The sequence below is a fragment of the Schistocerca piceifrons genome, chromosome 6 (genome assembly GCF_021461385.2).
Source record: "Schistocerca piceifrons isolate TAMUIC-IGC-003096 chromosome 6, iqSchPice1.1, whole genome shotgun sequence".
In the NCBI taxonomy this organism is placed as follows: Eukaryota; Metazoa; Arthropoda; class Insecta; order Orthoptera; family Acrididae; genus Schistocerca; species Schistocerca piceifrons.
In genome coordinates this window covers 61,026,579-62,125,776 of record NC_060143.1, presented here as the reverse complement: position 1 = coordinate 62,125,776, position 1,099,198 = coordinate 61,026,579, and the positions used below count along the sequence as shown (strand labels likewise).

General features: G+C 42.5%; 1 protein-coding gene and 1 pseudogene across 1 annotated transcript; one reads left to right on the top strand and one right to left on the bottom strand.

Annotated features, from left to right (window-relative positions):
• Positions 1-155,784: 155,784 nt before the first annotated feature.
• Positions 155,785-921,010, bottom strand: LOC124802953 (dipeptidyl aminopeptidase-like protein 6). The gene is made up of 17 exons (XM_047264042.1): positions 920,944-921,010; positions 593,263-593,473; positions 421,414-421,508; positions 338,297-338,371; positions 304,894-304,946; positions 297,948-298,168; positions 270,647-270,813; positions 269,500-269,606; positions 263,187-263,310; positions 249,400-249,629; positions 234,704-234,993; positions 211,538-211,556; positions 191,412-191,741; positions 181,878-182,072; positions 175,695-175,858; positions 167,899-168,110; positions 155,785-156,362 (listed from the first exon to the last, which is right to left on the bottom strand). Exons 1-17 carry the CDS (start codon positions 920,974-920,976, stop codon positions 156,216-156,218), a joined length of 2,673 nt encoding a protein of 890 aa, XP_047119998.1. The 5' UTR covers positions 920,977-921,010; the 3' UTR covers positions 155,785-156,215.
• LOC124803905 lies at positions 823,529-823,646 on the top strand (annotated as a pseudogene).
• Positions 921,011-1,099,198: the final 178,188 nt, after the last annotated feature.

Below are 1,099,198 nucleotides of genomic sequence, written 5' to 3'. Positions count from 1 at the left end.
CTTAGCACCATTTTAGATATTTTGTTTTATATATTTTTTATGTTTCTTATATTTTTTTAGATTTTTGTTGGTCTAATAGAATTTTCTGCCTTTTCATCCAAGTTTTTACCAAGGAGTGACATGTCTTTATGTACACTTGTACCTTGGATTTTGTGTCCCATGAAGTAGTAGTTTTGTATGATGTGAAGAAGTACTTCCAGGGTATGAAACTGGATGTCATACTGTGAAAACATGATAAACAGCTATTGCAGATTTGGACTTTCACTCAGTTTTAATATAGACTATTTTACCATTTCCAATTTTAAATTGTTTGATTGTCCTTCACATTATGTATGACTTTAATAGGATTCATATCGAACTAAAATGTTATTACTGAAAACCTTCCTATTGCACTATAAAATATTCACATTAATCATTTTCATACACAATTCACAATGTCTTTCTGCTCTAAATCTTTGTGATATACCATATTATTTAAATGCTTGCTTGTGTTGTTGTTGAACAAAACTGTTAATCCAAAATCTAAATCTTCTGGGTAAATATTTTGATTTAGAAAATGTTCAGAATGGCCATTCTATTGGTTTCTCTTAGTACTTAGTTCAGCTGAACTTCTTCTTACAAGCAATCACAAGTTGACATATGGTCCTAACATCTCCCTCATTGTCAGTTAGCATAGGAATTGAATCAATTATATCAGCACAGAAATCTAAATCTACAAAGCTCCTTCAATCATTCCTAAAATGTTTCTGTAGCAATTAGTCACAACAGTTTTCTTTGTTTCACTGTATGGTGATTTATGTTGATGGACATGTTTAGCTTTCTTTCCCTCTTTTCTCTCCCTCTTGAATTATCTTCTACAGCAATTTCTTTCTCCGCAAATGAAAAAAGCTGTTCCCTAACACAAATTCACAAGTAGAAGGCTACTGTCATTATTGAATGCATGACGTTGTCAGGAAATGCGCACTCATTGTCAGTATAACCAACTGAGCAAAGTAACTAAACAGCTTCATATAGTGTTAATGTTGGACACAAAACAATTTGAAACACACACTATAGAAGACTAAATACAATTTGAACCGACCACTGGTATTCAGCAGGTATTTACCCTGTTAGTGAAAATTGTATTTAAACTGACTTATGATTACAAAAAAAGTGGCACAATCTCACAAAGGCATGACTATGTGACACTAATCACAGAATGGTCCACATGTGAATGTTGGTAGTAAATGTAACTTGCACAGCCAATTTACAGAAGAATTCACTTTAACTGGAACATGGTTAGCGTACTCCTTGTGACTTCCAGTATTTTTACTAGACCTTCTATTAGAGCTGATAAATAACTGTGGACACAGTCACAACCATTAGTGGAGAAGCAAGAAGTGGGGAATTAGTCCAGAAAGGGTAATTAAATTAATTTGTACTTTTCCACCAAACCATATGGAGCCTGTTAAAATAGATCTCACACTGCTGCAGAAACTGTAAAATCTAATCCTATTTCTGCAGACGCACTATGCATATACATACAAGACCATTGCTCAGAAGTATCATAAATTTATTTATTTTATTTATTTATTTATTTATTTATTTCTTACACCATGGATCCAACTGTGACAATTTCACATGGATGTAGTGTGTGTCAATTTTTACATTGTCAATGACAAGTACTAGTACACTATGTTTACAGGTAAAGAATATAAAGTTACTTAACCACTACAATGATCCATAACACAATATAATGGAATGAGAATCCTTAGACCTACAGATTACAGGTATAAAACAAAGTAAATTAAACCTGAAAGGTCATATAACCTAGACTGTTAAATATAAGCAGTTAACACTAAAAGAGTTACATATGTGACAAGAATGTTCAGCTTAATGTTCAATTTATATGATAATACATCTTATTTTAAGGCCGTTTCTCACTGTGTTTCATAAACTCTTCCAAACTGTAAAATGACATGGCTAAAAGAAATTGCCTCAGAAGCTCTTTAAATGTAGATTTGTTGGCAATTTCACATTTGATTTCTGGAGGAAGAGCATTAAATATCATTATACCAGAGGACTGTACACCCTTCTGCACAATCTTCAAATTTTTACCTTCAGTGTGGAAATCATGTTTCCTCCTTGTGTTATACTGATGGTATTCACTGTTACATTTGTATAAATCAGTGTTTTTACTTATGAAACACATAAGTGAGTATATATATTGAGAAGTAGTTGTAAGAATTCCCAGATTCCGGAATAGGCTTCTGCAGCTGCATCTAGGATCTACACCAGACATCACTCTTACAACACGCTTCTGAGCAATGAATATTTTCTTTGCAAGAGGTTGATTTCCCCAGAAAATTATTCCATATGCCATCAAAGAATGGAAGTAACCATAGTATGCAGCTTTTTTAATGCTTAAGTTTGCACTGACAGAGATGATTCGCATTGCAAAAACTGAAGAGCTGAGTCTCTTGTAAAGATCTAAAATGTGATGGGACCAGTTTACTCTAGAGTCAATCTTCACGCCTAGAAACTTTGTTACTTCCACTCTTTCTATGACCTGTGTGGCATATTTAACAGTCATTTCTTCCTCAGTTTTGGCAGTTGGGGTGAACTGAATATAATTAGTCTTACTCAGGTTAAGTGAAAGACCATTTGCAGTAAACCATTTCATTAAATCTATAAGAATAGTATTAACAGACTCTTGAACATTTTCACATTTAAGACCATTAACCATTATGTTAGTATCATCTACAAAGATGGTAAAATTGCACTGAATCATTGAAGAATAAGGTAAATCATTTATAAATAACAGGAACAGTAAAGGACCAAGAATAGAGCCCTGTGGAACTCCACAATTTATGTCTCTCCATTCTGATGAAATCATTCCACCACACAAATTGTCTGACTTATCTAAGACTACTTTCTGTTTCCTCTCTCTCAGGTATGACTGAAGCCAGTTATTTGCTACACCACTTATTCCTAGATGGTCTGCCTTCAGTAACAGTATTTGGTGGTTCACAGTGTCAAAGGCTTTACATAAATCACAAAATAACCCTGTTGTCACCATTTTCTCATTTAGAGATTCCAAAACCTTATCTATAAAAGCATATATTGCTTGTTCAGTTGACAGACCTTTCCGGAAACCAAACTGATGTTTGCTGAGAATATTGAATTTATGTAGGTGTTCTAAAATTCTAGAATACATGAGCTTTTCTAGTACCTTTGAAAACACAGTCAGGAGAGATATTGGTCTGAAATTTTTAACATCAGTTTTCTCCCCTTTCTTAAAGAGAGGCTTCACGATAGCATACTTTAGTCTATCAGGAACAATTCCTTGCTGCAAAGAGGCATTGAAAATATGACACAGTATATTGCTTACAGAAGTACAACACTGCTTTAACAATTTGCTAGAAATATTGTCTACTCCACAGGAGTTCTTGGTTTTCATGGAGGCAATTGTTCTTTCAATTTCTGATACTGTAACAGGTCTAATATGCATTTGGATGATTTTGTTAGGGAAAGCATTTCGCAAAAAGGTCAGGGCATCATTCACAGAACCCTTGCAGCCTATTTGCTCAGACACTGACAGGAAGTGTTTATTAAAGATTTCAGCTATGATCTCAGGATTTTGCACAAGATTCCCTTCATGTTTGATTATGAAGTTTTCTACAGCTCTTTTTTTATTGTTCCCTGTCTCCTTGTTAACTATTTGCCAGACAGTCTTCATTTTATTATTGGAGTTATCAATTTCTTTTACATAATACAGTGCTTTTGATGTCTGAATAACTTTCTGTAGGATTTTACAATACATGTTATAATGGCTGATTAATTCTCTGTCCCTTGACCCTCTGATTGCAACATAAAGTTCTCTCTTATATTTACATGACACTCGAATACCCTTTGTGATCCATGGCTTCTTTAAGGACGAGGAAATATTGTTCCTAACAAACTTTTTAGGAAAAGCTTCTTCAAAGTGGGATAGGAATTCATTTATGAATATGTTGAACTTTGTATCAACATCATCTACTCTGCGAACTGAATTCCAATCTTCATGCTGCAGCTTATGGTTAAAAAATTCCAGGGTCTCTTTGTTCATAAGTCTGATTGCCTTCCAGGATGGGACTGCTTTCTTGACAGGTCTGTAGTCATGTAGAGTGAGGAGCTGTCCATCATGGTCTGATATGCCATTTACTATTGCAGTGACAGTGAAGTTCTGGTATAAATTTACATCTAAAAATATATTGTCTATCAGAGATTGACAGTCAGGTGTGATCCTAGTAGGAAAGTCAACCACTGATGTAAGATTGTAGGAACTCAGCAAATTCTGGAGCTCTACTTTGTTGTTGCATTCCATTGCGAAGTTGACATTAAAGTCCCCAAGTAGGATAATGTCATTATTTTTAGAAAATAAGGTTGATAGTAACAATTCTAACTGAACCATAAAGACTGTGAAATTGGTTCCTGGTGCCCTGTACACTGTAACTACTATTAATTTGGAACTGTTTAATGTCACTTCTATTGCACACACTTCAAACTGTTGGTCACTGCAATATTTCCTTACATCTACAGATCTAAAAGTTAAATTATTCTTAATGAAAATTACTACTCCACCTTTTCTCATGCTATCTCTACAGTAGTAGGTGGCAAGGCTATAACTGTCTATATGTAACATTTCAATTCCTTCTGTAATATGGTGTTCTGAGAAACATAAGATCTGAGCATTGTTCATAAAGTTTTTGTTATTTATGTTAACTTCTAATTGATCTAGTTTGCTTCTTATTCCCCTTATGTTTTGATGAAAAATGGAGAAGTTGTTTGGATTATTACCTATTTTGGTGGTTTCTTCTTTCTTATGCCTGTGGTTAAAAAATCCTTCAGATGAGGAGGACACACAACTTTACGTTTACCTCCTGTTCTCTGTGATGATGTCGATTTTTCTTCAGTAGATGCTTCCTTCTTTACTGAAGATGATGCAACTGATGACTTGCTTGTTGATTTACCTTGAGCTGATGCTGTCAATTCCCTTGGAGATGATGAAGCTATTGACTTGCTTGCAGGAGGGGATAAGATTGCTGTTGCTGTAGGCTCCAAGGGTTGTACTGCTGTTGCAGCTGGTGTTTCTGCTGGCAGTGATATTTCTGACGAACTGCATGTAGGCAGGTGCACAAGTGGTGTTGCTGTAGGTTCACAGAGTGGAAATGCTGCCTTTTCTTCTTCTGCAGTACATGTAACCATTGAGTTATCTCTGTTTGGTGAAGAAACAGAATCATCTGAGCATCTAGGTACTGAAACTTCTGATCCATTCATTTTCTTCGTTTTTGTTATTAAGCATACTGGCAGAGGGATTACAGCACGACCTTCCACTGTGTTGCAGTTAATAGAATTTAACAATTGTTTGCACATAGCTTCCTTTCCCTGTGTGTTCCTGTGCATACCATGCTTTGTAAAGTGAGCTCTCTCCATGCTGTTTGCGTCAATAAAGGTAGCCTGTGGGAAACTGCAGCAGAGTTTTCTTATTTTCCTGTTGACTTTGTTAATTTCTAGGTTAACACACGAGCTACTTATTAAGTCATGCCTATGTGGAACACTAAGCACGAAAACTTTTAAAATTGAACAGTTGTACCTAACCTGATAAAAGGTGAACGAAACAACTGTGGACTATGTACACAAAAAGTGGAATGGAGCCAAAAAAGTTAAGTAAATACTCCATGGAATGTTCTTCTATGGAATAGAAGGATATGTCAAGGAAAAATTTTTTCCACTTATTTTCACATTTTACTTTGCTGTCTGTCAGACATTTTGCATCACTGGGTACGTGATAAAAAATTTTTGTTGGTGCATTGTGCACAAAAGCTAGAGACAACCTTAATGTGGAGTAATAAATGTAATTTTATCTTCTGGTATTTTAAGTATGTACATCATTATTCCTTTTGAACTGTAGTGAATTATTTACAACAAACTTAATAAGGGAATAAAAATACTATGAAGCAATAGTCAGAATACCCATCTCCTTAAACAGATGTCCATGAGAAGATCATGGGTGAGCACACATATTATTCTTACAGCACATTTTTTAATAATGAAGACTTTCTTTGTTAAAGGTGATGGCTGAATTGATTACACTATGACATTATCAAATGTAGATAGGCAAAATATGTCAACTTACTGATTTTTCTCTCTTCAAGATTCGCAATGATTCTGAGTGCAAACAGTGGTAAATACAGAAAAATCTCAAGAAGCAGGCACTAAAGATATCTTGAGCTTCCTTTACATTTACTGCAATAATAAAAAAAAAAAAAAAAATCAAATCACATGCAAAATTTAAGAAAGTTTTATTTGAAATGATTATACAAATGTACAACACAGTGCAATCTTATGATTAAAAAAGTTACAGTCATGGTACTCTTCCTGAAATGATGAATTCTATGCACCTACTCTTCCTGGCAATAGGTCAATCAATGTCAGGGTCAATGTTCCACAGAGCTAAGCGATTTACTCGATCCTCCTCCATTGTTGACCTAAGCCATGTCTTTGTATACTACACTATTGAAACACTTCTTTCTACCATAGCAATAGATGCAGGAGGGAAGCAAATATTTTGTACAGCATGTGCAAAGGGGGATAGTCAGATCGAGGACAAAGAGAGAACGCTTGTATAACAGAATCATGATCATTAAGGGTGTTTATGTTCATTTGCTTGTGTTGAAGAATCTCTCCCATTAGTCTCTTTTTAATCACAAAGTGTGATTCTTCTTTAAGAATGGTAGTTCAGTTAAACACTTATTCAATTTATGTGCCAGATAATTACCGTCATATTTCAGTAGTTGTGAGGGCAAAAGTATGTTGAATTATAAATTATAAATATTGTCTTCAGCAAAAACGTTCTCTCATGTCAGTCCTCACATGGTCCAGTGTTTGAATAAAAACAATTCTTTTCCGATATGTCATAGCATCATTATTGTGATTGCAGTTTTCTCTGTATCCTTGTCTGCCTGTAGGGTGAGGAACATTCATCTCCACGCCTAACTCTTCCATCACTGTGTTCACTTTTTCAACAATACGAGCAAACTGACTATCAGCATTAGCTCTCATGCTGTTGTACACCTTTTGGGTTGAATCTAATTTTGCTTTTGCCATCACTACATCCAAGTTAGCGTCTTGTACGATTTTGCTAACTGGATATGTTATACTCATAGCGTCACTCGGTGTAAATGGAGTGATTATAAACTTGTAGTCAGAGACAGCTTGAAGAAGAATATTGGCTTTGGCAGCCATTGTTCTATCTGTCCAACACTGTACTTTTTTAAGAAATTTGCAGACTGTTCCAAGATCAGCTACAAATTGAATCATATCACTCAATCCATCTCATATGACAATATGACTGCAGTGAGTGTTTTAAGTGACTCTTCAATGTTGTGAATAGCTTGCTAGATGCTGTGAAGAACAATACTATTTCTTCAACGTACCAAGTGAGTTTCTCACACTTGTAACGTAGCAACTGCGACAGACAGAGAGGTTGAGCTGATGACTTCGACACGGTGCTACTTGCGCATTGATAGCTTTCTTTTTATTGTAGCCACAGGTCCTTTCAATTCCAAAATATTAACTGAGCAACCATGACAGCCTATACCCACACAGTTCTCCAGTGACAAAGAAAGGCTTTCCATTCTCCTTAGAATTGTAGTACCTAATACCTCACCAGTAATGCTATGCTCTTCATCCTAACTCTCTTGAGATTCATTGTCAATGTTTCCACTACAATCATTGACTTTATGAATGTCAACAAAACCCAAAGATCTTTAGTGTAATTTTCCATCACCATCAACATATCTATGTCTGTAGTCTCATCGAATATTATGCTGTAATAACGAGAATCTTTGATTTCCTACAGTATTCTCGATAACATCACTGTTTCACAGCATGAAATAAGTTTGTTCCATGTTGTTTTACTTATGTAAGTGGCGTTCTCACTTTAGTGGTCACAAGGTGATGTTTTAGTTGCAAGTCTCCAACATCAGTTGTAAATCTTAGAAGAGCTCTACAGTTTCCCTCATTAATCAGTATACTTTCAACTTTCACAATCATTTTCGTTTTCTAATAGACTCCTATCATCTCTATGCCCCTGCAGAGGAATAATTTGCTTTCCATGAAATATGATTGTATATATTATAGGTGCAAGACGGTCTCTGTTTTCCTGAATGCTTTCCATTCTCTGTCTTAACAGTTGATTTATGCTCTCTAAATTTGTGGTTGTCTCATGTCACTAAAAATAATTTAGCATCTCTTGATGCTTCATTGTGGTACTTGAAAGCTGACAGTGAGTCTCAAGGTCACCATCTTTAAAAGTAAGTTTGGCAAACTTGATTAGTGGTTCAGTCACAAGTTTCTTGGTGATAATGGACTTCTTTCCTCCAACCATTTTATTCTTCACAATAATTGGACAGTTAATGCAAAGAAGTCCCTTTTTAACTTGTGAGAACACCAGCCATGGATACTGTTCAAAGTGATTATTGTGTTTAACCAGTACCCTCTTGTTGTGCTCGGAAGTAGGAAAGATATAAACTTTTTCAGGTTTCCTTGGAGCTGTGAGAAGCTTGTGTTTCATATCATCACTAATATTTCTTGATGCTAATATATCCAAATAACTGCCAATATCTGTGGGATTAGAGGAATCCGTCGATGAACTTCATTGTGTAAGTTTTGACGAAGTGTTGGGCTCTAGTTGTACATCTGATGGCGTTTTTGTGATTGAATGGTGACCAGAGTCTTCAGATGTTTCTGCTTCTCTTTTTCTTATTACATAATGATCCATTTTATTACATTGTTATGATGTAGATAAATTAGATGCCAATTATTCTTGAATAAACACTTTATTCGCACTGAAAAAGCAAACACTAGCACACTCAGCACTAAAAAACACACAGTCACACTCTGCGTATTTCTAATATCAATAAGCACAAGACTGATTTAAGTCTGTGGTAATAGCCAATAATTGCAGTTGTTCACTTTTTATCAGTTACAAGTTATTGCAAGGATATCCCTTCTCCCTCATTTGATTTTAAGCCTTCCTAAGCTCATCTGAATTCTGATTCTAATATTGGATCCCCCTATCTTTTCCCTATTAACCTGGCAGCGATTCTGCTTCCTTATATATGTGGCTTGGTTGTTTCAAGAACATTCACTGCCAGAATGTTCGCTTCCAGACTTTTATGGACTGTGAACAAGTACCTACTGTGAAAACGACAAGCCAATACGTACCTTATGATGTGTAATACAGGGGTGAGTTTCCAATGATGATGTCAGCAGGCAATTTATGTGTGTGAAACTTTTATTCCATTCCTTTCTAGTGTGTTCAATAGAGGGCCTATATAGTAACGATGTGTTTTTAGGAATCTTCTCGAAAGTCAATATTACCGGAGATATACGTGTCAATAGTTTCCAGTAGCTAGCTCATATTATGAGTTAGGTATGGGAAACTGTTGTTGGTTATTTGTAAAAATATTGTTACAAGCCTCATAACAATATTTTTACTGAGAAATTACTATGAATTCATTCATTCATTCATTTCGTATAGGCCATCTTTGGACCACGTTATTACAACTGTCACGCTTTACTTGTTCAGATGTTTGCCCAGTGCTCCCACATTCATTCTTGGTGTTGATCCTTCCTCTCCCGGGTCCAAGCCTTTCCTGTTTCTAGTTTTGGCTTTTCTTGGAAGCACTGTCATGCCATAAGTTTCTCCTTGGGTGGGGCACGCTCCAAGATGTCATCATGGGTGAACCCCACTTCTTTAAGATCTTTCTCCACCTCAGTGAACTAGACCCATTTTGTTTTCTTCTCCTGAAAGTAGGTGATCATGTGATTGGTGAGTCTTCCAGGGATCATTTGGTCATATATCCATAAAACATAATTCTTCTTTACCGAATGGTATCGGTTATCTTCGCTATGTGGTAATGCAGTTCTTTATTATGACGACTTCTATATTCCCGATTCTCTTTGATGGGACCTAAGATCTTCCTCAAAATCTTCCTTTCCTTGGCCTCCAGTTTTTTGATTAGACTTTTTTTTTCATTACTAGGCATGATCAGAAGAGTATAAGATCTCAGGATGGATAAAACTGCAGTGATACCTTAACTTTGCATTAAACAATACTGACCTTTAGTTGTAGATCTTTTTGGTTAAATGGAATGCCATTTCTATTTTGTTCATGTGAGATACAAAGGCTTCTTTCTCTAATAAGGTGGCTGTTACTCATTCTCCAAAATATTTAAACTTTTCAACTTGCTTAATTTTGCCTTGACTTACTACAAGCTCCCTTAGTAGCGAATTTATGTTCGTTAGGTATACTCACTTCTCTCGCATGAAATTTGGATGCCAGCCTTCTGTGCTTGTACTTTAAGCTCATTAATCTCTCAGCTGTTACCTGGAACCAGAAAAAATTCCAATATCATCTGCAAAAGTGAGACAACTGATTTCAAGATTTTGTTTCTTGTAACGCAGCCTGACAACATTTTAAATTCCTTGGTTTTCCAGTTCTTTGCACCACTTACAAATCACCTTCTCAAGTGCACAGTTGAAGAACAGAGGTGTGAGCCCACCTCTTTGCCTCACTCCAGTCTTCATTTCAAAAGCATCTGATGATTCTCCTCTAAATTTCGCTTTTGAGGTTGAGTTGGTTAGTGTTTGCTGGATTATCGCTTTGGTCTTCTTGTCTAGGCCAAGTTCTTCTAGAATTCTGATCAGGGTTTTATGATCAATTGAGTCATATGCTTTTTTGAAATCCACAGAGGTCACAACAAAATTTTTATTGCTATGCTTCAGGTATGAAAGGATGGATCTGAGGTTCATTATCTGTTCGATGCATGATTGCCTTTCCTGAAACTTCCTTGATACTCTGCCAGCTGTGGGTCTAGCTGTTCTTCTGTCCTATTTTGCAGAGCTTTTGACAGAATCTTATAGGTTGTTGGTATGAGAGAGATACCATGATAGTTATTTATATCTGTTATAATGCTATGTATCGATGGTTCTCTGTACAAGAAAAAAGTAGAATATTCGTGACTTTTCTCAAATCAATTCCAGACAGAATAACATATTGAGGTCACTAGAATGGCCATGATTTTTCTCATAGGTATGTGTTAGCTATCTATGTGCCAGACAGAAACATATAAAATATGATGAAGTGGACGCACATGCTACATAGGAAAGTAAGCGTACTTAATAACTCAATTCGTTTGAGCTGAGTGATGAAAGAATTAATGAAAAGCATGTGGGCTGACTGGATGGGGTGGTGTGGGTGCATGGGTGGCAACGGGGGCAGCCCCAAAAGCAAGGGGGGAAAGGGGGGGGGGAGGAAGGTGGGTGCATGATGAATCTGCCCTTAAGTCATTAAGTGTAAATGTGGCTGAACTAAGCTGTCTTAGGAGTTCCAAAATGTATAGACATCTTAGAATTTTGAAGTTTCCACCCTGATTATTATTTCCTCACCACATATAGCACTTATCATTAGTGTAGTACCCTGGATATGTGGAACTGAATATGTTATGTCCTGGTTGAAAAAGCAGTCAATGATACTTTTAAGAACATTGTAAGCCATTTCTTCTGTTTCTGCATGTATGCTTGGACTGATTATAATACTAATGTCATCTGCAAAAGAAACTAACTCTTGTTGTGTATATAACAGGTAAGATCATTTACATATATGAGGAACATTGTTGGGCCTAAGTTTGAACATTGGAAAACCCCACATGTGATTTCTCTCCAGTGAGAATGACATCCCCAGGCTATATTGGTTGAATTCCTAAATGCAGTTTTCTGTATTCTTTTGGTTAGATGTGACATTACTCATTAGTTGGCTAAAGCATCAGTCCCATAAAACTTCAATTTATCTAGGACAATACTGATTCACACAGTCAAATGCCTTTGATGGGTTGCAGAAAATACCAAGAAGAGCCATTTTATTATATAATGCTTGTAAAATTTGCTGAGTGAACATGTAAATGGCATTCTCAATAGAGCAATTGTTCTGGATCTTAAAACTGTAATCTTCTGAGGATATTTTTGATGCTAAGGTGAGAAGAAATGAAAACCTCTACATTAAAGGCACTTACAGTAATGTATATGCACATGACATGTGGCCTGTAAATGATAAAAATGTCATGATGATCTCTCCATTGGCAAAATATTTCAAACTGGTCCCCCTATTCAGATCTCTGGGATGGGACTGCCAAGAGGGAGATGACCATGAGGAGAAGATTTAGACAGGGCTAGTAATGTCAGAAGTTTGTGTGTGGCAGGGAAGCTATAAAATCTGAAAATAGAAGTGCTAAAGCTTGATATAGATGCAGTGGGTGTCACTGAAGTGAAATGGAAAGAAGAAAAAGATTTCTGGTTGGACAACTTGTGATGCCATGGCTAATAATGAGATATAATTTTTTTCCCTTCCTTTACTACTTTGTACTCCATTGATATATTTCTGATGATGTAGAATATTTTTCATTTGGTTATATAGTGTAGAACATGAAGAGCGTGACTATGTGTGCTGTGCTAATTTCTGTACAAGTTCCATATATAAAGACTTGATTTTCTTTCTGGTGATCTTTTGAATAGTTTTATTAAATGTATTGTGTGAAACAGAATGCATTAGACAGAAGTGTTGTAAGAACTGTGGAGCAAGAGAGGTATCAATTGTCGCTATGTTGAACAGTGTGGAGCAGACTGTAGGATTTGGTGGGAAAGCATGGTGGTATGGAAGCAAGTACTGACTACTGTGTGTAGCAATGGTGTGCATTTTAACGCAATATTAATACTGGATATTTTTTTGTTTGAGTGGTTTGGAATTTGACTTTATGATGGATATTCTAAAAAGATGCTCTATTATGCAAACACCATTGGTTTTTGCAGAATGATGCCTGTGGCAGTGACAAGGCACACTTGAACAGACAGTATTGTTGTCAGTTTAGAATTGAACTGCATTACATAAACTGTGAATTTAATAACGCTCATTTTCATGACTATGAAATACAACATGTGCTGAAACAATAATTGCCAATGTGGAAACTGTGAACTGTGTTGCTACGTAAGTGACTGATTTTGCAGGAACAGCATTATTATGAACCATGAATATTAACAGTAGATGGACTGTCTAGCCTCGCAATTGGTGAAGTACAGCAAGTGGAATGTTAATTTAAACACATCATGTGGACTGTGCCAAACTGTCATGTGTTGAAATTTACACTTGCACTAATATGACCTTCAGGTGCTGCATTAGCAGTTACTTTGTTCTGTCCTACAACAAATGGATGCTGTTGTTGTTGTGGTCTTCAGTCCGGAGACTGGTTTGATGCAGCTCTCCATGCTACTCTATCCTGTGCAAGCTTCTTCATATCCCAGTACCTACTGCAGCCTACATCCTTCTGAATCTGTTTAGTGTATTCATCTCTTGGTCTCCCTCTACGATTTTTACCCTCCATGCTGCCCTCCAATACTACATTGGTGATTCCTTGATGTCTCAGAATATGCTCTACCAACCGATCCCTTCTTCCAGTCAAGTTGTGCCACAAATTTCTCTTCTCTCCAATTCTATTCAATACCTCCTCATTAGTTATGTGATCTACCCATCTAATCTTCAGCACTCTTCTGTAGCACCACATTTCCAAAGCTTCTATTCTCTTCTTGTCCAAACTATTTATTGTCCATGTTTCACTTCCATACATGGCTACACTCCATACAAATACTTTCAGAAATGACTTCTTGACACTTAAATCTGTACTCGATGTTAACAAATTTCTCTCCTTCAGAAACAATTTCATTGCCATTGCCAGTCTACATTTTATATCCTCTCTACTTTCACCATCATCAGTTATTTTGCTCCGCAAATAGCAAAACTGATTCACTACTTTAAGCATCTCATTTCCTAATCTAATTCCCGCAGTATCACCCGATTTAATTAGACTACATTCCATTATTCTCGTTTTACTTTTGTTGATGTTCATCTTATATCTTCTTTTCAAGACACGGTCCATTCCGTTCAGCTGCTCTTCCAGGTCCTTTGCTGTCTCTGACAGAATTACAATTTCATTGGTGAACCTCAAAGTTTTTATTTCTTCTCCATGGATTTTAATTCCAACAGCAAATTTTTCTTTTGTTTCCTTTACTGCTTGCTCAATACACAGATTGAATAACATCAGGGATAGGCTACAACCCCGTCTTCCTCCCTTCCCAACCACTGCTTCCCTTTTGTGCCCCTCGACTCTTATAACTGCTATCGGGTTTCTGTACAAATTGTAAATAGTCTTTTACTCCCCGTATTTTACCCCTGCCACCTTCAGAATTTGAAAGAGAGTATTTCAGTCAACATTGTCAAATGCTTTCTCTAAGTCTACAAATGCTAGAAACATAGGTTTACCTTTCCTTAATCTATTTTCCAAGATAAGTTGTAGTGTCAATATTGCCTCACGTGTTCCAACATTTCTATGGAACCCAAACTGATCTTTCCCAATGATGAAGAGATTGTTGAAATGTGTGATGAGATAAAAGAAATTATTCAGATAGTGAAGGGAGACGAAAATTTAATAGGTGATAGGGGTTGTGAAAGTCAGAGCTTTGTGATTGAAGAGATAGGGCTCAAAGTTATGTGTAGGAATAATACAGAATCAGAAGGTTCAAATACGGAGGTGTTTTTCCATATGTATGAACGTGTTAAAGAATATGAAAGAGAACAAGTAGACAAGGAGGAAGAGAATAAAGTGATAGAATCGGAAAGTAGTGGAAGTAAGGAGGAAGAAACAAGCAGTGAAAGTGGTGATAGTGAGGAGGGAGAAGATGAGTTACTGGAGAATATTTTTCTTTTCAAAATAATTTGCATAAGAATCACGAGAGAGAGAAAGGGCAAATTTCCGAGTTTACTGAGGGAGACACTTCTACCAATTTATTGAACCATGGTATAGATACTAATGTGGAGGAGGAAGTTAATGTGTTTATTATTGGCAAGGGTAAGGGTGTGGCAAATTGTAGCAAGGAGGAAGAGAGTTTATGTGCAATCAGAAGGGGGTAAAAGAAGAAGGAAACCAAGAAATAGGTTGTAGGAAGTGGAGATATGACAATATTGAAAGAGATTTGTTACATGAGGATGAAGATGTGGGGGATATTAAAGCAGGACAACTAGTTGTGAAAATAAGAGCCTATAGTAGGGAGAAAAAGGCTCTTTTGGTCACAGGGAGTGAAATAAGTGCTGTAGCTGAGGAATTCTATAATGCTATAAAATAGGGTAATGAGATAATGGACATACCTGTGTTGGGGTCAAAAATAGTGGGTGCTACAGGCAAATTGAGCAAAGCTGTCAAATGACAGATCACTTTAGGATTTGAACTTGGGGGCATAAGCTTAGTATATAATTTTTTTGTGGTTCCTGGACTCAATGTGGAAATTATGCAGGGTATGGACTAGTTAATAGAGTGTAAAGCAGAAGTACATTGTGGGGACAGTTTTATCACTTCTCATAGTGAAGGATCAGAAACAAGTGTGAATTTTGAAGGAATGATAGTGGATAGTAATGATTTAATTGGTCAGTTAAAATGAGGGTGATGACAGTTGGAGTTGATATGGGAGATTTAGGATTGAACTTGGATTATGGGGGTAGCAGAGAGGAAAGAGAGATACTAAAAGAATTTGAAAACCAGATGGACAAGGTAGAAAGGTTAAGTAAGCAACAGAAAGAAGAGTTAAGGGAAGTCTTGTGGGTAAATAGAGAGGTACTTTCAGACCGGGTAAAGTTAAGAACTTTGAAGGTGAAGTAGATGTGAAACCACATGAACCTTTTACAAGAAAATCATTTTCTACACAGTTTGCTTTGAGGGAAGTGGTATATAAAGAAATTGAGAGGATGGTAGACTGTGGGCTTATAGAAAGGACTAAGGGTGAATACGATAGTCCATTTATAGTTGTGTGTAAGAAAGATGGTAGTGTGAGGGTGGTCATTGATGCTAGGGCTTTGAACAACATAGTAAAGAGACTGATTGCCCAGAGAATAATGATTTGATGTTGCAAAAATATTATAAAATGCACTACATGACTGGCCTTGATCTGACAGTCGGGTACAGGCAAGTCCCTCTTGCGGAGGAGTATAGGAAGTATACAGCATTTCTAGTAAATGGGAAATGTTGCCAATATACTGTTGTACCATTTGCTTTGAATATTAGTGTGTCACTGTTCATTTGGGCAGTGGAACAGGTCTTAGGACCAAAATTGAGTTCTAAAATAACTGTATATGTAGGCAACTTGTTAATTGTTACTGTATTGTGGGAGGAACACTGTAGTTTATTGAATGATGTATTTCAAGCTTTGAGAAAAGGGGGCATGACCCTTAAACTTAAGAAATGTGAGTTTGTGGAAAAGGAAATAAAGTTCTTAGGTATAATCTTGCCACTACAGGTGTCAGAGTTGACCCAGAGAAGATCAAAGAAATGAAAAAAATTGAAATCATTTCTCAGTTTTTGTAACTTGTATGGAAATTCTGCATCAGGACAAGTATTTAACAATCCATGTTTAAATATGTTATTAAGTCCTAAAGTGCCATTTACTTGGACCAGTGAGTGTCAGGAATCTGTTAACCAGCTTAAGGAGCTTTGAAAGAGGATAGGGGTTTGCATCATCCTGACCTTAATAGACCTTTTTTTGGTGGCTGATTCTAGTGGATATGGTATTGGAGTAGAACTGTTTCAGGATTTTGGAGAAAGTGGGAAGGAAGATCATAGAACTATTGCATTTGTGAGCCGGTCATTAACTAAGTATGCAAAAAATTATAGTTTGACAGATAAAGAGGCTTTGGCAGTAATTTGGGGGTTTGAAAAGTTCAGGGATTATCTGTGGGGAAATATATATACTGGTCATAGGGGTTTGATATTTTTCAAGAAGTTTAGGTTGATGCATACTAGGTTGACAAGGTAGGTAGTGAAACGTCCTGGCAGATTAAAACTGTGTGCCGGACCGAGACTCGAACTCGGGATCTTTGCCTTTTGTGGGCAAGTGCTCTAGGTAGGAGACGAGGTACTGGCTGAATTAACGCTGTGAGGATGGGGCGTGAGTCGTGCTTGTGTAGCTCAGATGGTAGAGTTTCATATCAGCGCACACTCCACTGTAGAATAAAAATTTCATTCAAGGTGGGTAGTGTTTATGCAACAGTTTGAGTTTGAAATCAAGTATGTTAAGGGTACTCAAAATAAAGTTTCAGATGTTTTGTTCAGATTGCCTTTAGGGGAAAGTGGGGAAATAAGACAAGAGATAGATGAATAACATGAGAAATTATTTTATATTAAAGGGGTTCAAGGGGGAAAGAAAATAGAGAGTATATGTAAGTATATGAGGAGGTATCAAAACCATGATGAGATCTGGAAAATGATCAAGAGATATGCCAAATTGTAATGATAAATTGCCAAAATACTATATGGTGCATAGTGTGATCTTATTTAGGCAAACTAATGAAAATTCAGAGGATTGGAAGGTGTGCTGGCCTAGTGACTGCATTGATGAAATAATTGACTATATTCATCTGAGTTTTGGACATATAGGTGCAAAGAAGTGTATACAGAAAATAAGGGAGCATTTAGCTATTGACAATATGCTAAAGAGAGTAAATAACTGGATTAAGACATGTGATAGGTGTCAGAGAGCCGAGGTTACAAATCAGATGTGCCAGCTTTCTATGCAAAGTGTAAAACCTAATGATTTGACGGAGCTATTAGCTGTGGATCTCTACAGACCCTGGCTAAAGATGAGAGGAGTTTTTGCCTTATTTTTGAAGTATTGGAAGTATTTTCTAAATTCATAAGGTTGTACCCTCTGTTTAAAGCATCTGGCTAAACTTGAAAAGGAATATTTTAAAATATATGGTAAACCGAAGGCAATACTTTCTGACAACAGATCCCAGTTCACTGACCAGGGAATAGCAGTGATAATATGGGTCAGCTTACCACCTGGCACGGAATCTGGCAGAGCATTACATGAGGGAAATTGGAAGGTTATACAACATGTATTGTAACAGTAATCATAGTTCATTGGGAGATATTGTGAAAATCTGTACTGGAGGGTACTCACTACAGTTTGTGAAGAAACTGAGTCTGACACTTGTTAAAGTACACAATCTTTGTTTACATGCCACTTAATGTCATATTCCCATTCATTCATGTTTAGGTGCAAATTTATCTGGGTTTAACTGTTGCTGGTAAGCAAAATTACAGTACACAGTGTCATTATTTATCAAATTAGCTTCAGATTGTTTTACTATTTTCCACTATCAAAGGATTTTATTACCAGGAGTTTAAAAGGGTTTGGAAACTCCTCATATAGATGTGTGCTTTTGAAGTTTCTGGAAGTAAAAGAGGTTCATGGGGTTTACAGAATATTAATTTTCTTTATGCAGTTTTTCTTTAAACATTGTCTGATTACAAATTCACAGTCACAATAAATCTCCAGGAACAATTTTCTTGAAAAACTGTAGTGCAATGCCAACAGTAGTAGAAAATGGAACACTATAGTTCAAACAATTGAAACTCTAGGAATATCAACAATGTGGAAAGAAATCAGTTGCTACTTATGGTAAAGATTACACATTAATTTGCAGACAGGCACAATTAAAAGACTCTTACACATAAGGCTTTTGGCAGCAGCCTTCATCAGAGAAAGATAAACACACATCATTAATTTGTGCAAGCAAGCACACCTCATGCTCACATGACCACTAACTCCGGCAGCTTGGGCCTGTCTGCAACTTAATGTGTAATCTTTATGGTAATAGTCAATTTACCTTTTCCTGTATTGTTAATACATAGTTCAGGTATCTAAGCCAACATCACAAGCAGAAGATGAAGTTACAGTGAACGGATATTGAATGAGTAATTCAGTGCATAAAGGGATGAAAATCTAATAGCTGTGGGGAACTGGAATTTAAGGTGTAGGGAAAGAAGTAGAAGAAAGGATTATGCGAGAATATGGGGATGGTAATAGGAATGAGAGAGGAGGAAGACTAATTGAGTTCTGCAATAAATTTCAGTTGGTAATAGTGAATACTCTGTTCAAGAATCACAAGAGGAGGAAGTATACTTGGAAAAGGCTGGGAAATATAGGAAGATTTCAGTTAGATTACATCATTTGATTCCAAAATTAGATATTTGATTGTAACGCATACCCTGGGGCATATATAGACTCAGATCAGAATTTAGTAATGGTAAAGAGTAGGTTGAAGTTTAAGAGACTAGTCTGGAAGAATCAGTGCACAAAGAAGAGGAGTACAGAATTACCAGGGAATGAAGAGATATGCTTGGAGTTATCTGAGGATATAGATACAACGGCAATGAATATCTCAGTAGGTAGTTCAGTTGAAGAGGAATGGACATCTCTAAAAAGTGCAGTTACAGAAGTTGGAGAGGAAAACATAAACACAAGGAAGATAACTGTGATGAAACCATGGGTAATAGAAGAAATACTTCAGTTGATGAATAAAAGAAGAAAGTACAAAACTGTTCAGTGAAGTTCAGGAACACAGAAATCCCGTAACTTAGGAATGAAATAAATAAGAATTGCAGGGAAGCTATGGTGAAACAGTTACGAGAAAACAAAAATTGCCACGAGGATGGATTCAGGATATCTAATATTTAAGAGAAAGTGGATTATTGAAATGAGTACACTGAGGGCCTCTATGAGGGGGATGACCTACCTGATGACATGACAAAAGAAGAAATAGATTCAATAGGGAAAAGATAGGGGGATCCAGTATTAGAATCAGATTTCAGAAGAGCTTTTAAAGGCTTAAATTCAAATAAGGGAGAAGTGATGGATAACATTCCATCAGAATTTCTAAAATCATTGTTGGAAATGGCAAAAAAATGACTGTTCATGCTTATGTGTAGAATGTATGAGAGTGACAACACACCATCAGACTTTAGGAAAAACACCATCCTCATAATTCTGAAGAGAGAAAGAACCAACAAGTGTGAGAATTATTGCACAATCAGCCTAACAAATCATGCATTGAAGTTGCTAACAAGAAAGATATACAGTAGAATGGAAGAGAAAATTGAAGATGTGTCACATGAGGTAAGTTTGGTCTTAGGAAAAGTAAAGGCTTAGAGAGGTAATGCTGATATTGCAGTTGATTGAAAGTAAGACTGAACAAAAAAATCAAGGATTTATTGACCTGGTTGAAGCATTTGACAATGTAAAATGGCGTAAGATTTTCGAAATCCTGAGAAAAGTAGGGGTAAGCTACAAGGAGAGATGGGTAATATACAATATGTGTAAGAACCAAGAGGAAACAACGAAGGAAGACCTAGAACAAAGTGCACAGATACAAAATGGCATAAAGGAGAGATGTAGCTTTTTGCCCATGCTGTGCAGCCTATAGCTTAAGAAGTACTGACATAAACAAAAGAAAGGTTTAAGAGTGAGATTAAAATTCAAAGTGGAAGGGTATTGCTATCCTCATGAAAGTTAAGAAAACTTGCAGGATCTGTTGAATTGAATGAACAGTCAAATGGATTGAGAGTAGCTCAAAGAAAGAGGTAAGTAAAGAGAAGTAACAGAAGTGATAACAGTAAGAAACTTAACATCATAACTGGTATCACAAAGTAGATGAAATTAAGGAATACTGCTACGTAGACGGCAAAATAACCCTTATTGGATGAAGACAGCAGGATATAAAAAGCACTCTAACACTAACAAAAATGGCGTACCTGGCCAAAAGAAGTCTACTAGTATCAAACATAGGTCTTAATTTGAGGAAGAAATTTCTGAGAATCTATGTCTGAAGCACAGCACTGTATGGCAGTGAGACATGGGCTGTAGTAAAACTGGAAAATAAGAGAATAAAAGCACTTGGCATGGGGTGTTAGACAAAGAAAGTTCAAAATTAGGTGGCCTGATACTTTAAGGATTGAGGAGATTCACTACAGAATTGGCAAGTAAAGGAATATATGAAAAGAAGAAGGGAAAGGATGGTATGATATCTGTTAACACAGCAGGGAATACTTTCCATGGTACTAGAGGGAGGTGTAGAGAGTAAAAACTATAGAAGAAGACAGAGATTGGGATACATCCAGAAAATAATTGAGTACTTAGGCTTAGTTGCTGCTCAGAGATAATTCTTTGTGGATCACATTGAACAACTCACAGAAGACTGATGACTCGAAAAAAAAAAAGAAAAGACAGTACATCACCTTCCAAAAAACAGGTTGAAAATGATGTTAGCTGTGAAACAGATTGGTAGAATTGACATTGTTCTTATCACCTTTCACAAAAACAACACTATGGCTAGTTGTAAGTCAATAGTCAGCAGCACTGCCTTCCCCCCCCCCCCCCCCCCTTTCCCAGTCCCTCCTCCCCCATCTGCCCACAGCAATTTGTCAGTCGCAAAGTTTTCTTATCAAAGCTATTACATCTACTTCTACATCTACATCTATACTCTGCAAACCACCATGATGTGCCTGGCAGAGGATACATCCCATTGCACTAGTTACTAGGGTTTCTTCCTGTTCCATTCATGTATGAAGCACAGAAAGAATGATTGTTTGAATCTCTCCATGCATATTGTAATTATTCTAATCTTATTCTCACAATCTCCATGTGAGTGACATGTAGGGGGTTGTAGTACATTCCTGGAGTCACTATTTATGCTGGGTCTTGATACTTTGTTACTAGACTTTCTCAGGATAGTTTAAATCTACCTTCAAGAGTCTGTCAGTCCACTTCTTTCAACATCTCAGTGACACTCTCCAATGGGTCTCACAAACCTGTTACCATTCATGCTGTCCTTTTCTGTATACGTCCAGTATCCCCTGTCAATCCTAATTGATATGAATCCCATACACTAGAGCAATATTCTAGAACTGGTCACCAGAGTGATTTGTAAGCAATCTCCTTTGTAGACTGATTACATTTTCCCAGTAATTTCTTATCAAAGCTATTACATCTACTTCTACATCTACATCTATACTCTGCAAACCACCATGATGTGCCTGGCAGAGGATACATCCCATTGCACTAGTTACTAGGGTTTCTTCCTGTTCCATTCATGTATGAAGCACAGAAAGAATGGTTGTTTGAATCTCTCCATGCATATTGTAATTATTCTAATCTTATTCTCACAATCTCCATGTGAGTGACATGTAGGGGGTTGTAGTACATTCCTGGAGTCACTATTTATGCTGGGTCTTGATACTTTGTTACTAGACTTTCTCAGGATAGTTTAAATCTACCTTCAAGAGTCTGTCAGTCCACTTCTTTCAACATCTCAGTGACACTCTCCAATGGGTCTCACAAACCTGTTACCATTCATGCTGTCCTTTTCTGTATACGTCCAGTATCCCCTGTCAATCCTAATTGATATGAATCCCATACACTAGAGCAATATTCTAGAACTGGTCACCAGAGTGATTTGTAAGCAATCTCCTTTGTAGACTGATTACATTTTCCCAGTAATGCACCAATAATCCAAAGTGTACCTTTAACTCTGTCCACAACTGTGCCTATGTGATCATTCCATATTATACACTACAAAGTGTTACACCGAGTTATTTGTATGAGACGGCTGATCCAGCAGTGATTCATTGATATTATAGGCATACAATGCTATGTTACTTTTCATTTTGTGAAGGGTACAGTTTTATAGTTTTGAACATTTAAAGCAAGTTGCCAATCTCTGCATCACTTTCAAATCTTAACAAGATCTGACAATGTTTATACAGCTTCCTTCAGACAGTACCTCATTATACATAAGTTGGAACTTAAATAGTGGCAACACTGCTGTGGAGACACTATGCAATGGAATCTACTATTGTCACTGATAGTACACATTGTTGACATACCTACCTTACCTCTGAGCAAATGGACTCACCCATCCCATGTCACCAGCATGTGCACAATCGAGGGCAACACAGTTACTTGTGTGCGAGCGGACTGACGTAATTGTGTCACTATGTTTTCTAAACAGGAACAACAGAGTTGGATCAGGATTGAATGTGCCAGAGGTCATACAGCATGACAGTGTCATCAGGGTCTTCAGGAGGCATGCAGGAAATCAGCAATGCCTTACATAACTGCGGCATGTTTGGTAAAAGCCTTCAAAGAAGGTCGGCAAACTGTGCAGATATGCAGGTCGTTCTAGCATCTCTGATGAAGAAGTGCATGCTATTGCCACATTAGTAGACAGTGATTGACACCATATGATTTGTGAGCTCACCCATGAAACCATCCTTCACTTCCTGAAGGAACACCTGGGCATGCGGAAATGGATGCATTACAATGCTGCTCAGATGCAATTGGAGCGCTATGAGTGCAAAGGAGAGGCTTTCTTATACCATTTCATAACACTGGATGAGACATGGACCACATCGTATGAGCCGAATCTGAAACGCCAATCCAACAAATGGTGTCATTATGGGCCACCCCGAAAATCGAAAGTGTGTCAGAGTCCTGGTATGGTGAAAGTTATGATGATTCTCATATACGACTGTGATCGTGTTATCCTAATGCATTATGTTCCTCCATGACAGACCATCAATGCACAGTATTACTGTTCATTTTTGGAGCATCACCTGCAACCAGCTTTGCAAAAGAAGCGGTGACACTTTCTGTGCCACCCACACATCATTTTGCATGACAATGCACGGGCACACACAGCATGAACTATGGCTGCTCTGTTTGGTCAATGGAACTGGGAAGTACTGTGCCATTCACCATACTCCCCAGACTTAAGTCCTTGTAAGCTGATGAAGGAACCACTTCGTGGCATTCGCTTCAGAACTGCTCCAGAGATTCGACAGGCAGTAGACCACTCCACTAGCACCATCAACAGAATAGGCTCTGCTAACGGTATACTACACCTTCCACATCACTGGCTACAAGTTCTACACAATGCTGGTAACTAGTTTGAAGGACAGTAACAGGTGCAAACATGTAGCTCTTTTGTATTGGTTGTGAATAAATAGTTGCCACTATATAAGTCCCAACCCTCTTAGATAACGGCATCAAACACAAAAAGTTTGAGGTTACTGTAGATATTGTCTGTGAGGTCATTAAAATACAACATGAACAGCAAGGGTTGCAACACACTTCCCTGGGGCACACCTGGAGTCACTTCTATATCTGATGACAATTCTCCATCCAAAATAACATGCTGCATCCTCCCTACCAAAAAGTCCTCAATCCAGTCACAAATTTCGCTTGATACCCCATATAATCACACTTTTGACAATAAGCATCAGCATGGTACTGAGTCAAATGCTTTTTGGGAATCAAGAAATACTTGCAAGTATCTGCTTGCCTTGATACAAGGCTTTCAGTATTTTGTGTGAGAAAACTGCAAGTTGGATTTCACAAGAACAATGTTTTCAGAATCCAATGTGGTTGGCATGGAGGAGGTCATTTGGTTTGAGATACCTCATTGTGTTTGAACTCAGAATATGTTCTAAGATTCTACATTAAATTGATGTCAAAGATATTGGATGGTAATTTTGTAGATCACTTCTACTACCCTTCTTGTAAACAGGTGAGACATGAGGATTTTTCCAAAAATCGGGCACGGTTTTTTGTTCAACATATCTGTGACAGGTTATAGTTAGAAGAGGGGGTAACGTACCTGAAAATACAATATAGAATCTGATACGGATTCATCAGGCCATAAAGATTTGTTCAGTTTTGACAATTTTAGCTGTTTCTCAACACCACTTATTTCACTGAGCTTTTAGTGATTCAGGAATTAAATTGGGGCAACACTCCTGGGTTTGTACAGGAACATTTGAAAATAGCATTTCAGCTTTTGCTTTTTTGCCCTTAATTTCAGTTCCTGTCTCATTCGCTATGGACTGACCAAAATTTCTTTGGGTTTTGTGGAAGATCATTTGACAATATTCTGCTGCGGTAGTCACTGAAGGCTTCACACATTGTTCTCTTGACAACCAAATGTGTTTCATTCAGAAATTCTCTATGTATAGCCCTATACTTTCTTTTATGCCTATTATGCAGTAATCTATGTTTCCTCAGTAGTTTCTTTACAGTGACTGTATACCATGGGGCAGTGGGGTCTCTCCCATTATGAACAGTTCTACTGGGTACACAGCTATCCAGTGCATGGTCAATTATTCTTTTAAACTTGAGCCATAGCCCTTAGTCCCTCTACAAGTTCCTCCCCTGTTCTGAAAGTTTCACATCACTCACTGAGATATGATATTACCAATTTTTGTCTAATTTACTGAACATATATATCTTTCTGCTTGTTTTAATTGGGTTTTATATTTTGGTAATCAATGTTGCTACAACTGCATCATGGTCAATGTATACCATTTTGAATATGTACATCCTTAAAGAGACCAGGTTGATTTGTTGCCATTATATTCAGTGTATTTCCATCACGAGTGGTATTCTGAAGTATTTGTTCCATGTAGTTTCCAAATAAGGTATTCAATAGTGTTTGACGTGATATCTTATCATGTCCACAACTAATAATGCTTTAATTTTTTCAACTGATTGTTGGATGATTAAAGTCTCTGCTGATGGTCACAGTACATTTGGGAAATTTCCATACATGTGAAATGAAGTTTTCACTAAAGTCTTCAGTTACATCACGAGATGAGTCTGATGGATGATAGAAGCATCCAGTTATCATTTTATGCCCACACTCCATACTGAGTCTTGTCCAAACAGTCTTCCATGCAGCTCCAATTTTTATATCAGTGGATTTGAGTTTCTTGTCTACTATGACAATTATACCACCTCCATTTCCCATTTGCCTATCATTTTGATACAACCTTAAATTATCCCCACAAATCTCACTGCTATCAATTTTAGGTTTCTACCAGTTTTCTGTATCTAGTATTATGTAAGCTTTACTGTTTTTCAGGAGTGCCTATAACTTCAACACTTTGTTGTGAATGTTTCAGCAGTCTACCATTAGGTTTTTAACACTCTCACCTGTGGGAGACATTTCTTTCAGTGGTACTTCTGAGTTTCCTACAGCTATTGTTATTTTGATTGGATGGAGTTGTCTAATCTAAAAAACTCTTGTGTACACCCTTCACAAAATCAGCTACCTGAATATCAGCCTCTTATGTGTAGTGCATACCTGACCTGTTTAGGGGAACCCTACATTTCTGAACCTTATGGTGCAAGTTCGGAAGTCTCAGCCTAGCTTGTCACTCAGCCTTCAAAATCTCTGGACCAGTCCTTCCACTTGACTCAGAACCAAATGGCCACAATCAATTCTGGAGGCAATTCTGCAAATTGTGAGCTTCATTGGAACTCTATGTGCAAGGCGGGTCTTCTCAACCTTCTCTGCCAGTTACTGGAATGACTCAAGTATGACCTTGGATCTCAAATGATAGGCATCATTTATTCCAACATGTGTCACAATCTGCAGCTGTGTACACATTTTTCCTTCAATGGCTGCCAGAACAGCCTCTTCAATATGTTGAATGAGGCCTCCAGGCACACACACTGAGTGCACCTGGTGTCTTTTCCTGTCCCTTGCTGCCATTTCCCTAACAGGTACCATTATTTGACATACATTTTTACTGACTATGATTAATTAACCCCTGCCCATTTGACAGATGACAACATGGGGTTTCCCAAAACAGGTGCAGTGAGTTCTACTAACTCAGTTTCAGTGGAAGAGAGCACTTCAAACTTGTTGTAAGGGGGATCGGTAAAACACCCTGAGTCCTCCCCGGTCACTTTCTACCCTCTGCAGGACACCTAGCTCTACCACTGAAATGCCATTCACAGTCAGGTGGATAAGTGATGACAGATACCAGACTTTCTGCAGAGGAGACAGGATCAACAGGAGCAGGTGTGTTTGATACCTGTACCATAGGTATGTGATTCTTGGGAGCTCTTCCAGCACAATGACTCACAGCACCTGCCCATCATTTAACAGTAGTCAAGAAGATTTCCAGCTCCTTGTGAATGTAAACCAACTCAGTCTGTGTTTGTGAACAGCATTCAGAGTGCAGCTGCATTGTAGCTGGTGTGACGTAATACAGGACAATGAACAAATAACTTTAAATTAAGCCAGCTGATTATTTTTTAATCTCTTGAAGTAAGAGGCTGCTAATTCCCTATAAGAATTGAAGTAATTTCACAAAATGAGATTAAGGCTCAGAAAAACCTATGGAAAAAATGATGTTTCCAAATCCTTTTTGACATTAACTGTAGTTGTTAGCAAGCTTGAAAACGGAGTTAGTTTATGATGAATGTAGATAATGTGTAGGGCTATTCCCTTTAGGAGAAAACCAGATGTAACTCAATATGTTAGAATATCTGCTACAGTATCTAAATCATAAACATCGATTTACTACAAAGTAGATTATGGACAGGACAATGGTAATTTCTGAAAAGTATCAAAAATGTCCATCTATTTGCATCAATACACAATGAAATTCAGAGGTAATCTATTCTTAGGCACCAACTGTGAACCATAACTGTGATTTGCTATGAAATAAGATACACATACAAAACACTTGTACTGGCAGATTACTAAAATATAGTTTTGAAAATGTATAAAAGTTATCAAAAACAACCTATTTTTTACATAATTATGAAATGAACTTGGTTAATGATTGTTTTGAATGGGGATAGGCCTACTGTTCTCAAAAAATTTAAAAGAACATAAATAAGTTTAAGCCTATGAGCTTATTGTGGCACTACAGAATGTTCAAAATTTCACAGTGTATCACAATACAAATGGTAGTGATATTAACAGTAAAATATGTGAAACTAGCCTGTCAAATGGCACACAAATGTTGTACACATGATCTCACACAAGGAAAAATTCTGAAATTGGCTTTTATAGATAAATAAATGTGTGAATTGCACAGATTTTTCACTTAGCTGTTTTTGTCCCAACTCCTACATTGATGTGGCAAAGAAGAACAGTGCAGCATGAGTCAACCCCAGTCAACATTGCTGAAATCTGCATCAACAACGAAGGACATGTTCTGCTTGTTGCAGCTAACAATAAGTTAGCCCTGATCATGGGTGCCCAGTGTCATTGATGTCCAGCTGTGGTTTGTTTCTCACAGAAAAATTGTTAACAGAAGTATAAGGGAGTAGTATTACAGTGACTCATAATGTGCTCCCATATTCAACTGCCTACATATAAATGATTCTTTGCAATTCACACTAAAATGTTTAGTAGAGGGTGTTTGGTGTATCCATGGGTCTAGGGCCTGGCCGTGAAGTGATCCCAGGTATCTATCCTTTGAATATTCTTTTACCAAATGAATTTTAGAAGATTCTACAGCTAGTTGTTGTTGTTGTTGTTGTTGTTGTTGTGGTCTTCAGTCCTGAGACTGGTTTGATGCAGCTCTCCATGCTACTCTATCCTGTGCAAGCTTCTTCATCCCCCAGTACTTACTGCAACCTACATCCTTCTGAATCTGCTTCGTGTACTTATATCTCTTGGTCTCCCTCTACAATTTTTACCCTCCACGCTGCCCTACAATGCTAAATTTGTGATCACTTGATGCCTCAAAACATGTCCTACCAAACATCTAATCTTTAGCATTCTTCTGTAACCCCACATTTCAAAATCTTCTATTCTCTTCTTGTCCAAACTATTTGTCATCCACGTTCCACATCCATACATGGCTACACTCCATACAAATACTTTCAGAAAAAACTTCCTAACATTTAAATCTATACTCAATGTTAACAAATTTCTCTTCTTCAGAAACGCTTTCCTTGCCATTGCCAGCCTACATTTTATATCCTCTCTACTTCGACCATCATCAGTTATTTTACTCCCCAAATAACAAAACTCCTTTACTACTTTAAGTGTCTCACTTCCTAATCTAATTCCCTCAGCATCACCTGACTGAATTTGACTAGATTCCATTATCCTCATTTTGCTTTTGTTGATGTTCATCTTATATCCTCGTTTCAAGACACTGTCCATTCCGTTCAACTGCTCTTCCAAGTCCTTTGCTGTCTCTGACAGAATTACAATGTCATCGGCGAACCTTAAAGTTTTTATTTCTTCTCCATGGATTTTAATACCTACCCCGAATTTTTCTTTTGTTTCCTTAACTGCTTGCTCAATATACAGATTGAATAACATTGGGGATAGGGTAAAATCCTGTCTCACTCCCTTCCCAACCACTGCTTCCCTTTCATGCCCCTCGACTCTTATAACTGCCACGTGGTTTCTGTACAAATTGTAAACAGCCTTTCGCTCCCTGTATTTTACCCCTGCCACGTTTAGAATTTGAAAGAGAGTATTCCTGTCAACATTGTTAAAAGCTTTCTCTAGGTCTACAAATGCTAGAAACATAGGTTTTCCTTTCCTTAATCTGTCTTCTAAGGTAAGTCGTAGGGTCAGTATTGCCTCATGTGTTCCAATATTTCTATGAAATCACACTGATCTTCCCCGAGGTCAGCTTCTACCAGTTTTTCCATTCGTCTGTAAAGAATTCGCATTAGTATTTTGCAACAATAACTTATTAAACTGATAGTTCGGTAATTTTCACATCTGTCAAAACCTGATTTCTTTGGGATTGGAATTATTATATTCTTCTTGAAGTCTGAGGGTATTTTGCCTGTCTCATACATCCTGCCCACCAGATGGTAGAGATTTGTCAGGACTGGTTCTCCCAAGGCTGTCAGTAGTTCTAATGGAATGTTGTCTACTCTCGGGGCCTTGTTTCGACTCAGGTCTTTCAGTGCTCTGTCAAATTCTTCACGCAGTATCATATCTCCCATTTCATCTTCATCTACATCCTGTTCCATTTCCATAATATTGTCCTCAAGTGCATTGCCCTTGTATAGACCCTCTATATACTACTTCCACCTTTCTGCTTTCCCTTCTTTGCTTAGAACTGGGTTTCCATCTGAGCTCTTGATATTCATGCAAGTGGTTCTCTTTTCCTCCAAAGGTCTCTTTAATATTCCTGTAGGCAGCATCTACCTTACCCCTAGTGAGATAAGCCTCTACATTTGTACATTTGTCCTCTAGTATCCCTGCTTAGCTATTTTGCACTTCCTGTCGAACTCATTTTTGAGACGTTTATATTCCTTTTTGCCTACTTCATTTACTGCATTTTTATATTTTTTCCTTTCATCAATTTAATTCCATATTTCTTCTGTTACCTTAGGATTTCTACTAGTCCTTGGCTTTTTACCTACTTGATTCTCTGCTGCCTTCACCACTTCATCCCTCAAAGCTACCCGTTCTTCTTCTACTGTATTTCTTTCCCACATTCCTGTCAATTGTTTTCCTATGCTCTCCCTGAAACTTTGTACAACCTCTGGTTCTTTCAGTTTATTCAGGTCCCACCTCCTTAAATTCCCACCTTTTTGCAGTTTCTTCAGTTTTAATCTACAGTTCATAACCAATAGATTGTGGTCAGAGTCCACATCTGCCCATGGAAATGTCTTACAATTTAAAACCTGGTTCCTAAATCTCTGTCTTACCATTATATAATCTGTCTGATACCGTCTAGTATCTCCAGGATTCTTCCATGTATACAACATTCTTTCTTGATTCTTCATCCAAGTGTTAGCTATGATTAACTTATGCTCTGTGCAAAATTCTACCTGATGGCTTCCTCTTTCATTTCTTACCCCCAATCCATATTCACCTACTATGTTTCCATCTCTCTCTTTTCCTACTTTCGAATTCCAGTCACCCATGACTATTAAATTTTCGTCTCCCTTCACTACCTGAATAATTTCTTTTATTTCATCATACATTTCATCAATTTCTTCATCATCTGCAGAGCTAGTTGGCATATAAACTTGTACTACTGTAGTAGGCATGGACTTTGTATCTATCTTGGCCACAATAATGCATTCATTATGCTGCTTGTAGTAGTGTACCTGCATTCCTATTTTCCTATTCATTATTAAACCTACTCCTGCATTACCCCTATTTGATTTTGTATTTATAACCCTGTATTCACCTGACCAAAAGTCTTGTTCCTCCTGCCACTGAACTTCACTAATTCCCACTACATCTAACTTTAACCTATCCATTTCCCTTTTTAAATTTTCTAACCTACCTGCCCGATTAAGGGTTCTGACATTCCACACTCCGATCCATAGAACGCCAGTTTTCTTTCTCCTGATAACGACATCCTCTTGAGTAGTCCCCACCCGGAAATCCAAATGGGGGACTATTTTACCTCTGAAATATTTTACCCAAGAGGATGCCATCATCATTTAACCATACAGTAAAGCTGCATGCCCTCAGAAAAAATGACGACTGTAGTTCCTCTTGCTTTCAGCTAGCTAGTTATAGTCTCAAATTTAAAATAGTTAGTTAGTTTAGTTATGATAAACAATTTACCCCACCCCCAACCCTAGTTTCCCAAGCACCCTTCTTGCCTTGGCTACTTTTTATCAAGCTGTTCCCTCTTCCTCTTTAGTCTAAAAACAGACACACCCTATTACTCATCAGTCACAGTCCATCTGTCCATGTGACATGGGTTGAATTCTGTCATTTTTGTCTCCTGCTACTGAAAGGGATGACATATATCTGCTTAAGTTTCACGTTAAAGTATTTTGTATAAAAGAGCTTCATTTTGCTATGATTTTGTTTATGCAAAAATATTATTGAGATAAGAGTATCCTACACTAATAATCTAATTTGATAAAAATAGGTTTTTATCATGCAGAAATGTATATTAGATCAACTATATTGTTTCATAACAGGTTACGTTACAACACAAATTGAGATATTGAGCTACTAACATAAATCTGGAGCTTTAAGAAGAAAGTTGCAGAAAGATAAATTAGAAAAACTAACTAAAATTTGCAAGACTATTACAATACTTTTGAAGTGTCATGAAAATAGAGAGTTACAAGAAATTCAGTTTGCAAGATGCTTTGGCTTCTGAACAGGTAGGTGAAGCAGAGGATGCAAAACGTGACAGAAATTATCTTCCCATATTGCAAGAAAGTAAGGATGAATGTTCTTATCGAGAACATAATATGAGTACTGATGTCAGCAGCAGTTATATTTTGGATGATCCTGGTACTGGGCCTCAAATGATGGGTGATCAACTCTGGCAGGAAATAGCATTGTTTTACTATGGTTTCTCAACTTTTCAGACCACATGAAAGTCTTTTACAAATGAACTTCCAGGGGAAGTTCCCATGAGACATTGCTGTACATGAAAACAACCAGTTACAGAAAATGCAAAAAATTCCCTGCAAATGGTTAACATGGAGCGAGTGAAAAAACAATATATACAGCTTACTTTGAAGCATTTTTAAATGAAGTCAGAGCAAATTTTGAAAAGAAGGGTTTAATCCACAAAAAAGACACCTTACAAAAGGTTTTACAAGTTGTTACAGATACATGAAAAAATCTCTGGTAATTGTGAACACTGCCATAACTAGAATGGAAAAGTCTTCAAACAACATTCAAAGGATATGGTGTCAACAGTAACCTGCACAGGTGTTTAACTGTGAAGCAACAAGATGGAAAGCAATATTACAAAGAATTCTAGATACAGCTTTTTTCTTAAGTAGAAGAGGTTTAGCTTTCCAAAGGACAAATATACAAATTGGTGACATTCACAGAGGACTTTTTTTTTGTGAACATTAGAATTGATTGGAAAATATGATGAAGTAGCTTCTGAACATCAAGCCAAAGTAAAAGAAAACTAACCAATTATCAAAAGTATGATAGGTGAAGCTCACTATCTGTTATGATACTCACAGAATAGATTCATTTCTCTAAATGGCAAAAAAATTGGATACTATTTTGCATCAGAATTATTCTTGATGCAGCTCCTAACATTTCCAAACATGAGCAGAATATACCTGTTCTGCACAACAGATTTCATAATATAGAAAAGAAAGTGATTCAAAGTTTGTGAAATATGAATGGAATCTATGAATGTTAATGGGAAAATAGGTGAAGCCATAAGTGATGAAATACTGTCCACATTAGCCACTTATTGAATGTGTTGTAAAATCATTCTTTTGCTAGAAGCTGGTGTCACTTGAAATTTCTCCCAAGAATTTTTGTAATTACATGGATAGACACCTTTTCTATTAGTGAATTTAAGAAATTTTCTGGAAAAAATCTTCTAATATTTTTCATTTCCCCCCTTCTTAAGTTGGATGAAAGATTGTCAAGATCTGAAGCCATAATCTAGATGTGTCAATAAACCTCATTTTTTAATTTTCTGTATTCTTACAAAAACTAATATACCGGTATCAATATTCATTGATGAGTACAAAACCTGTTGCTTTTTTTATTACAACTTTGCTCCTTTATGAACAAATGAGAACCATATCCTGAGAGATTATGCAAATAAATTGGTACACAACTTGGATAACTAGTTTCAGATTACAATTATTACAGCTACATCTACATACATACTCCACAATCCACCATACGGGTTCCTCATACCACAACCAGCATCTTCTCTCCCTGTTCCACTTCCAAACAGAATGAGGGAAAAATGACTGCCAATATGCCTCTGTACGAGCCCTAAACTCTCTTATCTTATCTTTGTGGTCTTTCCGCAAAATGTAAGCAGGCGGCAGTAAAATGGTACTGCAGTCAGCCTCAAAAGCTGGTTCTCTAAATCTCCTCAGTAGCGATTCACAAAAAGAACAACTTCTTTCCTCCAGAGACTTCAGTAACAAATCTAGCAGCCCGCCTCTGAATTGCTTCTATGTCCTCCCTCAATCCAACCTGATAGGGATCCCAAATGCTTGAGCAGTACTCAAGAATTGATTGTATTAGTGTTTTATAAGTGGTCTCCTTTACAGGTGAACCACATCTTCCCAAAATTCTACCAATGAACTGAAGACGACTATCCGCCTTCCCCACAATTGCCATTACATGCTTGTCCCACTTCATATTGCACTGCAGTGTTACGCCCAAATATTTAATTGATGTGACTGTGTCAAGTGCTACACTACTAATGGAGTATTCAAACATTATGGGATTCTTCTTCCTATTCATCTGCATTAATTCACATTTATCTGTATTTAGAGTTAGCTGCCATTCTTTACACCAATCACAAATCCTGTCCAAGTCATCTTGTATCCTCCTACAGTCACTCAATGATGACACCTTCCCATACACCACAGAATCATCAGCAAACAACCGCACATTGCTATCCACCCTATCCAAAAGATCATTTATGTAGATAGAAAACAACAGCAGACCTACCACACTTCCCTGGGACACTCCAGATGATACCCTCACCCCCAATGAACACTCACCATTGACGACAATGTACTGGGTTCTATTACTTAAGAAGTCTTCGAGCCACTCACATATTTGGGAACCAATCCCATATGCTCGTACCTTAGGAGTCTGCAGTGGGGCACCGAGTCAAATGCTTTCCGGAAGTCATGGAATATGGCATCCATCTGATACCCTTTATCCATTGTTTGAAAGATATCATGCGAAAAAAGGGCGAGTTGCATTTCACAGGAGCGATGTTTTCTAAAGCTGTGCTGATGCATGGACAGCAACTTCTCTGTTTCAAGGAAATTCATTATATTCGAACTGAGAATATGTTCGAGAATCCAGCAACAAATCGATGTTAAGGATATTGGTCTGTAATTTTGAGGATCTGTCCTTCTGCCCTTCTTATATACATGCATCACCTGCGATTTTTCCAGTCACTTGGGACTTTACGTTGGGCAAGAGATTCACGATAAATGCAAGCTAAGTAAGGAGCCAATGCAGTAGAGTACTCTCCGTAAAACCGAATTGTAATCCCATCAGGACCTGGTGATTTACTTATTTTCAACCCATTCAGCTGCTTCACAACCCCAGGGGTGTTTATCGCTATGTCCTCCATACGGTAATCTGTATGAGACTCAAACGGTGGTATGTTTATATGATCCTCCTGTGTAAAAGATTTCTCAAATGCTAAATTTAAAATTTCAGCTTTCGTTTTGCTGTCTTCCGTTGCCAGGCCAGACTGATCTGTGACTGACTGGATGGAAGCCATCAACACGCTTACCGATTTTACGTAAGACCAGAATTTCCTTGGGTTTTCAGCAAGATCTTTTGCTAAGGTATGATGGTGGTAGTCATTGAATGCTTCGTGTATCACTCATTTTTACAGGAGCACGAATCTCTACTGACTTTTGCCTAACCTCATTCCCCTGATCTTTCTTGTACCGTGAGTGCAACTGTCTTTGCTTCCTGAGCATTCTCTGAACTGCGCTGTTAAACCACGGTGGGTCTTTTGCATCTGTGACCCACTTTTTTGACACATACTTGTCCAATGCATGAATTAAAATGTATTGAAAATTTGCCAATAATTCTTCCACGTCCATCGTACCGGAAGTAAATGAAGTCGATTCATTTACTAAGTGGGATGCTAACAACTCCTTATCTGCACTTTCTAGTAGGAATACTCTTCTAGCCTTCTTGACTGACTTTTTAACTTTTGTAACCATAGTGGTAATGACAATATCATGATCACTAATCCCTGTCTCAACACTGACACCGTCGATGAGTTCTCGTCTGTTCGTGGTTACCAGATCTAAAATATTTCCGATACATGTTGGTTGTCGATTTAGCTGCTCAAGACAGTTTTCGAATAATGTATTCAAAAGTAATTCATATGACGGCTTGTCTGTACCACCTGTACTGAATCCATAAACATCCCAGTCTATACTAAGTAGGTTGAAGTCGCCTCTGACTAATAAAGCATGATCCGGGTACTTCTGCGATACAGAGTGTAGACTCCCTTTGAATGATTCTAGAACTGTCATGGTGGAACCTGGTGGCCGGTAACACCCAACAGTTAACTTTATTTCTCCTAGCCCTGTTAAACGTGTCCAGATAACTTCACAATCACACTCTGCTTTGACCTCAGCAGGCACAATATTTTTGTCAACTGCAATGAAGACACCACCTCCTAAGGTGTCTAATCTGCCTTTCTGATACACATTCCAACCCTCACTAAATATTTCAGAAATTCCTATCTCAGGGTTCAGCCAGGTCTCAGTCCCGAGAATAATTTGCGCGCCATACGCTTCCTGGAGGGCAGTAAATTCAGGAACTTTATTCCAAACACTCTGAAAATTTACTGCTAATATCTTGATAGCTGAAGAGTCTTTACACGGAGGGTGTCCTGATTTCCCTGCCTGCACATCGACAGGTGAGTGTTCATCAGGACACCTCGCACTACTGCCTAGCCTAAAAAAAAACCATGTGCATGCCACACGTACTCTGCTACCCGAGTAGCCGCTTCCTTTGTGTAGTGCACCCCTGACCTATCTATCGGAATCCTACAATTCCCCACCCAATAGTGCAAGTCTAGAAATCTGCAGCCAAGACCATCACAGAGTCGACAAAGCCTCTGGTTGAGACCCTCCACTTGGCTCCAAACCAAAGGACCCCGATCCACTCAGGGAACGATGCTGCAAATAGAGAACTGTGATAGCACCCCGTGTGCAAGGGATAGCACCCCGTGTGCAAGGCCAGCAGTCATCACCAAATCCGCCAGTTGCCTGTACGAACTGAGGATCACCTCAGAACCCAAGTGACAGGCATCATTGGTGCTGACGTGAACAACTATTCGCAGACGACTGCACACCGTATGTTTGATATCCGCAGGCAAGGCCACCTCCACATCTTGGATGAGGTCCCCCGGCAGACAAACCGAGTGCACATTGGAATTCTTTCCAGCCCTGTACACTATTTCCCTAAGGGGCTCCATCACCCAACTAAAATTGGAGCTCCCAATAACCAGCAAGCCTTTGCCCCTGTGTGCCTGCTTGGGCCCTGCTGAAGGAGCGGCCACCTGCCCACTAACAGGATGAACGTGCAAGGCCAACTGGACAGCCTCCACATTGACCCTCAGCCTCGAGCAACGCGAATGCGTTGCAGTCCGTCACTCACCCTGAGGTGAGGGCGGCCCCAACACGCCGGGTACACTAGAAGGTGCCTCGGCAGATGAGTCAGCAGACGCAGCAAGCAACGCCTGGGGTGTCTCAAGTGATGCACCAGACCCTCCGCCATCGCTGCACCTCAAGGCAGCAGCCTGAAGGCGGCTGACCGTGGCCAACAGCATGCTCAGCTGCTCGCGAACTGTGGCCAGTACCTGCTGCGCCCACACACAGCACGCACACACCCTAGCCATCCTACTGCTAATATATAATGACTCCACGAATTTATACTCTACGGCTATCAATAAGCAATATTAATCCTCTCAAATTCCACATTATTTCCACTTACCTGCATTCTGTACTCACAAAAAAAGTTTAGAATTTACTTTCAGTCCATGATCAAATTTTAGATAATATTTCACTATTTTCATGATGTTTGGTTGCAATGCATTCAAGAAAAAATTTGGTTCAATTAATATTAAATTATTTTCTTAATTTATAGTCAGTAGTCTGTCAGCAAATGCTTTATCAACTAGATAATCGCTAACTGTTCTTCTGTCTCTTGGTTTCTCATGTACATTAGTAGAAAAAGGAAATTTTTGTGACTCTTCAGGCTTCTCCTTTGGATGTGTTGCAAATAGTCTTCACAGGTTTGCCACTGGATCACATTCTGCAATTTCCACAATATTTCCTTAGAGCAACTGTCTGACATCTTCAGGTGGTTCAACCTTGCTGGTGGCTAGGTATGACTGACAGTATTCACACATCGACACTCCATTTCTCGAACAGATGGGCAAAGAATGCTTAGGCACAGAAATTGCTCATGCACAATGATTTGCAGATAGATGGTGCCATATTCATCCTCCCTCTGCTAAAAATCACAGAGCAGTTCTCCTGCGTGTGTGTTGTATGCTGTGTTTGCCAACAGTGCAGCGAGACATTTCTCGCCAATGGCCATAGTAGACCAATGTTATGACAGGCCTGTTATTGAAGAATCTTGATTTTTGTGTCATGATTTAATAGCAGCCAATGCAAGGTTCCAGGCTGTGCTCAGGTGAAATCCTGCATCCTCGTTGATGAGATTATTGGCTATATGGATAAGTATTGTTTCCTTAATGATACAATTCCTGAAAGATGATGCTGGGGATTATTCTGAGAGACAGATACATAATACATTCAGGCCCAGGTGAGTTAAATTTATGGAGCAGAATGAAAATATGAGCCGGCCGGTGTGGCCATGCGGTCTAGGCACTTCAGTCTGGAACCGGGTGACCGCTCCGGTCACAGGTTCGAATCCTGCCTCGGGCATGGATGTGTGTGATGGCCTTAGTTTAGTTAGATTTAAGTAGCTCTAAGTTCTAGGGAACTGATGACCACAGCAGTTAAGTCCCATAGTGCTCAGAGCCATTTGAACCATTTTTTGAAAATATGAAGACACCCCACACTTTGGCCTTTTTTCTGTATTTTGGTGCCACGTCATCAAGAAGCAGAAGAGTCCTTAGAAGATAAGGAATTAAGTGTGTTTTTAAGCCATCTGCAAAACTGAGAAACCTGTTGGGTTTAGTTAAGGAATACCTCAGCCTGAGGAAACGTGGTGTGTACAAGATTCCTTGTCAATGTGGGGCAGCGTATAAAGGCCAGAAATGCTACACAGTGCAAGAATGCTGTGATGAACATCAGCTTCATACAAGCCTTCATCAACTGGAAAAGTCAGCAATTGTGGAACACTGTCTGAATACAGGACATTGGATGTTTTATGAAAAGACAGAAGTTCATTCCCTGGCATCATCTTTCTGGGACTGCGTCATTAAGGAAGCAATACATATCCGTACAACCAATACTCTCGGATGTGGGATTTCAACTGAGCACGGCCTGGAACCCTGCATTGGCTGCTATTAAATCACAACATGAAAATCAAGATTTTTCGATAACAGGCCTTTCATAACATTGGTCTAGTACAGCCTTTGGTGACTAACATTTGGCTGCACTGTTGGCAAATGTACACACATGCAGGACAGCCCCTCTGCAATTTTCGCCAGAGGGATTTTGAATATGGCACCATCTATCTGCAAATCACTGCACATGTGTGATTTCTGCGCGTTCTTCACATGCCTGTTTGAGAAACGGGGCATCGACATGTAGATACCGTTAGTCATACCTAGTCACCAGCAAGGTTGAACCACCTGAAGATGTTGGACAGTTGCTCCGAGGAAATATTGTAGAATTTGCACAATGTGATCTGGCAAAAAACCCGTCAAGACTATTTACAACACATCCACCATAAAAGCTTGAAGAGTCACATAGGATACCTTTATGGGGAGGAGATGGTGAAGAACGTATGTGGGTTCGACAAGTTACATTGCAAGAGAGGTAGACTGTTAAGCAGCCTTGCATTTTTACTGAGATGCCATGACAAGCAAACCATCCCTACATTTGTTAAATTTAAACACTGTATAAATTCTGTTGCTGCCATTAGAATTAAATGACGGGCGAGCACGGCACTTGTGAGAAAAAGGGTGCGGTATACGCGTCAGGAAATGTGCTTGATGTCCAGACAATTACCATCACTCCATCTGAAGATTTCAAAGAACTTTCAGTGGTATCCTGGAACTGGGTAGACAGCACCTCTTGGGCACTGGCTGACTGGACTGAACGACAAGCTAGGGTTCATCAAATGACTAAATACGATCATCTCGAAGCCCGAATGCAAGAATACTTGCCAAAAAGATGTACGATGTTTAATCTCACAGAGAAGATTTTGGGTGATGCTACAATTTCAGTGCTAGAGAAGGGTCTGAATTTTGCACCTATACCAGGGAACATTCCCATCCAAGATGTGATTAGTGGTATTTAGCAGGCTGTTTTGACACTTCCTAAGGATGCTGCTGAAGAGAATAGGTGTGACCAATGCCGCATCTTGACTCAAGCTTCACCTAAGAGGTCTAACTTTAACATCACCTCAGCTGAAAGAAATGCCATATAAGAATTGAGAGAAGACCAAGACATCGTCATCTTAACTGCTGACAAAGGAAATGTTACTGTGCTTCTCTCATACACACAATATAACATCAAGATATAAAAATTTTTCAATGATCCTGCATATAGTAAATTAAAATGTGATCTGACACGTAGGATCCAGAGAAAGACTGTGGGACTCATCAGGGAGAGTTCGATTCCAGCAAAAGTCACTAAGGGTTTGCGTCTACAGGCTGCAGTTCCTCCTAGATGCTATGGCCTACCCTAGATCAATAAGAATGGGGTGCCTCTCCATCCCATTGTAAGTAACATGGTGGCACCTACTTATTTTGTTGCCAAATACCTGACATCACTATTGGGACCTCTCGTAGGCAAGTGCAACCATCACATTCGAAACTCTGAAGATTTCTTAGGTTGCCTGAAAACTCTTAGATTGCAAGCATTGGATATGTTCATAAACTTCAATGTTGCCTCTTTCTTTACAAAGGTGCCCTTGCAGGATTCTTTGGATCTCATTAGCAACAAGTTGAAGGAGGACATATTAGCATTATTTAAACACGTGCTTACTTCAACATACTTCTTATTTCATGATCAATATTTTGAACAAGTGGATGGTGTTGCCATGGGAAGCCATTGGTCTCCTGTGGTGGCCATTTATTTTATGGAAGGCTTTGAAGAAAAAGCACTACAGTCAGCCACTCTCAAACCCTCTTGTTTTCTGTGGTATGCAGAAGTTACATTTGCGGTATGGCCACATGGACTTGATACTCTACCTACGTTTCTTCATCATCTGAATTTGCTCCATCTGAATATAAACTTCACAATGGAAAAAGATGGTACTTTACTTTTTCTTGATGTTTTGGTATGATGGAAATAAGATGGAACTTTGGGGCACAGTGTTTACCACAAGCCAATGCATACAGATCTATATCTGCAGGCCACAAGCTGCCATCATCCTGCACAATGTGGTAGTTCATTACATATGTTAGTTCATAGAGCACATGTGGTGTCTGATCCTGAAAGCCTGTCGAGTGAAATACAACATTTGAAGACAGTGATCCGACAAAACGGTTTTTCTGAGAGACAGATATGTAATGCATTCAGGCCCAGGTGAGTTCAATCTATGGAGGAGAATGAAGATACGAAGACACTCACCACTTTGGCCTCTTTGCCATATTTTGGTGCCATGTCATCAAGAATCAAAAGAGTCCTCGGAAGATATGAAATTAAGAGTGTTTTTCAACCATCTGCAAAACTGAGAAACCTGTTGCTTTCCGCGAAGGATGACCTTGGCCTGAGGAAATGTGGTGTGTATAAGATTCCTTGTGAATGTGGGGTAACGTATATAGATCAGAAATGCTGCACAGTACAAGAACGCTGTGATGACCATCAGCATCATACATGCCTTAGTCAACTGGAAAAGTTGGCAATTGTGGATCACTTTCTGAATACAGGATATCAGATGATTTATGAAAAGATGGAAGTTTTATCTCTGGCATCTTTCTGGGAATGCGTCATTAAGGAAGCAATGCATATCTGTACAGCCAATAATCTCATTAACAAGGATGCGGGATTTCAACTGAGCACAGCCTAGAACCCTGTATTGGCTGCTATTAAAGCAAGATTCTTTGATAACAGGCCTGTCATAACATTGGACTAGTTCGGCCATTGGTGAGTAACGTCTGGCCACACTGTTGGCAAACTCAGTGTACAGCGCACATGCAGGAGAGCTGCTCTGCGATTTTCGGCAGAGGGAGTTTTAATATGGCACCATCTATCTGCAAATCACTGTGCATGCACATGGGTGAACTGAAAGTCTTGCTAAGTGACAGTTTTAAGCAAGTTCTGTTGTATGTGTCAGTGAACACTGCTTACAAAACTTTCAAATGTGTACAGCAGCCCTTCCCAAATTTAAAATCATAAACAGTTTTAGCAGAGGATAGTACAGATGTGGAGGTGTATGTATTTATGTTAGAGAAAATCTTAATTCTAAAGAAGTAAAGTTAAGCAATGTAAAGTGTATAGAAAAAGAATTTAAATACTTTGTCTGTGAACTGACTGACTGTGGTTTGGAAATTGTCTGTATATATAGGTCATCTTCTGGTGAGGATCTAATAACAAATGAATTGACCTTTAGAATGAACTGAACTTTAGAATGAATTGAATTTTAGAAGTAATAATAATGCACACAAGGATGAATTGGTAAGTCTCTTCGCTTCATATAATTTAAAAGCTTCAGACAACAATTGATCAGGTGTTTATTAACACAGAGACCTGTAGTTATGAGGCTGAAGTAACAGATACTGGTTTCTCTTATCACATGGCAATCAAATTCTTACCAAAAATATGGTTAGGAAAAAACATAGCAGTGGAAACTATGTAGAAACAAGATGCATTAATGAAAGTAGTCTTAGGAATTTTCATAGCATATTGCATAGTGCTGAATGGGACAGGGACCCAAACAAAGGTGTATATTCTAAATATGAGGCATTTTTCTCTGATTAAAAATACTGATTTGATGTTGCTTTTACCCTTAGAAAACTAAAGATTTCTCTGAAATCTAAGTCATGGTTAACTGTGGGAATTAACATCTGCAAGTACTCATAGAAATCTGGGCTAGCATTCAAAGCGAAATGCAGCATTAAAGCCATATCTCAGATGGTACAGAAAAGTCTACAGAAAAGTTGTTCATGCAGCAAAAACACTGAACAATGATTTAATTATCAGTAAAGGCAGGAATAAAGCCAAATCAGTTTGGAAACCATAACATAGGTGAATTCAAAGTGACAAACAGTAATATTATCATAAAAAAAGGAAAAGTTGTTGAAGACGCCCATATGTTGTCAATATGTTCAATGACTGCTACATTAACACTGATCAAAATCTTATTAAGAACCTGGGGAACTCAAACATTGGTAAGTCAAAATTTCTCACAAATTAAAAGACAATGTTTTTGTACCCAGTTATGCATTCAGAAGTAAGAAATGCAATTAATAAGCTGAAAAATAAAATGTCCTGTGGATGTGATGGTATTCCTGATAAGGTCATAAAACATAGTGCAAACAAAATAATAACTGAATTAGTTGGTATTATTAATATATCATTTAAAACTTGTGAATTCCCTTCTGCACTTAAAAAAACAGTAATAAAGCCGCTTTAAAGAAAATACTTTCTATATACCATACAAAATTGTAGACCATTGCCACAGTTAACAGGTTTTTCTAAAGTTATTGAGAGGATTTTGTATGAAAGACTGTTGAGTTTCCAAAACAAATGCATAATTCTAACCAACGCACAGAATGGGTTCAGAAAAAAACTGGTCTAAAGAAACAGCTGTATATCACTTCTTGGAACAGATTTTAACTGCAGTGGATAATCTGGAGTTAAACTGTGGAATATTTTGAGACCTATCCAAGGCATTTGACCTCATCAACCATGATATTTTGCTAGAGAAACTGAACTGCTAAGGAGTCTGTGGAAAAGCTTACAACTGGTTTCAATTGTATCTGTGCAACAGATATCAAAGGGTTGAAATAACACATAATGGCACAAATTTGTTGTAAGTTGTTGTAGTTGTGCTGGGAAAGCCCCTGAGCTTCAAGCGCTAATAGAAAGCACAGAAGCTGAAATCGTTATAGGTACAGAAAGCTGACTGAAGCCTGAAATAAGTTCTGCAGAAATTTTTACGAAGTCTCAGACGGTGTTCAGGAAAGATAGATTAGGCAGAATTGGTGGTGGAGTGTTTGTGTCTGTCAGTAGTGGTTTATCTTGTAGTGAAGTCGAAGTAGATACTCCGTGCGAATTGGTATGGGTGGAGGTTATACTTAACAGCCGAACTAAGTTAATAATTGGCTCCTTCTACCGACCCCCAGACTCCGATGATACAGTTGCGGAACAGTTCAGAGAGAATTTGAGTCTTGTAACAAATAAATACCCCACTCATACGGTTATAGTTGGTGGGGACTGCAACCTTCCCTTGATATGTTGGCAAAAATACTTGTTCAAAACCGGTGGTGGGCAGAAAACATCTTCCGAGGTTATCCTAAATGCTTTCTCCAAAAATTATTTCAAGCAGTTAGTCCACAAACCCACGCGAATTGTAAATGGTTGCGAAAACACACTTGACCTCTTAGCTACAAACAATCCAGAGCTGATAGAGAGCATCATGACTGACACAGGGATTAGTGATCACAAGGTCATTGTAGCTAGGCTCAATACCGTTTCTTCCAAATCCATCAGAAACAAACGCAAAATAATTTTATTTAAAAAAGCGGATAAAGTGTCACTAGAAGCCTTCCTAAGAGACAATCTCCATTCCTTCCGAACTGACTACGCAAATGTAGACGAGATGTGGCTCAAATTCAAAGATATAGTAGCAACAGCAATTGAGAGATTCATACCTCATAAATTGGTAAGAGATGGAACTGATCCCCCATGGTACACAAAACAGGTCCGAACTCTGTTGCAGAGGCAACGGAAAAATCATGCGAAGTTCAGAAGAACGTGAAATCCCGAAGATTGGCTAAAATTTACTGACGCGTGAAATTTGGCACGGACTTCAATGCGAGATGCCTTTAATAGGTTCCACAACGAAACATTGTCTCGAAATTTGGTAGAAAACCCAAAAAAATTCTGGTCGTATGTAAAGTACACAAGCGGCAAGACACAGTCAATACCTTTGCTGTGCAGTGCAAATGGTACTGTTACCGACGACTGTGCCACTAAAGCGGAGTTATTGAACGCAGTTTTCCGAAATTCCTTCACCAGGGAAGATGAATGGAATATTCCAGAATTTGAAACACGAACAGCTGCTAGTATGAGTTTCTTAGAAGAAGATACTTTAGGTGTTGCGAAGCAACTCAAATCGCTTGATACGGGCAAGTCTTCATGTCCAGATTGTATACCGATTAGGTTCCTTTCAGATTACACTGATACAATAGCTCCCTACTTAGCACTCATATACAACCACTCGCTCACCGATAGATCTGTACCTAGAGATTGGAAAATTGTGCAGGTCGCACCAGTGTTTAAGAAGGGTAGTAGGAGTAATCCATCTAACTACAGACCTATATCATTGACGTCGGTTTGCAGTAGGGTTTTGGAGCATATACTGTATACAAACATTATGAATCACCTCGAAGGGAACGATCTATTGATACATAATCAGCAAGGTTTCAGAAAACATTGTTCTTGTGCAACGCAGCTAGCTCTTTATTCGCATGAAGTAATGGCCACTATCGACAGGGGATCTCAAGTTGATTCCGTATTTCTAGATTTCCGGAAAGCTTTTGACACCATTCCTCACAAGCGACTTCTAATCAAGCTGCAGGCCTATGGGGTAGCGTCTCAGTTGTGCGACTGGATTCATGATTTCCTGTCAGGAAGGTCGCAGTTCATAGTAATAGACGGCAAATCATCAAGTAAAACTGAAGTGATATCAGGTGTTCCCCAGGGAAGCGTCCTGGGACCCCTGGTGTTCCTGATCTATATAAATGACCTGAGTGACAATCTGAGCAGTTCTCTTAGGTTGTTCGTAGATGATGCTGTAATTTACCATCTAGTAAGGTCATCCGAAGACCAGTATCAGTTGCAAAGCGATTTAGAAAAGATTGCTGTATGGTGTGGCAGGTGGCAGATGACGCTAAATAATGAAATGTGTGAGGTGATCCACATGAGTTCCAAAAGAAGTCCATTGGAATTCGATTACTCGATAAATAGTACAATTCTCAAGGCTGTCAATTCAACTAAGTACCTTGGTGTTAAAATTATAAACAACTTCAGTTGGAAAGACCACATAGATAATATTGTGGGGAAGGCAAGCCAAAGGTTGCGTTTCATTGGCAGGACACTTAGAAGATGCAACAAGTCCACTAAAGAGTCAGCTTACACTACACTCGTTCGTCCTCTATTAGAATATTGCTGCGAGGTGTGGGATCCTTACCAGGTGGGATTGACGGAGGACATTGAAAGGGTGCAAAAAAGGGCAGCTCGTTTTGTATTACCACGTAGTAGGGGAGAGAGTGTGGCAGATATGATATGCGAATTACGATGGAAGTCATTACAGCAAAGACGTTTTTCGTCATGGCGAGATCTATTTACAAAATTTCAGTCACCAACTTTCTCTTCCGAATGCGAAAATATTCTGTTGAGCCCAACCTACATAGGTAGGAATGATCATCAAAATAAAATAAGAGAAATCAGAGCTCGAACAGAAAGGCTTAGGTGTTCGTTTTTCCCGCGCGCTGTTCGGGAGTGGAATGGTAGAGAGATAGTATGATTGTGGTTCGACGAACCTTCTGCCAAGCACTTAAATGTGAATTGCAGAGTAGTCATGTAGATGTAGATGAAAATATTACTCAATATATCAGAAAGTCATCTGGGGTACCATAGGACACTGTTCTAGGCCCTCTGCTCTTCTTAATTTTTATTAATGATTTTCCTGGCTGTCTAACAAGAACAGAATAAGTACTTTTTGCAGATGATATGAGCCTTTTTATCAAGGATTTATCAAAGCTGACCTACAAGAAAAAAATAATCTGCAACAATGGATGAGGCAGCTGAATGGTTCAAGGACAAGTTCTTAATTATAAATGACAAAAAAAACCTTGGATGAATTGTAGGTGCATAAGGAACAGAGTAGAAAATAACATAAGAGTAGAGATTGGGAAATGTATAACAGAACAAACTTCTTTTACAAAATTCTTAGGTGTGTGGCTGGACAGTAAATAAAGATGGGAAAAACATGTTGAAATATTGAATAAAAAAACTTAGTAAATACTGTTCTATAAAAAGAAACTTAAAGAAAACTGCAATTTTGAATCATTATTATGTCCCTATTACTCTCTCATGCATAGTAATCTAATGTATGGTATTATATTTTGAAGGAATACAGGGATCACAAAAATTTGTTTTAGGCTCCAAGAGAGAGCTATTCATATTATGGAGGGCGTTTCCTGCAGAGATTCTTTAAGGAGTTGAAAAGTTTGACCCTCCCTAGTTTATTCATTGATGAATCAGTATGTTTTCTCAAGTCAAATGAAGAATTCTCTTCTTTAAACAGTGAAGCACACAAGTATCAAACCAGAAACAGCCACGATTTCCATATAAACATAAGCTATATTCAAAAGCCCTGTACCAAAATAGTGTTTTGTATCTACCCAAAATAATGTTCAATGCCTTACCAAAAGAAATAATAAACATACAAAACCTACATATATTTAAAAAAAGAATTAAAGAGGCTACTACTAGGTCAAAGTTTCTATAATATTCATGAATTTCTTTGCTGTCTCAACAGATAGTTCTCATCTTTAGATTTTTTGTATAAAGCATTATTTTTTTCAACTTGCATGTAGGAAGAAGACAAAATATGTAAAGTGTAATTAAGAAAATGATAAAGTGTAATTAAGAAAATGTTATTTCCCTTGATTGTTAAAAACATAAATCATGCTCTCTCTCTCATTCCCTTCCTCTTTCCATATAGCAATTTCTATATCATGTATGTGATAAAATGTGTGACAATAAATTTAATTGCATTGAATTCCCGTAAGAAATCCAGAAAATGGTCTGTTTTATTTTTTAAAATACTTTATCCATCTCTCCATGGAAAAAAATATTAAAAGAATAAATATGTTTTAACAGATTACGGGTTGACTGCACCATTTATTTGATAATCTTGGTTTAATTCTGTTCTAGATTGATGCTTGGGATATCCTTGGATTAATAGTAAAGGTTACAAATTTGTTATATGTGTTATATTATCAACAAACAAAACGACCTCATCTCTGGTTATTTTATATTCTCCATCTATTTTTTGTAAATCTTGTGGGAAAATTGCTAACCAGAAAGTTTTGAGACTGCATCCTGATTACATCATCTTATTGACACACTATTTGGGCTGACAAGCATTCAGCCATCATCAGGTGGATGCTTTGCATTGAAGGATGAAAGTTCATATCACTACCTTTATATCAAAAATAGGTATGAAGACGAATGCACAGAGTGACCTTTGTCTAGTTGCACACTCTCTTCGAATACCACTCCATCTATGGAGTGCAGGACCATGCATATTGTGATACTACATGTGCACTGTTTGTCAGAATGTATTTCCACCGATTCCTTAATAACTGAATTCCTGACGGATCTCATCGAAATGAAGATTTTTGTTGCAGAGTAATCCATGGAACATCCTGTGGAGATACAGCTAATTTACTGGGCTGCAAATGGCGAGTGTGGCTATCACGTTCAATGCATCTTTCATGAACTGTGTGTGTCATCTGACAAATGTAGGCTTTGCCGCACTGGCAAGGTATTCTGTAGATTTGAGCTTCCACAATTGAAGATCATCTTTTCCCAAACCAAGAAGAGCACTAGCCTTTGTAGGTGGCCAAAGGATTATTTTAACAGGATGTTTCCTTACAATTTTGCCTAAATTCAACAAAATATTCCTGATGTATAGCAGGAATGCCCTAGACTTAAACCACTCCTTCTCCTCTTGCAGTTGTAAGTGGTCACATTTCTTCTTCCTCAAAGCTATGCTGATATGATGTGGAGAATATCCATTATCTTGGAACACTGGTTGTAGGTGAGTCAGTTCCTTTGCAAGGCTGTCTGCACAACATGTGCCCAGTGTATCAACATTCGAAGGACACCCATAGTTTGTAATGGATTGATGCAGCTAGATGCCAGCAAACACAGGTCTGTATATGTGAGCTTATGGTAGACAGAATGCCCCAATGATGCACCCACTTTCTATGTGATCAAGATGTACACAAATGGCAGCCAGCTGTCCTTTTCCTCTTCCATCATAAATTTGATGTTCTCATGGATAGCATTCAAATGATACAAAAAGTGTGGCAGTTCACTGTGGTGTCTCATTACGAAAGTATCATCCACATATCACCAGAAGACGTTTGCCCTATGTTCTGCTGAATCAGGTACCTTCTCCTCAAAGTTTTTCATAAAAAGTTTGCTACCTGAGGGGAGGGAGGACTACCCATGGCAATGCCGGAAATTTGCTCGAAACATTCACTGTTGAAAATAAAATACGTTAAGGAAAGGGTATGATGAAACAACACTTTTATGTGAGCTTTTTGATGAAACAACACTTTTATGTGAGCTTTGGACTTACTGCTGATGAATAACAATGAATCCTTAAGAGGTACTGTAGTGAAGAGTGAGACAACATTGAAGATTACTACGAGGATTCGTTGAGTTGCAGTGCCTTCAGTCTGTTAATAAAATCACTGAAGTTATGAATATGATGTGAACACTTCCTCGCAAAAGGTTGCAGTAAAGATGCAAGATGTTTGAGCGCCTATATTGCTCACAATAGGATGTAATGGAAGAGATTCTGTGTATTTTGGAAGACCACATGAACCTGGTGTAACTGAGCTGTGAGGTCTTAATCATTCCACAATTTCTTGCAGAAGGAATGAATCATTTATGTTCCTGCTCTTTCTGTGGAGTCTTTCTCAATCTGCCGGTATGTTTGTTCAGTCAACAAGCCATAAGTCTTCTGGTCATAAATCTCACATGGTAAAGGCACAGTGACATTTTCCACATCAGCTGGAAGGAATCTTCTCACAGTTTGTGCTGGGAAAATTTCAAGTATCACATCAGGTACCTCTTTCAGGAGGAGATGGAATCACACATCCAGAGGTTTGATAAGTTACTGAATATGGGAGTGAGGTTAAGTTCTTCGTGTTTTTTTTCTGAAATGCCAGGAGAATGACGTCATTCCGAAATTTGTCTGAGTGATACACTTTATCAAGACTGCTACTGTGAAGTTTATCACATGTAAGGCACACCTAGTACTAGTGAAGGAGAGGATTTGTTTTACTCATCATGAACTAGACACCATTTCAAAACAGCTGTTTTATCTGCACCAAGAGTTTGCTTCCAGGCTCCCATCTCTCTCCAGAGAATGGGTTGATGATGTGACCTGGGCCAAGCTGGACTGGTCAACAAGGAGTCTGCTTTGAGGCAAGCTTCAAAGTTTGCCTGCCTGTCACCCGTGTTACTACAAGCATATGTTTTTGACACTTTGTGGTCAATTTCACACACAAGGTTTTAGACAATGTAATGTTGTCAGTGCTTGAGAAAGACTTGAACTTCACCTACACCTAGAGCCTTGAATTAACTGATGTTATTAGTGCTGTTGAAGAGGCTATTAGACCTCTTCCCAGTTACACTGCAGAAGAACTCAGATGTGAAACATGTCTTGTACTTACTATCTCAGAAGAGTAACATTCCCTTGATGGAAAGGACCACACTACACGAGCTTTTAGAAGGTCCCCACACAATGATCCTTCCAGAGGATAATGGAAACGCCACTGTGCTGTTACCACATGAGATCTATGACCAGAAGATCTGTTGGTTGTTGAGTGAACCAATGTACCAGAAGAAATAATACAAGATAAAAGCAAAGAAACAGATAGCCTGTAGCCTCATTTTCACCTAAACAATCTATCAGAATCTAAGAGCAACTTTTCTTTTTCTAAAGTTATTTACTTATGAATATAGTTACTATGTCATTAGATCAAAATGAAGAAGCCTGCAAAAACAAGTGAGTAATATCGAAAGTATACACTAAAATTATGAAGAATTGTTAAGACTTAAATATGATTCTACTTCAATGAATTTATACCAAAGAATGAGATATAATTTATGAACTATATGCTGCTGTAATTATTTTAATATTTTGGATAACTCCAAATAAGAACACCTATTTAATAATATAATTAATCTTTATTTTGTACAAGTGGGAAATATTTCCCCACCAATAATTGTTAATTATATCCTTTAATGAAACATCTCCACAGTGAGCAAGAAGAATGACGTGCCAACCACTTATCAACACTTTTGTTGTTATTCTTTGTTTGAAAGATTCAGATAAATTTTGACAATTCCAGATGATATCCCAGTCAACTTTATCTTCACATTCTATTATGTAATTTTCAGACAATGCTTGTTCACTTGATATATCCTCCCAATTTAATTTTCTTGGAACAGTTTCACAAAATCTTGAGATAAATTTTGTATTATTGATATATTATGCCAATTTATTCTGTCTGATAATTGTTGTTCACTTGAAATATCAGCCCAATCTACTTTCTCTTGAAATACTCTAATAAATGCTTGAAATAATTTTTCATTAAATGATGTATTTTTTCCAATCTGCATTATCCTGGAACTTTCTGATAAAATTTTCAGATAATTTTCAATTCTATGATATAATACCCAACCTAATTTATTCTGAATTTTTCTTATGTAATTTTTAGTTTAGATATGATATTGCATTTCAGTTTAATTTGTCTTTAAATTCTCTCATAAAATCTTGAGTTGAATTTCGTGTAATTGATAATGTTTCCCAATCAATTCTGTGTTGAAATTCTCTAATAAAATCTGCGGACAGTTCATAACATTCTGGTATAATATTCCAATCAACTTTACTATATAGATTATTATTTTTTATGTATTCAGTAACTTTATTTTTGTACAGTTCGATTGTTGAAACAATTTATGTAATTCTTCAAAATGTATTACTGAAAAATCATATTTCATCAACATGATAAGTTGGTCTTCCTTTAGTCTAGATTATCCTGTAATTTGTTGTCCGTCCAAAAAATTCAAAAATATTCCTCAAACTGCAAATGACATTATATGTACTTCAGTTAGCTCATTTATAAAGAAGTAAAATTTATTAGGAAAAAATATTTTGAATATACTCATATTCTAAATCAAGAGGATCATTATATCTAATTCTAATATTTAATCAAAATTACAATTTTTTAAAGACTGAACTAAATTTCTTTTAAATTGTTGAATGATTTTTAGGTTGTATGCTCATAATGGCTGAAATACCACAGTGAGTTAATTTTATTTTGTTTAAAATTTTCAGGGGTAAAATTATGGATGTGTAAAATATAGTATAAAAAACTATAACTTATGTAGATGCAGAGGGGAAATGTTTCCCTTTGGAAATGGACAGTTTTTATTTTCTCAATAAAAAATAAATTGTATTAATGGAGAACTTACAAGATTTAAAAGTTAGCTAGAGCAAAAGAATTATGATACAGAGGATATTCTCTATGAGAAAACAGCAACTTCTTGAACGTATGAAGAACAAAATCAACCACAACATCAATAAAGGGCAAAATTGTACTACAAAAGATCTAAAAACTACAACATAAGAACAAGGAATTACAGGATATTCTAGACTAAAACAAACTGAATTATTGCATGGATCAGGTATGATTTTGCTATATATGTTTTGAGGAATTATATGAATTGTATTCAATAACTGAATTATTGAATAACATTGAATAACTGAATGGAAGTGAAACATGGACAATAAATAGTTTGCACAAGAAGAGAATAGAGGCTTTTGAAATGTGGTGCTACAGAAGAATGCTGAAGATTAGATGGGTAGATCACATAACTAATGAGGAGGTATTGAATAGGATTGGGGAGAAGAGAAATTTGTGGCACAACTTGACTAGAAGAAGGGATCGGTTGGTAGGACATGTTCTGAGGCATCAAGGGATCACCAATTTAGTATTGGAGGGCAGTGTGGAGGGTAAAAATCGTGGAGGGAGACCGAGAGATGTGTACACTAAGCAGATTCAGAAGGATGTAGGTTGCAGTTGTTACTGGGAGATGAAGCAGCTTGCACAGGATAGAGTAGCATGGAGAGCTGCATCAAACCAGTCTCAGGACTGAAGACCACAACAACAACAAACTGAATTATGTAAAAACAAAGTTACTGAATATATTAAAGATATTCAATATAGTAAAGGTGACTGGAAGATTATATCAGGATATTATTAATTGTAAGAAGATTTTATGAGAGAATTTCAAGATAAATTATGTAGGGATGTTTTATTAACAATATGATGGAATTTATCTGAAGATTTTATTAGAGACGTTCAAGACTCAGTTAACTGGGTACATGACCAACTATACGAAATTTATCTGAAGATCTTAGGAGAGAATTTCAATACAAATTAAATGGGAAGCTATATGATATTGAAACTTATCTAAAAATTACATAAGAGATATGATATTGAGACTTATCTAAAAATTACATAAGAGATTTTCAAGATAAATTACTTGGGGCATTTCAAATGAACAACAATTATCAGAAGGTTTTCAGAGGGAAATCAAGATAGAATTAACTGGAATACTATACAGGTAATGCAAGATTTATCTGAAGATTTTCTGAAACAATTTCAAGAAAAATTAAATTGGGAGGGTATATCTAGTTAACAAGCATTGTCTGCAGGATTCAGTAATAGAATGTGAAGTTGATTGGGATATCATTTGGAACTGTCAAAATTTATCTGAATCTTTAAAAAAATAATAACAACTTATGACATAATGGAACAGGACGATGGCAGTGACTGGCACAGCCTAGAGGTTGGTTCAGCAAACACTTGTGCTATATGCTTAATCAATCAAAATCATCAATTTGTGAAAACAAACTGTAATCGTATTTTCCATAGAGAATGTGTTGATAACTGGTTGGCTGATCATTCTTCTTGCCCTGTGTGGAGATATTGCATTAAAAGATATAATTAAAATTTGTGGGTGGGGAAATATTCCCCAGCCTACAATCTAATAAAGATTATTTATATCATTAGTCAGTTGTTCTTGTGTGTAGTCATTCAAAATATTAAAATAATTACAACAACAAATTATTCATAAATTTTCTCTTGTTCTTTTGCATAAATTTATTAAAGTAAAATTATAATTAAGTCTTAACAATTCTTCACAATTTTTGCATATACCTCTAACATTACTCAGTTCTTTGTATTTTTCTTCTTCATGATACAATTGCATAGTAATTATTTTCTTAGTCAAATAACAATCAGAAAAGTTGCTTTTAAATTCTGATCGATTGTTTCAGGCACAAATGAGACAACAATCTATCTATTTCTCTGCTTCTATCTTGTATTATTCTTTTGTATCTTGAATTACAACACTGAAGTTTTGTATACTTTCCTGTTTAATTTTGTTAAAATTTTCCATGTGAATTATTTTCTCTTTATTTTATGTTCTCCAGATTTATAAATTGATGGTGAAACTTCATGTATAACATATTATCTGAAATGTCTGGCTTCTTCTTTTTGTGATTTTAAAATTAAAGAATGTAGGCCTCCTTTGTTGGTAAATATTGTGTGACGTTGTGAATTTCAAAGGGTCCCCAAATCAGGGACCCCTTCAAGATCAGCGAAATATATTTTGTCTTCATCACCTACATGTTTTTGTATAGCATTTAGAGGTTTCTTATATTCTAAAATTTCTTTGACATCCTTAGCGTTAAATCCAGGATTATTCTTTTTATTGCTTATAAAAAATGCTTGCTTCCCATTGTTTGTACACTTATTGTCGATGAGGTCTATGACTGACTCCATTTAATAGAAAGCTTTTTTATTAGAAATATATATTTTTTGTACCTTTAAAGCAACTCTCTCCATGAGATCCTCTTGATTTTGAGCTATCATCTTTATCAACTACTTTAATAACATCTTATAAAATTTTAAGTGTACATAAATGAAGGTACTTCTACTACTGTTGTTTTAGAAAACAGTAGTTGCAGATGACAGGAGTAAAGCAATAGAGTATTTGAATGACCTTGGTTGTTTAAACACCTTCAACAGCTTAGACGGCGGGAGCTGAAGCAGGTTTAGGGGTGCGTGCAAGTCAAGTGATTGATAATGTATTCATAGAAAAATTAATGTTATTTCCATTAATATATAATCTTGAGATAAATGGTGAGTTAAGTGAAGAGGCTTTAAATTTTATGAATAGGCCAAGATGTGGTCAAAAAGATACATATGGCAGCTATAGAATCACTAAATATAAGTGGAAGAAGAAAAATATTAAGTAAATTTATAAAGGAGCAAATAATAGAGCACTAGAAATAATATAAAACAATAATTTAAAGCAAACATATATTGATATTCAGTTTGTCTATCATATAAATAATCTTTATATTTTAATTACAAGTAAAAGATGAATACATGTATATGAAACCACTGGTCACCAATGTTTGAAGGAGCTAGAGAGAAAAGGTAAAGCCTTAGGTCATGCTTTTCATACAAACATAAATAATGATCCAGCAAAAATACATATAGATAAAGATGAGATCTGGTACTGAGATATTGGTGGCGATATGCCAAAATACCAAACAGCTCTATTTGAAGTTTTAGTTCATGAAATCCGTCATACATTAGGGTATAATGATAATTTTTACTTATCGACCGCCTGAAAGCAACTGAATAAAACACAGTTTTAGTGCCATACAAGTTTCGCCTTTATTTTCTGCAAGGCATCATCAGTGGCCTGGAATATGTACATATGTTAGCTACTTAATTTACATTTTTGTCACTGTTGCTATAGGTTATAAACAGTTCTGATGGTTGGTATTTGCTATTAAGTAGTACAGATTGCATGAGCAATTTCTTACATATTACGCTCCTGTTGCATTTTTGGTGTTGCTCTTCTTTTTATGAATGCCAATTTGCGGTTTTTTCCCACATTCCACAGCGCTATGAACTGAACACTTGTTTCAGTGTAATGTTTTTGTTTCTGTTGCCGACTGTCAAATGTTTTTGCCAAAGATCGAACGATATTGCTAAACTTTCGTGTGTAATTATGTAATTATCGAAGTATCTGTGATCTGTTCGTGTCTGCATTTGTGTGTGTGTGTGTGTGTGTGTGTGTGTGTGTGTGTGTGTGTGTTTAGGTGTGTGATAATTCTGTGCTGTGTGTGTGTGTTTTTAGGTGCGGTATTTTTTTTTTTTTTGGCTCTGCTTGTGTGTGTGTGTTTGTATTTTGGTGTGAGACAACTTTTTTTGTGAGCTCTTTGTGTGTGTGTGTGTGTGTGTGTGTGTGTGTGTGTGTGTGTGTGTCCAGAAGGTGAAGGGGGAAGAGTTTTTTTGTTTTATCTTATCATTTCCTTTATTAAGTGTACTAGGGAGCCTGTGCTGATGTGTGTTTGTTCATTTATCACATGTTTGTTTTTTACTATGGTTTTCTGGATGTGGAAGTTTCCTCACGTTTGTATAAGATGTTTGTCATGGTTGCTTATTGTCATTATCTTCATTTCTTGTTCCATGTTTGTAGGATGATGGTTATGGTATTTTAAATGTTCTGAATGTTCTGCAAATGTGGACTGGTTTGTTTCATACTTCCAACATCTGATATGTTCTTTGTATAGTGTTTCAAAATTCCTGCATGTCATGCCTATGTATACTGCATCACAGCTTTGACATTGAAGTTTATATATTCCTGATTGTTTGAATTTGTCCCTCTTGGTAACTGGTTGGCTTAGGTGTGATTGGAGGGTTTGCCCAGGCTTATATACTATTTTGAAGCCCTGTCTCTTCAGGATGTTTGAAATTCTGTGTGGTAGTTTATGTGTATAGGTCATGGTGTAAAATCTGGTTCTTTTCTGTGTGGTGTTGTCATTGTGTGTGTTTGTCGAGTGTTTCTGTAAGTTTTCAGCTAGTGAGTTCTTTTGTATTCAGGAAATGTTGTGTTTGTTTTGTATTTGTGTTTTTATTTTTTGATTGAGCCTGTGTACCACATGTGTGTAATACCCGTTGTTCCCAGCTATTTGTGTGATTGTACTCATTTCTTGTTCATAGTTTCTCTTGTTGAGTGGGATTCTGTTTAATCTATGTAACATGTGTCTTGGTGCTGCAAGTTTCTGACTGTGGGAGTGGTTGCAGGTGGAATGTATTATTGTCTCTGTGGCTGTTGGTTTTCTAAAGATCAGAGATACTTAGATAATTACCCTCGAAAGTTTGGCAATAAAATTCGACTTTGGCAAAAACGTTTGACAGTCAGCAACAGAGACAAAACATTGCATTGAAACAAGCATTCAGTTCATAGTGCTGTGGAATGTGGGGAAAAAACCACAAATTGGCATTCATAAGATGAAGAACAACACCAAAAATGCAACAGAAGCGTAATATGTAAGAAATTGTTCACGCAGTCTGTAAGTACAGTTCAAAACATTACTACTTAATAGGAAATACCAACCACCAGAACTGTCTGTAACTTACAAGTACAGTGACAAAAATGTAAATTAAATAGCAAACGTATGTACATATTCCAGGCCACTGATGATGCCTTGCAGAAAATAAAGTCAAAACGTATATGGCACTAAAATTGTATTTTATTCAGTTGCTTTCAGATGGCCCATAAGTAAAAATTATCAATATACCGCAATATCACATGCAGCTGAGGAAGGCAGGACTACCACAGTTGAAGGTTTCATACATTAGGTTTGCTACATTCAGATATTGATGCAGCAATGAGGTATACATACTACAGTGGCTGAAAATTAGAATTATTTGAAGATGATATTGATGCTATTCAAAGCTTCTATGGTAATAAATATATTGATACTAACAACACAACCATCTATACCAAAAAGGATACCAATTACACCACCAGAACCAGGTATATCAGTGTGTCAAATTAAGATGTTTGGTCACACGTTATTTTTCAATGGAATTTTATATATTTTTAATAACGATTGGGTGTGGATAGGTAATTATATGAAATTGCAGTTAATAGGTAATCATTAATACTTTTACAAAAATCGATAGAGCATTTCAAAGAGCAAGTGGTGAAGTTATTAAATTTCTTGATAATCAAAATACTGTATGTGCATGTGACTAAAACACAGAAATGACTTCCGGTATGATGAAGGGAGTTACATGGTGTGGTAGCCCTCCATCTTCCATCCAAGAAGAAGGTTCCTGTTTTTACCTGAAGGGTATGCTCTTGGAGATATAAGGGCTGGGAAGCTTCACCTTCTAGAGATTTCTAGTATATCCAAAACATACAAGAGTATTTGAGAGCATTCCAAAACATTCCAGAATGTCCCACAATGATCTGGGATGTTCTGTAATTTTTGGGAATAGTTTGGAACATTTAGGAAGAATGTTGGAGAAGATACCAGATCATTGTGGAACATTCCATAACATTCTCAAATTCTCTGAAAAATTGTAGACCATTCAAACGTCAGTTTCTTATCATTGATGAGGGTAGGAACTGAAAAAGAATTGCAATGAGTGAATAAAAACAAACAGCTAAGTGCGAGCAGCGAAAGTGATACATCGACTGAGTATAAATCGAAAATAAAAAGTGAAAAGTTTTTAAAGCGTATTTAGTGTGTTTGCTAGTAAAAAGTTGATTTGATATATATTTTAGACAATGCCCAAATGTAAAAGATGAGGAGTTATTATCCATACATATTACTTGTGTTTTTGTGTGTGTTTTCCATATCTCCTTCCAAACCACTTGAATGAATTCAACCAACCTTGGTACACATATAACTTAATGGACAGTGACAATTGCTGTGTGGGTAAAAACCACCCAACTGTGAAAGGGTAAGGAAGATGGGGTGGGATGAAAAATAAGCATAGCCCATGGCTTGTGATATTCATCCAATATTTGAGAATGAGAGCACTTACTGACCTGCATAATTTCAAACCTTTACACATTTTTGCTCGCTGACAACAACTATAAAATAATGAAAGGAAAAAAGTTCATCATTTACTACTTCACTGTTCATGCAGTGAAAGTGGGCCATGATGATATAATTTGCTAATTCCTTAATATTAACTGTGCGCATGATACATTTTGGAGACAGTTTGCACATGTACCACTGCTTGTAAGTGGAAAGTTATATCATTGTAATACAGGTAGCTCAGGACATAAGATCTTCTGAACTATGAGATCCGTGAAAAAATGCCACATCATGCATTAGATTTAAATTTATTACTTCTTTGTTACTGACTGTTTCAATAAATTGTGCAGACAGTGTATGTACTAAAATATTATGTCCTTGTATGATACATAGTTCAGGAGATATAATATCATAAAGAGCAAGATGTGTGAAAAACTGCCACATTATACCCGATGTTTAAATTTATTATCTTGTTACTACTATCGCCATTCACAGCATATTTTGAAGACAATATCCACATATGTCACAGAGTGTTCCTGTGAAACTGTATCATTGTGTAATCCATAGTTCATGAGGTACGGCAACATAAACAGTAAGGACAAGGCCACACATTGCATGGTTAAGGGCAAAGATGCACAACTGTAAATAAATACCTGGGCAACACCAGGTTTCTCTGCCAGTTTCAACAAAATGTAACCCATCATATCCAAAACAGCTATGGGACTCACTCAAACAGAATATGGGTGTGACATGCTACACTATATCCAACAAGCTCATCCTGAACTGACCATCAAATTCAACGACAACATCTTCAAATAAACACTCTTTCACCTAGATGATAAATGTTCAGCAATAAACAATCAGACCTCAGTACAATTTGGGATGCAAGCACCACGAAAATGCTATCAGTACACTAAACTTCGAAACTACAATGGAAGAACGACACAACGTTGACGAACTACTTCCAAACATTTCTCAAAGGAAACCACTACTCAGTGACTATCAAAAGAAAATTTACAGCGTTATAATGGACTGGAACGAAACAACACTGAGGGAATTATTTAATTGGATGCACGAAGTGGCACTGAGGAAACGTTATAATAAATCTATTGTCAGTGTAAATACATGCTAAACAACACGTCCACTTGTGTCCAGCATTGCCGGCCACGGTGGCCGTGCGGTTCTGGCGCTGCAGTCCGGAACCGCGAGGCTGCTACGGTCACAGGTTCGAATCCTGCCTCGGGCGTGGGTGTGTGTGATGTCCTTAGGTTAGTTAGGTTTAAGTAGTTCTAAGTTCTAGGGGACTTATGACCTAAGATGTTGAGTTCCATAGTGCTCAGAGCCATTTTGTGTCCAGCATTGCAGACATACTTATGGAAAAAGGATGAACCGTTCATTCCCCCCCTACAACTACTACTGAATAAAGCTGAAGGACGATTCCTGGTATGTAAAGTCTCAAGAGCATCTGGACAGGGTGAACTTCTAAGGCAAGCTAAAATTATCTTCTGGGATGTATGCACATAAAAAAATCACTGGAAGCCATCGACAGAACGTTACAAGACTTGTGAGTAAACTCTGAAATGATCGGAGGAGCTCTACTCATACTCAAAGAGATTTTCCATAAACACTTCCAGTTATCCCCAAGTCAACATCAGCAGACGAGACCAATGCATGCTTAAAAATAATCACATCTCTGCCCACACATACAAATACTGTGACTAACAGAATATATGTATGAGAGGTAAAATTTTGAAGGACAAGACAACAGCACATTTTGCTCAGCATCTTTTACAAATAGGTGGAGGCACATTTCTATTCACCAGACGAATGGGGTCGCTAAACTCAACATTTATTTCTGCAACATTGCCACTGCTTAAAATGAACTCATCGACTAAATTTATCCAAACACTGTTCACAACTGTACCAGTCTGGACTGGCTATCTGAAAGGCTAATTTTGCAACTAAAAATAATATTATCAACGATATCAGTTTTAATACTCAAAAGAAAATTCCCAGTGAAGAGAGAATATACATATCGATCAACAGGATGGTAAATGTTGATGAAAGTGTGAACTTACCTACAGAATTTCTAAACTATTAGCAAGTACCAGGAGTGCTTTAACTCTGCCTTTGATTTAAAACTGGATATTTGATCATACTATTCAGAAATCTCACCTCATCAAAACTATGTAATGGAACAAGGATGATCGTCAAACAGCTTTCAAATAACATCATAAAAGCGAAACTTATGAGTGGAAAGTACAAAGGGCACATGCTATTTATCTCCAGAATGCCATTGATCTCTACTGAAGTGGCATCCCAATTAAAAGACTGCAATTTTCAATCGCATTAGCCTGCGGTTTACGATAAACAAAGTGCAAAGACAAACTTTGAAAGATTGCTGCATCAACCTCAAAGACTCCTGCTTCTCTCACAGTTAACTATAATAGCTTGTTCTTGAGTAGGAAGTTCAAAAAATTTGTATGAAAAAATTTGTATGTATGTAGTATGTCATGGCTATCAAAATGAAAATTTTGTTCATAAACAAGTATTGTAAATAGTTAGAATATGTTTTAATAAAATTTATATACCTCCTATACTTTAACAAGTATTGTAAATGACCTGAAATCTACTCTCTGAGTCAAGCCAAGTACCCCAACTAATATAATATATATGAAAAATTTGCAAACAGTACATTTAACATTAGGATGTCGTAAGGCGCTATCAAGTACACACTTATGTCAAGATCTTCAAATAAATGGTGTAGTCAACATACATTCAGGTAAAGCATAAATATTCCTTAATGAGTGTATGTATATTGACAGAAGTGACAAGTGAAAATTCGTACCAAGGCCAGGAACCAAAACCAGGTCTCCTGCTTATTGGGCTGGTACATTATCCATCAAAGCATCTTGTCACTGTGGTTCACATAATGGTATGGATTATCCTTGTGGCGTCCCTAGTGCAGAGTGTCCTATCTTTGGCCCCTTCCTTCTTTTGACTATTATGTTCTTGTGTGAACTTTCAGCATGTAGATGTGTAACTGCCATTCTTTGGTATATGTACGAGTGACCAATATATGGTATTCGATATTAAGTGTGTTATCTCTCAACTAATCTTCCATGATAACCACTGTGGTGACCCCGACACCTTCAATGTCTCATCCTTCTGACTCAGCCAACCTGCCTTCAGCTGATTTGTCTCTGCCTCCTGTCACATCTCACGTGCAGCTATTGGAACTACTGGTCTACAGCACCAACGACACTGCCACACCCATTTCCTGCGCTGGCCGCCATCTACAACAGCCGTGTTGGCACCAAGATTACGACTTCATCTCATAAGCCTTCTCTCCGCTGTACTCCACACTACCAGGTAACGGGGGGGGGGGGGGGGGGGGGGGCTCTGGGCGTCTCTGGTGCAGAGAGCCCTATCTTCAGCACCTTCCATCTTGTGTGAACTTTCAGAACGTAGATGTGGAACAGCCATTCTTTGTTATATGTATGAGTGACTAATAAATATGTATTCAGTATTGTGTTATCTCTCAACTATTCTTCAATGATAACCACATCCTGCTTAGTGGCTAATGGCTAATCATATCTGTATGAGACCAGTACACTTTCTGAAATTCTGTTATTTCATTTCTTTAATGATTTTTTTCTATGTACAGATGGATGAATATATGTTTAAAAAATGCTTGGCACTATAAACAGACGATTTTCTGTCTTCCCTGCAGGTATAAATTCTGCATTCAGATAATTAATGGGCTGTTGTATTTTTTCAAGTGCAATAATTTATATGAATATAATTAATTTACGATCTAGGTAGTTAGAGATGCGGCAACTGATTTACCTTTGGTTGGTATTTAGTGCAATAAATCATCAGTGTTAATTCCTGATTTAACAAATATAGTAAAAGAAACATACAACAACTATGAAATATAAATTTCTTACTTTCCTATCAATTTTTTTTTCTAAATCAATGGAATTTATTCAATCCAAAATGTGGAAATATTGCAGAATTGAGAACTCAATTGATAATTTTACTTCACATTAATTCACAAAATATGGTTTCGGGTCAATGTGTAGACAATGTACAAATGAATATCAAACATAAATACACATGAGTAAATGAATACCTTATGTGTGTGTGGAAACAGTGCTTCTGTGCATTATTTTATTAATCATTTGGTATGAATTCCAAGTGAAGAACATTCAACAACAATGTTGGTGAATAAACATGAATAAGAACAAACTGAAGGTGCAAAAATGTCTAACAGTTGTCAAGAAATCAACTTTTCAGATAGGTTTTTTTAAGATTTATCATGTAAAAGCAAACATTCATCTACATGTAGGAAATGCATCCTGAAAAATATGAAAAACAAGAAATTCCATGCTTCAAAATAGTTTTATTTTAGCTTGTCAAATTATATTGTTATTAAAGAAGATACTAAAATGGAACTATTCAGAGTGTCTTTAATTCTAGTTGAAAATCCTTGGAAGCAATTACCTTATTCTAAAACTGAAAATGAATTTTTGAAAGAAATATTTCTATTTTTCTACTAATGTTTTTAGGAAATTATGAAAATAATCTAAACTTAATTGAGCCTGATTTCTTCTTGAAAGCATCAAAGTCAAAAATTAAGAAAACATTGAAATATTATCTAAAATTGCATTGTGGGCTTGAAGTAAATTTCAAACCTTTATTGTGACTGCAGAATGCAGGAAAGAGGAAATGTAGTGGAATTTACATTTCAAACACAAACTTGTAAAATCAGTAGAGATAATTAAAAAAATTGGACAGAACTAAACAAAATAAATTATCTAAAACATCAACTTCTTAAGCTCATAGATTTGGTTGAACATTAATAGAGTTGTTCAACTGGAGTTAGAAATTAAGAGAAATACTCCATCAAGAGGATTGTACCTACATCGAATTACAATAAAAACAAGCACATATTAATGTAAAAAATAATGATGAAAGGTATTTTCTGTGCACTATAAAATCTGCTTTATTTCCTGTAGGTAAAAATAAAATATTAGTCTTGATACAGATCATAAACTTAAAAATTATTAATTCCCTGTAATGGTTGACAATATTCCAAATAAATAATGTTTTTATGAACATTTGTTAATTTGATGAGAAGTATAAAATCTAACCATTAAAAATTACGAAATATAAGAAAGAAAATCATGCAACTTTCTTTATATTAAGAATGGGAGTAATTCCACACTAGTCTTCTATAAAAAATTATCTACGAATGTTTTGAGTCAAATTAAAAGTTATTTGTGATATGTGTTTACCCCACTTCAACACTAAGTAGAAATTAGATAGTCACACCTACCATAAAAGGGCTCTTACATAAAATCTAAAAATTATCATCATACTCAAAAAGTTCAATTGATTATTTATGCTGATTTAGAACGATTGTTATTAGTGGTAAATAATTGTCAAACAAATACAAAAATAATAAACGTAATTAAATTAATTAAAAATATCCATTATTAACAGAGACTGAATTTCATTGTGGTTTACACAATGAAATATCAAAAGATATCTATCTTTTGAAATTTCCTTCTATAAACCACAATGAAACATAACATTGAAAAGATAAATATAGCAGAATTAATATTAAATGATGAATCTTATACTGTGAAATATCAAAAACATGAAAAACTGGTTTCTGTTGTTGTATCAACATATCAACAGACAGTACCCAGACAGAGTGATATGTCAAGGACTGAACAGTCACAAGCAATTCATTGAATATAGGAAAAAAAAGGTGGAAGTAATTGGAAGAATTAGTGCTTAAACTGAATAAAAGGTATCATTAAAATCTGAAGAAGAGTCAACACATGTGAGATCTAATATTTGCTCATTACATAAAAATCATGATAGAAACAATAATAATAAGTTTGTCATCATGATTATTTAACTGGAAAATATAATATTTCTTTATGTAAAAATTGCAATCCAATATTAAAAGTCTGAGTGTAGTGTCTGTTTCTTTACATACTCTGTATGGATATGATTCTCATTTGTTCATAAGAGAACTCATTTATGATAAAAGAACAATAGATAGTATACCCAGCAATGAAGTTATATATTAGTTTTGTTAAGGAGATTTATTGACACATTTAGATTTGTGGCTTCACAGCTTGACTAACTTTCATCAGATTTAAGAAAGGACCAAATAAAAAATACTAAAAAAAAATTCCAGAAAGTTTATTAAATTTAGCAATTAAAAATGTGTAAGTGCATGTGATTACATAAATCCTTGGAAGAAATTTGAAGAGAAACCAGCTTATACCAGAAGTAGAATTTTACTACAAATTCAATGAGTGTGACATAAGAGGTGAAGATTAAAATATGCAAAATTAGTTTGGAAAAATCTTAATATCAAAAAGGTTGGTGAATATCACAATCTGTATCTTAAAACTGATGTTTTGTTGTTGGCTGATGTGTTTGAAAACTTTAGAAAAACTTTGTATAAAAGCATAAGAATTGGGTTCATCTTCGTATTTTACTGCACCTGCTTTATATTGGGATGAAGTGATAAAAATGAGTGGACAATCACTACAATTGTTAAATGATCACAATACGCTTCTGAAGGTCAGGAAAGGAATAAGAGGATGTATAGCTTAATATTGCAAAAAGATACGTGAAAGCAAATAATAAATATATGAAAAAATATAATGTAAAAAAGATACCGAATTATTTAGTACATTTAGATGCAAACAACCTGTGTGGTTATGCTATACATCGATGTTTATCACATAGCAAATTTTAATGGAAAGATGCAGATTCATTTGATTCTATAAAAATAAGGCAGACGTCAGACACTTCTCCAATAGGATACGTATTTGTAGTATATCGAGAATATATTAGAGAACTGCATGATGTACACAAAGATATACCATTAGCTCCTGAAAATGAAATTGTACCAGGGTCTAAAGGGGGCAAGTGCTGAATACTCCGGATGATAAACAAAAATATGTAGCTCATTATAGAAATGTTTAATAGTACAGACAACAAAAATACATAGAGTTTTAAAATTTAAACAATTTGATTCATTAAATAAATATTTATACATCAACTCTGGAATGAGGATGAAAGTGAGGAATGATTTTGAGAAGGATTTCTGCAATTAATGAATAATTCTTTGTTTCACAAGATGATGGAGAACATATGAAATAGAGTGGATATAAAATTAATATCAGAGTGTTACTAACGTGTGGCAAAGCCAAACTTTAAAGGAAGAATAATATTTATAGAAAATCTCATTGCCATACACATGAACAAGCCAAAAAAACATTCAGTAAACCAATTTATCATGGCATGAGTATATTTGATTTATCTAAATAACTGATGTGAGATTTCACTATAGAATTATGAATCCAGAGTGATGGACATAATGAGTTGTGTTATCAAGAAAAAGATAGCAATATATAAATGACACTCATACTGAAGATATTTAATGAACACATGGGATTAATGACAAATTTGATGATAGTGACTATCCAATTAATAAAGTAATACAATATTCCACAAATACACAACAAAGTCTTAGGTAAAATAAAAATGAATGCAATGTAAGAATAATGGAAGAATTTTGTAGTTTGATAGCAAAAATGTATGCTTATGAATTTTGCAACAGAAAAGAAATACTCTAAAGGACTCAAGAGATGTCTCATGAAAAATAAAATAAGCTTAGAAGACGATAATTATTGTTTGTTCAACAATACATGACAATATAAAACTACAAATTTGATGCAAAACATTAAACATGAAATTTATTCAACTGGGGTAAATAAAAAAGCACAGAGACCACATGATGGCAAGAGATATGTTTTGGAAAATAAAGTAGGTCATTACCATATTGACATTATTCATTATTATTATCTTCAGTATATTCTTCATAATCAATATATTCTCCATCACTACATCTTTCACCACGATATTCTTCATCACTATATCCTTCATCACAATTCCCTTCATCACTATCATCTTCATCATTACTGTATCCTTCATCATCACTATATCCTTCATAATGGAAACTCTGTTTTTTTAAATATGGTGATAATATAATTGCAGATGTTCACATATCTTTTGTATTAGCTCTTCAACAGAAAAAAAACGTTTTTGTTATTCTTTCCTGAGTTGTCCATTCATAAAGAAAAATTTAATAATAAAAACAAAAAAAAATATCAATAAAAATTTCTGTATAAACAGAGTCTCTATTCAAGGAGTTCAACAACACTAAGAATTCTAATTTATGTAAAGAAATTTTTGAGCTAGAGGGAAGTTTTTGAATTACTTTAATGACTGTGAATATGTAAGTGCTACATACGGTGAAAAAATTTCTGTTGAGCTCAACACGTTTAGATTATTTTGCCATATAAATATTTGAAATTAATAACAGGATTGTATTTTTTGAAAAATGACAGATCAAACTGAGATACAAAGGAATGTAGGAATTTAAAAATAATAATAATAATGAACTTCATGAAGTAGAATTTCTAGTTTGTAAATTTTAGAGGAGTCTGTACTACAAAGCCTTCATTATATACATCCTTCATCTATTATTCCAGAGGAGATAAGTATCCCCTATGAAAATCTTCTAATAGGTTATCACTTCACTTCACTACTCAGTTTCAGCTACTTTTTTCTGATATAAAAATTTTATTTTCTGTTATATTTATAACTCAGTAATGAAAATAAAAATATTAATGAATTTTATAAGAATAAACATTAAAAGCAGATGTCATAATGTATGTAAAGAATGTGATAAGATATATCAACAACATAAAGTTGTATGTGATTGTGGAATAAGTGTAGACAAGTCCAAACAAACAAGAAAAAACATTAGTTTATAGCAATCTTATGTCTGCTATAAAACAAAACATTAAGGAAATTTGAGGTAAATGTTAAGTAAAATGTGTCATATATATTACTATAACATATTTTTTTAATAATAAAATAAGTGACCCAGAATTGGATTATTGGGGTAATAAATACATTTGGTAGATTTTGACTAGTTCTTTTATAAAAAGAATAAGAAATCGTAATTTTTCTCTTTTCTAAAAAAAAAAAGCTTCACAAAGCCTACCAAATGTACCTACTAGTGTGGAAATCTTACAAGTTTTGATTAATAACAGAAGTAGAAAAAAATCAACGAATATCAGCACCTTGTGGCAAACGATGGTGTAGAAAGTTACTGAGATGGTCAGTAAATTTTAGAGGCAGATGCTTCAAAAAGCACTTTCTTCATCACAAAGACATTCTCTATTAAGATTCTGATACCATTTATTCGAAGAAGAGTTGGGCAACAAATTGCATGATCTCACATTCGTCTTGCAAAACAATCATGACTAGAAAATCAGAAATTTGTACACTTTTATGTTTTTTCTCTTCTCCTCCTAGCAACAATTGGAAGTTGTATTTTTAATGATATAACATTAGCTGGCTTGGACAATACAATGCAAAGAGTTCCTCCCTATGGTTAATTGTACCGGTGTGTTGCTATTTTGGGGGAAGTTATATAAGAACACGTAGTCTCTACTTCTGCTAATACATAGAAAATTAAACTGGTGACAAATCTCTCAATCGAGTAGTACACATATATAAATAATGAAAGAAGAGTTCTAATTAGGAGAGCTGCATATATTTTAATAACTTATATAGACAAATTAGCTGTGGAAATATTTAATTAGAAGGTCCTTTGTGCTTGCAAAGGGTGTGGTACGATTATTGAACTTTCAGTGAGTTTTAGACACGTGAGTAAAATTAATGCATTATAAGTCATATGTAAGTTGTGCAATAAGACTGATGTGTGACGAATTTATAAATATTTAGGTGAATGTAATGCTTGGTACTCATATCGAATAACTGTCGTTTGCTAACCTATAATTTATTTAAGTAGTGTCATTAAGCGATCTGTGTTCATTTTAATAAGTTCTACAGATAATTTGCATGCATGACTATTTAATTTGAATGCCTCTACACTTACAAAGTACACAAAATTTTACATATAACACCAATTTTAATTGCTCGAATTTTCGTAGAAATCTTGTATATTGCAATAAGGAAGCAAACTGCCTGTATTTTATAAGTGACACAATGGTATGTAGTTTCAAGATCCATAGAGCTTGTATGTGTGATACACATATCGATCTTTCATTGTAAATGAGTGCTGCTTAACCTGCAGTGTTTTGATCAGTAGTGCCAATATGTAAGCTATCTGAGTTTTAGTAAGTAATACAGACAATTTAGGTTCTGGAATATTTAATTGGAGCTTCTCTGTGCTTGCAAGGTATGTGAACTCTTTCGTTTAGTACAATTATTGCTAAATAATTGTACCAAAGGTTTCATTTTCAACATACTGACTCTGTCATTGTCTTTGGAAAATGTCGTTCTACAGTTAAGTGATATATGATAATAGAGCACCTTATCCTTAATTAAATCGACATAATAAAAAGACCTTCTATCTTCCTAAAACCATATTAAGCATGTTAGTGTGTGTGTGGTGACATTTTTATTAGATGTTGATGTAGTTTTTTAGAGAGCTATATTTCCTACTTCTGCAGTTCAAATAGTACTTATTATTGATTGTATTTTTGTAATTGAGGCATTATTTTCACTCCCATCCAAAATTGATGATGAAAAAGTTAAGTGATGGCAGTACACATCATGAGATTGAATAGACTCTGTAACCTTCCCACTACATTTGCTTCTGTCTGTAAGTTGGCTTAACTCTAAAAAAAGGCTACATATTACCAAAACTATGAATTCACAAACCGTTATTTGACTTAAACTCATACGCCAACCTTTGACTAAACAGAACATAATTTGAACTGAACTGTAACTGATCTGAATGCAGCTTGTCCTTTTGTTAAATGCGCAACTGAAGAAAACGATTATCTGGCCCTAACCAAAATTTCCACTTACCTCACATCTTGACAACACTGTTGCAGATTTCTCGAAAGCACAATAGCAAACAGCAAGCAGGCAGTGGCTAAGATAGATTTCTGTTTCTAAATTTGTATTCAAACTGTTGCATGTGGTAATGCATAACGATAAACAGTCTGGTGGGGACAGTAACTATTCCTATGAAATGATATTCCATGACAAAGAGTTTAGAGTGAAATATATATTAAAGACAGGGTAAAGCTTTGTGTGATCTTCACACATAATACTGGTCTGAACAAAACTATGCTTAACAAAGCGAACACTGATTGTGAAAGTCTTACCTCAAATTCTTCTCTTCAAAAGTAATAAAATTCTTCAAAATTTGTATTCCTTTCGCCTTTCATTGTCTACATCATATTCATCCTTGCTGTCCTTTCTTCATATAGCAGATACCATTACAAGTCGACACAGCACTACTAAATAGTCCATCAACTATCACATTTCAACTAAGGAGGTATTAGACTATACAGAGGCAAATACTGTGTGATGAGAAGACTGAAGTTTGTTCAACAGTAACGTAACTTGTTCTCTTTCTGACATGCACATTGATGACATACAAAAATCAAAATAATATGACCACATTGCAACAGTTCATGTCTGCCCCGATAGCTGATTGGTCAGCATGACGGATTGCCATCCTACGAGCCTGGGTTCAATTCCCGGCTGGGTCAGGGATTTGCTCCGCTCAGGGACTGCGTGTTGTGCTCTCTTCATAATCATTTCATCCCCATCCCGCGTGCAGGTCGCCAAATGTGGCGTTGAATGTAAGAAGACCTGCAACAAGGCGGCCAGACCAGCCCTGCAAGGGGCCGTCCGGCCAATGACGCCAAACGCTCATTTCCGTTTTTCCACAACCTTCCATATTTAGATGCTGTTGTAACTTAAACAATACTATTTTTTGAGTCACTGTCTCAATTTTGTGGACATTTTAGAGCATTGTGACATTTGGGAATCATCATAGACGTGGAATGTAATGAATCTGAGGTTCTATTGTGTCTTAAAGCAAGTGTGGTATTCAGATGGATTTTCAGATACTGCCGTGTACTGGTGAACACAGGCTACTGGAGCTTAAAAGAGTAGTCGATTTGTATTTCACTTTTTTGAAGCATTGTGGAATAGAATATTTAATTAAAATTCGTCTTTGACAACAAAATTTTGCTAATTTGTTAAATATATTACATAAGTTAGTGTTGGTTTTTAACTTTTTCTGGAGTGTATATTTTATAATGATTCTCATATTACACTGCATAAGCAAATGTTAGTTTTATCTCTGGCATTTATGGAGAACATGTTTCATATTTGTTTTTGTATTCCATAAATAAGTTTACCTACCTGACCTGTAGCCCACATGTGTTTAGGCACTTTGGAGTCCAGAATAATGTTTCTCAATAAATTTGACATAAGCATTGCACTCTATTGTGTTGTTGATGCATTTTTCAGACTTGGAAATAATATTGGGACATTTGACAAGCATCAAAAATGAGAAAAATAATTAACTCGTGGCTGTGTTGTGTTGTACATTAAGTGTGGTGAATAGACACAACTCAGAATGCTTTTACCAATACTGACATTTTGGTAACAGTAAGCAACTGGTGCATAGATCAGCAGATGATTTTATTTTACATTTTTATGGGTTTGTGAAATAGTATTTGAAGTTAGACTCACGTTGAGCAAATATACAATGTATGTTACTAATTCGTTAGTTACATTTTAGAAGCAAATGTTGGTATTTAATTTTTTATACTGATTATGTTATATTTCAATATGACGTAGCAAATGGTGTATAACTTACAAAGGAATTTACTAATGTGGGTTGTTAGCCGGTGCATAAACGAAGTCTTGAAGTCAGTAAGGAGGGGGTATATCATTATTGGCCCCTTCATATTAATGGCAGCTAAAATAATAGATTTTCATTGGAGGAGAGAAGAGGTTGGTGGTACATTATATAGTCAATCTTCACACGGTTGTACATACATATAGTAGATATAATACGATTTTTTGCATTTGTATGCATCATTTTAATATTACATTCTGACTGGTTGGAAAGATGAGAGGATGTTCATTTTAATACATTTCCTTTTTTGGCAGTGAAGGGGAGTGGTAGAAGGGCCTTTATGCTATACACTATTAGCTCTTTTATTTTCAATACATTGCTGTGATTGGTTGGTGATAGGGGGAGAGATGGGTAATGGGAGTTATAATTTCCCAGTAAAAGAATTGCATTAGAAGAGGAGATAAGGTTCTGGTAGAAGTAAAGCTGTGAGGGAAGGTCATGTGTTGCATTTAGGTAGGTCAGTTGGCACAGCCCTTCCTTAAAAAGGCAAAGGTCTTGGGTTCCAGTTTCAGTCTGGCACGCTGTTTTAATACGAGAGGAAGTTTCACAACTGAGCTGATTGCACCATCTCGGATTACTTGATTGTCTCTTTCATTTTTAATACTTTACTGTGATTGGTTGGTGATCGCAGGGGAGGGGGGGAGGGAGGAGGAGGAAGTGAGGGGCATAAACCACAACTGTACTAGTTAGATTCTTTGAAATGTATTTTATTTTGTTTGAATGCCTCTTTTACACTTCGCTGTGATTGGTTTGGAAGAGGAGGGGTTGGCGCAGAAAGCATAATAGTGATACTTGAGCCACCTTAATTTTTAGATTTCCTGCCACCCTCCATCTATGATTCTTAAATTTGCATATAATTTCTGAATTTACTGCCATCTGCCATCGCAGATTTTTACATTCCTGCCAAAAGTGACTGATGCTTCACAATTGTGGAGGCAAGTAGTGGCAGAAACTAGAACTATGTGCTGTAGTCGGTATAGGTATGCTACCAATGCATTTTGTGACAAAGCAATAATCAGTCAACAAGCTGCATTTCCTGATATAAAAATGTTCAGAGCATGACAGTGATCTGAGAATTCCTTGTACAACAAAGTGTATTGCTGAAGAGTTTTCAAAAGCTGATGTGAGTAAAAATATTTGTAATTTAAATCATGTCAAGACCCAATCTGTCTTTACGAGTTACAGAGGCATATAGCTGGTTGTAGAGTCATAGCCTATGGCTGCTGGGTCCTCTTGGTGATTGTCTGCTTCTGCATCTACAGTACATTATTACGAAACAACAAAAACGATCACTAGCCATTTTCGGAATGCCTACAAAAGGCTTCCAAGGGCAACAAAAATGTGTTTTTCCGTATTTCATGTAAGTTATCAACCGAATTTAAAAATTCAAAATGCTCTCATAGTGCACTTGTTAAAAGGTATAATCATGCATTGAAGTTTTAACGCAATAAGTCCAAGAATTAAAGTTAGAAATTGTGTATACACGGAGAAGCGAAATTCGCGCACTCGGGCTTCGCAATAGACTCCGCACATCTCAGCGATAAAAAAATGCCTGTCGCAAAATTTCGTCCAGCGAGTACATCTGGCAGAAAAAGGGCGTTAAAGAGTGGCACTCTGGCAACACTGTAACCACATGTACGGTAACTGTCTCTGTCAGCACAAACTAATCGTGCAGCACAGTTGTTGCAGTGGACAGTGATTTGGGTTAGCATGCAGGAGGTCGATGCTTCGATCCTGGATTGAGGCGCATTTTTTTTTATTCGCTAATTTCATTCTGACATTTCATACTGTAATATACACCGTTTCTTAGGTCACATGTATCCTAAAGTTACAACATTTTGTAATGCTGAACATAACTAATACGTGGTTAGACAATTAAGAAACAGACCGTTGAAACAAATGGCCTGTCATAGGACAGAAAGCTACAAAATCAGTATCAATTTCGAGGTACTACAGATGATAGCACAGTACAATAACACAACAACTACTTGTCATTTATACTACATGTGATATGAGCTCACAGATACCGCACATTAACAACCAGTGACGATAATAATGTGCATATTAGATCAGAGTAGATTAGATTAGTTTTTCGTTCCATAGATCCGTGCTGAGGAGATCCTCGTGGATGTGTAACATGTCGATTTTTTTTAAGCTGAAATAACAATACTAATAGTATGAGTATATACAATACATCATTTTTTTATTTTTTTAAGCTGAAATAACAATACTAATAGTATGAGTATATACAGTACATCATTTTGTTTAAGCTGAAATAACAATACTAATAGTATGAGTCTATACATCATTTGTTTCTATTAAAAAATTCGTCAATGGAGTAGAAGGAGTTGGCCACTAGTAAGTCTTTCAGCCTCCTTTTAAAATGATCTTTATTTGTAACTAAATTTTTTATGTTTGCTGGCAAATTATTGAAGATGAGTGTTCCTGAGTAGTGGACCCCTTTTTGAACTAAAGTAAGTGATTTTAAGTCCTTGTGCATATCACTTTTGTTCCAGGTATTGTCTGTATGAACTGAGCTGTTTGTTGGAAAAAGAGATATATTATTTAGGACAAATTTCATTAAGGAGCAAATATACTGAGAGGCAGTAGTTAGTATACCCAGTTCTTTGAAGAGCTTTCTACAGGACGTCCATGAATTTACTACACAAATAATATGTATTACACGCTTTTGGACTCTGAAAACTTTTGTTTGGCTTGAAGAGTTACCCCAAAATATTATACCATATGACATTATGGAATGAAAGTAAGCAAAGTATGCAAGCTTTTTCATTTTTATGTCGCCTATGTCTGCTAACACTCGAATTGCAAATACAGATTTGTTAAGGCGTTTCTGCAGTTCTGTAGTGTGCTCCTCCCAACTGAATTTATTATCAAGTTGTAATCCCAGGAATTTAAGACTGTCAGTCTCTTCTATCTGCTCTTCTTCATACTTTATGCATATGCTGGGTGGAAACCTCTTACGGGGTCTGAACTGCATATAGTGAGTCTTTTCGAAGTTTAATGTCAGTGAGTTGGCTTTAAACTATTTGTTAATATTCATGAAAATATCATTAGCAGATCTCTCTAGAACTACACTCGACACACTATTTATTGCAATACTTGTGTCATCTGCAAACAAAACGAACTCTGCTTCTGGTAGTGTAACTGATGAGAGTTCATTAATGTACACAAGAAAATGCAATGGCCCTAAGATGGATCCTTGCGGGACACCACATGTAATTTCTTCCCATTCTGATGATGACTGATGACTTAATTCACCAGTCCCTTGCACTGACACCCTTTGTTTCCTGTTAGCGAGGTATGACTTGAACCATTTTGCAGCACTGCCCGTGACACCATAGAATTCTAATTTATTGAAAAGGATGTTGTGGTTCACACAATCATTTGATTGACAAATCACAGAAAACACCTGCTGCTTGTAATATGTTATTTAATGAATTAAGTACATTTTCACTGTAGGTGTAAATAGCCTTCTCGACATCACAACCCTTCAGAAATCCAAACTGTGTTCTCGATTATATTTTATTTATGGTCAGATAGTTGAGAAGCTGCCTGTACATTACTTTTTATAAAATTTTTGAGAATTCTGGCAAAAGTTAAATCGGTCTGTAGTTTGATGGTATCTCTGTATCCTCTTTCTTGAATAGAGGCTTAACATCTACATATTTTAGCCAGTCAGAAAATGTCCCAGTTATAATTGACTGGTTACACAAGTAACTTAGAATTGTACTAAACTCACAAGAACATGCCTTAATTAACTTTGTTGATATTTCATCGTAAGCACTAGAATGCTTTGTTTTTAAAGATTTTATTATGGAAGTTATTTCTTTTGGTGAAGTGAGTGACATATTCATGTACCTGAAGCTATTTGTAAAGGCTAGTTTCAGATATTCAAGGGCATTATTTACTGATCCTGACAATCCCATTCTATCAGTAACGGATATAAAGTACTTGTTAAATAGATTTGCCACACTATGCCCATCGGTTACTAATATGTCATCTACCCTTAATGCTATTTGCCCCTGTTTCTTTCTTATTCTACCAGTCTCGTCTTTCACTATATTCCATATTCTTTTTATTTTGTTTCCTGACATTGCTATCTTCTTCTCATAATGCATTTGCTTAGATGTCTGAATTACTTTTTTTAATATTTTACAGTATTCCTTGTATTTAGCTAAATCATCAGCATTGGTCGCATGACCTTCACAACAGAATACCTTATCCTCAGAACAACAGGTTCTCAAAGCGACCTCCCTGCACGTCCAAACATTGCGCAACCCGCCGGATCATACAGCTCTCGACCCTTCGCAGCAAAGCTGTGTCCACAGTAACAAGAGCAGCATGAACACGCGCCATCAATTCTTCCACATTCGTCGGTGGAGTAGAGTACATGTGTTCCTACAGGGGTCCCCACAGGAAGAAATACAAGGAATTTAGGTCAGGTGAACGCGGTGGCCATACAACTGGACCTCCACGTCAGGGCCATTTTGCTGGAAATGTTCTGTCCAAATACTGTCACACTTTAATGCGAGAGTGTGTAGTGCACAATCATGTTGGAACCATATTCTCTGCCGAACATGTAGTTGAACATCGTCCAGCGCATCAGGCAGATAGTTTGAGAGGAGTGCGTGATACCTTCGTGCAGACAACCGGACAGGCAACATGTAGGGGCCCAAAAACCTGCCGCGCAATATTCCGTCCCAGACGTTGATACCAAAATCAACCTGATATCTATGGTCGCGGGTGACGTGCTTGTTAACCTCATGCCAATGGTGGGCATTGTGCAAATTGAAGACACTCTCACGAGTGAATGCTGCTTCATCCGACCATATTATCGTGTTCATGAGGTCTTCGTTGGCTTCCTCTTGTTGTTGGAACCATTGACAGGATTGCAGGATGAAGGTGTTGCGTGAAAACGTAATGATAGGGATGCAGCCCATGCTCAAGCAGCACGTTTACGACCGTGCGTTGCAAGACACACAGCTAGCTGCCTTGACTGCCTTGCTATGCTACGTGTACTTCGCTGAGGTTCTTGATGTATGACTTCGAGAATAGCTTCCTCAGTAGCTGGAGTTCTGCGAGTCCGTGGACGATCTCTGTCACGCAATGGTGGAGGGAGAGAATGTTACTCCCGAAGGCGCAGCTCCAGACGACGAAACACATTTTTATCTGGATGGCGTCGACGAGGATATCTAGCAGCATATTCACGAGCAGCAACACCAGCCCGGTTATCAGATGCACCAAGAACCAGAAGAGTATCCACATATTCATCGTTCAGGTATGCCATACGTCTGCCACGCTGGTTGAGAGGTTTACAATCAGAAAATTCGATCGTGTACTCGTGTACATTGTGGCCTGTCACGGGCACGCTACTCCCCTCGCAACTAGTCCCTGTCTGGTGGACAGCGCATACTCTGTAAATACACTGTCAGTTTTGTGCGCTGTTCCACCTAACGCGCATTACCCCTATGACAGATATTGTTCTGCATGATTCATCCCTACACTGCTAATTGTGAAATGTTCGGTTTCGAATTACTCAGTTTCCCTAAGGTAATAGAAGGGATGTTTGGTAACGTAAGGCTCTAACGAAATGAAATGTGACGGACCTGCACGAGGCAAGAATAATAGTTGGCACTTATCTGTGGAACCATTGGAGGAGGGTACAAAGAAAACAGGTATCGCGTCTAGTAGATGAAGTGGTGCGAATAATGTCACGCCCACGACTTTGGAAAGGGCTTCTTTCAAAGCTGACCAATCTTCCATTTCTACAATTGTAGTACGTAAGTGCAAATGTTTTTTAGAGGACCCGCTGCAATCGCTGATGACGATTAAGATGCCAGACACCGTACCACCTGGACTACATTTACCAAATAAAAAACCTGTGCTTCAACCCAGGATCGAACCATCGACCTCATACATGTTAACTCAAAACTATCCACTGCACCAACTGTGCTCCACGACTGATTTGTGCTGACAGAGGTAGTTGCCGTACATGTGGTTACAGTGTGTCCTTTTTCTGCTGGATCTACTCACCGGACGAAATTTTGCGAGAGACATTTTTTTATCGCTGGCATGTGAGGAGTCGCGATACGAAGCAAGAGTGCGCGAGTACTCAAACTATACTCATTCAGTAATTGAAAATGAGAGCACTTAGTAATCTCCATCAAACTGGACAGATATTTTTAAACCTTTTTGTAACCTATTCTCGCTGAAACTCTCGACAAAATAATGAGGGAAAGATATTTCTCGCTTACTATATTTTCGATGTTAATGCAGTAAAACTTCAGTGTCATGCATGAAGTTTTATTTTGTTTCCTCTTTACTGCCAACTGTATTCGCAACACACGTTGTAGACAGTATCCACATGTACAACTGATAGTACGTAAAAAGAAAAGTATGATTGCACGACACATAGTTCAGGAGATATGAGTTTGTAAAGATTGAGATGTACGAAAAACTAGTATTTCTTAAAACGGAGCGCAAATTCCCTGGCCTGCTCTCATCCAGTGTTCGATAATTAGGGTATTGTGTCGTCACCCAAAACGGTTCTACATGTTTGTCGTCAAATGCTAAACATATTAACTCATTTGTAAATTAATCAGACATTTGACGCTGTGTTAAACATGAAAGTTCGAGTCTTTAAATGATGGTTGTAGGAAGGAGGGTTGCTGGTGGTTTATTTTACATTACTTTTTATCACGACTTTTGCTACATATTACCCTCATCACTCCATTGCCCTATCGAGCATTGCCTTGTTGCCTGTTATTTCACATATTTTTAGAAATCTGTGAGATTCAGGCTTGTGTTTCTACCATTCGTTTAGTTGCTTTCACTCTTAGCTATCTTTCCGATTCATTGCTGCATTGTATGAAATATGACGCCTAGGCTGAGCATTTTTGTTTGTTATTTCGGTGCTTACATTACTACACCCAAATTTTAGATTTGTAATGGTGGTTATATATTTTATATTTCGCCACTCCAGCTCATAATGTATCATACATGTGACGATTTATCCCTTGCTCATTCATTTGACCTTAGTACCATTGTGTTACTGCCTTGAAACGTCACTTTTTGTCGCGTGTTTGAGGGTTATTTAGCCTAACTATATACCACAGCTCGTTCATATTCTATTATGTTCTTCAGTAAGTATTTAAGTACTTGGACCAGTCAGTCCAGATTTTCCATATCTTCGCTGATAACGTCAGTTTACATGCTTGTACACCGTTGGCGCCTGCGCTACACTACGCCTCCAGACCTTTGGTGTGGCCCTCCAAACGGTAGTGATTGGCATTCGTACCGTGCTGCTGTCCGGCGGCGGACAGTGTGAGTACAGGGTTTGTTTTGGGTTTTTCTAGCCGCAGCGATGCCGGAGATTTGATGTTTCACAGGATTCCTGATATTCACGGTACACTTTTGAAATGGTCATACGGGAAAATCCACTCTTCATCGCTACCTCGGAAATGCTTTGTCCGATCGCTCGTGCACCAACTATAACACCACGTTCAAACTCACTTAAATCTTGATAACCTGCCATTGTAGCAGCAGTAACCGATCTAACAACTGAGCTATATACTTTTTGTCTATATAGCGTTGCCGACTGCACCGCCGATTCTGCCCGTTTACATATCTCTGTATTTGAGTACGCATGCCTATACCAGTTTCTTTAGCGCTTCTTGTAGATGTGGATAAATGTACAGGGCTATTACAAATGATTGAAGCGATTTCATAAATTCACTGTAGCTCCATTCATTGACATATGGTCACGACACACTACAGATACGTAGAAAAACTCATAAAGTTTTGTTTGGCTGAAGCCGCACTTCAGGTTTCTGCCGCCAGAGCGCTCGAGAGCACAGTGAGACAAAATGGCGACAGGAGCCGAGAAAGCGTATGTCGTGCTTGAAATGCACTCACATCAATCAGTCATAACAGTGGAACGACACTTCAGGACGAAGTTCAACAAAGATCCACCAACTGCTAACTCCATTCGGTGATGGTATGCGCAGTTTAAAGCTTCTGGATGCCTCTGTAAGGAGAAATCAACGGGTCGGCCTGCAGTGAGCGAATAAACGGTTGAACACGTGTGGGCAAGTTTCACGCGTAGCCAGCGGAAGTCGACGAATAAAGCAAGCAGGGAGCTAAACGTACCACAGCCGACGGTTTGGAAAATCTTACAGAAAAGGCTAAAGCAGAAGCCTTACCGTTTAAAATTGCTACAAGCCCTGACACCCGATGACAAAGTCAAACGCTTTGAATTTTCAGCACGGTTGCAACAGCTTATGGAAGAGGATGTGTTCAGTGCGAAACTTGTTTTCAGTGATGAAGCAACATTTTTTCTTAATGGTGAAGTGAACAGACACAATGTGCGAATCTAGGCGGTAGAGAATCCTCATGCATTCGTGCAGCAAATTCGCAATTCACCAAAAGTTAACGTGTTTTTTGCAATCTCACGGTTTAAAGTTTACGGCCCCTTTTTCTTCTGCGAAAAAAACGTTACAGGACATGTGTATCTGGACGTGCTGGAAAATTGGCTCATGCCACAACTGGAGACCGACAGCGCCGACTTCATCTTTCAACAGGATGGTGCTCCATTACACTTCCATCATGATGTTCGGCATTTGTTAAACAGGAGATTGGAAAACCGATGGATCGGTCGTGGTGGAGATCATGATCAGTAATTCATGTCATGGCCTCCACGCTCTCCCGACTTAACCCTATGCGATTTCTTTCTGTGGGGTTATGTGAAAGATTCAGTGTTTAAACCTCCTCTACCAAGAAACGTGCCAGAACTGCGAGCTCGCATCAACGGTGCTTTCGAACTCATTGATGGGGACATGCTGCGCCGAGTGTGGGAGGAACTTGATTATCGGCTTGATGTCTCCCGAATCACTAAAGGGCCACATATCGAACATTTGTGAGTGCCTAAAAAAACTTTTTGAGTTTTTGTATGTGTGTGCAAATCGTTGTGAAAATATCTCAAATAATAAAGTTATTGTAGAGCTGCGAAATCGCTTCAATCATTTGTAATAACCCTGTAGAATGCCCTCTACTGCAAACGGTGCTATTCAGTTGCCCCGTAGACAGCTCGCCACGTCGCTACGAAAAACAATGACGGAAAAAAATCGCAATACCAACAAGGAGTTATGCAACATACGTGTCCAAGTTGGTAGACCTGTTTCTTTATCTGCGAGATGATGTCTATTCAAATTTCGCGCCTGTCGCATAAGAGTGGCGCTAGTGGTGCCACTATAAGGATACAAAGCACGTTTGCTTTAACTCTGTAACGATCGTGAGCGTTAGTTACCTTCGAGATAGGACGTTCTGTGTTTGTGTTAGTCAAGAATGCCTTAAAGGCAACAAAGACGCCATTGTTGACAGCCCACTGAATCTGAACGAGGTCGTGTAATGGGGCTACGAGAAGCTGGATGCTCCTGCGATATTACAGAAGGACTTGACAGGAATGTAACCACTGTGCATGACTGCTGGCAACGGTTGTGGTCGCAGTATGACGAGGATCCAGCCAGTCACGTGGCACTGGCGAGAGTGAAGACCATCGTCTTTGGCCTATGTTCTCTGTCGCATCGTAATGCCTCTTCAGCAGCAACTTGTTCTCGCTGTATTATAGTTGTTCTTCATTAATTTCTTATCTTTAAATTAAATTATTTATCTTTAAAGTTTGATTGTGGTGGTTATTGGTCACGCCAGACCGCTCGTGAATTTTTTTTTAATGAATTAATTGAAGTTAACATCTTGTTGACTTTTAGGTTAAGATCTTATGGCCTCAATAGAATGAAAACCTCAAAGTCCTGCTCAGACACACAGCCGTAGGTCATCCTATGAAATGGCCTCACGGTAAGTGAGGTCTCCTTGTCAGGGTGATTTAAGTAGGCAAATGAAGAAGTTCTTAAAATACTGTATCGCTGATTGGTTGGTGTATCGACTTTAGGTGCGGGGATGGTGGGTGGGTTTTTCGTGTTATGACGCTACTGCATTTGTAGAATACGTTGTTGTTTGACGCTACTGCATTTGTAGAATATGTTGTTGGTTGGTGTACGCGTGTTAAAGCGCGTGACCTTGATTCGGACTTAGTCTCTGGTGCTGTACGCGTCTCACCGCGCGTGACCTTCATTCGGACTTAGAAATTTTCAGCGTGCCGTATATTTACTTAACCCGTGTTGCAAAAAAACTCACTTCCGCTCTGTGTTATTCTTATGGAGAATTTGAGCAGGAGTTGACACCACAGTGACACAGCGAACTGTTAGAAATTGGTTATGTCAAGAACAGTTTCGAGCCAGACGTCCTGTACCGTGTATTTCAGTGACTCCGAAACCTCCACCATTAGCAACTTCATTGGTGTCAAGCGAGAGCTCGTTAGAGGATAGGGTGGAGGTCTGTTGTGTTTTGCGAATGGAATATCGTTCTGGCTCGACGCCAAACTTTGTTGGTTGGGAGGCCAGTTGAGGGCCTGAACCCAAAATCACACTGGACCTACACCTGGAGTTATGGTATAGAGTGCGAATTCGTATGACAGCAGGAGCACTCTCGTGGTTATCCCACGCACCCTCACTGCGGAAATGGACGTCAGTCTGATGGTTCGTCCTGTTGTGCTGCCATTTATGAACAGCATTCCAGGGGGTGTTTTTCAGCAGGACAATGCTCACCTTCATGCCGCGGTTGTAACCCATCATGCGCTACAGAGTGTCGACTTGTATCCTTAACCTTCTCGATCACCCGATCTGTCTCCAGTCGAACACATATGGGACATTATCGAACGGCACCTCCATCTTAATCAGCAAACAGCATCAACAGTCCTTGTATTGACCGATGAAGTACAACAGGGATGGAACTCCATCCCAAAAACTGACATCCGATACCTGTACAACACAATGCATACATGTCTGCATGGTTGCATTGAACATTCCGCAGGTACATCGGTTATTAATGTACCAGCACTTCACTTTTGCCATGGCTCATCTCGCTCTCACATTAACCTGTGATCCTGAAATATGAATCACTTAAATATGTTACTTAGAAAAATGTATCCTCGAATTTTCATTACTGCACATAAATTATTTTTGGGTATTACATTTAATCTGACAGTGTAGATGTCTGAGATGGAAGTAACCAGAGGGGCTGCCCTTATTTTTTTATGTTCTAAAACTGAAATTCCTACATCCTTTATTTTGTTCCAAAAACAAAGAACTATCTGCGCAAATCTTAGCTCAGTCTCAAAAGTGTAAACGCCCTCCAGGATCCAAAAACTTTATTTCCTGATAATATTTTTAGTTATTTAATTTGAAATCATTCATTGACATTAGTTGTGGATGTAAATGTTAGTTTTCATTGACTTAATTAGCTTATGAACTTCATTTCCAGTAGCATGAGATTTCCTGTTGCCTGAGAACACATTAGTTTTTTCAGTACTAACTATGCTTTGCTAACAAGTTTGTTTGCGTGGCCATCTTTCGCAGCAAGCACAGAAATATTTTTTGCTGCACTGTAATTTACTTCTATTTATTATCTAAAAATAGCATGTATCAATGCAAAATTGTATCCCTCTAGATACCACTGAAGCGACATAGAGTAAGAAATGGAGAAACGTGCGTGGGAGAAACAAATTACAGTGCAGGAAGAAAAGGCGGTTTTTATTTACAAAACAAATAAGCTCTGCGATTTTACATAAATGTTGTTGGATGAATTGACACTGTTATTATTAAACCTATAATGTTAATATTTGTTTTATCTAAGAACGTCTGTATGTTTGTAACGTTAAAGATTGGAGCACTTATTTTGTATCCAACGATGAAAGTGTCTTTCATGCTTAATTTATCAATAAATGTTTAAATGTTGTCTTACAGGTGCGACGTGACTTCTGTGACCTCGTCTTACTAACCTGATAAAATGGCATAAGCTTATTTCGGTTACATCTCTCTTGTTGGGTGCGTTTCCAGACAAATCATTCGAGTAAAATTGGACACGCAGCTGCTAGCTGGAAGCTTTTACTAACACCTAACACTCATTATACACACAGCAAGGGAAAATGGAGCATTAGTAATTCAATAGGTTACCGATATTCGGCAAAAAGCAACACTATCTTCCAGAAAACATGACCGAGACGTGACGTCTACAAATCATTCAAAGGGAAGTTTGACAGTAATATTTAGCTACAACTACAGACAAGGAGCCTTTGTGCGGAGGCCGGTGAAGCACCGCTTCACATCAGGTGGCGGCTGCTTGTGGTGCGCCAGGCATATAAAACACTGTCCACACCATACGCACCTGCTTGCCATACCGTTGCTCGTCCTCCAATAGAAAGAGTTTTTCGTAACCGGCAACGAACAACGAGGCCCTTTGGTGTTTGCGAGAATAACTGCCTTTTAGAGATGGATTTGGCCGGTCTTAACGTCCTACATAGAGGCTGGAGAAGACTTCCATCTTGGCTCCTCGAGAGACCCAGCCTTCTGTATTCTTGACTCAGACCTATTTTAAACTTGACCAATTTTAAGAAAGATAGTGCACCAGAGCTTACTTTTCAATCTGTTTTTTTTATCATCTTAGGTATGCATCACTGTTTCACAGTAGTTTACACTGATGACTCGAAACAAGGGAATTTCCTCGGCTTCTCTGAAGTGCTCCCCGACAATGTCAGCAGGATTCGCCTTCGTGATTAGTGTACCATTTTCTCAGTGGAGCTCCATGCGCCACTGAAGGCACTGGAGCAGATGCATCGTATTCAGGACAAACGGTTTCTCATCTACTGCGATTCCCTTCAAGCTTTGCAATCTCTGCAGAAACTACAGCCGGCCAGTGTGGCCGTGCGGTTCCAGGCGCTTCAGTCTGGAACCGCTACGGTCGCAGGTACGAATCTTGCCTCGGGCATGAATGTGTGTGACGTCCTTAGGTTAGATAGGTTTAAGAGTTCTAGGGGACTGATGACCTCAGAAATTAAGTCCCATAGTGCTCAGAGCCATTTGAACCAGAACCAGCACCCAGATAAGAAGTTGGCCCCAGTGATATATGACCTACCATACTTGCTCCAACGGTAGGGAAAGCAGGTGTCATTCTACTGGGGGCCAGGGAATGTGGGGATGTGGGGAATGAACAGGCCGATCGGGCTACCAAGGAGGCCGGTAGAGGACTGGATGTGGCCCAGCGTCCTATTACCGTGTAGGCTGTCGTTCCTGCACTACACAGGAAGTTCATGTAGTTGTTTGATGAGGAATAGCTGGCAGTAACGGATAGTAAGCTGCTACTGATGAAGTCAACTAACCGGCTGTGGTATTCCTCCTGCTGGTTGCTCAGGCGGGATGAAGTGACCGCCACACGTCTACATGTTGGGCACTGTGCAGTAAGGTTTTGAGACAGAGCAACTACTGTGTATGCTATAAATATTTTTGGTATAATGTTGCAATCTTATCACAGAAATACACGCATTTACACAGTTTGCAATGTGACAGTGATAAGACAGGTGTCAAACGAACGTATCTCGTCCCCATAAAGTGAAATAATCCTAAACATAACAATGGTAAATTTTAACTACACTCCTGGAAATTGAAATAAGAACACCGTGAATTCATTGTCCCAGGAAGGGGAAACTTTATTGACACATTCCTGGGGTCAGATACATCACATGATCACACTGACAGAACCACAGGCACATAGACACAGGCAACAGAGCATGCACAATGTCGGCACTAGTACAGTGTATATCCACCTTTCGCAGCAATGCAGGCTGCTATTCTCCCATGGAGACGATCGTAGAGATGCTGGATGTAGTCCTGTGGAACGGCTTGCCATGCCATTTCCACCTGGCGCCTCAGTTGGACCAGCGTTCGTGCTGGACGTGCAGACCGCGTGAGACGACGCTTCATCCAGTCCCAAACATGCTCAATGGGGGACAGATCCGGAGATCTTGCTGGCCAGGTTAGTTGACTTACACCTTCTAGAGCACGTTGGGTGGCACGGGATACATGCGGACGTGCATTGTCCTGTTGGAACAGCAAGTTCCCTTGCCGGTCTAGGAATGGTAGAACGATGGGTTCGATGACGGTTTGGATGTACCGTGCACTATTCAGTGTCCCCTCGACGATCACCAGTGGTGTACGGCCAGTGTAGGAGATCGCTCCCCACACCATGATGCCGGGTGTTGGCCCTGTGTGCCTCGGTCGTATGCAGTCCTGATTGTGGCGCTCACCTGCACGGCGCCAAACACGCATACGACCATCATTGGCACCAAGGCAGAAGCGACTCTCATCGCTGAAGACGACACGTCTCCATTCGTCCCTCCATTCACGCCTGTCGCGACACCACTGGAGGCGGGCTGCACGATGTTGGGGCGTGAGCGGAAGACGGCCTAACGGTGTGCGGGACCGTAGCCCAGCTTCATGGAGACGGTTGCAAATGGTCCTCGCCGATACCCCAGGAGCAACAGTGTCCCTAATTTGCTGGGAAGTGGCGGTGCGGTCCCCTACGGCACTGCGTAGGATCCTACGGTCTTGGCGTGCATCCGTGCGTCGCTGCGGTCCGGTCCCAGGTCGACGGGCACGTGCACCTTCCGCCGACCACTGGCGACAACATCGATGTACTATGGAGACCTCACGCCCCACGTGTTGAGCAATTCGGCGGTACGTCCACCCGGCCTCCCGCATGCCCACTATACGCCCTCGCTCAAAGTCCGTCAACTGCACATACGGTTCACGTCCACGCTGTCGCGGCATGCTACCAGTGTTAAAGACTGCGATGGAGCTCCGTATGCCACGGCAAACTGGCTGACACTGACGGCGGCGGTGCATAAATGCTGCGCAGCTAGCGCCATTCGACGGCCAACACCGCGGTTCCTGGTGTGTCCGCTGTGCCGTGCGTATGATCATTGCTTGTACAGCCCTCTCGCAGTGTCCGGAGCAAGTATGGTGGGTCTGACACACCGGTGTCAATGTGTTCTTTTTTCCATTTCCAGGAGTGTAGAAGTTACATGCTTACATCACATGTGTACACTCGCTGTTCATGTGACCAACTGCATCACTGGTTTTGTTCATATCCGATTGGAATTCCGAAACTGAGTTTTCTAAAGCTTCTTCCTGTCCTCGTACTGGTAGCCCGTTACTTGCTCTCCAGTATGCATCACCTGTCCAGCCACTGACTCCCTCTGCGGGTCGCCCCCTAAGAAGTTTTTGTCGTGCCTCCCATGGTGCAGCCTCTACTTCTGCCCGCGCCTGCTTCCACAAAAAATGTTTCCTCTCGCTGCTTGTTTCACCTTCTGCTCATTGACATGCATTATAAAGGAGCGGTGTGTTGATACTGTTGATCGAGTGTCATCCCTTTTGCATTACATACTTATAGGCAAATCTGCTCATTACCGTCGAAGTACGTTAGGTGTCATATTCACCTTCTTGTTACGAAGTATGAAACTCTTATGTAAGGTGAGAAATTGAACTTCATTCATTCTGCCACCCTACAGTGCTCTTACACATGGCTTTTTATGACGATGCGAGGACCCTGTTTTGTGATGCCTGTGGCCTGCAAATCTATGTACTTCATATTTTAATAGAGTGCATTTTATACTGTGATGCAAGGACAAACGCAAATATCGGTGGGGATTCACACTCTGCTTTAGCTGATGGTGAGACGAGTGTGAATAATGTTTTAAAGTTTTGTGATGTGTCTAAACTCTAGCCTCAGCTTTTAGGCTGGAGGTTTTAGTGTGTTGCAGAGCGGCTGGCTCCTCCCTTTTTATTCTTGCTGTCAGCCAGCCACATCCATCTGCTATATGATTTTAACTCAGTCTATCACTTTCTTCGTGTTTAGTTGATATTTTAATATTGGCATGATACTTTGTATCGTGATTCCATATGGTACACCCATAGTTTTCCACGTTTTATTACTTTTCCTTTCTGTGCTGTTTTATACTCCTGTTTCATGTATTTTCCCGACGCTCGTTGCAAACTGTTTTCACGCGGGCGCTGAAGACTTTGCTGTCGTGCACTCATACCAACATATCCATCCATCCACCCAACATCAAGGGCAAAGGAAGATAGATATCTTTTTGCGAGTGTGCTGCATCATCTCTTCGACATTCTAATGCCTTTGAACATATGAAACAGAGAAGAGGATAAGATTTCTCTAACATATTCTCATCAAAACGAACGACCTTCTTCTGTAGTTAATGGTGACGAAAAACTAAAATGCAAGGAAGTAAGAACATTGAAGGAGGCTTGAATGAAAACGTCCGCTATAAAAAGGTCTTACGAATAGATAGAATTATGCATTATCATTCATCAATTTTGTTAGCTGCACTGTGATGAAAAGCTGCTCCCACTGTGCGCAGGTTATGGAACAGTTGAAAGTCACAATAATATAAAGTTTTCGATGCATCTAGTTATTGCTGAGAGTCCCCGAAACCAGAATATCTCCTGGAGAAGAGCAAGTCTTGAATATTTACAAAACAGTGGAGAAGCTGGATGTAAAATGCAACGTTCACGCAGTATGGTCTGATACAACGGTAAACTACACAGATCGACCACACGAGGGTAATAAAATATATGTCCTACCTCCCTTCTCATCATCTTATTTTGGAGCTAGATCCAGTCATAATGATTTTCGAAAGGTTTAGAGTATCTTGTGCGAAATTTGCTGGTAATACACTCCTGGAAATGGAAAAAAGAACACATTGACACCGGTGTGTCAGACCCACCATACTTGCTCCGGACACTGCGAGAGGGCTGTACAAGCAATGATCACACGCACGGCACAGCGGACACACCAGGAACCGCGGTGTTGGCCGTCGAATGGCGCTAGCTGCGCAGCATTTGTGCACCGCCGCCGTCAGTGTCAGCCAGTTTGCCGTGGCATACGGAGCTCCATCGCAGTCTTTAACACTGGTAGCATGCCGCGACAGCGTGGACGTGAACCGTATGTGCAGTTGACGGACTTTGAGCGAGGGCGTATAGTGGGCATGCGGGAGGCCGGGTGGACGTACCGCCGAATTGCTCAACACGTGGGGCGTGAGGTCTCCACAATACATCGATGTTGTCGCCAGTGGTCGGCGGAAGGTGCACGTGCCCGTCGACCTGGGACCGGACCGCAGCGACACACGGATGCACGCCAAGACCGTAGGGTCCTACGCAGTGCCGTAGGGGACCGCACCGCCACTTCCCAGCAAATTAGGGACACTGTTGCTCCTGGGGTATCGGCGAGGACCATTCGCAACCGTCTCCATGAAGCTGGGCTACGGTCCCGCACACCGTTAGGCCGTCTTCCGCTCACGCCCCAACATCGTGCAGCCCGCCTCCAGTGGTGTCGCGACAGACGTGAATGGAGGGACGAATGGAGACGTGTCGTCTTCAGCGATGAGAGTCGCTTCTGCCTTGGTGCCAATAATGGTCGTATGCGTGTTTGGCGCCATGCAGGTGAGCGCCACAATCAGGACTGCATACGACCGAGGCACACAGGGCCAACACCCGGCATCGTGGTGTGGGGAGCGATCTCCTACACTGGCCGTACACCACTGGTGATCGTCGAGGGGACACTGAATAGTGCACGGTACATCCAAACCGTCATCGAACCCATCGTTCTACCATTCCTAGACCGGCAAGGGAACTTGCTGTTCCAACAGGACAGTGCACGTCCGCATGTATCCCGTGCCACCCAACGTGCTCTAGAAGGTGTAAGTCAACTACCCTGGCCAGCAGGATCACCGGATCTGTCCCCAATTGAGCATGTTTGGGACTGGATGAAGCGTCGTCTCACGCGGTCTGCACGTCCAGCACGAACGCTGGTCCAACTGAGGCGCCAGGTGGAAATGGCATGGCAAGCCGTTCCACAGGACTACATCCAGCATCTCTACGATCGTCTCCATGGGAGAATAGCAGCCTGCATTGCTGCGAAAGGTGGATATACACTGTACTAGTGCCGACATTGTGCATGCTCTGTTGCCTGTGTCTATGTGCCTGTGGTTCTGTCAGTGTGATCATGTGATGTATCTGACCCCAGGAATGTGTCAATAAAGTTTCCCCTTCCTGGGACAATGAATTCACGGTGTTCTTATTTCAATTTCCAGGAGTGTATATGACAGGTAGCCATAAAGTGCTTGATGATCTCCGTTTTACTATTCTTAGGTTTATTGAATACAACTCATCCACCCAGAAACAACATTGAGATGATTAGCAAGAACTTCACGAGTTATTCGCGGTATTCCGAAGAACAGGATATCTTTTCATATCCTACGAGCTGTAAGCCACGCCAGATAGTTGTCAAAAGCATATTTCATTTCCAAGATATACCTCTTTCAAGATAAGTTGCAGCTATTTCACTGTGAGAATAACTCTTTACGTGGATCTTGTACTTTTCTTTTGTCATCAGAAGCAATCACAAACCTTTTTATTTACTATCACAATAATTATCTGGAAATCCGTACGGTTATTACAACAGACTTTTCAGCTATCTCGCAAGGAACCTCCAGAGCGCAAATGAAAGTGTTGTGCTAACAATTATGACAGGAAAAATGTAGGCTGCTAACGACTCACCATGTGCGTCAGGAGGGCGACAGAAAAGGAGTGTGTGGAGTGCAGAGTTGAACCTTCTATGGGATGTTTGTATTATACTTCAAAAAGTGGACATCGTCGACATTCAAGAAAAACCGTTATAAACATCGAATGAAATATGGCGCGCTACAGGTATCATGAAGTATCGCAACATCAAGATCTAAGGTAACTCATTGGGCGTTAGAAACCGTGCAGGACGTTCAGAATGGTATCCACTCTTACAGAAAGCATATACAATCATGTTGGTGTAATGGGGTGATGAGAAGTGATGGAAAGTGACAGCATGCAAGCTAATGCGGAACAGTCTGCCGTGGAGCTTATTGCGAAATTGACTTACTTTAAGGCGTAGCTGCAGATAGTGCGATAGTATGTTTTACAGGCACGGAGAAAACAAACAACGAAACGCTGAAATTGTGCAGTGATTTCAGGTGGTATGAATTGCAGTGTAACACACTTTTCAGGAGGGATAGTTTGGAATAAAGGAGCATGATTATAATACGCAGATCAGAAATCAAGCAAAAGCAAGTTATTTTGACCAGCTACTGGCCAAAAGCAGTGTTCGTACCATACTTGTAGTTCTTTTACGCCCATTTTCCCATTCTTGCTTGCTGTGACGTAAATATTTCCTACTGTCATTGTAAGGTGACGCACACGAAAAAGAATCGTAAGGGGCAGAACATTTGCAGCTAATGGCAGCGCAATAAATAGTTTTTCAACCAATTTAACTATCCAGATTTACAGCTGGCATAATTGTACACGAATGCGTTAATGCATTGATGTCAGTTGATCTTGATACAACTCTCTTGATACCTCTAATATCCAATATTCCTTTCATATGCATTTCCTCTTCTGATCCTGACTGGTTAGAGTTGAAAAAAAAAAAAAGCCTTACTGAACAATTGGGTAAGTTTGTTTATCTCATCTATAAATTTTCGGCAGTTTCTGCAATTTGCTCTGAATCGTGAAGTTGACGCTTTGTTTGAAGTTTCGTTATCTTACGTCTTCCAGATCTGTAGCTCTGTTTGAAGTTATGCAACCATCCACTGCTTCTCTTGAAATCTCTGTAATCTAGATCGCGTGCAGTTTGATGTGTGTAATGTAGTAGATCACTATCACGAACTTCCTGTAAAATAGTAGCGAGCATTCTTGAAACTCGTAAACACTAGTTTCTGTAACAAGTGCGCCTTGTCCATAGTTACACGGTCTTATTGCTGCAGACTTATCCGAAATCTGTTCTTTTTTTTTAATATGCTACGGTTGACCTTCCATGTAAGTAATTACGTTTAGTACCCGCTCCTTGGAAAACGATTGTCCTTTACTACTTTTCACTGGAGACGGGACTTACGGATCCCTGTACGACAAGGATAACGAACTACATGGCTCGACTCCTGTTTGAATATCACTTGCACTTGTTAAGCACGTATCGTAATCATTGTACGCTTCACGTAAATCGTCCGCACAATCGAGCGCAACTGTTCCTGTCAACATAATGCAATGTTCACTTTAATTATCATTGCCATTGCACTGCTTTGTATCAACACCGCTAGCACTGTTGTGAGTTACTCGTCGACTAAGCAGTTCAACTACGCTCAGTAGCCTCATGCTGGACTCATTACTGGGTACCTCCAGGCCCGCCCCCTGTTTGTATTAGCAGCCAATATTTTGGTTGTATGGTAGACAATACGCAGGGCGTCGAATGCCGTAAACATCATTGGCCTTATGCGGCCTCGCACCCTTGTCAGCTACGTAGTTACTGAATCTATGGCTCTGAGCACTATGGAACTGAACTGCTGAGGTCATCAGTCCCCTAGAACTTTGTTTCTCAAACAACTTCTACGAAATCCTTTCTCAGGAATAAATAATGTTCATTATATGTTCGTTCACAGCATGTTTTGAGGAGCTGTACATAGAATAGTGTTTTTGTTACAGACTTTTGTTCACGAATAAATAAAACACAGTTTACCTTAAATGTTTCAAGTTTTCAGGAAACTGCGGAAATCTTTAATCGGAAAGGTAGGTTCAGAATTAGTTAAAACGTGCTGTGATGACCTTCTCGCGTCATTCTTAAATTTTTCTGGCAGTAAAATGGAGATATGGTGGTGATGAGAAGTATACCACTTTTAAACGGAATTAATCAATGTCCAGAAGTGCACCACTGAACGAAAATTTTGCACATACTGGTCCTTTCTTGACCGGAACTAAAGAATGGGGTGGGAAGAGAAAAGCTTCACCTTTCACCAAATTACCTTTAGAAGAGAGCCACTCTGATGACTATACAACGTAATATCTGTTGTTACTCAGTGGGAGGAATTTAGATTTCGTTGTTTTTCCTCTACATGCATATTTTTGGATTCTGAATATTGGTAATTAAATGTTTTGCACACTATTGTATGGTCAAGGTCCTTTTACGTAGCTCCAACAAATTCTGTAGTTCTTCTGTCGTTAATTTCAAAAGTATGCTTTGGTTCAAATGGTTCAAATGGCTCTGAGCACCATGGGACTTAACTTCTAAGGTCATCATTCCCCTAGAACTTAGAACTACTTAAACCTAACTAACCTAAGGACATCACACACATCCATGCCCGAGGCACGATTCGAACCTGCGACCGTAGCGGTCCCGCGGTTCCAGACTGTAGCGCCTAGAACCGCACGGCCACCACGGCCGGCAAAGTATGCTTTCATTTACTCATTATGTATCATTTTTTGCTGCTGGTGCAGCATCCGAAATGTAAACGTACTTTTCCTCTAATTCACATCAAATATACGTAACCTTCCCATCATTATTAATAAAAATATCCCATTTTCTCCCTGTTTTCCGCATATTTCACATGCGTCACTGACATATGAATTGTGCGCAAACTCTCATGTCTGTAACTCGTTCTTACCACCATGTAATATTTCTCATTCTTCTGAGCGATCAAACCTGTCTGCACATGGTCTTTAATAAGGGGGTTAATTCGCTTTGGGGGCCTAGTATTTATTATCGCTTACTCATTTTGAACATGATTTGAACTGGAGCTTCACCTGCTGCACGAATTCGTACTTAGTTAATTCACAACGGTTTAGAAAGTGTAGTCACTGGGAACTACATTGGCTCCTTGACACTATCGCACCTATTTCTTAGTCCGTTTTGACGCAAGAACGATTCAGGCTTCATCCATCTGAACACCAAATCGAACCACAAATTCACTCAGTGCGTCGGCTCTTAAACATAAAAAGTTGTCTGATACAAACATGTTTCGTCTAACTAAAAGTTCAGTGTTCTTCAAATTTCAGAAAATGTGGGTATTTAGAATCCGTTCATATTCACATGTAGTCCTTACCATCACTTCACAGCTTATTACAGAGTGATCTAAGACACCATTCTATCCAAAGTGAAGTCCGCCCCGGTAGCTGAGTGGTCAACGCGACAGACTGTCAATCCAAATGGCCCGGATTCGATTCCCGGCTGGGTCGGAGATTTTCTCCGCTCAGGGACTGGGTGTTGTGTTGTCCTGATCATCATCATTTCATCCCCATCGACGCGCAAGTCGCCGAAGTGGCGTCAAATTGAAAGACTTGCACCAGGCGAAGGGTCTACCCAACGGGAGGCTCTCGTCACACGACATTTCATACCCAAAGTGAAGTGTTGTTGTCGTCAAAAAATATAAGTAAGGCAGTAGGTCGATAGTTTGCGTTTAAAACAAATTTACTGCACAAATTCTTCAGGTGTAGCTGCTCTCATATGTAAAAACTTTCATCAGAACGCCAGCTTCATTTAAAAACGTTTTCAAAGACACGTAATTCCTTTTCCTTGCTGTATAAGTAAATGATAAATCTAGTGGTGAAATTTTAAATTGTATTCTAACGTGTTCAGCGCTGAAAGTCACAAATTCCTTTGTTGAACGTACTTGTACTATTACATTGAAATTCTTCTGGACAACGGCGGTCGTAAGAGACTAGTAACGTATTACGTGTGGTTGATAAAGAGCTCTGGCGTGGGAAGAATCGATCGTCGCTCGTTAGCTTAGGTTCCAGGCGAATTTATTAACAATGAAGCATCGCACGACGTGATGCGAGTTGTTGCCCAGCAACATTGCGATCGTGAATGGCGTTGTTTTCTGCGCATCAGTGATTCCTCTTGAGCGATTTTCTGTGCTAAAGTGCTTATTCTTGTACTAGACAAGCTTATTAACTGAATAACTGAACTGCTTGTCGTGAGCCTTCTTCAGATAGAAGAAGAACATACAAAGACAGCGTTGGCTGGGTAGCTGTACGGAACCGTAAGTGACCAGTCAACATCTTTTCTCAGCGATCATTTACCCTGACTAAAAGCCTTTGCTCTTGATGTTCACTGCTGAATGCTGTGAACTCGCTTGCCAAGTTAGACATATCTAGCTTTATTTAGATGCTCAGGCTTAGAAATCGATCCCTTCCAGTGATCCGAGTTGGCGTTGGAGCTACGAGAGTAGTGTTGTAAAATCGTGGTGCATAGTTTCACATTTTGATGCTCCCGACTGTGACAATTCCATTTTGTCTGATGTGTGGCTGAGAGCACTTGTTTACCAGTGCCATTACTCGACTAGCTAGAGATTTGAAACTTTCAACGTAACTGCAAAAATGGGTGATAATGCAGTATTAACCTGTTTGTTTGCTTGATTGTAGTGGAGGGTACTTTTTGTACCACAGCCATCTCCTCGTTTTCCTGTTCCTATCTTGAATGTGTGGCGTGAAGAACGATTGGTAATTTCCAAAAATGATTGCCTATCGAAGTCGCGGTGTCCAAACGATACATATCGAACGTGCGATCGTAAATCGATCATGTGACTCTGGTGGCAGGCGTTGCTATTAATTATTTGTGATCGTCATTTTTATCTGTTTTCCGTCGTCCCCTTAGTTGCTCTAAATTACATACCCCTGCGAATTATTTGTGAGTTTCAAGGGACTCCCAGACGATTTATGTTGTTAATGAGTGGGGATGTCTGGTGTTCCTGACGTTTCATCGGCGGATTCTCTCACATGGAAAAATCTATTATCATAATGAGATTTTCACTCTGCAGCGGAGTGTGCGCTGATATGAAACTTCCTGGCAGATTAAAACTGTGTGCCGGACCGAGACTCGAACTCGGGACCTTTGCCTTTCGCGGGCAAGTGCTCTACCATCTGAGCTACCGAAGCACGACTCACGGCCGGTACTCACAGCTTTACTTCTGCCAGTATCTCGTCTCCTACCTTCCAAACTTTACAGAAGCTCTCCTGCGAACCATGCAGAACTGCACACAGTTTTAATCTGTCAGGAAGTTTCAATCTAATACCATGTTTATCCAGTGTAGAAAATTATTCGACTTTTTGCCTCAAATATCGAGTACCACCGGGCGAGGAAAGAAGGGACTGTGTAGATTGTGGTGGTGCGAAGTGTGTAAAGCTTCGTAAGAACAGTTTCGATGCTGAAATACCGTTACAATTTCATTGCGGACAGTGCAGAAAACGAACGAGTATCAGGAAGGCTACATGGTTAGACTCTTCCAAATTATGCATTCACACCGCCGTAATGGACGTTTGCTTGATGACAAAATCGATGACGAGTAAAGTAAGTCGCCTCCTTTGCAATTACAAGTAATTTTGTAACACTCCTCTGTCGTCGTTGCTGTAGCGACCACCATAAACATGCTCACAACGCCCGCCACCAGAGTCGCACGATCGATTTACGATCGCACGTTCAATGTGTATCGTTTGGACATCGCGACTTCGATAGGCAATCATTCTTGAAAATTACCGAACGATTGCTGGTTAAGCCTCCACGTGAGCTCCAGTCTCACAAATTTTTCCCATCACGGACTTAAGGACACTTGAGAAAGCAATAAATTGTTCAAATGGTTCAAATGGCTCTGAGCACTATGGGACTCAACTGCTGAGGTCATTAGTCCCCTAGAACTTAGAACTAGTTAAACCTAACTAACCTAAGGACATCACAAACATCCATGCCCGAGGCAGGATTCGAACCTGCGACCGTAGTGGTCTTGCGGTTCCAGACTGCAGCGCCTTTAACCGCACGGCCACTTCGGCCGGCAATAAATTGTTTGACTCATATGAAGAGAGATTGGAATAAACTTGAAAAATGCTACATGTCTCTGCTTTAATCTCATCAAAATGTATTAAGTCCATTGAAAAATTTCACACACACAAGACAACGAAGCAGCAAATAATTATTTAAATAAAAACTTGTTTTCCACAAACCATGTTTTTAAATCGATCTAAAAAGTATAAAATGATTCTGCTCGTCCCATACAGAATCCTAATCCCATACAGATAGTCTTGAAAATTTGTGGTGGCTAACTTCTAATAGCTATGAAAATAATTTTAATACTTAAAATTAAAACGTGGGATACGTGCAATACATAGCTTATACATGAATATTAGATGTTGTTTGCAGTCCACATTTTTCGTTTTAAAGCTTACCAATTTTTTCATAGATATGAAAAATTCACATTCACAAATTTTCAGGACTATACCATGGGGTTAGGACTCACCAAGGGTTAGGAACAATTATTTCACACTTTTTAGTCTGATCTGAAAAACGTGATACCGTATATCGAAAACTGCTGTTTATTTAAGTAATTATTCTCCCTTCACGATTCCTAGCAACAGGGACTGCCGTTGTCGCAGAGATTTAAGCGCAGAGCCCTCCTCATCTACATGTGCAGCTAGTTCCGCACTCGCTGAGCCTCGGTCAGGTGGCTTGTGTTTGGATACTTCTTTTCCGAAGCTAAACCTGAGCTTGGAGTTTGAGAGTACTTCCTGAAATGAAAGTCGGATGCGCGACAGATAGAAGGAAAAGCTTAATCACGGGGCATGTGCCATATTGCATTGTACGAAACACTTAACGAGAAAAAAGCTCTGTAAACAGAAGAAGCAAATTCTACAAGTACTACCGTAATGAGAAACTGGCGTCCTCAAACAAGAACCGTTATTACAAGCAGTGGATATGGTGACATGTTTCCGAGGCATGTGGCTGGACAAGAGACAGCATGGAGGTTTGGGAGAGCCGTAGCAGCCGGTTGACGAGCTGGAGGCGTTGTAGCCGCTGGCTCCTCAGCAACACAGGTAGCAGCGGAGTCAGATGTCGGTTCTGGAAGGAGAGACACGGTCACCGTGTGTCACTAACTCCACCCCCTCCCTGCTCCCATACTCCCCCTCACCACCAAACACAAATATCTAACCGCCACGCTCGCAATGGTGTACAGCAAATATATGTCTAATAATAATAATAATAAGAAGAAGAAGAAAACATTAGTCAATGTTTAATGATAATGATAGTAATAATAATAATAATAATAATAAGATTAATAGAGACAACATCCAAAGTGGAGTTAAGTAGAGAGATCTGTGAATCATTCGAAACCTAGACAGGAGTGAGACAGGGAGATGGCTCCTCTCATTCCATTTGTCTCGGTTTTGGAGAAAATAAGGAGGAAATGGGATAAAGGAGTCAGCGGGGTAAAGATGGATACACACGAGGATGAAATCGTCAACATAATCTGCCTGCCGTTTGCTGGTGATATAGCCACTTTAAGAAATAATAGAAAAGAAGCCAAAGAAGCTCTAGAGATATTACACGAAATCTCATGCAAAAATGTGAAGAAGCACGGTACATGGAAAGATGATCCACAGACAGACACCCATTGGTAACGAAGTATAGAAAGTTAACACAAATAGAAAGTTTTTAATACTTGGTTGAAATTATACAAGAAACAGAACTGAACTCAACATCCAATGAAGAAAGGATCACGAAACTACAAGCAGCAGACAGACTTACATGGAACCATTGCAACAGAAGAAGTATTTCATTAATTGCCAAATTAAGTCACTATAGTACACTAGTCTTATCAGAGGCCTTGTATACCTCACAAACGACAGTAATAAAGAGAAGAACGAAAATCAAGTAGATGGAAAAACAAAAGAGGAAAATATTGAAACAAATCTACAATTCGGTTCAGGAGGAGGAGATCTGGATAAACAGACCGACAAAAGAACCGTATGAACAGACAGAGACGATTACAAAAAAACATCAGTAAAAGAAGGGAAAAGTTCTTCAGACGCAAATATATGATGAACAAAAACAGACTGATCAAGAAGATTTTCAACATAGTGACAATTAATACAGTGGAAACCAAATGGGTAAAGGAAATCATGGAAGATTTCGTTTTCTTGGTAGGGGATGAGGGGGGGGGGGGCGGGGGGGGGGGGGGAGGGGCGGAGATAGGACGTCTTTCCTCTCTGTCTCCCTTTACTGTATCGGTTGTACCTGTGGACTCAATAATCTGATTTGTTGCTGGCAATAGTTACGATCATGCAGTGGGTGCGCTCCTTTATCTGGCTGCAGCGTTGCTGTCATGCCGAAAACCCATCCACACGGCAGTCCCTCCGTCAACCACCTGGAAAGTATACTGTGTTACATGTAGGATGTAATTTCTAAAATTTCCTTCCCAGCTTTGATACACATTTGTGTTCATGCTGCCTTATACTCCGGAAATTAGCTGTGAAATTTCGAAACTGACTTATGTATAAATATAAACGCTTCCTTTTTAAATATTCTTTGGTAGAAGAGCGGGGAACTCACGACCACGATGAACAGCCCCCGAACCTTGAATATGTGCTTCATCTTTGGCCATTCTATGTGGTGGTTACCACAGTCTAACATAACAGTCGCGACACTTCGCCTCTATTTTGTTGCTACAGCGCCAGCAGTGCCCCAAGCGGCCGGTAGGTTGAACTGTGAGTTCGGCGCGATCGTGAAAGCGAATAGTGATTGTTTGTTTCGATTTATACAATGGTTTTTACCATCGGGAGCGTTTGTAGCGCAATAAATTACAGCAACAACAGGAAGAAGACACCACAGCTGTCTTTTTTTAGGTTTCCTAAGGATCCTGGGAGGTATATACCATCATGTTACTAAACTGTATCGTCAGGATTCACTTGCAAACTATATGTGTATAAATGATGAATGTTTCGTTAATAGCAGACGAGAAGACCTTATGAAGAAAGACCCAGTTTACCTGTATAATAATATTAGCTTTTGTTCGCTACATTTCGAACAAAACCGGTTCATGAACGCAGACAATAACAAACTCGTTTGGAATGCAGTACCCACACTGTTTGACATTCCAAATAAACCCCCTCAACTGACGATGAAGAAGAAACTGCCACAAAGATTCGACAGTCAATCTAAAGCTGTAAAACAGTCCTATGACACAGAAGCAGCCAGTTCGACTCTCCATGTATCAGTGCCATATTCGTGTGAATCACCAACACAGACCTGCTTTGACGATGAAGTGGTTAAATTAAGTGCAGCTGTTCGTGTCTTACAAAAGCGTGTGAAGTGTCAGAATGTGCAGAAGCGAAACTATTACGGGACAAGGAAAGTGCCTACAGACAGATTGTTTGAAAATTTTTTCGTGAAAAGTAATGTAATCAGCTCATTACAGTGTTTTCAGCATATGTCTCCCACTATTTGGCAGTTGCTTGTGCCACTTAGAATAATATAAAGATGAAGGTCGTACTTGTGGCAACAGGCGACAATGACAAACACAGTAAGCTTACAGAACGATAAACGAGCTGTCGATCGCTTTTGCATGTAGAGGTACGTGTCTGTGCTTCCTACATGTGAATCTGTGTGTTTATATTCTTTTGATATCAACGTGGTAAGCTGCAATTCTGTCCAATGTCACAAGTATTTCTTCACGAATGTGTTGTAGCTTTCCACTCTATTCATGGTTTTTGTCCATACTTGCGCATATTTTAGAATCATTTTTAGAAACGTATATGCCTTCTGACACTACACAAACTCTTGGAGGCAAGAAAATAACTCGAATAAATCGGAAATTACGTAGGAAATGGATGCAAACAAACATTATGCTTACGACGCGTCTGACGTTCACCTTACCCGCCGCTTGGAGCGCTAGTGTCGCTCCATCTGTCAAACGGCAACAACTTTTACGGCAGAGAGTGTCGCGACTGTTATGTTAGACTGTGGTGGTTACCTTCACCCGTTAGAGATTATATCGAATGTGAGGGGCAAGTCTTACCAATCCACAGGAAAGTGCTGCGAGAATATTTCTGAGAACCAATGGAGGATTATTCTGAGGGACGACTATCGCTCCGTTTATTCCACACTTAGTCTCAAAATAACTAACACCATAGCATACTGTCCGACAACTTCCTACACGCACACACCATCGGTGGCTATGTAAATGATTGGATCTGCAATTCCTTGTGTCACGTCGCACGGTCGCCAGAGTGTAGTAGTGTTTTTCGTGTTTAGTGTTGTTATTAGGCCTGGCGGTGTATCTAAGGAGCGTGAACATCGTCAGACGTGGAGTGATCACTGTGAAGGACACGGAGGTTCAGCGTGCTGATGTGATACAGCGTTATCAGGACGTGACAGGTACGACAACGACACCCTGCGTCCTCATGTGTGTGAAATTTTTCAACATTACGTCACTCGTCCACACGGCATGTGTCTATTTGAACTGTCTGCGTGATGTCTTCGACAGACCATGTGTGGGACCAGGTCGAACGTCAACTCTATCCCAGTGTTAACATATAGGATACCAAGGACCAGTTACAATAGTTGTGGCAAGCTTGAATCAAGAGAAGATACAATTGCCTTACGTCACCTTTCCCAACTGAATAAGTGCGTGTATCCAAACCAAAAATGGGCCGAGTTAATAGTGATCACTGGGTCTACACTATTAAGTTCTTCGCTAATTTGACTCGACGCTGTAATCACTCCAATAACATCACATATCCTCTCAACTGGCGAAGTTTCATATCGTTTCTTCGTTCCTTCCTGCGTTCTTCGCTTTTTGGGTCAGGTAGCGTACGTGGGATCTACCCTGCATTGCCGCGAGTGGGACACAAACTGCAAGATGGATGGCATAGACTGCTACATTCTAGACAGAGAGATTATTCCGTAATCTGCAACTCATGTACCTGTGCCAAACGGTGCAGGCAGCTGTCGTTAGGACGATGTTGAAATTAATCGCGGAGCTAAGCCCAGACCTACAAAGTTTTGTGGAGCTAACCTTAGAGAGATTATTTGTTGTATCTGTAAATTGTCGCCAATGCTTGATAATCCACATTTTATAACGCGAGGATCTGTATATGACTGCTCCAACTTGTCCGAGGACTACTCACCGCAACAATGGATCCATGTACTGTGTATGCGCCCTTTCGTTGTTAACTCAACTGATAGGCTACTTCTACTCACAAAGAAAATATCTGTAACTACGTTTACATGCAAATTCCGCACATCCGTACACAGTACATAAAGGACTGTTTATCGTATAAGTATTATCGAATCGACGTCCTATTTCACTTACATGCTGAGGGAGCGAAAAAAGCTGCATATGTATTCTTCTGCGCATGCGCTACTCTCGTATCTTATTTCCATGATCGCTACCCGTGATATAAGCTGGCGATAGCATAAACTCTCATGAATTATCTAAACTTACGTAACAAGTTTTCGTGAGAATTGTATTGTTCTTTTACCAAGGATGCCCATTTACGTTGATCGCACACTTCTGTCACGCTTTTGTATGGGCTATGGCGTAGTGTTAAGATCCTAGCAGAGCGTCTCTGAATTCATTTAATCTCAGGTGCTTTTCTGGAATAGACTTAACAACAAACACGGGAATAAGATTGCTACTCGTATCATAAACCATAAATCATAAGCGTCCTGTAGGTGATTAGTATTATAGATGCATCACATTTTTCCGAAACGCTTCTAACAAATGAAAGTCCTCCATTCGCTTCCTCTAACACACGTCTTAAGTGATGGTTCAATTTCATATTGCTTCGTACTGTTACGCCTAAATATTTATATGATGTGATGTGAAGGGATCAAGATATCCGCAACTAATCTTATATTCAGATGCTGTACGATTATTTCTCTTTATTGTATGCATTGCCTTACATTTATCCACATTTAAAGGGAGCTACCATTCAATTTCTCGAAGTTTCCTGTAACTCTTTAAGATCGTCGAACGACAGTAGTCTCCCGTACACAACAGCGTCGTCTGCTTGAGTTCCTGTTTGATAAATCGTTCGTGTATACTGAGAACAACTCCAACTACGCTTTCTTGCCCTCGATGTTACTTTCGATTCTGCGGAACATTCGGCACTGCGTACTATTAATTAATACAAACGCAAGGTATGGCTGTAGTGAAAGAATTTCCGTGATGTTTCACACACTTTACAAGGTGACCTGCGAGTGAGGTAACCGAATACCGATCCCTACGTCCTTGTTTGCATATTTGGTTGCGGCTGTACGTTTACTCTTACGAGCGCTAGAGCTGCTGCCGTCTGAAATCTTTTTTATGGCCTTAATCGTAAATGAAGAATCATTCAGTGGACGCTGCGACAAAGATACAGAGTTATAAACGCAGCAAAACTGGAGGCAGTTTCAAGAAGACCATGTTGAGATCCACCTCACTGCCTATGTCAGTAACGCACGCTATCTGTGTCACTTAAAGTCAAACTAGTTTTACTGATCCACGTTCTAGATGCAGCAATCGAAAGAAACGCGTTACCAATCTTTATTTCTTCTCATTCCGTCACAAATGGTGCAACTACTCTATGAGACATTAATATCATTCCATTATCTCCGACGTCTTCAAATAAAATAATCATTGGTTTTTGCAAGCTTCAAGTTAAGAATTAAATTTAAGAATCCTCAGTTACTAGTGCGCATACAATTGTTGCGACTTAAGTATACTACTCAAAGCACCAAACAGCAGAGAGGGAAACTGTGAACACCCTCTCGTCGGCGGTCGAATTGGCTATGATGTGTCACTAAACCACCATTTCCTTTTCCGATGAATTCTCCACCGTATAAAGTACAAGTGGCTTATACTCATTCTACCTCGCTTAGCTATTCCTCATCGTTCATAATACAAGATACTCGCCCCGGTGTGTAGTAATTCATTAAGAAAAGCGGCCGGGTTATTCGAGATTCGATACGTTTAGCAGAGGCAGCTTCCTTTCTTTGCGTGCCGTTTACAGGCAAATTGCTGTTAGCCAACTTCCATGTGGAATGGCTTTAAAGTGGTAAGGCGAAGAATGTGTGGAAATCTGTATAGAGGTTACAAATAGGCCGAATAACGCTCAGTGGTGTGAAGCGTAGGTTGTACCTGTATCAGTCGACGTCAAGAACAGTGAAAGAAAAAGAGAAACGTCCCACCTGGGTTACCTATAACACTGCCTTCTGTTCCGTGATATCACGTGTATTGTTCGTACAACGTTTCGAAACGCACAGTGAAGCCCCTCACTCCTCACATGATGTTTCCAACACAACTCTAATGCGAAAACTGTTTGTGTATCTCTTCTAAAACATGGTTCTAATGGCTCTGAGCACTATGCGACTTAACTGCTGAGGTCATCAGTCGCCTAGAACTTAGAACTAATTAAACCTAACTAACCGAAGGACATCACACACATCCATGCTCGAGGCAGGATTCGAACCTGCGACCGTAGTATCTCTTCTACTCGCCATTATAAGTTCCCATAATCCCACTTGGCCTGAATCATTGACTTCCTTCTCAAAATAAGTTGAGTGTAATTTATCATTTTGCTGCCTAAAACTGTTACTTTGGTCAGAATTAATAAATTATTTCTGAACTAGTATTTTTCATTTCACAAAAATCCTACATTATCAGAAATTTGGACGTTTCTAGGGCTTCATCTCCATATTTGCATATTGATTAGAGGAGGAAGTCGTCGTAGAACCCTCGTCCTAATCTCATTCCATATTTTCTGATTGTTCAGCAATCCACAATGGATTCGCTGCCGTTCTATTAGAGTAATGTGCAAGATCAGGTCAACACTTAACGTGATGTTTTATTTTACCTTTGCAGATGTTCCGAGAGATTCCGTGTGTTCTGCCTCAGGGTTCGGAGCGAGGCAGATGATGGCCTGGTAGACACCAATTTATTTGGAAAACCGGAGGTGAGGAACGCTGAGATGTATTATAAAAAAAAGAAAAAAAATCAGGGTTAGGAGCAGCCATTTTCTACTAAGACGGCTAATCATACGTCACATCACAGATTTCTGTAAGGACTTCTGTATTTGAAAAAATTTAATTAATCGTGGTTATAAACCTATCACAGAATGACAATGTTTTGTACCTTGGTGTAAACGTGTTTGTAGTGCCAATCAAGGGAAATGTCGATTGACTGTCTACACACACCTTTACTATGAACCTGTAGCTACCGGTTCGATCAAAATTGCTCTTGACGTGAGAAGAAATTAGTATTAATAGAAGGAGTTACGTAGAACATTGACAGTCAGAAATAACTAGATTGTTTCTGAATTTTACTGTTTTGTGCAACTTTTGGAACTCACGACAAAAACTCCACAAGAATTTACAGTGCAGTATGTGGAGAAATATCGCCATAGACAGGCCAGTCTTGGTTCCAGAGCCTGTAAACGTATAGTGTCCAGCATGTAAAACGCCTGCTAATACAGCGTTTAGTCACTAAATTATGACAAAATCAATGAAGAAATTAGATCCAATCTTACAGAGGCATGATGAGGATTTGTTGGCGAATTATTGGGCTGTTTTACTAGGCAAATATCTTACGGTCTCGTTCATTACACAGATGTTCTGGTTAGGTAGCAGCTTTGAACACACGCTTTAGTGTATCGGACTGCTTTGTTTCTAGTGACTTTGCTATATCGACAGGCTCCATCTAGCCTACTTAGAAAACACATAAAGAGCTGGCGCGTTTATGGAGACAATGGAATCGCTTGAGGTTCAAAACCCCGTCCGGTTATCCAGATTTAGTATTTCCGAGATTTCCTCCACACAGTTCCGTGGAAGAGGATGCGGCTGATGTCACTGCTCATCTTTCCCCAATCGGAGTATCTGCAATGGCCGAGTAATCAACAGAACGATTGAGCCTAATCTTGCGTCTTATTATACAGAATATGTCCGATTCCAGTCTTTCGCCGCAATGTGGAAATGCTATTGTTTGTAATGTTTTGACAAAGGCAAGAATTTCTTGTACATTAAGTAAACCCAAACCAGCAAAACAGCTGTAGAGCACCTTACGACCTTGACCGAATGTCACGTCGCTCTCACGGAATTTCCGTTTGTAGGGTAACCACCACGGCTGCACAGCCCTATCTCAGTGTCTCGTGGAGAACCTAGACCTTCAAGCCACAGGACCTAGTTTCAGGGCTCCACAGTCAAATGACGGTGTTGTGTATACAACACGAAGCGAGGTCGCCTAGTTGTCTTGAAACTTCCCCTTTGAATGAAAATAATGACAGTGCTGGTAAAACTTCTACGTTACTTGATATAGAAGAAGCTGAGTAAAACTGAATTTACTGAGACCGTTTTCTCTTTACTTATTCTGATCATTTCTAAAGTGACACACAATATTTTAGCGCAACTCAGTCTGACTTTTAATAATCGCTACAAAAGAATAGCCCTGGCTAGCAATAACCTATACCCTTCATGAATCACTTACCTCACAAAAATCTTCGTTACTCGAACTACTACAATACAACGAGCGCCAATACTGCCAGCTAAATGAAAGATTCTAACTACTGAAGGCACTAACTACTGATAGGGATAGTTAGCAAATGAAAGATTTTGATATGGAACAAACAATGTATTTACCTTAATAATGACATCCAGTCTTACAAATTTCCTTTTTCTGACGGACACACGTCCAGATCGTCGGCTCTCAAAACTCTGCCATCTCTCTCCCCACATCCACCACTGCTGGCGACTCACCTCCAACTGCGCAAAATGGCTCTGAGCACTATGCGACTCAACTGCTAAGGTCATCAGTCGCCTAGAACTTAGAACTAATTAAACCTAACTAACCTAAGGACAGCACACAACACCCAGCCATCACGAGGCAGAGAAAATCCCTGACCCCGCCGGGAATCGAACCCGGGAACCCGGGCGTGGGAAGCGAGAACGCTACCGCACGACCACGAGATGCGGGCCAACTGCGCAACGCTACGCGCTGTTCACATCCAACTGCCCAACACTACACAAGCGAATATTCCAACAATGAGTCCAAACAGCCACAGACTGCACACAGCACAGACAGTGATTTTCATACAGAGCGCTTTGTGGCGTTCCCAACATCAAAACCTTAACAGCCTACTTACAGTCTGTGTGATTAGTCTGCACCACTCAAATCGTCATGTCACCAAACTCTGTACCTGACCTGTACAGAAACAAGCGATAAAATTTCGTAGGTTCTTCACGGATATTTTCTGAGAATTTATTCTGTTTGTTACACCATTTACATCGTTTCTTTGAAAAATTCCTTCACAACTATGATAAAGCATGTAAAATGCAATCACCAAGACGTACAACACAAAGCAGAAAGTACTGTAACAACCCTCACATAAAAAAGTACTATGCCATGGTTGCTGTCGCTGTGGAAATACAATATTGGCCATTAAAATTGCTACACCAAGAAGAAATGCAGATGATAAACGGGTATTCATTGGACAAATATACTAGAACAGACATGTGAGTAAATTTTCACGCAATTTGGGTGCATAGATCCTGAGAAATCAGTACCCAGAACAACCACCTCTGGCCGTAATAACGGTCTTGATACGCCTGGGCATTGAGTCAAACAGAGCTTGGATGGCGTGTTCTGGTTCAGCTGCCCATGCAGCTTCAACACGATACCACAGTTCATCAGGTGTAGTGACTGGCGTATTGTGACGAGCTAGTTGCTCGGCCACCATTGACCATACGTTTTCGATTCGTCAGAGATCTGGAGAATGTGCTGGCCAGGACAGCAGTCGAACATTTTCCGTATCCAGAAAGGCCCATACAGGACCTGCAACATGCGGTCGCGCATTATCCAGCTGAAATGTAGGGTTTCGCAGGGATCGAATGAAGGGTAGAGCCACGGGTCGTAACACATCTGAAATGTAACGTCCACTGTTCAAAGTGCCGTCAATGCGAACAAGAGGTGACCGAGACGTGTAACCAATGGCACACCATACCATCACGCCGGGTGATACGCCAGTATGGCGATGACGAATACACGCTTCCAATGTGCGTTCACCGCGATGTCTCCAAACACGGATGCGACCATCATGATGCTGTAAACAGAACTTGGATTCATCCGAAAAAATGACGTTTTGCCATTCGTGCACCCAGGTTCGTCGTTGAGTACACCATCGCAGGCGCTCCTGTCTATGATGCAGAGTCAAGAGTAACCGCAGCCATGGTCTCCGAGCTGATAGTCCATGCTGCTGCAAATGTCGTCGAACTGTTCCTGCAGATGGTTGTTGTCTTGCAAACGTCCCCCATCTGTTGACTCAGGGATCGAGACGTGGCTGCACGATTCGTTACAGCTATGCGGATAAGATACCTGTCATCTCGACTGCTAGCCATATGAGGCCGTTGGGATCCTGCACGGCGTTTCGTATTACCCTCCTAAATCGACCGATTCCATATTCTGCTAGCAGTCATTGGATCTCGACTAACGCGAGCAGCAATGTCGCGATACAATTAGCCGCAATCGCGATAGGCTACAATCCGACCTTTATCAAAGTCGGAAACGTGATGGTACGCATTTCTCCTCCTTACACGAGGCACCACAAAACGTTTCACCAGGCAACACCGGTCAACTGCAGTTTGTGTATGAAAAATCGGTTGCAAACATCCCTATGCCAGCACGTTGTGGGTGTCGTCACCGGCGCCAACCTTGTGTGAATGCTCTAAAAAGCTAATCATTTGCATATCACAGCATCTTCTTCCTGTCGGTTAAATTTCGCGTCTGTAGCACGTCATCTTCGTGGTGTAGCAATTTTAATGGCCAGTAGTGTAGCACAGCGATGCTTCGTTGTACCGCTGTCTCACTGCATTCGGAGAACTCATATACGAAGTGCATATCTGCCAATTTTCCATTAGTAAGCCTATCCTTAATACTATGTACGCTGCTAAAAAGCAAACTATCACTTCCGCGGAAACAAATCTGAAACGGAACAGCGCAGTACTGAATGTAAGGCGGGAAATATCGTTGTCAGCAGCAAATACAACGAGCGAATGGAACAAGATCGTTTCCAAACAAGACACACACAGCTGATCCCGCAAGTATTTGCGCTGCTGACCACATTTATTCAGCGCAATAAAGGTTCAGCGGTAAATGGCGTTAAAAAATAAATCTAAATGTAATTTCTCTGCTACAATCCACCGACAACGACGGGATCCTTACACCAAAATACTCAGTAAATACTGTGGGACAATCTTAAAAATTTTGTCACTGGTTTTCGTCTCCACTCAGTATATCTAGCCTACCGACGATACAGAAGGAGACGTCTGAATCTCAGAGAGACAGCGACGTGAATATGGAATCAACAGATTACTCTAGCCGCTCAACTCGAACAATCGTTGCGCACTTCGTAGAAAGGGCAACAAAATTCTCCTGGTCGCGTCTGTGTCTTTATTGTGGACGCCAGAGCAGATTTCCGGTATCTGCGGAAAGGAGGGTTTCGCGAGCCTGAAGACGATGGGTCGGTCTTTCCCTAGTCCTCTTAAATGGACAGTGTTGGGACCTACGAGACTGGCTGAACGCTGAATTGTTTTCCCAGTGTGGTGGATGTTTCCCAGCACCTGTTAAGAAGTAAATTTTTGCAAGTTCTTACAGCAAGTACGAGTACAGTCAGCGTCAGTAGGAAACGGTAAATAGTGAAGCCTGAATTCTTTTGCTGAGGCTGATTGCCTGAATGAGCTAAACGTTAAATAATTTCGAGGAGCTGCTTGGAACTCAAATCGGGAAGGTCGGCAGATTTAGTAGTGTCTGTGACGGAGGTTGCGTTGTGAAGCGTATTTTGTAAGTAGACAGTCGTCCTCAGGCATTGTAAAATTGTTCTGTCCTTGCTTAAAGTTCTGAAAGAGTTCTCAATTGCGCCTCCTGTGCGAAGGGGTGACACTCGGCTGTCACTTGCTGTTAAGAAGTCAACCTCTGCAGGTTAATGAGTGTACATGCGCTGCGCGGAACCATTAACTGACTGCGGGTGGTCTGTACTGAATCAGGTAGACTTGTCGACATCTAATGGAGGAGAATAAATTCCTTTTGTTCCATGTGGAAATTAAAAGTGTTATTGGTGTTTGCTCTTCTGTTTTGTTTACAGAGCAAATTGTCGGTAGTAATTGTTAGATACCACCTGGAGGAAGTTTGTAGCTGTTTTCGCTGGTAGTTCTCGAACCTTGTAGTCAGATGTGAGAGTCTTCTGGAAATAGTTGGATTTGCTACAGGGCATTTGTGAGTGATGTAGGAGTAGTGACATTTTAGCCGTGTCTCGCCGGGCAAAGCGGTGCTTGTGATTCTTCATTACGCTGGTAGTACTTTTCTTCGAGTGCAGTCAGTTAATCTTTGTCTCCCAACAAACGTTTCTGAGTGAGTTTTCGCAGCAATACGTAGCGTAATTCGTGTAGTACGCCGAACAGCGCTCAAGAATGCGTGGACTCTGGCCACGCCACGGGAGCCCCAATGGGGTCTGGGAGGAAAATCTTACAAGGGCCGCCTTCAGCGACTTAAGCGTGTTGACACGCATTCTCGTTAAACCGTAGAGAGCTGCCACCAACTGCTTTTAACTCGATAAGCTAATTAATGCAGTAGTTCGTTTTATCGCAGTACTAATTACAACATGCTTTCCGTACAAACAAGAGGTAAAATACTGTCAATATCGCCCGCTCGCCCAGCCGCGCGCTCTAACGTGCTCCTTCCCGAACGGGAAGGTGTGCCAGTCCCCGGCACGAATCCTCCCGGCGGGTAAGTTAGAGGTCCGGTGTGCCGGCCAGCCTGTGGATGGTTTTTAACGCGGTTTTCCGTCTGCCTCGGCGAATGAGGGCTGGTTCCCCTTATTCTGCCTCAGTTACACTATGTCGTCAATTGCTGCGTTAACAGTTTCCACCATAATTGCCGGCCGGAGTGGCCGAGCGGTTCTAGGCGCTACAGTCTGGAACCGCGCGACCGCTACGGTCGCAGGTTCGAATCCTGCCTCGGGCATGGATGTGCGTGATGTACTTAGGTTAGTTAGGTTTAAGTGGTTCTAAGTTCTAGGGGACTGATGACCTCCGAAGTTAAGTCCCATAGTGCTCAGAGCCATTTGAACCATTTTTTTTACACCATAATTACTCTACCATGCTAACATTTGGGTCTACACTCGTCTGGTATGAGACGTTCCCGGATGGGAGGGGGCGTTCCACTGGGGGCCGAACTGTACGATAACCCTGGGTTCGGTGTGGGGCGGCGGTGGGGTGAGTGGACTGCTGTAGCCTGTTTTGGGGTTGTGAACCACTGAGGGCTACGGCGGAGACGTTTCTAGGTCCCCTGTTCAATACACAATACACAACACACGCAGTCAGTATTGTTATCTCTTGACTGTCTGAAGAACAATCCAACGATTTGCTGTCAAAATTCAGGCCTGTTTGGAAAATTTAACAAAATTTACAAGGCTGCCGAATTCGACACTACTACTACCATTAGAATAATTTTTATGTTTTGACGTGAATAAACGCCACGCATGTATTAGAGTTTAGATAAACGGTAGAAAAAAAGCGAAAACTAGCAAATGAATGAATTTTGACGCTGGAAACAAATCTCCCACAGAGGATGAGAGCCACGCGGTGGTGGCTGCGCTCAGTTGTGGACTAGTTGGTGCTGTTGGCAGCGCAAGTAGAGAAGGCCCAGCCGCCAGCAGCTGTTGATGAAGTCTGCAGCAAAGACATCGGCAAGGTAAGGGTGCGCTGCGTCTGTCACGAAGATGGGGCAGCTGAAAAATACATCTATCTCTCTGAGGTCCATGAAATGAGACGTGATTTTCTTACGTTACTTTATGCTGAGACTATTTACTCTTGTCTCACGAATCAGTGCATGTTTCCAGTAGATATCCTAAGGTAGCAATAAGTACAGTTAGATAACATCCAATGAACTCTTCTTCTGGTCACAACGAAGTTGCACAAGTTTAATTATTGCTACGTTAATGAATGTGACCGAGGCCTCTTCCCTTTTTTTCTATTACACACGATACATAGGATAATTTGTTCTCTGCTTATGTACACTTTGCCCATTACGATCATTCTGCAGAATCTTTTTTGCTGTCGATATTTGGTCTAAGTTCTAAGAATTTTAGTACGGGTTATTGCTTGTTTGTGCTCGTCAGTGATGCCTGTATAATTCTGACTACCGCCGAGTTCCATGAGTCACTGGTGACGGTGAGTCATGAGGACATCCCGCCGATACCTAACAGCCAGAGAGGGTATCGGACGTTCTGGATTGAGAAAGTTGGGCTCGAAGGCCGCTGTGCGCCCACAGCTTGGGCGGAGACATCTGCTGACTAGCCAATAAAGATATTCATGGGGTACCATGTGCAATGGATGAAGATGACATACCGCCAATGCCACGTGACTAGAGAGGCAGATGGAGGTGCTAAGTGGAGTAAGTCAGAGCTAAGACTGTTGTGTGTCTCCATGATGGGTAGGGACACCAACTGACTATCCAATAAATATATTCACAAGGCACCAAGAACAGTGGATGAAGAGGACATACCACCGATGCCATGTCGCTGGAGTGTGTGTTGCAGCTGCTCCTAGAAGGCAATCGAGGCTGAGACTCTTGTGTGTCTGCATGGTAGGCGGATGACACTGACTCACTACCTACTAAATACATTCGTGAGGCACCAAGAACAATGGATGAAGAGAACATACACCGTACAGGAGATGCCATGTCACTGGAGAGGGTGTCCAGGTGCAAAGCGGGGGAAGTCAGGGCTAAGACTGTTGTGTGCCTGCACAATGGGCGGGGACAGCGATCATCAACGATTTCTTTGAAGTGTGAGGAATAAATTTATTGTATTTCAGGCTGTATATCCTGACAGTAGCGTCCCCGTGCGTTAAATTTGCATATACATATTATGTTAATATTTGAACTGGACGAATTATTAAATGGATGAATGAAATACCTTTGAACTTTTGACTTTATGTGTTTCCACCTAAAATAATATTCCTTAGGGTATAATCTCATTCAAAGCCGTTTAAACAGCGACTGAAATACCAATTACTACTTTCACCAAAGTCGCTTGATTCTCCCTCTTTCTCTTTATATATCTGATTTCAGAGAGACAAATATTTGACAATATGACACGCTCAGATGTCTGTCTCTCACAACAGGATTATAAACGGACTGCCAAAAATATCAGTATGCAGGACATCCTACTGCAACAGAGAAAATCAAAAATAATATTGTTCATTTGATTTACAACTTACTGCCAAGTTAATTACACGGACAGTCTATTCTACCTTCGTCTTTTAACGACTTCTTTCCATTGCTGCTCGATGCGGCAAGTTGTTTACATGAAGGGATATGGTCCTGACCTCAGCAAAAAATCAAGTAGGTTTATAATATTCAGACAGAGCAATGGCCAAAAACCTCTAGTTTGCACAGATGGATGCACCAGAAGAGAAGTAAAGATGGAGAAACAACAATCTGAACATCGAGTAGAAGACTTGAAGAACGAAATACTACCAATGATAAGATAAAAACTCTCTTTCTCCCCTTCGAACTCCAACGACAGTCCTTCAGGCGAAATGAAGGCACTACACTTAGGTAACAGCACTGTAATAAGAGGGAAAATTTGCTTGGTGTATCTAATAGTACATACGCAGACCGGGTAAGCAAAGTACGTACAGACAAAAATATTTACATCATATGACAGGAAGTTTTAAATAGTGTATAACAATCATAAACATTAATGTACACTTGTAAGTAGGCTGTTTAGGTTTTAATGTTGGTAACGCCATGTAGCGCTCTATACGAAAATCACTGACTGTGCTGTATGCAGTCTGAGGCTGGTTGGCATTGTTGCAATATTTGTTATTGTAGTGTTGGGCTGCTAACAGCGCGTAGCGTTGCGCAGTTGGAGGTGAGCCGCCAGCAGTGGTGGATGTGGGGAGAGAGATGGCGGAGTGTTGAGAGCGGATGATCTGGACGTGTGTCCATCAGAGACAGTAAATTTGTAAGACTGGATGTCATGAACTGGGATATATATATTCAAAATCTTTCATTTGCTAACTATGCCTATCAGTAGTTAGTGCCTTCAGTAGTTAGAATCTTTTATTTAGCTGGTAGTAGTGGCGCTCGCTGTATTGCAGTAGTTCGACTAACGAAGATTTTTGTGAGGTAAGTGATTCATGAAAGGTATAGGTTATTTTTAGTCAGTGCCATTCTTTTCTAGGGATTTTTCGAAGTCAGATTTCGTTGCGCTAAAAATATTGTGTGTCAGTTTAGTGTTGATCAGAATAGGTAAAGAGCGAAGTGTCTGAGTATGTACAGTTCTGCTCAGCTGTTTGAAAATCAAATAATGTAAGAGGTTTATCAGCACAGTAATTCATTAATTTTTCTGAGGGGACGTTTCACACTACGTGATGGAAAGTATTCGGACACCCTCAAAAACAAACGTTTTTCATATTAGGTGCATTGTGCTGCCACCTACTGCCAGATACGACATGTCGGCGACCTCAGTAGTCATTAAAAATCGTGAGAGCTCAGAATGGAGCGCTTCGCGGATCTCCCTGACTTCGAACGTGGTCAGTTGATTGGGTGTTACTTGTTTTATTCGTCTGTAGGCGGGATTTCCACACTCCTAAACATCCCTAGATCCACTGCTTCCGATGTGATAGTGAAGAGGAAACGTGAAGGGACACGTACATCACAAAAGCCTACAGGCCGACCTCATCTGTTGACTGACAGAGACCACCGACAGTTGAAGAGGGTCGTAATGCGTAATAGGCAGACATCTATCCAGGCCAACACACAGGAATTCCAAAACTGCACCAGGATCCACTGCAACTACTATGACAGTTATGCGGGAGGTGAGAAAACTTGGATTTCATGGTTCAAATGGCTGTGAGCACTATGGGACTTAACTTCTGAGGTCATCAGTCCCCTAGAACTTAGAACTATGTAAACCTAACTAACCTAGCCGGCCGCTGGTGGCCGAGCGGTTCTGGCGCTACAGTCTGGAACCGCACGATCGCTACGGTCGCAGGTTCGAATCCTGCCTCGGGCATGGATGTGTGTGTTGTCCTTAGGTTAGTTAGGTTTAAGTAGTTCTAAGTTCTAGGGGACTTATGACCTCAGCAGTAGAGTCCCATCGTGCTCAGAGCCATTTTGAACCTAACTAACCTAAAGACATCACACACATCCATGCCCGAGGCAGGATTCGAACCTGCGACCGTAGCGGTCACACGGCGCCAGACTGTAGCGCCTAGAACCGCTCGGCCACTCCAGCCGGCGATTTCATGGTCAAGCGGCTGCTCATAATTCAAACGTCACGCCGGGAAATGCCAAAGGACGCCTCGCTTGATGTAAGGAGCGTAAACACTGGGCGATTTAATAGTGGAAAAACGTTGTGTGGAGTGACGAATCACGGTACACAATGTGGCGATCCGATGGCTGGGTATGGGTATGGCGAATACTCGGTGAACGTCATCTGCCAGCGTGTGTAGCGCCAACAGGAAAATTCGGAGGCAGTGGTGTTTTGGTGTGGTGGTGTTTTTCATGGAGGGGGCTTGCACCGCTTGTTGTTTTGCGTGCCACTATCACGTCATAGGCCTACAATGATGTTTTAAGCACCTTCTTGCTTCCCACTGTTGAAGAGAAATTCGGGGATGACGGTTGCATTTTTCAATACGATCGAGCACCTCTTCATAATGCACGGCTTGTGGCGGAGTGGTTACACGACAATAACATCCCTGTAATGCGCTGTCCTGCACAGAGTCGTGACTTGAATCTTATAGATAACCGTTGGGATGTTTTGGAACGTCGACTTCGAGCTAGGCCACACCGACAGACATCCATACCTCTCCTCAGTGCAGCACTCCGTGAAGAATGGGCTGCTATTCCCCAAGATACTTTCCAGCACCTGATTGAACGTATGCTTGCGAGAGTGGAAGCTGCCATCAAGGCTAAGGGTGGGCCAACACCATATTGAATTCCAACATTACCGATGGAGGGCGCCACGAACTTGTAAGTCATTTTCAGCCAGGTGTCCGGATACTTTTGATCACATAGTGTACATCTAAAATTGGCACTGCCATTTCTATTAAAAATGAGTTTGTTTTGTAGTAGCATGTAATATATCAGGAACGCACGTAAATAATTGAAACAACGTTTTTCGTGCGTGACTTGGGGGTAATGTTTTTATTTCTCTCGCTGGCTAACGACGATGATGCCTTGTGGCTGCATCCCATCATTGCCCATGTCACATATAAAATCACCCAGACTGTGAGAAGAACGTCCGAGTTCCATATCTAACATATTACACAGTGTTTAGACAGTGTTCCCGGTCAGGGGATATACCAAGCTGCTGCCAAAAGAACAGATGTCAATGTAGGTTGATTCTTACAAAGAAGAAGAGAACAACCGGCCACTATTAATACTGCTATTTATTTCAGCAAATAGCAGTATTAATAGTGGATGGTTGCTGTTTTCTTCTTTGTAAGAATCAACCTACATTAACAGCAACGGTCTCACCATGTCAGTTTTAGACTAAATAACGGATGTTAGTTAAGTTGAGGCAGCAGTGTGGTCCACTTGCACGTAAAAGTTGAGGCGTACAGCAGACACGATACATAGAAACAGTCGTACAACAAAGATCACGAGTGTTAAAATAGTATGATTTCTGGACAGAGGGTTCGTAAGGACGAACACAGTGTCTTCTAATCAGAAGTTCATAAAGAAAACAGAGTGAAATACTGAACACATACGGCCAGCCGCGGTGGCGGAGTGGTTCTAGGCGCTGCAGTCCGGAACCACTTGGCTGCTACGGTCGCAGGATCGAATCCTGCCTCGAGCATAGATGTGTGTGATGTCCTTGTGTTAGTTAGGTTTATGTAGTTCTAAGTCTAGGGGTCTGATGACCTCAGATGTTGAGTCCCATAGTCCTTAGAGCCACTGTAGATATACGCAAGATCATCTGTGCTAAAAGGTGAAACGTTAACCACACTATACTTAATAAAAAAAATAGCATTTTACGCTGTTAATGCTTGCGTTTAGCGTAGTTCGTATGTGATGACACTCTGGATGTTCTAACAGTACAAGAAAGAACATTAGACGTTGTCAGAGGAATGTAGCTTGTCACACATCAGCGCATTTGCATTCTACCCACATGGCACTGATGATATATTTGCAGGCGAGATAATAGTTAACTGTTCATGGCCCATCACTTTAATTAGTGCTCAATTTCCCACCAAGCCGCGCAGAGCTGGCATTGCGGTCGCGCCGGAGTTCGAATTTCGTAACAATGAATAAGCTGTGAATCTTAGTTTAGATCGTTTTTTATATAGCGCTTGGCACCTAGTGCGTGTTCGAATGAAGCTATCACACTTCATTTTGAATAGTGTTTGTAGCGAAACAAGCGCTGTATCGTTTGTGAGATACGGAGGCGAGCGACTGTGCCGGGACTTGCCCCGGTTCACTGCTAGTAGCGCCACGTCGCCATAGCGCGTCTGCGCGTAGCACACAAGTATTGCACCATAATTAAGAATAAAATTAAAAGTTAAAATTGCTTTTTCAAACTTTGTCAACATATACTTTAATTTAATAATGTTTTAAATGTCAAGTGTTAGATTGATTAGATCAACAGTTTTCCTATATACATCGTTTTAAGAAAAAAAAGTGGCGCTAAATAATAAAGTTAGAAAGCCAGAAATTGGTCATAATGTTTAAATGTATCACAAAATTAACTGGTGCAAGCCTCAACACGATAAAATAAAAATTGTAATCAGAATCCATGTTTTTAAGAAAAATTGAAGGCGCTAAATATTAGACTTAGGAATGTGAAAATTTGTAGGATGCTTCAATTGAACCTAAAAATGATAGCTACGTGGCCACATTAAGCTACTTCTAATAGTTTTCGAGTAATTTAATGAAAACTAAATTTGGAACTAAAACGTCCTTATTTGTAGTAGATTAAGTATCAGTAAGTGTAATGCTAGAAAATTTTGGTTACAGCACGTGATAAAACTTATTAAATAATACAGCTATAAAAAGTTTTAGGACCGTATTGTTAATAACAACCAATACAAGGTCTCTTAAAGTTATAGTTTATCTACTGTCAGTTCCGTTCTAAAAATTCTAGAAGGCAAAGTTTTTATGCAAGAGAGCTGAAACTTTTTCTGTGATTTCAACCAACTTACCTACATCCATGCAAAAATTAAGAAGTTTCTAAATTAATTCATAACTTTGTTATTAAGTATTGTGTGTACGAGAAACCGGCCGTTTAGAGACTGCTGCCGTGTGTATAAGGCGAATGACAGCAGGTGTTCCCTCGGCCGTCCTCTACGCCACATATATAAATACAGCCCGAGTGGCAACACTAGGTTTCATTTTGCACCCAGCCACTGGAAGATCCGCGTATGTCAAACGCCGGAGTGGGTGCTGCCTCGCATGACGTCAGACACAGACTGTGACAAAACGCGTATTTTCAGTAATAATAAATAGCGAACTCGCGAGGAGTGTACACCGTCCTGGATCTCTTAGATTTAGCAAAAATAAGTGTTAGTGTGCGGTCCGTGATATTTGCATATCCGCTTGGCAAATGGTGACAATTATTTTCCACTTTTGTGGCGAGCATTAAATTTGATTAGTCAGTTTGGTAGGAACTTACCGTAGACGCCGCCTCTGAACTACTTATTGTGCTGTTTAGGATAGAGAGAGATTTACTGTCAGTATGAACATAGTGAGTACTTCATATTGTGCGTGAGAAACTTTACTGAATATATGTATGAATTAGAAGTCTAAATCTTCATTTATAATCATAGTCAGGATCCCGCTAAGTAAACAGAGAATAGGAACATTTCTTTCAGTAGGCTGGACAAGAATGCGGACTTGCAGAATGGAAACTGTGGTCAGTGTGTTCTCCATCGCTTTCTGGATGACCTTAAATATAATCGTCAGGCTCTCAAAAAAGACGGCGAACCACTTATTTTAACCCGCTTCCCCACATGTTCCAAACGAAATCACTAGTTCAACCCTGGATGACACATCTCATACATCTGGCGAAGAGTTCTCGGGCTTCCAGCCGGGTGGCGGTGTCTTCAAACTGCGACGTTTCGACGAGTGACGTACTCATCATCTTCGCCAGAAGATGATGAGTATGTCATTCGTCGAAACGTCGCAGTTTGAAGACACCGCCACCCGGCTGGAAGCCCGAGAACTCTTCGCCAGCTGTATACGCCAGGAAAGCATACATTCACCTTTACATCTCATACATGCTTCTGATCGCCTATAGCAGAGTCTGGTGGTAAGCATTTTCAAATCTTTTGACTTGCAGCAAGACGATGCTCTCACACGTCGTTAAAGCAGCGTCTACACTCTCTTGCTAGCACTGTTCATAGTTTACTCAGCAAACGAGTTACAACACACCCTACCCTCTAACTTAGAAAGCTCATCAGGTCTATTAAAGAGACTGCTTACACCACGCTTCTCCGCTCTCTTCTAGAGTATTGTTGTGCGGTGTGGGATCGACATAAATGGAAATCAGAAAGGACATCGAAAAAGTTCAAAGAGGGGCAGCTCGTTTCGTATCATCGCGAAATAGAGGAGAGAGTGTCACGGACATAATACGTGAAATGGGGTAGCAAACATTAAAACAAAGGCGTATTTTGGTGCGGCGGAATATTATCCTGAAATTTCAATCACCAAATTTCTCATCCGACTGCGAAAATATTCTTTTGGCGCCCACCTGCACAGAGAGAAATGATCATAATGATAGAATAAGAGGAACAGAGCTCGCATGACAGATTTAATGCTTGTTTTTCCCACGTGCCGTTCGACATTGGGATGTATATGTACATTCTCTGCAGTCTCTGTAGAAATGTAGCCATACTGAACCGTCAGTAACAAGTGTTTTCGTTAGTCAGATGCCAGGACGTGATAAATTGTGTAGTTGGTCGAAACTGAGTTTCCAAAATTTTCGTGATACTAAGGGATGAGCTCAATTTTGAAAGACGTCGCACGAATTCTGTCTTGTTGTACCTGGTAGTAGATGATTTTCAATCTTGAGGTTCGTGAATGTGCCGCTGAGTGGGTCACGAATTTGTTTATTATGCTGCTGTGCTTCAACAGATTCATCATAATCGACTTGAACGGAGATAGCACTAATGCATGATAAGTAATCAGCGACAAACACGTTATTCTCTCCCTTTAGGTGACGTATGTACATCGAGGTGTCGGAAACGCCTTGGGCGTAAGGCTTTTGGTGGGTTACGGATTCTGTGCGCTAGTAGCCGGTGGTCAGTGTAGATAATTAATGGTCTACCTTCTACACCTTCCTTAGACTGGCGATTTGCCTTGTAGACCGTAAAGAGTTCACGGTCATAAGCTGACCTCTTGCTTTGTGCGGCTGTGGGTTTCCGGAAAAAGAATCTGGGTGATTGCTGGTTGTCTGCGATCTCTTGCTGGAGGAATCTACCGACTGCAAAGTCGTTTACATCTGATGTTACTGATAACTGTGCAAGAGGTAGCGGATGGACAAGGTTATCATGTGCGTGAGGCAATCTTTCAGTTGTTCAACGGCTGTTTGCAATCTTTTAGTTGTTCAAAGCTATTTGCATATCACCAGTACACTGCAGTTTCCGTTTGCTGTTGGTGTTTTGGCTTTTAGTGCCTCTGTTAGGGAAACCTGTATGGTAGCTGCATGTGGTATATGGCGCCGGTAGGAATTTATCATTCCCAAGAAACGGCGTAATACTTGATAGTCTTGCGGAGAGGTTAGCTGGCGGATGAGTTCCGTTCCTTGTGATGTTGGATGGAAACCTGCGGCATTACTACATGATCCAGGAAGATAACGTCATCTACATCTACATGTACGTGATTAATATGTAATTCACAGTTAGGTGCCTGACAGACGCTTCTTCGAACCACCTCCAAGCTATTTCTCTGACATTCCAGTTTCTAACAGAGCGCGAAGACTTAAATCTTTCCGTGCGAGCTCCGATTTCTCTTATTTTCTTATGATGATAATCTCTTCCCATTTTTCACACTCTGAAAAGAAAGTTTCTGATCGAAATTTCATGAGCAGAACCTTACAGCCTTTAGATCTGCGTGCTTTGCTGTGTAGCCGAAATTTAATGGATTGCTTTTAGTACTCATGAGGATTACTTCACACTTTTCATTATTTTGAGTCAATTTACACTTATCTTGTCTAAATCATTTTTCAATTGATTCTGTGATGACTTCGCAAGACGGTATATGACAGAATCATCTGCAAACAAGCTAACAGGTTTACTGAGATTATCTCCTTAATCATTTAAGTAGAAATGGAACACCAGGAGGCCTGTAACACTTACTGTGAGAACGCCAGATATTAATTCTGTTTACTTGATGACTTTCCGTCAGTTACTACGAACTGTGGCCTTTCTGACAGGATACAGAAGCCAGTCACACAACTCAGGAGATGCTCCACAGGTACACAATTTGATTAGAGGTCGCCTTTGAGGATGAATGTCAAAAGTCTTCTCGGAATCTACAAATGGAATCAATTTGACATCACTTGTCGATTGCACTAATTACTTATTTAGAACAAAGAGAGAGTTGTGTTTCTCAGGAACGTTATTTTGACATTTTCTGAATTCGTACTGACTATTTGTCAATAAATCGTTTTCTTCGAAATAATTCGTTATGTTCGAACACGATACATGTTGCTAAATCCTAGTGAAAATAGACGTTGCTTATATGTATCTGTAACTCAACGAATGTGACTTGTGCACCTTTCCAGTATTTAGGTGAAGGAGCTTCGAGAAACGGTGCTTAGTATCTCTGCTTTAGTGACACTGCCATCAGTAACATAACCATTGTTGTCGGGCCTTGAAGATATTGATTGTATCTTGACAATGGAGTACTTTACATGCGACCCAAATCTCTTTAGGTTTTCTGTCAGATTCAGAGACAAGAGTTTCGTTGAACCTGTTAAAAGCACCTACCACTGAAGCTCGAGCTGAATTTAGATCTTCTGTAAAACTTCGCCAATCTTCGGGTTTTGTGTTATTTTAAAGTTGCAATCCTTTTTTTGCTTCAGCAACAATGTTTTGAGTACTATGGGGGATCAGTACCCCATCATATTAATTTATTGGGTATACATCTCTTAATTCCCGTCTATATCATTTCCTTGAATTCATACCACGTCTGGTCTGCCCTTACATATTCAGATTGGACGGAGTGGATACTGTCTCTTAGGAAAGCGAATTCTTATCTCCTTCTTCAAATAAACGTATTATGCGTATATTTTGGGTGGGTTTGGATGTCACGATACTCCGTCTCGCTGCAACAAACGTCTGGTCACTAACCCCTGTATCCGTCATGATACTCCCTATTTGCTCAGGATTATTTGTTGCTAAGAGGTCAGGTTTATTTTGCAACCATTTACACTTAGGGTGGGCTTCTGAATTAATTGTTGAAGGTCATTTTCTGGGAATGCGTTCTGTACGATTTCGGGTCATGTTTTATGCTTACCTCCGATTTCAAACATATATTTTTACCAACATATCGAGAGTAATTTGAGGTCACCACGAACTATAATAGTACGAGCGATGTACTGGTTTGAAATGAGACTCAAATTTTCTTTGAACTGTTCAGAAACTGTATCATCTGAGTCGGAGGGGCCGTTGAAAGGAACCAATTATTAATTTATTCTGGTTGGCAAGCATAAACTCTACCAGTACTAACTCACAGGAACTATGTACTTCAAATTCACTATGAGGGAAACTACTTCTAACAGCAATAAACACTATATCACTAACTGTTTCTAATTAATCCTTTCTGAACATGGTTAGATCTTTTGTAAAACTTTCGGTTTTACTTATTTCCAGTTTTAGCCAGCTTTTCATATCCGTAACGATTTGAGCTTCAGTGATTTCTATTAGTGCTTGGAACTCTACTTCTTTTCAGCACAGCTACTAGGATTTACAACTGCAATACCGATTGTTGCTAGGTCTACCTTCCTGTTTTCGTCCTGCGCCCTTTTAGATTTTCGCCATCTAAGCTAAGAAACCGTCAAGCCCCTCCACCCCCCCCCCCCCTTCCCCGTACAGCTGCTGCCTACGTGTAGGGAACCTCTGACCTGTTAAGCAGAACCTGGAAAGCCAAAAGCCTATGGCGCAATTAAAGGAATCTGCACCCTACTTGGTCACAGACCCGTCTGAGACTCTGATCCGGACCATGCACTCAGCTCTGTACCAGAGAATCTCTGTCAGTTCTGTCAACGATGCTACAGAGTGTGAGCTGTGTCTTCATCTTGCGAAAAAGACTGTTAGTCGGTACCACTTCAGCTAGCTACCCGAAACCAAAGAGAATCTCTTCTGAACCAAAGTGGGACACATTGTTAGTACCGACATGCGCCACCCCCTGCAGCTGGCTGCACCCTGTGCTCTTTATGGCATCCGAAGTAGCCGATTCACAGCTGAAATGACTCCTCCCAGTACGCACAAAGAGTGAACGCTGGATTCCTTCCCTTCCTTGGCAGCCATATTCCTTTGAATTGCCATAGCTCTCTTTTCTCGTCCTTAATAATGACACCGTTTTTGGTAAGAACATCGAAAACTTTTTTGAGATGCGCCTCATGAGCGTCATTATCTTGCGAGAAGCTGAGGATGTCATCCAGGTAAGTACAGCAGTAGGGCAGTTGAATAGAATACCGTCTGGAAAACGTTGCCAAGTGTGGGCTGTATTTTTGAGGCCGTGCTGCATAACAAGATATTAAAATAAGCCAAACAGCGCAACGTTCCTGTCTTCCGAACATTTTCTGGTTGCATCGCTATTTGATAATAAGCTTGTTACTGTCCATAACAGAAATACAAAAGCACCCGCAAGATAGTGAGTAAAGTCTTGTATATTGCGAGTCGGGTAACTATCAATGATAGTGCGTGCGTTAGGGATTCTGTAGTGATCACATAAGCAGAAAGTAATCTCTTTCTTCATAGTGAGTTTGAAAAGTGAGGCCCGTAGACCGTCTGAGGGTCTAACTATTCCCGCTATTCGTAGTTCATCGTCCGTTGCTTTCGCTGTGCGGAGTTTAACGGGTGGAAGCTGGCGTGGTCTGCGTCGAACTGGGAGCTCCAGCGTGATAAGGGTGTGGTGTACAGTATCGTTTGTGATGGCAGACTGAGTGAAAGAAAGATTCGAAAAATTCATGGGTGACTGCAGATGTGGATTGGATGTGGTGGGGTGGCATGCACTTGTGCGAAGAGTGCATTATTGACCTTGTTGGTATATGAAGGTTGCATAGGTGGTGGTACTTCCTAAGAGGTAGGTGGAGGCAGCCGTGACTGTGTTGTGTCTGTGTGGTGAGTCATCGTCGATAGCTGGAGTTGGTTGCAGGTTTTGGGGATGATGTTGTGCTATGGCGAGTACATCGGACGGCTTTTGAATCGCCAATCATAGTGTTTTATTATCCTCTTGAAGGTGTAGAGAATCTAATCGGGTTTCGGCGTAACGAAACTCATTTTGTTGGATTTGTTCGAACGTGGTAAGACTGTAATTTTGATCCGTTTTAGTACTTGTCGTTGGTCTTTTGAAGGAGGTGCAGTGATGTTATGTTGATTCTGAGGACAGATGTGGTTGATGATGCTACAGACTACACGACCAGTGTCGCATTGGATTAGTGTACAAATGGATAAATCCAGTAGCACCCCGTAATAGCGGAGGAAATCGGCTCTGAGGACAGATTCGCCAACTTCTGAATTGCAAATTCCATGTAGAAGTCGTTCCGAATGCCAGATCTAATATGCATGTTTCGCAGCCATAAACCATGGTTGTAGAAATTTTCACTGTGTGAAGCTGCATGGCTGTTTCATTGTCGGATGTGGTGGTTGAGGTCGTGGGTGTCGCACAAATGTCTCGGCATGAATCGATTTAGTAGTAGTGCTGTCTGAGGTGATCCAGGATACAGAGCCTGCCATTATTCCAAGTTGATCAAGTGCGTGGTGAACTGTCGATACTGGGCGTATCTTTCTGGATGGTTGCAGGCCGAATGCCAGTTATGCACGGTGTCGCCGAACTGTGCGTTGTTACATCCTAGCACAGGTTCCCTACATCTACGTGGCGCAGTGAGGACATTCACGACGTTGCGGGTTTAGAGTGATTTGTTATCAGTCTTTACAATGAAGATGAGAGGGGGAAAATCCTCTTGGTTTGGGGGGGGGGGTTAGTTTGGAGAAGGTTGGTAACTCTAGTGGAGTTGGCAGGAATTGTTTGCTGAAGTAACATGTTATTACTCTTTCTTTAATCAATTTATTGTACTAACAAACACATTTTCTTAGTGAGGTGTCAGACCAAAACCCCTTATCATTATGTCTAATGCTTTTGATAATTACTAGATGGGATCTCTATCAGAGAAAAGTGGATGACTATCACTAACTACCAGCCAGTTGGTCTAGCTAATCAGTCGTCAACACTATTAACTAAGTCCCTAGCACTTTTTCAGGCCACTTAACCTAATGCACAAGAGACAAGTATTACGCAGCAACTGGTTCCTGCTGTTCACTGCAATTCTACTATTGTAACTCTTTGAGACAGAGACAGATAATCTCTGCTCAGCACTATTCCAATAAATACTGTAAAAAGCTACTTAGCTTGCAGTTACTGTGTGTCCACCACAGTCTATCGCCGTCTTCTAGTAGGTGAGGTGTTTACTGCTCCGTCAGATGCTGCTACAGTGTGTCACTGATCTCTGGATGCTCGGTACTGAAACAGAATACTGACCCTAATCTCTGCTGTATGACTGTTTTATATTGCTCTTCAGACTCTTTCTGGAACAAAAAATGTGTGTGAATTCCTAAGGGACCAAACTGCTCAGGTCATCGGTCCCTAGACATACACACCACTTAAAATAACTTACGCTATGAACAACACACACACCCATGCCCGAGGGAGGACTCGAACCCCCGGCGGGAGGGCCGCATGATCCGTACATGGCGCCTCAAACCGCGCGGACACTCCGCACGGCTTTCTGGAACAGTCCCTTGGACGTTCCTCCAGCATGTGGTTGCCCTTATGTTTCGTTACTTCTCTAAATCATATTCGGGGATCTTCCATTACGTGTGTTGGAAAGTTTTCTACTATTCCATTGATCTTGACATCGGCACCGTTGGCGAGGTGTCAAGTGTACTACTCGCTGTCGTGTTTGAACAACCAGTAAAAAGCAGACAGTATCCACCTGCTTTGGAAAGTATTATCTGACCACCACATCCTGTTTGGCTTCCCTCTTCCATGCACGTGGGTCATCTCGCATACGAAACTCAATTCGCTTCTCTCGTTATTAACCAAGATGTAATAAAATTTATTTAACTTTTCTAAAGTCATGAAACCTCCCCCTGAAAGTACGTCAATGTACACTATTCAGAGTGCCGTTAATAAATTTAAAATATAGTTAGAAGTATTTACATAAATTTTCTCTTATACTGCACCTGAAAGAAAACATTTTAACATCTGTTGGGTATTACCACTTTCTCATTTGCGTTTCTCGGATGTCTTTAATATATGACCATTTCCTCGTCTCTGATACAGATCGTATGGATCTTCTGTTTGTTTCGGATGTTGCACTACGGTCGTCTTTACACAAATAGACCGACAACAGTTTCCACCTCCAGACTCATCAAATAATTGTCTGTACAAATACTTACAACAATTACATTTTGCACAGCATAGAAATATAACAGAAATAATTAAAATTATATTCACGTAAGTAACAATAGAATAAGTATGGACCTTCTTTTCAAAATCTAATTCAAGTTGTTCTTTATCTATGAACTTATCAATGTCTTCTACTCTTAAGTCATATAAGTTGGAAGTGATTTGCTTCGGAATTAATTTAAATTGTATTTCTGAGGTACTGATTTTTGTCTGCATTTCGTCATAGCGATTTCATTTCGTATCTACATCTGGTGTTACTTCTCTCATGGTAGAGTTCGTCTGGATTACTTGGTTCGATGTAATACAAATATCTAATACATGTCCTTTACAGTTTCTCTGAAATTTAATTTTTTCTGTTCTATTCCATTTAATATCCTTAGACGGATACATGCTACACAAAATGATCGTGTCTTCCTCCTCAAGTGTTACATATAGCCACTCACTATTACTTAAACTAATGCATAAGCTTCCTTCTAATGAAATCATTTTCTAGACACAGTTATTGAGTATGTGATAGTCTTGCAACAATTTCAGTTCATAATCTTCACTGGTTGCACATTGAAACTAACCTAAAAGTTTCTCTAAGTACATTTCCTTGTTTGTCCATTTCTTTATAAGCTAATTGATCTGATGATACCTTAGTGTAGAGTTCCTTGGAGCTGTGTGTTATCAACTATTCTTTTCTCGTTATATATAAGCATAATGGTCTACATCAGAAGCCAATTTAATTGGTAATGATAACCTTTTACACAAGCAAAAATCCTTATTTTCAGTTAGTGGAATACTAATTACATAATTCATTTTGAATTAGTCTTACGACTATTACTATTTCAACTCGGTTTACCATGTGAAGGCAAGAATGCCCTTCTAAGCGTGAATAATCGCGCTTGATACTTGTTCATACTCCATACTTAATTCATTAAATAGGATCTGTAATTGCAAGAGTTGTTCATCGATTGTCTTGAATCGGGCAATCCTCTTTAGACCTTGATCTACTGTCCTAAGGGCGTAGGTAATGAATTGTTCCACTTTAGCCATTCCGTTTTAGAGCAACTGCTCATTTGTGGCAATCGAAGCTTCTGTTATATGCAAGTCTGACACCATGACTTTGACTACAGTCACTTGTTCTTTGGATAATTCAGTCAAATGAATTGATCTAGACGCCATATTATCTATGTGGATTTTATGATAAGCAGCATCTGCCTCGTGCATCTGCCTCGTCCGAAGTTCCAAATAAAACTTTACTGATTTCTACGACTAAGTTGAGAGTTCCTATTTTCTCTCCACTAACTGATCTTTTTATCTGATGTATTAATGGCTTGGTTTCTTGCAATCGTTCTACATTGTGCATAATCCCATTACACAGCATATTACATAGCAGATCAGGATATTCTCCTTTTGAATTAATGTTTGGGAGAGCAGTAAACTTAACAGGAGTCTTAGAAAAAGAAGCTGGCAGAGTAGGATATAATTATGATGATTATGTATATCATTTCAAAGCTAGCATGCTAATGTTAAATTGTTATAGTCTAGATTTACACTGTTATGTCCCATTTAGTCCTGATCTTCTCACGAAGTGAAGTTTTTCGTTTAGTGTCTTCAGATTCACATGGGTTACCAATTTCCACGTCGTAATCGTTATCTCAACGTTGTCATTGGGTGGTAATACATTCCTGGGGATGTTTTTATCGTGTGAATCTCCTGATCCTATCCATCTCTCGGCATACTTGACAGCTGTAGCTCTACCATCCGCCGGTCATAATAAGAATCCACATCAATGCGGTTCATGGCCCCATGATGCGTCTGTAAGCGAAATCCTGATCTTTTTCTCCTACATTTCTAACTTCATCTTACAAACAATGCTTCAATCTATTGTCATGCTCTTGCAATTCCTGTCTCCGATTAGTTTTTATTATAACATTAGGCAATAAAATTTTTATTGCTTCGTGTGATTTGATCTCCCACGTGATTCTGTCTCATCATGCGGCAACATTATATTCTGTACCTCAGATGTGTCTGTAATACTCAGTTGTGTCACTTCTTTGACCCCTTTTATTTTATCCCTCGCTGCTCGATGCGCTTTTATTTTATCCCTCGTTACTCGATGCGGTTCTTGCATGGTAGCTTTGAACTGATATACACAATCATCTTGAGTACATCATATTCTGCCTGCCTCTTTTTGTAACACTCATGTGGTGTCTTATTGAAAACAAAAGTACTATAGAAAACCCACGTATCCCAGTTGCTACGGTCTTCATTTATGAAATGCGTCAAATACTTCACTAACATTCAAAATGGTTCAAATGGGTCTAAGCACTATGGGACTTAGCATCTGCCGGCCGTTGTGGTCGAGCGGTTCTAGGCGCTTCAGTCTGGAAATGCGCGACCGCTACGGTCGCAGGTTCGAATCATGCCTCGGGCATGGATGTGTGTAATGTCCTTAGGTTAGTTAGGTTTAAGTAGTTCTAAGTTCTAGGGGACTGATGACCTCAGATGTTAAGTCCCATAGTGCTCAGAGCCATTTGAACCATTTGAACTTAACATCTGAGGTCATCAGTCCCCTAGACTTAGAACTACTTAAACCTAACTAACCCAACAACATCACACACATCCATGCCCGAGGCAGGATTCCAACCTGCGACCGCAGCAGCCGCGTAGTTCCAGACTGATGCGCCTAGAACCGCTTTGTCACAGCGGCCGACCACTATCATTCAATGTGTCCTTTGTAATGTTCCATTCGTTTGAAAGTGTCTGTATCTTTTTTATTTTAATAATGTACATTCTCTCTTAAACAATTGATTTTAAAAATAAAATTTTGGTCTGTCAACATATCGGAGGAATACCGTATCTTAATATAACTTCTTCTTTGAAATTCTCTACTACTGTGTCCATATCTTGTCTCTGTAACGGGACTGCCACAATAAACTTGCGCAAATGGTCCTGCAAAGTTCAAATATATATGTTATCTTTTGCAGTTACACGTAATTAACCGACTATGTCCATATCACATTTATCAATAACGGTTTGTGCTTTCTCCATAATAACTAATGGCATTTTAGTTTGACTCTACGTAAATTTATTTCGTTGACATTTATCACATGCTCTCATGCAGTCCTCGACATCTTTTTTCATTCCTTTCTACGAGCTGATCCTGCATTCGGTGAATTTCTTGATGTCCATCCAGTTGATTGTCATGTACATTTTTTATAATTTCGGCTTCTGTTTCTCTCTTAGCTCCGTCTGGTCTTCACTTAATTTATTAGCCTCTATTATCTATCTTCTGGGCTCTTGGTTTTTCCTTACCTGTGCCTCTCCATGGCTTTGTTGCGTTCTACTAAATGCATCTGCATTGGCATTGAGTCTCTCAGACTTACAGATAATTTCTTATGAATATTCTTCTAGTTTCAGTATCCATTTGAATAAACTTGCAGGGGAGAGGGGGGCGGGGGCGAGCTTTTACACTAAATCCCTACGTTAACGGCTTGTGACCTGTTACTGTTGTGAACACATATTGTTCGTTGCCTACACTAATGCTAAACAGCTCAGCTCGGTGACTGAATAGTTTCTCTCTGCTTTATTCAGTGACCTAGATGAGTGCGCTGTTAATAAGTCGCTTGTGACCTTGCCTCATGATAACATCAAACCAAATACAATTCCACGCGCGTCCAACTTAGTAATGCAATGCTTCTCAAAGTCAGTGTACTGTAGTATGGGAGGACTTTTTAGTTTATCTTTCAGTTCTTCGAACTCCTCTTGCTGTTAGCTTTCCCACTCATAATTTTCGGTGGCCTTTAGTAACTTATGCAAAGGTGTTACAATTTTACTGAAATCTTTTAGGAACTTTCTGTAGTATCCTACTATACCTCCGCCTCCTGTTAATTCTATCTTTGCCTCTGGCACTGGTAATCTATTTACCTTCTCTACGTTCCACTCGCTTGGGTCTACTCCTGTACAGTTAATCTGTGTTCCAAAAATATTACTTCCTTCCGTAAAAATTCACACTTGTATCACTGTATTCCCCGAGTCAGTCAAAAATCTCTCATAATTTATCATTATGCTCTCGTAAAGACATCTGTGGTTCAAATGGTTCAAATTGCTGTAAGTACTATGGGACTTAACATCTGAGGTTATCAGTCCCCTAGACTTACAACTACTAAAACCTAACTAACCTAAGGACATCACACACATCCATGCCCGAGGCGGGATTCAAACCTACGACCGTAGCAGCAGCACGATTCTGGACTGAAGCGCCAAGAACCGCCCGGCCACAGGGCCGACAAGAACACCTATAACAGATAAAGTTGTCCAAGTATACTGAGCACTTTGTTCCCTGTAAACCTGGCAGTGCAACGTTCATTAGTCTCTGAAATGTACCGGGTGCCCCTTTTAATCGCATCGACACCCTCTTGTACTCATAGTGCTGTTAATTAGTACTAAATGCAGATTTCCTCCTGTCCTGGGCGTTCATTAATGCCTGGTGGTATCTACCGGCCAAATCCAATGTGGAAAAATACCTAGCTTTTCCAAACTGCTCCAGAATTTCCGACGACATATTCAGGATTGGGAAGCCAGCCCCCCCCCTCCCCCGTCCCCCCTCCGTACAAAAACTCGTTTACTTCACGGTAATCATTCACCAATCTATGTTTTAATTTCCTACTGGCATCTATTTTCTTCAGGGTTAGCAATACTGGCGCATTCACAGACTACAGAACTCTACAATAATACCTTCAATGAACATTTTTTGTGTATGTTTGCGTAATATTTCCTCCTGGAATTCCGCTATCCAATATGGTATGACATTTATAACCTTGCCTGTGTACAAGGTCAGTATCGGAAGCCAGTGTTTTACTGTCTCTCCAAAAAACAATGACTTTTAAATGAAACACATGACATTATTCACTACACAGTTCTTCTACCACAAATTTCTCTTCCTCATTTCAGTGTTCCATTCATAAAACGTCTGCGAACAGTGGTACACAATGCTTGTACTCTCGTGCCTGCTTCGGCGTTTCTATTACTTTCCTTACTGTGGCTTCATGGCGTAAGGATTCAATAATTAATCACGCTGCACTAACATCACAATCTGAATGAAATTTTCACTCTGCAGTGGAGTGTGTGCTGATATAAAACTTCCTGGAAGATTAAAACTGTGTGCCGGACCGAGACTCGAACTCGTGACCTTCGCCTTTCGTGGGCAAGTGCTCTACCGTCTGAGCTCCCCGTGTATGACTCCCGACCTGTCCTCACAGCTTTAATTCTGGCAGTACCTCGTCTTCTACCTTCCAAACTTTACAGAAGCAGCTGCCAGCAGCAAGTCGTACATTCTTATCACATTTATTTGTTACGTAGTTCAATTCTTAATTTCTTTGCTTGTTTTTGGGTACTTGCATTGTTTGATTCACAAATTTCCGGCGTATTATAGTATTTGAGAGTTATAACATCGTGTTTTTGTACCTGGATAGTGTAAAATCGCGTAGTCTCCTCCTGCCGCCGAGCAATGTGTCAGCAGTGCGCAAGTAGCAGCATTACTGCATTTACTAGGCAATCTTGTATTTTAATAACCGTTTAAATTTTGTATCGAATTGTTTGTGCTCTCTGTAGATTAGTTCAGACGTTCTTTGCACAACAGTTTTTAGCATGGATAGGGACTACAACTGCTGTGTTCAGGTGTGGGCTGAGATGGCATCCCTTCGCTCCCAGCTTCAGGCAGTGTTGGCTTCGGTAACACAGCTTGAGGCTGTTGCCAATGGGCATCACTGTGGGGGTCCAGACGGGGTTTGTCAGGGACGACCAGCTCGTCCCATGCATCCTCCGATCGGACTACGGTTGTGGCTGCCCGGGATACTGCCAACATTGAGGCTGACCCCTCACCTGTGGTAGAGTGGGAGGTCGTTTCGAGGTGTGGCAGGGGGTGAGAGACATTCCGAAGGGCTGAACGGAACGCCTCTCCAGTTTGTCTGACGAACCGGTTTCAGGCTCTGTCTCAGGCTGATACTGATCTTCGGCCGGACATGGCTGCTTGTCCTGTTCCAGAGGTTGCCCCTCAGTCTGCAAGATCCGGGTGGTCGCAGAGGGTGGGCTTACTGGTAGTTGGGAGCTCCAACGTCAGTCGCGTAATGGGGCCCCTTAGGGATATGGCTGCAAGGGAGGGGAAGAAAACCAATGTCCACTCTGTGTACATACCGGGGGGAGTCATTCCAGATGTGGAAAGGGTCCTTCCGGATGCCATGAAGGGTACAGGGTGCACCCATTTGCAGGTGGTCGCTCATGTTGGCACCAATGATGTGTGTCGCTATGGATCGGAGGAAATCATTTCTGGCTTCTGGCGGCTATCTGATTTGGTGAAGACTGCCAGTCTCGCTAGCGGGATGAAAGCAGAGCTCACCATCTGCAGCATCGTCGACAGGACTGACTGCGGACCTTCGGTACAGAGCCGAGTGGAGGGTCTGAATCAGAGGCTGAGACAGTTCTGCGACCGTGTGGGCTGCAGATTCCTCGACTTGCGCCATAGGGTGCTGGGGTTTCGGGTTCCACTGGATAGGTCAGGAGTCCACTACACACAGCAGGTGGCTACATGGGTAGCAGGGGTTGTGTGGCGTGGACGGGGCGGTTTTTTAGGTTAGATGGCCTCAGGCAAGTACAGAAAAGGCAACAGCCTCAAAGAGTGTGGGACAAAGTCAGGACATGCGGGGACCAAGCACCAATCGGTATTGTAATTGTAAACTGTCAAAGCTGCGCTGGTAAAGTACCGGAACTTCAAGCGCTGATAGAAAGCACCGAAGCTGAAATCGTTATAGGTACGGAAAGCTGGCAGAAACCAGAGATAAATTCTGGCGAAATTTTTACAAATACACAGACGGTGTTTAGAAAGGACAGTTTGCATGCAACCGGTGGTGGCGTGTTTGTCGTTGTTAGCAGTAGTTTATCCTGTAGTGAAATAGAAGTGGATAGTTCCTGTGAATTATTATAGGTGGAGGTTACGCTCAACAACCGCGCTAGGTTAATAATTGGCTCCTTTTGTCAACCTACCGACTCAGCAGCATTAGTGGCAGAACAACTGAGAGAAAATTTGGAATACATTTCACATAATTTCTTCAGCATGTTATAGTCTTAGGTGGAGATTTCAATTTACCAGATATAGACTGGGACACTCAGATGTTTAGGACGAGTGGTAGGGACAGAGCATCGAATGACATTATACTGGGTGCACTATCCGAAAATTACCTCGAGCAATTAAACAGAAAACCGACTCGTGGAGATAACATCTTGGACCTACTGATAACAAACAGACCCGAACTTTTCGACTCTGTAAGCGCAGAACAGGGAATCAGTGATCATAAGGCCGTTGCAGCATCCTTGAATGTGGAAGTAAATAGGAATATGAAAAAAAGGGAGGAAGGTTTATCTGTTTAACAAGAGTAATAGGAGGCAGATTTCAGACTACCTAACAGATCAAAACGAAAATTTCTGTTCCGACACTGACAATGTTGAGTGTTTATGGAAAAAGTTCAAGGCAATCGTAAAATGCGTTTCAGACAGGTACGTGCCGAGTAAAACTGTGGGGGACGGGAAAACCCACCTTGGTAAAACAACGGAGTTAGGAAACTACTGCGAAAGCAAAGAGAGCTTCCCTGCAAGTTTAAACGCAGCCAAAAGCTCTGAGACAAACAGAAGCTAAACGATGTCAAAGTTAGAGTAAGGAGGGCTACGCGTGAAGCGTTAAGTGAATTCGAAAGTAAAATTCTATGCATCGACTTGATAGAAAATCCTAGGAAGTTCTGGTCTTACGTTAAATCAGTAAGTAGATCGAAACAGCATATCCAGACACTCTGCGATGATGAAGGCGATGACACGCGTAAAGCTGAAATACTAAACACCTTTTTCCAAAGCTGTTTCACAGAGGAAGACCGCACTGCAGTTCCTTCTTTAAATCCTCGCACGAACAAAAAAATGGCTGACATCGAAATAAGTGTCCAAGGAATAGAAAAGCAACTGGAATCACTCAACAGAGGAAAGGCCACGGGACCTGGCAGGATACCAATTTGATTCTACACAGTGTACGCGAAAGAACTTGCCCCCCTTCTAGCAGTCGTGTACCGCAAGTCTCTAGATGAACGGAAGGTTCCCAATGATTGGAAAAGAGCACAGGTAGTCCCAGTCTTCAAGAAGGATCGTCGAGCAGAGGCGCAAAACTACAGGCCTATATCTCTGACATCGATCTGTTATAGAATTTTAGAACATGTTTTTTGCTCGCTGTCATGTCATTTCTGGAAACCCAGAATCTACTCTGTACGAATCAACAAGGATTCCGGAAACAGCGGTCGTGTGACACCCAACTCGCTTTATTTGTTCATGAGACCCAGAAAATATTAAATACAGGCTCCCAGGTAGAAGCCATTTTCCATGACTTGGGGTAGGCGTTCGATACAGTTCCGCACTGTCGCCTGATAAACAAAGTAAGTGCCTACGGAATATCAGATCAGCTGCGTGGCTGGACTGAAGAGTTTTTAGCAAACAGAGCACAGCATGTTGTTCTCAATGGAGAGACGTCTACAGACGGTAAACTAACCTCTGGCGTGCCACAGGGGAGTGTTATGGGACCACTACTTTTCACAATATATATATAAATAACCTAGTAGATAGTGTCGGAAGTTCCATGAGGCTTTTCATGGATGATGCTGTAGTATACAGAGAAATTGCAGCATTAGAAAATTGCAGCGAAATGCAGGAAGATCTGCAGCGGATAGGCATTTAGTGCAGGGAGTGGCAACTGACCCTTAACATAGACAAATGTAATGTATTGCGAATACATAGAAAGAAGGATCCTTTATTGTATGATTATATGATAGCGGAACAAACACTGGTAGCAGTTACTTCTGTAAAATATCTGGGAGTATGCGTACAGAACGATTTGAAGTGGAATGACCATATAAAATTAATTGTTGGTAAGGCGGGTGCCGGGTTGAGATTCATTGGGAGAGTCCTTAGAAAATGTAGTCCATCAACAAAGGAGGTGGCTTACAAAACACTCGTACGACCCATACTTGAGTATTGCTCATCTGTGTGGGATCCGTACCAAGTCGAGTTGACAGAGGAGATAGAGAAGATCCAAAGAAGAGCGGCGCGTTTCCTCACAGGGCTATTTGGTAAACGTGATAGCGTTAAGGAGATGTTTAGCAAACTCAAGTGGCAGACTCTGCAAGAGAGGCGCTTTGCATCGCGGTGTAGCTTTCTGTCCAGGTTTCGAGAGGGTGCGTTTCTGGATGAGGTATCGAATATATTGCTTCCCCATACTTATACCTCCCGAGGAGATCACGAATGCAAAATTAGAGAGATTCGAGCGCACGGAGGCTTTCCGGCAGTCGTTAGTCCCGCGAACCATACGCGACTGGAACAGGAAAGGTAGGTAATGACAGTGGCATGTAAAGTACCCTCCGCCACCCACCGTTGGGTGGATTGCGGAGTATAAATGTAGATGTAGATGAAGCTCTCCTGCGAAACTTGCAGGACTAGCTCTTCTGAAAGAAAGGATGTTGCGGAGACGTGGCTTAGCGTCAGCCTGGGGAATGTTTCCAGAATGAGATTTTCACTCCACAGCGGAGTGTGCGCTGATATGAAACTTCCTGGCAGATTAAAACTGTGTGCCGGACGGAGACTCGAACTCGGGACCTTTGCCTTTCGCGGGCAAGTGCTCTACCATCTGAGGTACCCAAGCACGACTCACGACCCGTCCTCACAGCTTTAATTCCGCCAGTACCTTGTCTCCTGTCTTCCAAAGTTCGCAGAAGCTCTCCTGCGAAACTTGCAGAACTAGCACTGCTGGAAGAAAGGATATTGCGGAGACTTGCATGAACTTAGCGAGCGATGGGTCTAATACCGATAAAACGTGAGTAAAGTTGAAAAACTCTTTGCATTCCTCTGAGGCCAAAATTTACCTCAACAGAACGGCAAGTTTCCCTTTACATTATTGCCGTATTACACCCCATGTCACGTCACACCACTTCCTCTTTTATCCCCCCCTCTTTCCTTACCTTTCACATTAATGCGTAAGGTTCCCCGTACATCCAAACTCCCTCCTTTTCCCTCGCCTTCCCACCCTTCGTTCCCATTCCCTAACACGTCATTCACATTCTCGGTGCTCTAGCGCCGCCATCTGGCTGTCCCTCAACGCAAGCAATTTCCTATCCGTAACCTCGGTGCACTACTATTATGGTTACGGTTGACGAGGACACTGCAATTCCTCCTCATTCAGCTTGATGGTTGTAAACATGTGCCTGCCGCTGCACCGGCTCTTGTTTGCTATAGTCAGTTTAAATTACCTGAACAATCCATTCTTATTTATTTGCCCCTTCTTCCCCCCCTCCCCTCCCACTCCACCAATTCAGCTAAATATATTTTGCTGTCTATCTCTTTACGCTTCATTAAGGTTTCCCTACGTTACTTAGTAGTTTATGACAAGAGTGTTTTTCACCATGATTTTACATGAGAACCGGACCTCCTACTTAGCGCTTTCTGTGTTTAAACGTGTAAGTATTAAAGCTGTTCAAATGTACTCACCTTTCAACCGTATTAGACCAGCTCCTCGGTAGTTTCACGTGTCTGGTCTGTAATTATTTCGCTGCTGCTCCAATCCGATGATGAGCTAACCGCGTGAAACTCGTGATTGGAATTAATAAAATAATTGCATTATTGCGACACAGAGTGTTCATTCTTTTGAATCTGAATACTAAAACGTTATCTGAGTTCATACTTAATGACCTACCTGGATCAAAATAACCTCTTACATGGAATTGAACGTGAGGAGCTCAAGATGATTCGATGTTTCTAGACTTTCGAAACGCGTCTAACTCAGTACCACAATGAGGGCATATAAGGCATACCCCTATGGGATATTAAAGCAGATTTGCGATAAGATACACAGTGTACTGACAGATACATTATCCTGGATGGAAAGTCAATTACAGACAGTGAATTAACGTCTGGTGTATCCCAGGTTCGTTGTTCATCATGTGTAACACAAATCGTAGTAACTTATTAGATGCAATCTCACTCTGTTTGCAGAGCATACAGAATGTAGCGCAGTTGTCATTCATTTGTTTATTCTGTTTTTTTTTCCCAACTTAATCAGTCAGTCAGGTTCCATCTGTCGCCTGCTACGCACCAGCAAAGCAGCAAGTTACTTATTTAGCTTTTTCTGTGTTTTCTTTCGCAGTATATTTCATAAATTTAGTGCGTGGCTTTGGCTTTGGAGTTTTAATATCGCGTTTTTGTAACTGTAAAGAGTAAATTCTGGCCGACTGACGCGTAGCTGTCATTTTCTTTGAAGTTAGTTGTGCTGATATGGATAGGATGTATGCATGTTGTGTGCGGATGCAGGAAGATCTGGCGGCTCTTCGGTAACAGCTGAAGGTGCTTTTGGATATAGTCAGCTGTCTTCAGGTTGCTGTCTCATGGTGCAGCAGTGGCGGAGAATCCGACACTTCGCATGGTGTAACGCCGGAAATGCATATCCTCCTATTTCCATCTATTGTACTATTATTTTTTTCCTTGTTTTGTTACCTCAAGATATGACACTTCTGTCTCCTTATAAATTGTAATTGTTTTACTGTTTGTATATATATATATATTTATGCACTCATGTCGATGTATAATTGGTTTGTTTCGTAAATATTATTTGTATTTTTACGCTGGGTCTTGCCTAGGGAAAACTGCTATCGAACGATTACATCGATGGGTCGAGTGAAGAATCAAAGTGTGTAGGATCTTTGGTAGTGTTAACTCTGCCGCGTGGAGCGCGGGCAGTGAGAGTCTGGCGGGAGTAGCGAGTGGAGCAAGTGTTGTGTGACGCTCCCGCGAGTTGCCGCGCTTTCGGGGTTTGGCAGCATGTAATTGCGCTCGACTCGCGATGATAGTTTCTGACATGGTGTCGCGGACGGGAAGCATTAGCTGGCGCACATCAAGAGCCCGTTTCGCCTGGTGACCGTGTCGAGAAGAAGGCGCGCCAACATCCAGCTTCTGCAACAGCGACGGCCGACAATGAGTGACTGTCGCCACCTCCTCGATCGACGGCTTCAAACCTTCAATCAACCAACAAGGAAGACAAAAAGCACGTAAAGTTTCAGAACTGTATGGCAGACCTCAGCTTTTCAAATTGTTCCATTTGCCTCGCAAAATTACAGCAACTTAGCATGAACCTTTGTTGCTCATTGTCCCAATTTCATTGCCAAGCAGGGTCCCTTCTTTTTCCGAAATGAACCCGAGTGTCGTTGAAATTCAAACGCCAGCATTAAAATAATATAATTAGATTTCACTGCTTTGATTTCAAAGTTCAGTAGCTGGCTACAATATTTAGGTTACACGAGCACAAATTTAGAGTGCGAGTTTTGTTAGCATATTTTAGCTTACCTGTGACTGCAGCTCAGCTTGGTACGTACTAAATTTTACTATTGTTAATAGTTCAGAATCATTTAATTCAAGTTCAAAGTTAAATCTCTTGTTTCTAAATTGCGTAGAGTCAAGTTGCTTTTGAAATGATTGTTGAGGTAGTCCAAGACTAACCGTATTTTTCTGGATTTCGATGTGCTTCAGAAAGAAAGCTCACTATTAACTTCAGTCACTAAATTAACTTTCGATTTTCCGGTTTTATTAATTCTTTTGCTAAATTAAGTCAGAGTGTAGCGAAATTTATTACTTCTGACAAACTTTCAGTTTTCACACTACATGTGTCAACCTTCAGTTGCCACGCTTCTAGTGTTAATTATATGTGTAATAACCTTTCTTTTTCAGTTACTATAGTAATTGTCCTTAGGACTGGCGACCGTGATTTCCCCCAAATCTCAAATATCTAATTACCGCTAGTTAATTGTTAACGTAACGGGCGCACATTTACTTTCTTTATTAACTTTACCCCTTTCCAAAATTAATTTCCACCAGTTTCATTTGCATTTTTCCTTTCATTTAGATGTAACCCTTTCCTCCCTCTTTACCGACAGATTAACTTCGGTGACGATTGCTTTTCCCAAATTTCCATTAGGTACACGCGGTTTAATTTTTCACTGTCATTAAGGTCGATAAGTGAGGGGGGAGGTTACAATGGGACACTGCGTGTGTCGCTTGTTTCATCCAAGGCTCTGCTGTTGACGCATCTTCTCGTGTACCAAACGCGGTGGATGCGTCGTCGCCAAAGGTTGAGTGACAGGTGATAACGCGTTCTCTTCGATCGAGTCGGAGGGTCATTGTGAAGGCTGGTCGTCTGGCCTCGCACGTCCACCCTGTGTGTGGACAGGTAGTTGGAAGGTGGACAGTTGGAATTTACGCCTTCAGTAGGGTAGGAGCAGACACATGGGGGGAGAGATTTACTACTTACTGTGATCTCCTGTCTTCGGCGCTTTATGGAGCTCCTAAGGGAAATAGCAACTTGGGCTGAAAGAAATCCAGTATGCACTGCTGAAAGAGAGTGTGGGGGGTGGGGGCTATCCAAGATGTGGATAGGGCCTCACCTGTGGCTATCGTGCGTGCAGGATGCAGTCGTTTGGAAGATGCGGCTCACGTCGCCACCAGTGACGTCTGCCACTTGGGTCGTGAGAACATCTTCAGCTCATACGTTCAGGTGGCACAAGTGGTGAAGACTGCCTCACGCGCGGGGTGAAAGCAGAGCTCGCAGTTTGCAGCATTGTTCCCAGAGTGTATCAGGGTCTTTTGGTTCAAAGCCGGATGGAGGATCTCAGCTAGAAGCTTCAACGACTGTGTGACGTCTTGGCGGCAGATATCTCGACCTTGCTTATCAGGTGGAGAATGTCAGGACTCCCTTTGACAGTTCTGGGCTGCTCCACACAAGGAACTAGCAACTCTGGTAGAAGAGTACTTGTGGACTGCACACGTATTTTTCAGGCTAGGATGTAGTTCCATCTATTGTGATACATAACAAAGTTCCCTAATTTACTGCCCTACAGGGAAACTGACGTGTTGAAATTACTATTTGGACCGAGATATGGATGAAACACAAAGTGGATAGCTCGGAAATATTGGACGAGTCATCGAACGTATAACCGAAACATAGACTTAACGTCATAGGAGAGGGACTGTTCATTGCACCCACAAAATATCTCTATTGACGTCGAATTTGAGTGTGACTGTGATGTTATATGGACGCATATAACAGGTCTGGGTGAAATCAAATTAATTGTTGGATCTTTTTACCGGTCACCCGATTCCGCTGTAATTCAAAGAGAGCGTACTCTCAGCTGCGCGAAAATATGCAGATCGTGCAGTATTAGTAGGAAACGATTTTTAACTCACCAAGTACAGATCGGGAAGGCTATAGATTTACTGACGGGTACGAACAGGCAGTCCTGTGAAGTACTTGTGAACACGTTTTTCTTAAACTGGCTTGAGTATCTACTTCGAGAGCCAACACGTAATGGGTATATTTTAGCCCTTTTAGCTTCAAACTGGCCTAACGTAATAGACGGTGTCATTATAGAGAAACGAATTAGTAGTCATGATGTCATCATAGCGACTATGGTTACTAAATTTAATAAATGAATCAAGAAATCTCCAGATGAATATTTTTGTTGGAAAGAGCAGATAAGCAGTTGTTGGCATCCCACTTAGACAATGGTCATGATTTAGTTCCAGTATGACTGACGTAGCGCAATCATGAGCATAGTTTAAACGGATTGTAGGCAGAATTCTGGAGAAATATGTAACGAGCAAGTCGATTAAGGACGGAAAATAGCCTCTTTCGTTTAACGAAAAAATTAGGTAAATGCTGACGAAGCAAATATTGTTCCACTCTCAGTTCGAAAGAGAATTTTCTAATGACGACAGGCAAAAGTTAGCAGATACTTGAGTTTGTAACTAATTGGCATCTCTAGCATGCAGAAGCAGCTGAAAGAGCTGAAAACAAATAAGTAGCCGAGGAATTCCATCTGAGTTTTAGAAAGAGCACTCTACAGCATTGTCCTCTAACTCAGGTTTTATTTATCGCGAATCTCTCAACCAAGCGACTACGAAAAAGTACAGGTGACTCCTGGATAAGAGAACTGACCCGCAAATTACAGAGAAATATTCTTAACACAGTTTTCTGCAGAGTTCTTGAACATATTCTCAGTTCGAATGCAGTAAGTTTCTCCGAGACAGAAAAGCTCCTGTCCACAAATAAACATGGCTTTAGAAGGCATCGCTCATGTGAAACTCAGTTTGCGCTTTTCTCGTACGACATTCTGCGAACCATGGGCGAAGCACAAGAAGAAATTTCAATATTCCTAGATTTCCAGAAAGTGTTTGACGCGGTGCCCCACTGCATACTATTAACGAAGGTACAAGCTTACGTAATGGTCCAGATAGGCGAATGAGTGAAAGACTTCTTTATTAATAGAAACTAATACCTTGTCCTCGACGACGACTGTTCATGTATGACAAGGGTATTGTCAGGGGTGCCCTAAGGAAATGTGATAGGACCGGTATTATTCTCTGTATACGTAGGTGATCTGATGGACAGGATGATGCTGTGGTGTTCCATAACAGGCCGTCACTGAGTGGCAGTAGGAGGCTGCGAGATGACTTAGACATAATCTGTGGTCGCTGTGATGAATAACAGCTATCTCCAAATGTAGGAAAATGTAAATTAATGCACACGGGTGGGAATAACTATCCCGTAATGTTCGGACACAGCATTACTAGTACATTGCTTGACACGGTCTACTCGATTAAATACCGATGCATAACGTTGCAAAGGGATATGAAATGGAACGACCATGTTACGATTGTCATAGGGAAGGTGAATGGTCGACTTTGGTTTATTGAGAGAATTTTGTTAAACTGTGGTTCATCTGTAAAGGAGACTGCATATAGAATACTAGTACGACCCATTGTCGAGTACTACTTGAGTGTTTGGGATTCTCATCATGTCGGATTAGAAGAATACATCGAAGCAATTCAGAGATGAGCGGCTAGATTCGATCAACATGCAAGTGTTACGGAGATGCCTGAGGAATTCGTATGGGAATTCTTTGAGGAAAGGTGACTTTCTTTTCAAGGAACTACGCTGAGAAAATTTGGAGGACCAGCATTTGATTGCAGAGCAGTGCCACTGCCACCAACGTGCATTTTATGTAAGACACACCAAGATAACATAAGAGAAATTAGGGTTTGTATGGAAGCATGTAGATGGTCCGAGCGGAATAGGAAAGGAGATGACTAGTAGTGGTATTGGTATCTTCCGTCACACCCCATACAGTGGCGCGTGAAATGCTTATGTAGATGTACATGTACCTCCGAAGCAATATCCAGTTAGATCGCAAAATGGTACGAACCTGCTCCAAGAGCTGGGAACTAGCTACTAATGAAGAGATTTAGAAAGTTTGCCCTTCATGAAACCGAAAAGTGCAGTATGATTTGTGGGGAAATCAAGCTGGCGCTAGTGAAGCAAGTAAATTATTGATTTCCCCCAGCTGCTCAGCCAAGGTCAGTCCAACAGAGCACCTGAGGTATGTGGTGAGCAGCTAACAAAGAGACTACCATATACTTACATAAAAATAAATATGCAAATATTGTTTCGAAACTAGGTCGGATTTTGTAAGAGTATGAGAATGTTAAATATTGGGAATCTAAACATGGTTCATTAACTAGGTACTTCAAAAATTCATTTTTTGTAAAACTCTAAGAGGTGTGTAGTATTTATGCTACAAAGTTCTACTTCTGAAATTTGATGCAGTTTATCATAAAAGTGCATAGTCCTCGCAGATGTTTCAGGAAGCTACCTATTTTACTTTTTGAATTGGCTGATTTCTTTTGAAATATTAGAAGCACGTATTATTGAAGTTATGGAGTTAGGTTTAGTTCATCATTAAAAAAAGATATAATAGAAGTTTCCATGAAAATATCTACTTTATGAATTGTTAAAGGAAAACCAATTTTGTAGTATCTAAATGTTGTAAAATGAGCTATACTGACTAATTTTTGCTGTTAAACTACAAAGGCAAGATGACAGCACTATATTCATTACATGTTATACCATAGCTGTACCAGATTTCAATATAATATCGTAAATTTTAAAATGTACAGTTTAGAGGCCACCATCTATCACAGGTTTCGCCTGGAAAATTCTGGATCAAAATTTAAGAGTTATCGGACCAAGGATTTTATTAGAACATAAACAAAAGTGCACTGATATTTACAGAAAATTGTTAATGTTGTCAGTCTTCAATTAACAACGATGCAAATAATTTTGCAACCATAAAGGGAGCTGGCTGAGCGCTGTTACCCAAGCTGGAAGCAGTTTTAGAGCAAGTGTTCCCTTCGTCGTCCACACTGAACATATATAAATAGCGAGCTGTTTGCACTTTGTGGTTGTTCGATCACTGTCAACCATATTGGAATGTGACCCAGTCCTCTGTGAATCTGTTCGGATCCGCTTACGCCTTGGATGGCGTTAATAACGGCGAGCCGGCCGCGGTGGTCTAGCGGTTCTAGGCGCGCAGTCCGGAACCGCGCGGCTGCTACGGTCGCAGGTTCGAATCCTGCCTCGGGCATGGATGTGTGTGATGTCCTTAGGTTAGTTAGGTTTAAGTAGTTCTAAGTTCTAGGGGACTGATGACCACAGTAGTTAAGTCCCATAGTGCTCAGAGCCATTTGAACCATTTGAACCAATAACGGCGAAATCATCGTGTTTCAGTCGAATCATATATCGCTCATAACTGGCGAAACTATGTAAAAATGAACTTTGTTGGATTGTGAATTTATGTAGAAAACCTGTGATTCGCTCTCTATGTTCTGTTTCGTGTGCAGCAAGCTACATAATACAAACCGCATGGCAAGTGTTCGAGATTATTTCCCATTTGTAAGGAGAGCAATTAACTTTCGTAAATGGGAATAAAAAGTAGAATTCTTCTCTGAACTGTTTAGACTGCTGAGTACGATAGGAACCATAAATTATTTTAAGATCCAATACCCTGTGCGTGTGAACACTGATCATAATATACTGTCTGTGGTATCTAAAAATATCAAAAGACTACAAAACATTTCAACTTACAAAATAAGAGAATAAATACCGTATTGTTGTTACCTGCTGTCCCACACAATATTAGGAAACCAATGAGCTCGAATTAGAATCAGTCATGTTATACAAATATTTGGTGGCGACATTGTATAGCTATAAGATACGGAATGAAAACATATTTTCAGTTGTAAGTATAGAAAATGGGAGACTACGATTCAGCAGTAAGACACTGTGAATGTGGAATTCGCCTACAAAAGAGATAACATACAAAACACTTTTAAATCCCATACCTGAATACTGCTCAAGACTATGGTGCCCATACCAAGTCAAGAAAAAGAGAACGAGAATGATAGACAAAGGACAGTCAGAATACACACAGGCTTGTCTGAACAGCAAAATGAAATATTGGAAAGTTTTAACTGGCAACAAAGACACTGACATATCATCCAAAACTACATAGAAAACATCAAGAAATGTTTGAATATTTTTGATTATTGATTGTATTTATCCCACAGATATCGTGCATATAAAATTCATCAAATAGAAGCTGGAACAATGTTCTTCCGTGATTTAAAGGGAAGAAATCTTCATACATGGTACAATAAAAGGTCTGTCACGCAGTTGTAGGTAAGTTATAGACAACAGCCAAGAGAATGTTCTCAGAATATTATTCCCTCAGAGCCCTGTCACTTGTCAGTAACAGGTAGTATCTTACAGTGGCATGCTATTTGTATCCCTTATCCCTGAAATCCTTTATAGAGAACAAAACGCGCTAAATAAAGATAGAACTTTCAAACTACTGGAAAATGGTTATAGAAGAGGGTACTGGAAAAAGTAGTAAGTCTTATTGTAGAGTTATACTGAAAACTGTTAGGAACTAACTGTTTAGTGTGAGTACTTATTTAGTTGTGTGAAAAGTTTAAACATTATACTAAGAGATCTAATTACCATCATGTAACATGAATCAGATTTTACTTACATTTATGAAGAAAAAATAAGCATGAAACTCACAGATGTATGAAGTATAAGGACATAAAATTATACAAGGAACTGTTTGCAGAGATATGAGAGGTAACTGTAATCGCCATTTTTAAGAAGACAGTAAAAATGGTTTTGAATTATAATATTATATAATCATATATTATTTAGATACCACAACTAGAGGTTGGTAAAGTGGTACATAAATTAATAATTAATAATTCTGCAAATGGAAATATATTGCGTTGCACATCTTTGATGGATAATATTGAGACCCTTTCGTCTTCTTGAGGTGTGTGTCTCATTTGATACGGAGAAAGTATATGAGGGAGGGTATGTACATTGTGTATGTAGTGACTGATGATGAGATGAGATTGAAAACCATAAATTACTTTTGATGATGGCTGGTAATATGTTTTTTGTAAGAATGCTTACACAAAAATACTTTGTACGCACATAAACACATGTCAAACCAGTCATGTGTGGAATTATTTTTACATTAATATGTTTTACTTTATTAAACCCTGTGCTGATTTAATTGCTCTTCTACTAAAACATACCTTTAGGTACACAATTATTACTACTACTAAAACTACTACTACTACCAGTACTGCTGCTATTACAACTAACATCCATACAAAACTGCTAAGCCTTGCAAAGGTTGTTTGAAATGTATGAACACTGGGCACTGAAGTTTGCTGTGGGAAAATTCTTCCATAATTCATTGACATGCATGGCGATGGCAAATTTTCTCTTTATACATTTCTGCTTTGAGTGTAGGCTTCTTTTATTTGTTCGTTTGTATTCACTATGCATAATCGTTGCTGAATCGTCAGGTCCAATGGAGCAGCCTTTAGATGTGCATACAGTGTTTTGATATTTCAGTTTCCATTTTAATGGTAGTATTGTAACACAGTATATTGTTGTTACTTAGCATTTGTCAAGCAGTGGTTGGCTGGACATATCCAATGAGGACTGTCAGGAAACATTACACATATGTTTTATGTTTATTTTGTAAGACAAAAAGGAGAAATGTTGAAATTACAAACTAAAACCCAGAATGTTCGAGAAATTGCAAGATATTCTTGTAGGTTAACAAAGAATGATAACAACATGCTGCATCTGCACGATGACATCAAACATTGTAGGACTTTAGCCAAATAACATCGAAGTAATATCAACAAAGAAACGATGGTATATCTCTTGTCCATGAAAACGTAAGACATTAGTTTGGATCATAACTACAGTGTGCAAAAGTAGAGGAAAAGAAAGCAAATGTTTGAGGGGATGAATACAGTTAAGAGTTATGAACTAGAATGCCACATTTGTGTTTTAATCTTAAGTTCAGAATGCTTTTTCATCATCAATGTTAGGAGAAAATAGTAGGCTAAGTACTATACCATAATGACTAATACTGACTGAAGACTGGTATGTAAGACTCTTTTTACAAAGTCATATGTGTTGAAGAAAAATAGCAAGCTTGGGAGACTCATTCTGCAAGCAAAAGCTGAGTGCCCACACACTGTTTCATCCTGTCATTTGTCTCCTTCTCAATATTACCCAGAGCATAAACCTATTGACCTTTATATTTTGAATGTACACATCTCAATCATGCCAAAGAAGCAGGTATAGATCAGTAACATCATTATTCATAATGCTCACGTAAAGGAACATTTGGGTATTTAATAAAATTATTACAGTATAATAGCTGAAAACTTCTCTGCTAGCACTAAACCTTGTAAAAAAATTCTAAAAATTATTTATGAAGTAAATGAATGTAATACATTTGCTATGAAGATGTATGTTCAGCTATTTGTTTCAAAAGATGTTATTATTACTATGTAAAAGATAGAATAACATAGGATAGAAAAATACAAGAAAGCCAAGTTCATCTACGAAATTTAATCAGACTCTGTATCTAGATAAAAAATCCTGAAGTACTTTCTATCAGTTCGAGTTGTGTGAATTACAGCAACAGTTGCAAGAATAAAAGTGACAGGAAAGGTACAACAAATAGTTATAACAAGATGAGATAACAATTTCATATGAAGGGTGATGTCTAGAATACTGTACAGGTAAGCTATTATTCTTCAGTACTTACAGTAAAGAAATAAGTCATTATCTCTTGTAACAACTTGTCACGTCTATACACTTTAGTAATATTTGTTTCCTATATGCACTTCAAAATCCAGTTTTTATATATAGCAGTCTCTCAGTTAATCGTATTTATATGTGAAGTATTGCAAAATTTATGGAAACAAAATTATTCACAGAAATACCAGATGCTAAAATCAACATAATAATATATGCAGCTAACCTAATTTCAATAAAAACACAATGTTTTGTACCTTGCTACCAACAGAAAATCTACCTCCTAGACAAAAATTTTGGGAAAATGTGAAACTACATATGAAAGACAGTTCACAATCCAACAGGCAAGCAAGTCAGTAACTTACAAACAAATGCTTATGGTACTTATTTATTAAAAATATGGAAGGGAATGTTAAGAAATATCAAGTGCTGAGCACAAGTTACTCTCATTTTTGTTGAACATTAGTGTCAACTATTAAACTACATAACAGTTTAAAATTCTGAAAGACATGAGTACCTTTACAATCTTTAAAATGTTATGGACTAATTCTATAACTATGTGTCACTTGCAGACACTATTTAAAACCTCTGCCTACAATTATAAAAATGAACAGCATATTGTTCATCTATGGAAGTTCTGATATGCAGACGCTTGTGATTTTGAACTAATAAGAGGAAATAATGATTTGTACACCTGAATACTGCAAAATACTGAAAGAGTCACCATGATGTACCGTTCTTTCGACTTTCAGTGGACTTTTATCAGCCATACTTTAATTGTTACAGTAAATATGCTTATAGTTAATCCACAATTTGCACTACCATTCGGTTCAAGTCATGAAAATCAAGATTAAACTAACTGTTTATTAGGCAAGCATTGATATTTGATTTTAGCAGCAGTGTTAAAATAGAAAAGGAAACCGAAATATTTGTCTAATCAACAAGCAGATTTAATATAATTCTCAGTTCGTTGATATGATCATTCAAAAATTGTAATGATAAAGCGAATTCTTATTATATCACAGACTAACAGAATAACAAGTCGGCGTGATGTATGTAGCATATATTGTCTAATCAAGAACTGCTTTCATTACCTTTAATGTTAGATTTTGATATATTGCTATTAAAATTTAACCTACCTGTCAAAGTCTCCCTCTTCCATAGGACATGTTATTTGAGCTAGCAAACAGTTTATGAACACAGTCATCAAAAATGAATTTTCTTAATGGTCTCCCTAAAAGGCTATTTATATTCCTGTCCTAAACTGGACTCACAGGTCCTTACTAATGTATTTATTAAACAAAAAGTAGGAATTACGTTTCCATGTGCCAAGGGTCTGACAATAATCCACACCATCCATAAATGTCACCCTGTATTAACTTCACACAACACATATTTCTATTCGTATTCATGTTTAAAGTGAATATTTAACATACAGTACTACATGATTTCTCGAAATCGTTAGTTCATTACTAGTTACAAAAACGTCACGTTTTTGCTGACTATTGAGATTTAATTATGAAATAAATATGAAAAAATATATATCTCACATCCCTTGATACAAAGATAAACGGTATGATTGATAGACCTTATCAAAGATTAGCTTGAAGCTGGAGTGAATTACAGAAATTTCTGGTTTTGGACTGAAAAAATCATTTCATTATGCATACTCCTCAGGTACAGTACACTAATATGGCGGTGTGCATTGGGACAGTACTTTGATTATGATCCATGAAATAAATGTAATTTATTTCATGTTGTAAAAAATTATATGAAATGAGATCATACTGGAAAAGACCAGTGACCTTGATATCTAAATAAATCTAAAATTCACAGTTTTGGTCACATTTTATTTTATTTGAACAGATAACTGGTTTCGAGTTTAGAGTCATCAAAGATCTTGTAAGGCAGCAACACAGAGGAAGTGGAATCATGAATGATGATTGCTGTGAAGTCAAAAGCTGTTATCTGTTCCAATGAAATAATATTTGACAAAACTGTGAATTTCAGGATTTATGTCATAAACTCATAGTTTCAAATGTTTTTGAGTGTAGCTTGGCTAAATACAACACTAATGCTGTGTAAACAGTCTGATGTGTTGTGGCGTACATGGAAAATGGTACTGAACACTAGAGTATTCACAGGAGGAATACGCTAATTATTTTATAAATAGCTTATTTCTTTTGCGATGCAGCAAATTTTTACATTTTTTCTAATACAGAGTTGAGGTTAGTGTCTGATATTAGCTTTACATTTTTGAGAGGAAATAAAAGTGATTCATAAAATTCAAGCAAATATACTTATGTCAAGAAGCCACTTCTGGAATAGTATTGATGAAAAATCTATTGTCACTATCTGTAGTAGAACAGTCAAGGAATGGGAGTGTAGAAATGATTTCTTGGCTCTACAATTTAAATCTTTTGTCATCTAAAAGGCTAAAAATGGCTTAGGATGCTTACTGGATACAAATCTCATTCAAAATCTTCCATCTGAGCGATCTAAATATCTAAAAGCGTTCAAACCACAATTGATTCTTGTAGCACAGTTCATTTATATCGTAAAACAGTTTACTGCAAAAGATTTAATCAGTTTTGTTTTACTATCTCCACATATTTAATTCAAATGTCACAAATACTTAGAGCAAGTTATAGATAATTATTAATTGATGTATTATTCCAATAAAATTAATTTTCTTTAAAATGTGATACTTATTGTGCAACCATGTACCACATCTTTCAGTTTATAGGTTTACTTAAACTGACATTTTAATGGTTTAACTTACATTTTTACAGAAATTGGACCCTTTAGTTTCAGAACCATTTAATTTTCTCAGTGACAAATATCCAGTTCTATCTTATTTTCAGTGACTTTCTGAGATTGACTTTACTTCTCTTTGGAGAGCAGGATATTATACATATGAATAACTAAAATTTTGAGGGTTTTTTTCCATCATGAAATCAACAGCTGATGCAGTATTCTGAAAACTTCTTTTCATAATACTGCCACAATCTGACGAAACTGAGAGATGTTATGCAATAAAAATGTAGTTTATGGCATAACAGTCAAGTACTTACTCTGATTTTCACATTAACATACAAATCTTGGAACTTCTCATGAGCTGGCACTTTGGCACATTCTATTATGTAACTACAAATTAATAAAGAAGGATGTGAATCAAAATGTATTCTAGTATTTGTAAAAATGAAAGCTATTTTCCAAGAAAATAAATGGAAAACATTAAATTTCTAACAAAAGGTTGAAATTCACTTTTGTTCCTCAGATGGACTAACATTTCTCCTTCTAAAATATTTTCAACAAACATTTTAAATCTGCACATGTCTTCTACATTTCCTTTCCTATCATCTCATTAACAAGTAAAACATACTCCTTAGGTACAAAAACAATGTATTCAGAACCAGTATAAGAGCAACAGAATTAACACTCATATTTTGATAATGAGAAAGTAACACAGTTTCCGTTAATATCTCTTTTCAACTCTGAACACTTTTATGTAAATTCAAATGAAACGGATTAATTGCATATTTTTTTGATAGTGCTGAACGCTAACACAAAGGACAGAAAAACGCTGTAGGGATCATGAACAATTGTACATCGGATGTGTGCAAGGTAACTGGCTCAGGGTTGCGTGAAAACAACCATGACCAAAACGTCGTATGGTTTAAGGTAAGAAGGGGAAAAAAAAGACCCTAACATAATTTCCTCTGTCTTAAATAATGTTTGTTGAAGGTCTGAAACAGTGCAATAATGACGTAAACAAGAAAGTATTGCGTCAGATCCTGATTTATACAAGTACAGCACAATGCATTTTAGGAGTCCCTGTTAAGTTCTGAAGCCCATGGCTTGACTCTAAATCCCACGTCTTGCAACAGTTTTAACTTGTCAGGAGGTGAATGAAAGATGTCGCGAAATTAATGTAGTGTTGCTGTAAATGAAAAAAAATTGTTAACAATGGAAAATAAAGTTCAAAATGTGTACCTATGTACATTGACAGCACATGTTTGATCCACAGTGCTGGCTGAGTTTTCTCTTTACGAAATTAAAGATGATCTTTTCCGCCACCATCTCTATCTCTCTTTCTGTCTCTCTCTCTCTTTATTAAACGAAGACTCATTTCTCCCTATTGTGGTATGCCTTCACAATGCTTTGAATGGAATTAATCATGGAGACTGGAAAAATGGGAAAACCTTTTCATCAAGCACAACAGATGAAAGTATTTTTCAACATGCACATACAATGGTTGGAACTTTTATACTGGCAACTATTTATTTACAGTTCGTACAAAACAGATACAGGTTTCAAAGTTTTACTGACCTTCAAGGTAGTCTCTAGCATTGTGTATAACCCGTTGCCAGCGTTGTGAAAGTCGTAGGATAATCTTAGCAGTGCCAGTTGTGTTGACAGTTCGAGTGGCGCGGTCAATTGCCCGACGAATTTGTAACAGTTCTGAAGCGAATTGCTGTGAAGTGTCTCCTTCAGTTTAGAAATCGAGATCAACTCACGAGGGCTTAAGTCAGGGGAGTCCAGTAGGTGGTATAGCCCTTAGCAGCCCCATCAGTCAAACAAATCAGGAACAGATTGCACTGTACATCCTTGAGCATTGTCCTGCAAATTATGGCCAGGTCCTGCAGAAAATGTCATCACCTTTGTCTCTAAGATGGTCATAGGTTGTGTCTAAAAAATGAACAACATAGAGACAGAAGTGATGACACTTTGTGCAGGACCTGACCATCACTTTGCAGGACAATGCTCAAGCACACACAGTGCAAGCTGCTACTGATTGGTTTGACTCATGGGGCTGCTAACTGCTATACCAGCTACTGCACTCCCCTGACTTAAGTCCTTTGTAAGTTCAACTCGATTTCTAAACTGAAGGAAACACTTCACAGCATTTGCTTCAGAACTGCTACAAATTCGTTGGGCAATAGATGGCGCTGCTCAAACTGTCAACACAACTGGCACTACTGAGAGTATCCTACTACTTCCACAACGCTGGCAGCAGGTTATATACTTTGAAAGTTACTAAAACTTTGAAACATGAATCTATTTTGTACGAACTGTAAATAAATAGTTGCCACTGTTAGGGTTCCAACCCTCATATTTCTCAGTATTTCCCATTGGGCAATGCAAAACAAATTTATTCTATGTTTATTAAAAAAAATTTCTTAGAATTTAAATTAGGTATATACCATCCATACGATTTTTAAAATTTATTTATTTACATATTTGTTTATTGGATATTGGGACTGATTATGTAAAATGATATGAGTCTTTATATAATAAGCTCAGTGGTGCAGACTTCGACGGTTTTCGACAAAGATGTGGCACTTTTACAGTTATGTAATGAAGATATTAACGTACTTGACAGAAATAAACATCACATACCTTGTACAGAGATGTACAGTTAGGCGGAATGATTCTCACCGTAAAAAATCACTAGCTGTGTTCACACACTTATATCGCATTCTCCATTCGACGAATCAACTCATAATAAAAATATTTTTGTAACAAAAGGTTTCAAAACTTGTTGGAGGTGCAATTTGAAAACATCAGTTTTCAATTTAGTGGATGCTTCTTTATAAAGAGTGAGAAAGATATTGTACACAGTGTATTTTCGACACAAAAGTCGACTGGATCTGTTCATCCATAATTATGACGATTTCCCCAGCCTCCACCCACGAGCAAAATATTTTTGCCATGAAGAACTTCAAACCTCGTTAGAGGTTGCAAGTAGTGTTTCTATGGTTGGCGATTCCAGTAGACAAAGAGTAAAGACTGTTGTACAAGGGTGGCGAGTGTGATCTGAACCCTAGCCTTGTAGCACTCGGGCATCACTCAGTAAGCAAAAGGTGTCCTCCTTGATTATATCTAAAAAGGATTCAAATTACGAATTCTTTGATTTCTCGGAAACTCAAAAGAGGTATGTACAAGTATAATTTCCTTATTTTAGATAGTGCTAATGATTTCAAGTAGTATGCACCAGTTCTTGCATCACAAGTGCTGTGCTAAATCTTTTTGGAACAGAATCGTAATTCCCCAAAACATTCCATAAGAGTAACTATAGAGTAATAGCACCCTAGTGTATATTATCTCACTGAAATCAGAGGATCGCAGGGTCTAACGTCTCCCTGTTTGTATTCTAAGAATATAACTGATACACACACAAAAATGATAAATTATAATGTGTTATAAAAAATATGACGGAATAATCTCTAATATAGGTCAAGGAGAAACTGCCCATGAAGAAATATTACAAAAACCTACAAACTATTAGAACAAAACTGATATTAGCAAGTTGATGTCCTGGATCCCGGCTTGGACGACAAACGGTAATTCTTGAGCAAGTTAATGGCATCTAAAGTAAGCTGTTAAAAATCACAAATGAAAATACTTTTTAGCAATTAAACAAACACACCTCTGCTACTTGAATCATGTGTCAATAGTGACAAAAAGTGGAATACTGATGTATACGTTTTTTAGGATATGAGTTAGGAAAAACAATAACACACTACATATTAAAAGAAAGGTGGTGTCAAATTCTTGTAAGTAAAATGTGAGTTTGATTATTCACAATGCTTAGGGTGTAAGCACAATGTAAATATATGTAAATCTATTATATGTGTTAATTGTTGTAATAGTCATGGAAAAATGCCTGTAGTTAATGACTGGTATATAAGCTCTAACATGGACAATAGTCAAGGAATGGTTTGTGTCGCTTTTAGTCTCTATGAGCTGCTTTGAAGGAAAGGAAAACTTCAACAGTTGTAGAAAAGTGGGATTGTGAAGAACTGTGATCATAAACCTAGATGCAGTGCAGTGCAGAATAAAGAAATGTGTCGATAGTATTCTGACATGAAAAGAATGGTTTCATATGAAAGCTGCTACAGTTCACATTCAGCTAAGAACCAGAGATGAGGAAAAATATTTTGCTTCATTTCACTTATATGCTGTTTCAAACCCACTCTTAAAAACAAGATCATATTTTTCATTTATAACTTAACGCTGTTATATGGTATCTGCTAGCAGAACGCTGCTCATGTTGCTAAAAATTATTAAAATTTGCGTTTTTGTTGACACATTATGATTCTAGAAATTTTCTTTTTTGTACATACTCATGCATCTTTAAATTCTCTTTGTTAAACTATCTGTATTTCTCCTCATCTTTCCCTGTGAAAATTCATAGGTCGTTGAGTTAATTTAACATGCTGCTGCATTATGAATTACATGCATCCCAGTGAGTTACAGCCTGTGGGTTTAATCCTTATTGTATCCTCTCCTCTCTTTTATTGTGGCTCCTGAGCAGTATCCTGATTTCCCCTTCCACATCCCACCCTGTTTATTTTACTCTCTACTGCTGCAACTGAATAAATCCACAATTCTAAAATCTTGAAGTTACATTGAGTTTTTTTTGGACTGATATTACTTTCTAATTACCCAGTATGTAAATATTCTAATCTTAGGTCTCCATCAACAATCCTTAATTTTAGTTCAGTCAGGGTTATATTTTATGGTTGTTTGATTTTACAAGATGTGTGAGGGTTTTTGTTCTTACTTGGACAGTAAGTCTCACAGCAATGTAGAGATGTTCATGACAAGAAGTTTCCCTCATCTACTGCATATGACCATTTGAATAAAGTACACAGCTGTACTATATGCAATGTGTATCCATTCTATAGCTATAGTGTATTATAAATGGATGAACGAAGTACCTGCTTAAAGAGGAGTTTATATCAGGACGAATAGCCCACACAAATATTTACTAATATGACTAGCTGAAATATCAGAAAATCATCTCTTATTCTGATAAATGTTAACATAGTTTTTGGTTCATATCAGAACAGAAGGTGCATGTAGAGAAATAGCTGTATAACTATACCGAATAGGAGTACAGATTAATAAAATAATGATCAACATTTTGTTTCTGAACCTGGGTCCGATTGTTACAGTGTTGAATCATATTGTTACATGCTCTTTCCAAATTACACAGTAAATTGTTTATTCTTTACATCCAGTTTTAATGTGTGTCATACAATATGCATTTGGAGTAAGAGAAAAGTTTTGAAAGTCAAATTGACAGAAATATGTTGGTGGATTATAAAGACACTATTCAATAAAGATTTGTAATACATTTTAAAAAAGTTTGAGAAGTTATTACACGAAAGTGAAAAGGTCAGTGTGCACTATTGGACCATTCATTATACCTTTGATATCATAACATCTCTTACAACGGGTAGTATGTAAGGTTTTTAAAAAGTGTCATTTTAAGAATGTACTTAAATGAAAATATACATCATCTAACGTAATTGGCGGTATCTCATGGTTAAATTTTGTAATGATGAAGGTCACAATTAACAAAACAAACAAAAAATTGATGATTGTGTTGCTCCTTACTGACACAACTAGCTCTAGTACTTATAGATGACTGAAAGTCTCTATGTCTGACACACTCATTCACTCACTCAATAAAGAAAAATTCATACGAAGGCATCAAAGAAATTAGACCTGAATGGACAATAATATTAGTCGACACAGGATGACACTTCTGTGAAGTAATTTTTTAATGAATATGGATATTATCCTTGAATCAATAAAAAAGTGATTTCTGATGAGAAACATGAAAGCTACTATAGGCCAAGGAACATTTTAAAATGAATTATTTATCGTTTATTTATTGACTTTTGCTACCATCTGATTTAAATATTGGTAAGAAAAGAATCTTAAATACATTATTTTGCATAAGAGTGATATCACTCTGCCTTCTTTAGATAACCAAATCAAGGAATATGAAATCACTGCACGATCTTTCGCATATTCTCAAGAACAATAACGCAGAAAATCTGTGTTCTGATCCCTCATTTTCTGCAGATTGGGTGTCAAAGTAGTCTTATTATTTCTTACCAATTCTTTCCATTACAAAGAAGGGAAAGAGATGGATGAGGCCTTAAATATTGCTCTACATCTTCCTGAAATTTTGTTCCATGGGAAGAACTCTAACACAGACGTTCGACTGTGATCTAATTAATGGAAAAATCCTCGTATTACCTGCACAAAGTATCCATATATTTTGTTTACTAACAATGGTGAACGCTATTCCATCTGAGAGTTAACTATTTTATTATTATTGACTCTAAAGGATACCCGAGTGAAGGCTAGTAAAAATAATCTCTTATAAAAACATTGATTCCGGTGGAATTACCTTAAAATGTTTGCCACTTACGGTTTTCTCGTTTATTTCGGAAAATAGCTTTCATTTTTATCAAATTTTGTTTCTACAGTGCTGTAATTATTAATAATTATTAAGAGTACATTAGTTTGCCTAATTTCTCATTACAGATCAAGTGAAATAAGTCTCATGCTTATTCCAGTGCACCGGGTATTACAAAAAACAGTTGCATATCAAATGAAAGTTCGAGATTATTTGGATGTCGCTATCACATGGTGACAGTTCACCTACAACACTATGACTACACTGTCTCGTCATATTACTGGTAACATGAATACTGAACCAACAGATAGGCTTATCAGTGAAGTAACAAGTAAAACGGCCGTTCTGTGTCCTTCTGTTACCGCAAAAATACGAAACGACTCTAAGGAGCAAGGCAGAATAATGGCACATAGTACCGGAAGAAAAAGAACTACTTTGCGATCGGTGGACTTCGCCTCTTCAGTGGACGCCATCCAGCGACTGCTGTTCCAGGGGGTTGTGCGTCTGAACATGTTGCGTGGTGCTGTGGCTGAACGCTCAGTCGCCAGAGGTGCCTCCATTCCTCAGACCAGCCTTCAGGTCTGGTGGGACTTGCTTCCGGAAGCAGTCGTCCAGGAAGTTAGCCATCGAGCGGTACAAATGGCGTTTAACGCCACCGAGGGTGTGGCTCTCGTCAGGGTACACCTGGGAAGAAATCGACAATGAATTAAACTCTTGTCACATTGAAATAAAGCGATTAATAAATAAACGGAAGATAAGAAAAACTACAATGCACCAAAAACAATCACACTGACTATAGATGTAAAATTAGCGAAATCTCCCAATAAATGGAACACGTTAAGCATGTAACTCAATCAACTTTTCTTTGGATTCTTCTTTTTATTCCAATAGGCTTTCACTCTTTCCGAGAATGCTTGTTTACATATTTCCGACCACTTTGGTCTGTACTTTTTTTTCCGAAGTGTTGAGTTCTCAAGTGATGTAACTTTCGTCGATCGCTTTTCTGGTAGTCTGTTGAAGTGACTAAAGAATTTCGTTCATCTGCTCATCTTTTCTCTTCTGTTGTTTTCGCTGACTGTTGTCTGTAATCGCCTTCGGCATGTCCTGCTCCTAAAATTTTCCTATGGTTTTTCTCTCTTCTTTTATGATTTTTCAAGGAAGTGTTTTCTGTTGAACGTCAGTGTTCCCATGTGTAGAGAACTGTTGGTTTTATGACTGTGTTGTAGTGCCGAATTTTTGTCTGTCTTGACATGGATTTTTTGTTGTAGAGATTTTGTACTAACACTAATGATTTTTTGACTTTTGGAGACAATTTTTCTGTGAGATTTTTTCAACGCCTGTCGGTTCGGTGAGTTCTCCGAGGTATCTGAAGTAGGTGGCCCCGCTGATTTTACCATATTCTCTTTTCAGGCTCGTGATTTCTGTGTTTGAACATAGGAATTCAGTTTTATGAAATGAGATTTGTAACCTGCTTTTTCTGCACATTCATTGTCTCCAGTTGTTTGACGACAGTCTCTTCGACCTCAGCAAGTATCGCCATGTCGTCGGCAAATACGAGGTATGGTATGTGGAAGTTGTTCTTGGGAAAGCCCATTAGGACTGTCTTCCAAAGTACACTTCCACTCTTCCACAACCTTGTTCAGGGCAACGTTGAACAGAATAGGAAGGGGCTCAACTCCTTGTCTCACTCCTGTTTGAATGTCAAAGGGTTCAGATATTTACCCCATAAATTTTACTTTAGATTTCGTGCCAGTTAATGTTTGTTTTATTAATTCTCGTGTTTTGGGATCTAGTCCCCTGTCTTCTAAAATTTAGAATAATAAATGTCCGTTTACTGAGTTGTACACCTTTTAGAAATCTACAAATGTGCATACCAAGGGTTTTTGTCTGAGGTCTCGCATTTTGAGTATGGTTTTGAGATTGAAAATTTTTTCTGGGCATGACCTGTTCGGTCGGAAGTCTGCTTGATATCCTGCTAATTTGGGTTCTAATTGTTTCTGTGCTCTATTCAAGAGACTAGCACATGAGTTTTTGTAGATGACCAGTAAGAAGTAGAGCACCCTATAGTTGTTCACATCTGTTTCGCTACCCTTCTTCTGTAGTGGATGGATTAGAGCAATCTTCCAGTCATTCGGGATCTTTTCGGTTTGCCAGATGTTTCGAACTATTCGTGTAATTTCTTTGAGTAAGCGTGGGTTTAAATGTTTCAAGAGATCGGCTACTGTTCCGACTTTTCCTGATGTTTTGTTGTTCTTAAGTTTCTTCATATGTGAATGAACATTCCCTTGTATTGGTGATGACGAACTTTCTGTTGTGATTTCTGCATCTATTTTCGGAAATCTCTCTTTTAGATTGAGTCAAATTTAAAAGCTTTGAAAATATGTAGCTATTTCTTGGCAGTGTTCTTTATTCGTCTAGGCTAATTTACCATCTTACTTTCGAAAGCAGAGATTCTGTGGTGAGTATCCTTTGATTTGGTTCGTAAAGATATTGTAGAAATTATTTGTGTTGTAATTTTTGAAGTTTCCTGCAACTCTTTTACTTTGTCTTAAAGTCTTGTATGTTTGCGAACTTCGAGGAATTTCTTGTGTTTCTTTTTATTTGTTATAATTGGAATTTTGAAGTGCTTTCTTCTTTCTTTTACTGCACTGTCACATTCTTGACGCACCAAGGTTTTTCTTGTAGAAAGGGATGAGGTCTTCCACTGTTTTGATAATTTTCATTTGAAATTTCTCTCAGTCTCCTGCAAGTTATTCTTCCCACTTTTCTGTTATTTTAGATGCTTTCATTTTGTGTAGATCAAATTTTGGGATCACCGGTGTTTTCCTGTTGAACTTCCTTTTGGGTGTGAATTTAATTTTAATTATTGTTAAATAATGATATGAATCAATGGGTGAACCTCTGCATACTTGCACATCGTGAATTTATTTTTGGTAGTCGTACGATATTGCCACATGATCAGTCTGAAATTCTCCTAAATGATAGATGGGTCATTGCCACGTTTTTTGTTTGTTTTTTGGGCCTTTTCCGAAGTGAAGTTAATATAACATTAGACTGTTTTGTTAGCATAACTCAACGAGCTGTGTGCCACTCTTAATGGTGAACTTGTGAGCAGGATGGTCTCCCACAGTCTCCTTGTACTTACGTTCCCTGCCAATCTAGGCGTCAAAATCATTGAGTAGAATTTTCACATCATCTTTTGGAATTTTGACCATCTGTGTTACAAGTTCTACCCAGAACCTTTCTTGGGATATTTTTTATTGAGACCGTTTGTTGTTTCATGTACATTAATACAGACGTAGTTATTGTTTGTGTGTTCGATTCTTAAGGAAACAAGTCGGTTGTTTATGAGTTTCACATGCTTCACCGAGTTCAAAAACTTCTGCCTAAAACAAAGGTCATACCAAATGTTGCTACCCCTTTACCAATTTCCTGTTTGTTCCACTTTTGAATATTCTGTAATTATTACAGTCTATTGTAACTGAATCTATGAATCGCGTTTCTTGTTGGGAGGGAATTTGAATATTGTGCTTCATGATTCTGTTGTGAGATTGTGTAATTTTTCTTCTCGAATGAGTCGTTCCAATGGTTCAAATCGCTCTGAGCACTATGGGACTTAACTTCTGAGGTAATCAGTCCCCTAGAACTTAGAACTACTTAAACCTAACTAACCTAAGGACAGCACACACATCCATGACCGAGGCAGGATTCGAACCTGCGACCGTAGCGGTCACGCGGTTCCAGACTGCAGCGCCTATAACTGCACGGCCACCCCTGCCGGCTCGAATGAGTGGTTGAATGTTGAAAGTGCCAATGCGGTGTGTGCTTTTCCTGGAAGTTTGGAAGGTTACCAGAGCACTTAGACTTGCTCTCCCGTGTAAATCCAAGCTTCTCAGAATCCGAATGCTTGGTTGACACTTTTGGGTGGGTGGAAGGTCCACCTAGGGTAATCCTGTTTATAACATATTTGTACGTACGTAGAATGAATTACGTGAAATTTGCACCGCAAATATTGCGGAAATGGAAAGTGCTATTGATGCGCGGTATTCATAGAGTGGATTGGTACTCAGGCTCTCGTGTTGTTATTCTATACAAAAACAGTAATAAAACCTAAAAGGGAAATTTTCAGTGGAAACATAGACTATACAAAAACAGTAATGAAACTTAAAAGGGAAATTTTCAGTGGAAACATATACTTTTTTAATTCGAACAATGACTATTAACATTAACAAACTAAGATCAGGGTAAATGAGCATGCCAGTGGTCTTTGGTGCAGGATTCTAATGCAAGTCCTTTAAGAGATATCGTATTTTGTAAAGTTCCCACTCCTACACTTGTACAATACCTGTGGTGGCACACACCATAAAATGCTGCGTTCAAAATGACCATCAGCAACGGAAATACACGCTTCCAGTCCGGTATGGAACACCTGCTGCACACTTGCTAGCCTTACAGCGGGGATGTCCGAGCAGGCTGCAGTAATATAGATCGTTGCATATCATCGGGTGTAGGTGGGATGCTCTTGTACACAGCGTCTGTCAGCTTTGCCTACAGAAAAAAATCTACGGGCGACGAATGTGGGGAACGGGCCGGCTAAAGTAAAAGTCCTTGTGTCCAATCCAACAGTTTTGAAATGGCATATAACGACATGCTGCAGTACTTCGTGCACAATGGGCTGGACAGACGTCATTGGAACCACAGGTACCTCCTAGACTGCAGAGGGTAGGGTAGGGTAGTTTGAGGAAGGAGACCAAACAGTGAGGTCATCGGTCTCATCGGAATAGGAAGGACTGGGAACGAAGTTGGCCGTCCCCCTTCAAAGGAACCATCCCGGCATTTGCCTGCACCGATTTAGGGAAATCACGGAAAACCTAAATCAGGATGGCCGGACGCGGGATTGAACCGTCGTCCTCCCGAATGCGAGTCCAGTGTGCTAGCCACTGCGCCACCTCGCTCGGTAGCCTGTAGAGGAACGTCATCTAGCAACCTTGGCAGACAATCTGTTAGGAGACTGCGATACATGTGTGCGTTGCGTGTTCCGTCTATGAAAAACGGGCATGTGATCTAACGATTCTCTATCCCCACACCTCATGTTTACACTCCATGGATGCGGACATTCCACCTGACGAAGCCGACGTGGATTGTCAACAGACCAGTAGTGCATGTTTCGGCGGTTTGCCTGGCCATGATAGATAAATGTGGCTTCATCACTAAACAAAATACATGATAGGTAAATGTGGCTTCATCACTAAACAAAATACATGATACACCTGGAATATTTTATCTTAATACCCATGTACAGAAGTTAACACGATTCTCATAATCATTTCCGTGCAGCTCTTGATGGAGAGAGATGTGATAGGGATGGAAATTGTGTCGATGAATAATGCGTTGGTCACTTGCCTGACTGTGCCGCTTCCTCTTGCGATTTCGCGGGAGCTAACGTACGGATCAACTGCAACAGCAGCAAGAACATTAATTTCCCCTTCTGCCGTCACTTGTGTCCTTCTGTTACGTTACCTAGTTGTTACACTACCACTTTCACGAAAATGGTTGAAGAGGTTGATAAACAGCTGCCGAGATGGTTGATGATTACTGGCATATCTTGCCGCATACGCCGTACAAGAAGAACTGCATTCTTCCAATACTCTCCATATACAAATGAGCATGTTGGTTTTTTCAGCATAGGTAAATCCAGTCGTCCACCCACGACCTACTGCATGGATTGTCAAACACTAACTGAGTAGCAAGTTGCAATGCACTCAAGAAACTCACAAACATAATATAAACAAACATAACTACATCGTACCTAGCAACTTCACAGGCTGAATGGCGCAAACAAGTGTCGGTGTGCAAACTTCTAAGAATATGGTAACAGGTAAACGGCTCGCACTAGATCCTACTTTTAAAATGACGAGCCAAAGAAACTGGCACAGCTGTCTAATATTTTGTAGCCCCCCCCCCCCCCCCCCACCCCGCGAGTACGCAGAAGTGTCGCAACACGACGTGGCATGCTCTCGCCTTACGTCTGAAGCAGTGCTGGAGGGAATTGAAAAAACAAATTCTGCAGGGCTGTCCATAAATTCGTAAGAGTAACGAGGGGGTGGAGATCTCTTCTGAACAGCACGTTGCAAGGCATCCCAGATATGCTCAATAATGCTCATATCTGGGGAGTTTTATGGCCATCGAAAGCGTTTAAACTCAGAAGAGTGTTCCTGGAGCTATTCTGCAGCAAATTCGGGACATGTTGACTGTCACACTGTCCTGCTGGAATTGGCCAAGTCCGTCGGAATGCTCAATCGATATGAATTTATGCAGGTGATCAGACAGGATGCTTATGTACGTGTCACCTGTCAGAGTCGTATCTAGACATATCAGGGGTTCCATATCACTCTAACTGCACGCGCCCCACATCATTACAGAGCCTCCAACAGCTTGAACTTTCCCTTGCTGACATGCATGGTCCATGGATTCATGAGGTTGTCTCCATACCCATACACGTCCAACCGCTCGATAAAATTTGAAACGAGACTCGCCCGACCAGGCAACATGTATCCAGTCATCAACAGTCCAATGTCGGTGTTGACGGGCCCAGGCGAGCTGTAAAGCTTTGTGTCGTGCAGTCATCAAGAGTACACGAGTCGGCCTTCGGCTCCGAAAGCCCATATTGCCGATGTTTCATTAAACGGTTCGCACGGTGACACCTCTTGATGGCCCAGCATTGAAATCTGCAGCAATCTGCGGAAGAGTTGCACCTGAAAGAACAGACACGATATCCCTATAAGTATATAGTTGTGGAAATACCAGCCATAACCTTCTTGTTCCGTGCGGATGCACACATATTCCCCGAACTCTTACGGGACTTCGTAAAAATGCCTTCCACGAGTAATGAGTGTGTTGGGGTGGGACACGACGAATGCAGTGTGTGGATATACAAGGTGAGAATCTGGATCCCGCGGGAGGTGTGCGTGAGATAGTCCCTGCAGTCGCACAATCCTCTATGTCCTCGGTGGCTCAGATGGATAGAGCGTCTGCCATATAAGCAGGAGATCCTGGGTTCGAGTCCCCGTCGAGGCACACATTTTCACCTGTCCCCGTTGATATATATCAACTCCCGTTAGCAGCTGAGGGTATTAATATAATTCCTATTTCATGAAATTTGAACGCCTTCTCGTTTAACCATGATTCTCTGTAAATCCACCATTGAAAGAAAAAAAAATTGTGACTCTAGCCTTAGTTGGATGTTCCCTGAAAATTGCAGACAAAATAAAATACAGTTAATTTTCTTACTCTATTCCAGAGAGTTGCATTACCAGGTAGTCTGATAATAATCTGACAGAACTGTTCAAATTTGATCTTTCAACCTTTCCACTGCGCCTCTTCGCTGACGATGGTATCCACAAGGATACACAGTCAGCGTTGTATACAGTGTTCACTCGATAAAGGAGGAAGTGGACCTTGTGATGCACAAATGTGTAGTAATTAACGATGTGTGCTTTCTACATAAAGTTGTATGGTGGCAGATTGCAACGCAGTTCCTTTGAAAGACTACATTTAGATATGTGGTGTAAAGATACATTTGATACGTACTAAATGTAGAAAATTATACATTTTTGCCAAGTAAGAGATGTCTGCTCTTGATCGACAGGTAGATCTTCGTTGGTTGTCACCATGGGACAAGCTGTACGTTGAGATTTGGAGGCGCGCATGCGCAGGTAGTGTACTCTGGCGACAGTGCTCTCAGGGTGGTAACTGGCAGCAATACATTGGTCTGGAAGCGGTGTGAGCGCTGTGGTCTCGGCAAGAACGCTCAGCTGTGTTTCTGGCCTAGGACTAGGTAGAGGAGAGGCCAGTGCAGCGTGGAAAGCACTTGGTACCAGTAAGCAGTAGGACTCAGTGTCCTGTCATGAGGCGTGATTCTTCCAGAGGGTTCGCTTGCAAGAGGCAGAGCGGACAGATTTACCTTTGCGGTGGTGTGACTTCAGAGGCGCAGTTGCGAGGCCAGCACGGAGGGTTCATCGCGTATTCAAGGATGTGCTCGGTCTCGCTGTGCTTCATATTACAGTTTTGACCAACTTACTTGGAGCGAAATGCGTTGGTGTTAGAAGGGTGAGTATCTATCTTACTACGTAATTTCAAGAAGTTATTCGGTTTATTCTAGGCAGTCTATCAGTCTGGATATTCTGGTTTCCCGTCTGTTGTATTGTGATTTACTTAGCGCTCACTGAGAGTGCAGCGCTATTCACTGAAGCGCCAAAGAAACTGGTATAGGCATGCGTATTCAAATACAGAAGTATGTAAACAGGCAGAATACGGCGATTCGGTCGGCAACGACTGTATAAGACAACGCGTGTCTGACGCAGTTGTTAGATCAGTTACTGCTGCTACAATGGCAGGTTATCAAAATTTGAGTGAGTTTGAACGTGGTGTTATAGTCGGCGCACGAGCGATGGGACACAGTATCTCAGAGACAGCGATGAAGTGGGGATTTTCCCATACCACCAGGAATCCGGTAAAACATCAAATCTCTGACATCGCTGTGGCCGGAGAAAGATCCTGCAAGAACGGGACCAACGACGACTGAAGAGAATTGTTCAATGTGAAAGAGTTGCAACCCCTCCGCAACATGTTGTGTGGTCGGACACGTCTCGTTTCAAATTGTATCGAGCTGATGGACCTCATGAATCCTTGGACCCTGCATGTCAGCAGGGTTATGTTAAAGCTGGTGGAGGACCTGTAATGGTATGGGACGTGTGCAGCTGTAACGATATGGGACCTCTGATACGTCTAGATACGACTCTGACAGATAACACGTACGTAAGCATCCTGTATGGTTATCTGCATCCGTTCCTGTCCATTGTGCACTCCGACGTACTTGGACAATTTTAGCAGTACAATGTGACAACCCATACGTCCAGAATTGCTACAAAGTGGCTCTACGAACACTCTTCTGAGTTTAAACACTTCCGCTGCCCACCAAACTCCCCAGACGTGGACATTATTGAGCATATCTGGGATGCCCTGCAACATGCTGTTCAGAAGAGATCTCCACCCCCTTTAACTCTTACGGATTTATGGACAGCCCTGCAGGATTCATGGTGTCAATTCCCTCCAGCACTACTTCAGACATCAGTCGAGTCGATGCTACGTCGTTTTGTGGCACTTCTGCTTGCTAGCGGGGGCCCTGCACCTGTAGTCTTCTGCTTTTCAGTGTATAGGGCGTAGTTAGAACAAGTTTAATATCAAATAATATGTGTTCTACTGCCGTACACCTAAAAAAGCATTTTCATTCCTAACTGTTGCTGTGTAATTCTGACCCGAGTCACGGACTAGTGTTGATGCTATTAAGTTACAGTAAATGTTAGTCAGTAGTTCTTGATTCTGGTGTGTAAAATATTCTGAGCTATTTGAAAACTATTTCAAGCAAAGTGCATTGAAGTAGGTGGCTCATTCAGCTATTGTAGTTGTGTAGTAATTCAAAGATTTTCTTCAAGTTTTAAGTATTTCCGGCTGTTGAAGTAAGGCAGTGTTATTTATTTGTGAATGTGTGTTACCTTTAATTGTACCTATATATATTTGGTGTGTTACAGGTCGCTTATTTATTGTACTGAAAAAGACTAGAAACTGTAAGCGCTTACATGGATGCCGTGGTGTGCGCCATAGCAAACCAAAGCTGGTTTTCTGTGAACGGACTGTTACTGGGTCTTACCATTGTACATGAGAGCTTGCAGGTCTGTTCTGTAAATTACAATTATAAACCTGAATATATCTTTTTTTTTATTTTTTTTTTCAAGAAAATCTTTTAAATCGTGATGATTAATGCTTTTAAAATTCATGCGCTATCATTATTGTAGAATTTATTTAAATAGCTTAAAGTTTTTAATAATCAGTTTAATAACTGCTTTTGGTTGGAGTTGTTGTTAATTGAATTCGTTCTGGTCAAGATTACTGAATCTTATTGTCCATAGCGGATATGTTTTATTTCCTCACTCAGGGTTTTTATATCTTTTAAATAAATTTGTTTGAATTATTATGGTTTTTATTAAGGCCTAGCGTCTTACCACTCCTGAGGCTAGCTCCCTACCATTTCTAAATGGAAAAAAATTATAGGGAGAAATCTGACAAAACTTGTAAAATTGTGAATTTTTTCTGGGGCCCTTATGTTAGTATTGGATTCTCGAGGTCTAAAACTTGGCTTATTCCCTACTCACCATCTAAACACAACATAACTAAAAGTTCACAAAATTCGAACCTTTTGTAGGACCCAATATACCTACACCACATTTTCCAATTGCTAGTGTATCTGAAGGGTTTCGGAAAACTATTTCAAATGTCTGAACGTAATCATGTTCAACTGACAGCTTTTAGGGAGACGAGAGAACAGTTGAAAGGCTTGTTAGAAGCAGAGTAGCACGAGAGTCCTACTTTACGGTGTTTACACCGCAGTAATTGTTTTGTCACCATGCCTTTCAATTTTAGCACATTTCTCAGATACTTTTGCCTAACATTTCAATGCTACTATCAGCTACCGTTTATTTATCATTTTACTCGTCTTTTTAAGACTTATGGCTACCGTTAAAATCCTGTATCTCCATTTTGAAAAGAGAGAAATAAAACTATTCTTCTTTCAATATCTCCATTGATACGAGATTTAAGAGGTTTAAATATACAACATAATGTGCAATCGTTCGCCGAAAACTTCGTTTCAGGACTGTATTCTGCACAGTTCCTTCCTTTTTATCTTCAGATTTAACTTGAATCTACTGCTTCCTGATAAGCTTGACGTGACTTGTAGGACAGTATACGAAAACATTATCTGATAAAAGTGTCCGGGCCCCCGTATGCACTCCTGTGTTCACAACTCAGGAGAGACGGTCCATCCAGTATAAGAGGAGGCAAAGAGTTTTATGATGTCAGAGGACAGGCTGCAACAACAGCTTCACTTTGCATAAGGAGTAGTCGTTGGACTTCATCTCAGTAACAGATCCATCAGCGGTATTTTCACCCATCTACAGCCACCCAGCTCATTGGTTGGTTACGTGATAGTGAAGTGGAAAGTGAAGGAACAACCATTTCTAAACCAAGACCAGGCTGACCTCGTGATGGATGAGGGTCGTCGAGCATTGCTGAGTATCCTTACAAAAAATCACATGAAAGCAGCGGAAAGAAGAACTCGTGAGATCCAAAGTAGTACCAGCAGTCGAACTAGTACAATGCTGTGCACAGAGAGTTAAAAATGAAAGCGTGCAATGCTCATAAGCCATACACCTCTACCGTCAATGCTAAGCAACACTTCATCTGGTGTAAGGAGCGACGCTATTGGACAGTGGATGATTGCAAACGTGATCTCAAGTGATGAACCACGCTATATACTGTGGTAATCCGATGGAAGGGCTTAGGTTAGGCGCATGCCTGGAGAACATTATCTGCCATCATGTGTCGTGCCAGTAGTGAAGTAGGAAGAGATGGTACTATGGTATGGAGGTAGTTTCGTGACTAGAGTGCGGTTCTGTAATTGTGCTTAAGTTAACGCTAAATGCGAAAGTATTTGAGAACTTTTTACAGCATTGTGTACTCTGTACAGTAGAGGAAGGGTTCGGAGATGATGCTTGTGTGTATCAGCATGATAAGGTATCCTGTCATAAAGCAGCATCTATGAAGCAACGGTTTGTGGACAATAACATTCCTGAAGTGGCCTGGTCTGCCAAGAGTTTCAATTTTAATGCCCTGAAACATATTTGGGATAAGTCAGAAGGTCTACTTGGCTCCAGACCCCAGCGTCGTATATCAGTACAATTACTGCTTTCGGCTCTAGATGGTTGATTGGTTGGTTTGGGGCAGGGGTCCAAACAGCGAAGTAATCGGTCCCGTCGGGTTAGGGAAGGTTTGGGAAGGAAGCCGGTCATGCCCTTTCAAAGGAACCATCCCGGCATTTGCCTGAAGCGATTTAGGGAAATCACGGAAAACCAAAATCAGGATGGGCGGAGGCCAGTGTGAACCGTCACCCTCCCGTATGCGAGTCTCTCGGTAGCTCTAGATGAATAATGGGCTACGATTCCTCTACAGAAATTCAGAAAACTAACTGAAACTGTCCTCCTCACAGTTGAAGCCGACATATTTGATGGGTGGACTCAGTCTGTATGAATTTCCACTAGTAGGTGTCCAGATACTCTCGATCAAGCAGTGTTCTTGGGCGAGCGGCAAGTGCGACTGGACCCACCTGCTGCCGGAAGAGGACGCCCTTGTTGGCGAGCGCCTTGGCCAGCGCCATGCTCTGCTGGAAGTGGACGTTGTCGTCGGCGGTGCCGTGCACCAGGTAGAACATCTTGTCGCGCAGCAGCTCGGCGCGCCGGCTCACGTCCGCCTCCTCGTAGCCCTTGTAGTTGCCCGTCTCGTTGGGCAGGCCCATGTAGCGCTCCGTGTACGCAGAGTCTGCAAACCGACAACAACAACAACATGTGACGTATGGCGAACGTGGCAGCTGGCGCAAGTGCGTTCTCAGGCCCGCAACAGCGAAACCAGACAGTACCATTAGCAGCAACCGAAAATGACGTGCAGGGTATTCAGGTACCCCTACCGGTGTGGTTATACGTAACCCGCAACGTTATATCTGGTCTTCAAAACCCACGTGCAAGATTTTTATATTCTCTTGCTCGCTCTGTCCTACGGAAAAAATGAACAAGACCTTTTTTATAGGAAATTTAATGTAGTTAAATTTTGTACTGCGGTTCGTTTTCGAGTTATTCAAGAAAAACGTACGAACATGACTTTCAAATGCACCTACACCCAAACAGCCTTCCTTCACTGGTCAGGATTTCAAACATGTTGTTTAAGGCACTCCCTCCTACCACAGCACAAAAATTTCCGACTACACGAACGGTTTCCGATATTCGTCAATTTTCGGTATTTGCTGATTGAACTGTTATGGTATCAGCAGAGCAGGCTATAGCAACGTTAAGGGCGCCAAACAGAGTTTCTGGCACAGGACATGTACCCAGTTGCTTTAGCTGAAACGTATGGTGCAAAAGGGTCTTTATGAATGGCTAAGCTCGTACAGTTCCAATGTGCTTCTTTCAGTATTCGAGATGCTTAAACGATGTTGGTGTAAAAAACAGTTTCTGGCGTCTTGGTACAGGGCAGAAATAGAATTCATTGGACAGACATGGCTTTTTTTATATAAATATGTCCACCAATTATCGAAGTCAAGGATTTCATCTTCTTGTACTATAAATAACTCCTGATAGTTATTTATAGTACAAGAAGATGAAATCCGATATATATATATATATATATATATATATATATATATATATATATATATATATATATATATATATAGCATGGAGAGCTGCATCAGACCACAACAACAACAACATGCTATAAATACTGCCTTGACTATTTGTTCATATTAACTATTTTGTATATATAGTTCTTAGGGATATAAACTCCGTCATGTTTCTGCATAGCACGTTTTATTGGTTCAAATGGCTCTGAGCACTATGGGACTTAACAGCTGTGGTCATCAGTCCCCTAGAACTTAGAACTACTTAAACCTAACTAACCTAAGGACAGCACACACATCCATGCCCGAGGCAGGATTCGAACCTGCGACCGTAGCAGTCGCGCGGTTCCGGACTGCGCGCCTAGAACCGCGAGACCACCGCGGCCGGCGCACGTTTTATTATGCTGAATGTTCTATAACATCAAGGATCTATGCCCTCTGACAGGAAAATAATGAAGAGTATCTTGAAACTTTTCTGATTTAGTCAGACCTAAACAGAAACGTATGACAGCATAATTCCTGTTTTTTCCATGGCAGAATCAGAAAACACATACAAAGTTTTGAAATTTGCAGAAAAATAATTTTCCATTTAATGGTACAGAAATGTACACACTTCATTAGCATCTTTCTTTGCATCTCTTTTGGTGTAGAAGTAAATAACAGAACTGTTATCTTTCAGATTTCAAAATGTTCAGATGTGTTTGAATTCCTAAGGGGCCAAACTGCTAAGGTCATTGGTCCCTAGACTTATACACTACTTAAACTAACTTACGCTAAAGACAACACAAACACCCATGCCCGAGGGAGAACTTGAACCTCCGGCGGGAGGGGCCACGCAATTCGTGACCTGGGGCCTCTAACCGCGCGAGCACTGCACGCGGCCCTTCAGATTTCTTACACATAAAATGATCTCAGATAACTGACTCAAGTGAAACATTTCTTGCACTGGGTTGAATGGCATAGGCACGTTCTGCATGAAGTCGAACGCCAACTTCCAGTTAAAATCATTATTTAAGTGTGATAGATGGAGAAATATTTAACTGTTGTTCCGGAATGAGAGATTTTAAAGAGTATGTACATCATCTTCACATTTAATTCTGAGTGCAGAAATTTTATTTCTTTTCCTCTACAGTGTGAATGAACTGATGTGATCATAAATGTCTTTGCAGGTATCTCCAGGAACAGCATGTGACTTTTTATTGAAATCCGTGTCGTTTTGTGGTTTGGAGCTCGAGATTAAGAGTGAACCTAATCTGAAGACTGTTTTCTGTGATATACAGTGAAGGTTTGTGAAAGCTTTTTTACAAATTCCTATGCCGTTTGAGTAATGCAGTGCATAGAACTTAAAGCTTGCTCCTCTTTGTTTCGAATGTTAAGTATGATCAGAACGACACTTTATGTCAAAAGCTTCCAAGAGCCGCTGTAGGTGAAGTTCTTGTTCACTTTTGATGTTAAACTCAGAAATTTTGATGGAATACGCAGTTGATCATTTTTCGTGAACTTCAGTTAACATTTGCGGAGCTTGCATTCTCATACTGGAACAACGATTTTTGTCTCATCAGTTACGTTACGTGAACAACTAAAGTACGTCTATACTTTCCATATGTTTTCTTTCCTAATATTACACTTCCACTTTTCAAGTCTTGACTTTCAATTCTTACTATCTTCTAGAAAATTTAGCTCCTTGTTTGCGTCTTCAGACTCCGTAGTTTTGCTAAATAACTCCAGCAAACCCTGCACAATATTACAATGAGGTGACAAAAATCATGAGAGAGTGATATGACAAATGAAGATGTCGGTAGTACCGCGTGCACAAAGTATAAAAAAGCGGTGTAAAGCCCAAGCTGTCCATTGCACTCAGATGATTCCTGTGAAAAGGCTTCCGACCTGATTCTGGCCGCACGACAGGAGTTAACAGACTTAGAACGCAAAATAGTGGTTGGAGCTAGACGCATGGGACACTCCATTTAGAAAATCGTTAGGGAATTAAATATTCCGAGATCCACAGTGTCAAGAGTGTGCTGACGAAATAAAATTCAATTTTTTTTAATCACGGACAACGAAGAGCCTGTCGGCCTTCGCCTAACGACCGTGAACAGCGGCGTTTGAGCAGCGTTGTCAGTGCTAACACACAAGCAACACTGCGTGCAATAACTGCAGATACACAATGCGATCAAAAGTATCCTGAAACCCCCAAAAACATACGTTTTTCATATTAGGTGCCTTGTGCTGCCACCTCCATATCAACGACCCTAGTAGTCATTAGACATCGTGAGTGAGCAGAATGTGGGGTTCCGCGGAACTCACACACTTCGAACGTGGTCAGGTGATTATGTGTCACTTTTGTCATACGTCTGTACGTGACATTTCCACACACCTAAACATCCCTAGGTCTACTGTTTCCAATGTGATAATGAAGTGGAAACGTGAAAGGATACCTACAGCTAAAAAGCGTACAGGCCGACCTCGTCTGTTGACCGACAGAGACCGCCGAAAGTTGAAGAGGGTCGTAATGTGTAATAGGCAGACATCTATCCCGACAATCACACAGGAATTCCAAAACTGCACCAGGATCCACTGTAACTACTATGACTGCTAGGCGGGAGGTGAGAAAACTTGGATTTACTGGTCGAGCGGCTGCTCATACGCCACACATCACGCCGGTAAATGCCAAACGAAGCCTCGCTTGGTGTAAGGAGCGTAAACATCGGACGATTGAACAGTGGGAAAACGTTGTGTGGAGTGACGAAGCACGGTACACAATGTGGCTATCCGATGGCAGGATGTGGGTATGGCGAATGCCCGGTGAACGTCATCTGCCACCGTGTGTAGTGCCAACAGCAAAATTCGGAGGCGGTGGTGTTATGGTGTGGTCGTGTTTTACATGAAGCAGGCTTGTAGCCCTTGTTTGTTTGCGTGGCAATATCACAGCACACGCCTACACTCATGTTTTAAGCACCTTCCTGCTTCCCACTGTTGAAGAGCAAGTCGGGAATGGCGTTTGTATTTTTCAGCACGATCGCACGCCTGTTGATAAAGCATGGCCTGTAGCAGAGTGTTTCCACGACAACAACATCCCTGTAATGGACTGGCCTGCACAGTGTCATGATCTGAACCCTATAGAACACATTTGGGATGTTTTGGAACGCCGACTTCGTGCCAGGCCTCACCGATCGACTTCGATACTTCTCAGTGCACCACTCAATGAAGGACAGGCTGCCATCCCTCAAGAAACCTTCCAGCACCTGATTGAACGTATGCCTGCTAGAGTGGAAGCTGCCATCAAGGCTAGGTGTGGGACAACACGATATTGAATTCCAGCATTACCGATGGAGGGTGCCACAAACTTGTAAGTCATTTTCTGCCAGGTGTCCGGATGGTTTTGATAACATAGTGTATCAATGTGGAACACACGAGTAACTTGTCCGTTAGGACAGGGTGGCGAAATTTTTCGTTACTGGGTTACGGCAACAGACGAGGCGAACGTCTTTGCTAATAGCGCAACATCATCTGCAGCGTCTCTATTGGGCTTATGACCTTAACGGCTGCATCCTAGACGACTGTAAAACTGTGACCTGATGGTAGGGTTCGAGTGTGGCGCAGATCCCACGAAGCCATTGACGGAAGTTGTTACAAAGTTCTGTGCAAACTGGTGGTGGGGGGTTGGGTTATTTGGGGAAGAAGACCAGACATCGAGGTCATCGATCTCATCGGATTAGGGAAGGACGGGAAAGGAAGTCGGCCGTGCCCTTTCAAAGGAACCATCCCGGCATTTGCCTGGAGCGATTTAGGGAAATCACGGAAAACCTAAATCAGGATGGCCGGACGCGGGATTGAACCGTCGTCCTCCCGAATGCGAGTCTAGTGTGCTAACCACTGCGCCACCTCGCTCGGTAAACTGGTGGTGGCTCCATAATGGTGTGGGCTGTATTTATTTACAACGCATTGTGTCCTCTGCTCCAACTGAACTGCTTGTTAATGGAAACGGTTATGTGGATATCCATTTTAAGCCATTCACGGGCTACATGTTACCAACCAACGATGGAATTTTTATCGACGACAGTGCGCCATGTCACCAGGTCACATTGGTTCGCATTTGGTTTGAAGAACATATTGGACAGTTAGAGCGATTGATTTGGGCACCCAGATGTTCCGACAAGAGTCCCATCGAACATTTATCGGACGTAATCGAGAGGTCAGTCCGTGCACAAAATCCTGCACCGGCAACACTTCCACAATTATGGAGGCTATAGCGGCAGTGAACTTCCAACGGCTTGTTGACTCCATGGTACATCGGGATACTGCACTACACTTGGCAAAAGGAGGTCCGATACTATATTTGGAGTACCCCATGACTTTTGTCACGTTAGTGTACAAATCTGCGAAATGGAAAATGTGCATATCGATATTTGTATTCCGTAGTCAAGATACTTGCCGCTGCCCTCTATCCTAAATAGCCCAGATTCTAATCTTTTCTGGTTTTCCGAGAGCCAGTGTTTTGCTTTAAACGTACGCTGTCAATGCTTGCTTTAAACGTACACTGTCATAAATCCCTTCCTTAAAATAGTAATGACACTAGTAAATGTTCATGGCCAGGAACGTCCTTTTTCTTTGTTTTTGCCTGCCTTTTATGTCATACTTGTTTCGTCTGTCACTTGTCATTTTGCTCCTATTGTAGCAGAATTTCTTTATTTCGCGGTTGTCAATTGTAATGTAGCATATATCACTGATCTCATTTTTTCTACTGCTCATTAAGCTCATTAAAGCACAGCTGCAGGCAAGAAACTAGTGTTTACTTCTGCCAAAAGAATTAAATTAATACAATGAGCGATGACATACCCCCAGTTGACTGTGGAGGACAACAAACGTGTTTTACGGTCAAATGATTGACATTCGACTTACGCGAATAATACGCTACGTTGTGTTTATCGTAGATCTCAGGAAAACTACGTATTAGAGGAAGTGAAAGCTGGTGGAAGTCTCGTCTTAGCTTTTTCCTTACATGAAAACTGTTACGTCTTGGTGCCACACAGCGGAGTTTTATAGTTTATCTAGCAAAGACTGTTATATTATGAACTTATTGTCTTCTAAAATACTGGGGAAAATTGGGACTTCGTTGCAGAAATAGTTATATCTCAAAAGACTCGCAAAGTCCGAGGCTATAAGTTTCACTGACGATCTGTGAGTCCATCTAAAGCAGCACACCGCCCACACAGTCTGTCCGACGTGGATCTGTTGATGTGGAAGTACTGACAAGTAACGAGAGTTTCACAACGAAACCCTTGCCAGTTCCTTCCATAAAGACGTCACAGCCTTTTACATCTACATCTACATAAATATTCCGCAAGTCACTGTACAGTACGTGGTGGAGGGTACCCCGTACGACTACTAGTGATTTCCTTTCCTGCTCAACTCGCAAGCAGAGCGAAGGAAAAACTACTGTTTATATGCCTCCGTATGAGCCCTAGTTCTTGTATCTTAACTTCATGGCCCTTACGAACAATGTATGTTGGAGGCAACAGAATCGTTTGACAGCTTCAAATTTCGGTTCTCTAAACTTTCTCAATAGTGTTTCTCGAAAAGAACTTTGCCTTCCCTCCAAGGATTCCCATTTGAGTTCCGGAAGCAGCTCCGTAACAGTTACGTGTAGTTCGAACCTACCGGTAACAAATCTAGCAGCCCACATCTGAATTGCTTCGATGTCTTCATTCAATCCGACTTGATACGGATCCGAAACACTCTAGCAGTGCTCAACAATAGGTCGCACACAGCGTCCTAATGCGGTCTCCTTTAGAGGTGAACTGCTCTCTCCTAAAATTCTCCCAATAAACGGCAGTCGACCATTCACCATCCCTACCACAATTCTCACATGCTCGCTCCATCTTGTATCGGTTTGCAGCGTTACGCCCAGTTATTTGAACGACTTGACTGTGTCAAGCAGGACACTAGTAATACTGTAACAGAATATTACAGGTTTGTTCTTCCTACTCATCTGCATTAACTTACATTTTTTCTACTTTTAGAACTAGCTGCCATTGATCACACCAACTAGAAATTTTGTCTAAGTCATCTTCTTTCCTTCTACAGTCACACAGCTTCAACACTTACCGTACACTAGTGCATCATCAGCAAACAACTGCAGATTGCTCTCACCCTGTCCACCAGATCATTTATGTGTATAGAAAATAACAGCGGTCCCATCACACTTCCCTGCAGCAGTGCTGACAATACCCCTGTCTCTGATGAAGGCTCGCTGTACTGGGTTCTATTACTTACGAAGTCATAAAGCCACTCACATAATGGGAAGCTTTTCTCTATGCTCGTAACTTCGTTAATAGCCTGCACTGGGGCATCGTGTCAGATGATTTCCGAGAACCTAGACACACGGATTTGCCTGTTACGTTTCACATAACACCATTGGTGCTGTTCAACAGTTGTCGCAATGTTAGTTAGGTAAGCCCATCCACCACAGGGAGGTCGTACCACATCGGATCCGAAAAATGGGTTTTTAATTGTTTGGGCCCAAAAAGTGTTTGGAACTTCGTAAGCGGTTGTTCACTGTTAAGTCGAAGATGACGACGTTTTCTTCTTTGGGAGGGTCCACTGGAATAGCGTTTTGTTCGTTCAGTTTACGTGACAGAAGAAGAAAAGGAAGTTGTGTATTAACGCAAATGATAGCGAGGCAGAGAGAGACGCAGTGGTGTCGAGACGTGGCTTGCGATGCGCAGACTCACCGTAGAGCTTCCACGTGGTGACGGGCGCCACGGAGATGCCGCAGTGGAAGACGTCCCGCTCGCGGTCCCTGGCGAGCGCCATGGCCGCCACGAAGCCGCCGTAGCTCCAGCCCCACACGGCCACGCGCCGCTTGTCCACGAAGTGCAGCGAGTCGCGCAGGTACCTGCCGGCACACACTCACGATCACATCGCTACGCCCAAAACCGCTTTCCAGCATGGAGACATTTTCTTTTGGCTGGTTGGCTGATTTTGGGGAAGGGACCAACCAGCGAGCCGGCCGGTGTGGACGAGCGATTCTAGGCGCTTCAGTCTGGAACCGCGTGACCGCTACGGTCGCAGGCTCGAATCTTGCCTGGGGCATGGATGTGGGTGCTGTCCTTAGGTTAGTTAGGTTTAAGTAGTTCTAAGTTCTAGGGGACTGATGACCTCCGATGTTAAGTCCCATAGTGCTAAGAGCCACCAACCACCGAGCTCATCGGCCCCATCGGATGAGCGACGGATGGGGAAAGAAATCGGCCGTGCTCTTTCAAAGGACCCATCGCGGCATTTGCCTGAAGCGATTTAGGAAAATACGGAAAATCCAAATCAGGATGGCCGGATGCGAATTTGAACCGTCGTCCTCCAGAATGCCAGTCCAGTATGCTAACCACTTAACCACTGTGCCACCTCGCTCTTTAGAGATTTTCGTCTGAAACGATTAAATAGAAGAAAGGTGCCATAATATTTCAGATTATAACACAGACGATGTATTAATACACTGCTTGACAAATGAATGAAGCACCCACAAGTGGTGGAGGAAACGAAACAAAATTTCACTGGTTGAGAGTGTAAATTGTGTCCACTTTTCTAGTCCCACTTTCAAAACGCTGTAGAGAGAGGACCTCAGCTCAGAATGGACGTCAAACTGAGGCAGGGACAAATGTCATGGAACAAAAAAAGTACGAACATTAACCAACAGATGGTGCTGTAAGCGTCTTAACGTAAATGGGGTCAGCTACAAATGACAGGTAAATCGCAATTCGACAGCTATGGTTTACCTTGCACATGACACCATCCATACCGTTCAGTGTGCATGAGCCGGCCGTTGCGGCCGAGCGGTTCTAGGCGCTTCACTCTTGAACCGCGCGACCGCTACGGTCGAAGGTTCGAATCATGCCTCGGGCATGGATGTGTATGCCGTCATTAGGTTAGTTAGGTTTAAGTAGTTCTAAGTTCTAGGGAACTGATGACCTCAGATGTTAAGTCCCTTAGTGCTCAGAGCCATTTCAACCATTTTTCAGTGTGCATGACTGCACAAGTTTGGCAGTCAACACTTGTGGTAATGTTATTTAGGTAACCACATCCACTACGGCAAGGTAGTACCACATCGAATGCGAAAAATCAGTTTTTAAATGTCCTGGGGCCAAAAACCGCATAAAAAGTAAAATGTCGGCTTTTAATTGTCTTAAGGTCTAAAACTGCATAACAAGCAAAATGGCACCGCTTTTCAGTAGTTGTAAGACCTCCACTAGATATGTTCAATATGTTGTCCACCATTTTCGGCCACAAGTTGAAATCGAGAAACAGCATGTTCGTCAACGGATGGGATTGTCTCACGGACCACGTTAAGAATGTATTGCGCAGTGCATGCTCCAGTTCAGCTACGTTCGTAATTGTAGCACTGAACACGACAACTTTCAGATAACCCCACAGCGAGAAGTCACACAGATGAAGATCAGGTGACCTGGAAGGCCAGGCTGTAGGGAAAAAGCGGCTGATAGTTCCAACATTTACGAAATGCCTCGGCATGAGCCGTTTCACTGTCTGTGCGGAGGAGCGCCATCTTGCATAAATACACTCCTGGAAATGGAAAAAAGAACACATTGACACCGGTGTGTCAGACCCACCATACTTGCTCCGGACACTGCGAGAGGGCTGTACAAGCAATGATCACACGCACGGCACAGCGGACACACCAGGAACCGCGGTGTTGGCCGTCGAATGGCGCTAGCTGCGCAGCATTTGTGCACCGCCGCCGTCAGTGTCAGCCAGTTTGCCGTGGCATACGGAGCTCCATCGCAGTCTTTAACACTGGTAGCATGCCGCGACAGCGTGGACGTGAACCGTATGTGCAGTTGACGGACTTTGAGCGAGGGCGTATAGTGGGCATGCGGGAGGCCGGGTGGACGTACCGCCGAATTGCTCAACACGTGAGGCGTGAGGTCTCCACAGTACATCGATGTTGTCGCCAGTGGTCGGCGGAAGGTGCACGTGCCCGTCGACCTGGGACCGGACCGCAGCGGCGCACGGATGCACGCCAAGACCGTAGGATCCTACGCAGTGCCGTAGGGGACCGCACCGCCACTTCCCAGCAAATTAGGAACACTGTTGCTCCTGGGGTATCGGCGAGGACCATTCGCAACCGTCTCCATGAAGCTGGGCTACGGTCCCGCACACCGTTAGGCCGTCTTCCGCTCACGCCCCAACATCGTGCAGCCCGCCTCCAGTGGTGTCGCGACAGGCGTGAATGGTGGGACGAATGGAGACGTGTCGTCTTCAGCGATGAGAGTCGCTTCTGCCTTGGTGCCAATGATGGTCGTATGCGTGTTTGGCGCCGTGCAGGTGAGCGCCACAATCAGGACTGCATACGACCGAGGCACACAGGGCCAACACCCGGCATCATGGTGTGGGGAGCGATCTCCTACACTGGCCGTACACCACTGGTGATCGTCGAGGGGACACTGAATAGTGCACGGTACATCCAAACCGTCATCGAACCCATCGTTCTACCATTCCTAGACCGTCAAGGGAACTTGCTGTTCCAACAGGACAATGCACATCCGCATGTATCCCGTGCCACCCATCGTGCTCTAGAAGGTGTAAGTCAACTACCCTGGCCAGCAAGATCTCCGGATCTGTCCCCCATTGGGCATGTTTGGGACTGGATGAAGCGTCGTCTCACGCGGTCTGCACGTCCAGCACGAACGCTGGTCCAACTGAGGCGCCAGGTGGAAATGGCATGGCAAGCCGTTCCACAGGACTACATCCAGCATGTCTACGATCGTCTCCATGGGAGAATAGCAGCCTGCATTGCTGCGAAAGGTGGATATACACTGTACTAGTGCCGACATTGTGCATGCTCTGTTGCCCGTGTCTATGTGCCTGTGGTTCTGTCAGTGTGATCATGTGATGTATCTGACCCCAGGAATGTGTCAATAAAGTTTCCCCTTCCTGGGACAATGAATTCACGGTGTTCTTATTTCAATTTCCAGGAGTGTATGATCTTATCCACGTATCCACGGTATTAACGGGTTGGAATGCCGTTGGCGCGCAAAAGACTCTCATAGCTTGTACTAATGGCATTTCAGGTAAACAGGACCAGCAGGACTCGTCTCCTCGTTAAAATACGTCCCTACGATAAACGATGCCTTCAGCACGCACAACCTTTGTAGAATTTAGTGGTAACGATTTATGTATGTGCAGATTTTCCGTTGCCCATATTCCCGCAATTCTGGGTATTGTCATGTTCTTGGGAATGGAAATGTATTTGGTCTGTCCACAGAACGTTCCATGGCTTTTCATTGTCCACTTCCATGTGAGCAAGAAATTCAGAGCGAACGCTTGTCTCGCTGGCAGGTCAGCAGGAAACAACTCCGTGACATGCGTGACTTCATACGGGCAGCAGTGCAGGATGTTTCGCGGGATTTTATGCACTGTGCTCGCAGGCATTTCCAATGTTCGGGCGATTCCCCGTGGACTGCGCAACACCGCTCGACCCATCCTGCAACGTTGTTGCCACATGTTCGATAGATTTTGGATCAACCGCTTTCCTACATCTGCCACACTGGACTTCGAAAGTACCTGTCTTTTCGGATTTTGTAATTATTTTCTCCAGACCAATAGCAGACATAGAACTTATGACTTTTTTCATAACCTTCATTGTATGGAACTTCTGCAGGGCTACTCGCGCACAGTCACTCTTCTTGTAAAAGAGCCTTACCAGCATAGTGCGATCCTTCATGGAAACAGTCACGTTGTGCTTCTTGGACGCAAAGTGAGGAACGAATGTGCGCCACGCACCTGTTGGTGTGCGTATTCTGACGTTTACAGCGCCATCTATTGGTTAAATATTCGTTAGCTAATTGACTTCTGGATTCAAGAATGCTTCCTTGTATATTTTTTCTTCTGTTGGTGTCACACCTCCTCTCTCATCCTTTGATTCCATGATGTATGTGGATGGATAAACGTAATTATGCATGGAATATATAATAATCTGGGTTAGTCAAAGAGGGTAGCAGTAGGGTAGTTTAGCATCCAAAATAACAACGTGAGCAGATTCGGCAGAGAGTTCGTGATTCCAAAGAGAGTGGGGATGAGCAGGGCAGAGTTTGTGAGGTTGGTTCTCACTGAGGTCCTACACCCACCACCAGTTGTTTTGAACGGTTCGCGGCTGGTCCTGGAACGCGGCATGTTAAGAAACTCTGGGGCCGCCGATTGAACGAGACGGACGCAGGGGTGCGGCACTTGTCATTGATGGTGAGAAAAGTTATTCACAATGTAGGTTTTTTGGGGTAACATTGATTATGAAGCATGTTCGGATGTGAATTAATACCGGGAAACGTTCAGCGATATTTTATTTATAGAAATTTTTCAGATTAATGTGTTTCAACTAGCGGACTTAGGTGCGAGGTGATTGAGGGCATGAACCAACGGTTCTTGTTTCTTAGGTCAATAGCGGATGGGTTCATTAATGTTTCATTTGTTGCATAGTTTCGTTCTGGATATAACCAATATAAATTTTTCATGATTCAACGGTTTATTTTACTCGTTTCTTTGTTGTCGAATTTGATCACGTGTTGCCAGCATTCATAACGGTAGTCACTGGATTTGCCATTCGTTAATCATAGTATGAATAATGTGGAGTCATGAAGCCTGGGCTGGTTTGCTCACGTTGCATTGCGGTTGCATAATACGCGGTTTCAACATGAACTTATCCGCATGGCACTGTATGTGTAGTAACACAAGTAATGTTTGAGAGAGACAAAAGGTAATATCCTTCCCTACTCCGCGCGTTAAATAGGTGTGACAATAACTAAATGGTGTTCAGAGCCCACCATTCAGTAACATTCATTTTTACCCATTTTAATCATTAGTAGATGTTGGTTGGTTGGTTCGTTGGTGTGAGGAAGGAGACCAGACAGCGAGGTCATCGGTCTCATCGGATTAGGCAAGGACCCGGAAGGAAGTCGGCCGTGCCCTTTGAAAGGAACCATCCCGGCATTTGCCTGGAGCGATTTAGGGAAATCACGGAAAACCTAAATCAAGATGGCCGGACGCGGGATTGAACCGTCGTCCTCCCGAATGCGAGTCCAGTGTCTAACCACTGCGCCACCTCGCTCGGTTAGTAGATGTAACTGGCGACGAAGTGTTGTCTATGTTTCCAGCATGACGAAATGCAAGAGATAGTGAGTGCTTCATGTACGTTCTGTCACTGAGAGTGATAGTTTTTTAAATATAATAGATTTCACGTATGTTTTATCACAAGGAGTAATAGTTTCCTTAAATGTTTTGTCACAGAGAGTAATAGTTTTCTTAAATGGTTTGTCACAGAGAGCAATAGTTTTCTTAAATATTATCGAAATAAATCAGAATGATAATTGAAGTTCTCTCTTAGCGTTATTTAGTATCCTTCATCCATACCACTACGACAATGGCTATATTCTATGAATTTTCAATCCAGGCATATCAGTGTATGCGTTATGCACTTCATGCGACTAACTGAATTCATAGTATCGAAAAAAGAAAGTCTTATCGACCCTAGTGTGCACGTATTGTTCCGTGGCCATTCACCGATGTTGCGTTATCCGTTGCTTCATTTTTAAATTAGAATACTAAATTTTCTAGCGGGTTTGATTACTCATATCTCAATTTATCGGGCCTAATTGAAAGAATTAGACACACAGCGGTAGAAATGGGAACCATGGAGCACTGCGTCCGCTTATATCAAAGGGAGATACTTCTTACATGAAAATTAATCAGCTTAACAAACAAGGGGTAGACTTTCAAGGTGTCATTAAGCTGCTGTATTCTATCCTGAGACAAGTTGGCCACAACTGTTGCATGTGGCCCTAGATATCCTGGATACTGGTGCTGGAACGGAGTTAATAAGTTTGTGTGTCACCGGTAAAGGTGTGCGGACTCACTCAGTGACTTCAATCTGGTCGTCGACCTCGACGGAACCGAGCCTCAGGTAGACCTCGTGCAGCAGTTGGTAGCCCTGCCCGCCTGAGCCGCGGCCGTCGATCTGCGCCACGATGAAGTCGCGGTTGCTGGCCAGGAACGTGCTCCAGTCCAGCTTCCAGCGCTCCGTCACCAGCTGCGTGCCCGGGCCGCCGTACCTGCAATGCGACGCGCCGTTTCTGTATTTACACATGTTCAGTCAGCAGTAGCCTGTCTGATTGAAGTACTTTCAAGAGTAAGGTAATTAATACAAAACAGTGAAGATCACTGTACTACGCTTGTAGAAGTTAGTGAGTACAAGGATGGCGTCGGGACTGCAACTGGAAAGTGTGGCAGCTCCATTAACGTTCTCTGCGTTGTTGTTGTTGTTGTTGTTGTGATCTTGTCACAAGACTCCATGATACTCTGTCACGATCTCCGAATAGCTACCGGGATCCCGGGTTCGATTCCAGGCGGGGTCAGGGATTTTCTATGCCTCGTGATGACTGGGTGTTGTGTGATGTCCTTAGGTTAGTTAGGTTTAAGTAGTTCTGAGTTCTAGGGGACTGATGACCATAGCTGTTAAGTCCCATAGTGCTCGGAGCCATTTTTGAATACGGTGAGCCCTTGACGTCTCAGAATGTATCCTATCAACCGATCCCTTCTTCTAGTCAGGTAGTTCTACAAATTCTATTCAATACGTTAGTTACATGCCCTACGCACCTAATCTTCAACATTCTTCCGTGGCACCACTTTCTAAATCCCCTATTCTCTTCTTGTCTAAACTGTTTATCGTCCATGTTTCACTTTCATACATGGCTACTCTTGATAGAAATACCTCCAGAAAACAATTGGTAACAATTAATTTACATTCTATGTTAACAAATTCCTCTTCTTCGGAATGCTTTTCTTACCATTGCCAGGCTACATTTTATATCTTCTCTCGTGTTCCTCCATTTCTCCAGAACCCATCATCATTTACTTTGCTGCCCAAATAGCAAAAATTATCTACTGCTTTAAGTCTCTAGTTTCCTAATCTAATTTCCTCAGCACCACTTGTTTTTATTCGACTACTTTCCATTATTCTTGTTTTGCTTTTGTTGTTCATTTTATACCCTCTATTCAAGACGTGTCCATTCTGTTCAACTGCTCTTCCAAGTCCTGACAGAATTACAATGTCATTTGAAACTCAAATTTTTACTTCTTCTTCCTGAATTTTAATTCCTACCCCAAATTTTTCTTTGGTTTCCCTTACTGCTTGTTCAAGGTACAGATTGAATAACATCGGGGATAGGAAAATAGCGGAACAGGAAGGGATGATTAGAGCCCATTAGGATAGTGCTAGGGTCCGCAGCTCGTGGTCGTGCGGTAGCGTTCTCGCTTCCCGTGCCCGGGTTCCCGGGTTCGATTCCCGGCGGGGTCAGGGATTTTCTCTGCCTCGTGATGACTGGGTGTTGTGTGATGTCCTTAGGTTAGTTAGGTTTAAGTAGTTCTAAGTTCTAGGGGATTGATGGCCGTAGATGTTAAGTCCCATAGTGCTCAGAGCCATTTGAACCATTTGATAGTGCTAGGAAGGAACAGATGAAGTTAAGGGGGGAGGAGGGTGAAGACAGGTGGGAAGTGATAGCAAGGAACAAGGGCCACAGAAAGAGAACAGTATCAGACACTTTCATAATTGGCACAAACAGTAGATTTGCCTTGCTACCTCAGTCAGCTAAGGAAGAGGCTCAAGTAGATGTAAATGTAGTCAGCACACAACAGACTTTCACTAGGAAACCAACTGTCGCAAAAAAAGTAGAAAGTAGGAGGAAAGTTCTGTTGTTAGGTAGTAGTCATGAAAGAGGCGTGGGCCACATCCTGCAGGAAGAATGAGGTGACAAGTACCAAGTCACAAGTATTTTCAAGCCCAGTGCATGTCTTAGCTAAGTGATAGAGGATGTGGGATCGTTGTGGAAGGGTTATACAAAGCAGGATCATGTTGTGGTAGTGAGTGGAACGGGAAACAGTATTGATAGGGATCAGAGCTACAATATTGAGTGTGACCTGGTAATAATAGCATCTGCAACGAGCCATACAAATGTTGGCTTGGTTTATGCACACATGCAGTATGATCTAAGTGATAGAGGATGTAGGATCGTTGTGCAAGGGTTATACAAAGCAGGATCATGTTGTGGTAGTGAGTGGAACGCGAAACAGTATTGATAGGGATCAGGGCTACAATATTGAGTGTGACCTGGTAAAAATAGCATCTGCAACGAGCCATACAAATGTTGGCTTGGTTTATGCACACATGCAGTATGACCGGCCCCAATTGAACAGCTCTCTCAGGAGGGTCAACATGGAGCTAGATCAGCTGCTTCAAGTGGCACAGGTTTGGTTCCTGTTGATGGTATTGGTAGGTGGAACTTCACAGGACATGGCCTGCATCTCAGTAGGAAAGGGAAGGGTAAACTGGCTGGGATGATAGCAAAATCTTTAATGGGGGACACTGAAACTCATGGCAGTCCTTTTTTAGGCTAAGACCAGTGTCCAATCATCCTACATTGATTGAAATGAATCTTAATGAGAAATTCAGACAGACAGGTACTAGAAATGTGAAAATATCACAAGATTCCCATAACAGTACAGTGGAAAATAATGTTAGTATGTCACAAGATTCACATAAAAGCACAGCCAAAAATAATGTTAATATATTGTATCAGAATATCAGGGGATTAAAAAACAAAATAGAAGAGTTTCTTGCTTGTTTAGATGATTTACAAACTGAGGGTGGAATAGATGTACCACGCCTGCCTGAACATCATATAGCCACAGGTATGGAATTGGCAAATGTAGGTGGACATAAGCTTTCAGCACACGTAAGCAGAGACACTATGGAGAGAGGACGAGTTGCCATATATGTTAACATCAGTCACAGTGTGAAAAATTTTTAAACTAAAATATTTAGCGTAGAGCAACACATAGAAGCATGTGCATGTGAGCTTAAACAAAATAATGGTACTTTTATAGTTGTAGCCATTTGTAGGTCCCCATTGGCAAATTTTCAAATATTTTTGAAAACCTTGGATTCTTTGTTGTGCTTCCTGTCGGACAAAGGAAAGAAAATTATTGTTTTGGGGATTTCAAAGTAGATTTTTTGAAAGAGTCCGATAGAAAGCTTGACCTCGAAGTATTACCTGATTCTTTCAATTTGACATCAGTTATTGATTTTCCTGCTTGGGTGGTAGAGGAAAGCAGCATACTGATAGATAACGGTTCAATCAATACACGAGCGTTAGGTAAATTGTCGGTGAAATCAAATGAGAATCTCTGAAGGGAAGCAGATTTTCTTTTAGAGAAAAACTATTGGGAAAGATTAGAGAACCGACATTTTCGACAGAATGCAGACGTTATACTGTAAATGTCATGTACAAGGGAAGCAGATTTTCTTTTCGAGAAATACTATTGGGAAAGATTAGAGAACCGATATTTTCGAAAGAATGCATACGTTATACTGTACATATCACGTACGGACCTCGAAGACAAAGTAACCTGCCTCCCACTTCCCCCCCGCCCACCTCCCGGCTATTCATCGTATAATGGTTTCTGGAGTATATATATAGATACAGATATAACGCTTTTCATTGTGCTTGACTTCAAATTGTGTCGTGTATTTAGTGCTTGTCACACTTTCACGTGCTCCAGGGTGACATTGTATGATCTAAGACACTAACCTAGGTGGAAAGCAGTCTTGACTGATATGTTTTCGAATCCAACCCTAGAATGGAAGTTCATTGGGCCTAACCTCAAAAATTCGCGGATGTAAAACTAACGGAACATCTGTAGGAAAAGGGGGAAAACCTTGGGGGTATCGTGTTCAAATGGTTCAAATGGCTCTGAGCACTATGGGACTCAACTGCTGTGGTCATAAGTCCCCTAGAACTTAGAACTACTTAAACCTAACTAACCTAAGGACATCACACACATCCATGCCCGAGGCAGGATTCGAACCTGCGACCGTAGCGGTCGTGCGGTTCCAGACTGTAGCGCCTTTAACCGCTCGGCCACTCCGGCCGGCTGTATCGTGTTCAGAGGGTGCATTCTTCGCCACAAACTCCTCACCAGGTGCTGTAAACAGCGTACCTTCAGTTACTGTTCAGCAGCACGAGATGGAATTATAGCCGGCCGGAGTGGCCGTGCGGTTCTAGGCTCTACAGTCTGGAACCGAGCGACCGCTACGGTCGCAGGTTCGAATTCTGCCTCAGGCATGGATGTGTGTGATGTCCTTAGGTTAGTTAGGTTTAATTAGTTCTAAGTTCTAAGCGACTGATGACCTCAGAAGTTAAGTCGCATAGTGCTCAGAGCCATTTGAGCCATTTTTTGCTCAGAGCCATGTGAACCATTTGGAATTATATCCACGGAGAGTAGCAGCACTGTGTGCTGTAATTGGCGATCGTTATGGTTAATTACTGGTGGTAATAGGAATGTGAGTGAACAATGTAAATATCACAACGAGAAGTAATATAAAACATCTATACTCTCCCATGTATTGTCCGTCGCTACCACATAAAAATTTGTATGTTCTAGAGAGTAAACAATAAGGTGGCAAATCGGATATATGAGAACGCCTGAAGGCCCTAATCTGGCACGGCTAAAGAAGCGAATGATCTAACGAACATTATAAGCGTGGCAGGTATTATGACCGTTGTTCTATCACAAACCTTAAAGGCTTAAACAGTGTACAAACTCTTAATTCTTTGTGTTATTCTTGTATTATTTTTGCTAATACACAGTTGACCAAGACTAGCGAAATTTCGTTTTGATTTCAAAGGCGTTAGACAAATATATGATAAAGATAATAATAATAACAGTAATGACAATGATAATAATATCAGTGTATTAGCGGAGTATTAGTGTGATATATCTGTGATGTGAGTATAATGTTGAGCTCTAATACTTTCAACGAATTCCCAGTTATCTGAATTGGGATTGAAGAGGATGAGGCAGGGGGGGCGGGGGTGAGGGTTTCCAAATGGGACATAAGTGGTAGTATGTGTTGTCTACACTTGGTCAGTGTTTAACACGTACAGCACGGTGCCCGTACGCCATACGGGCGCGGCCGCCCTGACGGTGGCGACGGCGCCCGTATACCGTACGGGCGAGCCTTTATTTGGCTCCGTAAGCGCGTTTAGCGGGTCTCCGAAGCAGTTTCGTCAACTAATGTGGAGGTAGTTCATTCTTCTTCCGAAAGAGCCAAGCACTTATCGGCTATCTGATCCTGGGAGCGGCTGTGAGCACTGCAAAGACGAAGTTACCTGCAGTTCATTCACAGGTGTTTATGATCGTGAAAATATCGCGCAGCGAGTTAACGGAGGCAGAGATCTTAGATATTCTTTATGGAGATGAAGGATCTGAAGTTGATGATTCTGACAAAGAGGATTCGTACTGTCTAGACGAAAGTACAAGTGAAGATTCAGGTATGTATGTGTCTCAATTGTTTATAAAGTGAAGAGTTCATTACCGCATTCTGTATTGTGTGTAGTGTTCATTACTTCACTTGAATTTAGTACCTCTTAGTACCAACCTTAGCATTATTTTGTTTTCTATTCACAGTCTGGTACAGACCATCAGTCACCATCTGTGGTACCTGGTCGTGTGTGGCTCACTGAGCACAAAGAGCAAGATTGGTCAGAACTAGACGATCAGCCAGCACTGCCGGATTTCCAGGAAGAAGTCGCCGTAGCATCGCATTTTTCAGGTGCCACTGAGGAGCTTCAATATTTTAGTTATTTCTTTGATGACGACCTTATTCGGCTCATCAAAAGTGAAACGAATCGGTACGCTGGTAACGTTATTACGGCAATGAAACGCAACGGTAGCCTGAAAATAAACTCTAGTTGGCATAAGTGGTCTGCAGTAAAACTGCAAGAGATTTACTGGTTTTTCAGTATTATTTTGCATATGTGCGTCGTCAAATTGCCGAAAATCAGTGATTATTGGTCAACAGACCCGTTTTTGCAGACAGGATTTGCGAGTAAATTGTGGAGTCGCCATCGATTTTGCGCTATATTGTCGACGTTACACTTGAATGACAATGCTACGTTGATTAGCAGAGGCGGAGAAAAGCATGACCCACTTCACAAAGTGAGGCCTTTTTTCGATTTCTTTGTGAATAAAAGCAAAAGTAGTTTTCATCCAGGCATGAATTTGACATTAGATGAGGCAATGTGTCCCTTTCGTGGTAGAATAGGCTTCAGAGTATACATGAAAAACAAACCCAATAAATATGGGATAAAACTGTATGCTCTCTGCGATTCATCAACTGGTTATATGCTAAACTGTGATGTATATACAGGTTCTGCAGGGAATGTTGACAATAGTATCCAGGGCCATGTAAAACGGTTGTGTTCACAGTACTTTGGCGAAGGTCATTGCATTTATATGGATAGGTACTACACCAGTCCATCTCTTTCGGACATATTGTGGGAAAATAAAACTCTTGGACTGGGAACTGTAATAAAAAACAGGAAAGGTTTGCCATGAATATTCAAAACACTAAAACTAAAAAAAGGTCAGATAGTATTTCAAAGAAAACGCCACCTCTTGGCAGTGAAGTGGAAGTCAAAACGAGATGTTTTTTGTCTTTCCACAAAGCATAAGTCTACTAGCACTAGTATTCAAGTGAGGGCCAAAGGTGGAATAGCAGAAATTGTAAAGCCAGACGTTATTATTGATTACAATAAGAATGAAGCTGGGGTTGACAGAGCACATCTGTTCTCCAGCTATTATCCGTTTGCCCGAAAAACTTTAAAGTGGTGGAAACAGCTGTTTTTCCATTTGTTTATCGTGTCAAATGTCAACAGTTTTATTTTATACAAAGAGAAGACTAGGAAGAATGTATCCCTAGTAGACTTTATTCACAAAGTGGGGAAGAAATTGGCTCAGAATGGCGGAAATATTTTTCAGCAACAAGCCGCTTCATCCTCACAAATTGAGAGGACATTTGCAAGGCACTTTCCAGAGAAGGTGCCACCCACTGCAAACAAGGTGAATACTACTAGGTATTGCAAAGTACGTTCAGACAGGGGGAAGAAATATACGGGTAAGCGCATCAGTAAGGAAAGTAGATGGTGGTGCAAGGACTGTGGCGCTTGGCCTTTACGTCCCACAGTGTTTCTAGGATTTTCATACAAAGGCTAACTACATCCGAACTATTAAAATACTCTAGTTTACAGGTACCTGCAGTTAGACATTCCAGCGATATTTTTTTTAAAATTTAGATACAGTATAATGGCATTACTCAAGAGAGAGATCATGTAAAACTTTTTTGTCCACGACATTTCTGTGTTTTCTTTTTTAAATTATAACACCCATTTGTATTTTATATTGTAAAATAAACTCACATTCATGTAAAGCTCTTACGTTTTACTTTTAAATAGTGCAAGAACCATATTCCTATCATTTTTCTGTTCCTTGCAATCTAATTCCAAACATCCATTAAATATGCCAGTTCACAGCCAAGTGCCGGGTGTAAAGAGGGCAGTGTTGAAAGTGTTAAAACAGTGCTCACAGACCACCACAAATTTAAAAAAAGAAATGGTAAGATCAGAACCGCATCTCATCTCCTGTCTTATGACAAGTGGTTATAAGCAGAGTCTGCAAAGCTGCCGATCTGACCACTGAACAAACTGAACGGGTATCATCCGACGTCCGCCCTGAAGAGATTCAATGAATAATATAGAACAATTTTCGCCGGCACGGTAGCTCAGCGTGTTCGGTCAGAGGATTAGCAGCCCTCTGTAATAAAAAAAAAACTGAGTTAATCGATCAACAACGAACTTAAAAACGGATGTCTTACGACGTCCGCCCCGAGCAGATGCAACGAACAATAGCGAACAAAGTGAGATTTAAAAAAGAGAGTCAATCCTAAGGGCCCGGGTTCGATTTTAGTCTTGGTCGGAGATTTTATCCTCTCAGGGACTGGATGTTGTGTTATACTAATCATCATCATTTCATCTCCATCGACGCACAAGTCGCCGAATTGGCGTCAAATCGAAAGACTTGCACCCGTCGAATGGTCTACCCGACGGGAGGCTCTAGTTACACGACATTTACATAATTAAAGTGCAGCTACTCACAGAGGTCCAGTGTAGGTTGTAATTCCTTATGGCAGCGGAATTTGGTGCATGTACTAATGCGTTAATGTGGGACCGATTTAAGCTAGAAAAAATGAGAGTACCAATTTTGTCCACCAGATGGACATCTGCTACTGTGAATGAAAGAAAGACGTGTAGAAATGTTTCTATATTTAATGGATTAGGAACAGGACGTGGGCAGAAAAGGTCAAATAAGTGAAAATCGCATAATGTCGATTTCATTATTAACCTTTATTGCTTGTAGAATGACAGCATGGGCTTCACACCGTCATACGAACAGTGTATAGAGCCATATTTGCACATGGTAGCCAAAATTAGTATAAATTTTTGTCAGCGTAAATCCGTTCCACCCTCACCCATTTCCATATATACTAAGTTTCGCTGTCATAGGATAATTGCAACCCGCACTGTACCTCCGTGAGGACCTCAAGTTAAATTTTAGCCATCCATCATGAGGCACTAATGACATGCGTTCGCATTCAAGGCCATGATATTTCTGTCCTACACATCTCCACGAAAGACTACCCAGGAGAGTTAAAGCTGTCATAAAGTCGAAGTGTGGACACATACCGTATTGAAGTCCACTAATAGGTGTATGGATACTTTTGATCACGTAGTGCATTTGTCTGTCGGGAACTAACAGCAGCTTACGATCACTTTCTTGCTCAAGTGGATAACCCGCGTGAAACCTCCCTGGCAGATTGTGTGTGGTAGACCAGCTATGCATTCTTACGAAAGAATAATTCTTGGGTGCACTCCATATACTTGTGACTCACAATTCGCAATTTTTCACAAACACAACTTTTATTTATGTAAGTTTACAAGGTCGATGACTGAACAACAAAAGAAAGGTATCAATAACGATGCCAGTAAAAGTCTCCTAATTGAGGCAAACAAAAGTTCACTTCTAATTTTCCACAAAGGTTCGTGGTAACACACACCCACTAGTAAAAGTCCAATTCAGAGACGGAAATGTAATCTTCAGCGGTCGAAGCCCTCGAGGTCGACATCTGGAGTGAATTGAACTTCAGGCCTGGATCTACCCCTAAATAGCTGTCTCCAGCCAATCAAGTTTTGGCTTAGTGATACTTCCTGCAAGCCGTGGCTCGAGCTTCCCCTGCAGGAAGTAGTGCTCGCAATGTCTGTTTCCATTATCTTGTATGTAAATAGCCGGTGTTTACCATGGTGCTTTTGGTACGCCTTGGACATAGGCAACCCCGTCCTCTGCGGTGTAATGTGGGTCGCCGGCCCTCAGGGGCTACGTTGGCTCCGGCATAACACATATCTCTGTGCCTGACGTGTTGGACATAAGGAACTGACCACACGCGCGAGAACTATTCTCCGGTAAGTGGCGAGCGAAATTGAAGTCTCTGGGATACTCACACTTGGACGACGAGCGGGTAGCTGGTGATCTCCTCCTCGCGCAGGCCGGGCGGCAGGTGGAGGCGCACCTGGGCGAAGTAGCCGCCCGAGATCTGCACGGCGAAGGTCTTGACCTGCGGCAGCGCCATCTTGGCGGCGCGCTCGAGCAGCCGCGTGTTGTTCTGCATGTGCAGCAGCAGGCGCGGGCCGCGGGTGGCGTACAGCCGCACCGTGGGCACGCCGGGGCCCAGGCACTCGAGCGCGAAGAAGGCCACGCTCGGGCTGAAGGCGGCGTTGTGGAACAGGCACGGCCGCGACAGCAGCTCCATCACGTCCGGACGCCCGGCTGTCCTGCGCACACCGCTGTCTTAGCGCTCCCGCCCGCTGCAGCGCGCTTCGTAAACGCACCCGGCTACAGCCAACATGCGCAGAGTTTTCAAAAACACAGACGCAATCAAATTAATTTCTACACTGCTGGCCACCGTAAATGCAACACCAAGAAAGACAAGAGGTAGCACAACAAAATTTATTTTGTAGATAACATGTTGACCAAGTATCAAATGATTACGTTTACAGACGTCTGTGACATGTGGTTCCTGCCAGAGTCAGTAGCCAGAGTAGCCGCCATTGTTGGAGATCACCGCTGCCACACGTCTCGACATTGAGTCAAAGAGACGTTGGATGTGTTCCTGGGGTACAGCAGCCCAAGCAGCTTCCACACGTTGCCAAAGATCATCTGGTGTGGCAGCTGGGGATGTAATCTGGGTCACTCGTTGAGCAACCATGGACCACATGTTTTCTATCGGCGAAAGATCCGGAGAGCGAGCCGGCCAGGGAAGCAATTCAATCTGGTTATTGACGAAGAGCCCTTGGACAATGCGTGCCACGTGTGGTCGCGGATTATCCTGTTGAAATATGGCTGTGGCCAAGCCCTGAAGGTAAGGAAGGACAACTGGCTCCAGCACCTCGGATATGTAGCGCCGGCTATTTAAAGTACCGGCAGTGTGTACTAGAGGCGTGCGAGAGTAATATCCAATACCGCCCCATACCATAATACCCGGTGCAAGACCAGTGTGGCGGTGCATAATGCAGCTGTCCAGCGTCCTCTCTCCACGGTGTCTCCACACTCGAATCCGACCATCGTGGTGCTGCAGACAGAAGCGTGCCTCGTCAGTAAAGACAACATCATTCCATTCTGCGGTCCACATCCGTCTGTCATCACAGCATTGGCGACGGAGACGTCTGTGGTTCTGCGTCAATGGTAGACCAAGCAATGGACGTCTTGCGGATAGACCACTCTGCTGTAAACGGCGTCTAATGGTACGCACAGACACTGGATGATGCGTTACAGACGCAATGTGCTGTGCTATGGTTCGGGATGCACTGAGCGATCCGTCACTGCCATGCGCACAATTTGCCTATCAGCACGTGCAGTGGTGGAATGCGATCGACCACGTCGGTCCGTCGTACCCTCCTGCATCCAACGGTCACATGTCCGCATTACAGTTGTTTGGTTTCGTCCAACACGACTAGCGATTTCTCTGTATCATAATCCACAATCTCGGTAAGCCACTATCCTTCCTCTGGCGAACTCGGATACTTGATCAAAAGATGTTCACTGTTCTCTACGAGGCATAACTGATCGTCTTGTGAAACAACCACAAGGTAAACACACGTGCCGAACGTACACTCGTCGAAATCGCCAAGCCTTAAATGGCGCTATGAGGTGGCGCCACAGGCGCGCGTGACGTGCGTCTGCGCTGAAATTCTAATCAGTTGCATATCCCATCGCTGCAAACTCATGGTGTAAATTTCAATTGATTCGGATGCTTCCTTCAGGGTGTTGCATTTACGGTGGCCAGCAGTGTATTAATTTCTGAGGGAATTACATTTTGCTGGAGACGTATGAGTTTCAACTTTACCTCTGATAAAGCCAGAAGCCGAAACAATGAATTAATATTTGTGCCACAGCCAGGACTTCAACATTGGTCTTCTGCTTACTCAGCTGATGTGCTAACCACTACACCACCGTGGTATTGTGGCTGCCCCAACTACAAGGACTACCCTACTCCAACGCCTTCCTTAACACAAACTTCAGTTCACATCTTCAGACCATTTTATCTTCTTAATACGTCATGTTCTCGTTCCTCGAAAACACTGACGATTTAAGAAGGGGAAAATGGGCTGAAGGTGTGAAATGGAATTCGTTATTGCTTCTGCATCCACATCTACATGCTTACTCTGCAATTCACACTTAAGTGCCTGGCACAGGGCTCATCGAACAATTTTCATACTACTTCTCTACCATTCCAGTTTCGAATGGCACGTGGGGAAAAAGGAACACCTAAATCTTTCTACATCTACATCCATACTCCGCAAGCAACCTGACGGTGTGTGGCGGAGGGTACTTTCAGTACCTCTATCGGTTCTCCCTTCTATTCCAGTCTCGTATTGTTCGTGGAAAGAAAGATTGTCGGTATGCCTCTGTGTGGGATCTAATCTCTCTGATTTTATCCTTATGGTCTCTTCGCGAGATAAACGTAGGGGGGAGCAATATTCTGCTTGACTCCTCGGTGAAGGTATGTTCTCGAAACTTCAACAAAAGCCCGTACCGTGCTACTGAGCGTCTCTCCTGCAGAGTCTTCCACTGGAGTTTATCTATAATCTCCGTAACGTTTTCGCAATTACTAAATGATCCTGTAACGATGTGCGCTGCTCTCCGTTGGATTTTCTCTATATCTTCTATCAACCCTATCTGGTACGGATCCCACACTGCTGAGCAGTATTCAAACAGTGGGCGAACAAGCGTACTGTAACCTACTTCCTTTGTTTTCGGATTGCATTTCCTTAGGATTCTTCCAATGAATCTCAGTCTGGCATCTGCTTTACCGACGATCATCTTTAAATGATCATTCTATTTTAAATCACTCCTAATGCCTACTCCCAGATAATTTATAGAATTAACTGCTTTCCGTTCGAGCTCTCATTTATTTTATTACGATGATCATTTCTTCCTACGTAAGTGGGTGTCTACAAAATATTTTCGCATTCGGAAGAGAAAGTTGGTGATTGGAATTTCCTAAGTAGATCTCGCCGCAAAGAACACCACCTTTGCTTCAGTGACTGCCACCCCGACTCGCATATCATATCAGTGACACTCTCACCCCTATTGCGCGATAACACGAAACGAGCTGCCCGTCTTTGCACTTTTTCGATGTCCTCCGTAAATCCTATCTGGCAAGGACCCCACACTGCGCAGCAGTATTCCAGCAGAGGACATACAAGCGTAATGTAGGCTCTCTCTTTGGTGGGTTTGTCGCATCTTCTAAGTGTTGTGCCAACAAAGCGCAGTCTTTGTTTCGCCTTCCCGACAATATTATCTATGTGGTCTTTCCAATTTAAGTGCGAATCTTATCGTTGATGTCCTTTCTCCTAGAATTTTTATTCCGCTTTTGAACCTTCCTTTTATTGCTTTTTCGATGTATAGATTGAACAGTAGAGGCGAAAGATTACATCCATTTATTATACCCATTTTAACCCGAGCACTTCGTTCTAGAGGGACTCTTCCATTTCCCCCTTGGTTCTTGTACATGTTGAATATTATCCTTCTGTCCCTGTTGCATACCCCTGTTTCCCTCAGAATTTCGAACATCTGTGGTGCCTTTATCTTTACTATAGCGAAAACTATCGTCCTTTAACAGACTCTCAATTTTCTTTTCTATTCTTCTGTGTACTATTCTTGTCAGCAAGTTGGATGCACGAGCTGTTAGGCTGAATGTGCGATAATTCTCGCACTTGGTTCTTGCAATCTTGGGAATGGTGTGGTCGAGATTTTCACGGAAGTCAGATGATACTTCGTAGACTAATACATTCTACACACCATCGTGAATAGTCTTTTTCTTGCTACTTCCGATAATGATTTTGGAAATTCTGATGGAATGTTATCTATCCCTTCTGCCTTATTTCTTACTATATAATATTACTCTTGCATTGTGTTTACTCAGTATCAGGAATTCTCAGTAAGGTGATATGATAAGAATGTTTGTGTTCTCTTAAGTTACTTGGATAGCTGCGATTCGCAGAGACAATTTTCGAACTAGAGCAAATTATTTTCTCTGCAACACTCATCCTGAAGAGTTGCGAAAAGATCTCAATTAAAAGACAGTACTATATTGAAAATAACTGAACTGTCACCTCATATGAACTGGGTGCAATATTGTGGGAATCACTTAGTGTATGTGGAAATAATCTCGTTAGTGCGTATAATGGCATATTTATATGTATTCCATCCTATTGTTGTTGTTGTTGTGGTCTTCAGTCCTGAGACTGGTTTGATGGAGCTCTCCATGCTACTCTATCCTGTGCAAGCTTCTTCATCTCCCAATACGTACTGCAGCCTACATCCTTCTGAATCTGTTTTGTGTATTCATCTCTTGGTCTCCCTCTACGATTTTTACCCTCCACGCTGCCCTACAATACTAAATTGGTGATCCCTTGATGCCTCAGAACATGTCCTACCAACCGATCCCTTCTTCTAGTCACGTTGTGCCACAAACTCCTCTTCTCCCCAATCCTATTCAATACTTCCTCATTAGTTATGTGATCTACCCATCTAATCTTCAGCATTCTTCTGTAGCACCACATTTCAAAGGTTTCTATTCTCTTCTTGTCCAAACTATTTATCGTCCATGTTTCACTTCCATACTTGGCTACACTCCATACAATTACTTTAAGAAACAACTTCCTGACATTTAAATCTATACTCGATGTTAACAAATTTCTCTTCTTCAGAAACGCTTTCCTTGCTGTTGCCAGTCTACATTTTATATCCTCTCTATTTCGACCATCATCAGTTACTTTGCTCCCCAAATAGCAAAACTCCATTACTACTTTAAGTGTCTCATTTCCTAATCTAATTCCCTCAGCATCACCCGACTTCATTTGACTACATTCCATTATCCTCGTTTTGCTTTTGTTGATGTTCATCTTATATCCTCCTTTCAAGACACTGTCCATTACGTTCAAGTGCTCTTCCAAGTCCTTTGCTGTCTCTGATAGAATCACAATGTCATCGGCGAACCTCAAAGTTTTTATTTCTTCTCCGTGGATTTTAATACCTACTGCAAACTTTTCTTTTGTTTCCCTCACCGCCTGCTCAATATACAGATTGAATAACATCGGGGAGAGGCTACAACCCTGTCTCACTCCCTTCCCAACCACTGCTTCCCTTTCATATCTCTCGACTCTTATCACTGCCATCTGGTTTCTGTACAAATTGTAAATAGCCTTTCGCTCCCTGTATTTTACCCCTGCCACCTTCAGAATTTGAAAGAGAGTATTCCAGTCAACATTGTCAAAAGCTTTCTCCAAGTCTACAAATGCTAGAAACGTAGGTTTTCCTTTCCTTAATCTACCTTCTAAGATATGTCGTAGGGTCAGTATTGCCTCACGTGTTTTCATATTTCTACGTAATCCAAACTGATCTTCCCCGAGGTCGGCTTCTACCAATTTTTTCTATTCGTCTATAAAAGGAAACCACGGAAGCCCAGAAATGAAGTTGAGGCTGTTCAAAACGCGTGTGAGAATGTAATGCCCGGTTCAAGTTATATTAGGGATCACAACTATTCACTTCCATCCACTCCAACCAAGTTGAAGGAGGAGAACCGTAAAACTGTGGAAAGGAAGGCGGTAGACAAATGTGTGTAATACGAGTATAAGAAGAGGTTTAAGATTATGAAAAATAAGTGCACGATACAGACGCAAAAGGTGTGTCAGAAAATATTAAACTGGAATTGAAAGTGAAAAACTTGGTGAATGGTGAAATAATCTCTCCCTACACTAATTCGTAAAAGTAGAGACACGAACAAGCCTTCATTTTGTACTAAAGTTTGATTTTGTTCTCTGTATGACCCTTCAAGTCACTAGGCCAGCATTTATATTAGTCCACGCAAATAGCGGCTAGGTGTTTCAGTAAGGGAAGGAAGGCTGGGCTGACAGCGTGTGTCAAACGAGATGTGAGATGAATTGAAGAAAGTTTTGTGTGTAGTCTACGAAAGAGAGCCAGTAGATAAGTAGAAACTTTGTCTGATCTACGGAACGTTACAACAGCTGCTGTGAACTTACTAACACAAGAGATTCTTTGCATGTAATATGAGCTCACCTACCGTTCAGATGTTTGTCATGCTGCAAGAAGGGAGCTTACTGAACATTTATATCTATTTTAGTAAACATTAAAAGGTCACGATTCCTTCTGCATGTATGTCAGTGATAGTACTATGTATATTCCCTGGAACAAAAATAAAATAAACGTAGTGAATCTTTTTGTATAACCCTGTATTTTACTTGAATCTAACCACACAACGATGCTGATCACGTTGCCTTGATAAAGCGAGGAGTGGGAGAAGTGATCAGCTAACGCTAAAGGATTTAATCTGAAGATCCTTTAGTTGCTCTCGAAATTTTGCACAATGGTAAACAGCATGACCAAGTCCTCTCTTTCTCCTGAAAATTTTCTGATAGTAATTTTTTTACTTGTTAATAACTTTTAGCGTGGGCTCAAAACAGCAAAGCTAGGGGGACAGCAGTGCGTCATTTGCAATATACGAATACCCTCGCTGTATTTGTTAGATGTGCAGTTAAAGGCAAAACTCAACTATCTGGGAAGAGTGCTTCAGGTGAGATTAAATTGTGTGCAAAAAATACAGACCGCCGTACTGTTCAATTCATTTCACATCTGTATAAATTCTACTCAGAGATTTACTGTTTTGTGGGCCATTAACTCTGGGATTACAACTCCGATCAGTGACATAAATGACTGGAACCCACAAGCTGTGCTTTAATTACCATACCAGAGACAATTATAAGTGTCATTTTTCTTATAATTGTCGCATACCTCGTGCCTGTGGCTTTTGGTCCTGACTGAGCCATAAAAGACAATGAACGAGATTTTCTGTTTCCGCCCTCTACAGAGAGGCATCAAGTCGCATTCTTTCCCATGACAACTCAAGTAACACACAGAATGTCAAACTTGGAAATGTTAGCCTTACCTTCCCATGCAATCGATTCTAAAAATGTCTCATGGAGTCTACACTGAGATGACAACGGTGTCATGGGATAACGGTAAGCACATTCACACATGGTGCTAGTATCGCATACACAAAATATGAAAGGGCAATGCAGTGGCGGAGCTGTCACTTTTAGTGAGGTAAAAATGGAAATGTCGTGTGGCTAGGGCCTCCCGGCGGGTAGACCGCTCGCCTGGCGCAGGTCTTTCGATTTGACGCCACTTCGGCGACCTGCACGTCGATGGGGATGAAACGATGATGATTAGGACAGCACAACACCCAGTGCCACAGCGGAGAAAATCTCCGACCCAGCCGGGAATCGAACCCGGGCCCTTAGGATTGACAGTCTGTCACGCTGACCACTCAGCTACCGGGGGCGGACTTCACGCAGGCGATTCACGTGAAAAGGTTTCCGACGCCATTATGGCAACATGACGGCAATTAACAGACTCTGAACGCGGAATCGTAGTCGAAGTAAGACTCAGGGGACATTCTATTTCGGAAATCGTTATGGAATTCAATATTACGAGATCCACAGTGTCAAGAAAGTGCCGAGAATAATAAATTTCAAGCATTACCTCTCATCACAGACAACGCAGTTACCGAGTGCAGCTGAGTTTGCATACAGTTGTCAGCGCTAACTGACACGCTGAAAGTTTACCGTCTTACCTCCTTGCCTAGGGACGCCAGACGAAAGTTGATGTCAAGCCCTGAATCAAAATTGCGCAACGGATAACTGGGGAGGGGAGCTTGAGAGCGCTACCTAGAGAGCGTGCCCTTTCTGTACGATACTAGGCAAGGGGCTGGAGGGCTCACACGCTGATGTGTGGGTCCCTGCATTCTATAGCTTTTATTTTAAATAAATTCCTTTAACTTGACTTCTTTGTTATTTTTAAGGTATGTTAAAGATTGAAGACAGTTGATTTTCTATTTATTTTAAGCATTATCACGCGACTTTACACCGATAGCAGAAATTGTTTCAGTATACAGATATTACAAATTTTCAACTAATAGCTCGGGTATATTATATACTAATCTGCACGCACATTTCTACAGGTAAGATGGAATTGCGTTGGCCAAATGTATATCAGCAAAGTCTCCCAACATTTTACATAGGACATCCACTATGTGAGGAGGATAACGGGCAAACTGGGAACTAGATACATTAACACAGGGGGTCAAACTTCCTAAATTAACGAGATCATTCATTTCCTTACACAATCCGAAGCTGGAAATAAAAGAATTAGTACAAATATTCAAATGCCTGTCTTCCATGCGTGAACATTGAGACAGACGCACTGAGGGCACGTCTGCTCACTTACCCGTCTTCTGTAACACTCCTAAGAATATGGCGGGCACCCGGAGGTCTTCCTGGGCCCCGGTGGAGGGGGTGGTCGAAACACTTGGCCGTGACCAACCTCTCCACCCAAAATCTTGTGACACTGGAAAGTCTTTGACTTTTACCTGCCTGTGCTGTCTCTCTGATCCCCTAGCCATGAGTAAGGTTGGCACTGCTATACTACAGAACTACTTCCCAACAAATATTCGGCCACGCTTTACGGAAAGGTGTGAGGAGGATTAGAAAAGTTCATGTGCAGATTCACATACACGTACAAGAAATGCATAATACACGACACATATAAGTACGTATTATGAAGCCTGACATTTCTTTCCACCCGTCCTCATGGGTTCTGTAGCACCCGCGGCCGGCCGCGTCGTGTAATAAAATTGGCTGCGGAGCCGCCTCTGTTTCTATTTCCCGGTGCGAGCGAGCAGCGAACCGTGCTGCTTATAGAGCGGAAACTACTGTTCCGTTTCAACTCAACACTGCTTGAAACAACCGCAGAAATCAGTGTGGAATGTACGATGAACGTGTCTGCTGGGACAATGCGACGAAATGTGCCGCTAAGGGACTCTGACTGCAGGCGACCGACGCGAGTGCCTTCGCTTACAGAACATCGCTTGCAGCGCCTCTCCTGTGTTCGTGGCAATATCGGCTGGACCTCAGACGACTGGAAAACCGTGGTCTGGTCAGGTGAACCCCAATTTCAGTTGGTAAGAGCTGACGGTAGGGTTCGAGTGTGGCGCAGACGAGACGAAGCCATCCACCCAAGTTGTCGCAAGGCACTGTGCAAGCTGGTGGTGGTTCCAAGACGAGGTGGGCTGTGTCTTCATGGAATGGACTGTCTCATATGGTACAACTGAACCGATCATTGATAGGAGGTGGTTATGTTCGACTACTTGCAGAGCATTTCAAATGGTTCAAATGGCTCTAAGCACCATGGGACTTAACATCTGAGGTCATCAGTCCCCTAGACTTAGAACTACTTAAACCTAACAAACCTAAGAACATCATACACATCCATGCCAGAGGCAGGATTCGAACCTGCGACCGTAGCAGCAGCACGGTTTCGAACTGAAGCGCCTAGAACCGCTCGGCCACAGCGGCTGGCGCAGAGCATTTGCAGCCGTTCATGGACTTCGTATTCCCATGACAATGCTCCATGTCACCTGTCCACAACTGATCGCTGTTGGTTGAATATACTGGACAATGCGGCCGTGTGATTTGGCCACCCAGACCGCCCGACATGAATTTCGTCGAACATTTACGAGACGTTATCGAGAGGTCAGTTAGTGCAATAGATCCTGCACCGGCAACACTTTTGCAATTATGGACGGCTATAGACACAGCACAGCTTAGTATTTCTGTAGGCGGTTTCCAAAGACTTCAATCCATGCCTCGTTGAGCTGCTACAGTACGCCGGGCAAAAAGAGGTCCGACACGATGTGAGGAGGTACCCCATGACGTCATCTTAGTGCATATGTCAGAGAAGCCAAAATCAAGTAGAAAATGGTTCAAATGGCTCTGAGCACGATGGGACTCAACTGCTGTGGTCATAAGTCCCCTAGAACTTAGAACTACTTAAACCTAACTAACCTAAGGACGGCACACAACACCCAGCCATCACGAGGCAGAGAAAATCCCTGACCCCGCCGGGAATCGAACCCGGGAACCCGGGCGTGGGAAGCGAGAACGCTACCGCACGACCACGAGATGCGGGCAATCAAGTAGCGAATGTTTTGTGGTGAACAAAGAATAAGCTTCTTAATACTATTTTATGTAATGTAACTTACAAATTCCTTCGAAGTGCAAGTCCTTTACGAAACATTAACCTCTTTCTTAATCTGTCTGTAATTACTAAAGAAAACCCCTACATTTCACACAGTCAGTTGATTTGGACGTCTAATGCTAGTTTCAAGCAATCAGTAACTACAGATAATTTAGAGAAATCCGCAAGAAGTCCAAATTACATCTACATTTGTAGACTAATTGGCGAGCTAAAACATGAATACCACCCAAGTAACAGAGTGTTTCCCCACCTTTGAAACCCACTACAGCAGCGATTCTGCGTGCCATGGAATCTACAAGTGCACGCTAGGTTTCCAGAGGTATGCATTAGCAGACGTCTACGCACAGGCCACACAATTACGGAAAAGAGCAGGTGGTTTGCAAGCACGTAACTGGAGCCCGACGGAGTCTCAGATGTGTTCCATCGGGTTCAGATCTGGTGAATTTGGTGACATATACCGGTACATCAATGCTATTTCACTAGGATGCTCCTGAAACCATTGTAACATAATTCTGTCCTTGAGACACGAATAATCATGTTGCTGAAAGATGCCACTGCAGTCGGGGAAGACGTCGAGATAAAGGGATGCCGACAGTCCGCAATAGTTTTCACCTAGTCTACAGCTGGCATGGTGCATTCGATTACTGCGACCCAAGCGAATGTCACCCATTGCATAATATTGCCCCATCAATCCGTCTTTGTGTCGCGGTGCATGTTTCGTGTAGATCAGCCGTTCGCCTGGATGATGACGTATCTGTACCCGACCACACACGACCACCGACCTGGTGATCCATCCAACGCGTTTCAATTGATCCACAACCCAATCTTCACTATCCTGCGCTCACTGCTGTTGTGATTGACGATGCCACTGGGTTAATAAGGGAACTCGAAACAGTCTTCAGCTCTTGGGACCCATATTCAACAATCTGCTCTAATTGTTGTGCTCCAAAACAGTTGAACCTGCACCAGCGTTGTACTCTGTCTTCAGATCTGCCACAGATCGCCGCCTACCCTGACTCAAGAGCTGGCCTCCGACCTCCACGTACTGGTGCTGAAGCGTGGGCGTCCAACACACTCTGTCGCCTGCTTGTGTTTTCACCGTCCTTCAATCATTTTCCGTAGATGTTCACACAGCCGACCGAGATATTCGTTCCCAGGCGTAGGGCCATAACCATCCTTGTTTTGATGAAGTCGCTTATATCAGTGCATTTGACAGCTGCGACGCATATCGTCGCTAGATTACTTCTCTATTCCCTTCTACTTCGTTTATATACTTATCTTGCCGCATTACGTGCCCGCTACGAAACTGAGGCCGCATTTAATTTAGTCGGGACAGTGGACATAGTGTTTTGGCCATCAGTGTAAACGTATCAGCTGCTAGCAAAAATTATGAAGTTTAGTTGTTCATTTCCGTACACTGTCACTTAGGCACGACGTTGACGATACTACGTTCAAGTAACGACTCATTCACTTGTGTGCAGGTATAAATGTAACCAGGGCTTTATGCGTATATTTCTGACTTACCTACGCATATTCATCACTTGAAAACAACCATTGCGGTTGAAATCAAGTGATTGAGCAATATGTTTAGACTTTTGTCTGACACAACTACATGAAGAAAGATGACCCTATTGTTAATCATAGAACTTGATTTACAATTTTTTTCCTCGAATTTCAGCCAGATTCCATCACAATATGAAGGCAGAAAAACGAAAAGAGTTTAGGAGAAAATCTTTTGCACTGTTTTGCCTTTTAATTTACACTACTTACATTGTGACTTGACTTTCTTTTTCGATAATTGTGGCTGTGACCGAAGGAGCCTGAAAAGCCTTCACCGAGAAATTTCAGGGACGGAAGAAAGGTTACAAGCACAGTGGAGTGTATTGATGATAGTCGATTACTGCTGTAGGTTTTTCAGGGAATCGCCAACAATAGTATTCTAATGGCGGGCAAACAGATTGTGCCTTTATGACTTTTGTGTGAGCGAGAATTGTGAAGTAAAATCATGCATAGTATCACAAGGAAATTACAAAAAAGTAGGTTAAAAGCTAAAGCTAAATTAAATCCCATTAAATTTCATGACAGTATCGCACATTAGGACACTGAATTAGCGACTAGCCACTGGTTCGTCCTCTGGCTGAAGTGTTACTGAATGGCCAAATTGCCCAGAAGTCAATAACCTATTTTCTCATTAGAATGCCAAAACAGTTTGCTGCTTCCTACCTGCTTAGAGAGAAATGGCCATCAGGATAAAATAAGAGCTATCAAAGCTCTCACGGAAAGATTTCAGCGTTGATTTTCCCGCGTGCTACTCGAGAGTGGAACGATAGAGAGAGAGACTGAACGCAGTTCTGGGTACGGTGTAGTAATTAAAGCAAGGACAGAGAAGAGACGGCTATGGAAACGTATGAGATACTGGAGCTTATGAACAACGATGAAAATCTGAAAATGTTGGAGCTGTATGTATCTTTTCTGACGGGCATGTCCGACAGAACAGATACAACTTATACATCAGAGACTCAAACGAAGAAAGAAAAACTATACCAGACAGGGCATACAAAGTAGTGTGGAATCATTACAACAAGAAGTCTATCTCACAAAAAGCCAAATTACGCTACTACGACACGGTGGTGCTCCCTGAGGCACTGTATGCAGCAGAGACCACACTAATCCTAGGGCATACACGTATCAGACAACTAGAAAAAGTTAAACGGAAAATACTTAGGAAAATATTTGGCGCAACTAACAACAATGGAATATGGATCAAGAACCCTACGGAGGAACTATGCAAACATACGGAGTCAATCACAGAAAAGATTATACAACGCAGACTACAATTCTATCGACACGTATACAGAATGCCATCACACAGACTGACCAAACAGATCTTTCACTGGGTAACCACTAGAAACAACACATGATTGGCAGAGGTAAAAAACGATCTGAACCAACTCAATATTACACCAGACACAATAAACGACAGAATAAAATTCAGAAAAGTCATTAAGAAAAGTAAACTACATCAGATACACTGTGACAAACGAACAGGCGTAAAATGGACCGAAGAACGCAAAAAAGATCACAGCCGGAAGATGAAAGAAATATGGGCAACCAAAAAGGCAACCAAGATGAAGCCGAAGACACGAAGCCGACAAGAAGCATGGACAGAAGACCGGAAACAGAAACACAGTGAGCGAATGAGGGAAGTTTGATCAGCAAGGTAGGCAGCAAAAGGAATTGGCCATGTAGTTTAGTCTAACTGTGCTATTTAAAGCAAAACACGAATAATAATAATAACAATAACAATAATAATAATATATACATTTATATATGTCTAGACGTTTGTTTCAATGCAGAACCAATAATTTTCGAGTAGAGAGTTAATGAATGAGGGACGCTGCACTGCAGGTTGCGATAAGTAGGAAATTTGAGTGAGTGAGGGACCTTATCAGGATGGTCGAAGCGGTTAGGGAAACCGCTAATGAGAAGCAGTAAATCCAGATTCGATTGTCCAGTAGAAACGTGCAACTATCTCCACTGCATTACCGCAATGTCCCGTACGGCTGAAAGCCACGAGTTCGCGCCCACCCTTTCTCTTTTCTTCCTCATCCTCCACTTCGTATACAAATGATGGTAGTGAACTGCTACGCTACAGGTATACCAGTAGTGAAACAGTATAGAGATCAAGAAAAGCTAAAGAAGAATAGATAGAGGTAAGGTGTCATAAGATTCAAGTTTGCAACAAGGTAATGCACGTAGTCCTAGTCACGTGCTCTAGGGAATCAGTTCCGCCTTACTCGTCGAGCGAGCAGGTTGTTCCTACTTTCGCGTGTCTAGGAGCGCCAAGTGCGTCGAACTTTTGTGTACTCGGTCTTATGTGTGTGTCGGCCTGTGTCACATCGCGCTCGCCTAGCGGAGTTCGTCGTCGGTTTGTTCTCTGACGGCGGGGCACTCTGCTCGCGCCATGTCTGTCGAGTCTCATTCCTGGTAGGGCTACCGTTCGTTACAGTTTTAACAAGAGAACGGCTCATGTGCAACCGGGCTTTCTAGACATTCGCGATTGGGTGGTTGATACGACTCAAGCTACATCTGATCAGGTAGATACTACTTATTCTGATTTGTATGCACTTTTTGTGAAGTTTCCAGATCCCTTGCAAGTAGACCGACTTCTCACTCGTGTTGGTTCTCAGTGATTTTTAAACATCGTGATGTTTCCGTTAATCCAGCCCGTCTTGCAAATGTGGCGATCGAACATATTCCAGTTTGAGTTTACAATCTTGCGCCCGAAGTAGCAGGTTCATTTTTTAAGGCGGCGTTGCTTCCTTATTGAGTCGCTCGGCATATTTGGCGGGAACGCTGGTCTGCTCAACATCGCTTTCAGTGTTACAATGGTACCCGAACAGTAGGAATGTGCCTTCAAAAGAATATTCCTTCGCACCTGAATGTTTGTGGTTACCAGATTCGTGATACGTTTGCAGGGTAAGAAAGAAGCTGCTTTCTTTGTAATGAAAGTGGCCAACTCAAATCCAACTGTCCGCGCTATGTTACTGTTTTAAAGTTGCTCTATGAAAAACATTGTCCGTTGACATCAGCTGAATTACTGTCTTCCCAGCCGGCTGTCAGTATCTCTCCAGCTTTAGTGGACGTTAGGGAGACATTATCCCAACTCCTCGCGACTTTCCGTCGTTATCGGCACTTTCAGATGCGCCCCCTGTTGACATTAAGGCGCCGGCGGACTCAGGATGGTGAAGACTTTGAAGTCATCTCTCCCCATTCTCGCCTCTCCGAGGTGATGGTAGAGGGTGCTTCTTCCATTGGGGATGCTTTGAATACTGACGATAGTTAAGTTCCTGTTTCGGCAGGGATGACCAGGCTGATTCCGTTGATATTAAAATGAATGTTGCTTCTGTGTCTTCTCCTCCATCCGTAGGAACGTCTGTTTTGGTGGGTTCCGATGATTTAACGGAGACATCGTCCGCTGCTCTGTCTTTCCTGTGGTCTAGTGAAACGCCATCCCTTCCTTAGTGTGATACGATGGAGCAACAGATTATTGCGGATTCTATTTCGAGTAGTCAGGTGACGCAGTCAGCTTCAGACGCTGCGTTACCTGTCAGTCCTTTACCTGATGATGATGTTCATCGCACCCGGTTGTGTTTCTCGTATTCATTTGAGTGGAGCGGGGACGCCTCCCTCGCGCAGCGGGCCTTGATGTGCCACCTACATTTCGACATCAAGAAGTTATGTTGTCATGGAGTGGCGTGAATCAACATTTCCAACCTGAGCGTGCAGCTACTCGACGAAGAAAAAGCATAGCATGGAACCTTCACCTTCCAGTGGAGAGGATTCAAACCCGGGACCTTCGTCTCCGCCGTATGGCGGTGCTGTGGAGAGCGTGACGTGATGCATACATTTTTTTCTAGTTCTTTTTTCATGCCTTACACTTGTTAGGTAATGAAGACGTATACATTTCTCACCCTAAATGTTAATAGGATAAGCTCTCCGTTATGGGTTGCTGCGTTGCAATTTATTTATGATTCCCAAGCTAATGAAATGTGTTTGCAACACGCGTTATTTCATGTGTTTTGTCTGTACTGAGAGTGATAGGGGAGAGGTACATGGAGAAGAAAAGGAAGGTGTATGTTGTGTTCATTGATATTGAAAAGGCTTTTGACTGTGCCAGAGGCGACAAACTGATGGAAATCCTAAGGAAACATGGAGTTGACTGTAGGGATAGACGGCTAATCAGAAATTTATGTTTGAACCAGAGAGCAAGAGTAAGAATGGGAGGTGTGATGAGTGAAGAAACAGAACTGGGAAGAGGTGTAAGACACGGTTGTTGTTTATCACCAAGACTGTTCAATATACACTCCTGGAAATGGAAAAAAGAACACATTGACACCGGTGTGTCAGACCCACCATACTTGCTCCGGACACTGCGAGAGAGCTGTACAAGCAATGATCACACGCACGGCACAGCGGACACACCAGGAACCGCGGTGTTGGCCGTCGAATGGCGCTAGCTGCGCAGCATTTGTGCACCGCCGCCGTCAGTGTCAGCCAGTTTGCCGTGGCATACGGAGCTCCATCGCAGTCTTTAACACTGGTAGCATGCCGCGACAGCGTGGACGTGAACCGTATGTGCAGTTAACGGACTTTGAGCGAGGGCGTATAGTGGGCATGCGGGAGACCGGGTGGACGTACCGCCGAATTGCTCAACACGTGGGGCGTGAGGTCTCCACAGTACATCGATGTTGTCGCCAGTGGTCGGCGGAAGGTGCACGTGCCCGTCGACCTGGGACCGGACCGCAGCGACGCACGGATGCACGCCAAGACCGTAGGATCCTACGCAGTGCCGCAGGGGACCGCACCGTCACTTCCCAGCTAATTAGGGATACTGTTGCTCCTGGGGTATCGGCGAGGACCATTCGCAACCGTCTCCATGAAGCTGAGCTACGGTCCCGCACACCGTTAGGCCGTCTTCCGCTCACGCCCCAACATCGTGCAGCCCGCCTCCAGTGGTGTCGCGATAGGCGTGAATGGAGGGACGAATGGAGACGTGTCGTCTTCAGCGATGAGAGTCGCTTCTGCCTTGGGGCCAATGATGGTCGTATGCGTGTTTGGCGCCGTGCAGGTGAGCGCCACAATCAGGACTGCATACGACCGAGGCATACAGGGCCAACACCCGGCATCATGGTGTGGGGAGCGATCTCCTACACTGGCCGTACACCACTGGTGATCGTCGAGGGGACACTGAATAGTGCACGGTACATCCAAACCGTCATCGAACCCATCGTTCTACCATTCCTAGACCGGCAAGGGAACTTGCTGTTCCAACAGGACAATGCACGTCCGCATGTATCCCGTGCCACCCAACGTGCTCTAGAAGGTGTAAGGCAACTACCCTGGCCAGCAAGATCTCCGGATCTGTCCCCCATTGAGCATGTTTGGGACTGGATGAAGCGTCGTCTCACGCGGTCTGCACGTCCAGCACGAACGCTGGTCCAACTGAGGCGCCAGGTGGAAATGGCATGGCAAGCCGTTCCACAGGACTACATCCAGCATCTCTACGATCGTCTCCATGGGAGAATAGCAGCCTGCATTGCTGCGAAAGGTGGATATACACTGTACTAGTGCCGACATTGTGCATGCTCTGTTGCCTGTGTCTATGTGCCTGTGGTTCTGTCAGTGTGATCATGTGTTGTATCTGACCCCAGGAATGTGTCAATAAAGTTTCCCCTTCCTGGGACAATGAATTCACGGTGTTCTTATTTCAATTTCCAGTAGTGTATATCTGGAGGAAATTATTAGTGAAAGTTCTGGTGGAAGGAGAGGAGCTTGTATAATAGGTCGGAGAGTGGGGTGCATAAGATTTTCAGACGAAACGGTTGTGATGGAAGGGAGTGCAAGAGACATGGGACAAATGTTAAATGATCTAAACACAAAATTAGAAGAATATGGAATGAAGATTAACAAGAAGAAAATGAAAAGCGTGGTAACTGGAGGAAAGGGGAGAAAATGCCGTATGAAAATAGGGGGAGAGGAAATAGAGCAAGTGAATAATTTCAGTAACTTGTGAAGTGTAATAATGGATGATATGTATTGCTCAACAGAAATTAGGAAAAGAATTGCAATGGCAAAAGAAGGATTCAAGAGGAAAGAGAAAATACTTTGTGGACCACTAAACAAATATCTGAGGAAAAGACTTGCCGAATGTTAATTGAGGAAGGAAGATGAAAGGGACTGGAGGCACTAGAGATCTGGATATGGAGAAGAATGGGAAAACTGAAATGCGAAGACCGAGTAAGGAATGAAGAAGTATTAAGAAGAGTTGGAGAAGAAAGAAACATGCTGAAAGCTATCAGAAAGAGAAAACGGAACTGGATTGGGCATTGCTTGAGGTGGGACTGTTTGTTGAAGGAAGGAATAAAAGGAATGGTGAAGGAAAAGGGGGAAAAGGAAAAAGAAGATATCAAATGCTGGACAATATACAGGGTGTTTCAAAAATGACCGGTATATTTGAAACGGCAATAAAAACTAAACGAACAGCGATAGAAATACACCGTTTGTTGCAAAATGCTTGGGACAACAGTACATTTTCAGGCAGACAAACTTTCGAAATTACAGTAGTTACAATTTTCAACAACAGATGGCGCTGTGGTCTGGGAAACTCTATAGTACGATATTTTCCACATATCCACCATGCGTAGCAATAATATGGCGTAGTCTCTGAATGAAATTACCCGAAACCTTTGACAACGTGTCTGGCGGAATGGCTTCACATGCAGATGAGATGTACTGCTTCAGCTGTTCAATTGTTTCTGGATTCTGGCGGTACACCTGGTCTTTCGAGTGTCCCCACAGAAAGAAGTCACAGGGGTTCATGTCTGGCGAATAGGGAGGCCAATCCACGCCGCCTCCTGTATGTTTCGGATAGCCCAAAGCAATCACACGATCATCGAAATATTCATTCAGGAAATTAAAGACGTCGGCCGTGCGATGTGGCCGGGCACCATCTTGCATATACCACGAGGTGTTCGCAGTGTCGTCTAAGGCAGTTTGTACCGCCACAAATTCACGAAGAATGTCCAGATAGCGTGATGCAGTAATCGTTTCGGATCTGAAAAATGGGCCAATGATTCCTTTGGAAGAAATGGCGGCCCAGACCAGTACTTTTTGAGGATGCAGGGACGATGGGACTGCAACATGGGGCTTTTCGGTTCCCCATATGCGCCAGTTCTGTTTATTGACGAAGCCGTCCAGGTAAAAATAAGCTTCGTCAGTAACCAAATGCTGCCCACATGCATATCGCCGTCATCAATCCTGTGCACTATATCGTTAGCTAATGTCTCTCGTGCAGCAATGGTAGCGGCGCTGAGGGGTTGCCGCGTTTGAATTTTGTATGGATAGAGGTGTAAACTCTGGCGCATGAGACGATATGTGGACGTTGGCGTCATTTGGACTGCAGCTGCAACACGGCGAACGGAAACCCGAGGCCGCTGTTGGATCACCTGCTGCACTAGCTGCGCGTTGCCCTCTGTGGTTGCCGTACGCGGCCGCCCTACCTTTCCAGCACGTTCATCCGTCACGTTCCCAGTCCGTTGAAATTTTTCAAACAGATCCTTTATTGTATCGCTTTTCGGTCCTTTGGTTACATTAAACCTCCGTTGAAAACTTCGTCTTGTTGCAACAACACTGTGTTCTAGGCGGTGGAATTCCAACATCAGACAAATCCTCTGTTCTAAGGAATAAACCATGTTGTCTACAGCACACTTGCACGTTGTGAACAGCACACGCTTACAGCAGAAAGACGACGTACAGAATGGCGCACCCACAGACTGCGTTGTCTTCTATATCTTTCACATCACTTGCAGCGCCATCTGTTGTTGAAAATTGTAACTACTGTAATTTCGAAAGTTTGTCCGCCTGAAAATGTACTGTTGTCCCAAGCATATTGCAACAAACGGTGTATTTCTATCGCTGCTCGTTAAGTTTTTATTGCCGTTTCAAATATACCGGTCATTTTTGAAACACCCTGTAAAAGGAGACAAATATACAGAAATGAAAAGACTGGCTATGGACAGACAAAAGTGGAAGAGGCTTAAACCATGACAAGACCTGCTGTAAGGCAGAATACCATACTACTACTGCCTCCCTGGGGGTGTGTTTTATTGATCTCGCTCTAATTTTCTTTTTGCTTTATCGGATCTGATCTTAAATACGACCGCTCACGCTTTTATAAGGAAGATGTCATTTGTTTACTTTGTCAAAATCCACGAAACATTTAGATGGGAGAAGATTTCAGCTGCGTCTGACGTCCTGTGGATAACTATAACTACTGGCACGAGCTTAATGATATGGTAGCTTCGTTGAGACTACAGGATGCTTGGATCTGAGCTATGCCACATTAGTATGTTTTACGTATTTTACAGCTTGTTCTAGTAATCGAATGGACCATTTATTTTTCTGCTTCCCTGTGCAGCCAGTGATTTTCAGTTGATGTAATCCCTGCCAACTTCAGTGACCACTGTGCTTTCCAATTACATTTAATCACGTCCCGCAGGAGGTACATTTTTCTCGCCGTACTTGGAAGCGAAATATTTTCCACCTCGCGGATCCCTCTCTGGATGATATCATTGCTGCCGTTGGAGGCGGGAAATTTGTTCCCAAGTCCATTAGATGGTTCAGATGGCTCTGAGCACTATGGGACTCAACTGCTGAGGTCATTAGTCCCCTAGAACTTAGAACTAGTTAAACCTAACTAACCTAAGGACATCACAAACATCCATGCCCGAGGCAGGATTCGAACCTGCGACCGCAGCGGTCTTGCGGTTCCAGACTGCAGCGCCTTTAACCGCACGGCCACTTCGGCCGGCCCCCAAGTCCATTATCCCTCAATTATAGAACGGTGGGCTACCATGACCGTATCTCGACTTCGCGCTGCATTCATACAGCTGCAATGAGGAGGACTCGGGAATTTTATTATTTGTCGTTAGCGATCTTTGTGGTAGTGCTCGAGGCGTCCCATTAACAATAATAGGAGTTCACCACGCGAAGGCGAAACCCCTGCAACTCAAAATACTGCAATTATATGGTCTTAGTTTGCTCTCCAACCACGTTCGATTCTCCAGGATGTCGTCGGGCCAGCCGCTGTGGCTGAGCTGTCCTAGGCGCTTCAGTCCGGAACCGCGCGACTGCTACGGTCGCAGGTTCGAATCCTGACTCGGGCATGGATGTGTGTGATGTTCTTAGGTTAGTTAGGTTTAAGTAGTTCTAAGTTCTAGGGGACTGATGACCTCAGATGTTAAGTTCCATAGTGCTCAGAACCACTTGAACCATTTGTATCGTCTAATTAGGCTTCTAATCCGATCTCAAAGGACGTGTCTCACTATCCTTTCTTCTATAAATGATCGTGAGCGGCCATCTCAACCTGATATAATGAATGCACGTTCCCGGTATTTTTTTTCGATCTTTACACTGGAGTGCCACAGACGGTATACAGTCTGATGATTTTATTTTCCTCCTTGATAATGTTGTTACACCAGCTCTCTATGAGGAGTTTTTGGCAGCTTTTCACCCTCATGAGGTATTTGACATTGTAGTTCACTCTCTTTATCGAAAATCGCCGGGTTTGGGTTGGCTCGCCAAAGAGTTTTATGTTCGATTTTGGCCTCTGACAGGAAATACGATAACATCCGTCGTGGATGAAGTGCTGCAAGGGATACACATCCCGCCCTCTTTCAAGGTTGGAAAAATTGTTTTAACTCCCGAAAAGACAGAATGTCTGTCTGTGGATCAGGTCCGACCAAAAACTCTACTCAATTTTGATTATAAAATCGTAGCGCGGGTGATCAATAGCCGCTCGTCGTTTTGCTTGTTAACATTTCGGGGCGTTATCAAAGTTGTCTCCTGGATCCTACTTTCCGGAGTCCTGTTGCTGAATGTCCTGATCTGATCTCGATTGCTTCCAATTTTCCTGTGTCGGGAGCTTTACTTTATGTTGATTTCGATCACACGTTTGACCAGTTAGTCATGATTTTCAGGTACCTGTGTTGAAGGCTATTGGTTTTAACGATGCCGCACGATGGACCTACACTTCATTCATTGCTGGTACTCCAGTGTCTATTGAGATGAACGGTCACCTTACTCATCCCATAACAATGTGTCGCTGTGCCCCATGTATATGCTGTTATTAGTGTTATTTCTGGAACATTTACTGCGGTCCATAGCTGCTAGATTCGGTGGCTGGTCGTTATTGGGAGACAGGTTCAGCGTTCGCGCATATGCCGTTGACGTTATGGTACTTCTTCGTACTCATGACGATGGCATTGAAACAGAGGATGATACGCGTAAAGCTGAAATACTAAACACCTTTTTCCAAAGCTGTTTCACAGAGGAAGACCGCACTGCAGTTCCTTCTCTAAATCCTCGCACAAACGAGAAAATGGCTGACATCGAAATAAGTGTCCAAGGAATAGAAAAGCAACTGGAATCACTCAATAGAGGAAAGTCCACTGGACCTGACGGGATACCAATTCGATTCTACACAGAGTACGCGAAAGAACTTGCCCCCCTTCTAACAGCCGTGTACCGCAAGTCTCTAGAGGGACTGAAGGTTCCAAATGATTGGAAAAGAGCACAGGTAGTCCCAGTCTTCAAGAAGGGTCGTCGAGCAGATGCGCAAAACTATAGACCTATATCTCTGACGTCGATCTATTGTAGAATTTTAGAACATGTTTTTTGCTCGAGTATCATGTCGTTTTTGGAAACCCAGAATCTACTATGTACGAATCAACATGGATTCCGGAAACAGCGATCGTGTGAGACCCAACTCGCTTTATTTGTTCATGAGACCCAGAAAATATTAGATACCGGCTCCCAGGTAGATGCTATTTTTCTTGACTTCCGGAAGGCGTTCGATACAGTTCCGCACTGTCGCCTGATAAACAAAGTAAGAGCCTACGGAATATCAGACCAGCTGTGTGGCTGGATTGAAGAGTTTTTGGCAAACAGAGCACAGCATGTTGTTATCAATGGAGAGACGTCTACAGACGTTAAAGTAACCTCTGGCGTGCCACAGGGGAGTGTTATGGGACCATTGCTTTTCACAATATATATAAATGACCTAGTAGATAGTGTCGGAAGTTCCATGTGGCTTTTCGCGGATGATGCTGTAGTATACAGAGAAGTTGCAGCATTAGAAAATTGTAGCGAAATGCAGGAAGATCTGCAGCGGATAGGCACTTGGTGCAGGGAGTGGCAACTGTCCCTTAACATAGACAAATGTAATGTATTGCGAATACATAGAAAGAAGGATCCTTTATTGTATGATTATATGATAGCGGAACAAACACTGGTAGCAGGGTACCAGGTTGAGATTCATTGGGAGAGTGCTTAAAAAATGTAGTCCATCAACAATGGAGGTGGCTTACAAAACACTCGTTCGACCTATACTTGAGTATTGCTCATCAGTGTGGGATCCGTACTAGATCGGTTTGACGGAGGAGATAGAGAAGATCCAAAGAAGAGCGGCGCCTTTCGTCACAGGGTTATTTGGTAACCGTGATAGCGTTACGGAGATGTTTAATGAACTCAAGTGGCAGACTCTGCAAGAGAGGCGCTCTGTATCGCGGTGTAGCTTGCTGTCCAGGTTTCGAGAGGGTGCGTTTCTGGATGAGGTATCGAATATATTGCTTCCCCCTACTTATACCTCCCTAGGAGATCACGATTGTAAAATTAGAGAGATTAGAGCACGCACGGTGGCTTTCAGACAGTCGTTCTTCCCGCGAACCATACGCGACTGGAACAGGAAAGGGAGGTAATGACAGTGGCACGTAAAGTGCCCTCCGTCACACACCGTTGGGTGGCTTGCGGAGTATAGATGTAGATGTGGATGTAGACATACCGGTGCTCAAGAGCGTTATGGATGCATTTTGTCGTTTTACGTGAGCACGGATTAACGACCGGAAGCGTCGGTTTCTTGGTTTGTGGGGATTTGGCGAGGTAGAGATTCCGTGGGCTGTGGCAGTCTCACGCCGTCGATCGTAGGGCGCTACTATTGATCGTTGTCCGATGGCGGTGGCTGTGTTGAACTGAAAGTGCATCACTGACAGGCTTCACGGGACGATCTTTGAACACGAGCGTCGCTCCCTTTCGTTGCTTTGTAAGGTTAGGAACTTGGAAACTTTTGTGTTGGGCAAAGCCTATTTTGTTGCCCAAATTTTTTCTCTTGCTTCGACGATGTCCCGAAAGCTACAACGATTATAGGGCACGTTTATCCGGCGAAACACTATTTTTCGGGTGCGCTAAGAGGATGTGGTGAGACTGGGAGGTTTCGGCCTCCCTGATGTTCGGGCCAAGGGTTCTGTCTGATTTCTTCGACGCACTGTTTTAAACGTGTGTTCACGTCCCTCAGTCACTTACAGCTCACCTTTTTGCCCATCTGCGACCTGTGAGCTTAATCCCTCCGATATAAACGTTGGTAGGATAAATCACAAATTAAGGCATATTCGTGAATTTTTTTCTTGATGTCAGTCATTTGAGGGTTGACATTCTTTCCCAGTCGCATCTCTCTGTTTAAATGCTGTTATGTCGATGGTTGCTTCCAAATCGCGATTCCTCTAAGGAGCCTCTATCTCCTGAGCCAGATTTGAAGGTTGTTTGGTCCAGTGTTAGCCTACCTATTTTTCCGATGGAAGTGGCGTCCTCGTCGTGCAAGTCGTCCATAACCTTATCCCCACCAACTTTCGAATTTTTCGCATTGGCCTTAGTAAGACACACCGAGGCCATCGTTGCCACGAAACGGGTACATTAAGTCATCGGTTGGTCGCCTGCGGATGCAGATACTGGAGTTGACCCCGCCGACAACTGGCCTTTCTTGCCAAGACGACGCAAGCGGCAATCTCCAGTGAGATTCCCCTGTGTCCCGATTCAACTTCATTCCCCGAAAGAAGAAAAATACGGTTATGTGACTTGTCGGACATTATTTTCATTATGTGGTAGGTAGCGTATGTGACCCGGACCCTGCTGCCTTTTCATCACTATGTGGTTACGGCCCGCTGGATATGGCAAAAGATGTCACACTATCGTGAACTTTTTGCGAATATAGTCTACCTGGTATTTAATCGTCAAGGAGTGGGATGACACGTGGAGTCCCTTTTCTGTTAGTGTGTTTTATTCTTGTTACCTCGATTTTCGTAAACTTGAGAAAAACAAAAGGGGGTAGCGTCTTTGATTACTAATCAGAACGTCCTCGTTCCCAGGTTCGAACTCTGCCACCACGTAAATCTTGAATAAAAATCATCAAAATTGGTAGCCGAAGGTTTCCTGCATAACAAGTCACCCTAATAATGCCAACGGCCTTTTCAAAAAGGGTTTGGGGTTTGAAACCGCCCCTGAAGGAGGAAGAATAAGCAATGATCAGCGGCATTAGGATGCAGAGGACAACGGTAACCACTGTATTAGAAACGTATAATGTGCTTCACAGGACACATGTCCTGTAATTGGAAAAAGTGTAGAGCCAGCCGTGGTGGCCGAGCGGTTCTAGGCGCTTCAGTCCGGAACCGCGTGACTGCTACGGTCGCAGGTTCGAATCCTGCCTCGGGCATGGATGTGTGTAATGTCCTTAGGTTAGTTAGGTTTAAGTAGTTCTAAGTTCTAGCGGACTGATGGCCTCAGATGTTAAGTACCATAGTGCTCACAGCCATTTGAACCATTTCTACATGGAAAAAAGCGTTTAACAATATCAGATGGTGCAAGATGTTAGAAATTCTGAGGAAAATAGGAGCTAGCTATAGGAAGAGGCGGGTAATATACAACATGTACAAGAGCCAACAGGGGACAATAACACTGGAAGACCAAGAACGAAGTTCTCAGATTAAAAATGTGTAAGACATGGAAGTAGTTCCAATGACAATGAGCACTATGGGACTTAGCATCTGAGGTCATCAGTCCCCTAGAACTTAGAACTACTTAAACCTAACTAACCTAAGGACATCACACACATCCATGCCCACCGGAGCGGTCGCGCGCTTCCAGAATGAAGCGCTTAGAACCGCTCGGCCTCACCAGACGGCATGTAAGTAGTCTTTCGCCCCTTCTGTTCAATCTATAAATCGAAGAAGCAGTGATGGAATCAAAAGAACGGTTCAAGAGTGGAATTAAAATTCAGGGTGAAATGCTATCAATGATGAGTCGCTGATCACGTTATTAGCTCCACTGAAAATGGAGAAGAATTACGTGATCTGCTCAGTGGAATGAAGAGTCTAATGAGTGCAGAATAATGAAGAAAGACGAACGTAATGAGAAGTAGTAGAAATGACAACAGTGAGAAACTTAACATCGGGATTGATGGTCATGAAGTAGATGAGGTTAAGGAATTCTTCTACATAGGCAGCAAAAAACCCATGACGGACGGAGCAAGAAGGACATAAAAAGCTGACTAGCACTGGCAAAAAGAATATTCCTGGCCAAGAGAAGTCTATTAGTATCAAACATAGTCCTTAATTTTCGGAAGAAATGTTCGAGAATGTATGTTTCGAGTATAGCATTGTACGATAGTGAGACATGGATTGTGGGAAAACCGGAACAGAAGAGAATTGAAGCATTTGAGATGTGGTGCTACAGACGACTGTTGAAAATTAGGTGGCCTGATAAGGAATGAGGAAGTCCTGCCCAGAATCGGAAAGGAAAGCAATACATCGTAAACACTGACAGGAAGAAGAGACATGAATATAGGACATGTGTTAAGACATCACGGAATAACTTCCATGGCGCTAGAGAATAAAAACTGTAGAAGAAGACAGAGTTTGAAATACATCCAGCAAATAACTGAGGACGTAGGCTGCAAATGCTACTCTTACATGGAGAGAAGAGGGTTTCGTGGCGGGCTACATCAAACTAGTCAGAAAATTGATGAATTATTAAAAGGGAGATACTGCATACAGTCTAATAAGCAGTAGCTGTAGGAAAAAACACCGGAAAGTTGGAAACAATACTTGTATGAACTCTATAGTTGGCCATGCAAAATTAAGTAAAATGTAAGTGAGGACATGATGCAAGGATATGATGCGCTGGATGCAGTATTTATTTCTGAATTTAAAAAAGCTACGCACGAAACTGATACGCACAAATGCTCAGAGGATCTATTACTGGGGTTAAGCGGAAGTGCAACAAGTATGTAAACCGGAAAATGAAATTGATAAATCGGGGAAAGTTACATCATATTTGGAAAAATAATGTAATTATTACGCTCCCAAAGAAACAGAGGACAGAGGGAGGTGGAAATTATTTAATAATTAGTCCAGAATCACATGCATCATAAATACCAACAAAAGTCTTTATTGAAGTATGATAAAAAAAAGCCAGAAAGTATATCATAAGAGGACCAATTTGATATCAGGGAAACAAAATGCAGTTGGGAAGCAATTTTAGAACTATGATTAATAGTAGGGTGCAGATTCAAGAAAAATAAGTAAACGTGCATTGAATCCGTAGATTTGGTAGAGGCTTTTGATAATGTAGGCTGAATAAAAATAATTTCCTTTCCTAGGGAGGTCTGAATCAGCTGTAAGTCTCTTTGCCCGAAGGTGCCTGACGGAAAGATACGGGAGTGTAAACTCACTAATAGTGTAATGTAGAGTTGTGTATTGTGACCATTAATAATTTGTACACTGAAGAGGCATTGAAGATATGAAGGACTATTTTGATGGTGAAAGTTGTTTTCCACGGACAGGAAATCGGCATTCTGTGGTTCGCTGGTGACATGGGAGTAGTCATCGAAGGTAATTGGAGTTTTGTCAGGTGCTTAGTGAAATTAAAAGTATGTTCGATGGCAGCTGTAATACGCATTTTAAAAAAAAAGAAAGATAAAGTTATAATGGACACTTCAGTTGACAAGCTGGAATAAATATAGACAAGGGAATCTTGAAGCTATGATCAAATTCTGCAGTCTTGGAAGTAGAGGAGATGAAGATGCAAGAAAGACGTAGTAGCAAGTATTGCACAAGTTAAATGGGTTATCTGTTTAAAAAAAATTAAAAAGAAAACTATAGAACAGAAGGATAAACGAAAACTAAGTTTGGAGCACATCTTCGTATTGGCGAGCAATGTGGACAATGGGGAAGACGAAAATCAAATGAATGAAAATGTTGATGTGTGGAATTAGGAGAATCTGTTGAAGATCAGACGGGGTGACAGAGTCTGGAAAGAAGTGCTGCAACGGGTGAAGGAGAAGAAGTGGCTAATAAAGAATACTTGGTTGGGTACGTATTACAACGTGAGTAGTTGCTGAAAACTGTCTGAATGTCGGTGATCTGCGATGCAGCAGCTATGCTGAAATGAGGAGCATAACCAGCAAACTGCCGAAATCGAGAACTGTATCCAATCAACTTTAGGGCTGATGACCAGAACAACAACAATTATATTACTGGGTTAACGTAATACTTCTTCCACACCATGTTATAAATTAATGTCCCTGCCACATTTAGCTGGCTATATGACATGGCTTATCTCAGGAACTAGAGATTTTAATACTGTTTTCACTAATAGATAAATTGATTAGTAACGAAGGTTTGTGTTTATAATTTATTGTTTATAGTAATGATGAATGTGTTAAGTAATGTATTCTTGTCTGCTCCACAGTTAATTGGCGTTTAGAATGACATCTGTCTGTGTGAAGGGAGCTACTAACTGGTCAGCTACGAAGGAGCCAGTATCTGGCGGGAAAAGCAGTTAAAGGCCGCCGCAACTCCAGTGACCATTGTACCTTGATTAGAATCTATATATATTAAAAAATATGTTTTTTAGTTTGTATGTAAAGACTAACCTCAGGGATCCCCCCGTAGGGATTTTGATACCTTTTTCACTAATCGAATGGACTGATTTACGAAGAAGGTTTCTGCATTTCTAAAAATATTATAAATTAAAGTCCCTCGTCACGTTTTTCTTCCTGTATGTGATTTCTAATCCGAGGAACTAGAAGTACAATAGGAATTTTGACACAGTTTTTACTAGTAGACAGACTGTTTCACAAGGAAAGCTTCTGTGTATCACTGAATGTTATAAACAAATCGTCCTGTCCTTTTATACCCAGCGCTGCACTCGTGAAGCAAGGGCATGTTGCTAGTGGTAGCGAGAATGAAAACATTAGTGTTTACAACGTTAGACAAATGTTGCAATGATTGCCCGTTGTAACGTTGAAAACATAGTTTCATTGATAGCAGTGAACTAGAGTAAAGAGCATTAGGTGATATCCGTTGTGAGCTGGTCTGAAGTCGAAAATAAATTCGTATAAAGGGCTGTACTATGACTGCTAACTGATCTCATGTACATGCTGGATTGGGCAATGCACTGTTTGAGTGACGCTCACTGAATGTGATACATAAGCGAAGTGGGGGTTGCCGAAAAGCAGAGGCAGAACTTTTGTGGGTGGCACTCTCGCCGGAGACGAGGCGCCTGTCGAAAGCGGGCTTGAGCGAGCACACGGTCTAACGGGCTCTGTTGCTGTACTGACGTTGCGGTTATTGGGTCCACGAAGTTCTGAGAGTGCCATACACGTGTGTCCAGAGCTTGCGACGTTGTTACAGCGGCATCGAGGATTCCTGCGGTAATGTCTCGAGGTGTGACCTACACGACGTCGCCCGGAAGGCAGGAGTGGAAGGAAAATAGGAAGAGCAAGATCTCGTTTCTCAAACGGGAGAGTAAGAGCATTACGTAACGCAGGTAATAAGTGCAACTGTGACGGAGGTCTGTCGAAGCATGTGACTCTCTTAATATCTTCCACATAAGGAGAATATAAAATAGGTACAGTCTGCTTTTATATTACGTACACTTCGACAAGTGACTGTGCTCCGCACAGCAGGGAGAATTTCTTACCACTGTTAGCTGCATCCTTATTGTTTCACTCGAAAATGGAACGAACGTTAAGGTACAGCGTATTACTTCAATACTCCTCCTTCATCTTATGACAAACTTTCCATTACAATTAAAAATAAACACCAAAATGAAGAGTACATAATGCTAAGAAGAAAATATATTTACCAATATACAGATTAAAAGTTTCCATATTCATGATTTACAACTAAAGCTAATATATTACATCGGTCTGTTAGACGACGAGAACTCATATCAGTTTCATGCCCGGGCGCCGAGGGTGCAACATAATTACCGTCGTTCAAACGCAAGAAGCGCCACGTGTACATTTAATTTTTTGTGCTACTGTCCAACAGTAATATTTTCGGTTCTATACCAATGTCACCAGTATCTACAGAGGTACTCTGAAAGCAGTATTCAGTGCATGGCGGAGGGTACTTTTCCGTGTTTTAAGTTTCCCTGTGGTGCTACTGAATTTCTGACTTCTCACAGTCCATAAACTCAGTACACGGTACAGTGTTACGGAGGTGAAATGGGACGAAAAGACTCGTCGGTAACAACATCTGCTAATTTGTTGTCATGAAAAAGATGGTTTGCGACCAGAAATTATGTGTTTATCCAATGAACACAGCTTGATTGTAAATATAGAATAATAAATAATAATACAATGAAGTTAGCCTCAAGGAAAATGGCCAGTCATGGAGGTATAGTGATACTGAAAAAGCCTGCTCGTATGTAAACTATAATTCTTGTCTTGCTGCGTCTAAACTTTTTGAGGAGTGTGTGAAGTACTCCAACACAGAAAAAGTTGGAAGGACTTTGCACGTACAAGGCTACCATATGAGAAAGAACCTCATTGTTAATGAGGGCAACCCGAGGAAGAGGTTATTTTTATTGTAACAGAAACACAGATACTTAAGACTAGAGTTGTAAAACCGCAGTGGGCTACCTACCATACATAAGCGTAGACTACGGCGATAGTTTTCTAGTAGCCTTGGTCGGTTAAGATCGTAGCCGTCTTACCTGTACGTTAAATGCGTCGCATACGTGTCGGGCGTTACCCCATCTATACCACTTTGTTTGCGTAGGCGATAAATGTCTTACTAGATTCCTCGAGAAACTAGAAGCGGCGAACCCTCTACAAAGTGAGTGAGGATGTGTAAAGGGCCGCACAACCTACGGAACGCTTTTGTTCTACATAGTTATCCTCGTGCCGGTTACTTAAAAATATACAGTATTTAGAGCAAAATTGAAATTTTCAGGGCTTAATTCAGGTTTTATTCGAAATTCGTTGATTTTTAGGGCGAAACAAAGGGATGTTGTAGTAAAAATAAAAACGAGATTCAGTTTTATTATTCAGCGCTAGAAAATACAATTTCCTCAAAAAAAGGGAAAATAAAGAAAAAACAGAAACTTCGTCGACTTATATAAAACATGTATCTGTTGTTCATAAACAACTTCCCCATTTGTCAATAATAACACGAAACTCTTGCGTTTCATCAAGATGAAGAACGTTCTACTGAGTACAAAATAACAACTATTAATGCACAGATTCTTTATGTTTGTGTAAACTGTACTTGTTATCAAAAGTAATTACTTTGGTTACACAAAAGCACAGAAAGTACATGATCAACTGATTTTTATTACTTATAAAATGCTAACTATTTTTTTTAATGATATGAAATACGCAAAGGACTGACGCTGATCGATTTGCTGCTCTAACTAGGTGTAAACAAGTAAACACACAAACAATCATAAAGAAAAACAGAGAGAATTCAGCTCCCAGTTTCACTATCACACTTTCATTTGTGTTTCTTTCCCTACCAATGCTACCAAAGCTAGCGGTAGTCCTACCATTCACGACGTCGTTTACGTACTATACCAACTATCGAACCGTAATTTTTGTAGAGCGCAGCTCTACTTAAGACTCACTCTGAATATATCTGGCTATCCTGTAATTGCCTTTTAGATACCACAACACATCCACAAACCGTAGATGTAAGCTATATGCCTGACGGAATGGTGCAACACAGTAAGTAATACTCGTGGCCACGAAGCCATGTTTCCGCATCCAGATGAGTGTATCGCTGGTGGAGAAAGGGAGTGGCGATGTCAAATCACTCTTCACGCGACATAATCAATGAGATAGTGAGAGGAACGTTAGTGGTAAGCTTATGGGATGGGGGGCAGGGAGAGATACACACTGGATATGTGTAGAGGAACGGAAACAAAGAGAAGGACGAGGTGACTGGCAGTTCTGGTGATGTCTGGAAGGGAAGTAGAAAACAAAGGAGAGGAAAGGAGACAAATAGTGAGCGTGAAGCCTGTTTTATATGAGCGTTTGTAAGGTAGTCATGTCATTTTGATTTTTGTAACTTATCGATGTGCGCTTCAGAGACAGAGAGAACAAGTTATGTCACTGTTAAACAATCTTTGGTATTGTTTTGGCACAGTCCTTGCTTTTGCGCAGCCTGACCCATTCTTAGTTGAAATATGGCAGGTGACGGACGTATTCAGTAGTGCTATGTTGACTTGTATCTGTTAGATGGAAAATGATTTATTGTAAAGGACAGCAAGGACGAATATGATTATATATTGGTAGGCGAAGAGCATATAATTTTGAATAATGTTATTATTTCTGAAGAGAAGAAGTTGGAGGTAAGACTGCAGCACTGCACAGGCAATTTGTTAGAATAATTTTCAGCTGCTTAACTTGACTAGAACTGAGACAAAGACCAACCCTCTGCCCTGAGTCATGCATTAAGATATCAACTGATTAACCTGTTTGGTTTTTTATAGAAATTCTCTGTTAACATTGTACCCTTTCCAAATAATTGTTCACTTTATTAAACACAGTCTTGTTCTCAGATCAAACTTATGCATGAATATCACGCCAAAACTTACTCTGTCGTTTTGAATACATACTTCATTTTAAAATCGTTGTATTGGATATACGAGTAATTCCATAGAAACAGTTGCTGTCCTCACCCCACTGTTTAAAGAAGGTTTGTCATTACGCATTTTCACTTTACACCATGTGGTCTGCAACAGTTTGAATATTTATTTATAAATACACTGAAGAAGTAACGAAACTGGTACACCTGCCACACCACGTGGCATGGACTTGGATAATGTCTGAAGTAGTGCTGGAGGGAAGTGACACCATGAACTCTGCAGAGCTGTCCATAAATAGGTAAGAGTGCGAGGGGGTGGAGATCTATTCTCAACAGCACATTGCAAGGAATCCCAGATATGCACAATAATCTTCATTTCTGGGGAGTTCGGTGGGCAGCGGAAGTGTTTAAACTCAGGAGAGCCACTTGTAGCGATTCTGGACGTGTGGGGTGTCCCATTGCCCTGCTCGAATTGCGCAAGTCCGTCGGAATGCACAATGGACATGCACGGATCCAGGTGATCAGACAGGCTGCTTATGTACGCGTCACTTGTCAGAGTCGTATCTAGGCGTATCAGGGATCCCCTATGACTCCAACGACCAGCGCCACACCATTACAGATCCTCCACCAGCTTGAAAGTCCTCTGCTGACACGCAGTGTCCATGGATTCATGAGGTTGTCTTCACACCAGTACACGTCCATGCGCTCGATAAAATTTGAAACGAGACTCGTCCGACCAGGCAACATATTTCCACTCATCAACAGTCCTGTTGCGGTGATGACGGGCCCAGGCGAGGCGTAAAGCTTTGTGTAGTGCAGTCATCAAGGGCACACAACTGGGCCTTCGGCTCCGAAAGCCCATTTCGATTATATTTCGTTGAATGCTTCTCACGCTGACACTTGTTGATGGCTGAGCAATGATATGTGCAGCAATGTGCGGAAGGGTTGCACTTCTGTCACGTTGAGCGATTCTCTTCAGTCGTCGTTGGTCCCGTTCTTGCAGAGTCTTTTTCCAGCAGCAGTGATATCGGAGATTTGATGTTTTACCGGATTCCTGATAGTCAAGATACACTCGTGAAATGATCGTAAGGGAAAATCCGCACTTCATTGCTACCTAGAAGATGTTGTATCCCATCGCTCGTGCATCGACTGTAGCACCAAGTTCAATCTCAATTAAATCTTGATAACCTCCCATTGTAGCAGCAGTAGCCGCTCTAACAACTGCGCCAGACACGTTGTCTTCAATTGGCGTTGCCGACTGCAGTGCCGTATTCTGCCTGTTTACATATCTCTATACTTGAATATGCATGCCTATACCAGTTTCTTTGGCGCACCAGTGTAGAAATGTAGCTCAGCCTCTGCCTGCTTGGTGTCTGCTGTTGTGCTTTCGAAAAATTTGCAACAATGTTGTCAAGATGAGAGGTAAATGGAAATTTCGATTAGGGCCAGATAGTTGTTTTTCTTCAGTTGGCCATTTACTATAAAGACAAGTCGTATTCTGGATACTTACAGCTCAATTCAAATTCGGTTCTCGTTAGTCAAAGGTTAGCATCGAGTTTAAGTTGGATAACAGTTTGAGGGGGGGGGGGGGGGGGCATAGTTTTGGTAGTACGTACATTTTTTATAGTGTGGGAGGTGAATTTGGGCTAAATGTCCTACAGAAATAAGTTGTCTGGTCAAAATTGACTCTCTGTCGCTGGTGTGCTCCATGTGCCTCCGTATAAGTCAGGCGTCAGTCACGTCGCGAGTGGGTGAGTGTCTCAGTGACATCAGCGGTCAGTTGGGCGTATCGAATGCGGATATTTTAAATCCTGAACGTGCTGCAGAATGCACATGTGTGGAGGAAGAGGGATTTAGCGTCGTCTTTCGGCATCGGAAGCTAACCTGTTCTCGCCGCGTTATCTCCCATTATAGTGCTGAATTTTCTGAGTTTATGTCTCTTTAATCTCTATTTTTTTGTCTGCTGTGTTTTCGTGAAACATCGCAAGAATTGCATGACAACCTGTTACTCTTCCGCAATAGAGACCGAATATTTAAGAGCCAAAATTCACTTAGGCTGCACAAAAAAGAAAAAAAAAAAAGCCCGCAATGCGCATAAATTGCAACATAAATAACTAAATTTTTTAAATCAAAATTGTTTAAACCGTCAGAAAATCAGATATAGTGGATCCGAATAATAAAATGACTGGCAGCTATCCGTTTACACAAGAACTGGGACAGCAACAACCGACCAGTGCCGGTATTTGTTCGCACTTTGTGTCGTTTGCACAGTTGTCGTACTGCTCTGCTACCTGAGTTATCGTTTACCACTCAGTTGTGGACGACAACAGATGTTTGCAACGGAACCGTTGTGATTTTTTCTTATATTCACTGCATCTCAGCGCTCTCTTACGGAATGAGTGAATTTGCTTAGAAAAGTTAGAAGATTACTAGGATCCTGCAAGGGCATCTCTAGGTTGCACTTTAACGATGAACGTACGAATGTACTGAATACACACCTGTCGCTACCGGAGACGTACGACATACTGTGCTTACGTGTGCAGGCGACCTGACAACATATCTCCCTCTCCTTTCTATGCAATAATGTCAGTCACTTCTCTGTTTTCATCGCAATGTGGATAAAAGATAGAAAGGATAAATTAAAAAGGCGCTATTTACGGATTCCTAAATATTTTATATTTATCCATCATATGGTTTTTGAAGCTCTAGCAGTAGTTGTGATTGGAGGCAAACAATACTGGATTTCAAGTCCACCTATTATGCGGAATACTATTGTTTATACTTTCACAAACATGTTTCAGCACCTTCTGTCACCATCAGTGGGTACTTTTACGCAATACCGTAAAACGCAAATTCGTTTTAAATATTAATTCCCCCAACAAAATTAGACTTAGTAACAGTTTATGTATGTCGTTGTTATTATCTTCCTTTTCTACATCGTTGTGTTCTAGAGGACAGTATTTCCATTATTGTCTACTGGAACCGTTATTTCAATGAAATAATCTGTCCAACTGATGAACCTCCCGACCCCTTTCCCCCTCCCCCCCCTCCCACACACAAAACAGATACACCAGGAAATAAATAATTTACGTCTAAAAATTCACCTCATATTAGAAACAGAAAACATACTAAATTTACTTGTTCTCATCATATAGAGAATATACAAAACACATGATCTCATACTGTACAGGAAACCTACATCCATAACCAGATGCACCACCATTCACAGTCAGTCAAAACCCACTGACACTCTGAGAAGCAAGCTCCAGATTCATGCTACAAAGAAATAAACAGAACATCCATAAATAAAGAGGACTACACGCAGGAATGAACACAATAAAGCAAATAGCAGTGGAGAATGGTCATGATACCCATGTTGAAGTTAAACCACAAAATATGTAAACGGGCAGGGAGTGCAAGTCACATGCGCAAAAGAACGTGCAAAACAACATAGATTTCAACACACAGACAATGACCACGCACAGGACACAAAACAGCAAGAGTCTTCACACAAAAGAAAATGGCACCTACTCACCTACAAGAGTAAAGAAGTTCACAGAATTGACTACTTTTTAAAGAAACCAGAAGTTCAAACAGGACACAAAAAAGTCAGCACATCACAGAAAATATTCAGAACACAAGAAAGATTCACCAATTAAATTCAACAAAAGAGGCACATACAAACTTGCATGCAACTTTTGTCAGTAAGTATATAAAAGACAGACATGCAAGAACTTTAAAAACAAGTTATTCAGAACACATCAGATATCTAAAAATTAACAGCTCCCACAGGACAGTTGCTGACTAGTTAATAGCCCACAGCCATTGCCCAGATAAAATAGAAACAGATTTAAAAATTCTAAAAGCCAGCCGCATCGTATCCTACAAGTATACAATGGGAGAAAACTAAAACATATTGACGGCATTTCCAGAAGAAAAACAGACTGTAAACGACTACACTACCCAACGGCACAGTATTTAACACATTAAGATGTGAAGCAAAAAAGACGACATAAACCAACAAAAAGTAAAACACACACACACACACACACACACACACGCACACACACACACACACACACACACACAAACACACACACACACACACACACAGAGAGAGAGAGAGAGAGAGAGAGAGAGAGAGAGAGAGAGAGTATAGGCTTGGCGTCAAATTGATATGAAAACAACTGAACATCAACAGGGACCAGAAAAACTACCATAAAAACTGTGATTAGCGAATTGTAAAATGTAACGTGCGATTGAAGTTCCGCAATTAATGTATCGTCTTTGTGTGGGTATTTCCACAAAAGGTGAGAACGGATATTCCAAAACTAACTGCAAGTAATTGATAAATACGGTGACGAAATATTTTCTTACAACAAATTTACGTTCATAGCTAAAGCGATTTGCTTACTCGCTGACCAAACTCACACTAACATAGGTTAGTTGCAGCTGACAAGCTACCAGTAACAGTCCTATAGAGAGGGGTCTACAGAACCTAACAATTAGAAAAATGGGGTAACAACCGCAAAGAACATAATGTAGTTTTGGCCCTAAATTCGTGAGAATAATTATCACTTAAAAGATGTTTAAATTTTCAGAACTGAATAATGCCTTTTTTTTTAATGGCCAAGTGTGAGCAGGACTCATGCTCTGAGGGCTCCTTATAATCATAATTATGTGTACAGATAGTCCAGCGATTCCGATAATCGAGAATCTTGACGATTGTTACCTGTTATCGATATCGATATTGGTACCGGCAGTTGCAAGACTCTCGAGATTGTTTTAATTTTAAGTTTAAATTTTTTGTGTACTTTTTCATTATCTATTTTAATTTAATGAGATTGCAAGTACCAAAATATGTGGCATAAATGTCCATATCCTTTGATTGCACTGACTTGGAGGCTTAAATTTCTTATACCGCCAAGGTACCAAAAGCCTCAGTAGATGACATACATTTCAACTTCATAAGTCTACCCGTTCCTGAGAAAAAACGGTTCTTGACTGTTGTGCAGAAAGACAGACAGACAGACAGACAATGAGACAGACGGGCAATAAAGTGATCCCATTAGGGTTCCGATTTTACTGGCTGAGTCAAGGAACACTAAACAGGAAGAAAGATCAGTGTTTAACTCCCGTCGACAACGAGATCACTAGAAGCGGAGCAGGAGTTCAGATTCGAGAAAGATGGGATAGGTAATTGGTCGTGTCCTTCCAAAGAAATCTTCGCGCCACTGGCCTGGAGCGATTTTAGGGAAATCAATACATTTTTCAATTTCTAGTGCAGTGTCCACCCCCGTCCGCCTGCGACTTCGGCACCCCGCGTGACAGAACAGAGATGCGGGACGCCTTCATTACGGCTCGTGAAACAAAAGGAGACGCAGATGTCTACTGTACGACCGAGGGCGCTGGAGGAGACGAAAACACAGCCTCGTGTCTCAGCCAACGGCCTCCAAGGCCCGCTACCTGAGCACCGCGGATCGACAGCAGCGCCATAAGTCGCGATCAACAAGAGGACTATTTTCCTACGATACTCAGGTGGTCGAAAATAGTCCCAGAAGATCCATCCGTCAAATTGCCTTATAAATCGGCTCCCCGCCGGCTAGAAGGCCACGGCGCTTTATACGACTGGCCGCAATCCTGATCAACTCATTGCTCGCCCCTAAAGGCAATTGGACGCGATGGTCACCTGGTGTCGCTCCAATAAGATGGTCCTCAATGCCGCCAAAACTACGGCAGCGTATTTCACTAAACGGCGCCCTATACTCCGCCACAACATCTCACTCGGGGGCGTCCGGGTCCCGTGGACCCAAGCTGCCAATTATCTCGGGGCCTGGTTGTATAAGAAACTTTTCTTCCACCGCCACTCAGATTACATCCCCCATAAAGAGTCAAAGTTGACAAAGGCCTTGTACCCACTATTCTGCAGCCGAGAACTGACTTTAGATATCAAGCTCCGGCTGTATCACTCCGTTGTCTTACCCGCACTAACATATGGTTCCTCTGCGTGGGCCATGATTAGTAAGTCCCGGATGCTGACTTTCCAGCACCTACAGAATAAAGTTCTCAGGTGGAGTCTTCATGCCCCTCCGCTCACCAGGATTGTCACTCTGCCCTTCTCAAGGCAACCACTCTCTGTAAGGTTCGCCAACTATACAGTAAGGTGGACGCCCTCCGTGAGACGGTCGCTGGACTACAAACCATCGGCACCACAGTTCCACGGCGCTGGCACCGACACCCCGTTCCGCTCACCGTCCTGGAGGATTCGGATTCAGGCTATGGCTGACGATAGTCCCAATACGACAGCGTTTTTCTGTCCGTTTCGTACAGTCTCTAGCAGTGGGCTGTTCTCGTCCAGCCACATTTTTCTTTTTGACCATAGAGTTGGCGCTCTACTGCATCCCTCCTCTGTACTTCCACCGTCGGAGGGTGGCACGGAACTTAAAGTTCCACCGCCACAGCTTCAAAGTGCTATGCTCGGCTGTTCTTCAGCCGTTGCTTTGAGTCTCCTCTCACTTGCCCACCAAGACACTTGGATCGGATCTGAACCGGTAACGGTGTGTAATAGTACACAGCCACGACCAGAAGGCAGTATGACACGCCGCCCAGACAATTAGGGATCTGCTATCCTAGTCGCAACATCCAGGTGCCTCGTCTGCAGGTAGTTCCGGATCGTCAGGAGTAGTAGCTCAGGGCTGTGACACAAGAGTGTGGTGTAACGGTGGTCTGGCTTTCCTGGGCTGCTTTGTGGTAATACTGTTCTGACCGCTATCTAGTAGTTTTGTTTCCGGTTTTTTTTTGGTGAACTTTCTCGAGCGAGAGATCTGTGAAGAAAACGTGTTATTTTGTTATTCTTCTGTCAGAAAATCCGAACTGGGATTCGTGCTTTGTTTCTAGCTGAAATTTTGTTTTCTTTCGATTACTTTGTCGACATCAGCAATGTCTTGTTTATTGTCTTTTCCCAACAAAAACAGATTGAGGAACATGGTTCGCGTTTTGTCTCTGCTAGCACAGATTCAGAAGCTAGCATCTTAATTTTGTTACTATATTTCTGTTTAATCCTTTAGCCGTATATCGATTTTTTATTTACTTATTTTATTTTATTTATTTATTTATTTTTACTTGTAAGAATGATGGTCCTTATGGCCTGTAACGCCCCAAGGGCAGAAAACCCCAATTGACAAACTTTGTGGAAAGTTAAAGTAGGGAAGTGAGTCATGTTGACAGTGACGGCAACTATTGACGATAAAATCTACACTGGTAATATTTTGATTAACACCTATATCATTCAGATACTGAGAATAGCATACAAAAAGGGGAGATAAAAGGAAAGGATTATCGTAGATTCTTTATCAAACATCTGTAGAATAATCATAACATGTAAGATTTCACGACCAGCGTCTTCATTAATAAAACTTCCGGGCTGAATTGCCTTGGTCCATATATAAAACTTCTTCTCCTTCCTGATGTTTCGTTGCCTACTGCGGGCAACATCTTCCGAGGTGAGTCGGCGACTGACTGCTAGGCGCTGGAGATCCCGCTTAATAGAGCGCCCAACGGAATTCAAAAGGAACTGTAGATTGGGACAAATTGACAAATCAGCTGTAGCGGAACACGTTTTCAAAGACGGTGATAACGAAATAAAATTTAGTGAGACAAACGTGATAGCTAGGACCTCACATTATTATACCAGCATGTATAGAGAAGCTATAGAGATCTACAAGCACGAAAACAATTTTAATAAAAAAGAAGAAGGAGTAAAGCTAGACAAGATATGGTGGTCGACTTTGCACCAACGAAGTGACAATCGATTACCTATAATCGAGAAAGATGGCACTAGCCAGAGATAGTTTTAAAGTCGAAAGCACGTGATGAGTGGTGGCTCCATCTATGCGCTCTATGTAAGCGGGACCTCCAGCGCCTAGCAGCCAGTCGCCGACTCACCTCGGATCATGTCCGCAGTAGGCAACGAAACGTCAGGAAGGAGAAGAAGTTTTATATATGGACCACAGCAATTCAGCCAGGAAGTTTTAATTAATGAATCTATAGAATAAATTCAAAGTCGTATGAACGAAGGTTAAATCCAAGAAAGTTATTCAGTAAAAAGCATTTACCATGGAAGAGAGTTGTAGCCGCATCGAAAAGGAAATTCAATGCGACTACAATGCAACTCGCATATGGAAGTGTTCAGTTAATTAGTTGCTCTTAAGTCGCTCTAGAGTACTTTTGCGATAGTTGTCTGGACGCAAACGCTATTAGATAGTTTCAGGTTTGGAAGTTTGATAATTCGTGAGGTAGAGACTGAAGTACTGCTCAGTCATTCGACTGATGGAAGTTAATCTTTACCGTTCTCAACGCGACGGTATAGTAAGACGAGTGTTAGACTTCGATTGAGTGATATTGGTTTACCGGACTTAGCCTTAGTACTAATGAACAGTTATAAACCTTGAGATCAATGGATCAACGACAGAAAAACAATTCGTAGTCTTGAGTAGGACACAATAAAACGAAGACACGAAAAAAGATAAGTGCGCCGCTTAGTCAAAAGTTGTCGTCAGCGTCGCGATTACTGAACTGAACAGAATTTAATCTTGAATGAAATATCGGTGTGCGTGTGTTGTAGGGACAAACAGTTAATTACAGAAAGAACAATAAAATCTGAGTCCAAAGGGAAATCTTAAGTGTCGCCTAACTCTTTAAATATTTTAAGTGACTAAGCGAGTAGATGAATAATGGACAGTGAAGAGTGATCAGTTTAAACCATTACTACGGCGTATTAAAAAAAGGGGAAAAAATTTACTCCAACACAAGTTATCTCTGGAGTTACGTCGGACCGTTGTTAATAACTGGACGTAGCAACGGCATAGCAACGGAATAGCGGACAGCAAATTCCATCCTCGCTATGTATGATGTGAAAAACGACCGTAATGATGAAATCAAGAATCAAGATTTTATTTCATCACGCAACTAACTGGGCATAGAAATAAAATTAAACGTTTGCGGTTTACCAGTTCGTACAAACTGAGAAGACTGTTCTACATCTACATCTACATCCGTACTCCGCAAGCCACCTGACGGTGTGTGGAGGAGGGTACCCTGAGTACCTCTATCGGTTCTCCCTTCTATTCCAGTCTCGTATCGTTCGTGGGAAGGATTGTCGGTATGCTTCTGTGTGGGCTCTAATCTCTCTGATTTTATCCTCATATTCTCTTCGCGAGATATACGTAGGAGGGAGCAATATACTGCTTGACTCTTCGGTGAAGGTATGTTCTCGAAACTTTAACAAAAGCCCGTACCGAGCGACTGAGCGTCTCTCCTGCAGTCTTCGACTGGAGTTTATCTATCATCTCCGTAACGCTTTCGCGATTACTAAATGATCCTGTAACGAAGCGCGCTGCTCTCCGTTGGATCTTCTCTATCTCTTCTATCAACCCTGTCTGGTACGGATCCCACACTACTGAGCAGTATTCAAGCAGTGGGCGAACAAGCGTACTGTAACCTACTTCCTTTGTTTTCGGATTGCATTTCCTTAGGATTCTTCCAATGAATCGCAGTCTGGCATGTGCTTTACCGACGATCAATTTTATATGATAATTCCACTCCTAATGCGTACTCCCAGATAATTTATGGAATTAGCTGCTTCCAGTTTCTGACCTGCTATTTTGTAGCTAAATGATAAGGGATCTATCTTTCTATGTATTCGCAGCACATTACACTTGTCTAAATTGAGATTCAATTGCCATTCCCTGCACCATGCGTCAATTCGCTGCAGATTCTCCTGCATTTCAGTACAATTTTCCATTGTTACAACCTGTCGATACACCACAGCATGATCTAAAAAAAGCCTCAGTGAACTTCCGATGTCATCCACCAGGTCATTTATGTATATTGTAAATAGCAACGGTCCTATGACACTGTTGCGGACAGATAACAGAATATTTCTAAACCACGGGAGGAGTTGTGTTCTTACGAGAGTTACAGGTGCTGTTCCACGTCACCCGACGGGGACGAACATCGTTACGAGTCGCGTCTCCTCCCGGCAAGTGAAGATGGAGGGAAGGGACCTCACTTTTGAAACTTCCTGGCAGATTAAAACTGTGTGCCGGACCGAGACTCGAACTCGGGACCCTTGCCATTCGCGGGCAAGTGCTCTACCAACTGAGCTACCCAAGCACGACTGACGCCCCGTCCTCACAGCTTTACTTCTGCCAGTACCTCGTCTCCTACCTTCAAAACTGTACAGAAGCTCTCCTGCAAACCTTGCAGGAATAGCACTCGTGAAAGAGAGGATATTGCGGAGACATGGCTTATCCACAGCCTGGGGGATGTTTCCAGAATGAGATTTTTACTCTGCAGCGAAGTGTGCGCTGACATGAAACTTCCTGGCAGATTAAAACTGTGTGCTGGACCGAGACTCGAACTCGCAGGTTCGCAGGAGAGCTTCTGCGAAGTTTGGAAGGTAGGAGTCGAGGTACTGGCAGAAGTAAGGCAGTGATTACGGGGCGTGAGTCGTAGCTCAGTTTTTAGAGCACTTGCCCGCGAAAGGCAAAGGTCCCGAGTTCGAGTCTCGGTCCGGCACACAGTTTTAATCTGCCAGGAAGTTTGATACCAGCGCACACTCCGCTGCAGAGTGAAAATCTCATTCTGGAAATGTCACTTCTGTGACTCACGTTCAAACTGCACAGCAGATAGCACTCACGAGATACACAATTTCGGCGCTGACAGGTAAACAAAAATGACAATCGTAACAGGTTATACCCAATACAGAATCAAAACGTCAGGGGCGTGGCAGTACATTTGCCACGAGTGAATCGAAACAAGAAAGTCACTGGCGTCAGAGAGCAGAGCGTGCGTACCCGACTTCTTCTTCTTCTTGACGGGCGTCGGCGTCTGCGTGGTGCTCTCGGCGTCGTCGTCGTCCCAGGCGTCGGCGCCGTCGTCGTCCTGCTCGGGCGGCACGTCGTGCACCTGGCGGCCGCTCGCCATGGACGCGTAGAAGGCGGCGAACGGGTGCTCGGACGGCGTCTCCGGCTGGCACGTGAGGCACGTCGGAAGCCCCATGGGCTCGCCCACCGACGGCACCTCCGACGTGATGCGGTACAGGTGCAGCTGGCCCGGTCGGCCCTCGGGCACGCCCAGGTAGTACCTGCCGGCAGGCGCGTATCCGACGAATTGGTTGGTCGGTTCATTTGCGGGAGGGGACCGAACAGCGAGGTCATCGGCCCCACTGGATTTGAAAAGGACGGGGAAGGAAGTCGGCCGTGTCCTTTCAAAGGGAACACCCCGGCATTTGCCTGAAGCGATTTAGGGAAATCACGGGAGACGTGGATTTGAACCGTCGTCCTCCCGAACGCGAGTCCAGTGTGGTAACCACTGCTTTACCTCGCTCGCTGGGTACCCGTGCCGACGGAACACCTCATCCGGAATCGCTTGCACCCATAGCTCAAACTGTCAACCCCCGGCAGCTGAGTGATCAGCGTGACAGAATGTCAATGCTAAGGGCCCGGGTTTGATTCCCGGCTGACAAAAATGGCTTTGAGCACTATTGTACTTAACATCTGAGGTCATCAGTCCCCTAGAACTTGGAACTACTTAAACCTAACTAACCTAAGGGCATCACACACATCAATGCCCTGAGGCAGGATTCGAACCTGCGACCGTAGCGGTCTCGCGGTTCCAGACTGAAGCGCCTAGAACCGCTCGGCCACACCGGCCGGCTTCCCAGCTGTGTCAGAGGTTTTCTCTGCTCACGGACTTGGTGCTGTATTGTCCTAATCATCATCATTTCATCTCTATCGCCGCGCAAGTCGCTGAAGTGGCGTCAAATCGAAAGACTTGCACTCGGCGAAGGTCTACCAGACGGGAGGCCCCAGTCACACGACATTTACATGTACATAGCTCAAACTTCAGACTGTGTATCGATTATTAACACAAGAGAGTACGTTCTTATTTGTCAAAAGGGATAAAAAATGAATTAATTTCTTTTTTTAGGCGAACATGTTAAGAAAAAGTTATTATCGATATAAAAAGGGCTTAATACGAGTATTACTAAATAATTTTTGACAGCACTCCCGATGAAAACAGATCTGACCAAACGAGTCACATAATTAGATATGTCCATGTACAAGACAACATTGTAGGGGTCCGGAGAGACTACAGAGTACAAGGAGAAGATATTCAACAGAAGATGGGAAAAGAGGGCATTGCGCAGGGCTCAAGGTTACGACAATGCCGCATCAGTGCCAGGTGTACATGAGGCCGTACAACGGAAAACCCGAGAATTCAACCCAAAAGCTCTATTCGGGCACTTACAACGACTGTCTGATACCTACTGGAGTGCCAGTTACAATTCAGTTGACGCCATAAGAGAAAACATGGAAACAATTGTGAACATTCTGGATGATATACAAGATCCATCCAAGGCAAAGCTTTGTACTAGATCTGTAACAAGCTCGCTCCTTCCAAATATTGACTTTACCTTTTTGACCCACATAAATTTTGGCACTCGATACTAGAGGAAGTAAATTTAGCCCAATAATATCTACGGTCTCCAAAAATGATTTTGAATGAAGAACTCCCCAATAAAGAAACCCTAACCAGTTTTTAGTGACGGAAAAAAACTATAATAGTCAGAGCTGTTACTTTATGCACTAAAACTGGAGTGTTACGGACATTATGGAACGACAGTGACGTGAGACCTAGTTCGTAACTGGACTATCAGTGCAAGAAGAAATTCATCGATTAATGTTTCAGTGTATAAACCAGTTAATACAAGGACTGTCACAATGATACACGGCCATGAAGGAAATCACCGAAATTTTCCAAATTGTTGAAACAAAATTTATGTTTGAAGCTTCCAACACTCTCTGGCTGTAGCACTGGAGAGTTTGATAGAAATTTTCGACCAGTTTGATAAGGAGCAGGTGCTGCAAGAAATAAAAACGCGTCATAGGCATCTACGTGCAATCGATACAAGTGTGAACGTTGCTGCTAGATGGACAGACCAATAAATCCTCCAATTTACTATTAAATGGGACTTCATCGAATCAATACCCTATACATCACTTATAATGCAATACGTCGTGACCATTTGTGTTTAGGTCCAACCTTGCGATGGAAGTTTTTCTAAATGGAACGTAATGAAAAATTACCTTCGCTCTGCAGTGAATCAAGCAATGGACAGTTTGGCTAAACTGTCCATTTTGTCACTTGAAAGAAAAGTTTCAAATGAAACAGGTTTCAACAACGGTACTGAGAATTTTAGTAAACTGACGCATAATAACATATGCTATAATAATGTCATTAAAGCTACTACCTCGTAATGAGGTTACTAAATTAATTTATATAATAATAGTACAAACTTTCTTTCAAAAAATCAAAGGTAATTTTCTGATTATTTCTTTATTATTTGTTTGCATTCCACTGGGCGACTGCAGTACTGATGACTTATTCGTATTCCAAGTTTCTCATCTACGTCAGTAAGTATGTATTTTATAGCTATGACAGCACCGAGTACACACATTATAAGTATTTGATATGTTTGACTGCCATTACATGTATATTATTCATTTCTTACAAGAAATACACTACAAATACAACAGGCTGCGGACCTCATTTAGCCTCGCCGTCCAAGGCCTTCGACGGTTTAGTCTGTCACAGTCAGCTTGTGAAACATATCTTTGACTGGCATTAAATGAATAACTTTTTGTACAGTGGTACATATTTAAAAGCAAAGGGCTATTAACAACGACAACCATCTCAGATTTCCTTACCGCTGTTTTAGCAGTGAAAGCGTAGAAAGTAGGCGTTTATTGTAGTACCATGTTTCAGGAACCGTCTTTGAAGATTGGGGGACCAGACTTTGACATTAGGCTTTGCCGACTCTCAATGAAACCTGTCTTTCCTGCTACTGCAAACCACTGTGTATCTGGCTCCTGATAGCCTCTTTGCTGTCACGACGACAGTCAGTGCTATTAAACCCCACTAAAATTCCACCCGCGCTCGTTCCACGGAAAGGTCAGATAGCGGCTGACGCATATGGATCTGCGCTCTGCTGAGAGACTTTGATATTTCTATAGCCAGCCACTAAGCGAGCTTCCCTTAGCTTAGCACTGACTGCATCATTGTGAAAGGACAGGAAACTAGAACCTTGCGATGTGTCACTGCATCTTTTGACGGGTGCTCTCGTTTGCGCAGGGGAACAACAGACTGCGGCCATAGTTTAACTTGATGCTGCACATTTTGATAGCATTTAGTGTAGAACTATCCTCAATATGAAGAGATTTGCCAAATTACTAAACGGCGTTCAGTTGTTCCTTTGGTTGTGATGACTGGCCGATTCAATGAAGTTCACCCATAATGGAAGGAAAGGGATTCAAATTCCATCCGCCGATCTTGTTGTGATTTGTGCTGTTTTCCCCTAAATCATTTGAAATGAATGCCGAAATCCAGAGTGAATCTTGCGCTCTGCAGCGGAGTGTGTGCTGATATGAAACCTCCCCGCAGATTAAAACTGTGAGTCGGATTGGGACTCGAACCTGGGACATTTACCTTTCGCGAGCAAGTGCTCTACCAACTGAACTACCAGACCACGTCTCACAACTGCTTTACTGCCGCCAGTGTTTTCCCTCCTACCTTCCAAACGTACTTCCCTCAAGGCATGCAGGAGAACTTCCGTGACATTTGGAAGGTAGGAGATGACGTATTGCCGGAAGTAAAGCTCTGAGTCGTGAGTCGCGTATGGATAGCTCAGTTGGCAGAGCACTTACCGACAAAAGACTAAGTTACCGGTTTCGAGTCCCGGTCTGGTAGATACTTTTAATCTGCCAGGAGAGTTCTAATGCTGGAATGTTTCCTTAGGAAAGGTAACAGCCGATCTGCATCCCCATGTACTCCAAGCTTGTTTGACTCTCCTAATGTCCTCGATGTCGAGAGGGTTCGAACCCTACACTCATCCATATTTTAAGTCTGTTATGGGTCGTAAGTTAAGTTGACCCGCCAGGGTAGCCGAGCGCGCTAACACGCTGCTTCCTGGACTCAGGTAGGCGCGCTGGCCCCGGATCGAATCCGCCCGGCGGATTAACGACGAGGGCCGGTGTGCCGGCCAGCCCGCATGTGGTTTCTAGGAGGTTTTCCACATCCCGCTAAGTGAATACTGGGCTGATCCCCCCGTTCCGCCTCAGTTACACACGTCGCAGACATTTGAAACACGTCCCCACTATTTCACGATTTGCGCTAGACGCAGACAGTTCCGTCCTGGGGGTGTATGGGGTGACGGCAGGAAGGGCATCCGGCCATCCCTAACACTAACATTGCCAAATCCGTTGTAACCACGCCCACGCTGCGATCGCTGCGGGACTTTGGCGTAAGCGAAAAAAAAGAAAGCAAGAAAGAATGGGTCGTAAGTTATGTTAGGCAGTCGGATTTCATTTATCTGTGGTGTGCATAGTTGGATTGGAGGTGCGGAATGGTTTGTGTGTGTTTGTGTATGTGTGGGTGCGGGGTGGGGGGCATGATCTACTTAAAGATCAATGCTGGAAGGTTTTAGGTTTCAAAAGATGCGACCATATGCCTATACCCATCCCATTCAACTGTTTTGAATTATGATCAGTTCAGTGTGAATCTTGCAATTTTACAGGTGCACTGAACACAAGATATTTCGGGAGTGTACCCAGTCGTCGTTGTCTTCCAGGTTCGATATTTCATCTGCATACCGGTCGCACATCTACAAGTGAGCCAACGAAGACGGCTATTTCATTATTATTGCTCCAATTCCCAATGGGATGGGGGGGGGGGGGGAGTAGGAGGATTCGCAGTGGATTGAACAGTGAGTGGATGGAACAGGGAGATAAAGGAAGGATGGGTCGAAGTGTAGCGTGGCATACTAGGGTTGGAAGGAAGGGTATATCTCGCGACGAATATAATTGTTGGGTGGTTGGAATTGGTTGAAGTTCCGGCTTGAGAGGATGGATAAGACATGGATGTGCGTTAAAGGCGGGATATGGATGCAATGGCGTAGCAGGATGCCTGGATTGGCGATTTGTGGGTAAGATACTCAGTTTTTAGGTCAATGTGTTGAGTTTGATGGAACTTCAAGAAGACAATAAGTGTGAGAAATGGATGAGCTGGTAAAGGGTGCGATTTGAAGGTAGGTGGATGCCATGCGGTAAATGAATTGCATTTATTTCTAGAATTTCAGAGGACTATTAGAATTTAGGACGCAGATTAGGACAGGGTGGAAAATGGATTTATAGATGAGAACTTTAGATGGAAGTAGACCACAAATTCGGCCTTTTAGCAGTTTTAGTAGTATAATTTTCTTTCACCCCCCATGAACCATGGACCTTGCCGTTAGTGGGGAGGCTTGCGTGCCTCAGCGATACAGATAGCCGTACCGTAGGTGCAACCACAACGGAGGGGTATCTGTCGAGAGGCCAGACAGACGTGTGGTTCCTGAAGAGGGGCCTTTTCAGTAGTTGCAAGGGCAACAGTCTGGATGATTGACTGATCTGGCCTTGTAACAATAACCAAAACGGCCTTGCTGTGCTGGTACTGTGAACGGTTGAAAGCAAGGGGAAACTACAGCCGTAATTTTTCCCGAGGGCATGCAGCTTTACTGTATGATTAAATGATGATGGCGTCCTCTTGGGTAAAATATTCCGGAGGTAAAATAGTCCCCCATTCGGATCTCAGGGCGGGGACTACTCAAGAGGATGTCGTTATCAGGAGAAAGAAAACTGGCGTTCTACGGATCGGAGCGTGGAATGTCAGATCCCTTAATCAGCCAGGTAGGTTAGAAAATTTAAAAAGGGAAATGGAGAGGTTAAAGTTAGATAAAGTGGGAATTAGTGAAGTTGGGTGGCAGGAGGAACAAGACTCCTGGTCAGGTGACTACAGGGTTATAAACACCAAATCAAATAGGGGTAATGCAGGAGTAGGTTTAATAATGAATAGGAAAATAGGAATGCTGGTAAGCTACTACAAACAGCATAGTGAACGCATTATTGTGGCCAAGATACATACGAAGCCCACACCTACTACAGTAGTACAAGTTTATATGCCAACTACACTCCTGGAAATTGAAATAAGAACACCGTGAATTCATTGTCCCAAGAAGGGGAAACTTTATTGACACATTCCTGGGGTCAGATACATCACATGATCACACTGACAGAACCACAGGCACATAGACACAGGCAACAGAGCATGCACAATGTCGGCACTAGTACAGTGTATATCCACCTTTCGCAGCAATGCATGCTGCTATTCTCCCATGGAGACGATCGTAGAGATGCTGGATGTAGTCCTGTGGAACGGCTTGCCATGCCATTTCCACCTGGCGTCTCAGTTGGACCAGCGTTCGTGCTGGACGTGCAGACCGCGTGAGACGACGCTTCATCCAGTCCCAAACATGCTCAATGGGGGACAGATCCGGAGATCTTGCTGGCCAGGGTAGTTGACTTACACCTTCTAGAGCACGTTGGGTGGCACGGGATACATGCGGACGCGCATTGTCCTGTTGGAACAGCAAGTTCCCTTGCCGGTCTAGGAATGGTAGAACGATGGGTTCGATGACGGTTTGGATGTACCGTGCACTATTCAGTGTTCCCTCGACGATCACCAGTGGTGTACGGCCAGTGTAGGATATCGCTCCCCACACCATGATGCTGGGTGTTGGCCCTGTGTGCCTCGGTCGTATGCAGTCCTGATTGTGGCGCTCACCTGCACGGCGCCAAACACGCATACGACCATCATTGGCACCAAGGCAGAAGCGACTCTCATCGCTGAAGACGACACGTCTCCATTCGTCCCTCCATTCACGCCTGTCGCGACACCACTGGAGGCGGGCTGCACGATGTTGGGGCGTGAGCGGAAGACGGCCTAACAGTGTGCGGGACCGTAGCCCAGCTTCATGGAGACGGTTGCGAATGGTCCTCGCCGATACCCCAGGAGCAACAGTGTCCCTAATTTGCTGGGAAGTGGCGGTGCGGTCCCCTACGGAACTGCGTAGGATCCTACGGTCTTGGCGTGCATCCGTGCGTCGCTGCGGTCCGGTCCCAGGTCGACGGGCACGTGCACCTTCCGCCGACCACTGGCGACAACATCGATGTACTGTGGAGACCTCACGCCACACGTGTTGAGCAATTCGGCGGTACGTCCACCCGGCCTCCCGCATGCCCACTGTACGCCCTCGCTCAAAGTCCGTCAACTGCACATACGGTTCACGTCCACGCTGTCGCGGCATGCTACCAGTGTTAAAGACTGCGATGGAGCTCCGTATGCCACGGCAAACTGGCTGACACTGACGGCGGCGGTGCACAAATGCTGCGCAGCTAGCGCCATTCGACGGCCAACACCGCGGTTCCTGGTGTGTCCGCTGTGCCGTGCGTGTGATCATTGCTTGTACAGCCCTCTCGCAGTGTCCGGAGCAAGTATGGTGGGTCTGACACACCGGTGTCAATGTGTTCTTTTTTCCATTTCCAGGAGTGTAGCTCTGCAGATGATGAAGAAATTGAAGAAATGTATGATGAAATAAAAGAAATTATTCAGATAGTGAAGGGAGACGAAAATTTAATAGTCATCTGGTAGAATTTTGCACAGAGCACAACATAATCATTGCTAACACTTGGTTTAAGAATCATGAAAGAAGGTTGTATACATGGAAGAACCCTGGAGATACTAAAAGGTATCAGATAGATTATATAATGGTAAGACAGAGATTTAGGAACCAGATTTTAAATTGTAAGACATTTCCAGGGGCAGATGTGGACTCTGACCACAATCTATTGGTTATGACCTGTAGATTAAAACTGAAGAAACTGCAAAAAGGTGGGAATTTAAGGAGATGGGACCTGGATAAACTGAAAGAACCAGAGGTTGTACAAAGTTTCAGGGAGAGCATAAGGGAACAATTGACAGGAATGGGGGAAAGAAATACAGTAGAAGAAGAATGGGTAGCTTTGAGGGATGAAGTAGTGAAGGCAGCAGAGGATCAAGTAGGTAAAAGGACGAGGGCTAGTAGAAATCCTTGGGTAACAGAAGAAATATTGAATTTAATTGATGAAAGGAGAAAATATAAAAATGTAGTAAATGAAGCAGGCAAAAAGGAATACAAACGTCTTAAAAATTATATCGACAGGAAGTGCAAAATGGCTAAGCAGGGATGGCTAGAGGACAAATGTAAAGATGTAGAGGCTTATCTCACTAGGGGTAAGATAGATACTGCCTACAGGAAAATTAAAGAGACCTTTGGAGATAAGAGAACCACTTGTATGAATATCAAGAGCTCAGATGGAAACCCAGTTCTAAGCAAAGAAGGGAAAGCAGAAAGGTGGAAGGAGTATATAGAGAGTCTACACAAGGGCGATGTACTTGAGGACAACATTATGGAAATGGAAGAGGATGTAGATGAAGATGAAATGGGTAATACGATACTGCGTGAAGAGTTTGACATAGCACTGAAAGACCTGAGTCGAAACAAGGCCCCGGGAGTAGACAACATTCCATTGGAACTACTGACGGCCTTGGGAGAACCAGTCCTGACAAAACTCTACCATCTGGTGAGCAAGATGTATGAAACAGCCGAAATACCCTCAGACTTCAAGAAGAGTATAATAATTCCAATCCCAAAGAAAGCAGGTGTTGACAGATGTGAAAATTACCGAACAATCAGTTTAATAAGCCACAGCTGCAAAATACTAACACGAATTCTTTACAGACGAATGGAAATATTAGTAGAAGCCGACCTCGGGGAAGATCAGTTTGGATTCCGTAGAGACACTGGAACACGTGACGCAATACTGACCTTACGACTTATCCTAGAAGAAAGATTAAGGAAAGGCAAACCTACGTTTCTAGCATTTGTAGACTTAGAGAAAGCGTTTGACAATGTTGACTGGAATACTCTCTTTCAAATTCTAAAGGTGGCAGGGGTAAAATATAGGGAGCGAAAGGCTATTGACAATTTGTGCAGAAACCAGATGGCAGTTATAATAGTCGAGGGACATGAAAGTGTAGCAGTGGTTGGGAAGGGAGTAAGACAGGGTTGTAGCCTGTCCCCGATGTTATTCAATCTGTATATTGAGCAAGCAGTAAAGGAAACAAAAGAAAAATTCGGAGTAGGTATTAAAATCCATGGAGAAGAAATAAAAACTTTGAGGTTCGCCGATGACATTGTAATTCTGTCAGAGACAGCAAAGGACTTGGAAGAGCAGTTGAATGGAATGGGCAGTGTCTTGAAAGGAGGATATAAGATGAACATCAACAAAAGCAAAATGAGGATAATGGAACACAGTCGAATTAAGTCGGGTGATGCTGAGGGAATTAGATTAGGAAATGAGACATTTAAAGTAGTAAAGGAGTTTTGCTATTTGGGGAGCAAAATAACTGATGATGGTCGAAGTAGAGAGGATATAAAATGTAGACTGGCAATGGCAAGGAAAGCGTTTCTGAAGAAGAGAAATTTGTTAACATTGAGTATAGATTTAAGTGTCAGGAAGTCATTTCTGAAAGTATTTGTATGGAGTGTAGCCATGTATGGAAGTGAAACATGGACGATAACTAGTTTGGACAAGAAGAGAATAGAAGCTTTCGAAATGTGGTGCTACAGAAGAATGCTGAAGATTAGATGGGTAGATCACATAACTAATGAGGAAGTATTGAATAGGATTGGGGAGAAGAGAAGTTTGTGGCACAACTTGACCAGAAGAAGGGATCGGTTGGTAGGACACGTTCTGAGGCATCAAGGGATCACCAATTTAGTATTGGAGGGCAGCGTGGAGGGTAAAAATCGTAGAGGGAGACCAAGAGATGAATACACTAAGCAGATTCAGAAGGATGTAGGTTGCAGTAGGTACTGGGAGATGAAGAGGCTTGCATAGGATAGAGTAGCATGGAGAGCTGCATCAAACCAGTCTCAGGCCTGAAGACCACAACAACAACATTTTCTTTCAGGTTATTTGATGTGTAGCAAATAAGTCTGTATTTCATTTGGTTTTCCTTAACGATCAGTAACGAATACTTTGCTGTATTAATGAGTGGAGTGGATTGGTCGTAGATGAGGATGTGGAAATCTGGATGACGGAAACGCCGAGTGATGCGGGTAAAGATAATGGGTTGCCTTATCTGTGGATTTAGTTGAAGTTTGTACGAATTATGCCACTCGGCCTGGAGAGATTCGTCGACGAGTTGGAGGATGTTGTGAGAAGATAGGTAGGCAGAGTCGTTTGCATATTGCTGTAGGTAAGGAGGGAGGGGGAATGGGGTGGTGCGAAAGTTTAGGCATGCCTGAGTGCACAGGTTGTAAAGGACGAGGGGCAGAACGGAGGCTTAAGGCCCACCAGTAGTACAATGATAGATTCAGGAGCAAATGCGGCTGATTGTGAACTATGCGTGATCCTGTTGGAGAAAAGACGCAATAAGGAGGACATAGTTTATTGGTTGTGCATAGGTTTGTCGTTTGAAGAGCGTTACAGAACGTCTCTTTTAGAAAAAAGATTTTCGGAAATCAAGGGAGACAACCATGCTAGATTTTCCTTTATGTCGTTGATGGGCGATAAGATGGGTAAGGTGAAGAAGTTGTTCATGATGGAGTAGTTGGAACCAGTTGTCTTCACATCTGAATAGCTTACTGTATTGAAGCCCTAATCTCCGTCTATAGTTCTTACTCCCCTCATTTCCGTCAGTTACCGAACAACCTGTTCCTCGACGTCTCAAATTGTTCTGTCAAACTACTCCTTTTTGTCAAGTTATGCCACCAAGATTTTTTATCCTCGGTTCGATAAGTACCTTTTGTTCATTAGCATTGTATTTCATGCGCTTCAATTCACTTCAGCTCTGTGCTATATATCATCCACGTTTGACATCCATGTTAAGCTGTACATCTGACAAATGCCAACAGAAAACATTTCTTGGCTTAACTTTATTTTCAATGTTAACATATTTATCCACTTAAAAAAGTTCTTTTGTTATAGCCAATCTACATTTTTAATCATCTTTACTTCTACATCGTCAATTATATTGCTGCGCAAGTAGCAATAGTTTCTACAACAATTCTCATCTCATTTCCTAATCTAATTGCCACAGTATTGATAATTCTTGACTACCTTCCTTTTATTATTATTGAGTTTTGTCTTACTGGCTCTTTTCAAGATGCTGACCTTTCCCAAGTATTTTGCCCTCTCTGCCAAAATAGCAATGTCACTGGAAATCTAAACGTTTTCACACGTTTGTAGATGTAGCCATTGTCTACTGCAAGTACAGTTTAACCAAAATCCGTTCGTCTGAACACCCAGAATACCTATCCCATACCTCTTACACACTGCCTGAATCGATATTCATCATTCGCAACAATGCCATCTCCCCCCGCCCCTCCTTTCCCTCTCGTCTCCCACAGTACACAAAACTCCATCCTCCCAAAGCCTTAATATCCCTATGGCACAGCTGCCACACAACACTTTATTGCTTAAAAAATAGACACACCAAGTAAATGAAGAAATGAAGAAGAGAAAGCAGCGGAAAGTAGGTTGGTGAAACTTACACACACAAACACGACAAGAAACACTAAATGGACCGACAGTGTTAATATTCAATCCTGAGTTTTCGTGTGGTAAATCTAAAGCACTTGCCGAACAGCAGTGAAATGTCACTTGTAATGTGGACAACTAAAGACAAGTGCGAAAACCAGGAAACCAAAAGATCTCGAAACGAATGTGTGACGATTGAGTGCCTAATATATGAAGAGGACGCGCGTGGTCTGATATATGACGAGTTAAGTGGAAATTCAGATCTTGGCAGGGGAAACAAGTAACTACAAGTAACATTTTATTACTGTAACAATTATGGTGTGGATTGTTTTCAACCACAGAAAAAATCCAGTGAATATGCTTTAATATAAAAGGCGAAACGCGTATGGAAAGTAAATAAATATTACAGTGCAGCAAGGAAAAGGCGTTTTAATTTACAAAACAAAAACTTAACATTTTTGTTTTTGCGTTGCGCGAAAAGACATGATACGACCAATTTCCACATGCTCGGTATGGCTGTTGACCAGTTTTGGATCAAAATGGAGCCCAAACTGTTAAGCCGTTCTCAGAGGGTTGGTAAATTCGAACGTGAACATGTTACGATACGGGTCTCTGGCGTAAGTGTATGGAAAACGCACATTGTGAAGTCTTTCCAAATGTATAGAGCAATATGTAGCATGTTAGAAATTATGGAGGCGACCTCCAGTGCAACAATATGCAACAATATGTAAGAACGCCACTACGTCACATGTAGGTTATTTTTCATTTCAATAAAGCAATCACCAAGGTTGCTTGGACACTTCAGTATCCCCAACTACAGTGGGTATCGAAAGTGGTTGCAATCAGAGACCCTGCAAGGTTCTAGCAGGAAAATCACTGTGACCGGACACAAAAGGCATAAGCGGTGAGTCACGTGGGCAACGCCGCTAATCCTGAAAGAAAGCGGCAGGTGAACAGCCACAACTTCCCTGTCTTTGGACTGTGTGTTTTCCGCTGTTCGTACACATTCAGTACGCAGCTGAACGACGACTCTTGCTGCCTTTATCGTTTAGTATTTCATATCGCTAATAGACAGAAAAGATGCAGGAAGAAGGAAGGAAACGAAATTGGGTTTAACGTCGCGTCGACATCGAGTTTATTAGAGACAGAGCACAAGCTCGGACTGTTTCAAGGATGGGGAAGAAAATCGGCCGCATCGTTTCGAAGGAATCATCCCGGAATTTGCCTGCAGCGGTTTAGGGAAATCACAAAGAAACCTAAATATGGATGGCCAGACGCGGTTTCCAACCGTCGTCCTCGCGAATGCGAGTCCGGTGTCAAAACCACTGCATCACCTCACTCGGTAATATACGGGAATAATTAGGTGTATTTATGGATGCACTACCATTTCAGACAACAATTATACCAGTGGAAGTGTTAAAGAACAGTGCATGCAAAATGCCGAAAGAATAAATGAAATAAATATTGTGACGTGGAGGCTCTACTCGTGTGTTGACAAAGTGAACATTTAGTTTACATCCGTCAAATGTCGAGAACTCTTGTGTGATCGAGCATGTCATATGTTTCCATCAGTTGCCAATGGTGGGCACCGAAGTAGTATTTGAGCATGTCACTATACACGTACCATACGAATGGATCATTTCTGAGCAACAAGCAGCATGTTGAAGAATACACGAGCGTGTTGTTCGATAAATGCCAAATTCCGTTTTGAGGTTGCTTTACAGTGTCCGTGCTACGGCTGGTTGGCGACATGTGATAGAAAAGGTTTCTAGATGCAGCTAGGACTATACCTGTAATGAAACTGCCATTGGACAGATGGAAAATGAGAGAAGTGTATCGGCTAGTGAGTGGTAGTGTCAGACAGAAAGGTACAGTGCGCGCATAATGCCATGGGCACTAGATGCGCAGTCACCTGGGGAAGTGAGGGGAGAGTGGCAGTGGTGGGGGGTCGCTCAGAGCACTGTAGGGGAAATGCCGAGTGCCGGAGGGGAAAGTGCCATTCTACACTAAAGCAGACACTCGCATGTTTGGTAAATATTAAGTGAGACTCCTCGACACCCACACTTGCTAGGTGACCATTCAAAAAGATCTGTTAACTCTTCTTTGGTTAGTGTCTCAAAGAATTCCACCGAAAATGCAGCAGTTTATTTCCGCGTGGTTTGTTAACCATTTGTAACTTCCAGAGAAGAGTCACAAGTGGTGAATTTTGAGTAAAACCTACACATTTCTCTTGTTGCCATGGTAAAATTTGCTTATGTTACCAAAACTCGCCGGTCTTTGTGGCCGTGCGGTTCTAGGCGTTTTAGTCTGGAACCGCTCGACCGAGACGGTGGCAGGTTCGAATCCTGCCTCGGGCATGGATGTGTGGGATGTCCTTAGGTTGGTTACGTTTAAGTAGTTCTGAGTTCTAGGGGACTGACGACCTCAGATGTTAAGTCTCAAAGTGCTCCGAGTCATTTGAACCATTTTACCGCCGCGCGGCATTAGCCGAGCGGTCTAGGGCGCTGCAGACATGGACTGTGCGGCTGATCCCGGCAGAGGTTCGAGTCCTCCCTTGGACATGGGTGTGTGTGTGTTTGTCCTTAGGATAATTTAGGTTAAGTAGTGTGTAAGCTTAGGGACTGATGAGCTTAGCAGTTAAATCTCATAAGATTTCACATTTGAACATTTTGAACGATTTTACCAAAACTCAGCGGAGTTTACACAGCCTCACCTCACTAACATGTTGTGCCGATGCAATTGCGAGAAAATTCTGAAACAGTGGTTTATTGGGTTTACGAAGCGAGAAACTCAGGAAATGTAAGATCAACTATTTGTGAAAAAGCACATCCCCAGTACAAAATAAACTTGTAAAGACTTCAGTTACGTTGTTCCAAAACCAAAGGCATTTCTCGTTCCACCATCCCTTAAAAATTACTTTCTTTGACAGGAAAACTCTGTAGTTAAGACATATATAGTTTATATGTAGGATGTTCTCACACAAGCTTCCAGGCGTGGCCGCGGGCCGCTGTCAGCCGTGGCTTACTCACACGAGCTTCTGGGCGTGGTCCCAAGCGAGCAGCCTGGAGACGTCGAAGCGGCCGTGCGTGAGCGGCAGGAGCCTCTTGCGCGGGATGTTGACGAGCACGACGTGCCGGTAGTGGCCCGCCGGGCCGTCCATGACGGGAGCCACCGCCACGTAGCTGAGGCCGTCCGGCGCGAACAGCGGCGCGTCCTGCGTGTCCACCCAGCCGCGGCCCTCGCCGCTCACTCGGTGCGTCTGTGCCGCAAACCAACAGATCCGTCACCTCCCCTAAACGAAGGCCACTTGAACAAGCACAAATATCCTGAACCACAGATCATATCCAAAGAATCACCTGTCAACTATGTTAAAAAAAATCTAACATCGAAACATGGTTTCTCTGTTCCCATCCTCAATCAAACGCGACGATGATTGACTTAGCTCAGACAGTGGTCAAATGAGCTATCCTCAGATTCTAACAGTGGATTCCAGATTCGAATTCCACTCTGCAGCGAATTGTGCACTCTTTTAAAATCTGCTTTCAGATTAAAATCCCGGCACAATTTCTTTCATGGGCAATACCCTTACCGACTTAGCTGTCTAGGCACGAAGAGAGAGCTATTTAGAAAGTTGTTGTTGTTGTGTTCTTCATCTACATCTACATCTACATTTATACTCAGCAAGCTACCAACGGTGTGTGGCGGAGGGCACTTTACGTGCCACTGTCATTACTTCCCTTTCCTGTTCCAGTCGCGTATGGTTCGCGGGAAGAACGACTGCCGGAAAGCCTCCGTGCGCGCTCGAATCTCTCTAATTTTACATTCGTGATCTCCTCGGGAGGTATAATTAGGGGGAAGCAATATATTCGATACCTCATCCAGAAACGCACCTTCTCGAAACCTGAAAAGCAAGCTACACCGCGATGCAGAGTCTGCCACTTGAGTTTGCTAAACATCTCCGTAACGCTATCACGCTTACCAAATAACCCTGTGACGAAACGCGCCGCTCTTCTTTGGATCTTCTCTATCTCCTCCGTCAACCCGATCTGGTACGGATCCCACACTGATGAGCAATACTCAAGTATAGGTCGAAAGAGTGTTTTGTAAGCCACCTCCTTTGTTGATGGACTACATTTTCTAAGGACTCTCCCAATGAATCCCAACCTGGCACCCGACTTACCAACAATGAATTTTATATGATCATTCCACTTCAAGTCGTTCCGCACGCATACTCCCAGATATTTTACAGAAGTAACTGCTACCAGTGTTTGTTCCGCTATCATATAATCATACAATAAAGGATCCTTCTTTATATGTATTCGCAATACATTACATTTGTCTATGTTAAGGGACAGTTGCCACTCCCTGCACCAAGTGCCTATCCGCTGCAGATATTCCTGCATTTCGCTGCAATTTTCTAATGCTGCAACGTCTCTGTATACTACAGCATCATCCGCAAAAAGCCGCAAGGAACTTCCGACACTATCTACTAGGTCATTTATATATATATTGTAAAAAGCAATGTTCCCATATCACTCCCCTTTGACACGCCAGAGGTTACTTTAACGTCTGTAGACATGTCTCCATTGAGAATAACATGCTCTGTTCTGTTGCTAAAAACTTTTCGCCGGCCGGAGTGGCCGAGCGGTTCTAGACGCTACAGTCTGGAGCCGCGCGACCGCTACGGTCACAGGTTTGAATCCTGCCTCGGGCATGGATGTGTGTGATGTCCTTAGGTTAGTTAGGTTTAAGTAGTTCTAAGTTCTAGGGGATTGATGACCTTAGAAGTTGAGTACCATAGTGCTCAGAGCCATTTCTTTAAAAACTCTTCAATCCAGCCACACAGCTGGTCTGATATTCCGTAGGCTCTTACTTTGTTTATCAGGCGACAGTGCGGAACTGTATTGAACGCCATCCGGAAGTCAAGGAAAATGGCATCTACCTGGGAGCCTGTATCAAATATTTTCTCGGTCTCATGAACAAATAAAGCGAGTTGGGTCTCACACGATCACTGTTTCCGAAATCTATGTTCCAGAAATGACATGATACGCGAGCAAAAAACATGTTTCAAAATTCTACAACAGATCGATGTCAGAGATATAGGCCTATAGTTTTGCACATCTGCTCGACGACCTTTCTTGAAGACTGGGGAAACCTGTGCTCTTTTCCAATCATTTGGAACCTTCTGTTGCTCTAGAGACTTGCGGTACACGGCTGTTAGTAGGGGGACAAGTTCTTTCGCGTACTCTGTGTAGAATCGAATTGGTATCCCGTCAGGTCCAGGAAGGAAATCACCTGTGTCCTTTTATAAGGAATCATCCTCTGTCGAATTTAAACGGTTGAGGGAAATAGCGAGACTGGTTTGATGCAGCTCTCCATGCTACTCTATCCTGTGCAAGCCTCATCATCTCCCAGTACCTACTGCAACCTACATCCCTCTGAATCTGTTTAGTGTATTCATATCTTGGTCTCCCTCTACGATTTTTACCCTCCTCGCTGCCCTCCAATACTAAACTGTGATCCCTTGATGCCTCAGAACATGTCCTGCCAACCGATCCCTTCTCCTAGTCAAGTTGTGCTACAAACTCCTCTTCTCCCCAATTCTATTCAATACCTCCTCATTAGTTACGTGATCTACCCATCTAATCTTCAACATTCTTCTGTAGCACCACATTTCGAAAGCTTCTATTCTCTTACTGTCCAAACTATTTATCGTCCATATTTCACTTCCATACATGGCTATACTCCATACAAATACTTTCAGAAACGACTACCTGACACTTAAATCTATTCTCGATGTTAATAAATTTCTCTTCTTCAGAAACGCTTTCCTTGCCATTGTCAGTCTACATTTTATATCCTGCCTACTTCGACCATCATCAATTATTTTGCTCCCCAAATAGCAAAACTCATTTAATAATTTAAGCGTCTCATTTCCTAATCTACTTCCCTCAGCATCACCCGACTTAATTCGACTACATTCCATTATCCTGGTTTTGCTTTCGTTGATGTTCATCTTAAATCCTCCTCTCAAGACACTGTCCATTCCTTTCCATTCAGCCGCTCTTCCAGGTCCTTTGCTGTCTCTGACAGAATTACAGTGTCATCGGCGAAGGTTGGACAGGGGTTCTGGAGGGAGTGAAACTACGAGGACAAGTCGTGAGTCCTGCGTGCATACCTCAGTCACTATGGAAGTTACCCACGAATGGTTCCAGATTCGAGTTCCGGCTTACCGGAAAGTTTTAAGCTGCCAAAAGAAAAGAACTATTAGCACCTGGCTTAAGGAACAATAGTACAATTGTCGTCTGGGGAACGCGCATTAATCGGCAGTAGCAGATCAAGCAGTGGGACCAGGTAACCAACAAATTAGTTCTTACAATACTACGGTTTTGTACCGATCCAACCATTACTGCGCTGAGATATGCGTAGAGGCGATAGAAATTCAAAATTAAAAAATTTAAGACAATATTTTATCCATCCTCAGCCACTATAATCGTATAAGAGGATCGTTCAATAATTAGTGCCCCACGTTTTTTTCTCGCAACATATTTATTGTTAAGAGTCAGAATTTGGTGACGATATACATCAGCCTGTCTCGTCCATATCCTCTTTTTCTACATAGTCCCCATCACGTTCTATGGCCGTACGCCATCGTTGGGGAAGAGCATGTATTTCCTGCTTGTAAATGTTCTAGTCCTGTAGGCGCAGCCATGTTTTCACATCATGACTTTGTCACTCTCGTCATCTTCAAACTGTAGAGCCAGTTGTCGAAGGGTAATGCACCGGTCGGCACGAATAATGGTATCCGCACGATTCAGCATGTCTGGAGCAGTGGCTGTGACAGGACGTCCCGAGCGTGGCTGATCACCCATCTCTGATTCAGCTTTTCCTGAGGCTCTAACTTTCTTTATCCATCGCCCAAATGTACTTCTATCAACTGCAGCATCGCTGTACATTGCACAAAACTGTTTATGGATGTTCATCGCAGTTTTCTTCTGCACAAAAGAATCCAAAAACAGCACACTGCTTATAACGTGAGTCGTATGTTCACACTACTTCGACACTGTACTACGGCTCGGCCATCTGCCGGAACCGTTCGAAACTTCACCGGTACGCAGAACAAACATCAAGTGTGAAGCACCAACAAGGACATTTGTCTGTCTTTTAGTGGCTTTTTAAAAAATAATTAGGGGAATTACTTATTGAATGACGCTCGTAGAACGAAACAATAAGCAACCATCTACATCAAAGATATTTAATTTCATTAGCGGTTTTGGGCACTTAGTGCCCTTCTTCAGAAGCATACCTATCGCATTATTTGCGGGTGTCAACAATAAGATGCATACAACAAAATTCCATGGTCATGTGGTTCATGAATGGCATTTTGCTGTATGCATCTTATTTTCACACTGGCAAATAATGCGATAGGTTCAACCTCCCGAAGGAGGGCGCTAAGTGCCCGAAACTTGTAAAGAAACTAAATATCTTTTGTGCAACTGGTTGCTTATTGTTTCGTTATAACTTTAACAGCAAAGAGATAGAACTGAAATTAACCATTTGAAGTCTTGTTGTTGTTGTTGTTGTCTTCAGCCCTGAGACTGGTTTGATGCAGCTCTCCATGCTACTCTATCCTGTGCAAGCTTCTTCATCTCCCAGAACCTACTGCAACCTACATCCTTCTGAATCTGCTTGGTGTATTCATCTCTTGGTCTCCCTCTACGATTTTTACCTTCCACGCTACCCTCAAATACTAAATTGGTGATCCCTTGATGCCTCAGAACATGTCCTACCAACCGATCCCTTCTTGTAGTGAAGTTGTGCCACAAACTTCTCTTCTCGCCAATCCTATTCAACACCATCTCATTAGTTATGTGATCTACTCATCTAATCTTCAGCATTCTTCTGTAGCACCACATTTCGAAAGCTTCTATTCTCTTCTTGTCCAAACTATTTATCATCCATGTTTCACTTCCATACATGGCTATACTCCATACAAATACTTTCAGAAACGACTTCCTGACACTTAAATCTATACTCGATGTTAACAAATTTCTCTTCTTCAGAAACGCTTTCCTTGCCATTGCCAGTCTACATTTTATATCCTCTCTATTTCGACCATCATCAGTTACTTTGCTCCCCAAACAGCAAAACTCCTTTACTACTTTAAGTGTCTCATTTCCTAATCTAATTCCCTCAGCATCACCCGCCTTCATTTAACTGCATTCCATTATCCTCGCTTTGCTTTTGTTGTTCATCTTATATCCTCCTTTCAAGACACTGTCCATTCCGTTCAAGTGCTCTTCCAAGTCCTTTGCTGTCTCTGATAGAATCACAATGTCATCGGCGAACCTCAAAGTTTTTATTTCTTCTCCATGGATTTTAATACCTACTCCAAACTTTTCTTTTGTTTCCCTCACCGCCTGCTCAATATACAGATTGAATAACATCGGAGGGAGGCTACAACCCTGTCTCACTCCCTTCCCAACCACTGCTTCCCTTTCATATCTCTCGACTCTTATTACTGCCATCTGGTTTCTGTACAAATTGTAAATAGCCTTTCGCTCCCTGTATTTTACCCCTGCCACCTTCAGAATTTGAAAGAGAATATTCCAGCCAACATTGTCAAAAGCTTTCTATAAGTCTACAAATGCTATAAACGTAGGTTTGCCTTTCCTTAATGAAGCTTCTAAGATAAGCCGTAGGGTCAGTATTGCCTCACGTGTTCCAATATTTCTACGGAATCCAAACTGATCTTCCCCAAGGTCGGCTTCTACTAGTTTTTCAATTCGTCTGTAAAGAATTCGCGTTAGTATTTTGCAGCCGTGACTTATTAAACCGATAATTCGGTAATTTTCACATCTGTCAACACCCGCTTTCTTTGAGATCGGAATTATTGGTTCAAATGGCTCTGAGAACTATGGGACTTAACTGCTGTGGTTATCAGTCCCCTAGAACTTAGAACTACTTTAACCTAACTAACCAAAGGACAGCACACACATCCATGCCCGAAGCAGAATTCGAACCTGCGACCGTAGCGGTCTCGCGGTTCCAGACTGTAGCGCCTAGAACCCCTCGGCCACTCAGGCCGCTGATTGGAATTATTATATTCTTCCTGAAGTCTGAGGGTATTTCTCCTGTCTCATACATCTTGCTCACCAGATGGTAGAGTTTTGTCATGACTGGCTCTCCCAACGCCGTCAGCAGTTCTAATGGAAAGTTGTCTACTCCCAGGGCCTTGTTTCGACTCAGGTCTTTCAGTGCTCTGTCAAACTCTTCACGCAGTATCATATCTCCCACTTCATCTTCGTCTACATCCTCTTCCATTTCCATAATATTGTCCTCAAGTACATCGCCCTTGTATAGACCCTATATACACTCCTTCCACCTTTCTGCTTTCCCCTCTTTGCCTTCAACTGGGTTTCCATCTGAGCTCTTGATATTCATACAAGTGGTTCCCTTTTCTCCAAAGGGCTCTTTAATTTTCCTGTAGGCAGTATCTAACTTACCCCTAGTGAGATAAGCCTCTACATCCTTACATTTATCCTCTATCCATCCCTGCTTAGCCATTTTGCACTTCTGTCGATCTCATTTTTGAGACGTTTGTATTCCTTATATTTCCTCCTTTCATCAATTAAATTCAATATTTCTTCTGTTACCCAAGGGTTTCTACTAGCCCTCGTCTTTTTACCTATTTGATCCTCTGCTGCCTTCACTACTTCATCCCTCTAAGCTACCCATTCTTCTTCTACTGTATTTCTTTCCCCCATTCCTGCCATTTCTTGCCTTATGCTCTCCCTGAAACTCTTTACAACCTCTTGTTAGTCAGTTTATCCAGGTCCCATCTCCTTAAATTCCCACCTTTTAGCAATTTCTTCAGTTTTTATCTACAGTTCATAACCAATAGATTGTGGTCAGAGTCCACATCTGCCCCTGGAAATGTCTTACAATTTAAAACCTGGTTCCTAAATCTCTGTCTTACCATTATATAATCTATCTGAAATCTGTCAGTATCTCCAGGCTTCTTCCATGTATAAAGCCTTCTTTTATGATTCTTGAACCAAGTGTTAGCTATGATTAAGTTGTGCAGTGTGCAAAATTCTACCAGGCGGCTTTCTCTTTCATTTCTTAGCCCCAATCCATATTCACCTACTACGTTTCCTTCTCTCCCTTTTCCTACTACTGAATTCCAGTCACCCATGACTATTAAATTTTCGTCTCCCTTCACTATCTGAAAAATTTCTTTTATTTTATCGTACATTTCTTCAATTTGTTCGTCATCTGCAGAGCTAGTCGGCATATAAACTTGCACTGCTGTAGTAGGTGTGGGCTTCGTGCCTATCCTGGCCACAATAATGCGTTCACTATGCTGTTTGTAGTAGCTTACCCCCATTCCTATTTTTTTATTCATTATTAAACCTACTCCTGCATTACCCCTATTTGGCTTTGTATTTATAACCCTGTATTCGCCTGACCAAAAGTCTTGTTCCTCCTGCCAGCGAATTTTACTAATTCCCACTATATCTAACTTTAACCTATCCATTTCCCTTTTTAAATTTTCTAACCTACCTACCCGATTAAGGGATCTGACATTCCACGCTCCGATCCGTAGAACGCCAGTTTTCTTTCTCCTGATAACGACGTCCTCTTGAGTAGTCCCCGCCCGTAGATCCGAATGGGGGACTATTTTACCTCCGGAATATTTTACCCAAGAGGACGCCATCATCATTTAACCATACAGTAAAGCTGCATGCCCTCGGGAAAAATTACGGCTGAAGTTTCCCCTTGCTTTCAACCGTTCGAAGTACCAGCACAGCAAGGCCGTTTTGGTTAGTGTTACAAGGCCAGATCAGTCAATCATCCAGACTGTTGCCCCTGCAACTACTGAAAAGGCTGCTGCCCCTCTTCAGGAACCACACGTTTGTCTGGGCTCTCAACAGATACACCTCCGTTGTGGTTGCACCTACGGTACGGCTATCTGTATCGTTGAGGCACGCAAGCCTCCCCACCAGCAACAAGGTCCATGGTTCATGGGGGGTCTTAGCGGGAGTCTTAGCGGAAGTCTTAGCGGTAAATAAAGCAAATAGCGCAAATTCTGCACCAGTGCAAGCTCCGGAATACACGTTGGCGCGACTCCGCTACTTATGTAATAGTCTGATGACGTCACGAAACGACAATTTTGTGAGAACGTTTCAGCAGATCGGCTTACTAAGATTTTTTAAAGTCTGAAACTGCATTTTGAGTATACCTAGCTTCCGATTATGTCTCCAGCAACAGCAGACGGAACTAAAGGCAGAGAAGTATGCCTTGGACAACGTTCTACATCTACATCTACATGGTTACTCCGCAGTTCACACTTAAGTGCCTGGCAGAGGGTTCATAGAACCATTTTCACACCACTTCTCTTCCATTCCACTCTCGAATGGCTCGTGGGAAAAAGTAACACCTAAATCTTTCCGTTCGAGCTCTGATTTCTCTTATTTTATTATGATGATCATTTCTCCCTACGTAGGTGGGGGTCAACAAAATATTTCCGCATTCGGAAGAGAAAGTTGGTGATTGAAATTTCGTAAATAGATCTCGCCGCAAAGAAAACCGCCTTTGTTTCAGGGACTGCCACCCCAACTCACGTATCATATCAGTGACACTCACCCCTATTGCGCGATAACACGAAACGAGCTGCCCTTCTTTGCACTTTTTCGATGTCCTCCGTCAGTCCTACCTGGTAAGGATCCCATAACACGCAGCAGTATTCCAGCAGAGGAGGGACAAGTGTAATGTAGGGTGTCTCTTTAGTGGGTTTGTCGCATCTTCTAAGTGTTGTGCCAACAAAGCGCAGTCTTTGTTTCGCCTTCCCCACAATATTATCTATGTGGTCTTTCCAATTTAAGTTGCTCGTAATTGTAATTCCTACGTATGTAGTCGAATTGACAGCCCCTAGATTTGTGCGATTTATCGTATACCCAAAATTTATCGGATTCCTTTTAGTACCCTTGTGGATGACCTCGCACTTTTCTTTGTTTATTGCCAATTGCCGCTTTTCGCACCGAACAGAACTTCTCTCTAGATTATTTTGTAATTGTAATTGGTCGTCTGATGATTTTACTAGACGGTAAATTACAGTGTCATCTGCAAACAATCTAAGGGGGATGCTCAGATTATCACCTAGATCATTTATATAAATTAGGAACAGCAGAGGGCCTATGACACTACCTTGCGGAACGCCAGATGTCGCTTCTGTTCTACTCGATGATTTACCATCTGTCACTACGAACTGTGACCACACTGAGAGGAAATCACGAATCCAGTCACACAACTGAGACGATTCTCCATATGCAAGCAATTTGATTAATAGTCGCTTGTGTGGAACGGTATCAAAAGCCTTCTGGAAATCTAGGAATATGTAATCGATCTGGGATCCCTTGTCGACGGCACTCATTACTTCATGGGAATAAAGAGCTAGATGTGTTGCATAAGAACGATATTTTCTAAATCCGTGTTGGTTATGTATCAATATGTCATTTTCTTTAAGGTGATTCATAATGTTCGAGTACAGTACATGCTCCAAAATCCTACAGCAAATTGAAGTCAGTGACATGGGTCTGTAATTCAGTGGGTTACGCCTATTTCCCTCCTTGAATATTGGCTGTACTACTTTCCAGTCTTTAGAAACAGACCTTTCGTCAAGTGAGCGGTTGTATATGATTGCTTAGAAAGGCGCTATTGTGTATGCATACTCTGAAAGGAACCTAATTGGTATACCATCTGGGTCAGAAGACTTGCCTTTATTAAGCGATTTGAGTTGCTTCGAAACACCTAAGATATCTACTTTTATGTCACTCATGCTAACAGCTGCTATGGTGTAGAATTCTGAATATTTACTTCGTCTTCTTTCGTGAAGGAATTACGGAATACTGTATTTAGTAACTCCGCTTTATTGGCACCATCATCGGTAACATTTCCATCGCTATCGTGCAGTGACGGTATTGACTGTTTTTTGCCACTGGTGTACTTTACATATGACCAGAATCTCTTTGGGTGTTCTACCGTATGTTGAAACAATATTTCATTGTGGAAACGATTAAAAGTATTTCGCATTGAGGTCCGCACAAAATTTCGAGCTTCCGTGAAACTTAGCCAGTCTTGGGGATTTTCCGTTCTTCTGAATTTCTTCGCAACCATTTACAATTCGTGTGGTCTCATGAACTAATTGTTCAAAGTAATTCTCAGAGAAAGCATTTATTACAATTTCGGAAGATGTCTACCACCGGCTTTGAACATGTGTTTTTGCCAACAGATCGAGGGTAGATTGAAACCACCAATTATAACTGTATGAGTTGGCTAATTATTTGTAATGAGATTCAAGTTTTCTTTGAGCCGTTCAGCTATTATATCATCTGAGTCGGGGGGGGGGGGGGGGGGAGGGGGGGGGCGGTAGAACGAGACAATTTTTATTTTAGTGCGGCTGTTGAGTATAACGTATACCCATAGTAATTCGCAGGAACCATCTACACTACTGGCCATTAAAATTGCTACACCAAGAAGATGACGTGCTACAGATGCGAAATTTAACCGACAGGAAGAAGATGCTGTGATATGCAAATGATTAGATTTTCAGAGCATTCACACAAGGTTGGCCCCGATGGCGACACCTACAACGTACTGCCATGAGGAAAGTTTCCAACCGATTTCTCATACACAAACAACAGTTGACAGGCGTGGCCTGGTGAAACGTTGTTGTGATGCCTCGTGTAAGGAGAATAAATGCGTTCCGTCACGTTTCCGACTTTGATAAAGGTCGGAGAGTAGCCTATCGCGATTGCGGTTTATCGTATCGCGACATTGCTGATCGCTTTGGTCGAGATCGAATGACTGTTAGCAGTATATGGAATCGGTGGGTTCAGAAGGGTATTACGGAACGCCGTGCTGGATCCCAACGGCCTCGTATCACTAGCAGTCGAGATGACAGCCATCTTATCAGCATGGCTGTAACGGATCGTGCAGCCACGTCTCGATCCCTGAGTCAACAGATGGGGACGTTTGCAAGACAACAACCATCTGCACGAACAGTTCGACAACGTTTGCAGCAGCATGGACTACCAGCTCGGTGACCGTGGCTGGGGTTGCACTTGACGCTGCATTACAGGCAGGAGCGCCAGCGATGGTGTACTCAATGACGAACCTGGGTGCACGAATGGCAAAATGTCATTTTTTCGGATGAATCCAGGTTCAGTTTACAGAATCATGATGGTCGCATTCGTGTTTGGCGACATCGCGGTGAACGCACATTGGAAGCGTATATTCGTCATCGCCATACTGGCCTATCACCTGGCGTGCTAGTATGGGGTGCCACTGCTTACACGTCTCGGTCACCTCTTGTTCGCATTCACGGCACTTTGAACAGTGGACGTTACATTTCAGAAGTGTGATGACCCGTGGCTCTACCCTTCATTCGATCCCTGCGAAACCCTACATTTCAGTAGGATAATGCGCGACCGCATGTTGCAGGTCCTGTACGGGCCTTTCTGGATACAGAAAATGTTCGACTGCTGCCCTGGTCAGCACATTCTCCAGATCTCTCACAAATTGAAAACGTCTGGTCAATGGTCGCCGAGCATCTGGCTCGTCACAATGCGCCAGTCACTACTCTTGATGAACTCTGGTATCGTGTTGAAGCTGCATGGGCAGCTGTACCTGTACGCGCCATCCAAGCTCCGTTTGACTCAATGCCCAGGCGTATCAAGGCCGTTATTACGGTCAGAGGTGGTTGTTCTGGGTACTGTTTTCTCAGGATCTATGAACCCAAATTGCGTGAAAATGTAATGACATGCCAGTTCTAGTATAATATATTTGTCCAATGAATACCCGTTTATCATCTGCATTTCTTCTTAGTGTAGCAATTTTAGTGGCCAGTAGTTTATTTCAACTTAACTACAAGATAAACTAGTACCAACAGGCACAGACACACCACCATCTATTTTATTTAATCTATCCTTTCTGAACACGGTTTGCACCTCTGTAAATATTTAGGCAGAATTTATCTCCGGCTTAAGCCAGCTTTCTGTTCCTATAACGATTTCAGCTACCGTGCTTTCTATCAGCGCTTGAAGCTCTGGTACTTTTCCAACACAGCTACGACAATTTACGACTACAATACCGACTGTTGCTTGGTTGATTCTCGTCGTTTCTTTGCCCTGTACCCTTCGAGACTGGAGCCCTTTTTGATATTTCGCGAGACTGTCTAATCTAAAAAACCGCTCAGTCCAAGCTACACAGCCCCTGCTACCCGTGTAGACGCCTTCTGTGTGTAGTGAACACCTGACCTATTTAGCGGAACCTGAAACCCCACCACCGTATGCAAATAAAACAAATATCATGAAAGACGCAAGTACTGGCGGTGGAAGCCTGCGTTATGTAACAGGATTTTGTTTCTCTGTTCTTACCGTGTGTCAGATTGCCTGATGGTTGGTTAAGCTTGGTCAACGGTCAGATGGCCTATCATGTTATTAGAAGTTCATTGATCGTATCCTCTGCTGATGCGCCAATCCACGACAACGGTCGCCTTGGTTATCAGGAGGGAGTCTAGTGAAATATCGGTTTCTGTCGTTATTCTCTATCAGATTCCCCGACGATGATGCAAGCCCGGGCAATTGTCATGCACTATTAGCAGGGATTCTAACGGTGTACTCTTTCTCTGTTGTTATCCTCTCTCTGATTACCTGATGATGGGCTAAGACCAAGCAACAATTGAATTTGAAATTGTGTAAAGACAGCTGACTGGTGCTTGTTTAGAAATAATATGTTATTTGGGTAGACCATTTAGTTTAGTCAACTGACACGTTTCTTGTGCAAAAATCACTAAACCATGGTAATTTCGGAATCGAGAAGGACAGTAACAACCACTCGTCTACGCAAAACCGTTAGCTATTGATAAGAGATTGTGCATCCAGCCTATGTTTGAACTAGTGGATATAGTCTCCACTTTTTATGTACATCTTCTTCTTACCAGGCGGTTGAGACAGATTGTTTGAGATCTCGGTGATTGTAGACCTCTAATTTTTATTCAGTCAAATCCGAACGAGCTTAAATTGGGTCACGTAGGTGAAAAAATCAGTTCGGAATATATGGGAGGGATTTCCAGTTTTAGTCTTTGCCTTACAACAAACGCAAACTTCGTGAGAACCGTAGTCGGAAACAATCGATTGAAAGTACTTTGAAATGATTTCCGAGCAAATTTTTGGGATGCTCTTAGTCTGTGTCAGGGTCTTAAGACCACGACTTGCTCGTTATTTACTGAAGTTCCTACTGTGAAAATGTCTCATGTCTCATGTTACCATTTCTTACGCAGCGTCATCATTATTCGAAACGCAAGAATGATGTTGACATCATCGGAACAGCGGTCTTTATCACGAGAGTCCCACAAGGACACAAGAACATAAGGACACAGCTCGGTATGTATGTGTAGGTAGCTAATTTTACGTGTTGTTGGCTGTAAACAATTAGTGATGTTTCTCCTATCCACTTCCTTTTTTGTACAGTTTTTATTGTGAGTAGTATCGTTATGTATACATACGACGCTCTTAAAAATTTGATATGGCATAATATGGAAATGTCATGTTAATGAAAGAAAGGGGTAATATCAGCTGAAGCAGTAAAAACGGGAATATAGTGACTACGTGTACTGTTCCAGCTCATCACGCTGCTCGGACTGAAGTATCCTTTGAAGAACCTCAAAAAAAAAAAAAAAAACGTTATTTGTTGTCAGAATATGTAGATGCGAGGCACTAAAACTACTCGCTATTTCTAGGCAGCTGCTGACCTCTTGGCAAATCCAGAGCGGATTCTTGCAGACGGTGACGATGGAGAGGTTCTGCGGCCGATTCATCCACACGACGGACACCTCGGTGACACTCACCCACGTCACAGCCGTGAAGTACAGCTCCCTGCAAGAGAAAATCCAACAAGTGTGTATGCGGTACCCTTCAGTAGCACTGAAATGGATACATGCAGAATCTCTGCAAAACACCTAAAGCTTTTCAAATCAAAGGTTAACTCTTTCGATTCCATTTGAGTTCGCACATCGAGAAGGGGTGAAGATGAGAACTTTGTATTACTTTAACTAGTCAAGAAATACAATGAGATCACGATTACTTCAATTTTAGGAATAGTGATGATTCAAGAATTCTAGTGGGAAAATACGGCTGCTTTTTGCTGTAAAGGATTTTCTACTTTAGTAACTGACTATCTTCTTTCATTGAAGATCATGTACTCACAGAATTTCTTCTGAAAGTGAAGTGTAATACGACTGTGCATGATCTTAGATTATTCTGCTAATTTTCTACATATGGAAGTACACTCCTGGAAATTGAAATAAGAACACCGTGATTTCATTGTCCCAGAAAGGGGAAACTTTATTGACACATTCCTGGGGTCATATACATCACATGATCACACTGACAGAACCACAGGCACATAGACACAGGCAACAGAGCATGCACAATGTCGGCACTAGTACAGTGTATATCCACCTTTCGCAGCAATGCAGGCTGCTATTCTCCCATGGAGACGATCGTAGAGATTCTGGATGTAGTCCTGTGGAACGGCTTGCCATGCCATTTTCACCTGGCGCCTCAGTTGGACCAGCGTTCGTGCTGGACGTGCAGACCGCGTGAGACGACGCTTCATCCAGTCCCAAACATGCTCAATGGAGGACAGATCCGGAGATCTTGCTGGCCAGGGTAGTTGACTTACACCTTCTAGAGCACGTTGGGTGGCACGGGATACATGCGGACGTGCATTGTCCTGTTGGAACAGCAAGTTCCCTTGCCGGTCTACGAATAGTAGAACGATGGGTTCGATGACGGTTTGGATGTACCGTGCACTATTCAGTGTCCCCTCGACGATCACCAGTGGTGTACGGCCAGTGTAGGAGATCGCTCCCCACACCATGATGCCGGGTGTTGGCCTTGTGTGCCTCGGTCGTATGCAGTCCTGATTGTGGCGCTCACCTGCACGTCGCCAAACACGCATACGACCATCATTGGCACCAAGGCAGAAGCGACTCTCATCGCTGAAGACGACACGTCTCCATTCGTCCCTCCATTCACGCCTGTCGCGACACCACTGGAGGCGGGCTGCACGATGTTGGGGCGTGAGCGGAAGACGGCCTAACGGTGTGCGGGACCGTAGCCCAGCTTCATGTAGACGGTTGCGAATGGTCCTCGCCGATACCCCAGGAGCAACAGTGTCCCTAATTTGCTGGGAAGTGGCGGTGCGGTCCCCTACGGCACTGCGTAGGATCCTACGGTCTTGGCGTGCATCCGTGCGTCGCTGCGGTCCGGTCCCAGGTCGACGGGCACGTGCACCTTCCGCCGACCACTGGCGACAACATCGATGTACTGTGGAGACCTCACGCCCCACGTGTTGAGCAATTCGGCGGTACGTCCACCCGGCCTCCCGCATGCCCACTATACGCCCTCGCTCAAAGTCCGTGAACTACACATACGGTTCACGTCCACGCTGTCGCGGCATGCTACCAGTGTTAAAGACTGCGATGGAGCTCCGTATGCCACGGCAAACTGGCTGACACTGACGGCGGCGGTGCACAAATGCTGCGCAGCTAGCGCCATTCGACGGCCAACACCGCGGTTCCTGGTGTGTCCGCTGTGCCGTGCGTGTGATCATTGCTTGTACAGCCCTCTCGCAGTGTCCAGAGCAAGTATGGTGGGTCTGACACACCGGTGTCAATGTGTTCTTTTTTCCATTTCCAGGAGTGTAATTTATATCGCTGCTCTTCAGCCGTCAACACGGAAGAAGAAGGAAGGAAGATCGAAGTTTAGTATCTGGTCGGCGAAGAGGTATTAGAGACCGAGCATGAGCTCGGATTAGGTAAGCGTACTGAAGGAAATCACCTGTGTCCTTTTATGAGGAATCATCCTCCATCAAATTTGAGCGGTTGAGGGAAGCAGCGAGACACGTAAATGAGAAAGGCTGTACACCTTCTTACCGCTGTTCCACTTCGCTTAGTAATCATCAGTAATGGCGACGCTACCGAGTTCAGTACCTCACCACGGGTTAGGTGATTACAAAGTGCTATACAGGAGCGAGCGGAGACACGTCTGCTTGAAGGCAGGATAGCTTTTGGGAACCTGTGAAGCGTCAACGACGTTAGTAAAATATTTTTAAAGTTCCATCATTTGTGTTCGATTCTAGCTAAAGTCTGTCCACTCAGCTCAGCATCTGCACGTTCAGGCGAGTTTAGCGACCACGGGCTGAAGCAGGTTGCCGGCGAGCAGGCGCGGCCAGTGGCCAGTGTAGCACAAAGGAGTCTCTGGCTGGCTGATGGAGTGTTCTCGGTCCCACTCCGAATTCTACGATGACCCTAGATGACCAGTCCGCGAAGTACCTGGTGTCGTTAGTCGTGTGGTCAGTCTATATCATCTCTAACACTAGTAGGCGTCAGCTTCCGGAGGCGCCTGAGTGTTGAACAGACGAAGATGATGGACACAGAATGCATTGTAACGTTGCGTCACAACGACGACGCCACTCAGTTGATAACCTGAGAAGATTTCGTAGCAGAATTTCTTCTGATCTCTGTACCTTACTTCTGTGCGCTATAAGAGTGCATGATATTAAAAATACAGATGCATATTTTCTTTTATATGGCGTCATCTAATCAGTGCAACGAAATATTTTGCCAAAGTGGTAGACGTAAAAGTCACTTGAATTTCTCTATTAGTGGTCTAAAAGATAACTCTGACATTTTTGCACGTGCTCAGTTGGAATCGGCCCACAGCTAAAACTATGAGTTTATGCCATGCACATTTTTGAGATGGAGTGTGACTGCACAGACACTGATGACAACCATTTTGGAATTTTACGACAGGTAATATGTTGTTACTTAGAAATTATGGCGATGTATCGATTGTGGATTGTATTTCATGAATGAAAACGCATATGTCATCTGATAGACTGAGCGTTTTCTCGTCGCACTCACACAGAGCTGCCAGGATATGATGTGTTAACACATACCCACGTAAATCACCGAGAGGGGCGGCATAGAAATGAAGGTTCCTAACGCTTTTTCTGGAGCAGCGAGTTTCAAATTCTGTCCGAACAGCTTGATTTAGGTAGGATTTTCTGTAGTTATTTTACATGTCTGGGGTACCTGTGCCTCTCTTCGTCCTTTTGCAAACACGTAAGTGTTGCGTCTGCGTTGACAACATTACAGACTCGAGGCTAAACTCTAAATTGAGAGGAAATCTATTAACTCGCTCCACATGTTTCCTTTCCTTCCACGTAAATTTTGAACTTCAACTACGGAAATATATTTAAGGATGAGAAAGTACGTGGAATATTCTCAGCAACTTTATTTGTCTGTAATCTTCTCTGTCATGAAACGGCGTCAGCGTTATGGACATAAGCACTTTCTGATTGTTTTTATGTAACTGGGCTCCCACAACGATGGTTTTGTCAGCCAAAAATACACTGACTGAAATAATTCACTAAAATGTTTTAATTTATGATGCGCATACAGAATCAGTGATAAGACAGTAGACGCGTTTTCGATAAGGTAGTGGTTCAAATTCTCGTCCAAAGATCTATATTTAGGTTATCTGTTATTATTTCCGTAAATCACTTAAGGCAAATACTAGAATGGTTCCTTGGAAACTACACGGTAGATTTCCTTCCTCAGTGGAACGTCTGCTCAGTCTCTAGTGACTTCGCCGCCGAAGGATCGTCAGGCAGTACACTTCTTTTCTTCCTTGGTGTTCGCATTATGTTATCATTGTAAGAGATATTATTATTATATTCTCAGGAGGCTTACAAGAAGAAAATATAACAAAGGAGGCTATAAACTAATTTTACTCTACAAATATGCATAGCAAGACTGCACAGAAAGTTATACGTATTCAACGAACTAAAATAATTACTAATTAAAAGTAAAACAACAATTTCGTCAGGGCGAACATGATACGTAACACAGAAGAAGTGTGTTTCATGTACTAGATCAATCCGCAAAGGAAAGCACTAGTTTGATACACTCCTGACAATATGAACTACGAATAAGTCTAATTACACTGATACATTTCGCAGATGAAGCTGTTTGTGAATTCGAAGAATAAATATAATGAAGAGGATAGTGAGACACAGGTACTAGAGTAAAACATTTAGAGACTGAAGTTAATCATCATCTGACAAGTGTTGTTATAGCGACGATCGTGTGCATCATCTTCACGATGATGAAAAGAATACCTAAAAATGTTGCCTCCAACCTAGAAATATTGCGACCACAAAGCAATACTGTTGACGTCTTTCTCGTTGTATGTCCAACTTGTTGTAGCATTGGCCTCAGACGAAACGTCGCAACCAGCAAAGGGATGTGCAGGCCAGTACCCTACTTTATTCTGCAGGCGCATCACCCTGAACCATGGCGTTCTACCATCAGTGCTGGACTGGAATGCTACATGCTGTAGCGCAATTCTGTGTTTTGTCAGCCAGCTTTTGTGACGGAAGTCATCTTACAGCCACAACACACACGGCTAATGACAGTATAAATGCTCCCCGATTAGCCGTTAACAGCATTACATTGGCGCCGTGCATTCAACCATCGTAGACTGCTCGTCAGTCGTCGGTTGAATGTATGACGTAGCAACATCGAGCATCAGCACCTAGGCGAAACTGTTGGTCTACAAGCTGCCACCTAGCCTTGATATGGTGCTACGCGGGGTAGCCGCGCAGTCAGGGGCGCCTTACCACGGTTAGCGTGGCTCCACCCGTCGGAGGTTCCAGTCTCTCCCTAGGGCATGGGTGTGTGTGTTGTCCTTAACGTAAGTCAGTTTAAGTTAGATTAGGTAGTGTGTAAGCCTAGGATCGTATGACCTCAGCAGTTCGGTCCCACAGGAACTTAACACCACCTAGACTTGATGGTTCTGGGATTCGAACTGGATCTGTAGAGGCAAACCCATCATTACCCTACACCCCAAACAGTCTCCCAGAGCTCTGAGTTCGACCAGAGTTGTCTTGAGGTACCAGCCAGCTGCCATGAGCTGCGTGCAGAGTACGCCAGTCCATCTGCAAGTACCCTGTATCTCGGAACTCGTGTCAGCAAGTCCTCCAACGCTGCCAGCGACTGTTATGCTACCACACCCTCCTGCTGCCGCAGTACATTCAATCGCTGCCCACTAGCCACAGCTAGCCTGTTCCTAGACCGCAGTCGTCGACCTCCTATTTGGAAGCTTCGTTTGCTAAAGAATTTTTGTGAGTAAGCGTTCCTGATTATGGAGACTCAACGGTACTGGAGAGCCCATCCCAAACTCTTTGCACAAACCAATTTTGGGGCTGCAGTGGCGTCCTGCAACACAGGTGCTAGTGTAGTAATCACAGCATAACACGATCGCTACAAACTGTACTGCGTGCTGCCTGGTCATGTAGGAAGTGGAAATACCAAGTAATATGACCCTCCAGCCCATTAAATCTCACCAAAGCTTAATAGGAATGAGGTCTGATAGGTATATCAGGCACCGAAATAGCGAAAAGTATTCTCCTAACCACTGCTGTACATAAGTCGTAAGCCACTGGGAGTTTGTATTTCCCCATGTGGGTACTACGATACAGAATCGAGGCCTGACATTACACAGAAATGTGTTTCACGAATTAAATCAATCCGAAAAGGAATGCACAAGTTTGATACGGTTCCCAGTCCTGACAGTATGAACTATGAACAAGTCTAATTATACTGATACATCTCACAGATCAATCGATTGGTAAATTCGAAGAACGAATGTAATGAACTAGAAAGTCAAATCCTGGAATTATAGCAGAAAATATAGAGACTACCTGCAGTTATCTCTATATGCACAGTTTCTCGTTTGATAGAGGTAAATAATTATTTGTCCAGTGAGCTCATATCTAAAATGGGTAAATAACATCAAGATGCAGGCGTGACATACTTTAATGCATAAAACGTCAATTCATACTTCGCAGAGAACTGTGAAAGATGCCTTTATGAATTAGCAGATGAGAAACGGCTGATGATGATTTAGTATTTCCACTGAACCAGAATGCACTGTAAATCAACCTGACTTCAGAGCCTACCGAGAGTGTGGCGGCGAACACGCAGGGTGGCTTACTTTGTGTGGTTGAGCGCACTCGGTGGCTTCAGGTCCCTGGTGCGGATGTTCTTCGGGTCCGCCAAGTCAGCCACTGACAGCGTCACCACAGGATTAGGCGTTCCGGGCTGTGGACACAGACCACTCCTGTAGCTAGTGCTTGATATTAAACACGGTACATACAATTAACCTTCCACTCTTTTTGAAGGATAAGAATAATGACACAGTACTGTGTAACTAGTGAAGATGCAGGACATTCGCAACTCACATGCATGATTAATTAATTTAAAGAGATCCGCTTCATTTGAATTAATGGTTTAGCCAAACCACGACCGGTTTCGGGATGTTAAAATCCCATCTTGAGGTGCTTAAAATTGTTGTGTTTGGTAATGCACAACGTGCTATCGGGCCAGTCAGTGGAAGGGCTCTAAATCACTATCTCTCAGGCGGAAACTCTCTGCTGTAGGCAGCTGCACGGTATCAAGTCCCGAAATCGGTCATGGCTTCCATAAATCATTTTTTCAACTGAAGATATCTTTAAATTAATTAAATAGTCAAGAAGTAATAAAGTCACCGGAAAGTATACTAGTAACCCTTCCAAAGAGAGCACAGGCGTCTTTGGAGAGCTGTACACCTGCTGTACGATATGTGCTGTTATTACTGTATAATGGTTAAGAAGTGAAATACCTTATCATTCAGACTAAAATTAGAAAAAATAAGAAATAAACTTATAACTGAAGCCGAATCCTCCACTTTAAGTATCTTTACCTACTCATTAGCCATGCCATTAGCTGTTTAGTGCTGTTTAAGATGTCTTGAATGCAGATACTTATAGTAAATGACATTTCTGGGTTCCCAAGTTGCCACTCTTTGGCATTCGCTTTCTGCTAAAAATATTTGCATAACGAAATGTTGATACAGAAATTTTTGTATGTTTATTTGCTACTATGGACGGACTAACGCTGTGAAGTCGGAGTGTATGATTTTTTCTTCACGCTGTACATTATGCATATTTGTTTCAGAAGCAGTTCGTAAACTTGAGGATATACTTACTGTGGGCCTACAGGATGAACAGCGTGTGTGTGTGTGTGTGTGTGTGTGTGTGTGTGTGTGTGTGTGTGTGTGTGTGTGATTGAGTGATCTAATGCGACGTGGGTCGAGAGGTTACCTTGGGGTAGCGCAGGCTACGGATCTCGGGGTACAGCTTTCCGTCGTCCTGCGTGCCGAACCAGGGGAAGCGCTGTTCCTCCACGAGCGTGTCGTTGAACGTGGCGAAGAGCAGCAGGTGGCCGTCGTTGGACATCCACAGCGCTTCGTTGCTGCCCAGCACCTCCTCTGTACAAACACAAACGCACTACTCAGACCCAGGCCGTAGCCGCAGGCGGTGGAGACACGTAGTCCACCACATTTTAAACCAGAATACATTCACTAGCACTGAAGATAGTGCATCAAGAGGCGAGCATCGGATTGAAATGAATTTTTTTTTGGACGTAGTGATACAGATGAGAGATTCACTTCATCCCCAAATGAAAGCAAGTAACAAATACAGCGAGAACAAGAGGACAAATACAGTGCTACATCAATAACGCATTGGTCCACCTTTTGCTGAAATGCATGCTGCAACACGGTCCGGCATCGAGTTGACGTCTAACGATTTTCTGAGGTAGACTGGTCCACGAACCTCGAACAGCGACACGGTGACACGGTGGCGTCTGGCGTTTCACCTGGTCCCATACGTAGGGGAGCAGGTCGGCTGTGAGAGACAGAACGTGGCATAGGAAGTCTGCAGCAACCCGAGCTGTATGCGGACAAGCATTATCTTCCTGGAAAAGTGCCCGTGGTGCACCATGTAGGAAAAGTTCCACATGGTGTCGGAGAATGTCATCAACAATACGCCGGCCCGTAATTAGAGGGCTATGCCTCTACCTCTACCCCCCCCCCCCCCCCCTCATAGAAATTAATAGTAACCAGATGAATCATGATGCCTCAAAAAGAAACATACACATCGTTATTATTTGCACGACGATTCTGATTGTGTAATCAGATGTTCAATATCTTTATCTGTTTAAAGTTTAGTATTTGACGTTAAATTATACAAGTAAAATCCAGGAACGAATTTCCAAAATAGAAACTCTTCATCCGATTTGTGGATCACCGTGTCTCTAGAAAGCTGTTAGTGTAAACCTAAATTGGTATGAATTACAGGCATGTAACTTGAATAGTAAATGCGTTATTGGAGGTCAAAGTGACGGATTACTATCGATAGTGTCAGACCATAAGTACTCCACAGTTACACGCAAAAACGGTAGCAGCATGCTTATAAATATATTTATTCATCTATGTTTTTGTTTATATCCGATATGTACTATTCATGGAGAAATTGGTTAAATATTTACTGTGTTGTAGAGAGCATATACACATTAGGCTACTGGCCTACCTTTTGCTTCTTTTCTTTTGATATATGATTATTTAATTCTACGGTATATTGATAATTTTCACTTATGGACCGTCTGACAGCAACTGAATAAAACACAATTTTAGTGCCATACGCGTTTCGCCTTTATTTTCTGCAAGGCATCATCAGTGGCCTGAAATATGTACATATGTTAGCTATTTTATTTACATTTTTGTCACTGTGCCTATAGGTTATAAACAGTTCTGGTGGTTGGTATTTCCTATTAAGTAGTAATGTTTTGAACTGTACTTACAGGTTGCGTAGGCAGTTTCTTACATATTACGCTCCTGTTGCATTTTTGGTGTTGTTCTTCTTTCTATGAGCGCTAATTTGCTGTTTTTTCCACATTCCACAGCACTATGCACTGAACGCTTGTTTTAATGCAATGTTTTGTTTTCTGTTGCCGACTGTCAAATGTTTTTGCCAAAGATCGAATATTACTGCCAAACTTATGAGTGTAACTATTGAAGTATCTGTGGTCTGTTCGTGTATGCATTTGTGTGTGCGTTTGTGTATGTGTGTGTGTGTGTGTGTGTGTGTGTGTTTTTTTGGTGTGGTATTAATTTAATTTAATTTTATTTTATTGTATTTATTTATTTTTGTTTTTGTCCTGTGTATGTGTGTGTGTGTGTGTGTGTGTGTGTGTGTTGTGGTGTGATATGTATTTTTTTATGCTGTGTGTGTGTGTCTGTCTGTATTTTGGTGTTACGTAATTTTTTTTTTGGGGGGGGGGGGGCGTGTATGTGTGTGTGTGTGTGTGTGTGTGTGTGTGTGTGTGTGTGTGTGTGTGTGTGTGTGTGGGTGCTGAAAATAAAGGCGAAACGCGTATGGCACTAAAATTGTGTTTTATTCAGTTGCTGTCAGACGGTCCATAAGTGAAAATTATCAATATACCGTAGTATTACGCGCAACTGAGGAGGACAGGACCACAAAAGTTGATTATTTAATTGTTTATGTATTTAATAATGTGTGTTAGAGCGTCTTTATGGTCCAGCCGTGGGAATATATATTTAATTTCAAGTATTTAAATATAGATCCAGTATTTCGGATATGTTTCATTACGTTTGTGAGTGTGCGTTGGTTTGAACACAGGGTGGTACCGCTCTAACCAATCACAGCGATCATTGCAAAAAAGACACGTGGAGAGACTGTATGGAAGTGGGGAGGAGTCCTGAGCAGGGCGGCAGTTCTGGACGGTGCGGCACAGGACACGGGAGTGAGTGCTGGACGCGCACAGTATAGCGCAACGGACGCACAATCGGAGGACAGTGGAGCAGTTTGCGCGTGGTCACGGAGGACACAAATATTTCGGAGTGCCGACCTATGCTCTTGTGTGATTTCCGTGGCTTCTGCAGTGAAGACGTAGTGTGCGTTAAGAAGTGAATATCTCGCGAGTTATGTTGTTGTTCATAACTACTTACGTGCCGGCCGGGGTGGCCGACCGGTTCTAGGCGCTACAGTCTGGAACTGCGCGACCGCTACGGTCGCAGGTTCGAATCCTGCCGCGGGCATGAGTGTGTGTGACGTCCTTAGGTTAGCTAGGTTTAACTAGTTCTAAGTTCTAGGGGACTGATGACGTCAGAAGTTACGTCCCATAGTGCTCAGAGCCATTTTTGAACTAATTACGTGCAGTGGGAATCTATTGTTTCCCTGTTATTCAACTTATATTTTATTTAATTTCTGGACCATCGCCACCAATAAGTGCATCGCAGAAATATACCGCATTCTCAAAAGTACTTCTACTATCGTATTCATTATTTAAAGTCATTGAGATAGTACCTGCAGATTTTATTTAATTGTAATTTTTTCATTTATAAATTTACATGTTACTTTCATAATTCGCAATTGCCGAGTGATAGAAGCCTTCGACCATTAGATTCATGTGTGCATTCTTATACTGTAGACTCAGCAGTATTTGGCCAGTAATGCAGCAAGTATGTATCCCGGCCCCTAGACAACGAAACCAGCCAATACTTTTACTATTTCAACTCTGAGTCGGAGGGTGCGTAGTAATTTGAAAGCCTGCAAGTTTAAGTAAAAATTTTATCAGGAAGTTTCAACAATAGTGTTGCAGTCACAGAGAAGAGACGAGCATGAAGTCAGTTATTCGGCCTCAGGATTTCCGTTTTCAGATCTAATTTTCGCAGCCACGTAGTTGCACCCACCATACGTTAGGTGACTGAATTGGTGTTCATGCTTTTTCAGGACTTTTCTTTAAATCATTAACATTTTTTGCAATCGTAGGCCATATTGCAATTGCATATCGTTCACTTATGTATCCCCCAAATTTTCACAAATATTATAGTTCGTATTTCCAATCCCATGTCCGTATGTAAAATGTTTGTATTCTTGACTCAGTGCATAAGTCATTTTGACGTCTCTTTGCAATAAACTAGAATCTTTTGTTGAGCGTTATTTTCCTTTTGTATTGTGATGGATTCCTTCATAAATATATCCTTGTCAGGTGTGGTAGCCACAATTCCGTGTTTCATTGGGCTATCTCTAGCAATTTTCACTTAATAAGACGTTATCCATTGTGCGACCTTGTTTCTTTTAAATTTGGATGATATTTTGGGGCGCTTTCCATCCCTGAAAGTCACTGGGGATATGATCTGTAGCATCTTAGGGCTATGCTAAAAAGGTAAACTGTACCTCCCAGCTAGCACTTTATTCAGGTCTCACCCACTATAAACATATGTCAACAGTTTACCAGCTACAACAATTAACGCGCTATGGAATAGATTTGAAGCAGCATGGAATGACGTTCCCGTATTTGTATAACAAGGGAATGGTCCACTCCGACATGTAGAAATCTGCCCTGAAGTTTTTATACACGAAGGAGACACTGAAAGAAATAAAATGACAAAATTTTGAATGCCAAGCACACTGCAAGGGTTTAAAAAAATGCTGAAAATTGGCAAATTCTTAGCCGGTCACGCGGCTCGAGAACTGTACACTCCTACTGTAGTTATAACAGATAGTGCATGAAAAACATGGCAAGCGGATATCCCTGATTCTCAGCTCATTGATAAACAGATAACACTGGGCAACGTGATCGTTATTTGCGTAGTGGATTTCATTTTTCGTTGATAGTTTGTCTGTAACAATTGTTCAGTCACTATTATCTAGAACCCACAACTCATTTAATATCCATAATAATTAGCAGTTCCCTTTGCGCTATTACTAACAAGGGAACCTCCCCATCGCACCCCCCTCAGATTTAGTTATAAATTGACACAGTGGATAGGCCTTGAAAAACTGAACACAGATCAATCGAGAAAACAGGAAGAAGTTGTGTGGAACTACGAAAAAATAAGCAAAATATACAAACTGAGTAGTCCATGTGCAAGATAAGCAACATAAAGGACACTGTTAGTTGATTAGCGCCGTGGTCTCGTGGTTAGAGTAAGCGACTGCAGAACGCAAGGTCCTTGGTTCGAATCCTGCCTCGAGTGAAAATTTTACTTTCTTTATTTTCACGAAGTTGCGATCTGGCCGTTCATTCATTGACGTCTCTGTTCACTGTAATAAATTTAGTGTCTGTGTTTTGCGACCGCACCGCAAAACCGTGCGATTAGTAGACGAAAGGACGTGCCTCTCCAATAGGAACCGAAAACATTTGATCGCAAGGTCATAGGTCAACCGATTCCTCCACAGGAAAACACGTCTGATATATTCTTTACGACACTGGTGACGGCATGTGCGTCACATGACAGGAATATGTTGTCGACCCACCTAACTTGCACACTTGGCGAATGGGTAAAAAGATTATTCTACCTTGACCGATTTAGGTTTTCTTGCGGATGTGATAATCACTCCAAAAAAAGTGATGAAAACATAAGAGTTTGTCACATAAACTGCATCAAATGAATGCAACAGTTTCAGAGTCGCACAGTTTTTCCTGTGCTCTGTCAAAACATATGTTTTTTACGTTTTCAAATGTTTCCGTGCGTAGACCGTCAAATTCTGTATATGGCCAAGCAAATCTGAAAATGTCCTGGAATTTTGGGAGCGAAGTTGGTTATGTGTGAGTGCCTGAACTTTGATAATTATCTGAAAATAAAAAATTAAAATTTTCACCCGAGAGAAGATTTGAACCAAGGACTTGTCACTCCACAGCTGCTCACGCTACCCACAGGACCACTGCGCTCGTAACCTAACACGCTCATTGATGTTGCTTACGTTGCGCATGGACTACTCAGTTTGTATATTTTGCTTATTTTTTTCATAGTTCCACACAACTTCTTCCTGTTTTCTCGATTGATCTGTGTTCAGTTTTTCAAGGCCTATCCCTGTGCCAACTTATAACTAAATCTGAGGGGGGTGCGATGGGGAGGTTCCCTTGTAAGTGTTGACAGTAGAGATGAAGCTGAATTACTTTTATTTGTATTTTCTCCAGAGCCGGCTGTTGTGGCCGACCTGTTGTAGGCGCTGCAGTCCGGAACCGCGCTCCTGCTACGGTTGCGGGTTCGAATCCTGCCTCTGGCATGGATATGTGTGATGTCTTTACGTTAGTTAGGTTTAAGTAGTTCTGAGTCTAGGGGACTGATGACCTCAGATGTTAAGTCCCATAGTGTTCAGAGCCATATGAACCATTTTGTATTTTCTTCATACATTCTTGCTAAAAGCAGCTTTCCTTGTGCAGGTTCCAGAGTTTCATAGTAATGTGGGACCCAATCAATGTTTTCAACCTTGCAAAGACAAATATGAACAACTTGTTATGGCATCGAACTCCCCTACTTTTCCCGAAGACTTACATATGTCTTAGTAAATTTCTTGGAAATTCATTTGAATGATGTCGACATTTCACTAGAAATTGTGTAAAGATGAGAAGAAACAGGGAATAACACTGACAATTCCGTGAATTGTGGTTCGTACGATGATTGTTGTGTGAACCGGATCAAAAATGCAATACTTTCAAAGTCCAAAGAAAACATGGACACTAATATCTTTCACTGACAAGAAATGTTTGCAATTTTTTTCGTTAAACTAGGGAGAGGGAAAGCGTAAAGAATGTTAAACAATGTACAAAGTCAGTTTCATTTCGCAAAATCTAAATGTAAATTGCATAAATGGAAGAAAGATTTACATGGTGCGAAATGCGTCAAAATGAAACTCAGTGAAGTAGGAAAGAATAGCTATCCGTGAGATTTAGAGCTGCTCGTGGTAGCCAATGCACCGTTACTGAGGGATACCTATGAGACTGTCCTATCGTTACACGGTTTGTGAAATTTTACTTTAAGTAAACTTCACAATTTTGCAACTTCCATTATCGTATACGTGTAAAGAAGTCATTAATAGCTAATACTATAAATAAATTCGTAGTTGACGTAAAGATGAAGATTCTTGTCATTACTTAAAATGTTGTGAACAAACAGAGTCAGGTTTGATGCAGGATCTATGTACAAACAACAATTTATCATTTCGAGCGACCGAGTTGCTTGTGCAGTCAGTGGGTTAGAGCTTCCACAGCTTCATATCTGCCTTCATGAACTTCGATGCATATTAGGACCAAATAATAAAAAAAGGGTTATTTAGTTGCAAAAATCTAGTAACTGATACAGGAAAATCTGAAAAAAATGGGAGACAATAACATTGAGATTATGCTCCAAACCTGTTCCTAGCAGCTGCAGAATTTAATTAACTGCTTTTGTTGGAATTTTGGTCTGGATATAACTCCCCTGTCATTAGGTGGACGACGAGAAGACTTAATGCGAGGGTTATTCGGAAAGTAAGGAACTATAGGTCGCGAAATGGAAACCACAGAGAAAATCAAAATTGTTTTCTTTGTACATTTAGCTACACCTTCCAGGCACTGTCTCTATGCTGTTCATTTTTGAAACATAACCTACGACCAGCTTAGAGACAAAAGTGATGACACATTCTGCAGGACCTGACCATCATTTTGCAGGACAATGCTCATGCACGTACATTGCAAGCTGTTACCGACTTGTTTGACTGATGGGGCTGCTAAGTGCTATACCACCTACTGCACTCCCCTGACTTCTGCCCTCGTGAGTTCAGCTCGATTTCTAAACTGAAGGAAACACTTCACAGCATTCCCTTCAGAGCTGCTACAATTTCATCGGGCAATAAACCGCGCCGCCTGAACTGTCAACACGACTGGCACTGCTAAGAGTATCCTACGACTTCCACATCGCTGGAAACGAGTTATACACAATGCTGGTGACTGCTTTGAAGGTCAGTAAAACTTTTAAACGCGTATCTATATTGTACGAGTTGTAAATAAATAGTTGCCACTATTAAAGTTCCAACCCTTGTATATTCCTTGAATTTCATTGCTCTAAGTATGGTGAAATCATGTACACCTTAATATTTTAAAGCAAACATACATAATTCGAAGCTTTCCTTGAATGTAGATGTTGGCAGTGTCTCTTAAATTGTTGTTCTTCTTAAATGATTAATACCTTTTTTTAAAGAAGTTCCTGTTGCTTTTAACTGAGAGAAAAGTGTAAAATCTGATGGTTAACATTTCCATTAAGAATTAGCTAATTCTGAACCTTTCTCAAGCGCTTGAGTTGGAGTGTGGGTTATACTACGTGTCTTTTATTTAAATTATATTTCTTAAAACACTGGGAATGTTTTCTTAATTGAAAAATTTTGGGTCTTGTTTAAATACAATGTGTAAACTAAAGGGCGAAAGATGTTTTCTTTAAACCTTGTGTAGCTGTTCCTCGTTCCCTTAGCCTTTTTTGTAAAAATGTAATTGCGTTTTACTTGGCCATGTCAATAAGCAGATGTTTAATCTTGTGCCACAGTATCTTTCTCAAACTTTCTGCTGGTAAGTTCTCACAAGTTCTGTCGGGGTAAGTAAAGATACAACGCAAAAGCTAACCAAAAGATCCGACGGTCGTAGCATAAGTGTCTTCAGGCGTCCTATAAATTCCTCTGAATTCTGCGTCTAATAGTTACATTTGCCAACGGTGGGTCCCAACAGTGAAGTAAGATATTTAGCCACGAAATATGTTTTGGGCTGCACTGTTGCTCACTATTAGGCGAACCGGAGACCTATCCTTACGGATCTTCACTAGGCCATAAAGTCTTGGGTTAACTGCAGCCTGTTAGCGCAGGCCCTTAATGAGTAAATTCGGAAGAGAACTCTTCTTCAGAAGATCTGTTTTTTCCCGGAATCTTGCCAGTCGAACCCTCTCTTAGCTTGCCATAAACAGGATCGTCGAGCAGTGCCTCTATCTTACTGTTGCATTCAGCACGTGAGAGAGTACTGTGATGTACCCCTCGTTGGCAGGTAAAATGACGAGATTTTTGTCCGTCCTAAAGTTTCGCAGAACCTGCCTTTATGCCGAATTGATATTAAACGGTTTCGGTAGGGCTCGGGTCACAATTTGGCAGCTACCCGTCCTAATTTTTTCATCAACGTCACTGGGAAGCTTCAAAATGGCCTGTTCTACCTTAGCTATCATATTTATAAATGGAGCTGTCCCGGGTGTTGATACACAGTTCAGACCTTTCTCGATCACCGAAACCGCTGAGTCTTCCAGGATAATATCCGTGAAATTAATCACCGTGCGTCGACCTGGTGTATTCCCTTCTTGCGATTGGGCCTCGAGAGGAGTATACTTGTTATTCGGTGAAGCTTACCTTGTTGCTTATACTAATCAACCAGCATTCAGGTGACACTATCTACCCAATCCCAGGATACTGTTGAGAGTTTGAAATAGATCTTTTTGATGCAGTGACTGAACAATTTGCTTGTTACGACGTCTTATTAAAGAGGCCATAATGCATAGAAATCTGTCTCTCTTATTACGTAACTTGTTAAACTCGTTTATGTCGTTTGCCATCTCCTCCCCGTAAAGTTACCAGATGTGATTTTCCAGGCTTTCCCGAAGGATCGGTTGCAAATACACTTCTCGGGTTTGCCGCTGGATCATGTTGCGCGAAATCCAGAATGTTTCGTCGATACACATTCTCATCTTCAGGTGATGGTAACTGTTGTTGTCACTGCTACAAGGCGCGACTGATGATAATCGCACGGCGGTGTCGAAATTTATCAGGGTGGGAGCAGGCAATACACTTGTACGGGAAGACGCTCGTGGTGGGAGGAGAGTTGTGCACATAGCGCCCCTATCCTGGACTATGCTCTCAAGAAGGCAATACATATCCGTACGGGGGGCAGTCTTATCATCTTGGATGCAGGTTTTCAATTAAGCGCCTCTTGGAATACAGAAATGGCTTACATTGAATTAAAACAGGAGAAATAACAACTTCAGACTCGATGCAGCTCATTCCGGAGATTTGGTTCAGCTTTTAACCACAAGAGCGCACAATTGCACAGTCATTGCCCACAACGTACGCGAGGAAGGTCTTCAGTGACTCCACGCAGAGGGCACACACTGAGCGCCGCTTTCCTCCAACTGCGAGAGTCTTCTCGCACACGCATGTTGGTTCTCCTTACCTGATAAATTTCTACGTCGCTGGGCGATTATGTATATCGACGAAATATTGTGCCATTTACATAATATGATCCGGCCGCAAATCCGAGAATAGTACTTTCATCAGCCAGATTGCTCAGATGTGCGACTCATGCTGAACCTGGTATGTAATACAGAGCCTGACTAGCATACTTCAAAACCTTAAGCAGCAAAACTACGTTAAAAACTCTGGTCAATGCATAGCATCGACATAAACTATGTAAAAACAACAACTGTACCAAAAGAGTAGAACCATAAAGAGACGTCTAGGACGACAGAGAGATCCGAACTTGCACTTTCTTTTTTTTTTTTATTCATTAATGTTTCAGATTCAAGCCAGAGGGATGAAACGTACCTAAGAACGTCGGTAAACTAGCAAAACAATTTGTTCCTAATTCTTTTTTATACAAAAAGCAAAATTAGCGCAGTGAGAATTCGCCAGTACTTTGCAAGCTTCATTTGCCTGTACAGAAATTTGCGTTCCATAAAATGCAATCAGAGGATAATTTTTTCTTTTTTCTTTCTTTGGTTGTCTCTGTTGGAACTGAATGAACGTAGCCTGCCAACGATACGCTCTGTACTGAAGAAACTGTGTTATTTTTGCTGTCAGTAACTCGAAAGTTCCTACGAAGTATCCCAACAATTGTCTTTTTGCGTGTACGTGTCAAGAAATATAACCCACTGGATGATATTATTTCGTTTTGGGTACATGTGAAACGCCAGCCATAATATGCGTCCAGGAATGAAATTCGGTTATTGACAGATCTGTCGGTTCCCTTGTCAGTAGCAGTTACTGCACATTGATGTCAACTTGAAGTGTGCGAATCCGCTCCTGAAGACATTGTATTCTAGAAAATTTTGAAAAGGGAAATTAAGTGTCAGACCACTTTTAATAAAATCTAAAATAATAATAATTATATCTCGTTTCTACTACATTTGTAACAAATCTAGGTTTTCTGAGACATAAATTTACTGTTGCTCTACGATATATGTTGTACTTACATGTAGAACAACACGATATATATAGTTTTGTTTTGTGTTTTCCGCGGGTTATTCGATTCGTATGGGTAATCTGAAAACTTTCTAAATACCGATGTAAATTAATATACTATAAATGTTGAACGCCATTTCGCATTTACACGTTTTTGTTCTCACAACTGACATCAGGTTGATTGCGGTTTCGCACCGAATTTTCTTCGTAGCTTCATTTGTTGTCGCTTTTAATAGCCTGAATACGGAGTTGTGGATGGGGAGTTGGCAAAAATCACAGTTTCGATGATTGTCACAATGTTTATCTTAAGCCTAGAGTATTGTTTAACTTCATGGCATATTTAGTTTTACATTAAATCGACTGACTGTAGCTTTGAGTTATGGTCGTATCAACGAGTAGATTTTGAGCGTACCGATCTTAATTATTATGTAAGAAGAAATTGAACACCGAGTAGATTTTGTTTCTGTAAGTCTATCCTTTTGATTGATGGTTTGAGGGACTTCGGCCGTCCACTTACGTAATAAAATGGAATTCCTGAAGCCGTTCTTTCGATGTTATTTTTATATAGCTATCAGTTTCTGTGACTAATGCATCATTTTAAGCCTTAACTGACGCTGAGGGGGTTAACTCCAATCTTACACACGATCACATGTGTGGCCAAGATCTACGCATGGTTTCCGTAGACTGTAACAACGATGTTGTGTCTCCAACCATCAAGAACGTTGATACAGTCTACGGAATCCAGTGCATAAATGTTGCCCACTTATGGGATCGTGTATATGATTCGAAATAACCCACTCAGTGTCAGTCAAGGCCTGAAGGTGATGTATTGAATCAGCGAATCTGGTAGCGGTATAATAAATAACATCGAAAGAACGGCTGCAGGTGTTCCGTTTTATTACATGAGCAGATTTTGAACTTACTGTTCTTAACTGTGTTATAAGAGGAAATTGTACAGATAATTACGTGTGTACTTTGGAAAAATTCTCTTGTCCGTCTTAGCTTGTACTTGTTATCCATTTTTCTACTGAATTTAAATTTCTTGTGTCCTTAATGAAAAATTGCCTCCTGTCGCAGAGTGCAACTATTGCGGTTTGTAGTAACAGTTTAAGTCTATATTACGCGTCGCTGTGACTCGTGCTTTGCTCATTCTATAAATCTGAAAATTGTTTTCTCCCTTTACAATAGGTTTAACACCATTACACAGTCGCAAAATGCCTACCACAATTATTTATTTCGCATAGCGACGTTCCATGGTTGTTCGTCAGTGCCACTGAACGATATGCAGCCAGAGCATTGCGCTTCCCCTGAGTAGATCAGAAGCACGTTCTGTGCAGCGACGAAAGGTTTAAGGAACACTACAGTACCGAAGCAATGTTGGACCTTGCAATATTAACAGGAGAATACCTGTTCAAACATCCTGCAGCCGAGGTACATTCACCGCACGAACTTCAATTTTTGCTCCACGGGGTAGGTAGTGAAGAGTCTGTAGAGTGTTTGGTTTGTAAAGCCTTTCCTACGAAGGAAAAAGTTGGGCGTCCGCTTCACCAAGAGGAACACATTCGTTGCCGCCCCGCAAGGTGAATTTCGGTGAACACTCAATTACAGCGTAGGTCACTCACTTTTTCAAGAGGGGTCAGAGGACAGATGTACGTACACATAGGTCTTACATCGATGACGTCAATCTGCTGTGGAATTATGAAGCACCTTCTGTGCCCACGTATTATGGCGATTTTGATTAACGGAAACCTCCTCTGCAAAAACCAACACGTAATCACAAACAGGGATCTTCCGACACTTAGCTCGCTCTGTTTGTCCATGAGATTCACAGCGCCATAGAGATCAGAAATCATCAGGTTGATACCGTGTTCCTCGACATTGGCAACTGCCCCGCACTGCCGTTTAGTGGCAAAAATAATGAAAAATAAAAAAGAGCTTACCGAGTATCGGACCGGATTAGTGTCTAGACCGAGGACTTCCTCACAGACAGAACTCAACACGTAGCTCTTAAAAGAAAAAAAAAAAAATCGACTGATGTAAAGAAAATACCACGAGTACCCCAAGGAAGTGTGACAGGACCTTTACTGTTTTCAACATACAGGATAATTTCTTCCACTGTGTACAGAATCTAGAGACTGATCGGTGAGAGGATACGGAACAAGAAAGGCCTAATGAACTTACTTTGTTACAGAGACTGCTGGCTAATAGACGTTGTACTATGCATGCACAGTTACAATATGCATAGTTTCCTCCTAGAGGGTGGTACTTTTCCTCACGTCACATACATTACGTTTTTTATTCCAGTCTTTGATCAAAATATCAATTCTTTTGACGATCACCGGTTTCAGTCCGTAATGACCATCGTCAGATCTACAACACAAAAATATATAGACTTAGTGGGCAGTGTGTCTTTCAGCACAATACAGCATAACGTATCGCAATGTACTATCATACAACCAGGGAAATGTACAGATAAAATACGGTAAAACGTACCTGCTCTACACCATGTCCTAATGTGGTAAGACCATAATGGCATCGTCAAAACATATAAATATACTCAGCACAGCATCGTCGTATAGATCTAAAATATGGTGTAGAATAGGTCACATCGTCCACACAGTCATTTTTGCAACTGGCTACTGAAGTACAGTAGTTACCAGAAATCTGTTTGCCTATATACTACATACTTGTCGCTACTGTGGGCTCAGATGTAGTCATAATTTACGTAAGAAACATAATCTGATAAAAACACATTAGGTAAAGTGCATGTAGCAGACTTTTAAATATTGATAACTATTATAGAACCAATTGTGACACAGTAAAAAGACGAATACAGTTACCCATATAAAATTATTAAAAGGAAATGTGTAAAGATAATAGGTCTGACACTTTTATGGTGAACTTACGGTCAAAAATAATGTATTTCCTTTTAATAATTTTATATGGGTAACAGTATTCGTCTGAGGATGGTCATTAAGGACTGAAGCAGTCATTGTCAAAAGAATTGATATTGTGATTAAAGACTGGAATAAAAAACATTTGACAGTATTGGATCACTGTTCATATTCATGACTATGTCGCATCTGGTGGAACATACATTATGCCCTAGCACCTTGTCCTGCCATAGTAATTGGCATCGCTGTGTCCGATCCAGTTCTCTTGCTGACTTAGCTTATGGTGGATGTGATGCAGCGTTGTACGCAAAGGTTCCGTATTGGAATAGAGAGCTTGCCGACATGGTATATACTTACGGGAAGGCAAATGGGATCGGGCGGCGGGCAGCAAGATTGTATCAGCAGACCTACCCCTCCGACAACCACCACAGCATTCAATGTTTGAAACAGCGTTTCTGGGACAGGGTCGTTTCAGGAAGCATGAAATCATGAAGGACGTACCCAAAACGTTTGGACACCAGACTTGGAGGAAAATGTGATTAACGCTGGGCAGGGCAACCGCCGTGTCAGTACCAGGCGGTTGACACGGCAGTACAGTGTATGCCAGACGACCGTGTGAAACATTCTCCATGACAACTGTTACTACCCTTATCACTCACAGCGTGTGTAGGGCTTACTGGCGATAGTCTCTCCACATCGGGAGCAGTTTTGTCACTTGTTCCTTCACCAGGCAACCATATTTCCGGGATTTGTATCATCTATCATATTCACAGATGAGGCCACCTTTACCCAGAGTGGTATCTTCAACTTCCGTAACAGTCATCTGTGGGATAGGATGCAGAACCCCCATGGTATGATGACAGCGAAGCATCAGCATCGATGCAGCTTGAATGTGTGGGCCGAGATAACTGGTGACCCTATTTTGGGACCAGTCTTCCTTCCACGTCGCCTAACAGGCCGAAAGTATTGACGTTTCTTGCGGGTGCGATTGAGATTTGAGGGGTTACAGGGTTATGTGGCTGTTACATGACGGTGCAGCTTGAGTGTGTGGGCCCAGATAACTGGCGACCCTATTTTGGGACCAGTCTTCCTTCCACGTCACCTAACAGGCCGAAAGTATCGACGTTTCTTGCGGGTGCGATTGAGATTTGAGGGGTTACAGGGTTATGTGGCTGTTACATGACGGTGCAGCTTGAATGTCTGGGCCGAGATAACTGGCGACCCTATTTTGGGACCAGTCTTCCTTCCACGTCACCTAACAGGCCGAAAGTATCGACGTTTCTTGCGGGTGCGATTGAGATTTGAGGGGTTACAGGGTTATGTGGCTGTTACATGACGGTGCAGCTTGAATGTGTGGGCCGAGATAACTGGCGACCCTATTTTGGGACCAGTCTTCCATCCACGTCACCTAACAGGCCTAAAGTATCGACGTTTCTTGCGGGTGCGATTGAGATTTGAGGGGTTACAGGGTTATGTGGCTGTTACATGACGGTGCAGCTTGAATGTGTGGGCCGAGATAACTGGCGACCCTATTTTGGGACCAGTCTTCCATCCACGTCGCCTAACAGGCCGAAAGTATCGACGTTTCTTGCGGGTGCGATTGAGATTTGAGGAGTTACAGGGTTATGTGGCTGCGACATGACGGTGCTCCAGCCCACTTCGCCGTTAACGTCCAGACGCATCTCAATCGTGTCTTCCTTGGTCGTTGGAGCGGAAGAGGGGGTCCAGTTGCATGGCCTGCTCGTTCACCGGATCTCAAGCTGTGCGACTTCTGGTTATGGGGCCATCTCAAAAGTATAGTTTATTTAGAGCCCATTCCAGACGTGGAGACACTGGAGTAGCGCATTCATGCTGACTTTCACACTGTTCGGATGCCGCCTGGACGATGTGAACGTGTGAGACAGAACATGCTGCGGCGCGTACACGCATGCGTTAAGGCACATGGAAACCAGTTTCAACAGATACTGTACATGTGGCTGCATGGTACGGTGCGTGTTAGACCGTAGTCTCTGTAACAATGTGTGATTGAATAAATAGTCTCTAGCATGGAAACTATGAATTTGCGGACGTAAGTCCAGTAGACCATTTTTCCGTATCGTCTCATAGATCAATCTCTGAGTTTGTACAAGTTGGAAAAAAATCACCCTGTATATATACGGTTCTCAAAAATTCAGTCACAAACTAACAGGTATAACGACTGAAGTATTCCTCACTTGGAACACTTCCACAAGAATTTATTTGAATAAGTAAACTTCGAACACAAACAGTCTTCTGTTTCCGATACAGTACACCAAATGAAAATAAACGTTTGCCAGAAATTCTTCGTACTAATGTGAACGAAAAGTTCGTCACAAACGAAAACAGATTATTGAGAGCACAGATTACTATCTTTTGGCCACTGAAAAGTCTCTCTTCAAAACAAAGTACGTATTCAAGTTTCCGTCTCACAAACAGCACGACTTGTCCACCGCGCAGAACAGCAAGGCTCGGAGCACATATCGCGGGAACGCAGCCGTTCGGGTGGCGAAGGCGACGTCCGATCCGAGGCGGTGTCCAAACGGTGATGACACATCAGTCGCTGGCTGACAAAGGCGGAACAGGCTCTAGCTGGCTACGAACGGGCTGAAATACGCGCCCGAGGGAATGTTACAATTTTGCTATTGGCTATCGAAGTTACGGCAGATGCAGTGAGAGGTGCTTATCTGGAGCGACCCCTGTTGCTCTCTTCTGCTCACTCTGTCTGGTTACTAGGGGGCCCTGTGGGGGCTGAGCCGGATACCGCGGAAACCAGCCTGATCGCAGGGGTCGAGCTGAAGGTAATCCGCTGAGAGTAGATGCGTTACGGGTTGGCGGCATCGTAGGCGATGCCGAGAGACACGCCAACGACGGAGACAATAACAAATATACACTCCTGGAAATTGAAATAAGAACACCTTGAATTCATTGTCCCAGGAAGGGGAAACTTTATTGACACATTCCTGGGGTCAGATACATCACATGATCACACTGACAGAACCACAGGCACATAGACACAGGCAACAGAGCATGCACAATGTCGGCACAAGTACAGTGTATATCCACCTTTCGCAGCAATGCAGGCTGCTATTCTCCCATGGAGACGATCGTAGAGATACTGGATGTAGTCCTGTGGAACGGCTTGCCATGCCATTTCCACCTGACGCCTCAGTTGGACCAGCGTTCGTGCTGGACGTGCAGACCGCGTGAGACGACGCTTCATCCAGTCCCAAACATGCTCAATTGGGGACAGATCCGGAGATCTTGCTGGCCAGGGTAGTTGACTTACACCTTCTAGAGCACGTTGGGTGGCACGGGATACATGCGGACGTGCATTGTCCTGTTGGAACAGCACGTTCCCTTGCCGGTCTAGGAATGGTAGAACGATGGGTTCGATGACGGTTTGGATGTACCGTGCACTATTCAGTGTCCCCTCGACGATCACCAGTGGTGTACGGCCAGTGTAGGAGATCGCTCCCCACACCATGATGCCAGGTGTTGGCCCTGTGTGCCTCGGTCGTATGCAGTCCTGATTGTGGCGCTCACCTGCACGGCGCCAAACACGCATACGACCATCATTGGCACCAAGGCAGAAGCGACTCTCATCGCTGAAGACGACACGTCTCCATTCGTCCCTCCATTCACGCCTGTCGCGACACCACTGGAGGCGGGCTGCACGATGTTGGGGCGTGAGCGGAAGACGGCCTAACGGTGTGCGGGACCGTAGCCCAGCTTCATGGAGACGGTTGCGAATGGTCCTCGCCGATACCCCAGGAGAAACAGTGTCCCTAATTTGCTGGGAAGTGGCGGTGCGGTCCCCTACGGCACTGCGTAGGATCCTACGGTCTTGGCGTGCATCCGTGCGTCGCTGCGGTCCGGTCCCAGGTCGACGGGCACGTGCACCTTCCGCCGACCACTGGCGACAACATCGATGTACTGTGGAGACCTCACGCCCCACGTGTTGAGCAATTCGGCGGTACGTCCACCCGGCCTCCCGCATGCCCACTATACGCCCTCGCTCAAAATCCGTCAACTGCACATACGGTTCACGTCCACGCTGTCGCGGCATGCTACTAGTGTTAAAGACTGCGATGGAGCTCCGTATGCCACGGCAAACTGGCTGACACTGACGGCGGCGGTGCACAAATGCCGCGCAGCTAGCGCCATTCGACGGCCAACACCGCGGTTCCTGGTGTGTCCGCTGTGCCGTGCGTGTGATCATTGCTTGTACTGCCCTCTCGCAGTGTCCGGAGCAAGTATGGTGGGTCTGACACACCGGTGTCAATGTGTTCTTTTTTCCATTTCCAGCAGTGTATTTTGTGAAGGTACGCTGGAGGTTATTGTGTGTGATTGAGAAAAAACGATTCTAAACGTTCTTCATTGCTTTATTGTCCTGGTCACTATTACATTACAACAAATGTTGAAAATGAGCATATTATGCTTAGCACAGAGCCGGTGTCGACGTATCACGGAGTTACGTGCTCGCTGGAAAATTCATGGTGTGTTCTGCATTTGCGTTGTAGCTGCAAGAATTCTTGCAAATAATTCCGCCTTCGAGTGAGCAAGGGATGAATACATCTCGGCTTTCATACAGCCCTAGAGAAAGAAGTCTACTGGGGAGAGGTCCGATGATCTTGCAGGCCAGTGTACAGGTACTGCCCGTCGATCAACTGATTGCCGAAAGTACTGGTTGTTACTTCTAGGGCTAGTTCTACAGGGTGCGCTGGAGCTCCATATTGACACTGCAACTGTCAAGCAGATACTAGTGCTACCCGCTGTTTATTGACTCAGTGTCGAAGAGTATTACATCACAACATACCACGAATCTCACTCTAACATTTAGTGTAACAGCGACGGATAGAATTTCTTATCTGTTCCACTCGCACGTTACCTACACATACTCAATGCTCACGCAATACAGGTTTCCGGCACATGGTTGTTTTACGAAACATATTTGCTTTTGTCTCCTGTACCATACCTATTAGTTTGGGCACAGAATGTTTGAACACGCTGTATAAATGATCTAGTGGACAATACCTGAAACTTTAATGGGGCAGTTTGTAGGTGAGAAGGTTGTGTATAGGAAGGTAGCAACACCAAAAGACTTAAGCAAATTGCAGGAAGACCTGCGGAGGACTGATCAATTGTGCTGAGGCTAGCAGCTGAGCATGAAGGAATGAATGAATTTTTTGATAAACTTTCCGCGTTTGCTGTACTCTTCTACACGATCTGGTCGCCTGGCGGTGAATTATAGCAAACTGCTACGCCGTAACACGTACTATCATTTCAAAATTTAATATCTTTTATTCTTTTTTATCTCTATTTTAGTGGACTACGTCACTGGTTAAATTACGTGGAATGTGGTCATATGGCGGCAGAATAGAGTATCATGAGTTTAACTTGAAAGTGCTTTGTTATTTTGATGACGCAGCTCATCCTGGTTTACGACACAGCTCCTGTTACATGTCCTACTCACCCACGCAATAGGATCTGAATATGTTTCTTGTTAACTGAACGTCCAGGACTTGGAAGTAGGTAGTCTTATGAACAGGATCCTGTGACCTGCTAATCAGCCGGCGTTCATATGCAGAAGACAATTATTGCATTAGACCGGTGATACTTTTTCGTGAATGACAAGAGTGTCAAATTTGTTTCATTTGCATTATTTCCATGTAAAGATGTAAACACTAAACTCCACATTTGTCAATAAAGTTTCGTCATTTTAACCAATTAACGGTTAGTGATAAGTAAATGTCACTGTAAACTATGTCAAGTGGTTTATATTGCTTGTTTAATACGAGTGTCACATAACTGTTTTTTTATGTGTACAGACTAGTGTAGGTTTTGATAACTGAGCAAACACTGTCATTTGTTATTGTCATCGATGATTATATTGCGGTGTATAAAGACGATCATTAACAGTATGGATTGTGAGATGTGACGCGCCGTTGACTGTAGGCGCGCGTACGGATACAAAACAAAACACTACCATAATCAGAGCTATTCCTTACGAGGAGAAAAAGGCGAGTGCTATAACCACATTTCCCAGAAACTTCGATCAGCGGAAGAGGACTAAAACTAAGCGAACACTTGTCTCCGGTTTTCCGTAGATACCGGAACGTCCATGATAAATGGATGGTCAAAATTTTCAAGGCACTCTATGTGCATTTTAGCCAAAAAATAGTTCAACTGAAGCGGTTGCGCAGTGAGTAGCGTCGCGGCTTCACACTTCTGCAACTCGTGGTCGAAACATGGTTATTATTTTTAATTTAGTTTTCCATTTATCTGCCGATGTTCATAGAAGATTACTACAGGAATGTTTCCAGTGCATATTAAAACAACGTTCTCTTTATTCGTCTACTAATTGTATTCGAAGTGAATGAAGAAAAAAAGTAAATAAATGTAAAAATAATTTAAAATCATTTTCGGTGCAATTCCTCTAGTGTATCATAATGAACTGCAAGTGCTAGTTTTCGGAACAGTGATCCGTTATACGTGTTTTGCCGCGGAATTATTGTCAACGAGTGAGATCTTCAGCATTGTTTCTTCCCATAGTGAGGTTCATAAGGAGAAATATCACTGTGCCTTTGCGCAGTTTCTCGTGGTGTTCGGAATTTCTGTGTTTCGAATGTTTCTGCGATCGGTATCACCAAAGGGAAAGCACCAAATTTCTCTGAAGAATAAACATAAGAATAAAATATAAGAATCAATACAAGAATCGACATAAGAATGAAATGTAAGAATCTGAGAATTTAAAAAGGTTGTAACCTATGAAAAAAACCATGTGCACATATATTATATTATTAATGCATGAGATTTATTGTAAAACACAATTAATATAACACCCTTGTGTCCCTTAACTTGGCAAGAGATATTCGTGTAGTAACCTACGGTCACGGGTAGACAGATGGCAAATATACAATAAAATAAACAATAATCGGATTCCGATTACAGGACACGAATGTGAGAGGCTGCGACGCTGGCCACTATGACACCAATTGGGCTCAGCTTATTATGCGCTCAAAGCCGTCTACATTAAGTTTTTTTTCAGAAACGGTCGAGTATCTACAGATAAGCTGAGACACATGTTCGCTTATACTTCAACTGAGCGAAGTTTGTGGGAAATCGGCTTATGACACTACTTGTTAGCCTAGTTCAGCTGTACTTCACGACTAGAACTACATTGCAAAAATGGTCTGACATTCCATGTGACTATGCACCACGGCATATTACTTACGTGCGGATGGACTATTGCCTAACCAAGCACTATTACCGTAGGCATGTAACAGTTCAGTGAACAACCACTGATGTTTCAAGGCTGTATCGGCTGTTTTTTTATTTTTTCTATTTTTTTTGTGTGTTCTTATAAAAGCTTTGTAATTTAGTTTCAGTAGGTCTGGCTCGCCAGTTCGAAACAAATGGCCAGCATAATAAAAGCAGCTGTGACGGAATTACAGTAAAGAATTTGTGTCATCCAAGTTGCTGGTTCTGTTCTCATTTCATGTCGGGAATACATAAACATGTGACAATTTGTGCTGTCCTTCACTTTATGCGTTCAATATCCCCTGTTAGTCGTACATGGTATGGGTTCCATACCCCATATTCTGGGGTGCATCGCACGAATGAATAGTAGGCAATCTTCTTTGTAGACCGATTGCGTTTCCCTAGTATTCTTCCAATAAACCGAAGTCTCTATCTGCTTTACCTACGATTGAGGCTACTAGTTCGTTCTATTTCATAGCCCAACAAGGTGTGACAGTGTTGGACAAAATAAATGTGCCTAACGTAATGTAGGAAACATGTTGGCAATCAAAACACATGCCAGTCGTCTCAGAATGGATAAATACACATCCTACGTGTATCTTATACCATTCTTCCTGAAATATTTGGCACGTTAAGCTTATGGAAATGGAAGAGGATGTAGATGAAGATGAAATGGGAGATAAGATACTGCGTGACGAGTTTGACAGAGCACTGAAAGACCTGAGTCGAAACAAGGCCCCGGGAGTAGACAACATTCCATTAGAACTACTGACAGCCTTAGGAGAGCCAGTCCTGACAAAACTCTACCATCTGGTGAGCAAGATGTATGAGACAGGCGAAATACCCACAGACTTCAAGAAGAATATAATAATTCCAATCCCAAAGGAAGCAAGTGTTGACAGATGTGAAAATTACCGAACTATCAGTTTAATAAGTCACAGCTGCAAAATACTAAGGCGAATTCTTTGCAGACGAATGGAAAAACTGGTAGAATGGGACCTCGGGGAAGATCAGTTAGGATTCCGTAGAAATGTTGGAACACGTGAGGCAATACTAACCTTACGACGTATCTTAGAAGAAAGATTAAGAAAAGGCAAACCTACGTTTCTAGCATTTGTAGGTTTAGAGAAAGCTTTTGACAACGTTAACTGGAATACTCTCTTTCATATTCTGAAGGTGGCAGGGGTAAAATACAAGGAGCGAAAGGCTATTTACAATTTGTACAGAAACCAGATGGCAGTTATAAGAGTCGATTGGCATGAAAGGGAAGCAGTGGTTGGGAAGGGAGTGAGACAGGGTAGTAGCCTCTCCCCGATGTTATTCAATCTGTATATTGAGCAAGCAGCAAAGGAAACAAAAGAAAAATTCGGAGTAGGTATTAAAATTCATGGAGAAGAAGTAAAAACTTTGAGGTTCGCCGATGACATTGTAATTCTGTCAGAGACAGCAAAGGACTTGGAAGAGCAGTTGAACGGAATGGACAGTGTCTTGAAAGGAGGATATAAGATGACCATCAACAAAAGCAAAACGAGGATAATGGAATGTAGTCAAATTAAATCGGGTGATGCTGAGGGGATTAGATTAGGAAATGAGACACTTAAAGTAGCAAAGGAGTTTTGCTGTTTAGGGAGTAAAATAACTGATGATGGTCGAAGTAGAGAGGATATAAAATGTAGACTGGCAATGACAAGGAAATCGTTTCTGGAGAAGAGAAATTTGTTAACATCGAGTATAGATTTAAGTGTCAGGAAGTCGTTTCTGAAAGTATTTGTATGGAGTGTAGCCATGTATGGAAGTGAAACATGGACGATAACCAGTTTGGACAAGAAGAGAGTAGAAGCTTTCGAAATGTGGTGCTACAGAAGAATGCTGAAGATAAGTTGGGTAGATCACGTAACTAATGAGGAGGTATTGAATAGGATCGGGGAGAAGAGAAGTTTGTGGCACAACTTGACTAGAAGAAGGGATCGGTTGGTAGGACATGTTTTGAGGCATCAAGGGATCACAAATTTAGCATTGGAGGGCAGCGTGGAGGGTAAAAACCGTAGAGGGAGACCAAGAGATCAATACACTAAGCAGATTCAGAAGGATGTAGGTTTCAGTAGGTACTGGGAGATGAAGAAGCTCGCACAGGACAGAGTAGCATGCTGCATCAAACCTTTCTCAGGACTGAAGACCACAACAACAACAACAACAACAAGCTTACGATGATGGAGATGGATAGCGACAAAGCACCTTCCTTTCCAAAGTACTGGTAGGCCACAAAGGCCCAATAATACTGCGCTCTAGTGACTGTGGTGACCAAGAGGAATGCGAAAATTTATCGCCATGCTTGCGAAAATATTCCTGGATTATTAAATTCGTTTGAACGGGTCTCTGTCGTCTTGAAACACAGCATCAGCATTAGGGAACAAATATTGCAGCACGAGATGGACCTAATCAGCTAAAATGGTCACATAATCCTCGGCAGTAATGCGATCTTGCAGTGTAATCATGAGACCCATGGAATACCATGATATGACAGCCAAATCATCACCAGAACCCCCACCATATTTCACACTAGGGACGTAAACTCGAGCAGAAGCTAGAAACCGCGTGAAGCAAGACCCCTCCGACCAAATGACTTTCTTCTATTGCTCCATAATCCACATTTTATAGTTTCGAGACCAGGTTTTCCTATTCTGTTTACTTAAATCAGTGATGAGTGGTTTTGGTTCCATTCGTGTTGTTTATGTGCTGATAGGGCTCGCAAGTGTGTCATTCTGTTCTACAGTGACTTTTGCAACTGTTGTTATCTTATATTTTATCGCAGTCCTTTTCAATGAACGTCTGCAACGATCCCTCAACACACACTTTCGTGGGTTAGTGGATGATGTATTCCTGCTTTCCCTGTATGCGGTATGAACCTTTGATACAGTGCCTCTTCAAACACCAAACACTTCGTGAGTACCCACTGTACGGGCACCAGCTATCTGCCCACATTAGAATCCTCTTAGCTTCGACATAATGCACTCACAACTAACCGGAACAATGACTGACACTTGCAACGTATTGAGAACATTGTATAGGTGCCGCTCATGGCCAAATACAACTGCAATCTTTGGTACTATCGTCATAAATTACTAAGGTTTTTCGTTTTGTGAAGCGCATAGTTTTAAATTTTTTAACATTTAAGGCAAGTTGGCAATCTTAGCGTCACTCTGAGATCCTATCAACATCTCAGTGAACGTTTGTGCAGTTTTTGTCAGAGAGTACTTCAATGCAGAGAAGTATTCATCTGCGAAAAATCGAAAGTTACTATTAATTTTGTCTCTTTGGTAATCAACACAGTACACGAAGAGCAAGGGTCCCAATGCTGTTTCCCGTGACACAGCGGAAGTTTCGACGACTCTCCATGCAAGATAACATTGCATCCACTCCGTCCTTTTCAGTATCGTCTCAGACCGCATCTGAACACCAGGTTGTTTCGTCTTCCCAACTGTGGGAACCACAAATGGCTACTCGACGCACTGTACAGTTATAAGCCACTATCGCGAGGTATTACTGTGTATGCGCAGTAGCCGGCTACAGTGCATTGACTCTTAGTTAGTGTGGTGTTCTTTCAAACAACGCAGTTGACATATTTCTCAAAGTTGTCATGAAATGACGCATTATTTGAGACTCCGGTAGCTTAGTTTTGCAAGTTGTAGATGGAGTTATTGTAGCTGACATCAGTTTATTTTCATTTCTGGAGGAACACAGGCGCGACTATCGTCGCTGCGGTTTATCAAACCCCACCATGGTAGTGAAATCTTTCTCTTTTCTCAAAAATGATAAACTGAAATTGTTATACAAATTGTGTTGTATGTACTGTATGAGTCGATGAGTGATAACTAAGTTGTTCATTAAGTAGTTTTTAACTGTTAACAGAAAAGTTAGGAAATATCGCTGGTGTAAGAAATTTTCGTCTGAAGCTTCAGTTGAGGGTGGGAAGAAGATATAACGCAAATGCCAAGGAAACTTCCCCTAAAAAATTTCATCACAAAGTAGGTGCTTATTATTCCGTAGAACTAGATGGAAAGAAAGGAAAATTAAACATCGATGCCTTATGAGCAGTAAATTTTTGCCCTTAGAGCACAGTGTTCCAACGCGTGACAAGTGTTTCAATCATGAAGAAGACAATAGAGGAGTATTGTTTGTTGTTAAAGTTACGTGTAAGCAAATTATATATCACAACTAAAATGAGGACAATATACACTACTGGCCATTAAAATTGCTACACCACGAAAACGACGCGCTACAGACGCGAAATTTAACCGACAGGAAGAAGATGCTGTGATATGCAAATGATTAGCTTTTCAGAGCATTCACACAAGGTTGGCACCGGTGGCGACACCTACAACGTGCTGACATGAGGAAAGTTTCCAACCGATTTCTCATACACAAACAGCAGTTGACCGGCGTTGCCTGGTGAAACGTTGTTGTTATGCCTCGTGTAAGGAGGAGAAATGCGTACCATCACGTTTCCGACTTTGATAAAGGTCGGATTGTAGCCTATCGCGGTTGCGGTTTATCGTATCACGACATTGCTGCTCGCGTTTGTCGAGATCCAATGACTGTTAGCAGAATATGGAATCGGTGGGTTCAGGAGGGTAATACGGAACGCCGTGCTGGATCCCAACGGCCTCGTATCACTAGCAGTCGAGATGACAGGCATCTTATCCGCATGGCTGTAACGGATCGTGCAGCCACGTATCGATCCCTGAGTCAACAGATGGGGACGTTTGCAAGACAACAACCATCTGCACGAACAGTTCGACGACGTTTGCAGCAGCATGGACTATCGGCTCGGAGACCATGGCTGCGGTTACCCTTGACGCTGGATCATAGACAGGAACGCCTGCGATGGTGTGCTCAACGACGAATCTGCGTGCACGAATGGCAAAACGTCATTTCTTTCGGATGACTCCAGGTTCTGTTTACAGCATCACGATGGTCGCATCCGTGTTTGGCGACATCGCGGTGAACGCACACTGAAAGCGTATATTCGTCATCGCCATACTGGCGTATCACCCGGCGTGATGGTATGGGGTGCTATTGGTTACATGTCTCGGTCACCTCTTGTTCGCATTGACGGCACTTTGAACAGTGGACGTTACATTTCAGATGTGTTACGACCCGTGGTTCTACCCTTCATTCGATCCCTGCGAAACTCTACATTTCAGCAGGATAATGCACGAACGCATATTGCAGGTCCTGTACGGGCCTCTCTGCATGCAGAAAATGTTCGACTGCTGCCCTGGCCAGCACATTCTCCAGATCTCTCACCAACTGAAAACGTCTGGTCAATGGTGGCCGAACAACTGTCTCGTCACAATACGCCAGTCACTACTCTTCATGAACTGTGGTATCGTGTTGAAGCTGCATGGGCAGCTGTACCTGTGCACGCCATCCAAGCTCTGTTTGACTCAATGCCCAGGCGTATCAAGGCCGTTATTACGGTCAGAGGTGGTTGTTCTGGGTACTGATTTCTCAGGACCTATGCACCCAAACTGCGTGAAAATGTAATCACATGTCAGTTCTAGTATAATACCTTTGTCCTATAAATACCCGTTTATCATCTGCATTTCTTCTTGTTGTAGCAATTTTAATGGCTAGTAGTGTAAGTGTTCTTGTTATTTGTCTTAATTTATTACCAAACTTTTCAGAATCTTAAGGAAATAATATTGTCACGGAAAAATAAAACTTTTTGTATTTGATACATGTTGTCAAAATTCATTAATTGTTTGACCACCAATATTTCTAGCGAAACATTTTTTTCTGTTTCCGAATAAAAAGAATGACATGGGGTTACACAAATACCACCATGCTAATAATATTAATTTAGTTGACTACAGTAACGAAGAGTTAACATTAATTTGGCCAATTGTCAAAGGAGCTTGTGGGGAGCGGGGGAAGCAAGCCCTTGCCTCCGTTGCAGGTTGAGGAGCCGTGCGGGAGAAAGACGCTCCGCCCTCCTCCCGCAGTGTGAGCTCATTAACCGGTGTTTCTTCACGAAAGGTGGAGTCATTTAGAGAGGGTAAAATTTTTTAAATGCTTTTTGTGATCTCAAAGAAATTGTTTCACATTTTGACACGTGTAATAAAGATCGTAACGTCAATGGTTGCGCACACATATGACAAGCATAGGGAACAAAACAGTAACATCGCAGACAACAATGACCTCCTTAGACTGTACTGTCAGCAAGGTAACATTGGCTGGAACGAGAAACAAATAACCACCAGCAGAAGCCTGAAGACACGTGTCGATCCAGATCTGCGGTGTTGATTGGCCAACTTACAGTTAGCGCACTGTAGTTCCTGCGGAACTGATCGGCCAGCTTACAGTTGGCGCACTGTAGTTGCAAAGTGGCGACTCACCCTCGTAGAGCCAGTCGGGCACGCCGTTGCTGAGGACGCCGGGCACGGCGGTGTTGGTGACGCGGTAGGACTGGCCGGAGCGCGGGTGGGGCCGGTAGTAGACGTCGTAGTCGTAGACGATGACGAGGGCGTGACCGCGCGGCGCCCACGCAGCGTGCAGCAGGAAGCGCTGCTGCTGCGAGTCCTCGGAGGGCGACGTCGGTGACAGCGGGAACACGTCCCTGCGGCAAGCGGCAGGGCTTGTAGTCACATACTCGATGATCTCTAGACAAATGTTGATGTGATTTAAAAATTATGCAGAAACGACAAGTCACTTTAAATGTAGAGACGTGCACTTTACAAAACGCCCAAATGTAGTATGCTATGACTAACATCAGTGAGTTACTATTGGAATCAGTCAATCTAGTGTGGGAAAATTAAATATAATTTTCTCATAGGTTCAGCTTTAGATAGAACAGGTGGCTGTCTTCAGATCATTGGAAAAATGGGAGGAAAATGCCGTCTGTCTACGAAGGAATCTGATTGCAAAGTGCTTGTACTGCGAAATCGAGAACAGTCTAGAATATAGTAGACGTGTAGTGCTCATATCAAATAGGCCTGAGAGTGGATGTTGACCGTATAAAAGATGGCCATCATGAATGGTTACGCTTTTGTCCCAAAAGACAGCGTTACTGAGATAGTGAAGACCTGAACTGCTAGACGTAGAAAGCTAGATGACAATTGCAGGGTTCCACGCCGAACTTAAATGGTAGCCCTCGTCCCTGTTGACGAGATTGTCATGTAATCTTATTTCGACTGATTCCCTGATGACGCTCTCCCTGAAGCCACTAGCTTGTCAAAGCATTTTCGTTTCATCAAATTGGAAGGCGTGTCCCTCATCTAGGCCTGCCTCGGCCGATTTGTCCTTGTAGCCCAGCCGTAAGCATCTAATGTGTTCCTGGTAGCGTTGTGAGATGCAGAGTTGTGTTTGACCAAAGAACTGGAGCCCACATTCGCACGGTATAGTGTCTAAGCTAACGCGGCAGACAGCCGGTGTCGCCCGGTCCCGCGTGGTCCCTCCCTCCCCCCTACCCCACCACCCACCCAGCGCCGGCAGGGGGGGTGGGGGAGGGATGGCCGCCGCGCGCCGCTGACCAGCTGTATATAGATGACGGCCGCAGTCCATCGACACTTGTCGAGAAGATGATGAGAATGACACTCATCGAAACGTCGCGGATTTTTAACGCAGCCGGCCGCTGTGGCCGAGCCGTTCTAGGCGCTTCAGTCTGGAACCGCGCGACCGCTGCCTCGGGCATGGATGTGTGTGATGTCCTTAGGTTAGTTAGGTTTAAGTAGTTCTAAGTTCCAGGGGACTGATGACCTCAGATGTTAAGTCCCATAGTGCTCAGAGCCCCTTTTTCGATGCAGCTACCCGGATGGAAGCCCGAGAAGGTTTCATTAGTAAATTCAGGGTGTTCGAAAATTCTCTTTACTAGTTTCTAGGACCTGTAGAGGGGGGCGTGTACGTAATATTTGAATAGGAAACCAGGTCGGGAAACCTACTGTTTCGTTTTACGATGGTTTTAATTCAGATGTGTAATGCGCCCATGTATGCTGAGGTAAAGTTAAATTTACGAGACTTCTGCAGACACAGAGGAAGATGTACTGGCCCAAGTTCTGGCCGAAGCACTAGAAACTGAAGAGACCCAAGGTGGGATGGAGTGTGTGTGCCAGAACATGTCTGTACCAACTTTGGTGGTCGACATATCGAGCCGATGTTGTAGTGCATCTGTACTGTTCTCTATGTACACTATGCTGGGTTCTTTTTTGTTCTGGAGCAGTGTAAACACGCAATGCTTAAGTGGTGATACAAAACATGTGCTTATGTCGTAAATGGATGTTTCGTTATGTTTCCTTTCGAATTGTTATCTAATAATTGCACAGTGTCACGCCTAATTCAATTTCTCAAGCTGAAGTGGGTGAGTTAATGATCTGAACCGAAATCATCGTAGAAGGGAAACTGTACGTTTCCAGACGTGGATTCCTATTCAAAATATTATGTACTCATTCCCCTCTACAAGTCCTAGACGTTTGCAACAGGAATTTTCGAACACCCTGTATACGGCAAACCTTTACGTAATGCTCTCGTATGGACGCTGAAGACAAAATTGGGTCAAATAGTTCAAATGGCTCTGACAACTATGGGAGTTAACATCTGAGGTCATCAGTCCCCTAAAACTGAGAACTACTTAAACCTAACTAACCTAAGGACATCACACACAACCATGCCCGAGGCAGGATTCGAACCTGCGACCGTAGCGGTCGCGCTGTTTCAGACTGAAGCGCCTAGAACCGCTCGGCCAATTCGGGTGGCGACAGAATTGGACAACATGCACTACGCACAGAGGCGTTTAAGAACTCATTCTTCCTGTGCTCCATATCCCACTGGGATAGGAAGAAACCCTAATAAATAGTGCAACGGGAACTAATCTGTGTCACCTACTTCACAGCGATCATAACTGCAAATGTATGAAAGGAAGAAGGAAAAAAGTAATTCAACTGTTCATTATTTAAAAAAAATCACCATAACTGTTAATAAATATGCCCCACTGTGAGACAAAACAGTCATTACGTTCATGGAAAAATGCTTGCGGTTGTCTACGGAACAACAACACGCGCAAATCAGTCACGAATGTCTTTTTTCAGGTCTCCAAAAGCGTGGAAAGAGCATGGGGAGAGATCGCCAAAATTAACGCACAGCATTACTTGACCATTCGCAAGAACTGAAGCGCACCATCAAGTTCGAATGCCAGGTAATGTTAACGTACGGCATTATTCTGTTACAGGATAATGCCCCGCAACATGTTGCCATGGTTGTTTCGACTATGCTGCAGAAATTTCGCTGGGAATCCCTCACACATTACCTATACAATCACGATCTCTCCCGACGCGATTCCCATGTTTTTGGAACGCGGAGGAAAGACATTCGTCGCTGTCGATTTGCACGTCTGGGTACAATCGTGATTCCGTAGGCAAGCGCAAACATTTTTCTATGAGGGAACTGACGGCCGTGTTTCACAGTGGGATAAATGAGTTAATAGATTTGGCGCTTATGTTTGAAGTAATAAACAATCTACTTATTTTTCTCCCATTTGTATCATTTTCAGTAGGCTGCACCTTATTGTTGGTACACAAACACCGACAAGGATAGACAGAGAAAGAAGGGGAGAGTGAAAGTGAGTGTGTGTGTGTGTGTGTGTGTGTGTGTGTGTGTGATGGAGAGAGGGAGAGAGAGAGAGAGAGAGAGAGAGAGAGAGTAGCATTGGTTAAACTGAGAGATGCAGAGACAGGCAAAGAGTGGAAGGTGGCTGTCAAAACCGACTTTCAATTTTTTTTTTTTGTAGAGGTTTGTCTTGCAGTCTCGTGTAAGTGCTGCAGAGATGGTTTTCCGTGCAGTACATTTGGAAGATAATGCGTGTGGTAGGACAATATTTATTTTATGTAATCACCAGCACCCTTTTCTTATCCACTACACATCACAGAGTAATCTCTCCAAGTATGAATATGTGGCCGCATGTTTTTCAACCTATCGGTGAGAGAAAAACGGGTTCTGTCATGTTGTCTGGTAGTGTAGCGTCAATCTTGCTAACCTTCTCCAGAAAGATCTGGCGAAGTACATATTTTCGTGTCATAGCGTTCCCGGTAATTTCTCTTCGAAATATTATCATGGAGTACCGCCCCTTCTCCAGTTAGTAAGAAGATTGATCTTCGCGCCAACCGTCATTCGCCTCACGTTTAGGACATTTGACAAAGTTTCATTCTCTGCAAACGAGAACGTTTCCGCTCTTTCGTCTCCAGGAGCCGTTGGATACTTCCTCTTTCTTCTTCTTCTTCCTATGTTTTCTCCAAGCAGCTGGTCCCCAGGGCATGCATCGGCCACTGGTCGACACCTCAGGATCCTCACTCTTCAGCCGGACGCTGATGCAGAAAGCATGATGTTTTTCTCTTCAGTATTTCTTCCTGTCCTGGGTAGTGAGAAGAGATACTCGTTTTGGTTAGGAAACTGCTTCATTTATTTCATTAAGCATTAGGGAGTGTTTTCCTATTCGAATCGGGAAGTTCTTTTCTATCAGTTTTCGTGGATGATGTTTGAATCAGATTTCTGCTTTGTTCATGCGAAAATGGACCACCTGCTATGAGCACTAGCTTTCTACACTTGACAAACAATTGTAATCTGCTTAAGTACGCGTGAGGAAGGCTGATATGTATTTCATTCCTTGGTATAAGCAGGCTGATGATTTCGAGTAATGATCATCATGCAAAACAAGAAGTTTGTATCTGTTCGGTCTGAGTTACAGCCTTCAGCGATTAGCTCGTAATCTAGGAATTTCGTGTTTTATCGCCATATTTCGTTTTGTTCCTTCATTACTGCAGCAGAGAGTTTTGCACTGCTCGACTGCCACGCATGCACAGAATGAAGATAATACGTGTGTAAGGCCTGTTAATCAGCTGGATAAATAATTCCATGCAGAATGAATAATAATTTATGTAGCGATTTTCAGATATTACGGAAATTGCGAAATTTATTAAATTTAGTGTTAAAGCTTTGACTTCGAATTAAGTTCCTCGGCAGCACGGCCTCATGCTCTGGTGTGATTCGGTAGTGGTTAGTTTTCTTACTTTCTGTTGCTATTTTGTGTGTGTCTGTTTTAATATTAACGCAAGGTTATTCTCCACTTGTGCACGGATTCCCGGCTTTCGTGTCATTACCTTCGAGGTCATGCGCACTGGTGTTGCCTTGTAATTTCATTTAAGACTGACTTCTACAAATGGGGGATTATATAAATTATATTGTTAGTCTGATTTTAGGATATCTATCGTATGTGGGTTATCCATCACTGTAACAAATTCAAAGTCTTAATCGAAGTTGTCTTTCAAATGTTTTCTTTCGTCATGAACTCCTACGTCCTCTAAATGCTCTCTCGAAACCTGTGTATTTCAAGTCAATTCCTAATAAGATTTTATGCATAATGAGTGTCTATGGAAAGTGTATTTCGTTACCGTGCAGTCGGACCGTATTTGTTGGATCTAACTATTACGAAATTTAATATTAGGGCCTTGATAAAGGTTGGAAAACATCCTTGACGGTGGACCCTGCATGCATAATGGCTAAGCCTGAGACGAATGTTACATTAATTTACTTTCTTCCTCATTTCGACACCCCTAGGAAAGCATCAAAGTCCATGATAAATGTCAGTGTACGTCACTACTTTTTACAGTCGTAGGTACTCCTCCGGGATTATGTGTCTCTTACAAAACAAGGCCAGATGTTGCTAAACGTTTTGCTAAGAGGAGTAGTAGCTTAGTGCTTGCCGATGCAAGAGTGACAAAGCAAAAGAAAGAGAGAGACAGAGAGAGAGAGAGAGAGAGACAGACAGACAGACAGAATGCTACGCTAGCGTGCACGGAACGTACTCGGCTAATCGGTTACATGGGAGTGGGACGCAAGTTGGGATGGTTGTGGGAAAGTGCGATACATCCAAGTAGGAAAACCTATTCAAGCCACTAGTGCGACCTTATGTAAAGTACTCTAGGCTTTAGTGTCGTCAGTGAGTGAGCATGATGCAGACTTTGAACAACATAAAAAAAAGGTAATAGAACAGGTAAGATTATTACGAAAGTGCAGCTGAGATAATCAGGGACCTTAAATGGGAATTTCTGGGAGGAAGACGACGTTGAGCTATTGGCTATTGGAGCTCGCCCCGGTATTTTCGGGTGGCGATGATTTGGTGGATTTTTATGATGAATAACTGGCCGGCATTGCAACGATCACGGTCTAGTGCTGGAGGCGAACTTCGGAGGGCGAGTCTTCGTTGATGCTAGCCACCCGTGCTCGTAAGAAAAACCACTAAATGATAGTCCGACAAAGATCCTGAGACGAGCATCAACAGCAATAAGTCTCCACGAGAGACCAATAATTTTATAAACGCGACGTTGGTCACGCAGCACGTTGTTCGGCAAATTTAGCAAACCGAGGTTTAAGGCAGTTGTGTAACTATTTCACAGTTCTCGCGTAGGACCCTGAGAAGTAGAAGAAAGATATTATAGCGTGTACCGAGGAGGTAAGACAAATACACAGTTATTATCCGATCCTCGAAGGGGTAGCCTCTTCGTGCCATGGGAGCGGGCGTGTTAGTGCTCTCGGCTATCCGGGCTGGTCGATTAGTGAATGGTATACAAGAGAAGGTCGTTAATATTGGTATGACGTACCTTCCACTGTTCTCTGCACAGCGCCTTATGTGAATATAAACTGGCCCAAAAACGTCTGACACCACTCAAATGACTTGAAACTTTTTTCTGTTCCTGAACTTCTTTCTCAGTTCTCCTTTGACCAGAGTAAATCACTGTGTAATGGAGGTGAAAATGAATCTGCTTCGCCAGTGCAGTTCAGCAGGGTGCCCTGTGTCTTCAGTTGTGGACATGATAGAAAAACAGCGAGTGACCCATCATATCTTGAGTTGGAAGTTATAGTCTAACTTCACTTTGAACCTCAGTTGTGGAAATCTACCATTGTGTGGTGGAGAGAAGAAGCGGTTGAATGCTGTGGGAAAGATTGTTTGAGAAATGAAAGATGAAATTTGTTCGAAATGGAGTGTTCCAGGCTGTGTGGAGTGAGTGGTAATTCGGGAAAAGCCTCGGGGTATTTAAGTTAAATCCACAAAATGTCACATCTGGTTAGTTACGACATAACCAAGTAATGACACTGGTATTCTCAAAACTGCAATCACAGTAGTGGCAGTATACCGCTTATGAACACACGTGCTCTTTGATGAATCAAATTTGCCTAGTGGTGATGGTAGTCTCTAGACGAAGCATGCGCAAATAAATAAATAAAGAATTTGAGGAGCATATAAAATTAAACAACGTAATAGAAGCTAATGCAGTAATTGTTGTGAAGTATACTTACATGGTGGCGACGTCATAGATCGTATACTGCGCAAGGTAGGAGTAGCGGAAGAGCTGCGAAAAGAAAAAAATGTCTGTTTTAATTTATAAAATAAGTGCTGAGGATGAGTCCAAGAGTTATACCAACTAGAATCTGTTTCTACCTGGCCACTGAGCACTCATGTAGGACAACTAGTCATTGAGTGCTCGTTCGTCGTGATAGAGGGTATTTTTCTCAGAAATCGGTAATTTATTGTGAAGAGGGACAACTGTAACAACACGAAAAACTATGTAAAATAAGTAATTAAAATCATTCTTCCAGTCCACCAAGAATCATCTTACCCCTAGACGGAAAATTATAATGTGAAAGTGAAAATCACACTAAAATTCTTCCTTTCGATCATCACATTGACTCAAAAACTGCGAGTAAATTATAAGTGAATTTGGTATCACCTAACACTAACAACGTATGACAGAAGGAACGGCACCAACTACGAACTGTAACTATTACACATAGGATGTGATCTTTTTTATACCAGCAACATATATATATATATATATATATATATATATATATATATATATATATATATATATTTTTATGCATTTATTCCACTTGGCAAGATTGGGGCCATCAGGACGTCAATTAGGCATCCTCAATAACTAAACATTACAATCAGAATGGTGCGTGAACGACATTAAATAGTAATAGTAATAGTAGTAAAGACAATATGTATAGTAGACTAATGAAAATTTAACATGTGTCAGTCGATGATAGATTTATGGTGCATTGGATCCAAAAAAAGGCCCAGATAATCTTAGTTTCTAAAATGGGAGACCTTACCTCCCGATGGAAAAGTGTTGGACGATAGATCTATATAAGTACATAATAGCATCATATATAGCCATTTGTAGTAAGGGGAATTGTGATACGCTCGTTTACGACGTCTTGATTGAGGACTGAACAGTCTATAAGGATCATTGCGACGCAAGTCTAGGTCGTGTAGAACCCTATCTGTTCTTTCCGTTCGAGGACTGTCCATAAAGAGACCCAAGCTCTTGCTGTGTTTCTTGACTTCTGGAAAACAGTCACTGCAGTTCTGCATTGCCAACAAATTAGCAGTTTAGTTGCTTACTAACTATCTTACTAGAAAGCTAACTGAAAGACTTGTTAGCAAACAGAATGCAGTATGGTAGTAAACGAATACCAAATGCAGCAACGTATACAGGTTATCAGCGTGTAACGGTACATTTCGATTTATTTTTTAAAGGACATAGGCGATTATTCAAAAAGACGGAACAGGATATCAAAAATTGATTTCTTACGAACTACATTGGCTAGGAGCATAATTATAACTTTCCTGGACAGGTAAGTGATTTCAAGGTTCAGACGGTTATGCGTTCAGTGTGGGCACTATGCGTTAACACGAAAAACATGATGTTATCCAGTTAACTTCGGATTTCGTCCTGGAACTTCGGATTTAGTTGGATAAATGAGGCTATGCGACAACTTGAGTGAAGATGAAGTTACGTGACTCAGTTTGATATTGAGAAGAGAGCCAGTTTTCTAGGAGGTCTAGATCGAGAATCCTGTGACAGTGTTCTCAATGAAAAAGAATGGTTCGTAAAGTTTGTTTACAGAAACGACACAGAAGATATTAACTGTCTGCGAGTCTATTTCATATTGAATCACTGCCACAGAACTTTTACCCCGCCAAAGTCTAACATTATGCCGACTTCATGCACCAAGAAAATTAAATTGGAATCATCCGAAAAAATTAATCGTTTGGAAAAATTGTCCTGTATAATGTCCTCTAGAATTTTAGTACAAAATTCGTAGTGCTTGGTGCGCTCATCAAGATGCAACATTTGCAATACCTGCGGTTTGTACGTCTTTTGATGCAAACGGTGCTCCAGAACTCGCCGCACCGGAAGTTGAGGGATTCGAAGTCCATTGCATTCTCGTTATGTGGATATTATAGGGCAAGTTTCGTAAGTTGCACCGATACGCTTGACATTTTCATCCGATGTGCATAGACGACCTGTGTTTTTCAGTTTACAGATACATCTTCTACGAATTTTCGATTCCACTCAGAAATCTGCTTAAGACGATGCAACTTTTAATCGTCGAAATTCACGCTGCTCATGAAGAAGGGACTAATTCTGCTAACTGCAACACAATAAACAATAGTTTCTGTTCCTGCCGTCTGACTGTACAAATGGGTTTATTTCACTATCAAGATTTGGGCCTTAGACCATTTTTAAGTGTTGGATGTTTAGACACAGTGAAATGCATTTTGCATCTGTGTTCCGGACACCCAATAATTACATCTCAGCTTCACTACATTTGCCAGACATGCAAGTTTCCAAGCTTTTTATGTTTTTATGCAACCTGATAAGAATTTTTCGGCGACGACTTGTGTTTCACACTAGTCGGAGGATTGCTGGCATTATAACACCTGGAAATGGCCTAAGATTGAAGTTTCGATAGTAAAATGGACCTATCCAAACATGGAAGTATCTTTCTGAAAATTTTGATGACTGTGACTCCAGGAAAAGAGTAAACCATGAGCCATCCGTGTTGTGTAGCCATTTTCTACAAACATGCGCCCCTGCCTCTTTGAATTAACTGCTCATAACTTTTAAACTTTCTCTGTGTAGAGGCATAGGAGATATATTTATATCTTTTGTGGTTTGAAAGACGTAAATTCTCGTAACCTGTTCCTTTTTAATAACCTTATATTTCAGATCTATGGAATTGTTTCACCTATACGTAGGGACTTCAGAAAGTAATATAGATATCATGTCCCACACTATTATGACAACCGAACCAGACATGCCACAAAAAATCCCAGCCGAAGGTGAAGGCGAAGCAATAGGCTAATACTTGGATTCTAGCAGGAAACCAAGAATTTCCAGCCAACAGACTGCCGAGCGCTAGGACCATCGTGCAAGGAAGCGGGAACATGTTCCGAGCTTCCCGGAGACATTGTTCTGTTGCGGTAGGTCACAGTATGGGATTGACAAGGCGCAGCAGCTGGAAAGGTACTCCAGGGTGAAGTATACGAGACAGTACAGTTATTGCGGGCAGTACGTTTAAATTTCACTCAGATTCACAGTGAAATTCTGGAGGTATGTGGACCAAATGCAATGCCACGTACAGCCGTGAAATGGTACCAACAATTTGACCAAGGTCTTACAGACGTGGACGGTTGGCGATGCTGATCGGCAAGTTAAAATCCAGCACAATGCGAGTTCATTGTTTACGGCAAGCTGAAAGAGCATCTGGGAGGGGGAGCTTGGGAAGGGGGAAAGACGTTTCCCAACGATGAGGACGTTCACACGACGACTGTTGATATTTTTAAAAATATAGTGAATCCGATACATCGATATTTAAACGAATGACGCTTTCGACCGCTGATAATATCGTAAAAAGTATCGATATATACAATACATCGACAGAAAAAATATCGACGTCCCTCACAATAAAAGTATAGGCTGCACATTGTAAATATTCTGCCAGTTTCAGAGCTGTATATTTAAGTATTAGATACTCTGCACATCAACAAGCTAGCAGCCTGCTTATCCACCTTTGAGCAACAACAGAAAGGGAAACGATGCACGTTCACTCTTGGCGATAAGCACTTTGGTAACAATGATAACTGCATGTAACTGGTACAATAAATGGTGTCCGATGGGTCCGTCGTTCGGTTCGTCACGTATTCAATTTGTCCGGAGCACTTCATGTGGACTTCCCTGTTTTTTTTCATTTCTGCAAACGCGAGCGATATAGCATTTGTAGTGTCAAAATAGCTTGGTGAAGTTAAACGGTACAGTCTCGCCGATTACTTCTGCGTTTCCCCTCACACGTCTCCGCCCACTGCAAAGACCGTTCTTGTCATTTAGATTTTTGTTCATCATTTTCAGCAACTTTTATTGAAAAACGTTGATGCGAAATAATAGATCATTAGTTGCGTTAAAAATTGCTTTTTGACGCAACTGGTGTGCCGTTTCTTCGCAACCGAAATCTTGTTATTCCATCCCCCTCTCCCAGTGTACGGCTGGGCGGCTCCTCTCGTCCGCTACCTGCACCTACCTGTGAACTCGCTGCACAGATCGCCGGTAGGAAGACCGAGCAGAACCTACCGTACTGCGACTCGCACTAGGCTCCCTACAACGTAACTATTCCAAGAGTCGGGAGAAGGTCTTAATTTTGAATGCAGGTGTAAATACTGGCAAAACTTCGGTATACTGTGAACCTTGATAATGTACACGTCCAGCGCGAAGCCCGTGCTAATCTTAGCACAGTAATGCACAAACCCTTTCATTCACGTTAGCAAGTTTATGGTAACGTATTTTCCGGAATCTGAACAGGTGCTAAGCACGGATTGTTCTTGAATGAAAATGTTCTCCATACTAGTAATTTTACCGGCGTCTAATGCACTCAAGTTTTTATTCACCGATCTGCTCAATATGCCACGGAGAATTACTGTGTATTCTTATACACAAAATTACTTAAAAAATCCGTACTTTCTAAAAAACACACCGGAATAAATAAGCCTTCACTTTAAAACATTTTTGAAGCATGTAGCAAAACTAAAACAGGCAAATTATAATTTCCTTCGGAGCTCATCGTACACACGACCGTACCATTGAAAGGCTAGGCTCCGACTTATTTTATACTGCTGTAAGCATTTTCTATCCCCAAGAGAAAAGACGCACGAAGAGTACTCCGTTCTGATTGGTCAGTTTTCTATAAGGCCAATAGAAAAACACTATTCTCCCGCGTTAGTCCGCGCTTTTCATGACTAACCAATCAACAAATGATACACTTTCGAACTGTACTTTTTCCCGAAATAAGTATTTAACATTCTAATACTTGGTTTATACTTTGCGTTATTAACTATTTTCATTTGCACTCGAATTAGCTTACCTTTTATCATAAACTTATTTAACATATTATGATACAAAATTCTCCGCCGTCTCCATTTACACTCTCTAAAAACTTTCTCACACTAGTTCGTACAGCGTTCATCTGTAGAACAATGATCTACATATTTACTTTAGACCACATCCAAGCATAATTCACTATACTAAAAGCATATACAAAACTGTATAAAAATAAATAAACAAAAAATCCTTCAAGAAATAAACAGAACAATTCTCAAAAACCTTCTCTTGATCTGTTCCTTGGATGTTTCTGTGCACCACTGTCCTCTAGCAGATGAAAATTAGAGCTACGTACTCGACTGAACCCGCATCAGACAATTTGTCACTGGGCACGCATGAGTCATTCTCCCTATACACTGGCTCTAGACAGGAGTGACATACGGCGCAACGCCTCAAGTGCAGTCGGGCTTCTTCTTTGTCCCACCTATACTTAAAACTGAAGAAACTGCAAAAAGGTGGGAATTTAAGGACATGGGACCTGGATAAACTGAAAGAACCAGTGGTTGTACAGAGTTTCAGGGAGAGCATAATGGAACAATTGACGCTAATGGGGGAAATAAATACAGTAGAAGAAGAATGGGTAGCTCTGAGGGATCAAATAGTGAAGGCAGCAGAGGATCAATAGGTAAAAAGACGAGAGCTAGTAGAAACCCTTGGGTAACAGAAGAAATATTGAATTTAATTGATGAAAGGAGAAAAATAAAAATGCAGTAAATGAAGCAGGCAAAAAGGAATAAAACCGTCTCAAAAATAATATCGACAGGAAGTGCAAAATTGCTAAGCAGGGATGGCTAGAGGACAAATGTAAGGATGTAGAGGCTTATCTCACTAGGGTTAACATAGATACTGCCTACAGGAAAATTAAAGAGACCTTTGGAAAAAGGAAAATAACTTACATGAATATTAAGAGCTTTGATCGAAACCCAGTTGTAAGCAAAGAAGGGAAAGCAGAAAGGTGGAAGGAGTATATAGAGGGTCTATACAAGGGCGATGTACTTGAGGGCAATATTATGGAAATGGAAGAGGATGTAGATGAAGATGAAATAAGAGATATGATACTGCGTGAAGAGTTTGACAGAGCACTGAAAGACCTGAGTCGAAACAAGGCCCCGGAGTAGACAACATCCCATTAGAACTACTGACAGCCTTGGGAGAGCCAGTCCCGACAAAACTCTACCATCTGGTGAGCAAGACGTATGAAACAGGTGAAATACCCTCAGACTTCAAGAAGAATATAACTATTCCAATCCCAAAGAAAGCAGGTGTTGATAGTTGTGAAAATACCGAACTATCAGTTTAATAAGTCACAGCTGCAAAATACTAATGCGAATTCTTTACAGACGAATGGAAAAACTGATAGAAGCCGACCTCGGGGAAGATCAGTTTGGATTCCGTAGAAATGTTGGAACACGTGAGGCAATACTGACCCTACGACTTCTCTCAGAAGAAGGATTAAGGAAAGGCAAACCTACGTTTCTAGCATTTGTAAACTTAGAGAAAGCTTTTGACAATGTTGATTGGAGTACTCCCTTTGAAATTGTGAAGGTGGCAGCGATAAAATACAGGGAGCGAAGGGCTATTTACAATTTGTACAGAAACCAGATGGCAGTGATAAGAGTCGAGGGGTATGAAAGGGAAGCAGTGGTTGGGAAGGGAGTAAGACAGGGTTGTAGCTTATCACCGATGTTATTCAATCTGTAATTGAGCAAGCAGTGAAGGAAACAAAAAGAAAAATTCGGAGTAGGTATTAAAATCCATGGAGAGGAAATAAAATCTTTGAGGTTCGCCGATGACATTGTAATTCTGTTAGAGGCAGCAAAGGACTTGGAAGAGCAGTTGAACGGAATGGACAGTGTCTTCAAGGGAGGATATGAGATGAACATCAACAAAAGCAAAACGAGGATAATGGATCACAGTCGAATTAAGTCGGGTGATGCTGAGGGAATTAGATTAGGAAATGAGACACTTAAAGTAGTAAAGGAGTTTTGCTATTTGGGGAGCAAAATAACTGATGATGGTCGAAGTAGAGAGGATATAAAATGCAGAATAGCAATGGCAAGGAAAGCGTTTCTGAAGAAGAAAAATTTGTTAAAAAAAATGGTTCAAATGGCTCTGAGCACTATGGGACTCAACTGCTGAGGTCATTAGTCCCCTAGAACTTAGAACTAGTAAAACCTAACTAACCTAAGGACATCACAAACATCCATGCCCGAGGCAGGATTCGAACCTGCGACCGTAGCGGTCTTGCGGTTCCAGACTGCAGCGCCTTTAACCGCACGGCCACTTCGGCCGGGAAATATTTGTTAAGTTCAGTATAGATTTAAATTTCAGGAAGTCGTTTCTGGAAGTACTTGTATGGCGTGTAGCCATGTATGGAAGTGAAACGTGGACGATAAATAGTTTAGACAAGAAGAGAATAGAAGCTTTCCAAATGTTGTGCTTCAGAAGAATGCTGAAGATTAGATGGGTAGATCACATAATTAATGAGGAGGTATTGAATAGAATTGGAGAGAAGAGGAGCTTGTGGCACAACTTGACTAGAAGAAGGGATCGGTTGGTAGGACATATTCTGAGACATTGAGGGATCACCAATTTAGTATTGGAGGGCAGCGTGGAGGGTAAAAATTGTAGAGGGAGACCAAGAGATGAACACACTAAGCAGATTGAGAAGGATGTAGGCTGCAGTAGGAGATGAAGAAGCTTGCACGGGATAGAGTAGCATGGAGAGCTGCATCAAACCAGTCTCAGGACTGAAGACCACACCAACAACATACTTGCTTCACACAGTCAAAGAGTAAGACTGGACGTGATGCAAGCTCAAAAAGTAGTAAGACTAATTCACACAGTGAAATTAAAATTATGCTCTACAACAATTTCAAAAGATCAGTTTCAAGTATTTACCGAAAATTGTTAAAAAGATATAACATAGAATAAAAATGTTGGAACTCGACGTTGGTATATCGATATCGATATATCGATAAATGGGAACGTAAGATATAGTATCGATAAATTTCGGGACGTTCACTCACATGTTCTGGAATGGCTCCGTGACTAACGAACACATAAACGTATATCGTCGAGAAATTTACCAGTTGGTGGAACGTTCCGACTACTGTTTTGCCGGCCGAAGTGGCGAAGCGGTTCTAGGCGATAAAGTCTGGAACCACGCGACCGCTACGGTCGCAGGTTCGAATCCTACCTCGGGCTTGGATGCGTGTGATGTCCTTAGGTTAGTTAGGTTTAACTAGTTCTAAGTTCTAGGGGACTAATGACCTCAGAAGTTGAGTCCCATAGTGCTCAGAGCCATTTTTTGAACTGATTTTGTAACTGAGCTGTTTGTTGGATAAAAGGATATATTACTTACAGGAAGTTTCATTAAGGAATATGTAATTGACAAGCAGTACTTAAGTATAAACAGTTCCTTTAACAGCTTCTCTATAGCATGTTCATCAACTTCACACCACAAAGAAACACTTTTTTTTTACTTGAAGACTCACCGCAAAATTAGTGTCATTATGACGTTAAGGAATAGAAGTAATGAAAGTAAGCGAAGTATGTCAGATATTTTATTTTTCTGTAATCTATATGTAATAAAATTCGCATTACAAATAGAGTTCATTAGGCTTGTCAATAGTTCTGAGGTATGCTCCTCCCTACTGAATTTATTATCAAGTTCTAATGCCACGAATTTAACGCTGTCAGTCTCTTCAATCTGTGTTTCTTCGTACTTTACGCATATGCTGGGTGGAAACGTATTCTGAATGTACTAAACTTTCATTAATTTCTGTTTTCTTTGAGTCATTTATCTAGATACAAGAGCAAACGAAGTGTTGCACACGAATTGGCATGAATGTAGCACATAATATTTTAACGTCATTTTGAATGTGTTAATATAACTAAGTTCTGAACTCCAGGTAGTGAGTTTCTGACAGCGAGTTAGTTACAAATCATTTATTATTCCCATGGAAATGTTGTTAACGAACTACCAGCATGCTGGACTGGTTTTTTGTTCTACTAAAAATGTTATTAGCAGCCCTTTTTACAACTATACTTGACTTGCTGTTTACTGCAATAGTGGTTTCATCTATAGACAAAAGAAGCTCTGCGTCTGGCAATGTAAGTGATGAGCGGCACTAAGCTGGACTGTTGTGCGACACCATGCGCAATTACTTCCCCATCAGACGTCGACCAAGCCTGATTCACTGGTCTCTGTTTGCGAGGTATGGCTTGAACCATTTTCCAGCATTGCCAGTGACACCACGGTATTCAGATTTACTTAAAACGCTGTTGTTGTTCACGTAGCCAAATGCCTTTGACAAATCACAGAAAATAACTGTGTGGAGTTGATGCCACATCCCTGCTCCACGTTTATAACGTTTTTGTTGCTGTGTACCAAAGCACAGACAGGAAGATTTTATTACGGTAGGCTAGCAGACTAGCAAGCAGGTAGGATCAACAGGTAGACTCATTGAACGACCCGCCAGATGGCCACATGGCAAGATAACTACCGGGCGAGAAAAATCCGTAGCTTACTGGGGCGGAGAGAGACAGTGGAGGTTCGCCTACCACGCCGGGCACCAAGAAGTGAACCTTTCATTGTTTATATTGTTTATATTTCACCACAGCCGAGGTGATGGCGTTACTTGCACTGAAAACTTGTTAATAATAATTTCAGTGTCACTCAAATTCTTCAGAAAATGATAATTAAAAATTGTAGTTACTGTCAGAGCTTATTGATTGAAATGATGGAGCAAACACAAGTGTTCCTGAGAGGTCAGGCGCCAAACTGCTATGATAGCTCACTACTAGCCTACCATCGGTTTCCGAGGGGGTAGTACATGAATCTGTGTATAGTCTTATCTCATGAAGAGACGGAACAGTATGGTAAAAAGTTGCTTCGGATGACGTACTTGTGTGATGTGTTAATCCAAGGCAGTCTAAGATCGGTTTTCGATGTGGCTAGACGCGAACTTGTGTGTGAAGTGCAACTCGGCATAAATAAGGAATAATTGTTATAGTTGACTCGGAAATCATATTCTTGAATTCTAAGATCGAGTGAAGCATTTTGTGACTTTTGCGGTGCTAGGGAACTAATGATTAATGACCGGGAATCTTGTTATGAATATTAACGACAGGCTGACTCCAGAAATCGTTTTACTAATTTCGCCGTTCGACAAATAAAATAAAATTAGTAGGTATCCTAACATTTTACGATTCTCATTATACTTAGCATTAAACCCAGCCACTTACCACATTATCATGCACTATCTATTGCACAAATGTTAGAGATCGCGACCGACGGAGAAGAAATCAACTGGAGCAAAGTCTACGAGACGCGGGGTAAGAAATTTAACTGCAGTGACAGTGATACACCAGCAGCTTGAATTATATTACCCCATGAATTAAGCATTTTCTCTGTATATGTATAAATGCCCTTTTATCAACATCGGACCCCTTCAGAAATCTAAACTATGTCTTGAACAGTATGTTACTCGTGGGCAGATAGTTAAGTAGCCCCCTAGTCATTCCTCCTCTAAAATTTGCGAGTATGTCAAGTGGAGAGCTGTGCATTGCTGCAAAGAATAATTAAGAGTGCCTAGAATACTCCGACAGGAGTCGAGGTGAAAATTTCCGCGGACGTAGACTTCATATTGTAACAGAAGCGGAAAGGGCATCTACTTTGTCCAATTTCCATTTCTAATAGCTGAGAAGCGGATGTGTTCCCATTGCAGTTGTGCCCAGGATGTATGTGCGTCATTTCCTGGAAACAGTTTATAGTTTATTAACGTTTGTATGTTAGTGAAAATGTTAGTTAGATAGTTAATTAGTTAGTTAGTTATTTAGTACCATTAGCAGAAGTGGGACACATTTTCTTTTTTCGTAATAAGTGTTGTTATTTGATAGCGATAGCAAAGTAGACAACAGACGTTTGTTTTGTTTTTGTTTTGGAATTACTACGCAGCTGGCAGTAGGGTGCGGATGTTCAGTAAATTACAGTGAGTAAAACAAATAGTGGGTAGAAAATCTTAGAATATCATGTACTCATATTTACATGTTAGAAAAAAAACTGCTGTTTGATTTCCGAATTTAAGAATATCAATATAGCAATTGTTGTAATGCGTTAGTTTCTCGCATTCTCGCAGTCATTACACATGAAGCCAGAATATTATAGTCACTCATAAAGTATCTGTTGCGGATTCGTTTAGAAATCTTATTGCCAAGCAGTCTGTGTCGAGAATTTTAAACGTCATAGCTGTATTTGAATGGACAGCAAGTACCGGTGAAGTAGTAATTCTCTAACCATATCATCCTCATTGAGATAAGAAAAGATATATTACTAAAATTATTGGCGTATCAGATGATAACCGGAAAAGCTACTCTTTTGACTACAATTAATTCCAACATATAATTACGCCAACAGGACCAATAACGTTAATAATAACTAGCAGTTTGTAGTGCCCCCAAAATTTTACGAAAGTCTGGAGAGACTTGTGTTCCAACCGTTTCGAACACGCTTTATTTTAAAGCAGGGCGTAAGGATGAGTATGGGATACTGCACCCGTTTATTGTTTGCGCAGGCGAAACTGGAAGGGAGATAATTCGTCGGCGCTGGCAAGTGTTCAGCGCGAGCTGCCAAGAATAAGCAAATACGGCCCGGAAGCTCCGTGGCCGGCTGCAAAGAGTAATGTATCATTGTATTGTTAAAAAACAAGTGGAGAGACTCGAAATAGTGACTGTTTATTAGACGTTGAACTGCTGTTGAGAGTACGTGGACTGAACGTGGATAGTCAGCCACGATAAAAACTTATGTATTAATTGTGTTCAAAAACGTGTAATTAACTGATTCTGGGTGCCCGGTAATGTGTGGGCTTACGTCATAAAGTTTAGTTGTTTTTTTGTACAAAGTGGAAATAAATATGTTCTGGTGCATTGAATGATATTCCAAGAGTAGTGTATTTTTTAAATAAGAAGAGAGAGAACGAGAGAGTGAAAATTTCCCCATCCTAGCATTGAAATCTTCGGAGAAGCGTCCGGTGCTAGCAGAAGATATCGGGGCTGCAAGAAAGCAGAACCAGCATTCTCCAACAAGTAAGTCCACGAAAACGCTTAAGCTGTATAGAGAGAGCTTAACATTACACCGGGCCACCGCAAGTTTACGGCATCCTGAGCACTGTACGAGCTTAGAAAGCAGAACAATTGAAAATACATTTTGAAAAGCTAAGATCCATGACAAGACCTTTCAGTTTCATCAATACAGCTATGAAAAAGTGAACTGAATTACGTTAGTGAGGCTTGCATCTACCGTACACAAAGAGATAATGTACGTCAAGTCTTCGCCAAACCATCAAAAAATATTTGAGTTTCCCGTGCTTCCAAAGCATAACCATATTATCTATGGATTGGTGTTTTATTCCGCTCGGTCTCGCACCAGATTGGAGCTCTAAACAGAAATGTTCTGTCATGTTAAGTTCTTTCAAAATAATGCGTTTTCTGTCAACTTATGCTCGGAGCAGACCAATTTTATCGAAACAATGGTGTTTCATTCTGTTCGGTCCCGGACAGGGTTAGGACTCGGCATAGATACTGAAACATTTAGCATCCCACTGTATGAAACAGTTTCAAGGGTGTCCAAATCTTATTGACAAGCGTGGGCAAGTAGCACCAAAAATAGAACTTCGTTTCTAAGTGAGTGTCATTCTAAATGGTTCAAATGGCTCTGAGCACAATGGGACTTAACATCTTAGGTCATCAGTCCCCTAGAACTTAGAACTACTTAAACCTAATTAACCTGAGGACATCACACACAACCATGCCCGAGGCAGGATTCGAACCTGCGACCGTAGCGGTCGTGCGGTTCCAGATTGAAGCGCCTAGAACGGTTCGGCCACACCGGCCGGCCGACTGTCATACTCCGGAATGACATATCTGCTTCATACACACTGACAAACAGTAAAATAGCGCACACTATTTGCATTGAAACATAATAAAAGAGTGAAAAATATTGAATGAAATTACCGATACCTCTTATAACATAGGCTCATGTGTTTATGAACAGTAATCATGTTAAAAAAAACGCAAGTAAAACTATACCTTTTTAATAAACGACATTAGACTTAGAGTGGCAATTTTCATACTAAGAAAGTGAGTCAATAAACGAAATCTCGATTTCGGTGTCAGGATTTTTTTCCATAATTTCTTGAGAGCAATAATGAAACAACCATATCATCGACACATTTTTGCCAGTTGCTCATTTAGCAGATGAAGATTCCTTAAGATTGAAGTACATGCAAGCCTTAAATATGTACAGTAGTGGGAACCAGGTATCCAAGTGTGTTAATTGTGTAGCCTATTACACGATGACTTGCTTAGTATCTGTAGAAATTAGCTTGTATGATACCTCTTTGCAGGATGGATATTAACAATTGTGTATTTATAATGGGACATAGGAATTACTTTATCTCCGTTATTTCTGCAGTTTGCTCCCATTCAGCTCGTGTCGTTGGCTTCTTGAGCCACGGTGTTACGAAAATCCGTGCAGGATTGTTTTATGAAGCGTAAGTTTTGCTAGGCAGTGTTGTCGTTCAAAAGTAATTCCACTTTTTCCTTAACTAAACATTTGCGGCGTAAATATCCTAATGTTAATTAAATTGAAACTCGGTCGATATCAATTTTTATATATGCATACTGTGACAAATCCAGCTCAACTTGAACAGCAGCTATTCAAGTGTACGCTGTATCACTGCCTGTTTGTCAAGACGAACAACGTGTGCAAGAAATTCCCAGCACTTCTATCGGTTCAGTTATGGATGGATGTGGCAGACAAACAAAAATTACAGGATTTACGTCAAGACCAGTGCTTCATCCAAAGGAGCCAAGATGGATGAACAGATTTCAAGACTTTCTCCTAAAGAAGGTATTTGGTGTAGGAAATACGAATCTGCCAAGGCACCTTGCTAAAAACTTCGTACTTTCTGCAATATAGGTGCTACTCTCGCGACTCTTCAGATTTATGTGACAACTGAAGATGATAAAATATATACGCCTATGCCATCAAAAAACACATACTGTTTCACTGTTCCAAACAGTGCTTCGAAATATTGACTTTTAGTGTTTCATTTGTTTCGAAAGAGTCAGATGTTTAAGTTTTCCCTCCTTTGATTTACACTAACTGGATTGTTCGCCTGTCAGCGAAGCTCCTCCATCAATCGCGCATTGCAAAAACAAAAAGGAGCCTCGCATACGACTGGTGCAAGGACCGCGAGCGTAACCTCAGCACAAATATAAGGCAATGCGTATAAATAAACAAAAAGACACAAACTATATTTTTAGTATACCTTGTCTACATGATAATCAGGCAGAGCTTTAGTAGCAACGTCTCGGGTTTTGAAATCGAAAGTTATTTCCATTGCGAAACTCCATTACGACTTTAGTGCATTCAGAATCTAGTTTCGATAGCATTATCGTCATCTGGTTGTAGTGTTACCTTTTATTATCTTCTCCTCATTAGCTATTGAAACAACATCGCTTTGTTATGTAATTTTAATTTTCACCAAAAGCACATTCAACACATCACGGAAAAATACACGTCTTTCGTATCAAGACAAGAGAGAGAGAGACCTCCATTAGTTCTTAAAAACAAAAAAACTACGCAAAAGTAAAAAAAAGAACAAAATTATTTATAAAATCGGTCGCTGGCGCAGCGCTCTTCTGCGTGCGCGATCGTAAATTATAACTTTGCGGAAGTCAAAGTACCATTACAATGCCTCCTCTACTGACACGCTCCGCAAGCGAGCGTGGCAGTATAGAAAATTTGCATAGATACATACATATATGAGAAAATAAGAAATTTACATATTACAAAAAATATTTCTGAGCATAATGCTCTTTGCATATCAGTCTTTGTATACAATCTTTTTGGTGTGTATCTTCTTTAGGAGTCGTAACATTAATGTCTTTGAATTGCAGCGTATTATCGTTGCTTAGCACAGCGTTTGAATTCAGTTCACATGATTCGTGTTTACAATGGAATTAATTCGAACAATAAATGTTTCTATTATATTGCTCCAATGTCTTTAAACGTAGTATCGGATTCCGAGTGTGTGTGTACTGCCTGGATCTCTTGCGTGTGACTGTCGTAATTCGTCAACTTGGGTACTGGTTTTCTGTTGTTCAAAAACTACTGTTAACAATTTCTCATTACATCGTTGTAAGTCAGTTTTTGTCTCGGCACTGAATTCCACAAATACCTTTTCTTGTCTCGTAACCTTGTCTGATAAGTCAGTAAATTTCCTTCCAAGACTACTGGTGGTTTCTGTCAAGTCGGCAATTTGTCTCGATCGTTTTTCAAAATTTTGTTTTATGTCCCGTGTCAGTTCATCGAATTTAGTGTCAAATTTCCCAATGTCACGTTTTAAATTTTCATTTTTCTCGTCTAAAGCGTCAAATCTTTTGTCAAATTTTCTGTTTTGGTCACCAAGTAACTTCAGAATCTGGTTGAGCATGTCAGAGTCCTGTGTCTTAGTTTCGTCATTTTTTCGTGTCTGATTGATGTCTGGTTCTGAAGCTGACGTTGTCAATGTCACGTTTTGTCGCGTAGTACTCACTCTCCATTCGCCCGTATATCTGTTTAAATATAGGGGTTGTTGTCTTAATCGATCCGGTAAAATTATGTCTTGAACATCCTCCCTATTAAGTTCAATGTTCATTTGACTGTCGGACATGTTTTGCAATGTGTCACTTTCACTAAGCTCGTCCGCGGAAACAATCTCTACGCGTCTAGCGTCCATCTTGCGATTTTCATAATTAATTGCAAATAAAATTTTCCAATGGTAAAAAAAAATTTTTTAAAAAAATATGATATGTTGAAATCTGAAATTTCTCTTATGGAAATGGATATTTCTATATGATTTCTAATTAGAAATTGAATTATTAAACTGGTACTGAAATTTCCCTCTCACATATAAATGACTGTGAATATGCTCTTCACTTACCATTTCCAATAATAGTAGTAAATCAATTTTAACTACAATTTGAAAAAATAATTTCGAAACAAATGGATCGGAATAAAGGAAGTACAGATGGCTGTTTGAAACTGGAAAAAAATGTAAATTTCTGTACTCACCAATTTTTTTTAGTCTTATGTTGCAAATGTAGCGTCAGATATACAGTTTTCAATCCAAAATTTTTCTTTCGCGTCAGTGCAAATTATTTTATGGAACGTTATCCTTTTCCCTTTTTTTTACCAAATTAATTTCCTCAGCATGAAAATGAAAATTAACACAAATTAATAACAGGGAAAACAATATTGTTGTAAATTTCATGCACGTAACATTACAATTGAAATGAATGAGACTTAGTCCAAATTCATTTTCTGATGCTATTAAGTGGTTAAAATTAGATAAAGTGTCCAAAATTTATAATAACTGCACTTGTATCAATCCAAACTGCACTTGAATCAAATCCAAACTGCACTTGTATCAAATCCGAACTGCACTTGTATCAAATCCGAAGATTGCAAGTCCTGTCACCAGGACGCCAATTGTAGTGTTACCTTTTATTATCTTCTCCTCATTAGCTATTGAAACAACATCGCTTTGTTATGTAATTTTAATTTTCACCAAAAGCACATTCAACACATCACGGAAAAATACACGTCTTTCGTATCAAGACAAGAGAGAGAGACCTCCATTAGTTCTTAAAAACAAAAAAACTACGCAAAAGTAAAAAAAAAGAACAAAATTATGTATAAAATCGGTCGCTGGCGCAGCGCTCTTCTGCGTGCGCGATCGTAAATTATAACTTTGTGGAAGTCAAAGTACCATTAATTACATGGTCGAATATGCGTCGCTGTCTACCTAAGACGAGCTTGAGTCATGTGCCACGAATCTTTAAGTGTTATAATCAATAACGAATCATGGCACATAATGACGATGGCTCACCATAGCAAGTATGACTCAATTACTTTCAATCAGATGACGATAATGGTGCTGAGAATAGTCGCTGAGTAAAATCATACTGCGATGTAACTTGATTAAGAGAAGGGATCAGTTGATCTGACATATCCATAGGCACAGTAAACATGTTCAAATGGTTGTCGGCTGGAGAAGCTATCCAGAGATGAAAGAATTCGAATAGAGTATTTTAATACGCAGAGTGTGTGAACTGAAGACCACGACAGTTCACATTTTCAATAAGAATGCTTCCATTTTCATGTGTTAGTACATGGCTCTGGTGTTCCAAGACACACGTTTTGAATTTATTTCATTTGTATCGTAATCTCTTTAATTTGCAAGGATCAATGTGCTTTACTAGTTTTTTGAGGTGGTTTTTGAGATCAGCATTAACTTCGTTACATTTGTGAGAAGAAAGATGTGGTTACTGACTGCTAATAGTGACTCGTTATTCCCAATTTTTTTTTGTACACGCCTGTGTGTCACATCAATAAGTCTCTGTGAAGACAAGTTTCACTAGCCTTAAGCCGTCGCAACTCACTCCCAAAGTCAGCACTGACTCTAAAAGGAACGTTCATTTGTAAGCGCTTCGTTTCTTTTTATTTATTAAGCTTACCATTGGGTGTTATCTTAGATTTTTCACGGTTATCCCCCCTGTCGAGGCAATATGGTTCTGTAAATTTCAAGTTACGTTAGAGCGGCAATGTTACTCGTATCCAAAGACGCACACAGTTTGAATCCAACACAGATGCCGTGTCAATCTGTTTGGCTTGGCGTCGTTGACTGTCAGCCATCACTGCTTGATTGTTCAATATGTAACGTGCTGTTAACAAACATCACTTCGATAGCTATTTAAATATAATTGTTTGCTAAAATTAATATTTCCCAAAAATAGTCAAAAATATGTTTCCTGATAACCAGATTCGACCGATTCAACCGGTTGTACTCAGATCCATGTGTTCGCAGGAGGACCATACGTCGTTCTTCTGCACAGCACATGAACATGGAGAAGGTCGTTTGAGAGGGTGGGAACCGTTTATTTGAAAATATAATTGTGACTGCACCGGAAAATAAAAACAGTATGAACAATAAATGTACTCACGGTCGTCTTAAGACGATTAAAAGTAACGTTTTATACATACATCAAAAAAAGTTTGGGAACCTGTACAGAAAATTGAAATAGAGATCAACATAAACATCATTTCCACCCTTTTAATTGCTCATGAAAACCACACACTGCATGTTGTACAACCATACAGCCAGACCTTCTCAGGTGGTGGTCCAGATTGCTGTACACACCGGTACCTCTAATACCTAGTAGTACGTCTTCTTGCATTGATGGATGCCTGTTTAGTCGTGGCATACTATCCACAAATTCATCAAGGCACTGTTGGTCCAATTGTTCCCATTCCTCAACGGAGATTCGGTGTAGAACCCTCAGAGTGGTTAGTGGGTCACGTCGTTCATAAACAGCCCTTTTCAGTTTATCCCAGGCATGTTCGTTATGGTTCATGTCTGGAGAACATGCTGACCGCTCTAGTCGAGGGAGGTCGTTATCCTGAAGGAAGTAATTCACAAGATGTGCACGTTAGGTTTCGAATCTTCGTCCATGAAGACGAATGCCGCGCCAAGATGCAGTCGATATGGTTGCACTATCGGTCGGAGGATGGCATTCACGTATCCTACAGCCATTACGGCGCCGTCCATGACCACTGTACTTCGGCCTCATATAATGCCGCCCCAAAACATGAGGGAAGCTGCACTTTGCTGCACTCGCTGGACAGTGTGTCTAAGGCGTTCTGCCTGACCGGGTTGCCTCCAAACACGTCTCCGACGATTGTCTGGTTGAAGGCATAAACAACACTCATCGGTGAAGAGAACGTGATGCCAATCCTGAGCGGTCCATTCGGCATGTTGTTGAGCCCATCTGAACCGCGCTGCATGGTGTCGTGGTTGCACAGATGGACCTCGCCATGGGCGTCGGGAGTGAAGTTGCTCTCATGCAGCTTATTGCGCACAGTTTCAGTCGTAACACGTCCTGTGGCTGCATGAAAAGCATAATTTAACATGGTAGCGTTGCTGTCAGGGTTCCTCCGAGCCATAATACGTAGGTAGCGGTGATCCACTGCAGTAGTAGCCCTTGGGAGGCCTGAGCGAGGCATATCATCGACAGTTCCTGTCTCTTTGTATCTCCTCCATGTCCGAACAACATCGTCTTGGTTCACTCAGACACCTGGACACTTCCCTCGTTGAGAGCCCATCATGGCTCAAAGTAACAATGCGGACGCGACCGAACGGATGGTTGAACTATAGGCAACACTATATGTGTACCTCCTTCCTGGTGGAATGACTGGGACTGACCGGCTGTCGGACCCGCTCCCTCCAATACGCGTTTCTCACGTGTGGTTGTTTACATCTTTGAGCGGGTTTAGTGATATCTCTGAACAGTCAAAGAGACTGTGTTTGTGATACAATATCCACAGTCAACATATGTCTTCAGCAGTTCTGAGAACCGGGGTGAAGCAAAACTTTTTTGATGTGAGTGTAATTCTGTACGACAAATACGAGGGCAGTTCAATAAGTAATGCAACACATTTTTTTCTGAAACAGGGGCTGTTTTATTCAGCATTGAAATACACCAGGTTATTCCCCAATCTTTTAGCTACACAACACTATTTTTCAACGTAATCTCCATTCAATGCTACGGCCTTACGCCACCTTGAAATGAGGGCCTGTATGCCTGCACGGTACCATTCCACTGGTCGATATCGGAGCCAACGTCGTACTACATCAATAACTTCTTCATCATCCGTGTAGTGCCTCCCACGGATTGCGTCCTTCATTGGACCAAACATATGCAAATCCGACGGTGCGAGATCGGGGCTGTAGGGTGCATGAGGAAGAACAGTCCACTGAAGTTTTGTGAGCTCCTCTCGGGTGCGAAGACTTGTGTGAGGTCTTGCGTTGTCATGAAGAAGGAGAAGTTCGTTCAGATTTTTGTGCCTACGAACACGCTGAAGTCGTTTCTTCAATTTCTGAAGAGTAGCACAATACACTTCAGAGTTGATCGTTTGACCATGGGGAAGGACATCGAACAGAATAACCCCTTCAGCGTCCCAGAAGACTGTAACCATGACTTTACCGGCCGAGGGTATGGCTTTAAACTTTTTCTTGGTAGGGGTGTGGTTGTGGCGCCACTCCATTGATTGCCGTTTTGTTTCAGGTTCGAAGTGATGAACCCATGTTTCATCGCCTGTAACAATCTTTGACAAGAAATTGTCACCCTCAGCCACATGACGAGCAAGCAATTCCGCACAGATGGTTCTCCTTTGCTCTTTATGGTGTTCGGTTAGACAACGAGGGACCCAGCGGGAACAAACCTTTGAATATCCCAACTGGTGAACAATTGTGACAGCACTACCAACAGAGATGTCAAGTTGAGCACTGAGTTGTTTGATGGTGATCCGTCGATCATCTCGAACGAGTGTGTTTGCACGCTCCGCCATTGCAGGAGTCACAGCTGTGCACGGCCGGCCCGCACGCGGGAGACCAGACAGTCTTGCTTGACCTTGCGGCGATGATGACACACGCTTTGCGCAACGACTCACCGTGCTTTTGTCCACTGCCAGATCACCGTAGACATTCTGCAAGCGCCTATGAATATCTGAGATGCCCTGGTTTTCCGCCAAAAGAAACTCGATCACTGCCCATTGTTTGCAACGCACATCCGTTACAGACGCCATTTTAACAGCACCGTACAGCGCTGCCACCTGTCGGAAGTCAATGAAACTATACGAGACGAAGCGGGAATGTTTGAAAATATTCCACAAGAAATTTCCGGTTTTTTCAACCAAAATTGGCCGAGAAAAAAAATGTGTTGCATTACTTATTGAACTGCCCTCGTAGAAGAAAGAAGGGCTACTGGTCTTCGATGTGCCTTCAACAACAGTATCCTTAGAGACGGAACACCGCTCTGATTGGTGAAGGATGGGAAAAAAAATCGGCGGTGTCATTTTCAAGGCAACCAATTCGATGATTACCTTAAGCGATTTAAGGAAATCATGACAAACTTACATGTGGATGACGCGACGCTTTTCTGCCGATGTTAGTCCAGAAGAGTCTTATCACTGCACCACCTCACACTAACAACTGTAGAAATGGGTGAAACGGTTGTTTCAGGATTGCTGTCGTCTCAGTTAAAATTATTCGTCTGTATCAGTTATGTTTGGCAATTATTACTAATCGCTAGTTTTCCTTAATACTGAGTTTCCTTCGAGTGATTTTGCTACATAGCATTCTTAAGAGTCTTATTCGTGGATGAAGTTAGTTGTGTGGTTATTAATAAGTGGTAAGAACGTCTGCAGCATCATGCAAAGCTTAGCAGACTGTCTTTGTAATATTTTCATTTACTGATGTTTCAATGGTTATTTTCTTTTTGCATGAGATGTATTACGCAAGTTAACCTGATATTCAGTTACACAGTTGTGACAGAGAAACAAATCGAGGTGGTACATTGGTAAAACGCTGAACTTGAATTAGCAGGTCAGCTGTTCAAAACTCTGTCCAGCAGCGAAGAGTTAGGGCTTCCGTGATTTCCCTAAATCGCTGAAGGTGAATGGGGGGATGGTTACTTATCTTCCTGTCTTCCTTAGTTACACAGAATTATATTAAAAAATATACAAAAAGTGGCTACTTCTTCACTTGCATTAAGATTTAAGGAAGTGTTTTAGGCACTCTAATTAATATATAGTCTGACGAGCCAAAACAAACTGACCGTGCCCACCGCGACGCCGCGAGATTGAATACCGCCTGGTGGCTTTGCGGCGAACTGACGTGGTAAGCAAATTACGAGTGTACACTGAAGTGACAAACGTCATGGCGTAACGATAGACACTTATACAAAAGGCGGTAGTATAGCGTACACAATGTGTAAAAGAGTAGTGCTATAGTGGAGTGTCATTTGTACTCGGGTGATTCACCTGAAAAGGTTTCCTACGTTATTGTGGCCACACGACGGGCTTTCACAAACTCGGAACGCGGTGTGGTAGTTGGAGCTAGAGGCATGGGATATCTCATTTCGGAAAAGGTTAGGGAATTCAGTATTCCGAGATCCACAGAGTCAAGAATGTGCCGAGAATACCAGTTTCCAGGCACTACCTCCAACCACGGCCGGCACAGCGGCCGACTGACTTTTCTTAACGACCGAGTGCAGCATAGAGCAAACAGACAAGCAACACTGTTTATTTCAAACACTGAAATCAATGTGGAACGAACGTACCTGTGGTGTCACCGCAAGGCACCACACTTGCTAGGTTTTAGGCTTCAAATCGGCCGCGGTCCGTCTGTATACATCGGATCCGCGAGTCGCCACTGTCGACGCTAGCAGACCGAGCACCGCCACTGGGCTGGTCTCACGAGACAACCTAGCGCACTGGCCAGTTCTACCGTCGACTTTAATAGGAATGGTTCACTTGTTATAGCTTCAGAGATCTCATTTGCAGAGACGCTAGTTAGCATAGCCGTCAGCCAAGTCAGTAGCTACGACCTAGCCAGGCGCCACATACAGTTCAGACATTGACAATTGATCCATATGTGTCAAGCAATCAAATGGCTCAAATGCCCGCATCTCGTGGTCGTGCGGTAGCGTTCTCGCTTCCCACGCCCGGGTTCCCGGGTTCGATTCCCGGCGGGGTCAGCGATTTTCTCTGCCTCGTGATGGCTGGGTGTTGTGTGATGTCCTTAGGTTAGTTAGGTTTAAGTGGTTCTAAGTTCTAGGGGACTGATGACCATAGATGTTAAGTCCCATGGTGCTCAGACCCGTTTGAACCAATGGCTCAAATGGCTCTGAGCACTATGGGACTTAACATCTATGGTCATCAGTCCCATAGAACTTAGAACTACTTAAACCTAACTAAGGTAAGGACATCACAAGACACCCAGTCATCACGAGGCAGAGAGAAACCCTGAGCCCGCCGGGAATCGAACCCGGGAACCCGGGTGCGGGAAGCGAGAACGCTACCGCACGACCACGAGCTGCGGACGTCACAGTTGTTCACCACAGTTTATTCATTCTGGAGAGTTCCAGCCAATCATTCGGCGACCCAGATCGCCGGACATGAATCACATCGAAAATTTATAGGATGTAGATCGTGCGCAACATCCTACACCGGCAACACTGCCACAATAATGGGGGATACAGTGGTTACTACTCCGCCCGAACAGGCCATGAAGGCCCAACGGTACCGACCGACCGCCGTGTCATCCTTAGTCCACAGGCGTCATCGGATACGGATATGGAGAGGCATGTGCTCAGCACACCGCTCTCCTGGCAGTATGTCAGTTTACGAGACCGGAGCCGCTACTTCTCAGTTAAGTAGCTCCTCACAGGGGCTGAGTGCACCCCGCTTGCCAACAGCTTTGTATTTTATACTATTCGTTACCACACTGCGTAATCTGAGCATACTTTTCTAAGTTTCGTATGTTGCGGAAACAGCTAGCCAGTATGCTTTAAACGCATACTAATAAGTTACTCATATAGTTAGCGGTGTTTAGAGGACACCATGGTTACCATTTTTGTGCGTGAAAGGCAACCATGAAGTGCTTTAAAACTTTTACCTGGCCAGGAATCCCAGTCACTATCCTCCACGGTGTGGGTTCGCAGTTTTTGTCAGTACGTCTTGGATGGTGTGGTGGTCTTGTTCCTTGCTCTGAGTCAGAATTATGCAGGCCTTCACGTTGTAAACAGATTTTGTATTTCAGTAAATTACATTTATTCGAAACTTCTTGTACTGGGAAAATGGAAGGAACGATTTATATTTAACTTGAAAAAAACTTTTTGTAGCCAAGATCGCATTTATTAACATTTCTTATATAGGACTTTCTTCGACAGTTGAGATTTGTATGAAAAATTTTGTTAGATATTACAAATAAGGAGATGTAGATTGTACATTTTAATACCTCCAAAAATAATTGATATAAATCGTGTTTCATTAGGAGTTTATCACCCATGCCATGAGGTCATTATGGTGGAGAACATATAGCGCATTATAGATAGGTTTGTCAAAACTAAAATCATATACAGATAAGAATCACCTTGTGCTAATTGTCATATTCACACATGTAGCACTCCGCTGAGGGTTGTCAGTTCTCAAAATGCACTATCTGTATTAAAAGCTCACATTTGTACAAATGTTTACGTGTACATGACACGTTGTATGCTTCATGAACACATCTCAGTCTAAGTAAACCCTGCAGCTGGATAACAGAGAGGCAAAGACAAGGCGTGAATATAATTGCAGTCACTAGATGACTGTTACATAGGTATCTTGTAACCAGACTGTAAAATTACTAGTGTTTGTGAATAATCCTTTAATACCATTACATTCGAGAAACTGTAGTGCTATTTATATAATAAATATTTTTATATTTTTAAAATGTACTCTAAAAGTTCTTGTTTGGACATTCTTGTAAGATGCTTGATGTGTTGTAAAGATATATCGTAAATGACATGAGTTCTGAAACAAGGCAGGAGGAGGGGGATGGCTGTGGGGATAGAGATGCATATACACTAAAAACTGGAAATTGTACTGGTGGGGGGAGGTTTATATATATATAGGGTGGTCCATTGATAGTGACCGGGCGAAATATCTCACGAAATAAGCATCAAACGAAAAAAAAACTAGAAAGAACGAAACTTGTCTAGCTTGAAGGGGGAAACCAGATGGCGCTATGGTTGGCCGGCTAGATGGCGCTGCCGTAGGTCAAACGGATATCAACTGCGTTTTTCTAAATAGGAACCCCCTTTTTTTTTATTACATGTTCGTGTAGTACGTAAAGAAATATGAATGTTTTAGTTTGACCATTTTTTTCACTTTGTGAAAGATGGCGCTGTAATAGTCAGAAATGTAAGTACGTGGTATCACGTAACATTCCGCCAGTGCGGACGGTATTTGCAAGTAGATGTTTTAGCTGCTGTCGCGGCTAATTCGCACCTCAGTAGCAGACAAACTGCGCGAGAATCGGGAATCTCAAAAACGTCGGTGTTGGGAATGCTACATCAACATCGATTGCCCCCGTACCATGTTTCTATGCACCAGGAATTGCATGCCGACGACTTTGAACGTCGTGTACAGTTCTGCCATTCGGCATAAGAGAAATTACGGGACGATGACAGTTTTTTTTGCACGCGTTCTATTTAGCGACGAAGCGTCATTCACCAACAGCAGTAACGTAAACCGGCATAATATGCACTATTGGCCAACGGAAAATCCACGATGGCTGCGACAAGTGGAACATCAGCGACCTTGGCGGGTTAATGTATGGTGCGGCATTATGGGAGGAAGGATAATTGGCCCCCATTTTATCGATGGCAATCTAAGTAGTGCAATGTATGTTGATTTCCTACGTAATGTTCTACCGATGTTACTACAAGATGTTTCACTGCATGACAGAATGGCGATGAACTCCCAACATAATGGATGTCCGGCACATATCTCGCGTGCGATTGAAGCGTTATTGAATAGCATATTTCATGAGAGGTGGATTGGTCGTCGAAGCACCATATCACGGCCCGCACGTTCACCGGATCTGACGTTGGGGAAGTTGAAGGATATTTGCTATCGAGATTCAACGACAACGCCTGACAACATGCGTCAACGCATTGTCAATGCATCTGTGAACATCACGGAAGGCGAACTACTCGCTGTTGAGAGGAATGTCGTTGCACGTATTGCCAAATTCATAGATGTTGACGGACATCATTTTGAGCATTTATTGCATTAATGTGGTATTTACAAGTAATCACGCTGTAACAGAATGCGTTCTAAGAAATGATAAGTTCACAAAGGTACATATATCACTTTGGAACAACCGAAATAAAATGTTAAAATGTACCTATGTTCTGTATTTTAATTTAAAAGCCCTACGTGTTATCAACTATTCGTCTAAAATTGTGAGCCATATGTTTGCGACTATTACAGCGCCATCTATCACAAAGCGAAAAAAGTGGTCAAACTAAAACATTCATATTTCTTTACGTACTACACGAATATTTAATAAAAATTGGGGTTCCTATTTAAAAAAAACGCAGTTGATATTCGTTTGACCTATGGCAGCGTCATCTAGCGGGCCATCCATAGCGCCATCTGGTTTCCCCCTTCAAGCTAGATAAGTTTCGTTCTTTTAGTTTTTTCGTTTGACGCTTATTTCGTGAGACATTTGGCCTGGTCACGATCAATGGACCACCGTGTATAAAACATGGACACTGAAAATTGGTTGTTGCAGTATGTAGAATCGGCAGATAACATTAATGTACAGTATCTACAGTGTATATATAAACAATACGTTTTACAACTAGTAATACATTGAAGAATATCTGTTTAAGAAAGCAATGTACAGCTGCACGGAAAGAATATGCTATTTATTGAAACTATTGAGAAAACGAGAAGTTTAGCTGAAATTGAGAATCATGAATATATATATTTTCACTAGAAAGACAATGAGAAGTATGAATAAATCTTTTTAGGGGAAAGACATTGACTCACAAGTGTTACTGCAGATAGGCAGATGTAATACTCTGCTTTAGAGAACTCTGGGACGCAGATGCGACTATGTTACACTACATCATAGATGAATATGTAGATTTATGTATATATCCAAGTATGTGCCAAATAAGTAAGAGTATGTGTCATACAACATATAAACATGAAGTGTATACTACTTTGTAATGAAGATTACAATAGCAGTGTATTTTAAAGTAAAACTTACAAATGCCATCATCAGAGACAAAAAATGAGAGTTGCAAAATATGTTAGGTAATTTTTATACAGTAAACACTGCAATATGAATACATAGAAAAGGGATACATAACTGTAACACAATGACACCACTCTACTGTGTACATGAGAACAATAATTTGCAGAATGGCAAAGTAATGATAAATAGCTGTTCAAGATGGCAATGTGCGCTTTCAATGAGGAAATATGCCAGATTGTGACACAAATAACATTCACTCTCAATTAAGAACCACATGAGTTGTTTCACATGAAATACACTATAAAAACCACAAGGATAAGCTGTGCAGTAACATAGAAGGAAAGGAATTTTCATGCAGCATGGAATGCATGCTTTACAGTGTGTTAGAAGAACATCAGCAATGCACTTAAAGAGTCTCATATGTAGGTACTAGTTACATAATGTATGTGAACGAAAGGTATGTGTTATACAGCACAAATAAGAAAAATACACATGTATATTTCAAAATGTTGATCATATTGTATAGACTTTATATAATATTTAAGGATGAACTACTTAAAATACGTGTATATCATATTCTGATTCAAAGGATTGTTTAATGTAAACACAAACTGGACTGTGATGACCTAAATGAAGTATATGCATTGATATACTCTATTCTATTTGAGATGCATTGTGACATAAAGTCTTACAGGACTGAAGACATCACTGCAGCTAAGTAAATGTACAATATCTGTAGAAATGAGTGGTACAGATGTAACAAACAGACAAATAAGTGATAAATACTGAGATAAATCATTACATGGGTTGAAATCTTATTCAAAGAATTGCAAGGTTATAGGGCAATTGTTACTCAATAACAAAGATGAATAAAAAAGAATGAATTTTAGGGAAAGGGGAATTATATAGGAAGCCTATTTGATATAATCACTGAACCATGAAAATATATGATTTGTTAGAATGTGGACAAAATATTGAATTACAGTCCAAGGTAAAAATCAAATAACTGAGATAATGCACTACACGTCGTACAAGCACAAGAAATATTATTCGGGATGTAGATCTACTATATATTGCCTTAGTGAATCTTGCAACATACACAGAAATATGGATGCCTTTTAGTAAAAATTATATAAGCATTTATCTATGTCATACACTGCTTCAGTATATATTGTTATACAACATTGATGTTGTTATTGATGTTATTGATGTCGTGTTACTTACACTTTTTGCTCATTTAGGTTATGACAGTAGCACCTTTGTTTTGAAGTGCACTGCTGATATTCCTTTTTCATATCGTATAGCATGCACTTCGTGTTGTCAGCAGTTTCCTTTGTCTTCTATGTTACTGCAGAGCTTGTAAGTTTTTTTAAATAGTTTATTTTATGTGAACCAACCTAAATGATTTTCAACCTTCCTGCCACAAGACTCAATACCAGGACATACGTCACAAGGCCAGGCCGGATCATACACGATAGTTAGCTAAAAAACTGTTTTTCCCTTATAAATCATATTAATTAGGTTCACATACGTAACAAATACTAGCACAGATTAGTGCTGTTTCCTGTGCAAACGACAGCAAACAAGACGTGTCGAATCCAACACTTCCTTGTTGCAGGAAAGTTAATATTGAGAATGTATTTCAAATGTATTACTGTTTAATCTATTTCCTTGCTGAAATTGTACATTGCCATCTCGAACGTCTACAAATAAGTGCTTTGCCAATCTATAAATTATTGTTCACATGCAAAACAATAGAACATTGCCATCATGTTACGGTTGTGCAATTTTTTTATGCAGTCATGTCATTGTTATTACTGTATAAGAGTTACCCAACATATTTTTTAGTGAAAATGTTTGCTTGTATTTTTTGTCTTACATGATCGTACTGGTATGTTTTTGTTGCAAAATGAGCTCCTATTCTTATCTGCATTAAAAAATAATATGCTCTTTATGCTTGTGTATTGTGTGTCACATACTTTAAGTTATTTGGCGTATACTTTGATGTGTCTATGTATATACCGTATTCATCTATGATTGTTTGCAACATATTCACTCTTACGTCTCATATTCCTCTAAATCAGAATATTGCGTTTGACTGTTTGGAGTAACTTTTGTGAGTTCATGTCTTTCCAGTCAAAAGGTATGTTCATACTCCGCATTTTGAACTGCACTTCTTACTTTTTCATCAGTGTTACTATATAGCATGTTCTATCCAAGCAGTTATTCATTGCCTTCTCGAATAGCTATACTTCAATGCTTTAATGTTTCTAAAATGTATTTTATTCATACACTGTACATTAATGTTATCTGCTGTAACTACATACTTCAATAATCAGTTTTCAGAAAAAAAGAAAATTCCAGCATCAAGAAAGAGTTGTGCGATTTAACAGAAAGTTGATAGACGTGTTCCTATATCTGAAAGATGATGTCTGCTCAAATTTAACACTATTCGCCTCAGAGTGGCAATAGCAGCGCCACTATATGAAAATCAGGTTTGTTTTAATTACACATTATAACGGTTGTGAGGCTTAGTTACCTTTGAGATTGGATGTGGTGAGATAATGGTAGCCAAGAATGCCTTTAGGTGACAAAGACGCCATTATCAACACTTCACTGAGTTTCACTGAGGTAGTGTAAAAAGGAAACGAGAAGCTGGATGTTCCTTCCGCGATACTGCATAGCGACTTGGCAGGAATGTAGTCATGATAGCCTACGATGACTACTGGCAGCAGTGCTCGCGAAAATGTACATTCACTAGCAGACCGGGCTCTGGACGGCCACGTGGCCCTATCGAGGGGGAAGACCATTGTGTTCGCACACGATTCTGGCTCATTGCACTGCATCTGCAGCAGCAATCTGAGGAGCAATTGGCACTGTAGTGACATAAGCAACTACACTACTGACCATTAAAATTGCTACACCACGAAGATAACATGCTACAGACGTGAAATTTAACCGACAGGAAGAAGATGCTGTGATATGCAAATGATTAGCTTTTCAGAGCATTCACACAAGGTTGGCGCCGGTGGCGACATCTACAACGTGCTGACATGAGGAAAGTTTCCAACCGATTTCTCATACACAAACAGTAGTTGACCGGCGTTGCCTGGTGAAACGTTGTTGTGATGCCTCGTGTAAAGAGGAGAAATGCGTACCATCAAGTTTCCGACTTTGATAAAGGTCGGATTGTAGCCTATCGCGATTGCGGTTTATCGTATCACGACATTGCTGCTCGCGTTTGTCGAGATCCAATGACCGTTAGCAGAATGTGGAATCGGTGGGTTCAGGAGGGTAATACGGAACGCCGTGCTGGATCCCAACGGCCTCGTATCACTATCAGTCGAGATGACAGGCATCTTATCCGCATGGCTGTAACGGATTGTGCAGCCACTTCTCGATCCCTGAGTCAAGAGATGGGGACGTTTGCAAGACAACAACCATCTGCACGAACAGTTCGACGATGTTTGCAGTATCATGGACTATCAGCTCGAGGACCATGGTTCCGGTTACCCTTGACGCTGCATCACAGACAGGAGCCCCTGCGATGGTGTACTCAACGACGAACCTGGGTGCACGAATGGCAAAACGTCATTTTTTCGGATGAATAAATGTTCTGTTTAGAGCATCATGATGGCCGCATGCGTGTTTGGCGACATCACGGTGAACGCACGTTGGAAGCGTGTATTTGTCATCGCCATACTGACGTATCACCCGGCGTGATGGTATTGGGTGCCACTGGTTACAATTCTCGGTCACCTCTTGTTCGCATTGACGGCACTTTGAACAGTGGACGTTACATTTCAGATGTGTTACGACCCGTGGCTCTACCCTTCATTCGATTCCTGCGAAACCCTACATTTCAACAGGATAATGCACATGTTGCAGGTCCTGTACGGGACTTCCTGGATACAGAAAACGTTCGACTGCTGCCCTGGCCATCACATTCTCCAGGTCTCTCAAAATTGAACACGTCTGGTCAATGGTGGCCTAGCAACTGGCTGGTCACAATCCTCCAGTCACACTCTTGATGAATTGTGGTATCGTGTTGAAGCTGCATGGGCAGCTGTACCTGTACACGCCATCCAAGCTCTGTTTGACTCAATGCCTAGGCGTATCAAGGCCGTTATTACGGCCAGAGGTGGTTGTTCTGGGTACCGATTTCTCAGGATCTATGTACCAAAATTGCATGAAAATGTAATCACATGTCAGTTCTAGTATAATATATTTGTCCAATGAATAACCTTTTATCATCTGCATTTCTTCTTGGTGTAGCAATTTTAATGGCCAGTAGTGTATTACAAATCGTTTACTAAAAGGGCAGCTCCGAATCAGACGCCTTGTAACGTGCATTCTACTGATCCCAAACCACTAACATTTGCGACTTCAGTGGTGTCAAGCGAGAGCTCATTGGAAGTCAGGGTGGAAGCTTGTTGTATTTTCTGATGAAATCTGATTCTGCATCGGTGCCATTGACTGCCGTATGTTGTTTTGACGGAGGCCAGTTGAAGGCTTCAAACCAACCTGTCTGCGTGCTAGACACACTGAACTTGCATCTGTAGTTGTGGTCTGGCGTGCGATTTTCTCTGACAGAAGGTGCATTCTCTTGGTTATCCCAAGCACCCTGACTACAAATTTGCACTTCAGTCTGGTGACTCGACTGGCTGTGCTGCCTTTCATGACGAGCACAACAGGTGGTGTTTCCCCACGGGATAACGCTCGCCCACATACCGCTGTTGTGACCCAACATGCTCTACAGAGTGTCGGCAGGTTGCCTTGGTCTGCTCGAGCACCAGATCTGCCTCCAGTCGAGCACATGTGGGACACCATCGGACGTCAACTCCGGCGTCATTCACAACCAGCAGTAACCAGCCGTTCCTGTATTGTGAGACCAAGTGCAACAGGCATGGCACTCCAGCCCATTAACTGATATCCGACACCTGTACAACACAATGCAAGCATGTACGTTGGCATTCTATCATTCAACATTGTGGTGGTTACACTGCTAACTAATGTAGCAGCATTTCAAATTTGCAGTGGTTTATCTCGAGCTTACATTAACCTGTGATATTGCAATGTTAATCATTTCAATATGTTATCCAAACAAATATGTTCCCGAAATTTAATTACTCTATGTTAATTATTTTTTGACGCTGCCATTTTTTCCAATGTATATGCACATCCCTCCCCGTAACCGCTCTCCCTCCTCCCACCTTCTTTCTGGACTCATTTTATATGTTATACAACTTACAGATATATGAAACTTGTTACAGAAGAAACTGCTTGTTGTGACGGAATAAATAAAAAACCCACCTGCAAAGAATTCCCTAACAAGAAGTTTCGGGGTGTATTGTAAAAATATAAAAATATATTACAGTTTTTCGAATGGTGTAGTATTAAATGACTATTTACAAAATATTGTAATTTTAAATGTAAAAATACAATTATTTACAGTCTGGCTATAAGATACCTCCGTAAAGACCATATAGTGACTGCAACTATGTGCAAGCGTTGTCTGTGCCTCACTGTTACCCAGCTGCAGAGTTTACTTGGACTGAGATTTATTCATGAGGTACACAACATGTCACGTAAAAGTAAACATTTATTCAAATGTGCGTTTTTACCATAGATCGCGCATTTTAAGAACTGACAAGTCTTAGTCATGTGTGAACATACCCATTTGTACAGCGTACTTTTTGTCTGCGTATGGTTTTATTTTTGACAGACCTATGTATAATGAGTTGTATTGCATATTCTCTACCATAATGACCACATGGAATGAGTGATAAACTCATAAAGGAACACAATTTATTATTAAAAAAATTTTCAATGTATGAAAACATATTTTTCTTTCGTTATTTGTAATATGTAACAAAAAATTTTCTTACAAATCATGATGGTACTTTTATTCTGTGTACATGCATCGTGTTACAGATAAGAGGATGACAAGCTGAACAGTGGAAACCGGTTTTCGGTAATAAATGTTAATTAATGTGATATTGGTTACGAAAACCTTTTTTTTCATTTTACTTTTATTTAATATCATTGAGCCACAACGGAATGAAGCAGTACGATATCCTCACAGGGCACTTTTTTCACCTTCTTTCACAGCGCACACAAGCTCAGTATGGCAACTTTTGACATTGGCAGCGGATACAAACACATATAGCAACATAAAACGTGAGTGTACTGAGAGACCGTAGAAAAATGAATGAGTTCGTTGTCCGGAGTAAAACAGCGTAAGGCTGCTACGTTCTTGTTCCCGGTCACTTCTTTTTGTTATCTGCCATATTATACACTGAAAACTAATTGAAAAGCGATATAAACGTGTCGGACGGAGTAAGCAATGCATGTGTAGGACTTCCAAATACTTGTTTCAGCCCGTTTCCTTATTGAAGTTTAAGATTTACGACTCTCCTAAGATTTTTATTTAAACCGAAATACCTAACGTTTTAAGTCTTGTGCATTCTTTCCCTTTCAGTAAATGGTAAATCATTTACTTTCTAATTTTTCAGATCAAGAGCCGTAGGATACGTAGATGTAAAATATGTGCTAGTAACAAAATACTGTGATTTTTAGATAAGAATTGTAATAAGAAATAGTTCTTCGAAAAGGAGTTTCTATGTCAGTTGTAAGTAGTTGTAGAGGTGCATTGGAGATTATGAAATGGTAAAACATAGGTAAAGAAACACATTTGGTGGTAATTCATAGCAACAAGAGCAAATACTGGTTGCTTGAAAACGCTCGATAGGCCGTCATCGTGGACCATACCTTTTGTACATTGTGGGCCAGCAGGATGTAGCGATGGTCTGGAGACATGGAAAACCGCACTGGATTGAGCCGCTTCTGTAACAAGATAACCGATGCCGTGTATTAGCATTATAAAAAACCGTCACATGTTGTTATCTCCTATGCCATACTTGACAGTTCATTTTTTTAATTTTTGTTTTCTGTAACTTTGACTGCAAGTAAGACTAATTTTAATAATTATGTGGCAGTGTGAGGTAGACGGGCAGTGTCACTACCGCAGACCAAATCCAAGCACAAGGCGATTTAGTCGCTAAGATTACAGCTCCATCGCATCTCTTGATATACAGGGCGTTAAAAATGGTACGGCCAAACTTTCAGGAAACATTCCTCACACACAAAAAAAGAAAATATGTTATGTGCACATGTGTCCGGAAACGCTTACTTTCCATGTTAGAGCTCATTTTATTACTTCTCTTCAAATCACATTAATCATGGAATGGAAACACACAGCAACAGAACGTACCAGCGTGACTTCAAACACTTTATTACAGGAAATGTTCAAAATGTCCTCCGTTAGCGAGGATACATGCATCCACCCTCCGTCGCATGGAATCCATGATGCGCTGATGGAGCCCTGGAGAATGGCGTATTGTATCAGAGCCGTCCACAATACGAGCACGAAGAGTCTCTACATTTGGTACCGGGGTTGCGTAGACAAGATCTTCCAAATGCCCCCATAAATGAAAGTCAAGAGGGTTGAGGTCAGGAGAGCGTGGAGGCCATGGAATTGGTCCACCTCTACCAATCCATCGGTCACCGAATCTGTTGTTGAGAAGCGTACGAACACTTCGACTGAAATGTGCAGGAGCTCCATCGTGCATGAACCACATGTTGTGTCGTACTTGTAAAGGCACATGTTCTAGCAGCACAGGTAGAGTATCCCGTATGAAATTATGATAACGTGCTCCATTGAGCGTAGGTGGAAGAACATGGGGCCCAATCAAGACATCACCAACAATGCCTGCCCAAACGGTCACAGAAAATCATTGTTGATGACGTGATTGCACAATTGCGTGCGGATTCTCGTCAGTCCACACATGTTGATTGTGAAAATTTACAATTTGATCGCGTTGGAATGAAGCCTCATCCGTAAAGAGAACATTTGCACTGAAATGAGGATTGACACATTGTTGGATGAACCATTCGCAGAAGTGTACCCGTGGAGGCCAGTTAGCTGCTGATAGTGCCTGCACACACTGTACATGGTACGGAAACAACTGGTTCTCCCGTAGCACTCTCCATACAGTGACGTGGTCTACGTTACCTAGTACAGCAGCAACTTCTCTGACGCTGACATTAGGGTTATCGTCAACTGCACGAAGAATTGCCTGGTCCATTGCAGGTGTTTTGTCGTTCTAGGTCTTCCCCAGTCACGAGTCATAGGCTGGAATGTTCCGTGCTCCCTAAGACGCCGATCAATTGTTTCGAACGTCTTCCTGTCGGGATACCTTCGTTCTGGAAATCTGTCTCGATACAAACGTACCGCGCCACGGCTATTGCCCCGTGCTAATCCATACATCAAATGGGCATCTGCCAACTCCGCATTTGTAAACATTGCACTGCCTGCTAAACCACGTTCGTGATGAACACTAACCTGTTGATGCTACGTACTGATGTGCTTGATGCTAGTGCTGTAGAGCAATGAGTCGCATGTCAACACAAGCACCGAAGTCAACATTACCTTCCTCCAATTGGGCCAACTGGCGGTGAATCGAAGAAGTACAGTACATACTGACGAAACTAAAATGAGCTCTAACATGGAAATTAAGCGTTTCCGGACACATAACATCTTTTCTTTATTTGTGTGTGAGGAATGTTTCCTGAAAGTTTGGCCGTACCGTTTTGCAGCACGCTGTATAGAGTGTATCAGTGGAAATGGTAAGCATTCATGGAGATGACAGGAACGATCATTTTAAGCAAAAAAATTTGATATGGACATATGCCCTGCAAGATACAACACATTTAATGCGCATTGTTATTTATTTTCTATTATGTGCAATACATTGTCAGGTTTACGTAACTAACATGTACAACAGTTAGTAAAAATTCCAACATGGGTTTTATAAAGTATCGGTTTAAAAATACGTGTTCTAAACACATTGACTTCAACGCCTTATCGCACATGTCTCATTGCAACTGTTGTTCGCAAAAGAGGTTCGAATTTCCCACCGTCCACTGCAATGCCCTTGCCAGAACACTTTGTGTCGCTTGTCTGAGTGCTTCTGCACGTTCCCTAATGAGGGTAGCAGCGTTCACGATGCCACCAAGGGCCGGCCGAAGTGGCCGTGCGGTTAAAGGCGCTGCAGTCTGGAACTGCAAGACCGCTACGGTCGCAGGTTCGAATCCTGCCTCGGGCATAGATGTTTGTGATGTCCTTAGGTTAGTTAGGTTTAACTAGATCTAAGTTCTAGGGGACTAATGACATCAGCAGTTGAGTCCCATAGTGCTCAGAGCCATTTTTGCTGCCACCAAGGAGTTCATCTCGCGTATGCGCCATTCGTCTGTAGACCTCAGATTTCATCCACCTTCATAGACAAAAGTAGAATAGCGTAAGATGTATAGATCTTTGCGTCGAATTAAGTTTACTACCTCTTACAATTCAGCGACTGGGGTGTGGGTAGACATGTTCCCCAACACTTCTGATAAAATGTTGAGGGTCTCCTTCATGCTGCAAGTACACTGCAGTCTGTGTGCCTGTAGGGACGTCCTCTTCATCTTCAACAAACGAATTTTCCAAGAAATGCAAGTAATTCTCTCCCGTCATTCGATCTTATAAAACGACCATTCAGTAAATTGCAGATTACGCCGCACCAAACGTTGATCAGGAAACGAACTTGGAAATTAGTTTTTAGTGTAGCATGTGGATTTTACTGTGACCATCGTTGATTATTACATGTGCTGTTGATTCAATGCCGTGTATAGGTGGCTTCATCAGTAAATAGTATTAATGGAAGCTAATGACCTCCATTCAACCAGTGACAAAATTCAAGTCGTGTGGCATCGTCGCCAGTGTGAAGGTTGTGGACACGCTATATGTGCTTTTGGTACAAGCTTTCCGCATGTAAAGTTCGTGTAAATGTATTCTTGAGATATTGATGAAAGTTGTATGCTGGTGGAACGACTACGCCCCACCATTTAAACAAAGTGTAAAGATGGTTTCTGTTTTTGCGGACATGTCCCAAAGAACAGATACCATATTCATATAGATTAGGCTTACCGGCCAATGATCTTCTTCAGTGCGGATGCAGTCACGTTGCTGAAACTCTTGCGGGAATCGGTAGACTGACTGCAGCGAGTAATGACTATAGTGGACAGGGACACTACAAATGTAGTGTGTGGACAGTAAGTTGGAATTGTGAGTCCCACGGAGATTGTGCCAGAGATAAATCCCTGCAGTCGCACTGTCCTCCGTGTCCCCAATGGCTCAGTCGCATAGAGCGTCTGACATGTAAGCAGCCAATTCTGGGTTCGAGTCGCCGTTGATATTTATCAACGCCTGTAAGCAGCTAATGGTCGCGATTTCATTGTAATTTCATTTAAACAACGTGTTGCTGTTCCTGCACAGGTTGTAGGATTACACGTTCAAAAGAAAAAATGGAAGTTTTAAGAATACCTGTTGTACACAATGTGCTTGAAAATCTCGACGATCAGGATGTCGACGTGTCAGCAAGAGCCGACCGAATTCTTCAGCAGCTGGACCACTAGCATCGCAGAAACCATAAACGTACACCATATCTGCATATTCTTCATAAGTGTAGATGTGTGGTATTTTAGTCAGTGAGTGTAGAAACACAGTCAACCGACGTTTCTCTCTGATGCACTCTCAGTCCCACGCACTACTTCACTGCAACGCACCACGAACAAACGCGCGTTCGTCGGGCTAGTTTAGTGGCAGAAACACATTCAGAGCAAAGAGGTGAAAGCAGCGACGTAGGCTGGGCTACAATAAAACATCAAAGAGATTTCGTGTGTAAGACACGTACTTGCGCGCAACTACATTCATGCTCATAATTAAGGATAATGGTGATACATGGTGAAACAACGCTCTGGTTCGCGGTTTGCGGGTTTAAATCACCTCGGGGTATGACCATATGGTGCATTTGACCTGCGGTCTCGCACGATGGCGCTGGCAGCAGTCCACATACGCAGAGGTGTGTTGATGCATGTCAGAGTAGGGTGCAGCGAGTAAGGTCGCAAACGTTTTCAGGCGTGCTAATGGTGTCTGTGTGTTGAAAATGGCTCAGAGAACACGTATTGATGACGTTATGAGGGTTAGAATAGTAGGGCGAGACCGGCCAGGGAGGCCGAGCGGTTCGAGGCGCTACAGTCTGGAACCGCGCGACCGCTACGCTCGCAGGTTCGAATCCTGCCTCGGGCATGGATATGTGTGATGTCCTTAGGTTAGTTAGGTTTAAGTAGTTCTAAGTTCTAGGAGACTGATGACCTCAGAAGTTAAGTCCCATAGTGCTCAAAGCCATTTACTATGGCGACCGGAGGCTGGTCAGGCACAGCAGATCGTGGCACGGGCCCTCCGTCTGCAACAAAGTGTGATCTCAAGTGTGATATGGCAACGATTCCAGCAGACAGGAAACTCGTCCAGGCGCTACAGTACGGGACGTCCACAGTGTACAACACCACAAGAAGACCGATATCTCACCATCAGTGACCGCAGACGGCCACGGAGCACTGCAGTTAGCCTTCCTCGGGACCTTACTGCAGCTTCTGGCACAGTTGCCTCCAGACACACAGTCTATTGACGACTGAACAGACATGGTTTATTCGCCTGGAGACCTGCAAGGTGCATTCCACTGACCGCTGGTCACAGGAGAGCCCGTAAAGCCTGGTGTCAAGAACACAGTACATGGTCACTGGAACAGTGGTCCCAGGTTATGTACACGGATGAGTCCAGATATAGTCTGAACAGTGATTCTCGCCGGGTTTTCATCTGGCGTGAACCAGGAACCAGACACCAACCAATTAATGCCCTTGAAAGGGATCTGAATGGAGGTCGTGGTTTGATGGTGTGGAGTGGAATTATGATTGGTGCACGTACGCCCCTACATGCCTTTGACAGGGGAACTGTAACAGGTCAGGAGTATCGGGACGTCATTTTACACCAGTATGTCCCTCTTTTCAGGGGTTCAGTGGGTCCCACCTTCCTCCTGATTGATGATAATGCTTGGCCCCACCGAACTACCGTCGTGGAGGAGTACCTTGAAACAGAAGATATCAGGCAAATGGAGTGGCCTGCCTGTTATCCAGACCTAAACCCCATCGAGCACTTCTGGGATGCTCTTGATTGACATATCGCTCCACGTCTTCAAACTCCTACGACACTTCAGTAGCTCCGACGGGCACTGGTGAAAGAATGGAAGGCTATACCTCAGCAGGTGCTCGACCACCTGATCCAGAGTTTGCCAACCCGTTGTGCGGCCTGTGTATGTGGGCGTGGTAATCATATCCCATATTGATATCGGGGTACATGCACAGGAAACAGTGGCGTTTTGTAGTACATGCGTTTCGGGCCGGTTTTCTCAACTCATCACCAATAGCGTGGACTTACAGATCTGTGTCGTGTGTGTTCCCTATGCGCCTATGCTATTAGCGGTAGTTTTATGTAGTGCCGCGTTGTGTGGCACCACATACTGCAATTATCCTTAATTTATGAGCATGAGTGTAGTCCACAAACAATTGTAAATTAAATATGTTCTATCGCGGAAACCAATCCGAGTAGGGCATATTTCCATATGAAGATTTTTGCTTCAAATGAGCTATCCTATCATATTCATTAGTATTGACCATCCCTCCTGGGACACCCTGTATCTTTCATTAAAAATAACAGATGATTAAAAATATATGAATGACCGTTCAGTCAGCATAAGAGATCATGAAAACGTACCCTAACTTCAAATGGCCCAAGTCTCAATGAGAAATATGTGGAATCTCTATTGACACATTTTGGAAAACAGGTAGTCACGTAGCAGCTGTTAAAAATTCCTCAGAGATCCTGAAATAGGACTGTCGTGACTCTGCTATATCATTATCAGAAATGGATCAAATATGCAATAAACGGATTTAAATTCCTCCCATTGAACTTGTGGAACTTCTTAAACTGATTTTGGGATCTTTTGCGGAAACTGAATGCTCCTGTCTTCATCTACACTGCACCTAACAAAGCGAATTAATGTGGCTCTTTCACTCTGCCATATGGTATCATATTTGATAAAATTCTGCATGTTGGTTGTCACGTTTTAAGATATTCTCCATTCTGAAAGTTTCATTTTTCAGCAGATTACCAGTGGATATGAAAGTTATGAGAGTTGTGCTTCAGACTTTTCAATCAAAGCTTGAATGTTGTCTGTGTCGCTTATAAGTATGGCAGTAACCATCCACCACATTATCTTTCATAATGCTTTAGAACTTAGCGCTTCTTATGCCTTCAACAGATGAACTACCGGCTGCAGGAAAGATACCGTGATACTATCGATATTACTGAAGAAAGAAAGTCCTTGGACACCAGAAAAATGCGCGTATTTGTTAGGTCGGTCGAAGTGGGTAGATCCCTTTCAGAGAGACTGCGCCACAGCAAAGAGTCCCCATGACGAGCTATACTGCAAATTATGTGTAACGAATTTACATGTTTGTTATATGTGTTTCGCTAAAGGCTTTTGGTTGTTCCTATTACTTGATTTATCAGTAACAGCTGAAGCCACATTCTGGACGTATTACAGTCGTAGAATTTAGATTCGTGGGTTTTCGTAGATCATAATGGCCTTAACGCACAAATGGTGTAACGGTACGTGTTCTAGCCCTCATCTACGTTCTTGTTTGCGCTGTTCCTTCTTTATATTCTCTCATACTCATTCTCGATGTGTTTTTAATGTATTTTTATAATTATAATTGTTATAAGCGTTCGCGATATTAGCATTCTTTGTAACAAGTGGTCACACGTTGTGTGCCTTTAGTTTTCTGCATGCGTATGTTTACACTGAGATTGGAACCCTCACTGTATTTGCAGTTTAATTCTCATGTAAGTTTATTCCAAATGTTGTACTGTTTTCACATACACTCCACGTATTCTTCCGCAATCCACTGGTTACCTTTTCCATAGCCATAACTTTTCCCTTTCTCTCAGGGTATGAGGTAAGTTTGTCACGGCATGAGTCTACGATATGCGGGACTGTTGCACAGTGAGCCAATTGTTCCTGAACGTTGATCCATTTCAGAGCTATAAAAGGGCCTGTTAATGCTCATAAGTTATTGTCTTCGTCCTGTAATACTCACTCTAAGGACCTCGTTGTCGACGGGACTTTAAACCCTAATCTTTTTTCTTCCAATAGTAGAGTATTGCTGGTCCTCCGTAAAAAACTAAAAGCAATGAAGCTTCGTTCAACTACCAGTAAGAAATGAAGTAAAAGAGTAAAAACAAAAACGTTTCAAAGTGAAACACGCCTGTAGCAGAGTCCCTTTATCTTTTCACTATTTACTGGCAGTACCGTACTTTAAACTAACGTGAATTGTAACAGTTGTGTCTCAGACTTTCGAATATGGTTAGAAGGACTTTCTTGTAGCACCGTATTTTTAACTCACCAATTTTTTTACAGTACTATACAGGGTTGTCCATTGATCGTGACCGGGCCAAGTATCTCACGAAAAAAGCGTCAAACGAAAAAACTACAAAGAACGAAACTTGTCTAGATTGAAGGGGAAAACCAGATGGCGCTATGGTTGGCCCGCTAGATGGCGCTGCCGTAGTTCAAACGGATATCAACAGCGTTTTTCTAAATGGGAACCCCCATTTTTTATTACATATTCGTGTAGTACGTAAAGAAATATGAATGTTTTAGTTGGACAACTTTTTTCGCTTTGTGATCAATGGCGCTGTAATAATCATAAACATATGGCTCGCAATTTTAGACGAACACTTGGTAACAGGTAGGTTTCGATCTTTGTACTTTTTTCGTTTGATGTTTATTTCGTGAGGTATTTGGCCCGGTCACGATCAATGAACCACCCTGTATTATAGAGCAACGTAAAAGTAATAGGAGCAGATTCCCAGCTGTTAATCATCGTGTACTATTCTACATCTACACCTACAGCTATACTCTGCAAGTCACATTGTGGTGCAGAGGTGTGTGGCGGAGGGTACTTTCTGTACGACCGTCACTTCTCCTCTTCCCTGTTGCAGTTGCGTATGGTTCGCGGGAAGGACGAGTGCCGCTAATCCTCCGTGTGGGCTCGAGTCTCTCTAATATTATCTTCCTGTTCGTTTTGCGAGATACATGTAGAAGGGAACATTACAATTGTTAATTCTTCGAGGAACACACCTTCGGAGCTTTAACAGTAAACCACACCGTTATGCAGGACGCTTCTCTTGCAGCGTCTGTCGTAAGAGTTTGTTGACGTTCTCTGTGATACTTTCATGCTTACTAACTGAATCTGTAACGAAACGCGCTGCTCTTGTTTGGATCTTCTCTATTTTCTCCATCGATCGAACCTGCTACGGATGCCACACAGATGAATAATTAAATTGAATGATTTGCTTTGATGATTTGGGTGGCAGGTTTGTAAAATCTAATGAAAATATTAAAATGAGTGACAAAATAATTTTATTACATCACAACTGAAATTACAAACATTAGAAATTGTGTATTTGTAAGTATAAATTTAACCAAAATTTTCTATACCTATCAGCTATGCACAAGGGAAATTAAAAATTAATTTGGGAATGAGAAATATAAAATTTTGAAATATAGGTTTTCTGAGGTAGTAATAGGAATATGATATATGAACACCTCTATTTATCTTCGGTAGAGAATAAATAAGAAGTAAATGTAAAAATATGGCCGTGTACAAATTGTATTACGACCATCTCCCTGGAAGTTAAGCCAATATTAAGTACATACTAATATACTCAGTTAAACTGAAGTAAGTTTTCAAGTTTGTTTGACAGAAAAAGCACATATGATTACAGTGTCGTAAATAGGATCATAAAATATTGCGCACATTTTATAAGTTCTGTAAATTAAAAAAGTAACGAAACCGTGAAGTAGCGGGAAGGATAGGTGAAGAAAAGAGTCAGTCGAGAAATACTCTACACGGTACTGGACGGAACAATAGAGGAGGGAACATGTAGGGAAGACAAACCTTAGAACAGATCACTGAGGTTGTTGGGAGTAGAGGATATACAGAATTGCAAGGTCAGGCCAAGGTGGGAACAAACGGACAGCACCAAATCCGTTGGAAGATGACTTTAAAAAAATTAAGAAAGGAAAAGGTAGGTAGCTGCCTAGAAATTTGGGTTCTTAGTGCTTTTCTCACGTAAGTCAAACGTGCAATCGTGAATCTGCTACGGATGACTGCAGAATGTTAGAACACATAGATAACTGCAAATTAACATTAGAGAAAAGCTTACTTTGTTGTTAAAAGTTCTATCTCATAACAATTGTAAGTATTCGGTAGTAACTATGGAAAACATAGCCGCGCGTGGTAGCTCAGCGGTCTTAGGCGTCTGGTCACGGTTCGCGAGGCTACCCCCGTCGGAGGTTCGAGTCCTCCCTCGGGCATGGGTGGGTGTGGGTGTTGCCCTTAGCGTAAGTTAGTTTAATTTAGATTAAGTAGTTCGTAAGTCTAGGGGCCGATGATCTGAGCAGTTTGGTCCCATAGTCCTTACCACAAATTTCCAAAAATAGAAAACATATTGTACAGAAAATCTTTAGATATCAAAATCCTCCATCGTACCATAACATCAACGACAGGGAGATTTTATTTTCAAAGTTTTTCAGCCTGTAATGACTGCCTGTAATGGCTTAACCTAGGAGTGCCACAACTGAGCTACATTAGTGCCCACAACTCAAGGACGGAAGCAACTTTCTCATGGTGTGGCACTGCCAAGTAAAACAGTTCGATGAAACTTACACCGTTCTCAGGAAGAGCTGCTGCCGTATAGTACAAAGAGTAACTGAAATAAATACGCAATGAGACGAACAGAAATGGTTTAATTCAAAGACAGCAATCACACACGAGGCACAGCGATTCATGATTGTCACCCGGACATTACAAAAAGCAGGTCTCGGTTCTTAATAGGTCGCGTGATGACCAGGGACGGCAATTCATGCTTTTCAACGTTATCCTCTGATGGGCACAAGGTTGGTAAGTAGTTCTTGTCCTAGGGCATGCCGTTCCTCTACCAGGGCGGTTGACAATTGCTGGATGATCGTTGGTGCATACGGACGTAGGTATCGACCCCTCCCCTCCTCCCTCCCACCCACCCCCCGCACCCACCCACACACACACATTCGTGCTAGATGGGATCTAAGTCGGGAGAAAGGGGAGGACAGTCCATTGATCGAATAGCCCCTCGATCCAAGAGTTCCCCTACATGCGCCATTCGATGCGATCGCGTCCTGTTGTCCATAGAAAGGAGGTCTGTTCGTCTCATTGCGTATTTATTTCAGTTACTCTTTGTACTATACGGCAGCAGCTCTTCCTGAGAACGGTGTAAGTTTCATCGAACTGTTTTACTTGGCAGTGCCACACCATGAGAAAGTTGCTTCCGTCCTTGAGTTGTGGGCACTAATGTAGCTCAGTTGTGGCACTCCTAGGTTAAGCCATTACAGGCAGTCATTACAGGCTGAAAAACTTTGAAAACAAAATCTCCCTGTCGTTGATGTTATGGTACGACGGAGGATTTTGATATCTAAAGATTTTCTGTACGATATGTTTTCTATTTTTGGAAATTTGTGGTAAGGAGTATGGGACCAAACTGCTAATATCATCGGACCCTAGACTTACGAACTACTTAATCTAAATTAAACTAACTTACGCTAAGGGCAACACCCACACCCACCCATGCCGATGCACCACTTGGGCAGGAAAACAGTGTCACACTAACGTTGACCAGTGAGTGCATTATGATCAATGACTTGGAGGTCTCCCGACATCATAACATCTGAACCATCAAACGATCGTGTCTCACAGTGCTGGAAATAACCTCATATGGCGAAACTAAGTAACACGTTATGCACCCAGAAATATCGGAAATGATCGTTTTGGTAGTGCAGATGTTACGGTGCGGGAGACGTAATGTTGTGCAGGCGTGCTGATCATGAAGTCTTTGAACATGGTACACTCACAGGTCAACGATATTGTGACGCTGTACTCCTTCCCCATGTGAATGTTTTCAGGGGTGAGCGCGGCCCTGACTTCTTTTTTATGGATGACAGTGCCCGACTGCATTCCCCCGACTTCAATTCGACAGAGCACGTGTGGAATGCACCAAGGACCGTCTAGCAGCTGTCATCGGCGCTGGAACAGAAATTGAGTGCTCTGTCTCAAGAACTCGTTACCAGTCCTGCGGCCAGCATGGGAGAGTGCTGCAGAGCATGAACTCCCGTTCGTGTTTATCACACACCATATTAATAACTCTGTCTCGCCTTTCTTAAGGTCGAGCGGACCATCATAAATCGCGGTGATTTCTGTGAAATTACTGTCCTTGAATAAAATTGTTACTTCTCTTCGTATTACTCCGTGATTCATTTAGTTATCTTTTAATATAGCAGTTCCTTCTACATCTACATCTACATCCATACTCCGCAAGCCACCTGACGGTGTGTGGAGGACGGTACCTTGAGTACCTCTATCGGTTCTCCCTTCTATTCCAGATTCGTATTGATCGTGGAAAGAAAAATTGTCGGTATGCTTCTGTGTGGGCTGTAATCTCTCTGATTTTATCCTCATGGTTTCTTCGCGAGATATACGTTGGAGGGAGCAATATACTGCTTGACTCCTCGGTGAAGGTATGTTCTCGAAACTTCAACAAAAGCCCGTACCGAGCTACTGAGCGTCTCTCCTGCAGAGTCTTCCACTGGAGTTTATCTATCATCTCCGTAACGCTTTCGCGATTACTAAATGATCCTGTAAGGAAGCGCGCTGCTCTGCGTTGGATCTCCTCTATCTCTTGTGTCAACCCTATCTGCTACGGATCCCACACCGGTGAGCACTATTCAAGCAGTGGGCGACCAAGTGTACTGTAACCTACTTCCTTTGTTTTCGGACTGCATTTCCTTACGATTCTTCCAATGAATCTCATTCTGGCACCTGCTTTACCGACGATTAATTTCATATGGTCATTCCATTTTAAATCACTCGTAATGCCTACTCCCAGATAATTTATGGAATTAACTGCTTCCAGTTGCTGATCTGCTACATTGAAGCTAAGTGATAAAGGATCTTTGTTTCTGGGTATTCGCAGCACATTACACTTGTCTACATTGAGATTCATTTGCCATTCCCTGCATCATGCGTCAATTCGTTGCAGATTCTCCTGCATTTCAGTATAATTTTCCATTGTTACAACCTCTCGTTATACTACAGCATCATCCGCAAAAAGCCTCAGTGAACTTCCGACGTTATCCACAAGGTCATTTATGTATATTGTGAATACCAACGGTCCTACGACACTCCCCTACGGCACACCTGAAATCATTCTTACTCCGGAAGACTTCTCTCCATTCAGAATGACATGCTGCGTTCTGTTATCTAGGAACTCTTCATTCCAATCACACAATTGGTCTGACAGTCCATATGCTCTTACTTTGTTCATTAAACGACTGTGGGGAACTGTATCAAATGCCTTGCGGAAGTCAGGAAACACGGCATCTACATGGGAACCGTGTCTATGGCCCTCTGAGTCTCGTGGACGAATAACGCTAGCTGAGTTTCACACGATCGTCTTTTTCGAAACCGATGCTGAAGATTTCTAGTCTCCAGAAAATTCATACGTGTTCCAAAATTCTAAAACTGATCGTCGTTAGAGATATAGGTCTATTGTTCTGCACGTCTGTTCGACGCCCCTTCTTGAAAATGGGGATGACCTGTACCCTTTTCCAATCTTTTGGAATGCTACGATCTTCTAGAGACCTACGGTACACCGCTGGAAGAAGAGGGGCAAGTTCCTTCGCGTACTTTGTGTAAAATCGAACTGGCATCCTATCAGGTCCAGCAGTCTTTTGCTCTTTTGAGCGATTTTCATTTTATTTCTTTCCCTCTGTCATCTGTTTAGATAGCTACCTTTTGTCATCCGTGTGAGAATCTAGAGAAAGAACTACAGTGTAGTCTTCCTCTGTGAAACAGCTTTGGAAAAAGCTTCTATGTATGGACCAACTTTCATCGAGCTACGTTACTTAGCACTGGGCATTGCCAAGTAACATATCATGCGCAAGTTAATTTCGTCTTTAACTTTCGCACACCAGTGTATTTTTCAGCAATAAATACTCTGATGCCGTATAGAATTACGTAAGTTCACATTTTTTTCGAATTGTAGATACATGCTCTATTAACGTATCATTACATAATAGCTCAGGAACGTTTCTCTCGTGTCAGTAGCAACTTTTCTGTTTGCTTTTGTTCGGATTTAGAAGTGCCAAACGCTTACACACACGCAAATACACAAAGCAATTAATCACCTAACCAGTGCCTCTCGGCATGGTATTCATATATGTATGCGTCAATCCACATCTAGAAATTAATAAGCTCGTGATTTGAGTTACACTGTTACAGGAAAACGCCTCGTGGGAAAACAGTTTCCTGTAGTGCTATATCATACTAATTTTTAGTCAGGATGACATCATTAAATAACTTTCGTAACCCTTGTTTACACCTAGAAAAGTCTTACTCGTAACTGATCCTTTCTTCTTTCTGTCTCTACTGATTTCTAAGCATCAGGCTTAAGATACTTTGCTTTTTATATTTCCTTCAGTTTGTTCAGTATCTATTGCAATTCCTTAGTTTGTTATTATTGTAACAATATTCAGTCACGTGTATCGTGTATCTCAAACCACTGCCGCGGTGTCGAAGACGCCGCGCCGCGTTCGCACAGCTCCCCCCGGATGTGGATGTGTGTGTTGTCCTTAGCGTAAGTTCGTTTAAGTTAGATTAAGTAGCGTGTAAGCCTAGGGACCACTGATCTCAGCAGTTTGGTCCCATAGGAACTTACCAGAAATTTCCAATTTCCAGAAAACCATTAACATTTATGTGACAAGTAATTATTTCGTAAAATAACCTGTGTAACCAGTAATAAAGCCACTCCTACATTTAAATTTATAGATGGCTTCGATGATATATAAATGCTCATAGTTACAATGATTCTGTTGAAACGAAAGGTTCCGATGAAGAGCTGTGCTAATTTCATTTATCGCCCATCAATGCAATATGCCTCTTTCGCTGGTCTTGCCGCACCCGAGACACTGATTTTTCTATCTGCTTCAAGTTTAGAATTTTAGTAATTTGTAAATTGGTAATCGAAAAATTGGCAACATTTTCTGCTAATATATTTGTCCTTCATTCGTGCGTATCTGCTTCGTGCTGTTATAGTTTGTTCATACCTCCGGAGAAAAATCATAGTGCTTATCAATGGAGTTTAAGGTCAATTCAGGACTCAATCCATGAACTACAAAGCGTAAAAAGATATTTAACTGATTCAGGCTACTTTTAATGCGTTTCACTGTCAGAGGCGAATTTCTGGGTGGATTAAAGTTACATACAATAGCAGATAAACCTGTAGTTCTTCTGCAACAGTAATTTACGGAGGTGATACGATAAAACACATTACAATAAAGTTTACAGTGACATGACCCTTATCTGCGCGACACTTGTGTACACACAGCAGCAATACGATAAGCTACAAGACAAAGCAGGAAGCGGGTTGCAATAGTCTCGCATGCGGCGGTCCACTACTAATCTTCTCATGGACAACGTCCAGAAATATCACGTATTAACTCGAGGGTAGAAAGAGTTACAGTGTTAAGACAATTTTGATATTTTAGTTACATTTGGTATACAGTAATGTATGAACTAAAATGCATCAAACGTAACCTAGACAATGACTATATTTTTATGGCAAATTTTTCAAAGCATACATTGTGTTCTACTTAATTTCAGAGTATGGGCAATAACGAAAAAGAAACTAATTCATTATTAAGCTGTCAGACTATAACATCCAAAAATTCGTTTCTTACCGAATAATTTCCTCAAACCGAACGGAGAACACACACAAATCCCAAAACAATGGTTTTTAATTTTTCTTGCGGAAAGGAGGAGTTTTACTGGGAAACTAACCACAGAAACGAAAACAGCTTTGCTTCATTGACATGAAGCAATGTTTCTTGAAACACATCAGATGCTTTGAAATTTCCTTTCCCGTGTATTGTATGATACTGTACATTTTCACTTCACGTTGCACCGAGTGATACGACAATGAATTGTATCGCTATTATGTTGCTGTAGACCCAGGTGAACCAATTAAGTCGCTTCGACTACGTTTCTACCCAATCGAGCAATGAGGGTTGCTTCTGTGCCGTATCGTAATTTTCATCACGTATCGTGTCACATCTCGTACTGGCTCAGGAGAACCGCACGTAAAAATGAAGTTTAAATGTGCAGTGGTCACACTGGGTACGAGTGTAGCTTTAGTGACATCTTGTCGATTACTCTACTGTGCATCTACAAACTTTTACATAAAGTGTATTGATCGTTTGACAGCAGAAGACTCCTTCTTTTCGTGTTTTGAGGAGGATTTCCCAAATCTAACATCTTAGTGCATATGTATATGTAAACTGACAAGGGACAAGATTCTGAATTTGTGAAGCATTATGTTTCATTGCACTTGGAAATTTTTCTTGAATTTTCGATCAAGTTTTCCGTTTCCTTAAATGTGATTTCTTCTGTAACATAGAGAGATTTTTAATAGCGGAGAGTGTTGTACCATGAAGACAGTGTGCCTAGGCACAAGTGATTTTTTGTCACGAATACCTGAATCCAGTGGTCAATTTTATAATCACACGAATTAATGCTCGCTAGACACCACCACGAGCAGATTCCGGCATTTTCCATTATTTATGTCGTAGTGACACACGCGGTTTTGTTTTTTACAGCGTATGTAGATATTTTTAAATCAATAGATTTAAGTGCTTATAATAGATAACTCTATTTGGAAGATAATTCTGCAGTTACTGCCTTCAGTGAGCTGAATTCTATATACTTTTAAAACTAGTTATATAAAATGTGGGCTGTTAAGCCATACCTCCTTTGTGGACGACCATCTTGTATCTTGAAATGGAAAAATGTCTTTTAACTTGGAATGTGCGACATTTGAAAATTAACCGACTTTCTTTAAAGTCAACAGTCTTACCCGTGTTGAAAATGGAATCTTGTGTTTGTCGTAAATAAACTCCTGGAAATTGAAATAAGAACACCGTGAATTCATTGTCCCAGGAAGGGGAAACTTTATTGACACATTCCTGGGGTCAGATACATCACATGATCACACTGACAGAACCACAGGCATATAGACACAGGCAACAGAGCATGCACAATGTCGGCACTAGTACAGTGTATATCCACCTCTCGCAGCAATGCAGGCTGCTATTCTCCCATGGAGACGATCGTAGAGATGCTGGATGTAGTCCTGTGGAACGGCTTGCCATGCCATTTCCACCTGGCGCCTCAGTTGGACCAGCGTTCGTGCTGGACGTGCAGACCGCGTGAGACGACGCTTCATCCAGTCCCAAACATGCTCAATGGGGGACAGATCCGGAGATCTTGGTGGCCAGGGTAGTTGAGTTACACCTTCTAGAGCACGTTGGGTGGCACGGGATACATGCGGACGTGCATTGTCCTGTTGGAACAGCAAGTTCCCTTGCCGGTCTAGGAATGGCAGTACGATGGGTTCGATGACGGTTTGGATGTACCGTGCACCATTCAGTGTCCCCTCGACGATCACCAGTGGTGTACGGCCAGTGTAGGAGATCGCTCCCCACACCATGATGCCGGGTGTTGGCCCTGTGTGAGCGGAAGACGGCCTAACGGTGTGCGGGACCGTAGCCCAGCTTCATGGAGACGGTTGCGAATGGTCCTCGCCGATACCCCAGGAGCAACAGTGTCCCTAATTTGCTGGGAAGTGGCGGTGCGGTCCCCTACGGCACTGCGTAGGATCCTACGGTCTTGGCGTGCATCCGTGCGTCGCTGCGGTCCGGTCCCAGGTCGACGGGCACGTGCACCTTCCGCCGACCACTGGCGACTACATCGATGTACTGTGGAGACCTCACGCCCCACGTGTTGAGCAATTCGGCGGTACGTCCACCCGGCCTCCCGCATGCCCACTATACGCCCTCGCTCAAAGTCCGTCAACTGCACATACGGTTCACGTCCACGCTGTCACGGCATGCTACCAGTGTTAAAGACTGCGATGGAGCTCCGTATGCCACGGCAAACTGGCTGACACTGACGGCGGCGCCATTCGACGGCCAACACCGCGGTTCCTGGTGTGTCCGCTGTGCCGTGCGTGTGATCATTGCTTGTACAGCCCTCTCGCAGTGTCCGGAGCAAGTATGGTGGGTCTGACACACCGGTGTCAATGTGTTCTTTTTTCCATTTCCAGGAGTGTAGCTTCTGTTTCAAAAAACATTTCAGTTGTACTTTGTGTTTTTGCAATACTTGTATTTCATTTGATTTCACTTGCTGATTATTTGTGTGTAGTAGAGTAATAACGTAACAGATAGACCATTAATAACAGTACTGATAAGATTTTATCGATTGCACTACTTTTAAACAGAAATTTGTTCCTAGGTACATGACTATTTTGTGCTTTGGAACATATTTTTCACATTTGGAATAAAAACCATGCTTCTCCGGAGCAATTTTCGTAATTTCAGCAAAAGACTGCAACACACAAGTGAATGTCGTCATTTGAATATGGAGTAACAAAGTACATTGTACTTCTATTGCATGGGTGACTGGAGGAGAAAAGTGTTTCAGGGTACTAGACTCCCCTTTATGGCTCCTAAAGTTTCAGGCTTAAACTTTCTATCCCCCAAAGAACATACTAGGCTTAGGTGACACTAAAATCAAATTCTATGTCGTGGGAGACGAGAGTAAGGAGGAATTTTACAGAACCTTTCTAGGATCTCCGATATTGGTGGTTGGTTCGGCGTCGATTCTGCTGCAGATACAGCATCCAGCTAAGCTACTGTGGAGAGATTGTTCTTGTGGGAACGCATATCTTGGGTGATGACATGTGTATCTTCAAATTTCATGGACGCAGGTTGAAGGACCGTCAAACAACCTGTGATCCACCTCCACTGGTTGACAAACTGTCGTGGTGACTGCACGTGATGTGGGACTTTTCATTAAAATGCTTCTCAAGTTGCTCGTCGAAAAAAAAGTGTTTTTTCACGGAAGGCGACCGACCACTGGTTTGAAGCCTGCAGTACTTGAAGGCACTGCAGCTTGTGCTGTCATCACACTGTGGTGCTGAAGACAACTGTCCGGGTACCCGTGCAGTGAGTCTTCTTGTCTTGTTCAGCCGTCAGTCAACGATACTGGAAATGAACAAGCATTGGATTCCCTATTGAATACCCACCACGATATTAGTTAGTAGCTGCTGTAACTATCGGGTATTCCGTCAGTGAGATCTTGCATGTCCAAGGAATGTATTGTGATGTTATCAGCACGATTCATTTGCTGGACTTTGCGGCAGAATGATGATCAACATTTCTGCAACGACGCAAATATGTCCAGTTTTGAATGTGAGCTTCTGCAGCCATTTTAATTTAGAGTAAAAGCCTTCTGAATTTATTATATAATCCTTGGCTAAGTCAGTGGTCCGTATTATAACATGACGAGGTCACATTACACATGAATTTTAATGAAACGCATCTAATTTTCAAAATGGTCGAGAACTCTTATTCTATGAAAAATGGGGTTCTATCAGAAATGCTTTACATACATATGGGGCAGATTTCTCACATAATAGGTAAGTAGGTCGTTGTCTGCTAAAATTCGAAACTCCCCTTTTGTATTTATTGACGAAGTGGTACACTTATAATACAAAATATACGAGGGTGAGTCAAATGAAAACCTTAAATTTGTAATAAAAAATCGAAATTTCGCGCTGTTATCCTGTAAGTTGGTAATCGTGCTACAAACAGCGTGCAGAACGGCCTGTAGGTGGCAGCATAGTGCAGATGCACACATACCGTCACAGTATCAGTATAAAGATGGCCGATCCACTTGCGACTTGCACCAGGGAAGAACAGCGTTCTGTTATTCGGTTTTTGCGTAGTGTAGGTGTGAAACCTATTAAAATTCATCGACGAATGAATGTTCAGTACGGTGGTGCATGCTTGTCACAGCAGCAAGTCTACGAATGGAGTAGGAAGTTCACAAATGGTGTGACTTCACTGGAAGATGCTCCTCGTCCAGGTCAGGCACGAGTTGTGACTCCACAGAATATTGCAGCAGTTGAAGCCATAGTGAAGGAAAACCGAGCATGTTTACATAATAGTCATGGGTCAGCACACCATATTTTGCATGATGTGCTCCAGTTTCACAAAGCGTCTGCAAGATGGGTGCCACGGCAGCTGACTCCTGAAATGAGAGAACGACGTGTTGATGCTTGTGAAGAACTTCTTCGGCGCTTTGAATGAGAAGGTGATGGCTTCCTTGCAAGAATCGTTACTGGGGACGAAACCTGGGTGTACTTCCACCAACCGGAAACGAAGAGAGCGAGCAAGAAATGGCGCCATTTCTCATCAACAAGTGATTTCCATATGTTTGGACCACTCAAAGACGCAATGGGAAGAAAGAAGTTCCATTCTAATGAAGAGGTACGCCACGCGGTGCATGTGTAGTTGCGAGGACTACCAAAGGAATTTTTTTCTAAAGGAATTTATGCACTTTGTAAGCGCTGGAGGACTTTCATTGAGCGTTGGGGAGATTATGCTCAAAAGTGATACAGCTTTTTACCACTTCTGCACAATAAATAATATTTAAAAAAATTTAAGGTTTTCATTTGACTCACCCTCGTACAACGTTACCTTCTCGTATTCTACTCATCTAGGATATATGAAAACTGCAACCAGCGAGATTTGCACGCAACCAGAAAACTGAAATTTGCACCCAGTATTCCTGGAAACTGCCAGTCCATTGTGTTACAGCATACCTGCTCCTCCTAATGCCAGAGCGAGGCATTGTGACGCCATGCCCGAACCGCGTCGGTGCTGCCATGCAAATGACCACCATTGTAAACAATAGATCCTGCTACCGGAATAAGAGCTAGAGCGGCACCAATTGTCAACATAGAGTTCTACGAAGTGCCTTCTTACATATTATTTGTTTTAGCCTTTAAATCTTCATTTCGCTTTTTTTATGATTCGTACTCTGTTGTTCTCATATGAAAAACCCTTATGCATCGCCATCTTAATATTTTTTGTTTCTTTTTTTATGTACGTTAGTTCGTGATGAATATCCTGTTCTATTGAAGAACATTTTGTACAGCTCATGTTTTCCACAGGACAATAACCACAATATTATGCCGAATTATCCAGGAGCATTGCTGCTATTTAATGATTTCACCGCCGGGTTGCATTGTACATATTAGTGTCAGTGATCTATATAAATAGCTGAATCGTTAAAAGTGAACAGAGCTTCAAGACCCAATGGAATTCCTAACAGATTCTGTACCAAACTTGTGACTGAGTCAGCCTCCCATTTTATCATGTTCTACCTTAGATCCCTAGAGCAAAAGTCGATGCCCAGTCGTTGGAAGAAAGCACATGTCACACTCATCTTCATCTACAAGAAGGTTATTAGAAGTGCACCACAAAACTAATGCCTAATATCTTTGAGATACATTTGTTGTAGAATCTTAGAACATATTCTTAGCTCCAGTGAAGTCACACCATTTGTGAACTGGAACAGAATGACGTCCTCCTTGCCAAAATGTATGAATTACGAAAATGTCGACCTTGAGAAACTCAGGTCACAGTTTTCTCGCATGTCATACTGAAAGTCATGAATCAAAGGAGTCAGGCAGATGCAATATTGAAACCTCCTAGCAGATTAAAACTCGAACTTGGGGCCTTTTACTTATGTGGGCAAGTAGTCTAATAACTGAGCTACTCAAGTGTGAATCACAACACGTTCTCACAGCTTCACTTCCGCCAACGCCTCGTCTCCTTCCTTCCCAACTTTACAGAAGTTCTCCTGCGAAACTTGCAACACTAGTGTTCAAGGAAGGAAGGATACTGCAGAGAGATGGCTTAACCACAGACTGGGGCATGTTTACAGAATGGCAGGGATCTGATCAGCCAAAAAAGTCACATAATCCTTGCCAGTAATGCGACCTTGAAGAGCATCCATGGGGCCCATGGAACACCTCACATTTAATTAGCAAAGATTTGGTAAGAACAGATCCAAGATTAGCGAACGTTATACAGAGTTTACCAACACCTCAGACAAGCAAAAACCTGCAGTCGCTCTTGGGGTCAACAGATTACTTCAAGAAATTTGTGTTGGGGTGTCCAGAAATATCAAAATCTCTTATGCATTTGTTAAGTGAACCGTGATGTTCCATTGGACAATGAAGTGCAATCGCACATTTGAAAAGGTAAAATAATTTTTAAGTAAGTCTTATACTGGCTTCTCAAAACTTAAATTTTCCTTGGAGGCTTCCATGTTGCTGTGAGGAATGTACAGAGATGGCTCACTTCTTTAGTAAAAAGGTGTGACACCTTTATTTACAACTAAAGCAGTAAATAGAAATTGAGCTCTCCAACAGTTACTAAAAGAATATGTTGCTTCGGAAGTGATGCATTCAAGAAGTCCAGACTGATGAAGTAAAAGTTACTACGAGAGTAATTTATACTAGTTTAGTGCTCGCTACCCTTAGTGCATTCATTATCACCTAATGTACTAACAGAACTGAACTCTGCATATGTGCTTGATAAAGTTGTTTGTGGAAAGGAACCTATCCTAACTAGGCACGGGGAGAACAAAAATATGGAAACACTATGTAGGCAAAACATTACCGTGCCTAATGGGGCGTGGGAAAACCGTTATGGATAAATACAGGTCCTGTATGGCTTTCAAGGGACTCTTATACTATTCTTCAAAACGGTGGCAAGCTCATGTAATGATGACAGAGGTGGATGGCTATAGCTCACCCTTCTCTCGAAAGCAGACCACAAAAGCTCAGTATTACTGTGATCTGTTGACTGTGATGGCCAGGGTATATGTGGTACTACATTCTCGTGTTCACAGAAGCAGTCCTGGACGATGCGAGCTGTGTGTACGGGGTCTCTTTTGTCTTCGAACACAGTATAACCACTGGGGAGCAAACATTGTACTTTGGAATGGACCTGACCAGCCAAAATGATCACATAAGCCTTGGCAGTAATGCGAACTTGCATAGAAACCACGGGGTCCTCGGAATACCACAGTGTTGGTGGACACATTATTACCGAACCACTGTCATGTTTTACTCTTGGATGTAAACTCGGGTCGTAAGTGAAAAACCGTGTGAAACCAAACTCGTGCGACCAAATGACTTTCTTCCATTGCTCCTCAGGCCAGGTATTATAGCTTCGGCACCGCTCATTCCCTTTACTGGGATTTGAATCACTGATGACTGGTTTTGAAATTCCAGTTCGTCCTCCAGTTCCCTTGTTATTTTTGATGGTGCCGTGTTTCATTAGTGCAACAATCAGCTCTGCAGTGACTTTTACAGCTGCCAGCCCCTTAGTTTCCGTCTGGGAGATCGTCTCGAGGTGTGGCAGGGGGCGAAAGACAAGGGCTGAACGGAAGGCCTCTCCAGTTTGTCTGACGAACTGCTTTCAGGCCCTGTCTCAGGCTGATACTGATCTTCGGCCAGACATGGCTGCTTGTCCTGTTCCAGAGGTTGCCCCTCAGTCTGCAAGATCCGGTCGGTCGCAGAGGGTGGGCTTACTGGTGGTTGGGAGCTCCAACGTCAGGCGCGTAATGGGGCCCCTTAGGGATATGGCAGCAAGAGAGGCGAGGAAAACCAATGTGCACTCCGTGTGCATACCGGGGGGAGTCATTCCAGATGTGGAAAGGATCCTTCCGGATGCCATGAAGGGTACAGGGTGCACGCATCTGCAGGTGGTCGCTCATGTCGGCACCAATGATGTGTGTCGCTATGGATCGGAGGAAATCCTCTCTGGCTTCCGGCGGCTATCTGATTTGGTGAAGACTGCCAGTCTCACTAGCGGGATGAGAGCAGAGCTCGACATCTGCAGCATCGTCGACAGGACTGACTGCGGACCTTTGGTACAGAGCCGAGTGGAGGGTCTGAATCAGAGGCTGAGACGGTTCTGCGACCGTGTGGGCTGCAGATTCCTCGACTTGCGCCATAGGGTGGTGGGGTTTCGGGTTCCGCTGGATAGGCCAGGAGTCCACTACACGCAGCAAGCGGCTACATGGGTAGCAGGGTTTGTGTGGCGTGGACTGGGCGGTTTTTTAGGTTAGATGCCCTCGGGCAAGTACAGAAAGGGCAACAGCCTCAAAGGGTGCGGGGCAAAGTCAGGACATGCGGGGACCAAGCAGCAATCGGCATTGTAATCGTAAACTGCCGAAGCTGCATTGGTAAAGTACCAGAACTTCAAGCGCTGATAGAAAGCATCGAAGCTGAAATCGTTATAGGTACAGAAATCTGGCTGAAGCCAGAGATAAATTCTGCCGAAATTTTTACAAAGGCACAGACGGTGTTTAGAAAGGATAGATTGCATGCACCCGGTGGTGGCGTGTTTGTCGCTGTTAGTAGTAGTTTATCCTGTACTGAAGTAGAAGTGGATAGTTCCTGTGAATTATTATGGGTGGAGGTTACACTCAACAACCGAGCTAGGTTAATAAATGGCTCCTTTTACCGACCTCCCGACTCAGCAGAATTAGTGGCAGAACAACTGAGAGAAAATCTGGAATACATTTCACATAAATTTTCTCAGCATGTTATAGTCTTAGGTGGAGATTTCAATTTACCAGATATGGACTGGGACACTCAGATGTTTAGGACGGGTGGTAGGGACAGAGCATCGAGTGACATTATACTGAGTGCACTCTCCGAAAATTACCTTGAGCAATTAAACAGAGAACCGACTCGTGGAGATAACATCTTAGACCTACTGATAACAAACAGACCAGAACTTGTCGACTCTATAAGTGCAGAACAGGGAATCAGTGATCATAAGGCCGTTGCAGCATCCCTGAATATGGAAGTAAATAGGAATATAAAAAAAGGGAGGAAGGTGTATCTGTTTAGCAAGAGTAATAGAAGGCAGATTTCAGACCACCTAACAGATCAAACCGAAAATTTCTGTTCCGACACTGACAATGTTGAGTGTTTATGGAAAAAGTTCAAGACAATCGTAAAATGCGTTTCAGACAGGTACGTGCCGAGTAAAACTGTGAGGGACGGGAAAAACCCACCGTGGTTCAACAAGAAAGTTAGGAAACTACTGCGAAAGCAAAGAGAGCTTCACTCCAAGTTAAAACGCAGCCAAAACCTCTGAGACAAACAGAAGCTAAACGATGTCAAAGTTAGCGTAAGGAGGACTATGCGTGAAGCGTTCAGTGAATTCGAAAGTAAAATTCTATGTAACGACTTGACAGAAAATCCTGGTCTTACGTTAAATCAGTAAGTGGCTCGAAACAGCATATCCAGACACTCCGGGATGATGATGGCATTGAAACAGAGAATGACACGCGTAAAGCTGAAATACTAAACACTTTTTTCCAAAGCTGTTTCACAGAGGAAGACCGCACTGCAGTTCCTTCTCTAAATCCTCGCACAAACGAAAAAATGGCTGACATCGAAATAAGTGTCCAAGGAATAGAAAAGCAACTGGAATCACTCAACAGAGGAAAGTCCACTGGACCTGATGGGATACCAATTCGATTCTACACAGAGTACGCGAAAGAACTTGCCTCCCTTCTAACAGCCGTGTACCGCAAGTCTCTAGGGGAACGGAAGGTTCCAAATGATTGGAAAAGAGCACAGGTAGTCCTAGTCTTCAAGAAGGGTCGTCGAGCAGATGCGCTGAACTATAGACCTATATCTCTGACGTCGATCTGTTGTAGAATTTTAGAACATGTTTTTTGCTCGCGTATCATGTCGATTTTGGAAACCCAGAATCTACTCTGTAGGAGTCAACATGGATTCCGGAAACAGCGATCGTGTGAGCCCCAACTCGCTTTATTTGTTCACGAGACCCAGAAATATTAGATACAGGCTCCCAGGTAGATGCTATTTTTCTTGGCTTCCGGAAGGCGTTCGATACAGTTCCACACTGTCGCCTGATAAACAAAGTAAGAGCCTACGGAATATCAGACCAGCTGTGTGGCTGGATTGAAGAGTTTTTAGCAAACAGAACACAGCATGTTGTTATCAATGGAGAGACGTCTACAGAGGTTAAAGTAACTTCACGCGTGCCACAGGGGAGAGTTATAGGACCATTGCTTTTCACAATATATATAAATGACCTAGTAGATAGTGTCGGAAGATCCATGCGGCTTTTCGCGGATGATGCTGTAGTATACACAGAAGTTGCAGCATTAGAAAATTGTAGCGAAATGCAGGAAGATCTGCAGCAGATAGGCACTTGGTGCAGGGAGTGGCAACTGACCCTTAACATAGACAAATGTAATGTATTGCGAATACATAGATAGAAGGAGCCTTTATTGTATGATTATATGATAGCGGAACAAACACTGGTAGCAGTTACTTCTATAAAATATCTGACAGTATGCGTACGGAACGATTTGAAGTGGAATGATCATATAAAATTAATTGTTGGTAAGGCGGGTACCAGGTTGAGATTCATTGGGAGAGTCCTTAGAAAATGTAGTCCATCAACAAAGGAGGTGGCTTACAAAACATTCGTTCGACCGGTACTTGAGTATTGCTCATCAGTGTGGGATCCGTACCAGCTAGGCTTGACGGAGGTGATAGAGGAGATCCAAAGAAGTGCGGCGCGTTTCGTCACAGCGTTATTTGGTAACCGTGATAGCGTTACGGAGATGTTTAGCAAACTCAAGTGGCAGACTCTGCAAGAGAGGCGCTCTGCATCACGGTGTAGCTTGCTGTCCAGGTTTCGAGAGGGTGCGTTTCTGGATGAGGTATCGAATATTTTGCTTCCCCCTACTTATACCTCCCGAGGAGATAACGAATGTAAAATTAGAGAGATTCGAGCGCGCACGGAGGCTATCCGACACTCGTTCTTCCCGCGAACCATACGCGACTGGAACAGGAAAGGGAGGTAATGACAGTGGCACGTAAAGTGCCCTCCGCCACACACCGTTGGGTGGGTTGCGGAGTATAAATGGAGATGTAGAATGCAGATGTAGAACCCTTTTCAATTATCGTCTGTCACGATCACTCAACGTATATTTTCGTCTGCGTTGTGACTTATCGGATGATGTTTCTCGGTTTTCCATATACGCGGTGTAAATATTCGATACGGCGCTTCTTGGGACACCAGACAGTTCGGATCCCTTAGTTGCGAAAGAACCCGCTATACGATCACGAACGATATGCCACGTTCGAGGTCACTTAACTCAGACATAGAGCACTCACAGCTAAACAGAACACTGTTCTGACCACCTGCAATACGTTGTGGACATTGATCAGGTGTCGTTCGTGGCGGCAAAATACCAAAGCGCTACCTGCAAGCTTAGCTAGCATCTGCAAATACACTGATAGCCAGAACATTAATACCACGTACACAATAGCCGGTACGTCCACATTTGGGAATGACAATATCGGTGACTCGCCGTGACGCGGAAGCAATGAAGCATTAGTAGGTCGCTGGAGGGAGCTGGCACGACATCTGCACACAAAAGTCACCTAATTCCCATTTCCATAACTTTCGGGCTGTGCAAGGGGGGGGGGGGGGGGGCGGGGCGGAATGGGCGGGCGATGAGCTCTCACATCACTTTCATTCAAATCCGAGATGTGTTCAATCGGGTTCAGATGTGGCGAGTTGGGGTCGGCATATCAACTGGAAGTTGCCTGAAACCACTCCATTACACTCCTGTCCTTGTACTTGGCGTATTATCTTGCTGAAAAATGCCACTGGCATTGGGAAACATGATCGTCATGAAGCGGCATTTGGTCTGCAACCAGAGTACGATACTCCTTGGCCGTCATGGTGCCTTGCACGCACTCTGCTGTACCCATGGACGCCCGCGTGAATGTTCCCCAGAGCATAGCGGAGCAGTCGCCAGATTTTCTCCGTCCCTCACTACAGGCGTCAAGGAGCTGTACCCTTGGAAGACGGAGGATTCGCGCCCTCCCATCGGCATGATGAAGACGGTACTTGGATTCATCTGACAACGCAGCGCTCTGCCACTGCGCCAGCGTCCAGTGGCGATGGCGAATTGCCCATTACAGTCGTAGTTGCCGATGTCGTGGTGTTAACATTGGCTCATGCATGGGTCGTCGGCTGTGGAGGCCCCTCGTTAGTAGTGTTTGGTGCACTGTTTGTTGAGACACACTTGCAGCCTCCCCAGCATTGAAGTCTGTTATTAGTTCCGCCACAGTTATCCACCCGTTCTGTGTTGGCAATCTCCCCAGCCTACGACGTCCGACGTCCGAAATGATGGGTGGCTGCCCAACCCCACGACGACTGGACGTGGTTCCACCACGTTTTGAAGACTCTCACCAGAGCACTCCTCGAACAAGTCGTACAGCTTGCGAAATGCTCGTGCGCAGCCTCTGGGCCACCGCAATCTACCTCGGTCAAACTCAGATGGACAACTCGTCTTCCCCATCTACACACGGACAGTACGCTCACTCATACCACATGATCATGCGTGTGTCTGACTATCGGGCATTGCTCGCTAGGTGTCACTGCTATCGCCTGGGTGGCTTTATGTCAGTATTAGGTCAGTGGCCTTAATGTTCTGTCTGATCAGGGTATGCTCAAGCATGCATTTCTCACGGCGTTACCGAATTTTTGTCCAACACCTGTACCTGTACATCTGCATATACACTACATCTCCACTCTGCAAGCCACATGACGGTGTGTGGCACAGGAGTTTTTCTGTCACTTCCCGATTTTCCCTGTTTCCGTCGTGAATGGTTTGCGGGATGTTGGATGCTGGTACGTCTCCGTGTGAACCCGAATCTCTCTGATTTTACCTTCATTGTCTTTTTGCGAGATATACGTAGGAGGAAGTAATATATGGTGGACCCTTCTACGAACGTACGTCCTTCGAACTTTAATAGCGAACCATACGGCGCTACAGCACGCGTCTGTTACAACGTTGCCACTGGTGTTGGCAGGGCCTCTCCGTGCCGCTTTCGTGCTCACTAAATGAAACTGTAACGAAACGCTCAGATATTCTTTGGATGTTTTCCGTTTCCTGTATCAGTCCGATCTGGTACACATCCCAGACGAATGAGCAATATTTATGTTTAGTTCGAACGAAGATTTTGTACGTTATCCACTTTGTTGGTGGGCTACATTTCCTGACGATTCCTCCAAATAACCTCAGTCTGACATGTGCCTACATACGATTAGCTTTATGTGGTCGTTCCACTGTAAATTGCTCCGTACACATAGTTGTGAATATTTGATGGACCTGACTGCTTCCAGTGACCGTTTTGAAATCGTATAACGTGTTTATATAATCATACAGTAATGGTTCTTTCTGCCTATTAATGCACAATGTGTTACATTTGTTTGTGTTGAGGGTAAATTCCCAGTCCCTTCATCGAGCGTCGGTTCTCTGCAGGTTATCCTCCATTTCGGTAGAATTTTCTAGCGTTGCAACTTCTTTCTATACAACAGTACCAACGGCGTAAAGCTCATGGAATTTGAGGCGTTATCCACTATGTCATTTGTATATTATGAGAAAAGGAGTCGTCGAAAAACGCTTCCTTGGGTTAGTTCCCACATTGTGTTTATGCCTGAAAGTTTCTCTCCGGTTGAGAATGACATGCTGTGTTCCGTTTGCTACAAATATTTCAGTCCAGTAACACCGCTGGTCTGGAATTCCGTACACTAGTATTTTTTCCATCAGGCGGCAGGGCAAAACTGTATCGAACGCCTTCCAGAACTCAAGGAATACGGCATCAGCCTGGCCATCGGTATCCACAACTGTCCGTGTCTCTTGGAGAAATACAGCGAGGTATGTTTCACATGATAGTTGTTTTGGGAATCCTTGTTGAATCCTATAGATTGATTCTCCAGAAATGTTACAATACGTGAGCATAAAGTATGTTCCAAAACTTTACAACAGTATGACGTCAGAGATATATGCTTATAGTTTACATATTTTGTATGGTTGTTCAACGAATCATCTTCAAAATGGAGATAACCTGCTCTGTTTTTCAGTCACGAGATGGATCGTTGCTGGACCAGTATTGTCCACACACTATTTTGCGAAGTGAGCATTTCACTGGCAAGTTGAAAGACGCTTATTGGTAAAAGTTCTCCCTCACGATGCAACACCATATACCCAAAACTTACCATCAGGTTTGTTGATAAAACAGGCCGAATCTCAAGCGCTGAAACTCTCAGAGCAACCCAGTTTGTCACAAATTTGTATCCGTATCGTTTGATTTTATTCATTTAGAGTGTAGTCTCTTCCAATTACTTCTCCCCGTACATTCGATCGGCTCTCCTGGCACTACATCTTTCTGCACAATACTTTACTATCACGTCTTCCAGTTCATGTAACAAGCAGCTGTAGGTTTTCGACAAACATTGATGATTCTAAACAATGGTAAACTCTATGGTTGAACATCGCAGATGGTTGTGTATGGTTTCTCAAGATAGTGCCATCAACGTCGAGGCGGCAGGCAGTTATTTACAAACTAAAATTCACACGTGGAAATTTCACAGCAGATTAATATTGTGAGCACGACCGAATCTCGAACTCGAAACCTTTGCCTTTCACTCGTAAATGCTCTGGGTAATGTGTTATCTGGCCGCGATCTTTGACCTGCTCTCACAGGTATGCTTCCAGAAATATCTCTCGCATACATTCGAAACTCAGAGAACGAAGTTGTTCTGCATACTTTGTCGAAACAGCTCTCCACTGGCCGAAGTAGAGCTGTGAGGACAGGTTGCAAGTTGTGCCGGTGTAGCATATTTGTACAGTATATGCCCGAGAAAGACGGTTCCGAGCCCGTGACTCAGTCCAGCACACAGTTTTAACCTGTAACAAACTACGTAATCAACCCACACTCTGCTGCAGCGTGAAATACTCATTCTCTCACACATTGCTCACTGAAGACCTTGTGTGGCTTGAAGTATTTGTTTGTGTCCACTGATATCTGCTTTCAAAAATGGCCTGTCTGAATTTGGTCTTGTGACACAAACAGGCTACATTCTCTAGACGCATATGGTGGATTCACCATTCAACATCCTAAATCTGTGCGTTATGAAAGTGGTTAGTTACGCCGGCAACAATGGAACTTTTGATTCAGTAACAACGTAAAGAAGACAAAGTTCATGCTGCAGCATCACATACAGCGCTGATGATGCCGGCCGTTGTGGCCGAGCGCTTCTAGGCACTTCAGCCTGGAACTGCGCTGCTGCTACGGTCGCAGGTTAGAATCCTGCCTCGGGAATGGATGTGTGTGATGTCCTTAGGTTACATAGGTTTAAGTAGTTTTAAGTCTAGGGGAATGATGACCTCAGATGTTAAGTCCCATAGTGCTTAGAGCCATTTGAACCATTTTGAGCTCCTATGATCGCGATCGCTGCTCGTAGATCTCTACTTCTGTACTCCTGAAGCTACCTTACGGCATACAGCGGAAGATACGGCATTTCCGTTCCTTTCTAAAATAGTGCGTCGGCTAAACGACTGTCTGAACACTTTGTATGAGCTCCCACGTCTCTGATTGTTCCTTCATGGTCGTTTTGCGAGGTGTATGTAAGAGAAAGCAATGTTTAGACCGACTTTTCCTGGAAGGTCTTGTAAGGGGTCCGTAGGCCCTTACTATAAGTTTGCACTCGGCACAGGTCGACAGGCAAACAATCGATAATGTCGGGTTGCGAGAGCGAGTGTGAGTTGAGTCAGTTCCGGGTTGCGGGCCGAGCCGTGCGGAGGCCGGTTGCTGTGATACAAGGCTGACCGACAAAGGGAGTGGCCATCGCCGCGGTTTAACCCCTTTGTGTTAGAATAATACGGGAAAGTGAAGAAGTATAATTACTAGAGTGATCATTGATATTTCTGTGCCGATATTTTTGGTTTCGCGTCTACCACGCCGGCATCATTTGGATTGCAGTGTTGGACTGCAGTGATTGAATTTGCGTGTGACAATAATGAATAACGAAGAGGCCTGTGCTAAGATTAGCCGTAATTAATTATGTATGACGAAGGCAGTGGGTGTCTCCTTTTTCTTGTGTTTTTGAGACGAATATAGGTCTTGATTAGTGAAGCTGTGTTGGCGTTCTTCTTGTCACCAGACATTTCATTATTACAGCATTAGAGAAGGGCAAAATTGAATGTAACAACTCCGCAGCAGTCCATTCCGATTACCAGCCCCATTAGGTACACGGTCACATTAATTAATTATTATTTTGGCTGCTATCAGATCCCGATCGAGCGGGATACGTAAATCGGAGGTGTTACAGTCTTCTCTAGAATTTTTAACTATCAGTCATCCCGTGAAGTACATCGTCTTTCTTGTAGTGTCTGCCATTGCAGTTGGATGGCCGTCCGGGGTGGCCAGCGGTTCTAGGCGCTACAGTCAGGAACCGCGCGACCGCCACGGTCACAGGTTTGAATCCTGCCTCGGGAATGGATGTGTGTGATGTCCTTAGGTTAGTTAGGTTTAAGCAGTTCTAAGTCCCATAGTGCTCAGAGCCATTTTTTGAACCATTGCAGTTGGATGACCGTATCCGTCACGTTTTTGTAGTTACTAAACGAATCCGGAATGAAACGCACCGCAGTTTGTTGGTTCTTGACGAAGTCCTCTATTGATCGTGCCTGTTAGTGGTCTAAGACTCACACGCTTTATTTAAGATGATGTCGAGTGAGTGTTTTGATAGCCATTGCTCTCGGCTACAAATTACACGTTGTCAGTAAATAACATAAAAACATTATACGAGGACACGTTGTTACATCACTGCTAAAATAATGCTCCACCTTTTTATTTTACAAATTACACTCCGTAACACATTTCGCCAGAATCTGACAGGTAAGAAAGAAGAGGAGTTATTCTATACAGAGACATGATACGTGTAACATAGCAGAATGATTAAAAGGACAGCGACACGTAAAGGACAACCGTGTCTTGGTCTCGAGATAACTGTTTTCTGAGGCAGCCCGCCATTAATACAGCAATCAGTGGTCGTTACGTGACGTCAGCTTTTGATGTTGATGTTTGAACATAAGAACTACAATATTTGTATTAGACACGCAGTTATTTCATTTAAATAAAATCTACAAATATTTTAAAGACGTTTTGGCTGTGCGCTTAGAAACAATGTTGCAGATATATACAATGTAACAGTCAGCCAACTGGTTGCACACAACTTTTACGAAAAACACATTCACTAGGTTTCGATACCTCTAAGACTATCTTCATCAAAATGGTAAATATTACCTAGAGAAATATATAAGATACATTTAGTATTCATTAAGTATTAACATTTGTGAACATTCTCAAATAAAAACCATAAAACTGAAATACACTCCTGGAAATGGAAAAAAGAACACATTGACACCGGTGTGTCGGACCCACCATACTTGCTCCGGACACTGCGAGAGGGCTGTACAAGCAATTATCACAAGCACGGCACAGCGGACACACCAGGAACCGCGGTGTTGGCCGTCGAATGGCGCTAGCTGTGCAGCATTTGTGCACCGCCGCCGTCAGTGTCAGCCAGTTTGCCGTGGCATACGGAGCTCCATCGCAGTCTTTAACACTGGTAGCATGCCGCGACAGCGTGGACGTGAACCGTATGTGCAGTTGACGGACTTTGAGCGAAGGCGTATAGTGGGCATGCGGGAGGCCGGGTGGACGTACCGCCGAATTGCTCAACACGTGGGGCGTGAGGTCTCCACAGTACATCGATGTTGTCGCCAGTGGTCGGCGGAAGGTGCACGTGCCCGTCGACCTGGGACCGGACCGCAGCGACGCACGGATGCACGCCAAGACCGTAGGATCCTACGCAGTGCCGTAGGGGACCGCACCGCCACTTCCCAGCAAATTAGGGACACTGTTGCTCCTGGGGTATCGGCGAGGACCATTCGCAACCGTCTCCATGAAGCTGGGCTACGGTCCCGCACACCGTTAGGCCGTCTTCCGCTCACGCCCCAACATCTTGCAGCCCGCCTCCAGTGGTGTCGCGACAGGCGTGAATGGAGGGACGAATGGAGACGTGTCGTCTTCAGCGATGAGAGTCGCTTCTGCCTTGGTGCCAATGATGGTCGTATGCGTGTTTGGCGCCGTGCAGGTGAGCGCCACAATCAGGACTGCATACGACCGAGGCACACAGGGCCAACACCCGGCATCATGGTGTGGGGAGCGATCTCCTACACTGGCCGTACTCCACTGGTGATCGTCGAGGGGACGCTGAATAGTGCACGGTACATCCAAACCGTCATCGAACCCATCGTTCTACCATTCCTAGACCGGCAAGGGAACTTGCTGTTCCAACAGGACAATGCACGTCCGCATGTATCCCGTGCCACCCAACGTGCTCTAGAAGGTGTAAGTTAACTACCCTGGCCAGCAAGATCTCCGGATCTGTCCCCCATTGAGCATGTTTGGGACTGGATGAAGCGTCGTCTCACGCGGTCTGCACGTCCAGCACGAACGCTGGTCCAACTGAGGCGCCAGGTGGAAATGGCATGGCAAGCCGTTCCACAGGACTACATCCAGCATCTCTACGATCGTCTCCATGGGAGAATAGCAGCCTGCATTGCTGCGAAAGGTGGATATACACTGTACTAGTGCCGACATTGTGCATGCTCTGTTGCCTGTGTCTATGTGCCTGTGGTTCTGTCAGTGTGATCATGTGATGTATCTGACCCCAGGAATGTGTCAATAAAGTTTCCCCTTCCTGGGACAATGAATTCACGGTGTTCTTATTTCAATTTCCAGGAGTGTAGTTCATATGGCTCTGAGCACTATGGGACTTAACTGCAGTGGTCATCAGTCCCCTAGAACTTAGAGCTACTTAAACCTACCTAACCTAAGGACATCACACACATCCATGCCCGAGGCAGGATTCGAACCTGCGACCGTAGCGGTCGCACGGCTCCAGACTGTAGCGCCTAGAACCGCTCGGCCACTCCGGCTGGCCATAAAACTGAACTCACATGAACTCAGCAACAGTGCTATCGTCAAATGACATGATTTTGTTCCATGAGTCAAGAATATATGTCATAATAAAACAAACAGACAGTTATCATAAAGCAATACAATCATAGTTGCACGCGGCGGCACGAAAGAGAGGCGTCAGACTAAACAGCATGTAAGCCAAAACTGCCGTTAGATGGACACGAGGATTAGTAATCCCACCGACAATCACGCTCATAAATTAAGAATAATTGCAGAATGTGGTGCCACACAACGTGGCACTACACAAAACTGGCTCTAATAGCATAGGCACATGGAGAGCACACACGTCACAGACCTGCAAGTCCACGGTATTGGTGATATGTTGAGAAATCCGTCCAGAAACATATGTGCTACAAAACGCCACTGTTTCCTGCGCATGTACCCCGACATCAATATGGGATATGATCACCATGCTCACGTACTCAGGCCGCACAACGGGTTGACATACTCTGGATCAGGTGGTCGAGCAGCTGCTGGGGTATAGTCTCCCATTCTTGCACCAGTGCCTGTCGGAGCTCCTGAAGTGTCGTAGGGGTTTGAAGGCGTGCAGCGATACGTCGACCGTGAGCATCCCAGACGTGTTCGATTGGGTTTAAGCCTGGAGAACAGACAGGCCACTCTTTTCGCCTGATATCGTCTGTTTCAAGGTACTCCTCCACGGTGGCAACTCGATGGGGCCGTGCGTTATCATCCATCAGGAGGAAGGTGGGACCCACGGCACCCCTGAGAAGGCGGACATACTGGTGCAAAACGACGTCCCGATACACCTGACCTGTTACAATTCCTCTGTCAAAGACATGCAGGGGTTTACGTGCACTAATCATAATTCCACTCCACACCATCAAACCACGACCTCCATACAGGTCCCTTTCAAGGACTTTAAGGGGTTCGTATCTGGTTCCTGGTACACACCAGATGAAAACCCGGCTAGAATCACTGTTCAGACTATACCCGGACTCGTCCGTGAACATAAGCCGGGACCACTGTTCAAACGATTCAAATGGCTCTGAGCACTATGGGACTTAACAGCTGAGGTCATCAGTCCCCTAGAACTTAGAACTACTTAAGCCTAACTAACCTAAGGACATTACACACATCCATGCCCGAGGCAGGATTCGAAGCTGCGACCGTAGCAGTCGCGCGGGTCCATACTGAAGCGCCTAGAACTGCTCGGCCACTCCGGCAGGCAATATGAAAGTCCAAAACTAGTAAATCAGCCTTTTGCAGAAGTCTGACAACGACAGTTGAATAAGGGAAACCGACATTCTCGACACTACTGTGAAGAAAATTCCAAAACCCAGCCAGTTCTAAATAATGGGTCTAAAACTTGAAAGAGGTTTTTATTACGCAACTGGAATTGTTCGTTAAGAATAAAACCGTCTTTAAGTGACAAGTGTTTGAAAATCTCCAGCTCTTCAGGATATTGAGTCAGAGACCTTTTTTCTCTGAGTGTAGGGTACTGACATCTTGCATTTCCTTGCGTTTATGGCCTGTGATTAACAGTGGTCGGTAAAGGATGAATTATGAATATTAGCACCCTTTCTTTCCAGAATATGTTCTCTAAATCTTACAGATACAGCTCGCCCTGTTTGTACTATATAATAGGCCGGATAAGAGTCACAGACGATTTTATAAACGCCTGACTTCTGCAAATAAGACCACGTTGAATCCAAATTGTGAATAAGATTACATTTTCAGAGAATTATTGGTGGAAAAAGCTACTTTGCAGTCATATTTGGTTTGCAGAAGACGCAGTATTCTGTAAGAGAGAGGTCCTGAAAATGGTACAGAAATAAAACTTTTCCTTTTCATTTCGGTCATTAATGAAAACGCCCAGAGTGGTGATTCAGTTCTTCGTTTTATTATTAAAAACGTTAATATGTTTGGTTAATAGCCATTATTAACTGCAATAGTTTTGATAAAATTTATTTCTGCTTCAAGATTTTCATTGGAAAACGGAACAGAAATATCTCTATGGACAGCTGAATGAAAAAAGGCTTTTTTATGAGACTGGAGGTGTGTTGAAGTAAAAGGTATTATCTGATCACTGCAACCTCGCTCTGGTATCTGCTTTCCCTGCAAGTAATTTTACATACTGTCGCATTTTACTTTTCTACGGTTGGTTGGTTGGTTGGTTTGGGGAAGGAGACCAGACAGCGTGGACATCGGTCTCATCGGATTAGGGAAGGATGGGGAAGGAAGTCGGCCGTGCCCTTTTAGAGGAACCATCCCGGCATTTGCCTGGAGTGATTTAGGGAAATCACGGAAAACCTAAATCAGGATGGCCGGACGCCTGATTGAACCGTCGTCCTCCCGAATGCGACTTTTCTCCGGAATGTTACTCCTAGACAGTCTGCGGCCGTTAGTGATTCCAGTGGTTTATTAAAAATATAGTGACCAAAAAATAATAAATATAGAGTAATGAAATTTGGGAAATACATTTGTCTAGGTAATATAGTTAAGAGATTAACATTGCAAAATCACAGGTTGATGTAAGCGCGAAATACAAGTCACTGCAAACTCGAAATGCCATTACATTGATAACCAGTGTAACCGCTAGAAGACTGATTGCAAGCACGTCGTGCCGGATGTCAGTTTGTGGGATGACGTTCCATGCCTGTGGCAAATGGTGAGTCAACACAAGAAGATTTAATGTAGGTTGTCGTCCGGTGATGTGCCTTATATGCTCAGTTGGAGACAGATTTTGTGATGGAGCAGGCCAAGGCAACATGTTGACACTCTGTAGAGCACGTTGGCTTATAAAAATGGTCTGTTGGCGAGCGTTATCCTGCTGGAAAACACTTCCTGGAAACCTGTTTATGAATGACAGCGCAACAGGTCGAATCACCAGATGGCATACAGCTTTGCAGTCAGGGTGATAACCACGACAGTGGTCCTGGCGTCTTACTGAATCGCAGCTCTGACCATGACTCCGGTGAACGTCCAATGCTGACAGGTTCGTTGCAAGCTCTCAACTGGCCTCCTCCTAACCAACGCACGGCCATCACTGGCAAAGAGGCAAAACCCTGCCTTCTGATGAGCTCTCGCTTGACACCGTTGAAGTTGGAAATGGCGGGCGTGTGGTCAGTGGACTGCACCCACCAAGGCATCTGGCTCGGAGCGATCCTTGAATTAACAGGTTTGTAACAGTTCCTTGTGGCACTGTTGTGCCAACTGCTGCTCAAATTGCTGCTGCAGATGCAGTACGATGCCCTAGTGTCATACGCCGAACACCATGGCCTTCACTCTCGGAAGTGTCACGTGACCGTCCGGAGCCCTATCTTCTTGCGATCGTATATCCTCGTGACCACAATTGCTATAAATATGTACAGTGGCTACATTCCTGCCAGATCTTTCTGCATTATACACTACTGGCCATTAAAATTGCTACACCAAGAACAAATGCAGATGATAAACGGGTATTCATTGGACAAATATATTATACTAGAACTGACATTTAATTACACTTTCACGCAATTTGGGGGCATAGATCATGAGAAATCAGTACCCAGAACAACCACCTCTGGCCATAATAACGGCCCTGATACGCCTGGGCATTGAGTCAAACAGAGCTTGGATGGCGTGAAGAGGTACAGCTGCCCGTGCAGCTTCAACACGATACCACAGTTCATCAAGAGTAGTGACTGGCGTATTGTGACGAGCCAGTTTCTCGGCCACCATTGACCAGACGTTTTCAGTTGGTGAGAGATTTGGACAATGTGCTCGCCAGGGCAGCAGTCGAACATTTTCTGTATCCAGAAAGGCCCGTACAGGACCTGCAGCATGCGGTCGTGCATTATCCTGTTGAATTATAGGATTTTGCAGGGATCGAATAGAAGGTAGAGCCACGGGTCGTAACACATCTGAAATGTAACGTCCGCGGTTCAAAGTGCCGTCAATGCGAACGAGAGGTGACCGAGACGTGTAACCCATGGCACCGCATACCAACACGGCGGGTGATACGCCAGTATGACGATGACGAATACATGCTTCCAATGTGCGTTCACGGCGATGTCGCCAAACACGGATGCGACCATCATGATGCTGTAAACAGAACCTGGATTCATCCGAAAAAATGACGTTTGACATTCGTGCACCCAGGTTCGTCGTCGGGTACACAATCACAGGCATTCCTGCCTGTGATGCAGCGTCAAGGGTAACCGCAGCCACGGTCTGCGGGCTGTTAGTCCATGCTGCTGCAAACGTCGTCGAACTGTTCGTGCAGATGGTTGTTGTCTTGCAGACGTCCCCATCTGTTGAGACGTGGCTGCACGATCCGTTACAGCCATGCGGATAAGATGCCTGTCATCTCGACTGATAGTGATACGAGGCCGTTGGGATCCAGCACGGCGTTTCGTATTACCCTCCTGAACCCACCGATTCCATATTCTGCTAACAGTTCAAATGGTTCAAATGGCTCTGAACACTATGGGACTTAACTGCTGTGGTCATCAGTCCCCTAGAACTTAGAACTACTTAAACCTAACTAACCTAAGGACATCACACACATCCATGCCCGAGGCAGGATGCGAACCTGCGACCGTAGCGGTCGCGCGGTTCCAGACTGTAGCGCCTAGAACTGCTCGGCCACTCCAGCTGGCTCTGCTAACAGTCATCGGATCTCGACCAACGCGAGCAGCAATGTCGCGATTCGATAAACCGCAATCGCGATAGGCTACAATCCGACCTTTATCAAAGTCGGAAACGTGATGGTACGCATTTCTCCTGCTTACACGAGGCATCACAACAACGTTTCACCAGGTAACGCTTCCGCAGCTCGTGGTCGTGCGGTAGCGTTCTCGCTTCCCGCGCCCGGGTTCCCGGGTTCGATTCCCGGCGGGGTCGGGTATTTTCCCTGCCTCGTGATGACTGGGTGTTTTGTGACGTCCATCGGTTAGTTAGCTTTAAGTAGTTCTAAGTTCTAGGGGACTGATGACCATAGATGTTAAGTCCCATAGTGCTCAGAGCCATTTGAACCAGGCAACGCCGGTCAACTGCTGTTTGTGTATGAGAAATCGTTTGGGAACTTTTCTTATGTCAGCACGTTGTAGATGTCGCCACCGGTGCCAACCTTGTGTGAATGATCTGAGAAGGTATTCATTTGCATATCACATCATCGTCTTTCTGTCGGTTAAATTTCGCGTCTGTAGCACGTCATCTTTGTGGTGTAGCAATTTTAATGGCCAGTAAAGTAGCACGCAGAAGGAACATCCAGCTTCTTGTAGTACTGTTACACGGCCTCGTTCGAACTCAGTAAGGTGTTGATAATGGCGTCTTTATCGCCTTAAAGTCGTTCTTGACTGATATCAACTCACCACGTCCAGTGTCAAACGTTAGTATCGCTCACGATCGTTACAGCTTTTACTGAGAGTACACATGATTTGCATCCTCATGGTGCTACTTGTATGCGACTGTCACGAAATTTGAACAGGCATCGTCTTTCAGATGTACAAACACGTCTACCAAGTTTCTTTTATGTTGAAATGTTTTCCGTCGGTGTAATGTAACTGAATAGTTATTAATCCATCCATCTATTAACGTGAAATGCGTAACACTTGCTAACAATGAATTCAAGTACTGCTAGGAAGTCTTTCTTGAAGATAGTGGTCTTGAGAGCAGCCTTGAACGAAGTGAAACATGAACGATGAACAAGACAGACAAGAAGTAAATAGAACGCTTTGAAATGTGGTACTACAGAATAATGCTGTAGGTTTGATGAGCAGAGAGGTGAAATAATCAAGAGATACTGAAACGAACTGGAGAGAAAGGAAATTTATATTATTATAAATGTAGCCAAGGATCACAAAAAGTTTCTTAATTATGTTAATAAACTTGTGCACTCCATGGCTGGATTTATAATAAAATAATTGTTTTCAGAATCAAAATGGAATCTTATTACGAATATGTCGCAATTCATGGAGGAAATTTGATTAAATGAAAGATTCGGTTCATAGAAAACGTCATGAGGCATCAAGAAATCTTCATTTTACTAATGGATGAAAGTACGCGGGCAAAAATGGTAGAGGGAGACCAAGGCTTGAATGTAGTAAGCAGTTTGAAAAGGAAGGAAAAAAAAACTCCACGGTTGTTAACTTTAAAATTTCTGCTGGCGAACTGGATGTTAAAACAAATTTCGAGTCTGCAGCCGGTCGCCGTTTAATTAATTCCACGGTATTTCTATTGGGCACCTGCTAGCCTTCTCCTTCTTCTGTTTTATTTTATTTTATTTCATGGAATGAAAAAAAAAAGTGGAAGTACCAGGAGTGATATGCGATCTAGGAACGTCACTGTTACGAGACCAAGCCCTTTCTTGCCTCTTTTTTTTATCCCAGGAAAGGGAAACTAAAAAAAAGAAAGTGAAAAAAAAGGATGTACTAGCCACTGCCACTTGTGTCCTAAGAAAGAAAAGCACTGTAATTCTCCAGGCGTATCCCAAGACAACTAATGTTACACTTAAGGGGGATAGGAAAAGAAGAAAGTAGGGGCAGAGGACACAAAGAGAAGTATTTGCATAGAGACTTCTTTTATTATTTTTATTTATTTTTTAATATATGTGGGATTATTATAATTAAAGTTAAACTTTCAAACCGCTGAACTAATGTAACACTGAAGGGGGATAGGAAAAGAAGAGAGTAGGGGGAGAGGACACAAAGAGAAGTATTTGCGTGGAGACTTCTTTTATTATTTTTTATTTATTTTTTAATATATGTGGGATTATTATAATTAAAGTTAAACTTTCAAAACGCTGTAGAAATAACACCACTGGTCAAATTGCAGAGGAATATTATCGGAGACGGGAGAAAACGTATGGCAGAAGAAAAATAAATAGTTACAAAATGTAGCATTAGATGGAAATGTAAGCATCAAAATTTAATAACTGTCGACTACAAATGACAAATGAATCAACAATGATGCCTAAAGTGTATGTCTGGCTAAACAAACTGTACTACTCAGTGTGTATGGGTGTACAGATGTGATACTGTTAGTTAGGTAAGCCCATCCACCGCAGCAAGGCCATATCACATTGGATGTGAAAACTCCTGAGGCCAAAATCAGCAAAAAAAGCATCAATCACATCGGTTTTTAATTGTCCTGAGGGCAAAACTCGCATAAAAAGCATCAGTCACATCGGTTATTAATTGTCGTGAGGCCAAAAACAGCATAAAAAGCCGCAATCAAAATCAAATCGGAGTGTTAATTTCCGCGTGATTGGCGCAATATGCTATCCACGATTTTTTGCAACAGGTTGAAATCGACAAACAGCTTGTTCCACAACTGATCGAAGCGTTTCTGGGGTCACGTTCAGAATGTGTGCCTTCAACGCAGCTAAATTTGCAATCGGAACACTGAACGCAACATCTTTCAGATAGCCCTACAGCCAGATCTAACACTGATTAACATCAGGTGTTCGAGACGGCCAGGCTGTAGGGACATGGCGGCTGATAATTCTATCATTTCCGAAATGGCGCTTCAGCAGTTGCTTAACTGGATGTTCAGTATGCGGAGGGGCGCCATCTTGCACAAAAATGACCCCATTCACACGTCCATGCTGTTGGAGAGCTGGAACGACGTGGTTACGCAAAAGACACTCATCACGCTTACCGGTGACGGTACAGGTAAAAGGACTTGAAGCACCTGTCTCTTCGAAAAAATATGGCACTGTGATAATTGATGCCGTAAACCCACACCTTACAGAGACCTTTTCAGGATGAAGTGGTATTAGCTGATGTGCGTGTGGATTTTCCGTTGATCATATTCGACAATCCTATTTATTGACTTATCCTGTCACGGATATGTCCAATGTTCGGGCAATTCTCCGTGCACTACACGTTTGCACACCACCACTCGTCTGCTCCTGCATTGCTGTCGCCACTGCTTCCACTGACAGTTGAAACAGTTCGTTTCCTCCCTCTACCAGGTTGCACACCAAAAGAACCCGTCTTTTCGAGTTTCTCCAGACCCACGCAGTCATCGGACCAAAGCCTTTTTTTCAAACCCTTCAGTGCCCGGAACTTCTGCAAAGCCATGTGTCCACAGTCATCATTCTTGTAATACAGCTTTACAAGCAGAGCGCGATCCTGCGTTGAGATAGTCGTGGCGAACGTCACAGACGCGAAAGGAGGGAAAGCCGTTTTTTTTTTTTTTTAATTTATTGTAATTTTGATACCTGAACAACCAGGTAGGCTGGCAGCAGCACAATACGCCGCTCTTCAGCCGAAGAGAGTACATGGAGATAAACAAAGAAGAGACATTACATAGAAAAACGGCGGGAAAAAATAGGAGACACAAGAATATAAAAGCACAAGAAGCCGTTCACACTTGATAACAATCCACACTATGAACTGGAGACCCGACGCACAAACACTGAAGAAGACGATGTCACTGGTGAACAATGGAGCGTGACGGCGAAACTGAACACTAAACATGACGGCACACACGATACACTGATGGCGGTGATCTCCGGCGCGCGAATGTCCACTGAGCGTGTGCGAGTCCGGGGACCTGCCAAGAGGGCAACAGGGATGAGGAGGGGGAGAGGGGAGGAAAAGAGGATGCCACGGCTTAGGAGACGGGGACAGGAGGATAGGGACAGGGGAGGGGAGGCCCGGGGGACGAGGGACGAGAAAAGGAGGAGGGAGGGAAAAGGGAGAGAAGGGAGGGAGGGTGCCCAGAGGAGTAAGTACAGGAGGAGGTTGGGAGGATCAAAGTTGGTAGGAGGGGTAGATGGAGGGGAGGAGGGCATCATCAGGGAGAGGGAGCTGGCGGAAGCCACCTTGGGAGAGGGTAAGGAGGGTGGAGAGATGGAGACTGGGTGGGACGTGGGAATACAGGCGCGGCAGCGGGCGGGGGTGGGAGAGGAGCGGGGAGACGAGTGGGTGAGGAGGATCAAGTTTACGGGAGGTGTACAGGATCCGTATCCTTTCAAGGAAAAGCAGGAGGTGGGGGAAGGGGATGAGATCATACAGGTTCCGTGTGGGGGAGGGGAGACGGATGCGGTAGGCGAGGCGGAGAGCATGGCGTTCCAGGATTTAGAGGGATTTATAAAAGGTAGGGGGAGCGGAGATCCATGCTGGATGGGCATAACAAAGGATAGGGCGGATGAGGGATTTATAGGTATGGAGGATGGTGGAGGGGTCCAGACCCCATGTGCGGCCGGAAAGGAGCTTGAGGAGACGGAGGCGGGAACGTGCCTTGGCTTGGATTGTCTGGAGATGGGGAGTCCAGGAGAGGCGACGGTCGAGGGTGACGCCAAGGTACTTAAGGGTGGGAGTGAGGGCGATGGGACAGCCATAGACGGTGAGATAGAAATCAAGGAGGCGGAAGGAAGGGGTGGTTTTGCCTACAATGATCGCCTGGGTTTTGGAAGGATTGACCTTGAGCAACCACTGGTTGCACCAAGCGGTGAACCGGTCAAGATGGGATTGGAGAAGGCGTTGAGAGCGTTGCAGGGTGGGGGCAAGGGCAAGGAAGGCGGTGTCATCGGCACACTGGAGAAGGTGGATGGGGGGTGACGGCGGTGGCATGTCCGCCGTGAGGGAAAGCCGTGTACCTGGCGTGTTTATACCAACTTCGATGGGTCGGGCACGTGACAGGAGTTTTCATTTACGTATTCTAACACATACAGCGCCATCTATTGATCAATTTTCACACTATTTTTTTCTTCTGCCTTAAGTATTCCCCCTTCTCCGATAATATTCCGTTGCAATTTGACGTCATTCTGACCAGTGGTGTTATTTCACCAGCGTTTTGAAAGTTTAACTTTAATTATGGAAATGGAAATGAGCGTTTGGCGTCATTGACCGGGAGGCCCCTTGCGGGGCAGGTACGGCCGCCTCGGTGCAGGTCTTATTACATTCGACGCAACATTGGGCGACCTGCGCGCCGGGTGTGGATGAAATAATGATGAAGACTACACATCACCCAGTCCCTGAGCGGAGAAAATCCCCGACCCAGCCGGGAATCGAACTGGGGCCCGTAGGACGGCAATCCGTCACGCTGACTACTCAGCTTTTTTGGTATCTGTATTCCAGGTATCTCTTGTACCTTCGACTGGTGGAATATCAAAGCGTGTCTTTACGGAATTTTTATGGAGATTCCGTTTGTATTTCGTTCAGAGCATCATGTCGACAAAATAAGATTGGGTTGGGTTGTTTTGGGAAAGGAGACCAGACAGCGAGGTCATCGGTCTCATCGGATTAGGGAAGGACGGGGAAGGAAATCGGCCATGCCCTTTGAAAGGAACCATCCCGGCATTTGCCTGGAGCGATTTAGGGAAATCACGGAAAACCTAAATCAGGACGGCCGGACGCGGGATTGAACGGTCGTCCTCCCGAATGCGAGTCCAGTGTTTAACCACTGCGCCACCTCGCTCGGTACAAAATAAGCATCAGCATTTCATTGAATGGACGTTCCAGTTGGAAAGAGGATCATGCAAGGCGCTCCATAGAAAATATGAAAAGAACTGCTTGTACTTAGGGTTGCGAACAATTGTACAATATCGATCTTTAAGATACGTCCAATATCGCAGTTCCAATTATTCGTTGCGGCCAAAAGGTATCACTCAGTACGGCCACATGTTCAATTCACAGCGATAGTTTTCGTTGCAAGGTAATCAAGGTAACGAGTCACGTCCGGGAATGAAAGCGTATAGAGAGCAATCTGAGCAGATGTCTCTCGGGTAAGGAAAGCCAAGATACGCTGCGCGAGCCTCCAGACATCAGATGACAAACCACATGTGAATCGGTGGACGTCTGTGTCGTTCACGCAATAGTGAACACATAGGGGTTTGTCAGCGAGATGGAAGCGGTGCAAGCGTGGCTTGTTGTCTTGTCTTCCACCGATTGTGATATCCCAGGCGGATTGGATGCTGATGTCGAGGAAGCCTGCATGCACCGCTTTCCATACAGGACGCCATATGATCTGAGGAAACATCAGTGGGATTGGGAGGCCGACGCATTGGTGTTGCATTGTATACAGTCTTGGTGTGGAGTATTTGTGGGAGTGGTATGGAGTGAAGGATATAAACTAATTTGAGAAATAAATCCCGAAAGGGGTTAAAGAAGGTGGAATGTCTGCTAATATAATTGGGGCTGGCATGGAGGCCGGCGTACACTCATGTAAAAGCAATCCGATGAGGCTTGTCGGGGAACAGTGCTGGACCTTCAGTCGGGAACTATCAAAAAGCGCTGTAACTCTGTCCAGCACATGGAATAAGCTGACCCCACAACGTCTCTTTATGTCCATCTTTTCAGATATGGTTGGGGGACTCTACTGTTCGCTCAGGATTTCAAATCAAACACGTTTCAGCCGTCTAATTTCCATACCGAAATCAACCAAATAAAATAACAGTTTGGAAATTAGACGGCTGAAATGTTTTTGATTTTACATCCAACCTCACCACATCCCATGGGAGGGAAAGGGAGATACGCTGAACTTTGAATAACATCCCAGTACAGACCAAGGATCCCATCGCCATCAATATACTATAGGCAAGTGTCGTAGGGACTGGGAACTTATGTGTCATGTGAGGGATGCGAGAGGCTTGGTAGATATTCACTTATCGTGAATGCTGTAGAACGTCGAGGGATCGAAGCAGATGATCGGTGAGGCCAGCCCTGATCGTTTGAAGGAGAAGTCTGCTGTTTGTTGCCACCGAATGACGAAGATCATTCATAATATCGATGCCCAGGCAGCGGACGGTGGTGGCCACAGAGGAGCAACACACCTCGCAGGTAGGCCCTCACCAGTGATTTCTACATTGTGTAACTAGAGGATGAGATCGTCAGCATAGGCTGTATAACAGACGTGGTATTCGTGGAATGACAGGCCCACCAAGCGTTGACGAAGTCCCTGGAGTAGGGATTCTAACGCCAAAGCAAACATCATCATGGAAAGTGGGCGAACCTGTCAGATGGAGCGCTCGATCGCTAGAGACGTAGTCAAGCGTCCATTATGGAGTATTCTTGAAGTCGCGCCGCTGAAGAGGCGCATTACCACTGTTAATGTAATAGCCAGAAAACCCATGTGGTGGAGGACCATTTTCAAAAAGATGCAATCGACATGGTGAAGTGTCAACGCACGAGGCAGATGTCGCGAGCTGGCGCCTACAGTCATGTCCCTGTGATGGTAAAGGGGCATATGAATATTGTTGTCATACAGGGAAGTCTGACCGAGGCATGTAATGTATTGTGCTGCCTTCTTCAGTCATGGTGCCAACACCTTTCTAAAAAAATGGCTCTGAGCACTATGGGACTTAACTTCTGAGGTCATCAGTCCCCTAGAACTTAAAACTACTTAAACCTAACTAACCTAAGGACATCACACACATCTATGCCCGAGGCATGATTCGAACCTGCGACCATAGCAGTTGCCATGTTCCAGAATGTAGCGCCTAGAACCGCTCGGCCACCCCTGATGGCCAACACCTTTCTAGTGAAGTAGCTAGGATCATCACTGTTGGGAACATCAGTTCATAACAGACAGATGTCCAAGTAGGTACCAACAGATAACTGAAACACTTGTAACACTCTAGAGGAATGCCTTAGGTCCAGAGGACTTATTAGTGGCTCCTGCCTTAACAGTGTCTAGGACTTTATCTGTGGTTATGTTGTCCTGAAGTTTTTGCGCCATGTCATCCAGTATGGTGTCTATGGTGAGTGCCACCATCTCCTCAATCAATGTTGGATGGTGTGGGATGGTAGCATACAGCTGGGTGAAATGGGAATGGAAAGTGTGACCAATGGTGCTATGCATAGTATATATTCACCTTTCCTCATCGGTGAGGTTGTATATGAGAGCTCATCGACGACGTCAGCATTCTGTGGGGAGATGGTGCATCGATGGCATGTTATGAGGCATCTGGTCATGGGTATGGGGCCCGAAAACAGTCTTTTCCAATTGTCGTCATATGAGTGAAGTCGCCTGAACTTTAGCATGATGCACTAACACCTGAGAGGTGGGAGAAAATGCCAACGAAGAACACTCAAGTAGGAATGCGTTTGCTCACTTACCAAGCCTTGACAACTCTGCCTTAACCCATTCGTGCTCTACCAGAGCTGGTTTCATGCAGGGTAGCCACCTGAACACAATGGATGTGTAGGCAGGGTGACATCAACAGCAGAGGGCCCATGCATCCTCAATGATGCGTCGGCAATCAGGTGCAGACAGTTGAGCAATGTTTAATTTCTACAGGCCAAGACAGTGTCACCCAGTTGGTGGGCGAGGGAGACACAGATGTAAGCCTTGTAATCAGAAAGATCCAGAGACCAAACTTCAGCATATCGATAGTCGCCAGCTAGGGAGTGTATGAGGTAGATATGTTCGAGGTGACTGGACGAATATGACGTATAACATGAAAAACCAATATGGGTGCCATGAACCTTCATCCATGTGTTGATGAGCTGAAGTCAGTCGATGATGACAGATAATGCTGCACACAGAAAATGTCATGGGAGTTGATCATTAGGTCCTCCTGTGGAGTTGAAGTACCCACTGAGAACCTGATCATACAGGGGACCCTGAAAAACCAGCTTTATCTGGTCAGCAAGGAAGGTAAGTCGTTCTTGATGTCAGCTGGAGCCAGACTGTACATACGCATTTAGGATGTGGACGCCAAGTAGCGTGAGGTTCACACCCCTATCATTGAGAAGGAATGCTAAATCTTCAGTGCAGAGTGCTGTTCAGAGTAGGATGGCCACTCTGCTACCATTGTCAGAGGCATTGGGAGATGTAGGCTGTGAAGCTGATGGGAATGTAGAAATCAGCGACAATCACTTCTTGGGAGAGGGCAATGTCAACATCAGCAATGTAAATAGTGTTTCTAAACACTGAGAGATTATTCGGAGCCCAAATAGTGGCCAGATTCATCAACGTGATGTAGTGTTGTGGATGTGCTCCCCCTATCATCATGGAGGATCCTGTGGAGATGTCCAGCTGGCGTGAAACATCCGATGCAGCCCCACTATGGCCAATATCACTGGGTGGAAGCTGGATAGGGTACCACTATGGGGCACTCCCCAATGGGTGAGCCAGCATCACGATCTGCTCCATCACCGACATTGTCATCCCAGACTATCGAAACTGTGGTGGTTGTTGAATGTCGTGGCCATTGAGGGCTATGGGTGGCGACGCTGCTATGGTGGGATATGGGGAACCTCTCCTATGGGCTAATTGGGCAGGAACGCAGGCGATGTTAAGGATTCACCACAAGTATGCATATGGAGATCACTAATTGGTATCTGGTCCACTACCCATGCCGCTGTATGGAGGAGTGTGGCGTTGGAGGGCTTTCGACTTAACTTCTTGCATTTTTGGAGGTACTGTTCTGTGGTGAAATGTGGTTCTTCGTCGTCTGACGTCATGCCCGTTCGAAGGAGAGCAAAAGTAATTACCATACTCAGTTGAAATCCATTGAGGTGGTCGAACAGTTCGAGCTCTGGCGAGTTGTTGGTCTTTTCACCGTCAGAGGACATAGTGCAGGTGAGGTGTTGTCCACATCATCGTCCCTGAGGGGGGAGTGCCAGCAGGAGAACAGGTGCATCCTGAAGTGTCGTGCCTGGGCTGCACACAGCCTAGGCGTAGGTGTCTGGTAAGGAAGTGATTGTCGCTTTGGGAGGTGCATCACTGATTATGATGTGGAAGAAATGGTGACTGATACAATCGGACCTAACATAGAACTCCTATCCAAATCTTGCACATGTCCACAGTTGGCCATCATACACAACGATGGCTCACACACCACCCCTATCAACAGACAGGATAATACGGGTTTGGACAGTCCAGTCTTGATCTGTCAGACACCATTAAACATGTCACATGCCGTGAACGTCTGCCATTATTCCGTGATATGGATCACAACATTGCCGTAGGGTCGGAAGGCTTCAAATCGTTCAAATGGCCCTGAGTGCTATGGGACTTAACATCTGAGGTCATCAGCCATAACTAACCTAAGGACATCACACACATCCATGCCCGACGCAGGATTCGAACCTGCGACTGTAGCAGTCACGCGGTTCCAGCCTAAAGAGCCTAGAACCGCTCGGCCACACCGGCAGGCGGAAGGCTACAACTACCAACTTTTGGAACATCTCGAAAGGGAGCTCGAACACCTGACCAAAACCAGCGTGGTTTACCGTCACTTCCACAATACGCCCATCAGAGAACTCGAATTTTAGTCCGTGTGCGTGCTGTCGAACTACGTTTGTGGTTGCTTCTTACGTTGTCATTTTAATGTAGATGAAGCTGCTGGTGATAGAAAAGTGAACACCTATCCCTTCTTGTGGGTCCAGGCGTAGCTCTTCGCAAGTGAATTGTTGAATTTCGTAAGTGTGTGGTCGTGCATGTTCAGTTTGGAATATAGCTTTAAGTGTCGCTAGGCGGTAAGAGTGCTCCGTGGGGTAGTATATTTATGGACGCTGTACAACACAAGTACCGCAAAGAGTGAGGTGGAGCAGTGGTTAGCTCACTGGACTCGCATTCGGTAGCACGACGGTTCAAACCCGCGTCTGGCCATTGTGATTTATCTGTTTCATGATTTCTCTATATCGCTTCAGACAAATGAGGGGATGGTACCTTTGAAAAGACACGGCCTATTTCCTTCCCCACCCTTCCCTAATTCGATGGGACCGATGACCTCACTGTTTGGTCTCTCCCCCAAATCAAACACTCAACCAAATACCGCGACGCGGAAGTAAACAGCTCCGTTGGCAGAGAGTTTCCCGGCGGGTGAAACAGGTACACACGCGACCACGGCCGAAAGTCGACTGTTTTTAGATGAGACATCAAAGACGGACGAGGACTTTTTTTTCTTTATTGAATTTTGATTTCCCTCACCCCCGTCCCCCCCCCCCTCCCCCAGAAGGGGTGAGGGTGTGGGCTGGCAGCAGCTTAATATGCTGCTCTGCAGCGTACAGAATAGTTTAACAACATAATGAGTAGAGAAACAAACGACAAAAACAGATGATCAAACGGTGACTGGTTAAATCTCAATGCGAGATGCCTGTAATAGTTTCCATAACGAAACTTTGTCTCGAAACCTGGCAGAAATTCCAAAGAGATTCTGGTCGTATGTGAAGTATGTTAGCGGCAGGAAACAATCAGTACCTTTTCTGCGCGATAGCAATGGAGATACTATCGAAGACAGTGCTGCCAAAGCAGAGTTACCAAACAAAGCCTTCCGAAATGCCTTAACAAAAGAATACGAAGTAAATATTCCAGAATTCGAATCGAGAACAGCTGCCAAACTGAGTAACGTAGAAGTAAATATCCTCAGAGTAGTGAAGCAACTTAAATCATCTAAAGAAAGCAAGTCTTCTGGTCCAGACTGTATACCAATTAGGTTCCTTTCGAAGTATGCTGATGCATTAGCTCGACGAAAGATCCGTACCCAGAGACTGGAAAGCTGCACAGGTCACACCACTGTTGAAGAAAGGTAGTAACAGTAATCCATTAAATTACAGGCCCATATCGTTAACGTCGATATGCAGCAGGATTTTACAACATATAATGTGTTCGAACATTATGAATTACCTCGAAGAAAACGGTCTATTGACACACGGTCTACATGGGTTTAGAAAACATCGTTCCTGTGAAACACAACTAGCTCTTTATTCACATGAAGTGTTGAGTGATGCTGACAAGAGATTTCTGATCGATTCCATATTTCTGGATTTCCGGAAGGCTTTTGACACTGCACCAAGCGGCTCGTAGTGAAATTGCGTGCTTATGGAGTATCGTCTCAGTTATGTGACTGGATTTGTGATTTCCTGTCAGAGCGGTCACAGTTCATAGTAATTGACGGAAAGTCATCGAGTAAAACAGAAGTGATTTCTGGCGTTCCCCAAGGTAGTGTTATAGGCCCTTTGCTGTTCCTTATCTATATAAACGATTTGGGTGACAATCTGAGCAGCCGTCTTCGGTTGTTTGCAGATGACGCTGTCGTTTATCGACTAATAAAGTCATCAGAAGATCAAAACAAACTGCAAAACGATTTAGAAAAAATATCTGAATGGTGCGAAAAGTGGCAGTTGACCCTAAATAACGAAAGGTGTGAGGTCATCCACATGAGTGCTAAAAGGAACTCGTTAAACTTCGGTTACACGATAAATCAGTCTAATCTAAAAGCCGGAAATTCAACTACGTAACTAAGTATTACAATTACGAACAACTTAAATTGGAAGGAGCACATAAAAAAATGTTATGGGAGAAGGCTAACCAAAGACTGCATTTTATTGGCAGGACACTTAGAAAATGTAACAGACCTACTAAGGACACTGTCTACACTACGCTTGTCCGTCCCCTTTTAGAATACTGCTGCGCGGTGTGGGATCAGATAGGACTAACGGAGTACATCGAAAAAGGTCAAAGAAAGGCAGCACGTTTCGTATTATCGCAACATATGGGAGAGAGTGTCACAAAAATGATACAGGATTTGGGCTAGAAATGATTAAAGGAAAGGCGTATTTCATTGCGACGGAATCTTCTCACGAAATTCCAAACACCAACTTTCTCCTCCGAATACGAAAATACACTCCTGGAAATTGAAATAAGAACACCGTGAATTCATTGTCCCAGGAAGGGGAAACTTTATTGACACATTCCTGGGGTCAGATACATCACATGATCACACTGACAGAACCACAGGCACATAGACACAGGCAACAGAGCATGCACAATGTCGGCAATAGTACAGTGTATATCCACCTTTCGCAGCAATGCAGGCTGCTATTCTCCCATGGAGACGATCGTAGAGATGCTGGATGTAGTCCTGTGGAACGGCTTGCCATGCCATTTCCACCTGGCGCCTCAGTTGGACCAGCGTTCGTGCTGGACGTGCAGACCGCGTGAGACGACGCTTCATCCAGTCCCAAACATGTTCAATGGGGGACAGATCCGGAGATCTTGCTGGCCAGGGTAGTTGACTTACACCTTCTAGAGCACGTTGGGTGGCACGGGATACATGCGGACGTGCATTGTCCTGTTGGAACAGCAAGTTCCCTTGCCGGTCTAGGAATGGTAGAACGATGGGTTCGATGACGGTTTGGATGTACCGTGCACTATTCAGTGTCCCCTCGACGATCACCAGTGGTGTACGGCCAGTGTAGGAGATCGCTCCCCACACCATGATGCCGGGTGTTGGCCCTGTGTGCCTCGGTCGTATGCAGTCCTGATAGTGGTGCTCACCTGCACGGCGCCAAACACGCATACGACCATCATTGGCACCAAGGCAGAAGCGACTCTCATCGCTGAAGACGACACGTCTCCATTCGTCCCTCCATTCACGCCTGTCGCGACACCACTGGAGGCGGGCTGCACGATGTTGGGGCGTGAGGGAAGACGGCCTAACGGTGTGTGGGACCGTAGCCCAGCTTCATGGAGACGGTTGCGAATGGTCCTCGCCGATACCCCAGGAGCAACAGTGTCCCAAATTTGCTGGGAAGTGGCGGTGCGGTCCCCTACGGCACTGCGTAGGATCCTACGGTCTTGGCGTGCATCCGTGCGTCGCTGCGGTCCGGTCCCAGGTCGACGGGCACGTGCACCTTCCGCCGACCACTGGCGACAACATCGATGTACTGTGGAGACCTCACGCCCACGTGTTGAGCAATTCGGCGGTACGTCCACCCGGCCTCCCGCATGCCCACTATACGCCCTCGCTCAAAGTCCGTCAACTGCACATACGGTTCACGTCCACGCTGTCGCGGCATGCTACCAGTGTTAAAGACTGCGATGGAGCTCCGTATGCCACGGCAAACTGGCTGACACTGACGGCGGCGGTGCACAAATGCTGCGCAGCTAGCGCCATTCGACGGCCAACACCGCGGTTCCTGGTGTGTCCGCTGTGCCGTGCGTGTGATCATTGCTTGTACAGGCCTCTCGTAGTGTCCGGAGCAAGTATGGTGGGTCTGACACACCGGTGTCAATGTGTTCTTTTTTCCATTTCCAGGAGTGTATTTTGTTGACGCCGACCTACATAGGGAGGAACGATCATCACGATAAAATAAGGGAAATCAGAGCTCGTACGGAAAGGTAGAGGTGTTCATTCTCTCCGCACGCTGTACGAGATTGGAATCATAGAGAATTGCGAAGGCGGTTCGATGAACCTTCTGCCAAGCACTTAAATGTGATTTGCACAGAATCCATGTCGATGTAGATGTAAAACAGCAACAGGGCAAAAATTTGCGGAAGTTAAAAGATAAAAACAAAGGGTTGGTGATGCTGATTAATACACATAGTAACTAGACAGGCACGATTAAAATAACATGGCGACATCGTGGTTTCTGTTCGCAAGAGTTAAAATACACACCTAATGACAGGATAGTGTCTGTTTACAACACGTAAGACAGAAAAAAAGCAAGACACACAACTTTGACACATCACTTAAACACTGCACTATAAAGTAGACACCAAGGCTGTTCCGGGGGGGGGGGGAGGGGGGAAGAGGACCCAGACAGAAGAGAGAGGGGGAGAAATGGATGAGGAGAAGAAAAGGTAACAGGAGGGGGGAACCGATGGAGCGGGAGGACATAGAAAAAAGGGACGACGACTTGCTCCGTTCCGCAATATATAGCGTTCTGCGAGTGTTCCGCTCCATGCGTAGATATCAAGTTGACAGACGGACCACACTTCCTGGTGAAAGGGCCCTCGCTGGTGGAACCTCGGAACTCAGCTGTCCCCAGCATTACCGCTCGTCGCCGCTGTTGGCGCATTCTATAGTCTTCGATTAGAACCAACCGCGGACATGACGGAGTTCCATGCACTGTCCAGCTGAAATGAACACCCTTAGCTGCTTACAGGCATTGACATACGTTAACGGGGACAGAGGAAAATGTGTGCCCCTACCGGGACTCGAACCCGGGATCTCCTGCTTACGTGGCAGACGCTCTACCCATCTTTTTTGTTTTTTTTATTTTTTTCTTTTTTTATTTTATTTTATTATTTTTAGTATTATTATTTTTTTACCAGGAACAGCGTAAATGAACAAAAGATCTTTATTGGTACAAACTTAAATACAACAGAAATGCCATCCTTCCGGCGAAAATAGCACAAGACATTGTACTCGTACAAGGTGAGCAATTTTTTTTTTATGAACAAGGTGTAGCAAAAAGAAAGAAAGAATAATAATAATAAAGATGTAAGCTAAGAGGTGTGAAGCAATATACAGTGGAGTGAGGGAAAAACAGTGTTTTCTGGTATAGTGCATAAAAGAAAGGAGGCGCGTGTCCATGCGTCTACTCCACTGTAGGTTACAATGTAAAGAGTAGCGCGTGGGGTCTCAGATGTCAGCAGGGGGGGCGGGAGTGCTGTCGGCGTGTGGCACCATCCAACTGAGCGGGGGTGACGTAAAGATCGCATGTAGGTAATTGGCGAAGAAGGCGCGGCAGCGCGGTCGGTGTTCGACTTCACTGTGGGCGGTTTGTAAGTACTGCCAGAAATCGAGGCGTGATTTGTCGCCATCATTATACATGTAGGTGATCGTCCATCCCTTGACCCATACAATCGCATGATTTTTGGTGGCGGGGAAACAAGTGTTCTCAGGATGGATAAAAGTCCATGGGTCAATCGAGTCCGGCGGAACGCGGAGGTAACAGGCAACGAACTGTCGGGACAGTTTCCAGAAGTCACTGGTGGCAGCACAAGTCAGTTGATGGACATCGTCATCCACGAGGTGGCAAATGGAACAAAGTGGAGAGTCCTGTAGTCCGATGGCGTGAAGACGATGATTTGGGGCGAGTTTTTCATTTGCGACTTGGTACCATGTTGCCCGGACGTTGGAGGGAAGAAAAGGCTGGTGGATGTGACGCCAAACCGTGGGCCACCGCGTGGATGGATGTCTCAGTTCGATATTGTTGTTAGATATGGAACGAAGGAGTGGGGTGCAAAAATCTTTAGGTCGAGGTGAACGCGTGGTCGGTAAGTGTGTGTGAGCATAACTGAAGTCGACGATGAAATCAGAAATGTGCGTCAGATGGTTCTTGATGTGTCCGACTGGTACTGGTGGTGTTGTGGTCGCGGGCACAAGAATTTCCAGCAAGCTGCGCGTAAGGGAGGTGCCCCCGTGCCACAGCTTGTGCATGGTGGACATGTACAAGGACGCCGCGCGGAGTCGCACATTGACAAGGCCGAGGGCCACCGCTCGCGGGGGAAGGGTGAGCGTGTCGTAGCGGACCTTAAAGAGCTCACCGGCCGTAAGGAAGTATCCGAAGGCAGCCTGGAGTCTGCGTCCAATAGTTGATGGCAGCGGGAGGACCTGTGCAATGTGGACCATTCTGGACGCCACATGTTGATTAAGGTATTGCACACGTTGTAAAGAATCGAGTCGTCGGAGAAGATTTTGTCGCACCGTCGTGCGGATAGTTTGGAGTGCACGCCGAAAATTGATGGCAGCGGAGCGGCGCACGGTGGAGGTGAAAATGATACCAAGGTATCGCAGTTTTTGTACACACGGGAGAGGTGCTAAGTCGTCGTGTGAGAGGCCGCGTCCAATGGGCATCGCCGCGGATTTAGCTACATTCATGTTACTGCCCGCTGCAGTGCCGTTCGTTGATGTCAAATCAAGTACCGTGTGTGTTTCACTCCGTGAGCGGATCAAGAGGAGGAGGTCGTCCGCATACGCACGACATCGAAAACTGTGCTGTCGCAGAGTGAGACCAGAAAGGTGGCTCGTCAGACTCCCGATGAGTGGCTCCAGGCTTATGGCATAGAGTAGGGTCGAAAGTGGGCAGCCTTGCCGTACGGAACTCCGGATCGCCACTGGTCCCGCCACACGGCCATTAACCTGAATCAGCGATTCGGCGGTGCCGTACAGGCGCCGGATCACGTCGATAAAGGCTGGTGGAAAACCCATGCGGTTCATCACTGAGAACAGAAAAAGATGCCGCACTTTGTCGAATGCGCTGTCAAAATCAATGGCAACCACTGCGGCGCGGGGTTTGCACGCCGCTGCCAGCGCAATTAAATCGCAACATTCTCCTGTGGCCGTTTGTATATTAACTGAGCCGCCCGGAGTTGTCTGTTCCAGGGATAGAATGCTGGGCAGGACCTTGCGGCATCGCGTTGCTAGTAGGCGTGTAAAAATTTTACAGTCTGCGTTAAGCAGAGTCAGGGGACGGTAATGTGCAGTCGTCACACCTGGTGTCGGTTTGTGGATGGGTATAATAATTCCCATGACGAAGGACGGCGGCACGGTGTTCCCCATCGTCAGCAGTTCATGAAACATCGTTGTCCACCGTGACGCCATCAGTGTGAAGAAAGCGCGATAACATTCTATCGGCAATCCGTCGACACCAGGTGACTTATTCAGAGCACCTTTTTTGATTGCATCGTGGATTTCGTCACGCGTAATGGGCTCCATCAGCTCGTCCGCTTCGTCGCTCGTGAGGGTGCGAGTTACGTGTGGTAACACAGACTCCTCAGCGTGGTTGTTGGTAGTCTCCTCCTGGTACATTGTGCGGTAGTGGTCGACAAAGGCACTGACGATTTCGGCCTGGCAAGTGACGTGCTGGCCGCGACAGGTGGTGATCTCGGTGATGAGTTGTTGTCGTCGATGTTTCCTATCGGAGGCGATATGATGCATGGTCGGATGTTCTTGTTCCGCCGAATCTTGACATCGAGTTCGCACCATAGCCCCCTGCAGTCTACCGCGTGTCAAAGTTACAATTTGCGCCTTAATCCTGCTGCATTCCCTCTGGGTGTCAGGGGTGGGTGGTTGGGCGTCCAGGTCGCGGAGAACGGCGTAGAAATAGTCGGTAGTGTGCCGGCGCCACGTAGCAACTTCCTTTCCATACTGAATCAAAGTACGTCGAATGGCAGGTTTGGCACATTCCAGCCACCAGATCAAGGTCGTGCAGTATTTAGGTAAGCGACGTTCACAGGTGGCCCATGTCTCTGTAACACGTTGAAGACATTCGGGATCATGAAGATGGGAGGTGTTCAGCTTCCACGGTGCACAACTACGCCAGACCACTTGCTTGGGGAAGAGAATGTTGCAGATGTAGGCACAGTGGTCCGAAAAGGCCAGGGGCCAAAGTTCTGCACCTTGGACTGCAGGTGTGAGTTCCCGAGAGACGTAAAGTCTATCAAGGCGGCTCGCGGAGTGACTCGTCTGGTAAGTATGTCCAGGCACGTCGCCCTCTGAACTTCCCAAGTGTCGCGGAGCAACAGATGTCGGACGACAAGACGCAGTTCTTGACAGGTGTTGTAGTGGGGCACTTGATCTTTAGGGTGCAATACACAATTAAAATCACCCCCCAAGCAAGTAATGGTCGCAGTGTCCAAGAAACAAAGGAGCGATTTCTTCTGAATAGAAGAGTGCCCTGTCGCGTCTGCGGGTGGAGCCTGACGGAGAGTAAATGTTGACGTTACGCGTCCCCATGACGATGACGGCCATGCCTCTGGCAGATGGATGGCATATGATATCGGCCACTGGAATGCCTTCTCTGGCGTAGATGGCTACGCCGCGTCCCAGGTGGTCACCAGGAGAAGGATAAGTGTTATATCCCGCGACGTCTGGAAGTGTGGCCAAGTGTACTTCCTGTAGTAGTGCGATATCGACGTCCGACGCCCATATCACCTCTCGCAGCAGTTGAAGTTTCACTGGTGAGCTAATGGTGTTAGTGTTGATCGTCGCTATTCAGTAGGTTTGGAACCGTACCCCGCCGTGGAGGGGAACTCCACCGGCGGAGGATGAAGAGGGGCGAGGCAACGGCGAGCCGTGCCGTACGCCACCTGACGGCGTTATCAGCGGCGTAACGATGCTTCCGTCTGGGGTAACTCTGTCCCCAGCGTGTGGTCCGGATCCTCATCGACGTCCTCACTCCACACCATTGAAAGCGCTGTCGTTGTGATGGTCGTACGTTCCACTTCGGTCGTAGGGGCGGTGGACGTCTCGGCGGCAGTCGCAGCGGTGGAGTCCATTGGTTCAGGAGCACCTGAGCGAGCCAGTAGAGTAGGCATCGACACAGCCACAGTCGGCGTCATGTTGTCGTCATTCCTGTCGTCGTGCAGGTTCTCCGAGGCCTCGTCGGATCGGACGACCTCTGGAGCACCAGGGGGAGGTGATCCGTCTCGTTCCGAGACCGTACGGCGCCTCCTCTTGCGCCTCTTAGGTGAACGTTGTTTGCGGGTTCGTCCCTTCGTGTCGGAAGACGGAAGGGAGTCGCGTCGCTCTGAGAGGAAGGCCGTCCCGGGAACGTCAAATGAAGGGGCGTCCATATGTTCAGGCGGGTGGGTGTCCGAAGTCGTCGCTGTTGGTAGTGGCGCCGGAGTAGCGTCAGGCTTTGAGCGCGACGTGTCGGCCCCGGCGGCATCCGTAGCAGCTGGAAGGGTCACCGGTATGTGGTCCGATGGGCGGCGGCCGGTGGGAGGAGAAGAGAGCGCCGATGCGTAGGTGATCGGTAAAACCGTCGTCGGAGCCGGAGGTGCCACGGTAGCGGCTGGCAATTGGGTGATTCGTCGCTGAAGACACTCAGATCTGAGGTGGCCTTCTTTGCCGCACCCGGAACAGCTCTTGGGTTGGCCGTCGTATATGACAACCGCGCGGCACCCGCTAATTTGCAGGTAAGATGGCACGTGGCGATGGAGGTCGATGGTGATCTGCCGTACACCGTTAAGAACAGGGTACGTTTGGAATTGCGCCCAGCATTCGGCAGTGTGGCCATGTACAGTGCCATAGGGGCGGAAAGCCGCGATAACGTCGTCCGCCGGAAGCTCGAACGGGAGTTCGAAAACTCGTATGGTGCGCATTCCTAAGCCGGCATGGTCGACAGTGCCCGCTCCGACATTGCCGTCGGCGTGGCAAAAGCGTAATCCATGGTTGGTGTCACGAAGTATTCTTTCACATACCGCGTCATTGACGACTTTGACGTACACAGTACTGCTTAATATGGACAAATGGATGCCCAAGATGTCGGAAGCTGGGATCTTAGCAACGTCGCGTAGGAAGCATTCCACTTCCAAGGCCTTTGGTCGTGCGTATTCGTTGCAGAAGTTGAATCGTAATGTTGATTTTCGAAAACGGTTGGCCGTGGTTCTAGTGCACGTAAGCGACACGTAAGTGACAGCCGCTGAAATGTAAACAACAGCGAGCGCGCACGCTCCGCAGGCGGAAACAACAACACGTCCGCACTGCATGGCGGCGAAAGGCGGACTGGTCCATCTGAGCCACCGATGACACAGAGGATAGCGCGACTGCAGGGATTTATCTCTGGCACGCCTCCCGCGAAACCCACATTCTCAACGTATTGTCCCGCACTACATTCGTAGTGCCGCCGCCCATTATACCCATTACTCGCGGTGCGTTGCCGATTCCCGTAAGAGTTCGGTGACTGTTTGTGCATTGGCACAGAAGAAGAAGAAGATGGTCAAGTGACCGGTGAGCCTTAAGTCCGAAAGAACAGATACCATCTTAGTATATACACTGTCCAGCTGTTAGCCACTATCATCATTCATCAGTTTTACTGCCAGGTGTATTTCCAAGAATTCCTTAGTAATGGAGTCCCAAAAAGATGTTACTGCGGTCAAAGTCATAGTTGTGTCATGCTCCATTGCACGTCCAGTGGAGATAGAGTGTTAAGCAATAGCAGACTTGCTTGGTTGTAGAAGGTGTGTGCAACGTTGACGTTCAGGGCAGCGTTTTTTCAAAGTGCATGTAAGCCATACCATACTGACAAGGTATTTTGTAATTTCCGGTCTTCTGCAATAGCAAATCGTCTTTCATTGATCCCAAAAGATCTGCAATCTTAGACCGTGGATGGAACATAACTTTCACCTGAAATCTATATAGAATTGTTGTTACTTTTAACGAAATGTTGCACGCAAGAGAAAGAAAAGATTTGGATTTTGCCAGCTTGTTCTCTTCTTTATTCACTTCTTGATTCTTGGTTTTAAATGACAGTGTCCTGTAAATCTGCTAAGTGGAATATCCATTTTTCGGAATATTGTCTTTATGTGGGCCAGCTCTTCAGGCTAAACACCTTGATCTGAGATAATGCGAGCTCGAGTGTTTTATGCACACTCACAGTTTGCGACGGGTGATGATGACTTGACACTTGCATATACAATTCAGTATGAGGGGGCATACAGCACCCTGAACGCCCCAGAGAGCCATCATTCTTTCGTTTAATCAAGACATGCAAGAAAGGTAGTAACCATCTTTCTCTATTTCCAAAGTGAACCAAATGTTGTCATGAGTGGAGCCTAGGTGATGAAGAATCTCCATCTACCTTCTCCATGAGGCTAAACTATGGAAGTATTTGTCTCTACACCTCCCCAAGATATTTCGTTTAATGACAGCTGAATCAGGCTCCACGCCCGAAATTTGTTTGAACGGTAGAGCTATTTAGGTTGGGTACCAGCTGCCAGTCTCTTCAACGTACGTCGATCATCTGGGGGTCTTCCTTCATTTCGCTGCTGTTTTATGACATTGCGTCTTTCCGATAGACAGCAGTGTCGCCCGCGAGCAGTCTCCAAGCGTAGCTACTCGGTTCTCGGTCTGTTATTAACAATAGCTGCCATTGTGTAGTAGGCAGCAGCAAGTGTAAATTACTCCTCGGCATCCCGCGCGCGGGCGGACGCTCGGCTGCTCAGCGAGGCATCCTCGCCGCATTGCCCCGGCCATGGCTGCCACAGCAGCAGCGGCAGCAGCTGCATTCGCGGCGGGCTCTCCAGCCGACACTGCACAAAAGCCTGCCGAGGCCGGCGCGGCGCGCGCCTCTCGACTAGGAAATGAAAGCGGCCGCTTTTAATATCGGCAGCCGGGCCACAGCACCGCCCCAGCCCGGGGAAAGTCCCCGCCCAGCTCTCTCCTTGTATCGCTCTACGCTGGAAATGAATTCCTCCTGCCGAATCCATCGCCGCCGCCACAGAATAGGCGAAAACTTTCGCTCTAGATCTTTTCCGCCCGCGTCGGAAATGAAACTATCGTCGCTGGGGAGGGAGGGAGATAGAAGATGTTTCTGCCTTTGTTTGCCGAATAAAGTATGGAAATTATTCCCGAGAACGATACCAGGCAAACAGGAGTATATTATGTGACAGCCAAAAGAAGAAAGTGAAAACTACTACAGACTGAGCGGAAAAAGTCTCAACTCGCAGTGAAATATTTGTGCAAGTCGCAAAAGAACATCCTGTATTCTGTTACCAGCGGAAAAATGCTCCTATCGCAGCACAAAAAGGCGAACACGCTCCTGTTCAAAGCACTATGAATGAAAAGTGGGCTACCAGTCCCTCATTCTACCTTCCTCAGCACTTTTAAAACTTTCCCAATACTTTCAGCATGCGAACATATTCGCGCTCATTTTAGCACGCAGCTGACTTCGCACTACCACAAATTCTCCTAACTTTAACTCCCTTGCACCTACTAGTTCATCGCCGCTGTTAAGTCGCTCACACCCGCTGTATTCACTCATTCAGCTCACCTCACAGCCATTATCTCTTCCTGTGTCACTGTCTGTCAGAGTCCCCTGTGTCACAGTCACAGTTCAGTCCTACGACAACTGTCTCCTCCCATTGTCACGTCTCCCTCTTGCTCTCTCTAACCGCTAACACTGTGTCTCATTCATTCCTTTGCACTTCTACCGTCTCCTCTCGCTCTCACTATCTTTCTCTTTCTTGTTGTCATTTTCGTAGTCTCTCATCATTACTGCCTCTCACCCACTTTCACATTCTCCCTCTCTTCATTCCTCTCCCACTGGCAATGTCTCCTTCAGTCTTTTACTAGCACTGTTCTGCCACTGTCAGCTATGCTCCACTGCACCTGTGTCCCTTTCTTTCTCTCACACTGCCAGTGTCTCCTTCGCTCTTTCTTTACCACAGCTACTGTCTACTAACTTCCAGTATTTATTACTTTTTCGTCTCTTTCACGCTGCCGCTGCCTCCTTTCATCTCAGAATAAAATAAATAAACGTGAATATGTTCGCATGACAAAATTTTTGGAATATTTTTTAAAGATTATGGGGTAGGTAGAATAAGGTAGCTGATACCCCAGTTTTCAGTCAGGTCTTTTATATAGGACCATATTCATCTTTTTAATACTCCATTAGGAACATTTTTTCCATGGTTTCCTTCTTCTCCGTCCTGCTCTAGGGCATATCACTCGTATGAAAAGAAATTTACAGATCAATACAGTTTTGATAGTTTAGTTATGTGAAATTGAAATAATGCAAAATTAATTTTACACCTGAGACCCGATTTCTCATGTACAAAACTTTTGCATGTCCTTCAGTACTACAATATCGGTTTCCCAGAAACCTTCTAATTATAACAGAAACACTTCACTGAATATTCCTCCGTCTTAGGTCGCATTAAATCTACGCAACACCTAATTTTACGTCTTTCTTTTATGTGTACATGTAGAGCAACTTAGAACCTCTGTATCTCGGAAAAGGCTAGAGGTATCAAGATACTCTTAAAGGTAGTTCAAGATCGGGATCTGAGGAATATATCGTAAAAATTTTCTGTACTGAACCGTCTTGAAATCCTTGGCTCAGCTTTGGTAATCAAACACCATGTTTTGGGAAGTTTATCCATAACGTATAAATATTTTAGAAAACGGAAAGACGACACTTCTTAGTAAATCCCTAGAGAATATGCCTTTAAAACTTGAGCAATTTGCTGCGGTTAGTTATTTAGATATCCGCTACTGACGCCGAAGAAAAGAGTGAAAAACACTTGTTTCGGGTGTTCCCAGGAACCGTCCATGTACTAAATGCTGCCTCTGAGTCGTGCGAGGCTCATGTTCGTGCCATATATTATGTAACATCTTGTTTTACCGTACGGCCGCCTCGTCATTTGAAATTTCAATTACTGGTGTCATTGAATTACTGCCTAGCCTGCCCGTGAGTGGCAGCAGCAGCGCGTATCGATATTTGCCCTGCGGTATTATCTTTACTGGACGGATGTTACTTCCCGGTCGTGGTGTGTCGTGGGGAGAGATCGGACCTGGAGCGGTTGGATTTGGAGCGCGGCAGAGTTGCAGTCGGGACGTAGCAGCAGTCGGGGATGGAGCGCCAGGGAGGCGCGGACAGCCAGTACTTGCTGAAGGCCCGCGACACAGGATGAACTGTCCAACGGACGGAGATGGCAGCGGCATCGACCGATCGTCGGTCGTTCAGTTGGTTGCCTCTTTGGGTGACGTGTGTTCGGTCTTTTGACCGTTCCGGGGTTCGTCACTGGGTCATCTTGGTGAACGTGGCTCGGTTCCTTCTTGTGCGGAGACGTCGAGGCCAATGGGCAAGAGTTACCTCTGCATGATTGGGTCCGAGCCAGTGTGCCCAGATCGCCGTGTCTCCAGTTCCCGACGGACATTGGGTTGAGTCGGGTTGGAGCTGCATTGAGCTCCGGATAGTAAAGGCTCGCCCTACCGTTGCTGGCACACTTGGTTTCAGTGGCAACGAACTTGGTTGGTTGTTGGTCGGTCGTCTGGTCAGGCGACGTGTGTTTTGTCAACGACCGTCTTTCGGTTTTGTGTGTGTGTCCGCCTGTGATTTGTTCTAGTTGTTCATCAGTGATTCGATTTATGAGTGTTAGAGTTTCTTGTGGCAGTGTTTCGTGCAACACTGTGTACCCTGTGACAGTTCGACTGAGCAATGCTTTAATGCTGTCTGCGTACTGCAGTAGCCGGTTGGTCGGCTGCGACAGAGCAGTGAGTGAGTGTTTTCTTGCCTTGTTGATGCTGTCCGCCACGCCGTGTAGTTCCACAGTCTTTGTAATGTTCATGTATGTCAGTAGTTATTGTGCCTTAGCTTATTAACAAACCAATATTTCAAGACGAATGTTACTGGTTTCTTCTCCTCGCTGGCATTTTGGTTGTAGTGACCGAAATCAGGTAGTTGGTTGACTCGTTGGATGTCTGTCGGTTGGGTTGCCTTCCGATTTAGAGATTGTTGGTCAGGCTGCCTGTCTCGCCTAAACGGGCGTTAGTGTTACAATTCCAGGCCAACCCTTGGAAACTTCTGAGCGCCGTTCCGTGTCGGTTACTTAGTAACTTCACTGTTGAGTTTTAGTTATTTGACTGATGTGTGGCCTTCAGCCGAGTTTTTATATATCCTGAATTAATGTTCCTGTCTTGCCCTTTAGACATAAGATTGTTATTCCTTATATGGGGCTTTCAGCAGAATTTTAAATCAAATCTTTTAAGGCCTTAAGCAGTTAAAATATAGTGTTGATGAGTGGTCTTAAGCTGAGTATTAATATATCTTAAATTAATGTCCTTGTCTTGCCCTTAAGGCATGAGAGTGTTATTTTTTATTTTATATGAAATGTTTTAAGATAAGGCCTTCTGCCTTTTGATTGAAACTCCTGTTACTTCTTAATATGCGACCTCCAGCCTATCATCATCATCATCATTTAAGACTGATTATGCCTTTCATCGTTCAGTCTGGAGCATAGTCCCCCTTATAAAATCCCTCCATGATTCCCTATTGCCGGCCGAAGTGGCCGTGCGGTTCTAGGGGCTGCAGTCTGGAACCGCGACACCGCTACGGTCGCTGGTTCGAATCCTGACTCGGGCATGGATGTGTGTGATGTCCTTAGGTTAGTTAGGTTTAAATAGTTCTGAGTTCTAGGGGACTAATGACCTCAGACGTTGAGTCCCATAGTGCTCAGAGCCACTTGAACCATCCCCTATTCAGTGCTAACATTGGTGCCTCTTCTGATGTTAAGCCTATTACTTCAAAATCATTCTTAACCGAATCCAGGTACCTTCTCCTTGGTCTACGTCGACTCCTCTTACTCTCTGCTGCAGAACCTATGAGTCTCTTGGGTATCCTTGCTTCTCCCATGCGTGTAACATGACCCCACCATCTAAACCTGTTCGCCCTGACTGCTTCATCTATAGAGTTCATTCCCAGTTTTTCTTTGATTTCCTCATTGTGGACACCCTCCTGCCACTGTTCCCATCTAATAATACCTGCAATCATCCTAGCTACTTTCATATCCCTAACCTCAACCTTGTTGATAAGGTAACCTGAATCCACCCAGCTTTCGCTCCCACACAACAAAGTTGGTCGAAAGATTGAACGGTGCACAGATAACTTAGTCTTGGTACTGACTTCCTTCTTGCAGAAGAGAGTAGATCGTAGCTGAGCCCTCACTGCATTAGCTTTGCTACATCTCGCTTCCATTTCTTTCATACGTTACCATCCTATGAGAATATGCATCCTAAGTACTTGAAACCGTCCACCTGTTCTAACTTTCTTCCTCCTATTTGGCACTCACTCCGTTTATATCTCTTTCCCACTGATATTATTTTCGTTTTGGAGATGCTCATCTTCATACCATAGTCCTTACATTTCTGATCTAGCTCTGAAATATTACTTTGCAAACTTTAAATCGAATCTGCCATCACATTGAAGTCATCCGCATATGCGAGACTGCTTATTTTGTGTTCACATATCTTAATCTCACCAAGCCACTCTATTGTTTTCAACATTTGATCCATAAATAATATGAACAACAGTGGAGACAGGTTGCAGCCTTGTCCAACCCCTGAAACTACTCTGAACCATGAACTCAATTTACCGTCAACTCTAACTGCTGCCTGACTATCTATGTAAAGACCTTTAATTGCTAGCAAAAGTTTGCCTCCTATTCTATAATCTCGTAGAACAGACAATAACTCCCTCCTAGAAACCCGGTCATATGCCTTTTCTAGATCTATAAAGCATAGATAAAATTCCCTGTTCCACTCGTAACACTTCTCCATTATTTGCCGTAAGCTAAAGATCTGGTCCTGACAACCTCTAAGACACCTAAACCCAAACTGATTTTCATCCAATTTGTCCTCAACTAACACTCGCACTTTCCTTTCAACAATACCTGAGAAGATTTTACCCACAACGCTGATTAAAGAGATACCTCTGTAGCTGTTACAACCTTTTCTGTTTCCATGTTTAAAGACTGGTGTGATTATTGCTTTCGTCCAGTCTGATGGAACCTGTCCCGACTCCCACGCCATTTCAATTATCCTGTGTAGCCATTTAAAACCCGACATTCCAATGTATTTGATGAGTTCCGACTTAATTTCATCAACCCCAGCCGCTTTATTGCACTGCAATCTATTGACCATTTTCTCCACTTCCTCATATGTGATCGTATTTCCATCATCATTCCTATCCCATTGTACATCGAAATATGAAACATTACTGATCGCATTTTCACCTACATTGAGCAACTCTTCAAAATATTCCTTCCACCTGCCCAAGGCATCAACAGGATTCACCAGCAGTTTTCCTGACCTGTTCAAAATACTTGTCATTTCCTTCTTACCTCCCTTTAGAAGACTGCTAATTACACTCCAGAATGGTTTTCCAGCAGCTTGACCCAAAGTCTCCATCCTGTTTCCAAAATCTTCCCAAGATTTCTTCTTGGATGCTGCAATTATCTGTTTGGCTTTGTTTCTTTTTTCAACATAACTTTCTCTGTCTACCTGCGTTCTAGTATGTACCCATTTTTGATACACCTTCTTTTTCCTTTTACAGGCTGCCTTGACTGTGCCATTCAACCAAGCTGTTTGCTTCATCCTACCTTTACACAATACTGTTCCAAGACATTCCTTAGCCACTTCTAGTACTGTATCCCTGTACCTTGTCCATTCCTTTTCCAATGACTGTAATTGATTACATTCAACTAACTGGTACTTTTCTGAGATCACTGTTATGTACTTGTGCCTAATTTCCTCATCCTGAAGTTTCTCCACTCTTATCCTCCTACATATGGACCTGACCTCCCGCACTTTCGGCCTCACAATACCAATTTCACTACAGATTAAATTGTGATCAACGTAATCAAAGAATCCCCTGAATACACGTGCGTCCCTCACAGCCTTCCTGAATTCTCGATCTGTTATTATATAGTCAATGACAGATCTGGTTCCCCTGCCTTCCCATGTATACCGGTGAATGTTGTTATGTTTAAAAAAGGAGTTTGTGGTTACTAAGCCGATACTTGCACAGAAGTCAAAGAATTGTTTCCCATTCCCGTTGGGCTCCATATCCTCTCCAAATTTACCACCGGCCGAGGTGGCCGAGAGGTTCGAGGCGCTACAGTCTGGAACTGCGTGACCGCTACGGTCGCAGGTTCGAATCCTGCCTCGGGCATTGGTGTGTGTGATGTCCTTAGGTTAGTTAGGTTTAAGTAGTTCTAAGTTCTACGGGACTGATGACCTCAGAAGTTAAGTCCCAAAGAGCTCAGAGACATTTGAAACAAATTTACCCATAACCTTTTCATACCCTTCTGTTCGATTTCCAATCCTGGCATTAAAATCACCCATGATGTCCTTGTCCTTCACTCTAACAACTAAATCACTGAGTGCGTCATAAAAACTATCCATCTTACCTTGATCTGTCCCTTTCAATGCCAATATACTGACCCAATCCTAATTTTCTTGCTAGACACTGTCAAATCTATCCACATCAGTCGTTAGTTTACATACCTTATTGCAACTATGCTGGGTTCCATTTCTTTCCTGATGTAGAGCCCTACACCTCGTTGTGCTATTCCTGCGTTGACTCCTGACATGTAGACCTTGTATTCTCCCACTTCCTCTTCTTTCTCACCCCTTACCCGAATGTCACTAACAGCTAAAACGTCCAACCTCATCTTACTTGCAGCCTCTGCCAGCTCTACCTTCTTCCCAGAGTAGCCCCCATTGATATTAATAGCTCCCCGTCTCGTTACCATTCGTTTGCCGAGTTGTATCTTAGGAGTCCCTGGTTTGTCAGTTAGAGGTGGGACTCCGTCACCTCCAAAGATCCGAGGCATTTTGCCCTGATTGTTGCCAGCATCATATTTAAAGTACCAGGGAAGCAGGTTGCTAGCCTTACTTGCCCCGGGTGCCATTGATTTTTACCCCTAACGGTTGAGGGACTAACCGGTGGGTATGGTAGTCTTTGCTGTCTGAGCACAAAGATGACCACCACTCAGAATATGTCCGAGATGCCCAGCCTTATTCCAGAGTAACTGGTATCCCGACTGTCAGGACCACTTACTTGGCCACTAATACGTTGCCCGTGGTTCATGAACTAGGACATGACTACAGGAACCAACACCATGAACCTCCAGCCTAGTTCCATTAAAATTAAACTGCTAAGGCCTTCAGCCGATTAGATTGAAGATTTAGAAAATATTCGTGGATGAAACCTCCAGAAGAATCTTATATGTAGTTTTTGTGATATTGTGTGTTGATAAATAAAGTTTGCATGTTGAGTGCAACTGACAGGAATTCATTTTGGCCCCTTTCCACAACCTAATTCCGCTCTGTCCTGCTAGCGCAGGCATTTCAGCCTCCGTAATTCGCTTAAGGCGCACCGTGGACCACATCTAATATAGAAAGAACCAACGATTTTGCTCCATTTGCCTAAGTTGAAGGAAGTGTGTAATATTCAAACTCTCAATCTGTATTGTGGGATAATAGCAGTAAGACGATTCTTCTGTTGGATATACAAATGGTCCCTAGCCCCAGAGCCATCATAAACACTTTATTCTACCCTCCTATTATCACCAATGGAAGCTGAGGTATGAACCCAGAAAGAATCATATTTGCATGCGCTGACCCCATGCATTCAGATATTGGAACTGTGTACTGCTTCAACAAGATGGAAAAAAGAACACAACTAAAAAACGTGCTATATAACTTTTAAGATTTCTCCATTTATTCCTTGTTCTTTCTCCGGTAAGGATTCAATGCCCCATGATTAGCGATGCACTTAATGAAGATATATACCAGTCGTTTCATCCACAACCACAATAATTGGACGAATTAAATTAAAAAGTACAATGAGGTCGTTTGGTAACTGATGATAGAGCGTTCAGACCACTGTCCTTACAGAGACACTTTCAGGAATGACTTTCGTGTAAGTGTGACATTTTTCGTGTGGGTTGTAACCCCATATTGGGAATTGTCGATTTGCCTGTCACCTTGACGTGTTCCCTCTACGAATGATGTAGTGAAACAGAGCGAAATAAAGAATCATATAAAGCAATTCTGATGAAGAAAATGTTTGACTAATGCCACAGATAACACCAATATCAATCACATAAGGTACAACGTCGAAATCCGCCTCCACGACATTCATATATCAGCATTGCTACTAATGTCGATACCAGGCCTGCTAATGTTTACAAAGGACGTCAAAAGCAAAAGCATCAGATATTGAGTGATCACCGTGAAGGACACGGAGATACCATTTACTTATGTGGGAAAGCGTTTTCAGCATCTGACATAGTTTAAAAGGGCTTAATCGTGGATCTTCAAAAGGTCGGCTCGTTGAATCGTGCAATATCAAGATTTGTGTGGCATTTGGATGTGAGAGACGTTGGAGTACGTGGGAAGGTGAGAGCACGCGTACTCATCGTCACGGTACCCATTGTCCACAACTCACCAAACAAAGGAAGATCGCCCTTTTGTGCAACAAGTACATCGTAACCATATGTACGCCAGCCATTCCACAAGTACTGAATTTCTTGCAACATTCTGTGTCATTCCACACGATCGTAAGACTAGCAGCAGGAATAGGACATTATGATCCCATGTATAGACTGCCGCTAAGACCACAACACGAACGGCTGTGTTTCGATTGGTGGTGTGACCGAGAACCATGGACTGCTGACGGCTTTGTATTGTGTTCAGCGAAATCCCGCGGTTCTGCAGTACAGTGAATGAGAATCGCCGGCGAGTATGGTGACGCCCTGTGGAGAGTTCCAATTCTTGCAGTGTTTCGAAGAGGCACAGTGGTGTTACCCCTAGTGTTATGATGTGGTGGGCCATCGGATATGACGTCAGATCACGGCTGATAGTCACGGGGGACGCTCTGTTGGCGCAACGGTACGCCACAGACATCCTGTGTCCTCACGTGTTACTTCTGATACAACACTGTTGTCGCGCCGTTTTTCAATAGGACAATGCTCGTCCGCGTATGCACATATCTCTATGAATCGTGATCGTGATAATGAAGTACTACCGTGGCCAGAAAGATCGTCAGAATTGTCCACTTTAGAATATTTTGCAGTAGGGTGTAGTTGGGTGGAGGAAGGAATCGATTCCATTTGGTAGCTGGTAAGTGGAAAAGTGCTCTACATTTGAAGGCAGTCCACAGGCAACTGATATGATTAAATGTTTGCTTCTTTGGTCTGACAGTGCAGACTTACTAGCCTACTTGCACGAGGGATCCGTGTCTTCTAATTATTTAACTGCTGGTGAACATGTGCAGATATCAGGTACATCCTCCTTACCAACGTTACTGAACACGATAGTGAGGTAAAATTTTCATTGAGAAACAGTTGCCTGAAGTTTATTACAGACTTTTCACAAAAGTGCAGCTTTGGATTACCATCAACATGATCACAATCTTCATCTTATCTTATAAATGTTGACCAAAAGTGTTCTGAAAAAAAAAAAGCATTAGAGGGAAATCTCTCTCTCTCTCTCTCTCTCTCTCTCTCTCTCTCTCTCTCTCTTTCTCTCTCTCTCACACACACACACACACACACACACACACACACACACACACACTCAGACACTCACAGGCTCAGATACTCACACACACACACACACACACACACACACACACATACACACATACATACATACACGTCGCAAAATAGGAAATATTAGAGGCAGAACATATCACGACTGTAACTAATCACCCTGTTGATTCTTGTATGAAGGGCCTAAACCGAGGAAAACGACTGGGAGTGCCACAGTGAGAGTTGTGACGGGAAGGTTCAACTCCTGGAAGCAGCTTACATGTCGACGCACCTGCGGCGGAGACGAACCGCAGACTTTCACGTAACTCGACTAATGTCCACGAAAAGCTGAGACAAAGAAAAAGAGAGAACAACAGGATGTTGGTGATTTTAGACAATCGTGCTTCGAATATTTTAGCCAGGTCCGCACGACCTGGCTGCTGTGCCAAGACAAGAGGGGCGACCTCAGAGAAACGTCCCTGATGCTTCCCTAGATGATGCCAATGTGCGGTGTCCTCTGCAGTTGGCAAAATGTAGCTAAGTAGTGCCGAAGGAAGGGGAGCTGTATAGTGCTAGGGGCCTCTGGGACTAGGCTGTCGAAACTGTAGAGCATCCCTCTGGTTAATGGCCAAAATTGGCACTTTTTTTTTTTTTTACTGGTCTGGGGCTTCCGAAGCAGCTTTCCCACCCTTATTCACAATATTACTGTTTACTCAAATGAACGTGTTATTAAGGTCGCGCTACATGCAGTGGCTGTATAAATGGGAAAGAGTTCACAGTGGGCTGACTATGTCCTCCAGCGATTCACAATTGAAACGCTGATTACTAAAATGGGGTATCTCGTCAAAGACTGGGACATAGATGTATCGACTGAGACTAAAAGGAGAGTCCATCGTCTCATTGCTACTTGTAGAGAGTGGGTTCAACTCTGCAGTTGTTTGTAATGAGGGAGAACTCCAGGAGTTGTGACATTTTAGAAATAAGCTTGTATCAGATCTGGAATCATGCGGAACCATGTGGTAATTTTTGTTGAAAACTTTGATTAACTCTTGCACTTATATGATGAGGTGAATAACTAAGAGTCTGAAGCTTCAAATAATGAAGAAAAACCAAGGAATCTGAAAAAAGGTAAGCTTGATTATTTTTTTAGTATGCTATGGACATTTAATTTTGGGAAACACAATATGAAAACAGATGAATGTATGTTTCATTGTTATCTTGAAGGTCATGTAAGAAAGATGCTAATGAGGAACACCTCTCTGTTCCATTGAACTGAGTACTTTGTCCGCAAAACCATAAGAGAACTGCAGTTGTTCACTGATGCGTGCAGAGGCCAAAATCGTAATCTTAGTGTTTTTGCTTTTAACAAACAATGACACATTTGACAAAATCGACTATTATTTGCCCTTTAGAAGGCGCTCTTGTCTAGCATGTGACCGTGACTTCGATGTCTCAGAAAGAAAGTTACGAATAAACCACCAAATTGTTTTTGTAGATCAGTATATGTTACTTACCACCGAATCTATCTGCCTTGGACGCTTTAAAGTTTGTGCAACAAAATGAATAGAAATAATGGATTTTAAAACATGGTGGAAGCTTTATACAAACATGCCACCATCCCAGCTGAAACACTGAGAAGAGGGCCTGGAAAGAAGGACACAGTATCATTTGCTTCACAGCCGTTTATCTACTAGGAGTACAGCTCAGAAAAGAAAGGGTAAGCATTTTCTAAGCCCTACATCAGAACTCGAAAAGAAAGGGTAAACATTTTCTAAGCCCTACATCAGAACTCGATGTCCATACCTTTACACTGGTGAAAGCTAGAACATTTGTTCCCACCAAAAACATTTAGGCTTCCTCCAACAGAAGGACGTGGTGGGAAAGATTTCATAAACAACAAGAAGAAATATGATATTGAGAAACTACTTACGTATATTACAGATTCACAGTATCAAGTCTTTTGTAAACAGTTGAATTGGTGATCTACAACAGAAGTAGATGAAGATGGCTGATAAGTGACTAGACCAACTATCTTTTGTAATATACTTTGTATTCATTTTTGTATAAACAAAAGACTCTTTTGTGAATGAGTGGTCAAGCATCTTTCGTAACATTTTTATTATTCATTTTCTTATACATTTAGGGCAGCTTTATGAACACCCCCGGAGCTAAAACGGATGGATTAAAGATGTTCAGTGGTTAAAGATCAAAAGGAAGAACAAGTTTCTTACTTAAAATTTAAATGTACTTCACAATATGATAGTGTACCGTAATAATGGATTTTTCTGTGTAATAACACGCCCAAGATAAACAAATTTATTTCATATTACATTTATTGCTCTTGAAACACTGTCGTTAATTAATTGTAAGTTCATCCTTAATGTAATCTAAATAAGTGTCTTAAGATATATTTGATTCCTCATTTATTGCTCTAAGAGAATAACTCCCAGTGCTAAAAATCACTGAAGGAGCTTCAGATGTTTTGCAAAGTAGGTAATACTAGCTTTAGATGTTCCAGAAAATGAGTAGTTCCACATAGTGGAAACAAATTCGCCATGAAGCCGTTAAAAACGTTGTAGAATGTTTCTACTCCCTCCTGAATAATTTATCAATTGTGAGTTGTCTCCTTTCACAAACAAGCGATTCAACGAATATCTTTAATTTTTATTAAAAATAAAACTCCTACAGCTGTACTTAATATTTCATATTTATTTTGCAACTAGTTTCGAAGTTGCGTCAACGCCATCTTCAGGCCCGTACACTCTGATGATATCAGTTGTGTGGCTGAGTACTAGAAGTCCGCGGTGGGGCCAATACGTGCTCCACATGGAAGGTGGGCAGTTATTACTGTCAAACTACTGGTCTCTAGTGACCACTAGTTTGACACTAGTTACTGCCTGCCTTCCATGTGGAGCGCGTATTGGTCTCACCGCGGACTTATAGTGCTCAGCCACACACAACTGATATCATCTAACTGTACAGGCCTGAAGATGGCGTTGACGCAACGTCGAAACTAGTTGCCAAATAAATATGAAATCTTAAGTACAGGTGTAGGAGTTTCATTTTTAATAAAAATTATACCAGCAGATGTCCCACCATCGTCCAATTTAAATACGGATGTACGAAGAATATCTTTAATGGACCGATTAATTGCGATATTTGAGCAACAACTATTGTTGCGAGAGTTCGGCAGCTGCTCCTTCACATACGTTTCAGAAACAGATAGTTACAATGTGTGGGAGAAGTTAGGGCGTCAACTCCGTCTCAGTGACTGTATCTAGGATATCAAGGAAAAGTTACAGTTGTGCAACAGCTTGCTTTAGAAGAAGCTACAACTGCTTTATGATATCCTTACCAACAGAATCGGTGCATGCATCCAGACCAGACAGGGTACAACATTATAATGATAGGTGCGCTCATACAGCCAAGTTCTTTGAATATCTGACTCAAATTTTCTCATTGAAATAATATTACATAACGTTTCAACCAGTAAAGTTTCATTTTGTTTACTACTCCGCTCCTGTGTGGTTAACTTCTTTTGTAAGACAATATATAATGTTCGTCCCGGTAGAACGTTTCCGAACAGACCAAATACCATTCTCAAAGGAGGACCTACGTACTGCTGGAAGTGCATTGTAATGCTGGAACTAAGTTAAGGATGATGAGGTAAAATTGGATTCTGCTCAATAAATATTGTCACTGGCATTGCCATGTTTTCTGAAAACTACTCATCTCTTTTCAATTACTTCTTAATTTTCATAAGGTAGAGGAAGCAGGACTAATGAAAAATCAACACCTTTTCCTAGGATTTGTCGACTGAGGAAAAGCGTTCGACAATGTGAAATGGTGCACGATGTACGAGATTCTGAGGAAAATAGGGGTAAGATACAGGGGGAGACAGGTAACATACAACATGTAGAAGAGCCAAGAGAGAATAATATGATTGGAAGACCAAGTGCGAAGTGCTCCGACTAAAAAAATGGGTAAGACAGGGATGCAGCCTTTCGCCCATACTGTCGATCTATACATCGATGAGGCAATGACAAAAATAAAATAAGAGTTCAGGAGTGGACTTAAAATTGAAGGCGAAAGGATATCAATGATAAGATTCGCTGATGATATTGCTGTCCTCAGTGAAAGTAAGGAAGAATTACAGGAGTTGTTGAATGAGATGAACAGTCTAATGACTATAGAATATGGGCTGAGAGAAAATCGAAGAAAGACGAAAGTAATGAGAAGTACCAGAATGAGAACAGAGAGAAATTTAACATCAGAACTGACGGTTAAGAAGCAGATAAAGTTAAACAATTCTGTTACTTAGCCAGCAAAATAACACATGGCGGACGGAGCAAGGAGGACATAAAAGCAGACTAGCACCGTCAAAAACGGCATTCCTGGCGAAGAGAAGTGTACTTGCATCAAACATAGGTCTTAACTGATGAAAGAAATATCTGAGAATGTACATTTGGAGCACAGGATTGTATGGTAGTGAAACATGGACAGCGGAAAAGCCGCAACAGAGGAGACTCGAAGCAGTTGAGATGTGATGTTACAGACGAATGTTGAAAATTAGGTGGACTTATAAGGTAAGGAATGATGCAGTTCTGCTCAGAATCCGAGAGGAGAGGAATATATGGAAAACACTAGAACGGGTAGAATCATAGGACACCTCTTAAGACATCACAGAATAACTTCCATAGTATTGTAGAGGTTAAAAACTGATGAGGAAGACAGAGATTGGAATACATCGAGCAGACAGCTGAGGACGTAGGTTGACACAGGAGAAAAATTCGTGGCGGGCCTCATGAAACCAGTCAGAAGACAGCTGACTGAAAAAAAAAAATCGTAATCCCATTACGCAAAATACCGCGTGATCAAAAAGTCAGCATAAATTTGAAAACTGAATAAATCACGTAATAATGTAGATAGAGAGGTACAAATTGACACATATGCTTAAAATGACAGGGGTTGTTGTTAGAACCAAAAAAATACAAAAGTTCAATAAAATGTCCGACAGATGGCGCTTCATCTGATCAGAATAGCAATAATTAGCATATCAAAGTAAGACAAAGCAAAGATGACGTTCTTACAGGAAATGCTCAATATGTCCACCATCACTCCTCAACAATAGCTGCAGTCGACGAATAATGTTGTGTACAGCAGTGTAAAACATGCCAGGAGTTATGGTGAGGCATTGGCGTCGGATGTTGTCTTTCAGCATCCCTAGAGATGTCGATCGATCACGATACACTTGCGACGTTAGGTAACCCCAAAGCCAATAATCGCACGGACTGGGGTCTGGGGACCTGGGAGGCCAAGCGTGACGAAAGTGGCAGCTGAGCACACGATCATCACCAAACGACGCGCGCAAGAGATCTTTCATGCGTCTAGCAATATGGGGTGGAGCGCCATCCTGCATAAACATCGTACGTTCCAGCAGGCGTTTATCAGCCAAGCTGGGGATGATGCGATTCTGTAACATATCGGCGTATCTCTCACCCGTCACGGTAGCAGTTACAAAACCAGAATCACGCATTTCCTCGAAGAAAAAAGGCCCGATAACGGTAGATGTGGTAAATCCAACCCATACCGTGACTTTCTCGTCGTGCAATGGAGTTTCCAACACAGTTCTAGGATTTTCTGTAGCCCAAATTCCGCAGTTGTGGGCGTTGACAGACCCTCGGAGTGTGAAATGAGCTTCGTCGGTCCACAACACGTTACTCAACCAATCGTCATCTTTCGCAATCTTTTGGAACGCCCACGCCGCAAATGCCCTCCGCTTCACTAAATCGCCAGGTCACAGTTCATGATGCCGATGGATTTGTGCGGATAGCATCGGAGGTTACGCCTAAGTGCCAACCAAACAGTAGTGTATGGAATGCCGGTGCGACGTGCGACTGCACGAGTGCTGACTTCCTCGTGCATAGACGAACCCGCTACAGTCTCCTTTTCTTCCTGAACTGTCTCAGCAGCATTACGCCTTGTGCTCGGTCGGCCACTACGGGGTCTATCGTCTAATCAACCCGTGACTTCGAACTTCGAAATCATTATCGCCAGAGCTGCATTCGTCAACGGACCTTTACCCGTTCGAATCCCCTTCGTATGGCGATAGGATCGTAGCGCTGGACTAGCACATTCCCCATTCTGATAATACAGCTTCAGGTAACGTTAACATGCTGCGATTGCTGGCGCATCTGATTCTCTCTCTCATTACAGCTCCTTTCATACACGATTGTCATGCGCAGTCACTGACGTTTTGTGTCCAGCGCCATCTGTTCGACATTTTGTGAACTTAGTTTTTTTAGGTTCTAATAAAATCCCATGTCATTCCAAGCATGTGTATCAATTTTTACCTCTCTATCTACATTATTCCGTGGTTTATTACGTTTTCAAATTTATACTGACTTTTTGATCACCCAGTATTAGTCAGCCCCTTAAAAAAGCACGCTTGTCTCCTGCCAGCGATGTTTGTAGTGTAGAACTGGTAACAGCTGCTCATGTGGTCCATCACCACCAACATTAGTCATGTTAGTTAAGTGGTCCATAAGAGGCATTCGGTTGTACGGTAACAGTACAGTAAGATGGATTGATGTGGAGACGTGGCAGAAAGGAATTACCCTCTTCCGGCGTTCCCATGATCATAGCCATAGGCGTCCCCAAGCAAGGGCAAGAGGGAACACTTTCCCCCTCATGGAGTTTGAGGTAGAGTTTTATTAATTCCAAAATTATCATGTATTTCTAGAAATAATTATCTCTTGTACTCACTAGCTGTATGCAAGTGTAACACGATGCATTTGGTGAATACTACATCGTTTTATTGTCAGGTTGTTTTCTTGTTGTGACGGCGGTTTCGGCGTTGTTTTGTGGTGTTGTGAGATGTGAGTCTCTACAGAACTTTGTCAAAATACAGTACCCGATCTTTGTCTGTCACTTCTTTCTACAGCAGTTAATGAGCTACAGAAAGGGACAGCTTGAGCACTTAGCACAAAATAAGCTTGGATGCGTTATACCTGACCGAAGCCCCGTCATAAATTCCCACGAAACCAGCCCATTCACTTTGGCACATCTTAATCTCAACAGTGAATTTGCATTTGAGCTGTCAAGGCAAGCTGCTTCAGTTTTACGGGAAAGAGCAATAGTAGCATACTGGAATAGCTTAGGGAATGCAGCCGGGTGCGGTCGCCGACAACCACCGATATTTCGAAAGGAGCATATCCTGCCAATTTAGAGGCAAAACGGCAGCAAGTATGTGCTATGCAAGCAATTTTAAAGCCTCGATTTTCAGAGAAACTCAGTGAAGATAACACACACACACGCACAGGACTGTGCAGGGCCAGCGTACGGAGCAGAAACAGTACACACTCTTATAATAGGCTAGCAAATCCGCCGTTGCAGAACATTGTCTTGATACCGGTCATCCTATGGAATATAACAACCCGGAAATTCAGGCATGCATTTTCAGCTGTTGGGGTAGTGTTATTAAGGAAGCTGTTGAAATTAAATTAGCATTCCCATAAGTTATTTGAAGATAAGCGCTGAGATAAACTAGGGTCTCAACTTGTAGTATAATATGAAGAACTCGATTGTGCTAGTCTGCAGGTGTGTTCAACTAGACTTCATCAGCAGGTCCAAATACAGAAAAAAAATTGCGCTCGATGACAGGGATGTTTCAGAATCTACAACTGTTTGGACGTTCTTAAACTATATCTTTCTTAAAGTATACGGTGTATAACACTGCGTTATGAGTTCTTTAATCCAGTTGCCACAATAACGTGCGAAGGGAGGGAGATGAACATTTTGCTTGACTCCTAAACTATTGAGAGTTGTTCTACCGACCAATCTGATGGCTGTTTTCGAATGTTTCCTACACCCATATTGATATTAATAACACAAAAAAATGTACTTTGTATACACTTACAAAATATGTTTACCTTTAAGGTACATTCGTAATCTACCTTCAAAAAATATTGACTGAACAACTATCAAACATTTAAGATACAATAATCTTTGTGTAATTCTGTAAAATTTGTTTCTTGGTGCACCACACTTTCCTGCAGTCAACTAAGAAGTTGTATAAAAATGTTGCTATTGGAACCTTGTCCCCCCTTAGTTAACTTTATGCTGTTCGATTTATTAGTCTATAAACGTGGACTGTCCAAGGTGTCTAAAAGAAACATGTGCCGCTCGTAGGCATACTATCGTCGAAAGGTACTGGAAACGTGTATCACGCCGTACCAGTGACAACTGATTTTCGAACCTGGCACGAGCTGTCTCTGTCAGTGATTGCAGTTTCCTAACGAACATGTAATGGACATTACGCGTAAGGTAAGAGGGGAGCACTTTGGCCCTAGGGTCACGATAGCCAGCTGATATTATTTCGTTAAATTGCCGTCAGATTACGCCACCGACCAGGTCAGGTTCGTAGCAACAATACTGTCGTCTTTCCACAAAAAAGTAAGTGCAGCTGACGTATCGAGCTTTCATGTTTTCTTGTTATTGAAACTAAATTTTGCTTACTCAATATATTTTTGTGCATTTGAAGACAATGCTTTCACTAAACAAGAAAATACAACGATAAAAGTCCATAGTTTCGGGATTGTTTTGGTACTGTTTACAGCGATAAATGTTTTAAAAAATGGTTCAAATGGCTCTGAGCACCAAGGTTCAAATGGCTCTGAGCACTATGGGACTCAACTGCTGTGGTCATAAGTCCCGTAGAACTTAAAACTACTTAAACCTAACTAACCTAAGGACAGCACACAACACCCAGCCATCACGAGGCAGAGAAAATCCCTGACCCCGCCGGGAATCGAACCCGGGAACCCGGGCGTGGGAAGCGAGAACGCTACCGCACGACCACGAGATGCGGGCAAGGAACTTAACAGCTGAGGTCATCAGTGCCTTAGAACTTAGAACTACTTAAACCTAACTAAGCTAAGTACATCACACACGTCCATTCCCGAGGCAGGATTCGAACCTGCGACCGTAGCAACAGCGCGGTTCCGGACTGAAGCTCCTAGAACCGCTCGGCCACACCGGCCAGCCGATAAATGTTTAAAACTTTTTCGTAAACGAACTATTAAAAATTCAATTAGGCGGTGGGGCACAATGGACAGTGATTTTGGTTTTTGTTTTTGATTATTTTCTTGATTTTCACCGATGTCTTCGTACATAACAGATAGACCTGATCGTAATGCTGCGGTGTGTGGTTTCATTGCTGGAGCTGGCCTTCAATTACTCAAGAACACAGTGGTACTCGTATGCTGTCAAAACAACTCCTACTGAGCTGAACATCATTTCAGATGACCAACCATACCACCAAAGTCAGAAGTCCGGCCATTTGTCAAACGGCAACTAAGAAAAAAGACAGAAAACTAAGATAAAGTACTTCAGCAATTGTGACAGACACTGCAGTGAAAGATGCGTTACAATGCGAACAACAACCCCCCACAAACAGAAAAGGAAACTCTTTTAATGGAAATATGAATGTTCTATGGAGAATCTATTTTCTAAAATTTTGCACATGGTCAAGTTAAATCACACGATAGAACTTCTCATATAAAACGCATTAAGGAAGTAAGTATTTCTAAGAAGGTTCATCAAGATGAAGAAGATGAGGGCGTCCTATGTCTTAGGCGCCTTAAACTATTTTCTCACAGCACTCCATGTGATGAAAGGATACAATGGACAAGTTGTAAGCGGGGAGCACATCCGTCATGTGCTACGAATGAAATGAAAGAACTCTTTTTAAAATGTTTGAACTGTGAAGATCCTATAGAGCATTCGGAAGTCTGATAAAAGTTATGGACATTCTTTTCCATGAAACTGTTATAACAATGATAACACAATGCATGATTGTTGTTTTCGCCACAATTTATATTTATGCCTAAATAATCTTTTTGTATTGAAGCGATATATTTTCAGTTGAATAACCGTTGTCGTAACCAATTCAGCGATAAAATCGTATGGGCTAACTTGCACAACTGCTGGGCGCACGTACTCCGTTGTTGGAGTGGGTGGTATTATTGCACTGAGTGTTGTTTTTATGAATAGACAATCAGTGAGACGTCATAATTACTTAATTTTCAAGGTGGTGAAACAATGTACCAATGTCTCCAAATGAAGAGTTCAATGCAAACATTTAAAATACAAGCAGGGAAAACTGAAGAAATAAAAGTGGGCCAACCTGCCCCGGTCTCCACTACCCTGCAGAAGGCTATCGCTCCCAGTGGCATGTAATGCTGCACGTCTTCAGTGAACCAGAGCTCACGGAAACTGGTCAGTAGCTGACATGAAGCGTATAGTGTGCTCCAACAGTTCGCGATTACGCTAGATCAGGGCGGAAGTGGTTCTGTGATGCTTTGGTGGTGGTGTTTGTACAATGACTTAGGCCCAGTGATTCAAGTTACCATAATAGTGAACATCGGTTTTCATTTCAACATACTTGATGACGAAGTATCGCTCTTTCTTCTACACCTCAGGGTGAGTTTGCTGTGGACATTCCTGTCTTCGAAGCTGACAGTTGTGTTTAAAAGATTGTGCGCATACGCTCCTGGTTTGAAAACACTAAGGCACCGGATCGCACCTCGACTGGCCGGTAAATTACCCTATCTAAACGGTTTAGATTAGAATTTCTTTTTGGAGGAAGGAAAATTTTTCTTTTCGTGGTAATGCTCTTAGGCCAATGTTTAATGATTTTAGATGCAAGATTTAAAAAAAAAATATGTACCTTTTTCTAAATATACTTTGTATACTTGGCTTCATTTTATGGAGCGAAATAACTAACTTTAATAAGTCGTGTATTGTGGCAAATAAAACTGATCATTCAATAATTAACATGCAAAATAACAATAACAATACTCAATTATGCAGTGGAATATAGCGAACCAACCACAACCGTGTATTCAGGTGGTCACGACGTGCTGCGTAGTGCTACATTGACGTGTTGATATTTTCATAGTGGTGCCAAACATTTGGCAGCACTTGCACGTAATTAAAAGGTTAAACATTCACATATGTGTACCTCAGGTTTCCATTGGGGAAAAGTACCTCTGTTGCAGCTAAGATACAGTAAAAGTTAATTTACACAATTGTAGCCAGTGGGTCTGAAACGGTTAATCTCATAGAAAATGTCTGATACTGTTTGGAATAGCGCGTCAAACGTAGCAGTTAACATTTCTGTAATTGGTAGTGGTATGGGATCTCATCATCAATTACTGGCAACAGCTAGACAAGGCACACACAGCGTGTCAGCTGTACAAGTGCAGATATTTTTAATTGGTTACTGAGGACAGCTTGCTGGACAACATTACACCAATATTTTCTTCATTTGCAGACTAATAAATTTAGGTATTAGGAGCAGTATGGTTTTAGGTTGGTTAGTACCTTCAAACATATGTGGCAAGAGCAAGCCATAAGGCTTATTTTTCCCCGGGGAGCGGGTCAAATGTTGAAATATGGACACGTGGAAACAAAACATTAAGTCTATACGGAAAGTCCACTTAGTTGTGCAGTTGTGACTGTGTATACAACAGTAGGCAGTAAATTATGTTACGTATTTGCGGGAATACAGTTATATGCAGAGAAAAACGACTAACACACTGAAGTGGATACACATTAAGGTACGAATGATCGGAGTATGTGCACCAGTTTGGATGAGATGTTTATCCAACAAGTGACACAAAAGTGAAACTAAACTCAAAGTTGTGTGTGAAACTCTATGTCCTTGCATAAAAAAATTATTTCACATGCTCAAAATGACATACCGTATGTATCTGGCTTGCAAAAGTGATTTTCTTATTGGGTACCCAAGAAATGCCAAAGCCGACAGCTGTTGGGTACTTTGAACTCATGGACTCACGGAACTAGAAATTCAAGAGAACTGCCTAGAATGGAAGTAAAAACAAATAATCTCAATTTTCATAGATTCAAAACAGGCTGGTATCGACGAACTGTAGCCATAGCTGCTGCAGCACGATGCTTCCCGAATCTAGAATCAGCAACGATGGTTAAAACCAGTCAACGATGAACAAAGTGACTATTTGGCAGTAACACCATTAATTAACTGAATCACTCATGGACTTACTCTGTAACAATATGTCAGTTTCTCCAGCATACACTTACCTCAGGACAGTGTATCTTCTTGTAAAGGTACCAAAACAATGGTGAAATTGACTGATTCGAAATACGAATTGTTGGCAGGCGTATTCGAGTCACTCCATTTGGCACTTTTCGACTTCGTCCTGTTGTCACATCTAAAGAACTTCTTGTCTGGGTAACGTTTGAAGTCCAGTGGAGAGGTTATGGTCGCCTTAGACTTTTTTGCTAGTCTTCTTCATTTTCGTAAAAGATTTTAACTAAATATTATTTTCGTACAATGCAGGTACCAAATAAATGAAAATGTCGCTGGATATATAAATTTATTCAATTATTTCTCGACAAAGATTATCAAAACTACCGGGGTACTTACGAAGGTTTGGTTGGACATAATGCTTCGGCTGGTAAGGTTGGCAGCGTTGAACAGGCTGATGCCTCCCCATTGGTCCCGGAACACAAGTTCGTCCCCTGTAACAAAATGTAAACTAAGTCTTTTCGAAACACTGCACTTGAGATCGAGTTCAAAATTATAAGACGTGTAAACTATAACCACAGCATTTTTGGACTTAAAGCCGTCGAAATTGTGAGGTGGTATAAACAGTTGACAGTCCTTAGAAAATTGACGAAGAAAATGTGACTTATCATCGCTTTTGGCTATGTGTACACAAAGATTGAAAGACATGTTAATAGGAATGAACAGAATACTTAATACACTGAGGTGACAAAAAGTAATGGGATAGCGATATGCACATATACAGATAGCGGCAGTATGGAGCTGTTATTTTTACTCAGGTGATCCATGCGAGAAGGTTTCCGAGGGGATTATGGCCGTACGACGGAAATTAAAAGACTTTGAACGCGGAATGGTAGGTGGAGCTAGACGCATAGGACATTCCATTCCGGAAACCGTTAGGGAATTCCGTATTGCGAGATCCACAGTCTCAAGGGTGTGTCGAGAATACAAAATTCCAGGCGTTACCTCTCTCCACGGACAACGCAGTGGACGACGACCTTCACTTAACTATCGAAAACAGCAGCGTTTGCGTAGAATTGTCAGTGCTAACAGACAAGCAACATTGCGTGAAATAACCGAAGGAATAAATGGCGAATTTACGATGGATGTATCCGTTAGGACAGTGTGGTGAAATTTGGCGTTAATGAGCTAAGGCAGCAGACCACCGACACGAGTGACTTTGTTAACAGCACGGCATTGCCTGCGTCGCCTCTACTGGATTCGTGACCGTTTCGGTTGATCCCAGGCCATTGGAAAACCGTTCCCTGGTCAGATAAGTCCCGACTGAGTTGCTAAGAGCTGATAGTAGCGTTCGAATATGGCGCAGACACCACTGAGTCATGGACCCAACAAAGAACTGTGCTACCTGGTGGTGGCTCCATAATGGTGTGGGCTGTGTTTACATGGAATGGACAAGGTCCTCTGGTCCGAGTAAACCGATTATTGAGTGGAAATGACTATGTTCGGTAATTTTGAGACGTTTGCACCCCAACAACGATGAATTTTTATGGATGCCGATGCGCCATGGCACAAGGACCACAATTGTTCGCGACTGATTTGGAGAACATTCTGGACAGTTCGAGCGAATAATTTGGCCATCAAGATCGCAGGACATGAATCCCATTGAACATTTATGGGACATAATCGAGAGGGCCGTTCGTGAACAAAATCCTGAAGTTCCAAGTATTTCACAATTGTGGACGACTATAGGGCAGCATGGGTCAGTATTTCTGCAGGGGACTTCCAACGACTTGTTGACTACATGTAATTCAAGGGTTGTTGCACTACTCCAGTCAAAAAGAGGTCCAACACGACATTAGGAGGTATTCCATAACTTTTGTCACCTCAGTGTATATGGTTTTGTTTATGGATTAAGGATAAACAGAGAGAATACGATGAAGAGTAGTAGGAAAGAGATGAAGACTAGCGTAATGTTTGAACTGGGAACGACACGATAGTACAAGATGTGAAATGTTCCCCGAATAGCCACCCGGATGACCGAAGTAAGGATGTAATCTTGGGCCCATCCTCGTCACTTCTGAGCATTTTATACAGGGTCTTCCGCTTATCTTGGATACTCCAGATAACTTTTGTCCAGAAGAAAAATGAAAATGTATTAATTAAATTTTGTTTAGATACCAGGGGGAATATAATCCAGCATGAATTCCTTCCGTGCAAATTTACTTTTTAAGGAAAACGAACAGCACCACGTCTTTTTCAATGGCAGCCGGTATTTTTTATTTGGTTATCTACTGCCTCTCTTCAGAACCAGTTCAAAAACTTATCACAGTGTTACATTTACATAATCATGTCGTTATATAAAACCTAACACAAATATGACTTTGACTCTCGTTTATAACTATTCATAGCAGGTACTTCATTTTGCTGGAGTTAACAATAAACAAATGCAAATAAATGCACTCTGGTCCTTTAGAGAACCTTCTTCAGTTGAAGGTTTTTGCGAGTGCAATGTATACTAAGGAAGAGATGGTAGAAGTGATAACTGTGGAGGATGTAAGATATACAGTATGTGTACATGTAGTACACTGCTCTAGTTCTTCTAAACGATATATCTTCCACAGTAAAGGCAGTCCCTGATTAAAAAATCCAGCATAGTTATTTTGCGTTTATTGTGCTTGAAAGTAGGCGAAATGCCACTCAGGCAGAGGATCTCTTCAGGCATGACAAGAACCGCCTTTCCGACGTATGTTTTGTTGTCTTGTTGTGACAGAAAACGGAAAGTTTCAACCAATAGCAACGTAATAGTCGTAGAACTTGCTCAGATGGAGATGTCTAAGTTATTGTTCTCGTTCTGTTGCGATAAATTCACACTTGAGCACGTGACTGTTTGAGCAGGTGACTGACATTCCTAAACCCAGCCGACATCAATCGTTCTATTTTTTTAGCTTTTTCCACATATGAACAGTATTTCTAACTTATTCCGCTAGAAATGTATACAATTAACAGTTGTTCGTTAAAAGTTGTCTCACACCGTCCTACCGCGGGTTGCGGCTCAACTATTTATGTTTAGCTTGGTGGTTTTAGATATCGTTGTCGTTGCATTTTTTCACGTAACGTATTCCTTACTATGAATTAGGCACTCACTTCAACCAATTCATCTCTGCCGGCGTCTCATTTTAACCTGTCTGAAAAAAATGAAGGAAGCCAGACCTGTCCTCCTGGTAGTCGTGAAATTCAGCCGGAGGTAGGAGAGGCGCTCACGTGAACTATGTTTGTGAAATAAATTGCCGAGTTTTAAATATGTTGACGTGGACTATATTATTTGATTAAATCATTTAATAATTTTATCTTTTATTAGGAAGAGAGAGAGAATATTGACGAAACGGAGTCACAAGATATCTTTCTCCAGTTTTAGCAGCTGTAGTAGAAAAAATTTATATGTAAGCAAGACAATAAAAAGGTTGAATGTATGTACTGTCAGTGCTAACGCTGTGCTCTTTGACTTCTGGAATGCATGTAGCAAAGTTATGCACTGTCGTTTAGTCAACTGTATACGAGCTTAGCGAGTATCGGACCAGAATTGTGATTGTATACAATACTTCCGTAGAAATACTGGAACACGTGAGGCAATACTGACCTTACGACTTAGCTTAGAAGAAAGATTAAGGAAAGGCAAACCTACGTTTCTAGCATTTGTAGACTTAGAGAAAGCTTTTGACAATGTTGACTGGAATACTCTCTTTCAAATTCTAAAGGTGGCAGGGGTAAAATACAGGGAGCGAAAGGCTATTTACAACTTGTACGGAAACCAGATGGCAGTTATAAGAGTTGAGGGACATGAAAGGGAAGCAGTGGTTGGGAAGGGAGTAAGACAGGGTTGTAGCCTCTCCCCGATGTTATTCAATCTCTATATTGAGCAAGCAGTAAAGGAAACAAAAGAAAAATTTGGAGTAGGTATTAAAATCCATGGAGAAGAAATAAAAGCTTTGGGGTTCGCCAATGACATTGTAATTCTGTCAGAGACAGCAAAGGACTTGGAAGAGCAGTTGAACGGAATGGATGGTGTCTTGAAGGGAGGATATAAGACGAACATCAACAAAAGCAAAACGAGGATAATGGAATGTAGTCGAGTTAAGTCGGGTGATGCTGAGGGTATTAGATTAGGAAATGAGACACTTAAAGTAGTAAAGGAGTTTTGCTATTTGGGGAGCAAAATAACTGATGATGGACGAAGTAGAGAGGATATAAAATGCAGACTGGCTATGGCAAGGAAAGCGTTTCTGAAGAAGAGAAATTTGTTAACATCGAGTATAGATTTAAGTGTCAGGAAGTTATTTCTGAAAGTATTTGTATGGAGTGTAGCCATGTATGGAAGTGAAACATGGACGATAAATAGTTTGGACAAGAAGAGAATAGAAGCTTTTGAAATGTGGTGCTACAGAAGAGTGCTGAAGATTAGATGGGTAGATCACATAACTAATGATGAAGTATTGAATAGGATTGGGGAGAAGAGAAGTTTGTGGCACAACTTGACCAGAAGAAGGGATCGGTTGGTAGGAAATGTTCTGAGGCATCAAGGGATCACCAATTTAGTATTGGAGGGCAGCGTGGAGGGTAAAAATCATAGAGGGAGACCAAGAGATGAATACACTAAGCAGATTCAGAAGGATGTAGGTTGCAGTAGGTACTGGGAGATGAAGAAGCTTGCACAGGATAGAGTAGCATGGAGAGCTCAGGACTGAAGACCACAACAACAACATAATACTTCCTGGAAAACAGAATTCAACACGCTGTTATTAACGGAACAAACTTTCGGGAAAGCCCGAGGGATGTGTTGCAAGGCCACTGCCTTGCAGTTTACATTATAGATATCCGTACTTATTGCAAAAATATATGTATCTGTGATCCACATCTCCTTCAGAACCACTTGACCGATATCCACCAAATTTGGTACACACATCCCTTACTGCCTCAATCTCTATCGGGGTAAGAACCATCTACCTACCATAGTTCGTCAGAAACACTGAGATACGTAAAAATCTGCCGCATTGTGGATGACGTTTAAATTTATCACTTCTTATATGCTACCTCTATTCGCAACACGTTCACAGACAACATCCAGATACGCTGCTAAATGTACCTACAATATTATATTATTGTAGGACGCATAGATGAGGAGATATGGTGTCTTAAAGACTGAGATGCGTGAAAAATCTGCCGCTACATGCATGACTTTTAATTTTTTTAATTTATTGGCCTTGAGGATATGCCTATATATCGATCTCAATATCGGAATGCCACTTGCGACGAGACGAAAGTGAGAATAACACAACACACAGAGGAGAAAAATCTTCAACTCGGTCGGATATCGAACTCGGGTACACTCGGTCAACAATCCGCCACGCTGACCGCGGAGCTACCGAGGCGGACGTATAAATTCATTTGCAACTAACTTACTCTCGACATATTTCGCTGATAGTATTCACATATGCCGCTGAACGTACCTACCCAAAAAATGGTTCAAATGGATCTAAGTACTATGGGACTTATCAGCTGTGGTCATCAGTCCCCTAGAACTTAGAACTACTTAAACCTAACAGACCTAAGGACATCATACACATCCATGCCCGAAGCAGGATTCGAACCTGGGACCGTAGCAACAGCGGGGTTCCGGACTGAACGTACCTACCCAATTACGTATTTGTACGACAAATAGTTCAATAGATGTGACTTCATATACACACAGATACGTGAAAAAATGTCACATCACGAATGAAGTTTTAATAAATCTACTCTGTACTAGTAAGACACTCCTACATTCGAGTCAGATTAGGGAAATCGCTGGTAACTGGCAACGGGTTCAACTGCGCAGCGCGAACGCCTCAGTGTGAATACGATAGCTGTCTGTAGAGCTATAAATCGCTTTGTATACATGCGAACCAACTGCGCCCAGCCTACAGAAACTGTACGGGATCATATTTCTTATTTTGGATATATTAACACGTTTCTTTGTACAACTGTTTCATAATTTCAAATGAGTTTTCGTGAGTAAATTGAAGTAATATTTTTTCGATACGATCACTTCACTACAAATACAGTTTATTTTTTTCGTTTCTCATAGAAAATTGACAAAATTAATATCCGGGTAATGCCAGGTTTGTCAGCTAGTAGTGGATAAGTTGAAGGCTATTCGCGGACGTTGGTGTGTGTGTATAGGAGGTTTAGAACGCCAAGAAGGCTGTAGCGAACTGCAGGATGCCCCTGAAAAGAACCTACAATTGACGCAAGGATTGGCAGTTGCCCCTCAACGTCTTAAAAGAAGACCTGAACTTAAATAAATGTAACGTGCTGTGCGCAAACAGGCGAAGAGATCCACTGCTGTTCGAATACACTATTGGCAAAATAATCGCAGGAAACATTAAATAGAGTAAAGTACCTAAATGTAGATGTCTAAATTGTTATTTGAATAACTTCTCCGGGAATCTTAACTAGACAGGAGTCTATAAGCAACTATGATGACATCAGGCGGTAGTGCAGCTAGTATTTGATAAAGAGCTATTTCGTGTCCAATTGTGAGTTCTCTTACAACAGTACAAGGGATGTCTTGAGAGTCATAAGATTTGGTAATCTTCTATGAATCGGTAAGGACAGTGGATCTTATATTCTATGCTAGTAAATGGTATGCGAGAGTACAATAAGTTCAAAATAAGTCTTACGCTGAAGAACTATTTCTGGGGTGAAATGTCTTGGCCTAAAGAGATGTGTGTCGAACCAGTACTCAAAAGTGGACGTGGAACCGTGCCATTTCCTGGAAAATACGACTGCCCACTGAGCTATCCAAATACGACTGATGCCTTGCTTTAAAGGCAAGTTTTGAAGGTTGGAACATAGGCACTCTACTGGAGACACGGATGAAATTGCGAAAATACGTCTATAGTAGCGTTTTGACGACATAAAGACACTGCCCTTATCCTTAAGGTAGTTTTAGGAGAGAGCTCACGCTACTGTAGGATTTAGGCCTATAAATATTTCTAGTACGTCTGTGTAATTACGGTTGGGTTGGGTTGTTTGAGGGAAGAGACCAAACAGCGAGGTGATCCATCTCATCGGATTAGGGAAGGAGGGAAAGCAAGTCGGCCGTGCCCTTTCGAGGGAACCATCCGGCGTTTGCCTGGAGCGATTTAGGGAAATCACGGAAAACATAAATGAGGATGGCCGGACGCGGGATTAAACCATCGTCCTCCTGAATGCGAGTCCAGTGTGCTAACCACTGCGCCAGGGCAGGGAGAGGAGCAAAGGTAGGTACAAGTTCAGATGTCTCTAACATCGATGTTAAGTCATGAATGTACAGACTGATATAAAAAGCAGTAAACAAAGATATCTAATGTCACTTTTACTTATCATAGATTGCTGCAATAATGAACATTAAAAAATCAAACACCGTCCGGACAGGCCTTCAAGGCCCAACTGTACCGACCGGCCGCCGCCTCATCCTCAGTCCACAGGCGTCACCAGATGTAGAAGCGGAGGGGCATGTGATCAGCACACCACTCTCCTGCCCGTTGTCAGCTTTCGCGACCGGAGCCGCTACTTCTGACTCAAGTAGATCCTCAATTGGCCTCACAAGGACTGAGTGCAACTCACTTGCCAATAATACTCAGCAGACCCAGACATGACACATCCAAGTGCTAGCCCAGCCCGACAGCGCCTAACTTCGGTGATCTGAAGGGAACCGGTGTTACCACTGTGGCAAGGCCGTTGGCAGTAATTAACATTACGAATTCCCAAAACTTTTTTTTTGTTCCGAACAAACAATGTTTTCGAGAGACGTTTTCCCTACAGTCTCTTGCACTGTTCCTTTTGAGGACAGTCGTTCAGAAACTAATGATGCACCTATATAGTTTAAATACTTGAGTACAATTTTTGTAATTCCATGTCATGGGCTAGAGGTTGCGTCTTTGATTAGCAATCAAAACGTCCTCAGTCCCCAGTTCCAACTCCATCACGGGTTAAATTGGGAACAAAAATCATCAGTAGTGCCGGCCGAAGGCTTCCGACACAAAAGTTATAGCTCCTTCAGCCAATGGCGTTGTCAATGAGCGCGGAGGAGCGAACATAGGTTCAGGATACTCTCTTGCCCTTGGTTTGGGAAAGCGCCCCTAAAGGCGGAGGAACCAGAAATGATCAACGGCATGAGGACCAGATGGCAATGGAAATCATTGCATTAAAGACACATAATGTATATCGCAAGGCACACGGATATATAAGAGGGGACTGCCGGCCTTTGTGGCCGAGCGGTTCTAGGGGCTTCAGTCCGAAACCGCGCTGCTGCTACGGTCGCTGGTTCGAATCATGTTTCGGGCATGGATGTGTGTGCTGTCCTTAGGTGAATTAGGTTTAAGTAGTTCTAAGTCTAGGGGACTGATGACCTCAGATGTTAAGTCCCATAGTGCTCAGAGCCATTTGAACCAGTTTTTCTAAGAGGCGACTGTCAAAGGGGAGGTGAACATGAGAGAAACACTGAATAACCAATGACAGGATAACGTTCTATAAATCGGGGCGTAAAAATGTCGGAAGTTTGAACGTGGTAGGTAAGCTAGAAAATGTGAAAAGGAAATTCTATAGCTTAATCTAGACATGGTGATGCTCAGCGAAGTGAAATTTTAAAGGAGATAAGGATTTCTGATCAGATTAGTATAGGCTAATATCAACAGCTTCAGAAAATGGTATTACGGGAGTAGGATTCGTTATGAACAGGAAGGTACGGCACAGGGAGAATTGTTGTGAACAGTTCAGTAACAGCATAATTCCCATCGGAATCAATAGAAAACCATGGCCGACGATGATAGTTCAGGTGTACATGCCGACGTTGCAACCTGAAGATGAAGAGATGGAGAGATTGTATGAGGATTTTGAATGGATAAATCAGCACGTACATGGAGATGAAAATGTAATAGTCATAGGGGGTTGGAAAGCGGTTGTAGGGTAAGAGTAGAAGGAAGGGACAATTTGGACTTGGTTCAAGAAATGAGAGAGTAGAAAGATTAATTAAGCTCTGCAATAAAGTTCAGCTAGTAATCGCGAATACTCCATTCAGGAATCACAAGAGTAGGAGGTATGTTTGGAAAGGCGGGAGATACGGCGGATCTCATTTAGATTACCTAATGGCAGGGCGAGATTCCGAAATCAGATACTGGATTTTAAGGCCTACCCAGGAGCAGATAGTGGCTCAGATCACAATTCCACAGTAATGAAGAATAGGATGATGTTTAAGAGGCTACTCAGGAAGAATCTATGTGCAAAGAAGTTGGATAAAGAAGTGCTAAGGAATGAAGAGGTACGCTTGAAATTCACTAAGGCTATAGATACTGCAATAAGGAACAGCTCAGTAGACAGTACAGTTGAAGAGGAGTGGACATCTCCAAACAGGGCAATCACATAAGTTGGAAGTAAAAATACAGGAGCAAAGAAGGTAACTGGTAAGAAACCATGAGTGACAGAAGATATACCTCGGCTGGTAGATAAAAGAAGGAAGTATAAAAATTGTTCAGGGAAATTCGAGAATACATAAATAGAAATCATTGAGGAATCAAATAAATAGAAAGTGCAGGAGAGCAAAGGCTACATGAAAAATCTGGAGAAACCGAAAACGAAATGATTGCTGAAACTAAAAGCAAAAGAGTTAATATCAGGAGCGCAATGGGAATACCACTGCCAAATGCAGAGGAGCGAGCGGATAGGTGAAAAGAATGCACTGAAGACCTTTATGATGGGGAGGACTCGTCTGATGACGTGATAGAACAATAAACAGTGGCCGATATAGAAGAAATAGACGATCCAGTATTAGAATTTTAATTTCAAGAGCTCTGGAAGACTTAAAATCAAATAAGGCTCAAGGAACAGGTAACATTCCATTAGAATTTCTAAAACCGTTGGAGAAAATGGCAACAAAATGACTATTCACGTCGGTGTGTAGAATGTATGAGTTTAGCTGTATACAATCGGAATTTCGGAAAAATATCTTCCACACAATTCCGAAGACTGCAAGGGCCGATAGGTGCGAAAATTATCGCACAGTCAGCCTTACAGCTCATGAATCCAAGTTGCTGAGGAGAATAATAATCAGAATAATGAAAAAGAGAATTGAGGATGTGCTAGGTGACGATCAGTTTACCTTTAAGAAAGGTAAAGACACCATAGACGCAATTCTGACGTTGCGCTTGACAACAGAAGCAAAAAATAAAATCAAGACACCTTCATAGGATTTGTCGAACTGGAAAAACGTTCAACACTGTACAATGGTGGAAACTGAAGGTAATCTACTGTGAGAGACGGGTAATATGCTACATGTACAAGAGCAAAGAGGGAAGAATAAGAGTGGAGGAACACCAATCAAGTGCACGGATTAAAAGAGATGTAAGACAGGGACGTAGTCTTTCGCCTCTACTATTCAATCTGAGGATCGAAGACGCAATGATGAAAATAAAAGAAAGTTTCAACAGTGAGATTAAAATTCATGGTGAGTAGATATCAGCGATAAGATTTCCAGATGGCATTGCTATCCTTCGTGAAAGTGAAGAAGAATTACCGGTTTTGCTGAATGAGACGAACAGTCTAATGAATACAAAATATAGATTCAGAGTAAATCTTAGAAAGACGAAAATAGTGAGAAGTAGCAGAAATGAGAACAACGAAAAACTAAATATCACGATTGATGGTCACAAAGTAGGTGAAGTTAAAGAAACCTGCTACCTGGGTAGCAAAATAACCCCATGACGGACGGAGAAGGAGGACATCAAAAGCAGACTAGCTCCGGCACAGAGGGCATTCCTGGCCAAGAGAAATCTACCAGTATGAAACATGGACCTTAATTTGAGGAGGAAATTTCTGATAATGTACGTTTGGAGCACAGCGTTGAATGGACTGTGGGAAAACCGGATAAAAAGAGACTCGAAGAATTTGAGATGTGATGCTACCGAAACACGTTGATAAATAGGTGGACTGACAAGGTGAGGAATGCAGGGGCTCCCCTCAGAATCGGTGATAAAATAAACATATGGAGAACACTGGCAAGAAGGAACAGGGTGGCGGGACATCAGTTAAGACATCCTAACTTTCATGGTACTAGAGGCAGCTGTAGAGGGTAAAAACTGTAGAGGAAGAGTGAGATTTGAATACAACCAGCAAATAATTGAGGATGTAGGCTGCAAGTGGTACTACATAATACAGAGTTTATCACAGGTTAGGAATAGGTAGCGGGCCGCATCAACCCAGTCAGAGGACCCGGTTAAGGTACAGAAGGCAATCTTTCAGAAAACAACTCAATTGTGATGGTAGGTGTGTTTCTGTTCCTGTCTGAAGATTGTACTTTGCTTGTGCTGATTTATAATGTACGCTCTGTAAAACTAGTTTAATTACTCCGTTTTGTTGTATCAACGTACTGTTCAACCCCATTGAGACATTGAACAGCTTCAAGGAACTCCTCGATGCTTTTCGTTGTCTCCTAACACGCTAATGCTTCTTGATAGTGTATGTTCTTTAAGCTAGGTTCTAGCAACATTGATATGGCTAATGTGTTAACAACGCTCTGTTGTGATACTAGTTGAGCCGTGCTCTCTCCCAACTATGCGTTTTTGGGAACTTCGCTGTCTATCTGTGTTTGGTTTCCCGCCCTTGTCGCGGTTACGTTGTGGTTCTTCTTCCTTCTACGTGTGGCAGCAGTGACGTGTATCGATATTTGCGCCGTGTACCATCTTTGATTTGGTGCATATAGTTTGCAGCAAGGGGGTCTGGAGTGAGTCGGTCGGTTTTTTCGGAAGAGGGCAGTTATCTCCGCGCGGTGCAGTCGGCTGGGTCCGCTGGCAGCCCCTGCGCAGTGTCGGAGCGTGTGTGGAGCTGTCCGATCGCTACGAGCTTCGTGGTTCGCCGACTCAAGACGTCAAAGTTGAGTAGTGGTTTCAACTACCCAAGCCACGTCTATTCATGTTGTGGTGGTTCGCTTCGGTGGTTTGCTGTTGGGGATGTTTTCCGGTGAGCAACACCGAGTGGTTCTACTGCTGAGATTTAGCCGTCATGCAGTGTAATTAACTATTTTAGTCGACTACGATTTGAGTGCACCAGTGGAATTTTCTGTCTTGTGGCCGTTAGTGTTCTGGTTACCTGCCCTGGTCACTGACGTAAAGTCAGGCAGTGTTCTTTTGAGAGAAGTTAACTATTACCGTGTTTCAAATTCAAGTGTACCAGCGGAATTTTCTGCCTAGTGGCCGTTAGTGTTCCAGTTACCTTGCCCTGGCCGCTAACGTAATTTCGGGTAGCGTCCTTTCCTCACCTGTTGTCGCCTTCCAACATGATGTGTAATTCTGACAGCTAATACATACTCCATTGTGGATTTTCACACATGTAACATTGCAGGTTTGAGTTCTCATGCAGTGATTGACGGGAAGCAAGTCGTTGTGTCGGTCGGTCCGAGGCTGTCCCCTGTTTGGGTTCCGACGGATCAAGTATAGTTGGCCTCACCACCTGTCTCACCTAAGTGAACGACGGCAGACCGACCTGCCTGGAGGCCTTCTGAGTGTGACCGGTGTTTAATTATCTGTTGTCAGCTATTTTAAATTTTAGGCTTATGGTTATTTGTTTTGTTTTCTTAAAATTTTGCAAAATTAATTTTCAAATTTATCTTTCAAGTTTAAACATTGTGACCTTCTGTCTTTAAAGGTTGTGGTAATATATTTAAAAAATTTTGAAGTTTAACTGTGGCCCTCACCCATTGGTATTGCATATGTTGCTTCTTTAAATTATTTTATTCCTATCTTAATTGGATTTTAAGCTTTCTTGTTGTTAAACATGCTGGCCTTCTGCCTTTAAGGGTCTATGGTAATATATTCTACGATTTTTTGATTTAATTGTGGCCCTCAACCATTTGTATTGCACCTTGCATATATTGTTTTTTGAATTATTTTATTGCTATCTTAATTGGATTTTTTTATCTTGTTAAGATTTCTTGTAGGAGGCCTTCAGTCGTGAAAGAGTTGGATTCGGTAAAGTTTCGGCTGTGTGCAGCTTTGATTGTAAAGGTTATTAAATTACAATATATGACAATTAGAAGTAGAAACTGACCTCAACCCTTGGCTCTTAACACAATTCTGTTACCTGTTCCGCCCAGCGGGTTTAGCGGGCATCTCACCACTCTTTAGACTCTTTCCAATATCCTGTATTTGTTGCATGTCAAACAGTTTGACATTCAACATGCTAGTTACTGGGTATACTTTACTGCTTGCAACTTACTTTTCTACGAAAATTTTACCAATAATTATCGTTATGTGCTTCTTACGTGTGATGTAACTGTCAGTAACTGTAATACGCACTTTACAATAATAACTGAAATTTCAGTTCTGGACGATGGGTAACAGATGCCTACTATGACGAAGTCCAAGAACTTTGAAGCGGTAAGGAGCAGCAAGGTGCTGTAGATGAGTAACGACGCAGTCCCACCAGGCTTAGAGATCGTGGGCACTCAACCGATTAGCAGCAACCTGCCATAACGACACGGTCCCAAGGAATACCGAGCTCACGTGCAGTCCACATGTAGATCCTGCAAGACAGGCTTCACCTCCGAGATGATGCAGGGGCTGTTCATGACCCGCGAAGTTGATCCGTGAGTCTGGTGGCCGAATATGCAGGGGCGCGTCCCTGCATACACAACAGCCATTTCTACGCCGCCGGAAAAAAATTGCAAAACACTCAGGAACTATGTTCACTGGACCAGGATATAATTTAAGTATTCTGTGGGTGGCGCTTCGGAGGCCTGTCTGTAAACACTGTGTTTTGATTCTATAGACAGTAACGGTGCCGTGATCAGAAGTGGACAGTGTTGGCAACATTCATTCTAGGGTACAACCATGCCCCATCAACAAGTGTTAAATAATTTTAACCAATTGTACTGAGTCCAATCATAGGCGCGTCTGAAGCTAGATGGACATATCGACAGATTGGTGCATATGTTGGGCACAATATGTCGATGGTGTGTTGCTGCTTTCAGCAGTGATCTGTGTAACATATACACATTTGTAGACTATGTTCCGGATGTCTGTGTGCAGAAGTATGTCGAGATCGATGCGATGGCCGATCAACACAAAAGAAACCCAGGTGAAAGCTGCACCTGATATATTACCAAGAGTCATTAGGAACCGTCTGCTTGGAGCTAGACTAAGATCACACGTATCTCTGTCCACGCAACTACTGAGATCATGGCACTGCCAAGCACATCTACTCTGGTTATGGTGAAAGAGGCGACTCAAGAATGGATTGCTGCTCTGCTGTCTTCAGTGATGAGGTTCTGTCTGGAAGCGATTCATCGACGAAACGAGTACAGCGTGGACCTGGTGAGCGGCCTATTCCGCCCACTGCACACAGATCCCACCTCAGGCTTCATGGTGTGTAGGGCCATCAGTTACAAACCCCGGTCAGAATTGGTGTTTCTCCTGGGTAGAGTAACCAGTGCCTACTACAATGGACAGGCTGTTATTCTGGTGCTACTGCCCTTCCTTCGGCAGGAAGGTGACGTGCTTTTGAAGCAAAACAGTGCACGTCGACGTACGGCTGCTGCGTCGCAATCTGCACTTCGTGGTGAATAGTAATTGCTTTGGTCAGCGAGGTCACAAGTTCTTTCGCCACTTCAACGCGTATGGGACGTGATGAAGGCGGAACTTACTCGGTCTGCAGACTCTGCGAGAACAATTACCGAATTGTAGCAAAAGGTGCATGATGCTTGGGACAATCTGTCACAGGAGAATGCAGGCCTGCGTTGCCAGCAGAGGGGGTAAGCTGTGTACTGATAGAACTGTTTGAGCGCACTTTACGTGACATTTATATTTCATTTAGTCTCAGTTCGTTACCATACACTCCTACAACGATTACCTTCCTCTCAGAACACTTCTCAATAAAATAACACTATCGTTGAGGCTGTTGCATTTTTATCTGGCAGTGTGTAAGCCTCAGATTGTCAGAATTATCTGTCAGATGTACAAAATTTGTACTGCTACTGTAGAGGGCCCACGAACAAACTACTTAATAATTCCATTAATCACTTCATGCTGCCGAAAAATCTTTCAGTCCTGTGAAACGTTGAATTCCATCTAGTTAATACTTCTTAATTAATTTGGGGTCTGATTCTTTTCGTAGCTGATTACTAGCTACTATACTTTCATTATATTAAATGACAGTCGTCAGGAAGATTGCAATCCTTCTAACAGATGTTTTTAATAATAAATCGAACATACGGGCAAAACGCGATCCGTTTTCTTCCATATGCTGTTTATGCTCCGTTAACTACTGTACTGACGTTGTGAGACATGTTCACAAAAAGTTTCCGTTAAATGACGAAAACATTATTGACAGTGGTTAATCAAGCATTGATTCGGATTCTAAGCATGGGCTTTCGTGTTGGGAGGTGGTGACATCAAGAAGATCAACTATAGCACCCACCACAGCGAAATTAACGATCAATTAGAGTATGTCAGACTAGCTACCTACCCTGGTTTTTCACGGGTCAGACAAACTGTTTGTGTGGTATCACGTATCGAAGTCACCCCTTCCTAGCAGGAAGTTGCATGTAGGGATGGTTGCAAATCCAATGAACAACAGGACATTGAAGCACAAAAAACAGTCCTACTTGGACACACAAAATATTCTGCAGTATAGAAACATGCACAGCTGAGGGCTAAAGTGCAATCATTGCTCTCTGTGTCTTAAACTCCGTAAACACGTAAATGAGAAGGAGGGAAGTCTAGTCGTTGGTGGCGATGATCGCCAGCTACGAAGATCGTTACGGACGAAAAATATCCACATCGAGCTAAAAGTACACAAGCGGGGCTAAAACGTGGAAAATGTGTGCTGTTGGTAAGTGTTATTTGTGAGTTTACAATTGCATTAGAGGTATAACGGCATGAATTTTCAGTCAATTAGCCTCATTTATGAATGCGTTATAATCCGTAAAGCCATCATTTAACTTTTCATTTGTCAGTTTTGTTAACTGTTTAAACTCATTTATTTCCTGTAATTTATAATCAAAATGTTATCCGGAAAAATTAGGTCAGTTTCGTTCCACGCAGGGGCGGTCGCTTGAAGAATTGCACTTTCATAATACTGAATGTCTTCATTGTGCCACATTGTGGACATGATAATGAATTTTTCCCTAAATTCTTACAAGAATGGGTAAAAGTAATGAAGATGAACGAATAACTATTCATGTATAAGCGCGTGAAAACCCTTAAAACTTTTTAAATAAAACAAATATTATCACTCTACCTCTTTATTCTTCATGGCTACATATTTATTTCTAAACATAGTCAGCTTTACGACGAACACGTTTATCTGGACGAGAGACCGTTTTATTGGTAATGTCACTGTAGGATGTCTGAATTAGTTGCAGAGCTGCAACTTAACCTCTGCTTGAAGTGAAGCCCTCGAAGGTATTCTTTAAGTTTTGCAAAGAGATGAAAATGGGATGGTGTCTAGTCGGAACTGTATGGAGGATGATTAATGACAGTGGATGCAAGGCATCGGAATGTTGCAGATGTCGCAGCGGTCAAATGTAGGTGGATATGGTGATGCTGAAGGAGAGCGTGCTCCATGTGTGGACAAACTCTAGAATTCGATAGTTGATCACAGAACGCTGTTTCTCACACAGCGACATAGTTATGTTACACACCGCCGTCTTACATGGTCGTTGGCGCATTGGCAGAGCGTTGCATGGTCTGATGAATCCCGATACCTTCTTCATCATACCTATGGGAGTGCACGAATCCGCCGTCTTCCAGGGGAATAGTTCCTTCACACCTGTACTGCGGTACAGAGACAAGCTGGCAGAGGCTCCATTATGCTATGGGGAACGTTCACCTAGGCATCCATGGGTCCAAAGGAGCTCGTGCAAGGCACATGATGCCAAGCAGTATCGTACACAAGTTACAGACCACTTACACCCCTTCATTACGATCACGTTTCTCGACGTCAGCGGCATTTTTCAACAAGATAATGCGCCATGTCACAAGACCAGATGTATGATGGAGTACTTCCAGGTACACAGTAGCGAGTTCCAATTGATGCGCAGGCCCTCAACTCGCCAGATCAGAAGTCTATCGAATACATCTTGGATGTGATTAAACTTGACGTCAGAGCTCATCCGCTCCTCCCCTGAATCTATGAGAATTAGGTGACTTTAGTGTGCAGATGTGGCGCCAACTCCCTCCAACTAGCTACCAAGGCCTCATTACTTCCATGCCACGACGCGTCGCCCCTGTCATCTGTACCAAAGGTGGAAATACTGGTTATTAGGTAGGTGCTCATAATGTTCTGCCTGATCAATGTACGTTGCTAGCCATTGGAATTGCAACACCATGAAGGCTTCAGGCGACAAACGGAAAATTGTTATGAAGTGTTCACCAAGCTTGAATATCAACTGAATAACACAGCCGCACAAAGGAGGCAGTAATAACGCAGTCTGCATTAAATGTACAAAGCGAGATTAAACAATCAATTTGTTATTCATAAAGGTTTTTGAATGTTGCTTGTTTATGAGAATATCGTGTTATCGATACTGAAAAGAAGAAAAGTACCTATCAGACAGTGTCTGAATTTGACATTATCAGAACGCGGCCGGTCAAGTCTTGTTTATCGTTCCATAACATTGATCCTTGCGTTGGTAGGGGTCTCACAACTGATAGCTGAATGTGAAACCGATGGGTTCAGGGCGGCCACAGTATACTCCATGTTTGATCGCAATGACCTACTCGACTAGCGGCAGAGAAGATATATAATCGTCGCTGGGCAGTGCAGTACTCTAAAGCTTCGACAAGTACCATAAGTAAGGACGATGAGTACTATTCGACCACGATGTTATTCCACTTGGCCTCCGGTGGCCGTTATGGGAAACTTGTGATGATGTTACCGTAAATAAGTACAGTGGTGATTAAGGAAAACGCATCGTATTGGGAATGCTTTCAGGACACTTGTGCATATAATTGAGCGTGTCCTCGTGAAATATCATGTTAAAAATCACAATAAGCTGACCGAAGCGCCCTCACTCTCAGGAGCAATAACATTGTCTTGGATTTATATCTATGCGGACAGTGTCATAATAATAACTCCTTGTGGCTCAATAGCCTAGTGCAAGGTTTTTGGTTGGATTAACTCCTTGTGGCTCATTAGCCTAGTGCAAGGTTTTTGATTGGATTCTACCTGGGCGATATGCGTCCATAAACTACCTCACACATCCTACTGGAGAAAGAGGACCTAGCGCTTAACGTGGAAGCAGAAACATTTGTCGTTCCTGGACCATCTTCGCGTTATTGAGAAGTGAAGGTTAAGTTAAAAGCGGACTGAAAATTTAAGTCGTCCCACCGGGATTCGATGGCACTGCCATTCGGTTTCCAAGCACACACTTTACCACTAAACCACCAAACCCGATTCTCCTTTGCTTTAGGTGGTAGCGTTCTCCTCTTCAAAATTACGAACATTTTACTTAACACACTGCGTTCCCTTTAACTAATTTGCATCTTTTATTTTCCTAAATCTTCTTTTGAACATATCATTAGTGCTTCGTTTTTCCATTGCTGAAAACGATGTGCCGGCCGAAGTGGCCGTGCGGTTAAAGGCGCTGCAGTCTGGAACCGCAAGACCGCTATGGTCGCAGGTTCGAATCCTGCCTCGGGCATGGATGTTTGTGATGTCCTTAGGTTAGTTAGGTTTAACTAGTTCTAAGTTCTAGGGGACTAATGACCTCAGCAGTTGAGTCCCATAGTGCTCAGAGCCATTTGAACCATTTGAAAACGATGTTTGCTAGCAATATGGAATATTTTATCTTATCTTGTGATGAAAATCGTAACATGTACATCTTGTTTTAAAATATGAGAACTATTTTTCTTCTCAACTGATAGTCGGAAGCGAAATGCAAACCACAGTGAAAATAAGAAAATGTTTTATTTGCAACATTTAGGTATAGCTTCCTGCTACTTCTGTACATAGTAGCCGTTCTGACTTAGGCATTTGTTGCAACGTTGTAACAAATTTTCTGCACCTTAGTCATAAATGGCAGCCACCTGTTAGTTCCGCCCATTCCGTACGCTGCTCTGCAACTGGTTGTCTGTGCCAAAATGCTGTCCTCATAGCCAGCGGTTCATGTGAATGAAGAAATGAAGAATGGAGCCAAGTTCGGGCTGTATGGTGGGTAATTAAGCATTTCCCATCGAAAACGCTGCGAGGGTATCTTCGTTGCACCTTCAGCATGTGGCTGTGTATTGTCACCAAGAAGGAAACATATGACAATTACGTTATGTTGGCTACATGAAATCAGGGGAATCCTCTCAGCAAGACTTCATACTATCCATGTTATGGCGCTCACTGTGCATGTAAAACTGGAAAGATGGACGTGACGTGATAGACGGGAATACCAGAGACGCTGAGCAATACATCTGTGCCAAACTTAATCAGATTTTTGCTGTGGTTTTAATTTCGCGAGTGACGGGAGGTTGAAAAGAAAAATATCCCTCGTACCAACCAACAAGTCTTTACATACACTGTAAGATACAGAAAACGATTCACCACGAAGGAATTATGCAGTTTGGTGAAACACTGATATTTGTACAGTTATCAAAAGGAAATTCAAAACTGTAAACTTTGGCGGCCGATAGATGAATGCGTGATGCTGCAGCACAATTTCAAAAATGGTTCAAATGGCTCTAAGCACTATGGGACATAACATCTGAGGTTAAGTCTCTTAGAACTTAGAACTACTTAAACCTGACTAACCTAAAGACATCACTCACATTCATGCACGAGGCAGGATTCGAACCTGCGACCGTGGCAGTCGGTCGCGCGGTTCCAGACTGAAGCGCCTAGAACAGCTCGGCCACAAGAGCCGGCAGCACAATTTCATCGCGCACTTTGCAGGGATAGTAAAAATCTGACATCCCAACACCGGAGCGTAAAGCATTGTGAATTTCATTCCGCGCACTCAGATTGACAGTAACTGTGCCTTGCAGAAAGATGCTTGAGCTATATACGCAGATGTCAGTATTTGAAAGAGGAAGTGTAGTTGGGCTCAAGAATCCGGTTAGAGTAATCGGCTAATCGCACGAGATTTGAACAGGAGCGATGCCACTATTCGAGTGGCAGGAATTGTTGAACCACGGCCAAACGCAGCGACAGGAAGGAAGCGGTCGACCTAAAGAGACGATACAACGAGAGGACGGAGCGGTCGTCGGAGAGGGACTCAGAGCTCCGGATTCATCATTATAATCGCTCCAACATGCAACTGATGCCTCAGTGACCACAAGGCGAGTCACAGAAAGGGGTCTGCGTACAAGACTTCCCTTGCGCAGACTACCATTGACCTCTGTACACCAGGAAGCTCATTTGCAGTGGTGTCGGGAGTATTCGAATTGGAATCTCGTTGGCTGGAGTAGAACTGTCTTCGCTGATGAGTCCCGCATGGAACTGAACCCCGATGACCAGCGAAGACGTGTCTGGAGACGCATTGGGCAGCGATGGGACACCACCCTGGCTGACGTCCGCCATACAGCCCAACAACGAGGAGTGATGGTCTGGGGTGCCGTTTCATCTCATAGCAGGACCAATTTGGTTGACATTCGCTGCAACCTTACAGCACAGCGGTTGGTCGACGTTGTTCTACGCCTCGGTTTGTTTCCCTTCATAGAAAGCCATGCTCGACTTCCATTTCAGCAAGATAATTCCCGTCTGCGCATAACAAGAGTTTACACTGCTTGTCTTCGTACTTCCCAATCCCTAGCTTGGACAACAAGGTCTCAGGATCTCTCCTTAATTGAGACTGTTTGGAGCATTATGGGTAGAGCCCTCCAACCAGCTCGGAATTTCCACTATCTAGCGGGCCAGTTGGACAGAATTTGACCCAATATCCATCAGGAGCACATGCATCAATTCCACCAATCTACGCGAATTCGATTAACTCTTGCGTAAGGGTCAGAGCTGGACCATCGTGCTATTGACTTGCTCAATTTGTGAAGCTATTTCTCTTGAATAAATCATCAGATTTCGCTGAAACTGTAATCATTTATTTGTCTCCGCACATCTACTGATGTCCGTCCTAAAGGCCTAAGCCCTTCGTGGTGCGTCGTCTTTTGGTTATAACGGTATGCGGTAAACGAAACCAGAGGAGTAATGAAACCCTGAGAGGTTCACTATTTTGCACACAATGACAACACCGGACAAACAATGCGACCACGTCGACTCTTTCGACGAACCCTCCGCATTCTAATGCATGTATCCGTGTATTGACGCTCCGACGAGGGTGAACGTTGCCAGATTGCATTCGTCATCGTCATACGGGCCCAACAATTGGCATTATGCCAATTGTTGGGCCCGTATGACGATGACGAATGCAATCTGGGCATGGGATTCCAGTGGGTAAACAACAAGTTTATCACTGATTTCCATACGCAGGGGCATGTATAATTAGAGTTACGTATGTGACGTGTTAAGGCTACGGGCTGTGCCATATCGTAGGCAACGTTTGGCGAATATACACTACTGGACATTAAAATTGCCACACCAAGAAGAAATGCAGATGATAAACGGGTATTCATTGGACAAATGTATTATACTAGAACTGACATCTGATTACATTTTCACGCAATTTGGGTGCATAGATCCTAAGAAATCAGTACCCAGAACAACCACCTCTGGCCGTAATAACGGCCATGATACGCCTGGGCATTGAGTCAAACAGAGCTTGGATGGCGTGTACAGGTAAAGCTGCCCATGCAACTTCAACACGATACCACAGTCCATCAAGAGTAGTGACTGACGTACTGTGACGAGACAGTTGCTCGGCCACCATTGCCCAGACGTCTACAATTGGTGAGAGATCTGGAGAATGTGCTGGCCAGGGCAGCAGTCGAACATTTTCTGTATCCATAAAGGCCCGCACAGGACCTGCAACACGCGGTCGTGCATTATCCTCCCGAAATGTAGGGTTTCGCAGGGATCGAATGAAAGGTAGAGCCACGGGTCGTAACACATCTGAAATGTAACGTCCACTGTTCAAATTGCCGTCAATGCGAACAAGAGGTGACGGAGACGTGTATCCAATGGCACCCCATACCATCACGCCGGGTGATACGCCAGTATGGCGATGACGAATACGCGCTTCCAATGTGCGTTCACCGCGATGTCGCCAAACACGGATGCGACCATCATGTTGCTGTAAACAGAACCTGGATTCATCCGAAAAAAATGACGTTTTGCCATTCGTGCTCCCAGGTTCGTCGTTGAGTACACTATCGCAGGCGCTCCTGTCTGTGATGCAGCGTCAAGGGTAACCGTAGCCATGGTCTCCGAGCTGATAGTCCATGCTGCTGCAAACGTCGTCGAACTGTTCGTGCAGATGGTTATCTTGCAAATGTCCCCATCTGTTGACTCAGGGATCGATACGTGGCTGCGCGATACGTTACAGCCATGCGGGTAAGATGCCTGTCATCACGACTGCTAGTGATACGAGGCCGTTGGGACCCAGCGTGGCGTTCCGTATTACCCTCCTGAACCCACCGATTCCATATTCTGCTAACAATCATCGGATCTCGACCAACGCGAGCAGCAATGTTGCGATACGATAAACCGCAATCGCGATAGGCTACAACCTGACCTTTATCAAAGTCGGAAACGTGATGGTACGCATTTCTCCTCCTTACACGAGGCATCACAACAACGTTTCACCAGGCAACGCCGGTCAACTGCTGTTTGTGTATGAGAAATCGGTTGGAAACTTTCCTCATTTCAGCAGGTTGTAGGTGTCGCCACCGGCGCCAGCCTTGTGTGAATGCTTTGAAAAGCTAATCATTTACTTACCACAGCATCTTCGTCCTGTCGGCTAAATTTCGCGTCTGCAGCACGTCATCTTCATGGTGTAGCAATTTTAATGGCCAGTAGTGTATAATGTGCTGTTGTCGGATGCTTGTCGTTGCTATCGAGAATAACTTGGTCTGTGGGATATTGGTAAAGAATCCTTCATCCTATTGCCCAGCACTACCGTCAACAATCTGTTATTGGTTCGGGCTTCAAGATAATAAATCTTGAGCACACCACTCTCACAGTGTGGACACCTTCCTCCAGAAGACAGGAGTCCACTATACGAAATGATTTACTATACCTGCTGAGGTGGCGGCGACTGAGTTCGCTTGAGGCCTGTCCGAAAATTGCAGTGTGTCGTCACACAAACCCTCCTCGTACAACAGAAGACCTCATGACTGTCACTGTCGAAGATCAGGAGAGGCCTTAGAGGCAACGTCTCTACTACCTTGTGTACAACGTGCCAAGGAGGCTGCAGGCACGTTACAAAGCATTCGTTCGGGCAACACGTTGCTGCATGTTACTCAGCAGCAGATTTTGATTTCACAGGCAAGAATGATGAACACTTCCAAACAGACTGTATTTATTTTGACTCTTGTTTACTTTTACTTAAAAGGAAAATTCTATTTATTGTCAAGTTAGATTAGGCCTGTTCTTTCTTCGCTGTTACCCTTAAATCCAAGCTGACAGGCGTTCGCAGGTAAGCATTTGGAGCAAAATCTTTTTATCAAGTGTTTCAGAGGAGTGAAAAACAGACACTTTAGAAACTACACAATAGATTTTTGCGCGACTTTTCATAACCAAACAAAGAGTGGGAAACGAACAAATGTCGTGTCAAACCGGCAAGAGTGAGATCTAGAGCTGCCAAAACATTTGGAAAAACTAAAAAACAGGAAATGGTTAAATGCTTTGTGAAATGATTTCTCTGGAAATAAGCGCTGCATGCTTTCACTTTCCTGATATTTGAAGAATCCTCTATTGAACAACTCTTGAGACCGAAAAATTATTCAAACTTTAAGACCACATGTCAGTTGACTACGCGGCCTACTAGGGCTGTCACTAAAGTACTCGTCCTGCCGCACTGACAATTGTTGGTAAAAAATGAGTACGTCAGACGGTACCAACGTTATAAAACTTAACTTTCAAGTTCGACAATGCTACATCATTTAATATTTATGCAGCAACCATCAACAGTGAACCCTCTCAGCGAATTTGTGAACGTGCATAAAACTGTATCTTTATGCGATACAGTAATTTCATTTGAAAGGTCTTAGTCCAACTAAGCTGGAGCTCGATTCCGCTATGGAGGTGTCAGTTCCTTAGTTTACAAAATTAAAATATTTGGTGATACAGTTTAAGCAGTGCTGTACTGGCGGCCAAGAAAAATATCGTAATGGACGACCACATGAGGTGACCACACCCCAAACTGCAAAGAAAATCCACAAAATGGTACTGGTTGGTCATCGGCTGGAAGTGTGCGATTTAGCAGATATCATAGGTGTTTTATAAACAGCTGTAAATCACATACTGACTGAAAATGTGGACATAAGAAAGATGTGAGCAAGAAAGGTGTGAGGATGTTTCAGGCGAGTGTCTGGCGATATTTCGCTGCAAAAAAAGTTAAGATTTTGCGTCGAATCGTATCCACGGATGAAACACTGATCAATCACGTGACACCTGAGACGAAGGAACAACCACAAAAGTGAAGTGAAAGGAGAGAATCGGTTCCGAAGAAGGCGAAGACAGTTCCATCTGCAACAAGGTCATGACGTAAGTTTTTTGGGGTACGTGTGGGCTAATTTTCATTGATTATCTCCAAAACGGAAGTGTTATGAACAATTATTGCAGCGTTTGGGCGATGAAATCAAACAAAAACAGCCATATTTAGCGAAAACTAAAGTTTTGTTACATCCCGATATTCATACATCCATTATATTAATGGTTAAAATCAATGAATTAAATTGGAATTGCTTTCTCATGCATCCTTTTCGCAATATTTAATCACCTACCATTATTTCCTGTTTCCAAAAGTGAAGAAATGACTTAGTGGTAAAACATTTGTCAAAAACTAAAAAGGTGGAGTCCGCGGTTGATGGTTATTTTGCCTGGCTCGGCTATGCTCACTATACACGGGTATCGAAGCTATGGAACATCTCTGGGATAAGTTTATCGAGGTGGAAGGTGACTAAAAAGAGAAATAAGAATTTTTTCCCAAAATTTTTGTGTTTTCTTTAATAGGTTGGTTACTTCTGGGACAGACCTTGTCCATAGTAAACCACACAAATATCCTCAAGTACTCTTTAAAATGCTAAGATTGTAACTTAAACATTGAACTGTAAACTCTCAGTCAGCACATCATTTGTTGAAAGTGATGTCGAGCTTGATTCAAAGATACATCAAATGTTTTACCTATTTTATTCCTTAATTTAGACAAATAATTTCACTAAACATTTGAGCACCTTCAGTCATAATCGTGATTGTATTTCAATGTACGACGCATTACGGCCCCTGGGGGCTCATCTTCTGGTGCTCTCATAGTCTACACAGATTTTTTTTCAGATTTAGGTCAATTCTTGTCTTGGTAAGATTACAATGTTATTTTACAAAGTGTATTCTGGTCCTGGTAAGATCACAGTGGTATATTTGCCTTGTATCATTGTAATCTTACTAGGACCAGAATTAGCTTAAATCTGAAAAAAATCGATGTAGGCTATTAAAGCTCTTGAAGATGAACTCCGAAGGCCCGATATGCATCGTACACTGAAATAAAATCACGGTTGTGACTAAATGCAGTTAATCTTTTCTCTACGGAAGTAGGTCTAATGCTGGCATGGAAGGAACACTGACAGCAATGGATAAATTAAGAACATTTGATGGTTTCAGTTCTTTTTATTGGCACAATTTATAACATTGTCATTAATATAATTTGAGCATAATACGCAGCTACCAACACGAAAACTAGCTGTGAAGGAATTAATAACGTTTATGCTATAAATTTTCCTCTTTTCCTCCGCTTCCCATTATCTAAGACACTTGTGAGTGATTACACTGCGCTGCAATGCGCGCTTGTGCCCTTTGCAGTTCGTAAGTGCCGCTTTTATAGCCCGAGATAATTAGGAAGAGCTTTATCTGAGGTCGCCAGGCGGGGTCGTGCCACGTGAAGGAAGGGCAACCATAATTTTATGCCCCCAGTGCGGCGGTCTCAGTTAACGCAACGGTCGCGTGCAAGCAAGCAAGATCTGATAGCTGACCCTAAGAGGTCAATAGACCTAGTCTGTGCTCTCTGCTTGTTTTCAAGCTCGCATTTACGCTACTATCAGCAACGGCTATCTCACTGTAACGAGACTGCCAAGGCATTTTCATTTGGCGGTGTGTAGTTTGCGTTTAGCTGGGTATGTACAGACCACGTCCTGGCCATAATCACAGACAAATAAGAACAAACAGACTGCAAGAAAGCAGACAACCAACGTTTCCTTGGTACGTACGAACGGAATTAAAAAACAGTTACACGCAAATAATCTTCATATTGTCGTTTATGTAGAAGAAGTTATTTTCAAACTGCTTGCTGTGATGAGTTTCAGGCATTGACTTAAAAGTTTTAATATTTTACACCACCAAGTGTGTGTAGGCCTTAGTGTTTGAAATAATATCCAACTTGATACCTCTAACCTATCTAGAAAAAAGGGGCCTTAACAGACGTACAAACAGATGGACAACAAATCCCCAAAAAAACATGTTGATACTATGTGATATAATTCCAAATTAACGGTACCCCGATTTCCTCCTTTCTCGTACTGTGGAGCCTTCCTTCTTGCCAAATTTCATTCTTAGAGTTCAAAGGGAAGTACTCTTACAGGTTTTGAGGACAGAGCTTGCGAGTATCAAATATGTGACATAATAGGCTGTATCTTTTAACTGATTTGATTTAAATGCTTAAATATTTTGCCGCACAAAGGTACGGTAGATCTTAGTATTTGACACAAATAACAGGTTGGTACAGTTAGGCATTCCTGAGAAAAGGTTGTCTTAAGGGGAGACGGAAGGAAAGTGGGCTTCAAAAATTGGTTTTTTTAGATTTTAGCATATTCGAAATGCCTGGTCTTTCCTATGTGAAACAGTTTTTGTTTTACATAAATATGACAATTTTTTCTTGAGATATGGTTGTTTTCCCGACGCTCTGTGCAATCTGGTATTTAAATGCCACGCCTTCCTTTTTGCGCGATGCAGATATAATGCACAGCATTCTTTTACTCCTTGCATATTACTTCATATTTTCATCAGTAATGAATGAAATTAAACCCACATTTAGAGACCTTTGTAAAGATACTTTGTTGAAAAAATGTCTTCATGGGAAAACCCAAAATTTAAATGAATATGTGAATTCTGTCATTTGGAACCGGTTACCGAAAACTGTATTTTTTCAGCTTACAACCCTCAAATTTCTTGTTTATGATTCTACCTTATGATTCAGTGATGGTGTAATTAGAAAAAGATCAGTATGATTCAGATGATGCTGAGTATGGTGCAGGAAAATATTAGTGGTAAGTAATTCTCATCAATAACCATACTATGAATGAAATATAAAACTTTAAATGGATTGTTCTCAAAACGACATTTTTTACTTTCAGGTACCATTATTTGATAAACTAATGGGTTTAGAAACATGAAATTTCGTCAATTTGTACTGCTGGTGGTAATAAGTTATTACAAGCAAATTGAGAACCACCAAGCAATCAGAAACTGTTTTATAATAATTAATGTACAAAAAAATTAATTTTACTTGTGAAAGAATAAATTTTTTTTCCTTCAAAACCATAAGAGGTATTATGTTCATTTTACTTGTAAATTGAGGCATATATGTTATATATATGCAGTAAAAATTTCATTCTTTTATCACTTATAGTGTTTTTGAAAAGTGTACCTATTAAAAGGGTAAAATACCATTGGCAGAATATGGATAAAAATTGCCTTCCGCTCCCCTTAACAGACAGACAGACGGACGGATAACAAAGTGATCCTGTGAGGGTACCGCTTTTACCGATTCAGGTACGGAAACTTAAAAATGGAACGACACTACGAAGGGCAAGGAGAAAATTCATGGGAGGTTAGAGTTTAACGTTCCGTCGACAATGCGGTTTTCTACAGACGCAGCATAAGTTACGGTCAAGAAGAAATGGGGAAGAAACTCGGTCGTGTCTTTATCGAAGGAACTATTCTGGTATTTGCTTTAAGCGATGCATCGAAACCATGGAATACCTAAACGTGGATGGCTTGAGGGAGTTCAGAACCGGCGTCGAATACAGATGCACTGTCACACCACTGCGGCACCTTGCTCGACAACCCATAAATAGATGCGTGTCGTGTAAACAGGCCTGTCAGTGTTTGGTATACAGTTTACCTCATAAATACTTGTGTGATGCTTTAGAAGTACGGCAAGGGCTGAAATGATATGAATTTGGTAATTAACTTCGTCCTGTCAGCATGCCTCGGCCAGTCGCTCAGCACATATTCCAAGTCGATTTTTGGGCTGTTGACCTTCAAATACAGGCAAATGCTATTTCTCTGTACGCTTATCGAAGGCCGCTGAAAGGATTAATCTTCACGTGAAAAGATTCTTTTGAACATAAACATACCCTGATGATCCAAAACATTATGACCAGTGCCTACCATGGGTTTGAATACCGTCTGATGGCGTTATGGGCACGTGATGCGCTAAGGAAAATACACAAGTGGAGTAGAGATAATTGTATACTCATTCTAGCTACGGTATGGGCTGCAAAGGGGAAATACGAGCCGTGTTTTTAAGCAAGGTCCATTTTAACATAAGTACACAACGAAAGGTTATTTCGAGAAAGTCAATTTATATTCAGAAAGTACATACTTCACTCTATTTTTCGACATAGTTGCCAAGTTTGTTGAGACACCTATCATACCTCTTAACCAATTTTAAAATAGCCTCTTCATAAAAAGTTGCCGCCTACTCTGATAACCAAGAGTTCACTGCCTCTTCACGTCGTCGTCATCATTGTAACGGTCGCCACTGAGGTGTTGTTTGAGGTGGAGGAACAGATGGTAATCGCTCGGCGCAAGATCAGGACTGTAGGGTGGGTAGTCCAAACTTCCCAGACAAAACTGTCCAATAAATCGCGAGTCTGACCTGCAGTGTGAGGTCTTGCATTGTCATGGAGAAGGACAGTTCCCTTTGTGAGCATGCCACATCTTTTGTTTTGAATCGCTCTGCGTAGCTTTCTCAGGGAGTGGCAGTATGCTTCTGCATTGGTAGTGGTTTCTCGTTGCATGAAGTCGACCAACAAGACACCGCGCCCGTCCCAAAACACTGACGCCATGATTTTGCGCTGGGACAAAGTCTGTTGGGCCTTCACCTTTAGAGGCGAAGTGTGTGTGTCTCCATTCCATGATCCGTTGCTTAGATTCAGGCGTGATATGCGAAACCCATGTTTCGTCTCTAGTTACGATCTGACTCAAAAAGCCGTCACCTTCTGCGTGATAACGAGTCAAAAACTTCATCGCCCACTCAAATCTTTGGTTTTTGTGGTCCTCTGTTAGGAGTTTCAGGACCCAACTGGAGCATCAGTTTCCTACACTTAAAGTGTTCAGAAACAATGTTGTAAAGCACTGATCTCGACAGGTAAGGAAATTCGTTTGAGAGACTTTTTATTGTGAAGCGCCTGTTCTCACGAATCCTCGCTACGACTGAAGCCGCCAAATCGTCTGTAACCAAAGAAGAGCGAACGGAGTGGTCCTCATCATGGACGTTGTCGCGGCCATCTTTGAATTCTCGCACCCACTTACGCACTTTGCTTTCACTTACAACAGTATCACCGTACACTTCGCAAATCTGTCTATGAATTTCTGCAGCAGACAGGTTCCCTGTTGACAAAAACCGTGTCATGAGTGAACCTCACACGCCGCGGGCGAGTTGATAGTCTTAAACATTTTGAAAGCACAGAACAGAACCGTACAGGTTAGCTACACAGCTGAAACTGAGCACAGTTGTTCCAGAGGTATGCCGGTACACGATCGCATTCGCTCGTTGCGGTATACGTGGGAACTACTAGTGTCTACAGCAAAACGGACCTTAGTTGAAAACAGGCCTCATACAAAGATACAATCGACTTTGGCAAAGGACAGTTTCGTATGGCGAGTCCCTGGGGAATGAGAATCTCGAAATGCTGCAACAAATGTTGTGCTGCTCACTATTCAACGCCCGTTGTTGTACTCGTATATGAGTTTATCAGCAGACGACCACTACCTGTCAGCAAGATGAACCAAGGACTTTATCAGCCACGATTGCATTGCGCAATGGATCATTGAGAATGAGCCCTTGATCCACGGAAACATGTTAAATAGAAGTCTGAATCACGTATCTTGTTAAAATAAAATGTCGTGTGACTAGGGCCTCCCGTCGGGTAAACCGTTCGCTGGGTGCAAGTCTTTCGATTTAACGACACTTCGGCGACTTGCGCGTCGATGGGGATGAAAGGATGATGATTAGGACAACACAACACCCAGTCCCTGAGCGTAGAAAATCTCCGACCCAGCCGAGAATCGTACCCGGGCCCTTAGGATTGACAGTCTGTCACGCTGACCACTTTTTTTTTTTTTAATCTCATTTTGTTCGCTTTTGTTCGTTGTGTCTGCTCGGGGCGGGCGTTGTAAGAGATCTGTTTAAGTTCGTTGATGATCGATTAACTCAGTTTTTTTGTTACAGAGGGCACGTATCCCTCTGACCGAACACGCTGAGCTACCGTACCGGCTGGTCATGTCTGCATATTACGTCGTCCAGGCGAACGTCTGTTCGAAAATATACACCACACCACTAAAAGATGCGGGTGAGGGCAGTACTATGTTACAGAGGACATTCATCTGTGCTTCAATGTGACCTCTGGCAGTAACTGAAAACACATTGGTATCTGTGGACTACGTGAACTGACAGTGATACCTTGCTCATCAAATTCACCTGATCTGAAACCAACGGAACACATCTGCAACCCTATGAGGCGTCAGCTCCGCCCCCTCGAGTTTACGAGAGTTACGTGACCCGTGAGCAGATATCTGAAGTCGCGTAACCCCGCAAACCTAAGAAAGACTTTTCGAAACCACGTCATGCAGATCGCTCCTGTATTGCATTCCAACGGCAGATAAACACGCTGTTAAACAGGTGATGATCACGTCTTGGGTCATCAGTGTATTTGACATGGACCGAGTCATATGAACATCTTGAAATAAAACGATGTTACCACAAGTCTGGTGTGTAAATGGGTTTTAATGCTCGGTTCTCATTTTGGTATAGAAATACGTAGTCGGGTAGCACTTCAGAACAAAGACCAAAGGTCAGTTAACAATCCTTGTGACCATCTACCGGTCTGTTCGACAAAGCTGTAGTCTGTGACCATACATAGCACTGCTGTGGAACCACTACTGTTAAATCTGCTCCTAAATTTAAAATTATTAGAAGTTTTCAACATCAAAAGCGTATGCAAATGACAGCGTTTTTAAAAACACTAGCCAAAAGACTGTAACAGTTAGAGAATAATTATGGACGACACCAACGCCTGCGGTGCGAAGTTAATGGGATGTTGAACAAGCATAAATACGAGATTATGTCCATGGCATCCAACGGCTGCGATATGGAAACATCTTTGTTACAGAGGACCCATAAGATAAACAGGCTAGGAATCACCTTAACACTGAATCCGCAGAACATGAATTAGTTAAACTGGGAGTATAAGCTAAATACTTTAAGAGCTACGCTGAAATAGCATACGAACTGTCACTAGGCGGTCTGCGAAGAGTTCTATTTACTAATGCCTATATCTTCAAGAGAAGAGAATAGAAGCTTTCGAAATTTGCTGCTACAGAAGAATGCTGTAGATTAGATGGGTAGCTCACATAACTGATGAGGAAGTATTGAATAGAATTGGGGAGAAGATAAATTTGTGACGCAACTTGACTAGAAGAAGGGATAAGTTAGTAGGACATGTTCTGAGGCATCAAGGGATCACCAATTTAGTACTGGAGGGCAGCGTGGAGGGTAAAAATCGTAGAGGGAGACAAAGAGATGAATAAACTAAGCAGATTCAGAAGGATGTAGGTTGCAGTAGGTACTGGGAGATGAAGAAGCTTGCACAGACTAAAGTAGCACGGAGAGCTGCATCAAACCAGTCTATCGACTGAACACCGCAACAACAACAACATATCCTCAGAAAAACGTACCACATGGCAACGGTGCCATCTATTCCATTTGACATCACAGATAAAATTATGACTGTCATTTACTGGTATATATACATGGTGAGTCACCTAACATTACCGCTGGATATATTTCGTAAACCACATCAAATACTGACGAATCGATTCCCAGACCGAACGTGAGGAGAGGGCCTATTGTAATTGGTTAATACAAACCATAAAAAAATGCACGGAAGTATGTTTTTAACACAAACCCACGTTTTTTTTAAATGGAAACCCGTTAGTTTTGTTAGCACATCTGAACATGTAAACAAATACGTAATCAGTGACGTTTGTTGCATTGTAAAATGTTAATTACATCCGGAGACATTGTAACCTAAAGTTGACGCTTGAGTACCACTCCTCCGCTGTTCGATCGTGTGTATTGGAGAGCACCGAATTACGTAGGGATCCAAAGGGAACGGTGATGGACCTTAGGTACAGAAGAGACTGGAACAGCACATTACGTCCACATGCTAACACCTTTTTATTGGTCTCGCAGGGCGAGACACTTTTGCAGGACGTGAGACGCGGTCATTGATTATGGACGACTGATCTGTAATTTCTACTTCACACTGGTGTTAAATTTCAGCCTAAAGTGGTTAGGATGTAGTTCTAACCAAAAAACGACTGATATTAGGGGCCTGGTGGTGATACTAGACTTATTCATTACCGCGTTAGTTTTTCTCCCCTCTGTTTGGCGTTTTGCGAGTGGAGTTCATCACAGCGAATCTTGGAGCTAGGCTTCCACATTGCTCATTATGGTCAGCTGCTAGCTCCTTAGTATGTCAGCCTAGCACCCCCACTCACAGCATGATGAAGGAAGTTAAACATAACGTAAACACTATTCACAGACTAAGCCATACGCCTGTTCTGACTGGCCGACTGCTGCCAACGAAACAATACGAAGTTTGAGGCATCAGGTCAGCATGTCACCAGCCCCTCCAGCCGTTATTGTCGGTAGATAGATTTTAATTATGCCGCTACTTCTTTATTAAAGCAGTTCCTCATTTGGCCTTACAAGGGCTGACTGGACTCCGTACCAAACCTCTCTATCAGCGCGGTCTTAGGCGTCTTGTAACGGTTCGCGCGGCTCCCCCGTCGGAGTACGATTCCTCCCTTGGATATGAGTGTGTGTGTGTGTTGTCCTTAGCGTAAGTTAGGTTAAGTTAGATCAATTAGTGTGTAAGCTTAGGGACCGATGACCTCAGTAGTTTGGTCCCATAGTCCTTACCACAGATTTCCAACAAAACCTCCTTACAACATAAAAAATCGGAGTAGGTAACAGGAACAGTACTCGGATCGTCCGCGCCGAAGACAGCATTGCTAACTATTTAGCTTCATAGGTGACCACGAAGACAATCGTTTCTCTTAATGTTTGTTGATGCAAGTTCGCGAAGGATCCCAGGATGCAATATTTCCTATTTCGTTCCCCGAGTACCTTGTGACCCACTTACAGGAGTCTAACGCGTAGTTCATGGTATTTAATAGACCCCCAGAATGTCACCCAACACACACATTGCCAGCTTTCGAACGTAAGTTTTGTATAGGTACGGTTTTATTGATATGTTCTTATTTGACTCTCTAAAACAAATACATGCAGTGGATGGACTTTATAATTCATTCTATTACTAGTGAGTCCCTGCCACTATTATTGTTAGCAACCAGTGAGTTTGTAAGTGAAACACCCGTTGTTCATTTACAAGGGCCCCTTTTCTTGTTACACTAAATCTTCATTTAAGTATGTGAACAAATGGGGAGCGGTATGACTGCAGGATGGTGCAGCTGGTACAGGACCCTGAATCGTCAAGCATGTCGAAGCTCACATCTGGCAGCCTGGAAGAAATTCAAATGATTCAGATGGCTCTGAGCACTCTGGGACTTAACATCTGAGATCAGCAGCCCCGTAGAACTTAGAACTACTTAAACCTAACTAACCTAAGGACATCACACACATCGATGCCCGAGGCAGGATTCGAACCTGAGACACTAGCTGTCGCGCAGCTTGGAAGAGAAATGCCATCTACATTCTGCATACAAGGAAATATTAGACAACAGGCTTCTCATTCAAAAACTGCATTTGAATGTGTTCGTCTGTGAGAAAATTGTATTATTCTTATTGTCAGAAAGAGAAAAGAATACCACCACATGTCGGAATCTGACAGGTACTGCAGCTTCCATTGGTGCAGAGCAAGAAGATAAGCAGTCTTGGTGCTAGGGAGGGCCATGCTCCATGTCGGATCACAAAGGCCCCCCGTGTCTAGCGTCCGAAGTGAGACACATATTGGACACTCTGCCGCACATTGGCATGCAGCCACGTCATGTATCTAGTGTCAGGAAGTATGTTTATCTGTAGCAGTATCCAAGTGACAGAGCGATTAAGTCTGGACCACACTAACTGCCGGCATAGCGACCACAGTTGCGGCCTCCTTTACGCGGCGGCAAGGGAGGTGTGCCCAGCAAGAGGAGTGGCCACAGGAATAGCACAACGACATCTCTTCATTTGACGTCCCAGTTGTGTGTGTTGCTTTGTGATGGGCGCATCAGTGTGTGGAAGCTCTGAAGAGAATGAGCGTTGCCAGAGTGCATTCGTCGTGGTCATATGGTCCCTGCAACTCAAATATCATGACGGTGTGCGCTGCCATTGCGTACACAACACGATCACCTCAGGTTCGTACATACGGTAATTTTGACAGGAACCGTTAGATTTCTTAAGTGTTAAGGACATTGGCTGTAGCCTATATTTGATATCCCTGTGGCGTTATCTTTCAACAGGATGAAGCAAGACCCTATGTAGCCCGTGATGTCTCGCGATACCTCGATAACGAGTTTGTTCAACTGTTTGCCTCCTCACCAGGACGTCCTCCCGAACTCTAACCCCCTCCCCCTCCCCCCCTCCCAAAGTAAACAACTGGTAATACGATCCCGAGACACAGGCAAACCACCTTTCAACATCTACGATTGATGCAGTCTGGCAAGAAACAGGGGTTCAACAGAAATACGGAAACACCAAAAACACATCACATTACCGTGCCTAATACGGAATGGACAAATGAAAGTCCTGTAAAGGGAATCTTCTACCATTCTCCACTGCAAATTATTGGCAAGTTCAGATAATGATAATGGAGGTGAAGGGCGATCACACACCCTTGTATCCTAAGTAGATCACTTGGGCTCAATAAAATTACATCTGGTGACTGTGGCCCGTCCTGGACGATGCGAACTACGTGAACAGGGGTCCCGTAGTCTCCGAACACAGCATCACCACTTGGGAACAAACATCGTACGATATTATCATTGGAATTACTGTAACATTGCAGAGTAACGGTGTGTTCCATGGAATACCACGATATGGCTGCTTAAATCGTCACCGAATCCCCGCAATGTTTCACTCTTGGGATGGGAACTATGTGAAACAAGACTCATCCGATCAAACGACTTTCTTCCACTGCTCGACAGTCCCTGTTTTATGGCTTCGACATCACATTTTCCTGTTACGAGCATTTGTATCACCGATGAGCAGTTTTGGAATTTAGCTCGACCTGAGAAATTCACTGCCTATGGAGTTCGCTTCGCGACACTGAAGAAAACAATTCTTCACCAATGTAAAATGAAGCGACATAACTCATTGGATAATGGCATGCACATATACAGATGGAGGTAGTATCGCATACACAAGGTATAAAAAAGCTTTATGTTGTCGGATCTGTCATTTGTACCTATGTGTTTCATACTAAAAGTTTTTCGACGTGATTACGGCAGCACGAAGGGTGTTAACAGACTTTGATCTCTTATTGGTAGTTGGAGCTAGACGCATGGGACATTCCTTCTTGGAAATCGTTAGGGAATTCAATATTCCGAGATCAAAAGTGTCAAAAGTATGCCGATAATACCCTATTTCATTACCTCTCAGCACGGAAAACGCAGTGACCGACGGCCTTCACTTAATGACCGAGGACAGCGGCGTTTGCGTAGAGACAAACAACGCCAGAAACCAATGTAGGGCGTACGACGAACACATCCGTTAGGACAGTGCGGCGAGAGGTGGCGTTGATGGGCTATGATAGATTAATACTGATCATCTGTATGTAACATGGACTGTCCCTACCCTCTCTGGCAATTGAAAAATGAAGCTCCTGCATAGACATACAATTTGAAACCATCCCTGTATAATTTTGACCAGTCACCCAAATTAAGAGCCAGTTTTGACAATGTAGAGACTCTCAGCTCACTCCAGACTAAGGATAGTTATGTGACCATCATATACAGCACAGTGATTTTCTGAACAGATATCATTTGATAGGCATCAATGGTCTTCTGCGATGCTAACGTTAACTTGTGCTGCAAGAACTTGCCGGCCGGTGTGGCCGTGCGTTTCTAGGCGCTTCAGTCTGGAACCGCGTGATCGCTACGGTCGCAGGTTCGAATCCTGCCTCGGGCATGGATGTTTGTGGTGTCCTTAGGTTAGTTAGGTTTAAGTAGTTCTAAGTTCTAGGGGACTGATGACCATATATGTTAAGTCTCATAGTGCTCAGAGCCATTTTTGCAAGGACTTGGTCTGCACCGGCCGCTGTGACCGAGTGGTTCTAGTAGCTTCAGTCCGGAACCGCTCTGCTGCTACGGTCGCAGGTTCGACTCCTAAGTCAAGGGGACTGATGACCTCAGATGTTAAGTCCCATAGTGCTTAGAGCCATTTGAACCATTTGAACTTGGTCTGCATCAGATTTATTAATCGAGGTAATTTCTATTGCACTGCGTGGCTGATGGACATTATGACGATCAGCAAGTATCGGCCTCATAAAGTCTTTTGTCTCGGAACACGAGATAGGGAACTGCTAGTACCACTTATAGGCTTGGGTATCGCTTTAATGCAATCTCCACAAATATGCAGACCTGCTGATTATACAGGATCTAGTACATTCGGTCCTGAGGAAGGAACGGAGTCATAAAACATGCAACCATATTCCGTCTGGATCCTAATTAACAGTTTGGGCGGATGTAAGTATATTCTAGGGATGGCTTCCCAGTCTGTGCAATACAGAGCTTACAGATCGCTATTTCTCTTATGCTCTCTGGAGTTCGTTGATAGGTCTTTGCGATGTCAGTTAATGTATAGCTACGAACACAAAAATATTAGTTGCTAATATAGTACGGTTATTAATTAGGACGTAAATTGCTTCTGTGTCTACCCTGTGTCTAGTAAAGAATACTAGGTGGCACTTGTCAGACACTACATCCTTTTCAGTCTCAATTAACCCAGTTGCTACAATTTAGTTCAAGGCAGGGTTCTGATTTGCCACAACGTTAACACCTCGTTACAAGTGGTTCAAGACAGGTCTCTGATCCTTGTATTTGTCATATACAGGGGTTGGATAAAACTATGAAAACACCACACTAAATTCGTGGTTCAACATAAGCGCCGATGCTAACACAAGCGGCACCGGTGCAATGTTCTCCAAAATTGCAAGTGTCAGGACGGTGTTCTGGGCAGTGGTGAGTGCGTTATGTCGGAGCGCAATGAATTCGAACTTGGCAAATTGTTTGTGGCCGCACAGTGGGTGCGAACAGAGTGCCATGCGCGCTCGACAAGTCTAGATAGTATCTACGCTAGCTGTACCTCTGGCACGTTGCTAGGACATCAGAGGACGCTTCGCCGCGAGCGCTCGTAAACTGCGCCGGATGGGATATGAGCCCTTCCTCGGCTGCCTATTGGAATGACTAGCCCGCGGCAGTGGCAGTTGTACTTTCGCGCTAATTCAGGGCGTTTGAGCGACCCGCGTTATCCGAACGCTGCTGAACGGCGGCCGCCTCGCCTTTTTAGTGTTATCGATGCCACCATGCTGGTTGGGAACGTGACTGTCTTCAATCCGTCCGTAGAAGAAAGGAAGCTTGCTTAGGAAACATTTTGTCTGCCCAAATTGTGGAGCATACTGAGATCTTTCAGCAAAAGCCATAATTTAGGTTCTGCTGTGACATCCTGGTTCACTCCGAGCCTACTTCATACACTCCTGGAAATGGAAAAAAGAACACATTGACACCGGTGTGTCAGACCCACCATACTTGCTTCGGACACTGCGAGAGGGCTGTACAAGCAATGATCACACGCACGGCACAGCGGACACACCAGGAACCGCGGTGTTGGCCGTCGAATGGCGCTAGCTGCGCAGCATTTGTGCACCGCCGCCGTCAGTGTCAGCCAGTTTGCCGTGGCATACGGAGCTCCATCGCAGTCTTTAACACTGGTAGCATGCCGCGACAGCGTGGACGTGAACCGTATGTGCAGTTGACGGACTTTGAGCGAGGGCGTATAGTGGGCATGCGGGAGGCCGGGTGGACGTACCGCCGAATTGCTCAACACGAGGGGCGTGAGGTCTCCACAGTACATCGATGTTGTCGCCAGTGGTCGGCGGAAGGTGCACGTGCCCGTCGACCTGGGACCGGACCGCAGCGACGCACGGATGCACGCCAAGACCGTAGGATCCTACGCAATGCCGTAGGGGACCGCACCGCCACTTCCCAGCAAATTAGGAACACTGTTGCTCCTGGTGTATCGGCGAGGACCATTCGCAACCGTCTCCATGAAGCTGGGCTACGGTCCCGCACACCGTTAGGCCGTCTTCCGCTCACGCCCCAATATCGTGCAGCCCGCCTCCAGTGGTGTCGCGACAGGCGTGAATGGAGAGACGAATGGAGACGTGTCGTCTTCAGCGATGAGAGTCGCTTCTGCCTTGGTGCCAATGATGGTCGTATGCGTGTTTGGCGCCGTGCAGGTGAGCACCACAATCAAGACTGCATACGACCGAGGCACACAGGGCCAACACCCGGCATCATGGTGTGGGGAGCGATCTCCCACACTGGCCGTACACCACTGGTGATCGTCGAGGGGACACTGAATAGTGCACGGTACATCCAAACCGTCATCGAACCCATCGTTCTACCATTCCTAGACCGGCAAGGGAACTTGCTGTTCCAACAGGACAATGCACGTCCGCATGTATCCCGTGCCACCCAACGTGCTCTAGAAGGTGTACGTCAACTACCCTGGCCAGCAAGATCTCCGGATCTGTCCCCCATTGAGCATGTTTGGGACTGGATGAAGTGTCGTCTCACGCGGTCTGCACGTCCAGCACGAACGCTGGTCCAACTGAGGCGCCAGGTGGAAATGGCATGGCAAGCCGTTCCACAGGACTACATCCAGCATCTCTACGATCGTCTCCATGGGAGAATAGCAGCCTGCATTGCTGCGAAAGGCGCACATACACTGTACTAGTGCCGACATTGTGCATGCTCTGTTGCCTGTGTCTATGTGCCTGTGGTTCTGTCAGTGTGATCATGTGATGTATCTGACCCCAGGAATGTTTCAATAAAGTTTCCTCTTCCTGGGACAATGAATTCACGGTGTTCTTATTTCAATTTCCAGGAGTGTATTTGTGACACTACTCCGGTCGGGTGCTGTGAGCGAAAGTCGCTCTTCGTTGTTCCGCTACTGACTGTGACGAACCTGCATTAAGTTAGAGATTTGCAGTCCATTCGCGGCGTTACTGAATCGTGTGGCTGTTTTGAGTGTGGTTATTTTGAAATGTACGTAAGACGCGCTTCCTGTTATATTATTTTATATATTACCTACCCTGTTCTTTTGTCTCACGTTTGATAGAATTTTAAGGCATTTCGTATTTTGATAGGCTTCTACTGTTTAGATTGCCTATAATTTTATTTACTCACATACTATCTAGTGTGTTGTATTTTATGAGAACAGTGTTTTTTCAATTTATTTTGAAAGTGATTTCGATAATTGTTAAAATTGTTTTACTCCTTGATTTCAAAACTGAATAATGTTTAATTCTTAAGCTTATTATGTTTATTCTTAATGCTTTATTATCAAGAACCTCACTGTACAGTCTCCAAACAAATTTTGTAATGCGTCTGTCAAGAGAGACCTGGTTTGATAAGACGGCTGGCCATCTGAGAATATTAAATCCATGTTACTTCCCTTTTGAGGTTTTGTGAACTAGTCCTTTGTCTGCTGATTTTTGTCAATTTATTTTGACGTGCTGTCCGGCGGGCCTCGCCCACCCTGAGTATGTAATTGAGTGATGTGAGTGACTACTGCCGTCGTCTGCAGCCTTTGAGATACAGTGTTGGCCCCGCTAAAAACTTTTCTGTTTTTCAGTATGTATGTGGTTTGTTTTAAAAATTATTGCTAAATCGTAAATCTAAGAAACTCCGCCTAAAGCCTTCTTTTAGTGTAAGTCCAAGCTACTGTTTTGATTGGCCACTGTGTCGCAGCATCCTTTCATATAGTTACTTATGATCTTCTCGAATTTCCACCAACTTTCAGGCAAAATTCTAAGGCATCTTCACCAACTGCAAACTTGCTTACGTGACCGCCAGCCGTTAATTCCGCACACGTCTTTCTTTTGAGATACTGTTACACTATCTGATCAAAAGTATCCGGATACCCCTAAAAATGTATTAGGTTCATTGTACTGCTACCTACTGCCAGGTACTCCACATCAGCGACCTCTGTAGTCATTAGACATCGTGAGAGAGCAGAACGGCGCTCCGCGGAACTCACGGACTTCGAACGTCGTCAAGTGATTGGGTGTCACTTGTGTCATACGTCTGAACGAGCGATTTCCACACTCCTAAACATCCCTAGGTCCACTGCTTCCGATGTGATAGTGAAGTGGAAACGTGGAGGGACACGTCAGCACAAAAGCGTACAGGCCGACCTCGTCTGTTCACTGACAGAGACCGCCAACAGTTGAAGACGGTCGTAATGTGTAATAGCCAGACAATTATCCAGACCTTCGTACAGGAATTCCTAACTGCATCAGGATCCACTGCAAGTACCATGACAGTTAGGCGAGAGGTGAGAAAACTTGGGTTTCATGGTCTAGCGGCTGTTCGTAAACCACACATCAGACCAGTAAATTACAAACGATGCCTCGCTTGGTGTAAGGAGCATAAACATTGGAACATTGAACAGTGGAAAAATGTTGTGTGCAGTGACGAATCACAGTACACAATGTGGTGATCCGTTGGAAGGGTGTGGGTATGGCGAATGCCCTGTGAACGCCATCTGCCAGCGTGTGTAGTGCGAACAGTAAAATTCTGAGGCGGTGGTGTTACGGTGTGGTCTTGTTTTTCATGGAGAGGACTTGCATCCCTTGTTGGTTTGCGTGTCACTATCGCAGCAAAGATCTACGTTGATGTTTTAAGCTCTTTCTTGCTTCCCATTGTTGAAGAGTAATTCGGGAATGGCGGTAGCATCTTTCAACACGATCGAGCAATTGTTCATAATGCACGGCATGTGGTGAAGTGGTTACACGACAATAACATCCGTGTAATGGACTGGCCTGCACAGAGTCCTAAACTGAATCCAATAGGACACCTTCGGGATGTTTTTGAACGCCGACTTCGTGCCAGGCCGCACCGACCGACATCGATACCTTTCCTCAGTGCAGTACTCCGTGAAGGATAGGCTGCCATTCCCCAAGAAACCTTCAATCAGCTGACATGCCCGCGAGAGAGGAAGCTGTCAGCTGTCATCGAGGCTAAGGTTGGGCCAACACAATCTTGAATTCCAGCATTACCGATGGAGGGCACCGCGAATCCAGGTGTCTGGATACTTTTGATCACCTAGTGTATGTTTGTAAGAGAAATTTTAAGATTTTGTTGTAGCTATGATTTTAGTTTTAATATTTACGTTCTTAATACGTAACTGTTCTCGGTTTCTCAATACTAATGCGTGCTTCACTATGATAAACCGTAGGTGAGGTTACTAAGAACAATTCTGGATTTGCCTTACATGGTTACCTTGTTAAATGTACTGTACTGTACTCCACCTACTTGTAACATAAAGTCTTTTGGTTGAGCAATGAAACAGACCTTTAACTGGGCCTAAAGTCAGTTTAGCCGCTGCTAAGTTTCTCAAATTATTTATCAGTCACTGTTGAGTGACTGTGGTTTAATGGGAACTGATTTATAACTCATTTGTGTTGCAACTATGGAAGACACTTTTCATTTTTCATTAAGCCTTTTTTTATTTTACTTGACTTGTTACTGTTTCATTACTACTTGTACAGCAAGTTTTTTTTGAACCACTCAGTTTTTCGTTTCTTGTCTTTCCATTGGTGTTTTTTCTTATTTCTGGACTGGAAAACTGGGGAGTATCTTCCGGGTGAAGAGTTGAAGCAGTACAGTACCCCACATCTGTCATCCAAGGCCAGTAGCGGAGAATTCCCAGCCAGGTTGGAGCCATTGTCGTTGCTGGAGGGGTAACACTGTGTACTAAATTTCGTGCGTTGCGTTCCTCCAAATCATCTACAAACTTAAACGCATTGTTTGCACTATACTATATACGCCTTATGTAAATTACATAAAAAGCAGTGCCAGTGGTTGTATATGGCTTACAAACCTGGAGCACCTGAAAAGAAAACCTTAACCGACTGCTTACATTTGAGATAAAGATCTTCAGGAACGTACGTAGTGCATCAAAATTAATAGCATAAATGTATACTGTTGAAAGTACACGATATAAGAAGCACCAATACTCGGTAAACATAGGTTAGCAAACGAACCGTTTGTGAGATAATTGTGACTTTTTTGGTAACCAGCCACCACCTACATCCCTATCAGGAAAAAGTAACAGTACCGCTCAACATTGCTATTACATTATTATAGATACATTGCAGAATGCAGGTGTTATGAGTGAACACGACTAAAGTTGCGTGACTGTACCGTAGTTAAAGTGGATGTTCAAAGTGATGTCCTTGTACCGGAATTCAGACCTCTGTACCCGTCGCCGCAAGGAGCTTAGAACCCTTTCGAATACGCCTGGATCATTTAGAGTTTCTTGGTAAGCACTGACAACCCTTTGTTCCAATCCTTCAACGGTGGTAACCGGAGTGTGGTAACTATGCCTTTAAGATGGCTCCAAGCACTCAAATACCTGGGGTTCAGATCATAAAATCTGGGAAGCACGATACAACATCGTCCTATCCATTTTTGGCGATATCGGTGCGTTAGGAGTCGTTCCACCATGCAAAAAAATATTGCCAGTGCTTTAGCATGTGTGCACCACATTCTCTGGCGTTGCTCGCAGGAAACAGACTCAAGCAATAATGCATACAATGCCGCAGAAACAGAAGATAATTCCGCCTATTGAGTTTGTTCTGTAACATGAGCGGTCCAATGAAACTTTGACCAAGTGCAGCTAACCACACATTCAACGAGAAATGTCACTGATGTGGAGGCTGATGCACAGCATGTGGATTGGAGCTGAAATGATTCCAAACGTGAGAACTGCGGTAAACACACCATCACGAATGAACCTCATCTGTAAATAAAATTTTACTGTAAAAAGTAGGTTTGTCTACAGCTTGTTGATACATCCACTGACAGACCTTTAGTCAACGCCCAAAATCCGCATCTCCAAGACAATGAAGTCGTTGGAAGTGATAAGGGTGCATTGTATTGCGATGCATTACTCTCCAAACATTACTGTGTCTCATTTCAGGAAGTTGTGTGGCAGTAGAGTGGTCGACTATTTCTACCACCATCTTGAAGCACACGTGTAGTTCTTTCAGACCTACCCGCTCCCGCAGTGAGTGCGTTGATACTTTTTTTGTTAACATTCGTCCGTCTGGATGCCTTCGGGCAGGGTATGCTACTTCGAACAAGGGTGAAACATCCAGTGCACTACCGTTAGCCCCTCTATACATGAAGTGCATATCCTCATACTCGTCATTACTGTAGTGTTGGGCCGGCAGCGGTGGCCGAGCGGTTCTAGGAGCTTCAGTCGGGAACCGCGCGACTGCTATGGTCGCCTCGCGGATAGATGTGTGTGATGTCCATAGGTTAGTGAGATTTAAGTAGATCTAAGTTCTAGGGGACTGATGACCTCAGATGTTAAGTCTCATAGTTCTCAGAACCATTTGAACCATTTTGTAGTGTTGCATGTCAGTGCCAACATTCGTACAACACGACGGTCACTCTGTAAACAACTGGACGAGTGGCACTTTGACTGTGCACTGAACTGTTGTATCCATTCTGTTTACAATTTTACGTCTCGTAAATGTAAAGAAAGAGTACGCCACTGACCAGAATATGGACATTACACTGAACGACGCTACTAGTGTTGGGTAATGACGTAACAGCAAGTTCTTCATTCGGATGTCACGTTTACTCAGACGTTTTGCTTCCATTATTATGTCCTATACGCCGTTAATAATGACATAACCTACACATGGACCCGTCTGAGATCCTGTTACAAGAGAGTGGGGAAGGCGCCACAGTACAGAGCTAGAACAACTATACAAGGAGCCTAACGTTGATCCCAGCCGCAGTGGCCGAGCGTTTCTAGGCGCTTCAGTCTGGAACCGCGCGACCGCTACGGTCGCAGGTTCGAATCCTGCCTCGGGCATGTTAGGTTTAAGTAGCTCCAAGTTTCTAGGGTACTGATGACCTCAGATGTTAAGTCCCATAGTGCTCAGAGCCAACTTTGTTGGAGTGATGAAAAGTAAAGGACTATAATGTACCGATACAGATGGCGGTAGTATCTCAAGCACAAGGTATAAAAGGACAGTGAATTTGCGTAGCTGTCATTTGTATTCAGTTGATTGATGTCAGTAGGTTTCCGATGTATTTATAGTAGCACAAACGGAATTAAGAGACTTTGAAGGAGGAATGGTACTTGGAGGTAGAGGCATGCCACATGCCATTTCGGAAATCGCTAGAGGATTTAATATTTCGAGATTTACAGAGTCAAGAGTGTGACGAGAATACCGAATTTCAAACACTACATCTCACCAGCGACAGTTCAGTCGCCTACGGCTTTCACTTAACGAGCGAGAGCAGTGGCGTTTGCGTACAGACAAGCAATACTACGTGAAGGACTCCAGAAATCAATGAGAGACGTACGACGAACGTATCCGTTAGGAGAGTGAGGCAAAATTTTGGCGTTAAAGTGCTATGGCAGCAGCTGACTGATGCGAGTGCCCCTGCTAACAGAACATCGCCTGCAACGCCTCTCCTGGGTTCGTGACCACATCGGTTAGAACCTAGGCAACTGCAAAACAGTGTCATGGTCAGAGGGGTCATAATTTCAGTCGGTAAAAACTGATGGTAATTTTAGAGTGTGGCACAGACCCCACGAAGCCACAGACCCAAGCTGTGAACAAGGCGTTTTGCATCCTGGTGGTGTATTCGTTGTGGCGTCGGATGTGTTCACATGGAGTGGAGTGGGTCCTGGTTGTATTGAGTTACATGGAGATCATTTTCTGCCATTATTGGACTTCATGTTCCCAAAAAACGATGGAATTTTTGTGGATGACACTGCACCGTAACATCAGGCCACTTCGACTGATTTGAAGAACATTTTGGACAACTGGAGCCAATGATGTGGTCACCCAAGTCGTCCATCGTGAATCTCACCGAAAGTTTATTGAACGTAATGGAGAGGTCATTTCGTGCACAAAATCCTGCACTAGCAACATTCTCGCAGTTATGGACGGCTGTAGAGGCAGCTTCGCTCGGTATTACTGGAGTCGACTTCCAACGACTTGTTGAGTCTATGCCACATCAAGCCGCTGCACTACGCCAGGCAAAAGAAGGTCCGACACGACAGTAGGAGATAGCCCATGATTTTTGTCAGCTCAGTGTAGTGAGAATGGAGTAACACTGCAATGGATTCTGTCTCATCAGGTAGGAGGCCAGTGGGAAGACCTAGGAAGCGATAGGTGGACAGAGTAAGAGAGGCTCACTGCAGCTGGAAGTTTTGATGAACAGGAGCCAGATAGCAGGAAACAGAAGCAATTGTAGAGCTGTAACTGTGAGGTCACCCACTCCTCTGTATTTGACGCGTAAAGTAAAGAAAGGTAAGTAATGTTGTTGACAGCAATTAATATTGGTACTGGATAGTCTTCCGGGCGTTATAGCGTTGGTGACCAGTAATGTGCGAAGAAAGTAAACTGCCAGTGTTTACACCAAACACTTGTAATCTTGAAGTACTGCCACATTTCAGACAAATTTCTAATGACGGGAGCTGCCATTTCTGCGAACAGCCTCAAAGAGCTGACAACGTTGTGTTGTCGAATACTTCGTGAACAGCAACGCTCCAGTCCTGCTTAGTTAGGGCATTCCGGAGCGGCAGAAAAAATCTCGTAAAATGTCATACGGGCAGGACGTTACGTTAGAGGCGGAAATGAGACATTACGGCTTTATGAGGGTTGCCACACACGTGGGAGTCGGAGGCCGAAATGAGGGGGCCGCAGGCCGGCCTCGGTAGAGCGGGTCCAGCTGCGACCAAGGGCTGCTAGGGCTGGAAGGGGCCGAAGCGGCCACTTCGAGGGCAGCAGTAGGCTCGTGCCGTTAACGGCAGGGCGCGCTGTCGTGGCGGTAAACCCACTGGAGGCACCCATCACCCACGCGGAATTGTTATTGCCGCCCTCGAGAGAACGCAGGCCGTTTACGGTCGTTACAAGCACTCCAGCTGTGCTCCAGGGAATGGTACCTTCTTGCTCCAGGTGCTGTTGATCTGCATCGACAGCGTTCCTAACACGCCACTAGGCCGTGTTATGCAAAACTTAAGGACCAAAGTAATTTTCGCATGATGTGGCGCAGCCAAATACCATAGCTCGATGCAACTTGGCTACGCAAAGGAAAAACTTCTACGCTATGAAACAGAAAATAATTAAAAGAAATACCGAATGAGACGAACTGAAATGATAATTTTTGCTGTGGTCGCACATTTCGGACGTCGTTGCGCCTACTGCTTCGGCATCCCACTTTACATAGAACCATCACGGGATGCCCGCATTACAGTTAGTATATTCATCAGGAAAACCTACGTCGTCTGTGTTGTCAAAACAAAGACTTACTGGCGGCCACAACACAACACACCACCAGGTCTCCACCAACGGCCGCCAGGGACCGCTACCCGTTTGCGGAGCCTGCAGAACAGCTTCACCAGAGGTCGCAGCTAGCCTAGGAACTACTTTGCTACACCGAGCACGTGTTCGCAAATAGTTCCCAAAGGTACATCCGTCAACGGGCTTTCTAAGGCGGCGCACTGCCGGCAAAAGGCAGTTCGACACAGCACTCGGAAGGATACAGAGCTGTCTCTTCCAGTTGGCCGATCTCTTGGTGTAGTCGTCGAACCTCTGGACGTTGTAGAACTGTTTGTGTTCGCTCCCCGTGAAGAGTCGGGTCTTTATTATTATTATTATTATTATTATTTGTTATTTTGTAATTGTGTCAATCCACAGTTGGGATCGAGTCGGTTGTTCTTTCGGATATTGTATTATTTTTTCATTTTGGTGAGTCCAATAAATTGCTTTCAGACGTGTGTTTTCCGCATTTCTAGTCTGCTAGCAGAGATACTTCACTTTTATTCAAAGATAGTGATTACACTGAAGCCACTGTAATTATTGATAATCCCCTAGACATTACAAAAGACGGGACATGATCCTTAATAGGGTATGTCATTACCATGGAAGGCAATGTATGCTAAAGAAAGTGCGACACAATGCTTAATAGGGCTGCTACGTGCTGCTATGCTGACCACAAGGTCAGAAAGAAGTTAGTATGTTTGTCAACTCCTCGAAGGTTGTTTGTGCATGTGGACGTGCTGCAGAGCCTCTCCCCAACGCATTCCACACCCACTCGGTGGGTTTACCGAACATCCACTACTTCCGAGAGCTCCTCCATCAGCACTGTTCGATGCAAACTGGCATTGTCATCCATAAACACGTAGTTAGGGCCGAATACAAGCCTGAAATGAGGCACATGGTGAATAAGTACAGTATCACAATCACGTTTACCTCTGAGATTTGGTGGTCACTACGTCCACGCTTCCTAAGCAGCAAAATAACGCAAGATGGACGGAGTAAGAATGGCATAAAAGTGAACTAGCACTGGCAAAGAGGGCATTCCTGGCCCGGAAGAGTCAGCTAGTATCAAACATACATGGTAATTCGAGGAAGAAATTTCTGAGAATGTACGTTTGAAGCACAGCGTTGTATGGTGGTGAAATATTATCTGTCCGAAAATCGGAGTAGAACAGAATCGCAGCATTTGAGATGTGGTACTGCAGAAGGATGCTGAAAATCAGCTGGACTGGTAATATAAGGAATGAGGAGGTTCTCCGCAGAATCGGTGATGAAAGTAATGTATAAAGGACACTGACAATGAGAATGGACAGGATGAGAAGATATCTGTGTAAGACATCACAGAATAACAGAGAGTAAAAACTGTAGAGGAAGACAGAGACTGGAATACATCCAGCAAATAATTGAGGTCGTAGGTTGCAAGTGCTATTCTGCTACTCTGTGATGAAAAGAGATGAAAAGGTTGGTAAAGGGGACGATGAACTTTTGGCGGAAAGAGAGAGAGAGAGAGAGAGAAAGAGAGAGAGAGCTCACGCTATGTTGCGCATCCCAACACCGTAACACCTGCGCCATGACTGTTCATCTTTTCAGTGGTTAATTCGGTATTGCGGATTCCGGTTTGCACACCGGGAGACGTATTTGAACACTTGCACATGGCACCAACAATCATCCAGCATTTGTCAATCACACTGGTGGAAGAATGGAACGCCGTGTGACAAGAACCTCATACCAACCTTGTCACCAGCATATGAGCACGTTGCAGAGCTGACATTGCCATTCGTGTTGATCACACACCCTGTTAAGAACCATGTTTCACCCTTTTTAATGTCCAGGGGATCGCGTTGCTACAGTACAGTTATTGTCTTTGAATAGACGTATCATGTCTGCTCGTCTCATAGCGAATTTCTTTCAGTTACTTCCTTTACTGCACTGTACTGTAACAGATGTTTTTTTTTATGGCCAGCTGCGGTGGCCGAGCGGTTCTAGGCGCTTCAGTCCGGAACCGCGCGACTGCTAAGGTCGCAGGTTCGAATCCTGCCTCGGGCATGGATGTGTGTGATGTCCTTAGGTTAGTTAGGTTTAAGTAGTTCTAAGTTCTAGGGGACTGATGACCTCTGATGTTATGTCCCATAGCGCTCAGAGCCATTTTTATTTATGACCCTGTTTTAATCGAGCTATGTTATTTAGCAGTGAACATCATACGGAAGTTACTTTCGTCCTTAAGTTTTGCGCACCGGTATACTTTAGCAGTTGGAACACTTACGAAAAGTATCTTAGTATTGTTCCACTTTATATACTTTTATATATCTAAATAAGTATTCTGCAAGCCTATGTACGGTGCGTGGTGGTGGATTGACTGTGTACCAGATTCCACTCCCCAGCTTCTTGTTTCATTCGTGGTTTGTGCGAATGGAGGTAACTGAAGTAGAACGTATCTTAAGTATTTTGCGTATGTTTGATAGTTGAAATTCGTACATGAGAACTCGAATCCGGATTCCCTGCTTTTCGCGAGCAGTTGACTTAACCATTAGGCTACCTGAGCACATCTCCAAGCCTGACTCAATCCTTCGTCTATATTACTAAACGGCTGACCTATGTCGCAGTCCCAGTCGCTGGTTGCCTATCTAACAGGTTCCAGGGTGCAACAAAAATTTGATTTTCAATATTTCACATAGTTACTGACCGATTTTAAAAATTTAACATGCTATCAAAATTTATTCATTAACAACTATAATCTTATGTTAAGGATTTAACACAATAAGGTAAGAATTACAGTTGCAGACCTTGTATATATCCTGAGGCAACTTCACTCACGACGCGCAAATTACCCAGAATATATTCATACAGCATTGGAGAATGAGAGCACTTAGACTTCTAACAAACTTTAAATATAATTACAAACATTTACAAAGCTTTTTCTCGCTTACTCTCCCCGCAGAATCATGAAAGGGGAAAAAGTTTATCCATTACTGTATTGTCGCTGTTAATGCAGTAAACTTCAGCATCACACACAATATTTTGATTTATTACTTCTTTGCTCCCACCTTTATTTGCAGCTAGTTTTACAGACAGTATCCACGTGCACCACTGAATGACGCTGCAAAATTAGATCATCGTAATACACATAGTTCTGGAGATATGGCGTTTTGTTCATGGGGGCTCGATTCTTCAAAGAATCAGTGGTTGTGGGAGTATTGGTTGCCGCTAACGGCTCATGAACAACAGATTTTGGGGCTTGTCATTCAAGAACATCACACAGGTTCTTTTTCAGGCATCACTAATCGTAATAATATTTGCGAGAAACCGTATTGTATGGAGGGATGGGAGAGCAATGAGGAGCGGAAGCCAGACGGCATTGAGCCGTGCTGACTCTGGCTTGCTTTAAAACTTTCCGTTTGGTTTCCCACGGTTATTGCAGTTATACCGTGGTTCTTCCTCTTTCGACATTTGGCAACAGCGGTGTGTATCGATATTTGCACCGTATACCATCTTTGGTCTCGTGTTTACAGTGCCGGCTTGGCGGTGTGCAGCCAGTCGGTTGGTTGGAGCGGATCAGCTAGCAGGTCTCCACGCAGCGCCCGCTTGTGGTCTCTATGCAGTGTTTGAGCGTGTGGGCGCTGTTCCAAGTGCTGCAAGGTTCGTGACTCACCGACCCAGGACATAAAAGTTGAGTGGCGATTTAATTACCAAAGCCACGTCGATTCACGTTGTCCTCTTGGTTGGTGGTTCGTTGTTGCGGTATTCCTGGGATCAACAGCGAGTGTTCCAGTTGGTGAAGACTTAGCCGCCGTGTGGTGGAATTAACTATATTTGTGAGTTTGAAATTCAAGCGCCTCAGCGGAATTTTCTGCCTTGTGGCCGTTAGTGTTCCGGTTACGTGCCCTGGTCGCTAACATAAAATCGGGCACTGTCCTTTTCTCACCTGTTGTTGCTGTCCAACATGGTGTGTAGTTTTTGACAGCTTAATGTATTTTTGGTTGTGGGTGGCTATGTCTGTAGCGTTTTGGCTTTGGAATTCTCGTATAGTGGTCGGTGGTTACCCAAGTTGTCTTGTCGGTGGGTTGCTGACTGTCTCTTGGTTATGTTGCCGGCGGATCGAGTATAGTTGGGACGACTTCTTGTCTCACCTAAGCGAACGTTAAGATTTCAAGGGCAGACCGAGCCCCCTGGAAACCACTGACCACTGAGCGCCGTTGCCTATACTGCCTTTCTTGTTGGCGTTTAATTGTGTATTTTTAATGGCTCACAGCCGATGGTTGGAATCCATATACTTGTAACTGTGCTTCTAAAATCAAAGTCCTTCAGCCGTTTTAAATGTAAGTTTTTCTAAATTGGGCAAGTCGTACATTGTCTGAAGATAATGCTTGGGCCTTTTACCTGTTGAAAATTTATTGTATTGTTTTAAAGCATCGGCCTTCAGCCGCTTTAAGTTTTAAGGATCCTATTTATCAAGTATTACCTTTATTGTAGTGGTATTGGTTTTTTAGCGTGGGCCCTAAGCCACCTTAAGTTTTAAGGTTCTTACTCATCAAGTATTACGTTCATTCAAGATAAAGCTGTGGGCCTTCTGCCTGTTGAAAATTTATCATAGTTGTACTGTTCTTGGGGCTTGAGCCGCTTTAAAATTCTGGATTCTTACTTATCAAGTCTTACATCATTTGAGCTTATATAGTATTAAGGTTAAAAGCTTTGGGCCTTCTGCTTTGGAAAATTGGTTGCAGTTTTTTTTAAACAAAGGCCTTCAGCTGTTTTGGAGTAAGGTTTCTTATTGGTCATAAAGTCTGGGCCTTCTGCCTATTGAAAGGTTATTGTAGTTATGTTGTTTTAAATTTATTGGCCTTCAGCCTCTTTTAAAAAACTTAATCTATCTGACTAGTCAAGTCTTACATCGCTTGGCCTTAGATACTATTTAAGGTTAAAGCCTAGAGCCTTCTATCTCAAATAAATAAATAAATAATAAAAAATTATAGCAGTTGTATTTAATTCATGGGCCTTCAGCCGTTTTGGAATTAAAGGCGTTTTCTGTCGATAGTCCAGCTTAAAGTAGCGCTGGACAACTAAATAAAGTATTATGTTTGGAGTGTAACTGACAGCCGCTCATTTTGGCCCCCTTTGACAATTCCTACTACCTGCCCTGCGGTTTTTCTCGAAAAATCTGCTATATGTAATTTAATATACTTCCACCTGCTGTCTATCAAAGGCGCTTCTCGACTTGAAGCGGGTGAGTCCAGTCAGGTTGGAGCTCTGGCAGCGTTTATTTGCGAGTTGATGCGCGTCGTTCGTATTGGTCGCGAATTCCGCTCAGCTTTGCTAGTCCTAGTGTCTGAGTCATCTGCCTTTTAGGTATCTGTTGTTTCTCGTAAGAGTACCGGACTACATGGGATATATAAGCGACATGAGCTCAGGAATTTGTCAGCCAGGCTCTGGTTGGGACAGTCTGGCCGAGACTCATCATGGATAGGGCGTAGGACAGGACTCTGCAGCTAGGTGAATCTTCTGCCCCCCCCCCCCCCCCCTCCAGCTCCATAATGTGATGCCTGAATACAGACGACGCATGCGGCTTGATGCCGGAGCCGCCGATACCGACACCAGCCAACAGACTAAGGACCAAGTGCACTGTGCCTCCCACCACAAGCCACCAGTAACTTCTGACAGAAACCTCGTCCACAATCGGATGTAAGGGACCGTTCTTTCACCTCATCGTCCAACTATTCCCATGGCCGCCTTGTGGTCGACCTTACCAACAATTATCATGCCATGTCGACAGCAGACACTGATGCAACCAACCACCTCGTGGACACACCATCGAGTGTGTTTGGTCTGCACTATCTTAGTCCTCCCCTCCTGTTCCCCCCCCCCCCCCCCCCCCCCCCGTACCGTGGCTGATCATCCAAATGGCCATTTGCTTCTGCCCATCACATTGGCTGTAGTTCTGATTTGGATGCCTCCCAATACGGACCTGTTGATGCCATGGGCCAGGAAATGCATTCGCCAAAGAAGAAGAAGATACCTCCTATCGAAGTTTGCAATCCGACGAATTACACTAAACTGATACTGAACTGTAACGCAGTATTGTAGGCGAATTGTGTGCAGTTTACCAGAAAGACCATCTCAAGTGCCTGTTTGATTTGAAGGACGATTACGTCGTCATCATAAACTTTGTTAAGTCAAGAGCCATGAATTGCTACACACATCAAGCTTCTGACGATAGAGACCGTAAATTGTAATCGAAGATATATCCTTGAAATTATGGAAATGGACATCAGGGATGAACTGCTCTGTCTCAAGTTTCTGGGGTCTTTGGTCCACGAACGCAACAAGAAGGACGCTGAAACCTGGTACTTAATCCCTTTACCTTCCCACATGGCGTCCCTTATTGGGAGAGGAGGTGGCTAACATATCCACCATATCAGATATGTCCTGTGCATCAAGATGCATATTGAATCATACGAATTCTGCAAGGGTCCATCCATCTGCTGTAAGTTTCAACGATTGCATCAGACCAGTATGTACTGCTTACTGCTCTTGCATTGTGCTGGACAGCATGCATTGGAGGTTTGCAAAATCCCAGCCTCAGAAAAACGCATGTGCGCCAGATACTTATGCTTCTCTCATGACTTCCCTGTCTGGCCTCTTGGAAGAATTGTCCTAATTATCACATGGTCATAAAGTCTTCTGCTCTCCAAAAAGGAAATAGAGGTCGATCCACCCACCCCCGCCACTGCAGGACTGCACCCATTTCTCCATATTACAGGGCCAATCCAACGATCATCAATCTGTGGGAGCTTTATCCAACACTTCTGCGACACAGTGACTCCATCGACTCAGTCCCCTGTGACCACCTTTGGCACTGCAGCTCAGCTTCCTCCTGCTCATCCATTTCCTGTGATGAATGCCAATCCCCACTAAACAGAAACGCCATGTGTGCTGTCATCATGCCCACCTGCTGAAGTTTCCCAATCCTCCATTGCTCCACCTTCTCCATCTGTCACAACAACCACCACCACTACCCACTGAAGAGGTAAGCAACCCACCTGGGATATCCCATGAGCGGTGGATATAGATGCTTCGATTTGGGATGACATGCAAGAGATCCTAAAGGGCTTCCCTCAGTTTGTGCAGCCCCACATCAAGGCATTCATCCTTGAAACAGCACAGAAAATCCATCAGCCACAGAACAGGCTCACAAAGGTCATTAGCCTGCTCGAAGAGCTCAGTCAGATTTAGTTGTAATGGTGATATGCCTCATATACAACCAACAATTCCTTTGGTATCTAGTTGTCTGTGTTTTTTATACAAATTGAATTAAACAGTTTAAGACTGAACTGGACACCTTCCTCTACGACCACCCTGTAAACTTTTTACTTGCTACAAAACCCACCTTGAACCGGTGGATGATTTTCATCTATGCAACATGATTTGCTATTGCACAGTCCAGCTCCATCACCAAAGTGGGGGCACAGCAGTGTTCCTACTTAAGACGTTCATTCACAGTCATGAAGCTATCCAACTGCTGGATCATGTAGAGGCAATGGCAGTAACTGCCTCTACCCACTTTGGAGCCATGGAGTCATCATATTGCTGTAAAGTGTTTGAACCCTAACCAGTTACTTCTTGAAGCACATCTCTGCAAGCTGCCGTTGTTTGTCAGACTTATCTTTGGGGCTGATCTCAAAGCCAGCCATCCAGCCTGGCGTTCTCTATCCCGAGGGTAGACTCCTCCTCGAACTGGAAGATACTCTGCCGCTGCTCTTGCACCTTACCAATGTAGCACTGCCCTTGACGTTCATTCTACTGTGACCATCAGGAACTGGGACAAATTTGTCAGGGTTCTCTGCACCACAACCTGGCACAATCTCGACTTGCCATTGCCTGCCAATCTTGTTAGCACTGTCGATTACCTAACCAAAAAAAAAAAAAAAACTAGATGGCAATGAAGGCCTCTACTTCCACTGTACTTAGGGATTTAACCCCCTGGATGACATGCCTTCCCTACTGCATGAACTAAAAATCCAGATCTGCCATCTTCAGGAGTGGAAGCTGTTTCATGATCCTTGGGACAAGCATCACAGAAGGTGTCTCGAGCGTGAATTCTGCCACCACCTCACCATCGCCAGTTGGGAAATGGACCAATGGGTGAACAGAATGTCCATCTTTCTCCTCCACCGTAAGTCAGAATGAGCAGTTGTCTGAGACCTTACGTGCTCCAGAGTGAGAACTAACCACCCCATCTATGTGGCAGACGGATTGACTTACAGTCTCCTCCATGAGTTTGAAACTGTGGCCGATGCTTTTGGAACCCAAAATTAACTGCTCATCCAGGACCTCACTCCAGGATGAACACAACATTATGAAGGCTGTTGCTGCTTTCAGATATAGACCTCGTCTTCCTGTCCTCACTTTACGTCTGTTGTGGAAATCCAATTGATCCTCGGGTGGAAATGTGGGCAGTTGACTAACGGATTAGACAGAATCTTAAGTGACTACCTCTGTAAGCTCCTGCACAAGCAGTTGGTCTTATTCTCCACATTATAAATCGCTATCTCACTACTGGCCATTCCCCTCCACAGTGGAAGCAGACGAAACTGATTTCAACTCTGAAGCCTTCAAAGGACCCTACAGTCCCTACCAGCAAAAGGCCCATTAGCCTTTTGAATACCATACCAAAGGTCCTGGAATATTCTGATACTCAATCGCATTTCCCAGCCTCTGGCGGCAGCTGGGACCACCTATCTAGAACAGTTCGGTTTCACTTCCCAACTGTCAGCCGAGCTGCAAGTTCTTAAGGCCACAGAACACGTTAGCAAGTACTTTGACGGCAGCTGTTTTCCTGGACCTGCAAAACGCTTACAATAGGATTTGACAGGACAATCTCGTGTACAAAATGCTGACGCAGACGACCATTCCGGATATCTATATTAAGATGACGGATAATTTCTTCCATGACGAGACCTTCCCGGTTATATACATTTTTTTGCGAAAACCAAGGTCACTTGATTTTGAGAGCTTTATTCCAACTTCTAGTTTCGACAGAAACGCGCTGTCATCTTCATATGTCAGATTAGTATGTCGATTGTTCATCAGTGACAGTATCTTCTGGTAAGAAAAGTTGAACTTCATAGCCGCGTTTTCACTGTTGCAATAATCACAGTGGTAAGCCGAGAACAGATTGTTATGCTCGATGCCACTGCCATGAAACAACCAGCCGGAACACGACGAGATTACACCAGCAAACAGAGAGGAGTAGTAACTACAAAATGCACTCAAGAAGTTTTTCGTGAAAGTAAGATGTGGGTACAGTGACCCTTGAAAACTGACATTTCCCAAAAAAGAAGTAGATAAGGTATGTCTTCTCTCGAAAATATTCACGCGTTTTTTCGCCCTCACAATACAACATTAACTTAGGGTACGTGAGAATAGGCGCGGCACACCAATGTTCACTTCGTTATAGAACACAAAGAGGAATCCTAATTTCGGTGTTAATCGTCGTGAACCGCACAAACGGAAAGGGGAAAAAAATGAAAAAAAAATCGGTCTCTGTAGTTCCAGTGTTAGTCGACGCGAAAGATAGCTTCAGATCACTACTTCGTGTTTACAGTATTCTTAGTGAAATCTACGTGCATTTTGTTTACTGTTTGGTATCTTTTCTGACTTACTTTCAACAGGCAGCTACCATTATTCTAGATAAGTGTAAAAAGTTAATCTTTATTGAAATCAATAGCTCTAGTTCACAAATGAGATACAGCGGTAGCTGTACTTTTAGTTTATAATCAGTTACGTAATTTTAAGTGTATTAATTGTTTATACTGAAGGCAAGACGGTCACATAATAAAATGTTTAAGCTTGGACGACAAGCGTCATTGTCAAGTGGGGAAATTCTGGACCATCCGTTTACATGAGCTTTGATGTTCAAATTCACCGTGATCTACATCTATATCTACGTATGATCACCCGCAAGCCTCCTTATGGGCGTGGCTGAGAGTACCCTGTACCAATATTAGTCATATCTTCTCCCGTTCCACTCGCAAATAGAGAGAGGGAAAAACGAATATCTACATGACTCCGTAAGAGCCCTAATTTCTCTTCTTTTATCTTCGTGGTCCGTGCGCGAAACGTACGTTGGTGGCAATAGAATCGTTTTGCAGTCAGCTTCAGACGCCTGTTTTCTAAATTTTCTCTAAAAGAACGTTCACTTCTCCCCACCCCCTCCCCTCCCAAACATTCGCATTTTAGTTCCCGAAGTATCTCCGTAATACATGCCTGTTGTTCGAATCTACTGGTAAGAAATGTAGCCACCCATCCCTGAACTGCTTCGATGTCTTCCTTCAACCCGATCTGGCCCGGACATCAAACGCTCTAGTAGAATGGTTCAAATGGCTCTGAGCACTATGGGACTTAACATATGTGGTCATCAGTTCCCTAGAACTTAGAACTACTTAAACCTAACTAACCTAAGGACATCACACACTTCCATGCCGGAGGCAGGATTCGAACCTGTGACCGTAGCAGTCGCGCGGTTCCGGACTGAGCGCCTAGAACCGCTAGACCACCGCGGCCGGCGCTCTAGTAGAACTCAAGAAGGGTCGCACTAGTGTTGTAGATGTGGTCTTCTTTATAAATTAACCATACTTACCTAAAATTCTCCCAATAAACGAAGTCGACCATCACCTTCTTCCGTTTCATTTCCTATCGCCCTGTAACGTCACGCCTGGATATTCAAACGATGTCATTGTGTACTAATGCTGTATTCGAACATTACGGGTTTGTTTTCCGTACTCACCCGCTTTTACATTTTTCTACCTTTGGAGCTAGCTACCTTTCATCACACCAACTACAAATATTGTCTGGGTGATCTTGTATCCACCTACAGTCACTCAACGGCGACACCTTCCCGCACTCCACCACATCATCACGTCCGCAGCCCGTGGTCTATCGGCTAGTGTTGCAGCCTCTGGATCACGGGCTCCCGAGTTCGAATCCCGGTCGGGCTGGGGATTTTCTCTGCCCAGAGACTGGGTGTCTGTGTTGTCCTCATCATTTCATCGTCATCATCATCATAATTCGTGACAGTGGCTAAATTGGATTGTGTAAAAATTGAGACTTTGTACGAGCGCTGATGACCGCGCAGTTCAGCGCCCCACAAACCAAACATCATTCACCATAGCAAATAGCTGCAGATTACAGCTCACCCCGTCCGCAAGAAGATTTATGTATATATGGATTAAAAACGGTCCTGTTACACTTCCCTGGGGCACTCCTGACGGTAGCCTTGTCCTTGGCGAACACTCACTGTCGAGGAGAACGTCCTGGGTCTGTTACTTAAGAAATCATCGGGACACTCGCATGTCTTGGAACCTATGCTGGTACCTTCCTTAAAAGCCTGCACTGGGGCACTGTGTCAGATACTTTTCAGAACTCTGGTTCGCAGGATATCATGTGAGAAAAGGGCAAGGTGGCTATGCTTTCTAAAACCGTGCTGATCCTTCGACAGCTTAATAGCTTGAGTTGCTAGGATAAATTAGTGCCATGCTTTAGTATTTTAAGAATACAAATAAATCTGAAAACTGGTCGAAATTCAGTAAATTAGTTGAAAGAGGCGTGTAATGGTGTTGGATTCCTCTGTTTTACGAATAAACGTAGCCCAGTGTAGGGAAGCATGTCCAACTGAATTATGACTTCTCGCGGATGACCCTACATCCATGTGTCATACTGATCGTGGCTCTGCACAAGGTGCTGATTTTTTGTGCTGTTTTATGCTAAAAAAGTTACATGTTCTGCACGCACTGTGATAAATGAGTGTGAAATACGAAGTGAGTCAGAAAGGATCTGTTATACGAACTGGCATGTAAGGTATTGACGGCGCTGAAACACATAAAATAGGTACACATGTCTGGCACGTTGAAAATGTCCTCTTCAGAATAATGAATAAGCATTGACGCACTTTACAGTGACCTGAAACTTGAAACGAGTACAGTAGCCAAAATGGGGATCGTAAATAAATCAATACATTTAATTACAGTTTATAAGCAATATGTTGTCATATCTAAACTACTGCAGAACTGTTGACTCAAGTAAATAAACAATAATTGACACTAGATTTTTTGACTGTTGACTAATATCATTATTGGATGACAGAGCTGTGTTACGGCTCTCACGGTGATGCGCGTGAGAGCCAGAAGTAAGACATTCTATTGAAGTATCAGTTACGCACTGTGATTTGGAACCTTCATTCAATTATAACAGGTGTCTAAACTTTGCCACATTCTCATTCGTCCTATGGAAGGAACTTTTACGACATCTGCAGATGTCAGTCGGGCCATGCGATGAAGCTCCCATGAGTGGACCCTTATCTTAAATGAAGTAACCAATATTCGTACCGGATCAAAATTCGGATCCTGGTTTCTTCTTCTTCACAAGCAGACGCGTTAACGATTGGACATTTCTGAGCCCACCTTTAAGCCCCATCCCGTCTTTTACAGCCACTGATATTCCACCTATGATTTCCGAACACAACTACCAGAGTTCCTCCCTTTGGGTATGTGGGAACAGCACCAGCTTACCCTGCCACGCGGGGTGCACGCGGTGTAATTAATAGCGGAAAATGAGTCCATTGAATGTATACCGTAACAGAACCAGAAACCAGTAAACATGGTTTCTACTCAGTACACATGTAAATGTAAAATTTTCTGTTAAGACCGGTCAAAAGGCCCAGTGGTTAGCTCACCCGACTCACGTTCAGGAGAACGACGGTTCAAATCCCCCTCCAAACATCCTGAGCTAGGTTTTCCGTGACTGTTCCAGGTAAATTCTAGAACAGTTCCTCTGAAACGGGCGCAGACTATTTCTCTCCCCGTCCTTTAGTAGTCTGAGTATGTGTTTCATCTCAAATCACCGTACTGTCGACGGGACTTTAATCTTCCTTCCTTTCCTTGAAGCCCCATTTAATAGGCCTCAATGTTCCCCGTAGTCTGCGTTAGCAAGAATTAACAAAGTTCCTTCAACTCGTCACATGCTACAATTTAGCGTTGCGAATTTTCCTAAACATACTGCGATCATCTGGTAAATTTTGTCAAGACTGACAGTTCGCTGCTCCAGATATTCAACCGTATCAACGAAAGTGCTGTTCACTTCAGGTATGGGATGACCTCATAAAAAACAAATAAATAAGTAAGTAAATAGAAAAGAGAACTGCTTTCTGGTTGTATTGGAGGCTAAGATAAAGGTCCTGCTCGACCCATTCATTTGGATAATACTAGGTACTGGAGCAATACGTTTCCCCTAATATCAACTGCAAAATGTCCTGAAGTTCCATGGTGCATCTATATTATTCCCCAAATATGGCCTGTGTGTGAAATTTGAACCTAGTTAAATATAGACTTAATCCAAAAGGCTACATTTCAAATAAATTTGTTCTAGGTGGGTCAGTGTTTCATACTACTAACATTCTGCGTGGTGTCTGTTTGTTCTATTACGTGTCTCCCCACCACTTTCGCGCAACGACGCTCTGAGCGTGTTTTTTAGGGAATTGACTAGTTTGAACCTGGGACCTGCTGCTGGTAAGGAGACGCCAGACCACACATGATATGTAGAGTTCAGTGAGACTAGCGATGATATAACCAAATACTTAATGATTTCAGCGTCAGCTCCACTGCACTCCCTGTAAAAGAATCATAATACTAACTAAATTTAGTGGAAGGGGTTCAAGGCTTTCCTATTTTTAGTTAGCTGGTAAAATAACGTCTAAAAAGCAGTTAAGTTTACCATTGAAAATTTTATTCTACTCACAAAACATCGTTTATAAATTGCACTATTGATAAAAGGAAATGTTTTAATACAGGATGGTAAAAACCAACTGCGTTCAATAAAAATGTGAACGAATATTCCCTGAATGGGTTTCCAAGTTCTGCAATGGATCGAAGGATGACCTATGCCATATCACATCTATAATCTAGGTTTAAATTAAGTTTAACAAAAGAGAAAACTATCAAAATGGTCTACAGTGACCCTCAAGTATCTTTAATTACTTATCTAACTTGTCGTAAATTACAGTGGCTGATGTGGCTTCTCAATAACTATATAACATAAAAATCATCGCGTTTCAGATTTTTACTTAAAGTGGCAAATGTGAACACCATGAGCTTTAATTGACGATCGACACTAGTATTACGTAAAAGGGGGGTGTAACAGATGAGACTTCTGTAGTTCTGAGTGAAGCTTTATGCGCTGTTATGCGGCAACGCCTGTGTTCATTACCTTGTCGGTGTTCGTCGGGGGGGCGGCGGACAGCACAGCTTCGCTCACCTTGCCGTCTCGGAAGCAACTCTTTCCTAACTTCTCCTTACTACAATTTACCGAAGTTGGTTTAAAGAAACTATTTGGCTGTGTTATTCATCTGACCAATCAGGGTCTCAATGTTAACCTTAAGCTCCGCATACAAAAATTCTGTCTATCCAATGAGAAACTTATACTTTTCGTGGTGGGGAAATGATTTTAAAGTTTGCAACGTAACAGAGACGCGAAAAAGTCTCACGCTAAAACTTGCCGCTGGTGTGGTCCTTTTAGTATTATCGTAAGATCTATACTTTTCTTCTGGAGGGCTCTATCTTTTAACATGGGCTGGGGGGTGGTCCTGAGATAACAGAGACGCGCGCAAGTCTCACGCTAAAACTTGCGACTGGGGTGGCCCTTTTTGTGTTATCGTAAGATCTATACTATTCTTCTGGAGAGCTCTAGCTTTTAACATGGGCTGGGGATGGTGGTCCTGACGTAACAGAGATGCGAAAAAGTCTCACGCTAAAACTTGCGGCTGGGGTGGTCCTAGCGGTTAGCTGGCGACGTGGGTGTCCGTCCGTTATCGTAGGGCCTTCTAGTTTAACACGGTTCTGCTCTCGGCTTCTGTTCTCGTTTCTCTCCTCGGAACTGCGTCTGTCTCACGGTGGGAAGGTATGACATGCATTTAGGCATTCTTGTGTTATTCTGTGGTATTCCATTTGCTCACTCGTATTACTTTGGTTAATTTAATGTCACGATTTATTCGGAGCTATGTGACTACTGGATTTGCTTATCATGTCAGGGTTTTCGTGGAAGGTGTTGGATTTGCCTGACACCTTACATACTGAGGTCAGGGGTGACCCGTATCCACACATTTTCAGTTATCTATTAAACGGCTCGTTAGTGGACCCATGTTTACTTGAAAATGTTTTGTGCAACTTCTTACACAATGCTAAAGAGAGGTGAGCTACAGACTGTCGTAGGAAAGCTGGACAGGAGCACAAATGATTAGCGCAAAGTAAACAGAAAATTTACTTTCGTTGTATCTCTTGAAGCATATGAAGACTCATTGGAAATAATGCAGGAAGAAATAAGTCTAGCTATTACAATAGCGAAGATGATGAGTTTCTTTGCACTAAAGTACGAACAATGGTGTCGTACCGAATAGGCTCCAAGTGCAAGTGGGCTGTGTGTGTGTGTGTGTGTTGCCGGCCGTTCTGTATTGCGGCGGCAGAGGGCGCTTGTGGTACGGAGCTCCAGGAAGCGTGTCTCAGCAGGTTCACGCCAATGGGCCCGCCAGATCCCGAGTGACAACTATTGTCTTCGTACGGAAACTTGCAATTCCGTCACCAACAGCATGACGCCCGTGGGGTGGTATCGGTATGAAATACCACGGTACGTGTTATGTTTTCTACTTTTTAATCAAAAGAAAAATGTTATTTAAACGTTATCGAGGACAACATGAATTAAACATGCAAATATTCTGATTCTGTTGATGACAAAAATTCTCGAGATACCTATATTCAGACTTTCGTTGAGATTACTGAAGTTACGCGCATGTGGGGAGAAAAAGATCAATCTAAGAGTTAAAAAAAGAAAGTGGTGGACCTATTGAAGGGAGTTTTGAAAGAAATCATTCTTACAATTGTAGCTTAAAGATTGGCGGTGTATTAAGGATGTTTGCAAAAATGTGTGTATGGAAGTCCATGGTATTTCACATAAAGCATAAGGTGAATATGCATTATTAATTCAAAATGCTATCCCTAAATATACGAGAGTCAGAACAGGAGTTGTGTATGTTATTCTTCCCAACATTTGTGAGCGTCTCCATTATCTTGTTGTAAAATTTGAAGTCAGAGTTGCCTATTATGGTGGAAAACCAAAAAGCATTTTGGTGCTAGTTTAAATATCATAAAACTTCATGACACATTGATTAATAGCAACCCTGTATTGGAAGATATAATCAAGTATCATTATTGCTATTCTCGTTTTCATGAAACCTTCGGGTACTTGTTCGGCGTATGACGGGTTGAGATACGTAGTCAATGTACATAGGATCAAAATTTATGGTTGAGCCATTGAATGACAGTGATAAACGCACTGCATATTGACACAAGAAGGCCGGCCGCTGTGGCCGAGAGGTTTTAGGCGTTTCAGTCCGTGACCACACTGCTGCTACGGTCGCAGGTTCGAATCCTGCTTCGGGTGTGGATGTGTGTGATGTCCTTAGGTTAGTTAGGTCTAAGTAGTTCTAAGTCTAGGGGACTGATGACCTCAGATGTTAGGTCCCATAGTGCTTAGAGCCATTTGAACCATTTGACACAAGAGGAAAGCCAAAATATTTAATAGTAGCGGGCAACAAGCTTCTAAAAACCACAACGAAGAAATTACTGCTTCATGTTTTGATCACATCCATAAATTACTCTCCCCAATGTTCTAGTAGAGAAATTTTTTTACATGCGGCAGTTATAGGTTAACGTAATTAATAGCCATGGAAGTAGTAATTCCCCAGACGAAGCGTGCTGTTTTTTATTGAATGACATAGAGACTGAGGTACCCAATACAGTACAGAAAGTGATCCTTTGTAGTGATGGTCCATCAGGCCAAAACAAAAACCACGCAGTTGATAGAATTTAATGAACACTTGTGACAAACGGCTGTTTGGCAACATCAGCTGCAACTTCTTTACGTGTGGTAACACGTATTCACCGTGTGGCAGACTTTGCGGCTATATAGTGTCTGCAGAAAATCTGAATCGACTTTATACACCAGAAAAATAAATTCAGCTTAAATTTGAAGCCAGTAAAGAAATTTGCTTCGTAATAAGATTTCAAAAGTCTTAGAATGTGGTGGTGTCAATTACACAGAAATCTTGCAAACTCTGGGGTATCCTCTGGTAGAGGAGAGAGTCAAGCCATCCACATACAATGAATCTTGTTACAGGAACACACTGTGATAGTGATAGTGAAGCCACATATCGATGAAATCATGTAGTCAGCTTTCAGTCAGCTGAAAACAGATGCTACTTCTCACTTATGCACCAACTGGGCCCAATCTTCACAAAAAGTAAGTTTATAAATATAATATACTGCTTCGCAAAAAGTTAGGCCGAGTAAGATAAAGAAACATAACATACAAGTATTAACTACGCGTTGGAAATGAACGAAAATGCCGAAGAATTTTGCCAGAGGTCTCTTAGTTGTGCACAGAAAGTAGTACATCACTTGGTGTGAGGTCAGCGCGATTGTGGCGCCAAATCGAGCCAGCCCCGCAACATGAGGCAGTTGAAGGAACGGCAGAAGATGGTATGTGTCAACCAGTCAGCAGTTACTGTGCACTGTGGTAATGTTTTTTATTACAGTGCGGCCCGGAGGCATCAATTGGACGACTTCACAGGGAGAAGTATGATAGGGAAACTGGGAGAAGGACGAATTGTGACGAGTGTAGGAGAGGAATCAAGCATTGATTCAGAGTTGTGAGGAACGTTCCGAAGCACAAACAATGCTGCCCGAAGAAGTGGAGGTGGTCGACCATGGTCATCTATTACAGCAGGTAGTCGCTACGTTGTGAAACAGGCCAGAAGGCCCTACGTCACAGAGTAGGTGCAACTGTAGACACATTCAACAGAACTCCAAGGCATGCAATCTCTCGCTCCACAGTGGCTCAGAGACTGAGTGGTAGTGAGCTCTTTGCTCGATGACCAGTACATTGTGCCCTGCTGACGCCCGCACATCGGCGAGGCCGTTTGCGATGGTGCCTAGAGCTTATTTATTTATTTAGCGTATGGCTATACATGCAACATTAATACATCAAGTGTTAGACATTAAAATCTTACAACAATCATAAATATAATTTATGTTTATATTGGTCCGTTAAAAGGTTATATTGAGGTTTGAGATCCATTCTAGAGCCGATGGGGATGCCTCCAGGAAGTCGGACCAGTTCCCTGCATATGCTCGCAAGGAGCATTCACCATGGATGTGTTGGATCGTCTGTCTAGGGGCACCGCAGTCGCATTCTGGTGACATCGCTCTTCCCCATTTGTGTAGTGAATCCGCACACCTGCCATGTCCAGTACGTATTCGATTTAATGCGGACCATGTTTTCCGTGTTAGTTCCATTCCAGAGATGTTGCAGTTATAGCTCTCAAACCAGGTCCGTAGTTGGTCATTTGTCTTTTGGTTCCAATCTAGTCTCCATTGTTTCATGTGGTCATAGTTATTATTTTGAAGCTGCTCAGCTGTGCGTATGGGTGGCTTTCTTGATTTCAATCGAGTGTGTCGCAGTTGTGAGAATTCTTCTTTAATTGGTAGTTCTGGTTTTGTCTCAATCTTTCTGAATTCGTGCAGTAGGGCCGCTTTTCTACTCAGGTCCGGGGGCTGGATATTACATAGCACCGGTAACCAGTACGTGGGCGTTGATTTAACAGTTCCAGAAATCAACCTCATTGCTTAGGGACTGGGCTAACGCGGAGTGAGTTCGTGTGCTCTTCTCAGACGACAGGACATTCATTAACATTAGTGAACATGAACGTACCATGATATGACGAGCGGTGGGGACACGTACTGCACTCAGGAACATTGTCCAACGTGACGGTTTTGGTGATCCAGGTATTATCGTGTGGGGAGCAAATATTACATTTACGTACTGACCTCCAAATTTTTTTAACACGGTAAATTCACCTGCCGACGTTATTGTGACATTCTTTTCTTCCTCTTGTACGTCTTTTCAGGGGAACATTCGGTCATAATTTAATTTTTATGCGTGAGAATGCGTGACTGTATAGAGCGCGGCAGGCGGAGGAGCTCCTGGAACGAGAGGATATCCGTAGAATGGACTGCCCTGGCAGTTTCCCGGACTTGACTCCCATCGAGCTAGCGTGGGATGCATTGAGAAGATACACTGCAGCGTGTCCACATGCACCAACGACCATCCAACAACTACAATCATGCTCATAAATTAAGGATAATGCTGATACATGGTGAAACAACGCTATGGTGGGCTGTTTGCGGGTTTAAATCGCCTCGGGGTACGACCATGCGGTGCATTTGACCTGCGGTCGTCGCCCGGTGGCGCTGGCAGCAGTCCACATACGCAGACGTGTGTTGTGGCATGTCAGAGTAAGGTGCAGCGAGTAAGTGTGCAGATGTTTTCAGACGTGCTAATGTTGACTGTGTGTTGAAAATGGCTGAAGGAACACATATTGATGACGTTATGACGGGTAGAATACCAGAGCTACTGGAGGCTGATTTTGGTTTCCCGTGATTTCCCTAAATCACTCCAGGCAAATGCCGGGATGGTTCCTTTGAAAGGGCGCGGCCGAGGTCCATCCCCGTCCTTCCCTAATCCAATGAGACCGATGACCTCGCTGTCTGGTCTCCTTCCCCAAAAAAACAAACAACGAACACAGCAGGCAGTAGCACGGGCCCTCCGTGTGCCACAAACTGTGATCTCAAGATTATGGCAACGATTCCAGCAGACAGGAAACGTGTCCAGGCGCTACAGTACGGGACGTCCACAGTGTACAACCCCACAAGAAGACCGATATCTCACCATCAGTGCCCGCAGACAGTCACGGAGCACTGCAGGTAGCCTTGTTCAGGACCTTACCGCCGCCACTGGAACAGTTGTCTCCAGACTCACAGTCTACAGACGACTGAACAGACATGGTTTATTCGCCCAGAGACCTGAAAGGTGCATTCCACTGACCCCTGGTACAGGAGAGCCCGTAAAGTCTGGTGTCAAGAAAACAGTACATGGTCATTGGAACAGTGGTCCCAGGTTATGTTCACGGACGAGTCCAGGTATAGTTTGAACAGTGATTCTCGCCGGGTTATTATCTGGCGTGAACAAGGAACCAGATACGAACCCCTTAATGTACTTGAAAGGGACCTGTGTGGAGGTGGGGTGGGGTGGGATTATGAATGGTGCACGTGCACCCCGTGTATCGGGACGTCATTTTACACCAGTATGTCCGCGTTTTCAGGGGTTCAATGGGTCCCACCTTCCTCTTGATGTTTGATAACGCACGGCCCCACCGAGCTGCCATCGTGCAGAAGTACCTTGAAACAGAAGATATCAGGCGAAGGGAGTGGCCTGCCTGTTCTCCCGACGTAAACCACATTGAGCTCGTATGGGATACTCTCGGTCGACGTATCGCTGCACGTCTTCCAACCCCTACGACACTTGAGGAGTTCCGCTAGGCACTGGTGCAAGAATGGGAGGCTATACCTCAGCAGCTGCTCGACCACCTGATCCAGAGTATGCCAACCCGTTGTGCGGTCTGTGTACGTGTGCATGGTGATCATATCTCATATTGATGTCGGGTTACATGAGCAGGAAACAGTGGCGTTTTGTAGCACATGCGTTTCGGGACGACCTGATCCAGAGTATGCCAACGCGTTGTGCGGTCTGTGTACGTGTGCATGGTGATCATATCCCATATTGATGTCGGGGTACATGAGCAGGAAACAGTGGCGTTTTGTAGCACATGTGTTTCGGGACCGTTTCATTAACTTACCTCCAACGTCGTGTACTTACAGATGTGTGTCGTGTGTGTTCCTTATGTGCCTATGCTATTAGAACCAGCTTTGTGTAGTGTCAAGTTGTGTGGTACCACATTCTGCAATTATCCTTAATTTATGAGCCTGAGTGTAGCTATCAAACGCACTAGTGGCGAATGAAAGACCCTACCACAAGAACTCCTTAAGAATCATGTGGCCAGCATGGGAGCGCAATGCAGAGCATGCATGTACTACGGTCTGTTGAGCTATTCAGCGACGTCTCCGCCGTCTGTACCAGAGGAGCTTGTCACGATTGCTATGTGGTGAGCGTTATCTGTGGGCGAGGCGGAAGTGGAGCAGCGTCGGCCAGTGCAAGGCCTCACCAACAGTCAGCGTGCGGACAGGGAAGTCAACACGGCCCTGGATGAAGTGTATTTGGGAACAGGCAGCTTGTGTAGGGAGTCTCCCAGGTGCGCGTATGCTGAGAGACATGGGCAGGCCGCCTGTTTGTCATTTACGTGGTGCCTTATGTAGTGTACGGCGTCCAGATGGATGGCGCACAGATATCGCCAACAAATGCAGACTGTGTGCCTGTATTTTTTCTCCGTCAAGCGTGGAGTACAATTTCAGTATGCTGGCCGGGATGGCCGAGCGGTTCTAGGCGCTACAGTCTGGAACAGCGCGACCGCTACGGTCACAGGTTCGAATCCTGCCTCGGGCATTGATGTGTCTGATGTCCTTAGGTTTGTTAGGTTTAAATAGTTCTAAGTTCTAGGAGACTGATGACCTCAGAAGTTAAGTCCCATAGTGCTCAGAGTCATTAGAACCATTTTTTAAACAATGCCAGTATGGATGGCGCGGAATCACAGGCAGTGACAGCAGGGTCTCTGCCTACTATCTTCTCACTGCCGTGTACGAACTACAGTGCACCGGTCCATGCTAAAGTTGACATTTTGGATGGATGCGGAAGAGACGGGAACATTCTATCACGGTTTTGCTGCTGTTGTTGTAAGGAGACAAATAACCGTCTCATCTGCGATCGCCAGAGAGAAACTACGGTCTGTTGTTATGGTTCACAGACCATCTCTTCTGGGAGAGACTATTTGTTTGTTGTCCTCTTTACTGCAGCGTGATGGTACAGCAGTGTGACGTGTACTGACAGTGTTTAAGCGGCGTTCTGTGATAGCTATTGTGTCATTGCTAAGGAGGCAGTCTGGTTCATCAATGTATGGGTGACATTGTTTTGTCACTGTCTTTTTCGACATTTGTGCTAAGTATCGCAACCCTTTAGTGTCTTCTCATACCGCTAATTCATTAGTGTATTTGCTTCTAGTAAAAGTGAGGGGTTTGTTTAAAATGTCAAGATTTCCCTTGTCCATTTCCTTATTTAATTTGATTTTCCGTTGTTTATTACGTATGTTTTTAAGTGATATAAAAAGAGTTTGGTGTTTCTTGAGTTACGGAAAGGGTCACCTTTTGTTTCTTCAAATTTTTTGTTTGTGCTGATAGTGCTGAAAATGTTTTCAGATGGTGCCATGCATACAGAGTATTCGGGAAGTCTCGTTATAAACGTCTTGGCCTTGTATAAGGGAAGTGAGAATATAATAGTTTGAATAGGAACCCATGTCCGAAAACGTACCGTTTCCGTTCTACGACGGTTTCAGTGCGGATGTCTAATTCCTCCACTTCTGCTTTGGTGTTGAATTAGGCTCGACGCAGTATAATTGTTAGGTAAAGATTCTAAAGGAACCATAACGAAACATAGGTTTTTTACCTAAGCACCTTTTTTTGTATTAACATAAACTCTTAGTGTTTCCATTATTACAAAACAAAAACAGAACCCAGCATTCTGTACTTACATAACGTAACGTTTACGTGTTAATTCAGACAAATGTGCTTAAGTGATAAGTGATTGTTTCGATATGTTTCCGTCCGAATGGTTAAATAATAACTGTGCTGCGACACGCGTAATTCAATTCCTCAAGCGGAAGTTCTTGAGTTAAACATCTGAACTGACACCGTCTGTTCAAAATGTTATGTACTCACACCTCCCTGCAAGTCCTAGGCGTTCTTAACGGTAATTCCCGAGTACCCTATATAAGAGACCTATCATGATTCGAAGTTTATTTTGATGGCCACCAGGTAACTGTTTTGGTTACCTTTCGGCTGTATTAAGATGTAGAGCACTTCTTGCATTATGGCTATTTGAAACGGTAAGAGCTGGGACATAATTTGACATGTTTTTATGGATGTTTTTGTATGTATCGAAGAGTTTTTTAAAGGCATGAAGATATAAAATATGGTTTTTTGTTGTTGACAAGACAAAACATTTGTTAAACTTTTTGGCCATTGTGACCAAATGTAAATGCTTATTAAATTGTGTCGTGACGTAAAATCGCTCTACATCCAGCTGCTTTACTTGGCAGTAACACATCATGCGAAAGTTACTCAATTCCTTAAATTTTGCACTACACTGCATAATTGATATACTGGAAAACTATAATTCACGGTTATGTGAATCTGTATTCTTTCGTTCACAAGCTTAAATAGAGTGTTATACTGCAGCCGGATTTAATTATTTTCTGACGACTCTCCATTCAAGCTTAGGTTTGAGTTCTAGTTCCTTCGTTATTAAGGTTCCCATTAATACCAAGAAGCCGCAGTATGAATTCCCTAAATCCTTGTTTGATGGGCTATGAACACTTTTATGACATTTTACAATGGCCTGCTAAATAGGAATAACGTGAACTGAGGTTTGTTTAAGACCATTGATTAGCAACTACCTTGGTGAGTCTGCATAGACAAGTATTCTATCTATTTAATTACGTTGTATTAGCAATGTAGTATAAAGCTACCTAAAAATACTGTCCGTTTCCTGGTATATACACATTTCATTATAAAATCCTAAAAACTCGATAAGTATACCATTAAAGTAGGTTTACTCCGCTCGTTTACTGCACAGACCAGTTTAGTGAAACAACGTTTCGTGCTGTTTACTTGAATGATAGAATTCTCAAAATAATTTTTCTTTGGTAAAGCCGTGAGGAATATAAACAGTTTTCAGCAAAAAATGCGAAATGCAGTTCCAAAATATCAGCTCTTATGTTGCACAGGTTTTTGTTTTCCCTAAATTGTCCAATTTGGTGCTTCACTTGTTTCTGGAATAAACGATTCAATAGTGGTACAGCCTGCATATCATGTGTATTAGCGCCGCGCAGGATTAGCCGAGCGGTCCAAGGCGCTGCAGTCATGGACTGTGCGGCTGGTCCCGGCGGAGGTTCGACTCTTCCTTCGGGCATGGGTGTGTGTGTTTGTCCTTAGGATAATTTAGGTTAAGTGGTGTGTAAGCTTAGGGACTGATGACCTTAGCATTTAGGACCCATAAGATTAAAAAAAACTGTATTAGTTTCACACAAATGAGATAAATGTACGATGGGAATCAAATTAAAGTTTTAATCTGTTACATCTACTCAGCAAAGTATTCTTCAGATGGGTCTAGCTAGGCACACATTTTTAACTCGTGACAAGGGATCGTTTCTGCGCCAAGTACTCAACATGTTTACGAGACGTTCCTCTGTGTTGGCAGAACGCAGAAACCGGATAAGTTATTTTACGATCGACTATTCACCGTTACAGATCCTCTTTCGATGTAGAGTAGTAGCAAAAAAAGGGACTGGCTGGACATATACAGGGTCGAAGGTGGAGCGCAGCATCGTCCGCGTAATAATTTATCTACTATACCTTCAACTTAAGCTGACGTTAGAGGCAGGGCCAGCGTCGTAATGTGTCTCAAAGTAAACAGCCGTCTAATTTATGATCTGGGTGACGGCCAGAAACTGTGCAGGTCCCAGGGGCTAAATCGGATGGGGAGGGTGAAGAGCGGTGGGCGTGGACGGGGTTGTGGCACCAGGGCCAGCGTGGGTGGGTGGTACGATATTAAAGGCTGTCGGGTCGGGAAGTGGTGATTTCCGTGCCTTGGACGGTGGCCAACGGTTCCGTGCGCTTCGGCGCCATCGCGCGGGGAAATATCGTCAACGGTAAATTCAACGCTGTGGACGGTCCTTACCGTTACTGACCGAGAAGTGGCTGCTCAGCAAATTTACGAATAATTTTGATACGACTTTAGGGGCTTCTATTAACAAGATATAGTTATGCTGCCGTTCCGGCTTCTAGTGTAATTGGATTACAAGTTTTGCTCTTGATTAAAGATACATTCTCTATCATCTATGAAGGGTTGGAAGAGTACCCAACAAGGGTAGAAGACTAATTTTGTTATTCGTAAACTGAATTTTCACAAGAAAAATCCCCTGAATGGTAAGATCACTGAAACAAATTTCTTGTTGCTTGCTCATTGCTGGAAATTTGGGACAGAAGTCGTTAATTTTTTTCTGTGGTGGAGAATAAAGGCTGTACTCATTTTTTCTCCACTCAGATGTGTTTGGTTTTTGTTTATTTGCTATCGACTCCGTTTTAACGACGGCCTCATCGATGTGGTATACCACCACAAGTGTCTCCTGTCACTATACTCCAGCATTAGCTGATATGTAACCGCCGATGAACTAGCCGGTTTTATAAGCTACTGTACCACAAGATGTTGGAGTGCGTTAACAGTTTATACTTGCGGTGGTATGTCAGGTCAGTAAGAGACGATTTGAAAAGCGGAAAATGGGCTGAAGGCTTGAACTGGAATTTGTGTTTATAGATGGCGTTGCACTAGGGTAGACCGTGGAGCTGTGGAAGCCACAATGCCTCGATGCCTAGTAAGACGGAGACCTGGGTTCAATTCTTAGCCTTAGCACAAGTTTTTAATTCACTAATTCAGCATCTACTCTTGTCGAAGATAACGTTGACACTCTTATGTCTCCAGGAAAATGTAATTCCATCACATTAACTGATCTTATATGTTGTTAAAAACCACGAAAATCAAACAGACAATGAAGAACTCTGTTGGAGTTTCTTCGTACTGAGTTCGATTATGGCTGCAACATCTCTTTTTACATTTACATATATTGCTCTGCTCGTATACGTTTCATAAATTTGCAGTGAAAGTTATCTAGTAAAAAATAAAGAAGTTTCCAGCTGCTGTGTTAACTACTTTATCAAAGCGTTTTGGGTATCATAATTGTCTACAAAGTTCTTTTCCCTAATTAAGGTAACAAATGAGAACTGCGTTGTCCCTTGCATGCGTGAAAACATTTCATCTGAAAACATTCCAGCAGCTCTTGCGTGCAACACGCAATGTGGCATCAGACTTCTTGAGCAGTAAACTTCCACTTTCATTACTTTACATGCTGAGACCAACTTTTTGCAACGTCCCACAGGAAACAACAACGCCGGCACTATGTATTTAACGTGAAGTTGAAGAGAGATTACGATTCTTTCTATAAATGTAGTATGGTGATAGTCTAGCTGCAATCCGGGCAGCGAGCACATCATAGCACTATGCAAACAGCACTAAATAATCGCCATTATATCTTCTATGTAACTATAGCTTCTGGGATTTCGACGGATTCGATCGGGCACCATCAGCGTTTTAGGCCCTGGGGAATCATTCATTCATAGCAGGAAAACGTAACTGTGCTGGTTATCCGATACCCGTAACTGTCGATGACAGTTATTTGTGGTTGCTGCTGTCTTTTTACAAAACTCTGCAGTTGTAAATCTTTCGTAAACGTCATTTTACCGTTATAGAGAAACTAGTTTTTCTTGCTTGTGACTATATGTCTTAAATTTCTAGCAACATCTGGTAGCTTGTTCTCAGGTCGTACCCTTCCTACTGTTGTGGAATTCCATTACTATGAACGAAGTTCGAGAAAGACAATTCATTTTAATACCGTATTTCCTTCTAAGGGAAAACGCCATTGAAAATTTATATTTTGATCTCTATGAAAGCTCGAGCAGCAAAATCAAGTTCAAAACGGTTTGAGAAAACATGTAATTTGTAGACTTTTTTCAATTAATCGACACTAATGAAATCCTTATGTAGGTTCTTAATTACTAATGTTGCTATTTACTGACGACTCACAAGTAATGCAGGAACAAAATCAGTCAAGTTCTGAAAGGTACCATGTAATCTTCGATGAATACAGAGAACATCGTGCAACAAGGAAAAATATGAATAATGAATGTCTTACGAACAAATTCAACGAACGTGTTACCCTCTGTATAAAGGAAAAAGAAATAGTCATCAGTGTCAAAAGAAGTAAACGTTTATTGTTAGTAAATTGTTTTTCTTTCAACACAATTCCCAGTTTTCCCATAGAGCGTGAAGGTCGTTTGTTAGAATCGTCTTTCATAACATATCTCGATATTCAAGTTGTTAGTCTCTTGCAAGGCTATTTCATTCTCTTATCAGCCAGGGCAACTTTATCTTTCGTTGTATAGTGCACCACATGGGTGTATGTGCAACCAATACTTTGCACGCAGAGCCTTATCAACAAATAAGGTGGCTTGCCTCCGAGTTTCTGTAGGAAAGCAATGTAGACACATACTACCAAGCCCGGAGCCCGCAAGGTACTGTTTTACAACGCGCTGCATGCTGATGACTAAGGAAAAGCTCAGATAAAAGTAAGGTTTTTTGACATAGGCATTTCTAAACTGCAGCTTCCAAGAGTTCTGGTGTGAGCGTTACTTCCTTACTCTGTACTGGCGTAATTATATTTGTGAGTTACACAGTAATAATTGGAAGCTTTCAAACATAATTTTTTCTTTTTATAACTTTACTATGAGAACATTGTCTCTCGAAACGCGTTGTTTAGTTGTGTGTGGGACAAATATAACGGATGAATGCTACGAGGATAATCTCAAACGTAAAGTCTCCTATTTTTTTACAAGTACATAGACCATGAAGTTCAGAAAGTTATGAACCTCTTTTTTCACCACGTCGTCGGAGCTGAATTCCTTTCCTGGCAAATGTTCTTTTAGCCTAGGGAACAGGTGATAGTCACTGGGCCTCAAGTCAGAACTATAGGGTGGGTGATTATGTTCCACTGAAACTGTTGCAGGAGGGCAACGGTTTGCCGAGCGATGTGTGGGCGAGCGTTGTCATGGAGAATGTGTATGCCCTTGCTCAACATTCCTCTTCCCCGGTTCTGAATTGCCCGTATGAGTTTTTTTCAGGGTCTCACAGTACCTGTCAGAGTTAATTGTGACGTGTACTGGCTAAGTTTCCTTAGCCAGTACAATTCACTTGATAGACGCCTGCATTTCCGACTGAAAACGGATGCACCTGATTGCCTCCACAATGTAGGCGTCTATCAAGTGACATGTGGCTGCGAAAAATGCATATAGGCTAAACGGGAAGAGCTGTTAAGGTACGCAGTAAGGAACACGAACGGCTAAAACAAAGTGCAAAATCGGCAGTAGCGGAACATCGTGAGAAGTGTGGCTCTAACATCGATTTTAACAACGTACTTGTACTGGCTAAGGAAACAAACATCGAAAGAAGGAAGGTCCGAGAAGCGGTTGAAATTTCCAAGAATGCATATAATTCAATAGAGGACGGATATAGGCTTCCGGTATCGTTGCTCCCCTCCATCAAGGAAGTGAATACATGGCCACGGTGTGCGAGCGACATAAACAACGCGCTGCAAGTCAACTCGGCGGACAATATTATTTCGGGGAAACATTCCCCCTCTCTTGCTCTGTCCGTTTCGAATCTAGCCAATGATGACGACCAACCAACAGAAGTAGCAGAAATTTCAAAAAAATGGTTCAAATGGCTCTGAGCACTATGGGACTCAACTGCTGTGGTCATAAGTCCCCTAGAATTTAGAACTACTTAAACCTAACTAACCTAAGGACATCACACACATCCATACCCGAGGAAGGATTCGAACCTGCGACCGTAGCGGTCGTGCGGTTCCAGACTGTAGCGCCTTTAACCGCTCGGCCACTCCGGCCGGCGCAGAAATTTCAACCAATAACGCTTCTCCAGTCTAAGTGTCAAATAGTGTCTCTCTATACAATGACGATGGGCCGCCAATGGTATTCAATGGTATTCAACAACGCCCCTTCTTCTGCATCAGAGCGGGTATATTTTCCTATGACTATGGCTCACCAACGGTAGCCATATGAATTTTAGCGAATGCTATCACTTCTCCAGCACGAACGCGAGAAATCTCCCCTTTATAAGAGGACGCGACACTCGTCTCTGACAGTGTTCTATCAATAGTGGACACCAGAAGATCCAGAGGGGTCGAAACGTCGATTCTTTTAAGTAAAATATGATGTGGCCTAATAACCCAGAAGATTTTTACTTCGATGTAATAATTGCTGGTAAACCTTTCGGCATGTAGCGTCGTGCTCCAAGAAACTCTTCTGTTCCTGACGTTTCGTCCAGGACTGCGCTGGACATCCTCAGAGGCGCTCCTCCGCTGAGCCTTGCCGACTGACCGGTCGGTCTTCCGAAAGCGACGTAAATACTGGAGGAAAGGGGTCAAAGTAACCCGTGATGAGGTTTACCAGAAGCTATGTCGTCCCGTCGTGAAAGCCTTCAGTCTATGAATGTAATAATTCGAATTCCAAATAAAGCAAATGCTGATAGGTTTGAATTCTACAGAACTATTAGTTTAATAATTCATGTGCAAAATAATAACAGAAATTCTCTACAGAAGAGTGGAAAAACCGGTAGAAGCTGACCTTGGGGAAAATCTGTTTGGATTCCAGAGAAATGTAGGAGCACGTGAGGCAATACTTAACCTACGACTTCTCTTAGAAGGTAAGACAGACCTAAATTTATAGCATTTGTGGACATAGTGAAAGTTTTTGATAATGTTGAGTGGATCACTCTCTTTGAAATTCTGGAGGTAGTAGAGGTAAAATATAGAGAGCGGAACACTATTCTAACTTCTACAGAAACCAGACGGTAGTTATAAGAGTCGTGGGGTATGAAAGGGAAGCAGTGATTGAGGATAGGCTATAATCCCCTCTTACTTCCTTCTCAATGTTCTTCAATCTGTACTCTGAGCGAACAGTATAGGAAACCAAAGAAAAATCTATTGTAGGAATTAAAATTCATGAAGAAGAAATGAAAACTTTGGGGTAATTCTGTTAGTCAGCAAAGGACTTGAAGGAGAAGCTAAACGGAATGGACAGTGTCTTGAAAGGAAAACATGAAATGCACATCAACAAAAGCAAAACAAGGGTAATGGAATGCAGTCCTATAAAATCAGGTGATGCTGAAGGAATTAGATTAGGAAACAAGACTCTGAAAGTAATAGATGAGTTTTGCTATTTGAGCAGCAAAATAACTGATTATGGCCGAAGTAGAGAGAATATGGAGGTAGTCTGTCAATGGCAAGGAAAGCATTTCTGAAGAACAGAAATTTGTTAACATCGAATATTGATGTAAGCCTTAAGAAGGCCTTTCTGAAAGTATTTGTGTGGAGTGTAGATGTTTATGGAAGTAAAACATGGACGATAAACTTTTTAGACTAAAAGAGAATAGAAGCTTTTGAAAGAATACTTACAAAACATTGCTGGAGATGAGATGGGTAGATCACGAAACTAATGAGGAGGTTCCGAATTGGGAAGAATACGAGCATGTGCCACAACCTGAGACATCAAGGAATCACCAGTTAAGCACTGGAGGAAAGTGTGGGGGGGTGCAAATTGTAGAAATTGAGAAAGAACTATATACAGGAAGCATATTCAGAAGGATGTAAGTTGCAGTAGTTATCCGGAGATGAAGAGGCTTGCACAGGACAGAGTAGCATGGAGAGTGGCATCAAACCAGTCTTCGGACTGAGGACAACAACAACAACGACAACATGTTGATTATTGTCAAGTTGCAGTATGGCAACAGACTTACACATTATTCATCAAGGGGATCCTACTCTGATGTTTGGCCTTCAGCATGGCTATCTCTCCAATGAGAACTGTTTTTAATGTGGTACAGACGTTTAGAGAGCATGAGTTTGCTTTCAGCATTTTCAGTAGATTTCTTCCAGGTTCCAGAACGTAAGTTTCTGTCGAAATCTTCGAACCAATAGTTAATATGCCAGGTTCCTTGCAAATTCTACGAAAATTCTGCATAGCTAAGATCTTGATCTTGCTCAAAGCAGAAGTTTTGTCTTTTATATGATAATGTGATAGTTTTTATGATAGGAAGCGCACTCTTGTTTTTGAGTCACGAATTATCTCCTGTGGAAACCTGTTCGTCTCAGAATAGCACTGGAAACCTACATACTCAATTATTTGTTGGATACATTCCAACCTGTACAGTTTTTACATTCTGCAGCTTTCCCTAGTACCGTGGAAGTTATTCCCTGACGTCTTAACTCATGTCCTATCATCTTGTTCCTTCTTCTTGTCAGTGTTCTCAATACATTTCCTGCCTCTCCGATTCTGCGGCCTACCTCCTCATTCCTTACCTTATCAGCCCACCTAATTTTCAACATTCGTCTGTAGTACCCCGTCCGAAATGCTTCGTCTCTCTTTAGTTCAGGTTTTTCGACACTCCATGCTTCACTACTATAAAATCCTGTGCTTCAGACGTACGTTCTCAGAAATTTCTTCCTCCTGTTAAGGCCTGTGTTTGATACTAGCAGACTTACCTTGGCAGGGAATGCCCCTTTTGTCCGCGGTAGTCTGCTTTTTATATCCTCCTTGCTCCCTCCATTATGGGATATTTTGCTACGTAAGTAGTAGAATTCCGTAACTTCATCTTCTTCATAATCATCAAATTGATGTTAAGTTGTCCGCCCCCGGTAGCTGAATGGTCAGCGTAAGGATTGTCAATCCTCTGGGCCCGGGTTCGATTCTCGGCTGGGTCGGGGAATTTTCTCTGCCCACGGACTGGTTGTTGTGTTGTCCTCATCGTCCTCCTATTATCCTCATCAACTGCAGGTCGCCGAAGTGGCGTCAAATTGAACGACCGGCACCCGGCGAACGGTCTGCCCGACGGGGGGCGCTAGCCACACAATTATATAAATAAATAAATGTTAAGTTTCCCGCTGTTCTCATTTCTGCTATTTGCCGTTACTTTCGTCTTTTTTCAATTAACTCTCAAATCCATATTCTGTACTCATTAGACTGTTCATTCCGTATCTTTTATTTTCCGCATTGCTTCTTCGATATATACAGATAACAGTACTGCCGAAAGGCTACATCACGTTTTACACCCTTTTTAATCCTATCCCTTCGTGCTTGGTCTTCCACTCTTATTGTTCCCTCTTGATTCTTATACGTATTATATTTCACGCGTCCTTCCCTATAGCTTACCCATATTTTTCTCAAAATTTCGGACGTCTTGCACCGTTTTACACTTTCGAAAGCTTTTTCATGGTCGACAAAGCCTATGAACGTGTCCTGATTTTTATTAGGTCTTGTTTCCATTATCAAATGCCGTGTCAGAATTAGCTCTCTGGTGCTTTAGCTTCCTTGAAGCGAAACTGAACATCTCTCTAACCCTATGTTTTCTTTCCCTTTGTTTTGTATATAATTGTCAGCTGATAAGCTGATTGTACGATAATTCTCACAATTTTCGGCTCCTGCAATCCTTGGAACTATGTGGACGATGATCTTCCGAAAATCTGATGGTACATCGCCAGCCTCTTACATTCTGGCACACCACCCTGTGTGTGTTTATTGTGCGTGTATTGAACCGGGGACCAAGAAACGACGGAGAGGCTTCGTCCCGTCATAGCCCTCTGTGGTTCACAAGCCCGCAACAGGCTACAGCAGTCCACTTCACCCCACCCCCGCCCCACACCGAACCCAGGGTTATTGTGCGGTTCGGCCCCCAGTGGACCGCCCCCTCGGGCGGGTTTGTGCCGGGGAACGGCGCGCCTTCGCGCTCGGGAAGCAGCAGCACACCACACTGGATAGTCGTTATGTGCCATTTCCTCCGATGGCTGTACAAATTACGTTGGAATGTTATCCATCCCTCCTGCATTATTTGAACTTAGCTCTTCCAAAGTCTTTTTAAATTCTCATTCTAATATTGGATCCCCTCTCTCTTCCCTGTCGAGCTCTCTTTCTTCTGCTCTTATGTCATCAGACAAGTTCATCTCATCTTAGAGGCCTTCAGTGTACTCCTTCCACTAATTCGTTCTCTTCTCTGCATTTAACAGTGGAATTACAGTTGCACTCTTAATGTTACCACACTAGCTGTTAGTTTCGTTTCGACTTTTCTGTACGCAGAATCAGTGCTTCCGACAATCGTTCCCTTTTCTATTCCTTCACATTTTTCGTATAGCCTTTTCGTCTTAGCTTCCCTGCAGTTCCTATTTATTTCATTCCATAATGACTTTATTATCGTATTACTGAATTTCCCTAAAAATTCTTCTACTTCCTTCTTTCGGCTATCATCTGATGTATTGCTTCCGTTATTCTCCTAAACATTCTTGTACTTCTTCTTTTGGCTATTATCTGATGTATTGCTTCTGTCATCCACGGTTTCTTCGCTGTTACTTCCCCAGTACTTATGTTTCCCTTTCCAACTTCTGTGATGGCAGTTTTTAGAGATATCTACTCCTCTTCAAATTAATTGTCTACTAAGCTATTCCTTATCACAGTATCTATAGCTTTGGAGAACTTCAAGAGTATCTCATCATTCTTTAATGCTTCCGTATCCCATTTCTTTGCGCAGTGATTCTTCACGACTAGTGTTTTAAACTTCATCCTACTCTAAATTGTGATCTAAGTTTATATCTGCTCTCGCGTACGCTTTACAATCTAAAATCCGATTTCAGAATCTCTGCCTGACCTTAATGTAATCCAACTGACATGATGTAATCTATCTGATAGCTTCCCTATTCTCATCTGACCAGAAAACCGCGTCCTCTTTCAGTTTCACTTCGCTGATCTCACTATATCTGCATTTGTTTACATTTCTCTTTTCAGATTTTCTAGTTTCCCTACCGCGTTCAAACTCATTATATTCCACACTCTAACTTGCTCAACGTTGGTTATTCAGTCTTCTTCTCATGGTCACCTCCGCCTTGGCAGTCAACTCTTGGAGATCCGAAAGGGATTCGCAATCTTTGCCAATGGAGAGATCATCAGGACACTTATTTCAATTAGACGAAACATGTGCCTTTAATGCAGTGGTTTCGATTGCCTTCTGCAGCCTCATGCAGTTGATAATTGCTGATTCTTCCGCCTTGAGGGGAAGTTTTACAACCCAAGGGAAAGAGAGTGCCTGAACCTACGAGCGCTCTTCTGCTCCCTTTGACAAGGTCGTTTCTTGTTCATTACACAGATTTAGGTAATCTAGATGTCCGATTTCACTTATGTGCTAAGTATGTTTCTATTTGTTAAATTATTCATGAAGTAAAGGCAGATAGTGTTGTAATAGTATTTGTATGGGTCAAAATTCAGAGAGAAAAGAGGGCATTTACATCACCGCAACATTCTGTGGGATTGCAGCATCCACTAGATTCAATTTTATCATATAGAAAGCTTACAAGATCGACTAATTCGTTAAGGAAGATGATCACAATATGAAATACGTGATCCACATTTGCTTGGTTCATAAAACTATAAAAGAAAATGGCTGTTATTTCTAGACAACGTACAGCCAGTTTTCTCATTCAGTGTTCTGGAAACTCAGGATGGTTATTAGCTGAATAGTGTTCGATGTACGGAGCTTCTGGTCATCACCCTGGGAAGTGTGCATTAACAATACACTTACTCTTATAAAGTCATCACAAGATCCAAACAAATAGCAAAACCATTTAGACAAGATATCTGCCTGGCGCGAAATATAGCAATTAACTCTAAATAATGAAAAGTGTGGAGTCTTGAGAACTAAAAGAAATTCGCTAAATTTCTGTTATGGTATAAAGAAAAATAATATAAAGGCTGTAAATAGAATTAAATGCTTAGGTATCAGAATTACGAATAACAGATCAAAACGATCACATAGATAATGTTGTGGGGAAAGCAAACAAAAGACTTCGATTGATCGGCAGAACTCATAGAAAATGCAACAGATTTACTAACGAGCCTGCTTACACCACGCTTGTCCGCCCTCTTCTGGAGTATTGCTGAGCGGTGTGGGATCCACACAGTTAGGGTTGACGGAGGACGTCGAAAAAAATCAAAGAAATGAAGCCCGCTTTGTATTATCGCGAAACAGGGGAGAGACTAACATGAATATGATTCGCGAATTGGGGGTAGCAATCATTAAAGCAAAGGCGATTAACGTTGCGGCAGGATCTTTTCGTGAAATTTGGACCACCAGCTTTGTCCTCAGAGTGTGAAAATATCTTTTTGACGCCCATCGACATGGGAAGGAATGATCATCATAATAAAATAAGAGGAATCAAAGCTCACACGAAAAGATTTAAATTAGAATTATATTAATACCTCCAGCTGCTGACGGGCGTTGATATATATCAACGGGGACAGGTGAAAATGTGTGCCCCGACCAAAAATCGAACCTGGGATCTCCTGCTTGCATGGCAAACGCTCTATCCACTTTTTTTTAAATTCATTTTGTTCGATATTGTTCGTTGCGTTGCGTTTGGTCTGGGCGGACGTCGCAAGACATCCGTTCAAGTTGATCGTGGATTCTTTGATTCAATTTTTTTTTTATTACTGAGAGCACGCAGCCCTCTGACCGAACACGCTGAGCTACCGTGCCGGCGTCCATCTGAGCGACCGAGGACACAGAGGATAGGGCGACTGCAGGGGCTATCTCGCGCACGCCTCCCGCGAGACCCACATTCTCACCTTGTATGTCCACACACTACATTCGTAGTGTCCCACCCCAACACACTCATTACTCGAGGAAGATATTCTTACCAAGTCCCGTAAGAGTTCGGGGAATATGTGTGCATCCGCACAGAAGGAGAAGGTCATGGCCGGTGTTGCCAGAACTATATACTTATATGGATATGGTGTCTGCTCTTTCGGACATGTTGCGGCAGGATCTTTTCGTGAAATTTGGACCGCCAGCTTTGTCCTCAGAGTGTGAAAATGTCTTTTTGACGCCCATCGACATGGGAAGGAATGATTATCATAATAAAATAAGAGGAATCAAAGCTCACACGTCCGAAAGAACAGACACCATATACACTCCTGGAAATGGAAAAAAGAACGCATTGACACCGGTGTGTCAGACCCACCATACTTGCTCCGGACACTGCGAGAGGGCTGTACAAGCAATGATCACACGCACGGCACAGCGGACACACCAGGAACCGCGGTGTTGGCCGTCGAATGGCGCTAGCTGCGCAGCATTTGTGCACCGCCGCCGTCAGTGTCAGCCAGTTTGCCGAGGCATACGGAGCTCCATCGCAGTCTTTAACACTGGTAGCATGCCGCGACAGCGTGGACGTGAACCGTATGTGCAGTTGACGGACTTTGAGCGAGGGCGTATAGTGGGCATGCGGGAGGCCGGGTGGACGTACCGCCGAATTGCTCAACACGTGGGGCGTGAGGTCTCCACAGTACATCGATGTTGTCGCCAGTGGTCGGCGGAAGGTGCACGTGCCCGTCGACCTGGGACCGGACCGCAGCGACGCACGGATGCACGCCAAGACCGTAGGATCCTACGCAGTGCCGTAGGGGACCGCACCGCCACTTCCCAGCAAATTAGGGACACTGTTGCTCCTGGGGTATCGGCGAGGACCATTCGCAACCGTCTCCATGAAGCTGGGCTACGGTCCCGCACACCGTTAGGCTGTCTTCCGCTCACGCCCCAACATCGTGCAGCCCGCCTCCAGTGGTGTCGCGACAGGCGTGAATGGAGGGACGAATGGAGACGTGTCGTCTTCAGCGATGAGAGTCGCTTCTGCCTTGGTGCCAATGATGGTCGTATGCGTGTTTGGCGCCGTGCAGGTGAGCGCCACAATCAGGACTGCATACGACCCAGGCACACAGGGCCAACACCCGGCATCATGGTGTGGGGAGCGATCTCCTACACTGGCCGTACACCACTGTTGATCGTCGAGGGGACACTGAATAGTGCACGGTACATCCAAACCGTCATCGAACCAATCGTTCTACCATTCCTAGACCGGCAAGGGAACTTGCTGTTCCAACAGGACAATGCACGTCCGCATGTATCCCGTGCCACCCAACGTGCTCTAGAAGGTGTAAGTCAACTACCCTGGCCAGCAAGATCTCCGAATCTGTCCCCCATTGAGAATGTTTGGGACTGGATGAAGCGTCGTCTCACGCGGTCTGCACGTCCAGCACGAACGCTGGTCCAACTGAGGCGTCAGGTGGAAATGGCATGGCAAGCCGTTCCACAGGACTACATCCAGCATCTCTACGATCGTCTCCATGGGAGAATAGCAGCCTGCATTGCTGCGAAAGGTGGATATACACTGTACTAGTGCCGACATTGTGCATGCTCTGTTGCCTGTGTCTATGTGCCTGTGGGTCTGTCAGTGCGATCATGTGATGTATCTGACCCCAGGAATGTGTCAATAAAGTTTCCCCTTCCTGGGACAATGAATTCACGGTGTTCTTATTTCAATTTCCAGGAGTGTACATATAAGCGTAAGAAAAGGTTTACGTGTTCGTTTTTCCCCCACGCTGTTTGAGAGTGGTACGGTAGAGAAATAGTTCAAAGGTCGTCCGATGAACCCTGTCGAGCACTTAACTGTAAACTGCAGAGTAATCATGTAGATGCAGATGCAGATGTAGATGTACTTTAATGAGTCAACGCAACGCCGCGAGGTGGAGTGGGACAAGCGATAAATTAAGCAATGTAAAGAGACAAGGGTGAGGGTTACGCACTGGAATCGACAATCTGATACAATGCGTGCCAAACCTTAGCCAGTGAGAGGAATCCCTTCTCAGATTTGTTACGTGACTCACTGATTTTGAACCAAGTTCCCCGCAATCGGAAGAGCCTGAAGTGCTCGCGTATAGCTCGTTGCCTAGTGCGTCCTTTCCGATACGGCCTGTACGGGCGGCGTTCGCCAATTTCCGGCGCAATTGTTAGCGGTAGGAGCGCGTCCGGCGCGCGCGCCATGAATAATTCAAGAAGCCGGCCGATCCGGGGCGCGGTGTTTGGCAGCGCCGCATTTGCATGAACAAGTGTTGCGCTGCACGCCCCTCTCCACTCGGGCCGCCCCATCGCGGCTGGGCTACAGCACTGCGGCAGTCGATGCGCATGCGCCGGCTCGCTTGTCAGAGTCTAACAGGTGTTTTACTGTGCACGTTGTCACACGTTGTCGACATCGCCAGCGAGTTCTTTCTGTAGTGAAGCCAGCAATTGTCAACTGTCCTTCATTCACTCATTTAAATCCGTCACTGGTGATCAGATATATAGGAGGAACATTAGCAAAAGCGATAAACTGCAGGAACGGATTCCTGACTGCAAATGGTGGGAAAAAGATTCTTTGAATACGTGTTCGGAAACTGACGGTGTGCTTGCAACGAGAACAAATCTTCCTGGAACACAGTACAGAGCTACCACATCCAGGTCATGTTCAAAGCGGCCTTCATGGGATGCGTCCACACGCCGCATAATGGACTGCCGCACTCTTTCGCAAGTTTCCACCCCTCTCCAAACAGGGTCACAGGCGTTGTGAACACACTGCTGAAGAGTCTGTTCATCTGTACATCAGGAACTGGTTCAGCATCAACAACGCTTTTCAAATGCCCACAGAGGCAAAAATCCAAAGAGTTTAAGTCCAGTGATTTAGCATGCCATGTTACATGGCCTGCGCGTCCTATCCAACGCCCGGGAAGATATTCCTGAGGTGTCGGCAAACTGTTATGCGGAAGTGGGGTGGTGCTCCGTCATGCAGAAACCACATGATATGTCGTATTGCGAAAAGCGCATTCTCAAGCAGCCCAGGCAGAGTATTTAGTAGAGACACCGTCCCTCATCGCCGCTTAATGGAAAAGGATACGATCTCAGGGAGTATCGGAGCAGACTTGCGATTGGATTAAAGACTTTCTTGCAGATAGAACTCAGCACGTCGCTCTTAACGGAACAAAATCGACATATGTAAAGGAAATATCCGAAATATCTCAGGGAAGTGTGATAGGACCGTTGCTGTTTACAATGTATATAAACGATTTAGTAGAAAGTGTCGGATGCTCTTTAAGGCTATTCGCAGATGATGCAGCTGTCTGAACCAAAGTAGCAACGCCAGAAGATAGTAAGAATTTGCAGAACGACCTGCAGAGAATTGATGAATGGCGCATACTCTGGCAGTTGACCCTGAACGTAAATAAATGTAACATATTGTACATACGTAGGAAAGGAAATCAACTACTGTGCAGCTCCACTTTTGATGGCAAACAGCTGGAGACAGACGTCTACCGTAAAATATCTAGGCGTAACTATCCACGGAAGAAGAGGCTTATAGGGCGCTTGTAGGGTCGATTCTTCAGTATTGTTCACCTGTCTGGGAGCTCTATCAGGTATTACTGATAGAGGAGATTTAACGAAGAGCGGCGCATTTCGTCACGGGATAGTTTAGCCGGGAAGAGAGCGTTACGGAAATTCTAACAAACTCCACTGGCAGAAGTTACAAGAGAGGCGTTGTGCAACACGGAGAGACTTACTATTGAAATTTTGGGGTAGCACGTTTCAGGAGGAGTCCGAACAACATATTACTCCCACCCACATACATCTCGTGTATTGACCACGAGGAGAAAATTCGAAAAAATTAGAGCCAATATAGAGGTTTACCGACAATCGTTCTTCCCATGCACTGTTCACGAGTGGAACAGGTTCGGAGAGATCAGATAGTGGTACCGAAAATACCCTCCGCCACACACCATTAGGTAGCTGGCGGAGTATGATGTAGATGTAGATCACCAACTTTGTCAACACCTTTCTCCCATCCTGGAACCAGTTTCAAAATGCTCTTATTATTAGTAGCGGTCTGCAGACTGCCGATTTCACTTTCGCATCTGTTGCAAAGCATTGGCCAACCAGCAATTTCTTCATGGGACCAAACAAATGAACGTCTGACGGTGCAAGGTCCTGACTTTATGGCGGATGCTGGCGTACATCCCTCCCAAGTTTGGCGATTTTCTCACGAACAGGAGCAGCAGCATGGGAGCGAGTTCTGTCTTGAAGAAGATTGTCACCGTCTGCATTAATGTTGAGAGGTTTATCTTGAAGGTCACTACGCAACTTAAGCAAAAGTTGAACGTAGACAGCAGCATTCACAATGGTCCCGGGTAAATGAAGTCAGATACTTTCCTCCGTTTAGGCGTTTTGGAAAAATAACCGGTCCAAGCATGTGGTCGCCAATGATCCCTGCCCACATATTGATGCTGAACCCATGCTAATGAGACGCCTCAACCTTTTCCCGAGGATTTTCTGTATCCCACAAATAACGATTATGCAGATTGATGATGCCAGTTACGGTATATGTCCATTCGTCGATAAAGAGGACTGATGACAGAAATCCCATAATTCTGTTGGTCTGGTGCAAAAAAATGGCTCTGAGCACTATGGGACTTAAAATCTGAGGTCATCAGTCCCCTAGAACTTAGAACTACTTAAACCTAACTAACCTAAGGACATCACACACATCCATGCCCGAGGCAGGATTCGAACCTGCGACCGTAGCGTTCGCGCGGTTCCAGACTGTAGCGCCTAGAACCGCTCTCTGGTGCAAAAACTATCGATGAAATCCTGATTTCGACATGAGGCCAGCGCCTTTGCCACCAGCGCAACAGAATGCCGGCGGTACTGCGCAGCCTGGTTTGGGCTCATGGCACCAAAATGACAAGACGATCTACGTCAGCAACATCGCTGCAGCCGCCGCTGTCTCAGCAAACAGCCAGGGATGTCACGGTCTGCCTGTGGGCAACGAACGCCTCCTGGGTTGCTGACAATGAAGTGGTGTACGGAAGGCATTAGCTTGTTTGCTGATGACGCTGTGGTGTGCGTTAAGGTGTCGAAGCAGAGTGACTGGAGGAGATACAAGACGTCTTAGACAAAACTTCCGGTTGGTGTAATGAATCGCAGCTAGATTTACCTTCTTGACAACTTGGGGCACAGCACCGCCTTGGCTCCGTCCCCGGATCTGCCTGCTCCGTGACCTTTGTCGATTTCCCAATGATGGTACCCCTTCACTTGTTTATCGTCGGGAATTTGCTGCTCTTTGAGTACAAATGACGGAAGCCACATTTATTTACACCGACGGCTCGAAAACATCGTTAGGTGTAGGGAGTGCCTATATTGTTGGCGACACCCCAAATCAATTTCGGCTTCCCGACCAGTGTTCGGTTTATACTGCGGAGCTTTACGCTGTTCTCCATGCTGTCCACTACATCCGCCGCCATCAGCGGATACAGTACGTTATCTGCTCAGATTCTCTCAGCTCTCTCCTCAGTCTCCAAGCTCTTTACCCTGTGCAGCCTCTGGTCCACCGGATTCAGGACTGTCTGCGCTTGCTCCACCTGGGGGGCGTCTCGGTGGCGTTCCTCTGGCTCCCGGGACACGTTGGTATCTGTGGAAATGAGGCGGCCGATATTGCAGCAAAGGCTGCAGTCTCTCTTCTTCGGCCAGCTATTCAATCGATTCCCTTCGCCGATCTACGGAGCGTTTTATGTCGTCGTGTTGTTCATTTATGGCACGCACATTGGTCGACACTTCCCCATAATAAATTGCGGGACGTGAAAGCTCTTCCTTGTGCTTGGACCTCTTCCTCCCGAACGCGTCGTCGGGAGGAGGTAATTTTAACTAGACTCCGGATAGGGCACTGTCTTTTTAGCCATCGACATCTTTTAAGCGGCGATCCTCCCCCACTCTGTCCCCACTACTCTCAGCTGTGGGCGGTAAGACACCTTTTAATTGAGTGCCCCTATTTTAATCCGTTACGCTCCCGTCTACAACTATCGCCTGATATATCGTCGATTTTAGTAGATGACACGCGCTCAGCCGATCGCGTTCTCGAGTTTATTAGTGCCAGTGAAATGACGTCAGTCATTTGAAGCTTTTTTTTGGGGACAACCAACCCCTTTCTGTAGTGGATTTTTAAGCCTTCCTTCTGCTTTTAGTTTCTCCAATTTTATGGCTTTCGTTCCCATTGCTGCTGGTTCACATTATCGATTTTTTACTGTTTCCTAAGTCACGGACCGGGCGCTAATGACCATAGAAGTTTTGCGCCCTAAACCCAAAAACAAAAAAAGAAAACAAAAAAGCAGCTAGATTTGAATGTGGCAAGATGTATGCTAACGCGGATGAGTAGGAAGAACACTCCTGTGATGTCGGATACAGTGTTATTAGTGTCCTGTTCGACAGTTGAGCCGTGCGTGGCTGATGTTCCCTCCGTCATGTATTTTACAACCTGTTTTTAACGTACTTCCACCTCACTACTTTAATTTAAGTTACTACTATCCCTAAGTTGCTGCTTTGCCTGACAGTTACCGGCGCTTGCAGCGCGTATCGATACATCCCCTCTCGTAGTATCTTTGCTGTAACTGCTACCACTTCCCCGTCTTTGTCTGTCGTAAGCAGGTGCTGATGGCGGGTTCGCGTCCCCCAGTCCGTTACAACGTGTCTGGAGTGCAGTCCGGACCTGCAAAGTGGGAGATTTTGGAGTGTCTTACATATTTAATGTTTGTATATCTGGGATTTTCGATGGTTGTAAAACTACTAGAATTCTGTAATATTTGATGTTGGTATAAATAACTGCACACTCTACCCAGCGCCGAAGTACTTTTCTGGCTGTATGTCAGTATATGATACCTTTGTTACTACTGAAAGCCCGTTATGCGAACACTGACGTACAGCCAGAAAAATATTGCCGCACTAGGTAGAATGTGCGTGCAGTTCAGAACGCAAAATATCAATCTGGAAAATGAGTTCCGTGGAAAAATTGTCAAGTAAATTGACTTTGAATTTTTCCAATCGTCTTTAATACGCTAAAGCGAAGCCAGCTTTTCTGGACGGGTCGTTTGCTTCTGTAATAGAATGTATTCCTACTGCGTCAAAATTTGACTGAAAGGTGAATGTTCTATGAAGAAAAAAGGGTTCACAAGAATGGAAAAGAACTTATTTTGTAATTCTTTAAAATTTAAACTTTGTTTTACCAAAGATCAGTTACTAACAGTATATATTCTTAATGAAAACTTGATTTTTGTATGTTATATGTTATTAGAAATAAAAAGACTTGCATTATTCATAAAAATAGCAAGCGGATATCTGTTAGTTAGAATATTTTTCATGAATCTTATATTCATATGACCTAGGCGTTCGAACTGAATGGGAAAAAGAAAGAGAAAAATAATGACCGAAACGAGACTCAAACCAGCGATTACCAGCCTCGACGGCTACTGACTTTTTCCATCTTTATGTATTTTAAACTTCACGGAATTGATAGTATTGCAGGCACCTCTGTTAAAAAATTTGCATCAGACGGCAGTCGAACCCAAAAGCCCTACACGTTATCCGAGCATTATACCACACAGCAGCCTGTCGAGAAAGTTCGAACTAGCGTTTTAATGCCGATTAGAAAACTTCAAACTCGACTTTTCCGATTATTTTTGTGATTTCCGTCGAAATATTTCGGAGGATTCATATTTGAGTAGTGAACTTCACGCAGCATAAATACAAGAAGTTACAAAAATTCCATAGCCATGTGATGCCCTTGTAAGTTTTGTATTTCATTGACAGCCCTCCTTTCGCATTTAGATTGGATTCTGATTACGACGTGACAATATTAAAAGTAGTTTCTGTCTCCCATTCCAGACCGAGGTTTTATGGAAGTTTTCGTTGGTTAACAGGTGAAGGCTGGAGATGGAAATCTCAAATACTCTCAAATACGATTCCCGTCTCAAGATGCTTGCAAGATTTAACTACTGCAACAACTCACCACACACTTACGGGTAGGAGTCAAAGGTAAAAATAAATAACTAAACATGAAATTACAATGTGGGTAAATTGGAAACATTTGACAGCAGAATTATAAGGAAAATACTGGCTCAACTGAAAGTGGCAATCTTTTGGAAATTAAAAATTAATTCTCAACGATATCGGAATGTAGAAAATGTAGCAGGAAACATAAGAAACAGGAGACTGTTATTCCTTGGTCCTTTATACAGAGATAATGACATGAAATTAACTAAACAGATCCTGAAATACCTCTTGTGCAATAAGTCAGCTACAAGCTGAATTCAAGAGGGAATCTGTGTGCTAGGCGGTTTATTTCCTCCGCTCTTGGTTCTATTAGCGATCAACAAAATATTTAATCACAGCGTTTACGAATTCGAATCCATTTCCTTAAATTCTCTCCCATTTCACTGCTACACTGTTTGTCCTCCACAATTAATTACAGCTAAAAATCGAATAAGACCAGAAGCTTTCACGTGCAGAGCAGTACATAGACCCTTGGTTTATGAGAGACGAAGGGGAGAAACTCCAGCACTAAACCCAGGCATTGGATAAGCAGCCGTTGGCGTGATACATAGACCAGTCTAAATGCTTTACGCGTAGTTCGTTGCTTTAGTTTATAGAAATGCTGCTTTCAATTCATTTTCTTAAAAATCGGAGTCTTCGAAGACATTAAGCCATAGCCTTTGGTGACGTTTTCCGTCACAAGAGACGAAACATTATCCAGAAAATTATGCCTAAAACTACAGCCTACAGTCTAAGTGCTGTAGCTGAGTTAGTTGCCAACCACTGTGAAAGATTCTGTATTTTGTCGCTTTTCGTATCAGCCGGTTTACTGCAGCCGGCCGGTATGGCCGAGCGGTTCTACGCCCTTCAGTCTACGGTCGCAGGTTCGAATCCTGCCTTGGGCATGTATGTGTGTGATGTCCTTAGGTTAGTTAGGTTTAAGTAGTTCTAAGTTCTAGGGGACTGATGACCTCAGATGTTAAGTCCAATAGTGCTCAGAGCAATTTGAACCATTTGGTTTACTGCCTGTTGCGGTTCGCATTTTTTCTGTGCTCTCTTAAAGTCTTGTTTTTATTTACATATTTTTTTTGCTGTAACATATCAAGACGTAATATTTGTAGATGTTCAGTTCTTTTCGCTTAATTTTTTCTAACTCGTCTTTTACGCTGTGTATGTTTTAATTCATTTGTGTTTCTATTTGTTCTTGTACATCAGTTGGAACTTCATGTTCTGGATATGCAGTTCATCCTTCTCATTTACCACCCATGATTCTCTTCCATGTAACAGTAACGGAACAGCAACAGCCTTAAAAAGCTTTAATCGCTTATATTTGAGAGTTTTATTTACCATATATCTGCTGTTTGTTCCCCAGATATTACTGAAACAATTCATTTTATTTTCTGTGTACGTTATATTACAGCCAAGGTAAGTAAAAATAACAGAAGAAATCAAATACTTGAAATGGCTTGGCTTGTATCCTGTGATTAAGATTGCACCGATTTGCTTAAACTACATCTGAATGACGAATCCAGTAGCCAGTACGATTACAGTATTACATAAAAAGTTTATAGTGCAGAAGTTTAAACGTACATAGACCAACGATTTGAACTAAGTCCGACGTCGTCCCACTTACGGCATTCTCCTCTCTGCGAGTCGCCGTTCGTGATCACTGTCTGCGGTAAGCTGCCTTAACGTTTCGAGTGTAACTGCATTCCGTACTTCTGTTCCGACTTCGTATCCCCTGTGATTGCCTTGAATAGATTAACTTGAATGTTAGAACGGTTCGTTATGTGATCACGGAATATTCCCTTGCGAAATTTCAACGGAATCCTCTGCCGCACAACCGCCCGCTGGATATATCGTGAAGGGAACCATTTTACTGGGGACGGAGTTCCGATGCAATTTACTGCAGCTGCTCTGCGAGATTTGCGGCGAACTGCGTCAGCTCAAGTAAGTTCTTGTAATGTTACCGTTATAGTTACTTCAATCAGAAATGAAAGATGAAATTATATTACCAGATAAAGGTGATATACGCTAAAATACTGGAAAAGTGTTAAAATGCAAGAAGGAAAGTTCATAAGTAGAACGATCGTCGGTTTTCTCAAAACCATTTTAAACGATTCGAAAATCCAAAGAGCGGAATGTAAAACAAACTCTTAGAACAATCATCTGAAAATTCCACAGTTATGTGCTATTACGGGAATAAGTGAAACACTGTATAATTTATTGTTTTCAGGCTTAACTTGGGCTGCAAGCGGTTCATAGATTTCGAGCATCAGCACCACCGAAGTGTAGCTTAAAATTACTGTAAATCACAGTGACGTCAAATCCGCGAAAAGTGTTAGTGATAGTCTTACTACGTATCTAGAGAAAATTATATAGCTGAAAAATGTATAACGAATGCTTACGAACAACTTTTGAGGAATTTTTTTCTGTAGTTCAAGAAAACAAAAGTGCTGTCATCTCGTTTTCATGAAATGTACCTCTTAATTATGACACTGAAATGGCAGATTATAAAAACTGTGTAAACGTTTCCAGTTATCTATGATCTGTATGACTGTTCGGGACTTTGATCTCAGTGCAGTTAACGTATGAATAGACGTTGTGCCGTTGTGCTCTAGCATTCCATAGAGTGAGGAATGCCGCCGTGGTTGTTGTCTATTCCTCGTCCTATAGTCCAACAGCGCGAGAAGTGAAGATGGAAATGGAATGATTCCCTGCAAGATAGAGCCACATAGTGTCTGACGAAGGCGCTTTATACCTATATTTGCGATTTTTGTCGTATTGTACCAGCGTATTGAGTGATAGAGACATATTTTTTTTGCCTTTGTACGTGCAATAACTTTTCTTAACTTATTCTCGCAATCATTACGCAAGGTGTACGGTGGTCGCTGCAGGACTGTCGTAAGATCGTACTGTAATATCGGTTCCCTGAACGTAGCTAACGGCGAGAAGAACGTCGCGATTGTTTCAAACGTACGCTTTTAAGTTCTCTGAACATTTTCACTTTTCGTATTAACTCCAGTACTCTCATACTGTCTCTGGATTCCTTAGGATGTATCTAGTCATGTCCACGTGAGGATTCCAACAGCTGGAGCTCTTGTCCAGAACTGGTCAGCCGAGTTCTGTTGTGATTTCCATCTGGATGCACTGCACTTTTCCGGAAACCTTTCCGTAAATCTAAGTCTTCCATTCATCTTCCCTGATACTGACTTGACATTTAAACGAGTCTAGACGATGTTCAGTGAACTTCTGATCAGATATTATCGGGTTCTCTCTTCTTATTGTAAGCACTGTCTGTTTTCAACGATACCGTCGTAAAATCATGTCCTTGTGTCTTTGCATTCCCTTTTGATTGTCCAAAGAGGATACTTTACTGAGAACAACGGTATCGTCAGCGAAGTGTCTAAGTGCGTTGTTAATTCTTTGAGTATTTTGAGTACCAGAGAGGTCCTGTTACGCTTCCTTGGAAATCATCCGAAGTTACTTTCGTTTCTTTTGAAAATTCATCGACGTTATTATGTTTCGGTTTCTATAAGTAAAAAATTGTGATCTCTAAGGTAACTTCAGTATGAATAATCAATGGTGTGCCTTCAGATCTTCAGCCGAGGATGTTGACCCAATTTTATTCACAAAATTTCGACTACCAATCTAACCGTCTCTTCAGATACTGCGAGCCGACTTGTTTAGTCGCTGCCTGGACTCCAACTATACTGTGAACTGCTGTTGGTTTCGCGCCTCTATTGGTTTCACGACGACCACTCCGCCCATTCATGTGCTTTTTGTCAAACGGAGCGGTCGTTGCAGTTAAAAATCGAGAATCCTTGAGACAGAGGTTGAGACTGATACGGAGAAACAAAAGCAAAGAATCGCTTATCTGCCTACTGATTTTTCAACATCCGGAAAGATTGGTAGACGCCGACGGAAAAAATAAACGGGAGTCGAGCATTCGCCTTCGCTGCTGCAGTCCATAATGTGCTTTGCAGCGTTACACTCATCTATTTAACCGACGTGACCGTGTCGAGCAGCACACTATTAATACACTGTATGAACATCACATGATTGCTTCTTCCTGCTCATCTGCATTAACTTACGTTTTTCTATATTTAGTGCAAACTGCCATTATGACACCAAAATTAGTTTGTCAGCTTATATCCTCCTACAGTCAGTCAACAACGACACCTTCCTATACACCACAGCATCACTAACAAACAACCGCAGACTTCTGCTTACCCTATCCTCCAAATCATTTATGTATATAGAAAATAACAGCGCTCCTGTGACATTTCCCTGACGATGCCATTGTCTCTGATGAAGACTCCCCGTCGAGGACAACAAACAAGAAGTCTCTGAGCCACTCACATACATGGGATCCTATTGCATATACTAGTACTTTCGTTAACAGTGAGCACTATGGTATCGTGTCAATTGCTTTACGGGAATCTAAGAATATGGAATCCACCTGTTGCTCTTCATCCATGATCTCATGTGAGAATAGGGCAAGCTGAGTTTCGGACGAGCGCTACTTTCTAAAACCGTACTGATTCGTGGACATACGCTTTTCGGTCTTTAGGAAATTTATTGTATTTGAACTCAAGATATGTTCTAGAATTCTGCAGCAAACCAGTGTTAAGGATGCTGATCTGTAATTTTGCGCGCCGGCCGCTGTGGCCGAGTGGTTCTAGGCGCTTCAGTCTGGCACCGCGCTGCTGCTACGGTGACAGGTTCGAATCCTGCCTCAGGCATGGATGTGTGTGATGTTCTTAGGTTAGTTAGGTTTCAGTAGTTCTAAGTCTAGGGGACTGATGACCTCGGATGTTAAGTCCCATAGTGCTGAGAGATATTTGAACCATTTTTTTTGTAATTTTGCGAGTCCGTTCTTTTACCCTTCTTATACACTTCCAGTCGCTTGGGACTTCGCGCTGGACGAGAGATTCGCGATAAACGCAAGCTGTGTGAGGGGCCGTGCTGTAGAGTACTCTTTGTAAAACCGATCTGTGATTCCACCACGACGTGGCGACTTACCTGCTTTCAACTCTTTCAGTTGAAACTTCCTCGAACTCGGTACCTTTGCCTTCCACGGGCAAGTGCTCTACCATCTGAGCTACCGAAGCACGACTCACGCCCGGTACTCACAGCTTTGCTTCTGCCAGTACCTCGTCTCCTACCTTCCAAACTTTCGAATCTCGGTCGGGCACACAGTTTTAATCTGCCAGGAAGTTTCATATCAGCGCACACTCCGCTGCAGAGTGAAAATCTCATTCTGGAAATTCTTTCAGTTGTTCACTACACTTGTTCAAATGGTTCAAATGGCTCTGAGCACTATGGGACTTAACATCTTAGGGAGTCTTCATCAGACTCAAAGGTATAGTCAGGAGTGAATCAGGGAAATGTGAAACGACCGCTGTTATTTTCTGTATACGTAAATGATCTGGAGGATAGGGTCCCCTAGAACTTAGAACTACTTAAACCTAACTAACCTAAGGACATCACACACATCCATGCCCGAGGCAGGATTCGAACCTGCGACCGTACCAGTCCCGCGGTTCCGGACTGAAGCGCCTAGAACCGCACGGCCACCGCGGCCGGCACACTTGATCTCTACACCAGCCATGTTTATTACTACGTCCTCCATACGAGAGTCTATGCGATGGCCAAACGACGGTATGCTTGTAGGATTCTGCTGTGTGAACGATTTCGTAAATGCGAAATTTAAAAGTTCGCCTTTATTTCGGTTATCTTCTTCTGTCACACCTGACAGGACGGCGCTGTACTCGCAGAGTAAATTCGTTCGCGACCTGTGTACGCTGTACACGAAGTTTGTTAACCGGTTTGTCGACTGGTGGTGCGAATGTAGGGCCCTTAAACAGAGGCGCGAGACCAACAGTAGTTCGCCGGCCGAAGTGGCCGTGCGGTTAAAGGCGCTGCAGTCTGGAACCGCAAGACCGCTACGGTCGCAGGTTCGAATCCTGCCTCGGGCATGGATGTTTGTGATGTCCATAGGTTAGTTAGGTTTAACTAGTTCTAAGTTCTAGGGGACTAATGACCTCAGCAGTTGAGTCCCATAGTGCTCAGAGCCAACAGTAGTTCACACGCTGGTTGGTGTCCGTGAGAGCGAGGAGGAGGTGGGGGGAGGTAACAATTTGATTTCAACACCCGGAAGCACTTCATTAATCATAAATTCACGAAATCAAACGGATACTTCCACATAATCGAAGCTGGCTATTATTCGAGGACGAGAGGTAAATTGTTGAAAGTCTCTAGGGAACCTAGGCAAATAGAATCTACTTTTGGCAATTATGATTTATGGACCAAGAGCCGCAAGGCGGGAAATGGAAAAGGGAAATTGTCTATAACAGCGGTGGAAGCACCGGTAGCAGACTGAGAGCGGGAAGGGCCGGGTCCCTGGAGGAATCGATATTCCGGATGTCGATAAATCCCGGTCCGCGAAGAGGCGGCAGGAGACGCCGGGCGGCAGGTGTGCGCGAGACGAAGCGCCCGGCGTCGGGCCGTGATTTATTCGTTTACTCTGGGAGCGCGCCGTGCTTAATAACGCGCTATTTAATCCTTCATGTGGAGCGCCAGCCATCGTCACAAGAGCACTCAGCGAAATGCGGTATCGATATCCGATAGCCGGGCATCACCGTCGCCGTCACCCAGCAGGGAGTTAGGAGGGGGCTCCGCGACACTGCACGGTCGCCACCTGTCTGCAACAGGCCGCGACGTTTCGCTGCTTCGTGTCTTCTCCTGAGGCATCTCGTAATCAACAGTCTCGTTTTTGGAGCTGAAAGTATTTGTAGTGCAATTCTCCATGGTTTTCGTACAAGTTAGTCTGAAAACCTTAAAATTGGTGTAGTGGGCACAGTGCAACAGTACCATAAAAGATAAGAAGAGATTTTAGTGGTGGCGCCGATAGTGGCTAAGGCTGGTGTTTTTTGCCTGTTGTTGATCCAGGCCGGCCGGTGTGGCCGAGCGGTTCTAGGCGCGTCAGTCTGGAACCGCGCGGCCGCTACGGTCGCATGTTCGAATCCTGCCTCGGTCATGGATGTGTGTGATGTTCTTAGGTTAGTTAGGTTTAAGTAGTTTATGTTCTAGGGGACTGATGACCTCAGATGTTAAGACCCATAGCGCCCAGAGCCATATGAACCTTTTTGTTTTCAGTCTGGAACCGCGAGACCGCTACGGTCGCAGGTTCGAATCCTGCCTCGGGCATGGATGTGTGTGATGTTCTTAGGTTAGTTAGGTTTAAGTAGTTTATGTTCTAGGGGACTGATGACCTCAGATGTTAAGACCCATAGCGCCCAGAGCCATATGAACCTTTTTGTTTTCAGTCTGGAACCGCGAGACCGCTACGGTCGCAGGTTCGAATCCTGCCTCGGGCATGGATGTGTGTGATGTCCTTAGGTTAGTTAGGTTTAACTAGTTCTAAGTTCTAGGGGACTAATGACCTCAGCAGTTGAGTCCCATAGTGCTCAGAGCCATTTGAACCAACCTTTTCGTTTTTTTTCGTTGATCCAATCTGCCATAGCACGGGGTTCGATTAATTCTGACTCTTTGTTTTAGCAGTGGAAACTAAATTTTTGCCGCATCCTTATGTTTGTCTGTTGCTTACTAGCAGGTTTAGAAAATTGTGTTATTTATTTTAAAGCAAAATTAACGTAAAAGACAACAAAGCTCAGTGGAATTAGCCCTCCTCTCTTTGTTATTGAGTTAAAACATAATTTTGATTTACTAAGCACCTGGGGCACTGTGAAATTTGAGTGAATGAGGCAGTCAAACGTTACCTCACAAAACTGAAACAAGTCTAGGTACGTACGTTCTATAATTGAGGACGATAACTGACATGTTCTTTTTTGTGGTGAATGGATAGTAGTCGTGAAAAGACAATTAGTTCCTGAAGATTCATAAAAACAGGCCGCCAAACTTGTTCAGAATGAAGTGAGTATTTATAGAGCAGTTAAAATGCAAGGAGATAATTATCTAGCAGGCATCACATATATGCATAAGGATAAAATGCATACTGATGAACATAGGGAACTTACGTTGAGGCCCAACTAAGAGTGCATTACATTTCATAGAATTCAGAAACATCTTTTAGGATTTCAGTTGAACAATGTAGGAAATTAGCAAATGAAACGGTGAGCAAAACTACTCTACCCTTCAAATCGAAATGAGCAGAAAATTGCGAGGATTAAATGGGCTATGGGATTTATGGAAAGGAATTCGAGACTAAACATATTAACAACTAAGAATGTATTTTTTTATTTATAATAACCTATAACATCGCCAATTCGTTCTTAATCACATATCGGAAAGTTATAAGGAAAAACCTTATTTCACTGGGGCGCGGTGAAATGAATGCACAGTTATCCTAAAATCAAAAGATCACGGTATCGGGAATCGTTTCCGGTAACGGAAGCTCCCTACCGCACCCTTCTCAGATTTAGTCGTGAAGCGGCCCAGTGGATAGCCCGTAAAAAGCTGAACACAAATCGAGCATAAAAAGAGGAAGAAGGTGTATTGAACGGTCAAAAAAGAAGCAAAATAGAAATAGGGAACAGTCCAAGCTCAAGATACACAACACCGACAGAACTGCAAGAACGACGGCGTCGTGGTCGTAAGGTCGCGGAGTTCGACCGTAGAGTGCGAGATCCCTGTTCAGATCTCCTTCGTTTTTTTTTTTTTTCCACAAAATTATGAACTTTCTGTCCTGTCTGTTCTTCTTCTATAGTCTTGGGAATTGTCATGCTACGCTTTGGTTACAGAATACGAATCATGTGGTAAGAATATATTACCGTTGCAAGTGAAAGGGATGAGTACTGAGAACAGGTGAGATGCCACATTGACCTTACATAGAAATGAAAACAAACAACAAAGAAACGGGTGTGAACTATGTTACAACAAAGGAATGCAAGAGTCAAAACTTCCAAAACGCAACACAAGACTCATAATATGTGGAACTCGTGTAGAACAAAAAGGAGGTACGTACGAAAAATGGTTCAAATGGGTCTGAGCACTATGGGACTCAACTGCTGAGGTCATTAGTCCCCTAGAACTTAGAACTAGTTAAACCTAACTAACCTAAGGACATCACACACATCCATGCCCGAGGCAGGATTCGAACCTGCGACCGTAGCGGTCTCGTGGTTCCAGGAGGTACGTACGTCTCGAAGTCTCTTCCTTACAGCTCGCTGTTGCAAACAGACGTTACACCTCGGCACAGATGAAGATCTGAATGCAGCGAACAGGCACATCAGTGGCAGGACGCACCTTTCGTAATTTAGTGAAAAAGAAGAATGAAAAATGGTGGCACGAGGGAGCTCTGAATACGGAGCTTTCGCAAACACACACCTTGACCACAGAACCAGAGCGCCACTGCTACTCCCAATCTCTCGACGTTGCACATGGATCTTTCACTGTTTCTATTTTGCATTTTTTCGCAGTTCAGTACACATTCTTCCTGTTTTCATGCTTGATCTGTGTTCAGTTTTTGAAGGACGGTCCACTGGGCCATTTTGCCACAATATCTGAGGGATGTGCGATGGGGAGTTTCCTTTGTAATCCCTGAAAACGGCGTCCTGTGAAATGCTACTATGTAAATTGTTACGTGCTGACATAATATTGTAATAAATAAAATATTGGTTGTGAGTTAACGAGCATTTCGCTCTCATTTAAGTACATGGCCGGAAGAGTCAGCCTTTAGGAATTGTGAAAGGAGCGCTATCGTCCAGGACTGGGTGCCACAAAGGGTGCAGATTCGCCACGACACGGGGAAACGCAGACGTCTATTGTCTATTGAGGTCTAAGCACTGTGCGAGTGAGACAGACGAGAATCTACGTCGTAGAGAAACAGAGTAGAAGCCGTGGAGCCAAGGAGACGTAGCAGTGGTAAATATGGCGGACCTAAAGTCGGAATACTATTTAATACTGTAGTATTGCAGGGAATCAAGCCACAGTAACTTTAATATGCCATCCTCCATAAATTTTCATGGTGATCCCAATAAAACTTTAATATTGATCATATCTATAATAGTTTAGGATTTACTGTTAAAGTGAAATTAACAAGTTTTGTAACAAAGACCTGAATGCTAAAATCTGAACGCTTTGGTCGATCTTAACGATCGACATTCCATATAGAAGCGCATCATTAACATGACAAACGTTGTAAATATCAACCCTGTAACTTTATTTATTTAAAAGATACAGTAAATTCAAATTATCAGTATTTTCAGTTAAGCATCAGATCATCATTTGCTCCACACAAAACACATTGACCGATGACAGCATGACACTTTATTGAATCATTAGGTAATAGAATATTTGTTTTAAATTTTAGTGCATAATAGTTACTTTTGTTCTTTACTTATTCATCAGAGCACATTGGTTCAAGGCTACTGTCCGTGACATTCAAAGTTGATAAGGAAATTGTATTGGTTTTACGAAAAAGAATTTAACGTTTATTATGTAATTGATATTGTTCCTACTTTATTTACAACGTGAAAGTGGTCAAGCTTTGATTAAAATGCACAGTAATGTAGAATAAGCTGTAGCCAATCAGATGGACGGCTTCAGGAAAGGGAACTACGCTAGTCAGTTGAGCGAAAATGGTCGGCGCGCGGGAAACACGGGCGGAGACTGGCAGAGGGTAGTTCTGGTCGAGACACCAAAGGTGCAGTGCTGGTACAGACGTGAAAGCGGCCAGTTAAGCTGCAGACACCAAAGGGCACAGATCGGCTGCAGACGCGAAAGCGGACTTTCGGTCGTTAGGCAGCTATGAAGTGAAACGAAATTTCGCGTTGTATGGTATCGCGGGACTTAATCCCTGAGCGGTGAGCAGCCGCGCGCCTGGTGTGAACTCTTAACTTTTCGTGTAAATAACGAGGTGGAGTATTGTGTTTCACGATGAGATTGTGAATGAAGTGTGTCAAATGGATATGCGCTCGAGTGTGGCAGTAACTCTAAACACGACCACTTTCGCTATTAGTTTGCTTTCTGAATAAACATTATAGTAACCAAATCGCAACTGTGTGGCCTGCATCATTTATGGGTCGTTAATTTAGTTCCCGATATTATTATCACTGTTGTTATATGTTATGTTAACTTTGTATTTGCCAAACTTGCCATCAGCCAGAGATTTTAACCAAAGGGTCAAAAGCATCTAATTTAGGTCGTGTAGTGAGGCACGTGATCTTCAACCCCTAGACGATTTTGAGCCAAGACATTTCGACCAAGAGGAACTGCATGTGAGCCCGAACATCTTGGGGATGTCAGCTCGCATTATTTACAAATATACTTATACTTTTCGTTTCAATTTGTATCAGTCTCCTTTATTTGTAGCGTCCTGTCTCCGTATCGTCGCGTTCCCATGATGTATTTCTTGGTCCTTTTCGTTCTGGGACAGAAAACTTAAGAAACTGTTTTGCTCGTCTGATATTTTAGCTGCAAAATCTTCTTCCATCTATGATGATCGTATACCCTTGCATGTCACAAATTTTTTTTTCTTAATATTTTGACAATTTTAAGTTTATTCTTTCGTGCAGTTGCTTGACAAGTGCGATCGATCGATAGTCGAACAGAAACATCTGATTATCTGTGCCCGGAGATGAAAAGTAATTTTAGCTTGCAGACGTGATTTGGGGATTATCTTTGTTGTTTCAAATTAAGCCGTTATGTCGGTTGGAATTGCAGAAGAGGAGTAACGTAAGAGTACAATTTCGGTGGGAGTATTGCACCTCCGCTGAGTGACGTGTAAGATCAATGGTACAGCCCTCCTGCATGCCTATTGTGGTGTCATGTATCGATACCACCATAACGGCGTAACACAGTTGGCAATGGAATTCCAAGTTCCCACCCAACGGCGGTAGTGGTCGTGCGGGATCCGGCGGACCCAATGGAGCATGCGCAGTAAGCCATGTAGCCAGCAGCTCTGTACAACGAGAGCTCTCTGCCGCTACGATATACGTTGGCCTGCGGCAGCCACACAGTCCACTCGTGCTTGGAGCCTCATCACACCGACGTCATGGTTCATGCCTAGTACAGTGGGCTTCAACCTTGTTGATATTGAGAGCGCTGGACTGCAGTTCTTGTTGTGTCATTGGTAAAGACTCTTCGAACACTGAGAGAAATCTTCTGTTTGCTATATTGTTTGTTCACTAATCACTCCTGTTCCTGTCTGTAACCCACCTCTACTTACCGCTATGTACGAAGTCGTACACAACACCCATCTTTCGAAATCGGCCGGGACATAACCAAACCATACAACATGCCTGCTCAGCACAGTTCTGTGGAAATAATCTAGTGTGTTTCGATCCAGAGTGAATCTGGACAAACGACACGAGCCTCCTGGAAACGACGTGAGGAAAAACGACAACGACAAGAACGACACGGAACACCTCGAAGTTTCGTAGCGTCGGGCGAAGTCCTATTCACGACCACGGCCAGACTCTACACACTCTTCACGCTGTGCGGTGCTCGAGACAAACCACGTAACGCATTGTCCCCTAGACTTCATCCGAAACTATTGTTGGGGGCTCGGATTACTTCTATGCATTGCTACACATTTATTTTCATACTAAATAAGGGTCATCGGGTTCGCTTTGATCCGTGAGACTGGTTTAAAATAGTCACTTCCTCTTCATCACAAAACAGTGTCTTGTAGCAGTCCAATTACTTTCAAACGATACTCAGATCAGACAACTATATTTTAGAACGAGCCTCGAAAAGAGTCACTGCACCGTCTCCAATCTCTGTACATCATCTTCTCCATAAATAAATTGGAATATACTCTAAAGTTAAAAGGGAGAATGACACACACAAATCACTGCCAGGCTTCACTGGAAAAAATGGAATCCATTGTCTTCTATAAAACCTCGTCAGTTCTCCTCGTTGTTATCAAGCAACTATCTCCAGCTAGGTGAGGTCGCCATGTTATGAGACCTCAGTACATATAGCACGACCTGGTTAAAATAAGACATTCCATTCCCGACAAAAACGGAAAACAGCTGCACCGATTCCTAAGGATCATTCACTCCTGATTTCATTTACTAAACAGTTTCAAACTTCAGCCCTGCATAGCTTATGACTCGCATACTACACCCACGAGAGCTGCTGTCTTATTTCCGACATCGCGAGCTACCAAACCACTCCATGAAATTACTCTCTCCTGTCCGCTCACAGCAATGTTAGCACCCGCCAAAAGCGCGAGTAATCACATTTTGCCGTTCACATAGTTGCGAGGCGTGCAGAAAGAGAGCCAACGAGGTTGTGGAAGGCACCGACTGAGATGTGGAGCTGACTCCAGTGCTGTGGCCAGCTGCGCTACGTTTCTCGGTTTGTAGGATCCGTGTCGCAAACAGCCCGCTCCAGGTGGTCTCTCACATTGTCGATTGGGTTTAAATCCTGGGAGATGGGTTGCCGGAGGAGTACGATAAACTCTTCATTGTGCTCTTCGAACCCCACGGTTCCACTGCGAGCTGTGTGTCGCTTTGCAAAGAAAAACAAACTGCATGCTGTGGTAGACATGCTCCCCAAGTGTAGATGCATATTTGTGTTGATCCACTGTGCCTGCCATAAATCACCAATGAAATGCCCTCTACCCTGGATCCTTCCGACGATTTTTTCAGGGTGTTTACGTTAGACGTTCCACATCGCACACACCAATATCCATCTGTCTCATTTGTCTGAAGGAGCATAAAAAGCGATTCATCTGAAAAGGCCAGCCGTAGCCGCTCGGTAGACGTCCATTTGCCGTATGAAGAGCAGTCAGCATGGGTACATGACCCGAGCACCTGCTGCACAAGCCCAAATGCAGAAACGTTCGCTGAACGGTCTTTGAGAAGACACTGTTGGTAGCCTCTTGTTTCATCTGGTCGCTCAGTTACTCAACAGCTGTACGGCTATTTGCCCGTACACATCCCCACAACCGTTGTTCGCCCCTGTCATCTATGGACTCTGGTGCATCACAGTCGCCCTGGCGCCGCTTTTGGATAGCGCCAGTTTGCGACGCACGGTATACTTTATCCACGTCGGCACGCGAACCGTTTTGGAAATGCTTACACCCTTGCCCGAACGCCAATGATCATGCTCTTTTTTGCAGCAGATAAATTGATCCGTATCCGCATTATGCAACGACTGAATTATTTCCCATGTATCCCCGACGCGCTTTATATACCCTTCACTAAGAGTGCTCTCACCTGCCGTCTGTGAGTCGAACATAAGCGGTGATCACATCGGTGTGAGTCGACTGCGTATTTTAACATGCCTCCAGGATAGAATTTTGGCATTTCCTTTGGCTATTTCCTGTTAACGTTCGTAGTTCTTGCTGTGTGGTGCCACATCCTGCTAAGAGTCTCGGAAGCTTATTTTCAAACAGGTGTTAGAAAATATAGTCCATGCTCTGAACATCATCCGCATTTGAAAACAGTGTGGTGGTTCAGACCGCCGCCCATTTAGCCGGATTATGAGAAGACAGGCCCATTATCTCCAGGCCGGAGAGTCGCTCCAGTCACCGGAAACTGGATAACCGGTGCTGCCATTCACAATAGTGACCAGCGCTAGCCGCTTGTTGCTGTCTGTAAATCTTACAAATACACCCGTCTCGTACTGCACGACAAAACATCTCTATCCGAACACTGCACTAAGGTAGACCACTGTATGGAATACGACAACGTCCAGATTCTTATAACAGCGTCATCCTCATACGACTCGGTCTTCAATAAGGTTGCTAAAAAGAGATACGCAACGGCGACGGCGTCTTCAATTTAGTGTTTTTATGATCTTTGTTGTTTCCTACCCACTCGTCAAATATCGGGTGCCTAGGGAACGTGCTTTCTCGGATCGCTAGATAACAATTCAAGCAAATCGTATCAATGCGTCTTTATTACAATAAGGTAAATAAAAATTCTTAACTCTGAGAATTTACAGATGTGATATTCAATACAATCAATGACTTTCAGTACAACAATTCCTAATAAAAGTGAAGTAAGACAGTTGATGTTTCTCCCAAAGTTGCTGGTTTTGACGCTTCTGTAGTACTCGTGGAACTCGGGACGCTGCCAGGCGGCGCCGCTGCACTTAAGTCCTCTGCGTGTAGAGGGCGCTGCCGTAGCGTTGTCGTCCTGAAGAGGGGTCGGTCACCGTGCAGTTGTCTGACGTCGTCTCACAGCCCTCTCTGCTCTAACATTCCCAACCAGTGTGCCGCCGCTTGACTTTACGCCGGAACAATCTTCACGTTGTTTCAATGCAGCTCTCCATGCATCAAGTGGAATGCTCTGTATATCCGAATAACTACTGAAACCTACATCAATCTGACCCTACGTGCTATATTCATTGCTTGATCTCCCTCCACACTCATACACACACACACACACACACACACACACACACACACACACACACACACACCCATATGCCCCACGGAGGACTCGAACCTCCAGCGGGAGGGGCCGCGCAGTCCGTGATATGGCGCCTCAAAGCGGGCAGACGGCGACTGAAAGTTGTCCGGTTAGCAGGGATAAATGAGGCCCAGAGAAAGAGAGAAATGGAAGACAAGGAGAATTGGGAGATAGAAACCGATGACGACTGATATGTGCGATGCGACGACAACTATAGAAACCCGACAGGATAGAAACATCCGAACACCATAAAGTTGAAAGATAGCCAGAGGAAAAGCGAAAATAAAAGAAGAAGCCAATCAACGGCAGTTAGATGTGTAAGACGCATTCGTTGTGTCAGGAAGAAACATATTTGAGAGTTATAAAAGCTAAATCAAAACGACAATCTGTGTCAGGTACTTCATTATTCTTCCATGACGCTTTTCGAGGGCTTACACCCTCATTCATCTTCAGGTGGATCACTGGGTTACATTACATTTTTGTTTCTGGATGTAATCTATTGTCTATTTTGAGTTTAATTTCCTTGTCAATAAAGCGTAATCAGCACTTAATGCCATAGTGTGAAACTAGGATCACAAATTTCAAACAATAATAAAGCTACTTACATTATCTTAAAGCAGAAAGAACTCGGAGACTCGTCATAAATATACATTTTCATCTTTAGATGTCACAAAAACACCGACTAACAACGTAAACAGTCCACAGATTTTACACAAGTGGAATCACAATGCCTTTCAAGCCAAAGAACATTTATTACCAGCTCACACTGCGAATCAAAGCCATAGATAATAAATATAAAAGTTTTTAACTCTTCCTTTTCATTTAAGAAAAATTTACTACAAAAATTAACAACAAGAAAAATAAAAAAGCTATAAACATATTTCAGCTTTTTATTTGTTAATGTTTCTATTTGGAAGTGTCTTTAAGATTTAGTTCAGTGAAAAGTAGACAGTAGCAAAAGGTCGCTGTCATGGTTAGAATTTTTCTTGTGCTCCACTTAAGACTCCCAGACTAGACCGCACGTGTTAAATTCTACTACTGGTTTCTGAATGAAATGGAATCGGGAAATTTGGATTTTTTTCTTCGTATCAGTTCAACATGCTTGGTTGAGACTTATAGCGCATATAAACTAACAGAAAACATTATGCATCGAAAAAGCTCAATCAGCACATGGAAGAGTTCTTACTTAACGTCAAAAGTGCGCAATTTTCGGGCCAATTTTAATTTGGCCACCCTGCATAACAGTTCCTGCTCTGATGTAAGGGATGGGCTACAAGAACTAATCGTCTGAGTAAATAAATAAGAGGGCACAATCTGGCACCGAGTGAGAATGAGGGGTACGTCAAGTTGAATATACGAGGCAATCAGCGGTAATTTGCCTTCATTATATTCTTTCGAAGAGCCCGAGATTGACATTTTCACAACGCGTCCAAATAAATGATTATCTTAATGTGCAGATGCGAGGAGAAAGAGAAGCTGTGGAAGAAATCGTGCTGACTATGTCAGTAAACCCCTTGAAAGGTGCTGAATTATGTGAGCAGATGAGGTGTGGGGACTGGGAAAGCGAAGGCTGAAAGTCGCTGGCGGTTATCGTGAAGAGAGTGTCGCGGTGTATGGATAAAGGCTGATCCGCTTTTAAGCGTAGGCGACACGCTAAAAGGGCGCTGCGGCAGAATGGCATCCGAGTGGGGGAATGAGGGGGTTGTGGGAAGACTTTGATACCGCCTGAATGACTGTGCTCTGCGCTGCCTATACAAGCTCGGCGCTGGAACTTTGAGAGCCTGCATAATTTCAGTAAATTTTGGGGCCGCCTGTTTATGCCTCCCCAAGAAATATTAAATCAACTTTACAAGTTTTAATTAACGTCCTCTTTGTGAAGCAGCGCGCCGCGCTTCGCAGGGGATCTGCAGCGTGTTGTGCTACGGCGCATGCGCACACCGCCGTTATCTCGTGCTCCATGTAATGTGATGTAATAATGCCCAATTACAAGGGAATACCGCGGATGACTCAACGGAGTGAGCTAAGGTGCTGTCAGTGCCGAGGCGCGGTTTGTGTGAAACAGTTATGTAATAGGTTGCTGAAAAACAGCAAAATAATAAACAAAAAGCGGCTATAGTAATTGCTACGTTGATCATTAAGTTTTAATTCTCATCTGAAAAAAATAAAGTTATGTAATTGTTTGTTTGTTTTCAGGTACATGTCTGCAGTCCTGGTACACATTGTTATCTCCGAGTAGTAGTACAGTAGCACCCCGCTAAAGTAGCTAAGAAATGAGTTGAGGAAAATAGATAGCAACAGGAGTAATTTTATTTAATAATTTTATTTAGTTACCAGAATAGGTGCCTCATTTTCTTCTAGTCTTCAATCAGCCGCAGTCTCATTTCATTTAGTCAAGATGGAATTACAGGATCTACCAGTCTGCATCTACATCTACATATAAACTCCACAAGCCACCATACGGTGCTTGGTGGAGAGTACTCCGTACCACTACTAGTTATTTCCTTTCCTATTCGACTCAGAAGGAGAGCGAGGGGAAAACGATTGTTTGTATGCCTCGCAGGAGCCCTAATTTCGCTTCTCTTATCTTTGTGGTTCTTAAGCAGTATTTATGTTAGCGACAATAGAATCGTTCTACAGTCAACTTTAAATGCCGATTCTCTGAATTTTCTCTATAGTGTTCCTCGAAAAGGGCGACGCTTTCCCTCTAGGGATTCCCATTTGAGTTCCCAAAGCATTTTCGTAATGCTGGCGTATTATTCGAACCTATTTGTTTGTTGTGACACTTTCAGAAGCCTGCTGCTAGCAGATAAACAAGGAATTTACTATGTATGTGTCCTAATTTTTTTCGGAATGACAATAAAAAATTTCTGGCGAACCTCGCGAGTGATTTTTTCCTTCAAAAAAATGAATGAAGCAGTAAACACGCCGCTTTCGTTTTTTGACGCCATAAACGCCTCCTACTACCATACAGCTTTTTATATCGGCTCCTATTTTGGATTTACTGGATTAAAAAAGTGTGCTAATTTGCAGTGACAGCTTCACTGTAATCGAAACACGCAGAAAAATGATCTCCCATAACAGGAAATTTAAAATTGAACAATTATAACATATATTAGCCGCTTAGGATGCGTAAAACGGAACAAAAATTTATAGCAAGCAATTTGCTACGGCCACTCACTGTCTTACATAATTCATAGCAAACACTCGTAGTCGAGTAGGTTTGTCTTCCAATCGTCTGTGAGCCCGGAGGTGACTGCATAATCCAATGCGAGACGTACACAGTTTGCCACAGAGATGACGGCGCGTCCCAGGTGGAGTACCTTCCGTCCTTCGCCTCAGCATTTCATTTAATTTTCTACGCTACTTTCCATCAGTCATTTTTGCTACACAAAGAAGTGCTCGGCGGTGAACTAATGATTTCAAAGATGAACGGTCGAGGACTGAGATCTATCAGTTGTTAACCTAAATGTGACACATGTTCATGTTAGCCTTAGTGACAACTTTAAATCCTGGCCTCTGACCTTCCACACATTATCAGCCCACCGTTAACTCAGAGCAAAACACTTGTTTAGGAATGCGATTATTGGGAATGCGGGCTACGTGGACTGCTCATCCCTCCTATACTGGCTGTATGTTTCTCTTCAAGGATTTATGCGTCTATCTTGCCATTTTATATTCTGGATCCTCCCCAGGCATGGGTGAAGATGTTATTCTAGTTTTTTATAGTGCCGTTTGTGACACCTCTAGGATTCAAATACAGGAGGGTGGAAATTACAGCTGAATAGTATACTAAGATTTTTGTTGCAGCATTGAAATCGTATTTGTCAAGTATTCGAGATCTAAGTATGACTGAGAAAGCTTCAGCACGGTTGATTCTGTATAGAATTTATAAACTGATATTTATCCTTGGTGAGAGAATTCTACAAAGATAAGGAAAGGTGTTAACTACTTGACGACCCAGTCTGTTGATGGCAACAATGATATATCTTGTCCTTCCCGAGGTGCTGATTGATGAAGTATCTGTGGTTTTCCGGTATTCAATTTGAGGGCAGTCTTTGTGTATGGTCTGGAGAAGGCATTCAGGATGAACACTAGCTGCTCTTCGGACTGAGTTACAACCGAATTATCATCAGCATACTGTAACTCAGCTAATTCTGCAGAAAATGTTAGAGAGCTTGCTTCTACACTTATGCTCATAAATTAACGATAATTGCGGAATGTGGTGCCACACAACGTGGCACTACACAAAACTGGCCCTAATAGCACAGGCCATAGGGAACACACACGACACAGATTTCTAAGTTTACGGTATTGGTGATAAGTTGAGAAAACCGTCCCGAAACACATGTGCTAGAAAACGCCACTGTTTCCCGGCCATGTACCCCGACATCAATGTGGGATATGAGTACCATGCACACGTACACAGGCCGCACAACAGGTTGGCATACTCTGGATCAGGTGGTCGAGCAGCTGCTGGGTTATAGCTTCCCATTCTTGCACCAGTTCCTGTCGGAGCTCCTGAAGTGTCGTAGGGGTTTGAAGACGTCCAGCGATACGTCGAGAGCATCCCACGTGTGTTCGACGGGGTTAGGTCTGGAGAACAGGCAGGCCACTCCATTCGCCTGATGTCTTCTGTTTCAAGGTACTGCTCCACGATAGCAGATCGGTGGGGCCGTGCGTTATCATCCATCAGGTGGAAGGTGGGACCCACTGAACCCCTGAAAATGCGGTCATACCAGTGCAAAATGACGTCCCGATACACCTGACCTGTTACAGTTCCTCTGTCGAAGACATGCAGAGGTGTACGCGCACCAATCATAATCCCACCGCACACCATCTAACCACGGTCTCCATACAGGTCCCTTTTAAGAACATTTAAGTGTTGGTATCTAACTTCTTGGCAGATTAAAACTGTGCCCGACCGAGACTCGAACTCGGGACTTTTGCCTTTCGCGGGCAAGTGCTCTACCACTTGCCCGCGAAAGGCAAAGGTCCCGAGTTCGAGTCTCGGTCGGGCACACAGTTTTAATCTGCCAAGAAGTTTCATATCAGCGCACATTCCGCTGCAGAGTGAAAATCTCATGTTGGTATCTAGTTCCTGGTTCACGCCAGATGAAAAACCGGCGAGAATCACTGTTCAGACTATACCTGGACGCGTCAGTGAACATAACTTGGGACCACTGTTCCAATGACGTGTACTGTGTTCTTGATACCAGGCATTAAGGGCTCTCCTGTGACCAGGAATCAGTGGAATGCACCTTGCAGGTCTCTGGGCGAATAAACCATGTGTGTTCAGTCGTCTGTAGACTGTGTGTCTAGAGGCAACTCTTCCAGTGGCTGCGGTAAGGTCCCGAGCATGGCTACCTGCAGTATTCCTTGGCCGTCTGATGGCACTGATAGTGAGATATCACCGTGCGACGACCGCAGGTCAAATGTACCGCATGGTCATACCCCGACGTGATTTAAACCCGCAAACCGCCCACCAGAGCGTTGTTACACCATGTATCGGCATTATCCTTAATTTATGAGCATGAGTGTAGATAGCTCAGACTGAACAGTTCCCCATTCATTCTGCACGTTCACTTATTCATCTTTGAATAACCGTACGACAGTGGCAACATACATGAAAAATAGCTTAATTGCAATCACATATCCATGTTTGACACCGGTATTGGTATGGAATGACTCAGCAACAGAGACCTTACATTGTTGCTGTCATATCTGTCTAGAGCAATTTCAAGATGGCAATAAATTTCTGTGGAAAATCATGAAGAGCTAAAATCTTCCATAGAACTTAATGGTTTACGGAGTCAATTATATACATATAATTACACTGCAATCACTAACGTAACTCAGTCAGCGCGGCTAAGGCTCACGATGACCCTTGGCCAATGAGACTCCCATCTTCTTATTTTCTGTTATAAGTGATGCACCGCTTAGACCTTCTATAGGCCCTGGTTTTAGTCTTATTATAACTATACAACTGTTACGAAGTAACTGGATGAGGATATTACCAGTCGTCTGGCATTTCTGTTTTCATCAATTACTTACTTGTACCGTGTACAAAAGTTGGCGATCTTTCTGCTACCTTTCGTTTCCTTTATTGGTTTTACGTTGCTCGTTCTGTGTTGGAAGAATTTCTCGTTGTTCTTAGACTGCTGATGTATACTAGTAACAGGAACAATCACAGGCATTACGTGCTGCGGTCGCTCTGTATCATAAGTTTTACGTGTCAGTGAAATGCGAAATACTTAGTGCATGATTTGGCTTCACATTAAAATTATAAACTTACGCTTACAACTGAAAACAATCATTCTGTCACTAAATTACGGAAAAGAAAATTTAATTTTGTTGATTAACACATTTAGGTAGACTATTGGAACATTAAACGCTTTGAATAAGGCACACGAGTAGTGTGCAGCTCTGGTACGACACTAACGATATTTAGAACGATCTTGGGTTAATATTAGGAACTTTAGTTGTATTGAAATGCAAGAATTTTGAGAGCCTCTCACAAAAAATCATAATGAAAAATGAAACTTCTTGGCAGATTAAAACTGTGCGCCCGACCGAGACTCGAACTCGGGACCTTTGCCTTTCGCGGGCAAGTGCTCTACCATCTGAGCTACCGAAGCACGACTCACGCCCGGTACTCACAGCTTTACTTCTGCCAGTATCTCGTCTCCTACCTTCCAAACTTTACAGAAGCTCTTCTGCGAACCTTGCAGGAACCTTGCAGGAAGTTTCATATCAGCGCACACTCCGCTGCAGAGTGAAAATCTCATTCTGGATAATGAAAAATATTTGTCTTTCTTGATTATACTTGCTTAAAATTTGAAGATAAACTAAAACTTAATACAGAAGGCAACGAAGCAAACTTAGTACACAGAATGTCGGAAGTTAATAGAAGAAAGGAAGGTATTACTAATAATACAAAGTATTTAATGTAATATAACAGATTACTAAATCGACAGACAACTGGCACACAGAAAACTACACAGTGATGTTGGTACTAGCTCAATCCGAGCTCCAGCGAGAAAATTGTGGAGGTTGTTCAATGTTACTTGAGTGTGAGGATCTTGGTACAAGGGGCGGAGTAATTCCATTTCTTTTGATTTCTTACTCCCAATTATCTTTGTGTCTGTGCTGCACTTAAAAATAACTACGCGATAGTTTAAATGTAGACTGTAAGTGCTGTTTGTCTTTGTTGAAAAGCAACTTGCTGTACCACTCACCATACTTGCCGTTTACAACCATAATGCCCGCTTTTTTCATCCCTTTCAAGCTAGCGTTCACCACCGTTCGGTTCTGCCTTGAGTGAGTTTTTTGGCGGTGTTATTTGTACATTAACAGTGATACACAGTTGCACAGCAGAGTGAATAAGTTTACTGCCGAGTAAGCGGCATATGCGCACGTCGCGTTAGTCGACCACCATATTAAAGCATTTGGCAGTAATGCCACTTCAGTCAGCTTATCATTACTCAGCGCTTAATCAGAGCTGCGGAGCAAAGCAAGGACGGTACAACTACAGCTACGCGATGAAAATTGCACTAAACTTTGTGATTAGTGTAATGAAGTGGATAGTCCATCACACAAGGGCTAAACACCGAGATTTTCATCTACTCTGTTTCAATGGAATTCTTTCCAAATTCATCCGTCCTATTAGCTTCCATATCGCTGTCGTCATCATCTCCTGCATATTAATCTCCACTCTCTATACCAACATTGATTATTATACAGGGTGATTCAAAAAGAATACCACAACTTTAAAAATGTGTATTTAATGAAAGAAACATAATATAACCTTCTGTTATACATCATTACAAAGAGTATTTAAAAAGTTTTTTTTTTCACTCAAAAACAAGTTCAGAGATGTTCAATATGGCCCCCTCCAGACACACGAGCAATATCAACCCGATACTCCAACTCGTTCCACACTCTCTGTAGCATATCAGGCGTAACAGATTGGATAGCTGCTGTTATTTCTCGTTTCAAATCATCAATGGTGGCTGGGAGAGGTGGCCGAAACACCACATCCTTAACATACCCCCATAAGAAAAAATCGCAGGGGGTAAGATCAGGGCTTCTTGGAGGCCAGTGATGACGTGCTCTGTCACGGGCTGCCTGGCGGCCGATCCATCGCCTCGGGTAGTTGACGTTCAGGTAGTTACGGACAGATAAGTGCCAATGTGGTGGCGCTCCATCCTGCTGAAATATGAATTGTTGTGCTTCTTGTTCGAGCTGAGGGAACAGCCAATTCTCTAACATCTCCAGATACTGTAGTCCAGTTACAGTAGCACCTTCGAAGAAAAAGGGACCAAAAACTTTATTGGCTGAAATGGCGAACAAATGTACAACTAAATGAAACTTTATAGCTCCCTTAATTCGCCGACAGATAGTGCTTAGCTCTGCCTTTTGTCGTTGCAGAGTTTTAAATTCCTAAAGTTGTGGTATTCTTTTTGAATCACCCTGTATTATAGCGCATCGTCCATTAACCCATCTCTGCGCTTACATTAATTTTAGATTACCTTCACATGTTCACAAACTTTTAACCATTCACGTTGTGTAATCTTTAATAAAGACTCTTTGGATATTTGTTTTATGGTGGTTAATGAAAGATACGTTCTTTTCATCAGCTGAGATCACTGTGGTATGATGGGAATCTCAGAACGGTACATCCCTTATTCTATGATAACTGCATCCGCATTAAAACATAATTTCGCTTATAATGAGGTACACTTGTAAAAACTCGTTCCTTATGAAGCTCGGTTCAAACCCGATTTTCGTTTTGAATGAGCTATTCAGTTACGAGTTGCAATAGTGGGAGCTTTATTTGTCTGTCCAGTATGATATGGTAGTTTATCGAAAACAACAGTACTACCAGCAGGGATGTTAGGAGTCAGTTTCTCTTTTAGCCATTTGCAATAATTATCCCTATTCATGTCTTAGTGATAAACTCGGCATTTATATTTCGAATCATAAGTCAACTCTATGTCGTCTATCGAATCCATTGCTTCCCCAGTGTTGGCAACAGTAGCTCTTCGTCCTGCGCTGCTGTCATCAACTTTTCCATGCCCACACGTTTCGTTCATGAATACTACAGCTTTATTTTGGTTCTTTTCATTATTTCTGTTTGCCCTCAAGTATTCGGAACGCTTTACAACGCCGTCGGGCAGTTCTGTTAGGATGTTTCTGTTATTTTTAAATTTTCTGAAACGAAATCTCATCTCTTTCAAAATTTTCCGAAATGTTTCCACTCTTCTTTAAAGGTTCTAAGGATGCACTGTAAGCAGCTTTCTCATTGGGATCTCTTTCTTTGCTCACATTTCGCCAAAAATTGTCTTCAGATAAGTGTTTTGTCGAAGTCATATAGAGAAACTACTATTGTGGAACTCCTTCCTTTTCACAGAGTTTTAACTTTCTCCCGAATTTCTTCCACTTTCATAAAGTCTTTTGGAACATATTTTACTGTACTATCTGATTTCTCTGCCATTTCAGCTGCCCGCAAGATTGCTTTCTGTAGAGAGATCATTACAGGATGCTGTTTGTTTTTCCTGATAAAATTATGCAAATTTAAAATTTGAGGCCTTTGTCACCTGAATTAGTTCACTTTTGGCATATATTCCTCCGTTTTCATCTATCCAGGTTTCTTATGATTATTGGTAACAGAGTACTGCAGTACTGATGATATTTCACGAGGATACGCTGAACAATTTGACAGTATATGCGCAAGTACCTGAACGCTTTGACAGTGCGATTACTTTTCCATGATCATCACTGTACAAGTTTACCGTGACGTCGTCGTGTGTTTCAGATAACGGCCACGGGAGACGAAGTGCAATAATATCGTAGTTGAGTAGTCTATGGGTTCATTGAACACCATGTAAGAACAGTACAACGACACTACGCTTAGCTCTAAGCGCAGCGAAGCCAAACACATTACAGTGCCCGTGATTCGCCTGAGCGTTGTACAAGCCACCCAGCTAGTCATACACCATGTGATCAAAAGTATCTGGACACCTGGCGGAAAATGACTTAAAAGTTCGTGGCACCCTCCATCGGTAATGCTGGAATTCAATATGGTGTTGGCACACCCTTAGCCTTGATGACAGCTTCCACTCTCGCAGGCATACGTTCAATCAGGTGCTGGAAGATTTTTTTGTGGAATGGCAGCCTATTCTTCACAGAGGGCTGCACTAAGGAGAGGTATCGATGACAGTCGGTGAGGCGTGACACGTAGTCGGCGCTCCTAAACATCCCAAAGGTGTTCTTCGGGATTCAGGTAAGGACTCTGTGCAGACCAGTCCATTACAGGGATGTTATTGCCGTGTAAAACTTCCGCCACAGGGCGTGCATTATGAACAGGTGCTAGATCGTTTAGAAAGATGCAATCGCCATCCCCGAATTGCTCTTCAATAGCGGGAAGCAAGAAGTTGCTTAAAACATCAATGTGGGCCTCTGCTGTGCCCCCTCCATGAAAAACTCTACCACACCGTAACACCACCTCCTCCGAAATTTACTGTTGGCCCTACACACGCTGGCAGGTGACGTTCACCGCGAATTCGCCATACCAACACCCTGACGTCTGATCGCCACATGGTGTACCGTGATTCGTCAGTCCACACAACGTTTTTCCACTGTTCAACCGTCCAATGTTTACGTTCCTTATACCAATCGACGCGTCGTTTGGCATTTACCGGGGTGATGTGTGGCTTATGAGCAGCCGCTCGACCATGAAATCTCGTGTACAGACGTATGACAAGTGACACGCAATCACCTGACCACGTTCGAAGTTCGTGAGTTCCGCGGAGCACCCCATTCTGATCTCTCACGATATCTAATGACTACTGAGGTCGCTGATATGGATTACCTGGCAGTAGGTGATAGTACAATGCACATAATATGAAAAACGTATGTTTTTAGATCTGTCCGGGTACTTTTGATCAGATAGTGTTATTTCCAATTAATCTTTTTAATATTGCCGTTTAAAGTCCACTGTGATGCGCTGAGGTCTGCGTGGCATGTAGGACCGTCACTTCGACAGAGTTTGTTTGCTCCTGTGGAACGTGAGCTGCTGACATCCGGTTCACTACGCGCCCGCAGTGACTAGCCAGTAGGCAGCGTGGGAGAGGGACCACGTGTTGGCCACTGTCCACAGACTGAGTGCGTCGGCCACAAGCCACAAGCTCTTTGTGGCACAGGCTCCCAGGGTGTTTCCTTCCTAACTAGCAGGCCGCGGTGGTCTAGCGCTTCTGGCGCTGCAGTCCGGAACCGCGGGACTGCTACGGTCGCAGGTTCGAATCCTGCCTCGGGCATGGGTGTGTGTTTTGTCCTTAGGTTAGTTAGGTTTAAGCAGTTCTAAGTCCTACGGGACTTATGACCTAAGATGTTGAGTCCCATAGTGCTAAGAGCCATTTGAGCCTTCCTAACTCCTTTGCGGATTTCAGCTCCACAGTGACCTGTTTAATTTTCTAATCATCTCTCGGCCCCAAGGTGACTAGCTGGCACCTTGCAAACTAATTTTGGTGCGCCCATCTGTAATCCGAATCAGGATCAAATATATTTTCTCACGTTCCATTCCATGGGAATGATTGTGCACCACGACTGTGATGTAATTCATGACAAAGGAATGTCAGCATTGGTTGTGATGTCACGTATCTTTTTTATCGTATTGAAGATCTAGATTCCAACTGATAGTACAGCCACTATAAATACAACCAACACAACATTCAGAAACAGAAAAAGCACACTGATCAAACGTCATGTCACAGTTGTATAAAATTACTATTCCACAATTAAATACCGTTGTAAACAGCTATGTAGGCTGAACGTAATCATGACGACACATATTCAAATCAAACTCAGGCATGTACAAGCATTAGCCGGCCAGGGTGGCCGAGCGGTTCTAGGCGCTACAGTCTAGAACTGCGCGACCGCTACGGTCGCAGGTTCGAATCCTACCTCGGGCATGGATGTGTGTGATGTCCTTAGGTTACTTAGTTTTAACTAGTTCTAAGTTCTAGGGGACTGATGACCTCTGGAGTTAAATCCCATAGTGCTCAGAGCCATTTTGTACAAGCATTAGTCCAGCAGAGGACGCTGTTTCCCGAGCCATCTCCAGTATGACATAATTTAATCTTTGTCCTGACGATATTTTGATTTTTCATGCCTCCAGACAAAATTGTGTTTTATTATAATTACTATTTGAATTCCCTGTGTTTTATGTACATATATTTTTTAGCTTAACCCATTCTTTTAAATACGGGCAAAAAAGTAAAGGGCATTGGTTGTCCTGTATGACGTAATGTATTGCTTGTTAAAATGACTTTTCAATTTGTGTTCCCCCAGGCAAAATTGTATTTTATTATAATTAATGTTTGAATTCCTGTATTTTATGTACAAAAATTATTTAGCTTAACACATTCTGTTACATATGGACTATAAATAGGCGTTGATTGTCCAGTAAGACGTAAACCGAGGCTAGCCATATGGTTCTGGAAACAGCAGCCTCAGTTGGACTAATGCTTATCAGTTCCTGAGTCAGATAGGAACGTGTGTCGTTACCATTACTTGCAGTGTACATGACTACTAACAAAGATAGGTAATTATGGTCAAGGCCCTTGATCAGTTTGCTGTTTCTATTTCGGATTCTTGTATTGTTTATATTTATAGCACTGATGATGGCTGCACTGTCAGGTAAAATCCGTTTCAGCAATTCAGTAAGAAAGATACATAACATTACCACCGATTCTGACCTTCTTTCCGTACTGAATATCCTTTTTGTTAATGAAACTCGAAATCTTTTGACTGGGTTCGCTTCCCGGTCGGGTTGGGGATTTTCTCTGCCCGACGACTGGGTGTTTGTGTTGTCCTCATCATTTAATCATCGTCATCGTTCGTAACAGTGGTTAGATTGGACTATTGTAAAAAAAATTGAACTGTGTAAAAATTGGGACTTTGTATGGGCGCTGATGACCGCGCCGTTGAGCTTAAAAAAAAAAATAAAAAAAAAACAAGTCCAGTCAAAAATGCCTGTTGTATTATCTAGATCAGGCTCACTCTGCACCGCTAGGGGTCTGTTATATTACTCTGCGTTTTTGTTTTTTACTTTTTACTCATTATATATTACATGTTTCTTCACTGTTTTTTTTTTCACTGTTTTTTCCTGCTGTTAAGATATTAAAGGCAGTACGTGAAGTAGACCACTGATCACTTACATCAAAATACTCAATGAATATTCCTGAACAACGTCCGAAATTCTGTCGGCGTAGTTCCGGTTCCTCATGCATACGGTGACTTGGATGCATTCATGAATATTACCTGGAAAAGGTGCAGATAATTTGCAGACGAAACTATCTCATCGATCTCTGCTTGGGCAATGTTTTAGTTGATAATTAATGTCCATTTTGTTTAATTTATAGGAACTAAATTGGAAAATGTGTGCGGTGGAAACTAGCAGCTGGGCGTGGGTGAAAAAGCAGGCGCATGGGAAACTTGCTGGTTCGCGTCGGTAACTTGCGGCCTATACCTACACGGAAATGTGTGTTTTCGATTTTTGGGTCACCAGTCTGCTGACTGGTCTAATGCAGCCCACCACGAATCTCTCTCCTGTGCCAACCTTTTCATCTCAGAGTAGCAATTGCAACCTATGCCCTCAATTATTTGCTGGATGTATTCCAATCTCTGTCTTCCTGTATAGTTTTTATCGTCTACAGCTCTGTCTAGTACCATAGAGATAATTCCCTATGGTCTTAACAGGTGTCATATCACTTTGCCCCTTCTTCTTGCCAGTGTTTTCTATTATATTCCTCTCCTCGCTGATTCTGCGGAGAACCTCCTCATTCCTTACATTATCATTCCACCTGATTTTCAACATCCTTCTGAAGCACCACATCCCAAATGCTCGATTCTCTTCCATTCCGGTGTCCGACAGTTCATATTTCACCACCATACACAATGCTGTGCTTCAAACGTTCATTCTCAGAAAAGTATTCCTCAAATCAACGTCTATGTTTGATACTAGTAGACTTTTTTGACCAATAATGCCCTCTTTGCCAGTGTTAGTCTGCTTTTGATGACCTGCTTGCTCTGTCCATCTTGTGTTATTTTGCTGCCTAGGTATCAGATTTCCTTAGCTTCGTCTGCTATGTGGCCTCTAATTTTCATGTCAAATTTCTCGCTAATTTCCGCTATTTCTTATTACTTTCGTCTTTCTTTGATTTACCCTCAATCCATATTCTGTACTCATTAGACAGTTCATCCCATTCAACAGATACTGTATTTCATCTGTCCGCCTGCTTAGCTGGCTGGCTTGAAAATGATTCACGGCACACGTTTGATTCTCTGAGAAAACGGTTTAGAGGGAGCCCCATTACATTCATTATGATCCAGCGAATAGCAGCGCGATTCGTCATGGCGACATTTAGTCAGCGCGAGAGCGTTACGGAGATGCTGAACAAGCTCCAGTGGCGGACACTTCAAGAAAGGCGTTACGCAATACGGAGAGGTTTATTATCGAAATTACGAGAGAGCACATTCCGGGAAGAGATGGGCAACATATTACTACCGCCCACATATATCTCGCGTAATGATCACAACGAAAAGATCCGAGAAATTAGAGCAAATACGGAGACTTACAAGCAGTCGTTCTTCCCACGCACAATTCGTTCATGGAACAGGGAAGGGGGGATCAGATAGTGGTACAATAAGTACCCTCCGCCACACACCGTAAGGTGGCTCGCGGAGTATAGATGTAGATGTACGTGAAGATGACTTGGAGGTTTCTGTTGATGGTAGAAGGATCCTGATTAAAACAATAAAAAGAAAGAAAAAAAGCTGATAACGTGCTTGCCTCCCATGCAGCGGGTCCGTGCTCGATTCCCGGCCGGGTTAGAGATTTTCTCCGTTTGTGGACTGTGTGTTGTGTTGTCCCCATCATCATTTCATCCTCATCACCGGCACTTGCGTCGACCAATGTGGCGTCGACTGCAATAAGACTCGCTCTCGGCGCCGAACTTCCCCGGATGGGGCCTCCTGGCCAGCAATGCCATGCGATAGTTTCATATGTTTTTATTTCTTCTTCACTTTCACAGAGGATGGCAATGTCATCAGAGAATCTTATTATTGATATCCTTTCACTTTGAATTTTAATCACACTCCTGATTCTTTCTTGCATTTCCGTTATTGCTTCTTCGATGTACAGATTTAACAGTAGGGGCGAAAGACTACATCTCTGTCTTACACCCATTTTAACCCGAACTCTTCGTTCATGGCCTTCCACTGCTAATGTGGTCTCTTGGTTCTTGTACATATTGTATATTACTCATGTTCCCTAATACCTGTTCATGTACCTACAGGTTGGAAAATTGCGCAGGTCGCACCAGTGTTTAAGAAGGGTATTAGGAGTAATCCATCGAACTACAGACCTATATCATTGACGTCGGGTTGCAGTAGGGTTTTGGAGCATATACTGTATTCACACATTATGAATCACCTCGAAGGGAACGATCTATTGATACGTAATCAGCATGGTTTCAGAAAACATCGTTCTTGTGCAACGCAGCTAGCTCTTTATTTGCACGAAGTAATGGCTGCTATCGACAGGGGATCTCAAGTTGATTCCGTATTTCTAGATTTCCGGAAAGCTTTTGACACCGTTCCTCACAAGCGACTTCTAATCAAGCTGCGGGCCTATGGGGTATCGTCTCAGTTGTGCGAATGGATTCGTGATTTCCTGTCAGGAAGGTCGCAGTTCGTAGTAATAGACGGAAAACCATCGAGTAAAACTGAAGTGATATCAGGTGTTCCCCAGGGAAGCGTCCTGGGACCTCTGCTGTTCCTGATCTATATGAATGACTTGGGTGACAATCTGAGCAGTTCTCTTAGGTTGTTCGCAGATGATGTATGGTGTGGCAGGTGGCAGTTGGTGCTAAATAACGAAAAGTGTGAGGTGATCCACATGAGTTCCAAAAGAAATCCGTTGGAATTTGGTTACTCGATAAATAGTACAATTCTCAAGGCTGTCAATTCAACTAAGTACCTGGGTGTTAAAATTACGAACAACTTCAGTTGGAAAGACCACATAGATAATATTGTGGGGAAGGCGAGCCAAAGGTTGCGTTTCATTTGCAGGACACTTAGAAGATGCATCAAGTCCACTAAAGAGACAGCTTACACTACACTCGTTCGGCCTCTGTTAGAATATTGCTGCGCGGTGTGGGATACTTACCAGGTGGGACTGACGGAGGACATCGAAAGGGTGCAAAAAAGGGCAGCTCGTTTTGTATTGCACGTAATAGGGGAGAGAGTGTGGCAGATATGATACGCGAGTTGGGATGGAAGTCATTAAAGCAAAGACGTTTTTCGTCGCGGCGAGATCTATTTACGAAATTTCAGTCACCAACTTTCTCTTCCGAATACGAAAATATTTTGTTGAGCCCAACCTACATAGGTAGGAATGATCATCAAAATAAAATAAGAGAAATCAGAGCTCGAACAGAAAGGTTTAGGTGTTCGTTTTTCCCGCGCGCTGTTCGGGAGTGGAATGGTAGAGAGATAGTGTGATTGTGGTTCGATGAATCCTCTGCCAAGCACTTAAATGTGAGTTGCAGAGTAGTCATGTAGATGTAGATGTAGAATACCTTATCCCTATGTAAAATACATATATGCCGCAGTATCTCGACACATTTGTCAACTATGGACACTGACCAAGCCAGGATGAAGTCTTTCGCTTGGTTCACTATTGTAGCTTTTCGTGCGTTTTGCGACCAGCATCTTTTGTTTGAACCAAGAAACTCCTTTGATCATTACACATGATCTTTTTGTATATGAAATTTCCTGCCAGATTGAAACTGTGTGCCAACAAACTGAGCTACCCGAGCACAACTCACGTTCCGTCTTCACAGCTTTACTTCCACCATTACACCTCCTGCCTTCCAAAGCATTTACCCGCAGAAGGCTATGGTCCCAGGTTCGAGCCCCGATCCGACAAACAGCTTTAATTTGGTACAATTTTCATACCAGCGCACACTTCACTGTGGAGTGGAAATTCGCTATGCAAATCTTCAGAATTATTTGCCCGTTGTCTGATTTTTCCGTAAACATCGAAAAATCACCCGGTATATAAACCGGCTCAAGAAGTTAGGCTATTCTCAAGCGGAGCTTCTTCAGCACCATTCCTCTTCGACAACATAAACAGATGGCACCGTGAATAATAACCGCTTGGTTCTTTTCTTGTTGGCCGCGCTGGGTAGCTCCGCGGTCTCGGGCGTTCTGCACGGTCCGTACGGCTTCCCCCATCGGAGGTTCGAGTCCTCTCTTGGGCATGGTTGTGTGTGTTGTCCTTAGCGTAACTTAGTTTAATTTAGATTAAGTAGCAGTGTGTGGGCATAGGGATCGATGACCTCAGCAGTTTGGTCCCATAGGACCATACCACAAATTTCCAAATTTGCTGTTTTCGTGAGTAATTTAAGGACTGGTTTCGTAGCCTACAAGCCACATCATATGGTTACATATGGTGAACCATGACATTAAAGTTGCAACGTAGGCGGGCTCGAATATTTCTTGTCTATGAATAAGTAGCGAAATTAGTTGATCGTCAAGTCACCGGAAGTGTGAAATCACCTTACCTGACGATTCGCTAATTATGTCATTTATTCATTGACAAGGAATGTTAGAAACCTTCCATTTTGCAACTTTAATGTCATGATTCACCACATTTAACCCGATGATATGGCCTCTGGGCTAGGGAACCATTGTTAAGTATATTATTCACAAAAGCAGCGAAGCAATTATTATTGAAGGTGTCTACTTATGGCTGCAGCTGTACCTAATACAAGATAGGAGTGAAATACTGATGACCTAAAACACTATGGCCACTGCCGAAGGTGAGAATGAACGCCTCCTGATGACGTTGCGGACACGTGACATAGTAAAGAAATTCTGTAATCGGAACAGGGGAGACTGAAGAAACATTCCAGCGAAAATAGTGGCCGCTATTGGGAAAATTTACTGACATAAGCTACTTTGATAGAGGGCAGATTGTTACAGCACGGCTTTCGCGAACGAGTATTTCGGGAGCGGCAGAACGCGGTTGGCTCTGTACGTGCTGCTGTCGTGACCTAGGAAGACCAGAAAGTGGTGCTCAGAGGCTCGCCCGCTCTGTAAAGCAGAATAGGCGAAGATATGCGCCGGATCTGATCGAGTGCAATGCTGGTACAAGCTCAAGTGCTCTGGAGGATGCCGTCTAGCGCTGTTGTTGAATATGCGGCTCCGCAGCCGACGACCTCTATGTTTTCCTATGCTGATCCAGAACGACTGTAATTGCAGTGGACACGGGATCATCGAGACTGGACCGTTGATCAACGGAAACGTGTCATGTCGGAGGAATCACGATTCTCGTCACAGCAGGCCGGTGGTCGTGTCTTCATACACAGGCGAATCGTTGCTCGAAACTCGCGCTACAGTGGTTTTACGGCGTAATAATGAACTCAAGTTGATGTCTCGGTCACCAAATTCGCAAGGTCTGAACTGGACTGAACACAACGGGCGCGATACCACATCCACAACCCACACCACCAAAATTTACTGGGATTCTGTGATCTGTGATTACACATCAGGATCAGAAAACCTACGAGGACATGTCGAATCCAAGCTGCGCAGAAAGGCTGCTACGCTGCGTTAAGATGTGTACGACCAAGTTGACAAGCACGTTTTTTCTCATCAGTCTCGATTCTTTAAATTAAAATGGATAACTCATCAATGAAAGACCAGCAACTCTCATGGATATGACGGGGTATCTAGCAGAATACTGAAGTATTGTTCTATGTATGTTAGCGCAGTACTTAGCCATATCTGTAACTTTTCCTTTAGGAGTAGTTACTTTCCTGAGCAATTAAAGTACCCGGTAGTTAAGCCACTTTGTAAAAATGGAGACAGGGATAATGTTGACAATTATAAACCTATTTCTATGCCATCGGTGTTTGCTAAAGTTATCGAGAAGGTTGTATATAAAAGGTTATTGGGACATTTAAATTCACACAACTTGCTGTCAAATGTACAGTTTGGTTTTGGAAATGGTTTAACAACTGAAAATGCTATATTCTCTTTCCTCTGTGAGGTTTTGGAAGGATTAAATAAAAGGTTGCGAACGCTAGGTGTTTTCTTTGATTTAACGAAGGCTTTTGACTGTGTTGACCACAAAATATTACTGTAGAAGTTGGACCATTATGGAGTAAGGGCAGTAGTTTACAATTCTCCGCAATATTGAGAGTGGTACTGATGTTCAGTCCCAATGGGGCACTGTTAAGTGGCGTGTTCCCCAAGGGTCGGTGCTGGGGCCACTACTGTTTCTCATTTATATAAAGGATATGCCTTCTAGTATTACAGGTGATTCAAAAAAACTTCTGTTTGCTGATGACATCAGCTTGGCAGTGAAGGATCTTGTGTGCGATATTGAAACATTATCAATTAATGTAGTTCATGAGATAAGTTCGTGGCTTGTGGAAAATAATTTGATGCTGAATCACAGTAAGACTCAGTTTTTACAGTTTCCAACTCACAATTCAACAAGAACTCATATTTTGATTAGACAGAATGGGCATATTATAAGCGAGACGGAACAGTACACGTTCCTAGGCGTTCGGATAGATAGTAAGCTGTCGTGGAAAGCCCATGTTCAGGATCTTGTTCAGAAACTAAACGCTGCTTTATTTACCACTAGAACAGTACCTGAAATAAGTGACATTTCAACACGAAAAGTAGTCTACTTCGCATATTTTCATACGCTCATGTCATATGGTATTATTTTTGGGGTAATTCTTCTGATTCAAAAAGGGTATTTTTGGCTCAAAAACGGGCTGTTCGAGCTATATGTGGTGTAAGTTCGAGAACCTCTCGTCGACCCCTATTCAATAGTCTGGGAATTCTGACATTGCCTCACAGTATATATTTTCTTTAATTTTGTTTGTTGTTAGCAATATTAGCCTATTCCCAAGAGTTAGCAGCTTTAACTCAGTTAATACTAGGCAGAAATCAAATCTGCATGTGGAATGCATTTCCTTGACTCTTGTGCAGAAAGGAGTGCACTATTCTGCTGCATCCATTTTCAATAAGCTACCACAAGAACTCAAAAATTTTAGCAGTAGCCCAAACGCTTTTAAGTCTAAACTGAAGAGTTTCCTCACGGCTCACTCCTTCTATTCTCTCGAGGAGCTCCCGGAAGAGCTGAAAAATTAAGTAAATTCCAGTGTTACATTGTTGATTTTCTTTATTTAAACTTACGAATTGTCGCCTGAATACGTTTCTTGTATTTCATTTTATCTGTTTCTACTATCGTGTTACAATTTCATGTATTGACTCGTTCCATGACTATGGAGACGTCTCCTTAATTTGGTCCCACGGAACAATAAATAAATAAGTAAATAAATAAGAATAAAGAAACAACAAATATCAAATGTAGAGCTGGAGACGTAAGAATCAATTAAAATTAAGAGATTCAATACCTACATACTAGCAGTAATAAGGGCACGTATTCATAAAATTAAAAAAGAAAATTTGAAGGAAGTCCTATTAAAGGAGGATACAGGAGAGGAAAACAATCAAAATGACGATGAGCAATTATGACTGCCCTGGGACAAAATGTTTCGCAAATGGAACGGAATCAGTGCCGATATTTTCTCTGGTTATCAGCCATGTAAGAGTGTCATCTTGCTGCACGTATTACGAGATGTATTTGCTACTCGTCATACTGAGGAGAAGTGGCGGTTTTATGCGTTATGACCACACCTCTCTCCAAATGTAGCATCAGGAAAATGCACTGACTCAGAAAGCTATCTTCAGTAAAAGAGTACTACTGGCATCAGACGTCGACTGGCGACGAAGGTAAAATCTTTGAAAATCGAAGTCCGAAGCACAGCATTTTGTAGAGGTCAGACCGTCGGATTGTCATCAGAAACCTAGAGAAGAAGAAACGGGAACCATTTGAAACATTTTGTGGACTGGTAAACTACGAAAGCAACATTACTAAAGCGAATGTATGTCAGGGAAGTAGTTTTTGGAAGAACCATACAGGGTGACGCGAAGGGGCAGCTACTCCTGTGCTACTTCACGACGAAACAGCTCACAGGTGAACAGTCGGATGTCAGAGTCCATCAGGTACAATACACTGAGGAGACAAAAAGTCGTCGGATAACAATATGCACTTATACGGACGACGACAGTACGGCGTACTGTGTTTAATGGGATAGTGCACTGGGGGAGCTGTCATTTGTACTCAGCTGATTTATGTGAAAAAGGTGTCCAACGTCATTATGGCCGCACGATGGGAATTAAGACTTTCAACGCCGAAAGGTAGCTAAAACGAGATTTCAGTATTATGAGTTCTACAGCGTCAAGACTGTGCCGAGAGTATCATATTTCATGCATTACCTCCCACCACGGACAACGAAGCGGCCGACGGTCTTCACTGAACGACCGAGAGCAGCGGCGTTAGAGCAGAGTTGTCAGTGATAACAGCCAAGCAACATTTTTTTGTAAATAAACGCAGAAATCAAGTGGAACCCACGACGTACGTATCTATTAAAACAATGTGAAGTATTTAGCGTTTGCCGGCCGCTGTGGCCGTGCGGGTCTATGCGCTTCTGTCCGGAACCGCGCTGCTCCTACGGTCGCAGGTTCGAATCCTGCCACGGGCATGGATGTGTGTGATGTCCTTAGGTTAGTTAGGTTTAAGTAGTTCTAAGTTCTAGGGGACTGATGACATCAGATGTTAAGTCCCATAGTGCTCAGAGCCATTTGAACCACTCAGCGTTACCGGGTCGTAGCAGCAAACGACAGACCTAAGTGCCTTTCCTAACCGCACGACATCGCCTGCAGCGCTTCTCCTAGGCTCGTAACCATGTCGGTTGGAGCCTAGACGACTAAAAAACCATAGTCTGCTAAGATAAGTCTTGCTTTAACTTGGAAAGCGCTGATAGTATGGTTCGAGTATGGCACACACTCCACGAAGTCACGGACACAACTCGTCAACAAGGTGCTGTGGAATCTGTTATTGGCTCCATAATAGTGTTGGTTGTGTTTATATGGAATTGAATGTGTCCTATGTTCCAAGTGAACGATCACGGAGTGGAGTTAGTTATGTTCGGCTCCTTGGAGATCATTTGCACCCATTCATGGAACTTCATGTTTCCAAATATGTCCCCGGCCAAAATTTTTCACGATTGGTTTCAAGAACATTTTGTACAATTCGAACGAACGATTCGGTCATCCATGTCATCCGACATGAATCCCATCGCTCAATTATGGGACATAATGGAGAGGCCAGTTCGTCCACAAAATCCTGCACCAGCAACACTTTCTCAATTATGGGCGGCTATAGAGGCGGAACTGCTCAGTATTTCTGTAGCGGACTTCCGACAAGTTGTTGAGTCCTTACGACTTTGTGCTGCTGTACTAAGCCGGGGTAAAGGAGGCCCGACGCGATATTCGGAGGTATCGCAAGACTTTTGTCGCCTCGGTGTATATCCGCAAGAGGACACGTTGCCATCATCACATGGTGACGTCTTCGGTGACAGGCAGATCGTACCTGGGCGCGAATGATGGACAGAGGAAAATGTCAGTGAGAGGAGAGGGGTAGAGTATTCTGGGGGCAGATGCCGCAGAGAGGGGCAGGTCGGTGGGACTGGCGAGGGGGTCGGGGGTGTGGGAGTATAAAAGTGCTGTGCTGGTCTCTAGGCAGCCAGTTCATCAGGGCAACTGATGATGGTAACATGGTTACTTGCCGAAAGATTGTGCCCGTTGGTGACTGACATCTGCCGTTCACCCATGAATTATTTCGTCAAGTTAGTGGGACATCTGCTGTTCCATCCAAGAATAGTTATCTTGACACTGGTAGAAATGGTTCAAATGGCTCTGAGCACTATGGGACTCAACTGCTGTGGTCATAAATCCCCTAGAACTTAGAACTACTTAAACCTAACTAACCTAAGGACATCACACACATCCATGCCCGAGGCAGGATTCGAACCTGCGACCGTAGCGGTCGTGCGGTTCCAGACTGCAGCGCCTTTAACCGCTCGGCCACTCCGTCCGGCACACTGGTAGAAGCTATAGATGGAAAAATAGTAGGTAGAGACGAACACAATAATACGAAAAATGTTGATTTTAGAGTGTGCTGTGCCGAGATTAAAAAAGCATAACAACATAGGATAAAATAGCTTTAACTAAGTCGAAAGGATGATGACTTAAAGTGTGTGCCGGTTTTGAAAACAGAAAATCATGTGAAAGATGCACCTACGACATGAACTCTGCGTTATCCATTTCCCAATTTTGTCTATCATAAGTGTCATCGCCCATTTAACCGTACTTTGGGTGCTATTAATCTACGCCCTCGAGAGACAGGGTGTGCTCATTCTGTTTTTCATTGAGGAAGGAGTGATGAGAAAACTCCAAATTTTGAGGGTGCTCCAATACGCTTAGTAATGTATTGTTAGCCACTAGCAATGTAAACGGTTGATTTTGCCTGAATACATTTTATATACTTACCACCTGAATACGATGCGAGCACTGGGACGACCAGATTTTTTCATATGGAAGTTGCGCTGCAGTTCCTCATAATAATGTCTTATAGACACTACACGTAAATTACGAATAGGGCCACGTTATCCGTGAAGGTTATTTTAATACCGTTCTCCAACATAAGACTTTGAGAACCGTGTTAACAGATTCATCCGTCGCACTTCGCTATGAGAACTCCGTGCTTGCAAGATTTTAACTGACAATCTTCGTCAAAGAGAGCCTAAGCCTAAACCCGGGTAACGAAATAAATTGATACTTAAGAAAATCTGAAATATTGTGCTTTTAATTTTAATGTTCAGAGGGAACGAAAAAAGATATTGGGGTATATCTGTGTTGATTGGAATGGTTTAGAATCATCTTCTAGGACCTTACTTCTACCTTCTTGCTTAACTGGAGCAGATTAGCACACATACAGTGACGGAAAAAAAATTCAGCACCAAGAAGCACTTGTGCGACATAAACGAAAGTCGCCAGGTGTGTTTCAACATCTGGAATGCGATTTATACTCAGATCTCATCCTAGTCGCATAAGAGTGGTGCTAGTAGCGACACTGTGAGGATGCATATCAGGTTAAATTTGTAGATACGCTGTAACGGTCTTGAGCGTTACGTTACCTTTGAAACTGGACGTGGTGAGTTGATGTCAGTAAAGAATGCTTTTAAGGCTATAGTGGTGCAGTTAACACCACCTCACTGAGTTTGAATGGGGTCATGTAGTAGGGCTACAAGAAACTGGATGTTTCTTCGCCGATATTGCAGAAAGACTTGGCAGTATTGTAGCCACTGTTCACGAGTGCTGGCACCGATGCTCACGAGAATGTGCAATCACAAGAAGACCGAGCTCCCGACGGCCACGTGGCACTGCCGAAAAGGTAGGCCATCATGTTAGGCGGACGGCTCTAGCGCACCCTACGGCGTTTGCAGCAGCAATCTGAGCAGCAGTTGGAACCACAGTGACATAACGACCTGTTAAAAATGGGTTGTTTCAAGCACAGTACTGAGCCGGATGCCCTGTAACGTGAATTACACCTACTCTGAATCACCGCCATTTGCGACTTCAGTGGAGTCAAGTGAGGGCTCATTGGAGGATAGGGTGGAAGTATGTTGTGTTTTCTGATAAAAGCTAGGTCTGGCCTGGTGCCAGTGATGGCCGTGTATTGGTTGGAAAATGCCAGTTGAGTGCCTGTAACCAATATGTCTGCGTGCTAGGACACAGTGGTCCTACACCTGAAGTTATAGTATGGGGTGCGATTTCGTATGACAGGAGGAGCACTCTCGTAGTTATCCCACGCACCATGACACAAATTTGTACCCGTCTCGTGAATCAGTCTGTTGTGTTATCGTTCATGAACTTCTTTCTAGGGAGTGTTTTCCAACAGGATAACGCCCACCCACATACCTTTATTGCAACCCAATATGCCCTACAGAGTGTCGAGACGTTGTCTTGCCCTGCTCGATCCAAATCTGTCTTCAATCGAGAACAAATGGGACATGATCAGATGACAACTTTACCGACATCGACAACCAGCATTAATCGTCGCTGTATTGAACGACCGCGTGCAACAGGACTCTATTCCACAAACTGACATCCGGCACTTGTAAAACACAATACGTGCATGTCTGCATACTTGCACTCAACCTGCTGACGGTTACACCGGTTATTAATGTACCAAAATTTCGCATTTGCAATGTCTTATCTCACGGTTACATGAACCTAGAATCTTTCAGTGTAAACCACTTACAAATGTTACCTACACAAATGTATTCCCGAAATTTCATTACTCTACATTAATAATTTTTTGGTGTAGCGACTTCTAAACGCTGTACAATGTCCCATTTCGTGGAAAAAGCATAAGGAAATAAGAAAGATATGAATTTCAATTGAAACTGATATTTACGGGTTTTGAGCACTGCTCATTATTATTTTGATGTTATGTTCTCAAGATTCAAAACTGATTTTCCATTGAAAACTCATTAATTCGAAAAAATAGGTTCATTAATGGTTCGAAATATTGTTATTGTCGGGAAAATATTTTATTCGTTGTGTTCTACAATTTACTTGAAATATGATACATTACAATTTGTTGTATGGTAAATCATCAATTAACTACACTCGTTGTAGGTACAAACATCTGTTGTAACCTCGCTAACATCGAAGTTCTTCAATGAATATTCAGCTGTTAAGTGCGACAGAGCCAGATTGGGCAGTGGTCGGCACATTGGGTTCGCATTCGGAAAGTCGGCGGTTCAAATCCGCATCCGGCCATCCAGATTCAGGATTTTCATGATTTCCCTAAATCACTCCAGGCAAATGGCGGAATTGTTCCTTTGGAAGGGCACAGCTGATTTCCTTCCGCACCACTGAAACATTCCGAACTTCTCTAACGACCTCGATGTCAACGGGACGTTAAACACCTGTCTTTCTTCCTTCCTAATGCGTGGGCATAATACGATAACAATAACTGTATAGCCTCCAACGAAAATGCTTTACATTTATTTGGTGGTTTTAATTCCAAACTAGAAATTGTCTGATGAGACAAGCGACCAATTTAGAACATCTGTCACTGCGGCGGGGTATTAAACATGTAATGACGCTCAGCGGAACTCGCATTTTCTTTAGAACTTTCCAGCGAACAACTTTCTCGACTTTTTGACGTCTTTGTTTCGCGATTCTTGCGCAGCGGTGTCCACTTAGCAGTGAGGGGACCGTGAACTGAATGAGTTAACGTAGGGATACAACGTCAAGGAAAATTTCTAACATTTTCGCAACACTTTTAGATTAACAAAAATTCACGTGTAAAAACTCAGATTATAATTTGTGCCTTACACTTTAATGTTTCTTTTATCTTGGTAGAAAGCATGTACTCCACATTTTCAACTTTCTCGCTGTGTTCCAAATGAAATTGATTGTACAAAAGAACGAAGAATTCTCACTGAAATACTTAACACCGACTTTTAAAATCTCGTACGTTTATCATTTAAACGTGGAGCTGACGCAAATATAGTTAGCTTCAGTTTACTATTGGACAATGAAATCAGCTTAACTTCCCTAACTCTATAGCGCCCTAATTTGTAAAAACGCAGTGGTGCCTCGTAGTACCAGATCTCGAAAAAATCAGAATACGGTATCCTAAAACCCATCTTAAAGTAATGTAAGCCATCAAACTTGACAATACAACTGTATAGTTCAGTTAAAAAAAAGAAAAAGATGCATAATAGCAACAAAAATATCAATTTTGATGTCAGTATTTATACTCAAGAAAAATAAATTATGAGTGCAACATACGAAATACATTATACACATCTTCAATAACAATTTCCATTAAAATATATTGTCGAAATTCACTTGGAACAAAATTGAGAACGATTTCCTAAGGTGCACCACTTTACGCTGCAAACACATGGCGAGAGGTTTCCACAACTGGTGTACTATGGTCTAATGTCAGGCTTATTCTTGAAGGGCCAGACGAAGTAGATCGTCCACATACCTGTCAGGCACGCTACCTCTTAGCTACGGAGACGAACATACAATAGTTAGGGTAGTGTAAATACATAAGGAATAACGAGGGAACCTGCAGAGGGCGAAACTATATCGCAGACTCTGATTCATCGAACAAAGAATTGAGGACAATGGGTGTAAGCGCTACTCTGAGATGAAGAGGGGAGGAAATCGTGGCGAGTTGGTCACCACTGCCGAGTGACACACATGTAAGAGTGCTCAGCGTAAGGATGTTCAGCGGGAAATGAACATCTCTCGTTAATTTGTGTGATCTTGCCTGTAATAATATATAACTGATGTTCAACCGTTGTTTTAATTCTGTTTCCTTATGAGAGTCGCATTCTGAAAACTCACACAACCCGTTAATAAGAATATGTTTCTCAACAAGAAGATCACATCTTTTGTGTGAGCTGACGTTCCTGAGATTGTCGGTGAAGCCCTGAAGCACCAACTACGCATAAACTTGATCTTGCATTCATCGGTTCTACGAAATTAATCGAAGTGCTTGCCATCATACAGTAATAGCTACAGTCTTAGAGTGTTCTTCGTTCGTTTCTTCTTTTTACTTTTCGTCTGAGGAATTAAATTCATTCACATAGCCACGTAATCGAATTTGCAGGTAGATTTGCACAGGTAGATTAACTCGGCAGATAGACTCTTCTTTTCGCAGATGGAAGGAGTTATGCGAATCAGACTGTTTGATCCAGTTGGTGGCAGCTTCTAGCTTTTAGGTGCTGGTCCCATCCACCGTTTATAGCACATGCCTTGCAATACGCATCGACATTTCGTCTAACGATGACAAGAAAAAAAGAAGGAAACGTTGCTTCAGGAGGATGGTGCCACTAAAATTGTGTACCAGGAGACTTTAACCAGTGATATTCGCCTAATAATGTAATAAGTCTGTTAATAAATTGTTTGAAAGAACACAGTTAATCGTACCCATTTCAAATTCAATGGAGGCTTTCTCGGATATGAAACTCTACGTTGTAGCTTCGGAATGTTGCACTTACAGTTGTATCTTAGACTTCCATATCTGAAGATGATTCGTGTTTTCCGAAACCGTTAATGATTAACTGTGTTAAATAATATATTATGTATAGGGGGTAGGGGGTGTACTATGGCGCCCTGTTACGAACGTTGCTGCCATTTTGGAAGCCCACATCTTGGAAACAATTTGTAATTTTTAAATGTGAAGGGATAGTGCGACATGTCAAAGAGATAGGGTACTGTACTAGAAAAACAAAGCCTGCCGCCGGTGGCCGAAGGTGCTAGGCGATTCAGTCTGGAACCACGCGACCGCTACGGTCGCAGGCTCGAATCCTGCCTCGGGCAGGGATGTGTGTGATGTCCGTAGGTTAGTTAGGTTTAAGAGTTCTAAGTTATAGGGGACTGATGACCTGAGGTGTTAAGTCCCATAGTGCTCAGAGCCATTTGAACCATTTTTTGAAGAAAAAATTTCAGTTGAGCTTGCTGTCCATTTGAGCTTTATCCATTCTTAAGTTATGAGTGATGGTTCTCCGTTACAGGCCACGTGAAAGTTGGTGGCGTTAACACAAGCCAAAACCATTGATCATTCTGACACAAACAGAGAGGAACAGGCGTGCCATCACAGAGGGCGTCAACGAACGCCAGCCAAACAGACAACCCCACAGTGCGGTGTGAAACTTCTCGAGAAATTCCGTTTAACTGCTGTGTCGCAGATGTACCGGAAGCTGGATGATAGAACATAGCTCAATTCTTACCGCATTTTGCAACGATTCGGACTCAGCGGTAAATCAATAATGAGGAATTTCGGCACGCGTAATTGGCACCCTTACAAAATACAAATGCTACAACAACTCACCCAGCACGAGCCTAATGCTGGGGTTCAGTTTGCAAAGTGAGAGACACGTTAGCTGGATGAAACCCGTCGTTCCCTCTACAGTGTACACTTTGCAGGCGAAGCTATTTTCTATGTGAACGGAGAGGTAAAGAAACAGAATCACAAATGATTTTCAGAAGCCACTAGGCATATCCATAGAAGGCAGTTAGCTCATCGAAAGTGATGATTTCATATGACATGTGGGATTCTCTTATCGTTCGGTGCATTAACACAAGCCCGTTATCTGCAGACGGTAGACAAAGACGTACCATCATCGATGTTGTCTCGGGAGAGGCATTTCCAGCTATCTTTTAGCACGATTGTATCTCACTTCATTACGGCTAGTTGTCCTGGTATGCCTGGATATCCAATTTCCCTGGAGATGGATGGGTCGTAGAGGCCCCGTGGAGCGGTCGCCAAGTTTCCTGATTTTAAGACTAATAGCCTCATCTCTCTGGGGACTTGTGAAGGTAGTTGGGTATGTTGTTGTTGCGGTCTTCAGTCCTGAGACTGGTTTGATGCAGCTCTCCATGCTACTCTATCCTGTGCAAGCTTCTTCATCTCCCAGTACCTACTGCAACCTACATCCTTCTGAATCTGCTTAGTGTATTCATCTCTTGGTCTCCCTCTACGATTTTTACCCTCCACGCTGCCCTCAAATACTAAATTGGTGATCCCTTTATGCCTCAGAACATGTCCTACCAACCGATCCCTCCTTATAGTCAAGTTGTGCCACAAACTTCTCTTCTCCCCAATCCTATTCAATACATCCTCATTAGTTATGTGATCTACCCATCCAATCTTCAGCATTCTTCTATAGCACCACATTTCAAAAGCTTCTATTCTCTTCTTGTCCAAACTATTTACCGTCCATGTTTCACTTCCATACATGGCTACACTCCATACAAATACTTTCAGAAACGACTTCCTGACACTTAAATCTATACTTGATGTCAACAAATTTCTCTTCTTCAGAAACGCTTTCCTTGCCATTGCCAGTCTACATTTTATATCCTCTCTACTTCGACCGTCATCAGTTATTTTGCTCCCCAAATAGCAAAACTCCTTTACTGCTTTAAGTGTCTCATTTCCTAATCTAATTCCCGCAGGATCACCCGATTTAATTCGATTACATTCCATCATCCTCGTTTTGCTTTTGTTGATTTTCATCCTACATCCTCCTTTCAAGACATTATCCATTCCGTTCAACTGCTCTTCCAAGTACTTTGCTGTCTCTGACAGAATTACAATGTCATCGGCGAACCTCAAAGTTTTTTTTTCTTCTCCATGGATTTTAATACCTACTCCGAATTTTTCTTTTGTTTCCTTCACTGTTTGCTCAATATACAGATTGAATAACATCGGGGATAGGCTACAACCTTGTCTCACTCCTTTCCCAACCACTGCTTCCCTTTCATGCCCCTCGACTCTTATAACTGCCATCTGGTTTCTGTACAAATTGTAAATAGCCTTTCGCTCCCTCTATTTTAACCGTGCCACCTTCAGAATTTGAAAGAGAGTATTCCAGTCAACATTGTCAAATGCTAGAAACGTAGGGAAAAGGACTCTTGCACACTTCATGATGTGAAAAGTTGTTGCATGTCCTCAGAGTCCGCTACCTGTGCTGGTTAAAGTCTCTGAGGAATGGATGGAGCAGATAAAGACAACCGTCCAACGTGCTGCGTAGCACGTCGAGCATGTTATTTGGTGTCTATAAGAACATTCAACCGCCCCGCCAGCCGAGGTCGCTAACATATGCTTAAGGAGCAGCCCTCGATCCGATGTTAAGTCAGTTCGAACGTAGTGGTGGATAAAATTTTCTCTGCCATTATCCGGTCGACAAAGGGAGGTTGATAGGTGGAAAAAGTACACTGAAAACCTCTATGAGGGCGAGGAATTGCCTGATGACGCTACAGGAGAATCGAGAGACGACAAAGAAGATATGGGGGAGACAGTATTATAGTCAGATTTTAAAAGAGCATTGACAGAGTCAAGCTCAAATAAGACAGAAGGGACAAATAGCATTCCATCAGAAATTTGTAAAATCATTGGGAGAAGTGGCAACGAAATGACTATTGAAGTTGACGATTTACCATCAGACTTACGGGAAAATATCATCCACACACTTCTGACAACTGCAAGAGCCGGCAAGTGCGAAAATTGTCGCACAAAAGCAGCTTAACAGTTTACACATTCAAGTTGCTGACATGAATAATATACAGAAGAAAGAAAATCAAAATTGAGGATCTGTTATATGAGGATCAGGAGAGGAAAAGGCGCCAAAGAGGTAGTTCGAGTGTTCCGCTTGATGTTGGAAGCAGTAATGAAGAAAAATCAAGAGATGTTCATAGGATTTGTCGACCTAGAAAAATCGTTCTACGATGGTGCCAGATGTTTGAAATACTGAGAAAAAACTGCGGTAGGCCGTAGAGAAAGACGGGTAACATACAATATGTACAAGAACCAAGCGGGAACAGTAAGACTCGAAGGCCAAGATCAAAGTGGTCGGATAAAAAAGAGTGTATGGTAGGGGTTTGGTTTAACGCTCCACACTGTTCAACTCATACATCGAAGAAGCAGTGACAGAAATAAAAGAGAGGTTCGAGAATTGGATTAAAATGCAAAGTGAAAAGATATCAATGATCAGATTCGATGATGACATCGCTGTCTCGAGTGAAAATAAAGGAGAATTACAGGTTCTGTTGAATGTAATGAACTGTCTAATTATTACAGAATATGGACTGGGAGTAAATCGAAGAAAGACGAAAGTAATGGGGACTAACAAAACCGAGAAAAGCGGGAATCCTAACAGCCTGATTGGTGGTCACGAAGTAGATGAAGTTAATGTAGTCTGCTACCTATGCAGCAAAATAACCCATGACTGATGAAGCAAGAAGAACATAAAAAGCAGACTAGCATCATTAAAAAGGCATTCCTGGACAAGGGGAATTTGCTAGTATCAAACAAATGCCTTAACTTGAGGAAGAAATTTCTGAGAATGTACGTTGTGTGGTAATGAAACATGGACTGTGTAAAAACCGGAACAGAAGAGAGTCGAAGCATATGAGATGTGGTGGAACTAGGTGGACTCATAAGGTAAGAAATGAGGAGATTCTCTGCAGAATCGCCGAGCAGTGGAATATATGAGAAACACTGACAAGAAGAAGGGACGGGATGACAGGACATCTGCTAAGACACCAGGGAAAAAATAGCCTCCGTGCTGCTAGAGGAAGCTGCAAGGAGTAAAATTGTAGAGGAAGAAAGAGATCGTAATAAATCCAGAAAATAGTTGAGGACATAGGCCGCAAGCGCTATCCCGAGATGAAAAGATTGGCATAGGAGAGGAATTCGTGTCGTGTTGCAACAAAACAGTAGGAAGACTGGTGACAGAAAAAGAGGGAGATGACATGGTGGTGTTCTAAGCCTTGTGTCAATGTCATGGATTAAATTTCAAACTTCTCCACAGTGACTGGTGCTGTGAAGGCATATGACACTGTTGATGGTGATAAATCTGTCGGATGAGGACGATAAACTCCTGTTACCCCTTAGTGCTAGCACCAGGTCTCACCCTTCTGCTTCTCTCATAATCATCATCATCATCATCATCATCATCATCATCATCCTCACACAACACTATACGTACCCATTAAAGTTACTCCCACTCTACAAATTCACTTACCACACAACTCTAAGATATGCACAAGGAAAGGAGCCTATCTGCGTGGATGAAGATCTTCCTTTTTCTACAGGTGCAGATCCTAACCCGTGTGTGATACCATCTGACAAGGACATACGATATTTGCATTTCTATCATAATTAATTACTTCTCATGGGATAATTTGAGACTGAAGAAAATGATGTTCAAATAAAAGAAAGTAACATTTTTCGTGTCTAGCTCTCTGTCTGTTGCGTGATATGATCTTCTTTCCATTCGAAAATTAAGAGTTTCATCCTAGATGCTGGCTTCCTAAATGGCTGCCATGTCTGTTTTCCAATCTAATGTTGTTTTAGGAGCCTAGTTGCACACCTACAGTCCAATGTGTAGATATCCATAAATTTCGTGGTCTCCACAGACAGGATATCTGCATATCCTAAAAATATTAGTACTGTTATATGACTCGGGTAAGTGTGTAAACACTGGAAGTACCTTTGGCCACTGGTACAGCAGGAAGTCAAAAAAACGTTGGCTGACTCATGGATTAAACTGGCCAGGAGGAAACATGCCCGGCCGCAGCGCATGCAGTCGTGCGGTAAGGCTAGCCAGCTAGGGGTCGCTCCTAATTACAGGCAACCGCACGACGCCACTGCTGCGGCACGGAGTGGACGACGCACTTCCCGCGCCGGACAGCCGCTACCGTCATCGATTAGCGCCGCTACCAGAGGGCGCAATTTCGGCCGCTGGCTCTCCCGTCTGCTTAACCTCAGTGGCGACTCGTGACAGAGTGGCTCTACACAGTGTTAGCTGCTTCCTGAGGGTGACGGTTTGTTTTTGCATGTATTTGTATATGAGTGTGTGTGACAGAGAAAGAGGAAGGGAGGAAGAGAGATAGATTTGCAGATAGATAATACTACTGTTCATGTACGAGAGGGGGAGAGAGGCTAAAGAATTAGAATTTCTTTCAATGATACAGAGCTAGTCAGCTGTGCTGGTTACATTGTATACTTCTGGAACCTGGTCAGATGTAATTCTGTTTCCACCTAGTTGAATTATGAGAAAGTCCTCATCGAAGGACGTATACAGGGTGAATCATCTAAAGCTTGCACGGCAGATATTGCAGAAATGGAGAGTGCTATTGATGTGTGGTTTTCACAGAATGGTTTGATAAAAAACGGTTCAAATGACTCTGAGCACTATGGGACATAACATCTGAGGTCATCAGTCTCCTAGAACTTAGAACTACTTAAACCTAACTAACCTAAGTACATCACACACATCCATGCCCGAGGCAGGATTTGAACCTGCGACCGTAGCAGTCGCGCGGTTCTGGACTGAAGCGCCTAGAACCTCTCGGCCACCGTGGCTGGCTTACAGTTTGATAGTCAGGGGCTCGTATTATTAGCCAGTCTACAGATTGTAATAATACTTACAAAATATATTTTTTGTGCAAATATACAATTTTTAACTGGAATGATGCCTTTTGACATTAACAAACAAAAGAAGGGTAAATTAGAATGTCAGTGGTGTTTTCTGCTTAATTCTAGTGTGAGTCATTTATGAGGTATCGTATTTTGAATAGTTCCAATTTCGACCCTGGTAAAATTCCGGGGGTAGTACACAGTAAAGTACAGCAGAAGTTCTGACTAGTAGCTAGACAACTGACCATCACAGGTTGCGTTCAAAATGACCACCAGCAGCGCAGTACATGTTTCCAGGCGCGTATGGAACGACTGCTAGCATTTCATCCGAGACGTCCGAGCATCCTGTAGTAACACGTCGTTGCATGTCGTTGGATGTAGTTAGTATGTCCTTGTAGACAGCATCTTTCAGCCTTTCTATAAGGAAAAAGTCTCCAGGAGTGTAATCCGTCGAATGGGACGCCCAATCCAACGATTTTGAAACAATTATAGAAGACTTGTTGTAATACAATTGTCAAAAAACTAAGGCCCAAACTTCCACTTCACTGACAAATAGGTTGACGCTGGCCAATGGTTTGTTTTGCCTTGCATGAATTTCTAGAAAACGGCATCCTGAAAGCACATTTACTGTTTCCTGTTTTAGATCGTCCAACGAGTTACTTTCCCACCTTGCAAGAGTGAGAAATTTTCACTCTACGTGGAGCGACATCCTGTTGTTGCCTTTCCTCCTCCACAATAGCGGAAGTAAAAACTTTTAACAACAACCACCTCTGAGCTTACCCCGAGAAAGCAGAGATGAATATCTCCCGACAAGTGAGGCACTCTCGGGTTTTCTAGGAAAAGTGGTACATGGGAAAACCAACATTCCATCAAGGTGTCCTTTGAGCAGAGAGATCGACTTGTAAAAATAAATTATTCTGCACTGATCGAGGGTGCGATACAGTTCATTATTCTGGCCGTTTTTAGTCAGTGTTCAGGAATACACAGTGTGTAGCCGCAGTCAGCCTGACACTAGAGTTTTGTGCAGCAGCACTAACTTCCGTTAAGGCAGCAATCAGCTTGCTCAAAACAGATACCTCCTAAGTTCTGTATATTGTAATTCCTCTAATACTGCTAATCGATTTTGAAGAGCGAAACATCGTTGAATTTATCTCTTTTGGAATAAAAATGCTAGCAGCGGATATTATTATGGTTCCATTTGGAAAAGCAAAGTTGATACTAGTTTCTGATGTCTTTAATTTCACTTTGAAAAGAGACTATATGTAGTTTAGTGAGGACTGGCTGGTATTTAATTTGGGTGAAAACAGATTTACGATACCTTAAAAGGTTCAGGATAATTTGATGTTAGTAGCTTAGCTGAATCACCCTGTATAGAGGTAGTAGGGGGAATAACCTTGACGGAATAACCTACTTCCTGGTTAATGTGACGCTTAAAGACAGACTTTTCTAACAGTTACACGTGGCTTTTTTTTTTATAAGATTCTGTGTACCGTTGGCAAGTGGGGCTAGACTATACAGAATACCTGAAACATTAAAACCACCCTCTGAAGTTCCATATTGCTTTCTTTATCAATCCAGTCTCGAAACTTTCTGTAGTGACGAGGAAGAGTGCACCGTTACTGCGAGATGAAGAAGGTGCAAGAGGAAAATATTTGTGTCTGGCAGTATCAAACCAGTGAGGAAACTGACGGAAAAAATCTCTTAAGGTGATAGAGAGTACAAACTGTTGTTATGTGGGTGGACATGTTGCGTTTTGTGGGTTCACGGTGTCATCCTCAGCTGATATTCGTCGATGGACACTGATATGGAGGGGAATAAGGTCAGCATGCCGCCCTCTGCCGTTGGCAGGTTTCGTGACCGGAGCTGCTACTCCTCAATCAAGTATTTCCTCAGTTGGCCTTAAAAGGACTGAGTGCACCCCGCTTGTGAACAGCGTTCGGCAAATCCAGACAGTGAGCCAGCCAGGTGCTAGCCAAATCCGAGAGTGCTTAGCTTCAGTGATCTGAAAGGAACCGATGTTACCGCTTCAGCAAGCCCGTTACACAGCCTATCATGGCAACATGTAAGTAACTAATTATTGGTAATCATAGAGGGGGGAGAGGCACATATGTTGAATTAATGAAGATAAAACCACAACAGGAACATTTGAATTTCAGGTAATAAATAACAATATGCACGAATTACCTGACTTTGTAGGGATTAATGAAATGAAAATTATCAACAGTTTCTTTAGAAAGAAAGATATTCAGTAAATCGCAATGGATGCAAGGGACTCTAGATCGATTTTTGGCTACGTCATAGTGAATAGAAAATTTGCACGACTAGTACAGAGCGTAATAAAGTACGTTAGAATACATAGAAGTAGTGACGTTGTCAGGTCATTTCCTGATGATTGCCATGTTAAATCTGAATGTTAGACGGAAGAAAGAAAGTATTACGAGATGTAAAGTCATAGATAAAGTTTCCAAAGTCCACTATCCACAACAAGGCAGTTTAAGAAGTCTACTTTGACAGAGGGAAAATAACACAAATACAGAATGTAGAAGCATATATGTGGGATGCAAGCGGTGACTGCGGCAATAGGGAAGGAAAAGAAATTATGGAGAAGAAAGGGTGTCAGAGTATGGAATGAAGTATAGCGAACGCAAATAAGACAAAAAAAAAAGGTGACGGCATTGTTAGAAAATTGTATTTAAATAAGGAAATTTTAAATAATGTAGGCAAAGAGAGTTCAGGACAAATAACAATTAACAGAGGAATACGACACGCGAGCAGTGTCTATCCTTTTTTATGCAATATTTTGTATATAATGATGACAATGTTAGCCAGTGAAAAAGTGAAGCTAATTCAGAAATAAAATTAATTTCTAAAAACACACATTTACATTCTACACACTTTGCTGGAAACAGAATACTTTTTCAAAAGGCTCCGGATAATTTATGAGTTCTTCTACGTCGTTTGAACGTAATAGGAGATCTCTGTAAATCGAAAAGTGAGAAAATAAAACCAATATTATGGATTTTAAAGCAGAGTACCCTGTACGTTCTAAAACAATGGGCTAAATCGAAAATCAGTTGGACATGTATCCCAGTTTCAGCCATTAGGATGCCATGTAAGTTCAAGTACAGACGTGAGTTCTGGAGAGTAACTAAGGAAGAACCAGAAGGATTCAGTCAGCTGAACTGAAATTTTTAAGGAAAGCAAAAGATTGTGCTCTGAGAGATCAGAGAAAGTACTAAATACATATTGCATGAATGAAAGAATGAAATACAGGATAACAAAATTATAGAATCATATTGAAAGAATTGGAGGGCTATGGATAGGTGGGGGTGGCTGAGGGCGGAAAGGTCACACTTATAACAGGCTACCGAACATACGGGAACGAGAGATACAGGAAGACAAAGGAACGGATTCGTTTAGTGAGGGCGGAACAGGCTGTAAGCCTACTCCTGATGTGGTAAAGATTTAAACCTATGAAATACTTAGGCCGGCCGAAGTGGCTGAGCGGTTCTAGGGGCTACAGTCTGGAGCCGCGCGACCGCTACGGTCGCAGGTTCGAATCCTGCCTCAGGCATGGATGTGTGTGATGTCCTTAGGTTAGTTAGGTTTAAATAGTTCTAAGTTCTAGGGGACTGATGACCTCAGAAGTTAAGTCCCATAGTGCTCAGAGCCATTTTTTTAATAAATACTTAGTGGAAATAAAATAAATACTGATTGGTGACATTAAACTTAATGTTTGAATTAATTAAGCGGTAACTAAGTATAATATTTACTTAAAGGTACTGCATAGACCAGCGGAGGAATGATCGAATTTTTGTTCAGAAATGGCACTGAGCACTATGGGACTTAACATCTGAGGTCATCAGTCCCATACACTTAGAACTACTTCAATCTAACTAACCTAAGGACGTCAGATACATCCATTCCCGAGGCAGGATTCGAACCTGCGACCGGAGCACCAGCGCGGTTCCGGACTGAAGCGCCTAAAAAAGCTCGGCCACACCGACCGGCTGCATTTTTCGTGAAATCAGGACTGTTACGTAGTGAAATAAAAAACGTATGACTACAGTGCCTATCTGAAATATTTATAGAATCGTTGTTCGTCGGAGTGAAAGGACGAGTCGTGAGTGAGAACTTCGTGAACAGAGAGGTGGAGGTGGGGGAGAGGGCGCTTGCAGTGGGCCTTGGAAGCTGTCGATACGCCGGGAGCTGCACAGGTGTAGCGGCTTGAGGGAAATAAAGAGCGGTGTAAGGGATTGTGCGAGCCGAAGAAGGTACGGAGGTTTGGGAGAAGGCAGAAAGGAAGGAAGTGAGGAAGGGAGTGAGGAAGGAAGCAGAGGAAACAGAATGCCGTTACTGGCCTTGCCATCTGTGCCGTGGGACCCAGCTGGCTGATAAGCGAGGCAAAAGCCTCTGGGAGAGAGGGGTCGGGGGAGGAGGTGAGTTCACAGAACACCTGCAGAGGGGCCCAGGCAGCACTAGCGGCTGGAGGCTCAGAAGGATGAGATTGCCGCGGGCGGTGTGGACCAGGTGACGGTGTAGATGCGTGGGAGATGGCCGCGCAGTCAGAACCCAGAGCAGTCTCTAGCTGTGTGATTATCTGATTCAACGCAGAAAGGAAAAAGAGGATCCAGGAGTACTGCCCCAGCGTGCTTCTCACTTCCCTGCAAGGAGGAGTGATGTAGATACACTCCTGGAAATGGAAAAAAGAACACATTGACACCGGTGTGTCAGACCCACCATACTTGCTCCGGACACTGCGAGAGGGCTGTACAAGCAATGATCACACGCACGGCACAGCGGACACACCAGGAACCGCGGTGTTGGCCGTCGAATGGCGCTAGCTGCGCAGCATTTGTGCACCGCCGCCGTCAGTGTCAGCCAGTTTGCCGTGGCATACGGAGCTCCATCGTAGTCTTTAACACTGGTAGCATGCCGCGACAGCGTGGACGTGAACCGTATGTGCAGTTGACGGACATTGAGCGAGGGCGTATTGTGGGCATGCGGGAGGCCGGGTGGACGTACCGCCGAATTGCTCAACACGTGGGGCGTGAGGTCTCCACAGTACATCGATGTTGTCGCCAGTGGTCGGCGGAAGGTGCACGTGCCCGTCGACCTGGGACCAGACCGCAGCGACGCACGGATGCACGCCAAGACCGTAGGATCCTACGCAGTGCCGTAGGGGACCGCACCGCCACTTCCCAGCAAATTAGGGACACTGTTGCTCCTGGGGTATCGGCGAGGACCATTCGCAACCGTCTCCATGAAGCTGGGCTACGGTCCCGCACACCGTTAGGCCGTCTTCCGCTCACGCCCCAACATCGTGCAGCCCGCCTCCAGTGGTGTCGCGACAGGCGTGAATGGAGGGACGAATGGAGACGTGTCGTCTTCAGCGATGAGAGTCGCTTCTGCCTTGGTGCCAATGATGGTCGTATGCGTGTTTGGCGCCGTGCGGGTGAGCGCCACAATCAGGACTGCATACGACCGAGGCACACAGGGCCAACACCCGGCATCATGGTGTGGGGAGCGATCTCCTACACTGGCCGTACACCACTGGTGATCGTCGAGGGGACACTGAATAGTGCACGGTACATCCAAACCGTCATCGAACCCATCGTTCTACCATTCCTAGACCGGCAAGGGAACTTGCTGTTCCAACAGGACAATGCACGTCCGCATGTATCCCGCGCCACCCAACGTGCTCTAGAAGGTGTAAGTCAACTACCCTGGCCAGCAAGATCTCCGGATCTGTCCCCCATTGAGCATGTTTGGGACTGGATGAAGCGTCGTCTCACGCGGTCTGCACGTCCAGCACGAACGCTGGTCCAACTGAGGCGCCAGGTGGAAATGGCATGGCAAGCCGTTCCACAGGACTACATTCAGCATCTCTACGATCGTCTCCATGGGAGAACAGCAGCCTGCATTGCTGCGAAAGGTGGATATACACTGTACTAGTGCCGACATTGTGCATGCTCTGTTGCCTGTGTCTATGTGCCTGTGGTTCTGTCAGTATGATCATGTGATGTATCTGACCCCAGGAATGTGTCAATAAAGTTTCCCCTTCCTGGGACAATGAATTCACGGTGTTCTTATTTCAATTTCCAGGAGTGTATTCTTGTCAGTGGCGGTGAGAATCAGCTGAAATCATCAAACTTAGAGTGAAGGCCTATCAAAATCTGCAGGGTATACATCGATGTGCCAAAACATTATGACAACCTGTTTAATAGCTTGTCTGTCCGTCTTCGGAACGAAATGCATCGCTGATTCTGCTTATCAGGGATAGTCTTTTTAAAAGTTTGTAAATATTAAGGGCAGTCAAATGAAAACGAGAGAGATGGGAAAAACTGTATTATTTCAAAAAAAGTTTGTAAATATTAAGGGCAGTCAAATGAAAACGAGAGAGATGGGAAAAACTGTATTATTTCAAAAATAATCACAGTAACTATTTACTCTATATACCGATGTGAGACATTTCGGTCAACGCTTTTGTGGAAAAATATTTACCGTTTCCTGTAATGACTGTATCCAGACGTGCACCTCTTCGTGGCTCCAAAAATGTGGAAGTCACATGATGAGAAATCGGAACTGCATGAGTTGTGTGTAAGGGCTTCCCATCGAAACTTGTCCAGCGAGTCGAAACAGTCTTGGCAATGCATGCACGGGCATTGTCGTGCAACAGAATGAGGCGTCCGCCAACATTCCTGGGCATTCAGTTATCGAGTTCGGTACGTGACACTTTGCAAAATCTGATGCAAGACATCAAGTCCAGAGGCCCAGGAATGTTGATGGACTTGAACATTCTAGTCCAGGATAATTCCTACGCACACTTTGCCAAGATTTTTTCGACTACGCTGCAAAAGTCTCGCTGTGAAGTGCTCACAAACCTTCCATAAAGTCCCGATCTCTCCCCATGCGATTTCGTATTTCTGGAGCCCTGAAGAAAGAGAGTTGTAGCATTATGTTTGCTTCGGAGGCAGAGGCGCACGCCTAGATAGAATCCTGGTTCCCTTAAGCAACCATGAACAGCTTACCTTGAATGCATTGACCATAGGTGTGGTACTCAGTCAAATAATTTTCGGTAATTCGGAAATACTGCATCTACCTGCCTGCCTTGATCCAGAGCTTTCTGTATGTCATGTGAGAAAAGTATGAGTTGAGTTTCACATGACTGAAGTTTTCGGAATCCATGGTGAGTGTCATGGAGGAGGTCATACTGCTCCAGATATTTCATAAAGTTTCAGCTCAGAATACGTTCTAAGATTCTACAACAAATCGATGTCAGGGGTAATGGACGGTAGTTTTGGGGATGACATCTACTACACTTGTGGTAGACTGGTGCGACCTGCATTCTTTTCCAAGAAATGTTTATTGTTCGAGGGATCTACAATAAATTATAGTTAGAAGAAAGGCTAACTCAGCCGCAAATTCAGTATATAATTTGATAGGGGTTCTATCGAGCCCTGGAACTTCGTTCAATTCTAATGATTTCAGCTGTTTCCCAACACGCCTGACGTGATAATTTTTTGTTTCATCTTTTCAGTGGTAGGAGGGTTAAATTGGTTTCGAGCTAGGTGGTGCAGTGTTCAGCACACTGGACTCGCATTCGGGAGGACGACGGTTCAAAGCCGCGTCCGGCCGTCTTGATTTCGGTGAATCGCTTAAGGAAAATGCCAGGATACTTCCTTTGAAAGGGCACGGCCGACTTCCTTTCCCATCCATGCCTAATCCAATGGGACCGAGACCTCGCTGTTTTGTCCCCCCCCCCCCCCCAAATATCATCCAACCAACCAAGAGGATTGACTTGGGGCACTTCCCCTGGGTTTTTCTTTGTAAAGACACATTTGAAAACGGGGCAATAACAAACGTGTTAGCCGGCCGGAATGGCCGTGCGGTTCTAGGCGCTACAGTCTGGAACCGAGCGACCGCTACGGTTGCAGGTTGGAATCCTGCCTCGGGCATGGATGTGTGTGATGTCCTTAGGTTAGTTAGGTTTAATTATTTCTAAGTTCTAGGCGACTGATGACCTCAGAAGTTAAGTCGCATAGTGCTCAGAGCCATTTGAACCATTTGAACAAACGTGTTAAGGCATCAGGGAATAATTTCCATGGTGCTAGAGGAAGCAGTGGAGAAACAGAATCGTAGAGAAAGAGAAAGTGTGGAATATACACACCAGCTACCAGAGTAAGTGCTACGATATGATGAAGAGGTTAGGACAGAAGAGGAAGTCTCCGCGGGACGCATCATATATGTGAGAAGTACACTTGCTCCCACCCCTTCTATCCAATAAAAACAAAAAGCAAAGCGGAAGAAACAATTGGTCAGACTGAACTCCTCCCTTACAGCACTGGCCGAGTGGAGCGGACGTGGGCGATGGGATGCGACGCGACTCGGAAGCGGCTGTGCTCCGCTGTTGTATTGCGTGGCGCACGCGCGATGCGGCTTTTGTAACGATCGCGTGACGGAAGCACGCAGCGGTCGCTTTCTGTTTCTGATCACGTGGTTAACGGAGGGGGAGCTTACTACACCCTTGCTCGGCTGTGCTACGTAACGCTCGTCCCAGTCACTGTGAAACGGCTTTCACAGGAAGTAAAGTTAAGCATCCAGTACTCCATACCTCGTAGGTATTTGAAGAAAGTCATCTTTCGAAGCGTCGAGAGCTGCAGGTAAATTAATTTTCATTAACAGTCGGTTCTGAAAAACGTCTTTTTTACAGAAAATTTGCTAGAGTTTCTGGATATACCAGGGTAGCTTCGAACATTTACAATATAAAACATAAAAATATTAAAATTAATTATCGCAGTTAAATTTTTCCTCACAGCAGTCAATAAATATTTTTTGGACAGTAAAAAGGCTGTCTCATGAGCTTATGCTACAAGAAATTTGTGACAGGCAGAGAACAACGAGTCTGTGAAGCGAAACATAGATAATTTAAGTCGTTTAATACAAGTGTACGTAAAGGTGTTCTACATTTTGAATGGCTCTCAAATCATCTTTGAAGAAACTGCTACAACATAATCTGTGCAGAGGGCACGCATACATCGTTCTCCTGGACGGCGTGGGTAGTACAAAAGTGTGCCAAACTTTTATGCGTGATGGCTTGAGAGATTCCGAGATCGCATCGTACAACTCACGTGCTGCGTGGAAACCGCTTGGAGCTATTCGATGGCAGAACCAGATTGAAAAAAGCTGGTCACCACCGACGCAGCGGAAATAATGAGGTGCCATACTTACTTTGTATGGTGCTTGAAGCAATAAGAATCAGCCCAAAACTAAGAGCAAATATGTCATCTGATTAAATGACGCAGTATACAACTCAACTCAAGCTCTTAACGGAAAGAAATTGTCAGATACAACTGTCATTCCGCAGTATATCACAGGAGTGAAACAGGACCGCTGACGCTCACAAATTATTTTGATGATTAATTAATAACGTTTTGGGCTCCGCGAGACTGTTAGAGGACGGCACTGCTGTATATATGGAGGAAGCACTGCAAGAAAACCTGCAGAGAACGTCTATGGTACAAGGACTGGCTTTTGACGCTGAACCTTTGAAATTGCAAGATATTGCGCGTAAATAGTTGAAGCGAATCACTACTGTTTGACTACACCACTGGCAACAAGCCACTCCAAACAGTAACTGCCGTAAAATGCGTAGGAATAATCACCTGGATATAGAAAACAAGTAGTAGAAGAAAATGATACTAGACCGGTTTCATTTGGAAGAATATTTTGAAACAGTAAGTTATCCGTGGAGGAGACGACTTACCAAATGCTTATTTTACCGATTCTGAAGTATCGTTCTTCAATCTGGGACCCATACCAAAATTGATTTATAGCGAAGTGGAAAAGATATACAGAAGAGCGGCGCGTTTCGCCAACGGATGATTGAATCGGCCAGAGATCATAATGGAGATGCTTAACAAACTCATGGCAGACGCTACAAAAGAGAAATTGTCTGTCGCGGAAAACTTTGCTGTCGCAGTTTCGAGAGAGTACGTACAAAGAAAAATCCAGCAACACGTTGCTTCCTCGCATATACATGTCGCGAAATACCCACGACGAGAAAATCAGAGAAACTAGAGCTGGTACGGAGCTTTATCGACGATCATTCGTCCCTTGTCCCGTTTGTGGTGTCACCACAAGCCACCACACTTGCTAGGTTGTAGGCTTCAAATCGGCCACGGTCCGTCTGTACACATCGGGCCCGCGAGTCACCACTGTCGACGCTAGCAGACCGAGCACCGCCACTCGGCTGGTCTTCCGAGACAAGCTAGCACAGTGGCCAGTTTTACAGCCGACTTTCATAGGAGTGTTCACTTGTTATAGCTTCAGAGATCTCATTTGCAGAGACGCTAGTTAGCATAGCCTTCAGCTAAGTCAGTAGCTACGACCTAGCCAAGCGCCACAAACAGTTTATGGCTTGGCAATTGATCTATATGTGTGAAGCAATCAGAGTTATATAGAAGTATTCGCAGTTCAGTCTATAACTGCACTTGTAAATGCTATTGTACAAAGTCAATATCGACGTTCATCGCTGATGGTGAATTAAAGCTAAGTATTTAAATGTATTCCTGTGTACTAACTTTCTAATTACCTAAGATATTCCAGATACATCCCGTCTAGTATAGTTGATTGATCCTCACGTCAGCCTACGTGATCAACGCGTGAAATTAATGGCTACACCTCGTTATCAGACTAAGAGTCAAATTGCGTGGCTCAGACGGGTCACCCTTTTTCATTGAGGTCCATAGTTCCGCCCCAAACATAACACTATTTATAAATGGTTCAGAGAAATGGTTGGGTATAGGGTGACTAAGATAGTGCTACCAGAAGTACCCTCAACAACACACCGAAGGTAGCTTGCGTAGTATACACTGAGGTGGCAAAAGTCGCTGCATACTTCCCAATAACGTGCCGGACCTCCTTTGTCCCGGCGTAGTGCATGAAATCGACGTGGCATGGATTTAACACTTCGTTGGAAGTCTCCTGCAGGAATATTGAGCCATGATGCCTCTGTAGCCATCGATAATTGCTAAAGTACTGCGGGTACAGGAGCTCGTATACAAACAGACCTCTCTATTATGTCCAATAAATGTTCCATGGGATTCATACCGAGTGATATGGGTGGGCAAAACAGTTGCTCCAATTCTCCAGCACAAACCAATCGCGAATATTTGTGGCCAGGTGACATGGCACATTGTCGTCCACAAAAATTCCATTGTTTTTTAGAACAAGTTGCCGAACGTAATCATTTCTAAGCAATGGTCTCTTTAGTTGGACCAGAGCACCAAGTCCATTCCTTGGAAACACAGCCCAAACAATTATGGAGCCACCATCAACTAGCACAGTGCCATGGTTTCGTGGGGTCTGCGACACACTCGAACCGTCCCGTGAAATCGGGATTCATCCGACCAGGCCACGGTTTTACAATCGTTTAGGGTCCAACCGATATCGTCACGAGCCCAGGAGAGGTGCTGCAGGCAATGTCGTGCTCTTAGCAAAGGCAGTGCTGCGATTGCCCATTGACGCCAGATTTCGCCTCATTGTTCTATCTGATACGTAAGTCGTTCGTCCCACACTCATTTCTTCGGTTATTTCACGCAGTGTCAGTCACTGGAAACTCTACAGCTGCTTAGCCAAAAGTCCTGTTGTCTCTGCTATACTCCATGTCTTCCATGTTAAAATATTTCCATCTGGAAAGGCTTCAAGGCCACCATAATCTGCGTGGTTGCCCCATACGACAGCAAGCGTAAGCCATGTACTACCTCCGAAAACTGCTTGTACATCACGTGTAAAGTTCAAATGGAGTCCACGAAAGACATTTGGACCTCCAATCAACTGTTGTTTGTTAAACTGTCCAGCCAAATCAATGTCAATAGCCTTCAAACTGCGATACACAGGAACGCTGCGCCGCCAGCGACGACGCCATGCACGTCGCCGAGGCACTGCTGTGGCACGTTAAGGCCGTCCACCACTGCACTGTCCATGGTGAGAGGTGATGCGGAATTTCGTATTCCTGGCACACTCTTCACTCTTTTGATCTCGGAATATTGAATGCCCTAGCGATTTCCGAAATATAATGTCCCATGTGTTTTTCTCCAACTACAAGTCCGGGTTCAAAGCCTGTTAATTCCCATAGTTCAGCCGTAATCACATCGGAAATCTCATCACAGAATCACCAGAGTACAAATGACAGCTCCGCCAAATCACTGACCTTTTATGCTTTGTGCACGCGATACCACCGTCATCTGTATATGTGCATAGTGCTATCCCATGACTCTTGTCACCACAGTGAATACATGGATCTATACACAGATGTGCAATACGGTGCGGTATACAGTCGCTGTCTTTCGACATGTGTACGTGTTTTGATGTGACGTTTCATTGTCAGTATTAGTTGATCGCGATCGCAGCTGTAGAATTTCTTAGTAGCCAGGGGTTTCTAACTCACTGCTTGATTAACTAACTACAATCCACAAATAATTCCGGTGCTCCTACCGCCGTGAAGATGTCCATGAGTGCATCACAGAGTTCATACTATATGAAGTGTAGCGAGGGAGGGCTTTTGAAACCAAACACAATTTTCTTGAATGAATGAGCTACTTTTCTCTAGTTTGAGGATATGAAAACTGAAAAAAAAGGAGACTCGAAGCGTATGAGATGTAGCTTCATGCGAAAAATTGCGTGGACTAATAAGATAACAAATGATGAAAATCTACGCAGAACTGATGAAGGCTTTGGAAACACACACTAGGACATGTAGGATGTTAGGCAACATGGAAGATGATACGAAGTGTGTGAAGACATCAGGGAATACGTCCATGGTACTAGAGGCAGCCGCAAAGAACAAAAACTACAGGGGAGCACAGAGATTGGACGTTGGTTGTAGATGCTGTTTTGAGATTAAGATATTGGAATGGGACAGAGAATGGTGTTGGGCTACATCAGACCATTCAGAAGACGGATAAAAAAAATAATTTACACACCCTGTGCTCATCCTCAGACCGAAGAATTTATTTTTATGAAAAATTGGCGGGCTTCTCCCGTAATGCGAAACAGCAAACTGTCTTTTATGTGATACTAATTGTCAAACCCAGCACTGTCCGGATATTCATTTTGCGAATTTCCTATTAAAAACTAAAACAAAAAATGAACTGATTTTGTAGTGTAATATCGAAAGAATTTCATTTCCATGTATTGGTGGAAACACCTTTGAAATTATCAGTCACAAGGAAATATGCATACCACACAAATGTTAAATACAGTAAGGAAATTGAGAAACAAGATATGCAAAATACAATTTCTCTGTACCGGTAATGTTTAAGTCAGAACTGCATTGTAAATAATATTTCTAGTTACATGTCCAACCGCTTCGGGCCATTTTGTAAACGTCCCAGTGGCAACGTGACTTCGTATCTTTATAGATGGCTATCGTTTTCACCTACAGCCATTTGAGCTCTGCAGCCGAAAGCTGTCAAAAGCGCTGGCAGGTATCAGTGATTTACTTGATTTGATTCGACTGTAGGAGTGTCTTAGTAATAAAGAATAAATGAATTAAAACTTCATGTATGATGCGGCAGTTTTTCACGCATCGCATTGTTTACGACCACATATCTTCTGAACTATAACAAGGAGGTCGTAAGAGATGAACATATTTTCTTTCATCATTTTGCAGTGGTTGGTAGCGAGGGAAAAACTGGTTAAAATTTGAAATCATGTGCAAAGCTGCTGGCAAGTAGCTAAGTGTTTTCATTCTCAAATAATGTAGTAATGAAGTCCGGCAATACGGGCGTTGTATACGCATCTTTCCCACTCTCACCCCCACCTCTCTGTAGGTAGATGGTTCTTCCCCCCACAGCGATTGTTTCCTGACACTAAGGAATATGAGTACCACGTTTAGTTCAAATCGGTCCAGTGGTTTCGGAGGAGATGTCGTTCCAGTGGTTTCTGAGTAGATGTCGAAGATACGCATAAACACACAGATATATACTGCACATCCATTTTTATAGTAAGTATGGATTATTCACATTAATGGAAACCGTTCTGTAACAATTTGTTTAGTTGCTAAACTGTGAGTTGTAGGCCGAAAACACAGTGAATAGAAGCATCTCATCTACTATTGACATCAATGCAGTCACGCGAACTTACGGTTATGACTCACAGTTAGTGAGGCACAGAGGTCTAAATGAACTGAATAATGCAAAGTGTTGAGGTTAGCGTGACATGAATCGATGGACATTTTTCTTCGATCGTACTGCTCTCTAATAACGATGTGTGTGTGTGTGTGTGTGTGTGTGTGTGTGTGTGTGTGTGTTCTTATTGCTAAATGTTGTGAAATTGCTAATCAAAAACTAAGTTCTTGCCTTAACCATAATTCACGACTCATATGGCAGGCTCATTTCGAAATATCAAGAAACAGTAGGTTCAACGATCAGCTGCGAGCAGTTCTACTATTACTGCTCACCTAGGAAAATATCGTCGACCATATGAGCCTCCCTCATCGAAAATCTGAGGGGAAATATCACGCTTCGGGCATGTAAACACGACACGAGAAGACATTGTACCCAGACCTTCTCGAAAATAAACAGGTGATATTCTTCCTGAGCGAAAGTTTATGTTAGGAGATTATAATAGGGTGAAAGGAGTTACGTAAATAAATAGGAAGGTTGTCAGGGATTTTGTGTTCCTTGTACATATTTTAGTCGCTAATGTATGAATACGTATATGATCTGCTCGTCACTGCGCACCACAGATCAGAAGGTGCAATATTAGCACACAGTCTCATACCCTTCTCGTAGAATTACAGGAACAATGATGGCCAATGTATGTCTGTATTGAGCCTAACTTCCGTTATCTTATTTCATGATACTTGCACGAAATGTACAGTGGAGGCTGTAAAATAGTTGCGCATTTCACGTTAAAGCTTTAGAATAGTTGCACATTTCACCTTTCAACACTGCTGCTCCAGAGAGGTCCTACTAGGAAAAACGGTGACTTTCTTCCGATAATTCCCATTTAATTTACTTTTATCATTTTTTTTTCGGGTGGGCTCTACTGGTCTGAGCACATTTGGGCAGATATCAGCTCAAATTCCCGTTCGGCCATCCAGATCTAGATTTTTCGGGATTTATCTTAATGGCTTACGGGAAATGCTTGGATGGTACCTTTGAGTTATTTTCCTATGTTTTCCCCAATAGGGGTCTGTGGTCCGTCTAAAAGATCTCGTTGTCGACAGGACTTTAACCCTCATCTTCCTCTCTTCAGTTATTCAAGCGACCCCTTACGTCCCGCAAATTTCTTTCATCTGTTGTCGCGTTTACTTGATAAAGTACGATTAACTGGAGCAATATAAAATTATCTCGTATATGACTCCCTTGATGAATTCACTGCATTTTCCCAAATTCCACTAAAGATTTTCTGTCTCCCATTAGTCTTATCTATACGACTTCGTTCCAAAATAAGCGTCCGTCACAACAGGAAAAACCATTTCATATTTAATGGTGAAGAACACACAAATTGCGTTTTGTTAGCACTAATATTTGCTTGTTACGAATAGCTTATCAGCTTACTAGGCTATCATCGGATAACACCTTACTTGCGTTTCAGAAGATACTACTGCCCACGAATCTACGCCTTGAAAACTGAAGTTATTACAAACGATCAAAATCTTTGATCATGAAATTACGCAGGGTATTATCTCGTATTTGCCTACTTTTAAAGATAGTCGCCTTTTAGTACTCTCACAAACGCACTCCGCACCAGCGCTAATGACACGAACTCCTCACCGAGCGAGGTGGCGCAGTGGTTAGACACTGGACTCGCATTCGGAAGGACGACGGTTCAATCCTGCGTCTGGCCATCCTGATTTAGGTTTTCCGTGATTTCCCTAAATCACTTCAGGCAAATGCCGGGATGGTTCCTCTGAAAGGGCACGGCCGACTTTCTTCCCCATCCTTCCCTATTCCGATGAGACCGATGACCACGCTGTCTGGTCTCCTTCCCCAAACCAACCAACCAACCAACGAACTCCTCACTGAAAGCCGATACTGTTGCGTGGAACGCGCCTCCAGATATTTGTAATCTACTGTGAAGTCATCGAACGCTGCATGCTGAGAGAGTGGCTACAAATTCCGACTTATCGACAGCCGATTACCTAGTGTTCCGGAAGGCTAGGCGAATCACAGATTACAAGAGTCCAGAGGCTTATGCCGGGAAGACAAGCAGAGAGCGCCTGGCAACTACAGTAACAGTTCAAGGACGTTAAGAAAAATTCAGAAGGCAGACAAACCATTCCAGACGAATCTGCAAACGGAAAGTCAAATCCTGAGTGTTAGAAACTTCTTGATGGGCACAATAAATTATGAACTCACTCCGTTGAAAGTGATGAGAGCAAATTATATGTCGAGCAAAATAATGTGGCGTCAGTGGGGAAAAGAATTCCAGTCGTGAGCGCTGGACTATTTGATGCCTTTGTCTCGAGGGGGCGGCGCCCCAGTTGACTACCGTCTGCCGACCTGCACACTTCGCTCTCTAATACACTGCCTAGGTAAGCGTGAAGCACCCAGAAGGCATGGTTGGATGCCAATGTAACTTCGTAAAAGTACACACCACTGGCAGGAATTCACGTGAATAGAACTGCAATTTTCTGTGACAGGTAGAAAGGTCAACAAGGTGCATTAGTGTTGTTTGAGCTTAGTGTTGCTACCACGCCTCGTAGGCTATTAAAGGTGCGTGAGCAGCGTCAGATTTTGGGCTATAATTGAAATGGTCATAAAGACTTTGTGTACTTTTTTGTGACAGCGTTCCCAGAACCTGACAGCGTTCAAAAATGTCTTATTAAGAACCTCAAATTGGCCAGCTACTCGAAACATAGAATATCCATATTTGTGGAGCTTTCAGAGGTAACATTTGCCTGATGTCTGACTATATGGGAACACGAGGGCAGACATACTCACTATCAAAGTTCTGATCGAGTAGCAACGTCCATCAAAAGTCATAAGCGAGGGTACTTGTAAGGTACACCAAGAGAATTGTTGGTTGGTTGGTTAGTTTGGAGAGTAAAGAGACCAAACTGCAGGGTCATCAGTCCCTTTTACTCATTCAAATAGGTCTCGGATTAAAACAATTTCCCAAAAGACTCTGGGAAAGTAAAAAAGGCAGAAAAGTAACTGAGAACCACACTGAAAGAGGAAACGAAAGAAGCAAGCCAAAATGAGATAACGTGCACCAGAAGGAAAAGGAAATTTGTAGAACGTATTTTAATAACACAGCAGATGGCCTTGGCTGCCTAATCACAAGAATAAAAATAGGATGAACCACTCACTCTACAACACACAAAACCTTCAGCGTGAAAACACAAGGCTAGAGAAGCACCGACAGTGAAAAGCCGGCCGGAGTGGCCGAGCGGTTCTAGGCGCTTCAGTCTGGAACCGCGCGACCGCTACGGTCGCAGGTTCGAATCCTGCCTCGGGAATGGATGTGTGTGATGTCCTTAGGTTAGTTAGGTTTAAGTAGTTTTAAGTTCTAGGGGACTGATGACCTCAGAAGTTAAGTCCCATAGTGCTCAGAGCCATTTGAACCATTTGATAGTGAAAAGACGAAAATCGAAGGAGGAAACAGGAAGAGTTAAAATGGAGAGAGAGTGAAGGCCAGGTAAGGAACGTCACATTTCCACTCCTGGATTGAGTATTCCCACCCTTGGACTGGGTGATAACCTCTCCCCCCCCCCCCCCCCCCGTCGAATAAAATATAAATCTACATCAACTGTTGACACACTGTCGCCTAGCGCAGTAGGGAGTGAGTCAGGAAGGGTAAAAGACCCCCTCGAGGTGGCTAGCTACACCAACTATAGATGAGCAAAAGGAAATACAAAAGTAGTCAGCGTATACGAAGCGTGACCCCACTGCTACTGCGAAACCATTAATGGTAATTAAAGTAAGTGGGCCGGCCGGAGTGGCCGTGCGGTTCTAGGCGCTACAGTCTAGAGCCGGGCGACCGCTACGATCCCAAGTTCGAATCCTGCCTCAGGCATGGATGTGTGTGATGTCCTTAGGTTAGTTAGGTTTAATTAGTTATAAGTCTATGGGACTGATGACCTCAGAAGTTAAGTCGCATAGTGCTCAGAGCCATTTGAACCAAAGAAAGTGGGACGCTCAGCCCATAGCTCTGCCAGAACCCTCTCTTGGATATGGGAGGAACTGTTTGAAGCACCGACTCCAACTATGAATGCGCGGAGTGGCAAAATGTTCTGTATAAAAATCCCCCCATTCGTGCAGAGTAGCGAGGGTATGGGGCGCCAGGTGATGTCATATGCTTTTGTCAAATCAAAAAAAGACGGAAATTAGGTGATGATGGCGGGAAAAGGCCTTTAGATAACAGTCTGCAGGTATGCAAAGTTGTCAGCGGTGGAGCGACCTTGGTGAAACCCGCCCTGGGATGGAGCAATAAGGCCCTGACACTCAAGAATCCAACACAACCGCTGACTCACCATATGGTCGTGCAGCTAGCACGGAACGTTGGTGAGGCTCATAGGACAATAGCCATTAATATCTAGCGGGTTCTTACCAAGTTTTAGCACTGGAATAATGATACTCTCTCGCCATTGCGACGAGAATTCGCCATCGCTCCAGATTCAGTTGAAGATGACAGGGAGGTGGCGCTTGTAATCCGCTGACAGATGTTTAATCGTTGGTGAAGGATGCGATGTTGCCCAGGCGGTATGCCACGACAGTTTGCAAGGGCACTGAGAAACTCTCACGCACTGAATGGAACGTTATACGACTCAGGGTTTCGTGTAGTAAAATATAGATCTTGTTGTTTTAGGGTAAAAAGGGTGGGATGGTGATTCTCAGACACGGAGGTTCGAGCATAATGCACGGCAAAATGCACTGCGATTGCGTCTGAGTCGGTATAAACAGCTCCATGCGTGGAAATCCCAGGTTTACCTGCATGGGTCTGATATCCATAAGGGTATCTAATCTTGGTCCAAACCCAGGAAGAAGAGGTTCGTGTGCCGATGGTGGAGACTTATCGTTCTCAACACTCAAGCTTCCATCGTTTGATTAATTGACGGACACGGCCATAGAGCAGATTGAAAGCAATGAGGTATTCTATTGATGGTTGTCGCTTATGATATTGTAGGGCCCACCGACGATCTCTAATGACTGAGGCGATTTCTGATGACACCAGGGCAGTGTCTTCTGCCGAGGGCAACCTTAGAAAAAGGGATTGCCTATTAAGCTGCAGACACAATAGTAGATTAACTTACCGATGTTGCCTTGTGATGGAGATCCAATGGTGGTAGGAGAGGTGAACGCGTCCCAGTCATCCTTGGTGAGGGCCCCTCTGAGAAAGCTTCCAAGTGAGTGACACCGAGGGAGTGACAGAAAAAGCAGAAAGTGATCATTACCACACAAGTCGTGTGAGCTCTCCTGTGAAAAGATGACAGAAGGCCGGGACTGCAAACTAAGATATCAAAGGCCGAGTATGTGCCATGTACCACATTGAAATGAGTGGAGGCACCTGTATTTAGGAGGCAAAGGTACAGTTGAGTTAGTAGGTTCTGGAAGTATTTACCACAGCCAGTAGTCCTGGTTCCACTACAAAAAGGGTTATGGGCATTGAAATCTCCCAAATGCAGAAAACTTGGGGGAGTTGAGAAATTACTGTGGCCAATGCATGTTGTGGTATGTCACATATGGTGGAAGGTAGATATTGCAAATGGTACACTACTGGCCATTAAAACTGCTACATCAAGACGAAATGCAGATGATAAACGGGTATTCATTGGACAAATATATTATACTAGAACTGACATGTGATTACATTTTCACGCAATTTGGGTGCATAGATCCTTTGAAATCAGTACCCAGAACAATCACCTCTGGCCGTAATAACGGCCTTGATACGCCTGGGCATTGAGTCAAACAGAGCTTGAATGGCGTTCCTTCCATGGTGTAGCTAGAGAGGGTAACGATTTTGGATCATACTCCTCTGCAATGGATTCAACCTTCCCTTTCTCAGTGACTGCTGGGGTTATTCGGTCCCCAGCAAAAGACGACTTGGTCCGCTTCATTGCGAGTCATCTGCGCTGATGCCACCCACTCCAATCAGGGACTTTCCCCATGGGTGCCACCCACGCACAACAACGTTCACCTGGCAAGTTCTGATGCCCCAAGGAGATTGGCATCTACTCCTTGGCATACATCGAGAGTTTTGAGCTGTATTGCCAGGGGGCTATAACCGAGTGGGCACGTGACGGCCCCACCACGATAGGCTGACTACAATGCTGGATATTGGGTGTGGAGAAATCCAATAGTGTCATGGGGATGAAACAGGGCAGTGTACAACAGAAGTAGATGACGCACCCCGTACGATACCCTCCCGAATACGTGGATTGCGGGTGGAATTGAAGCGCCGTGACAATAAGAGGTACAGAAGGTCTAATCTCGCGATGGATATATGGTGAAACATGTAAGGTCTCCTTCTCTAAAGGGACCGCACTTCGGAAAAATTTGGAAAGCGTGGAGGTCATACCCGAAAGGAGACCATGATACTGGAGGCCAAAAAGTAGGAGACTCCTTTTAATCGCGTCTTAGGACAGGAATGAATACCTCAGGTCTATTCTAACCTCCAGATCGGCAGGGGGAGAAAACACTGTATCTCCTTTACATCTGTGCTTGCTATCTGAGAACATGTACTGGACTGGAGAATTATTGCCTCCTGTGTAGGCTGTCGTGAACACCAAAAGACGAACAACTACATTTGGAATGGTGTCTTATGTGGCAATCATGGAGTACTCGTGGATGGAACAACATTTGTTTCAATGTTGAATCATGGTTCTGCACTGACCTAGATGATCATCATCTGTGAGTATGGTGGGGCCCTTGGGAGAGATCCCAGTCTTCCAATGTTTTGGAGGGTCATAGTGGTATTACTGCTTGAGTCGTATTGTGCGGAGCGAGGGTATGACATCAAGGTACGGCTGATAGAGATGATGGAACTCTGATGGCACAATGCTACGTCACGGACATACTGCGTCTTCATGTATTATCGTTCAAGCCACAGTACCGCGGTGCCATTATTCAACAGGATAACGCTCGTCCGATTACAACCAATTACGAGCGAGCTTGCCTCAAGAAAGGGTACAACGGCCGTGTGGCACTTTTCCCAACCGAATCAGTGCATTCATTCAGGCAAGATGGGGTGTTAATTCATACTGTTAAGAGGATTAATACTGCCAAGTGCGAGGTAAATTTCACTCGCACTTTCTAGTGAAGTTTTACTTCTATTCCTCCTGCTCTTCTGGGTGCTTCACTTTTTTTGACAGGCAGTGTACATAACATGACACAGCAGTTTTCATACAACATACTTCTTCGTAAATCAAAGACGTATGGTTATATCCACTGCTATCAATGTATATCGGAAGATGCAACCAAAAAAGCTAGAAACTGTGAGTGAGAGGGTTAGCTATACCAGCAGCACAACACAGATACTAAAAAAGGAGGAGGAAAGCATAGTTACAAAACTTTCCAAGATTTGACTACTTTGTAAACACATGGTAGAAGGAAGAAAAGTTTGCTCTTTGATAATATTGACGAACAAATTATCAGAGAACTGAAACATAATTACGATGTTGCAGTTGTTATTCATTTAAGGAAGTAGAAGCACGCACCAATCACTCGTAATCCCATTACTTTTTAATTATTCTTGCCTATCCTGATTCCGTACTAACAGCCATTTCCAGTGCATCTGAACATGCTCGCTGCAGTATATCTCACCATACGATATTATTGCTGTATAAGCAGAGATTCCTGCTCCCATACGGCTGTAAGATCGTATGGTGACATGTACTGCCTCGAGTTTCTAGGATTGTTACTCAAACGCAATGAAGACGGCCATTTATAGCCGAAATCTAGACACGCAAGAGTAATAACAACTAATGGGATTGCTACTGATTACAGTGTGCATCTACTTCCTTACAGCCTACGGTCACTGTGCACAACAATTCCTCATGGATTCAAAGTTGGTATTCACTTTGTCAATGTCGTAGTAAGCAACGTTATCCGCCTTTTACATCTTTTTATTATTATCTTGCTTTTGTTGATCCTTCATTTATATGACTATTTCGCTCTTGATACGCTAGCTGAAAACTTTGAATGCACATATATGTCGAATTTTTGGTCGTGCTGACATATCCAATTAATGCTCTCGTCTACACAGTAATTAGGTGCAGCTTACAAGTAACGCGATATATACGTTTGTGCATGGACTTCAGCTATCGAACTACATCTCACTCAATACGCGCTGGCCGTTCGCAACACAGCCCCCGCAGTCACCCTTGTCCCCACCCTTACAGCGCTGTATGTGCAGCTAGGGGCCAAATTATTTTCTTCGCACTCTACAGGGCATACTTCTTGGCTGTGAGGAAACTGCGCAAAATTGAAGTTTGTTCCACTTTCCGAGCGCCTGACAAGATCCCACGGAAACGAAAATCGCCTTCATTTTAATGATTTCCACCTCAAATCTTGCAATGTCTGTGACACTCTCTCTTCCCTATTTCGCGATACTACGAAACGTGCTATCCTTCTTTGAACTTTCTCGATGTGCTCCGTTAATCGAATCTGATAAGGATCTCACATGACGCTACAGTACTCCAAAAGAAGACGGACAAGCGTAGTGTAGGCTGGCTCTTTAGAAGGTCATCTTCTTGAGGATGTATGTAGAGCGAGAGATAATACGCATTGAGAGGTGCAATTTTTCCACCATCCTGAAAGCGTTTGATAATATCGTGTGTGATAGCTCCATCCAAATATGGTTTCAGTAAATAATTCCTGGAGAGGATGTCAACAGGATAAAAAATGCTGACATTAGGGTGACACGGGGGGGGGGGGGGGAGGTTGCCCTTTACGCGGATGTAACTCTGTTGCTAGGAAACTGTCGAAATACACAAATGTCATCATCAACTGCCTCAATGTCTCAAATTCTAAAATTAATCAAGGAAAGAGTGCTATTGTCGTTATTCTCCCGAACTGTGAAATTCCTGTTACTTGTGGAAATGTGTAAGGTAATGTGATTGTGTCATTCACCTTCTAGACAAAAGATTAAAGTTTTCAATACCAAAATTAGGCAATTTGTACCATACCTGTACGTGAAATTATACTTTTGGGACTCTGTTTTCATATTTTCATGTTGCATGATAAGAATTCGCCATGCGTCTATACAAGACGTCCTCGACAATTCAGAATAACTCATTCCCGAATTTACACAGTCTGAGCAAATCAAATGAAGTTTCGTAGCTCTTGTCATGAGGTTCTGTATTCAGTAAAACGATTTCAGACGATAAATTTTGACCATTTACTTAGCAAAACTGAAACGTTTTGAAATGGCACACGAGACTGAGCGAGGCAATGCTGCTAAAACACTTAACGCTGGCCGTCCATAACACCGGGTTGCGATTGAATGAATACGAGCTATTTTTCCAATAGATGTGCTCTAAGACATATTTTGCCTACCCAACTAGTTATTTCGAGGCAGTCAAGGAATCGCAGAGTCTCTGTAATTAATCAGCTGATAACATCTCCTCAGCTGTTCAACATCATGTAAAATCGTGCCACTGCAATTTTTCTCTTGTTCTCTCACAACTTATTACCACGACTCAGCAGTATATCTCGTGGAATGCCACGGTTCTTTAGATGTAAGGACATCTGTTAAAAGTTCTCTCTTGCACGCAACTTTGCATGCCTGATGAACTCGAATGTTCCGACTTGTTAGAGCAAGAGGAATGCCGTTCCGGTGTAGGACTCTAAGAACTGTGACGGTCAATTCATTTTGCTTTTTTTTTCGCTCGTTTCTGGATAAAGACTCTATGAATGAAGACTTTAGCGGAAGAATATTTTACTTTATTTAAGAAGATACACCATTTTACAAACAATCCGGACTCATCATGAAACTAAAAACAATTGAGATTAGATATTCTGAATGATTAACGTTAACAGTTTTTAATTCTCTAAATTTTAAACATCTCTCTCCCATCTTTCTAGTCTTCCGACATATACACAGATAGACAGATAGACAGATAGATAAACAGATGGAGGTAGAGAGAGAGAGAGAGAGAGAGAGAGAGAGAGAGAGAGAGAGAGAGACAACCAATAGCGACATAAGTCACATATTCAGTCTTCATCAGCCGATGCACACTGAAAGTGGAACGTATTCTCCATTGCTGGTTGGAAGCTCCCTATCTGAATTCGGTACTATCGATTTCCGATAATGTGCCGTCACTGCAAGTGATTTAAATTCCCTGAACAGCATAAACAGTACGGTCACGGTGAAAAATGGCTTTCTAGTCTTCGCACACAACTAATGGCCGATCGAAGTACTTCCCAGTAACAAAGAAACTGAATGTCTTGAGAGATAGCCAGAAATTTACATATGGGTCACTCAAAAGTTCACATTCATGAAAGTCGAATGCTATTATAATGCTAAAATTCCAGTGAAATAACTGTAAGAGCCAAATATTGTGCAATTATTATCCTGGTCATATAATTAAATGAATTTTTCTTAGACTCTACGCGGAGATACCAAATAAAGCCGGTGGAGGGGGTTAGTTTCAATGGTTGCCGTATTCATGAGATTCTGAAATGCAATTTTCTTTACATATCGTGGGTACAACTTTATTAGAATAGCTTTGGGAATACAGAAGAACGAAAGAAAAAGAGTTCCAAAGAATCTTAAATATTCATGTAACTCGTTTGATTATAAGTCTCCGATTTCTATTGGCCCAGAAGATGTAAACACGAGAAAGGTTACATATATTTCAGAAACGCAGATTGATGTTCTTTTCTACTTAGTTCTTTTATTTTATTTTCAAATAATTTCCCAGATTCAACGTCAGTCTTTCAACTATAGGACCATACGTTCAATTAATGCTATCACTCTATTTATGGAGGCAATTGATTTTACGTTTAATATGTAATTTTAAAAAGGCCAATGCGTTATTACCAAATTGTGTACTAAAAATCGGGTTACACCATCTTACATTTTTATCTGTTGTTGTTGGTCGATCTGAAACAAGTGCTAACAGGGGAATGCTACTACCATTCAGATACTACACTTAAAAGCTCATAACAAATAAATTGCCTAAAAAATGGAATAATACGAAAACAATAAAAAAGTAAAATACTTAATTGGGAAAGTGCTGGCAAAGGAAATACAAGGAACCTATATAAAAAAATTTAAAAATTATTGTGTAATAGTTTTCGTAGATGGGAATAGAAGCTTGAAGACTGTTCGACATCTGCAGTGCTATTACTCAAAATATAAGTCAAGGACCCACCGAAAGCATCTCGCTCCAATACTGTAACAATTGTGGCTGCTGTAGCAGTAATATTCTACCCGAAGCTTCACTTCATATTTCGGATGAGATTACATTTGCCAATGTGTGTTGTAAGAAGTATAGTGAGATCCAGACAACAGATGGTACAGAGGTTACCGATTCCGCGAGAAATTGCACCAGTTTGGTAAACTTACGGTCTGATTGACTGTCATAACAGGAGCCAGCACGCCATATTTCCAGTTTTCGTTCATTAATATTTCTTAAAGTATAAATCAGATTTAATTGCCTGTCATGCTAACCACGCTCTCAATAGTAAAGTATCATACAGTCAGTTCAAATTTGATTTTAATAACGGGTTTCTGTAATGAAAGAATGACGATATCCACACGAATAACCCTGTGCATCGTCACCTTCTGCCAAAAAGGCACGCCGAGCAAGGTGATTCATGCTAGAGTCGGTCTGGTATGAATTCTCGAATACATGAGTCGGCCGTGGCCATTAATGAATGACCTTAAATAATCGCGACTCTGCGAGCAGTCGAGAGAGGAATAAAATGTGGAATGTGTGTACTAATCTGTGAATATGACTTCCACAATGTATTTGATGTACCAGGATTGTCAGTGCTACGTGCGTAAACCGTACTACTTGTGACTTTATAGGTGTAGTTAGCAGCCTATGGCTTTGTGTTGTGATAATTTATTAAAAAGCTGTTTCCATCCCAACTAAATTAGCAAACACATCTGACAGCGTAGAGAGCCCTTAGTCAACTTATTACTAAATTTCACAGCCATACTTCAGAACAGCCGAGCCGCTATCTCACTGCTACGTCTGCGCAGTCACAAGGACATCTTCAGAAGACATCAAAGGGTAGGGAATAACAGAATCTCATTGTTTTCCTTGATGATTCAGAATACAAATAGGCACATCTTAGATTTCCTGTATAAATGGGACCGTTACTAGTTACTTATGTTAAAATACGGAAGGGAAGGAATTAATATCCACAGCGCGTGTTGAACTGGACGTTGTAGCCGTCTCATTCAGTTTCTACAAGGAGTTTGACGTATTTTTTTTTTTTTTTAATTTTATCGCTATAACTTGAGCAGACTGTGTGCACTCTTCGAAAACGACCGAGGTGGGGTATTGATTAGGACACTGGACATGCGTTAAGAAGCGGTGGGTTGTATATCCTCATTTGCCTTTATGATTTTGGTTAATCGAAATTTCCTCAGATTGCCTCATGCCTATTTCCCTTCCAGTCTTCTACCAAGTAGATTGCTTTATCGTCTACAGCGTATTAGACGATAACCTTCGTTTCTCCCAAAATATGACGAACAGTTACACACATGGCACTAAAATCACTCACTGATGGATACACCAGTAGCAAGAGTAATCTATGCGTCAGCTGGTCATGATCAACCTGGAGGTAAATTATTGACATTATTCTCTCGCTTCAGTGTTTAGAAAGAGCTAGTAGTTAACTTCACCAACAGCAGCTTGTTGTCACTCACTCGTAGCTTCTCTTCCTAAAAATGTACATGTGCGCATGGACCCAAGCTTCAAAATGCGGCCGTGGCATTTAAAGGAACGGAACCGCATGTCTGAATAGAATTGTTGCATTCCTCATCGTGTGTTCAATCCAAACTCCTGTTGTCCAGAAATCCCAACAGAGTATCAGCTGCATTAACAGCTTCTTCAGGAGAATAGGCGAATCAGGATGGGAGTCCCACAGCACTCTTTTTTTTTTTTTTTTTTTTTTTTTTAATACATGGTCAAGAAAAGATTACTCGGAAATTCAGACAATCGAAAAACTACAAATATTACGATTCATCTACTCCAGTGCGTGGCGAAACAAGTGAATATGATTGCTTACGACAAATGCAGGTCAGTACAACAGTATAACAGGAGGGAAGGGGACACCCAATCCCCTACACTCCTTTGGTGGAGTGCTGATGTTCTTGAGTGAATATCGCACATCTTTTGACGATCAGAATTGCCTTCGTTCAAGAACACTGTTCTATGTATGATCTTGCGGTAAGAATAATATAATATATGAATTAGCATGTAGTTTATGAGTTTCGTGGTTAATATTCGTAAACGGAACAGGTTAAAATTATGTAAAGGATGTATTGTGTGTAGTGTTTTTTGTGTTCTTATGTTTCGTGCGTTCGAGAACGCTGAAACCACGACGGCGGACTGGCAGCAGCGCGGCAACGGCAGCTTCAGAAGCTGGTCGCTGAACGCTCCGAGCCGACAGCCATGCCACGTCAGAGTATGGCGTTGTTGGGCCAGCAGAATCGACACAGAATAAATCGTAACATTGATAATACGAAAAAGGACTTGTTACTACTGTAATTTTGTTCAGTTCATGCCTGTATTCCAGGAAGTCAGTCTGTAGATGGAAATGTATACCATACTATGTGCATTGTGAAGAATTATCAGTAAACCGCCGGAGAAGATAATTACTGTGAAAAGAAAAAAAAACTGCTATTGAAGATATTTATTTTGGGAATGTGCATGCTTGAAGTTGGTTATCAAAACTGTATGAAGATGCTCATCAGCTAAAAAGGAGTGATAAACGGCTAAATAATACGCAACCAAGAAACATTGAAAAATCATAGGACTGCTCAGTTTTTTTTAAAGACGTCGTTAATTTGTTCTCGTGACTTTGAGTGAGTTTTTTTTTTAAACAGTGGTAATAGTTGAAAGTAACCTGAAAATTCTTGACAGTTTTAAAAGTTTATTGAGAGTTAATAGTGAAAAGTCAAATATTTTGACAGTTACACTACACAAATCAGAGATTAGCTTCGTTCTATTGTGCGCTTGTCTGTTTCGTAATACGCGCGAGCATCTCTGGTTGTCTTGGCAACAGAAACTAACTGCAGTATATTCGAATAGGAAAAGTAGCTTGAAATCAATATTTCCAACATTAATCTTTGCGAGAGTAAAAGCTACTGGTTCTCGTTTGTCATTTTGGAAAATACGAACGTGCAAAATATAGAGAATAATTCGTCGGAAGAGACTACGTTAAGTAATGGTCCATTCAGTGTAATTGATAGCACGGTCTGGCTGATCTATGGATACATTTCTGTGGCGAGAACAGGCTCTGCCTGCAGAACGCAACACAAACGTTTGTTTTCGAGCTTCCACATAACAGTTAAGTGCATGATGACTTGATACTCAGTTATAGATTTCGTGTTATCAAAACCGAGATTGCTGTTTCTATTACGTCAAATAACTGCACCATCACTCATTTCCGAAACTATCATAATCAAAACTGCTCAACAATACGCACCATAGCGACTGCAGAGCCACGTATCACACCAAATGTTTCTCCACATTTGTCATGGTGTGTATTTTAATTTTGTACACTCGTGCAATATCTTGAAAATTGAGTAGTAGGCCTGCAATTTTTATGAGTTTTTAGAAATTACACTACTGGCCAATAAAATTCCTACACCACGATGATGACGTACTACAGATGCGAAATTTAACCTACAGGAAGAAGATGCTGTGATATGCAAATGATTAGCTTTTCATAACATTTATACACGGTTGGCACCGGTGGCGACACCTACAACGTGCTGACATGAGGAAAGTTTCCAACCGATTTCTCATACACAAACAGCAGTTGACCGGCGTTGTTGTGATGCCTCGTGTAAGGAGGAGAAATGCGTACCACCACGTTTCCGACTTTGATAAAGGTCGGATTGTAGCCTATCGCGATTGCGGTTTATCGTATCGTGACGTTGCTGCTCGCGTTGGTCGAGATTCAATGACTGTTAGTAGAATATGGAATCGGTGGGTTCAGGAGGGTAATACGAAACGCCGTACTGGAACCCAACGGCCTCGTATCACAAGCAGTCGAGATGACAGGCATCTTATCAGCATGGCAGTAACGGATCGTGCAGCCACGTCTCGATTCCTGAGTCAACAGATGAGGACGTTTGCAAGACAACAACCATCTGCACGAACAGTTCGACGACGTTTGCAGCATCATGGACTATAAGCTCGGAGACCATGGCTGCAGTTACCCCTGACGCTGCATCACAGATAGGAGCACCTGCGATGGTGTACTCAACGACGAACCTGGGTGCACGAATGGGAAAACGTCATTTTTTCGGATGAATCCAGGTTCTGTTTACAGCATCGTGACGGTCACATCCGTGTTTGGCGACATCGCGGTGAACGCACATTGGAAGCGTGTATTCGTCATCGCCATACTGGCGTATCACCCGGTGTGATGGTATGGGGTGCCATTGCTTTACACGTCTCGGTCACCTCTTGTTCGCATTGACGGCACTTTGAGCAGTGGACGTTACACTTCAGATGTGTTACGACCCGTGGCTCTACCCTTCATTCGATCCCTGCGAAACCCTACATTCCAGCAGGATAGTGTTGAAATGGTTCAAATGGCTCTGAGCACTATGGGACCTAACATCTGAGGTCATCAGTCCCCTAGAACTTAGAACTACTTAAACCTAACTAACCTACGGACATCACAAAGATCCATGCCAGAGGCAGGATTCGAACCTGCTACCGTAGCGGTCACGCGATTACAGACTGAAGCGCCTAGAACCGCTCGGCCACTCCGGCCGGCAGCAGGATAATGCACGGCCGCATGGGGCAAGTCCTGTAGGGGTCTTTCTGGATACAGAAAATGTTCGACCGCTGCCCTGGCCAGCACATTCTCCGGATCTCCCACCAATTGAAAACGTCTGGTCAATTCTGGTCGAGTAACTGGCTCGTCACAATACGCCAGTCACTACTCTTGATGAACTGTGGTATCGTGTTGAAGCTGTGTGGGCAGCTGTATCTGTACACTGCATCCGAACTCTGTTTGACTTAATGCCCAGGCGTATGGAGGCCGTTATTACGGCCAGAGGTGGTTGTTGTGGGTACTGATTTCTCAGGATCTATGCAGCAAAATTGCGTGAAAATGTAATCACATTGTGGGGCGGCGGATAAGTTTGTAAAAATAATTAAATTGCTGTATTAATGCTTGCATGTAGAATCAGTTTCTGGCTTTTAGAATGTTGTTAATCTGTCTTTCGCCGTTCTCAACACTGGCTCTCTATTTACTTTTTGGCACCCAGAAAGTGATTTAATAAAACATGGAACCAGTAATTAGAGATCCTAGTGCCCACTTTATCTGAGAATGTTATTATAGCTGCAGCTTATAGCTCTGAGGAATTAGGAGATTGTCTGGGATTTCTAATCAAAAACGGTTTTCCAAAATAGTTGAGTATATTCTGAAATTCACTGATAAAAAACACAAGTATCCCTAGAACCTAACTAACAGAGCAGTTCAGAGTCTTATGCGCTGATGCAACTGTAAATGTCCGAATTAAATGTTAAAAAGAATGCTCGCCACGCTAAATATTTGGTAGAATGTCTGTCCCGCGACGGCACTTGAAAATACGACAATACGCAAACTGAAGCTTGATAATGAAAATCATCCCAGAATTAACCCTTCACTTGGAATGTTTTCATGGTTCCGCGTATCTCTAGTAACTTAATACGGCACCCGAGGCTGTATGTAGCAGTGATACCGACGTGACGCGACTCCCGACACAGATGGCGTGTCATTCAGCGTCTGGAGAGAACTGGGGCCTTGCTTCCTCGCACAGCGTTCTTATATATAAAGCCGCGGTGCGGACGGCTAAGGGAACGCCTGATCAAATCGGCTCTCCCGACTAGCCGCTGGGCTAGTAACGCACCACTTCAAGTTACATCATAATTTATAGCTTGTTTTGGTGATGGCTGAGGAAGCTCTTAATTTAAACGTGCATTCGGCACGCAGGTAAGTACTGATAATAAAATTTTGACGTGGTTAAGTTAAATATTCTGGGCGAGAGAATTAATTAAATTACAATGTACGCAGTAGATGAGCTCTGAACTGGCCCTTTTGAGATCCGCTATCGCTATAATTTTATAGGTATTAAAAAGAAACTTTACACATCTTCATAGTGATAGCGGACCTCCAACCTATTTAAATCTAAACATCGTAGCCTTATTTACTAGCCTACTTAATCTATCTTGCTTCCTTCAGTTTTGAGACGAAAACCACAAAATCATGAATTTCCACTAAAATCTTAATATGTGAAATCCAAAGTACTGTTTTTATTAAGTCATTATGAAAGATGAATCTAAATATAAATTTTGAAGTCTCTAGCTCTTTTCTGTTGCGCCAATGATTTTTCCAGAAAAACGTCCAAATTTCGAAAATGGCTGAAGTTATCGAACTGATATTTAACACACATTAATTTAGTATTATTCCTGACATGCTAGAAAAGTTTTACGTCATTTGCTTGATTTTTAAGGTATTGCGCAACATTTATGACGTCAGAGCTAGTTACAGAGTTACAGCAGACTGGCTGGCACACAATGGAAACTGATGTGAATTTACTACAGCGTGAGTAGGCTGCTTCCCTACAACATGTCAGTTCTAGTATAATATATTTGTCCAATGAATACTCGTTTACCATCTGCATTTCTTCTTGGTGTAGCAGTTTTAATGTCCAGTATTGTATAATGGTTAATTTTGATTACGGTGTTGTTTTTTGCTTAAACCTCCATGAATTTTTATGTCAGTAGAACTCTAAATGGACTAAACTGCATTTAGTATATCTCAGGCGTGGACAGTTAGAGCATCCCTGATGTAGAGTATACAGATGAGAAACAGTCGCGTATAATGAGGAGAAAACGACTTTTGTCATGCTGAAGAGAAATTACGAAACTTTATTCCGTCACCTGTGTAAGGGAAACGTGTAGTTGTGTTTCAGGGGCTCGAAGGTAGAATGATAAGATATGTGATTTTTTTTTAGAAAAATAAGAAATGACTGCTCTCAGCATCAGTACAAAGACTCTGCAGAAAAAAGAAACTGTCGGCAGTTAAAGCACGAGCGGTGTGAGGCAGTGGAGGGGCGCCGAGCGGCCTGCACTCACCCGACACCCAGGAGCCGTTGAAGCGCAGCGCGGCGAACTCGTGGCCCAGGATGTCGGCGAGCCGGAAGCGGCGGCCGCGCACCCGCGGGCCCTCGTCCGGCGGCGTCAGCACCACCACCGACGTCACGATCAGCGCCAGCACCACCACGATCACCAGCAGCGCGATCAGGATGCCGCGCCAGTTGCGCTGGTTCGGGTTCGCCGACACCAGCTCCTGGCACAGAGGACTCTCACTGTCGCAGTAGTACTCCGCTTCCGCACATATTCTACCGTATGGCAAAGGGCGCTAGTTACGAGGGCAGTTCAATAAGTAATGCAACACATTTTTTTTCTGAAACAGGTGTTGTTTTATTCAGCATTGAAATACACCAGGTTATTCCCCAATTTTTTAGCTACACAACACTATTTTTCAACGTAATCTCCATTCAATGCTACGGCCTTACGCCACCTTGAAATGAGGGCCTGTACGCCTGCACGGTGCCATTCCACTGGTCGATGTCGGAGCCAACGTCGTACTCCATCAATAACTTCTTCATCATCCGCGTAGTGCCTCCCACGGATTGCGTCCTTCATTGGGCCAAACATATGGAAATCCGACGGTGCGAGATCGGGGCTGTAGGGTGCATGAGGAAGAACAGTTCACTGAAGTTTTGTGAGCTCCTCTCGGGTGTGAAGACTTGTGTGAGGTCTTGCGTTGTCATGAAGAAGGAGAAGTTCGTTCAGATTTTTGTGCCTACGAACACGCTGAAGTCGTTTCTTCAATTTCTGAAGAGTAGCACAATACACTTCAGAGTTGATCGTTTGACCATGGGGAAGGACATCAAACAGAATAACCCCTTCAGTGTCCCAGAAGACTGTAACCATGACTTTACCGGCTGAGGGTATGGCTTTAAACTTTTTCTTGGTAGGGGAGTGGGTGTGGCGCCACTCCATTGATTGCCGTTTTGTTTCAGGTTCGAAGTGATGAACCCATGTTTCATCGCCTGTAACAATCTTTGACAAGAAATTGTCACCCTCAGCCACATGACGAGCAAGCAGTTCCGCACAGATGGTTCTCCTTTGCTCTTTATGGTGCTCGGTTAGACAACGAGGGACCCAGCGGGAACAAACCTTTGAATATCCCAACTGGTGAACAATTGTGACAGTTCTATCAACAGAGATGTCAAGTTAAGCACTGAGTTGTTTGATGGTGATCCGTCGATCATCTCGAACGAGTGTGTTCGCACTCTCCGCCATTGCAGGAGTCACAGCTGTGCACGGCCGGCCCGCACGCGGGAGATCAGACAGTCTTGCTTGACCTTGCGGCGATGATGACACACGCTTTGCCCAACGACTCACCGTGCTTTTGTCCACTGCCAGATCACCGTAGACATTCTGCAAGCACCTATGAATATCTGAGATGCCCTGGTTTTCCGCCAAAAGAAACTCGATCACTGCCCGTTGTTTGCAACGCACATCCGTTACAGACGCCATTTTAACAGCTCCGTACAGCACTGCCACCTATCGAAAGTCAATGAAACTATACGAGACGAAGCGGGAATGTTTGAAAATATTCCACAAGAAATTTCCAGTTTTTTCAACCAAAATTAGCCGAGAAAAAAAATGTGTTGCATTACTTATTGAACTACCCTCGTACATGTTACGTCTGCTACACGTGGGCTCACCGGACAAAATACACTGTTCGAAAGCATTAGTGGAACTTGAGTTTGGGCGTCCGGTATACTCGACCGACCAGTAGCTACTGAGGACTAGAAATGTTAACAAATAATACATTTATCTTTCACAGATTAACTACACAACAAATCAGCATTGTATCAGTGCCCATTCACATAACAAGAACTGCAGTGTGACTTGTAACGTTCTGTGGCAGCACGCATCCAAAGCGAAAGTTAAAAGAACATTTCGATGTACCGGGTGATCAAAAATTCCGTATAAATTTGAAAACTGAATAAATCACGGAATAATGTAGACAGAGAGGTACAAATTGACACACATGCTTGGAATGACATGGGGTTTTATTAGAACCGAAAAAAATACAAAAGTTCAAAAAAATGTCCGACAGATGGCGCTTCATCTGATCAGAATAGCAATAATTAGCATAACAAAGTAAGACGAAGCAAAGATGATGTTCTTTACAGGAAATGCTCAATATGTCCACCATCATTCCTCAACAATAGCTGTAGTCGAGGAATAATGTTGTGAACAGCACTGTAAAGCATGTCCCGAGTTATGGTGAGGCACTGGCGTCGGATGTTGTCTTTCAGCATCCCTAGAGATATCGGTCGATCACGATACACTTGCGACTTCAGGTAAGCCCAAAGCCAAAAATCGCACGGATTGAGGTCTGGGGACCTGCGAGACCAAGCATGGCGAAAGTGGCAGCTGAGCACACGATCATCAGCAAACGACGCGCGCAAGAGATCTTTAACGCGTCTAGCAATATAGGTGGAGCGCCATCCTGCATAAACATCGTACGTTACAGCAGGTGTTTATCAGCCAGGCTGGAGATGATGCGATTCTGTAACATATCGGCGTTTCTCTCACCCGTTACCGTAGCAGTTTTGTTGTCCAGCGCCATCCGTCGGACATTTTGTGAACTTTGTTTTTCTTCGGTTCTAATAAAACCCCATGTCATTCCAAGCGTGTGTGTCAATTTCTACCGTTTTATCTACATTATTCCGTGCTTTATGAAGTTTTCAAATTTGTACTGACTTTTTGATCACCCGGTATAATGCTCGCTGTAACAAAAAATTTATATGTATTTCTGTTAACTGGATTTCAAAAGGACACTTAATTTTGTGAGGAAAAATATAATTATAAATTTCGCTATTATAAATCATTATTTAAAGAGTGTGAAATACTATCTGTGGCGGAGGATGTGAAAACCGCCACAGAAGAAACGATATGTAATGAAAATGACAAAGACTGTACAAGAATTAGTTAAGATACAAATAAACAATATATTGTAATAGAATCGCTTGTCTTCCGCACGGACTGAGTGAGAGAGGAACCCGTGACGTTGCATTAGGCTCTTACGTAGTCTTCATTTGTCATAAGTCGATGATCGACGCCATTTGTAGCTGCGATTCTAAAAGGTATGTAAAGATTTTAATTGTTTCTGTTAAAATATATTTATCTAGTAAAATCTGTTTGTCACATTTACTGCAAAGTTCGACCCGAACATTACGCATTTTATTTAAGAAATTTCGGCATCTTATTGGATATCGCTGGCGGTGCGGAGCTACGCCGCGAGCGAGCAGTCTACAGCAGCGGCAGATTTAAATATACGATCGCTATAAAGACCACATCCTAAAAAGGATACACGTAGAGGTGAACGAATATAATAAAGTGTTTCTTTTCACAGCATTTCAGACGCAGAATAATAGGAGATAGTACATTTTATCTTGTGCATTCACAGGTGAATACAAGTTGCACCTTTTGTAATTGTAAATTTTAATTCAAAAAAGTGATAAATTCTGAATATATCGTAAAGTGTATTTTAAAGTAGATAATTTTCATGAGAGCTTAGCGATATAAAAAAGAAAACATTTTCGTATAATAAGGATAGTCTTATGCTTCAAAGCTAGTCGGGGTGTATCCAGTAAAACAAAAATCCACTGCATCGTGAAAATGTTTGCTAAGTTCGATGGACAATAATATTTTCATTCTTGCACAAACAGCTTTAGTACTTGAATAAAATTAAAAGTTGAATAATTATTTTGGAATATTCAAAGATGAAAAGTTTACTGCAACCTTTCATTTCTCATGCGCATCCATGTATATGTTAAGTTCAATCTCAACGGTTTCCCAATCGAATTAAACGCAAAAAGCAAAGAAAGTTCAAAACCAGACGCTCAACTCCCGAATAATCAAAACAGACAGAATCGCATTAAAGACTTTCTAGGCTTTTCCGGTCTAATAAGTCTCGAAAGTCTCCTTGGGTTTCCTCCCGGATCCTAAAATCTACTTTATTCAATATTTCGGCGATCCAACTGTCTGTTAACTTCAGGCGAACACTCCTCCTTCTGCTAAGTTGTACTGCTAAAAACCGACGCCAAAGCGGCAGGTCATCATCTTATACAGCTCTTCGTAACAGCCGCAACTTGTCGCACAGAAGAACGTTCCCCTTTGATGCGAAATTTGATAATCATACTAGTCAGTTAGCGCGCAACTAGTTTACGTGGGGAAAAAACATTCGTTCCAGTTTTGGACACTGAGTGAAAATCTGGAGCTGTACACTGTTCATATGACGATATGACATCCTTGTTGTCATCTGACAAGCCATAACGTGAGTGAACAGTATAGATAGCTAGAAGAGAAACCGTATGCTGTTAGTGAAACTGTTTTATACGAACGGCAGCAATCAGAGTGCTGCATTGAGGAAGTATCGTCGACTGAAAGATTTGAGGTGAGGCCCGATGTCATTACATGGTGTAAAAACTATGGGAATTAACAGCGACTGAATATCGAAGAAACGAGTGGTCTTGGTGTGACACCTGGAAGAGGAAGGCGTGCTATTCCGGTGTAAGTTATTGACGAGTTTGTTGTTGCTGCAACTGACAATGCAGCACGTTTCCCAGGCAGTGCTAGTGCTCATGCTGTCTCACGAGAATTGTCCTCCCCATGCTCGACAGCACGGAACTTCTGCGGTCTGTTTCAATCTGGTACCCGTACAAGATTCAGAAGGTGTAGCAACTTAACCCTCATGATGCGCAGCAATGTTCTGAATCCGCTCTTCAGTCTCTGACATAGGCCAAAGCTGATGACTTGTGGCTGGGGAGTGTTCTGTAGAGTAATGAGGCACACGTTACATTACAGAGTGCAGTGAATACATTGAAATTCCGAATGGAGTACCGTTAAACCGAGTGTTGTGTACGAAGAGCCACTGTAATCGTCATATGTGACTGTTAGGTGCTTATTCACAAACCCTTAATTTGGTCTACTCTTTTTTGAAGAGAATTCACCCAGAGAGCCTCTCAACTGTACCATGACGTCTGTACGTGTTCGAGACCTCCCTACACAGCCTGCTGCTCCTCCTTTGGAAGAGCCCAGCCTTGTGGCAACCACTGTTTTAAGGGGCTCCGGAAAGGCTCAAAATCATGAAAAGTTCAATTTTTACTTTTTTGCGTTTTCTGAATCTGCAGACTATTACCTTTTAATAGATATATAATTTATTCAATTCCGAAGACTACAACTATTTTTAAATTTTTTTTGAAATGTGTTCTACATGGGCGTGACCCACTGTGGCGCTGTTAAACTGCTGTCAAATGGTGTTATTATTAACGTCCGTGTTCATCAGGTACATTTTAGTGATGTGAGATAAAGTATGTGTTGTGGCTAACCTGTGATGGTTCAATATATATCGCTGGTGTGATTGTCGATTGTTTCATGTTTATTTACTCTGTCGTTATCTCGAAAATATTCGTAATTAATTCTGTTTCTTGAGTCTCTGTTTTGTTGAAGTATAATAATGAAAAAAATTAAAGTTATTAGAAATCCTCTGAAGGCTTTTAAGAAAAGGAGAAATGTTGGAAAGCCAAAGCTATGTGTTATTACTGTAAACAATAAAGACGATAACCAAGTGAGTGAACCTAACCTCTCAAGTACCCCTGCCCATAGCAGTCAAAGTGGGAAAGAAAATACGTCACAGAAGCAGCTTGGTTCAATGAGTGAAAACTATGAATGTTTTATGGGCGAATCGGATGAAACATTTGATATGTCGGTTCTCAAAGGAATTTTTTCAAACTGTGTAAGATGTATTCATTGTAGTGAAGTTGGTCTGGAACTCTCCATAATAAAGCACGTAGGACTTGCTAGTGAAATACAACTGAAACGTGATAAGTGTTCATACATGACCACCTTTTGGAACAGTGTTGCAGTAACTGCAACTGAAGAAAATTGTAGCAAAATCTACGAACACAACAACGAGTGATGCTTGCTTTAGACAAGGAACGCCTTCGGGCTGCAGACAGGGCTGTAAAGAGTCTAGATATACAAGCAAGAGTAAACAGGAGGAGGAATAAGAGGAAGCTGGAGGAGGAGTTTGCAGAGGATGAAGATAATCCATCCTATGGACCTGGAATGCACTAAAAAGTTAATCCAATCTTTGTCGCTCGATTCCCAAAATTTTTATTTTCTCATACTAATTACATGTTTTCTAAGGATCTTCCAAACATATTTGTTTCAAACTTTCAGTAAATGTTACACAGTACCTTCTGCATAATTTAACACAGCCTTTTTCCAAAAAACTGTATATTTTTGAATATATAAATAAAAAATTGCAAAAAAATGTTGTGAATTTTCATTACAATTGAAAAAAATCGTCTTTAATAACTGAACTAAAATTTTGTAAAATCCCTGTGTTAAGTTGTAGCCCATATTCCAATAAATAATCTGTAAAAAGTTCAACTTCCTACCTCAAATACTTTGTGAGGAAAGATGTAATTTATAAGCGTTATTTTAACATTGCAAGTATAGGGCGTTCCGGAGCCCCTTAATGCAGAATGGGGCAACACATCACGTCGCTCGCCCAGTGAAGGTACTGCTTCATGTAACCTTCCTTGAACGTGTTGTTTACAGAGGTTGTGCAGATGCACAGCCTGTTAGATAACCTGATCTGAATCCATTTGACTTTTGACTCTGGGGATATCTAAACGCGTTTACCAGGGAGCGTTCATTCTCTATCTGATCTGGAGGCCAGTATACATAAACACGTTGTTCATATTCCACCAGAACTGCAGCGAGCAACTGTTGGCCACGATGCTTTAAGTCTCCAGCATCTCGTCGACGTCTCAGGTGCTCATACTGGAAACACTGCGTAAGCGGCGGTTAATAGTGAAAGCATTATGTCTGTCTCATTTGTTTGAGATTTTCTGCCCACGTCCCATTCGTCATTCATTACATGTGGAAACATTTCCCTACGTCTTTCTTGCATACATAGCGCCAGATTTGCACTTATGGCCAAATTAGAACTACGATTTTTCCACCGTAAATCGGTTCCCCATTAACGTATTTGATTATCTACCAAGTCTCGCTGCCATTAGATAATTACAGCCGACGCTGGACCTCTGGCAGTAGGTGTACTTGGATTACAACCACACGTTACCTTACAAAGGGCTATTACACACAGCGGTAAACAGAACTGCACGTCTTCAGTGCGCCAAAGATCACACAGACTAGACAGTAAATGACATTTGAACATTTGTACACTTCGTTCTGTGCGTTATCGTAGCTCAACTGTTGGTGTGTCTTATTTTCTGAGGCAGTTTTGGGAGGTAGTCGCATCGTTATCTTCAACGTGTATTGAAAACCACCTAAAAAACCAGACTCTACCTTGCCAGTGTACCAGCCCATGGTCGTTAATCTGCAACGTGAATACGGTCCGAAAGTGACTCACTTGTTTGTCCTATTGAGTCAACTTGGCAGTTTGAAACTCATGGGACTTTTGCGAAGATTTTTCCTTGGATTGTAAGTAAGGCGTAATGTTTTCAAGGACATTTCCACCATTTGGTGCCAGCTTGTTTTCAGTTATGTTAATTACAAAACATAATTGTTTTGAAAGGAGGATATAAGATGAACATCAACAAAATCAAAACGAGGATAATGGAATGTAGTCGAATTAAGTCGGGTGATGCTGAGGGAATTAGATTAGGAAATGAGACACTTTAAGTAGTAAAGGAGTTTTGCTATTTAGGGAGCAAAATAACTGATGATGGTCGAAGTAGAGAGGATATAAAATGTAGACTGGCAATGGCAAAGAAAGCGTTTCTGAAGAAGAGAAATTTGTTAACATCGAGTATAGATTTAAGTGTCAGGAAGTCGTTCCTGAAAGTATTTGTATGGAGTGTAGCCATGTATGGAAGTGAAACATGGACGATAAATAGTTTGGACAAGAAGAGAATAGAAGCTTTCGAAATGTGGTGCTGCAGAAGAATGCTGAAGATTAGATGGGTAGATCACATAACTAATGAGGAAGTATTGAATAGGATTTTGTGGCACAACTTGACCAGAAGAAGGGATCGGTTGGTAGGACATGTTCTGAGGCATCAAGGGATCACCAATTTAGTATGGGAGGGCAGCGTGGAGGGTAAAAATCGTAGAGGGAGACCAAGAGATGAATACACTAAGCAGATTCAGAAGGATGTAGTAGGTTGCAGCAGGTACTGGGAGTTGAAGAAGCTTGCACAGGATAGAGTAGCATGGAGAGCTGCATCAAACCAGTCTCAGGACTGAAGACCACAACAACAACAACAATTACAAAACATGTTGTAGCGTAGTCCTCAAGCGGAATATTTTGTGCCTGTACATATGGCCAATATTTCAAACTTGCTGTGACACATATAGGTATTTCCTCTTTATAATGTTTAACTCCAGCTGAGGACATTTACAAACTGCAATCTTGATAATGAATATAGCAAACCTAACAGTCAAAGTGATTTTTTTTTTAAGAAGGAAAAAAGTGCCTTGTTTGAACATAAGTTTTAGCCTTCTTTAGCCAAGAATGAGCAGTTCAATTCTCACAAGGAGACCTCTGCAGCGGTGAGATCGACCTTTTCAAACCATCTATATAGTAAAGTAGGTTAAGGCCCAGGCATCACACCTGCAGCCATTCACCCCGGCAGGCTGTCGTTTGCGAGTAATCGACGAAAAAAAAAAATTAAATTTTACGTGATGCCCAATAGCGGCAAAAGAAGAGACTCCCTTTGGCTGATTCTGTGGCTAGTGGCTAGAGTAAAAACTACGTACAGTGAAGGTTGTGGGTACGAATCTCTTCAGTGATCTGAATTTTTTGTTTTTGAATCTGTTCGTGAGTCACATTTTAATCATCTTATGAATTTCTTCATTTGTACTAATTTTTTCTTTTTATCACTGTTTGTCCACATGGAATTTTTGTGAATGTGAATTTAATTACATTCGTCTATTACAATATTTAAATGTTTGAAAACGACGATACATCGGTTAAAAAACAAGATTAAGTGCTCTATTTGTATTGACTGAGCAATAGTGTTAAAAATGTATTTGTCGTTATAAGACATGCACTTTTATTCCAAACAAGAGATTATAAGTAAAACGAAATTCAAGCAATATGAGGAATATAAATAATCAATGCAATAACATGGACAAAAAAATTGGATGATAAAAGAAAAGAAATGAAATCAATATTAACACACAAATTTAATTAACGTCACACAAAGATTTCAAGCAGAAAGAGAATGACAGGAACTAAAATGAGATCAAATGAAGAAGACAATATGATGAATAAAACAATGTGACAAAGGAACAAAAATAAAATTTACTTTTAAACTGATTAACTGAATAAAAATAATTTCGATAAAAATTTAAGAACAAATATATTCGAATCACTGCCTTTTGCCTTACCATATCCATTATAACACTTAACCAGTCAATTTCATGCTATTACTTTAATGCTGTTGAGCTTTACGCAGAATTCTGAATTTTTTTTCCGTCAGTAACCAGGATGAATGGCTGCAAGGTGTGATAGCTGGGATAATAACCATCACCGTACGGATGGTTTCAAAAAATCGATCGCGCCGCTGGAGACCTCTCTTTGTCAGCTTAGAAACACACGGTTCTGAAAGTTACTGTCGCCGATATGCAATGAAACGCAGTTTCGATTACTCTGACGTTCTCTGACCACCTGACGTTCAATACGTCACGATCTTTTTGATGTGTGGAGCCTTTTTATGCGTGGAGTTTTGTGGGGCTGTGCATTGAAAACGTCTGCTGGCAGGCTGGCTGTTCTGCTAACTCCCTTCCTGCGAAACGGCCAACCGTAAAAAAAGGACGACGGTGAGCAGCGGAGGAGTAATTCGGCGGACACGTTTTAATCAGCGGCGATGGGCCATTCCAGGGCGCGAACAGTGCTTCGGAAACGACCGGTGCGACGTGTCGCCCTCTCCGTGGATGGCTGCCCGCGGGCAGCGAAGCGCCCACTGTCAGGCGTACCGGGACTGCCTGCATCACCGCTGACCGCTCCTGTGTGGAGTGGACTGTTAGGCACTGCGCCTACCACCAAGTCAGCTCACTAGGCGTGCCTCGTACAGGATTGCCCTCTCTAATTGGCACGGGCACAACGTCAGTTACCACCCACTAAACATGCTATGAGGTGTGAAAAATTGTCATTTCAAAAGTACGCCCGAACTGGAGGCGAGTTTTATCATCCCGTAGGGGAGTCTGGGCTGACATGAAGTACTAAAGCCCCTTTTACTCAATCGAATTTTTGTCTCAATTGATTACTCATGACAAGGCCGGCTACTGCAGGGCCCCTCGCGTTTAATTCCTGTACTGAGTCTCGTCTGCATAAAATGGTCCTTTCGTTTACACGTCAGCTCCAAAACTGATTATTTTGTGACAGCTGTCTGTTGGGCTGTTTGGCACCTGGCCAGCCGACCGCAACTTCACACATAGCTATATCGGATCATTCCCTTTGAGATAAACCTCCCTCGAACTTCAGTTGTACCAGGTGGTCTGTATTAAGAAAAAGACTGGTTGACGTTAATTATCAAATGAATCAATTTTCTACTTTGCTGATGACACTGCTTTCCTCGTCCTCTACCCTACACTCCAGAAATCCCAACGATCCTTCCAAATCCATCTCAGTCAGGTTACCTCCTGGTGGAAGCAGTGGCTCATCAAGATCAACCCCTCCAAAACCAAGGCAACAATTATAGCACAAACTACCAGCATCTTCAGCCATCGTGGCTTCTAACTTACCATTTACATCTGTCCTATCCAGTTACCAACACATTAAACTATCTTTCACTCACCCTTGACCAACAACTAACATGTAAACGGCTCCTACTAACCCTCCAACAGGAAGCTCACGATAGACAAAAACTACTAAAACTACTAACAGGTCGTGCATGGCCATTAAACCCCTGCACTAGTCTCCACAACTACAAAATCCTGATCTGACCCCTCCTCGGCTATGCAAATGTTGCTTTGGTCTCTGCACCACCAAAGTTCTGTAAGTCCCTCCAAATCCTCGAACGCCATGCACACCGTTTCGCTTTCTACATCCACTTACGTGCGCCAATCTGGATCCTGTATCATCTCATCAAATCCCCACTCCTCTTCACCCACATCAAAAACATCTGCATTGTCAGCGATTTACGCTGGGAGAAATTGGTTCATATCTTTGCCACCAGGTGCAAATCTGACGCTGCGAATGCAAGAAAGGAGAACATGAATGTTTCCATGTGTAATGTATTAGGAACGAGAGGTGGATACGAAAGGTCAAATTACTGAGAAAGACATAATACTGATTTTATGATTAACCGCCGCTTATACATTTTGTTCAACACGAGCACTGGAGTCGTTGACGAGATCCTGCATCCTTAAAAGGACGTGATCAACACCTGCTCGCAGCAGTTCCGGTGAAATCAGAGCAACGTGCTGGTGTATACTAGCTTTCAGAGCAGGTAGAGACCGAACGTGTCACTGGTAAATGCGTTCTTTTAGATATCCCCAAAGCCAAAAGTCACATGGATTCAGATCAGGTGATCTTGCCTCTGCAAAACCTCTGTAGATAGCACGTTCGTGTTAGCATGCGAGCGGGCTGTTGTGGCCGAGCTGTTCTAGGCGCTTCAGTCTGGAACCGGGCGACCGATACGGTCGCAAGTTCGAATTCTGGCTCGGGCATGGATGTGTGTGATGTCCTTAGGTTAATTAGGTTTAAGTAGTTGTAAGTTCTAGGGCACTGATGACCTCAGATGTTAAGTCCCATAGCGCTCAGAGCCATTTGAGCCATTTGGTAGGTTCCATGAAGCAGATCTTTCACTGAGTGAAGGTCAAGAGAGGTTACCCAATCTTCTGAAAATAGTGGTTTCCCCACAGTTGCGCTCGTACTTAAATTCGGAAAATTCAGTGTATTAACTGCACCTTTAAGTGTAAAATGTAGCTCCTCCTTTCATAACATATAGTCCGGCCACGTACCATCCTTATCAGAAATCAAAGCCCAAATTCAGGAAGTTCCTACGGATCATGAGATTTCGTGTTCTGCACAGTCTGGATCTTGTACGGATACCACTGTAAAATAGAACGCTCAACTTCCCGTGTTGTTGGCCATGTTAAGGACAATTCTCGTGACACTGAACGAGCGCTAATACCAGCCGGAGTACATGCTGCATGGTCAGTTTCATCAACAGCAACCTTGTCAGTAACTTCCACTCGGATAGGACGTCTTCCTCTTACAGGTGCCACAACGAGCTCACTCGCGTTTTCGAATTTCATTGTCATCTTCTTGAAACCATTTAATGACATCTGGTCTCTCCTCGAGCCCTTCAGTCGGTTACACTCTCTCAACGTAGCGCTGTAATTGCTGCCATTCAAATAGAACAGTTTTACTAAGAGCGCACGGTCTCTCTTACCGATAGCCATACTATTAACTCACGTTGTGGCTAGTCAAATAACTGCGTGGATATCATACCGTCGTACAAACAGTGCACCACGCCGGATTTGCACCTGGTGGCCAAAATTGTATCTAATTTTTTTACAGTGTAAATCGGTTCCGCATTAACGCATAATGGTATCTACCAAGTTTCGCTGCCACACGATAGTTACAGGCCACAACTGGACCTCTGTGAGTAGCTGCACTTTAATTATACTCACACAGTACAAGTACACTATGTAATCAGTCTTATCCGGACACCCCAAACACATACTTATTTCATATTAGGTGCATTGTGCTGCCACCTACTGCCAGGTACTCCATATCAGCGACCGCAGTAGTCATTAGACATCCTGAGAGAGCAGAATGGCGTGTTCCACGGAATTCACGGACGTCGAACGGGGTCAGCTGATTGAGTATCACTTGTGTTACACCTCTGTACGCGAGATGTCCACACTTCTCGGTCCACTGCTTCGGATGTGATAGTGAAGTGTAAACGTGAAGGGACACGTACAGAACAAAAGCGTACAGGCTGACCTCGTCTGTTGACTGATGGAGCCCGCCGACAGTTGAAGAGGGTCGTAATGTGCAATAGGCAGACATCTGTCCAGACCATTACACAGGAATTCGAAACTGCGCCAGGATCCACTGCAAGTACTATGACAGTTAGGCGGAAGGTGAGAAAACTTGGATTTCATGGTCGAGCGACTGCTCATAAGCCACACATGACGCCGGTAAATGCCAAATGACGCCTCGCTAGGTGTCAGGAGCCTAAACATAGGACGATTGAACGGTGGAAAATCGTTGTGTGAAGTGACGAATCACGGTACACAATGTGGCGATCCGATGTCAGGGTGCGGGAATGGCGAATGTCCGGTGAGCGTCATCTACCAGCATGTGTAATGTCGACAGTAAAATTCCGAGGCGGTGGTGTTATGGTGTGGTCATGTTTCTCATGGAGGGACTTGCACTCCTTGTTGCTTTCGTGGCACTATCACAGCACAGGTCTACATCTATGTTTTAAGCATCTTCTTGCTTCCCACTGTTGAAGAGCTATTCGGGGATAGCGATTGCCTCTTTCAACACGATCGAGCACCTGTTTTAAATGCACGGCCTGCGGCGGAGTGGTTACACGAAAATAACATCCCTGTAATGGAATGGCCTGCACAGAGCCTTGACCTTAATCCTATAGAACACCTTTGGGATGTTTTGGAACGCCGACTTCGTGCGAGGCCTCATCGACCGACACCGATTTATCTCCTCAGTGCTGCACTCCGTGAAGAATGGGCTGCCATTCCCCAAGAAACCTTCCAGCACCTGACTGAATGTATGCCTGCGAGAGCGGAAGCTGTCACCAAAGCTAAGGGTGAGCCAACACCATATTATTCCAGCATTACCGATGGAGGACGCCACGAAGTTGTAAGTCATTCTCAGCCAGATAACCGGATACTTTTGATCACACAGTGTACCATATCCGAGAGCTGGCTTGGCTTACAGTTACAATCCGTTGATTGCTTTATAACATGTGGTTGTTTTATTTCATATCCCTTGTTAATCTATACTGTCTTCATATGTCTATGAAAAATTAGAAACTTGTTTTATCGTATATATATGAAAGTAAAAACTAACAATATTTCCGCTTTTGGGTTCTTTGCAACGGTATATTAAAGAGTAAAACATTTAGCATATCGACAAGTCTCACTGCACAGTTTCTCTGAATCCTGCATGACTTATAGGGTTGGTTGTCGGGCGGCTACGCTATCCACATATTCCATTTCGTCAAATTTTGTCTATGGTATTTCACTGATGGACGAATTTCAGACGTAGATTTTCATTCCCATGCGCTGCTTGTTATTGACATTTTATTCGCTGTCAGCTCACGTTAATCATATACGTATCACTGTCAGTACGATATTTACTTTGGTGTTATCGGAAATATGTTCTTCTTCTGCAGTCTACCAGCATCACAATACGCAATTAAATCAATCTCCCCCTACGTATAGACATCACACAATCTGAGACGATAAATCCATTGAAATCTGCATGTTGTGTAATGTGGTCTTATTAAACTCAAATGTAATCAGTCCGCGAAACACTAGTTCTCATTCACAGAATAGTAATAGAATATGTGTGTTGTATATGTATGGTCATACACTGGTACACCTTCATGTACGTGTTCGGGAATACGTAGTACGAATTTTCGACAACAGATGTGTCGCACATGACTCTCCAGTACCGGTTCCTGCCTGGTATCCAGATTTGAACCCGTTGGATATTTTGTGTGTGGCGACATTTGGAAGTTTCAGTATGTTAAAGCTCTACTGACAATGTCGATGAGCCCGGGAAAGCATCGTGGATGGTCGTCAGTGCATTCGGAGTACACCTGCGATTTTTGAACTGCACTGATGAGAAGACTTACTGAGGCCTGCCTTCACATGAACGTTGACCTTGCGGACAGCTCTAATGTGTTTGCCCTCAAGTGCCTGTCTGCATTGTAGATCCTCGTGGTGTCTGTTATAAGGTGTCAGGAAAGTCGTATTGGGGAAAGAATTGGGTTGCGGACCTATGTTTTTTAGGATTATGTGCTTGTTTCATAATCATTTACCCAGCCTTGTCGCTTGTACCTATAATAATCAAGCGCTGTGTATATTTTATTAGAAATGGTGATATTTTAAATGTTCATAATGACATTCAGATTCGGATTCTGATTCAAATGGTGAAAATTCAGTTTCCTCTTGTAATTTCTATGTGCTCTCACGCATAACCTGCATCCTTCATCTTAATTTTGTTTTTTTTTTTTCGATCTTCACATTTTTCCTTTTTAGTACTCAAACTTTTTGTGTGGTTTAACCGTCAAAACTATGAAGTGTTACTTTCCTGAGTTTACATTTTTCTTTAGCTTAGAAGCCTCACAGCTGCTAGATGTAGAGGAATTATCTCCTCAACACTTTCTTTCAGTGGCTTCTTTGGAGAGATTTCAACGTCGATGGTGTAGCAGGCCAAAATTTTTCAGCCACTTTTTATATTGATACTAATTCTTTGTTTTCAAGGATGGGTGATGTGGGTAAATCATTGACTCCTTCATCCTCCAGTCCTACGTTTGGTACTGTTTATATGTTAGGTTGAGATCCAGTGTTGACCATTGCTTTAAGCGAAAAATTTTCACCATTTAACGGGAAAATATGTGCTGGTCTCAACCCAGACAGTGTTTTATCAAGTATCGCCACTTTGTATATAGACTTTATTAAATGTTACACCTGATTAATATAGCTGATTTTCGTATTTCGTCTAAATGGGCAGGTCCTGAAATCTCGATGGAACTGACAGAAGAAGATGTTGTTCCTGCAGAGGCGGACACCTGAAGCTGCTTAAGTGTTTAAAAAAATATTTACGCTCCTTTCACAACCTCTCAGAGTTTTTCGGAAGGACAGCGATTTGTGAAAGCGTGTAGCTGCTACGACTGTGGTGCTGTGAATAACCCTGAAGTTAGCATATATTTGAACTTTCGAGAAGAGAAGAAGAAAAAGAAGAAGGAGAAGAAGAAGATGATAACGATGGTAACAGTAAAGTACAGGAAGAGAAAAGAAATAAAATTAGACAAGAGACTAGGGCTAGAAAACAGCTTTTATTTTAACAAACCTTAGGACAAAACCCGTGACATTTCGTATAATATCAGACTGAATCTGAAATAAAAGAAGCGTATAGATGTGTCGAAATCCATCAGTAGACAGTGATTGTCAATTTTCAATTATAGTTATTAATATTTCACAATATAAGAAACCCAAAAGTAGAGGTTTATATAAAATTGAGTTTCGAGTTAGACTTGATAAAGAAATTTAGATATACCACAAGTAGTTGTCATAAATATAACAGAATTCTTAAAGTAATCAATCTTTTTAGGTAACAGACCTTTCCACATACACCTGTAAATAACACATTACAAACATGTACAGCACTGCATGCAGAATATTACATAGCAGTTTTGTAAATAATTACAAAGCAGTAATTATTTATGAATGTTTAACTCACAAGTAGATGAAAAATGAAGAGGAAGATTTGTAAGAGAGAAAAGTAAGAATATAGAGAAACAATTACGGTCTGTATGTAAACTGGAAGGACTGGAAAAACACATGAGGTGCTACGTGCGGCAACAAAGTGCCTCATAACTAAAGAATCGTCAATACGACTAATAGCAGATGTATAACAGGCTAATGGTCCAACGCAGTGGTGATCACATTCACTCAGATGAATTATTAAAGTGGGTTTGGAGTTATTTTTAACATGTCTACGCTATTTAAAATGCCAAAAGGTAACGCATGAAATTCTAAATACATACGGAAACTTCTTACCTCTAATCTTTGACTGTACTGTTGCCATAGACCAAAGGAGAATGTAGATACTACATAAACAAAACATTTGTAAGTCTGATTTTATTAATTCACGTAAAATGAAGCATTTCACATAGCTTGTGTAATCAACCATATTAGCCACTTATCAGTGGATAATGCACTCCTCAGTTATTTATCTGATTTCACACTAGAATTACTTTCGGGCTCGCTCTCCCTTCTTTTCATTTTCTGGAGTTTGTTCCTAGACTGGCTGTGCCGCCGATCCCGTCATGTATAAAAGAGGCCGACCCGCGCCACAGCAGTAATTGCTTCCCTTTCACGTGCACCCAGAAGTTGGAAACGAACACGAAATGCCAGAGTGAAGAGCAATTTAAATGCGCAGTCACGAAGCAGGCTAGCACGAAATGGCGAGAAAATAAAGTAACGGAGCATATATTACCTCAGTTCAGTTGGATAAGTTCAGCCAATGTCACAGAAAAATTTAACGACTAACACATGTACTCTACAAATAAGGGCGTAGCCTTCGTATTTTCAGTAAAATTAGTTCGAAATAAAACTTTAATGTTTTTCCAAGATCAAAAATATTTGGGAGTTAGAAGTTATTTTCATTTGAACCACTCGTAGTTTACTACAAATAGTCAGTGTCGCAAATTTCTCGCAGAAAATCATTGTTATTCAACCTTTTAATGTATAGCGATGAAACTCCTTCGTATGTGCCACCTTCTTATAACAGCCTAAAATTTATCAAGAGATTCTAAGGACGATGTGCAGCAAACGTGAATATTATTCAGTGAAGACTGAAAAATACAATCATAACATTATTATGATGGAGTAGGCATGAGTAATAGTGTAGCAGGCATATTAGCCAGTATCTTCCTAAATTGTCTGTGACGAAAATTCTTTAACTCAAATTGACCTGCCCTTAACCATATTGTATAGTATTTTAGGTACGTAGTTGATACCCTCATGTTGGTTGATGACGGCCACACAGACATCCAAAATACCCACCAACAACCAACTACACCCTACACTTAGTTTTACTATGGAAATGGAGGAAAACAATATCATTAAATATCGAGGTCTTACAACTGGGAAAAATAATAATCATGTAATATTTGACATCTGTAAGAAGAACACCAGTTGTGACAACATCATAAATACCAATTTCTATCATCTAATGTCACATAAACTAAAATTATTCCATTCGCTAACTAACAGATTCAGTAACCTACTGTTAGAAAGCTAGCAGTTCAAGACAATTATATAGCCCATACAAATGACTTTGACCCTAACATTCTCACACAAGTATACTACAAGTGTAAAACACCGAAGCAGAAAACAATACGTAACGAAATATACCTAACTTGAGAAACATAGCATAACTAAAAGAATAAGATACGTACCAGCCGTCTACCTTGGTAGACTCTCCAACAAAATTAGTGTGCTTCTGGAAGCCACAAATATTCAACTAGCCTTTGAAATCAATAACAGCCTTCCAACATCCGAGTATGATAATTCAGGTATATGTAAAATCACCTGTGGCAACTGTAATAACTTGACCAAACAGGAACAAATTATAACGTCAGATATAAGAAACGTATTAGAGACAACAAGAATAATCAGTCGGCCTTCTTTCTACATTTGAAAAATCAAAACCACACTGCTTATACAATTGGAAATACACTCCAGGTCCTGGTCTAGAGGAATGTTCGAAACTTGTCTTCCGCTCTGACCTGCGATGTAATAGATGCTGTGACGTCACCTTCTGGTGAACATTTTGAAAAGAATTTCTGTGTAGCCTTACATCACTGCCTTGCAGTCTATCAGTAATTTGTTGATCTTTGTGCGAGATTTAAAATTGCTTTTCAAGAAATAATATCATCGCGAAATATGAGGCAAATGCGGGGCCAAGTTCTGCTTCTCTTTATGAGGGCTTGGAAAATAGTGGGAATAGAGAACAACATATTCCTCAAGTTTGTGTCACTACTGTGAAATTATCCGATGAATTGAAGGAAACAGTGAATATCATCAGTGTTACCAGATAGTACAATTTAATTGCTTGGTACTGTAAATGCAGTGTTTGTGGCAACCACATGATATTTTCCCAGAAACACAGAACGATTTGTTTATGGGGCAAAGTGCAAAAGATCGTATGTGACCATCTATCCGTTGGAGGGACGTGTTTTGAGAAATCAAGGCTTCCTATGAAAAGTATTTTATTACTTTCTCACTTTTTTGTTCCAGAACTCCTATTTATCTTGATGCTCATGAGACAGATGCAGGCCGTAAAACTTTTATTGACTGTTATTCGTTTTACCGGCAAATTTGATGGGATTTTGTTATGAGAAGGGGCAAAAATGGTGAGTCGGGGGCTATTACAGAAATTTAATAATTACAATTTGCAAAAAAAGAAATAAAGTAGGTGGGAGCAGTTGTTTCAGTGAATCACTCTTCTCCAGACATGACTTTTAAGGTAATGAAAGATAGAACAGCTTGTCCAATGTTTCAGTTAGTAAAATGTTATGTAGCAGATGGGTCAATCATAATGTCACATGGGTGGGCTAGTTACAAGGGACTAGACGAGATTGGGTAGATGCATTTGCCTGTGAATCATTCCATTGATTTTAGGGACAAAAATCAGAGGCTGATACAAACGAAACTGAAGATTGTGGGGGTGGGAAAAGGAGCATTTTGAGCACTACATAGTCATTTAAATGAGTATGTCTCGAAGAAGGATGTTCCGCAAAATCGGCGCTTTTTTTTTTTGGAAGATGTGCGGAGGCTGTATTTCCAAAGAAAGAGAATTATGTTTCAGTTAATAAATGATACTGCATTTTTCATTCTTTATTTTAATGTTTGCAATTACTTTTGACTCGTTTATTTTGTTTCTTGTTTGATTTTGAAGTATTAGTATGGTTTATTTCAATAGTTCATAGATAGCCTCGCTTTCTTGGAAGTCAACCTATTGGTGTGTGCCCTATTGTTGTAGTTTTCATTTCTATACTAGTTTTGTGTAGCAGTGTTGTTTGACGTTAGTGTTAGCGAAATTTTAGATCGCAATTGAGTGTATGTCGAGGAGGACTTGGAATGAAAAGAAAAATGTATTTTTTGGAATTACTGAATAAGTTAAATAATTCGGAGAGAATGGTTAACTCGTGAGTTAATAGAACAAGTTAATGTGAGGATAATGGACTGGTTTAGCCGATGATCTAGGCTAGGATGGAATGTGACGATTTGGAAATGAGTTGACAAAGCCAACAAAAATTGCAGTGAAAACGGTGTCTGTGATGACAGAATGCTCTGTAGCGTAACTTGAGATCTAGGTTAAGTTGAAATGCAACAGTCTGGTAGCGAGTTGGCGAAACCAACGGATGTCACAGCGGAAAAAGTTTCTTTGGTGACAGGCTGATCTGTAGCGTAGCGTGAGGTATATCTTAGGTTATAATTCAACAGTTTTCTCTTTGAAGCCAAGAAAACTACATTTGGTAAGAGATTCACGTGTAGTCAAGCAGGAGATCTGTGTTAGGTGTAATGGGAAAACTTGATTGAGGTATCAAAGGAAATGAATGACAACACGAAGGTACGGCGCCTGGTTGATCTGTATCGTATGTCGTGATGTATGATGCTCTTCGTGATATCCTACTTGTATTTACGACGTTGCCGATATCTGGGCTGTACGGTTCAGTTACGAGTAAAAACCTGCAGGTGATATTAATTATGAATGAGTATTGTTCTCATTTGCTAACAACCTACTAACGATTTAACATTGTCAGTTTGTTCGTTGTGATGCTTGTTTGGCTTAGTTCCGAATATGATTCGATTGACGAGGAATTATTTATAAGAAATATTTCGCTGTTTTTGAGTATAATATGAGTCGAGGATATTCGGGAAAGAAATATTATTTCCGAGAATCATGGGGCCCATAGTCAACAATATCAGATTTTAGAGAAGTAGCTGAGTCTGTAAGTTTATTTCTAGTTTACTTTTTCGTGTGGTGATATTGACTTTTTAGTATAGTAGCATGTTTTTTCTCAGTTACATGGACTGTATTTGGAGAAAATTAATGTATGTTTTTATTTTTGTAGTTTCTGGCGTTTTCGGCAGGTGCCTGCAGTTACAGTTCTCGGTTATGATTCAATTTAGTGTCCAAAACCTCATCTACAGTATCTGTAAGTTCGTAATAAAATGATCATAAGAGAAACAGTGAGAAAAAAAACAACATAGCAAAACAAACCCTTTCGACTAAGAATATTGTAATGAATGAAATAGTTTTGTGATCGAAAAAGGAAACGGGTAGGCGCTATCGTAAAAACACACTCTGCCACTGTGGCGGACGTCAGAACATAAAATAGGACGTGGAAAGAAATGATTCTGGTAAAAATGGAAAGTATTCGGAAATACACAATTGAAGTGTTTTTGCGAATACTTTCCATTTTTACCAGAATCATTTCTTTCCATTTCATATTTTATATTGTAACGTCCATTATAGTGGTAGTGTGTGTTTTTGCGATAGCACCTGATCTATCCCTTATTCGTACTCAAATTTCTTTCTTTCATTACAGTATTCGTAATCAGAAATGTTTGCTTTGCGAAATTGTTTATTTTTACTCACTATTTATGTCTATTACGTCGAAGAAATCCACATGGATATGACGCCACATAGGACATAATATTTACGAAGTTTGTCACTTGTGTTTTACGTCACTCACCGAGGCCAACCACTCGTGTCGAAGACTCCTCTGTATCCAGAAATTCCTCACGGAATACCAAAAAGTTTTGCAATGAACATCGTTGAAGAATTGAAAATCTATATACACGCTAGAAATAAAAGAAATATTAAACCAGCATACAGAATTTGGACACAAATACTTTACTGAACTTTTAAAACACGAATATGGATAAATTGTAAATAATGTATGCAACAATAAAAGATAATGACAAAATTTTGTTAGTAAAATAATATATGTGTTCAATTGCATAATCTTTGTAAACATATAAAAGTAGAACTCTCAGACCATAATTAACGTATTATTTTCAATATGTTTACGCCATTTAGCATCTACTCAAAAGACTGAAGCTCCAAGGCACTTCACCAATGATGTAATATGGACGTCACATCATTCCAGACGTGAGTACAATATAGCAAGTTTAATGTAGATAACATTCACATTTATGGGAGTTCTCACCAAAATTGTATTCGCAAGTACTTGACACTGACGATGAATGTCGAAACAGTCTATCATTAATAGAGATTAATTATTATAAGCGGATATTCTGGTGCATCTTTCTAATAACGATGTCACTATCTGACATGCATTATGCTGCTGGCCCTACAGAAAAAAAGAAGAAAAACCTTCATACCAGGAGCACTGACCACATAAGACCCGTCGTAGTGATACAAATCCGTCATATAGGCCGTTCATCATATTTATCAATATGTTAAACTACTTTGTAGTTCGTTTGCGGCAGCAAAATGCTAATTTGGTGGAAGAAATATTCAACGGAAAAATTCAGAAAATAGAACGTCCAACAGAAGCAGGAGAGATAATAACAATGCTTCGGTTCAAGTATGTCTCAAAATTACTGTGGCCGTAGAATTCTGCAGTACAACCAGAAAAATTTTACTAAGTAATTTACTGAATACCGACACTGACATTTACTTACAAAAAAAAAATGACTCTTTATATAACACGACCTTCGAACAGTTCATTCGTTCAAGTAATATTTGCTTTCCGTGTGCAAGGAGCACAGTGTTTATCATGGTGGAACGATCATTTTACAATTTTCCTTTTTCTCATTGTTTTTTATCCGATGGGACTCGTGTTTAATTTTCCGGTATCCGGTGGTGAGCGCTGTGTGTTGGAGATAAGCAGGCCAAGTGCGAGCACAATATTTTCCCTATTTCCTGTCATTCCATTTTCATTCAGACCAACAGTAACAAAGGAAGTAACATTTCCAGTTATTAATATAGCAACAGTTTTCTGTCATCTGCTATTCAGATGATCGTTACCTATCGGCTGCCGCGGATTGAATTTCTCATTTACGGCAGTCTTTCTTCCTCAGGCGAGTGCAAGACGTCTCAATTCGGTTCCCCATGTAGCGTATCTAGCCTCTTTCTGTAGCCAACAAACATAAGTCGCCCAATATTTAGTGTTATCGTGCTATCATGACAATGCTGGGACGTACATCACCTTTCTTCTCTTTAAGTGTTGTGAAACAGCGTGGTTCTGTCCTTGAGAAGACAGTACTCACATCAGAGGTAATACACTAGGTGCTTAAGCAGGATAGTCATTGAGGATCAATTATTATTATGATACATGAATAAAAGAAGGTTGAATACATTGAAGAAGCCTGGAGATTCTGACAAGTTTCAGATAGATTATATAAGGGTAAGACAGAGATTTGGGAACCAGGTTTTAAATTGTAAGACATTTCCAGGGGCAGATGTGGACTCTGACCACAATCTGTTGGTTATGAACTGTAGATTAAAACTGAATAAACTGCAAAAAGGTGGGAATTTAAGGAGATGGGACCTGGATAAACTGACTAAACCAGAGGTTGTACAGAGTTTCAGGGAGAGCATAAGGGAACAATTGACAGGAATGGGGAAAAGAAATACAGTAGCAGAAGAATGGGTAGCTTTGAGGGATGAAGTAGTGAAGGCAGCAGAAGATAAAGTAGGTAAAAAAGACGAGGGCTACTAGAAATCCTTGGATAATAGAAGAAATATTGATCTTAATTGATGAAAGGAGAAAATATAAAAATGCAGTAAATGAAGCGGGGATGCCTAGAGGACAAATGTGAGGATGTAGAGGCTTATCTCACCAGGGGTAAGATAGATACTGCCTACAGGAAAATTAAAGAGACCTTTGGAGAAAAGAGAACCACTTTTATGAATATCAAGAGCTCAGATGGAAACCCAGTTCTAAGCAAAGAAGGAAAAGCAGAAAGGTGGAAGGAGTATATAGAGGATCTATACAAGGGCGATGTACTTGAGGACAATATTATGGAAATGGAAGAGGATGCATATGAAGATGAAATGGGAGATATTACACTCCGTGAAGAGTTTGACAGAGCACTGAAAGACCTGAGTCGAAACAAGGCCCCGGGATAGACAACATTCCATTAGAACTCCTGACAACCTTGGGAGACCCAGTCCTGACAAAACTCTACCATCTGGTGAGCAAGATGCATGAGACAGGCGAAATACCCTCGGGCTTCAAGAATAATATAATAATTCCAATCCCAAAGAAAGCAGGTGTCGACAGATGTGAAAATTACCGAACTATCAGTTTAATGAGTCACAGTTGCAAAATACTAACGCGAATTCTTTACAGACGAATGGAAAAACTAGTAGAAGCCGACCTCGGGGAAGATCAGTTTGGATTCCATAGAAGTGTTGGTACACGTGAGGCAATACTGACCCTACGACTTATCTTAGAAGCTAGATTAAGGAAGGGCGAACCTAAGTTTCTAGCATTTGTAGACTTAGAGAAAGCTTTTGACAATGTTGACAGGAATACTCTCTTTCAAATTCTGAAGGTGGCAGGGATAAAATACAGGGAGCGAAAGGCTATTTACAATTTGTACAGAAACCAGATGGCAGTTATAAGACACGAGGGGCATGAAAGTGAAGCAGTGATTGGGAAGGGAGTAAGACAGGGTTGTAGCCGCTCGTCGATGTTATTCAATCCGTATATTGTGCAAGCAGTGAAGGAAACAAAAGAAAAATTCGGAGTAGGTATTAAATTCCATGCAGAAGAAATAAAAACTCTGAGGTTTGCCGATGACATTGTAATTCTGTCAGACAGCAAAGTACTTGGAAGAGCAGTTGAACGGAATGGATAGTATCTTGAAAGGAGGATATAAGATGAACATCAACAAAAGCAACACTAGGATAATGGAATGTAGTCGAGTTGCCTCGGGTGATGATGAGGGAGTTAGATTAGGAAATGAGACACTTAAAGTAGTAAAGGAATTTTACTATTTGGGGAGCAAAATAACTGATGATGGTCGAAGTAGAGAGGATATAAAATGTAGACTGGCAGTGGCAAGGGAAGCGTTTCTGAAGAAGAGAAATTTGTTAACATCGAGTATAGATTTAAGTGTCAGGAAGTCGTTTCTGAAAGTATTTGTATGGAGTGTAGCCATGTATGGAAGTGAAACATGGACGATAAATAGTTTGGACAAGAAGAGATAAGAAGCTTTTGAAGTGTGGTGCTACAGAAGAATGCTGAAGATTAGATGGGTAGATCACATAACTAATGAGGAGGTACTGAATAGGATTAGGGAGAAGAGAAGTTTGTGGCACAACTTGACTATAAGGAGGGATCGGTTGGTAGGACATGTTCTGTGGCATCAAGGGATCACCAATTTAGCATTGGAGGCCAGCGTGGAGGGTAAAAATCGTAGAGGGAGACCAAGAGATGAATACACTAAACAGATTCAGAAGGATGTAGGTTGCAGTAGTTACTGGGAGATGAAGAAGATTGCACAGGACAGAGTAGCATGGAGAGCTACATCAAACCAGTATGTGGACTGAAGACCACAACAACAACAACATGAATATTGTAAGTTTCGAATTTCTTCTTTAACTCCTTTTACCGTAAGACTATTCTCGTAACATATTTGAAGAATATTCCTAATCACTACCAAGTGCATGCCGACTTATAAACCGTTTCGTTTGCAAAATACGACTGCATCATTATGTGGCTGGTATCAAATGAACGTCGACTGTCTGCATGCTGGAAATATTGCAGTTAATATTTACGATATGATTTCTGCTGGTGACCTAGTGGACGGACGTCGGCTGCCATTCTGGTCAACATCATCAAGGAGTTTAAAGTAAAATAATTTCACGCGATGTGGAAAATACAGTAGACTATTGTATGACATACTCTTTTATATTACTTATGTAGAATCAGCTCTGACAACACGCGCAATACAAAAAGAACAGAGAAACTACGACGAAGGTTACGAAACTTGTGGAAAGGCGAGGTCCTACCCCAAAGCGTTTACTTTCAGCGATTACATTTTTTATATAGCGGACTCCAGTAGTTTTTGGTGCTCAGCAACTGCATTCCTGTGTCACGTTCAAGTGGTTCAAATGGCTCTGAGCACTATGGGACTTAACATCTGAGGTCATCAGTCCCCTAGAACTTAGAACTACTTAAACCTAACTAACTTAAGGACATCACACATATCCATGCCCGAGGCAGGATTAGAACCTGTGACCGTAGCGGTCGCGCGGTTCCAGACTGTAGCGCCTAGAACCGCTCGGCCACTCCGGCCGGCCCGTGTGTCAAGTCATTCTTCAAACTATACCTTTTCGAAGTTATGCATCCTACCTTTCAGAATAATTCATATGAAATCAATAACGGTATATGTTTCATGTTTCTGAAATTATATTCCATGCTGGAGAAACACATTACGATAATGGCTTTTAGTTATTTTACATTGAAGATAGTGAAGAAGTATTTACACTCATATCGTAGTTTCCGACGTGTTTAACAGATCAGTAATAGGCAACCTGGCATAGATATTGTAACCGTTAGCAAGTGTTGGTAAATATTCGAACTACAATCCGTTCTTTTTACCACAGATAGAACGACGATTAGATATTAAATGAGTCGAAACTAGTTTCATCGTTATATGTTTTTTGTACAGTCTTCACTGAACGTTCCAGAGATGACAGCTTGCGAGAGCAGCTGTTACTTTTCTTTTATAACGAGTTCGCACACTTAAAGGAATTTTAATCAGTTGAGATTCCAGTGGTGGATCCGATCCATATGAGAAGGCAAGTGATGAGCGCAAGATAATTATTTCCCTTAACGTGTCCTTGTTCGTAGTGGTTTCTATATTAATGGAGTTTAAGGTGTAGCACTCACTGACAAGAAACATATGAGTTTTTGAGTACTTTAGTTGAACACTACTCGTTTATTGCGTAGATCAGTCTCTCCATATGCCGCAATTTAAACTGTTTCTCCCAAGGCAGCTTCATTATAATTGACGTGCCCGCATATATACTGTGTTACAAACATAGTTATAAGATAACAATGCCGACGTTTCTATAGTTTGACCAGTAACTGTACTACTAGACGGCTGTACATATCAGTTTTTCAGCGAAGGAGAAGGATGGATGCGATGAAGCACAGTTTGTTACAAAATAAAACTCAAGGCTATTGAAAAACACTGTTCGTTAATCACTTGACTTAATAATAGGTACCTACTGCCCACAATGTATGGGGTGAGTAAGAAGTCCAGTCTAGTACCGAATGCTAATTTATTTGACTTGTTTTATCAGGAGTACTTAATTACGTATTAAGTGTAATATACTCGTATATCGGTATGTTCCTCATCATGCTTTAAACACATTTCCATACGCCTCCATGTTCTTCTTGACATATTTTTGAGCATGTTCGGTGTTACAGTGCGAAATTCATCCTCAACAGCACTGCGCAGTTCTTTGTTTGTAGCATAAAAGACGCGCAAATACATGCGCCTTAATGACTCCCCGTAACGAGTGAGGTCAGAGCTTCTTGGTGGCCATTTCAAGGGAGTTGGCTATTCATTCTCCTGGATAGTTTTTGTATATCCATCCTAGTGACTGGTCTGGAGGTCTGCGAGACTTCGGCCGTTCACTTACGTAATAAAATGAAACACTCACAGCCCTCAGCCGGCAGGGGTGGCCGAGTGGTTCTAGGCGCTACAGTCTGGAACCACGCGACCGCTACGGTCGCAGGTTCGAATCCTGCCTCGGGCATGGATGTGTGTGATGTCCTTAGGTTAGTTAGGTTTAAGTAGTTCTAAGTTCTAAGGGACTGATGACCTCAGAAGTTAAGTCCCATAGTGCTCAGAGCCATTTGAACTTACAATCGTCGTTTTGATGTTATTTTATTGTATTGCAACCAGTTTCGGAGACTCAGTACACCATCTTCAGATCTGTATGCATAAACAGTAATGATAGCATCATCAGCTTATCAACAACGCAAATAAAAAGACAGTTTAAAAAAAGAATAAGGTCATGAACAATACTATATAAGAGAATTTACGGCCATCATTGATAGAAAGCAACAGATACGTCCATGTCACATACGTAGAACTATATATAGTATATTTAACTAATTTCCGCTCTATACGTTATAGAACAGTGCTATTTATTAATAAAATCATTTATTAAATCTTCTATGATCAAAAACTGCTCAGTTAGATGATGCACTAAACTGCAAAATCCAGAAGTAACCAACTAATCTATAAAAATAACTGTAGAAAATGATAACTGTATGAAGTGAACTATAACAACATCAGAATTAAATAAATCATAGAAATTTGCATCTATGTTCAAGCAGTCCTAGAGAGAGGACAGCATCAACAATATCTAAGTGCCAAGATAAGTACAGCTATCAAAATGACAGTATAAATATATCTTCGAAGCTATACAATGCTGAGGTGAAAATCCTATATCAAAGTATTTATGTCATATACATAAAATGAATGTCCAAGAAAGTGTCAAAAGAGCAAATGTAGAAAATCACCTGTGTCATACCCTACACTTCATGGATTCATACTGCTGAGATATCCTTTAAGTTGTACTACATCCTCGTGGACTAGCACTACTCTTTTAGGTATGGTATGCCACAGATGGTCTGTGTGTGCTTCCTAGTGGGTATATTTAGTACAGGGTAGCCACCTAAATGTGCGCCTTCCATCCTCTGGTTAGCCTTGCAACCTTAATGTCTGAGATTTGCTGACATATTACACTATTGTCTGACATTTTACCTGGTTGTTCAAGTTGTGCAGAAGTTGGTGTAAGCTACTGTCTTACAACTTTACACATTTTTTCGACATTACCCGGTAGTCTGTGTTGGTTCCAGACAGATATTCCATGTTTTATTTTACGATATAAGAATTATCTTCACATATGCAGCCCACATGTGACAGTATTCTGTACAGTACACGGTATATATATATATATATATATATATATATATATATATATATATATATATATATATATATATATAGGTTTTTGACAGCTTTGTCTGGAAACAATTACAGGATTAATTACACATTTCTATGTATAATAAGGTTTCTCGTCAATATCTATTTCCTCAGTATAACGCTTGGTACATATGAAGTTTTTTCACCTTTGATGTTACTGATAACTTAGAATTCGATCTGCGGGTACTATGTGTTATGTGGACGTATGTTATTAGTTTCTGACATCTGCACAAGTTACATAGCAGTTCTTCTTTGATATTTGTTTCATGATAGTATATGGTATATGGAGGCATTCTTAAATGGAAGTTGCTTTCCTGGAATAGTATCTTGTGTGGGTTTTTCATGTGTTCTGTATATGTTATGACACAGAAGGTATTCTACATTTTGGTGTTTTGACACGTTTTGGACATTCAGTTTTTGTATATGACATAAGTATGCCAATCTACAGATTGCTCCTTAAGATTTGATAACTGTGACATGACGTAAATATATTTATACTGTGATTTCCATATCTTTACTTATACTGACATTTAGATTTTGTTCATACTGTCATTTTGCACGGACTGCCTGCACATAGATGAAGATTTCTTTGGTTTACGTATTTCTTATGTTGTAGTTTCTTTCACAAATCTATCATTTTCTACAGTTATTTTTGTAGATCGGTAGGTTACTTCAGGATTTTGCAGTTTTATGTTTCATCTAACTGACCGGTTTTTAATCTTGCAATATTTAATTAATGATTTTATTAATAAATAGTACATTTGTACAGCGTATAGAGTGGAATTTCGTGGTGGTGTACTACGTATAATTCTATTTTAGATACGTTACAGTGGATGTATGTGTTGGGTTTTATCGAATGATAACTGTGGTTTTACTTATATAGTGTCGTTCTTAATTCTTATTCTGTTTTTAATCTCTCTTTGTATTTGCACAGTTGGTAAGTTGATGTTGCTGCCATTACTGTGTACGAGTACAGGACTGAAGATGGTGTACTGAGTCAGCGAAACTGCTTGCAGTACAACAAATAACGTCAGCACGACTCCTGCACGTATTTCATTTTATTACGCTCCTGGAAAGCGTTCATTTAGGAACTGGGGCGCTGCAAGAACGTAGTTAGGAAGCTCTCCGTCTTTCTGCAGCAATATACGTTCTGTGAGGCCCTTTCCTCAAACTCAGGTCTTAACCATGCTTCTAACATGTATAAATAATTTGGGCCATTCAGAGTGTCTTCAAGGAAAAGTACTGTCCAAACAGATGTTCCTTATGTCATCTCTGCCCATATCATTACGTTAATCGGATCCTTTCTAACTCGACAGCGTAGTGGCTATTATCTTTGGCCCGAACGACAATATTTCTGTCAAATGAGCCAAGGTAAATTTCTCAAAATATAATCTCGGCACAGTCCACTATATTTGGAAATTTAGTTAATATATCACTGCTTGCTAAAACGCACTGAACCCGGTCTGTGTCTGATAACTTATTTACGAACTTGAAACGAAAAGGTTGGACTTTAAGATCTCCTTTCACGTGATCTCTCATTGCTGTCCTCGGCGTACCGAATTTCACAGCACGTTTACGTTTCGACTTCATAGAAGCAGAGATTTCGGCACACGTTTGTACACGTGTCTTCTTCCTTGCACTCCACGGCCTGTCTTTAACACTGCCGAAAGCAAAAGTACACTCCTGGAAATTGAAATAAGAACACCGTGAATTCATTGTCCCAGGAAGGGGAAACTTTATTGACACATTCCTGGGGTCAGATACATCACATGATCACACTGACAGAACCACAGGCACATAGACACAGGCAACAGAGCATGCACAATGTCGGCACTAGTACAGTGTATATCCACCTTTCGCAGCAATGCAGGCTGCTATTCTCCCATGGAGACGATCGTAGAGATGCTGGATGTAGTCCTGTGGAACGGCTTGCCATGCCATTTCCACCTGGCGCCTCAGTTGGACCAACGTTCGTGCTGGACGTGCAGACCGCGTGAGACGACGCTTCATCCAGTCCCAAACATGCTCAATGGGGGACAGATCCGGAGATCTTGCTGGTCAGGGTAGTTGACTTACACCTTCTAGAGCACGTTGGGTGGCACAGGATACATGCGGACGTGCATTGTCCTGTTGGAACAGCAAGTTCCCTTGCCGGTCTAGGAATGGTAGAACGATGGGTTCGATGACGGTTTGGATGTACCGTGCACTATTCAGTGTCCCCTCGACGATCACCAGTGGTGTACGGCCAGTGTAGAAGATCGCTCCCCACACCACGATGCCGGGTGTTAGCCCTGTGTGCCTCGGTCGTATGCAGTCCTGATTGTGGCGCTCACCTGCACGGCGCCAAACACGCATACGACCATCATTGGCACCAAGGCAGAAGCGACTCTCATCGTTAAAGACGACACGTCTCCATTCGTCCCTCCATTCACGCCTGTCGCGACACCACTGGAGGCGGGCTGCACGATGTTGGGGCATGAGTGGAAGACGGCCTATCGGTGTGCGGGACCGTAGCCCAGCTTCATGGAGACGGTTGCGAATGGTCCTCGCCGATACCCCAGGAGCAACAGTGTCCCTAATTTGCTGGGAAGTGGCGGTGCGGTCCCCTACGGCACTGCGTAGGATCCTACGGTCTTGGCGTGCATCCGTGCGTCGCTGCGGTCCGGTCCCAGGTCGACGGGCACGTGCACCTTCCGCCGACCACTGGCGACAACATCGATGTACTGTGGAGACCTCACGCCCCACGTGTTGAGCAATTCGGCGGTACGTCCACCCGGCCTCCCGCATGCCCACTATACGCCCTCGCTCAAAGTCCGTCAACTGCACATACGGTTCACGTCCACGCTGTCGCGGCATGCTACCAGTGTTAAAGACTGCGATGGAGCTCCGTATGCCACGGCAAACTGGCTGACACTGACGGCGGCGGTGCACAAATGCTGCGCAGCTAGCGCCATTCGACGGCCAACACCGCAGTTCCTGGTGTGTCCGCTGTGCCGTGCGTGTGATCATTGCTTGTACAGCCCTCTCGCAGTGTCCGGAGCAAGTATGATGGGTCTGACACACCGGTGTCAATGTGTTCTTTTTTCCATTTCCAGGAGTGTATGTCTTTCACAATCTTGAAGAGTTGCCTTTCGCCGTGGAGCCCTATTAAATCAAGACTGGTATGTTCCCATAATCTGTCTCACTGTCTGCCCTGTATATTGACGTTCGTTCACCTACACACTTGTGAGTAAGCGCTCTCCAATAGTGTAAATATGACCGCTCATATCTGCAACGGATAACGCGAATGAGACTGCGAAAACACATTAACATGAATTCCGACAACTGGTTCAAACAACTGACGAGAAGTAACAAAGCTACCGACCTGCGTAGTAACGTCTGATACTAAACAAGGGTTACACGGGAACGGGACTTCTCGCGCATCCTGTACTTGGCTAAGAGAAATGAATTTGCATCAGGTGTGTATCTATATGGTCTTGATGTCAGGCAAGTAACGTTTAGAAACGTGCGATTACATCCTGTATCCTCACTGATAATGGTCTTACACATTAACCAGAATCCAACTCCAACGTACTGAACATCTCCAACGTCTAATCAATTTACAAAATAGTTAATGATTTAAATACTAGACGCTATGCACGAAAAAGCTTTATGGCTGAGGACGCAAAACACTAATTGTGTTGTTTTTATCAGTTTCATGTTATGCGCCCTTAGGCTTATGAACAAGTCAAGATCGAAACAGGTAGACCAAAAAAGTGATAACCCTTTAATATATTCTTGTGCATAATTTGAAAGCGTCTGTTTTAATTTGGATTGGAACAAAAGCTTATAAAATGTTTGAAACTGCGTTTAAGGTTTGTTGGAAGTCGCTAAGTGTTCTTACTATCAAACACTGGCCGAATGTAGTCCAGGTAATTTTAGGTCCATTTTAAGAGGAGCTAGATTATCTCTTGAACTATGCGTCGTACGATGATATAATTGCAGGTACATTCAGTGGTATACGTAGATGCTGTCTGCAAAATGCTTTGCGAATTCATTTAGTAATAAAAAAAGCAATAAATGGAAACGTCATGTCTGACGTTCAAGGTCAATTGGATGAACAGCGAAAATATAGTAAGCGATACACGTATTTCTTCTCATTGTTTTGTGGGGATATCAGTGAGAGAGAAAGATTCGAAAAGGCTTGACATTGTGTGTAATCTTTATTGGAAGTCGCCAAGTGCTCTCGTTCTCATTCCGTGCGTTACGCTGCCTCGAAAAACTTTCGTACATTCTATCTTTACCGTAAGGTTATGAATCTTAATGAGTAGACTATGAGAGCATATCATGTTATTAAATTCTATCCGTAATTATATGAAATAGGGAAAATTAAATTTTTATTCTACCTGGAACCCGTTGGGTAGGGTAAATCTGTAACTTGGATTAGGTGACCGTGTGATGGTCTTATCTGTTCAATAATACGCTGTTAACGGATAAACACTCGTCTTGAAATGAAGACACAATACTGCTGGAACGTCTAGAAGCCTCAGCCATGAGATTCGAGTCGAACAGCAGTGAATGGATAAACAGTATTCGTATTTAACGATAAATAGTTCCAGGTGCACTTGCCCCATTACACATTGTGGCTCTCGTCAAACTAGTACCGAACTGAAACGTCTGTTTGTGTGGTGGTATAGGAATTCTGTTTACGATGAATATAATTCTTTTTTAGATGAGGTCAGTGGGGGTACAAGTTTACCACGCTCACAGTACACAGTACTTAGAAATGCTGTTTGACTAGAATGCGTATGAAACTGAAGTCCTACCATGGCCAGTATAGTCAGGGGCCCCGAATGAAAGTAACCAATTCTTTTCTAGTAAACTCTTGCTCTCGTACATTTGTGCCATCCGCCTTTGAATTTATTCCACATCACTCGATTTAGTCGGACGTGGTATGAGCCCAACTCATTCATGCAGTATTCCACATTCAGATGAACACGCGTTTGGTAAGCAATCACTTTTGTAGCACATTGTGCTCTGTAGTAGAGCCCAACATAACCCAAAATCCGGCTCCGATATCCTATCTCACAGTCCTTGTGGGAAATTGGCGTATCACTGTACTTATATGTGCGATGTCTGTTCTTTAGGACATGACCGAGATCGGACGGGAAGCGTGTTCGGATAGCCTATGCGGTTAAGATGGCAGCTCCCGTAAGGCGGGAAACTAGATCGGCCACAAATTTTCACTGTTCTCCACTGAATATATTTCTATGTCCGATTGCTGCTAATATCGGACTTCCAGTTTCGACATGTATCACTGTAGGGCAAACAGCCAAACAAAAGAAGAATCTGACGAACAGCCCGCACTATGCAACAGGATATAAATGGGCCAATATCGTACCACATGCCGGCGTTTCGGTCTGCCTCACAACCAACTGTACCTCCAGAGGAATAGGTGTAACCACACATAATGGCGACAGAGCGGTTTCGCAACAGCCTCTTTGGTACTATTTCTGGGTTGCCTGTCTTGGAGGTAGCTGTCCCGTTTCCCGAGACGGAAACCACTCCCTCCGACACAGTTGGGACGGCGACACGCCCGCCTCTGCCTGCTGTCTGCAGCAGAACCAATAACGCAGTCTCTCGGGTTTTATTAAAGTCCGTCTCAGCACTCGTCAGTCGTAAATCTCAGACGCTGCTGGCATCTTTGCATGGCTGACACCAACCGGGTGGGACACTCACTCTTAGGACGAGATATCGCAAAACCGGTATTTCTTCTTTCTGAACATAGGTCAAGGATTTTGTGCTGCCATATGCTGCTAAAGACAGTTTTTCGTTGTTGTGAAAGCGAGAAAACTAGTTTGATCTTCTTAAAATGAAGAATCAACGTTATTTTTCTCGGTGCGGATCAATATTTCGCTGTCGATTGGGCAAGGGACCTTGTTGTCGGCACCTATTTAATTATTTTCTTCCTCAAAACTGACAATACACTCGCATACAAGAATAAAGACGCGGTAACTTCACCCCGTTAGTCAGATAACACTGAATACTTTGAATCCATTTGTCTTATTAGTTCCTGGGGCACAAAGGTTTGAGAACCATCCAATTAGATACGACATTCAATTTTGGCACTGTAGAGTACTTACGAATCAATAACAATCTTGATCAATTGTAGATATTACAGGAGATTGAATTACTAAATCAGGATTTTATTTAGCAGAATAAGTACGCATTCAGAGGAAATGAAACAGTTCTCAGGGAAAGCGCCCACAAAGATATCGGAATCATTGTTGACTATGGATTGCGCAGACAGAGTTACCAAGACAACGGGCTAGTAACGGACAGCAATATTACCCCATGTGTGGTATCGATAGCAACGATGCCAAGGCGTAAATACAAGTTCTAAAGTTGACACTACGACAGACACCGACGACAGCGCACTCTAGCCGGAGCTGGAGGGATCTACGAGCTCCGCTCCTGATTCTGCCCATTTGATCAAGAGCTTCAGCTTCGCACCTCAGGGCAAAATTATGTATTACTCTTGCTGCTAAAGTAAAGGTGATTTTAATTCACACTGCCTTACCTAGAGATTTTCACCTTTTCCTGCTCCTACCCACGCGGAATACAAAACCATGGATATTTCATCTGTAGGGCTTCGGACATGACAGCCAAAACCTTCCATACACTCTCTGTAGCAACACCAGCGGAGCACGTGCGTGACAGCGAATCCGGCTATTTCAGAAAACCAAAGGCTGCTGTGTGCTGTCCATCGTTGTTCTGAAGGAAGCTTCATCGTCTAGCTCAATCTTCAGTGACTAAATCACTGACGTAAGAAGTATTTGATGTGCCGAATGTGATCGGGGGCATTACAGACAATGAAGGAGAATCAAATGTGAATCAAATCTTCTGTTATTATTTTGGACGTGGAAGAGTGACGTGAGAAGTCATCCCCTACATCCCCTCTCGAAGCCAACGGAACTGCCGAGGGACAGCAGGGATTAGCCTGCTTGTCTAAGAGTCACAGATCGTGTGGCAGTGCAGTGTTTTTTCGTTTGGAAACTTCAAGCTAATTTTTAATTGGAAATCCTGGAAATCCCCAGGAAATCCCTCTACGTGACAGTCATCGCGTGTCTAAGAACGAAGAAGTTTTTTCAAACAGCTGTCCACCATCTTAGATAATTTCTTAAATAAGTTAATGTTGGACGATAACTTCCAGGAACAGAGATGACAGCTCTTTATTTCCTCAGAATCGTAATGATACCATTGTCGAACTGTAATCCTTTCAGCTGACAGTGAAATGAGAGTACCTATTAGTTTAAATTCTTAACTAATAATCAAAATTTTAATACAGATGATCTGTTCCATATTTATTCCTCAACTATTCCTTCCGATTGTTGTCTGTAAATCCTCATATTTCTTGAAGTAACGAGGCTTAACAGGTTGAAGATAAATAATGTGGCACAGTTTTTCACGTTACATGTTTCAACGTAATCTTTACAAGACAACTCACAGACAGAAGAGTAAAATAATGAGGCAGATATAGCATTTATAGATCATACTAAGACGTTTAAAAGTACAGGTAGACTATTTCTCTGAAGCGCAGTGGAAGAAAGATGGTGGCATTGGCATAGAATAACTGATATGAAAGATGCGCATAAAGAAACGAAAAACTCAAAACGAGCTCAAAAATAAAAGAGGAAGTTGTTAGTTTACCCTCGCTATGATATAGGAAGCAAAATGCGTTTATTCGCCGACGAGATATTAATTAAACACGATGAGGAAGATAAAATGCAAACCGTCATGTGCAAGCTGTGCTTACTGTACGCAAAATATAATATTAGTGTCTCCATTTGTAAAACAAAAACGATGGATTTAGGAGAATACGAACATGTGAGCTCAAAGATTGTCGTTTTTGAGAAGACAAAGCAAAAAATTAAAACTTTTAACTATTTTGGAAATATGTTATTTACAAGAATTAGATATTGGTGAAAAATGTGAATAATGCTTTATTGGCGCTGTAATTTGAACTTTAAGTTCCTGAGATTCAGTGCGACAATGAAACCTGTGCTGTTACTAAACATCGGAAGTAAAGTTCAGACGCCTGAAATAATATTCGTAAGAGCTGTCTGTGAAAGGTGCACAAAATAAAATAAAATAAAATAAAAAAGACAATATCGAAGAGTCGAATCAATAAACGTTCGAATAGATGAACATAAACAGCTGGACCATGTGGAAACAATATCAGAGTGGCAATTGCCACGACAAACAATGAAATATATAGCACATGGGGAAAGAGGTCTTGCAAGATGCAAGAAGGGATAGCATGAATGTGGCTGACGTACGAAACAGGAACAGTCGCCATTCCTGATCCCAGAAAGTGAAGAAGATAATGATGAAGACGTTTGAAGAGAATTGAATTTTGAAGAGGTTAACCAACGTAAAACAGAATTAAAGAGACCTCTGGGCAAAAGAGAAGCAGCAGTATAAACATCAAGAGCTCTGACGGCCAACCAGTCCGGTACAAAGCAGAGAAGAGAGGACTCAAATATCGAATACGAAAAGAGGCATCAAGAATACACGACATTCTCTCCATACTTTTAAGATTGTGGGAGAACCAACTATGACAAAAGTGCTCTACTTCCATCTGGTATGGAGACTGTATAAGAGATGGTTATGAGCACTATGGGACTCAACTGCTGTGGTCATCAGTCCCCTAGAACTGAGAACTACTTAAACCTAACTAACCTAAGGACATCACACACATCCATGCCCGTGGCAGGATTCGAACCTGCGACCGTAGCAGTCGCACGGTTCTTGACTGCGCGCCTAGAACCGCGAGACCACCGCTGTATAAGAGAGACCGAATAACACTTCAAGGAGAACATAATAAACCAAATACCAAAAAGAGTAGCAGCTGACAGACGTGTGTACCACCAAATTATTGTTTTAATAGGATATGGTTGCTAAATCTAACATGAACTATCAACAGCAGATTGGAACGACTGGTAATAGTCGACCGGTAGGGGAAGATAAACTTCGGTTTCTAAAAAATTGAGGGACACGTCAGGTAATACTGATCCTACGACGTGTCTTACCAGATAGATGAGAGGTAACGAATTTGCAGCCATTATATATGTTGCGACTTGGCAAGACAGCCAAGTCACTATGAGAGGAAGCCGAAAGGCACGCGTTTAAGCTCACGCAGGCTGGCGTGAGGTCTGGAGCAGGTAAAGTAATTGAGACTAGCAAATAAAGTACGAAGCTGCTGGAACACTTAACTTTAATTCATAAGTGGTGAACATCGGTCTGACGGTACTGCATCACAAGATAAATAGCAAATGATAATGGCGCCTTGCTAGGTCGTAGCAAATGACGTAGCTGAAGGCTATGCTAACTATCGTCTCGGCAAATGAGAGCGTAATTTGTCAGTGAACCATCGCTAGCAAAGTCGGCTGTACAACTGGGGCGAGTGCTAGGAAGTCTCTCTAGACCTGCCGTGTGGCGGTGCTCGGTCTGCAGTCACTGATAGTGGCGACACGCGGGTCCGACGTATACTAACGGACCGCGGCCGATTTAAAGGCTACCACCTAGCAAGTGTGGTGTCTGGCGGTGACACCACAATATATTTATAAAGAGCTTATGACAATGTTGTCTGGAATATAATCTTTATAATTGTGATGTAATAATGGATAAAATCCACTGAGTGAAAGGTTATCAATAAATTGGACAGCCGTTATGACATAATAGAGTCACATAAACTTCCAAGGCCCATTAATATTATTCAGGGTGTATTGCAGTGTCATCTTATATATAAAACACTAAAAAGCTAGAATACTACACGATTTTGTCACATTAATGTGGTCACCGTGTCTATTCGACGTCAATATGCGGTAACCACTCACGGGTGGCAGGTGGAAGTACTGGCAGTGGAGGGTACATAAAGCGTGCCGAGGGTACACGGAACAAAGTGCAGTCGCTGTTGTGATGCGAAAAGGAATCGAACTGTCTGACATTCAAACGGGCATGATCACTGGCTTTCGGGCCAAGTGTGAAAGCACTTACGAAATGTCTAAGCTTGTAAAATGTTCGCGTGCTGCCATGGTTAAAGTATAATGTTCACGACCAAATGGCGCTATCCAAAACAGGTGCATCATGGGTCGTGGATGACAGAGGTAAGCGACAGCTGCAGAGATGGTTATGGCTGAATGGTGGTGCAACGGATCAGCGACTGGCCGTCCAGATGAACCAAGCGGCTACTAACAGTGTCCCCTCAACAACCGTTCAGCAGACGTTGCAGGTGCCTGGCTCGTACAACTGTTGTTCATCGGCGACGAAGGCTAGAATTTACACGACTGGTGGTCTTTTCAGGTGAATCACGTTTTATGCTTCATCGGCCAGATGGCCGTTGGTGTGTACGACGTTTGCATTGATAATGCCGTGGCCTTGGGTGGTTAGTGCTTGTAGATTGGAATAGTTCTGAGGTGGATGATGGAGGGAATCGGTTCCCCAGTTCGTGTAAGTAGGTTCCTGGTATACAATGTATCTCGGATGGCCGGTAGGAGTTCTGTATAACTCCAAGTCCAGGAACGGAAATGCACTATTGCGTTCTGTACTCGTGTAAACTGATTGTTCTTATGAAAATTTTTAATACGCTTATGGATCTTACACAAGTCTGCTTCTCCGTGCAGCAAAATGACAAAAGTATCATCCACGTATCGGAGCCAACAGCGTGAGCGGAACTGCACAGGGTCTAATAAAGTTTGCTAAAAAAAACTTGTATGAAGATGTTCATCTTCTATTGGAGTGAGTTCGCAATATTTACCATGTCAGCACGGGTAGGGTAGCCACAGGGTTAACTGCACTTACAGAGAATTTTGTAATGAGACTCTGACTGCATCGTGATCAATTCTGAGTCTTTTATGACGGTCGGAGAGATGCTGTGTGACAAAGTTTCATTCAAGTTGCACCAGCAATGCTCTGACAAATATCGTACACAACCAGGCAGCACATTATACATCGCCATGTGAATGACGGCGTAAAGCCTAATGCTTTGGAGAGGTAATCGTTTACATGCCAAGCAAACTCCTCTAAACAACTGTTGTGCATTTTTTTTGTTTAAGTTTCGGTGCTTATGTTGCTTGTTATATGGGGCAACGAGACTTTGTGGCCACGCTGTACAGTCGTCGTTGCCGCGCGGGATTAGCCGAGCGGTGAAAGGCGCTGCAGTCATGGACTGTGCGGCTGGTCCCGGCGGAGGTCCGAGTCCTCCCTCGGGCTTGGGTGTGTGTGTTTCTCCTTAGGATAATTTAGGTTAAGTAGTGTGTAAGCTTAGGGACTGATGGCCTTAGAAGTTAAGTCCCATAAGATTTCACACACATTTGAACATTTTTTACAGTCGTCGTTGCGGCGCTATCGGCCGTGATGAGAAAAATGGTTCAAATGGCTCTGAGCACTATGGGACTCAACTGCTGAGGTCATTAGTCCCCTAGAACTTAGAACTAGTTAAACCTAACTAACCTAAGGACATCACAAACATCCATGCCCGAGGCAGGATTCGAACCTGCGACCGTAGCGGTCTTGCGGTTCCAGACTGCAGCGCCTTTAACCGTACGGCCACTTCGGCCGGCCGTGATGAGAAGTTTATGATGATTCGAGAGCTATCCGGTCTGGCCCATGTAACATGTGTGTGCCTTGTTTGTGCCTTGAATTTCTTCTTTTGAGCAGAAGCAGTCTTCTTCTCTATGCTGGTTGATTTAAAACGACTTTCGTACTCCTTACGTTATCTCATTTCTACTGAACTGTTGTTAACGAATTTGTATATCACCATGGTAGATCTCAAAGGCAATTCGGAATTTATTTCACAGTTATTTGAAAAAAGAAAAATCAGTGTCTCATATCATTATATGGTCTCCCTTCTAGTTTATTACTTTATGTCTTAATTGTTAAAGAAATATGACATAGCTACTATCGACGTAAATACGTATCCTTTACATTTCAGTAAATGGCTTCTACATTTTCAGCCACGATGTAGTTCAGTCATCTTGCAATGACTTTTACTGAAGTGTAGCTTCTTAACGGCTAATATTTGTTTCCTAATGAAGAAAACTTAATGTTCAAAAATTATAACGCCAGTTATTTCACCAGCAGATTAAATAACGAAATACTAAAACTTAGGGAAATAGTACTTGTGTTAAGTTGATTTACAAAAGGTATGTTTTACACTACCAGCGACGTCAAACAGATCGGAGGCAGTTTTCTTATGGATCTAATTTTTTTCCTGGCGTACGTTAAGATTGCCTTTACTGTGAAACGAACTATCGTTCCTTTATGGATATTTTCTGAAAGATTGGTGTACTTACCCGTTTATTATTTCGTATACTACAGTTTTGCTATCCATTCATTTATTTTCGATGACCTAGTGCATATAAGCCGAAAAATCAGTGTTCCTCTAGCTCTCCAATTATCACATTTAACCGTACACAATTATCGTATTTCACAATTCTCCCCATATATATTCTGCTTTTCAGCAACATTAAACGGCTACGCTGGACTGTAAGCCTGTTTGATGATGGTTTCGGTCAAGCTTTCAAAATAGTAGCTTCATTATTACAAGTCAGTGGCCCCTATGCGGAGATTTAGTAATATTAACGATTTCCACTTCTTTGGAACCGTTATACAGAGAAGTTACATGCTGGTCTGTGGTACTCAGAACTCAAATACTTTAAGATTTTCGTCACTTACATTGAAAAAAATAGTACGAATATGCAGTGTGACAATTATTCCAATTTGATGTATGACGAGACTTGTTTCCGTAATATTTAGTTTCTCGATGCATAATAACTACCCCATTTCCCAAATACAGTAAGTCCTTTCTCTTTTCTGGTTGCTTACGGAGCTCTGGAAGACCAAATAGGAGAGAAGGGATAGATAACTTTCCTTCGGAATTTTATTAAATCATTGAGGGAAGTGGCTACAAAACGACTGTTCAAATGTGTGTGCGTTGAGTGTATGAGAGGGGAGACATACTATAAGGCTTTAGAAAAAATATCATCTATACAATTCCAAAGACAGCAAGAGAAGGTAAGAGAGAGAATTATTGCACTGTCAGCTCCAAGTTATTGACAAGAGTAATATACGGTAAAAAAGAATGAAAAAGGAAGGTGAGATTATCTAGATGACGATTAAGCTGGGTTTAGAGAAGGTATAAACATAAGGGAGGCAGTTTTGATGTCGCGCTTGATAAATGACCAAGACGTAAAAGATATCAATACACGTTCAACGAATTTGTCGACCTAGAAAAAGTGTTCGACCGTGTAAAATTACTCCTATGTAAGCCATTAGGAAATTCGGGTAATATACAATTTATGCCAGAACCAAGAAGGAACAATAACAATTCAAGATCAAGAACGAAGTGCTCGAATTAATAATGTTGTAACACGGGGATACAGTCTTTCGCCTCCACTGTTCAATTCATACATCGAAGAAACAGCGACGGAATTAAGTTAAATGGGCAAGATTGATATTAAAAAGGTGTCATTGATAAGATTCGCTGATGAAATTGCTATCCTTACTGAAATTGTAGAAGTGTAGGTTCAAATGGTTCTGAGCACTATGGGACTCAACTGCTAAGGTCATTAGTCCCCTAGAACTTAGAACTAGTTAAACCTAACTAACCTAAGGACATCACAAACATCCATGCCCGAGGCAGGATTCGAACCTGCGACCGTAGCGGTCCTGCGGTTCCAGACTGCAGCGCCTTTAACCGCACGGCCACTTCGGCCGGCCAGAAGTGTAGGAATTGCTTAATAGAATGAACATTCTAATGAGTATACAATATGGATTGAGAGTAAAGCGACAACAGTGAAACGAAGTTAGGCAATTCTTCTACCTTGGAAACAAACTAGCATGTGATGGATGACTCAAGAAGGACATGAAAAGCAGACTAGCACAGAAGGGCATTCGTGGCCTAAAGAAGTTTTCTATTATCAAACATCGGCCTAAATTTGAGGAAGGAATTTTCAAGAATGTACGACAGGGGAACAGCGATGTATGGTAGTGAATCATGGATTGTGGGAAAATCGAGAAAGAAGAAAATAGAATCGATTTTTATGTGATGCTAGGGAAGGATGTTGAAAGTTATGTGCACTGATAACATATGGAACGAGTAAGTTGTCTGCAGAATCGGCGAAGAAAGGAACAAGCGGGAAATACTAACAAAGAGAAGGGCAAGAAGGACATTAAGGCATCTTAGATTACCTTCTATGGTACTAGAGGCAGCTTTAGATGATAAAAACTGTATGGGAAGAGAAAGGCTTAAATACATCCAACAAATACTCGTAATACAGAAAGGTGGATGCAGGTATTACTCTGAGACGAAGAGGTAGTTACACAAGAGAAGAATGCGTGGCGGGCCGCATCAAACCAGCCTGAAGACTGGTTAACCAAGGAAAAAAAAAGAAAAGAAAAAAGAAATATCTCTCAGGACGACTGAATACCTTTCAGCATGGGCACATCGTATCAAACGTGATCCTATCGACGTTGCTCTCCAGCATTGTCTTTCATCCTTTTCTTTCGTTCTTCCGTTACTGCGATTGCTGTTATTTGGCTGGTGTAAGCCTTTTAGTAGCGCTGATATCATTGACACAAGAAGCAAAAAGATATAATTAGTGTTTCAGAAACGAAGAAGCATCTTCGATTTGCACTATGCCTTAGCTTCTATTGCTGTAGAATGAGGGTGTGACATCACACCGAGGTATCAAAGCAAGACTGACTAACGGGTATCTCAATGGCTCTCAGTAACTTTTATGTTTCTAACGACTCGGGCAGAGTTCATTAAAGGAATCCTTCAGACGTTCCCAGTATGGCATCACTGATTGCTGATGCACACTCGTATAGAAGGGGGAGATTTTAACATTACGCCCAATGGTAATGAGAACGTTTTGAAGTGGTTATGAGAGGATTTTTAATTAATGATGACGTTGATAAAGTAGGAACAATAGGGGTCGTCGTACTGATTGTAAGTTACCTCAGTAATAATTTTTCTAAAAAATTATAAGACGCTCCCACTCATAAAATAAGATTATTGACCGGCTCGTAGTATGTAAGAAAATATAGTGCCAGACTTAGTTTGTGGATCAAGAGCATTGTATACAGCTTTATATTTCTGTATGTTTTAATAAGATTAGAAACTGAATTGATTGCCATTTTGCCAGTATACGATCAATAATACGTTATGATTCCAGAGCTAGCGCCAAATGAAAATGTACTATAAGTAACTTGAAGGGAATCACTGCTGTCAGCTGCAGCAGGACATTAAGCATAACCAGCGCCGACGAGCGAAAATGTGTACCGAGTCGGGATTCGAGCCCGGGATCTCCTGCTTACTAGGCATGTGAGGTAACCACTGCACCATCCGAGACACAGCGTTATCTTAACTCCGCGGACCATCGCGCTACGCCACACAGCCGATACACATTACCACCGAGTGCCACCTATGCTTATCTGCAAGAAATGTAAACGTGTGACTAGGGCCTCCCGTCGGGTTCACCTGTCGCATAGTGCAAGTCTTTTGAGTTGACACCACTTCGGCGATTTGCGTGTCGATGGGGATGAGGTGGTGATGAGACAACACAACACCCAGTGCTTGAGCGGAGAAAATCTCCGACCCAGCGGGGAATCGAACCTGGGCCCCTTGGCATAACAGTCCGTCGCGCTGACCACTCAGATATCGCGGCGAACCGTATCCGCAACAAAAATGTACTGTGTGTGCATATACAGGCGATAGTTCATAGCCTCCTCGCTTGCTTTAATATTCAGTCCGGACATTGGTTGACAGGTTGACCGCTGTCTCGTCGACAGCAAAACCTACAGAAACACGTCCATTCAACGGATTTTAGCTGATTGCATAATTAACTGAATGGTTTTTCTTTGACTTGTCTATCTTTTGCCACCTGGTCGCTCATGAAACTCTACGGGAACTTACCTGTCCTAAGGATAAAAGGGTCTACGTCCTCACCTACACTCTAAAAAGCTGTTGGATTGTTGTAGAGGGAGATCGGCTTATTCTAGAATATATTCAGTCCTTCATTCGCTGAGTAGTTATTATGTGAATATCACGTTTTTCTCTTTGTCCAGGTTGGGACCATTGTCCCTTCTCTAGCATCTATTTTGTTTTAGAGAGTGCTCTTGTTTCATTTCTGCTAGACCTATATCTGTAAGGTCGTAACGTTGTTTGGGAATTTCTTTATTATCACGCTTTGGGAACATCCTTAAGCAGCTGCAAATGACTTTGGTCGAAGCATCGAACAGCTGGGATCAGGAAGGGTGACACGTGTGGCATCATTTTCTCAACTGTAAATGAGATGTTCATCTGCATACTTTTTCCTGTCTAGCTATTCAGGCACATGTGATGTAAATGGGGAGAGAGAGCGAAAGGCTATGGAGTACGCATATAGATCAAGGTAGATAGGAAAGAGGAAGAAAAAATGAATGTTTTTCGTTACAACTCTCTGTTAACCTCACTCTAGCAGATTTGTGCGTATTAACGTATTTATGTATGTGTGAGTATGTTTGGTTGGTATTGTTATGGCGTAGAATAATAAGAGCTAGAAATTAGAAAATTTTATTAAAACTAATCGCACTGCCACTGGTGAACTCATGTCATGCCAGAGACAGAGGCAGAAGAAGAAAGCAAGACAGTATGTCACATTACGTCACAGTCTGCTGGGAGACGATACGCTTTTAGCAAAAAGGACATGCGACAAAAAACCAAAGGAATTAAGGCAAGCGCATTCGTTAGTTTGCAAGACTTGCTGCAAGAAACTCCATCTCTTTCATGAGAGTGTATATTGAGAAACTGACACAACAGTTAACAGCCTGTCAAGTGAATACAACAGAAAGAGGACACATGCGGAGATTGTGAACAAGCCTCGTGTTACAGCCTCACTTTAAATAACCCAACTCTCCAGCTCTCGTCAGGAGTTGAGCAATGGTTTGATGGTATTCACAGCAACATCACTCGTTCTATCATTAGTATACTGTAGCGAATGTATCTCCTAGATTCTACCGCATTAGCTGAAGATGGACTCGACGTGATGGGCCTCACTTAATGAACTTCATGCTGCTCACTGCCTACCATCTACTGATGGAGAAACTGGCTGTTTTCTGACAATGGAGAAACTGACTGTTTCCTGACATCACAGAAGCCAACACAGACTCCAACAACAGGGTCTATTGGGGTCCCCGATCCTGTGCAACGCTCAGGCTCCTCTGGGTGCTGAAACCTATCTGGGAGCAGGGAGGAGACCAACCAACCACTCGATTACCACGACCAGGAATATCATGGATGGGTGATCAAGAGTCACCACAGAATGCAGAGTGGGACGGGAAGCCTCTAGCAGCCAGACTGAGACCGCTTCGTGGTGGGAGAAGGCTGCACCTGCTCGCCAGCAAAACTTCGCCTGAACGTGCAACCGCTGAGCCGAGTGGACAGATGACAGCTAGAGTCCAATACGCAGGTAAGGCTGGTGCAGTAGAATGACGGCTTGTAAGCCCTGGGAATAAATAATTAAACTTTAATAACGTTTTATTAGTATTAAAGATGCTTCAAAGGTTTGGCGTTACACTCATCTGGTGCGAGACGTTCCTGGGGCGGTGGGGGGGGGGGGGGGGGGCGACTTGAGCCCACTGGTGGCCGAGCCGCACAATTAGCCTCGGTTCAGTGTGGGGTGGCGGTGGGCTGGGTGGACTGCTGTAGCCTGTTGTTGGCCTATGGCCTATGAACCACTGAGGGCTACGGTGGGACGAAGCCTCTCTGTCTTTCTAGGTCCCAGGTTTAATCCATACATATACATATCAAAAAAAGTTTTGCATGACCCCAGTACCCAGAACTCTTGAAGATAGACATTGACTGTGGTTACTGTATCACAGACAAAATCTCTTTAACTGTTCAGAGATGTCACTAAACCCGCCCAAAGATGTAAACAACCATGGATGAGCAGCGCCTATGATACGGAGGGGGCCGACAGCCGATCAGTTCCAGTCATTCCACCAGGAAGGAGGTACCCGGCTCGTGTTGTCTATATTTCAACCATGCCTAGACGGTCAATACCGCGGATCGATCACGTCCGCGTTGTTACTTTGTGCCGGGAAGGGCTCTCAACGAGGGAAGTGTACAGGAGTCTTGGAGTGAAGCAAAGCGATGTTGTTCGGACATGGAGGAGATACAGAGAGACAGGAACTGTCGATGACATTCCTCGCTCAGGCCGCCCAAGGGCTACTACTGCAGTGGATGACCGCTACCTACGGATTATGGCTCGGAGGAACCCTAACAGCAACGCCACCATATTGAATAATGCTTTTCTACAGCCACAGGACGTCGTGTTACGACACAAACTGTGCAAAATAGGCTACATGATGCACAACTTCACTCCAGACATCCATAGAGGGGTCCATCTTTGCTACCACGACACCATACAGCGCGGTACAGATGGGCCCAACAACATGTCGAATGGACCGCTCGGGATTGGCATCACGTTCTCTTCACCGATGTCACATATGCCTTCAACCAGACAATCGTCGGAGACGTGTTTGAAAGTAATCCGGTCAGGCTGGACGCCTTAGACACACTGGCCAGCGAGTGCAGCAAGGTGGAGGTTCACTGCTGTTTTGAGGTGGCATTATGTGAGGCCGACGTACGCCGTTGGTGGTCATGGAAGGCGCCGTAACGGCTGTACGATACACGAATGCCAACCACTGACCCTTAATGCAACTATATCGGCAAAATATTGGCAAGGCATTCATCTTCATGAACGACAATTCGCGCCCTCCTTCGTGCACATCTTGTGAGTGACTTCCTTCAGGGCAACGACATCGCTCGACTACAGTGGCCAGCATGTTTATCAGACATGAACCCTATGGAACATGCCTAGGATAGATTGAAAAGGGCTGTTTATGGACGACGCAACGTACCAACCACTCTGAGGGATCTACGGTGAATCGCCGTTGAGGAGCGGTACAATCTGGACTAACAGCGCTTTGATGAACGTGTGGATAGTATGCCGCGACGAATACAGGCATGCATCAGAGCAAGAAGACGTGCTACTGGGTATTAGAGTTACCGCTGTGTACAGCTATCTGGACCACCTCCTCTGAAGGTCTCGCTGTATGGCGGTACAACATGCAGTGTGTGGTTTTCATGAGCAATAAAAAGGGCGGAAATGATATTTATGTTGATCTCTATTCCAATTTACTGTACAAGTTCTGGAAGTCTCGGAACCGAGGTGATGCAAAACTTTTTTGATGTGTTTACAAGAACAACTTTCTCACACCTCACCACTAAGCAATCTCGTGATACCTATATGTTTCATTTTCCCCTCTGTTACACATATTTCTTCTATCTTAGGCTGAACCCTTGTTATGTTAAACTTCTTCACTCTATTATTTCGTTGGTAAGCCTTTCTCCAGGTCATTTCTTTTCACATATAATTTACAAGGTTCCAGCAGAGTATCTGACTGCATACGGCGTGGCTGCTGCATTGGCATGATGTCGGCAATCGACCAACTTCAATAATGTGTGAATGTACTGGTTGTATTCGTACCTATGTTTATTCCAGTTCAGCATCTGTGGCAGTTTCTCTGTGCATTTCACACTGCGTTCTATACGGCAGTGTAAGGATAAATTCTACAGTATAACCGAATATGACTTCAGCGTATCGAGGAAGCTTGTCGCTGCACGATACCAGCAACTTCACGTAAGGCATGCTACATACAAACACCTGGACAAATAGAAAACGGTGATATTCACTTCCCAGAGGTGGAATGTGAGCAATTACTACTCAGCCAAAGGACGATTCAATATATTCTAGGATAGGTAGAGCTCCTTCTACGACAGTGAACGTTTCTAGCTCCGCAACTAAAATTAATAATAATTAAATTTAAATTATTTGATGACGATGATGGTGATGAAAATGATGATGTTTGGTCTGTGGAGCGCTCAACTGCGCGGTCATCAGCGCATGTACACATTCCCAATCTGAACACAATCCAATCTCGCCTCTTTCTTGAACTATGATGGAATGATGAGGACAGCACAGACACCTACTTCCCGGGCAGAGAAAATTTGACTTAAATACAACGGCTACAAGATAGAAAAGAAATGTTTTATTTAAAAAGAATTGTAAGTATTCACTGTAACACGCTAGAAAATAACTAAATAAGCTGTGTTCACTGCAGAAACAGCGGATTTATTACATTTACCTATCTAAATAAATGTTTCTTTCACATATTATTTTGTAAGTTACAGAGCAAAACACCTTATATGAAACACATACATTCTCTTACCACTTTCCTTACACCCTTTGTTGTCCCTTGGGATCTATAAAGGTATTTGCTTGGGCCATTATCCATCCATTCGCCTGTTTACGTTTCTTGGCCACTTTCATTTGAATTCCGCTATAATCAGAATTGTTAAGGTGCTACCAAACGAGACACTGAAAGTTGAAAATGAGGTAGTTTTTGGAGGCAATATAACTGAAAATGAGATGGAAGAAATAGAGGGGATGCAACATGCTGACTGGTAATAGTGATAAAATCTTTTCTGGAAGGGAAGGAAAAAAAAACTCGGGGAATGAATATTTAATTGTTGAGTATTTGCCTACACAGTCTGGTCGGGAAGAAGCTATTCAAATGTGATGCTATAAAGGAATGCTCAAGATTAGATGGATAGATAGACTTACCATACCATGTCTCTCAGTAATTTCCATAAGTAACATCTCCATTGATTTCTGAGTAGGTTTTCATAGCTTTTGCACTGTAAGTCAATGTCTGACTTGCAATATTCTCGAAGTTTTGTAAGTTTTATGCTTCATTTATGAGTATCAGTAATACATTTTCTCTCATTACAAGTAATTTAAAACTGATTCTATGTAGTTATGTTCTTTGTTGTTGACATTTATTGCACCAAAGGCCAAAAATACAATACAGTCACCAAAAAATAGGGCCTGTTGCTTCATCTTTTTTCCATTTCACATATCGTAACACACCCGTAGGGCACCTGACGATAGTAATTTCGTTATAGACTGGATTCAGTTCTGAAATTTCAAAATCATTATGAAGTACCGTGACTGATGTACACATTCTTCAGCATGTTAACATAAATTGATTCAAAGTCTTCTTTCTGAAAGACCTTTAACATTATTTTTGTAAAAAAATTGAAACAGAAGACTTCTAAAATGTCCCAGGAGACGTATAACATACTGACTGTTTCGATCTGCAGAATTTTTTTGATTCAGAAAACACCTATCGATGCCGGTAAACGTATTTAAGTTTCTAGGTCAGATTTAAATAATAATAATAATAATAATAATAATAATAATAGCGCTCGCCTGCGCAAACTGTACGTCAACGCTGCTGTGAGCGTTTTGCAGAAGCAGAAGGAAACTATATCTTTGGTCTATTCTTCACGTGACTCGGTAAATGTAGGGAGAATCCTACTGTTTAGTCATGCATCTGGAACTTATACATTTTTCTCATCACGTGCATCTCGGGGTCACTTCACGTAATACAGTGACAAATAAGATTCGCTTGTTCCTCTAGTGAAGAAGCGAAATCGGTGTGTAACTTAGCCTGAATATATACGTAAAATTAAACTCCCCCCAGAACTTCCCTTAATGTGAGGCTGCATGCAGAAGTTTTGGAGAAGATTTGCATTTCAAAGAGCCACTGTTCACCTCCGGCTGCTGACGTTGGACGCAGGAACATTTGAGCAGACGGAAGCGGGAGTAAAGTTATGCTGTGTGGGCGGCACTGACGCGACTGATGACACCTGCTGGACTCCATTATACGCCTCGCTGAATGCCTCTGTTCGTTCAGGTGACTAACTCCGCCAGAACCCATGGAAGAGATACAGTCGTAGTGGATGTTAATGCTTGCTCTGGCAAGTTCTTTTTTGGTTGGTGGCAACCCATTCCTGAATCATGATTCACCTATGGTCATGAGTCTAGTGGCGAAATCTTTGTGTCCTGATATTTAAGTCAGTCGTCAGGTAAGATCATAGTTCCTCAAAATAGTGTCATAAGAGTAATAGAGCGATGTACAGACCAGTCAAAAGTAATTTGGCATGCAACATTGTTCAGACAGGTTAAAGGCACTTTGGACAAAGAGAAGTCGTTACTGTGGGAGGCTCAGCGATCACAAAAGAACTTACTTTTACGATATTTATTTGCAGTCAAATTTTTTGTCTTATTTGGTCATCGTCAATTCTTAAAACGCAGCTAGTCAAAGGCATAAAGTACTTCGGCAACTACAGATTACTGCCTTCCTTACAGCTTCGCTACTTTCCCTTACAGTGGTGTAAAATTTTCTGAGATACATGAAATCTTAGGTGAGTTCCGTTGTAACTCAAGTTCTCACAGATTAGTAGCGAACGTTGACTAAAAGAAGTTACTCAAAAGAAAAAGCCTTTAACATTTCCCTCTTCCGTCCGTAACTTGCAAGATATTTCCAAAGATCAGTGAAACACGGGAATTTCCATACACTTTTGAGTAGCATTAAGATGGGCAACAGCCAAGACCTGAATAACCATGTTTTGCTGTGAGGACACTTTCGAGACGTGCAGGAGGTGAGTCAGTGAGGTTCTGGAAGGTAGCGAGAGAGACCTGGAGCTATGTTGACTCAAGCGCCGTGGCTAGCAGCTCTAGGTTCTTCTGTTGAGGATCAATGGCACAAGGAGCCCAATCGAAGTTGTCTCATAGATTCTCGATTCTATTTAAAACCGGGGAGTTTGGTGGCCAGGAGAGTACAGTTACTCAGACCAGCGCTCTTCGAACCACACGCGTATACTGCAAGCTATTCGACACGTTGCGTTGTCCTGCTGGTAAATGCCATCATGCCTGATGAAAAACCAACTGCATATAGGGTGGACATGGTACCCAATGATGGTCCTGACTTACTAGATCACCTATTGAATACCACGAAAACTTTCTCCAGACTATAACGCAGCCTCCTCTGGGCTGGTCCAGTTGGGTAGTTGGGTTGTTTTGGGGGAGGAGACCAGAAAACAAGGTCATCGGTCTCATTGGACTAGGGAAGGATGTCGACCGTGCCCATTCAAAGGAACCATCCCGGCATTTACCTTTAGGGAAACCACGGAACACCTAAATCAGGATGGCCGGACGCGGGATTGAACCGTCGTCCTCCCGAATGCGAGTCCAGTGTGCTAACCACTGCGCCACCTCGCTCGGTGCTGGTCCAGTCTGACGATTGTTACCGGATGTTCGCTTTCAGACGTTTCACATCGTACAGGCCAATTGCCATCTGTCATATTGTCCATGAAACGCGATTCATCTTAAAAGGCGAACTGTCGCCAATCGGTGGACAACCAGTTGCGTTACTGGCGTTCAAATTCCAGCCTACGTCACTGATTAACAAGACAACTGCTGCGAAGGCCCATATGCAGCAATGTTCGCTGAGTGGTAGTTGAAGAGTCACTGTTGCTAGTCCATCGGCTCATCTGAGCGGCCAGTTGCTCAACAACTGCACGTCTATTCGCTTGTGCATATATCTCCGCAGAGTCGTTCACTGTTGACATCTAGCGCCATTTTGCCATGTACGATATACTTTAACCACAGTGGCACATGAACAGTTTACAAACATAACCATTTTGGAAATGCTACCACCCTTGGCTCGAAATCCAATTATAACGCCCTTTGGGCGTCAGATAAATCGCTCCGTTTCCGAATTAGGACGACAGCACTGTGTCCCGCGACACGACTACAAGAATTGTACACCATCCCCTGCTAGTGTTGCCACGTGCCATCTGTGTTTACTGCACACTGACGTCGAGCATAAGCAGTGGTACATACCATGTAAGCTTGCATTCAGTAACTTCCTCTCTGGTTGGTGACGAAACAGGAAGGAAAAGACACTCATTAACGCTACAGGTTCATACCATGAATCAAGATTTTGGTCACCACTCAACTTTTCAAGATACACAGAACTTTGTGGGCCGATACCATTATCCGGCACTGTAAAACGTTCTGGGAACTCTAACATATTGACACAGATTATATATATATATATATATATATATATATATATATATATATATATATATATATATATACTCCTGGAAATGGAAAAAAGAACACATTGACACCGGTGTGTCAGACCCACCATACTTGCTCCGGACACTGCGAGAGGGCTGTACAAGCAATGATCACACGCACGGCACAGCGGACACACCAGGAACCGCGGTGTTGGCCGTCGAATGGCGCTAGCTGCGCAGCATTTGTGCACCGCCGCCGTCAGTGTCAGCCAGTTTGCCGTGGCATACGGAGCTCCATCGCAGTCTTTAACACTGGTAGCATGCCGCGACAGCGTGAACGTGAACCGTATGTGCAGTTGACGGACTTTGAGCGAGGGCGTATAGTGGGCATGCGGGAGGCCGCGTGGACGTACCGCCGAATTGCTCAACACGTGGGGCGTGAGGTCTCCACAGTACATCGATGTTGTCGCCAGTGGTCGGCGGAAGGTGCACGTGCCCGTCGACCTGGGACCGGACCGCAGCGACGCACGGATGCACGCCAAGACCCTAGGATCCTACGCAGTGCCGTAGGGGACCGCACCGCCACTTCCCAGCAAATTAGGGACACTGTTGCTCCTGGGATATCGGCGAGGACCATTCGCAACCGTCTCCATGAAGCTGGGCTACGGTCCCGCACACCGTTAGGCCGTCTTCCGCTCACGCCCCAACATCGTGCAGCCCGCCTCCAATGGTGTCGCGACAGGCGAGAATGGAGGGACGAATGGAGACGTGTCGTCTTCAGCGATGAGAGTCGCTACTGCCTTGGTGCCAATGATGGCCGTATGCGTGTTTGGCGCCGTGCAGGTGAGCGCCACAATCAGGACTGCATACGACCGAGGCACACAGGGCCAACACCCGGCATCATGGTGTGGGGAGCGATCTCCTACACTGGCCGTACACCACTGGTGATCGTCGAGGGGACACTGAATAGTGCACGGTACATCCAAACCGTCATCGAACCCATCGTTCTACCATTCCTAGACCGGCAAGGGAACTTGCTGTTCCAACAGGACAATGCACGTCCGCATGTATCCCGTGCCACCCAACGTGCTCTAGAAGGTGTAAGTCAACTACCCTGGCCAGCAAGATCTCCGGATCTGTCCCCCATTGAGCATGTTTGGGACTGGATGAAGCGTCGTCTCACGCGGTCTGCACGTCCAGCACGAACGCTGGTCCAACTGAGGCGCCAGGTGGAAATGGCATGGCAAGCCGTTCCACAGGACTACATCCAGCATCTCTACGATCGTCTCCATGGGAGAATAGCAGCCTGCATTGCTGCGAAAGGTGGATATACACTGTACTAGTGCCGACATTGTGCATGCTCTGTTGCCTGTGTTTATGTGCATGTGGTTCTGTCAGTGTGATCATGTGATGTATCTGACCCCAGGAATGTGTCAATAAAGTTTCCCCTTCCTGGGACAATGAATTCACGGTGTTCTTATTTCAATTTCCAGGAGTATATATATATATATATATATATATATATATATATATATATAGAGAGAGAGAGAGAGAGAGAGAGAGAGAGAGAGACAGAGAGAGAGAGAGTTTAATTATGCTGCATTGGGAAACAAAACTGTAAAGAATGCAGTCCTCACTCCACACGGTATCGTGCGATAACGAACTCAGACAACAAATTTCCTTTTTTCTCGTTGTTCCAGAGAGCGTCACACTTCGTATCTCGTTGCAGACTGAAAACAAACTTTCGAACTCGGAAAGCACCTTCGGAGATACAGCTCTAACAGTTATTAATACAATCTAAGATGTTTAAGTAGTGCGAAAGCAGCAAAAATAGTGGTAAAAAGTAAAACAATTGACGCTAAGACTTGAAATCAGAAAATATATTCTACCACTGAAACTTTCTGGCAGATTAAAACTGTGTGCCGGATCGAGACTCGAACTCGGGACCTTTGCCTTTCACGGGCAAGTGCTCTACCATCTAAGCTACCCAAGCACGACTCAGGACCCGTCCTCACAGCTTTCATTCCGCCAGTACCTCGTCTCCTACTTTCCAAACTACACAGAAGCTCTCCTGTAGACCTTGCAGCACTAGCACTCCTGGAAGAAAGGATATTGTGGAGACATGGCTTAGCGACAGCCTGGGGGATGTTTCCAGAATGAGATTTTCACTCTGCAGCGGAGTGTGCGCTGATATGAAACTTGCTGGCAGATTAAAACTGTGTGCCGGATCGAGACTCGAACACGGGACCCGAGTTCGAGTCTCGATCCGGCACATAGTTTTATTCTGCCAGGAAGTTTCATATCAGCGCACACTCCGTTGCAGAGTGAAAATCTCAAGCCGGCCGAAGTGGCCGTGCGGTTAAAGGCGCTGCAGTCTGGAACCGCAAGACCGCTACGGTCGCAGGTTCGAATCCTGCCTCGGGCATGGATGTTTGTGATGTCCTTAGGTTAGTTAGGTTTAACTAGTTCTAAGTTCTAGGGGACTAATGACCTCAGCAGTTGAGTCCCATAGTGCTCAGAGCCATTTGAAAATCTCATTATATTCTACCACTTATACATTGTTGGATGAGAACGTTATGATAACCTGCTTAACTCCGTACTGGTTTATCTTTAGAACGCAGTACAGTAGAGATTCTCCATAGCATAGCTTCTACAAGTCCTTGGCCGGTTTTAGGATGTTGCGCAAATTCTGGAAATTACAGCCGGTGGTTTGTGGCTGCGAAGCTAACACTCAACAGCTACTCAGATATTTTACATCGGGTTAAGATCAGGCAAATTTGGTGGCCAAGGCATAAGAATGAGTTCAGTATCCTAATTCTCAAATCACTGTAACCTGTTTCTGTCCTTCTGACACGGGCTGTAATCCTTCTGGAAGATGTCACCATCGTTGGAGAAGACATAGAGCATGAAAGGATTTAGGTGGTCGGCAGTGATGTTAACGTAATTCGCAGCTGTCATGGTGCATCGATTACTACCACAGGCCACAAAGAAGCCGAGGTAAACATTTCCCATAGGCTAATACCATCCATCGGCCTAAGTTCTTTGCGTGCTGCATGTTCCGAGAAGCCGCCCACCTGGATGGTGGCGTATCCGGATGCGTCAGTCGACCTGGTGTAACAGGTAAGATGATTCATCCGACTAGGCGACACGTTTCCATTGATTCACGGTCCAATGTCAATGCTCCCGTGCGTCCTGTAAACGTAACTAAGTCGTTGGGTCAACATGGGAGCAAGCAGGCGTCGTCCGCTGCGGAGTCCCATATTGAACTGTGTACACTGACTACTGTGCTCTGAAACACTTGCACCTAGTAGATAGTGTCGGAAGTCCCATGCGGCTTTTCGCGGATGATGCTGTAGTATACAGAGAAGTTGCTGCATTAGAGAATTGTAGCGAAATACAGGAAGATCTGCAGCGGATAGGCACTTGGTGCAGGGAGTGGCAACTGACCCTTAACATAGACAAATGTAATGTATTGCGAATACATAGAAAGAAGGATCCTTTATTGTATGATTATATGATAGCGGAACAAACACTGGTAGCAGTTACTTCTGTAAAATATCTGGGAGTATGCGTACGGAACGATTTGAAGTGGAATGATCATATAAAATTAATTGTTGGTAAGGCGGGTACCAGGTTGAGATTCATTGGGAGAGTGCTTAGAAAATGTAGTCCATCAACAAAGGAGGTGGCTTACAAAACACTCGTTCGACCTATACTTGAGTATTGCTCATCAGTGTGGGATCCGTACCAGGTCGGGTTGACGGAGGAGATAGAGAAGATCCAAAGAAGAGCGGCGCGTTTCGTCACCGGGATATTTGGTAACCGTGATAGCGTTACGGAGATGTTTAATAAACTCAAGTGGCAGACTCTGCAAGAGAGGCGCTTTGCATCGCGGTGTAGCTTGCTCGCCAGGTTTCGAGAGGGTGCGTTTCTGGATGAGGTATCGAATATATTGCTTCCCCCTACTTATACTTCCCGAGGAGGTCACGAATGTAAAATTAGAGAGATTAGAGCGCGCACGGAGGCTTTCAGACAGTCGTTCTTCCCGCGAACCATACGCGACTGGAACAGGAAAGGGAGGTAATGACAGTGGCACGTAAAGTGCCCTCCGCCACACACCGTTGGGTGGCTTGCGGAGTATCAATGTAGATGTAGATGTAGAAGGGCTATCATCTGTTGTCAGATCTGCTCATAACACTTTACAGAGTGAGTAAGCCTCAACGTTCCAAGTTTTGTGACGAAGATTTAACGTCGAACATGTTGCCATATACACATCGTTTCATCATCCTTCCAACATTTTCCATAGGCACTCACGACAGTAGAAAGGTAACAGCCGTTTTCGAGATGTTCCTCCCGAGAAACTGGACCATAACAATCTGCTTTTTGTCAAAGTTGCCAGTGTCAGTGGAATTTACCATTAGCGGTCAGTATCCTCGATAGATTGTAGATCCATACGCCTATGCTCCGCTCATGTACTTTTCTTGAGCCATCCTCTGACGAGAGGTGGACGAGGTGTGGTTGCACCAAAGCGTGGAATTCCACGTTCCACCATATTTTTGAGCCTGAAATAAAGGATCTGACCTGTCAGAGCTTTGTTTCGTGGAGAGGAACGTGGCCAATGAGATGCGACATCGTTTTAACATCAAAAGCCGCCATGTTGTATGTTGTTAAATGTCTTATTTGTTGGGTTTTCTTTATCACAGGGTATGTACTATGAATGTAAGCTGCTTCAGAGCATCAGAAAATTGAGGATCTCTCGAAACCGTGTCGTTTTAGCTACGATTTGTTGCACTAAAACGACAGAGAGCTACATATCGGTATCTAAAGGCTTTCTGCAGTTGATGATTTTAGTGTTATACGAAGGCAAGCTGGAAGGAAATGCCCCCGAACTTCTTACGTGAAAACTCTTCAGGATTTTTAAATAAAACAAACATTATTAATATTCTGCGTCTGTATTCTTCAAGTTGACTAATTTAATTTGCAAGGTAATCACCCAGGCGAAGAACACGTTTCGCCCAACGAGACACCAGTTTGTTGATACGATCACTGTAGATTGTTGACGGAGCCACAATCTCACCTCCACTTGTACCGCTTCTTCACTATGGAAATTAACTCCTCGAATGTGTTAGTTTAGTTTTGGAAGTGGATGAAAATCACATCTTGCCAAGTTGGGACTGTATCGAGGTTGATCAATGACAGTGAACCCAAGGCGTCGGATTGTTGCGAACGTCACAGCGCTCGTGCGCGGTTTAGCACTGTCTTGCTGAGAAGAGGGTGCAGAACAACTCTACGAGTTCGAAACTCGATTACAGCACCTTGTTTCTCACGCACCTATACAGTTACGTTACATACAGTGATGTTACACGCTACAATTCCTACATCTGGACGTGAAGAAAACAAGATGAAAATGTTAAAAAAAAGTTAGTTTTACTTAAAAATCTTCAAGAGTTTTCATTCAAAAATTCAGAGGCATTACTTTTCTCCACGCCCTAGTAACTCGTGTAGTGGCGAACTATACCGTTTCAATGCTACGGGACAACAATGATGTATCAAAACCGCGTCTTTTTGGTACGATTTGCATACTGAATACCAAATAATGACATTTGTAGATACAGTCTTTAGACAGTGTGTATCCTATATTGAGAACTCGCTACCATGATGAAGCTGTAACATAATTGTAGAGGGGTGAGCAGTGAGGTAAGGTCTTATGGGACCAAACTGTTGAGGTCATCCTTCCCTAAGACTACACACTGCTTAATCTAACGCAAACTAACTTACGCTGTGGAGAACGCACAAACATTCTCGAGAGTGAGCAGTGAGTAGTGAAGTGGAAGATGGCAGGTTCTGTCAGGATCCTTCGTAAAGTTTAATTCTTCACGTTTTGCGTTCTGAAAGCTTCTGAGTCTCTGTTATTAATTTAATGGGAATATTATCTGCAAAATTTGAAGTTATTTATTATAAATAATTCATTTTCTGCAATTCTTGCTGCGAAGACCAAATGTCTCTAGAGTGGCCAGAAAACCTGACTGCCAGTCAAAGACAGTAAGTAAACACAAGTTACATACTGCAAGCTGTAGTATTGCGATACATTGTGAAAAATTTGTTTACCTCCCTCTGGTTTTATTGACTGTCTCATGTTTGTATTTTTTCGGTTTGTGAAACTTCTAAATAAATCTGTTCTTTCATTCAAATGAAATTACGAAACGAATCTCAATCTTGAAATCTTTGTGATGAAGTATGTCACATCAGAGTGTTGGTAATCAATGCAACATGGAGAATATACATATCAGGATGCAGGAATTGAAAGTAAACACTGTAACTACACGCATCAAAAAAGGTTTGCAACACCTTGGTTACGAGAGTTCCGGAACTCGTACCAAATCTTGGAATAGAGGTCAACATAAAAATCATTTCCGCCCTTTTTATTGCTCATGAAAACCACACACTGCATGTTGTACCACCATACAGCGAGACCTTAAGAGGTGGTGCTCCAGGTTGCTGTACACACCGGTACCGCTAAAACCCATTAGCAAGCAGGACCTCTTGCATTGATGCATGCCCGTATTCGTCGTGGCGTACTATCCACAAGTTCATCAAGGCAACGTTGGCCCAAATTGTTTCACTCCTCAACGGCGTTTCGGCTTCGATCGATCAGAGTGGTTCGTCGGCCCCGTCGTCCATAAAAGCCCTTTTCAATCTATCCCAGGCATGTTCCATAGGGTTCATGTTTGGAGAACATGCTGGCCACTCTAGTCAAGCAATGTCGTTATCCTGAAGGAAGTTTTTCACAAGATATGACGATGAGGGGTCGAATTGTCGTCCATGAAGACGAATTCCTCGCCAATATGCTGCCGATATGGTTGCACCATCGGTCGCAGTTGGGGCGCCTTCCATGGCCACGACTAGCGTACGTCGGCCCCACATAATGCCACAGCAAAACAGCAGGGAATCTCCACCTTGATGCACTTGCTGGACAGTGTGTCTAAGGCGTTCAGTCTGACCGGGTGTCCTCGAAACACGTCTCCCACGATTGTCTGGTTGAAGGCGTGTGCGACACTCTTCGGTAAAGTAAACGTGATGCCAATCCTGAGCGGTCCATTTGGCATGATGTTGGGCCCATCTGTATCGCACTGCATGGTGTCGTGGTTGCAAAGATGGACGTCGCTATGGACGTCCCTAGTGAAGTTGTGCATCATGTAGCATATTGCGCACAGTTTGAGTCGTGACACGACGCCCTGTGGCTGTGCGAAAAGCATTATTCAACATGGTGGCGTTGCTGTCAGGGTTCCTCCGAGCCATAAGCCGTAGGTAGCGGTCATCCACTGCAGTAGTAGCCCTTGGGCGGCCTGAGAGAGGCATTTCATCGACAGTTGCTGTCTCTCTGTATCTTCTCCATGTCCGAACAACATCCTTTTGCTTCACTCCGAGACGCCTGGACACTTCCCTTGTTGAGAGCCCTTCCTGGCACAAGGTAACAATGCGGACGCGATCTAACTGCGATACTGACCGTCTAGGCATGGCTGAACTATAGGCAACACGAGCCGTGTACCTCCTTCCTGCTGGAATGACTGGAACTGACCGGCTGTCGGACCCCCTCCGTCTAATAGGTGCTGTTCACGCGTAGTTGTTTACCTCTATGGGCGGGTTTAGTGACATCTCTGAACAATCAAAGGGACTGTGTTTGGGATACAATATCCACAGTGAACGTCTGTCTTCAGGAGTTCTGAAACCGTGCTTGTGCAAAGCTTTTTTATGTATGTACACTCCTGGAAATTGAAATAAGAACACCGTGAATTCATTGTCCCAGGAAGGGGAAACTTTATTGACACATTCCTGGGGTCAGATACATCACATGATCACACTGACAGAACCACAGGCACATAGACACAGGCAACAGAGCATGCACAATGTCGGCACTAGTACAGTGTATATCCACCTTTCGCAGCAATGCAGGCTGCTATTCTCCCATGGAGACGATCGTAGAGATGCTGGATGTAGTCCTGTGGAACGGCTTGCCATGCCATTTCCACCTGGCGCCTCAGTTGGACCAGCGTTCGTGCTGGACGTGCAGACCGCGCCAGACGACGCTTCATCCAGTCCCAAACATGCTCAATGGGGGACAGATCCGGAGATCTTGCTGGCCAGGGTAGTTGACTTACACCTTCTAGAGCACGTTGGCTGGCACGGGATACATGCGGACGTGCATTGTCCTGTTGGAACAGCAAGTTCCCTTGCCGGTCTAGGAATGGTAGAACGATGGGTTCGATGACGGTTTGGATGTACCGTGCACTATTCAGTGTCCCATCGACGATCACCAGTGGTGTACGGCCAGTGTATGAGATCGCTCCCCACACCATGATGCCGGGTGTTGGCCCTGTGTGCCTCGGTCGTATGCAGTCCTGATTGTGGCGCTCACCTGCACGGCGACAAACACACATACGACCATCGTTGGCACCAACGCAGAAGCGACTCTCATCGCTGAAGACGACACGTCTCCATTCGTCCCTCCATTCACGCCTGTCGCGACACCACTGGAGGCGGGCTGCACGATGTTGGGGCGTGAGCGGAAGACGGCCTAACGGTGTGCGGGACCGTAGCCCAGCTTCATGGAGACGGTTGCGAATGGTCCTCGCCGATACCCCAGGAGCAACAGTGTCCCTAATTTGCTGGGATGTGGCGGTGCGGTCCCCTACGGCACTGCGTAGGATCCTACGGTCTTGGCGTGCATCCGTGCGTCGCTGCGGTCCGGTCCCAGGTCGACGGGCACGTGCACCTTCCGCCGACCACTGGCGACAACATCGATGTACTGTGGAGACCTCACGCCCCACGTGTTGAGCAATTCGGCGGTACGTCCACCCGGCCTCCGGCATGCCCACTATACGCCCTCGCTCAAAGTCCGTCAACTGCACATACAGTTCACGTCCACGCTGTCGCGGCATGCTACCAGTGTTAAAGACTGCGATGGAGCTCCGTATGCCACGGCAAACTGGCTGACACTGACGGCGGCGGTGCACAAATGCTGCGCAGCTAGCGCCATTCGACGGCCAACACCGCGGTTCCTGGTGTGTCCGCTGTGCCGTGCGTGTGATCATTGCTTGTACAGCCCTCTCGCAGTGTCCGGAGCAAGTATGGTGGGTCTGACACACCGGTGTCAATGTGTTCTTTTTTCCATTTCCAGGAGTGTATATTCGTTTTAAAACCGACAATGAGAAGAAGATTCAGTTGAGTTAATGAGTAACTTCTACTACTATTATCTCAGATCGTGGTACAGCGTTATGTAGTGTTTCTTTACCAACAGTTCGCTGTTCAAGCCATGGACGGGACCAGAATCCTCTTTGCAATTTTCTGCGCTCTTCTTCGACAATCGCAGAGTTAACGCAGACATTTTAAGTGCGTCCGTTTTCATATAGAAGCTGTGTGATTTACGCGCCATGTGCTGCAGAGAACTGCCGCTGGAGTGCCCCAAGGTTGCAAATCGCGATGAGGAGCGCATTCCGCGTACACATTAAGGTTTTAACCTGCCCATGCTTGCTCGTTAGCGAGGCAGGCAAGCTGGCGTGCATTATCAGCAGAAGGGGCAGGCTGCCTTACTCCCGTCCAAGCCGAGCTATGCTCAAGCCAAACATGCTAAAGGGATCTCCCTTGCCTGCCCGTCTTCCCGCTGCTCTACGCTACGTAGCAGTTTATTCGGCATGCTTCCATTGTAGTATTATAGGCAGAGCGCAGAAGTTGATATAAAGCCTCTTTGTACCACAGGACGAGGCCCAATTAAATAGATATTAATTTTAGGACACTGTAGGACCTGAAAATGGTGAATTTATTTGTCACTTTTTTTCCTTTCCGGCGTATATTGGGCTTATTTATTAATTTAGATATGAGCAGTTTTCTCTGAACTTCACTCTCTTTCAATTGATCTAGTTATTCTCAGTTCGAACCGCCATCAGGCCACCTATAATACATGTTTTCTGCAGTAAGCAGAACCATCTGCGAAAGTCGAGTCCTTTGAACCTGAGAAACGGAATATGTCTGCTTTAATGCAAGGCCAACTACGAGTATTTTAATGCAAGGCCAAATATGACCCCAGTTACATCAACTTTAATTACTTTTTCCTGGATGTGTATTGCACATCCGCAGAATTCATTCTAAGTGTCCAACATAGTTCATTCGAAATTCCCCAAACGCATTTCAGCGAACACCAAGTTTGTTTGTCATTTAATATTAGTCAAAAATGTACTGAAAGGACAAGCTTTTCTCTCATACTAAGCTTTCTTCGCCCTGCGTTGCATGCTGCCAGGCGGTGATTTTTAATATCTACTGAGTCAATTTTTTTCCTATTTCAGTCAATGTTTGCCCTAAATTTAGAAACCCTATGTAGTGATATCTGGCCTCAAGTCCTTAGCATACATTTCCATACACTCATCAGCCACTTCCAAAATATCATAGAATGAGGATACTGTTGCTCAAATTTACAAACATATCGTAATGTACTCGACATTTCTGAATAGGTAGTTAGTGACTTTTTTACACAATTTGCATTATTAGAACCTACATAGTTTTTTGAAGCTGCCTCACAAACTCACGAAAAATTATCCCCTGCTGCAACTGGGCTCTTTTTCGTGACTAGTACACATTCTAAAATTTTTTATGTCTCCTCAGTTTGCTTTAAACTTTTTTTTTCGTTTAGCGGCTCACATCGTTATGATAAATGAGTTTCAGTGAAAGTACCAACACATGCACACACCTGGCTGTTCTGTAATCACGCTGGATGGATAGCGTAACCTGTGGGAGACGCAGCAGGCTGAACGGGTCACGTGAAGCTTGCCAGGCTTACTGAAACCCAAACTGGTGTGCTTTAACCACAGTGCTTCAAGAGAAAAGCACTCCTGTGTCTCCGTTGCGGCAGGTAGCGTTGCTGTAGTGGTTGCGGTGGAGATAGGTGCAAGCAGAAAGGAAGCAGATTCAGCGCATCTCTGGTGAAATTGTCTTTACCGTGACATGGCACGCAACGCAAATTGTCGGCATTCATCCACGCATTGGGCAGCGATAATAACTTTTTGTCTGTGTATTCTGCTGCTAAAAGGAGTGTGCTTTTTTTTGCTGGAATCTTATTGTGCGCACATGACCATTCTCAGTAAAGTCTTATTTACCCTTATTTATAACCACATGCCAATGATTTTGATAACATTCTTGCAATTATCCACTTAAATGGCCGTGTAATTCAGCACATAAATTTCGATGTTGTGCAATTGCCTTTGACGTTTTGCATTATGGCAACATATACAACATGAAATTTTTCAATATCTGCTATCTGCAAAGCACCAAATGCACAAGAAAAATTTAAGATGTACACGTCCCCTCGGCGGCGGGGTCATTAGATTCGACACAAAAATTCGGTCTGAGGGAGCAATCTGGCTGCTTCCTAACCGAAAGAAACCACCCCATCATCGACCTGAAGCTGTTTAGATAAACCACAGGGAGCCTAACTCTGAGATGGGGAACTGAACCGCTACCCTCCAGAATGCCAGTCCATTGCCTTAACCTCTACTACGGCATCTTGCTCCACCATTATTACGCTTTTACGTCAACCAAGGCATTATACTTCATCAAACTACCGATGTTGTGAAAGTAAGCCATTACGAAGTGCTGCTTCTTTAAAAAAAAAAAAAAATAAAATTCCAATATACATCTCTCTATGCGAATCTCCATATTAATGGGCTTCTAATTACACGTACCGTCTCATGTAAGCTGGGCTTCTTACTGTCTTCATTCGTTCAAGCAGGATTTCTTAATGTCTTACTTTCTTCATGCCGGTATTCTAATAATGGTGAACGTAATAAAAAAAGAACACTTCCAGCGATCTCAAATTAAATACATGTGCAATGAAAACTTCACTACAATGACGTACTTAAGTGCTGAACTGAATAATCAATACTCACTTCAATTGATAACAGCATTTCGTAACTACTTTTAACGGAGAACTCACTTTACTGAAATTTTGAAATGCCACTCCGTTTAAAACATTAACATATGTGCTTTCGATAATGCGTCTATTGTATAAATACAAGAAATTGTCAACTTGTTCATGACTATATAATAAGGTTGATTTCGTGTATTACAGATAATTAACTGTAAAGGATGATGGCAATGTCAGCTTAACCCACACTCATAAGAGAAAATACAAAACATGTATTCATTTGTTTGTAATCAGCACGGAGTTTATAAAACAAGACTTACAATGCAAACACTATATTTGCAAAAGATTTTAAATAAATAAATGACAATCTTAATGTTGTATTTCGTTAACGAACTAGTTGAACTTCAATTCCTGACCGTCTGTCCTGAGATTCTAATAGATGTATTGTACTATCTATATGTTCTTCTTGTAAACTAGCCAAGTATACAGTTTCTCACTGAAGTTGACCATGGCTGTTTGTATTATCATCATCAATACTTCGTTCACTAAAGCACGATATTTTAATACTAAACCAAAAATTCGCAATGTTTTACTCACTAAACATTTGTTTCACGGCAGTGTCTGCAGAAAATTCTATTTAAGTCTCTTTTAGTTAATCGCGCAGATGTTGTGCCGCTAACTAGTAATTTGAGTTTAACTCTGGCGTTTCGCAAACACAGGCATTTTCTGAAAATTTCATGAGGAATAGTATTTTATACTGAACAAGCGCCCATCAGTTACTGTATCTCTGACTTATTTTTCTTATCTTTAGCTTCTCCTTCACTTCGAAAACTGCACATTTCTAGTTGTAGATGTCAATTTTCAATGTTTAAATGTAGTCATTGGTCCACTAAGAAGGGGGCCATGGAAATTCATTTTTTCTTCGATAAGAAAGGTTGTCATGCCTTATCTAAAAAAAAAATGGTTCAAATGGTTCTGAGCACTATGGGACTTAACATCTGTGGTCATCAGTCCCCTAGAACTTAGAACTACGTAAACCTGACTAACCTAAGGACATCACACACATCCATGCCCGAGGCAGGATTCGAACCTGCGACCGTAGCAGTCGCGCGGTTCCGGACTGCGCGCCTAGAACCGCTAGACCACCGCGGCCGGCATGCCTCATCTCAACCAAAGGAAACACACTTGTACGTTTCACGTATTTTTATAGGTAACAACATCCCAGCACCGTGCTCTGGTCCTGTCGGGCCATTCAGTACTGATCGGGCGCAGCGTCATCCTCTGCCAATTGCATCATCCGAATGCGGTATACAGGACGTGTGGTCAGCCCCTACTTTCGCAGTCACTGTCAGCTTGGCTTCCTGTAACCTGGAGACGCTGCTTCACAGTCAAGTAGCCCCTCAGTTGGCATCACGAGACTCAGCGTACCCATCTCCCGTCCTGCCATCTTGGTGAACCCTTGATGTCTCAGAATGCTGTTCTGTCAACCGATCACTTCTTTTGGTCAAATTCTGCCACATATTACTTGTCTCCAAATTCTAAGCAGCACTTCCTCATTAGCTACGTGACTTACCATCTAATCTTTATCGTTCCTCTGTACATCACAATTCAAAATCTTCTATTCTCTTCTTTTCTGAACTGTTTATCGTTCATGTTTCTATACATGGCTACACAGACAAATAACTTCAGAAAAATTTCCTAACACTTAAGTCTATACTCGATGTTAACAAATTTCTCTTCTTCAGAAATACCTTTCTTGCCATTGCCGCTCTACATTTTACATCCTATCTAGTTTGGCCATCACCAGTTATTTTGCTGCTCAAATAGCAAAACTCATCGACCACTTTAAGTGTCTCATTTCCTAGTATAATTCCACTACGCATCATCTCATTTAATTCGCCTACATTCCATTATCGCCATTTTGGATTTGTTGATGTTCATATCATATCCTCCTGTCAAGACAATGTTCCTACCGTTCAACAGCCCTTCCAAGTTCTTCACTGTCTCTGGCAGAATTACGAAGTCATCGGCGAAGTTCAAAGATTTTATGTCTCTTCCCTGAACTTTAATTTCAACACCATATTTTTCTTGGCTTTTCTTTATTGCTTGTTCAATGTACAGACTGAATAACGTCGGGGATAGGCTACAACTCTGCCTCAGGCCCCTCTCAACCACTTCTTCGTTTTCATGCCTTTCGACTCTTGTAACAGCCGTCCGATTTCTGTACAAGATGTAAATAGCCTTTTGCTCTGTGTATTTTGTTCCTACTACTTTCAGGTTTTCGAAGAGTATTCCAGTCAATATTATCAAACGTTTTCTCTAAGTCTACAAATGCTATAAACATAGGTATGCCTTTCCTTCACCTGTCTTCTAAGGTAAGTCGTAGGGACAGTATTGACTCGAGTATTCCAACATTTCTCCGGAATCCAAACTGATCTTCCCCTAGGTCGGCCTCTAACAATTTTTTCATTCTTCTGTAAGGGATTCGTGTTAGTATTTGGCAGCCATGACTTATTAAACTGATAGTTTGGTCATCTTCATACCTGTCAGCAACATCTTTCGCTGGAGCGTACATTCTCCTTAAAGTCTGAGAGTATTTCGCCTGTCTCATACATCTTGCACACCCGATGGAAGAGTTTTGGCATGCGTGTTTCTCCCAGGGGTATCAGCTTTGGACGGAATATGATCTACTCCCTGGGCTTCATTTCTACTTCGATCCTTCAGTGCTCTGTTAATTTCTTCTCGCAGTATCATATCTCCGATCTCATCTTTTTGTCTACATCCACTTGACTTTCTATAACGTTGCCTTCCCTTGTAAAGAATCTCTCTATACTCCTTCCACTTTTCAGATTTCCATTCTTTGCTTAGGACTGGTTTTCCATCTGAGGTTTTGATATTCACACACCTGCTTCTCTTTTCCCCAAAGGCCTCTTTAATCTTCCTGTATGCGGTTTCTGTCTTTCACTTAGTGAAATATGCTCTAAATTCTTACATTTGTCCTCTAACCATTCCTGCTTAGCCATTTTGCACTTCTGTCAAACTCAATTTTTAAACTTTTGTATTCCCTGTCGCTCGCTTCTATTGCCACATTTTTATATTTTCTCCTTTAACCAATTAAATTCAATATCCTTTGTGTTATCAACAGATTTCAAGTTCGTCTTGTTCTTTACCTATTTGATCCTCTACTGCACTCACTATTTCATCTCTTAAGGCTACCGATTCGTCTTCTACCGTATTCATTTCTCCCACTCTAACAACCGGTGTGTATTGCTCTCTCTGAAACTCTCTCTTGATGTAATATTAATTTTATAAACAAGCCTGCAAAAATATTTTCCATTTCGATAAATTCGTTTACTGCTTTCCTATCCCTCTTTGCGTCAAGTAAACGAAGTACTTTCACGACCTCTAATTTGGTGAGCCCTTTTGCAGACACGGCAACAGAAAAATAAACTTTTATCATACAGCAATAGCTTAAGATAGATGTAGCCTCTTTCAGATAGTAACGTTAGCAGCCACACGTTGAAACAAACCAGTTGCATAAATTTACTCAAAAACTTGTTTGTCAAAACTGAGCTTAACAGGAATTTATTCCAGGTTACAATTTTAACCCTTTTATAAAATCCTTACCCATCCTTAAGGGTCCGTGGACGTTAACAGTTAAGTTCCTTTACTTGAAAATGGGTGTGCCATAGAGGTGATTACGCCAGGAAGAAAGGAAACTTGTTACAAATTATCGACAATTTGTACAATCTGCAAAGAATACAAGAATTCTGTTTAATAAGAGCGATAATTGTCAAATGGTACTAGATGCTCGAAATTCTGAAGAAAATAGGGATAAGCTGTATGGGGAGACGCGTAATATACAACTTGCACAATATCCAAGAGGGAATAATATGAGCGTAAAAGGAAGAACCAAGCGCTCACATCAAAAAGGGTATAATATAGGTAATTAATCTTTCGCTCCTACCGTTCAATTTATACACCGAAGAAGGAATGATGGAAATAAAAGAAAGGTTCAAGAGTGAATTTAAAATTCAAGGTGAAAGGATATCAGTGGTAAGATTAGCTGATTACATGTCTATCGTCAGTGAAATTGAAGAAGGATTTTTGGAATGGAATGAAGTCTAATGAGTACAGAATAGAGACTGGGAGTAAATCGAACAAGAAAATAATGAGAAGTAATGAAATGGGAAGAATGGATAATTAACATCAAATTTGGGGTCACAAAATAGACGAAGTTACGGAATTCTGCTATCTAGACAGCAGAATAACCCGTGGTGGACGGAGGAAAGAGGACATAAAAAGAATACTTGGACTGGCTAAGGGGCATTCCTTGGCAGGAGAACTCCACTAGTATCAAACATCCAGGAAATAATTGAGGACGGAGTTTGCAAATGCTATTCTGAGGTGAAAACGTTGGCACAGGAGAAGATTTTGTGGCGGAAAAAAGAGCTAGAACTGAACCCAACCATACAGCTTTTAATGGTATTCACACTAATCCTGACGGTTTTCACAAGAACAACTTAGTAATAATCGAAGTACAGTCTTCATACTAAAATTTGAAAATTTATCGATTTTAAGTGGACTGTACTAGTAAAGTTTGTTGGTCCATGGAACTACATCCCTTAAAAAAAACCTTACAAACAAGACAAATCTATCAATAAAGGATATTTGTTTATCAGTTCGTCAGGAAAAAGAGGCTCCTGTCTGTACTCTTACATGAAACAAGATGATATATATAGTCTCTTTTTTGTATATCATTACTAATGAGATTTCTAATTATTACTCAGAATAATAATTACACATTCATTCTATTTTAGGCCATTCACGGCAGATTTGTGCTAAAAGTGCTTTAGTTCTCTAGACCTTATTCGATGTGCAGTATACAAATATGTGTCGAATGCTGATTCGGTTTGCTGATTTCAAATGTATTATCTACGTTTGTGATATTGCGCACTACCCCTCTCACACTCTTTGTGTGTATGTATGTATGTATGTATGTATGTACGCGCGCGCGCGCGCGCGCGCGCGCGCGCGCGCGCGCGCGCGCGCGCGTGTGTGTGTGTGTGTGTGTGTGTGTGTGTGTGTGTGTGTGTGTGTGTGTGTGTGTGTGTTTGTTTGTTTGTTTGAGAGAGAAGAGAGAGAGAGAGAGAGAGAGAGAGAGAGAGAGAGAGAGAGAGAGAGAGAGACAGGGAGGGGTGTGAGATAGAATGAAAAGAGTTAATTAAATTTTTCAGAACGACCATTGAAGTTGCTTTTCAGATTAAAAAGCAAAATGCGTGAAGTTTAACAATATCTGCTCTCCGACGGACAAAATACAATTCTGTGTTATTATTATTATCGTTGTTAGTAATATTTGGAACCGCAGTAAACTAAGTCTTCCATATGATAGTAATCCATTAACGCTATTCATTTAGTGAACTGTCACGATATTCTGGCCCTCACCTGTGTAATACGTACACGAGATCGGTGCGCTGGATCAATCGGATTAACGTTCGAAGCTAAGTTGGAAAAAGACAAAATATTATCAGAAACAGCTAAAAAGTGAACTCCCGTCAACAATTGGTCATCGAAATAAAGAGAAGCATTAACAAAGACCATATTTTAAACAAAATCGAGGACTGTTGGAAGAAATTTAAAAACTGCCTCTGTAAAACTGACCTGTAATAATGACATAATGAAATTTAAGCTTTCACTACTAGTTGAGCAATTTTGTGGACATATTGTGGGAGAAAGTGTGTTATTTTATGCCTGTAACGTTTTTGTAGTTTTAGACGAAAATACGTACGCCTAAGTAAGGAACAAGGAAAGATGTGTAGTAAATAGGGGATTTAAAACGTATACCTCAAGAGTTACGAACACTAGTTCATCATCGATAGAGTGAAGCAAATCTGATCTACTATACATATGCTCCTAGCATTTTTATCGACAATCTCCGAAATTATTGTAGTAAACTCAGTCACTTAAGCAGACGATCAGAAATAGTAATTTACAGCTACTGGGGTAATTTAAATATAACGTTTGGAGGAATTGGACACTATATAGTTGTGTCTATTTTACTGTGATGGTCCGAATCTGAAAGATGTGATTACAAAAACATGTATCATTTTCGAAGTTTATCGTAAACGCCAACTCGTTTGCAGATCTAAACGCGTATACGAATCGGCATGCCATGGAACGCAAAAGTCGTTATATGCCCCATACCTGCGATTATCCGGCGTTCGGTAATGATATAACCTTGTTTGGAAATGTCACTCAGCTGGCAGAAATCAAATCCCGCCCCGCATCAGAACTGGTTACCGGGTCGGATATCATTAAAACACGCCGAACCGATGAGCCACATCGAGGAATTATGAAGTGACTAAAACGCACAGTCTGCCTCTGGTGAATTGCAGCCGTAAAAAGGATGCAATGTTCACAGTCGGAGTATCTAAATCGGTTGAACACACTAAATACTATCGCATGGATCATATATTATTCAATTAAGTTTTTTGGAGGAAATTTTAAGACATATATCAGAATTTTAAGCACGTATTTGGAGCTTCTTCCGTCCTATAAATCCGTTGAAACAGCGTCCAATGTCTTCTCAAGAGGCTGAAAAGACTACGTCAGTTCTCTGAAAATTATTCGTAGGGAGGGACAACCTTGGAGCAGTTTTAATATTTTAGCCGCCAGCCAGTTCCGTAGTACAAGTTTAATATATTTTCTTATTTAGTTTTGAAATGACAGCAACCGCTTTATGTGAGCTTCAATCTCTTACTGAAATTTAAAAAAAAAGTGCTGTAGGGAAGTAAAAGTTTCCGATGTGAAAAGCTGTTACAATGTACAACGTGGCCATGTACCTAGGAATAAATGTTGCATTCAAATTTAAAACGTTTGCAGTCGAAAATTCTTGTCAGCACTGCATTTAATAGTCTGTGTGTTACACTATTATTCTACTACATACAAAAAATGGTAAGTGAAATCATATTAAGCAGTATTATCGAAAACCAGTTGCAGGTTAATAATATTTTGAGATAGTAGCTATTGACGGCTAGCACAAATCTCGATATATTTAAGAGATAGAAGAAACTCACTTCATTTGTAAATATTACGTGTTCCTTGTTAAAGGGACCTGCTTCAGGGTACACGATTGACGATATGTGGCTTAGCGTCTACACGTTATGTAACTAGTTTAAAAAACATACAACATTTCACTTACTATAAGCTTCTGCGACTGAAGGATTAAAAATATTTTCAAAATACGTTTAAAATGTTATACACCGATTTCGTACATGAAACTCGTAATATTTACAAACGCTGCACAGAACATAGCCTTGTGTCTCACAACAGCAAAAACAGTAGAAAATGGAAGAAACTGCCTATGGCAGTCTCTGCTGCGCGTTACTTTAAGTGATCCTTAAAATCCATTATGAGGGAATATTGTTTCACCTTAGAGGATAGTGTACCTGGTCAGAGTGATCGATTACTAGACAATTGAACACACATTAGTTGCCCTAGCGACGACAAAGTATTCCGTCTATTAAAGACATATTCATAGTGACAATTGTTTTAAATTTTCTTTTTGCGTAATTTATGGGACAGCATCCTTTAGGATCCCAAGCTGGTCCCAGAGGTAGTAAAATATCAGAGAAACAAGTGACCGTAAGATGAAAGAAAATAGAGAAAAATCTCGTGAATAAAATCACGTAAGTTAATTACTCCTTAACCGGCATAAAAAGAGAAAATAAACACAGTTTTTCCAGCATACAAAATATGTAGCTGAAGTTACATGTGTAAAAATGATTTGCACATCACAAGACGTTTCATTCTACTTTTTAATCGTGAGGAAGCCTGTTGCAAACTACTTTTGTCTTATTTTTATGTAAGGTTTTTTAATTAAACGTAGAATTATGATTAAACCTTCGTTGTTATACACAGCTTACGTTACAATGAACATAATTTGACATATTACATGAAACAATTCTTAGTAATTGGTCAACCAGCAAAACACGGGCAAGGTGTGTCTGTAAAGCAAGAAAGAAACTAGCAACAGAAAAAAAATTAAAAAGATGCCTAATAAATCAACAGCCCAAACGTGCTAGTATAATTTTTGTAAGTACTTGGATTTATTTTTTTCGCTTCGTTTTCTTGAAATTCATTCCTTTCCGTTCTTATTATGACAAGCACTTTCCTTATCAGATAATAATTTTGTACGAAGTCTACTGATTCGCATATTTTTATACATCAAAGAATCTCCAACGTCCGAATAATTTTATTGAATCTAATTATTTCATACTCAAAGACACCTGTGTCGAAGGTTTTGGGGTTTTCGTGTCTGTTTTTGGTTCTCACGTAGCAACAACAGTGGAATTCTTTGTTTTCTTTTTCTATGTTACGGGAAATACTTTTATCGCTTTTAGAGTTTTGTTATTACCCCAGTGGGCCAGTTTTCTCTTCAGCGATAGTTGCTGTGGCTTATATGGTACGTTAAATAATACATGTACAGCAATCCATACCAGTTTTCAATCTTTTTATGTTCCTAATTCGTAAAGTGGTTTTGGTCGAAATGAAACTTCACGTTATTGGGAAGTCTTTGAACGCGGAATGGCAGTTGGAGCAACACGCATGGGATATTCCATTTCAGAAATATTTACAGAATTCAGTGTTCTGAGATGCCCAGAGTCTAGAGTGTGTCTAGGATACCAGATTTCAAGCATTACCTCTTACCACGGACAACACTGTGGTCGATGTTCTTCACTTAACGACCGAGAGCAGTGGCGTTCACCCAGAGTCGTCAGTGCTGCGGAGGGGGGGGGGGGGGGGGGGGCGGGAGGGTGCGATGAAGGCATCCGTTTGGGCAGTGTGGGGAAATTAGCCTTTAATGGGCTATGGCAACAGACAACTGTCGCGAGTGCAACATCGCCTGCAGCGCCTCCCTTGGGCTCGTGACCATATTGGTTGGAATCTAGAAGACTGGAAAACTGTCGCTTTGTCAAATGATTCCCGATTTCAGTCGGTAAGAGGTGATGGCAGGGTTCGAGTATGGCGCAGTATCCACGAAGCCATGGAGCGAAGTAATCAACGAGGTACACTGCAAGATAGTGGCGGCTCCATAATGGTGTGGGCTGTGTTTGATGGACTGGACTAGATCCGTATTATGTTCAATTACTTTGAGATCATTTGCACCCATTCATGTACTTCATATTCCCAAACATCGATGAAGTTTTTATGAATGATAATGCGCCCTGTCACCGGGCCACAATTGTTCCGATTGGTTTCAGGCACATTCTGAACAATTCGAGTGAATAATTTGGTAATCTAGGTCGCTCGACATGAAACACATCGTACATTTATGGAACATAATCGATATGTCAGTTCCTGTACAAAATCCTGCATCGGGCAATACCTACCCAGTCATTGACGGCCGTAGAGGCAGAATGGCTCAGTATTTCAGCAGGGGACTTCCGACGACTTACTGTCTATTTGCTGCATTGTGTCGGGAAAAACGACATGATACTAGGAGGTATCCCATGAATTTTCTGACCTCAGTGCATATGACATCTTTCGTGAAGAGTCTACTACTGCCAGCTAGCAGTTTTCTTGCTTCTAGGAAAATCCATTAACCTTCACTAAGAGTCAACACGTTAACGTAATTTTAACTAAACAGACCTGTAATGTTATTTTTTGTGTCTCATAGGGTGCTTAGGGATACATATAATGACAAATGTAGTACTTGCGCCATAGGGTGGTGTGGTTTCGGGTTCCGCTGAATAGGTCAAGAGTTCACTACACTCAGCTGGCGGCTACACGAGTAGCGGAGGCTGAGTGGCGTGGACTGGGCGGTTTTTTAGGTTAGAAGGCCTCGGGAAAGTACGGGGTGGGCTGCAATCTCAAAGGGTGCATGGCAAATACAGGATGTGCTTGGATCAAGGAACAGTCGGAATTGTAGTTGTAAATTGTTGTAGTTTTGCTGGGAAAGTCCCTGAGCTTCAAGGGCTAATAGAAAGCGCAGAAGCTGAAATCGTTGTAAGTACAGAAAGCTGGCTAAAGCCTGAAATAAGTTCTGCAGAAATTTTTACGAAGTCTCAGGCGGTGTTCAGGAAAGATAGATTAGGCAGAATTGGTGGTGGAGTGTTTGTGTCTGTCAGTAGTGGTTTATCTTGTAGTGAAGTCGAAGTAGATACTCCGTGCGAATTGGTATGGGTGGAGGTTATACTTAACAGCCGAACTAAGTTAATAATTGGCTCCTTCTATCGATCCCCAGACTCTGAAGATATAGTTGCTGAACAGTTCAGAGAAAATTTGAGTCTCGTAACAAATAAATACGCCACTCATACGGTTATAGTTGGTGGGGACTTCAACCTTCCCTCGATATGTTGGCAAAAATACTTGTTCAAAACCGGTGGTAGGCAGAAAACATCTTCCGAGATTGTCCTAAATGCTTTCTCCGAAAATCATTTCGAGCAGTTAGTCCACGAACCCACGCGAATTGTAAATGGTTGCGAAAACACACTTGACCTCTTAGCCACAAACAATCCAGAGCTAATAGAGAGCATCATGACTGATACAGGGATTAGTGACCACAAGGTCGTTGTAGCTAGGCTCAATACCGTTGCTTTCCAAATCCACCAGAAACAGACGCAAAATAATTTTATTTAAAAAAGCGGATAAAGTGTCACTAGAAGCCTTCCTAAGAGACAATCTCCATTACTTCCGAACTGACTATGCAAATGTAGACGAGATGTGGCTCAAATTCAAAGATATAGTAGCAGCAGCAATTGAGAGATTCATACCTCATAAATTGGTAAGAGATGGAACTGATCCCCCATGGTACACAAAACAGGTCCGAACGCTGTTGCAGAAGCAACGGAAAAAGCGTGCGAAGTTCAGAAGAAGGCGAAATCCCGAATATTGGCTAAAATTTACAGACGCGCGAAATTTGGCACGGACTTCAATGCGAGATGCCTTTAATAGGTTTCACAACGAAACATTGTCTCGAAATTTGGTAGAAAATCAGAAGAAATTGTGGTCGTATGTAAAGTACACAAGCGGCAAGACGCAGTCAATACCTTCGCTGCGCAGTGCCGATGGTACTGTTACCGACGACCGTGCCGCTAAAGCGGAGTTATTGAACGCAGTTTTCCGAAATTACTTCACCAGGGAAGACGAATGGAATATTCCAGAATTTGAAACACGAACAGCTGCTAGCGTGTGTTTCTTAGAAGTAGATACCGTAGGGGTTGCGAAGCAACTCAAATCACTTGATGCGGGCAAGTCTTCAGGTCCAGATTGTATACCGATTAGGTTCCTTTCAGATTACGCTGATACAATAGCTCCCTACTTAGCAATCATATACAACCGCTCGCTCACCGATAGATCTGTACCTACAGATTGGAAAATTGCGCAGGTCGCACCAGTGTTTAAGAAGGGTAGTAGGAGTAACCCATCGAACTACAGACCTATATCATTGACGTCGGTTTGCAGTAAGGTTTTGGAGCATATACTGTATTCAAACATTATGAATCACCTCGAAGGGAACGATCTATTGATACGTAATCAGCATGGTTTCAGAAAACATCGTTCTTGTGCAGCGCAGCTAGCTCTTTATTCGCGCGAAGTAATGGCCGCTATCGACAGGGGATTTCAAGTTGATTCCGTATTTCTAGATTTCCAGAAAGCTTTTGATACCGTTCCTCACAAGCGGCTTCTAATCAAGCTGCGGGCCTATGGGGTATCGCCTCTTCCAAGCACTTAAATGTGAACTGCAGAGTAATCATGTAGATGTAGACTTACTTTTTGTTATTGCTGTAAGCTATTACGCTACTTGGGCTCCCATTTATAATGTACACGATGAAAAGCTATGTAATCGATACTCGACGCATTCATCTGATATCGTGTACTATATGGTGTGGCTTATCTGCCGGGTTTTTGCGCTGTGTCGCAGGTTATACCAAAAATTAGCGGGAGTGTTGCAATTGTACATATTAGATTGTGGCTTCAGGTACAGAGTTTCAGTTCTGTAGCGAAACGATGTTAACACGATAAAAACGCGTGTTGGAGAACTTTCTGATTTATGTCCTATATGACACACTATTAGTGTTTGTAAACATGTGAAAGTTACTTCATTGTTATATCGCGTACCAAAGAATTCAGCAAAACTCTTTGATATTAGTTTCCGGTGTGCTGATAAAACAGACATTTTGGCTGTCGCAATAAAAAAATTGCAAAATTTGTTTACTGCCCAAAAAAGTTTACTTCTGAATACTGCAGAAGAAACAGAAATTACAGCCATTATAAGAATAATGACGTAAACTTACTAATTGAACATGTTGACCTCAGGGGAAACCAGTTTTATGATTTATTTTCAAGCACTAGCAACAGGAACCACTCTTTTGCACCTCTTTCCTCTCCCCCACCCTTGTTCCTGTACATCTCTGTCATAGATTTTAGTTTAGTAAGTAGATCGTACTTACGTTTGTACAACTGTAGCACACACCGCCATGGAGTAATCATTTTGGCACCAACAAGATCGAGAGTCACGTATCAGTGGTGATTGCAATATACATCTCACCTCTTGAGCGAATGCAACACACTTATACCAGACGTGTGGATGCTGAGCATTTAATTAAGTGGTCACGACACTGATCAGTAATGTTCATTTGTCCCTACGGAAACGGTAATATTCGTAGAAGACATCTTCATTCAACTGTTATCAGTGTGCATCACCCCGGGAACGCTGGCGTTCATCCTTACCCGATCCAGTAAGGCAGAGATCTTTTGCTCACGTCATTGTCGTCTGACATTGCCGTTAAGACCATCAGACAATATTCTGGACATCTGTGGCTTGGCACATTATGTGAGCAATGTATGTGCCGTTTTAGTATGTTATTTGGATGTCACAGCAGTAATAGGTCAGTATTAATTTGTTTTCAGTATTTAAAATCGTAAGACATTTATGGTTGCTAATTTTCTCTTTTATTTGTAATGGATACGTCTTACTAAACTTAATTACATTCCATCTAAGGCAAAACAGAGGTGAGTTAGCCTTTGTAACTGCCTGATCTCTGCTGTTTACTCCGTAGACCTCTGCTCAGGAACTGACTTCATGTATTAGGCAAATCCAAATCTAATATGGTGTTCCTACATTTCTTGTTCTAGTACATTGATTATTCCCTTTACCGGGAATTTTCCCCATGCTTACGTTCTCCACGTTGCTTTCATTTACTCCCGTTTTCTTTATTTTTTTGTTTAGGTTGTATATTCCTAAATATTCCCTTACAGTTTCGTTTCTTTTTTGATCTCATACATACTTCCAGTCTTCTTAGAAATCTGATTTCTTGAGCCTGTATTCTGCTTGCTTGGTATCTTGTTTTTGCCCGTGCTTCACTTCTGCTGTTCTCTTATAAAACTTCAGCTGGGTGGCTTTTCTGAATTTATTTTGTAAACTTTATGATAGTTTCACATCTGGAAGTAAATTTATTTAATTTCTGGTCTACGTCATGGTTATATTCATTGTTGTTGCATCTTAGATGCTACAAGATCTTTTTATTCAAGATTATTTTACATCTCACTCGTTGTCTTCCCTGAAGTGCCATCACTTTCGTTTTATCTACCGACAACGTTAGGTCGTAATCTGAGGCTACCAGATCCAAAGTTCATCTTTATGATGAATCATAGTCAGGACATCCGCATTTAAAATTGCATTTAGTCTAGTATCACGATCTACAAGAAGTCGTTTTACTTTCATCATTTCCCTTTTGCTGATAACTTTCTGAGGAGTAAAGCATTATTGTCGTTACCGCTGTGTTAGTTCTTACATTTAAGTCCTCTTTACATATTTAAACAGTGTTGTAGAAGTAGGAGCGTACCAAAAGACTGGCTAAGAGGCTAAGTAATATCTACTTTTAAAAAGGGCCATAAAAGTAAATGTTGTAACTATCGATATACAAGCCTTGTGAATTTAGCCTAGTAATTTTATGCAAAAATCTTGACTTCCAGACCTGAAAATGTCATGGAAAAACTAGTATCTGAAGAAGAACTAGGACGATCAGCTGTTGACAATGTTTTTACACTGCAATAAATTATAGAAAAGGGACGAGAGCTCAATAAGGAAAATGATATTGCTTTTGTGAGTTTTGAAAAAGCATTGGATAGTGTGAATAGAGGTATGCTATGGAATGTCATGCCTGAAAGATGTTATCCATCTGACCTGGTAAATGCTCTTAAAAGCCTAACGCAAACTCTGAGACAGTTGTGCAAACAGGAAATGTAAGAAGGAAGCCAATAAACACAGACAAAAGGCTAAGACATATTCGAGCTGGTTTTTTTTCTATTGTATTAGACCGTTACTACTTTGATATTTTGTCGTATAAATGCTTTTTATCTTTAATGGGCGTCTGATGATGAGCCCACTGACCGAAACCACTACCAACGTCGTCATAATACAAAGCGACCGAGACTGGTTTTTACTACGTCGACATATCAATCACCGTAGTCCCGTAGACATTATGTCTTATCAGTTGATGAAACCGCCATTTCACACAACTCTCCTTTCAGGTAACTGCTTAGTCCAAGTATATGAAGTTAGCTGACTTTAATATTCGTGGTAGTCTTTAAGAGATTCAGTTTGTTTAATGGGTACTCCACTAACTAAAGAAACGTTTTAGACCGTGGTGAAAAGTAAGTACAGTTCGGCGCCGTCGTAGTAAACACTGGTAACACAGCGATAATTCGCGTTATTTCCTGTGTAGGATCACAGCCCATATGATTTGCCTTTGTCTTCTGCTGATGTGTTATTGAGTGTCAAAGTTATAACTGCGCCGTGTGGTTGATGTGATGACCACTTGCGCAGCGGACGTATTCTTATAACGTACAGTGCGCACCTGGCATCATGGAAATGACCTCTGTACGACTAAAATCGGCTACGTTGCTGAATTATCTTTCTGAATGTGCCAGTAATAGGGGTAAAACATCGTGCGAAATCTGTGCTTATGTTGCTGGCGATGACTGTTGAATGGAAGTAAACGGGATGGTGACACATTTTGCTAGCACATAGCGTACCACTTCTCGAAAACAATAACGGGTTCCCATTTGATACTGGACTTGCATCCCTTAGTTGAGGACTTGAATTCCGATCTGGTATCTTCTGTTTTACCTAAATAGAATACAAGGATGGTGGCCTTAAAAAAGGACCGAGCTGACTTCCTTGCCAAGAAACACCAAAGGAACTGGTATAAGAATGTTTATTGAAATACAGAGATATGCAAACAGGCCGAATACGGCGCTGCGATCGGCAACGGCTATATGAGACAAGAAGTGTCTTGGCGCAGTTGTTAGATTGGTTACTGCTGCTACAAAGGCCAGTTATCAAGATTTAAGTGAGTTTGAAAGTTATGTTATAGTCGGAGCACAAGCGATGGGACGCAGCATCTACGAGGTAGCGATGAAGTCGGGATTTTCCCGTATGACCATTTCACGAACGTACCGTGAATATCAGGAGTCCTGTAAAACATCAAATCTCCGACACCGCTGCGGCCGGAAGAAGATCCTGCAAGAACAGGAGAAACGACGATTAAAAAGAATCGTTCAATGTGACAGAAGCCAAACGTTCCCCAATTGCTGCCGATTTCAATGCTGGGCAATCAACAAGTTTCAGCGTGCAAACCATTCAACGAAACATCATCGATATTGGCTTTCAGAGCCGAAGGCCCATCCGTGTACCCTTGAAAGCTGCAAGACACAAAGCTTTACGCCTCGTCTGGGTCTGCCAACACCGACATTGGCCTGTTGATGACTGGAAACATGTTGCCTGGTTGGACGAGTCTCGCTTCAAATTGTATCGAGCAGATGGCCGTGTATGGGTATGGAGAAAATGTCATGAATCCATAGACCCTACATGTCAGCAGTGGCTGTTCAACCTGGTGGAGGCTCTGTTGTGTGCAGTTGGAGTGATATGGTACCCTGATAGTCTAGATCCGACTCTGACAAGTGACACGTACGTAAGCATCCTGTCTGATCCTGCATTTATGTCCATTGTGCACTCCGACGGACACTGGCAATTCCAGCAGGACAGTGCGACGCCCCACACGTCCAGAATTGCTACAGAGTGGCTCCAAGAACACTCTTCTGAGTTTAAACACTCCCGCTGCCCACCAAACTACCCAAAAATGACTGTTATTGACCATATATGGGATGCCTTGCAATGTGGTGTTCAGAAGAGGCCTCAACCGCATCGTACTCTCAAGGATCTATTGACAGCTCTGCAGGATTCGTAGAATCAGTTCCCTGGAGCACTACTTCAGACATTAGCCGAGTCCATGCCACGTCGTGTTGCGGCACATTTAAAATGTGGAGACCACAAAATTACTCCATTACCTCTATGACTGCCGGTGGCTAATATATCGTGACGAATTCGGGAGAACGGCACCGCGATAACAGGCCTTAGGGATGGGCCGGCCACGGCGTTCCAGGCTCACGCGTGCGGCCTGTATCTCTTCTTTGCTGAGTCCTTCTCGAAAGTACCCGGATCAGGGCGACATTTCGTTTGTCATTCTGCTGTGGCATTTTTCGGTCAGCAAAATCCTCTTCAGTTCGGCAGAATCGTGCTGTCGGCGCTATTTAAACTCGGTTATCTGTTCCCGGTATGAAGGACGGTCATTGATACAGTAACTGTTTGCACAAAAGAGTCAATCTATTGTTGGAGTCCTTTAAAATAAATGGGAATGACAGAAGGGAGGGAAAACAATTCTCAATTGGCGTAAGTAACAGGTAGTGCATATCCGCTATGAAAAGACATATAAAAAAACCTTGCAGAAAGAATTTAAAAATTTTGTTGACAACGAAGAGCAAAAATTATAAATATCGATAGAGAGCCTTCAGTGTTTAGTGCATCAAAAAGAATTTTTTGCTAAATTTGTAGTCCTGTAGCACATGAAGATATTGATGGTACGAATAGTAAAATTTCTGAAGTCGTACGCCTTATCCCATTGTCAGATGCAACCGTTTTGAATGGAACTAAAAGAAGAGTATGGAGACCTAATATGTTACTGCAAAATACGTAGATTAATTCAAAGAGCGAGCGTAGAACAATTTTTCGATTTAAAATCGCTACTCTTCTATTTGTGAAGGAGAAAGGAGTGTAGGAACAAAAGTTAGAATACCCAGATTGGAGTGCAGCCTTCATATTTTAAGTGGACTTGACTGCACACTGCTCACAGTAATACTTTGCAAGGTAACATCTTTCTGATTTGATGGGGACGCATATAAAAGAAAATCATGCTGTAGAAGGGATACATTCTCACAATGACAGTCCAGTTCCCTAAGCTCACTGGCGTTGAAGAAAGTGCGAGGTCTGAAGAATTCATTGCAACCTAGAGAGAATTTCAAGGATAATTTTATAAAGATTTAGGGGACACTGTCTGTCTTACATTTGTTTCTGAAGTGTTTACGAAAACGTTTGTCATTTTAATTTAAAGCGGCCCTGTGCATGTACATACGTGATTGATTGAACTGCGAGGTAATTCCAGTTATGACTAATACTTTTACATTAAAACTGTCCAGGACCTCTAAATTGTTTTCCTCAGATAGTTTCCTCCCCTTTGTACTGTGGCTACAAAAGAGCTACAACATTTCGATCGACGTATTTGTGTGTAAGACCTTTTTTGGGTTATGAAATTAAATAAGTCTCGATGACGTGACAACTTCAGTGCGAAATTTTGTGAACTGTCTGTGTCTGTACTTATGCCGGCAATCTGTAACAGACAAAAATTGTATTATGTATTCAGTGCACCAAAAACAATCAAATAATACTGAAAATTTGTTTTGCTTGCGAACTTTGTTGTTGAGAAGGATGAAATATAAAGCCAAGTCGTATACAGTGCGACTGTACTGTCATTTAAATGCGGCGCGATCCCAGTCTTACGCTTTTCCTCCTTCTTGCGCTCAGACAGTGTTACATGGCGGTGGGGGAAATGTGACGCGAGGCTGAGCGCTTTGGAAATCATGCTCGGGCAAGGACCGCGAGCCAAATCTTGACCACCGCTGCCTATAGGATTTCCGATACCCTTATCTGTGCTAAAATGTGAGTTTGACTGGATTCATGTCTGCTGTACTGCTGTTGATTCATCGCATGTCTTTATAGAACCTACAAAAGATCTTCAAAGTCTCTTATACGTATTTTAACGTTCACAGTTTCCAACATCAATTCTTACATCAGCAAGAGAAGTATGTGTAAGGTGTACTACTTACATTTCTGTCTTCACCTATTACTGCACTTTGCTGTAGACTGTGACATTCGCTTTATTGCTCCAACAGTCTTTTGATCATGCATTCTGTGTGATTATTATGTACAATACTAGTATTTGTAAAATGTCGCGTTCCGTCATAACATCTTATTTTTCCATTTAAGTCCAACGGGCTTCACTGCTTTTCAAGACCTTGATTGATATTTTTGGAAGTTACATGTGCTACAGTTTATCACCCAGCAGCAGATGAACTATACAGTTATTTGTTTTACGAGAAAAGTGGCTCAGAAGAGAAAAAACATCAAACAACTGTTAGATGTTACCTTCTTACGACTCGAAATTCTCGTCTTCTTCATTGACGAGAAGTTTCACAGTGTTAAAAACGTCAGGGTCTGCTATAGACAATCTTCAAACACAAAACAATATACTAGAGGCGGTAGAAGTAAATTGACGATATAGACAAATACTGAATCAACGGAGAGGGACTATAATTGAGTACTTCATGTATTCAACATTGACTGTCAGGCAGCAGACTGACAAGAATGATTGACTGGAAGAAACGTCTTCCTTCGTTCCCCAAATCCTCTCTCCCACTGCTTGCAACCCCTGCCCTACTCTAATCATGTCGCCCTCCCCTCTCCTCCTTCATAGTATACTCACTGTCACATCTCTGTTGTAGGGTATTTCGATTGGCTTTACCTACTTCTGTGAAGCAAAATAGTTCATGCATTTTTTATTACATACTAAAAAGTTTGAATTCCGTACTTATCAATGGAAGTAGAAAGTTGTGACAAGTAATGTGAGTTGCCGAATATGCTAATAAACATACCAAATCTAAGAGTACTATTTGCAAGAATGTAAAAAATAACATTATGTGGTTTGTTTTGCTAATCACATATAATATAGTATTTGCTAGCTTAATATACCTGTGAACTGCAAAATGTATCACCTGAGTCATGTAGTGCACTTATAAAGAAATTAAATCATTTGAAGTAACAGTGTCAATTTGGAAATCTTTCATCCATTCTTAAGTCAAATATATCGTTCCAAATGAAAGTAACGACTAGTAACATTTAATTCGAGTGTTAACTTCATCCGAGAAGCTTTTCCCCTAAAACTAACAGATATTCGTATACTTACGTCTTTTGAACGTTCCCAGAAAGTCCTATAGTGCTCAGAGCCATTTTATATTTCTTCTATTCAAAGTTTAGTTCCCTTCTCAAATTTCTCCATGTGTCCCTTTATTGCTTGATCAATGTAGAGATTGAATAACATCATAAATAGTTTACATTCCTGTCTCAATTCCTTCTCAACAACTTCCCCTTCATATTCTTCCACTCTTCACCCTGCAGTCTGGTATTTGCGCAAATTGAAGAAAACGTTGTACCCCCGGTTTTCTACCCTTGTTTCTTTGATAAATCCATTCAGTACTGACAGTAGCTTTCTGTAAATCTAGAAATGCTATGAACGTAGATTTGCTTTTCATTAATCGACTTTCCAGGATAAGCTGTAGGGTCAGGATTGTCTCTCGTAGTCGTACAACTGACTAGAACCGAAACAGACCTTCCCAGAAATCGCCCACCACTAGTCTTTCTATTCATTCAGTCTTCTACGCGACGTGTTTTATGTCAGATTCATTTCCACTATACAGTGTAATAAATCCGTTAGAGTATCTTTTGGCGAATAAAACGTCCAAGTATTTGCGAGTCTAAGTGCCATTTTCTAGGCTATACAATTGGAAAACGCTAAATATTTCTCCAGTTCCGTCTCAGTGTCAACAATACAATAAACAGCTTTACGTAATAAAAACTACCCTGTAACTTGCGTTTTAACCAAAACCACTCTGTATTCACGAGGAGATAAAACTTTTTTCTATTATCGTCGGCGTACCTATCCTCTCGTCATTTGCATCAGGGAACCTGTATCACTGTCACGTTGTAAATGTTTTTCTTACAGCCTTCTATATCCCGTCTGAACTGCTAAACTGTCCGCCACCCTTAGCTGAGTAATCAGCGCGTCTGACAGTCATGCTGCGGCCACGGGTTCGATTACCGGCTGGATCAGAGATTTTCTCCGCTCAGGGATTTTGTGCTTTGTTGTCATCATCATCGAGACGTAAGTCATCCAGTGTGAGGTCAACTGAAAGGACTTGCAACTCAGCGGTCGAGTTGGGGACTCCCGACTGTCAGTTCCATACGATCATTTCATTTCACCAGCTAACCTTACCCTAATATTTTCTGCAGTTCAACTTTTTTCCACATTGATTAATCCGGTAGTGCTTCCGCTCATTTGCGTTAGTTATTCGCAAAACAGGAGGGGTAGTAGCGAGACGAGGCTTTCGCTGCCTATGGGCGGTGCTCCGGTCACCCTCTCAAGGCCCGCTGTACGAGACAGCTGCTAATTGACATGCAGTGTCTGGCGGCTGCCCCCTCCCACGGGCTGTCCCACGGCCCCGCACGCACTGCACATTAGGATCGGCCCTGAGCCATCGATCACCCGTCACCGGACAGCAGCCAGCAGCCTCTATTTATAGCCGCGCTGCCGTTCCGGGACAGGGCGGTGGCGCGTACGACTATTCCCACTCCGGGTCAGAGGCACGTCACGTGACATAGCGCCGGCAGGTAATACCGCCCCGTGTGTGAGCGCAGCTGCTTTGCAGCCAATCGCACAAAGTGCCCGCGCTGCTCGGCGGGCAGCGCTGACCGTTTGGTGAAACTGCAGTAGGAACAATGGGCTTTCACGTGCTGTCGATAGAGCTGTATAACTACCGTAGGCTACCGTAAACTACACTAAGTAAGAGTGGACTGCGGTTGTTTTACTAGCAGCTTTGATCCGTTACCGTCGTACTCTCGTTACCTCTACGTTAGGTGTCTTTCATACCTATAAGGGATACCTCATAACTATCGCTTTCGTTGCGTATGCGATCAGTGTCCTAACAAAAGTGTAAAGTCAACTGGAGCAACGTGTAACATTAAATAAATGCAATAAAGAAACCAACACCTTAGCAGGTCGATGGGCCTAGTACTCATCACCTCTTTCGCGCAGAAGTAAAGAGAAAATTACGCGTTCATCCTTTACACCAAGGTAGGTGGCAACACTTCGGTGGAAAAAAAAAGAAAAAACCCAGAAAAGTTAGTGTCCAACTAGATTCCTGTAAAATCCGGAAGCTGTGAACCGTCCAAAAACTGAATGAGGGTATATAAGTGGCCGGGTAACCTGCGGAACATTTTTGACCTACATAGATATTCTCTTCGCTGTTACTTAAAAATAAACAGTCTTTATACCAAAACTGAATTTGTCAATATTTAATTCAGCTTTTATTCGAAAATTGTTCATTTGTATAGTGAAAATGAAATGAGATGTCGTGTGGCTAGGGCCTCCCGTCGGGTAGACCGTTCACCTGGTGCAGGTCTTTCGAGTTGACGCCACTTCGGCGACCTGCGCGTCGATGGGGATGAAATGATGACGATTAGGACAACACAACACCCAGTCCCTGAGCGGAGAAAATCTCCGACCCAGCGGGGAATCGAACCCGGGACCTTAGGATTGACAGTCTGTCACGCTGACCACTTTTTTTAAAAATCTCATTTTGTTCGTTTTCGTTCGTTTCATCTGCTCGGGGCGGACGTCGTAAGACACCCGTTTCAGTTCATCATTGATCCATTAACTCAGTTTTTTTATTACAGAGGGCAGCTAACCCTCTGACCGAACACGCTGAGTTACCGCGTCGGCACCACTCAGCTACCGGGGCCGGACATTTGTATAGTGAAACAGAGGAATGCCATAGTAAAAATAAAACAATACAGATTGATCATGTAGCGTTAGGAAATATAATTCCATTAACGAGAAGACAAACTGAAAAAGGACACCACGAAACAAAAACATACAGAGCATCGCTCCAACACTTCGTCGAACTTAAATAAAACATGCTTCTGTTATTCACAAACAACTATCGCATTTGTCAACAGTAACAGGAAAGAGTTTCCTTTGATGATGCAAAATAACAACAATAATTATACATATCTTTCTGTGTTTCCGCACGCAAACTCTACTTGTGCTAAAAGTAACTGCTTTGGTTACACAAAGGTGCAGAACGTATGCGATCAGCTAACTTTCATTACTTATAAAATACAGTTTATGATGTTTAACGATATAAAATACACAGTGGACTAACACTGTTGTGCGGTTATATTTATGTGTAAAACAAATAAACAAACAAAAATAAAGAAAAGTAGTCGGCTCCCAGTTTGGTCAATACGCTTAAGGCAGTAAACGTCTTCCCGCTAACACATCTCATAATTTACTACCTTACGTTTTTCTGCACAGTCGTAACTACATCACTAAGTGGACTACGCCTGTCAGTATAGACTAACCATATTGCGACCACTTGTCTGCACTTGAACACCTGCCCTGCTGCCCAGGGGAAAGTAAGCATTAATGATTTGCTATTGAGACAAGTACTTGGAGATACTAAGCAACCTAAAAACATACTACTCTCAATATCTATTATTATTAGCCTGTAAATGAAGTAAATACTGGTGTAATCAGCATATTTTCCTTAGAAACCAATAAAAGTAACTGCACTTACATCCCCCTGTATATCTGTTTCTCTCTGCATCTTTGCGTCTTGACCTGGTTCGTCATTTTAAAGTTCACGATGATCTATTACTGGTTTACAGTTTCGTGCCATCTACGTATAATTATGAATGTCTTATTCCTGAAAAAGGCATTACATATATTCAGTTGAGCATTTGAAGCAATTGCCAAGAAGTAAATTTTATGAAGGAGAAGAGAGTTAAAAGTATGAAATACAGAAATTGAAGAGGCTGTGATGCAAAAACAAAAGGCTTATGAACTCCTGCTACAAAAGAGAACACGAGAAACGAAGAAATATAAGGAAAAGTGAAACTATGGTATGAAGATAATAATAAAAACATATCAAGACTCCTTGTACAAAATTAATTACAAATATCGTACATGATCTACTTAGAAAACAGAACTTTGCAAACAAATTATCAAAGAACTTAATGAGGAAGAGAAAAGAGATAATGCTAGAATTATCCAGTTATTGAGGAACAGTGGATACAACGTTATAAATGTAAATGGTAATGTGAAACCGCTGCAATAAATACAGAAAACACAACACCTAGTTATAACATGACAGTTGATTCAACAGCCTTACATGAGGTTCATCAGATTTTGATGACTTTGAAAAAAATCGCAAAATTTGTGGTCCAGCTGAAATAACTGCTGAACTTATTAAGTGTGGAGAGACGCTGTGCGAACTAAGACTGTTAGAGTTATTTAATGAATGCTGACGAAATTATAAAATCCCCAATGACTGAAGAAGCGTCGAAGTAATTTCTGTTTTTATAAAGGTCCAAAGAAAAGCGATAGCAATTACAGGAGTATAAGTCTCACGAATACATTTTATAATTCTTACATATAAATAATAAAAAACAATTGAAAATAGTAACAGATACACGTTCTGGAGAACAGCAAAGTTCGTTTAAGAAAGGACTCTCGCGAGGTTATATATTTTTAGCATCATGAGAATTTTAGAGAAACGACTACTAATCAGTTTAGAAACACATGTTGCTTTCATTGACTTCGAAAAATCCTTTTACTAGATCATCAGAAACAGACTATGGGCTATAATGGACAAGCGAGAACATCTTAGGCATTTATACATGTAGTCACGAGCACACGAAAAGAGATGAAAATTATCATAAACACAAGCACTTTAGATACAGATAACATAAAAATAAATCAAGGTTTTAGACGGGAATGTAGCGTGTCATCGACTGTATTTATCATCTATATTAAAAACATAAGAAACTGGAAAAGTTAACTACCATCTAAATGCTATGCAGTATGCAGAAGATGTAACTTTATTACAAAATATAGAGGCAGAGATACAACACTCTGTGTATAAGTCATATGAGTCAGGGAGAAAACATTACAATCCAAAAATATCTGCTACTAAAACAAAAGTTATGGCACACAACGGAAAATTCCGGGTTCATTCTAGAATTTAGCAATGTTCAAAAAAAAAAAAAAAAAAAAAAAAAAAAAAAAAAAAAAAAAAAAAAAAAAGTTTATATGGGCGTGAATTCCTAAGGGACCAAACTGCTGAGGTCATCGGTCCCTAGACTTACACGCTACTTAAACTAACTTGTGCTAAGAGCAACACACACACCAATGCCCGAGAGAGGACTCGAACCTCCGGTGGGAGGGGCCGCGCAATCCGTGACATGGCACCTTTAACCACGCGACCACTCCGCGTGGCCAATCTTCCAATTTCAATTATTTATTTATTTATGCATTTATTTTACCTGGCAAGATTAGGGCCTTCAGGCCCTCTCTTACACCTAACCAGGCATACTCAGATTCAACAAATTTTAGTTTCTACAGAACATTAAGGACATATAACATGTTATACAGTATTAATGTTAAAGAAAAAAATAGAGATTATAAAAGTAGTACAATGATAATTATAACAATCAAAAAATAATTATGACAATCAAGAATAATAATAATAATAATGACTATGTATATGAAAGTAAACATATTTTTCTTTTATGAATGTCAGTCCTATTGCTAGTTGGGAATTTTCTCGTTATATTCTTGCAGCTTGTGAGTTATTCTCATCAAGCAGAGACATAAGACGATGAAGTGGGGTGAAAAAGATATAGAAGAGGTAGATAGGTTAGAGGAAGAGAAATAGAATGGTAAAATTCGAAGCTATGATGGAGAGGAGAAAGAAAAAGATGAGAGGGGCACAACAATGGTGGCTATACCGTCCCTAATATGTAAGTCTTGAGTTCCCTCTTGAATGTAGGCAGTGAAATAAGTCTACAGATATTCAAAGACATAGAAAAGATAACCTACAGTTTTCAACATGGCGTGGAACGATGAATTAAATTTTAAAAATAAATTTACCAAATCCACAAAACTTAAACTATACAAAACAGTGCAGTGCGTTCGTTGCCTCGTGGGTTGAGAGAAAAGAGACAAAATGACAAGCAACGAGCTATAATGAGATTTTTAAGAACTGTTAAACGTTACTCAATGAGATACCACATAAAAATGATGAACTGGGATTTGTAATTGAAATGAGAAGATTAAAGAATTCAGGAAGGAATGGAGACAACACCTCAAGCGGATTAATGAAGACAGAATTCCAGCCGTTGTGAACAAGTACAACTTTCAAGAAGAAGCGATGTAGGATGGCTGAGAAAACTTTGGCGTTAATTATGTGAAGTCGGAAAAGGTGTATTGCCTCAGTTCTGAACGGAAGAAGAAGAAGAAGAAGACTGTATGCAGTACAGTGTCAAGTGCTAAATTGTTGTATTGCTTTCCGGTCAACAAAGTTTAAGTAAGATATGAGACTTCAAAAGCAACTTCTTTTAATTACAGGGGGTGCACCCACATTAATGATTAGTACTGTAGTGAGTGAAGAGGCAGGTTTGATAAATCAAACAGATGGAATGTTGCACAGTTGATGGGGGATAGTGTCACTAAGTTTGGACTGCTGTATTATAGACATTCTCTACCCTCCCCCTCCCCCTCCCCCAAATCTAATTACCAACATAAAAGAAACTCATCCATGAATTTGTAATACTGTCTCAGAAAATTATTCACATTTAATATATCAGCATAAAATGGTATGGATGGGAACGTTGTGGAAATCAGACGGCATTTCGGGTTGTTAATTGTAACAAAGAAATGCTGCTACTGAGCAGCACAGTAATATGCCTAACATTGTAATGAGACACACTGACTACGATACGACGGCAGCCTTGTTTAACACCTTGTTAAAGCCTACTGGAACGCGAAATGTTGCAATAGGAACGCGAGGGAGCTTTTAATCAGGCACCACACGCAGTTTTCTCGCAAACGGGTGGCAACTGTAATATACACGTACGGAAGAAACAAAGTAAGGAATTTAGAATCCAAAGTTTGCGGACAGTTTATTCGACCAACAAAGACCTACTCCTTCCTTCTAGGACCTTCCTGCCCCACTCCCCTCTTCATTTATGCTTGCCACAAACGTTAAACGATTGCAGAGTTGAGAAGTTGAGATGGATGTCAACGATATGTCTTTAGCACTTAATGTTTACTTTAGCAGTAGCGAAACAAAACTGACGCCTAAACAAGGAGAGTAATCTGTCACTTATTTTGAGCCAAGTCCGCTTTTGCTACAATGATAATTAGTCGCGTTTGTCTTAAGTTGAAACGAACTTAGCGGCTGCGAACGTTGTGTTCACAGTGGCGAATTGAAGAGCGGACTTGAATAATTTCTTCCATTGAGACCGAAGAATCGGACAAGTTCCCCAGATTATTGAGAGAGCGCTCCAAACTTCGCAGACGTTAGAAACCGTAGCTTCCGTATAAGTTATTCCCCTGGAATACGAAATATTTGGTACTGGGATGTTACAAAAAAAAATCCCCGTCTGATGGGGAACTGTACTGGGTTCATAAACATAAATTTCTTCGCAGAGGGACCATGTATAAGCAAAAATAAAAATAAAAAGAAGTAAATAAAAGTGAACATCTTCCGACGAAAAGGACGATTTGCATTCGTTCTACGAGTAAGTGCGAGGCGTTCGGAATTGAAGTGTTCAAAACTCTAAATTTTTAAGAACGGCTGACACACATACGTGTACGTCCAATACAGTTTTTGACGTAGTTGCCCTTGTTCTCAATGCACTTTGTGAGTCAATGGTTGATACATTAGTCACAAATCAGTTAAAATTCCGGTTTCTCTCTGGCTTACTGTTTGATACCATTGTGGACCTCGTTGGTGATGGAAAATCTTTTTCTTTACCATTAGACAACTTCAGAGAGGTGGTTTGATGAAAATTCGATGGTCAGGGCTGTGAGGTGTGTGGTTGTCAGTGCCCCAACCACATGAATCCAAGAGTTTCATTGGGGTGCTGGCTGCCTTCCTTAATATTTCCCTTCTTTTGTTCTCTGTCACCCTTCGTTATTTGTTCGGGGTTCACAGTACCGCGCAGCATTCAGGGTTCCCCCGTGGGGCAGAAATTCAGTGAGAAGTATCCCTTTACAGTCCCAAAAGACAGAGGTAATGATTTCTGGCTCTATAACAACGGTTTTGAGTTCGTTCGCTGATGGTGGGGTGGGATGTCGCCACTGCTTTGACTGCCTTTTTCTTTGAGGGGTATGTAGGCACCCATGTTTCCTCCCCAGTAACAACCGAATCACGGACTTGTTCACCCTACGGATCTAAGTGCCCTAGGAATTTCCTTGAAGATGTGATTCTGTTGACTGTGTTGATCTGTGAGTTATTTTGTTACCTACCTCGCACACAGTTCCCGAACATTGTTTTAGTAATGATTTCTTGCAGAAACGCTCTGTAAACTTCTGGAAAAATTGTGTTCATCTAGTCCAATCACAGTCGCCACCAATCGTTTCTTCGACCTTGTTCACAATCTGGTCAGTCACCATTGAGGGACGCCCACTCCTTTGTTCATCATGAAAATCCGTCCAGCCAGCTATAAACACAAGCAAACCGTGCATGTTAGTACGATTCATCACACTGTTCCAATGAACAGTTTCGATTTCGTTAAAAATCTAGTCCGATGTGTTTCTCTCCGCAAGAAAAAACAGAGTTACGCCAACCACTTCGAAGCTGACGGGATTTGGATCAGAGACACTAATTTCAAAACGACACTTCAGCCAGAGTTTTCAGACAGCAATCAAGGAGCGTGCGCTCTGCTGCCGACACGTCGTGTGTGAACGCTGTGCAGACATAGGAGAGTCAGAGGCAAGGTACCTTCTGGACGTAAATTAGAGAAAACTTGGCGCATTAATAGAATGTATGTGGTTGACATCCTATACGCACGTCGTTCACCTGAAGTATTATGATACGTTGACGGAGTAACGTTGCAAGAGCAGAATATTTTGCAAATGGTTCAGACTAAAACTAACTAAAATAAATTCCATCCGAAGAGAATTTGAAGGCCCAACGGTGCCGTCAGGCCACAGTGTCACCCTCAGCCCTTAGGCGTCACCAGCTGCGGATACGGAGGCGCATGTGGTCAGCACACAGCTCTGCTCGCCGTTATCAGTTTTCGTGACCGGTGCTACTACTTCTCAATCAAGTAAATCCTCAATTGGCCTCACAAGAGTTGAGTACACCCTGCTTGTTGACAGTACTCGGCAGACCCGGATAGTGAACCATCCAAGTGCTATCAAGGCCGACAGCGCTTAAGTGCGGTGATATGACGGGAACCGGTGTTACCACTGCGGCAAGGCCGTTGGCTAAACCTAACTAACGTTCTAAAATTTACTACATATACCAATAGATGGGTAGAGGTATGTGAATAGCAATCACTTAGTAGCAATAAGGTTCAAAATGAGCTAAATGGGCAAAAATGGTTCAAATGGCTCTGAACACTACGGGACTTAACATCTGAGGTTATCAGTCCACTAGAACTTAGAACTACTTAAACCTAAGGACATCACACACATCCATGCCCGAGGCAGGATTCGAACCTGCGACCGTAGCGGTCGCGCGGTTCCAGACTGAAACGCCTAGAACCCCTCGGCCACACCGGCCGGCCCTAAATGGCCAACTTGCAAACAGTTTAATAGTCGGCATTTTTAAAAAGACATCACGTGTGAATTTCCAAGGGAAGTTGATGAAAGCGCAAATTAAATACATGCCTTTCGTAATATCGATGACGGGAGAAAGATGAGGAATAAACTGTGAAGTACAAAATAAGTAACAAATGATGAACAACGGTCAGGTTACACAAAAAGATGAAACGTTTGAGTTACGAATCGCACATCTAATTACTGTCCACAACATTCATAGTTCTGCGGACATAAATTTACATAATACTACGTCGTCACTTCACTTAGATCTTCTTTTATTTGCAGCTTAACATTTTAATGATGAATAGGTATAAACTTAAAATACACTGATGTGCCAAAACGTTATATGGAGTCGTTTGAGAAATTCTTGCTACAGAATCGTTGTTACGAAAACACGTAAAGTGGTACTTAGATTGGGAAGAAAGGGATGAGTATTTATAAGCTATTTATCAGGATCTTCATGTTTAACACAGTGTGTACTACGTTCAATCCTTTTTCCATTGAAGGCACTAAACTCGAAATTACACGTTTTATTGGAACGGACACGTCACGTTTTTGCTGCACTTGAGAGTACATGAATGAAAGGTCAAAGTGAAGAAGTACATCAAAGAAAGACTATTTTAGTGATAAAAACTAAAAGTTTTTAACTTTGCTCCTTTGTTACATGAAGCACTTCGTTCGAGATTATTCCGTAAAATACGCACCAGCGGTAGCATAATCTTTCCATTGCATTCAAAACGTTTCCCAGAACGAATTTCTTTATATGTGGGGGTAAATAGTTCAGAGACTGTTAAATAGGAGGTCTACTTTTCGCTTGACACCCGTCAGTTCTCTCTTAGCCAAAGTACACAGTTGGCAGACACATTTTCTTGTTGAACAACAGTTTCTTTTTCTTTGGTGATCCTAGCCTACTCCCTCACACTTTGCATCCGGTTGATCCAAAAGACTTGAGTAGTATTCGAATTATCGTTTCGTAATTTGTAAGACATTGAATTAGAAGAAACTCTTTTGCATTGCATATATATACCATACATAAAGTTTCCATCAAATAAAAAGATATTCAGAGCTTTCGGTGCAGGGCCATCGATTTCCAGCTATTGTTCTGATTGCTGTATTTGTCGCGAAGTGGAAGATCTACGTTCAGGCACTTACGAAAAATGAGAATTTGCATTTCTATTCCGTTGGTATTCAAGAACACGGACCAACATCAATAATCTATAACATAGTACCGTATTGTCCTGTTTTTTGATGTTTTAGTCCGTGATACCCATTTCAGCGTTTCTTTAACTTGGATTATCTTCGACAGAAGTATGATTGAATTCGGCAAAACGCTCCTGTCTGTAGAAATTGAAGGAGACTCATTATGGACGTTAATCAGCTTTGAATGTCTGTTTGCTTTTGTACCTTTATAGTTGCTGCGGCTAAAATGGTAGGTCAGAGGAGGGGAATACCGACATATCAGGCTATACCCCCATCATCGTTTTCTCACGCCCAAACCGCCGTATGCAAGACAGCCATAAAGACAGTTATATCGGTACCAAACGTTATATATCGACAGAGTATCAACCAAAGCTCTGGTATAGTTTATGCAGTTTGGTATCGTCCAGGAGAAAGTGCGTAAGCTTTATGTAATAAGTAACATCTGATTTAATGAGCAGAGGAAAAGCATAACTAAGAGTGTTTTTCGTATAGAGGTCCCTTGTGGTCAATATAGCGTCTAGTTTTTCATAGCAAGAGTCCTGGACTCCAGCCGTGGTCATACAAGTTTTTGTACTGTACTATTACTATTTTTATTATGCCATTTTTATTATTATTGGCATTATTGTTACTGTTATTACTATTAATACTGCAACACGTCTGATGCAATTGTTTCTCTACTCTTCCGTTACGATTGGTTACGTTTATTCTGTGAAACTGCAAATTCGATCTATAGGTTTGCTATTTTCAAATAAACGAAGCGGAAGAGGGCCGTCAGTGAAAGACTACTATACACTCCAACCGGTCCTTTTGCATGTCAAGAACATGTTATACCAAATAAAAGTGTCACACGTACTACAGTACAAAGACTGACATGACAAGAGCTCGAACACTAGACACTTGGTACCACAAACTAACGCTCTGCCAACTTCTCCACGGGAGCTCTGAAAGAGAAATGCTCACAGTCGTGTTTTTCCTTAAATCTGGAATTACTTATTACGTACTGTTTACGCATGTTCTTCCGGACGACACGACACAGCACAATCTACATCATTCTGGTTGATAGTCTTTCAATATGTAACGTTTGGTGTCAATCTGACTGACTGACATGTGAAGGTTTGGGTGTTAGGGCTGGCAGCTTAGCGGACAATATATGAAATAGTGTACAGAGACCAAGAGTTCTTGTAAACGGTAGTCTTAAAGTGGCACTAAAAATTAATTCTTCTTGAATTTTGATGTTATTTGTAGTTTATGCTTAAACGGAGGTAAGCGTTTTAGTATTTTTTACTGTACAAACTATAATGTAAGTAGATAGTATGTTTTCTAGTGCTTCTTCTAGCATTGGTTTTGTAACTTTTCGAGCATTAGCCAAGGAACTAAAGTCTGACTTCGGCCATGATGTGTGAGTGGGGTAGTATCGAAAGACGAATACTAGGCAATGTCGGCAAGGTGTCCTAATCTCAGAAAAGTAGGTTACACTTACGTAAGATGTTATATCTAATGACGAGGACAGACAAAGAATAGCAGATAGGGCTAAAAAGATGGAGGAAATCATTTTTTTTTGTAAAAAAAGAAACATTAAACTTAGTGAAGTCAGGGAGATAACTGAATAGCTTATCACAGGAACTGAATATAAAAAAAAACTGAGCTTTAAGATGGATTAAAATCAAATGCAGAAACGAAACCTTGCTTAGGGAGAAGATATGCTTTTACTTCTTTATTAGAATAATATATTGTCAACCAAGTGACTACATTGACCCAATTATTCTGTGGTATTTTCCTTGTTAAGCTGTGGTGAACTGCTTATGATTTTGTCTAGAAACTAGGAGTTAACTAAAATTTCAATAAAGTTAGCAAAATGATCGGAGAAGACACACACAGTATCTGTTTTTAAAAACTAAGATCCTAAAATAAGCTTAAGAATACCATCAGAAACATGTAGAAACTGATATCCGTATTTCAATAAAGCTGATGTTGATTATATCTTCCAACTTGAATTCTGTTTTCGAAAAAACATTTTGAGTAACGAACGTATTTTCATGTTTGTTAGGATAATATGTGTCGCTTTCTTAGAAAGGAAATTTCATTGTGTCTATATTTGATACCGCAGGTATACCCTTTAAGGATGCTGGCATTACCCCTGTGTTTGAGCCAATACCGACAGGCTTCTCGTTTAAGTAAGTGTTTACATAGCTCGAAAGTATTCAATATTTTCTGTTTTTCTGGTACAGCTATGCGTCTAACAGTCCCGGATCACACAAAAAGGTCATAAACTTTTCCGTGGTACTGACATGTTCCAAAACACAACCGAAAATTTCTTCAGATATCGGTATTCCTCTGGTCTCCCTAACTCAACAACAAGAAAACATTTTGCTGTCCTACCCTTTTATCTTCATAAAAATGTTGACCAAGGATGCGGGTACTGATTTCAGGCAGTTTAGTCCGAAGTAGTTGCCTGAACTGAGGCTACACAGTAGTGCTCCCAAAATAACTCACCGTACAAGATATAATTCACCACTTAAAGCGGAACAACAGTCGCTTTGGCGCGCTGTACTTTTTGCAATGGAGGTGGTATTCTGAGATGAATTCGCGACGAGCCGCATCAGAAGTATTAAGAAGACTGATAAAAAAAGTTTTGGTTGGCTGATTGGTTTGTGGATTAAAAGAATTAAAGTGCATGGTTATCAGTTCCTTAAAGTTGGTGTCAAACTAGAACTATGCGTTCATCACGTGACCCTCCACCGGTAACAGCCTGTTTTATGGGATCAACGAAGTAACATGAGTCGATGTGGAAGCGTGACAGAAAGAAGCCTTCGTCTTTGGACGTGTCTACGTCCACACCGTGAACGAAGCTGCCCGATTTGTTGGTGTATCAACACGGCCAGTCCAACAGGTGTACAACAATGGTGTGAGAATCGTAGACATGTAACACGGTGTGGCCGAGCGGTTCTAGGTGCTTCAGTCCGGAACGGCGGTGCTGCTACGGTTGCCGATTCGAATCCTGCCTCGGGCATGGATATGTGTGATGTCTTTAGGTTAGTTAAGTTTAAGTAGTTCTAAGTCTAGGGGACTGACGACCTCAGATGTTAAGTCCCATAGTGGTTAGAGCCATTCGAATCATTTTTGTAACGCGGCGTAAGAGCAGTGGTCGTAAAAAGACCCTAACACACAGGGACAGGAGACGACTGTCGCTTATAGTCAAACAATAGGTTTCAAAAGCAACAGAAATTGGTTGAGACCTGAAGGAGGCGCATCTAAACAATTTTGAAAGTGAATACTGCGAAGGCTCTGCTTACTGTGAATGTTTCGAGCAAGATATCTCACAAAAAGCCATTGCTTACAGCGGCACAAAAGACAAACAGCACAGAAACGAGAGATCGATTGCACCGACTGGCCAAGGAGGTGTTTAAACCTTACGTGTGAAGTGCGTAGCTCCGGTCAGAGATACTTACGTGATGTTCTGAAGTTTTTCTCTTATCGTGACTTCGGTTCTATTTCCTGTTTTCCATGAACAAGCAATGTCAATATCTGTGTAAAACTTATAGTCAATGTTGTAAATGAACCTAGAATCGTGTTTCCTCGATGAACGAAACTGGTATAACTGTTCGGTCGTAAAAGACGAGATGTGGCAATACAGACGAGGAGATTGCGGCAATTGCCATTACACGTTATCACAGAAATTTCGCTCTGTGGAAGAGGACTCAGTATAAGCGAACACGTATGTCGGCTTATCCGTAGACACTCTACCATTCTGAGAAAATAACAGCCAAAGTTTTCGAAGTATCTTATGTACCATTTAGCTAGCGTTACTAAACCAGAGTTGTAGCACAGTAGTTACTGTCACTGATTCACACTTTTGCGCCCCGTGTTTTAAACAGAATTATCATTTCTATTTTTATTTCTCATTTACCTACCCATGTCCGTAGGAGAATACTACACGAATATCTTCCAGTATATATTGAAATGACGTTGTCCTTATTCTTCTTTTAATTCTAAGTCTGGTAGATGAGTTAAGAAAAAAAAAGCAAATGAACGTGAAAATTATTTGAAATTGCTTTTGGTGAAATTATTGTAGTGTACCTCTATTCGTAACCTGTTGCAAGCGCCAATTTTGTGTGCTGTGAGATTATAGCCAACGTGTGAAATCTTCAGAAGTGTCAACGACGTTTCTTTCCCTAGTGAGGTTCATCCGAAGAAATGTCACTTTGGAAAACCTGCCTTCGAGCGATGTTCGTGGTGTTTGGAATTTCTACGTTTCAAATGTTTCTGTGATCGGTACCATCCAAGCGAATTCATCAAATCTTCCTGAATAAAAAACGCAAGAACAAAATGTAGTAGATAATGTAATTATTTATACCAGACTGAAACATAAGAATATAAGAATTTTAAAAAATTTTAACCCCTAAAAATACCACATACATCCACCCACCCACCCACCCACACACACGCACACACAGACACACACACACGTTATATGGTAAATGTATGTCATTTATTGCGAAACCCAATTGTAATTTTTCAGTTCATATAACGTCCCAACTTCGTAAGATACATGCTTGTAGTGACCCTCTACGGATATGGGTAGATAAACTAAATGAATAAATAAATGAAATAAATAAAAACAATAACCGGTTCTCGAACACAAGACGCGAAAGTGAGAAGCCGCGACTCTTAACTGTGCCACCATTTCGTTTAAAAATATCGCAAGCTAAAAGGCATCTCATTACGACGAAAACTTTGACTGTCGTTTCTGCAGATACCGTCGAGTATCTACGGATAAGCTGAGATACCTGTTCTCTTGCTTTGTTTCCTCTTCCACTGAGCGAAGTTTCTGGGAAATCGGGTTATGCCACTTATCGTGCTCTCCTCATAAATTAATTTTCAAGGAGAATGTAAGTTGCGAATATAATATCGAAATTTTATAATGTCGAATAGTCTTCTGCTCTAAAGAGTTTGTATGGAGGATATACCGAGAGGCCGGCCGTAGTGACCGAGCGGTTCTAGGCGCTTCAGTCTGGAACCGCGAGACCGCTACGGCCGCAGGTTCGAATCCTGCCTCGGGCATGGATGTGTGTGATGTCCTTAGGTTAGTTAGGTTTAAGTAGTTCTAAGTTCTAGGGGACTGATGACCTCTGAAGTTAAGTCCCATAGTGCTCAGAGCCATTTGAACAATTTTTTTATACCGAGAGCTGACGAAGTGTACGAGGAGGAAAAAATTATTCGAGACAGAAAACAAGATTTTCACAAGATTACTTTAGAAAGAACAGAGAAATGCTTTGAAGAAAGAAGAGTACGGAAGAGAGACCAAGTAACATATTAATAACAAAAGTATACAAGCGCAAAACCAAAGATCTACAGTTGAGGCCACTTCAATACGTACCATTCAGCTCTAGACGAATGCAAGGAATAATGAAACGAAACTGATAAATTCAGAAAAACGGGCTTTAGTGACTGCACAAACAAACTTCAGAATACAAAGACAAAATAATCAGTGTTTAATTCCAGATTATTCGTTAAACATCTTTTATGTTTTAAATTGGCCGCTGAGTTGGTGATATCTTCGACACCGTTACACTAAGGTATCGCATAATATAATTAAATATAAATGGTGTTCTGTCCTCGGGATTCGCGACTGGACGACATCTCCGAAACCTACTACGAGGATTCCTGACGTCAATGGTTTATAGCATTTTTATTCAGATAATTAATTGTTGCGCTGTTTTCGTGTAATGACAGTTCTCACAAGTACCTAGGCAAAAGAATGTGTTGCTAAACCTGCCGTTTGCAAACTTAAGCTTCAAGTTTGAAAGGGCACGACATACGCTTGTAGTTTTGTCAGTTATCTCGATTGTTTAGTACCACATACAGCAAAGGGGGAAAGGAAAAAGTTTCTATACAGTTACGAGTTCGACAGCTGAATTAACCCAAACAAAGTTACGTTAAATTCTTGTGGACTCTGGAGTATTATAAGGTTGTTTACTTTTGGTTTAGAAGATTATTCGTTTGCTGTAGCCACAGGCTGTCGGCTTGGGAGAGGGGGAGGTAGGGGTCAGAGGTGAGGCGAGGAACGGGTAAATCATTATCTGGATTGTGGCTTGGCAGTTCAAGTCACATACAGAAAGCTATTAAATACTTTTAAGATATAGCGTCAGACAATTACTAAATGCATATACTAGGTCATATTGTAGTTATATCTATTCGACACTACACTGTATGATTTGTGAAAAATGTTGCGAGAGAACTTACAACCATCATTAGTGTTGTAAATCTATGTAATATTCAAATTGTGGACAGTCTCATGATGATCATTTATACGTGGACTGGTGATGGCAATTACTCTTTTGGACTCCTATTCTCTCATCTTAATAACGAAACAATTATTAATAAATGGACATTTAAGAAATTTTATTCACTTGTAGAATATTTCAGCTAGCAGATAAGCAGGTAGAACATGAGAACAAGTTGCAGCTGAATTGGTTCCTCTCATATTAATCACCTTATAAGCCCCCATCTGATTTAATTCAGTTTTATTACTCAGCAATTTGATTTCAAAGGCTTGATCACCTCCATAAGAAACTTTTGCAGAGTCCGAGAAAGCCTCTTTCTCTGATAGCATAAGGCAAAACTGAAAATGGTTCAAATGGCTCCAAGCCCTATGGGACTTAACATCTGAGGTCATCAGTCCCCTAGACTTAGAACTACTTAAACCTAACTAACCTAAGGACATCATACATATCCATGCCCGAGGCAAGGTTCGAACCTGTGACCGTAGCAGCAGCGCGGTCCCGGACTGAAGCGCCTAGAACCGCTCGGCCACAGGGGCCGGAGGCAAAACTGACATGTCATGTGTAATGTGAATAATCTTCCGCGATATGTTGAGAAATAATCCGTTTTAAATTTTCTATTGAATTTTTTACTGTAATCGATGGCATATGTGGTAAGTATTGAATACTGTCATTTCATAAACTAATCAGAAATTATACTGCCGGTGCACGATTTAACATTGAGTTAATTATCCGTTAAATAGAAACGGAAATATTGAGCAGTAGTCCATCTGTACATTTTACGCGGTAGCAGATTTCTGAAAAGATAAAAAGGACAGAATACTGCTTTTGTGTTGCTGCGAAATTCTTTCCCGGCGGGAGCGAGTACTTCCACACTGGCACACCCCGCCTCAGCGTAAAGTACGCCGGAATTGTTTTAAGTAAAGTCGAGTTACGGCCGGTCGTAAATTTTCCGCCGGAGCGGCGGGTTGCTTCCTGCGAGAAGGCGCGGAGATTCCCCCGGGGAGTGATTACGCGCTCGCAGACGCCCACGGCCTCATCTGGCGCTTCCGCGGCCGCCGCGCCGTCACAACAAGTTGTGTGCGTGTTTACGTACCGTGCTGCGACAAACGGCCCACGCGGCGAGTGACTTGTTGCAACGGCGCACACCGGTTATGCTGTCAACATCAAGCAGAGTGATAGCGGCCACAGCGTTGCAGTCTGTCGACCACTTACTCGCGAATAATTAACGACGCAACCAGGCGCGGATCCAGAGTTTGAATCTGGAATTTGTCACAGTTCCTTACTGCGTCCTCTCTACCACCCGGAATATTAGGTTGGTTCTAAACATTCTGCGTGGTTTCTGTTTGTTCTATATCGTGTCTCCGTACCACTTTCGCGCAACGACGCTCTGAGCGTGTTTTTTAGGGAACTGAGTAGTTTGAGCCTGGGACCTGTTGCTGGTAAGGAGACGCCAGACCACACATGAAATGTAGAATTCAGAAGAGTTCAGTGAGACTAGCGATGATATAACCAAATACTTAATGATTTCAGTGTCAGCTCCACTGCACTCCCTGTAAAAGAATCTTAATACTAACTAAATTTAGTGGAAGGGGTTCAGGGTTTTCCTATTTTTAGTTAGCTGGTAAAATAACGTCGAAAAAGCGGTTAAGTTTACCATTGGAAATTTTATTCTACTCACGAAACATTGTTTATAAATTGCATTATTGATAAAAGGAAATGTTTTAATACAGGATGGTAAAAACCAACTGCGGTCAACAAAAATGTGAACGAATATCCCCTGAATGGGTTTCCAAGTTCTACAATGGATCGAAGGATGACCTATGCCATATCACATCTATAATCTAGGTTTAAATTAAGTTTCACAAAAGAGAAAACTATCAAAATGGTCTACAGTGACCCTCAATTATCTTTAATTACTTATCTAACTTGTCGTAAATTACAGTGGCTGATGTGGCTTCTCAATAACTATATAACAGAAAAATCATCGCGTTTCAGATTTTTACTTCAAGTGGCAAATGTGAACACCATGAGCTTTAATTGACGGTCGACACTAGTATTACGCAAAAAGGGGATGTAATAGATGAGACTTCTGCAGTTCTGAGTGAAGCCTTATGCACTCAAATATGCGGCATCGCGTGCGTTCATTACCTTGTCGGTGTTCGTCAGGGGGCAGCGGCCGGCGCAGCTCCGTCCAGCTCGCCCTCTCGGAAGCAACTCTCCTCCTAACTTCTCCTTACTAGAATTTACCGAATTTGGTTTAAAAAAAGCTATCTGACTGTGTTTTCATCTGACCAATCAGGGTCTCAATGTTAACCTTTAGCTCCGCCTACAAAAATTTTGTCTATCCAATGAGAAACATTATACTTTTCGTGGTGGGGCAATGTTTTTAAAGTTTGAAACGTAACAGAGAAGCGAAAAAGTCTCACGTTAAAACTTGCAGCTGGTGTGGTCCTTTTAGCGTTATCGTAAGATCTATACTGTTCTTCTGGAGGGCTCTAGCTTTTAACATGGGCTGGGGGGTGGTCCTAACGTAACAGAGACCAGAACTTGCTGGTGTTGTCCTAGCGGTTAGCTGGCGACGTGGGTGTCCCGTCCGTCCCTTATCGTAGGGCCTTCGAGCTTAACACGGTTCTGCTCTCAGCTTCTGTCCTCGTTTCTCCCCTCGGAACTGCGTCTGTCTCACGGTGGGAAGGTATGACATGCATTTAGGCATTCTTGTGTTAGTCTGTGGCGTTCCATTTGCTCACTCGTTACTCGTATTACTTTGGTTAATTTAATGTCACGATTTATTCGGAGCTATGTGACATGCTACTGGATTTGCTTATTATGTCAGGGTTTTCATGGAAGGTGTTGGATTTGCCTGACACGTTACATGGTGCATAAGTTCATAGGATTTTTGTTTTGCATGATGGTATTCCTGTTGCTATTGGTTTATTTATCGATTTTCACTTTTTTTGTAGTCCATTGTTGCTATCTGAGATTACATATTGTAATTTTGTCATTTGGAGATAGTGAATGGAGCTGTGGTTGCTAGAAAATGGGGTGCGAAGCGGAGAAATTGTAAAATTTTGTATACGTACTTCCGAGTTCAATAGAGGGGTGACAGAAACATTTGCGCCGGGTATGGGTATAATGCCACTGGACAAAGCATGGCAAGAAACTGGTTTGCTCGTTTCAAGGAGAATCGTTTTGACATCAGTGATTGCCAACGTTCGGGACGACTTTCGCGGTTTGATGAAGATCGTATAAAGGCATTAATTCACTATAATCCAGGTTAGAATGCTCGAGACCTGGCATATGTGACGAACTGAGATCGGTCCACCATCGAGCCACATTTTCATCCAAATGACGAGGTTCAAAACTCGTTTGTGGGTACCACATTTTCTCAGCCAAAATCACAAATATCAGTGGGTGGTCATATGTGCATCTCTGCTTGCTCGGCATCAATTGGCTCGTGAACAACACTAACCATTCGTATCCTGTATCGCTACTGGTGACGAGAAATCTGGTAGGAAAGAAATGGTTGAGCCCAAACAAAGCACCAACTCCCTCATATAGACCTGCGCGCATCAACAAAAAACAATGTTATGCATCTGGCGGAACAGTTACGGTGTTTTGTACTACGAATTGTTTCTCCGATGTGTAAACATGACTGCTGACATTTTTTTTTTTAATATCGAAAACTGAGACGTCTTGAGGACGCTGTACAAGAACAACGACCTGGAAGACTCCGCGATAACGACTACCCGCATTCTGCTAGACTTACAAAAAACTATACACAGGATTTGGGCTGGGAAGTCATTCCGCACCCTACACATTCAGCTGTTGCGCGCTTAGACTGTCGTCTTTTCCGCTCTCTGTTGAATAACCGTCAAGCAACTTTAGGTCCGGAGGAAAACATGCTCTGGACATGGATCGATGAGTTCTCACCCTCAGAACAACGTGATTCCTACGGTCGTGATTGAGAACTGACCCCGGCGTTGGTAGACAGTTCGAAATAGTGAAGGCGAATATATTATTGATGACTAAGTTATTTGTTATGTGTATCTGTTACGTTTATTAAACTTATCGAGAAACGCTACAAACTTATGCACCAACATAAGCTGGCATCACACTCATTTTTCACGTTCCCCAGTCGCACCTTCTGATCTAATGGTAAGACGCGTGTTGGAAAACGAAAGTAGCGCGGTCGAATCTTATTCGGACCACACCAGGTTCCAGTCTGCCTTTAACCTCGCCTTCACATCACGATGATGTGAAGATTCGCCAGGAACCACATTTGTTTCAGATTCCACGTTAAACCGTAGGTTCCCTTTCCCCAGTAGTATTACAGGAGAAGGTTAAGGTCACGTAAATCTCCGAAGTGGCGCCCAACAGGAAGATACACCACATCTCTGAGCAACTCGCAAGTATTGTTACTAGCGTGCCGGCCGGCCGGAGTGGCCGTGCCGTTCTAGGCGCTACAGTCTGGAACCGCGAGACCGCTACGGTCGCAGGTTCGAATCCTGCCTCGGGCGTGGATGTGTGTGATGTCCTTAGGTTAGTTAGGTTTAAGTAGTTCTAAGTTCTAGGGGACTGATGACCTCAGAAGTTGAGTCCCATAGTGCTCAGAGCCATTTTTTTGAACTAGCGTGCCACATATGCTTATGATCTTCATAGTTAGAGCAGAAATATTTATAAAATGTGTTAGTATAATAATAATTGATTCACATCCGTGCTTAGAACACAAGTTGAGAATCCAAGAAATTGAAATTTAGAGAAACACAACATTTGAAAATCATAGTCTGAAAATTACAAGCGCAATTTTCTTGCAGTTAATTTAGCAACTATAATGCAACAAATACCCACACCTTGCACTAACCGACAGCCCAAAAAGTTTCTAGACTGGATTGATAAAAGAGACAGAAAAGCTAAGCAGGTGGTTTTAATACTTCAAGTGTTCTACGTAGCCTCTCCCCCCCCCCCCCCCCACCCACCAGCCCCCCTTGCGTTCAGTGCAGAGAACATACAGCTGTGTGAAACTGTCAGAAATATCCTTCTTTGCGATGTTGTTCAATTAGCGCTTCATATTAGCTTGAATACCGGTTATCCCATCAAAGAGTTCGGCCTTCATGTGATTTTCTACACTTTGTTGCTTTATGGTAGATTCTTCTCGATAACACTAAATCTCCTCACCAGTATGATTTTCGCCAGAAAAATCTGGCCGCGTTTTGCATTTCGATGAAGTCGTGGCAGGCGTTCATGTGTCGTTGGTTTTGCGAGGGTGTCAAGTTGTGCGGGACAAACTTGGCTCATAGTTTTTCTCTTCTTCAAAATATTCTGCAGAATGTCTTGAATACTTGATTGAGAGATGCTGATTTCGTTGCTCGATTGTGATTTGCGCCACACCATTGACAAACTACGGTCGCACGTCCACTACTTAACGGTGTCTCTTCACAAATAACTGGTCGGATGAACATCTAATGTTTACAGTTGTCTGTTCAAACTACCATAGAAATTCCAGCGCTGACGTCGTATACGCACGAGGAATGAAATCAGTCTACGAACTTTTTGGACATGTGGCAAACGTTATGAATTACATGATATTAAACATGAGCGTACGCTCGCAATTGTCAGTATTTCACCAAGATTTTTCTTTCACTCGTTTCCGAAGTCAGACTTTCTGGTTTTTTTTTCCTTTGTGAAGGTATTTTCCATTCTGTCTTGATTTCCTGTGGTTTTCCACCTCTACTTCTGGATTCACAAATGTTTTCGGGTAGTTATAGGAAGACAGCATTGTCAGTCTCTGAATGTGTGTCTTTTCCGGCTGCAATATTGGTTGCTAGCGCTGAGGGCAAAAATCTATTCTCCTGAGCAGCCCCTCACGCAAGCAAACGAAAAGCATCCTTGGAATTTCCAGCATTCCTTGCTTTTTTCGATACTCTAAGATTTCAGGCTACTTTAGTTCACAAAGTCAGTTATGAAATCTGGAATTTGATATATCTAACACATGAAATATAAGGGACAGTCAAAAGAAAACGGTTCCACATGTTGACAACGTTTTTTCGACTGTACTACGGAAGTTTTGATGTGAATCTCTTACACATCTTCCACACAATCCGATCTCTCCTCATTCGACCTCCGTGGTTTTGGAGCCGTGAACAAATTCTTCACCGTCAAATTGCATTGCACGAAGAAATGTACGCATGGGTACAATCAAGGAACCGTAGTCAACGGCAGATAATGGTGCATGAACACATTGTCAATCTTGCCTCAGAGTGAATAAATGTATTTTAAAGTAATAAACAGTTTTCTTACTTTTTTCCATCTGTCTCTTTTTCATTTGATTGCTCCTTACACGTTGTGGGAGAGGGGTGTGGGTGGAGGGCACTATGGGGGAGCTGTGTAACGACCTCATTAGCCCCAGTTGAAACATCGCCTAGTTGTAGCTAGTATACATTTTCGATAACGATAGTACCCAAAGAAATCAATTAAAATTTGTGTCATAGCCAGGACTTGAACAGAGATCTCCTGCTTAATAGGCAGACTTACTAACCATTAGATCACTGTGACAGTACAGCTAATGATTGCACCACCCTAACTGTGCAGCCAACATACCTGTATGGACTACCTTAGGCCAATGCCTTCACTAATACAAATTTCAATTTACGCCTTCAGTCGGCTTTCCCCTTATTAAATCGTCAGTATCGCCGAGGCTCTGTGGTACTGACATAGCTTCTATCATAAACGAAGATTAAGTTGAGACTCATATGTCTCAAGGAAATTGTAATCGCATCAGATCAATAACAAACATTTCCCTACCGAAATGTTCAGGGTTTTCAACGTTTCATATGAAATGATTTTGTACTTGTGTCTATATAACGCTGATAGGTATTGGCATATGTTGGTGAGAATTCCGTCGCAGTACGACATAACAAACGTTTGATATTACTTTCTTCTCTGAAATGTAACAGTGATGTATAAAAATATAATTCTATCAAAGTTACGAGTCATGATGTGCGTTAAACTTTGTTTGATAATGCGTTTTATGAATGCAGTCGTCAAGTTTTCACTATTATTTCGACAAAATTAGTGATTCTATTCGTCTTTCTCTGCATAATCATCCTTAAATCCGAACTTCTTTTCCCAACAATAGGTGACATGGTGGAGGACTCGTTTGTAGAACTTTGTAGTTAGGCTGTTCAGGAGACGTTCCATCTCGGAAATCAGCTCGTCGCATTCTGGTAACTCCCGATCCACAACGGTTTCTTCATCTGCAGAATGAGGTAAATCTCATTTGGTGCCTTGTCAGTAGAATATGGAAGGTGAGACAAAATATGACATCTGGGCAAAGCAGCATTTGTGACTGTGTCATCTGATGAATGAGCTGGGCTTTGTCGTGGAGCAAATGTACCTCCTCGGACAGCTTGACGCGACTCTTCGTCCCGACAGCGTCCAGAAACTAAGATTTCGGTGGTATGCTCCTGTGACTCTTCGCACCTTGGCAGTCCCAAGAAACATCCAGCATCACCTTATCCCATGATGATTAGATCTCCTGTTTTCTGGGTAATGTTTACATTGCATGCTATCTTCCTCTGTGTGGAGGCCATAGTGGTGTATCCAGCACTCCTCCTTGGTGTTCGACCGAGCGAGGTGGCGCAGTGGCTAGCACACTGGACTCGCATTCGGGAGGACGACGGTTCAATCCCGCGTCCGGCCATCCTGATTTAGGTTTTCCGTGATTTCCCTAAATCACTCCAGGCAAATGCCGGGATGGTTCCTTTGAAAGGGCACGGCCGACTTCCTTCTCCGTCCTTCCCTAACCCGATGAGACTGATGACCTCGCTGTTTGGTGTCTTCCCCCAAACCAACCAACCAACCTTGGTGTTCCGTCGGCAAAGAAAATCCTTCTGATTAGTTAGGCACAGTTGCAACATTTGCACTGCTGCTTAGGATCAGTGGAATTTTAGATATGGATATGCGCATTCGTAGAACCCAGAGGATGGTGATCTTTGTAATGTTCAAAATGTTTTTGAAATACTGAAAAGTAATCCATCATTAATTTTTACTGTTTCCAAACTACTTCGCTTGTGATGCGCTGTCTTCGAGCAACAGGGCTTTCACTTGTCTCGAGATTCCCGGTTATTCAGCGAAAAGTGGTCTCCCACTTCGTTCTTCGTCATTCATACTTGGTAGACGACGATGGAAAAAACTTGTGCCACTTAACTAACTCGCATAATGGGCCATATGATGGAACATCCTTTTCGTACATTTCTGCCAACTCATCGTGGGTTGTTGCACCTTTGTCTCCCTTCAAGTGCAGTAAGAATTACAGAATGTTACTCAACTTTATCAGTGGTATATGCTGCGTAGTTTTGAGTTCTGTAGCGGCGGACTACGGTAATATAACTGGGGAGCTCAATGTCTACCAGCAATGGGGAGGTTTAAATGCAAACAAGCCGCAAAATAATTACTGTACATAACTTGATGTTTATGAGGTGACAGTAAATGCTTTAAGACTAATCGTCGTACATAATACTTCGTTTATTTAATACTATATTTGTCCTGTATAGCTCACTACACTAACTTACCATTATGAGATTGAATTCGATTCGTACGTAACAGTTTTGGGGAAATTTTAATTTGCAAGTATATTTTCCTGTATTGGGGAAGGGAGGGTCTTGAGCTTCGTACTTTGCCACTTTACCCCAACGTCGTGTTGGATTCCATGAATACTCATTGAATGACAATATTGATGATGACCCGTCCGTCAGAGTGGCCATTTGAACTGGAAGGCCTCTTTGTGTAATTCATGAGGATTAGTACCGCTGCCGAACTTCACAATTACCTTTCTCTCTCATTATCAGCTGTGATTAAAATACTCATCCTAACTATACAATTTTATGTTAGGAAAGACAGTGCATATGAATGTCATTCTATAGATAGGGTGGCAATAGGCAATGAGCTACGTGCTAAGATAGACAGTATCTACTAATAAATACACTCTAGTTGGAATTTTACTGATAGGCTTATGAAATTTTGTCCAGCTAACCTGTTATCTCCGTAACATCTCTGCAGATTCCTGGAAATGCTCTTGCGTTTTATGTTGTGATGAGAGAGTGGCAGTATATGTTGGCGAAAGAAGAGACGAGTGCGGACCAAGTTTTAAAATTTCGTTAATTGCCCACACTCCAACCTGAACTCTTTGTCTGAAGGTTTTATTGTGTTACAGAGTAGATGGTTCATTGTTTATTAGTCCAGTGATGACAACCAACAGTTTCTGCTCTACTGTTTTACATCTTTCATTGGTTTTCCGTCTTCATTAATAGCCTGAGAAAGAAAGGTTGTATTGATTTTAGTGTGCATGTGCGTACGTGCGTGCGAGCATGTGCATGTGTGTGTGTGTGTGTGTGTGTGTGTGTGTGTGTGTGTGTGTGAATCTGAACTTGGTGTTTAGAGAACTAGTGTGATTAAATTAATGTCGAAACTTTTCTGGTTTATTTTAATCATACTTATCTGATGGATCTTCGTAAGACCAATATGTCGTTCGTCAAGCAATATTACGATAATCATCATCACCGTCAATACTCTAGTTTCAGATACATCTTCAGAGAGCCCTAAATCCAAAAGCAAGCATAAAAGTAAAATCTATCAGTTATGCTACACGGACTAGAGGATGCACTACAAACAATTCACCTTAAAGATATACATGTAATATTAAAATTACTGAGGTACCGTTGAAATTAAATAAATGGTGCGCTACACCTATAAAATATTTCTGTACGATTCTGATACGTTCGCGAGAACCGTGAGAGTAAAATTCATTTAGCCGAAATAAATGACGATTGTAAAACAGTTAATAATCTTGGATTACATCCTAAATAATGACACAGCGAAAGAACTACATTTCTAAACAGAGCGAAGCCCGATTTCAGCCTACCGTTCTCTGTTAGTGACAAGATGTACAAGGGTTGACTGAAGGCAGGCTACTTGAAACAGTGACAACACAATGGGAATGGAGAGAAATTGACAGATGAAGTTACCAATGAAATCATAACTGACTGGCAACTTCTTCCAGTATGGGATAAAATAATGTTGATTTATCTTTTTAATTCTTCAATGTCACCTGGGTTGCACACGTAGTAATACTGGTACATGAAGCTGATGTTTCATTATTTAAAATGTTACTGGACATTTGCATCAGTAGTGCGACAGAACGAGTTTTGCCTTCCTTATTTAATCATACGTTTTAGCAGAGAAGTGTGATTGGCGGGAGTTGTGGTACCACGTACCAGCGGAGTTAACATTATAAATTCTTTCTTATAGACTGCATGTAAATGCCCACGGAATGCAAGAGGCACTTTATTCGATCGTCCTTGTACGCAATCTCTACACCGAATCTCGATTGGTTATTAAGGAAATAACTGTGCGCAGTTAGGGAATAAATACAAGAGCGTGAGTTTTCCGTGTGTAAGCGAACTTATTAAATCCATTTCAAACAACCGTTTGCTAAGGAACGGCGACTTACGATAATTAATTCAGCATATAAAAGATCAACGGAGATGAGGCGGGAAAATAGTATCCATACATATTATAAAAAAGTGTGTGTGTGTGTGTGTGTGTGTGTGTGTGTGTGTGTGTGTGCGTGTGTATGTGTGTGTGTTGTGTTTCTTACACATCTCTTCGTTAACTACGTGACCGCTTTGGACCATCCTCAGTGTATATATCCCTCACTATCTCGCAACAATCGCTATCTGGGTAAGAACCACATATGTCTCGTTCATGAGACATGACGTCATAAGCAATGAGAAGCGTGAAGGACTGCCGCATCATTTTCAGTTCTGAGAGCACAGTGTGTACACAAAGACGGCTAGAACAATGGAGTCTTCCGCCAAGTTTGAGGGCCAGGTGAGAGATTTCGCCTGATGTTATGCAGCCCACATAACATAGCTGCCATGCGTTTCATTTTTCATCTTGGCCGCACTCTACAGGTACAAAGAAGACGCTCCTGCAGCGTTTTCGAAGGGAAGTATTTGATCATCCACAATACAGCCAGTAATTGGCTGCCCTTGGCAGTCATCTCTGCCTGCACGAACCACTGGCTATGAAAACAAAATTTTTGCACAGACAACGAGGTGTATACTAGTGTATGGAATTGGCGGAAAGCACAGGTAGCTGCCTTCTATAACGAGGGTACTGGAAAGCTGGTACAACGGAACGACTAATGTCTTAGTTGGATCAGCGACTGTATAGAGAAGCAGTGGAAAGGTGCAGCTAACTATTTCAAACTACATATTTTTGATTTTTTTCCATTTCATGACCGATCGGACCTTACTTTCCGAACCTTACTTTCTGAAAAAAGTCTTGATTGCGAAATTATTTAATATCAATGAAGCGTTTCACCCTTATGGAGCATCATCAGATCCTCTATAAAAGCAAGTAACCAATCAATTAGAAACACGAAAGGTCACGGTCCTACCTTGAATGACTACACAGGTAAAATAAACTAAAAGTAATGGAAACTTACGTAAATGTAGCTGGATATATAATCCACCCGTCACAAAGCAATAAACTCTAAAATGGAAAATCGATGCAACAGTAATTGGATATGTAAACCATACGTCATAAAAACGTATGAACTACAAGACGCCCCAAGTTAAAAAAATAAAAATCCGCCAGTACGTTATGAAGAAGGTATGGGAAGACGGTGGAAACACTACGACTATCGCATATTATCTTGAGCACAGCAGCCGACTCCGCCATAGCAGTACACAATATTACCACACTTACAAAATAACCGTGGTACGAGCCGCACACACCACAATTTTACAGTGCATACAAGGCGAATAACACAAACATCATGGAATAAGTATCAGTGGCAGTCGTAAGCATTGAGAAATAGAGACCAGAACCTATTTTTAGTCACGAAATTAAAATAAAAACATGTTACAGAAAATAAAAATGTCATTACTGAACCGGCCTTGAAATATAACTCCGCTAACTGCATTCTTAACAAAAGGAACTAGTTAAAATTAGGTTGCCGAAAAAATAAATGTATTATTGTGGCAACATTCCAAACAATGGTAGCATTGTATCATAATGCACTTGATGTCGGCTAATCAGCTGATCGTTCAACAACTTGTTTTTACCAGTATATAGATCTCCAACTGTTTCCAACTCTTCGAGGAGATTAAGGTTTTTCCCATTCTGAGCAAGGTGTAGCACTATCAGGTTTTAGAGTGTCGAAGATGTACCCGCTTGACGTAGGATATTCAGGGAACGCTAAATTCCATTTGACCTGACATTCCTTAGTCGGTATGTCATTGTTGAACCTGGAATTAAACATCACGCCGGTCTGGCCTTACATATGACATTTCACATTCAGTACACTCTAATTTGTATATGAGGAACCCTGCTAACTTATCGATGATTGCAGGAGCGTAGCATTATTTACGGCGATGCATTTTAAATTGACTAACTCTTCTTTCGTGGAGGATTAAATGGCTCTGAGCACTATGGAACTTAACATATATGGTCATCAGTCCCCTAGCACTTAGAACTACTTAAACCTAACTAACCTAAGGACATCACACAACACCCTTGTGGAGGATTGGCTGAGCGGTAGCTCACTAACGTATTGCACCATATGCTTGAAAAAACTCAGCTTATACTGATGAGGATGGTAGGAGGAAGTTTGGATTATAGACTAACTAGTCCAGGGTTTACGATAGATGACGAACCGAATAACACTCCCAGCAAGTTGAAGTTGTAAGTCTAAGTAGTTAAGCTCCCTATTATGGTCCACAGCTTCTTAAGTTACTACCATCTTTTATTGTAGGTGGCTTACATATTTATATTCTTTAATCTGTACTTTTTATTCAATAACTAAAAGTAGGCCCTTGTCTAGTTTGCAATCCATACGGCTGCCTGGATGTTTGTGTTGTATGCATACGCTGTGCAAGGACTTCTGGACCTAGCTATGTTACTGAGGGTGACAGTTTTAGTGATATATTTCGACTTGATATTTTTATGTAATCATTTTACCTATTTTTTCTGCTTTATATGGGGGGTGGCCCAATTTTGTATTACCATAGTGGCGTAATCTGATGTGTTCAAGGTGACATGCAATAGTTTTTGAAATTTTTCCGTAACATTCCTGTACCTAATTCATGGTATACTACCGGTTTTACTTTCTTTTAATTAATTAGATCCATCTTGCGTTTTTTTTATGTTTTCATGACAGATGGATTACATATCCGGTTACTGTTGCGTCCATTTTCCATTTAACGTGGCTTTATGACAGATTGGTTATACAGGGCTATTACAAATGATTGAAGCGGTTTCATAAATTCACTGTAGCTCCATTCATTGACATATGGTCACGACACACTACAGATACGTAGAAAAACTCATAAAGTTTTGTTCGGCTGAAGCCGCACTTCAGGTTTCTGCCGCCAGAGCGCTCGAGAGCGCAGTGAGACAAAATGGCGACATGAGCCGAGAACGTATGTCGTGCTTGAAATGCACTCACATCAGGTAGTCATAACAGTGCAACGACAATTCAGGACGAAGTTCAACAAAGATCCACCAACTGCTAACTCCATTCGGCGATGGCATGCGCAGTTTAAAGCTTCTGGATGCCTCTGTAAGGGGAAATCAACGGGTCGGCCTGCAGTGAGCGAAGAAACGGTTGAACGCGTGCGGGCAAGTTTCACACGTAGCCGTGGAAGTCGACGAATAAAGCAAGCAGGGAGCTAAACGTACCACAGCCGACGGTTTGGAAAATCTTACGGAAAAGGCTAAAGCAGAAGCATTTCTTAAACAGGAGATTGGAAAACCGATGGATCGGTCGTGGTGGAGATCATGATCAACAATTCATGTCATGGCCTCCACGCTCTCCCGACTTAACCCCATGCGATTTCTTTCTGTGGGGTTATGTGAAAGATTCAGTGTTTAAACCTCCTCTACCAAGAAATGTGCCAGAAGTGCGAGCTCGCATCAACGATGCTTTCGAACTCATTGATGGGGACATGCTGCGCCGAGTGTGGGAGGAACTTGATTATCGGCTTGATGTCTGCCGAATCACTAAAGGGGCACATTTCGAACATTTGTGAATGCCTAAAAAAACTTTTTGAGTTCTTGTATGTGTGTGCAAAGCAAAACATCGTGAAAATATCTCAAATAATAAAGTTATTGTAGAGCTGTGAAATCGCTTCAATCATTTGTAATAACACTGTATATCCACCTACGTTTAAGTAAGTTTCTGTTGCTTTCAGTTCACTTTACCTGTGTAGTCATTCAAGATAGGACCATGCCGCTTCGTCTGTTTCTTTATAATTAATGGGTTTCTTGGTTTTATAGACAATCTGATCATGCTCCAAATCGGTGAAGCGCGTCACAGATATTAACTAATTTCGCTACCAAGACTGTTTTCACTCTGGAACACTAAGACACTCCTACCGTCAAGTCATCTTAAGGAAATCTTTGGCACCTGGCATCGATTTTGACTGAGCAAACGGCTATAGGCGATAACAACTGCCATCTATAGTGGTATGGAGAGACGTTCCCATAAGAACGATTACAAAATTGCGTTGCAGATACGTGAAGCAGCTGCGTCCAGCTTACAGAAATGTCTAGGATATTACACTAGAAAAACCGTCATTTTTTTTGTTTCGTTTCTAATAGAAAATTGGTAAAGTGAATAAACGTGCACTGCCGAGTTTGTCAGCTAGTAAATGAAAAAATGAAAGATACGTATTATAAGATCAAGAATTTTGGTTTGAAATGACACCTTTCTCCATTACTGCAGTGTGAGGAACATGCCTGGCCTGTGACCTAGATACGAAGGGAGACACAGGATCCGTTATTAAGGCCGACGTCGGAAAAACTCAAGTACCAACGAGAGGCATAACGCCGCATGCTTAAGCAGCCCTTGACACACCTGAGCGCGCTAGGCTGCATAAACAAGAGACTGCAGGCGCTACGCCGCAGCTCCGCAGTTTTATTCTCCAGGTGAAAGCTGAAAACACCGCAGCACAACATTGTTTCCGGACGCCCAGTGTTCGTGTAAACCTATTCATGGCTCCTTTATTCCCATTCTCATTACGTAATGTAAATTTGCAATCTAACCGAGGGCACGAAACTATGATTTATTTAATAAGTAAATAATACAGACGGTATGGTAAAAGTTTTAAGGCATTGAAACAGACCCTAAATTATCCCAAATTAATGAATTACTATCATCAATATCAGCTAAATTTGTGCTTCGAGCGTCTTCCAAAGGTTGATATTCTGGAAGTATCTGCAAAATAAAAATCTATGTCAAACTATTTCAATATCTTTTTATCTCCACAGGATAAAGAAACAGAAATCATCACAATTTAATGTAAAAGAAGGATGCAGCCTTTTCTATCAATTTTAATTGTGTTAGTGCGCATTCCTCAATCATCGAGACCCGTATGAATCAGAATCCGACTGGAGAACTCTTTCTTTACATTCGTACTCACTGTTTATTGTATTATGGATATGCTTCAGTTCAGAGATAAAATGAGGATTTTTTGTGATGAAGATACAGCTAATGTAAATATTTTCCCACATGACATATTCTCTGCATCGGTTTATTTACCTTTACACTTCCGAATTTGATATTTTTCAAGCTCATTGGTCATAAATAAGCACACATCACCAAAGCTGGTCATGAACGCCACGAAGTAAAGTTCAGCCACTTTTACGTGGAGGCAAGACGTGAAGTGATCGTAAGAGCCATTTCAAGTTGCTGTAGTGTGTAACAGATTATTATAACTGTTACATCGCTCATTACACACTACAAATTTTGTGTTCTGCTCCACTTACAAGAACTGTAAATTTCGACTGATATCTGGTACACAAGTGAGTCGCGATATGGCGATGATTGTACTACAGGGCTTGTCTCGTTCAAATATCTCGCATTAGACTTGTGTGGAAGAATCAAAGGCCAAAGAAGTTGGATTCATGAAAAGTAACGAATGAAGAGATACACTTAAAGTTTTTTAGGATATAGATACTGTGATAATAAATAGCTTTGTAGGCAGTTGAGCTGAAGAGGAATGGACATCTCTGAAAAGCGCAATCGCATAATTTGGAAAGAAAAATACAAGTAGGCCTACTAGAAAAGTAGTTCTGAAGAAACTGTGGGTAATACAACAAATACTTCAGCTGATTGGTGACAGAAGGAATACAAATATTTTCAGGAAAATTCAAGAGTACAGAAATACAAGACAGTTAGGAATTAAATAAATGGGAAGTGCAGGGAACTTAAGGCGAAATGGCTGCATGAAGAATTCGAGGAAATTGGAAAAGGAATGATTGGATGAAGGACTGACCCAGCATACAGAAATCTCAAAACAACCTTCTGTGAAATTTAAAAAAAAACTTTGGTTTGCTCTACCCACAACATTATCTATGTGATCGTTCCAATTTAGGTTATTTGTAATTGTAATCCCTAAGTATTTACTTGAATTTACAGCCTTCAAATTTGTGTGACTTATCGCGTAATCGAAATTTAGCTGATTTCTTTTAGTGTTCGTGTGAATAACTTTACACTTTTCTTTATTCAGGGTCAATTGCCACTTTCCACACCATACAAATATCTTATGTAAATAATTTTGCAAGTCGTTTTGATTATCTGATGACTTTAGAAGAAGGTAAATGACAGCATCATCTGCAAACAATCTAAGACGGCTACTTAAATCGTCTCCTATGTCGTTAATATAGATCAGGAACAATACAGGGCCTATAACACTTCACTGGGGAACGCCGGATATTAATTCTGTTTTCCATAGTACTGGATGAAGCTGTTGGGGGTAAAAACTGTAAAGGACGTCAGAGATAGGAGTACATCCAACAAATAACTGAGGATGTAAGTGCAATTGCTCTTCTCTGATAGGAAGGTTGGCACAGGAGAGGACTTGAAGTATCAAACCAGCCAGAATACCGTAGACTCAAAAAAGAAGTTTGGCTTTGTATTCTTAATCATTTTAGTAACTTCATCAGAAAAGGAATTTCCCTTAAGTAGTCCAGTTACGGAAAAAAGGATTCATTTTCCAACTAAATAGTACGCGACACAGATTGACGGGCCAAATACTGGTTTTAAATTTTAGAACAAGGAATAATTGTTAATACTTCAGTACTGAAAGAGTCATGATGTCATATTGGCTGATACATCAAAGCAAAAGGACGGTTCAACCACTAAACAGCAAGGTTTTTCTTCCTGCGTGGTTATTCATTTTCACATTGTATTTTAAATTTTTATGTTGGTAACGCCATGTAGCGCTCTGTATGAAAATCACTGGCTGTGCTGTGTGCAGTCTGTGGCTGGTTGGCATTGTTAGAATATTCGCCATTGTAGTGTTGGGCAGTTGGCTGTTAACAGCGCGTAGCGTTGCGCAGTTGGAGGTGAGCCGCCAGCAGTGGTGGATGTGGGGAGAGAGATGGCGGAGTTTTGAGAGCGGATGATCTGGACGTGTATCCATCAGAGATGGTAAATTTGTAAGACTAGATGTCATGAACTGATATATTCTATGACTTTTGAACACTATTAAGGTAAATATATTGTTTGTTCTCTATCAAAACCTTTCATTTGCTAACTATGCCAACCAGTAGTTAGTGCCTTCAGTAGTTTGAATCTTTTATTTAGCTGGCAGTAGTGGCGCTCGCTGTATTGCAGTAGTTCGAGTAACGAAGATTTTTGTGAGGTAAGTGATTTGTGAAAGGTATAGGTTAATGTTAGTCAGGGCCATTCTTCTGTAGGGATTATTGAAAGTCAGATTGCGTTGCGCTAAAAGTATGGTGTGTCAGTTTAGTGTTGATCAGAATAATTAAAGATAGTAATGTGTGAGTACGTTCAGTTTTGCTCAACTGTGTGAAAATCAAATAACATAAGATGTTTATCAGCACAGTAATTCATTAAGTTTTCTAAGGGGACGTTACAACGTCAGTTATTTCACATGTGCTCACACCATGAGACGTATCAAATTTAACCCAGGACATTAGTGCAAAGTCTGGTGATAGCGTCAATATTTCTGCTGTCCATGCTGGCCAATTTTTTGGTGAAATTTTCTTTTATCACGAGGATCCGAACCAGCTACCTCCAAGTCGAGCACCATTCTACAGACCTGAGCTAGCGGCCTTGGGCACGGGGTTTAGCGGTTCCCTGCAGTAATTTTTTAAGAGAATTCCTAAAACATAATTTAAAAAGGAGACTTTGCGAGTACCGCAGCGTCACGACACTATAATAAGTAAAGCCGGAAATATGCAATATTTTCGGCATAAGAGTGGTATTGGTAACAATATAAATAATTTATAGAATTATCCAAATCGACAGGGCACGAAATGAAAAAAAGGAGCCTGTGTTAATTTCGAATATTATGAAATTCTGCGACCGTGTGGGCTGCAGATTCCTCGACTTGCGCCGTAGGGTGGTGGGGTTTCGGGTTCCGCTGGATAGGTCAGGAGTCCACTACACACAACAAGCGGCTACACGGGTAGCAGGGGTTGTGTGGCGTGGGCTGGGCGGTTTTTTAGGTTAGATGGCCTTGGGCAAGTACAGAAAGGGCAACAGCCTCAACGGGCGCGGGGCAAAGTCAGGACACGCGGGGACCAAGCAGCAATCGGTATTGTAATTGTCAACTGTCGAAGCTGCATTGGTAAAGTACCGGAACTTCAAGCGCTGATAGAAAGCACCGAAGCTGAAATCGTCATAGGTATAGAAAGCTGGCTGAAGCCAGATATAAATTCTGCCGAAATTTTTACAAAGGTACAGACGGTGTTTAGAAAGGATAGATTGCATGCAAACGGTGGTGGAGTGTTCGTCGCTGTTAGTAGTAGTTGTTTATCCTGTAGTGAAGTAGAAGTGGATAGTTCCTGTGAATTATTATGGGTGGAGGTTACACTCAACAACATAACTAGGTTAATGATTGGCTCCTTTTACCGACCTCCCGACTCAGCAGCATTAGTGGCAGAACAACTGAGAGAAAATTTGGAATACATTTCACATAAATTTTCTCAGCATGTTATAGTCTCAGGTGGAGAATTCAATTCACCAGATATAGACTGGGACACTCAGATGTTTAGGACGGGTGGTAGGGACAGAGCATCGAGTGACATTATACTGAGTGCACTATCCGAAAATTACCTCGAGCAATTAAACAGAGAACCGACTCGTGGAGATAACATCTTGGACCTACTGATAACAAACAGACCCGAACTTTTCGACTCTGTATGTACAGAACAGGGAATCAGTGATCATAAGGCCGTTGCAGCATCCCTGAAAATGGAAGTTAATAGGAATATAAAAAAAGGGAGGAAGGTTTATCTGTTTAGCAAGAGTAATAGAAGGCAGATTTCAGACTACCTAACAGATCAAAACGAAAATTTCTGTTCCGACACTGACAATGTTGAGTGTTTATGGAAAAAAGTTCAAGGCAATCGTAAAATGCGTTTTAGACACGTACGTGCCGAGTAAAACTGTGAGGGACGGGAAAAACCCACCGTGGTACAACAACAAAGTTAGGAAACTACTGCGAAAGGAAAGAGAGCTCCACTCCAAGTTTAAACGCAGCCAAAGCCTCTCAGACAAACAGAAGCTAAACGATGTCAAAGTTAGCGTAAGGAGGGCTATGCGTGAAGCGTTCAGTGAATTCGAAAGTAAAATTCTATGTACCGACTTGACAGAAAATCCTAGGAAGTTCTGGTCTTACGTTAAATCAGTAAGTGGCTCGAAACAGCATATCCAGACACTACGGGATGATGATGGCATTGAAACAGAGGATGACACGCGTAAAGCTGAAATACTAAACACCTTTTTCCAAAGCTGTTTCACAGAGGAAGACCGCACTGCAGTTCCTTCTCTAAATCCTCGCAGAAACGAAAAAATGGCTGACATCGAAATAAGTGTCCAAGGAATAGAAAAGCAACTGGAATCATTCAATAGAGGAAAGTCCACTGGACCTGACGGGATACCAATTCGATTCTACACAGAGTACGCGAAAGAACTTGCCCCCCTTCTAACAGCCGTGTACCGCAAGTCTCTAGAGGAACGTAGGGTTCCAAATGATTGGAAAAGAGCACAGATAGTCCCAGTCTTCAAGAAGGGTCGTCGAGCAGATGCGCAAAACTATAGACCTATATCTCTGACGTCGATCTCTTGTAAAATTTTAGAACATGTTTTTTGCTCGAGTATCATGTCGTTTTTGGAAACCCAGAATCTACTATGTGGGAATCAACATGGATTCCGGAAACAGCGATCGTGTGAGACCCAACTCGCTTTATTTGTTCATGAGACCCAGAAAATATTAGATACAGGCTCCCAGGTAGATGCTATTTTTCTTGACTTCCGGAAGGCGTTCGATACAGTTCCGCACTGTCGCCTGATAACCAAAGTAAGAGCCTACGGAATATCAGACCAGCTGTGTGGCTGGATTGAAGAGTTTTTAGCAAACAGAACACACCATGTTGTTATCAATGGAGAGACGTCTACAGACGTTAAAGTAACCTCTGGCGTGCCACAGGGGAGTGTTATGGGACCATTGCTTTTCACAATATATATAAACGACCTAGTAGATAGTGTCGGAAGTTCCATGCGGCTTTTCGCGGATGATGCTGTAGTATACAGAGAAGTTGCAGCATTAGAAAATTGTAGCGAAATGCAGGAAGATCTGCAGCGGATAGGCACTTGGTGCAGGGAGTGGCAACTGACCCTTAACGTAGACAAATGTAATGTATTGGGAATACATAGAAAGAAGGATCCTTTATTGTATGATTATATGATAGCGGAACAAACACTGGTAGCAGTTACTTCTGTAAAATATCTGGGAGTATGCGTGCGGAACGATTTGAAGTGGAATGATCATATAAAATTAATTGTTGGTAAGGCGGGTACCAGGTTGAGATTCATTGGGAGAGTGCTTAGAAAATGTAGTCCATCAACAAAGGAGGTGGCTTACAAAACACTCGTTCGACCTATACCTGAATATTGCTCATCAGTGTGGGATCCGTACCAGATCGGCTTGACGGAGGAGATAGAGAAGATCCATAGAAGAGCGGCGCGTTTCGTCACAGGGTTATTTGGTAACCGTGATAGCGTTACGGAGATGTTTAATAAACTCAAATGGCAGACTCTGCAAGAGAGGCGCTCTGCATCGCGGTGTAGCTTGCTCGCCAGGTTTCGAGAGGGTGCGTTTCTGGATGCGGTATCGAATATATTGCTTCCCCCTACTTATACCTCCCGAGGAGATCACGAATGTAAAGTTAGAGAGATTCGAGCGCGCACGGAGGCTTTCAGACAGTCGTTCTTCCCGCGAACCATACGCGACTGGAACAGGAAAGGGAGGTAATGACAGTGGCACATAAAGTGCCCTCCGCCACATACCGTTGGGTGGCTTGCGGAGTATAAATGTAGATGTAGATGTAGATGTGGATGTAGATGTAGAATACATTTTAATCCTGAAACTTAGAAATAATGGCAGCAGCATCCGAAGTTGTGAAATGTATCTTCTTGCCTCATGTGATTACTATAATGGCCTTAAGCGATCTAGCTAATAAAGAAACATGTTCAATTTTCCCTGTGTTCAAGGGGCTATCTCCATTTTTCGTGCAGTTTAAACAAATATTAATTAGTCTTTAATTTTTCAAAGGACCCCACCGCCGTTTGACCTGGTCTGCACTTAAATAAACTATGAAACAGTCAAATGGCTGTGCGTTCCCATAAAAAAATACTGTATGGGTGTTGCTTAGCAACAAAAAGAATATTATGATCATTATGACACGAAACTTGAGAAGTGTTAAATTATTTGTGAACGATGAGCAATGCTGCAGTGGTTGTACTTAATATTATTGGATACACACGGTGCACTTTGTAAAAATAGATAGTGTGTGCGCGTGCACGTGTGTGTGCCGAGTGTGTGTGTGTATGTGTGTGTGTGTGTCAGAGAGAGACAGAGAGAGAGAGAGAGGGAGAGAGCGAGAGAGAAGAGAGAGAAGGAGAGATGGAGAGAGCGTAAGTGGTTCCTGTCGGCTGGTGTTCTTTTCAGTGACGTCTTTAGTGGCGTCTCGGAGGTCAGTAATGGCCGTGGTCAATGGAGCGATGGGGAGGGGTGAGGCTCGCTACGTCTGGCCTTCGCGACAGCCTTGTGAGGCCTCCCAGGAAGGGAAGATGCGGAACTGTCGCCTGAAAGAGGACGTAATTGACGTTAGCCTCCAGCCGCACTTCCGGGAATCCGCGTCATAGGCTGGCGGTCCGATCCTTTCGTTCCCACCAGCCTCTCCCAGCTGCCTCACAGAACTTTTTCTCGGCACTCACTCTATTAACACAACGACACACTGCGTCGCCGGCTTGCTGCTTCTAGTTAACACTAACCTCTTATTTTCTTTACCTCTTATCAAAGGCATTATTCTTTCAACTGTTATGTTGCTATTATCACTTTACATCTGCCCGATCCTCTACTGGTTCTTCAAGAGCGAAGTTAACTATTCTCGGATACTATAGAATGTGTCCCAGTAAAACTAATAGCGGCTTTCCATATCATTTCCTCCTCGAAGAACCCTTCCCTTGACATTCTGTAGATAGAATCGAATTTCATATTTATTAGCCCATCTGCTCCTTCCCCCCTCTCTCTGTTCATCTCAACTTTCACCACCACTCTGTCCATCTCCTCCACCTGTCTCTCGGTCCACCTCCTTAACACTCACTCTTTGTCCACCTGCTCCTGCCTCTTTCTTTGTCGACCTGCTCCGCCCCCTCTCTCTGTCTATCTGCTTCTCCCCCTCTCTCTGTCCATCAGCCCATTCCCCTTCTGTCTATCTCCTCCACCACCTCCCTTTGTAAACTCCTCTTCCCTCCTTTTTCTGTTCATCTCCTCCTCACCTCATCTCTCATCACTTCCTTCTCTTCCCTTTCTCTACCCATTTCCTCCTCCTGCTCTCTCTGTTCATCCTCTCCTGCACTTCTCTCAGTCCCTCTCTCTGACAGTGTCAACCTCCCCATTTGTATCCAACTTCTCTTCTTTCCTGCATGCTTCTATCTCCTACTTCTCTCTCGCTTCTGTCCATTTCCTTCTCCCTCCTCCTCTCTCCACATTATCACGATGGACCCAGTTTGAATCTTGTGGTTCTTACACCCATAGAACTCTACTGGCCATCAAAATTGCTACACCACGAAGATGACATGCTACAGACGCGAAATTTAACCGACAGGAAAAAGATGCTGCGATATGCAAATGATTTGCTTTTCAGAGCATTCACACAAGGTTGGCGTCGGTGGCGATACCTACAACGTGCTGACATGAGGAAAGTTTCCAACCTATTTCTCATACACAAACAGCAGTTGACCGACGCTTTCTGGTGGAACTTCGTTGCGATGCCTCGTGTAAGGAGGAGAAATGCGTACCATCACGTTTCCGACTCTGATTAAGATCGGATTGTGGCCTATCGCGATTGCGGTTTATCCTATCGCGACATTGCTGCTCGCGTTGGTCGAGATCCAATGACTGTTAGCAGAATATGGAATCGGTGGATTCAGGAGGGTAATACGGAACGCCGTACTGGATCCCAACGGCCTCGTATCACTAGCAGTGGAGATGACAGGCATCTTATCCGTATGGCTGTAACGGATCGTGCAGCCACGTCTCGATCCCCGAGTCAACAGATGGGGACATTGCAAGAGAACAACCATCTGCACGAACAGTTCGACGACGTTTGCAGCAGCATGGACTATCAGCTTGGAGACCATGGCTGCGGTTATCCTTGACGCTGCATCACAGACAGGAGCGCCTGCGATGGTGTACTCAACGACGAACCAGAGCGCACGAATGGCAAAACGTCATTTTCGCGGATGAATCAAGGTTATGTTTACAGCATCATGATGGCCGCATCCGTGTTTGGCGACATCGCGGTGAACGCACATTGGAAGCCTGTATTCGTCATCGCCATACAGGCGTATCACCCGGCGTGATGGTATGGGGTGCCATTGGTTACACGTCTCGGTCACCTCTTATTCGCACTGACGACACTTTGAACACTGGACGTTATATTTCAGATGTGTTACGACCCGTGGCTCTACCCTTCATTCTATCCCTACGAAACCCTACATTTCAGCAGGATAGTGCACGACCGCATGTTGCAGGTCCTGTACAGGCCTTTCTGGATGCAGAAAATGTTCGACTACTGCCCTGGCCAGCACATTCTCCAGATCTCTCACCATTGAAAACGTCTGGCAATGGTGGCTTGTCACAATACGCCAGTCACTACTCTTGATGAACTGTGGTGTCGCGTTGAAGCTGCATGGGCAGCTGTACGTGTACACGCCAACTAAGCTCTGTTTGACTCAATGCCCAGGCGTATCTAGGCCGTTATTACGCCAGAGGTGGCTGTTATGGGTACTGATTTCTCAGGATCTAAGCAGCCAAATTGCGTAAAAATGTAATCAGATGTCAGTACTAGTATAATATATTTGTCTAATGAATACCCGTTTGTCATCTGCATTTCTTCTTGGTGTAGCAATTTTAATGAGCAGTAGTGTATTTCCTTCCGGAACGTATCTAACATGTGTATCTGATTTCGTTATCAAAGGTCCTGCGGTTTGGGGCGTGCTACTTATCCACGGTTTTGCTTTGCCCAGGCACGCACATGTTAGATATACTTCGCATTTATTTAAAATATTTCACAGGTGTTTGTACACGTATTTCACCAGTATCTCTATCCAATTTCGCCCTGTAGTTTAATTTTCACGATACTCAATGTTTATGACGTCATATCTTTTAAACTACCTAGATCTACGTCTACATATACATCCACAATGATACTCCGCAAGCCACCGTAAGGTGCGTCGTGAAGGGTACCATCTGGCAGTACTAGTCATTTCCTTTCCTGTTCCACTGGCAAAACGACTGTCTATATGCCTTCGTATGAGCCCTAATTTCTAGTTTCGTATCTCCGTGGTCTTCGCGCGCAGTGTATGTTGGCGGCAGTAGCAATGTCCTACAGTCAGCTTCTCTAAATGTTCTTAATAGTGTTTCTCGGAAAGAACGTCGCCCTCCCGCCAGTGTTTCCCATTTCAGTTCCCGAAGCATCTCCATAACACGTATCTGCTGTACACTGATATAATTTCAAAGAGGTCATCCAGTAGTATATGTGGCTACTGTCGGAGTAATGGGTTGTAAATAGAGTCCGTAGTAAAGAAGCAATAACTTAAAATGCCATGTCGGCCGCTGTTTCGAGCGCTTCTAGGTGCTGCAGTCCGGAACCGCGCTGCCACTACGGTCACAGGTTCGAATCCTGCCTCGGGCGTGTTTGTGTGTGATGTCCTTAGGTTAGTCACGTTTAAGTAGTTCTAAGTCTGATGTTAAGTCCCATACTGCTTAGAGCCATTTGAATCATTTAAAACGCCATGCACGCTGCGGCTGTTTTCACCGATCTCAGTATTTGACGTCATATTTCCTGGACTATGTGTTGGAAAATAATATGTTTCTGTTGGTCCATACAGCGACGTATGTGAATTTAGTGCGTTGCGAATAGATAGATATGAACTTCATGGTGTATTAGTTTTTCATGTATCTCAATATTTGATTACATATCTCCTAAATTACGTGTCATGCGAAAGTGATATACACATATATAATGGTGGTAGTATCGCGTACACGAAGTATACAAGGGCAGTAATTGGCGGAGCTGCCTTGTGTTAGAGTGATGGAAGTGAAAAGGTTTGCGACTTGGTTATGAGCACACGACAGGAATTGGCTCACTTTGAACGCGTAGTTGGTAGTTGGGACATTCCATTTCTGAATTCGTCGTGGAAATTGAAAGTTTAATATTAATCTTATAAACTCGAGTTTGCATGCGACTCTTTGGTATCTGAAAAATGTATACAGCTTATTTTGATGTGAAAATATGGAAATCTCAGTGGAGGGCAACATAACTGTTAAAATTAAATTTTGAACGTAATTATATGGCGCACACGCTACATGATACGAAATCCATGCTAGCCAGTACATCAAACAGTTCGCCTGTGAAAGAGCACTCCGTTTACAACGAATTTACATATGCTGACTGCTGTGATATGCAAATGATTAGAGTTTCAGAGCATTCACACAAGGTTGGCGCCGGTGGCGACACCTACAACGTGCTGGCATGAGGATAGTTTCCAACCGATTTCTCATTCACAAGCAGCAGTTGACGGGCGATGCCTGGTGAAAAGTTGCTGTGATGCCTCGTCTAAGCAGGAGAAATGTGTACCGTCACGTTTTCGACTTTGCTAAAGGTCGGATTGTAGCCTATCGCGATTGCGGTTTATCGTTTCGCGACATTACTGCTCGCGTTGGCCGAGATCCAATGACTGTTAGCAGAATATGGAATCGGCGGGTTCAAGACGGTAATACGGAACGCCGTGTTGGATCGCAACGGCCTCGTATCGCTAGCAGTCGAGATGACAGGCATCTTATCCGCATGGCTGTAACGGATCGTGCAGCCACGTCTCGATCCCTGAGTCAGCAGATGGGGACGTTGGCAAGACAGCAACCATCTGCACGAACAGCAGCATGGACCATCATCTCCGAGACCATGGCAAACCTTATTTTTTCAGATGAATCCAGGTTCTGTTTACATCGCGATGACTGCACATTGGAAGCGTGTGTTCGTCATCGATATAATGGCGTATCACCCGGCGTGATGGTGTGGGGTGTCATTAGTTACACTTCTCGGTCACCTCTTGTTCGCATTGACGGCTCTTTGAACAGTGGGCGTTACATTTCAGATGTGTTACGACCCGTGGCTCTATCTACCCTTCATTCGATCCCTGCGAAACCCTATATTTCAGCAGGATAATGCACGGCCGCATGTTGCATGTCCTGTACGGGCCTTTCTGGATACAGAAAATGTTCGACTGCTGCCCTGGCCAGCACAATCTCCAGATCTCTCACCAATTGAAAACGTCTGATCAATGGTGGCCTAGCTACTGGCTCGTCACAATACGCCAGTCACTACTCTTGATGAATTGTGGTATCGTGTTGAAGCTGCATGGGCAGCTATACCTGTACAAGCCATCCAAGCTCTGTTTGAGTTAATGCTTAGGCGTATCAAGGCCGTTATTACGGCCAGAGGTGGATGTTCTGGGTACTGATTTCTCAGGATCTATGCACCCAAATTGTGTGAAAATGTAATCAGATGTCAGTTCTAGTATAATATATTTGTCCAATGAATACTCGTTTATCATCTGCATTTCTTCTTGGTGTAGCAATTTTAATTTCCGGTAGTGTAATTTTGCTGGAATATTCAGTAATATATATGAATACTGGCAGCAAAATATGTCTCGAATACATCACGCTTTATGCTGCAGGTCTACTGCGTGAACATCTAAAATCTATGCAATAAACTCTTTTCTTTCGCCATTTTCTAGGGGTTACCAGGAAGAAAAGGTTTTTTAAAGGTTTGAAATTATGTACAAAGTGTGATGTCACTAAGTATCTCATTCTCAAATGCTTTGTATTTTAAGTATTGGTATTCGTGAACTGTACAGCTTTTTGATCCTGACCCCTTTGATACTTAGGTGGTTTTTACTACGTGAAACATAAACACATATATATGTACATCCACTTTTATAATATGCACGGATTTCTTTCCACTAGGTTTTTCTTAGACTACTACTGTCCGCCTCGATAGCGTAGCGGTAGCGATACCACCTACCACTCAGGGTGGCCATGTTCTATTCCCGGCAGGTGACTGGGTGTTGTGTGTCCTTCATCATCATGCTCATCATCACTGACTCGCAAGTCGTCGATGTGCCGTCACCTAAAAAGGACTTGCAATACGGCTGCTGAACTCCCCCAAATGGGGCCTCCCGGCCAACAATGTCATACGATCATTTCATTTCAGTCTACTACTGTCCAATACTAATACACTAACCGATTTTTGCCACTGTGCATCATCATATTTCTCAGGTTGGCACATTCATTCACATCATCAGCTATAGTCACGCAGAATTTGACTGATTAGTAATTTGCTGGTTTTCTCTCTACCACTATACGTTACAGAATTACCTTTGCTTGTTTTAATAGCACGTCCCAACGAGAATAAAGTCCAGTTCCGATAGTAAGGTCGTCTGTGAAGTACAGCACTTGGCACTAAAAGTATGTTTATAACGAATACCAAGGGACATTCAGAACAGAATTGAGTTCCTGGACAGAGAGTGCAGCTATTTACACAAAAATCGAATTTTCAGAATATACAACCGAAATTTTAAGAACCTTCTAGAATAGCCGAATACTAAATAAGAAGTAATTGCCGTTAGTTGGGTTCGAAATGGTGACCTGCATCACCCCAGCGACGCAAGCTACTACGGCAGTGCAGGTAGCACAGCTCAGCACAATATTCTGCGTAAAGAATGCTGCCCTTTCTACCTTGCCTTTCAACTCTTTCTTACTTTCGCTCAGATGGAGTAATTCGTCCACGAGATTGCAGGACATTGGCTTTTATTACTCTTGTGCTTTTAATACTCTTCCCGAAATTATCTTTAGGTTCTTTCAGTATTTATTCCAAGTACTGTATACAAGCTAGACAGCTGAAATTGTCTTTAATCTTAATGTAGACTCTTCTAAAGACTAAACTTGTCTTTCGTGATCTTCTGGTTTAATTACTAGTCGTTCCAGAAAAGTGAACGTCTTGCTAAATGGCTTAACTCCTAAATACTAGGAATACATTCATAATTTTCTCTGTTCTATACCGGTTAAGAAGCGTAAAGTCATTGTTGTTAATCTGGTAGCTTTTCCTTTCGTGAAACGAAAGTATACTGGAAACTTTCGTGAATTCTCCATCAACTACAAAGGCTGGAGCGTAGTGTACATATGGAGTAATCGGATATATGCCGTCTCAATTGCTTGATCAGATAAGGTCTAAAAGACTGCTACTGTATGTAACTGTATGGGAAGTATTGTAAAGATCGCCAGAAGATACACAGAGAATCATTTGGAATCCATTATTACGAGGGCAGTTCAATAAGTAATGCAACACATTTTTTTTCTGAAACAGGGGTTGTTTTATTCAGCATTGAAATACACCAGGTTATTCCCCAATCTTTTAGCTACACAACACTATTTTTCAACGTAATCTCCATTCAATGCTACGGCCTTACGCCACCTTGAAATGAGGGCCTGTATGCCTGCACGGTACGATTCCACTGGTCGATGTCGGAGCCAACGTCGTAATGCATCAATAACTTCATCATCCGCGTAGTGCCTCCCACGGATTGCGTCCTTCATTGGGCCAAACATATGGAAATCCGACGGTGCGAGATCGGGGCTGTAGGGTGCATGAGGAAGAACAGTCCACTGTAGTTTTGTGAGCTCCTCTCGGGTGCGAAGACTTGTGTGAGGTCTTGCGTTGTCATGAAGAAGGAGAAGTTCGTTCAGATTTTTGTGCCTACGAACACGCTGAAGTCGTTTCTTCATTTTCTGAAGAGTAGCACAATACACATCAGAGTTGATCGTTTGACCATGGGGAAGGACATCGAACAGAATAACCCCTTCAGCGTCCCAGAAGACAATAACCATGACTTTACCAGCTGTGGGTATGGCTTTAAACTTTTTCTTGGTAGGGGAGTGGGTGTGGCGCCACTCCATTGATTGCCGTTTTGTTTCAGGTTCGAAGTGATGAACCCATGTTTCATCGCCTGTAACAATCTTTGACAAGAAGTTGTCACCCTCAGCCACATGACGAGCAAGCAATTCCGCACAGATGGTTCTCCTTTGCTCTTTATGGTGTTCGGTTAGACAACGAGGGACCCAGCGGGAACAAACCTTTGAATATCCCAACTGGTGAACAATTGTGACAGCACTACCAACAGAGATGTCAAGTTGAGCACTGAGTTGTTTGATGGTGATCCGTCGATCTTCTCGAACGAGTGTGTTCGCACGCTCCGCCATTGCAGGAGTCACAGCTGTGCACGGCCGGCCCGGACGCGGGAGATCAGACAGTCTTGCTTGACCTTGCGGCGATGATGACACACGCTTTGCCCAACGACTCACCGTGCTTTTGTCCACTGCCAGATCACCGTAGACATTCTGCAAGCGCCTATGAATATCTGAGATGCCCTGGTTTTCCGCCAAAAGAAACTCGATCACTGCCCGTTGTTTGCAACGCACATCCGTTACAGACGCCATTTTAACAGCTCCGTACAGCGCTGCCACCTGTCGGAAGTCAATGAAACTATACGAGACGAAGCGGGAATGTTTGAAAATATTCCACAAGAAATTTCCGGTTTTTTCAACCAAAATTGGCCGAGAAAAAAAAGTGTTGCATTATTTATTGAATTGCCCTCGTACAACTGACTACGTCTCGCAGGCGACCAGTCTGGAATATTGATTTTTGAGTGGGCTGAGGTGAGACGTGTATAGATTAATTATGTTTAACACGATCGGAGTATAAACTCAGCACAGCACGATGTTTCGTCATTTCACGACATTGTACACAATAATTTTCCCAATCTTTGCAGCGATTCTCAAACTAAACGTTTGTTTTTGTGTTCTCTCCAGCCAAGCCTCTCTTCCCTACCACTTCTGAATCTAATGATCAAGAGTATCTACAAGGTTGAAGATATAAAAATGGATCAAATGAGCACTATCAATTTTCTCCACTTAAATTCCTCAACGCGTGTGAACGTGCGAGAATAACTTAGTTATTTCTGCGTTTCAAATAAAACACTGCCGGTTACAAAATAACGTTGAAACTAATAGTTACGAGGATGTGCTGGAAAGTAATGCCTCCAAAATTTTATTGTGTCCGCAATACAGGTTGATCGTCTTTCACGTTTCGCTGACGGAAGTTGCAACCCTCTGCCATTAGAGGGCTCCGAATTGTAGCGTGTAACATGGGATTGTGTTATGTAACTACGTCGTAGTATGGAACACAGCGCGGTGCAATCAAGTTTGTAACCGCAGACAACGTGCCTCCAGTCGAAATCGATAGAAGAATGAAATATGTTGATCGTATCGAAATCATTAATGTGCGGCGTAGGGTTGTTCATGATCGTAATGAAAGAATCGTGGTACTACGGTCAACGCGTGTGACAGAGCTCGAAGTGCCGCGTACGGCAACCAAAGAGACTCCTCAGAATTTTGTTGATGAACTCTTAGAGAAAATCATCGAACATCACAAACAAAGCTCTCTGGTACGAGGGGCGCGTGCAGGCCATGATTACAGAACTGAGGTACAGAATACTGCGCGCACGATGGGTGCCTCGAGTGTTCACTCCTGACCTTATACAGAGGTTACTGGGCGTCTGTCAACAATTTCCTTTGCTTTCTGAACTGAAGGTGATGGGTTCATTAACAATATTGTGACACGTGATGAAAACGGGGTTAACTACACCACTGGCCATTAAAATTGCTACACCAAGAAGAAATGCAGATGACAAACGGGTATTCATTGGACAAATATGTTATACTAGAACTGACATCTGATTACATTTTCACGCAATTTGGGTGCATAGATTCTGAGAAATCAGTACCCAGAACAGCCACCTCTGGCCGTAATAACGGCCTTGATACGCCTGGGCATTAACTCAAACAGAGCTTGGATGGCTTGCACAGGTACAGCTGCCCATGAGCTTCAACACGATGCCACAGTTCATCAATAGTAGTGACTGGCGTATTGTGACGAGCCAGTTGCTCGGCCACCATTGATCAGACGTTTTTAATTGGTGAGAGATCTGGAGAAAGTGCTGGCCAGAGAAGCTGGCGAACATTTTCTGTATCCAGAAAGGCCCGTACAGGACCTGCAACATGCGGTCGTGCATTATCCTGCTGAAATGTAGCGTTTCGTAGGGATCGAATGAAGGATAGAGCCACTGGTCGTAACACATCTGAAATGTAACGTCCACTGTTGAAAGTGTCGTCAATTCGAACAAGAGGTGACCAAGATGTGTAACCAATGGCACCCCATACCATAACGCCGGGTGATACGCCAGTATGGCGATTACGAATACACGCTTCCAATGTGCGTTCACTGCGATGTCACCAACCACGGATGCTACCATCGTGATGCTGTAAACATAACCTGGATTCATCCGAAAAAATGACGTTTTGCCATTCGTGTACTCAAATTCGTCGTTGAGTACACCATCGCAGGTCCTCCTGTCGGTGATGCAGCGTAAAGGGCAACCGCAGCCACGGTCTCCGAGCTGATAGTCCATGGTGCTGCAAACGTCGTCGAACTGTTCGTGCAGATGGTTGTTGTCTTGAAAACGTCCCTATCTGTTGACTCAGGGATCGAGACGTGGCTTCACGATCCGTTACAGCCATGCGGATAAGATGCCTGTCATCTCGACTGCTAGTGATACGAGGCCGTTGGGATCCAGCACAGCGTTCCGTGTTACCCTCCTAAAGCCACCGATTCCATATTCTGCTAACAGTCATTGGATCTCGACCAACGCGAGCAGCAATGTCGCGATACGATAAACCACATACGCGATAGGCTACAATCCGACCTTTATCGAAGTCGGAAACGTGATGGTGCGCATTTCTCCTCCTTTCAGGAGGCATCACAACAACGTTTCACCAGGCAACGCCGGTTAAGTGCTGTTGGTGTATGAGAAATCGTATGGAAACTTACCTCATGTCAGAACGTTGTAGGTGTCGCCACCAACGCCAGCCTTGTGTGAATGCTCTGAAAAGCTAATCATTTGCATATCATAGCATCTTCTTCCTGTCGGTTAAATTTCGCGTCTGTAGCACGTCATCTTCGTGGTGTAGCAATTTTAACGGCCAGTAGTGTATTTTGACCCTGAAAGCAAGGGAGCATCACTAGAGCTCCGCTATAATGGACGAACGACGCCAAAATTATTCAAGATCATGCCACAAGCAGGCAAAGTCATGCTCACAGTGTTCTGGGATGATCAAGGTGTGGTGCATTTGGAATTCGTGCCTGAGGGCACTACCATAAACTCTGCAAATACAGTGAGACCCTCAGAAAACTGAAAGTACGAATACGAAGAGCTCATCCACACGTCAAGCACCCTCTCCTTTTGCAAGACAATACCTGACTACATACGATCGCAGCAACATCTGCAATAATCCGACGCCTCGGGTTCACTTTCATCGATCATCCTCCATACTGTTCCGATTTGATCCTGTGGTGTCATCGCCAGACACCACACTTGCTAGGTGGTAGCCTTTAAATCGGCCGCGGTCCATTAGTACATGTCGGACCCGCGTGTCGCCACTGTCAGTGATCGCAGACCGAGCGCCACCACACGGCAGGTCTCGAGAGACTTACTAGCGCTCGCCCCAGTTGTACGGACGACGTAGCTAGCGATGCACACTGACGAAGCCTCGCTCATTTGCAGAGCAGATAGTTAGAATAGCCTTCAGCTAAGTCAATTACTACGACCTAGCAAGGCGCCATTAGCATTATATTGCATGTATCTAAAGAGTCTAACTTGTATCGTCAAGAGCGATATACAAATGATGGATTAAAGTTTAAGTATTCCAGAGGCTACGTACTTTTCTTTATAGCATTCATTACGTATCCTGTTTCAGACCTCACGCTCATCTGCGTGAGCTTAGCGCGTGCCTTTCGGCTTCCTCTCATTGTGTCTAGGCTGTCTTGTCTAGACACAACAGGTCCCATCTGATTTCCATCTGTTTCCAGGACATAAAGAACACGTTCAATGATTTGTCTTTGATAGTGACTAAGCTATGAAAGTAGAGGTGAGGTTGTGGCTCCGTCAACAAAGTCAAACATTCTACAGTGACGGTATCAAAAAACCGGTCTCTCGTTGGGAGAAATGTGTTCTCCGCCTGGGTGATTGCGCTTAGAAACAAATATGTAGACATTAATAATAAAGATGTAGAATGTTAACAAAGTTCGTTTTATTTAAAATGTGTAAGAATTTCCACACGAAATGTTTGGAGGCATTACTTTTCAGCACGCCGTCTTCATATACTACAACTTACGTAAACAATAAAACAAGTTGACGCTGAGCATTATCATCGAGTGCAACTTCACTGCGTGAGTGGCCACGCACTGCGTTTTGTTGCTAGGGAAATGTTTAAATTTTTTTAATATACACTCTAATAGCATAATAATAGTTTATTAGTAGCTGTTTCAAACGCTTGATGTGTTTGAACTGGTGTGAAGGTACAGTAAATATGACGTAAAGCTACTGCTATAACCTATGATTCAATAGTTTGGTGGGCCACAATCTATGAAAAATGGGCACTGACATCCCTCCTCAACTCATGTGTGAACTTCACCGCCACCAATAGACGGTGAGAAGCTTACTGATGGCCATCTTTATGGGCTACATATGCTATGTTTCGTCCCATCACCTCGCACCTAACATGGAACAATCAACAAATAAAAAATTAACAGTAACTCGTCGCCAACAAAGGGAGCACAGAATCCGTCTCTGGAACGACGCGGCACATGACACACCCTCGTTAGTAAAAATTAATTTTACACGCTGACGAAAGGATGCTAGATGATGTCGCATGTGTCCGCATACTAACTCGTGTTTGCAGCCGAAGGAGTGGACAGGTCAAGTTGTGGTCCCGTCGCGTCACTGAATGATGTTCCAGACTGTTTTTACCATCCCCAAGTTGTTCCTCGAGACACACTCTACAGAATTTCAACATTTTTCGGTATGTTTTTGTCCAGTCTGAATACAGTTGTATCGTGCTACACCATCTGTAAAATATCTATCAGATGACTCTGCATACATAACATTTATTCAACAATGCTTCTTTTGGCCTGTGCTACGTATGTATTGCTAACAGTGCAGAAATTGGCAGAAAGCTAAGTTTTGAGCTGATGAGATGTCATCTCCTTCCATGAAGCTTCGTGGTAATCTGGTAGGCTACATTCTGTCTACAAACGACACTTTGTGCATTTTTGAAATCACCCCGAAACAAATAGCAGTACACGTTAATTACAAACTGCTATTCTTTCTTTCTTGTAAAGCTCGCCGAAAGTAACTTGGCACAGCTCTGGGCGTCCGCCTTATTGTTCGGAACAGGCGTGCGCCATAGTTTGCTGTCGCTTGTTGAGCTGTACGCTTCGTCCGTTAGAAGTGGACATCTGAGTTCTGTATGCTCTTATTTTCTGACTCTGATCAGATAGTACTGAGTCGTCGTATTATTGGCTCAAGCTGCTGATACGATAGTCTGGAAACTCATCGGGTTTAGCGTACAAGGTCTGCTTGTGACAGTGCTTTAGCTTGCTACTATTGTCCATCTTAAGGACGAGATGTAGCGGTGGTTGATAGCCGTAAATATTTTAATATTAGGGACATAAATCCACAGCTAATCGGTTTCGAGAGTAAAGTTCCTGTCACTCGGCTGCCTAAGTCAGTACTAGACAAACTGCATTTCGAAAGCACTTTAGGTCAAAATACAAAAGCAAAGAAAATTTTTCTGACATGAAGTCTCCATTTTATTTTGAAACTGGTAGCACCAGAGTCCCTAATCTGCTTATTCATATTACCAGACATCTACCTAACCGTTACTTCCGTAAGTCGATGAACATCAATCATATCTGCTACCTCTCGGTGCACGCTGGATCGTAAACATATATACGGCTCTGACGGACTGCACTGAGCTGTTAGCCGTTCCATAACAACCCAAAGATGTTTACAAAAGGAAAGAGGCACCATACAATGGTTATCTGCTCAAAATTGCTCACAATTGTCATATTAACGCCAACCATAAAAAAAAGATCTATTCTTTGAAGAAGGTATTACCATCCTCGCCAGTTTGTATGTCTTTATCCTCATGTATCACCTCTAAGACCTTTCCTATCCTTTCAGGCGGTGACTAGTCTCATGTATATGTTTGGCAACTACCGATCTGCAATAGTTGTCCAGTCTAAAAGCATCGGTATGCTCATTATAATTTTGTCGAAAATTTACTAACTCTTTTTCCTATATACTTCACATTATGTGCACTGTATTTTATTGACGCCTGATGTTTGGATTTACTTATAATGTTTCCAACTTCATACTTTAAACTAAATATGATCAAGTTGTTTGCTGTGAAATCGAACTGAACGTTTGAATGGCTGAAAAATATTGCCATGTTTCTGTGATGTTTTGCCAAAATATAGTCCAGTGCCAATCTTCTTATCCCTTAGCGCTTCTTCTTTCCGTTCCTTCTTGCCCCTATGCATAGCAATCCACCAGGTTCAGTTAATAATGTACGTAAATGGAAACTTGCAAGAATGGTAATGCCTTCTTCGGTGATTTTTAGATATCTTTTAAGGCTAGCGTTAGTACGATAAAAGTACACGACTTGGCACAGATGACTATTAATATGGTGTCTCTCCAATCCTTTTGTAACACCTTTGGAATGTAATGCAAAGACTGATGGGTCAGTGTAGTCTGTCAAAGCCGAACATATGTTTGCTAGAAGCAACGATTTGGAAGATTAGGGAATCTGAAAGTTTTTTTATATGTTGCCCTTTAGTGTTTTGAAGTGTATTTTGTCCAGGATTAGCTTAGAAAGCTACATGATAGGAGCCTGACTCACGAAACGCATTGGTTTGGATTATATTCGTAATATTAGTTCCTGTATGCTACGATGTTTATAACGATAGGCTTCAGTGTCAAATTGCAGTGCCTTCGAGGCACCGTGTCACGGATTGCGCGGTCCCTCCCGCCGGGTTTCGAGTCCTCCCTCGGGCATGGGTGTGTGTGTTGTTCTTAGCATAAAGTTAGTTTAAGTAGTGTGCAAGACTAGGGACCGAACACCTCAGCAGTATGGTCCCTTAGGAATTCACACACATTTGAACATCTTTTTATTCCTTTTGTTTCTTTTTTTTCACCTTCCCTACGTCGCAGTTGCCATACGCAAAGGAATCCCCACCACTTTTACCGCCCCTCCGCTATGCCGTCTGCTCAGCTATGGGTAATCTGCATTTACTGTACCAAATAGACATCTAATCTGACATCTATGAGTGAGCATTAGTAGGGGACATGTCCACCCTTCGCCTTCATGACAGGGCGCTGATAATCTCACAGCTGAGCGCCCGTAAACTCCAAACACTCACCCTTTATGATAGCTTGAACTCTGCTGGGGACGCTTTTAATATCGTGTCTCAAAGTCTGTGGAGGATCGGCAACTCATTTTTCCTCAAGAACCGAAACAGGGGTAGCCATGCGGTCTAGGCTGCCTTGCCATGGTTCGCGAGGCTCCTCCTGTCGGAGGTTCGAGTCCTCATTTGGGGATGGATCAGTGTGTGATGTCCTCAGCGTAAGTTACTTTAAGATAGATTAAGTAGTGTGTAAGCCTAGGAGCCAATGATCTTCGCATTTTCATCCCATAGAACCACAAATTTCCAAAATAAATTCCGAATTGAGGAAGTACTGATTTTGGACGCTGGGATCTGGATCTAAATCGACGTTCTAACTCATCTCAAAGGTATTCCATTTGTTTCTGGTCGGGACTGTTGATAGACCAGACCATTTTAGGAATGTTGTTGTCCACAAGCCATTGCACAGAAGATGATATGAACTTCCTGAACCGTAATTTATTTTCAAAGAATATACTTATGAATTTATTTTATTTACTAGCGAATCATCAAGAACATTAACACATTTAATCACACTATGTGAGGGTGGAAGTACTTGCCAGTGGGCAACTGATGAAAACAAATCAAATTTCTTTCAACAAATGGAAATTTTATTCCCAAAAGCCTTTATTTTATTAGAAATAGATTTAAAATTATATTTAGAAAGCACCCTCTAAAAATCAAGTTACAATTTATTCAGAGGCAGAAAGAACAAATTTTTGACGGTATGAGCTTTCGAGTTGAGAACCTTGCCGCTCCCTATTGACACGGCCGTAGTCACGACCGCTCACAACAACCTCTGAAAGACTTCACTGGTGCAAATCTGCGACTCACCAGATTAAACTAAACATTTTAACAACTCACACAAGCACATAAACTATGCACCCCGTAGGAGGGATGGAGTTGGTACAAAACACTAACATTAAAAGAGTAACTTGCCACCGAAGAGCAACTTGATTTTAGATAAAACTCTTACGGTGGAAAGGTGGCAAATTTATGTACTAAAGTGGCCATTTAAATAGAAACCCATGACATACAGTCTACATAAAACATACAAGGTTGGCCCAAACATACTCTCTATTACACACATACCGCCTCTCTAGATGATAGGCAAGATAAAAACATATTTCAGGAACTCGGCCGTTACACTTCAAACAATAAATTCGTTAACACCGAATCCGACAAACATAACAGAGGCAGCTACTAACGTATGGCAGACTGACAGGGAGATTACGGAACAACCCGAACCGCAAGTTGCTCTAACACGCCCATACTCCAGAAGGGAAAAACGGACCAGCCAATTCATAAATTATCACCTTCCCGCGGGTGGACAAACGGAGAAGAATGGTGGGACGACGCCAAAACCAAGCGCCTGGTGACCTCACCAAGAAAACAAGTAGAATTTAACAAGTAAATGAAACAACATATCACGAATCACTTAACTTCTAAAAAAACTGCGATGTCTGACGAAGACCTGGCGCAGCAGCCACAAAACGGTCTCCCAAACCGTCCGCTGCCAGCCGCTTCAACGGACGCAGGAAGGCGCGCCGATCTCCCGTCTCGCGGCGTCGCAGCTCGCGCCGGCCAGACCGATGCCCTCGGTTGGCTCCTGGTGCTCTCGTGTCGGCCGCGAAGCTACTACTCCTCGCTATACGGCGCGGCCCACTGGACTCACGTGGCGATCTCATACGCGCCGACGCTCAAGTCGGACAAGTCATCTTGTGTCCCAGTGCGCGACCGACCAACCTCGAATGACCATTGCCTGAGCAAACTCGAGCAGACTCGCGGCCCAAAACATACCAGCACACCGGACGACAGACAGACACTGACTGCCCAAAACTGACCCGGCTGACCAACTGACCGACTGGCGAGCTCATAGCGCCCCTTAAATACACGGGAACAGGCAACCTTTCCCCTTTCCCAACAGAGGAAGAGACTAAAGCTGCGATCGCCACAGTGGCGCCACCGCCAGAAACGGAGGGCGACTGCTTCACACTACGCACTGCGGCGCGCTCTTCAAAACAGCACTTTTTACCACGGCTCACTTCCCTCGTATCCTTCGACATTTAGAGTTTTTTAAAAGTATTGAGGAGATTACAAACCAACTATGAAAAACACCTCCATGTCGTAAAACCACAGCCTCCGTACTTCGCTTTGGGCACCACACATGATGACAAGTAGTGTTCGCCAGGCATTCACTAAACCCAAACTCTTCCATCGGATTACCACAGGGTGTAACGTGATTCATGACTTCAAATAATTCGTTTCCACCCATCCACCATCCAGTGACTTTACTCCTTTCACCACCACAAGCGGCACGTAGTACTGACTACAGAAACGTGTGTCTTATGAGGGGAAGCGCTGCCATTGTACTTCATTCCTTTAAATCCTATAAGCACGGTCGTTATGGTAGATGGACTGCTGGCAGGATTCTGCAGCTCACGAGCGATTCCTTCTGCTGATCTGATGCGATTTTTTACAACGACCCTCGGAAACGCTGGCATTCTTTGTCCGTCATTACACGGGATCCGCCTGCTTTTGTTTTGGCGGTGGTTGTTCTTTCGCCTGCGGTGGGTAGTCCGCTTCACTATCACATTTCAAACCACTTGGGCAGAATGGCTGAAATGCTCTGATCGATTTGTTACTCAGGGTGACATCCAGCGACTCGTCGCCTTTCGCAGTCAGTGAGCTCTCCTGGCAACCCATTCTCCTGTCACTTTTTGTTCCCAATATTCTCTCCCGTCTTTTATAACGAAGTGTGCGTCTGTCGTGACATCTAGAGATCAGTTGGGGTGCGAATTTGTGGTAAGTTGCTATGGGACCAAACTGTTGAGGTCAACGGCCCCTAGCCTTACACACTACCTAATCTAACTTAAACCAACGTTCGCTAAGCCCAACACACACACCCGTGCTCGAGGGAGAACTCGAACCTCCGACGGGACAGCCGCGCGAACAGTGGCAAGGCTTCCTGGTCCACGCGGCTACCCCACATGACATTGGGGTGTTAGGATGTTTTTGGATTATAGTGTAATTTCGAGTCGTGCTCCTTGAGACACCCTCCTCTCCATAATCGAATGAACAACAGACATAAATTAAGCTCCCAACAATTGCCTATATTTAGCTTCTGTTGGTAAGTATCCAGTTAACTATTGTGCGAGGAGGGTAAGTTCTCATTGTTAAAATGAAATGAATACCCCCAGCTGCAAACAGACGTTGAGATAAGTCAACGGCGACAGTTGAAAATGTGTGCCCTGACCGCAACTCGAACCCGGGTTCTCCTGCTTACATGGTGGATGCTCCACCCATTTTTATTTATTTTTTATGCATTTTGTTCGTTGATGATCGTTGTGTTTGGACGTTGCGGACGTCACATGACATCCAGTCAAGTTTGTTTGTTGATACTTCCACTCAGTTATTTATTACAGAGGCTAACCAGCTCTCTGACCGATTACGCTGAGCTACCGTGTCGGCTCCCATCTGAGCCACCGACGACACAGAGAATAGTGCGACTGCAGGGAATTATCTCTGGCACCCCTCCCATGAGCGCAACAGTCTCAACTTATTGTCCCGCACTATATTCATAGTGCCCCTGGCCATTATACTCATTACTCGCGGCTTTTTGCCGATTCCCTTAAGAGTTCGGGCACTGTTTGTGCATCCGCACAGAAGAAGAAGATGGTCAAATGGCCGGTGAGCCGTACCTCTTTCTCACTGCTGGTTGATGAATTTCTTGTTCGTGGAAAACTGTGTGTGTGTGTGTGTGTGTGTGTGTGTGTGTGTGTGTGTGTGTGTGTGTGTGTGTATGTGTGTGTGTGTCACTGTAAGCAAAACGGCACGTTCCTAGCGTTGGCAAAATAATTCTTAAATTTCTTACATCTGCTTGGCAAAATAATTCTGTTGTTATTGCATCTCCTTCTTCATCAGTTGTCTTATTAAACTTATGCTGCAAAATAAACATTGGACAGATCAGTCTCCAAATCTGATGACCTCTTACATCCAGACTCCTACTCCTTGTTCCTTGTTTGCGGTTAGTCCGCAGCTCGTCTTCTACTGGTTAGCGTTGCTGCCTCTGGTTCCCGGGTTCGATTTCCGGTCTCGTTGGGGATTCTCTTCACCTGGAGACTGGGTGTTTGTATTGTCATCGAGATTCAGGAAAATGGCGAAGCTGGACAGTGAAAAGATTGGGAATTTCTACGGGTGCTGATAACCACACCGTTGACCACCGCACAGACGAAAAATCATCGTCATTGTTTACAGTTCCATCGATATATAGAAATTCACGTTCAAAGATATACGTCTATACTAAAACATTATTGAGATTGCATGACCAAAGAGAAACATACTTAGTATTCCGTTAACAAAAGGCAACTGTTTTATTCTATCTTTTTTAATGGTGATATAAACCGATAATCATTATATTACGGGGGTGAGTCAAATGAAAAGCTTAAAATTTTTTAAAATATTATTTACTGTGCAGAAGTGGAACAAAGGTGTGTCAATTTTCAACATCATCTCCCCCGCGCTCAATGCACGTCCTCCAGCGCTTTCAAAGTGCATAAATTCCTTTAGAAAAAAAATCTTTTGGTAGTCCGTGCAACCACCCATGCACCGCGTGGCGTACCTCTTCATCATAACGGAACTTCTTTCCTCCCATTAGGTCTTTGAGTCGTCCAAACATACGGAAAATACTTGGGGCAAGGTCTGGTGAGAGACAACGGGCCAAACTACTGTGGATACAAAGCAATTTGCAAGAAGAAGAAAAATCGAAGTTTGAAGAAACACGACGGCAGACCCAAGCCACACTGAGGAAAGCAGAGAGAGAATATGTTAAAAGTATCATGGAGGAAGCTGAACAAGACTTTCATGGAAATAGGTATAAAGAACTTTATAGAAAAGTGAAAAGTTTTAAAGGAGGGACATACGATCAACACAGGTTTATAAAAGATGCCAATGGAAGAATGTTAACAGAAGATCAAAAAATTGGAAGAAGATGGATGGAATACTTCAGAGAATTACTAAACTCTGATGAACCAACCGAACTACTTGACTTTGATGAACCAGTAACAGTAGACCCTGAATATCCTCCACCCACCATTGAAGAGATAAGGAACCAGATTAAAAACCTTAAGAATGGTAAAAGTCCAGGTGAGGGCAGTATTCCTGCTGAACTTCTCAAGGCTGGAGACGAAATCCTCTGTTTCAAAATCCACAAGCTAATCGAGCAAATTTGCGTAAAACATGAAATACCAGAGGAATGGAAGGTAGCTGTGATATGCCCCATATATAAAAAGAAAGACAAATCCGTATGTGACAACTACCGGGGCATAGCGCTACTCAACACCTGTTATAAGATCTTCTCCAACTGCCTATTAGAACGAATAAAACCTATAGCAACAGACATAATTGGAGAATACCAAAGAGGTTTCCAGGCAGGGCGATCAACCACGGACCAGATTTTTGTCCTAAAACAGGTCTGTGAAAAAATGTACGAATACGGACGAGAGATAAATCTCCTGTTTGTAGACTTCAAGAAGGCTTACGACAGTATACATAGACCTAGCCTGATTAGAACTATGACAGAGTTTGGTATACCAAAGAAGTTGGCCAAACTGGTAGAAGTATGCCTAAATGACACAAAACTTAAGGTTAAGGTAGGCAATCAAATGACAGACAGCTTCCAAGTTGTAACAGGATTACGCCAAGGAGATGGGCTATCACCTGTCCTCTTCAACCTGGCACTTGAGAAGGTAATGCGGGATTTGAACAAAGAAAACATCAAGGGCATTCATATTGGTAACGAACACATTACATATCTGGCCTATGCAGACGACATTGCACTATTAGCATGCACACAAGAAGATCTGAAGTATCCAGACCTTGGAGTTATTGGCAGCTAGGATCGGTCTACAAATTGGCTCTGAAAAGACAGAGTATATGACCATAGGAAGAAAGATCCAGAACTCTCAAGATTTAATTGTGAACAACACCAGGTATAAACATGTGAAAGAGTTCAAATACGTTGGATCACTTTTTACAGAAGTAACATTAACTGAAGCAGAGATAAAAGCACGACTGCAGGCGGGAAACAGATACTATCACTCTCTAGACCCTATATTAAAATGTAGAAGTGTCTCGCAACAACTAAAGCTACGGTTGTATAAGACATTAATAATGTCAGTAGTACTTTATGGTTCTCAAACCTGGAGCACTCGAAAACAAGACCTTAAGCGACTGCTAACATTTGAAAGGAAAGTCCTCAGGAAAATATTTGGACCAGTCAGAGATCAAACTACGGGAGAATGGAGAAGACGCCATAACACTGAATTAGAAGAGCTGTACAAGGAGCCTAACATCTTGGGAGTGATGAGAAGCAAAAGACTGCAATGGGCTGGACATGTTGTTAGAATGGAGGCAACAAGATGGCCCAAAATCACAATGGACTGGATCCCGTCAGGCAGCAGACCAGTGGGAAGACCTAGAAAGAGGTGGATCGATGGAGTGAGAGAAGAGCTGTTGCAGCTGGGAGTCACGGAAAACTGGAGACAGATAGCAGAAGACAGAGACGGATGGAGAGCTCTAACTGTGGTGGCGCGCGGTCCTCTGGTCCTGATCGCGTGAAGAAGTGAAGAAGAAGGTCTGGTGAGTATGGTCGATGTCGAAGACACTCAAAATGCACCTCTTTCATTGTTGCAACTGTTGTACGGTCAGTGTGGGGTCTTGAACTGTCATGTTGCAAAAGGACACCCGCTGACAGCAATCAATGTCGTTTTGATTTGATTGCAGGCCGCAGATGATTTTTTAGGAGATCCGTGTATGATACACTAGTGACAGTGGTCCCTCTAGGCATGTAATGCTCCAAAATGACCCCTTTTTCGTCCCAAAAGAGAGTGAACATAACCTTCTCTGCTGATGGTTCTGTTCAAAACTTCTTTACTTTTGGTGATCGGGAATGGCACCATTCCTTTCTCGCGCTCTTCGTTTCCGGTTGGTGAAGCGAACCCAAGTTTCGTCCCCAGTAACGATTCTTTCAAGAAAGCCATCACCTTCTCGTTCAAAGCGCCGAAGTTCTTTACAAGCATCAACACGTCGTGCTCTCATTTCAGGAGTCAGCTGTCGTGGCACCCATCTTGCAGACACTTTGTGAAACTGGGGCACATCATGCACAGTGTGGTGTGCTGACCCATGACTAATCTGTAAACATGCTGCAATGTCATTCAGTGTCTCTCAGTGATTTTCCTTCACTATGGCTTCGACTGCTGCAACGTTCTGTCGAGTCACAACTCGTTGTGCCTGACCTGGACGAGGAGCATCTTCCACTGAAGTCACACCATTTGCGAACTTCCTACTCCATTCATAGACTTCCTGCTGTGACAAACATGCATCACCGTACTGAACTTTCATTCGTCGATGAATTTCAATAGGTTTCACACCTTCACTACGCAAAAACTGAATAACAGAATGCTGTTCTTCCCTGGTGTAAGTCGCAAGTGGGGCGGCCATCTTTATACTGATATTGCGACTGTATGTGTGCATCTGCACTATGCTGCCACCTACAGGCCATTCTGCACGCTGTTTGTAGCACGATTACCAACTTACAGGATAACAGAGCGAAATTTCGATTTGTTATTACAAACTTAATGTTTTCATTTGACTCGCCGTCGTAATAGTGTGTCGTAGTAGTCATTACTTTAATTTGAGTTGTGTCGTATACTTCGATACTTTGTAAAGAATAAGTTCTATTGAGAAGTTTCATTACAACCTACACGCTGGGACGAGAACGCCATCTGCGATTCAGTAATCGTGGCCACAGATGCAGGCTTACGGAACACTCATACCATAGAAATTTATAAGAGAAACCGGTGTACATGTGAATTCCTGCTTATTAAGAAACTCAGAAAACAAATATTTTTATGTATCACATAATTTGTGAGTTTATGAATGACAGTCTAGTTCTGATTGCTGTGAAGAGGTTCCAGATGCAGATTGAAGCGGTTAACTCTCTTGTAGACACCTCGCGGCAAAGTTACTAGTGTGGCATCCACCCACGGAACAAAAGTAATTGCACTTCGCCAAAAATTGTTCCCGCCCCTGCACATTCGTCTCGCTCTTCTTTTTTCGGGCGCCAACTGGCTAGGGCAGACAACTCGTTACGAAGTTCCTCTTTGAGAGGCGCCGTAGCGCAGCCGGAGTGCCGGAGGAAAGCCGGGCAGGCGGACTCGCGGTTCGCCGACAATTAGCCTGGCGGCGCTCAACTGGAGCAGAGCGGCGCGGGCTGAGGCGGGCGGAACATGCGGGCGGCCCGTCACACACCACACCACACCACACCACACGCCGCACATCGCGCGGCCAGCTAACGAGCCGCCCCCGCACATCAAAGAACGTCGTCCTAGCGTCGGCTACACCGCCCAGCGAAAGGTCTTCTCAAAGTCCGCGGTTTACCATCGGGGTGTAGTGGGTATGTGTCAGACACGACTGTCAGTCTCCGTTCCAGATACTCGTGTAAATCCTTCGAGTTGCCGGTCCGCATTTCTCTGTGCTAATAAGCACACCGAACGAAACCTTGTCACCCTCTCATCACACTAACGTTGTGTAACACCAGTCTAGTATTGACGATGGCCTGAAAACAGCGAGAAATGGAGTTCGCAAGTTTCTTCAGGTTTGCCATATCGAACTTAAGCCATTTCTTGCTGCTTAGATATCACCGCGTTACCGGACCGCCCCTTTAATAAGTCAAAGTTCCAAAACACTAACAAGAATTTTTTTACAGAAGAATGGAAAAACTGGGAAAAGCTGACCTCGGGAAAAATCAGTTCGGAATCCGGAAAAATGCAGGGAAACGCGTGGAAATACTGACTCAACCACTAACTTTGCAACATAGCTTAAGGAAATGCAACCCAATGTTTATAGCATTTGATAATTAGAAGAAGCTTGTGACAATGTTGCCTGGAATACTCTCTTTGAAATTCTGAAAGTATCGGGGGTAAAATACGGGCTGCGAAAGGTTGTTGCTTGTGCAGAAACCAAACGGCGGTTATAAGAGTCGAGTGGCACGACAGGGAAGCAGAGGTTGAGAAGGGACTGAGACAGGATTGTAGCCTATAGCTTTTGTTACTCCGCCTGTACACTGAACGAGCAGTGAAGGAAACGAAAAAAAAAGAAAAAACAAAAATGTGGGGTAGGAATGACAGTACAGGAAAAAGAAATAAAAACTCTGAAGTTTGCCGATGGCATCGTAATTCTGTCACAGACGGCATAGTACTAGGAAGAGCAGTTGAACGGAACGGAAACTGTCTTGAAAGGAGGACATGAGATGAACACCAAGAAAAGAAAAACAAGGACAATGGAATGTAGCCGAATTAAATCAGGTAATGATACGGAAATTAGATTGAGAAACGACACACTCAAAGAGGTAGACGAGTTTTGCTATTTGAGCAGTAAAATAAATGATGAAGGCCTAAGCAGAGACAAAACATTTGGGATATCGATAGGCACATGTACAGATGGCAGTAGTACCGCGTACACGAGGTATAAAAGGGCAGTGCATTGGCGAAGCTGTCATTTGTAGTTAGGTGATTCACGTGAAAAGGTTTCCGACGTGATTATGGCCACGCGCAGGAAATTAACAACTTTTGTAGCGGGAACGATAGTTGGACCTAAACGCATGCGACGTACCGTTTCAGAAATCGCTACGGAATTCAATATTCCGAGATCCACAGTGCCAAGAGTGGCCGAGAATACCAAATGTCGGGCATCACCTCTCACTACGGACAACTCTGTGGCCGTCGGCCTTCATTTAACGACCGAGCGCAGGGGCGCTTGTGAAGAGGTATCAGTGCTAACACACAAGCAACACTGCGTGAAATAACCGCAGACATCAATGTGGAATATACGACTAACGTATCCGAAAGGACAATACGTTGAAATGTAGCGTTAATTGGCTATGGTAGGAGACGTCCGTTTCGAGTGTCTTTGCTAACAGCACGATATCGCCTGTAGCTCCTCTCCTGGACCCTAGACGACTGGAAAACCGTGGCCTGGTCAGATGAGACCCCCATTTCGGTTGGTAAGACCTGATAGTAAGGTTCGAGAATGATGCAGACCTCACGAAGTCATGGAGTTATCAACAAGTCACTGTGCGGACTGGTGGTGGCTCCATATTGGTGTGGACTGTGTATACATGGAATGGACAGGGTCCTCTGGTCCAAATGAACCGATCATTGACTGGAAATGGTTATGTTCGGCTACGTAAAGACGTTTTGCAATCGTTAGTTGAGTTGATGAGTTGTGGATGACAATGCCCCGTTGCACAGGTCCACAGCTGCTGGGGATTCGTATCAAGAGCATTCTGGACAACACGGGAGAATGATTTGTTCATCCAGATCGCCAGATATGAATCCCATCGAGCATTTATGGGACGTAATCATGAGGTCAGTTCGTGGTCAAAATCCTTCGCCGGAGAAACTTCCCATTTATGGGCGACTATAGAGGCAGCATGGCTCAATATTTCTGCATGGGACTTCCAACGACTTGTTGAGGCTCTGCCACTTCGAGATGCGGCACTACGTGCTGGCAAAAAGATGTTCGACATGATATTAGGAGGTATTTAGTGACTTTTATCGCCTGATTGTTCACATCACACTACTGCAATGGCTTACGTCAGCGGTGAACGCCCAGACGTCTGCTATCAGCTCCTATACCATCTACAGCACTCCAAGGCGACCAGTGTGTTTTTAAAGTGGATGAATAAAAGTTTTTTTCCTGCGAGCTTACATACCATATGATCGAGAAATGAACTAGGCTTGTGAAAAATCTTGCCACAGGGTGCTGTGTGTTTAGATTTATTTATTCACTTTTAGTTTCAGCTAGTAAAATGCTGAGCGTAATGAAACATGATGAAGTTCTAGTAGCTGCCACATGCGGGCTGTGAGCTTTTAATACAGACTGAAAACGAGTAAGCTGCGGGAACGCAGTAAATCTCTGGACGAAACTAAACATCTGAAATAGTTCGTTTCTAAAAATGTCTTAATTAGAAACATTGATACAGAGAGCAGTTACTTAAGAGAGGTACATGGAAGATAAATAATTAAGTTTTTTTTTTAAATAAAAGTGGCCAGTATTATTCTGAATAAAATTTAACTGAGTAGGTGCACGCTATGTGGTGGAAGCCGAATTTACCCAATTCTAGAAGTATGTTGTCCCACCGACTTCAATCATGTTATAACATGTCCATTTTATATTAAAAAATAACCATTTTAATTGCATCAGCTGTGGTTTCATGGTGAAATATTGTAAATTAACTAAACAAACAGTGTTTTTTTAATATGTATAGCCCCACACTTGTTACAAAATAAGTAAACTCAATCCTATCATTCACCTGTTTTAGATGATGTCCCAACCCCTGGACAGAAGTAAAACTTTGGTCCTGAATCCATCAGTAGATAAAAAGTTATAGTCTGTTGCGTAACTTTATTCTTATTTACGTTTAGTCATGTTAGTGTAATTGCTGAATCGTTTAATTCCATATGTAATTTGTCAACAGAGTGGTCATTGAAGCCGGCCGTGGTGGCCGAGGGGTTCTAGGCGCTACAGTCTGGAACCGCGCGACCGCTACGTTCGCAGGTTCGAATCCTGTCTCGGGCATGGATGTGTGTGATGTCCTTAGGTTAGTTAGGTTTAAGTAGTTCTAAGTTCTAGGGGACTGATGACCTCAGAAGTTAAGTCCCATAGTGCTCAGAGCCATTTTTTGGGTCGTTGAAGTAATTTTACATTACGACAAGGATCGATACCTTAAGAAGCTGAGGTGTTTATCTTAGCCTTGTCGTCGTGTTTAACTTCGCTTTATCATCTTTGAAATCGGTAATGTGCTTGAAAATGGCCTTTTAATCCTAACCTAGGTTGTAAAGTAACCATAATAAAATTTGTGAAACTTGGCAAAAAACAGGGGTTGTTCAGTAAATGAAAAATTAATTTCTATTGACATAGTTCTGCGAGAAATTATCTATTTGCCGGGACAGCCTCATACTCTAAGGCATTGCATGGCGACGTACTCTCCTACTGTTATGATACGTGGCATTCTTTTATTGTTTACTTTTTTTTATCACGGTTTTGCTATATGCCTCCTTTATTCATAATCGGTGACACTGAGATGAGGATGAGGCCAACACTTGTCGTGCTTAGGAATACCCAGTTCTTCAAAGTTTATGAGCCACCAGGAATGAATGCATAACAAGTTTGTGACATTTTGATGCCGCACTATTAAAAATAGTCTACTGAGCAATTATTACATAGTTTTGGAGTCGATATGTGCAACAAGCTTACGTCTGAACGGATGTGACGAGTTCACCAAAATGAAGAGGACCCACTACTGTCAGAAGAAATTGACTTTTTCAGATGTTCTTTTCATAGCTACATTTATCTACAAAGAGTTTATATGTCAGTTTTCAGGGTGCCGTGAGTTGTGGTAGTAGTGATTTCACCATGAGTGATCCAGAAAATAGTGAGTCAAATTATTTAACATTATATGAAGATGCAGTAACCAACACTACGCTGCAAATGTAGCCTCACATAATAAGCCTGTAGATGAATTACTATCATCATATAAAATGAAGCAAAGACCCGAGTATATAGATATAAGAACAAATGTTACAGCAAAAAATTATCTTGAGCGTCCAAAAACTAATACGCTGATATCGGTTTACAGTAAAATATTACAGAATCGGAAACGACAACCAGATCTATAAAATGCAGAATATCGAAACAAACAGATACATATTCTTTCATGTAACTGCGTTTGTTACAATATCACACAAAAATTGTGTATCATGTTTTCCTGACCACCGTTCTACATTGAATCCTGTGTTTCGAGGACGTGAATTAATTAAAATTATATTTAAGTGTTTGAATTCAATTTAAATAACAAAAGGTTTTGATGAAAAATAAATACAATATTTTCTCAAAAGATTTTAATTTCTTTCACCTAAGACAGACATTACCACGTCCAAAATCTCCAAGTAGACCACATAATCTATATGTTTTTTAATTACTTGGTAAATTAATTTTTGCTCAGAAATGAAGAAGCTTTTTATGCACTATGAACAGTGTTGTATGGGCCACTTCAGGTAAATTAAAGATGGTTTATTCTAGAACACAAATATTGGGTTGATTGTGCCAACGAAATGAGAACTATGATGGGTACAGCGTAGCAACGCAATGTCGACCTCTGATCGGAGGAATAACACGTACGCCTTTGAGCGATCCGTTGGTGGGTTTAGTCGGTTCGGCTGTGTCGAGCAGAGTCGGACGGACACACTACAGTATCAGCAACTCCGCCTTACATGATTTCAGACAGCATTTGATACTGTGATGGTACACGACTTACAACAAAGATACCACCATATGCAGTATGAAGAAACTTGATGTACCATTGTAAATAAGCGATTTCTCAAATAGCTCAAACAGCATTCTCAACTAATTCAATGATGATTCTGTAGCAGATAGGAAAATATAACCGTCTTATGAATTAAGCAAATGCAGGACAAAGAACATTCCCACTATATACTTATATGGATATGGTGTCTGTTCTTTAAGACATTTATGACCTGCCACCATTTATGACCTGCAGCCGTCTAGAATGAAATTAGAATTTTATTAATACCTTCAGCTGCTGTCGGGGGTTGATATATATCAATGTGGACAAGTGAAAATGTGTGCCCCGACCGGGACTCCAACCCGGGATTTCTTGCTTACATGGCAGACATTCTATCCATCTGAGCCACCGAAGGTACAGAGGACAGTGCGACTGCAAGGACTATCTCGCGCACGCCTCCCGCGAGACCCATATTCTCACCTTGTATGTCCACACACTACTACTTTGTGTCCCACCCCTACACACTCATTACTCGAGGAAGACCATCTTACCAAGTGCCGTAACAGTTCGGGGAATAAGTGTGCATCTGCACAGAAGAAGGAGGTCATGGCTGGTATTGCCAGAACTTTATACTTACATGGATATGGTGTCTGTTATCTCGGACATGTCCGAAAGAACAGAGACCATTGATGAACTACTTCTTCTTTGCGGATATTCCCTGAACTCTTCTGAGACTTGGTAAGAATGTCTTCCACGAGTAATGAGTGTGTGGACATACAAGGTGAGAATGTGGGTCTCGCGGGAGGCGTTCGTGAGATAGTCCCTGCAGTCGCGCCATCCTCTATGCACTCGGTGGCTCCGATGAATAGCCGGCACGGTAGCTCAGCGTGTTCGGTCAGAGGGCTACGTGCCCTCTGTAATAAAAAAAAACTGAGTTAATCGACCACCAACGAACTTAAACGGGTATCTTACAACGTCCGCCCCGAGCAGTTGCAACGAACAAAAGCGAACAAAATGAGATTTCTTTTTTTAAAAAAAAGAAAGAAAAGAAAAAGGTGGATAGAGCGTCTGCCATGTTAACAAGAAATCCCGGGTTCGAGTCCCGGTCGGGGCACGCATTTTCAACATGTCCCCAATGATGTATATCAACACCTGTTTGCAGCCAGGGTGTCGAGTTAATTATCATTTCATTTTCCGGAAACTATGGGAATTTTCTAGGCTGCTGTCACTCAAACGCCTGCTCTATGCAAGCACGAAATACTCGTGCTATAAGTGTTTTTCCAACGTTTATTCTCATCCAGTGGGCGTAATAGAAAACATCGAAGGAATTCAGTAACGTAAAAGCTTAGTTTAGTGCACATCAAAGTGAAAAGTAAATGCGCATGAAACCTAATGGGGACATTTTTAAAGAAAAACAATGTTGTTCTAGTAAAGCCCCCAGTAATTACAGAATAACAATGTTCGAGAAAACTATGCAACAATTTTGTCCCTACACTGATCAGCCGAAATATTAAGGGCACCAGCTTAGTACCCGTCCCCGTAGGTCTTTAAAGAACGACTGCGGTGGCGCTCGACTCGGAGGTGAACCGGTTCCAGTGCTGGTGGTGAATGAACTTTTCACTGACATTATCTGGCTGGCAGGACGACGAGAGTTGGTGGCGTAAAGTTCTTGATCACCGCTCTACGCGCCATGTCCTGAATTAAATTCTAAACATTTCTGAAGTGTATCATGTAGTGAAGGCTTGTTACACTGTTGTGATGATCCGTCCGTCGGATGGAGACGTCAGGCTCAGCGGCCTACTTGGTGTTTGTTATTCGAGAGGAATATGCAGTGGCACCGCTTCTCTCACCATCAAAATGCAACACAGGAAAACACTACTTTATGCACGTCTCCATTACTCTCACTTTCGCTCCAAAAATACACATACGACACAACTCTCACATATCAGGAAGGAAAGGAGCCAGCGTGCATGGAGAAGAAAACGCTTTCCAACAGGCGTCTGAACCCAGTCCGTTGAATAGCTCAGCTAACTAAGCCATAAGACATTTACATTCTTTACATACTTAAGGGCGTGTTCCACCAACTTTGGAAAGCAACATAGGAGAATTTCTAGTTCGCATGGATTAGCCAAGTTCCTGGTATGTTACGGATATATGTGACAACAAATGTCCACACAAAGGTCACGCAATTCCCACAAATTACGGGCCAGTGGTTTATGGGGACAAAACTGGTCCCTATAGCGTCCGAGGTGTTTCCCATAGAGTTCATCTCACGTGAAATGGACGGTAAATACATTGACGTTAGTTCACTGTTATGCTCCTCACACCGCTGTAGCTTGATACTGTCCTCCTGCAAAGACAATTATCCTGCTGGGAGGATGCCACATGGGGGTGACACCAGGCACGAACGGATGCAGGTGGTCTGCAACAATGTTCAGGTATTCTAGAGCTGTCGCGGTCCTTTCGAATACTACCGCATGTCCCTTGGAAGCGGAGGTTCAAATGGTTCTGAGTACTATGTGACTTAGCATCGGAGGTCATCAGTCGCCTAGAACTTAGAACTACTTCAACCTAACTAACCTAAGGACATCACACATATTCATGGCCGAGGCAGGATTCGAACCTGTGACCGAGGCAGCAGGGCGGTTCCGGACTGAAGCGCCTAGTACCGCTCGGCGACAGCGGCAGGCGAAACGTCAGAGATCCAAGACAGTATATTGTAACAAGGCCCAGTGGAAGTACTCGGATAACTCGCGAGATATTGACTTTAACTGAAGAAAGGAGAAATAATAAAAATTCAGCAAATGGAGAAGCCAAAAAATGACACCGAAAAGAAGTACAAAATACTGAAGGAGGAAGAGCTAGAGTAGAAAGTTCAAGTTGTTGATTATAGGAAAATTATATCAGTTCGTAAAACATAAACATCTGTATGAGTACTAAGAATTCAGATAGTATCGAGTGCTAAGTAAGGAAGGGAAAACTAAAATGTGTAAGAAAATTTCAAGGGCGCAGATAAAAGTAGCCCGTGTACGTATAAAGCAAATGAAATAATACTGCAGAAGCGAAGACCTGAAACGGAGTCACCGTTTATTCACAATGAAAAATACAGTGAAAAACACTTTTGTAGAAGATGTTGAAAGAGAACCCCTGCAACATAAATATACAGCTGTGCACGTCTAAGCATATTCGCACATACTCGGCGTAAAGTTCGGATGTCGGTGGCGCAACTTCACGGCTGATACCTCAGACGTGTTGCATGTTGCCCTATCTTGGCAGTATTTTCTTTCATACTAGGGGAGTTGAGCACAAAATGTATCAAAAATTTCCACACATGCAACCGTGTTGAGGGCAGTGTCAAAAAATACCGGTTCCTGTTACAGTGCACCAAACGCCGATTTTTTGACCATGGAGTGGTTGCTGACACACAATGATATGGTTCTACGTTGGCCAGCACCCCATGTTCTGTGTATTCACATGATTCGAAAAATGAAACTGAGCATCACTCATGATGTAATGGGAACGGTCTAACAAACTATCGTTGATGTTATTTACTAGCCACGTGCAGTAATCTACACTTTTCTGACTATCATCCTGTCGTAATTTCTGCACAACCGTCGCACTATAGGGCTTCAAATTAAGACTTTTCAATATTCGCTGGCTGCTCCTCATACTTACATGCGCCAATTGGGTTAGTTTACTTGTAGACTTCTCTGGGCTCTGACTGATTCTTCTGCGAATGTCTGCAATAACTTCTGGTTTCCGAACTGAAGGAAGTTTTTGTCGGTTTATATTCTGCACAGATTCATAGGTGCACCAGGTTTTAAACTGACTCTGTATTGCTCTCTTCTCTCGTGGTCCTCTATCCGGATAATTGATCCCTAAAATTTGCGAGTTTCCTTACTCTAACCTGTTTTCAATTATCCTTCCACAGTTCCAATTCTTTCTTCTAGCGAGAAAGTCATTTTAGAGACCACAAAGAGAAACATCTAAATTCACTGATGAAATAAACTGATTTGGTGGCAGAAGAATGCTAACAATCGATTATTGCATAAAACTGTAAATTGTTGTAGTTGTGTACTTTATTTCAGAAGTCGAAATATTCCCCTCGCGTTCAAAGGGGAGGTGGGTTACTTTTAACTGCGCCGCCCTGTACAGCATACAACATACAGGGATCTATACGAGGGAACAATGTTACCAAAATAGAAGAGGAAACAGATGAAGATGAGAAGGAAGTTATGATACTACGAGAAGCATTTGGCAGCGTATTAAACATCTGACTCGAAACAAGACCACTCGAATCGACAAATTTTCGTTAGAGTTATTGAGACCCTTGGGAGATTAGTTGTGACAAAATATTACATCTGATCTGAAAAATATATACTGTTGCTGCTAGCTTCACCATCCAGCTCTCACGGACCATTCATTACCAATCGGCAACCGTATCACACTCTGCCAACGGCGACGTAGGATGAGGTATGGACCGGCATGCGGCAAGCACAACATTCTTTCCGCCATCGTCTGCTTCGCAGACCTGAGAGCCGTTGCTTCCAATTCAAGCAGCTCCTCAGCAATCATCAAGAGGCTGCCTGAACTCCCACTAACGAAAAATGTCTGGAAGTACCGTAAATTGAATTCCGGTCATCTGACCAGTAAGATACGGTTTCGGATATGTAGGGTATACGAGACTGCAGACTTCAAGAACAAAGTAGTATTTCCTATTACATAGGCTTAAGTGCTGACATGAGAGAATAATGTACAGCAATCAGATTAATAAGTCATGGCTGCGAAATAGGGATAACTAACAGAAGAATGGAAAAAGTGGCAGAAGCGGTCCTCGGGTTGGGTTCCGGAGAAATTTAGAACGCAAGAGGCAACACCGACTTACGAAAGGGAAACTTACATGTACAGATTTTGTAGGTTTAGGGAAAGCGATTGACTATATTTACTGGAATATTCTCCCTGTAATTCTGATAGATATAAAGTGCAGACAGGAAATGGTAAGAGAAGTGTTTCTGAAAAAGAGAAATTTGTTAACATCGAATATAAATTTAAGGGTTAAGGTATTTGTCTGTAGTCTAGCCTGATAACGTGGACGATAATTCTGATATATAGTGCCACAGATCAATCTTGTAAATTAGATGGGTAGATCGAATTATTAACGAGGAACTCTTGCAGGCCCAAGAGATGTTGACCGGCCGCCGAGTCGTTCTCTGCCGTGAGACGGATGCAGTTTGTAGGGGCATATGGTCACCACACCGCTCTCTCCGCCGTTTTGCCGTCTTCTCAGACCGCAAAGCCCCTACTTCTCATTCAAGAAGCTATTCGGCATCACGACGCTGAATGCGCCACGTACAAGTCATCTAACCAAGTATCATCTTCATGGCAGCTATCAACACCATTCAGCTGCTGAGGCCTAATAATGAAGGGGTACCGGATCGAAAAAAGAAAATAATAAATTTGTGGTACAACTTGAAGAAAAGAAGAGATTGGTTAATTAGACATATCCTGAGACAGCGATAAATTGTCAATTTAGTAATGGAAGAGAGAGAGGGATACAAATTATAGTGGGAGGGATAAAAATTGTAAAAACTGTAGTGCAGGATTGACTACAGGTGTTTGACATGAATAAGGAAACACCAAAAGTTCACTTTATCACTATGACCAGTACCGTGTAGGAAACCTGTTGGCACTCAAATCAGCTTCAAGTCGTTTCGAAACTGATAAATAGAGGTCCTGTATGTTTTTCAAGGGAATAATATACAAATGTTCCTGCAAAGCAGTGGCAAGTTCAGGTCTCGACAATTAATGAAAAGCTATCACGCACCCTTCTCTGCAAGATAGACCACAAAGGATAAATAATACTGAGATCTGGTGACTTAAGTGGCCAGGGAAGAAGCAGCTCTCAGCACAAGTCCTAGCTGGTGCAAGCTGAGTGAAAAGGGTTTTGTTGTTTTGGTACCCAGCATCACCATTGGAGAACACTGCAACGTGGAATGGATCTGATTACCCCAAAATTGTCGCACACCCCTCGACAGCAATGCGACATTGTAGCGTAACCATGAGACCCATGCTATACGACGATATGGCTGAACAAATCATCACCAAACCCACTTCATGACTCACTCTTGGGGCATAAACTCGGCCAGAAGCTGGAAACGTGTGGATCAAGACTCATCCGACCAAACGACATTCTTCCTTTGCTCCATAGCAACCCGTTGCTTCCGAGTTTATGGCTTGGGCACCACGTTTTCCTGTTATGGATATTTGCAACAGCGATGAGGTGGTTCTGGAATTCCAGCTCACCCAGCAGTTGTCAGATGATGGTGCTGCCTTCGTGTTGTTTCGGTGCTCGCACGGATCGCAAGTGCATCATCATTTCTGCAGGGCTGCTGTTCTCTTATTTATTGTCACAATTGTCTTCAATGACCGTACTTCGCTATCACTCAACATAAACTTTCATCCACTTTTTGACTTAGTGGATGATGTTTTCCAGCTTTCCCTGCACGCGGTATAAGTTTTCGATACGGTACCTCTTGAAATACCAATCACTTTGGCTCTCTTGACTACGGAAGTCCCCATCGTACGAGCTCCAACAATTTGCCCACGTTCAAATTCACTTAGCTCCGACGTAATGCACTCACAGCCACACAGAACACTTCTTACAACGATTGACACTTGAAACGTGTTGACGATGTTGCACAGGTGCCGTCCGTTGTCAAATACCACAGCGCAACTTCCTGGCTTGTCTAGCATTTGCATTTATGTTCAAGCATGTATTTCTTTCCTGTTGCCATATTTTTGTCCTATCCATTTACGATAGACAAGTGGATGTAGTTTTCAGTGGTAATGAAGATACGAGGAGACTCGCACAGGATACATTACAGCGCGGAGAACTGCATCGCACAAGTCTTCGGATCAAAGAGAGTCACGCGCGGTAGCCGCGTGGTCTATGGGCGCCTTGTCACGGTTCGGACCGCTCGCCCCGTCGGAGGATCGAGTCCTCCCTCGGGCATGGGTGTGTGTGTTGTCCTTAGCTTAAGTTAGTTCAATTAGTGTGTAAGCCTAGGTACCGATGTCCTCAGTAGAAATTTACCACAAGTTAAAAAAAAAAAAATTACATTACCAAAGACAACAGTTTCAACAACGTTGTGATCCCGTCCCCCATGACTTGTCTCACGATTATTCGTATCCACCTTGCGTTGCTGTATTCTGAAACACTGACTATAACATCTGCTGTAGATCGGATTCATTTCCTCGAGGGCATTTTCTCTGAAAAGTGTTCAGTATAATATGGTTTGCATCATCACCATTCTCCATTGATTTTCAGTATTCTTTTCATTTTTCTCTTGCTGTTGTACGGTAACGTAGTGGCTTATGCAACTAAGAAACCATACAGCTTTCTATTACGTTCCGCTGCGTGGTTAGTTTGAGCAACCATTGGAGGTCTCCCCACTAACAATTTAATAGCAGTATTTTTCTCTCAAGCTCTGATGATAAGTGTGCATTTACTGTTAGGAGCGGACACAAGTAATCCGCTAGATCCTCTGAAACTGGATCAAGGAAGTAATGGGTATGCAGAGTGAAGGTTTTCCTCAATCCTCTACCAGACTGGTTTTTCTCGGCAAAAACGCTAAAATGTATTCCCTCTGTCCTTGTAGATGCACCGTGAAGACTTTAATCTAATCCCCGAATCTCAAAGATTCATTCGGAAACGGACGGCCTCACTCCTTTATCCAAGCTCATCTGTGCACCACTGAAACTTTAATGATATGCAATTTAATTCAAGAGCTAACAATCGGTCAGGCGGCGTTTACGCTTGTTCTAACTGTCTGTGCTCTCAGAGGTAATTTATTCTAGTCACTTATGGTCGCCGAATAGCTTAGCACTACTTCCTTGTATGCCGGCTTCAAGAATACTACATGGGAAATGCATTTTTGTAATTTCTTTGTGTCTGTAGTACTTGAAGTTCAAAACTCTTATATCAGTCAGCCACAGCAGTTCGATGTAACTCTCTAACATTCTCGAGAAAATTGACTTTGAAGTTTTCCGAGAGTATTTAACAACCTACAATGTGGCCCATATTTCGACAGGGAGTGTGGATGTGTGGGGAAATGTGTGCTTCTGATATGGGAGACCTGGGCTCGGTTCCCGTCTGATAAAGATTCCTAAACAATAGGCGTGCTCTAAGAGCATTTCCGTGAAGTATACAATACGTAAATATGGAAAACATTGGCAACGTTCGAATGTGTTTGTCACTAGATAGCTGGCTCAAGTCTCGTTTCCATTTAGTTCATATCATTAATTTTTCCGCTCACTTCGACTGCTTACGTCATTTAAATACAAAATACATCAAATATAAGCTGGTTAACATACAGCTGCCATTTGAATGAAAAATCCACTGATTCTTATTTCTAACTGCATATCGCTCACAAAAATCCACTTTTTTTTGCAAATACAAATTTTTAATTACTGATCTTTTATAAAACATTTTAACATAAATTGCTTAAATTAGAAAACAGTATCAAAAATTAAACAGTTTCGTCTTGATGTATTTCACGCTTCGAGAAAACCTGGACATTGTTTAAAAATCTACGCTGACCCATGATCGAAAGTGGGTCTCCCACATTGGAGGCAAGCACTCTACCACAAAACAACACAGCCCCTTGGAAAGGACGACCTCATATTAGGTTATTAAACACACTCGGAAAACTTCTAAGCTGATTCTCTCGAGAGTTTTTGAGAGATACATCGAAGTGCTACGGTTGACAGAAATTTGAATTCTTAACTTCACGTACTGTGAATACAAAAAATTAGGAAAATGCAGTTGCCATGTGGTCCGCTTGTGAGATGCAAAAAGTAGCAAGTGCCCTCATCTCCATGTACCAAATAACTGACAAAATATAACGATCGATCATAAAACACTGCATAAAAATATTTACTGACGTGTTGTGGAACTGCATGTTGTAATGTGTATGAGTATGTGGCCGAGTAATTCGTCCACATAGGCCTGGAATTGAGGAGAGATAAATGTGTTGTACGGCTGAACGCTAGCGGGCTCAAGGTACGCCACTCCACTTCCAGCTTCCAGCTAGGTGGCAGGTACGAGTGAGTCCAGGTACAAAGACTAGTGGCGTTGCTGGAAACAGGGAAAATCCCAGTACACGGGAATTTTGAGTGCTGTCGCCTGGTAGACATTTGTGCAGGAGACTATGCCCCAAGACTTGGTGAAGTGTCAGACAATATGAAAGATAGCTTTGAGAGTCTGTAGTAATTCAGATCAAACAGTTAAACAAATCTGAATACATTGACGATCCTAGAAAGATGAGACACATCCAGTGACTCAACAATAATTTCTGTACCTTTAAAACTACAGAAGTTAATGTTTCACAGTGAATAAACATTAACACACTAAACCTCTGAATTGACAAATTTCAATCGAATCATGACATTTCAACAAACACTATCTTAGATGATAGCATTGCGCTACAGTTATCACCCCTGAAAGCTACGTATCTGTATTCATTTTTTTTTGTTGATAAATGACATCGTTTATGTCTTTTTCATTATGCGAATGTTTGACGGAACATCATATTCTCCACATTTAAACAGAAAAAGAACACAGCATCGATACCCCTTACTGCCATACGTATGTAGTTATTTAAAGAACAGTTTACCCTTTTTGCCAGTACCTTTATACTAAATGCTGATTGCAAGTGCTGTTAAGAAACTGGGCTAATTTAAAAGTGGTCAATCACATGTATTAGTGGGCCCCATGGATGGAAAGAGACTTAAAAGACGTTTTTGTCAAGAAGTCATAAATAATTGCTTAAACAAAATTTAACAACAGTCTGTTGTCGTTTATCGTGAGCACAATTCGCACAAGAATGCTGGCTTATTTATTTACGCACCAACTATTACTTACATTTAATACGAATGGTCTGAGTATGACCGAATGTTTAAAACATTTCTTTTATTTAAGTATTGTTGTACCGTATCAGTTTAGTGCCGGAAAGTAGTCAATGTTGACTCAGATCATGTCTGTAGCATGTAAGAACAATGTATTTTTGGTTGGGGATGGCCTTCAGCCAATGGAAAAGCAGACAGTAGCAGAACACTATGGAAGTCAAGTGGAGACTGGGGTTTTTCGAGAGAAGAGTTCAAGGTAACGATATGGGACACTTAGAATCGAGTTCTGGAAGAAGGCAGACCCACCTGAGGTAACGTACACTATGTGATCAAAAGTATCCAAACGTCCCCAAAAACGTATCATTTTCATATTAGGTGCATTGTACTGTAACCTACTGCCAGGTATTCCATATCAGTGACAGTAGTCATCGTGAGAGAGCAGATTTGGCCGATCCGGCGAACTCACGAACTTCGAACATGGTCAGGTGATTGGGTGTCACTTGTGCGAGATTTCCACACCCCTAAACATTCCTAGGACCACTGTTTCCGATGTGACAGTGACGTGCAAACGTGAAGGGACACCTACAGCATAAAAGCGTTCAGGCCGACCTCGTCTGTTGACTGACAGAGACCGCCGACAGTTGAAGAGGGTCGTAATGTGTAATAGGCAGACTTCTATCCACACCATCACACAGGAATTCCAAACTGTATCAGCATCCACTACAAATACTATGAAAGTTAGGCGGGAGGTGAGAAAACTTGGATTTCATGGTCGAGCGGCTGCTCATAAGCCACACATCACGCGGTAAATGCCAAATGACGCCTCGCTTGGTGTAAAGAGCGAAACATTGGAAGATTGAAGAGTGGAAAAACGTTGTGTGGAGTGACGAATCACGATACACAAGGTGGCCATCTGATGGCAGGGTATGGGTATGGCGAATGTCCGGTGAACATCATCTGCCAGGCGGGTGTAGTGATAACGGTAAAATTCGGAGGCAGTGGTGTTATGGTGTGGTCTTGTATTTCTTGTAGGGGGCTTGCACCCCTTGTTGTTTTGCGTGGCATTATCACATCGCAGGCCTACACTGGTGTTTTAAGCACCTTCTTGCTTCCCAATGTTGAAGAGCAGTTCGGGGATGGATAATGCATCTTTCAACACGATCGTGCACCTGTTCATAGTCCACGGCCTGTGGCGGAGTGGTTGCACGGCAATAACATCCCTCTAATGGACTGGCCCGCACAGAGTCCTGACCTGAATCCTATAGACACCTTTGAGATATTTTTGAACGCCGACTTCATGCCAGGCCTCACCGACCGGCATCGAGACCTTTCCTCAGTCCAGCACTCCCTGAAGAATGGGCTACCATTCCCCAAGAAACCTTCCAACACCTGACTGAACCTATGCTTGCGAGAGTGGAAGCTGTCATCACGGCTAAGGGCGGGCCAAGACTATATTGAATTCCAGCATTACCGATGGAGGGCGCCACGAAGTTGTAAGTGATTTTCAGCCAAGTGTCCAGGTACTTTTGATCACATAGTGTACATGATTAAGACATATACATGTTTGATTCCGGGCGGTGAATTTCCGTTATAATCCTCTAACTTCTGAAAGGACTTCATATTTCGAGAGGTCTGAATGTGCACTACAGTAGAACTCTAACTTTCTCTGCTTGAATTACAGGACTGAAGATAGAAAGAGCATGAGTTATTATTCTTTGTACCATGTGTGATAATTTGCAACTGTTAATTTTTAATCTGAACTGTCAGTTTGTAATCTGAGCTATTTTGAGCTGATGAAAATTTAGTGTCGTGTGGTTATAAAACGGACTTAGTCTTCGTTTATGTCCGATGAATATTTAGTTTGGTGGTTTTGCTACCATTCTCATAACGCTTTCAAAATAACTGCAATTGATAATGATATTTTCTCTCTGTATTTTAACTGAATATTATGGGAGCACTTCTCGTTTAGATGAGATGTCCTTTATTGAAAAAACATCATCCAGACATAATTCTTTATGATCGAAATCAATTGCAGACGTTACAATAGAACTCTTGTTATGAAATTCTTCATTTAACTTTTATTTTGCATTTCTGTATACTTTATTAATTCGCAATTACAGCCAGTCCCTACACTGTTTGAATGCAGGATCACAGTTACTGGCTATTATTTGCCACGAATTAGCTGTGGGGCATGAAAGCACACGTGCGGAGTTCGACCCTATGACTACATCGAGATATTCTTTTTATACAGAGTTGTACATAGCGCAAGTACCTACAGGTAATGACGCAAATGGGTTGCTCATACGGGGCTGTTGCTTAAGTGAGCAACTACTCAGCAGTAACTGTTAGGCACTGTCGCAATGTGTACGAGGATTGTCGGAGGTGTTTTTCCTCTGAAAATCTGAGCGTTATTAAAATAAGTACACTTTTAAAATAAAATAAAGACCAAACAGTATCAAAAATATTTTTACATGACAGCCTGCTCCTTCATCGTATCAACATAACTCTTAAAAACATTCTAAGGCCAATATCGCATAAATATTTCTTTATTTAAAACAATGGGTTTCGATCAACTTCGCTGTCACCTTCAGGTCTTAAAAATTGATTTTTTAGGCACTTATCGTATGTGAGGCGTTGCAAATCAATGACTCTACTCACAGCAGTGTGTAGAGTTGCGCTGACATTCCTCACGTAGTCTTTATGGGCGGTGGTTCGGTTTGTAAGACGACACGGCACCTGCTGAACTCGGCACATCGTGAGGGCCATTGCCGGCCGCGGTGGCCGTGCGGTTCTAGGCGCTCCAGTCCGGAGCCGCGCTGCTGCTACGGTCGTAGGTTCGAATCCTGCCTCGGGCATGAGTGTGTGTGATGTCCTTAGGTTAGTTAGGTTTAAGTAGTTCTAAGTTCTAGGGGACTAAAGACCACGGCAGTTGAGTCCCATAGCGCTCAGAGCCATTTGAGGGCCATCACATTCCCTGTGCTCGCGGTTATGTGGCAGTTCATGAGCTGGCCTATGGGTGCGCAGCCGATCTCGCTTCTGTACGGAGGTCGGTGTGCCGGTGAGAGCCACGTGGAGTGAACCCAGTGGAACCAGCAGTGTGACTGCGTTTCTGTACGAACGGCTTTTTCTTCAAGCTTGTACATTTTACAATAAAGTAAGCACACTAGTGTATAAGCGTACATTTAACGTCTTATTTATACTTCAGTTAAATTACAGAAAGGATTACCTGTTACATATAGATATGGAAACAGGTATAGGTAGAGTCGAAGCCTATCTATAGTCGTATTAGAAAATGTTTACTTTCGGTAATCTCTTCTCTACTTAAACTAAAACTATGAATAACACATTAAACGTTCACTTTTACGCTAGTCTTTTTATCTGATTGTAAAGTGTACGCACACTTATTATTTTTGGAAACGCAAAAATGTGTATTCGTTGAAAGAAAATGTCATTTTTGTACATTAGCGCCATCTAGTGGAGCTGCGTTCCTTCTAGTTTCATAGCGACACGTAAAGCAGTTCAAGTGATTAACTTTATCTGCTTCTACATTACACGATTACTCTTCAATTTGCAATTAAGTGCCTGGAAGAGGGTTCGTCGGACTATCTTGAAGCTGTTTCTCTGCCGTTCCACTTTCGGACTGCACGCGGAAAGAACGTGAGTTTAAATCTTTCTGTGACGGCCTGATTTCTCTTATTTTATCGTGATGATCATTCATTTCTATTAAGGTGGGTACCAACAGAATATTTTCGCAACCGGAGGAGAGAGTTTCTGATTGAAATTTCACTAGGAGAATCTGTCGCAAAGGAAAATGCCTTTGTTCTGCTTGTTTATTTTTGTTTTAGGGCGCAAAAACAACTAGGGCCATACTCGTCCATGTTAAAACTGTAGAACACGAAGACAAAAATGGTTCAAATGGCTCTGAGCACTATGCGACTTAACTTCTGAGGTCATCAGTCACCTAGAACTTAGAACTAATTAAACCTAACTAACCTAAGGACATCACACACATCCATTCCCGAGGCAGGATTCGAACCTGCGACCGTAGCGGGCGCTCGGCTCCAGACTGTAGCGCCCAGAACCGCACGGCCACTCCGGCCGGCCACGAAGACAAAGAGGAGCTGGAAGCGACTACACGTCAGTCGCAATCGATGGAAGAGAAGACAGCTAAAAACAAGGACGTCGAGGAAGATCCATAAAATACGTTATAAAGAAACGGAGGTCCAGAATTAAAAATTAAATGACCTTCGCCATATTGCTACGACGGACAAAAAGTAAAACGCGATTGACAGCCCGCAACGCCTATGATGCCACGCCATTTCGCGTATCACGTTCCTGGTACTCTCTCTTCTATTTCGTAATAATAAAAGGCGAGCTGCCCTTCTTTGAACCTTTTCGATGTCTTCAGTCACTCGCATCTGATAATGATCCAACGCCGCAAGCCAATACTCCAGAAGAGGGCGAAAAAGCGTCTTGTAAGCAGTTTTCTGCCAGTAAAGTACGGTCTTTCGTTTGCTTTCCCCACATCATCATCGACGTGAGCGTTCGAATCTAAGTTATTTACAATTGTATTCACTAGGTATTTTGTTGAATTTACAGCCTTTAGATTTGTGTGATTTCCCCCGTGACCAAAATTTAGCAGATTTCTTTTAGTACTCTTATGGGTGAGTTCACACTTTGCTTGATTTAGAGTCAACTGCCACTTTTCGCACCACGAAGATACCTTGTCTAAACCATTTTGCAATTGGTGATTATCAACAGCTCATTACTTTACAAGACGGTAAAATTGCATCATCTGCAAGAAATCTACGAGTAAGAAGGCTGCTTTTATTGCCTCTTGTGTTATTTATTACGATAAGGAACAGCAGAGGACCTACAACACTTCTTTGGGGAACGCCAGATATCACTTATGTTTTATTCGATGAGTCTCCGTCGGTTACTAAGAACTGTGACACGCATCCAATAGCGCGACTTCGACGCGATGCTTTGTATCAGTAGGGTTTTGGTAGGTGCAAGTTCTGCTGTGTTCATATTTTATTCCGTTGGTATTGCTCATATGTTTTTCAGTGTATGATTTATAATACTTTGTTTAACGCTAATTGTTATACGTTTGCTAATGTATTATACCTCTTTTCCATTTAGTTATTTTCAAAGTGGCTTCATGCTGAGACGCGTAAGGATTAAAGAAATATAAAGAAAAACTGTGGCCAAGAGAGTAGTGTTATTGTAAGCACAGTTAGCACAGTTCGGGACCAGCCATCATAAGGCTAATGCGGGCGCGGCGGGTGTGCATGCGAAGGCATTGTCATATACGGCCCTGCCTTTAGCACCAGTGACGTCACAGAAGCAGTGCAGCTCTTTAAGGATGCCAGTAGCAATTACACATCAGCCACACTTAAGAATAGCGGATGACGATTTAACCGAAAGCTCTTTAACATTTAACCACATGATGTGACGGGAACCTCGAAATTTTTTTATCAAGAACTGAACTAGTTTTGTGTCACTTACTTCGAAAATCCTGCGTCTTTTAATATCACTGTTGATTGCTTGACTGTTTTAAGAACAATACATCGAACCACATACTTTCACAATGCACACCTCTCCTAGTGGACATGAAGAAAAAAATTTCTAAGTTGCAATACCACCACCAAACAATACAGCATGCTGAAAAGAGTATTATCGTGTCTGCATGAGGAAACAGAAAAATACATACTTCCCAAAAGCACTTCACCATCTCATCTTCTGAATTAACATATTTTCAGCAAAATTTTGTCCAACGACTTTCTACTTTCGAACATAAATACACATCTTTCACAGTGAAACGAAAAGTGTAAGGTCATCCACGTGAGTGCTAAAAGGAATCCGTTAAACTTCGGTTACACGATAAATCAGTCAAATCTAAAGGCCTGCAAATTCAACTAAATACCTAGGAATTAGAATTACGAACAATTTAAATTGGAAGGAACACATAGAAAATATTGTGGGGAAGCTAACCAAACACTGCGTTTTATTGGCAGGAGACTTAGGAAATGTAACAGATCCACTAAAGAGACTGCCTACACTACGCTTGTCCGCCGTCTTTTTAGAACACTGCTGTGCTTTGTTGGATCCTTACCAGACGGTGAGTACATCGAAAAAGTTCAAGGAAGAACAGCACGTTTTGTATCATTTAGAAATAGGGAAGAGAGTGTCACAGACATGATACAGGATTTCGGATGGACATCATTAAAACAAAGGCGTTTTCCGTTGCGACGGAATCTTCTCACGGAATTTCAGTCACCAACTTTCTTCTCCAAACAAGGAAATATTCTGTTGACGCCGACCTACATAGGGAGATACGATCATCATAAAAAAAAGAGAAATCAGAGCTCTCATGGAAAGATACAGGTGTTCGTACCGTCCGCGCGCTGTACAAGATTGGAATAATAAAGATTTATTGTGAAGGTGTTTCGATGAAACCTCTGCCAGGCACTTAAATGTTATTTGCAGAGTATCCATGTATATGTAGATGCAGACAGTGATAAAACTGAGACTTGTTCCTTTCTAAAAATATAACAAGCTACTAATTCATGTTTCACATTTTTCAGAAGTTAATACAATAGTTAAATCAATTTAGACTTCCAAAATGCTATCATACTTCTACTGTATTATCCTCAGCCTTAATAGCTATTTATGTTACACTACATCTCTTCAGATTACCTGTTACACAATACAAAGTAATTACTTTGGTGAAAAAGACTAAGAATCTGTCTATATAACTTGTGTATGCAGGTCTAGGGGTAGCGTCTTTGATTCATAATCAAAACGTCTTGGGTCCAGGGTTCGAATCCCACCGCTGTTTAAACTTTGATTAATAATTAACCTTGGTGGCCGAAGATTTCCGGCATAAGAAGTCACCCTAATTCTGCCAACGGGCTTGTCAAAGAGGGTGGAGGAGCGGACAGACGTTCAGGGTACTCTCTTGTCCTAGGGGTGGGAAACTGCTACTAAAGGCAGAAGAATCAGCAATGATCAACGGTATGAAGACGCGGAGGGCAGTGGAAACCACTGTATTAAAGACATCTGCGTGTATCCACAGGACATGAGGCCTGTAGTTGAATAAGTGTCATGATAATCTCTCCACTGGCAAAATATTCCGGAATAGTCCCCCATTCGGATCTGCGGGAGGGGACAGCCAAGGGGAAGGTTACCATGAAAAAAATGTTGAATGATCAACGAAAGGATAACGTTCTACGAGTCGGAGTAAGGAATGTCAGAATCTTGAACGTCATAGGGAAACCAGGTAACCTGAAAAGGGAAATTCAAAGGCTCAATCTAGGTATAGTAGGGGTCAGAGAAGTGAAGTAGAAAGAAGACAAGGAATTCTGGTCAGATGACGAAAAGGTAATATCAGTAGCAGCAGAAAATGGTATAACGGGAGTAGTATTCGTTATGAATAGGAAGGTAAGGCCGAATGAGTGTTACTGTGAACAGTTCAGTAACAGGGTTGTTCTTATCAGGATAGACAGAAAACCAACATCGACGATAGTTCAGGTATACATGCTGACGTAGAAAGCTGATGATGAAGAGATATAGAAAGTGTATGAGGATATTGAAAGGGTAATGCAGTATGTAAAGGGGGATGAAAATCTAATAGTCGTGGGGGACTGGAATGCAGTTGTAGGGGAAGGAATAGATGAAAAGGTTACAGGAGAAATAGCGAATACTCCATTCAAGAATCACAAGAGCCGGAGGTATACTTGGAAAAGGCCAGCTGATACGGGAAGATTTTAGTTAGATTACATCATGGTCAGACAGAGATTCCGAAATCAGATACTGGATTGTAAGGCGTACCAAGGAGCAGACGTAGAATCAGATCACAGTAGTGATGAAGAGTAGGCTGAAGTTTAAGACATTAATCAGGAAGAATCAATACGCAAAGAAGTAGGATACGGAAGTACTAAGGAATGACTAGATACGATTGAAGTTTTCTAAGGCTACTGATACAGCAATAAGGAATAGCCCAGTAGGTAGTACAGTTGAAGAGGAATGGGCATCTCTAAAAGGGACCGTCACAGACGTCGCATAGGAAAAAATAGGTACCAAGAAGGTAACTGCGAGGAAACGATGACTAACAGAGGAAATACTTCAATTGGTGGATGAAAGGAGGAAGTACACTCCTGGAAATGGAAAAAAGAACACATTGACACCGGTGTGTCAGACCCACCATACTTGCTCCGGACACTGCGAGAGGGCTGTACAAGCAATGATCACACGCACGGCACAGCTGACACACCAGGAACCGCGGTGTTGGCCGTCGAATGGCGCTAGCTGCGCAGCATTTGTGCACCGCCGCCGTCAGTGTCAGCCAGTTTGCCGTGGCATACGGAGCTCCATCGCAGTCTTTAACACTGGTAGCATGCCGCGACAGCGTGGACGTGAACCGTATGTACAGTTGACGGACTTTGAGCGAGGGCGTATAGTGGGCATGCGGGAGGCCGGGTGGACGTACCGCCGAATTGCTCAACACGTGGGGCGTGAGGTCTCCTCAGTACACCGATGTTGTCGCCAGTGGTCGGCGGAAGGTGCACGTGCCCATCGACCTGGGACCGGACCGCAGCGACGCACGGATGCACGCCAAGACCGTAGGATCCTACGCAGTGCCGTAGGGGACCGCACCGCCACTTCCCAGCAAATTAGGGACACTGTTGCTCCTGGGATATCGGCGAGGACTATTCGCAACCGTCTCCATGAAGCTGGGCTACGGGCCTGCACACCGTTAGGCCGTCTTCCACTCACGCCCCAACATCGTGCAGCCCGCCTCCAGTGGTGTCGCGACAGGCGTGAATGGAGGGACGAATGGAGACGTGTCGTCTTCAGCGATGGGAGTCGCTTCTGCCTTGGTGCCAATGATGGTCGTATGCGTGTTTGGCGCCGTGCAGGTGAGCGCCACAATCAGGACTGCATACGACCGAGGCACACAGGGCCAACACCCGGCATCATGGTGTGGGGAGCGATCTCCTACACTGGCCGTACACCACTGGTGATCGTCGAGGGGACGCTGAATAGTGCACGGTACATCCTAACCGTCATCGAACCCATCGTTCTACCATTCCTAGACCGGCAAGGGAACTTGCTGTTCCAACAGGACAATGCACGTCCGCATGTATCCCGTGCCACTCAACGTGCTCTAGAAGGTGTAAGTCAACTACCCTGGCCAGCAAGATCTCCGGATCTGTCCCCCATTGAGCATGTTTGGGACTGGATGAAGCGTCGTCTCACGCGGTCAGCACGTCCAGCACGAACGCTGGTCCAACTGAGGCGCCAGGTGGAAATGGCATGGCAAGCCGTTCCACAGGACTACATCCAGCATCTCTACGATCGTCTCCATGGGAGAATAGCAGCCTGCATTGCTGCGAAAGGTGGATATACACTGTACTAGTGCCGACATTGTGCATGCTCTGTTGCCTGTGTCTATGTGCCTGTGGTTCTGTCAGTGTGATCATGTGATGTATCTGACCCCAGGAATGTGTCAATAAAGTTTCCCCTTCCTGGGACAATGAATTCACGGTGTTCTTATTTCAATTTTCAGGTGTGTATAAAATGTTCCAGAAAACTCATGAATACAGAAATACAAGTCACTGAGGAATGAAATAAATAGGAAGTGCAGGTAAGCTAAGACGAAATGGCCACAGGAAAAATGTGAAGACATCGAGAAAGAAATGATTGTCGGAAGGACAGACTCAGCATACAGGAAAGTCAAAACAACCTTCGGTGACATTAAAAGCAAGATTGATAATATTATGAGTGCAATGGGAATTCCACTCTTAAGTGCAGAGGAGAGAGCGGATAGGTGGAAAGAATATATTGAAAGCCTCTATGAGGGGGAAGATTTTCTGATGTGGTAGAAGAAGGAACAGGAGTTGATTTAGAAGAGATTGGGGACCCATTATTAGAATCAGAATTTAAAAGAGCTTTGGAGGACTTAAGATCAAATAAGGCAGAAGAAATAAATAACATTCCATCAGAATTTCTAAAATCATTGGGGGGAAATGGTAACAAAACGACTATTAATGTTAATGAGTCTCGCCACATGCCATCTGACTTTCGGAAAAGCATCATCCACACAATCCCGAAGACGGCAAGAGCTGACAAGTGCAAGAATTATCGCAGAATCAACTTAACAGCTCATTCATCCAAGCTGTTTACAAGATAAGTATACAGAATGACGTTGCGTTTAATAATGGAAGCAAGACTAAAGTAAAATCAGGACACTTTCATAGACTTTGTCGGCCCGGAGAAAGCGTTAGACAATGTAAAATGGTGCAAGATGATCGAAATTCTCAAAAAAGTAGGGGTAAGCTATAGGGAGGGACGGGTCATATACAATATGTAGAACAGCCAAGAAGGAATCATAAGAAAAATGAAATGTCGTGTGACGAGAGCCTCCCGTCGGTTAGACCATAAGAGTTGACGATCAATAACGAAGTGCTCGTATTAAAAAGGGTTTGAGACAATGACGTAGCCTTTCGCCCCTACTGTTCACTCTGTGTATCGAGGAAGCAATGATGGGAATAAAATAAAGTTTCAGGAGTGGAATTAAAATTCAAGGTGAAAGGATATCAGCGATAAGGCTCTCTGATGACATTGCTATCCTGAGTGATAGTGAAGAAGAATTACATGATCTGCTGAACGGAATGAACAGTCTAATGAGTACACAGTATGGACTGAGAGTAAATCGAAGAGAGACGAAGGTAATGAGAAGCAGTAGAAATGAGAACAGCGACAAACTTTACATCAGGATTGATGATCATGAAGTAGCTGAAGTTAAGGAATTCTGCTACCTTGGCAGTAAAATAACCAATGATAGACGGAGAAAAGAGGACATCAAAAGCAGACTAGCAAAATGGGAATTCCTGGCCAAGAGAAGTCTATTAATATCAAATATCGGCCTTAATTCCGGGAAGAAATTTCTGAGAATGTACGTCTGGGATACAGCATTGCGTGGTAAAATGAAATGGACTGTGGGAAAGCCGAAACATAAGAGAATCGAAGCATTTGAAATGTGGCGCTATAGACGAATGTTGAAAATTAGGTGGACTGATAAGGTAAGGAATGAGGAGGTTCCGCGCAGAATCGGAGAGGAAAGGATCATGCGGATAACACTGATAAGGAGAAGGGATAGGATAAGAGGACATCTGTTAAGATATGAGAGAATGACTTCCATGGTACTAGAGGGAGCTGTAGAGGCCAAAAACTGTAGAGGAGGTCAGAGATTGGAGTACATTCAGCAAATAATTGAGGATGTAGGTTGCAAGTGCTGCTTTGAGATGAAGAGGTTATCATAGGTAGGGAATTCGTGGCTGGCCGCATCAAACCAGTCAGATTTCAGATGTAAAAAAAAAAAAAAAAAAAAAAAAAAAGGAAAAAAATAGGTCTCTTACTTTTTTCCTCTGTATTTCGCATAATGTAATAGAACCTTCATTTCCGCTATATTATGGTGAACTATTTTCCTTTACTTGTTTACGTTAGTTACAATTAAAAGTCATTCAGTGTATATTGCCTGTACTATAACATTTATGACCTACGAGTTTTCTGTCATAGCCTTAATATAATACTGTAAGTTGTTTGACAGACATTTTCTTTGGCACCTTTGTCTTTGTAAATCATCTTTGTACATAAACATACGGAATACAGGGTGTTTCAGGACCTCGCCGATGAATTTTGAAGGATGACAGGTCACACAAAGGTGATCATTTGTGTTATTAAGGAACATACAGGCTTGAACACGTCCATAAGGTTATAATAATAAATAACTACAACGGCACCAAAGTACCGTTTCTCATTGTTAGGCGTGTTCTGACAGTAATTTACATGATGGTTCAACCAATCCGCCACGTTTCTAAATACATGCTGCACACCTCCGTATTAGTGTCCGTCCAACTCTGGGGCCCATGTCAAGATTCTGCCGGATTCGATGGAATACATCAGTGATTATGGCTTTCAGAACAAATCAAGCGGATATTAGAGTAACGTAAACCATACTTTGACGTGTACCCAAAGAAAGTAATCAAAGGGTGTCGAGTCAGGCGGACGCGCTGTCCATGGAGCAGGAACTCCTCATGCTACCCAGCGATCCCCAAAAGCGCCAGTAGACTGTTCGTGTATCAACACTGAAGTGTGCTAGAGCTCTATCATGCTGGAACCAGAGGCCTCTTCACACAGAAAGTGATAGTTGGTCCAGCAGTTCCAGAAGTGTGGTCTCCAGTAACTGTAAGTAAGGTGCTGAAGTTAATTTCGGTGGCAGCATAACAGGCCCTAGAAGATGATTATCCCCAATTCCCACCTACAAATTTATGGAGAACCTTTGTTAGTACGATCTAACAGCAACTGCATACGAGTTATCGTAGTCGCTGATGTTGCTGTTCTTCCTGTTGAGATATCCGTCACATGTTAAGGAGGCCTAATTTGCTAATAAAATATGTGTGTGGAAGGCAGCATAATTTACTCTCTGGTGTACGAACCACTCCACAATCGGAATATGATGTGGGTAATCATTTAGTCCTAAGATATTTACACTTTGAAAACGATACGTGTGTGGGTTGTATTCCTGCAGTACTCTCCAAATAGATGTGTGACGTTTTCCCACAGCACACATGTGCTGCTTTAAGGTTTATTGCTAAATCTACAGATCACTTCACCCTCAAAATCTGTTCTCCTCACGTCACGCCTACCACCAATGTGCTGAGGACGCAAACCCCCTGTTTGTCGTAAGCGTACGCGAGTTGCAGCAAAGGTCTGTGACGTCTTCATTTAGGGAACCTATTTACGTAGTTGCGAAAAGGTTCACTACCATTTCCCCTCGCCTCAGCGTAACACATAATCATGTCAAAATGGTTCAAATGGCTCTGAGCACTATGGGACTTAACATCTGAGGTCATCAGTCCCCTAGAACTTAGAACTACTTAAACCTAACTAACCTAAGGACATCACCTACATCCATGCCCGAGGCAGGATTCGAACCTGCGACCGTAGCAGTCACGCGGTTCCGGACTGAAGCGCCCTAACCGCACGGCCACCGCGGCCGGCATAATCATGTCACTTAGCTCATCGGATCTATACTCCGTGCTACATTGGATAATAACAGCAAGAAAACCTGAATTCAGGATTAGTAAAATGCACGACGCTGTAGATACAGTATAGCCTCAACACAAGCTGAATGCAGCACTGGTAAGATGCATGCTACTGTAGATACAGTAATACAACGACACAAGCTGAATGCCTCACTGGTAACACGCAGGCAACTGAAGATACAATATTGTAACACAAGCTGGGTGGAAGTACCGGTACGACTTCAGATAAAAATCTCACCAGGAGCTGCACAGCAGGTCACTAGGTCATGGTGCGCATCGTGACAACACGCATAGCTCATAAACGGTTGACCAACAAGTATATGTTTCCTAACATAAAATTATCGTCTTTGTGTGATATCTTAGTCCTCGAAGTTCGTCGGTGAGGCTGTTAAACGGTCTGTATTTAGGGGCATGCGTGGTGAACTACTTTGTTATCGTCTTCAAAGTTCGTGAAAGTGTTAAGTCTTACATGCCTTTCGGCGAAATATGCATTTCGGAAGCAATCCAGTAAAAAGACGCAGCATTTTCATTGTAAGATGAATATAATTCAGCTGTTAGGTCCAATTACAATAAAATAATGGCTCCTGTTACGTCTTTTTTAGTTACAATAAAATTATAGTTTCCCTTACATCTTTTTTCAGTAACAATAAAATAATCGCTTTTTTTATTTTTTTCTGTAGGGCAGCATCATCTTAAGAAACTTGAGGCGTAGCAAAAATCATTGACCGGAATTTTCTGTGTCTGACAATAAATCTGTCTGTCTGAAATCAGCAACGATGTTGTTTGTTCCCGATAAATACACTCCTGGAAATTGAAATAAGAACACCGTGAATTCATTGTCCCAGGAAGGGGAAACTTTATTGACACATTCCTGGGGTCAGATACATCACATGATCACACTGACAGAACCACAGGCACATATTCACAGGCAACAGAGCATGCACAATGTCGGCACTAGTACAGTGTATATCCACCTTTCGCAGCAATGCAGGCTGCTATTCTCCCATGGAGACGATCGTAGAGATGCTGGATGTAGTCCTGTGGAACGGCTTGCCATGCCATTTCCACCTGGCGCCTCAGTTGGACCAGCGTTCGTGCTGGACGTGCTGACCGCGTGAGACGACGCTTCATCCAGTCCCAAACATGCTCAATGGGGGACAGATCCGGAGATCTTGCTGGCCAGGGTAGTTGACTTACACCTTCTAGAGCACGTTGAGTGGCACGGGATACATGCGGACGTGCATTGTCCTGTTGGAACAGCAAGTTCCCTTGCCGGTCTAGGAATGGTAGAACGATGGGTTCGATGACGGTTTGGATGTACCGTGCACTATTCAGTGTCCCTTCGACGATCACCAGTGGTGTACGGCCAGTGTAGGAGATCGCTCCCCACACCATGATGCCGGGTGTTGGCCCTGTGTGCCTCGGTCGTATGCAGTCCTGATTGTGGCGCTCACCTGCACGGCGCCAAACACGCATACGACCATCATTGGCACCAAGGCAGAAGCGACTCTCATCTCTGAAGACGACACGCCTCCATTCGTCCCTCCATTCACGCCTGTCGCGACACCACTGGAGGCGGGCTGCACGATGTTGGGGCGTGAGCGGAAGACGGCCTAACGGTGTGCGGGACCGTAGCCCAGCTTCATGGAGACGGTTGCGAATGGTCCTCGCCGATACCCCAGGAGCAACAGTGTCCCTAATTTGCTGGGAAGTGGCGGTGCGGTCCCCTACGGCACTGAGTAGGATCCTACGGTCTTGGCGTGCATCCGTGCGTCGCTGCGGTCCGGTCCCAGGTCGACGGGCACGTGCACCTTCCGCCGACCACTGGCGACAACATCGATGTACTGTGGAGACCTCACGCCCCACGTGTTGAGCAATTCGGCGGTACGTCCACCCTGCCTCCCGCATGCCCACTATACGCCCTCGCTCAAAGTCTGTCAACTGCACATACGGTTCACGTCCACGCTGTCGCGGCATGCTACCAGTGTTAAAGACTGCGATGGAGCTCCGTATGCCACGGCAAACTGGCTGACACTGACGGCGGCGGTGCACAAATGCTGCGCAGCTAGCGCCATTCGACGGCCAACACCGCGGTTCCTGGTGTGTCCGCTGTGCCGTGCGTGTGATCATTGCTTGTACAGCCCTCTCGCAGTGTCCGGAGCAAGTATGGTGGGTCTGACACACCGGTGTCAATGTGTTCTTTTTTCCATTTCCAGGAGTGTAGCATTAAAACAGTTGTTTGTCGCTGTTTATGGTCAACTATTTTAGTACTGATTACATTTCATATAGTAGGGGGCATATTTTCGGGACTTCTCTTATGACGGCGGGACAGTGGTTTGCGTCTATATTATCTTCTAAATATGTCATCAAGAAGCACACATGTTATGTTCACGCAGTCTTCTTGGAAGGCTATTTCCAAATCTATGAAAAATGTTTATAATACCTTTAACGTTCAAAATTGCTTGCTTACGTAATAAGATTCGCCACATTGTCCGCTACAACTTAGCGAAAACAATGCCTTGATAATCGTACATGTTGTGGGTATATTAGAGGTGACTTGTCTTATGAGGTCTGTTCACGTTCAGTATTTATTGTCGGTACTAATTTGTTAAACGGTCAATATACTGAAGCAACCCAGAAACCATCAATATTGTTATCAATACTGTCAGTTGGAAACGAGATTTTACAAGGTTAAGATGTCGGAAACCGAAAAGAAAGCGTGGGCCGCGATTATACTATCTGTAATACTAGAAAACAACTAAAAAGAAGTAATTTATCATAAAATGAATAACAAATACGAGAGACATTTCGCATATTAATTTACTGACTGAAATCAGAACAACGTTGCCTAAAGATTTCATAAACTACTTTTTGATCAGCCGCGTATCGTGCGATGAATTATTTACGTCGATAGGTAATAAAATACAGAAGATGGTACGTTGAAGGTGATCAGTTTCTGCCGACGAGAGTTTAGGATTTAGATTTCTGGCGACAAGCAGGTCATTCGAATGCTTGATGTATAGTTCTGCAGTATCAGCAAACACAATTAGTAAAATTTGGGAAAACTTGTGAAACAATTATATTCGCCTGGAAAGGATATGTTTAAGTAATTAACATAAAAATCTTTTTTTATGGTTTGTAACCATTTTTGTGAAAGTGACAGGCATTTCGCTGATCTCTTATTAGTTCTTGTTGGTATATACGTATTCTTCGAAGTTGAAGCGTTTGTCCTAAACGCTATATACTTAATGAACTAAGCAGTGTCATATAGAAACTTTCATTGAACATCCTAATTTGTGGCAGAACGATTGTCCTTGCATAGACTTATACAATTGTTTTGTGTTAAAAGGCTATCTGGAAATCTGAATCTGAGGCATGATACGCATAAAGACGAACTGAAAAACTAAAGGTTTCGCACTAATTACATGTGGCTGGTTCATGAAGCTTTGCCAGCATATAAATGGACAACATTGTCAAACTGTCAATAGCTGATCTCACTCGTTCCGTGTGTATCGACGATAGCGACAATATTTTGAGGGCCATCAGTACTGCTGGTTAATACCGGGTGGTTACAACTAAAGGGCAGCTACTCACAGACGTCCAGTGTGAGTTGTAATTACCGTATGGCAGCGAGACTTGGCAGATATGATAGTGCGTTGGACAACAGATTTATGATGGAAAAAAATTAGTTCAAGTTTTAGCCACTAGTACATATCTGGCACTACAGATGCAAGAAATACTCGTACATGTAGAAAAGTTCCCACATGTAATGAGTTATGAACGGGACATCGACAGAAAAAGTCAAACAAATGAGAAAGGCATAATATTGATTTTACTATTATCTGCCGCTTTTACAGTCTGTTGACTATGAGCACTCGAGACGTTGGCGAGATACAGGGCTGCGCCCGATTTGCAATTGGTGTGGAAAATTGGAACCACTTTTTTCCAGCGTAAATCGTTTCCGCATTAATGCGTTACTGCCATACGATAGTTACAGCTGGACCTTCGTGAGTGACTCCACATTAATTACACCGAGGCAACAAAAGTCATTGGATAATGAAAGGCACATATACGGTAGTATAGCGTACGGAACGTATTAAAGGGCAGTGCATTGGCGGAGCTGTCATTTGCAGTCTGGTGATCTATGTGAAGAAATTTGCGACATGATGATGGCTGGATAATGGGAATTAACAGACTTCGAACGCGGAATGTTAGTTGGAGCTAGATGCATGGGACGTTCCATTTCGGAAAGCATTAGGAAATTCAGCATTCTGAGACATACAGTATGAAGAGTGTGTCGAGAATACCACGCAGTACCTCTCACAACGGCCAATGCAGTGGCCGACGGCCTCCATTTAACGACGAGAGCAGCGGCGTTTGCACAGAGTTGTTAGTGCTAATAGACAAGTGACATTACGTGAAATCAATGTGGGACGTGCGACTAACGTATCTGTTAGGACAGAGCGACGAAAATTGGCGCTAATGGGCTATGACAGCACACGACCGACACGAGTGACATTACTAACAACACGAAATCGCCTGCTGCGCATCTCCTGGGCTCGTAAACGTATCGGTTGGACTCTAAACGAAAGGAAAACCGTGTCCTGGTCGGATGAGTATCGATTTTAGTTAGTAAGAGCTGTTGGTAGGGCTCGATTATAGCGCAGACCCTACGAAGCTATGGATTCTAACTGTCAACAAGGCACAATGCAAGACGTTGGTGCCTCCATAATGGTGTGGGATGTGTTTAGGTGGTAGGTCAGGGTCCTAATTACGTTCTGCTACTTAAAGACCATTAGCCATTAATAGACTTCATGTTCCCAAACAGCAATGTAATTTTTGTGAATTATAATCCACCATGTAAACAGCTCATAACTGTTCGCGTTTGGTTTGAAGAACATTCTGGACAATTTGAGCGGGTAATTTGACCACCCACATCTCCCGACAGGAATACTATCGAACATTTACGGGACATAATCAAGAGGTCAGTTAGTGCACAAAATTCTGATCTAGCAGCACCTTCATAATTATAGACGGCTATAGAGGCAGCATGGCTCAATATTTCTCTTGGAGGCTCCCAACGACTTGTTGAGTCCATGCAATGTCGAGTTGTTGCACCATGCCGGACAAAGAGGACCGACACGAAAATAGGAGGTATCCCGCGGCTTTCATCAGCTCGTTGTATAACCACCCTCTATTTCTAGAATTGACAATACTCGCTCTGAAACCTAGCTTTCAAAAACTCGTTTACGATAGAGGACTGCAGCACCATAACCCTTTTCAATTATCGAACAAACGAAAGGATGGCTGACGTAGTGTCTAGTGTAACTGGGATTGTAAAACAGTTAAGATCCTTAGACGCCAGAAAGGCATCTGGGCCAGACGACATCCCCGTAAGATTTTATGTTGACTATGCTACAAATATAGCACCATTCTTATCCGTCATCTATCAGAGATCATTGGAACGGCGGAAAGTTCCACGGGACTGGAAGAAGGCCTAGGTCATAGCAACCTATAAAAAGGGTGGAAAATCGTATGCACATAACTACCGGCCAATTTCACTGACATCGATTTGTGGTAGAATCATGGAACATGCTTTGTGTTCAGACATAATGGCCTTTCTAGACTCTGAGAAGCTCATCTGCAGAAACCAGCACGGTTTTAGGAAACAGCGGTCATGAGGGAAACAGCTGGCCCTCTTTGTGCATGATATACAACAGGCTCTAGATACCGAGTCCCAGGTTGATGCCGTATTTCTCGACTTTCGAAAGGCGTTCGACTCAGTTCCGCACTGTCGCTTGCTCCAAAAAGTGCGCGATTACGGTCTGTCCAATGACATATGCGGTTGGATAGAAAGTTTTCTAACAGACAGGGAGCAGTACGTCGTCCTGAACGTGGCAACTTCAACAGAAACAAGAGTAACTTCAGGTGTGCCCCAGGGCAGCGTTATAGGTCCTCTGCTTTTTACGATTTACATAAACGATCTGGTTGATGGTATTGACAGCGATCTTAGACTGTTTGCCGATGATGCTGTAGTCTACAGGAAAGTAGTGTCACACGAAAGTTGTGAACAAATCAATGAGGATTTGCAGAAAATAAGTGCGTTTTGTAATGACTGGCAGTTATCTCTCAAAATTAGTAAGTGTAACCTACTGCGTATAACAAGGCGAAAATCCCCGTTAATGTATGAGTACAAAATAAATGATCAGTCATTGGAAGCGGTAACATCTGTCAAGTATCTGGGTGTGACTATTCGAAATGATCTCAAATGTAATGATCAGATTACACAAGTAATGGGTAAGGCGAACTCTAGATTGGGGTTTATTGGTAGAATCCTGAAGCGATGCAGTCCTCCAACAAAGGAAATAGCTTACAATACGTCAGTTCGTCCAGTCTTTGAGTACTGTTCGTCTGTGTGGGACCCTTACCAGTTGGGTCTGATTCAAGAGACTGGGAAGGTCCTAAGAAGGGCGGCAAGATTCGTGACTGGTACATTTAGTCATCACGAGAGCGTTACAAATCTCACAGAAAGTTTGAAGTGGGACACACTTGAAGATACACGGCGCGCTAAACAGAAGCGGCTCCTCACTAAATTCCAAAATCCTATCTTCACCGAGGATGTAGAGCATATATTATTACCACCAACTTTCAAATCGCGTAATGATCATCATTCTAAGATAACTGAAATAAGAGCTCGTAGTGAGGCGTTCGGACAGTCGTTTTTCCCTCGCGCGATCCGCGAGTGGAAGAGAGGGAGGGGGGAGGGTGAAATATGACTTTGCCGCGAATTGCGGCCTCCGCCCCACACCCCTTGGTGACTAGCGGAGTATATATGTAGATGTAAAAACGGTCAATATGTTGCCGATTTGACAATATTGTTGAACGTGTGAGGGCCCCATTAGCTGGCTCACGCTACGTGTCTTCAGTCGGGTATCTGGGACTTCCTATGTTGCCTGCCAGCTCCTGCAGCATGCGGTGTAACAAGTAGAGCCCTAGGCCGCGGTGTCGGCCGGCGTGGGCGTTTCCGCAGCGCCGCGCGCCACCCAGTCGGGCGCTCCCTGGGGAAGACCACGCCGCTATCTGTCCGGCAGACACAATGCGGCCCGGCCGGCCGGCGCTGTCGGCGATAAGGCGGCCGCTTCTGGACGCTCCTTCCGACCACGCATTGTCTCTGGCTTGGCGCAGTCTCCTCTCCTTTGTGTGACACTTTCCACGACAGCGGACGAAAGCAGTGTCCATAAAAGAACAGCTAACATAATGGACTTAGCACAAATGTAGTTCAGAGCTGTGACCTGCTTGTTGCAGTGCTTTTATGCATTCTCTTTTGTTTTAATGTGTGTACTCAGGAAAATATCTGTGCACCCGGAAAGAGACCAACATGAAACGCTGCACTTTTGCAGCTAATTGTAATGAAACCAATATTGTGGCTTACAGTACAACACCACAGTACTGTGTTGCTGTCCTACCCGAGAGCAGCAGATTAGATACCAGGCTGTCAAACAAAAATTTTAACCTGTTATGTGATGCTCAAAGCTGTTACCGACAATACAGATACAGACAGAGAATTCAGATGTCTTTACACAATTCCATCGTAAATATTAAATGCTTACTTCACCTTCCATTAATGCTGAATTCATGTGCGGCGACTGTCACATTACAAATCTCTTCAAAAATGACGACTTTACAGAGGCTTTGTTAAAAGATTTGCATACGACTTTGGAAACTCACATAAGTTCCACCAGTAAGGAGTTTCCTCTTAATCTCTCATTCCATATTTGTTTAACTAATTTGAAACTGATACCAGTACACTCACTCATCGTTAAATTGAACTGTAATTTCCTGACAGCTATATAAATGGGTGGTGTCTGTTCTTTCAGAAATATCTGAAAGAACAGACGCCATGCATTGGTATAGTCGATTCACCTTCTTAGGCAATGAAACCACAATTTCCCGTGCAGATGCACATTTACAGTGACCTCCAGCAAGAATCTAAAATTAGCTTGCGTGGAGGACACGCACGGGGACCTTGGAGAAGTGACGATAGCTGAGAATATGAGTTGGTCGGGGAGCCTGTGGAAAAAAGTCCATACATTTGAAATAAACATTCTGTTAACAGCTGCCTAGTAAGCAGAAGATCCCTGGTTCGAGTCCCAGTCTGGCAGACATTTCCACTTATCGCCTCTGACTGTCCCAGCGCTTAAATAATTTCCTGAGATATTTTGACGTATTTTAGTTTGTGAGGCTATTCGAAACTCACTATCGTCAAGCGATCTATCAACAAATCTATTAACAACAGCTGCAAATCAATTTGATCACGAATAATATTTAGGTTCTGCAATCACATTTTATTTTTGATGATAATTCAAAACTTTAATTTCAATGAATGATTTAGGGTCTCTTAATGTGGATACTCTCCTATATGTAAATAATCAAATTAATGATATCAATTTTATAAAATTTATCAGTCTTGCACTGGATTTACTGTTACTCCAACAAATTTTAGAAACTAATACATTTTTTACATATCTGTGATAAATTGTGTTTGTGATATTCAAATCAACATTCAATTTCAGGACAGCATCAGCTTAATACAAATTAATTTATTTTGGTACTAGAATTTGCATTTAATAAACATTATGAATTTGTTAATCTGTAACTTTTAGGGTCTTAATTACACCAAGTTTCTATACAGCCTGGTAAGGTTGATGCAGTTATTTCTCTTATTTAAATTTCAGTTGATGTCATATAGAGTAATCATGTTGGATAAATAATTAACACTTCTCACATATATAGTAATTATAGTTATATGAGTATATTTATTTTTGTGATATTAATTAGAAATAACCTACAACCAAATACGAAGCCAAGTAACAATCACACTCCTACTCATGGACGTATTTGAAATAAGGTTTCAAGAGTGTACACTTTGTGAATTTTGTGGTTTTATACTTTTAATGCATATTTCGACTGAACCATGTCTTACATTCCTCCAAAAAACTATCAGCATGTCCTTAATATTTATAAAAAAATTATCTTATGAATATGTGATGGCATTAGTTTGTGCCAAGGGAGAAGCTGATACAATTCAACGTTTATTTAGTTCAATAAAATGAAGTACAAGAACATGTTTCTTATGGTCAGACGTTGATCAATACATTTAATAATATTTAATTTTATTTTGGGTGCTCCAGTTCATTATACGTCAAGATCTGACAGACTGATTCCCTTATTTTTACCATCACATACTAGCATAGCACATTTCTTCTAAATGTATGACCATAAGCATTTATTCTGGCATCACCTACAGCTGCTGTTGTTCATATGTTTGTTAAACACAATGCTCAAATTTTTAAGTTACTACACATTCATAAACAGTTTCGATTGATGTACTTTGTGATATACTTTTACTATTCCACATATATTTATTGGCTTTTGAAAAAATAATACATTTTTCTTTTGTAAGAAAACTGGCTCATTTCCATGTGGGTCTGTGAGAACTGTACTGTATATGTATTTGTCAAGTGTAATTACCTAAAATGGATGCATATATAGAAGAGAGTGTTGTACTGTAGAACACATTTCAAACTATTTTCTGTAACATAAATTTAACGTATTTTCTCAGTCCATTATGAAATGATTGCATTACTTTATGTGTACTGCAGCCTTCTTCTGAAATTACAGAAATTACTGTTGAGGAGTAAGGTTTTCAAAATATGGAAAACAGTTCCGAGTTATAACGTGTCCATGAACCTAGAAACTAATATACTATTCAGATCTGAAAGTGTCACAATTGAGGAAATCTTGTGCATGCTCTATAAAACTTTCTGTGTCACATCTCTGCTCTGCTGCACTCCAAGAACCAATAAAAGACACCAAATGAAGAAGAAGCTTTATCAAAACCAGGTACAAGTCAAAAACATTTTGAAGTAGATGCTATTGGCCACTGACACATATTTACATATCCAAGAAGGGAAAATTTTTAAGACATGAAAGGAACTGAATTCGTTTCTAAATGTCGTGTGTTCCATGGTAGAAGCTCTTCTCCTGTACAAGATCATGCATAGTTGATGAAGTTTGGCTTAACAGTTCACTTATTATGTAACAAGATTTTTTAAAAAAGCATAAAGAACTTTACTCACAAAAATCTTTGTAACTGAAGAACTAAAAGCATCCTCGAAATAGCTTTTATATATCATACAACACTTAAATATTTATAACTCGTAATATTTAGAAATGCTGCAGAAAGCACAACCCCAAACCACACAGCAAAATTTAAAAAAGTAGAAAATGCTCGAAAATGCTTATGGCAGTTTCTAGTGCACATTCATCCACGTGATTCTAAAATTGTTTACATTATTGAAGCATCAAGCAGGAATGTCTAGGTACACCATGCTCCACGTACAGCACCCTCCCCTACTATAGTATTATGTTTGTGTTGTTTTCTTTTTTTGATTGTATTAATAGGTAATTTAACTTCCTTTACGAAAGTCACTAAAGATGTACACTAGGAGCACCAAGGTTCATGTATGGTGTGATCATGTAGGTGTTATATCTGCACACAATACAATAATGTAACATTATTTCATCATATCGAGTAGATAACGAGAAAATAATTGAAGTCATCAAATAGCGTATTAGGACACAGTATTCATAAATATTTAGTGTAAATTTTTTGAAAGTGAGTGAGAGAAATAAGTTAGAAGATGGATCAGGAAATATGAATTTACTGGAATTATGTTTAAAATTCACAATGAATGTAGATAGTTAATTACTGCATCTGCTTCAGTAAATTGCTTCCAGGGTGGGAATAAGATATACTCAAATGTGGTTTTGCACTAAGTTTACAAATCAAAATTTGTAATAAAAAATATCCCTAACATTTCGCCATCTCAGGTAAATGTAGACAAATAATGCCATAACTGCATTTTGTTTATTTTTGGTTATTTTCCTTACATTAATAAGTGCATGATATAATTTTACTTATTTGCATTTTCTACAGTACTATTACTTTTTATACACATCTCTTGAAGTTATCTGTTGTTGTTATATAAGTTAATCTACGCTACAGTTAACAAGCATTGGATACCTAGTCCAACAACAGGTCTCTCGTTGATTCTCACACGTTTTTTGTAGTCTTTGATGCACGATGAACATTTTACTATCATTGAATACCAAATTAAAGTAACGTCTGGTTTTAAAAACTACTGAGTTTAGTAATTAAAATACTATCTTCCTAATGCAGTTGAGAAATACTGTTACAATTAGTACACACTGACAAAACTAAGTAAACGTCCACTGCTGGTGATGTAATGACTAAAATTCTTCAGGGTGTGGTACCGCGTCGTTGTATAAAGTACTTTAATTATAAACTGTAAAACGAACTTTTCGACCGAATTACAACGACCTTGATGAGGGCAAGACTATTTTGGTGGGGGAGAGTTGCTCTATTTATTACAGACGCTCGGTGACAGTACGTCATTTGTGAAACTTCGTCGGCCGTAAAATATAATAGGCTAGACATGACGAAACGGAGAGGGTAGGAAAGGAGATACTCGTGGGCTAGCCGGCTTGCCAGTGATTGGCGACAGTCTGTAAATCATCACTTGGTTTCTGCTGAGCACGTTTTCTTCCTGGTGTGCGTGGAAATACACTGACAGTCCCCTTCTCCCGACCATAGCTGTTCCTTAGGTGTTTCGCTATCGCCGATTTAGCATTCATGTTCTGCGGTAGTGGAACACAACCATGACTGCACCAGCCTATCTTCTTCAGCAAGAATTAAGGACGAGATAGATGAAGAAGCGTAAAATATCAACAACTCGTTGGAAATCAATGAAAGGGTGGGGGCACGACGTCAGAAGTCTGTCTTTAAGTTGAGCAACATGGGGCAGCTGATGGAACGGAATAAAACGGTGTGAATTACTCAGCGAGCAGTTGCGGTACAATGTGGTGGTGTTCTTCATCATAACTAGGCCCAGAGACAACATTTGGATATGAAGTCACACAGTCAAGGAAGAAAGACGAAGTGCTACGAGTGTAGCTTAGTAGTTTGGTATTGTTCATAGCATTGTTTCACATGCACGAGGAGAGTTCCGAACCACAGGCAGTGCTGCCCAGGGGAAACAATGATGTCGAACATGGTCAGCAGATGATCGGTACACTGTGCAACAAGCAAGAAGGGAGAAACGTTACACAGGGTGTGCAATTGCAACCACATTTAACAGTACTGCAAGGCACGCAGGTCACGCTCCACAGTGGACAGCCACTGTATGGGTGTGGATCTTTGTCCGACGACTGGTACGTTGCATTCCATTGACACTCACCGATCGGTGGTACTGTTTGCAATGGTGTTAAGAGTATAGGGGCTGGACCAATGAGACCTTAGGTCCCGTGCTCTAGATGAGAATCTTAATTGGAAAATTCGTATTTTGGCTCTCCTAAAGCGACTAGTTTCAGCAACTTTTGCAATCAGTACAATTGCCAATTTTGAGGATGTAGAAATTAGTAAGCTAGCACACGTTGCATACTTCCACTCTCTGATGTCATACGGAATAATATTCTGGGGCAACACAACACTTAGGTAGAAGATATTCACTGCTCAAAAGAAAGTAGTTAGAATAATATGTGGAGTTCATAGTCGGACATCTTGTATGCACCTGTTTAAAAGGTTAGGAATTCTTACAACTGCTTCACAGTACATTTACTCAGTAATGAAATTTTTTTCTCTACAACATCGACCAGTTTAAAATTGACAGCGACATCTATGATTACAATACCAGAAAAAAGAAATACCTATACTATCCTTTACTTAACCTATCTTTGGCACAGAAAGGGGTAAAATCTGCTGATATAAAACTTTTTGGTAAATTACCAGATGAAATAAATGTCTGACAGACAGCAGTAATAGTTTCAAAAACACATTGAAATCATACCTCCTTGACAACTCCTTCTATGCCATAGATGAATTCTTGAATATGAGTAAATAAATCTGGAGATATAATATATGCATATTGTGCCATTAAAGGGAATGGGATAGATAACAGAAATATTTAGGTATAACACTATAATGCAAAAAAAAAACTTATTTCCTGTGCGCATTTCTTGTGCATTTGACACGTTCCACATCATAACGGTTTTTTCGTGCTTTTGATCAGTGGAACACGTAACTAACCAGCTAGCTAACTAACTAACTCGTATGAGAGCAGATTCAGTCTGAGTAGTGACTCTGGACGCACCATCATCTAGCGAGAATACGATCATTTTGTTGTAATGTGGGGAGGCACAATATAGCATGGGCCTACTGACCTCGACATCTTTGAACACTTTCCACTAACTGGTCAACTGAACTACGTCACCATACGCCTGCCCTATGTGCGCCTTTTCAGTGGTGCATTCGAACTTGACGTCATTTTTATGAGTAACAATGCGCGACAACATCGAAAAGCTCAGGTAGAGGAGTTCTTGGAACGAGATCATAGTCTGCGAACAGACTGCCCTACCCGTTCCCTCGACTTGAATCCCATAGGACACGTAAGGGATGCGTTGGGAAAAAGTGCTGCACCACGTCCATATGCACCAACGTCTACCCACGAGTTTGGAATGGCAGTAGTGGAGAAACGAAACGCCATACCAAGAGAACTCTTTATCAACCTCGTGGCCAGCATCGGACGCATAGCTCCATCCGGTGATCACATCCTGTTTAGAGACGGATCATCATAAGTGGCGATTACTTCAGTATAATTATAGTCTATGAAAGTAAGTATCATTCCTATTCGTCTTGTTGCGTATTTCTTTTCGTTACCTTCAGGTCTATACTTTAACTGTTCTCTTTACGTGTGGTCGAAGTTTCATCGGGGTATGTTACTTGGAAACGACACACCATGGGAGAGTTAATTAACTCATCAAGTTTTACACATAACTGTATACGCAATGAACGGTTATGTCAAGCCTAGAGGGTGTTGAGATGCACGTCTGTCTGGGATAGTGCAATTGACAGCTGACTGTCATGAAAGACATGTATTCCGATTTGATTCCTGGGTCTGCACAATTTTATGTGGCCTCGCAGTCAATTTGCAAGAAACTAGGTAACACCATGTAATTCCTGCTCTGTGTATTCTGTAAGGATACACAGAACCTTCGATTCTTCTGTAACCGATAGGTAGAAAATAATAATGTTTATCGTCATGTTGCTATTTTGTGTGATTGAAAGACTACTTCTCACGATATCGGAGGTGTGCGTTCTGATGTAAGTAAATATTATTATTATTATTATTATTATTATAAAGCATTGACTCCCTTTCGCGTTTAGAAAGTGCCGCGTACCATTGTGGAACGATGGTGCTTTGTGCGAGCGAAGTGCGGTTGGAGAAGTAAAGTTTACTAAGAAGTTCCCGGACGTCACTCGCACTGCAAATGTACCTAAGGGCCAGTTTAAATTGAATTTGAAGATTATTACAAGGGGAGAATATAAGCAGAGTGTTAACGTCGGCCTCGACTGTTCTGTCCGAACAATGACACGTCGGACAAGGTTGACTCTGTAAAAAAAACTTGGCACTTAGAAAGTAGTCGCAGGTTCGAATCCTGCCTCGGGCATGGATGTGTGTGGTGTCCTTAGGTTAGTTAGGTTTAAGTAGGTCTAAGGTCTAGGGGACTGATGACCTCAGATGTTAAGTCCGATAGTTCTCAGAGCCATTTGAACTTAGAAAGTAAATGATTAAGCAAACACATATTTAGCGTAATTGACACTATAATTAAGAACTTAGACATAACGTCCATAGAACGTGTTAACACTTACGTCAATAACAATGACAGAGCTTGAGTGGTTTGAAAAGTTTAGAAATCACGTAGAAATGTCCATTCATTAACCACTCTGCGTTTTTCACACACGCTAGTCCCACATGCAACAAAATGACAATATTTATCTGTAAGTTTTAACAAATTACAAATCTTATAATGACGCCTATGTAATGGTGCGTCCGTATTATACAGGAGATAAGAAGAGAGTGATATCGTCCGGCAGTGGACGATGGGTTGCACGCTTGATTTTTTTTTTTTTTTTAATATTCAAATGTCTTCAGAATCTGCGTTTAATATCGATATTTTTACATATGCGCTGATTTAGTCTATAGTTTCTTAGGCGCGACAGTGGCGCTGGATTCATGTCTCCTAGTATATCGTCAAAATACATCATTACAGTGCATAGGTAAATATTATACATTGACATATAAATGGCTCTTGGCCTCTTTCGTTACTCAAATCAGTATTTTATGTGACGAGATGTGGCGGTGTGAAAATACATCTCAGCGTAAAGGAAGCTGAGTAAGGTGAAAGTACAAAGTCTGGTAGACGTGAGGCAAATTAGGCTCAGTCCACTGAGTCAGGTGAAAAATGGTGTACGAAGGAACAGGTCTTTGACTCAATTGAGGAACGGCCTTAGTGTTCGCATAAAACGATTTAAGGAAATCAGGGTAAAAGTAAATCATGGTACTTGGGCGTGTAACAGTCCGACCTATTCACCACAGCAACAAAATGATCGAATGCAGTTGTTGCGTAGATGTACAGCTTATTTTTGCATTTCTGCAGGTTACGTCTCAAAACTGGACCGCTGTAGCAATTTCCGTTTCGAAAAAAAAAGTAACTGTTAAAAAACTAAAAGCAATTATTGTCCCCCTTTGATTACTTGTTTTAATTTTTGTGGTGTACATTTTCATAGCAATCTCAGAGGAGCTAATAAACTCCAATTTGGTGTCGTAATATCCTTCTTGGCCATATTTCGGTAGGGAACAGAGCACGTTGGCCGCGAGCTCTTTGTCTTTTGTTCTCTGGACTACAATAGAGAACGCCTCTAGTGGAATTACACGCGTCCGGCCAGTGGATCTGCCGGCTAGCTTGTTTGTGAAGTTTCCTTTCATATTTCTTTCGTGCTCAGATGCTTTTTTTAGTGCGAAATATGGTAGTAAGTCAGCTTACTCGGCTTAAAAATGCAATGGACAGCTTCAGATAATACCTTCTGTACATAAGCAATTTACACGTCCTTCCACCTACCAATTATATGTTAATTTTTGGAACAGTATAATAGCTTTGGTGCGTTATGCCATTCACACACTTCAGTTCATGCATAATGGAGTTCTATCTGTAGAATCTCAACTACAAATCAGTCAGAGGACAATTAGCATACCTCAGCTACTGCGATGCTGGAAATACGTTGAGACAGCATATCTTAAAACGAATATCTGAGGTACCAAACGTCTTTTTCTCGAAACAGAGCGAGGTGAAGAAGTGCTAAAGACACTGTGTCGTATGCGGGAGCAGCAGGTTTCTAACCTCCTCCTACCAATCCGAACCAAGTTTTCCGTGGTTTTCGAGGTTCTTCGCTACAAACGAGTGCCCGGGTGGTTCTTTTTAAAAAAGCTTCTCCATTGTTATTCTGTTCGAGCATAGCTCCGGCTCTAATGACGTTTGTCATCGACGGGAAATGGAATCTTAACCTGCATTCTTTAAAATGTATGTGGGTCACTTCATAAATAATGCACAGGTTGGTAACACGTCGAAGTGAATAATACGTCGATATTCTTGCTTGCAAAAGTTGTACCGGAAGGCTCGTGGAAGAAATCTATGGGATGCCTTCTACGATAATCTGCTCTGTTTTATAATAAGGGATATTATAAATCTCCGGATTGATCTCGGATGCTGTTGACGGCCAAAGATCTTACATTCATTTCGAAACATTAGACGAAAAAATTCGAATGAAATCCATAATGCTTTAATTAAATGAGTGAGGTGATAGCGGACACTAGTATAGTTTCTCGTTGTGGTAATCGTTTTCGTGAAGGTTGTGCGAGCATAAACGACAATCGACCAAGAAGGTGGTAAACGTCAACTGATAGGTGCAGTGTGAAGCATGTGGCAGACACTCTTGAATACTGTATGTCAGTTAAATTCATATGAAGCAGTAAATGTGGGAAATATTAGAATACAAAAATACAGTGAATAGTTGGTGGAAAAAAAAGTTACAATCACTGCATGTCTAATGACAGATTTCCAACTCGGTAGCTTCATGAATAGTTTGTAGGGTCATCTTTGGGATCCATATCGCTTCTTTGTGACTAATTTGTTGCATATCTAAAATGTAGAACTCATTTTCTGGAAATTAGGAATCAAATACAGCCCGTACTTTTTCCCCCCATAATTAGCTCGAAGCAGTCACAGCGGCAGGATCCCACAACGCGAAGACTGTTTCCTCTCCAAAATACGAGCCCGACAGTGTTCTGGATTCTGAGGAATGACCCTGAAACTTGTTGAGAAAATTAAGGAAGAGGATGTGTTTGCCATCAGATTAGATGTAACTAAGTTGCCAGTATTTTTTCAGCCTTAGCAGTACATGCTAATTCTTTGAGTGAATGCGCTAGTGTCAGCTGTGCCATGGACGTTGTCAGTTTACTTCTTTTTACAAACAGAAAAACTGATGTTTTTAAATGCTGAAACGTCAAACTTTATTGCCTACATTTTCAGTCTTAGCACAATTCGACGATTTTTTAAGTGTATAGTGTTATCTGATAAGATTACATCATGTAATAGAGCCCATTTGTATCTAAAGGGCGGTAGGTAGTAGTAACATGTTCACGATTTTGCTACTGCTTCTGTGTAACCCCAAGGATTCTCACAACTGACACCCGTTAAAGGCGCAGATCTTATATCTAGAGTACTTCGATGGCTCAAATGGCTCTGAGCACTATGGGACTTAACTTCTGAGCTCATCAGTCCCCTAAAACTTAGAACTACTTAAACCTAACTAACCTAAGGACATCACACACATCCACGCCCGAGGCAGGTTTCGAACCTGCGACCGTAGCGATCGCGCGGTTCCAGACTGTAGCGCCTAGAGCCGCTCGGCCACTCCGACCGGCGGTACTTCGATGATATTATTATTGTTGTTAATATTATCACACAACTATTTAAATAAGAATAAGGGAACCGTAATCGATTGTTTCAGATCGGTCATTTGCCTCGAATGTATCTGTTCGTTAGTATCAGATATATCGTGTTTGTTACTTCAGTCCTTCTATCATTATAGTTGATTCATATTTGCCTGAAGTGACTTGATTCACTAGCAACATGCTGTTTTCAGTATACGTCATCACTGATCGCTAAAGCCTAGATAATGAATCAAAGTGAAATGTTTTTCATTTTTTTCTGTTCCTGTGTTGGTGCTGCTAAAAATTGTATCATTTTAATGTCCTCTGCGCAGATAGCAAATACACCTGTGTTACGATATTTGAACAACGTTTATCCATGTCCATAAACTGACGCCAACACGGTAACTCTATGGAAAAATCATTCTACACTTAACACTATCGTAGTTTGTACCTGAGGTTTTGCGTAAAGAAACTGAGGTTATCAGGGCATCAGATAGTGACTGGAGTTATTAATTACTTTCGTAGTACAGAAAAAATAGCAACACCAAGAAGGAATTTTGCGACATTAACGACAGTTGGTACGCGTGCTTTTACATGATACTATGAGGATTCAAATAAAGTTTGCTTTACATAAGCAGTATAAAGGTCGAGAGCGTTGGTCACCTTTGAGATTAGACGCGGTGAGCTGATGTTAGTCAAGAATGCCATTAAGGCGACAAAGACGCCATTAATAGCACCTCACTGAGTTTGAACGACGTCGTGTAACACGGCTACAAGAAGCTGGACGTTCCTTCTGCGACAGTGAAGAAAGACTTGGCATGAATGTAGGCACTGTACATGACTGCAGGCAGCGCGGTCTGGGCTGCGGTTTTGTATGACAGTAGGAGCACTCTCGTGGTTATCTCGCACATCCTGACTGCAAATTTGTGCGTCAAGTTGCTGATTCGACCCACTGTGGTGCCATTCATGAACAGCATTCCAGGGGGTGTTTTCCAACAGGATGATATTCCCCCACACGTCCCGTTGTCGTAACGCAACATGCTCTGCAGAGCGTCGTCATGTTGCCATGGCTTGTTCGATTCTCAAAACGAGCAGGTACGGGACATCGGCGGACGAGAACTCCAGCATCAGTCACAAACAGCATTAGTCGTCCCTGTACTGAACTACCGAGTGCAACAGACATCCAACGCCATCCCATACACTGACAGCCGACACCTGTAGAGCACAATGGATGCATGTTTTCAACAGTCGCGCTATTATATCAGTTATTAATGTACCGGCGTTTCACATTTGCCATGACTTATCTCGCTCTTACATTAATCTGTGATCTTGCAATGTTAATAACTTAAATATGTTACCTAGAGAAATCTAATCCCGAAATTTAATTGCTGTACATTCCTAATTTTTTGGGTGCTGCAATTTTTTCCGTCGTGCGACTGGGGCAGATCGGCTTGAAGTTACGACTTGCTTTTCACGATGATGTTCATCTGACACAGGCAGCTAAAGAAAGGTGGTCCACCTACAGATATGAGAAGTAAGCGTGTCGTGCGGAGGAGCCCGGTTCAATTCCCGTTACTCTCGTGGGAGGACAGGAGCTCGGAACAGTCAGCCTCGTAAGGCCATTTGAGGTGATACTTCAGCAAAAAATAGCAGCTATAAGGCCTGGAATGCTGACAGCGACTGGGAGAGCGGTGTGCTGATACCATGTCCCTCTAGACTGCATGGAATGACCCACAGTACTGCAGAGGAAGACACTGCTGCTTGACGACAGAGTGTGGACATACGTGACTGAAGGCTATGTCTTTCTTTTATTTTTGGCTAAAGCATTGTAATTTATTGCATTTAACTAATTAACTACTCTCATGTACCTTAATTTTATTGAAACGTTTCTCTCAACAGATGACATCATTTTCATAACCGTGGTATGCCAATTGGTTGCACTACCGCATAACGAAAAAAAATTAGAGATTCAAACACAACTTGATAAATTACATTACATAGCAAGAGCCAGAATCTAAGTACCAGGGTAATCCCAAAAGTAAGGCTTCCTATTTTTTATAAGTACATAGACCTGTTTATTTCTACTATGGTTTACATCAAAAATGAAATTTTCACTTTACAGCGGAATATGCGCTGATATTAAACTTCCTGGCAGATTAAAACTGTCTGCCGGACCGAGACTCGAACTCTTTCCGGCACACAGTTTTAATCTGCCAGGAAGTTTCATATCAGCGCACACTCCGCTGTAGACTGAAAATTTCATTCTAGAAACCGCCCCCAGGCTGTGGCTAAGCCATGTCTCCGCAGTATCCTTTCTTCCAGAAGAGCTAGTTCTGCAGGGTTCGCAGGTGAGCTTCTGTGAAGTTTGAAAGGTAGGAGACGTGTTACTGGCGGAACTAAAGCTGTGAGGACGGGGCGTGAGTCGTGCTTGGGTAGCTCATATGGTAGAGCACTTGCCCGCGAAAGGCAAAGGTCCCGAGTTCGAGTCTTCGTCTGGCATACAGTTTTAATCTGCCAGGAAGTTTCATATCAGTGCACACTCTGCTGTAGAGTGAAAATTTCATTCAAGAAACAGCTCCCAGGCTATGGGTAAGACATGTCTCCGCAGTATCCTTTCTTCCAGGAGTGCTATTTCTGCAAGGTTCACAGGAGAGCTTCTGTGAAGTTTGGAAGGTAGGCGACGAGGTACTGGCGGAATTAGAGCTGTGAGGACGGGATGTGAGTCGTGCTTGTGTAGCTCAGTTGATAGAGCACTTGCCCGCGAAAGGTAAGGTCCATAGTTCGAGTCTCGGTCCAGAACACAGTTTTAATCTGCCAGGAAGTTTCATGGTTTACGTCAGTTTACAGCTTGAACATCTAGCTATTTTTCGACATAATCACCATTTATGTCGACGAATTTTTGTAGACGCTGTGGTAGTTTTTGTGTGCCATGTCATTCCAGAAAGCCGCCATGCTGTTCATAAAGTTATGAACCTCTTCTTTCACCTCGTCGTCGGAGATGAATCGCTTTACGGCCCAATGTTCTTTTTACTTAAGGATCAGCTGATAGTCACCAGGTGCCAAGTCAGGACTATAAGGTGGGTAGGTGATAACGTTCCACTGAAACTGTTGCAGCAGAGCAACGATTTGCTGAGCGAGGTGTGGGCGAGCGTTGTAATGGGGAATGTATACGCCCTTGCTCAACATTCCTCTTCTCCGGTTCTCAATTACCCGTTTGAGTTTTTTCAGAGTCTCATAGTACCTGTCAGCCTTAATTGCGGTCCCAGTCGGCATAAAGTCGACCAACAATACCCCTCTCCTATCCCAAAAAACGGTTGTCATGACTTTACCGGTAGAGTGCAAACTCTCTACACCACTTACAAACATTTTTGACATCCATGCACGACTCACCATACACTTCCGTCAATTGGCGATGGATTTTAATCGGCACAGTGCCCTTTGTGTTCAAAAACCGAATAACTGCGCGCAATTCGCACTTGGCGGTAACATCCAATGGGAGCTCCATTCTCAACGGCTGCCAAGCAAAGACAGGGGCGATAGCAGACACACATTTCTAAAATTCACATCGGTTGTAAAATGCTTTCAAAATAACGTAGAAAAAATTTACACATGTCATACTTACAACAAATAATTAAAATCGCCAGGAACCCCCTACATTACAAATAAGTGAAGATAAACGCGGATGTCAAACATAACAACAGCATTCATCTGAATCTTATGGCTCTTCAGGATATAAGGACGTAGTACATTTAAAATTATATGAAACTTTACATTTGAGCTAGACGGAAAATAGTAAGGCCAGTGAAGTACGCGACGACGTCATAAACGTGGTAAAAAATTAGCGCTTGAACAGGCATGAGCAAATTACATAAATTCACAAACGCTTTAAAATGACATAGTAAATTCAAGTAGTGACTGCCAGTTTTTCAGATGTCGAGGAGGCAAGCACTAGTAGCAGTCTTGGTGGCACTGACAAAGTCTTAACCGCCATTCTCTTCAGTGATTATCGGATTTGACTCAGTATGATTTTTATGTGACAGTGTTTACCCAAACTGGAACAGTTCCCAACATGGCACTGTGTGGCATAATGATTATGAAACAATGAAAACTGTCACAGTGTAAATATGGATTACATGCAAGAAACAGAGTGCTTTATCCGCTTCTTACAAGTAAACGACAGATGCTAGATGGGTAATATGAGTCACATTTCTGCATTATGTAACTTTTAAGGAAATTATGTACGAAAATGACTGCACAACTTATATCTAGGGTTCCCAGAAACTGCTCGTATTTTTGTTCAGTCACATAATGACATGAAAACGCATCACAAGTGTCAATAGGCGCCATAAAGGTATCTTGTACAGTGCCTTGTGAAAAGTGAGAGATCTCAGATTAAAGTTCTATATATAGCACATATTTATGGATAGAACGCAGGTAGTTAAATGCTATTCACAGTAGAATGACGGCTAACATTCGTTCCTGCAGACATGGCATAACTACGCTGTAAGACAAGAACAAGCGACGCACCACGAAGGAATTATCCGAATACGATGGAAATCGGTAGATGTACATGTGCAGACAAACAAATTAGTGTAACGCCAGAAAAACTGGATGATTCTTTCAAGAGAAAGAGCTTCTCAAATTGAACAAGTCAATAACGCGTTAGACCATCTCTGGCCTTTATGCAAGCAGTTATTCGGCTTGGCATTCATTGATAGAGTTCTTACGAAGGGAACATCTGGGAGGTGCATCGAGTTATGAGCTCCCACTTCACCTGCCTATAGTATGTATAGGCACCCATCACACCCTAAAACTGAAGGTGCTAATACGGCCTGTTAAAGTTTGGGCCACTATTTATATACAGAAAAAAAACGTGGCAAGCGAGCGAGACTCCCGTCCAGGCGACCCTAGTTCGAGACCCGTCTGTGCTACTTTTCTCTCGTTTTTTTTTCAAATGGCTGTTTTAATTTATAATTAATCACGAAATATTTAAATATTATTTTTGGTGCAGAGCTGCAAACAGCATTAAATGAAACCAATCATACCGCAAAGAAGCGGACAGGCAATAGTGTACTAAAATTGTTTCTTTCAGCTTTCGGGATTGCAGGGCAGAACAGCAGATTTTATGATGTGTTTTACAGGTCGACGCAGGCTGCGGATGGTGTTACGTATATTATTAACAGTGCAGAAAGATAGTTTACCTTCATAACATAAAAGAAATCTTGCTGTGCGTAGTTCTGGTCTGGCAAACATTATAGTAAAAACATTTTTTCTCAGAGAATAGTCACATGTTCTCGTGTTAGTCGTGGTAAAGTCAGATCCAGAATAATAACATAATATATTTTGTTTTGTTGAAAATTAATGCTCCAAAGAAAGTCACAGCACAGTACCCCTAAAAGGTATTTCAGGGCTCTTTTCGTAGCAACATATTTTATCTCACCCATTCGTCAATATATTAGTTGTTTCGCGAGCAATAACAAAGACAGCGAAACCATGCTGGGCTTACACTGCGGCAAGATAACGGCCGCCCGCATGCGGTGAGAATTTCTACTGCCTGTCTTCATGCATGCCAAACCCTATCTTGATCAGTAAGGTCGTTTGATCTCACTCCAACTGAGGACGTTTGCAGCATTGTTGGCAGGGCCTCCCAACCATTTCGAGAGTTTGGTTATCTGACGCGTCAATTGGACAGAACTTTGCAAGATGTCTCTCAGGAGGACATCCAAGAACTCTGTCAATCAATCCATAGTGCTCAGAGCCATTTTTTGATGGTACAGTCAGCTGTTTACGGCACGACATACACTCCTGGAAGTTGAAATAAGAACACCGTGAATTCATTGTCCCAGGAAGGGGAAACTTTATTGACACATTCCTGGGGTCAGATACATCACATGATCACACTGACAGAACCACAGGCACATAGACACAGGCAACAGAGCATGCACAATGTCGGCACTAGTACAGTGTATATCTACCTTTCGCAGCAATGCAGGCTGCTATTCTCCCATGGAGACGATCGTAGAGATGCTGGATGTAGTCCTGTGGAACGGCTTGCCATGCCATTTCCACCTGGCGCCTCAGTTGGACCAGCGTTCGTGCTGGACGTGCAGACCGCGTGAGACGACGCTTCATCCAGTCCCAAACATGCTCAATGGGGGACAGATCCGGAGATCTTGCTGGCCAGGGTAGTTGACTTACACCTTCTAGAGCACGTTGAGTGGCACGGGATACATGAGGACGTGCATTGTCCTGTTGGAACAGCAAGTTCCCTTGCCGGTCTAGGAATGGTAGAACGATGGGTTCGATGACGGTTTGGATGTACCGTGCACTATTCAGTGTCCCCTCGACGACCACCAGTGGTGTACGGCCAGTGTAGGAGATCGCTCCCCACACCATGATGCCGGGTGTTGGCCCTGTGTGCCTCGGTCGTATGCAGTCCTGATTGTGGCGCTCACCTGCACGGCGCCAAACACGCATACGACCATCATTGGCACCAAGGCAGAAGCGACTCTCATCGCTGAAGACGACACGTCTCCATTCGTCCCTCCATTCACGCCTGTCGCGACACCACTGGAGGCGGGCTGCACGATGTTGGGGCGTGAGCGGAAGACGGCCTAACGGTGTGCGGGACCGTAGCCCAGCTTCATGGAGGCGGTTGCGAACGGTCCTCGCCGATACCCCAGGAGCAACAGTGTCCCTAATTTGCTGGGAAGTGGCGGTGCGGTCCCCTACGGCACTGCGTAGGATCCTACGGTCTTGGCGTGCATCCGTGCGTCGCTGCGGTCCGGTCCCAGGTCGACGGGCACGTGCACCTTCCGCCGACCACTGGCGACAACATCGATGTACTGTGGAAACCTCACGCCCCACGTGTTGAGCAATTCGGCGGTACGTCCACCCGGCCTCCCGCATGCCCACTATACGCCCTCGCTCAAAGTCCGTCAACTGCACATACGGTTCACGTCCACGCTGTCGCGGCATGCTACCAGTGTAAAGACTGCGATGGAGCTCCGTATGCCACGGCAAACAGGCTGACACTGACGGCGGCCGTGCACAAATGCTGCGCAGCTAGCGCCATTCGACGGCCAACACCGCGGTTCCTGGTGTGTCCGCTGTGCCGTGCGTGTGATCATTGCTTGTACAGCCCTCTCGCAGTGTCCGGAGCAAGTATGGTGGGTCTGACACACCGGTGTCAATGTGTTCTTTTTTTCCATTTCCAGGAGTGTAGTTAGCTGTGTGCTGAAGGACCACACCTGCAATACGATTTTGTTAATCATTCACAGCGAACGTGCAGTTCATGCATAATTACTTTTTTACTTAGCGTTTCGAAGTTTAAGGTGGTTAATTTATGAGAAACTTTGAACTGGAAAGGTGTGTCTCACGTGGAGTTCTAGTGTTTTAGAGAGAGTTCTGATACTTGGTAAAGAATATGTTATTAATCCTTCCGTTTGGTACAACTTTGAGGTGCGTCACACAACCTACGAAGGAGCCTTCGTCAGTGTTTTTCAACTTCTATATGAGGGGTGACAAAAAAGTACCGTGAATGAATTTATTTAGCAGGCACCACCTACGGACGCCAGTTGCTGTACAGGGTGTTGGAAAATTCTCATAACAAATTTTTAGGACTTTTAGAGTGGCTCTCATTAATAATCGAAGAAACTGCTCGTGTTTTCTTTGGCAGGTTCTCTTTAACGTGATGAATTACGGCCTCTTCACATTCTGGTGGGCGGCGTCTACTTGGAGCACCATAATCACGCCTGCTGACGGTGAAGAAATTCCTTCTCGGAGCCGTTGCATAATTGTGGCGGAAAGGGTATACGATGGATTTGGACGTTGTGGAGAATGATTTTGATAAAGGCGACGAGCAGCTCTTCCATTACCGTGAGCTTCGCCATATGGAAGGATCATGTCGGTCTATTCTGCAAACATGTTCTTAAACATGCTACTCTAACACTCACAGACCCGTGAATGAGGCTCTAACCAGATCAGAGAGGTATGGTAGATGTCAAATGACATCAGCCGATCCGACGTAAGCGACCGCTACCATGTCTAGCGTGTTGCATACCTTCCTAGCATACATCTTTCCAAACGGCTTTAGCACGGAAACGGTGTGCTTCCCGACACGGGCTCCTATTCAAAACGTTATGAACTCACTCACCTCTACAAGTCATAGAAGTTTGTAATGGGAATTTCCGAACACCCTTTATATTTGTCCGATAGTCTGAACCGTTGAGACAGGCATCATCAAGTTGGAACACGTTCTGACGTGAAACTTCCTGGCAGATTAAAACTGTGTGCCGGACCGAGACTCGAACTCGGGACCTTTGCCTTTCGTGGGCAAGGTCCCGAGTTCGAGTCTCGGTCCGGCACACAGTTTTAACCTGCCAGGAAGTTTTATATCAGCACACACTCCGCTGCAGAGTGAAAATCTCATTCTGGAAACGTTCTGACGTGTCATTCAGCCTTTAAGGAACCATTTGCACTAGAGCACAGATAATATTTAAGTTAGTTAACTTAGATTATATGTATCGATTTTTTAAGACAAGAGAATGCAAAATAAAGCAATTAACACCGCTCTCTTGTCACAGCGAGTAGGCATCAACACTCTCATGTCATTCGTTGTCCTAGAAGGATTTAATATTTTGTGCGGCTCCACAGTTAGCCATATTGATATTTATTAGCAGAAAAGAGGCGCAGAATTAATAAGTCGCTCTCATTTGTGAATGATCTGCCATTATTTATCTAGAATTTTACGTAAGTGTAATTTATATCGTAATGTATGTGTTGAAATGAATATATGTTTATTTAATCTTATGCCTTGCTTTGTTTTAGTAGTTTTAGTCACTCCATCTTCATGATTGAAGCTGAGGTCAGATATCAGACTCTGTCTACAAAAAAAATACATAATGAGCCCTGGCTACGTTCCGTACATCTTCGGACGTGCGAAGCTCGATAAATTCACGGCGTAAAATTTTAATCCCTCAATTACTTATCCAAACAATAACAGTTATTATTATTACAAATTATTATTATTATATTTTATTATTTTTTATTTTATTATTTTTTATTCGTTACACTGGCGACCGTGACAGGACTCATTATTGTATCTGTACTACAACTAATTGTTCTTTTTCATGTACATCCTGACCGGGCAACAACCTATGTGATGAGAATATTGAAGAAAACGAATAAAATCTGGAGACAATTCGGACTGGAAATGCAATCAAGACGACATGTACGGTAAGACGCAGCACTTGCTCATCCACAATTGATTCCAAGCACATTTTTCATTCAAAATTATTTTTCTCAGCATTAAATTCAGTATTCAGTTTCCATTCAGTAATTTTTTCCAAATTCCACGAAATCTCATTATTCAGACGATTACATTCCGATCCAACAATACGCAAGTTACATTGCACAATATGGCCGACATTGTACAAGATTCAAGCAACATGGCTAGTCACCATTAACACGTATGCTACTTTCGATCTTTAAAGTCATCTCTCAATCATTCTCAGTCATTTAAACACACACATAGGCAGTACATTTTCACACTACGCGTTTAAACAATTTTTTTCTTGCACACAATTTATTCACGATATAGTAAAAACTCGACACCACTACACAATGGAACAACAATCAAGTAATGCAAACATGGATACACAGACACATTCAGACACAGAAATTAATACAGACACGCAAACGCATCAAAATAACCTGCTACACATACACACAAACGCCGAAAGGAGCAACTCCGAACCAAACCTGAGAGACCACGTCACGTCTAATGACGCGGCGGGGGCAAGCTCATTTTGCAATCAAAATTTTGGCGCTATACTGAATTCAATTTTGGAAGGCATATCCAATATTAAGCAAGATAATGACGAAAAATTCTCACAATTAATGACAGACAATGCAGCCTTCAGGAATGACATAAAATCAGACTTCGGCACACTGACTCAAAAGGTAGATGAAATTAATACACGTCTTTCCAAACAGGTCGACGATCTTACGGAAAAATTCGAAAATTTAGAGTTACGACAAAGCGACAATGCCAACCACATCAATGACTTGACAAAAACCTGTGAAACTATTAATTGCAAACTAGAATCAAACACGCACGCATGTGACGAAATTAATTTAAAAGTGAATACAATAGAAACAAACGTAGCTGACATTCACAAACAGATTCACACAACAATACAGATAGAGGCTGAACCCCATTTGTCTCGCATTAATTCACAATTTAAAGAATGGACGGCACACAAAGACGAAATTTTTGAAGAATGTATACAAAACAAATTGCCACATATTGTGCACGATTCTGTAGTGGAATACATGAACAACAATAGACAAGTAATCGATGACGATATGCAAACAAAGACAACTCAATGCCAAGCACAACAGAATAGTACACCCACTACACATTTTTACACACACAGAAGAAAATCTCGATTCGGAAATGAACACATGTACACACACGAATTTCCACACTCAAATACACACTACACTGACACGCATAGCAACAGATACCCATCACCCGAAATACAATACAATTATCATTCTGATGAAGAACCATGTACACACAGGGAAGAATTCAATGATTACACGGAAAGAAACAGACGAACACGTAACAAAGAAGAAGAAAGTCTATTCAAGCACCGTAAATTCCAACCTTTTATACCAGGCAAAAACACTGTACACCCTGTCATCTTCTTAAAAGCTTTTAGGAACGCATTCCCACGTTCGTGGAGCGACCACAAACGCATTGCGTACGTTGTGGATTACATTCAAGGGGACGCTGCTGTCTGGGCTTACCATGAAAGTGACAGATGTGTAACATACGAGCAGTTTGAACGCGCCTTCTTGAATAAGTTTTGGTCACCCACTGTGCAGGAACGTATCCGCAAACAAGTCACTGAACCCGAACACTTCAATCCTAAAAACGGCAACCTGCGCAGATATTTCGAGAAGTATCTAAACATGACACACTTCCTTAATGAACCAGTGAAACCAAAAGATGTGATCCGATCACTGAAAGCAAGACTTCCTTTTAATATTAAAGGGAAATTACTGTACTTACCGGACGACGATCCTGAATATTTTTTGGAAAAGTTAGATGCTGTTGATTTACTATATGAAGAACGAGAACCAACACACAACCCACGCAGTAGGAATCAACAGGTCTACATTGCTACATTACCAAACACGCAGCAAAATTTACAACACACAGTAAACATGCAAAACAGTCACCACAACTCACAGCTGCACACAAACAACAACTACGACTATACACAGGGAGATAACCCGTACAAAAAACGAAGAAACAACAATTTTAATTCAAGAAGGAATAGTGGAAACAACAACGCACACAAAGCAAAACAGAAACACTGGCAAAGAAACAACAACACAGATTACACAAGAAATGGAACACTTACACCGCACTTTAATCAGAACGACAACCAGTATTATGTGAGACAGTGGCAAACACCGCAACCGCCACCACAAAATCATGTTCAGATGCCACAAGGGAATTTTGTGCAAACAAGCAACACAAACCAACAAGTGACTTCAGCCAACCGAAAACAGACAGGTGATTGGCAAAGACAATATCCAAATGTAAATATTATTGAGGTAGCTAATGAAACTACAACTACACTTACCAATGACCAGACAAACCAGGTAAACTAGAACCAGTCATTACTGAGCCCCAGGTCGTGACTGAGGAACATTTGGGGGGCAACTTCAATTTAGAAACTATGTTTGAATACACACTTGCTAGTGAAACTGTGAAACAAGAAAAATTAACATTTACACAACAAGAGTTGCCTACACTATTCTTAAGATATAATGAAAGTGGAAACTTAGCTGATGATCTGATAAATGACAACACACAATGTCACAATGTAAAGAAAAGATTTGTACTGTCTTCCACCTCAGGCATTGTAGGAGGTATACCTACTAACATAATTATTGATACAGGAGCTGCTGTCAGTGTGATTTCTCACAATTTTTATACTATGATGAAGAAAACTTCTAAGATACCAGAGTTCCCAGTTCAGAACTGTTTAATATTAACTGCATTAGGTAATAAGTCAAGTAGAGTTAATAAGCAGGTATTTGTGACTGTTAATATGGGAAATGGAATCGTACAATGGCCTTTCCTAGTTGTCCAAAACCTTGCTGCCAATTGTATATTGGGTATTGATTTTCTTTGCGAGAAGGACTGTACTATAGACTTCTCCAAAGGCATTTGTTATTTTAAGTATGAAAGCAGAGACATAGTTTTGAACTTGGACACTCGACTAGTAGACCATAACAAGCACTGTTCTGGCTACAAGATACAGATTATACGTGAGACTGACATAGATTCCACACAACAACCTGTATCACACGGTGAGGGAGTGAATGATGTACTTACACAAATTAATTCTAAGTTATCAGAATGTGATGCTATTAATGAAGAGGAGAGATCCCAACTTAAACATATTTTACTTAAGAATAAGGATGTTTTCACTAGTAAGCCAGGTAGGATCAACACATATATGTATACGATTGAAGTCAAGCCTCACCAAATCTATTACCACAAGTCATACAATGTACCTCTAGCTCTGCGACCTGCAGTTTGGGAAGAACTAAAGAAAATGATTACATGGAATATTATAGAACCATCAACATCTCCATATTGTAGCCCTTTGCATGTAGTGAAAAGACACAATGGAAGTATCAGGTTAGTATTAGATGCAAGAGCTATCAACCAAATTATCGTACCTGTGAGGACACAACCAGAAAATCTTGACGAACAACTTCAGAAGTTCTTGGATGCAAAATATTTCTCTACAATAGACCTTAAAAATTCGTTTTGGCAGGTGCCAATAAGCAAAGAATCCAGAAAATATACAGCCTTTATGTTTGGTGGCAGAACTTATCAATTTTGTGTATTACCATTTGGCCTAAATGTAAGCTCAGGAGTATTCATTACTGCACTAAACTCTGTACTCGGTGATGATTTACTAGAAACTGTTACACACTATGTAGATGACATACTGATTGCCTCAAAAACCTGGAAGGATCACACTGATACCCTGAACACTTTACTATGCAGATTCACACAAGCTGGTATCACTGCCAATATTTGTAAATCTAGATTTGCTTGTTGTGAGATCAGATACCTAGGACACATAATCAACACACAAGGCATTAAACCTGACCCTTCAAAATTAGATGCTATCAGACATTTCCCCAGTCCCACTAATAAGAAACAGTTAAAATCATTTCTTGGTCTATGCTCATTTTTCAGACGATTCATACCTAAACAGTTACTCAATAGCAGATACTTACTAAAGTTATTAAAGAAGAACCAGGTATGGATTTGGAACCAAGACTGTGAAAATGACTTTACTAAAATCAAAGAAGCCTTAGTAAATTCTAACATGCTGGAACATCCAGACTTCAATTTGAACTTTTGTATTGCTTGTGATGCATCAAACATTGGTTTGGGATGTTGTTTATTTCAACTTGTTAATACAGAAACTTCAGAACATATTAAGATCATTGGTTTTGCCAGTCGTACTTTAACGGAATGTGAAAGATCTTACTCCACCACAGAATTGGAAACATTATCTATTATATGGGCATTTAAAAAGTTTAATTATTATCTGTATGGAAGACACACCATTATATACACTGACCATCAAGCACTAACATTCCTTTTGTCATGTAAACTGATTCATCCCAGACTTACACGATGGGCACTTGCATTACAGAATTACTCTTTTGAAATCAAGCACATCAAGGGAAAAGACAACATAATAGCTGACACACTTTCAAGACTACCGCAAGGATTACAACATAACAATACAGACTTTGAGAACACACACGATTGCAGAATACTACTCATGCAAGACAAACAGTTTACACAATACTACATAGACCTATGCAAGAACATGGCAACACTACAAGATTCAGATCCACACTGGTACAAAATAAAACAAATCATAGTACAACAACACAATGACACTTTACAAGACAGATACATGTTACACAACAACATACTTTTCTACAAAAGACACACAAATGCTACTAACTGGTGCCTTTGCATACCACAAGATTCTGTACACAATCTCGTTGCACACACTCACACAGTTTGGGGACACTACGGAACAAAGAAATGTCTAAACAAGTTACATACATATTGCTATTTTCCAAACATGAGAAGAAAAATACATGATGTTATCAGCAAATGTCTCATATGTCAAAAATCCAAGCCACAAAATCAATCCACCAAAACAGATTTGCACTCTATCTTACCTACTGGACCTAGAGAGATACTTTGTACAGATGTTAGCGGACTTCATCCAACTAGCATCGGAGGTTGCAAATACATTCTAGCATTTTATGACATATTTTCTAAGCACATCAAACTTTTTGCCATTAAGTCACCCACAGCAAACACCATCATCAGAAGATTCACAAATGATTACATGCCATACTGTGGAAAACCTAAAGCCATTCTATCAGATAACGCCAAGTATTATGCAGGATTCACCTGGAGAAAATTTCTAAAGGACAATAACATTAAGAACATCTTTATTTCAAAGTTTCATGCATCAGCCAACCCTTGTGAGAGAGTTTTTAGAGAATTAAATTGATTCATGAGAACTTACACCTCAACACAGCACACAAACTGGATACATTACCTAGCACTTTTTGAGGAAATACACAACAATTTAAATATATACAACACACCCTACACTCCCAGAGAAATCATGTTTGACACAAAGGAAACTAATGAATGGAGCAACCCACTACCAAAATTTTCTGACACCAAACCTCCACACGAGGAAAAGGTAAGGGAAGTACTCATTGCAATTACTGAACAAGCTGACATTAGAAATAAGAACTATGGTGCTAATCTGAAAAGAAGGCAAAACTTTACAATAGGCATGCAAGTTTTACTTAAGACCCACTACAAATCATCATTACCTCTAAAACGTAATGTTAAGTGGTGTCCACTATATGAAGGTCCTTACACAATCATTGATATACCACACCCTGGAGCATATCTGTTACAAAACCCCAAGAATAAGAGAATTTTAGGTTTGTACCCTCACAAAGATTTGAAAACTTTTAGCCCTTAGCAGAGTATGCTGATAGAAAAACAAGGTAAGTCACATCTGGTACTTCATGCTGGAAGAAGAAGAAGATATAAGCTATAATCTTAAGTATCTACATTTTACAGCACCAGCAGTAACAGCAGCAGCAGCAGCAGCAAGAAGATAAGACACAGGAAGAACTAACAATTTTCATGCAAAGCACAGTTACTGATTATATTTGTTAATCCTTGCAGACAAGCTGACAGACTAAATGACCGGAGACAATTGCTGCTCTGAACCTGATACATTAATTGGCATGATAGACACTTGATTTGCTATTCACACTCACACCACAATCCACATGAACACAACATGCACAAAAAAAAAAAAAAACCACTCTACAGGAAATGACAAATGAGATTAATTGAGCAAGGCTATATAATTTATTTTATTTGTAAATGATACTTTGTGCATGTGCTAATTTGGAATTGATTGTGGATGTGACGTGTCGTGTCTTATTGTAATCATGACTTTTCAGGACAGATCATCTCAAGGATGTTTTCTAACCTATTATGAAAGTTTATGTTGCAGGAAACATTTAATGAGGAAGAACACTTAACGTGTAGTACTGATGTAAAGGAAAATATACTTAAAAGGAAAACTTTATTAAAAAGGGGAAGAGACCTATAAAAGAAAATGGATTTTCTGAATGTATCACAATACACTGAACCTATTAGATAATTTTTTTATGTCTGACCCATATGTATTTGTAAATATCTAGTTTAATGCAATTGAAAAATATAAAATATGTATATGTATTACGAAACAATGTAGTGTAAATGTATAGATACATGTTTCACAGAAAATTTTTATATCTATGTAAATATGTAACAAAAATCTGTACTCAAAGTGAAGTGATATTTGTTATGTTTTGTGCTCTCTGTTGTGAACGAACATTTTGTTTTGCAACAAACAATGTATGAACAAGTTGTGTGCAAATATAAAAAAAACGGTTCACTGCGCTCATGATGGGACACTATAGGTGACGTGAGTAGCAAAACCACGGCACACTTTTCGACGAAACGACGACACAATATCCAGGAGACGACATACGCTTTTTGGAAGACGAAATATGGAGGTTATTGAGTAGATGTAACACGGACTGGTCAGTATGGAACCACTGACACCATGAATTCCTACCACGACGAAACCACATTTTAACTATGTCTTCCAAAGCACGCTTCGTTGCGAGATTCTTGATCTCCAACTTGTTTCTTCAAGAACTTTCGTCTCAATGTAAACAAAACGTGTGACACGTGACATTTATTTTAAAGTGCAAAGACTTTAGCACAGTATAAACCTTTACTACCAAGTGACATTCTAAAGAGAATATGTTCACATATCTCTGAATATGCACAAAACCATTAATTAATTTTATTTATTGAATGAACATGTGTAATAACATTTTGAAGTGAAAGAGAACAACGGACTATATGCCCAACAAAATTTTTACAAAGTAACAGCACAAGTGAATACGAACTATGAAATTCGTTACAGTCTGTGTAGAACTGTTACATAAAATTGAGAACTGTATGCACGCTAGCAGTGATAGCGCTGAGCCACTTCGCTAGTCTCTGATACTGCAGTTCCTGAGTTCAATACTGCTCGGAAGCGAATATTTTTATTTTTCTTTTCACTTTCATTGATCTTGTATGTAATTATTATTTATGTATTTTTGTGGATGTATGACATTTTATGATATTTTAAGTATGTTGAATCTGTGAAACAAGATACGTAATAACTTATGATTCATGACATGACAAATAAAGAAAATACGTCAACAAATTGCTCAGCTGCAGGTGGTACACCTTTGCTCTCGCAATTTGGGGGGCAGTTTAAGGAACCATTTGCACTAGAGCACAGATAATATTTAAGTTAGTTAACTTAGATTATATGTATCGATTTTTTAAGACAAGAGAATGCAAAATAAAGCAATTAACACCGCTCTCTTGTCACAGCGAGTAGGCATCAACACTCTCATGTCATTCGTTGTCCTAGAAGGATTTAATATTTTGTGCGGCTCCACAGTTAGCCATATTGATATTTATTAGCAGAAAAGAGGCGCAGAATTAATAAGTCGCTCTCATTTGTGAATGATCTGCCATTATTTATCTAGAATTTTACGTAAGTGTAATTTATATCGTAATGTATGTGTTGAAATGAATATATGTTTATTTAATCTTATGCCTTGCTTTGTTTTAGTAGTTTTAGTCACTCCATCTTCATGATTGAAGCTGAGGTCAGATATCAGACTCTGTCTACAAAAAAAATACATAATGAGCCCTGGCTACGTTCTGTACATCTTCGGACGTGCGAAGCTCGATAAATTCACGGCGTAAAATTTTAATCCCTCAATTACTTATCCAAACAATAACAGTTATTATTATTACAAATTATTATTATTATATTTTATTATTTTTTTATTTTATTATTTTTTATTCGTTACAAGCCTCCAGTGGGATTGTGTTTACCGTGTCTGTCGCGCTTCGTAGATTTCGAAGAAAGCATGACCATTAATATCTATCTATTGGAAGTTGCAAAAAAACTGCCAAAGAATCTCATGAAATGTTGAAATTGTTTTATGGCGATAATGCTGTAACTCTTACAACTGGTATGAGTGATTTAAAAGTGGAATCGAATCAGTAAAAGACAAGTTACGTTCGGGACGTCCTGTAGCCTCAAAAACAGAAGAAAATGGATAAAAGTTGCAAATGCTATTCGCTCAAATAGGTGTATAACTATTCTAGAGCTTACGGAAGAACTTAGCGTTTCCTGCAGGTCCGTGCAAAGCATTATAACCGATAATTTTCAAATGAGACGACTAAGTGCCAAACTTAATCCCTGACTTTTGAGTGTTGAAAAGAAGATAAACTGTGTGTCAGTTTGCACGGAGTTTAAGGATCGTCTTAATTTAGATTCGCACTTCATGTCCAAAATTGTAGCTGGAGATGAAACTTGGGTCCATGGGTCAATGGAAAACCATTGAATCTCCTCTTCTTAAAAAGCTGCGCCAGTCAAAAGCGAGTATTATACTTACGCTCATTGCTTTATTTTCGATACTGAGAGCAGAGTACTATCAGAGTTCGTTCCAAAGGGACGTCGAATATTACGAGATCCTATTGTAACGTTTGTGGTACGATGTACAAAGAAAGAGACCAGAAAAATGGACCAATGGCTTCCTACTTCATCACGACAACACGCCACGTCACACCTTCCTTTTGATTCGCTAGCTTTCAGCCACAAAAAGCGTTCCTCTCGGTACAAATACACCTTACTCACCACATTTAGCATCATGCGACTTCTGGCTCTTCCTAAAAATTAAATCCGTGCTTAAAGGAAAGGGTTTTAGTACCATGCCTGACGTTGAGAGGGCCACAAAAAGCACCTGAACGCTCTTCCAAGAGAGGCCTTCTAGAAATGCTTCCAGTTATGGATTCAACGTTGGGATAAATGCATTGCTAGCTATCGTCAGCGCTCTGAATAAGATTCAATCAAATTCCATCTAAGCTTATTACTTTGTTTCTAATAAAATTATTCACTGTGTTTTTTATCGTACCTCGTAGATTTTGCTTTGTTTGATTTTCTTCCATGCTGGAATTCTGTCTGCCACATATCTAATCAACAGAAAAAGAAAAAAGAAAAAAAACAATGCTACCTTGGAATTAAACGACCAAACTGATTTTCCGTATTCCCCTTTGTTAAATTAAACTTTAATTACAAATAATACGTTGAAGTTGTAAATTCAAGTGTATATTTCGTAAATCGTTAAATTATCTCCACACAAAACTTTATTTCCTTTGTCGTTAATGTAAATATTTCTACATGACATACATGATGTAATACTTTCATGATATATGTCATTTTCTATTTTTGTACAAACAATACCTGTGTAGCTCGTCCGTCATTTTATCTGTCTTTACAGTATTCCGTTGTCAGCTGACTGTACCCTAAGGGACCCGACACACAAGTGAAGGATCGCAGCGACTCCGCCACACACGAGCGATTAGCCCAGCAATTTCGACCAGTATCTCGACCGCCAATGAGTCGATACGTTTTGCTGTGGCAAAGGATCAGCTATGGTTAGCAGCAGTCGCAGCTGATCTGTATCTCCACAAATACTCGAAAAAATAAATTTAAAAAACTGGCGTTTTAATTTATTATTTACATATGCATTTTAACTTCAAGTAAGCACAGTTCACAGTTTGTTTTGGAGTCTCGACATGTCGTTAGAAATGTTGTCAATAGTAACACTGCTGATTAACACAACACTTGTCACGAATTGTAGAAGGGAGAATTTGGTTGACAAGGGTCTTTGGTGTAGCAATGTAATAGATTGGCTTGAATACTTAAATTCAAATGTCCACTTAGCAATACGGTAGCTACGCAGCAGTCTATTTAGAAGTTACAGATGAAATTGTTTCATAAATAGTTCAGAATAATTAGATGAAGCCCAGTGTATAATGACTATTACCATGAACCTCCCATCAGTTCTAGTTATTCAGCATAAGCTACAAAATGCTAATCACTGCAGAACCTGAGGACGTATTTTGTAGTACATCTTCATATAAATGGCAACTACGGCCCTAATTTCGCGTCTTGGAGTAGTTAGGTCTTCCTCAACGTGGTCAAAGTAAAAGGAAACAAAATTGGACAATCTTAGAGAAATGAATCGCAGCCGTATTGCCACACACGGCTGATAACCAGATGGGCAACCATATTGCTGCCCGAATCGCATGCGTCCCATGAGATTGTCTGTAAATGAAAAGCGCCCAGCTATCAGCGACCGATCGATGCGATTTTCCCACACACGTGCGATCTACGAAGGAATCCATCGCTCGTGTTTGGAGTCCTTAAGAAGCCGAAAGCCGGTTCGTTACCAAATGTATATAACTTTGTATAACTTTCGTAAGTGTTTCCTTGTTAATATTGTTATCTTGTACTGCCGAGCACCGAAAGAAAATTCGGCTAACGCAATAATTGTTATTTAAATATTTGCTGCGGAAGATATGACACAACGTGCAACAGAGGCCAAAGCTGTGCGTCGTAGATAAGACCGTAACAATCTCCAGAAGTAATTCATTTGTGCCAGGATGTTCACATTCTTCCTCCAGCCCACTTATGCTGTTGTATAGCACTGAAAAGAACAGGAGCTTGCGACCTTTCACATACCTATTGATGGCATCATTTTCCGTATGTACTGTTATTAAATAAATTAATTTGATTAACGATCGAGATGTCGGCCCATTATGCCTTTGTCAAGTGACAACTCATCACTATGTACACCAGGGGATAATCGTTCCTTTTGAGTGGCTACTTTCCTTGTGTCCGCCATGTTTAGGGATTCTATATGCATAATAAGACACGAGTCAACCTCACTTATCTCACTATGCATATGCAACATGTAAACCAGGTTGACGCAAGATCAATGTCTTGTTAAAAGAGATGCCGATGTACAGACGCACTTCAATGTGAAATGTCCCTTGAGAATGGCATAGTGGGCCGTCAACGTGATCGTGAATAAATCCATTTTATAAGTGTTCAGACGGAAAATGTTATTTCTAAAATAGTGCAAGTAAACAGAAAATAAGCTTATTTTATTGGGAGTAACTTTTCCGACTGAACGACCTTTCGAATATGAAATGTAGCAAATACCCACTGCGCTTGTTTCTGTCCAAACAGTGCAATGGAACGAATGCCCTAATACGAATTACCTTATATCCGCTGGGCTCACAGTAACAGTGTGATCGGGATATATGTTATCAGCTCCGTTACGAGTCATGTTTAATAATCGGAACACAGTAGAACGGTGCGGTGCTGGTCGAGGATAATCCCACATCGACAATTTAACCGGGCAACTTTAATTAAATTCTTGAAATTAAAACATAAATATTGGGTTTAGTTCGTAACTGTTTTCATCTGTTCTCCCTCCTCTTCCGGCAATGTAATGTCGACTTTGACCATATACTGCAACTGCGTGGTTGCCGTGCAGTTAAGATTCATATTTTTCAAAGCGCTGACAGAAGGCGAAAGAGCGGGTCATCGCATTTGCAACATGCAGGTACATAAACTGCACTGTCTAGAGCTAGATGCATCTGAATAGAGACCAGATGTAACAGCAGTTCATAAGTGAGTGAAGCCGTTAATGGTGATTAAGCAAAGAACTGTATATGGCAGTGAACATAGGTAATTTTACAATCACTGTGTAAATTCCATACTGTAAATTACCTTAAATAAATTCTGTTCAGATAGTCGACTGAGAGATCATAATATCGAAATATGTTACTGGTTTTGCAACATCACGATTTTGCAGTGTCTGAATAGTACTATACTATGTACTTTGGACATTCATGAATGCTCGAAGGAACAGACACAGCCGGCGATCTACAGCCTTATTAAATCGATAAAATGTATTCAAGGATTGCGAATCCTTTTATACATCAGCAGTAAAAATGAATAGTGGCTCATGAAAATTTAAGTCTGCCGGAGACTTGAGCCTCGATTTCGTTTTCATCACAAGCGATTGCCTTTGCATGCATGCATATCGGAAGGAAATTTGTACAGTACTATTCAGACACTGGAAAATACAAAGATTGCAAAACCCGTACTACACGCACAGCAAGGCAAATACGACGAGAATAGCAATGTTCTTCCCTGTGTAGGAATCAAATGAATAGATATGCGAGCATAGGACATGGACACAGTGACTTCCAGAAGTTTGGGTAAGTGAGGGAGGCATCCATGTACAGCTAAAACGCTCAGTTTACCTTCGACAATGTAGGGCCGCGAATGTCTCGTTTATGTCCTGGCCATTCAGCTTGTGCGCGAACTCGTTTACATGATTCAGCCGTCTTACCGCACTATATTTCTTGGGAAATGGCTTATGCCCGCCGGAAATGGATACTGAAGATCAGCTTTTCGACTAAATAATCGTGATCAAAGCCGTCTGAAATCGGACAGTTTATAAGAAATGATGTAAAGATTGATTATAATGAGCCTACTGGAATCCATCTGTCTACAGTGAGCAGTGTGGTGGATGTGAAACTGATTGATGACGAGGTATGTGATAGAATTCTACATACATCTAGATGTGTTCTTAAATTCTGTCACCTGGATGAACACAGCGGTGATGTAACTGTGGGACATGCAGGACTTGGACAGGGGGTAAGTAGTGTATATCAACTGCCTTTGTAGGTCCCTTCGGGTAGGTGGTATCTGCATTCTACCTACATGGGAAGGTGATTAGCCATACAGCTGAAAAGCGGGATCAGTTTATCACTTACCATGTTCTCAACGGGATAAGGAATATCCGCATCGAGCTAACAAAACATATGCCACTCTTTTTTGCAGATGTCTTGCCATTACAATTTATGACAGCCAGCTAAAGAAGGGCTTAGGATGCGAACACCTTCGTTTCAGCTGTATTGCAACTCAGGGTCACACAGTAACCACCTGGCGACTACTGGATCACGACCACACTGATATTGCTCCCATCACCATTTGTCGAGGTTCTCTAGAACAACCACTGGCTATGGTTCGTCATGATCCCTACCACTTAACCATCGCCATCTCCTGTGGACCTCAGAGTGTTGCTGACGGAACCACACATACGCCCTTCTACATCACCTGTCCTGTGCGCCGATGAAACCTCCAGTGGAGGGGATGCACCTCGACTCTATAATCGCCCTTTTGTACGCTAGAAACGGTCGCCGAAGAGACGTCGGAAACGTCGGGTCGCCACGTCTGACACCTGCAGGGTATGATCTCAAGATGATGACGATCATGTCGCCCAATGTGGCGTCAATTGAACAGACTTACCACTTGGCAGGTGGAAACTCCTGTCCACCCAATCACCCACCACCCGTCCCGCAGCTGGGGTGTCCAGTGTATGAGAAGGTGATTTGGATGTGAGGGTGTAATACCAGGACATGGACCAGTTTACCGGCAAAACGGAATATCCGTGGAGAAGACGTGCCCGGAACACGCCTGTTGAATTTAGTATTCTGAGTGGCTAAAATGGCTCTGAGCGCTATGGGACTCAACATCTGAGGTCATCAGTCCCCTGGAACTTAGAACTACTTAAACTTAACTAACCGAAGGACATCACACACATCCATGCCCGAGGCAGGATTCGAACCTGCGACCGTAGCGGTCGCGCGGTTCCAGACTGAAGCGCCTTGAACCGCTCGGCCACTCTGGCAGACTATTCTGAGTGCGTGAGTACATTTACCCACAAGTTGACCGCGTGCGGATGCCATTTTATTTGTTTTTCTGGGAGGGCGTTCTTACTTCCATTTCACTTTTGTTCTGGACTCGCATTCGGGAGGACGACGGTTCAATCCCGCCTCCGGCCATCCTGATTTAGGTTTTCCGTGATTTCCCTAAATCGCTTCAGACAAATGCCGGGATGGTTCCTTTGAAAGGGCACGGCCGATTTCCTTCCCCATCCTTCCCTCACCAGAGCTTGCGCTCCGTCTCTAATGACCTCGTTGTCGATGGGACGTTAAACACTAATCTCCTACCGAACGAGGTGGCGCAGTGGTTAGACACTGGACTCGCATTCGGGAGGACGACGGTTCAGTCACGCGTGCGGCCATCCTGATTTAGGTTTTCCGTGATTTCCCTAAATCACTCCAGGCAAATGCCGGTATGGTTCCTTTCAAAGGGCACGGCCGACTTCCTTCCCCGTCCTTCCCTAATCCGATGAGACTGGTGACCTCTCTGTCTGGTCTCCTTTCCCGAAACAACCAACCAACCAACTAATCTCCTCCCTCCTCCTCACTTTTGTTTGTTATTGATGCTAATCGCACATTGACGTTTACGTTTTAGACAGTCACTCTTCTCACAGTAAGAAGAATTTGGTTAAAGTAATAATAATAATAATTATCATAATAACAATAATAATAATAATAATAAAACCCGTGGAGGCCCGGGAAAAGAATAGGCCTCCGGTATGTTCTGCCAGTCTTAAAAGGCGACGAAAAGAACAAACTAATAGGGCTAACCCCCCCCCCCCTTTTAGTGTGATTAGTTGGTTCAGGACAGAACTAAAGAAGCCTCGGACAAGCGCCGTCATGGTCGGAGACGACGTTTGAACCCTATGGCCGCCGACAGTGGTAACGACACTGCTAGCCAACTGGAAAATGATTTAAATCCAAATAGAGGTGTTTTGCAGGATATGCTTCCTGCAACCACCCTAGAAGGAAAACAAAGACAGAGGATGAGATGGTCAGATGAAGTTAATCGACACCTCATGTTCTGTTATTACCAAGCAACAAACCTAGGAACCATCACAACTGGATACAGATCACAAGTATACACAAAATTTATTATCAGATTCCAAGAATTAAAATTTTTAACAGAACAACGACTAGCTGATCAGATCCGTGTAGTAATCAAAAATAGCATGATACCCCAGTCAGAATTAGAAAACATCAAACAACAAGTACAACAAATACTGGAACAAAATAACGTGCAATCAGAAGAAGAAGAAAATACAGTAATGGACTCAAACATCCCAGAGCAAACAAACGAAGAACAACACGCATCAATTAAGCAATCAGAGGAAAACGAAATCTTAAGACAGCCACCAGAACGAGCACAAATAGAACTCGAAGTAACACATATGTTAGATATAGAAGAAAAATTTCAGCTCACATATATAGAATACAAAGACACAAATACAGACATTAGACCATTCTTACATAGACCGCCAAAAAACCCACAAGTCGAAACAACAATAAAAACTATCAACACAATCATACACAACAAAATAAATGAAAACACAACTATGGAAGAGGTACAACTACTGGTTTATATAGGAGCACTCACCACACTAAATATACACACTAGGCAGAGATCAGAACCAACCAACACACAGAAGAAACCCACAAAACCAGCATGGCAACACAGGCTACAGATCAGAATAGAAAAACTGAGAAAAGACATCGGACAGCTAACACAATTTATAAGAAATGAAATGTCAGAAAGAAAACGAAAAAGGTTAGGTAAAATCTCACAACAAGAAGCGAAATAGCAATTAGATGAAAAGAAGCAGAAATTACAAGCACTGGCCAAACGACTTAGAAGATACAAAAAAAGTGAAAATAGAAGGAAACAAAACCAAACATTCAACACAAACCAAAAGAAATTTTACCAGACAATAGATAACACACACATTAAAATAGACAATCCACCAAACATAACAGACATGGAACCCTTCTGGAGCAACATACGGTCAAACCCGGTGCAACATAACAGGCATGCACGGTGGATACAAGCAGAAACAGATACATACAAGATGATACCACAAATGCCTGAAGTGATAATTTTGCAACATGAAGTCACCCAAGCAATTAATTCTACTCACAATTGGAAAGCCCCTGGAAAAGATAAAATAGCAAATTTCTGGCTAAAGAAGTTCACCTCATCACATTCACATCTAACTAAACTATTTAACAGTTACATTGCAGACCCATACACATTCCCTGATACACTTACACATGGAATAACTTATCTGAAACCTAAAGATCAAGAAGACACAGCAAACCCAGAAAAATATAGCCCCGTAACATGCCTACCAACAATATACAAAATATTAACTTCAGTCATTACACAGAAGTTAATGACACATACAACACAGAACAAAATTATAAATGAAGAACAGAAAGTCTGTTGCAAAGGAGCACGAGGATGTAAAGAGCAACTGACAATAGATGCAGAGGTGACATATCAAGCTAAAACTAATCAAAGGTCGCTACACTATGCATACATTGATTACCAAAAAGCTTTTGATTAGTGTATCCCACTCATGGTTACTACAAATATTAGAAATATACAAAGTAGATCCTAAATTGATACAGTTCCTAAACACAGTAATGAAAAATTGGAAAACCACACTTAATATCCAAACAAATTCAAAAAATACCACATCACAGCCAATACAGATTAGGTGTGGAATATACCAAGGAGACTCATTAAGTCCTTTCTGGTTCTGCCTTGCTCTGAACCCACTATCCAACATGCCAAATAACACAAATTATGGATACAATATTACTGGAACATACCCACACAAAATCACACATTTGCTATACGTGGATGATCTAAAACTACTGGCAGCAACAAATCAACAACTCAACAAATTACTAAAGATAACAGAAGTATTCAGCAATGATATAAATATGGCTTTTGGAACAGACAAATGTAAGAAAAATAGCATAGTCAAGGGAAAACACACTAAACAGGAAGTTACATATTAGACAACCACAGCGACTGCATAGAAGCAATCGAAAAAACAGATGCCTATAAATATCTAGGATACAGACAAAAAATAGGAATAGATAATACAAATATTAAAGAAGAACTAAAAGAAAAATATAGACAAAGACTAACAAAAATACTGAAAACAGAATTGACAGCAAGAAACAAGACAAAAGCTATATATACTTATGCTATACCAATATTGACCTACTCATTTGGAGTAGTGAAATGGAGTAACACAGACCTAGAAGCACTCAATACACTTACACGATCACAATGCCACAAATATAGAATACATCACATACATTCAGCAACTGAAAGATTCACATTAAGCAGAAAGGAAGGAGGAAGGGGATTTATCGACTTAAAAAACCTACATTATGGACAGGTAGACAATTTAAGAAAATTCTTTCTAGAACGAACAGAAACTAGCAAAATACACAAAGCAATCACTCATATAAGTACATCGGCTACAACACTGCAATTTCATAACCACTTCTACAACCCTTTAGATCACATAACATCAACAGATACGAAGAAAGTAAATTGGAAAAAGCAAACACTACATTGCAAGCACCCGTATCATCTAACACAGCCACACATCGATCAAGACGCATCCAACACATGGCTAAGAAAAGGCAATATATACAGTGAGACGGAAGGATTCATGGTTGCAATACAGGATCAAACAATAAACACCAGATATTACAGCAAGCATATTATTAAAGATCCCAATACCACATCAGATAAATGCAGACTTTGCAAACAACAAATAGAAACAGTATATCACATCACAAGTGGATGTACAATACTAGCAAATACAGAATACCCCAGAAGACATGACAATGTAGCAAAAATAATACATCAACAGCTTGCCTTACAACATAAACTTATAAAACAACACGTTCCCACATACAAGTATGCACCACAAAATGTACTGGAGAATGATGAATGCAAATTATACTGGAACAGAACCAATATAACAGATAAAACAACACCACATAACAAACCTGACATCATACTCACCAATAAAAAGAAGAAATTAACACAACTAATCGAAATATCCATACCCAATACAACAAATACACAAAAGAAAACAGGAGAAAAAATTGAAAAATACATCCAACTGGCTGAGGAAGTAAAGGACATGTGGCATCACGATAAAGTTGACATTATACCAATTATACTATCAACTGCAGGAGTCATACCACACAATATCCACCAGTACATCAATGCAATACAGGTACATCCAAACTTATATATACAACTACAGAAATCCGTAATTTTTGACACCTGTTCAACTACCCGAAAGTTCCTAAATGCAATATAACATATACCGTACAGTTAAAAGGAAGTCACGCTTGATCAAGGTCCGCGTCACTTTCCATTTTTGACCAGACATAAAGTCTGAGAAAAGAAAGAAAGAATAATAATAATAATAAAATGCCTTATGTTGTTCTGAGATCGTCAATTTTCATTACTTTATCGACTGGATGGCGTCCTACATTGATCTCAAATGTTTGTTAAGGAAGAAAAGGGTTTGTGGTTGAGGTGACCACTCGCGATAAGCGAGAAATCCGGGTCATTTTCACGGTCCTGCACAAATTTTCATTAAATACTATTCATTTGTACTCCTGATGTATAATCGTGCTCTCTAGTTGCTAATACATTTATTCGTCTTTAAAATACGTTAGTTGGGATGAGGGAGGTGGGAAATAAGACGTGTAACAAAAAATTTGGTAAAAAATAGTAAAATATCTGAGTCATTATATTGTTGTCCTGGTTATGTTCACGACCTCAGAGCTACATTGTAACGTCACCACTTCACTTTTTTTCGCTTTATTCCCCCGTCACTAGTAACACCAAGATGTTTAGCGGCTTAACTTGTCTCATATATTGGTTGTACCAGATTTATGACTACAGGCTCCTTGTTGTTGTAAAGGGGACTAGTCGGTAAAGTTTTGGTGAAGAATCCTTGTACAGAAACGTAACGCTTGAATAAGCTCGGATTGCTTTCAAATCTCCGACTTTATAGTACACACACAGCAAAGACAATGAGCAATGAACAGCATTCTCTTCAATTTGTCTTCTGTTATTCCGATCAGTGAACCACAGAGAATTGAGCCATTCAGTTAGAGTAAATGATTCACTAATACTTGTCTTAGACTTTGATGCCTGGGAAAAAGAAAATTACAAATACTTTAAAGTTATTGTACGGTACAGTAACCAACTGCTCATTATATGAACGATTTCTGAAACACAGAACGAGCGCGTCTTCAGCCGAAAGAAAGTCAAATTACTGTAAACAATTATTGAGAGCAACCTCTCTAGAGTATACTTTTGACTGTCACCCAGTTCAAAATACATCTCTCTGTTCCAAATGCTTGTAGGCGTTGAATAATTTCAGTTACTACATTGCATCATTTTTCATGAGGAACAAATCCCTATTTGACCACATCCACCTATAGGGAATCCTCGAGTGTGAGCCACTGGAGTATAATACCGAATTTCAGTCAGTAGCCAGTGAAAAAGATTTCACTAGTATCCTATGATGCTTGTCAAGATCGAGTAGCTCACCTTTACATACATATGACCTACAAGAGTACGGTTGGTGTTCGTAAAGATGATTTTACTGTGGTGATACTGCAGCCAATAACGTAAGTTCAGATGGTGAGAACAATATAATCACAAGTAATCGGTGAAATTTATTTATATTTTTGCCACTGCTAGTTTCGAGGGAAACGCTCCTTCTTCAAGCAACAACCAAAAGTATTAGTTCGACCGCGTAGCTGCCAAGAATACATCGCAGTGGAACTAACCGTCCAAATGGCGTAGTGTCTGATAAATGTACGTTTTAGTGACTGGTTATATGGTGCTTTTATTGTTTTAATAGTTTAATTTGCTTTCAGGGACATAACTTCATACGAATGTTTCTGGATGCAGTGTACATTGTCCCTGAACCGCGATGTTGTGAGAAACGATACATTGCAGCAAAAGCAAACAAGATTTCCAAGTTTTTTCCTTACATTAGGCTACTGGGTAGGGCTACATCGGCTGAGGCTTTTCCTTCTGCTTGTCCTGGTACGTCACGCTGGATTAGTGTAAAATCTAGCGTCGTACCACACTCACAGATCGGAAAACTTCACTAATTTTTCTATGGTGCAATCGGCGTGGAGTGGACAGGTGATTTCGCGCCTCAGTGGGGCGACAATGACAGTGGAGATGACGACGGTGACAACCGATAATGGCGACGACAGATACGACGACGAGTACGACGAGGATGATGTTGATGTTGATGATGATGATGATGATGATGATGAGGATGATGACGAGAGCATGTGGACTTCCTAAAAGCGACCGAGTACACAGAAAGACACTGTCAGAGCGAACGCACATATCTAGTCTTTTACGAAATTCATTTTGTCACTGCTGTAAGTTGATCATCATAAGTCATAATCATGGGCTATTTTTCGGGTAGAATGGAATGTACGTATATTCTGCCGGTGACATGAACTATTCATAACGTAATTGGAGGTTCGATTGCTACGTTCTATCAGAATATGTAGAGCGTAGCATATAATAAATAATGTTTCTACACATTTAATGGAGTATCATTAAAAATAATGTCAGTCTTGCACGAAGGTCAAATTCAAGTCAAAAAAGAATATGAGCATAAATTAGTTCACCACCTTTTCCAAACTTTCTAGCCAGTTTCTCAAAGACTACTTTCGTTATCTAAAATTATTTTTTGTTGCATCACAGCAAAACGAAGAAAATACAGCGGAAGAGTTTTTATTCTGGTATTACATGATCAGTGTCCGAAATTCTATAAAAGCCGATACTATAAATCTACCATTGTTGCTCAGGGCAAGACAGGAACCACAGGGACGCTGAAAAGCATTCAAACTCGCCACGGATACTGGAAAGCATTCGAACTCGCCACGTTGTGCCCTGTTCCCAGATGCTGATTTCGGCAAAAAACTTCTGCAAACGTGAGAGAAGACCGTTAACGGCGATCTCCTGTGGAGCCGCTCCCGTAGCGAGGTTCTTCTTGTTATTTTTCCGATAGCGTCGTCTCGCGCTTCCAAGTGCGGCTTCCTGTGGGTGCCGAGCGATCGGCGCATAACAACCCAGCTCGGAGCGTGGTGAATTCTACCTGCTACTCGACTGCGACAGCAACAGATTCCTTGAAAGCTGCTGTACAGTGAGTCTTGATCCTCCAACTACAATCGCGTTATTCTTTCCTGTCTCTCTGTGTCGTCTGTGTGCCTTGATGACGCAGAAATAAGTAAGAACTGAAATTTCGGCAGCTAACACGATGTTTCGTTTATATAGGGACAGAGAAATAGTTAAAAGAAAGAGGGATGGCTGACTATATGCTGTGCCTAGTAAAAGAGACTTTCGATGGTTTAAGACGTCTTCTGCAGATGTAAAAAGTGATTGGGAAAGCAGAGGAGATGTCAGTTCGAAGTAAGACGTAACGGGAGATTTCATTTCGAAACTTCATGTTCGAAGAAGGACTATTACTTAGTCTCCATTGGAGAGGGTCACACTTAGACAATGTCACGAAGACTGACGCAACATATTTTCAGATATCATTGGATTACAATCGCTATTTGAGAATTTTCAACATTGATTTGATATGGAATAATATCCTTCGGAAAGTTCTTAATTAGGTGTAAGAATTGGTATCATATAACAGGAGATAAGGATAATTTATTCTATACATGCTTAAACCTTCTGAAAAAAATTAAATTAACTGGAAAGAAACGACCTCACACCTAAGAAAACACTCCATCATCTTTCTAGTAACTTTAAGACGCTGCTAGACCAGTGGTCTCCAACTTTGGTTAAATCCCTTCCTTCGAACGAGACGAACCAATAGCCTCTCCAAACTTCTATACCACACTAAAATTAGATAGAGGAAAACGTAGTCCCAACTTCATACTGGCAAAAATAATACACTGCCTGACAAACAATGAAAAAATGGAACATCCAGAATGCTAGCAGAAAACGAACTGGAACTTCAAGAGTCGAATGGATGTGTGATGTTATTTCAAAGATTACAGTATCGAGCAAAATTTACAAAGAATTGGGCAGTATTAGCTCCCTTATCAAAATGAAATTTCACCCGCTCTGGCCTGGATGCATACACTGATTCGGTTGGGAAGTGTGTCACAAAGCTGTTGTATTCCCTCCTGAGGCAAGCTTGTTCACAACTATAGTAAGTGAATTCTTATATCCGGACACTAGCACTGGAATGATGTTTACGTCCAGCATGGACCAACAAATATTCTATTAGGAACAAATGTAAGGACCTGCTGGCCTCGGCACTACCTCAATATCACACAGATAGTTCGTAGAGACACGTGTCAAGTGTGGACGAGCATTGTCCTGTTAGAAACCGGCACCACCAAACTGTCTCATGAGAGGCAGCACAAAATGGTTCAAATGGCTCTGAGCACTATGGGACTTAACAGCTGAGGTCATCAGTCCCCTAGAACTTAGAACTACTGAAACCTAACTAACTTAAGGACATCACACACATCCATGCCCGAGGCAGGATTCGAACCTGCGTCCGTAGCAGTCGCGCGGTTCCGAACTGAAGCGCCTAGAACCGCTCGGCCACCGTGGCCGGCGAGGCAGCACATGAAGGTGCATCATATTCGTGACGTAACCTCTGGCCGTCACATCCCCTTCAGTCACTACTAGCCGTGACCTGATGTCATATCCGATGGCTACTCACGCATGACGCCAGCAGTAACAGCACTATGTCGCTGCAGAACACTCAAAGAATGGGGCGTCTGCCCACGTGACCGTCATACTCATCGACGAATGTCATCCAGGGCGCGCAGAACCGCTATCGTTGAACCCATTGCGACGCCATTACGTCCTCATTTTTTGCTGGATGCATTCTATTCTCTGTCTTCCTCTACTGTTTTTACCCTGTACAGCTCCCTCTAGTACCGTTCCTTGATGTCTTAACAGATGTCCCACCAACCTAACCCTTCCTCTTCCTCGCCGATCCTCTGCAGAATTTCCTCATTCCTTAGCTTATCAGTCTACCCAGCTTTTAGCATTCTTCTGCAACACCACATTTTCAAATTGTTCTATTCTCCTCTTCTCCGGATTCCCCACAATCCATGTTTCACTACCATATAGTGCTGTGCAGCCAGGATACATTCTGAGAAATTTCTTCCTCAAACTAAGGCCTATGTTTGGTAATAGCTGACTTCTCCTATCAAGGGATGCGCTTTTTGCCAAAGCTAGTCTACATTTTGTTCCCTTTTCTCCGTACGTCATGTGTTATTTTGCTGCCTAGGTATCAGAATTCCTTAACTTCGTCTACTTCTTGAGCACCAATGGTGATCGTAGGTTTCTTGCTGTTCTTATTTCCACCACTCCTCATTACTTTCGTCTTTCTTAGATTTACAATCAATCCGTATTCTATACTCATTAGACTGTTCATTCCATTCAGCAGGTCTTGTAATTCTTCTCCACTTTCACTGAAGATAACAATGTCGTCAGCGGCTGATCTCCTTTCACTCTGAATTTTAATTCCACTTTTGAACCTCTTTTTTTTCCTTTTCGTCCTTGCTTCTTCGATGGGTAGACTGAAGAGTAGGGTCGAAAGCCTGTATCCCTATCTTGCACTTTTTTTTACTCCCAGCGCTTCATTCTTGATCTCCCATTTCCACCTGCGTGACTGCAATTCCTTAGTCCAGTTGCTGTGAGACTGTCATTAGCGGTGGAGACTGGCATGGAATGTTGCATGGAGTCCATTACTGTCTTCGATTGGCAGCTGCATATGTAAAGGGGGTTATCATGTGACTGGTGCACTATACAGTATCCTCTCTTGTGATCGTCGATCGGAACTTTGACAACGACCATGCCTCCCCCCGACGTCTTCGTAGTCCAATGTCGGGAGACTGTCACACCCGAAGGGCCCAAAAATCTTAATTTTCAATCTACGTCAGGAACTGATAACGGTAGGCTACCCGAGTTTATGGAATTTCCGTGTTCTTGTCAGTGATGGCTCAACATCTCACGCTGCTTAGACCCCTTATATATCCTATCACTCCTGTGACGTTAAACGTGAACAACATTATTGCTGACAGTTCTACATGTCACAGAGAATTGCATGTTTAATCACTTACACGCCCTCCGTGCTTTGTACGTGTATGAAGTTACACTGACATCCGAACATGTCTTCTAGTTGCTTCACTTCTGTTGTCAGGCAGCATGTTATCAATCTTATTTACGATCAACATATAACCATATATTCACAGAGAAAATCCATTATTTTTTAAAATCATTTCAGAAATTCTGAAATATCGCTTAAACTGTATGTGAAAGTTTTAACTATCAAAGAAATCCTTTTTTCTTACTTCTGTGAGCTTAGAACAAGCGTTGGATCGAGTTCTAAGCATAACAAGCTCCAGATTCAATACTAAATTTATTCACGATACTATTCGTCCTTTGATAGCTACTTCGGTGGAAGAATCAGTTCAAGTTTCACGACCATTTTATTGAACATCACTGTGCGAAAGCAGTACTCAGCAATAGCAGCCAATGGCAGTGGATGAATCTTTCCTACTGTTTTGTCTTACGTGAAAATGTGGTACAATTTATACGTTTACGCTGACGGGCGAAAATCATGCGATACTTCTTAATATCGTGTCGCACATGCTTTTATCCGGCGTACTGCAACAACTCGACATAGTATGGATCCAATAAATCTTTAGTGGTTCTCTGCAGAAACAATGAGTCATGCTGGCTCTATAGCCATTCGTAATTGCGAAAGGTTTTTGTCCACAAAATAATCTCTCGATTAAGCCCCATAAATTGTCGATGAGATTCATGTCTGGCGACCTGCGTGGCCAAATCATTCGCTCGAATTGTCTAGAATGTTATTCAAACCAATCACGAACGATTGTAGCCCGATTGCATGGCATAATGTGAGCCATAAAAATTCCGTCGCTGTTTGGGAACGTGACGTCCGTGAATGATTGCAAATGGTCTGTACGTAGCCATAGATCCACAAGATCCATTTCATTGATTGTAAACACGTCCCACACGATTACGAAACAACCACCAGAATCGTTGGTTGGCTCTGAGCACTATGGGACTTAACTTCTAAGGTCATCAGTCCCCTAGAACTTAGAACTACTTAAACCTAACTAACCTAAGGACATCACACACATCCATGCCCGAGGCAGGATTCGAACGTGCGACCGTAGCGGTCACGCGGTTCCAGACTGTAGCCCACCAGAATGCACAGTGCCTTTGTAACGCCGGAAATGCATATCCTCCTATTTCCATCTATTGTACTATTATTTTTTTTTCCTTGTTTTGTTACCTCAAGATATGACATTTCTGTCTCTTTATATATTGTAATTGTTTTACTGTTTGTATATATATATTTATGCACTTATGTCGATGTATAATTGGTTTGTTTCGTAAATATTATTTGTATTTTTACGCTGGGTCTTGCATAGGGAAAACTGCTATCGAAGGATTACATCGATGGGTCGTGTGAAGAATCAAAGTGTGTAGGATCTTTGGTAGTGTTAACTCTGCCGCGTGGAGCGCGGGCAGAGCAGAAAGGGGTCTGGCTGGGGTGGTGCAGTGGAGCAGGTGTGTGGTGTGAAGCTCCCGCGAGTTGCCGCGCTTTCGGGGTTTGGCAGCATGTAATTGCGCTCGACTTGCGATGATAGTTTCTGACATGGTGTCGCTGCGGGAAGCATTAGCTGGCGCACATCAAGAGCCCGTTTCGTCTGGTAACCGTGTCGAGAAGAAGGCGCGCCAACATCCAGCTTCTGCAACAGCGACGGCCGACAATGAGTGACTGTCGCCACATCCTCGATCGACGGCTTCAAACCTTCAATCAACCAACAAGGAAGACTGGAAGCACGTAAAGTTTTAGAACTGTATGGCAGACCTCAGCTTTTCAAACTTTTAAAATTGTTGCATCACAAAATTACAGCTACTTAGCATGAACCTTTGTTGCTCATTGTCCCAATTGCATTACCAAGCAGGGTCCCTTCCTTTTCCAAAATGAACCCGAGTGTCGTTGAAATTCAAACGCCAGCATAATTCCATTACACTGCTTTAATTTCAAAGTTCAGTTAAAGTATTCATAGCTGGCTACAATACTTAGATTACACAAGCACAAATTAAGAGTGCTAGTTTTGTCACCATATTTTAGCTTACCTGTGACTGCAGCTCAGCTTGGTACGTACTAAATTTTACTATTGTTAATTGTTCAGAATCATTTAATTCAAGTTCAAAGTAAAATCTCTTATTTCTAAATTGCGTAGATTCAAGTTGCTTTTGAAATGATTGTTGAGGTAGTCCAAGACTAACCGTATTTTACTGAATTTCGATGTGCTTCAGAAAGAAAGCTCACTATTAACTTCAGTCACTAAATTAACTTTCGATTATCCGGTTTTGTTAACTCTTTTGCTAAATTAAGTCAGAGTGTAGCGAAATTTATTACTTCTGACAAACTTTCAGTTTTCACACTACACGTGTCAACCTCCAGTTGCCACGCTTCTAGTGCTAATTATATGTGTAATAACCTTTCTTTTTCAGCTACTATAGTAATTGTCCTTAGGACTGGCGACCGTAATTTCCCCCAAATCTCAAATATCTAATTACCGCTAGTTAATTGTTAACGTAACGGCCGCACATTTACTTTCTTTATTAACTTTACCCCTTTTCAAAATTAATTTCCACCAATTTCATTTGCTTCTTTCCTTTCATTTAGATGTAATCCTTTCCTCCCTCTTTACCGACAGATTAACTTCGGTGACGATTGCTTTCCCAAATTTCCATTAGGTACACGCGGTTTAATTTTTCACTGTCATTAAGGTCGATAAGTGAGGGGGAGGTTACACCTTGTTGACAATTTAGGTCCATGGCTTCGTGAGCTGTGCGTCGCACTCGGACCCTACCATCAGCTCTTACCAGCTGAAATCGGGACTCATCTGACCAGGCCACGGTTTTATAGTCATCTAGGGTACAATCGATGTGGTACGAGTCCAGGAGAGGTACTGCAGGTGATGTCTTGCTGTTAGCAAAGGCAGTCACGTCAGTCGTCTGCTGTCGTAGCCCATTAACTCCAAAGTTAGCTACAGTGTCCTAACGGTTGCGTTAGTTGTACATCTCACATTCATTTCTGTTCTTATTTCACGCAGTGGTGTTTTTCTGCTAGCACTGACAACTCTACGCAAATGCCGCTACTGTCGGTCTTTAAGGGAAGGCCATCGGCCACTGCGTTGTCCGTGGCGAGAGTTAATGCCTGAAAATTGGGTTTCTCGGCACACTCTTGACACTGTGGCTCTCGGAATATTAAATTCCCAAACAATTTCCTGGATGGAATGCCCCATACTTCTATCTCCAACCACCATTCCGCGTTCGAAGTCTGATCATTCCCGTCGTTCGACCATGGTCACGTCGGAGACCATTACAAGTCCATCACTCGAGTACAAATGAAGCTCCGCTAATACTCTGCAGTTTTATACCCTGTGATTGCGATACTAGTGCCATCTGTATACATATGTGCTTATCGCTGTCGCACGACTTTTGCACATTTGTGTATTTCAAGTAATAATATAGGAGTATGAGTTGACTGAAGCAGGGCGGGCTCTCCAGTTGGCGTTAAAATACGGAAGAATATCTCAGGAGCTCGTGTTTCAGATATTCTGGAAGTACACTAAGTCAAGTAATTCAGGCAAATGGGCACTAAGCTGAAGGGCTTAGGGACTTGATATCTTGATGAAAGACGTAGTTTTCATGAGTTGTGAGTAGAAAGACAAGCTCTTCAAGCGGGTAAGCCACAGATTCCAATTAATTTTAAAGCACTGCAGTATGTATAATATCTTCGTCATCGATGGCGGACGCAGTAAACTGTTAGCTTGAGAAACGAAAATATTAACGTAATTGTGGTGTCACCGCCAGACACCACACTTGCTAGGTGCTAGCCTTTAAATCAGCCGCGGTCCGTTAGTATACGTCGGACCCGCGCGTCGCCACTGTCAGTGATTGCAGACCGAGCGCCGCCACACGGCAGGTCTAGAGAGACGTCCTAGCACTCGCCTCAGTTGTACAGCCAACTTTGCTAGAGATGGTTCACTGACAAATTACGCTCTCATTTGCCAAGACGATAGTTAGCATAGCCTTCAGCTACGTCATTTGCTACGACCTAGCAAGGCGCCATTATCATTTGCTAGTTATCTTGTGATGCATGTACCGTCAAACCGATGTTCACCAATTATGAATTAAAGTTAAGTATTCCGGCAGCTACGTACTTTTCTTGCTAGTATAATTACTTTACCTGCTCCAGACCTCACACCAGCCTGCATGAGCTTAAACGCGTACCTATCGGCTTCCCGTCATAGTGGATTGGCTGTCTTGCCAGTCCACAACAGTAATAACCAAAAAGATCGTAGTTAGCCGACAGCTGCCATCAGTGACGCCAACGGCCTTGCCGCAGCAGTAACACCGGTTCCCGTCAAATCACCGTGGTTAAGTGCTGTCGGGCTGGGCTACTACTTCGATGGGTGACCATCCGGTGTGCCCAGCGCTGTTGGCATGTAGGGTGCTCTCAGCCCTTGTGAGACAAACTGAGGAGCTACTTGGTTGAGAAGTAGCGGCTCATGTCTCGTAAACTGACATACGGCCGGGAGAGCGGCGTACTGACCACATGCCCCTCCACATGCATATCCAGCGACGCCTGTGGACTGACGATAACACGGCGACCGGTCGGTACCGTTGGACCTTCATGGCCTGCTCAGGCGGAGTAGTAGTTGTAGCCATCAGTGACACAATGATAAATCTCATAGAGAACGTGTAATGAAAACTTAGTGAAGTATATTACGAGGGCAGTTCAATAAGTATTGCAACACATTTTTTTTTCTGAAACAGGGGTTGTTTTATTCAGCATTGAAATACACCAGGTTATTCCCCAATCTTTTAGCTACACAACACTATTTTTCAACGTAATCTCCATTCAATGCTACGGCCTTACGCCACCTTGAAATGAGGGCCTGGTCGATGTCGGAGCCAACGTCGTACTGCATCAATCACTTCTTCATCATCCGCGTAGTGCCTCCCACGGATTGCGTCCTTCATTGGGCCAAACATATGGAAATCCGACGGTGCGAGATCGGGGCTGTAGGGTGCATGAGGAAGAACAGTTCACTGAAGTTTTGTGAGCTCCTCTCGGGTGCGAAGACTTGTGTGAGGTCTTGCGTTGTCATGAAGAAGGAGAAGTTCGTTCAGATTTTTGTGCCTACGAACACGCTGAAGTCGTTTCTTCAATTTCTGAAGAGTAGCACAATACACTTCAGAGTTGATCGTTTGACCATGGGGAAGGACATCGAACAGAATAACCCCTTCAGTGTCCCAGAAGACTGTAACCATGACTTTACCGGCTGAGGGTATGGCTTTAAACTTTTTCTTGGTAGGGGAGTGGGTGTGGCGCCACTCCATTGATTGCTGTTTTGTTTCAGGTTCGAAGTGAGAACCCATGTTTCATCGCCTGTAACAATCTTTGACAAGAAATTGTCACCCTCAGCCACATGACGAGCAAGCAATTCCGCGCAGATGGTTCTCCTTTGCTCTTTATGGTGCTCGGTTAGACAACGAGGGACCCAGCGGGAACAAACCTTTGAATATCCCAACTGGTGAACAATTGTGACAGTTCTATCAACAGAGATGTCAAGTTAAGCACTGAGTTGTTTGATGGTGATCCGTCGATCATCTCGAACGAGTGTGTTCGCACTCTCCGCCATTGCAGGAGTCACAGCTGTGCACGGCCGGCCCGCACGCGGGAGATCAGACAGTCTTGCTTGACCTTGCGGCGATCATGACACACGCTTTGCCCAACGACTCACCGTGCTTTTGTCCACTGCCAGATCACCGTAGACATTCTGCAAGCGGCTATGAATATCTGAGATGCCCTGGTTTTCCGCCAAAAGAAACTCGATCACTGCCCGTTGTTTGCAACGCACATCCGTTACAGACGCCATTTTAACAGCTCCGTACAGCGCTGCCACCTGTCGGAAGTCAATGAAACTATACGAGACGAAGCGGGAATGTTTGAAAATATTCCACAAGAAATTTCCGGTTTTTTCAACCAAAATTAGCCAAGAAAAAAAATGTGTTGCATTACTTATTGAACTGCCCTCGTATATTGATAGAGAGACTACTGAATCAAGAGAGCAGATGAAAGTGACAAGTGTGGGTTGTTCCGGTGAACCGTTCTACGTAGCTGTCGCCAATATTCTGTGGTCGTAGTGCGAGATGTTCGCACTCACCGGGCGAGCGAGAAGCTGTGCATGCGTGAGCGACGTTCCACATTATAAACAGCTAAAGTACCATTAACTGCAAAGCGGTAAATGCCTGCAGCAAGACGCTCCCGCGGCTGTAAAGAAGCTGCTGATGCAAGGCCGTCTCGAAGCTCAAACTCAATGGGCAGAATGTGACGACGGCTAGACTTTTTATGGCTTATTTGAAAAACTCATTTAGCCGGCTTGAGTCGCAGGAAAAATGATTTATTTATACAACCAGTTCCAGTGGTCTGAGCATCATCAGGTCCATAAAAGTGTTTATAGCATCATGTTAGATGAAATTTAAAAATCCTTATCGTCATATGATAAAACTACGAATCATACGCACTTGACGTTGTTGTTGTTGTGGTCTTCAGTCCTGAGACTGGTTTGATGCAGCTCTCCATGCTACTCTACCATGTGCAAGCTTCTTCATCTCCCAGTACTTACTGCAACCTACATCCTTCTGAATCTGCTTAGTGTATTGATCTCTTGGTCTCCCTCTACGATTTTTACCCTCCACGCTGCCCTCCAGTACTAAATTGGTGATCCCTTGATGCCTCAGAACATGTCCTACCAACCGATCCCTTCTTCTAGTCAAGTTGTGCGACAAGATCCTCTTCTCCCCAATTCTATTCAATACCTCCTCGTTAGTAATGTGATCCACTCATCTAATCTTCAGCATTGTTCTGTAGCACCACATTTCGAAAGCTTCTATTCTCTTCTAATCTACACTATTTATCGTCCACGTTTCACTTCCATACATGGTATAAATTACGTCGTCACTCTATAAAACTGTTCTATGGAGTGCACTTTCTCATGTTGAAACTGTATTCGACGTTAACGCTGCTCGCACTTTTTGTAGACTGACGACCTAACTTTTGCTACAATATGATAACAGCCTAATATTCACAGTTCCATCAACTGACGAAAAAGATTTTATATTTCACCTAAAGTGATTTTGTGAATACGTTTATTAACTTGATGATAGTCTGACTACTGAAACTGCTTGCATAAATAAAATATTTTACCAGCAGCTCATGCCGGTCATATGACTTTTTTTCAAATATACAGAGGGGTCCATTGATCGCGACCGGGCCAAATATCTCATGAAACAAGCGTCAAACGAAAAAACTACAAAGAACGAAACTTGTCTAGCTTGAAGAGGGAAACCAGATGGCCCTATGGATGGCCCGCTATACGTCGCTGCCATAGGTCAAAAGGATACCAACTGCGTTTTTTTTTTAAATAGGAACCCCCATTTTTATTAGATGTTCGTATAGTACGTAAAGAAATATGAATGTTTTAGTTGGATCACTTTTTTCGCTTTGTGATAGATGGCGCTGCAATAGTCACAAACATATGGCTTACAATTTCATACGAACATTTGGTAACAGGTAGGTTTTTTTAAATTAAAATACAGAACGTAGGTACGTTTGAACATTTTATTTCGGTTGTTCCAAAGAGACACATTTACCTTTGTGAGAACGCATGCTGTTACAGCGTCATTACCTGTAAATAATACATTGATGCAATAAATGCTCAAAATTATGTCCGTCAACCGCAATGCATTTGGCAATACTTGTAACGATATTCCTCACAACAGTGAGTAGTTCGCCTACCGTAATGTTCGCACATGCATTGACAATGTGCTGACGCATGTTGTCAGGCGTTGTCGGTGGATCACGATAGCAAATATCCTTCAACTTTCCCCACACAAATAAATCCGGGGACGTCAGATCCGGTGAACGTGCGGGCCGTGGTGTGGTGATTCGACGAATTATGCTATTCAATACCGCTTGAACCGTACGCGAGCTATGTGCCGGACATCCATCATGTTGGAATTACATCGCCATTCTGTCATGCAGTGAAACATGTTGTAGTAACATCGGTAGACATTACCTAGGAAATCAGCATACATTGCACCATTTAGACCGACATCGATAAAATTGGGGCAAATTATCCTTCCTCCCATAATGCCGCATCATACATTAACCCGCCAAGTTCGCTGATGTTCCACTTGTCGCAGCCATCGTGGATTTACCGTTGCCCAATAGTGCATATTATTCCTGTTTACGCTACCGCTGTTGGTGAATGACGCTTCTTCGCTAAATAGAACGCGTGCAAAAAATCTGTCATCGTCCCGTAATTTCTCTTGTGCCCATTGGCAGAACTGTGCACGACGTTCAAAGTCGTCGCCATGCAATTCCTGGTGCATAGAAATGTGGTACGGGTGCAATCGATGTTGATGTAGCATTCTCAACACCGGTGTTTTTGAGATTCCCGAATCTCGCGCAATTTGTATGCTACTGACGTGCGGCTGAGCAGCGACAGCAGCTAAAATACCTACTTGGGCATCATCATTTGTTGCAGGTCGTGGTTGAAGTTTCACATGTGTCTGAACACTTCCTGTTTCCTTAAATAACGTAAATAACCGGCGAACTGTCCGGACACTTGGATGATGTCGTCCAGGATACCGAGCAGCATATATAGCACAAACCCGTTGGACATTTTGATCACAATAACCTTACATAAAAACGATATCGACCTTTTCCGCAATTGGTAAACGGTCCATTTTAACACGGGTAATGTATCACGAAGCAAATACCGTCCACACTGGCGGAATGTTACGTGATATCACGTAATTACACGTTTGTGACTATTACAGCGCCATCTATCACAAAGCAAAAAACGTGGTCCAACTAAAACATTCATATTTCTTTACGTACTACTCGAATATGTAATAAAAATGGGGGTTCCCATTTTTAAAAAAAACCCATTTGATATCCGTTTGACCTAAGGCAACGCCATCTAGAGGGCCAACCATATCGCCATCTGGTTTCCCCCTTCAATCTAGACGAGTTTCGTTTTTGTAGTTTTTGCGTTTGATGCTTATTTCGTGGGATATTGGATCCGGTCACTAGCAATGGGCCACCCTGAATAAGAGCTGTTGGGCAAAACCTCCTGGAAATATATTTTATGACTTAGCCGGCGCCACACCCCTGCAATCTTCAGACTTCAAAAAATAGACCCGCTGCCTCTCAATTTGAAGGACAGGGACCAAAGCCAGCCTGTCGCGAGATATAGGAACTGAGCATGTCATTTTGCCAACGGAGCTTTCCTATTCTGGATTTCTGCCAATGGTCGTCAAGGCGGTTCACATTGTATTCCTGGGTCTTCGCGAGGAAGAAGAATGACCGTTTAAAACGTCATCGTTATTAACAGTTGCCGCCATTTTCAGTAGATCTGTTTCCATTGGATCATTATCGTGTAGCTTCTTACCTTTTGGAAATTTCATTACTGGTTTAAATCGTGACAGAATTTTGAAGGATTTCAAAACACCGGGTATTAGGGAGACGATTTCGTGGCGAGCCATAGGTATAGATAATATGATAATTGGTATTTAATATGTACCCACTTTAGTGTTTTAGTTGTTTATTCTCTGCATATAACAGTCTTCCCGCAAAAACATCACATTATTTTCTACCTCATGTAGTCTGCACGGTCGTAACTGCTCCATGAAGTGGACCAAGCGTGTCACTATAGACCTTCCATTTTGTGTCCACGTCTCCACTCATCAAAACCTGACCAGTTGTCCAGGGAAAAAATGAACATTAGTACGTTGTCTGTGCCATGCATACTTGGTGGTCCTAACTAACCTAAAAACATGCTATTCGTATGAGGTATAATTATTAGTCTGCAGGTGAAGTTAATACTGATGTAGTATTCTTCAGCACACTGTCTTCAGTGAACAATGGAAATATCTGAACTTATACCGCTAGGACGCCATTTAATTCACAGGGATGTTTTAGATACATTAGTGGATTATTCGTTACCAATTGGTGCTGAATGTATCTCCTGATTGATTTTTTATGAACGCCTACTTAAAATAGATTTGTTATCCTTCTTGACTCTATTAATTATAAATCTGTTTGAAAACCAGTAATTGCGGATTTTCTATTGAACCTTTATGTTAATTACAGCCAAATTCTTACTTGACTCTTTCTTGATTGCTGCCTGTTGCATCTGCCTAAACACTGGCATCGCCGTGTGGTATTCCTGGGTAGGTTCGTTGTTTCACAAATGGAAAGAACAGCGCAATGAATAGAGAAGAAGGAATGAGCCTAAATCAAAGAAAGAAGAAAGTAATGAGGAGCAACAAGAATAAATTTATTGATAAATTGAACATCAACACTAGGGACTACGAAGTACATGGAGTGAAGGAATTTTGATACCTTGTAAGCACAGTAACAAAGGGACGAAGCAATGAGGAAATATAATTACAAGGTTATCATAAATGATTTAAGCGATTTCATAAATTCACTATAGCAACATCAGCAGTCAAATTTTCGCAAAATTTAACGTTTATAAAAACTCAAAAAGTTTTGTAATGTTGCATCCGAACTTGAGATTTCTGCTACAAGAGCTCTGCAGTAAGTAGTTTGGCAAGATGGCGACAGGCACCTAGAAAGAATATGTTGTGCTTGAAATGCATTAACATCATTCTGTCGCAGCAGCGCAAGGACATTTCAACAAAGATCCGCCAACTATCAATTCTGTTCGGAGCTGTTATTCGCAGTTTGAAGCTCTGCAATAACAAAACGGCCTGTCGGCGTGCAGTGAGTGAAGAAATTCGTGTCATAGTCGGCTAAACCTCACGCGGATTTTTTATGGGTGGTAACGTGAAAAATTCAATGTTGAGGCCTCGTCTCCCAGCAAACATACCAGGACTACGAGCTCGCGCCAACAGTGCTTTTGAACAGATTGATAGGTAAACGCTTTGCTGAACGTGCGAAGAACTGGATATCGACTTTATGTCTGCAAAATCAGTAAGGCCGAACATATGCAACACTTGTAATATAATATATCAGATAATATAGCTACAGAAAATCTATGAAGTCGCTCCAGTCATTTATAATAACCTTGTAGTCTATTACAGGCGAAGAGAGTGTTCCTCGCTAAAAGAAATTTAGTGGTATCAAACATGGACGTTAATTTTAGGAAGAAATGTGTGATAATCTACATTATAATCACAACATTGTCCGGAATTAAATCATGAACTTTGAGAAAACTGGAAAAGAAGAGACTCGAAACTCTTGATGTGCATAAACGTATGGATAACAGTAGAGGTATCTTCAGGTATTTAATCGCTCTCGTTAAAGTGGTTAAGGGCAGCGATTGCAAACTGATGTGACTTATGAAGCCGATGACTTCATCAATAGTCTCTTTTGTGGGTGCTGATTGGCAAATCTGTGATTGCTGTACCAGGTAGGAAACTAACGTGAACTAATGACAGGTCCTATACGAACCAGAACAGTATGAGCCACCTATTTTCGAGGTGCGCAGAGTCTGAGCGGCTATTGCAGTGCTGTGCTCAGCGCGGCGTTGTCACGCGAGGGAAAAGGCTGTCATCCGGCGTGTGTGTCGTTGGCGGCCTCATTTCCTGGCGACTAAGCTGATTGTCGCGCCATATAGGCTGACGCGCCGCTCCATCCAGTGTCCTAACGGACCCACCGCCTAACGATGTTTGGTTGGCAGCAGAGTCATTGCGCTACGGCCGCGGTATTTACGGAGCGAGCTCATCAGCGGCCTGGCTGGCTTAGTGCAGCGCACCCTGTTGCCATTGAAAGAGCAACCATCTTCCTCGCACAGCGTCCGATGATTAATTCGCGCTGAACACCGTACGGCAACAAAGTAACTCACAAAACAGTAGTTGTATATTTATGAACACGTATTTCTGACAAATTCGCAGTTCGGATTTAGAATTGTTCTTCAGTTTCGTAAACAATATAGTTCGCCTTTAACAGCATACTAGAAGCTGCTAATAAATATGCGGAGTGATTCAGCTGCATCTACTTATAAGTTTTATGCAACCCGCAACGCCTTCATAAACCACGCGCCAGATTTTCGTATTCTCTCGCTTATTATGCTGAAACCATTAGTCCTACAGGAAAGATGAATAGACTATTTTTGTAGGAAACTTAATGTATTTAAATTTTGTGCTGGAATGCGTTTTCACTTGGAGAGGGGGGGGGGAGGGGGGCACGATTTTCGAGTTATCCAAGAAAAACGTGTTTGATAGTCACTTCTGGATGTTTTACATGAATAATTCGAAATATAGGCCTCTAGTGATAACGAATTTCCGCAGAAAAATCCTGCAAATTTTTTCTACAAGGCTAACAATTTGTGCGTAGCGAGCAAAAGAGTATAAAATTAGCACGTTGTACTTGAAGACAGAGTGGGTTGCATAAAATCCATAGTCAGAGGCAGCTGAATCACGCCATATACAGTCATCTCCTTAACAAAAGCTTTCGACTGTGTACGCCATGATTTATTGCTAAACAAATCAGAAAATTATGGAATTAGAGATACAGCATTCGATCTTATCTCAGCAGCTGAGACCAAAAATGCATCTCCCACAAAACAAAAAAATGAGCTAGCATTAAACTCGTATACAGTAACGAGGCGTGTTTCTTAGTGGTTCATACTAGAGTTTCTCCCAATCCGCGTGGTGTTCACTTGGCTGTGGTGTGTGAGAGAGGGTAACAAACTTCGTAAAGTTTGTCGATAGTTGCTGGACACACATACTTTTTCTAACGACATAGCCACGTGTTTGACGTGTGTAGTCCCGTGGAACTGAAGTGCAACACATATATGGGTGGCAAAACTTAAGGGCGGAAGTAACTTCCGCATGATGCGTATGCTTTCTTTTTTTTTCCTTTTCTCTGAGCTATCAGTCTTCTGACCAGTTTGATGTCGCCTGCCACGAATTTCTCTCCTGTGTCCAACCTCTTCATCTCAGACTAGCACTTGCAACATACGTCCTCAGTAACTTGATGGATGTATTACAATCTCTGTCTACCACAGTAATAGTGATTACTCTGTTCAATATTCACAAGAGGAGTTATACCTGAAAATGGCCTCGTGATACGGGAGATTTCATTTACATTACATCATGATCAGGCAGAGTTTCCAATATCAGATACTGGGTTGTAAGGCGTACCCAGAAGCGGCTATACGCTGATATGACAATGTTTCAGTTCTGAAGAGTAGGCTGAAGTTTTAGAGATTAGTCAGGAAAAATCAATCTAGAAAGAAGTGGGGGATGTATGTAGTAAGAAATGACGACGTACGCTTGAAGTTCTCTAAGGCTATAGACACAGAAATGAGGAATAGCTCAGTAGGCAGTACAGCTGAATAGGATTGGACATCTATGAAAAGGGCAATCACAGAAGTTGTACAGGAAAACATAGATATCCAGAAGGTACCTGCGAAGAAACCTTGAGTAACTGAAGAAACACTTCAGTTAATGGATGAAAGAGGGAAATACAAAAGTGTTTAGGACAATTCAGGAATTTAGAAGTACAAGTCACCGAGAAATTAAATAAATAGGAAGTCCAGAAAACCTACGACGAAATGGCTGCGTAAAAATGCGAAGAGACCGAAAGAGAAATGATTGTCGGAAGGACTAGATGGGAAGCAAGCTCAGTCAATTCAGCGAATATCTTCTGAATCCAGGAGCTCCTCCCCACACGCACATCGATGCGATCGCGCATTATCGTACCCAAATTGGAGTCAGGGCCGAATGCACCCCTGAAAGAACGCACATGGGGAAGCAGTACGGTGTCACAAGAACTTTGAGCTGTGAGTGTATGGTACTAAAAGATATGGAAGTCGGTGTGTCCATGCAACATTATGGACCCCATCCCCAAAACCCCATCCCCAACGAACATACACTACAACACCTTCACAAAACGATCTCGTTCGACAGTTTTTCTGGGTGCATTCCTTGTGCCTGCCTTGAGCCCTGTTTGAGAAGTAATATACAGTGGAACGGTCTCGAACGTGAGAGTTTCGGTAGTTCAGGTGTTGTGGTGTCGGTAAGTATAATGTATCATGGATCTACTTACCTCCAAATCTTCGAGCATGTACACACCCACCGGTCAACGTTACTGTGACGCTGTACTGCTTACCCATGTGCGTCTTTTCAGGGGTTCATTCGGCCCTGACACTATTTTTATGCATGACAATGCGTGACCACACGGGACTGTGCAGCCAGAGGGCCTCTAGGATCAAGAGGATAACCGGCGACTGGAATCGCTTTAAGTCCCAGTGATGACTGGGTGTTGTGTGATGTCCTTAGGTTAGTTAGGTTTAGGTAGTTCTACGTTCTAGGGGACTGATGACCATAGATGTTAAGTCACATAGTGCTCAGAGTCATTTGAACCATTTTTAAGACCCAATTAGCACGTGTGGGATGCCGTGGGGAGACGCACTGTAACACACGCTCAAACGTTCATCTAGTAGTTATCAACCGCACTGGTGAAGGAATGAAATGCTCTCCCACAAGTAATCCACACAAGCGTTGTGGCCAGCATGGGAGCACGCTGCGCAGCATACATTGCCATCTGTGGTGATGACACAATCCATTAAGAATCATATCCCGGCGATTATAATGTGCAGGGAACGATCACGAACCGTGGTGACCTCAGTGTAAATACTGCCTTTGAATATAATTACAATTTATATTCAACTTATTCCTCATTTCTTCAGTTGTCTTCTGTTCTATACTGTAGCAGTTTTTTTTTCTGTGTATAATTCACGTTATTGTTACCCTAAGTGTTACACACCAGTGCAGATGGCGAAACTGCAGTGTGCGCAGGATATGTGATCTTCGTCTACGCCTCACGCTGCGTTGTGACGTAGCTAACCGCCGTGTTTCCTAACTGCGTGGAACAGACATGCCACTGTCGAGTCACAGTCAAAGAGAATGAGACCGAACCTCAGGGAGAGCAGGTGACGGGATCGACAGCTGTTTACTTGGCTTCGTCGCGAACAAAGAGCTCTGTACTTAATACTGGCGTTGCTTCTTTTCCCCATACACACTGATTTGGTTAATATCACGGTGGATACTCCTACAGCGCTTTTGATCGCTGATAATGTAAGTGTTGTTATTGCTCGGCTAGAATCGGTTGACATTAACATTTCCCGAATATCATGCGGTGTCATTTTGTAAAACACTATAATTGTCATTGAACGATACAGCAGGGAGACAGCGAACAGAGCCGAACGTACTGCACTGACAACTTGAGATGCGTGTGAATCCAGCGCGTCTAGTATCCTTCATGAAAAAAAAAGAAATATATACCTCATTCTCCGCCGGCCGGGTTGGCCGAGCGGTTCTACGCGCTACATTCTGCAACCGCGCGACCGCTACGATCGCAGGTTCGAATCCTGCCTCAGGCATGGATGTGTGTGATGTCCTTAGAGTCATAACTCTACTGAGTGGGGCGATATACCGCAGGTGATTCCCCCCCCCAGAAGCCATTCTAATAAAGCTTCAATTTCCTTTTACCGTAATAGACTCATCAGACGAACATCCTTTTTTTTTTTTAAATTGTGGCTTAGTAGCGACCGTAGCGGTCGCGTGGTTCCAGACTGTAGCGCCTAGAACCTCTCGACAACCTCGGCCGGCCAAGACACAAACAATGCCCTCTCTATGCGATAGTGTTGTCAAAGCAGAGTTACTAAATATAGCCTTCCGAAGTTCCCTTACCACACAGGAGGTAGTAAATATTCCAGAATTCGAATTAATAACAGCTGCCAATACGATTAACTTCGAAGTATGTATCCACGGAGTAGTATTGTAACTTAAACCACATCATAAAAGCTTTCCTTACCGTTCAGGCTGTATACCAATACGGTCCTTTTCAGAGAACGCTGATGCAATAACTCCATACTTCATAATAATATACAACCAATCCCGTTACCAAAGACAGGAAAGTTGCACAGGTAACACCAATATTCAAGGAAGGCGATAGAAATAATCCACGAAATTACAGTCCCATGTGATTAACGTCAATATGCAGCAGGATTCTGGAACATATAATGTGTTCAAACATTATGAACAGCCTCCAGGAGAACTCTCTATTGGCACATGGCCAATACGGATATAGAAAAAATGGTTCTCATGGAACGCAACTAGCTCTTTATTCACACGAAGTGTTGAGTGCTGTCGACAACGGATTTGTAATTGAGTGCTTATGTAACATAGTCTGAGTTTTGCCACTGGAATCCTGATTTCCTGTCAGAGAGGTCACAGCTCGTAGTAACTGAGAAAAAGCCACTGAGTAAAACAGAAGTGATTTCTGGGGCTCCAAAACGTTATGTTGTGGATCCTTTGTTGCTCATTATTTACATAAAAGGTTTAGGAGATAATCTAAGCAGCCGTCGTAGGTTGTCTGAAGATGATGCTGTCATTTATCGTCTAGTAAAGTCACCAGAAGATCAAAACTGATTGCAAAACAATTTGATAAGATATCTGTATGGTGCGAAAATTGCCATTTGACCATAAATAATGAAAAGCGTGAGGTCGTCGAAATGAATGTTAAAAATAAATCGTCAGACTTCTGTACTTCTGCACTTCAATCACATCCAAAGGCCGTAAATTCAACTAAATACCTCAGAATTACAATTACAAACAACTTAAATAGGAGAGAACACACAAAAAATCTTGTGGGGAAGACGAAACAAAGACTGTGATTTATTGACAGAACACTTAGATGATGCAACAGTGGCTGCCTACACCAGGCTTGTCCGTTCCCTTTTGGAGTACTGTTGCGCAGTGTGGGATCCCTATCAGATTCGATTAACGGAGTACACAGAGAAAGCTGAAAGAAGGACAGCACGTTTTGTACTGCTGAGAACTAGGTCAGACAGTGTCATGGACATGATACAGAATCTGGGATCGACATCTTTAAAAGAAAGGTGCTTCTCGTGGCGGCGGCATCTCATTACGAAATTTCAATCACCAAATTTCTCCCCGAATACAAAAATATTTTTTTTTGACCCCGACATACATGTGGAGAAGCGATCGTCATAATAAAGTAAGGGAAGTCAAAGATCGCACGGAAAGGTATAGACACTCGTCTTTTACGTCCACCGTTCAAGAGTGGAGTGATAGAGAATTATCCGAAGGTGGTTCGATGAACCCTCTGCCAGGTTCTTAAGTTTGATTTTCAGAGCTGCCATGTAGAAGTAGGTGTATTCACTCCTGTAGTAACTTTCGTATGTTTGATACACGAGTAAATGACGGTCGAGAGCTGACGTTTTCAGCTTCTAACTTAACTCTAATATTCAGCTTTCTTTTCGTGTGATTTGATTAGAGAAATAAAGGAGACCGCTTTCCTGGGACAGCCTAGATGGGAAGCTCCGATGGAAGGAGAATTGTTTAAACGATATCTGGGCGGCAAAGTGGAAGTCAAGACTGGAGGTTGCGTTTGTGGGTCGTGGCACTCTGCACATTTACCCATGTGCTGTGGGCGGTTAGTGTTGGGGGGACGGGGGCGACCAAGTACACCTATCCTGCCGGGCAGACTACCCCGATGCACTAGTCTCTATGAGCGGAGGGTACGTGCAGGGCACACGCCTACGAAACCTAAAACTTCGTGCGATAGTAGTACTGTGTAGACAACTGCGCCTTGCCTTTCTGTGTCGACTTACATACGATTCGGACTCTAAGTACTTAGATGACAACGACATTTCGTCCTGTCTACTGATAATTTGCCTTCCATTTTCCCACGTGAAATAGTTTGCTCCCATATCAAGGCTTGAACTAACTCTGGATGTTAGCAAAACTTCGATTCAATCAATGCTAACTATCGTGTGTTACAATTCGTGGTTTAAAACTCTTGCACTGGGTAGCGAGATTGAGTATTGACGCACGTTTTGGTGATCGTACCTTTCGAGGTAAAAGCGAGATTCATTCTGACGATTAAAAGCTGAAAGTGGGTACCTCCACGACAAGAAAATTGTCCACAATCTTCATCAGTGAAAAGTAAAAGACTTGTTTGTCTCAAGTTCATTTAAACACCTGTTTAACGTAATGAAGACTGTAGACCTGACGCCGTTTAGGAGACTGGTTATTTTTAACGTTAACTTTTTCGAAACGAGTAGCAGCGACTTTTCTCTGAACACTCGCCGAAGAGCCGTGTTTATGTTGCGAGCACTTCCTAAAAAGCTGTGCAGAAAGATTGTGTAGCATCCTGCAGCATAAGTTTAGCATCCTGCAGTAGACGTTTTACACAAGTTGCAGGTTTCGAAACTTAAGCTGAAGGCTTTTTGCTCTTTCATCCCATCTGCTCATTGCATGAATAACGTCAGGATTCTTTCCTTGGCCTTTCTCACTGATGCATCTTAGAAGCGTCCGTACGCTTCTAGGATCTTACAGTGTAAGACTGCGTTTATTTAAAAGCTGTAAAGTAGATTTTAAAATTAATATATCATTTTTATGAAGAGGAATTCTCTTATTAATGGATAATTATTGATAATATCTGGCTAACTGTTCCAAGAATTCAATTTCCTGCTTTCCCTATAAACAACATGCGAGGAAAATTATGTGTACCTACCATTAGTAGAGTGTCACATTATTTTCTATAAGACCGCGCGTTTGGGGCGCCTTGCCACGGTTCGCGTGGCTCCCCCGTTGGAGGTACGAGTCCTCCTTCGGGCATGGGTATGTGTATTGTCCTTAGCATAAATTAGTTTAAGTTACATTAAGTAGTGTCTGACCCTAGGCAGTTTGGTCCCATAGGATATGACCACAAATTTAAAAAAAAAAATCGTATTAAAATTCGTGTCATGACGACTTGATAATGAAACATGATTAAATATCACACTCATTATTAATCTAGTTGTTGTGTCCTTCATTTCGAGGACTGGTTGAATACGGCTACGCACGGAGGGCTGGTACAGTCATTTTTTGTTCTGGGGTTTTCCATTATCATTCCAAGTGATTACTGGGATCATTCAGTTTGATAACCATAGCCAAGAAATTCCTCTTTCTTTCCTTATTGTAAATTGTCAAATGAAATAATTGATAAAAATATCACTCTTCTAATAATTAGTTTCATTCTAGAATTTAATTTCCTGTCTGTTCTCTTGCAGCAAGTTCTGAGTGTGTTGAATGCGTATCTTGCGACATTCTTCCATTCACAGAGAGGTCCAATTGATTAAAAATTATAAAAATAACCATTATATAGCATGTATTATGAAAAAGTAACAAGTGTCTTGAATTTTGTTCTAGACATGTTACAATACAAATGTTTTCATAAGACCGCTTCCAACATTCCTCGTGCCAAGTCTTTGGGATTATTTTAGCCAATTATCAGTCTACACAAGGACCCCTGCTATCACTGTTATATGATAACAAGGTAAACAGATGCCTTGCTACGTTATTCACTTCAGATTCTGAAGGACAGGGGTTCTTAAACCGTTCGCTGAAGCAATATGTGTTAACACAGTCGTCGTCACCAAGAAACCTGGTCTCTATTGCTACAACGTTACTCTCTAGTTCTCTACGTACGACTGGTGCATTATACGTGGCTGGCCTGCACTAAATAATAATTTCATGAATGCAACATCATACCACGTGGCATAACACATGAACAAAATCATAATGCAGCATTATAAAATGAAAAACAGCAGAACGGTGAAAAACACAAATGAACTCATAACACAAATAAAATACTTACGCATTCCACAAACAGCGTCACTCATCTCTTTTGACATAGAGAACGTGTACATTTCAATACCCACCACAGAGACAGAAAAAGTAATTGAAGAAAACTTACTGACATACAACAAACTACCTGCAGACAATATTCATGAAATAGCAAAACCCTCAAAGCAATCGAATCCGAAAATTATTTCCAATTTGAAAAGGGATTTTACCTACAAGAAGATGGGCTTCCAACGGGATCCCCAATTTCAGGAACACTGACAAACATATTCATCAACCACATAGAAAACACAATCTCAGATACTGTCATCACAAAGGAAGGATACAAAATTGTTTACTGGTACAGAAGTGTTGACGACATAATCTATATGGTAGATGAACCAACAGAGAAAATTGATAAACGTCACAGAGATATAAGCTACATACATAAAAATATTCAATTTACCATGGAAAAAGAAACACAAAAGCAAATAGATTTCTTGGATATAACAACAAAGAGAGAGAACAATAGACACGCAATTGCCATCTTCAGGAAGCCAACAGCCACAGACATAATCATTCAACCACCCACAAAATCAAAAATTAGCAGCCCTACGACATATGTTACACAGGCTAAATAACATACCACTCAACAAAGAAAATTATGGAGAAGAGTTACAAACAATACAACTGATAGCCACAAGCAAAGGTTACATCCCACATATAGTACAAAAACTCAATCAAAAAATTAAAACACAACTGAAGAAAAATCAAAACAAGCAGAGAGCACAGAAACCTACAGACACTACAGCACACACGGAAACACAAAGCAATAACACTCATGAGATGAATAACATATAAATTGTAAAATTTTACATACAAATACAAAGCAAAACACAAAATAGCAAATATACTATAGAAACAGGGATTACAAATAGCTTACAGAACAAGAAACATACTCCAATCACATTTACAAACAACAGAAAAACCAGATAAACACCAAGGAGCAGGTATAAACCAGCTAGAGTGGCAGGAATGTAAATCAGTATATCTGGGGATTACGATCAGGAACTTTAAAAATGGATATAAAGAACATATAAGCAGTTGGAAATATGTCATTCTACCTACGCCGAACACCTCATGAAACATGGACGTAAATCTACCAACATGGAATGTGACATCACAGTTATCAGAGTGAACAATCACAACAAAAAGCTCTTGACATTGCAAGAAAACTTTCACATACCAAGAGCCATAGCAGTGGGAAAGAAGGTACTCAATGACAAAATCCATATAAACAATAACTCCCTGATCACGCTAGCCACGAAAACAATAACAAACCGAAATGTAACCAGGATAAATAATTAATGAATCCCCTACTCCTCTTTCCTCACTCGCATTCACTCTCTCTCTCTCTCTCTCTCTCTCTCTCTCTCTCTCTCCCTCTTTCTCCCCAACACACACACAGACACATGAACTCATTGCACACACCTAAGCTAATTACACACACACACACTCACATACATAAACTTATATTTTTAAATAAAAAATAAGAATAATAATACATTTGCACACAGCAAATTACAACACATACTCACATTTATCATAAAAAAGAGCAGAATACAGACACACACACACACACACACACACACACACACACACACACACACACACACACGCAACAAATGTAAAACATCACACACAACAAAAACAATACACAGACAAACACGCAACAACAGCTCTCAACACTACACACCGAAAACACACGTATGTTGATCAGAAAATGGAAGCGAAAGTGCACCATGTGATGTAACAAGTGTGTATGAAACAACGCCAGAAATCAGCCAGCTGGAGTATGAAGAACAACGAATACATCTCAAGGTACACACACATGTGTTAACAGCGCTGGAAACCTTAAGTAACAGCAAACTATACATTTACAATACGAAACTTGTGCTACAAACGTTGTTTCTAACCTATAAAACAAGTGAGAAACACAACAAATACTTGTACAGCAGCACATTATATCTATCACACAATACGTTTATTGTATGTGTAAAAAGGAACATGTATTTCAGGCCACTGACAATGCTTTCCACATAAATGAAGCAAAACGCATATGGCAACAAACAAAAAGCCTTCATTTAGTTGTATAGACGACGCATATCCCGACGATCATAATTGATCATAGATGTGGAACATATTTTCAGGTGTGTTTAACCTGTTTCACCTCGACTGCTATGGGCAGTTAAGGACTATCTTGTGGAATGAAAACTGTGTACAGTAACTTGAAATACGTAATACGCCGAATTTAGTGTGACTGGTAAGTACCAAACGTTGACTCATTTGTTGAAAAATAAAGGCTAAGTAAGGGTAACTGCCAATGGAACAGGTGCCTGTACGGATTTAAAATCCAGCTCAACTGAACATGCAACCATTAACTGTACTACAAACATTTAATTTTCAGAAAATGGCAAATTACAGCGGTCACCGTTCGTTTACTAGTCGTCTACAATATTATCAATGAATTCCGTGATATTTTAGGGGAAGGAATTCTCGAATTGAATACAGCTGACAGTAAAGTGCCTCTAAAGTTTGTGGCAACTGAATCGCCTTTTCCAGAAAGTTCAGTTAACACATCGTTGTATATTTCATGGTCCTTACGTACGTGATCGAAATGGAAATTACGTTGTTCGTCGTTACTGAACTTTCCGCAGCTGATATAATCCTCGTAACATCAGAAGCGCCATAGATGAGGGATATCGTAGCTTAAGCGCCGATAGAGAAGAGTGCGTACATTTTCGTGAGTCCATAAAAGCCCTTCATGCATATTGGATTGCCTTCATTAGCGCCGATCTCATACAAGCTAGCGTATCTGCAGATACAGGACCTCTAACGGAATTACAGAATTTCATGCTGAGCAGACGTGGTAATTTAATCGAGACTGGCTAGTACTTATATTTTCATTGCTCTGCTCGGTTTTAACGCCCAGTTTTATCACCATGACCACGTTCAGTAATCCTGTTGGTGAAATTACACGAAATTTTATTGTAGGTGGCGAGCGAAATTTTTTGTTCCCATATTCAATTGATTTGAAAGCGTTTCTTGTAGCAATTGCACGCAAAAGTTGATTTTACATCATTTCTTTGTTTCGTTCTATACTGATGTTTTATTTAGCTCATTCTGACTTAGATTACAATTTGGTAGTTGCGAGAAAATTTAACATTTCAAATGAAGCTTTATTACATATGATCATGGAGTTGAACATCAGGGCGTTTCTTCAAATATTTAAGAAAAATACGTTTTAAATATTCAGGTACATGCACGTCGTCATCTGTGCCTTATTGCGTAGGCACCCGTATTCTTCTCGTACTGAGAAGGGTGCTGGTTGTCTAAAAGTTGATAGAATTAATAAAAAGGGGACAGAGTGAAGCTACAGTCAGTAAAACACATTTGGGAGACGTTAAATCGAAAATGTATTGTAACGAAACAGAACACAGATTGAAGTGACTCTATAACAGAACTTACAGTAGTTCAATCGAAAATATTGGCATAAATTGCTAGCTTCCATCCTGCTGTGGTGTATAGCAGACAAACGCATAATAAGTTCAGTGAAAGAAACGAAATCGAGGGCTAATGCCCAGAGAGTGAGAGAGAGGAAAAGTGATTAGGGGAATGTCACCTCTAACTTAGTCAAAACAAATCATGGGAACAGATCTGCAAAGCGGAAACAAGGTCTGCGCTTTGTAACTGCTTACGTCACTGTCGACGGACTCTCGAAACCGGACACGGTCATGGGGCATTTCACGCAACGTCGCGTGAGCAACCGCCCTAGTTGCTGCAAGCTACCGATCGGTATTCATGATACTCGATACTAATAGAATGTTGCAGAAGACTGCTTCCAATGTGTTGGAAAGTCATCTCTGAATTAAGATGGCGGCATTTCCCGCCTTACTGCTCCTCATGGAGCGACGCGCTAGGATCTTTCAAGCAGCTGTTTACGTCTGGGTCTGAAGGATAATCTCCCAGGACATTTTTTAACACGGCATCTCTCTACTTCCGTGGTAGGTGAAAAGCTACCACAGCCATTATAAATGGAGTGGGAGCTGCTACCACTTATCGTCTGCCTGACAGCAGGTGCGACTTGGCTGTTCGGAGGTTTCCGAAGCGCGCGATTAACTGGTATCTCTGCATGACTGCGTACCCTCTCGTCATATTTTAATCTGACGGCTACAAATTTGAAAACTACTCACCATCACGAGAGATTTTAGTGTTACTTAAAACGGTGAACAGGAAACATGTTCTGCCCCATCACGCGGTAGTGGAAGGCGTGTCGTCTGTGTGGTTTTCTGGTCAGAGATATATAGTTTTGTTGCTCAAATTGAATGATTTTATTAAGTAACTTGTAATTACTCATTTGATAGGTCCACGGTCGATATCAATCAACTCGGCCACTCGACGGCAATGTGAATATGTAATCGGATTTTCTGAATTAATTTTATACCATTCTCTCTCTTTATTTATGGCACTGGAAAGCGTGGTCTTGCTGTGTGTTACAAGTGGGTCAGATGTTTCTGGGACGTGTTCTCGTAACGGTGGGACAGTGGTGATTGCCGTTTTTATCTTGTTACTTTTTGATGAAATCACACTGACGTTACGTTGCTCAAGTTCTGGCCGAAAGAGTTTTGAAATACTAGGGTAAAAAGTATATCGTTTAAATACGAAAATCGGTGTCATAATTCGACATATGTAAACGTTTCATATTAGTTACATACACCAGAAATATCGTAATATCTTCTAATGTGACAGCGAAAACCTCACGTCGGAATATTTACTCGAACTGGATATTTTTTGGATCGTCTGATTTCGCTGCCTTATTCTGCAGTTAGGTATGTAGAAACTATATTCATAGCCGCAGACATTACTGATTTACTTTCTTACGTATGTATCGACATTCTGAGACTGCAGATCTTGGTCATTGAATATATCAACCGCTGTATCTCCGCTGATTTTTATATATGAAACTAAACAGTGTACAGAGAACATTGAAAAAATCATTTGCTGAGAACATCTCCATGAAAGATATGAGTGACTTAATAAATATGTACGCATCTTTCCATCTATGCTAAGTAGGAATATGTGCTGTTTGAAGTCATGATACACTGGTTATAAACCTAATCCGATTACTGATATCCTTTAATGATAGAGGACCAAGCTTTGCAGGGAATTCTTGCGTACACCGTCGTTAAAGTGGGTGAGGCACCACCAGTCAACACAAAGAAGCATGAAATTCAGGGTATTAATGTTTCACCACTTCATAAATCACACACACACACACACACACACACACGCACACACACACACACACACACACACACACACACACACACACACACACACACACACACACGTAATTATATAATTTTCTTGTACAGTGATCCTGCTCCACTGCTCTATATGATTTCCTGGTTTGTTTACAACTGAAAATGTGAAGGTACAGTTGAATAACTAATTCTGATATGATGTGCCTGCAGCGTGCATACTATACAGGATATTCAGTGATGATGTTACAAACTTCCAGGGAGAAGAGCTAGTGTGTCAATTTGAGGTAAAAAATAGGCATTCTGGTCCGGAAGTTACCGAATCGAAAATTAGAACTATGAGTTCTTATTAATCTTTGATGAAGTGGAACACATCTCTTCCACTGAACTAGTGCCCATAGGTCTTAAGTTATTCATTTTGTACCTCATACTTACTGCATATTTTACTCTTGTTTTGGTCCATACTAAACCAATACTCTGTCCGAACAGGAATCGGAAGTCTCAACGCTAGCGATCGATCGCCGTGCCACTGTATATGGTATCACTGTGTATGGATATGGAGGGGCATGTAGTCAGCACATTGCTCTACTGGCTGTTGTCAGCTTTCGTGACTGGAGCCGCTAGCTCCTCAAAAAAATGACTCTGAGCACTATGGGACTTAACTTCTAAGGCCATCAGTCCCCTAGAGCTTAGTACTACTTAAACCTAACCAACCTAACGACATCACACACATCCATGCCCGAGACAGGATTCGAACCTGCGACTGTAGCGGTCGCGTGGTTCCAGACTGTAGCGCCTAGAACCGCTCGGCCACCCCGGCCGGCGCTAGCTCCTCAAATGGCCTCACAAAGGCTGAGTGCAACCCACTTGCCAAAAGCGCTCAACAGACATGGACAGTCACCCATCCATGAGGTAGCCAAGCCCAACTGTGCTTGACTTCAGTGATCTGACGGGAACTGCTGTTAACACTTCAGCAATGTTGTTGACTTTGGTCGATACTACAACCTCTGAAAATCACGTAACGTACGGTACTAGCAATAAAAATACCAGTGCATGTATTCAACAGTCAAAGGTGTCAGAAAAACTTTCGCTTATAACTTTCGTTTCGGTCGTTTCCAGACCTGGGTCCCTTACCTCAGATTGATACATTTGTAATTCTTCATCAATCCTGAAAGTTGGTAACATCATCACGAAATCACCCTGTGTAAGATGACTTGCAAAGGTTCAACTCTGTTATGGATGATAACCTACTGCACAGTAATCCTGCAGGTTGGGACCTGCTTGGTGTCAAATGTTACATTTGCTTATGTTTTCCGTCAGTCAAACACAGTCTGATCAGAATGGAAGAAATTTTCAACGTCAAAAACTACAGAAAAATTGTAAAGAATTTCCAGGCGATACTTACTTGCCAGCTGGCAATATGATGCCTGATATAACATACGAAATTTTTTGTAGCCCAACAGAAAAGGCTAACATTGTAATTTAATTCATTCTGTCCTCTTTCTAACCTTCTGATTGTCCCTATTTCCTCGGCTCAGCTGCTCTCAGATGAAGTCCTCCGCCTACCCTATCCTGGCTCGGTCGCCAGTGGGCAGGTGGGCTGGCTCAGCTGTGCGCCGGAGCGCAGACTGCAGCCTCTCGACGGCGTCCGCTGTTGCGGTCAATACGCGGTACGGCTACTGCGAAGCCGCAGGGACAGCCCGAGTGGGACCCGGCGCGCGCTATTGTCACTGCCCCGGCTGCATTACTCCTGGGTTTTACTACCACCACAGTCATGGAGGAAATCCCCGCTGCCTGTCTATCTGTCAGTCACCCAACATTTGAACGAACTCCAGCCCCACCAGGGCTGTACCTGTCGCCACTGTCGGTGTCCATGTCGATTCGCTCCCTCTTCCGATTTCATTGCCCCCTTCTGAGCCACGAATACCTCTGCTTCTACCAGCCACTTCTCAAACGAACCATCACATGTATCAGAACAGCGGATAGTTTCTTGAGGTCTGTGTCGAAAAGTTTTAGCAGGTCTGAGGACGGGATGTACTGAATGGAATGAACGGACTAATGAGTACAGAATAAGGGCTGGGAATACATCAAAGAAAGACAAAAGTAGTGAGAAGTAGCAAAAACGAGAAGATCGAGAATTGGTGCTCACGAGGTAGACGATGTTAAGGAATTCTGCTACCTAGGCAGCAAAATAACCCATGACAAGCGATGCAAGGAGGACGTAAAAAGTATACTAGCACAGGCAAAACGGGCATTCCTGGAGAAGAGGAGCCTGCTAGTATCAAACATAGGTCATAATTTGAGGAAGAAGTTTCTGGGAATGTACCCTCGGAGCACAGCATTGTATGGTAATAAGACGTGGACTGTGGGAAAAACGGAAGAGAATAGAATTGTTTGAGACTTGGTGCTGCGGAACAATGTTGAAAATTAGGTGGACTGATAAGGAAAGGAATGAGGGGGTTCCCCGCAGAACCGGCAAGGAAAGGAACTTATGGAAAACACTGATAAAAATAAGGGACCGCCGATGTCAGGGTATCTGTTAAGATATAGGGAATGACTTCTATGGTATCACAGGGAGCTTTAGCAAGTAGAAACTGTAGAGGAAGGCGAAGATTGGAATATATCTAGCAAATCCAGCAAATAATTGAGGGTGTGGTTGCAACTGATACTCTTTGATAAAAGGGATGGTGCAGAAGAGGAATTCATGGCTTGCAGAATAATGGACTCCATCGCCAAGGAAAGGGAGCGGGTGTTACTGCGCCCACCCTGTTCGCCTGACCTCGATCCGTATGACTACTTCCTGGTCCCAATGGCGAACGAAAATGATTCTCCCCAAAGAACCTGGAACTCAGGTTTTTTCGCAGTTGTTTCAAAGGATGGAAAATGCACCAGTGTTCACGGACAGTACTTTGTAATGTTCTAACTGTTGTATTACATATAACTTTCTTCTGAATAACTGCTAAAAGCTTTTGTTATAACCCTCGTATTCTCTGTTTTCGTCGAACTTCACGTAAATTGCGGAGAGATAATACTGGGTAATAACTTATTTCCTACATTTGTTGCAGTGTTTCTCTGAGGGACCTCTTGATTAGACTGACATTTCAGCTTATGTACAAAGTTTTCATTATAAGATCGAAAAAATTATTTATGTAATAAAAACAATTTTACGTCTTTATGGGTTTTTAAATTGATAAATTGTCGAAATTACTGCTCATCGGCTTGAGCCATTACCAAAATGTCACTAATAAAACAATAAGACAAAGTTTCTCTTCACATTATAAAGTAAAATCGCACATAGACTTATGCTAGCTAGCATGACAAGATGAAGGAACTCTGAATCGAAGTTACCTGATATTATTGCTATACTCTCAGTCTAAGTGAGGAAGAATTACGTGAGCTACTGATGGTTCAAATGGCTCTGAGCACTATGGGACTTAACATCTGTGGTCATCAGTCCCCTAGAACGTAGAACTACTTAAACCTAACTAACCTAAGGACAGCACACACATCCATGCCCGAGGCAGGATTCAACCTGCGACCGTAGCAGTCGCGCGGTTCCGGACTGAGCGCCTTAACCGCGAGACCACCGCGACCGGCAGCTACTGATGGAATGAACAGTTTGCTCAGTGCAGAATGTTGACTGAGAGTAAAGCAAATAAAAACGAAAGTACTGAAAAGCAGCAGAAAGCAGATTAGCAACATACTCAAGATCTTAACTTGGCACCGCACAGTAGACAAAATGAAGGAACTGTACTACATCACATACACTATAGCGCATAGTGGAGGAAGCCAGGACGACATAAGTAGAGTAGCACGGCCAATGACAGCATTCCTCGCCAAAAGGAAAGAAATTTATGAGAATGTATGTCTCGAGGAAAACTTTATATGGAAGTGAATCATGGGCAGAGAAAAACGGAAACGACGATGATCGAAGGGACTGAGATGTGGTGGTACGGAAGGATGTTGAAACAGTGTGAACTGGTGTGATAAGGAAGAAGGTGTTGTTTCGCATAATTGGTAGAAGAAGATGCGAAACCATAGGAAGTGTGTTAAGACGCCAGGGAATAACGTCGATATGAGACGGGGTCGTTGGGAGTAAACTTGTAGAATAACGCGGAGACCGGTAAAAAAACGTAAATAGACCCTGAAAAGAATACACTAGTTGATTTGAAGAGCTTTAGGGGTGATGATGTGTAGCTGGTACGACGTGGTCACGTCATCCTCTACAGCTGACATAAATTATAGCTGTGAGTGGTATGTATATGCTAAGTCGGTTTTATGGATTCAGGGCATTAAGATATTAAAGTTGTAGTTGACATTGCACTAATACCTAATAAAATAACAGTTCAGTCGCATTATTTGCACACTTAATACAAGTAAATTAAGCCAGATGTTACCCAGTGCACTCAACTGTCACCATAAACCCGCCCAAATCATCCTGCCAGCCGAAACCAAATCAAAACATCCTTCCCAGTTCATAAGTGCATGGATCTCAACAGAATAGTTGTCTACAGTCATCAAAATATGTTTAAAATACCCACGTTAGACCAGTGGATAATGTATCCTCTCCTACATTATTGAAACCATACGTCAGAAATATTACTCCTCGCATCAAACATTTGGAGCGTTCTACTGACAAAATTATTTATAACTTTTCAGCCCCACTTATACGAGGTTGTCATAAACAGTATGAGAAGCTTGTAAGGATACTGCAAGGTACGTTGTGGTGAGAAATAATTGTTAAGAAAATATTCGGCACGTTGCGGATGCACATTAAAGTCTGCCACCAGATACAATTAGTATCAGTTGTTCTCACAGCCCAGATCATAGCACACGAGGCTTCACAGTCTTCGGCTCTGGTTCGATACTTACTATCGTCCCATATTCAAATTTTGTACCACTTTCTTGTTCGATTTTAGAAACCCAAACGAAGAGAACGTCTAGCGAAACCGTCTCTGGCAGGCCACTTGTGTCTGCGCGTGCAACGGCCTGATTGGCTAACTTCAATGATAAATAATTCGGAAACATTGAAAAATGTTAGAATTTTTTCTTATTAATTATCTCTCAGCAGAGCCCAACCTGCAGCACCCTTAAAAGCTTTTTAGACTGTTTACGACCACCATGCATAACAATCAGAAATAGGCCTCCAAGAAACCTCATGAAATTACTCTGCACTACTTTTCCCAATAACATCAAGAGTGTGTTCTACCTCAGTCTGAACACTAGCCGGTAACCATTGGAGTGACCGGTTTTTGTCATTTTGTTTCTCACAGCTGTTTCAACTTAGGTACATTTTTCAACGCTCTGCAGTCACATAGCAAGCTATACTTTGGCTATACATTCATTATGTGGAGCAGTGATCGATAATACGAAAGGGATTACCTTTGTTGCTTCAGTACTGTCCACAACAACATCCAGGTTTCGAAGACTACTGACAAATAAAGTATATGTTGTTGTTGTGGTCTTCAGTCCAAAGACTGGTCTGATGCAGCTCTCCATACTACTCTATCCTGTGCAAGCCTTTTCATCTCTGAGTAACTACAGCAACCTGCATCTGCTTATTGTTTTCATCTTTTAGTCTTCCTCTACGAATTTTCCCCTCCACGCTTCCCTCCAGTACTAAATTGGTGATCCCATGATGCCTCCGAATGTGTCCTACCAAACGATCCCTTCTTTTAGTCAAGGTAGACCACAGATTCCTCCCCCATCTATTCAGTACTTCCTCATTAGTTACGTGATCTTCCATCTAATCTTCAGCAATTCTCTGCAGAACGAAGGATAAAAATCTTCTATTCTCTTCTCGTCTAAACTGTTTATCATCCATGTTTTACTTCCATACATGGCGCCACACCGGACAAATACTTGCAAAAGACTTCCTGACACTTAAATCTATACTCGATGTTGGAAAATTTTTCTTCTGCGGAAACGCTTTACTTGCCATCGCCAATCTACATTTGATATCCTTTCTACTTCGACCATAATCTGTTATTTTGCTGTCCAAATAACAAAAAATATCTTCTATTTTAAGTGTATCATTTCCTAATTTAAATCCCTCAGCTCACCTGATTTCCACTATCCTCGTTTTGCTTTTGTTGATGTTCATCTTAAATCCTCTGTTCAAGACACTGCCCATTCTGTTCAACTACTCTTCCGTGCTGTTTGCTGTCTCTGGCAGAATTACAATGTCATCGAAAAACCTCAAAGTTTTTATTTCTTCTCCTTTGGACCTTAATTTCTACTTCAGATTTTTCTCCTGTTTCCTCTACTGCTTCCTCAATATGAAGATTGAATAACATCAGGGATAGGCTACAACCCAGTCTCACTCCCTTCTCAACCACTGCTTTCCTTTCGTTTCCCTCGACTCTTATAACTCTCATCTGCTTTCCGTACAAATTATAAACAGCCTTTCGTTCCCTGTATCTTACCCCTGCCACCTTTAGATTCTGAAAGAGAGCATCCCAGTCAACATTGTTAAAAGGTTTCTTTAAGTCTACAAATGCTATAAATGTTGGTTTGCCTTTCCTTACTCTTTCTTCTAAGATAAGTCGTAGGGTTAGTGCTGCCTCGCGTGTTCCTACATTTGTCCGGAAACCAAACTGAACCTCCCGAGATCGGTTTCTACGAGTTTTTGCATTCGTCCGTACAGAATTCGTGTTAGAATTTTGCAACAGTGACTTGCTCAACTGATTGTTCAGTAATTTTCGCATGTTTCAAGACCTGCTTTCTTTATAATTAGTATAACTATATTCTTCTTGAAGTCTGAGGATATTTCATCTGTCTCATGCATCTTTCACACCAGATGGAAGAGTTTTGTCATTGCTGGCTCTCCCAAGGCAATCAGGAGTTCTAACACAATGTTGTCTACTCCCGGAGCCTTGTTTCGACTTAGATCTTTCAGTGCTTTGTAAAATGCCTCACGCAGCATCATATTTCCCATCTCATCTTCATCAGCGTCTTCTTCCATTTCCATAACATTGCCCTTAAGCACATCTCCCTTGTATAGACCCTCTATATACTCTATCCACTTTCCTCATTTCCATTCTTTGCGTAGGACTGGTTTTCCATCTGAGCTCTTAATATTCATACAGTGATTCTCTTTTCTCGAAAGGTCTCTTTAATTTTCCTGTAGGCGGCAGCTATCTTACTCCTATTGATATATGCTTCTACATCCTTACATTTGTTCTCCAGCCATTCCTGCTTAGCCATTTTGCTCCTCCAGTAGATATCATTTTTCAGACTTTTGTAATCCTTTTGCCTGCTTACAGACTGCATTTTTATATTTTCTCCTTTCATTAATGAAATTCACCTACGACTCTTACTTCTCATCTTCTTTCTGCTATCGATTTTCAGTTCCCCATGACTATTAAAGGCTCATCTCCCTTAACTATCTGAATAATTTCTTTTATCTCATCATACATTTCTTCAATCTCTTCACCAGCTGCAAAACTAGTTGGCATATAATCTTGTACTACTGTGGTGGATGTGGGCTTCATGTCTATCTCCGCTACAGTAATGCGTTCACGATGCTGTTCGTAGTAGCTTATCCCCTTTCCTACTTCTGTATTCATCATTAAATCTTGTCTTGCATTAACCCTATTTGATTTTGTATTTATAACGCTGTATTCACCGGACGAGAAGTCCTGTTACTCCTGCCACCGAACTTCACTAATTCTAGCTATATCTTACTTTAACCTATCCAGTTCATCCTTTGAAGCCGCGCAGGATTAGCCGAGTGGTCTCAGGCGCTGCAGTCATGGACTGTGCGGCTGATCCCGGCGGAGGTTCCAGTCCTCCCTCGGGCATGTGTGTGTGTTTGTCCATAGGATAATTTAGGTGAAGTAGTGTGTAAGCTTACGGACTGATGACCTTAGCAGTTAAGTCCCATAAGATTTCACACACATTGGAACATTTTGAACATCATCTTTTAAATTTTCCATCTCACGTGGAACAGTAGAGGTATCAGGTGTAATGTAGACGGTGCAGCATAACAAAGATGCGTATAGTATAACGCTAGAGCGTTAAACAAACTAACACAGGTATAAACACCTTAGAAAAGAAATTCCACAAATGATATAAAGCAATAATAAACAAATCTTCCGCGACGGAAGTGTTGCACTGATGATCCAAAACATTATAACCACCAGCTTATATCATGTTGGTCCACCTTTGGAATACAACACAGAAGCAATTCTGCATGGAATGGATACGAAAAGTCCTTGGTAGATTTTCTGAGGTACGTGGCATCAGGTGCAACTTACAGACTATGCGATGATTTATAGGTGAGGGACTGACGCCCGATAGTGTCCCAAATGTATTTCACCAAGTTCAGATCGGATGAACTGTGCGGCTAAGACATCAACGTGAGTTCACCAACTTGCTCCTTAAACCACTGTGGCATGACTCTGGTCTTGTGACACCAACAGATGCGTACTACTACGGCACTGTCGCCGAATGAAAGTTTCTGGCGGTTGTAATGGGCTTGGAGCAACTGCTTCGTGTGTCCTCCTCAATCACGTAACACGATTTTGTAAACGTTCCTATGGCAACGCCCCACTTAAGCCGCTGTTCTATAGGCGACACTCATCCGTAGCTGTTTGCGTTCGCAGTTGCAAAATTACAACTTTCGCCTGTTGTCAGGGATGTTATTTAGCCGGCTGCACTATAATTAAGATTTAGACCGTCTTGTCCTATTTGCGCGTGCACATACTTGCAACGCAACGCACTATGGAAGTTAGTTCAGGTTCGTGATAACACTCTAAAGCGGTTTAGAGGTAGAGGGAACTTGTTTAGCCAATCTTTGGAAATTTGTTCACCGGACTTTGAGCTGATTGGCAGAAAATTTCAGTATATTTATGAAAACTTTAGGTATGATTAGTATGCATCCGCAAGTAACTACCTGACACACATTTCGAGGTCTAATTTTTCTCGGGTTTCTCGGTATACTACACTATCACTTGGAAGCGGCCCTTGAACTGGAACTACATTGTAATGAAAGCCAAACAAAGGAAAGTTTTAAATCGCCTATTGAAAAGCGGTGGTCCGCAGCTCGTGGTCGTGCAGTAGCGTTCTCACTTCTCACGCCCGGGTTCCCGGGTTCGATTCCGGGCGGGGTCAGGGATTTTCTCTGCCTCGTGATGACTGGGTGTTGTGTGATGTCCTTAGATTAGTTAGGTTTAAGTAGTTCTAAGTTCTAGTGGACTGATGACCATAGATGTTAAGTCCCATAGTGCTCAGAGCCATTTGAACATTTTTTTTTTGAAAAGTGGTAGGACAGAATACTATTAATCAGAGAATTTGTGGTGGCTGTCACCTTTTTCCAAGTGCACAGTTGAAGCAGAAACTGTAGTCCGAATCACGAACGATGGAAAATTCCGCAGGTTGAGGCGTAGGAGGGGATTGGTGTGTTGGCGGTCCCAGGCGACAGTTGCTTGAAGAAAGCGTGTTTCCAGTAATTTACGTCTCCCGCTTGCTTGTTCATAAGGGACAGTCAAATCAAAACCAGGCAGGTGGAAGAGAAGTAAGTAAACTGTTATTTCGAAAGCAATCGCCACAGCTCTTAATACACTTATCACACAGAGTAACAAGACGATCAATGCTTTCTTGGAAAAGTGGTTACGATGGCCTACAGAAACATGGTTGTACGCAGGTGTGCACCTCAACGCCCGAAGCAAATCGACGGCTACGAATATCTTTCTTCAGAGCTTCAAAAATGTGGAAATGGTATGGGGAGAGATCGGGACTGTGTGGAGCATGTGTGAGGGCTCGACAGGGAAACTTCTGCAGCACAATCAAAACTATTTTAGCAACACGTGGGCAGGCCCACTTTTCACTACGCTGCAGGAATTCCGACCGAAAGCCCTTACACCTCTTCCACACTGTTCGGATCTCTTCCCAATCCCCATATTTTGGGAGACTTTAAGAAAGACATTCGTGGTTGTCGGATTGCTATGGACGAAGAGAGACACGCCTGGGTAGAATTACGTTTCTGTTGGCACGTGAAAAGCCGGCCGAAGTGGCCGTGCGGTTAAAGGCGCTGCAGTCTGGAACCGCAAGACCGCTACGGTCGCAGGTTCGAATCCTGCCTCGGGCATGGATAGATGCTTGTTATAATATTTATGATACAGCAAACAACCTGACTTTTTATAGAAAAGGTTTTAAAAGTGCTTTCCTTCTTCTGCAACGAATATGCAAAATCTTGAAATGAATTCCTTGATGAGTTACTGACGATCATCATTTTCAACTGCACGGATTTATTTGGAAATTGCAGTGCTACGGTCCTGGAGTGTTTCATGTACATCTTCGAAGACTATGTCCTTAAATTAATCCCAAAGAAATAATCATACGGGTTAAGATCGGGACTACGCGGGGGCCATCGCATACCACATCCAGGAGCTTGAACGTGTGGATTCTTTGTACCACAGTGGAACTAGTTCTGATTGTTCACGTCTCCATGGAGATATAAGTGTGCATCATCACTTAACCTGATCCTTAACAACTGCCCCATTTCCAAATACCCCAATCATCTCCTTTCCAAAAGAATATCACTGCTCCATATCACTGTCCTTCAAAAGGTGACGCAGTCGAATTTTGTAAAGAAACAGATGAAGTTTCTCTTTCAGTATCCTCAGGAGAGACAGTCGTGACGTCCTGAGTTGCTGCGTTGAATGTCTTTTTGATGGATTTGGCTCATCACTGAATAGGGTTTGCGCTACTGCCACACTGTGCAGAGTGGCAGCTGAGGCTGATCATCCTGAGTCACCCTTCCCTGATACTTGTAGGGATCCAGTCGTTTCAAAGCGTTTCATATACCTGAAAAAACAGGGAACGATACAAAAAAAAAAACATATCAAGGTATGCTCAAATTTTTTCATCACGATTGAGCTTCCTTTCAGTACTGTAATCTCACGGAGAAGTGGTCGTTACGGATGGTGTTGTTCTTGGAACAAACGTGCTGTTGAATGCGTGCCTGAGCATTACAATACGTCCAGAGTTAGTGTAAAATGTCTTAGAAATAAACAGACAATACTCAATTTTCTTAACTACAGTAGAAAAATATGACGACGAGACTCACTTGTGGCATACTATTACAACACAGTAGACAAATACTTTTAACACCTTTTTTGCACCACCCTGCGTTAATAGTTATGGCAATTACTCTTGAAATAATAAACAGTTTACTTATTTTTTTCACCTGTCTGGTTTTCATTTGACTGCCCCCTATGGAATTATACGCTTATTACGACCATCAGCGGTAACAACTCGCAACAAGTATAATAAAAATTCACTAAATAACTTGTAATGATATTTTTTTAAAGGAACACACCGTCATGTGACTGCTTTATTGTTTACTGAAGTATAATCGAAGTTTCGGCCTTTTGTGCCAGTTTCAAGTATATTATTTTATGAATTTAACATGTACTGCAGGACACTTCACATACTGTCGCACTCAAAGCTGGCAGTAAATTAAGAAAAATATTGGCTCCCCACGAAATGTCAGACGTAGAACACCATTTTGTAACAGATTAGTAAATGATCTTAGGAGCACGTCACATTTAGTAATAATACGCTTACGTTAGTAAGTATTTGTTTATTATCAATCTGTTACAAGATAATAATTTTTCATCCGGCACTTCGTGGGGACCCAATATTTTTCTTAATTTGTGGTTAACTTCGAGCTTGCCAACATGTTAAGTGTCCTGCAATAAATGTTAAAGATATAAAATGAAATACTTGAAAATGCCATAAAAGGCCGAAACCTGGGTTGTACTTAAATATACAACTGAACAGTTAAATGGCGGTGTGTTCCTCTAAAAAGTACTGTATGGCTGTTGCTCAGCTACATCAAAAACTGTTGGCTACGATCACGTTTGATACACACATTGGCTATGATATTCACAGCAGAGCGCTCAGCATACTACTCAAAGCTCACTGTCTAACGGAGAATGCGTGACGTAGGAGCGCAGAACATGCCTAAACTCGACTGCCATTGTTCGTGATTCCAACTCCAGTTACTGCCAGCCGCAGCGCATGAAAGCGGCGCGAAACAAGTGTTGGCAGGGGCGCGGGCTTCACTGAGCCGGAAAGTGCGGTGAGCTTGGAAATTGCTGTCGGTATTGGCCAGCTCCGCGCCACGGATGGGCCTGGACATACGTCCAGGGGCAAGCCGCGGGTGTTAATGGATGCTGCAGACATTTGGGCAGAGGGGAGGGGGGAAGAGGGGGCGCCCACTGGCTCCAGGTTGGGAGGCCGCTTCCTGCGGAGATTTATCACCGGCTGGCCGGAATCCCGCGATAAATCAGGCGCGAGAGAAGCTGCCAGCTGGCAACACCACAGGAGAACGTGCCCGCCCCGGCATCCTCAGGAATCCAATGGCTGCGTCGGCTGCTCCGGTCTCCGCGCGGAAACAAATTCTTGGCTGGCTTCTACTGAAGACCTCAGGGTGAGATTCATACATCATACAGCATCGTTGTGATTTTCAGTTAGATGGTGGCAACATATGAATAGCAAGCACCCATCCCGCTCACTCACTCACACACACACACACACACACACACACACACACACACACACACACAAACACACACACAGAAAGAGAGAGAGAGAAAGTGAGAGAGAGAGAGAGAGAGAGAGAGAGAGAGAGAGAGAGAGAAACGGAAAGCAACTAATCAATTCATGTGTTTGGCAGAATTGTTAGATTTCTATACATGTTGATTATTACAGGGCACACGTTTCGAAATCATATGCGTTCATTTTCTCGGAATATACATGGGCAGTTTCGCCTAACATGTCTTGAATAAGAAGGTATAGGTCGTTATCGAAAACTTTAGTACAGCGTCCCACTTGACTTCGTAAGGGAGAAGTACCCTTACCATTCATATTCCTATGTAGTTTCATTTATTATGGAGTTCATTTTGGTATCAGCGGCAGGTACGCGATAGCACTACAATGATAGCTACCTGCTGTAATAATAAGCAATGTATGCATATCGCTGACAGCAACAATGGGCTATAGAGATGCACAGTCAGAGCTCCCTGCCTTCGTGGTACGTCATTGTGCGCTGTCCAGTCTTTGTGTCAATGTCCTGGATTGAATCTCAAACTCCCTACAGGTCTCATGAAGCGAAGGTATGTGACACCGTTGATGGTGACATGTCCGTCGGAGAGGGACGTTATGTTTCACTCTCTCCCTTCTCTCGCCATCATTATCATCATCATCATCATCATCAACATTACCACCATCACCACACAACACTACACTATACAAGTGCCAGTTACGTTCTAGAAATACAGATACGAAATAAATCACAAATATCCATAAGGAAGGGAGTGACTATGCGCAGAAGAAGAATACCCATCCCGACAGGCGGCTGTACACACCCCATGGTGTATCCCTGTCAACAATTCCATACGACAGCTACCTTTTCACATGATGAGCTACAATGCTGCGTAGCGGAGAAGGAATGCTATTCTGATACTTCGATAAATATTTGGACACAGTCTGAGAGAATCGGACTGCAAACTGAAGACGTGAGTTCAAGGCGGTAATAGATACATGATCTAAAATTTCAGTGTGAAAAATTTTGGTTGCTGAGTAGTACCTCGTTCTTTCGTGAAAAACAAAATACCGTTCATGATCCTATCGCTGTCATATTGGAACCTTCATTATACAATAAATCTTCGGCGAAACGATCATTGCTCTTCCGACGAGCAGTACGTAAAGCTACACAACGGATAACGAGAAACGTCATAACGTGGATTAAAGCAGTTTGAATGCTTTATACAACTTCGGAGAAGTTATTTGTGCAAGTAATCTAATAATTCAGTGTTCCTCCAAGTAATCTATTGTTAATGGTATCTTGTAACTCAAACAGTGCGACGCCACATCGCATAAAACAATGGATTACCACTTGTTTCGAATTCTCATGTGGCAACACACAGCTGTGTTTTTCTGCCTTCTAAAAAATCCATTAGAGTGGATCGGGGGAAGATGCCTAATAGGGGCGAGATGCCTAATGCTGCCATTCCGATACGATAACTAATGTCGACACCATCGTGTAGGGCCCCTACTAACTTTAGTGTGACGGGAAGGCAGCTTCGTATCTCGGTGTGTTTATTGTTTCTCCCCTGTTAAACCAACACATAGAAGTTAAGAGCCAAAGCGCACGGCTTCTTAATGGTGCACAGATATTTTCAAGTGCCTACAAGCGTATGAAAATGTTACGCATGTTGAGCACAGAGGGTACTTAGTGGTGTATGTTGCCAGCCGCAGTTTCCATGTGGCGGACATATTGTGCTATTTACGAAAAGTGGCATCTCACCCCGATCGTCGGAAGAGATGCCACTGTTTTGTTGGAGTAAAATGGCGTATTTTATTCCTAACTTATATAGACGTTATTTTCATTGAAAGTGCCTCGAACTCATGTAAGAACATAAGGGGATCAGTGGTCTGAAGAAACCCTACAAATGTCTGTGGACTGGGAGAATTAATTGTTTTAGAGCTTCCTAAGAATATGGCAGCCCAAACACAATTCTGAAACGATGTCTGGTGAAGAAAGATGAAAGAAGGTGAAGTTCTCACAGAACAAGTCCAACCGAAGAGGCAAGAGCTATGTCACAGCTGATTAGGTCTAAAAGCAGTCTAGGATTACCGAAACAGGCAGTCAGAAAATGACAGTAACTATTGTGGTCAGTGTGCTACGAACTACTACGTTAAAAATGGACTACAGGCAGACTAGATTCAGTGTTCCACGTGAAAAAAGTAGTTGCATGAATCCTGAACAGGCGAAGAAAACGTGTGCAATAACCGTGCAAGAAACACTTATTTCATTTGGAAGCAATTATATTATTTGCTGGTTTCCTAAATCCATTTACATATAATTTTATATAACTGTGCTTTTCGAATAATGTATTTAGCTACTTGTATCAGAAATCCACAAAACTAACGCTAGAGTCTGCTTCCGATATAACTACCATTTAATCCCAGTGCTCAGGGTGAGATGCATAAACTACACTATTAACAAAAAAAAATGAAATTGCACATAATTAGTAATGCTAGCATTCTACTAACTGACCGGTACACACAAAAGGCTCTTCCGTGAACAGAAATTGATGTCAAATCTGAACTCGCAGTTCTATCTAACGTTTCGATCCTCCAAACATTAAGTTGGGCATCCTCCCCCGACCTACTCTAAGTCGAACGCCAACATTGTACCTTTGAAAAGCCCACCAAGTTTACCTTCTCTATTCTTACACTACATACCTAATTATTTCTTTGTAGGCACCAATTTACACCGTAATCAATCCCTTATGTCGCTGGTCATAGCGTACATCTTTTCACCTTCACTCTTCTACCAGAAAGATGAAGATGAATGAACTGGAAGAAGCGCAAGACTTGTGTCGAGAAAAATAAAGATACTCGAAGGACTGGGCTTTGAATGATAAGACATAATCCCGAACAACATGTAACTTGCTGGATTGGACCACTTTAGAGAAAATTTCGCATTGGCAGGCAAGTGGTGTCGTCGTGTTCCACAAGGACGCTTTCAAACTGGTGACTCCATCATCACGTTACACGACTTGACGTTTCAAATATCCCTGTCTCCGAAGCCCTTCTGCCATTCTGTAGAGCAATATTTATATGCAATACAGTTCCGTCCCTCAGGACTCTTTCTCTGTAGGCGAGAATGGAAAGCATTCATGTGTGCTAAAAGATCACTGTAAAAAAAAAAAAAAAAAAAAAAAAAATTGGTTCAAATGGCTCTGAGCACTATGGGACTTAACATCTGAGGTCATCAGTCCCCTAGAACTTAGAACTACTTAAACCTAACTAACCTAAGGACATCACACACATCCATGCCCGCGGCAGGATTCGAACCTGCGACCGTAGCCGTCACGCGGTTCCAGAATGAAGCGACTAGAACCGCTCGGCCACCCCGGCCGGCGTTAGTACACCAAATGAAATCCACAGAGCAGGAGTGACATTAGGTTATGTGGATACTTCAGAGATAGTGACAGAACTGTATTTATTCATTATACAGAGGCTACATTTAATGAAAGTTCATTTAGAGTTCAAATTTGATATCATCGCATTCTATTACAAAGTTAAAAATGCAGAATACTCTTTTCCTAACGCTAAAAAATTGCGTTCACTATTCCACAAGAAATTAAAGCGAACAAATAAAAAAAAACTCGTAGAAAAATGCGGATCTAATAAATCTAACATATTGATAGACTACTTGTCCATTAAAAATGAAAGGGATGGAAGTTCCGTGTGTGCTATGAATAATTGCTTACCAATCGATATTCCTCTGTACAATACCTGTAAGGCACAATGATGGTCAGTAACAAAGATTTTAGTACTAAACCCGAGGGAATAGTGTGATTTCATTTGAACAGTAACTAGCGCTTTTCACGATTCTGAAGATAGTTCTTCTGCACGGAGAGATAATGTGATACTGTGCAGTTAAGAAAAATTTCTTAAGAAAATGACGTAGTTAAGTACACAAAGAACAATTTGACTTCGTGTGCCACTTGAAGCTTTTCTTCGAATCCCCCAATGATATAATATGCAGAGACGGAATTGTAATCATAGAAACATTCACAAATACATCTTCGATTTTTTCAAAGTATTGAATGACCTATTTGCACGGCACTCATGCAAAGGATTAGTGACACACACACACACACACACACACACACACACACACACTTGTTAAGTAATATGTGACTTAAGTAATGTAAATTTAGATTTAGGTCTGCTAGAAGTTGGTAAGTTCGGACCATTATATGCAATGTGCGACAAGTGTTGAAAAATGACATTTCACGTCGAAGGGGATATCCTTCGGTTTATGGAAAAGCTGGACAATGTGAACACCAAATGAGAATATCATGGCTACCTTAACTGAAAAACACATTAAAGCAGTAACCAATCTCACATGAACAGTAGCAGTGAAAGTGTCATTCCTGCTTGAAAACGGTAAAATTGGTGCGTCCTGTTAGTCGTCAAGTAGTTGAGAGTTTATTAGTAATTAGTATAATAAATACACAGCTTACCAGGAAAGTAATTTGTTACACATGGTTTCAGAAGAATTAATAGGTTGTAAAATTTACAGTGTAATTTTTTTGAAAAATTATTTCCATTTATAAACATCGTGACCTTCATCAATCATCGTAAGAACTCAAGAAAACTAAATACATGTAAAATAACTTCCCCTTTTCATTGCTTTTACATTTAGCGCTTGTTCCACTTACATCATAGCCCATAGAGGTGAAATATCATCGACCCTATTTTCGAGCAATCCCGAAAGCATGGACTCTACATTAAATCGGTTGTTTATAAATAAATGTCACCACTTTCCCAACCAACGGTGCTAGAGGTACCTTAAACCGATGGGGCAGAACACACAAACTCACATATACATGGCCGGCCGCGGTGGTCTCGCGGTTCTAGGCACTCAGTCCGGAACCGCGCGACTGCTACGGTCACAGGTTCGAATCCTGCCTCGGGCATGGATGTGTGTGATGTCCTTAGGTTAGTTAGGTTTAAGTAGTTCTAAGTTCTAGGGGACTGATTCCCACAGATGTTAAGTCCCATAGTGCTCAGAGCCATTTCAACCATTTGAACATATACATGAATGATGGTATTTGGGGATAAGATTTTATAAGTTAAGAAATGGTAAATACTAGTGCTCAGAAGGTACGAAAACGTAAATAACCCACGTATTAGATCAGCTAGAGAAATTTACTTAAGAAGGAAGATCATATATTTATCTAAAGGCAACAGATACCACTCCGGCTTTATCAATCCCGTGACCGGATCACGCCATTTCAGTGTCTCTTATGGCCGAGCCCGCATCTCCTCCAACTGATATTATGTGACACCCCGTTTCATCTATTTGATAAACGCTTATAGGAGTCTTTAATTTCATCAGTGATGCGAAGGACGGGGAGTGGCTTGAAAGAAAGGGTTAAATATTGTTGTAGATACAATTCTATCACCTGTGTTTGCACTTAAACTGGCGTGAAACCGATTGTGGTTTTAATGAGCTTTCTACAGCGACAGCAGTGTTTGTTGACTGCAGATAAAACTTTAGATATTTAGCTGCGATTGCCCGTAGTTCAAGATAATACGTACAATATATTTATCTCTTGCTTCGTTTCATTACTTGTCTTCGATTTATATACTTTCTGACGATTTATGTCTTCATTATATATGAATATTTATTATTAAGTCACATAGTATCAATTAATATGTTAATATTACATTATTAATGAATCATTATACCATTATGTACAGATTTTGAAATGTGCTGAATGTAATGGAAGGCCTGATTTAGATACCTAAGAGGGCGGGTTTTATGATTGCAACAAATTAAATAAGAATTAAGTGCGATCTCACAGTTTTATTTGTATCGCCGAGAAAATGATCGTATTACCGACGACATTGGTAGACAACGGTCATGCTGCTAATGCCAGTATACGACTGTCACTAAGCGTGCGACTTGCTATCCGCTCACATTGCCTCCATGATACTGGAATGTGGCCATCGGCAGCCGCCGGGTGACTGGCACAGTTGTCATCGTGACAGGTGTTCTGATACCTGATGATGAAGTAGATCGATTGAAGAAAAGCAATGTGTCGCGAAATTTGCTTTCTCCATGACAAGAAACGAGAAATTTGGAGTACTCAGTTGGAAAGTTCTACATCTATCCCTGGAGGATCCACCCAATAAATCACTGATTTAGAAGAATTCATTTAAGGCGAGATGTTTAGATCGCAACGATGCGCGTCGTCTCGCGCTGCTCGTGTCTCACACTCAGCAAGGATATCGATAGGGAATTTGTATGAATGTTAAGGAGGCGAATAACAGAGAGAGGGGAGGGGGGGGGGGGGGAAGGACTTTTCACAAATGACAGCTTCATTCCGACACGTAAGTAATGCCTAATTCTACAATGGAGTCATACCCCATACCAAATAGCGTCAGGAGTCCTACGTCCCAATACATCGTGCAGACAAATGCGTCACTGGTTCCAAATTTCAACTCCACGTCTGCTTGCGACTGCGCATGATGGCATGCTACCCCCATGGAGCAAGTCATCGACTCTATACACACAAACAAATACATGCACTAGTATTTCATATTCTTCTATGCGACGTAATATTCCAGAATTAAATTAATAATTATTTCCACCGCCTGGTTATGACTAGGGTCTTATGGTTGATTAATGCAAATGCCGGAATGGGAGATCTCATCCGAAATATTTCCAATCAAGACTTCTTCTGCCTTACTACCAGCTCCCATGATATTTGGTTGCAAAGTCCCTGTGAATCGTAACTTGAATATCCCGCTCTATCTTTAGGGTGGCTGCTATGTTGGTGGTAAATACACACGAGGGTGTCGGCTTTTAAAGAGTTTGACCGGCAGCATACGCCCCCCAACAACAGTCAAAACAATTGTAAGTAGATTTCAATGAATTACATTTACTACTTTTTATCACTAACTTTATTTTATTTTTCACTCATTACAGGGCCCAGTACTTACCTCATTAACATATATGAGGGTAGCTTTGTTGCTTCACATTGACTGACAAGGGCATATTTTAATCGGAAAATGCACAGCTCGCGACTTAAGACAGGTCAGTCCCGTTTTTGACAGCTGATTCACGTCCCATAGGAATAGTCCACATCTATTTTTCATTTGAGCTAACGTTTTTCAATTAAGGATCAGCTCTCATTCGTAATTGTATTCTTTCGTTGAAGACATGACATTCATAAATGAAGATGGACTTTTTATCAATTGACGACGGTTTTTTGTCAACTGATGAGAGCTGAAAACTTCATTTAGCCACCCCAATTGTTACCCTCTGAAGCATTCTGTAACCTATGACATAGCGTTTGTAACTAACTTCCTTTTGGTATGAATTTACAAGTTCCATTTATTAAGTGTGTATTACTCCATTCTTGTATCACGTATGTGATCTACACCAGTTTCCTTGCTTGATGAATAATATTTTCGTCCGTGTTTAAGTCTAATCATTCAGTACTTTACGATATCTCAGATAACTGCAAAATTTAAAAAAAGAACTGTTTGTACAGATATTTGCACCATTATATGCAACTTAAGAGTTGAGTGGATTTATAAGTGACCTGAACAAATACAGATAGAGCAGGCCATTGGACATTTCATTCAGTTTCATTTTAATAGTTTTTCCACCTGCATTTAAAAAACTGTTCACCGTATGAATTGTCAAGCAATCTCGTTTAGTGACATTGAATGAAAAGTATTTTAAAAAATTATGATTGCACAGCACGTTGCAACAACGACGCTGATGTATACATCGGCTCTACTTAATCTGCAAGTAAATGCACTAACCAATGAAAAGTATCAATTTAATGTTGAAATAATGACTCGACAGCACGACAGGCGGACCCGGCAGTACAAAAGTGGACGCAGAGGGAGTATTGTCACTAGAGTAGCAGTAACAGCAGAACTGGTCGGTGAGGATAGCTCACTGACTTCGAACGTGGCGTAGTCATTGGATGTTAGCTGAGCAATAAATCCACCAACGATTTTCCAACCTTTCTATAGCTACCTAACTCGATTGTTGGTAACTTGATTGTAGAGACCTTTGTACTGACACACAGCCACCGTCGAACATCGCTGAGGGTGATTACAAAAATTTTCATGAAATCAGTGGAAATAACCACTCCCGAGCTCCACCAGCACAATCATTGTACTTAGTGAGTTAAAAGCAAAGGGGTCCAACAGTGGAACACCTTCTCATAATCGACACATTTCTGTAGTCACCGCTAAGCTACACTTGAGATAATGGGCGACTGGAATGACTGATTTGGAGTGCTGAATTACGCTGTACTCTGTTGGCAATCATATGGAAGGATTTGGGCTTGGCTTGAATAATGGATGGCTGGAAACAAATGATTTTGAGTGAAGAATTACGCTATACCCTGTGATAATCCTATGGGGAGGTTTGGGTTTGACTATTGCTTGGAGAACCTTACCTGCCATCATGTGTAATAGCAATAATGAAGAACTGAGGAAGTATTGTTACGGTATGGAGCTGTTTTTCGTGCTTAGGTTTGGGCCACCTACTGAGCTTGAGGAAACACTAAATGCGGAGGGACACAAACACATTGTACAGCATTGTGCACTGCGTATGGTCGAGGTCTAGTGAACGTGAAATTAGCACCTGTGAGGCAATGGATTTTGGGCGATGAAGTGCGTGAAATGTACCTCTTGCCCTGAGTCTCGTCTACAACCCAGTGGGACGCTTATGGGATGAGTTGGAATGTCAACTTCACTCGTAGTCCCAGCGTCTGGCATCAGTACCTTCTCTGGTTTCGGCTTGTGAGGTAAGATTAGACTGCCATTCTTCAACAGACATTCACACTCCTCATTGAAAGCGTCCCCAGCGGGTTTCGAACCGTCATAAAGGTGAAGGGTGGACACTCCTATTATTAATGTCCACTAATAGGTGTCGGGATACGTCTGATCAAATAGTGTATACACACTTTCACATAAAGCAGGCTTTCAGTTCTTTGTCTAGGCTGTATTGTTTCAGAGTTAAATTAGAGGCGATTCCCATCCTCAGGTAGCAGACAGGCGAATTGGTAGTGGGGCATTTGGGTACACTAGCCTGGGGATTTGCCTTAACCAAGGGATGCCTCCAAAAATCTTGATCAGATGCGATCAATATTTATGGGAGGTATCCCTTGGTTGTTATGCAAACGACGCTACTGCAAATCACCAGTCTAGTATATCCAACTGGGACTCCCACTGCCCCACTACTAGTTCGCCTGTGAACTAGCTGAAAATTCCTGACACTACAGTGAAGTCGGCTTCTAAAACGAAAACTATAAAAACAAACGAATCTCTCTTCCTTCAAAATATTTTAATTCCAGTTCGAGAAGAACAAGCTGTCTGATATGATGTGGTCTGCCAAAATTTTGTCTTCTGTCACAGTTCCTTCAAATCGGACTAACACTGAAACGTAATGTTCTCACTAATTTGTTGTGTGTATTCTCATCCATGTCTTCTCCACCAGTTTTTCCCTGTGCGATTTCTCCTAGTATCTTGTAAATTGTTCTCTGGTCCGTTTCAGACACCTGTGTTCACCAGATGGTGTAACACACAACGGCTACACACAGCAGGGGAAAGGTGCTATTGTGCGTGGAGAAAAATAGCTCTTTGCTAGCAATCGGATTCTCCCAACCAACAACGCTATATGACTATTTGTCGTTCCCTAATCTCTTAAAATGTGTTCTATCACCCAGCCTCTTCCTATAGTTAGTGTTTCTCTCATTTTTTCCTTGTCCAGTCTAAGGAAGATCTACTAATTTCTCATCATTCCACCTAAACTGTAGTAGGGCCATAACACAAACGCTTCTATTCCCTTCCTCTCTGGGTTTCACAAAGTCCATGGCTCATTTCCTTACAATGTTACGCTTCTGACGTACATTTTCATAGATTTATTTCTGAAATTAACGCCTGTCTGAAATATTACTGGACTTCTTTCATTCCCCTTGCGTCGTCAGCCATACGTTATTTTGATGTTATTGCAGCAGAATACTTCGACTTTGTCTACCATGTGATCGCAATTTTCATGCTACGTTTGTTTGTTATCTCATTTCTGCCGCTGATTATGACTACATTTTTTTGTTTGTTTTATTTCCTGTCCGTATTTTGTGCTCAGTAGACCGTTCAACACACTGACAATATCCTGTTTCTATTCCTCACTTTCAGAGACCATAGCTACATTACCCAGGATTTTAATTCCATTTCTGCACCACAATACTGTGGTACCTGTCTTTCCCAACTATTTTTCAAGGAATTTAATCACCTTGCACCACTTAACACTGTCGAACACACTAGGTTGACTAGTCTCTCAAAACAGTGATTTATCTTAAGCCTTCCTTCCATTATCAAGAGAACCGTTATAACTGCTCTCTACTGCCTTCATCTTTCTTCAAAAGAAACTGATCGTTGTCTTACAGCTACACATTCACATACTAACTTTTGTTTATTGCCTCGAAGTTCTTCCCATCTCCTACTCGTGCACCTCCTCCTCCTCCGACTTATTCCGCCTCTTTCCCTTCTTCTCCTTTTTCTCCTTCATCTCTTTCTTCTTCTTCTCCTTCCTCCTCCCCACGCTTCTTCTTTCTCTTTTATCCTGTATCAATCTTCATAACTTATAACTACTTTAGTTTTGTATCTGTTGAACCCGTTTTCTATTTGATCTGTCGACATTTCTGCTTCACTCAGAGTCCGCAATGGTGATAGAGCAGTTATGTAATGTTTCATAAAATTATCTCCCTACAACAAATTTTCCATTAATATATTTGATGCATAGGCTTCTCTTTTTAGCTTCAGCTGCATTACAACGTATTCATTCTCCCTCTTCCTCAGAATCCTGGAACTTATGCCAGAAATATCTACTTTTCCCACATTGATACGGAAAACTGTGCCTATAGACAAAGGCATACAGAACATTTTAGAGTACTTTTATGACAGTAGGCACGATACGATGATTAAATTGCTGTAGAAAGTGTCACAAATTGAAAGAATCGACACAGAATCTCGAAACATAACATTCTGGCAAGTAATCTATTAATGCAAACGTACAGAATAATACTTCTTTCACTTGGAAGACAATAAACTCTAATGAGGAGCGGTAAGAGCAGCTAATGAAAGTTTTAGGAGACCATTTTCTCGATGCTGATGTTAGGCTCGCGTTTTGCACTTAATGGGTCCCATAGGAGTTTAACTGCGGTAAATGAGCCACTACGAGGCGGCTGCTTTACCATCGACGAAGAAAGGAACATTTGGAAACTTTAACAAGAAGAAGAGACAGGACGGTAGGGCATATTTTAAGACATCAGGGAATAACTTCCACAGTGCTAGAGGGAGTCTAGAATGCTGAAACTGTAGAGAAAGCCAGGGATTGGAATATATCAAACAAATAATTCCCCACCCCTGATGACACAAAAAGAGGAACGTACAGGATGACTGGAACATAATAAGTTTGTGTGATGAATGGCAGCGTATTCTAAATATGGAAAACATAAGTTAATACAGATGAGTAGGAAAATCAGTTCTTTAATGTTCGAATACAGTACTGTTGGTGTGCCGCTTGACACATTGTATTAAATGTCTAGGTGAATGCTGCAAAGCGACACGTAAATGAACAAGCACTTAGGATCAGTTTGTAGGGACTGATAGAACTAGAACCATTGGCAGTATTCGAGGAAAGTTTAAGTCATCTGCACAAAAGATCACCTACAGAACACTTTTGCGATCCATTCTTCAGTATAGCTCAAGTGTATGGGCTTTCCACCAGGTTGGATAATAAAACTAACAAAGCTATTCAGGGGCGAGGCGTTAAATTAGTTACCAGTACGTTGGATCAAAATCAGACTATTACGGAAATGAACCCAAAAGAGTACCCGTGGAAACAAGAAGATATTATTTTCTCGAAACACCATTGAGAAAGTACAGGGTACCACCAATTACGATAGACTGCAGAATGATTCTAGTATCAAAGACAGACATCTCGCCGGAGGACAGCGAAGACAAGATAGATCAAAGGTGGTATGGGAGCATACAGTCAGTATTGTTGTAAATTTGGCGCTCTTCAGCTTGGAAAATTTGCCGATATGTCATAGTAATGATTTTGTTTTTGACTTAGGCTGCTTTTTGTTCGTATTTTACTTTGTTGGGCCGAATTCGGTTGTTCGCTCATCATCATAAATACTTGTATTACAAAAGACAAATATTTCTTATATTATTTATAGCAAAGTACATACACCAAAGAGGGCCCGGTTCCTAATAAGATCCACTCTCATTTTCTGGCATAGAAAATTTGAAGACAGCGCTCAATGACTTCGGCAGCGATAGCCTGTGACATCTAGTAGCCAAGGCAACAACAATTTCGCAACCGCTCTCGTGCCGGCCATTTTACTTTCAGTTGTGCTATGGCGTGCAACGAAGGAGGGGAGCTTATTAGTTTCATGGTACGTTTCATCTAATGCAATCGTTTTGTTATGAAGCATTTTTACTAGTAAACATGTATTTATGGACAGAAAATTATGCTGTATGAAGATAGTGGCATCATCTTTCTAATAATAAGTTTCCTTTTAAACAATAAACGCAGCGCGTTTCAAACAGGTTATTCCCAATAAGGCCCATCATTGGCACTCCAAACAAGGCCTGGCCGGGCCTTGTTAGGCACCCTTTTGTGTAGAGCTTTGCATAACGACAATGCATATTTAATTTTAGTGTATCCTGGGAAACCTCAAGTAACACATATTTACTATCTCCAAATTAAATCTAAATTATTTTATTCATTTTTACTGAGCTGTTAGTTGTCATTGCAAGAAATGTCAAAAGAAAACATTTGAAATTCCTCCTTGGTAATCATTGTGACAGGGCGTTCTGGATTTAGATCACTAATTTTTTGTAGCTATAATTGAAGTACGGTACTTCAAAAAATATATTTAATCACTGTTTTACAGCCCTAATTCAGGAACGTTTGGCTTACTGGAAATGTTTGTTTTTAGATGGAGCCACAGAAAGGAAGAGCAATGTGGGATGCAGCTAATTTAAAACGAGCTATGGAAGCTGTTCTGAAGGGACGCCTGTCAGAGCTTCGAAAACATACAGGATTCCTCGACGTGCGTTACGCAACCACATAAGTTCTGGACTACAAACCAAAAGTTAGGACAAAAAACTTGTTTGGATGAAGCTCAGGAAAGAGAACTTTTCCAAAGAATTTTTCAACTTGCTGAATTTGGGTGTCTAATTACAGCAAAAGTGCTCAGAAAATGTGTGTATGTATATTGTGAAAGCAATAATGTGCAGAATCCATTTAATGAGATGATGAGATTGGCTTCACGCAAGTGGCTGAAGCTGTTCCTACAAAGACACCCAGATATTGCAAGAAGGAAGGCACAACACCTGAATCCAGGAAGAGCTGCAAAGCTGAACAAGATTATTGTAAATGATCATTTTCAGAAACTGAAAACGCTCTTGTCCGAATTGGAGATATTTGACAAACCCCACGTGATCTACAATATGGACGAAAAGGGATGTCGCCTCTCACTCCACAAGTCTCCTGAAGTTTTAGCAAAGAAAGGTGAGACACGTTTGCACTTTGTTGCCCCAGAACATGGGGAAAATGTTACCAAATGCAATTGGACAGACTATTACTCCTACGATACTTTTCAAGGGAAAGTGAAGCAAGCCAGAATGGGAAGACTGCCATCTGGGACAGCAGTAGAAATGACAGATAAGGGCTTAATGAATACTGCGACATTCATCAAATGGATACATCATTTTGGCAAATACAAGCCTGCAAAAGATGTTACTTTGATATCTGATGGACCATCGTCACATTTACACCCTGAAATTTGCGACGTTGCTGAAGAGCACAATATCAGACTTTACTGCTTGCCCAGCAGCACAACACATGAGCTGAACCCCATAGATGAATCAGTTTTCAAGCCGTTTGAGACTTACTGGGATGACGAAGTTCAGCTGTACTGTTCTACACACCAAAGGGAAGAAAACAGAGCAATTAATAGACATGTATTTGGAAAAATCTTCAGGAATGTGTTGTCAAAAGCAGCATCCCCAGTAAATGTCATGTCTGGGTTCCGTGCTACAAGGATTTATCCTTTTGACCCAGAAGCTGTTCCACACACTGCATTTTCTCCCACTCATCTATCAGAGAGACCTGGCCCAGATGAGGACATGACAATTGCCCCTGAAACAAGGAAACTGTCAGGGACTCAATTAGTTACAAAGGCTTCCCGAAAAAAGAGACGCCAGTCCATTGATTTCAGTTCATCAGAAAGCGAGGCATATTCAGTAATGTATAGTTCAAGTGGCTTCAGTCTTGAAGATAGTGTCGCAGCTGAAGATCTCGATTGTTCTTTCAAGGCAATTCTGCAAATCCCAGAGCTGAAGAAAAAAACCAAACACTACAGAAGAAGGCATTAAATTACAAGGTGCAAGTTGTATGTAAGGCACTGTTCACGCAGAATCAAACGAAAAATAGTACCAACGAAAGAAAGGAAGATACACGTCGCAAAAAAATTTTACTGTCAATAAAGAAATTCAGAAGAAAAAAATGCAAAAATAAAGACTCCGCTGAAGCAAGCAGCGGCTCTGCCTCTCAGAAAGTGTTGCAAGAGGTTGGCTGGTTTTGTCGTGTGTGCTGTGAAGACAGGATATTCGACATGAGACTTGTAGTTTTCACAGACGTATTAAACGTGTGGCATGGGTCCTAGGGTGAGGTCACCAAACAATTTTTTGGTCAGCATTTTTTCACCAGTAAAACTCTACGAAGCTCTGTCTCTGTGTTATAGCCCTCTATAAATATGACCAAAGTAGTACTTCATGGCAAAAAGTGATCTAAAAAGGCTCCTAAAACGTCAGAAAAAACTTAAAATGACAGTCAAAAATTATGTAAATCTGCAGGGAATGCAAAATCAGTGAAATAGTTGCTATAATGTTTCTGCTCTTTTAAGACACGTATCGTGATCCGCGCATTTTCAATGAACTGCGAACGATGAGCAGAGAAGGGAGGAAGAAATGTAAAGCGAAATATTTTGTGTTATCCTTATGTTATGCGTACTTATTTGTTGTTTACAGGTGTCAAAGTATATAACTAGGTCCAAGTATATAAATAAACTTTACTGACCTACAGAATTCGTTTTACAGAATCAGCACTCTCTCCTGTAACAGGGTAAAGAAGGGAAGCATCGGAAAAATGTTCCTTTCGAAGCACAAAGAAGGCCACGTGTTTAAAATTTAAGTCCAAACTGTACCCTCCCTTATACCTATTAATTAAAGTTCGCCGGTCAGGGAAATACCACATCTCCCACTTCTACTACCTACTCTCTCTTTTCCTCCCGTTGCTTCTACCTCAATCTATCTGTTTCTCTTTTAAGGCCACTATCTCTCACTGACCGTAGGTATCTCCTCTCTTTTTCGCTCCCACTGCCATTGTCTTTATCCATCTCTCTGTCTCACTCACTGTCTCTTCTTCTCTCCCACCATCTCAGCCTCCCCCCCCCCCCCTTTCCCACCCACTGGCACTGTGTCCTCTCTTCCACTGTCACTCTGTCACTGACATTTTGGTTCTACGTTTCAGCTAAAAAACCGCGAATACCAAACTTTTCATATACAAACAGTAGGCCTAAGATATTTTTACAAGAATTTGTAGCTGTCAGCGGCAACTGCTGTACGTGCAATGATCACTATTTGTCATATACTAAATGGTTCAAATGGCTCTGAGCACTATGGGACTTAACATCTGTGATCATCAGTCCCCTAGAACTTAGAACTACTTAAACCTAAATAACCTAAGGACATCAAAAACATCCATGCCCGAGGCAGGATTCGAACCTGCGACCGTAGCAGTCATGCTGTTGTATACTGTATATGAAGTAACTACTAAGTTATATTTCCTCTGTTAACAGAATAAAGAACTTTCTTAATTGTTCAAGAATACTAGTAAAATATGCGGCAGTTGTTATTGTTTTCTAGAGTGGTTTGTTCGTTTAAAATAATGTCAGGATGTTTCACTACATAGGTGAAAATTTCTGTTTCCTTCAGAATATTTACTAAGCTACCTCTTTCGGCCCTTGGACACATGATATATGGGATGTTCTTTTTTTCGGATTAATCTACACCACTACCCCCTAAAAATATTTACTATTGCTCATAAAACACCTCGTAAATACATCTTACTTAAAAATAAAAAGCTACAAAAAATTTCTCAGAGTACCCTGTCTTCAGAAGGGTGTTCCGCATCTGCACTGTTTCTTCTGGCGTGGTGTAATGCGCTTTCCTCCTCAGTCATCTGCAGACCGTGGTCTAGTGCCTAGCGTTGCTACCTCTGGATCTCCGAGTCCCGGGTTCGATTCCCGGCCGGGTTGGGGATATTATCTGCCCGGAGACTGGGTGTTTGTGTTGCTCTCATCATTCCATCATCATTCATGAAAACTGGCGAGATTGGACTGTGCTCAGATTGGGAATGTGTACGGACGGTGAAGACCGCGCAGTTGAGCTCCCCACAAACCAAACATCGTCATCATCCTCCTCATTCAATTTGTCTCTTCTATAACGACATATGTGCTCGCCATTTCGGTTATTGCAACGAGCACACCTAAGAGATATCCTTAAGTTTATTGCATCCAATCCGCTTCCCTTGAGGGCGCAATGCCAAATTTAGTGTTCTGTAGAGAAACTGCACTTATACAAATAATATAGTTGAAAATATTTGACAAAAAGTGAAAATAAAGTGACTGAGATACTGAAAATTGTATTTCTTATTTTCCAGTGATTGGCCTTGGAAACATGTGTGAATACGGCAACATTTCATTGTGACTGATTGCCGTGATATTAACCTGCCATGTCTGGTACCTGCGTAAAGTGATCTCTCAGTGATTAAACAAATACCTAACTCCAAATTGTGAGGCTTTAGTTTAAATTACATACCTCATGTCCAAAGAGCGAATGCAATCTCAGAATAAAAGATTGAAAATCCTTGCGATAAAGTGTAATAACTTTCGTTAAAAAACATGTCAGCAAACTGTTAAGTAAATACGTGCGCTGTACTACCTACAAAAACACTTGACCCTGTACCAAGTAGTCTGATAATATATTTTGGCATCACGTTCCTACAGTTGGCTTGAAAACGAGAAGTTGATAAGGGTTTAATTATTACAATTGGGTCACAAGCTCATTTTCGGAAATAAATTCGGGTGTGTCTTCTACGAAGTAACTAATCTGAGATTCACGATATAGGGAAACAACGGAAAGTCAAAAGCTGCGTGTTCGGACGGGAAACTGATCCCGGTTCTCCGGAATGCGAATATTAAACACTACGATACCTCGTCTGATTAGGATCGCCTGGTTGTTTCTAGTGGGCACAATATGTGTAATAATTGATTTCTCGCAATCAGTGAGCTTCTGAATTTACTAACATAATACTTTTCTGGGTATGGTACCGCTTCATATTGTAAATAACTGTCGCTGATGAATTCAGCGCTCCATCCACGGTTTCAGCTATTGTGATCGTTACCAAAACGTTGATTTTATCAGCGATAGTTATTTAAAATATGAAGCTGTATCATACGCGAAAACATTTACGTTAGCCATCTCTAAGCTGCAGCCTAAGCAGCTATAATACCGGATGCGTGTTCATACAAAATAGGTGAGAGAGGACATCGAACAAGCAGTTAATTGAAATAAAAAATCGTCCAGGAAGCAAAGATTTCCCCGATACGACTTACGCACAAGTGCAGTCTTGCCAACGTCGTAAGATTGTGAGTGAGTTCGAAAGCCACGTTAATTTCGAAAGACCACTGTTAAATAGCTTTCCCAAAACATTGGCCTCCCGGGTCACTCGACTTGAAAGCAACAGGATATTCTTTGTCTGTTTATTTTAGACAATACTAAAAACCTTTGGTCTATTTCATCGTCGATGACCTCTGATAACGCACTGCAGTTTGTCAGTTGTTGTAATGTCTTTGTCCTCATGTGCACATCTTAAATTCGCGTCTTCAGGGATCTCTGTTATATTGTGTTCATGGACTCAGTCGTAGAACTTTGCATTAGGGAAACCATGTGTTTCCGAACCTGTGTTTCTTAGGGTTATTTGCTTCATTCACTCTCCTCTACCCGTCCGTTTCGATCGCATCTATAATAATTAAACACCCTGTAGATACTTTTTTTTTGTTTGAGACTGATGACAGTAATGTCCCAGAAATAACAATAGTTCTAATTCCCAGGGCCGACGAAGGTTTTCGGGGAGTTTTCATTGGTCACTGGCAAAGACCAGATTCGTAAATTCTGTCCCAAATGTCGCAGGGCAGTCCTTGTGCCCCACTGTCACACTGTTGGTATATTCTGCTGAAAAGGACAAGTTTCTACAACATCCCACCCTGTTGTTACGTGTTGTGACTGAAAAACGAAAAAATAAATAAATATAAAGAACTTACTCTCTCTAACCACCTCGTTTCCTATTACCAGCCTTACCCCTCAAGACAATTGCAAAAGATCAATACTGGACGCTGTTCTATACACCATGAGGTGACAAAAGTCATGGAATAGTGATATACACATATGAAGATGGCGTTAGCATCGCGTACACAAGGTATAAATGGGCAGTTCATTGGCGGAGCTGTCATTTGAGCTCAGGCGATTGAAGTGAGCAGCTTCCCGACATGATTATGGTCGCACGACAAGAATTAACAGACTCTGAAAGCGGAATGCTCGTTAGGGCTAGACGCATGGGACATTTCATTCCCGAAATCGTTAGCGAAGTCAATATTCCGAGGTCCGTAGTGGTAAGTGCGTGACGAGAGTACCAAAGTTCAGGCGTTACCTCTCACCATGGTCAACGCTGAGGCCGACGACCTTCACTTAACGACCCAGAGCAGCGGCGTTTGTGTAATGTTGTCAGTGCTAACAGAAAAGAGAGATTGTGTGAAAGAATCGCAGAAATCACTGTCGGACGTACGACAAACATATCCGTTTGGACAGTGCGGCGAAATTTGGTGTTAATTGGGCTGTGGCAGAAGACGACCTACGCGAGTGTCTTCGCTAATAGCACGATATCAGCTGCAATACCTCTCCTGGCCTCGTGACCCCACCGGTTACACCTTAGACGACTGCAAAACCGTGGCCTGGTCAGATCTGAGCAGGTAAGACTGAGGCGCAGGCTCCAGGAAGCCGTTGAGACCAGTTTGTCAGAAAGACACTGTGCAAGATGGTGATGGCTCCATGATCGTGCGGTCTGTGCACAAAATCCTGCACCAGCAACAGGCAGCATGGCTCAATATTTCTGTAGGGGACTTCCGACGACTTATTGAATCCATGCCACTTCGAGCTGCTGTAGTACGCCATGATAAAGGAGATCCGGCACGTTATTTGTAGATATTCCACAACTTTTGTCACCTCAGTATATAAATTGCTCGTCCAGTACCTACACGAACTCACAATATACGTCGTACCTTATACACACCAATCTGCTTTGAGAGCTCTTATTTGCAGGCACGGAACGGAGGGTGGGGAGAGGGCAGAGGGGCAGGAATTTAAAGTCATTATCTCGCCGAGAAAATGTTCTGACGATTTCCCCGTCACGTGGCACATTGAATTTCTTGCGTCAGCCGCGTTCTGTTCCAAGTACAGCAGTAGTTTCTGATTCAATTGATCATGCATGACCTTCAGAACGTTTGAGACATCCCACGTGGCACCGGTATGTACGATCTATGTTATCGATGATTTCTAATTTGCAAACAGATAAGCGTTCTGATGTAAATACCTACAGCGGCAGAGTGCTATCTATAGGTCAGGAGTACATGCCACGCCAACAGGTAGACGCAAGTGATCAAAGGGACGTCATGGAGGCGTCAACTCTACACCAAATGCTGAGAGCGGCCCTTGTCAGTTACCGCTGCGTTAAAGAGACTGCAAAGAGAGGGATATCATTTGAGTTTCTAGGCGTATCAGATAGCAACACGCTATGATGTCATACGTGTAGGGTAAACAACACTTTGACATTTCTGTTCTTCTTTGTATATTCAGAATTCACGAATCGTGATAGCTGGCTTTGTGTATGTCGATACACAAAGTGTGTGCCACCACTACTTTGATGTGCCATATTCACCTACAAGGGACGTCACACGTCACACACCTTACACAGCTCATCACACAGACACTACGGAGGAAGATGGCGGATCCTTCTGTTGACGTGCAGCTAAGTGTAGTTATTTGTGTGATCAGTTCAAGTTTTTGGCCTATAATTGTCTGTTAACGGGTGACACTGCATGGGAATTAATAATTCTCGTTGGAATTTGTATAATTTGACATAGTGCTTTATATTATTTTCACGAGAAGACGAAGAAGATTTTATTTTGAGTCCACAAGAGAGCGGCATTTTTTTCTTTTGTTCCCATCTTGCACCCATGAATTTTAAGGATTATATTTATTGATGTGGCGAGCCTTGGGTTCAACTGCTTAGTTTCTAGTCATCAGTGCTCCCTGTGTTAAATTGTGTATTTTACTAAAGTTTTATAATTTTATCTGCACATATCCTGTAATACAACAACTGGTGTATGAGGCCAGAAATACGCTTTCTTAGACGAGTCTCAGGACTGATGACCACAACAACAACAGACGATAACATGTCATCTAGACAGGTCAGATATATTGTGACATTCCACCTTGCACTTGAGGATGGTTATAAAGCCCAAATCATGATTGTATGAAATAAATATATTGTAATTTACAGTCAAATGGCGAACATTTCTTTCCAAAAGTTTTATATGATTGTTCCCGACCTTCCCTGCTCGATCACCCACCCACCCACCCACCCTCACCCACACCCACACACACACACACACACACACACACACACACACACACACACACACACACACACGCACAATTAAAAAATTGATTGGAAATTTTCGATTGTTTTTTGATAGTAAACTACTCCTTAGGTATACATAGTTTTGTTGACTCAGCACCTAACCCCTATCCAACCAGCTCAATACAGCCCAAATTGACCCATGACCTAAGCAGTTTGGTCCTTTAGGAATTCACACAAATACCGCCTAAGTTTCTAGCAGTCAAACCACGATTTTCTTTAAGCTCTACGATCAGAATAAAGGGAGGGTAATTAGTGAGCTAAACGAGACCATTTAGTGATTGTATTCACTGCTATGTATGTTGTGAATAGATGATCGAGCTATACACAAGCAAAGTAAACATTTTAGACTTTGTAGTTACAAACAGGTCTGACCTTATCGACAATGTCAGAATAAAAACAGGGGTTGGTGATCGAGATAATGATGTTACTGTAACCTCGGTTGTCGCCTAGTGTCCAGCCACCAACCCTACAGCGTTGTGTCGCGAGTTGTCGCGCTTCCAGGACCCCAGGAACACCACCGCGGCACGTCGCACCCCAGCAGTCGCTAGGTGCCGCTACGTTCGCCGTATGCAACGCTGCTATCGTGAGTACTATCTCGCTTCCACGGGTCACGTGCCACCGCCGCATTTCCATGGTTTTTTGCCACCCGACGTCATACTACACTGCCCTGCAGCTCTAGCGAGTCCATACCGGGAGTTCACACTTCACAATTCTCGAGGCTAAATGCCGATCGCTGCGCTGCTCCTCAGTCAGAGTTTCCCACTGGTTTCGCGGTACATTCAGTGCCTTAGACTGGCCACGTTCGTGGACCACAACTCGGAGCCTACTGTCTCGCGTACCATCGCCAGACCGCTGAATAGTTGTGAGTGCATCAGCTACGGGCTATGTCAAGTAATACCTGTCAGGACGAAACAGTACGCGGTGTGGCTAGAAAAAAACCGGACTAGTACTGGTGAAACAATAAAACGAATGCAATAAGGCTGAAAGTCGCGTGGCCTGTCACGTGACTCTCGCTCCGCCTACTGCTCGAGTTTCATCTGCCTCCTGCACTCAGTCTGCCCGTGGCGTCTGTTTTAAGTAGTTGACGTTCTGTCTGTGCGTCGGAAAATGTTGAGTGTACAGAAAGAACAGCGTGTTAACATCAAATTTTGTTTCAAACTAGGAAAATCTGCAAGTGAAACGTTTGTAATGTTACAACAAGTGTACGGCGATGATTGTTTATCGCGAGCACAAGTGTTTGAGTGGTTTAAACGATTTAAAGATGGCCGCGAAGACACCAGTGATGACACTCGCACTGGCAGACCATTGTCAGCAAAAACTGATGCAAACATTGAAAAAATCGGTAAACTTGTTCGACAAGATCGCCGTTTAACAATCAGAGCCGTGTCTGAGTTAACAGGAGTTGACAAGGAAAGTGTTCGGCAGATTCTTCATGAAAGTTTCAACATGAACAAAGTGTGTTCAAAAATGGTTCCAAAGTGTCTCACAATTGAACAGAAGGAACGCCGAAGAATGATTTGTTCTGACATCCTGGAAAACATTGAAAGTGATCCCACCTTCTAACAAAATGTTATTACTTGCGATGAATCGTGGTTTTTTACTTAAGATCCCGAAACTAAACGCCAATTGATGCATTAGAAAACTCCTGGTTCTCCACGACAAAAAAAAGCACGAATGTCAAAATCGAAATTCAAGGCAATGATGATTGTTTTCTTGACATCAAAGGGATTGTGCACATTGATAGGGTACCAGAGGGACAAACAGTGAATCAGCATTACTACATTAGCGTCCTGGCTACCCTACGTGAGCGAGTACGGAGAAAACGTAACGATTTGTGGAGAAAAAAAGTCATGGATCCTTCACCAAGACAATGCCCCAGCTCACAGTGCGTTGTCAGTGAAGACGTTTTTGGCAAAACACAACATTCCCATCTTAGATCATCCACCCTACTCACATGATTTGGCCCCCTGTGACTTTTTTCTTTTCCCTAAAGTCAAGTCAGCTTTGAAAGGAACTAGATGTGAGACTGTTGAAGCAGTAAAAGAAAAAGCGACGGAAGTAATGTATGGACTTACCGAAAATGATCTGCAGCATTGGTATGAACAGTGGAAAATTCGTATGGAGCGGTGTAGAGACCGAGGAGGAGAGTACATTGAAGGAGATAACATGAAATTGTAAATAATTGTAAATAAATGTTTTTTCCAGCATCAGTCCGGTTTTTTTCTAGCCGCACCTCGTATACTTAACTCAGTAGTGCTGGCTAGCGTAAACAATACGGCTCGCACCTTGTAAAACTGTATATTGTGTCATTCTCATAACAGATCTGGTCGATCTTTTCATTGGGTTACTCTGACGCTGCTTCGTACCGAACTAGTTTGATGTCTTGTCTTAATAAAGTTCAAATGTTCTTTGGCTACCTGGCCACTTCCATTCGTTATTAGTGTACGACATCGACTGGGGGACATAAATGACGTCATCATAGCACCGATGGTTTAAAGTTAATAAATCCATTAAGAAGGATAGGAGAGCGTTTTTGCTGGAAAGATCAGATAAGCAGCCGTTACCATCTCATATCACAAAGTTCCAATATGACGGACGTAGAGGAACCATGAGCAAAAAGATCTTTTGCTAACGTATGACGGTGGATGTTATAGTATGCTTTGCGCATCGATTTTTCGTCCGGACGCACGAATTTCTTCCGTGTTTTGCCCACCATTCTTCGCGCCTTCTTTTTGGAGGGGGACTGGGACAGTCTTTTATTATCCTCAAATTTTCCGAATTTCGCTATTAAATCACGGTGGATCTTTCTCCTCCTTAGTCCATTTACTCAGTTCATATTTCTCCCAGAGTGTGATTTACGGTTTAGATTTCAAATCCCGCTTAAGGGAATTATGTGGTTTATTAGTTTGGACAAGAAGAGAATAGAAGCTTTCGAATTGTGGTGCTACGGAAGGATGCTGAAGATAAGGTGGGTAGATCACGTAACTAATGAGGAGGTATTGAATAGGATTGGGGAGAAGAGAAGTTTGTGGCACAACTTGACTAGAAGAAGGGACAGGTTGGTAGGACATGTTTTGAGGCATCAAGGGATCACAAATTTAGCATTGGAGGGCAGCGTGGAGGGTAAAAATCGTAGAGGGAGACCAAGAGATGAATACACTAAGCAGATTCAGAAGGATGTAGGTTGCAGTAGGTACTGGGAGATGAAGAAGCTTGCACAGGATAGAGTAGCATGGAGAGCTGCATCAAACCAGTCTCAGGACTGAAGACCACAACAACAACAACATAGGAAAATTTTGAGCTACAGAGGTTATTCCGTAAAGGAGACGACTGCGACCCATTTCTGAACAGGGAGATCCACAGTGGTTCAATAACGAAATTCGTAAATAGCTGAGGAGGCAGATGTTGTTGCACTCTCAGTTGAGTAAAAAGGCAAATATTAGTAGAAATTCGTGCGTCTGAAAAAAGGCTGGTGCATGAGGCATAGAATTTACATCGTCACATTTTGGAGACAGATCTTTGGGGAGAACCCGAGAAAAGTGAGGTCCTACGTAAAATCACAAGACTGGTGTGGCAATAGTAGACAGAAAAATGGAAGCTGAAGTTCTAAATTGCACGTTTAAGAATTCATTAATGCAGAAGGATGGTAGAAACATACCGTGGTCTGACTGTCGCACGGACTCCCCTATGGAGGACATAGTGATAAGCATCGGTGACGTACAGAAGCAACTGAAATAACTGAAAACAAAAAAGTCACCAGGTCAGAATGGAATCCCAGCTAGATTTCACACGGGCTACTTTGGGGAACTGGTCCCTTATTTTGCATTCATTTATTGCGAATCTCTCACCCACCGCAAAATCCTAGGCGACTGCGAGAAAACAGAGGGGATTCTTGTGTATAAGAACGTACCACTAAAATTAAAGACCAATATTTTTAACATCAATTTGCAGCAGCGTTCTCGGAGGTATTCTGCGTTCTAATATATCAAGTGTTCTTGAGACTGAAAAGCTTCCTTCCACAAATCAGCTCAGATTTAGAGAGCGTCGCTCATGCAGGTCTGAGCGTGCTCTTTTCCCATGTGTTACACTGCGAACCAAGGATGAAGGGCAACAGGCCGGTTCCATGTTCTTGGATTTACGGCAAGAGTTTGACACTGTGCCCCACTGCAGACAGTTAACGAACGTCCGGGTGAACGGACTATGTTCCGAAATACACGAATGGCTGGAATACTGTAAGAGAACCCAGTAGGTTGTCCTCGGCAGCGAGTGTTCATCAGAGTGGACCAGGTAAGTGTGACGGGACCGCACTTGTTCTCTGTGTCCATATATGATCCGATGGATAGCGTTATGGGTAATATGTGCCTGTTTGTCAATGACGTTGGACTGTATGATGAGGTGTCATCTTTGAGTGACTGTTGGAGGATACAAGATGACGTAGAGTTTCTAGTTCATGCGATGAATGGTAGGTCACATCGATTAAATATCTAGGTTTAACGTGGCTTATTAGGATAACTTTGGGCTAAAGAGGTTCCTCCGTAAAGCAGATGACTGCGACCCATTTTTCAGTACTGATCGATTGTTGGAGTCTTCACCAGGTCGCATTAAAGGAAGATATCGAAGTATTTCCGAGGCAGGCTGCTATGTTTCTTACCGGAAGTATTACGAACATGCTTTGTGAATTCAGACGCGAATCGCTGGAGGGAAGACAGAAAATTTAGAGGACTGTCATTTGAATCTGGCTGTAAAACGATTCTACTGCCACCCACGTACATTTCGCATCAGGACCACGGGGATAAGGTATGGAAACTAGGACTGGTACGGAGGTATAGAGACAATCGTTTCTCCCTGCTTCATTTGCGAGTGAAAAAGAAAGGCAAATGGACAGGGTGGTTCAAGGAACCATACCGCGGCTTGCGTAGTGGATGTAGATGTATATCTCACATAGAGAGCACTGATTGCACTGCAGGTGTCGAGCCCAGCCGCTAGTCTGCACCCACTGTGACTAACACTCTTGCATGTGTTTTGTCCTACTGATAGGTCTTGATGGCTGGAAATTTAGATTTTGCTTTATGAATATTAGGTGTCGACAAATAACAGATCTGAATAATAGTGAATTTTTGTGGTCAGACTCAGCACCCATTTCAACATGGAGTCCGCGGAGAAGACGTTGATAAGCATGCTTGAAATTAATTTCATTAAACCTTGCCGGCCGAAGTGGCCGAGCGGTTAAAGGCGCTACAGTCTGGAACCGCACGACCGCTACGGTCGCAGGTTCGAATCCTGCCTCGGGCATGGATGTGTGTGATGTCCTTAGGTTAGTTAGGTTTAAGTAGTTCTAAGTTCTAGGGGACTTATGACCACAGCAGTTGAGTCCCATAGTGCCCAGAGCCATTTGAACCATTAAACCTTACTGAGCACCATTCGCGATGTGTATGCCTCGTAATCAGGATAATTTGTTTCACTGTCTAATAGGTCCGTACTTGCTTTTAGTTATTCTTGTTGTTTTTCCTTGCACCTATAAAGAATAACTAGTAACTACGATCCTTCACAAACACCATGCAGAATACATCAGTGTGGACAGTGGTCAGCCAAGCAGTAGAATATATACGGCAGTGGCGAGATGAGTAGTTTATGAAAATTGTGCTTCTCTTCATTATCAGCATATGCCACTAACATGGAAATCGTCACGAAGAAATAGTTTACTTGTGCCGTGCACATCGCGATGTGAACATCACAGGGTGTCTACTCTGCTATAACAGCGAAATTGACATTGCCTAAAGTCTTGTCTAAGAAATTATGTAGAAAAGCGTTTACTATAACGTTGTGCTGTGTCATCTGTACTTGAACTTGCTGGCTACAGTGACAAGGATTACAGTTATGATCATAGGAAAGAATTTTAGAATTCTTTTTCCGCTTTCGTGGTGTACCCAGTGCAATGTTTGTTTCCAGAAGGTTTTACACACACACACTCACACACACTCACATTCACAAGTATTGCAATACTCTTGACATGAGTATGTGCATATGCATAGCGTAAGTCGAATAAGGGCCAGTTTGATATAAAATAACATCTAAATATAGATAAGATTCTAAGGTAATTTTGAAACGTTTTCACAGTTGCAGAGCGCTTCTTGAAGTACGCCATTTAATCAGAATGCTGGTTTTACAGAAGTAGCACTTGGGACATACTATACGACGTCTGCGCTCTCAGCTCTAGAGGGGTGTAATGCGCTTTCCGCCTGATTCAATTTGCGCCGCCTGTGTCGGAATACATGTTCGCTTATCCAATTTTTGCTAGCAGCTCTCCTGCGGGATAGCCTTAAGTTTATTGCATTCAAGCCGGCTCCCTTGAATGTGGAATGCGAAACTTAAAAGTTATGTGAGGTAGCCGATCTTATGCAAATATCGATGTGAAAGTGTCTGGATAAAAATGAAATAAAATACAGAAAATTGATAAGTTTATTTCTAATTTTTGTCTTAGTCATTGGCCTTTGCAAAAGTAAAGTTAAATAACTTTCAGATACAAACATTTTTGGTAGTTTTCTGATAAAACGTCTAATTTACCACCTGCAGTAGTTACTTAGTTTTCATCTACGCGCTGATACAAGCGTTGTCAAAAAATAAGTACGATGTGATTTTAATGCCCCATCGATGAAGAGATCATTTTATGCGGAGCGCAAACTAGTAAAGCCTTAATTCTGCGTGGAAGAGAGTCCAAACATATCTATCGATTGGCCATATTCAGATGAAATTTTTCTTGACGAACAGATCCCGTACAGCTACCAAATAGCGTCTACGTTACTCGTTACGTTTACTCACTATTCCATATAGACTGCACAAAAGAATGAAATCGTCACTTTTTTGAAACCCGTCACCCTCCATCCCAGCCTCCCCCCCCCTCCCCCCACCCCTCCCCCGTCCTCACCGTTCCCATTGCGACGCAGGAGGAGTGAAATACCGCTCAAAGGCTACGACAACTTTCCTCTGTATCGGTACGAAACCTTGGGGCCTTGTGACATAGCCTTCGGGCCCAGCGATTCATCAAACAGCAAGGTGCCGTCACATGCAGAGAAAAGGATAGAGTTCAAATGTTCTCAACAAAGAGGGGTGGGGAAAGGGGGAGGGTGGGTGGCACTGAGGGTTTTGCCCATCTGACTGGTCTTAGAGGGACTTATCACGATGTGACGCAGTTCTCAACAATATGGGGATGTCTGCAGCGATACACGCTGTTACATAGAATCAGTCTAAGACGAGACGACTAGCAAGCATGATAAATGAGCCGACACCAAACAGCAAAATCTTAAGAAAACCGTGTAAAACAATAAGAACATGGATCAACGATAGCCGTTCGAAGGTAAGCCATCAACAAACTTTTGAGTTCTACCAGTGTGTGGCGCCAAATCACACTTACCTAATTGGTCGCTGGTTCTTTGCCAATACATAACATAAACTCTCAGAGGCCTGTGTATTTAATCAAGCGTTTTGATTTTGTAAGTCAGTCATAGTGACTGTTTATCAACGTTTGTCTAAGGGAGTTTGTGTTGGAGGGCCATGAACTTTATAAATTCTATAATTAAAAGAATATAGGAAATCTAGTATTGAACATAATCCTATTAATTTTCCGTACTAAGTGACCTCTGAGTTCGCTCGTACAGACAGCGTTCCCAAAATTGTGTTGCCATGGTGTTTTGAAACATGTGTTTTCCGTGTGCGAATCGTAAGGAATTATACTTTGTTATAAGAATTTCTGTCTATTGTACAGGAATTTCAAACATTAAACTCTATTTTGTCAGGAAAGATATTTACTTTTTTATTCATGTTTGTCATTTACGCAGAATGAAATGTGATTGGAAACTGTTGTTTTTCTGCATACGTATAATTAATTGAGGTGGGACAGTCGTCGTCTTTATGCAGTGGAATTAGTACTCTGAATCACAGTACAGTGCATCCACATTTTCTTCGCTATTCCCTAATCCTAAGACGGTATAGGTCGTTGGAGCAGGAGTTGATTCTTCTTGCTCCTAACTTTGGCGATCAAAAGACATTGCGCGTAATAGAGCAGACAATATAGTCGTCATTGTTTAATGCTGTGTTTCATTTTTACAGTAAGTAATTTATAACAGTGAGTGTGATATGTACGTGACCTACGACGGCGTTGTACTCACTGAACTGAGACAAGAAGTATTAATCTTTCACTCTGAGAAGACCCTCTCAGCAGTGTTGACGCTAGTAACTGTTTCGATTGAAGACGAGAGACTGTGTATGCCATTGGACTGACATTCACTTGTTTCTGGTCGCTCCCAGTCTTACCAAACTTAGCATTGAAAATTTTGTTTAATATTCTCATCATGAGAGCACTAAAGTTGATCAAGCCTAGATCGCACAAAATACTTTGTTTCTTTTAATTCAAGACAACCGGTTTCAACTGTTCTATGAAACGAGTCTCTTGTTTGAACGTATCAATAAAGTTTAACTATTTAAAGTTGAGTTAGCTATGTATAACATTTCTATAATGTTTAACTCCAAATGTTCCGAATGTCTTCCTTTACAAATACATAGACGTACTCAACACAACATTGTTTGCTAGCTAAGTCTCAATAAGTGATTGGAATATATTTTCATCAGATTGATTTCCAAAACAAACTTTGATTATTTTAATTTAGAGAAGGGACTTCAGTTGAATGAGCAACTTTACTAATACTTCCATTTCAAATGTTATGTATTTTTTTATTTCTTTCGGGCGATCGGTGCACGTCATTGTCAGATCATACCCCTCTAATTCAAAAACCTGGGGACGTAACTGGGCTGTGACATTCGTTTTTATAAATTGTATTCCACTTCAACTTCTGCAATTTGTTGAAAATTCGTGCACCAACGCAGCACTTTGCTGTCATGCATGGCAGTTACGTTATGTGTGCTGCCTGAAATCAGGCAGAGCCCCTCAGCATGAACAAATCGAATGACAGCACGCATTTGACACTTAGCAGGAAACTACTGTTGGTGGTTCTTTAAGGGCTCACTGTGCGCTCGGAACTGAAAAGGACGGCATGACGGGATCGACGGGCATAGTAAAGACACTGCGCGACACATCAGCGCTAGGCTTCATAGGATTTTCAGTGTGGTTCTAATTTCTCGCCCGATCGCATCATGATAAAAAAATAGCGTTCCTATATGCACGGGAAGACAATAGTAGCGGCTCGTTCGAACTGAATAGGTGGTACATTTCTGGATTTGAGTCATGCCACAATATTATCGTTAGTCTGCACAGTGTTGAATTTCTTACTCTTTGATAATCTTTCAAATTTTCTTGAAAGTTAAAATACAAGTTAATAACATATGTGGAAAGGTGTGATATATGTTACTGGAATTAGCAGAGATGTGATGGAGACGGTGGAAAAGAAAGGCGAGTCCTTCATGCTGAGATTAGTAATTAGTTTTTACTGCAATGTAATGAGTATAAAGCACAGCCTGAGAGAGGAGGGAAACTGATGTGCATTTTCTAGTTTCCTCGACGTAATGAAAAACCCAGTATATTTCTGACGTTCAACCACTGAAACTCTGTTTTATCACCCGGTACATACATCGGTATACCTTCGGCGCAACCTCAGAGTGAGCCAAAAGTCTGAAGAGTCACGGATACAGAAATGCTAAGGATCTCGTTAGGCCGTCAAGAGATACGCGTAAACTGAATCAGTGGTTAGCTGGTCGATCCATCCTAGAATGTATATGTGTCATTAGTTGCTGCTGTGTAGCGAGGTTCTAAAGAGCTTATTAAAGAAAGCGACGGATTCAAAGCTCTGTTCAGACTGAAACCGGTGTCACTGTTACCAGAAGAATTTCTACTGTTTTGTTCACCACAGATAGCAGAAAGATAAAGTAGACTCCTGAATTTAGAAGTTGGTCTACCTGATAGAGTGATGTGTTTGAAGTGAAGTGCTCCGGCACAGCTGATAGACTGCGTAGCAAGGGCTAGGTATACCTTTGGTATTCCTTGCATCTTTCATGGACCGTACACGTTGTCTGTCCGATATATCCGATGTACGAAAGATCACAATCGCAACTGGATTCTTGAAAAATTGAAACCTTTCAGAGCTTCAAGTCATCTTTAATGGAACCCACAATGGCTGCTCTCTTCGGTGGGGGGCGAAAATTCATTTTCATTTTGGTCTTCATGATGGCCCAACATATTTTTGACGACAGACTCCCACAGGATAGCCATATATTCGAATCTCACTATGTCATCTTCCTCATTATTTGAGTCCACCGTCGGTTTTACCCGCAGCGCCTAACGTATACGCCGTGGAGAGTACCTAAAGCTCTTCTGAAGTGTTGAAGACAATCCTGCAGACTGCTCTCTTCAGCAATGTTATTTGTTCCATGAACCACTATTATGAGAACACCCACTGTCGGGGAAGGATGGAAGCAGTTATTTACACGAAAATGTAAGTTCATTGGGGTCGGTGGCACCCATCATCCATGCAACGAACCAAAACATCCAAGAGTGGAAGGCATCGCAGGTTTTCAATTTCTATTGTAAATTGAATATTTATATGCATGAAACCGAGATGTTTTAAAATTCCTGTAGTTTAACCTCACCATGGAGTTCACACTCAGCATTGGCGTCAACATATCTTCATTATCGAACAGCATCTGTGGCAGAATACGCAGGGCGTCATACATTTGTTTAAAATGCCGAACGGGCATTGCTGCTACAGTCTGTCGGCCGAAAGATACACGGCATAACATCAAATGATGAGATAGGGTTTCAGTGGTTTCGTACAAGAAATCTTATGGATTATCAGGGAAATTGTTATATCAAACGTATAAACGAGTGTCGATAACCAGATGCTTCTTATTACATTCTACTCCAGTGTACAGTCAGTCGTAAGCTATGGAGCACAGATGTACAAAATGTGGGAAAGGTTCACTCAACAATAAGAGGCCCATTAAAACAATAAACTTGTGAGTAATAAGTAAGTACTGTAAGTTAGTAATGATCGACCTCAATATAAAAATCAATTTAACTCTGTGGGAATATGAGCTGCATCATCTGAGCACTCTTGCCAGTATACTATGCATATTCAGTAATAAATTAGTAACCATCACACTGATGATCGTAAAATGTATTCCTTCCCTTTATCTTTCACTCGACTCAAAGTAGTCGTTTTATTTATATTGTGTGTGGCATGTATAATGTGTAACCTATGGCGTACTGTGTGAATCAGGATGAAACTGATCATAGAAACCTGAGAAATAATAATTATTGCGACATACAGCACCTGTAATGAATGCTGAATATTCCCTTGCGCGTGGTTTTCTCAGTGTGTGTACTGTGAAACGAACTTGCGTTACATTCGTAAATGGTTCTTGGTCATCATATAATTTCGCAGCGTATCACGCCTACCTATTGTTAGAATAATGCGGAAAAAAAGCTAAAGAAAAGATACCGGAAGCAAGTTTTTATCCACAAACCTCGCGCTTTTGAAACTAAGCGGTTGCTCGCTTGGCTGCGAAATTCTTGATTACTAGTGATCATACGAAGTATAAGCGCATGCGCAAAATGTTCAAACTCTGTTTCCTCGAAAACGGTTGAGAGTTGTTTCTTAGTATTCACGTATGTTGACGTCCTAGTAGTGCCCTACACAGCCCGTCAAGATGAATTAAATCACTGAGGGTAGGTTCATAGACCCCTTGTCAGCTCTTGTGAGGCCGAATGAGGAGCTATTTGACAGAAGTAACGTCTCCGGTCACGAAAGCTGTCAACGGGTGGGAGAGCGGTGTGCTAACCACATGACCCTCCATATCCGCATAGAGTGACGCCTATAGGGTGACGACAACACGACGGTCGGTCGGTACCATTCGGCCATCCGAGACCTGTGCAAACGGAGTTCATTGAGTATTTTCATATTCGGGACCCAAAATTTTTCGAATTATTCTTCTTTCGCTCTTCTCCAAATTATTTCTGATTTGGTATTATTATTGATTATGTAAATTGGCGGGGGGGAGAAAGGAAGCGAAAGTGAAGGAACTAACGATATCAGGTGCACACGAACCTTAGGTGGAATCAGACGAGTGAAAATATGTGGCGAACCGGGACATGATTATTGCGTCGTTTTGTTAACTGCACCACTCGTACACAGTGTTTATAGCAGCTGTGAGGACTTTCTCGGCACTCTGCCCAGCTGATTCACACTGCCACCTATCAGCAGTCCCCGAGCATGTCGTCTGTGCTTACTAATTGTAGATTCCTGGTGTAGATCGAATGTAAATGTGCGTCCGCCCTGGAGGTTGTGTATTTATTGTTCATTGTAACGAATAAATTACGTGAATGCTTTGGTATCTGTTCCTTCGGGCATTTCTGACAGACACAACGCATATAATTATTACTGATTATTATTTTTCTCTGAGATGTTTAATACTACTTCACAGAGATATTTAGACGAATAAAACACACTGTGACCCTTTATTGCAAATGACGTGTCACTCATCTGAAGAGCGAGTACAATTAATCTCAGAATCGGAGACAGAAAGTTTTTGCGGAATGGGGACGTAAGCTGGATTTGTAGCCTCCAGCCAATATCGACGCTCAATATGAAAGCGCCTTTTGTGATGAAGTGAAAAGTCTCTGTCTTCCAGGCTCCTTTCTCGGTAGTTCCTAAATCTTTCGTCAGAGAGTTTTATTGGAACAGATGAGGTAGAGCAGCTCCACGGAGAAGTATGAAATACGACAGCCTTGGAAAGTAATACAAGCTCTTCCTGCCTTCAATACCACTCAACGCTCGACGCCGTTTTGTGGTTCAGGATTTTCAAGGAACGCTACACAGACGTACTATGAAATACCAAAGAGCGACGTGCAATATTCTCGCAGACGTCAGCTCCTTTCTCTGTGAAGTGGAAGGCAATACTGCCATAAGGTTCATTCCTGTTGTCGAGTGCAATGTAGAAGATATCAATATTTTTAACAATTTTGCTCTTTGGCACCAGAAATCTTGCAATATTCGCATGAAACCTATGTTTTGTTTTACTCTGTATTCCATCTGGTATGGGTGCCCTGCCATGGAGAAATTTTAAGCCAGACTGACTCTTCACTGTGTTTTACAGAGGTAGTAGGTTACTGACAAGGGAACCTCCCCATCGCACCCCCCTCAGATTTAGTTATAAGTTGGCACAGGGATAGGCCTTGAAAAACTGAACACAGATCAATCGAGAAAACAGGAAGAAGTTGTGTGGAACTATGAAAAAAATAAGCAAAATATACAAACTGAGTAGTCCATGTGCGAAGGTAGGCAACATCTAGGAGAGCGTCAGCTTACGGCCGCCGTGGTCTCGTGGTTAGCGTGAGCAGCTGCGAAACGAGAGGTCTTTGGTTCAAATCTTCTCTCGACTGAAAAGTTTAATTTTTTATTTCCAGACGATTATTAAAGTTCAGGCACTCACACATAATCAACTTCGCTCTCCAAAATTCCAGGACATGTTTAGATTTGTTTGGACATATGCAAGATTTGACGGTCTACACACGGAAACATTTGAAAACGTAAAAAACATATGTTTTGACAGAGCACAGGAAAAAGTGTGCGACTGTGAAACTGTTGCATTCATTTGTTGCAGTTTACGTGAGAAACTCTTATGTTTTCATCACTTTTTTGGGAGTGATTATCACATCCACAAGAAAACCAAAATCGGGTAAGGTAGATGAATCTTTTTACCCATTCGCCAAATGTACAAGTTAGGCGGGTCGACACCATATTCCTGTCATGTGGCGCACATGCCGTCACCAGTGTCGTATAGAATATATCAGACGTGTTTTCCTGTGGAGGAATCGGTTGACCTATGACCTTGCGATCAAACCTTTTCGGTTCCTATTGGAGAGGCACGTCCTTTCGTCTACTAACTTTGCGAAAATAAAGAAAGTAAAATTTTCACTCAAGGGAGGACTCGAACCAAGGACCTCCCGTTCCGCATTTGCTCACTCTAACCACGGGACCACGGTGGTCCTCAACTCACATTGTCCTTGATGTTGCCTATGTTACACATGGACTACTCAGTTTGTATATTTTGTTCATTTTTTCATAGTTCCATACAACTTCTTCCTGTTTTATCGATTGATCTGTGTTCAGTTTTTCAAGGCCTATCCACTGCGTCAATTTACAACTAAATCTGAGGGGGGTGCGATGGGGAGGTTCCCTTGTGAGGACCGTTTGCTTTATCATAAATCAAGCCTTGGTTCACTAAGTTCATGTGTAATCATGTTATTAATTTTGGTCGCTAGAAAATATAGGCACATAAAAGCAGCCTAATTTACAAAACATTCCTAACTATAAGTATATAAAGCAGAAAGCATTCTCGAAGAACTGTTTCAATATATCCACAACCAAATAAAAACGTGTTGCATTACAGATATCACGCCAAACATGTGATGGTGTATTTAAAATTATTAGCCATTACGGCTTCGCCAAACGTATAAAATTATGGTCTGTAGAGAGCACCAGTGATGCGTACATGCCGCACATGAAGAGAGACTCAGCTATACTGCCGTGCAGCGGCAAGGTACGTGCCTCCATCCAAGCCTGTTAGATGACACCGCCGCAGTCAGTTTACATAGTTTCAAACAAGTACATTCCTTAGACTCAAAAATATAAAGGAACTTAGTCTACATTTTGTGAAAGAAAATGTATAAGATAAAACGGAAATGTTTGTGCTTATACATCACATAACAAATTCAGTGAGAAAGCAGGCTGTATTAAAAAATACACCTATGTTAGCAGATTACATAGTCTCTTTGCATAATCGACACAATTTAATTACAGATAGCATCACACTTCGCGAATGAAAAGCCTTTCAGATGTGGACAATGCGCTCACGGAACACGCCCGCTAGACAAGAGCTCGCAATAAACCACAGGCACAACAGTAAATGAAATAAAGATGTCATTCGACGGCACAGCATTACTGCCACAAGTCATCTATACAACAACCATGATTATAAATTATCTACATATTAAAATAAGTTTTGTAAAAATATACATTCTAAAAAGATGTAGTAACACATATGCCGCATCGGAAATCCCACACCACTGTACCGTATAACTGTTCATAATATTTCAAACGTTTGGGTCCTAAATAACACAACCTTTTTAGTGGGCATGCAACGCTCTTGCACTTTCCTCGCTAAACAAAAATGGTTAAAATGGCTCACAGAAAAGCAGTGGGACGACGTAAAAAATTACTAAGGAACAGTATTATCTATTGAAACTTCCTGGTAGATAAAAACTGTGTGCCGCACCGAGACTCAAACTCGGGACCTTTGCCTTTCGCGGGCAAGTGCTCTACCAACTGAGCTACCCAAGCACGACTCACGCCCCGTCCTCACAGCTTTACTTCTGCCAGTACCTCGTCTCCTACCATCCAAACTGAACAGAAGCTCTCCTGTTCCTGGTAGAGCACTTGCCCGCAAAAGGCAAAGGTCACGATTTCCGGTCTCGGTCCGGCACACAGTTTCAATCTACCAGGAAGTTTCATATCAGCGCACACTCCGCTGTAGAGTGAAAATCTCATTCTGGGAGTATTATCTATTCTTCTAAGCATGAGTTATTGTTTATTATGAAATAAGTTACACAATTTTGTATACTAAGCACAATATCTTCGTACAACTCAATCATTATCAATACCGGAGGAAGAAGAGAGGAATAAGGAGAGAAAGAGAGAAAATTTCTCCAACTGGATAAATAAAACTAGGAAAATTCATCGATCGCACATACTCTTCCGCCAAAGGGCAGTGCGTTGGTGGAGCTACCATTGCTAGTCCGGTGATTCACGTGAAAGAGTTTCCGACTTGACTATGACCTCAAAATCGGAATTAACGGACTTTGAACGTGGACTGGGAGATGGAGCCAGATGCCTGCGACATTCCATTTCGGAAATCTGTAGGGAATTCGATATTCCGAGATCAACAATGCCGAAGTGCACTGAGAATATCACATTTCAAGCATTACTTGTCATCACGGACAACGCAGTGGCCGACGGCCCTCACTTAACAACTGGAAGCAGCGGCGTTTGCGTAGAGTTGTCAGTGCTAACTGACAAGCAACACTGAAGGAAATAACACCAGAAATCAATGTGGGACGTACGACTAACTTATCCGTTAGGACAGTGCGTCGAAATTTGGCGTTAATGGGTTATGGCAGCAGACGACCGACACGGATGCGTTTGCTAACGACACGTCATCACCTGCAGCCGATTTCAGTTGGTACGAGCTGATGGTACCCTCTGAGTATGGTGCAGATCCCACGAAGCTGTGGAACCAAGTTCTGAACAACGCACTGTACAAGCTCGTGGTGGCTCCGCAATAATGTGGACTGTGCTTCTATGGAACGGACTGGATCCTCTGTTCTAACTGAAATGATCATTGACTGGAAGTGGTCATGTTCGGCTGCTTATAGACCATTGTTAGCCACTCATGGACTTCATGTTCCAAACATCGATACACCTCATCAACGGGCCACAATTGTCCGCGATTGGTTTGAAGAACATTCTGGACAGTTCGAGTGGATAATTGACAACGCAGTTCGCCGTACCTGAATCCCATCAAATATTTATGCGACATAATGTAGAGGTCGGATCGTGCACAGAATCCTGCACCGGCAACACTTTCGGAGTTACGAATGGTTACAGAGGCAGCACAGGTCAACGCTCCTGCAGAGAATATCCGAGAACTTGTTGAGTCCCTGCTAAGTTGCTGAATTACACTAGGCAAAAGGAGGTCCGACATGATATTAGAATGTATCCCATAACTCTCGTTACATCAGTGTATAGGAAACTTCTTCAGCCGTCCAATATCACTTGGGATTATCAGCAACGAATAACGTTGTCTGAATCGAACGAAGGACCTCCTGTGGATTGGACATGTGCCGGATTACTATACTGGAGAATTTTAGTATTGCATACGAGGACTTGGCTTTGAATCCCTGGCTGTTATTATTGATCTGTATCGTTACGTTTCGATTCCTGCGGGCCTTCACTCGGCACGGACTGGTTGCGAACTATTTGACTTGTAGCGCTATGACTATGTTGAATTAATCTCTGTATTCATCAATTTCAGAGTCGACTCCTTCAACTCGCATTGCACTGTAAATATCCACGGCATAGCGGGTATAAATGCAGATATTTTCATTGGTGACGGAGGACAGTGTACTAAACAGGAATGCATCACTGTTTACGTCATCTGCAGACTAACAGCTATAGCTAGTACAAGTCGTATAATTTTAGATTGGGTGGTGTCTCCAAGTACATGTGGCAAGAGAAATCCATTAATGCTCATATTTATCCTGGCAGCAGGTAGGTGGTGAACTGTGGTCGCAAAACTATTTGACTATATTGATGGGAGTAGTCAAATTAGTGGTGCAGTTCCGACCGGGTTAAAAATATCAGTCCTCAGAGTATGAGGAACTTTGACAAACAATCGAGACGAACTAGCTGAATTAACAAACGTCTGACATCTGAACGACTGTAATAGGAGGGGTTGAAAGTTGTTTGTTTTCGAACAGTAGCTCCATCATCAAGGTGTTTTGAAGTCGTTCTGTAAGACAGAACTCCAGTAGCCAGCCTATAAGGTAGCCCGCAGTCAGCTGCGTTCTTCGATTTGCTGTTTCAGTCGTATTAATGTGTACTAATGTACAATAGGCTATTCACGAAAGCGTGGTGTACACAAATTATTTATAACTAAGAGTTTATTGACTGTTGATGCTGAAATCTTAACAAACTGTAATATGAATCTTCGTTATTCAACATGTGCCCGTGATGAGGCCATTCACACGATTTCTCAGCCAACGTACGGTGAGGTGTCCTTCGTGATGGACGAAAAGGGATTCTCGATATCATGGAGACTGAATAGGGTTCTTTAGAATGAGATTGTGACGTGACAGTAAAATATCTCTGCGCGATATTTGATCATTTTTCTGTTTATTTCTTGGAGGCTTTTGAGGAAGGTAGAAGGGTTGCTAACTCAGGAAGAAGGCGGCTTCAAATTATTTTGATAGAAACGACCGGGCCCAGGAGTTCGTAGCGTGGTCCAGCTTGACCGCGGGATACCACCTACAGAAGAGGTCAGTAGCATAGGCTCTGGAGAAGGGACGTGGGTCCACATGAGACCACAGTTCCCGGAAGTCGGGTGCGGCAAGCTCCTGTTCCGCGCTTTTCCGGCAAATGTTGTTTTCAGCTTTGAAGGCAGATTTCCACTAAGCCACTGCATGCCCATAGTGCATCACTTAGTGTGAAGAATTCACCTTGGTAGAGGCAGATGTAAAGAACGGGCCGCTATGGCTATGTTCACGCACCGTGAGAAAATTCGTTGCTTTCCCTCCAGATTTTGTTAGCCAATCAAATGAGGGTTTCCCGCGCCTCTGCGTGAAGTGCACAACCAATTCTTGCCACGGCAGCACCCGATAACCGTCTTCTGCATGTTAAGTTGCTTTCTATAAGTTAGGTGTGGCAAATTATACAGGGTTCTATTGTATTCACATAAAAAAGCAACTTGTCGGTGATCACGTTAGCAGAAGCATTGTGTTCTCTTTTCTAAGCGGAGTCTTCTAAAAATTAGGCTTTAAATTTGGACGAGGCAAATTTCGGATACTTGTGGTCCTACCGTGGAAGGAGAGAGATGTCTGATCCTGAGGTACGTGTCTGCTGACACCGACTGGGGCGATCCTTATCCAAGGGCGATCGAGGCCGTCTGTCCTACGTTCGCCGAGTTTTCAGTAAGTGTCGCATTTCTCATTAGCGCTTTCCGCTTCCTGACCAACTCACGCTTCGTGGAAATTTGCTACCCAACTTAAGTTGTCTGATTAATTGTATTGTTTAGTGGGTCTTGGATTCGTTTCCTTCCAATTTGCAAACTGCACCGAGTAGGAAAGTTTGTAGCGTTTCCCAATGAGTCTTCTACGTAAATGAGTTAACTTCCAACAGAGTTAGTGGAACATTCTTGATTAAACTGAACTTCTAGAGGACTTTATGTTTCATTATTTTATGTGACACTGTGCACATTGTGCTGAAACAGTTTCTAAGTCAGTTTTACAAGATTTTATGCTCATTTTGTTGAAAAGTTAACGACTACCCTGCAGCTGAACCTAGCTAGGCAGCCCTCTAAACACTAAATACATGCAATTAATCTGCATTTCTATATTATCTGTCTCAATGTGACGGTATTCCGTTGCAATACAGAGGCCACACATTCTGATTTTTCAGCTTGTATGCAGATATTGTGATCAGTCTTTTAGCTCAAGTATAACAAGCATTGCATTCGCTTTTGGGGATATAGTAAGTAATGTCGGACTGCAAACTACATGCAACAGTCGGAAACAAATGACTTTAACATTCAACTTTCTTATCAACGGGTTGGCTACGTTGCTGGAAAACGTGTCATGTCAGCAAAGACAACGAATGTGATTGATGCAATATATCTCCCCTTTTAGGTGAGAAAGATATTCATCGTCGATTCAAGAATACCACAGAGTCATTTATCTGCTCTTGTGAGACACTTAATATTGAAGACTTGTATCGTAGTGGTCTCTAGTGATCAATAACTTCAGCATGTGTGCGATGCCTACAAATTAATGCTCATAGATATACCGAAAAATTTGCTTCAGAATTCGTGCTGCCTCGTGGAGGCAACTGGAAGTGTTTTGTCGATCCAGACAGTACACAAAAGGCTCCGCACTATCAGTTTGGTATGTAGATGTCAATTATGAGGAACAATACAAACACCCCAGCACAGTGCTACGGTACTTGAAAGAGTTGGGGAAGGGGACACTTGGGAGATTCCATGATATACCTTGTGAATGACGTTGTGGATGACATCGGAAGTTCACTGAGGCTTTTTGCGGATGTTACTGTAGTGTATCGAGAGGTTGTAACAATGGAAAATTGTACTGAAATGCAGGACGATCTGCAGCGAATTGACGCATGGTGCAGGGAATGGCAATTGAATCTCAATGTAGATAAGTGTAAGTGCTGCGAATACATAGAAAGAAAGATCCCTTATTATTTAGCTACAATATAGCAGGTCAGCAACTGGAAGCAGTTAATTCCATAAAATATCTGGGAGTACGCGTTAGGAGTGATTTAAAATGGAATGATCATATAAAGCTGATCGTAGGTAAGGCAGATGCCAGACTGAGATTCATTGGAAGAATCCTAAGGAAATGCAATCCGAAAACAAAAAGGAAGTAGGTTACAGTACGCTTGTTCTCCCACTGCTTGAATACTGCTCAGCAGTGTGGGATCCGTACCACATGGGGCTGATGGAGGAGATGGAGAAGATCCAACGGAGAGCAGAGCGCTTCGTTACATGATCATTTGGTAATCGCGAAAGCGTTACGGAGATGATAGATAAACTCCAGTGGAAGACTAGGCAGGGGAGACGCCCAGTAGCTCGGTACGGGCTTTTGTTGAAGTTTCAAGAACACACCTTCACCGAGGAGTCGAGCAGTATATTGCTCTCCCCTACGTATATCTCGCGAAGAGACCATGAGGATAAAATCAGAGAGATTAGAGCCCACACAGAGGCATACCGACAATCGTTCTTTCCACGAACAATACGAGACTGGAATAGAAGGGTGAACCGATAGAGGTACTCAAGGTACCCTCCGCCACACACCGTCAGGTGGCCTGCGGAGTATGGATGTAGATGTAGATGTAGAGCGTCGGATTTCCTTCACTAACAACAAGTGCTTGGGTTGGCCTGACATTCGACGAGCGGTCTGCTAGCGTGCGCAGGTGGCCGGGCAGCAATGCACGGATTCAGCAGAGAGGCCGTGAGTCACATTTTCGGCTGGTATAAATTACACATGTCGGATACCTCTTATCGCTGTCCAGCCTAATTTTTGTTCTGTGTGGGCTGTGCGGTATCGGGCGAGACATTCCAACCTGTTTTCCAGTCCTAAAATCAACATTACGAGGAAGGGTTCAAGAAGAAAATGGACGAGCGCATTTCCTCCACCTTGTCAACACATTCTTCCAGAAGGCAGAAGTCAAACGAATGGAACTGATTGTGATATTTTCTGACATTAAACGGACAGAATAGGTTTGAGGTCTCGTCAAACTTGGAGTGCGTTTTCGCAGAAGCCCTTCAGAAAGCATGTCGTCGAAGAGTGGAACAGTCTGACCGGTGACGTCTGGCGCGTACAGGATGACAAGGAGAATCCAAGCACGTAGCAAAGCAAAAGACATGGCAAAATTGTATTCAAACCTTCCCAGCAGCAGATTTTGAGTACGGAAAGTGGCACTGTGGTATAGACAAATTTTTGGTAAGTATTTGTTTCTGTTTTACGATAAATCTTCTTTGTTTTTAGTTTTATGGGATTTATGGTATCATTTTCCCGCTCGCCGAAAATTTAAGACTACTGTACACTCGATCGCAGACATGCAGTTGGTGCGAAACATTTGAGCAGCTTAGGACCAGATTCGGATTGATATTGGTAGTTTTGGGCTTTGTATTGCGTATTCAAGTTAAGTTTTCTATCACGCATTCGTCACAGTTTCTCGTACTTCATTTTATTAGTTGTAGAACGAGAAATCTAAATTGGGGCATCAGAATCGTCAAGGTGATTGGTATAATTCTTGCCCAGTTTGTTAAAAGCATAGAGGAAGTACTGCTGAAAGTGGTGTTGTCGGTCTTTGCCTCTGTCGACGTAAAATTCCATTGAAATAAAGCTGGCTGGGGAATCCCGGGCAGTTGATTCAGCCGCTTTCCTGGGAACGTTTTCGTTCCTTCTCACAATGTGGCACTCGCCCTTCGTGAAATGAAGTGATTGTGTCTTAAGTGCATCTGCTGCCTGTAGGTGACTGTATGGGTGTGTGAGTGCTGCAAGCTGTCGACCTACTCTTCTCGATTGCTTAACGAATAGGGTAGCTTCCCAGACAGACAGACGTAACCCCATGAACAGTTTCACACTGTGAGACATTGCGCAGGGATGTTGTATTTAATCCAGGACATTCACACGAAGTCTAGTCATCAGAATATTTACGCCACCATCTCCACTCCCCTCGCCGATCAAACATCAGGGTTTGAAAATTCTATACCAGGACTACCTGTTGTCGAGCAGCATACGAGACGCAGTTGTAAAGTGTTATTGATAAGTAAAAGAAACTCAAATAATTGGCTCTTTATTTACTATAGTCTACACAACCGTCCCTGAGAGATCCAACAGCTGTTTAGATAATTAAGGTAATTCTCACGTATTGTAGCGTTAAGTTGCACACGTTGTTTCGATCGCTGTGGTTTATCTTCAGACCAGAGTAGTTGCGTCAGCAACCCGTATTTTCTACTCAAAGCAACATATCAGAGTACTGCTCTAAAGTATTATCCTGGTGATCGAAAGACGTAACCTAATTAAAAAATTTCTAACTGAAACTGAACAATAAATGAGAATTATCTTAACTGGCTCTGTATTTGCTTGCAGGTATATATCTGGAATAAAGGTACAAATAGAGACCCCTGTGTCACAACACCTCAGCACTACATCAAAAGAGCTTAAACAAAGTAGAGTAGCCCATTTGAAAAGTGTATGACCTTGCGGTTAATTCGTTTTCGTCAGGAGCAGAAATTTTGCAGGCTTGTCACGCACTTTAAATGACTTTTTTAGCATCACACTCGCTATGGGCGAGTGCCTGGTTTATCACTACGATAGCTAGATGTAAGAGTAAAGCTATGGAAACGTTTGGATTCACTAACGACAAGAAAAAGTCGATATTACAATTTTAAACATGGCTGTGGGCCAGCAACTGTACAAGAATATGATTTATATAACATAGCCAACCGGTTGCAACAAGATTTATCTTATTCTGGTGTGGACACCGCCTATTGGTGTCTTCATCAGAAAAAACGAAACAACAATTACGTGTAGTGATATTTGACAAACAGATTTGCGAGAAAAATGCTCTTGTCATATAAAATAACTTCTTAAAATCATATCGAAAACCATATAAAGTTTACAGCTACTGGAACTGACATAACAGTTGTACTTGTGAGTAAAAATTATCCTACATGGTTCAAATGGCTCTTAGCACTAAGCGACTTGACTTCTGAGGTCATGAGTCGCCTAGAACTTAGAACTAATTAAATCTAACTAACCTAAGGACATCACACACATTCATGCCCGAGGCAGGATTCGAACCTGCGACCGTAGCGGTCGCTCGGTTCCAGACTGTAGCGCCTAGAACCGCACGGCCACTCCGGCCGGCTATCCTACATGCTGGAGCATATTGTACAGCCCTTAGCAGCGTACAGTATGGTACATCGTTTAGGTATAATTTTTACTGACAATTGTTATGTCAGTTCCAATAACTTTAATTTTTATATAACGTTAAATATGATTTTAAGAAGTTCTTTAATATGACTAGAGTGTTTTCATCATAAATCTGTTTTTCAACTGTTTTCGGTTTTTTTCTAACGAAGACTCCTGTAGTCGGTGTCAGAACCAGATCAAATTTTCTTGCAACCGCTTCGCTGTTTTGTACAAATCAACGATTATATTGTTTCTTTAGGAGTGCCATGTTATGGTACCAAAAGATTAGACTTATAAGGGTCATACAGTCAAAGGAGCCAACTACCGAAATCTCCCGACGAATAAAGGGAGGCTGTTAGGTCAATGGTTTGCGGGAAACTGTCCAACGGGTGTATTCAGGGTGGTTCAGTGGTATAGGCACAAACAAAACGGGCGGGTGGAAACAGTGAACGACGCAAAGAATTCTAATAAACATAGATCCGGATACTGATGATTTCATTGATACGGCATATACACAAGTATAGACATGTCGATGTAACAGCACTATTATTGTCATCATCCAAATATTACGATTATTTGCTTGTTTCGTTGTTCTCCACCAGGACCTTTTGATTGTTCATATAACAGTCTAACACCTTGTGTGTTATAGCTTTGCCGGCCAGTGTGGCCGAGCGCTTCTAGGCGCTTCAGTCTGGAACCGCGCGGCCGCTACGGTCGCAGGTTCGAATCCTGCCTCGAGCATGGATATGTGTGATGTCCTTAGGTTAGTTAGGTTTAAGTAGTTGTAAGTTCTAGGGGACTGATGACCTCAGACGTTCAGTGCCATAGTGCTCAGAGCCATTTTGTTATAGCTTTTCGTTGTTGATGGGATGCGGAGAACCCAGTTGCATCTAAATAGTCATGGTTTCACAAAATTTAGTGAGGACCAATTTCGTCTTCCCTAGCTGTTCAAGATGGTAGGTGGTTGCACTACACAACAGCTCACAGTAACGGACTGCTCTGTGTTTTAGCTATCGAATTTTGATTGAACCCCCGTATTTTCCTGACATGGTACTCACATTGTACCTCTTTCCTCAGATAAGGAAACCATTGGAGGGAAGGCATTTCCAGACCGATGAAGTGGTGATTTTCGAATGGTTCAAATGGCTCTGAGCACTATGGGACTTAACTGCTGAGGTCATCAGTCCCCTAGAACTTAGAACTATTTAAACGCCGGCCGGAGTGGCCGAGTGGTTCTAGGCGCTACAGTGTGGAACCTCGCGACTGATACGGTCGCAGGTTCGAATCCTGCCTCGGGCATGGATGTGTGTGATGTCCTTAGGTTAGTTAGGTTTAAGTAGCTGGTTCAAATGGCTCTGAGATCTATGGGATTTAACTGCTGTGGTCATCAGTCCCCTAGAACTTAGAACTACTTAAAACTAACTAACCTAAGGACATCACACACACCCATGCCCGAGGCAAGATTCGAACCTACGACCGTAGCGGTCGCGAGGTTCCGGGTTTAAGTAGTTGGCTCAAATGGCTCTGAGCACTATGTGGCTTAAGTGCTGTGGTCATCAGTCCCCTAGAACTTAGAACTACTTAAAACTAACTAACCTAAGGACATCACACACACCCATGCACGAGGCAGGAATCGAACCTACGACCGTAGCGGTCGCAAGGTTCCAGACTGTAGCGCCTAGAACGGCTCGGCCACTCCGGCCGGCCGGTGATTTTCGAGGCGGAATATTTTCTGTAGAGCAAAAATGCACTCTGCTGTAAAGATCTCCTCCACGCTACCTGTTCTTGGAAAAAATGCGTTACATTAAAGATGAAGTTTTAGAGAAGGACTAGTATGACCACGAAGTTTGTGGTGAGTTTTTCATTTTTCCTAGGTGGTAATTAAAACTGTATGACTACACGTCGGCTATAGAGCTGGGGAGCATTCTGTACAGAGGAAAGTGGTAGGTGCCGGAATGAATGTAATGGGCTTTATCATACACACGCCTGAAGGAAAAGCTCTGTGTAAAGTGTTTAACGTGAGAGCAGAAAAAGACCATTCCAGTGTCCTGGCCGTAAAGTGCTTGTCAGGTGGCTCATCTGGCGAGTCCATCAGGGCTGGGGAACGTGCCGCGTACGTCGGGCGCTGCCGTGCCGGATACGGCGGCTGCTGAAGTGCCTCGCTGAGCGCCGGCTGCGGCGAAGCGGAGATTAGCCCGTGCGGCGCGCCCGGAGGCGAGCCGAGCCGAGGTGACGAAGATTTAAGCGCCGCTTTTACGAGGACACTGCGGCGGAGCTGCGTGACGGCCGTGCTTGGGTTTTAATATCTGCCGGCCCTATTTATAAACAGGACGGTGGTGTTGGGGGAGGTGGGGGGGGAGGGGTGAGTAGTGGAGGGGGTTGGACGGATGGCCGGGGGGGGGGGGGGGGTTGCTGCTCGTGGCCAGCGTGACGCGCGTAACGCGGCGGAAATTGCCATTTGGCGCCGCCCTACAGCCGGCAATTAGCCGGCGCGGCGCTAGCTGCGGCCGTGTCACGAGAATGTGCGCGTCGAGTGCGCCGTTCCTTTCCAGTTGGCGTGTGCCATAAAGCACGGCCCGGCCGGGCCCGGCCCGGCGCTGCAGCCAATGCCGAGAACTGTCCGACGTGCGGTCTCTCGAGATATACACCGCTGTCCATTAAAACTGAAACACGTGAAACTTATGCGCATACAGTAAAGTAGAAACAATACATCATCAATAGGATAAACGAAAAAAGTAAAGGATGCAACTGGAAATGGAAAAATTACTGAAGAAGTAGATGCTTCCAAGTAACTATGAAGTAAACTAACCAAGAAAGGAAACATGAAAGAGAAAATTTCGGAGAGAATAGAAATTTGTTGGAAATTTTGTTATTATGCATCGGACAAAATTAGGAATTGGGAAATACCTGCCAAAGCTTAGATCTAGATGCACAAGTCATATTACATGACAATTATAACATATGAATCAGAATGTCGGACTCGGACAACGGAAGATATGAGCAGAATACAAGCAACACAGTTGCGTTTTCTACTAGGGATTCTCGGTAAGACAAGCACGGACATGACAAAGTACAAAATGGTTCAAATGGCTCTGAGCACTATGGGACTTAACATCTATGATCACCAGTCCCCTAGAACTTAGAACTACGTAAAACTAACTAACCTAAGGACAGCACACAACACCCAGTCATCACGAGGCAGAGAAAATCCCTGACCCCGCCGGGAATCGAACCCTGGAACCCGGGCACGGGATGCGATAAGGACATGACAAAGAATGAAAAAATACGAAACACCCTGCGGATCAAAAACCTAAAAGAAACTATGGAGAGTTACAGGCTTAAATACTCGTAGTTCGTCCACGTTAGAGGAATGGGACCAGGAAGACTTCCGAGAAGAGCCCTAGAATGGACAGATTCTGAACGAACACCAATTGGAAGACCACGCACAAGATGGATTTATCAGATGATGGATGATGTGATTCGAAGAGGATTGCAGTTGCCTGAGGAGCTTAATGATAGACTGTGTGAGAAGAAGGGAAGCTTGGAAGCGGCTCTGTGAAAGACCTCTATAACCAAAAACTCATTAGTGAAAAGAAGTACATGTGATTAAATCTGTAGGTTATACGAATGCATGGTGTCTGTCCGTACCGACATACAACCTTCTATCAGACATACCCAAAAGAAGAGACAGCACACATTCAAGTAATTGATTCGCCTCGATGGGCAATGAATGAAGAAATTGCAGTGCGGATGCACATTTATATTCGACCTGGAGTGGGAATCTAAAATTAGTAAGTTTGAGGACTACCAATAGATGGCGCCAGGTGAGAGTATGGGTCAGCCAGGGAGAATGCCGAGCAGTCCGCGCATTTCTGATGAACACATCACAATGGGTAGTAGTTAACGCAATTGTCTAGAAGTCACGGTACCCTGGGTTCGAGTCTCAGTCCAGCACACATTTTCATTCGCCATCGCTGATTCTGCTTAAAGTCATTCTGTGTAAAGTCCCGATGTAGCTGGTATATTTATTTCCTACCACTTCCTTCCCTTCCTCCCACCTCCACCTTCAATTAATATCAACCTGTTGGTGGTTTGGTTGGGTATCAGGACAGAAATTTAATGCACTGAGCTGATACCTCTGGTTGGAACAATGGCTCAAACTCGTTTGAACATCAAGTCGACCTGATCTCGAATGACACCCTCAATGCTGCTTCAGACCTGTGCCAGAGTCCATGGTGATGGTGACGTGCAAGATCCTCAGAAACCCAGTACCAGATGTTTCGAATGGGTGAGACGTTTGGAGAGCGTGCTGCCCAGGACAATAGTGGAACACATCGTGTGTCGAGATGGGCCAGGACAGTAGGAGTGAAATGCAGTCTTGCGTTATCTTGTTGAAGCATAATTCCATGCCAAACTCAATGTTAGGGCCCAGCCACCGACCTTAACACATCAGGAATCTAGCGACTGCTGTCCAAATGACCGATTATAGCAGGAATACCAGTATCGCAGAACGTAAATTCAGTTTCAGTAGGTTACGATTCTGTCAGGTCAGAATTCTGCCACTGTCTAATTCCGACACATGATGACAGATGTTCCTCATTTTTACATGAATCGTAACAAGATCTTCTCACAAGCAACCAAAATTCAGATGCGATTTATAAATGAGAAATATGCTGCGTAAACTTTTCTCTTATTCAATATATAGACTGCGTTACTACTATTTACTTCGTTCAGCTGTCCTTAAGCATTAATATTTGGGCATCCATGCATACGAGTTTGAAATCTGTTACATGCCACCTTCATGGCGGTGCAGTTTTAATGGAGTAATTGTAGTCATTTTGTGTGTGTGTGTGTGTGTGTGTGTGTGTGTGTGTGTGTGTGTCTGTGTGTGTGTGTGTGTGTGTGTGTGTGTGCGTGTGTGAGAGCGCTTAGGGACGCTCAACGAATAGGTTGTCAGCGTTCTTGCGAAGTTAGTAGGATCTAATGTGGTTGAAATTGATAAAATGAGTGAAAAGATATAAAAATCAATCTGAAATAAAATCGCATTCACTGTCACTCAGGCTGACCCATTATCACCAGCAAAATCACGTTAGATCACCTAAAGGAAGGCACCGCTAAAAGTGTTCAAATGTTAAGAAGCGGTTGAGTGAAACCGAGGAGGACAAGCGGGAAACTAAAATAGATTCACAGGAATATGTAGCTGGCTGATCATTTACCAGAAGCACGGATGAGCCGGCCACCCCAATAACACGTTAAAAACGTAGCCATAAAATTTTTGGGGACAAGTCAAACAGTTCACAAAATTTCAAAATTCATAATACATTCATTTGATTTTCATCTAAAATAGCGGGCAAATCCGTCAAGAAATGAGCTGCAACACTTTGGTCGTAAAATAAAACACAGTCTGATAAAATGTGGCGTATTGTGGTCAGCACAACACAAGAACCACACACTGGAGGGTGCTCTCGTCGGAACAAGAATCCATGCGTCAAAGGGCTGTCACCTATGCGAAGACGAGTACGAAGGACTTCATCCCGCATGTGTGGCTAGGAGGGAAACACCACGTCCCCGTTCTGGACGCACCTTATTGTCTGTTACTTCCAGCCATTCTTCTTCCAGTCGACACAGGAACCTGCACATCAGCAGCGAGGTGACAGCATGCAAGCGGATGACACACTGAACTAAGTGAGGATCACGACACGTCTCCTTGGCTGCTACATCCGATCTTCCGCTCCCCACAACACCCATGTGCTATGGTACCCAGCAAAAGACCGCTCCTTCCCCAGCCTTTGTAGTTGGAAGAGGACGTCGTGGATATTCTGGACTACATATGCTGGGTACAAGCGTTGTAGAGTGTCGATACACTCAGGTAACCGGAACAGACAAGGAATTTAGCAGTAGAAGCATGTTTCATCTGTTCCACTGCCCTGCGGCCAGTAAAGTCTTCAGACAGTTTGACCTCGAGGTCACGATCAGGGAAATCAGAGCAGCCTTGTTCAGGCCCATCCATACACACAGCTAGAATGCTGTGCTGCTAAACCTAAATGTTAAAAACTAGTGTGTTAAAAGCATTTGCCGGAGTCCAACCTCTCCTGTACTGCTCTAAACCTAAAATTATTCTGGGCCTCTGCGGTGACCAGGCGGGCAGGAGGTTAAAACTCTAGAGTTCGGGTTGTAATGGTCCACACCAGGTGACTCTTGCACAGGTTGCATGCGGACAACGAACGGCTTGTTGCTCGTGGGCTACTGCAGGATGTAAAGTCACGAATAATTTTAAGGCATCGCATTATTTCCAACTCCTATATTATGTTGAATAGGTGGCCCTTACGTTCATTACGTAAAATTTTAGCAAATTTTGTCTGATTACACAAAACAGACAGGGGTGACGGGAGGGTGAAGGGACGTAAGTATGTTTGCCCTCTGCTTATGCCTTTCGTGGCATTGTTTGTGATGTGTCCGCTGCTGGTAAGTACAGGTAAGCAGCCCAGGTATGGGAAAGGTTTATTCAACACAATTTACGCAGACACATTCTCCAAAACAAATTAAGGATGTTTGTTTAGTAAGTAAAACAAAATGGCTGCTGGTTCTTCAGTAAGTGAAACAAGAAAAATGACGGTTCGGTTGTCAATCTCATCGACCATCAGATGGGGTTTAGGTGGTCTTTCAGTGCATCCTCTGTTTTGACTCTCCAGGGGCAGGCCGGCCGGAGTGGCCGAGCATTGACCTCCGCGGATGGGAGAGCGCGTCGCAGATTGCGCGGATTTTATTTCTTTTTCCTTTTCCTTTTTTCTTTCTTTTTCTTTAACCAGAATTTATATTTCTTTTCTCTTTCGCCGATGTGTTCACATAATTTCGTGATATTAGTGAATATTACAAAAACACATGCAAATAAATAAATAACAACGCCTTCCACTACTGTTGATTCCTGTGTCTCCCATTTCCCTAAGCACCACAGGCTCGGTGGTGGTGAGGAGGACACTGTGGCCAGGCCTCGGGTTTCGACCCCTGCCCGCTTTGCCCCCCGAGCCCCCACCGGTCCAAAAAAAATTCGAATCCTGAAGAAGATTGTTATTTTGTCTGTCGCCCTTGCTTGCAACACATCTGTGTAATTGTCAAAGTTGAGTATTGTCATTTACTAATGCGTAATAAAACTCATTAATACGATTTGCTTGAATTGCTGTCTAGCGTTCTGAGAAAGCAGGTTTCCTAGACATCTCATAACCGACGACTAGGCAGGATTTAGCACGTTGTCTACAGTGGTGACAGCAGTTTCTGTCCGTATGATGGACGTATACTTGTATGTAGTAGACCTGGCGAATGTGACTGACGGCGCGGCCCCTCCCGCCGGAGGTTCGAGTCCTCCCTGGGGCATGGGCGTGTGTGTTGTTCTTAGCACAAGTTAGTTTAAGTAGTGTGTAAGTCTAGGGACCGATGACTACAGCAGTTTGGTCCCTTGGGAATTCACACACATTTGAACAATTTTTCGACCTGGTGACATGCCATTTCCAGAGCGTTCCAGAGTGCATTCGCCCACTACACTACAGGCTTCTTGGTGTGGAAAGCCGTCAGTTACAACTCGCCGTCATATTTGGCGTTTCTGCGCTGTAAAGCGAGCTGCTACCATTTCTTCGATAGGAAGGTGATGAGCTTATTCAGAAGGACAACGCAAATTCACATATGGGTGGTGCGAGGCAACTTGCTCTATGCAATGTACAACAACCGAGTTTCCAAGCAAGATCACCAGACTTCTCGCTATTTGAACACATACCGGACTTGATGAAGCGGGAGCTTACTCGGTCTACAAGGCCAGAAAGAACCGTTACTGACTTGCAACGAAAGGCGAAAGATGCTTGGTTCAGTCTATCGCAGGATGCCATTCGGCACGCTTATGATCGCTTGCATGCGAGAATAATCGCCTGTGTAGCTGCCAGGACGGAGGGGATAGGGGTTGCAGTGTAAGCTGATGCGACTGTTTAGGCATGCGTCATAGGGACATGTGTATTTCATTTGGTCTGAAATTTTATACTCTTGATGCGACTATTTAAGCATGCTTCATTGGGACATGTGAGTTCCATTTGGTCTGAATTTGTTCTACATGATGGTCAGAAACAGCCTGAAAGCCATGTAAGGATAAGGCAGAGTAGAATATCCTTAGAAACAATTGTTAAGAAGAAAATTCTATACTTGGCATCGTTTCCGAGTTAATTAACATTGAAGTTAGCCAATCAAGCCATTCCACTCGCAAATGCAACTGGGTCCGCCAGATGACGATAGCACATGAGACTGCACAGCCTTAGGCTCGGGTTGGATTCGTACTACCGTCTCATGTCCAGTCTTTGTATCGTCCTCTTGTTCGGTTTTAGGAAACCAAACGAAGAACTCGTTTGACGACACCGTATCCGGCCGCCGGCTTGATTTAGCGCGAGCAACGGCCTGATTGGCAACATTCAATGCTAATTATATCATAAAGGGTCCAACAACCTACTTTGCGACACCCTTACAAGCTTTTCAGACTGTGTCTGACGAATCTCTATGCACTAGTTCAATGATGAGCTATCCTTCACCTCAGATGTCAAAAAAATACAGGGTGATTCAAAAAGAATACCACAACTTTAAAAACGTGTATTTAATGAAAGAAACATAATATAACCTTCAGTTATACATCATTACAAAGAGTATTTAAAAAGGTTTTTTTCACTCAAAAACAAGTTCAGAGATGTTCAATATGGCCCCCACCAGACACTCGAGCAATGTCAACCCGATACTCCAACTCGTTCCACACTCTCTGTAGCATATCAGGCGTAACAGTTTGGATAGCTGCTGTTATTTCTCGTTTCAAATCATCAATGGTGGCTGAGAGAGGTGGCCGAAACACCATATCCTTAACATACCCCCATAAGAAAAAATCGCAGGGGGTAAGATCAGGGCTTCTTGGAGGCCAGTGATGAAGTGCTCTGTCACGGGCTGCCTGGCGGCCGATCCATCGCCTAGGGTAGTTGACGTTCAGGTAGTTACGGACAGATAAGTGCCATTGTGGTGGCGCTCCATCCTGCTGAAATATGAATTGTTGTGCTTCTTGTTCGAGCTGAGGGAACAGCCAATTCTCTAACATCTCCAGAGAGTGTGGAACGAGTTGGAGTATCGAGTTGATATTGCTCGAGTGTCTGGAGGGGGCAATATTGAACATCTCTGCACTTGTTTTTGAGTGAAAAAAAACCTTTTTAAATACTCTTTGTAATGATGTATAACAGAAGGTTATATTATGTTTCTTTCATTAAATACACATTTTTAAAGTTGTGGTATTCTTTTTGAATCACCCTGTATTATTCTTGAGGTGGTTCCATTTTTTCCGGGTATGTACAAACAAGTCGTCGTTATGATTTCTTAATCAGACCGCTTAGTGGTTGGTTGGCAAAAAGAGAACGCAGATACAGTTCCGCCATTCAGTACCAGTATGTATTTGCCTGGCGAAAGAGTTGGTAATTGTGAAAAATTTGAGTTTTAACAAAATCTGATGAAGGCGTCACATTCCGGATTATTTTCATCATTTTTGTTTGAGTTAAAATTTTTATACGACTGTCATCTAAAAGGTTAACAACTAACTACTCCGGTCCGCCTACATCGACGTGATGATCAGGCTGAGAAATATCGTTCTGGAAATCTTAACACAGATGCGGCTTGGCAGATCTGTCTGTAGACCCAATTTGTCAGCAACGAAGACAACGCTGTTGAAGGAAGATTTGGCTCGACACAGGCTTGATTTCTGTAGCATAATTTATTTTCAGTTATTGGCCAAGTTTGACAGCATGACCGTTTTAAAGCCGTCATCTACATCCGCTGGGACATAATACATTGTCCGATCTTAAATGGGGCGAAAAAAGTGGCACGTACATCTTCTATTCGTCAGTACTAGCAAATCTCTGTTTTGACCCCGTTTAATATCGGATAACGTACTATGTCCAGTAAGATGTACGTTACAGTTTGGAAATTACCGTGTGTCAAAAATGGGCAATAGGAAAAAAAATACAGTGTAGAAAAACAGCCTTGCAGAACAACGTGTTGCCGGCCGTTGTGGCCGAGCGGTTCTAGGCGCTTCAGTCCGGAATCGCGCTGCTTCTGCGGTCGCAGATTCGAATCCTGCCTAGGGCATGGATGTGTGTGATGTCCTTAGGTTAGTTAGATTTAAGTAGTTCTAAATCTAGGGGACTGATGACTTCAGATTTTAAGTTCCGTAGTGATTAAGCCATTTTTTTGATAATGTTTTTCCTTGTTTTTGGAGGACTGCGGACCACAGAATGAAGAGAACTATTTAACACTGTTCATGTGTAAATATTACAACAAAGCAGTTATAGAGTCCATCGACAATTGTGAAAACTATAGGATAAAACTTTTGTAAATTTTCTGCAGGATTGAGTGTTGGTTTCCGAACACGGGAGGCATATCACTAAAATATGCAGCGCCGCCGTTACCGAAAGCTATTATCGGACATTTGAAACTGCATATCCAGCCAAAAAACCGCTTTCATGTCTTAAGAGGACTTTTGTTCAGGTCCAACTCACCCGGTGGGAAATAATACAACAATTTGAGCGGGTTTATCTACAAATGATATTCTGTCGCAGTAACTGTCTTGAGAATACCCGTTTGGCTGACAAGTTCAACTTACGATGTGAAAGCAATGCCATGTCTGAAAATGTGGAGAATAAAGAACGAAAAATTGAACAAACACACATCGAACATGAAGACAGTTATTATAGTGTTGTTTGATCAGTGACAGTATTTTCATAGAATTAAAAAAGTGAAGTAAAGTGTGCAAATAGTGTGCTTGTGAAAACCAGTACGTTCTCCACTCTAGAAATTAACCCTGGCGTCTAAGGTACTTGTAATTTTTGCTGCTTCAGGTTCAAATGGTTCAAATGGCTCTGAGCACTATGGGACTTAATATCTATGGTCATCAGTCCCCTAGAACTTAGAACTACTTAAACCTAACTAACCTAAGGACATCACATAACACCCAGTCATCACGAGGCTGAGAAAATCCCTGACCCTGCCGGGATCGAACCCGGGAACCCGGGCGTGGGAAGCGAGAACTCTTCAGGTTCATTGACAGGTAATAACTTTGCATTACCTCAGGCACCCTTGTGATGTATCTCCTGTAGGCTACGTTCTGTTTCCTAAAGTCTGTTATAGTTGAACAATTCCGATACGTGCGCAGAAATTCAGAAGAAAATGCCGTATGAGTTTCACTCTGCACTCACAGAAGCTGTTTCGAAAATATGGAATGCTGTTATGTATTAACTTATTTTTTCAGTCCGCACTGGACACGTGTTCCTGGTCGTTTTACACGTATTTTAAACCAAGAGGGTGAGCGCAACACAGAGAGACAATGCTTTGTGGCGCAGGTAACTACTGGAAGCTCCGGAGAGGCGATTACGTGTCGTAAGCGCAGGCTGCACTGCGGGCGAATAGCTGCAATGCGAAACGCTGCGTCACCCAGCGACCAGCGCTGCCATGAGCTACCTGCAGGCCGATGACCGCTACCGATAAAGCAGGCTTTTTGTGTTCAGGATCACAGCTGGATATTTGACCACAATACAGATGCAATACGGACAAGGGCCGCGGATAAGTTATTGTCCCCTATCAGAATGTCAACGCATCATTGTAAGACGTTTACTACACAATTACAAAGTAATCAAGGGTTCACAGGGAATCTCGTTTATCAGAACTACGCGGAATTCTACATCATCAAGACAATACAAAACCCGTATAATCCGTGAAGTATGAAAAAATAAAAGGTGGTTAAAAGCTACAAACGCAAACAATATAATTATTTCCAGGTAAAAAATAACTAATTTTTACACATATATTCACCAAATATTGCAAACGAAAGGCCGGTCAGGTCTAAACGCCAATGTAACCATAAGTTTCTCTTGAGCTAGAGTCGTATGACGTTTATGTGCAGCACCATCACTCAGCCATTTCACCAGCAACAGTTTGGCTCAACTTGTTTCCACTTACCACATGAAATACTTTGTCAAGCTACATTGTTGTCTCTCAATGTGTCATTTTGTCTTCAGACTGAGGACCAATTTCGTCAGCTGATCTATTGTCATTACCGACATTGTAGACGACCAAATGCAAATAACTTTTTCATCAGAAATCATTGTCACTCCGCAGCCTGTCGTTTACGTCTATAACACGTCTGAATATCCTGAAATCTTTGAAAAACTTCGATCCCAGATTTAGCTGCAATATTTTTCTACAATTATCCTTTACCTGTAGAAACGCCGTTCGTAGAAAGTAACATCTTCCTCTTCAATGTCATTTTAGTCCGCAGGTCGTGGTCTGCCGGTTGCGTTCTCGCTTCCCAAGCACGGGGTCCCGGGTTCGATTCCCGGTGGGGTAAGAAATTTTCACCTGCCTCGAAATGACTGGGTGTTCGTGTTGTCATCATCATTCATGCGCGTGGCGAGATTGGACTGAGCAAAGGTTGAAAATTAGTACGGGCGCTGGTAACCGCGCAGTTGAGCGCCCCACAAGCCGAACGTCATCATCATCAATGTCATTTTACACTCGCAACAAACAGAAACAATAAGGCGCGGTAGGTCTCAGTGTCAATTTGTTAGCTGACACCTTGGGAGGATCTGAGCCTGATGTTTGGCTGAATTTAATTTTAGTGATTCTAGTTGTCAATTGTTTCCGCTGTTACTTTTGGAGTATCAAATACTGTACAGTCACAACAAAATATTCCGATTAATGATGACCAGATAAAAGTAGTTCAGTGTATTACCAATATATAAACCAACGTTGTGCATTAGATCACAAGTCTACGAATAAATCTTTTAATGAAGACTTTCATGCAAGGTTCAAAATATAAATGAAAACATAACGTAACCAACCAACAAATTTTAAGCTATTTCTCCTTTTTTTTAAATTTATGAAGTGTTTCGGATGATCGGCGTTCTGCTCAGCTGTATTGCTGCTGGGAAATCCACGGTGGAGACATTTGTACTGTACTTCTCCATTGTCTATTTTCTCGAGAGCACTGCTATCAACTCAACATATTCACAGTTTACAAATACTATTAGGAGAAGTACACCTTAACTACACATCATTTTATATGGTGAGAGGTCGAAATTCAGATGCTTTCGGAAGAGACTGTATGTTTGTTTTGGATAGTATGGCAAGTATACACTACTTAACTATGAGGCCACAGGCTTCGCAATGATATCCTTGTTGTGTTATATATATTTGGATGTGTAATAAGTGGCGATTTTTATCCTATGACAGCACGTGGTCAATTACAAATGGTTCAAATGGCTCTGAGCACTATGGGACTTAACATCTGAGGTCATCAGTCCCCTAGAACTTAGAACTAATTAAACTTAACTGACCTAAGGACAACAGACACATCCATGCCCGAGGCAGGATTCGAACCTGCGACCATAGCGGTCGCGCAGTTCCAGACTGAAGCGCATAGAACCACTCGGCCACTACGGCCGGCGGTCAATTACAGTTTTGCTTGCGGAGCGATAACTCCAGCAACAGGCAGCTCGCTGAATGAAACGATATTTAATGCCGAGAGTTGATAGGTGGCATCAACAACAGCGTGACACCTAACTATAAACGCTGTACCATTGTTTGAGGTAATAGCACTCGTCAATGGCGGTTATCTTCCCGTACGAAACTGACGCTTCTGCTACTTACAAGTGAGATATTTGTTAATGCTCAGTATACTTTTCTGTCTCCATCTATGTCTTCATGTTTTATTAATGCACGATCTTGTTTTCACGCTTCACCTCCGTCTCGTTAAATTTGACACGGATCTGGATTACACGGGATCAAAGCGACTAAACACTAATAGGACACTGTTTCAAATTCACTGTTTCAACATGCAATGGAATCGGAACATTGTTCTTGGTAGTACGCCGTCCATTATCGTGCTGTTGAAAGATCTAAGTCAAGTTATGTCAGTTTCAATCACTGCTTAGGAACCATTGTTCCATCAAAACCATTGTTCCATCAATGCTTATTCTCTGAAATAACTTTCACCGTCAAATATCTAATATTATACAACCACAGTGGCCTTAGATCTGAGATTATGATATAAATCTTGCTTTAGGGAACCACAGTGCCAGTATATACTTGTAAAAAGTTGTAATTCACCCATAGACGGAGTTATAAACAAAACAAGCGTACGACTGACTTTCAGTATTTTCGTGCCCGTGATCTTAGAAAACTGATTAACTGAAGGAAGAGTTGTGCAGTTCATCGCAGTTTTGTTTAGCCACCTGCACAGCGCTAAAGAAACAATTGCTTTAACCTTAACTGAAGGAAATGCGTTACTGGAAGACATGGTTTCAATATTCTGGAAGTGTACGCTACAAAAATACACTCCTGGAAATGGAAAAAAGAACACATTGACACCGGTGTGTCAGACCCACCATACTTGCTCCGGACACTGCGAGAGGGCTGTACAAGCAATGATCACACGCACGGCACAGCGGACACACCAGGAACCGCGGTGTTGGCCGTCGAATGGCGCCAGCTGCGCAGCATTTGTGCACCGCCGCCGTCAGTGTCAGCCAGTTTGCCGTGGCATACGGAGCTCCATCGCAGTCTTTAACACTGGTAGCATGCCGCGACAGCGTGGACGTGAACCGTATGTGCAGTTGACGGACATTGAGCGAGGGTGTATAGTGGGCGTGCGGGAGGCCGGGTGGACGTACCGCCGAATTGCTCAACACGTGGGGCGTGAGGTCTCCACAGTACATCGATGCTGTCGCCAGTGGTCGGCGGAAGGTGCACGTGCCTGTCGACCTGGGACCGGACCGCAGCGACGCACGGATGCACGCCAAGACCGTAGGATCCTACGCAGTGCCGTAGGGGACCGCACCGCCACTTCCCAGCAAATTAGGGACACTGTTGCTCCTGGGGTATCGACGAGGACCATTCGCAACCGTCTCCATGAAGCTGGGCTACGGTCCCGCACACCGTTAGGCCGTCTTCCGCTCACGCCCCAACATCGTGCAGCCCGCCTCCAGTGGTGTCGCGACAGGCGTGAATGGAGGGACGAATGGAGACGTGTCGTCTTCAGCGATGAGAGTCGCTTCTGCCTTGGTGCCAATGATGGTCGTATGCGTGTTTGGCGCCGTGCAGGTGAGCGCCACAATCAGGACTGCATACGACCGAGGCACACAGGGCCAACACCCGGCATCATGGTGTGGGGAGCGATCTCCTACACTGGCCGTACACCACTGGTGATCGTCGAGGGTACACTGAATAGTGCACGGTACATCCAAACCGTCATCGAACCCATCGTTCTACCATTCCTAGACCGGCAAGGGAACTTGCTGTTCCAACAGGACAATGCACGTCCGCATGTATCCCGTGCCACCCAACGTGCTCTAGAAGGTGTAAGTCAACTACCCTGGCCAGCAAGATCTCCGGATCTGTCCCCCATTGAGCATGTTTGGGACTGGATGAAGCGTCGTCTCACGCGGTCTGCACGTCCAGCACGATCGCTGGTCCAACTGAGGCGCCAGGTGGAAATGGCACGGCAAGCCGTTCCACAGGACTACATCCAGCATCTCTACGATCGTCTCCATGGGAGAATAGCAGCCTGCATTGCTGCGAAAGGTGGATATACACTGTACTAGTGCCGACATTGTGCATGCTCTGTTGCCTGTGTCTATGTGCCTGTGCTCTGTCAGTGTGATCATGTGATGTATCTGACCCCAGGAATGTGTCAATAAAGTTTCCCCTTCCTGGGACAATGAATTCACGGTGTTCTTATTTCAATTTCCAGGACTGTAGTTACATATTACTTTTATCTAAGTACATCTCACTTAATGACTATGGCAGTAACCTACATGACTGGGCGGATATTATCTGGAATCAGTTACACCCTGTTAACCAGTAAAAAGTTAAACGAAGAAGAGTATATTCGTGATATAAATCCTATCCTCCCCCTTCCTCTACATTGGACCATGGATCTAAACTTTGTAGTCTGCCAAATACCATATGACTTTACCACACGTAGCTGCCGTCGACAAGATTGAAATAAACGAAATTTTCGCAAATGTGGATGTTCATACTGTGTCTTTGAGAATCAGTATAAGAGACCAAACGTAAAGTGAACAAACAGATACAGAGTTCTTCGCTGGTGACACGACCTTCATAATCATTTTTAGCGGAAGTAGTGCCAGTGGAAGAACAATGTAAGATTCATTTGATATTTTGCTGGTAAATGATTTGTTATTTACCTTAGAAAAGGAAAACACAGTCCCTGAAATTCATGGGAAGATGTACTCTCAGCAATAAAAATACTACGAGGGGAAATGTTACATCACTACCATTTCTTGAATTCAACTGAATTGAAGAGCTTAGGATTTTTTCAAATGCGTTTTCAGCAACACTTACGCTGCATGTAACTGCTAATTTTGGTGCTGGATGCATCTGAATATTGTGTTACCCTCCATACTTCAATTTATTAATGTCATCTTCGAAAACTTTTCAGCGAATTTACACTCTCAAGCAAAGCGTTAACTGTTCAAAAACAGGCTGAAAGGATAATATCTTGCTTCCATTGTCAATCCACACGAACATAATTCTTTAGAAAGAGAATATACCAACAACATTCTCACAATACAATTTCTCTCTTACGAGATTTAGTATAAAGTATCGGTAACAGTTCTAAGTTAATGCCAGCATTTATAAGTGAAACCTTATGTACTCTCATAGTTAATTACGTACGACGATTGTTGTATGCTGATTACGTTTTCTACATGCAAGTTTTGCTCAATTAATGGTTATCACACATTATGTGAGACCGAAAAACCTGGTGTGTTACATGGTTTGATTTGTAAATAATTTGTTTACTTCTCTTGCCGTTGATAAGTTGGTTCTAATAATAATGGTCTATTCTCCTTGTAGTTGAAAGTAGAAAACGTGTGTGACACTCAATGGCGTTTCCTGAAGGCCATGCGACCGATGTGTCATTCAGTTGGTACTAAAATCCAGTAGGACTTTCTGATAATTCACTGTAGTTCCTGCGTTGTTATTGTGACAGGCTGCTGAATAACTACAGTTGGGAAGTTAGACGTCTTAATGTTTGTAATGCAACTATTAGATAAATAGTTTCCTCACTCCCAATCCTCTGTCTTACTCCCGCCAAAATAATGTCGCTTCAGTGTTTGTTTTGGTTGACTTAAACGTTATTTGTTATTGCTATGTTATTCAATGAACTCTTGACACATTGGGGGGGGGGGAGGGTGAATGGTGATACGGTAGCGGAAGCTCATCAGTTTTCATTGTAAGGAAGATAAGTATGTGTTCGTTATATTTGATACAAAATTTGGAACTGAAACAACTTTCTTGTCAAACTTCATAGGAACATGAGGAGGGTAGCCTTTTAGTGCTCTGCAATAGATTCGTCAATAATTGCAATTTGAACTGAAATTTAATTAAATATCTTTCCTCATTCTGCAATTTGATGCAGTACATAACAGGTCAATTCTTAGGGAATGTAGGCTTGTACAAGATGGAAATACTGTAGGAACTAACTCCGCAACGAAAAGTGTTAGGCTTGGATCTAAAAGGTGGAAAGGCGCGGTGTGGTGCGAGAAGTCTTTGTGGCACATGGAGTGAGCAGCTAGCTCTCGACGAAGCTATATCTGGAGTGATCAGTGAATGTACGATTTCTGGAATAGTGTAGTAATTACGTCTGGGATGTGGATTGTTATTAACCGATGTATCATCGCATTTATTTGGTTGCCACAAAAACGGTATTTACGACCCTAAGAAGATGTTTTACAGTGGACATTTCTTCTATCGCCAGAGAATATATTGCTCACTTTTGCAAATGAAATGATTGTATAACATTTTTGGCTTGCAACCAAGTTCAAGTTTTTTTACTTACGTTTGTAAATGCCCACATGTAACATGTAATATTATTGGATTTCAGCTACTTTGCATGTGAGATATTTGTCATTAAAGAAAAGGACAGCCAACGAGCTGTAGTTCGTAAAGTTGCTAAGCATCACAGCGCGAGAGTAAAGAGATGAAATAATTTTTTTTTTAATCTGCGCCTATACCAAAACGCGCGACCAGCGTTTAAATACTCTAAATAAACACTATGACCCACTGGCCGCAGATGTTTAAAATCATTGCCGCAGCGCTTGGTAGCAAGAAGTTACAAAACAGAAGAAAGAACATTCTATCTTTTGTTAAGAAATATTCTAGAGACTTCATTATCTCTTGTACTTTTGGTCGCCGACATGTTAAGACGTACTACGAAGCATTGCTACAAGTTATATTTTTATTTTGTGTAAAAACTATGTGAAATGACGAACAAATATTTCGGTAGCTCGGGTGAGGATACAATGTACTTACGCACAAGCAAGGACATTTAATTTTTAAGAAGGAACGGACTGACAAAGTAGCGATTATTGGACTGCGCCATGCACAAAATAAATATCAGATGTAAGTCATGCATTTGTTGTGTATTTGTCAATGCTGAGAAGTTTAATGCTAATTTGTTCAAAATATACTAATATTTAATGATGCAGTAATTTTCTTATTCTTTTCTTTCACTAACAAAAATGATGTTCAAATTGTATGTGAGCTTTGTTACAGGTTCGCTCTTTATCGCTGTGTCTCGATTGTATTTGGGAGACCACTAATGTGTTCAACTTCCGATCTGTTAATCTTTCTCTTACGAAATTGCACTAATTTGTTTTCCTTTCCCTTTTTTATGTTCAAATAGGTCCCTTAGGTATCTTCATCGAAGATTCTGATTGCGTGAAGGCAATCCGGGTCAAAAGGTCAATTATTCATGTAATCAACCCGTACGTCTCCTGAAGACAATCGAAGACCGACGCATCGGTGATCAATTAATAATCTCTCTCTTTTTAAGTCGTACTAAAAAACTGCCACAAAGGATAGCCGTAAGTACGCAGTTGGTGTTAGGTTGCATTTTGCCAGTAAATATTATCAACCAACAGTGACAGCATTACTATTATTATTTACTAATATTTCCTATACAGAATTAAGCAAGTTCCTAACTCCAGAAACAATATTTGATAAAGTAGAAATAATAATGGCATCAGAATAAATTTGTTTCAGGAACCGTGTTTTGTTATAAGTCATTCACCTACATAGAATACTGTTCCTGTTATAAGGGTACTCTGAACAGTCCTTTTACGAGAAAGTAGAAGTGATTACGTGATTGATTAAGGTTATTAAAAGACCTGCTAACTTTGTGGAGTAATAGGACTTGGTTTCGCAAATAGTCTTTTGAGTGAAGTACGAGTACCTTAGGTTCGATTGTCGCTCGAATAAAATCGTAATCCTTCAATAGGTAAGGAATACATGAAAATTTAGTGCTTGATTTCTTCCCTTTGGATACACTATCACTAGCATTTTATAGTGGAGTTACTAGAGTAGTAATCCCCTAGAGCGTTACAATACATGTGCTTCACAGTGTCCTTATATAGTAACGAAGCAGGACTTAATGATGTGTTGACAGAATCTCAACTTGTGCATTGTTAAAAATGCTGTAATAGGGAATAAGAAATGTATGACATTTGACGTTGTAACAACTAATCTAAATCAGAATGAGTATTTGCAACATGGTAGCCGTATAGGAAATGGCATACCGACGTAATGGTTTCTGACTCACTAATAACTCGATAAAATGTGTTATTTGTGTTCGTTCTGTTTCTATATAACTCAGATGACAGGATGATTGTTCAGGATCCAAACGTAGCTAAGTAACTCGTCTTATTGTTGCTGACTGTTGATGTTTCCTAAATGACTCGCCTGTTAGGTTCGTATTACACTGTAAAGGAACTTTGCCAAATATCTTTTATGAAGGCCGTTTTATCAATTCTTTGGTACTATATAAATCTTATGAAAGAGATAAACCCAACATTTCATGAAAGATTTGTCAAAGGTGTTTATTAGTGTAATAAGGGCCTAAGAGAGCTGAGGGTAGAGCGACGCTTACCTCATCGTCGAAGTTGTTGTCGGGGTCGGACATGTCTGTGTTATTGCGCGGTGTCCGGTTGCGGTGGGTGTCTTGGCGGCTGCAGCTCGGCCGCTGCTACGGGCGGTCTCCGCTGGGAGGCGGCGTGGGCGGCGCGGGCGGCGGCGGGGGCGGGAGCTCGGGGGCCGGGGCCGGCCCGGGGCCGCATGGCGCGCGCCGCGGAGGCCTGCAATCCCGCCACACGCGCGATGCAACGCCGTCCGCAGCCGCGCGCGCCTAGCCTAGGGAGCGAGCTGGGAGTCGTGGGGCTGCGAGTGCCTGCTGCTGCCGCTGCTGCTGCTGTAGAGACCGCGCTGCATCACCGTCTAGAGACGGTCACACTCGTTCATCTTCGGGAACTAGTTCACTCGTGACTGACCCTTACCGGAATCCATTCACTTTTACTCGTCCTCCGTTAATTTTATTTTCTGATTATGTAATTTATTGATTGACTCATCTCAGCCCACGAATACATACACACAGCACATGCATATTCATAAACAATGAACATACAGCAATACCATCCACCAAATTTCCGAATAAGATGAAATTTGTACGAAACTGTCCAAGACCTAGGGCTCTTTCGTTTGCAAGCGTTTGGTCCTCCGGTGAACAGGTAAATGGGCAATGAGGGCACTAGTACAAATACCCCACAGATTGTTCATTTCAACACTTATACTTGCTATCCTCTCATATGAAAGGCGTTAGTTTAAGAGGGGGACTTCACCCCACTGTCCCCACTGACGGAGGATTTTGTGCTGTTAAGGGACCTGCAAACACACAACTCCTCCTTGTGGGGATCCGGAAGGTGTTATCGCGTGCCGGCCTGTGTGGCCGAGCAGTTCTGGGCACTTCAGTCTGGAACCGCGCGACTGCTACGGTCGCAGGTTCGAATCCTGCCTCGGGCATGGACGTGTGTGATGTCTTTAGGTTAGCTAGGTTTAAGTAGTTCTAAGTTCTAGAGGACTGATGACCTCAGATGTTAAGTCCCACAGGGCTTAGAGCCATTTGAACCATTTTGTTATCGCGGTTCCATCCAGTCTTGTTGCACGGATTTCCTCAGACAAAGTTTTTCTTTCTCCAAAGCCGGTCTAAAAGGTTCTGTTGTTCGAACTAAATGTTTCCTCCATACTAGCCTAGGCTGAGGTAGTTGATAGGCTGACAATGGGTGGGCTTCAACGTTCTCAACCTTCAATCTTTCAACTTCTCGATATCTTCTTGGCAATTTGTGGCAAAATATTCACCAAAAATCGTGCTGATTGCAGTGTGCATTTCATCTGTTGCTTCTCTTCAAACTGATACTGTGATAATATATCTCTCTGTGAGAGGAGTTGGGTGTAATGTGAGTGTAGTTTATGAAAATTGCTTTTATGTAGAGGGGAGGGGGGAGGGCAGAGGGGGCAGCATTGCCTCCATGTCCTGATGACTACGCCTATACCTTACAACGTCAAAATATTGGATAAAAAGTATAGCTTAAATTTTATAAAAAGATAATTCATAAAATGATAGCAACGGAAACTCTTTCTCCTGTCACACAAACTATATGACAATAAAAAAAATTAAATATGTAATAAATGCTGTCGTTTTCATAACTGGAAGATTAGATAAACGTCATATATACGACAAACAAAAGTCGGGCCAGAAATTTTTGAAATTATAACAAAATCAATGGGCGACTTCACCAAATGAAACTGAAATGCGAATACCTCAGAAGCTGAAAAGGAAAAATTGTGCAAGCAACTATTTTCATAAATTTATTTAATTACATTTTAGAGTTTTATTTTTTGACAGATCATACAATATACATGTGTAGAGGTAAAGATTAACACTGATAAAAGTTATTCGTGAGAACGAAAGTTACAGGCGCTTTGCTTCCAAAAACACGGGTTAGCATGTCGAAAAGAGCGTTCTAGCGAGCAGAAATTTCATGTTTAAGTTTTAAAAATAGTTACAACGAAGTCATAAATTACATGGCGTCAACAGCGAATGGAGTATGCCAAGAATTAGAAGTAGACACTTCGACAGATGTTTGAAATTGAATAAGAAAGGTTGAACTTAATGAACTAAAGAAACTGCAACTCCGTACTGAAGGAAGAAAGCTGGAGGTGGAAAGTGGAACGCTGGAACTGGGATGGGTGACGTGTGATCAGTCGAAACAAAACGAGACCGATTCAATGAGATCGAAGCAGAAAAGTAGCCCAACCTGAAAAGAATGGAGAACGAACATTCTTAAGAAGTCGTTCCTCGGTCCTTCCGTTCAGTTTAGCGAACGATCGACATCTGCTAACGAGACTACTGCTCATCATTCCAGCCAGCAGGGCAGTACTCGGTGGGATGCGTGCCCGATGTCTGTACTCCCGAGACAGGCCAGCGTACACTACCCTACCAACCTCACTTGCTTCCAGCTTTCTCTGTCGTATAGCTGTATGAACAACTACATGTTGTGGAAGTAAAACTCTCCTTTGACATTTAGACGAGACGCAGATAAGGACACAGGGGATGCAGGATAGGTCAGAACATCACAATGCGTGATTTTGTGTTTCGCAGATTTCTCTGTACAAAAAGGCGCAGGGCGAAACGACATGTTAGCGCGCCTACTTCCGCCTATTCTACGCATCGTCGGAGAGTCAGTATACTATATAGTCGTCGTGTAGACTTAGAGAAAGCTTTTGAGAATGTTGACTGGAATACTCTCTTTCAAATTCTGAAGGTGGCAGGGGTAAAATACAGGGAGCGAAAGGCTATTTACAATTTGTACAGAAACCAGATGGCAGTTATAAGAGTCGAGGGACATGAAAGGGAAACAGTTGTTGGGAAGGGAGTAAGACAGGGTTGTAGCCTCTCCCTGATGTTATTCAATCTGTATATTGGGCAAGCAGTAATGGAAACAAAAGAAAAATTCGGAGTAGGTATTAAAATCCATGGAGAAGAAATAAAAACTTTGAGAATCGCCGATGCCATTGTAATTCTGTCAGAGACAGCAAAGGACTTGGAAGAGCAGTTGGATGGAATGGATAGCGTCTTGAAAGGAGGATATAAGATGAACATCAACAAAAGCAAAACGAGGATAATGGAATGTAGTCGAGTTAGGTCGGGTGATGCTGAGGGAATTAGATTAGGAAATGAGACACTTAAAGTAGTAAAGGAGTTTTGCTATTTGGGGAGCAAAATAACTGATGATGGTCGAAGAAGAGAAGATATAAAATGTAGACTGGCAATGGCAAGGAAAGCGTTTCTGAAGAAGAGAAATTTGTTAACATCGAGTATAGATTGAAGTGTCAGGAAGTCAATTGCGAAAGTATTTGTATGGAGTGTAGTCATGTATCGAAGTGAAACATGGACGATAAATAGTTTGGACAAGAAGAGGATAGAAGCTTTCGAAATGTGGTGCTACAGAAGAATGCTGAAGATTAGATGGGTAGATCACATAACTAATGAGGAAGTATTGAATAGGATTGGGGAGAAGAGAAGTTTGTGGCACAGCTTGACCAGAAGAAGGGATCGGTTGGTAGGACCTGTTCTGAGGCATCAAAGGATCACCAATTTAGTATTGGAGGGCAGCGTGGAGGGTAACAATCGTAGAGGGAGACCAAGAGATGAATACACTAAGCAGATTCAGAAGGATGTAGTTTGCAGTAGGTACTGGGAGATTAAGAAGCTTGCTTAGGATAGAGTAGCATGGAGAGCTGCATCAAACCAGTCTCAGGACTGAAGAGCACAACAACAACAAACAATCTCGAAAACTGATGCATCTCTCCCGGGCATTCAGAGTCCTTCATGTCAAGAACACGAATCGGTTCAGTCATATCACACTACAGTTCAAACGCTCCTGTCATCTTTCCAATGGGGCTTCCTTTGCTTTGCACCAAATTCCAATAGCGGCTGCGGTGATAATTCACTCTGCATTAAATCGGCCACTCCATACCAGCCCCATGAGCAGTTCACCCACCCTTCTGACTATGTTTGGGAATCCTGCGTCGTCTGGCAGCGTGGTAAACCCTACCTGCTGTGATCTACGCAAACAGGTACAGGTGCGTCACAATACCGTTGCATCCAGACCACTGACCCGACCGCGATAAATGGTCCACAATCACCCGCACAGAGGCGAATGCGTCAGGGCAGACCCGCTCGGCAGACTGGGGACCTTCAGTTTAGGTCACAGTGGCACCGACAACGGTCGCCAGACGCTGTCGCCAGACATATAACGATACCAGCGTCCGACAGCTAACTCACACTGCGTCCGATTAGCTTCGTCAGTTTTTGGAGGAAACTACTCTAACATCCTCGTGTGGGATAGTAGCCACGATGCCTCCGTGCCTGGAGACAAGTGCTGCATTGTGACTCTTGCTGTGGAACGTTTTATGAATATATGAGATGAAGAAATTAACATTCTTCGACTTGCGCTTCGATCTGGATGCAATGATGATAATTAGGACAACACAACACCCAGTCCCTGAGCGGAGAAAATCTCCGACCCAGCCGGGAAACGAATCCGGGCCCTTAGGATTGACATTCTGTCGCTCTGACCACTCAGCTACCGGGGGTGGACATATACTTGAGCTGAATTGTGGTGACATTCAAAACTCTCTGCACAACTTCAGATAAATTCAGCAAAGCGGTCTTACGTCAGTTAAATTTTGATGATTCTAACTCAGTATAATTGTGAAAGGCAAACTTAAATTTTAGAATAAGATACTCTGAACACTTAAAGCACTGGGAAGTGGAAACACAAAACATCATTTGAAGGCAGTATTTTGTAAGAAACTCATATTGACTTTGAAACAGCAATAAAGGGGTAATAATGGTTAATAGACAGGCAGCGTCACCTACTGCAACACCCATTCTCCTTCCCACCCCCTCCCCTCCACCAATAGAAAAAAGAAAAGGTATACTACGGCAAAATGAAGAATTGATATATGCCACTTGAACACAAAACTTTTTCAGGTAATAATCCACGTCCGAAATTTTCGATACAGATTTTACTTGTACTGTAGATGGCGTGCCGCAGTAACTATAGGCATAAGGCTGAAGTAACTACACAGTTAGAGAATATGTGTAATGTAGTATAAAGTAACGTTAAATGAATTATTATATAATTTTTAAGTTGTTCAAAGCTAGTGGTTTCCAATAACGTAGCGATTTCACACCATAGATTCCGAAACATATCCATGTTATTGTATTTCTCATCCTCAAAATGCCACAAACTCCTTCTTTCTTGTAGTAAACCTAAAAGTTTCTCTCACGACCGAAGAAAACAAATTCATGTGATGGAATTACATTTTTTCGGAGGTATACAGTTTGCGTTAGGGAGGGCATTCGACCTTGGTAGTCCTTGAATACATGTTAGTCGCAATGCTAGCACTTTTGCCTAGTATGCAAGAGACCGGTTTTTAAGTCCCGGCCGTAGTACAAATTTTAATGCATTAATGCAGTTTCCATCCTTATCGATAACTGAACTCCAACAATCGTCATCTGAAGTCTGTAGGTCTTGGCCTTGAGATTGATAGCACTGAGACACGTTCTAGCGTACTGATTTAAAAATTGCAGCAACAATAAATACTGCAAAATTCAGTATACGGTACGTAAGGAAGAGTGATCTCTGCTTACCTCTGATATCATCTTTGAAATAATAGGGCAGTACATACTGCAAAAATTTGTACACTATGCTAAAGTACAAGTACACTTAGCATAGCGAAGTACTTTAGTGGCGGAAGAGAATTCTCCTTACAGGTTACAAGGATATGATAATGAGATACCAGGAAGAACTGTATATTCCCTGGAACCATTTAAAGAGGAGACAAAAAAGCCTAAAATCGTCAATTCTTCTTTGATTTGACAACAAGAGTCAATAAACTGTGAGGTGAGTTAAATATTGTTGCAGTTACAAGTACTGTTTACTGTGATGAGCGAAGGATGGATTTGTAGTTAACTAGCCTAGCTGATGTGTACTGACGGATATGTATTTGCTAATAGGAAGTATAACGGATTAAAAATCAAGCCATGACACTCCTATGTTAGAAGGTTGTAATTACTTCGAAACATAAAACTGCTAAACTGCTACGTTTCTTTGTCCACCTTTCGGATGATGTCAGTATGCTTGGGATTCTTAGCAGTGTGCGATAAAAGTGAGTCAGTTTTCCAGGTACTTCATGCTATTGTCAATGTAAACGTTTTATGTAGTTAGAGCACAGTGCCTTATAGCCAAACGAAAGTATTTTAATTCATATAAAGCTTTATCATTGTAAAATACATTTTTTTTCGGGTGCACGATCAGTGCACCATCATGCACTTCTGTCTCTTCTCTCTCTGATGTTTATCACCATAGAGCCTCTAAGATACTGTCATCGCCACACAGAAAGAGAGATCGTTTAAAGGACTGGAAGAATAACATGATCTCCTCTGCAGATGAAATAGAACATTATATTTTAATACACGTTTAAGATGATGATGACATGTTAAAGTGATTTGGCAGACATGAAAAGGGTCTACCAGTGATGACTGCAATTATGTGACCCCTTTATATATCCCTGCAGGAAGCGCTGCCAGTGGGCAATCGTTTAGATTCCACACACATCAAAACAAGTTTTCTATCAGCCAAGTTCCTAGAACTCCTGAGAATAGACGTTGACTGTGGATATTGCATCACAGGCACAGTCCCTCTGACTGTTCAGAGATGTCACTAAAATCGCCCAAAGATGTAAACACCCATACATGAGCAGCGCCTATTAGACGGAGGGAGTCCGACAGCCTATCAGTTCCAGTCATTCTACCAGGAAGGAGGTACACGGCTCGTGTTGCCTGTAGTTCAGACACGCCTAGATGGTCAATACCGAGGTGGGATCACGTCCGCATTGTTACTTTGCCCAGGAAGAGCTCTCAACAAGGGATGTGTGCAGTCGTCTCGGAGTGAACCAAGGGTGTGTTGTTCGGACATGGAGGAGATACATAAAGACAGGAACTGTCGATGACATGCCCCGCTCAGGCCGCCCAAGGGCTACTACTGCAGTGGATGATCGCTATCTTCGGATTATGGCTCGGAGGAATCCTGACAGAAACACCACCATGTTGAATAATGCTTTGCGTGCAGCCACATGATACGTTACGACAGAAACTGTGCAAAAAAGGCTGCATGATGTGCAACTTCACTACCGAGTCGGCAGCTGTGGCCAAGCGGTTCTAGGCGCTTCAGTCCGGAACCGCGCTGCTTTTGCGGCAGCAGGTTCGAATCCTGCCTTGGGCATGGATGTTTGTGATGTCCTTAGGTTAGTTAGGTTTAAGTAGTTCTACGTCTAGGGCGCTGATGACCTCAGATGTTAAGTCCCATAGTGCTTAGAGCCACTCCAGACGTCCAAGGCGCGGTCAATCTTTGCAACCACGACTCCTTGCAGCGCGGTACAGATGGGCCCAACAACATGCCGAATGGACCGCTCAGGATTGGCATCACCTTCTCCTCATCGATGAGTGTCGCATATACCTTTACCCAGACAATCGTCGGAGACGTGTTTGGTGACAACCCGGTCAGGCTGAACGCGTTAGACACACTGTCCAGCGAGTGCAGCAAGGTTCCATGCTGGTTTGAGGTGGGGTTATGTGGGCCGACGTACGCCGCTGGTGGTCATGGAAGGCACCGTAACGTGTTTACGATACGCGAATGTCATCCTCCGACCGATAGTGCAGCCATATCGGCAGCATATTGGCGAGGCACTCGTCTGCGTGGACGACAATTCGCACCCCCATCGTGCACATCTTGTGAATGATTTCCTTCAGGACAACGACATCGCTCAACTAGAGTGGCCCTCATGCTCTCCAGACATGAACTCTATCGAACATGACTGGGATGGATTAAAAATGGTTGTTTATAGACGACGTGACCCACCAACCACTCTGAGGGGTCTACGATTAATCGCCGTTGAGCAGATGGACAATCTAGACCAACAGTGCCTTGATGAACTTGTGGTTAGTATGCCACGACGGATACAGTCATGCATCAATGTAACAGGGTGTGCTAGTAGCATATCCTCTTGCATTGATGCATGCCTGTATCAGTCGTGGCATACTAACCACAAGTTCATTAGAGGTACCGGTGTGTACAGCAATCTGTACCAGCACTCTGAAGGTCTCGCTGTATGCTAGTACAACATGCAATGTCTGGTTTTCATGAGCAAGAAAAAGGGTGGAAATTATAATTACGTTGATCTCTATTCCAATTTTCTTTACAGGTTCCGGAAATCTCGGAACCGAGGTGATGCTAAACTTTTTAGGCGTGTGTAGGAAAGCTAACAAGTTTGTACAACCAATTAAATCCATACTGCGTCAGTGGTCTACTGCTCATCAACAGTAACTATAAATTGTCTTGAAGTGAAAAGTGTGTGAAGCTACAGCCGCAGATGTATAATGTTCTTCTTATGTTTTTTATACGAACAGTCATGTATATTACTAGGCCCTGTGTTTATTTGAAGTATATGCCGTTTCTTATTACTGAAATGCAGAATAGATGATCTGTTTGGAATGAGATTCTTCTTCCTGTGCTTGTACTGAATATCAGTTCGTTTTACCTGTACAGTACGAAGTTAACTGTCACGTAACAGTTCTTGAAAATATTACTTCTTTATGATGTTTCATCATAGAGTTATACAGCCAATCGGTTGCACATAACTGTTAGGTACATTGACCTAGGCTTTGACAACTACTAGGAGTGTCTTCAGCAGGATGAAATTAAGAAAAATCGTAAAATCACATTGCTGAAAAGCATGTTGTTCCCAGTTGGGTTCAAATGGCTCAAATGGCTCTGAGCACTATGGGACTTAACATCTGAGCTCATCAGTCCCCTAGAACTTAGAAGTACTTAAACCTAACTAACCTAAGGACAACACACACATCCATGTCCGAGGCAGGGTTCGAACGTGCGACCATAGCGGTGGCGCGGTTCCAGACTGAAGCGCCTAGAATCGCTTGGCCGCTTCGGCGGGCTCCCAGTTGGGCACACACGGCAAGGACTGGAACTTTTTATTTCACTTTGACTTGAGCACAGCTGCTTTACATCCTGCCTATTGCTTTTTAGCAATGTAATTTTACGATTTATCTTACTGTCATTCTGATGAAGACACCCCCAGTAGGTGTCGAAACCTAGGTCAAAGTACCTACCACTTATGTGAGACCAGATGGTTCTATGATCACATGTTGAAATTAGTACACGGTTGCTGAATAACAGCCATGTTTAAAGCTGTACTTGATGATGTGTTAAGAAAGAGGGAGAGACAGAAAGAAATAAGGAAAGAAATACTGAGAGAAAGAGAGAGAGAGAGAGGGGGGGGGGGGAGATGGGGGCATTTGGTTTGTGCAGTGCGGCAAGGCGATATGCCAGCTGTGGTCGGTCCTGCTCGGTTATTCGAGTATCCAGAGTAGGGGCCACAGACATGGAGCGAGTACATAACCAGGGCTGGAACTAGTGGCTCGGCCCCACCTTCAGCAGGCGAGCTTTAACCGGTCAAACATAGAACTTAGCAGGAATCTAATACCAGATAACAAATGCAACTAACTAGTGGACCGGCAGAGACCTACGAGTCCAATCTACGCGCTCACGGAGACTGCGAGTTCGGAAGTGACGTAACAGCACACTCTAGCGGGTCTGAAACTCATTTCTGATCGCTACTAGCTACTGGGTTTGCAGTCTCATGTAAGCACTGTGCCAACGCAGTGCGTGCTCGCTCACTTGAAAGAGATACTCCCGTGGAACGCCGGAAATTTCAGCCTGTAATCCATGCGCATACGTTGGAACTCACTTTCGGAATATCTAAACTTTTAGTGTTGTAGGAAAGAGATTGGTTGATGACGAGGAATCACCGTCTAACAATTTCTGTAATACACTACGGTAACAGAAACTCCGCCCCAGGTGGCGCACGGCTTCCATCCCATAGGAGCGCAGGATCCGACTTCTTAATTTTGCGAGCTCCGAACTGTGCCACGAAAGCAAGCCTTCCAGCCAATCCCAACAGGCCTTCCAGCCAATCCGAGTAAAGAGTAGAATCTAGACAATTTAATTCGCCGTGTCCTGCTAACAGAACTTTTGAAAAATGCTGTTTCCTGGTAGGTTTTCAGAACTGTTTGAGTGGCGTCTGCCGAGAAACACTCGTCCTTAAAATCAGAGTGGTCGGCTCCGACCACCATCCATTCACGAAGAACGGGAAAAACCAATCCATTATATTCAGCCCGACCAAAAAACCCTGCCCCTGCTGATGGAAACTGGCCAGGGCGTCTAAAAAAAGAGTACATGAGCAACAAAAAATGATATGTTACAATTTCCTCGTTAAGCAAAGGAATAAGCCGTTAACCGTTACACTTCTGATTTCTTTCGACGTGTTTCCCAGTCCAACAGCTTGATCTCATGCTAATCTCATAAATAATGCCAACAATTAGACATTTTTAAAATATTTCTGTAAGAAATTTAAACAAAAAATTTTATAATATATTTACGATATACTTCCAGTTGGCCTCTACAAATTTCATAAAGGATATATTTCAACACAGCTTGTGAACTTTGTGGAACTAATTCCGATACGAAAGGCACTAGTTTATGAACCGTTTATCAGAAAGCATGGACATTAAGCCATTGGTTATTATTCGATAGAGGAAATCATATCACTTGTTTACAGTATCTACACTGTTTACACCATTAGAGGACATGGACACGAAATGCGTCCGCCTTTCGTCCATATGACGACTTGTACTTTGCCGGGGACAGTTTCAACGAGGTGTCTGAATGTCTGTGGAGGAGTGGCAGTCTGTTATTTCTCAGTGCCTGAAACAAAACAAGGCACCAGTGACGCTGGTGTTTGGAATGAAATCTACGTCCCAACCTATCCCAAAGGATTCGGTTCAGATCCGGTCGTCGGGAAGGCCAACACTGCCTCACAGATTCTGCTTTATGTCACGCTGCAATGTCATGCAGTCATGGCATGCACTATAATGTTGACAAACATGGTCTCCAAACTGTTCCTCTACAGTACACAATGCTATAAAATGTTCTCATATTCTTCTGTATTCAGCGTTTTGTTACGTTTAATATGGGGACTACAAACTAGCCACGAATACATGTTATTTGTAACGTACCCCTTTTGCAAAGCACCGCTTTTGCTGCATAATATAATTATTTAATCGTTGTTTCATCAGTGAACACAAACCACCATCTCACAGTTCTGTGTCCATTAAACTGATTTCGTAAGATGCTCCCGAATCTCAAATGTCAGGAATCTAGAGCTTCACCCCTCAGCGTTCAGGCAGTGAAATGTGACCCGTTTTCAAAAAGCTGTCAAATTTATAGGACTAACACGTGGAACATCATAAAACGACAAAACTTACGCTGAAGACTGAAATGTTCATTTTGGCAACAATCAGCTATGGCGAGGCTAAGTTATTTGTTTATGCTTAACATATTTAAAAAAGTTTCCCTAACGTCGTCAAAATTCGTCTGACACCTAGATCGCCGGCCGGTGTGGCCGAGTGGTTCTAGGCGCTTCAGTCTGGAACCGCGCGACCGCTACGATCGTAGGTTCGAATACTACCTCGGGCATGAATGAGTGTGATGTCCTTAGGTTAGTTAGATTTAAGTAGTTCTAAGTTCTAGGGGACTGATGACCTCAGCTGTTAAGTCCCATGGTGCTCAGAACCGTTTGAACCATTTTGTTTAAGTAGTTCTAAGTTCTAGGGGACAGATGACCCATAGTGCTCAGAGCCATTTGAAGCATTTGAACCTAGATCATCAAGGAACATCCTTATCTGACGCTGGGAACATACCTATAAACCAATTACAGCTTATCGGCATATATCGTCTGTGTATTTCAGCAATACACGATAAAGTCTATCACACAGTTTATGTAATAGTAGGGTGCAGTAATCGTGACATTTGGAACGCTATTCGTTGGTGATAATAATCGTACGTAGAAGAGGTCACATTTATAATGTGTATATAAATAATTTGATTAATTACATGTAATTCGTTCACCGTTCAACATGCACCAAATCTTTCCCGTTTTTTGGTAGCAGCATAGTCATGTATTACAGTTTTCGTCAACAAGTATTCATGTTCCTCCCTTATGTGTTGGTTCTTTCTTATACTTGGAACTCTTGGAACTTCTTTGGTCCATCTGCGGCAGGTTCATCTCCACATCAATTTCACTAAATTCATAACCAGGATTTCAACTCCAGCTTATTCCCGATGTATGGATATTTGTTTTCCTGTGTCACGTAGCAATTCCCAAAGTTCATCTTTATACTGTTTACAGAGCAACACTCAGTCTGGCAGTGTACATAAACGTAAACTCCATTCACTTCATTAGTTGATTGACTTTATTAATAACGTGTCAATAGGAAAAGTTATAATGTTTGGGTACATGTCATTGTCCCAAATGGATGAAAATGATAATTCTGGAGTAAACTCTTTGTTGTGGCTGAATGTCCTTACTTTGCAAAAAATATGGCCTGATTTCAGACGTTATTATAGCGTCCCATAAAAGTACAGTTTCGTTTCTAAACATTTAAAACACACAGCCATAGACAACACTACAATGTGCAGACCTGAAGACAGGAAAGAAAGCATCTCGCCAGCTAACAACACCACAAGAAGACAGCATTATCACGGTGATAGTGTCGGGAGGAACCGTTCACTTGTTTCAGTCACATGTCAGAAACTGTAGTGTGCTATGGAAAGGCTTACAGCTTGCCTGTACGGCTATAAAAATTACTAACAAACAGGACAATGAGGTTACAATTTCTGGGAAAGATAATGATAAGATGGGACATGCTCAGGGCGAATTCCACAATGCCATTGTATATGGGGAACATGGATGAATATATTTATATCGTGGGACATTTTTTGCTGATGCACCAGTTATCAGACACTTGGTCTGCTAGGTTACGAGAATAAGGAATGACAATCAATGTCACTTTTTCTGCCTAGTCCACTGGCGCTCTGCCATACCCATGTCTTGGTTCAAATGGTTCAAATGGCTCTGAGAACTATGCGACTTCTGAGGTCATCAGTCGCCTAGAACTTAGAACTAATTAAACCTAACTAACCTAAGGACAACACACACATCCATGCCCGAGGCAGGATTCGAACCTGCGACCGTAGCGGTCACGCAGTTCCAGACTGAAGCGCCTTTAACCGCACGGCCACACCGGCCGGCATACCCATGTCTTCTTCATCTACATACGTACTCCACAAGCTACTGAACACTGCATGCTGGCGGGTGCGTTTTACCTAAACTTGCGATTTACTATCCTATTCCATTCGAGTTTTAAGCGAAGGACAAATGACTCCTTATATGTCTCTGTTTCCATGCTAATCTGTCCTGTCCTATTCTCATGAACGCTAGGCGAGATATACGCTGGTAAAAGTCCTATCTTCTTCGAATACGGATTCTCTCAACTTACGCAACAGGGTTTATGGAGAACTGTGTCGCCTTTCTTCCATGGATTCCTGTTTGAGTTTCCACCAAAGCATTTCTGTTGCACTGTCGTGTGGGCTACATCTACGTTTTAGACTCTAGCTGCGGGTCTCTGTATTGTTTCGGTGTGTATTGTCTTTCACACGACAGTCACTTTCTGCCATCTCATACACGCGGTACGAACGCCTTGACTTACCTGACTCTAATAAACTGGCTGATTATCACATTTTAGTGAATAACTCTAATTTGGGATAGAAAAATCTGTCAGGTAATTTGTTTAAAAATAATTTATGAGCAAGAGACAGATCGCAAAATTAAAATTAACAAAATTGGTGCGTTATTGTAAATCTCGGTGTGTAATGGTAATCGTTAATTCCTTTGGTACAAGTACTTCCGAGTAAGATATTAAGTAATTTGGTAAGTGTTAATTATCATTATTGTAGCCATAGCCGAAAATGGGTAATTTTGTGGAAACAGAAAAAGTTGTGTTGCATTTTAACTACATCCCTGCAACTGGCATACCCCACACTTAACACTTGATAGTTTTTAAGTGCTGCGTTAAACTGCATTATCTGTAATTAACAAATGCAATTAACACAAATTTGTTCTCCAAAGTGAATACCAGGAAAAAAATCTAGCACCATATACCACACTTCCAAGCGTTTTTGTTACGCACAACATTTCTACGCATTCGTGATTCGTAATCGCAGACAATGTACAAATATTGGCGATCGACTGATTGTTGCCGAACTGACGCACCTCATACGCATGCGGAGTTCTTGCAAATCCGTATATCCTCAAGGAGAGGGGCTCACAACTAAAGCGTTCACATCAATACGGCTATGTTTCTCGAGGTTTTGTGAACTGAACAAAACGGTTGAGGAGATGTCCTCACGAAATTATCTGTAGTAAGCTTCTTTTAAAATATGCAAGTACACGAGAACCACTCTTTACAACATTTCTGTACATTTATTTCGAGATGTATACTGGGAATGACATGTCGGGTGACCACTATTTCCTTCTCACTCGGACTTCACTTGCGGCTGAGAAACACTTCAGTCTTTCCAAACGGGTGCGGCACTAAAGTATTCTAAGTATCCGAGGAGAAGACAGCAAAATAGTTCAGGGTCGGTATTCGCTCCGACAGGCAGGGAGCTTCTTACGGGCTGAAGATTTATTGCACACTCCTAACTTACTTAATTATTTCAAACTTCGTGGCTCATAATACGAGAATGAAAATATGGTCTAGGTAGGCTGTATTCTTTATATTATATATTCAACTGATTCTTTGCAAGCTTTGATCATTTTCAAGCACGTATCTGAAGCTTCCAGTTTCATTTTGCATTGCAATATGTCGCTGGTGCATTTGGGCAGGAATACACCTTGCTTTTGTGCGATGGGGAATAAAAACAATACACTATTGAACATGGTTACGTTTGTTAACCACATTGCATTATTTTATATACATTATACAAAAAATGTATATACAAAAAAGATCCTTCCCATGAACCATGGACCTTGCCGTTGACGGGGAGGCTTGCGTGTCTCAGCGATACAGATAGCCGTACCGTAGGTGCAACCACAACGGAGGGGCATCTGTTGAGAGGCCAGACAAACATGTGGTTCCTCAAGAGGGGCAGCAGCCTTTTCAGTAGTTGCAGGGCAACAGTCTGGATGATTGCCTGATCTGGCCTTGTAACAATAACCAAAACGGCCTTGCTGTGCTGGTGCTGCGAACGGCTGAAAACAAGGGGAAACTGCAGCCGTAATTTTTTCCCGAGGGCATGCAGCTTTACTGTATGGTTAAATGATGATGGCGTCCTCTTGGGCAAAATATTCCGGAGGTCCCCCATTAGGATCTCCAGGCAGGGACTACTCAAGAGGAAGTCGTTATCAGGAGAAAGAAAACTGGCGTTCTACGATTCGGAGTGTGGAATGTCAGATCCCTTAATCGGGCAGGTAGGTTAGAAAATTTAAAAAGGAAATGGATAAGTTAGATATAGTGGGAATTAGCGAAGTTCGGTGGCAGGAGGAACAAGACTTTTGGTCAGGTGAATACAGGGTTATAAATACAAAATCAAATATGGATAATGCAGGAGTAGGTTTAATAATGAATAAAAAACAGGAGTGGGAGTAAACTACTATAAACAGCATAGTGAACGCATTATTGTGGCCAAGACAGACACGAAGCCCACGCCTACTACAGTAGTACAAGTCTATATGCCAACAAGCTCTGCAGATGACGAAGAAATTGATGAGATAAAAGAAATAATTCAGATGGTGAAGGGAGACGAAAATTTAATAGTCATCGGTACCTGGAATTCGATAGTAGGAAAAGGGAGAGAAGGAAACATAGTAGGTGAATATGGATTGGGGCTAAGAAATGAAAGAGGAAGCCGCCTGGTAGAATTTTGCACAGAGCATAACTTAATCATAGCTAACACTTGGTTCAAGAATCATGAAAGAAGGTTGTATACATGGAAGAAGCCTGGAGATACCAGAAGGTATCCGATGGATTATATAATGGTAAGACAGAGATTTAGGAACCAGGTTTTAAATTGTAAGACATTTCCAGGGGCAGATGTGGACTCTGACCCCAATCTATTGGCTATGAACTTTAGATTAAAACTGAAGAAACTGCAAAAAGGTGGGAATTTAAGGAGATGGGACCTGGATAAATTAACTATAGCAGAGGTTGTACAGTGTTTCAGGGAGAGCATAAGGGAACAATTGACAGGAATGAGGGAAAGAAATACAGTAGAAGAAGAATGGGTAGCTTTGAGGGGTGAACTAGTGAAGGCCGCAGAGGATCAAGTAGGTAAAAAGACGAGGACTGTTAGAAATAATTTGGTAACAGAAGAAATATTGAATTTAATTGATGAAAGGAGAAAATATAAAAATGCACTAAATGAAGCAGGCAAAAACGAATACAAACGTCTCAAAAATGAGATCGACAGGAAGTGCAAAATGGCTAACAGGGATGGCTAGAGGACAAATGTAAGGATGTAGAGGCTTATCTCACTAGGGGTAAGATAGATACTGCCCACAGGAAAATTAAAGAGGCCTTTGGAGAAAAGAGAACCACTTGTATGAAAATCAAGAGCTCAGATGGAAACCCAGTTCTAAGCAAAGAAGGGAAAGCAGAAAGGTAGAAGGAGTATGTAGAGAGTCTATACAAGGGCGATGTACTTGAGGACAATATTATGAAAATAGGAGAGGATGTAGATGAAGATGACATGGGAGATATGATACTGCGTGAAGAGTTTGACAGAGAACTGAAAGACGTAAGTCGAAACAAGGCCACGGGAGTAGACAACATTCCATTGGAATTACTGACAGCCTTGGGAGAGCCAGACCAGACAAAACTCTACCATCTGGTGAGCAAGATGTATGAGACAGACGAAATACCCTCAGACATCAAGAAGAATATAATAATTCAAATCCCAAAAAAGCAGGTGTGGACAGATGTGAAAATTACCGAACTATCAGTTTAATAAGTCACGGCTGCAAAATACTAACGCAAATTCTTTACAGACGATTGGAAAAACTGGTAGAAGCCGACCTCGGGGAAGGTCAGTTTGGATTCCATAGAAATATGGGAACACGTGAGACAGTATTGACCCTTATCTTAGAAAATAGACTAAGGAAAGGCAAACCTACGTTTCTAGCATTTGTAGACTTAGCGAAAGCATTTGAGAATGTTGACTGTAATACTCTCTTTCAAATTCTGAAGGTGGTAGGGGTAAAATAGAGGGAGCGAAAGGCTATTTACAGTCTGTACGGAAACCAGGTGGCATTTATAAGAGTCGAGGGACATGAAAGAGAAGCAGTGGTTGGGAAGGGAGTGAGACAGGGTTGTAGCCTCTCCCCGATGTCATTCAAGCTGTGTATCGAGCAAGCAGTAAAGGAAACAAAAGAAAAATTCGGAGTAGGTATTAAAATCCATAGAGAAGAAATTAAAACTTTGAGGTTCGCCGATGACATTGTTATTATGGCGGAGACGGCAAAGGACTTGGAAGAGCAGTTGAACGGAATGGACAGTGTCTTGAAAGGAGGATATAAGATGCACATTGACAAAAGCAAAACTAGGATAATGGAATGTAGTCGAATTAAGTCGGGTGATGCTGAGGGAATTAGATTAGGGAATGAGACACTTACAGTAGTAAAAGAGTTTTGCTATTTGGGGAGCAAAATGTAGACTGTCAGTGGCAAGGAAAGCGTTTCTGAAGAAGAGAAATTTGTTAACATCGAGTATAGATATAAGTGTCAGGAAGTCAATTGTGAAAGTATTTGTATAGAGTGTAGCCACGTACGGAAGTGAAACATGGACGATAAATAGTTTGGACAAGAAGAGAATAGAAGCTTTCAAAAAGTGGTGCTGCAGAAGAATGCTGAAGATCAGATGGGTAGCTCACATAATTAATGGAGAGGTACTGAATAGAATTGGCGGGAAGAGGAGTTCGTGGCTCAACTTGACTAGAAGAAGGGATCGGTTGGTAGAACATGTTCTGAGGCATCAAGGGATCACCAATTTAGTATTGGAGGGCAGCGTGGAGGGTAAAATCGTCGGGGGAGAACAAGAGATGAATACACTAAGCAGATTCAGAAGGATGTAGTTTGCAGTAGGAACTGGGAGATGAAGAGGCTTGCTTAGGATAGAGTAGCATGGAGAGCTGCATCAAACCAGTCTCAGGACTGAAGACAATAACAACATACAAAAAATACACTATTGGACGTGGTTACGTCTATTAGCTGACACAAATAGAAACATCTTTCTTTTTGTGTTGGCTAATACACGTAACCATGTAAAACTGTGTATTGTTCTTGAGTGACATATGCGCAGAAGTAAGATGTATATCTGTCCACAAGCACCAGCGATATATTATAACTTAAAATGAAGCTAAAAGCTTAAGATAAGTGCTTGAAAATGACCAAAGGCTGAAAATCGGGAATCGCATAGATTAAAATTAGAATACAGCCCACATTGACCACGTTTTCATCCTCAAATCACGTTAAGAGTGTGGACACTACAAAAATAAAATCATAAAACGAGGGCGGTTTGAAAGTTAACCACCATTCTAGAGTGGAGATAGTACGAGAGTGAGTCAATAAAAACGTCGCAAACGCCAAAAAGCCGCATATCGTTTTAAATTTAGCGCCTTTAGTATCTAAAATGTGGCAGAAAGAGTCGCGTGGAAAGTAGCCAATAGAAGTATTCCGCGGGCAGTGTTTAATGCTCTGTTGTCGCCTAAGACCAAGATGGGCGGCATGCTATATGTGTGTACCCGAATAGAACAAGGCTATTTTTTTTTTGCCGAGGGACTGTCCGCAGAGCACGTTCAAAGTGAAACCCGTCCTATACACGATTACAGCTTTATTTCACGGAAAGCTGTGTTCAGTGAGATGCAGGTACTCGCGCCTCTAATGTCTCTATCCCAGTTTGCGACTTATTTATTGACTCACCCTCTCAATTACGCACGGAGTCCTACCTTTGTGACATCTGCATGTTCACCGATTGACTGGGCTTACAACTGTGGAAATACAAACCTCGTCCTTTCACACATTCGCTTTTTATAACGTCAAAGCATCAGCGAAATGCCAGCTGCGGGCAGTCGAGTGACATTTATTGCGGCACAAAAGGTGTCAGCAACAGGTGTCCATCATCAGTTGTGTACTTTATACAGCTTAAATGTTATTAGTGAAGGTGTTGTGCGTCAATGAGTCCGATTTTTTTAAAATAATGGAACTAATATTCATGTTGAAGTGAGGCGTAGTTGTGAGTACCGATCTCGTCAAGAAAATTGATGAAACAGCTCGTGAAAATCGATGGTTTGTCATCTCTGAACTTTCCAAAGAACTCCCACAAATTTCTCGTACGGTTTTCCGCACTTATGTTACTGATAACGTAGGCTGCCAATGTTTGGTGCAATGTGGGTACCGTTAATTGCTCTCAGAGGTACACAAAACCAAAGGAAATGGTTCTGCCTGAGACTTCCTTTCACGCTACGACGCTGAAGTAGAAGATTTTTTTGAAAAGAACTGTAACTGGTGACATACTGGTGGTACCTGTAAACCCCGAAATGAAGTAACCGACGAAGGCTCCGGGGATACCAGTTCTCCTTGCAAGCCGAAGAAAGCTAGTCAAACTTTGTTATCGAGGAAGGTTATGGTTATGATTTTCTGCGATGCTGAGGGAGTTTCGCTGCTTGAATTTACGAAACGTGGAACGACGATCACTTCGGACGTCTACTGTGAAACTTTGAAGAAAGTGAAGCTGGCCAATCAAAACAAACGTCGTTGTACGCCGACATACGGTGTTGTGTTTTCGCATAACAACGCTAGTTCTCGCAGTACACAAAAAACTCAAGAGACTTTGAAGCAATTAGAACGAGACTTTTTGATCATGCCCATAAAGATCAGATTTGGCACCAAGTGATTTTCATCTTTTCGCTCACTTGAAGAAATGGCATTCGTCGCAGCACTTCGATGAAGCCGATGAACTTCAAACTGCTGTGAAACATTGGCTACGAGTCAAGTGGCAGAATTTTATGAAGAAGTAATTTATAAATTAGCAAAACGGTATGATAAATGCTTAAATCTAAATAATTTCTATGTTGAGAAACAATAAATACCTGTCATTTCAAGATGTATATAGCAATTTCTTTTTCCGTGCAAGTTTTTTATTTACAATCAAAATGAGGTTGCATTACGAACCGATTTTACTGACATTTTATCGTCTTCTACTGATGAGCTGTATACGTCGATTACTAGTTCACCCGTTTGTTGTGCAAACTTTATTCTTGCACCATGAATCGCTGACGCTACAGCAACATTTACGTTAGAAGGTCAAGTTGTGGCGACCTATAACCTTACGTCCCAGCATTATTACAAATCATGTTACTATACATTTTCTTTGTAAACAATCGTGATATTTGTTTAGCAGAAAACGCATCTAGACTGCAAATCCCATTCTAAGTGGACTCGAGTACGCAGCTGCTAAGTTTCTCCTCTCTCTTAGGATAATGATTTAGATATGGATATACTATGAGTGTGATACGCATGTGCTTGAAATATTTTAGGGGTATTGCAAAGTAGGAAGTAGGCAATAACAACTGCGCTAGAAAAAGGAGATTTGCGAAAGACCATTTAAATGCACCTGTGTTTAATACAATCTTTTTAAAAAAAGCGAGACGAAAGTTGCACCACGAAGGAATTATTCTAAAGAGACGGAAATCGGTGGATGTGAAGTAAATGTCCAGACAAACAAATAATTACAGTTTCACAATAATTCGGTGATTTATTCTAGCCAGCCGAAGTGGCCGTGCGGTTCTAGGCGCTGCAGTCTGGAACCGCGAGACCGCTACGGTCGCAGGTTCGAATCCTGCCTCGAGCATGGATGTGTGTGATGTCCTTAGGTTGGTTAGGTTTAACTAGTTCTAAGTTCTAGGGGACTAATGACCTCAGTAGTTGAGTCCCATAGTGCTCAGAGCCATTTGAACCATTTATTCTAGAGAAAGAACACCACAAATTGAGCAAGTAAAAAAATGCAGTGGTCCACCGCTAGTCCTCATGCAAGCAGATATTCGGCTTGGCATTAACTGACAGATTTGTTAAATGTCCTCCGGAGAGACATCATGCCAAATTTTGTCCAACTGCCGCGTTAGATGGTCAAAATCCCGTGCTGGTTGGAGGATCTTGCCCATAATGCTCCAAACGTTCTGAATTGGGGAGAGATTTAGTGGCCTTGCTGGCGAAGGTACGGTTTGGCAAGCACAAAGACAAGCAATAGAAAGTCTTGTCGTGTGCGAGAGGACATCATCTTGCTGAAAGGTATGCACAGGATGGCTTGTCATAAGGGACAACATAAAGGGGTGTAGAACGCCGTCGACGTACGGCTTTGCTGTAAGGACACCGCGGATGGCAACCAAAGTGGTCCTACTATGAGATAAAATGGTACCCCAGATCATCACTCCTAGTTGTCAGGACGTATGGCCAGTGACAGCCAGGTTGATATCCAGCTGCAGCGAGGGCCGTCTCCAGCCGAGTCCTCGGCCTGGAATCTCACTCACAGGAGTAGAATTGTTCTCACTGATGAGTCCCGCTCCGAACTGAGCGCTGATGATCAACAAAGACTCGTCTGGAGGCGCCCTGGACACTGCCCTGGAGCGTTATGGGCATGGCCCTCCAACCAGCTCCGGAGTTTGACCATCTAACGCGCCAACTGGGCAGAATTTGGCACGGTATCCCTCAGGGGGACATCCGACAACTATAGTAATCAGTGCCAAGCCGAATCCTTGCTTGTACAGGGTGTTTCAAAAATGACCGGTATATTTGAAACGGCAATAAAAACTAAACGAGCAGCGATAGAAATACACCGTTTGTTGCAATATGCTTGGGACAACAGTACATTTTCAGGCAGAAAAACTTTCGAAATTACCGTAGTTACAATTTTCAACAACAGATGGCGCTGCGGTCTGGGAAACTCTATAGTACGATATTTTCCACATATCCACCTGCGTAGCAATAATATGGCGTAGTCTCTGAATGAAATTACCCGAAACCTTTGACAACGTGTCTGGCGGAATGGCTTCACATGCAGATGAGATGTACTGCTTCAGCTGTTCAATTGTTTCTGGATTCTGGCGGTACACCTGGTCTTTCAAGTGTCCCCACAGAAAGAAGTCACAGGGGTTCATGTCTGGCGAATAGGGAGGCCAATCCACGCCGCCTCCTGTATGTTTCGGATAGCCCAAAGCAATCACACGATCATCGAAATATTCATTCAGGAAATTAAAGACGTCGGCCGTGCGATGTGGCCGGGCACCATCTTGCATAAACCACGAGGTGTTCGCAGTGTCGTCTAAGGCAGTTTGTACCGCCACAAATTCACGAATAATGTCGAGATAGCGTGATGCAGTAATCGTTTCGGATCTGAAAAATGGGCCAATGATTCCTTTGGAAGAAATGGCGGCCCAGACCAGTACTTTTTGAGGATGCAGGGACGATGGGTCTGCAACATGGGGCTTTTCGGTTCCCCATATGCGCCAGTTCTGTTTATTGACGAAGCCGTCCAGGTAAAAATAAGCTTCGTCAGTAAACCAAATGCTGCCCACATGCATATCACCGTCATCAATCCTGTGCACTATATCGTTAGCGAATGTCTCTCGTGCAGCAATGGTAGCGGCGCTGAGGGGTTGCCGCGTTTGAATTTTGTATGGATAGAGGTGTAAACTCTGGCGCATGAGACGATACGTGGACGTTGGCGTCATTTGGACCGCAGCTGCAACACGGCGAACGGAAGCCCGAGGCCACTGTTGGATCACCTGCTGCACTAGCTGCGCGTTGCCCTCTGTGGTTGCCGTACGCGGTCACCCTACCTTTCCAGCACGTTCATCCATCACGTTCCCAGTCCGTTGAAATTTTTCAAACAGATCCTTTATTGTATCGCTTTTCGGTCCTTTGGTTACATTAAACCTCCGTTGAAAGCTTCGTCTTGTTGCAACAGCACTGTGTTCTAGGCGGTGGAATTTCAACACCAGAAAAATCCTCTGTTTTAAGGAATAAACCATGTTGTCTACAGCACACTTGCACGTTGTGAATAGCACACGCTTACAGCAGAATGACGACGTACAGAATGGCGCACCCACAGACTGCGTTGTCTTCTATATCTTTCACATCACTTGCAGCGCCATCTGTTGTTGAAAATTGTAAGTACTGTAATTTCGAAAGTTTGTCCGCCTGAAAATGTACTGTTGTCCCAAGCATATTGCAACAAACGATGTATTTCTATCGCTGCTCGTTTAGTTTTTATTGCTGTTTCAAATATACCGGTCATTTTTGAAACACCCTGTATGAGGGGTAGGGGTGAACCAAATCGTTACTGACTTGCTCAGTTTGTGGTGCTCTTTCTCTTGAGCAAGTCATCCAATTATTATAATACTGTGATCATCTGTCGGTAAATGTACAGTACATCTACCGATTTTCGTCCCATTCAGATAAATCCATCGTGGAGCGACGTTTTTTTTCCCGTTTTACAATGTTTTTCTGCTATTTGTGGATACTGCAGTACCGACGATTTAAGTGACTGAAAAGAGAACACTTTCTACCACGTATTAAGAGCATAATAGACAAACGATTAAAAGTGTTTTGAGTTTCGGGTGTGCTGTAAAAGTCCCATGTTGATCAATCACGGTGTCTAAAAGTTGTTGTGCCTTATTTCAGTGTGCTGCTGTATATGTTCATGAGCAATTTGTTATGCGAAACCATAAAGAACCCTCAGCTCTTGATGCATGACAAAGAAAAAAAATTGGCTGTTGCAACTCCATGCAGATCACATGAACGCACAGACGTCGTTTTAAGGAGGAGTGTGTTCTCGTATGGGCCGACGTTTTTCTACAAAAATACGGTGTGTGGAATTGCACCTCTGGGTCTGACACCACCATGAACTGGTGGTTGTTGTATACACTGACACTTTCATGTAGGAGTCGAGATGGCATGTAATCTCCAACAGCGACAGACCTTCATAGTTGACGTTTGTCAGCCATGTTACTCTGCAGGCAACTACTTTGCCATTGCCGCAATATTTTCCATTACGTATGAGGCCTTATCTGTATGACAAAGCAGTAAAAGGTCTCTTGGTCTGACTCCTCTAAGAAGAAGGCTCGGTTAGCTTTTCGTGGAAGACAGCTCTCTACGGTCCTAGTGACTTGTTGCCGGTACGGATCGAGGTGTCCGAAAGTTTAAGCCCCAAACTTGCAATCAGAAATAATCGGATTTCATTGAAAGTTCTGCCACCAATTTTAAGTTTTCTGTTGCCTATTCAGATAACACAAGGCTAATTTCTCTATCGTTCTTTTGGAAAGGGCACGGTCGCTTTCTTACCGCTGTCATGTTCAATGTGAACTTGTCCTCAAGCTAGAGGTGTGACCAAAGAGATGAAGACCTGATTTTAATTTCATGGAAAAAATATAAGCACCTTATTGAATTTAAGTTTCATATTTTGTTGGACGCGTAAGTTGTTAACTGAAAAGGGCTAAACTTTCGACAATGGTTTTCAGCAGATTTAGGAAATTAGGATATACCACTGCAAAATATATTCAGAAAAAGTGTATATAGCCTAGTGAAGTTTCCCTCAGTTACAGAGAACAAATTGGTAATTTTCTGACGTAGCAAGTAGCTTTAAACGTTTGTAGCTGTAGAAATATAACATCGGCTTCGTTTTACTTCAAAGGAACTACATACATTTCTCTGTATCACTGAAACGAGCCGACGAAGATCCCTTTAGCGACGTAATTCGAATGGAGGTAGATAACGTAGTAATAAGACAGCAACGCCGCAACCTGTGTTCCGCTGTCAGGAGAAGAGCTACCAACGACGTCCGCACTACCGTACAAGTCCTAAACAAACACACAACACATTTACGGCCCGTGCGTTCACTTGTGACTTTGAAGGCCGTACGTCGGTGGTATCAAGTTGTAGCGATCAGACAGCTTGCTCGATAAGCAATTTGGATAAACGAAAAAGTGAAGTTGATTTAGGCTTACGGCGAATATTAAAGCAGCATGCCGAAAGATATCCTGGTAATAAGTCGTAACGATATCTTTTCTGCGAACAACATAAAGAATTCTAGACACTGAAAGTATGAAGGACAAGATGCGTCAAAGTAAAAGGATCATCAACTGATAACTCAAATACAATCAACGATTTAGCAACAGTATCACAATCACCGTGTCACTACGACGTAGTCTGAGTGAGCGAGAGAGGTGTCAGGCAAAGGTGTTTCCTGCAAATACTGCATTTCAGTTCATTTCATTTTTTCATCTCTTTTCATGAATAGCTTCATGGCAATGATGTTCAATATCAGTTTCAGTTCTCCAATTTGGTCTTAAGAGTACTGTGAATTGATACGGCATTTCTATGCACGATTTTGTTACGGATGAAGTGTTGTTTACAAACCATAGAGAAATCGCCCTTCACAATTTGCACTGATGGTCTGATGAAATTCCACGCTGGCTGAGCCAACTGGGTAAGCAACCTGTGGTGTGTGCTTTTCAAAAATTGCATCCATGATCTCTGTCTTTTAATGGTATGACTTAAATAGCTACAAGTATCTACATTTTGCAACAGATATGCTGCCGCCGTTGTTGGAATGCGTCTCTCTGAAAGTAAGGTACAGCCACGTAGTACCTACGACAGGGACTGGTGGGCTGTAGCCGGCTGTGACCCAGGCCCCGTAGAGCCTTAGCAGCAGACGGTGTTTCCCTTCCAGAATCCAGAGGAGAAGACAACTGACAGAGACCGAGGATGCACTCAGTAGAGTTTCCGTAATGGAGTGTGTACTGAGTGTACTGTAAATGTGGCACAAGGTTCAAATGGTTCAAATGGCTCTGAGCACTATGGGACTTAACTTCTGAGGTCATCAGTCCCCTAGAACTTCGAATTACTCAAACCTAACCAACCGAAGGACACCACACACATCCATGCCCAAGGCAGGATTCGAACCTGCGACTGTAGCGGTCACGCGGTTCCAGACTATAGCGCCTAGAACCGCTCGGCCACTCCGGCTGGCGTAGCACCAGGCATTGGTAGTTATCAGTGGCCTCAACGGTCAAAATACAATGTGTTGGTGGTGCACCTGGACCTAACCACTTGTACAGGCTTGACTGTGCGAGTTTAGATTGTGTCCTGCTTGTACTGAATTTATTTGCGAGGCTATTATGTAGTCTCATTGTATTGTTGTTGTTGTAGAATTTGGAAATATCGCGAAACCATTGAGAGGAAATTGTGCATTAATGATAACCTCTTGTAAATGTATTGCTTGTTTTTGAACTTTCGTTGTGAATTCTGCAGGATTCTGCAGTAGATTCTGTATCTGTTTTGATTGCGTCGTCTGTTCGGGGTATAGCTGAGGTGTCGATTAGTCCAGTGTGCTACTCTACGGCCGTTATTTTATTTTGGTGCCGCCTAGTAAGATCATCAGTGGAAAGAAGCAATGTTGTTTTTATAAAAAAAAAATGGTTCAAATGGCTCTGAGCACTATGGGACTTAACTTTTAAGGTCATCAGTCCCCTAGAACGTAGAACTAAATAAACCTAACTAACCTAAGGACATCACACACATCCATGCCCGAGGTAGGATTCGAACCCGCGACAGTAGCGGTCGCGCGGTTCCAGACTGTAGCGCCTAGAACCGCTTGGCCACCACGGCCGGCTTATATACATACATACATATATATATATATATATATATATATATATATATATATATATATATATATATATATACATACACACTTGTACCTTAGGATAAGGTTTTATTGTGTTGTATGATATGGTTGCCTCTTTAGCAGATGTTATTATTTAATCATTATGTGGCGAATAATTATTTTGAATTCTTATGGCATTTGTTATCTGAAGTTAATTGTCTTAAGAGGGTAGTGCAACGCCTACTGTGTCCATTTATGCATGATGTTTGGTACTGTTATCTATTATTTAATGAGCCAGTCTTGCACAATCCCTGCCAAAGTGCACTCTCACCCAAGTCTTGCTTCAGAGTTACTACGTTGTGATTCGATTTTTAATGGTTAACTTTATTTAATTCCGTTGTTATATACTTAATTGGCATAGATATGAAGATGCTCGCGTCTACCAAAGTGGTCAAAATTAATAGAACAATACATGTTCCGATTTTGGGGCAGTTACTACATATCGTCCGTTCCCCATCGCCGAAGCACGCTTCCCGGGTTTAATCATTATGACGACAGAGATAAAAGTGAAGAATATTTTATTTTAGTGAGTGCGATTATGGGTTATTATTGGAATTAGATTTCCAATAGGACATCATATTGGTTAAAGCGCTCTACACTCGTTATATTCCTATATATTTCCATCACTTATGGCAATGTAGTAGACGGAACGTTAAGCACTAATTGTCCTTTGTTCCCAACTTGTATCTCTCAATCTCTATTTCCTTCTTGCCTTCTTCCCAGCGCCACTCCTTCATATTACCTACTCTCTTCCAAAGTCTCTAAGCGATTGTCAGATAAAAAATGTCAGGGCTCTAAAACGACTGCTGTAAATCCATAATACGATAATTTCAGTCAGTAAAGAACGGGAAGATAGCTGAAACTATCTGCACACTGGAAGTTCATGGTGGACAAATTTTTAATAACGAGCAGCATAAATCCTCAAACGACTCAATAGCTATTCCATCGTTTTGCGGGAGTGAATCCGGTATATCATTAATTTTTGTTCCGATATTTCGACTGACAGCCTTTCAGTCATTCTCGGGATTAGTCGCCTGAAAGATTTTTAACCACCTTACACAATACTGCAGTGGACAGTAATGTACACTATTGTGTCATGTGACAGGAATCTTGCAAGTGACTCAACCTGAGGATGGCTGAAAGGCTATCAGCCGTAATGTCGGAATAAGAATTAACAATACTCTCGAAGCAAGACCTAAAAATGATAGAATATTTCATCCGCTGGGAAAACTTCAAGAAACAATTCGGATGGTTGTCTTCCTAATACAGAAAAACAGTGTCTTATTATCCTGTTCATGAGTTGCACCTTATGTCATCTGCGACTGTTGACGTTGTGATTACTAAAATCATATGCTACATCTGTCACTTATGTAGTAATTTCACTTACACGGTCGATTTCGGCCAAGTATCATTTGCAAATTACGCTTTACTCAGACCCAGTTTTGTAAATGAAATTACGTGTAATTGGCAACTGGACTGCTTGATTCCAATAGGCACTACAAGTCTTCAGGAGTTCATAAATTAACCGTGTGTTAATGAATTAAAATGAAATTAATACGAGACTGTTCGCATCAAAGAACTATTTTTCATGACGTATTAGTTTGCGACTATTTTCCTATCTTGGACGTTTCTGGCAGGTTCACATATTTGCGGTATCAGTCTCGTCTTTTGGTCTCAGGTTTCGTACACATTTTCTGCTGGCTTACAAGAATGAAAATGTAATAAACCTCCCTCCCGAACCTAATGAGAAAATGAATTTCTTTTATGAAGCTTGCTACACACGAAGTAAATAGTTTAAGGACGAAGAGACACAAAGATTCCTCGATCGATAAGGTCCTTACCAACCCAAGCACCCTCGTTGTCAGTATTTAAAAATACATTGATCCTAGGAGTATGAAGAAGCCTTGAGCAGCCCTTTATCTACGGGTGGACGCCGAACGACTTATCATGACATCGTAATTTTAGTGTCAGTCAGTGATAACTGTGAACCCAGTTCGTTGCTCTCCTTATCTATACGACGATTACTCGACGATATATGTGCCGAAGGATGACTAACCAAAGGAGAAGTACGCTGATGCAGTTCACATCGATGCGAAGACTCTTTATTTTATTCCTGAATTATTCGTCGAAAACCAAGATATATTTACTGAATCGTTTGATGTGTTCAGCATAGTAAAAATAAGTTTCTTTAAGTCAGCAGTCGTATTTGATCCGACAAAAAGTGTTTATATTAGCTGCTATCTTCAGTCCTTCCTCCGGCACCAAATCTAGTAATATCTTTAAAGATAAATCGTCCAGTTTGGCTAGTGATATCTTTGACTTACAACAAAGTCACTGGTGGCAGTATAGATGTCGCTATCCCTGACATATCCGGCGCGAATCGTTTTATTCGCGCTTTCACGTGATGTGGCGTCACAGTCCTGGTGGATGCAGGCAAGACCAATGCTGTTGCAGCGAGAGATACATTGGTTTCCAAACTCAGCACTGAGTTTGCAGCAGCACTGAGCTATGTTAGCCCACAATGCGTCTACAGACACACCGCATTCTGAGGCTAGCCATTGTGCGCATGGTTAATACAGGGTGCTCCATCCATGTGAAACCACACTTGGAAAAGACAAACGGTTTGGTAACAGTAATGTTGTAGTATAAAAGGCGGTCATGTGGAGCATCAAAGAGGGAGAGAGAGAGAGAGAGACGCGAGAAAAACAGTGGTGGATATCATTTTAGCAGAGCATTACACATTCTGGCGTTATGACTGATGTTTCTTCCTTACACGTGACGTGAAAGATGATGGCGTAAACAGAAGTAAAACCCATTGAGATCGTTATAATATGAAGTGAGCAAAACCCGTGTTATCACAGAGAATTTCGACCAACGTCACCCAGACGGGCCACATATTACCTACTATGTGGTGGTGACTTATTGGGAAATTGAGTGAAAATGGATCTGTCGCAGGCAAACCGAGGTCTGGACGATCGAAAACAGTTGTGGATGAAGCAACAGCAAGCGCTGTACTGGCATCCGTCAGTAAGAGACCAGACAGAAGGAACTGCAACTCTCAGGAAACTGGGATCAACCACAAGAAGAATTTTGCCTACGTATCAACGACATGTTTGTTGAATGCAAATGTTACATCATTTCACAGAAGGCAGTCCGTATCGTTGGGTTCAGTTTGCAGAGCTGGTGACACGCGAGCAGGACTAAACCCGTCGCAGATGTCAGCCTTCACTAAATGGATCCATCGAAGTTAGCTGTCTCATCGAAAGCGATGGTTTGCTGTGTGCTGTTGTATTTAGTGACCAAAGAAGCTCTTAGAATGATGTGTAATGTTATTATGAAATAATTAAAAGAGATTAGATATTCAGAGCGCCACATATTGTTTCCGGAAGACCGATTTGATCTCCACATCCCTGCCGTCAGTACATCTACATGTACGTAGTTGCTACTTGGTGTATGGAGGAGGGTAGCTTGTGCCACTACTAGTCATGCTCCTTCCTGGTCCATTTGCAAACAGAGCGAAGGAAAAACGGATCTCTAGGAGTATATACGTTAGTACAAGCCCTAGTTTCTCTTAATTTATTTTCGTGGCCCTTACGCGAAACGTACGTTGGCTGCAGTAGGATTCTTTTACAGTCAGCTGCAAACGCTGGTTATTTAAATTTTCGCAATACTGTTCTTGGAAAAGAACGTTGCCTTTCTTCTAGAAATTCCCATTCGAGTCCCCGAAGCATCTCCTTAAACATGCGTGTTGATCGAACCTACCGGTCTTCCTTTAACCCGACCTGGTGGGGGTCGCAATCACTATAGCAAAATTCAAGAATGGGTCGCGCAAGTTCTTCATATGCGAATCACACTTTCCTAAGGCTTTCCCAATAAACCCAATGTCGACCATTCGCCTTCGTCACTACAAACCTTATATGTTCGTTCAATTTCACATTGCGTCATTTCCGACATGTTTCACGTAAACAGATATATCTTTTAGACTGCCAGCCTCGGTGTGGCCAAATGAGCAGTTAGGAAGAGAATACCATTTCTGAACCAAGTCCCTTTCTTAGTTTCAGTATTCTTACAATCACAAGAAGACGAAAGCCCAGTTATCTCTAGGAATGGTGTAAATATGAATTACTGTGGATCTTTAGTTAAAATCGCCGTCACTTCATCTTAGCTGATGTCTGATCTCTTGCAAAGAAGACCTCTTTTAGTGCCCATTTAAATCGTTATAGCACCCAATGACTTCACTCGTCTGGAGTGTTATAGTGGTTTATTTATAACGTTACCAGATCACACTAGTTTCTATCTCTGTCTCTTTCGTTGCCTGAAGCACTCTTGCTGGAATTGCACTTCCCCTTGTTGGATAGCACCTGACATTATGGCTCGCACTACACTTTTATGACTCTCAGTAAGATGAGATTTTCAGACATTCAGTAACTCTTGCACACTGCACGGAAAGAAGTCGGTCATCTGCACTTCGCTGCTGCCTGAGGCCATATTATAACAAACGGATTCTTTCTTTCTGTCCTGGATAGCATCGAGACTCAACTGTAAAGAGAATGTATGACACTTCGATGTACTAATTTGTTTCCGGGGAAAAACGTACGAAGGAACAGAGCCAAGTAGCATTGTACCTTGATAAGACACAGTATCTGCAACTACACATATTCGTATGGCATTATTAGAGAGTTAAAGTAGGTCACATGAAATAGTTGCTATTTTGTCCGGTACCATGCTGAAACTGTGATCTTATGATTACCTGTTACTGGTGTATGTGACGTTAAAATACTTCTTGATACGCTGCTTGAAAATTCCTAAGGAACAGAGACATTGTTGGACAGGATTAATCATAGGCAATGATGGACGACATGAAACCCAGCACACAGGTAATAGAGATGGAGCGCTACATTCATAGCAAAAGATGGTACAGATTTCACCCACTGGGAAAGCAGACCAAGACGTAAATACCGTTCATGCTTGACACAAATCAGACTCCAAACGTAAATATTCATATCGGTCTTCCACTACGAATATGTCCTCCTCAGGCACTAATGCACAATTTGCACCTGTTACACATGCTGGCTACAATATAGTTGAGGAGTCCTTGTCCTATTTATGTCTAAAGGGCGTTTCATTTTGCATTTTGTATCACTATTCGGGGAAGGGGTGTTCGTTGAGAAGGAGGTTTGCCAAGAGTATCCCAGGCATGCTCTTTAGGGTTTAGGTCAGTGGAGTACGCAGGCCATTATATACTTCCGATAACTTCAATTTCTAGTGTGTCCGAAACCTCAGCTGTCCTGTGTGTGTGTGTGGGCGGGGGTGGGGGGGGGGGGGGGGAGGGGCATTGCCGTCTGTCGTCCATGAACAGAAATTTTGGACCTACCGCACTCTTAAACAGATAGACATAATTCACAGTTATCTCCCTGCGCAAAGATACGCAGTGGTGTTCAGCCATTTTGAATAATACCTGCCCATACCATAGCGCCTAACCGATACTGAAGACGTTCTTGAACATTCCGTGGCGGCAGAATCACTTGCCACAGTGAAGCGGGATTCTTTGGAGAACATCACTCTGTTGCTGACACCAGCTAACGTGCTCCCTACATCAACGAACACTTTCTCGACGACGGCGTCGTTGAAGAGGGATGCATTTAACAGGCTTCCGAGCATACAAATCAGCCGTATTTAATCGCTGCGAAACTTTTGTGGCAAAGACATGTGTACCGGTTACAGTTGAAAGATCTGCAGCAGTCTGCCTAGGAGTGGGATGTCTGTTCCTTTTACTTACTAGGGATACGTATCGATCCTCTTACGATGTGGTGGTCTGTCTGCGACCAACGACTTGCTTTCGCGTAGTGTTTCTACCTTCAATGCCCCTTTACAAGGACGATATGACACTTTTGGACACACCTAACACTGTGACCAAAGTAGTGACACTTTGACCAGCTTCGAGCTGTCGAGCTGCTTTCCACGATCGTAAGAACTAGCGATGTCTTGCAGACATGTTGCCGTACTGCACGATACGCCGCACTAATCGGTTCTACAACACCTTTCATCAAAAATCGTACTGCATGAACTGTGCAATGCGTACAGAGCGGTCCTGCACAGGCTTCGCTGCAACCAACACGTTCCACGCTCCACCTTTTCTTTTACTGTCATTGTTCGGGTATTCCGTAGCACTTTTCGGTTGACCATAGCAATTGGCTGACATTCGTTAGCAAGTATCAGTTGTTTCTTAGCAACTATCAAGCAGTGCCTACTCGACGAATGGCCCCACTTCTCGTATGAATTGCTTTCTTACGATTCCGCTTGAATGCTTTTACCGTATAGTTTAGCATCATCGACCGTGAAATCCTGCAGCTGGTTGCCAGAATGCTGCTGGGGTAACACTCTGCAATACAGCAGTCTGCCATAGCGGCGGACTAGGTTTCCACATGCCATGACCCGAAGCTCCACTTCCGTAGCCACGTGACCGCAGGCAGAGTCCTTCCACAACATAGGGCGACTATAAATGCTCGCCGCTTAGCCATCAGCAGCACTTGCAGTTGGACAGGATCCTCGACTTACAACTCTGGCTGCCACCATAACATTCTCCACGCCAGCTATCTGTCCAATGTAGGGTTCAGAAGCCTCCACCTCACCAAACAGTGACACCTGATAGCTGCTGGTCTACAAGCTGCTAGCTAGCTCTGATGTTTCTGGGTCTCAAGCCAGTGCCGCCGAGTCGATGCCACGTCTAGGGTGTCACGGCCTGACACTCTATTTGAATCTGAGGGTCCTGGATTCGGTGCCAGGGGCCTGTACGCCCGACCAACTGTAGAGACCTGCCGGCAGTCCAGCGTGCGCTTTTCATCTGCTGGTCGCCTGTCGGCATCGTTGCATCGATATGGCCGCCCAATACATGGCCCGCATCTCGTGTTCGTGCGGTAGCGTTCTCGCTTCCCACGCCCGGGTTCCCGGGTACGATTCCCGGCGGGGTGAGGGAGTTACTCTGCCTCGTGAGGGCTGGGAGTTGTGTGATGTCCATAGGTTAGTTAGGTTTAAGTAGTTCTAAGTTCTAGGGGACTGATGACCATAGATGTTAAGTCCCATAGTGCTCAGAGCCATTTGAACCATTTTCAACCCAATACATGTACCCGCTGCCGTGGGGACTCGCTGTCTAGTATACACACCCGCTGCCGTGGAGACACGCACGCCGGCAGCGAGTTATGCTGAGGTAGCACACCACCTCCTTCGAGACCACAAACGCCGCTGGGACGCCAACATAGACCGCTTGTAGCGAAGGCTTGCTGAATAAAGAATGTTCATACTGAAAGAGCTCTCTTCAGTCTTTTTTCGCCATGATACCGGTAGAGCGCAGCTCACAGTCCCTGAACACGCCGTTCTGGCGCTGAAGCAATTTTCCTGGCTAGTATTGGTGTCCACATGGCCGACACCAGTATACTATCGCTTTATTTGTAAACATCATCCTATAACAGTGCTTTGACGTCAAAGCTACGTATACATACAGGGTATGAGGTGTTGGATGGCGATCCTAATGGCAAAAAGAAATATAGGTAACTAGTACACACTATCTGAAACAGGAACAGAATATTCAGTTGTAGCCTGTTAACAGCGGCTTCAGAGATCAAACGCTATCTGAACAATATCGATGATTACGTAAGCTGTTACATTAGTTTCAACCTGAAATTAAATTGCGCGGCCGCTACGGTCGCAAATTCGAATCCTGCCTCGGGCATGGATGTGTGTGATGTCCTTAGGTTACTTAGGTTTAAGTAGTTCTAAGTCCTAGGGGACTGATGACCTTAGCAGTTAAGTCCCTTAGTGCTCAGAGCCATTTTTTGAAATTAAATAATCTTCTTGCGCCTTGATCTTTCTTTAGGACACAAGTCGAAGAGTAATGAGGATAATCTATCGAAAGTGAACTTGCTGTCCAGTTGATAGTATCTCTCACTTCTGAAACCGTCTACAGCAAAATGATACGAGTTTAATATTAACGCCTGGTGAAGCTTCCTCATTAAGAACGTTGTAATGTTTGTTAGGGATTCTTCAGTCCAGTTACATATCTCTTTGGATATTAAGTCTCCATGTTCGTCATATACTTCAAGCAGTTGGTAGCTCATAGTTCTGCAACGCATTGACCTCACTGAGATAGGTGTATAGTTCCACGTAAATGTCCTGAGACTATTATTATACTAGCAGAGTGTAACGACCTACAAATTTCTTCGATTAGGCGGCACGCTCCGTAACATCCGACAAACAGTTGCTTTAAGTGGGACCTCTTCCTCCCTATATTCGATATAGTATGTAACGGGCTTACCACCATGTCCAGTAATGATAATCCCTGGCAGATTAAAACTGTGTGCCACACCGGGACTCCAACACGGAACCTCCGCTATCCTTGGACTAATACTTTACAGTTGAGCTGTCGAGGCACAACCCGCCTCCTGGCGTTCACAACTTTACTTTAACCGACCTTGTCCCGCCTAGTGTATCGAACTAGCACTCCTGGTAGAAAGGATGCTTCGGAGGAAGGTCATAGCCACTGTCTAGATATTTTTTCTAGACTAAATTGTCACTCTGGAGCAGAGTGTGCGTTGGTGTGAAAATCTGTGGCAGAGTAAAACCCTGTGTCCAACAAGGAGTTGAACCCAGAAGCTTTTCATCGAAACTTGTAACTGCTTAAGTGGAAATGAAATTCTTTGATTCTTATTGATTCTAAAATTATATACTTTACGTATAGTACCTCATTATTTTCGTTTTTAATGCCTTGTCTCTCTAAAAAGGATGCGGCGCGTGATTGCCTTGCCGTCATACTACAGTCAAATACAAATTCTTCCCTAAAATGTCTCGTTATATCATTTTGGGTTCGCTATTTCCATAGCAACTCGTTCGAGTAATATCGTTGAAGAACGAATCGACTGTGTTACAAGCAGGGATGTACTGAAATCGATTCTTCTGTCGATACAAGTAGATCACTCTAGCGTCAGAGTTGTAAATTTGTTGCTATGACCGAATATTTCAACCATTTTACATTTAAAAATGGTAAAAATAAGAATTTTAGTTTTAGTCATAAATTTTATGGTAATCAATTCAAGCGTGCTTTTGGAAATCGTAATACAGAAACTGATGAGGCCAAAAAGTAGTGCTTCAAAATGCAAGCTGAAATATTTTACTGAAAATGAACTGTTGTAAATAGTGAAAATAAAGGTTACATTGTAATTAGTATGTGCAAGGTTTCATAATTGCTTTTTTCTGTTGCTAAATGTAAACAGTATTAAAGGGAAAAATTCATTACGTTTAGTGAGGACATCAGTTAGGGAAGAGACCTATCCATGAAAATTGTAGTGGAAGACAAGTGTTTGAAGTACCGAAATGTACAATGACATCTCCTGTAACATCTATAAAATATAATGAAGTGAATATTTCCGTTGTTTATCCCTTGGGAAGGAAAGAAAAGCAGCCCATTTATTCTGTGCTAGGATCGATTACCCATCGCCAGCTGTCAAATTTGGGAGGTATTATCAAAGTTTGCATAACAGGGTAACAGAAATCAGTGAAGCATCTATGCAGAGGACAGCGAAACAAACTGTATCTACCCGGCAATCTACTAGTATTGTGTTTGCAATGGACATTCCCTGGTGGAAGAGACGCCATACATTGCTGCATTGAATTGCAACAGTTACCTCTGTAGATAAGGCAAGGTGCTTGACTACGAGTGCGTGACAAAACACTGACAATGTTGCACCATGAACAAAAATAAACAGAAATGCGACAAAAACTTTGAAGATTTCATTGGTGGTATGGAAATAAAGTGGGCAGTCTGCATTTTTAGTAGTTTGTTGTGTGCGATACATTCACTACCTTGGTGATGGTAACTGTAAAGGCTTCAATAGTGTTGTGGCTGCGAAACTATGCGGTAAAATTTAAATTAAAAAAATGGAATGTATAGGACATCTGCAGAAGTGAATGGGGCAAGACTTACGAGACTCTGTAGGGCCATGACAGGAAACGCTTCCTGATGGAAAAGCAATTGGTGCACAAGGCAGACTCGTGCAATCAGAGACACAAAACCTCACAGAATATTATGGTCTAGCCATCAGGAGAAACAACGAAAATGTCAGTGAAATGAGAAAAACAATATGGGCAACTCTGTTTCGCAGATTATCTACTGATAAACATCCACAGCGTAGCCTGTGGCCAAAAGGAAACAATTTATCCTACAGGTCACGTGGCAAATCACAGAATCGGAATAAAACCTTCAGTGGTGCAATTGGTAACGCTTACCAAAATCTGTTTTTGTTAGCGTGACACCTTTCCTGATTGGTGTGATGGACGCCATGGGACAACATGAAAGTCGACTGCTATAAGTGGAAAGGCGACGTGTCGCTGAAGCTGAGAAGACTGGTAAGACATGAGAAAGGAGGTAAAAAAAAAAAAACAAAGAAAGAAACGAAACTAAGGAAGATTAAAAGGACAGTCGGCATCCACAAGATTGCGGAGCTGGAACGTTTTGACATGTTATCATTGAGAAGAAAATGGCATGCAAATCTTTAATATCAGTTTTTTGCGTACTTAGGTACCGGTAGTCCATCCAGTATAGTGAACAACATTGTTCAAAAAAATGTTATATATTTTAAGCTGGAGCATGTCATAATTTATTAAATTATTAGGAGAAAAAATTACTTCAAAAAACATTGTTTTTAATAACACAAAACGACAAACTAGTAAAACTTCCTTATTTAATGTTTCAACAAGAAGCTATGCAATCCACATAACTTAACTGTCATGTGGTTCGTTCTACGCGACAATATTCTCAGCCGCACTCTGCAGGGGCAATGAAGATGCTCCTGTAGCGTTTTCGATGGGAAGTGTTTGATCACCTACAATAAAGCCCGTAATTGGCTACCCATGAGGTTCAAATGAACCGCTGGCTATGAAGACAATATTTTGACACAGACGACGAGCTGCAGTCCAGAATAGAAAATTGTCGAAAACCACTGGCGGTCGTCTTCTATAACGAGGGAATTGAAAAGTTGGTACAACGCTACGACGGGTGTCTAAGTCTGAGGGGCGACTATGTAGAGAAGCAGCTGGAAGCTGTAGCTAACCGTTACAAATATAACAGTTTTGATTTTCTCTGTGGTTTCCATTTCGCGACCTATCGTTCCTTACTTTCCGAATAGCCCTCGAATTACTCATTTGTTTACAACATTCTACATTATAGGTTTTTAGCACTACACGTGTGAAGTGTTTGTGTGTGTGTGTGTGTGTGTGTGTGTGTGTGTGTGTGTGTGTGTGTGTGTGTGTGTGTGTGTGTGTTTGGAGTGTAGTGTAATGTTTGCATTCAATGATGATGTTGGCAACGATGATGACGAGGATGACAGGGTGACGGTGAAACCAGGAACCACCGCATAGCCTATTCCTAGCGATTAGCACCAAGAGGGCAGCCAAGCTTAACACTTCCATCCAATGGACGGACCAACGTCAACAGTGTCAAATGCCTTCAAGAAGCCCTATGGGCGCGTTTTGTGTTTAAATCAGGACATTGGCGCCAAGTGTGTAGATCATGAGCTTTGCTGACCAAACATTGGCAGAGAAATTTTTTTACGCCGACAGAATTCGAACCGACTTACACCCAGGTTGATCGCAACAGCACAAACTGCGATTGCGAAATCAGCCATTGAGGGGGGTGCTGTTATGGTATTGTAATGGAACTGTGGACTGTAACTATTCTCATTGGAAATCCTTCAGTTAATAGTTTTGAACTAATTTATCGCTCAGCACAGCGGTCATTTTAAGGGAATGCGTTTTGATGTTAAAAAATGTCTGATTTATGTTGGTGGTTTCAACTGGTTCAGTAATTACTTTACGATTGTTTTGTCTAATAGTCAAGTATGCTCAATTTAACAGCGTGTGCCTTATATACAGGGTGTAAATTTTAAGCTGACAAACCAGAATAACTCGAAAAATAAGCTTCACACGAAGATATGTGTGGAATCCAAAGTTGATTATTTTTGAGGGGGAAATCTGCTGGTGCAAAAATTTGCCCGCCACCCCAGCCCCCTGGGGGAAACTTTAAAATTTCAAATGGGAACCCGCATTTTTTATTACAGAATCAGATTCTACAAAAAAAAACTTCGTACATTTTGTCTTAAATATTTGTTTTGATACTTGGTAGTTGGAGCTGTAGTTCAAGAAAATTGTTATGGATAAATAAAAAATACTTATTTACTTCATAGGAAGTTTTGTTAGTTAGTTAGCTAGCCAGATGATTTGTTTGATAATTAAAAGTTGTGTTGCCTCATGACCACGAAACAAACAAAACTTTTCCAAATCCGCAGAAAAAAATTGATATTTGGGTCAACATTTGTAAGACTCTAATTCCTCTCTATCAAACCCCACCCTATGGGGAGAGAGGGAGAGTTTTAGTTTTAGCAAATCAAGATTTACGAAGTAATTTTTTTTTATTTTTTTTTTCCTTTATTGTAATTTTCAGCACCTCATACAAGGCGGGCTGGCAGCAGCTTAATACGCCGCTCTTCAGCCGTATGGGGTACAATAATATGAGATAGGTGACACAGAAAATACAAAAAATGGCGGGCAAAGAAAGTAGTTACAAAAAAAACAAAAAAACAAGAAGCCGTTCACGTTGGACGAAAAAAACACTAACACTTGTTGACACGGCGCACAAAACACGGAGAGCTGTGACGGCACATGTGAACAGTGGAGTTGTAACTGCACGAAACACAAAACGAAGCACACACACTAGACACTGACGGCGATGATCTCCGGCGCGCGAATGTTCACTATGCGTGTGCGAGTCCAGGGACCTGCCAAGAGAGGAGGAGGAGGAAAGGGAGTGGGAGAGGGAGAGGAGAGAGTGGAGATGCCACGGGCAGGGGAGAAAGGGGGGAGGGAGGAAGGGGAAGGGGAAGCCCGGGGGGGAAGAGTTGTGGAGGGAGGGGACGGGGGAAAAGGAAAGAGAAGGGGAGGGAAGGGAAGAGAAGGGAGGGAGGGAGGGTGCCTAAAGGAAAGGACACCGGAAGTGGGTGGTGGGGCAGGGTCAAAGTTGATAGGAGGGGTAGATGGAGGGGAGGAGGACATCATCAGGGAGGGGGAGCTGGCGGAAGCCACCTTGGGAGAGAGTAAGGAGGGTGGAGAGATGGAGACCGGGCGGGACATGGGAATACATACAAAGTAAATAAGCATTTTTTATTTATCAGTTACCATTTTCCACGCAAAAGTGAGAACATGGATTTTCTTGAATTACGGCGCCAACTACCAAAAATCATAACAAATGTTTAAGACAAAATGTACGAAGTTTTTTATGTAGAATTCTGCAATAAAAAATGCGGGTTCCCATTTGAAATTTTAATGTTTCCAACCAGGGGGCTGGGGTGGCGGGCTAATTGTAGCACCAGCAGTTGCCCCCTCGAAAATAATCAACTTTGGATTCCATACATATCTTCGTGTGAAGCTTATTTTTCGAGTTATTCTGCTTTGTCAGCTTAAAATTTACACCCTGTATAACTGCTGGTGTGAAATACATTGTCGCGCCTTATTTTTCTGAGAGGGAGCTTGACAGTCTATCAGTCCCCGAGCCCCGCATCTTTACCATTTGACTTGGATTACTTGACCGTGCTATCACTGACAGTTACTATTTCTTCACTTAAATTAGGTAATGTGCATGAAAGCAGATGGTTACGGTTCGACCCTTTGACTATATCGAGGCACAATCTCATAGACAGCAGTGAATCACCCAAGACCGTACGTCCAGGTATAGTCGCATTGGGTTGATCCCGTTAGGGATTAATCAGCGAAAGGGCAGGTGAGGTTGCAGGTAGGACAGCCAAAAAACGAACAGATGAGTGTCAGTGTACGGCGTTTGCGTCCAAAGGCGCATTGTTGGCGGTGAGTTTCGACATACCCTAATAATTTCAATCTGTGATAGAGGTGTGTCATATACGAACACATGCTATGCGAACGCAGAGCTAGCGCCATCTTATTCGCACAGACGTAACTGTGCGGGTGGTTTTGCCCACGTTGTTGGCTCGCACCGGAAAACGGCTCTGGTGTGAACATTCCAACAGTGACTTTCTATGTTCTGCATAATTGACCTGCGGCACGCATGTTTTGAAATCGGGTTCTATTGTACGTAAACGACAATGCTGCTGGGTACAACGGTAACACGAAAGCTCTCGCTAACGAGCTGTGCGCAAATGTAGTTCCAAATGAGAACTTCAGTTCTATTTCGACCTGTGCTACAGTGATGGGTATATTCTGCGTTCCTCGTCTCCACGTTCGCCAGACAATACTCCAGTCGAACACGGTTGCAATGAAGTTAGAAAGCAGTCTGTTCGCCTCGCGTCAACAGCGGTTGGTTTCAATAGATGAAAGGTTCGATACAATCAGTGTCGAGGTGAATTTCACAGGAACATAGCCACGTCCACAACGCCATGAATTTTTGTTCTAAATATAGCAAGTGGACGGTTCGTTTTATAATGAAAACTAAAAGTCATAAATTTTATATTTTTCTATCGCCCAAATCATTTTTACTGTCTTGCATATTATTTATGGATAAAATTGACCACTGTGCAGGAATATTTTGGCGTTATGATTACTTTACAGATTACATTACTACCGTGACAAAAAAAATTTATGCCTCTGTACTTTTCTTTTTGTATTAAGGGAATACCCAGCGAAGGGTAGAGGAGGCAATCTGAGCTTTGTCTAGAAAGAAAGTAAAGAAATCTTCGCTAAACGAACTTCTATAGACCCCACCACACAGGGAGACATATTAGTTCGAAGAATGCCAGAAGATGTAATGGACATTTGTTAGGAGCAAATGAATCCAGTGTCATTTGTTGCGATGTGTCAAAACGGTTTCATTGTTCGGTGTTACGCGCCTTGCAATTGAAAATGCCAAATAACTTTTTTTTTAAAAACTTCCAGAAGCTTTGTATTCTCAATTTTCTATATGTTAATCTAAATAATGACTAAAAGCATTAGTGTAGGAAATACACGCACATACCTGAAATTACCTAGATGACAGACAAAATTGTATATATAAGCGTCATATAAACTATGCCATCTTTTACGTTCCGTTGGGCCTGCAGGATTGTAAACGTCATTATAAGACTTAATGAAAATAAAAGCTCCAAAGTAGCTGCAGTAAGGTAATATATTTAATATTTTACACTGCAGACCTGTTTCGCCTTGGTTGCCATTATCAGACGACCTGTGAATAACATTCGTAAGACTATCTGTACGTATATTTTGGCTGTTTTCTGTTTACATCGTACTTACGTCCAGTTGGAAGTGACGATTGCATTGCATCTGCCGGCCGTAGTCGCCGAGCGGTTCTAGGCGCTACAGTCTGGAACCGCGTGACCGCTACGCTCGTAGGTTCGAATCCTGCCTCGGGCATGGATGTGTGTGATGTCCTTAGGTTTGTTAGGTTTAAGTAGTTCCAAGTTCTAGGGGACTGATGACCTCAGCAGTTAAGTCCCATATTGCTCAGAGCCATTTGAGCCATTTGAACTTTGCATCTGTTGCGAATTTTTGTCAGATCGTGGTAAGTGTCATTTGTTTGTAGTTACAAAATGTAAAACATATGGCTTGACAGATATTATGAAAGTTAAGTATTTTGGCAGTTCTTTACTACTATATGTTAAAATTTGTAGAGCTTATCAAAAACGATGTTACATTTCATAGTTTTTATTTTCCTTTGAATTTTATCTATGGTCTGTGTATGATTTGTTTTCCATATGACTATATCTTATTCTATTATGTCAGTGAAGTTTTCGAGACAGTATTTTTGTTCAAAGTATCTGTGTGCACTTAGAATTACGTGTGTATATATTCTTGTGCGAATACATATTTCCAGTATATGTTCTTTCGGTATTCCTTGTAATATTTCTAAGGTGGTTTCAATTTTTTCGTGTTTGTAGCGCTGAGTTCTCAGATGTAAAAGAAGGTTGACATGTCACTATCACTGTTTCTAGTGTGTTTTCTAAGTTTGGAATTAAAACTTAAAATTTCGTCCGGTTCTGCCAATACAGAAATTGTTGGAAAAGAAAACGCAGGATAACCACAAATAAAATTAAAGGAAAATGAAAACAGTGAAACGTAAGATCATCTCTAGTAACCTGTATATACTTCGTAAAAATATAGTAAAGAACTGTAAAAATACTTAATTTCCAAAACATATATTTACCACGACTTTACATAAAAAATTTACTATAGATGCAATATGACCGTCACTTCGTCACTTCCAACTGGAGGTAAGTACCAATGCAAGTGTAAACATAAAATAGCCACGATTGACCTGTAGATAATCCTAGCAATGTCATTTTCGCAGGGCACGTGACAAAGGCAATTAAGCCGAAGCAGGCCTGACGGGAAAAATATTAAAAACTTAACCATATTGCAGCTAGTTTCAGAGCTATCATTTTCGTTATACCGTCTCTGTTAAATACACTTTACGTGGTAGCTCTTATAATAAAGTTGTAACGTTAGTATCCTCTATGAGTAATAAATACCGTTTTAAGTTTTACTTTATAAGAAATTGAGCCATGTTCTCTCCACACATGCTGAAACCATGGAATTAATAACATGACATGTACCCTCATAGCTGACAGAATACGTTAGAATATGTGCTGCCAACGGATGCGGGACGGCCTCGCGCTTTGGAGTCTAAGAATCACACTCGTGCAGAGTTTGGCAATGATGGATGGGCTGTGGTACTCCTGTTCCATGGCCACTTCCGTCACCAGGCATGACGCTAATGGACTTCTTCTCATACAGTCGGTTTCAGAGACCCCGCACTACTGACGTCGTTCCTTCGATTGTTGTAAGCATCTTGTTGTGCATTGAACGGTAATTTAAAGAGGGGTACTCCCGTGAGTCTGTGATGCATCACTGTGCAAAGTCCTCATCATGGCGGCTGACAGACTGAACACACGAATTAGAGAAACTGTTTTGATGTGTAGTGTTCCATAACGTGTTGAGAAACTGTCGATGTACACTGCATAGCCTACGTCTTGGTATTACCAACACAGGAAAGTTCTGATATTTCTAGTAGTACACACCTCAGTTATAGGATAATAGTATGTATTAGAACTCCATATATTGAGTAGAGTCAGTCACCTTGATCGCTTCTGTTCAGTTGCATCTTGAAAGGATGCTCTAAATTCATTAGAAAGAAGAAAAGTGGTATTACTAGTTTAAGCAAATATTAACTGAAGTATTTAAATGGAATCAGAGGCCAATGACATATCCTTTTTCGGAAAAACGTCTAAAGAAAATTTCACTTGGATCGTTCAGTAATTACGAAGTGTCTTCATTCGGAGTCCAGAGTCAGCCTTATCCTCACCTATTTTGGTGTTCTCTCTTCAAAGTCTGAAAGAGAAAAAAATGGTTCAAATGGCTCGGAGCACTATGGGACTTAACATCTGATGTCATCAGTTCCCTAGACTTACAACTAATTAAACCGAACTAACCTAAAAACATCACAGACATCCTTTCCCGAGGCAGGATTCAAACCTGCGACCGTAGCAGCAGCGGGGTTCCGGACTGAAGCGCCTAGAACCACTCGTCCACTACGGCTTGCAAGGTCTGAAAGACTCCTACTGAAAATATATATACGATATCACAGTTAGACGGAGTTCCTCTGCCAGCTTAATATTTGCTAATTTTATAAGCAGGTTCGGGCACAGAATTAATCGTCAAGAGCCCTGTTACTGTAGGGCCATTTGAGTGTGCGTTAGGTCTGTCTGTATTTGTAATGGTGGCATAAAAGTTAATTGGAATGGAAATTCTTGTCGCTGAAACAACTCGTGACCTTGGACATCTTGAAAAGACTTACTTCAGTAGCTTAAATTTCCTTGTCTTGTCAGCGACTGTCTTGACATCTGTGTTATCTGATTAATGTTTACCTGAAACTTCCTTGCAGGTTAAAGCTACGTTCCACACCACGTTCCGAGCGAGGAAACTTCATTGCGAGACCAGTGGTTGGATGCTCTGGTACGACTCACGAACTACCCCACTGTTTTCCGCCTGTCAGTACTTTCCTCCTACTATTAAAACTTCAAAGTTCTGTGGCATACGTTTCAGGAGTGCCACTCCCAGAAGAAGAAACATTACTCAGAGGCGTCTTAACCACACCTCAGTCCGTGTAGTCCCACAATGAATGCAAGAGAATTTCTTTGTAATTTGGAGAGAGTTGCTAGCAGGATCGTTACACGTAACTGGGCAACTTAATCGGTAAGGCCACTGCCAAGGTTGCGCGTTCTATTCCCGGTACGACGCACGGTTTTTACATACTAGGAAGTCCGGTAACAGCACACGCTCTGCTACAGTCTGAAAGATTCATTCTGGAATGTTTGCTTCCTAATCTGGGACTACGTTATCTGGTCATTATTGCTAAGGAATCTCCAACGTTAGTTTGCCATTGGTTCTATCGAACTAAGTTGTACAGCTTTCAGTTTGGGACAATTCATCTTCCATCTTTAGACATTGTAATGTTGGTAGTTTACAACCACAGGATAGCCAGGTATCCTGTAATATGCTATCAGGAAAGTTTATACCGATAGTGCAAATATGGTATCACGTGTTAAAGTAACTTGGGCCCTGTTTTTAAAAACACTGGTAAGATTGAAGATCCGTAACCAACTTATCCTATGCACCTGTAACTGTCCAAGTTAAAAAGCCAGAAGATAAATCCTCAGAAACTGGTATCATTTATTAAAGAAATAGTGGCAGTGTTGGAAATTTATTTACTGTAACTACGAATTGCCAAAGAAAGTCAGATGAGGAAGAGAGAACAAATTTTATAGTTTTCATGCATCTGAGGTTCACCGTGAGGAGACACTTAATTATGTTTTCTACAGTGAGTGTAAGGGGACAATGAAAAAGACTTCCATGTATAAGACACATGTAATCTGCATTTCATGTATTTCCATTGTATGCATGTACTCTACACTAGGAAAGATGACAAATAATGAAAATTTACTTATTTTACATGTACAGTATGCAAAGAGGAATACATGATCAAATTCTTAGACGATTTTGTGGTAAACAGGGTGCTACATGTATATAAATGGATGTGTGTATGCGTGAATCTACCATATCTCCTCCTAAGCTACTGGATTGATTTGATCAAAACTTGGTCTGCATAACACTCTTGTGTGGAAAGAAACACTCCGGCGGGGAAGAATCACCGAGCTCTCATTAAGGAGCGAGGAAGGGGGGGGGGGGGGGCTGTCATAGGTGGACAGATAAATGAGGCAGTGGAGATGGACAGAGAGGGAGGAGCAGGAGATGGACAGGAAGACTGGGAGGCTTGAGTAGAACACAGAGAGGTGGAGGAGGAGATGGACAATGAGAAGAGGGAGGTGAAGACGGACAGAGTTAAAGGGATGCATAAAATGGACTGAGAATGGGGCGAGTAGGAGATGCACAGGGAGAGGACACAGGAAGAGATGGAAGTGCGCAGGAGGAGCTGAACAGAGAGGAGTGGGAAGATGACGGATAGAGAGTCAGGGGTGGAGGGGGATGTGGACGTTGAGTTTTGAGCAGGTGGAAAGTGAATAACATTTGAGGAGGCAACTGGAAAAGGGTGAGTGTGTGAGGAGGCAGTGGGAAGAGGGTGTGAGATGGAAGTGGGAGAAGGTGTGAGGAGGCTGTTGGAAGCGAGATTGGTTATGGGGAGGGATGTGGAAGAGCGACAGGTTATAGGCAGGGGGGTAGAAGCAGGTTGATTAGGGGATTCAACTGAAGTGGTAAGGTAGATTACGTCTGTTATCTCGGGTGCATGGGATTTTAGCTCTCCTGATCCCACTGATTCCAGCTTCGCACGACAGTCGTGGGGCTCCCACGACCGGTAGCACCAAAGGTGCGGAACAAGAAATGCTGTCTAGATAGGCCACGATCCTGACACTGTCGAGTTCCCACACGTGTCGACGAGCGTTCCTCCTCTTACGTGACACGACATGATTCTCTGGCAAAGAACAAACATTCCAATGCCGGTCCAAATTTTACTGGCCATCAGTTGGTTATCGGCGCAGAAAAGTCACAAAGGTTACATGGAGTAACAAAATGATTTTTCTGTAACGAGCAAACAAAGAGAAAAAGATTCCTTTCATGCAGGGTCACTTATCAAAGATGCATTGTTGCCATTACACTATACAAAGGAAAATACATTTTTATTGTTAACACAGAAACACAGAGTTCCATGAAGCTACAGTATGTGCTCAAAACGGTTATGGTACTGTTATAAGCAAACATCTCACGTTTTCAACACTGACTTACCAGATTTTATTGAAATCTTTTGCGACACTAGGTTTTCAAATTCTGATTGAATTCGTTTATTCAAATGCTCAACATCTCGAATCTCGTCCGAACAAACCTCACTTTTCAGTATACCTCAGACTGAGGAATCCATGGCTGTGATAGCTGCAGATCGTACAGACCGTTCAATTGTATTTCCTCTGACAATCCTTCGCTCAGAGTTTTCATTTAACAAGTCTCTTATAACAACTCTACATTGAAGATCCAAAGAAACAGGTACATGTGTCTAATATCGTGTAGGGCCCCCGCGAGCACGCATAAGTGCCGCTACACGACGTGGCGTGGACTCGACTAATACCTGAAGTAGTATTGGAGGAAACTGACACCATGAATGCTGCAAGGCTGACTATAAATGCGTAAGAGTACGAGGGGGTGGAGATCTCTTCTGAACAGCACGTTGCCAAGCATACCAGATATCCTCAATAAGGTTCATGTCTACGGAGTTCGGTGGCCAGTGGAAGTGTTTAAACACAGAAGAGTGTTCCTGCAGCCACTCTGTAGTAGTTGTGGACGTGTGGGGTGTCGCATAGTTCTGCTGGAGTTTCCCAAGTCCGTCGGAATGCACAACGAACATGAATGGACGGAGGTGATCAGAAAGGATGCTTACATACATGTCACCCGTCAGAGTCCTATGTGGACGTATCAGGGGTCCCCATGTCACTCGAACTGCACACGCCCAATAACATTACAGAGTCTCCACCAGCTTGAACAGTCCCTTGCTGTCATTCAGGTTCCATAGATTAAGAGGTTGTCTCCATACCCGTACACGTCCATCCGCTCGATACAATTTGATACGAGACTCGTCCGACCAGCCAACATGTTTCCAGTCATCAACAGTCGAATGTCGGTATTGACGGGCCCAGGCGAGGCGTAAAGCTATGTGTGGTGCAGTCAGCAACGGTACATAAGTGAGTCTAAGGTCCAGAAAGCCCATGTCTGGGATGTTTCATTAACCGTTCGCACGTTGACACTTAGTGATGGCCCGGCATTGAAACCTTGAAACCTGCAGCAACTTGCGAAAGTGTTGCACTTCTGTGACGTTGAACGATTCTCTTCAGTCTTTATTGGTCCCGTTCTTGGAGGATCTTTTTCCGGCCGCAGCGATGTCGGAGATTGATGTTTTACCGGATTTCTGATATTCACGGTACACTCCTGACTTGGTTGATGCTATTGATGTTGTTGTTGTGGTCTTCAGTCCTGAGACTGGTTTGATGCAGCTCTCCATGCTACTCTATCCTGTGAAAGCTTCTTCAACTCCCAGTACCTACTGCAACCTATATCCTTCTGAATCTGCTTAGTGTATTCTTCTCTTGGTCTCCCTCTACGATTTTTACCCTCCACGCTGCCCTCCAGTTCTAAATTGGTGATCCCTTGATGCCTCAGAACATGTCCTACAAACCGAACCCTGCTTCTAGACAAGTTGTGCCACAAACTCCTCTTCTCCCCAGTTCTATTCAATACCTACTCATTAGTTATGTGATCCACCTATCAAATCCTCAGCATTCTTCTGTAGCACCACATTTCGAAAGCTTCTATTCTCTTCTTGTCCAAACTATTTATTGTCCATGTTTTCTGCCATACATGGCTACACTCCATACAAATACTTTCAGAAGCGGCTTCCTGACTCTTAAACCTATAATCGATGTTAACAAATTTCTCTTCTTGAGAAACGCTTTCCTTGCCATTGCCAGTCTCCATTTTATATCCTCTCTACTTCGACCATCGTCAGTTATTTTGCTCCCCAAATAGCAAAACTCCTTTACTACTTTAAGCGTCTCATTTCCTAATCTAATTCCCTCAGCATCACCGGACTTAATTCGACTACATTCCACTATCCTCGTTTTGCTTTTGTTGATGTTCGTGTTATATCCTCCTTTCAAGATACTGTCCATTCCGTTCAACCGCTCTTCGAAGTCCTTTGCTGTCTCTCACAGCATCGCAATGTCATCGGCGAACCTCAGAGTTTTTATTTCTTCCCTATTAATTTTAATACCTACTCCGAATTTTTCTTTTGTTTCCTTTACTGCTTGCTCAATATACAGATTGAATAACGTCTGGGAGAGACTACAACCCTGTCTCACTCCCTTCCCAACCACTGCTTCCCTTTCATGCCCCTCGACTCTTATAACTGCCATCTGGTTTCTGTACAAATTGTAAATAGCCTTTCGCTCCCTGTGTTTTACCCCTACCACCTTTAGAATTTGAAAGAGAGTATTCCAGTCAACATTGTCAAAAGCTTTCTCTAAGTCTACAAATGCTAGAAACGTAGGTTTGCCTTTCCTTAATCTATTTTGTAAGATAAGTCGTAGGACCAGTATTGCCTCACGTGTGCCAATATTTCTACTGAATCCAAACTGATCTTCCCCGAGGTCGGCTTCTACCAGATTTTCCATTCGTCTGTAAAGAATTCGTGTTAGTATTTCGCAGCCGTGACTTATTAAACTGATAATTCGGTAACTTTGACATCTTTCAACGTCTGCTTTCTTTGGGATTGGAACTGAAATGTTCGTACGGGAAAATCCCCACTTCATCGCTACGTCGGAGGTGCTGTGTCTCGTTGCTCGTGCTCCAACACATCGTTCAAACTCACTTAAATCTTGATAATCTGCCATTGTAGCTGCAGTAACGGATCTGACAACTTCGCCACACACTTGTTGTCTTATATAGGCGATGCAGGACGCAGGTTCCAATAACCCACCTTTGATAATCTGCTGCCCATGCTCTCACCCCAGGAGAGTTTAACTCCATATCAATTGCTACATGGGGATTCGTAAAACCCAGTAGACTCAGTTTGGTCTGTCCACTCTACCATTCACCTTACAAGTCACTTCGCCACTCCAGTAATGCTTCTGTAAAACTTGAGATAGGATTCTTGTCGTATTGTGTACAACTTGTAGAATTCCATACGGCTGTCCAGATCATAAGCAAAGTAGGTCTGTTTGAACGATTCAGGCAGCAACCGATCCAGCTTCTTTAAATCGTACATTTAATTTGTGAATTCCTTGTCGAGACAGAGGATGGGTGTTTGGATAACGTTCCACAAACAGATCAAAAACACCACTATCATTATGTTTCCACCGTGATGTCGAAACGAACAACTGCTCTTCTAGTAAACTTTCTGTTCATTTTTTCTCAAGGACGAGGGTGAGTCAAATGGAAACGTTAAATATTTTTTAAAAATATTATTTATTGTGCAGAAGTGGTACAAATCTGCATCACTTTTCAACATAATCTCCCCCACGTTCAATGCAAGTCCTCCAGCGCTTACAAAGTGCATAAATTCCTTTAGAAAAAATTTTTTTTTGGTAGTCCGCGCAACCACTCATGCACCGCGTGGTGACCCTCTTCATCAGAACGGAACTTCTTTCCTCCCATTCCATCTTTGGGTTGTCCAAACATATGGAAATCACTTGGGGCAAGGTCTGGTGAGTATGGTGGATGAGGGAGACACTCAAAATGCAGGTCTATGATTGTTGTAACTGTTGTACGGGAAGTGTGGGGCCTTGCATTGTCATGTTGCAAAAGGACACATGATGACAGCAATCCATGTCGCTTTGATTTGACTGCAGGCCACAGATGATTTTTTTAGGGCCTCTGTGTATGATGCACCGGTGACAGTGGTCCATCTAGCCATGTAATGCTCCAAAATGACGCCTTTTTCGTCCCAAAAGAGAGTCAGTATAACGTTCCCTGCTGATGGTTGTGTTCGAAACTTCTTTGGTTGTGGTGATGAGGAATGGTGCCATTCCTTGCTCGCTCTCTTTGTTTACGGTTGATGGAAGTGAACCCAGGTTTCGTCCCCAGTAACGAGTCTTTGCAAGAAAGCCATCACCGTCTCGTTCAAAGCGCAGAAGAAGTTCTTCACAAGCATCAACACGTAGATCTCTCATTTCAGGAGTCAGCCGCCGTGGCACCCACCTTGCAGACACTTTGTGAAACTGGAACACATCATGCACAATGTGGTGTGCTGACGCATGACTAATCTGTAAACATGCTGCAATGTCATTCAGTGTCACTCGGCGGTTTTCCTTCACCATGGTTTCAACTGCTGCAATGTTCTGTGGAGTCACAGTTCGTTGTACCTGACCTGGACGAGGAGCATCTTGCGTTGAAGTCACACCATTTGCGAACCAACTTCATTCGTAGACTTGTTGCTGTGACAAACATGCATCACCGTACTGAACCTTCATTCGTCGATGAATTTCAATAGGTTTCACACTATCACTACGCAAAAACCGAATAACAGAACGCTGTTCTTCCCTGGTGCAAGTCGCAAGAGGGATGGCCATCTTTATACTGATACTGCATCTGTATGTGTGCATCTGCACTATGCTGCCACCTACAGGCCATTCTGCACGCTGTTTGTAGCACGCTTACTAACTCACAGGTTAACGGCGCGAAATTTCGATTGTGAGCAGGCTGTTTAGGTTTTTATGTTGGTAACGTCATGTAGCGCTCTGAATGAAAATCACTGACTGTGCTGTGTGCAGTCTGTGGCTGGTTTGCATTGTTGGAATTTGCTATTGTAGTGTTGGACAGTTGGAGGTGAGCCGCCAGCAGTGGTGGATGTGGGGAGAGAGATGACATAATTTTTAGAGCGGATGATCTGGACGTGTGTCCATCAGAGACAGTAAATTTGTAAGACTGGATGTCATGAACTGATATATATATATATATATATATATATATATATATATATATATATATATATATATAAATATATACATTGTTTGTTCTCTATCAAAATCTCTCATTTGCTAACTATGCCTATCAGTAGTTAGTGCTTTCAGTAGCTAGAATCTTTTATTTAGCTGACAGTATTGGCGCTCGCTGTATTGCAGTAGTTGGAGTAACGAAGATTTTTGTGAGGTAAGTGATTCATGAAAGGTATAGGCTATTGTTAGTCAGGGCCATTCTTTTGTAGGGATTTTTGAAAGTCAGATTGCGTTGCGCTAAAAATATAGTGTGTCAGTTTAGTGATGCTCAGAATAAGTAAAGAGAGAAATGTGTGAGTACGTTCAGTTTTGCTCAGCTGTTTGAAAATCAAATAACGTAAGGGTTTACCAGCATAATCACTCATAAATTTTTCTAAGGTGACGTTTCAGTATGCGTGAATGTAACATATCTACTGGATCGATTTGAACAAAACTTGGTCCGCATAGCTCTTTTGTGTGGAAAGAAACACTCAGGTGGGTAAGAATCATCTAGCTCTCATTAACAAGCAATGGAGGGGAGGGGGGAGGGGGAAGGCTGACATAGATGGACAGATAAAGGAGGCGGTGGAGATGGACAGAGAGGGAGGAGCAGTAGATGAACAGGAAGAGGGGGAGGCACACACTTGTTGTCTTATATAGGCAATACCGGATGCAGGTTCGACTAACGCACCGCTGAAAATCCACTGCCCATGCTCTCACTCCAAGAGTGTTTAACTCCATATCCATTGCTATATGGGGAATCGTAAAACCCAGTAGACCCAGTTTGGTCTTTTCTCTCTACCATCCACCTTACAAGTCACTTCGCCACTCCAGTAATGCTTTTGTAAAACTTGACGTGGGCTTCTTGTCGGATTGTATACAACATGCAGAATTCCATACGCCTGTCCAGATCATAAGCAAAGTAGATCTGTTTGAACGATTCAGTCAGCAACCGATCCAGGCTCTTCTCACATTTAATTAGTGAATACCTTGTCGAGACAGAGGATGGGTATTTGGATAACGTTCCACAAACAGATCAAAAACACCACTATCATTATGTTTCCACCGTGATGTCAAAACAAAAAATTGCTGTTAGTAGTAAGCTTTCTGTTAATTTTTTCTGAAGTAACAACAAAGAACATAACCTCAAAATGACATATCGGCTGACTTATGGGTATAACACTGTAGTCAGGTTTGTCTTTGGCTGTGTAGACAGTTGGGACTCCTGGTCTACTATAGCTATGTGGTAGAGTTGATAGCTATCCTACTTAACCAACAGCCACACTTTCGTTCGTATCTCTTCTGACGTGATCGAACTACCGCACCTGCACGAACGCAGAGGTCGGCTCCGTCGTTTTCCGCGTGCATTCCTGCCGGCTGTGAGGCAGGCGGAGAAGCGGCCGCGCCTCGCCCACGCCCCGTTGGACATGAAAGGAGACGCTGCGGGCCGTCCTTTCGCCGGCGGCCGCCTCCAGCGGCCAGAAAACATCCGGTCCGCTGTGCGACCGGACGTGCGTCGGCTAAGGAAGGAGATACCACCGGCGCCGCCTATACGGCCCTCACCCCCGCGCCCGCTCAGTAGTTGGAGGACCTGTTGCCCGGGAAGGCGGCTGGCTCTGCCAACAAGGGCGGCGCTCGCCCAACTGGAAAATGCGACAGACGTGTTGCATCATCTGTCCCGCGCGGCCCTGGAGTCCATTCAGATCCCGTGTAGGCAGCAGTGGCCTTTTGCCAGAGCAAAAGGTCAGCGTATAAACGGAAAACCGACGCTTCCAAGTTTTCACTGCCAGCGTCACGGCAACGGTACGATAGAAGTGCTAGTAGCTGCTATATTTCATGACAGTGATCACCATGTCGTCGTCGGTACCATTCTAGACAACTCCACCTTGTAAGACGTGTATATTTCTATTGTCTATTGTCAAACCACAATTTATGAAAGATGTTTACATTTTATTAATGGGATTAAGCAGGAATAATTAATATTTGTCATGTTGGAAATAATTGTGGTAGCAGGGAATGTCTGCACCAAAGTATTGTTGGCAAGAGAGACCGCAAATTGATATAATTTTAAAAAGGGCGGGAGAGACCGCGAATGGATACATTTTAAGAAAAGAGCGGGGAAGACCGCGCATTGATACATTTTGTAATGGTAGCAGGGACTGTCTGCACCAGAAAGGATTGTTGTCAAGAGAGACCGCACTTTAGCGTTCGTAGGAAGTCACTAGTAAGCGAGATGTGAAGCGAGTCGGTAGCAGGTTTCAAGCGAGAGGATGAGAGGAGCCGTGTGCCTGCCAGCCACCAGCTATGATTTACAAGAGATTATAAACGGATGTACAGAGACGTCGGCTAACTATTATCATAAGAGGAACTATTATTATTGAATTAATTTTTTGAGAAACTCAAGACTACTGAAGGTATGTTTGCGCATTGCTAGTTGAAGGTTATTGTAAAAATTAAGTTACATTTGAACGTTTGTAAAATCATTTCATTCAGAATATAATTAATTTTTGCCAGCAATATTGCATTACTGATTATAATACATCCATAAAAACCATCAACGTAAAACTTTGCAAAATTTTATTGTTGTCAAGAAAAAGTTTTACTATGAATTACGTAACTTCAGTCAAATTAATTAAAGAATAACGTCGGCTTTGCCATTAAAGAAAAACGTCAGCTTTTCTACTAAAGAATAACGTCAGGTTTGGTAATAAATACAGCCACTTATTATGACAGCCCACCAGCAGTTAATGGAGTATAGTAAACCAGAGTAAGTATATTCATGTTGCAGTTCGATGTAGCAGTCTGATGGCGATCCAGTAACAGTAAAAAAGGTAAGGAACAGTTTTGGGGTATTGCAGGTAACGACTGAGGGTCACGACGACACATTCTATGTTTCGTCGAAATAATCAGAAAATCACTTTTAATAAGCAGCAATTAAATTTGTATGCGAAGATTGAGAAATAGAATAAATTTCAAAGGGAAGATTTCATTTGTTATTATTAAGCAAGAGATAGAAATCCTAAGGAAAGGTTTCATAGGATATTGTAGAAGTGAAGGTTGCGAAAAAAAAGGAGATACAGAGGAGACGGGAAGGTTTCAACCTTATGAACGACAGTTTCAGTACTACACGAAATCGTGAAACGTTCCATATGACTGTATCAGAAGCGTGCTGGACCCACCGCATGAAAAGAAGAAGAAGCACCAAAAATTACTCAGGGTAACCTACTGCTCGTTAACGAAGTTTTACAGCTAACAGAGTCAACTAGTTACATTCTAGGAATGAAAAGAAAAAAAGTAACTATCCTTTTTCCAATGTCTTTCATTTACAGACTGATGTTTTGACATTTACAGAAAACAAATGACATACAAATATTGCTGAAAGTAATTGAAAAATTATGTATCATTTTTCACGGGAAATGATATGTATCTACAGCTGCATCTCTGTAAGTTAGAAACCACAGTTGAACTTAAATAAATCTAATTTATAGCTAAGGCAGTCAGGACATCGAAGCTTCACGGTGCTTCATCCAAACGAAGAATATTGGCGACAAACTACATCTAATGTTTCAGCAGTTATCAAAGCGAAAGAGGGTCGTAACTTTTGAGAGGAATTACATCCTCCAGCTTTACCTATTCGGGGATTCAGTGAACGCGATATTAGTATAACTGTGTTTCTCGCCAAAGTGATTCACAGACAAGGCATTAGTAGGTACTAAACAGGTCATATGACTAGGTACAGCCGAACAGTAGTCTTGCGTGTAGATGCCTTGCAGAGCAAGCAAGGAAAGTCATCGCGGAAAATGCCTTCGAGGGCAGTTGCGGCGGAATTGAATTTATTGAAGATCCCGAAGAAATGGAAATAATAGAGCAGACACAAAAGGTAATGGAAAATGCAAGAAAAACGCTAAAGTTTACTAAGTGGATGGTGCACATATCATCGCAAGATGGACACGATACTGAGATCGGAACTGATGCGCCAACGCCCAATAAGACGCAGCAAATTGCATGCAATGCCTGTCTCATTGGCCATATAGCTGGATCTATTAATACGAAACAATTTCTCAGATATTATTAATAATATTAGGAAAACACGAATTTTTCGAAAAATTCCCAGTTTTTGTCGCACGGAACAGGAATACGAGGCTAGAAAAGAAACTTTGAGTAAAATTGTTATGACTATGGAATTTAGTTTCAAAAGATCCCAGAACAAAGGAATTATCATACGCGGACGAAACGACATCATTTCAAAAGAGGCACATTAGTAAATCTCTTTTTACGGAAAATTGAAGCAACAGAATGAAAACCGACCAGCGGAATCAGACATTTTCTCCCTGAATAAATGCTGACAAGATGATAATATCTGTGAAGTCTCGTCAGAGAAACGTGTCATAAAAAATGTGATTCATGTGTTAAGCAGGATATTGACGTATGGACATATAACGCGTGGCAGCACAACGCTTGAACGAATACTCCCATGTGCGCTATTACCACCTCCCCTCCAAATTTCTCTGACGTAATCTCCTGACTGTACTGCCACTCTGGCCAGTCCTTCTATTCGTTTTGCCGTGTAATACATGTCCGAATTTGAAGGCCTTTTCAGACCAGAAGTGTTCTTTTCTATTTTTTGTAAAATTATCACTCTACTGATCGGTTAGATTCAGTCCGTCACGGATTCCTCTCCTGTGCCATCTCAGAGTAGCACTTACACCCTACACGTTCAATTATTCTTTCGTTGTATTCCAGCCTGTCTTTTCCTGCAGTATTTGCGCTCTACAGCTACGTCTAGTGCCATGGAAGTCATTCCTGAATGTCATAACGAATGTCCTAATGTTCTGTCCCATCCTTGTCAGTATCTTCCATATGTCCCTTGCTTCGGTGATTCTGACAAGGGAACCTCCCCATCGCACCCCCCTCAGATTTAGTTGTAAGTTGGCACAGGGATAGGCCATGAAAAACTAAACACAGATCAATCGAGAAAACAGGAAGAAGTTGTATGGAACTATAAAAAAAATAAGCAAAATATACAAACTGAGTAGTCCGTGTGCAAGATAAGCCACATCAAGGTACGTGAACACTGAGGAGCACCGTGGTCTGGTGGTTACCGTGAGCAGCTAAGGATCGGAATGTCCCTGGTTCAATCCTCTGTCCCATCCTTGTCAGTAGCTTCCATATGTCCCTTGCTTCGGTGATTCTGACAAGGGAACCTCCCCATCGCACCCCCCTCAGATTTAGTTGTAAGTTGGCACAGGGATAGGCCATGAAAAACTAAACACAGATCAATCGAGAAAACAGGAAGAAGTTGTATGGAACTATAAAAAAAATAAGCAAAATATACAAACTGAGTAGTCCGTGTGCAAGATAAGCCACATCAAGGTACTTGAACACTGAGGAGCACCGTGGTCTGGTGGTTACCGTGAGCAGCTAAGGATCGGAATGTCCCTGGTTCAATCCTCCCTCGAGTGAAAAGTTTTAATTTTTTATTTTCAGACAATTATCAAAGTTCATGCACTCAGACATGATCAACTTTGCTCTCCAAAATTCCAGGACATGTTCAGATTTGCTTGGACACATGCAGGATTTGACGGTCTACACACGGAAAAACTTGAAAACGTTAAAAACATATGTTTTGACAGAGCACAGGGAAGACTGTGAAACTGTTGCATTCATTTGTTGCCGTTTATGTGACAAACTCTTATGTTTTCATCACTTTTTTGGTAGTGATTATCACATCCACAAGAAAACCTAAATCGGGCAAGGTAGAAGAATCTTTTTACCCATTCGCCAAGTATGCAAGTTAGGTGGGTCGACAACATATTCCTGTAATGTGACGCACATGCCGTCACCAGTGTCGTATAGAATATTTCAGACGTGTTTTCCTGTGGAGGAATCGGTTGACCTATGAATTTGCGATCAAATGTTTTCGGTTCCTATTGGAGAGGCACGTCCTTTCGTCTACTAATCGCACGGTTTTGCGGTGCGGTCGCAAAACACAGACACTAAACTCATTACAGTGAACAGAGACGTCAATGAATGAACGGTCAGATCGTAACTTTGCGAAAATAAAAGTGAAATTTTTACTTGAGGGAGGACTTGAACCAAGGACCTCTCGTTCCACAGTTATTCACTCTAACCACGGGACCACGGCGCTCCTCAAATTACATAGTCCTTGATTTTGCATATCTTACACTTGGACTACTCAGTTTCTATATTTTGCTTATTTTTTAATAGTTCCACACAACTTCTTCCTGTTTTCTCGATTGATCTGTGGTCAGTTTTTCAAGGCCTATCCACTGTGTCAATTTATAACTAAATCTGAGGTTGGTGCGATAGGGAGGTTCCCTTGTGAGGAGAACTTCCCCATTCCTTATCTTACTAATTCATCAGTTCAACATCTTCCTGTAGTACCACACTTCATATGCTTGGAGTCCTTTATATTCCGGTCTTCCCACAAGTCCATGGTTCACCACCATATAATGTGCTGTAGCCACCATAATACACAATACACAGCTGTACAAGGAAAGGGTGCCATAGGATAAAGCCAGGTTCCTGTGCGTCGCAACATAGTTAGCCAGTGGCCATAGATCACGCACACAACACGAGCTATGATACCGTTCCGTCTTACTTCATACAAATAGTTCACAAGCGAACATCAATCCACCCAACGCGAAAATAAGCAGACGTACATCTCCACTCCTCAGTATCAGCATCAGTACTGGGGCTATCAACAGCACTGCAATACTATATCAGTACCGTGTCCACATTCGCACCCAGAAGAGGTCAGCTGGGCATTCTGTTAGTCACATTAGTCACTGGGTTCACGAGTGGACCACTGCTGAAAGATTACTATTTGCGAGTAAACATTTAACGCCGTCACACACCAGCTTCATCATTTTGATGAGTATTATCAGATTCCTACTAGTAAATCAGTTTTAATTGTTGCTTATCTATGTTGGCGTACACTCTCAAAGACAAATAGAAAAGATAAAGAAAAGAAAAAACACCCTAAACAATTTTTCCGAGTCTGACGGAAAGCGGTAGCTGTGATGAACTTGTACTAACATACAAATATCACAGTTTCAGAAAAATTGGATAATTTATTCAACAGAAAGAGCTTCACAAATTGAGCAAGTCAACAAGGTGTTGGCCCATCCCTGGTTCTTATGAAAACCGTTATCGACTTGGCACTGATTGCTAAACCTGTGGGGGTGTCCTCCCGAGCGATATCGTGCCAAATTCTATCCAACTGATGAGTTAGATCATCAAAATCTCGAAATCTCAATTAAGGAGGTACCAGGCGACCATGGCGGCCGAGGTAGGGTTTACCAAGCACGAAGACGAATTATCTTGCAGAAAAGTAAGCCAACATTGCTTGGCATCAATGGAAACATGACGGGGCGTAGAATACCGTCGACGTACCGCTGAACTGTAAATGTGGCGCGTATGACGACCAAAGGGATCGTGATGTGAAATTATATTCAGGTAGGCAAACCATCGCTGTCAGGAACGTGTTCAGGTACATCTTAGACCTAGAATTTCCTTGACTGGAGTAATGAGACAGTTACACTCCAGCGAGTGAGATAGTAGGTTGAAGATGTATTTGGAGACGCCTTGCAGCCCACCGGTACGTCGACGATATTCTAAGCATCGTCTGGTTGAACTTCATGGGAAAGTATCCTTAGCTTACTTTTCTGCAACGTAATGCCCGCCTGCGCACGACGAGAGTTCTACTGCTTGTCTGTATGTTTGCCGAACCCTACCTTGCGCAGCGAGGTCGCCTGATCTCTCCACAATTCAGATCGTTTGGAGTTTTATCGCTAGGGCCCTCCCACCGTCTGTAGACTTCGGCGGTCTAACGCGCCAGTTGGACAGTATCTGGCACTCTATCCTTGAGAAGGACATCCGTCAACTCTGCCAGTCAGTACACGCTTGCATATGGGACAGAAATGGACTAATGCGCGACTGAATTGGTCAATTTGCGAATCTGTATCTCTCAAATCATTCATTTTTTTCTGAAATTGTAATCATTCGTATGACTGTACATATACATCATATCTACCGATTTCCACCCCATTCAAGAGTATCTGGAGAAAGCAACACGATACTGTGCTCGAAACGTATATTCTCAGCACATACTTCCCCAAACTGAGGCTTGTGTTTGATATGATACTGAAGAGCCAAAGAGTCTGGTACACCTGCTTATTACCATGTAGGGCCCCGCGAGCACGCAGAAGTGCCGCAACACGACGTGGCATCGACTCGACCACTGTCTGAAGTAGTGCTTCAGGGAACTGACACCACGAATCGAGCAGGGCAACACATAAGACCGTAAGAGCAAGAGGGAATGGAGATCTCTTCTGAATAATACGTTGCAAGGCATCCCAGACATGCTCAATAATGTTCATGTCTAGGGAGGTTGGTGGCCAGTGCAAGTGTTTAAGCTCAGAAGAGTGTTCCTGGAGCCATCGAGCCAATCTGTAGCAATTATGGACTTGTGAGGTGTCGCATTGTCCTGCCGGAATTGCCGAAGTCCGTCGGATGCACAGTGGACATCAATGGATGCAGGTGATCACACAGGATGCTTACGCAAGTGTAACCTGTCAGTCGTATCTAGATGTATGAGGGGTCCTACATCGCTCCAGCTGCACACGCCTCACACCATTACAGAACCTCCACCAGCTTGAACAGTCCAATAGTGGCATGCAGGGTCAATGGATTTGTGAGGTTGTCTCCATACCTGAACACTTCCATCAGATCGATACTATTTGAAACAAGACTCGTCCGACAAGGCAATATGTTTCCAGTCATGGTCAAATGGCTTTAACCACTATGGGACTTAACATCTGAGGTCATCAGTCCCCTAGACTTGGATCTGCTTAAACCTAACTAACCTAAGGACATCTCACACATCCATGTTTGAGGCAGGATTCCAACCTGGGGCCGTAGCAGCAGCGTCGTTACGGACTGAAGCGCCTAGAATAGCTCGGCCACAGCGGCCGGCTTTCGAGTCATTTACAATCTAACGTTGGTGTTGACTGGCCCAGGTGAGGCGTAAAGTTTTTTGTCGTGCAGTCATCAGGAGCAGATGAGTGGGCCTTTGGCTCCGAAAGCCCATATCGGTGATGCATCGTTGAATCGTTAGCATGCTGACACCTGTTGATGGCCCAGTACTGTAATCTGTAGCAATTTGCGGAAGGGTTGTACTTCTGCCAAGTTAATGATTCTCTTCAGTCACCGTTGGTCCCGTTCTTGAAGGATCTTCTTCCGGCCGCAGCAATGTCGGAAATTTGATATTTTACCTGATTGCTGATATTCACGATACACTCGTGAAATGGTCGTACGGGAAAATCCCCAATTCATCGCTATCTCGGAAATGCTGTGTCGCATCGCTCGTGCGTCGGCTGTAACACCACGTTCAAACTCACTTAAATCTTGATAAACTGCCATTGTAGCAGCAGTAACCGATCTAACAACTTCGCCAGACACGTTTTGTCTTAAACAGGCGTTGTCGACCGCAGCGCCGTATTCTGCCTGTTCACATATCTCTGTATTTGAGTAAGCATGATTATCCCAGTTTCTTTGCCACTTCAGTGCAATTCGCTTGGTTTGGCCTGGAATGCTCTCTTTTAGTTTGTTAGTTTGCTTTTTATGTCCATGTTTCTTTCTTAGGGATTATTTTGATTCCAAGGTAGCAGAATTTCTTAATCGTTTACCGCCCATCGGGCTCAGAGGCCCGTCCGTGATGCTTAATATCTTCTCTGTTAGTGACAATATATTTTATTCTATTGAAACTTTATGACTGTTCGTAACTCGACAAGTTAGTCATTATTTTGGACAAAAATTATAAAAACCTACCTATGGCTTTGTGTTAAAGTGTTGCTGCGCCTTTCCTTACGAACGCGCCGCGTACCCGAGATTTCAGAAGCAATTTTTCAACAACTAGTCAGTCTGCACTGCATGTGTTACGTCATTTGCCATTGCTGACTTGCGCTGTTATTCTTTCAGTGTTCAGTGGTCCTCCTTGTGATAAGCACATATTTATTTATGTACATTGTTTCATAACAGTTGTCTGTTATACAAACTGAAAATGTTGCGGAGAGAGGGCTATAGTTAATGAGGTAAGGGAACTATTGGGGCAGTCTTCTGATTCTGAAAATTCACCTATTCAATGTGAATCTTCCAGTGCTGATGATGGTGAGGTACATACCTATAGACTTACAAGAAGATGGCTATCATGAAGTATCCCTTTACGAAGATGGAGAAGAACAATTTAGTGCAAACTCTATTCAGTGTTATTGTTTTCTTGTAATGGGAATGAAAAACGGGCTACAACTCTTCAAGATGAAATTTCTGGTAGTCAGAGCAAAAAGGATGTATTGAAAGAACACCAGGAACCTACAAGTTACTCGATTAGAAACTGTGATAATGAAGAACCTTGCATTATGTTGGTCTTTCGTGTACCCCTCACTGACAAAGTCTATGTGTGGACCAACGAGGATAGTCGAATCATTTACGAGGACTGGGTGGATATAGAGATGCATAAAACGAAAAAGTTCTTTAGCGTTCTGATACTGACTGGAGTTTACAAGTCAAGAAATAGAGATATCAAATAGCTTTGGTGTGTTGGGAATGGCCGACCAGTATTCAATGAAATTATGTCTCGCAACAGCTTCAGTACTGTTCTGAGGGCATTCCTCTTTGAAAATGGTGTAGCCCGAAGCGATCATAGGCCAAGACAAATTGGAACCTATCAGATAAGTTTTGGGAAATTATCGTTAAGGATGCCTACATTCAAAGATGGTCCGTCACTGTGGATGAGCAGTTGGTCACATTTCGAGAGGTCGCTGCCCATTTGGACAATACATCTTGCCAAAACCCGCTAGATACAGAATAAAGTACTGGGTAGTTTGTGACAGTGTATCAAGCTACTGCTGGAAGATGAAAGTGTATTTGGGGAAGGAGGAAGGAACCAGAGCCGTGCGTCTTGAGGAGGATGTTGGAAAACCCTGGTGACTGAACTTGAAAAGTCTGGTTGTAGTATTACCTGTGATAATTTTTTTTAACATCTCTCGACCTAGCTCACTATTTGTTGTCAAGAGATTTGACACTAGTCGGTACTATAAAAAAAGGAGGTGAACTGCCTGCCGATTTTATTACACCCACAGGACATGAAGTACACTCTAAATTATGTGGTTTTTAACCAGATATGATGACAGCGTCTTATGTTCCTAAGAAAAACGAAGTTGTTACCATCCTTAGATCTCTTCATGACGAAGCAATGGTGTCATCATCATAAGTAAAGAAACCTGACGTTAGCATGACATGCAGTGCTACAAAGGGCGTTTTGAACACCATGGACTATTCGAAGTATAGATTGAGCAAGAAGGAAGAGAAGGGGCCGACAAAACCTTCTATCGTGTATTGATTTATCGTAAATGGTGCTTCAATTGTCAAGCGATATATCACAACAGCCTCTCTGGTGCCTCTACCTTCCCGAAAGCCAAAGTGGTTGACGCCCACCAGATCTTCAGTTTTCTTTTCCAATGTTCTGTATATAATCATTGTCAGCAGCTTGAATGCATGAAACATTAAGCTGACTGTGAGATGGTTCTCTCATTAATCTGCCCTTGCTACGATCGTGATTGATATTTTTCTGAAATTAGGATGGTATGTCTCCAGTGTCATTTATTCTACGTTCCAGTTGAACTAGACTATTGTGTGTCTCCTCCCCCAATGATTTGAGTAATTCCGAAGGAATATTACGCCACGTTTGACGACAAGGCTTCCAAAGCTGAGATAAACTCTAGTATTGCTCCCCATACCCACTACCATTTCGTCTCGCATCACGTCGCCAGTTAAGTCCATCGCCTCGAAATGCCCTGGATTCCCATTTGAGAGGACGACTGTTCAAATCGGTGTCCGACCATCATGATTTAGGTTTCTCGTCCTTTCCCTAAATGGCTCCAGACAAATTCCAGGATGATTCCTTTGAGTAGAGTACGGCCAATTTCCTTCTCATTCTTTATCAGTCCGATCTTGTGCTCCATCTCTAATAACCTCATTGGCGACGAGACGTTGAACTCTAATCCTGTTGCGTTTTTCTTTCGAAGAGGTCTTCAATGTAATCTCTCAGCTTACCCACTGTCTCTTCTGTGGTTTACACTGGAATTCTCTTTACACTCTCAGTACTGACTGACGTTCTTGCTTTTAATTTCACGAAGGGTTCTTTTGACTTTTCTATATACTGAAGAAGCCTTTCCAGCGACCGTAACATTCTCGATTTCTCAGTGTTTTTCCTGCAGCCACTTCACTAAAGCTTCCTTGCTCTTCCTAACTATTTCAATCGTCGGTGGCATGTTAGTCTACTCCTGTCTTTCCCCGGACCTCTTTCTACTTTCTTCTTTCGTCGACCAATTGCAGATTTTCTTCTGCTGTACTAGGTTTCTTCACAATTGCTTACTTCTGCAATATCTGTCTTTCCAACTTCTGTAATTGCCCAGTTTATATACTTTAATGCCTCTTCCACTGACCTGTCTACTGTGGTATTTATTATTGCTGCCTTAGAGAACTTCAAAAGCATCTCATCATTTCTCAGTTTTTCAGTATCCAATTTCTCTCAACCGCTTATCTTCTGGGCTACACTCTTACAATTCTCTCTACTATCCATCGTTACTAAATTGTAATCTGGATATATAGTTTCATGTATTCCTCCTTCTCCTGAGAATCTTGATAGGTATATTCACTACTGCTTGGTGAAATTTATTGCAGAACTCTAGTTTTTATCCTCTCTGATACCTACTATCAAGGCTTTGTTATTCCATTCCTTCCCTTACTTCCGTTTTCCAATCCATCATGATTATTAGATTATCATCTCATTTTAATTCGATTTCATTATCCTTCTCAACCTTTTTATTACCTGCTAGTGACGTCGGCATGTGTATGTGAAGTACTTTCGTTAGCGTACGTTTGTAGTCGATTCTCTCGAGAAATGTTAGTAGTAACCCACTCTCTGTCCTACCTTCCTACTCCCCTTCCACCATTTCATGCTGCTGTTGATATTACACTATATTCATTAGACCTGAAATCTTTATTTTCTTTCCATTTCACTACACTGATTCCTCCTACATCTAGACGGTGTCTTAGCATTACCATATTCAGGTATTCTATGTTCAAGATTCTGATGTTCCACGCCGTAGAATGTTACCCTTTCTTTGGTTGATCGTTTTCTCATCATCATATTCCCCTTGGTAGACCTTCCCACAGACCTAAATGGGGAACTAACCAAGAATCTTTAGCCAGTGGAGATATCATCGTGGCTTTTACAGTTACGGTCCATATGTTCTGTAGATGTAAGTGATTTGTGCTTAATATAATGGTTTCCAATGCCTTTGCATCCTCATGCCGTTGATCATTGATAATTCGTCCATCATTTTGTCCGCTCCTCTGCTCTTTTTGATCTGCCCGTTGGCAGAACGAAGGCGACTCCTTGTTTAGGATATCTTCGGCCGCCATTGCTAAAGATTTTTTCCTTCCTATTTTAAACATTGGATGCGATCACGCCCGGTACCCAGAACGGTTCGATTACTTGACACGACATCATAAAAATTTGTTTGAAGTAGTTTATTGACTAAACTGTTGTCCAAATAATATAATTTCGTTTCCTCCACCTCCACAGTACCTGTGTGTCTGACGTGTTTTCTCAGATACTATACATGCGTCCCGCGTTCAACACATCTTGAACCACTGATTTAATATTTATACGGATTTTTGAAAAGTTACGTCAGATCAGTTTTGTGGAAATTCCTTTGATGTTGCGCTCTCAATTACAAAAAAACCGTACGAGTTCCTCTTGAGCAGCGCCGACTGTTGTGGATTTCTCGACGAGTCTGCTTTGAGGCTGTGATTGGAGTATTTACTACACATTACGTCAGGGTTTTAAAATTTCGCCTTGCTCGTAGTACATATGGCCGTATCACGGAATTACTCAAGCAACTGACGCAAGAACTGTCTAAAATGATGCAACTGTTATCCATCTTAAAATAATAGTTTAAATTTCCAGAAATCGCTACTTCGTATAACCTTCGTCGCTTCTGCAGCATAATTCGCTCAAGACCCACAGGACAATATTAACGGATATACATTATGGTACAGGCACTCGCTGATCACTAGCTGCATACGCGAAAAAAAAGGAAAAATACAGAAACAAATAAAGAAATGTCGCAGTTGCAGTACCCTCATAGGTTATGGTCCACAAAATCACAAATACAGTTGTGAGCCTATACACGCTTGACGAGGAGTGTCAAGGTCTCCCTGGTAAAAGAAAGTACATTTGTTTACTCTCGACGTCTTTATCAATATTGGTGTGAATCACTCATTACTGAATGTCACATGTGGACGGACTACTTTCAACCGTCAGACTTACGAGAAGGCGCCATCCTACTTTCCATGCAACTGGCGTTCGGTTAACTTACTTATTTACTGTTTTGGATGGCAAGACAGGAAACGTGTGGCAATCTCTCCCATCTAATTTCCAAGTACCCGAAAGAATACAAGTAGAAATATTTATGTGTCGAACGCGTCAGAACTTATCTAAAGTATACATCATACGTAATTATGGGATCCTATGGATCTGACCCTCCCGCAGCGAGAGAGGTGGCGCAGTGGTTAGAACACTGGACTCGCATTCGGGAGTACGACGGTTCAAACCCGAGTCCACCCATCCTGATTTAGGTTTTCCATGATTTCCCTAAATCGCTTCAAGCAAATTCCACGGTGGTTCCTTTGAAAGGGCACAGCCGACTTCCTTTCCCAGTCTTTCCGAATCCGATGAGGCCGTTGACCTCGCTGTTTGGTTCCCTTCCCCGAACTATCCAACCAGGTAACTGTCCGCCATTTTATCCATAAAGTGTAGGATATTCGTAATTGTTTACATGTGAGTCACTATGGGAGTGGAGATTTCTAACTAAATGTAATGAAGAACTGGTCGTAAATATCGGTAGCTGCTCAGCTGTTTTCTGGACAAATCATTGAAAAATTGATTTTTGCATGTTTAGATTTCCAAGTGACCCAGCTCGAAGAAAGATTTGAGACGTAAATAGCCGCAGAGACAAATGGGGACCAGAAACAGGCGCTCAATTGTGTGTTGTAAGAATGTACTACTTGCTTACTTATAACCACATGGAAGCCAGATATACAAAACTGTTTCCAGACATTCCTCTATCACTTCTTCACTGAGTTGCACTAACCTATCATGAAGTATGTCAAAATGAATACTGGTTAAATGATAGACAAAACTATTAATAAAAATTTGATTCACTGTAATATAAAATTATGCTTTTTCCCCGTCTCTACAATAAAAATACCACATTTCTTAAAGTACCTACTTATGATTAAAAGATAAACACCGGTTTTGAAAGTGCGTACATATGGTGAAAAACTAATAACGTGTCACAGATTTTTATTGCATAGCACTGTTAATTGAAGACACGGAACCGTGTTCTTAACTCATTATGTTTAATATTTAAAAAGTAACACGCAAGTTTCAACCATACGTTTCTATACCCGTTTAATTTTAGACTTCAGTTTTGTGTTTTACGATTTAATTACTGCTCTGTACACTCTGTACATTCAGTATCTAAAAATTTTTTAAGAAATGTTGTAAAACGTGGCGAGAATAGTTTAACCACCCACTAGGTAAAATTTGCCGACCCGTAGATTAGGACAAAACATGGCGGACGATTTGGCCTATTATATGAGAGTTGCAATGGAACCAATAAGTTCATCAACTCAACCTACAATGTTGATACTTTTTCCAGGTAGTCCTTCGTAGAGCTTTCTATTTTTATTTTTTTGGCTTCTTACGGAGTTCTACACCAAGCCGCGATTGGCAGTGTTTCAGAGAGTATTACTATACGCTTTTCTATATTTGTATCGTATGATATAGAGTGTAATGTAGGTGGAGCGTCGCGTTTAACTATTATGACATGCGTGGTAACCATCGGAGTACTGAGTGAGATCTGACACCCTGGGGTGATTTGGTACTGAGTGAGATCGGACGTCCTGGGATGGTTTGGGAGGGATGTCACAAGTCTTTAACGTCAAGACGCACGCATGCTGTAGCGACCTAAGTAGTCACTGCTATCGTATTACCATGCAGGGTACTGGGTGGTTGGCTACCTGTTGCCTGGGGCTGTGGTGGCGTTTGTCGCCTGGCTGGAATGCAATTAGGCCCACACACAGGGGCCGGCCGGCCGTGTGACGCGATGTGTTCGTCCGCTTGTCGCCACTGTGTAGTCAGCTGTGGCGACGCGAGCTCACTTAGTGCAGTTGTCCCAAGCACTACAACAGCATTTACTGACATGTTGAGTGCCATTCTTCATCCAGCACACTGAAAATTTTTTTTCCTTCGCGTAGTTCAAGATGCACTTCTGCCGTCTCTCACATTATAGGGACGCCGTACACCTCGTGACGTCATTGACCGTGGTAGACAACGCATGTTATCCGACGTACATACGTACACCTCCTCCAGTAACATATTCCTTAAACCGTTACGTTATCTCCATCCTTTGAACCGAGAGATGGCGTAGCAATTACATCTCTGTTACCAGAGTCCTGATTTGACTTGTCTGCTTTTAGACCGCTCTCAAAAAACCTCTGAACCAGCATTTGGACTAGAATGTACACAGCGCTTGACATCTCTGTTTTATCTCTTGGGTGCAGTGACCTGGTTTCTTTTTAATTTTTATTTAATTTGCTCTGTTTATTTATGTATTTAAATGAATTATAAAAATTAATTTTCCGAATCGACCCAAACTTGGAAGTGTGTCACAGTGTAGCAGGTGCAGGGTTATCGTATTTTTCGGACTCATACTCTGCAAAATTTTTACTGACATTTCCGAACATTCAAAAAGTATCAAGTATTAAGAGTAACCAATGGCATGGAACTCACAGTCGGCTGGCGGACTTAGAAGTAAGTAAGCACCATTCTAACGTTTTTAGAGCTCGTGACAGTCTTTTAACGATGCTGCTTTTGAACTGTTCGTTGAATAGATAAGCAGCGGAAAAATGGTCCTATCGGAGAACAAAAAATGCGAATATTTTACTTTTTTTTTTAATAAAGAATCTGACTGAAAAGTGGGGTACCAGCTGTTTCAATCTATCTTCCTCAGCACTTTCAAAAAATTTTTTAAAAAATATTTACTCTTTTTTTAAACGTGCAATTCACCTGGAACTCCCACATGCTCAGGTAAATGCAACTCACTCACACCCACTAATCCATCGCCGTAATTCGCTCATACCCATCCAGTATAAATAACCCTTTCTCCCTCACCCATTCAACCCAACTCATTGTTGTTTTCTTTTGGCGTCTATCTGTCATTGTCTGTTGAGCAACAGCCACAGTTCTCTTTGTCCTGTCGTACTACTATAGTCTCCTCTCGATGTAACTGTCTCCGTCTTGCTCTCTGTTACTGCTAATATCTCATTCCTTCCTTCCTGCTGTTGTTGTATCTTCTCACTGTCACTGTCTCCCTCTTCATCGTCGTCTTTGTCGTATACTCTGTTTCTTATTATCACTGGCTCTCACCCACTTCCACTCTCCGGTTCTCTTTAATCCTCTCCCAGTGGCACTGCCTCTTTCACTCATTTCCTGGCACTGTTCTGTGACTGTCAACAGTGTCCCACTTCTACTTTGTTTCTTTCCTCTCACACTGCCATTGTCTCCTCCGCCCTCTCTATAGCACAACCACGGTCTACTATGTTTCAGTATTCCTTACTTTTCCGGCTCTTACCCAGTGCCACTGTTTTCTTCTGTCTCAGCGTAAAAAAGCGGAGAAATTTTTAAAGGTGCTAAGGAAGATACAATGAGGCAGCTAGTACCCCATTCAGTCTGTCAAATAAACTGGAACATATTCGCATTTCTTCTACTCTGAGAGGAGCATCCTTCCTCTGGTTCCCTTCGCGTTCCTGCTGCAGCAGGGCACGTAACTCATATGAATAGAAATGTGCTGATCAGCAAAATTTAAACGATTTACTAATGTGAAACTGAAATATGTGAAACTAATCTTAACCTCAGAGCGGATTTTACGTGGACAAAATTTTGTTTGTGGTTAAATACTAAAATATGGGGTTTCCAGATGATAATGGAGACACTTTACAACATATTTCTCCGTGCTACGTCACTTTATAAACTACATTGTCACCTCACACCGGATATTACGTGCCCATTTTACGTGTACAAGTAGCATAATTAGAGCCTCTCTAACTCGGAAAGGGGTAAAAATCTGCAGAAACTTTTAGGTGTCTTTCGCGATCGGGATCTTAGAAACGCATCAAAAAAATTGCAGCTATTTGCTGTGCATAGCCGTCACGGAGCCCATGGCTGAAGTGTGGTACCCAAAAAATAAATTTTTGAGGTGTTTCTTGTTAATGGACAAAGACATTAGAAAATGGGGAGATGGATCCTCTAGATAATTGATTGGAGACTGTTCGATAAATTTTGAGCAGCTTACTGTAATTATTTATTATTTATATTTCGCCTCATACCAGATGTTACGTGTAGAAGTAGAGTAATTATTTCGCCTCATACCGGTTTTTACGTGTACAAGTAAGATAATTTTTTACCTCTGTATCTTGGAAATGGATAACGATATCAAGAGAATTTTCATTTCTGCTTGGGATTGGAATCTTAGAAATATTTGATGTACATAGCCATCTTGGACTGCTAGGCTAGCCTTTGGTCCGCTGGTGACGGTGGAAATATGATAAAAATTTCTTGTGGGTTTTTCCGATGAACGGCTCACGAAGTAACAGTGCCTCCGTAAGTCCAATGAAGTACATCACATGCAAACAGAACCAACGGATTTTATCGATTTGTCTAAGCAGGAGGAAGTGTGTAATATTCATACTTTGACCTTGTACTGTAGGATACTAAAACGATCCTTCGTTAGGTATACAAACAGTCTCTGCCCAAGGGCTATGCAAAACGCTTGATCACATCTTTTTACCAACAACAGACCCTGAGATATGAGCACCAGACAATCCTGTTTTGACGCCCGATGTTTCCGAACATATTGGATACGCGTGCTGTCGCATTTATATCGATATCTATAGAGAATAGTTAGCCTTCAGTAAGGTTTAATTAATCGAAGCAATATTACTGAGCTGCAAACACAATAACTTTAACAGCCAATAGTTAATCTGTGAAACGATTTGCAAACCAGACATGACTGACAAGCATCAACAGTAAAATTAACTTTATAACGCTTATTAAGTTCCTACATACAGTGCAATTTTTTTCCTTCCTGTTACGATTTATAGTCCTGAAATACTCTCACTTGAGTAAAACTAAATCATAACTCCGAAGTGTAACTGGTTTTAGGACAGGGTCTGTTGTCATTCTCTTTTGATCTAAAATAAAATCTGATCTTTAAAGTAACTTTGAGATACCATTGCTGTTTCAGTATTTCAGAACTAACGTCATGTCTGAGCAGCTATGATCTCAGTTGTCATAATGAGAAGCGACAGTGAGTACCACATGAAAACAAATTATTAGTAAAGTTCGACAACGTTGGCGATTTCAGTTTGGAAGACGCTTAACAATTATAAGAATCCGAGGCAAATTTTAAGTCACTGGAACTGAGCGTGATGTCAGGAATGGACGTAGCCAAAGTAGATATTTCGGCAGTCAATGAAAGTGTTAATGCAGTGACTCAGGCGTCCTCGAATAAGTCTGTAGGACAACCCTCGCACGAAACTGGGATTAACAAAATCACCGTTAGTAGAATTTTGAAGACTCAGAGACAGAATCCTTACACTCCAACACTTCTACGTGCTCTGAACAAGGAAGATCCTGAGTTTTGTGAGTGGCTCATACGGGTGTTTGAAGAGTATCAACCTTTTCAGGAGCTAATTCTTTGGCCGCATGAAGCGATCTTTAAACGTAACGGGGAAATTAACCACCACAACTGCGTGCGTTGGGCTAAATAAATCTCATACGTAACTGAAAGAAGGTGTGTTAAATTTAATGTTTAATCATGAATATCCGCCTGGTGTGGCGTGTCGTCTATAGGGCTAATGGGACCGTACTTCTTTGAAGAGAATTTCACAGGTGAGATCTAGAGTTTTGGTGCGTGATAACTCCACGTCTTAAAGACACTGTTGACGATGTTGAACATTACGTTCAACAGGATGAGGCTCCACCTCACTTCCAACTTTATGTGAGGGAATTTCTTGATCGCACGTCCCTTTCGAGATGGGAAGGACGTAGAGGAAGAGCAGTGGAGAATCCAGGTTCGTCACCGGTTTTATACCATTTGGACTTCTTTTGGGTACAACAAACACTGGATGATGTAAGAGAAGAAATTGGAAAAGTGTGGGAGGCTTTTCCATTTGAAACAATACCGTAGGTTCAAATAGTTCAAATGGCTCTGAGCACTATGGGACTTAACATCTCAGGTCATCAGTCCCCTAGAACTTAGAACTACTTAAACCTAACTAACCTACGGACATCACACACATCCATGCCCGAGGCAGGATTCGAACCTGCGACCGTAGCGGTCGCGCGGTTCCAGACTGAAGCGCCTAGAACCGCTCGGCCACATCGGCCGGCAATACCGTAGGTATTTCCGTTATAAGTTTTTGTCAAAGATGAATTGTGGCGGAGACTGGTCTTTTTAAACATATGTCATCATCAGTCACATTTTAATGTATGTTACGCCAAAGTTTTCATTTCCACTTGCTTCAATTGAAGAGATATTCTGTTTCAAGGAGTGTACATCTTATGTTGGGACAGCCTGTATGGTTATCGTTGGAGCATATGACATTCGTGTACTTGTAAATGTCAACAACTGGGAACTGTTTGTACTGCTAGCGCACAGGTTTTGGAGTTGGTTACTTCATACAGAAACCAGAAACTCGTAGAGTTTAAACAGATAGACTGGAACGCCACGGTACAGAACATGTTGTAGATAACTCTGAACAGCAGCCACTGCGTCAGGGATGATTTAGGGTTGAATAACTGCTTTTTATATATGCAAAAAACAAAGTTTCACATTTCAGCGGGTTAAATATCGACGGCGTGAGGAGAAATTTGCAAACCGCCCTCGACGAGTGACTGGTGCCACATTGTACCAGATCTATGTGTTCCCCTGATACGTCATCCAATGAAATATCTGGGGTGTTGGTGAACCGTAGATTATACGTCTGGGTCCTCCGGCAACCACTGCTGTCGACTTGTGAGTTGCATACAAAGAATTGTGCCAAATTCACTGAGAACATATCAGTGTTCCTCTAATTCTATATCATATCTCTAAGAGATCCTGTTCGCTGCACATGGAGGCTTCACTCAGAAAAATAGCTTTTAATGATAAAACTCGGAAAATGCTGAGGAAGCAGAGACTGTTGCACTCTCTGTCTAAAAAGAACGTGCAAATGACGCCAGACTGAAGGTGGTAGAAATTCGTGCGGCTATAAAGAGATCCATGCGCGAAACTTACAGCGACTTCCATCATCATATCTTACCAAAGATCTTGCTTAGAACCCGTGCAGTTTCTGGTGCTACGTAATTTCGCTAAGCAAGTAGAAGGCTTCTATCCAGTACACGTTACCAAGTGTATTGTCGAAGCAGATGACAGCGAGAATAAAGCTGAAGTTCTTAAATTTCGCATTTAAGAAATCATCACACAAGAGGTCGTACAAATTTTCGTATACCGTCGTTTGACTGTCTCACCGACTCCCATGTGGAGCGCATCGTAATAGGCATACCGGGCAGGGAAAAGCAACAAAGAGGTGAAAACAAGTAAATTCTCATGTCCGGATGGAATCCCAGTTTGGTTTTACAGAGAGTGTTCAATGGCATATATCGCGAATCTCTCCCCCAGCGCAAAGACCAACAAGGCTGGAATAAAGCGCAGGTGACTCCTGTATATAAGAAGAGTATAAGAACGGTCCCGTAAAATTACAGACCAACATCATTGACATTGATATGTTGCATAATGCTTGAACATATTCTCAGTTCGAGTATAACAGAACACTTGTTCGATACCCTTGACGAAATCGAAATTTTTCCTCATCATAAGTACTATCCCATGTTTGCTGTATGAAGAAATTTATTTGTGAAGGAAATACATTTATCTCCTCTTTGCCGACTCATTTAGAACAATACTGCTTTTTTTTGTTTCTTATTTGATCTTTTATTGTTTTACTCAAAAAGAAAAAAGACTCCTGATGATGTATTCATATAGCATTTGGTGCACTTACTATATTTTAATGTATTTACATTTTTTATACTCTAAGCTAGAACATTTTTTACCAGACATATTTTTCTTATTGTTGTACTCCTTTACACTCAAGTATCTGACATTTTCTTGTCAGTTTACTGTCAGTTTATTGTAAAATGTCACTACCTTATAACTGGATAAAAGACATGTCGTTTTGATGGAAATGGACCTGTGTTATTACGCTAAGTTAATTACTCCTATTTACAATACCTCCTGTGCCCTTGGTGACTGATAGCATCTTGCGACGACATATCGTTGAATGGACAAGATCCTAGCCGCATAACACATACATGGTTGAGTATCGGGCAAGCTATTTCCATGGAAACTGACGCTATGTCGGCCTGCGTGGATGCTTTCATCTCCATTGTGACAGGTAGCGCCGCTTGTCGGACGTCCCTCCTGTCGCGTCCTTCGTTAATGATCTCTAGGCCGCTAGCGTACATGGCGTCTGGATACGTCTTGCATTGATTAGTTTTCTCCACTCTTTGACTAAGTTTTTACGATCTGTTACTTTCACGTATTGCCTACAGGACGTACTTCAGTTTAACGTAACTGATTGCATTTCATCGTCCTTCTTATTCTTATTTAGTTTTTTTTTTTTATAAATGTGTTTAATGTGTTTGACGAGTAATACTGATACCCACTCCAAGACTAATACTGAAAACGAAGAACGACTTACCACCAAGGAATAATCCGAATGGGACGGAAATTGTTATATGTGATGTACATATACTGACAAATTTGTACAATTTCAGAAAAATTGACTTATTTATTCAAGAGAAAGAGCTTCACAAATTGAGCAAGTCAATAGCGCTTTGGTCCACTTCTGGCCCTTGTGCAAGCAGTTATTCGGCTTGGCTTTGATTGACAGAGTTTCTGGATGTCGTCCTGAGGGATATCGTACCAAACTCTGCTGTACTGACACGTTTGGACGTCAGAATTCCAAGCTGCTCGCAGAGACCTGCCCACAGCGCTCCAAAAGTTCTCAATTGGGGAGAGATCCAGCGATTTTGTTGGGCAAGGTAGGGTTTGAGAAGGACGAAGACAAGCAGTAGAAACTTTCGCCGGGTGCGGGCAGGCTTTACCTTGCTGAAATGTAAACCCACCATTTCTTGGCATGAAGGGCAACAAAACTGGGTGTAGAATGTCGTCGACGTTCCGCTGAGCTGTAAGGATATGGATGACAACCAAAGAAGTCCATCTCTGAAAATAAATCGCACCCCAGACTGAAATGATATGATCGTATGGCATTGTTGGCCGGGAGGCCCCATGCGGGGGAGTTCGGCCGCCGTATTGCAAGTCCTCCTTAGCTGACGCCACATCGGCGGGAATCGAACCCGAGCCTCCTGCGTGGTAGACACTAACGCTACGGCTACGCTACGGAGGCGGACACCCCAGACTGTGTCACTTGTGGTTGTCGGGTCACATGGCGGGCGACAGGCAGGTTGGTTTCCCACCACTCTCCGGGTTATTTCCAGACGCAATGTCATTGGGTCTGTTCGCAGCGGTATTCGGCACTGAAGAGTAGTCCACTCCACACAACGAGATTGCAGGGCCAAAACGAGTTTGGATGCGCCTGGCACAGTGGTGGGATGCAAACCAGTGTCGCCTGCCACAAGACCCGACAACCAGGGGTGATGGTGTGGGGTGCCATGTCTCTTCATGGCAGGAAGGCTTTTTTGTCACCTGCGGCGCCCTTGCAGCATAGCGGTACGTTGACGTCATTCTACGCGCCGTTTCGATGTCCTTGGGCTCACATTTTAGCAGGATAATCCCAGGTCGCACATAGCTAGAGTTTCTACTGCTTGTCTTCGTGTTTCCCAAATCTTATCTTTGCCATCCCTCCCAGATAGAGAACAGTATGCATCTTCATTTACATCTCTGAATTCTGACGGCTTCAAGAGTCAGTCGGACAGAAGTTGGTTCGATATCCCTTACGACATCCAGAAACTCTATCAATCAATGCCAAACAGAATGATAGGAGTGCATAAGTGTAGGGAGTGGACCAACGTATATTATTGACTTGCTCAATTTATGAAGTTCTTCCTGTTGAATAAGTCATCCAGTATCTCTGAAATTATAATAATTGTATGAATATGTACATCACATCTACCAGTTTATGTCCCATTAATATTCTTTCTTCGTGGTGCATCGTTTCTGTCTTAGAGTGTATTAACCCATTTATTTACATGACTTTTCTCGATGCATTTACATACGTTTACAAAGTATGCTTCTCAATGGCGCTTTCCGCGATCATGCGCGTGGCGTTGGGCGAAGTTTCACCTTAATAAGGCGTAGCTCTTTTGCGCTATTCGGCAGTCGATGAATGCCATTTTGTCACATGTTTGGCTCCGCTCGTCACCTTCTTCAGATCACTAAAGGGTATAAATCTCTTGTAATTTGTGATAACTTTTGTTATCTACTAGCTGAGTACCTCGCGTTGCCTTGGCATGTATTTATTTCAATTCTACTGGTCTATCTTCTCTTTCCATCTTTCCCTGTTCATCTCCTCTGCCCCCCCCCCCTCCCGGTCCATCCCCCCCCCCACTTCTCTCTGACCACCTCCCCCCCTCTCTGTCAATCTGCTGTTCCCCTCTCGCTCTGTCCATCGGCTGATCCCCCCTCTCTCTTCTAATCCCGCCTCTCTCTGTCCATCTGCTATTGCCTCCCTCCCTCTCTCTGTCAGTCTGCTATATCTGCTATTCCACCCTTTCTCTGTGTACCTGCTATTCCACCATCTCTCTCTCCCTCTCTTCCTCTCCCTCTCTCTGTCCATCTCTTCCTATCCCTCTCTCTGCCCATCTCTTCCTCTCCCTCTCTCTGTCCCTCTCTTCCTCTCTCTGTCCATCTCTTCCTCTCCCTCTCTCTGTCCATCTCTTCCTCTCCCTCTCTCTGTCCATCTCTTCCTCTCCCTCTCTCTGTACCTCTCTTCCTCTCCCTCTCTTTGTCCATCTCTTCCTCTCCCTCTCTCTGTCCATCTCTTCCTCTCCCTCTCTCTGTCCCTTTCTTCCTCTCCCTCTCTCTGTCCATCTCTTCCTCTCCCTCTCTCTGTCCCTCTCTTCCTCTCCCTTTCTCTGTCCATCTCTTCCTCTCGCTCTCTCTGTCCATCTCTTCCTCTTCCTCTCTCTGTCCCTCTCCCTCTCTCTGTCCATCTCTTCCTCTCCCTTTCTCTGTCCATCTCTTCCTCTCCCTCTCTCTGTCCATCTCTTCCTCTCCCTCTCTCTGTCCCTCTCTTCCTCCCCCTCTCTCTCTCCATCTCTTCCTCTCCCTCTCTCTGTCCATCTCCTCCTCTCCCTCTCTCTGTCCATCTCTTCCTCTCCCTCTCTCTGTCCCTCTCTTGTTCTCCCTCTCTCTGTCCCTCTCTTCCTCTCCCTCTCTCTGTCCATCTCCTCCTCTCCATCTCTCTGTCCATCTCTTCCTCTCGCTCTCTCTGTCCATCTCCTCCTTCCTCCCAATCTCCTGAACTACGTGTCGTTCAGTGACATAATCTTGTAGGTACACTCAGCAACATATGTGGATGCTGTCTACGACGTATGTTGCGAATAGAGTTAGCAGCAAGAAGCACTAAATATAAACGTTATGACGTCATGCTTAATGCAACAGTTTTACTGCATGAACGGCGAAAATGTAGTGTACGATAAACATTTTTTTTCAGCATCTGGCGGGGACTGTTATCGGGGGAAAGCCTCAAAAAAGATTGAAATTACGTCTAAATTCTGACCAAGGCATTAAGTTCTCTCATTCTCAAATACTGGGCAGTACGGGTAATAGCTATACATTTCGCGACGTGTACATTATGTGACAAACAGTGTAGAAGTACGGAACAAACACCTTAAAGTACGTGTAAGCATTGCATTCATCTCTTTAAATCGTATCACGTCGCACATATCAACCAAAAAAAGCATTTTCACAAATATAATGTAGTTCAAAAGTCAGAGGGTACATAGTTTTTCTAATGGGCGTAACACTTTTGATGTAGACTACGTTCTTCTTCATGGTTCAAGCTATCACCGTATAAAATTTTATGGTAATTGGTTCAGCAGGTCAGTAATAATAAAAGTAAAAGTCACAAATGATGCGTCAATTTTTCACGAAGTTCAGTGTGTATGACCTCATATTTCCTGAACTTTGATTCGTATATAGATGTAATTTTTCAGGTACATTCAGTGGTATATGTAAATACCGTCCGCAAACAGTGTCGCGAATAGTGTTAGTAGTATATAAGTAGTAAATTAAAACGTCATGCCTTATGTAGGAGTGAAAATCGAAAATGTAGTAAGCGGCAAACCGGTTTCCATTCATCGTTATGTGGCGGGTGTCAGCGAGAGAAAGTTCCGTAAACGTTTGAAATTATCTGTAAAGCTTGTTGCAAATAACTAAGTGCTCTCGTTTTCAAAAACTGATGAATAAAATCTGGGTATTCGTGTGTCGTGCCCTACAATTCTTTTTGAACCTCTACCAACACCTCTTAGATAATTAGGTTGTTCTTACCCCCACAACGACTCTTTCTCGACAATACGTAACCCGTGTAGCAAATTTGGTCGAAGTCGGTTCAGTGGCTTAGGAGGATACATACATAAATTTTTATAGTATTTATAAATTTTTTTTCGTGACTCTACTTTGATAAAATATGACATCTACTATGCCCCGAGTTACGCTGGAGTTGCCAGTGAAAAACCACACAAAAACCTGTCTAGTGGCCTTGGAGATCAGCGTGTTCAGACAGACAGACAAGAACGTTATAGTGTAACTTTAAAACACAATATATTTTTACCGTGATCCGAAGTTGATGAACTGAAGCCTGTAGGCCTGCGGTGTCCCAAACTATGCTCAAGTTACCACGAAAACCCCATGAAAATACGTCCAGTAGGTTTGGAGATTACCGTGTTCAGCGACAAACAGACACGACGGTTTTACATTATTTTTATTACAGGTAGCATCGTTTTAGTACATTAATTATGTGTTTAATGTTCCTGATGTCCCCTTTAAGAAAATTTATTTTAAACTTTCAACGTTACTTCATGGTCTCGTGACGATCTTCATAAACTGAAACCAGTTACCATGCATTAAATAATCCGCGATCAAGAGTGATTACGTCATGGAATTGAATTGAGGTCGCTGTTTTCCAACCATGTTATCAAAAATCATCAGAATATGAAGTATGGCAGCAAGAGAGGGGAAGAAAACCAATGTGCACTCCGTGTGCATACCGGGAGTAGTCATCCAGATGTGGTAAGGGTCCTTCCGGATGCCATGAAGGATACAGGGTGCACCCATCTGCAGGTGGTCGCTCATGTCGACACCAATGATGTGTGTCGCTATGGATCGGAGGAAATCCTCTCTGGCTTCCGGCGGCTATCCGATTGGGTGAAGACTGCCAGTCTCGCTAGCGGAATGAAAGCAGAGCTCACCATCTGCGCATCGTCGACAGGACTGACTGCAGACCTTTGGTACAGAGCCGAGTGGAGGGTCTGAATCAGAGGCTGAGACGGTTCTGCGACAGTGTGGGCTGCAGATTCCTCGACTTGCGCCATAGGGTGGTGGGGTTTCGGGTTCCGCTGGATAGGTAAGGAATCCACTACACGCAGCAAGCGGCTTCACGGGTAGCAGGGGTTGTGTGGCGTGGACTGGGCGGGTTTTTATGTTAGATGGCCTCGGGCAAGTACAGAAAGGGCAACAGCCTCAAAGGGTGCGGGGCAAAGTCAGGACATGTGGGGACCAAGCAGCAATCGTTATTGTAAATGTAAACTGTCGAAGCTGCATTGATAAAGTACCGGAACTTCAAGCGCTGAATCGGTATTGTAAATGTAAACTGTGGAAGCTGCATTGATAAAGTACCGGAACTTCAAGCGCTGATAGAAAGCATCGAAGCTGAAATCGTTATAGGTACAGAAAGCTGGCTGAAGCCAGAGATAAATTCTGCCGAAATTTTTACAAAGGCACAGACGGTGTTTAGAAAGGATAGATTGCATGCAACGGGTGGTGGCGTGTTTGTCACTGTTAGTAGTAGTTTATCCTGTAGTGAAGTAGAAGTGGATAGTTCCTGTGAATTATTATGGGTGGAGGTTACACTCAACAACCGAGATAGGTTAATAATTGGCTCCTTTTACCGACCTCCCGACTCAGCAGCATTAGTGGCAGAAGAACTGAGAGAAAATTTGGAATAAATTTCACATAAATTTTCTCAGCATGTTATAGTCTTAGGTGGAGATTTCAATTTACCAGATATAGACTGGGACACTCAGATGTTTAGGGCGGGTGGTAGAGACAGAGCATCGAGTGACATTATACTGAGTGCACTATCCGAAAATTACCTCGAGCAATTAAACAGAGAACCGACTCGTGGAGATAACATCTTGGACCTACTGATAACAAACAGACCCGAACTTTTCGACTCTGTAAGAGCAGAACAGGGAATCAATGATCATAAGGCCGTTGCAGCATCCCTGAATATCGAAGTTAATAGGAATATAAAGGAAGGGAGGAAGGTTTATCTGTTTACCAAGACTAATAGAAGGCAGATTTCAGACTGCCTAACAGATCAAAACGAAAATTTCTGTTCCGACACTGACAATGTTGAGTGTTTATGGAAAAAGTTCAAGGCAATCGTAAAATGCGTTTTACACAGGTACGTGCCGAGTAAAACTGTGAGGGACAGGAAAAACCAACAGTGGTTCAACAACAAAGATAGGAAACTACTGCGAAAGCAGAGAGAGCTTCACTCCAAGTTAAAACGCAGCCAAACCCTCTCAGACAAACAGAAGCTAAACGATGTCAAAGTTAGCGTAAGGAGGGCTATGCGTAAAGCGTTCAGTGAATTCGAAAGTAAAATTCTATGTACCGACTTGACAGAAAATCCTAGGAAGTTCTGGTCTTAAGTTAAATCAGTAAGTGGCTCGAAACAGCATATCCGGACACTCCGGGATGATGACGGCGTTGAAACAGAGGATGACACGCGTAAAGCTGAAATGCTAAACAACTTTCTCCAAAGCTGTTTCACAGAGGAAGACCGCACTGCAGTTCCTTCTCTAAATCCTCACACAAACGGAAAAATGGCTGACATCGAAATAAGTGTCCAAGGAATAGAAAAGCAACTGGAATCACTCAACAGAGCAAAGTCCACTGGACCTGACGGGATACCAATTCGATTCTACACAGAGTACGCGAAAGAACTTGCCCCATCTTCTAACAGCCGTGTACCGCAAGTCTCTAGAGGAACGGAAGGTTGAAAATGATTGGAAAAGAGCACAGGTAGTCCCAGTCTTCAAGAAGGGTCGTCGAGCAGATCAGCAAAACTATAGACCTATATCTCTGACGTCGATCTGTTGTAGAGTTTTAGAACATGTTTTTTGCTCGCGTATCATGTCGTTTTGGAAACCCAGAATCTACTCTGTAGGAATCAACATGGATTCCGGAAACAGCGATCGTGTGAGACCCAACTCGCTTCATTTGTTCATGAGACCCAGAAAATATTAGATACAAGCTCCCAGGTAGATGCTATTTTCCTTGACTTCCGGAAGGCGTTCGATATAGTTCCGCACTGTCGCCTGATGAACAAAGTAAGAGCCTACGGAATATCAGACCAGCTGTGTGGCTGGATTGAAGAGTTTTTAGCAAACAGAACACAGCATGTTGTTATCAATGGAGAGACGTCTACAGACGTTAAAGTAACCTCTGGCGTGCCACTGGGGAGTGTTATGGGACCATTGCTTTTCACAATATATATAAATGACCTAGTAGATAGTGTCGGAAGTTCCATGCGGCTTTTCGCGGATGATGCTGTAGTATACAGAGAAGTTGCAGCATTGGAAAATCGTATCGAAATGCAGGAAGATCTGCAGCGGATAGACACTTGGTGCAGGGAGTGGCAACTTACCCTAACATAGACAAATGTAATGTATAGCGAATACATAGAAAGAAGGATCCTTTATTGTATGATTATATGATAGCGGAACAAACACTGGTAGCATTTACTTCTGTAAAATATCTGGGAGTATGCGTGCGGAATGATTTGAAGTGGAATGATCATATAAAATTAATGGTTGGTAAGGCGGGTACCAGGTTGAGATTCATTGGGAGAGTCCTTAGAAAATGTAGTCCATCAACAAAGGAGGTGGCTTACAAAACACTCGTTCGACCTATACTTGAGTATTGCTCATCAGTGTGGGATCCGTACCAGATCGGGTTGACGGTGGAGATAGAGAAGATCCAAAGAAGAGCGGCGCGTTTCGTCACAGGGTTATTTGGTAACCGTAATAGTGTTACGGAGATGTTCATCAAACTCAAGTGGCAGACTCAGCAAGAGAGGCGCTCTGTATCGCGGTGTACATTGCTCGCCAGGATTCGAGAGGGTGCGTTTCTGGATGAGGTATCGAATATATTGCTTCCGCCTACTTTTACGTCCCGAGGAGATCACGGATGTAAAATTAGAGAGATTCGAGCGCGCATGGAGGCTTTCAGACAGTCGTTCTTCCCCCGAACCATACGCGACTGGAACAGAGTAGGGAGGTAATGTCAGTGGCACGTAAATTGCCGTCCGCCACGCACGTTTGTGTGGCTTGCGGAGTATAAATGTAGATGTAGATGTCGATGTAGGCTATGTGAGGGATTACTCCATTAAACTGATCAGTCACAGCTGATGATTCGTCATTTGCTTAGGCTGTGCTGCATCATTTAAAATACGTTGCATACAACGAAGACGCTGTTGCAAAGACGACTTAGGATGTAGACTACACCGTTACAGGCAATTTTAGTTAATAAGAAATAATTTCACATAATCATACCTTATCACTTATCAAATGAATATTAAAATCATAGACTTAGCCTTTACACACAATATGCATTGTAATTTTATATTTAGGTAAAATATAGTCTTTTTAGGGTTCTCTAACGCAGTCCGTAAAAACGTAACCTTTGAAAGATCATTTTGTTGTCCGTGTATCTGTCGGCCTCACCGAGCGTTAAAGACGCTTTTTCGCGGGAACAAACAGAGGTATCAAACTGAAATTTACTTCGCATACTAATGTATACCGTTCCTTCATCTAATAGATGGAAGCTTCTAAGCTTATGCAGTCAAAAGATACAGCGATTTATCTCACACATTTTGACACTCGCAAATTCACTCATGGTAACCTGTAGAGTGCTCCATGTTGACAGAGAGTCATGAAAGTTGCTAAGAAGCAAGGTTTCGCAGTACATGAAAAGGGAAAAATCTGATAATTGTTAATTTGTGATTATATCATACGAAAAATTATTTATTTTGTCATTTTCATCCGACTCTAAACTTATAAAAAAAAAAGGTCGAAAGTCTTCGAATTACTGGAACCGGTATCTTGGCTATATCAATGTCGATAACAGGCGAAAATCATCCAGATTCTCGACTCCCTTGATGAATGAACACACTATATACATAATTAACATTGTACGGAGCCCTCAAACCGAGAGTCCTATTCGCAACAGGCCAAATTCTCTTTATTTCTTTTCACAACTCAGTTTAGAAAGTTTTATGTATCTGACCCCTACTTCCAAACCAGGCAACTGACATTCTCTTAGCGACACCCTGAAAAACTGCGCTCCATCTATATTTGATTGTGGATAATATTTGGCAGTAGTTTCAACACGCAAGACACGAAGAAACGCAAATATTGAACAATAAAGCTCTAACGTTCACAAAAATGAAGTGTGACATTCAAGAGAAGGTAGCGACAGAAACATCTGCAGAGGAAAATACAGTACATCAACAAATGCCAAAAGTGGGAAGCAGGAGATGTCAACGTCAAAAATATACACAAAGACAACAACGATTATTAATAAAGAAAGAAACATCAACAAACTCGCAAGAAAAGCAGCAAAATAAGATGTTAAAATTGAAACAGATTTTACGAGAAAATTACAACAGAAAACAAGAAGAAAATGAAATATACCTCAGAATACGGCAGTAGGAAAGGAAGACTAAAATAATGTAAGTAGCCTGCATTTTAACAACACAGATATTCAGTAACTCATGGCAGTTCAATCAATCCCAGGTGTCGACAAATAGCCGGCCGGTGTGGCCGTGCGGTTCTAGGCGCTTCAGTCCGGAACCGCGTGACCGCTACGGTCGCAGGTTCGAATCCCGCCTCGGGCACGGATGTGAGTGATGTCCTTAGGTTAGTTAGGTTTAAGTAGTTCTAAGTTCTAGGGGACTTATGACCTCAGCAGTTGCGTCCCATAGTGCTCAGAGCCATTTGAACCATTTGGTGTCGACAAACAGGACTAAGTACAGTTACACGAGGGAAGCCTAGAAATGTAAGAAATGCCGTTAATTTCCTTATATAACAATAATAAACATGTCAATAATTACTATGGATAAGAAGACGATAACCTATAATCTGAACAGAAGTAGCGGTGACGTTGAAATATAATGGCTCAATCTTTCAGAAAGCGCCACCGTGTTTTAACAAGCGCAGGCAGGTAAGAGCTATTAGTTGATGTAATTGAGTTATCAACACCATAGACCAGTTAGGAAAAGTAATTCTTTTAATGGAGGGTACAAAGGATCATATTTCGCGAACTACGCAAAAGAGGAGAGGTATCAGGTGTAATGTATGTCGATGGTGCAGCAATAACAAACAACTGTGTCTCACCAGGCTGAAATGCTAATATGTTAGACAAACCTCCTTTGGACAAGAACATACAGCAGTAATATACGAATAATCCTCACTGGAAAAGTTATTTGCGTATTAAATAAAAACGATAAAAGGCAGAACTGAAGGGGTTGGTAAAAGGAAGTGCTAGCCCACAAGAATGTATCTTAAATTACTATAGGCCGTATGTTCCGTTAAATTCAAAGACAACAACATAAATACAAGAAGACAAATGAATTTATGTAGTAGACACAGCTTTATAACTTTACATATGAAACTAGCTACTAGTCCCAACATGTGGTGTATTCGAGAAAACAAGGGGTAGTGTGAGCACATTAATCCTTACTAAACTGAGATTAGCACAATCTTCCGCTGACCGCTTCATTTATACTAAGTGTCCGGAACTTAGCAGACACCTGGACTTACAAACTCCATGACGCCCAGAAATACATACGTCAGCAGTAATGCAATAAGGCATTTAGACAAAAAAACTGTGAAAAATAAATGCTTGAAAAAAAAAAAACATTCAGCTCAAAAAGTAAGCCAGTCAGTCTTCTTTCTTTTTTTATCAAGCAGTGTTTCTGAAATTGGAAAACTCCTTGAAAAAGAAAATACTCAGGGAAAGAGAAGTTAGAGACTAAATCTTGAAGGAATAAAACCAGTGGCAGTAGAAACGTAGAACGAAAGCAATAAAAAGTGACAAGTACTGGTGTTCAAGGATCGGTGGACAATTTGTGCGAAAAATAAAATACAAAAAGTACTTTTGAAATATTCAAGAAATGAAGATACAAAGCCCGTTGCATAAAACAAAACAAAAATCCTTTAGGTTGTCTCATATACTTGTATAAACGTACATAAAACATTCTGCAAAATCATATAAGGTTAGGACAGCCAAAATGAAGGAAGGAATGGAGGAGATAAAACGAGACCAACCGTAAAAAAAACGGAAAGGAAAAGAAAAGTCTGCTTTGCTTCTTATGGTAGCAGAAGAGAACTTTCAACAATCTTAACACTAAAAAAAGAGCAGCTTGACCCAAATGAATGTGTGTTAACAGTCTTAATTTTTGAAATTTACTGAGGTTACAGAGCCATAATGGAATTACTATAGAAGTGCAAAATAAACAGCATAGACACGTAAGAAATATACCAACAGCATCTGGTGAAGAAACAGTAAAACTCGTTGAAACAATTACGAAGGGAGGAATCTGGAGTACAGGTAAAAACAATTCCAAGAACGTATCCCCTGGACTGGACTGTACATCGATTGAACTTCACTCAAGATATTAGCTCATGATTAGAAATGAAGTAGTTCAAATGATAAATGAGATAACAAGGGAAGACAATATGCTATGTATGAAGAAAAAATAATCAGTATATAAGAAACTGAAAATAATAGAAATCTATTCTCAACACAGGATATATAAAGCCGCTGCCTGTAGGATAAAAACAGATCGGATATCACGCTTCCGAAGTTCCCGGAAGATCGGTCTCACACATATCAGCTGATTATTGAGAATTAATCCGTTTGGTAGTTTCCATTTCAACAACATTGTAAATGATCTCCCTGGATCTAGACAAATTATCCGATTGAATAACTAAATTTCTTTTATTAGCCTGAATGTTGTAGACGTGCTTTCCACAATAAGGCATTCGGACAGTGTAGGGATATGTTCAGATATATTTGTAAACTGTAAGTTAAATTTGTTTTCAAAGTAAAGTTTCAGTTTCAGATGGATAAAGTGCGCTGACGTATGAAAGGTAATGCTATTTATAATATTTTTCAAGGCGGTGCGCGTCATTTTCTCGTGATTGGTGGGCTGATTCTTTAAACTGGTAATTTTCACGTTTCATATGAATGTCATACATTGGATGGACATATTCTCCCATGTTGCAGGAAATAAAGAAATTGAGATCACATAAAAATACACAAGAAAGTTTTGAAATCCATATAATCTGTTGTTATTGTGTCAAAACCCTTGAAAATCATAAAAATTGGGACTGTCAATAGCCACTCAAATTTGTGTAACTTGTTTGTTTTAGCGTCAACGTTGTCAAATTGGACGCGATAACGATGGACAGTTGCTAATAGATAGTAATTGGGGAAAGTTCATGGACTCTGTGTCAAAATGTTGAAAATGTGTAAAATATGATTTTGTTAAGTTAGTAGTGGAAATAGTATTGTGAAATATATCAGTAAAATCGAGCTTGAAGAAACGGTATCTAGTGATAAAATCTGACAATTATTCACGTTGATCCAACCACATTATGTACCTGAATTTAAAGAAGAGCAGTGGATCTAAATTCGTCCTGTAAGAACAGCTACAACAAGGACGATTCAACTGCAGCCAAGAAACAGAATATATAATTTTCTGTGCCACCTGTTCTCGGTCGTTCTGTAACGAAGTTCGTAAGAAATTTGTTTCAGTTTGAATGCAAATCTCAAAACCAACTTTTTTTGTCTTTAGAGTATAGGAAAGTTATAACAAGCCCATAACAGTGCCTCTACGCGACAGTAAGGGACTCGCAGAATTCTCTGCCACCTGTTGTCGCCAGGACTCAAAAGTCGCACTTTTGTAGAATAACAAGTTTACATCGAAGTCTCAAATGTCTCCTGCGGTCTTCTTGAAAATGCTGGCGATGATTCATATACGGCCGTAACTTACGGGTAACTACTCTTCTTAGGAGCAGAAACAACCATTGGTGTCAGTTCTGTTATACGTTGTCGTATTATCACCGTTACTCATGTTATGGATCTCATCACTGCAACATTATATTTTCACAGAGAAGCAATGTCAGGAGTTGTGTTCGGTCTGGGGCGCATGGTACCCAGTGAATTTCCTTACGTGTACTTCGCACCATAATAGCAGCATTTCTAGGTTTACAATACGCTTTTGTCCAAATACTCATTTCAGCTTCATGTACTCTTTGCCTAGGAGACAAAATACTGAAACTGCAATAAAGAGGTGAAGTACCCACAGACTTAAAAAAATTGAAATAAATTTAGGTTTCTCACTTAGAAAACTCTCTTTTATGGCGATCGACACTGCAAGGCGACAATGGAGCTGTACTACTAATTTTATCCCCAAAATAAAACACTGTAATTTAATCCGTGAATTACAGTGTGAAGTTAATTTAGGCGTAAAAACGCTGTAAAATAAGAAAAATAATCATATTATTTTAACCCTGATGGAAACTGCAAATTCTTTAAGTGTGCAGTAATGATGGTGCAGTGCGGTGAGTGTTATGTGCTTCTGTCGATTGTGGGCACTCATGCACCTTAACGTTCGGTTGAAGAAACTACAGCCCATGTTGACTGGCTGGCTACAAAGTTATCCGAGATACCAAATAACCGAAACTCTGGACACAAGAGTGACAAGTGAAATTAAACGCAGGTTTCAATTCGTGCTGAATAGAGTAAATCCAAATTTAGGCTAAGTCAAACTCGGCCAAACCTTTCCTGTAGTGTATAACTAGTTGAATCACGTAGACCTGTAGAATAAACTCAAAAGTTATAACACAGCCGGCTACTATTAAAATTAGTGATACACCTATAACGTTATTCCTGTCAAATGATTTTTATTTCGTGACCGTGACCGTGTTTCTATTGATAGCAATCCGTAGCAAGATAAACGGAAACCCAAGCAAATTTCTATTAATAATCAACTAAACTGTGATTACGTAAAGGGTCGCCAGCCTAACTGGGCTAAGATGTACCCAGTACTAGTATGGTTCGGTTAACTATTTGGGTTGACCTTACTTGGTACTCAATTTCTGTTTTGTTGATAAGATAGAAGGCAGTAGCACAGTTTAGCAAGTAACGAGCCAGTGATTTGAATTGAACTACACGGGAGTATTAACACGTTTAGGTAACAACTGGCTCTCAATAACACTATCTGTAGATTTCAATGGTAAGATAATAAGTATAGATAAATGATTAATAATGGTGGTGTACTACTGGCTTGGACAAGAGGTTCTTTGGGCGGTTTAATTGTAAGAAATTATTACTATTGAAGTAGTTATGAGGTAATATCCTCTGTACAGATTATTATTTTTATTCTCAAGGAACCTTCACTTCCTTATATTATTTAGCTCAAGTGGAACTCCAGTGGATCATGTGATAGCTGGATCTAGTATAGTTTGAATATTGTAGCCACTTCCCTATTCTTGATTGCTGTTATTGTAATATGATATTTGAAACAGGCTCAACTATTAGCATGGGGGCCCAGAAACGTATCTCTCGGTAGACTCAGATCGAGGCTGAACACTTTCGTCGCAACACAATACAGGAAACACTGCTAACTATATAACACAGGAAACCGTAAACACTATTATTTCAATAAGAAAAATCATTGAGCTAAATATTTTATATCTTCTACTTAATAACTGTATTTTGATGAAACTTTAACCGTTCATTTATTAAAACTACGTGAAGTATTTTGAAAGCTATGCCCACTAAATAATTAGGTACTTTACCACTCCACAAGGTTTATAAATTTTTGTTAAGGAAGATAATTTATTTTCAGTTCAGTAATATAGTATACTCGGATGCATCGTAGCACTTGGGATAGTACTCTTTCTCTAAGGATATAATACGGTGGCTCAACAAAAAGTTTACAGAACACAAACTTATTATTGACAACGAATACACATAACTGGTTCATGCGATTATAAGTACTCTGCTGATTATTTGATATGAAGATGATGGCAGTATCGATTTTCCGTGGTATTAAAAAAAGGAAGACAAAGCATCCATGGCTCTTTCTGTGCAACAAGCTGTGAAAATTCTCTTCATAGCGTCGGGTTTTCATTGTAAAGAGCTGACCAAAGTGTGCCATGAATAATAAGCTGAATTACTTCTGCACCCGAGTCTGCATTATATAATCTTTAAGTTCTTCTCGCCTCTTTCAGTTCACCCTTTGCCTGCTAGCCACGACTGGCTCATGTCATACAGGAACTGTGCAGTTCGGCTGCAAGATCCAACTCTTCTGTTCCTGCCTAGCCAGTTCTGTCGCAGAGCGACTTCCCTCGAAGTGTTACATGATTACAAACCTACTTTCCCTATACGTGAACGAGTATTAGAATTAAATTTTTCATTCCTTTTCAGCGCAATAGTTTTGAAATTACATCAGTAGATTAATTAAAATTCCATAAATCAGCAAAAATAAAGAATAAAACATTAACATCGATGTTACATCATAGCGTATAGTTATATAGAAGTTATATTAATTAAAAACAGACAAGAAGTTAGACGTAGATACATCAAAATAGGAGTATAACGTTGTCTGTAACTAACGTGGAAGTTAGAGAGAGAAATACAAAGAAATAAAAACCAACGAAATACATCGTGGACGTATAGAAAAGCATCCATCTTTCGAATATCAATGATTCATAGGCGATTACCGGTTCGGCATACATCATCACAAATCTTTGTATGTCCATCCTTGTAGTAGTTGGTTACAGGAACTTCGGCTGGCCAGTTTGAAACGAAAACTGTAACACCTGCAGTCACCTCTTTTGCATTTAATCTATTTACGCAACCAGTTTCGATGCTCCATTAAACCATCTTCAGGCTATTTTACCATCCTAAATTTGGAGGAATCCAGTCTCGTGTACAGTCATAAAAAAAGCCAATATTAAATAAAGGCAACTGACAGTTGTCGCTTGATGAAGGAAACGATCGTGTAGTGTAAACCAGACATCTACGGAAATCGGGTTATTTAATATTGACTGCTGTTATGACTGCACACAAGATTGGAGTCCTTCCAGTTTACGTTGGTCATGGGGGTCTGGTGATGGTTTACTAGAACAAAGAAGCTTATTGAATAAATAATGGTTGCGAGTGTTTTAGTCATAAAAACTGTTCGAAAACATTTCTTGCTTATTCAGATCTGTTGTCGAAGCTTCCTCTCATACACGTTAACCAATCTTGTATATGCAGGCGTTCGTACAGCATTCTTCAGAATTTTTCCGCTTGCCTTCGGCAACTATTCACACGTGTCTGTTTTCAAAATCAAAGTACGGTGAGGCGATAAGTCCCGCTTCTGTTTATGGCGGCCAGAATCATATTAAAATATCCGTAGGTGACGTGGTGAAATGAAACAGGAAGCAGCCGTCCCCGAGACTCGTAACACTTCAAATCTTGGAATCATACTGAGAGCAAAAGAGGAGGGAAGATTTTATTTAACGCACACTCGACATGGAGAGCATTACAGATGGAGCACAAGTTCGGATTGGGTCAAGGATGACGAAGGAAATCGGCCATGCCCTTTCACAGGAAGCATCCCGCCATTTTCCTCGAGCGATCTAGGGAAATTACGGAAAACCTAAATCTGGATGGCTTGACGCAGGTCTGAACCGTTATCCGCCCGAATACGAGTTCAGTGTGCTAATAACTGCGCCACCTCGCTCGGCATACTGAGTACGGGTATTGGATGTGACAGTTGGTTTATTTGCATGGTTGTTGACAGGATTTGAAGAGAAAGGGAAATAGTCGGCTGGTCTAAGTGAGAGAGAGTCTTGGCAAGACTGTGTTGTTAAAACTACAAGAGGTAAGAATCAGAATTAGTGCTGAATGATGAACACTGAGTGTTCTACAACTTCTGACTTCATTCAGTGAATACCCCCAAACTAATACATGAGGGCTATTCAGAGAGTAAGATCCGACCGGTTGCGAAACGTAAGCCACAGTGAGAACCAAAAATATTTATTTGCCACTGTTTACTATATCTTCCAGTTACTTCACTACATAGTTGCCGCTCCAACATACACATTTGTTGTAGCATTGTACCAATTTTCCAATACCTTCGTCATAGAAGGCAGCCGCATGTGCTATGTGCTTTTCGCCACTTTTGTGCGTTGGTCTGCAGTTCGTTGTCTGTGCCAAAATGTAGTATTCATAGCCAGCGGCTCATTCGAGTGGAGATGAACATCAGAAAAAGCTGTATGGTGGGTGATCAGGCACTTCCCATCGAAAACGTGCAAGAGCTCCATAATTACCCCTGCAGTTTGCAGCTGAGAATTGTTATGAAGAAGGCAATGAATGAGAGGTATGTTATGTGGAGTTGCATTAAATCAGACGCAACCTCGATGGACTGGCATGGCAGACACTGCCCAACACATCTGTGCGAAGCTTCATCCCACTCTCACTGTCGTTTCCTTTTCGCGACATATCTGGCCTTGTTGTTGTTGTTGTGGTCTTCAGTCCTGAGACTGGTTTGATGCAGCTCTCCGTGCTACTCTATCCTGTGCAAGCTTCTTCATCTCCCGGTACCTACTGCAACCTACATCCTTCTGAATCTGCTTAGTGTATTCATCTCTTAGTCTCCCTCTACGATTTTTACCCTCCACGCTGCCCTCGAATACTAGATTGGTGATCCCTTGATGCCTCAAATCATGTCCTACCAACCGATCCCTTCTTCTGGTCAAGTTGTGCCACAAACTTCTCTTCTCCCCAATCCTATTCAATACTTCCTCATTAGTTATGTGATCTACCCTTCTAATCTTCAGCATTCTTCTGTAGCACCACATTTCGAAAGCTTCTATTCTCTTCTTGTCCAAACTATTTATCGTCCATGTTTCACTTCCATACATGGCTACACACCATACAAATACTTTCAGTAATGACTTCCTGACACTTAAATCTATACTCGATGTTAACAAATTTCTCTTCTTCAGAAACACTTTCCTTGCCATTGCCAGTCTACATTTTATATCCTCTCTACTTCGACCATCATCAGTTATTTTGCTCCCCAAATAGCAAAACTCCTTTACTACTTTAAGTGTCTCATTTCCTAATCTAATTCCCTCAGCATAACCCGACTTAATTAGACTACATTCCATTACCCTTGTTTTGCTTTTGTTTATGTTCATCTTATATCCTCCTTTCAAGACACTGTTCATTCCATTCAACTGCTCTTCCAAGTCCTTTGCTGTCTCTGACAGAATTACAATGTCATCGGCGAACCTCAAAGTTTTTATTTCTTCTCCATGAATTTTATTACCTACTCCGAAATTTTCTTTTCTTTCCTTTACTGCTTGCTCAATATACAGATTGAACAACATCGGTGAGAGGCTACAACCCTGTCTTACTCCCTTCCCAACCACTGCTTCCCTTTCATGTCCCTCGACTCTTATAACTGCCACCTGATATCTGTACAAATTGTAAATAGCCTTTCGCTCCCTGTATTTTACCCCTGCCACGTTTAGAATTTGAAAGAGAGTATTCCAGTCAACATTGTCAAAAGCTTTCTCTAAGTCTACAAATGCTAGAAACGTAGGTTTGCCTTTCCTTAATCTTTCTTCTAAGATAAGTCGTAAGGTCAGTATTGCCTCACGTGTTCCAGTGTTTCTACGGAATCCAAACTGATCTTCCCCGAGGTTGGCTTCTACTAGTTTTTCCATTCGTCTGTAAAGAATTCGTGTTAGTATTTTGCAGCTGTGACTTATTAAACTGATAGTTCGGTAATTTTCACATCTGTCAACACCTGCTTTCTTTGGGATTGGAATTATTATATTCTTCTTGAAGTCTGAGGGTATTTCGCCTCTTTCATACATCTTGCTCATCAGATGGTAGAGTTTTGTCAGGACTGGCTCTCCCAAGGCCGTCAGTAGTTCCAATGGAATGTTGTCTACTCCGGGGGCCTTGTTTCGACTCAGGTCTTTCAATGCTCTGTCAAACTCTTCACGCAGTATCATAACTCCCATTTCATCTTCATCTACATCCTCTTCCATCTGGCCTTAGTTTCCAAATATACGCCGTACATTTGCTCTATATGAATTGTATGCATAAAAGACCCAGTATTTACACACACTCTGTGATTAACTAGCACGATTCCGTCTATTAAAGGAACCTGTCAGTTGTAACTGTGTCTGCATCCAAGTCCTCAGCAACCCAGCTTCAACTCCATCTGCTGTACTGAACTGCTGCAGATAACTGTGTTCAGCCCTGCTCGGCTACTAACTTTGGCTGTTGCTGCCAATGCTGCTATCTCACCACTTCCACTGGGACCTCCATATCCTGTCTATTCTCTACTCCTTTCTGCACTAACTGCCTTCATTATCCCTTCGGAAGGTTTGTTTTCCAGTTTTAATCAATTTCCCCTTCGGCCCTGTCGTCCCTGATTTGGCGTAATGTTGAAGGACGCTCTCCATCTCATTACCACTAACTATGCACTGTTTCTGAGAATCTGAGGGAGAGGTCTGTTGTAAATTCATGTCTTGGATCTGCTATATGCTCTTCATGACGTATATATGCCCCACTCAGAGACAATCTCCCTTACCCGTCTTTTATTCTCGCTCTGGAATGATATTTACAACTGGCAGTGTTATTTTGTAAGCATGGTTGGCGTCCCTATGCCGTCACCGGCTGGAACTATTCCTCCTTCGTGACTTGAAGCATCTGAACATTTAATGTAAGCCTGTTGTTATGCTCTGGCGCTGCCTGCCTACCTCGTAACTTTTCCCTTGTTATGCTCATGAAGCTTCCCCTGTTACTAACTCTTAAGACTTGGCTGTCGCATCCATGGATACAAGATGTAGTACCTAGAAAAAATAGTAAACATTGTTTCTTGTAGTTTTCCCAGTGGACAGAATACTCCAGCGCCTTTCAGGTGTGCATCCAGGATAGTATTATTTCCTCCTTCGATATTTCCACTGATAGCCACATAGGATGTACTGTTTGTCCTATGTAACGTTTAATATAATGCTTTTACAAAATTCCGGTATTTATGAAATTCCTTGTCAGTGTGGTAAACGTTGCATAGGAAAAATAATGCGCACTGTACATGAACACTGCATCGGACACCAGCGGCTTACCCGCCTTCTACAGCCCAACAAATATCCAGTGTTGTATTTCTAATGGCCATCTCATGGAAGGTGGGGAAATCAAGGTACTAGAGACGCAAGGGAAATAAATTTCCTGAATGAGTCTGAAATTACTATGCAGATTTTTCGTAATCACAACAGCACGTTCAGACAATATATATTAAAGTTTTATGCAGATTTTAAAGCAGCTATAGCGAAAACTTGTTATGTTTAGCTGAATCCTACATTAACTTATTGGAGATATCTGAGAAGCTGAAGTTGTGACTGTGCGATTGTACTAATTTATAATGTCTTTATAATATGCCTTCTGAAAGCCTAATATTTTGAATGTGTAAAAGTATTCATTGAAATCATCTTTTGTAATCTGACGTTTAATGATTATAATTTTAAAAAATGGTTGTCAATTTATAAATAATAACTGAAAAAAGGAATAACGTCCCCACATTTGTGCCACCAATCGGCTGGCACTTGCTTCTTTGTAAGAAGATTTTGAGACACTTTGACAGCTTGCGTCTCAATTATGCATAGTGTTTATTACCTGACACTGAACAAACTTTGTTTTACTAGTTATTAATTCTGATGATTGAATTTTTTGAGATCTTAAGTTTTCATCATTTTTAGTCTGATAACATATAACAAGCACAACCTGCTCAATCGAGACGAGGGTTCCCCGCTCGACAAATGGTGGAAACCTGCGCTCTCTGAGAAATTGTTCTGAGACTTTGTAGCCTGGCATTCCAGCACATGACCTCTATTTTAATAACTAACCACGTAATTCGTAACTACTTTGGATTTGTTGACTCGATCTTTCCATGTTTTATTCTTAGACGCGCAAAGTTTTATCTACGACTAACGATCTTCTTGTCGACTGCCTTATCTGTGACGCACTCGCAAACCGAAGTATTGTGTCAAGTGATTTTAATTCTATCAATGACTCATCTTGAAGACGGTTGTAAGGTTATCAGCTTAAATGTCGAAAGAACAAATAATACTTAACCACATTGAACAGGAAGGTGATGGAGTATTATAAACTTTGTTCTCATACCCTACATAACCAAGATAGCAAATGACATATTCTAGCAGGATAATTCAAGACCTCACATTGCAGTTCATACGACAAACTCGTTCAGGCGTGCACAGATCCTTCATTAGCCTATCGGGTCGTCTGATTTTTCACCTAAATAGCATGTCTCGGACGCGATGGAAAGACGTATGTTTTCATTCCAGACTCCGGCCATCGGTTTTCAAGAAGTGACACAGATTTTGTACAGCCAGTGGCAAAATACGTCTCAAGACGGTATTCAGAGACCATTTGCTTCAATAACACAATGGGAACAAGACTGTATTCCTGCATGGGAGAGGGGTAAAGGGAAGATGAAATTACCACTCATACTCATGTTGTCTATGTACGGGAGTTCTGAGTAGATTGAAAGTTTAAGCTGTATGCCGTAATCATCTTCACAAATTTTGACTGCTGATTTATGGCGCAAGATTTTACATTTCCTTCGGTGTATCTGTAATATGGTTAAATAAAAATATCACCAGGGTATACACTAAAGAGCCAAGGGAACTGGTACACTTGCCTAATATCGTATAGGGCCCCCTCAAACACGCAGGAGTGCCACAACACGGCGTGGAATAGACTCAACTAATGTCTGAAATAGTGATGGGGGAATTAACACCGTAAATGCTGCAGGGCTGTCCATAAGTCCGAAAGAGTACGATGGGGTGGAGATCTCTTCTGAACAGCGCGTTGCAAGCCATCCCACAAATTCTCAAGTGTTCATGTCTGGGGAGATTGGTGGCAGCAGAATTTAAAATCAGAAGAGTGTTCCTGGAGCCACTCTATAGCAATTCAGGACGTGTGGGATGTCATGTTGTTCTGCTGGAATTGCCGAAGTCCGTCGGAATGGACATGAATGGATGCAGGTGGTCAGACGGGATGCTTACGTATGTGCCACCTGTCAGAGTCGTATCTAGATGTATCAGCGGTCCCACATCACACCAACTGCACACGCCCAACATCATTATAGAGCCTCCACCAGCTTGAACAGTTCCCTGCTGTCATGCACGGTCCATGGATTCATGAGTTTGTCTCCATACCCGTACATGTCCATCCGCTCGATGAAATTTGAAACGAGTATCGTCCAACCAGGCAACATGTTTCCAATCATCAACAGCCGGTGATGACAGGCCTAGCCGAGGCGTAGGGCTTTTTGTCGTGCAGTCATCAAGGGTGCACAAGTGGGCCTTCAGCTCCAGAAGTAGATATCGATGATGTTTCGTTAAATGGTTGGCACGCTGACGCTTGTTGACGGCCCAGAATTGAAATTTACTGCAATTTGCGCAGGCGTTGCGCTTCTGTCACGTTGAACAGTTCACTTCGGTCGGCGTTGGGCCGGCCGCTATGGTTCAAATGGTTCAAATGGCTCTGAGCACTATGGGACTTAACATCTTAGGTCATCAGTCCACTAGAACTTAGAACTACTTAAACCTAACTAACCTAAGCACATCACACACATCCATGCCCGAGGCAGGATTCGAACCTGCGACCGTAGCAGTCCCACGGTTCCGGACTGCAGCGCCTAGAACCGCACGGCCACCGCGGCTGGCCCGGCCGCTGTGGCCGAGTGGTTCTAGGCACTTCAGTTAGTAACCGCGCTGCTGCTACGGTCGCAGGTTCGAATCCTGCCTCGGACATGGATGTTTGTGATGTCCTTAGGTTAGTTAGGTTTAAGTAGTTCTAAGTCTAGGGGACTGATGACTTCAGATGTTAAGTCCCGCAGTGGTTAGAGCCATTTTTTCGGCGTTGGTCACGTTCTTTAAGGATCTTTTTCGGGCCGCAGCGATGTCGAAGATTTGATGTTTTAATGGTTTCCTGATATTCAGGTACACTCGTGAAATGGTCGTACGGGAAAATCCCCACTTCATCGCTATCTCGGAGATGCTGCGTCCCATCGCTCGTGAACCGACTATGACACTACTTTCAAACTTACTTAAATGTTAGTAACCTGGTATTGTAGCAGCAGTAGCCGATCTAACAACTGCGCCAGACACTTATTGTCTTATACAGGCGTTGCCGACGGCAGCACGGTATTCTGCCTGTTTACACATCTCTGAATTGGAAAATACGCATATCTATACCAGTTTATTTGGCGCTTCAGAGTACAAACAACCGTTCAGTGAAAAAGAGACGTAACTGTAAAAGACTAAGCGATACTTTAGGCACGTGTTAAACATATTGCGAATAATTGCTTGGAAATCACAATCGGAGGGGATGTACTGGGAAACGGCCTGCAGACACACGCAGATTTCACCTAGATTGCATTATAGTGTTACAGAAATAATGAAAGCAGATTGAAATTTTCCCTCTGCAGTGGAGCATGCGTTGTTATGAAACTTTCTACCAGATTAATACCGTGCGCCGGACCGAGACTCGAACTCATGACTTTGCTTTTCGCGGAAAAATGATCAATATTTTATTGTATTTCTATTTTAATCGTCATTGTCCTCGTGGCTTGGTCTCAGCAGGCGTCGTATGACTTTCCTTACAGATTGCAGTCAGCCCTCGGGACGAACACGCTGAGCTACCGTTCCGGATGTAAACTATCCAACCACGATTCACAACCCGTCCTGACAGCTCTACTTCCGTCAGTACTTCGTCTCCTGCCTTCGAAATTTCACAGAAGAGCACTTACCCGCGAAAGGCAGAGGTCACGACTTCCAGTCTCGGTCCTGCACACGGTTTTAATCTGCCGGGAAGTTTCACAGTGAAATCAGATTATCGATTATAAAGTGTACCAACGAGCAGATATAGATTCGTATCACAGTTTAGGACTGACGAAGAGCAGACTCAAGTTTAATAGAGTTTTACGGAAGAATCAATGTGGAAAGAAGTGGGATACTGGTCTCCTAAGGAATCACGATGTGCGTTTGAAGTGGTCTAATGCTGTAAATCCTGCTGTATGAATACTGAAAAGAGGAAGGGACAGGATGATAGCACACAGAAATCAGGTGATAACTTCTCTGGTAGATGAGCCAGCTTTACAGGGTGAAATTGCAGGGGAAAACAGCGATTGGGGTACATATATAACTGAAGACCTTCGGAGGATGTGCTAAGCGGGGATGAAGAGGTAGGCACAGAAGAGTGATTCGTGGCGAGTCGCATCAAACCATCCAGTAGACTGGAGACGCATAAGCCTCAATAAAAGGGTCATTGGCGTCATGCTGCTTTTAGTGAGCAGGAATTTGTTATACATTCCAAACTTGTAAGCAGTTACTGCGACAAAGACAATGACACCAAATTTGTCTTATTTATCTAATCACATGGAAGTTCTACAGATAAACAACAGAATCTCCTAATAGCTCTGCCGAAATTGCAAATTCTCCGTCGCGTATTGCTCTTTGACTTACGGAATAAATTTGTACAGGGTGACCTAAAGATATTGGTACAAACTTCTAGGGAAGGTAGCGCACCTCCTAAGGACTGAGTATTGTATAGCAACACATGACCACAAACGTCAGGGCTAAGTGGTAGCAGAGGTCTATGATCGGAGAGGAACGAGGACAGTGATTCATTTGAAACGTTCACGCCACGTGTGCCTGACACCAACGGAGCGTTGAGTACTGGACACTCTCGAAGTTTCCGGGAGTTTTCTTGATTGTAGCAGCTCCGCTGACGATTATTGTGATTAAATCCGTTTCAGATTTCACAAGATCGTGACACATGAGGGATTTCAGTATGTCCAATAAATGTTTCAAATGATTCACTGTCTTTCTTTCCTTTCTTCTCCTTTCCGATCCTCGATCTCTACTACGACTTACTCCTGATGTTTGTTGCCATGGGTTGCTAAGCAATTGTCAATCCTTATGATGTGCTCCCAGCTCCCATGCAAGTTTGTTGCAACATTTCTGGTGCATCCTGTGGATCTAGAGTAAATACTTGAAATGTGCTTATCACTTACGAATGCACACAGCACTCAGTAAGAATTATTATTATATGGAATATGTTTCCTACTACGACTTTCAAACGTGCTGTACATACGAGGTGCATTCAAGTTCTAAGGCCTCCGATTTCTTTTCTAATTAACTACTCACCCGAAATCGATGAAAATGGCGTTACTTCTCGACGTAATCGCCCTGCAGACGTACACATTTTTCACAACGCTGACGCCATGATTCTATGGCAGCGGCGAAGGCTTCTTTAGGAGTCTGTTTTGACCACTGGAAAATCGATGAGGCAATAGCAGCACGGCTGGTGAATGTGCGGCCACGGAGAGTGTCTTTCATTGTTGGAAAAAGCCAAAAGTCACTAGGACCCAGGTCAGGTGAGTAGGGAGCATGAGGAATCACTTCAAAGTTGTTATCACGAAGAAACTGTTGCGTAACGTTAGCTCGATGTTCGGGTGTGTTGTCTTGGTGAAACAGCACACGCGCAGCCCTTCCCGGACGTTTTTGTTGCAGTGCAGGAAGGAATTTGTTCTTCAAAACATATTCGTAGGATGCACCTGTTACCGTAGTGACCTTTGGAACGCAATGGGTAAGGATTACGCCCTCGCTGTCCCAGAACATGGACACCATCATTTTTTCAGCACTGGCGGTTACCCGAAATTTTTTTGGTGGCCGTGAATCTGTGTGCTTCCATTGAGCTGACTGGCGCTTTGTTTCTGGATTGAAAAATGGCATCCACATCTCACCTATTGTCACAGTCGACGAAAAGAAAGTCCCATTCATGCTGTCGTTGCGCGTCAACATTGCTTGGCAACATGCCACACGGGCAGCCATGTGGTCGTCCGTCAGCATTCGTGGCACCCACCTGGATGACCCTTTTCGCATTTTCAGGTCGTCATGCAGGATTGTGTGCACAGAACCCACGGAAATGCCAACTTGGGAGGCGATATGTTCAACAGTCACTCGGCGATCCCCCAAAACAATTCTCTCCACTTTCTCGATCATGTCGTCAGACCGGCTTGTGCGAGCCCGAAGTTGTTTCGGTTTGTTGTCACACGATGTTCTGCCTTCATTAAACTGTCGCACCCACAAACGCACTTTCGACACATCCATAACTCCATCACCACATGTCTCCTTTAACTGTCGATGAATTTCAATTGGTTTCACACCACGCAAATTCAGACAACGAATGATTGCACGCTGTTCAAGTAAGGAAAACGTCGCCATTTTAAGTATTTAAAACAGTTCTCATTCTCGCCGCTGGTGGTAAAATTCCATCTGCCGTATGGTGCTGCCATCTCTGGGACGTATTGACAATGAACGCGGCCTCATTTTAAAACAATGCGCATGTTTCTATCTCTTTCCAGTCTGGAGAAAAAAAATCAGAGGTCTTAGAACTTGAATGCACCTCGTATTAATAAAATCTCGTCAAGGTTCCAGCCGCGTCAGATGGTCAGAATCCTACGAGCTTTCGACCGAGCGCTCCTAGGCCATTTTCAAGTGGAAAATGTTTGCCATGTCGTCCTGGCTTTGCCGTTAAATAGCTGCGCTGCTAGCTGTGACGTCATGGTTCTCTCTTCCTCACAAACTGTGATAATGTTTTCCTCCCGCGTCCATCGCGCCCGCTTAAACCTCGCGATTGCCATATCTGAGGCTGTGGAAAGCGGGAAACCGCCGTCCTTGGTGATGGTGTTTTCAAATATTTTAATTTCTGCTGCTTTCTTTATGAGTGTCCGCAGCTCGTGGTCTCGGGGTAGCGTTCTCGCTTCCCAAGTGTGGAGTCCCAGGTTTGATTCCCGGCGAGGTAAGGGATTTTCACCTGCTTTGGGATGACTGGGTGTTTTTGTGTCGTCGTCTTCGTCATCGTCATCATTCATCACCACTACGGTCGGAGGAAGGCAATGGGAAACCACCTCTGCTAGGACCATTCCGGGCGGCTGGTGTGGCCGTGCGGTTCTAGGCGCTTCAGTTTGGAACCGCGTGAGCGCTACGGTCGCGGGTTCGAATCCTGCCTCATGCATGGATGTGTGTGATGTCCTTAGGTTGGTTAGGTTCAAGTAGTTCTAAGTTCTAAGGGACTGATGACCTCAGAAGTTAAGTCCCATAGTGCTCAGAGGCATTTGAACCACTTTTTAGCACCATGCCTGCTACAGCGGTGCGGGTCTCCCGCATCGTCCCCTATGCTCTGTCAAGGAGTATGGGACTTCATCATGATCATCATCTTTTATGAGGCTATCCCCAAATCTTTTTGCCTTTATAAGGTTAGATGTTCCGTCGAATAGAATTCAGTGTCCATTTTCTAAAGCGTCTTCTATCACGACTATGCGCTAAGTACCTCTCGTGTTTCGTCCAGCGTTGCCCCACAGTGCGTACTCCTTGGCGGACGTTGTAGCAGCCGCAATGACCCGTTAATTTTTACACTCCAAGCCTTCGAAGTCCCAGATCGTCCTTCACAGGCCTCATGTGCTGTCGTATTTTTATTAGTGGCCCGAGCGCTAATGGTATGTTGTGTCTCTTCAATAGCCGACCTATCTGTCCTCACACTGTGCCACAGAAACGCAAAGATGTAAGTTTCTGTTTCTTTTTTCCGTGGTGTTTACCCTGCGTGTCTCACCAACCTGTGGTATCTGGCGGTGACTGTATCCGTTTTCCTGGAAGACACTTCGGAGGTGGCTTAGTTCTAGTGGCAGATTTTCAGCGTCTGAGATGATTTAAAGACGGTGGATGAAAACATTGCGTGTGGCGAGGATACGAGCACCATTGAGGTCGCAGCCAACAGTGAAGCTACGTAATGGCGAGGCTGCGGTGACAAAACAGTCATTTTCCACTTGATAATAGTCAGTATGAGTTTCGTCGAAAGCTTGAGGAATTTCAACCACCTGGAAGTCCCAGAGGATTTTGTTAACTCATGTAGCCGCGAAACCATGCAGCCATACAAGCGGCGCGTACACTTACATATTCCTCAACGTTAACAGCGTTCAGAAATGGATAGTACCTGCAGTTCCCTCTTGGTCAGCGGTGGCGCTATTACTATGCCAATGAAGACAGTCCCCTTCCCAGCACAGAGGTAAAATTATGTCAGACATAACCCAGTGATCGGTTATGAGTCTTCACCAAACGACCCGCATCCAAATTCGAGTTACCGTTCCTATCTCGTGTGACGACGACTTTTCTCCTGACGCTCTGAGAGGTTAACCCACCTTGCCACTGAGCATGCTCACAAGTAACTCTAAACTGCAAGTGGTTCCCTCTAATGAGGCATGGCAGAAATACTGCTGAATATACTCCGCTTCAAATACCTCTTACCTAAAATCGGTTCCACCTAATGCGGCGATACGGCAAGACTGCTGAGTGTTCCCCTATGCAAGCTTCTTGCCATTTAAATTTGCAAATTTGCGACGTGGCGCTTTAGTGCCCCACTCTCCCTGTCGCTAAATGCAGGTGTTGGAGGCTAGACAGGAAACGTTACGCCGCCGGCACGGCTGAAGATGGCGTTCGCTAGGTGACAAGTAATTACGGGCCCCGAGGCAGACTCTGATCGGCCGCGCTCGAAAACTGCCGCTCCAGGAGAGGGGGGGAGGGGAGTGTCTGCTGTCCGCGGCGCTCACGTGGAAAATCAAATAACAGACGCTGACTACTCGCCAGATAATCCCGGCTTAATCAACTGAGGAGGTCGTTAGGCACAATGGATTTGGAGTGGAGCTGTCTGCCGGCCGCCGACAATGCATTTTAATTTTGCAATTACTTCATAAAGGGAAGCATCCCGTCCTTGTGTAAACTTTTTGTGCATTCCCTTCATCTGTCTTCTTTGTAGTCTACCGTTATGGACCAGCCAACGTTCTACCAGTAATAATGGCTGCTTCTCATTTGTGAATCTCTAAGAGGGAAGAACGGATAATCAGATTTATCTATTAGTAAATTGCGAATACGGGTTAGCAAAACGTTCTGATAAAATTCAGATCATCTATTTGCGACTGGCAGACTACTTTTTCTCCTGTGTCTATCTGTTTTTCTGTGTGGATTGAGTATTTTCTGTGTATTCATCTGAAAAAAATTCTCAGCTGTTACTAATGAAAGTACAAGCTTTTAAACTTTCGTGGCCTATCTGATATTGTTTAATGTAGCTTCCCCTTTGCCAATCTTACGGCATTATTCGTTAACCCTCGAGCGAGCGCGCCTCCGTATAAAGTAGCCCTCTTCTATTCCTTCATTATTTCCTCAACTAACACAGTGATAAGCTGTGTTGTTATACGCCCAATTAAGCAGTAGTAATATAAAATAAACAGCGAGCCAGGTGAGAAACAATTTACGATCCCTACAAGAAAATGACTCAGATTCTGAGCTAGCAGCACAGCCTGCTAATGAGGCAATTGCTTAGGAGATAATTAGTAATCGAGTATGTGTTTGGCGGGGATCTAACGCAACTGCGCTGTTTAATTCTCCGAGTGACTCAGTACTGTGTGGTGACACTTGAATACGACAACAGAGCGATATAATGAAAGTTCTAAATTGCAGCTTAATTAAAAAGCAAAATAGCTCACGTAATATCTAAGTTTATTTTATCGTTGTTTAAATTAAGATTAAATTGTGATTCTGCTCATACGCTTTTCATCTTGGTAACATAAAGACAGCTAGCCCATACATGTGTATAAAGAACGCCGATGGCCCGCTCGGGTTAGGAAGTTCGGCTAGCCCGCTCAAGGGTTAAAGACAGAAAATAGTTCCCGAAACAGCCGTACAGAAATGCTTTCATCTTATCGGCAAATTGGCACTTCATCTCATCAAGATACAAGTAGCCTTCTGTGTTTAGGAAGGAGGAGGAGGATATTAGTGTTTAACGTCCCGTCGACAACGAGGTCATTAGAGACGGAGCGCAAGCTCGGGTGAGGGAAGGATGGGGAAGGAAATCGGCCGTGCCCTTTCAAAGGAACCATCCCGGCATTTGCCTGAAGTGATTTAGGGAAATCACGGAAAACCTAAATCAGGATGGCCGGAGACGGGATTGAACCGTCGTCCTCTCGAATGCGAGTCCAGTGTGCTAACCACTGCGCCACCTCGCTCGGTGTTTAGGAAGGAAGGAATGAGAGAAATAAGGAATAAAAGTAGATCAGGATTTAACGTCCTGTCGACATCGACGTGAATTTTAATGTGTTTGACGCGAAGTTCATCTTTTCAATTGATACCTGTGCCTTTCGTTGAGGCTCTTGTGTTCACACTACTTTTGTAAGCACGACTGTTCTCCAGTTTTGTGGATGCACTGCCATGATGTGATAAATCGTGCTCGTAGGAAAACAGAGCGCAGTCTGGTGACCACTAGTGGCAACATTTTTGAGCGAGCACTAGACAGCCGTGGGTGACAGCGGGGAAGTCGTCATTGTGGGACCATCCACGACGCACCCACCAGTCCACCTTGTTTGATATCAGCCTGGTTGACATGGGGGTTGTCGGTGAAAGCGCAGCTCGATGTTGTTGGAGAACGGAGTGGCGGCCGATGACCTCGCTGTCTGGTCTCCTCCCCAAAAACAACCCCAACCCAACGCAGTGCCCGCCGCCGTCATCAGCTACGTGGAACATTGACGCAGGAGGAAAGTTGGGAAGAGCCACCAAATGAGAATTCAACTTACTGCCATCTGGGAGTATGAAAGCAGGTACCGGGGGAGATGAAGCAGAAAGTGTGGGGCAGAGCAGCGAGGCAACACAGTTTGATGGAAGACATAGGCTGGTGGTGGCTTGCTGTAAACACGAGGCATCTTTCCAGCCGGATCAGTGCTTGACGCAGCGAATCCGGTAAAAACAGTGCATTCAGAAGAGACGAATTGGTCGCTATGGAGCGTTTTGGTATACGACAGTAAGAACCGGCCGCTGGTGGCCGAGCGGTTCTGGCGCTACAGTCTGGAACCGCGCACCACTACGGTCGCAGGATCGAATCCTGCCTCGGGCATGGATGTGTGTGTTGTCCTTAGGTTAGTTAGGTTTAAGTAGTTCTAAGTTCTAGGGGACTTGTGACCTCAGCAGTTGAGTCCCATAGTGCTCAGAGCCATTTTGAACGACAGTAAGAGGAGGGCGTGTCTGGTGTAACCAACGCTAGCTTCCATTACATACGACAGGGTCAGGGCTGGCCTGCTTAAGTGACACGCAATGACAGCTGTTCGGCATCGTGTGTTTATTCAAAACTGTTTCGACGAAATGTGTCTAGTGTGATTTTATTTTCTACAGCTGATAAATTTGCTTACTGTTATTAAATTCCGCCTGCACCACGGTGTGCGTATGATTGGTTTTATTGTGGATTTTGTATCTCTAGAACCGCCTGTCTAATATTAAGTAAGGTGGTGGTTTTCAACGGGTACATTTTACGATTTTTTTTTCCGCGGTAATATCCTTTATTTTGGCGTTCTCGATTTTCCCTCTTAATGTGTATTGCTATTTGTCTAAATTAATACGTGTCACATTTACTAAAAGGCTGAACAAATGCAGACGAGGTGATTTATTGAGGCTCGGTTCGACTACTTTAGGTATCACTGTGTTGTTATCTTGGTATATTAATCTGAGCGCCCCTTTCTTGAAAATTGAATCCAGTGGTGAAAGTTCTATAAATGGGTATTATCTTGTATTAGATGGTAAGTACTATTTCATCAATAGAGGAGCTGTATTCTTTGCTTGTTGCGCTCTTAATAGCTTGCCGGAGTGGCCGTGCGGTTCTAGGCGCTTCAGTCTGGAACCGCGTGACCGCTACGGTCGGAGGTTCGAATCCTGCCTCGGGCATGGATGTGTGTGCTGTCCTTAGGTTAGTTAGGTTTAAGTAGTTCTAAGTTCTAGGGGATTGATGACCACGGCAGTTAAGTCCCATAGTGCTCAGAGCCATTTTTTTGCGCTCTTAGTTGTTTATTCTTATTAATGAATCGATTTATATGGGGAGGAGTTGGCGCTTACACAACCACCACCTTCCACTCCCATCGTTTCCTTAGCCACACTTTAATTTACACCTGTCTGCAACGATAAGCACAATTCCACTACCACGTACTCACACGCATTATTTTGTCATCTGAAAATTACATATCCGACCATTGATTTGTTCCCTGAAACTACTATATCCAGGGTATAATTCTGACAATTAGGGTTTGAGGTATGGTGGTATGACGCAGGAATAACGTCAGACCTCCATGTCATTTCCGATGGCAATCGTCAAGGTCTTCCTACCACCCTCCTCTCCCATTCTCTCCAGTATCTTTTCGCACTAGCACAAGGTTCGGAGAACATTACCACTGTGGAAGATAAGGAGAAGCAACACAGGATCTTGCTGATGAAAGATTTGGAATGCAGGAGATATTATTTATACATGTGTAGTAACGTATCTGTCCTCCAGCAACGAGATGATCATTGGTCTATAATTCTGAATAAACTGAGTCAGCGAGATAAGGGGGAGCTCCGAAGATTCTTCAAAGTAGTTGATAATGTTTTGTTCTACAGGTCTGATACTTCAGAAAAGTGGTGTGTATGTATACCAGAAGATTACATGGTAAAGCACATACTGTGCACTCACCATGTTAAAAATGTGTGCTTCCTGCCGCCGTTGGATAAGCAGCTGCAGCAGCAAGTCGTACATCCCTAGCTTACTTATTTGTTACATAGTTTAATTCTTAATTTATTTGTGTGTTTTTGGGAACTTGCATTGTTTAATTCATAAATTTCGGGCGTATTATAGTATTTGAGAGTTGTAGCATCGCGCTGTAGTGTTTACTTCGTAGATTCTTACTTAAATTGCGTGTGAGTTTCGTGTAGGAGGTGTAATTTCGAGTTTTAGTTACTGTAATCGTAAAGTCAGGCAGATTGCAGCGCAGTCGCAAGGCATTTGTACAGGTTAGTTAATACATTCTTTGCGTGTTTCCCTTGCGTTATCTAGGCACGGACTCGTGTTTCAGTAACTGTTGTTCAACATCGATTAGAATGGACAGGGACTGTGATTGCTGTGTTCGGATGAGGGCTGAGTTGGCATCCCTTCGCTCACAGCTGCAAGCGGCGCTGACTTCGGTCGCGCAGCTTGAGGCTGTTGCCAATGGGCACCACTGTGGGGAGCCGGACTTGGGTATCACGGGGATGTCAACGTCGTCCCGTCTGTCCCCATATCGGCCTGCCGCTGTGGTTGCCCCGGTTGCTGCCCGCATTGGGGTTGAGCCCTCGCCTGTGGTTGACTGGGAGGTCGTGGCAGGCAGCGAAAGACGTCCACGGAGGCTGATCAGAAAGCCTCCCCGGTGGGTCTGACAAACAGGTTTCAGGCACTGTCTCTGGCTGAGCCAGATGCAGCTGCCTGCCCTGTTTCAGAGGATGATTCTCAGCCTTCAAGGTCCGGGCAATCACAGAGGGTGGGCTTATTGGTAGTTGGGAGCTCCAATGCTAGGCGCGTAATGGGGCCCCTTAGGGATATGGCGGCTAAGGAGGGGAAGAAATCCAGTGTGCATTCCGGGTGGAGTCATTCCTGATGTGGAAAGGGTCCTTCCGGATGCCATGAAGAGCACAGGGTGCAGCCAGCTGCAGGTGGTGGCACATGTCGGCACTAATGACGTGTGTCGCTTTGGATCTGAGGAAATTCGCTCTGGATTCCAGAGGCTATCTGATTAGGTGAAGGCTGCCGGTCTTGCCTACGAGATGAAGGCAGAGCTCACCATCTGCAGCATCGTTGACAGAACCGACTGCGAACCTTTGGTGCAGAGCCGGGTGGAGGGTCTGAATCAGAGGCTCAGACGATTTTGCGACCGTGTTGGCTGCAGATTCCTTGACTTGCGCCATAGGGTGGTGGGGTTTCGGGTTCCGCTGAATAGGTCAGGAGTTCACTACACTCAGCTGACGGCTACACGGGTAGCGGAGGCTGTGTGGCGTTGACTGGGCGGTTTTTTTTAGGTTAGAAGGCCTCGGGAAAGTACGGAGTGGGCTGCAATCTCAAAGGGTGCATGGCAAATACAGGACGTGCTTGGATCAAGGAACAGTCGGAATTGTGGTTGTAAATTGTTGTAGTTGTGCTAGGAAAGTCCCTGAGCTTCAAGCGCTAATAGAAAGCCCAGAAGCTGAAATCGTTATAGGTACAGAAAGCTGGCTAAAGCCTGAAATAAGTTCTGCAGAAATTTTTACGAAGTCTCAGACGGTGTTCAGGAAAGACAGATTAGGCAGAATTGGTGGTGGAGTGTTTGTGTCTGTCAGTAGTGGTTTATCTTGTAATGAAGTCGAAGTAGATACTCCGTGCGAATTGGTATGGGTGGAGGTTATACTTAACAGCCGAACTAAGTTAATAATTGGCTCCTTCTACCGACCCCCAGACTCCGATGATATAGTTGCGGAACAGTTCAGAGAAAATTTGAGTCTCGTAAGAAATAAATACCCCACTCATACGGTTATAGTTGGTGGGGACTTCAACCTTCCCTCGATATGTTGGCAAAAATTCTTGTTCAAAACCGGTGGTAGGCAGAAAACATCTTCCGAGATTGTCCTAAATGCTTTCTCCGAAAATTATTTCGAGCAGTTAGTCCACGGAAAGCGGATAAAGTGTGCTAGGAGCCTTCCTAAGAGACAATCTCCATTCCTTCCGAACTGACTGTGCAAATGTAGACGAGATGTGGCTCACACTCAAAGATATAGTAGCAACAGCAATTGAGAGATTCATACCTCATAAACTGGTAAGAGATGGAACTGATCCCCCGTGGTACACAAAACAGGTCCTAACGCTGTTGTAGAGGCAAAGGAAAAAGCATGCGAGGTTCAGAAGGAAGCGAAATCCCGAAGATTGGCTAAAATTTACAGACGCGCGAAATTTGGCACGGACTTCAATGCGAGATGCCTTTAATAGGTTCCACAACGAAACATTGTCTCGAAAATTGGTAGAAAATCCGAAGAAATTCTGATCGTATGTGAAGTACACAAGCGGCAAGACGCAGTCAATACCTTCGCTGCGCAGTGCCAATGGTACTGGTACCGACGACTGTACCGCTAAAGCGGAGTTATTGAACGCAGTTTTCCGAAATTCCTTCACCAGGGAAGACGAATGGAATATTCCAGAATTTGAAACACGAACAGCTGCTAGCATGAGTTTCTTAGAAGTAGATACCCTCGGGGTTGCGAAGCAACTCAAATCGCTTGATAAATAAGAGAAATCAGAGCTCGAACAGGTGTTCGTTTTTCCCGCGCGCTGTTCGGGAGTGGAATGGTAGAGATAGTATGATAGTGGTTCGATGAACCCTCTGCCAAACACTGAAATGTGGATTGCAGAGTAGTCATGTAGATGTAGATGTTACTTTCCGAATATCAGAAGAAGAGTTCAGCAGGTTTTGAAGAAATTCTAATATTGTCAGCGACTAATCCTTGTAATAAAGGAACACATGATGAGATGTACGTCATCATTACACCTAAGCCCTTAATTTAATCTCTGTGGACGTCTGTGAGCACGTTCCGGGGGCAAGAGGGGGTAGTAAATATATAGTTGGATTTTTGGATACGTTTTCTAAGTATGTAATGTTGTACCCAATTCGATCAGCCGCCAGCAAATCCGTTATCAAGAAATTGCTTTCTGATTTTATTCCATCTGTTGGGAAGCCGAGAACGATTCTAACAGACATTGCAACGATTTTCATATGTTACACTTGGAAAAAGGCTTTACGGGAAGCAAATATTACACATGTTAAAACGTCATGCTACAGTCCTGTAGCAAGTCTCATCGTACGTGTATTTAGAGTGTTAAATCATTTTATGAGAACCTGCTGCTCAACGAAGCAAACAAAGTTTATTGATCTGTTGGAAGACTTCACTGCAATCGTAAATAACCTACTGCATACAACCACTGCTTACACTCCAGAAGAATTTCTCCTAATTTTCAATGAGTGGGTGCAAGCATTACGGAAGATGCCCTGAAATAGGATATAATGGGAAGAAAAAAAATCGTGATGCTTACCTCAATATGAAAGAGATAGCTCTTATCAGAAACAAGAGACACGACGAGGGATTAAACAGAAAACAATATATAATGTTGGAGATTTGGTGCTACTGAGATCTCATTCAAGATCTTCACTTCCGGAGAAGAGGACCAAGAAGTGGCAAAGAATACACTATGGACCATATGTTATTATAAAACTGCCACATCCAGATGCATATGTGTTGGCATATCAAAAGACATTGAAAATAAAGGGTGTGTACCCTCATAAGGATTTGAAAATGTTCTATAAATAGTTCTGCGTATTTTTTTTATATGCATGTTATGATTTGTGTAAGTATATGATCTATAAATAACAGTTACTCAAGTTATGTAATATTTTTCCTATGATATGTGTTGATAATATGTCACCATTGTGTGCCATGAACCGGTGTTCTACAATGAGAGAACTTTCAATCCAGATGTAGGGATATAACTATGTGATTTATCTATGGTTACTTCCACCATGCTTCGTTTTCTTGCCGATTGCCAGTACTTGTAGGATAATCTGCATACTGTTTTCTTGATTCTGTAGGTTATTCCATTTTTTGCAAGTTTCTAATTCTGTGTCATAGCGATAAGTGAGTTTCGTGAAGTTTTTTGTTTGAATAGGGTAATTGGGTCCTATCACTTTCCACTTCTTTTGTCCTTTAGTAGTCTAGTGGTCTAGATTTTTTTTTTTTAAAAAAAAGCTTCAGATCTTTACACAGTTCTTCTCCATGCTGCTCAGGGTATGTGCATCACAGACGGGAACAGGGTTGCTGTTTGTCTGCAAAGGTAAAACTTGAAAATATTATTATATACATGTAATTGTTCTGTAACATTAGGTGCTGCGTTTTGTCACGATTACTAAGTCTCATGCTAACTAGTGACTATTCTGGAAAGTATTCTTCGGAGTTGTGTTAAATTGCCTTCAGCGATATAAAGACAGTGAACTTTGTTGCTGTGAGTTGTTTTAGCCCTGTATCCAGTCTAACAATCAAACTTCAGTGGAAGTGTTGTCGATTGACAGTGATGCTGTTGTTTTTGTGGTGTTAGACAGACTAGTTTTACTATGCAAAGACAATGATCTATCCTACTCAGCCGCTAGTATACAAGGGACTGCTTGCACCAATCTTCTCTGACGAGTTATAGTGTCAATTTTGAATGTAACTGCGGATACTCTGGACAACGTATCTGGTGTTGTGAAGATATCTCAGTATACATTGTTTTCATCGTGCTGTGTCTGGTTTTTTTGCCTGACACACTGGAATGCAAGTACAAACACGAACCGAGGTGGTCTGTTTATACACAGGAGCGAGTTGGGTAGAGTTTAGCGCTAACCGCTTTATTTCAGATAGGCGCTGTAGTTAGTCGTTTTGTCCTTGCTCATTCTTTTGTACCCTGTTGTATGTCGCGAGAACATCCATCGTGTGCTCTGAGGCCTTAGTAGTTCCATCCCACCCTCAAGTCCATCCAGTTATTCACTGACAGCTTCGCATCTAACCACCCGACCAACCACCACCACCGACCACCATTCCATCCCGATGTCTTGCAGCTTCTCACCATCCTGCTGTAACATCGGCATCGCACCTTCGACATTGTACCATAACACCGCATCGTCATCATAACATCCAGAACATGATTGTCCGTTAAATGAACCTTGCATTGTGTGAAAAACCTCGGTTTTAAAGACTCTAAACATTTCTGAGAACATTTAAACGATTTCCTGTATTTTTTGTTCAATACAAAATTGAGTAACTTTTTTTTCAATATTCACGCTGAAAACCAATATTTTTTATTCAAAGTTGTGGTGGCATTGCTAAATACACTCCTGGAAATTGAAATAAGAACACCGTGAATTCATTGTCCCAGGAAGGGGAAACTTTATTGACACATTCCTGGGGTCAGGTACATCACATGATCACACTGACAGAACCACAGGCACATAGACACAGGCAACAGAGCATGCACAATGTCGGCACTAGTACAGTGTATATCCACCTTTCGCAGCAATGCAGGCTGCTATTCTCCCTTGGAGACGATCGTAGAGATGCTGGATGTAGTCCTGTGGAACGGCTTGCCATGCCATTCCCACCTGGCGCCTCAGTTGGACCAGCGTTCGTGCTGGACGTGCAGACCGCGTGAGACGACGCTTCATCCAGTCCCAAACATGCTCAATGGGGAACAGATCCGGAGATCTTGCTGGCCAAGGTAGTTGATTTACACCTTCTAGAGCACGTTGGGTGGCACGGGATACATGCGGACGTGCATTGTCCTGTTGGAACAGCAAGTTCCCTTGCCGGTCTAGGAATGGTAGAACGATGGGTTCGATGACGGTTTGGATGTGCCGTGCACTATTCAGTGTCCCCTCGATGATCACCAGTGGTGTACGGCCAGTGTAGGAGATCGCTCCCCACACCATGATGCCGGGTGTTGGCCCTGTGTGCCTCGGTAGTATGCAGTCCTGATTGTGGCGCTCACCTGCACGGCGCCAAACACGCATACGACCATCATTGGCACCAAGGCAGAAGCGACTCTCATCGCTGAAGACGACACGTCTCCATTCGTCCCTCCATTCACGCCTGTCGCGACACCACTGGAGGCGGGCTGCACGATGTTGGGGCGTGAGCGGAAGACGGCCTAACGGTGTGCGGGACCGCAGCCCAGCTTCATGGAGATGGTTGCGAATGGTCCTCGCCGATACCCCAGGAGCAACAGTGTCCCTAATTTGCTGGGAACTGGCGGTGCGGTCCCCTACGGCACTGCGTAGGATCCTACGGTCTTGGCGTGCATCCGTGCGTCGCTGCGGTCCGGTCCCAGCTCGACGGGCACGTGCACCTTCCGCCGACCACTGGCGACAACATCGATGTACTGTGGAGACCTCACGCCCCACGTGTTGAGCAATTCGGCGGTACGTCCACCCGGCCTCCCGCATGCCCACTATACGCCCTCGCTCAAAGTCCGTCAACTGCACATACGGTTCACGTCCACGCTGTCGCGGCATGCTACCAGTGTTAAAGACTGCGATGGAGCTCCGTATGCCACGGCAAACTGGCTGACACTGACGGCGGCGGTGCACAAATGCTGCACAGCTAGCGCCATTCGACGGCCAACACCGCGGTTCCTGGTGTGTCCGCTGTGCCGTGCGTGTGATCATTGCTTGTACAGCCCTCTCGCAGTGTCCGGAGCAAGTATGGTGGGTCTGACACACCGGTGTCACTGTGTTCTTTTTTCCATTTCCAGGAGTGTATGATAATCACAACCGGTCTGGCGAGGCACATTGGGGAAGTTTGATCTCGGGTTTCTTCTGCCAACGGCGCCCGAATGGGTGGGCTTAATTTCTTTTCTCAAATCCGTTCTCGAGAAATATAGTATAATTACTTATGCCATCCGGTAAGGGGAGTGACTATGAGAATACATAGCTCAGTTATTTGATTTGCAACTTTACTCTTCATCTGATTGCTTAAAGAATTACAAATAGAAATGTGACCCAGAAAAGCGTAGTAATGTCTCTACGGAATGTAATATTGATGTAATATTCCAACTGCGAGTACCAGAGATGATGTGATACCGTAATTCAGACAACACTCTTTACTGTGAAAAAAAGCACCCAGCCTGTTTTTGCAATTGTTGGAGACAAGGAATTGCTATTGGAGATTGTTTCTTTTTTTTTTGGGGGGGGGGGGTCAGTTAAGTTTTCATATAGACGTAGTTTCAAGTGCAGAGGAGATACAACTCGAAATCGCAATTATCAAATGTAAAATAATTTTCTCTTATGAAGAAGAAGGCAAATATCGTCTACGAATTTTAATCGATGTTGGATCCCCGGACTTTCATAAAAACCATTAGTGTGGTTAGCAATACAGTACATAGTGATTTCTTCGCAAATTAACAATACTGGGCGAATCTGCTACTATCGCGTTCCGAACGACGTGCAATATTTCGCCGTCAGTTTGTGTGTTCAAGACGTTTCCTAAGGGCCCAGTTTGTTAGTCAGAAGATATCACACTGCCACTGTTGTTCAACCTTCTCATTCTGAAAGTGTTTCCAGAGAGTCTTACGGTGACTGTGAGTACATTGGCTGCCAAGAGAAACGGAGTCTTTATCGCGAGTTGTAGCAGTTTTCTGTGACTTTGCCTGGCGTTCTCTGAGAACCGGAGAAATGGAAACCTCCGACCGCCAAGTCATCCTGTACCTAACCCGCTCCCTCCTTACAGCAGCCACGAATAAAACATAATCATCTATAGCGAAATTTGTTTTCACAGATTTTTATCATAGACAGGTAAAATTTTTCTAAATGTTTGTATCTAGGAAAAAAATGAAAGAGAGTTTAAATGAAGTTCCTGTCCTATCTGTTTCTAAGTCAAAGGTCAAGTTAGTTAATGATTTTATTAATTTTTTATTTCTTACGACGTAGCAGTTCATTTCATCAGTGTTCTTACAATTGTTTACTTCAGCTCTACAAAACTGTCGGATGCATTTTCCACGCTTCTGGTGTGTTGCAGATTCCATCACTAATTAATTGTTTATTACAATGTTTTGGTATAATGCATGCTACGTAACGTACTTTATAGACTTTGGATACGTCTCATCACATCGAACACGTAATATATTGATATATTCTCAAATTATGCCAACCATCGTAGGCGAATTTTGAATACCTAGCATATTTGCTTGACATTACAGCATTAGCAACACTTTGTATAGAAAAGTATAAATTATCCTAGTATTTAATAACAACAGTACAAGCACTTTAGCTTGATGGGAAACATCAAAGTTTTATTACGAGGAAGCACCTCGTTATTTGTAGACTGTAATGTAACTTTTAATCTCTGAGAAAAAATAATGTATATGACCAACGTAGTTGTATGGCTCCGCAATATGGACTCTAAAAGTATACCATATTTTGAATAGTTTGCACAAATCAATGTTAATAACATTCTGCCCAGGCTCAGTAACTTACGATGATGCTCTCAGGACCGATTGGGCAGAAAACTGTCAAACAGGTCGTAAAAATTAGAGTGCAGAGGAGTAAAAAGTACAACTGCGCACAGAAAAAAATGGTTCAAATGGCTCTGAGCACTATGGGACTCAACTGCTGAGGTCATTAGTCCCCTAGAACTTAGAACTAGTTAAACCTAACTAACCTAAGGACATCACACACATCCATGCCCGAGGCAGGATTCGAACCTGCGACCGTGGCGGTCTCGCGGTTCCAGACTGCAGCGCCAGAACCGCGCGGCCACATCGGCCGGCACAACTGCGGCACAAACCGATGGCAAGTGACGAAAGAAAGCAACGAAGAGTTCGTGGTCCAGTCGACGAAGACAGATGTTTAAGAGCAGATCAACAATTCCGTAAGTGTAGAACATCAAAGAGTAGATGGACATTCGAAAGAATGATGATACGCTCTTCAGACAACAGAGGACAGAGTGAAGAGTTATCCCAGGAAAATATCGGCTTTCGTAAAGCCAGGAGTGGTGACAAAAGAAAAGTCCTGAGTCTGGCAAAGATGTAATCAGTGTCAAATCCCAAAGCAAGACTTGAACATTCAAGACAAACCTGTCCATAGCCATCGGGAAAGAGAGAATCTGAAGTATTTGGAGCAGCAATATAAGTAAGCAAGTAACATGGAAGCAGTTTGTGTGGAAGTGGACGGCATCTGTTGGACACGCTGTGGTTGGCTGAAACTGGTCGCCATTACAATTTGTAATATCCCCAACCCCTCTGTTCGGCTTAACTATACGAACTGCTCTTTTACCAAACTCAAATACAGAACGTTATATGAGGATGGCATTAAGTACATGTTTATAGAAGCACTACGCTTCCATATCTGCGTTCGATACAGTTCCGCACTGTCGCCTGATAAACAAAGTAAGAGCCTACGGAATATCAGACCAGCTGTGTGGCTGGATTGAAGAGTTTTTAGCAAACAGAACACAGCATGTTGTTATCAATGGAGAGACGTCTACAGACGTTAAAGTAACCTCTGGCGTGCCACAGGGGAGTGTTATGGGACCATTGCTTTTCACAATATATATAAATGACCTAGTAGTTAGTGTTGGAAGTTCCATGCGGCTTTTCGCGGATGATGCTGTAGTATACAGAGAAGTTGCAGCATTAGAAAATTGTAGCGAAATGCAGGAAGATCTGCAGCGGATAGGCACTTGGTGCAGGGAGTGGCAACTGTCCCTTAACATAGACAAATGTAATGTATTGCGAATACATAGAAAGAAGGATCCTTTATTGTATGATTATATGATAGCGGAACAAACACTGGTAGCAGTTACTTCTGTAAAATATCTGGGAGTATGCGTGCGGAACGATTTGAAGTGGAATGATCATATAAAATTAATTGTTGGTAAGGCGGGTACCAGGTTGAGATTCATTGGGAGAGTGCTTAGAAAATGTAGTCCATCAACAAAGGAGGTGGCTTACAAAACACTCGTTCGACCTATACTTGAGTATTGCTCATCAGTGTGGGATCCGTACCAGATCGGTTTGACGGAGGAGATAGAGAAGATCCAAAGAAGAGCGGCGCGTTTCGTCACAGGGTTATTTGGTAACCGTGATAGCGTTACGGAGATGTTTAATAAACTCAAGTGGCAGACTCTGCAAGAGAGGCGCTCTGCATCGCGGTGTAGATTGCTCGCCAGGTTTCGAGAGGGTGCGTTTCTGGATGAGGTATCGAATATATTGTTTCCCCCTACTTATACCTCCCGAGGAGATCACGAATGTAAAATTAGAGAGATTAGAGCGCGCACGGAGGCTTTCAGACAGTCGTTCTTCCCGCGAACTATACGCGACTGGAACAGGAAAGGGAGGTAATGACAGTGGCACGTAAAATGCCCTCCGCCACACACCTTTGGGTGGCTTGCGGAGTATAAATGTAGATGTAGATGTAGATCTTGAGGTATGTTGTGGACAGTAACTTGTGCACTGCTGTCACTTTCCCTCTTCCCCCCCCCCCCCCTCCCCCCCCCCCCCACACACACATTATAGATTCTGCAATGGGCCTATAACACTCCTTTCGGCTTTCTATAATACTTGCTATGAACCCTTAATCCTATCACAAACTTGGTCTTATATTCCGTGTGCCCCTCTGTTGCTAAATGAGGAAAAATTAAATAAGGAAAGGATATGTTCTCGAATTAGGCTGCCGTAAAAATACTGAAGATACAAGTTAATAACAAACCTGTAGGAACGAGGTAAGAAATTACCCTCATGTAACAGCTCCTCATTAGAAACCTATAGAGAATAGATACAAAAGTTAGGGAACACAAAAAGATTGCAGTTCAGCTATAACGAACACAGAAAAGTGTATCTGTTTTCAATGAAAGAAAAACCTGAATCCAAAGATCTTGCTAGAAGAGTGCCGGTTGTTGCTGTGGTCTTCAGTCCGCAGACTTCATTGACAGCAAGTTACTTTGTGTAGATTGCTAGTTAGAATCTGAATCAGCGAAAGTTAAATGTCAGAAACAACTACAAATGTAGGAAACTATAAATTAGAGCTACAAAATTAATATACACTGAAGCGAAAAAGAAACTGCTACAGTCATACATATTCAAATACAGAGATATGCAAACAGGTAGAATATGAGGCTGCAGTCGGCAACGTCTATATAACTAAACGAGTGTCTGGCTCAGTTGTTAGATCGGTTACTGCTGCTACAATGGCAGGTTATCGAAATCTGAGCTTGAACGTTGTGTTATAGTCTGCGCACGAGCGACACAACATCGCTGAGGTAACGATGAAGTGGGGATTTTCCCGTACGACTGTTTCACCACTGTACCGTGAATATTAGGAACCCAGTAAAACATCAAATCTCCGATATCTCTGCGACCGGAAAAAAACTCTGCAAGAACGGGACCAATCGTTAAACGTGACAGACGTGCAACCCTTCCCCAAATTGCTGCAGATTTCAATGATGGGCCATCAAAAAGTGTCACCGCGCGAACCATTCAATGAAACATCATCGATATGGAATTTCGGAGCCTAGGGCCCACTCGTAAATCCTTGATGACTGCACGATGTAAAGCTTTACTCCTTTCCTGCGCCCGTCAACAGCGATATTGGACTGTTGATAACTGGAAACATGTTGCCTGTCGGACGAGTCTCGTTTCGAATTGTATCGAGCGAATGGACGTGTAGGGGTATGGAGATAACCTCATGAATCCATGGATTCTGCATGTCAGCAGGGGACTGTTCAAGCTGACGGAGGCTCTGTAATAGAACGGAGCTTGTGCAGCTGGAGCGATATGGGACACCAGATACATCTAGATACTACTCTGACAGGTGACACGTATGTAAGCATCCTGTCCGATCACCTGCATCCATTCATGTTCGTTGTGCATTCCGACGGACTTCGCCAACTCTAGGAGGACATTGCCACACCCTAAAGGTGAGGAATTGCTACAGAGTGGCTCCAGGAACACTTTTCTAAGTTTAAACACTTCCGCTAGAACATTAACAGGGAAAATACTCTACGACCTCAGTTTTCAGTCTTTACTGCTGACAATGGGTAATGCCCAGATAGTGATACGACCCTCGGTTACCGGTGATTTTTTGTAGAGTTCAACCTTAGCAGTTTTCGAGAAAAGCAGCGAACGGCGGGCCGAATAATTTCTCTTTTATTTGCCTATTTAACTTAATATTTTGAGTTCAAATGGTTCAAATGGCTCTAAGCACTATGGAACTTAATATCTGAGGTCATCAGTCCCCTAGGCTTAGAACACTAATTAAACCTATCTAACCTAAGGACATCACACACAAACATGCCAGAGGCAGGATTCGAACATGCGACTGTAGCAGCAGCGCGGTGCCGGACTGAAGCTCTTAGAACCGCTCGGCCGCCGCGGCCGGCTTAATATTTTGAGTCTGTGTAACTTGCGTTCGGGGGGGGAGTCAAAATTTTTCAGTCTTTGTTCAGTTTGTAAGTGTATTACACGAAACAATAGGAATAAAAACAGAAAATTGGTTGTTTCCGAAATAGTTTACTTTGGGTGGTTTTAATATTCTGGTCAAAGTAGTTTGGAAAAAAGTGATACAACCGAAAACCGGTCGTTTTACCGATAACCGCCAACCCTATAAGAGAAGCAATCTGAACTGTGATTCAATCTACTAGGTCCGCTGGTCCCATTCGTGGTGAACCAGAACTCGACGGGCGAACTTTCAGAGGCTGTTCAGGGATACCTTTTGAGTCTTTTGGTGTAAGAGACCCATTGCCTCCGGTGGCACATCGCATGGTAATAATGTAATTACGATTAGTTGGAATTCTTACTGCGTTGTCGCTGTTTCTCTGTAAATATGTTCACAACAGTGAAAAAAACCTGTAATATGCAATCTCTGAAAGGTAAAATACATTCAGCAACCCTCAGACGCAACAATACTGTGATGTAGGTGCCCTCGCGGGTCCGTTCGTCCATTGCATTCAGTAAAGCCTGTAACGCCCGTTATATGGGATCTAGGCAGAGAAACCTTACGGAAAATCTTTGTAAATAACATGTAAAATCGAACCGATTTATTATCGAATTGTTGTATCAGATCAGATGAAACGCGCGTCACGTCTGTGACAGAGAGTACTACGTCAGAACTGTTCATTACGGATGTCTTACGACAAAATTGTAAACTGAACTCGAAGTGCTTTCTATTCTGTTAGCAACTTTGACTAAAAAAACTTAATGGCCGTGAAGTTTAAAAATCATATATGAACCAATTTCTGTTCGCACTTACTAATCTGGTTTCGTTGATTTAAAAAAAAAACTGTTAGTGTCTAATGTACTACGGTCATTTTACAAGTTCTGGCAGCTATGGTATATCTCACGCTAATGCGACAACATGGGAATTCAACGATGTGCATTGAACTGGTAAGGCTGTGTATATATGAATGCACGAGTACAAGTGGAACAAAAGTGAACTACTCTCCTCCAAAACAGTTCCCCAGTGCGTCCACACAGCGTTGCCAACTATGGGGAAGGCGTTTGATGCGATTGGAATTGCCATCAACGTGTGCCACACTCCAGTACACCGTGATTATCGTACGCCAGGATGACCATGGTTGGTTGGTTAGTTAGTTGTTTTATAACTCAGGTCAGTAGACCAAATAGGGAGCTTATAGGTCCCATCGGATTAGGGAAGGATGGATAAGAAGTCGGGAGTGCCGTTTCAGAAGAACCACTGCGGAATATTCCTGAAGGTATTTAGGTAAATCACGGAAAACCTATATCTGGACGGCGAGACGCGGGGTTTGCACCGTCGTCCTCCCGAATGCGAGTCCAATGTGCTATCCACTAAGCCACCCCGCTCAGTGAATGAGATGATGCTCTATCACCCACGATTGCTAGTAATCCGCTTGAAACTGAGTACCATTTCCACCAGCTAGAAAGGTAATTTTCAGGTATCCACTCTGTTCCACTCTGGTTACATACATATTGTAGCATGGTTAATTTCACACTGAATATTTCAGACGCTGGTACACAGCCATCCACGCATGTGGCCGCAGTCTATCGGTTGATTTCGTTACTGTTTCCCGTGGCCTTTCGAATGTGTTTGCTGCGATTACGGTGATAGCACATGGTCCCCCCGATATGACCTATAGTTTCCATGACTTACGGAATGACCCTCGTACGTAAGATTTACCTTAATGAAATGACCACAATAGCTGGTGAACAACTGGCGACAGAACTCGCCGGCTGTGCTGTGAAGAGAGCCATTAAAATGTAACGTTGTGGTTAAAACAAGAAACCACAGTGCAATAGATTCCTTTTCATCTTAACTTGTTACTCAATAAGTAGACTTACACGGACCACTCATCCGTACACATACCACCAAGGACGAAAGCATAAGAAAAGATAACAAGAGAAGAGTGTAAAAACAAATGACACAAGAATGACAAACATTTCCTTTTTTATCTTACTACCGAAGATGAAAATTAAATCAGCGTTATTGAAAATCCGAATAGCATGTGATTCCTTTTTTCATAATAATAATGTTATTCCCCATCAGATGAAACATCAGATTCGTTTCAAATTGACTTGTTCAAACTAAGAAAGAAAAGAAAAAATATCACTATGTCCTTTCAACCTTTTCATCAGGTGCATATCGGACAACTCCTCACCAGTAAGACTATTCATAGTACTGGTGTATATCACTGTTAACGCACAGTTAAAGCTGCCAGAAAACCAACCAATAGACAGAATCGAGCAGTACTGAAGGCAAATTTGAGGACAACGAGGAGAGATCGGCATTTGTGTTGTCAATAGCAGGCAGTATCAGAGAATGGAAACGCCGCACACAACACATATCATCGACATTTGCACGGCTGTGCATTATTTGAGGTAGAATACACATGCAAAGCTGATTGAATAAGAAACCAAACGAAATGCAATAACTTTGAAACAATCTGCCTTATAATGGGGATCGTTTACACCCAAAATACTCATAAGCTATCCTAGAACAAGTGATTGTTGGTGGAGTTCTGGTTAAACCAATATTTGGCGTCGGTTTCCGTTCTTGCACTGAAACTCTCGTCTTGACGACAAACCCTCTATTTACTATTTCTCTATGCGTTGTTCGTTGGAAAAAGAGTTTCGAGCTATGCAACGTCTGATGGAGATTGTACTCACTGCTGATAGCCTAATTATATAAACGGCAACACAGGATTTGTAGCTGATTTATGAAATCAACGGATGTAGCCTAGTTATTACGAGAAAGAAGTGCCCATTTATTTTCATCACAAAATTTCTTTGTATTCTTCTTACGACAGTCTTAGTTCCACATAGCTGTGTGAGCCAACGCGTTTGATGCCTACGCCATTGCTGAATGAGGTAAATTGTTATGAAGAACTTTTGTAATTCAAATGGGAACACGTTTTCATCAGACAGAAACAATTTAATAAGAGCCCACATAACACCCTGACTTTCATTTATTAGAAAACTCAACTTTAACGCGAACTGTTGTTCATCGCGTTATTCGTTTCTCGTATACTAGAATGTTTCCCGCAGTGTTATGACGGTGCTGAAATCTATCTTTAGCCACCTTTACTAATTTATAGCTTCCGATAATTCCTCCAGGAAACTGTACATACGTTACCTAGTGGGGAAAATGTGTCAGGTGTCAACACTCACGTTTCACGGTTTAGGTATATTCGCTGTACTGTATCGTCCCTGTCAGTGAGAACGTTACGTCTAAAATTCTTCATCTCCAAAGTTTTATCTCAGGAACTGTTGTCGTGAAACCCACGTCCTGCGAACTACGGCAACTAACATTACGAACAGATGCCACAGGCAAGATGTTGCCTGTTAAGTTATACTTCACTTAAATTGCTCTCCTCATGCATCGTTTCGGTTTTTCTTTCCTTTAACAGTGTCCACAATATTATAATGCACGTTTCACCAAAGGACAACAGTCTATTATAAATACAAAGGATTAGGAGCTCCAGCGGCCGGGATGGCCGAGTGGTTCTAGGCGCTACAGTCTGGAAACGCGTGACCGCTACGGTCGCAGGTTCGAAACCTGCCTCGAACGTGGATGTGTGTGATGTCCTTAGGTTAGTTAGGTTTAAGTAGTTCTAGGGGACTGATGACCTCAGAATTTAAGTCCCATAGTGCTCAGAGCCATTCGAACCAATTAGGAGCTCCACGGAGATTAAAATTAGTTTTGAGATTGATTCCAAAACAAATGTTGTGAAATATTCGTGAAGTAGTGATTTCTGGCTGGTAAGATGTTGTATCGCGCTACTTTTCACCTATTTTCTCTCTAAACCTGACCTCGTGACCTGTTTGTTTGCCTCCGAATCTTCGTGACACCCGCTTTACCAGTTTATATTGTAATGTCTGTCATACGGATCCCGCCTTCGTTGGCACGATCGCTAACGCACGCCTATGCGATTTTGCTTCACTAAGAGGACGCCGGTTTGAACCATCACTACCATTGTTTAGCGGGAAAGGGGAGGAGAGGTTACCGATCAACAGTCTTTGCGCCAATGTAATGGGCCAAATTTCAAACCTCTCCGCAGTGTATCATGAAATGTGGGTATGTGACACTATTGACGGTGATCCGTCCGTCGGGTGGCGACGTTAAGCTCAGGGTCACCTGGTGCTCTTCGAGAGCAGTAAACTATCTGCCGGCATTGGATTTCATCCGTTTCCTACTCTCATCATCATTACACAACACAAACCTAACCCTACACCATACATGCACCCCTAACACTCACCGACATTCTGCCAATATATGTAAGGTATAACTACCACGTATTCGCAAGAAAAGAGGCCATTGTATGGGAGGAGGGATAACTTTGCTACAGACGGTTGAACCCAACTCGTGGAGTATACCAGACGCCATTTTTCTGTATATAGTTCTTAGTTCAGAGATGACTTTTCAGTATTAATTACATCTTCCATGGATCATTTTACCACAGATCGCAGTATTGTGGAACGAGTCATTTTACATACACATCATAAATTAGTCGGTACATACGCTTATATTCTGAACATTTCTAAGTTTTTTTAAATTACAAGAACAAAACAAAAAAAGATATATAGATGTGATTTAGCATCTACTACCTACTTTTCTTACACATTACAATAACAGAAATTCTTCTATGGAACACAATTTGTCAAGGAGAAACTTTCTCAGTTTGTTTTCAAAATTTACTCTGCTCTCTGCCAGACATTTTACATCATTGTGTAAGTGATCAAAAATTTTTGTTGCGGCATTGTGCACCCGATTTTTAGCTAAATACAGACTTACGATGGAATAATGAAAGTCATTTTTCTTTCTAGTATTGTAATTTTGTACATGATCTCTCCTTTTGAGTTGTAGTGGATTATTTACATAAAACTATAGTGGGAATATATATTCTGTGAAGTAGCAGTGAGAGTGCCCAATTTCTTAAACGAGAGCGTAAAAGATGATCGTAGGTGATCACGACATATTATTCTTACAATACTTTTTGTGCAATTATGACTTCCTCTCATAAAGATGAGTTACCCCAGAACATTATTCCATATGACATTATTGAGTGAAAATATGCAAAATATGTCAGCTTGCTGATTTTTCTCTCCCCAAAATTTGTAATGATTCTAAGCGCAAATGTGGCTGAACTCAGTTGTTTAGGAATTCCAAAATTAGATTTTTTCCTACTTACCGGTAAATTCTCATCAATATCGACCCCAAATATTTTTGAAGATTCCACCCTGTTAATACTTATCATTGATGCAGTATCCGAACATATGCAGAATTGAATATGTAGCGTCTTTTGAAAACTGCTGGTGAGACCATTCGCAGAAAACCAATCAATGATACGTTTAAGAACCTCGTTTACCATTTCCTTTGTTACTGTAAGTATGTTTGAACTGATTACAGTACTAGTGTCATACGCAAAAGGAACTAATTCTGCTTTTTTAATATTGGACTGACGATCATTTACAAAGTTGAAGAACAGGAGTGGATCTAAGACTGGACATTGGTGAACCTCATGCGTGATTCCTTCCGAGTCCCTGGACTATATTGCTTGAATTACTACGCAAGATTTTCTGCATTCTTTGGTTATATATGGCATTGTACACTGGATGGCTATATCAAATATCCTATAAAATGTCAGTTTATCTAGGAAAATACTGTGGTTCACTCATTCAGGTGCCATAGAGAGTCTCCTTTTTGTAGCAAAAGTTTCTGACAACTCGTAAGAAAAAATTGCATTGTATATTATTATTGAAATGAGTACAGCGCTAACTGTTAACAGCCATGCTGTCTGTTATTAAAGGCTACTGTGTGCTGATCATTAATTATTATTATTATTTGCACATGACCACTGCACATGCTGCGGGCAGTAATCATCATTAGCACCAATGATTATGTTTGATTTCGATTTATTCGTACAAACACAGATTCTTGTTTTACCTTCTGTAGTTTATGTATGTTCTGGAAACTGACTGTGAGTGTTGAAGCTCCGCACTCTTCAGACGAAGTGTTATTCAAAGATGAACAGGTTTCAGTTTAGCCACTTAACTCAATAGTTATCAAAGATACATCACATTTCAAAGAGCTAGATCAAAAAATCTACACGTATCCCGCACTGGGCGAATATCTAATTTACCGTTTAGTGTGCTGGGATGATCGCTATTAGATAAATCCCCTTCTCCCTGCCGTGGATCTGGAGGAAATAAATATAGAGACAGCTAGAGAGGTTAACAATTAGAGAAATTAGATTATATTAGCAGTAACTGCTTCTTATAGCTGAAACGAGAATTTCGTGACTTATAAAATAGCAACGCTTAACTAACGGCATGCAGCTTCAATCCGGAGCGTAATTTCTATTCCGTCTGTGGGTGTCCGGAACAGTTTACTGTAATACGAGTACAACGTCAATATTTACATTTAATTACAAATATATTAACAGCTACTGCAATGCATATAATAAAGGCACTTAGTACAAGTAACCTTGTCCATATCCTTACTCCATTTGCAAGTGATCCGTTGAAAATCCTGCGACGCGAGGGAGTGTGCTAATTCCTCAAAATGTAGCGCTGTGATCTTTGGATGACCTTTACCTGGACTTTGCAGAATGTGGCGTATTATGTTTTGAAACAAAGTTATCTGGTTTTAGCCACCAGGCAGCAGTGTCTCAGAGGAATCACGGAATGTTGAGTTATAACTACACTGATGCACCATGCAAATGTGCTGTGTGTCCCTTTATATTTACGCATTTTTGCAGTACTCTATGGTGTTCAGAAAGTGTTCTGAAACTCACACAAATTGGGTACCATCTGAGAGTCAATTTGCGTATCTCCTTGAGAGGCAACGAAATTATCTATTCAGTATTTTACACCATGTGATTCTTCAAAGTGTCCGAAATTCTTACAGTAGACAGCTCTGATAGAAACAACACCGCATGACAAAGAAGGAAACGGAACAAAACTTCTTCGGTGGAGAGAGCGTATAATGTTATTTCAGTGATTGCAGTATCGACGCACTTTTACAAACAGCCTGCCGGTATGACGTTGCCCAATCTCCGGCCTCGGTACGTAAACCGATTCGGTTCAGAGGAAGCCATAGTCTCCTCTGAGACAATCAAGCCCACAGCTGCTGTAGCTGGTCCTTGATATCTTGGATACTTGCATATGGACGGAGATGACAAGTTCTATTTGGACAGATGTAGTGATCGTGCTGGTTACGTTATTACCTCAACTTCACGCACAGAGGTCATTGAGATATGCGTCATGTGTGAAAACCATTGTCCTGTTGAAGAATGGCACCACGAGAGAGTCACATGAAAGGTAACACATGAGTGTGCAGTATGTTCGTTATGTGCCGTTATGGCTTCAGGGTTCCCTCAATCACAAACAGTTGTTACTTGAAGTCCTACCCGATGCCTTCCATACCATGACATCAGGAGTAACACAGCTGTGCCTCTCCAAAAGATTGGCTGAATGGACCTTCTCCCCAGATAGCCTCCCTACTCTCCGACTATGGTCATCTGGAATGGTGCAGAACCGCAACACGTCGCTGAACACAATGTGACGCCATTCATCAGCAGTCCGTACTTCCCCGTCATGGCACCACTCAAACTCAGCCGTTTGCGTAGTGGTGTTAACGGCAACCTACACATGGAACGGCAGTTCCCTAGTTCGACGGCAGTTAGTCTTCGACCAATGGTATGAGATGGCACAGAATGTCGAATGGAGTTTATTACTTGTACTAGTATGGCAGGCGCAGGTATTAACAGGTTACGATTGCTTTGTGTACATTACAGCGATTCTATCTTGCGGTTGTCAGACTTAGTCGACCGGAAGCTTGATGACGAGGATTCTGCCCTCACTAACACATGCACTCCAACACTGGCCCCTTCCTTATCGGAATGACACAAAAATCTGGCTATTGTGCGATTTAATCATCTAGCCAAATTGAAACCCACAATGAAGACCCTTTCTAACTCTGACAAGTGATTATAACGTTGTCCCAAACGAGTGTGCATCATCTCCAAGTCCTTCGCTGTGATCATGCAGTATCTGGCGTTGTTGATGTCCATTATCTACCCTAACAGGCCTGGTAACAACAGTAAACTCGAACAAAACTAACGCACTGTGCAGGCTTTTTCACATATTACATAGAATTGCAGCTCTAATTATTTACGTACCTGCCGACGGAATGTACGTGTACGAAATTATGTAGACATTAGCCATGTCTTCTGGCTGCTTTACTTTTGTTGTGACTCAATTTATGTACATAAAACGCTGTAAAGCACCTTGTCAGGAAAAGTGACACAAGTCGAGAAACTGCAATTTTGGTTTATGTCACTGTAAACTAAGTGTGAAGAGCCCCAAAAGCTCGAAAATGGAATTTACTGCTAACGCTATTTACTTGAAAGCTGAAAAAAGCTTGTAATATTCCAATAAATGTTTCATAGAATTTATTCTTTAAATCGGGTTTCCTCAAGTATTGCATTCTTTAGTTGTGTCTGTTCTTGCCAGGGTGCCATATGCCAACAACAACAAATACTTGTGATTTTCGCCATTTAACTGTGTCGAAAACGGTTAGTAGATGATAGAGTCTTCCTGTTAGCTCTCATTGTTCATTAGTCGTTTCTTATTAGCTCCATTTGTACATTATCCTATTAGTGATGATATTACAGACATGGCAGTTTCAGATGTCTCCTACATCAGTATCGTTCTGAGACTATTATTCCATGCGGAAAATAGCAGATATATTATTCTATCATAGTTCAGTCAATGGCGTTAAATATCAACCTCGACGTCACATCGAATGTAATTGAATTGAGAAGTCTGATTTGGAAGTTACTTTCCAGGAGTATAGTCTCACATGGAAGTGGTAGCTGATGATAAGCAGTTCACACTAAAAGAGAATAGAAGCTCTTTAAATGTGTTGCAACACCAAAACGTTAAAGAGTACGTGAAAAGACTGGATTATCAATACCAACGAACTGAATGGAATTAATGAGAAAAGAAATTTATTTAACAATTTGAGTAAAAGATAGCTTAGGTTAGTACGACTTATCGTGAGGCATCTAGGAATAGTTTATTTGGTAATGGAAGGAACTTCTGGGATAAATACTGTAGGCGGAGACAGAGGCGTGAATAAAACTAAGGTTAACATGGACGCAGAGATGAAGGGCCCTGCACAGGATGGCCTAACGTGGACAGTTACATAATACCAGGTTCGGGCTGGAGACCATAACAGCAAGAAAAATAACGACACTGGAATCGTGTATTCAGTTACGAGCTCGGCTTATTGTGTAGTCAACGAATGAATAAACTGTTTCACTGAAATTTATAGACCGTTTGTTCTGTAATGGTCAATGTTGGGTACTGTCCATGGGATTCTACTTTGCAACTATTTTGATCCTATTGCAATATCCATTGATTACCACTGACGTTAAGGAAATAATTTCACTGGGAGTTAATTTACTTGGAAAATTTATTCTCTTACGAAAGTTAACAATTAAGTGTGCCAAGATAGTTTTCGAAATAGTTGGACTAATGGTGCTCACTGTGTCACTGTGAATAAGAATAGTAGTTCAAGCAGTTTTGGTAACATTGCTGTGCTTTTTATGTAAGAAAAATTGATATCAGGGGCAATCACGAAGGAGCGATAATTGTCCTCATCACTGGATGGGAGAACTCGAACTGTATTACGTTCATGATCTTAGCATATCATTGTCGTAGAAGCACTCTAGTCACGTTCTTAAGCATAAAATTCAGTTTGAAGCAGGAATGCACGAAGAATGTACTGTTGCTAGACAATTTCACAATGGTTCCCCTGGAGACTGCAGTTTTTAGGTCGCAAATAAACCAGTAGTTGAAAAGTTTGTTTGTGTACTAGCAGTAAACGTGCTATTTGTGTAACACTGTTTTCGGTGACAGTAGATCCTTTGTTGACCCCGCTGAGACAAATTTGTTGTTGATTGAGGGCTTATGCTGCAGAATTAAGTAGTTCATTGTACAACATTAAATGTCAAAAAAAACAGTGCAGTTTTGGCCGTTCTGGATAAATTTCTGTTGTTTTTCAGAATAGTAATATGGGAGAGACCAGAAATCAGTCACAAACCTTATTCAGCAACTGTCCTGGGTGTTAAATGGACAAAAACACCATATGAACAGTTAACAAAAATACTAGTCGAGCTCATTGCAAAGATATGTTCGAAAAAATTGGGATTCATCAGCAACATGTGCGTAAATTTATCAATCAATTGTGAACATCAAAATAACGTATATAATTAAGGCACAAACAGTTCTGTCACTGACTGTAGACCAAAAACTAGTCTAAACTTACATTCCACAAGAAAGAAGAAATATAAAACTAAAAACTGTGTTTATTTCCAAGCCCTAGAGCCGTACAACAAATTGTCAAAGGACGTAAAAATAAAGGAACCCAATTAAATAGGCAGTTACAAAGTATGGATTAAGCAATGTATTCTGTTTAGTGAAATATTTAAATGTTAATAAAAAGTCTTTGTCATTTTACACCACACAGTAGCACGTTAGTGGATTTCTTTTCTGGAAAACCACACTTCAGTATTTTGCAATGTGTAATATTAACATCCTTTGTTGATCGCGACATCGCACGAAGGAAAGTTGAATGGGTTGTTTAGGCAGCAAATGAGAAGTTGCTACATGATCCTGATGTCAACTCAGAGTGTATGTAATGCGGCCTCATGAAATGTTGCGCGAACAGTGTGTGTAGTATGTGCGGTGACGTGTATTGAAAAAGAAGTGGAGAGTGTACGACTTGCTTTTCACATTATGAAGTAACTTCTTTTCAAAAAATATTTCACGCTAAGGATAAACCGAACGAGGTTGTGCTGTTTTAAACAGAATGGCCTTGATTTCAAATGACGTAGACTCTATACTCTACCCAGCCATCCTGGTGTAGGTGTTCTGTGATCTTCTTAAATAACATTAGCAGATATCGGGATGGCTCCTGTTGTAAGGCAGCCGCCAATAACTGCCCCAGAGTTTTCAAACTAGACAGGTACGTAAATGGTGAAGTATAAGAGTTACGTTTATGCTTTCCATCATTGCGAGAATACAGTGATATGGTAAATTAAGAGTAAGAATTAATCTATCTCAGACTTCAATTAAGTGATCTTGAATACTTTGTTGTAACATCCTTCATTCTGAGGATACTTGTCTCATCTACAGATGTACGTCTTCACATTAAAAGATTACAACAAGCCGGGGGATACATAATATAATTGCATTACTTATTGCTCTCGTGCGGTCCTGAAATTAATTAATGGCATTATTTACAATTCAAAATGGACCTAAAATTACAGTTTCTCTTATTCATCAACCAAATATTTATACAATGGTATTGTCCGACTTAACAGTCAGGTTTTGTCCTTTTTTCTGATGCAAAACCTCGCGAGAATTCTACAGTGTGACACCCACTCACTCATTGTAAATGTTTTTGAATCAAAGGTGTAAACAAATTTCCAAGTCTATCAGATGATAGGTATCATACTTAAATGTGTCAATATCACTGTATAAATATTTCTTGCCTGTGACTCTGCGATATTGTACATTTGTGTACGTTTTGACTTGAACGTAAGCGAATTAATTAGTCTCACGATTGGAAGAAGTCAAGCTATTTTTAACACACAACCTGTAAATAATGCAACTGTGTTGTGTATGCACTGGCTTATTATCCGCGTACAGCGTGTGGAGGTACATCTGAAGACGAGTCTAGTTGCCGCAAAACTAATCATGTCACAATACAATACTGAAGATCATTGAATTGCAGATTAAGGAAAATTCATTCTTACTCGCAATGGAACAATCTTTTTCATGCCCTTGTAAATGTGATCCCCGAATGAATAAAATTATTACAACTACTGTTACTACTACTACTTCTACTGCTACTGGTATTTTCTGTGGAACTAACTTCTATACACAAATATATAGTTGACTACACTACAACTTATGGAGTGTATAGTTCAGAATGTAGGTTAGTTTGATTTATGTTTTGTTTCTCCTAGTATTTTACTACCCCTCCCTCCTTTTCATTCCGTTTTAAACAGATCGTATGGTGATGACTTAGAAACAAATTGAAAGACATAATGATATCATTTGTGTAACTGGTGGCTGAAATAGACAGTTAAAAATTTTATAAGACGGTGTTTTAATAAGTTGGCTCGACTGATCTGAGTAAACACTCGATTTATAGTACGTGCAGATGGTCACGGACACATTTCGCATATCGATATGGTAGTTGCACTCAAGACACCCTTCCAGGCAGACCCACTCTCACACACTATGCATGTGCCGGGTTTCTACAGAGTGACTCCTCAGCAGTAGCAGCAGCAGGCTGTTGCTATTGGCGGGTGGCGCGGGTTGCGGTCAGGGATGCCAGCGGGCAGCGTGCAGCGGGCAGCGACCACTGACCGGCGCGAGGCGAGCAGCGGCTCCGGCGGGGGCGGAACGTCCGGGGGCGGCGTCGGCGTCGGCGGTCGGCAGCCAACTGAGGCCGGCCGGACGCGGCCGACGCCGGGACGGGACGGCGGCGCGCAGCCCCACCGCGCATGCGCGACTCTGCGTCAATACGCCCGCCCCCGGCCCCAGCGGCGGCGGTGTCCCTGTCAAAATTCGCGCGCCGCCACCCCCGCCGCCGCCGCCACCGCCGCCGCCGCCTCCCCCCTCTGGAGAGAGTTCTACAAGGTCGCCGGCTGCGGAGATCGCGCATCGGTGCTCGCGGCTCCACGGACGCGTCTTTCTGTTTACGATCTACAGCAAGCAGGACTGATAGCTGTGCGTTTGATACAAAGGAATGGGAGACATTAGCGCCACTGGGCACTGAGACAAGTCAGTCTGGAAAGTTGAAAATTTGTGCCGTATTTGAACTCGAATCAGAAATTTCCGTTTCTCGAGGACAGTCGCCTTGACGGTCTCGGTCAAAGGAAGACGGCCCCTGACCGACTCAATTTTCCAACTTATCCACGCGCTATTTATGTAGTGCCCCTGCCAGTAGTACGTGGATATATTGAAAAGCAGAGTCAGTCAGCGTCCGTATCCGGATCGCTAAGGCTGTGAAGGCGTCTGTTCTCAATAAACGGAAAAAGTGAAGTTCGGCTCTCTGCCCAGCCCAAATTTTCAACCTTCCCTATTGATATATTTCAGTACCCAATGGCAACTAACGTCTTCCTTCGTATCATATGCATGTATCATTCCATGATCAAAAATGGTGGCTTCTTCAGGACGTGTCTGGAAGAATACACACACCTTATACTTAGCTGTGTGTTTCTCCAGTACCGTTGCATCATAATACACTTCACTGTTCTAACCTTCTCTTATCAACCTCTCAAGTCTGGCAGCGCTAACAAAAGCAGCACATTGCACTTATAATGTCTTAGGCATGTTAGTAATTACCTTGTGAGGAGAACCTACCCTCTTGGCGATGATTACTGCTTCGGGCTGTAGTACACCGCCGGCCGGAGTGGCCGCGCTGTTCTAGGCGTTTCAGTCTGGAACCGTGTGACCTCTACGGTCGCAGGTTCGAATCCTGCCTCGGACATGGGTGTGTGTGATGTCCTTAAGTTAGTTAGGTTTAAGTAGTTCTAAGTTCTAGGAGACTGATGACCTCAGATGTTAAGTCCCATAGTGCTCAGAGCCATTTGAACCATTTTTGTTGTACACGTTGAATTACACCACTGGCCATTAAAATTGCAACAAAATAAAGGCAGCATGTGAGCAATGTCAAATTTGCATGACTTGTACTACATCCTTCTATGTACAAATGTCTATATACATATGTTGGGTATTCTAGCACATTCACACAAATTCCGCATGAATACCGCCATATACTTTCTCCATTCCAGGGCAAGATTACTGTGTCTGTCTCCCATTCACTGGGTATCATGTTATATTAAGTGTAAGAAGAGGAATCTTCTACCGGCAGTTGTCAATATATGGCAGCGCCTGGATTGTGGCACCCTCCAGACAGTGCGTTGTAATTGCTGCTCGCTTTTGTCGGCTTCTAACGAGTACCGCGCAAATTTGAAATGCAGTCAGTCAGGAGTGTTATAGTCAACGCCATATGGAATGTCAAAAGCCCCACGCGTATTGTGCCTGAGAGGACACTTGAGCATATACATGGTCTGTGAAAATTCGCCTTACTGACATCTAGGACTTTTGGAGGAGAGTGGCATATAATATTTTGAATAGGAACCCATGTCAGGAAACGTCATCCAACGACGCTACAGATCGTCGAAGTTTCTATATACAGCATGATTCCTAGATGATGTTATAAACTTTGTAGGATGATGAAGGATAAATGTATCAGTTTGATGTGCGGGTCCCTGAACCGGAAACGAACGAGTCAAAAGTTATAAGTGAAAACCGTTCTGAAAGCTCTGACAATGGAATACATGTACAGGTACTGTTGTTGTTAATATTGTAGCATCGGCAACTTTCAGAGTTGGTAGTATGGAACAAAAAAAAAGTCTAGTAAACATCAGCTCTAAACTGTATACCTTAAGAACTAAGAGAACTTGTTCGATAGTGGAGATGTGTTTTACAGTGTCGAAGATGGACGAGTGCTCACAGCTTCTCAGGAATGCATTTTAGGGCCCAGGTTTACCAGATATTTTTTCTTGTCTTGGTCCATAATATATCCTCTGAAAGGTGCATACACTACATTCTTAGCAACAACAATACATGTATTCCACTGTCAGATGTATCAGAACACTCATAGCTTTCGACTGGTTCGTATCTGATAAAGGGACCTTTACCTCAAAATGATAAATTTATCCTTCTCCATCATCCAAAAATGTCTGTAACATCATCACTCACGGACATTTACAGACGCCCGAACATGTAACTTTGACGCTCTCTAGCGCCGTTGGATGACGTTTCTGGCTATGGGTTCCTGTAGCCACTCGCCTTTAGAAGTTTTAAGCATTTGCAACGGGAATTTCGGAACATCCTGTAGGATAACACAGCCATGTCACGCACTTTGAGTCAGGAAATGGCAATATCTGTGGCATGGCAATATTCATGCGGACAGCCCGACGACGTTTGTAACACTCTGGACTGTCAACAAGGCGAGCACTGTCACGCCTTCCATTGACTGGACAGCAGAAAGCGAACCACGAAAAGTTGTGTGCACAACGGCGACACTGAACTCAGGTGTGGTATCACGTCATCTTTCCAGACGAGTTCCAGTTCTACATACAGAATCACATGTATGTATATGTGTGTGTTGGGTCCGATGAGAACGAACGTTGCCAGATTGCATTCCTCATCGCAATATACACACAGTACCTGGCGTTATGGTATTACCTCTGGTTAGCTTGGCCGGTATTTTGTGACTTTCTTGTATGCTGAGGGGCAAAGGCCTTTCCGCAGTGGATACACCGGTTCCCGTCAGATTACCGAATTTAAGCGCTGCCGAGCGTGGCCAGCACTTGGATGGGTGACCATCCGGGCCGCCATGTGCTGTTGCTATTTTTCGGGGTGCACTCAGCCTCGTGATGCCGAGGACCTACTCGACAGAATAGTAGCGGCTCCGCTCAAAGAAAACCTTCATAAGGACTGGGAGTGCGATGTGCTGACCACACACCCCTCCTATCCGCATCCTCATTGAGGATGACACGGCGGTCGGATGGTCCCGGTGGGGCACTTGTGGCCTGAAGAAGGATTGCATTATATGTTGAGGCCGTTGACTGTGCACTACACTCTAGGTCTTAACTAAAGTTTATGTCATAGAGATGAAGCAGCATGGAATGACGTACGTATCTATCATTCAAGCTATGTTTGACTCGGTGCCCAGCCAGATTAGAGCAACTAGATTGGCACTAAATGTCGTACGCGGTATACTCTCAAATTACCTACGGATTTGCTCATGTATTCTTCCTATTATATTGTATTCACACAATAATTAATATATAGTTATTTACTGTCTGTCACGACCAACAGACCAAACACAAACTGGAATGGCACCTGCTTTGAATGTGCTAGTGCATAGAAAGGCAATAAATTTTATGACTTGTAGTCGCTGTTTGGTTCATAATGGATGATGTGAACAAAACTAGGAGTCTCCATTTCCCTATCAGACAGGCAGCAGCACACCAACTAACCTGCTGTCCCTTGGTCGTCGAGACTTCTTCACTTGGCATAACTAACTATTTTAAAGACCAGTGTCAGTGGAAAAGCTATAGAACAATGATGACAAATAAATACGATTAGATTTGAATATATACAGTGCTAAAAATAATTCGGGAACATGATTTCGGGGATCTAACACAGTCCACACAGCAATAATTGAAGACTGGTTATGTTATCAAGTTATGCCTTTATCTTTCACATATCAAGTACGTAACAAAACACCACTACATCCTTCAGTAACGTGTATGCCTCCGTTAGCGCTTATCACTGCCTGACACCAAGGTGGCATGCCCCGTATAAGCCTACGGATTTCACCCTGTGGTATCCATTCCCATTTTGCAGCGAGAACCCATGAGAGTTCTAGGAGAGTCTTTGGTGAAACAGAACAACCAAGAATATGTCTAACAGGCATGTACCACATATGCACGATGCCTCGTAGGTCGGAATTCGCCTCCGGCTATTCCATTACGTTAGCGTCCAGCCTTCGCAAGACATTCATGTTGACCTTGCTTGCATATAGGCCCCGGCATGAAAAGGAATTCTGAGCCGCTAGCGTAAACGGCAGCCTCAACATGGTCCAGGAGCATGTGATCGTAGTGCTGCCTGGTGGGAAGGCGACCATTGACAACCACAAGAGCCGTACGGCTCTCAAGATTGAAGCTTCCCCACATTATCACAGAATCTTGGAGATGTGACGATTTCCTGGACAACGTTTGACAGGTACCGATCACCACTTCTCCGCCCACGAAAATGGCCATCGTCTTGCGTCATTGGATGTCTGTACTCGTCTGTGAATCACACGTTTTGCCATAGACGAAGTTTCCAGTTGATATGGGGACGATAGAACTGAAGACGAGTTGCATTACGCTGTTGTGTGAAGCGGGGCACTCGAGCAGGACGACTGGGTCAGAACGTCCTTTTTCGTAAACTGCTCATTACTGCCTGATTGGTCACAGCGACTCAAGCGGCCATTCTGAGATCGCCTTGCAGTTCTCTGGCGGTAACCGTACGATGCCGCAAAGCAGAGAAGATTAGATATCGGTCTTTAAGTGGGCCTATAATGAGTCGACGATGTTGTCCATCTCGCCTTGTGTACTGAGATGTCTCCCTGTACCGTGTCGACAACCTCTAGAAGACGCATGGACAATCATTGGCATCCACTTCAACACGACCAAAAGTCCATCCTTTTTGTATCAAATAGAATGCTCTAGTATCCCGCATTGCATTGAAATGTGACAGTCCATGTACTTGGTTAAATACAACATCCACAACAGGCAACTGCCTCCATGTACCTCACGAGAAAACACTTCCTTCTGAGACTACATCTGATACTGTAATGTACAACACAGTCAACAGATGGCAAATGATCTGGATTGTTTTCTAGAATGAAAATGAAGATCTCAAGCCATACAATGCCGCCAGTATCAATATACATTTAACATACCAGACGCTGATACACAGTTCCCATAAGTTTTCTTAACAGTGTGTGCTATAAGAAGACGCACAACTGCGAGGCAACCTGTCACAATGTTTCATACGGTCTTAACAGCAGGTTCCACCTAGGGCGATGGAAGGCAACGCTTGCATACCAAAATGGTGGTAACTGCATCATCACTATCTGTCCTGTGATGTATAGTCATACGAGAGCAGCAACCGAATGGGGCTGGAGAATGCCTCTCCCTGTTATTTGTAAACTCTGAAGCCGCCCACTCGTGTGCGTCGCGGTTAACAAATGCTTTCCCGTAGCTGACATAACACGCAATGGTGGTGGAATTGCTTCGACCGCCCCGGTATGACGGGGCGGTGCCCTCCTTCGACTCTCAAGATGGGAGACCTATTCGGCTTCTGTCCTCCTAATTAGGCAAAAGTTGGCGTGACTTCGCCACCGTGTGTGTTCAACTTCAACGCAAATGTAACGTTCATGATTTTTTACGGAAATTCGCTATCTTGAACTTTTTTCTAAATTAAACAACTGAGGCATTAACAAGGGAAAGACAGTAACTCAAAACAAATTATTTTTCAGATTTTATATCGAAAAGGTAGTAAGACTTGTCGCCAGTGGCATGGATCTAGTAGAATGTTAAAATTTGTGAGTGGTTATATTCTTATGCAAAATGGTACTTATAGTAACATCACATGAGTAGGCATGGATATGAGAGTAAGTCAAGAAGCCACCGAAGTACCAGCTTTTACTCTGTGACTAACAGTTGACTACTGTGCTATTGATACGGTATTAGTGTTACTATTGTTTTTGTCACGACAAAATTCCGTCTATACCTATTCCCTACAAACTGGTAAGTTAAATTTTCCGGCTGCAATGAAATACACTTTACTATATTCAGTGGTAACTCCTCGTTTTGTGTTTTATTAAGATCTAATCGATTTTTATACTTCCGCTGTGCAGGGTACTTGTAAATGCAAATATAACTGCCGTAGTTTTGTAGAGTTTTGGAATCAAAATTGGATAAATCAAGGTAATTTACATTTTCGTTTAGTCAACAGACCACAGATAAAACAAAGAAGGTTGCGCAATATCGACTATCTTGCTGTGAGCAGGAGCCAATACCTGTCACTGACTCTGACTGTGTGGTGTGACAATTTCACCAATCGAAATCAAAAAGGCTTTTATCTACGCATTCGTAAACAGTATGGTATGAAATGTCAATTTGCTGTTTCTAGTGTCGGGGAATTCATATGTGTCTCGTAACTGAAATATCGGTGCAATAGAGAAGAGAAATGTTGTCCGAAGCAATGACTTCTGACGTAATAGCTGACATGATTATACAAGCAAATAATGTACAACCATTCAGTGTTGTAAAGATGACAGGGGAAGATTTCTACGATATCACCTCGGTATGCGGTACATTACTGCAAACAGCACCACGGAAGAACAGCTGTGCTTCTTGGATTGGAATGTGTGAGGGATAAGCCGCCCATCATGAGAATAGGAACTTCGTTCAGTGAAACGGAACCGTGATGGGAACACAATTCTAGAAAAAGAGTAAATGAGAACTGAGTCAAGGACGTGCGTGCAGCTAGTTCTATATCATCAGTTGGATGAAGGCCCATCATTTATTATGCTTAAATAAACAACTAAATAAACCTCTTGACGATGCTGAACTACATGGATTACTGCAGGCTTTGTACCCCGTATTGGTATTTCTTCCAGTTTGTCAGCTTCCTATAAATATATTTGTAAAGTTAGATTGCAGTTCCTTAACCATCTTGTAAATACAGATTGGCTTTCGTAGTGTCAAAACCGTTAACGTTTTTATGTTGGTAACGCCACGTAGCGCTCGATATGAAAATCACTGGCTGTGCTGTGTGCAGTCTGTGGCTGGTTTGCATTGTTGTTTGCTTTTGTAGTGTTCGGCAGTTGGATGTGAACAGCGCGTAGCGTTGTGCAGCTGGAGGTGAGCCGCCAGCAGTGGTGGATGTTGGGAGAGAGGTGCACAGTTTTGAGAGCGGACGATCTGGACGTGTGTCCGTCAGAAAAATGAAATTTGTAAGACCGGATGTCATGAACTGATATACATATACTATGACTTTTGAACACTATTAAGGTAAATACACTGTTTGTCCTCCATCAAAATCTTTCATTTGCTAACTATGCCTATCAGTAGTTAGTGCCTTCAATAGTTAGAATCTTTTATTTAGCTGGCAGTATTGGCGCACGCTGTACTGCAGTAGTTTGAGTAACAAAGTTTTTTGTGAGATAAATGATTCATGAAAGGTATAGGTTATTGTTAGTCAGGGCCATTCTTTTTTAGGAATTATTGAAAACCAGATTGCGTTGCGCTAAAAAAAAAGTGTGTGTCAGTTTAGTGTTGATCAGAATAGGTAAAGAGAGAAATGTCTGAGTACTTTCGGTTTTCCTCAGCTGTTTGAAAATCAAATGACGTAGAGGTTTACCAGCACAGTTCATATGGTTCAAATGGGTCTGAGCACTATGGGACTTAACTTCTGAGGTCATCAGTCTCCTAGAACTTAGAACTACTTAAACCTAACTAAGCTAAGGACATCACACACATCCATGCCCGAGGCGGGATTCGAACCTGCGACCGTAGCGGTAGCGCGGCTCCAGACTATAACTTCTAAAATCGCTCGGCCACTCCGGCCGGCATACCAGCACAGTCATTTATAATTTTCCAAAGGGGACGTTTCAACCTAACTGCATGAATTGTTCGATTAAGTCTTAAGACATTTCGATTAACAATCCGTCGGGTCAAATTTTTTTATCCGCAACCTCGAAAGTTTGTAGGTATCGTGCCTCAGCGGTGGGATTTTTGAAATGAATTTTATTTATCTGTATTTATTTGTGATAGGGTCATGCCAAGACAGCCGTTGTGGCTGCGCCTCTAACGTTATTCGCCTTCAAATAATCTCTCCGGATTGTACATAGAAGATAAGGTCAGAGTTGGGGCACACGTCAGTATTGGGACAGGAGGGGTGTCGGAAATCGCCCACATCTTTCACACAGGGAACAAAAGAGCTAAATCTGGGTGGTCGGACGAACATTTGAACCAGCTTTGTGCAGGGATTTCCGCCCAGTGATGGTCTTCGCATATTGATTCATATTTTTCCCATGGCTTGCTAGTATGAACCGAAGACACCGACTGCAGATATCCCCAGCACTGGGAACCACGTGGAAAGCCTTCATCTTACCTCCAGCTCGTGGCCAATACTAACAGCCTGCGCCATGCAGTAACCTCTCCATTTCAGGGTACAGCGCTTCACTCAAAGCTCCGTGAACACGTGTAACGTGATCAGTGCTACATGCACCTCCATTCTAGATCTCCCGGTGAAATTATTAACGTGTTAAGTAGTAGTCCATGTAGCGCAAGTGCTCTGAGACGTGCTGGGAAATAGCAGTAGTCTTATCTTATTATATAATGAAAAATGTAAATAGTGCTACAGTTCTCTCATTTAATTTATGTGGTTCTTTCCAGCCAAATAACCTCCTCCTAACATCTTATATTACGGAATTGGCTTAAAAAGTGTAAAATGTTGCACATGAAAAGACAAAGTGACCTGTTACTACAGGATTACACAATAGTCGAACAATCGCGGGAAGCAATAATAGCCATTAAACTAATAACACTTGATTTGAACTGGAAAGTTCTCATTAAATTAACCGTAGGAAAACGGAAACGTCAGACTGAAAGTAGTTAAGTAGCTACATGTTTCTTAAATTGTTTCAAAGTTTATTTTATCAAAATGATGTGGACTGAGTCAGTTTACAGGATATGTGTACACGATGATTACTGTTTTTTTTATTTTTCATTTATTTATTTATTTATTAATATTTGCTAGTTACTAATTTCTGATAGGAGTTCTGCAGGACAAATTATTTTTAAATTAGATTTAAAATATGCTTCGCTACCTGTCATAAATTTTGTGTTATTGAGCAAATGAAAAAAAAAAGTTATTGCTGCATATTGAACTCCTCTCTGAACCTTTGACAGCTTTGACAATGCGCAGCAAATGTCATTTTTCCCTCTAGTGTTGTAAGTATGTACATAACTGTTCTTCTCAAATTGTGATGGATTTTTTACGACAATTTTCTCTGGTGAATATCTGTATCGTGACGACGCAGTCAAAATGCCTAGCTCCTTGAAGAAGTACCTACACCACGTCAGTGGGTGAATGGCACATCTTATTCTTACTGCTCGCTTTTCTGCAATCACTACTTTCGAAGTAATGAGTTAGTCCAGAAAATTACTCCATACGACATAACTGAGTGAAATATGGAAATATGTCAGGAGGTTTTTAGAAAGACAAAGGTCCCGAGTTCGAGTCTCGGTCCGGCACACACTTTTAATCTGTCAGGAAGTTTCATATCGTCGCACACTCCACTGTAGAGTGAAAATTTCATTCTGGAAACATCCTCCAGGCTGTGGCTAAGCCATGTCTCCGCAATATCCTTTCTTCCAGGAGTGCTAGTTCTGCAAGGTTCGCACGAGAGCTTCTGTGAAGTTTGGAAGGTTGGAGACGAGGTACTGGCGGAATTAAAGCTGTGAGAACGGGGCGTGTGTCGTGCTTGGCTAGCTCAGTTGCTAGAGCACTTGCCCGCGAAAGGCAAAAGTCCCGAGTTCGAGTCTCGGTCCGGCACACAGATTTAATCTGCCAGGAAGTTTCATGTCAGGAGGTTGTTTTCAAGATTAGCAATTATACGAAGACCAAAATTAGCTGAACGTAATTGTTTGAGAAGCTCAGTAATATGCTTTTCGCTGCTAAATTTTGAATCAATAAGTACGTCCAAAATTTGGAACATTCTGCCCTACTTGCTGGTCATGTGGTACGTCAATTGATAGTATGGCTCTGTTTCTTGTACAAAACTAAATCAGGTGTGTTTTATCAAACTTTAGGGAGAATCTATTTTCCAAGAACCACGTAATAATTATTAACTCTTCTGTTGCTTTTTCTGATTAATTATAATAGTAGTATCGTCTGCAAAAAGTACCAACATTGCTTTGGAATGTTAACTGAAATGTCATCCACACAGATAAGGAATAGGAGTGGTCGCAAAACTGAGCCCTGTGGGACTTTGTGATTTTTGCCACATTCACTAAAATTTTCTACCTTTTCGACATTTTCACAAAACCTTTTGAACTCTGATTGTCAAGTATGATTCAAACCGGCTGTGTGTAAAGCCATCAGTTTCATAATACTTGAGCTTTCCTATGAGAATACCATGATCTGTACAATGTAAAGCCTGGAGAGTTCACAATAAATACCACCCAACGATATATTATTGAAACTTCCTGGCAGATTAAAACTGTGTGCCGGACCGAGACTTGAACTCGGGACCTCTGTCTTCAGCGGGCAAGTGCTCTACCGTCTGAGCTACCCATGCACGACTCACGCCAGGTCCTCAAAGCTTCACTTCCGCCACTACCTCGTCTCCTACTTTCCAAACTTCACAGAAACCCTCCTGCGAACCTTGCATAACCAGCACTCCTGGAAAAAGGGATATTGCGGAGACATGGCTTAGCCACATCCTGGTGAATGTTTCCGGAATGAGATTTTCACTCTGCATAGGAATGTGCGCTGATATGAAACCTGCTGGCAGGTTAAAACGGTGTGCCTGACCGAGACCCGAACTCGGGACCTTTGCCTTTCACGGGCAAGTGCTCTATCATCTGAGCTGTGAGGACGGGGCGTCAGTCGTGCTTGGTTAGCTCAGATGGTAGAACACTTGCCCGCAAACAAAGGTCCTGATTTCGGGTCTCGGTCCGGCACACAGTTTATCAGGTCACACTCCACTGCAGAGTGAAAATCTCATTTTGATATAATATTATTTAAGTATTGTACTGTTTGATGAGTGAATGCACAACTATAATAGCATTCTCAGTCGAGCAAGCTTTCTGGAATCCAAATTGTGATGTACTAAGTACATTTTGTCCACTGTCTTAAGTATGCGACTCAGTTGAATAACCCGCAAGAAGTGTATTCCACCGTCGAAAGAAGTAGGTCTCAAGATCATCGTTCGATAAAACCCTAGTTCGACCGACGCTAGATTGTTGCTAGTCAGTTCGGGATACGATTGATGCGGGAAAAGCGGCCAGTTTCGTCACACGTTCGTTTAGCATGCGCGAAAGCATCACGGAGATGCTCATCCTACTTCTATGGCAGACGCTGCAGGAGAGGAGCTATGCATCAATGTATCGTTAGTCGTTAAAACTGCGAGAGCGTTAGTCATATATTTCTTCCGTATACGCATATCTCATGGACAGGTCATGAAGGTAGAGAGATTCGAATTCGCATGGAGGCAGAGCAACAATCGCTCTTCCCACACAGCAATCATGATAGGGAGAGAAGATTTGATTTTATCCGTAATGGAACAGGAAGGTTGAGAAGTGATTGTGGTTCACAAAGTACCCTCAGCCACACACCAAGAGGTGGCGGCGAAATATGATGGTTCTTGGTTACTTTGAGAGATGTGGCAAACAGTTACAAAAATACATCTTAAACGATCAGAAGGCCGCTACATAACTGGCACAAAACTGAGGCTTGCAAAAGAAGTTATTACTTGACCAACATTCGACGTTAATTGTATGAAGATATTCAACAATAGTGATTCAACAAGACAGTTATCTTTTAATGTTTACAAAATTGCGGTTAGCTGTCATGATGTAGCGCGAAATTGAACGCTTTGATCATGCAGTTAGCAATAGACACAGTCGTCTGTAATTATCGAGGATTGCGGTCTTCTGAGAATGTTTTGAATTTTGTAGGCTGTTTATTTTTACATATTAGTGGCAACAGATAGTACGTTCAAGGACATCGTTGGATGGAACTTGTCTGATGTTGGAAAAATTCTCGTTTGGGGCATCACCTTGGTCGGAAAAACCGTTAAGGTGCGACGGTGTATCACTAGTAAGATCGGCGTGGCTTTTTTATGCTTATTTGTTGCATACTTATTTTTTATGGAACAAAATACATGTTTGCATAGAAGGTATAGAATTTGTAATTTACAAAGTCATCTATTGTATTGGTGGACGGCAAGAATCGCGTGTACGAATATACGATAAAGCGTATCTTTGACGCGGTAAGTTAATGAAAAACAAGCCATCCGCTACCATGAAGAATTCATTAACATCTTTATAGTCCATATAGCCCCCCATGAACCATGGACCTTGCCGTTGGTGGGGAGGCTTGCGTGCCTCAGCGATACAGATGGCCGTACCGTAGGTGCAGCCACAACGGAGGGGTATCTGTTGAGAGGCCAGACTAACATGTGGTTCCTGAAGAGGGGCAGCAGCCTTCTCAGTAGTTGCAGGGGCAACAGTCTGGATGATGGACTGATCTTGCCTTGTAACATTAACCAAAACGGCCTTGCTGTGCTGGTACTGCGAACGGCTGAAAGCAAGGGGAAACTACAGCCGTAATTTTTCCCGAGGAAATGCAGCTTTACTGTATGATTAAATGATGATGGCGTCCTCTTGGGTAAAATATTCCGGAGGTAAAATAGTCCCCCATTCGGATCTCCGGGCGGGGACTACTCAAGAGGACGTCGTTATCAGGAGAAAGAAAACTGGCGTTCTACGGATCGGAGCGTGGAATGTCAGATCCCTTAATCGGGCAGGTAGGTTAGAAAATTTAAAAAGGGAAATGGATAGGTTAAAGTTAGATATAGTGGGAATTAGTGAAGTTCGGTGGCAGGAGGTTCAAATGGTTCAAATGGCTCTGAGCACTATGGGACTTAACTGCTGTGGTCATCAGTCCCCCAGAACTTAGAACTACCTAAACCTAACTAACCTAAGGACATCACACACATCCATGCCCGATGCAGGATTCGAACCTGCGACAGCAGCGGTCGCGCGGTTACAGAATGTAGCGCCTAAAACCGCTCGGCCACTCCGGCCGGCAGGTGGCAGGAGGAACAAGACTTTTGGTCAGGTGAATACTGGGTTATAAATACAAAATCAAATAGGGGTAATGCAGGAGTAGGTTTAATAATGAATAAAAAAATAGGAGTGCGGGTTAGCTACTACAAACAGCATAGTGAACGCATTATTGTGGCCAAGATAGACACAAAGCCCATGCCTACTACAGTAGTACAAGTTTATATGCCAACTAGCTCTGCAGATGATGAAGAAATAGATGAAATGTATGACGAGATAAAAGAAATTATTCAGGTAGTGAAGGGAGACGAAAATTTAATAGTCATGGGTGACTGGAATTCGTCAGTAGGAAAAGGGAGAGAAGGAAACATAGTAGGAGAATATGGATTGGGGGGAAGAAATGAAAGAGGAAGCCGCCTTGTAGAATTTTGCACAGAACATGACATAATCATAGCTAACACTTGGTTCAAGAATCATAAAAGAAGGTTGTATACCTGGAAGAATCCTGCAGATACTAAAAGGTATCAGATAGATTATATAATGGTAAGACAGAGATTTAGGAACCAGGTTTTAAATTGTAAGACATTTCCAGGGGCAGATGTGGATTCTGACCACAATCTATTGGTTATGAACTGCAGATTGAAACTTAAGAAACTGCAAAAAGGTGGGAATTTAAGGAGTTGGGACCTGGATAAACTGAAAGAACCAAAGGTTGTAGGAGTTTCAGGGAGAGCATAAGGGAACAATTGACAGGAATGGGGGAAAGAAATACAGTAGAAGAAGAATGGGTAGCTCTGAGGGATGAAGTAGTAAAGGCAGCAGACGATCAAGTAGGTAAAAAGACGAGGGCTAATAGAAATCCTTGGGCAACAGAAGAAATATTGAATTTAATTGATGAAAGGAGAAAATATAAAAATGCAGTAAATGAAGCAGGCAAAAAGGAATACAAACCTCTCAAATCTGAGATCGACAGGAAGTGCAAAATGGGTAAGCTTGGATGGCTAGAGGACAAATGTAAGGATGTAGAGGCTTGTCTCACTAGGGGTAAGATAGATATTGCCTACAGGAAAATTAAAGAGGCCTTTGGAGAGAAGAGAACCACTTGTATGAATGTCAAGAACTCAGATGGAAACCCAGTTCTAAGCAAAGAAGGGAAGGCAGAAAGGTGGAAGGAGTATATAGAGGGTTTATCCAAGGGCGATGTGCTTGAGGACAATATTATGGAAATGGAAGAGGATGTAGATGAAGACGAAATGGGAGATAAGATACTGCGTGAAGAGTCGAAACAAGGCCCCAGGAGTAGACAACATTCCATTAGAACTACTGATGGCCTTGGGAGAGCCAGTCCTGACAAAACTCTACCATCTGGTGAGCAAGATGTATGAGACAGACGAAATACCCTCAGACTTCAAGAAGAATATAATAATTCCAATCCCAAAGAAAGCAGGTGTTGACAGATGTGAAAATTACCGAACTATCAGTTTAATAAGTCACAGCTGCAAAATACTAACGCGAATTCTTTACAGACGAATGGAAAAATTGGTAGAAGCGGACCTCGGGGAAGATCAGTTTGGATTCCGCAGAAATGTGGAACACGTGAGGCAATACTAACCGTACGACGTATCTTAGAAGAAAGGTTAAGGAAAAGCAAACCAACGTTTCTAACATTTGTAGACTTAGAGAAAGCTTTTGACAATGTTAACTGGAATACTCTCTTTCAAATTCTGAAGGTGGTAGGGGTAAAATACAGGGAGCGAAAGGCTATTTACAATTTGTACAGAAACCAGATGGCAGTTATAAGAGTCGACGGGCATGAAAGGAAAGCAGTGGTTGGGAAAGGAGTGAGACAAGTTTGTAGCCTCTCCCCGATGTTATTCGATCTGTATATTGAGCAAGCAGTAAAGGAAGCAAAAGAAAAATTCGGAGTAGGTATTAAAATTCATGGAGAAGCAGTAAAAACTTTGAGGTTCGCCGATGACATTGTAATACTGTCAGAGACAGCAAAGGACTTGGAAGAGCAGTTGAACGGAATGGACAGTGTCTTGAAAGGAGGATATAAGATGAACATCAACAAAAGCAAAACAAGGATAATGGAATGTAGTGAAATTAAATCGGGTGATGCTGAGGGAATTAGATTAGGAAATGAGATCCTTAAAATAGTAAAGGAGTTTTGCTATTTAGGGAGCAAAATAAATGATGATGGTCGAAGTAGAGAGGATATAAAATGTAGACTGGCAATGGCAAGGAAAGCGTTTCTGAAGAAGAGAAATTTGTTAACATCGAGTATAGATTTAAGTGTCAGGAAGTCGTTTCTGAAAGTATTTGTATGGAGTGTAGCCATGTATGGAAGTGAAACATGGACGATAACTAGTTTGGACAAGAAGAGAATAGAAGCTTTCGAAATGTGGTGCTACAGAAGAATGCTGAAGATTAGATGGGTAGATCACATAACTAATGAGGAGGTGTTGAATAGGATTGGGGAGAAGAGAAGTTTGTGGCACAACTTGACAAGAAGAAGGGATCGGTTGGTAGGACATGTTTTGAGGCATCAGGGGATCACAAATATAGCATTGGAGGGCAGCGTGGAGGGTAAAAGTCGTAGAGGGAGACCAAGAGCTGAATACACTAAGCAGATTGAGAAGGATATAGGTTGCAGTAGGTACTGGGAGATGAAGAAGCTTGCACAGGATAGAGTAGCATGGAGAGCTGCATCAAACCAGTCTCAGGACTGAAGACCACAACAACAACAGTCCATATAGATCGTTTTCGCCGCGCGGTTAGAGGCACCATGTCACTAAACGTGCGGCCCCTCACTTCGGAGGTTCGAGTCCTCCCTCGGGCAAGGATGTGTTTGTTGTATTTAGCGTTAAGCTAGTTTAAGTAGTGTGTAAGTCTAGGGACCGATGACCTCAGTGGTTTGGTCCCATAGGAATTCACAGATATTTGAACAGATCGTTTTCAGGGGTGGGATCAACTGTAAACAAATCTCTGTAACCAACGCATAACCATGCCACGTCACAATTACGGACATTTGACAATAAGGAGCAATAAGTTTGTTTATGTGGAACACATTTGTGACTGTCGAAACTTTTTAAACTTGATCCCACAGTGTCAGATCCACTCTACTTACTTTTTCTAAATAATGGTGTGTGTTAAATATCTGGTAACTTAGCTTGAAGCTTGAAAATAGTATGTTTAATTTTCAACTTTCATTATTTAATTATTTCGCGTATTAGTTAACACATGTGTGCTGCAGAACTACAGTTACGTAACTAGATATCGATTGTTATCAACATAGTTAGAGTTAATCTGTAAGAGGTTCAGAAAGAACCTTTTTAGTTTCGGTTTAGTGAACCAATGAAGCCCGAGACAGCCTAAGCGAACTGTGAGTAGCGGGTTTGAAGAAACACAATAGTTCTGCCGAGTTTATCGGGAGGTCTTTTTTTTGCACTCCGATGGAGCGGTTGGCTGTGTGCGGCAGAGCGGTGTGGTGAGATGTAGTTTCTGCAAGATAATCGCATTGGCAGTACGAGGTTCTTAATCATTCAAAGGTCTTGTGCAGTTCATGCGTACCTCTTTCCTTGCCTCGCAACCCCAAGTTTAAGGTAAAGAATTTCAGTGAAACTTCTATGATTTATATATGTATACTGAAGCGACGGACGAAAATTTATAGCAAGACCGAGATGCAACCCCGTCTCCTGCTCACAAGGAGATGCGCTAATTACTACGCCACCCTGGCACAGTGGCTTTGCACAACTACACGGACTACCACAGCAAGCCTCCCTCCTTAATCCGAATTCCCATTCACACCTCAGCCCATCTGGTATTCCCCGTAAACTCAAACAGCATACCGGAGGTTTTCCTGGCTTGAAAGTGTGTCATCCTATGGCCGTTGCGTCTCTGTAAAGGGAGCAGGTTTCAATGCGCAGCACATGAATCTGTTTACTATCGAACCATCCAATTGGCAGAATATTTAATTTCTTCGCTCTTCACGCCAATGACCTTTTAACAATGTTTTAAATCTTTCACAGAGTCTTTTTTCGTGTGGCATGTACTTTCTGAGGGCTAATGTTGCAGACGCTATCATGGCTAAACTACTTTTGGTGATAATTATGTGGATTTATACTATCTTTCCTTGGCACCACTTTCCTGTGTAAACTAGTTTGTACCCAACTGCACTTAGCAGTTACAAAAAATGGCTCTGAGCACTATGCGACTTAACTTCTGAGGTCATCAGTCGCCTAGAACCTAGAACTAATTAAACCTAACTAACCTAAGGACATCACACACATCCATAACCGAGGCAGGATTCGAACCTGCTACCGTAGCGGTCGTTCGGCACCAGACTGTAGTGCCTAGAACCGCTCGGCCTCCCCGGCCGGCTAGCAGTTACAACGCGGTCATTCAGTGCAGATTTTACAGCTTACCTTCAGCAGTGGTAGTACCTTTCCAGAATTCTTATTAATCCCAAAACTATAACCAATCACTGAGAACAGTTTACGTTGCTTTTCTATGCATGATTTTTTTCAGTACAAACTTCAGCCGCTGGACTTTTACGCATCTGGCGAAGTCACGACCCTTCATTCTATAAAATGTGTCATTATTTGATGTATTTGTGAATTACCATAATAGTGTAGGTCCACATGCCCAGTGCACGGCACAGGGCTGCGAGTGCCGTTGGTTTACTCGTTTTTAAGTAAAGTGGATGTTTCTTACAACTCCTCAAATTCACGCAAATTCATTTCTGTTCTGCTATGCCTATCAGAAATATTTGCACAAAGAAAGCCTTCCCTGCCAAAACCCAACTGGAAGCTTACAAGCTTCCTGTAGTTGTTTAAGGGTCTGTATATGGTATTCAGAAAAATTATCTTATTTTCTGATGGAGGGCTACGTCTCTGCTCCAGTATATTTTGACTCAATTGCCGACGCACTATTTTGTCAGTACTGACTGTCCTAGACCATTGACCATCCACCACTACAGAAACGGTTTTCCTTCATTATTTTGGGTACTCAGTCACTGATGACAAACATGTTGTCTTTAAAACCTACACCTCTAGCACGCTATTGTGGTGGTTTTTTCCTCTTTTGTAGCACAGCTTTCGAAGTCTACAAGTTACCTACATACACTGATGACACCAAACATTATGACCAGATGCTTAATAGCTTGTTCGTCAGTCTTTGGAACGTAATACAGTACTGATTCTGCGTTCCACGATCCGACAGTCTATCGGTAGGATTGTGAAGGTGTGTGGCATTAGATGTCAATGCACAGGTCGTGTAATTCGCGTAAAAAATGGGCCGCTGATTTGAGTACGCAGTGGTGGCGCCCGATAGCGACCCACGGCTTACGTCCATAGTATTTACATTAGGCGAGTTTGGTAGGCGAGACATCAGCGTGATTTCACTATAATGCTCCTAAAACTACCGTAGCGGCCGAGCGGTCTAAGGCGCTGCAGTCATGGACTGTACGGCTGGTCTCGGCGGAGGTTCGAGTCCTCCCTCGGGCATGGTTGTGTGTGTTTGTCCTTAAGATAATTTAGGTTAAGTAATGTGTAAGCTTAGGGACTGGTGACCTTATCAGTTACGTCCCATAAGTTTTCGCACACTTTTGAAAATATTTTTGAACTACCGTAGCGCGGATCTGGCTTCGAGACCCACACATAATACTAAGAGCTGACTTTGCCGACGGAGAAAACAAGCATGAAGGGATCCAGGTGTTTCGCAGCTGTCAGTGTGTCTTCCTCGATGACTACCACAGTTCCCATCCAAGCGCAGAAGAATGTCGCCCACAGCATAACACCGCTCCCAACAACCTGCGTCCGTGGCGCTGAGGAGTTTTCGAGCTGCCTTTCACCTCGATGACGGCGTTTATACAGACCACAGCGCCATAATGCAAAAATGTGACTTACCCGAAGAGCCGAAATGTTTCCATTGATCGACGGTAGAATCCCGATTGTCCCCTCACTACTGCAGTCGGAATTGACGACGTCGTTGTGCCAATATGTGAACACGTAGGGGTGGTCTGCTGGGAAGCTCCATGTTCAACAATGTATGATGAACGGTGTGCTCCGAAACACTTGTGTGCACACCAGCATTACGTCCTTTCGATAGAAATGCCACAGATCACTATCTATCCTACGTTATAGAGCAGACAAGCCTGGGAATCCCAAGTTCTGTGAAGTGCCTTGGATGTCCAACCACTTAGCACCGCGTGGTAGTTACCCCGTCTTCGTAGCTCTTTCCGTAGATGTTGCAACCCCCATCTTTGATAGGGTGACTCTCGTCTGTGTCTGTACTGTTTACACGCTGTTATTACAACGTCAGGTGACCGCAGCCCTACCAAGCGGAATCCAAAGTTGCGGTGAGCGGTAGTGGTAACTTTTTATTTGATTGGTTTTGGGAGAGGGTACCAAACAGCGACGTCATCTGTCCCATCGAATTAGAAAAGAATGGGGAAGGGAGTCGGTCGTGCCCTTCCGAAGGAACCATCCTGACATTAGCCGGAAGCGATCTAGGGACATCACGGAAAACCAGAATCAGGATGGTATAACGTGGGACTGAAGCGTCGCTCTCCCGAATGCGAATAAAATGTGCTAACCACGGTGCCATATCGCTCGGTCATAACTTCTTGGCTTTTCACTGTATTTCTAGTCATTAAGTATACTGCAGGTATTCTCTTCGTATGCTAGACATAAAGTAAATTACATTGCTACGATGATAAACGAGCCTCTGACCTACAACCTGGTAACATAAAGCTTTAACGTTGTTGCTGAGCGAGGTGGCGCAATGCTGACGACACTGGCCTTTCATTTGGGAGGACCGCAGTTCAGTGCATCGGCCAGACAACCAGATTTAAATTTTCGGAGGTTCCGCGAATAGTTTAAAACAATTGCGTGAATGGCTCTTCTGGAGGAGACGAGCTGGTTGCCTTCTACATTTATTAACATTTCGAATATCTGCTTCGTCTCTACTGCCCTCTTCGTCTACTGGACGTAAATACTAATCTTTATTCTAACGTCGTTCTTTGGCGTGAAATTTGATATTCGGTAGAAAGAACAGATAGAAACGAGAACTGGAGAGTACATAGTAGTAACACAAAAACAATAGCTTAGATAAGCGGAAGATATCGACATAGTTCCTGAGCTGTCGCACAGTATCGATATCTATATGCTCTTATCTTTGGCTCTGGATGTTGGCCAGAGAGCGCAGCTCCCTATGGTGCGGCCTGGAGGGCCGGCTTGCTGGGTCCGCAAGGTCAGTAAGACAGTTAGCATCAAGAGATGAGTACCAGTGGAGCAACGAAGCGGAAAGGAGGCCTTTTGTCGTCAACCATCTGTCTGTGTATTGGCGTCAACTGGAAAGGATAAGAAGTAGTCATGTTGGCCTGTGTTTGGCTCGCATTGCCGAGGAATGTAAGGAGTGGATTACTAAAATCCCGCAGAGCTGTTAGAGGCGTGTTTACCGGATGTCCTGCGTGCTCAGGTTCCGTTTATTTGTACTGAGGCCAGAACCTCCATGAAATTTGGGGGCTGAATTTTATGAGCAAGATTTCGTGTTTTAAAAACTCTTTAAATACGCTCCTGGAAATGGAAAAAGAACACATTGACACCGGTATGTCAGACCCACCATACTTGCTCCGGACACTGCGAGAGGGCTGTACAAGTAATGATCACACGCACGGCACAGCGGACACACCAGGAACCGCGGTGTTGGCCGTCGAATGGCGCTAGCTGCGCAGCATTTGTGCACCGCCGCCGTCAGTGTCAGCCAGTTTGCCGTGGCATACGGAGCTCCATCGCAGTCTTTAACACTGGTAGCATGACGCGACAGCGTGGACGTGAACCGTATGTGCAGTTGACGGACTTTGAGCGAGGGCGTATAGTGGGCATGCGGGAGGCCGGGTGGACGTACCGCCGAATTGCTCAACACGTGGGGCGTGAGGTGTCCACAGTACATCGATGTTGTCGCCAGTGGTCGGCGGAAGGTGCACGTGCCCGTCGACCTGGGACCGGACCGCAGCGACACACGGATGCACGCCAAGACCGTAGGATCCTACGCAGTGCCGTAGGGGACCGCACCGCCACTTCCCAGCAAATTAGGGACACTGTTGCTCCTGGGGTATCGGCGAGGACCATTCGCAACCGTCTCCATGAAGCTGGGCTACGGTCCCGCACACCGTTAGGCCGTCTTCCGCTCACGCCCCAACATCGTGCAGCCCACCTCCAGTGGTGTCGCGACAGGCGTGAATGGAGGGACGAATGGAGACGTGTCGTCTTCAGCGATGAGAGTCGCTTCTGCCTTGGTGCCAATGATGGTCGTATGCGTGTTTGGCGCCGTGCAGGTGAGCGCCACAATCAGGACTGCATACGACCGAGGCACACAGGGCCAACACCCGGCATCATGGTGTGGGGAGCGATCTCCTACACTGGCCGTACACCACTGGTGATCGTCGAGGGGACACTGAATAGTGCACGGTACATCCAAACCGTCATCGAGCCCATCGTTCTACCATTCCTAGACCGGCAAGGGAACTTGCTGTTCCAACAGGACAATGCACGTCCGCATGTATCCCGTGCCACCCAACGTACTCTAGAAGGTGTAAGTCAACTACCCTGGCCAGCAAGATCTCCGGATCTGTCCCCCATTGAGCATGTTTGGGACTGGATGAAGCGTCGTCTCACGCGGTCTGCACGTCCAGCATGAACGCTGGTCCAACTGAGGCGCCAGGTGGAAATGGCATGGCAAGTCGTTCCAAAGGACTACATCCAGCATCTCTACGATCGTCTCCATGGGAGAATAGCAGCCTGCATTGCTGCGAAAGGTGGATATACACTGTACTAGTGCCGACATTGTGCATGCTCTGTTGCCTGTGTCTATGTGCCTGTGGTTCTGTCAGTGTGATCATGTGATGTATCTGACCCCAGGAATGTGTCAATAAAGTTTCCCCTTCCTGGGACAATGAATTCACGGTGTTCTTATTTCAATTTCCAGGAGTGTACGTTAATTAGATCTTGTACATCGTATTTTATTGGAAATTTGATCAATGAATTTAAAATTTGTTGCACCTTTAATTTGGGTTTATGTCAGTGTTCGCCGGTACAAGAAAGCTTGTTGTGAAGTTCGTTGGCAGCGTAGCGTAAATACGACTAGACTACCTAGACTGTGCGCTCTTACTAGGCTGCTGGTGGGCGGTAAACACTCTTACATTTGTGTACAATTTAATCACGATCCTATTTGTGTGCTTCTTGATTGTGTAAGTACGTTCTTTTTTCATACCAATGGTATCTTAAGTTTCGAGCCGTCTGTAAATTCCTTCCTTATGTGCTCCCGAGCAGATATGTGATGTTATCGGACAAATGCTGCAAAAAATGGTTCAAATGGCTCTGAGCACTATGGGACTTAACTTCTCAGGTCATCAGTCCCCTAGAACTTAGAACTACTTAAACCTAACCAACCTAAGGACATCACACACATCCAAGCCCGAGGCAGGATTCGAACCTGCGACCGTAGCGGTCGCGCGGTTCCAGACTGTAGCGCCTAGAACCGCTCGGCCACTTCGGCCGGCGGACAAATGTAGCCTCTGATGTGTGAAGTGTTCAGTAAACTCAGCATTCTGGGATTTTCGTAGCTCATTAACGTTTTGGTAGTTGATGGTCTTGCGATTATTTTGATCCTGGGGATTCCAAATTTTGAACGTCCATTTCTGCTTCAAACTGATGCTTCGAATTCCAGCGATTCAGGTGTCCTTTTGCAGGAGTTTGAAGATCAAAGGTGTCTTTTAGCCTTGCTTCGAGAGGATTATCCCCTGCCGAATTAAAGTATTCGATATATGAATTGGACGCACCCGGTGTTCTCTTTTGAGTGGAGAGTTTCAACTCGAAACTGATTATCGGGCGCCCGCATCTCGTGGTCGTGCGGTAGCGTTCTCGCTTCCCACGCCCGGGTTCCCGGTTCGATTCCCGGTGGGGTCAGGGATTTTCTCTGCCTCGTGATGGCTGGGTGTTGTGTGCTGTCCTTAGGTTAGTTAGGTTTAAGTAGTTCTAAGTTCTAGGGGACTGATGACCATAGCTGTTAAGTCCCATAGTGCTCAGAGCCATTTTTTTGATTATCGGGCATTGAGCTAGGTCCTGTGGCGCCCCGGAAAAACTAATAGAATCGCGCAGTGGGCTCTCCGTATATCGGCTTCTAAATTCACTGTTAGGTGTATTAGAGGCACTGAGAACGAAGTGGACCATGCCCTCAGCAGAATGTTCGAGCAACATGAGCACTGTGGGGCAGCGAATTTCCATCACCAATTTTCTGATCTCAAACTTAAACAAGACCTAGACGCTGTCATTTGTTCCATTAAATGCCGTTTGCAAGACGGAGAGTAGATCCACGATCGTACATGGAACAAAGGGATTGTTTGCCGTAAAGGCAGTCAAGGCAAGGCAATTAAAATTTTTCTCCCTAATTAAATGGTACCTGCTGCCTTCCTTTACTTTCATAATTTCGTTGTAGGGGGACATTTGGTCCTCTACAAGATCCTTGCTAAGACTGGACAGCATGTCTCCAGGCCCTCGTTGTATAAGGATGTTCGGCGTTTGGTGGGGGATTATCAAAAAAGTAATATTGCTAAACCGAATCCCAACTCTTGAAAAGGACTTTTGTGCTCCACTGTAGAAGATCGCTCTATGTATGCCATTGCCCCGTGCCGGGACTGACATAGGTATATCCTTGTAGTAGTAGATGCTTTTACCCATTTTACATGGCTCATTCCAAGTCGGGAAGTTCCGGCCAGGTTGACCGTTTAACATCTTACCAGAATATTTTCGGTGTTTGGCCCATCCTAAACCTTGGTAAGTGATAATGACCCCGGAGTTGTATCTAAGGAATTAAGAAAATCTTACTTCCAGAACCGTGTTCAGCACGTTAAAACTAGTCCCTATTATCCATAGTCATCGCCTGCGGAAAGAGTGAACAGAAATCTTAAATCGGCTCTTATCATATTTCGTGATAAGGCCCAGAAGAAGTGGCACAGTTCTATCCCATGGCTACAATTCACATTTAATACTTCTCAGCATGAAGTCATTAAAGCTACCACAGTTTCCTTGATGTTAGCCTACCCAATCAATTCTCCTCTAGTCAATTTATGGTCGCTGGATGAAATTCTGTCCGACGAGACCAAATCGGACCTTACTGGACGCAATTGGAGTAAAGGTAGGAGGAATGAAAGCCCATTGAAGGCAGAGTCTAAGGTATGACCAGAGCAGGGTCATCCGTAAGAATAAGGTTGGCGACAACGTTTTTATCCGCAATTTGCTATGGAGAGAGGATGACATGAGGAACTGTCTGGTAAATTATGTCCCGACATCGTAGGGCCCTATCAAGTTCTTCGATCCTGACTCCAGTCAGTTTTCTTGCACGAACCCTTAAGACTGGCAAGACATCAAAGGTACATGCCAGTCTTGGTAAGGAGAGCCGGAACCTTAACCCTATCCCACATTGCGCTGAGGGATGGGAGTTCCGTTGGGGGAGGTTGAACTGTGGCGCCTTCTCGTGCAGTATCAATATCAATATGCCTTTTCTTTGGTCCTAAGATGCTGCCCAGCGAGCACGGTTCGCTCTGGCGTGGTCTGGAGCGTCGGCTTGCTGGGTCCACAATGGCGGTATGACTGCTACCATTATGACAGGAGGATCAGTGGAGCAACTAAGCGGAAAGGAGGGCTTACGCCCCCACCCATACGTGTCTCTGTTGGCGTAAACTGGGAAGGATATACAGGTACCATGTTGACCTGTGTTTCGCTTGCAGTGCCGAGGAACCTAAGGAGTGGATTACTAAAAGCCCTCGTAGCTGACAGAGGCGTGTTTACCGGAAGTTCTGGATGCTCCAGATCTGTTTACTGGTACTGGAGTCGGCACCTACATGGAATTTGCAGCCTGTGTAAGTGCTTCTACCTGCCTATCATTAATTCTCGCCTTCCTTGAGGCAAATAACGATCAACTGATAATAATTCTGGCGAACGATGTTGGTGTGTTTAATATTATCGCAAACTGTCTACAGAAAAGTGCTGAAGGAAGTGAAAGACTAAAGTTTCATCTATAGCGAGGTGGTTTGTGGCAGACAAAACCTTGGACAAGCATGGTTGGACTGAGTGGTGGAATCAGCTGAGACCATGTTTCAGAAAATATCCTGCTGTTCAGTTTAATTTTTTTTTATTTGGGCTACGCTGATCCCAAATAACGTTCTAGAGTCGTAATCATCACGTGTTACAAATTGGATCAGTGACTGAAAGACACACACCTGTGTTTGAAATAGGAAATTACACACATCAAAGAAAGTTTTTCATCATCCCAGTTCCCTGAACTCTGGAAGATAGACCTTGACTGTGGGTATTGTATCACAGACACAGTCACTTTGGCTGTTCAGAGATGTCACTAAACTCGCCCAAAGATGTAAAAAATCATGCATGAGCAGCGACTATTAGACGGAGGGGGTCTGAATCAGATCAGTTCCAGTCATTGTACCAGGAAGGAGGTACACGGCCAGTGTTGTCTGTAGTTCAACCATGCCTAGACGGTCAATACCGCGGTTCGATCGCGTCCTCATTGTTACTTTGTGCCAGGAAGGGCTCTCAACAAGGGAAGCGTCTAGGCGTCTCAGAGTGAACCATGTTATTCCGACAAGGAGGAGATACAGAGAGACATGGAGTGTTTATAACATGCCTCGTTCAGGCCACCCAATGGCTAATAATGCAGTGGTTGACAGCTAGCGGCCGGCCGCGGTGGCCGTGCGGTTCTAGCGCTGCAGTCCGGAACCGCGGGGCTGCTACGGTCGCAGGTTCGAATCCTGCCTCGGGCATGGATGTGTGTGATGTCCTAAGGTTAGTTAGGTTTAAGTAGTTCTAAGGTCTAGGGGACTGAGGACCTAAGATGTTAAGTCCCATAGTGCTCAGAGCCATTTGAACCATTTGACAGCTAGCTACGGACTATGGCTCGGAGGAACCCTGACAGCAATGCCACCATGTTGAATAATGCTTTTCATGCAGCCATGGTGCGTCGTGTTACGACTCAAATTGTGCGCAATAGGCTGAATGATGCGCAACGTCTGTGTTGTATTGTCGGATATGTGTTTGGAGGCAACCTGGTCAGTCTGAATGCCTTAGACACATTGTCCAACGACTGCAGCAAGGTGGGGGTTCCCTGTTGTTTTCGGGCGGAATTATGTGGGGCTAATGTAAGCCACTGGTGGTCATGGAAGGCGGCGTAAAGGCTGTACGATACGCGATTGTCATCCTCCGACCGATAGTGCAACGACATCGGCAGCATGTGAGCGACGTGTGAGTGCTGTTCTGTCATTCTGTGCAACGGATTAATCTGAGATGTACCCTTTATCCTGTGGCTCCTGCAAGATGCAATTTCCACCTCCACACTACTACAGAAGTCAGACAGACGTCCAGGTTCTTTTCGAAATGTGAAGTTACCTATTAAGGATAGGATTCGCTAATGAAATTTCTATACAAAATTTAAGATTGTTATTGAGTTGGCAGAATTTGCTGAGAACTGCGCCTACTCAACTTGAACAATTATCCGTTAGAATGTTGCTAGGTATGGTCTAGGCTGTCGCCTGTGAAATGCAGTGAAGTGTACTGTTGTGGAGTAAATATGGGCCTTGCAGTAGCTGTAGCGCACAATACCATAAGCTGCGATGACTGCTCTCTGCGCCGCTCGCTGCTGACAAATAAGATAACTCTCGTTCTATCTGTATTGACCTTCGCCAAACAAACTCTCCCTACGCCTTGGTAAAGTCAAGGACTCCTATTAGCCCCTAGTGTAACTATTGGCGTGGTACACCGGTCAGATAACCAGTCCACTGCAAGCGTTTAACTATAACTCTGTCTGTTCACACCGCACAATAAGTGTGGTGGCCAACACAGTGAACAATGCTTAATTGCAAGGACTCAATATAGAGTCGCATTCCGATTCGCTTTCGACAGAGGTGTTCTCCCAGTGAAGTACTGAGGAGAGACTTGTCCCTCACTCTTTGAGTACACGTACGAGCGCACACGCTCTCGTTACGTGTTTTCGCTCCATGAGCGACAACGGAACGGCCCCTCTCCATGCCACACGTAAAGGAGTATATCTTTCGGTTTCTTCCATTACTCCTTCAGCTCAAGGCATCAGGAATATCGTCTGCCAATCAGCATTGCTCTTCTAAAACGGGAGAATGACGTTTCGTTTGAGGCGACCAATCCGGAAATCTGTACCATCGGCGTTTGGCGTTTGCTGTCTCCCTGTGAAAACCTCTGAAACTGCGTGCTATGTTTGTAAAGAATGTGTAAGCTGGGCGCTCCCACAGAATGTAGCGGAATTTGCTTTTACGCTGAACACAGGGTCGTTCTCCCTTTCACTCAGGCAAACGCTTTGTGCTCTATGGGCAGTCACCGACCGACGTAGATAGGTTGACTCGTCCTCTGAAGGGACTGGCCTCCTGGCGTGCGCTTTGCCTCTCCCAAACTAAAAGCTTTTGTGACTGTCGTGTCTTGATTGTGTGTGTGTGTGTGTGTGTGTGTGTGTGTGTGTGTGTGTGTGTGTGTGTGTACATCAGCCTCAAGTATTTCAATCTCGGTGCGTGTTTGCGATTTACTTGATATTTGCATATCGGTTACATGAAATCATACAACATTGACTTTATCATATCGAGTTTGGGTTCGAATGAAGCGTCTTGATGTGCGGAATATGACTGTGAGGGCGGAATATGTAAGCAATGAAGGTCAGGAGACCACGACGTCTTACAAGCATATTGGCGAGGCAAATTGCACATCTTGTGAATGACTTCCTGCAGGATAACGACATCGCTCAACTAGAGTGGCCAGCATGTTCTCCAGACATGAACTCTATCGAACACGCCTGGGATAGATTGAAAAGATCTGTTTATAGATGACGTGACCCACCAACCACTCTGAGGGGTCTACGCTGAATAGCTGTTGAGGAGTGGGACAATCTGGATGAACAGTGCTTTGCTTCACTTGTGTATAGTATGCCATGTCGAATACAGGCATGTGTCAATGAAAGAGAACGTGCTACCGTGTATTAGAGGTACCGGTGTGCACAGAAAGCTATACCACCACCTGTGAACGTCTCGCTGTATGGTGGTACAACAATGAATGTGTGGTTTTCACGAGCAATAAAAAGGGCGGAAATGATGTTTACGTTTATTCCAAATTTCTGTAGAGGTTCCGGAACTCCCGGAACAGAGGTGATGCAAAACTTCTATTGATGTGTGTATTAGGTACAATCTGTGATATTCACAACTTGTGAATCTGTTTGTTCAAAAGCTTGTAGGCAGCTTAAAATCTGTTTTGAATAGTCAAGCATATATTAGAAGATCCAGATCTGATGTTCGAGCCTTAATAAATGCATGAACCACCTATTCATTTGAAAAGAACGTAACAAATACGGTACGGTCAGGAACAGTCTGAAAAACTTATGACTGGTTTGCAGAATAGGTTGTGCTGAAAAATAATTGTTAAGGAAGAAGTTCTGTATGTTGTCCCATTTCCGAGTTAATTAGCATTGGAGTCAACCAGTCAGGCCGTTGCGCGCACAAGAGACTGATTCAAAAACTTATAATGGGACGATAGTAGGGATCGAACCCGATCCAGAAGCTGAGCAGTCTCGTAGCTCTACGCTACGAAATCAACTGACACCAATTATATCAGGCGCAGAGCTTGAAATTTCGCGCGCAACGAGCCGATTGCCTAACTTCAGTGCTAATTAACTCGTAAACGGCGCAACGTATCAATTTTTTTGTTAACAGCTGTGTCTCAGCGTAGTCTAACCTGTAACACTCTTACAGTCTTCCCAGAGACTTTCTGACCACCCTTTAAAATTCTTCATTATTTTATTTTTACTTATTTATGAGCATTATGAAATTTTTTTGAGATTTTTAGGGCCTTTTTACAGTTATATAAAAGCTTCTCTTTTGACGGGAGGAACTGAAAGTAATGTCGATTTAATTTATGTTAATAGGACTAAATTTCATGCATGGTGCCTGTATAAATGAGTTTTAATTGACATCGAGATCATCATAAAATTCCAAATTTGTTGTCCAAAACCCGTTATGTGAACCGTGCACACAGACAAATTCTGGCGCCACTGCTATAGCCGAAATATTATTCGCGGCTTCTATATCATTTGGTTGGAATGTAGTATGCATTTTCAGACATAATTATATTCGTACCAATAAATAGTTGCGGCTCATTTTACATCTTGTTGACCTGCATTTCTGTAATCAAACACATATCGCGTGCTTAAATTAATCGTGAAAGTCCTAAATAAAATCGTATCACTCTGATGCAACATTACGTATCTACATGTAGCTCACGTTACTCACGCCACTGATAATAATTCTGGCGAACGATGTTGGTGTGTTTAATATTATCGCAAACTGTCTACAGAAAAGCGCTGAAGGATGTGAAAGACTAAAGTTTCATCTATAGCGAGGTGGTTTGTGGCAGACAAAACCTTGGACTAGCATGGGTGTGGAGGAAAGTGCTTTATTCTCGCGTTCCCGACGTGACGTCACATTTAGAAAAAACTGTTACCCAATGTGTCTGGAATAACCTTTCTACTAATTTGCTTGAAAGGCTTCGTCAAAGCAATGGGACGTATTACCTGACGATTACGATTTCGACTCCCAGATAATCTTACTTACAATATCGCGATAGCTGCCCGATCTCTTCGATCTTAGAAGCACGATCTTGAATTTCTTCGGCGTCGTTCTCCAGAGTGCGTCGAACTACAGGGTGTTAATAAAATCGAGGAATACTTTCAATAATTTATTGCACAAGAACTAAACATTCTACAGTCATACATACAGCATTTTGAAGAGAAACTCTGAAAGTTTTCTTACAAACAGTCGATATGAGAATCATGAGTGACCTGGCAGACGTCAGTACGGTATTCGAATTCTTTCCATGCCCGTCAAAGCATGGTATCGTCGACTGTGGCAGTCGCTTCCCGTATTCTCTCCCGGAGTTCTTGTACATTAAAAAAAAAAATAAAAAAAAATAAAAATAAAAAAATAAATATATAAATAAATAAATAAATGGTTCAAATGGCTCTGAGCACTATGGGACTTAACATCTATGGTCATCAGTCCCCTAGAACTTAGAACTACTTAAACCTAACTAACCTAAGGACATCACACAACACCCAGTCATCACGAGGCAGAGAAAATCTCTGCCCCCGTCGCGAATCGAACCCGGGAACCCGTGCGTGGTCTCGTACATCGCGGGGTAGAGGCGGTACATACGCCATATCTCTAATGTGTCCCCACAGAAAAAAGTCACACTGAGTGAGATCTGGTGATCAAGGAGGCCATTTCATGAAATAGCTGACCCCTTCTGTAGCATGGCCGATCCCTCGATGTGGCAGCTCCGTGTTCAGGTACCCACGAAGTTCACGATGTAAATGGGTTGGGTTGGAGCCCAATCCAGCTGAAGGATTAACGGAGAGTCCAATTGCATTTGAGACATCAGCCATTGCTGCCATATGTCCAAGTAGGAATATCTAGTGACAGTACTCTCGGCGAAGAAGAATGGCCCGTATAGTATTCGATGTGACAAGGCACAAAAAACAGTTACCTTTGGGGAATCACGCCCAGATTCAGTGCATTCATGTGGATGGTTTGTACCCCAGATTCGACAATTATCCCTGTTCACTTTCCCATTAGTGTGAAAAGTGGTTTCGTTGATAAAAATTTAGGTATCAACAATGCCATCCCCATCCTCATTCAGTTGTTGCAATTGTGAACAAAACTCAAAACGCTTTTCTTTGCCGTCGTCATTGAGCTTCTGCACTAGCTCCAATTTTAATGGTTTCACAGACGGCTTCTGTAGCAGGACTGTCCACACTGTCATTGGAGCCATTTCGAGTTCGCGGGATGCACGACGCACCGATTTCTTTGGACTCCTTATGAATGTCTCTCGTACGCGCTCCATATTCACTTCACTCACACTGGGACGTCCGCTTCTCTTTGCCGGGCACAAGCAACCCGTCGTAACCAATTTGTCGTGCCAGTGATTAATGGCCTTCCTTGATGGTGGCTTCTTACCGTGCTTGGTTCTAAACATCCGTTGAATAACTGTAGCACACTTGTTTTTGTAGAACTCCAACACACAGAAAGCTCGCTCCGCACCTGAACTCGACATGTTTGCGACTAGCGCTGACTACTAGCAAATTACCAAACTACGCTGTGGCGGTATGTATGGAAAAAAACTTTCATGGTTTCTCTTCAAAATGACATATGTGTGATATCTGTACAATGTTTTGTTCTTATGCAATAAATAATTGAAAGTGTTCCCAGACTCTATGTACAACCTGTAGATCGTTGAATATGGCCTTCTTAACAAATACACAGCAGTTTAACGGAATCCCAACAAATCAGAGTTTTTCTTTCGACTTGCATATACGTTATTTTCGTTCCTGTACTCCGTAGCATCGACGCAAGGTATTTATAGAATAGGACAGCCTAGAGAGATTTAGCACTATTATTGTCAGTGGATATGATTGAGATTATCCCCATTTCCATGGGCGTTCTTGACGTCACGTGCTATTCAGTAAATGATGGGGAGCGTACGCTATGCTTTCATGATCTCTGGGTTGTATCGGCGTGCATCGAAAGGAACACTGTCTTTGCTGGGAATGTGTTTAATACCCCTGTGATACGTAGCGACCTCAGAATGGAAGTTGCGCACGTCCCACGCAATCACCGTTGCGGAATAAGAGTGGCACATTGTCAGACGAGAGCATATGTTTTGGGTTTCCTGTAGACACAAGTCCGGTGCGTGACGGACTACGGGTGAATCACAGTGTGGGAATGAAATGATGTGGCAACTGGAAACGTACATCAGAGGTTAAGTGCACCGGACTCGACGACATCTAAACTGCACGCAAGCTCACCGTGAAATTCTGGCGGAATATGGACCAAAAGGGTTGTCGCGACTAGCCTTAGTGAAATGGTGCCACCAATTTGACCAAGGCCACACAGACGTGGGTGATACTGACAGAGAATGAAATCAACGACATCGACCACAGAGAGAAATGTGCAGGAAATACAGGAAGACCATTTGTTGGGAAAGAGGTTTTCCAACGATGAGGACGTTCACACAGCGGTTCTCTAATGGCTCCGTGACCCTGGAGGGAATGTTTATCGCCGAGAAATTGAACTATTGGTAGAACGGCAGAACCATTGTTGACAGAGCCGTGGGGACGATGCCGAAAAACAGCGTCATGTATCTCTGTCACTATGGAGCGCTGTGCAGCATTCAATAAAAGGTACTTGGCTTACGACAGTAATGTGTAACTTACTTCTTGAAGTCTCCTAACACAGTAGCTGAGGACTTAGTACCACTGCTCCCCACATTTCAGCGCTATGATGATACATGGCTTCTTTCGGGATATGGGAATCATCAGTGAAGCACCTGAATAGAGAGAGAGAGAGAGAGAGAGAGAAAGAGAGAGGGAGAGAGAGAGAGAGAGAGAGAGAGAGAGAGACAGAGACTCACAGAATAGATAAGAATGTATTTACAAGAGCATAAGTTCTTTCTGTCCCACTCCCAGAGAATGCTCCAGACGCTCTGACACAACAAATTGTTTTCAGTTCATCCCTCCTCTACTTGCTCTATAATGAGTAGAACATGCTGTGGTATTCCTTAACCTTCGTTAAGAATTTTTAACGTGTTGCAGCTCTGCCAGCAACTGTGATAAATTAATACGTCAAAGAACCGCCTCAGTTGCGAAAAGTTACTGGTCTTTACCCAGGTTTCAGCTAGAGTAATCTAGCCTTCTTCAGAAGCATAAAATAAACTGTGTTGCTTAAGGCTTTCCCGACGGACATGTTGTATATATGGTTCTCGGGCGAGACGTCGGATGTCATAGTGAAAACTCCACAATATTTCGTCAGCGCAACTGGCCGACATCTTCAGGTGCGACGAACACACTGCTAAGGCTGGACCAGGGCTCCCCATTTATGCCAGTTTTAGGCAGGAAGTGCGCATGCGTGGAGGCGCCAAATTCGATGGCCAGTAGTGACGATATCAACTGATAGCTGGAAGGATAGTAACGTCACCCACAGGATGAAGAACCAAATACTTCGGCGCACGCGCGGAGGCTGCCGCCGCTGCTCTGCGCTGCCATCGGCAGCCCCAGCGACCTCTGTCGGAAGCCGCAAGCAGTACTGCGCGTCCACGTAGGCGCCTTGATTATCCCCCCGTTGTCAACAGAATATTTATGTTGCTGGCGAATCGTCGTCCGTCTTATGACCAAAAGTATTCCTCTCTGCTCGAAGCGACTTCAATATGGCCAGTGCTGGATCCCATGCTGAACTAAGCTGAAAGCCCGTGTCTCTGTTTACAAGATTCGTCGAGCTACGTATTTCCACTGCTTCCTTAATAGCACTGTCCCAGTACGAACTCGTCGATGCGAGAATTTTTGTATGTAGGTAATTCATAGAATGGCCTGTACTGAGACAATGCTCGTCCAGTGCAGACTTTTCTGGTTGCTCCAGACGAGTTTAGCGTCCAGGAATGGAAGTTCGCCGTTTTTCTCCATCTCCATCGTAAACTTGATGTTGGGATGAAGCAAGTTAAGATGCCCAAGAAAAACATTCAGCGATGCAATGCTGTGAGGCCAGATAACAAAGGTGTCGTCCACATATCGCCAAAAACACGTAGGTTTCAAATCCGACGTCTGGAGCGCTCTCTCCTCTCCTGGTCCTGCCTTAGCAGTGTGTTCGTCGCACCTGAAGATGTCGGCCAGTTGCGCTGACGAAATATTGTGGAGTTTTCACTATGACATCCGACGTCTCGCTCGAGAACCATATAAAATAAACTAATACATGCCAGAATAAAGCACGCTCAAACATAAAAAGCTAAAGTACCGTGGTACCATGTCAAGCTACATTACTTAGCAGAGTTCCAACGCAGCGCCCGCGGATAACCGACCTCTTTCCATGAAGTGGGGTCGGGGCTGTTCCTCAGCTAAGTAACATAGCATGAGATGGTATCATGGTATTTCAGCGTTTTATGTTTGACTGTGCCTTATTCTGGCATGTATTAATTTATTTTATGCTTCTGAAGAAGGCTAGATTACTCTAGCTGAAACCTGGGTAAAGACCAGTAGCTTTTCGCAACTGAGGCGGCTCTTTGACGTATTTATCTTCTTTTGTCAGTGGTCATCTTGTTTTCATTGCACTGCGTTGGACAGTTCCTTGCTAGTGATCTTTCGAAAATAGTCTGACTGTTGCACATGGCCCAGTGGGAAGTAGGCAAGGATCAGTTTTCCAGTGACTACTGTAACCTCCCCACAAAAATTTTATAAATGACAATATTATTTAAGAATACTAATGGACATTGCGCTAAGTGTAACCTCTCCACTGAAATTTTAAAGACAGAAATAATAAATGAATGGGAGCCAAGCGTAACCTCCCCACTAATTAAATTTAATGACAATAAAAATGAGAATCGCAATCTGACCCAAATATAAGTTCTTCACAAAAAAATTAAAGTCCATTCAGTGATAAGAAAATCTCAGTGATAATGAAAATTCAATTAAACCGAAATATCGGTCTTTGGCCCTGTGCAAAAAAAATCAGAATTAAATTCTTACCTCATTGAAACTGCTTGTCAAATTTCTGCTCTTATTGTTGCGCACGGCTTGGAGGAACTGCATTGCAAATAATATAGTTTTTTTTTATTTTTAAATTTAACTGAAACTTTTCTTTAAGGGAAATAAAGGAAATCGTAATTGAATGATTTTTTTTTGTGTTAAAAATTGCTTTGAAATCAAAATTATTATTGGGGCATTTGTTGGAAATTAATTACAATAAATAAACTTTACATTATCTGATGATTACCTACATTAACAATATACCTCATTCAGCATCTTGACCAGAATGCCATGTCGACGCTCGCCGACTGCGTCCCGCTCGCGACCGTGACAGGACTAAACTACTACTGCCGACAGACTACGTCACACAACTGCACTGGGCTGCTACTACTGACCGACTGCTCTGCATGACGACTACTAGTGTACTGCTGGACGCAACTGAACTGAGCTACTGCTATCGACAGACTGTACTGCACGACGACTACTAGCGTACTGCTCGCAACACTCGCGCGGTCAAGCGCAGACTAACCACGATAATAGGCTCTCTGGTCAAAGATTTTAACGTGCCTCACCATCGCTGCTACGTTACATACGTGTTTCACTACACTCTGAGCTGCATATAACTACCGGGGGTAACAGAACCCAAACGAAACACTTCAAGTTCGATACTCAGCGAGGTGAGCCTTTCTCCGAACAGACAACTGGCTACGTTAGAACATTAAGTCAGCCTATATCAGTAGACGAATCACAGTGTCAGCACTATACATCTTTGTATTTGTAAGTATCCGTAATCGCCAATGAAATCCATCACGATCTTTTTGAATTAAGTCATCAGGGAAAGAAAAGTTCCCGACACACAGAAACAGAAATATCCTAATTTGCACTGTCAAGCCCAAGATGAATCAAACACAATCAAGTAACTACGGCAGCTTTCTTCTACCAGTTGCATACGAAAGGCTTTGGAAACAATAGTCAACCACCGCATCGTCACATCATGGATTCACAGAAGCTGCTTCGTAGCTCTCAATGTCGCTTCGGGACAGACCACTCTTCCAGTGATAGCTTTCCAGCGATGGCTATACAACAAGCTTTTGTGAAGAGGCGTCACCAACAGGTACTTCTTCGACCTGAAAAAGCCGACATTACTACCCGGAAGCGTTGTAAACATTATATACAATTAAACCTTCTGGACGCCCATGTCTTGGCCTTTCCAATTCTCATCTCATTTCAAAAAATCTAGTCCGCGTCGTATTATCGCATTATTTCGTATAACTTGTGACATTCAAGGTAAAGCATCAAGTGTGGTCGAGGATGAAGTTGCTGTAGATCGCATAATATCCACAGTTTCAATAAACACTGCTCCAGGACGACTTTGCATGTCAGTTCGCCTTTCAGCTGAACCGTCCAGGTTGAGATGTTCTCTTCTGTCATCTTCATGGTTAGATGCGGTCCGCCACAACTACCTTTTGCTATCTCTTGCACCCAATGTCCTTAACTGTCTGTTGAATATATTCAAACCTCCTTCTTCCAACACAGTTTTTGGCCACTGTAATACCACGGAATTTATTCCCTGACATCCTAAAACGTAACCAATCATCTTGTAACGTCTTGTAATCAGAATATTCAGTATACTCATTTTCTTTCGCATTCTGTGGGAACAATCGCCTCATTTCGTATCTGTTCAATACACGCAGTTGTTAGCATACGAGCCGGCCGCGGTGGCCGAGTGGTTCTAGCCACTACAGTCCTGAACCGCGCGACTGCTACGGTCGCAGGTTCGAATCCTGCCTCGGGCATGGATATGTGTGATGTCCTTAAGTTAGGTTTAAGTAGTTCTAGGTTCTAGAGGACTCATGACCTCGGATGTTAGGTCCCATAGTACTCGGAGCCATTTGAACGATTTTTCTGTTAGCATATGTCTTCAGCACCGTGTTACCATCTTCTCCATTTTTCCCGCAGTCCACGATACACTCCCATGCAACAATGCTGTGCTCCAAACGTATGTTTTCAAAAAAAAAAAAAAAAATCCGAAGTTCAAGCCATCGACTTCTTTTGCCGAGAAACGCATTCTTTGTGTATGTTAGTTGGGATCAGTTCAAATGGTTCAAATGGCTCTGAGCACTATGGGACTTAACAGCTGTGGTCATCAGTCCCCTAGAACTTAGAACTACTTAAACCTAACTAACCTAAGGACATCACACACATCCATGCCCGAGGCAGGATTCGAACCTGCGACCGTATCATGGGATCAGTTCATGTCGTCAGAGACCAGAAATACCACCACAGTGCCGGCCGGCGAAACGGCTGGGCACAATCAGCAGTAGCCACGGATTCGGAATGGGGCAGCATCTGCCGCCAGCGCTAAGTTCTTCCCCGGAATATCTGCCACGGGTGCCTGACACAGCTGCTGGTGAGTTCCTAGTGGGACTTAGCGCGTCAGCGCCAGCTGCCATCTGATTCTTGTCAGCGGGATGCAAGTCATGTCGCACCCCACACACAGCCGTCTCCGCACAACACATCTCTGTGACGCGTACAGAACGAGAGACCACCGGGGCTCCACGCCGCGGTGGGAAGCAGCGAGGCACTCTAAATGCTCTAGGTCTACCACGCGCCTGCCGTCAAAATTGCAAGGAGCCAGCTCGGAATCCACGGTGAAAGTCGCTGTCCATACGTCACCTGACAGGGACAACAGATACCGGTGTGTTTGCCTTGCTGAGTTGCAACACTTCATCTTCAATAAACTCATTCTTTACTGTCAACAGGATTTCCACTGGGTCCTTCTGGGTGCCCCTCATGCTAACGACCCATCAGTGTGAACGTTTTGGTAACATCTGAATATCCTACTTGTTTCCTTCAAATGTACATCTGCTCATCTATTATTAAATGAGTAACACATTGCTACAATGAAATGCCTTTCCGGCATTTTAGTTTAAAAAAATGGTTAACATGGCTCTGAGCACTATGGGACTTGACATCTGAGGTCATCAGTCTCCTAGAACATAGAACTACTTAAACCTAACTAACCTAAGACATCACACACATCAATGCCCGAGGCAGGATTCGAACCTGCGACCGTAGCAGTCGCGCGGTTCCGCACTGAAGTGCCTAGAACCGCTCATCCACCGCGGATGGCTTTTAGTTAAAACATGACACGAACTACCGCTGTATGTTCTTCAGCAGTTTTTCAATCGGAGCCATATTGCAGGTTGACATCTGTCAGCGATTTCTTGACAATGAAATAATAAAACTCCTGAATTCTAAAGAAACAGATGCCGTTTCCCTCTTATGCTCTGCCCATCGACATCAGAAAGCAGTGAGTTAGTACTGCAATGCCCGGGTTCCCGGGTTCGATTCCCGGCGGGGTCATGGATTTTCTCTGCCTCGTGATGGCTGGGTGTTGTGTGATGTCCTTAGGTTAGTTTGGTTTAAGTAGTTCTAAGTTCTAGGGGACTGATGACCATAGATGTTAAGTCCCATAGTGCTCAGAACCATTTGAACCATTTTTTGAAGTACTGCAATGATATTTGATAAGCATCAAAACAAACAAAAAAATTTCAGGCAAAGATGAAGCAGGTACAAAAGTAACTGATGAAGATGGATGGAGAGTGTATTTCAGATAGCAGAGGTTGTAGACGACAAGGAAACGGAAATTTGCCGACTTATGATTGAACGTTATGATTTCTGGCACTTTTAAGGAATGCTCCAGTATAAGCGGTACCTCAAGTACAGTTCCAACACAATGGAAAAAAAACCCTGTCTTAAGACATCTGGCGTAATTTTGTGAGATAATTATAGACTGATGACAAACCTCCCGAATAAGGGTCAGAAATTATATACCAAAATGAAAAGGTAGACGATATCCCAATGCGTTTGATTGAAGCATTCAAATGTAGTCAGAAATGTGCTTTCTGGTATTCTGGTTAATATGGGAGATTTCACAATGCAAAATCTACCATTGGCAAATTACAAGGATATATTTAGTAAACTTGAATTACAATTTATACTTAGATAATGGTCTCAGAGAATTTGCAAAGGAAACTCCAAGAGAAGCTGCTGCTAATATTTTCACAGACATGTTTGCTAGACAGTCAAGTTATTACGCCAGACAGGGAGGTAAGTACACAGCAGAGGCTGTACCACTTTTGCCATTTGGTTGTTCTTTTTTTAGTGTCTGCTCCAATTTCTGCTCTATAGCTATGCGAGCCAGTTGCATTAAGCTGACCAGCACCTATGTTCGACATGAACGTGGAATAACCATTCATAAATAGCAGGTAGCATCGCTGTTAGTGGAGAGTATGTACATCATGTTTGGGTGACATGGTAAACAGTACAGATGTTCTCATAATGCAGAAATTGAGCGATTTATCCGACGTCCAAAACGACGTGATCATTATCTCTCGGTTCAGGGTGGAAGCTTATCGGAAACGGCGGCACCGAGGCAACTGTATTGTACCACGAGCTATAGATAACAAGGGTGAATGACTCTGTGAAGATGTGTGATGGCGAATATAAATGCAACTGTTGAGCAACTGGCCGCCCAGATAAACCGAGCAGCTGCTAACAGTCTCTCCTCAATGACCGTTCAGCGACCGTTGTTGCATATGGGCCTCCGCAGCAGGTTGTGCCTCTCTCATCCACTCATGCCGGCTCCTGTTCACCGGCCGCTGTGGGCGCGCGGTTCTAGGCGCTTCAGTCCGGAACCACGCGGCTGCTCCGGCCGTAGGTTCCAATCATGCCTCGGGCATGGATGTGTGTGATATCCTTAGGTTAGATAGGTTTAAGTAGTTCTAAGTCTAGGGGACTGATGACCTCAGACGTTGAGTCCCATAATGCTTAGAGCCATTTGAACCATTTGACTCCTGTTCATAGGCAACTAAGGCTGGAATTCGTATGCTAGTAGCGCAATTCGACGTTACCTGAGTGGCGACAGTTGATCTTTTCAGATGAATGACGTTTGTTCCATCGGACAGATGACCATTGGGTGTACAGCTTGAAATCTCTGAAATGTCTGGGTCCAGTCCGTAGGATGGAGTCTTGTGATCTGCATATTTTCGTGGCATCCTCTGGGCGATCTCGTCATTCTGGAGGCCACAATGGGCCTAAGTAAGTACTTATCAATAATCTTGGGGACCATGTCCACTGCTACGTACAGTTTGTTGCTCCTCGCTACAATGGCATCTACCAGCAGGACTATCCAAAGTGTCACTCAGCTCGCAGCTTATGTGCGTGGTTTCGAAGAGCGCCATTATGAGTTTACTGGGCGCTCCTAGCCACCAAACTAGTCCAATTTAAGCGGAAATGCGACTCTTGCTTTGGTTGGTGGTCCATTGAAAGTGACCGGGCCAAATATCTCACGAAATAAGCATCAAACGAAAAAACCACAAAGAACCAAACTCGTCTAGCTTGAAGGGGGAAAACAGATGGCGCTATGGTTGGCCCGCTAGATGGCGCTGCCATAGGTCAAACAGATATCAACTGCGTTTTTTAAAAATAGGAGCCCTAATTTTTTATTAATATTCGTGTAGTACGTAAAGAGATATGAATGTTTTAGTTGGACCACTTTCTTCGCTTTGTGACAGATGGCATTGTAATAGTGACTAACGTATAAGTACATGGTGTCACGTAACATTCCACGAGTGCGGACTGTACTTGCTTCGTGATACATTACCCGTGTTAAAATGGAACGTTCACCAACTGCGGGAAAGGTCGATATCGTATTGATGTATGGCTATTGTGATCATAATGCCCTACGGGCGTGTGCTATGTATGCTGCTCGGTATCCTGGACGACATCGTCCAAGTGTCCGGTCCGTTCGCAGGATAGTTACGTTATTTAAGGAAACAGGAAGTGTGAAACGTCAACCACGACCTGCAACAAATGATGATGCCGCATATCAGAAGCAGACAAATTGCGGGAGAAACGGGAATCTCAAAAAGGTCGGTGTTGAGAATGCTACATCAACATCGATTTCACCCATACCACATTTCTATGCACCAGGAATTGCATGGCGAGACTTTGAACGTCGTGTACAGCTCTGCCACTGGACTCCACAAGAGAAATTACGGGACGATGACAGATTTTTTGCACGCGTTCTGTTTAGCGACGAAGCGTCTTTCACCAACAGCGGTAACGAAGACTGCATAATATGCGCTATTGGGCAACGGAAAATCCACGATGGCTGCGACAAGTGGAACATCAGTGAACTTGGCGGGTTAATGTATGTGGCAGCATTATGGGAGGAAGGATAATTGGTCCCCATTTTATCGATGGCAATCTAAATGGTGCAATGTATGCCTATTCCGTATGTAGTGTTCTACCGATGTTACTACAAGATGTTTCACTGCATGACTGAGGGGCGATGTATTTCCAACATGATGGATGTCCGGCACATAGCTCGCGTGCGGTTGAAGTGGTATTGAATAACATATTTCATGACAGGGGGATTGGTCGTCGAAGTACCATACCATGGCCCGCACGTTCACCGGATCTGACGTCCCCGGACTTCTTTCTGTGGGGAAAGTTGAAGGATATTTGCTATCGTGATCCACCGACAACGCCTTACAACATGCGTCAGCGCATTGTCAATGCATGTGCGAACATTACGGAAGGCGAACTAATCGCTGTTGAGAGAAATGTCGTTGCACGTATTGCGAAATGCATTGAGGTTGACGGACATCATTTTGAGCATTTATTGCATTAATGTGGTAATTACAGGTAATCACGCTATAAAAGCATGCGTTCTCAGAAATGATAAGTTCACAAAGGTACATGTATCACATTGGAACAACCGAAATAAAATGTGCAAACCTACCTACATCCTGTATTATAATTAAAAAACCTACCTGTTACCAACAGTTCGTGTAAAATTGAGAACCATATGTTTGTGACTATTACAGCGCCATCTATCACAAAGCGAAAAAAGTGGTCCACCTAAAACATTCATATTTCCTTACGTACTACACGAATACGTAATAAAAATGGGGGGTCCTATTTAAAAAAAAAAACGCAGTTGATATCCGTTTGACCTATGACAGCTCCATCTAGTGGGCCAACCATAGCGCCATATGGTTTTCCCCTTCAAGCTAGACAAGTTGCGTTCTTTGTAGTTTTTTTCGTTTGATACTTATTTCGTGAGATATTTAGCCCGGTAACAATCAATGGACCACCCTGTATACTTAACTGAGAAACCTGTTTCTGCTAGCCACTGCACTGGAGTCGGTATGGCTCCATAATCCTGTAGGTACTTTCCAGATCTGTTCCACACTGGAAAAGTTGTTTATTCAGATTTATGACAGGTGGTCACAAAGATGTAAATCTCCTCAAAGATAACCCTCGATCCCCGTGACCCACCCACCCCCATGGACGCGACCACGACCCCCACCCCTGCCACTCCTGCCACCCACACCTCTGTCCTCTCCAGTCCTGACCCTCAATTCCTTGATGCCTGCTCCCTCACCCTAGCCATCCGGAAATACTACCCCAATAGTCCCATCTCCCTTCTGATACCTCGCAAGGACTTGGTCCTCATTTTAACCCCCAATGCTTCCTTCCACACCAATCTCCTCTCCCGCATCCCACGTACCCAATTTTGCCAATGTGCAACTCTCACTCTCTAACACATCCCATCCTCTCCCCATCAGCCTCAACCTCCCCAACGTCCGCCAACCTTCACCACTGTGATCTCGAAGCTTTGCCCCGTGGTCATGGAGGCCAAAGTGTTGGCGGAACTCAACTCCCGACCCAACATCGAAATCTGCTCGGCCCATCGCATCTTTAATGATGCTGGGCAAACTTATCTAATGCGGATATTCTCCGAATCCGTCTCCTCCCCAAGGGAGCCCTCATCTACAATCGCCATCATAAGGTGGACCCCTCCTGTTCCCCAGTCCAATTCTACCGCTGCCCCGGCCGTGGTGGCCAAGCGGTTAAAGGCGCTACAGTCTGGAACCGCGCGGCCGCTACGGTCGCAGGTTCGAAACCTGCCTCGGGCATGGATGTGTGTGATGTCCTTAGGTTAGTTAGGTTTAAGTAGTTCTAAGTTCTAGGGGACTGATGACCTTAGAAGTTAAATCCCATAGTGCTCAGAGCCATTTTTTTCTACCGCTGCCAACGCTGCCTCACATACAACGACCATGTTAACTCAGCCTGCAAGAACCCCCCTACTAGTTCCTATGGCAAAGCATCCCACTTCCTTAAGAACTGCCCCAATCTCACCTCTCCCCCCTCCTGCAACACCTGTAACGAACCACATCCTACCTAGTCCTCGAAATGTAAAGCGAAACCTCCTACAGTCACCCCTGAGCTCACCGTCTCTGTCTGTCCTGTTGATGACGCCCTCCACCCCAACAACTCGCTCCACCCTCTGCCTACTGCAGAGGACATCACCATTGTGCTCCAAAACATCCACCCCTTGCAACGCTCCCACACCGTTTCCCAAATCGCCATCACTGCCCATTCCATCTTCCATCTTACCACCTATGCCATGTACTCCCACAACCAGGCCCACTTCACCTTCAACCCCCTCACCACCCTCGTCTAACTCTCCCCTCCCATGGTACAACAACCCGACCGTATCCTGTAGCACAATATTCGCTCCCTGCCCACCCACAAACTCCTCTTCCTCCGCACCCTCCATCAGCACTGTGTGGATGCTTTCGTCGTAAATGAAACCTTCCTTCAACCCCATATCTCCATCTCCACAGCTCCTTACACCCTTCACCACACCAGTAACCCATACCCTCTGGCACGTGGCAGAGTTGCTACAGGCCACCTCAAGCACCTCCCTGTCTGGCCCCAACCTCTCCTTAACAATCCTGCTGAGCATCTCACCCTCAGCCTCTTCTACGCCACCCTTACCGTCACCTGTGCCACCATTTATGTCTGCCTTCGCACCCCCATCCCGTACAATTTCCTGGCCCACACTGACCACATCTTCTCCACCTACGTGATTGCCGCTGACCTCAATATCCACAGCCGTGATCCTGCCAACCTCCAGTGGAGGAATCAGTTTATCACCACCCTCCAGGGAGACCCGGTCCCCTTCCTCAGCACACCCGACCCAAATCCAACACCACTCCTGATGTGGTCCTTGCCTCTCCAAACCTCCTTGGGCGCATCACCACAGATGTCCTTGACCTCATTGGTAGTGACCATGGTCCTGTTCTCCTCACCATCTCTAGTGATCGCCATCCCTGCAACGCTCCTCGCCTCGACATCCCTCCTAAACTTGTCCACGATTACCCCTGTGCCAACTGGGATGCCTATGGGACTCCGTTCACACCCAGGTTGACGGCCACGACCTTACCCTCCAATCTCCTGATGACATCTCTCGCACTGCTGCCTTCCTGCACCAGACATTGTCTAGTGCCGTCGCCACCCACATCCCCACCAAAGCCATCCACCCTCACCACCCCGCCCTGCCTCCACAGGTCGTCCTTCTCCTTCGAGAGCCCCGCCGCCTCTACCGCTCTTTTCTCTGCACTAGTGGCTGGGACACACTTACCCGCCACCGGCAATTACAACAACACACCCGCAACCTGCTTACTGCGAAGAAACGCCATGCCTGTCGCCAGACATGTACACAACTCAACACCATGCATCCCATAAACTCTTCCAAGTTTTGGTCTGCTTTACACCGCCTTACTGCTGGGAACCGCCCCACCCCCCAGTACCCTCTCCTCCTTGATGACCGTCCCTTCCCTGACAACCTCAGTAAGGCCAACCACTTTGCCTCTCACCTCTACGATGTTTTTTCCATCCCAGATGATCCCCACGTTGATTATTCCCCCTTCCCTGACGTCATGGACCATACGAATACCTCTGTTTCTCCCGTTGCTCCTAGCTTCCAGTACTTGGGTCACATACCACCATCTGAACTTAACATTTCCATCACTCTACAGGACATCAGCCTCACACTCCGCACTAAACACAACACTGCTCCCGGCCATGACTGCATCACCTACCGCCACCTCAAACACTGCCCTCCCTCCTTCCTTGCAGTCCTTGCCACCCTCTGCAATGTCTTCCTCGCCACTGGCTTCTATCCCGACCTGTGGAAAGCCTCTCGTACCCTAATGTTCTCCAAACCCAACAAGGCTCCCTCTGATGCCTCTTCCTATCGTCCTACGTGTCTCACATCGGTGTTCAGCAAGCTCTTGAAATCCATCCTAAATCAGCTCATCCACCACCACCACCACCTCCACCAAAACCACTTCCTCCCCAACACCCAATGTGGCTTTCGACCTTCCTTCTCTGCCGATGACCAACTCCTCCACCTCACTCATCTCCCTCCAGCTTAACTCCCATCACTCCATCATTTTTGTCTCCCTCGATCTCGAAAACGCCTATGACCGTGTCTGACATCCCAACCTCCTGTTTAAACTCCAAACCTACGCCCTTCCTGTCAAATACATCCATCTGATGGCCTCCTTCCTCTTCTGCCGTCCCTCCTATGTTACCACCCACAATGCCAATTCCCACACCTTCTACCCCTCTGCAGGTGTGCCCCAGGGCTCTGTTCTCTCCCCTCTCCTCTACCTCTTGTACACAGCGGATATGCCCCAACGCCACCCTCCAGTACACCTCTTGCAATATGTTGATGAGACCACATTCCTCGCCCTTGCTCCTACCCTCCAACAGTCCCAATGCCTTCTCCAGAATCACCTTGACCTTTTTGCCGCATGGTGTAACCAGTGGCTCCTGAAAATCAATCCTTCCAAGACCCAGGCAATCATCGTTGGTCATACCACTCACTCCTTTTGGCACCTGGATTTCTCCCTTACTCTCTGCGCCCATCCTTTCGGCCTCCCTCCCCCCACCCTCGCCTACCTTGGCCTCACCATTGACCATCACCTCACCTGGATCCCTCATCTCTGCTCCATCCAATCCAAAGCCCACAACCACCTCCGACTACTCAAACTCCTCTCTGGCCAGACATGGGGGTTGCATCCCTCTACCATCCTCCACACCTACAAACCCTTAATGCGTCCCATCCTCTGTTATGCCAGTCCCACTGGGGTATCTGCTCCCCCCCCCCAAATTATACAAGTCGCTCCAGATCCTTGAGCATCATGCACTCTGCCTCGCCTTCCGTATACACCTCCCATCCCCCACGCTGATCCTCTATGACCTCATTCCTAACCCCCATCTGCTCATATTCCTTGGACATATCCGTATACTCTACACCTCCCACCACCTTGATCCCCCTCACCCCCTGGTTGCTTCTCTCCTCTCCCATCCCCGCCCCCTGCCACGTCTTCACTGTTGTGTCCCCCCTACCCTCCATCTCTACACCCTTCATTTGCTTTCCCAAGGTGGCTTCCATCAACTCCCCCTCCATTTATCCCTCCTATCAACTCTAATCCTCACCCCCCCCAAATTATACAAGTCGCTCCAGATCCTTGAGCATCATGCACTCCGCCTCACCTTCCGTATATGCCTCCCGTCCCCCATGCGGATCCTCTATGACCTCATTCCTTTCCCCCATCTGCTCATATTCCTTGGACATATCCATATACTCTACACCTCCCACCGCCTTGATCCCCCTCACCCCCTGGTTGCTTCTCTCCTCTCCCATCCCATCCCCGCCCCCTGCCACGTCTTCACTGTTGTGTCCGCCCTACCCTCCATCTCTACACCCTTCATTTGCTTTCCCAAGGTGGCTTCCATCAACTCCCCCTCCGGGATGATGGCCTTTCTCCCTCCATTTATCCCTCCTATCAACTCTAATCCTCACCCCCCTCCCTTCCTCCATCCTTTTCCTGGGCTCCCT

Excerpts from the sequence above, each read along its gene's own strand:
- LOC124802953 (XM_047264042.1), bottom strand. The coding sequence starts at position 920,976 with ATGTCCGACCCCGACAACAACTTCGACGATGAG. Across the intron at positions 338,372-421,413 it reads TTATGTCCAACCAAACCTTC|AAGCGGCTCAATCCAGTGCG; the intron begins GTAAGTACCCCG and ends ATCTTGTTACAG. Across the intron at positions 156,363-167,898 it reads GCGTCCTCTTCCGGCAGCAG|GTGTACCCTGACGAGAGCCA; the intron begins GTGGGTCCAGTC and ends ATTTCTTCCCAG.